At 41.6% G+C, this 1,153,433-nt stretch overlaps 1 protein-coding gene and 1 long non-coding RNA gene across 2 annotated transcripts; one reads left to right on the plus strand and one right to left on the minus strand.

Annotated features, from left to right (window-relative positions):
- The first annotated feature begins 109,995 nt into the window (after positions 1 to 109,995).
- On the plus strand, positions 109,996 to 736,088 carry KHDRBS2 (KH RNA binding domain containing, signal transduction associated 2). Its single transcript, XM_033937546.1, has 9 exons — positions 109,996 to 110,098; positions 149,012 to 149,142; positions 265,723 to 265,839; positions 409,990 to 410,136; positions 531,156 to 531,283; positions 535,985 to 536,180; positions 665,849 to 665,931; positions 715,058 to 715,116; positions 735,067 to 736,088. Exons 1-9 carry the CDS (start codon positions 109,996 to 109,998, stop codon positions 735,162 to 735,164), a joined length of 1,062 nt encoding a protein of 353 aa, XP_033793437.1. The 3' UTR covers positions 735,165 to 736,088.
- Positions 736,089 to 777,430: 41,342 nt separating this feature from the next.
- Positions 777,431 to 844,695, minus strand: LOC117358177. The gene is made up of 3 exons (XR_004538955.1): positions 844,529 to 844,695; positions 833,336 to 833,405; positions 777,431 to 778,457 (listed from the first exon to the last, which is right to left on the minus strand). It is a non-coding gene; the product is annotated as an uncharacterized LOC117358177 (long non-coding RNA).
- Positions 844,696 to 1,153,433: the final 308,738 nt, after the last annotated feature.

The raw sequence follows: 1,153,433 nt of genomic DNA on the forward strand, positions 1-1,153,433 counted from the left end.
GCGGTATATAAACTTAAGGTTTAGTTTAGTTTAGTGTACTTATGTAAACTAAACTAAACTAAACTAAATCTTGGGTTTATATACCGCATCATCTCCACAAAGTGGAGCTCGACACGGTTTACAGGGTTTGGGATAGAATGGAACTCCAATGGAATTATATAAGTAACCCATCTTGTTAAAAGTGGGCTATAAATTAATCCTCTATAATACAATCCTAAGCGCGCATGCGCACTTAGGATGGTGTATTTCCTGACAGCATGATGTGTCCCTCCGTGCCAAATTCCATTTTGGAACATGGAGGCAGGGAACATGCTGGCGACTACCCCCCCTCACTCACCACCAGACAAACCGCTGCCGCTGCTGCTGCTCCTCTAGATGATTCCATAGGCATCATAATGGGGGGGGGGGAGGGCACAGGAGCCATGGCCTCCCCCAAAATTGCCCCTCCGGTATGTGACCCAGTGGGAGGGAAACCCCCCAACTTCTTCCGAGCCTGGGAACTTGCTTCCAGTCAATGTGCCTCACTAACACACCCCTGCCGGCATCTACTTCTCCCCCCTCCTCCCTGTCGTCTGTTCACCTGCCCGCTGCATTTATCTTCTTAGAAAAGCACTGCACCGTGCTGCCACTGGCCTCACCGTCTTCTCTCCATTGTGGCCCGCCCTCTCCGACAACTTCCTGTTTCCTCTAGGGCTGGCCACAGTGGACAGAAGACGCCGAGGCCAGCAACAGTGCGGCACAGCAATTTTCTATGAAGTTAAACACGGCAGGTGGATGAGCAGGTGGGAGGGAGGAGGGAGGGAGGAGTAAATGCCAGCAGGGGTGCGTTACAGAGTGTCTACCAGCAAGCACGCTGGCAGATAGCTAGGTGTAGAAGGGAGGAGCATATGGGACTGGGGGAAGGGAGAGATATAGCAGAGGAAGTAAGAGAGGGAGAGATGGACATGAGGGAAGCAGGGGGAAGGGAGAAATGGATGTGGAGAAGGCAAGATGGGGAGAAGGAAAGAGATTCAGGAAGGGGACAGAAGGGGAGGGAAAGATATGGACAGAGGAAGTAAGAGAGGGAGAGATGAACATGAGGTTCATGCCAGTGGGCCAGAAGGGGTGCTAATGGACAGGGGAAGGTAACAGGAAGGGAGAAGGCCTACTGCTGGACAGGGGGGAACAGTGAAGAGGTGCTGCTGGACAGGGGGAAGTAAAATGAAGGGAGAAGAGCTGCTGCTGGTCAGGGGGAGCAGTGAAAGGGTGCTGCTAGACAGGGGAGATGTAAAACGAAGGAATAAGAATCTATCGAGAGTCCCTTAAAATCTGTGTTCATTCATAGTGTGATGAGTAATGGTTCGAGAGCAAGGTTAAATAAGTATGGAGAAAGGGGGCAACCCTGCCGAGTACCTCTTTGTAAATGAAAAGGAGGAAATAAGGAATTGTTTACTATAATTCTTGCAGATGGGTTAGTATAGAGGATTTGTATCATTTTGATTAGACTAAGTGGGACACCAAACCATTTAATGAATATGAAAAGATATTTCTCTTCTACTCTTTCGAAAGCTTTCTCCGCATCGAGCGAAATAGCTATAGCAGGAGCCGAAAGAGATTGTGCGATATGAGAGGCATGAAAAAAGAAACGTGTGTTATTAGAAATTAGTTTGCCTGGCATAAATCCAGTTTGATTGGGGTGGATCACTTTGTTGATAATAAATTTAAGCCGGTTAGAGAGGACTTTTGCAAAAATTTTGTAGTCAACATTGAGAAGAGAAATAGGTCTAAAATTTTGTATGAGAAGAGGATCTCTGTAAGGTTTAGGTATGACAGTTATGACAGCATCTGTGAAGCTGGTAGAAGAAACCGACTCTGGGGAAAGATGTTGCTAGAAATTAAGGAGCCATTTCAATAAATCAGATTTAAAAAGTCTATAGAACTCTATTTGTATTCCATCTGGGCCAGGCAATTTTCCAGTAGGCATTTGTTTAATAGCTGTGAGTATCTGTTCTTCATAGATCTCTTTGTCTAAGAAGTCAATATCAGAAGAGTTCCATTTGGGTCCCAACAATTTGTGAAGAAAGTTTGAGCCACTGAGCTGGAAACCAAGATGGCTGCATAAAGCTCTCTCTCTTCCTTACAGCTCCAGAAAATTGGTCTGAATGCCTATTTTTGTTCAGTTTCTTTCTGGAAAAACTACTACATCTGCAATTGGAGATGTCAGGGAGTAAGTCCACCAAGGCGGATCTCTCAAATGCTCCTTCATCAGGTTCTAAACACCAGAAGCATGATCCTCTTTCTCCTGAAAAATCCTCAGCCAGCAAGCACATGGAATCAGCCTCAGATATAATGCTAGAGGAGCTCCGATCCCTTAAAGATCTCATCACTAAGCACTATGAAGTGACCTGCAATCTCAAACAGGATTTAACCTCACTAACTGCTTCTCTTCAAGCCTGCCAAACTAGAATTGAAGTATTGGAAACTAGAACTGACACTTTCAGCAGCTCAATCTGAGGACCAAATAGCTAAAATTAAAGCAGCTGGAGCAAGAAATTGAGGACCTTTCTAACAGAAGCAGGAGGAACAATGTAAGAATTATTGGTCTACCAGAAAGCTCAGAAGGTTCATATCTCACTAAATTTCTTGTCAAACAACTTCCTGCACTTCTCAGTATTTCTACAGATCTTCCACTGCACAAGACCCATAGTAGCTAAACTCTGTTTTCCTCAAGCAGTTCAAATTCTTACAGCTGCAAAGAGCACTGCCAACCTTTAATTTGCAGGAAAAAGAAAACTCATTGTCCCAGACCTGGCTAAAATAGCCAGGAAAAGGAAATCTTTCCTGGAAATGAGGGCTCGCCTGAAATCTCTGGGGGCATGTTATGGTCTTCAGAATGACTGTTACTCTGCACAACTCAACTCATACTTTTGACTCTCTGGATCAATTACAGAAGTACCTCGATCAAATTCAATCGCAAGGAATGTCTTCTTCTTAAACTTTTGTGCTATCCTGCCTTTTATTAATTCAATTGGAATACCATTCATACCAGGTGACTTGTTTTCTGATAAAGCTTTAATTCCTGCTATGACTTCTTTTAAAATATCTGGTGGTTCTTCAGCATCAGTTTCCAGTTTAATTTTCCAATGTTGTCCTTATTGCCTTTTTTTATAGATTTTATGTATATTATTTCCAACTCTTTTTCTAATGCTTTCTGGATCATTCATTATATCATTCCATTGGCATCTTTAAGTATCCTCAATTGAGGCTAGAATTTCTGCCGCAGTCTTTTAACCTACTGATATCCTAATCTGGTTTTTTCCGTTTACATGTTCCAATTCAATTTTCTGAAAAATATCCTTTATTTATTTAACATAGTAGCATAGTAACTGAGTGGTCATACATGGGACACAGTTATAGACCATGCAAGTCTGCCCAGTACTGGCCTTAGATCTTCAATATATAAAATTATTTTCTGATTAGAGGTCCTCTGCCTTTTCCTAGTTCCACCCTTGTTGTGTGAGTAATGGACTATTACTAAAAATATGTTTTGTTCATATAACGGAGGAGAGTGTTAAAATGATCGGCCCAGGGTGTCAAATATACTAGGTATGCCAATAATAGTATTATTGAATTTGGGAAAAATGTATAAATAATGTTCAGACAAGAAGAATAGATTGACAGCCTTTTGTATTATGATTTTTCTGAAGTGTTATTGGAATTTGTAACCTGTGGAAATGTGCATGTCTTCATGTCTTCATATATTTTACACAGTACAGAGGAAATGCACTTCTGTTTTCTATTTTTCCAGTGTTCTACTGCATAGAAGGTTTGTCTTTCCTGAGGTTCAGGTTTTGTCTAGATATTTGTATTTTTTAAATTTTTTATTCTTCCAGTCCCACCATTCTGACCAGTCAGCACTAAAAGTGGTAGAAACAAGTGTGTCTTTCATCAGGTTCAGTGTCCTCAGTATCAGTTGCCAGCTGGACAGGTTTCCAGCCAAATTTTACTGTTTTGCATACTGGAGGCAGAAATTTTTTGGCATTGGTGGATTGCAGACTTTTTGAGGCAACTTTCTTGCAGGGTATGCAGTTTTTTGGGCAATATTCACTATTCCGAGTGCTTTTTCTCTCGGTATATTTCCCAATAGCTTCTTTTCTTGTGTGCCAAGCCTTTATTTGAACCCTCATATTCCAAGCCTCATTCTGGAGATCCAATAGCTTCTCTCATTGTAATCCATGTCTCATTCTGGGGCTCCAATAGCTCATTTATTTAGGTATTTATATACCACCTATCAAGGTTATATAAGCGGTTTACAATCAGGTACTCAAGCATTTTCCCTATCTGTCCCAGTGGGCTCACAATCTATCTAATGTACTTTTAGATAGCCTTGTGTACCCATTTTTGTACACAGCATGCAAAATTGTGCATAAAGTTTGCAGGGTACTGCTAGGAATGTACGTACCTTAATTGTTAAATTAGATGTTAATTGGTGTTAATTTGTAATTGGCTTACATTGGGGTTAATTGGCACCTAATTGGCACAAAATTGTAGTTACTAACTTAAATATACTTAGTTGATATTCTATAGCCTTAGAGTGCCATTTCTTTAAAGTGGATCTGCTATGTGGATGTGGGAGGAGCATGGGTGAGTCAAGGGTATGTCTAGCACTTACATGCTAAGGACCTGATTCTATAAATAGTGCCTAGTCGTGCCTACATTGTAGATGCCATTCGGTGTGGTTGTCAATCAACTGGTAGGCACCATTTATAGAATCAGACCTAGCGGCACCTAAGAGGACTTAGGCTTGCTAGGTATCCTAAAGGTAGGCATCTACTACTACAACTACTACTATTTATTATTTTTGAAGTGCTACCAGATGCAGGCAGCACTATACATTAAACATGCAAGAGACAGAGCTTGCTCTAAAGAGCTTACAATCTAATTATGACAGACATAGAGAACAAAGGTAAATTTATACACAATACATAGGTGGAAATTACAAGGGACTTAAAAGGTAGTGGGACAACAGATAGGGGTGCTTTACAAGTTGACAGGGTAGAACTTAAATGCATCTTCAAAAAAAGTGGGCTTTCAGCCTGGACTTGAAGACTAAAAGAGATGGGGCTCGATGCACTGAGTTGGGCAGGTTGTTCCAGGCATACAGCACAGCAAGGTAGAAAGGGCAGAGTTGGGAGCTGAGAGTAGAGGATAAGGGTACCGACAAGAGAGATTCACCTGACGAATGAAGTTGCTGGGTCAGAGTATAGGGAGAGACATGACAGGAGCGATTCTGATGAGCTGCAGAATGAATACACTTGTAGGTCAGCAAGAGGAGTTTGAACTGTATGTGGAAATGAACAGGATGCAAGCGAAATGACTTGAGGAGAGGGATAATGTGAGCATAATGACACTGGTGGGATACGAGGTGAAACAGAGGTAGGTAAACCCCTAGTTATCCACAAACACACACACACACAAACCTACTAAAATGTCCTCCCCAGTGGGAAATGAAAGAGGAGAAGAAAAACAAAACAACCAACAACTATAAAATAAACCTGATTTATCTACATAAAACACTAAATCAATTTCTAATATTTCAAACTCCTGCGTATAAGACAAAAATTTATTCTACATGCTGTATTTCTCTTATCTCTGCATATTGTAACTCGCTGACTGTCCAGCTCTCTTCAATGTAAACCGCCTAGAAGTCTCACGACTATGGCGGTATAGAAGAATAAAGTTATTATTATTATTATTATTATTATTAAAAAAGCAATATGTTGTAAGTAAACATTCCTAATGATATAGGTAAACACAAAATCTACTCTAAACAGAATGGAGGAAGCAAGTAAGAGGTTAAGTGGTCTGTAATGAGATACTAATTAATATTAATTATATGCTATGATTCTCTGTACTGCTTTCAAGGTGATCACCCACAAGGTCAGTTGAGAGCTAAGAGATCAAAGGAACAGTGCAGCTCTAGAAGCCGGGCAAGGGATCAGTTCATTTTAAAGTGTAATTCATGGCATACTTGACTCATAGGCATACATGGTGCAGGGTGGCAAAGAGTGAAAAGTGGGACCACAAAATATAGCTTGCAACCCCAGATTCAGTACAAACGCTCAATGTAGTCAAGTGTCAGCTCAGACCTGCTACAGCAGAAATGAATCACTTAGTCAACAAGCAAGCAGGCAGGCAGCCAGAAAAAAACTCAAAACAAAACATGCTTCCTCCCCCAAACAACCAGCCCAATTCACAGAGCTGCTTCAGATTCTGAGCCATATGAGTTCTGATAGATCTCAGAGCAAATATTGTGAGACTGACCTCATGGGGTTCAAGAAGCTTGATGCAATGCAAGGCGTTACTCCTCTTGCCAGCTTGTGTATGTGTAGAGAGGCATGAGACACAAGGCATACCATATGAACACCAACAGAGGAACAGGTGATCAGAGCATTGTCAGAGAGAGGACCCAGGATTTAGAGAAGGAAGAATTCATGGACAAGAACAAAGTGGTCAGAGATGAAGGGGATAGCTGAGTGGTGTGATAAGGAGTGGTGGGATAGAGCTATCGGATTGTGAGAGACAAGAGAAAAGAAGAGGATGGAGCTGGAGGGGAAAATGAAAAAAAAAAAAAAAGCAATGGAGAATAACAGCATACGAGAGGATGCATAAGTGTAAGATAAGATAAGAGGAAAGCAGAAAGGAGAAGGCAAAAGGAGAGAAAGATTGAATGAGACACAAAAGAGATGTAAGACTGTGAAGGGGAGAGACGTGAGGAGGGGTGAAAGGGAAGAGAAGAAAGATAAATAGGGAAGGAGGAGAGTGAGAGAACGGGTGGAAAAGAAGAGAGGAAAAGAAATAAATGATGTGTGATATAAGCAGAAGACGGTTAGTATGTGACAGGGTGAGTGCTTGGAGAGAAGTGTGTGAGAGAGAGAGACTGAGAGTGTCTGTGAGGAGCAGAGAATGGAAGAATTTTGGTGTCATAAAAACCAAAGGGAAGCAAAATATATACAGTAGAGCAGGGGTGCCCAATAGGTTGATCGCGGAAGATTGCCAAGGCAAAGTGAGTCGATTGCGGAGCCCATCCCGGGCTCACTTTGCCTTGGCAATCTACCGGGCCGATCAGCCTTCCTCTCCCCGATGTCAATTCTGCCATTGGAGAGAAAGTTCGGGCCAGCCAATCGCTGCCTGGCTGGGCCGGAACTTCCTCTTCGACGGCAGAATTGACGTCGGGAAGAGGAATGCTGGTCAGCCCGATGCAAGGAAGCAGGGAGAGCATGGGGTGACAGCAGCTTTGGGGCCTGTTCCCCGATGGTGACGGCAGCTTGAGGGCCTGTTCCCCGATAGTGGCAGCAATGGATTGGTGGAGGGCAGGGAGAAAGAAAGAAAGAAAGGGGTCAGGCAGAGAGAAAGAAGGGAAACAGAAAAAAAGAAAGGGGGCATGAAGAGAGAAAAAAAGAAAAGGAGGCAGGGAGAAAGAAAGGGCAGGGAGAGAGGAAGAAAAGGTTGGGGGAGGAAATGAGGTCTGGAGGAGAGGAAACATACAGGCTGAAAGAAGGGAAGAAAGATTGGATGCACAGTTAGAAGAAGAAAATGCAACCAGAGACTCATGAAATTACCAGACAACAAAGGTAGGAAAAATGATTTTATTTTCAATTTAGTGAGCAAAATTTGTCTAAATTTATATCTGCTGTCTATATTTTGCACTATGGCCCCCCTTTTACTAAACCACAATAGCGGTTTTTAGTGCAGGGAGCCTATGAGCATTGAGAGCAGCGCTGGGCATTCAGTGCAGCTCCCTGTGCTAAAAACTGCTCTTGTGGTTTAGTAAAAAGGGAAGGGGGTATATTTGTCTATTTTTGTATGGTTGTTACTGAGGTGACAGTGCATAGAGTCATCTGCCTTGACCTCTTTGAAAAAAACCTGGAATAGGAATGATGATTAACATTTTCTCAGCGTACAGTGTGCTTTGTGTTGTTTTTTTTATTATTATTGTTGGTAGATCATTTTGACTTGGTCATTTTAAAAGTAGCTCGCAAGCCCAAAAAGTATGGGCATCCTTGCAGTAGAGTATAAGAATGGAATAAACAAATGAAGAAAGACTGAAGTAAGGCAGAAAAATCTAGGGAAAGGCAGGGAAAATAGAATGAATAATAGAAAAATAAAACAGAAATCTAAGAACAAGAACAATAAAAAAGAAAGTCCAGGGAGATGAAAATGGAAAACTATATGGATAAAAGTCAATAACTGCAAAGGTATGAAAATATGTATAATCTGTTTCTGCTGCAAAGACTGTTGGGGAGGGGGGGGGGGACCTTAAAGTTGGTGGAGTTGGTCCTTGGGAGAGAGAAAATTTAGAAACAGATTTTGGGTGTAGGTGGAGGGACAGGATCAGAGACAAAGTAGGACAGAGGACATACAAAAGGCTCTTGTCAATCAATGCCAATTTCTCTACTTCACTCAAAGACACTTTGTTGCCATACATTACAGAAGGGGAATTTTGGGAGCTTCTAGAAACAACCTATAGTGTTTCCTGATTTTACTGCAAGAATTTCAGTTCAGAATTGTTTACCTTAATTGATAATATGAGCATGTAAAATTTATAGTAAAGGGAAATACTGACAGTCTGCAACATTTTATAGGCAATCTTATAACCCACCAGATGCCCTCTTTTCAGAAGGCATTTGCTAAAGATAACTAATTGAAGAAACATATTTGAAAACTGAATCTATTTGCAGCTTTTTGTTCCTGTGAGATTTCACAAGGTAGACAAGAACATTATCCATCTAGAACTTGGTAGGGTAAATCATTTTACTTTATGTATTTTGAAAGTTTATATTAAACTGAAGGTCCCCACCCCCTTTCCTGGTTTCCTCCTTCTATTAATTAGGAACTGAGACATAAGGCTCCTTTTACTAAGGTGCACTATGCTTTTTAGCACCTGCTAAATATTATAGCACGCTAACCATGCCCTAAACGCTAACATGTGCATGTTAGTCTATGGACACATTAGCGGTTAGCACGCACATAGATTTAGCACACGCTAAATACGCGCTAAAACGCTTAGCGCACCTTAGTAAAACAGGGGGATAGATTGCTACTCTTTCCTCTTTAGAGATCTACATCAAAATTGTTGGAAAAGTTCCAGGTGTGACTGAAATGCATTGCTAGCAGTCTGTGAACTAACAATCTTTATTCAAAATAACCCCTGCTATATTTAGTACTGCTCTCTTCTGCAAGGAACAAGCCTTACAACATGAATAATAATTAAAGGAACAATAATTGAATAAGAGGAAGAAAGATGTCAACGCAGTTTTGTTCTTTCCATATTTAAAAGGAGTTGTCACCAACTATTTTTATCAGCATAGAAGTGTCTGCATTCCACTTGGCAACATAGAGCACACTTGAAATACGTCTGAGTAGGTTAGGTGGGTACGCACAATGCATCACTAGGGAAATATTTTAGAACTATACTGTACATTGGGATCAAAATGGCAACAAAGAAGTGATAACTTACAAAAAAAACTGACAACCTAAATATGGTCTGTTTTCATAAATGCTATATTCTCAGCATGACAGGAAAAGAAATTGCTCCATTGCTTGCTACAACCAAATAATAAATAAATAAATGGAAAAGAATGAAATACAGGACAAAGATAATGCAAATCATTTCAATAAAAAGGCTATAAATTGTTTCAAATGACTAAAAATAACCATCATGTAGGCAAGGTTTATATTCAGAGAGAGATTCTTCAAATGCACGAGAGAATCACTGAAGCAAACATTTTCTCTCCCCGTGGTGGTTCTTAATTAGTTTTTGATTAACATTAGCATACCGTTACCTCACTGGAGGCACTAGGAACCATTATAGTGAGAAATAGTTCAACAGAATTGAAACATTCACAAGCCCTGTCACTTTACTCATAATCCTCAGTAGAAGCAAGATATAAATTGTAATGCAACATTAACTTTCCATCATCTGACAGAGAAACCAATTTATTAATGGGCCGTAAGCTTGGTTAAAGAACACATCACACTTTAACTTGGGAGCTCTTTCACTTTATAACAGGGGCAGCCATGTTCCCCCTCAATCCCTTTGGTACCCCTTCCCCCAGTAATTGCATACAAAACCAATCCAGGAACACGATATATTTCTAAACTGGATAATATGACTGCCACTTGACAAGGGAATCTAATCTGGGCACTTGAACCACATGCCTCTCCATCTTTCCTTTCTCTTCAGGGAGTCATCCTCTGGACACGGGCAACCCAATGTCCTAATTTATTGTATTGTTTTAGCTCTTTTTATTTTATTTAGCTCAGGATGGATATTCTCCTCTTTGATATAAACCCGCTCTGAACCTTGAGTTTAGGGAGACTAACGGGCTATAAATATCCATTATCATTATCTCTGGGAAACATCTTGCAAGGCTGTTTCAGTTTTGTAGCATTTAGGTCCTGCCTTTTCAGTAGTAGTTCAATGCAAGTACTATTCAAATATAACAGAGCTTTTCCTGTTCTCAGAGGACTTGCAATCTAATTTTGTATCAGAGACAACACACTGTAGAGTAGTTATAGCCAACCTTTTTCATGTAAAGAGCCGCAGTGTGGATTTGAGAAAGCACTGAGGGCCACTAAATGATTTCAAGCTTACATATAATACTAATTTTGTAAACCACCTTGACCTGTTTATTCAGACTGAGTATTAAACATTAAAAATTAATACAAATATTGGTTCAGGAGCAATCTCATAGCAGCCATTTTGAGACGATATAGAATAGGTAGGAGCAATTCACAGTCCACTTGTTTGTTTATACATCCAAAAAATTGAATAAATCGGTAAGGCAAAACTTGCTGACTCATTCCCATTAAGTTGTGTGGTCATTAATTTTGTTACATTGGCCACCCTCCGATCATCAAGTGTAGTGGCCATTTTGAAAGGTAGATTTATAGTACTAGGTTATTGAATTAATGTTTGAGAACTTTCAGGACCCTGGGGTGAATGTCATTTGGTTAATTGCTCCTGTGTGTTCTATTACATATTCTAGATCTACAGTGATATATATTAATTACTTCAAGTCATCACCATCATAGCTAGTTCCCTGCGTTGGTATGATCCCCAAAATCCTGCTCAGTAAAGACAGAAAAAAAATCATTTAGGTCTTTTTTTCCTTCTGTTAACTCATCCCACTGCCTTCTTTTATCCATAGGTCCTCCAAGGCATCCAAGGTGCCTCACAGGTTTTCGTTTCAAATGTGACTGAACAAGTTTTTATTATTAGTTCTTTTCAAACTCTCTCTTGGCCTGCTTAATTACTTTTTTATGTATAATTTGCCAGTACTTTGCTCATCTCTGTTTTCATCATAAAGGTATGTTATTCATTTTTTTGAAATTAGCTATTTTGGCTTTTAACAGTTCTTCCTCCTAACCAACTAACTACATAGGCCATAGTTTGGAACTTTTAACCTTTTTTGATCAATGGAATATAGAAACATGATGACAGATAAAGGCCAAATGGCCTATCCAGTCTGCCCATCTGCAGTAACCATTATTTCTTCCTCTCTCTAAGAGAACCCACGGGCCTATACCATGCTTTCATAAAATCAGACACAGTCTCTGTCTCTACCACCTCTTCTGAGAGACTCTTCCACACATCTACCACCCTTTCTGTAAAAAAGTATTTCCTTAAATTACTCCTGAGTCTATCACCTCTTAACTTTATCCTATGCCCTCTCATTCCAGAGCTTCCTTTCAAATGAAAGAGACTTAACTCATGTGCATTTATGCCACATAGGTATTTAAAAGTCTCTATCATATCTCCCCTCTCATGCCTTTCCTCCAAAGTACAGTATACATATTGAGATATTTAAGTCAGTTCCCATACACCTTATGACGAAGAAAACACACCATTTTAGTAGCCTTCCTCTGGACTGACTCCATCTTTTTTATATCTTTTTGAAAGTGCAGATTCCAGAATTGTACATAATATTCTAAATCAGGTCTCACCAGAGTCTTATATAGGGGCATCAATACCTCCTTTTCCCTACTGGCCATACTTCTTCCTATGCACCCTAATATTCTTCTAGCTTTCACCATCATCTTTTCAACCTGTTTGGTTATCTTAAGATCATCACATGCAGTACAATCACACCCAAGTCCCACTCTTCTGTCATGCACATAAGTTTTTCACCCCCTAAATTGTACTGTTCTCTCGGGATTTTGCAGCCCAAATGCATGACCTTGCATTTCTTAGCATTAAATTTTAGCTGCCAAATTTCAGACCATTCAAGCTTCACTAAGTCTTTCTTCATGTTATTCACACCATCCAGGGTTTCTACTCTTTGGCAAGATTGCAGATTTAGGAGTCATCTGTAAAAAGTCAAATCTTATCTGATAGCCCTTCAGCAATATTGCTTATAAAAATGTTAAAAAGAACTGACCCAATAACAGAACATTGAGGCACACTACTGGTAACATCCCTTTCATCAGAGTGATCTCCATTGACCACTACCCTCTGTTGTCATCCCCTCAACCAGTTCCTGACCCAACCCATCACTTTGGGGCTTATTCCGAGGGCACTTAATTTATTAGACATCTGTGTGGAACACTGTCAAAGGCTTTGCTAAAATCTAAATAAATCACATTTAGCACACTCCCTCTATTCAATTCTCTGGTCACCCAGTCAAATAAATTGATCAGATTTGTCTGACAAGACCTACCTATATTGAATCCATGATGCCTCTGGTCCTATAATCCACCAGATTCCAGAAACTTCACCATCCTCTGTTTTAAAAGTGTTTCCATTAATTTGCTTACCACAGAAGTCAGACTTACTAGCCTGTAATTCCCTACTTTTTCCTTACTTCCACTTTTGTGCTGAGGGACCACATCTGCCCTTCTCCAGTCCTCCGGTACGACTCCCAACTCTAGAGAAGCATTGAAAAGGTCAGTCAGTGGAGCCACCAGAACTTCTCTAATTTCCTTCAGCATCCTCAGTGTGCCCCCAATGTGCAGTGGTGGCCATAAAAGCAAACAGGATGCTAGGTAGGAATTATTTCAAAAAGGATGGTTAACAAGACTAAGAATGTTATAATGCCCCTGTATCGCTCCATGGTGCAACCTCATCTGGAGTATTGCATTCAATTCTGGTCTCATTATATCAAGAAAGATATAGCGGCGTTAGAAAAGGTTCAAAGAAGAGCGACCAAGATGATAAAAGGAATGAAACTCCTCTCAAATGAAGATAGACTAAAAAGGTTCAGGCTCTTCAGCTTGGAAAAGAGACAGCTGAGGGGAGTTATGATTGAAGTCTACAAAATCCTGAGTGGAGTAGAATGGGTACAAGTAGATCAATTTTTCACTCCGTCAAAAATTACAAAGACTAGGGGATACTCGATGAAGTTACAGGAAAATACTTTTAAAACCAATAAGAGGAATTTTTTTTTCACTCATAGTTAAGCTCTGAAATGCATTGCCAGAGGTTATGGTAAGAGTGGATAGTGTAGCTGTTTTTAAGAAAGATTTGGATAATATTCAGAAGGAAAAGTCCATAGTCTGTTATTGAGAAAGACATGGGGGAAGCCACTGCTTGCCCTGGATCCGTTGTATGGAATGTTGCTACTCCTTGAGGTTTAGGACAGGTATTAGTGATCTGGATTGGCCACCGTGAGAACAGGCTACTGGGCTTGATGGACCATTGGTCTGACCCAATAAGGCTATTCTTATGTTCTTATATAATCTGGCCCCATTGCTTTGGCTACCTTTCATTTAGCTAGCTCCTCAAAAACACAACCCTCTGAAAATCTAACATGGTCTACCACTCCTTCATCCCTATTCACATTTCTCTTCTGTGGTCCTGCTCCCGACACTTCAGCCATGAACAAAGAACAGAAATATTTGTTAAGCAATTCAGCCTTTTCTTTATATGCTTCTACGTATTTCTCCCTTTCACCTTCACTTTTGCACTTTTTCACTGATATATCTAAAAATGTCTTGTTTCCCCATTTTACTGTCAGCTATTTTTTCTTCCATTTATATCTTTGCTTGCCTGACTACTCGATCAGCCTCTCTTAACTTTTCCAGATATTTTTGCCTGTCTTCCTCTTTCTGCGATCTTTTGTAGTTTATGAACTTAGCTAAAATCTCTTATTCCTTACCTTCTCAGCTACTACTTTTGAGAACCAAAGATCTTTTCCTCTTACTTCGACTTACTGGCCTCACAAAAAGGTTTGTCACCCTTACAATAACTCCTTTCAATTTTGCCCACTGCATTTCCTTCTTTTTTTTTTTTTTTAGTTCAAAAAGTTTTATTGAGTTTAATTTACAAAGTATAAAGACAAAGTGATAACAAGGCAAAATACAGCCCTGTTGCACTGGTAAAAGTGATTAGAACAGAAGATGAAGTATGTGCAATACAACAGGTTTAACCATAACTATTCATGAGTTAGAATATCAGCATAAAGGCAGCAAAATAACTAAAGCACAGAAAGACAACAGAACTTAGGGCTTCTTTTACGAAGCTGTGTTAGGGCATTAACGCATGGAATAGCGTGCGCTACATTGCTGCACGCGCTAGTCGCTAATGCCAACATTGAGCTGGCATTAGTTCTAGCCACGTAGCGCGTGGTAATATCCTGCTTGCACTAAAAACTCTAGCGCACCTTAGTAAAAGGAGCCCTAAGTATCAAAAGCCGAGCCATGAAGTGAGGAAACGGATACTTCTGTATGCTACATCGTCAACAATCAATAACTGAATGTCATCCTATATAATAAAACCCTAGCCGCGCATGCGCACTCATACCTGCATGCTTCTGTGATCTCTGATCTGTGAGATGTAGGTCCGTGGCCGCAGGAGTGCGCATGCGCGAGTCCCCAGCCTTACAGCATCTACTTACACTCGCCGGCAGGACTGGTCGCCAGCGCTGGACTCCCTGCTCTCCAAAAGATCGTGGTGTTGACTCCTCTCAGGAGCCACACCAGCGTCAGAGAAGGCTTCCGACGCTGGTGGGGATTGAGAGGAGCCGCCGCGACAACTTTAAAACTTTAAAAAAAAATTGCCTGGAGCAGGCCAGACTGCGGGGCGGGCAGGGAAGCGCCAACAAAAAAGACTACAGCTGCGAGCCGCTCAACGGGACCAGGCAGGCAGGCAGCCACGTGAGGGAGGGCAACACAATTTAATAAAAGGTAACGTGTAAGGAGAAGCTGGGCCTGCCTGCGAGGAACGCAATAAGGGAAGGGGGACCCTTGGAGCAGGCTAGACCACGGGAAGGGAAGGGGGAGAGGCCAAAAGGAGCAGACTACATCGTGGTAAGAGTAGGGAAGGGGGGTGGGGGAAAATGCTGCTACTGCTACACAGGGAGCTGGAAGGGAAGGGAAATACCGCTGTTCCACATGGAAGTGGGGGGGGATGCTGTTGCTACTGCACGGGGAAATGCAGGGATAAAATGACATCCAGATGTAATCTCCTTGATGTAATCTCCCATCCAAACAAAGTAATTTTTTTTTAAGTCTAGACCCTTTGTTTTTGAATGAGCCCTCTTTGTACCCATCTTAATGTTAAACTGTACCATGCAGTGATCACCCACTTAACATCAAATGACTTAAAAAAATAATATCCATGTCTAATGCAGAATATTTCCATGCAGCCTATTTTTGTGTTAGGTGTCAGATTTTGCCCCTGCTGTTTAACTATGAAAGGAGTCATTTGATTCATTCAACATTTTTAAAATTATGATGGAATGGATTTGATTTGGGTTTCCAAAACAGTAGGTTTAAGTAAACTCCATATCTCATGCATAGGCCAATTTATAAAAGGACAGTAAGCCTTCTCTAGGTACATTAAACTATTCCAGCAGCATAAAAGCTTAATGCAGCTGTGTTGAACATTTTGCAGCTGCTAACAAAAATTTATTATAGTTAGTACAAGTAGAATGGCCGCTAATGCAGTATGTGTTAGAAAGAGCAGCTGTACCATATTATCAGCTAGTCTAACTGCACTTGATCACATAGAAGAGGCTTGTGGGAAAATAAACTTTAGGGATAATGTTTGTAAACAAGTTTAGGATATGCAATGCTAACACTTCTTGTTGTGTAGATATGGAGGATTTGTGCTATATAATAATAATAATAATAATAATTTATTTCTTATATACCGCTATACCGTGAAGTTCGAAGCGGTTAAAGATGACAATAAATATCTGACCATAACATTCATAATAATTTTAGGTATTTATATACTGCATATCAGAGTTATCTAAGCAGTTTACAACCAGGCAGTCAAACATTTTCCCTAGCTGTCCTGGTAGGCTAACAATCTATCTAAGAGACCTGGAGCAATGGAGGATTGAGTGACTTGCCCAAGGACACAAGGAGCAGTGTGTCATGATTCATATATCCTGCACCAAAATGCCCTGTTACATCAGTTTGAGAGAAGCCTCTATTGGGATGGATTGTCATTCAATAAGTCCATTTATTAATATCAGTTTAGCCTTTCCCTGACATATATCCATGCATCTGCAGTACTAACAGCTGTAGTGACCCACATTTGACAGAAACACCTTGCTATTATTATTCCTTTTTCACAGATACAATTTCTTAACTTTCAACCACAAGAATCTATAGTTGAGTCGCACACAAATCAAAGCAAAGCAATGCAATTAATCACAAAGTTAAAATGCAAAGGATATCAATAAAAAAGCCCTCAATCAACCCTCATATTTATATGGAATTTAATAATAGCAGAAGCCTAAATCGCATGCTAAAATAGCACTCACAGTAATCAGGTTAATATGGACATCATAAGAAAATTCAGAAATATATCGAAGCTTTCAATTGATTTCTGAAAGCAAAATAAATTATCTTGGAAGGAATGTCTAACACTATGGATAGAATTCTAAACTTGGCACTGCATAATAAACCAATGCAACTGGTCTAAATTTGGGATTAGAGGATGACATGGGGACAAATTTTCCCCCGTCCCCGCGGGGACTCATTTTCCCATCCCGTCCCCATGAGTTCTTTTCCTGTCTCTGCCCCATTCCTAAAAGCTCCATCCTTATATCCACAAGCCTCAAACACTTTAATACCATAAGTGCTTGAGGCTTGTGCAGTTAAGACAGAGCTTACAGGAATGGGGCAGGAACAGGGTCAACAACAAAATTTGCGGGGAAGGGTCAGGGAAATTGAATTCCTGCGGGGGCGGGGACAAATTTGTCCCCGTGTCATTCTCTATTCAGGATGACATGATTTCTGGGATTAGCACAGTTAGGATTTTAACCCATATAATCTGGAGGACCTGAAACCTTTTTAGGACATTCTGGGGTAGCTGTTGATAACATGAGTTACAATAATTGATCATACAGTGATCAGAGTATGAATGGTAGTTAAGTCAGAAGACCCAATTGTTGTAGAATTCTTGCATGGACCACATAATGTGGACTGACATCCAGGAGCATTGGCAGAAGGGAGGAGGGTGATGTAGATCTAAATAATATGCTGGGTAGAATCTAGAGTATCCAAAAAGAGGACCAATCCCAGGACCAGCAGTAGGATGACCCAGGGTTTCTAGAAATACTGCTACTTATCATTTCTATAGCGCTGCCAGTATGCGGCGTTATATATTAAAACATTCAAGAGACAGCCCCTGCTCAAAACTTATAATCTAAATAAACAGACATACAGGACAAGTAAGGGGTTAGGTAGTTTATTAGGCATGGTTATATTACAGTGAGTGGGGGTTAGGAGTTAAACAGCTTGGAAAAGGTGGGCTTTTAGTCTCTATTTGAATAATGCTAGGGAAAAAGTTTGACGTATTGACTTGGGCAGTCTGTTCCAGGTGTATGGTGCAGCAAGGGAGAAGGAACATAGTCTGGAGTTGGCAGTAGAGGAGAAGGGTACAGATAAGAGAGACTTGCCCAATAAATGGAGTTCTCAGGGATGAGTAAAGAGAGAGATAAGAGAGGAGAAATATAGAGGAACTGCAGAGTGAATGCATTTATATGTTAGTAGGAGGAGTTTGAACAGTATGCGGAAATAGATAGGGAGCCAATGAAATGACTTGAAGAGAGAGGTGATGTGGGCATAGTGACTCTGGCAGAATATAAGTTGTGTGGCCAAATTTTGAACAGATTGAAGGGGTAGAGATGGTTACATGGAAAACCTATGAGAAGCACATTTCAGTAGTCTAGGTGAAAGGCGATAAGGGTGTAGATAAGGGTTTTGGTAGTGTTTTCAGAGAGGGAGGGCTGGATTTTGGAGATGTAGAGAAATAAATGACAGGTTTTGGCAAAGGTCAGAAGTACAAACCAGGCATGGATGTTGTTTAAAATTACCATCGTGGAAGCGCAGATCAGATGTATTCCACACATTAACAAAGGTGGAAAGAAGAGAAAACGAGAGCCAGCATGGTTTAAAGGTTAACTGAAAGAGACTATTATATAGAAACATGATAGCAGATAAAGGCCAAATAGCCCTTCCAGTCTGCCCATCCACAGTAACCAGTATCTCTTCCTCTCTCTAAGAGATTCCTTTAAAGAATGGAAAAAGGATCCCAATGAAGAAAAATAAGAAGAGACAAACATTGGCAAGTTAGATGCAAAACATTGATAAAGAAAGCTAAACAAGAACATGAAGAACAACTTGCCAAAGAGGCAAAAACTCATAGTAACAATTTTTTTTTTAGGTACATCAAAAGCAGAAAACCTGTGAGGGAATCCATGGGACTTTTGGATGATCAAAGAGTAAAAGATGTGCTCAGGGAGGATAGAGCCATAGTGGAGAGATTAAATGAATTATTTCTTTCAGTCCTTACGGAAGAAGATGTAAGAAATCTACCTGAACTGGAAATGGTTTTCAAGGTTAGTGAGGCAGAGGATTTGAAAGAAATCTCGGTGAACCTGGAAGACGTACTAAGCCAAACTGACAAGTTAAAGAGTGATAATTCACCTGGACCAAATGGTATATATCCCAGGTTACTGAAAGAACTCAAACATGAAATTGTTGATCTGATGTTAGTGACCTGTAACCTATCATTAAAATCATCTGTAGTACCTGAAGATTGGAGGGTGGCCAATGTTGCGCCAATTTTTAAAAAAAGGGTTCCGGGGAGATTCAGGAAATTACAGACCAGTAAGCCTGACCTTGGTGTTGGACAAAATAGTGGAAAAATTATAAAAAAATAAAATTATCAAGAGGTGATATGTGTAGCTGGCTCTTATGTTGGAGGGAATCACTCTCCTTGATTCGCTCCAACATAATCCTGAGTCCCCTGTCACAATCCTGTCCCCCCTTCCCAAACCCTTTTGCAAAATTGGCTTTCACGGGTTGTTTTCTAAATACATACAATGATATTTTACTGTGTCACAAATAGCTCACACTATTTTTCTGTAGTGCACATGATTCCTAAATAGTGCACAGTAATCTTACTTTGTGTGTGCTATTTTATTAGTTCATGCATTCGCAGAATAGAGTACAGAGATGTTGGAGAGGGAACATGACATTCAACATTTCTTAAAAGAACATAAAATAAATGAAAAACTCAGGAAAAAAATAAGAAATGGAAAAATTTCCATTGCATTCCCCTACCTGCTCCATAATTCACCCTGTGATGACGATGACTACTCTCACATGCTCCTAGAAGAGTTGCATTACATGGGAGGCCATCAATTTATAGTCAATTCTTTAAGAGAAAGAATCTGGTAGGAGTCTGTAGTCTGTAAAAGAAAGCAGACACCTACTTTCCTTTATAGAATACCAGCTCAGAAAGGTTTACTGTACATGTGAGTATGTGGCTAGGCCTGTGCACTTATGTAGAGCTGGTGTTAAGATCAGTGCCTAACTGTAGGAGAGATGCATGTAATTTACAATATTCTGTAAGGTACATGCCTAAGTGCACCTTACAGATTATTAAATGTAATGTAATTTGTAATGTAATTTATTTCTTATATACCACTACATCCGTTAGCGGTTTGAAGAAAGTATACATTAAGATTATAAATGAGAAGTAAGAAGGTACTTAAAAAATTCCCTTACTGTCCCGAAGGCTCACAATCTAACTAAAGTACCTGGAAATTAATAAAGAAGAGAAAATAAAGATGGTTGAAAAAAGAAAAATTCTATGTGAACTTATAGGATGGAAATTAAACTGACAGTGAAGAACTGTATGAAAAATACATATGGAATGCAGTTAGAGAGGGTAGGTTACAATCTATTTATGGTATTTGTTTAATTGGAAGGTGTTAAGGTGGGTAATTTGGGGGAAGGTTATCTGAAGGTAGGTGAATCTTCTGGAGGTAAAAGAGGAGGGGTTAAGATATTTGGATGAATTTTTTGAAAATCATGTTTATAAATATGTATGTTAAGGCCCTGATTCTCCAAAAGTGCGTCCCGATTTTAGTCTGCTGTAGGCCTGATTGGCCAATCAGACCTTAGACTTAGTGGGGATGGGCGGACCCGCTATGCCTAAGGCCTGATTGGTCCAGGCTTCTAGAGCCTGGGCCAATCAGGCCTTAGGCTTCGGCGGGATGGGCCGGGAAGGGGCGAGCCCGCCTCATTTCGACCAGGCGGGCTACAGGCTGGACGGGAAGAACCGTCTGGCCTGAAGAACAGGTTAGTTTGGAGGTTGTTAGCGCCGGGGGGAGCGGGGGGGGGGCGTCTTCGGGCAGGAGGGATTGGACACCTTCCTGCCAGCAATCGGTAGTGTCGGGGTGGGAGGGCGATCGGTAATGTCGGGGGGGGGGGCATCCGATTGCGGGCCTCGCCTTCAATATAGGCGGCCTGCCTGGGGAGCATTTTTTTTTTTAAAAGTGCATCCCGATTGGCTGATTAGACAGCTGTAGGACGCCTACAGCTGCCTAAACTCGGGACGCACTTTTGGAGAATCAGATCAGATTTGTCTGACAAGACCTAAGTGTATAATTACACAATAGCATTTAGGTAAAATGTTAACATTTACATGCACATGTTTATGTTTATGAAGGTTCTTATATACCGCCCTTCACAAGAACATAAGTATTAGTGCCTATATTTTATAATTGTTGCAAATGGCACTTAAATCAGCAGCCACCGTTTAAAGAATCGTGGCTAAAGGAGCCTACCAGAAAACTTAGGAATCTGCAATATAGGCCAGGGTTTAGTTTCTCTGTAATGGCTCCAACTCTCTGGTACTCTGTTCCGTTATATCTGCGAACAGAAAAAAAAAATCTCTTAAGTCATTTAAAAGTCTCACTTGAAAGCTTATTATTTCAAAATGGCATTTGAACCTAGTTCCTAATAGTCTGTCACTTTGCAACTTTGTCGCATTATTTATGACTAGGGAGTCATTATCTTTGCAACTTTTTTTTCATTCATTCTGACTTGGTAGTCATTTTCCTTGTAACTTTTTCTCACTACTTGTGACCAGGAAGTCACCATCTTATGCTTATCTTTACTTTTCTTACTTCCTATTCTTTTCACATCCTACCTTCTTGTTCCTATCCTGCTTGTTTTCCCCTTAAGATATTGTAAACCTTTCCTGCCCTTTTTGTCCTCTTGTGGTCTAGTTTGGTTAATTGGGCTGCGTTCATTTCCCTTGTCATTTCCCATTGTTTTTATTTATTGTACACTGCATTGATTTGACTTTTTTTTTTTTTTTTTATTAAAATTGGCGGAATATCAAATAAAATAACTAAGGATTCCTTTTACGAAGGTGCGTTAGGGCGTTAATGCGCAGAATAGCACACGCTAAATTGCCACGCGTGCTAGCCGCTGCCACCTCCTTTTGACAGGTGGTAGATAATCCGGTGCGTGTGCTAAAAACGTTAGCACACCTTCGTAAAAAGAGCCCTAACTGTAGACACCTAAGTTCTTTAGTGAATTGCACCTAAAGATGCCTAAGTCCTACTCAACCCCTATCCATACCCGCTTAGTCATCCTGTTGTAGACGTGATTACAGTGCCTACACAGTAGTTGCCTCCTGGTGCCTACTTTTTATAAAAACAGTTTTAAATAATGCAATTACCACACCAATTAAAGCCAATTAAAACAATTAAGTTAAGCAGCGGTAAGGCACCATTTATAAAATAGAAAGGGTGTATAGCAAAGCCTCCCAGAATCATCAATCTTAAGAATGTAGTGTTTGAATGTCTGTCATGCTCAATGACCGGACTAGCTACACTGACAGCAATTATTATAATGATCACAGTACTTTAAAGTCTGTCTGCCTTATACTAGAAATAAGCCCTTGTGCCTCAGACTTCAAAAATGCGTGCGATAAACACAAAAGAATCATGTATGGAAGGCAAGGAACCAAACAAACTTAGCCATGATTAGACGGCAACTCCCATAGTCGAGAAGCAAAGCCAGTTCCAGGCAGACTTCTACAGTCTATGCCCCGATCTTGGGCTGGAGAGATTTGGAAAGGATGGAGTGGGGCTTTGATAACAACTTCAGTAGTTGGAGAACAAGACTGGAGACAGGCAGACTTCAAAGGGCTGTGCTCTGAAAATGGCAAGGACAAATCAGGATCAAGTATGTACATGTAGTGTCACGTTATACTTATGCTATGATTTTAACTTGTAGGGCAGACTGGATGGAATGTACCTGCCATCATCTACTATGTCATTATGTTATTGTGAGGGCCTAGGAAACAGGGGAGATGGCACAAAAAAAGACGAGATGTTCAATGGTGCACAAATCCTTTAATGAATGTCTTCGAAGTAACGTATGCAACATTGGTCATCTTGGGTTTTGTGTTGCCTCCAATGTTTCCTATGCCCAGTTGCATAGTGAGAGTTTTGTTCTTCTGTTCTCTTCCTTTTCAGATATTATGAGATCATGTATGGGTGCTGAATATTTTTTTTTTTGTATATACACAGTTTTTTGTGGGTTTTTTTTTTTTTTTTTGGGGGGGGGGGGTTAAGAAGACACATTTATGGAATGAATATGCATACATACTGTATATTTAGTCCTGTTTGGGGTAGATAAAGACAACTGTGGTCAAATGTGTCCATCCTCAAGTTGTATGATGTTATCTTCTGTCCATCCATTTCGCAGTAGGTATTCAACAGCATCCTAATGAACATCCTTTGACATTTCATGTGGACAGAATCATCCTCTTAGTTACTTATGATGTTCCTTTATTTGCTTACATAGACATACACATTTTTGCCATGTGCATACTAACCCCTCCTTTTATGAAGCCACATTAGGCTTTTTTATCACTAGCTGACAAATTTCTGTGAGCATCAGTTTTTACCACTGCAGTCAGTGATAAAATAAAAGCCTAACACAGCTTCATAAAAAGGGGGGGAGGGGTTAAAATTCTCAGACTGATTTAATGCTTCCTATAGCTTACTAGTTTTGACGAGCACGCTGAAGTCTGTTGCATACATCCTTCATCTTAGAAACCAAAACCATACAAATAGCAGGCATAAATTTACCTGCTCACATTTTGAGGGGAAAGATTTTGTTAGGTATTCAGCTGCCTAGCTGCAGCTGAATATTTGTTGAAAGATAACCAAGTAAATTTGCATAACTGACTTGGGTACTCTATGCTTTTTCATAATTAACCCCATAATGTCTTATGAAAATGTGGTCTCCAAACATAGCATGAAATGTGGAGTATCATCTGAATTCGTACAGTGGTAAAAATGATTTCCATTTTCTTACTGGTGATGCTTCCTCTCATGTACCCAAGGGGTACTATTAGCTTTTTTTTCACTGCACTCTTGGATTAGGTGAGGTTCACCTATTGAGACTTTTTCTTCATTACCCTCTAAATTGGCTTTCTGCCCCATACTTGTATTTTGTCTTCCTGTTCTTTCCTTCTTGCAGAGCTAGTGGCCTCCAATCCTTAATTGCCTCCTTTGGGGATTTTCTTGGTTTTCTGTAGAACAAGCTTCTGCAAGAATTAAAAAGGATTGTATTTATGACCCAATGCTAAAGCAAAGCACAGTTGGCACCAATATTCTGTATATGTAATAGCAACTGTAATAATCCTTTAACTAAAATATAGTGATATATTTCAGCTTTTACTATTTGTTTTTATATATTTATAATTCCAATTTTCTAAAATTACTTTTCTTCAGTACCATGCTTCTTCCTTTTCATAATCAATCCTTCAAATAAACAGTACCAAAAATAATCTCAAACTCCTTTGAACAGATCTTCAGAAGTGTCTCTCATGAGCTATACTTTTGTGCTTCATAAGAATCAACACACTAAAGTCGTCATTTGATCTGTTATTTTTTAACTTTTATTTTAAAAATCTTCATTTGAACTTATATATTTGTATGTATATTTTAATTATAAATATAGCCACGTGGAGGGACATAATCGAAAGGAATGTCTAAGTCCGTTTTCGTCTAAGTCACAAGTCGGCCAAAGTAAAAAAAAAAAAAATAGCATAGGACACATTTTTGAAAAATATGTCCAAAATATTTGTTTTCGAAAATTGTCTATCTATACGTCCAGCCGCCTGATCATCCAGATCACTAAATCGTCCAACTTTTTACCACATTTCCGTCCAAATTTTTGTCCAAGTCCAAAATGCCTAGAAACAGACCTTTTGGATGTGGGAGGGGTCTGCAAAGTGATGAACACGACACCCACACAGGGATAAACAGTGGGCTACCTTACAGGGCACTGCTGTGAACTTCACAAAAAGTGTGCCTTGTAATCATTTAACTAGAGCTCCCTTATAGGTAATGGTGAGCCCCCCAAACCACCTCCAGAATCTCCTAGACTCACCTATCTACCACCCCCAATAGCCCTTATGGCTGCAGGAACCACTTACAGGGTAGTATAAAAGGGTTTGGGGTTTTTTTAGGGAAGTGCACATGTTTCACCATCAATGCAGACATTACAGTGGCTTATGGGCATGGGTCCTCCTCTCCATGGGTCCCTAACCCACCTCTAAGACCATGAAATACGCCTCTGTAAAGCGAGACTAGGCTTTCCTATGCCAGGCTGGCAGGTGCTGATATTTTGAAGGCAGAATTTAAAAGTTGTGATTAAAATTTTTAGGGGGGGGGGGTCAGTGATCACTGGGGTAGTGTGTGGGGGTCTGTACTATGTGTTTGCAGTGCTTATCTGATCACTTTAGGTTGGTTTTTGTGACTTAGACCATGTTTTCAATGGTCTAAGTTACAACGTCCAAGTTATATCTACGCTGTGTTGTAAAACGTTTGGTTATACATGAAGTATGATTAAGTCTAAGCTGGCCCACATCCTGCCCTCGATACTCCTCCTGAAATGCCCCGTTTAGCTCTGGTCATTCAGCGGCACTGTGATGGCCTAGGTCGTTTATAATATACGTCCAAAACTTAGTTTTATTATCGGCACTTGGACATATTTTGACAATGTTTGTCCAAGTGCCGACTTAGGCTGTTTTTTGGATATTTTTCACTTTCGAATATAAGCCCCTTAATGTATGCCTTTGCTGTTCTGGATTTCAACACTGGCTGGGGGACAAATCATTCCAACATGTTTCATCTTATGGCTTCTTCAGGGAGGTCCCCTCATTCACTTTGCTCCGTGCCATCACGATGGATGCTCTCTGTATCAAACATCTTCCTTTTCTAAGGCATGTTTTGCTTCAGTAGCACCTACTACTACTGTACTACTTATCATTTCTATAGTGCTGCTAGATGTACACAGCTGTACATTAAGGAGAATCTATTTGTCAATCTGTCCATATACATTGATTTATTTGCTCATGCTTTCTACTGAAGATTTCAAGTTTCAAGATTATTTCTATTTAATATATCGCCTATCCTGAAGTCTAACCCCATCTTTTATTAAGGCGCGCTAGCCGATTTAGCGTGCACTAAATATTAGCATGCACTAAATGCTAACGTGTCCATAGAATATAATGGACACATTAGCATTTAGTGCGCGCTAATTTGGCTAGCGCACCTTAGTAAAAGGACCCCTAAGTGGTTTACAATAAAATTAAAAAATAAAATTATATAGATATTAAATATGTAGATATTATGTAGATATGTAGATAATATATAGATATTAAAAGACAGAAGAAACATTACAAGATACAAAAGGGATGAAGATAATAAACTTACAATATATAATAAAAAAATAAAAATAGGAGAGAACAATGGAAAGAAAAGGGTAATAAGAGATTCCTGGTAAGCTAGTGGGCAGAGCAGGCAGGAGAGATCGGGGAAGAGCATTGGGGTGGCAGGCAGGAGAGATTCGGGACAGCAGAGAGCAGGGCTTCAATGGAGCTGGAGAGTCGAAAAGACGTTTTCGACTGGTCCCCAGCAGTCGCTTCTTGAGTTGATCGTCCAACCCGAAATTTCTTTGGTGAATCGCGTCCCTGTCTATTTTGCATGCATTTCCCCTCATTTGCATGCACGGATTGGAAGCGGATTTTTGGACAGGTTAGTGAATCGAGCCAGAGGGAAAACTGGTAGCAAAGGGATGCAAACCGATTGGTACACGATCAGTTTGCTTTGTGAATCTTGCCCTAAGAGATCTAGCATCTACTCTACATCCAAATGTGGGTGACCTTTATAGACTCCGGGAGGGTCCGTGTCTTACAGATTAGCACTGAGCACTTGCACTTGTAGTTTTCAAATATTTGAGCCAATCATGCTCATAAGTGCTGGAATTCTGTGACGTGTACATTATTGGCACCTAAAATTTTGATATGAGCTTAAAGAATTGTCTTCACAGTGTTAGAGTGGTCAGAGGACATTTTCAGCAGCTCTATTCGTATAACGCCACAAAAAATTAATGGGTAGGGGACTTATTCATATAGCAGTGGCCACTTGCATGGATACATCCTTTTAAATATTTCTATATCCCCTTTCTACTTTAGCACAGACATTAAAGCAATAGTGCATAGACCAGTAATTCCCTAGCCTAACCACAGGTATCACCATTGTGCAATGGCTAGTACTACCGCCGGTCAAGGACTGTGAACAATGTGTCCATAGCATCTCCAGCCCTGTCTGGCTTAAAATTCACAAGCCTTGATCAGATATGGAGACACCAGGAAGTATTTCTTCACAGAAAGAGTGGTTGACCATTGGAACAGCCTCCCTGTGCAGGTGATCGTGGCCGGCAGCGTACAAGATTTTAAGAAACAGTGGGATGTCCACATAGGATCTCTACGAGGGTAGTGTAGAGGTGATGCCATCAGAGTGTGACCCCTTGGAGGGTAATTAGGGGAGGGTTAATAGAGTGGGCAGATTTGATGGGCTATGTCCCTTTTCTGCCGTCATCTTCTATGTTTCTATGATATTAGGGTTACGAATTGACACTGAGCCACAGAATTAGTTCTGTGTTTGTAGGTACATTTCACCCAATTGATAGTGCTTATTGGGGAAGCCCCATCCATCTCTGTCTTTTTCCATTTGTGTGCTTAGGTGCAAAGATAAACAGACACATAAAAACACAAAGATTCAGAGACAAAGACATAAAAAAAACCTCACAACATATACACACAAAAACACAAGACTCATAGACAAATATAAAGACATATACACACTGCCATCCTAATGAGACACATTTTACCAATGCATTTTCAAGTCCCCGAACAGAGACGCATGAGTTAGTGCAATGGGATGTGCTTTCCCTTCTTCCATTTGCTATGTGTACAATTTCCAATTTGTGTGCTATTACTAATATTGTGAATGATAATTTTTCTGTCTGTTTTCATTTTTTGCTGGTTTGTCTCAAGTTTCCAAGTTTTATTTAAAATTCGATTAAACACATACAAATTTCTAAGCGATTTACAATTAAAAACCAGGGTAAAATAGGTCATACAAGACTAAAACAAGACTGTCACTAACAGGAAGGAGGGTAGAATTACAATTGTAATAGGAAAGAAACAACATAAGAGCAAAAACAAAAGGACGAGTAAAATAGCGGCCTAAAAAGGCTAACACCCTCTTCTATGAAACTGCGATAGCAGTTTTTAGCGCGGTGAGCTTAATTATTGTATTTCTGCACTGATCATTATTTATTTCTGCTGTTTCCCAGAAATGTGAAGGGGAACATCTCCATTCTGCAATTTTTTTCAAGAGCCTCCTCATGCCAGCATTAAATAGCTCAGTTTGCTGTTTGCTTGATTGGGGACTGTGTTAGAGATTCAGTTGTGTGTAAAATATTATGTAATATTCAGTTTGGTACAATGCCTTTAGGCACTCTTGCCCTAGCTAGAAATTTAACAAACTGATCTGTCTTTCATACATTTTTTTAAATCCCTAACTGAGTCCAAGCATAGTATCTGCTTCCAGAACATCCTGAAGCAACGTCTGATGCAGGCTAAGTGTGTTATACTTTATTCTGTTTGTTTTGAGCCTTTGACATCAACATTTGGTCTGACAGTCCCTAGTTCTTCTATTTTGAGATATGGCCCTCTTTACTAAGCCGCAGTAGGGTTTTTTTTTAACCGCGGCCCAGAATGCTAAATGTTCTATTGCTGCTCTGACGCTCAAAGGAATTTTATGAGCATCCAAGTGCGTCCGAGTATTTAGTACTCTGGACCTTTAACACAGCTTAGTACAAGGGGGTGGGGTGGATAATCATTTCTTGCTGATCTCTGTGCCATCCAAAATTTTGTATCTCTCTCACATATGTCCTTTTTTATTTTATTAAGCCAGAGTTTTACTCTCTTTTTATGCAGAGGTGACTGACTACATGCCCTTAACAATCTCTGTTGCCCTTCATTGTATCTTTCCTAACTATAGCAGGGGTTTTTGGAAATGGCCTAGCCATACGGCACATGGTTTTCAACATGTGGGAATAAAGAACATTTGATTGTTGCAGATGTTAGCCAGATCGAGAACACATAGAACTTTTACTTTATTCCTTAAATGATGTTAGTTCTTTTGACTGCCTCTATTGCACAAACTCATGAGAATTTTTAATATTCTATGCCAGCAGTCTGGTTCCAGAATTCATCTTCCTTATACATCTCCATTCTACTTCAAGTTCTCTATTTTCTAGGTTTATATCCTTTCTTCCTATACTGTCATGTCAGCCTTCATGCCCTTAGATCAGTGGTCTCAAACCTGTGGCCCAGGGACCACATGCGGCCCACCAGATACTATTTTGAGGTCCTGTATGTTTATCATAATCACAAAAGTAAAATAAAACAGTTTCTTGATCATATGTCTCTTTAGCTATAAGTTACAATATTATTATTAAAACTTAGCCAAATGGAAGGATTTATAAACTATAAAGAGTTTTACCTCATGCAAAATTATCATTTCTTTAATAAGACTAAGGGGCTCATAATCGAAAGAGAAAAACGTCAAAAACCAGCCTAAGTTGGCACTTGGATGAACATTTCCAAAATACGTCCAAGTGCTGGTAATAAAAACGGGTTTTGGATGTATTTCTAGGCCTCTAGGGTATAGATTGTCCGGGCCCATAGCTTTGTTTACTTTTAATTTTGATAGCTCTTGGTAGACTTCGCTCGCAGTAATTTCCATGTCCCAAAATGGGTCCTTCGAATTTCTCTTTGTCTGTAGCTGAGGACCGGATCCCAGCGCTTCGCAGGTGAAGACTGAGCAGAAGTAGCTATTGAGTATCTCCGCTTTGTCCACATCCGAGTCTGTAAAGCTGCCGTCGGATTTCTTTAGACGCGCAATTACACTTGTGCTCTTCTTCCTGTCGCTAACGTATTTAAAAAAGGATTTTTCCCCTTTCTTTACCTGCTTAGCTATGTTTTCTTCCATCCTGAGTTTGGCCTCCCTGACTGTAGTTTTAACTTTTCTTGATTTAGCCAAATAGGTTTCTTTAGCTTCCAGTCGTTGTGATTGTTTGTAGGTAACGAAAGCTTTCTTTTTTTTGCTTTACTAGTTCTGAGATCTCCGCGGAGAATCACTGTGATCTATTGTTCCTGCGTCATTTGCTCACTGTTTTTGTGTATATGTTCGTTGCTTCATGCAGAGTAGACCATAGTTCCTCTACATTGTCCGTCGCGCTTTGGTTTTGCAGCACTTTGTAGATATAGTCCCCCATGCCCTGAAAGTTAGTTCCTTTAAATTTTAGGACCTTAGTCAATGTCTTTGATCTAGTGGTTCCTTTTTGAAGGTGGAACCAAACCATGTTGTGGTCGCTGGATGCCAAGATTTCACCCACTTATACCCCTGTGACACTGTCTCCGTTGGTGAGCAACAGGTCCAGGATTGCCTGGTCTCTGGTGGGTTCCAGTACCATCTGCTTGAGGCGTGCTCCTCGCATGGAGGCTAGTAGCCTCTTGCTGCCACTGGATGTAGCGGAAGGTTTGTTCCAGTCCACACCGGGCATATTAAAGTCTCCCACCAGCACTGTGTCCCCACACATGTGATGGTTTCAATGTACCAACCTTTCCTCCCTCAGTGCCCCCAAAGCAGCAGTGGTCCTACCATTTCCATCTCTCCCTTTCCCCCTTTCACACCCTCTACCATCTCTCTCTGACCCTGTTTCACCCCTTTTGCCATCTTTCCCTTTCCTGTCCCCCTCTGTCCTTCCCCAACACCATCTCTCTCTCCTGCCCCCTCCACACTCCCTGAAGTCTATCTTTCCCTATCCCCTACCATCTCTCCTGGTCCCCCTAGTAGCCCCTCTGTCCTTCTCATCCATCTGTCTCTGTGTCCTCACCTCCTGCCTCTGCGGAGCTCTGGCAGCTCCTCCTCGTCCTCCTCCAGCCAGGCTTCAGACATCTGCCGCCACGGCCTGCAGCCGCCAACAGCTGCTGCTGCGGCCTGCAGCCGCCGCAGCCAACATCTGCCTCGGGGGATTCTCGCACATGCGCACTCCTACCTGCGGTGCCCTACAGCGCACGGAAAACAGGAGCACGCAGGTGGGAATGTGCATGCGCGCTTAGGGCTTTATTATATTAGATAGGATAGCGTATAATCCATTCTTGATGCTAATCGCTGGTGTCGGATGTGAAAGATTCATTCAGTTGATTCATTAAGGATGCAGTTCACCCAACTTTTCAGCATAGCTGTCTAAGGGGGCTTTTAACTAAGCTATGGCAAAATAAGGACCTTAGATCTCCCTTACATGTGTTTTTCCCAGACACTAGGCTATTTTTAAAACAGTCAGAAAATGATCAACTTTCTATTTTTTACTATTAATGGTCAAAAACTAATGTTGCCATTAGCACACAGTCATTAAATAGAATTACCACATGAGCACTTACCAATGCCTATTTTGCAGGCAGTAAGGGTCACTTGGTAGTCCTGTGCTAAACAGTTAATGCGTGGTAATGCAGATGCACTAATTGATTACTGGGATAGGCACATGGAATCTTAGAGAGAAATAGATAGTTACTATAGATAGGCAGATTGGATGGGCCATTTGGCTTTTATCTGCCATCATGTTTCTATGTTACTGCAGGAATACCTACTAGCCACCTCTAGACTCATCCCCTCCCCCCAAAAAAAAGGTATTTTGTGCACAATTAACATGCACCAATTTGGAAATTACTGCAGGATGCTTGAGTGTGGTCTACGGTATGCCATTTTAAGCTGAAGTAAGCATGCACTAGCACTTACCACAGCTCAGTAAAAAGGCCCCTAAATTTGCAAAAGCACGCTTAGATGTTATATTGCCTAAACTTTGCTCATTTATAATTCTTGCTATTAATTTGTCTAACAAATTATCAAACACTCACTATGGTATATTTGGATATCCTTTTATTATGAATTATCTCTTTCAGATTCATGGTCCTCCATTAGATATCCAGTCTAGTTTTCAAAGCATCAGAAAACTATCTAACTCATATGTACAAGTTAGTATTGATGAAAACTCCCTATGAATGCCTATCTATATGGATATTAGCAATATTCAGTCACCATCCATATTGTTAAATGTTTGTGGCCTGAAAAAAGGCTGCCTCGAATATTCACTGGAGTGAACAATCTATATGTTTATTGAGGGCTGCTGCCTAAATGAACTGATACTGAATATATCAGTTTTGTTGCTGTTGTTATAGTTGTTTTTTAATCCTATGCCAGGTTTAAATAATAACCTAAATATGTGTAGTTCAGATTCTGTGTTGTATTTCCCTAACCGTAATAAATTTAAGGAGCAGCAAATATATACTGAAAGCCACACCCGTTACATTTCTCAATAGTGTTTCTCTCCCTGGTCCTCAGCGGCACCACCGTGGACTTGATAAACTTTGTCCATGGCTTTAAGGCCCAAATTCTCTAACCAGCGCCTAAAGTTAGGCACCTATTTCGGAGGTGTCCATCTAGATAGGCGCCTATCTAAATTGAATAACAAGCCCAATTAAGCTTTTTAATCAGCACTGATGAAACATAGGCGCCTATCAAGAAAGTGCAATTCTGTAACAAGGCGCCTCTAAAAATTTAGGCGTCCTTCAAAAAAGTAGGCACCATGCAAGTTAGGCGTGGGTTTGGCTACGTGTTAGGCGCCTTCTTACAGAATCACTGCTCTTAAGCGTGCTTATGCGCTTGCATGGGCGCCTAAATTTCAGTTGTGCCTATTGCTGGCCTATTTAATGGGCGCCTCCAAAATAGGTGCCGCTCAGAATGATTCACTAAACAGTACCCAATTTTACTTGAATCGCGCTGAACAGTGTCTATATCGGCACCTAACTTTTGGGCGCTTCTTATAGAATTTGTCCTTAAGTGTCAGATTGTCATCGGACCATTAAAAGTTACATTTATAAATTTTATAATTCTGTTGTGCTCAAGATATATACTGAAAAGTGCTTAGCTGAATGGTCAGAACTCAGGGATATTTAAGCCAACATGTTTCACCCTTTGGTTCTGTCAAGGCATACATCCCTAGAAAACAAAATGTAGTGTTTTGTTCTCTCATCCTACTTAGTTAAGAATTATGAAACATCCCCAATATATATCCACTTAAACTTGTTAAATAATTTCTTAAAAACTCCTTACCTTACTGCTTATAGCCAACTTTCTAGACCACAGCTCCCATCAATATCCTGCGTAAGCCCCCCAGCTGGAGAACACATAACACAACACGTCACCAGTTGAACGGGACCATGGTTAGAAACCTTATTGCTATAGTTTAAACATTATCTCTCCTCTCTACCTTTAAAGTGACCCCAACCCAGAATGGGCCCCTCTTATAGATTCCCTTAAAATAAAGTACACCATTCCAGTTCCGAATTAAGTCCCCTCAGTGTTACTGTATTCAGGCAGTAAATCCATCCTTGCTCTAAATAATTCAGCCTTTCTTTCTAATTACCTCCCTCCCTACTTGCAAAACTTTCAATGACTCTCCAATGTAACTGGGTTATAGTATGTTTTTTATCTCCCCAGTGCTGGACAATAGGAGCTTGAAAAGATTCCGTAGAAATGTGGGATTTGTGCTCAGTCAGACTGACTTGGATGGAACATTTGGTACGCCCTACATAGACTAAGTCACAAGGGCATACTATAATATAGACAACTCTAGTAGATTTACAGTTGGCTGTTGTTTTAGCCCTAATGATGACAGTGACAGTGCTGGTAGCTGCCATGAACGGCAGCCTCCGCTATTTCACCATCCCCCTCTCTCTTCTGTTTTAGGACTTGACCTATTATTCTGCCCCTTTTAAAGGCGAATAATGGGACTTCTTCAAAACTTTTGTGAAGATTCAAGATGTGCCAATGTTCTTTAATGAGGGAGATTAAAGTTTTGGAGTCTTCCGAATAAGGCAACACGCACACCAATCTCTCTCTGTTTTCTCCAGAAGCAACAAGTCCCTCTGCGCATACCTAGCCCATAGATATGCCTGTCAGATAGAACTTTTAGGGTAGGGTGTCCTCTTGCTGCAAACCGGCCCTCAAGATTTTTTGCAATGGATTTAAATTCTTGGAGAGTCGAACAGACCCTCCTGGCTCTTAAAAACTGGCCAAAAGGGAGGCTAAATTTCAAACGGTAAGGGTGGAAACTAGAGAAGTGAAGTAATGTATTTCAGGCTACTGCCTTTTTGTACAATGTAGTAGTTAGCTGAGACCCCTGTTTCCCAATCAAAATATCCAAAATTTCAAGTCTTTCTAGGTTGTTTGTAGCTGTAAATTCTAGATGTGGATCTCTAGTATTAATCCACTCTATGAAGTGATCTAGTTCCTGCTTAGTTCCTTCCCACAAAAAGAAGACATCATTCAGGAACCGCTTCCATAAGGAGAGGTTATTGTAATATTGAGAGAAGTAGATCTCTTTTTCCTCAAATCTTTTTCCTCAAATCTTCCTACTGCACTAAGAACAATGACTAAAAACCAGCTGCGGGTCCTCCATATTTAAATACTAAAAACCCTGATGTACTTCACCTGCCCTCGGAAGCAAGGAGAAAAAAACTCCACAAGGGGCCGGGCACTTTAACTTATAATTGAAACCACTTGATTTCATTGTTTAACCCTATAGGGACCAAAGTGTGCCATGTATAAATAAACCTCTGCTCTTGACGGAGTAAATGCTAGCTCACATCACCAGAATGATCATGTCCTTGCTTCCGGGTGAAGTTCGTCACGGTTTTTAGTATTTAAATATGGCGGACCCGCAGCTGGTTTTTAGCCTTTGTTCTCAGCACTGTCAGTCAGTTCGGGCGGGTGTCCCGCTAAGGGTGAGTCGATTAACTTTAAGATTAAGGTATTAGAGGAAGATTGAGTTATGTTATAATATTATGTGTTTCATACATTTAAGGGCAGGTTCACTTATGGGCCTGAGTGTAGTTTTCTTTAGTTATTGTTTTTTCATCAGCTCCAATTCGTGAAACTTGAGTTGGGGGGGGGGTCGAGGGAAATTTTGAGACAGCAGCAATCTTTATTTTATGTTGATTATCAGACTGGAGCAGTTATGAGACGTTCCTAGCAACTCCACCGCCACAGGTAAGTACTTTTAGTCTGTGTATAATTTGATAGATAGCGGTGGAATGAGACAGTGATCAGCTGTGATGGTCTCTTTAACAACTAGCTCCGTGTCTATACACTAGAGTTTGGTTCACATTCACCAATTTTTTTGTGTTATATACATACTAACTTAAGACGACCTTTCCAACTCATATACCAAAGATTTACTAAATACTCTAAAACCTCTTAACTTACAACCAAAAATAGACGAACCAACCCATATTGCAAATCACACTTTAGATATGATTTTTGCTCCACTATCTCACCACCTTACTCTTTCTGATCTGACTGCTAAACCCGTTCCCTGGTCAGATCATTATTTCATATCTTTCTCCCTTGGTCTAACCAAACTTAGATTACCGCAATTAGCATCCAAAATTAAAACTATTTCTGTTCGAGATTATTCCAAATTAGATAATATAGACATAACTTCCTTTCTTGATCTATCGATTCTAACACCCTCTTCCAATTCCATTGAAGATCATCTATCTGCTTGGAACTCATCCCTGACATCTCTTTTAGACAATAAAACACCAATAACAACTAAAACTATATCTGTCCGCAAATTATCAAACCCTTGGTTCACGGCAGAACTTCGCCTGTTTAAACAACAATTGCACTCTTTAGAACGTAAATGGAGACATAATAAAACCCAATCTAATCTTCAAACTTACAGGGATAATGTCACATTATACAAAATAAAAATCAATCAAGCAAAAAAAACCCTATTATTCCAACAAAATTGACAAAGCTAAAAATTCTTCTACTTTATACAATATATTAAAAACAATAGATCCAAAAAATAAAATAAATAACACTACCCATAAATTCACATTAAAAGCACAAGACTTAGCCGATGCTTTTACTCAAAAGATTAACAATATTCGTAACTCTAAACCTCAAACACAACAAATAACCCAATAAATACTAGCCAAACAAAATTCATACCAATAGCAAGATGCTCAAATTGCAAAATTCCTTCAATTAAAGATATAGAATCCCTCTTTCAACAAGTTAACTTAAAAAGTTCCGGTTCTGAAATCATTCCACCTTTTTATTTAAAAAAACACTTTTCTCACTTTAGACCTTTTATTCTCTCACTTATTCATAAGAGTCTACTTACAGCTACCGTTCCATCCTTATGGAAGACTGCAATCATTACTCCTATTCTTAAAAACCACAAAATTAGTATAAACGAACTCGCAAATTACCGCCCTATAGCTAACTTACCATTTTTGGCAAAATTAACAGAAAAACTGATATTTAACCAACTCTCTGACTTTATAGAAAATACTAACCCACTACACCCAAACCAAACAGGCTTCCGAAAATTTCACAATACGGAATATTCTTTAATAGGATTAACATCAAACATACAATATTTCTTAGACCATCACAAATCTGTTATTCTTGTTTCATTAGATATCTCTGCTGCTTTTGACACTATAGATCATGACTTACTTCTACAAAGGTTAGAATCAATTGGCATAACTGAGAAAGTTCTTTCTTGGTTTACTTCATATCTCGCTAATCGCACTTCTTCTGTTAGGTTTAATAACAAAATGTCCACAACTTACTCTTCTACTTTTGGAATCCCTCAAGGATCTATTTTGTCCCCTCTCCTGTTTAATATATTTCTCTCTCCACTTTTAAGCATCTGCCAGTCCATAGGCTTCACTCCTTTCTCTTACGCCAATGATATTCAACTCATTCATCCCTTGGACCCAGAAAATAATAACGATATTACATCCATCAATCACAAACTGGATACAATACAAAACTGGCTTAATACAAACAAATTGGCACTAAATATAAATAAAACTCAATCAATGTTATTTACCTGGAAAAAAGATATAACCTTGATAAATTCATTCATTCTCAACAATACTCCACTTAATCTAGTTTCCTCTGTTAAAATCCTTGGAGTAATAATTGACAATAAACTGCTTTACCACAAACATATTTCGTTCACTGTCAAAAATTGCTTTTTTAAACTATGTTTGATCCGGTCAATCGCCAAATTTCTGACTCCTAACTCTATCAAGATACTAATTCATTCTTTAATCATAGCAAAACTCGACTACTGTAATGCACTTTTCCTTAACATTACACAGAAAGAAAAAAGGAGACTTCAGCTGATACAAAACACTGCTATTAAATTAATATACAACGCTAGGAAATACGACCATGTTTCACCACTGTTAATAGACGCCCATTGGCTTCCAATTGGTCACAGAATCACCTTTAAAGTAATGCTGCTTATCTTTAAAACTCTAGCCTTCAACGAACCTCAATTTATATCTAGATTATTAATACCACACAATACTCAACGCTCACTCCGTTCATCTGGTCATAATCTCCTTACAGTCCCCTCTCTAAAAATTATTGGAACAAGAAGATCTGACATATTCTCTGTGATGGGACCCCAAAGGTGGAACGCCCTGCCACAATATATTAGAAACGAAAAAGACGTCACAATTTTCAAAAAACTTTTAAAATCTTACCTATTTAAAGATGCTTTTAATATTTAAATTTTTAGTGAGATTTTAAATCATGCTGTGGTTTAACTACCCCTAACCTCTTGTTTTTTCCATTTTTCTACCATAAATTGAAAATTGTAACTTTTACTCTTTCCCTCCCGACTCATGTTTGTATTCTATGAAAATGTATTGTTAAATTGTTTGTTTCTTTTTACTATATTATATTTTGACTTTGTACATTGCTTAGTAATTCTAATAAGCGATTTATCAAATATATTAATAAACTTGGAAACTTGGAAACTTGGAAGTATAAGTTACGTAAAAAGGTTTTGATTCAAGTATTTTAAGTGATGAATTTTTAATAAGTTATTTATTGTATCACTTAATTATTACAGAATTTCTTATCAATTGTCAGTAGTTAATTTGAGTGACACAAAATCAAAAGGCTCAAAAATGGCTTGGGGAGCTCAAGTAAAAAGTATTCTGAAAATAACGGATGCACTGTGGAAGGAATAAAAGGGCTGAATGTGTCCCGAAGTCCAAAAATGAAAAAGTTGACAAAATTAAATCAAAATTGGTACAAATACAGGAACAAGGTAAAAACAAAGAATTATGACCAAAATACTAAAAAGAATGATGGGAAGACACAAAAAATTGAAAGGATTGACGCACTGAAGAGAACACTAACGACACAGCTTCTCAGCTCCTTGGGAAACATAGAACTGATGGTCCCATGAGCCAAATTCAGGTGGTGGAAGGCCTTTCTGTACAATGTAGTAGTTAGCTGAGATCCCTGTTTCCAATTCAAAATATCCAAAATTCAAGTCTTTCTAGGTTGTTTGTAGCTGTAAATTGTAGATGTGGGTCTCTAGTATTAATCCACTCTATGAAGTGATCTAGTTCATGCTTAGTTCCTTATGTATGTGGTTCAAGTAGGCACTGCCTTAAAAAATTTAAGATAACAGTGCACCCACATGTGAGAATATATGCCTGCTGTTCTTGGAGAATACCTGCTAAAGCTAAGTATCTTTTTTTTAAAATTGGATTGCATAATACAATTTCTTTTAAGTTCTTTTAATAATCATATTTCTTGATTCTGATCCTAGTCTGTAGTATTTTTGGCTTCACATCACTTGTTTCAAACACTGGAAGAATGGGTGGGAAAATCATTTTCCTTTCTTAGAACCATCTGTCATAATATGAATGTAATTAGTCTGAAAAACTGATAGTTATTTCTAATTTTCATTTCAATTTTTTGTGTTTATAATAATCTTTAGATTTTATATAAAAACAATAATTATTCTCTGATATTACTATATTGAACAAATTTTCACAACACTCTATATCAGTGGCTTCCAAACCTGGTCCTGGAAGTACCCAGCCAGGACTAGTTTTCAGGATAACTACAATTAATAAATAAATTTGCACACAGTAGTGCACGTTAATCTCTCTCATTAATATTCACTGTGGATGTCCTGAACATCTGGGGTGCCAGGTTTGGGAACCACTGCTCTATGCACTGAAGCTTAAGGGCCCAAATTCTATAATCAGTGCCGGGATCGGCAACTGCCCACAAAAGTTGTGTCGATCATGTGTCAATTATGCAACAACACTGTTTATAGAATTGCGGGCATGTCACAGATAGCTGCCGGAAATGTAGGCCAGAGTTTTCAAGGCCTACATTTCCAGCACCTATCTGGGATGAGAATCAAAACTATGGAGGAACCTACCACTGCCTAAGGGTGCTTCCAGCATTAACCACGCCTATTGTATCCTTAGGTACTGGTAAGTGTCTCCGTGGTCACGGCTCTGGTGCCGTTTGTGGAGGCTTTTTAATGATGTGATCAATTATCACATTGATTAAAGGCAATTAAACCAATTAAGTTAGACGGTGGTAAAGCAGCTACCACGGCCTAACCTTTGACGGCTGTTTTAGAATCTGGGCCAATATAAATACCAAGGCAAGTAGAATATGCATAGCGAAAGGGAATGGCTAAGCATGTGAAAGACAATTATATAGCTTAGGTGTCAACATTTGTGTGGGTGTGTAAATGTGTAGAATAATGGCATATATGCACCTATGTATATAATGCAAACATTCTATCTTAATGCTTTCCTGCAAGTATCTACTTAACTTAATAGTGTGTATTTGGAAAGAGGCGTACATAGGAGAGGAGCATTAGTGAGATTCCCACCTACACATGTAACTTACCAAAGACAGCGTTATGTGCATCCCTGCCATAACAAAGATACACACCCTTATGCTAGCTCTATGGCTGCCGCAAAACATATTAGGTGTATTCATACACTAGTATTTTATAATGGAACACAGATGCCTAGATTTGTTTACAGAATAGATTCCTAGTGCACTATACCCTCGGAGTGCATAAATGGAGATGCCCTACTGGGGTAATTCTATACCAGAATGACAATATTCAGGCACCTATCCTATAAAAAAAAAGCATGAGTAGGCCACTGCAAATATAGACCTACATTTTGGGCACGAGCACATACACCAGCCTGGTGTAAATGTTGATGCCTAGATTGACAAAAAAATAAGTGTATATTATGTATAACATTCAACTTACCTCCCCTCTGCATACAGTCATCACATTTAGGCACCAGGTTATTAAATAGTGCATTTGCATATATAAGTGTGCATTTACACACTTATATGGAGGTATTCTGCTCATTTAGGGGTGTTCTGAGTGTACAAAAAATACACACACTGTTATAGAATTGCTCTACCCAGGGTGCAAGCTAAACCAGCCCTGGAAAACATTAGTTCATTCGTAGTAATATCAGCATTTAACTGGCCAACTGTTGACTTTACCCCTGGAATGCCTCCCAAAATAGCTGGTTTTCAGTTTGATGATATTCAAGTTATTTTCTGCAGCACTAATCAATAAAGCGCAGCTGAAAATTAGTGGTTAGCCACAAACAGGCAATTTAACTGGCCAGGACCCATTTCTGGCCAGTTAAATTGCTTTGAATATTTATTACTTAGGTTATAAGAATTGCAATACTGGGACAGATCGAAGTTCCATCAAGCCCAATATCCTGTTCATGAGTGAAAATTATGTATTGGATGGGGATGGGATTCAATATATACTTCCCCCTCCATATTTGCGAATTCTGTATCTAAGGATGCGCTTATTCGCAGTTTTAAACCTAAAAATACTTTTTCTTTTTTCAGGCTATTTTAAGCCCTGAAGGCCCCCCCCCTCCTTAAGTCTTACCTAGTGGTCTAGCAGGAGCAATCTTCTCATGCTCCTGCCCCTTGCAGATCGCTCATAGGAAATGGCTTCAGAGACTACAGGAGCTCAAGGCAGCCATTTCCTGTGAGCGATCTACACAGGGTAGGAGCGTGGGAAGATCACTCCTGCTAGACCACTAGGTAAGACATAAGGGGGGGGGGATTTCAGGGCTTAAAAAAGCCGGGGGAAACAGGAGTTAGGGGCAGAACCGGCCTGAATATTATTTGTGGTTTTTTAAATATTCATAGCCCGGCTCTGCCCCTAACCCCGGCGAATACAGAGGGGGAAGTGTACTGCCTTTCTGTGGTTACAATCAAAGCCGTTTACATATACAGTATACAGACATTTATTTTGTACTGGGGCAATGAAGGGTTGCGACTTGCCTAGAGTCACAAGAAGTTGCAGTGAAAATCACATCTAGCTCCCCTGATTCTCTCCCCTGCTTTCCTACACTAAACTTAAGGCTACTTCTTCACTCATTTGATTTGATTTATTTCACAGATTTGACCAACACACCACACCTCAGAAATCAAACAATCAATAGCAAAAGTAAACAATACTAATTGACTTCTCTGTTGAAGGAAGGAGGTGAACCATTGAAGTACAGAGTCCTTGATACCTAGGTCGGGGAACCGGTGCAGTAGGAGTTACTGGTCAATAGTGCCAAGGGCAGCGCTTAGGTCCAGCAGTACTAGTAGGGCATCTTTGTGAAGTATTGACCAACTGCCATCGATGATGTCTAGAAAAACAGCTTCTGTGCAGTGCCCAGCTCAGAAGCCAGATTGAAAAGGGGAGAGGGAATTTTGTTCTTCTATGAATGGGAGTAGCTGGTGGAGCACTGTTCTCTCTAGGAGTTTGGATACACATGGGAGGTTGGAGACTAGGCAGTAGTTGTTTGAGTTGTTTCGATTGAGGGTAGGTTTCTTGAGAGTGGGTTTGATAATGGCTGTTTTCCAACAGAGTGGAACCTTTCTAGTTGCTAGAACATAAGAGCATAAGAATTGCCGCTGCTGGGTCAGACCAGTGGTCCATTATACCCAGCGGTTCGCTCACGCGGCGGCCCCCAGGTGAAAGACCAGTGCCATGAATGAGTCCAGCCTCACCTGCGTATGTTCCAGTTTAGCAGGAACTTGTCCAACTTTGTCTTGAATCCCTGGAGGGTGTTTTCCCCTATAACAGACTCTGGAAAAGTATTCCAGTTTTCTACCACTCTTTGGGTGAAGAAGAGCTTCCTTATGTTTGTACAGAATCTATCCCCTTTCAACTTTAGAGAGTGCCTTCTCGTTCTCCCTACCTTGGAGAGGGTGAACAATCTGTCTTTATCTATTAAGTCTATTCCCTTCAGTATTTTGAATGTTTCGATCATGTCTCCTCTCAGTCTCTTCTTTTCAAGGGAGAAGAGGCCCAGTTTCTCCAATCTTTCACTTTATGGCAACTCCTCCAGACCCTTAACCATTTTAGTCGCTCTTCTCTGGACCCTTTCGAGTAGTACTGTGTCCTTCTTTATGTATGGCAACCAGTGCTGGATGCAGTACTCCAGGTGAGGGCGCACCATGGCCCGGTACAGCGGCATGATAACCTTCTCCGATCTAGGGAGATGTTTATGATGGGGAGGATGGATTCTGCTAAGCCATCATCAATGGATAGGAAAAGGCTGGAAGGGCAGGGGTCCAGGGCAGTGTTGGAGGATTTGAGCTCTTTCAGAGTTTCGAGGAGTTCATTGTATGTGGCTGGATGGAGTTGGGATAGGGATGTGGATGTAGGGCTCGTCGGCCCCTGAGGAGGGCAGGTTTGAGGGTGGGACTGTTGCTGGGGGTGTTGTCTAGCTTGTTGTGGATGGTGTAAATTTTGTAAGAAGCTATAGAGGGTCTTATTGTCTAGGTCTGTGGGGCTGTTGAGACTGCATCCTTGGGCAGCAGAGAAGAGGTGTATTGTCAGGGCAAACAAATGTCTAGACCAGTTGGGAACTTTTTGTTGAAGTTGGGAGTAGTATGTTTTTTTCGCCTCCAAAATGGAGGATTTGTAGAAAGCTAGTAGGCTCTTCCAGTGTGCCTTTGATTCTTCATTTTGGTATTTGACACATTTTCTCTCAGATTGCCTTAGAGTTCTTTTCAAGGATCAAAGGTCGCTAGTAAACCAGGGGGCTAGGGGTTTGTTGGTGGGTACCTTTGTGTTTCTTTTCTGGGCAAGGTTGTCATAGAGCAGTGGTCTCAAACTCAAACCCTTTGCAGGGCCACATTTTGGATTTGTAGGTTCTTGGAGGGCCTCAGAAAAAAATAGTTAATGTCTTATTAAAGAAATGACAATTTTGCAAGAGGTAAAACTCTTTATTGTTTATAAATCTTTCCTTTTGGCTAGGTATTAATAATAATATTGTAATTTATAGCTAAAGAGACACATGATCAAGAAACTGTTTTATTTTACTTTTGTGATTATGATAAATATACCGAGGGCCTCAAAATAGTACCTGGCAGGCCGCATTTGGCCCCTGGGCCATGAGTTTGAGACCACTGTCGTAGAGGGACTGGATTCCTGAGTGCCAGTTGGAGGAAGTCAAGTTGATAGATTGGAGATGTCGGCTGCAGGTTTTGCCGATGCTCTGGATGCCGGCTGCCATGTCTTGTGGGTTGACTGAGTCTACGATATGAGTGTGAGTGGTGGGATTGGGGTTTTTTTTGGGGGGGGGGCTGGGGTGGTTTCATCCAGGAGCTGAAGTGTGATGAGGTGGTGGTCTGATCATGGGTGGTGGTGGCAATTAAGATGTTGGGAATCTGTGATGAGGTCTTTGTATATGAACACCAAGTCTAAAGTGTTGCCTGATGAGTGTGTAGGATAGCAATCTCTGCTGAGGGCTGCTCCTCTTCCCCAGGTACTGCAGCCAACAGTAACACCCTTGAAAGATTCCTTACCTTGGGGATTACCAGATCTACATGCTCCAGGGCATTTAACCATCTCACAGCCTGAACCCTGACCCTCTGACTCAGTCTCTAACATGGCATGTTTGGCCTCTGACATGCAACATCAGTGAGGGAGCATTTTTAAGGATATCTACCATTATACCATTCACTTCCTTAAAGTTTTGCCGTATTTTTCGCTCCATAAGATGCACTTTTTCCACTCAAAAAAGTGGGTGGAAAAAAGGGTGCATCCTATGGAGCGAATACCCAAACCCCCTTGGTTACCTTATTTTAATTTTAGTGCCCTCCCTCGCTGGACGCGGCTGCCTCTCTAGCAGCACAGCGGCGCACAAGGCTCCCTGCCTGGTCGGCTGATGTGGCTACCTCCTCTTCTCTTCTGTAGCATCAGAACGGTGCACAAGGCTGCCTGCTGAGCAGAGTTTTGGTTCTATCCTGCTCATAGGTGCACTGACATGATGATAATTGTACAAATATTTCCCATAAAATATTTTTTATTCAAAGTTTACAGACAGTCCTGTTTCAAGGCATTCATTTGTACAATGGAGGAACAAGTCAGAGAGTGTAAATGCAACTTCCCTGACTTAACGCCCTCAAAATTCTGTTCTGCTAGGTTCACTTAAATATACCTAATACATGATGACATTTTATTGCCTGCATCTAATTGGTCACGAATACTTGATACCATATAAGGCGCTTTTATGCATATTGGAGGAGTATCTGTCCCCCTCACACAAGAATTCTTAAAAGTTACATTTTAATACTAGCTTATCTAATAAAAAAAAAGGTACAGAAGAAACCAGGAAAAAGTATTACAATATACTTACAAAGGAAAAATTATCCATGCACACAGCTTTAAATCATTTCTCCTTAAAAGTCAAACTACTGCTTCCATGTTACTGAGTCATTTAAAAGCATGCACTGAAAATCCTGTGTTTCAGTGAAAGAAAAGGGGAGTAGCCAATCCACTCCCACAAACCCTACATTTTCCTATATGACTCCTCCAGTACAATCTTTAGAGGTAATTATATGTCAATCTGAACCATTGAATATGAAAGTCCCTACGTTATTAGTTTACTAAAATTTTATTCATCATATATGCATTTTGTATATCCAATTAGCATTTCTAACTTTACCCTGCAAAAAGGAGAGGGAACCCCCTCCCCTGGAATGTAATCTCTGTAGTAAGAAGAAAAGTCCATCTCTGAAGCAACCAGGTCAAAAGCCAAACCTTATCTGCCACACAGGTCTTTGGAAACCAGACTGGGCACACATTGAAACAATGGAACTTCATAAAACTAAGCTACAGCCTGTGTGTATCTTCTCTGGTCTTCAACAAAGCTTATATATTAATTCTAGTGATCTGAGAGAAGGCCTACTCCTGTTTCCAGTGACCTCAGCACAAAACACATATTTAGGTCAATATATTATCCCATATTTGTCTTATCTGGTTTGTGTTCTGGCTTCTCCAATTGTAATTTTATATAGCCAATTATAACCCCTCCTTTGCCCTTAGATAGGACCTTATCTTATAAACAAACCCTGACTAGTACATCCAGAGCAATGGAAGTAAAATATAATGGATATTTTATTTTTTATGCTTGCCCATTCTACCACATAGCTATCCATTTTTAATAGGTTGCCACGCCCAGGTTCAAAAGAGCCTCATCACTGCCTAGTACCTCACCGCTTCCATTCTCGCAGGAAGTGGTACGGGACCAGGCATCAGCTGACCAAGCAGGCAGCCTTGTGTGCCATTCTGCCATTGGAGACAGCAAGTCCTGTTTCCCACACACTCTCCTCGGGCCAGGTGCGAGCAGCAGCCATTCAAACTGGCAGCCGCTGGGAGTCCGCATGGCGGCATGGCCCTGATGAGAGCAAGCAGCTATGTTAACAGAAGCAGAGGCAGCTGGTTCCAGCCTCCCATGTGCCTCCCTCCCTTCCCCCAAGGCAGTGCTGGGCGAGGCGGCCTCCACCGCTGCTCCTCTGACTCCCTTTGCGTTCAGGTGGGACATGGAGGAACAGGCCCATCAAGCTGTGCCAGAAGAACTAAAAGGTACAGGGGAGAGGTCGGAGGGGGTATGGGGGAGGGCCTGCTTGCCTTGGGGGGTGGGGTGCCCTGCCTGCCTGCCTCGGGGTGGGGGTGGGGGTGAGGCGTACAGGAGGAAGGAAATGAAGCTTAACATGTAGAGGGAAAGAGACAGAGCAAATAAATGCTGAAAGAGGAGGGAGCATAAGGACAGGGACATTGAATAATGCTGGAAAGGGGAGGAATAAAGATACAGAGATGTGATACTTAATGGAAGGGGAGGAAATGGTATACATGAATAGTGAAGAAGAGAAGAAACACTTTGTGGGGCCCTGCCTGTCTGCTTGCTTGCCTCGGGGTGGGGGGGCCCTGCCTGTCCCTAGGCCACTAGGCCTGTCTGCCCTGTCCCTGCTTACCACTAGACCATCAGAAGGGGGACAGGGTGAAGAGCCTGGCAGGGAGAATTTTGGTTTAGAATGGGTTTTCCTGTTTTCCTCCTCTAAATCTAGGGTGTGTCTTATGGTCAGGTGCGTCTTATGGAGCGAAAAATACAGTATTTTGTAAATCTTGAGATTATCTAAATTTCCAAATAATGGGATTAAAGGCGTGACATATGGCTTATACCCTATTAGTCAACAGAATCATTTCCACGTGTACCTCATTGATTTTACTAATATTTGCTGTTTGATTTGCAGTGTTAGCAGGCTAGCACAAGCATAAATCATATAGACCACATCAAGGAGGTGAATAATGCCACATTCTTAATTGAAGGGGAATAGTGTGCAGTATTATTCGATCGATGAGTAAAATGACAGAGGTAACAAGTAATATTGTACAAGTGGTGATCCAAAAGAGACAATCATCCCTGGGCTCTAGGGAAAAGCAACAATTGTAAAAAGTCTATATTTTCTGTTGTGCCAAATATCCTTTTCTCCCCAATCTCCAGAACAAATAGTTCTTTTCATAAATTCACTGGCAATATCTATAGCTACCTTGGTGCTAAAATCACATGGTACAATAATTTTCTACCCATTAAAAACAAACAATTCTGCAGTTTCAGTAGCTTAGAGTAACATTTTTAAATTGGCTTCTTATGTGTTTTCTAAATCTCTGGGGAGAATTATCTCTAAGTACCAAATCCAGACTCCTGCTCATCTGACAGGAAAAGAAGCTCTACTTTCTCACATTTAGGAAGAGAGCTTTAACCCTGAAACAGACACAAAGGCTTCAAATTCTTGGAGCACCTCCCCAAGAGAAAATTGAGGGTTTTGAAGTAGTAACAAAATATCATTTACAAAGGCTGCATTTTTGACAGGCTGTGTCTGTAGGTTTAACTTTAAATATCACAAACAGTGAACATTTTTTTTTTTAGAAGGCCCAAACAAACCAATCTCCAGTCCTACCCCAAAGCCCTGTAGTCAATGATGCTATGTTGGACAAAATATTAATGGGTCCAACTCATGCTGTTGTCTTATGTTATACCCTACTTCAAGCTTTTGCTTATTCTTAGTTCCCCCGACCTTTGATAAAGACATTCGAAACGCGTCAGGAAGGGGAACCGTAAGGACTAAAAGATAAGTTTAATTTTAAACTATTAAGTTATAAAGATAATTAAATTAAGCTATAAGCTATATAAATTGCAAAGGGAATAATAAAGAGTACCACTCCCGCCAAGTTCGTTTGAAATGGTGGAATCTGAATTCCTATAACTCATAAGAATAAACTGAGTGTTCACTGTTAGGTGGAATTTTCACTACATTGGTGTGTTAATAAAGTTCAGGTAGCTACTTCAATATGAACATTTCGTAAGCTATCCCACTAATCATTGCTCTCACTTTGGGCTATATGTATTGGGCTTTGGAGGGTTTGTAAAAAAACAAAACAAAACCCATGTGTGGCGCAATGGTTAAAGCTACAGCCTCAGCACCCTGAGATTGATGGTTCAAACCCATACTGCTCCTTATGACCCTGGGCAAGTCACGTAATCGCCCCATTGCCCCAGGTACATTAGATAGATTGCGAGTCTGCTGGAACAGACAGGGAAAATGCTTGAGTTCCTTCATGTAAACTGTTCTAAGCTCCCCTGGGAGAACGGTATAGAAAACTGAATAAAAAAAATAAATTTATACTAAAGTGTCAAAAGAGTGGAAAACCAAAAGCTCCAGTCTTCATGATCCAAGGCCTTCTCAGCATCACAAATGACCAGTCTCACTTTCTATTACTGATAGCAGCTTGTGAATGTTGGTAATGGACCCTAGACTCTATATAGTTTACCCACATTTGGGCACCCAGGGCTCATGCGAGCACAAATGAATCAGGTGTCGACAAATCAATAGCTGGAGTTAAAAGGTACCAATTTGGATTTGCATGTACATCTGCCCTAGCTGCTATTCTGTAACATACGCACAACTCAAAAGGGATGTACCTATGGGATAAGTATGGAGCAATCAGGAGGAATTCCCCAAGGTTAGGTACAGTGTTCAAGAATGCCACATCTATGCCTAGGTTGGGCAGTGGAATTACACCAAATTTCAGAAGGTGTAAATCCAGTGCCCAACATTGGTCACGAGCTCCATGCTAAGCTAGTATTCTGCAAAGGGCAAGCACTCTTTTCAAAATATGCATTTATTTATTTGGATTTATTTACCACCTTTTTGAAGGAATTCTCTCAAGAATACATCAAGCATAAGCAGTAAATTGCAGCAGTAAAAATACTCAAAGTACAATCAAAGTACATTACAGTGTCGACACAATACATGATTAAACAGTCTGATATATAGTAAAGGGTGTAAACAAAGATGTAGCACAAAGATAGAGAAGAAGGAGTAAGAAAATAAGGGGACTAATTTAAATAAGTTGCATACGAGGTCAGAATGATGCTTGAGAATTCTCAGCTAGCGTAGGAATTGATAAACATGCCCTGCTATAGTATGTGCAGCTGGTGTCACTCCTATGTGTGTATATATATTTATGTAAGCATGTCTAGCAAATTAGTTACTTCTTCCATTAAAGGCCAAGCGTTCACCTGCTTCCTGGAGTAGAGATAGTCATGTGTTCAGCGAAGCTTTTCAGGGCGTGCATTCCAGAGTGTGGGAGCTACTCTGGAGAAGACTCACTGGTGGATGTCATATTGAGGGTTACCAGACGTCTGGATTTCCCCAGATATGTCCGGGAGTCTGGACAGCCTTTTGGGTTTTGAAAAGCTTTCAACAAATCCCCATTGGGCAAGAGAGCATCCACGCATGCACGGATGTGATGCAATGACATCACACACACGTACACTGGATGTTATCGTGTCACATCTGCGCATGTGCGGATGCTCTCCTGCCCAATGAGAGCAGGCAGTGGGAAGCTGGGCTGGGGCAGGGCTAGGGTGGGATTGGGGGTGGGATTGGAGTGTAACGGGGCGGGGATGGGTAGAACTGGACAGGCCTGGGGGTGAGTCTAGAGGTCAGGATTTTCCATTTGGAAAATCTGGTAACCCTAGTCAAATCATGTGATGTTCTTTGGAGTGGGTGTTGTTAGGGATACTCCCTGGGAGGACCTTAGTGACTTTAGAGGTGTGTAGAGGGAGATCCTATTCTCCAAGTACTCTGGACCATTTCCTTTGAGGACCCTGAAGATCAGACAAAGAATATTAATTTAATCTGGATTTTTTTGATGCCTAACTTTGGGCACCTTTTACTGAATCTGGCCCTGAGTGTCTTCCAATATACTAATATAGGCAACTATCTGCCATTAACTTTGCCAGATTCATTACATTAACATTTAAAAAAGAAATGCCTATATGTCTCCAGCAAACATGGTAGTTTACCTGCTTTTGGAATCATTCTTATTCATGCACAGTTCACATCAAGGGAACAAAGCCCCTGTTCGGTGATTTTACGTAAGTGTAAATAGCTTCTAGTTCACCAAGAATTTATAACTATGATAATTGTAAAAATTTGCCAGCAAGGCCACCAAGTGTTTTATGTAGTTTGATTTCATCACTCTCTGAATTTCAGCTGCTGTAATGGGCAATTTATGAGATTCAAAGTCATCAGGGGATAATTGAGCTAGTTGCATTGAGGCGAGAAATTGCTGGATATGTGCTACCCGTGGAGCATGGGACAATTAGAAAATAGCAAAAAATATGGCCAATACATTAACAATATCATAACAGTAGCCCCCTTAGTCATGGTTTAGTGAACTTTGCCAGAAGTCTCCCTGGTTTATTTCAAAATGTATAAAATCTTTAGTTGTTGTTATTTTCATGATTAAGAGTTCAGAACCATTTTTACGACCAAGAACTTTTCACTATTGCCTAAAATAGCATGTTGGAAAAACTGTCTTATCCCTCTATAGTTTGAGCTCTACTCGTAAAACATTCTTCATCATGTTCCTTTTCATATATATCAGAAATAATCTATCCTCTTAATATCACTTTAGTTGTTTCCAAAAGTCTTCTCATTTGTAAATCAGAAATGGTGTGAACTTAGCATTTGAAAATAGATTGGCAAGGATTGGTATTGGTACCAACCCATCCATTCATTAAAACCTTTCACTCAAGCCATAGTAGGGTATTGTCCAAAACATTTAATGCCCAATTCTATAAATGATGCCTTAGTTAGGCACCACTAGGTGCTGTAATTGAGGCTGCCTAGCAAATGCCTAATTGAAATCCATATTTAACCTTAATTAAATTGATTAGCTTAAATGGCATGGTAATTGACTCTCCTGGCAGTCCAGGAAAGGCAAGAGAAAGTGGTTTTCCTCCTGCCTCCAACAAAAGTGTTCACATTTATCTAATCAGTGCGTAAAAGCACACCATCTTAATATTAGAAATCATTGATGTACCTATTTTGTTGTTCAGCACTGGTATGCCACTGTAGAAACCTCAAAGCTTCCTGCTTTTGATGAAGATACATGTTTATATGTTTTGCAAAGAGTTTGGACCCCAGATGCAGGCAGTTTATGCTGAAACACAACCCATGTCGGGTCTTTCAATAAATTGAAATTCATCTTCCCAATCTCTGAGGCCATTGATGTTGGTTTTTTTCCTCTCACTGGTTTGATGTGTACTTTGAGTCTCTCTTCTGGCTAGTTCATGATAATTGTCTGTACCATTGAAGTTAAGCTGGTAGAAATGTAGAATGGACTTCCTGACTCCATTAGACTGATAGGCCAGTTACAACAATTTCGTAAAGCCCTGAAAACTCTGCTATTCACACAACATTTAAATGGCTTAACTATAGTATCAAAGAATTGATAATCCAGCTTTTTTATTTTATGCTCTATTTCTTATGTATTCTAGTCTTAATTACATGTGAACCAAGTCGAGCTCCATTGGAAGATGACCCGGTATATAAATTGAAAGCTAGATTAGATTATAATTAATATAAAAAAATTAAAAGTTAGATGCAGAATTCCACGAGGCACCTAGTGATGCCTAATGATGTCTGCCTGAAAAATAAGCATAGTTAGGGATGGAGAATTGGCATGAATCATTAGACATTTGAGTTAGGTGCCAGTAAATTAGACCAGGGAAATCCTGGCCTAATATACTGGTTCCTACCTCTAGTATCTACCTTTGGTAACTAGAACAATCAGAGTCTTAGGCCACTCATAGGGCATCCCAGAATGCATAAGGAAGGTGGCCTAAGGCCTTGATTGGCCAAGGTGCCTAAGACCTTTCCTTTGGGAGGGACCTTAGGTATCTGAAACAATCATGTCCTTAGGAAGAGGAAGGCCTGCCACTTTGAAAGAGGCGGGCCTGCCAGCAGGAGGGAGTGAGCAACCCTTTTGCTGGCTATCTCTTAAAGATATGGGGGGTTGGGGATGTCGGGCTAGGATGTTTGGATGTGGGGGAGAGTTGGGTGTATTAGAGAGTGTCGGGGGTGTTGGGAGTGTCAGAGTGTCAGGGTGTCAGAGAGTTTTGGAAAGTTTTGGGGGGGTGTCAGGGGGTATCAGTATCGGGGGTTCAGGGGATTGATGGGACCAGCGGCAGGAGAGAGTGGACACTGTATACAGTAAATGACTCCACTGGTTCAACAGGTCGAGTTAAATTTTAATTCAGATTTCATATGTGTTTTGGGATGTTCGAAGATGTTCCCTTCCATCATGTAGGTGCACATGGAGCAGTTCCCTCATTTCAAATGTCCCAGAGGATTACTAGGAGCGTCATCTGTGATCTCTGGTAAACTGTGGGGGCTCAGGGAATCCCCCAGATTACTGTTCCTTTGGAACGAAAAAAGGAATGTCTAACATAATTTTTGTTTTTTTTCTTTGGTAATTGAAATCACCCATTATTATATTATTGCCCAATTTGCCAGCTTTCCTAATGTCTGAAAACATTTCTTCTGCCTTGTCATTCTCTTGTCATTCTTGTCATTCATTCTGTCCTGTCATTCCCTCTGTAATTCTCTCGCCTGAGCACAGTGTATTGATGCACTTTCTTGTTCAGTTTGTCTATCTTGACTAGATTGTAAGCTCTTTTGAGCAGGGACTGTCTCTTCTATGTTTTGATATATAGTGCTACATATAGCGCAAAATGATAAGTGGTAGTAGTAGTAGTATTGGGAGGTCACTGACTAACTGTGACATTATTTATTTATTTTGACCGCTGGGGCCTGTGCTACATTTAGTGCAGGCCCACCCACACTATTTGCCAGGGCATGTAACATGGCCTCATGCAATAGATGTAAAGAGCAGATGCCAGGCATATATCCTATATTTACTGCACTGGTTTTTGCCAGGCATACATCCTGCATTTCTTATGCAGGCCTCTGCACATAAATAAAAAGATCACTAAGTCTGTTATCAAGTGCACACAGCATCAGCAATTTTTGTTAAATCAACTACACTTAGAGAAATAGCACACTACAGATCCTTAAAGCAGGAAGTCTGCAAATTACTCTGCAATTTAGAAAAAGGAGTCTGTCTTCAATAAGCCAGCCTGAAATATCTTTTCATGTTTAAAATATTCAGTGAACGCCATTGCTTTGCCTTGGTGGAAAGGCAGTAGCTAGCAAGAAGAGAAATTAAAATCTCTACAACTTATTTTGAAATAAGACATCATCCTATGGAGTGGGTAGACGGAGACCAGAAAAAAGCCTCAGCAGCTGCAACAATTACAGTAGCCTAAGGGCAGAGATGGGTTTAAGAAAAGGTTTAGATAATTTCCTAAATGAAAAGTCCATAAGCCATTATTAAGATAGACTTGGGGAAATGCACTGCTTATTTCTAGGAAAAGCAGCGTACAGTCTGTTTTACTCTTTTGGGATCTTGTCAGGTACTTGTGACCTGGATTGGCAACTGTTGGAGACAGGAATCTAGGCTTGATGGACCTTTGGCCATGGTGAGGAGAGCGGTTCAGCTTCTAGGATTGCTACCTTCTCCCTGGTGATAAGTCTATGTCAGTCATTATCCTCTCAATCTGATGTTTTGAATAATTGGACGGTATGTTTGGAGAGTAATTTGGGAATTTTGAAGACATAGATGTACACTTTATCTGAACTGGAGAATGACACAGGGACAAATTTTTCCCTGTCCCCACAGGAACTCATTTTCCCATCCCGGCAAGTTCTTTTCCTGTTCCTGCCCCATTCCCGCAAGCTCTGTCCTCATCTGCACAAGCCTCAAACACTTTAAAATCATAAGTATTTGAAGCTTGTTCAATTAAGGCATAGCTTACAGGAATGGGACAGGGACAGGAACAAAATTCACGGGGACAGGACGGGGAAATTGAGTTCCTGAGGGGATGGGAAAAAGTTGTTCCTGTGTCATTCTCTAATCTAAACTTAGAAAAGTTAGATCTCAGAGGTTCTTCTATGTGACACTGTGGGCCTTTGATCAAGCATGTTTATCACAGCTTAAAATGTTATTCTATTCATCATATTTATATACCATCTCTATCTTCCAATGAGGGCCGGAGGTGGTTTACAATATCTCATAACATTTTCATTATTTTCCATTTCTAGACCGCAAATGTCTTTCAGTTCATTGCGGTGAGCAAAGAAACGAAGAAACTGTAAAACTATAATGACTTACAAAATTTGCAGAAAAGCAATTTGTATAAAATAGCAAAAATTCTCTGTTATAAAGTAAATTACCGGGTTTTCAGTTACCAATAAATTTGGTAAACAATCATGATTTCAACAATTTTCAAAATTGCAAATATGAAGATGCCAATGAGAGCAGCTTATGAAATTCAACATCCCAACTAGCAGCCTGAAAAGAGATCAACTGATGCAAAAACATCCTCTTACCTACTACTACTACTATTAATTATTTCTATAGCGCTACCAGACGTACGCAGCGCTGTACAGAGTCACCGATGGAAAAGTAACAAAACTTGAAGAGTATAAAATTAATTCAAAGGGCTAGAAAAATAAAAGGTCTTAAGATAGTGATAAAATAAATAATAAGATTGCAAACCACAAATTCCCACTGTTAAATCATTCCATATCAAGAAGACCATAAATGAAAATGAGTGTTCTAATATCTTTTTGAAACAAAAAGATTTTGTAGAAGAAACCATCAAAGGGCTAAATTCACTAAGCCCACTGATCAAGTTCTGACTTTGTGACTCGATTTCCCTCCGACCCAATTCACTAACCTCTGATCTGATCATCCTCCAATCCGCGCATGCAAATGAGGGGGGAAAGGCATTCAAAAGTATACAGGAACACCGACTGGGCTGGCCGATCCCAAAACAAACAACTGCTGAGGATCAGTCGCACACGTCCCTGCTGACCCTCCTGCTCCATTGCCGTCCTGAAATCCCTGCCAACTCCCAGCCCTGCTCTATGCCCTGATCTTTTCTGCCCCGATTCTCCGCCCTTCCCTGCAGCGTGAGCCCATGGTTTTAACCCACTTTAAACCCAAGGGTTAAAACCACGGGCTCGCGAGTAAAAGTAAAAAATTTTTTGAAAAACACAGACATCAAACGCATGCGCAGACCATCGGAGAAACCAAGAATTTCCTTAAAATCTCAGAGAAAGTGGGAACCAGAAGTCCTTGAGCATGCGCAGATGCTCAAGGCCTAGCAGAGATCAGCAACAGGCGGCAGGCTCTTTCGGCACCGGCACGTCCTGTGGGTTGGTGCTGCATGCCAGTGCCCGATCGTGGTAAGGGTTTGGGCGGACTGGCGGGGGGGGGGGGGGGGGGGGGGGGCATGCCAGTTCTGGGGGGTGAGGCCGGTTCCTGGGGGTGGGGTGGAAGGGTGCCAGTGGCTTCAGAGTTGGGGGTCTTTTTGGGATGTGGGACAAATCATCCGAGTTTCCCTTACTTTCTAGGAGGAAACTTGCTTTGATATACGAGCACTTTGGTTTACAAGCATGCTTCTGGTATGAATTATGCTCGCAAACCAAGGTTCTACTGTATATATTTTTTTTTATCATGCTGTTGGCATAGAGTTTATTTGTTAACACGGAATATAGCAATATCCCCAGAACCCTCAAATAATAATAGTGAGCTGATCATTGCTATTAATAACAAAACTAGTTGAAAAAGATGGATTTGGAATCCCAAACTATAATAGTTTGGCTTTAGAGGGATTTAGCTTGAGACAGAATTTGTTAGCCCAGTGTTGAATCTTCTTAATGCAATTGATTAATTTTTACTGTCTGCTTTGGAAGTTAGAATCAACTTCTGATAAAACAAAAATGTCGTCAGTATAAGAATAAAGAAATGATCCAGTCTCCAAATTAACTACACTCCCCCCCCCCTTTTTTTATTATAAAACTATAGTGTGAGGACATATCTGGGGGTCCAGTACTTTGTTCAGGTTTTGGAAAGCTTCCGACATCAGGATGGCATCCGCGAATGCGTGAATGCAACGCAGTGATGTCACGTGCCCTTGCGAGATGTCATTGTGTTGCATGCACGATGCCATCACGTTGCATCTGCTCATGCGTGGATGCCGTCCCGACGAAAATCTGGTAGCCCTAGGTCAAAATCAATAATAAAGTTGCTGTTCTTGAAACATTTGAGTGTGCTGATGTATTTTTTCCTGCAGGAACTGTTCCTAGGGGTGGACAGTGAGTGTATATGTGCTAATCAGTTAGGGCATCCACATTGCTGTGCAGTAACTGATTGATACAAGCTTAGTGCTTTGGCCCCTGCTGCCTACAAGATATATGTGTGTAGGGGGGGATGTGCCACAAGATAATGGCAGTATGATGAGGGACTCCCCCTTGTGGATTTTCTTGGAATGACGGAGAGTGGTCTGCTGTTCTTGTCTCCTGAATCATGGGTGACTTGCCTGGGGTCATGGGGGCTATTGTGGGTTTTGAGCCTTGAACTGCGGTCTTCTAGTTCCCAGCCCACTGTTCTAACCATCAGGCTACTCTTCTGGTCTCTCTTTATGGATAGGAAATGCTAAAGCTATACTTTAAACCAGTGTCCCGCAAACTTTCTCGAGCCGCGGCACACTAAAGGTAACGACCGTGGCTCGAGGCAACAGGAAGTGCGTGGATATTGCCTTGATGACATCACGCGCGTGCGTGACAGCATCATGTTGATGTCTGCGTGGGTGCGAAGGCCCTCCAGGCGGGCCCTGAGATGCCAGTGGGGGAGTGCCAGAAGGGAAGAGGGCCAGAGAGAAGGAGAGGTGGTGGCTCTCACTGATTGCCCACAGGACGTGCCTCTCGCCATGAGAGGCACATCCTGTAGGCAGTCAGCAGGTGCCGATGCCTATCCTCCTCCTCAGTGTACCGCAGCACACCTGAAATCTCAGGAGGCACACTAATGTGCCTTGGCACACAGTTTGAGATATACTGCTTTAAACCCTTGGATGACCATTGTGCATGTGAGTTCAGGTTATCAATCGATTCCTCCTGTAGCATATGTTCACAATAGATTGTCCAGATAATGAACTTTGCTCAGCATTTCCTGTAATATTGTCCATTCTTTTGAAGCATCTGGATTGTGGATTAATTCTATTAAATCCAATGCAGTGGTTGCAGAATTTCCAGTAAACTATTCTACATAATAGAGGTATATATTCACAACTTTAAGATCACAAAAAAACAGGGAGGAATGGAGGGAAGTATAAGACAAAAATTCAAAAATATCACTCCAAAACAAAAGCAAAACAAAAGCCTCAGACAAACGGAGAGGTGTAACTACACTCTTTCACCCAAGCATCATAGGCAAAAAACAAGTTTAAAGTTAGCAGGTGGGAGCAAAAAAATAGCCGAGAATGATTAATGGTAAAACCCACTGAACACAAACAGGCCTGGTTTTTTACCATTAATCATTCATGGCTATTTTTTTGCTCCCGCCCGCTTTTTTAAAAATCGTGATTTAGACCTTTTGGACAGACAGATGTTTTTCTGGCCATTTTATGATGTCGTTTTGCTTTGAAAATAAACATCTTTGTGTCTTAAAAGCTTGGAAGAGAAGAAAGATTGTAGATTTATTGATAAACCTTTATTTTTAATTTCCTTAAAAGCCAAAAGGTTACAGGACAATATTCAAAAGCCACGCTCAGCATTAGTTTTAAATGCTGGCAGTGGCATTACTAGCTACAGAAGTGACGATGCTCAATATACTTATTCAGTAGTAATCAATGCTAGGTATCTAGATCATGCCAGGATATTCCTTTCAGCTGGATATTGGCAATGTGAACTACAAGAAATTTCAGTGCTGCTAAAAATTTGTGGATATCAACTACTGCTAAGAGAATAAATGCTTTTGAGTCCTTAGCTGTTTCCTTATTTAACCCTTTAATTGGCAGATGGTGAAACTTGATGTTGAACGAGAGCAAGAGTGCCAAGTAACAGGCACATTTTTATAGTCAGTGTGGGCCAAATTCTATAAAGGACGCCTACATTAGGTGCTGCTAGGCACGCCAATCACAGATGCCTAGCGACGCCTAACTAAAATCCACATGCAATCCAAATTGTTTTAATTAGCTTAAAAGGCATGGTAATTGACTGCCCCATTGAAATTGATACATTGAAAAAAAAGATATCTTAAGAGTTTTCCATATCGAATTCAGAACAGTGCCTAGTGACGCTGAAGTTGAGGCACCCTCTAATGCCAACGATGCTTATCAGAAGAAATAGGTGTAATTAGAGGTGGAGAATAGGCATGGTTGGCTTAGGCATCACTAGGCTTCTGAGTTAGGCACTAGTAAATTAGACCCAGTAAAACCTGGACGTCTAGCAACATTTAAGCATGCCTAGCTCCACTAGGTGGGATTCTATAAAGGTGCTTAGCAGTTGATTGACAACCGTGCAGAGTGGCGCCTACAGTATAGGCGTGCTCTGGCATCCTCTACTTTGCTACAGACACTAATTAGATCAGGGGTGTCCAACCTTTTGGCTTCCCTGGGCCGCATTGGCTGAAAAAAATGTTTCTGGCGCCGCATAAATGCGCAAACGCTGCAGCAAGACAGAGGAGGGAGCCGGCAAAACGGTAAACACCTGGGGGCAGCAGAGGAAAACACTGCATCGCCCTAGACTGGGGCCGCACAAAATACTTCACGGGGCCGCATGTTGGACACCCCTGGATTAGATTCTTTGGTTTTGCCTAATCAGCATATGGTGTCTTTTAAACAAATTTTCAGTTTTAGTTTTTTGTAATACTGTTATTATCATATTGTAATTTTTCGCTGTATTTTTTGAAATGCGTTACCTTTTCCTAACGGGTCCTCTCAGAAATTTCTTAGCAAACTGTATAACCTATATTCTCGCTCAGCAAACTGTATATTTATATTTTTGCTTTCTTAAAATTTCTGCACTCTGTATTTCCTCTGATCATCTGCATATTGTAACTCGCTGAATGTTCAGCTTCCTTGATTGTAAACCGCCTAGAAGTCGCAAGATTGTGGCGGTATAGAAGAAGAATAAAAGTTATTATAATACTTGTACTTGAGCTACTAAAATCATTCTTTCTGCTTCTTATTTGAAGGCTCAAATTTTCAGCCATTGCCATGATGGGCTTTCATATTTTCCAACAATATCATAAGTATTGTCTATGCAGTGGCTTATTTTTCTGCTTTTTCTGCATTCTATTTCTCTCTATTTATATTCCATTTTCTATTCTGATGCTTTCAACTATTTGTGGAGCCATTCTGCTTTATTTTTGCATATGCTAAGCAGGCAGTAATTACTTAGGGGAAATTTATTTTTGAGTGGTATAACAGGGGCAGAAGGTGGATAGTCCTGCACTAATCAGTTAGTGCATTTACATTACTGCATGCTAACTGGTTAGGTTTGGCATGGGAGCTCTTACCATATAACATTAGTGTATGGCCATATATTAAACAAATAGAAAATAGATCTTTTTTCATGGATACAGTACAAATGTCCTTATTGCATGGGAAAGACCCACACAAGGGTACACTTAGGCCATTTCTTAATGCAGCTTAGTAAAAGGACCCCTTCATTCGCAATCTTCATTTAACATGGGCTCCTTGCTTTTTGTAATAACTCAGTTCATGTTTTTCTTCTTCCACAGGTTGTTTCTCTTGTAAGAGGCTTCTGCCTCCTTTGATTATTGTTATATGTGGAGGGGCATTTTCAAAAAAGAATGCCCAGGTAAGAATTGCAATGTCCTGTTAATATTGTCCCCCCAAAAATCCATCTCAGCAATTTTTAAAGAAGAAAGATGTCCAAATTTTCTGTTCAAAAATACGTAAGAGCAACCATTTTACAAACTGAAGCATTTAAATTATAAACTGGGAAAACAAGGCACAGGGATGTCTGTCTATAGTGGTGTCCTGCAAACTTTTCCAGCCGGCGGCACACTAAATGCAGTGCCCTGGCCAGAAGGAACCTGGAAATCGCCGTGATGACATCACATGCATGCACAAAGACCCATCTTGCCGTGACTCTGCCGTTACAGGGATCTGGGAGGTGCAGGGAGAAGAGGAGAAACGCTGGCCAGGAGGAGAGTCGTCTACGGCGGATGACTTCCTACAGGACGTGCCTCTTGCCACGAGAGGCACGTCCTGTAGGCAGCCTGCGTGGACAACTCTCCTCCCCACCAGTGTGTCTTGGCACACCAGAAATCTCAGGAGGCACACTGGTGTGCCGTGGCACAGTTTGCGTTACACAGGTCTATAACCACATGAGAAGTCTTTGCAGAATGGAGGAGTAGCCTACTGGTTAATTCTATAGCCTGTAAACCAAGGGTCACGAGTTCAAATCCTACTTAAACTCTTATTTATTTATATAAAAGTGGCCCCTTCAGGAACAGAAAAATGCCTACTGTATCTGAATGCACACAATTTCAATAGCCTTCAGGTTTCCAGGTGCCTTATCTTTAGATATAGTAAATATTTTTGTGCTCCTGGAGAGAGCCCCAGGGAATAAAAAACATGAAGAGTTACAGTGAGATTTGAACCTGTATCCAGTAGTCTGCTGGTAAATGTTTAACAAAAGGATCTCTCAACAAGCATACAAGCACACATGGGCACAGAAAACCCTACAAGGGGCGTAGGGATGGACTGGGAGAGGCAACATATTCCTCTCCCTCCCTCCCCTCATGCGGAGATGAGAAGACCTGAAACCTGCTCAGAGCCTGAAACAAGCATCAGGGAATGACGGCAGTACATTTATTTGGCTGGTGGGGCTCAGAAAAGGTATTAGAGGATCCAAGAGGGGGCCCAGGTCCCTAAAGCCCCCCATTGGGCACTTCAGGGCTACTTTAATGACCAGCTTCCAAAATTCTTAAAATCTTAACAAATGGCTTTTGCACACCTTTGTTTTACAGTCCACTGCACTAACCACTAGGCTACTCCTTTGATCTGCTTTGCTGTTTTAAGAACATAAGAATTGTTATACTGGGAGCGATTGATCCTTCAAGCCTAGTACCCTGTTTCCATCAGTGGCCAACCCAGGTTTCAAGTACTAGCAAGAGCCCAAGAAGTAAAACAGATTTTATGCTGCATATCCAAGGAATAAGCAGTGGATAGCCTTACTTACTCATAAAATACTCATAAATAAAGCCCCGACATTTCTAGAAAGATATTTAATACCTTATTCCCCATTTAAATTGTTAAGATCAGAGGATAAAGCCCTATTAATAGTTCCTTCTTTAAAAGTGATCTACTCCCGGAGAGAGTTGATTTTTTTCTGTTTCGGCCCCCCAAATCTGGAACTTACTTCCAATTAACCTAAGAGAGGAAAAATTATTGAATAAATTTAAAAGTCTTCTAAAGAGCTGGCTTTTTAAAGATGCTTTTCAATAAACTGGTACTATTATACTTTAGGGTAGGACGTGGAGGCTCACTGAAATATGTGGGTACTTGTTTCCCATCCTGTGTGTATTAAACCTATGCCCGATTTTATTTGCAGTTTTATTTTTTTAATATTGTATTTTATACTGTCCTTTTTCCTAATGTATTAATGTCTAATGTATTAATGACTAATAGTATTCTATGTGATGTATGTGGATTTTATTATTTGATTTGATTTGTTATTTATTGTAAATCGCATTGAAATAAGATTTTGCGATCAAATCAAAGAATCTATTAAACTTGAAACTTGATATCCCCAAACTATCTCAATAATGGCCTATGGACTTCTCTCCTAGGAAGTCGAGTCGTCTCATCTCTTTTATCATGTTCATTGCCCTGCTCCCCTGCAGCCACAAATGCACACAGTAGTCAAGGTGCAGCCATACCATAATAACATTTTCATCTTTGTTTTCCATTCCTTTCCCTAACATTCCTAACAATCTGTTTGCTTTCTTAGCCGCCACAGCACACTGAGCTGAGGGCTTCAACGTATCCTCAAAGATGAAACCTAGATCCTTTTTCTGGGCAGTGACTCCTAATATGGAACCCTGTATCACGTAGCTACAATTCGGGTTCCTTTTTCCCACATGCATCACTCTGCACTTGTTCACATTATTTCAAATATTGGTCAAATTGAATGCACAAATACTAAACCATCTACAATGTTGTGTTACATTCTTAGTACAACAAGATTGACCAAGGAATTATTAGGAATTCCCATCCCTCCCATCAATAATAGCAGAGCATCAACAGGAACCCAACCTTTATAAATTAAGCAGATTAAAAGGTCATCTGCCATTTTGCTGCCCAGTCTCTCAGTCTCACAAGCTCCTCTTGCAATTTTTCACAATTCTCTTGCAATTTAACAACTTTGAAGAACTTTCTGCCTGTTTTACAAAGCCGCGCGGCAACTGCCTCCGAAGCCCTTTAAATCTCTATGGGCTTCGGGGTCGGTACCGCGCGGCTTTGTAAAACAGGCCCTTTGTGTCATCAGCAAATTTAACCCCCCTTTTACAAAACTTCACAAGAGGTTTTTAGCGCCGACCAGTGAGCTGAATGCTCTTGCGCTGCTCTGACGATCATAAAGTGTCGGAGCAGCGCAGAGCATTCAGCACGCCAGCTGGTGCTAAAAACCTCTTGCACGGGTTTGTAAAAAGGGGGGTTAATTATCTCACTAGTTATTCCCCTCTCTAGATCATTGATAAATATATTAAAACGCAGCAGTCCCAGCACAGGCCATAATACCTAGAGCTGACAGCCTGGATGTCCTTTCTGGTTTCACTTTCAGGGGAGAGGGCTCTGGGCAGCAACCACTGGGGGATGAAGGAAGAATCATGCCTTAATCTCTCCAGTGGTCAGCTTCTCAATTATAGCTCCTTTTCATAATTTGGAAATGACTGAAAAATGCCTAGACAAAAAAAAGGACCTTCTTTTTTAGGCAGACATTTCTTACCATTCAAAAACTGCTCTTGGGTCCTCCCTATTCCCGCATGAAACATGCTCACAACATGCCTCATTTTTATTTAGATGAATTACAGTGTGGAACAACCAAAATTCTGACTTCCCAAAATTAGGATGTGAATGTCTTTTTGGCATTTTGAGGCATATATCAACTTGTGGGTATAGGGTATGATTTATTGTCTTAAATGTCCTGATTCTTTGATCAAGTTTAATTTGAGTTGCTATCCCCTATATTTTTCCCTCTCAGGTTTTTTCACCATGCTCTATAAATTATATAAGAGACAAATGATTTATGCAGTAAAGCTTATTTAGGTTTGTTCTAAAAACCTGGAGCTGGTTACCTATGAGCTTTTGTCCGGGGCCCGGAAAGGTTATCGATATTGTAATTGGACCCATACTGAAGTGTCTCATATTTATTTAATGCTTTGTAATTTCTATTGACTTTGCGGACTTCTGGTTGCTTGTGAACACCCTTTGAGCGTCTATATATATTTTTGGTACAAATTTATCTATATCAACTTTTGTCCAATGTACAATTTCAATGGGACTAAAGTGGTTTTTGAGCATTTCTTGTTTTGAAAATGTTACTATGTGGGGTCATGCAGCCATTTTGACAGTTTTTTTTGCTGTTTTAAAGCGGCAACACTGTATCTGACAATTTGGGGGGGGCGTGGTGGGGGGGGCAGTGCTTAAGTAAAAATGCATTTTTTTAAACTCCTTTAATATCATTCATGTGTTCTCTTTATTTTAACTTTTGTTTTTACAATGTGTAAATTTGCATGTACAAGTGGATCAATCCGTCAAAAATTACAAAGACTAGGGGACATTCGATGAAGTTACAGGGAAATACTTTTAAAACTAGTAGGAGGAAATTTTTTTTCACTCAGAGAATAGTTAAGCTCTGGAACGCATTTCCAGAGGATGTGGTAAGAGCGGATAGCGTAGCTGGTTTTAATAAACTTGTGGACAAGTTCCTGGAGGAAAAGTCCATAGTCTGTTATTGAGAAAGACATGGGGCAAGCCACTGCTTGCCCTAGATCTGTAGCATGGAATATTGCTACTCCTTGGGTTTTGGCCAGGTACTAGTGACCTAGATTGGCCAGCATGAGAATGGGCTACTGGGCTTGATGGACCATTGGTCTGACCCAGTAATGCTATTCTTATGTTCTTACTTTCCATTTAAACTCATGATTTTTAACCATTTTTAAAGTATGTGTGTGTGTTTTGTTTGTTTTAGCGTGAATACAAACTGCTTATGATTGACCCTCCTATCTCCTGAGGTATGGGGGATGCATAATATTTCTGCAAAATCTATATTTGAAGTGTTTTCTAGAGAGTTGTGTGTGCCTTTTTTTTTCTATGACTGGTGCACTATGTGAGGTTGTTATACTTCTCTTCCTTAGGTGAGATCAGCACTACTTGGGGGCTCCTTTTACGAAGACGCGTTAGTGGTTTAACGTGCTAAATAGCGCATGCTAAACCGCCGGAAGCGCTAGCCGCTACCGCCTCCCCTTGAGCAGGCAGTAGTTTTTCGGCCAGCGCGGGGGTTAGCGCGAGATGAAAAGTCGATGGCGTTAAACCCGCTAGCGCGGCTTCGTAAAAGGAGCCCGTGGTCCTTATAAGGTTTGATTGATCATCCTGGAGATGCAGTGATTTGTTTTATGGTAAGGTCAGTATCAAATGACCCTTTAAAATATTTATTTTCTTATCTGAGCTGGTGCTTTTATTTATTTGCTTCTAGGATGTCTTTATGTGAGACCGGCATTAGATGGTCCTATCAAGATGTTTAAGTGTTTCCCTTCATATGCAGTGGTCTTTTACAGTTCAGGTTAGCAGTAGATGACCCTTTTAATTATAGATTTTTTAGGAGTGATTACTATATGCATTTTTATATTGCCCGATGATTTATTTGCAGTCTTCTTTTTTAACAGTACACGTTGAGCTCAGGGAGTCCTTTGGAACATTTGAATAGAAGCGGTATAAGAGAAATGTATATAAATAAAATTTAGAGAGGAATTGATCAACATGGGTTACCATTAAGATGGGTTATCTTATTGTTAACCCAGGTTATTAATAATAATAATAACTTTATTCTTCTATACCGCCGCAATCTTGTGACTTCTAGGCAGTTTACAATCAAGAGTGCTGGACATTCAGCGAAATACAGTAAGTAGATATTCAGAGGAAATACAGAGATCAGAGACCTTAGGAGGCAATAGTATAGAAATACTAGTAACTAGGTCTCATTTTATAAAATGGGACCTGTGTTAAAATAGCTTGAGTTAGTGGTAAACCCATATTAACTGTAATTCATGCTGACAAATTCCCTTAGAGGGGGAATTCATCTGTGTGCTACTGTTAAAATGGGTTATTATATGATCACAAGTCTTGCTATTTTAGAACAAGGTACCATATTATCCAATGAAATAGCACAACTTGTGATAAAATAACCCGTCTTAATAGTAGCACACGTTGAATGCCCCCCTTAGTAGCTTATATTGCCCTGTATTGGTAGAATGGAATGTTGTTACTCCTTGGGTTTTGGCCAAGTACCATATTTTCGCGGATATAACGCGCACCCATGTAAAATGCGCACACGGGTATAGCGCGCAGAAACCACACTTGTATGTACGGAAACTTTTGTATACAGCGCTCATGGGTATACCGCGCATGCTGTCCCCCTTGAAGGTCTGCCTGTCCCCCTTGAAGTCCTGTCCCCCCTTGAAGGTCTGTCCCCATCCTGAAAGCCTGATGCCCCCCTCGATGTCCGATTCTTCTCCCCCCTCGGCAGGACCACTCGCACCCCCACCCCGAAGGACCGCCGACTCCCCGACAATATCGGGCCAGGAGGGAGCCCAAATCCTCCTGGCCACGGCGACCCCCTAACCCCACCCCGCACTACATTACGGGCAGGAGGGATCCCAGGCCCTCCTGCCCTCGACACAAGCCCCCCTCCCCCCCAATGACCGCCCCCCCAAGAACCTCCGACCGCCCCCCCAGCCGACCCGCGATCCCCCTGGCGACCCCCACGACCCCCCCACCCCCCTTCCCCGTACCTTTGGTAGTTGGCCGGACAGACGGGAGCCAAACCCACCTGTCCGGCAGGCAGCCAACGAAGGAATGAGGCCGGATTGGCCCATCCATCCTAAAGCTCCGCCTACTGGTGGGGCCTAAGGCGCGTGGGCCAATCAGAATAGGCCCTGGAGCCTTAGGTCCCACCTGGGGGCGTGGCCTGAGGCACATGGTCGGGTTGGGCCCATGTGCCTCAGGCCACACCCCCAGGTGGGACCTAAGGCTCCAGGGCCTATTCTGATTGGCCCACGCGCCTTAGGCCCCACCAGTAGGCGGAGCTTTAGGATGGATGGGCCAATCCGGCCTCATTCCTTCGTTGGCTGCCTGCCGGACAGGCGGGTTTGGCTCCCGTCTGTCCGGCCAACTACCAAAGGTACGGGGAAGGGGGGTGGGGGGGTCGTGGGGGTCGCTAGGGGGATCGCGGGTCGGCTGGGGGGGCGGTCGGAGGTTCTTGGGGGGGGCGGTCGTTGGGAGGAGGGGGGTTTGCGTCGAGGGCAGGAGGGCCTAGGATCCCTCCTGCCCGTAATGTAGTGCGAGGTGGGGGTAGGGGGTCGCCGTGGCCAGGAGGGTTTGGGCTCCCTCCTGGCCCGATATTGTCGGGGAGTCGGCGGTCCTTCGGGGTGGGGGTGTGAGCGGTGGGGGTGCGAGCGTCCTTCCGGATGATGAATCGGGCGTCGGGCGGGGTGTGAAATATGTTAAAAAAATTTTGTATACCGCGCTCAGGCATATAACGCGCGAAGGGTATGCGCGGTACGTAAAAACGCGTATAACGCGCGCGTTATATCCGCGAAAATACGGTACTAGTGACCTGGATTGGCCACCGTGAGAACGGGCTACTGGGCTTGATGGACCATTGGTCTGACCCAGTAAGGCTATTCTTATGTTCTTAAAATGTTTTAAATCATGTTATTAGCTTTTTTCTCTTTTTCTTTACTACACTAGGTACTTTCCTTTTGCTTTTATCTTTTGATTTGCTTATAATCTATATACTGTATTTGCTGGCGTATAAGACGACTGGGCGTATAAGACGACCCCCCAACTTTTACAGTTAAAATATAGAGTTTGTTATATACTCGCCATATAAGACTACCCCTTCTTCCGCACACCTTCTGCACAACAAATAAAACTTAAAAGAACATCAGAATTTATTTCAACAATTTTAATTAATTCACTAAAGCTGAATAGAACAATAAACCCATGGGAGCTGCCATGCTATTTGTTTTCTAAACTGTTAACCAAACTGAAACTGTCAATGATAGAAGGAAGATAACACATAGAGGGAGAGAGCAAGTGCCGGGCAAGTCCCTAGCAAGTTTGCTGGCATGACAGTTTCCCTTTAAAAGCCTTCAAAAGCCTCCTGTTCGCCCCCGCAACTTCCTTAAGGGCTAGACTCCACACACGGCCGCATGTGCGAGAGACGTAGTAAAGAGGAAAGGGGTGGGGCCAGAGCGCCGCTGCTTCCTGCTGCGCAGGATGAAGGAGATGGCACCCTTGTCACACTGATGTCCCGCCATGGCCCCGCTGATGTCCCGGCAGGTTTACTAGTACCGTAAGCACCGTAAGGAGGTAAGGAAGGAGATGTTAGGGCATGTAAAGTAAGGGCATGTAAACAGTAGAGAGGTGCGCGGGGACAGAAATCCCACCCGTCCCCACCCGTCCCCGCCAAAGTCCCACCCGTCCCCACCCGTCCCCGTGAGGAATCCCACCCGTCCCCACCCGTCCCCGTGAGGATTCCCTCCATCCCCACCCGTCCCCGTGAGGATTCCCTCCGTCCCCACCCGTCCCCGCGAGGAATCCCCTCCATCCCCACCCGTCCCCGCGAGGAATCCCCTCCGTCCCCGCCCGTCCCTATAAACTTCAGAAATAGTTATTTCATTTAATTATGCTACTGAATTAAAGGCTCTGGTAGAAACCCATTTACAAATAAGCAAAAAGACTTTATTAATTTGAAAATATTAATTGGGAAGAATACATACTTTGCAAATGGGTTTCTACCAGAGCCTCTAATGTTTATAAATTTTTATCAACACAACTAATATACTACTTTATCCTGAAGCAAAATTAAAAAAAAGAAATATAATTCTTTTCCTACCTTTGTTGCCTGGTTTCTGCTTTCCTCATGTTCTCATTCAATTCCTTCCATCCACTGTCTCTCTTCCTTCTGCATCTTCCATTTGCTCTGTTACTGTGCCTCTCCCTTTCTTCCCCCTTCCAAATTGGTCTGGCACCCATCTTCTTCTCTCCGCTCCCCCCATAGTCTGGCATCTGTCTTCTTCCCTGCCAGCGTCTTCTCCCTACTCTCTCTTCCCCATTTCCTTTCAGTGTCCTTCTCCCCCCATCTTCCCCATGTCCTGTCTGCGTCCTTCTCCCCCCTCTGTCTTCCACATGTGCTTTCAGTGTCCTTCTCCCCCCTCTGCTTCCCCATGTCCTTTCAGCGTCCTTCTCCCTCTCTGTCTTCCCCATGGCCTTTCAGCGTCCTTCTCCACCCCCCGTCTTCCCCATGTCCTTTCAGCGTCCTTCTACCCCCTCTGTCTTCCACAAGTGCTTTCAGAGTCCTTCCCCCCCGCCCTTCCCATGGCCTTTCAGAGTCCTTCTCCCCCCTTTGTCTTCCACATGTGCTTTCAGTGTCCTTCTCCCCCCTCTGCTTCCCCATGTCCTTTCAGCGTCCTTCTCCCTCTGTCTTCCCCATGGCCTTTCAGCGTCCTTCTCCACCCCCCCCCGTCTTCCCCATGTCCTTTCAGCGTCCTTCTCCACCCCTTTGTCTTCCCCATGTGCTTTCAGCATCCTTCTCCCCCCTCTGTCTTCCACAAGTGCTTTCAGAGTCCTTCCCCCCTGCCCTTCCCATGGCCTTTCAGCGTCCTTCTCCCCCCTTTGTCTTCCACATGTGCTTTCAGTGTCCTTCTCCCCCCTCTGCTTCCCCATGTCCTTTCAGCGTCCTTCTCCACCCCTTTGTCTTCCCCATGTGCTTTCAGCATCCTTCTCCCCCCTCTGTCTTCCACAAGTGCTTTCAGAGTCCTCCCCCCCGCCCTTCCCATGGCCTTTCAACGTCCTTCTCCACCCCTTTGTATTCCCCATGTGCTTTCAGCGTCCTTCTCCCTCCTCTGTCTTCAAGTGCTTTCAGAGTCCTTCCCCCCCCCGTCTTCCCCATGGCCTTTCAGCGTCCTTCTCCCCACTCCTTCTCTACCGCCCCGGGTGCAGCACAGCCGGCCAGGTCCCCTTACTTTTGTGGCACTTCCCCGACCGACTGACAACAGCCCCGGTCCGACAAACCTCCCTGCCCTTAACTGCGAATCTAAATTACCTTATTACAGCTGCTGTAAGAAGATAATTTAGATTCGTGGCTACAGGGCAGGGAGGATTGTCGGACCGGGGCTGTTGTCGATCGGTCGGGGAAGTGCCACAAAAGTAAGGGGACCTGGCCGGCTGTGCTGCAACCGGGGCGGGGTGTGGCAGGGCAGACCGCCCCCTCCCTTGGTAGCCACTCGAACCACGAGGCTACTCTCCTCCTTACCTGCACTGCCTGCAGCACAGAGCCAAACGGAAGTCTTCCCGACGTCAGCTCTGACGTCGGAAGGAGGGAGGGCTTTGTTTAAGCCCTCCCTCCCCTCCGACGTCAGCGCTGACGTCGGGAAGACTTCCGTTCGGCTCTGTGCTGCAAGCAGAGAAGGTAGGGAGAAGAGCCGCGCGACTGAGTACATCCAGCCCCGCAGGAACCCCGCGACCCTCGGAGGCGTCCCCACGGGATCCCCGCGACCCTAGGGGGCGTCCCCACGGGATCCCCATGACCCTAGGGGCGTCCCCACGGGATCCCCATGACCCAAAGGGGGAGCCCGCGGGTCCCGCGGGATTCCTGTCATCCCCGTTCAGCTCTCTAGTAAACAGTACCCGGCGTCTAAGACGACCCCCGACTTTGGGGAGGATTTTATGGTACTGAAAAGTCGTCTTATACGCCGGCAAATACGGTATATAAAATCGGAGGTATGTATGTGTGTATGTATGTGTGTGTGTATGTGTGTATGTGCCGCGATCACGCAAAAACGGCAGGACCGATTTGAACGAAACTTGGTATGCAGATCCCTCACTACCTGGGATGATATGTTCTGGGGGTCTCGCGGCCCACCTGCACACGTGGGCGGAGCTACAAACAGAACATCAGATTTCACCCATTCATGTCAATGGAAAAAATGTAAAAAGCTGCCATTCTCACAGTAATTAAAAAATGGCTTGACCGATTTGAACGATACTTGGTATGCAGATCCCTCACTACCTGGTGTGATAAGTTCTGGGGGTCTAGCGGCCCACCTGCACACGTGGGCGGAGCTACAAACAGAACATCAGATTTCACCCATTCATGTCAATGGAAAAAATGTAAAAAGCTGCCATTCTCACAGTATTTAAAAAACGGCTTGACCGATTTGAACGATACTTGGTATGCAGATCCCTCACTACCTGGTGTGATAAGTTCTGGGGGTCTAGCGGCCCACCTGCACACGTGGGCGGAGCTACAAACATAAAATCAGATTTCACTCATTCATGTCAATGGAAAAAATGTAAAAAGCTGACATTCTCACAGTAATTCCAACTACCTGGGGTGATATGTTCTGGGGGTCTCGCAGCCCACCTGCACACATGGGCGGAGCTACAAACAGAAAATCAGATTTCACTCATTCATGTCAATGGAAAAAATGTAAACAGCTGCCATTCTCACAGTAAATCAAAAATGGCTTGACCGATTTGCACGAAACTTGGTATGCATATCCCTCACTACCTGGGGTGATATGTTCTGGGGGTCTCGCGGCCCACCTGCACACATGGGCGGAGCTACAAACAGAAAATCACATTTCAGCCATTCATGTCAATGGAAAAAATGTAAAAAGATGCCATTCTCACATTAATTCAAAAACGGCTTGACCGATTTGAACGAAACCCTAATCAAACACCAATTGGATAGAATCATGGACGAGGAGAAACTAAGGGATCCCCGCCAGCATGGATTTACTAAGGGGAGATCCTGCCAATCCAACCTGATCAGCTTCTTTGACTGGGTAACGAGGAAGCTGGATGCTGGTGAGTCCCTGGACATTGTCTACCTAGATTTCAGCAAAGCATTTGATAGCGTACCACACCGCAGGTTGCTAAGCAAGATGAGTTCTTTAGGTCTGGGCGACACATTGACAAATTGGGTTGGGAACTGGCTTGGAGGTAGGCTTCAGAGGGTAGTGGTGAATGGCACCCCCTCCGAAATGTCAGAGGTGATAAGTGGAGTGCCACAGGGCTCCGTCCTGGGCCCGATCTTGTTCAACATCTACATAGGAGACTTGACAGAAGGGCTCCGAGGAAGAATAACTTTATTCGCCGATGATGCCAAGCTAAGCAATGTAGTGAACAAGAGCACAACAGACAATAATTCAATGGCAGATGACATGATGCATGACCTACTTCTACTGGAGCACTGGTCTAGGTCCTGGCAGCTCAGTTTCAATGCCAAAAAATGCAAAGTCATGCACCTGGGAAGCCGAAATCCACGCAAACTTTACACCCTAAATGGCGAGATCTTGACAAAAACTGAAGCAGAAAGAGACTTAGGAGTGATTGTCAGGGAAGACATGAAGTCTGCAAATCAAGTTGAGCAAGCTTCATCCAAAGCAAGGCAAATCATAGGTTGCATACGCAGGAGTTTCGTCAGCCGTAAACCGGAAGTCATTATGCCACTGTATAGATCCATGGTGAGACCGCACCTGGAGTACTGTGTACAATTTTGGAAGCCACATTACCGCAAGGATGTACTGAGACTGGAATCGGTCCAGAGAATGGCCACCAGGATGGTCTCGGGACTCAAGGAGCTCCCGTACGAGGAGCGGTTAGGGAAGTTGCAGCTCTACTCACTCGAGGAACGTAGAGAGAGGGGAGATATGATCGAGACATTCAAGTACCTCACGGGTCGCATCGAAGTAGAAGAGGATATCTTCTTTTTCAAGGGTCCCGCGGCAACAAGGGGACATCAGTGGAAAATCAGGGGCGGGAAACTGCACGGTGACACTAGGAAGTTCTTCTTCACAGAAAGGGTGGTTGATCGCTGGAATAGTCTTCCACTTCAGGTTATTGAGGCCAGAAGCGTGCAAGATTTTAAGGCCAAATGGGACAAACATGTGGGATCTATCCGCAAAGATAGATAGGGAGGGTCATTGGAGTGGGCAGACTTGATGGGCCGTGGCCCTTATCTGCCGTCTATTTCTATGTTTCTATGTTTCTATGAAACTTGGTATGCAGATCCCTCACTACCTGGTGTGATAAGTTCTGGGGGTCTCGCGGCCCACCTGCACACGTGGGCGGAGCTACAAACAGAAAATCAGATTTCACCCATTCATGTCACTGGAAAAAATGTAAAAAGCTGCCATTCTCACAGTAATTCCAACTACCTGGGGTGATATGTTCTGGGGGGTCTCGCGGCCCACCTGTACACGTGGGCGGAGCTACAAACAGAACATCAGATTTCACCCATTCATGTCAATGGAAAAAATGTAAAAAGCTGCCATTCTCACAGTAATTCAAAAACGGCTTGACCGCTTTGAACGAAACTTGGTATGCAGATCCCTCACTACCTGGGGTGATATGTTCTGGGGGTCTCGCGGCCCACCTGCACACGTGGGCGGAGCTACAAGCAGAAAATCTTATTTCACCCATTCATGTCAATGGAAAGGATGTAAAAAGCTGCCATTCTCACAGTAATTCCAACTATAAAACACTTTATATGACACTATAACCACTAGGGACATCTTTTCTATTCTACCACGGACTCCATACATATAGAGTTTGTATGTTCTAACTGTGTTTGTAACAGTTTCCTTCATGCACCCCAGTTCATAATGTTATTACATTACATGAGTACTCACATATGCTGAACTAGGCACACAGGTTCCATTCTGAACCGGGAAAAAACTGCATGGAGTTTCTTTTCAACCTGAGTTTCCACATATTGAGTTGTTTAAATCAATACTGAAACTTTTGGATGCCACTTATTCCAACAGATCTTCCTTTTCAGTTTAAGAGATTGCTAATTCCAGTGAGACTTGCATTCATTCACCACTATAAAGTATCTTTATTTGAATCCATTTACAGTGTTATTGCTATAATTAAATACCCGTGCAACGCCGGGGCATCAGCTAGTTTTTCATATTTTTAAGTTTTGTTTCTCAAAGGATTATATATTTATGTCTCTCTTTATGTTGTTTCCTGGTATCATTCATGCCATGAAAACATTAATTTGACCTCGATTTGGGCATTACATGTGTGGAAACATGTCGGTCTTATGTCATTCACAATAAAAAAAAATGGGGAGACCCGATGATCCACAGTGAAAACAATCCACCGATGAAAACAAAAAAACTGTGGATACAGATGTTCTGGAGATAATTTATTAAACAATGACATATAAAACCATGAAAATTCAATTTAAAAAGTACAATGCTAAAATATCACGGTGATAAAAATCCACCCGGGCCCTACACGGTCCATGTTTTGGCAAACACGCCAACTCAGGGGTCCAATGGTTTACAAACTCACATATAAAGAATTGGATTGGAAATAGTCTATTGTCTTTAAACATGTGAGCATAGAACACCGCAGACAAGCTGAAGTAGCAAAAAAAATTTTTATATGTGAGTTTGCAAACCATTGGACCCCTGAGGAAGGCGTGTTCGCCGAAACACGGACCGTGTAGGCTCCAGGTAGATTTTTATCACCATATTTTTTAGCATTGTACTTTTTTAATTGAATTTTCATAGTTTTATATGTCAGTGTTTAATAAATTATCTCCAGAACATCTGTATCCACAGTTTTTGTTTTTGTTTTCATCGGTCTTATGTCATTAACATCTAAATAATTGGACATTGTGATCTGCAACATTGTAAAAAGGTTGCTTTCTGAATAAAATCAAAAGTTATTTTTATTTATAGACACTGATTGCTATTGTACTGCATTGACCCAACCAACATATCTGCCTATCATTCCCTTATAGTCCCCTACCACCTTTTAGTGCCCTCTGTCATAATTAGATTGTAAGCTCTTCTGAGCAGGAACTGTACAGCACTGCGCACGCCTGGTAGCGTTATAGAAATAATAAATTGTTGTTGTTTTGTTTCCTGGACATGACGTGTGTTGTAGCTAATCATTGTCTCTTTTTCTTGTATCCTTCTTTTGCCACCAATTGTTTAATGAGGCTTCCATTTTTTAGCTGTACAGCATCTTCTGTGTATTTGTCTCCTTTAATTGCCAATGGTGCCTGTTATCTAAGCCAAATTTCATTACTGTCTTCCTATCTAAAGCCTGATGAGCAAAGATTCAATTTCAGCTTTTGATTTGTAACCTTATCATGCTCTTGGCTAGGTTTGGTGCTCTAAATATCGAGTCCTTCCCAAAAACTTAGGATTGTCGGAGGTATCAGCACAGGATATGGACTGTATCAAGTAGTGCAGCCCTCCTGCAGTTGACATATGCTAGTTTTGTCAATGCCCAGTTTGTTCATAAGTTGTGCCGAGCCTTTCAATATTGCTTTAAGAGCACCAATTACTACAGAACAACTTTAAGCTTTCATAATTCACTCAGCTTTAATCTTCAAGTCTTGATATTTCGAGATTTCCAGCTGTTAACAGCCATCTCCTATTGTAGTGTTGCCACATCAATGATCTACACCTGCTTTTCTACAATCCGAGTAATATTAGCTATTCCGATGCATCATGATGTTTTGCCGTGTAAGCAGTCTGAGTGATCTTTTTGCAGCTAGAGATTAGGTTGGCCTCAGTGTTTTTGGCTTCTTTGCACAGGTAATACTTACTGTCAGGAAATGTTTTATGAATTTTAACTTACAATGCATTTGTTCAAAGTATGGAATGACACGATGACAAAATTCATCACTGTTCCCGTCCCCGCAGATAACCACAGGAAACCATCCCGTGTCTATCTCAACCTCAATCATTCTACACCAGCATTATTCAATAGAAGGCTTGAGGGTCAGTGGCTGGGCCCTTTAATACTCTGATTCATCCCTCTCTCCTTAAAGAATAACATGGGGATAGTTTCCTGCGGTCATCTGCGGGGACGGGGACAGTGATGGATTTTATGACCGTGTCATTCTCTAGTTCAAAGCACTTGTTCCTCTGCTGCCATAAGTCTTTTAGTTTCTTTCATCTTCTTTTTAAGTATTACATTTTCATTTCATCTCAATTACACAACAACACTATAGATCGTTTATAACTTAGAACAATACATTAGAAAATGATTTAGAAAACAATAAAATATGGATACACAATGCCTAAGAGAAGCAAAGGAATGTTCACGTAACATCCCAGACACCCAAATTACCCTGCATTACCAGGCATTTACCCATCTGATGCAAACAACATATCTACTGTAGTGAGGGTTTAACTTGTAGTCAAATAGGAAGTGAAATTATGGAGCCCAGGGAAGTTGCAAGTGGGGCAAAGACCGTAACAACACAAGAAAATTGGCTGGATTAGGGAGAAGTGTGATTGCTCTCTGCTCTTCTCCAAGCTAACCACCTAGAAGGGAGAGGCTAAATCAGAATACCCCCTGTTGCCTTGGAGCCTGCAAAGAAATGACAGAACTGTGTTCCAGGCTGTTCCCTCAGAAGTTAAGCCTGTATCTAGTTTTAATATGTAATTAATGAGTTAGCAGACAATTTTCAGTTAATCATCTTATTTGCATGCACCTTAGATTACTGTAAGGTAATAATGCGTACAGGAAAATGAATATTCCATCTGAGTATTTTATAATGAATAAATACATGTTGATGACTGTTAATGCATGTTTAATGTAGATTTTAAACTTTATTTTGATTAAAGCTATATTGATGTTTAATATTTGTATCTTTGCTTAAATTATTACTGTCATTACAAATTTTTGATTAAAGGAATTACATACTAATGTTAGCAAAAAAAAAAAAATACTATCTAGAAAAATCATGCCTCTAGACATATGCAGAATTTTAGAAAATATGATTTTTACTGTACCTCAGTAACCCCCCACCCCTTTTACTAATCTGCGCTAGCAGTTATTAGCGCAGGGAGCCGTGCCGAATGCTTCGTGCTGCTCCCGCCGCTCATAGGAACTCTATGAGCATCAGGAGCTGTGCGGCTTCCTGCGCTAATAACCACTATCGTGGTTTAGTAAAAAAAAAAAAAAAAGGAAGGGGGTAAATTAACTTACTCATCAATCTGATTAGTCAAAAACTATTGACTGAAACAACATTCATTTTTTTTGACATAAGTATATTGATTTTTAAAAATGTATATATTTGTCTTTATGCACTGTTTCAAAGACAGTTACTTTTACTGAAGCCTTTCTTATAAAAGAAATATAGCTTTGCCAGACAGATGGCTCATTGCATAGAATTCTGTATTCTTGTCATCGCCTAGAGAGGGCTGAAGAGTAGGAGTCTCTCTCAAAGACATAAAAGTTATAAAATTGAAATTTGAAACCCATAAAAATATGAGAGCCTTATTACACGGTGATAAATTTTCAATACAGCTGGCTTCAAACAACAAGGTGGGAATCCATAATAGGGGTGCAGATATTAAAGTAGAATCCCAGAGAAGGAAATTATAAACAAGCAAGGGGAACATAACATAACAAATTCACTTATATACCACAATAGCCTCTCAGTTCAACGCGGATAACAATTATTAAGAGACTGTACAACACAATATGTATAATTACTTTTGGAAAAATTTGTTGAACAGATAGGACTTTAACATTTTTCTAAATGAAAGGTAGGAATTAGAATTAGTTATCATAACAGAAAAGGGCTTATCCCAAGATCCGGCTTGAAAAGATAAAATTCTATGGAAGAATCTTTTATATTTGCAACCTTTTTACATTAGAAATTGTATCTCATAAAATGCAGAGAAAAATATTTTCTTTTGGTAAATTTAAAATGATAATAATAATAATAATTTTATTTCTTATATACCACTATACCATAAGTTCAAAGCGGTTTACAACAAGATACATGCAATATGAGTATGCGATGTTTACAACAAGATACATAAGTTCAAAGCGGTTTACAACATGATACATGCAATGAAAGTATGAGATGTTTACAACAAGATACATACAATGAGGGTATGAGATGTAATGGGAAGAGAAAAGAACTTTCAGGGATACAAAATTACAAATGGAAGAGACCCAAGTTGGTTTGAATCAAAAGGATGTTTGTCAGAAGTAGGAGTGTGGGGGAAAACAGTTTGGGTGGAATACAATTACAAATGGGAAGAGCACGAGTTAATCTAAGATCAAGAGAAATTGGTGAATGGGAAAGATGGCTGAGCGGATAGGACAAGAATAGAGATTAGTATGTGTTAAAGAGACGGGTCTTCAGTATCTATCTCGACCTCAGTCCTTCTACACCGGCATTCTTCAATGCAAGGCTTGAGAGTCAGTGGCTGGAAACCATTCCATGTCCTTCTTTATCCATTATATAGTCAGATACGAGGCCAAACAATGTCTTATAGCAGGTTCAAACTAACTTAAATAATATTCTTGCTTCAAGTGGGGAGCCAATGAAACTTTTGGTAAAATTTTCTTACATGATCAAATTTTTTTCAAATTGAAGATCAGCTGAGCAGTCATGTTCTGAATGATCTGCACCCTTTTAATATTCCTTTTACCAGAGGCTAGATAAATAATATTACAATAATCCAGATAACTCAAAATCAATGATTGTACCGGAAGCCTGATTGATCGCAGTTTCCATAGCATAAAGTAGGTTTTCCTAACTAATGCATTTAATTGAGCATCAAATGATAAATTTCCATCTAAATAGATCCCTAAGATTTTTATAACTGGCATAATGGAATATATAGTACCGTTCAGCTTTATGATATTCTCTGTGATGTTATTAGAAGGCAAAGCCCCAAAATTTTTAGTTTTCTTCTGGATTGAGTTTGAGTTTAAAATCCTTCATCCAGGAATCCACTGTCTGGATTATAGAAGAGATAAAGTATAGAGTGTCTGCTGATAAAGATAAAATCGGGATTACAATTGTTATATCGTCTGAATAGCTATAGAATATGATTTTAAAGGAAGCCAAATAGAGATTAAACAATATTGGAGAAAAGGATGATCTTTGTGGCACTCCACATCTATTATTCCATTTAAATGAATAGTTTCCATCTTTACAAATCTGATAAGTATGACTTTCTAGGAAACTTTTAAACCATAGGTAAACTTGCCCTGATATTCCTATAGCATCCAGACATCTCCAAAGATCTCGTGATCAATGAGATCAAACACGCTGCTAAGGTTAAATTGGATTTCATCCATTCTAATTCTTCATTTAATCCCTTAGATGATGTCGTATGTAGTAAATGCTGTTCTTTATAGTTTAAATCAGTGACCTGCAATGTGCAATCTCAGGGCTACGGTGACCCATTAAATGCACTGAAGACAAACGCATGCCAACAATTGCGTCCCGACATTTGTTTTTTTGAGGGTTACAAAATAACCCTCTTTTTGAGGGGGGACCCCCCACTCCCAACCCCACCCCACTACACTTAAAATATTAATTTCCTATCAAGTGTTAGGGTTAGGTTTACAGCATGTATGGGAACCCTTTTAGTGGATATCTGGAAGGCTCTGATTTGCTGAGACTCCTCAGGCCCCATCCCTTGGGAGAGGCTTGAGGCACCTCAGGCACCTCAATCCCTTCCCAAGGGACGGGGCCTGAGGATTCTCAGCAAATCAGGGCCTTCCAGATATCCTTCACGGGCTGCAATTGTCCTGCGTGCACTTGTCCTTGGGTGCAATTGTCGGCGTGTATTTGTCAGAGCAGAATTGCCCTGCGCGGATTTGTCGGTGTACACAGGGCTACATGCAGCTCCTGAAGTCCTCCATTGTAGCTTTCAAACAGTTGGCAGAAATGCTGTGCAAATCTTGTAAATGTGTCAGTTTCAATCTTGCCCACTTGAGATAGTAGCTGCAAACAGAGAAAATGCTAAAACTAGAGGGTATAATTTGAGGTTACGGGGAGGAAGGCTCAGGAGCAATGTTAGGAAATTATTTTTCATGGAGAAGGTGGTAGATGCCTGGAATGCATCTACCACCTTCTCCATAGTGGTGGTGGAGAGGAAAATGGTGGTGAAATTCAAAAAAGTGTGAGATAAACATAGAGGATCTCTAATTAGAAAATGAAGAATCTAAACTAAGGAGCTAAGGCTGGTACTGGACAGGCTTACACGGTCTGTGTCCCATATGTGATAATTTGGTGTAGGATTGGCTGGGGAGGGCATCAATGGGAACTCCACTAACTTGGAACATGGGGATGTTGCTGGCCAGACTTTATGGTGGATATTCTGCAAACAAGATGGATGGATAGGCTGGAATGAGCTTGGGCGGCAACTCCAGCAATTGGAACCTAGGACAATAGCAGGTGGACTTTACAGTCTATGACCCAGAAATATCAAAGAAGAGACAAGTTAATTTAATCATGTATTTTTAATAGGTATAACTAATGGGCAGACTGGATGGACTGTTCAGGTCTTTATTTACTGTCATTTACTTTGTTACTATATTACTATAGGCAGCGGAATGCTGCTTGGTTTGGGGGGCCCCAGGAACTCCACCCTAACCCCAGTGGAATCCTACGTCACGGCCTTTCCCCAGCTCCTGACTCCCAACCCACCTCCTCCTGGCACTGTACTATTACATCTTCAGGCAGCCACTGCACAACGTTAGCGAGCAGGCCTGCCCCCAGAAATAGAATGAAGTGCTCTGAGGCAGGCTTGCTCATTGACGCTGTGTGGCAGGTGCCCAAAGATTTAAAAGTACATAAGAACAGCCTTACTGGGTAAGACCAATGGTCCATCAATCCCAGCAGCCCGCTCTTATGGAGGCCAATCCAGGTCCCCAATACCTGGCCCAAACCGAAGGAGTAGCAACATTTCATGCTACTGATCCAGGGCAAGCAGCAGCCTCTCCCATGCTCCTCACAAATGCAATAAATGTAAAAGTGCAACACAACTGTAGGGGGCAGCAAAGTACAAGACTATGTGAGAGACAGCAGAGGAAGAGTGAGAACATGGGCGCTACGGGCTCCCGAGTTATGCGCTCGCTAATCAGTTAATGGGGCAATAATGTTAGCATGCTAGTTGATTAATGCATTCCCTGCTCCTGACGAGCCTCCTCTGGAAAAAAAGAAAAAAGAAAAATGCATGCAGGTGGGAAAGCGGTCACTAAACGAGAGACCACTAATCTTTGGGGAGGCCATGGCCCCTGTGTCCTCCTCCGTTCTGACGCCTATGGCTGCAAACATCTCTTAAGTGTGTTACTCGGGTGTCTCATTTAAGGAATTTGCTACTGTTAACGATCCAAAATAAAATGAGTTTTAAAAATAAATCTTTGAAGTGTTGTAGAATCAATATTAGTATTAATTTTTACTGTTTAATACCTAGTCTGAACACGCAGGTCAAGGAAATTTACAAAATTAGTAGTATGTTTAAGTTTGAAATATTTTGGTGACCTTCAGAACTTTTTCTTATTCACACTGCGGTTCTTAACATGAAAAAGGCTGGAGACCACTGGTTTAAATGATGTTCAAAGTTACCTCCCTCCTATACTATTGAACTAATATCTACCGTATTTTTTTGCTCCATAAGATGCACATTCCCCCCCACCCCCCAAAGTGAGTGGAAATAAGAGTGTGTCTTATGGAGCGAATACCGCCCTCCTCAGGTACCTTTTTCTAATCCATCACTTCCACCAGCAGTCTTCCACACTCCCACAGTGCTGAACGCGTAGGTGGACCACCCCCCATTCTGATTGGTTGCTCAGAGGTTAGCGGAACTACGATTGATCCAGATCGTAATCTTTTCATTCAGAGCAGCCCCTGCCATGGCAGCCAGCTCCAACAGCCCACCCGCTGGCAGAGCCATTTCCACCTCAAGCTCCTCGGCCTTGGATGCCTGCCACAAGTCCTGGCTCTTCGTCCAGGCCTTTCTCTTCCCAGTGTCCCCCACCATCCAGTCCTCGTCCACTGCCTCCCTAATGCATGTATGACTGACCCTGATGCTCTTGGGAGACAACGCTGGTGAGTGACTGCAGTGACTGAGTGATACCCAGGCAGAAGTGGCGCGCAGCCACCCTGGGATTTCACCTAACGCATGCTGCTCAGAGAAGGGGGATGGCTGGACTATGAGGGCGGCGGGCATGCAGAGGGACAGCGCACGGGCTGCTGGACTGCGACTCCCCCGAGCCCACTCCTTCCTTCCGTTCTGGATAGAAAAGAAGGGGAAAGAAGATGGAGATCCGGGAGAGAGTCATACTGAACTATCAAGAGTTGAGGGGTGGGAAGCAACAGTGTAATATACTAATCCTGGGGGGGGAGGGGGAAGAAGGGACAGGGAGACATAAGAGATGGTGGGCATGGAAGAAGAAGGGATAGAGACACAGAGGGGCAATGCTGATGACAGGGGAGGGGGGGGGGAGAGGGAGGGACAGGGAGAAAGAGGATGAAATGCAGGACAGGACAAGACACACACACAGAAGGAAAATGCTGAATATGAGAGGGCAGCTGTAGAAACAGGAGGAAGGAAAGGAACAGAAGGGAGATGCTTGTTATACAGGACAAATAAGGCTGTAGGAGGCAGAAGGTGGACATGGAGAGAGAAGAAATGTGAGATGGACAGAAGTTACTAAAAAGGCAAGAAAAAATAGTGCTTTGGCAGCTGCTTTCATGGAGTGTCTGTTGTGTTTATTTATGGTCATTTACCCTAAATCAGTTGTTACATAGTAATCACATGGCCCACTTTGTCCGGGCTTTGAAAAGCTTCCAGATAGACCACCAGGGTACAGGGTACAGAGCCTGGCAGGCAGGGGGGGGGGGAACAAGGTGCAGAGCCTGGCAAGGAGTGGGTTGGGTGCAGAGCCTGGCAGGGAGAATTTGGTTCAGAATATTTTTTTCTTGTTTTCCTTCTCTAAATCTAGGGTGCGTCTTATGGAGCAAAAAATACGGTAATCCTCTCCAGTGAATATCTGTAAGCCGATGATTTTGTCACTAAAGCACTACAAGTAGTAGATACTAAATATGGATGTATATACAGTATGTATCTATAATAATAAAACACTAAGCATGCATGCGCACTTGCGCCGTGTGTTCCTGATCCCTGATCTGTCGGGATATGCCGGCAAGAGTGCGCATGCACACTTATTACATCATAACAGCCTCCCTGCTCTCCTCCTCGCGCCGCTGCGTGTAGCTGCTTTCAAAGGGCCTGATAAAGGTCGGAGTTGCGCACAAAGTCTGGTTCGCCAGGGGCTGCGCGCCGGGACTGCATGAACCTTGTGCAGAGCTGCCGTGACAAATTTAAAACACCGACAGCTCTCGCTCAGGTCAGCAGAGAGCGGCTTTTCAACCCCCCCAGCACCGCCACCGCTGCACCTTTCTAAATCCTCCCCCCCAACACTGCTGCCATCGTTGGTACTTTTTTTTTTAACACGGCTGAAGTTTACGAAAGCGGGGATCAAGATAGCAGCCGCCGCAACAAATTTAAACCACTGAAGTTTCAGCGAGCGGCTTTTCAAACCCCCCCAGCATCGCCGCCGCTGCACCTTTTCAAACCCTCCCTCCCACAGCACTGCTGCTGCTCTTCCTAAACATCCATCAGAGCACACACACACACACAGTGTATCCACTTTTCTGCACCCATCCTGTCCGCAGTCTTTACTTACAATCAAAAATCTGACAGCAAAGACACCAGCCTCATCTGCAGCAACAAAATTCCAGCAGCAGAAAGAGAAAGGAGGGACCGCAGCAAAGAAGCCCCTCCGTGGCATTTCCGAAGTGCTGGGGCACCCCTGCCCCCGAGGAAATCCAGCAACATCATCTGGAAATCGTGAGAAACACACAGATCTCTCCCCCCCCCCCCCTTTCTGTCTTGCACAGCCCTCCTTTGCACTTCAAAAATGCATTCTGCCTCCAGCAAAATAAATAGTAACCCACGCTCAGGAGCAAGGCACGCAAACTTCATCCGGAATGAAAAATCGGTGGTACTTTTTTTTAAAAATGCCGGGTGGTCCAGCGGTATCCCTCCCTCGCTAGACAGCTCTCACTCAGGTCAAGAGCGAAGATGTGAGGAGCAAGCTTATGCGCTCCTGCTTCGGCCCGCCGCTTTCTCCTCACATCCGTACTCCTAATCTGAGTATGAGAGCTGTCTAGCGGGGACAGGAGAGATTTTAAAAGGTATGGGGTATTTTTTTAAAAATTCCCTTGATGGTTGTTGGTTGTTTTATTTTATTTTTCTGTGCCAGACCGCATGAAGGGAAGGGGGGATTGGGGGGAAATGGTGATGCTGCTGCACAGGGACCTGGAGGGGAAGGGAAATACTGCTGCTGTTGCTGCACAGGGAAGTGGGGTGGGGGGAGGAAAATGCTGCTGCACAGGGAAATGGAGGGGGAGGGAATGCTGCCACAGCTGCAGCACAGAGAAGTGGGGGGAGGGAAATGCTGTTGCTGCTGCACAGGAAAGTGGTGTGGGAGAAGGGAAATGCTGCTGCACAGGGAAATGGAGGGGGAGGAAATGCTGCTGCGGCTGCTGCACAGGGAAGGGGGAGAAAAATGATGCTGCTGCATAGGGAAGTGGGGTGGGGAGAGGGAAATGCTGCTGCACAGGGAAATGGAGGGGGAGGGAATGCTGCTGCTGTACAGGAAAGTGGCGTGGGGTGGAAATGCTGCACAGATAAATGGAGGTGGAGGGAATGCTACATAGGGGGCAGGGACAGAAACAGATAGAAAGAAAGACAGACAGACAGTGGGAGGGAGGGAGACAGAAAGAAAGGAAGAAAGACACAGGGGCAGGAAGAGGGACAAAAATACAAACAGAGAAAGGGGGCCAGGGAGAGAGAAATACAGCAGGAGGTAGAGAGACAGAAAGAAAGAAAGACAGACAGACATATATTCTAGCACCCGTTAATGTAACGGGCTTAAAGACTAGTATATGTATATTTGTGCATAAGAAGGTATAATATAAATAAATATATGATATATTTTATAAAGGTATGTACAAGTAGGTATGTATAAGCATGTAGATTGATTATAATTGGAAATAAGAAAGAGGATTTATTGTAGTTTAAGAGGGCTTTATTGAGAACCAACTCAGAAAACGCTAACTCTGTATTTTAACACCTTTTCAAAAGCACAAGTATCGATTATAGTTTAATAATGTCTGTATTGAAACCATCCCAGGAAACGCAAACTCTGTATTGTAACACCATTACAGAAGCTCATATAAACCACTTTGAATTAGGGTGAGGCGGGTGATGTAGTGCATCTAGATTTTCAGAAAGCTTTTGATAAAATTCCTCGTGAAAGGCTCCTGAGAAAATTAAAGAGTGATGGGATAGGTGGCAAAATTCAGTTGTGGATTAGGAATTGGTTATCAGATAGAAAACAGAGGGTATGGTTAAATGGCCATTTTTCTCAATGGAGGAGAGTAAACAGTGGAGTGCAACAGGGATCTGTACTGGGACCAGTGCTATTTAACTTATTTATAAATGATCTGGAAATTGGAATGACGAGTGAGGTGATTAAATTTGCAGATGACACTAAACTGGTCAAAGTTGTTAAAATGCATGTGGATTGTGAAAAATTGCAGACAGACCTTAGGAAATTGGAATATTGGGTGTCTAAGTGGCAGATGAAATTTAATGTGGACAAATACAAAATAATGCACATTGGGAAGAATAACCCGAATCACAGTTATCGGATGCTAGGGTCCACCTTGGGGGCTAGAGCCCAAGAAAAGGATCTGGGTTGTCATCATAGACAATACAATGAAAACTTCCACCCAATGTGTGGTGCTGGCAGACAAAAAAGCAAACAGGATGCTAGGAATTATTAAAAAAGGAATGGTTAACAAGACTAAGAATGTTATAATGCCCATGTATCGCTCCATGGTGCGACCTGATCTGGAATATTGCGTTCAATTATGGTCTCCTTATCTCAAGAAAGATATAATAATGGCGCTAGAAAATGTTCAAAGAAGAGCGATCAAGATGATAAAGGTGATGGAACTCCGTCATATAAGCAAAGACTAAAAAGGCTAGGACTTTTCAACTTGGAAAAGAGACAGCTGAGGGGAGTTATGATTGAAGTATACAAAATCTTGAGTGGAGTACAACGGGTACAAGTGAATCGATTTTTCACTTTGTCAAAAATTACAAAGACTAGGGGACACTTGATGAAGTTACAGGGAAATACTTTTAAAACCAATTGGAGGAACTATTTTTTTTCACTCAGAGAATAGTTAAGCTCTGGAACTAGATGTTGTGGTAAGAGCGGATAGCGTATCTGGCTTTAAGAAAGGTTTGGACAAGTTCCTGGAGGAAAAGTCCATAGTCTGTTATTGAGAAAGACATGGGAGAAGTTTCTGCTTGCCCTGGATTTGTAGCATGGAATGCTGCTACTCCTTGGGTTTTGGCCAGGTATTAGGGACCTGGATTGACCATCGTGAGAACGGGCTACTAGGCTTGATGGACCATTGGTCTGACCCAGTAAGGCTATTCTTATGTTCTCATGACTACTTATCTGCAAAATCCATAATCTATTGTGAATATCTTCCCTAGACTCCATGGGTCTCATTTCAAAGACCTGCTATAGGTGAGAACAACAATCTTAGAAATAAATTTCACTCTATTCAAAATCTGCATGCACTTAATTCAGGAGTCAGCAGGAGGAAGGGAATCTGAGCTGGAAGATTAACTAGAAGGGCAAGGGGGTGGTATTTGATATACCACCTTTCTGTGGTTAAAATCAAAGCACTTTACATATTATATACAGGTACTTATTTTGTACCTGGGGTAAAGGAGAGCTAAGTGACTTGCTCAGACTCACAAGAAGCTGTATTTGGGAGTCAAACCCAGCTTCTCAGACCACTGTTCTAATCCACAATGCTACTCCTCTAAGTAGTGAAGGAATTTCTTCTTCAATGTATTCTGCTGGTTTGTGGAAGAGGTAGGGTTATCATATTTTCGTGAATGAAACTTCGGACCCATGGCCCCACCCCGTTCCGCCCGGCCTTGCCCCATTCCAGCCCTGCCGCCTCAACCTGTTTGCTCATTGGGACGGCATCTGCGCATGTGCTGGTGTGACGCAATGACATCACGCGTATAAGTGAAATTGAAAGGTGACAGATTTAGAACAAATGCTAGGAAGTTCTTTTTTACCCAGAGGGTGGTGGACACATGGAACGCGCTTCCAGAGGTTGTGATAGGCCAGAGCACAGTACAGAGGTTCAAGGAAGGTTTAGATAGGTTCCTAAAGGAAAAAGGGATTGAGGGGTACAGATTCAAACTATATTGTCTACTAGCTGATGCCCCGGCGTTGCACGGGTATTTAATTATAGCAATAACACTGTAAATGGATTCAAATAAAGATACTTTATAGTGGTGAATGAAAATATTTTTTTACAGCTTTATAAAAAGTACAATAATCAAATTATAATGTGAAATATTTGACAAAATGAATACAATACAACTAACACAAAAATTGATTATAAACAACATTTTTAGTTTCACCTCCAGGAGCAAGAACATATACATTCTTGGGTGAACCCACCCTTCCCACGTGTGCAGGTGGGCCACGAGACCCCCAGAACATATCACCCCAGGTAGTGAGGGATCTGCATACCAAGTTTCATTCAAATCGGTCCCACAGCGTTTTACATTTTTTCCATTGACATGAATGGGTGAAATCCAATTTTCTGTTTGTAGCTCCGCCCATGTGTGCAGGTGGGCCGCGAGACCCCCAGAACATATCACCCCAGGTAGTGAGGGATCTGCATACCAAGTTTCGTTCAAATCGGTCAAGCCGTTTTTGAATTAATGTGAGAATGGCATCTTTTTACATTTTTTCCATTGACATGAATGGGTGAAATGTGATTTTCTGTTTGTAGCTCCGCCCACGTGTGCAGGTGGGCCGCGAGACCCCCAGAACATATCATCCCAGGTAGTGAGGGATCTGCATACCAAGTTTCGTTCAAATCGGTCAAGCCGTTTTTGCGTGATCGCGGCACATACACACATACATACACACATACCTCCGATTTTATATATATAGACTAGCTGATGTCCCGGCGTTGCACGGGTATTTAATTATAGCAATAACACTGTAAATGGATTCAAATTAAGATACTTTATAGTGGTGGAAGAAATTATTTTTTTACAGCTTTATAAAAAGTACAATATTCAAATAATAATGTGAAATATTTGACAAAATGAATACAATACAACTAACACAAAACTTGATTATAAACAACATTTTTAGTTTCACCTCCAGGAGCAAGAACATATACATTCTTGGGTGAACCCACCCTTGAGCAAGCAACATAGAGTTGTCCATGGGAAAAACAGGGGGATCTTAAATCCACTCCTCAGTATGTTAATAGTCTGTCCTTGTGATTTGTTGATTGTGATAGAGAATGCAAGTCTCACTGGAATTTGCAATCTCTTAAACTGAAAAGGAAGATCTGTTGGAATAAGTGGTATCCGCGGGATAAATACGGTTTCACCTTGTCCCTTTCCGGTTAAGATAGTCGCTTCAATTACATTGGACAGTAACCTCTTTACACAAAGCCTTGTGCCATTGCAAAGTTTTGGTGGGTCAAGGTTGCTAAGTAAAATAACTGGAGATCCCACAGCTTTTTACATTTTTTCCATTGACATGAATGGGTGAAATAAGATTTTATGTTTGTAGCTCCGCCCACGTGTGCAGGTGGGCTGCGAAACCCCCAGAACATATCACCCCAGGTAGTGAGGGATCTGCATATCAAGTTTCGTTCAAATCGGTCCCACAGCTTTTTACATTTTTCCCATTGACTTGAATGGGTGAAATCTGATTTTCTGTTTGTATCTCCGCCCATGTGTGCAGGTGGGCCGCGAGACCCCCAGAACATATCACCCCAGGTAGTGAGGGATCTGCATAACAAGTTTCGTTCAAATCGGTCCCACAGCTTTTTACATTTTTTCCATTGACGTGAATGGGTGAAATCTGATTTTCTGTTTGTAGCTCCGCCCATGTGTGCAGGTGGGCCGCGAGACCCCCAGAACATATCACCCCAGGTAGTGAGGGATCTGCATACCAATTTGCGTTCAAATCGGTCCCACAGCTTTTTACATTTTTTCCATTGACTTGAATGGGTGAAATATGATTTTCTGTTTGTAGCTCCGCCCACGTGTGCAGATGGGCCATGAGACCCACAGAACATATCACCCCAGGTAGTGAGGGATCAGAATACCAAATTTCGTTCAAATCGGGCAAGTCGTTTTTGCGTTGGCAGCTTTTTACATTTTTTCCATTGACATGAATGGGTGAAATCTGATTTTCTGTTTGTAGCTCCGCCCACGTGTGCAGGTGGGCCACGAGACCCCCAGAACATATCACCCCAGGTAGTTAGGGATCTGCATACCAAGTTTCGTTCAAATCAGGCAAGCTGTTTTTGCGTTGGCAGCTTTTTACATTTTTTCCATTGACATGAATGGGTGAAATCTGATTTTTTGTTTGTAGCTCCGCCCACGTGTGCAGGTGGGCCGCGAGACCCCCAGAACATATCACCCCAGGTAGTGAGGGATCTGCATACCAAGTTTCGTTCAAATCGGACAAGCCGTTTTTGCGTTGGCAGCTTTTTACATTTTTTCCATTGACATGAATGGGTGAAATCTGATTTTCTGTTTGTAGCTCCGCCCACGTGTGCAGGTGGGCCGCGAGACCCCCAGAACATATCATCCCAGGTAGTGAGGGATCTGCATACCAAGTTTCGTTCAAATCGGTCAAGCCGTTTTTGCGTGATCGCGGCACATACACACATACACACATACATACCTCCGATTTTATATATATATAGATTATTCAAAGCAATGAATGGCATAGCCCCCAATTACCTAAACAACCGCCTGTACCAAAACGCCACCACTAGGCAAAGAACTAAGACCCCTTTTATCTACCCCCCACTCAAAGGCACCCAGCACAAGAAGATATTTGACAGTCTGCTGGCGACGCATGCAGCGAAACTGGACCACACTATCTCCAACCTGCTGATAACAACAAACGACTACAATTATTTTCGCAAAGAAATCAAAACCCACCTATTCAAAAAATTTATACAGATGGCTTAACCCCAAACAGACCCCCCTCAACGCAACTCCCCCCTCCTCCGTCCTTCACCAGTTCCCTTCTCTTTAGCCTCAAGCATGTCAACTGCTTCCCTAATGGTATATAAACTGGATCTGAACTATTTCCTATTTGTACAGCATCTTGTAGCTCTTGAAATATACAGCTCCATTATTCTTGTAACTTCTCCTGGAAATGACCAGAATTCTCTCTGTAATTATCCTGGAAATGTCCAGTTGTCTCTTTTGTAATCCGCCCAGAACTGCAAGGTTGAGGCGGATTAGAAATCAGTAATGTAATGTAATAGAAGCAAAGGTAGGTTATAGAAATGGTCAGGAACCACGTCACAGGTCATGGACCTGATGGGCCGCCACGGGAGCGGACCACTGGGCAGGATGGACCTCTGGGTCTGACCCAGTGGAGGCAACTTCTTATGTTCTTATTTGACATCACCGCATGACACAGATGCCGTCCCAACATCGCTCATTGTTAGAAGCTTTTCAAAACCTGGACAAAGTGCCGGGTATTGAAAAGCTGTCCGGATGCCCGGACATGTCCTTGCAAATGAGGACATATCCGGGGAAATCCGGACGTTTGGTAACCCTAGGAAGAGGCAATAGTATTTAGGGAAGTGGAAGCAGCACACTCAGAGCTACTTGCTCCATTTTTGGTCAGTGAGTAAGATAGGGAAAAGAGCATGTGAAAGCATGCTAGGCTGCTGTTGTTCTAACTAAAAGTTAATTACATCTCTTGGGGTATATAATACAGAGTTCTACTTATAGACCTTGAAGATATGCATGTAAGAAAACCTGTACATGTGGGGAAACAATTAGAAGAAACACTGTCAATAAATGTCAAAACTGTTTATAAAAGTCAGGATATAATCTGTCTCTTTTGGTTTAGCTGTCATTGGTTACTTGATGTCAGTTCATTAGTATTCAATGCTGTCTTCACTGTTGATCCTTACGTGACCCTCAAAAATCTGCTGGCCGGAATGAACTACTTCCAGAAAGAAACGTAGCATTGAACAATGAACAATGCTGTATATTTATGGACCACTTTAGACACTGTCAGTCTTCTCTCAATTTGAACTCCCCCAGACAGCTTTTTAATTGTAGCCCTAGAAAGATTGTTAAGGTCTCTGGTATCATCTGAAAGCTTGATCTTACAGGTGTCTCTTGCATATCACTGATGCCTGTGCCTCACCTTTTGTATATATGAGGTCCTTTGGGACACATAATTGGGAAAGAGTCCCTGCCACTGCCAGGAGAGTGTAGATATGTTGAAGGAGCCCATTGCCCTGACACAGTAACTGAAGTGTAGCTATTTTGGCAAGGGCTTTCCTACACAACCAAAAGCTAAGTTTCTGTTTTCTATTGCATTGAAGCAGATGTTCTTTAGTAATTCTCCAAAATATTGAAAAGTTTTGCAAGGATAATATATTGTAGGGATTGTCGGCACTAAATTATTTGTTGATAATGGCCACTTCTGACTGGTCCTGATGAATTTAACAGTTTGTCCAATCAGTGGCATAGTAAGGGGGGGCAGATTGCCCCTGGTGCCATCTTGGTTGGGGCACTGGCACCTCTCCACTCCCGACACCATGGTTGCGCTCTCCCTTCTCCACCCCATACCTCTTTTAAAATCTTTATTGGCATGAACAACTACTCCGGTGTGCTGCTTGTGCTGGCCTGGCTTCCACTAACATCACTTCCGGATTGTAGGGCCAGGAAGGGAAGTCAGAGGTAAAGCCTATGCCAGTGTGAGCACAGGCCGGAGAAGCTGCTCGCAATGGCGAAGATTTAAAGAAGTATGGGGTGGGAAGGGAGGGCAAGAGTGTGACTTGGGGGCATGGAAGGAACGGGGGATTGGTGCGGAAGGAGTGGGGGTGACGGAGAGGAGGGCATGGAGGCACCACCGCCCTGGGCATCTCCTACTCTTGCTATGCCACTGTGTCCAATGTGGAATTAGTTCAAACTTTGATTTATTTCCCTACATTGATTAAATTGAGATACCATTTTATTGTGCTGCCGGAGAGGGAATAGGGGACACTCAAAGTTACAGAGAATTACTTCTAAAACCAATTGGAGGAAATATTATTTTCCCTTAGAGAATAGTTAAGCTCTGGGGTCAATAATTTTTAACATGCAAAAAGGCCGCTTTATAGGAATCGCATCACATGGCTCTATCGGCTTGAGGCTGCCTGCACTCCGCTTCTCTCTCTTTGAAATCCCCTCCCCGTGCTCCTCTGGAGGGGGGAGGAGGGATGGGGAAGGGGGGATTGCACAGCCTGCTTAAGGGTGTCGGTGGTGCACATCAAGCTGCATCTTTCTCCGCCCCTAGGCCACCTCTAACCCAGCCATGGTTGGGAGAAAGTGATGGAGATGGTGGGGGGAGGTTTGTTCCCCCGGTACGGCCCATGTTAGATGTGCCAGGACCCCAGAGAGGATCTGCAAAGCTCCCTAGTAGGTGCCTTAAGACTTGGAACCCCTTAATGTAGGGGAGCTTTCCGCTCCATCCTCCCCTTCTGGGAAGGATAGTGCGAGTTTGCTTTGCAAAATGTTTAAAATGCAGGTAACTAGGCCTTCAGGGGTGTGCAGGCCTTCAGGGGGTACAGACCTTCACGGGAGGGGAGCCCTGGTGTAGAAGTACACAGAGGGAGAGAGAGAAGGGGGTTCAAAGGGACGTGCATATGCTGGACTGGGGGGGGAAATAATGAGTCTAAAAACAGAGGAGTGGGAGAGAGATGGTGGAAAATGGGATTTAGGAAGGGAAGGAACAGAAAGGGAGAGAAGTTGGATACAAGGGGTGATGTGGTGGGGATAGAGATACTGGATAGGAGGGTAGTTGGGAAGAGAATAGGAGATGTTTTGAACTCTGGGGTGGTGGGGAAGGAGGGAGAGATGCTGGATGAAAGGGTAGTTAAGAAAAGGAGAGATGGTGATCTGGAGATGGTGGGGTCCATCGCTGTAGCTGCAAGGATGGAGACATAAAAAAAGGAAAGATGCCAGACCTCCGGGGGAGGGGAGGACAGAGATGGAAGGTGGATGGTTAGCACCTAGAAAGAAGAAAATGACAAATGGGCAGGAGACCCTGGCAAGCAAGTTATCAGAAGACAAGCAGAGCGTGGGACCAACATGATCTGAATAATGACCAGACAACAAAAGGTAGAAAAAAATAATTTTATTTTCTGTTTTGTGATTACAATATGTCAGATTTGAAATATGTATCCTGCCAGAGCTGGTGTTAGACCGCGAACGTGAGCTAGGATTTAACAGAGAGAGGAAAAGTATTTTTTGTTTGTTTATTTTGTTTACACCACAGTGCCAGTATGGGTAGGAGAGGACAAAGGGGGTGAAGAGACTATAAAACAAACCCACCAGGATGTTTGAAAAAAACACAAAACACCCAATTAGGCAAGAAAATCAAATTGAATCAAATTAAAAAATCGATTCAATAGGCTGAAATGAATCAAAAAATTTTTCCTGAATCAGGCAGCACTAGTTTCCACCACCTCTTCCGGGAGACTGTTCCATGCATCTACCACCCTTACTATGTTGTCTTTCACTTTTTCTCCCTCCAGCCCACTTCCATCAGTATCTGCCCCTTCCCTCTCTCTACCTCATCTACAATTCCATCCAGTATCCTTTCTCCAACCAGCAGCAGTAGCTGTAAATTTAAATGCAGGCATCAGAGGCCATCCTGCATCTCCCCATGACTGCTGACTATGCTCCGGAAAAAAGAAATGATGTTGGAGGAAGTGGACTTGCAGCTGCGAAGAGGTACACAAAGGTCTCATGATGTCTGGATTTAAAGCTTACTGCCACTGCAACTGATTCAGGAAAACATCAGCAGCTGAGGCAGAGAAAGGCAGGAGGTCCTAGTGTGCTAGTTGCATAGCTCCTTTGCATTTACACCAGGGCCCCCTCCCCCCTCCTCGGTTATGCCATTGATTTCAGGTGCCTTAGTGAAACAAATGTGCTCTAACAGATTACCCTAAAAACTTTTTGGATAAGATTTAGGGGGCTGTTTATTAATATGCATTAAGTAGTTAGCATTCAAATTAGTCCATGCTAATCACTTAGTGCATCTCTACACCTACATGCAAAGGTATTACAAGTGGATCAATTTTTTTACTCCGTCAAAAATTACAAAGAAAAAACTAGGGGACGCTCGATGAAGTTATAGGGAAATACTTTTAAAAACAATAGGAAGAAATATATTTTCACTCAGAGAATAGATAAACTCTGGAACACATTGACAGAGGTTGTGGTAAGAGCAGTTAACATAGCTGGTTTTAAGAAGGGTTTGTACAATTTCCTGGAGGAAAAGTCCCTAGTCTGTTATTGAGACAGAAATAGGAGAAGCTGGTGCTAGCCCTGTATCAGTGGCATGGAATGTTGCTACTATTTGGGTTTTTGCCAGGTACTAGTGACCTGGGTTAGCCACTGTAGGATGGGTTACTGAGCTAGATGGATAATTGGTTTGACCCAGTATGACTATTCTTATGTTCTTATGTTGATGGTCGGTATATTAAAAATCAATAAACTTACTATGCAGGTATAACAGTACATCCCAATTTGTCCACTAACTATACAGTATAGCCTGTTATAGGGCAGAAAATGGGCAGATTATAAGTGGACAGTATGGATGGACTACACATTGAATTAATATATGTTACTTTAGCATATGCTAACTCTTATGACTAGCAAAAATGTACCTAACATCCAATTACAAATATATGTTAACTACACCTTTACAATCTACAACTTAATAGCTTCACTGCATGCCCCCTAGTTATAGTATTTTTAGAAAGAGTAAATAAGTGATTCACATCTATCTGTTTCACTTCACTCAGTATTTTATAGACCTATATCATATCTCCCCTGAGTCATCTCTTTTCCAGGCTAAAGAGCCGTGGAGGGGCATAATAAAAAAAAAAAACGTCTAAGTCCCCTTTTGGCCTAAGGCCTTAAACGTTGAAAGTAGAAGCAGGGAAAATGTCCATTATCAAAAAAAACGTCCAAAAGGAGGTTTTTTTTTTATAATGGCCTGCCTCTACGTTCAGCTGTTTAAATGCCCAGACACCACTACGTCTAAACTTATACCCTATAATCAACCTAAGCCCCAAACGTCCAAAACAAGGGCTTTTAGGCAAAGGAGGAGCCAGCCCTTCGCCTAAAAGCTGGATTCTGTATCCGGTGTCTGTCAAAAAAACACCAGTTACAGAATCCACAACCCCCCCCAACAACGATCGGGCCAATAGAGAGCCCAAGTCATCCTGGCCCCGACGACAATGATCAAGGCAAGAGGAAGCCCAAGCCCTCTTGCCCCAGAGGCACCCTGATTACGTTCGGAGCAAGAAGGAGCCCAAGCCCTCTTGCCCCGCTATGCCCAGCTCCCCCCCCCCCCCGAGTCCAATGGGGCCAGGAGGGAACCCAAGCTCTCCTGGCCCTGCGCTTTCCAACTCCCCTCCCCCCACGATCCAGCCAGGAGAGAGCCCAAACCCTCCTGGACACGCAACCCCCACCCCCTACAAGATTGGGCAGGAGGGAGTCCAACTCCTCCTGCCCAGGTGGACCCCCTACCTCCACCCCCACTAAAATATGGGCAGGAGGGATCCCAGGCCCTCCTGCCCTCGAATCGACCCCCCACAACTGCCCCCCAAACCCCTGATCGGCCTCCCCCGCTGACCCGCGACCCCCCTGGCCGACCCTACGACCCCCCCTACCCCCAATTCCACCCCCATACCTTGAAAACATTGGCTGGACGGATGGGTGCCAAGCCCGCCCGTCTGGCAGGCCAGCCAGTTCCGGAATGGGGCCGGATTGGCCCAGGCGGCTCAAACCCCGCCCACAGGTGGGTCCTGAGGCACCTGGGCCAACCAGAATAGGCCGGGAGCCTTACGCTCCTCCTGTGGGCAGGGCCTTAAGCACATGGGCTGGGGAGATCTTTGAAGGTGTAAATAAACATGTGGAAAAAGGTGAACCAGTTGATGTAGTGTATCTAGATTTTCAGAAAGTTTTTGATAAAGTTCCTCATGAGAGGCTCTTGAGAAAATTAAATAGTGGCATAGGTGGCAAAGTTCAGTTGTGGATTAGGAATCGGTTATCAGATAGAAAACAAGGTTAAATGGTCATTTTTCTCAATGGAGGAGAATAAAGAGTGGAGTGCCACATGGGGTCTGTACTGGGACTGCTGCTATTTAACTTATTTATAAATGATTGAGACTTTCAAAATACTGAAAGGAATTGACAAAATAGAGCAGGAAAAAAAGTTATTTACAATGTCCAATGTTACACGGACAAGAGGACATGGACTGAAGCTGAGTGGGGACAAGTCCAGGACAAATATCAGGAAGGTCTGCTTCACGCAGCGGATGGTGGACTCCTGGAATGCCCTCCCAGAGAAGGTTGTTGCAGAATCCACCATTCTAGGATTTAAAAGCAAACTAGATGCACATCTCCTTACGAGAGGCATAGAGGGATACGGGTGACTAAAATTACACCAGGGTACACCTGGCTGGGCCTCTGCGTGTGCAGACCGCCAGACTTGATGGACCTAAGGTCTGATTCGGTGATGGTAGTTCTTATGTTCTTATGATCTGGGAATTGGAACGACGAGTGAAGTGATTACATTTGCAGATGACACTAAATTGTTCAAAGTTGTTAAAATGCATGTGGATTGTGAAAAATTGCAGACAGGAAATTGGAAGACTGGGCATCCAAGTGGCAGATGAATTTTAATGTGGAAAAATGCAAAGTGATGCACATTGGGATGAATAACCCGAATCACAGTTACCGGATGCTGGGGTCCACTTTGGTGGTTAGTGCCCTAGAAAAGGATCTGGTTGTCACCGTAGACAATACAATGACATCTTCCGCCCAATGTGTGGCAGCAGCCAAAAAAGCAAACAGGATGCTAGGAATTATTTTAAAAGGGATGGTTAACAAGACTAAGAATGTTATAATGTACCTGTGTCACTCCATGGTGTGACCTCATCTGGAGTATTGCGTTCAATTCTGGTCTCTTTATCTCAAGAAAGATATAGCAGCACTAGAAAAGGTTCAAAGAAGAGTGACTGGGGGGAAGGGGGTCCAAGATGGCAGCAGTGCAGTGAAATGCACTCAGCTTGAACTCTGAGATTTTCTTTGTTCCCTAAAAGAAAATGCCGCATTTTAAAAGAAAGGGAAGCATTCTGCTTGATCCCTTGGCTGCTAGAACCTACTCACCTGCTCAGCGGTCCATTAGAGTTTGTTTTCACTCTGATTTCGCAACTACCCAGAGGATAGTCTGCTATATTTTCATCAAGAGGACAGCGAGGGAGACTCCCAGCTGGGGAAACCCCAATCCAAGGGGCTGTATCCGTGAGAGCTGGAGAGGAGCAGAGAGAGTGGTAGTAGAAACTATCACCCGGCATGAAAGACCAATGGCAATAACACTTGAGAGCATTTGGGAAGCTCTCCAGACATTGAACACTTCAGTTTCCAGATCTTCTAATGAAGTTTCAATCTTAGTAAGTACTGTAACTGCCCTGGGTGAGAAATCAGTTGGGACAAGGGATGAGTTTTCCCTACAGATGAAGAAGGTTACGGACAGAGCAGATAAACTGCAAGTAGTAACATCTGGATTAATAAAAGGAAAAGCTATTATTAATAGAAAGATTGAACAACTTGAGAATTATAACCGCAGATTGAATTTGAAACTTTTGAATTTCCCTAAATCTCTGAGTGTGACTTCTATTGAGTTGCTTAGAAAATATCTGATTGAAGTTCTAGGTTTTCTACCAGAAAATATTCCTCTGATTAACCGTATCTATTACCTTCCTGGGGAGAAAGAAATGGGAGCCACTTCAGAGAATTTATAAAAGAATTCAGATGAATCACCTTTGAATATTACAAATATATTAGAATCAACTATTACAAAAGATTCTGAAAGGGTGACTTTACTGGTATCCTTTTCTTTGAACAGGACGTTAATAGTATTTTCAGGTTGTTTTTCCATAATCTCAGAAGTTATTCTACGGTAAAAAAAAAATCTGGATATTTCCAGATGTGACTAAACAAACTCAGGATTGTAGGAAATTATTTCTTGCAATGAGACCAGATATGATCTCTTTGGGAGCTTTGTTCTTATTGTCCTTTCCTTGCAAGTGTTTAATAAAATATTTAGGGATAAAATATGTTTTCTTCATCCCAGAACAGCTAAAAAGCATTTATAGAGATGAAGAGGCTGGCAATTGGAAATGCTTAATGTTAGAGAACAGTAAAATATGTTAGCGGAATATATCTGTTAAGCCATTCCTATACTAGAATTATATTTATAAACTGGTAATCTCATTTGATTTACTTGGGCTCCCCCCCCCCCCGCCACATACACCAACTTCATTATTGGGGGTCTAAGGAAGATTTATTTTTCTTATTGTTTTTATTTTGCCTTTTTCAATTTGCTTCTGTATTTCCTTAACAAGAGTTGTTCTTATATTTAATTTCAAAATGTTATAAATAAAGAAAAAAAAAGAGTGACCAAGAAGATGAAGGGGATGGAACTCCTGTAATATCAGGAAAGACTCTTCATCTTGTAAAAGAGATGGCTGAGGGGGAGATATGAATGAAGTCTACAAAATCCTGAGTGGAATAGAATGTGTTCAAGTGAATCAATTTTTTACTCCATCAAAAATTGCAAAGACTAGGGGAACACTCGATGAAGTTACAGGGAAATACTTTTAAAACCAATAGGAGGAAATATTTTTTCACTCAGAGAATAGTTAAGCTCTGGAATGCATTGCCAGAGGTTGTGGTAAGAGCAGATAGCACAGCTGGTTTTAAGAAATGTTTGGACAATTTCCTGGAGGAAAAGTCCATAGTCTGTATTCAGAAAGACATAGGGGAAGCCAGTGCTTGCCCTGGATTAGTAGCATGGAATGTTGCTTCTCCTTGAGTTTGGCCAGGTACTAGGGGTCTGGATTGCCCACTGTTAAAAATGGACTATTGGGCCTGATGGACCATTGGACTGATCCAGTAAGGCTATTCTTATGTTCTTATGAGAGTGGGCTGGTGGCATAGTATGGGAGTGAAAGTGTCTGTGATGGTGGAAATTACTCCCAAGGGGGTAGATAGAATGTGTCTGTGCCATGACAGTTGTGTGTTTGGACACAATTACCACAGGCTACTCCGTACTGTCACCATGAGGGCCTGAACCCATATCTGTGACACACTCCAGAGATGAGCGTCAGCCACTACCCATCACTATGTAAGCCCACATAGGTAGCCTGTGTTCCTTACTGCTCAATAGGTGTCAGGGGACTACATACTACCAATAGTCTCTTAATATGAGGGGGCCCCCAATGGTCATGGCCTCAACTAGCCTCCCCCATCATTCTTGCAAGCAGCCTCTTGCTATTATTTACCAATGAAAAAAAAAAAATAAAAAAAATATATATATATATATATATATATATAAAATATATATATATATATATATATATATATATATAAAACATTTGCTTGCCAATATATTATGTACCTACATCATCAAAATAGTCATGAGAAATATAGTATAATATGCTTTGACCCCATTCTCCACAACGTCTTTCCTATAGGCGCTTTGGCGCCTACAGAGACCTTGAATCCCTCAGGTGGAGGTACAGGAGGGTTGACCGAGACAAGCCAACCTTATCCAGTGCATAAGACAGTGCCTCATACCAATGTAAGTCCCCCTCGCCACACTCACACACACATACAAAGTAACTCTACAAATGACCAGGTCTCCCATCATGTCCTAGATGTGATGCCTGCATCTGCTATCCCCAGGACTTCTGACAATAAGATGACATGGGAAGGATTGTAGCAGGGGGGAAGGAAGGCAAACAGTATATGCACAGTACCTATTGGTTATAACAGATACATTCTCTCAAACACTCATATATTGTTCATTGCTGCAGCTCAGCAAAAACATTAATACATCCACCAACAGTGAGTATCAAACCCCCAAACCTTGGCACTATAGCATCTCATCCCAAATCACTGCACCACAGTATCAACTGACAGAAGGGAAACAAATAAAAGACAACACAGTAACAGAGGCCACTCACAATATCCCTGGCCCTTTGAAGTCAGCTGTACAGGTTGGGAAGCTGCCTTGTAAGACATACCAGAAACTCTGAAACCTGCATGCAGTATACTGTATATTCAAAGTCCTATCCATGCTTCACTGCTGCACCACCCTACCCTCTTTCACATTGCTAGACCACCTGCCAGGGTTCTATCCTATGTCATGTCATTGCTGCCACCCCTCAGAGCTCACTCGCTTGTGCATGAAAAAAATACAGACCTGTGCCATTCCATGCTAGCTGTTCTTGTATGCAACCCATGCATGATGTGGTCATCCTAACTTTATGCTGTTACCACACACCGGGCAAGGACAGCATGCTCTTGAGGAGCTGGTCCAGGAGGTGGTCCATGAGGTAGTCCACGAGGCAGTGGTTGAGATAGGCCAGGGGGCAGCACATGATATGGCTGTGGATGTGGGCAAATACACAGCTCCTGCTGCTAGTGGAGCAGATGAACTGGGACATGCAGAAAGGGTTTGAGGAGCAGAGGCAGCCCCTGCAGGAGATGGTGGGCCTTCTGCATCAGCTGGTAGGCATCTTCCAGGAGCCTCTGTGAGACTGTGTAGAAGGGTCAAATGTGAGACTGGACAGGGTAATGGTGTATTGAGGCCCAGATCATGTCTCCAATAGTGTCCAGGGCAGTTCACAAGTTGCTGGCCACATCCCAATGACTGAAAGGACATCACAAGGCCTATCCTTATCATATTCTGTGGACTTTACCAACTGCATCTGATTGGGACATATGAATATATGTCCTGGGACATTATCAACCTACTTGATGTTACTGGCTGTTCTGTGAAATGCTGTCACCACATTCTCTGCCAATGATTGCAAGTGTAGATGCCAAATGTAGAGAAGCTAATAACAAGATGATGGTTAAAGTGATAGTGTGCAATTGTTTTATAAACACTTCTCCCAACCAGACTCAAATATAATTATGACTCAAGGTAATAAATATGTACTGTTTCACAGACTGAAACCTCAAGCCTTTTTATAACTTTAATCAATCAATTCTTCAAACCTCAGAGACACCACTCAGGACTCATACAAACTCTTTGTCCTAAGCTTTATGTGCCGTCTCCTCACTGATTCAATTAATCTCCATAATTTATAACTTAACAATATTTTCAATAGTAATAATTTAAATAATAAACACTTAGCTTGTGATCTTGAAAGCCGGGGAGAAAGACAACATGTTTTGCTTCCTACTTTATAATAAGTAAACCTTATTTGTAATTTAACAACATAAGATACTTTGTAGACACCAACCTTTAAGCCATTGGCATCCGTCCTGAGCACTTTAGCATTAAAGATAGTGGTGGTGTTTTAATGTACTCTATTTAAACCCAACAGTTGCTGCTATTGACTCTTATGTCGTATAGCAGACTAACAGCGATTGGGCAATCTCAGCCAGTTCCCTATATGAAAAGGTAATGACTTTACTTATAATTATTTAAATTAAATTCCAGTGCTGCCATCACCGGCCCAGCATACAAAAACTGCTGAGTCAGAAATCAACGCAGCATCAGACCGTACATATTTCTCCCTATGATAGTAGACTTGGGGGTGGATCAGTAGAGTGGGCAGACCTGATGGGCTATGGCCCTTATCTGCCGTCATCTTCTATGTTTCTATGTTTCTATCCTGCCCTAGAAGATAAAAAGAAGTCTGTCCATTCAAATTTCATCTGAATACACAAATAGAGAGGGCCCACACAACAGACTAGGATAGAGGAAGGGGAGAGGCACATGAATCAGGTTCACCCATGTCCTCTGTAGTCAGTAGCTGTAGCATCTGTCATCCAATATCCTGAAATAGATGAAGGAGGCTCTTAGTATGAGGGACATAGAGGGACAAGGTTACAGGGGGAGTGGTAGCTTACCTGAACACAGCAACAGCAGAAGGATCTGGTAGGTTCAAAGTCCCATCAGCATCAAACGGGTACCAAATAAAGAATAGCTGTGCAGATATGAAGGCATTCTAGTGCAATTAACATATGGAAATCAGTGCTTTTGTAGACGTATATCAGCCACATGACTTTTAAACGTACCAATAAACAATCGAAAATCCAGTTTAGAGGGCAAAATATTTTGTGGATGTTCCACTGATTCGTCCATAACTGATCACAATTTGTCTATCAGCTTATGTGCTTTTTAAAGAGGTCTAAGTGTAGGCATGTTTCAGCACACACAAGACAAAATGCTGTGATTTCTGTTATCGTACTTGAATGCCCCATCAATAAACATGCCCATGGAATGTCCACAGAACACTTCTATTTTGTACGTCCTGTGATAGACGTGGGGTGGGTTTGGTCAGCTTTCGATTATTGGTACTTGGTCATCCTGTCCAAGTGCTGAAATTTAGGCAGGTTTTTAGATGTTTTAAAGTTTTGATCATGAACCCCATAATAAAAAAACATGATCTAAAAATATAGATAAAGAATACTGAGACAGTCAAGAGATGCAACAGAATAATTAGAACTATAGATACAGTATATGTACATATATATATATATATATATATATATATATATATATATGTACATATACTGTATCTATAGTTCTATATATACATATATATATATATACATATATATATATATATATATATATATAATATGAACTGATATAGATGTAATGAGCCATAAAATTGCCAATATCCACAAGAATATATTACCTCAGTGAAGAATATATTACCTCAGTGTTAATTTTCCACTATAATTGCAAAAACAATGGAGGGAAATGGACCACACCAATTCTAGTTCTAAAAAAATGTAAACAGGAAATATAGCAAGACACAGAATTAATACACTGTGTAATATACTAAGATTATTTATCCTAAACTGAATTGTGTGGAATGAACAATTTTGTTTCAGTGCATATTTTGCATAACACTGGGATTCATTTTGGCCATTCATTTTACTAATTTTTTAGCAACGTTTTACATCTACATAAATGCCTTCCTTTATAGAACTGTCTTCTTTTTTAGAATATAAGATTAAAAGCCTGATTTAATGACAGGATTTCTACTCAGTATATAACCTTGATAAGATTCAGACCATAGCCATTTTCCTTTGAGGTCATTTTAGCAGATTTATTCATCTGTTGCTGATCCTTGGCCATTATTTCATTTTTATCTACTTATCTGTTGCACAGTGCTCTTTCTGTATATTGGCTCTATATGAGTCTAAGCCTTTTGTGATGAATGGAGCCATACATTTTAAAAACTGTAACAGGAGATAGGGCAGCAGGGTCAGAGTGATTGAAAGCACCTCTTGTTTGGAACTGATTCAAAGCTTTGACCCTTTGTAAATTTATTGAAATGACACACAGGGAATTAGATTTTTTTTGGCTCTGGAAAGTTGCGAACCTGGACAACCTGCCAGCTGTTACTTATATATTGACTAAAATAAAGAGAGAGGTCTCCGTTGATCTTAAGAATTGTTCTAGTTCCCTAAATATTAAAAGAATAAGAATAGAAATTTAGATGGAGATAAGACTTGTGAGAAGAGTAAAGAGTCATTGGCATGCTGCTGTTCAAATTCTAACCCTTTTAAGTGGCCACTCAGTGTCACATGTATGTATAAATGTCCATGGCTTCATTTTAGGTATCATTTCTTATTTATGTATTCAATTTTCTATACTGTTCTCCCAGGGGAACTTAGAATGGTTTACTTGAATTTATACAGGTACTCAAGCATTTTTCTCTGTCTGTCCTGGTAGGCTCACAATCTATATAATGTACCTGGGGCAATGGGGGATTAGGTTACTTCCCCCGGGTCACAAGGAGCAGTGTAGGTTTGAACCCACAACCCCAGGGTGCTGAAGGGGATTACTGCACAGGTCCTGGATCTGTTGGGCGGCTGCATGAGCAGACTTCTGGGCGCGATGGACCACAGGTCTGACCCAGCGAAGGCATTGCTTATGTTCTTATGCTCTTATGTCACACTCTCCCCCTGTAGGATTTCTGCTTGCCTTTTATAAAGGCACACGGAGGGGCATTTTCTATATGATGGAGACAGAAAATTGGAATCTATAAATTAATGATAAGGAATAAACGGAAACCATATTATACAGCCAAAGTGGGGATTATAAGCACTAATGTAAAAAAATTATTTCAATTAGTTAATTCAGCATTTGATGTTACCAAAAAGAAGCAACTACCCCTTCCGTCTTCGGATGATTTAGCTAACTTTTTTAGCTCTAAGTAACTTTCCTTGAGATCTTCAAATCCATCTTGTTCTTTGAATTTAGATTTGTATTTTAATTTTAACTTAAATAAGGATGGAGTTCCTGCAGATCAGTGTTGGTCATCTAACTATAGACTGATTGCATCAATTCCCTTCTTTGTAAAACTTATGGAAGGCTTGGTTCATATACAATTGACAAAATATTTAGAATAACATTTATTACTTCATAATACACAATCTGGATTTAGATCTCTATACAGCACTGAAACAGTGATAGCTACACTGCTGGATCACTTAAATAACTTAATAAGTAAAGGCAGTAGTGCACTGGTGCTCCAATTTGATCTGAGTAGCGCCTTTGACCTGGTAGACCATACCAACCTACTAACTTTCTTGGATACTTTAGGTGTACATGACAATGTGTACTCATGGTTTAAGGGATTTATGGAATCTAGATCATACCAAGTCAGATTTCAGACTCAATTCTCCTCTAGTTGGAGAAATCCATGTGGCATGCTTCAAAGATCTCCACTATCACCTACATTATTTAATGTCTACCTTTCATCACTAGGTTCGTGCCTAAGCAATCTGGATATAAGACTGTTCAGTTATGCCGATGACATCACAATAGTTTTACCTTGTAATTCGGTTCTTTCTCAGATTACTACTCAAATTGAGACTGTAATGGAAAGGATGAATCTTTGGATGCAGCAAAATTCTAACTTAAGCTTAATTCTGATAAAACAAAGTTCTTTGTAGCATCTCCTACCAAAATTTTTCATGAACCTTCCATCAATATACTTTCAAAATTTTATACAATCCATCCAACGATTAAAATTTTAGGAATCGTATTAGATAAACATCTTACTATGAAAACCCAGATAGATGCTGTTATACGTAAAAGTTATTTTACTTTATGGAGACTACGAACAATTAGACCTTATTTTGAATTTTCAGCCTTTAAATTATTGGTCCAGTCATTACTGTTGAGTCTCCTTAACTATTGCAATATTGCTTATTTATCAATTACTAAGAAGGAATTATTGAGATTATCATTGATACAGAACATAGCAGTTAGATTGATTTACGGATTGAAGAAATGCGATCATGTTACGTTATTTTATTGCGAATTGTATTAGTTGCCTTTGTAAGCTCGGGTGTTGTTCAAATTGGGCTGTTTTTGTTACAAGGTTTTATATGGTGCAGCCCCTTCTTATCTGGCTAATAGTTCTTCCATAGCTACGCACAAATGCTCATGCTCTGTTCAATTTCCATTCTGTAAAAGGTTGTAAAAGCAAGAAATTCCTATATCACTCTTTAGCATCTCAGGCAGCTTCTCATGAAAAAGAATTTCGATTATTGTTGCTCATAGCTGTTTCTTACAGACATTTTAGAAAACAGCTAAAAACCTATCTTTTCTCCAAATACCTGACTAGCTGACTTATTCAAATATACAATTATGTTTAATGTTTATAATCTTTTGTAAACCGCATAGAACATTTTGGTAACAGTCTATAAGTATAATGTAATGTTATGTTTGCACAGGAACGGGGATCACAGGAATTCTGTGGGTCCATGGGAACCCTGTGGGGATCTTCCCAGGTCCAAGAGACTCCCATGGGGATGGACACTGGTTCTCCGGGATTCCCACTGAAATGCTGGTCTACCTTTGTTCCATTGTTCCCTCTAAGCTTCTTCAATCCCTCAGTGCATCAGTTGCTGATTGCCTCTCACATGAGAGAGCTCTATACATTCACCAATCAGGGAGACAGAGTTGGAGCTTGATGGCCAATAAGGAGCACTTCCTTATAGACATGCTCCTGATTGGCCATCAAACTCCATCTCTTTCTCCCAGATTGGTGAATGTGCAGAGCTTTCCCATTTGTGAGCATGAATCCTCCCCTCAAGACTGTCGTTGCCTCAAGCCTACCACCACTCACTGCAGCTGTGCAGAGGAGCATGGGAGAGACTGGGCAGCATAACTACACTGCATTAAACTGCTTCAGTCCAACAGGTACCAACATTAAATATGTAAATTTTTTTTTTTAAACATTCTGTCCTGCAATACCAATGGCGTGTCAACAGGGGCAGGGGGAGGGGAGTTGGCATAACATAGAAACATAATGGCAAATAAAGGCCAAATGTCCATCTAGTATGCCCAGTACCAAGACATACCCTTATGCTACCTTAAATCTGCCCTAGAAAGTGTGTGGCTTGTCTGGGAATTGAACCCATGACCTCTTGTACCCAAAGTGAGAATCATATCCCTAGACCCTCATGGGTACAGATATGGTGCTCCACCAACTCGAGGGCTGGCGTCAGCAGCAGCTTTCATGCTTCATTGATCTTGTCGGCTTCAGGCTTTCCTCTCTTCTGGGTTCCACCTAAATTCTATTTCCACGGAGGCAGGACCCGGCAGAGAGGAAGGCCAGAAGCCAACAAGAGCAGCGAGTTGTGAACACTGTGCTGACAACCAGGTGAGGAGGGTGACAAAGAGAGGGAAGGAGCAGAGGGGGAGAGAATTGCTGCAACTGGCATCTTCTTTCTGTTCATCAAATTCTGCCTTAAATCTACCTCTTTGGGATAGCATTTTCTTGATATGCCAACCCCACCCAACTAGGGAGAGGAAGGGATAAGGGCAGATGTCTGACTTTGTGTTGAATTTTCTGTAAAACTTAATTAAAACTAAAATCAGAACTGTCAGAAGTAATTGCTGCTTTTTATGGGGACAGGTAATTTTTATGGGGGTGGGGGTGGGGGTGGGGGCGGGGGGGACAGAGGGGATTCCTCATGGATACAGGTGGGGACAGAGGACATTCTGGCAGGAATGGGTGGGGATAGGCGGAATTCTGGTTGAGACGGATGGGATGGGCATGATTCTGGCAAGGATGGGTGGGATTTCTGTGCCCACGTAACATTCTAGTCCAAATCTGAATTTGACATTTTGCAGAAGATGCACAAAACTACAGTACCAAATGTGTTCAATTTTAAAACCGCAAAAAGTATTTCTTGGGTTTTCTGTTTTTTTGTTGTTTTTTTTCAAAAATGACAATTTTTCAGATGTGCATCTATCTTTTTGACCCATTTTTGAAAAACAAAATCCAAAAGAAAAACACAGAGAACAAGCCATTTGGTTGCTGTATCAAAAAAAAGAAGAAGATATAGTAGAATTAGAAAAGGTTCAAAGAAGAGTGAACAAAATGATAAAGGGAATGGAACTCCTCTCATAAGAGGAAAGACTAAAGAGGTTGGAGTTCTTCAGCTTGGAAAAGAGACAGTTAAGGGGTGGGAGGGTAAGATTGAGGTCTATAAAATCCTGAATGGTGTAGAATGGGTAAGAGTGATTTAATTTTTCATTCTTTCCAAAAGTACAAAAACAAGGGGACACTCAATGAAATTACACGAGAAAACTTTTCAAACAAATAGGAGGAATTTTTATTATTTTATTACTAAAGAATAGTTAGGCTCTGGAACTCATTGCCAGATGAGGTGGTTACAGCAGTTAGCATAGCTAGGTCTAAGGATTTGGACAAGTTCCTGGAGGAAAAGTTCAAAATAACATAAGAATATAAGAACATAAGCATGGGAAAGAAAAAGGCCCATATTCTGTATAGGACGCTTTGCCTCAGAAACCGACGGGTGTCCTATACAGAATTGGGCCTAAGGCTATCTAAAATAATCCTGATTCTATAACTGTTTCCATGTTACAGATGCTGGTTACAGAACCGGGTTATTGTAGATGCGGCCGCTGTACTTATCCTGTGATAAGTATAGCGGCTGTGGCTGCAAGTCCCCTCCACCAGAACAAATGTGGTATGAGGAATGCCCAATCCTTCCTGCTGGAAACCCCCAAAAATCACCAGCAGGAGGGTGCCCAATATCTCCTGCCGGAACACCCCGGAACACACACACCCCTGGAATATCACCGGCAGGAGAGTGCCCAATCCCTCTTGCCAGAACACACCCACATGAAGATTGCAGAAACCCTTCCCGGAACCCCCCCCCCCTGCTAACTTTGAAAGTTGGCTGGTTGGCTGGATCTTCCCACCGTCTGTCCGGCAGGACTGTCTCTCAAAATGAGGTGGGCCTGCCCTTTCCAGTCCATCCCAGAGGAGCCTAAGGTCTCACTGGCCCAGGCGCCTAAGGCCTACAGCTGCCTACAATTGGGACGCAGTTTACAGAATCCGTGCCCAAAATGTCCATCAGGCCCAGTATCCTGTTTCCAATAGTGGCCAACCCAGGTGCCAAGTAGCTAGATAGATCCCAAGTAATAAAACATCTACCCTTTCCACTGCACTCAGTATTTTGTAGACCTTTATCTTATCACCCCTGAGTAGAGAATGACACAGGGACAAATTTTTCCCCGTCTCCACAGAAACTCAATTTCTCCATCCCATCCCATCCCTGTGAATTTTGTCACTGTCCCTGCCTCATTCCTGTAAGCTCTGCCTTAACCACACTAGCCTTAAACACTTATAATTTTAAAGTATTTGAGACTTGTACAGCTAAGGAGAGAGCATGCAGGAATGGGGCAGGGACAGGAAAAGAACATGCTGGGATGAGACGGGAAGATGAGTTCCCGCAGGAATGGGGAAAAATTTGTCCCTGTGTCATTCTCTAACCCTGAGCTCAGTGGCGTACCTAGCATATGTGACACCTGGGGCCCATCATTTTTTGACACCCCCCCATCTATATGAAAAATATGATTTTTAGTAACAATCCACATATCGCACATCAAGAGTGTACCTAGGAAAAGGCAGCATCTTAAACACTGCAGTGAGCACTAGAACACCAACACATACATTGTAAAACTAAGCACAGTCAATTGATCCTGCAGTCAATGCCAACTGAAAACTATATTCCTTTCATACACATAGAACAGAGATACACCCTCGCCCAATATGAAATGATCACAAACTAAAAATAGAAATATGTAGACAAAAGTTAAACTGAACCGCCAAGAAACCAGACTCTGCATACAATGCAACACCACACCACAAAAACAGTAACACGTGTCCTCTAATACTATGCAAAATATAAAGACAGTAGATGTAAATTTGAAAAAACTGATACATAATAGTCACTACTTTATAAATTAACAAATAAAAATAAAACAAATAATGAGAAATAAGAAAATACCGTTTTATTGTACTAATCCCTGTAAGCTCGGTCCCCATCCCCACAAACCACCTGATTTCATCCACACAAGCCTTGAATTGTTTTATATTGAACTTATTATATTAAAGTATAAAAAGAAACAATATTCTGTACAATTGTCAATTTATAAATCAATGTCTTCTCCCCACTCTCTCTTCCCCATTTCCCTTCAGCATCCTCAGCCCACTCTCTCTCCATTTTCCTTCAGCGCACGCACATACAAACAAGAAAGTAATTTTATATCATTTTCATTCTATTCATTCATAGAAATTAAAGTCTAAATAATGCCAGTCACATAACAGAACATGATTTTACAAAAATAATTCCCTGCACAGTCAAGCCTGCAAGGATTACTAGATGTCTTTCAGCAGCTCCCCTCCCTCCCCCTTAACTTTGTAGCCAAGTCAAAATGATCTACCAACAATAAAATTTTAAAAACACAAACTACGCAGAGAAAATGTTAATTATCATTTATATTCCGCGGGTTTTCAAAGAAGTCAAGGCAGATGACTTTATGCAATGTCACCTCAGTAACAACTATAGACAAATATACCCCCTCCCTATTTACTAAACCGCGATAGTGGTTTTTAGTGCAGGGAGCTGCGCTGAATGCCCCATACTGCTCTCGACGCTCATAGGCTCCCTGCGCTAAAAAACGCTATTGCGGTTAAGTAAAAGGGGGCCATAGTGCAAAATATAGACAGCATATATAAATTCTCAAAACGGACACATTTTGATCACTAAATTGAAAAGAAAATCATTTTTCCTACCTTTGTTTGGTAATTTCATCAGTCTCTGGTTGCACTTTATGCTTCTGACTGTGCATCCAATATTTCTTCCCTTCTTTCAGCCTCCTGTATGCTTCCTCTCCTCCAGACCTCATTCCCTTCCCCAACTTTTTCTTTGTTTCATCCTGCCCCCTTCTTTCTTTCTCTCTCCATGCCCCCTTTCTTTCTGTATGTCTGTCTTTCTCTCTCTCTCCGTGCCCCATTTCTTTCTTTCTTTTACCCTGCCCCCTTCATTATTTTTCTCTCCATGCCCCCTTTCTTTCTCTATGTCTGTCTTTCTCTCTCTCCGTTCCCCATTTTTTTCTTTCTTTCTTTGTTTCACCCTGCCTCCTTCTTTCTTTCTCTCTCCATGCCCCCTTTCTTTCTCTATGTCTGTGTTTCTCTCTCTCTGTGCCCCATTTTTTTTCTTTCTTTGTTTCACCCTGCCCCCTTTCTTTCTTTCTTTCTTTCTTTCTTTCTTTCTCCCTGCCCTCCTCAAAGCCACCGCCATTGGGAAACATGCTGTTGCCACCGTTGCCGGGGAAAGGCTGCAACTGCCGCCATCGGGAACAGGCCAGCGCCGAGTTCTCCCTCCCTGCTTTTCTTCCCCACGGGGCCGACCAACTCTTGCCGCCCGACATCAATTCTAACGTCGGAGAGGACGTTCCGGGCCAGCCAGGCAGTGATTGGCTGGCCCAGAACGTCCTCTCCGATGTCAGAATTGACATTGGGTGGCGAGAGTTGGTCGGCCCATGAGGAAGAAAAGCAGGGAGAACTCGGCGCCGGCTTGTTCCCAATGGCGGCAGTGACAGCCTATTCCCCGGCGGCAGCCTATTCCCCGGTGGGTGGCCAGCTGTGCACCAACTTGGGGCGTACAACCGGGGCGAACCGCCCTCCCCCCCCCCCGTCCTCCCCCTTGGTACGCCAGTGCCTGAGCTGTCATTTCTCCAAGCTGGAGTCCTAGCTACTTTAACCTTTCTTCATAGAGAAGTCATCCCATCCCTTTTATCATTTTTGTCACCCTTCTCTTTAACTGTTATGTTCTTATGACTGAGAAGTGAGGGAAGACCCCTGTGGGACCCTCCATCTCTACAGAGGAAAAAAAACAGGCCAAGCAGCATAATGGACACTATAATAGCTTTTTCTGTGCATGCTATTTTAACAGACCTTCTCTGTCTCTGTGAAACTTCAAGTACAGATGTTCTTGGAATTATGTGGCAACTTCAGAACAAGATTGCCATCAAGATAAAAGAGCCAACCTAGCACACAGAAAGCAGAAGTAAAGTAAGCCCAAGCTGTTGCCAAGCAGCTACATGGAAAAGATAGTTATAAAAAAGTTACAGACAACAGAATGGCTTACGTGACCTTTTCTAAAGGAACCCTGAGGATCAGCATGTACACAGCGCCCACAACACCGATAGCAGAAATGGAAAAAGGAAGAAGAGGAGGGAAAGGTCAGTGGGGAAAGACAGGAGGTCATGCCTGGATAACCTTTTGTCATGCCTGGATTACCTTTTGTGGACGGCCCCAGGAAAGGCTGTTGGGTACAGATAAGTTAGGTGCTTTTTGGAGCAGCCGTCCTAGTGTGGTAATGACATACGTAAATAATCATGACGTGTGCCAATAAAGTTAGGCCAATTAAGAAGGCGAATATGTATCTATAACAAATTGATTTAGTCTGCTGATAAGTTTACCAACAAGTTGGAATAATATAATAAATGTTGCAGAATAAGGTTAGGGGAGCAGAAAGGGAATTTCACAGTCTGCAGTTGTGTGTTAATTATTTCTGCTTCATACAGAACGCTGTAGCTTTTGATTATATCTTTTGTATGTTGTCATTTGCTTTATAATAAATCCACCTATTTTACAAACAGCATCTCTGTGAGGTCTGAATCAATAGTAATAAGGTTAGCAGCGCCTTATTAGGACTACTATGTATGATAAAAAAAATGGAGTGAACAACCTGCAACAGCAAAAGATGAGTCTAATACAAGAAAGGTTGCCATGCCTGTAAAAGTCAATTGGATACATACCCAAAGTGTTACATTGCAGCCCTCAAACCATTGAAAGGACAATTGAGAAGAGTTTGGATTGGAAGCACAAGAAGAAAATTTTGTTTCAGCATGACAAGACTAGAGCTCACACAGCATGAAATAGCACAGAGGTAATTGTGAAGATAGGTCTTACAGTCTTACAATAAAATCATTTTTAAAAAATATCTGTGCAAACCTCAGTGTCTCCTGAGTGTAACTGATGACAAAATTGTTTCAAACCATAGAAGCAAACACATTTCCAAAAACTAAAATGACCTCTTTGATTGCTGGTGGCATAGTAAATGAGATAGTTATATTCAGCTTCCCCAACCTTCATAAAGATAAAGCGAAATGCGTTGGTAGAGGGGAGAACTCTGCTGAAATGCTGAAAAGCTAAGTTATTTATTTAAAACTATTTAGAAATTCCTTAAATTATATAAATTATGAAATAAAGAAAATCAAAACCAAATAGAAGTAAGCTTTTGCCATGTTGGGAAGAATAAGGAATTGAACCCCAATGAGTTATTGAACCCCTTCTCCTGACCCTTACATTGCTCCAGCCCCCCTTCTTACCTCTATTAATTGTATCTATTCTGCAGATTGTTCCACTTACTGTTTGTACCTTTTCTCTGATTGTACCCATTCACTGATTGTCCAGCTCTTCTTCACTGTAAACCACCTCGAACTTCTATGGCTTTGGTGGTATATAAAAAAAAAATTATTACTATTATTATTATTATTATTATTATTATGATACTCGGGGGTGGTCTGAAATCCCATAGGCATTAGCATGATTTTGCTTGCAACGTGACTGAAAATTGTTACTGTGTTACACTGACTAGAACGTGTACTAATTAAGAGAAGATGGCTCTGTCTTATATGACAACAATAACACTATTCATGGCTATAAGCTCCTCAATCATAGGTTAAAAAAACAATCCTCCAATATATTCTTGAACAAAAATTAGCAATCAAGGTAACACTGAGTATGTGCTCACTGAGTCAACATAGGTATCAGATAGATCCAGTGACGTAGTGAGGGAGGTTGGCGCATGGGGTGGTGGCACCCAACATTGCCACGTAATCTACCCCCCATGTTTTTCTGCCGCTTGGGTTCCCCCCAACTCTTCTCTGCCACTTGAGAACCCCTTGCCCACGAGTACCTCTTGAAATGTTCACTGGTGCAATCATTATCTTCCACACACTGTTCGTGCCAGCCTTGGCTCTATTCTGACATCACATCCTGGTCCTGTGACCAGGAAATGATGTCAGAGGAGAGCCAAGGCTGGCGTGAGCAGCAAGTGGAAGATGCTGTTTGCGTTGGCAGATAATTAAAGAGGTACATGGGGAGAGGGGGGAGTGGAAGAGAGGTGCTGGTGCCTCCTCCCCCCATGAAGATGGCATCCAGAGCAGTCCTCCCCCCTTACTATGCACTGGATAGATTTTAGTTGCACAGCAACTCAGTGGTCCAAATTATAATAAATTCTGGATTACCTTCCAAAGGGATATTCCTGCTTTCTTCTTCATGTTTTCCCACCCCCTTCCTTATTGTGCTCTTCATATATGTTACCTCTCTCTTTTCTAAAAACAGATTGTTGTTCTACCCCCTTATGTACCAGTTAGTATATGCGTTTGTATTGTTCATGTTGTTTTACTGTTAAGAATTCATAAGTTGTATGATATTTTATATTCTTATTTTTTTTTAATTGTATCTCGCTGAGTAACAATAGATAAGCGATCACATCAGATTTTAATAAAATTTGAAACTTAATCCAAAGCAATATTGTCACAATGAATGTCATTCCCTAAAAGGGCCCCAATTCACCATAGGCTACATTAGGGGATTTTTCCATGCATGCACACTTACAATAAGCATACCTGCCGATATTCAGTTGGTGGTATTCAACATTTTTTTAAATTCTGACTTTCGCTGGCTAAATTAGCTTTAGATATTCAGTTCCAGGCCATATGCAGGCACTGACACTGAATATCAAGGGCTAATTTTTGCCAGAGCTTATGCAGGTCCTGATCAATATTCACCTAGGGTCAACATAAGACATCTATGCAGGCCCTGGCTGAATATTGATTAGGACCTGCATTAGTTTCAAAACCTATTTTAAGACCCCCTCAGGCTCCCTTCCTTCTTTGGTGACCTTAAGTACTCCATTACCCCACCCCATTTTGGTAGGCTCCCAGGGGTCTAGTGAGGACAATAAGGCAGGAGTAAATTCCCTCCCCCCTCATTCCTATCCTTAGTGGCTGCTTCTTCAATACAAGCGTTGCAACCTTTTACAGCAGTCTTTAGTACTAAGGTACCATAAAGCTGCCACAAGGCATCACAACTGCAATGTTTTGCATGCAACTGCCAGAGAGCAAGCTTAAATTGCTTTGACTATCGGGTCCATGATGCCCAGGGGTACATGGTGGGAGCTGATGGCATTTTTCTCATGTCCCAAAATTTGTAGAGAAGATTCCAGAGCAAACTGGAAAGGTAAGCATAAGTCCCACAGCTTTCACCCTTATATGTATGTAGGCCATTGGGTAAGGCATGTTGTGTAAAATGTATGGAACCCATATGGCAATTACCAGTGGTGCTCCCATCACTATGACCCTCCCAGGCATCTTTGTCAGTGACCCCATCAACTGTACATGGACAGATAAGCTGAGATGATCCCAACCATGTGGGCCTAGTTCAGTGCAAAATAAATCTCTGACCCTTCAGACTGCCCTATGCATACATATATGACCCCCCCCCCCCCCCCAGAATGCCTCTGCTACAGAAAAGGAGGCACAGGATTCTATGGTGAGCGAATGTGGGAGAAGTTAAAGGTCCCTGATTTAAGGGGAGGGGAAACTAATTTAAAACAGAGGAGAGGAGTAAGATCAGGGCTTTTGGTCATCCTGGTTACCTCGCATGAGCCCTAGTACAGTGGGAGACTCCTGAAAGTACTAACAGTTTGTGGAATCCATGTGGATTTGTCAGAAGAACAGATAGCAAAACTCAGCTCTTCACCCCCTCCCCACACAAGACAAAATGGCAGGAAGGATGCCCTCCTGCCATGCAAACCTTCCCCCCCCCGGCGGCAGTGAAACAGCAGGAGGAATGCCCATTTCCTCCTATCATGCTGACCCCACCTCCTCCATGTGAGAAAAAATTTCAGGAGGGAATCACACTCCCGCCTGCCACCAAAGGTTCCCCGACATACCACCCCCACCCTCTGAATCCCCCATACCTTTTCAGAGAAGTTGGGGTAGGAGGGAAGCTTAGTTTGTCCTGTTCGTAGGCCTGCCAGTCCAAAATGTTAGGCCTTTCTTTCCCCGGTGCATCCTGTGATGCATGGGGAGGGGCCTAAGGCTCTGATGGGCTCAGACACCTAAAGCACCTCTCAAGGGATACAAGGGGGAAATAGTCTAAGGCCCTGATTGGCTTGAATGAGCCAATCAGGACCTTTGGCTCCTCCCTCTGTATACCAGGATACAAAGGGAGGAGTCCAAGACCCTGATTGGCTTGACAGTATCCCAGGATACAGAGGGAGGGGCCTAAGACCCTGATTGGCTCAGATGCCTAAGGCCCTTCCAGGCCCACACAGTCTCTAGAAAAAAATACAAACAGCACCTGTGGTGGTGGCACCCGGCATTGCCACATCATGATGTCTTCATAAACGGTGATGGCTGCATGTCAGTCTCGTGTAGGTGTGTTAACAGAATTCCATTTATCGAAAATCTAAGGTGCCAGGGTTTTAAAGACCTACATTACAGGCACCTAAGTTCATCTCAGCCCCTAACCAATCCTACTTTGACTTTAGGCACCGCTAGGCACCATGCTTAGACATAATTCTGGCACCTACAAGGATAGGTGCCTCATGATGCCTATTTTTTTAAATGTTTTAATTGTTTTTAGTGGCATGGTAAATTACTGCTTCAATTAAAACCAATTAAAACAATTAAGGCAGCAGAAGCGCACCTACCGCTGCCTAACTTGCAGGGCTGTTTATAAAATCTGGTCCACAATGTCTATGAGACAAACATGAATGTCAGGTGACAAGAATAGAAGTAATGAAAGCACATAAGTTTCACAGGAATCTATGCAAGTTTATTAAAATTATCTTATTCCGCCTTATCCATAATCAAGGTGGCATTACATAATAAAAAAAAGTTACAAAATACAGGCAACTAAAACACTACAGAGTTTTCATCAGAGAAACATCAAAAAACAAAAAATCATGACTGACGGACCAAAAATGAACTGGCACGAGAGGAGGGGGAAGAACTACAATTACTGATAGGAAAGAACAAAAAGGGGGGAAAAAACAGAAGGACGGGGAAACAGAGAGCTCGACCTAAATGGCTGAGCTAGATACTGAAGGGAATAGACTTAGTAGATAAAGGCAGGTTGTTCACCCTCTCCAAGGTAGGGAGAACGAGATGGCACTCTCTAAAGTTAAAAGGGGATAGATTCCTTACAAATTTAAGGAAGTTCTTCACCCAGAGAGTGGTGGAAAACTGGAATGCTCTTCTGGAGGCTGTTATAGAGGAAAACACCTTCCAAGGATTCAAGACAAAGTTAGACAAGTTCCTGCTGAAACGGAACGTACACAGATAGGACTGGTCTCAGTTAGGGCACTGGTCTTATGTGAAGGCTAGATAAAGGCATGATAAAAGAGGAGTTAAAACATCCTTAAAAGGACAGTTATACTGCAAAAGAATCTTTAAAAAGCATAGTTTTTAAACTAGATTTAAATTTATCTAAAGTTGTGATATCTCATAAATAGTTTGGTGCTGAGTTCCAGAGCGATGGGGCGGTGATTGAAAAGATACTGTTTCTTATGAAGTTAACATGTCTTAGTGAAGGGATTGCCGGCAAGTTTTGATTGGATGATCGGAGAGTGCAGTTAATAGAATGGGGTATAAGAAGCCTATATTTTGAGGGGAATTGGATGTGCTAACTAGCTAGCAAGCTGATGTCACTGCTACACTAATAGGTTAGTGCATCCCATAGGCAGCAGAACGTTTTTGTTTGGTGGGAGGAGGAAAAGCTCCACCCTAGATCTCTCTCTGCAGCTCCCGCCTCCCTCACCTTCCTCCTCCAAGGCCATTCTCATTTTAAACCTTTGGGCAGCAGCAATGAGTGAGCCTGCTGCTGTCGGCCTGCCCCAGAAATCTTCATGCTGCAGAATGAAGACTTCTGGGGCAGCACTTGAAGCAATAATCTTATAAAAAGACTTTTCACATGCTTGGTATTCACCATTCATGGCACTAGGTTATTTTTTTTCTTGAGACTGTGTGGGCAAGTTCATTGAAAAACTGGTTGTGATGGTCAGGGTTCTCTGAAGCAGCGGAATGTGAAACACGTCAATACCCCGAGCTTGAATGAGGAGTACTCACCACACTACTATAAGTTAAGTGTTTTTTTAAAAAAGTATCGCTATTAATAAAAACAAAGAAATTGTGCAATGATTGGGTGAAGAGTCATTTAAAAGTGGGTAATTTGCTCACTCTAGTCTCAATGAGATCAGATCTCTGAGCACAAAAGTAAAAATCACCTTTAATATTTATGTGAATTATGTTATTTGGTGCATTTTGTGTGTTTCCATTTTGAGTAAAAGTTTTTGCACCAAGTTTTTTTTTTACTTTTAGTATCCAAACACTATTTAGGTTTCCTGAAATTCTCTAATGGGGGCCATGGCCCCTGTGGCCACCTCCATTCCATAACACAGGGGCCCTTAACATCTCTTGAACAGGAGGATGTAAGTGCTCTCACAGAATTTTTTTTTTAACGGTCATGTGCTAATGCAAACACTACTGTAAAGCCAAAAATAGAACAAATAAGAAAAGGTTATTACATGCTATGGAAACTACGTACCATCAAACCCTTTTTTGATTTTTCTGTTTTTAAGCTTCTGGTACAATCTTTATTATTGAGTCTTTTGGATTATTGTAATATTGTATATTTAACAATCCCCAAGAAAAACATGATTAAACTCAGAATACAGCGGTTAGAATGATCTACGGTCTTAAAAAATATGATCATGTGACTCCATTCTATTGTGAGTTGCTTTGGCTGTCAACTTATGGTTTCGCGGTTAAGAAGCACAATATTATGTTATGTTATGACAACTGCACTAGAAATGGGCTTAGAGCGTGGGAAAGGCCCATGTAAAGATATGCTAAGCCCACTTCCTTGCACAACTTAAAAAAAGGACCCCATAAAATGAAAACTTTAAAAAAAAGGGGGGGAGAGAGGAAGAGAAACATTTTATTAAAGACCAGTGTTCTTCAACCGCCGGTCCACACACTGGTGCAGGGTCAGCGAGAGCCTCTGACAGTAGCTTCCTCCCCTCCGCTCCCCTCCCAGCAGCTCTCAGTACTTGCCTACAGAAGCGATTCACTTAGGCAGCCTTGGGGCTTTTGCTGAGTTGCGGTCTGCCTCTGATAATGCAACTTCCTCTTTCCTCAGAGACAGCATGACCCATCAAAGAACCCAATGCTGCCTAAGTGAATCATTGCTGCAGGCAAGTACAGAGAGCTGCTGGGACAGGAGCAAAGGGAAGGGGAGGAAGCCATTGTTGGATGCTGGGAAGCTGCTAGATAAAGGGGGAGCTGCTACTGGACCTGGAGGGAAGGAGAAGGAGAGATGCTGCTGGGAAGGGAGGAAGTAAAGGGAAGAGAAGAGAGTTACTGTTGGATGGGGGAGGAGGGAAGGGAGAAGGGTTACTGCTGGACAGGGGAGGAGGAGAAAAGGAAGGAAACAGCTGGCAGGGAGATTAGAGGAGGGGAAGGAGTCAGAGTGGAATGAAGAGATCAGATGAGGGAAAGTGAAGAGACAGAGGAATGAGAAAGTAGAGAGAGATTGGAAGGGGGTCAGCAGAAAAATAAAGAGAGAGGGACAGAGATGCTAGATCTGGTATAGGAGAGATAAAAATTAAGAGAGCAGTGAAGCTGGAATGAATCATGTAAAAAGGAGAGAGGGGGCGCAGGCTGGATGGAAAGGGGAGAGGGGCATAGAAAGAAGGCAGATACCATATGGAAGGGGGAGAGGGTAGACACTGGAAGGAAGAGAGTGAAAAGAAGATGAAAGCAAAAAAGAGATGACAAAAGGTAGAAAAAAATAATTTTATTTCTATTTTGTGATTAGAATACATCAGATTTGAAATATGCATCCTGCTAGAGCTGGTGTTAAATATAACTGGGAACTGCAGAGTCCAGGCAGTGCTTCTTTAACTTCCAGCTGGCTTAGGGCTCTCTCTGACCAGGGGACAGTTGCCCTAGTTTCACTCTCCTAACACTGTTTCTGTCATGTGTGACTGCAATATTCTGTTAGCATGATATTTCTGTGTAGCATTCTGTAATAATTTGGCTTATTCAGTTTTCTTGATAGTAGAGGGAATATATGTGAAGGGGAGAGGAGACAGGGGTTTTGTTGATCCTTGCTCTGTATTATTTGTATTTATAAAATGACAATTGTACAGAATATTGTTTCTTTTTATACTTTAATAAAATACGTTCAATATAAAGTCATAACTGAGGCTTGTGCGGATGGGATCAGATGGTTTGCAGGGACTGAGCTCACGGGGATGGGGTGGAAATGTTTTTTTAAATTTCAGTCTTAGTAGTTTGCTGGTCCACAAAATAATTCTTTTATTTCCACCGGTCCATAGGTGTAAAAAGGTTGAAGAACACTGTTATAGACTATTGAAGCAATCCAAACCTTAAAAGTAAATCTCCAACATTAGTTATTTTGGTCTTGTTTTCCAGAGCTTAAGAGCATCTGTTAAAGACCTTAGACTGGCAGTGTCCAGGGATCTTTCATATGTTGTTCAGTTTTCTCAATTATAATAAAGCATTGAGTTAACTTCTTATCGCTTACATATTTTCATACTAATGCTTCAACGGGAGTTCAGATCTCTACACGAGCATTATAACTCACTTTGCCTGTAACTTCATCAAGACTAGCTTAGTTCACCCATTCTTGACAAAGTTAAACGAAACACGTTGGGAAGGGGAGTAATCTGCTTATAAAGCTAAGTTATTTAATCTACTTAACTAAAACACTAAAATGCAAGAATAAATAAGAATTGTTAAGATAAATGTAATAGCATTTATAATGCTATGCCAGGAATAATGACGACTCCAACCACAGTGAGTTTTAATGCTCGTGTGGAGATCTGAACTCCCATTGAGGCATTAGTATGAAAATCTGTATGCGATAAAAAGTTAACTCAACGCTATCATAGATGGAGTATTGGTGAGTGTCCAGGGATAGCATATTTTGTTGTATGGGCCTGAGAGGATGGAATAAGCTACCTTTTATACATGCATCAACATCATAACTTGGCAAGTTTTAAGCGATTACTTAAACGGTATCTTTTTTTGTCAGATGAAATATGGAGCATGATTTTGAAGCATGTATTGAAAGTGGAGTGTTTGTTGTAAGTAGTGTGTGTTGTATTATATTATTTGGTGTTAATTTATATGTATTTTTTGTAACCCACCCTGGGTAAGGGTGGGATATAAATAAATAAACCATAAACCATACTAGTGTCCAAGGAGTTGGAGGACTGACAAAGAAAAACAATGAAAAACAATGAAAGCCAAAGGCTGAAGCTATATTTATTTTCCTGTCATATTCCATGAGGCTGCCCACTGTGTTAACCATCTCTGACTCTGCAAAAGAGTTCACATAAATGAATTTTACTCTCAATAGGTCCTTCATCTGTATTTCTCAGGAGATCACTAACTGAATGCAATTTTATTTAGGGGTCGGGGTAAAGAAGATACCTTTTTCACAAAATTTATGCCCTTTTTTTTTTTTCTTTCATTTGAACGTGTTACAGAAAATATAACCACGTTAACAGTAAACATTGTGTAAATTTAAATATCCTTTGACAAACTAGAATTAGGCATGTTAATTTAATTCATTTTTGTTTGGATGGTAGAGTGATTGCAGTGTAATTTAGGAATAAACAAAAGCATAACGAGAATTGGGTTTTATTAAAGTGCCTTTTAACAAAGAATCTTCTTAGCATAAGCCCTTAATATTCTCCGTACCAGTAATTTAAAAATCATTGTGATGGAGTAAGGGGTTAATACTGATCAAGACAACTTGAAAATGCCTTTGTGTACTTTTGTTTCTGTCACATATTTCTCAAGAGAGAAATATAACCAAAGCTAAATGTTTTAAGAGGACCTTAAAGGCTTCTGCAGGTTCCATCTGCACAATACATATATGCAGATCCAACAGATGTACTGCCTCACCAGCTGTCAGGATTTGCAGCGTCAGACCTAACAGCTGAACTACACGAGCAGTGAATATGGGGAATGAAATAAAACCAACCTGATCAATAGAAAAGTGCACATTATTATACTGGGGTTTGCTTGTTTTTTTTAAATTTTAATTATTATTATTTTGTCTACAGAAAATAAAGAAATAATATAGGGTAGGCCACTGTACTAATTGCTACACTTGGAGTACAATCATTGCTTAATTGTTTAGAGGAACAAGTTTAAGGGCTGCATTTAACCTTTAGTAGTTTGAAGCATTGGTGTGTTTATAAAATTAGTTCTGTACCTGAATTTTTGATTATGAAATAAGCAGCAGGTCTGCTGGACAGGTGGCCCAATACTTGCTTAGGGGATTCTAGTCCATTAAAATCTCTGGTATATATATTAATCAAATCACTGTTTCAATCAAGAAGGTTTAAGTAACAGGAGATGGTAAGAGCGGGCTTGGCCGATTGCCTGATGTGAAGCCAGTAGGTTTCATAGTTTTTTCAGGTTTATTATTTATTGTATAAGTTATCTGTATTTTGTGTATGTGATTTTGTAATCCACTTAGGATTTAAGCAGGCTGGAAGTTTTTTTTAAATAAATAAAATTGGTTCACTCAAAACAGCCTATTAGAAACCAAGGAGATTTAATTGACAGGAGATTGCACCAATCTGGGACTATCCCCCTCTTCTGTTAAACTGCGCTAGCAGTTTTTAGCGCAGAGGGCCACCCTGAATGGCCTGCGCTGCTCCCGATGCTCATAGGAACTCTATGAGCATTGAGAGCAGTGTGGCTCCCCTCGCTATAAACTGCTAGCACAGTTTAATAGAAGAGGCCCTATGTTTTGAGTGTATCAAGATGGCGGTAGCGTAAGGAGACGGTTTCAGCTTTGTCACATAACACCATCTCCTGTTAATTAAACCTCCTTAATTTCAGTGTTTTCCTAGTGGTTGATACCTTTGGGACTAGGGTTTCATACAGATAGTTAAGTTGTTGTGAGATTATTCTCAAGGTTATATGGGGGAATGTTAGTGAACTTCCATAAAAGACTAGTCATCCAATGATAGAGTAAAATATAATTCTCTGGGAATTTAAAAAAAAGTAACAGCACATCTGTTACTACACAGACAATATTTATAGGAAAATTAGAAAACCAAATAAGACACAGCTCAGCTCAAAAGCTGGGATTTAAAACCTGTGTCTTCCCCTACATCAGGGATGGGGAATAAGGGCCACAATCCAATCAGGGTTTCAGGATTTTAACAATAAATATGCATGAGATCTATTTGCATACAATGCAGCAGTGCATGCAAATAGATCTCATGCATATATGTTGGGGAAATCCTGAAATCCCGACTGGATTGTCACCCTCGTTCCCTACCCCTGTACTACATTATCATAAAAACAGATGGCATATAAAGACCATATGCCCTATCCAGTCCACCCATCCATACCAAATACTAATCTCTACTATATTTTCCTTTCCCAATTTAGATTGTTTTTATCTCTCTCACCTCCACTGGGAGCTTTTTCCATATACCCATCACACTTTCCTTAAAGATGAATTAAATTATACCTGATAGTATCCCTTTGTCCTCTAGGCAGCTTAAAGTCTATTTAATAGGGTGAAATGAAGAGGTCCAGAGACTATGCTATGGGTAAACACCTTTAAAATGAATTTTTCTAGGGTGAATTGAAGACAGAGTTAGGGTTAATGCCCAAGAAAAAGATCTGGGTGTCATTGTATACAATATGATAAAACCTTCAGCCCAATGTGTGGCAGCGGTCAAAAAAGCAAACGAGATGCTAGAAATTATTTTAAATATATCAATATCAACAAGACTAAGAATATTATGCCTCTGTATTGCTCCATGGTGCAACCTCCCTGGAGTATTGCATTCAATTCTGGTTACCTTATCTCAAGAAAGATATAGCGTAACTATAAAAGGTTCAAAGAAGAGTGATCAAGATGATAAAGGGGATGAAACTCCTCTCATATGAGGAAAGATTACAAAGGTTAGGGCTCTTCACCTTGGAAAAGAGATGGCTGAGAGGAGATATGATTGAAATCTATAAAATCCTGAGTGGGTGTAGAATGGGTACAAGTGAATCAATTGTTTTATTCCGTCAAATATTATGAAGACTAGGGTACACTTGATGAAGTTACAGGGAAATACTTTTAAAACCAATAGGAGGAAATATTTCTTCACTAAAAGAATAGTTAAACTCTGGAATGCATTGCCAGGGGTTGTGGTAAGAACAGATAGCGTAGCTGGTTTTAAGAAAGGTTTGGACAATTTCCTTGAGAAAAAGTCCTTAGTGTATTATTGAGACAGACATGAGGGAAGCCACTGCTTGCCCTGGATTGGTAGCATGGAGTGTTGCTACTCTTTGGGTTTTTACCAGGTACTAGTGACCTGGATTGGCCACTGTGAGGACAGGCTAATGGGCTAGCTGGACCATTGGTATGACCCAGTAAGGCTATTCTTATGTTCCAGAGAGTTGGAGGAAGGGAATTCCAGAGCTGGGGGCTGAGTACAGGAAAAGTAACAGATCGTATCTGTTTGTGGATGGTTTCTCAATATGTGAGACTTTTCAACTGATTTTAGTGGGCAGATCTCAGTGATCATGAAAGGACATATGGGGTAAGGAGATGTATAAGATATGGATGGTCACCCAAACTAAGGATTTTAAAAGTTATCAGCAGTATTGTGTAAGTGATAAGATGATTAACTGACAGCTGTGTTTTGGATTATCTGTAGTTTATGAAGGGTTGTTTGTTTATTGTCATAATCCAGCATTGAAACGGACTTGGTCCGGTTCTGGTCCCAATACCGCTTTGCCCACACCCTGTCGTCTCTCAGATATATCTGGAGACAGTCTCTTTAGAAAGGATGCTTATGCAAACGCTTATTATTCCAAAGAGATGTCCATTTATTATGAGTGCTGCATACATATTCATAGCATTTTACATGGGTCAGTTTTTTTAGTATATGACAGTAGGAGTATAGATGCTAAGACCATATTTGGTAACAGGTACATAAAAGCAGCTAGAAGGAGGTAGCAAACATAAGGGGGGTTTAGTGGGAAATTTCCATAACTATGGCATATAATACTGTCTTTTTGTCTAAGTTCTAGCAAATGTTTCTTATATAAGTCCTGACTCACAAGAAGCAAGGTCACTCAGCTAAAACGCAAGATGTGGGGATCAGTACATGAGGAGGAATGACCTTGGCAAAATTAGTCAGCTACAGAATAGAATGTAAGACACAGAGCTCAGAACACAAAGAGAAAATGGCCTTGTAGCTTCTTGGCAAATGAAAACTGTTTCATCAGTTTTCATATAGGACAAAATCAGGGATAGAATAAACTTACAAGAAGTATATGCCCCTTCAAGCATATAAGAAGTTGCAGTAATCTAATTTTTGGATCACAAGACAGTATATCAAAATGTTTAAATCTGATGGAAAAAGTAAGGATTGTACTCACCTGATCAAGTGCAGTTTAAAAAATGAAGGTTGCATAACTTGAGAGATTTGTGTTCTAAAAGTTAGCTTCAAATCTAAAGTCATACCCAAGATTTTGACAGATGTGACTAACGGAATGGGAGAGTCAGTGAAACCTATGTATTGTAATCAGGAAAGTAGAAAAGAGTGATCTATGAGGTCAAAGGCCACCAACAAATTGAGAGATAGTAATACGTTTTTGAATTGAATTAGCACTTTATGTATGATGTAATGTGAATTAGTGTTGTTTCAGTTCTATGACGATAGTGGAAAGCAGTTTGATTTGGGTGAAGGGTGCGGTTTTATCCACAAATTCTTGTAGCTGATAGTGTACTGTTGCTTTGACAATTTTAGATAGAAATGATAGATTGGCTATAAGGCAATAGTTACCAGGGTCAGAAGGGTCAATGGTAGTAGATTTAAGTTTAGGATGGAAAACGGCATGTTTCCTTGGTCCAAGGTAATGTCCACTTGAAAGGTTTGCAATCACCATTATGTGATTAAAAGGTAGCTTTTAAATTGGACTTGAACACTGCCAGAGATGGAGTCCGCCGTAGGGATTTGGGCAGTTTATTTCAGGCATACAGCACAGAAAGGGAGTCATCAAGGATTGGGGTTTGGCATGACTAACAGGGTGTGAAATTGGAGGTGCAAGGATATCTAGAGCAGAGGGGAGATTGGTATGATAGGAGAAGACAGCTTCATTGACAGTCTTGTGTGATATAGTAGTTGGGGAGAAGGATGAGACAGCGGTGGAGAGAGCTCTAGAGTCAATAGCCTGAAAGTTCCTGAACATTTTGGTGGCTGGTTCTAGGGGGTGGGATGATGAATTATAAATATTAACAGATGATGGACAGAGAGAAGTGTGGTATTGCTGAATTTGGTAGTTGAGCAGTTGGAGGAAAGGATTAGGTCCATTCAGAGTCTTTTCTGGTATGTGGGGTGGTGGAGCACAACTGGAGATTAAATGAGGAAGTTAGGGCAAGAAAACTGGAAGCAAAGGAGTTGGAGGGGTCGTCAATGTTGAAGTTGTCAAGGATGAGAGAAGGGGATGAGGGCTTGAAGAAGAAGGAGAGCTAGGAGTCACAGTTGATGAGAAAGGAAGAGTGGAACATATTGAGGGGCCAGTAGCTGACTGCTATTTGGAGATGTAGGGGAGTGAATATAAGAATGGAATGGATTTTATTGAACCATGGATTTCTGGACCTATGAATTTGTGAATGTTTGCTGGTGATCTGGGGTACAATAGTGTCTAGTGCCAATTTAAGGCTTGTATTCCAAAGTGAAGTCTGATCTTATAGAGGTAAGAGGTTGAAGGAGTCTAGCTCTAGATTAGATTTTGTCAGTAGAGTGGTACAGTAAATATTGCTAATATACCTACCCTATAGGTAGAATGCTGAAAGGATGATAAGTTAGTTTATAGTTGGGTTGTAAGTGAAAAGAGTATTACAGGACTGTTGGATAATAGGACTGGAGGCAACATGGATTCATTACATGTAGGTCATGACAAAAAATTCTGATCAACTTCTTTGACTGGGTGACTCGAGAATTGGATAGAGGGAATACACTAGTTGTGGTGTATTTAGATTTTAGCAAAGCCTTTGACAGTGTTTCACACAGACATCTAATAAATAAACTGAGTGCCCTTGGGATGGGCCCCAAAGTGATGGGCTGGGTGAAGAACTGGCTGAGTGGATGACGACCAAAGAGTAGTGGTCAATGGCGATCACTGTGAGGAAAGGGATGTTACCAGTAGTGTACCTCAAGGTTCTGTTCTTGGGTCTGTTCTTTTTAGCATTTTTATAAGTGATATTGCTGAAGGGCTATCAGGTAAAATTTGCCTCTTTGCAGATGATACCAAAATCTGCAATAGAATAGACACCCCAGATGGTGTGAATAACATAAAGAAAGACCTAGTGAAGCTTGAAGAATGGTATGAAATTTGGCAGCTAAAATTTAATGCTAAGAAATTCAAGGTCATGCATTTGGGCTGCAAAACCCAAAACAACGGTACAGTTTAGGGGGTAAAGAACTTATGTGCACTGCAGAAGAGCGGGACTTGGGTATGATTGTATGTGATGATCTTAAGGTGGCCAAACAGGTTGGAAATGTGACAGTGAAAGCTAGAAGGATGCCAGGATGCATAGCAAGAGATATGCTCCTGTATAAGACTCTAGTGAGACCTGAATATTTAGAATATTGTGTACAATTCTGGAGACCATACCTTCAAATGATATAAAAAGGATGGAGTCAGTCAGTTTAGTCAGTACACTAAAATGGTTTGTGGTCTTTGTCATAAGGCGTATGGGGACAGACTTAAAGATGTCAATATGTATACTTTTGAGGAAAGGCGGGAGAGGGGAGATATGATAGAGATGTTTAAATATCTATGTAGCATAAATGCACTTGAGTCGAGTCTCTTTCAATTGAAAGGAAGCTCTGGAATGAGAGGGCATATGATGAAGTTTAGAGGTGATTATTTCTATTAGACATTAACTACATACACTTCAGGTTTTTGTGCTTTCCAAAAATAGAATATTTTAATGAATTTTGTGACACACAAAAAAGGGGGCAAATGAGATGTCAATCCTGTCCAAAAGAGAAGCCTTTATTGTATAAGTCCCTACAAGGATCCAAGTTTCAACAATATAATAATTGTCTTCATCAGGGAACAAAAAAAGAATTTTGTGAAACACACAGAGGTACATCTGTAAGAAGATAAGAGTTGCCAGACTGGGACAGACCACAGATTAATCTAGCCCAGTATCCTTTTTCCAACAGTGACAAATTCAGGTAACAAGTACCTGACATAATCCCAAGTTGTAAAACAGATTTTATGCTGCATATCCTTGGAATAAGCAGTGGATTTCCCCAAATCCATCTTAATAATGGTTTATGGACTTTCTTTTAGGAAATTATTCAAACATTTAATAAACCATTCACATTCTCTGGCAACAAGTGCTGGTGTTTAAGTTGAGTGAAGAAATTTTTTCTATGGTTTGTTTTAAATCTACTATTTACTAGCTTTGTTGCATGCCCCTAGTCCTAGTATGTGTGGAGAGAGTAGACAAGCAATTCACATCTATCTATTCAACTCCACTCAGTATTTTATAGACCTCTATCATATCTCCCCAAGCCATTTCTCTAGGCTAAAGAGCCCTAGTGCATTAGCCTTTCCTCATAAGAAAGTCATCCCATTCCTTTGATCATTTTCATCACCATTCTCTGTACCTTTTCTAATCTGTCCATATTTATTTTATTTATATACCACTTATATCTTAAGTGGTTTACACGGAATAGTAATCAGGTACTCTAAGTATTTTCCATATGTGCCCAGGAGGGCTTACAATCTAACTATGGTACCTGGGGCAATAGAGGGCTGTGATTTGCTTAGGGTTGCAAGAAGGGGCAGTGGGATCTAACCCACAACCTCAGGGTGCTGAGGCAATAGTTTGAATCACTAGACCACTCCTCCACTCATTTTTGAGATGCAGTGATCAGACCTGCACACAGTATTTGAACTGAAGCCACCCATGGACATTATAATATTCTCATCTTTGTTTTCCATTTCTTTCCTGATAATTCTTAACATAAGAACATAAAAATAGCCTTACTAGGTCAATGGTCCATCGAACCCAGTATCCCATTCTCTCGGTGGCCAATCTAGGTCCTTAGAAGGAGTAGCAACATTCCATGCTACCGATCCAGGACAAGCAGTGGCTTCCCCCATGTCTTTCTCAATAACAGACTATGGACTTTTCCTGCAGGAAATTTTCCAAACCTTTCTATTCTATTTGTTTTCTTAGCAGCTGCCGCACATTGAGCTGAGGGTTTTGATATTTCCTCAAGGACAGTGACTCCTAATGTGGAACCCTGCAACATATATCCATAGTTTGAGTTCTTCTTTTCCATATGCATCACTTTACACTTGCTGAAATTAAACATCTGCATGTTTGATGCCTAGTCTGGCAAGGTCCTCTTGCAATTTTTCACAGTCCTCTTGCAATTTAACAACTTTAAACAACTTTGTGTCATCATTAAATCTAATTATCTCACTAGTTATTCCCATTTCTAGATCTTTGACAAATATGTTAAAAAGCAGAAGTTGCAGCACAGACTCCTGGCAAACTCCACTATTTACTCTTCTCCATTGAAAACATTGACCACTTAACCCTACTTTCTGTTTTCTATCTTTTAACCAGTTCTTAATCCATAATTAAACATTACCTCCTCCCCCATGACTTTCTAACTTCCTCAAAAGTCTTTCATGAGGTACCTTGTCAAATGCCTTTTGAAAATCCAGATATACAATATTGACCGGCTAGCCTTTATCCACATGTTTATTTACACAATAACTTTCCAACACGAGGGACAGAATATCACAAAATTTGGGAATGCAAGAGGTAAGTGTGAATCTCTTAGATTATTTTGTGAATTAGAAAAAACAAGACAATATTTTCAGTGAAGCTGGCTTCCAGTAAAGAATCTATATTGCTTTCAGTGAGAAATTTCTTGTAGCTGTGAACTATACCCTTTCAAATTGTGGCCGGGCCCGTCCCCGAGTAGGTGGGAAACTACGGTCCGGGCCACAAGTAAGATTTTTAGTACGCCTTTTATATGGTAGTGAAAGGAAGACCCGGATACCAGATTCCTTGGAAAATAGTATCAGGTTTATTACGGTCCCAAAGCATACAGAAAAGAAAACATAAGCAAAAAGAAAAGCATTCACCTTGGTTGGTTAACAGCCCTTCAGGTGCCTCCTGCACACTATGATATTCCAGTTCAGGTGTTTTTATTGAGGAGCTGGATTGCACCTCCTTATCAACAGCAAAAATTATTATAACATCAAAATATTATCAGTTCAGTGCCTTCCTTGGCTTGTATCCCTACTGGGATTTATTGATCTCTCTGGACCTTTAACACCTTTTAGCTTGTCTAGCTGAGCACGGCTTGCTTCAAGCCTTTTCCCCTCTCAGCTCTCTTTATCTGCTTAACACGTTGTTCTCACCTCATTAGCTTTGCCAGCACTGCTCTGGCTGTCGGGTGAAACACATACAATGAGGGAACGTTCTTCAGGAGCTTAGCTGAGGACTCTCACATATTGTATTCCCCCAGGTCCATGTCCTCTTCACTCATATCACTACTCAGGACACTGCACATTTCCCATTCACCCTCATGGGAACCTTGGCTCAAAGTTTCCTTACTTTCCTCAGGTTGTGCTGCCCATCCCCCTCTCTGCAAGTCTGCCAAAATACTTGCAGCCTTTCCCTGGGGATAATTTCTCAGCCTTTCTCTCTGGGGTTTAAGTTGCCAGTCACTGTACCTCCCAAGTGCTGTGCCACCTTTCCTTAGGTGCTGGCTTCCTGCCATACGCTCATGCTGGGATTTAGGCACCCTCTGTGACCTGGAAACTCCTGGAGTAGTTTGGCTGCTCTCATCAGAGACAGCTGTGTCCTCATTCTCTCTCTTCCTCCAGCTCTCCTGCTCCTCTCTCTCTTGCTTCCTCCGCTCCTCCTTCCCCTGGTCTGTAAACTGACTCTGCCTATAAGGCAATCTCCTGGGTCTGACTCCACCCCTCTCCATATTGGTCTCAGGTTTCTCCCTGACCTCTGGAAAGGAGTGATAGGGGAAATTAGTGGTTTTCAGAGCCTTCCTTAATTGGCTCTTCAGCTGTGCTGGAACCTGCCTGGGCTTGCATTCTTTTGGCTGAGCCAGCTGTCCTGGCTCCATGCCGGGTTTTACAGAGCCCTGTGCTGCATTCTGGGGAGTTTTAGCAGTAGTTTTCACTGTGACAGGAGCTTCCCTGTCACAAAATGCAACACAGACAGATAAAGACAAGGTAAAAACTCAAGCATGGGTAATGAGGCCAGAAGATACCATCACAGCAGTCACCCTCATACTTTTAAAACCCATACACACTCTTACTTATATATAGCCTGCATGGCCTCCGACATAGAGTATACTTAGTACAAATGCATACCCATCCACTCATACAGCCTCTTTCACTCAAATACCTCCATTTGAATTTTTAGATTTAATTACAGGTCATTAAATAATTCACTCTATTTTTCAGGACAGAGGGGACCTTCACTAAGCTGTGGTATGCACTAGAATCACTTACAACAGCTTAAAATGCCTTAGCATGGGCTGCGCTCAGACATCCTGCAGTCATTTCTTGATGTGTGCGCAAACACCACACTAAAAAAATATTCCTTAATTTATCATGAAAGGGGCATGTTGGGATGGAGAGTGGGCATTTCTGCACTTATCAGTTAGGCATTGCTGCAAGGTAACTGATTAGTACAAGGTTAGTTTTTGAGCCCTTACCGCCTACAAAATAGGTATCAGTAAGTGTTCATGCACTAATACTTTTTAATAGCTTCATGCTAATGACAACAATAGAACATTCACTAGAGAATATGATATCTCAAAGCATCCTTTATGTTATACTGTTTATAGAAATCAAAGAAAAAGGCCTAGATTAATATCTCATGATGACCTTCTCCTATTACAGATTCCTATCATGAGTCCTGTTAGCTCCGGAAAAATTTATTTTGTGTTTGCACATTCCTAACCTAATATCTGCATCAAATTCAGCTGCATTTAATATGCATGTAAGCATTTTTGACTCTAAATCCTATTAAAGATTTAGGTGGTCACATTCAGATCCACTAAATGTTTTTTTTATGAGCTTGAATGCTTTAATTTAGGAAGATTAATTTCTTGTTAGTTAGAGAAGTACACTTTTAATTGTGACAAGAAAGTAACTAGGGATGCACACAGGTGGGAAAAAAAATGTTTGTTGGGAGAAAATGTAGCTTTTCGCATGATTTTCATTATTTTTTTTCCATTCATTTCACACGTTTGCTTTAATAAAATGTATTGGGATTTTATCAATGTGTTCAAATTAATTATATGTGCTTTAATTCATAGGTTATGGGTTAAATCAATTTTGTGCACTCATTTATTTAAGGTGTACTAATGCAATATCCATAAACCGCTGGTTTCTCTAAAAGGTGCCATTGTCGGCGACTACCTTTAAAAGTGGCCGCCAATTGCATGTCAGTCATGTGATGACTCTGTTTAGAGAATTGAACCTCTGGCAAAGATAAGCATCAGAAATTTAGGCCAGGGTTTTCAAGGCCTACATTTCCAGCGCCTACCTTTGATGTGAATTGAGCCTCCAGAGGTGCCTACTGGCGCCTAATGCCACTTCTGGCATTAGCCACATCTACAGTGGCATTAGGTACTGGTAGGCACATCTGGGAGCATGATTCTGGTGCCATTTGTTTAGGAGCCAGTAGGCACTTTGAATTTTATTTAAATACCATTTAAAATGGCATTCCCCTCTTAACTTAGGCACCGGTAGGGTACTTACTGACACCTAAGGTGTCATTTATAGAATTTCCTCCAAAGTAACTTCTTAAGGGATAAATCCAATCTGATAAGCTTCTTTGACTGGGTAACGAAACAACTGGATGGGAGAGAGTCCCTGGATATCGTGTATTTAGACTTCAGTAAGGCTTCTGATAGTGTCTCACAACGTAGGTTATTAAACAAAATGAAAACGATGGGACTAGGAGAAACATTGACTGCATGGGTTAAAGACTGGCTCAGTGGTAGACTTCAGAGGGTGGTGGTAAATGGTACCCCCTCATAAACGTCGGAAATGACCAGTGGAGTGCTGCAGGGCTCGGTCTTGGGTCTGATACTGTTTAATTTCTTTGTACCAGACCTGCCTTAGGGACTTCGAGGTAAAATTACACTATTCGCCGATGACGCTAAGCTATGTAACGTGGTTGACAGCGCAACCGTGCCCGACACTATGAGGTAGGACCTACTTTTACTGGAACAATGGTCTAATACTTGGCAACTGAGTTTTAATTCCAAAAAGTATAAGGTTATGCACCTTGGTAGCGGTAACCCCAGCAGAACATACACCCTGAATGGTGAAACCTTAACAAGAACTGTCGCAGAACGAGACCTGGGTGTAATCATTAGCGAAGTGGAGAAAGCCTCGGCCAAGGCTAGACAAATGCTGGGTTGCATCCAAAGAAGTTTTGTCAGCTGAAAGCCTGAAGTCATAATGCCATTGTACAGGACCATGGTGAAACCTCATCTGGAGTACTGTGTTCAGTTTTGGAGGCTGCATTATCAAAAGGATGTGAAGAGAATGGAATCGGTTCAGCGAATGGCCACTAAGATGGTCTCAGGACTCAAGGATCTCCCATATAAAGAACGTCTAAGCAGGTTGCAGTTATATTCTCTCAAAGAACGCAGAGAGAGAGGAGACATGATAGAGATGTTCAAATATCTTACAGGCCGTACCGAGGTGGAGGAAGATATCCTTTTTCTTACGGGTCCAACGGCAACAAGAGGGCATCCGCTCAAACTCAAGGATGGGAGATTTCATGGTGACATCAGGAAATACTTCTTCACCGAAAGGGTGGTTGATCGTTGGAATGGCCTTCCACGTCAGGTAGTTGAAGCCAGCAACGTGCTCGACTTCAAGAAATGATGGGATAAACATGTGTGTTCACTTCGTGGAATTGCTTAGGGAGAGTGTTCTTTTAAGGGGATGGTTCTTTTGAGTGGGCAGACGTGTTGGGCCAACGACCCTTTTCTGCCATCATACTCTATGTTTCTATGTTTCTAAATATTTGTAGGTCCTGTAGGAATGTATGAAAATATTTCCTTTCCCATAACAAAATCAAACCGGCCAATATTCAAAATCTAGGGCTGCCAACCCAATATGCAGTGGCACTAAACTGAACAGTGCTGCTGAATATTGGCTCTGACTGAGCCCAGAAAAAGTGGGCAGATCAGGGGCAGTACAGGAGGTGGTGTTTGGGGGAGCTGAGAGGTTATGCAGGTGCCAGTAATATTCATGTAGAAATCTGTATAGCTAAGCGGGTGAAGTTAGAATAGTTCAAAAGTGGTCCTAAATTAACCTGCTAAATTAAGTAGGCCCGACCCAGAATATTGGCCAGGACTCACATAAAAAACAAAATTGCAGTTTCTTTCTGCTTCTCATCCCCCCCCCCCAACCCAGTGTGGTCCATAGCCCTCTCCCAACCCACAGCTCAAGAATGATTATCCCCTATCCCCATCTCCACTCACCTCACAGGTCCTTACTCCCTCTAATTCTCACCCCTCACCTCCAGCTGCCTGTCAACTTGAGGTCCAGCAGGGGTACTGGGGGCAGGAGTGAAGCACTTTCATTTCTGTCCCTAGAGTTGGGAAGTCCAAAATGGCTGTTGCAACCTCTAGACAAACATAAAGGCAAGGGAGGCGTCTTTTCAACCAATGATCGAGTCTTTATTGAACTCAAGTAGTCCCAACAAGGATCCCAGTTTCTGCGTATGACAAAGCCTTCCTCAGGGAACACTTAGCTAGTTGTCACTGAGTTCAAAGCACTCTGGAGTGTACAAACGGCAGCACTCAGAGCAATCCAAAATGAAAGTGTTGCAACAAAATGAAAGTGTTGCAACCTCTACCCATTATCTTCCCATGAATAATGCATCTTAGATGATTAAACACAAGCTGTATGTTACATTTGCATTATATTGAGCTGCATTGCATGTATTTGCATATTTAATACAAAAATGGTGAATATTTAATACTAAAATTAGGCGCTTAAATCAGTATGCCTAGGCAGCTAACTTACCCCGCCTTTTACTAAACCATGATAGTAGTTATTAGCACAGGGAGCCATGCTAAATGCTCTGTGCTGCTCCGAACGCTCATAGAAACTCTATGAGCACCGGGAGTAGCACGAAGTATTCCGCGTGGTTCACTGCGCTAATAACCACTATTGTGGTTTAGTAAAAGGGGGGTGGGGTGAATTATTTAATTAGATTAATCGGCTCTGATAACAAGCTTACTTAGCTCAATAATTGACTTAAATTAATTGCCAGTAAGGCACCTAAATTGGTAAGTTTCAAGTTTATTTAAAAGTTTGATTTTATTGCAGTATCACAATCCAATGCGATTTACAAATAAAATCAGGGTAAAAGTAAAAAAACAACTAAGAATAAAAACCACACAATTAATAAAGGTAAGACACTACAGGACACAAGAGGAGGATAGGTTTAAATACAATTCATAAACAAATTAAATGAACATAGGTGTTAATACAGTAGGATGGAAAAGAGTTACCCATTTAATTTTCATAAAAAAAAAAAATAAATTTTAATATGCTATAGGATGTTTGAGTTATATAGAATTCAAGCATCTCCGTTGAAAGCGTCCTTAAAAAGCCAGCTTTTCAGGAGACTTTTGAACTTACGAAGTGATTTTTCTTCCCTTATATAAATTGGAAGCGATTTCCAGGTTTGAGGTGGCGTAACAGAGAAGATCGTAACTCTCATTGAATAAATTAATTTTAGTGAGGGGACTAAGAGGAGAGATTTATCCTCGGATCTTAAAGATCTTGTTGGAACGTAAGGGATTAGAAGCCTTTCTAAGACTGCAGGAGCTTTATTCATTAACGTTTTATGTGTACGTAACACTATTTTGTATGTAATTCTATAATTTACAGGTAACCAATGCTATTACGTTAATAGAGGAGTCACATGATCAAATTTTACCAGAAAGTGGGTGTGGTTAAGGGCAGATGTGAGTGGATCTTGGGCATGTTTTCCATTAAGGTGCCAAAATTGGACTAAGGTGCTGGTATTTATGCCAAGAAAATCCTGGCATAAGTAGGGGCCACTTAAGGTTTTGATGCTTACCAGCGACTAATTCCAATTTAGACGCTGCTAGGTGTGATTCTAAAAATGGTGCCTAACTAAAGATTTACAGCTGCGTTCCTCTGCGTTTATTTTTTTTAGGCGTCTATTTTTTTTAGGCACTATTTAGAGAATTGTGGTCTTATTGCACAGTAGTAATATGTTTATCTTTTTTTGCCTGTATACAGTAGGGCGATATTTTAAAATGATTTAAAAAGTGTTGTAAAATGTTGTTCAACACACTCAAGTTAGCTGTGAAATTATCCCCAAACTGAGAGAAAATTATATGAAAGTTTATGTTCATAGATGAACGTTAACTTTAGGGTCCTTTTACTAAGCAGCTCTAAAAAATGGCCAGGGCTAGCCACAACACGGGTCTTTCCTGTATGCTGAGGCCACTTTTAACCCAGTTGTGCGCCCATAAATGTATGCATTTTTATAGAATAGCACCCAGCAAGATGTGTACGTTAATTAACATTACTGCCAATTATCACCAATAATGTATTGTTAGTGCACAATTACTGGTGCTAATTGGGTCATTACTCAAAATTCACATGCCCAAATTTGTGTTTGCAATTTTGAAAGTCATTTATAGAATTTGGTGGAATATGTGCTAATTAAAAAACAGAGATGGCATGGAACAATTAATTATCCCTTCTCTCGCAGAAACATCTAGTATCTCTCTCTCAGCCAAAGAACCTGAAATATACAGAAAGAGACAGAGACAGAGACTATTGGATTAGTTTCTAGGAACTGGCCAAGGGAGAAAGATCTTGTCATTTGACTCTGATCATCAGTGCCTTATATGTCTGATGTACTGCACTAACAACCTACATTGGCATCAGGTCCCTGGGCATTTCTAATACTTGCTTCTGAAGCAACAGATGGTTCGCCAGCATCACTTGGTGAATGATGCTTTTATCTCTTTGCATTTGCTGTAGCAGGATAACTGCTCTTTAGATAATGTAGTTAATATTGATTGCAAATATGAAGTTTCAGTTGGCTCACATAGACAAAATAAAGCATTCTGTTTTCCCATTCCTATAATATGAATTTGGTGCTTATATAATTTTCTAAAGAGAAGTATATTCATAAAAACACAATATAAAAATAAAACAAAACAGTGGCATACCAAGGGGGGGGGGGGGGTGCACTGCTGACGGGTGTTGGGGGAGATGACAGAGAGGAAAAAAAGAAGGAAATAAGATACCAGACCATGAAGGGGGAGTGGGAATGAAGGAAGGAAAGGAGAAAACTGTGGGGGAGAGTAGGAAGGAAGGAAGGAAGAAAAGGAGAAGAGAGTGATGCAGAGTAGGAGAAGGGAAGGGGTGGAGACAGAGAGAAAATGGAGAGGATGAAGCTGAAATGAATCATGTATAAAGGAGAGAAGAAACACAGGATAGACAGATAAAGAGGGTAGATGCCATATGGAAGAGATAGAGAGGGTGGACAGTGGATGAAAAGGGCTGAGAAAGAGGGCAGAGGCTGGATGGAAGGGGCAGAGAGAAAGGGCAAATGTTGCATGGAAGGGAGAGAGAGGACAGATGCTGTATGGAAAGAACAGAGTGATGAGAAGATGATTAAAGTAGAAACATGAAAAGGTAGAAACTTTTTTTTTTTTGCTTTTAAATAAAGTAGTATTGTAGCTGTATTGATAAAAGTTTATAAACAGGAAATGGAAGTAAGGCTATCTTTTTATTGGACTAACCCCTCTTCTTCAGGTCAGGACAGGATACCTTAACAGCAGTATACACTAAATACAGTGCTGACCTGAATAAGGAGGATTTGGCCTCTGAAAGCTAATTGAAAAATAGATTAGTCTAATAAAATGGTATTTTCTTATTTCCCATTATTTGTTTTATTTATATTTGTTAACTTGTAAAGCAATGAATGCCATTTCTTTTCTTTTTTTTCAAATTTACATCTATCTTTATATTTTGCACAATATTAGGAGACATGCATCACTGTTTCTGTGGTGTTACATTGTATGCAAAGTCTGGCTTCTTTGTGGTTCAGTTTAACTTTTGTCTACATATTTCTATTTTTAGTTTGTGATTACATATTCTATACTGGGTGAGGGTATTTCTATGTTCTGTCTATATGAAAGACTTGGTTTTCTGTTAGCATTGCCTGTGTGGGATCGATCTGTACTACCCTGGCTTGTTTGGTTTTACAATGGATGTATTGATGTTCTACTGCTCACTGTACTATGTACGATGCTGCCTTTTCCTGGGTACATTATTGTTGTGTGAGATGTGAATTATTACTAAAAATCATAGTTCTCATATAAAGAAGGGGGTGTTAGAAAACGATGGACCCCGGGTGTCACATATGCTAGGTATGCCACTGAAACAAGAAAATGAAATATGATCTGGGATTTTCCATTGTGAGCAACTTTGGAAGTCTTGCCTACAAATGCCTTCTGTGAAATGTGCATCACTTTGGGGCCATTTCTCTAAAGTTTAGCGCAAGCTAAGCATGCGTTAACAGACATTAGTATGTGCTAAGTGCTACGAAGACCATTATCCCCAAAATTCTATAAACAGCACACACAAATTGAGTGTGTACAGAATTTAATTGAATGATGAAAACAATTAGAGCCTTAATTTGGTGCTAGTAATCATTTATTGGTGCTAATTGGCAAAAAAAAAAAATCTAAATTTTTTGCGCACATCTTATTAGGCAGTATTATATAAAGATGTGTGCGTAAATATTTTACTGCACAACTGAAACGATTGTGGCCCTGGGAGGAACATGGGCAAGTTAGGATCGTTCATTAAAAATGTGCATACTATTATGGAATCCTGGGGACCAGGGCCCAATTTAATCATGAGAGTTTAAAACAGGTTTCAGTTCATGTAAATTTTTGCATCCAGAATTGGCACTGATCCTAGCACTAAGGGCTCCTTTTACGAAGCCGCGTTAGCGGCTTTAGCGCACGCGACTTTTAATCACGCGCTAACCCCTGCGCTAGCTGAAAAACTACTGCCTGCTCAAGAGGAGGCGGTAGCGGCTAGCGCATCTGGCGGTTTAGGGTGCGCTATTATGCACGTTAAACCGCTAACGCGGCTTCATAAAAGGAGCCCTAAGGGGGGAAATGGTAGAAAGAGCATCTAAATTTAGGCGGCACCTAAGTTAGTTAATAAACACCATTTAAAACTTCAAAAAATGGCACTGTTAAAGTGCTTACTGGTGCCTTAATAATATGTGCCAGAATCGCACCTATGTAGGTGATTTAGGCCTCCAAACCCCACTATGCGCATGGCTAATGTTGGAAGTTATTATATAGATGGCTATCCGATAACTGGAATCATATATGTACACAATTCATCTTCAAAACTTCCAGTGTCTTAAACTCTTTTTTTAGTTCGAATATTTTATTGATTTTAATATACAATGTACAATAAGTACAGAAAGAGAAATGTTAACGAGGCAAGATACAGACATGTTGAACATATAAATGAAATTCATGCAATAAACTCTTAATGACCATTAAAGATCTAAACAAGTCATTATTTGAACTGATTTTGATCCTCAGAGGACTAGACCACCCCACCTGATCGTCATAGGATCATCATTAACTTACTTATTTCTATTAATTTTTTATTACTTTTTTTTCTTTTGTTGTAATTTCTATTTATTATGATGAACTAAATAATACTTAGCTTTAGTATAAAAGCCAGTATTAAGGGAGCGCCTCTACGAACATGCTCATATTTCAAGTCACTTTCCTCATGGTTGAGGCTCCTCACGTTTAAATTATCATGTGTTCGAGATTCCGCTCCACTCCACAATATGAGCATGTTGGTAGAGGTGCTTCCTTAATACTGGCTTCTATACTAAACTAAGTATTATTTAGTTCATCATAATAAATAGAAATTACAACAAAAGAAAAAAAAAGTATAAAAAAAATCAATAGAAATAAGTAAGTTAATGATGATCCTATGATGATCAGGTTCTGTGATTTTCTCCACAGGAACCACTGTGGTGGTCTAGCCCTCTGAGGATCAAAATCAGTTCAAATGATGACAATGTTGGAAGTGGCATTAGGTGGCCCAAAGCACCTCTACATAGGTGCAATTCACAACAGATAGGTGCTGGAAATGTAGACCCAGAAAACCCTAGTCTATATTTCCAGTGCCTATCTTTCACAGAGGTGCAATTCTCTATAGGAAGCCATTGCATGACTGGCTACTTTTTAGGTGGCTGCCAATATTGGTACTCTATAGAGAATCTGGGCCTAAGTGCTGTACTATAAATAGCACCCAATGTGGAGCAATCAGCACTCATTAATTTTCAGCACTCAAATGTGGGTGCCATTTTAAGAATTAGTCCTATGTGTCTGGGTTTCTTAAAATGTAGCATACGTTAATCTTTAATAAAAGGGCCCCTTTATTTGCAAATACTATTAGAAAACTACATTTCAAAGGAAAGAGTTCACAGACAGTTGCAGGGATTCATCACATGTTTCCAACTCTACCGTGGTCTTACATTCTTTGAAAGGATAATGAGGATTAGACTTTCCTTCACCAACTTGATGGATATTTTTTCCCCATGACATTTTTGTTTCTCTTTTGTTATCATGTCTGAAGCAAGTTGTCTTACTATTTGTGTTTCTTGGTGCCCAGCATGCTAGTCATGGTTGTGGATGTCTGGGAGCCAGGAAGCTACAGGTTATCCCTGCTAGAAGTTAGCAACCATGTTAGAAACCAGTATTGAGGATTTTGACATTGATCTCTATGTAGTATGGATGTAGAACAGAATGGAGGAAGCCTGGATCTTGGAATCATAAATCAGCACAATCTTTTTTTTCCCATGAAATTTTATTTTATAATTCTTACAGAAGAAAATGAACATAACAAGTATAATACAATATTATACTTGTTACGTTCATTTTCTTCTGTAAGAATCAGCACAATCTTGAGGATTTGTGAACCAGTTGGGAAATGATTGTGGACTCTGGGATTTTGCCAAGTACGTGTGACCTGGATTGGCCACTGTTGGAAACAGGATTCTGGGCTTGATGGACCTTCAGTCTGTCCCAGTATGGCAACTCATATGTTCTTATGAGGGGGTATAAAGCAGAAAAGTATAAGTGCACCTTTGCCTCCTGCCCACTAACCCTATTTATTCAATTTGTTGATTATAACTAATGGCACCATGCTTTAACATAAGAACATAAAAATATCCTTACTGGGTTAGACTAATGGTCCATCTAGTTTAGTAGCCAGTCTTTGGGGTTGCCAATACAGGTCACAAGTATCTGGCAAAAACCCAAATAGTAGAAACATACCATGCTACTCCAAAAAATTAAAATGTATTGTATCAGGTCAGAATAGCATTCAGCAGAATTATAAATACATCCCTCCCCTCTCCCTTCTCATCCTCCTCTCCTTCCTTTTTTCATGCATTATTACTTTCATCAATGTCATATGTTTGATAATACTTGTATTACATTCCACATTGTAGAGTTAATCTAGGTTTTTTAAGCTTTTTAAGCTTCTGTATGCTGTATATATTGTATTTCAACTGCCTTTTAAGATTCTGTATGCTGTAATTCTCTGACTTCTGCATATTGTAACTGGCTGACTGTCCAGCTCTCTTCAATGTGAACCGCCTAGAAGTCTCATGACTATGGCGGAATAGAAGAATAAAGTTATTATTAGTATTATTATTATTTTTTCTCTCACACACTTTTGTCCTTTTTATGTCACAGTCCACTGTTCTAAAATAGAAAGTTGCACAAAGACAGAAATAAAACCCATTCCCACCCGTCCCCACTGTAATCAGACCCATCCCCATTGGAAACTGAATCCATCCCTGCTGGAATCAAATCCGACCCTGCAAGTAATCTCTTCCATCTATGCCTGTCCCCATAAACTTCAAACATAGTTATTTCATTAAATTATGCTACTGAATGAAAGGCTCTGGTAGAGACCCATTTACAAATAAGCAGACACTTTATTCATTTGGAAATACTAATTGGGAAGAATACATACTTAGTAAACAGGTCTCTACCACATCCTCTAATGTAATATAAAATATAAATACTCCAGCTGATAATCCAGCTGATAAGGACCATCAAGCTATGTCAGCCAAGGACTTCTTCTGAAGGTGGCTGAGGGTCATTTTTGCCAAGCTTGGCAGGCAGAAGCAGCAACCCTGAGTCACAGATGCTGGCACCTCAGTAGCTAAGGGATGCTGCCAGTGACTGCTACACTTGATGGAGGGAAGTTCTGGCCACCTTTGGAGGAGGTCCTCAGCATGTGGTGCTTGGGGATCCCTACCAGCTATTGCAAGGATCAGCAAGTAGTTCAACACTGGAGAAATAAAACCAGAATGCATTTCCTTTTCTGTTGAACACAATATAAAGACATCTACTATACACATTTTCCAAAGCTAACATATTTCAGTCAATAAATTCCTTTTGTTGTCTGGAGATTTTTCCATCAAGTTGGTTCCATTTTCTCTTTTTTCCACTTTCCTGTCTTCTGTAAATTCTTCTTCAAGTAGTTGTTGTCCATTGATTCCTCCTACCATGGTCTAGCATTTCTCTCTTCTCTCCCATTTTACAGCATCCCTTCTATCCTGGAACATTCTCCCTCTTTTTCCCCTTCCCTCTCCAACACAGCATTTCTTCCTCTCTTCTCCGTCCCCATGTACAACCTGTCTTCCTCTTTCTCACACTGTCGACCACCTCTCTTTCTCTAATTTTCTCTCTCATCCCCTCAAGGTGCCTCCATCCCTGTGGGATCCCCATGGACACTGGGGGAACCCTGCAGGATCCCTGCAACAATGGGGGAACTTCATGGAATCCCAGCAGGTTCTACAGGATTCCTGTTGGCCCCGTACCCATGCAGTTCTCTATTTTAAAACTATCAAAATAATTTTATGTGCCAGTATTCAAAGATAGTCTCTTACTAGATGATTCATTTTAGCATTTGATTGTTATTTTTGAGCAATGCAATTCTCATTACATCATCACACATCAGACGCCAAAGTGTTCTTCTAGCTGTCAATGGGTGCATACCACTTTTCTCAGCAGTGTTTAAGCAAAGCGCAGTAACACCATGATTCTATAAAGGCCGCCTAAAGTTAGGCGCTGACAGCAGTGCCTTACTTAATTTATTAATAAGCTTAATCAGTGCTGATATGGGCACTCAACACCTCAGAATCAGCTTTAATTGGACTCAATTGAAAACTTGATGCTATAAAAAGTAAGCACTAGCCTAAAGTGCCTACACTAAAAGTGAAAGCAGGCTTTATACTTTCAGCAATGTTATTATACTGAAGACCAAAAATATCAAACCAAAATAAAAAAAGTCTTAAGATCTATAACTCACAGACCTCAGCGGTGCCACTTGTATGAATCAGTCTTTATACACACAAACACCAAAATTGTCATCGATCTCATAAATACTTAAATATTTTAAGTTATTTTTTATTTTAAATACTTTCAGATAGAAAAATACTTGTAGAGTAAAAAGGTACTTATCTTAGTCTATGCAGATGGGGGTAAGCACTCCGACATAGAACATAAGAACATAAGAAGTTGCCTCCACTGGGTCAGACCAGAGGTCCATCTCGCCCAGCGGTCCGCACCCGCGGCGGCCCATCAGGTCCACGACCTGTGAAGTGGTTTCTGAACACCTCTACAACCTACCTCAAGTTCTATCTGTACCCCTCTATCCCCTTATCCTCCAGGAACCTATCCAAACCCTCCTTGAACCCTTGTACAGAGTTCTGGCCTATCACATCCTCTGGAAGTGCGTTCCATGTGTCCACCACCCTCTGGGTAAAAAAGAACTTCCTAGCATTTGTTCTAAACCTGTCCCCTTTCAATTTCTTCGAGTGACCCCTAGTGTTTGTAGTGTAGAACTATGTTTCGCCCGCAAGGGCTGTATCAAGGAATTCCCCCTTCAGTTAATAGACTCATGCTTCCCGCATTCGCGACATGGGAAGCATGAGTCTGTTGACTTAAGGGGGAATTCCTTGATACAGCCCTTGCGGGTGAAACATAGTTTCCACTGCTTACTCTCCTCCATTGAGAAAAATGACCATGTAACCCTACCCTCTGTTTTCTATCCGATAACCAATTCCTAATCCACAACTGAACATGGCCACCTATCCCATGACTCTTTAATTTTCTCAGGAGCCTCTCAAGAGGAACTTTATCAAAAGCTTTCTGGAAATCGAGATACACTACATTAACTGGCTCACCTTCATCCACATGTTTATTCACACCTTCAAAGGAATAACAAAGGTTGGATGTAAAGATGTAGAGGTTAGATGTAAAGCGTTACAGGTTAAAAAACAAAAGGAATTGACCCCAAAATATCCACAGAGAAGAAAATCCAGAGAAAACAAAAAAAAACTATGTGGAGTGACGATGTTCCTAAATGGACTTTATTTGAAAGAGTCAAAGTTACAGGTTACACAGAATGCGGCAGCAAGATTGATAATAGGTTTGTCTAAATATGATCATATTTCGCCTCATCTCCAAAAATTGCATTGGCTACCAGTCGCTATCAGAATATAGTACAAAGTTTTAATGATCTGTCATCAATTTTTGTACAGAAATATTCCAGAATTGATTAAAAATAATATATCTAGTTATATTCCAAAAAGATCTTTGTGTTCTGAGAATTTGGCCTTGCTGAAGACGACTGTGAATCCAAGGTTAGTTAATACTAGCAAAAAGACCTTTTGCTGTTCAGGAGTTAGGATTTGGAACTCTCTGGTAGGACAGCTACAGATTTGTTGTGAGAGAGGTATGTTTAGAAAATTACTTAAAACACAGTTATTTGTTGATGCTTTCTTTTAGACATATCTTTTTTGGGTAATCCTGATGAACTGTTTATGATCTACACTTACATTATTAATTTGTGTCTATGATATGCCATTAATTATGTTATTCTTAAGTTCTGTTTCTATGCAAACTCATTTTTGTATTTTTTAGCTATGAATTTTAAGGCTTGTTTGTATGTTTATTTTATTATGTTTTAAGATTATGTATGTATATTCTGTTAACTGTTTAGTTGTAAATGGTATAGAAATTTTTTTAATAAATAAAATTGGTGAGACAAGATCTCCCTTGGCTGAACTCATGCTCTGTCTCTTTGTCTACGTGTTCCACAATTTTATTTTTTATAATTGTTTCCACCGTTTTGCCCAGCACTGAAGTGAGTCTTACCGGTCTGTAATTTTCCGAATCTCCCCTGGGGCCCTTTTTAAAAATCGGTGTAACATAAGACCAGGCTGGAAGGGAAGGAGATCAGGCACACTGACCACCAGGGATTTAGTTAAAGAATAAGAAAACATATTCCATTTATAACATGCCTAGCTTAATTTGAAATAATCAATAGTGGTCATAATAAAAAACTCACATTAGACAAAATAGTTCTAGACATAATGGTTACCAGCAGCAGCACCAAATGCTTGGCAAAAATCTTGTATTTTCATGAATTTAAGAAATCAAGTTAAGAGAATTTATCACCAGAAAAAATATTCCAGGAACTTGAATCTGCTATAGAAAATAACTAAGCATGCCTTAGATATGACTCTGAAGGAGCACACATTCAGTAAGTCCTGCTGTGAAGACTGCAAAACACAAGCAAGCTATCCTCAGTCATAGCCGAGAGGGTTTCAGAATCTGGGTCAACAGCTCCTTGATGTTCCGCTGCTGTTACATGAAACCTTGTTGGGCCTTGAGGGGAAAAAAATAACAAATAAAACTTATTATGTCTCAGAGAGGTGTATTTTTCTACTTTTTATTTATTCATGCGTGCATGCACCAGTTTTCTTGGCAAAATTGAGCGTTAATGAGCTGGTTCACTTGAATTTGCATCCCACCAGTTTATTACTGTGCATAAGCTTATTTGCACCAGTTTTCTACAGAAATGGCCCTTTTGTGAATTTGACAATAATTGCAAAACCTGCCTTTATATCTATGCTATACTATATTTGAAGCCCCTTTCACAATGTACACAAACTGAACACAATAAGCATAATATTTCTCACTAGCAGCCTAAAATCACTTCAACAGTTGTAGAGGTTTATATTGAAAACACTAAGGGCCGGATTCTCGAAAAGCCACCGAAAGTTAGTCGCCAGCAGGCGCCTAGATTGTGCCGGTGGCTAACTTAAGGGTTTTAATTGGTTCTAAGTGGCGCGATAATTGGTCACGCCATTTAAAAACAAAACCTTGTCAAAATAACAAATTAGGCGACGCTAATAATAATAATAATAATAATAACTTTATTTTTCTATACCGCCATAGTCAGGTGACTTCTAGGCGGTTCACACTGTAAGAAGGCTGGACATTCAGCTAGGCGGCCTCTGGGACCGGTGGCTAGGACCGTGGTTCCTAGCATCGCCTAGTGATGTCAAAGCCCAGAAGTGGGCATGTTTAGGGACGGTGCCTGACTTTGGCATCATTAGGCAATGCTAATTGTGATTCTTCAAGGACCCTAGGTGCTGGAAATGTAGGCCTATATTTCCAGCGCCTAAGGTCCTTGCTAGGCGCCGATATCCCTAATTCCGAAAGCAGCACCTGGCCATGATTGACACTTGGTAGACACCTGTTTTTCTAGGCACCTGCCGCGGCAGTTGATGCTTACAGAATCAGCCCCTTAGGGACTCATTTTACAGAAAGAAAAATGTCTAAAACGTGGTATAAAGGAGCAGATGGACGTTTTTGTTGCCAAACTCTTCCAATTCACTATTTTCAAAACCTGCTTTCTAGATGGATTTTATATGCTGTTTATTCGCAGTTTGTCTAAGGGCTCCTTTTACAAAGGTGCGCTAACATTTTTAGCGCATGCAAAGGATTAGCAGGCGCTATAGCGCGCGCTAGCCCCAAAAATATTGCCTGCATAAAAGGAGGCGGTAGTGGCCAGCGCGTGTGGCATTTTAGCGCATGCTAAGCGTGCGCTAAAATTTGTAAAAGGAACCCTAAATCTCAAGGGGGTGTGTTAGAGAAATGGTATTGGTGGGGCTACTTAGGATCTAGCTAGGTGCTTAGGACCTGGGTTGACCTGAATGTATTTCAGCATAATTGAACATTTTAGAATACATTCAGAAGACAGTTTGGATGTTTGGGATGATACCTTTCTGAAAAATGAATAAGTGCCAAAAAGTTGCCCAAACTGTCCAGATGACCACTGGAGGGATGAAGGAATGAATCCGCCCCCCCCCCCCTCCCCCAACACATACACACATACACACTCCCGCAGTGGTCACTGCCATCCTCAAAGATATAAATGTCTATTTTGTCACACCCTCTGTAATTTCCTACCCCAATTGTCCTGTTTGTATGTCTGATTAGATTGTAAACTTTGTTGAGCAGAGATTGTCTCTTACATGGTTAATGTAATGTACAGTGCTGCAAGTGTCTGGCAGTGCTATAGAAATTATATGTAGTAATAGCAAATGAAACAGTACATACTTGCCTGTATGACAGCTTCTGATGTTCTGATGTTTCTTCTTCTTTGTGACTGTGCAGCACTGCGTGTGTCTCGTAGTGCTATAGAAATAATTAATAGTAGTAGTAGGATGCCCACTCCCTCCTGCTGGTGGCCCACCTCTCCAAAATGATGGATCTTCCCCTTCCAGGTGCATCCTGGGATGCACCAGGGGGAGGAGGGGCTTAGGTCCTGATTGGCCCAGATACCTAAGGCTCCTCCCATAGAATGGGCTTTAGACGCCTGGGCCAATCAGAGCCTTAGGCCCCTTTCCTGGTACATCCTGGGATGGATAATTTACAACCTTTAAAATCAGCATGCTCTGTATTTAAAGATACCTGGTCTACCAGGGCCTGTATTGCAATTTTGCCATTGGGATGTTCAGCTTTCCTTTTATGATTATATCTTTTAAAGATACCTTGATCCAAACCATGCTTTTTTGAGTGACTGTCGGCCTTACCTCAGTTTCTAGTTTAAAAACCGCTCTATCTCCATTTTAAATGTTGATACCAGGAGTCTGGTTCTACTCTGTTTAAGGTGGAGCCCATCTTTGCAGAATATGTTCCTCCTTCCCCATTGTCACCCAGTTCCTAACAAATCTAAAACCCTCCTCCCTGTACCATCGTCTCATCCATGCATTGAGACTACTGAGCTCTGCCTTTCTCTTGGGTCTTGCACGTGGAACTTCTGAAAATGCTACCCTGGATGTTCTGGATTTTAACTTCCTAACTAAGAGCCTAAATTTGGCTTCTAGAATCTCCTTACCACATTTCCCTAAGTCACTGGTACCCACATGTACCAAGACAGTAGACTCCTCTCCAGCACTAAGTTCAAACAATTTTTATTGATGCAAAATAACATCAAATAAAGTATAAGGGCACTCCAAGGTGCATAATACAATAATAATGCATCAAATAAAATAAAATAAGGAGCATATATACCCCCCACCTCCCCTCCCCCTCCCAATGGTACTCTCTATTTAACCTTACTATGACATATCAATATACTCTAAGACACCCATCTTAAAACCGCACTACGGCCCTTAGGATGTAAGGTTTGTAAGTAAGGATCCCATATTCGCAGAAACAACATCTTTCGCTTCTCAGCCCTTCCAGCATCTCTCGCCTCCCAGATGGCCAACTAATGCAACTGGTTTTGTCAATGCCAAAACTTCGGGGGGTCAGGTACTGTCAAATACTGAAGAATACACTTCTTGGCCAATAAACTCATCTTCCTACACAACACCCGATGACCCCTAGGCAAATGACTGAAAGCATCTGGCAAATCCAAAACAAAATGGGTCGGAAAACTATGTAAAGATCTCCCAATTATTTTTGACATATAAGATATTATTCTTTTCCAAAAATTTTGAATAATGGGAAAAGACCAAAATGCATGTCCCAAAGTATGGCCCCCTATCCCACATTTATGACATATTGGTGTAGGTAGACTTCCACTATAATATAACTGTGTACGAGTATAATAAGCACGTAAAGCCACCCTATAATAAGTTTCTCTTAACCATGTACACGGGGTCACCCCAGGTGTCGCTTTCAGAGTTCATGCTATATCCCAATGTCCCAAATTAAGTTGTAGTTCTCTTTCCCATTTACCCCTAATGTTCCTGTAGTCCTTTGCAGGTTGCAATTTTTGCAATCTAGCATGTATACAAGACACCGAAAGAGATACCCCCTCCTCCCGAGTGAACAATTCTCGTAATTTAGCCCCCAAATGCAAGCACAATTGTGCTCCATCAAGGGATCTCACATAGTGCTGCACTTGAAAACATGCAAACTGTGTACCCCAAGTCTCCCCCACCTTAGCTAACAATTCTGCACGGGCCAACAGCTCCCCTTCATCTCCCAATATATGTTCTAAACTCAAAACTCCTCTTGATCCCCATAATCGGTACTCTCTAGAGTCCCTTCCTGGAGGAAAGGCCAGATTACCTTGCAAAGGCAAAAGATCAGTGACCAACGGATCACCTCCCAAGACATGCACAAGCCAATGCCATGCCGCTTGTAATGAATTAAATAATAAACTTGAACAGAAAGAAGAGGGCAATGCCTTACGGGAACTATGAAGTAACGCAAATACATTGAAAAGAGAAAAAAAAACTCCTGTTCTATATGAAGAGGGGTGTAAGTATTAGTCACATTTACCCAATCTCCCAAATGGCGAAGCAGACATGCATAATTATAGATTCTCAAATCCGGTAAGCCCAAACCCTCCCCCCTCAATTACAATTCCCCAACAATTGTGTCAACTGTAATTTAGGTTTCTTGGCCATCCAACAAAAAAACGAAAAACTTTTTCATAAAAATTTGTAAGCCCTTCTTTAGCAAACAAAATGGCAAAGTCTGCAACACATACAACCATTTAGGAAAGATAAACAGCTTAACCAAGCAGATGCATCCCATCAAGAAAAGGAGTAAAGCCTTGCAGGTATTCAACAAGAGTTCCATCTTTTGTTGAAGTTTATCCACATCTATGTGATGTGTGAAGTCTGCCACCTTTGCACCAGGCAGGCAAGTGACCAAGCGATCCGCACAGCCACCAGTCAGCCAGTCATGTACATGCGTAATGATCAAATATCCCACTACAATGGCCATCTTAACCCTTTCCTCCTGGGCAGAAGGCCCTGGAGACACATCCTCAGAGTGAGAGGACATTGCATTCCCTGGTGGCCAGGTCCTGGAAACATGCATCTGCCTGGATTCTATAAATGGCACCCAAAGTTAAAGTGCAAATTTTGGCATATGCCCAATTTGTGTGTAAAATTTCATTGAGTAGTGAGCCAATTAGTACCAATATTTGTGTGCTAACAATCATAATTGGCCCTAAATGGCAACCATTTTGATTTGTAAAGCATTATTCTATAAAGATGCACGTAACTGAAAAAGAGGCATTGCCATGGGATGGGCATGAGTGGATCAGGAGTGTTCACTTTATTATAGAATTGAGGGGATTTGTGTCTAATTTATATGCAAAGATTTATATCAGGTTTCTGTAGGTATAAATCCTTGTGCCCAAGGTAGGACATGAATCCCAAAGCTATGCAGTATTCTATAAACAGTGCCCAACAGAGTGTCGTTTATAGAATAGCCCTCAGTATGCATTTTTGAAGCCCGCATTTGTGTTGCATGAGGCAGTGGGGTTTTCAAAGGGGCTCAAGGTTGCAGTCCTGCAGGTGCTATTATTCCCCTTATCATGAATTTGACTTTTTGAATTTATATAAACAATGCTTTATATATCTAGCTCTATAAAAAGCATGGAAATTATTAGAAGTTAAATGTAGATAAAAATAGATATAGATATTATATTACTGATATATTTATTTCTATCAATTATTATTATTTTTTTTTTCAGAAATTGAAAAATATCAGAGTTCTGAAGATTCAAAAAAAGAAGATGAGGAGAAAAAGTACCTTGATATAATCAGTAACAAAAACATAAAGCTTTCTGAAAGAGTATTGATCCCTGTCAAGCAGTATCCTAAGGTAATACTTGGAATTTTAATATATTGTCAGGGAAGTAATAGGAGAGGAATATGAACATTTTGACATTCTTTTCTTTCATATTTTTGAATGGAATAATTTCTGATTCAAGAAAATGTGCAAGCTACCTGATATTTCGGCATGTTGGATTAAATGATAAATCTAGGGGTTTATGTATTGTTGGGTGAAACCCAGCAATTTGGTAAGGTGTTGTCATTGTTTGAGCGTTATCATTGGCTGCCTTTAGAATATTGGCCATTATAATAATTATTAATCCTTGTACATAGGGCTTTGTATGAATGTCAGCCTCCATATCTGGCATCTGTGGGGTCTCAACTATTAACTTTACTCCCAGTATGGAAGGACCCTCTTGTTGCTATGAGGCAAGCATTTTTATATAAGGCTCCTGCTTTGTGGAACAATCTTCCTATGCGCTTGTGTGGAGAACATTATTTGCAGTGTTTTAAAGTGAAACTGGAAACTACCTCCCCCCCCCTTTTTTTACTAAACCACGATAGCGGTTATTAGCGCAGGGAGCCGCGCTGAATGATCTGCGCAGCTCCCTACGCTCATAGAGTTCCTATGAGCGTCAGGATCAGCGCGGAGCATTCAGCGCAGCTCCCTGTGCGATTAACTGCTATCACGGTTTAGTAAAATCTAATTTAATCTTCTATTTCTGAGTCGCACATACCTAAGCAGGCTCATGGCGACTTACATAGAGAAGAGAGAGGAGGGAAGAGGGAAGGGGAGGAGAAAAGGAGGAATATTTGGGCAAGGGAAGATCTGAGATGTTCAAGTGTCAAAGAGGTTGGTTTTCAGTTTTTTTCCAGAATGTGGTATAGTTGGGTACTGTACACCATATAAAATAGGGTGTTTTTTTTTAATCTATGAAGGGGAGCTATGCCTTCTCAATGCCCCCACCCCCATGCTTCTATCATTGGCCAAAAAAGTCCCTATTTTATATGGTGTACTGTGAACTGTACACCATATAAAATAGGTTTTTTTTGGCCAATGATAGAAGTATGGGGTGAGCCATTGAGAAGGCATAGCTCTCCTTCATAGCTCCTGTGCAAATATTTGCCCAGTGACTTCTAAGGCCTTTTCCCCCTTTTTTCCTATAACATTAGAGTTCACTAATGAATTTTCTGGCAACAGTGGTTGGGTCATAGTTGGCATTACACCCAGCAGACATATAACTGGAGTATACTGGCACAATTAGTTTATTTTTGACTCCAGTTCCTCTGTGGTTTTTTTTTTTTTAATTTAATGTGGTTTCAGCCATTCTCTCCTTTGTTGTTTGCTTGTTTATTTGTGTAAAGATAGATTGCATGAGATATTGAAATTATTATTATGCTATTGTTTTTAATTCTGAATTCTTCTATGTTATGTACACCACTCTGACATTATTTGAAGGGTGGTGCAGTATATTAAGAATTTTTTAAACTACTGAACTTTCACTTTACCTATCTCTATATAGCACGGCAATATGGCAATATGAAACTTATTTGTATAATTAAACTATGTTAAATCTGGGGAATACTGTTTTAAAGGCTTTTACATGAAAAATTGGGCTGCTCTGGCCAGACATACTTTGAGCAGAGTGTGAGGTGGTATTCTCAGAGACATTTATATTAGGGAAGAAAATTAGCGCATTCATAAGTATGCAAATTAATTTACTCGTCTTAACAGTCTGCATAAAATAGCATGTGATAAGCATATAGGCACTTTTAGCACACTTTCTCTTTGCAAATGTAATACTTGACTACTGTCTTTAAAATTAGGGGCCAAAAAAAGAGATTTGGAATGGACAAGATGTTTCCGTATGAGACCTTTATTATGAATTAGCAAAGCAAAATGATCCTAAGTGGCTACCATTTTGGAACTCTCAGAGTACCTTCCTCAGGAGTCTACAAATAAACAAACAATACATTTATATTTCAATAAAACATGCATAAAAGTATATTAAAAGCTGTGCATACACAAATCAAAAATATACCTAAACATTAAAAATTAGATAACATCTTATCAAAAGAACAAAATATAAACCAGACATAAAATACGAGGTTGGTTTGAAAACTTTGGTACAAAAGCAAGTTAAACAACATAGTGGAGGGGCATAATCAAAAAAAGCGTCTGAGTCCCCTTTTGGCCTAAGTCCTTAAACGTTCAAAGCAGAAGCAGGGAAAGTGTCCATAACCAAACCAAACGTCCTTGTTTTGATTATGGCCTTCCTCTGCCTAAACGCCCAATCACCACTACGTCTAAAAGTACACCCACACGACGTCTACACTTTTCAGCCATAATGAACCAAAAAAACGCCTAAGCCCCAAACGTCCAACAGAAGGGCTTTTAGGCGAAGGAGGAGCCAGTCCTTCGCCTAAAAGATGGATTCTGTCAAAAACAACACCGGTTACAGAATCCCCCCCACAACGATCCAGGCAGGAGGGTGCCCAAGCCCTCCTGCCATGTCGAAGCGTGAACCCCCCGACGATATCAGGGCAAGAGGGAGCCCAAGCCCTCTTGCCCCGCCGATTAACATTGGGCCAGGAGGGAGCATCAGCAATATCAATTGCTATGAGATGTCAATTTTCTATACCGTTCTCCCAGGGGAGCTCAGAATGGTTTGCATAAACTTATTCAAGTACTCAAGCATTTTTCCCTGTCTCTCACAATCTATCTAATGTACCTGGGGCAATGGGGGGATTAAGTGACTTGCTCAGGGTCACAAGGAACAGCATGAGCTTGAACCCGCAACCTCAGGGTGCTAAGGCTGTAGCTTTAACCACTGCATCACACTCCCTTGATACAGGCTACTCTGTTGAAACATGACCGTGCCATCACTTCACCTTTGGATTTTAAACTATCATTAATAAAGTACTCCCCCACATCTTCCTTGGTGAAGACTGAAACAATTAATTTAATTTATCCACTATGGCATAGCTTCCCTAAGTGCCCCTTTTACCCCCTCAGTCATCTAGTGTTCCAACCCATTCTTTTACTGGCTTCTTGCTTCTAATATTCCTAATAAAGATTTTACTACATGTTTTTGCCACCATCACAATCTTCTTAAGGTCTCTCTTTGGCTTCCTTTGCATTTGACTTGCCATTCCTTATGCTCTTTCTTCTTATTTTCAGTCAGATCCTTTTTCCATTTTTCTGAAGGGTTTACTTTTAGCTCTAATAGCTTCTTTCACCTCATTATTAACCTTGCCTGCTGTTCATTTGGCCGTCCTTCCTCCTTTTTTAACATATACGAAGGAGTGCTGAAAAGCTCTCAGCCCAACCAAGAAGAGAATGATGTGGATATGGTTCAATCAATGATCTGAAACAATGTCAAAACATAGAATTTTATTTCTGCAAATTGGCACTTAACGAAATAAGATAACACTCTTTTCAGCTACAGTGGCAAAATAGTGCTCAGAATTTAGGAAGTCGGTTGGTTGGGCTGAGAACGTTTCAGTGCCACCTCACAAAATATATCTAGGGCTTGATTTATGAAGGGGTAATGGTCAATTAGGGAGGGGAACTTTTTGGTCAATCCTGGTTTTATGCTTATATCCCAAAGTAGTGTGAGATTTGAGATTCCTGATCCTACACATCGAAATCAGTATTACAGTTCTTATAATGCACCATTATAAGATCTTTTGTTTATTTATTTTGTTTTTGATCCCGTTGCTTCCAAAGAGCTCAGAATGGTTTACAAGATAAACATACATAATTTCAGTACATCAGAAATCCAGAGCTAGTATAGAATCTCTTCCTGCAAGTGGTCTATCCCCCTCTTTTACTATACCACAATAGCATTTATTAGCGCAGGTAATCGCGCCAAATGCTCTGTGCTGCTCCCAATGCTCATAGAGTTCCTATGAGCGGCAGAAACAGCGAGGACCATTTGACGTGGCTCCCTGTGCTAATAACCGCATCGTGGTTTATTAAAAAGGGGGGGGTATGTTTCTAGTAGGGTTGTCAAAAAAATTTTTCAAAATCTTACTTAATTTTACATCATGCCTTATAAAACTATTATTAAAGTGGCATGAGGGGAGTCTCAGAACACCACCTGTTCGCTGTCAAATCTTGCAGTACAGTGTGGCAGCACTCGTCACTGGCTCACACAAACGTGTCCTGTATTCTATTCTATTCTCTTTTTGTTCTTTTTTTTCATTACTAAATGTATCTATTCTTCATTCTAATTCTATATTATTTAATAAATAAATATTCTAATAAGAATTTCCAACTCATTTCCAGGGTATCAATTCATTATATATTTTTTCTATACTTTCTTAGTCATTTCATTCATTTGAACAGACTCTCATTCCTTCTAATTCATTTTCAATAGATATTCTGAATAACTTAACTTAATGGTGCAATGTTGCTGTTATACTATGCCCCACCAACCCATTTCGTATCTTCCTCAGGATGGGGGAAGTGCCTTAACTACAATAAAGCAAACACATTGCACCATTAAGTTATCTCTTTCTCTCTCTGAGAGATCCCACGTTCCTATCCCAGGCCCTCTTGAATTCAGACATAGTCTCTGTTTCCACCACCTCTTCCGGGAGACTGTTCCACGAATATACCACCCTTTCTGTAAAAAAGTATTTCCTCAGATTACTCCTAGAAGAGGTATGTAAGCAGATTGATAGGCTTAAGATTGATAAATTCCCGGGACCGGATGGCATCCATCCGAGGGTCATCAAGAAACTGAAAAGGACTTTAGCTGGACTGCTTTAACTAATAGTCAATCTATCGATCAAATCAGGAAAGATTCCAGAAGACTGGAAGGTGGCGAATCTTATACCGATCTTCAAGAAAGGTTCAAGGGGAGATCCGGGAAACTACAGATCAATGAGTCCGACCTCGGTATCTGGAAAGATGGTAGAGATGCTGATAAAGGACGGCATCAATGATCACCTTGACGGACACGGGTTGATGAGGGCCAGTCAGCACGGTTTCAGCAAAGGCAGATTGTGTTTGAAGAACTCGCTGCACTTCTTTGAGGGAGTAAACAGGCAGATAGACAAGGGCGACCCGGTTAACATTGATTTTCAGAAGGCGTTTGACAAGATTCCACATGAATGACTACTTCGGAAAATTGCAAGCCAAAGAATCGAGGGTGAAATACTCACGTGGATTAAAAACTGGCTTGAGCATAGGAAACAGAGAGTGGGGGTAAATGGACAATACTCGGACTGGAAGAGCATCACCAGTGGGGTGCCGCAGGGCTCGTTGCTTAGACCCGTGCTCTTCAACATCTTTATAAACGATCTGGACATTGGTACGACGAGTGAGGTGATTAAATTTGTGGACAATACAAAGTTATTCAGAGTAGTGAAGACACATGGGGATAGCGAAGATCTGCAACGTGACATAATCAAGCTCAAGTAATGGGCATCGATATGGCAAATGAGGTTCAATGTGGATAAGTGTAAAGTGATGCATGTTTGTAACAAAAATCTCATGCATGAATACAGGATGTCCGGGGCATTACTTGGATAGACTTCGCAGGAAAGAGACATGGGTTTTCTGATTGACAAGTCAATGAAGCCGTTCGCGCAATGCGCGATAGTGGCGAAAAGAATGCTAGGAATGATAAGGGGATCATGAACAGATTGGAGAAGGTTATCATGCCACTGTATCGGTCCATGGTGCGCCCTCACCTGGAGTACTGCAGCCAGCACTGGTCACCATATATGAAGAAGGAAACAGAACTACTCGAAAAAATCCAAAGAAGAGCGACTAAAATGGTTAAGGGTTTGGAGGAGTTGCCGTACAGTGACAGATTGGAGAAACTGGGCCTCTTCGCCCTTGAAAAGAGGAGACTGAGAAGGGACATGATTGAAACATTCAAAATATTGAAGGGAATAGACTTAGTAGATAAAGACAGATTGTTCACCCTCTCCAAGGTAGGGAGAATGAGAGGGCACTCCCTAAAGCTGAAAAGGAATAGATTCCATACAAACGTAAGGAAGTTCTTCTTCACCCAGAGAGTGGTAGACAAGTGGAACGCTCTTCCGGAGTCTGTTATAGGGGAAAACACCCTCTAGGGATTCAAGACAAAGTTAGACAAGTTCCTGCTAAACTGGAACGTATGCAGCTGAGGCTGGACTCATTTACAGCAATGGTCTTTGATCTAAGGCCGCCGCGTAAGCGGACTGCAGGGCAAGATGGATCAATGGTCTGACTCAGCAGTGGCAATTCTTATGTTCTTATGTTCTTAACTTCATCCTATGCCCTCTCATTGCAGAGTTTCCTTTCAAATGAAAGAGACTCAACTCTTGCACATTTATATTATGTAGATATTTAAACGTCTCTATCATATCTCCCCTCTTTCGCCTTTCCTCCAAAGTATACAGATTGAGATTTTTAAGTCTGTCCCCATACGCATTATCATGAAGACCATACACCATTTTAGTAGCCTTCCTCTTGACCAACTCCATCCTTTTTATATCTTTTTGAAGGTGTGGCCTCCAGAATTGTATACAATATTCTAAATGAGGTCTCACCAGAGTCTTATACAGAGGCATCAATAACTCCTTTTTCCTACTAGCCATACCTCTCCCTATGTACCCTAGCATCTTTCACCTTTTCAACCTGTTTGGCCACCTTAAGATCATGAAATACAATCACACTCTAGTTCCGCTCTTCCATTGTGCACATAAGTTCTTCACCCCCTTTACTGTACCGTCCTCTCGGGTTTTTACAGCCCAAATGCATGACCTTGCATTTCTTAGCATTAAATTTTAGCTGCCAAATTTCAGACCATTCTTCAAGCTTCACCAGGTCTTTTTTCATGTTGTTCACACCATCCGGCGTGTCTACTCTATTGCAGATTTTGGTATCATCCGCAAAGTGGCAAATCTTATCCGACAACCCTTCAGCAATATCATTTATAAAAATGTTAAAAAGAACAGGCCCAAGAACAGAACCTTGAGGCACACCGCTATTAACATCCCTTTCCTCAGAGTGATCTCCATTGATCACTACCCTCTGTCGCCTTCCACTCAACCAGTTCCTGACCCAGCCCACCACTTTGGGATCCATTTCAAGGGCACTCAGTTTATTTATCAAATGTCTGTGTAGAACACTGTCAAAGGCTTTGCTAAAATCTAAATATACCACATCTAGCGCACATCCTCTATCCAATTATCTGGTCACCCAGTCAATGAAATTGATCAGATTTGTCTGACAAGACCTACCTCTAGTGCAGGGGTCTCAAAGTCCCTCCTTGAGGGCCGCAGTCCAGTCGGGTTTTCAGGATTTCCCCAATTAATATGCATGAGATTTATGTGCATGCACTGCTTTCAATGCATATTCATTGGGGAAATCCTGAAAACCCAACTGGATTGCGGCCCTCAAGGAGGGACTTTGAGATCCCTGCTCTAGTGAATCCATGTTGCCTCCAGTCCTGTAATCCACAGGATTCCAGAAACTTGACCTTTCTCTGTTTTAAAAGCATTTCCATTAATTTGCTTACCACAGAAGTCAGACTTACCAGCCTATAATTCCTTACTTCTTTCTTACTTCCAATTTTGTGGAGAGGGGCCACATCCACCTTTCTCCAATTCTCTGGTACCATTCCCGACTCTAGAGACTCATTGAAAAGGTCAATCAGCGGAGATACCAGAACTTCCCTATGTTCCTTCAGCACCCTTGGATGTACACCATCCGGCCACATTGCTTTCTCTACCTTTATTTTAGCTAGCTCCTCATGAGCACAACCCTCTGAAAATCAATCGGGGTCTATTACTCCTCCATCACTATTAACATTTGTCTTCTGAAGTCCTGCTCCCGGCACTTCAGCTGTGAACACAGAACAGAAATATTTGTTAAGCAATACAGCCTTTTCTTTATTAGCTTCTACATATTTTCCACTTTTGCACTTCTTCCTGTCACTAATATATCTAAAAATATCTTGTCTTCCCATTTTACCATGTCAACTATTTTTTCTTCCATTTGCATCTTTGCTTTCCTGACTACATGACCAGCCTTTCTTAACTTTTCCAGATATTTATGCCTGTCTTCCTCTTTCTGCAATCCTTTGTAGTTGATGAAACCTAATCTCTTATTCCTTACCTTCTCAGCTACTACTTTTGAGAACCAAAGCAGCCTTCTTTTCCTTTTCCTTTTACTTACTTGCCTCACAAAAAGGTTTGCCGCCCTTACAATCAATCCTTTCAGTTTTGCCCACCGCATTTCCATTCCTTCCAAATGTTCCCACCCATACGATTCCTTGATGTAAACCCCCATCCATACAAAGTCAGTTTTTTTAAAGTCTAGAACCTTTGCTTTTGAATGAGTCCTCTCTATACCCATCTTAATATTAAACCATAGCATGCAGCGATCACTGGATGCCAGATGATCACCCACTGTAACATCAGAAACACATAACAACATAAGAACATAAGAAATGCCTCCGCTGGGTCAGACCTGAGGTCAATCATGCCCAGCAGTCCGCTCACGCAGCGGCCCAACAGTTCCAAGACCTGTGCAGTTATCCTCTATCTATACCCCTCTATCCCTTTTTCCAACAGAAAATTGTCCAATCCCTTTTTGAACCCCAATACCGTACTCTGTCCTATCACGCCCTCTGGAAGCACATTCCAGGTGTCTACCACATGCTGGGTGAAGAAAAACTTCCTAGCATTTGTTTTGAAGCTGTCCCCTTTCAACTTTTCCGAATGCCCTCTCGTTCTTGTATTTTTCGAAGGTTTGAAGAATCTGTCCCTCTCCACATTCTCTATGCCCTTCATGATCTTGTAGGTCTCAATCATATCCCCTCTAAGTCTTCTCTTTTCAAGGGAAAAGAGCCCAAGTTTCTCTAATCTCTCAGCATATGAAAGGTTTTCCATACCTTTTATCAGACGTGTCACTCTCCTTTACACCCTCTCAAGTATCGCCATATCCTTTTTAAGGTACGGCGACCAATATTGTACGCAGTACTCCAGATGCGGACGCACCATCGCCCGATATAATGGCAGTATAACTTCTTTTGTCCTGGTTGTTATACCCTTCTTGATTATACCTAGCATTCTATTCACTTTCTTAGCAGCCGCTGCGCTCTGTGCCGCCGGCTTCATTGACTTGTCCACCATTACCCCCAAGTCCCTTTCTTGGGTACTCTCATTCAATAACATCCTTCCCATCATATAGCTGTACCTCGGATTTCTGCTTCCTACATGTAATACTTTACATTTCTCTACGTTGAACTTCATCTGCCAACTTATTGCCCATTCCTCTAGTTTGTTCAAATCCCTTTGCAATTCTTTGCAGTCCTCTTTAGTCCGAGCACCACTAAATAGTTTGGTGTCGTCTGCGAATTTTATTATTTCGCACTTCGTTCCTGTTTCTAGATCACCGCTCGTGACCTTCCTCCAATCCGAGTAGTGGCCTTTCACTCCTACCCTCTGTTTCCTACCCGCCAACCAATTTTTGATCCATCTGTGTACGTCTCCTTCCACCCCATGGTTCTTCAGTTTCCGAAGTAGGCGTTCATGGGGTACCTTGTCAAAGGCTTTTTGGAAATCTAGATATACGATGCCTATGGGTCTCCTTTGTCCATCCATTTGTTAATTCATAGAAACATAGAAATAGACGGCAGATAAGGGCCACAGCCCATCTAGTCTGCCCACCCCAATGACCCTCCTCTACCTTTCTCTGTGAATAGGTCCCATGTGTCTATTCCAATTGGCCTTAAAATCAGGCACGCTGCTGGCCTCAATCACCTGAAGTGGAAGACTATTCCAGCGATCAACCACCCTTTCAGTGAAAAAGAATTTCCTGGTGTCCCCATGCAGTTTCCCGCCCCTGATTTTCCATGGATGCCCCCTTCGAAGAAGTGCAATAAATTCATTAGGCACGATCTCCCTTGAAGAATCCATGTTGGCTGGCTATCAGAAGTTTATTTCTTTCAAAATGCTCATCGATGTTGTCTTTTATCAGTGCTTCTGCCATCTTCCCAGGAACCGAGGTCAGACTCACCAGTCTGTAGTTTCCGGGTCACCTCTTGACCCCTTTTTAAAGATGGGCATAACATTGGCTATCTTCCAATCCTCCAGGATCACGCCTGTTTTCAGGGATAGATTGCTAATTTGCTGCAGTATTTCTGCTATTTCCTCCTTTAGTTCTTTCAGAACCCTTGGGTGAATTCCGTCCAGACCAGGGGATTTGTCAGTTTTTAATTTTTCTATCTGCCTGTGTACGTCTTCAAGGCTTACTTAAATGGATATTAATTTTTCTGCTTGGTCTCCTTTGAAGATTTGCTCAGGTTCCGGTATGTTGGATGTGTTCTCTTTTGTAAATACAGACGAAAAGAACATGTTAAGTCTTTCTGCCACTTCTTTCTCCTCCTTCACCACTCCCTTTCTGTCTCCGTCATCCAGCGGTCCCACCTCCTCCCTAGTCGGCTGCTTCCCTTTAGCGTATTTGAAGAACGGTTTGAAATTTTGTGCTTTCCTGGCTAGTCTCTCTTCATACTCTCTTTTGGCTTTTCTAACCGCTAGATGACATTCTTTTTGATACTTCCTGTGGTCTTTCCAGTTCTCCTCAGTTTTGTCCTTTTTCCATTTCCTGAATGAAGTCTTCTTATCGCCTATCGCTTCCTTCACTTCTTTAGTTATCCAGGCCGGGTTTTTTGCTCGACTCTTTCTACACCCCTTTCTGAATCTGGGGATATACAGATTTTGCGCCTTGTTCACCATGTCCTTGAAAAAAGACCAGGCTTGCTCTAACACTTTCCCCATTTGCAAGCATTAAGTCCAGTATGACCCCATTCCACGTGAGTTCTATTACCAACTGCTGGAACAGTACTCCATGTAGGAGAATCCAGGATCTCCCTACTTCTAGAAGACCCCACAATAGGGATACCCCAAATCAACATCCGGCATGTTAAAATCACCTATTAGCATGACTTCCCCTTTTTTAGAGATATTCTGAATGTCTACCATTAAATCTCTATCTACTTCTTACTCTGTGAAGGAGGCCTGCACATCAATGTAAATATATTCACCAAATCCTCTTTCCAAATTGATCCACAGTGCCTCTTCCTTGTCGTGCAGATCTTGCAATTGTGTGGCTTTAACATATAGCTCTACTCCCCCCTCCTTTCCTTCCTACCCTGTCTTTTCTGAACAAATTATAGCCCGGTATAATTACATCCCAGTCATGGTTCTCCATGAACCACGTCTCTGTGATTGCCACTATATCCAACTCCTCTTTTCTTCCATCACAGTTTCTAGATCCAGAATCCTGTTTCCCATACTTTGAGCATTAGTATATACTGCTTTCCAGACATTGCCCAATTTTCCCATCCGTGTAGAGGTATTCAGTGATTTACTTACCTGAGGGCTTTGCTCACCTGCCCCATCACTTCTAGTTTAAAGCCATTTATCTAGGTGGTTTGCAATCAGGTACTCAAGCATTTTCCCTATCTGTCCTGGTGGACTCACAATCTATCTCATGTACCTTGGGCAATGGAGGATTGAGTGACTTGCCCAGGGTCACAAGAAGCAGCATGGGATTTGAACCAACAACCTCAGGGTGCTGAGGCTCTGGCTCTAAGCACTAGGCCACTCCTTCTCCCTCCTTCTATTGTTGGCTTGGAGGAGTAGCCTAATGGTTAGTGCAGTGCACTGGGAATCTGGGTTCAGTTCCCACTGCAGCTCTTTGTGACTGTGGGCAAGTCACTTAACCCTTCATTACCCCAGGTACAAAAATGTAGATTGTGATTCCACAAGAGACTGGTTTGTTTGTAGCACAGAAAAACAGTATATCAAATCATTGATCATATCCCATGTCATTAGTAAATAACAGTTCATCTCTATTTTTTAGTACTGTAAGTTTGGGGATGAGATTCTGAAACCCTTCTTAATATTTCTCATTATTGAATTCTTGGACTTAAAAAACTAAATCCTTTTCTGAAATTCCTTTTTCATATTACACTGTCACAGACTTTTGCCAAACTTACTCCACATCCTGGTTTTCCAATTAGTGATCCAGACATTCTGTAATAAGACCTTGTGCCTGGAGACCTTCATTCCCTGCAAAGTTGGATAGCACCCAAGAGGTATTTGCAAAATTGCCAAGTCTACCTAGTTCCAAGAGAGAAATGTTAGGCCAACCTAGTTTTCTGACAAGCCTATTATGATGCATTATGGCTTGCAGCAGACTTATATGGGTAGGAAAAGGGACTTTATATCCCAAACAGCTTTGAGGTGTAAATTCAAAACCAGAATTGGCCCATAAAAATGTCCTTCCTGGAACTTGGTAATTCTGCATTAGAGTTTCCTTATATAAACTTTCATTTTTCTGCTTCTCAAAAAGAAAATAATCTTTATGCTGAATTACTTCCTTGCTGGGTGAGAATATCCATTTCTGTGTAATCTGAAAAATTCTGTTACTGCTATGCTGGTCACCTCTGGGGCACCCTCCTTGCTCCACAGCTTCCTAAAAAATATGACTTTAAGCTGTGTTTCAGTCACCTACTTCCAAGACTCCAACTCCTGGTAGTCTACTGTAGCTTACACCTACTGTTGCTTTAATATTTTCTGCCTTTAAGACTCCAGTTCCTGTTATTCCTACCCAGAAGCTACAGATAGCTTTGCTTCGATGCAACAGTGAAGGGAAATTGTTCCTTTTCTGAAACTCTTCTGAGGGGAGAGTGTGGTGCAGTGGTTAAAGCTACAGTCTCAACACCCAGAGGTTGTGGGTTCAAACACTGTTCCCTGTGACCCTGGGCAAGTCACCTAATCCCACCTATTGCCCCAGGTGCATTAGATTGTGAGCCCGCCAGGACAGACAAGGAAAAATGCTTAAGTACCTGAATAAATTAATGTAAACCATTCTGAGTTCCCCTGGGAGAACAGTATAGAAAATTGAATAAATAAAAGATAAGATAGAAAGGGGGAGTTGACTATTTCATTGGTTGGGGGTAGGGGAATTCATTGCCTAATGTTGGTGCCAAGGAAGACCAGGGTTGGGTTGGATGATGTACTTTTAGAAGGGAGGAGGAGTTGTGATCATGGATCTGTGATAAGACTGGGGGGAGATTGAGGGTGGTTGCCACAAACTGGGTATTTGTTTTAGTCTTTTTTAGAGGGATCAGCAGTCATAGGAAAAAATAGAAAATAAAAATTAGTAAAATTTGAATGAAATGGAAAAAAAAACCTGTAAATGACACAAGAAACTAAAAAAAAAAACCAAAATGAAAAGTGTTTGCCTGAACAGCCCTAGTTTTGGTCAAGTAAAATTCAAGGGTAAATCAAAAAGTAAACACAAAATACTTGCAATAGCTTTAATAGAAGTAACTGTGAGCAATTGAAAATATTACTTTTCCACATTTGTTGTATTGTTCAACTGGATTTTGCATTCCTGCAGAGAAGTTTTTTAGCTGCTACTAAAACCAGATGAGCAGCACTTCCTTTACTTCATCATGCCTTGTCTTTTGCTCTTCAGGTCACAGTGATGCACCCAGGTCTCGTCACTGGTGACAGTTCTCTCGAGAATACCCGAATCTTCTTCATACTATGTCAGGAACTGGGTCACAACCTCCTCACAATGTTGCTTGTGCAGATCAGTAAGCTGTTTGGGAACCCATCATGCGCAGATTTTCCTGTATCCCATGTCATCATGCATTATAGCAAATGCAGATCCATAGCTGATTTACAGCCAATTGAGACAACACTATCCATTGGTCTTCTCTAATCAAGGCATCGACCATGTCAATGTGTTCTTTTGTGCATAATGTTGATGCATTTGGGCTGCAAAAATCTGAGGGAGTGATACAGTTTAGGGGTGAGGAACTTTTTTTATACAAAAGAGGAGTGGGACTTGGGTGTGATGATCTTAAGGTGGCCAAACATGTAGAAAAGGAGAAGGTAAAAGCTAAAAGGATGCTTGGATACATAGAGAGAGGAATGACCAATAGGAAAAAGGAGGTATTGATGCCCCTGTATAAGATTCTGGTGAAACCTCATTTAAAATATTGTGTACAATTCTGGAGGCCACACCTTCAAAAATATATAAACAGGATGGAGTTGGTCCATAGGAAGGGTACTAAAATGGCAGGTAGTCTACATCATAAAGTATATGGGGACAAATTTAAAGTTCTCAATATGTATATTTTAGAGGAAAGGCAATAGAGGGGAGATATGATACAGTACATGAGGTGAGTCTTTTTCAGTTGAAACTCCAGAGTAAGAGTGCATAGGATGAAGTTAAGAGTTGATAGGCTCTGAAGTAATAAAAAGTATAGAAAGGGTGGTAGAGGTGGTGGTGACAGACTGTCTGAATTCAAGAAAGAGTGAGATAAGCCCTTGGGATCTCCTAGGTAGAGGAGGAGATGGTGGATGCTGCAATGGGCAGACTGGATGGGCCATTTGGCCTTTTTCTGCTGTCATGTTTCTAAGTTTCTAAGTCATTACAGAATACTAGTGAATAGTTGCACTGGTGCACCAACGCATGAGTGCACCCACTTATGACAGGTCAATAGCTGGCATACATTGGCATGCGAAGTGCATCATTCAATGTGTGTAATGGACAGTATTCTTTAAGTTGTGCAGGGGAAGTGTATGGCGCAGTGGTTAGAGCTACAGCCTCAGGCTGTGGGTTCACATCCCACATTGCTCCTTGTGATCCTGAGCAAGTCACTTAATCCCCCATTTCCCCAGGTACATTAGATAGAATGTGACCCTACCAGGACAGATAGGGACAAATGCTTGAGTACCTGAATGTAAACTACTTAGATTATAAGTGATATATACATACTAAAATAAAAAAATTATTTGGCATCATGACATGTCTGTACTCTGCCCATCTGTACATCTCGCTAACAGTTATACACTAAGAAGTCCTTTTACTAGGCCATGTGTCTAATGCAGTTAAAAATGGAGTACCAAAGACACACCCAAGTTTCCTGCAGAAACTTCAAAATCGTGCGTGCTAACAGTGCTCTAAAAAATATTTCTTTCTATTTTTGGAGGGGACATGTCAGGGGTAGAAGAGGCATTCCTGCACCAACCAGTTAGTGCATCCACATTGGCACATGCTAACTAGTTGACACAAGGGTACCATATGAGCCCTTATCACATACAACATGGGCGGTTTTAGAGGACAGTCATAAAACAAAATAATAAAAAATCCCGTCATTTCTATGGCTATGGTAAAAATGGTTTTAATGTGTGGGAAAGACCCGGGAAGGGCTAAGGACACTTTTGCAGCTTAGTAAAAGGACCTCTAAGGACCTCTTTTACAAAGCCATGGTTGTGATTCTCCTGCGGCAAATGCACCAAAGCCCATAGGAATTGTCGTAGGGAATTGTTACCACAGCTTTGTAAAAGGACCTCTACGTTATTTAGGTGTGCTGTTTATAGAATAGCACCTAACCACTGCAAACATAACTGCCAATTATTGGCGCCAGTCATGTGTGTAAGCACTGCTATTCTATGAACTGGGTGCAATATTGGTACTTAAATCTAGACATTCTATAAATGGTGCCTTAATAGGTATTGATTGCCAATTATTGGCACCGATTGAGCCTGATGTATACACATAATTTTAAACACCATATATAGAATGTGAATATATAGAATGTATACAGTATATATATATATATATATGGAAATAAAAGTGGTCTTTATCTTGCCCCATATTTCAAATGAACAGCAGTTGTTTTAGTACCGAAAGTGAAATGACAAGAATTTCCATATACATCTAGTGCATTTTTCCATTTAATTTATCATATGATATTTAGTCTGTCATTAGCTTTGATTACACATCCATTACTTCATATTACACTTTCATCAGCAAAAGCAATAAATTACAATTTATAAAAATCTTATCAACCTAATTGAAAGGTGTAAAAAAAATTAACATACACTGAATCAATTAGACATTTACCTATTAAATAATACGGTATTATCATACAAATGATAAAGAACTCAGGCATGCATAAGTAGAACAAATAATTACTTTTGCCAGAGGAGTTTAAAAAAAAAAAAAAAAAATCTTTATCGATTTTACAATCTTCAATAGTACAATAACTAAATATATCATCTATAATAAGTCAATATAAGCACGTTTAACTTTCAAATATGCATAACCAACTAATTTCTCCCCCTACCCCTACCCTCCCACCTAATGATAATTTAATAAAACACAGAAACATAGATTTCCCAATAACCTGGGGTTCAATTAGCCATATCCTTCCTTCCATCCTCCCACCCATCCCAAGTGCTTTTCTAAAATTATAGTAAAACATTTGAAATTTTCAGTAGAAATACAAATCCTTATGGAACTGTTGGCTGTAATTTCTATGCTCAGTTATTAAAAATTGAGTCTAAAGAAAAGAAAGCAAAAAACAGTTTGTGTTTTTTATTGGTTTGTGTGGGAATTACCATGATAGCAAACTCAGCACAAATATGAAAAAAAAAAATATGAGTGCTCATTGAAGTGTCCAATGTTTTAGTCTCTCAAATAAAGGAAAGTAGGCAAAGAGTATATTTTAGAAAGAATATGGAGATGGAATTCAAATATTCAGGTTGAGATGTGGAAAATTCCAGAGTATTTTACATGAGACTCAGCTAAATGCAGAGACACAAAGGGTGGCCTATCTCAAAGCTGGAGATTCTCGTACCACCTCAGTGCTGGAAATTGAAAGCCAATGAGTAAAGATTTTCTTGCAGGCTCCAGCCTTGAATAAACTAATTCTGGCACATGCACATTCCAAAAACTGTCATATTCCAATTAATAAAATTCCTTTTTTCCCTTTTGTTGCCTGGTCATTTGATTTTCTTACTGTGTTGGTCCATAAGAACATAAAAATAGCCTTACTGGGTCAGACCAATGGTCCATAAAGCCCAGTAGCCTGTTCTCACAGTAGTCAATCCAGGTCACTAGTACCTGGCCAAAACCCAAAGAGTAGCAACATTCTGTGCTACCGATCCATGGCAAGCAGTGGCTTGTCCCATGTATTTTTCAATAACAGACTATGGATTTTTCCTCCAGGAAATTGTCCAAACCTTTCTTAAAATCAGCTACACTATCTGCTCTTACCATAACCTCTGGCAACACATTTCAGAACTTAACTATTCTCTGAGTGAAAAAATATTTTCTCCTATTGGCTTTAAAGGTATTCCCTGTAACTTCAACGAGTGTCCACTAGTCTTTGTAATTTTTGATGGAGTGAAAATCGATCCACTTGTACCCGTTCTACTCCACTCAGGATTTTGTAGACTTCAATCATATCTCCTCTCAGCCGTCTCTTTTCCAAGCTGAAGAGCCTTAACCTTTTTAGTCTTTTCTCATATGAGAGGAGTTCCATCCCCTTTATTATCTTGGTCGATCTTCTTTGAATCTTTTCTAGTGCTACCATATTTTTCTTGAGATAAGGAGACCACACCTTCCTAGGAGTCCAATGGTTTTCAAGCACACATATAAAGAATTGGACTGAAAACACTGTCTTTAAACATGTGGTCAAAAAACACCGAAGACAAGCAAAAGTAGCATGTGCATTTGAAAACCATTGGACCCCTGAGGAAGGCGTGTTCGCTGAAACACGGACCATGTTGGGTCCGGTTGTACTTTTATCATTTGCATTTTTATGGTTTTAATGTGTAAGAGTGTACAATAAATCATTTATAGAACATCAGTATCCACAGCTTTTTGTTTTCATTGATGGATTGATTTTTCTGTGGATTATTGGGTCTTCTTTTTCTCTTTGTTGTGCCACACAGAATTCAAAACATTTATTTAATTTTCTATACTGTTCTCCCAAGGGAGCTCAGAATGGTTTACATGAATTTATTCAGGTACTCAAGCATTTTTCCTTCTCTGCCTGGTGGGCTCACAATATATCTGATGTACTTGGGGCAATGGGGAGATTGTGACTTGCCCAGGGTCACAGGGAGCAGTGTGGGTTTAAACCCACAACGGTGTGGTGCTGAGGCTGTAGCTTTAACCACTATGCCACACTCTCCCCTATTTATGCAAAATACCTTGACTGAGGACCTGCTGTTCTGAGGTGAATGCAATGACACTTTCAGTGTATATTGCTTCTATGCATATCCTGAAACAAAAACTGAAGGCAGTTTGAAGCAAATGCAAACTATGTTAATGTAAATGCACAATACAAATTTGATGTGTATTTCTTCAATGAATACACATAACTGAAAATGCCTTTGGGTAAATTTAGCCAGAGGGAATGACAAATGCCTGTATCTTGGCGTAGTATACAGACCGCCAAGACAACAGGATGACCTAGATATGGAATTAATCGGAGATATAGAGAATATCACCTTGCGTGGGGACACAGTATTGTTAGGTGACTTCAACATGCCTGATGTGGATTGGGACACGCTTTCCTCTGCTTCCGGCAGCAGCAGGAGGCTATTAAACTCTATGAAGGGAGCAAGACTCAGGCAACTGGTGTTGGAACCAACAAGGGATCAGGCAATACTGGACCTGATACTTACCAATGGAGAAAGTGTCACTGAGGTCTCGGTGGGTGACACATTGGCCTCCAGTGACCACAACATGGTATGGTTCAATCTCAGGAAAGGTTTCACTAAATCTACCATACTGACCAAGGTCCTCAAATTCAAGGACACAAACTTCAAAGAAATGGGAGACTTCGTTCACCAGGCGCTACAAAGCCAAGCAGAAACTAATAACATGGAAGAAATGTGGTCGACTTTGAAAGCCACCATACAAGAAGCAACAAACCGCTATGTTAAATCAGTAAGTACTCGGCGAAGGAACAATAAGCCACAGTGGTTCTCTGCGGAGATTTCGGACCTCATCAAGGAGAAGAAAAAAGCATTCATCTCTTACAAACAATCAGGGACACAGGACTCTAGGGAAGTCTATCTGGCCAAGTCAAAAGCCGTCAAAACAGCAGTTAGGGAGGCCAAATTCTGCATGGAGGAGTCTCTAGCGAAGAACATCCAGAAAGGAGATAAATCCTTCTTCAGGTATATCAGTGACAGAAATAAGAACTCAGGCGGGATAGTACGTCTTAGGAAACCAGACGGAGACTATGTAGAAGCGGACTCGGAAAAAGCCCAACTGTTAAATGAATACTTCTGCTCAGTCTTCACCTGCGAGGCACCAGGACTCGGCCCTCAGCTACAAACAAGGGTTGACGCAGATGACCCGTTTAGTAATTTCAAGTTTACACCCAGCGGTTTCTACTGCGAGCTGTCAAAGCTTAAGGTTAACAAGGCAATGGGGCCTGACAACCTACACCCCAGGGTGCTCAGGGAGTTGTGTGATGTCTTGGCGGAACCGCTATCCGCGCTCTTCAATCTCTCCCTTAGTACGGGTAACATCCTGTTGGACTGGAAGATGGCTAACGTCATTCCACTCCACAAGAAAGGCTCCAAGATGGAGACAGCAAACTACAGACTGGTGAGTCTCACATCAATAGTGTGCAAACTAATGGAAACTCTAATCAAATGCCAACTGGATACGATCCTGAACGAGGAGAATCTACGGGATCCCCGTCAACATGTATTTACTAAGGGGAGATCCTGCCAATCTAACCTGATCAGCTTCTTTGACTGGGTGACGAGAAAGCTGGATGTTGGGGAGTCCCTGGACATTGTATACCTGGACTTCAGTAAAGCATTCGATAGTGTACCACACCGCAGGTTGCTGAGCAAGATAAGTTTTATAGGATTGGGCGACACATTGACGAAATGGGTTGGGAACTGGCTTGGAGGTAGGCTTCAGAGGGTAGTGGTGAACGGAACCCCCTCCTAAATGATGGAGGTAATCAGTGGAGTGCCGCAGGGCTCGGTCCTGGGCCCGATCCTATTCAACATCTTTATAAGAGACTTGGCAGAAGGGCTGCGAGGTAAAATAACATTATTTGCCGATGATGCCAAACTAAGCAATGTAGTGGGCAAAAGCACAACAGACATAAATTCAATGTCCGACAACATGATGCACGACCTACTCCTACTGGAGCGCTGGTCTAGCTCCTGGCAACTCAGCTTCAATGCCAAAAAATGCAAAGTCATGCACCTAGGCAGCCAAAATCCATGCAAGACGTACACCCTTAATGGCGAGATCCTAACAAGAACTGAATCAGAACGAGACTTAGGGGTGATCGTTAGTGAGAACACGAAGACTGCCAATCAAGTGGAGCAAGCTTCATCCAAGGCAAGGCAAATCATAGGTTGCATACGCAGGAGTTTCATCAGCCGTAAGCCTGAAGTCATTATGCCATTGTATAGATCCATGGTGAGGCCCCACCTGGAATACTGTCTGCAATTCTGGAGGCCACATTGCCGTAAGGATGTGCTGAGACTGGAGTCGGTCCAGAGAATGGCCACCCGGATGGTCTCGGGACTCAAGGATCTCCCGTACAAGGAACGGCTGGATAAGTTGCAGCTGTACTCACTCGAGGAACGCAGAGAGAGGGGTGACATGATCGAGATATTCAAGTATCTCACGGGCCGCATTGAAGCGGAGGAAGATATCTTCTTTTTCAAGGGTCCCGCAGCAACAAGGGGACATCCGTGGAAAATCAGGGGCAGGAAACTGCACGGGGACACCAGGAAATTCTTTTTCACTTACAGGGTGGTTGATCGCTGGAATAGTCTTCCACTTCAGGTTATTGAGGCCAGCAGCATGCCTGATTTTAAGGCCAAATGGGATAGACACATGGGACCTATTCACAGAGAAAGGTAGAGGAGGGTCATTGGGGTGGGCAGACTAGATGGGCCGTGGACCTTATCTGCCGTCTATTTCTATGTTTCTATGTTGGTAGAGAAAATGTCATGCTATAAATGTATCAACTTCTTCAAAATATAGATTCTTCAAGCCATTTGGATCACAGCCAGATATCCTGAAGTAAATACAATAAACAACTTTGATGCATATTTCTTCAAGGAACAACCAAAAATTGCAAGCAGTTTTGTGCAAATGAAATTGGATGACCTAATGTAAATGCAATGCACAACTTTAATGCATTGTTCTGCACTGAATATGCAAAGCTGAAAACTGGTTTGTGGAATACCCTGACAAAGAAATATGTCTTAATGTGACTGTGATAAACAACATCAGCAAAATAGGATATTACTCGTAATCTACAAACAAATCTCTTTCACAACTACAGTAGTGGTAAAACTAGAGGACATAATATGAGGTTGCAGGGTGGTAAACTTAGGAGTAATGTCAGGAAATACTTGGAGAGGATTGTGGATCCCCGGAATGTCCTCCCTATAGAGGTGGTGGAGGCAAAAACAATGACGGAGTTCAAAAATACATGGGATAGACACAAGCATCCCTAAATAGAAAGAGGATAGTATTGAAACAAAACTCGACAGATCAAAAACTATAACTTAATTTATGATATACAAGAGTGCTGCTTAAATGAAGCCCAGCAGCGGGGAAGTGAATAAAATGCTAGACGGACTTCTATGGTCTGTGTACCATATATGACAAGACAAATGGCGGGGGGAGGAGGGGGGGCGGCTCTGGAATTAGTTGTGATGGCAACTAGAGAATTGCGTGGGGACAGAAATCCCACCCATCCCCGCCATGATCCTCTCCGTCCCCACCTATCCCCGCAAGGAATTACCTCCATCCCCGCCTGTCCCCATAAAAAGCAACAATTACTTCTGACAGGATCATCAATTCCACAGTTTCTTTTGTGCTTACGCTGCTGTTTTCCTTGTGGTGGAACCCTTTTTTTGTTTTCTGTTCAGGTAATTAACTTATAAACCCCCTCTTTTACTAAGGCTGACGTGTCCAATATATTATATGGACGAACCCTGCTTCCAAAGCCTTCCATTCCCGTGGGAGTCCCGTTGGCTAGAGGGGGTCTCCGTGGGAGTCCCGTGGGCCAGAGGGGGGTCCCCGTGGGAGCCCCATGGGTTAGGGGGGATTCCCGCGGGACCCGCGGGATTCCTGTGATCCCTGTTCCCGTGCAGACCTCTAATGGCAACTCCTGCAATGTGGGGCATTACAACTGATGCTGGACAAACATCTATGGTCTCCGTCCCATATGCAGCAAGAAGGATCAGGAGTAATTATATGTATTATAGATCAAAATCAAATCATCTGAGTATAGGTCTTGCCAATCTGGAGGGGGGAAGGGGGAGACATCTTATACCGAAACTTAGCAAGTAAAATTGATGCTTATTGGTTTGTTGCCTTGACAATGAATGTGACTATTGGGCAGACTGGATGGATCATAGAGGTCTTTATCTGCTGTTATTTACTATGTTACTATAGGTTTCCTTAACCCCCCTTGCTTTTTAGCTTCATGTCCCGAGGCAAATGCAGTAAAGACTTCAATGTGTATTCCTTCACTGAATATTCAAAACTGAAAACGGTCTTCGTACAGAACTGAACACCATTTTGTGGAATGGGTACCTATGTGCCATTTTTTGTGAAAGTGCAGAACTGAAAGCTGTTTGTGAAAATACACAGATGGAGAAATCTGTCTTGATGTTCGTGTAATAAACCATTTCTGCCAGCAATTGGGTATCTTAAACCCTTTGTTTTCTATCCTGCTATATCCTGAAGTAGCTTCCTGTTCTGCTGATTTCTTCTTGTGTGTGATTCGCAAAGAGTCTGGGAATATGCAAGTACCCCTATTCTCTATCTGTACGCTGTAGTTCGCTGACTGTACAGCTATTCTTCACTGTGAACTGCCTAGAAGTCGCAAGATTATGGCTGTATAGAAAAAATAAATTTATTATTATTATTATTATTATGATCAGGATTTCAAAAGCTTTGACTACCCATTGACCTATGCTAGTAACACAAATATATTTGGGAATGCATAGACCTTGACCGCCAGACAGCCTTTATGTGATTATCATCAAAATGGTTTACCTATTAAATGGACTAGGATTACTGCCCTGTCTCTTGTCTCACCTCCATCTTCCTCCTGGTCTAGTAATAGATGGGGAAATATAATAATGAATTGCAATGCGTTACAAATCATTTGAACCAGTGCTCAATTCCTGTTAGTCTGTATTGACTGAAAGGAAGTGGTCGGAGCCATGGAGACTTACCCACTGGAGAGGAAACCATTAGATTAGCAGTATTATTTGGCATGACTTGAGGATTACATGGGGTAGAGCAATGGCTGTTAATGATGTGCCATCAGTGTTCTGTAAGCTGCTGATTACTGCCACCATGGAGCTTCAGGCAAAATGGTGATCGTGCACTTGCAAACTCCCTTCTGCATGCTCCTAATCTCTATCCTTGACACTGCCTCTTAGACTTCCCTTAATTCCTAACTGCAGCTACACCTACCCCTATATACCCTCAGCTACTTCCCATTTTCTTATCCCTGTTCTAACCTGCTTAGACCTACCTATGACCCTTCTTTCCTACTTGCCTCTTTGCCTCTCTGCCCCGCTGCCCTAAATCCCTTCTACCTTCTCTATGTCCTTCATGATAGAGACCTTCAAGATCATGAAGGGCATAGAGAAGGTAGAAAGGGACAGATTCTTTAGCCTATTGGGAACCACGAGAACAAGGGGGCACTCAGAGAAATTGAAAGGGGACAGGTTTAGAACCAATGCTAGGAAATTCTTTTTCACTCAGAGGGTGGTGGACACCTGGAATGCGCTTCCGGAGGTTGTGATAGGACAGAGTATACTAACGGGTTTCAAAGAAGGATTGGATAAATTCCTGAAGGATACGGGGATTTAGGGATATAGATAGAGGTAGAGATAGGATATGATAGGGTATAGATAGAAGGACAAGGGGGATTAAATGATTTAGACAAGGATCACCTTCCAGGTCATGGACCTGATGGGCCGCCACGGACAACTTCTTATGTTCTTAATTGAGTGCCAGGTGCTGACCATTTCTGTTTCTGAATCTCCTATGCAGCAAAGGTCAGTTCCTTTCCTCTTTCTTCTCTTAACTGTCTTGCTGGGTGTCTCCTCATTTATTTGGCACGTCTCTTCTCTCCACATCCACTATCCATCTTTCCATCCCAAGGCATTAGTCCCTCTGATCTATTGCTGGCCTCTGATGTTGCTTGCAAAATATCCAACCCCATCACCAACACAACCAAAACCTTTCCCAAAGCTCCCAATGTTTGCATTCAAAGTACCCCGGGGCAAAGAGTTGCACAGATTAGCAATAATTTATATGAAGATATAACATTTTTGTGTGTGTTTTAAACTTATCCTTTGATCATTCCATGAAGTACTCGCTGTTGTTGTATTATGAAAATTAAGAGTTTCTTCATCCCTGTTTTTGAAATTTCTGTCAAAATTACATAAAGAAAAGGTAGTCATAGACTGAGGTAGGAAAAAAAGAATTGTTAACATATTTCCATCCAATTAAGAAATGCAAGATAAGGGGTTTTTTTTATTATTATTTTATAGAAGAGTTTTAGGCTTACACCTCATCTCCAGTATTAGAGACTTAAATGTTGCTAATTAGTAATAAGGTTGAATTGTTGGTTTAATTGTGTATTGATAATGAATATGACTATTCTGAGGATTCAAAAATAAAATTACTCTTTAGCATGGAGTTGTGCTATTATGGTATCAAATATAACTGCCACTATATGGTTGGAATGGTGACCAACTGCCAATTGCCCTTATGAATCCAGTGTTCCTTCATGAAGAAATATAACCTACTCAAAGTGGTGGGTGCAACTTTGGACACCATATTGAGCACACTGGATAGACCATGCAGGTATTTATCTGCTATCATTACTGTGTTACTTTGTATGAAACATAACAGAACATAAAAACTACCTTTCAGCTCAAAGCAGTTCACAAAAATAAAAAGTTATACAAACATAACAGATTATAAACCCATTTATGAAATTTATCAAACAAGTGGGTCTTCAATACCTTTCTAAAAAAACTGGTATGAGTCAGTTTCCTGTAATAGTTTACCAAAAATTCTTATCACATAATACCTAGTAGGCCAAAATTATTTGAAAAAAAAAATGCTTGTAAACACAACCTTTTACTGAAGGATATGTAAATATACTAAGGGCTCCTTTTATCAATCCGCGCTAGCGGTTTAATGCACGTAATAGCAGGTGGTAGTTTTTTGGCCAGCGTGGGGGTTAGCATGTGATTAAAAGTCGCGCACGCTAACCTCACTAGCGTGGCTTGATAAAAGGAGCCCTAAGAGTGCGTAATGATCATTTTCTATCAGTAAATTTGAAAAGATCAATAAAATAATTTGGCACAAGACTAGCTAACATTTTGAAACAAAAACATCCCAATTTGAAAAATATCTGCGCCTCAGTTATCAGCCAGTGAAGTATCTGATAATACTTTGTCACATGGTCTGATTTTTTTTTTCAACTTAAAAAGACTCAAGATCAAAGACTGCACAAGAAGCCTAAATGCAGAAAAATCAAAATTATCTCGGATTGTCCTAAGCTTCAAAAGCATATAATAGCCTTTCTTGATGGAGAGCGGATAGTGTAGCTGGTTTTAAGAAAGATTTGGACAAGTTCCTGGAGGAAAAGTCCATAGTCTTTTATTGAGAAAGACATGGGGGAAGTCACTGCTTGCCCTGTATAGATAGCATGGAATATTGCTACTCCTTGGGCTTTGGCCAGGTACTAGTGACCTGGATTGGCCACCGTGAGAATAGGCTACTGGGCTTGATGGACCATTAGTCTGACCCAGTAAGGCTATTCCTATGTTCTTATTTTCTAATCTAAAGCATTTGTTTGTGTGTCTAAGGTTAAATTGTGATCCAGAATACCCAAATTTTAAATAAGCATTAATTTAAAAAAGTAATTATTTAAAATTAGTATTAATAAAGTCACACAAAGTATTAACACCTGGATATATATAGTTTTTTTAGCTAATGAATGACAGTTTGGTCCTGCAAAGTGTTAACAGTGTAAAGTAACAACAGCACTGAACATGGAGGACTTTTGTGGCTTTTTTCCTTCATGAGATAGTTTATTTGGTGGTTGATCTTATTATTCACTAGATTGTTGTTACACAGCATCAGCAAGATCATTTTGATGTATTTGCTTGTTTCAAATAAATGCACATCCATAATTCAGCCCTCATTTCCATTATTCCTCTAGGAGGCTGTTCCATGTATCTACCAACTTTTTCTTAAAGAGGTATTTCTTTAGATTATTGAGTCTATATCATTTTACTTTCATTCTATCTCTCCTTGTTTCTTTCAATTGAAAGAGGCCTACCTCCTCTAAATTTATGCAGTGGAGGAATTTACAGTCATGTTTATGTGAAATGTAGGCCAGGGTTACATGAATCAGCCTAAATCAGGGGTGTCCAACCTGCGGCCCCGGTCAAGGATGATGCAGTGTTTTCCTCTGCTGCCCCCGGGTGTTTACCGTCTTGGCGGCTCCCTCCTCTGTCTTGCTGCAGCGTTTGCATGTTTGTGCGGCCCCAGAAATATTTTTTTTTGGCCAATGCGGCCCAGGGAAGCCAAAAGGTTGGACACACCTGGCCTAAAGAGTACAGAGGCACTTTATGATGCCTAATGCCACTTCCAGCATTAGCCACATCTACACTAACATTAGGGATTGTAAAGCACCTTCATAGGCATGAAGCATAGGCATGAAGCATAGCACCATTTTTTTAAGGCACTGGTAGGTGCCTATATTTTTCCTTTTAAAATGATTTTTTTAACTTATTAAATTGCGCTTTCAACTTAAGTTAGGAGCTGATATGGCACCTAATAGCACTTTTTTCCCCCCAATTTGTTTTAAATTTGCTACTTAGTAACCTCATTGCACGTTCCCTAGTTCTAGAATTTTTTGAAAAGAATAAACAAGCATTTCACCTCTACCCATTCCGCTCTGCTCTGTATTTTATAAATCTCTATCATATCTCCCCTGAGCTACCTCTTCTCTAAGCTAAAGAGCCCTAGCCACTTTAGCCTTTCCTCATGGGGATGTCATCCCATCCCCTTGGGAAAAGGCTCATGGGGATGTCAACTTCTAATTCCACTATATCTTCTCTAAGAGGCAGTCACCAAAATTCTACACAGTATTCAAGGTACTGATGCACCATGGAGTGATACAAAAGAATTATAACATTCTTATTTTTGTTTTCCTAATAATTCCTAATATTCTATTTGCTTTATTAGTTGCCGTTAACACTGCGCTGAGGGTTTTAATGTATCAAGATAAGAACTTAAGAACTAGGACAGATTAAAGGTTGTTTCTTAGGCTTCTGGCATTTGTATATAGACATTTCAAACAATGTTTGTTGTTCCTGTTTACAACTTTTTCAGCAGTTGACAGTGATGGATGTTAAAGATTATAAATTGTCTGATCTATATGTAAAGATACCTGATCTACTATGGTCTTTGTTGCAACCTCACTATTGGGATACCTTATCTTCCCTGTTTTGGAGATATCTTTTATTCCGAACCATGTGCTTTTGAGTGACTGTCAGTCTTCCCCCCATTTGCAATTTATAAGCTGCTCTGTCTCATTTTTAAATATTGTTGCCAGAAGCCTGGTTCCATCCTGGATAAAATGGAGCTCATATTTCTGGAATAAGCTCCTCCTCCCAGAATGTTGCCCAGTCCCTAATAAATCTAAACTGCTTTGAACTGTTTGTTGTTTGGCGGTATATAAATATAAAGTTATTATTATTATTAAAACCCTACTCCATGCACCATCACCTCCTCTGTATATTAAGACTTCAGAGCTCTGCCCATCTCTTGGGTCCAGTGCACGGAATGGGGAACACTTCTAAAAAATGCTACTCTGGAGGTTCTGGATTTCAGCTTACTACCTAAGATCCTAAATTTGGCTTCCAGAATCTTCTTCCCACATTTTCCTATGTCATTGGTACCCACAGGTCCCAAGACATCTGGCTCCTCCCCAGCACTATTTAAAATCCTATCTAGGTGATGTGTGAGATGTTTTACTATATAGAATTCCTATGAGCGTCTGAGCTAGTACCACCATGGCTGGCGATAAGAAAGCCTAACTCAGCTTTATAATAGGGAGGCCACAGTTATCAATGTGGGCTACTATTAAGATGTGTTACTTTATCTCTAAATTGTATTATTATTGCAGAGATCCATTTCTCTACAATATTGCTAAAACCAGACCCTTTCCGAACGCTCTGCCAAGACCCTCATCCATACCCTCATCACCTCTTGCCTAGAGAGCTGCAATCTGCTTCTCACTGGCCTTCTGCTAAACCATCTATTCCCCCTTCAATCTGTTCAGAACTCTGCTGCATGGTTCATATTCAGCTAATTTTGCTATGCCCACATTACTCCTATCCCTATTTGCTATGCCCACATTACCCCCGCTCCCTATCCATTTCCACATACTATTCAAACTCCTCTTACTGATCTACGAGTGTATTTTCTCCGCAGCTCCTCAGCTCCTCAGTATCTCTCCTCTCTCATCTCTCCTCACACTCCCCCCAGGCACTCCGCTCATCAGATAAGTCTCTCTTGTCTGTACAGCCAACTCCAGACTCCGTCTCATCTACCATGCTGCCCTGTAAGCCTGGAACAAACTGCTTGACTCGATATATCAAGTTCCACCTTTGACAGTATTCAAATCTAGATTCAAAGGCCCCGAAGCCCATAGAGATTTAAAGGGCTTTGGGACTGTTGCTGCACGGCAGCCGCTAGCGCAGCTTTGTAAAAGAGGCTGTAAGTGACAGCCCACACTGCTGGCCTCCCCCCTAAAACTTTACAATGTGGACAAATGAATTGTGCATGTCTCATAAGAACATAAGCAATGCCTCTGCTGGGTCAGACCAGAGGTCCATCATGCCCGGCAGTCCGCTCACGCGGCGGCCCATCAGGTCCAGGACCTGTATAGTAATCCTCTATCTATGCCCTTCTATCCCCTTTTCCTTCAGGAAACCATCCAATCCCTTCTTGAACCCCAAAACCATACTCTGTCCTATCACGCCCTCTGGAAGCGCATTCCACCCCCCTCTGGGTGAAGAAGAACTTCCTAGCATTGGTTTTGAATCTGTCCCCTTTTAATATTTCTGAATGCCCTCGTTCTTGTAGTCTTCGAAAGTTTGAAGAACCTGTACCTCTCCACTTTCTCTATGCCCTTCATGATCTTGTAAGTGTCTATCATATCCCCTCTAAGTCTCCGCTTCTCCAGGGAAAAGAGCCCCAGTGTCGCCAATGTTTCAGCGTATGAAAGGTTTATCAATTCATAGATTAACACATAGTCAATGAAGTTTGTGAGGACTGTTTTTTTTTTTTAAAGGTGTATTATTAATCCAAATGGATGCTAACTAATGCACAACCTTATTTTAGCCTCTTTGAAGGATATAGTTTTCACAGAAGAGGTTATAGTTACCTGATTAAATTACTTCAATGACTGTTCTGTATACATGTATGTTATATACTTGGTTAAATAGACATGAGAAAAAAAAACCCTATATTTATTTTTATTATTCATGTTCTGGTTGAGCATCAGTTTTGCTGTTCATATTGTTTGAAAGTCTACTTCAAGATGGGAAACTAATGTATTTGTAATTGTTTAGTTTTGAATGATTAACTAATTTAACATTGTGTGTCTCCTAAAATCAATGTTCGTAATGGGATTTAAAACAATAAATCTTCCAAAATTGCATAATCTTAATCACCATCTGAAATGTACCATAAAACTTGATATATCTATATTTCAGCTGTGCACTTTAAAAGGCCATAGTAGAGCGTTGATTCCGTTTAATACAACCACTGTCACAGTAATAGTAGAAATATGATAACACTGATTCTTTTATTGGAAACTGAGAGATACCTACAAGACAGAGCACTCAGAGCCAACAATTAAGAAGAGAGAAACCTGTATCTTAGCTTGTTTTCTTACATACTTGCACTATAGGCATGATCACTAAGGGGCTCTTTTACCAAACTGTGGTAATCACTAAAGCAGGGGTGCCCACACTTTTTGGGCTTGAGAGCTACTTTTAAAATGACCAAGTGAAAATGATCTACCAACAATAAAATTTTTTTAAAAACCACAAAGCACACTGTATGCAAAGAAAATGTGAATTATCATTTATATTCTGGGGGGTTTTCAAAGAGGTCAAGGCAGATGACTCTATGCAATGTCACCTCAGTAACAACTATACAAAAATAGACAAATATACCCCTTCCCTTTTTACTAAACCGCAATAGCGTTTTTTAGAGCAGGGAGCTGCACTGAATGCCCTGCGCTGCTCTCAATGCTCATAGGCTTCCTGCGCTAAAAGCCGCTATTGCGGTTTAGTAAAAGGTTTAGACAGCAGATATAAACTCTCAAAATGGACACATTTTGATCACTAAATTGAAAATAAAATCATTTTTCCTACTTTTGTCATCTGGTGATTTCATGAGTCTCTGGCTGCACTTTCTTCTTCTGACTGTGCATCCAATATTTCTTCCCTTCTTTCAGCCTCCTGTATGCTTCCTTAACTCCAGACCTCATTCCCTCCCCAAACTTTTTCTTCCTCTCTCTCTGCCCCCTCCCTCTGCTTCCCTACCTTTTCTTTCTTTCTCCCTACCCCCTTCTTTCTTTCTGTCTCCCTGTCCCCCCCTTTCTTTCTGTCTGTCTTTCTTTCTGTCTCCCTGCCCCCGTTCTTTCTGTCTCCCTGCTCCCTTTCTCTCTTTCTGTTTCCCTTATTTCTTTTGGTCTGCCTGCTCCCCCTTCTTTCTGTCTCCCTGCCTGCCCCCTTTCTTTCTTTCTCCCTGCCCTCTCCCTTTCTTTCTCCCTGCCCTCTCCCAGCCACTGCTGCCACCATCGGGGAACAGGTCTCCAAACAACCGCCGCCCCAAGCTCTCCCTGCTTCCCGATGCAGAAGTGTTGAGCTGACCAGCATTCCTCTCCCTGATGTCAATTCTGATGTCGGGGAGGAAGTTCTGAGCCAGCCAGGCAGTGATTGGCTGGCCCAGAACTTCCTCTCCAACATCAGAATTGATGTTGGGTAGGGAAGGTTGGTCGGCTCGGCGCTTCTGCATCGGGAAGCAGGTAGAACGTGAAGGCAACGCAATCGACTCGCATTGCCTTCGCGATCTACTGGTCAATCGCGATCAAACTTTTGGGCACCCCTGCACTAAAGCATGCTTCTTCTTCATAGGTGCTATCGATTCATGCTTGAGTCCTAGCAACTTGATGAATTACAGATCTAAATAGAAATCAGTTTTGTGCTAGTCCAGTAAGGTCCCCTAGCATCATCCCCATGGTTGTTTTCCACATGTCCAACCATCTGATTGCAGGTCACTCTCTTCGCCTGGTTCCTTCAATCTTTCCAAACATGATGTCCTCCTCCAATGATCTTTCTCTTCTGATAGTATGACCAAAATAAACAGTCATAATATCATCATTTGGGCTTCTAGTGACATAGCTGGTTTGTTATCACAGTTTAAAATGGCATCCCACAGGGCACACTGAGACACTAGATTCACTAAAACTTCCAATCCATACTGACGATCGCATCCATACTAGTTTTGCAATCGTTCCCCGACCCAATTCACTAAACCGCTGCCCGATCAATCTCAGATCCAATCCAATCCAATCCATGCAAATTAGTAAAACCCCATGCAAAATAGCCAAGTGACTGATTCATTAACAATTGCTTGGCTAACTTGAATCGGGTTTTACTATCCTAAAAAAATTTAAAAAAATTAAAATTGAATCAGGATGGGCAGACTGGATGGACCATTCGGGTCTTTATCTAACGTCATCTACTATGTTACTATGTTACTATGACTGCTGCAGACCTATCTGTAACTGTGTTACCAACAGGTCTGCTGAGTTTTTTTTTTTCGTTTTTTTTTATGGCACAGATTGTTTTGGCCAATCAGGGACTTCCTTAGGCTCCTATCTAAGGAAGTTATTGATTGGCTCAGGCATCTCAGGCTCCTTCCAAGGGAGGAGCCTGAGGTGCCTGAGCCAATCAGGGCCTTAGGCTCCTCCCCATACATCACATGATTCACCAGGGCAGGAACTAGGGCCCACAGTGTGCTCCAGGAGACACTTAATAGTGAATCAATCGCTGTTGGAAAATTGGCCAGAGAATTGGCCAACAGCGATTGAGTCGCTATTGTTAGTGAATCTAGGCCCATATTCTGTTTTATACCCTACATATTTCAACAAGGACTCTATTCCTCAGTCTAGGGATATACAAATATATCATACTCCAAAATATAGTTAAAAAGGAAATAGATACTGGTATGTCTTTAATTCTACCTAAACTGATAATAAGATTCTATGTCAGACTAGAAGGTAAAACTATTCCAGATTTTAGATCTCTGACATGCTAAGGTAGACTCAAACAGATGTTTACAACGAACAAGTGAAACTGAAGGAAAACTTAATTTGCAATGCTGCATGGTTCTAGAACCACTAAAGGATTTTGGAATATTTATTATAACCCGTCAGAACTTGTTGCAAGTATGGCCTTATAGACCACAGGCAATCTTAAATTGGACTCTCTTTTTTCATCCCAAGATACATTTGATATGTGTGTATGCATTTGATATAGCTCTGTAGCCATCATTCTGTGGCTACAGAGCTATGAATTTTTGATCACAAGAATCCCCACACTTTGGCCTGAGAACCAGATGCTACCCTTGGAGCATGTTTTCTCACCCTAAACTGTTCTGATACCATAGTCTATCTTGGCTTGTGTTTTGTCCATCAGTATTTCAGCTGATGGCAACATTAGCACACATAAAAAATCAAAAATACAATACTTTCAAACATAAACTTGTGAGAGGGACTCTTATACGTTAGAAATCAGTAGAGAAAAAGACCTCAGTGTCACACCAGATAAGATAAACAGCATATCCTGAGGACAATCTAGCTTCAAATAAAAATTTGAAGAAGACACATCCCTGCTCATAACCCCCCCCCCCTCTAACTGACAGTTTACTATTTTCAAAATGTCATATAATAAGTCTTTCAAAAAGTCTAGAAATACGGTATAGTTAAGTAGATGTCTCCTCAACACACCGCTTCATGTAGAAAAAAGAAGGTACTTGACTCCACTTACTTCGTATCTTATAATAAATGAATCCACTTCTAGATATTATAAGGATTAGTCTTAGCATACAAGCTATGGGACTGATGTGAGCATTATTTTGTTATTTGAAAGTGAAACTATGACAACAGAAATCCTTCCCTCCAAGGGGGTATGTCCATATTGAGTTTACTGAAAGTCTACTTCAAGATGGAAAACTGATGTATATGTAATTGTTTAGTTCTGAATGATTAACTAATTTAACATCATATTGAGAGCATTTATATAAACACCATTTTTCTTTTGAGCATAGCATAGAGAGAATTAGCCATGCACTGACAGGTAATTTTATGATTTGCCAGTCTTCTTTGGAATATAGTAATAGTATATTACACCAATTATGTATACAGTAGAGATTTGATTGGCAACATTTGGATTTATAGATTCAGCACTAAGACAGAAAGCCCCCTGCTGAAGCTTTTTGGTGTAACAGGTCTTGTCGGGATGAAAGTAGATATTTGTGCTCCATATTTTAAATTTAAAAAAATGTTGACACAGTAATGCAATATTGCAGGAATTAAAATTTAAACAATTTTTGATGATTAAGGATTGGAGGGTTTTTTTAGCCAATGAAAATAGAAAATAATCTGATATTAAAGCTAAACACAACAGGACATCTGAGGCTTTTCCTTCCATCATTGGGTGTTTGTAGATTCCATTATTCTTCTTATTTTCTAGAGCAGATTTATGTTTTGGTGGTAGCTTTCCTTTCAGCATTATCATCTTATAAAATGGCCACTCAAACATCCATGGAGAGCACAGCAATAGCCTAATGGTTTAAGCAGTAGACTGAGAATCAGAGGATCCAGCTTCAAATCCCACTTCAGTGGTTTATGATTTTTTTTTTTCCAAGCTTCCAAATTTAATTAATATTTGATATACCACTCATTACATTGAGCAATCAGAGAGGTGTACAAGCTTAAAATAATAAATAAAACCGATAAAAGAAATAATAGAAAAAGAACCATGTTATTAGAAGGAACACAAGCAAAACAGATAAAAGCAAACCGATAGCATGATGCTTCTGTTCACCCTCCAGGAACTGAAAAATACCTACTGTATCTGAATTTACACCACTTCAAGAGCCTGGGATTTGAGTCTAGTTCCCTTAGGTCTAACCATTAGGCTGCTCTTCAGACCTGCATGTTGCTTTTTATATTCAGGGGAGAGGAAGAGAGACAGCAACCACTGAGGGATTACGATGGTGTTGTGCTTTAATTCCTCCACTGGACAGCTGCTCCATTAGAGAACCTTCTGTAACCTGAACATGACAAGTACCAAGTCTAAATATGGATGTCCATCTTTTTAAACTTGGATGTCCCTTCCCCTTCTATGAATGGAGTGGGACCCATATTTTAGGTCCTCTCTAGTTCTGCCTACAATACACCTAGACCATACCCCTTTGCCATATGGACACACTGCTGTGTTAGATGTCCATGTCCTCCCTTTGTGAAATTGGGTTTAGATGTTCATGCAATATAGATGTCTCAATGCCAGTTTTTCAACATCCAAAACAAAAATAGAGTTCCTAAAATAACCCCCCATATTGTACTATGCTCCTACATTACTTACTGAGGCCCAGATATAAACAATTTTCTCAAGTTTGAATCTTTAGGGGAATAAAAAAAAAGCTTTACTACATGTAACTTCAGTTTTGAATTTGGATTGATTATTTGTCTTTCCAAATCTCAGATCTAGGTGAGTTGTATACAATTATGGGAGATATTTCAGTGCCATGAGGCTTTATAATCTAAGGGGCCTGTCAGGTTTTTCAGCACCAAAGGTTCTTCCATGAGTTAACAAGACACTGGAATACAATAAGCATGTTTTATTTATAAGCGTATAGACATCTTAAGTTTAATTTACAGCATATTTTTATAGTCACTCACAAAACTTTTTCACAGGGATTTCCTTAGACCTAGGTTCTCTAATCCAAACTGCATTCTAAAACTTTGAGTCAGCTTTTAGCTTTCTACAGCTACTTTCAGCATATTACTTCCTACAGTATGCTCACATTTTATGGCTTTAAACAGCCCATATCCTAATTAACATTTACAGCTAACTGCTCTAAGTACATTTTTCAGATAGGCAATTACATTCTCTTATAGGATTCTCACCTTTATCTTTGCTTATGGTCCTTTCCCTTGCACAGCTGCATCTGTATTTAAGAAAGTTTCAGTCAAACACAGAGGATCTGAGAGGGAGAGGAGGAGATTATAAGAGCATAAGAATAGCCTTACTGGGTCAGACCAATGGTCCATCAAGCCCAGTAGCCCATTCTCACAGTGGCTGTTCTACTCCACTCAGGATTTTGTAGGCATCAATCATATCTCCCCTCAGTCCGTCTCTTTTCCAAGTTGAAGAACATAAGAATTGCCACTGCTGGGTCAGACCAGTGGTCCATCGTGCCCAGCAGTCCTCTCATGCGGCGGCCCTCTGGTCAAAGACCAGTGCCCTAACTGAGACTAGCCCTACCTGTGTATGTTCTGGTTCAGCAGGAACTTGTCTAACTTTGTCTTGAATCCCTGGAGGGTGTTTTCCCCTATGACAGACTCCGGAAGAGCATTCCAATTTTCTACCACTCTCTGGGTGAAGAACTTCTTTACGTTCATAGGGAATCAACCTCCTTTCAACTTTAGACAGTGCCCTCTCGTTCTCCCTACCTTGGAGAGGGTGAACAACCTACCCTTATTTACTAAGTCTATTCCCTTCAATACCTTGAATGTTTCGATCATGTTCCCTCTCAATCTCCTCTGTTCGAGGGAGAAGAGGCCCAGTTTCTCTAATCTTTCGCTGTATGGCAGCTCCTCCAACCCCTTAACCCTCTTAGTCACTCTTCTCTGGACCCTTTCGAATAGTACCGTGTCTTCTTCATGTACGGCGACCAGTGCTGAACGCACCATGGCAGGGTACAGCGGCATGATAACCTTCTCCGATCTGTTTGTGATCCCCTTCTTTATCATTCCTAGCATTCTGTTCGCCCTTTTTGTCGCCTCCACCACACATTGCGTGGATGGGTTCATCGAATTGTCGATCAGAGCTCCCAAGTCCCTTTCCTGGGAGGTCTCTCCAAGTACCGCCCTGGATATCCTGTATTCATGCATGAGATTTTTGCTACCGACATGCATCACTTTACACTTATCCATATTGAATTTCATCTGCCATGTTGATGCCCATTCCTCGAGCCTGATTATGTCATGTTGCAGATCATCGCAATCCCCCCTGCGTCTTCACTACTCTGAATAACTTTGTATCGTCCGCAAATTTAATCACCTCACTCATCGTACCTATGTCCAGATAGTTTATAGAGATGTTGAAGAGTATGGGTCCAAGCACCGAGCCCTGTGGCACCCCAGTCCGAGTATTGTCCATTTACCACTACTCTCTGTTTCCTCCTGCCAGTTTTTAATCCATGTGAGTATTTCACCCTCGATTCCATGACTCGCAATTTTCCGAAGTAGTCGTTCATGCGGAACCTTGTTGAACACCTTCTGAAAGTCCAGATATGCAATGTCGATCTGGTCACCCTTGTCTATCTGCCTGTTTACTCCTTCGAAGAAGTGCATCAAGTTTGTCAAACAAGATCTGCCTTTACTGAAACCGTGCTGGCTGGTCCTCATCAGACCATGTCCGTTAAGGTGATCAATGATGCAGTCCTTTATCAGCGCCTCTACCATCTTTCCCGGTACTGAGGTCAGACTCACCGGTCTGTAGTTTCCTGGGTCTCCCCTCAAACCTTTTTTGAAGATCGGCGTAACATTTGCCACCTTCTAGTCCACCATAATCTTTCCCGATTTGATCAACAGATTGCCTATTAGTTGAAGCAGTTCAGCTATGGTCCCTTTCAGTTCCTTGATGACCCTCGGATGGATGCCATCTGGTCCCGGGGATTTATCTCTCTTAAGCATATCAATCTGCCTGCATACCTCTTCTAGACTGACTGTTAACCCTGTCAGTTTCCCATTTTCACTTCCAGCATATAGCCTGATGGGTTCCGGTATGCTATGTATATCTTCTTCGGTAAATATAGACACAAAAAAACGTGTTCAGTCTATCGGCGATTGCTTTTTCCTCCTTTAGTGCTCCCTTTATTCCTTGGTCATCCAGCGGTCCCACCGCTTCCTTCGCGGGTTGTTTCCCTTTAATATACCAAAAGAACGGCTTGAAGTTTTTTGCCTCCTTGGCTATTTTTTCCTCATAGTCCCTTGTACTGCCTTATGGCACCTGCATTGATGTTGTTTGTGCTTATTCCAGTTTTCTAATCTAATCTAACTTAATCTAAGGCTTGGCTTTATATACTGAGTCATCATTCTGAGAAAGCTTGACTCAGTTTACAATAATTAACTTAAATAAAAACCATAAAAAATAAGACTAAATTTTGGGAAATTAATTTTCAAAGTGTTTAGCAAATAAAGTAGTTTTTAAAGATTTGCGAAAAAATTTCAGTGAGCCCGAACTCCTTATAAGAAAGTTGAGAAAACATAAAGATCATAGAATGACTAAAAATCTTGACTCCTTTAATCCCTTTTTGGAAGGAAGAGATAATTTAAATTGTTGATTACCTCTTGCAAAAGAAAGTCTGTAAGCATTCCAAGATAAAGGAAGGAGAGGAGTAAAGATACCATATAGGATTTTAAAAACAACACAAGCACATTTAAATTGAACTCTAAAATAAACCGGGAGCCAATGGAGACTCTGGAGCAACGGAGTCACGTGATCAAATTTACGTTTTCCAAAGATCAATTTCGCAGCAGTATTTTAAATCAGTTGCAATCTATAAAGACAGGTTTTTGTGGTACTGAGGTAGATAACATTGCAGTAATTGAGGCAAGATAATATAATTGACTGAACTAATATGGAAAAATAACGATGAAGAGAAGATATGACGTTCAGCATTTTTGAATGATTGAAGAAGTATAAGATATATATAATATTTCCACCAAATCTCAGAGAGTGATCCAGGAATATATGAGGTCACAATGACTGGAAGGTGAACTCTTTTCATAAGGGTGGTTTTCAACCTTCCCTTTAGAGTTTCATGTCTCTGAGCGCATCATATACGAACTGATCACCCTCTGTAGACAGTTTTTCTGTTGAAATCAGTCTCCTTTTTTTTGCAATTTAACCCCTTTTTTGACTTCCATCTTGATATTTACAATCCCTGGTTTTTCTAAGGAAACAAAGCTTTAAAATTCAGCACAAGACGGCTGCTGAATATTAGTGTTTAGTGGCTAGCAGATACTGTAGCTGACTAAGTTGTGAAACTTAAACGTCTGGCCGGCTTAGTTAAATAGCCACATTGGTTTGCTTCAATAGCTGGTCTATCTTTGGCTGCTATAAACTTATCCAGTCCAGAGCTTAATATTGATTTGGCCAACCAAGTTTATAGTGGCTAAAAATAGACCAGATATTCAATGCTGGTCACTGGAAATGACCCAGCATTGAATACCCAGGCTCAGCACTGACCACAAGAGTCATCCCAGCTAATGCCTGTGGTCTGGATATCAGGCTTTATGTTTCTGTTATCTATAGGGATCTCTTGGTGACACTGAAAGAATTGAGTAGTCTCTCGTGCTTTTCCCCTTCTCCCTTCCTTAGATTATGATATCTTTAATGCTCTAGTTATTATATGAATGTCTCACTACTCTATGCTGTTCTTTAACTAATTCTATTTTATTTAATGTACTTTATACTAGAGAATGACACAGGGACAAATTTTTCCCTGTCCCCGCAGGAACTCATTTTTCTGTGCCATCCCTGTGAGTTCTTTTCCTGTCCCTGCTCCATTCCTGCAAGCTCCACCCTTATCTGCACAAGCCTTAAACACTTTAAAATCATAAGTGTTTGAGGCTTGTGCAGTGAAGGCAGAACTTATAGGAATGGGACAGGGACAGTGACGAAACTCATGAGGACAGGACGGGGAAATTGAATCCCCGTGTCATTCTCTACTTTATACTGCTTTGACCTGAGCCCAGATAAGGCAAAATAGCAAATGTAATCAACAAACAATACACATGATACCTCGTTTATCCCAGGACAAGCAGGCAGCATATTCTCACTTATGGGTGACGTCACCGACGGAGCCCCGGTATGGACCACTTTAAAAGTGCATCGCCACTTTAAGAGTTTAGAAAGTTTGCGATAGTCCGAACCGCACATGTGCGAGTTTCTTCCCGCCCAATGCAGGGCACGCAGTCCCTCAGTTTCTTAGTTTCCGCGGAGCTAAAAAATTGCATTTTCAACAGCTGTTGAAAATTTTTTTCACTGCCTTCCTGCTCTCGCGGTTTCTGACTTTTCAGTCAGTTTTTTCTTTTATTTCAATTTTAGTAAAAAAACAACAAAAAAAAACCTCAATATATATTAAACCAAATTTTTTTTTCTTCTGTTGTCGTCAGTTTAGCTCCGGTGGGGCCTTATGTGTCTCCATACTGTTATTTCTCCACCTTATGGCTATTTTACTATTCAGGACACTCCTGATAATTTTCCATCTGGGCAGTTACTTTGCTGGGGTAGTTGTCTTCACCGACATCCTCCAATGATTCTCACAGTGTCGGGATCTCGGCCTTGCCACTTTCTACTTCCCCTGCTCTTCTCCTTGCCAATGCATTCTCATGCAGGCTCTTCAGAAGCAATTTCCCTTTGGTGCCATCAGGAATCCGGCACCTGCCGACGTCATGAATCCGATGCCCAGCGCACTTCTGGCAGCGCTAATCCAGCCCGCATCGAGATTGACATTGCTGCCTCGGGCCCGCTCCTACATAGCTAAGTTGGCTCACAAGTTTCTCCTTTGGGCTTCAGGTCATTGTAGCAGTGAATCCAATCCTGCCGACCTCGGTCATTGTAGCAGTGAGTCATGTCCTGCTGACCTCGATCAGCCCCCCATCTCTGCTTCAATATCGATGAGTGCCTTGAAACCGGCAAACACTTCTCCCTCTGGATTCCCGGGGGATAGGGGCAGAGCTGGACCGCGAATGGTGAAATACCGTGAATATCTTGTGGTCCGGCTCTGACCCACCCCCGCCTCCCTCCTGCCTTCCCCCCGGCATCCCGGCCTTACTTGGTGGTCTAGCGGGCTTTTGGGGCAGGAGCGATCTTCCTACGCTCCTGCCCCGTGCAAATTGCCATTAGGAAATAGCTGCCATGAGTTCCCGTAGTCTCTCGAGACTACAACGGGAACTCCCCACAGTCATTTCCTATTGGCGATCTACACGGGTCAGGAGTGTAGGAAGATCGCTCCTGCCCTAAAAGCCCGCTAGACCACCAGGTAAGGCCGGGACGCCGGGGGGAAGGCTAAGCTGTGGGTTTTTTTCTTTTTTACCCCTCCCCAAAATATCACGAATATGTGAAATCGCGATTGCCGAAACTGTGAATGGGGAGGGGGAAGTGTACTCATCTTCGGAGCGTGGAGCAGCACCAATGGTACCAGTTAACAGGCAAATAGTACTGATGGTTTTTTTTTCTTTTCTGCAGTAACTTTTCCACTCTGCTCCTGATGTGTGCCTTGATACCGGCATTTTCATCTCTGGAGCGTGAATCCGCACGGATGATACCGGTGATGCAGCCAGCGGTACTGGTGTTTTCTTCTTATGCAGCAGATTTCATTCAGTACTTCATATACATGTCCAGCTGTATTTTCAGTTGTTCATGCCAACGCCTTTGTCGACACCAACTCCTCCGGTGCCAGTCAGGTTTGGGTTCTCGACATCAGTAGCACTTGCATAGGAGTCTCCAATGGTTCTGACAACTCATATGAAGTGATATCGGTCCTCTTTAAAGTTGCTGGCATCGGTGTCGATCTGGTCTGGGAAGGCCCTGTAGAAATTAAACTGTCTCCAGCCTTCGACACCAAATCCCTGACATCAATTCTGTATAGTTTGGGATTTGAATCTCTGGGGGGAGGGGTTTTTGAGCAAGCCCCCAATCTCTCTGTAGCGGTGGGTTTTTCAACACATGCTTCTCTTTTCCACATCAGTAGTGTCTGAGGAATTATCTTTTTCAAGATTCCTTAGGGGACTGTCTGCACCTTGTGCCATTCCTTGGAAGTTGACTTAGAAAAGTCATTCCCTTGGCAGTTGATTCTGCAAAGTTTAAAGAATTTTAGATACCTTGACCTATAGTCAACTACCCAAGGCTCTTCGGATTCCCTTCCATAATATCTTACGGGAGACTTTATATATGCCTTTAGAAGCACTGAGGATGTTTTCAATGAATCCCTACTGGTGGAGTCAACTCTACAGGCTAGTGTGTAGGCCTCTGTATTTCTGCACAGAGTGGGCATGGCGATAGACTAGTTGGCTAATCGGCTTACCAGAATCCTATGCTGACTAACTGGTCCAGTAACCATTTTACTTGGCACATACCATTTGCCACGCTCCACTTCTCTCTGCTTGCACATACGGTGCCTGATTTTTCAGCTCTTCTTTTCTGTTCCAACCAGACATGGTCTGACTTTGAGTGTCTGACCTCATCATCACCCATCAGGACAGGCTAGCAATTACGCCTTGTTTGGGGGACAACCTCTTTAGTGCTTCCATGGACATGCCTACTCAGTTGTCTGTCCACGAGACCAGATGGGACAAGCCCAAACAACTTCCTTCACCACACTCTTTTTCTCACCGAAGATTTGCTCCTTAACCTTTTTCTCCAATCAGGGCATAGTCAACATCATCGTTCTATAGTCTAGACCTCATCCCTTCGGAGGTTGTCTTCAGTTCCTCATTCATCACTGACAGCTCATCTTCTCAGCTTTCTGGTTTCTCATCTTCATAGGGCAGGGTTCTACAAGTTTCAAGTTTCAAGTTTTTTTATTTTTAAATATACCGACCATCAACAAGTATCTAGCCAGTTTACAATGCTATGTTAAAATAAAGAATTAAAATAATACTTATAAAAGGGGGAAAAGTGCACATTAAAGACGTTTTACAAATACAACCATGAAAGTGGGGGTTGAAGGAGAAAAGGGGGGGTAGAGTTACGCTGTTAGAAGTGGAGAGAAAAATTTTTTTTTTGGGTTGAAAAGAAAAGAGAAGGAAAAGGGATAAAACATTAGGAATTGGGTCACTTCTTAAAAGCGGTTGGTGGACTTAATGATGTGAAATTTAGGAGCTGTGAAAAGCATCTAAAAATAAGAACGTTTTTAGTTTAGTCTTGAATTTATCAAGGAGATTTTCGTGGCGGAGTTGGGATGGCAAAGCATTCCATAAAGTTGGGACAACTACGGAGAAGTTGATTTTCCTGGTGAAATAAAATTCTTTAATAGAGGGAACAGATAATAGGTTCTGATCTGCTGATCTAAGAGTCCGAGATGGACAGAAAGGGATGAGGAGTTTGTCCGGGAATGGTGGAAGACGCGAGAGTTTGATTTTAAAGACTAGTATAAGTGTTTTATAGGTAATAAGGTGTGTGATAGGTAGCCAGTGGGCTTCTTTCAGAAGGGGGGTAACACTCAATGTTTTCACCCTGCTCTCAGACCTTTTTTCCAACAGATTCTGTTTTGGACCCTGCACAGTTCTCCCTTTTTCTCCTGCTGATTTCCATCAAAGAATCCTCCTCAATTAGCGGAGTCAGGGATTCTAATCACATTTCTACTTGATTACTATCGGAGGACTGAGATTTTTCCTGGATCTCAGATCTCTCATCAGTTTTCTAGTTGAGAGGTACTTCAGGATTCATCTCTCCTCATTCAGAATTACTGGCTATGCTCCCTGGATCTCAAATAAAAACCTGCACACATCCCAATTCATCAAGCTTCCAGAAAATACCTCCGATTTCATCAAGTCACTGCCATTATCAGTACAGGGTCCTTCCTTTTGGTCTGGCATCTTCTCCAAGAGTCTTCACGCAGTGTCTGATTGTTGTGGCCGCATCTCTCCGCTTACACGGCCTTTAGGTCTTTCCTTTCCTGGACTGTTTCTATTCAGGAAGTGGTCCAAGCAACATCTCAGACCATCTCCTTTCTTCAGGTTCTAGGATTCAAAATCAAATTCCCCATAATCACATCTCATTCTGACTCAACGTCTACAATTCATTGGGGCAATCCTAGACACCACTTTCATGGATCGCCTTCAGACTCTCATCCATCTGTGTCAGCAGTTGCTTCCTCTTCAAACCATCTCTGCCAGACACATGATGGTTCTTTTAAGCCACAGGGCTTCAACTGTTTATGTCACATTACTAGCAAGACTACATCTTTGCACCCCTCAGTGGATCCTTGCTCCCCTCTAGTCTCAAGCGACGGATCGTCTCTCACAACATACATCTGTGACATCATCTCTTCTGCAGTCGCTTCAGTGATGGATGGCCTCCTCTAATCTATACAGAGGTCTCCTTTTTCATTTGTCCCCTCATCACAAGGTCATTATGACAGTCGCATCTTCTTATGCATGAGGGGCTCATATGGACGATCTGCAGACTCAGGGTCACATCAATTTCCTAGCACTCAGAGCAATGTTTAATGCCCTCAAAGGGCAATGTACTAAATCAACAAGCAAGGAGGCACAGGCTCTATCCTGTTGTGTTTGGAGGCCCAGAACATCTGGACTTTGGTGATAGCTCGCAGTCTGTTCTTGAAAGCTGTCTACATTCATGGGGAGAAGAATTCCCTAGCACACAACCTCAGCAGACTTCTTCAACCTCACAAATGGATTCTCAACTCTACAACTCTCCAGTCTCTATGGGGCACCCCACAAGTGGACTTGTTTGTGACTCCTCACAATCACCAGTTGCCCCAATTTTGCTCCAGACTTTACTCCTCTTTCCATCTGGCAGCAGATGTTTTCTCCTGGATTGGATGGGGCTGTTTCTATATGCATTCCCTCTACTTCCTCTCATGTTGAGAACTTTATTCAAGCTCAAGAGAGAAGCAGCCACCATGATTCTCTTTACTCCATGGTGGCCCAGGCAACATTGGTTCTCCTATTTCCTACTCTGTTCCCTCAGACTCAGAAATCACTGATTCATACCAATCTGCAATGCTTTCCCCTGACAGTTTGGTTTATTTCGGGCTGCGTCCATCTCACTTACATCTTTCTCAGCCTGTTCGTTCACTTCTGGATGTCTCCAGGACACCAGCCACTCAACAATGTTATTATCAAAAGTGGCCTAGGTTTTCTTCCTGGTGTCTTCTTTATCTTCATGTTCCACCTTACTTGACAGTGGAATTGATCTTGGATTATTTTCTTCTTTTGTTTGACTCTAGTCTCAAGTCTATATCTCTCAGACTTCTTTTAAGTGCTAGTGTAGCTTTTCCTCTGTTCCAAGGATCAACCTCTTACTGCTTATTCTCTGGTTTCCAAATTCATGACAGGGGTTTTTAATGTGTAACCACACCTCATGCCTTCTCCTGTCATTTGGGTCCTACTGTAGTCCTTTCCACTTGGTTTCCAGGTTTATGAAAGGATTTTATTTTTCTCTGTGAAACCATCTCTGCAAACCTTACTATAATTCTTTTCAGTTTGTTGAAGCCACAATTTGAACCAATGGCCACAGCTCATCTTAAGTTTCTTGCCTGGAAAGTGGTCTTCCTTATTGCTCTCACCTCTCCCTGGAGGGTCAGTGAGTTACAAGCATTAGTAGCAGATTCACCCTTCACAGTTTTTCATCATGACAAGGTGGTTCTGCATACACATCCAAAGTTTCTTCTGAAAGTTGTCACTTTTCATCTCAATCAGTCAATTGTTCTGCCTGTGTTTTTTTTCTAAACCTCATTCTCATGCTGGAAAAACTGCTTTGTATACTTTGGACTGTAAGCGGGCTTTGGCTTACTACGTTGACCGGACAAAACCTCAGCAAACTTCTCTCCAACTTTTCATTTCTTTTGATACAAACAAGTTAGGGCACCCTGTATTCAAGTGAATGATTTCCAACTGGCTGGCTGCCTACATCTCATTCTGCTATACTCAGACTGAACTGGCATTGGAAAATTGTGTCACAGCCCACAAAGTTAGAGCTATGGCAGTTTTTGTTGCTTTCCTTAGATCTACACCTCTGAGGAAATCTGTACAGCTGCCACCTGGTCCTCAGTTCATACCTTCACTTCTCACTATTGTCTGGATTCTTTCTTCAGACGGGATGGGCACTTCAGCCAATCTGTATTTCAAAATTTCTTTTCTTAGGCCAACACTCCCACCATCCCATCTCTGTTAGCTTAGACGTCACCCATACGTGAGAATATGCTGCCTGCTTGCCCTGGGATAAAGCACAGTTACTTACCGTAGCAGGTGTTATCCAGGGACAGCAGGCAGATATTCTCACAACCCACCCACCTCCCCGGGTTGGCTTCTTAGCTGGCTTATCTTAACTGAGGGACCGTGTGCCCTGCATCGGGTGTTAAGGCACTCGTGCATGCATGGTTCGGGCTATCGTGAACTTTCTAAACTCTTAAAGTGGTGATGCACTTTTAAAGTGGTCCGTATCGGGGCTCCATCAGTGATGTCACCCATACGTGAGAATATCTGCCTGCTGTCCCTGGATAACACCTGTTATGGTAAGTAACTGTGCTTTATGGTTACTAAAGATCAAGAATATGCCTAATTTTCAGATCACAGGGATGTGTGGTTGGATTAAGAGACGTCCCTGTGTTTTATGTTAACTCGTGGCTGGAATTGAATGTTTGACCTTTCAAAACAAAAGGTGGCAAAAATGAACAAGTCATTAGCATGCATTCCCTTTTAATCTGTGGTGAAACAGAATTTTTACTGCATCTATCTGCAACAATGCAAGAGTAATTCTAACAAGCTTTGGAATAAATGCATTGTAGATGATGGCCATTTTTCAGTTGAATCTGACATCTAGCTTCATGAATAAAAAAAGGCCCTATTAATCACGGGGTGATGGGTAGCACATCTTATTTATCATTCTTGTAAGAGAAAGAGTTGTCTGATCTTACTGTTTTGAGGTACTGCTTATTAATTATACAGTATAATTAAGTTAACACAGTAATGCTATGCATTGTCAATTACTAGTCAGTTTCTATCATTCCAAATATGTGCATTTTTAATTGCATTCATTATATGGTTGGAGATCATTTTACTATCCCCCTGTTTTACTATGGTGGGCTATGTGTTGTAGTGCACGCAAAATATATGCATGCGCTATCTGCTAATGTGTCCATAGACTAACATGTACGCATGCATGCATAGACTAACATGTGTCCATAGACTAACATACACGTGTTAGCGTTTAGTACGTGGTTAGCGCATGATAATATTGAGCGTGCACTAAAACGCTTAACGCACCTTTGTAAAAGGAGCCCATATGTAAATAAATTTCTGAAGATACAGTATTATCACATGTATGTGATATGTATCACAGTGTCCAAAACTGAAACCAGGGTGGAATACAGTTAAACAGAAACAAAACAAACAGTTCAATAAAACGCCAGAGTCATTCAGCAATCATTAAATAAAACTAATCACTGTATCAAAATAAAACAGGAAAATAATTCAAAAACTCAAAGGCATAGATAAACAGACACACCTTTGCCAATTTCCTAAAGCGAAAATAGTTCTTCTCTAGCCTGATTTCAAAAGGCAATGCATTCTGCAGGGAAGGAGTACATATTGCAGTGGTATCTATATCTACATGAGTGCCTAAGGCTTGCACTAGTTTAAATGAGGCCTTTGAACCAAGACTGACTACATCATACCCATTATGTCGTGGATTCATAATGCACTGCATAATCGACTTTGTCAAGGGCACCTTTTATGCTAGGGACACTGAGTTGACCTGTGTTCATTGTTCTTTGTGTGATCATGAGGCCTGGAACCTTACACAATATCCTTTTGGGCTTGTGTTCTTGGTTAGCAACATTGTAAGCACACAGGCCTAAACTGTTCTGATAGCATAGTCTATCTTGGCTTGTGTTTTGTCCATCAGTATTTCAGCCATTTCTCATAATATTTTTTTTCATATGGACACTTTTACTTAATTGGCTCCAAGGGAATTATCCAATTGAAAAGCTCTTTTACATGTGATTCAATGTCTGGCATATAATCATGGGATCATGCCTCCTGGACATGGGAAGCTAAGCCAGGTTATGTCATCCTATACAGAAATACGAGGCAAGCCTGAGAGACAGAGTCTCTTAAGCCTACACTTCCTAAGCTAAGATAAGCTACACCAAGCTATGCAGAGAAATGAGCAGAAATGTGAGTTCAAAGAGACTCTTAAGCTGAAAGCATTGGGACTCTTGGATACTTTTTCTATGATGAGTACTACTCTGCCATCCAAGATGTAGCTCTTCTAGTAACTGAGTGGCCAAGCATTCAGTGCACATAAAGCTACAAGCTTGTGCTGTATTGAATATCATCCAGTAGCATCCCAGTTACATTAAATTCCTGCTGCCATTTGAGGACCACAGCCTTCCTCTGGATATAACCCCAAACCCTAACCCCCTCCCGCTGAGGTCTTGTCAGGTTCTCCATGTGTATCTGTATCCCTGGTGGCCCAGTAGGTGGTGATAGAGCAGGAGGGAGGCCCACTCATTCCTGCCCTTGCAGCTGCCTTTCGCAAATGGCTTCCATGATCTCTCTCAGCAGCTTTCGGTGCTTGTGAAGTACTATTAGTGACTTCAAGAGGTTGTACCAGCCATTTGATAAAGGCAGCTGCAAGGGACAGGGTTGAGTGGGCTTTGATCATACCCCCATCACCCCCCACTGGAGCACCCAACCATTTAATTGGCAATGATAGAGTGTCTAAGAAAGCATAAAGAAAGGGATATAAAAAGTACAAAGCAAAACTACATGCAAAAGAAAAAGTACAAGTGACCTGAAGAATAGGGACCAAAATATTCTTTATCCAATTGACCCCACACAATCTATGTTTCGGCATAAAGTCTGCGTCAGGGGTCTATGAAGCAATGTGTCCCTTGAGGCTGTATTCTAGAAATAGTGCTGGTATCAACAGCCGCCTAAAAAACGGTCGCCAATCGTATGTTAATCATGCATTGGCACTATTTATAGAATTGCAGCTTCATGAAAGGTAGACATCGGAAATGTAGGCCAGGGTTTTCAAGGCCTACATTTCTGGCGCCTACCTTTCACATGAATCATGGCTACAGAGGCACTTTATGACACCTAATGCCACTTCTGGCATTATCCGCGTTATAGTGGCATTAGACGTCATAAAGTGCCTCCATAGCCGCGATGCAGGTACCTTTTTCATAAGCGCCTACAATTTTTCCTTAAACACTATTATTTTTTTAAAAACAGCATTTTGCACATAAGTTAGGTGCCTAACTTAAGGCTCCGTTTATAGAATATGGGCCTTAATACCTCCAGTATGTTAAGGATAGCAAAGTCTCATGAAATGAGTATCACTATTTTTGAAAAGTGCACTGGCGTGTAACAACGCAAACTGCATAGAAGTTATCCCATTAATATTAGTGGATAGCCTGAGGCATTAAGGGACTCATTGCTTCATAGACCTCTGACACAGGCTTTATGCTGGAAAATGGACTGTGTAGGGTCATTTGAATAAAGAATATTTTGGTCCCTGCTCTTCAGACCACTTGTGCCTTTTCTGTTGTATGCTGTTTTGCTTTGTACTTTTTATATCCCTTTCTTTATGCTTTCTTAGATAGTCTTTAATTACCAATTAAATGTCAGATGAACAATAGGGGCTATATTCTCGAACCAATGATTTTTTAGGCATTGGTAAGCACCCAAACTCAGTTAAAAACACCATTCAAATGGTGTTTTTAACTGAGTTTTAAGGAGCTTATTAGCACCGGAATCGTGCCTTCAGAGACGCTTTAGGCCACCGAATGCCACTGTGGGCATGGCTAATGCTGGAAGTGGCGTTAGGCAACCTAAAGCACCTCAGTGGGCACGATTCACATCTTAGGTATGTGCCAGAAATGTAGGTCAGGAAAACCCTGGCCTACATTTCTTGTGCCTACCTTTGCTGGAGATACGATTCAGTACACAATACCATCATATGATTGACACACGATTGGTGGCTGCCGACCCTGGTGCCGGTTATAGAATCCAGGCCTAGATTCCTGGTTCAGGTACTGAATAGTCAGTCATTCCTTTCAGCCATAATAGCTTACCTCATACTCAGATTTTCTTCCCTGTTATGTGCATTCTATGCAGCACAGATATTTTATGTAACCATGATTTATTTTTCCCAGTATATTGTAACTGAGAGGCACCAAATGAACTCCCTCTGTCCCCATTTTTCTCTAAAGTGAGATAACTGCTTATGTAAGTTCTCTCTCCTGTTTTGGTCATTGAAGCATTTTACTGGTTCTGATTAGTCCCACAGAGCAAGAGCATCATCATCTTGTCAGTTTCGAAGAGTCATTAAAACATGTGCAAGCTTTGATGATGCATGAGCCAGGGATATGTAAATTCTCTCTTAGTAAATGCATCCTTCATTCTGTCAATTTTCTACTACCTGCTGTTAACTCAATAGCTCACCAAAGCTGATTCACAGAACATATATAAACTAGTCTACTTATTATAGAGCACTGTAGATTAGCCATTAGCATTCCCATAATGCATTTGCACAATAGGTCCTATTTTATGAATGATTTTCATTTCATTTTAATATCCTGCATCAAACTGTGCTTCGCCAAACAGACAAAATATTTCATCATGTAGTAATCTTATCTTTCTTACACGAACCTGCATTTTGCAACTTAGCATTACTTTCTTCTCTCTTTTTTTAATCTTTGAACCAGGATGAACTTCTAATATGTAGGCTGGGTAGAAGCTAGAATAGATCCTAGATAGAATGAAAAATGAGTAGTTAATAAGGCATAAAAAATAGATGAAATCAGCCCAAGGGAACTATTGGAATTTAGATGAAATCGTTACACAGTTACAATGCTTCAGACTTCCAGAAATAAGGGAAAAGCAGGTTATTAAAAAATGGCAAAAAGCATATCTGTACTGCCCACATTCCAAAATGGGATTACATCAGAATCAGATACTGAGAGCCTGATATTCAGCCAGTGGCAATCGGCATTTTACCAACCAGCATAAGCTTTATTCCTGGAAATGCAATGCGGAACCACGTCTGGGCTTTGGCATTGAATTTACGGATATACGGAGCTGTCAAAAAACATAGCCAGTTAAGTGCGATAGTTGTCACTTAACTGACTGTGAAGAATTGTATAAAGACAGTCTGAGATTTATGCAATCCAATTTATGTGCTTGTCTTAGCCGGTTAAGTGCAGAAAATTGGCATTTAACTGGTTAGGGACCAGATTCTCTATAGGGCACCAATATTGGTGGTTGCCCAAAAAGCAGTCGCCAATCATGTGTCAATCACTAGATGGCACCCTGTAAAGAATTACACCTCCGCAAAAGATAGGTGCTAGAAATATAGGTCAGGGTTTTCCAGTTCTACATTTCCGGCGTCTGTCTATGCCGTGAATCGCACCTACATAGGTGCTTTATGGCACCCAGTGCCACTTCCAGTGCTACACACTCTCAGTCACAGAGTCAGCAATAATATATCAAGTTTCAAGTTTCAAGTTTTATTACCATTTGATGAATTGCCTATACAAACTTTCTAAGCGATGAACAGCATTATAAAAACAACAGCTTAGCGGACAAACAGCTTTTTAAACAAAAGTAAAAAAACGGACATAATTATAACACTTAACAAATTTCATCTTACAAATGGATTAGGGACAGACATGATGTAAGAGGGTAGGAGGGGAAAAGTTACAATTCTCTCAGGTATGAAAAAAACATAAAAAGGAAAGAACGAGGGGAAGGGATACATATTGAATTCTAGAGTAAGTTAACGTGTCTCAGAATTTAATTGTTAAAAGCATCATTAAATAAAAAAGTTTTTAGAAGTTTTTTAAAAGAAATAAAATCTTTTTCTTTTCTAATATAGTGTGGCAATGAATTCCACAATTGTGGAGCTATAACAGAAAACATGTCATCTCTTCTTGTGCCCACAATTTTCAAGGAAGGGACGGTTAATAGGTCTAGTGATGACGACCGAAGAGAGCGGGGGGCATAATGAGGAATAATCATTCTTGTCATGAATTGTGGTTCATTGAAAGTTAGTATTTTGAATACTAGAAATAATATCTTAAAGGTAATACGGTGGCTAATAGGAAGCCAATGGGAGTTGATCAATAAAGGTGTAACATGGTCATATTTTTTCGCTTCGTGAATAAGTTTTATTGCAGTGTTTTGGATTATCTGAAGCCTTCTTTTTTCTTTTTGTGTTATATTGATTAAGAGAGAATTACAGTAATCAATTTTAGTTATAATCATAGAATGAATAAGTATGTTAACGGATTTAGGGTCTAGAAATGTAGAGATAGAACGTATCAAACGTAGTTTATAGAAGCAAGATTTAACTATTTGACTAATGTGGTTATGGAATGATAGGTTAACATCAACGATTACTCCTAAAATTTTTAACATAGGTACTGATTCTAGGGGAATATTATCAAGTAAAAATGAGGATCTCAGCGTTAAATCTTTTTTCCAAGTGAAAAGCATGGTTTTAGATTTTTGTATGTTTAGTGCTAATTTATTAAAGCTTAGCCAATTTTTTATTGATTGCTGTAATTTCTTCATCATTTTCCGGGTCAAATGGGTGGAGAAGTTGAATATCATCTGCGTATGAGAATGAAGTAAAACCTAAAGATTGACAAATAGTAAGTAGTGGAGAAAGGAAAATGTTAAATAAGAGAGGTGACAGAATAGAGCCTTGGGGTATCCCGAAGGATGATGAATAAGATTTAGAACAGTCATCGTTAAATCTAACACTAGAGAAACGGTTTGAAAGAAAATAAATAAACCATTTTAGGACTTGACCCAGAGATTCTAGCCGGTTAAGTAAGAGGTCGTGGTCAATAGTATCAAAGGCCGCAGATAAGTCCAATGAAAAAAGGGCAACTGATTTGTGGTGGTCTAAGTAATAATGGATATTAGTTATAAGACCTAACATCGAGTATTCTGTGTTATGATGTTTGCGAAAACCGGTTTGATTAGGGTGGAGTGCATTTGAGGATTCGATAAAATCCGAGAGTTGTTCAAAGACCAGTTTTTCGGTTAGCTTTGCTAGAAAAGGTAAATTAGAAATTGGACTATAGTTAGATGCATCATCCTGACTGATTTTTTGATTTTTCAGTATTGGAATAACAATAGCTGTTTTCCAGTTGTTGGGAACAGTTGCTGTGAGAAAACTTTTTGAATGAGTGACTGAATAAAAGGGTCGAAGCAAGAGAAAAATTTTTTCAAATAAAACGGGGGAATAATTTCTAAACGAGAACCTTTTATGTTGATTTTTTTAAAAGTCCCTTCTATTTCTTTTAGAGATGGTATTTTAAAGTTAATACATTTGGCTGTAGGTATGGAATTATTAATGCAATTATCTAAGGAATTGCCTGTCGTGCTGACATCAAAAGTTTGTCGGATAGTGGCAATTTTTTCGCAAAAGTATTCCACCAGACCCTGTGGATTTTAGATTAATATTACTGTTTTTTTTGTTTGTTTGTTTTTAATTGTGTTTGTTTTTTGTAATATTATCCATTTATATAATATTTTACCTATGTTTATAATTATTAGTATTACCTTGTATATCGCCTTGAATGTAGAGTAGGCGATTAATCAAATTATTTAATAAACTTGGAAACTTGGAAACTTAGTGGATTACAGAGTGGATTTTAGATTAATATTACTGTTTTTGGTCTCCTATATGATGGATTTTAGAATAGTATATAAAACAGAGGTATTTTTAGCTTTATAGATTTTAGTGGAATAGTAGTTTTTTTTTTTGCCTGGTTAATTTTATTTTTATAGAGAGACGCCTTTTCTCTATAATGTTGTAAATTTGTAGGGGTTTTGGATGATCGCCATTTCCTTTCCAGTGAGCAGAGTTGTGTTTTTAGCAAAGAGAGGTCTTCTGAATACCAAGGATTGCAGAGTTTACGAGGGGAAATGGTTTTAGAGATCATTGGTGCTTTATTATTCAAAAGAGTTTCAAGAGAGGAATTCCAAAATTGTAATTGCTCCTCAATAGATTTGAAGTTGGGGATATTAGCAGAAGAACTAAAAAAAAGGTATGATATCAGTGGTTTCTAATTTGGAAAAATCCCTAAACATAATCTTTTTGTTGAGTTCTAAAGAAAGTTTTGACATTATTGGTTTGGAATAATAGCAATTAAGCGAAATGAAAAAATGATCCTACCAGGGTACAGGAGAGATAAGCAGTACTGAATGATTTACATGTTGAGATTTGGATGTAAGAATCATGTCTAGAGTGTGTTTAGAAGAGTGTGTAGGTTCCTGGATCAGAGTTTGCAGATCTAAAGTTTTAAGAAAGTTTAGTGTATCAGTAGTATATGAGTTAGTAAGACTATCAAAATGAATATTAAAATCTCCCAAAATTAAAGGACAAGTGGAAGCTGAACAGAAATCAAATATTAAATTTTGAAGGGAAAGTAACTTGGTATGGTCTATAGGGGGAGGAATATAGAGTAAAAGGAGGTCAGTTTTATGATACAGATTAATTTTAACGTGGAGGAATTCAATAGCAGCGTTATTAATGGATTGGTCACAGATCTTGACTAAATTCTTTTGGAAAATAATAGTTAAACCGCCGCCTTTACGATTGTGGCGATGGTTCCAATAGTAATCAAAATTAGGAAGACAACAGAAAGAAAGATAAGCTTCATCGCCAGTAGAGAGCCATGTTTCAGTAATGCAGAGAATATGTAGTCCTTGTTGAAGAATAGCATCTTTTAATAGATGATGTTTGCTTTTGATTGATCTGGAATTGATAAGGCCAAGTTTTAAAGTTGTATTGTTAAGGAAGAAATTTCTATGGAGAGGCACAGAAGTATTTATTGTTGTATCACTAGAGGGCAAAGAGAGAGTTGGAACTGTCAAAATAGTATGTGGGAGAGTTCTAGTAGGAGGAGGAGTTCTAAGGAGGAGGTCTATGACCCCAATGAACTGGGATATTATTATATGGAGAAAGCATAGTGGGGTCTGAATTAATGATAGTGTACTGGAATTGAGAAGTAAATGATAAGGTGCAAAGAATAAGGAGAACTAGGGATTTGTATGTGTAGCTGAAGAAGGCTATAAAAAGTAAAAAAAGGTTTAATAGTGAAGGCGCCCGTGGAATGCGCACGAAGGAGCAAACTAAGGAGCAGGTCCTGCTCCTTTAGCGCGCTCCTTCGGCGTGCGCCGCAGAGAGTCCAACTAAGTAGGACATGTGCTAACATGGTTGGGGGAGGAGTCCGGCGGGCGGCGGCAGAAGACTAGCAGACAAGTTTAACTAGAATTAAAATAAAACAGTGAGTAAATCAAGACAAAACAGTAAAAATAATATAAACAGATTAAAAATAATTTCCACATAGAGGTGCTAGTTGGTGCAGGAGTGCTGTGATGCCATATATTATATGATGCAGTTTTATAATAATTTTTATCAGAGGTCCTTGGGGATATCAGATTGCCTTACAAACAACATCGTTTGAAAGGGTTATTTCCTTATATTACCCCGTGGTACCTCCTCCTCCTCTTGTTCTTTTACTTTTTCTATTTTACTTTTTCAATTTACTTTTTTCTTTTTTCTATTAATTATTCATGATTCTATGATAGAGTATACTTGAGGGGATATATAGCAAGGCTGAAAGCTAAGTATACTCTATCATAGAATCATGAATAATTAATAGAAAAAAGAAAAAAGTAAATTGAAAAAGTAAAAGAACAAGAGTAGGAGGAGGTACCACGGGGTAATATGAGGAAATAACCCTTTCAAACTATGTTGTTTGTAAGGCAGTCTGATATCCCCCAAGGACCTCTGATAAAAATTATTATAAAACTGCACCATATATTATTGCTGACTCTGTGACTGAGAGTGTGTGACTGCTGTTTGGTAATCACGGATAGGAAGATTGTTACAGATGACTTCCAGTGTTAGCCATGCCCATAGTGGCATTAAGCGCAGTAGAGCACCTACATAAGCATGATTCTGGCACCTTTTATTTAGGCTTCAGTAGGCACTTTAATTTTACCTTTTCTTTGCCATTTTACTAAGCTGCGATAGCGGTTTTAGCGCATGCTGAATTGCCGCGCCCGCTAGACCCTAACGCCAGCATTGAGCTGGCATTAGTTCTAGCCGCATAGCGTGGGTTTAGCGCGCGCTAAAATTCTGCGTAAGCTAAAAATGCTATCGCAGCTTAGTAAAAGGAGCCCCAAATACTGCCATTAAAATTATTTCAAAAGCACGTAAATACGATCATGTCACACCTCTTTTGATCAATGCTCACTGGCTTCCTATAGATCATCGAATTTCCTATAAAATAATGTTACTGACTTACAAGACCAAAACGTCCGGCCAACCTGATTTTATTAACAGGCTACTTATCCCCCCCATAACCCCCATTGTACATTGCGTTCATCTAATCAAAACTTGCTATCCATCCCCTCTTTAAGATACATTAACACTATGCGCACTAGCATCTTTTCTGTTACGGCCCCTACCATCTGGAATTCAGCACCAAATTATATAAGAAAAATTACATCCCTTGATAAATTTAAAAGTAACTTAAAGGCCTTTCTTTTTAAAAACACATTCGGTGTATAATAGTCCTTCTAAGGACGGTAATGGAAATCCTTGCCATTTTTTAATCATTTTAGCTTATGTTACATTATTCTAGACTATTTATATTTTGTTCCCCTTCCTTTTGTTTTGGTCCCTCTCCCCTTCTTTCTCTTTATACAAATTGTATTTCTGCCCTTCTCCATCTTGTATCGGTAAGTTAATGTTTGTCAATGCCTTTGATTGTTTGTAGCATTGTTTGTAATTTGTTTTTAACGTACGTTCTTATTATACTTTGTTTTTATATTATGTAAAACCGCTTTTAATTTTAATAAGGCGGTATATCAAATTTTTAAATAAACCTGAAACCTAAATGGCATTTCTCAATTAATTTAGGCACCAGTAGGGTGCTTACTGACGACTAAGGTTCTGTGTCGTCTATAGAATATTCCCCTATGAGTCAACTCTGCCCTCAGATTGTCCCCCAAATAGCTATGTTCAGCTTCTGCGCTAATCAGGAATTTTTAGTAGCATTGTCCAGTTGAGTGCCGTTGAAAATGCCCGATAATGTCTGGATAGTCAATTTAAACAGCCCAGAGTCTCTCCTGGCTGTTTAAATCATTTCAAATATTGGGTCCTGTATTTACAGAGTGGTTAACTCGATGTCACTTCCAGGAAAAGTGCTATGAGTCATCATGATAAACATTGATGCACATGGAGAAGAATTCATTTGGATTCATTTGTTGTTGATTGTATTATTTTGCTTTGTGTACAGTATGTATATCCTGTTGATCTGCCTAGATCTTTTGATGGTGTGGGGCCATAAGTACTGTAAATATATATGTATATATATATATATATATATATATATATATAACTTTTTTAACCCAATTATCCAGTATGGGTTAAGAAGTAATTGATTCTGACATATCAACTTTATTGGCTTTTTTTTTTTTTAAAGGTTAACAGGAAATATGACATCAGCACTAAAGAAAAAAGCAGACACTTATACAGGGGGAGCTAAAAAGTTCTCAGCCCAACCAACCAACTTCTTAAATGCTGAGCATTATTTTGCCACTGTGGCTGAAAAGAGTGTTATTTTATTTCATTAAGTACCAATTTGCAGAAACAAAATTCTGTGATTTTGACATTGTTTCAGATCAATGATTGAACCATATCTACATCATTCTCTTCTTGAAAGAATATGAAGAGAAACTTGCAAAAGAGGCAAAAATTCATAACATTTTTTTTAGGTACATCAGAAGCAGAAAACCTGTGAGGAGCAAAATGGGCACTCAGGAAGGATAAGGCCATAGTGGAGAGACTGAATAAATTATTTACTTTGGTCTTTACAGATGAACATGTAAGAGATCTCCTGAACTGGAAATGGTTTTCAAGGGTGATGATATGGAAAAACTAAAATAAATCTCAGTGAGTCTGGAAGATGTACTAAGCCAAATCAGCAAACTAAAAAGTGATAAATCACCTGGACCAGATGGTATATATCCCAGGGTACTAAAAGAACTCAAACATTAAATTGCTGACTTGCTTTTAGTAATCTGTAACCTGTCACTAAAATCATCTATAGTACCTGAAGATTGGAGGGTGGCCATTGTTACACCAATTTTAAAAAAGGGTTACAGGGGAGATCCAGGAAATTACAGAGCGGTAAGCCTCACTTCAGTGCCAGGCAAAATGGTGGAAACATAAAAAATAAAATTGTGGAACACGTAGACAAACATAATTTAATACGACAAAGTCAGCATGGGTTCAGCAGAGGGAGATCTTGCCTTACCAATTTGCTTGACTTCTTTGAAGGTGTGAATAGACTTGAACAAAGGTGAGCCAGTTGATGTAGTGTATTTAGATTTTCAGAAAGCTTTTGATAAAGTCCCTCATGAGAGACTCCTGAGAAAATTAAAGTCATGGGATAGGTGGCAAACTTCAGTTGTGGACTAGGAATTGGTTATCAGATAAAAAACAGAGGGTAAAACAGTCATTTTTCTCAATGGAGGAGTGTAAATAGTGGATTGTTGCAGGGATCTATACTGGGACCGGTGCTATTTAACTTATTTATAAATGATCTGGAAAATGGAACGACAAGTGAGGTGATTAAATTTGCACATGACACTAAACTGTTCAAAGTTGTTCAAACACATGCAGATTGTGAAAAAGCACAAGTGGTCTGAAGCCAATTGCAGGCAGACCTTAGGAAATTGGAAGACTGGGCATCAAAGTGGCAGATGAAATTTAACGTGGACAAATGCAAAGTGATGCACATTGGGAAGAATAACCCAAATCACAGTTATCGGATGCTAACTTTGGGAGTTAGTGGCCAAGTAAAGGACCTAGGTGTCATTGAAGACAATATGATGAAACCTTCCACCCAATGTGCGGTGGTGGCCAAAAAAGCAAACAAGATGCTAGGAATTAATTTTTAAAAAAGGATAGTTAACAAGACTAAAAATTTTATAATGCCTCTGTATCGTTCCATGGTGTGACCTCACCTGGAGTATTGTGATCAATTCTGGTCTTCTTATATCACGAAAGATATAACAGCACTAGAAAAGGTTCAAAGAAGAGCAACCAAGATGATAAAGGGGATGGAACTCTTCTCGTATGAGGACAGATTAAAAAGGTTAGGGCTCATTAGCTTGGAAAAGAGATGACTGAGGAGAGATATGATTGAAGTCTAAAAAATCCTGAGTGGAGTAGAACGGGTAGAAATGGATCGATTTTTCACTCCATCAAAAATTACAAAGATTAGTCCTTAGTGTAATGCAGGGCATGGTACAAGTGGTAATGGTTGGGCCCACTGGGAAACAGTGATCATAACATGATCAAATTTGAGCTGATTTGTTATATACTGTCAAGTATGAGTTGGAAAAAAGTTAAGTGTGAGATATGCAAGCTAAATAAGCACCAGTTCTACAAGGCTGCAAAGATATTCATTGCACCTTTGACCCTATTTTGGATTTCAGAAGACTATTTTTTATATTATTGGTAAATCTGTGTATTCTTATAAGAACATAAGAATTGCTGCTGCTGGGTAAGACCAGTGGTCCATCGTGCCCAGCAGTCCGCTCACGCGGCAGCCCCCAGGTCAAAGACCAGTGCTCTAAATAAGTCTAGCCTCACCTGTGTACGTTCCAGTTTAGCAGGAACTTATCCATGAATATCTATATTCCTTTAAATTTAGTACATCCCAGTGTAGTTCTTATTCTCTATTAATGAGAAGCTCATTTGACAATGGGAAAACGAACTAAAATATTGTATTCATTTTGGGCCAAATTCTGTAATTGGCGCCAATATCGGCGGCCACCGATCGCGTGTCAATCTCACATCGGCACCTTTTCAGAATGGCACCTACGGGAAGGATAGGTGACAGAAATGTAGACCAGGGTTTTTTGGCCCTAAATTTCCAGCACTTATCTTTGCTACTGTATGTAGCTGCTTTAGGCGATCTAACACCACTTCCTGCGTTGATCATATCTACGTAGGTGTGTGTCACTGTTTTTTTGTTGTTTCTAACAGCGTTCTTCAATTAATTTAGGCACCCTTAGTTCCTAAATCAAATTATTTTGTTCCTAGATAAAATTATGAATTCTTTCTTTAATGATTCATACTTTTCAGCAATACAGAAAAATTTGCATAATAGGGAACAATTTTATGAAGTGTATGGGCTTTTATGGATCATAATGCATCACTGCTGCTGCTGCTGCTGCTGCTGCTGCTACTGCTCAGTCTGATTTACAGTATTTGCTTTCAGATAGACCATACTACATTTTGTAAGGAGACACTGGTACATTGATTACCTTTAGTTTGCAGGTCATCTGGGACTGTATTCTCTTTACAGAGGAATAAGACATTACGGTAAAGGTTTCTGAGATGGAGATCATTTTAAAATATACCAGACTTACTTGTCTACCAGCAAATATACCAACAATGACATAACAGCATGTTCCCTTTTAGTAACAAATGAAAAAAAGTATTGATTGCTTTTGAAGTATGTCATTTGGCATTGTGCACCAAAGTATTTTGAAACCTTTTTAACAAGAGGAGAAATAGAGTCTATCAGTAGCATCCATAGCTGGTGTTTTAAGCATGGCTTTAAAATATTTGAATAAGAATATGGTGAAATGTCTTTCACAAATACTGTCACTCTTTTGTCATAAGAACATTAGAAATGACATATTGGAATCCATCAAGGACAGAGTCCTGTTTCCAGTGGAGGCCAAGAGAAACCATAAATATTTGGCATGATTCCATGAGTAGATCCATTTCTTACTACTTATGCCAAGGTACAAGTGGAGACTTTTCCCAACCCTACCGGGCTAATAAGATTTTATGGACCATTCTTCCAGGAACTTGTTTAACCCCTTTTAAAATCCAGCTTTAACTCATCAAATTTTCTGGCCAGAACCAACTCCAGATTTTCTGCCATCTCATGAAGATACGTATTTTTAGCATCCCTTAATCTGCTGTTTTTGTGAGGTTCTATTCATGCCCATGCTTTGCAATTGTATTTAATGCACAATAGAATTTTTTAACGCTCATAAATCCAATGTATATGCATGAAATTGTAAGCTAATGTGTATTAAATTACATTAAGCCTGTAACCTAGGAATTAGCATGTGCATTAAGTTTACAAGTGTGGTAAATGCTACCATACTGGTATGACAGCTTAGGCTAATTCACATATTAACTGCATACCCAACATGAACTTATAGCAAGGTAAGTGCAAAACCTTACAACACATTAGTAAACAGACCCCTGAATGTACACTAATGAATGCACGTCACTAGTCTTGTCAAAATTATAGCCTAAATAAGGGGCTCTTAATTTTTATGGTTCCTGTACCTGTTTAACCCTCACATCCCCTTCCTAACCCACATGTCCAGCTAGTCATTAGTGACAGCTACATATTTAGCCGCTAAGAGTGTTAACTGCTATTATAACACTAAATATATATATATATATATTGTGACAGGGAAGCTCCTGTCCCAGTGAAAACTACTGCTAAAACTCCCCAGCATGCAGCACAGGGCTCTGTAAAACCCGGCATGGAGCCAGGCCAGCTGGCTCAGCCAGGAGAGTGCAAGAAAAGGCAGGTCCCAGCACAGCCCAAAAGCCAGATAGGGAGGGCTCTGAAAACCAATAATTTCCCCTATCACTCCTTTCCCCAAGTCAGGGAGAAACCTGAGACCAATTTGGAGAGGGGTGGAGTCAGACCCCGGAGTTTGCAGGCTGGGAAGCCTCAAAGAGGAAATCAGTTGGAGAGGAAGGGGGAGGACACAGCTGGCTCTGATTACAGAAGCCAAACAGCCCACAGAGATTCCAGCTTTGACACATTGCCTAAGCCCCAGCAGGGACGTTTTGCAGGAGGCCAGCTCACCAGGAGAGGCAGTACCACACCAGGGAGGTATAGTGCCTTGCATATTAAACCCCAGAGGGAAGGGCTGGAAGTTTACCCCCATGGAAATGCTGCAGGAGAGCTGGCAGATATGCAGGGAGGGGGATGGGATGTAAAGCCGGGAATGGATGTAGAAATGGAAAGCCAGAGTTCCCAAGAGGGTGAATGGGAAATGTGTAGTGACCCTGGGGAGAGTATGTGTGGGGAAGATATGGACCTGGGAGGGTATAGTGTGTGAGAGTCCCAGTTGGTTTCATAATGAAAGTTTTCTGTTTCCCTTTTGAACTTAAGCCAGTGCATGACTGTAGGCAGAGCAGAGGCAGCCCTGCTTAATTAAGGGAGAAAGCGTGTGTGAATAAACCCATATCCAGACTCCCTAGGAGCCGGAGATAACCAAGATAAGGGTCACTTCGGATGGGCCTGGAGACCTCAAACTAAATGGGAGGCGTGGCCTGCACAGCCTGACAAGCAAGGCTGAGAAAGTTCCTTGGGAGCAGGGTGGGTTAGAGCGAGAAACAAAGTTTAGCTTGTTTGGGATGTGTGACAATGAAAAGAGCTGAGATGTGAAAAGGCTGGCATGAGCCGTGCTCAGCTGAAAGCCAAGAAGTTACTGTGAACCAGAGAGACTGATAAATCCCAGAGGGGATATGAAACAGTGAGGGCACTGGACTACTGTAGAGTTTTGAGTTTTGAATGATGTTTTCTGTTGATAAGGATGGGCTATCCAGTTCCTCAGTTAAGGCCCATATGACTCACCTGGACTGAGCTATACCAGAGTGCAGGAAGCACCTAAGGGAGTCTAAGAAACTAATTGTGAATGTTTTTTTTTCCATATTCCTATTTGGGACACTAATAAACCTGGTGCTGTTTTCCAGAAATCCGGTATTTGGGTTTCCCTTCACTTCACCATATAAAAGGCGTACAAAATTCTTGCTTGCGGTCTGAACCAGGTTTTTCCCATTCCCTTGGGAACTGGCCCGGCATTGGCCGGGTATCTATTTATTCTAATCTTCTATTTGACAGGAGAATAAAATTGGCCTTATGCTACTGTACTGTCTCTAAAGTTCTAGATGTAACAGCTCTCTCTTTTATATCCTGTAGTCAGACTTTACGCTGCTGGACTGTTTCTGAAGCTTTAGATGTAGAAGCTCTGTCACACTGCATCACAAGTCTTGTATTTCTCTCCTGGGTATTTTCTTGTGTACGCTGGTATTTCATTTTTGTAGACTTTGATTGCACTTGGCCAATTGCCTTACGTTTCCTTGAAGGAATTGTTACAGCAATGACAGCCCAGCTCCTTGTGATATTATTCCCCAAGCTTAACACAATTGGTCAAAGCAGCTCCATCTATATAAAACACGTGTCGCACATGTCACCCCCTTCCCACTCCCACAGTATTTTTCCCCAGATAGTAAATGATATGTATACCAAGTCTGGAGGTGAGAAGGAGAGATGGAAGGGAAGAAGACAGAGATGCCAGACTATGGGGCGCAAAGGGAAGAATATGGGTGCCAGATCTATAGGGCTGGGTTGGAGGGAGAGATGGAAGGGAGAGGCATAATAACAGAGCAGATGCCATATGGAAGAGGCAGAGAGAAGGCAGACAGTGGATGTAAGGAATAGAATGATGAGAAGATGAGGAAAGCAGAAACCAGACAACAAAGGTAGAAAAAAATTTCTATTTCTTTTTTTTTTTTTTTTGCTTTAGGATAAAGTAGTATATTGGCTGTGTTGATAAACATTTATAAACAAAGCCCTGCCAGCTGAAAAATCTCTTCCTCTAGTTCAGCAGCCAGAACTTTGATTTATAAAATGACAATTGTATAGAAATTTTTTTCTTTTATACTTTAATAAAATAAGTTCAGTATAAAACTATTTGAGGTTTGTGTGGATGGGATCAGATGGTTTGCTCATGGGTATGGGGAACCAAGCTCACGGGGATGGGGCATGGATGGGGACAGAGCTTTCGGGGACAGGAAGGAGACGGGGACAAATGTTTTCACCATGCCAATCGCTACTGCAGTGCTACTAGGCTTTCCTATGTCAGGTGATGGTGTTCTGGAGGCAGGTTTTTATTCTGATTTTAATCCAATTTTATTCCGTTTTTATTCTTATTTTTATGGTACTGTGTGGAGGGGGGGGGCATGGGGCAGTGATCACTGGCGGGAGTGTGGAGGTTCTGTATTTTATGTCTGCAGTGGTTATCTGGTCACTTTGGATACCTTCTGGGCACTTAGACCTGTTTTCAAATCGCCTAAGCCACAATGTATAAGTTCCATCTAGGCAGTCTCGTCAAACTTTCGATTATCGCTGCAGGACAACTAAGTATAGTCAGTCCACATCCCACTCTAACCACTCTTCGAAAAACTCCCCTTTTGCTCTGGGTGCACAGCGGCAGCCAAAAGGCCTAAGATGCTTTTAGATACATCTAAAACCCATTTTGATTATCGGCACTTGGATGACCTTTCTTTTTGATCATCCAAGTGTCGATTTAGGTGGGTTTTCGTTTTGATTATGTACCTCATAATGTTTAACATTTTGTAGCTGCTTTATTTAAAAAATGAGGTCAGAAAGCTGAATTTAAGTGTTAAATGAGATCAGGTATGACATGAAACAATTTTAAGCGGAGCAAGGTCATGTTTCAGCAATTTACTGTTACCTATTCTCCTTGTGATTGAGGCATAGCGAGGGTGAGTGGCGCCAGGGGCGATGGAGCCCCTTCCTGCCCTCTTCCCCTTCCTCCTGCCATGTGCACGTTTGCTCCTTCCCCTTACCTTTTTAACTTCGGTGCGAGCAGCCACAAACTTACTGCCCGCATCAGCTTCAGCGTTCTCTCTGACGTCACTTCCTAGGTGCGGGTCCCAAAAATGACATCAGAGAAAACACTGAAGCCGATGTGGGCAGCAAGTTGGTGACTGCTTGCATGGAAGTTTAAAATGTACGGGGGAAGGGAAGGGGTGTCCACATAGCAGGGGGAGGAGTGGGAAGGGAAGGTGCTAGTTTCTTGAGCAAGATGGCGCCCATGGCAGATTGCCCCTTTGCTACCCCCCCCCCACCCTTACTACACGACTGTGTTTAGGATCCTCAAAGGTGATATGAACCGTATATGGAACCGTGTATGGGTCGTTACAAAAAATTTCTTGATAGGACACTATCCTTTCAGGCAGGCATCTAGAACAACACCTTAAGCGCACTCCTCCTGAACTCCACATCATACCAATCCTTCTGAAAAATCTCTGATTTCTTTAGATTTCTTAGAATCTTAGATTTCCTTACACATTCAGGGTGGGTGGGTGGGGGGAGGGAAATGTATTTTGAGGATTTAAAGTACTTAATTATAATATTGTAATCACATCATATGTCTTATTGTATTAATAATTGGGAGAAGGAAGGGAGAAAATGATTGTTTTATGTATTACTTGTGTAGTTAATAGTGCGTTTTATGCAGTATTTTATGTTCAATTAATTGTATTGCAGTGTCAAAGTTTGAAAATCAATAAAGATTTTTTTTTTAAAAAAAGAACAATCTCTCAAAACCCACTTATTCGACAAGCTTGTTTGATCCTAAGGAACCCATCCAGCCTACCTACAATCCCAACACACACTCTCCCACCTGCACAACCCCCCTCCCCCCCCCCCTCTACACCTAAACTTATGCTGTAATCTGCCTGCTCTCTTCACTTGCATCGATACCTGCGGTATCCACACTGTTTTTCTACTTTACTGTATACTGTCTTGAACTGAAAAGCTATGATGGGATATAAATAAAGCTATTATTATTATTATTACTTGCTTATGATTTGGCAACTGAGGCCCTATCTAGGCAGGAGAATTTGCAATATGTAAACCGAGCTTTGATTCCTGCTGTGTAGCTTATTGAAATGTGCTAGAAAGTGTAAGGGGGTGCTGAAAAGTTCTCAGTCCAATCAAGAAGAGAATGATGTGGATATGGCTCAATCAATGATCTGAAACAATGTCATAACGTAGAATTTTGTTTCTGCAGATTGGCAGTTAACAAAATAAGGTAACACTCTTTTCAGCTACCGTGGCAAAATAATGCTCAGAATTTAGGAAGTTGGCTGGTTGGGCTGAGAACTTTTCAGCACCACCTCCTAGTTGAGTGCAATGGCACCTAGATTAATGTGAGGTTTGAAATACAAACCATGTTACCCTAGTACTGAAATATGGGTGTCAGGTCAAAAGCGCGCCGGGACAAAGGCGCGCCCAGACAATTGAGCGCAGCGCGAAGGCGCACGCCGCTCTAAATTACTGTTTTTAGGGCTCCGAGGGGAGGGCGTGGGGGGAACCCCCCACTTTACTTAATAGACATTGCGCCGCGTTATGGGGGTGTTGTGGGGGGTTTGGGGGGTTGTAACCCCCCACATTTTACTGAAAACTTCACTTTTTCCCTGTTTTTAGGGAAAAAGTTGTTTACAGTAAAATGTGGAGGGTTACAACCCCCCAAACCCCCCATAACGCCGGCGCGATGTCTATTAATTAAAGTGGGGGGGTTCCCCCCACACACCCCCGTTGAAGCCCTAAAAACAGTAATTTAGAGCGGCGTGCGCCTTCGCGCTGCGCTCAATTGTCTGGGCGCGCCTTTGTCCCGGCGCGCTTTTGACCTGACACCCATATTTCAGTACTAGGGTAACATGGTTCGTATTTCAAACCTCACATTAATCTAGGTGCCATTGCACTCAACTAGGAGGTGGTGCTGAAAAGTTCTCAGCCCAACCAACCAACTTCCTAAATTCTGAGCATTATTTTGCCACGGTAGCTGAAAAGAGTGTTACCTTATTTTGTTAACTGCCAATCTGCAGAAACAAAATTCTACGTTATGACATTGTTTCAGATCATTGATTGAGCCATTTCCACATCATTCTCTTCTTGATTGGACTGAGAACTTTTCAGCCTCCACGCTGCGCTCAATTGTCCGGGCACGCCTTTGTCTTTCGCGCCGTTGTCTATGAACCAAAATATGTCTTCCCAAAAGAGAACGTTTTCACTCAATAACTCCTTAATGATCCCCACTATTCTCCTATTTGGCTTTAGAATAACATTTCCTAGGGGAAAAAAACCCAACTTCTGTAGGCTTTACCTGTTGCCCCCAGCTGAGGAGACAACCTCAAACAATTTACTGTTACCTATTCTCCTTGTGATTGAGGCTCCCGGAATCTCAATTCTTAAAGTGGCATTACCTCAGAGGTTCTTTCTTTAGTACTTTCTGTATCTTGAGTGGCCTACTTTCTATCCACTTCTAGTCTATACCTATATACAATGTAATCTGCTTTTTCAAGCCTGCACTAATAAAGAGAATTTGCATATTTTGCATCAGATTACCTCATCATATTCTTTAACATTAACATAAGCTATTAACACCAATTTAGTGCACATTAGGTGGCTGCATTAGTATTAATTAATGCGAGCATTTAACATTCATTAATGATTAGAGTAGCATTAACGGCCTTATGTGTAATAAGAAAGTAATGTATTATAATATCAAGTTTACAAGAGAGCAGCTTAAATGAGGCATTTATTTTGAGATAGTTAACTACCATGGCAGTACTCCAATCAGAGAGGTGTGTTTGTAATTGATAGTAATCATAATGCTTATCACTGTTTCCTAAAACTAAAGTGACATTTAAAATCAGTAGATACTAGTCACTATCTTGAACCATTTGTAAGTGCAATAAATATACCCTTGGTCTATACAATATGTATAATTCAGAAATGCATACTTAGCTATTTTAAACATTCTACTATATTGAAGGAGTTGTTTGTAATCTACCACCCACATAGAAGTTTGAGATCTGAAAAAAAGCATGCAATTAAATTCTAATAAAAGTCAGTGTATTGTTTATTCAAGGATCTGAGATGCTATGGTGTCGGGGGGGCGGGGGGGAGCGTCAAGCTTTGGAATAGCTTGACTGGAACCTTGCAGTTTTGTGTACCCAGATTGGGCTTTAAGAAACTATTCAAAACCTATTTGTTTATCGACACATTTATGCAATCAAGTGCGAATGTGATCAAGATGTGTAGCTGTGTGTATGGTCAAGGATTTGATTTATGCCTCTTGATATTATTTTATGATATTTAGGATTTGTTTTAGCAACAATTATGTTGTATTGTCAATTTTTATGTATGTTACTTAAGTAAACCGTGTAGGTCATAAGTGGTATATACATTTCTTAAATAAATAAAACCCAGAATAAGAAGAACCCAGAACCTATTTGCCTATCCTCCGCTCAAGGGAACTCAGCGAAAGAAGATGTATGACGGCCTCCTAACGATACAGGCAGCGAAACTGGACTCCTTTATCTCCAACTTGCTATCAACTACAAGTGACTTTAAATCATTCTGAAAATAAATCAAAACCCTACTATTCAAAAAAAACTATACAACCTCCCAACCGACCCTAACAAGTAACCAACCCTAAACTCCTTTTCCCTACTAGTATTTCTCAATTCTCCTCCCTTCCCCAACTTCTCCCCTCTGCCTCCTCTATTAAACCTTCCCTATACAATAATCCCCTGCATCTACTATGTAAACGTCCCCTAAATTGTAATTCCTTGCATCTTTTATGTAAGCATCTCCCAACTGTAACTTCCTAGAAAATCCCAGCTATCTTATACTATATCCCGCTTAGAACTGTAAGCATCCCCTAAATTGTAACTTCCTGGAAATGCTAACATGGCTTCATAAAAGGGGAAGATAATTTATGTATTCCTCAGTAAAACTCTGGAATAATTTGCCAAATTAAATTCATTCTTCTATATGTTCATAGGCCATTATTGAGATGACTTAGGAAGATTCACTGCTTATTCCTGGGATAAGCAGCATAAAATCTGTTTTACTACTTGGGACCTAGGTTGGCCACTGTTGGAAACATGATAGTGGGCTTGATGGACCTTTGGTCTGTTGCAGTTTGGCAGTTCTTATGGTCAGTTCCCCTTTTCAGTTGTATTCTAAAAAAAATTGCCCATGCATCTTTATAGAAAAGGGCTTGGCAAGATGCATGTACAAATCAATATCGTTGCCATTTAACATCAATGAGTGATTGTTGGTTTCCAATTATCGGCATGAATTGACTCATGACTCAATTTAATTGTATGTGCAATTTTCAGTGCCATGTATGGAATCCGGGGGATAGCTACTAGTTCTCAAATGTGAAAAGTCCTGTGGAACAGCTTGGCCTCTGGATGTGCCCGCAAGTATACATATACACACTGGTGTCATACTTATTTTAGAAAACCTTTTATAAAATACTTGGGGAGTTGGATGCCCCATTTGCCATATAGGACACCTGTGCGAAATGAGGTTTTAAATTGCCTCCAGCTGTGTGCTTATTGATCTTGTCTCTCTTAGATCTTCTTTTGGTTTTCTGCTGTTTAATGTTCATTGATGGATTATTTGATTTTATGTCCGTTATGCCTACCTGTACTTTGCTTTAAACCACTGTGAGTGATCTTGGAAGAACAAGTTAAACATTGAAACAAATAAATGTATGTCATGAAAATGACCTTCTAGGGGTGAAAAATCTCCCCATTCAGTTTAGTAAGATTTATAAAAGAAATTGTCTATTTGCCTAAAATTCTTTGTATCCAGATTTGCTACTGTTGAAAAATCAAAACATTTTTACATAATTCCTTTAATTTTCTAAAGGAAAATGTCAGTTTGCCCTACACTGGATTTGGATTCTGGAAATCATTTAATTACCCTTTTAGACATGTGGTATGACTGAGGCTGACAATGTGTCAATTTATAATGTCAGCATCAAACCCAGCTCTTCCTAAATTACATGTGATATTGGTCTGTGATTTATTATCACACCTTGTCACTGCCTTGTCACACTGTTTTGTTGCCTTCAGATCTTCAGACACTATCACCCCAAGGTCACTCTCCCCATCCATGCATATCAGCTTCTAACCTCTCAGCACATACGGTTCCCTTGGATCTCTACTCCCCAAGTGCATCACTCTGCACTTCTTCACATTGAATTTTAGTTGTAAAACATTAGACCTTTCTTCTAACTTTGCAGATCCTTTTTCTTGCTATCCTCAAAAAGCAAATCTTACCTTCAAACCCTTGAACAGAATCGGCCCCAACACTGATCCTTATGGCACTCCAGTACTCACCTTTCTTTCCTCTGAGTGAATTCCATTGACCATCAACCAGTTTCTAATTCAGTTCACCACTTTGGGTCCTAAATTCTGCCCATTATGTTTATTCAGGAGCCTCCTATGTAGAACTGTGTCAAATGCTTTGCTGAAATCTAAGTAAATTACATCTAGCGCACAACCTTGATCCAGTTCTCTGGTTGTTCAGTCAAAGAATTCAATCATTCCCTTCTACAAAAGGTATATCCCGCACAGGAAAAGTAGGAACATCCCTCCCCTTTAGAACCATAGAACTCTGGAACAACCTTACATCTCCGCTTAGAAATTCAAGCTCCCTCCAACTTTTCCGCAAACACCTAAAAACTTGGCTCTTTTCTAAAATGTAACACCTCCCCCCTCTCTGGTACCCTGGCCCCTCCATACCCTCTTAGTTCCTATCCTATAACCCTTCATTGGTGTTCCTTTCCATCCTAACTCTGTAAACCGTGCCAAGCTCTACGCTTGCGGAGATGGCGCGGTATACAAACCTAAGGTTTAGTTTAGTTTAGTTTTACCTTTAGTAAATATATAACCACAAAAAAATATTCATAAGATAAATCAACACCAGAGATTCTATATAGCACGTTTCCAAAGTAATACAGAGAAAAGACATGTGTTTCCCAGGAGCATACCCAGGAATCTTTTTATGGCAAGTATTCAGTTGCCACAGAGAAATACATCCTCAGTCTGAGAAAAACTCTGTTTCAAGAACTATAATCACAAAACTTTTTTGAATTAGATTTTCATAAAACAGTAGGAAACCAGCACTTGCTATACTCTTTAATTAGCTGTTTGTAAAGCTTCACTCGATTGTATTTACAGTTTCTTTTATTGTAAACCGCCTAGAAGTCGCAAGATTGTTGGCGGTATATAAGAATAAAGTTATTATTATTATTATTATTATTATCTTAGGTGATCATTCTATATCCTCTGATATTGAAAAAATCTCCGCAGTTGAACCCTAGTGCTGTATGATTGCAACGCACAGGGGAATGATTTAGATTTCCCTTTTAGATGTCTAATCTCTACTCCCTCATAACTCACAAAAAGATATCATATTCTAAGCATTTTTGAAGAAATATTGGTTGCTAAGTGATAAAGTCCAGTATAATTAGGCTATGCTGTGTGCTTACTCTTCTCCCTCTGTATTCGCTGTAATAGGGGATTAACAGAACCGCAAATACAGAAAAACCGCAAATAACTTTTTCATGTTATTCACTGTTTTCTATTAAAAACCATAGTGAATATGGTAAAACCACGAATAACATGGTGGGAGACCTGGCCTGTTCCTGAAGGAGAGGCAAAGCACGGTGAAGAAAGTGCTGGGAATCAGTGATTTTCTCTGTAAATGTTTAGAATCAGCAATTTCTCTATGCAAGCTGATGTAATTTTGGGGGAGGAGCCAGCAAGCTAAAAACCGTGAATAATCGAAACTGTGAATGCTAAAACCACGAATAGGGATGGAAAAGTGTATTTGACTTTGGACCATAGATACTGCAACATTTCTTTAAGTTGATGCTAAAACACGATAAACTAACATCAGTCATAACTTTAAAAAGTTTCCGTGACTGAAAAAAAACAGCAACTAATAACAGATCTGAAATCAGCGTGAAAAACTGATTTAGAAAAATCTGCTGTGTTGTTAGATGATTCTGACAATTTTTTTTGTTGCCTTGTGTTATTATACTGTTGCCCATTTCTCCAGCTTTCCTAATCTCTGAAAACATTTCTTCATCTGTCTGCTCATTTTGTCCTGGGGAACGGTAGTACCGTATTTTCACAGATATAACGCGCGCGTTATACGTGTTTTTACGTACCGCGCATACCCCTCGCGCGTTATATGCCTGAGCGCGGTATACAAAAGTTTTAAAACAAAGTTCCCACCCCGCCCGACGCCCGATTCACACCCCCAGCAGGACCGCTCGCACCCCCACCCCGAACGACCGCTCGCACGCGCTCCCACCCGCACCCGCATCCACGATCGGAGCAAGAGGGAGCCCAAGCCCTCTTGCCCGGCCGACTCCCCGACGTCCGATACATCCCCCCCCCCCGGCAGGACCGCTCGCACCCCCACCCCGAAGGACCGCCGACTTCCCGACAATATCGGGCCAGAAGGGAGCCCAAACCCTCCTGGCCACGGCGACCCCCTAACCCCACCCCGCACTACATTACGGGCAGGAGGGATCCCAGGCCCTCCTGCCCTCGACGCAAACCCCCCTCCCCCCCAACGACCGCCCCCCCCAAGAACCTCCGACCGCCCCCCAGCCGACCCGCGATCCCCCTGGCGACCCCCACGACCCCCCCACCCCCCTTCCCCGTACCTTTGGTAGTTGGCCGGACAGACGGGAGCCAAACCCGCCTGTCCGGCAGGCAGCCAACGAAGGAATGAGGCCGGATTGGCCCATCCGTCCTAAAGCTCCGCCTACTGGTGGGGCCTAAGGCGCGTGGGCCAATCAGAATAGGCCCTGGAGCCTTAGGTCCCACCTGGGGGCGCGGCCTGAGGCACATGGGCCCAACCCGACCATGTGCCTCAGGCCGCGCCCCCAGGTGGGACCTAAGGCTCCAGGGCCTATTCTGATTGGCCCACGCGCCTTAGGCCCCACCAGTAGGCGGAGCTTTAGGATGGATGGGCCAATCCGGCCTCATTCCTTCGTTGGCTGCCTGCCGGACAGGCGGGTTTGGCTCCCGTCTGTCCGGCCAACTATCAAAGGTACGGGGAAGGGGGGTGGGGGGGTCATGGGGGTCGCCAGGGGGATCGCGGGTCGGCTGGGGGGCGGTCGGAGGTTCTTGGGGGGGGCGGTCGTTGGGGGGGGGGGGGTTTGCGTCGAGGGCAGGAGGGCCTGGGATCCCTCCTGCCCGTAATGTAGTGCGGGGTGGGGTTAGGGGGTCGCCGTGGCCAGGAGGGTTTGGGCTCCCTTCTGGCCCAACTACCAAAGGTACGGGGTGGGGGGGTCGTGGGGGTCGCCAGGGGGGTCGCGGGTCGGCTGGGGGGGCGGTCGGAGGTTCTTGGGGGGGGCGGTCGTTGGGGGGAGGGGGGTTTGCGTCGAGGGCAGGAGGGCCTGGGATCCCTCCTGCCCGTAATGTAGTGCGGGGTGGGGTTAGGGGGTCGCCGTGGCCAGGAGGATTTGGGCTCCCTCCTGGCCCGATAGTGTTGGGGAGTCGGCGGTCCTTCGGGGGGAGGGATGTATCGGACGTCGGGGGGGGGCATCAGGCTTTCAGGATGGGGACAGACCTTCAAGGGGGGACAGTGCACGGAAGTCAGGGGGGGTAAATGGAGAGTCGGGACAGCGCACAGAAAGTCAGGGCGGGCGAAAGGAGCGTCGGGCAGCATGCGCGGTATACCCGTGAGCGCGGTATACCAAAGTTTTTGTACATAGCATCGTGATTTCTGCGCGCTATACCCGTGTGCGCGTTTTACACGGGTGCGCGTTATATCCGCGAAAATACGGTATTCCTTCCCTTCACACATGGAATTTCTATCCATATGGACTCCACACTGCTATCTACAGTATGTCATGTAGAATGTTTATTTTACTTTATTCAATTTCCTCTTTAATATATAGCACAACCCCCCCCCCCCCCTCCAATTTGATCTACTATATCCTTGCAATATAATTTGTACCCAGGTCCCATTGATTGTCCTCCTTCCATCAGGTCTCTGAGATGCCTATTATATCTGCATCATCATTCAGTGCTATACAGTATACTCCACCTCCCCTATTTTATTTTTTAGGCTTCTAGCATTTGTATACAGACACTTCAAATTGTGTTTTCTCCTTGTAACTACAGGCTACTGAGAAGACAGAGATGTTGAGCCATCCAAAACCTATTGTACCTAAATTAAGATGGCACCTACAGGCATATGGGCTATTGTTGTGGTGTATAGGTGAATATAGTAAGTTTTGTGTGGGTTTTGGAAGGCTTACTATAGAATATAAGCAGATTATAGTGACATGTGTACCCTGGACTTTTTATGTGACATTCTGTGCTTAGGAATGCTCTGCTGTCTGAACAGTTTACTAAGAATGCTGGTTGCCGGGACGTCCGAAAAACTTGCTTTCCTGTGTTTTACATGTGGACGTCTGTATATTTGAGACTGGTCAAAACTATGGGCCAAAACGTCTAAATAAGTTATTATTATTTTAAAAAAAAGATAAATGTCTTGCAGTTTGAAAATGAATATTTTCTCTTCTGGATTTCTGGACGTCTTTCCCAAAATGTCAAAACACAGACTTAAGCATGTCTATTGAAAATGCCCCTCCACGTGTTCAGTAACTGAATATTTCTGAAAAATATAAAAATTTTCTCACAGTCACGATCATACCCCAGACTATTTCCCTTATCTAGAGTGATAAATTTGACCATCTTATGAATAAAGGGGTCAAACTTATCCAAAATGTGTCCACAGAATATTTTTTTGTTGGCACTGCCTGAGAGACATAAATGATTTTGACTATTGAACCAAGTATGTATGAAAGAGCTTGTCAAATAGATAGGAAAATTTAAAATTAAAGATGTTATTTCTAAAAATAAATGTCATAAATATCCAGGAAAATGGTGTTTCTAAGAGTTATAGAATGTTGATGATGCCATCATTTATTTATTTTAACTGGATATAAAACATCTTTTCATATCTAAACACCAGGTGCGCTGACAATTTTTTTTTTTTTTAAATTCTGTGAGAGATTGTTTGAAAATATGCTGCCTATTTTAAAATTAAATAAGAAGAAATTGAAATTGAACCTATGAGTTGCTGGTGGGCTGAGGTGAGGGAAATAGAATTTGTGAAAGCTGTCAAGATGACAGAGCAAAAAAAAAAAAAAAAAAAAAAAAAACCCTGGCTTTTTTTTTTTTTTTTTTTTGTTTCATCTTAGAAGGTCAGGAATAATGATGGTGGAAACCCATCAGAATTCACTTTGCGGAAGAACTGTAAGATAACTGAGCTGCATTTTCTCTGGCTAGAGTAAAATTTAAACTGGAATAAGGGAATCTGAATCAATCAGATCTTAAGAGTAGGAGAACTCTGTGAATGTGAATAGGGATGGTTTGAAGTCATGAATGGTTGTTAATGAGTAATTTTTGGGGTGGAGGGAAAAGGTAATTAGGAAACACATCTGTTATGATTCTATTAGCTAGTATCCCTGTAACAAGGAATTCTTATACAAAAGGGCCTGTTTTTTAAAATGCAGAGTTTTATTATTATTATTGCATTTACTGAGTGTTAGCTGCAAAACGTAACAAATAAGAAGTACAAGGTCTGTGAGGGTATGGCCATCTGCTCCATATTTATTACAAAGGACAAACAATGCATGGTAAATGCAACCCCATGAATTCAAAAACTCAGTACCTGCGTAGGACCTCTACCCTTCCTGATATGCTTCAGAATGGTCCCCTCTTCTACATCCCTTAGATAAGAATGATCCCCAGAACAAACCTCTTCCAAAAGAACAGCAGCATCTGACCCTCTCCCTTTCCTCTAATATCCCATATAATTACAGGACAAATTTCCCTGGTGTGATATTTGGGGGGGCATACATATTTTAGGGCCCTTTTTATCAAACTGTGATAGAGCTTTTTACCGTGGGCAAGCAAGGTAAATGCTACAACGCTCATTCGATTCCTATGAGCATCGGAGCATTTAGCTCGCCGGCCCATGGTAAAAGGCTCTACCACGGTTTGATAAAAAAGGACCTTAGTAATATAATAATAATTTATTGTCTTATATACCACCCAACCGGAAGTTCCGGGCAGTTGACAGCAAGAGAACTGAGACATATCAGCGAAGACACAAAATACAGTAGAATTCAGTGGAATACAATACAGTGAAATACAATATGATGCAGTACAATGTAATATAATGTAAAATCATCGCATAAATTTACCAAACAAATAATTTTTTTGATTTTCTGAACTCAAGGTAAGATTGGGATTGGACAATTAGAGGACACAGCCAAGAGTTCATTTTCCCCACTTGAAAAGCCAGAGTTTTGTCTAAAAAGCTTTTACAACGACAGGCTTTCAGAGCAGGGTACATAAACATACCCGAGTTTCTTGTGTTCTTATTTGATGAGAATAATTTTAGTTGGGTGGATAATTATGATGGTAGTAGCCCGAAGAGTGCTTTATAACAAATGCAGCCGAATTTAAAAATAACTCTAGTTTCGAAAGGGAACCAATGAACTCGCACATAAAAAGGGCTTACATAGTCAAACTTTTTTAATCCAAAGATCAGACGAACAGTCGCATTTCGAACCAGGCAAAGTCTTAGCAATATTATCTTGGTTAATCCTAGGTATTTGATATTACAATAGTCTAAGGTAGATAATAATAATAATAATAATAATTTTATTCTTGTATACCGCCATACCCAAAAAGTTCTAGGCGGTTCACATTCATTAATTACAGTCCGCGGTGATACACGGATTTACAATATATTGACAAAATTACAAATTTACACAAATTACAAAATATTGACAAAATTACAAATTTACAGAGTTGTAACGAAGTTACAGAACTGTCAAAACTACAAAATTACAGAATTGTAACAAAAAAATTACAAGCGATGAAGAGGGGGGGGCGAGAGGAAAAAACTATAGCTGAGATTTAGCAGGGGTAGTGGTAAGACAGAAGGAAGGGTTGGTACGCGCTAGCGAGTGTGAGATCAAGTGTGGAGGGGGGGAGAGTGGGAAGGGGGAGAAGCCGGTGGCAAATGGGATTGAGATCCCTGTTCACGGAAGAGGTGCGTTTTGAGGAGTTTTCTAAAACTAAGGTAAGAGGGGGCCTCGAGTATTATTTGGGCAAGCCAAGGGTTCAGCTTAGCCGCCTGGTAAGCAAAGGTTTTGTTGAGAAATCTATTGAAGTGGCATAATTTTATGGGTGGGAAGGCGAACAGCTGGGTTCTACGTGATTTCTTGTTGGTGAGATTCAGCGTGAAATGGTGATTGAGGTAACTCGGTAATAAGCCAAAAACTGTTTTGTAGCAGAAGCAGGCGAATTTGAATATGACTCTGGATTCGAAAGGGAGCCAGTGCAGTTGGTGGTAGAAAGGCGTGATGTGGTCCCATTTGTTCAGGCCGAATATGAGGCGGACGGCAGTGTTCTGGATCAATTTTAGTCTCCTCATGGTTTTCTTTGTGGAGCACAAGTAAATGACATTGCAATAGTCTAGTATACTGAGCACGGAGGATTGTACCAATAAGCGGAAAGAGGAGTCTTCAAAGTATTTTTTTATGGTGCGCAGTTTCCAGAGCACTGAGAAGCATTTCTTGACAGTGAGATCGGTGTGATTTTCTAGCGATAGATGTTTGTCTAGAGTGACTCCCAGTATTTTTATTGTTTGTTCGAGGGGGAAGACCTGACCTTTCACCTGGATTGTGGAGTCTTTGATTTTGTCATTGGGGGAGGCTAGGAAGAATTTTGTTTTGTCCGGGTTTAGTTTTAATCTGTAGGATAGCATCCAGAGTTCTAACTGATTGAGTATGCTTGTGATGTAGGCTAGAAGTTCTGAGGAGAAAGTGGAGAGTGGGATGATTATTGTGGATGGTGGATTGAACTAGTATCCTAAAGCATTCCATGTCAAAATATTTTTTTATGGTTCTTAATTTCCATAAAATAGTGAAGCATTTTTTAGTCAATTGGTCAGTGTAATTCTCAAAAGTTAGGTGTCGGTCTAGAGTAACTCCCAAGATTTTGATGTGACTTGCTATCTCAAAATTTTGACCATTGAGTTGAATAGAGGTTTCCCTGAGTTTGTCATTGGGGGGCTAGCAAGAAAGATCTTTGTTTTATTAGGGTTGATTTTCAATTTTGACTGCAACATCCATTGTTCTGTTTTTCCCAGAATATTTGAGATTAGGATACGGTACTTAGTTATGTTGAGAATGATTGTAGTGGTATTAGTATAGTGATATCATCAGCATAGATGTAGAATATCACATTGAGAATTTGTAGTAAATAAGCCAAAGGGACTAAATATATATTGAACAGCATTGGCGATAGTGGAGAGCCTTGTGGGACTCCACAGGAATTTGTCCATAGGGGAGAGTATTTACCTGCACTGTATAGTTGATAATATCTGTTTTTCAGGAAATTCTGGAACCATTTATGTACATTACCCGTGATTCCAATTGAATTCAAGCAGCCCACCAGTAGATCATCATAATAATAATAATAAATAATAAATTTATTCTTATATACTGCCATTACCCAAGAGTTCTAGGCGGTTCACAACATAAGAAACTGAACAATCAGCGAAGTACATACATATCATAGGATAAAACCAAAATTAAAGGTTAAAAAATTGATTACAATCTTAAAAAGACCTAATTAAGTGATAAATTTGTCAAACAAAGCAGACTTTACTAATTTTCAAAAAGAACAGTAAGGCATGGCTTGATGAAGATATTCACTGAGCCAACATTGTAGTTTGTCTGACTGAAACGCTAAGGTCCTTTCAAAAAAGGTCTTATACCTGACACCATTTGGCTTAGGATAGGTAAATAAGCTGGAACTTCTTGTGATCCTTGATGGTCTATAAAATTCAAAGTCAGGGGACAAATAAATTGGAGGCACTGCTTAGATCTAGTTGGAGAATCAGGACACTGATACCTAAGCTAAATAGGTTGTTTAGCTGATTAATTAATGATGCTAGTATGGTTTCTGTACTGTGACCTGAACGAAAACCAGATTGGCAGTTGTGCAGGATATTAAATTTTTCTAAGTATTTGACCAATTCATCATTTACAATCCTTCTAATATTTTAGTAAATAGCGGGATGCTGGCTACTGGTCTGTAATTTTTTGCGCATGTAATGGGGTCTTTCGGGTTTTGTATAATGGGTGTGACTATAATTTGTCCTAGTCCCTGCTTATATTGACCTTCTTGCAATTGGGAAATGACCCATTTGAAAAGGTTTGCTCTGAAGGGAAAGGGTGCATTATTCAGTAAATTGCTAGGGCAGTTGTCTAATCGACAGTGCTTTTTCGTTTATTTAGAAAACAGTTTGCGAAAAAAGCTTCAATCAGGGGTGGCAAATTGGTCCCAGATCATATCTACTCTAATATCATCTACTGGTCTAGTTAAATTCAGCATGTTGTTAGTCTGGCCTCCCAAATTGGCTTGTAGTATGCTAACTTTGTATTTGAAAAAGTGTGTTGGAGGGGGGGGGCATTCCATATTTGTTCATTTTTTTAAATTAACTTCAAACAGAGTATTGACCAGTTTGAGCAGGTCTTTACTGTTGGTTTTTACTTCGCCAATTGTTTGCATGAAACTAGAAGTGGAAAGCCAGGGCATGGTTCCATTGTAAGTTTAGACTTGGGAAGGCTAGCACTGCAGGGTTGAGTGTAATGATTAGACAGGAAAGAAGCACCCTCTGCTACTGTTGAGAAGAGGGTCTAGAATTAATGCTGAGACAGATCCAGAGCCTACAGCATCAGTGTTTTGGAATATCAGACCCACATTTCTGGTTAAAAAAAAAAAGAAAGATCTATTTAAATCTGGGTGTTCATTTAAAAATTCTGAGAATCTCGAAGCATATGAAGAAAACATTTACTTGCATTAGTATATGCTTTGATAGAGAAGTGTGTTTGCAGGATAACTCTCTAAACAGAATAGACTTTGCTTAGGGATCAGAAGGCTTAGGTCTCCTTTTACTAAACATTGCTAGAGGTATTTTAGTGCAGGCCTTTTTCCTAACACATGCATACTGCAGGTTAAAAACCACCACTACTAAGCGCCTGCTAATGTTGAACTTTCCTGCATGCTAAGCCCATTTCTAGTGGGTCCATAAACTAGAGTTTTTTTTCCTTTTTGCAAGTCCTGATCTAATTTTGTCATTAGCATGCAGAACTTACAAATAAATGTACACAGGAGCACCTAGCACCTCCTACAATCTTCCAGTATTAACATAACATAACATATTTTTTGGGGGGAGCAGGACTGATACCTGATACATATCTTAAGGCCCTTTTTATCAAACTGTGGTAGAGCTTTTTACTGTGGGCGAGGTAACAGTCAGGGACAGATAGGGAAAATGTGATAAAGTACCTGAGTGTAAAACACGTGGAGGGGCAAAATAAAAAAAAACGTCTAAGTCCCCTTTTGGCCTAAGTCCCTAAACGTTCAACCCAGAAGCAGGGAAAGTGTCCATAACCAAAACATACATCCATGTTTTGATTATGGCCTTCCTCTGCCTAAACGCTCAATCTCCACTACGTCTAAAAGTACCCCCACAGCACGTCTACACTTTTTAACCATAATGAAAAAAACCCACGCCTAAGCCAAAAACGTCCAACAGAAGGGCTTTTAGGCGAAGGAGGAGCCAGTCCTTCACCTAAAAGCTGGATTCTGTAACCGGTGTCTGTCAAAAACAACACCGGTTACAGAATCCTCCCCCCCCCCAAGCCCTCCTGCCATGTCAAACCGCGATCCCCCTCTCCCGACGATATCGGGGCAAGAGGGAGTCCAAGCCCTCTTGCCCCGTTGAAGCCGCGACCCCCCCTATAACATCGGGGCAAGAGGGAGTCCAAGCCCTCTTGCCCCAGGCACCCTCGGCACCCCCGACTCGTTCAGGCCAGGAGGGAGCCCAAGCCCTCCTGGCCCAGGTGACCCCCTACCCTTACCCCCACTACAGTATGGGCATGAGGGATCCCAGGCCCTCCTGCCCTCAACGTACCCCCCTCACCCCCAATGTCCGCCCCCCCAAGAACCCCCGATCGGCCCCCCCCCAGCCGACCTGCGACTCCCCCGGCCGACCCCACGACCCCCCCACTCCACCCCCCTTCCCCGTACCTATTTTAGGTTGGCCGGACAGACGGGTGCCAAACCCGTCCGTCCAGCATGCAGCTCAACGAAGAATGGGGCTAGATTGGCCCAGGGGCACCAAAGCCCCGCCTCCTGGTGGGGCCTAAGGCACCTGGGCCAATCAGAATAGGACTCCCTCTTGCCCCGATGTTGTGTTTGGGGGGGAGTGATTCATCGCGGCAGGAGAGATGCCTCATCTCTCCTGCGGGTTGCGGCAGTTCGGGTAGAAGAGTGATGGCATCGCGGTAGGGGAGATGAGGCATCTCTCCTGCCGCGATAGTTAGTTTGCCGGGCCGCAGAACTGATGGCGCCAACGGCCATCAGCTCAGCGGCCCGTTTTTCGGCACTTAGACCTGGTTTTATTTCGTCTAAGTGAAAAAGGTCTAAGTGCCGACTAAACTGTATTGGTTATACCTGTTGTACACCTCTTTTCTCTCTGTGCTTTTAGAGGCAGGGGAAAGGCCTAAGTTGGTTTTAGATACGTCTAAAAACCAGCTTTGGTTATGGGTACTTGGACGATCATTCTTTTTGATCGTCCAAGTAGCCATTTAGGACACTGCTGCTGCTGCTGGCGCCATTGGGAACAGGCCGAGGTCTCCACGGGGCCGACCAACTCTCGCTGCCCGACGTCAATTCTAACGTCGGAAAGGACGTTCCGGGCAGCCAGGCAGCGATTGGCTAGCCAGAACGTCCTCTCGACATCAGAATTGAGGTCAGGCGGCGAGAAAAGCAGGGAGATCAAAGGGCATGGTGCTGGTGGTGAGAAGGGAAGGGAAGCAGTTGGGCACCCCTGCTCTAGATGAGCCGCGAGCCGTACTCTATGAAGAACAATGGAGGGTGACCAGTTGTGCGGACCGCCCCCCCCCCCCCCCATTGGTACGCCACTGGAGCAGCAGCGTGTCTGGACGGCTCATTCCATTCCAAGCCGCGGGTGGCGGCTCTTTGCGAGATCCACGCCTGCGTCTGAAGCCTCTCTGATGTTGTGATGTCAGAGAGGCTTCCGATGCAGGAGCGAATAGCGCAAGGAGCCGCCAACCCGCGGCTATGAACGGAACGAACCGGCCAGACCCGCTGCTGCTTCAAAAGGAAGGAATTATCCAGTCCAGACCGCGGGCCGCAAATAAAACTTGGAGAGCCACATGTGGCCCGCGGGTCACGTGTTTGAGACCGCTGAGTTAGAGCATAGCAGCTAACCACCTACATTGTGTGATATAGCCAGTTAGTGCTAATATTCAGCGTTGGGTTTAATAGTTAAAATAGGCCTGTTATTTATGTGACTTATCTTTAACCACTAGGAACTTAAGTGGTTAGCACTGAATATCAGCTTAACCAGTTAAGTTCCAGTGGCCAAAAATGAAGCTGGAAACTCAATACCAATCACCAGATACAGTGTAGCATTGAACTTTCAGGTTTAGTACCGGCAGTGGGCTTTAACCATGCTGCCCACCAGAGCTGAATTCAGCCCCATGTGTCTACAAAATAGGCACAAAATAACATGTCTTCTTGCACTATTAATCTAGGCATTCTGTTATAAAATTACCCCCTTGTCCCCAAAGTCTATATATGGCGCCTTAATCTGTGTGAGCAAATCTGTGTGCACAGCCAGTTTGTCCACACAGCTTAATTAGTTGGCCTAATTGGTACTGATAATTGGCAATTAACACCTCATAATTGACACTAATTGGAACTAATTCAGTTGCACACACAACTTGGAAAGGGCAATTCTATAAAGTATGCGCCGTTTGAAAAATGAACATGGGCAGGGGATGAGCATGGGCAGATCATGGACATTCCTAAAAGTTATGCGCATTGTTATAGAACATGCCTATTATGCGCACAACTTAAGTGTAGACATGTAGGCCTGGTTTTTGCTGAACTAAGGGCTCCTTTTATCAAGCCGCGCTAGCGATTTAACGCGCGTAATAGCCGGCCACGCTAGCCGCTAAAGCCTGCCTTGAGCAGGCGGTAGTTTTTTGGCCAGCGCGGGGGTTAGCACGTGATTAGAAGTCGCACGCGCTAACCCTGCTAGCGCGGCTTGATAAAAGGAGCCCTAAATGTGTGTACCTAAAAGTTATGTGACACACTGGTGCTTAGCATGATTCTATAAAAGTATGTGTAGGGAAGGGGTAAAACGTGGACCTCACGGACCTGATGGACCTCGCGGATCTAAACCCGTACGGCCTTAAAAATCTGAGGTCCGTGTCGGTCCTTGTCCGTGGCGTTTGTAATTGCTGTCGCTGACAGACCTTGATGAGATTTTTGCACTGACGGATCCGTCTCAGCATAGGGAGGGAAAAGTGTTAGGATCCGTCAGCGCTAAAAATCTCTTCCAGGTCTGTTAGAGCCAGAGACTAGTCCTGGAGCGGCAGAGCAGAAGCCAAGAGAGCGGGGACATAGGTTTTGGCCATGCGTTATGGAAAAGAAGTCTCCAAACTCCAGCACTAGTCTCTGGCTCTAACAGACCTGGAAGAGATTTTTAGCGCTGACGGATCCTAACACTTTTCCCTCCCTATGCTGAGACGGATCCGTCAGTGCAAAAATCTCATCAAGGTCTGTCAGCGACAGAAACTACAAGCGGCAGGGACACGGACCGACACGGACCTCAGATTTTTAAGGCCGTACGGGTTTAGATCCGCGAGGTCCGTCAGGTCCGTGTTTTACCCCTTCCCGTATGTGTAGCATGTAGAATTGCGCTAAGCACTATTCTAACAGGCACCAATTTTATAGGCGCTAAATATTTAATTTTGGCGTTAGTGTATAGGGTGATATGACCTTAAATGCTCATAATCCACCTTCATTTAATGCTTAGCATACAAATTTTTTTTTGAGCCACAAGGGAACACATTTTCTGGTCTACAGCCAGCTTACGCAGTAACTCTACATACCCATAGAGAGAGAAATAATTGAGGGCAGGGGCTAATGAGCACAGGACAAGCTTGGATGGACAAAGTGAAGCAGTTTTCCTGCGCTTTGTAGGTTCCCAAAATAGTCCCTGCTTCGTTATGTGAAAGCTGAATGCCACAGTGCCTTTTTCTAAACAACATTGAACTTCTATTGTCTGTTTACAAGTGAAATTTAACATTCTAGAAATCTAAACAAAATATCATGTCTTCCCCAAGTGGTTCAACAGGTCAGCATTTTTCTCCCACAAAACAGTTCAGAAATGCTTTTCAAATTTCTGTTTTTATTCCATAAATCTATAAATGCCACCTCTAGCCACTATTTGATATTTTAGACTAGTAGAGCTGTCAATTGATGTGCAACAGTGTCCAGCAAGCATGACAGCTTAGAATAAAAAGATATGCCCTTGGTGTCTGAGCCGGAAACATCTCATTATAGTAGGGCTTGAAATAGAAGAACAAAATGTCAGTCCTATGCACTACAGTGAATGGAAAATCATCTTCAACAGGTATACGGGAGCTGAGAATGGAAACAGAAAAAGCTTTAGGAGGTTTGATGAGCTGGCTAGTTTTGATTATTGTGAAAAATTAAGAAGTGTGTTATGCCATTCAGAATTTTAGTACATTTTAGCCATAGAGAAAACTGGGTTCCTGGAAAACAGATGCTATTCAGGTATTAAAAGGGATTCACTAATTTTGCTTAGCACAATGTTATAAAGTTAATAACACCTTTTTTGGAGTGCAAAAATGACCCATCTGGTCACAATATATATTTATTTGTTTTGATTATTATTATTATTATTAGAATTTTATATACCGCCTATCAAGGTTATCTAAGCGTTTTACAATCAGGTACTCAAGCATTTTCCCTATCTGTCCCGGTGGGCTCACAATTTATCTAACGTACCTGGGGCTATGGAAGATTAAGTGACTTGCCCAGGGTCACAAGGAGCAGCATGGGATTTGAACCTACAACCCCAGGGTGCAGAGGCTGTAGTTTCAACCATCACGCCACACACTCCTCCACACATCCTTCCAGAAGAGCTCTGAATGTGTTACAAGTTTACATCCTATATAATAAAACCATAAGCGCACATGCGCACTTAGGGTTTCGTGTTCCCTGCCGCCGTGGTGTGTGATCCGTGGCCGGGTTCCATTTTAGAACCCGGCAGCAGGGAACATTCTGACCACTCCCCTCCTCCCACTCTCACTCACCATTTGGCCAGGCAAGCTCTGTCCCTGCCCGCGTTCTCGGCAGGGAACACACCTCCCGCCCTCACTCACCGCTGCCGCCGATCCTCCTCTTCAGATCAGCCTGTCCTGTCCTCACTCGCCGCCGCCGCTGCTGCCGCTGCTGCTGTTCTAAAGAGCAGCCTGCGATGGTGGCCAGCTTTAGAGAACCTCGCAGGCCGCTCTCCAACCTCGGTAGCACGTTCCCTCTGATGCACGGGGTCGCGTCAGAGGGAACGTGCTACCGAGTTGGAGAGCGGCCTGCGAGGTTTGCTAAAGCCGGACACCACGATCGCAGGCTGCTTTGAAGAGGAGCAGGCCAAAAGACACCGGGATGGAGGGAACGTAAGAAGCAGATCAATACTGGGGGTCAGAGGGAGAGGGAAAGGGGGCTGCTTTGGGGGGAGGGGTGTGCTGGGGGAGACAGAAGGGGCCATGGAAAGATAGGGAGAGGGAAAGGGGGCTGCTTTGGTGGGAGAGGTGTGCTGAGGACAGACAGTTTTGCTCAAGGGGAAGACAGAAGGGGCATGGAGAGACAAGGAGAGGGAAAGGGTGCTGCTTCGGGGGAAGATGTGCTGGGGACAGACAGCTTTGCTCTGGGAGGAAGACAGAAGGGGCCATGGAGAGATAGGGAGAGGGAAAGGGGGCTGCTTTGGGGAGAGGTGTGCTGGGGACAGACAGTTTTGCTCGAAGGGAAGACAGAAGGGGCATGGAGAGACAAGAAGAGGGAAAGGGTGCTGCTTTGGGGGGGAGGTGTGCTGGGGACAGACAGCTTTGCTCTGGGGTGGGGAAGACAGAAGGGGCCATGGAGAGACAGGGAGATGGAAAGGGGACTGCTTTGGGGGAGAGGTGTGCTGGGGACAGACAGTTTTACTCGGGGAAGACAGAAGGGGCCATGGAGAGACAAGGAGAGGGAAAGGGTGCTGCTTCGGGGGGGGAAGGTGTGCTGGGGACAGACAGCTTTGCTCTGGGGGGAAGACATAAGGGGTCATGGAGAGACAGGGAGAGGGAAAGGGGGCTGCTTTGGGGGAGGGGTGTGCTTGGGGCAAATAGCTTTGCTCTGGGGGGAAGACAGAAGGGGCCATGGAGAGACAGGGAGAGGGAAAGGGGGCTGCTTTGGGAGGAGGGGTGTGCTGGGGGAGACAGAAGGGGCCATGGAGAGATAGGGAGAGGGAAAGGGGGCTGCTTTGGGGGGAGGGGTGTGCTTGGGGCAAACAGCTTTGCTCTGTGGGGAAGACAGAAGGGGCCATGGAGAGACAGGGAGGAAAAGGGGGCTGCTTTGAGAGGAGGGGTGTGCTGGGTGAGACAGAAGGGGCCATGGAGAGAGAGGGAAAGGGGGCTGCTTTGGGGGGAGGTGTGCTGGGGACAGACAGCTTTGATCTGGGGGGAAGACAGAAGAGGGCCATGGAGAGACAGTTAGGGAGAGGGAAAGGGGGCTGCTTTGGGGGGGAGGTGTGTTGGGGACAGACAGCTTTGCTCTGGGGGGAAGACAGAAGAGAGCCATGGAGAGACAGTTAGGCAGAGGGAAAGGGGGCTGCTTTGGGGGGGAGGGTTGTGCTTGGGGCAAACAGCTTTGCTCTGGGGGTGAAGACTGAAGAGGGCCATGGAGAGACAGGGAGAGGGAAAGGGGGCTGTTTTGGGGGGAGGTGTGTGCTGGGGGCAGACAGCTTTGCTCGGGGGAGCGGGGGAAGACAGAAGGACATAGACAGCGGCCAAGGAGAGAAAGATAAAGAAACACAGACAGACAGACACATCTATTCTAGCACTCGTTAATGTAACGGGCTTAAAGACTAGTACATAATAAAGTGTATTTATGCAAAGTGATGACAAACATAGCATGGCAGAACAATGTCTGACAAAAATGGCAAAATATAGTTAGCGAAACATGGTAAAATATAATATGACAAAACATGGCATGGTGAGACTTAGCATGGTGAGCATAGTATGACAATACATAACATGGCAAACAGTATTACAAGCATTGGTAACCTGGTATGACATAACATGGCAAAAACATTAAGGCAAACATAGCATGATTAAAACCTAGCAAGGTAGACATGGAACGGGAAACATTGTATAGCAGACATAACATGAGAAATTGTAGCATGATAGACATACATAGAAACATAATGGCAGATAAAGGCCAAATGGCCCATCCAGTCTGCCCATCCACACTAACCATTATCTCTTCCTCTCTTTACGAGATCTTGCATGCCTATCATAGGCTTTCTTGAAATCAGACACAGTCTCTATCTCCACCACCTCTACCGGGAGACTGTTTCACACATCTACCACCCTTTCTGTAAAAAAGTATTTCCTTAGATTACTCCTGAGCCTATCACCTCTTAACTTCATCCTGTGCCCTCTCATTCTAGAGCTTCCTTTCAAATGAAAGACACTTGACTCATGCACATTTACGCCACGTAGGCATTTAAATGTCTCTCAAGAACTCTTGTTCAATAACAAATATTCAATTTTCAAAATATAGGCAATGTTATTTGCCGAGTGGTGGAGATACCCAATGAAAAAAAACATTTACTAACAGTGGAGAAAAAGCCTCATCTATTTTAAATATCAGACGGCAACCCAGCGGGTTTATAGTCATTCAACTTCTGTCTCATAGGCAAAAAACTCCACAAACATCAAAATGGAGCTTTCAAAATGGGTTAATCACCCACCACTGTGCACAGAAAAAAACAAGCAAAAGAAAAAGATCAAGAAACAATGCTGAACTTATCTTCACTTGTTAATGTAATCTTGCAGACCATTGTGCTCTTTAAATATCACGATTTATTATACGCTTATAACACAACGCTGTAGTGAAGAAAACCAGATCTTTCTTCCAACAAGGCTCTTGTTTCGCCAGCAAGTGGTTGTGTCAGGGAAATGTCCAATGTTCAATGGAAATTTCCCCGACGCAGCCACTTGCTGGCAAAACAAGAATCTAGTTGGAAGAAAGATCTGCCTGCCTGCCTGCAAGGGTGTGTGTGTGTGTGTGGGGGGGGGAGGCCTTGCCTGCCTGCCCTGTATCAGCCTACCACTAGACCACCAGAGGTGGGCAGGGTACAGGTCAGGGCAGTGGGACAGGGTACCCCATTTGGTTCAGAATTTTTTTTTTTCTTGGTTTTTCCTCCTCTACAAGTAGGTGCATCTTATGGTCAGGTGCATTGTATAGAGCAAAAAATACAGTACTTATGTATCCCCTTATGCCACTATCCTGCCCATTGTCTAGGTACCTGTCTAGCTCCCCATATAAGAAGGTGCTTACATTTGTTTCTTCTAAGACTTCTGTTTATTACAGTGCATTCAGTCTGTCACACAGACCCGACTGCAAGGATGAATAGATTCCTAGTTTTTGTTTTAAAATTGGCTTCCCAGCTAATGTCACCATCAAGTATTAATAATTCATGGTACAATTGCCAGGTAAGTTCCCCTATTATTAAAATGAGAGTGAGAGAGAGAGAGAGAGAAAAAAAAAGTAATCCTTTTCAAAAGAGAGGATTATGTCAAGCATTTTAAACAATATGTTCTAAAGGAAATAAAAGAGTGATTGAGGTTAAAGGCTTATAGCAAGTCATTTTCCATAATTAATAAACAACTATTAAGGCTTATAGAAGAAAATGTTTATGAGACCACAAAGTTCAAACTACAATATTCATCATTCATAAAAATTGCTCTGAGGTTTCTCTGAAAGTAACCACCCCAACCACAGGCCCTATGCTCATTAACTTTGCACTAGAATGTATTTTGGCCAAGAATAACCTTGAAGACCTCAGTGACTCAACCTGCATGGAGCCTCCAGTTAGTCTGCCTGCCAAGAATGTCATGACATGATTTCTGGACTCTGAATAGCATACTCTATATTTGAAGATTGTAATCAAACAAATTTGCTTTGTTTTTCATAAGTGCATCTATCTTGTATTCCCCTTGCTAAAATGCAGACAAAATATAGGTTTAAAAAGCAAATCAACAGTGCTCTACAATGCCCATTCATTTGTTATATTTCACTAGAGAAAGAGTGCTAATTGGCCCATCCATCTGTCTGAATGTACTCATGTCTAAGATGATAATGCGTGGTTGCTCACTCTTGCTTCAGCAGTCATGCATGTAAGACAATACCGGACACGGGCTGAGAGCAAACAGCTGGAGTCTATGCTGCTGTGCTGCCATTCATGTCTTTGTTCTTCATCTTGGCTGACCCACAGTCCATTTTTTTAGACACTATCCATAGTTCAGTTTTTTCCATACCAGGGCCAGAATTATGGAACTTACTTCCAATTGATCTCAGACTTCAGACCTCTCGTAATCTTTTTAGAAAAGATCTTTAAACTTTTCTGTTTCCAAATGCTTATTCTTAAGCTTTAAGAGCTACTATTTTTAAATGGCTACAAGTTGATTCTGACCAGTTGGACTGTTTTAAGACCTATAGGGCTGGTGATGCAGAACCCAAGGTGAGAGGAGTTAGGAGTTGAAAGCACTGTCAAAGAGGTGGGCCTTTAACTGGGTCTTGAACACTGCACGAGACAGAGCCTGATGTAGGGATTTGGTAGCTTGTACCAAGCATACGGTGCAGCAAGGCAGAAGGGATGGAGTCTGGAGTTGGCAGTTGAAGAGAAGGGCATAGACAGGAAGGTCTTACCAGCTGAGCGGAGCTCACGGAGGAGGGGGGTGGATGGGACACAGGGGGAGATAAGCGAAGAGAGATAGTGAGGGGCAGCTGAGTGAGTGTATTTGTAGGTCAGTAAGAGGAGATTGAATTGTATTTGGAAATGGATGGGAAGCCGATGAAGTGACTTTAGGAGAGTGGTAACATGAATAACATATTCTGGGATCCCAGAATATGAGAAGGTGGAAAGTAAAAAGGCAGTAGAAAGGCATACCGACATTTATCTGTTCACTAGTCTCTTGGAAGAATACAAAAGCAGAGGAGAAGGAGGGATAAATATACTGTAGACCATATGCATTCTGAAATAAAAATGTCTTCAATCTTTTTTAAAGTTCTGCAGTTCTTTTGTATGACTTTTGCATTAAAGATTTGTTCAAGAGTTCAGAGTTTTTGCAGTGATGTTCTAATCTAGACTGAACAAAGGAATTTTCCTCTTTGAGGTTTTTGTTTTTTTGCTTATTTTTTCCACTCTAATTTGGCCAATGATAATATTGCCGGACTTCATAAGAGGCTACGGTAGCAACCTTGTGTTGGTTCAGTGCTCGTTGAGTTTTTTGACATTATATTTATAATCGTGATTAATGACTGCCCCCCCTTAACCAGTAACATTTTTCTATCATTTTTTTTTATTACAGTGGTTGTAAGCCAGCTGTTTGTGTTTTGCTGGTGAAATGCTTCATTGAAGCTGGTCCCTGATATTGTAGTTGTTTCTAGGAAAAGGAGGACAGATTGAGTCATTGCCGTAGTAAGGGTGAGCGGCACCTGTGATGCCCTCCCCCCCCCAGTCCTCTTCCCCGCCCCATGCTGTGCATGCGCACGCCCACCCTCCTTCCCTATCCCTGTACCTTTTTAATTTTTCTGGTGTGAGCAGCATGCCCACGTCAGTGTCAGCTCGCCCTTTGATGTTACTTCCTAAGCATGGGTCCTGGAAGTGACATCAGAGAGAGCGCCGATGCCACCGCAGGCAGCAAACTCGCACTGTGGAAGTAATAAAAGTATGGGAAAGGCAAGTGGGGTGCATGCATGACAAGGAGAGGAAAAGGTGCAGTTTAGGGGGTGAAGAACTCATGTGCACGACGGAAGAGCGGGACTTGGGTGTGATTGTATGTGATGATCTTAAGGTGGCCAAACAGGTTGAAAGGGTGACAGTGAAAGCAAGAAGGATGCTAGGGTGCATAGGGAGAGGTATGGCCAGTAAGAAAAAGGAGGTATTGATGCCTCTGTATAAGACTCTGGTGAGACCTCATTTAGAATATTGTGTACAATTCTGAAAGATATAAAAAGAATGGAGTCGTTCCAGAGGAAGGCTACTAAAATGGTGTGTGGTCTTCGTAATAAGGCATATGGGGACAGACTTAAAGATCTCAATCTGCATACTTTAGAGGATAGGCGGGAGAAGGGAGATATGATAGACATTTAAATCTCAAAAATATATTAATGTTATTAGCCTAGTGGGGAAGATACCTACTGAAGTACATTTACTAATAGTGGAGAAAAAGCCTCAACTGCATTAAAAAATGCTTTCAATATCAGATGGCAACCCAGCAGGTTATAAGCCAGTCAAATTCTGTCTCATAGGCAAAAAAAACTCCACCAAGTACAAAATGCTGTTTTCAAAAATGGGTTAACCCACACCACTGTGCACAAGAAAACAACAGAACAGCAAAAAGAACAGCCTACAGGATCCCATCTAATATAATAAAATGATAGGCCGCGCATGCGCACTAAAAAAACCGTGTTCCCTGGTCCCGTCGCGAAAATACGAGTGCGCATGCGCGCCTACAACGTCACCACAGCCTGCTCTCCGTCTCCACCTCGCGCCGCTGCAGGCCCCACACTCGCAACTCACACATCCGCTGCAGCCTAGCAACTCCGACCACAACCTTCCACCCTCAACCGCCTATGCCGGCTCAGGCTGGCGCGTTGAGGAATCGGAATGCAGACCCGGAAGAGCGAAGGAAGCCTCACACTGAACAACTGTATTTACACTGTGCAACGAGCCTCTGCCACGGTCCCGGGTTCCTCTCAGCCCACCCTTCTCGCGGTCTGGCCGGCTACCTTGGTCCTTTGCCGCCGCCGCTGCCACCTTCCCTTCCCTTCCCGCGGTCGACAAAACTCTTGCCTCCAGCAGCCGCCGCAGCACTGTAAACACGCTGCTTCGCGGCCTCTACTGCCTTCATTTGCTCTTCCGTTTCTCTGATGACGTCAGGGACACGGAAGAGCAAATCGGGGTGGTAGAGGCCGCGAAGCAGCGTGTTTACAGTGCTGCGGCGGCTGCTGGAGGCAAGAGTTTTGTCGACTGCGGGAAGGGAAGGGAGTGGCGGCGGCGGCAAGGGACTAGGGGAGCTGGCCAGACCGCGAGAAGAGAAAATCGCGTGGGCCATGAAGAGACAGGGAGGAACTGGGAAGAGGGAAAGGGGCCTGCTTTGGGGTAAGGGTGTGCTTGGAGGCACACAGCTTTGCTTGGGGGGGAGACAGAAGGGGGGCCACGGAGAGACAGGGAGGAACTGGAACTGGAGAGGGAAAGGGGCCTGCTTTGGGGAAGGGCTGTGCTTGGAGGCAGACAGCTTTGCTTGGGGGGGGGAGACAGAAGGGGGACCACAGATAGACAGGGAGGAGAGGGAAAGGGGCCTGCTTTGGGGGAGGGGTATGCTTGGAGGCAGACAGCTTTGCTTGGGGGGGGAGACAGAAGGGGGGGCCACGGAGACACAGTCAGGGAGGAACTGGAGGGCCAGAGGGAAAGGGGTCTGCTTTGGGGGAGGGGTGTGCTGGGAGGTAGATAGCTTTGCTTGGGGGGAGAAAAAATGGGGGGCCATGAAGAGACAGTCAGGGAGGAATTGGAGGGGTAGAGGGAAAGGGGTCTGCTTTGGGGGGTAGGGGTGTGCTGGGAGGCAGACAGCTTTGCTTGGGAGGGGAGACAGAAGGGGGACCACGGAGACACTGTCAGGGAGGAATTGGAGGGGTAGAGGGAAAGGGAGCTGCTTCGGGGGGAGGGGTGTGCTGGGAGGCAGATCATTTTGCTTAGGGGGGGAAGACAGAAGGGGGGCTACGGAGAGACAGGGGGGAACTGGAGGGGGAGAGGGAAAGGGGGCTGCTTTCTAGCACCCGTTAATGTAACGGGCTTAAAGACTAGTTTAAATATAATGTCCTTACACTTTAAATTCAGTTCATCGGGCTTCCCTTATTTCTATTTAATCATTTAATTCCATACACATCAACAAGGGGCCTGCGTTCTTCTTCTCGACGTTTGCTCTCTGTGCCATACCTTCGACAAATGTTTTTAGACACTTATCATGACTCCTGCTTCTCAGTGATGGCTCCGAGCATCTGGAATTCACTACCGCTTTATTTAAGGTTGGAAAAATCTGTCAAGACTTTCAAATCACAACTCAAAGCTTATTATTTCAGAAAGGCATTTGATTGTGGGACGTTATAGATCTAGTCATCTTGGTAAAAATGTGAACTTTTATGCTCCTTTGTTTTTTTTACCTCTTAACCTTTTGTCATTTCCCTTTTGTTTTTCTCTCCCCAACAAATATTGGGGTTCTTTTACTAAGGCGTGCTAGCTGTTTTACTGCCCACTAAATGCTAACACGTCCATTATAGTCTATGGACGCATTAGCGTTTAGTGCGTGCTAAAACGGCTAGTGTGCCTTAGTAAAAGGACCCCATTGTAATTTATCCCTTCCCTGCAAACCTGTTTGTTTTTGTCAGTCTATTGTTTTGGGCTTTTTTTACCCTGTTCGTTTCAGTACCATTGTTTTTATGGTACTGTTTTTATGGTACTTTGGTTTGACCTTTTTTTTTGTTGTTGTTAAAAATGTTGGTATATCAAATAAACTAACTGTAACCCTACATTTAGGTTCCTTGCAGCTTGGTGAGAACCTATTCTATAACAGCATCTGAGAACCCAGATTCCATTATAGATTACTAGCAAACCCCAGCATTGGTGTGCTTAATATTTACATGCCTGCAGTTAGACCAGCCATAGACTTGCATAGCTGCAGTTGGCAAAACATGGCAAAGATACACATAAGTTACTAACTTACATATAGAGCATAAGTGAAGGCTCCACCTATGCCCTTCCCATTCTCTGCCCATGTGAATGTCCTCTTGCAGTTAAGCACTATGGGGCTCATAATCGAAAGAGAAAAACGTCCAAAAACCGGCCTAAGTCGGTACTTGGACGATCATCAGTCAAAAACGTCCAAGTGCCGATAATAAAAACAGGTTTTGGACTTATTTCTAAATGACCTAGGCCTTCACAGTGCCGCTGAACGACCATAGCTAAATGGGGCGTTTTAGGAGGAGTGTCGAGGGTGGGATTTCGGTGGGACGTGGGCAGGCTTTGACTTAGTCATACTGCATGGATAACCGAAAGTTATACAGCACAGGATCGACAGAACTTGGACGTTGTGACTTAGATAATTTAAAACATGGTCTAAGTCACAAAAAAACATGTAAAATCAACAGATAAGCACTGCAAACACAAACTGCAGACCCCCACACACTACCACAGTGATCACCGACCCCCCCCCACCCCATAAAAATCGTAATCACACCTTTAAAATTCAGCCTCCAGACCATCATCACCTGGTAGCCTGGCATAGGAAAGCTTAGTCAACCTGCACAGAGGAGGCTTAAGTCGTCTTGGGGGTTGGTTAGGGACCCATGGAGAGAAGGACCCATGCCCATAAGCTTCTGTAATCACTGCATTGATATTGAAACATGTGCACTCCCCTATACACCCCCAAAACACTTTTGTATTGGCATATAAGTGGCTCTTGCAGTCATAAGGGCTATTGGGGTGGTAGATAAGTGGGTCTAGGGGATTCTGGAGGTGGTTTATGGGACTCACTATGACCTATAAGGGAGCTGTAGTGAGATGATGACATGGCACCCTTTTTGTGAAGTTCACAGCAGTGCCTTGTAAGGTAGTTCACTATTTAGGTGCCATATCTGAGTGTTCAGTCCATCACTTTGCAGATCCCTCCCACGTCCAACAGGGCTTGTTCTAGGCATTTTTGACCTGGACGAAAATGTGTTATAAAGATTGGCGATTTAGCTGCTTGGACGATCAGATCGGCAGGATGTATACTTAGAAAATTTTCAAAACAAAAAAAAATTTGGACATATTTTTAAAAAATGTGTCCTATGCTGTTTTTTTACTTTGTACGACATGCTACTTATACAAAAACAGACTTAGATGTTCCTTTCGATTATGCCCCTCCATGCCACTTAGGTGCACCCTTACAGAATCCCGCGTAGGTGCCCTGCTAGCACTTTGTAACCAGTCAGGCTCTGTGCCTGCCTTGGTCCCTGTGGTTTCCCTAGTGTCCACCGGGGGAGCCAGAGAAAAGCCCAGGTGAGAGCAGGCTCAGTTAGAGCAGGGCATGGCTCCTCCCATGAAAAGCCAGTAGTTTGCACTTGGCTAGGAAAAGTGAGAGGGAAGACACTGGTCTCTTCCCAAGTAGAGCATTGCTGGCTCAAGCTAGGGTAATGCCTTAGACCTGGGTTTGGAAGAGGCTGGATTCACATAGCACAAGCCTGTGTATGTGTTGGAGCTGCAAGGAAAGGCAAGAGTCTTGGCAACCATTTGCAAGGATTGAGCAAAGGAACTGTGAGTTTTTTCTTCCGATTGCTGTTCTGGCTGAGATTGGTCTTTTGTTGCCTCAGTTAGTTGCATGGACTTCCTGAACTGTGGGAATGTTTTTCTATTTTGATTATGTGCACAATTTGTTAAGCTTGGAGTGCTTTTGAATGTAATTCACCCGCAGTTTAGTGACTGTTTAAAACGAGTGAGATTTTGCAATACAAGTACGTACAGTACTGTATTTTCTATTAAAGTTTTTGGGAAGTGGAATGAATCGTCTGAGTTTCCACTATTTCCTATGGGGAAATTTGCTTTGATATACGAGGGCTTTGGATTACAAGCATGCTTCTGGAACGACTTATGCTCGCAAACCAAGGCACCACTGTATTTGGTGTATAGAAACCCAAAGGAACTGTATAAACTAAACTAAACCTTAAGTTTATGTACCGCATCCTCCCCATAAAGATAGAGCTCGGTACGGTTTACAGGAACTTTAATATAAGGAACAAAAACATAGTAAGAATTAGTGATTATAAAGAGGATAGCGAGATTTACATTTTTGAGAATAGCCGAGTTTTCAGATGCTTTCGGAACACTGTTAAGTAGAAATTAAGTGGGTACCATTCCCCAACCTTTTGTTTCCTTACCCATCCTTTTTATTTATTTTCAAATTGTATTTAATCCATTTTTTTTCTTTTTTCTTTCCCCCCCTTCCTCTTCATCAGTGTTTTTACGTCATAATTGTTTTTAATGTCCTGTTTGTTGGAAATTTTTTATTTTTTCTATTTTTAATTTTGTAAATCGCATTGGATTTGGATACTGCGATTATATAAAATATTTTAAAAAAACTTGAAACTTGATAAACTTGCCCAGATTCCGCAGCAGGGCAGGAAGGTTATTCCAAAGCTCAGTGATTTTGAAGGAAAGATTTCCCTAATTTTCCCGCATAGATAATGTCTTTTAACGAGGGGAAAGATAGTTTAAGTTTTTGGGTGGATCTGGTTGTGTCAGGTCTCATAGAATTCAAAGATAGTGGGATGGGGGGGGAGGGGAGAATGCCATGCAGGATCTTGAATGTTAGGCAGGCACATTTAAAGTGAACCCTAGAAATTACTGGAAGCCAGTAAAGTTTTGACAGAAGCGGAGAAACATGGTCAAGTTTACTTTTTGCGAAGATCAACCTAGCCACAGTATTCTGGATCCGCTGAAGTCTTTGAAGACTTTTCTTGGTTCACTTAGATAGATGAATTACAATAGTCCAGTCTGGAAAGGATGATTGATTGTACAAGGACAGCAAAATGTTGCTGCTGGAAGCAGGATCTCACTTTTCTTAACATGTGAACACTAAAAACACATTTTTTTTTTTACCATAGAGTTGAGATGGTCATTAAATGAAAGTGTAGAGTTAATAATGATGCCCAAAATTTTGCTTGAGAATTCAATCTGCAGTCTAGGACCAGAAGGTAATGAAATGAGTGTTGGTAGCTAATTTTGGGCCAAGCCAAAGTAATTTTGTTTTGGACTCATTCAGCTTCATTTGTACAGTGAGGGCCCAGGACTGGAGTTTCGTTATGCATGTTATCATATGTAATATAGTGGTGTATATAATAGCGGTGAAAGCTAATGCATTCTAACTAGAATAGAGAACTTGGGGTGATCATATCTAATGATATCAAATTAGCATGAGTAAGGAGTGAATAATACTAGAAACATGCTAGACTGCATAGAGAAAGACATAACTAGCAGAAGAAAGGGGGTGTTCATGCCTGCACATAGGTCATTGGTTCAGTTTCACACTGAATTCTGTGTTCAATCCTGCAAATCATATGTGGCCATCTCTGGGAAAACATGACTACAGCTGTGGATCCAAAATGTTGAGAATGGGCAATTTGCACCTTGAATATTGTATAATTCTGGTCGCTACATATCAGTAAAGACATTATAGAATTATGTAGAAAAGGAACAGAGAAAGACAACACAAATGACAAAGGAGATGGGACAACTTCCGTATGAGGAAAGGCTAAAGTGGCTAAGGCTCTTTAGTCTGGAGAAGAGATAGCTCGGAGGAGATATGATAGAGGCCTATAAACACTGAGTGGAGTGAAATGGGTAGATATTAATTGCTTGTTTACTCTTTCCAAAAATACTTAGGACTAGGGGGGCATGCAATGAAGCTACTAAGTAATATATTTAAAACAAACCAGAGAAAATATTTCTTCACTCAACATGTAATTAAACTTTGGAATTCATTGCCAGAGAATGGGGGTAAAATCAGTTAGCTTAGCAGGGCTAAAAAAAAAAAAAAGGGGGGGGGGGGTTTCTATAACAAAAGTCCATAAGCCATTATTAAGATGGACTTGGGAAAATCCACTGCTTATTCCTAGGATAAGCAGCATAAATCTGTTTTACTCTTTGGGATCTTGCCTGGTACTTGTGACCTTGATTGGCCACTATGGAAACAGGATACTGGACTTGATGGACCTTTGGTCTGTCCCAGAATGACAACTCTTATGTTCTTATGTTATGTGTCAAAAAGCTGTCATGTTTGAATTTCTGTAACTTTGATAAGGTTTTGACTGTTGTATTCAAAAGTTTTACCTCTTTTTTTTTTTTTTACTTGTGTCTGGTTATTTTAATCATATTTTGTGAGACAGTCACATATCTAAATAAAAGAAAAGCAACCAAAATGCTGTAGGTCTCTCCCCAAATACATACAAGGTGACACATCTTCCTAATTCTATGACTGAGCACCTGCTTTTGCCTGTTTGCACATGTAAATTTACAGAATACTAGTACTTTTGTGTGTGAAGATAAAGTTATGCTTTTAAGTTGTAACTAGCACTAGACTCTAGCAAAGGGACTCCTCAGTGCCCCTAGTGGTTACAGCTAAAAACTACACCGGCGTGTGACCCAGTATGGAGTCGCTCTGCAGACACTGTCAATTATAATCAAAGAAAAGAAAAACCCATCCAGAAAGTTCTAGGATATAGTTCTCACAGGTAAATTTAATGTCAGAATGCTCAAACAAAAAAAAGAAAACAAAATGGCCGAATCAAAATTCAATACAGTTTGCAAAACAAAACTCCCCAAGGAAAACTGTGGGTAAGTTCAGGATTTCCTCTTCCAATGCAAACAGAATCTTCTCTGTGGCTCTACTCTCCATAGAACTCCTTTTCCATAAAGGTTTCCACTGCTTCAATGGCAGGAGAAAGCCGCGAAGCAGCCTGTTTAGCGCTGCGGCTGCCGATGCTACTGGAAGGAGGTTTACTGCTCTCGCTGGGAGGGTCGGAAGGGTTCACTCGCTGGTCACCTTAAGTAAGGAGAGAGGGAGCGCGATAGGGTCCGGGCCGGCTGTGCACCCCCCCCTAAAGATGCACCTGGGGTGGACGCCCCCCCTTGGTATGCCACTGGTGCTCGTACTGCAAGACAACACTCGTTTATCGAGTTAAAATGTAAGAAAATATTTTGCTCATCTTGAAAAACACTCGTAAACCATGTACCTCACTATCCAAGGTTTTACTGTATATAATTTTGTACTTATTTATTTAAAAATTTCTTGCCTGCAATTAACTGTTCTTCAAACTTGCTTAGCTCATTTCTCTCTGTTGCAGATCTGTGAGTCCTTCTGTCCTCCACAATATTACTCACAAAGAACTGAACAAAAGCAGCCTTAGGACTGATCCCAGAGGCACTCTGCTAATTATCTTTATCCCTGTTTCTCTTCAGAGTGAAACTTGTTTACCACTACCCTCTATCAAATGTCACTCAACCACTTTCTAATGTACTCATTCCTAGGTGGCCCAGTGTATTTATGAATTTGTATGTAGGACAGTATCAAAGGTATTGTTGACATCCAAGTCAACTAAATCTTGTGTGCAATGTTAGAACTAAGGCACTAACATTTAGGTGCTAAATATACGCAAAAATGATTACAATATTGGCATATCTGCACATATATGTGTATATATGCATTTAACCACTGAAAATCTGCTTAAGCCCTAATCTGCAAAATTCACATGTATATTACATAGTGCATATTTGACAGGTGGGTATACACATGGGTAGAATTTATTGACGAAAGGATGAGAAACATACTGATTATAGTACCGTACATTACACATGTATCTCCAGCAATAGCAGCTAAACTATAGGTACCTACTTTCCCTGTATAAAATGCAATAGGTGTACTCTAGTGCATAAATATTGGCACAATGCTGTATTAAGAGGGCAAGGTTGTCTTGGCAGGAGTGCCAACATCTCTCCTACTCCCTCTGCTGATAGGTGAGTCTCTTAAATGTACTCCCCACACACAGTTTCTAGTCTTCACAGTCAATGAGCGGGAACTCCCCGCTGCTCACATTGGCTCCAGATCTCTCTCTGATGTCACTTCCTGTTTGCAGGATCATGAAGTGACATCAGAGGGCAGGCTCAGCCAGCATGAGCAGTGGGTAGGATACCCTACTTGCTGCCAGTGAAGAAAAATAGATTTGAAGAAGTATTGGGAAAGGGGGGTTGAGTTCATCTAAGAGAGTCCCCCCCTCCCCCCACTAGGGAATCTCTGCTTCCTCCCTGGGTGTAAACTATCCTCACTATACCACTGTATAGTCATACTTAGTTACCCAATCAAAATGATCAATCCAGATTCATTTGACACAATCTTCTATTAAACCCATGCTACCTCAGTTCCAAAAACCCATTGCTTTATCATCCTTTTCCTCAGCAGTATTTCCATTAATTTTCCCCCAATTCAAGCTAAGCTAACTGGCCTATGGTTTCTGACTTCCTTTCCGTTCTCACTTTTGTACAGAGGAAGTAAACCATATTTCTCCAGTCCCACAGATTCACTCCCATCTCCAAAATCCTGTAGAACGTGACCTCCCAGTGGACCTCTTAGAACATCTGTGAAAGCCTTTGCTATCCTAGAAAATATCACAACCAGCCCCATGTCTTTGTCTACATTCAGGTTTGCCTGTTTCACATAAACATTTAATGGTATAGCATCTACCCAACTTCTCTGAGTACTTTTGCTAACCTTCGGAAGTCTGCCAAAGTTGTCTTTAGTGAACAACATTGAATTTCTGCTGTTTCATGCTCCCTCTACCCATTGCTCTTCATCTCTGAATCACACAGTTCAAAGGACCTTTCTTTATTCTCTGGAATGTCACCGTGCTTTATCCTTTTATCTCTCCTTCTTTCTGCTGTTTCTATTGTCATCCTTTTCTTTTTTCCTTGTCAGCTTGACAAAATATTCTTCTGTGCTTGTACTAAACGTAATTTAAACTAAGCAGAGCATTGTTGATGTTCTTCATCTTTGGTGCTGAATAAGGACAAGTGCTTGTCATCAATGAGTGCTTATAGACTAGCAGTGGAAAATGCAAAGAGAGGATTATTCAGAGCCCATCTCAAGTGCCTAAATCTACTGTGGAAATTATTTTACATTGCTAAAAATCTTTTATACTCTATACCAGTGGCGTCAGCTGGCACTGCTATTCTTTGTGATGAAATAGCTTGTTATTTGAAAAAGAAGATAGAGATTAAAGGGCCCTTTTACGAAGCTACAATAATCATTAACATGTGCTTACCACCTGTTCAAAAGCACTACCATGGGATGAACTCAGGTGTCCCACAGTAATTTTTACATGCACATGTGCTATACATGTGCCACAAAATAAAATTTGGGGGCCAGAGAGTGTACATGGCTATGTTAATTAGTTCTCTATGCAATAACACAACTCACAAACTCCACAAGGGGCTTAAATCAATAACCGTTCTTCCCAAGGTAGCATATATTCAACTACCCTGATATGCCCTCATGCATAAATATTAAAATCACTGTTCTTGAGGATCCTCAGCGGCACCACTTGGGGCTCAATACCATCTCATTGCCCCAAGCTTTACGTGTCAAATCTTCATCGGGTCCTATCTTAACTTATATAGTTCTATCACTTTTTATACTTTTGTTTTTATAGTTTTTATATATTTATTTAAATTTAAAAAGCTATACTTAGCTTTTGTCATGTGGTCTCTGGCCAAGGGATTGTCATACCGACATGTTTCGCTATGAACTAGCTTTATCAAGGATAATCCCCTAGAGAAACAACAAAAGTTTACATTAAAAGATATAAATTATTATAGCTCTCCAAGTGACCCATATTCATTTAAATAAGTCACAAAAACAGCCTTTCATTTCTTACCATGCATTAAATCGCCTGCAAACACGACCACTCTGCCTATAGAGATGGCGGCGGCGTTCATTACAGGAGTTAAATAGAGCCGAACCCGAGAACACTGTACACCCGCGATTACGTGGCAACAGCGTCGCGGGCCGGCATGCCGGTTTTAAAGAGGTAGTAATATTTTATCATCGGAACCGTGTATTCTACATTGTAACAAGAGCCCGCCACCCAGCTTAGCTAGATCAGGGAACCCCACTCTAATTCAGCATTTAAACCAAAATGCATCACAGTATTTAGGAAATATATCCATCTCTGCTCCTTATAGTTTAGCAATTCATCATTATTCCCCACCTCCCTACCCACCTCAACACTATCAATGACTCACCATTGGGCCTGATCAATGGAATGTTGAGCATTTAAAAAATGTTCCAGCAGAGGAGCCTGCATGATTATGTTCCTCCTCTGGTGGAACATTTTTTAAATGCTCAACATTCCATTGATCAGGCCCAATGGCGAGTCATTGATAGTGTTGAGGTGGGTAGGGAGGTGGGGAATAATGATGAATTGCTAAACTATAAGGAGCAGAGATGGATATATTTCCTAAATACTGTGATGCATTTTGGTTTAAATGCTGAATTAGAGTGGGGTTCCCTGATCTAGCTAAGCTGGGTGGCGGGCTCTTGTTACAATGTAGAATACACGGTTCCAGTGATAAAATGTTACTACCTCTTTAAAACTGGCATGCCGGCCCGTGACGCTGTTGCCACGTAATCGCGGGTGTACAGTGTACTCGGGTTCGGCTCTATTTAACTCCTGTAATGAACGCTGCCGCCATCTCTATAGGCAGAGTGGTCGTGTTTGCAGGCGATTTAATGCATGGTAAGAAATGAAAGGCTGTTTTTGTGACTTATTTAAATGAATATGGGTCACTTGGAGAGCTATAATAATTTATATCTTTTAATGTAAACTTTTGTTGTTTCCCTAGGGGATTATCCTTGATAAAGCTAGTTCATAGCAAAACATGTCGGTATGACAATCCCTTGGCCAGAGACCACATGACAAAAGCTAAATATAGCTTTTTAAATTTAAATAAATATATAAAAACTATAAAAACAAAAGTATAAAAAGTGATAGAACTATATAAGTTAAGATAGGACCCGATGAAGATTTGACACGTAAAGCTTGGGGCAATGAGATGGTATTGAGCCCCAAGTGGTGCCGCTGAGGATCCTCAAGAACAGTGATTTTAATATTTATGCATGAGGGCATATCAGGGTAGTTGAATATATGCTACCTTGGGAAGAACGGTATATGTTAATTAGTTAGCATGTGGGCATTACAAGTGCATGGTTTGCAGGAACCCTTACCACCTTGACAATAGATGTAGATAAGGGTTCATGCGTAAATAGCCACATACTAATGATAAAATGTGTATATGGAAAATGTGACCATATTACAGCTGCGTAAAAGTGGCCTCAGTGCACAGGAAACCCAAGTACTAATCATAGCACAGACCATAGCTTAGTAAAAAGGCCCCTAAGATATCAAGTTCTTCTTCACCCAGAGAGTGGTAGAAAACTGGAACGCTCTTACGAAGACTGTTATAGAGGGAAACACCCTCCAGGGATTCAAGACAAGTTCCTGCTGAACCAGAATGTATGCAGGTAAAGCTAGTCTCAGTTAGGGCACTGGTCTTTGACCTAAGGGCCGCCACGTGAGCGGGCTGCTGGGCACAATGGATCACTGGTCTGAACCAGCAGCAGTAATTCTTATGTTTTTATGAGAATGATTTTTTGTTTGTTTGAGTTAAAACTCACTAGTAAGATTTTAAGCTAGTTTCATGCTCAGCAGATCAGAAACAAGAAAGTTTATCCAGTATTCTAAATGACTATAATAGATTCATTCCACCTCAGTCACTAAAGTCTTGACTTTTCAAATGCCTGAGTGGTTTTGCAACAGAACACATTTTTGAATAGTACTACTTGTATCTACTTTGGATATCTGGCTATTGAGTTTGGAAATGTGTGCTCTGATTGTAGCAACCTATTTAAATATCACTGTAACATTTGAAACAGTGGATTGTACTAATCTAATCTAATCTAATTCTTAGGTTTGTATACCGCATCATCTCCACATTCGTAGAGCTCGACGCGGTTTACAGTAGGAGAAATAGGAAGGAACTACAACAGAGGGTTAGAGGTAGAAGTGTGAAGAAAATTTAGAGGACTTGGGATGCCAAGATATAAGAGTTTCCTTGATTCCTAAGTTGGAGGGGGACTTACATTTTTTGAGAAAAGCCAGGTTTTCAGATGTTTGCGGAAATTATTTCAGAGATTGGGAGGTCTTGTATTGGGGGTTAACTATATTGGCATATGAGAATGTGGTGAAGGCAGTCAGTATAGCAGGGTTTAAAAAAGGTTTAGCTAATTTCCTGAAACAAAGGTCCATACTATAAGATGAACTTGAGAAAATCCATTACTTATTTCTAGGATAAGCAACATAAAATCTATTTTACTCTTTTGGGATCTTGCTAGGTTTTTGTTGGAAATAGGATATTGGGCTAGATAGACCTTCAGGAAGTTCTGGTAGCTCCACTGGCTGACTTTTTCAATGCTTCTCTACAGTTGGGAATGCTACTAGAGGACTAAAGAAGGGTGGAAGTGGTCGCTCTCCACAAAAGTGGAAATAAAGAAGTAGAGAACTACAGGCTGATAAGTCTGACTCCTGAGGTAAATAAATTAATGGAAACATTTTTGAAACAGAGAATAGAGAAGTTTCTGGAATCCAATAGTCTACAGGACCTGAAGCTACATGGATTCACTAGAGGCAGGCATTGTCAGACAAATCTGATCAATTTCTTTGACTGGGTGACCAGACAGTTGGATAGAGGGAGAGCAGTAGATGAGGTACATTTAGATTTTAACAAAGCCTTTGACACTGTTCCATACAGCTGTCTTAATAAATAAGCTGTGTGTCCTTGGTATTGATCCCAACGCGATGGACTGGGTCAAGAACTGGTTGAATGGAAGGTGACAGAGGGTAGTGATCAATGGAGATCACTCTGAGAAAAGGGATGTTACCAGTGGTGTGCCACAAAATTCAGTTCTTGGACCTGTTTTGGGTTTTTAAAAAAAACATTTTGTGAGTGGTATTGCTGAAAAGGTTGTCTGGTAAGATTTGCCTCTTTGCAGGCGATACCAAAATCTGCAATAGGGTAGACATCCCTGATGGTGTGTAGGACATGAGGAAGGACCTAGAAAAGCTTGAAGAATGGTCCAAAATTTGGCTGCTACAATTTAATGCTAATAAATGCAAGGTCATGCATTTGGGAACGGTACAGTTTAGGGAGTGAAGAACTTTTGTGCAGGAAAGAGGTATGTGACTTGAATGTGATAATATGTGATGATCTTAAGGTGGCCGAACAGGTTGAAAAAGCAATGATAAAAGCTAGAATGATGCACAGGGAGAGGAATGGCCAGTAGAAAAAGAAGGTAATGATGCCCCTTCAAAAAGATATAAACAGAATGGCATCAGTTCACTTCACTCTTTCAAACCTTTCGTAAAAACTTAAAACTTGGCTATTTTCAAAATTGTAAGTTCTGTTGATTTCTTTAACTTTTTAATTTGCTGTATACCGAGTCAAGCTTTATTATATGAAGATGACCCGGTCTATACATTAGTTTAGTTTAGTCCACTAAAATGGTCAGTGGTCTTCATCATAAAGTTTGAGGACAAATTTAGGGCTCCTTTTACTAAGGTGCGCTAGCGTTTTTAGCATGTGCTCAAGATTAGCATGCGCAAACCACACGCTAAATGAAAAATACTAACGCGAGCTCTATGCAGGCGTTAGCGTTTAGAGCGTGCGCTAAAACCGCTCGCGTACCTTAGTAAAAAGAGCCCTTAGTGATCTCAATATACATACTTTGGAGGTATGATAGAGCTGTTTAAATGCTTATGTGGCATAAATGTATACAAGTTGAGTCGATTTTTAATTGTAAGGAAACTCTGGAATGAGGGGGCATAGAATAAAGGTGAAAGGGGATAGACTCGGAAGTAACCTCAAAAAATACACTTTCATGGAAAGGGTGCTGAATGTGTGGAATGGCCTTCCAGGGGAGGTGGTGGAGACAAACAGTATATCTGAATTCAAGAAAGCTTGGACAAGTATGTTGAATCTCTATGGAAGAAGAAGGGATAGTAGGTGGCAAGGTTAGGCAGACTAGATAGGCCATATGGTTTTACCCACCTTCATTTTTTTCTGTTTCTCTGTATAATCTACTATAATAAAAAGCTAAGCGCGCATGCGCACTCTTACCCCATGTTCCTTGATCCCTGATCTGTAGGTCTGTGGCCGGCAGGAGTGCGCATGCGCGCCAGACATATTGGAAAAGCTTTGGCCTCCTGCTCTCCACCTCACGCAGTCCCCCATCCAGCAATAATGGCACTACCGGCTGAAGTTTGCTTTTAAGTTAAAAGCCGCTGCAGCGGGTTCTCTCACGAGCTGAACCTGCATCGGAGAAGGATTCCGACGAAGGCGGCGATCGTGAGAGGAGCCGCTGTGGCACCTTTAAACTTAAAAATAAACTTTGGCCAGAAACGGCCCCACACTCACGGCTCGGCACCCTACACCAGCTGTGCTGTCATCCTCGGCATGACCCTGTAGCGCGAGTCGGCCCCTTGCACCTGCAGCTCAGGCACCACAGAAGCTGCGGTGGGAGCGACGTAATCCTTCTACTAAGCGTAAAAGCGCGCAACCCGGTACCCGCACCTGCCTACCCCCCCAACACAGTGCTCAAGCCGGTCCCCAGCTCTCGCCAACTCATCGGATTTGCAGACAACACAGCAACGGCGCAGGTAGGAGAGATGAGACTGAGCCATGACAACAACAATAGAACATAAGAGCATAAGAATTGCCATCTCTGGATCAGACCCTGGGTCCATCAAGTCCGGTGATCCGCACACACGGAGGCCCCGCCAGGTGTGCCCTGGCATGGATTAAGTCCCCATGTCACTGTATGCTTCTCAAAGGAAATGTGCACCTAATATACCCTTACCCGTGTCACTCTATGCCACTCCTAAGGAGATGTACATCTAGTGTAAAATATTTTAGCTAAATAGTTAAGCTCTTGAATGAATTGCCAGAGGTTGTGGTAAAAGCAGATAACGTAGTTGGTTTTAAGAAAGGTTTGGACAATTTCATGGAGGAAATGTCCATAGTCTGTTATTGAGAAAGACATGGGGGAAGCCACTGCTTGCCCTGGATCGGTAGCATGGAATGTTGCTACCCTTTGGGATTCTAGAATCTTGCTATTTTTTAGGGATTCTGCATGGAATGTTGCTACTATTTGGGGCTCCGGAATCTTGCTTATTCTGAGATAATGGAATGTTGCTACTCCTTGGCTTTTGGCCAGGCACTAGGGACCTTGATTGGCCACCGTGAGAACGGGCTACTGGGCTTGATGGACCATTGATCTGACCCAGTAAGGCTATTCTTATGTTCTTAAACTGTAGTTTCTTTTGACAATTCTATAAGAAATAACATCTGACGGGACACTATCTTCCTTAAAACGTCCTCATAACAAGCAATTTCATGTAATGGCATTGCTATTTGGATGAACTGCCATATGAAATATTCAAATTCTGACTTTCAAAATCAGGATTTTTTACCAGATGTTTTTAGGCATTATAAGATTCTAAAAAATGGCTCCCGAAGTTAGGCATAGAGAAACATAGAAACATAGAGTTTGGCGGCAGAAAAGGGCTGATGGCCCAACAAGTCTGCCCACACAATAACCCTTCCTCCCACAAGTCTACTCAAGACAAACCCCCCCCACCTGAAGTATCCATCTTTTAAGCAAAACTCTGTGGTACCCCCACCTGTTGGTTCCATTGACGCTTAAAGTCAAGTATGCTACTAGCCTCGATCACCTGGTGAGGAAGACTATTCCACCGATCGAGCACCCGTTCGGTGAAGTATTTCCTGGTGTCTCCATGGAATCTTCCCCCCTTAAGTTTTAACGGATGCCCTCGTGTCGATGTGGGACCCTTCAGAAAAAAGATTTCTTCCTCCACTTCAATGCGACCCGTGATGTATTTGAATGTTTCTATCATGTCCCCCCTTTCTCTGCGCTCCTCGAGAGAATATAAGCGCAGTCTGGTTAGGCGTTCTTCGTATGGGATGTCTTTAAATCCTGAAACCATCCTAGTGGCCATTCGTTGGATCGACTCCATTCTCTTCACATCCTTTAGGTAATGAGGCCTCCAAAACTGGACACAGTACTCCAGGTGAGGTCTCACCGGGGATCTGTATAATGGTAGTATGACTTCAGGCTTTCGACTGATGAAGCTCCTTCTGATGCAACCCAGCATTTGTCTAGCCTTGCTGAAGCTCTCTCCACCTGATTGGCAGCTTTCATGTCTTCTCGGATGAGAACTCCCAAGTCCCTTTCTGCAGTAGTTCTTGTTAAGTTTTCACCATTCAGGGTGTATGTTCTGCATGGATTTCCGCTCCCGAGGTGCATTACTTTGCATTTTTTGGCATTAAAGTTTAGTTGCCAAGTCCTGGACCATTGTTCCAATAGAAGTAGGTCCTGCTCCATAGCGCTTGGCCTGGTTGCGCTGTCGGGTTCTTTTGCCCTGCCCATGATGTTGCATAGTTTAGCGTCATCAGCAAATAATGTGATTTTGCCTTGAAGTCCCTGAGTCAGGTCCCCTATAAAGATATTAAATAGCATCGGACCCAAGACCGAGCCCTGTGGCACTCCACTGGCCAATTTTGACGTTTTTGAGGGAATACCGTTTACCATTACTCTTTGAAGTCTGCTGCTAAGCCAGTCTTGTACCCAAGCTGTTAGTGTGTCTCCTAGTTCTAGCGAGTTCATCTTGTTTAATAACCTGCGGTGTGGAAAGCTGTCGAAAGCCTTACTGTTCAAGTCTAAATAGACTATGTCCAGGGACTCACCCCATCCAGTTTTTTTGTTACCCAGTCAAAGAAGCTTATCAGATTGGATTGACAGGACCTTCCCTTTGTAAAGCCATGCTGGTGGGGGTCCCTTAATCTTTCATCATCCAGGCAGTGATAGGCACCCTACTGCCACTTAGCTGAATTGGTTTAATCAGCGCACTAATTGACTGCCCCAATTCAAAAAGACAATTAAAACTGTAGGCATGGTTAATGTCAGAAGTGGCATTAGGCATCATAAGGCACCTCCATAGGCGAGATTCCAGCACTTACCTTTCATTTAGCAGCAATTCTGCAAACAGTGCCGTTGCAAGATTGACATGTGATTGGTGACTGCATATAGAATCCGGGCCCTTGTGCCAGTTTAACTATGTCATCTGTGACTTGAGTCAGTCCAGTGTATGGCCACCCGGATGGTCTTGGGACTCAAGGATCTCCCGTATGAGGAAAGGCTGAAAAAATTGCAGCTATACTCACTCGAGGAACGCAGAGAGAGGGGAGACATGATCAAGACGTTCAAATATCTCACGGGCCGTATCGAGGTGGAAGAGGACATCTTATTTTTCAAAGGCCCCACGGCAACAAGAGGGCATCCGTGGAAAATCAGGGGCGGGAAACTACACGGTGACACCAGGAAATACTTCTTCACCGAGAGGATTGTTGATCACTGGAATGATCTTCCACTGCAGGTGGTCGAGGCCAGGAGCGTGCCTGATTTTAAGTCAAAATGGGATCGCCAGTGGGATCTCTTCACAGAAAAAGGTAGGGGAGGGTTATTGGGGTGGGCAGACTTGGTGGCCCGTGGCCCTTATCTACCGTCTATTTCTATGTTTCTATGTTTCTATCCTGATTCATGACTGAATAGTAACCAATGCTGATGTCAGGGGCTCTCCCAGAGTCTTCTTGCTTTAGTATGTTTATTTTTGTTGTTAAACATATGTTCTGTCATTATCAACGTATTATTTATATACTTTAAAATAAAAAGTTGTATCCAGCTACTTGTGATAATTTGGGGTGTCCTTTATCACCTAACTATACTATTCTAAATGCATAAGTGGAGGTTCTCTCCCCATTTCCATTAAGAACATAGGGATAGCCTTACTAGGTCAGATCAATGATCCATCTAGCCCGGTATCTTCGCGGAGGCCAATCCAAGTCACAAGTATCTGGCGAAACCCAAATACTGTCAGCATTCCATGCTACTGTCTCATGTCTGTCTCAGCTGAGCAGCAGACTATGGACACATTTCTGGAGGAAAAGTCCAAACCTTTTTCTAAAGCCAGCTGCATTAACTGCTCTTACCACATCCTCTGGCAATGCGTTCCAGAGCTTAACTAGTCTCTGAGTGAAAAAAATATATATATTTCCTCCTATTGGTTTTAAAAGTATTACTCTGTAACTTCATCAAGTGTCCCCAGTAACAATTTGATCCACTTGTACCTGTTCTACACCAGTCAGGATTGTGTAGACTTGGTGTCAGGTCAAAAGCGCGCCGGGACAAAGGCGCGAGCAGACAATTGAGCGCAGTGCGGAGGCGCGCACCGAAGAAAATTACAGTTTTTAGAGCTCCGATGGGTGTGTGTGGGGGGAACCCCCCCACACTTTACTTAATACAGATCGCACCGCGTTGTGGGGGCATTGTGGGGGGTTTGGGGGGATGTAACCCCCCACATTTTACTGAAAACTTCTTTTTCCCTGTTTTTAGGGAAAAAGTTAAGTTTACAGTAAAATGTGAGGGGTTACAACCCCCCAAACCCCCCCACAACGTCGGCGCGATTTGTATCAAGTAAACTGGGGGTGCTCCCCAACAAAACCCCCTGTCGGAGCCCCTAAAAACAGTAATTTTCTTCAGCACGCGCCTCCGACTTGCGCTCAGTTGTCAGCGCGCGCCTTTGTCTTCCGCGTTGTTGTCTATGAACCGTAGACTTAGGGCTCCTTTTACTAAGGCGTGCTAGAGTTTTTAGCGCACGCTATAGCTGAAAAATTACCGCCTGCTTAAAAGGAGGCGGTAGCAGCTGGCATGCTTGGCATTTTAGCGTGCTCTAAGTGCGCGCTAAAACCGCTAGCGCGCCTTCCTCTTTCCCTGTCAATTTGCACTCTTCTTTCTTTCTCTGCCTTCCCTATCCTTCTTGTACTGACAGAGGGTGTTGGTAAATGGAATTCACTCAGAAGAAAGTGGGTAGTAGAGTGTCTCAGGGTCCGGAACTGGGGTTGATTCTCTTTAATATATATGTGAGGGACATTGCTGAAGGGTTAGAAGGAAAAGTTTACCTTTTTGTGTATGACACAGAGATCACCAACAGAGTGAATACCCTGGTGGGAGGAGGGCAGGATTAATTCGTCAAGGGCTCCTAGGAACACAAGTACACTGGGCCCCCTGCCCCACCCCACCCCACCATGCGCCCAGGCGAAAACAGGAAGCTGCTTCAGAGGGAAGCTTTGGGCAAGCAGCACCACTTGCACAATTACAGTTCCCATTGCCTTTCTTACCCCCATTGCTTGCTTGTCTTACTTTCCATTGATGGGGGGGCCACGTTGCCGATCGGGGTAGGACCTGCATTGCCAATCGGGGGGGAGGGGGGAGGCTCATGGTGCCGATCGATGCTGGAGGGGCCCATCGCTGTTTGGAAAAAACAATGTTGATGCCCTCCTTCATTGGACCCCCCTTGACCATTTCGGGCCCTAGGCACATGCCTACTTGGCCTATTGGTTAATCCTGCCCTGAGTGGGAGTAGAAATCATGAGATCTCCAAAAATTAGAAGAATGGTCAAAGATCTGACAGTTAAAATTTAATGCAAAGAAGTGCAGAGTGATGCACTTGGGGTACATAAATCCAAAGGAGATGTATCAGATAGGAAATGAGAGATTGTTAAGCACAGCTCAGGAGAGGGACTTTGGTGTGATAGTGTCTGAGGATCTCAAGGTGATAAACAATATGATAAAGCGGTGGCCAAGGCCAAAAGGATGCTAGGCTGCCTAGGGAGGGGTATAACCAGCAGAAGAAAGGAGACGCAGGTACCATTGTACAAATTGTTGTTAAGCCCCACTTGGAGTATTGTATTCAGTTATGGAGTCTGTGGACTCCTTTTACTAAGCTGCGCTAGCGGTTTTAGCGCATACAATGCCCCGCGTGCTAGACACTAATGCCTCCATAGAGCTGGTGTTAGTTTTTCCGTGTAGTGCGGGGGTTAGCGCGCGATAAAAACGCTACCGCAGCTTAGTAAAAAGAGCCCTATATCTTGCTAAGAATGTAAAAGGACTTGAAGCGGCTCTGAGAAAAGCGATGAAATGGTATGGGGTTTGCCCCACAAGATGTATGAAGAGGGATTTGAAGATGTATACCCTGTAGGAAAGGAGAGACAGGGGTGATATGATACCGATATTAAAATATTTGAAATGTATTACGGTAATATACAAGCAAACCTTTTTCAAAGATGGGAAGATGGAAGAACTAGAGGACATGAATTCAGGTTGACTCAGGAATAATGTCAGGAAGTGCTTTTTCAAGGAGAGTTGGTAGATATTTGGAATGTCTCATGGGGAGGTGATGGAAATGGAAATGGAGTTCAAAAATGCATGGGATAAAACACAAGAGAATAATTCTGTATGGAAAGAATGGAACCAAACAAACTTAGAGGTGCTTACAGCAACTCCAATAATTAAGAAGCAAAACCATTATCAGGTTGACTTCTACAGTCTGTGCCTTGTGTCCTGGTCATGGCTGGACAGATTTGGATAGAGTGGAGTAGGGCTTTGATGATTGCTTCAGTAGTCGGAGAACAAAGCCAGTGCTAGGCAGACTTCTATGGTGTGTGCCCTGAAAATGGCATGGACAAATTAAAATAAAATTTGCATATTTCATTTTGCCATATGTTGACATCATCTTGTTGGGCAAATTGGATGGAGCATCTTTATCTGCCATCATCTACTATATTACTATGTTACTCCCCTCCTCCATCCCCATCCCTTTGCGCTCTCCCTTTTCCCTTCTAATTTCTGACTTCCCAACTTTCTTGAATTCATTCCCTTTTTTCCTCTTACTATCCCCTTCATATTTACTTTTTTCTTTCTTAAACTTCTTTAGTGTCCAGATTTAACCTTTACCACTGCTGCATGAGACCTCTTGTTCTTGTGCCAAAAGGATTTGAGTCCCACTGCACACTGTGCTTGCCCCACCATCACCACAAACACCTCAAGGCGTCTTATTTTGTACTTAAGGAGTCAGATTCATAGTGGTGCTTTGTTCCTGCCACTGTGAAATGTTTCTTCTCAGTCTGATCATTGTCTTTGCACTAAGCAGAACCACATCTACTATACTTTAATTTTTTTCCTTGATGTCAAGCTATGGCTTCAGACCCAACTTCAGTACCGAAACCCTCCTGGCCTCCCTTATCTCGAAGATCCAACAATTTCATTCTCATAAAAAATTTGCCGTTCTCCTTCAATTCGACCTCTCTGCTGCCTTTGATGTCGTCCACCATGACATTCTAATCTTCCTACTCTCCGAGATAGGCATCAGTTCTACAGTCCTCGACTGGTTTTCGAATTTCTTACGTTCTCGCTCTTACACCGTCACCAAACATGGTTCCTCCTCCTCCCCATGGAAACCGACCTGTGGAGTCCCACAAGGCTCCCCCCTATCTCCCATCCTCTTCAACATTTATATGTCCTCCCTGAACCTTCTCCACCTATCCCCCCTAGAAACACTCTACACCTACGCCGACGATATCCTGGTCCTCATCGAGACCGATGCAAACCTCACCAATCTCGTAGCTAACATTTCTTCTTGCATAACCAACCTTCAATCTTGGGCTCACACTGTACAAATGAAATTGAATGAGTCCAAAACCAAACTACTATGGCTCGGCCCCAAACTTGATCAATTACCCACCTCAATCCCACTGCCCACAGGTTCCTCTCTACAGCTGGAGTTCTCTAGCAAAGTTCTGGGCATCACCATAGATTCATCATTATCCTTCAATGACCACCTCAACTCCCTGATAAAAAATGTTTTTGCAGCCTTCACATGCTGAGGAAAGCGAGGTCCTGCTTCCACCAAAAACACTTTGCCGTCCTCGTACAATCCATTATCCTTTCCAGATTGGACTATTGCAATTCCATTTACCTTAGCGTAACAAAGAAAAGCATTCACAGACTCCAACTAATACAGAACACCGCGGCTAAACTTATCTTCTCAAAAAGTAAGTTTGATCATGTCTCACCGCTCCTATCCAAACTCCACTGGCTTCCCGTTATTTCCAGGGTCCACTTTAAATGTGCCTGTCTAACCTTCAAGATCCTCCATGGTATCCTCCCTCCTTTTATCCCGCTATCCTGGAATTCCTCAAATCCAACCTCCACTAGATCCTCGCAAAAATTAAAACTATCCTACCCCTCCCTAAAAGGCATCTCCCTTGTTGGTAAACTTGGCTCTTCCCTCCCTTTTAGAATTGCTCAGCTCTGGAACAGTCTCCCTTCCCCTCTCCGCAATTTGAGTCCACTTCTACCATTCCGTAATCGTCTGAAGACCTGGCTCTTCTCCAAAACGTAACCCCGTCCCGTTCCTGGCATTCTTACACCTAAACCTCTCTCCTCTCTTACTTATATAATTCCATTGGATTTCCGTTCCTTCCCTAACCATGTAAACCGTGCCGAGCTCCATCAGTGGAGATGATGCGGTATATAAATCCAAGATTTAGTTTAGTTTAGTTTAGTTTGTTGTTTTTTGTGGAACATTTTGCAAATATGATGTGGTTATGATATGCTCGTGTGTATCACATTTCATAGACAGATGGACAAGGAGCTTATATCATTTTATATTAATATACTTTTTGACCATTAGTACTGCTGAACCTTGGAGACAGTGAGGATCTAAAAAAATATGAATGGAAAATTAAATTAGAAACTTTATGGGATCTCGGAAAATCTGTAATAATAAAATTGGTAATGATATCTAATATGACAAGATCTTATGGTACTTATAGAAAATGCCTACAGCAATGTCTTCCTTCTTTAATTACAACCTTTATATTTGTCTCTTAAATTACAGAAACATTCTCTAGACTCACTTAGTGGCACCCACAGGCATCAGAAAAGCACTTTAAAAATTGTTGTATCTGAGAATTAGTCAGAGGAGTAGGCATGAAAGTGATGTTCCATTTTAATATATGACTTAAGCCTTTAGTCAGGTTTTTCAGTGATGTTCCTGTCTCCAATGCCTTTATGTCTCTTCAGACCCCCATGTCTGCATGAATTAGCTGCAATTTTCAAAACATTGCCATGAATAGGAGGAGTGAAATGCTCTAGAATGGTCTATTCATGTATGACTAATGTACAGAGACAATGAGAAATTCAGAGCTAATGTTTTCCTTCTCTAACCACACATTTGTAACCACCAGAATAATGGCCGCATTTCTCCACTGACAATACAGAATACAGACTCACAGATATGGAATATGTTTAATCCATATCAAAAGAAAATTTATATCATACTATCAATTTTCTAATAGACATTGCTAATAATTCTGAGTTAGCTTTTAAATTTAAACATGTTTTCTGAATTCAATTGTATGCAAATGTTTAGCCACCCTTGGTCAAAATGTATGTTTCAATGAACCCCTAGGTCAAGGGTAGGCAATTCCAATCCTCGAGAACCAAAGCCAGGTCAGATTTTCAGGATATCCACAATGAATATGTATGAGATAGATTTGCATGCACTGCCTCCTTGAGATGCAAATCTATTTCATGCATATTTATTGTGGATAGTCTGAAAACCTGACCTGGCTCCGGCTCTCGAGGACTGGAATTGCCTACCCCTGCCCTAGGTGAACTGAAGCTGGCATAGCTACTACATGGTAAAAGCTTAAATTTGATATCTTTCTGAAATTAATGCATAATCACTACTGTATATATTTCCATTTTTTATGGATTCAAAATAAACATTGGCTAGGATAGGTGAAAATATCTGGACATCCTTTCAATCATATAATTGCAGTAATCCATTTGGTAGAAGTGGAGGGGCATTTTCGAAAGTATATCCAAGTCAGAATAGAGACATCCAGGGCATAATATAAAAAATGGATGTCTACATAATGTATTTTCCAAAATACATGAGATGGACATCCATGTGATGAAAACATCTAGCATGAACAGATATTTCACAAATTAGAACACATGAATGGCAAAAAAGCAGGAATAAGGGATATCTGTCTGTCAGCATTCTTAGAAGAATGGCTGCACAGATGCCCCTGTGGAGCAGAGGAGCAGCCTAGTGGTTAGTGCAGTGGACTTTAAACCAAAGAATGCAGGTTCAAGCTGACTTCACGGTTGGGGTTCCCTGCCGCGGCCACTCAGCTGACATGGCATTGCAGCGGCCGCATCTATTTGAAAGGTACATTTCAGGTGTCTGTCATGGCTCTAGGGAGATGCCTAGGGTTGCTTAAGCTTGCCCAAGGCCACTTCCAGGTGAAACCACGCCCAGCCTTGGGTGAGCTTAGGTGTCCCTACGCATCTCCCTAGATCTGCAAAAATGCTTACAGTGTAGGCTGCCTGCTTCGGGTAGGTTTGTTGTTTTTTTTTTTTTTTTTAAATTCTTTATTCATTTTCAAATCAAAACAACAAGTGCACAAAAATACATCATACAAGTAATTCTAATATAGCACTATAATATCTAACACATAAAATCTAATAGTGTAATAACCCCACCCAAATAATAATAATAACAACTTTATTTTGTATACTGCAATACCACAAGCAGTTCAGAGCGGTTTACAGGGGAAGAGACTGTACATATACAGCGATGTTACAGAAAAATATTCTCAAGTACATTGGCAACAAATTTCAATTATATTAGAGTGCCGAGAGAGGGTTGATAAAACTGGCAAAAGAAAGAGATGCACCACGTGCGTCCCGATTAGTTGCCAATCAGAACACACATTTATAGAATCAGTTCCAAAACATTTAAGATGCCCATAGGAATATGATGTGTCTTAACATTTAAATCTAATTGTTCTTATACGATAACACAGTTAGCACGTGCTAAATCTGTTAGTACCCCTTGATGGCAATAACCAGCCAGCTACCTGGCCAACTTAGGACAAAGCCAGCTAGCTATTCAAGTACTGCAATTGAACATCAGCAGCAGCTGGATAATTTCTGGCAGCTGCCCAAGATTGTATGTTTGGTGCTAATAACTAGATAGGGGTAAGAAAATCTGGGTCTACGAAAGGCCTCTGAAAAGTTCTCAGCCCAACTAACAAAGTCGGGACAGTTTCTATCAACTACTAGACACTGACCCCCCTCTTCTATTAAACTGCACTAGCAGTTTCTAGCGCGAGGAGCCACGCTGAATGGCCCGCGCTGCTCCCGACACTCATAGAGTTTCTATGAGCATCAGGAGCAGCGTGGGCCATTCAGCACAGCTGCCCATGTTAGAAACTGCTAGTGCGGTTTCATTGAAGAGGGGGTGAGTGCAGAGATTTTCCACTTCTTTTTGTTCCATCAGAAAAATACAGAATGAAAAAAGTGGAAAATCGCTGAGCTCACCCCCCCCCCCCCCTCTTCTATCAAACTGCGATAGCAGTTTTTAGCGCGGGGAGGCATGCTGAATGGCCCACACTGCTCCTGACACTTATAGGAGCATCGGGAGCAGCGCGGCTCCCCACGCTAAAAACTGCTATCGCAGTTTGATAGAAGAGGCCCTAAGTGTATTATAGTCCTCAATGGAAACTGCCCCAACTTGGTTGGGCTGAGAACATTTCTGCAACCCCTCTTATGTAGCCCATAGTGGCTAGACCAGGGGTAGGGAACTCCGGTCCTCGAGAGCCGTATTCCAGTCGGGTTTTCAGGAGTTCCCCAATGAATATGCATTGAAAGCAGTGCATGCAAATAGATCTCATGCATATTCATTGGGGAAATCCTGAAAGCCCGACTGGAATACGGCTCTTGAGGACCGGAGTTCCCTACCCCTGGACTAGACTGTATCTAATTTTTGACACTGTGTCAGTTAGGGATTCATTGAAATATGTAATTTGACTAATTATGCCTAACTTTTGCACACAGCTGTATGCATTGAGGCATAATGTGCAGTAATTTTCTTACTATTTTATTTTTGGATTATAATAAAATATTTTTTATTTTATTCTTCTCTAAAACATAATTTTCTTTTTTCCCCCTAGTTCAATTTTGTAGGGAAATTGCTTGGACCCAGGGGGAATTCCTTGAAAAGACTACAAGAAGAGACTGGTGCAAAAATGTCTATCTTGGGTAAAGGTTCAATGAGGGACAAAGCTAAGGTACTGTGATATCAGTGTTAAACGTGTAATAATATTTTTGTGATTAGTTTTAATTAAGAACTAAGATGTTTGAATATTTTAAAGCCTATTCAAGCTAAAACAAATCAAGTTTGACTGAACTGATTGTTAACTAAGATATACTAAGATATAAGATATTAATATGTGTTCTCTTTTGACAAAACATGTATTGGGAAAGACTGCTATAATTTGCTTTGTGTGAATGAGATTGTAATGTAATGTAATGTAATTTATTTCTTATATACCGCTACATCCGTTAGGTTCTAAGCGGTTTACAGAAAATATACATTAAGATTAGAAATAAGAAAGGTACTTGAAAAATTCCCTTACTGTCCCGAAGGCTCACAATCTAACTAAAGTACCTGGAGGGTAATAGAGAAGTGAAAAGTAGAGTTAGAGGAAAAATAAAAATAAAATAAACATTTTAACAAGACAGCATTGATCTAAATACTTTGGAAGGTAGAAGAGAGGAGAGAAAGGAATAGAAGCAGAAGGGGGAGCCGTTGAACAGTAGAATTCTGGAGAAATTTAAATGATAGAAATAGAACATAGAACAAAACAAAGACAAAAAGCAAAACAATAGATAAGATTAAAGATAAATCATAAGCTGGAAAGAAAAATAAAATAAAACTTTGTCTTCAATCCACGGTTTCAGCGTCAGTGATGAAGTGGAGCAAGTAAGTTTAGGAGGAGCGATTGACGTTTCCAGAAAGGGATTGGTTGGTTCAAGTTCTATTCTTTTGTGCTAGGTGGACATTCCTCTTATGAAGGGGTGCTGAAAAACTCTCAGCCCAACCAAGAAGATAATGACGTGGATATGATCTGAAGCAATGTAAAAAAAAAAACAAAAAACAACAGAATATTTGGTTCTGCAAATTGACACTTAATAAGATACCATAACACTCATTTCAAATAACGCTCAGAATTTAGGAAGTTGGTTGCTTGAGAACTTTTCAGCACCCCCCTCATATAATTCTTAATTTAAAAAAAAGATATTTGCAACATTATCAAAGATATTGCAAAGTTATCAAAGGAAAAAAACCCGAATGGACATTCTGTGATAAATAACTTTTTGTCTTGCTGTGTGGAACTTTTACAGTCACTCACCTGATGAGACATCTTGCATTGCTTTGGAAGTAACACAGCATGTCAATCAGTAAAAGCCATGCCTCAGTAAGGCTTGGAGATTCAATTAATTAGCAGTCAAGCCTGCTGTCTTAATTGAACTGTATCACTGATTAAGACTGAAAACAAAAATGTACATATAACTATAAAATCAGAGCAGAAAATAAAGCAATGTAGAAAAGTTTAAAGGTATTGGAGCAGGTAAAGCATAGTCAGTAAAAGCCCCAATAAATATCTTTGTTTTTACTGAGGCATCTACACTTCCATTAATTAGTAGTCAGTCAGTCTTTTTAACTTAGAGAGATGATTACAAATACTAGTGTCTGCTCCAGAAAAGGCACAGTGTAATATGGAATCTTTTTGGCTAGAAATTCTGTGTACAATAGGGAGGAGTATACTAGTTGGAGTATACTGTATATGGACTGGATGAAAGGATAAGTATTAAAATGGAAACATACATAACTTAGGAAGTCTAACAAATTTGGTAAGAATAAAATTTTGTGATTTTAGTTACTCCAAAGTTAAACATCTCAACAGGTTGTGCTCTGGAGATAAAGTTTTAAGATGTTATATATAACTAATTCATGGAGCAGTTGTTGAAGCAAACAGAAGGTGACTAGTTTATGAGCCAAATGCTGTTAGTTTTCATATTAGGTTCTGCATTTTTTTTTTAATTACTGCATAGAAACTAGTTACCCTCTGGTTGTTACAAATTTATATAAAAAAGCTAACATTACATCAAACATTATATTTATGTAAATTTATATATCGCTTTGAAATACCTGCTCTCTAATGAAGCTTAGAGTAGCAAAAAACATTAAAATTAGGACTGAAAAATTGACGCATTAATAACATGATTAACACATTAATTGTTTAACTTGTGTTAAAAAAATTAATGCGATTAAAGATGGCATTAGGGAGGGATCAAGCAGGGCAGCTCCAGGGGGGTCCCTGTGGGCAGGATATCCTTCCCTTCTCCTTTTTCCCTCTGGTCTGCAGCCCCTACCCACCTCATGTTTTAAAATCTTCAAGGGGATCGCCAGCGTGGCGGTGGTTCTCAAGTGCTGCCTGCATCCACTCTTTGTCCACTATGGCCTGCTGAGCTAGAAACGGGAAGTAGCATAGAGGAAGTTGGCTGCGATGGAGGAAGATCAGGGAAGGGTCAAGGGGCAGTGTTTGAGAACTACTGCTGTGCTGGTGATCCCCTTGAAGATTTTAAATGATGAGGAAGGTAGAGGCTGTGGATTGGAGGGGGAAAGAAGAAAGGAAGGACATCCCACCTGCTTGGATCCCCTGGAGCTGTACTGCTTGACCCCCCCTCCCCCCTTAATATTACAGCTTTTCAACAGAAATGCTAGATAGGGGAGGAATGAGGAAGGGAGATATGTTGGGATGAGAGGGTAGTTGGGAAGAAAAAAGAAGAGATGGTGGACCCATGAGTGATGGGGATAGATGGAAAGGAGGAGGGGAAAGGGAGAGATACTGGATGGGAGGGCAGTTGGGAAGAAAAAGGGAGAGATGGGGGACCCGGGGGTGGTGGGGAGGGATAGAAAATGGAGATATGATAAACCTGGGGATGGCAGGGGGGGAGGGTAAAAGGAGGGAAGAGAAGGAGGAAGGGAGAGATAGTGGACCCAGGGATGTCAGAGAAGGAGAAAGAAATACTGGATCGAAGGGCATTTGGTGGGTGGGGACACCCAGGCATGCTAAGAATATGACAATTAGTTCAGAAGGAAACTACTAATTGCTTCTTATGGAAGCACATTATTTTCTGTACAATTCTATTGTTAGCTTGTTTAAAAGATTTATCCTAATTATTTTATAGCAATGCAATTTGTTTTGAAGAACAATTATGAGAAAAAACAACTGTTATGAAAGCAGATATTCAGGAGGGGTTTACGTTGAGTGGATTCCCATTTGATGTAATCGGCGGCCAATATTAATCTATTGTCTTGAAGGGATCTAATCAAATAGGAATATTCAATACAGCCCTGGTTTTCAGGATATCCACAATGAATATGCATGAGATGAATTTGCATGCTCTGCCTCTTTAGTATGTAGATCTATTTCATACATGCCCATAATGGAAATTCTGAAAACTCAACTGGCTGGGTGTGCCCCAGTGACTGGGTTGTGAAGTACTAGTCTATAGGAAACATTGCAGTTTATAAAAAATACAGTGAAATGTCTGACCTAGTAAGATGAAGGCAGTTGATTTTGCTTTCATATGGAGCTTTTTCACACAGTTTTCAAATAAGGACCAAAATCACTTGACTTGACCAAAAATGAAAGGCTATGGACTTTCTCTGACAGACTGGTACACAGTTTTTGTCAGAGATGAAGTAAAACAATGTCCTGCCAGAAACTTCCTCAGCTTCCAATTAGTCTAGTATAATCCCTGGGGTAGATGTTGAAGTGATATAACCTACTGGCAGAAAATGTCCTGGCGAAATACACTGTCAATCTTCACAGGAAGACTATCAATGCTCCATAATCTTGGTTATTGATTCTTATATGGTACAGATCAGAGAGAACATATTATGGATTACTTTGAATCTGACTCCGGATGTAAATAATGCAATAGTCAATATTATACTCTATCTGTGGTTTCCCAAGATGCCATCCTAATACGAGAGGGTGCTGGAAAGTTCTCAGCCCAAGCAACCAGCTTCATAAATTCTGAGCATTATTTAGCTGAAAAGAGTGTTATTTTATTGAGTGCCAAATTGCAGAAACAAAATGTAATATTTTTGACCTTGTTTCAGATCATTGATCAAACCATATCCACATCATTCTCTTCTTGGTTGGGCTGAGAACTTTTCAGCACCCCCCCTAGTATAGAAACGGAATATAACAGTTGGAGGCAACCACAAGGCACATGTATTCTGCCCAGTTAATTGCTGTTTCATTGCCTTGGGCTACAATTAATCTCCATCTTCTCCTTTAATCTCTCATAATTAAAGATCCTATGGGGCTCATAATCGAAAGAGAAAAACGTCCAAAAACCGGCCTAAGTCGGCACTTGGACGAACATTTCCCAAATACGTCCAAGTGCCGATAATAAAAACGGGTTTTGGATGTATTTCTAAACGACCTAGGCCTACATAGTGCCGCTGAACGACCAAAGCTAAATGGGGCGTTTTGGGAGGAGTGTTGAGGGCGGGAGTTGGGCGGGACGTGGGCCGGCTTAGACTTAGTCGTACAGCATGTATAACCAAAAGTTTTATACAGCCCAGGATCGACGGAACTTCGACGTTGTGACTTAGACCATTTAAAACATGGTCTAAGTCACAAAAAACCACCTAAAGTCACCAGATAAGCACTGCAAACACATAAAACAGACTCTCCACACACACACTACCCCAGTGATCACCGACGCCCCCCCCCACCCTCATAAAAATATTAATCACACCTTTAAAATTCAGCCTCCAGACCATCATCACCTGGCCACCTGGCATAGGAAAGCCTAGTCATCCAGTATAGAGGCAGCTTACGTCGTCTTGGGGGTGGATTAGGGACCCATAGAGAGGAGGACCTATGCCAATAAGCCCCTGTAATCACTGCATTGATACTTAAACATGTGCACTCCCCTATACACCCCCAAAACCCTTTTCTACTGTCCTATAAGTGGCTTCTGCAGCCATAAGGGCTATTGGAGTGGTAGATAAATGGGTCTAGGGGATTCTGGAGGTGGTTTGGGGGGCTCACCATGACCTGTAAGGGAGCTGTAGTGAGATGATGACTTGGCACCCTTTTTGTGAAGTTCACAGCAGTGCTCTGTAAGATACCCCACTATTTATGTGCCATGTCTGGGTGTGCAGTCCATCACTTTGCAGACCCCTCCCAAGTCCAAGAGGGCTTGTTCTAGGCATTTTTGACTTGGACGAAAAGTTGGACAGAAATGTGGTATAAAATGGACATTTTAGCAGCTTGGATGATCAGATCGTCAGGACGTATAATTAGACTATTTTCGAAACAAAAAAATTATGGACATATTTTTCGAAAATGTGTCCTAGGCTGTTTTTAACTTTGGACGACTTGCGAGTTGGATGCAAACGGACTTAGACGTCCCTTTTGATTATGCCCCTCTATGTTTAATCCATGCCTTGAACTCCATTATTGGGTTTTATGGGGGGGGGTTGTTTCTTTTCTGTCATCTCAAAGGAAAGTTATGCCATATATCCACTTACAGGGAAATCCTATACATTTAATCATTGTTATTATTATATCTTCATGTTTTGCATAGTATAGCTAATGTTGACTGGTTTTAATCATATTAATTCAGGTCTTACCCAGAGCTCAGTGATCATAAAGATAGTGACACAATGTATGCTAGTTTAAATAGAGTAATTTTTCTGCAAAATGGATTAGGATGTGTATTTTGAAATGTCCAGGTATTTTGGGGATCCAATCAGTATTGCACCAAACGCTCGAATCACAATTGGTATTACCGTTGATTTTTTTACTCCAGAGTATTTCCACTTTAGTTTGTAAATCAGTGTTGTTACTTTTTTACTTCTTTCTCATCAATTCTACTATCAATGGGTACTGTCACATGACCATGATGTCAGGACTGTTGTGCTCCAAATGCTTGTCAGTTTGTATTTTAAAGTCAAATAAGATCTTGATCTGCTCATTTTCTATATACAGTGGTACCTTGGATTATGAGCATAATCCATTCCAGGAGCATGCTCGTAATCCAAAATGCTCGTTTATCAAAGCAAAGTTCCCCATAGACAATAGTGGCAACAACAACGATTGGTTCCAGAATCCGGAGTATGTACCTGTCAGAGCCGGGTGCTGCAGCGCCGTCTCCTCCGTCCGCCTCCTCGTCCGCCTCCTCCGTCCGTCATGAAGAACAACCCCACAGTGCCGCTTCGGGGGGGGAGGGGGGGAGGGACGCTGGGAAACAGCTTTGACCTGGACACAGGGGCGAAACATCGGCCACAGCACTGAACTTCCAAAAAGGGAATTACGAAGGGATGAGACTCATGGTGGGGAAGAAGATTAAGAAGAGGATAAGCACTGTAAAAACGCTAGAGCAAGCTTGGTCCCTTTTTAAGGACACAGTCACCGAGGCGCAAAATCTATATATACTGCATATCAGCAAGAAGTCTAAGAGGAAAAAGAACAAGGAACCGATGTGAAGGAAATGATCAGAGACAAGAAAACTTTATTTAAAGAATGGAAAAGGTCAAGAATGGACGAAAACTGGAATAAGCACAAACATCAACGCAGGTGTCATAAAGCGGTAAAAGGGGCCAAAAGAGACTATGAGGAAAAAATAGCCAAGGAGGTGAAAAACTTCAAGCCGTTCTTTCGATATTAAGGGGAAACGACCCGCGAAGGAAGCGGTGGGACCATTGGACAACAATGGAACAAAGGGAGTGCTAAAGGAGGACAAAGCAATCGCCGATAAACTGAACACATTTATGCGTTTATATTTACCAAAGAGGATATACACAGCATACCGGAACCCATCAGGCTATATGCTGGAAATGAAGACGGGAAACTGACAGGTTTGACGGGCAGTCTAGAAGAGGTACACAGGCAGATCAATAGGCTTAAGAGTGATAAATTCCCGGGACCGGATGGAATCCATCAGAAGGTCATCAAGGAACTGAAAGGGACTATAGCTGAACTGCTTCAACTAATAGGCAATCTGTCGATCAAATCGGGAAAGATTCCAGAAGACTAGAAGGTGGCGAATGTTATGCCGATCTTCAAAAAAGGTTTGAGGGGAGAGCCGGGAAACTATAGACCGGTGAGCCTGACCTCAGTACCGGGAAATATGGTAGAGGTGCTGATAAAGGACCGCATCATTGATCACCTTGACGGACATGGTCTGATGAGGACCAGCCAGCATGGTTTCAGCAAAGGCAGATCTTGTTTGACTAACTTTCTGCACTTCTTTGAGGGAGTAAACAGGCAGATAAACAAGGGTGACCCTGTCGACATTGTATATCTGGATTTTCAGAAGGTGTTCGACAAGGTTCCACATGAACGACTACTTCGGAAAATTGTGAGCCATGGAATCGAGGGTGAAATACTCACATGGATTAGGCAGCCGTCCAGGGAGGTATTTAAGATGTACAGTATAGGTTGATTAAGGTTTAAAAGCTGTTAGCTAAGCTGCGGTTAATAACATGGGGTGGCTTATCTAAGAGTTTTTTTTTAAACCTTAATCAGCATTTCCTGCAGCCTATACTTGGGGGTGGCCTATACATGGGGAAATACGGTAATCTTATTTCAATGTGGTTTGGGCTGTGGCTGTTTCACCCAGAAACTCCTGCTGGGAACTGCTGCTTTGTCTGTGGCTCTTCCTGCTGCTGCTGCCACTCCTCCCACTCAAGGGGCTGTTTTGAAATTGTATAAAGCACAGACTGGATAGGTGATTTGGCCTTTATCTGCCATCATGTTTCTATGTTTTAGCTAATAGGGCATAGGCAGCTTCAGTTTAGACTTGAATTTTCTCCCTCCTTCCCACCCCAACACCCATCCAATCTCTGGCCTGATCTCTGATTTATTGGCCCTTGAAACAATTAGAAAGTTAAAGAAAGTAATTAGCTAATCTTTATTAGCTAGTAATTAGTTCTTAAGTACTAGTCTAAGAAATCCTTGGAGAGCAACCTACCAATTATAACATTCCAAAATAGTAATAAAAATTAAACGTTACCATAGCCTAACATATAACTAGCAATCTTAGAGGACTTTAGTGTACATATTCCATCTCCCTTATCAATTTAACAAATAAATCATCAATATTAAGATGCAGGTAGCAGCACAGCAGCAAGATGGGGGCTATTTAGTATTTTGTACTGAGTGTCACATATTTGATTATCTCCCAGTTGGTGAGAGGTCTTATGTGTGTGCTTTGTGCAAACAATTCCTAGCACTCAGGGAACAGATCCAATCTCTTGAGGCTAGCGTAGAAGTACCACATAAAATTTCCTGTGCCAGTTTTACTGTATGTTAGTAAATTGGAGCCTAAAATTGTAAGAAGCTCTTTAGGCAGATATATTCAAAAGCAAATGAATTATCCTGTTGCTAAGCAAATAAGAAATTTTCTTATTATTAATATCTCCCAATTCAATATCTGGCGTTATTCAGTGTAAAATTCTAATAATAAATATCGTACTACAGTGTATCGTACTATGGCGTTACTTGAGAGGGTTCAGAAGAGAGCGACACGTCTGATAAAAGGGATGGAAAATCTTTCATACGCTGAAAGATTGGAGAAACTGGGACTCTTTTCCCTGGAGAAGAGGAGACTTAGAGGGGATATGATAGAGACTTACAAAATCTTGATGGGCATAGAGAAAGTAGAGAGGGACAGATTCTTCAAACTTTCGAAAAATAAAAGAACAAGAGGGCATTCGGAGAAGTTGAAAGGGGACAGATTCAAAACAAATGCTAGGAAGTTCTTCTTTACCCAACGTGTGGTGGACATCTGAAATGCGCTTCCAGAGGACGTAATAGGGCAGAGTACGGTACTGGGGTTCAAGAAAGGATTGGACAATTTCCTGCTGGAAAAGGGGATAGAAGGGCCCAAAACCATTTTGAGAGGAGCCAGCTTTACATTTGTTGCGTTGAAAAAAGCGGGAGACTTTTGGACATTGGATTCTTCCCCTGAAGTAGCCTTTTAGGCGAAACAGAAAGACTTTTCTGTCGGGACAAGGAATTGAGAATATTTTGAGTCACTTCACATCTTCAGATGAGTGGATGTTTTTCTCTTATTTTTGTTCTAAACCCCACGCTTCAACAATTGCTTATACCCGTAAAGTTGAGCTGTAGCCCTCGCTAATTTTTTAGTTAGTTTGGGATTCTGTTCATGCCGTAGATATGTTCTAACACATTGAACTCTGCTTACATTGCTCACACAAAAAAAAACCCTTGAAAAAAATCCTTGAAAAATATTAACTGTGCATGAATGAAAACTATTTATTTAAATGTACACGGAGTTTTTTCATAAATCAGTGATGATGTGAGTTGGCTCGGGTACTTGTGTAGTCCCGGCCTCTCACAATTGAGGTTTATTTTTCTCCGTTGTTTTATATTTTGTTATATTGTTGGTGTGATGCTAAGAGTTTCTGTTAATGTGGTTTGAATGATTCCCTGCTACTAAACACTATTCTCAATACGTTTCATATACATTCTGATATATACGATTGAATTCCCTGATACTTTTACTTTAAACTACTATACAGGTTAATGACAGGAAGTGGGGAATTGGGCCTGTAAGTCAAGTTTTCAAAGACAATTTCCCCAGAAAAGTTTGCCTTTGGAAAATCTCACAACATGCAAATTGGCACAGGAATTCTTTGTCCCACATATTTTGTGGATATAAAATGCATGGGTCAAGAATTATTGGATATTTTAAATTTAAAATCCCTAACTGTACTTTATCTAGCCATCCTTGCAAAGAGGGGGGGGAGGGTGTAGGGAGCAGCTTCCAAAAGGGTTATCTTCATCGGTATATACCTGTGCACCCACAGGAAATCCTTTTGAACTTTGTTCCCGTAATTGATCGACAATGATGTACTGGTATGGATAAATTTGCTTTTAAGAATTCTGTACAATTTATATGAATAGCAGTGATTGCAGACATATTCAACAGCAAAAAAGATTGTAAATGGATATCATGTTTCATTTTTACCTTCTGTAAATTATACTGCACTACAGTAGCTATTCAATTATGTTAGTTAATCAAGATAAGTTAAATTTACTTCACTGCATGTTTTTATGATTGCCAATTCTCCCGAATACAATTAAGGTCATGTAAGCTGTTTGAAATTCATTTAAGATCAGAATAGAATCACATTACTTAGATAAAGAATCAAGGATCTTATGTTCAAAAACTGTTGGAAGCATGCATCTCTCTTCCACTTAAAAAAAAATAGGATTAACTGAATAAAAATTGTCCAGTTAATAAGGTAAGGATAAGAGAGCAAAAATGAAAAAAGGAACAAAGAACAGAGGGGAATTTAATAATCTAACAATTCAAAATGAAAGGAATCAGGATCGTAATTGTGTTACTAGAAGCATGCCTGCTTTCACATGTACCACCAATCATGTGTTTCCCAAGTGATAAAATATTCAAGTTATCTAATCATTATTTCAATAACCAAATTGCAGGCATGTTCTTTCTTCATCTTAAATTATTAGATATACTCTCATTTACTTACACTGGGCTCAAATCAAACTTGTCATTTTAAATACCCATTAACATTCAAAGGTTGCAAATAGGTATGTGCTCATTTTAGAAATGAAAGAGAAAATTTTAACATTTTTTTGTTGATTCTGAATGTTTCTTCTGACAGGTCAGAACCCCCCCCCCCCCCCCCCCCAACAACAACAACAACAACAAAAACCCTGCCCACACACCCTCATCAATTGAAGGATGAAATAGAAGTGGGTACTGGTAGTCTGGCAACAGAACTAGCCATATATTACAGTATCTTGTTCTCTTCTGTCACTTTCTTACTTGGGCAAAGAGTAGCAGTACCTTAGGGTGATCTATGCCCGCCACAAGGAAACAATAATAAAGATGGCATTTCACAGGATAACAAACTAACCTCCTCTTTTATGCTATTATACTGTATAATAATAATAACTTTATTTTTGTATACCGCAGTACCACAAGCAGTTCAGAGTGGTTTACAGAGGAAGAGACGGTATACAGACAGCGATCTTACAAAAAAGACTTTCAAATTACAATAGCATGTCAAAATTTATCCGGAAGCATTTCAAAGATACAACAAGACAGGAAAGGAGTCAGAAAAATTTATCAAAGAGATAGGTTTTAATTGACTTCCTGAAGGTTTGGTAGGAGGGTGCATTTGAAATGAAGTTGGTTAAACAATTTATTCCATTTGCCTGCTTGGAATGATAGTAACATAGTTACTATCATAGATCTATTAAGGAATCTCTTGTAGATATAGCCCTTCAAGGATGGAAAAGCAAACAGGTAGGCACTACGTGAGCAAGTGGTGCTTGGAAATTCAAAATGGTGCGATAGGTAGATTGGGGATGAACCTATTATGGTTTTGAAGCAGAGGCAGGCAAACTTGAAAATGACCCTTGCTTCCACTGGAAGCCAGTGTATGCTTTCACAGTGCAGTCTGTGTCTGTGCATGGCCGTTTGGAGGAGGATGGGCAGGGGAGGGCTTCAATGGCTGGGAGGGTGTAGATGGGCTGGAGTAAGTCTTAACAGAGATTTCGGCAGTTGGAACCCAAGCACAGTACCGGGTAAAGCTTTGGATTCTCACCCAGAAATAGCTAAGAAGAAAAAAAAAAAAAAAATTTAAATTGAATCAGGTTGGGCAGACTGGATGGACCATTCGGGTCTTTATCTGCCGTCATCTACTATGTTACTATGTTACTATTCACATTAAAGATGGCACTATTTAACTCAGTTTCATTAATGGTTGGGAGTTATACAACACAAGTCTCCAATACTTCACCCAACCTCCATAATATCCAACATCCCTCTCCACAAAATTACAAGTTGTTCCACATGCTCTCATATATTTCAAATCTGGCAAAATGTGGCCTCAGGTACACCTCCTCCACCCTTAGTAATGTTCAATAGAGGTTTGGATACCGGTGTTTTTATTTCTCATTGGCCCACATTCTTTTATTGCAGTTATTTAGGTAAATTTTTTTTTAAACTTTAACTTTTTTATCCACCATAATCTTTTTAGAAGTTTTAGAAGTTTCCATGAGATTATTCTATTTAAACATATTCAAATAAATTGTATACTTAGCTTAGTATGCTACTGGGTTACATGATCCGACATGTTTCGCAACAATTTGCTTTATCAAGGATCCCCCAGAGCCATTATGTCCACCATCTTACTCAGAGTTTTTTGCAAATTGTTGCGAAACATGTCGGATCATGTAACCCAGTAGCATACTAAGCTAAGTATACAATTTATTTGAATATATTTAAATAGAATAATCTCAAGAAAACTTCTAAAAAGATTATGGTGGATAAAAAAGTTAAAGTTTTTTAAAAAATTTACCTAAATAACTGCAATAAAAGAATGTGGGCCAATGAGGAATAAAAACACCAGTATCCAAACCTCTATTGAACATTACTAAGGGTGTAGGAGGAGTACCTGAGGCCACAGTTTGCCAGATTTGAAATATATGAGAGCATGTGGAACAACTTGTAATTTTGTGGAGAGGGATGTTGGATATTGTGGAGGTTGGGTGAAGTATTGGAGACTTGTGCTTTCACAGTGCAACATCAGGGCACCTAGAAGGAGGTACCCAGTTATAGAACTGCTTCCTACACAGAGAAGTAAAGTGAAGATCCTTGTCTAAAAGCAAGCTGTATAGCAATTACTTGCAAATGACTGAACTAAGCATGTCTCCCATCTTTTAGCTTAATTACTGTTGGATATATTGTTTTGGTATCACCATTTTGAGCCTTCTTTCTCTCATTTATTATTTTGCAGGTAAATAAAACCTCCCATTACTGATTATTAAGGTGTCCTCATACTGAAGGATTCTGAGCGCTTAACACAGGGTTAATGATTTGATTCAATTATTGATTTTTTTTTTTTTAAACAACATTTTTGGAGGGTGTATGTCATGGGTGGGCATTCCTACATTATCCAACTAGCTCATAAAAATTAGCATGTGCTAACTTGATAATGCAGAATTAAGACAAGAGCAACTAGCACCCCATAAATAGGAGGCAACAAGTATTAATCTTTTGCAAGTCTCGTGTGTTAATGGAAACATTAGCATATGACCTGCAAATATTAAAAAAAAAACCCACAAAAAACACCCTAAAAAAGAGCTGCTTTAACTCTGGGTTAGTGCACTGGAAGTCTTGTGATAAAAACACATTAAGTCCTGATCTCACTACATTTTAGTAAAATGACCCCTTAATTTACTAGTCTTTGTACTTTCTGTTAGCAACTTGTTGGCCCCCCAAGCAAGGTCCAGGGGCCACAATGGGGTCCTCAAAACCTGTCTTGTGTCCAGCACCTATTCCCAGACAATAACAACAATACCCAAACTACACACACTCATACAACCTCTGTGCACAGGAACCAATTTCTCTTTCTTTATCTTGTTTATTCAGGATAGATTATGAACTCGGGGTTTGAGCATTTATGCTTTACCTAAATGCAAACCTGAGGCTTTTCTTCTGTTGAGATAGTGCTCTCAAATCAGATAGTGGAGCATTTATATTTATTTATTACAGATTATGAACTCATACATTCATAGAAAGAAAGGTTACACATTAAAACAATATTCTTACAGCCCAAATTCCCACACAAAGCACCAAGGAAAGCTAGCACAACATAACACACACTTCTATAAATACACAAAGAAACAGACAGGGAGAACATTTGGAAGTATGTCTTCCTGGTTGGTTAAAACAACAGAGTTTACTTTGCTGGACCCAGAGCCCAGTCTTTATTCTGATGCATATTCATTAGCTTATATGACCCAGAGGTCAAACATTTGAAAGGAAGCTCTGGAGGGCATAGAATGAAGTTAAGAGATGATAGGATCAGGAGTAATCTAAGGAAATACTTTTGTACAGAAAGGGTGGTAGATGTGTGGCATAGTCTCCTGGTAGAGATGGTGGAGACAAAAGACTGTGTCTGAATTCAAGAGAGCCTGGGATAGGCACATGGGGGAAGCCACTGTTTGCCCTGGATCAGTAGCATGGAATGTTGGGTTTTGGCCAGGTACTAGTGACCTGGATTGGCCACCATGAGAACGGGCTACTGGGCTTGATGGAACTTTGGTCTGACCCAGTAAGGCTATTCTTATGCTCTTATGTTTTGTGCCTTTCATGTATTTCTTTCCCAGAGTATGCCATATCTTTTTAAAGTACATCAGCCTTTTAAATTGGATGATGGGAAATCATTGGAAAGAAAATATATAGTCAGAATATCAGTAAAAAGAAAATATTGTGCACATGTTGCTGACTAAATATTAATTGGAAGGCAAAAGTTTAATTGGAAGGCTGTAATTGATTTTTGGCTATTGCATCTCTTTACTCTCCTTAACCTCATCACGTGATGTCTTATCAGAGACATACTGTATAATTGCATGTGGAAAAGAATGGAATAATGTAAATTTGTAAGAAGTAGACATAGGCCCAAAAAACAGGCTTCATATAATTAGTTTCTTATCAGCAAAGAAAGGAGGTTCACAACAAAGAAGTGCAGGTGCTAATTTGTGGAAATACCAGAGTGGACAGCATAAGAAAGAAAAAAGAAATAGAAATAAAAAATACTTATGAATCTTATAGAGAATTAGTTTGCATGAAGAAAGTATTCTATGCTATACATATCCTCTATAATAAAACTCTAAGCGCACATGCGCACTTAGGAGGCCATGATCCCTGACAGTGTGGTGTCTGCTTCCGTGGCCGTATTCTATTTGCGGTGTGTGCGGTGGCTTGAGGCGCATGCGCTGGCTTGCGCCAGCTTGCGGCATGTGCAGTGATTTTAGCAGCGGTGGCGGTTTGACTCCTTCGCTGCTGCTGCCGGGACGCCTCTTCTCACTTCTGGACCAGCAAACGCAGCAGCCGTGAGGCATTTGCAAGGCTGGCCCACTTCGATAATGCGAGGTGGGTCGGCCTAGCAAAAGCCCCGAGGCTGCCCAGGCTAGCGGATGCTGGACAGGGGGAGCTGGGAAAGGAAAAGGGGTACTACTGGACAGGGGGATCAGGTAAGGGGTGCTTCTGTACAGGGTGGGAGGTAAAAGGAAGTTAGAAGGCCTACTGCTGGACAGGGAGAGCAGGGAAGAGGTGCTGCTGGACAGGGGGGAGGTACAATGAAGGGAAAGGGCTGCTGCAGGCAAGGGGTGCTGGTGAACAGCCGAGGAAAGAGAGAGACAGAAAGAAAGAAAGACAGACAGAAAGTGGCCAAGGAGAGAGGAAAAAGAAAGAAAGAGACAGACACACACATCTATTCTAGCACCCGTTAATGTAACTGGCTTAAAGACTAGTCAGATTATAAAAGCAGAAAGATCATAGATCCAAGATTACAAAAGAGAAAGAAATGCTATGTACCAGGCAGAGACAGGAAGAGTAGTCTGAAGTAATTGCACATTATAGGTAAAGTCTGAGAATCACAGGGAAAAAAAAAAAACAGGTGGGAAAGCAGCTTGTTAGTGACCTCAAAGAAAGCCTATTTGTTTTTAGAATTCCTGGATACGTTCTGTTTCTGCCTTCTGTTATCCTGCTTCTTATAGCAATCAAATATCCCAAACCCCTGTACTTAGCCTAGAGTTACCACATGGCTCCAGAAAAAAAGAGGACAGATTGAGATATCCAGGTTTTACTTCCATGGAAAACAATGGAAGTAAGGAGGATGGATAGAGACATCTGGGTTTTATTTCCATTGAAAGCAATGGAAGTAAAACCCAGATGTCTCAATCCATCCTCCTTTTTTTTGGAGTCATATGGTAATCCTAACTTAGTCCAATGCAGAGGCTAAGTATTGTCTTGACTGATATTTGACCTGTTCATCTGTGTGCATTATAGAGATTACAACCAGAGATGTATGCATGTAAGAAAAAATTACAGTGGTCAAGCTATTAACATAACATCTCCATTCTCCAACAGACTCACTACCTCTCTTCATGATGTCCAAGTGTACAGTAATATATCCCTACTAGTGTTTAAGCCCGTTACATTAACAGGTGCTAGAATACATGTCTGTCTGTCTGTCTTTCTTTCTTTCTTTCTTTCTTTCTGTGTCTCTCCCTGCCCCTGTCTCTCTCTTCCTTTCTTTCTGTCTTTCTCCCTCCCGCTGTCTGTCCTTCTTTCTTTCTGGTTCTTTCTCTGGCACCCAGTCTGTCTGTCTTTCTTTCTTTCTGTCTCTCTCCCTGCCTGCTGTCTTTCTGTGTGTCTGTATTTCGTTGTAATGCGCTGCCTGCCTGTCTTTCTGTCTCTCCATGGCCCTCTTCTGTCTCCCCTCCCCCAAAGCAAACCAAGATTGCTCCCAGGCCCCCTTTCCCTCTCCGTCCCCTCCACTTCCCTGTGCAGCAGCAGCATTTCCCTCCCACCCTTCCCTGTGCAGCAGCAGCATTTCCCCCCCACACACACACACTTCCCTGTGCAGCAGCAGCATTTCCCGGCCTTCCCTGTGCAGAAGCAGCATTTCCCCCCCCCCCACACACACACTTCCCTGTGCAGCAGCAGCATTTCCCGGCCTTCCCTGAGCAGAAGCAGCATTTCCCACATACACACACACTTCCCTGTGCAGCAGCAGCATTTCCCACCCTTCCCTGTGCAGCAGCAGCAGCATTTCTCGGCCTTCCCTGTGCAGCAGCATTTCCCCTCCCACACACACACTTCCCTGTGCAGCAGCAGCAGCATTTCTCCCCAACACACACACTTCCCTGTGCAGCAGTAGCATTTCCCCTCCCACACACTTCCCTGTACAGCAGCAGCAGCAGCAGCATTTCTCCCCAACACACACACACTTCCCTGTGCAGCAGTAGCATTTCCCCCTACACACACACTTCCCTGTACAGCAGCAGCATTTCCTGGCCTTTCCTGTGCAGCAGCAGCATTTCCCGGCTTTCCCTGTGCAGCAGCAGCATTTCCTGCCACCCCCTTCCTAGCCGCTGCATTTAAATTCAGAGAAAAGCACTGCACCGCGCTACCACTGGCTTTGGCGTCTTCTATCCACTGCGGCCAACCCTAGCGGAAACAGGAAATAATCATAGAGGGCGGGCCGCAGTAGACAGAAGACGGCGAGGCCAGAGGTAGTGCGGTGCAGCGCTTTTCTCTGAATTTAAACGTGGGTGAGCCGGCGAGAAGGAGGAGGCTTAAAAGTAGCTGGTTTTGGCGGTGAGTGAGGGCAGGAGGGGGGAGTCGCCGGCTGTGCTTTGTCTCTCCGTGTTCAAATTCGAAAATGGAATTCGTCACGGAGGGACACAGCACTTGTCAGCGGCCACCGCTGTTGGCAATTGGGGGGGCGAGAACGTGGCTCAGGAGACTGGGAAGGTGTTGGTAGGTGGTGGCGGGGGCCTCCTCCTGTAGGCTCTCGTGTCTCAGGGGTCCGGCTCATCCCGGCAGGGAGAAAGCTTGCCTGCGCTTCCTCCAGCGGTTTGTGAGTGAGGGCGGGAAGAGGGGAGTGGCTAGAGGGTTTATTTTAAGTTTAAAGTTGCGGTGGCAGCTCCTTGCACGATCCCTACCTGCATCGGAAGCCTACTCCAATGCAGGAGCGGCTCATGAGAGGAGCTGCCGCAGTGGCTTTAAACTTTAAAATAAACTTCGGCCGGTAGTGCTGTTTTTCGTTGATGGAACAGGGAGAGCAGGGAGGCCAGGCTTTCTAATTTGTCTGCCCAACGCTTTCCGATTTGTCTGGTCGCCGCATATGCACTCCTGCTAGCCACGGACTTACTGATCACAGATCAGAGATCACGGAAGCACGCAGGTAAGAGTGCGCATGCGCGGCTAGGGTTTTATTATATTGGATTGCTATATATTTCCCCATCACACATGGAAATTCTCTCCATAAAGATTCTACATTGAATAGTTTCCTGTGACACTCTGATCCTGTTTAACTCTATGCCATCATTAATATATATCCCCACAGGGAATTCTACAACTGGATGCCTGTGTGCATAAATTTACAGAATATCAACACTTACATGAGGAGATGTAAATACTAACAGAGCATCTAAGTGCTATTCTGTAAGGATGTGAGTGGCATGCCATGTAATAGCAAGGGGATGTATACATGGGACATGGATGAACATAGGCCAGGGCTCTCACTTATGCACATAGTTTATTGAATACTGTAATTTATATACCATGCCAGGGGTCTGGCTAGAGTAATCTACCTGAACAACCGCCTCATCCAAACCATCTCAACCAGGCATAGAAAAACTCACACCCCATTCACACACCCTCCAATCAAAGAAGTTAATTGGAAAAAACTATATGATGGCCTCCTAGCCACTCAAGCAGCAAAATTAGACAACCAAATCTCCAATCTACTGATAATGACCCCAGACTACAAAACATTCAGAAAAGAAATAAAGACTATACTCTTCAAGAAATCTTCATGAAAAAGACAACACCACAAGCTTCCGTCTTTCCTCCTACCAACCACCTCCCCGACCTCCCGAAAAAAACTTGATCCACTCTTTATCTTTCCTGGAAATGACCTGTTTCTCTCTCTGTTTCCCCTGGAAAATGTCCAGATATCGTTTTGTAATCCACCTTATTTAACTATTTTGTAATCCACCTTGAACCGCAAGGTAATGGCGGAATAGAAATCCATAATGTAATGTAAATAAGTGTTAGACCCAGGTTACACTAGTATTCTATAATGTTATTTGGGTGTCCAGATGCATAAAGACAACTTTTCAAAATGATTAGGGGTGTTCAATCCAACACAAATTACCAAATCCATATAAAGGAAATTAAAGCATGGTGGGTTGTGAACACAACTAGCCAGATGAAGTCTTTAAATGAAGAGCAGGTAGTTCACACATAGGCATAAATGGTGGGTAAAGAATGACATGGGGACAAAGTATGTCCCTGTCCCCATCCCTACACCCACCCTTTCCTTGCAAGCATTGACCCTCATCCCTAACCCAACCCAGCAAACTCAAAATTCACTATACTAGTTCTGTCATCTTCAATAAATAACAATCATTCACTTTTTGCACTGTTGCAGGGATGGGTTGGAAACGAAGTTTGAGTTTGGTGGGGATAGGAATGGGGACACATTTCATCCCCTTGTCATTCTGTGCTTGCAGGTAAAATAAATGCTAGGAGTAGTATTGCAAGTCCCACTAACTTCTCTTCCTCTCCAACCCAAACTCATTGTCACAGTTTACCATCCTACTCTCAGCCAATCTATACTACTCTCATGCTATGCCTTTCAGTCCTTTCTGGCCCATCTATATAATCTATATTCTTCCCCTCCCAGTAAGTTCTCAATAGTCCCCCTTCCCTGTGTATACCATATACATTATTTTCTCTCAGACCATACACATTTCTTTCTCAGGCCCACCATGCCTTAATATATTCCTCTAATCTTTTTCTGTTTTTACCTTATTTCTTTCAATAAAAGTTTGACTTTTGTTTTGGGGTAGAGTGCTTAATAACCCCATACCTATTCCATTCTCCCATTCTATACTACTATACTGCCTTTTTTTCTAACCTGACCTCCCTTTCTCTCCCTACTAATTCCTCCCCCCAGTGGTATACCAAGGGGCGGTGGGGGAGGCAGTCCACACAGATGCACGCTCTAAGGGGGTGCACATCCAACACACCGGGTCTGGAACATCCCACCTTACTCTGTCACTACTGCTTTCCTGAACCAGCCCAGAATCAGTGGCAGTAAACTTTAAATTCAGTCATCATGGGACCTTCTTGCACTTTCCTGTGGCTGCCGGTCCCACCCCTCTGATGTTACTTCTTTGCTCTGGAGCAGAGCTGGCAGCCACGGAGAGGTGCAGCAAGGTCCCATGATGACTGCATTTAACTTTACAGCCACTGCTGCTGGTTTGAGAAACATACAGCAGTGGTGGGGAAGTGAGAGGGCAGGATACTGGATAACATTGGGGTGAAGGGAGAGAGAAGGTAGTAGGAGACTGATATGGAAGGGTTTTGGAGGGACAAAAAGGGGGCAGATGCTGATGGAATTGGTGTGCAGGGAGAGAGAGACAGAAGGGGAAGGATACTGGATGGAATTGGGTTGGAGAGAGAGAAAAGGGGAAGATGCTTATGGAACAGGGGTGGATGGAGAAAGAGAAAGGGCAGACATTGAAGGTTAGTGGGGAGGGGAGTGCCTATGCTGGATGGAAGTGGTGAGAAGAGAAAGAAAGAGGGGAGCAGATGCAGGAAGAAAGTGGGGAGGAGAGAAAGAAAGAAGCAGACACTGAATGAATGGAAGTGGAGAGAGGGGTCAGACGCTGAATGGAAGTGGACAGAGAGAGGAGAAGATGCTGGATGGAAGGGGTAGAGATAAAGGGCACATGATGGAAGGAAGGGATAAATAAAAAAGGGCACATGCTGGATGGGGGGAAGATGAAGTGAAATACTGGAGGGGTGAGGGAAAGAGGTGGCAAGCTGTAGGTAGGTAGACACAGTGAAAAGGGAAACTGAGGACTGGATAGTATGAATTTCATCTAGACAGATGCAGAAAATAAATTGAGAAGGAAGATAAGGGGAGGAGAGAGTGAAATGCCAGATTATGGGGATGGGGTGTAGAAAGAGAACAGAAGGGAAGGAGATTGTGAAATGCCAGACCATGGGGGTATGGGAGAGGGAAGGGAAGGAGAGAGATGAGGGAGGGGAGAAAAGAGAAGAAGATGGATGCCAGTCCAATGGGGGTGGAGGGGAGAGATGGAACGGGCATAGAAGGAGAGAAGAAGCCATATAGAAGGAACAGAGAGAGGGCAGACAGTGGATGGAAGGAAGAGAGTGATAAGATGATGAGGAAAGCAGAAACCAGAGAAGACAAAGGTAGAAAAAAATTTCTATTTATCTTTTTGCTTTAGGATAAAGAAGTAGTACTGTAGCTGTGTTGATAAATATTTATAAATAGAAATAAGGTGATCTTTTTATTGGACTAATTGTAATACATTTTTGACTAATTCAAAAACCAAAACCCCCTTCCTCAGGTCAGGACAGGATACCGTAACAGCACAATACTTTATAGACCTCAGAAAAGTGGTTTTGTCCTCTGAAAGCTAATTGAAAAAAATATTAGTACATACAATGGTATTATCTTATTTTCCATTTTTGTTTTATTTTGTTTTGTTCCCTCTTTTATGAAGCCACATTAGGCTTTTTTTATTGCAAGCCAAGGTGATATTAGCTCTGACACTCATAGGAATTCTATTAGCTTTGTAGCTTTTACCACTGTGGCCTGCATTAAAAAACCCTAACACAGCTTCATAAATGGAGGGGGGGGGGGGGGCGCTCATTTGTTAAGTTGTAAAGTGATGATTGCTATTTCTCTGGTTTTTCAAATTACTATCTTTATATTATGCACATTAGAGGACATGTATCACTGCTTCTGTGCTGTTGCATTGTATGCAGAGTCCAGCTTCTTGGTGGTTCAATTTAACTTTTGTCTATATATTTCTATTTTATCCCCATCCCCACCCCCCTTTTACACAACTGAAGCACGGTTTTTCGTGCCTGCCGCAGCAGTAACAACTCCCACACTCATTCTATGAGCGTCGTAGCTGTTACTGCTGTGGCCGGTGCTAAAATCCATGCTACGGTTTTGTAAAAGGGAAGGGGGGAGAGGTAGTTTCTGATCATATATTCCACACTGAGCAAAGGAGTTTTCTGTGTTCTGTGTGTACGAAAGACATGGTTCTCTGTTAGCACTGACTGTGCAGGATCAATCTGTCCTAGCCTGGCTTGTTTAGTTTTACAATGAGTGTATTTTGTTCTACTGCTCACTGCAGTATGTAAAATGCTGCCTTTTCCTAGGTACACCTTTGCTGTGCAGTGTGTGGATTGTTACTAAAAATCATGTTTTTCATATAGATGAGGAGGGATGTCAAAAAATGATGGGCCCCGGTGTCATATATGCTAGGTACGCCATTGTCTCCTCATTAGGTTCCTTCTCTTTCCACCTGGGTCAGTGCCCTTCCCCTGCAGGCTAGTCTCATCCATCTCTCATACCTCGTAAGTAGATTCATGGCATATTTCACATGTGTTATCCCCACCCTTCCTGGCAAGGATCATATTCCTACTCTTCCTTCCCAGAGCCCCAGACACCATTCAAATCTGGAACTCACAGACTGAAATAAAATAGCAGTTCCACATCCAGAAAGGCCCTCTGAGCTGCTCTACCACCTACAAGTACCGAACTTGGAAGCTCAGCAATCCAGTTGCTTCACAGACCCCAGGTAGGGTTACCACATTTTACGTCAGTTAAATCTGAACTCCATACCTGCCCCCAAGCCCAGCCAGTTCCACCCATCCCTGCCCCCCACTGCCTGTTCATCGGGCAGGAAGGCATCCACGCATGTGCGGATTTGACGAGATGACATCCCGTGCATGCACACGTATGCGTGATGTCACTACGTTGCATCTGTGCATGCATGGATGCCTCCTCTTGATGCAATTTCTTTTCAAAACCCGGACATGTCTGGGGAAATCCGGACATCTGGTAACCCTACCCCCAGGGTCACATTTGCATGTGGTGCTTCCTGCCCTCGTATTGAAAACCTTAAATATCACATGCTGAGCAGGAAATTGGTGAACCCAAAGTCATGCATTCATATGGACCCACCGTGTGCCAGTCCACTTGCTAAAGCTCTAGTTGGCTTGGAGAGCTGAGTTATCACTGAGTCAAATGCCTTCTGCAAAAATGGAAAATTGGTACCTCACTTGGTGGTAACAGTTTTGGCACAATGTCCCCTTCTTTAATAGTTGTGACTCCAGCACTAAATTCTTCTTACACTCCTTTTATCAAACATCCCCTTTTTCTTCTCCATTCTCTGTCCAGGATCATTATTGCCCTGACCCATATGAATATGGAAGGATATGGGGATGACATACAACTATAGCTGTACCCCATCATTCATGGTGCCTTGCACAGTCATACAGGTCACACACTCCAAAAGCTATCCTGCAGCAGAGCTGTGCTGGGAGTGAGAATGGGAAGCCAGGGATTAGTAGCTGAGCCGAGAGGGAAATCAAACCAAGAAACGCATGTAGTTGGAGGCACTGTACTCCTTATTCTTTTCCAAACTCCACCCGTCTCTCCTATAACATCTTCCTGCCATTTCTTTGGGCAGATTACAGCATAACAAATTCACTTAGACCAGGGGTGTCCAACCTTTTGGCTTCCCTGGGCCACATTGGCCGAAAAAAATTTTTCTGGGGCCGCACAAATGCGCAAACACTGCAGCAAGACAGAGGAGGGAGCTAGCAAAACAATAAACATCTGTGGGCAGCAGAGGAAAACACTGCATCGCCCTCGACCAGGGCCGCACAAAATACTTCACGAGGCGGCTTGCGGCCCTCAGGCCTCAGGTTGGACACCCCTGACTTAGACCAACACCACTGTCTCCCATAAAATGTAATTAGAGAATGATAGTGGAGTTGTGGGGGAGGAGTAGAAACAGACTGGGGAAGAGGAGAATTCAGGAAAAGAGCATGGGCTGGTTGGGGTTAGGTTGCTGGCAAAAGGAGATATGATCTGGGTGAGAAGAAGAATAGGTAGTCGGGGACACAACCTGCAGACTGAAGACAAGCTGGAAGAGATGGAGAGTAGCTGTGTGGGACTGGGGCGCATTGGGACATGGAAGGGAGAGGATGGTCACGTTGGCACAGGAAGGGAGGTAGAAGGGAGTTCGGTGGCACAGGAAGGGAGAAGCACGGTCGTGTTGGGACACGGAGGGGAAAAATGGGTTATAGTGGAAAACACCCACAAGATGCACAAAGGGTCAGGCTACTATGTCAGCCGTGTGCAGGAATCTCAGCTGCGGCTTTGCAAAGAGAACTGCAATGGAAGGAGGGAGCTGACCAGAGGAGGTAAACACCCGTGGGAGGCATGAATTTGGGATGCAGAATGGAGTGAAAGACACGGGACACATTGGGACACAGAAAGGAGGAGAAGGTCATGTTTGGACAGGAAGGGAGGAAGGAAGGGCGTGTTGATACAGGAAGGGAGAGGCATGACCCCAATTTTTAACTAAGAGTTTGACGTAAGTTTGGTGTTCTTAAACCGGGGACTGCCTGTACTACAACAAGTATTCCAGTTCTCTAAACTTCTTTAACATTCTGCTGCCCCTTTTAAACCTCCGTTTTAGTGGGGTTCTCTCTTACCAGAGCAGAGGGGAAGGACTCCACTCTTATCCCTTATCTTCTTCAGGGATCCCTCTCACCTTCCATGAAAAGCTAAAAGTCAAAATAAAACACATGGGCATCCCTCCTGCCATATCAGTTTGGTGTCGGGGTCAATGGCAGGAGGGAGTGGGTATTCCTCCTGTCATATTCGCATTAGGGGGGGATAGCACCTGTTGGCAGGAGGGTTGTGTTGAGACACAGAAGGAAGGGAGGGAGTACAAACTTCGGACAAAGAATGGAAGAAATGAGGGAAGGAGCATGAACTTAGGAGATAGGATGGAACAATGATGAGGGAAAGAGATGCTGAGGTGGGGAAAAAATAGAAAGAGAGAATTGTTGGGCATGGGTGGTGGAGAGGGAACAGTGGGATGGATAAAGAACAAAAGTAAGTGTAACCTCCTATCTTTTCTTTCTATTTAAACTACAGTACTTTGTTTTGAGGACTGTTTCTTTAATGTTTTTATAGACTGTACTATAAAGGTTCTGAGTTACATACAAATTCAACATGGCATTACTCGAGAGGGTTCAGAGGAGAGCGACGCATCTGATAAAGGGGATGGAAAACCTTTCAAACGCTGAGAGATTGGAGAAACTGGGTCTCTTTTCCCTGGAGAAGAGGAGACTTAGAGGGGATATGAAAGAGACTTACAAGATCATGAAGGGCATAGAGAGAGTAGAGAGGGACAGATTCTTCAAACTTTCAAAAAATAAAAGAACAAGAGGGCATTCGGAAAAGTTGAAAGGGGACAGATTCAAAACGAATGCTAGGAAGTTCTTCTTTACCCAACGTGTGGTGGACACCTGAAATGCGCTTCCAGAGGGCGTAATAGGGCAGAGTACGGTACTGGGGTTCAAGAAAGGATTGGACAATTTCCTGCTGGAAAAGGGGATAGAGGGGTATAGATAGAGGATTACTGCAAAGGTCCTGGACCCGTTGGGCCGCCGCGTGAGCAGACTGCTGGGCACGCCAGCAGAGGCATTGCTTATGTTCTTATGTAACTTAAGAACGGTTTAAAAAAATGGAACTCATTCTTAACCCAGGGACTGCCTGTATTACACTCCCTTTGTTTGAGATGCACTCTGTACAGTCAGTGGTGGTATAAACAGGAAAGCAGCCAAGCAGAAGTTTTGCAGCCTCTGGGGTAGAGGGCATGCTATGTCAACAGGCTACCAACTGGTTGTTTGAGAATGATGTGTTTGCATTGCTCTACTGCTACAGTCTGGCTAGAGAATCCCTAATAAACATCTGGCTTTTCTTCAAGACTTTTGGTTTGAGTGCATAACCTACTGAAAGGGTGAGAATAAAAACCTGAACTGGACTACACTATTCTAGAGCACAGTTCTTCAACCGCCGGTCCGCAGGAAATTTTTGCCAGTCCGCGCAGGGCCGGCAAGATTGATTCACTTCAACTTCCTGCCGGTCCGCGCAGGGTCAGCAAGATCAACATTTGAAGTCTGCGCTGGGCCGGAGAGAACTTGGGGAGCCTCCGACAGTGGCTTTCTCCCCTCTCTGCAGCTCTCCTTTACTTCCCAGCGCAGCGATTCACTAAGGCAGCCTCGGGGCTTTTGCTGAGTCGCGGCTGCCTCTGATGATGCAACTTCCTCTTTCCTCAGAGGCGGCGCGACCCAATAAAGGACCCGAGGCTGCCTTTGTGAATCGCTGCGCTGGGAAGTAAGAAGAGTTGCTGGGAGGGGAGAAAAACACTATCAGAGTCTGGGAAGCTGCTGGGCAGGGGAAAAAAGGGACAGCTGCTACTGGAAAGGGAGAAGGAGAGATGCTTCTGGGAGGGGAGGAGGGAAAGGAATCTGGGAAGCTGCTGGGCAGGGACAAAAAGGGACAGCTGCTACTGGAAAGGGAGAAGGAGAGATGCTTCTGGGAGGGGAGGAGGGAAAGGAATCTGGGAAGCTGCTGGGCAGGGAAAAAAAGGGACAGCTGCTACTGGAAAGGGAGAAGGAGAGATGCTTCTGGGAGGGGAGGAGGGAAAGGAATCTGGGAAGCTGCTGGGCAGGGAAAAAAGGGACAACTGCTATTGGAGAGGGAGAAGGAGAGATGCTTCTGGGAGGGGAGGAGGGGAAGGAATCTGGGAAGCTGCTGGTCAAGGAAAAAAAGGGACAGCTGCTATTGGAGAGGGAGAAGGAGAGATGCTTCTGGGAGGGGAGGAGGGAAATTAATCTGGGAAGCTGCTGGGCAAGGGAAAAAAGGTACAGCTGCTACTGGAGAGGGAGAAGGAGAGAAGCTGCTGGGAGGGGAGGGAAGAGAATTACTGCTGGACAGGAGGAGGAGGGAAGGGAGAATGAAAAAAGGAAGGAAACAGCTGGCAGAGAGATTAGAGCAGGGGAAGGGGAGACACAGGCATGAGAAAGTAGAGAGATTGATGATAGGAAGGGGTCAGCAGAAAAATAAGCAGAGAGGGACAACGATGATAGATCTGGTGTAGGAGAGATAAAAATGAAGAGAGCAGTGAAGCTGGAATGAATCATGTAAAAAGGAGAGAGGGGGCACAAGCTGGATGGAAAGGGGAGAGGGGCATAGAAAGAAGACAGATACCATATGGAAGGGGGAGAGGACAGACAGTGGATGGAAGGGGCAGATGCTGGATTGAAGAGACAGAGAGGGCAGACGCTGGAAGGAAGAGAGTGAAGAGAAGATTGAAAGCAGAAACCAGAGACGACGACAGGTAGAAAAAAATAATTTTATTTCTATTTTGTGATTAGAATATATCAGATTTGAAATATATATCCTGCTAGAGCTGGTGTTAGACATAACTGGGGACTGCAAAGCCCAGGCAGTGCTTCTCTAGCTTCCAGCTGGCTTAGGGCGCTCTCTGACCAGGGGGCAGTTGCCTTAGTTGCACTCCCCTAAAACTATTCCTGTCATGTGTGACTGCAGTATTCTGTTAGCATGATATTTCTGTGTAGCATTCTGTAATAATTTGGCTTGTTCAGTTTTCTTGATAGTAGAGGGGATATATGTGAAGGGGAGGGGAGACAGGGGTTTTGTTGATCCTGCTCTGAATTATTTGTATTTATAAAATGACAATTGTACAGAATATTGTTTCTTTTTATACTTTAATAAAATACATTCAATATAAAATCATAACTGAGGCTTGTGTGGATGGGATCAGATGATTTGTGGGGACCGACTCGCGGAGATGGGGCGGAAATGGGTTTTTTAAATTTTAGTCCTAGTAGTTTGCCGGTCCACAAAATAATTCTTTATTTTCTGCCGGTCCACGGGTGTAAAAAGGTTGAAGAACACTGTTCTAGAGTGTCTTGATTCTCTGAGTGCAGGCCCTACCTGCAGAGTTCACCTGGTTCCTGAATACCTCTGTTCTTCTTTTACTGTGTTCTATGCTGTGTTCTGTGTGCACCCTAAGTGGCTGACTTGGGTGTGACAATGCGCTTCACACACTATAACATGCCTATATTACTTTTCAAATAGATTACTGTAACATCATTTACACTGGTTTACCCAATTCCACTCTAAAGAGATTACAATCTTTACAAAATACCGCTGCACACTTTTTTTGTAGAGTGAGGCATTATGACTTAGTTACATTGGCTTCCACCCTGCTCTCGCATTGAATTTAAAGTTCGTATTCTAACTTTTAGGGCTTTTCAGGATGGTACACCAGACTATCTTGATACACCATTCCTTATACCCCCATCTCGATCTCTTTGATCCCTAAATGATCACAAGCTAGTTTTTTATTTTGCCTACTCAAGCATGCAGGGAAAGTACAAGAGCTTCAGCTTTCTATTTCTTAGCCTCCTGCTTTCGGAATAAACTTCCCATCTATCTACGATCTAAAACATTCATGAAACAGTTTAAGGCAAACTTGAAAACCGACCTATTTTCCCTGGCCTTTAACTGACAGACTTTCTTTCTCTTCGGTAACATGGGCTGTGTCTAATTGATTTTAGAGATTTGTCTGTAAATTGCTGAGATTTGGCCATGCCATAGTTTGACTATCAAATTTTATTGAACTTGCTATTTCTGCAGGTTCAAATCAGGTTCAACCACACTTTCAAGGCCAACTATCTCAAGTCAACTAAAAATATGGAAGGACTATTTAGTGAGGCTGAATTTGCATGAAATCTGTATATTTGAACTATCAAATGTCACATAGATATCTTATTTGCATATCTTTCAGCCTGCTATTTCAATAACTAAGATATATGGATAAAGTTAGTCAGAAAGGAATTTTCCTGATAACCCCCTAAGTTACTGTGAAACACTCTTTTGTGTACTAGCTTCATGTTCTCCCTCGAACAGAGGAGATTGAGAGGGGACATGATCGAAACATTCAAGGTACTGAAGGGAATAGACTTAATAGATAAGGACAGGTTGTTCACCCTCTCCAAGGTAGGGAGAACGAGAGGGCACTCTCTAACATTGAAAGGGGATAGATTCCATACGAGCATAAGGAAGTTCTTCTTCACCCAGAAAGAGGTAGAAAACTGGAACGCTCTCCGGAGTCTGTCATAGGGGAAAATACCCTCTAGGGATTCAAGACAAAGTTAGACAAGTTCTTGCTGAACCAGAACGTACACAGGTAGGGCTAGTCTCAGGGCGCTGGTCTTTGACCAGAGGGCCGCCGCTTGAGTGGACTGCTGGGCACAATGGACTACTGGTCTGACCCAACAGTGGCAATTCTTATGTTCTTAATGTTATAGAACTCTAAGTAGTTTTATCCTAATTGATGTTATCATAATGACAACTAATGCAGTTAATTTACTCAGTTAAGAAGAAGAATAGCCTTACTGGGTCAGAGCAAAGGTCCATCAAGCCCAGTAGCCCGTTTTCACGGTGGCCAGTCCAGGTGACTAGTACCTGTCCATAACCCAAGTAGTAGCAATATTCCATGCTACTGATTCAGGGTAAGCGATTCTCTTTTCTATATTTGAATAAAAGATGTAAATTGTAAAATGTTTATACCTTCTTTCCTGAATACCCTGATTATCTTTATATGCCATGTTCATTATTCATCTACATCAGGGAGAAGCCTGAATAGAGCTCTTACATAGTACTAACAAACTGATCCTTGATTTAATTATAATGGAATTCAATAAGAAAATAAACTTTCAAATGCTTTCAACACCAATAATTCCTCCAGAAGTGTAAATCGGAAAAATATGAAGCGCCTTAATTATTTTGTTTTTGTTTTGACAGCTAACTCAATTTTCTAAAATAATTACTGGATTTGTTGGAACTTATTGTGCATTCCATTCGCAGTATTTGATGGAGCTTATATTGCACACAAACCAGCTGAGCTTGTGATCTTTTTTTCATGACAAGCGAAACAGTGTTTGTTGCAAAGGAGTATGACCATTAGATATTAACAAATATATTTCATGGTGGCAAAAAACAAAGGTTAAAAGACTTTTTGGTTTATAGGGCATTACAATGACATTTTCAATGTATCATGATTAATGTAGTTTTGCTTTAAAACTAAGTATAAATAAAATTAATACATTTAGCACTAGCTTTCCAAAGCAATGAATTTGTCGGGTCAATGATCCTATGTTTGGAAAACTAGCCATAAGTGCTTAATTTAAATAGTTTAAGTTAGTACATCTTTATAGCAAGACTGAAATTAAGACACTTAGCTGTACAAATACTGGCTGAAAATCAATACTATACTTATAGGGGGTCCTTTTACTAAAGCTGTGACAAAAGTGTCCTTATGTACTCTTTATGCAGGTCCTTATGCACTCCTGTGCGCTAAGGCTACGTATGATGTACCTGGAAATTGGCCAATTTTCCTATTTCTGGAATTAATGGCCATGTGCTAATTGTGCAATTAGTGCATGACCATTAAAAATACTACCCCGCTAGCCCTTACTGCCACCCATTTTGAAGGCTGTAAGGGCCACTTGCTAACCCCATGCTAATCAGTTAGGCCCATATTCTATAAACAGTGCCTTAATTTAGGTGCCTAAGGGGCTCATAATCAAAAAATAAATACGTCTAAAAACCCACCTAAATTGGTACTTGAACGATCTAAAAGACAAGTCGTCCAAGTGCCGATAATCGAAACGGGTTTTAGACGTACCTAAAAACGACTCCGGCCTTGTCAGTACTGCTGTATAACCAGAGCTAAAAGGGGCGTTTTAGGAGGAGTGGTGAGGGCAGGATTTGGGCGGGACGTGGGCTGATCTAAACTTAGTCATACTGCAAGTATAACCGAAACTTTAACGAGGCTGCCTGGACAGAACTTGTACGTTGTGACTTAGGCCATGTAACAACAGATCTAAGTGGCAAAAAGGTATCCAAAGTGACCAGATAAGCACTGCAGACACAAAGTACAGACTCTCACACACTGCCCCAGTGATCACTGACCCCCCCTCCCCCCACAACACTATAAAGATCATAATAAAAACATACACATCTGCCTCCAGAACATCAGTACCTGGCAGCCTGGCATAGGAAAGCCTAGTAGAGCACAGAGGGTGGCTTAAGTGGTCGTGGGGGTGAACCATGGAGAGGAGGACCCAGGCCCATAAGCCACTCTAATCACTGCATTCATGGTGAAACATGTGCACCCCTCATCCCCCCTCCAAACCCTTTTGTATTGCCATATAAGTGGCACCTGCAGCCATAAGGGCTATTGGAGTGGTAGACAGGTGGTCAGTAAGTTCTAGGGGTGTTTTGTGGAGCTCACCATGACCCATAAGGAAGTTGTGGTGAGATGTTTATGTGGCACCCTTTTTGTAAAGATCACAGCAGTGCCCTGTAAGGTACCCCACTTCTCTGGTGCAATGTTTGGGTGTCCAGTCCATCACTTAGCTGACCACGCCCATGTCCAAAAGGTCTTGTTTTGGCCGTTTTTGACTTGGACAAATGTTTGGACAAGAATGGGTATAACAATAGACAACTTAGCATTCTGGACGATCAAACGGCTGGTTGTCCAAATAGACGATTTTTAGGAGGGAAAAATATTTTGGACGTATTTTTCGGGAATGGACATTTTCCTTAGCTTTATTTTGGGCGACTAGTGACTTAGTCTAAAAACAGACTTAGACGTTTCTAATGATTATGCCCCTCCATATGTAAAATGCCATTTAAAAGTGTTTTTAAAAAATTTAAAGGCACCTAATGGTGCCTATATCATACTTATGGAGGCACTTTACGATGCCTAATGCCACTGTAGGTGTGGTTAATGCCAGAACTGGCATTAAGCATTTTAAAGTGCAACCTTAGGTGCGATTCAGATAAAAGGTAGATGCTGACCTACATTTCTGGCACTTACCATTCCCAAAGCAGGAGCCAAAAAGAATCCTTGGCGTTCAAAGTTGGATTCAACACCGGGTCAGAAACTTGGATAGCTGTACAACTGTGAACAGATCAATTTTCATTACTTTTAAGACTCTTAAGACTCCTGAAACAGGCCATCTTGGCCAAAATATGTACATGTCGAGTCATTGAGTTTTTGGATGAATAAAAGGACCTTTATGAAATAAATTGGGTCCACCAGTCTTTATAGGACAATTCCACTCCTTGCTTTGCGTATTTGAGTTTGTGGATTTGGTTCGCCTGTTCGATACTGTGGTAATTGACCATGCCATAAAAAATTATTTAAAAAATTTTCATTGGTAATTAGAGTTAAATGCAGATATTCGCATGGCGCCTAGCAATGCCAAAGTTGAGGCACCCTCTGACGCCTATCTGAAAGGTAGGCATGGTTAGCAGTGCCGCTAGGTGTGATTCTATAAAGGGCGCCTAAGAGTTAGGCGTGGTTAGGCGCTGTTTATTGAATCAGGCCCTTATTGCATATTGCTAGTACTTTGCTTCTTTTCCACTACCACGGTTTATTTGATTGACAGTTAATTACCTGCAAAATCATTAATTAGTGCAGCTTGCTTCCTCTGCATGCTGATTCATTGCTTGAAGTTGTGTGTCTGCTTAAGCTAATTTAGTGCTTTTTCTGTTATAATTTCTGCAAGAGGGGTTGGGAACCCTGTGGTGTATGAAGGATAAGGCAGGATATTGGTCACATGTATGCTTTCTTCAAAGCTTCAGGGGCTATGTAGTTTCATGCCTACAAACTGCTATCAGTGTCTAGTGTACAATGATTTATTTTTGTTTTGGGGAGGGGAGAGATGACTGCCATACTATATTGAGCTACATGTAACACATATATAAATTGGTTTTGATAGAATAAAGCTCTACAGTGCATTAATCAAACTGTCATTTTGTTCTGTATGGGCTTTTCTGTCGGTTCTTGATGATGTCATGATTCTGAGACCAGAACAGGCTGTCAGTTAATGTATCAATTTGTCTTCTGCATGAAAACTGAGGCTATGAAGAAGGGGGGAGGAGTTTTCTGAGGAGGGAGATATCGGTGGGCGTTTCCTTTTCTAGGGGGTAGTTATGGGAGGTTGTCAAAGAACTTAGGTCCAAATTCTGTAACCAGCGCCTAAAGTTAGGCACCTATTTTGGAGGCGCCTGTCTAAATTGAATAACAAGCTCAATGAAGCTTTTTAATCAACACTGATTGAAACATAGGCGCCTATCAAGAAAGCGCGATTCTGTAACAAGAAGCCTCTAAAAATTTTAGGCGGTCTTCAAAAAAATAGGCGCTATGCATGTTAGGCGTGGGCTTGGCTACATGTTAGACACCTTGTTGCAGAATCACTACGCCTGCTTATGCGCTCAGCTAGGCGCCTAATTTTTAGTTGTGCCTACAGCTGGCCTATTTCTTGGGTGCCTCCAAAATAGGTTCTATTCAGAGTGATTTATTAAACAGCACCCTATTTTACTTGAACAGTGCCTAATCAGGCACCTAACTTTTGGGCGCTTCTTATAGAATTTGCCCTTTAGTGATGAGGGAAAAGCTGTGAGGGACTGAGATTTTGTAGTAGTTCCTGAAGAAAAGAAAAATAATCCACTCTTTAATACCCTTTCTCCTTGGGTGGAGGTACCAGTGCACCAGATACATTTCTATCTGACTATTTTCTGTTTCCAAACCTTAAAAAGAGTTTGGAAGGGCTACAATTTTCAAGTGGTTCAGAGGTGATTGCAGCAGCAGAGCAGTATTTCAGTAACCATTATTACTAATATAATAATAATAATAACTTTATTTTTCTATACCGCCATAGTCAGGCGACTTCTAGGCGGTTTACATTGTAAGAAGGCTGGACATTCAGCGAATAACAAAGGTCTTAGTACAGTACAATGCTAATACAATACAATAAATCCACATATAATACAATACAGTGAGTCTAAATACAATACTATACAATAAGTTTAAATACAGTGCCGAACAAAGAGTCTAGATGCCGTACAATAGTCTAAATGGTAAACTTACATATTAATTGGAGATCTAAGGGTAATGAGTGTCTGAAAGATTTAGAACATCCATGAGAGGGGTCTTAGTGGGGGAGGGGACCGTTTTAGTCAATGAATTTAGCGAATAGGGTGGTTTTGATCGATTTGCGGAATGCATTATAAGTCATATTTGGTTCGTTTATGTGGTTTTTCAGCCAGGTTTGCTGTCTGTTCGCTTGGAACTTAAAGGTTCTGTCCATACTACATATTTAATCACTTATATAATACTGAAAGGCTTACACAGCGCTGTACTTTTTGACATATTTAATAAATGGTCCCTGCTCAGAAGAGTTTACAATCTAACTTGGACAGCCAGACATGACATATAAGATTAGGGATGCAGAACCCAAGGTGAGAGGAGTTAGGAGTTGAAAGACATCAGAGTATTTTATAGAAAGGCTACAGCAACTTCAGACATGATGTGACAAGTATGTTGAACTTAGGGGTAAACATGTGGAATAATTTGTAAGTTTCATGCCTCTACGTCATTCTCTTGGTTGCTGCTGAGAATATTTTGGCACCCCTTGTAGACTTATTTTTAAGTGCTTTATAACCAATCAAGATAATATAGTTTTTACTGACCGAACACATCGGGAGAAATTTCTTCAAGACCATGAGAATATGGGAGGTACTAGCAGGGCAGGATTAACCAATAGGCCAAGTAGGCACGTTCCTAGGGCCTGAAATGGTCAGGGGGGCCCGATGAAGGAGGGCATCAACATTGTTTTTTCTAAATGGCGATGGGCCCCTACAGCATCGATCGGCGGCAACGCGAGCCTCACCTTGATCGGCAACATGGCCCCCCCCCATTGACGGAAAGTAAGACAAGCAAGCAACGTGGGTAAGAAAGGTAAAGGGAACTGTAATTGTGCAAGCAGTGCTGATTGCCCAAAGCTTCCCTCTGACTCAGCTTCCTGTTTCTGCCTGGACACATGGTGGGGTGGGGCGGGGCAGGGGGCCCAGTGAACTTGGGTGCCTAGGGGCCCTCGACGAATTAATCTTGCCCTGGGTACTAGAGAGGCTTAGTGAGAAAAGAGCTTATGAAATTAGAATTTTGCTTGCATACAATTTTGTTTTTGTTTGTTTCAGCTATTTTCTTTTTCATCTCAGCCCTCCACCATAATGTGCATTATGTCACCCTTTAAGGGCTCTCTTCATGTTTCTTTGTCAAATGTAATTTTGAATAAAATTTGAAATAAAAATATACTCGTATTCTCAAATAAAATTGTTAAATGTTTTCCATGCCTCATGATTTGGAAGGCACAGAGTTTTATGGTGGTATAAATGGACCATATCTATGATATTAGCATGTCTTTTCTACAGCTGGTCAGGACAAGAAAATTGTTAGTTTACCAGAAGGAAATGCATTTTATTTCGCTGACATTGTTAGTGCAGATATAGGGCTTCTTTTACAAAGGTTATTCCACAGTGTAGGCACTACAACAGAAAAAATAGTTTACGACATCACCCGCAAGCCATCTGGCGAATGGAAAGAACAGACAGGAGATTTTGCTGGGATGATCAAAGTGCTCTTGGAAGCAAAAGTCTATCTATAAATGCCAGGGAATGATCTGACTTCACCTTAAAAGTGATCAATAATATTTTGAATGTGATATGGTGAGAAACAAATAGCCAATGAGCTTCCTTCAGAAGGAGGTGACGTGGTCATCTTTTTCACCTTATGGATAATTTGAGAACTTCTCATTTCTTTCTGGTTTGTTACTATGCTGTATCATCAAATCCATGCTACCGAAACTTCTACAAGTGCTCCAGCTGGGTGTCAGCTTATCGAATGCACTCAGTCTACCTCTGAAAGCTACTAAAAGAGTGAGCTGCAATGGACTTTGGTTGAACTTGGGGCAGACTGCTTCCTTATAAGGGCTAAATACTTATCAACATTTTTAATGAAATCCCCCTTCCTATTGTTTATCCTTTATTTGTTCTCTTTTATCAAAATATTGTAGTTCTTCCCCTTTTTCCTTCTGTTCTTGTTCGTCTTTAGTCAGAGTTCTTTTTTTTTCCATTTTTTCTAACATCCCCTGTCGATTTACAGCCTCTTTTACAAAGCCGCACGGCAACAACCCCGAAGCCCTTTAAATCTCTATGGGCTTCATGGCCTTTAGCACAGCGCAGCCGCTAGCGCAGCTCTGTAAAAGAGGCCATTAATGTCAATCTCTAATATTGTTTTACCATTGTAATTCTATTTTTATTGTACACCGCTCAGAAGTCTGATTGAGTGGTATAAAATTTTTTAAAATAAACTTGAAACTTGAATTACAATAATCAAGATGAGAGATAACAAATGAATGTATCAGAATGTGTAGCAATAGACCAAATCCATTTTTATCTTGAAAAAACATTTTTTGAACAACCTCCTTTTTCCTACTAGCCATACCTCCCTCTGAGCACCCATTCTTCAAGCTATCTCCATCAACTTTTCAACCTGTTTGCTCACCTTAACATCATCACATACTATCACACCCAAGTCCCGGTCCTCTTTCCTGCACACAAGTTCTTCACCTGCTAAACTGTATTATTCTTCCCTCAGGTTTTTGCAGCCCAAATGCATGTTCTTGCATTTCTTAGCATTAAATCTTAGCTGTCAAATTTCAGACCATTCTTCAAGCTGTAGGACTTCAGAGGCTTGAGGCTAAACTACAGAGATGTGCATATGTTGGTGTACATTCAGATCATTTATGTGCCTTAGAAATTTAGGGGTCATTTTGCTAATGTGTGCTAATTGATTTAGTATGGCTAACAAATTGGTGTGTGTTAAGGGGCAAGGTCTTTAAATGGCGTCCTGATTATAGGCGATGGTCCTACCGCCGTCTAACCAGCCAATTGGGATGCACATTTTCTTTTAAAAAAACCCAAAAAACTACATAGGCAGGCGCCTACACTGTAGGCATCTGTTGTGGTTAAGGGAAATGCATCATGACACCTAAACATAGAAACATGATGTCAGATAAAGTCCAAATGACCCATCCAGTCTGCCTATCCAAAGTAACTATTATCTCTTCCTCTCTCTAAGAGATCCCACATGCCTATCCCAGGCTTTCTTGAAATCAGGCACAGTCTCTGTCTCCACCACCTCTACCAAGAGACTGTTTCATGCATCTACCACCCTTAGATTACTCCTGAGTCTATTACCTCTTAACTTCATCCTATGCCCTCTCGTTCCAGAGCTGCATTTCAAGTTCTCTCAAGGCTGGGAGTGGGCATGGTTTGGCCTGAAGTGGCCTTGAGCGAGCTTTAACAGCACTAGGCATCTCCCTAGAGCTGTGATAGATGCCTGAAATGTAGGCCAGCAAAATGCAGGCCTTCATTTCAAACAGACGTAGCCGCTGATCTCCCTGCTGTGATCAGCTAAGCGGCTACAGCAGGGAAATCCCCCCTTCCCCTGCAAAGTCCCTTGGCAGGAAGGATGCCCACTCCCCATTGAAGACTGGCAGGAGGGATGCCCACTCCCTCGTGCCACTCACCCTGAACCCCCAATATCCCAGGATGGCATTGGGACACACAAGGGAGGGAGGAAGGGAAGGGGCAAAAACTTGGGACACAGGATGGAAGGAGGGAGGAAAGGAAAGAGATGCTGAAGTAGCGGAGGGAATAGAAAGGGAGAATTGTTGAGCATGGGTGTATGAGTGAGAGTGAAAGAGAGATGGTGCATATGAGGAAAGGAAGAAAGAAGATAACTGTTGGGCATAGGGAGGGAAAGAATTGTTGGACATGGTGGTGGGAGAAGGGTGAGGTAGAGATGCGTGAGGAATAGCAAAATTTTTAATTTTAATTTAATTCCATATTTATAGCCCACTTAATCACAAAGTTCCAAGCAGTTTACAAGTTAAAATACTGTATATAACATCTAATATTTTCTTATAACAAAGTATGCCATCAACAAGTAGCATACATTTACAATGCCATTAGCATCAATCTTAATGAAGATACTTCTGAAATAACCATGTCTTTACTTTTTTTTTTCTAAATAACCCAATGTTGGATAGATTTCTAATTTCATTGAGTAATTAGCTCTGCAGACCTACTCATAAGCATTTCTCTTTCTAGAGGAAAATAATCTACAATCTTTAATGGATGGTATCGTTAACCACAGTTCTCCTGCGGAATGTAAATCTCTTGTTGATTTGCATACAGTTATCAAATCTGTCAAATAACTAGGACATAACCCATTATAAAATCTTAAAATCTTTTTGGATTTGAGTGTGTAGAGCTATTGCTTTAGGATGATGTGTATTTGTCAACTGTATGATTCATGTTTATTATTATGTATGTTGTTACATGGAAACCGCTGAGACTCCAGGCGGTATATAAATTTTTTAAATAAAATCTATTCTTGCTGCAAATATTGGATGTGATGGTGAAGAGGGAACAGTGGGACAGATGGAAAGGGATGCAAGAGGGCTGGACATGTTGGTGGAGGGAATGGAAGGAGCGATATGGCATGGTGCTGGAGAGGGGTGAAAGAAGGAGAAATTTTAGGCATGGGGCTGGTAGGCAGGGGCAAAAGATGCTGCACATGGTCTGGGGGATAAGAGAGGGAGAAATGTTGGATGTGGCAGTGGAGAGGTGGGGAGATGCACCCTGGATCCCTCTCTTTCCCCACTCCCTTTGCAACAAGGGAAGGAATGAGAAAAAGAGAGAGGGTGTCATGTTGCACAAGGGGTGGAGGAGAGAGAGGAATAAATGATGTGCAGGAGTAGGGAGGGGAAAAAGAGTGTGCTTTGTGTAGTTTAATTTTGCTGCTACCATTATTTATTGTTAATAAAATTATTATATTGTGTGTATATGAAAAATGAATGGAAGAAATGGTATTACAATTAGTGCTATTAATATGGGGTGGGGTCTGGGGTGGAGCTTTTGCCCCCCCTAAACAGAAAAGTATTCCGCTGTCCATGGATATCCTGTACAACACATGTGCTAGCTGGCCACTCCTCTGCCAACCTATGTCATGCCATTTCCCAGCCACTCATGCATTAAATAGCTAATAGTTTTGCTTTTTTTTTTTTTTGAGGGGGGGTTACAACAGTGGCTGCCTTTGTGGCACAGGAGACATTAATGTGGGCCTGATCTAATGTCTACTGTGCAATAAAACCCATATTAGATACTTAACATTTCCTCATTGTTTGGGATTGGGATTTGATATATCGCTTGGACAAAGTATATTAACCAGTTTACAATCAGGTGCTCCATCAATTCTTTTATTATGCAATTTTTCATAATTTGATTCTACTGTTTCCTATTTTGGGTTTCCCCCCCCCCCCCCAATTGTTACTCCTTTTTTATGCGGTTACTTTTAAGAACAAATCATATGATCTTAATCAAGAATGTGTTGTACTGTAGGGTCATGAAATAGTTAACTGTTGTTTAAAATATTGCTCTGGCCTACATAGCTGAAAACAGTGTATAATCTATTGACTGCATCTGCCTGAAATGTATGTCCTTGCCTTACCACATTGTAAGCTGAATAGATAAGAGCTTGAGCCATGATGTGCCCTGCCCTTCTGTACATGTAGCATTTACACCTGTAAGATTTAGATGAGCAGAGAAATGAGCTAGTTTCCTATAGGACTATAAGTTGTACCCCTGAACCTATCATAAGTGCTGGCTTAGGACCAATAATAATTGTAGAAAGTTATAGAAGTAACAAATGAAAATTGTAGTTTTTGCATATATTAGTTTGCGAAAAGGGCATAAAAGTCCGTGTATTTCCTGTTTCTGACACTCTAGTAGGCAGGCTATTAACTGCACTAGAGTCCCGGCATGCTGTGAATAAAAAACTCTTGCACTTTCTTCACACCTCTGACTTTGTGTATCCAAGTGACCTTTCAGTACCGAGTGAATTTATTTATTTATGAAACTTGATATCACACCTCAGTCACAAGGATTGAAACATACTATATTTTCCAACACAACAATATATCAACTCCATACATATAACCCAATTCAATACAATATAATTTAAAGTAAAACATAAAACAAAAAATTTTGAAAGGTTAGAAGAGTTTTAGATCTGATAGTACTGGATATCAGAACTGTTAAACTTCATGGTTCTCACAGTTAACTAATGGACAAATAATGAGGCAATTAGACAGATATTCAAAACTCCTTATAGAGTCACCACTCAGTGTAGGTAACAAAAGATTTTAGCCATATAAGTTGGTGTACCGCTAAAAGTTATGCATTTCTAATAGGACAAGGTAAAACTTAGGCTCTCTTTTATTAAGCTGTGGTAGAGGTTTCTAGTGCAGCTCTGTCGCTGCTTTCTACACATAGGAAGAGCATTTATCGCTCTGAGCTATGGAAGAAATCTCTATCACGGCTTTAGTAAAAAGGGGGGGGGAGGGTGTAGTCACGTATCATATAAGGTTAGGGCTCTTCAGCTTGGAAAAGAGACAGCTGAGGGGAGATATGATTGAAGTCTACAAAATCCTGAGTGAAATAGAACGGGTACAAGTGGATCGATTTTTCAGTCCATCAAAAATTACATAGACTAGGGGACACTCAATGAAGTTACAGGAAAATACTTTTTAAAACGAATAGGAGGAATTTTTTTTTTTCACTCAGAGAATAGTTAAACTCTGGAACGCATTGCCAGAGATTGTGGTAAGAGCGGATAGTTTAGCTGGTTTTAAGAAGGGTTTGGACAATTTCCTGGAGGAAAAGTCCATAATATGTTATTGAAAAAGACATGGGGGAAGCCACTGCTTGTCCTGTATTGGTAGCATGGAATATTGCTACTCCTTGGGTTTTGGCCAGGTACTAGTGACCTGGATTGGCCAGCGTGAGAACGGGCTTCTGGGCTTGATGGACCATTGGTCTAACCCAGTAAGGCTATTCTTATATTTAAACAGTATCATCACAATAATATGACAACAGTGGAGTAGAATGGGTACAAGTGGATTGATTTTTCACTTCGTCAAAAATCACAAAGACTAGGGGACACTCAATGAAGTTACAGGGAAATATTTTTAAAACCAATGGGAAGAATTTTTTTTTTTTCACTCACAGAATAGTTAAGCTCTGGAACGCATTTGCTAGAGGTTGTGGTAAGAGTGGATAGAATAGCTGGTTTTAAGAAGGGTTTGGACAATTTCCTGGAGGAAATGTCCATAGTCTGTTATTGAGAAAGACATGGATGGGGGAAGCCACTGTTTGCCCTGGATTGGTAGCATGGCATGTTGCTACTCTGTTTTGACCAGGTACTAGTGACCTGGATTGGCCAGTCTGAGAATGGGCTACTGGCTTGATAGACCTTTGGTCTGACCCAGTAAGGCTATTCTTATGTTCTTAGATTGCAGAAATATCAGGCCTTATATGGATAAGCCAGTGGTCTAAGTTATATAAACTGAATTGTTAAAAATCCACATAAAATTAAATGGATAAATATGTAGAAGCTGTAATTCTTTTTTTGTACTCCATTGTTTAAAAGACTGTTTGAAGGAATCCATTGTCAAAAAGTAACATGAAAGAGAGGAAAGTAGTTTTACCTTAGATGTCAGTTACAAAGTCCGTTTCTGCAGTCCACTTTATCTATAGAAAGGACGGCCTACACCTCACCAAGCAAGGAGCAAGATTCTTGGCTGAAAACATGAAAAGACCATTGAGAAGGTTTTAAACTAAGGAACAGGGGAGAGCCTACAGTCGACAACCAGTCGATGGCCCGGGCATCAGGAGATCCCAAAGAAGGAACTACGAACAACTGCTCAGATAAAGGGGAAGAGCATATCGTAATCAAAAGTGACAGAGAAAGAGCGCAAATAGATACAAAAAGGGTTGTGAAAACTAAAAAGTCCAACAAGGTATTACAAAGGGAGCTCAAATGTATGTTCACGAATGTCAGAAGTTTGAGAAACAAAATAGTGGAACTGGAAGCACTAGCAAGACGAGAAGAACTAGATGTTATTGGAATAACCGAAACATGGTGGAACAAGGAAAATGAATGGAACTCAGTACTGCAAGGATTCAAACTATACAGAAAGGATAGAATAGGGCAAAAAGGGGGAGGTATTGCCCTGTATGTCCAAGTAGGAGTAGAATCTATCAGTGAAAGGAAGCTGGAAGGAAAAGAAAAACTGGAGTCCCTATGGATAAAGATTCCTAGACAGAATGAAACAGAAACTAAAATTGGCCTCTATTATCGACCCCCAGCACAAACGGAAGAAGCAGACACAGTAATGATAGAGGAAATCAACCATGAATTTAGAACAGGTAACGTAATGATCATGGGAGACTTCAGCTTTCCGGGGATAAACTGGAACCTGGGAACCTCAAACTGCAGCAAGGAAACAAAGTTCCTGGAAAAAATAGGGGACTGCTTCCTAGAACAAATGGTGGGAGAACCGACAAGAGGAACCGCAACCTTGGACTTAGTCCTAAATGGCATAACTGGAAGGACAACAGATGTGGAAGTCACGTTTCCACTGGGAACGAGCGATCACAACATGATCAATTTTAAAATTGGCATCAGGAAGGGGAAACGAACCCCCTTTAACTTCAGAAAAGGAAATTATGACAGCATGAGAGCCATGGTTAAAAAACGGTTCAAGAAAAGGACAGCCAAAGTCAAAACGGTCGATCAAGCATGGTCCCTACTAAAAAATACCATCACCGAAGCGCAGAATCTCTACATGCAGATAACCAAAGGAAGGAATATTAGGAACAAAAGAGAATCAGCTTGGCTAACTAAAGGGGTGAAGGATGCAGTAAGGGAGAAGAGGAACTCTTTTAAAAAAATGGAAACGCGAACGAACGACGGAAGCCTGGAACAGTCACAAGATCGACCAGAAAAAGTGTCACAAGGTGGTAAGAGATGCCAAAAAAGTCTATGAGGAAAAGATAGCGCAAGAAGCCAAAAACTTCAAGCCCTTTTTTAGATACATAAAAGGGAAAAAACCAGCAAAAGAGGCAGTGGGCCCTCTCGACGACCAAGGAAGAAAAGGGTGCATCAAGGAAGACAAACAGATTACAGATAGGCTAAACTCATTCTTTGCGTCTGTCTTTACCAAGGAGGACACTGCACCAATGCCCGAAACAGGGAAAGTATTCAAGGGTGGAATAGAGGAAAGCCTCACCACAGTGAATGTGGACTTGGACATGATATACTATCAGATCAACAAACTAAGAAGTGACAAATCCCCTGGACCAGATGGAATTCACCCGTGAGTGCTAAAGGAACTTAAGGTAGAAATCGGAGAGCTATTACAATCCCTAGCTAATTTGTCAATTAGATCTGGGCAAATACCAGACAACTGGAAAATAGCAAATGTAATCCCAATCTTCAAAAAAGGATCGAGAGGAGAACCAGGCAACTATAGACCTGTGAGTCTTACGTCGGTGCCCGGGAAGATGGTTGAAGCACTAATCAAGGATAGCATAGTGCAACACCTGGAAAATCACGACCTGATGAGAGCCAGTCAACACGGCTTCAGGAAGGGGAAGTCATGTTTGACAAATTTACTTCAATTTTTTGAGAAGGTGAACAAACATATCGACAGCGGAGACCCAGTGGATATAATATACTTGGACTTCCAGAAAGTGTTCGACAAGGTTCCACACGCTAGGCTTTTGAGGAAACTACAAAGCCATGGAATAGAAGGGGATATACTAAAATGGATAGGCAATTGGCTGGAGAACAGATTGCAGAGGGTAAGCATAAATGGGAAGTTCTTGGACTGGGAAAAGGTGACAAGCGGTGTGCCCCAGGGCTTGGTTCTTGGGCCCATCTTATTCAATATCTTCATAAATGACCTGGAAGAGGAAACAACAAGTAATATAATCAAGTTTGCAGATGACACTAAACTATGTCGGACAGTTGGGTCACACATGGACAGCGAAGAACTCCAGAGAGATTTGAACCAGCTAGAGAAGTGGGCGGAAAAGTGGCAGATGAAGTTTAATATAGAAAAATGCAAAGTGATGCACCTGGGCAGGAAAAATAAGGAACATGAATATAAAATGTTAGGTGTGACATTGGGCAAGAGCGAACAAGAAAGGAACCTGGGAGTACTGATAGACAAGACCCTGAAGCCGTCGGCTCAATGCGCAGCTGCGGCAAAGAAAGCAAACAGGATGTTGGGCATGATAAAGAAGTGAATCACAAGTAGATCGGTGGACATCATAATGCCGCTTTATAGAGCAATGGTCAGATCACACTTGGAGTACTGTATCCAGCACTGGTCTCCCTACCTAAAGAAGGATATAACCCTGCTGGAGAGGGTGCAGAGGAGAGCCACGAAGCTAGTTAAGGGTATGGAGAATTTAAGCTAGAAAGAACGCCTCAGAAAACTGGGCTTGTTCACCCTGGGGAAGAGAAGACTGCGAGGTGATATGATAGAGACTTTTAAAATAATAAAAGGATTCGACAAAATAGAGCAAGAATCACCGTTATTCACGTTGTCAAATGTGACTCGGACAAGAGGTCATGGACTGAAATTAAAGGGCAACAGGCCCAGGACAAATGTCCGGAAGTTCTGTTTCACACAACGAGTGGTGGATGCTTGGAATGCTCTCCTGGAGGAGGTTGTGACGGAGACCACCATTCTGGGATTCAAGGGCAAGTTGGATGCACACCTTCTTGCAAATCACATTGAGGGGTATGGGTAAACAGGGTCTTCATCAGGGAACACCTAGCTTAGCCTCCGCGTGTGCGGGTCGCCGGACAAGATGGACCTAAGGTCTGATTCGGTGAAGGTATTTCTTATGTTCTTATTGTATTGTCAACATTTCTTTGATACCATAACTTGCTACAAAGCATGATTTGCTTTGCACTATAGCAGTGTTTCTCAACTCCGTTCTGGAGTACCCCCTTGCCAGTCAGGTTTTTAAGATATCCACAATGAAAATACATGAAAGAAATTTGCATATAATGGAGGCAGTGTATGCAAATCAAGCTTATGCAAATTCAATGTGGATATCCTGAAAACCTGACTGGCAAGGGGGTACTCCAGGACCGAGTTTTGAAACACTACACTACAGCTAGATCAGAGGTCTCAAAGTCCCTCCTTCAGGGCTGCAATCCAGTCGTGTTTTCAGGATTTCCCGATGAATATGCATGAGATCTATGTGCATGCACTGCTTTCAATGCATATTAATTGGGGAAATCCTGAAAACCCGACTGGATTGCGGCCCACAAGGAGGGACTTTGAGATCCCTGCACTAGATGATTTGAAAGACGTGTTTTCTTTAGTATTTCACAGTCATTGTTCCTGCAGTTGTGTGTGCATGCATGCAGAATATAACATTTTGAATTATTTACAATAATTATGTTGAATCTCAGCTTTACATTTGTAATCTTAGTACTCCTGAGAACCATGATAAATACTTTTAATATCCCTTAATGACTTAAGGCTTTATTTACTAAGTTGTTGGGTTGTTGTTGGGTAGGTTTTTTTTATTTTACATCCCTTTCTCTAGGAAACAAAGCTTAGAAATTTCAAACTACAAAATTAAAAACAACAGTTATCTTTAATTACTATGCATACAATTAAAAAGAAAAAAAAGGAACAAAATTGCAACTTAAAACTGTAGCTCTGTGGAGCCCCGGGAAATTGGATTTCTTGAGAGGCATAATATGAACCAATGGTAAGTTGCATTTACAGATGCAACCTTCTGTAGATATTATTATGTTTGTTTGTAAAAATCTCCATCAGGGACTAATGTTCCCTTACTCAGAGACACTGATTAGCCCCTAGATGATTTTTCTGATTTACTACTGCTGTACTGTAGTGTCCTTTCACCATAAATCTAACCAAAATCAATATACTCTCTTTATAGCTAGAACTTCATGTTGGCACTGCTGTGGTGCAAACTACAATAATTTGTGGTTTCTCAGTAGCAGTTTGGAAGGCAATCTGCACAGTCTGCTTTTGACACATATTAGCTACTGCAATTGGGGAAAATGTTAGCATTCTCTGTGAAAATAAATACAGGCACAAGACCCTTTATCTGAAATTCAGAAAACTGAAAAATTCTGAAAACCAAAATTTGATGCGAACTGGAAGTAGTCAATTTCCCCAATGTGACACACACTGAAACCAATCCAAGCGCATGTGTTTTTCTTGTCTGAGCAATTCAAGTCAGAGGGCTGGAAAAATGGCAGAGAGATGCAGATTCCATTCAGGGTGGCAATTTCACGGTGTTATGGTCTGTTTTTTTCTGACTTAACATTACAGTTCCAAAACCCAAAAGCTTTGAAAACTGAAATATGCGTGGTCCCAAGGATCTCAGATAATGAATCCTGTACAATAATATTATTTTTATATATTCATACAGATTTATTAATTACCTTCTCAAATCCAAATGTCTCTTTAAAAAATCTGTCAACTGCATCCTTAGAATAGTTTTACACTTCACTAAAAATAGATTTTTATGTTGCTACATTGGTACTTCTTTCTGCAGTTAGAATATTTTGAAGATGTGACTATAACTAGATATGAACAGAGTCCCAAGAATTATTACATAAGAACATAAGAATTGCCATACTGGGGCAGACTAAAAGTCCATCAAGCCCGGTATCCTGTTTCCAACAGTGGCCAGCCCAGGTCCCAAGTACCTAGCTAGATCCGAAGTAATAAAATAAATGTTATGTTGCTTATCATAAGAATAAGCAGTGGATTAAACCTCAAGTCATGGAAAAAGTATGAAAAAAAAAATATATCATGACTGTAGAATGGAAATTCACTGAGATTTCTGAAGGCCCTGAGGACACTACTCTAAATTTGCTTGGCTGAGCATCTGAAGCCCACCCACTTCCACCTAAAGTCCATATGGAAGGAGTTCACCTATTTGCCTGTAAGAAGAAAGCAATTTTTTTTTATTTGGGGGGGGGCAGGCTCCCTTATCCTGCACCTTCATGGCTGCCTCTCCTTTTCTTTCCCCTACCGCTGCAGTGCACTTTGCTTTTGGCACAGTTTCATACAGAAGGACTATAGCAAAAGTCAATCCTTGCTGGTTATCATACCGCTCTCAGAAATCTGTGCTGTCCTCACACTACTGTGTTAGGAACCATTCTCACAGATAGAAGATATCTTTCATTGAGTCGGTATTTTTTATGCAAAAAACATATAGCCACGCAAGCTCATATAAAGTGCTGAGTGCAATAAATAAATGACTTTTTTCTTTTAAAAATAGGTATCAAAAGACTTATGCACTTATCTTATAGAGAGCTAACTCGTAGCCCGTGGCTTGTTCAATATATGGCTGAACGCCCGTTGTTCATTTTATGGCTGAACGCCCTACGGGACCCATTTCGCCACACATAAAGGGCTTCTTCAGGGGTCTTATAGTATAAACTGCAACAGAACAACAACACAAAAACAAACTTACAATTCAAGTAAATAGAATAACACAAAGACTTCTTTTCAATAAACAATAAACAAGACGGATGTACTCACTGTGCTACAGTATTAGCATTAACACAAAATGGCGCTGGCAGATTACACACGCCGCGCCTGCGTCTTATATGCCCTTCTAAAAAGTGACATACGCATGCGCTTTATTTATGCTCGTCTCACTAAGCTAATTTTTACATAAACTATAAAAATAAAAATAAATTAGCATCAGCGGGAGTCCCGATGGATATTCAGACTGAATACGACAAAACCAAATGGGTTAAATTCTGGTATTGACTGGTATTCTTTTTTCTAAATTCTTTTTTCTAATTTTTTCTGATTTTTCATTGATAATTTATTTTTATTTTTATAGTTTATGTAAAAATTAGCTTAGTGAGACGAGCATAAATAAAGCGCATGCGTATGTCACTTTTTAGAAGGGCATATAAGACGCAGGCGCGGCGTGTGTAATCTGCCAGCGCCATTTTGTGTTAATGCTAATACTGTAGCACAGTGAGTACATCCGTCTTGTTTATTGTTTATTGAAAAGAAGTCTTTGTGTTATTCTATTTACTTGAATTGTAAGTTTGTTTTTGTGTTGTTGTTCTGTTGCAGTTTATACTATAAGACCCCTGAAGAAGCCCTTTATGTGTGGCGAAATGGGTCCCGTAGGGCGTTCAGCCATAAAATGAACAACGGGCGTTCAGCCATATATTGAACAAGCCACGGGCTACGAGTTAGCTCTCTATAAGATAAGTGCATAAGTCTTTTGATACCTATTTTTAAAAGAAAAAAAGTCATTTATTTATTGCACTCAGCACTTTATATGAGCTTGCGTGGCTATATGTTTTTTGCATAAAAAATACCGACTCAATGAAAGATATCTTCTATCTGTGAGAATGGTTCCTAACACAGTAGTGTGAGGACAGCACAGATTTCTGAGAGCGGTATGATAACCAGCAAGGATTGACTTTTGCTATAGTCCTTTTGTATGTTGGTTGGATTTGATTTTCACTTGAGGACTGGTTTGCCTATTGGAGTGATTGAGTACAGTTTCATACAGGCCTGCTCCTGCTCCAGATCCTTTCTTCCATGGCAGAGAGAAGGCCTTGAAGCAGGCCTGTGTGAAGCAACACTGAAAGCAAAGTACACCACGGCAGCAGGGGAGAGAAAAGAAGAGACGGCCATGGAAGTACTAGACCTCTGGAGGAAGGGAGAATTACTAGATCTTCAATGTGGAAGCAGGGGGGGGGGGCTGGTAAGAGAGGAGAAAGACAATAGGCCTGTAAAGGAGGACTGGCAAGAGGGGAGAGAGGTAATGAACCTACAAGGGAGGACTGGTAAGAGGTGAGAGAGGCTCTGGATCTGCAAAGGAGAGGGGGCTGGTGAGAGAGGTACTGGGTCTGCAAAGCGGGTTTGGGGATAAGGGAGAGAGGCACTGGAACAAGAAAGGGGGCTGGTGAGAGTGGAAAGAAGCATTGAACCTGCAAAAAAAAAAAAAGGGGGGGGGGGTCTGTACCATTAGTTTTGCTGAAAATCACAAGGTTTGCATTCTTGTTAACTTGTTCTGTTTCCAGTGTTAAGGATATTTTCATAAATGGAATAGTGACAATGACTTTGCATTGTCTGCTGTCCCTCCTATTTGATTATGACTTGAAGAAGAAATGGGTAACAAGGCAAAGCTTATTTTATTTTGTTATATGCACCCTGGAGATCATGTATCTGCTGCTCTCTACTATTGCCTCTTGGTTGTGGGTCCACAATAACTTGCTGCCTCAACCTCAAAATGTTGCAAAGACCGCATTGCTCAAAGTATTATTTTTTATGGAATCTGCAATTCTACACCACAATAATTTCAGTCTGTCTATAACTTTGAAGGATAGATTTCAGAAAGATGGTAGCGATACAGAATGTAAGTTCCTTCATATCAATACAGAAGTCAAAAGGAGAAGTAGCAAACGTTATATGTGACTCTCAGAAAGAGACCAAGATGTGATATTGTTCAGCATAAACAGCGAGCCCATTAAACTTGGTTAAGGGTATTTATTGCACTAAAGTATAGCACAGGAGTGTCTAACCTCAGTCCTCAATCTAGTTGAATTTTCAGGATTTCTTCAATGAATATGCATGAGATTTATTTATTTATATACCACTTACAGCCTCACATGGTTTACATTCAGGTACTCAAGCATTTTTCCCTATCTGTCCTGGTGGGCTCACACTATCTAATGTACTTGGGGCAATGGGGGATTAAGTGACTTGCCCAGGGTCACAAGGAGCAATGTGGGATTTCAACCCACAACCTCAGGATGCTGAGGCTGTAGCTCTAACCACAGCGCCACACACTGCCTTTATTGTATGCAAATAGATATCATGCCTGTGGAAATCCTGAAAACTTGACTTGGCAAGGGCTGAGGTTGGTCACTCCTGGTTTAGCTCATCAACTGACCCCTCTGCTGTAAACGTCACCACACACCACAGGTTGTGTTAGTTTTTGCACAGCAACTAACTGAACAGATTCCAAATCCTAAGAAATGGCTGGGTAAAAAAGAAATGTGTTCAGAACCAGAGTACTTTGCATCACCTTTTCAAGAGTACTGTAAGATCATCAATATGCGTTCCTATTCCCGTTTCCTATTGGTGCATAAAAACGCAGAAAATTGCAAAGGGACTTGAACAAACTAGGGGAATGGGCGACGAGATGGCAGATGAAGTTCAACGTTGAGAAATGTAAAGTATTACATGTGGGATGCAGAAACTCAAGGTACAGCTATACGATGGGAGTGATATTATTGAATGAGAGTACCCAAGAAAGGGACTTGGGGGTAATGGTGGACATGACAATGAAGCCGACGGCACAGTGCGCAGCGGCCGCTAAGAGAGCGAATAGAATGCTAGGTATAATCAAGAAGGGTATTGCAACCAGAACGAAAGAAGTTATCCTGCCGTTGTATCGGGCAATGGTGCGTCCACATCTGGAGTACTGCGTCCAATATTGGTCGCCGTACCTTAAGAAGGATATGGCGTTACTCAAGAGGGTTCAGAGGAGACCGACACGTATGATAAAGGGGATGGAAAACCTTTCATATGCTGAGAGATTGGAGAAGCTGGGTCTCTTTTCCCTGGAGAAGAAGAGACTTAGAGGAGATATGATAGAGACTTACAAGATTATGAAGGGCATAGAGAGAGTGGAGAGGGACAGATTCTTCAAACTTTCGAAAAATAAAAGAACAAGAGGGCATTTGGAAAAGTTGAAAGGGGACAGATTCAAAACGAATGCTAGGAAGTTTTTCTTTACCCAACATATGGTGGACACCTGGAAAGCGCTTCCAGAGGACGTAATAGGGCAGAGTACGGTACTGGGGTTTAAGAAAGGATTGGATAATTTCCTGTTCTAAATGAAGGCAGATAAAAAGACTATGGGCCTACGAAATTGCAATAGTAGCTTTTAGCACAGAGAGCCGGGCAGAATGGCCTGCTCTGCTGCCAACGCTCATAGAGTTCCATTCAGCGGGCCATTCAGCGCAGCTCTCTGCGTTAGAAACTGCTAGCGCAGTTTCATAGAAGAAGGGCTATATGGCCTATTCAGTCTGTGAATATTGGTGGTTGGCCTGCAGAGCACGATTTAAGTAGACAGGAGCTTCTCCTACCTGCTTAAATCACTTTGAATATCAACTCATTTATTTTCTGTTCTGAATCTTAGTAATAGTGTCTTGTTATAATGTGTTGCCTCCTTTTAAATGTCATGGATAGAAAAATTATGTGTTCTATTCTTTGGGGGGAAAAAAGCATTGCAAACCTCTGATCGCAATTATTTCTACATTATTGTTTTCAAAGCTTCTGGGACAGATTTGCAGAAGTACTTGAATATTGTGCTAACATATTCATTCTTTGATACTGTTATTGAATATGTAAGAAAAAAAAATTGGGGAGCTAGTTGGAGGTAGCACTTTCTTTATTAGAGTTCAGAAAGAGTCTCCTTTCAGCAGATCAATGGCAACTGGAGATGGAGTTGCCTCTGAGATATGTCGGATACTAATTTAGATCGTGCTCAGAATGCTACTTATCTGCTAATGTTGTATACTATTTGGGAGCATTTTAATGGAACACATAATGCTGTATATAAATACAAGGTAATACAAATATAAAAATGAACAGAGTTAGTTTTTGAAGGTGTTAGATTTATGAAGACATGCAGCACTTGTAACTTTTTGCAGTGGAGTAGCTGTGGGGGTGGGGGGGGGGATAGAGGGACCTGATCCTGCATTTTGAGCTCAGTGTCCTCCTTCCAAAAAGTAAAAATTTTGGCACCCATTGAATGGCTGGTTGAGCCCCAACAGTGCTGCTGGAGCCCCTTCCGTGCTGTCTCGGCAGCGAGGAAATCAGCAGTGTGCTTCCAGTCGCAGACATTGTCAATCCCCATGCATGCTCTGTCCATGTACATAAATTGAGCATGTGTGAGGGAATTCCAATGTTGGTAGCCCCTCTTCGCTCAGGCACTTCTTCAGCTGTTTGGTCCTTCCCATCAGCAAAGGTATGGTTTTTAATACTGCAGCAGGGATGGGAGGGCTTAGAAGAAGAGCAAAGAGGAAACTATTGCCCCCTTGTCCTTCTCTAGCCCCCTCAAAAATGGATTGTTGACTACACTACTGATGTGCTGTCTTTCCCATGTCCCTCTCCATTGAAACTGTAGCAGTAATGACTATTGCATTATTCTATTCAGCACTGGGTTGAAAGAGTTTATGAATCCATAGGGGAACTGGAATAAGGGAAGAATTCAGTCCCACTAGTAAATGATAAAGGGGATGGAACGTCTCTTATATGAGAAAAGACTTAAGAGGTTTTGGATCTTCAGCTTGGAAAAGAGATGGCTGAGGGGAGATTTGATTGAGGTCTACAAAATCCTGAGTGATATAGAACAACTAAGAGTGAATCAGTTTTTCAAAAGATACAAAACCTAATTAAAAACCTGACTAAAGGTTGTATTTCAGGTACTATGGCAGAATCTTTAACCATTGTTTTGCCGAAGTCAAATAAAGATCCCATGTTGATTTCAAATTAGAGGCCTGTTTCTTTAATTAATGTGGATGGAAAACTTTTGGCTAAGTTATTGGCTCTAAGATTAGTTAAGGCTCTCCCTTATATGATTGATATGCACCAAATGGGTTTCGTGGCTCAAAGACATTCTTCAAATAACACCAGATTGGCATTTCATATGCTAAATTTAGCAAAAACAGTGGATGATTCGGCCTTCTCTGTCTCTTTGGATGCAGAGAAGGCCTTTGATCGTGTAGAATGGACTTTCATGTATCAAGCAATGGATTGGTTTGGAATTGGTTCTGATTTTATACAAATGATTCAAACCTTGAATAGCTCCCCGTCTGCCAGGTTATATATTAATAATGCATTTTCAGAGCATTTTTCTCTAGAGAGGGAAGTTAGACAAAGATGGCCCTTATCTCCTTTGCTTTTTGATATTTTTCTGGAACCCTTGTTGTTGGCTATACAGCAGGCAAAGGAGATACAGGGGATTCCTTATGCAGGTCGGGAATACAAGATCTCTGCTTATGCAGATGATATCTTGCTTCATTTGAAGAATCCTGAATCAACCATTCCGCGTTTACTGGAATTGATTGATTTGGCAAATTTTCTGGATACAAAATAAATTGGAGTAAATCGGAGGTTCTTCCGTTAAATGTGGATTGTGTAAAATGACTATTTGATCCATTCCCATTCCTTTGGAAGGAAGAGGGTATAAAATATTTAGGCATCATGATTCAAAAAACATTGGAAGACACAATGACAGTAAATGAAAAATCCTTATTGCTAAAAGTCAAAGAAATGTGTGAGCATTGGAACCTATTACATCTTTCTTGGTGGGGGAGAGTCCAAACCATCAAAATGATTATTTTTGCCTGTAGTTTGCTACCAAATGAGTATATTGCCGGTTTATTTTCAAGGGTCCTTCTAAAAAAATTGAATGGATTTCTCACTAAGTTTGTTTGGCTGGGTTAACCTGCTAGAATTGCTGTAGTGTCTTTGCAAAAACCAATTGAATGTAATGTAATGTAATTTATTTCTTATATACCGCTACATCCGTTAGGTTCTAAGCGGTTTACAGAAAATATACATTAAGATTAGAAATAAGAAAGGTACTTGAAAAATTCCCTTACTGTCCCGAAGGCTCACAATCTAACTAAAGTACCTGGAGGGTAATAGAGAAGTGAAAAGTAGAGTTAGAGGAAAAATAAAAATAAAATAAACATTTTAACAAGACAGCATTGATCTAAATACTTTGGAAGGTAGAAGAGAGGAGAGAAAGGAATAGAAGCAGAAGGGGGTTGTTGGAAAAATAATGGAAGTGTTGCTGAAAGAAAGGATAGTGTATTTCCTTGAATCTAATGGGTTACAGGATCCGAGGCAACATGGCTTTACAAAAGGTAAATCGTGCCAAACGAACCTGATTGAATTTTTTGATTGGGTGACCAGAGAGCTGGATCGAGGACATATGCTAGATGTAATTTATTTGGATTTCAGCAAAGCCTTTGATACAGTTCCTCATAGGAGGCTGTTGAACAAACTTGAAGGGCTGAAGTTAGGACCCAAAGTGGACAGACGCCAGAGGGTGGTGGTTAATGGAAGTCGCTCGAAGGAAGGAAAGGTGACTAGTGGAGTCCCTCAGGGTTCGGTGCTGGGGCCAATCCTGTTCAATATGTATGTAAGTGACATTGCTGAAGAGTTAGAAGGAAAAGTGTGCCTTTTTGCAGATGATACCAAGATTTGTAACAGAGTAGACACCGAAGAGGGAGTGGAAAATATGAAAAAGGATCTGCAAAAGTTAGAGGAATGGTCTAATGCCTGGCAACTAAAATTCAATGCAAAGAAATGCAGAGTAATGCATTTGGGGATTAATAATAGGAAGGAACCGTATATGCTGGGAGGAGAGAAGCTGATATGCACGGACGGGGAGAGGGACCTTGGGGTGATAGTGTCCGAAGATCTAAAGGCGAAAAAACAGTGTGACAAGGCAGTGGCTGCTGCCAGAAGGATTCTGGGCTGTATAAAGAGAGGCGTAGTCAGTAGAAGAAATAAGGTGTTGATGCCCCTGTACAGGTCATTGGTGAGGCCCCACTTGGAGTATTGTGTTCAGTTTTGGAGACCGTATCTGGCGAAAGACGTAAGAAGACTTGAGGCGGTCCAGAGGAGGGCGACGAAAATGATAGGAGGCTTGCACCAGAAGACATATGAGGAGAGACTGGAAGCCCTGAATATGTATACCCTAGAGGAAAGGAGAGACAGGGGAGATATGATTCAGACGTTCAAATACTTAAAGGGTATTAACGTAGAACAAAATCTTTTCCAGAGAAAGGAAAATGGTAAAACCAGAGGACATAATTTGAGGTTGAGGGGTGGTAGATTCAGGGGCAATGTTAGGAAATTCTACTTTACGGAGAGGGTGGTGGATGCCTGGAATGCGCTCCCGAGAGAGGTGGTGGAGAGTAAAACTGTGACTGAGTTCAAAGAAGCGTGGGATGAACACAGAAGATTTAGAATCAGAAAATAATATTAAAGATTGAACTAGGCCAGTTACTGGGCAGACTTGTACGGTCTGTGTCTGTGTATGGCCGTTTGGAGGAGGATGGGCAGGGGAGGGCTTCAATGGCTGGGAGGGTGTAGATGGGCTGGAGTAAGTAATGTAATGTAATGTAATTTATTTCTTATATACCGCTACATCCGTTAGGTTCTAAGCGGTTTACAGAAAATATACATTAAGATTAGAAATAAGAAAGGTACTTGGAAAATTCCCTTACAGTCTTAACAGAGATTTCGGCAGTTGGAACCCAAGCACAGTACCGGGTAAAGCTTTGGATTCTCGCCCAGAAATAGCTAAGAAGAAAAAAAAAAAAAAAAAAAATTTTAAATTGAATCAGGTTGGGCAGACTGGATGGACCATTCGGGTCTTTATCTGCCGTCATCTACTATGTTACTATGTTAGAATTCTGGAGAAATTTAAATGATAGAAATAGAACAAAACAAAGACAAAAGGCAAAACAATAGATAAGATTAAAGATAAATCATAAGCTGGAAAGAAAAATAAAATAAAACTTTGTCTTCAATCCACGATTTCAGCGTCAGTGATGAAGTGGAGCAAGTAAGTTTAGGAGGAGCGATTGACGTTTCCAGAAAGGGCTTCTTCAGGGAAGAGACTTGGCAGACAGTCCCAGGATGCCTATGTCTCCTCCCCTGCGATATTCTCCCATCCATGCATTCCCTCCCAGACACACTGCCCATGCCCCAGCCGCTCCAAAAACCAATTGAAGTGGGTGGGGTAAATTTACCAAATTCCTATAGATACCATCAAGCTTTTATTATGCGGCAAGGTATGTATTGGATCCTTCTTGAACTCATGGAACATCTTCTAGACAGGCTAATATTAGAATATCAACTCCTGTCTCCATTGAGATTGTGTCATGTTTTAAGTATCAAGTTACATAGGATTTATAAGGACAATAGAATTTTATTCTCCACATGGCATACCTTAACATTTATTAATAACTTAATACCTATTCTGATTCATCAATCCACGTGTCGGTCCTTATGGCTGATCTCCAAGATTCAAATTGATGAGTCTCTGGAAGCATTGGATGCAGGCAGGCATATGCACCTTAGATGATGTGTTATCAAATGGGAAAATGCTTGATTTTTCACAACTGCAACAGTCATTTGGCATTGTAAAGTCTCAAGCATATAAGTGGTTGCAGTTGAAGCAAGCCATTCAGAAGGGGTTCCCTGATTGGCGCAATTTAAATAACCAGTATAGCTTGCCAGGCCTATGCTTTCAGACAGATTTGCTAGGGCATTGGGCAGCCAAGTGGTATAAATTAATATCTGAATATTTGAATAAGAAACCTAAAACTAGTCTAAAAGACATTTGGAGCATTGAGATAAAGCAGCAGATTTCTGCGTCTCAATGGCCATGAATTTGGGCTTGGATGATGAGAATGTACAGCATCAGCATCTATGAGACAGACTTGTTTTTTTCTATTATATAGAATTTTCTGGACCCCTGTTCTTTTGCAAAGTTAGATAGTTCTAAGTCTAATAGATGCTGGCATTGTCATCTTGATATAGGGACACTGGATCACCTGTTGTTCTATTGTCCCTTGATACTTAGATTTTAGAGATCTATATGTAATCAAATCAATACGATATAGGAGGTCTCACTGTCATTTTGTCATATGACGTAGTGTTGTTTGGAACACTATTAATGCCAAAGAGTCCAATCAATTCAAATAAGAATAGATTACTCCTTATCATGACAGGAGTTACTATGCAGCTAATAATGAAAAATTGGGATAAAATAAATTATAACTTTTGGTGGGAAACCTTATGCCAATTTTATAAGTTTGAACGTATGAACTCGTTACAATGGGGACACTATAATAAATTCAAAGAGATTTGGGATCCATTAACAAAATTTTGTAAGAATTGATCATTAGTATTACCCTTTGATTTCTGAATGAGTGTTATACACATCCAGGATGGGTGTGTGGGGGTTGGGGGGGTGATATGTACTTATCTTATTATTTGATTGTTATGAGTGCTGTTTATTGTATCAATTTGTTGTTAATCTGTTGCACTTTGTGTTGGCTTTTAAAACGAATAAAGAATTTGGGGGAAAAAAGGTACAAAACCTAGGGGACACAATGGAAATTATATGGAAATATTTTTAAAACAAACTGGAGATCATATTTTTTTAATCAAAGAATAGTTAATTTCAGAGAGTTGGAGCTCAGAGGGCTTGTGAAAGCCATAGTGACCGAGAGGAACGAGAAGTCTGAGTCTGATATCAGAGATGGCAGATTTACAAGGACTCAATATATTTACCTAATTCCTTTATTTTAGTGTATTGATATGGAATGTAAATATGGATGTATGGCTATTAACACCTTCAAATTATTGATAAAATGAATTATAGAATGAATCTAGAACAAATGCATCTGAGATCTTACATGACATCTTATACTAATTGGATATGTATGCTATTAATTATGATCTAATAGTGTATCACCTTCATTCACCTCCTTATTCATTCATTATTACTATCACAGATGGACTAAATTAAAGACTTATTATAACAATATTACTTATGCCTGTATATTTTATCTTTATGACCGGTCAGGAATAGAGTCCTTTATTTTCCATTCGAAGCATTTCTTTGCTTACAATTTTTTGTAACCTGACCCTATGAAAATGCTGACATTCAAACTGTGGAAAAAAGGGAATTTGAATATCAACATTTCACAGTCTTAATTACAAATCCAGAGTTACTGTCAACAATTCTGGAAATCCACAATAAATTAGTCTAGTAGGTGTAGTGGAGTAACCTAGAGTTTAGATAGGAATCAGAAAAATCATGGAAGTTAGTTTTCAAATCCTGCTACTTCTAATATTATCTGTGACCTTGGGGAGCACTTCATTCCTCATTGCCTCAAGAACAAACTTAGGACTAGATTTACTGTGAATTAACCTATGTAAATTCAATTCAATGCACAACTCATTCGCAATAAAGCATGTCAAAGCAAATGAATGCATGCTAGTAATTGTAGTCCTTTGAATGCATACCTTCTTGGGCAGGGTTATACCAATCGCAACTGAGTTTGGAACTTGCCTTGAGCTTGAATTTGGAAAGGCAATTAAGTAAATCTAAAATCTAAATTCAATCTGTTCTTCTTAATAAACTTATGCTATTTTGTAGTAATCAGCCCTTTTCTTTAACCCTTTAATTGGCAGATGGTGAAAATGGCTGCTTTTATATAACTTGATGTTGAATGAGAGCAACAGTGCCAAGTAACAGGTATTTGGAGATGCAGATCTCCCACAGAAGATACATATTGCTACTGAGCAACAATGCCAAATAAAGGGTTAATGTAAGCAACCTTCTCCATTGAATATTTTCTGGGGGTTTTTTTTATTGTTTTCTCTGGGTTTTGTTTGTTTTCCCATTGAACTGTGTTTGAGTTTTCAGTCTGTCCATATTTCATTCCAGTTTGGAACATTTTTTAAAAGACGTTCCATCATTTCTTTACAACTCTTTAGATACCTACCCTTACCTGATTCCTGAAGCAACAGATAGTGTGATTATGCAGTTTTTGTTTATAAATTTCTAATAGCACCTTTTGATAATTTCCTCTCACTCTGTTGCCTTATTAACATTACAAAATCTAGTTCTTGAATTATCTATTTTTCCAGTGTAAAAGGAAATGTTATTGTGCTTGATGTTAGGGTCTAATGTCCTAATTAGGTTATTTGTCCGATGCAATACTGAGGCATTTATTATTTATATTTTGTTCCTAACATACTAACATAGTAGATGATTGCAGATAAAGACCTGTAGAGTCCATCCAGTCTACCCAAGATAAAATCATAAAGTATGATATGATACTGCATATGCACTTGTACTTGATTTCACCTTGCTATTTTCAGGGTCCCATTGCTAGCATTGCTGTCAAAGCTAATTCCAGCCCATCCTGATCTGCCTTGCATATATAGGACACAAACCATAGACGTTTGCCCAGCATAGGCCTATCTGTTCAGCCACAATCGGGGCACAGACCATAGAAGTCTGTCCAGTACTGGCTTTGCTTCTCAATCACTAGTACAGTGGTACCTCGGTTTACGAGTGCACCAGTTTGCGAGTGTTTTGCAAGACGAGCAAAACATTCGCAAAATTGGTGCCTCGCAAACTGAGCTTGCCTCGATGTATGAGCGCCCCCCCCCTGCGATCCGGCACCCCCCACGCTGCGATATGGCACCCCCTCCGTGATTGGGCACCCCCCCCCACGCCGCAAAACGCCACCCCCCACCCACCCGAACACTTCGCTTACCCTCCATCTGGCACACGGCACCGGCACCAACACACAGGACATGCCGGTGCTGGTGCCCATGCCCGAAGATCTGCTGGGAGATTTTCGCTGGGCCTTAAGCATCTGCGCATGCTCAAGGCCTTCGAGAATCTTGGAGAGACTGGGAACTCGAAGGCCTTGAGCATGCACAGATACTGAAGGCTCAGCAAAAAGGACTGCAGATCTTTGGGCACCGGCACCGGCATGTCCTGTGCGTTGGTGCCGGTGCCGGGTGCCAGATGGAGGGTAAGCGAAGTGTTCGGGTGGGTGGGGGGTGCCGGATCGCGGCGTGGGGGGTTGCCGGATCGCGGGGGGGGGGCCTTCTTGAGCGGGGGAGCAATGCCAGTTCTCGGGGCGGATAGAGCAGTACTGCTGGCCTCGGGGGGTGGGAACGAATCAAGCAAGTTTCCCTTTCTATGGGGAAACTTGCTTTGATATATGAGCAATTTGGTTTACGAGCATGCTTCTGGAACGAATTATGCTCGTAAACCAAGGTTCCATTGTATTAACATCTAATCACTGCTAAGCATGCTTGATTCCATAACTTCCCTATAGGATTCCTTCATAGGAAAGTGGGAGAGGAGAGATAAGAAAGAGAAGTTTAAATACTTTCATGGCATAAATGTGCATGAGACTACTTTCTTTCAACTGAAAGGAAGCTCCGGAATGAGGGGGTTTAGGATAAAGATGATGGTGATGGTGATGGTGATGCTTTTTGGATTCAGAAGTAACCTCAGGAAATAGTTTTTCATGGAAATGGTGGTGATTGCTTGGTACAGTCTCCTGGTAGAGGTGGTGAAGATGAAGAGTGTTTTTGAGTTCCAGAAAGCTTGGGACAAGTATGTTGGATCTCTAATGGAGAGGAGGAGATAGTAGATGGCGTGGTTGAGCAGACCAGATAGGCCAATGGACTTTATCTGCTTTCATTTTTCCATGTTTCCTCTATACATTTTTAAAATTTAGTTACAGTTTTTATCCCTACCATCACCTCCCACAGGAAGGGATTCCAGACATCTACAACCCTCTTCATGAAAAAGTACTTCCTGACAATGAGGGGCATTTTCAAAACATATATCTAAGTTCGATTTGGACATATGGTGCTAGACGTCCAAAGTCGGCAGTAAGAAAATGCCCATTTTCAAAAGGAAAATGACAATACATCTAGAAATATAAATATTTTTAAAATCCTCTTTCTGGACATCCAGGCCATTGGTATGCCCAGACCATCAGGTCGTCTATCTTTATACCACATTTTCAAACAAAATTTTGTCCAAGTCCCAAATGCTCAGAACAAGACCATTTAGACATGGGAGAGGTCAGTCCTGTAATGGACTGGTCACCCAAACATGGCAACACAGCAGTGGGGCACCTTAGAGGGCACTGTTGTGAACTTCATATAAAGGGTGTCAGATAAACATCTCACCAGAACTCCCTTGTAAGTTATGGTGAGCTCCCCCTAAAAAAAAACCCCCAAACAAAACCCACTACAACCCCAATAGCCGTTATGGATGCAAGTGGCACCTGTATGGCAGTAGATTAGGGTTTGGTTTTTTTTTTGTGAGCTCACATTTTCAACCATAAATGTGGCTCACTAGCCCACCCACCAGGCTACTTAAGACACCTGTGTGCAGTTCTACTAGGCTTTCCTATCAGGTGCTGATGTTAAGGAGACATTTGTATTCTGATCTTTGTGGGTGTGAGGTGTCTTACCTTGATGCATGCAGTGGTCATCTGGTCAGTTTAGACACCTTTGTGGCACTTACACCCTTCAAAAAAAAACGTCTAGTTCCAAATGTATAAGTTCCATCAAGGATGTCTTGAAAAATGTTTGATTATCGCTGCAAGCTGTCCTTGTCTAACCCGCCCTTGAGACCGCTCAAATCCCACCCATAACATACCTCCAACATACCCATCCTGTGCTCTGAACATACAGAGGCTGGAACACCTCACTAGACATACAAAAAGACGGTTTTGATTATTGGCACTTGGACGTCCTGGCAATTAGGACGTCCAAGTACTGATTAAGGATGCTTTTTGTACATCTATGGTTTTTATTATGGGCCCCATTATTTCTAAGTTGGCCCCACTTCAATTTAAATTCATGTCCTCTAGTTTTATTATTTTCCCTCCTCTGGAAAAGATTTGTTTGTACATTAATAATAATAATAATAATAATAATAACAATTTATATACTGCAGGACCGAGAAGTTCTATGTGGTTTACAATGATTAAAGATGTTACAGATTGAGTGGAATAAACAAAGTACAGACTTAGTGATTGATAGTTCTAGAGATCGTTTGTTGAAGACTAAGATTGTATAGGTTGGTTTCCTAAGTATTTCAGGAACAGATGTGTTTTTAGGCGTTTCCTGAATTCCCTATAGGTAGTAGGCATGAGTAATTGATGTTGATGATGACTTAAATTTACAACCTCTAACCGGTGGAGAAACAAAGTTCAGGTGTGAGCTTCACTTGTGTCTGTTGGTTGTGAAAGAGAACAGGACTGTTATATATTTAGGGGCTAAGCCATAAAGTACCTTGAAGCAAAAACAACCAAACTTGAATTTCACACATGCCTCCATCGGCAGCCAGTGTAGAAGTCGATAGTAAGGTGTTACGTGATCAAACTTCTTCACTCCATAAAGTAGTCTAACCGCTTCATTTTGTACCAGTTGCAATTGCCGCATATTCTTCTGGGGGAGTGCCAAGTAGGCAATGTTACAATAATCGAGTTGACTCAGTATAAGGGATTGTACCAGAATTCGAAATGATGAGACGTCGAAGTAAGCTCTGATGGACCGAAGCTTCCAGAGGGTGAGAAAGATTTTTCTAATCAAGGAGTCTACCTGGTCTTTCATGGTCAGGCTCTTGTCCAGTGTTACTCCCAATATCTTCATAGTGGGTTGAATGGGATAACTAAGATTGTTGATGCACATTGGTGCTTTAGTGGGGTGTGGCGATGCTAAAATTTTGTTTTCTCTGAGTTTAGTTTTAGTCTGAATTCAGTCATCCATTGCTCCATCCGATTTAGTACTTCTGTTGCTTTGGGGGTGACATTAATACTTCTCAAATATTTAATTCTGTATCATATCGCCACTTTTTCTACTTTTCTCTTTGGTGTACATCTTCCAAGGGTTGGACACGACTGAATGGACAGTAGGAGTAGTAGTTAATGTTCTTAAGGTCTCTTCTATGTGTGGTATTATCATCCTATTAATTTTAGCTTGCCTATTTATTCTAGCTTTTTTTGTCACCTGGTTTCTTGTTTGAGAAGGCTTCTGTTTCTTTTTCCCTTTCTCCTTTCATTATCTTAATGTCACTTTTTTTTAATTTCTTTCAAATGTTTCAATTTGGCTTCCTAATAGAGGTCAACCAAATTTTGGTTTTGGTTTCAGATTTGGTACCAAAACCAGTCCAAAATCTGAGTTCATAATTTGGCCAAACATACCTAGGCATTTTCAGCTGAAACCCAAAACTCTCCCTCCCCCACACACACATTTTCAGGAATGATTAGGGTTCTTTCCTGACCCCAAAGAGGCCATTAGACCACCAGAGATTCCTAAAATAGGGCTGGACAAGGCCTCTTTGTGGTCAGGTGGGATGGGTGGAGTAATGGAAAGTGATTGTGAGGGAGAGAGGAGAGTGAGGGGGGGCACCTCTGAGTCTGAGCTTAGGAGGGAGACTTTTGTGGAAAGGTATGAGGGAGGTAGTGGGGATCACTTGTGTTTTCATTTTTGATTTCTACTGAAATTGAATTCTGGTTTTGGTCAAACTCTACTTCCTGATTTATCCACATGGTTAATCCATGAACAGTATGACACCTTTTTCGCTTTAGGACTAACAAACAAATCCTGGCCCTATCCCAAAGCTTGCTAGTTCTTTATGGGCAAAATACTGGCAGGGCTATGGTTCTTGTGACAGTAGTGTACCAAGGGCGTGGGCAGACCGCTCCTGGTACATGCCCTAGGGGGTGCACAGCCGGCCAGGTCCAGAACCTCCCACTCTACTCTGCCACGGGACCTGCACCTCAGCACAGCTGCCAGTCCACCCTCTCCAAAGAACTTGTTCCGGAGCAGAGTCAGCAGCCATGGGGAGGTACAGCAAGGTCCCGTGATGACTGCATCTGCCAGCTCTGCCTCGGAACAAGTGATGTAAGAGGGGGGTGGACCGGCAGCCTCACTGAGGTGCAGGAAGGTCTCGCGTTGACAGTGTCTGGTGGCTCTGCTCGAAAAAAGTAAGTGACGTTGGAGGGGGAGGAGCGGCAGATGCAGTCATCACGGGACCTTGCAGCAACTCCCCGCATCTGCCAGTCCACCCCCTCTGACATCACTTCTTCCGGAGCAAAGCCGGCAGCTGCAGTCATCACAGGACCTTGCATAGCATTGGTTCGGAGGGAGAAAAAAAGGAGCATGGAAGGGTGGTGGAGGGAGAGAAAGGGGGCAGGGTGGTGGGAAGGGTGATATGGAAGAGTGGTGGGGCAGGGTGGTATGGAAGGGTGGTGGAGGGAGAGAAAGGGGCAGACGCTGATGGAATTGGTGTGCAGGGAAGGGGAGAGAACAAAGATTCAAAATATCACTCCAAAACAAAAAGCACCATACAAGCCAAGAAACCTAGCTTATTACTTAAGTGAAAGAAAAGCCTCAGACAAACGGAGAGGTGTACCCACACTCTTCCACCCAAGCATCATAGGCAAAAAACTTTCGTATAAGTTTAAAGTTAGCAGGTGGGAGCAAAAAATAGCTGAGAATGATTAATGGTAAAAACCACTGAACACAAACAAGCCAGGCCGACGATCGCTTCAGGGCCTTAGCATCAAATCCAGGCTATCCTATAATACAACACAAACCCAAAAGGAAAATGAAATTGCTCACCTGCTTAAAGTTGAAGGGGAGAGAGACATAAGGGGGAAGGATACTGGAGGTAATTGGGTTGGAGGGAAAGGAAGGGGACAGATGCTGATAAAAGTGGGGGAAGAGAGGGGAGAGAGTAAAATGCCAGACCAATGGGGGTGAAGGGAGAGATGGAAGGGGGAGGTATGCAGTTTCTGGAAGGGGCATAGAAGGCATAAAGATGCCAAATAGAAGGGGCAGAGAGAGGGCAGACAGCGGATGAAAGGAAGACAGTGACTAGAAGATGAGGAAAGCAGAAACCAGAGAAGACAAAGGTAGAAAAAAATTATATTTATATATTTTTTTTTGCTTTAAGGGACATGCGTCACTGTTTCTGTGATGTTGCATTGTATTTAGAGTCCAGCTTTTTGGTGGTTCAGTTTAACCTTTGTCTACGTATTTCTATTTTATCCCCCTTTTACAAAACCGTAGAGTGTTTTTAGCGCCGGCTGTGGTGGTAACCGCACCAAAGCTCAGAATTCAGCACTACAGTTTTGTGAAAGGAGGGGGGTTAGTTTGTGATTACATATTCCATTCTAGGTGAAGGTGTTTTCTGTGTTCAAAAAAACAGGGTTTTCTGTTAGGATTGACTATGTAGGATCGATCTGTACTAGTCTGGCTTGTTCAGTTTTACAATGGGTATATTGATGTTGTACTGCTCACTGCAATATGTAAGATGTTGTCTTTTACTAGGTACACTCTTGTGCGAAGTTCGGATTATTACTAAAAATCATGTTTTTCATACAGATGGGGGGGTGTCAAAAAATGATGAGCACCGGGTGTCACATATGCTTGATATGCCACTGCCTAGTGGTCCACTGTAACATAGTAACATAGTAGATGACGGCAGATAAAGACCCGAATGGTCCATCCAGTCTGCCCTTCCTGATTCAAGTAAAATTTTTTAATTTTTTTTCTTCTTAGCTATTTCTGGGCAAGAATCCAAAGCTCTACCCGGTACTGTGGTTGGATTCCAATTGCTGAAATCTCCGTCAAAACCTACTCCAGCCCATCTAAACCCTCCCAGCCATTGAAGCCCTCCTCAGCCCATTCTCCACCAAATGGCCATACATAGACACAGACCATGCAAGTCTACCAAGAGCTGGCCTTAGTTCAATTTTTAATATTATTTTCTGATTCTAGATCCTCTGTGTTCATCCCACGCTTCTTTGAACTCAGTCACAGTTTTACTCTCCACCACCTCTCTCGGGAGCGCATTCCAGGCATCCACCATCCTCTCCATAAAGAAGAATTTCCTAACATTGCCTTTGAATCTACCACCCCTCAACCTCAAATTATGTCCTCTGGTTTTACCACTTTCCTTTCTCTGGAAAAGATTTTGTTCTACGTTAATACCCTTCAAGTATTTGAACATCTGAACACCTTCAACAAGGTACCACACGAAAGACTGCTAAGGAAGCTATAGAACCACGGGGTGCAAGGGGAGATCCACCGATGGATCAAAAACTGGCTGGCGGACAGGAAACAGAGGGTTGGAGTAAAGGGCCATTACTCAGATTGGCAAAGGGTCACGAGCGGAGTTCCACAGGGGTCGGTGCTAGGACCGCTCCTGTTCAATATATTTATTAACGACCTGGAGGCGGGAACAAAATGTGAGGTTATTAAATTTGCGGATGACACTAAATTATACAGCAGTGTCATGGAGGACTGCGAAGACCTCCAAAAAGATCTGACAACGCTGGAAGAGTGGGCCAAAAAGTGACAAATGAGCTTCAACATAGGGAAATGCAAGGTCATGCATATTGGGAAAAAGAACCCAATGTTCACTTACAAGATGGGGGGGATCACCGCTAGGGGTGAGCAACCTTGAAAGAGACCTGGGAGTGATGGTGGACACAACATTGAAGGCGTCGGCGCAGTGCGCCACAGCCTCAAGGAAAGCGAACAAAATGATGGGTATCATTAAGAAAGGTATCACAACCAGGACAAAGGAAGTCATCCTGCAACTGTATCGTGCAATGGTGCGCCCGCACCTGGAGTACTGTGTCCAGTACTGGTCGCCGTACCTCAAGAAAGACATGGCGGTACTTGAGAGAGTCCAGAGAAGAGCAACTAAGCTAATAAAAGGTATGGGGGACCTCTCATATACTGACAGACTGAAAAAGCTGGGGCTTTTCTCCCTGGAAAAGCGACGACTCAGGGGAGACATGATACCTTCAAGATCATGAAGGGCATAGAAAAAGTGGATAGGGACAGATTTTTCAAACTAAGGGGAACCACAGGTACAAGGGGGCACACGGAGAAATTGAAAGGGGAAAGGTTTAGAACAAATGCCAGGAAGTTCTTTTTCACCCAGAGGGTGGTGGATACATGGAACGCGCTGCCGGAGGATGTGATAGGCAGAAGTACGCTACAGGGCTTCAAAGAAGGTCTGGACAGGTACCTGGAGGACAAAGGGATTGAGGGGTACAGATAGGAGTAGAGGTAAGGTTATAGGGACAGGATTAGAGGTAAATTACAAAATTAGTCAGAGACCACTGTTCAGGCAGTGGGCCTGATGGGTCGCCGCGGGAGCGGACCGCTGGGCAGGATGGACCTCTGGTCTGCCCCAGCGGAGGCAACTTCTTATGTTCTTATGAATCATATCTCCCCTATCTCTCCTTTCCTCTAGGGTATACATATTCAGGGCTTCCAGTCTCTCCTCATACGTCTTCTGGCGCAAGCCTCCTATCATTTTCGTCGCCCTCCTTTGGACCTCCTCAAGTCTTCTTACGTCCTTCGCCAGATATGGTCTCCAAAACTGAACACAATATTCCACGTGGGGCCTTACCAATGACCTGTACAGGGGCATCAACACCTTCTTCCTTCTACTGAATACGCCTCTCTTTATACAGCCCAGCATCCTTCTGGCAGCAGCCACTGCCTTGTCACACTGTTTTTTTGCCTTTAGATCTTCGGACACTATCACCCCAAGATCCCTCTCCCCGTCCGTGCATATCAGCTTCTCACCTCCCAGCATATACGGTTCCTTCTGATTATTAATCCCCAAATGCATTACTCTGCATTTCTTTGCATTGAATTTTAGTTGCCAGGCATTAGACCATTTCTCTAACTTTTGCAAATCCTTTTTCATATTTTCCACTCCCTCTTCGGTGTCTACTCTATTACAATTCTTGGTATCATCTGCAAAAAAGCAAACTTTTCCTTTTAACCCTTCAGCAATGTCACTCACAAACATATTGAACAGGATTAGCCCCAGCACCAAACCCTGAGGGACTCCACTACTCACCTTTGCTTCCTCCGAGCGACTTCCATTAACCACCACCCTCTGGCATCTGCCCGACAGCCAGTTTCTAACCCAGTTCACCACTTTGGGTCCTATCTTCAGCCCTTCAAGTTTGTTCAACAGCCTCCTATGAGGAACTGTATCAAAGGCTTTGCTGAAATCTAAGTAAATTACATTTAGCATATGTCCTCGATCCAGCTCTCTGGTCCACTGATATGGATTAACCTTTTTTAAACTGGTTTTCTGTTACTATATGCAATTCTTGGCAAATTTGTTAAACCTTTTTCAAGGTCTTTTTCTTTTTTAATTTTCTGTTCTCTTTTAGTAAGTTTCAACAAATTTTGTTCCCAGTTTACATTAACAAGCAAATACCAATCATGACAGATTGTTAAAATAATGTGTAAAATTTATTACAAGTACCATAGTATATTTTCCAATACTACTTTTATTTTCATTCATTGACTTCGACACATCTTATTTCTCTGAAAATGAAGAGAGCAGTCATGTCAAATGCAAATCAATAAAAAACAATAAATCATTTGTCTTTCACGGGTAACTGTGTTTTAGTGAATCAAAAAATATTCTATAATTCATTTCCATCTGAAAAGTGTGTTAATTAAAAGTTGTGCTATTTCAACCTGCTGCCTTTATGTTTTTGTGTTCATACTTACACCTGTGTTTTCTACAGTGAAGATACAATAGAGAAATTCTTTCTGATGGTGTATAGCTTTGTAATTCATTATGGGGATAGATTTGCTAAAATGTACTATTGTGACAGCATGTGATAATGCTATTAACACGCTATTTGTAGTAGGTCCCATTGCATGAATTGGGTCCTGTGGCAAGTAGCATATTAATGAGTGACAATGCAGAGTAGCACATTTGCTCTCTTTAGTAAATTTATTCTTATGTTGATTTATGTATTTGGTTAATGTTTATGTAATTATATAACTGCATGATTTCAAAGCTAAATAATGCAAGTATTACTGTTGTCAGATTTTATCCCAGGAATCATATGTATTTACATTTATGTCTGCGGTTTGGGGGGACACACATTTTCTGAGCTAAACTAAACTAAACTAAACTAAACCTTAGGTTTTTATACCGCACCATCTCCATGGTCATGGAGCTCGGCACGGTTTACAGGGATTGTAATAAGAAAGGAACTCCAGGGAAAGGGTTAGGTAAAGATCGGAGGGGAGAAGAATGTCAGAGAGCTGGGATGACAGAGAGGGGGAGGAGTTAGATTTTGGAGAAAAGCCAGGTTTTCAGATGTTTGTGGAAGGGTTGGAGAGCACCCAGGTTCCGAAGGGGGGAGGTGAGGTTATTCTAGAGCTCGGTGAATCTGAAGAGGAGGGAAGTCCCCAGTTTTCCTGGGTGGGAGATGCCTTTTAGTGAGGGGAAGGATAGTTTCGATTTTTGGGTATGTCTGGAGGTACTAAGATTCAGGGAATTCCAGGAGAGAGGAATTAATGGAGGAAGGATGCCGTGGAGGATCTTGAAGGTTAGGCTGATGCATTTGAAGTGGATTCTGGAAGTTATTGGAAGCCAGTGAAGCTTGGAAAGGAGTGGTGAGACGTGATCGAATTTGCTTTTAGAAAAGATAAGCTTGGCCGCGGAATTTTGGATCCGCTGGAGTCTGTGGAGGTTTTTCTTCGTTAGGCATATGAAGATGGAATTGCAATAGTCCAGTCTGGAGAGGATGATGGATTGGACAAGAACGGCAAAATGATTTTGATGGAAACAGGATCTTACTGATCTCAGCATGTGAAGGCTGAAATAGCATTTTTTTACCAGGGAGTTGAGGTGGTCGTTGAAGGACAGTGTAGAATCAATGATGACGCCCAGGACCTTGCTGGAGAATTCGAGCTGAAGAGAGGAGCCGGAAGGCAGTGGGATTGAGGGGGGTAGCTGAGCTAATTTTGGGCCAAGCCAAAGTAGTTTTGTCTTGGATTCGTTCAATTTCATTTGGACGGAATGGGCCCAAGATTGGAGGTTTGAGATACAGGAGGATATGTTCAATGGGAGATCGGTGAGGTTCGAGTCAGTCTCGAGAAGGACAAGGATGTCATCAGCATAGGTGTAGATTGTTTCAAGGGGGGATAGATGGAGGAGTTTTAGGGAGGACATATAAATGTTGAAGAGGATAGGGGAAAGAGGTGAACCTTGCGGGACTCCACAAATTGGTGTCCAGGGGGAGGAAGAGGTACCATTCATGTTGACAATGTAGGAGCGGGAACGAAGGAATTTTGAGAACCATTCAAGGACGGTGGAGGTGATGCCAATCTCGGAAAGCTGGTAAAGTAGAATGTCGTGATGAACGACGTCGAAAGCGGCAGAGAGGTCAAATTGCAAGAGGACAGCGAACTTGTTGCGGGAGTGAAGTTGTTGGACCTTAGAGATTAGGGAGGTCAGTAGGGATTCGGTGCTGAAATTGGGACGAAAGCCGTATTGGTAGGGTAAGAGGATGGAGAATTTCTCTAGGTAGGATGAGAGTTGAGTCGATATGATGGACTCGAGCAGCTTGGTTAGGAGAGGGGCTATTGGGCGATAGCTGGATGGAGTGGAAAGGTCGAGGTCGGGTTTTTTCAATAGAGGGGTTAAGGCGATATGGCCCATTTCTGGGGAGAAAAGGCCCGAATGTAGAGCGGAGTTTAGGAGTTTGGTGATGGAAGAGATGGCTTGAGTGGGTATTTCCTCGTAGAGGTAGGAGGGGAAAGGGTCTAAGGAACAGTTGCAGGATTTCATTTTGAGACAGAGTTTGAGGATGGTGGAATCAGATACTTGGTCGAAGGTAGCCCAGAGTCTGTTGGCAGGGATAGCGCTAGAGGCCGGTAGAGTGGGGTTGGGGTCGGTGAGCACCAGGGAGTTGTAGGAGACAGCAGGTGGGAAGGAGCAGCATAGGGTAGTGACCTTTTCATTGAAGAAATTTGCCAGAACATCGGCTGAGGGAGAGGAGGGGAAAGAGGTGGAGTCTTTTTTGGAGGTTAGAGAGCGCCAGATTTTGAAGAGTGTGCTACTCTGGTTATTGGATCTGGAGATTTTCTCGCCATAGAAGTTCTTTCTTGCTTTTTTTTAATGTAGAATTATAGTGCTTAATGTTGGCTCTCCAGGATTGTTTGTCAGTAGGGGAGTTGGATTTTTTCCATATGCGCTCCAGGGCTCGACATTTCTGTTTTAGTTCTCTATGATAAGGGAGGTACCAGGGGGCTTTGCGAGGATAAGAGATGGATTTGGTGGAAAGGGGGGCGAGGGAGTGGTAGGTGGATTCGGAGAGGGCGGTCCAGTTATGCCAGTTGGATTCGGGGTCTGCATGTTTAGGAGCGGAGGAGAGTTGATTGAGAAATTTTATCCAGAATAGGTCGCTTGAAATTTTTTTGCAAAAGGTGATGGATTTAGAGGAGAGAGGAGGAGCACCGAGATGTGACATGAAAATGGGGATGGAGAAGGACACAAGGAAGTGGTCAGACCAGGGGACCTGTTCCCAGTAGGTGTCACCGACTGAGGTTTTGTAAGCGGTAAGATCAAGGAAAGTGATAAGGTCTAGAGTGTGACCCTTGTCATGGGATGGGGATGGTGAGGGGGTGAAAAACCGAGAGAGGCGAGGAACCTCTTCAGTTCGATCGTATCCTTGTTGGTATTGTCGTCAAGGTGGAGATTGATGTCCCCGATGATCAAGAGCCTTTGAAATTTGAGGAAGGCGTTTGATATGGTTTCGAGAATGAGATCGGAGGATTTGTTTCAAGGGGCAGGAGGGCGATAAGGAAGTAGGATACCCAGTGGGTGAGGTTGGAGTTCGTCGTTGACCAAGGCCAACATGTATTCTAGGGAGGTGTGGCAGCTCTTTTCGATGAGCTGGACATCGAAGAAGGATTTGTAAATTAGTGCCAGTCCGCCTCCTATTCTGTTAGATCTGGGAGAGAACAGACCTTGGTAGCCGTGGGAACAGAGTTCATTTTCTGTAAATGTGTCATCTTTCGTGATCCAGGATTCTGTGATACATAGGAATCCCGGGTCAGAGTCCTCAAGAAGATCCTTCAGGATTTGAGTCTTATTGCAAGCGGTTCTGGCATTGCAGTAGAGTGTTGGGACTGGGGTAAGCGAGTCAGAGGCAAGGTTAGGAAGGTTGGTGGGGGGAATGGGCTTTAAGGATGTGTGGTTGACTCTTCGAGGATTTTTTTTGGAGGGATGGTTTCTGGAGCGAAGTAGCGTGGGGATTCTGAGGCCAGGACATAAGTTGGAGTCAATTGAAGGGTCGGGAAGGTTAGGGGAGGGAGGTTTCAGGCAGGGGGTGGTGTATGGAGAAGAGCAGAGCAGGAGGAGAAGGAGCCAGAAAGGCGGCTTCATGGTTTTTTGTTTTTTTTTTTTGTTTTTTGGGGTTTTTTTGGGGGGAGAGCTTTGTCGGGGGGAGTGCTGGGCAATATGTATCAGGAGAGGAAGAGGGATGGAGCAGGAACCTAGGCAGAGGGTGAGCTGTACTATCTAAACTGGCTGAGCGGTAGGAGAGAGGGCTGGGTGATTTGCTAGGCTATGGGCAGGATGGACAGTGGTAGGAGGGGAAAGAATCAGAGCGGTTGGAAGGTTATACTTGGTAGTAGGATAATAACAGGCAGGAAAAACAGGTGGTATTTAAACAACAGTAAATGAGGTAGGAGTGAGAACAACTGGAGAACACGGTATGCTGGAAAGTAGGTAACTGGATGATATCGGAGCAAGTAGAAGCAGTCCTGTAAGAGAGTTATGCAGTGTGAGAAAGGGGGTTTTTGGGCCTGTCAGAGCGGTCCTTTCTGAGAAAAAGGATGGCTTGCAAAGATGGCTCTTCTGTGTCGGGAGGGGGGCGGAGCAGGGCTCCCACGCTCCTCTCTCGGTGCAGGGGGTGCCGGAGGAGAAGGCAGGCTCCTCCAGAGAAAAAGTCCTTCAAAGATGGATTCCTCTGTGTCGGGAGGGGGGCGGAGCAGGGCTCCCTCGCTCCTCTCTCGGTGCAGGGGGTGCCGGAGGAGAAGGCAGGCTCCTCCGGAGAAAAAGTCCTTCAAAGTTGGATTCCTCTGTGTCGGGAGGGGGGCGGAGCAGGGCTCCCACGCTCCTCTCGGTGCAGGGGGAGCCGGAGGAGAAGGCAGGCTCCTCCGGAGAAAGTCCTTCAAAAATGGATTCCTCTGTGTCGGGAGGGGGGCGGAGCAGGGCTCCCACGCTCCTCTCTCGGTGCAGGGGGTGCTGGAGGAGAAGGCAGGCTCCTCTGGAGAAAAAGTCCTTCAAAGATGGATTCCTCTGTGTCGGGAGGGGGGCGGAGCAGGGCTCCCACGCTCCTCTCGGTGCAGGGGGAGCCGGAGGAGAAGGCAGGCTCCTCCGGAGAAAGTCCTTCAAAAATGGATTCCTCTGTGTCGGGAGGAGGGCGGAGCAGGGCTCCCACGCTCCTCTCTCGGTGCAGGGGGTGCCGGAGGAGAAGGCAGGCTCCTCCGGAGAAAAAGTCCTTCAAAGATGGATTCCTCTGTGTCGGGAGGGGGCGGAGCAGGGCTCCCACGCTCCTCTCTCGGTGCAGGGAGTGCCGGAGGAGAAGGCAGGCTCTTCCGGAGAAAAAGTCCTTCAAAGTTGGATTCCTCTGTGTCGGGAGGGGGGCGGAGCAGGGCTCCCACGCTCCTCTCTCGGTGCAGGGGGTGCTGGAGGAGAAGGCAGGCTCCTCCGGAGAAAAAGTCCTTCAAAGATGGATTCCTCCGTGTCGGGAGGGGGACAGAGCAGGGCTTCCACGCTCCTCTCTCGGTGCAGGGGGAGCCGGAGGAGAAGGCAGGCTCCTCCGGAGAAAAAGTCCTTCAAAGATGGATTCCTCTGTGTCGGGAAGGGGGCGGAGCAGGGCTCCCACGCTCCTCTCTCGGTGCAGGGGGAGCCGGAGGAGAAGGCAGGCTCCTCCGGAGAAAAAGTCCTTCAAAGATGGATTCCTCTGTGTCGGGAAGGGGGCGGAGCAGGGCTCCCACGCTCCTCTCTCGGTACAGGGGGTGCCGGAGGAGAAGGCAGGCTCCTCCGGAGAAAAAGTCCTTCAAAGTTGGATTCCTCTGTGTCGGGAGGGGGGCGGAGCAGGGCTCCCACGCTCCTCTCTCGGTGCAGGGGGTGCCGGAGGAGAAGGCAGGCTCCTCCGGAGAAAAAGTCCTTCAAAGATGGATTCCTCTGTGTCGGAAGGGGGGCGGAACAGCATAGGAGCTAATGCATATTGTGATCCAGAGCTTCAGTCACAACCTGAATCAGGAATTTGGGTTTAAGATTTCCCTGCAAGACAACTTGAAACCCTGTGAGTTTAGAAGTAAGAGACTGTAAAACTGGGAGAAGCCTATTTACCTGCTGTCATGTCATGGAGAAAACCAGTTGCTCTGCTCCTTGGGGGTGGGATCATTAAAAGAACTCCAGTAAGCAGACAGCTCCAGCTCTGAGAAGGAAGGAAGCCCCAGAGGATGATGGGAAATGTAATCCCGAAGTCAGTGCTTCACAGACCAGGGCTGTATCAGGGGTAACATTCTAAAACATATACATTAAATAATTTTTTTTTTAAAGTCAAAAGAACCAATGCTGTTTGAAGGGGATCTAAAATTAAATAAACAAAACCTCAAATAAATAAGTGTGTGTGTGTGTATATGTGCATATATATATATATATATATATATATACACACACACACAATGTTAGAAAACAATTCCAACTCTTGGTACAATCCCTAATCCTGGGTCTAATAGACTACTACAACATATTATATCTCCCATGCACAGCAACCATGATAAAACAATACAAAACACAGCCCTAAGATTGGTCTACTCACTGAAGAAATATGACCACATCACAGAGGCATACCACGACACACATTGGTTCACAATACAAGCGAGAATACACTTCAGATTTTACTGCCTACTATTTAAAGCAATAAACGGAGACAGCCCAGCCTATTGGAACAATCGACTAATTCAGTCCACCTCAACCAAACATAGGAGAACCCACGCACCATTCACACACCCTCCAACCAAAAATGTCAAAAGAAAAAAAACTGTATGACAACCTCCTAGCCACTCAAGCTGCAAAACTCGACCCACAACTCTACAACCTACTGACCACAACCACAGACTACAAAACCTTCAAAAAAGAAATAAAAACCCTACTTTTCATAAAACACATAAAACCGAACTAACACCGGCATTACCTGCAACTACAACATATGAACTTCTATATCATGACCACTCAGATGTAATCCTTAACAACTCAAAGAATTGTACAAACTACTCCCTAAACACTTCTAATATCCGGACAAACCATTTGTAATCCGCCTTGAACCGCAAGGTAATGGCGGAATAGAAATCCCTAATGTAATGTATTATAAACAGAATTTAGGAGTCAATATGCTATTATTATAAAAAGTTGAACAGCAGACATAAGAGGTCTTATGATTTTTGGCAGTCTCTTGTGCAGTATTAGCACATGTTCAGAATTTGAAAATCAAAAAATGTATACCTAATTATTATCACTTGGTTTTGAACTGTGAATTTTGACTCTATTTTTTAAATTTTTTTATAATTTACCCCTTGCTTATTAGGACTTTCCAGATAATCACTGAATATCTGGGTATTTTTTGACTATGCAGCTGGTAACGGGAAACTGACAGGGTTGACGGTCAGTCTAGAAGAGGTATGCCGGCAGATTGATAGGCTTAAAAATGATAAATCCCCAGGACCGGATGGCATCCATCCAAGGGTAATCAAGGAACTGAAAGGGACTATAGCTGAACTGCTTCAACTGATAGCCAATCTGTCAATCAAATCGGGAAGGGTTCCGGAAGACTGGAAGGTGGCGAATGTTACGGCAATCTTTAAGAAAGGTTCGAGGGGTGATCCGGGAAACTACAGACCGGTGAGTTTGACCTCAGTACCAGGAAAGATGGTAGAAGCGCTGATAAAGGACCGCATCATTGAGCACCTTAACAGACATGACCTGATGAGGACCAGCCAGCATGGCTTCAGCAGAAGAAGATCTTGATGAACTTGCTGCACTTCTTCGAGGGAGTAAACAGGCAGATAGACAAGGGTGACCCAGTTGATTTTCAGAAGGCTTTCGACAAGGTTCCGCATGAACAACTACTTCAAAAAATTGTGAGTCATGGAATCGAGGGTGAAATACTCACGTGGATTAAAAATTGGCTGGCGGATAGGAAATAGAGAGTGGGAGTAAATGGACAATATTCAGACTGGAAAAGTGTCACCAGTGGAGTGCCGCAGGGTTCTTTGTTTGGACCCGTACTCTTCAACATATTTATAAATAAATAATCTGGAAACTGGAATGATGAGTGAGGTGATTAAATTTGCGGACGATACGAAGTTATTCAGAGTAGTGAAGACGTAGGAGGATTGCAAACATCTGCAACGTGACATAAACACGCTCAATAAATGGGCTGTGACATGGCAGATGAGGTTCAACATAGATAAGTGTAAGGTGATGCATGTCGGTAACAAAAATCTTATACATGAATACAGGATGTCAGGGGCAGTACTTGGAGGAGACCCCCCAGAAAAGAGACTTGGGAGTACTGGTTGACAAGACGATGACGCCGTCCGGGCAATGTGCAGCAGCGGCGAAAAGGGCAAACAGAATGCTGGGAATGATTAAGAAGGGGATCACAAACAGATCAGAGAGAGTTGTCATGCCGCTGTACTGGGCCATGGTGCGCCCTCACCTGGAGTACTGCATCCAGCACTGGTCGCCGTACATGAAGAAGGACACAGTGTTACTCGAAAGGGTCCAGAGAAGAGCGACTAAAATGGTAAAGGGGCTGGAGGAGTTGCTGTACAGTGAGAGATTAGAGAACCTGGGCCTCTTCTTCCTTGAAAAAGAAGAGACTGAGAGGGGACATGATAGAAACATTCAAGATACTGAAGGGAATAGACTTAGTAGATAAGGACAGGTTGTTCACCCTCTCCAATATAGGTTGTTCACCCTCTCCAATTCCCTCCAAGAGGGCACTCTATAAAGTTAAAAAGGGATAGATTCCGTACAAACGTTAGGAAGTTCTTCTTTACCCAGAGAGTGGTGGAAAACTGGAACACTCTTCTTGAGGCGGCTATAGGGGAAAACACCCTCCAGGGATTTAAGACAAAGTTGGACGTGTTCCTATTGAACCAGTATGTAAGCAGGTAGGGCTTATGTCAAGGCACTGGTCTTTGACCTGGGGGCCACTGCGGGAGCGGACTGCTGGGCATGATGGACCACTGGTCTGATCCAGCAGCGGCAAATTCTTATGTTCTTATGGTATTTAAAAAATAAATTCTGATTATGGTGACTGAATATTGACCTGTGAGGACCTTCTCCCTTTTCTTTTGTCTAATTGAGATGAATTAAAAATAACTGTTGGCAAGAATTTTGAAGTTGTAGTCAGTCTTGCAACATGTTTATCAGCATTTTGTACAAAGAAAAGTTGTATATGTGATTTATTAACCTACTATAATGTTTATAAATGATCTCTGTTTCATCCATAAATCATTTGCTTCACAACCCCTAGCGTCACTGAATAATCTTCTTGCTGCAGACGATGACTCTTAACACTCAATTCCCACATTTGTAATTTTATCCATTTGTAATACATCTCACAAATTAAGAAATAATGAGATTCCCTTTTACTTTTTATCATTGAAACTGACATCAGTTCCATTTTCCTGCCTGGGATTATCCATTTTGAGCTGGCACATTTTATCTGTAAAATCAGCCTCTGGAATGGGCTCAGACAATCCTCTCAGACAATCCAGACATGTTTGAGTGTCAGTCCTGAAGTTTCTATGCTGCATACCATCTGTGACTTTAAAACTATTTTGACAGAAAATTCATTGCCAGTTTTACTGAATAAAAAAACAATTCCATCCCATATTAACAAAAGCATAACTTTGAGAGCATGTACACCTTGATCAAAACATGGTATAAGATCATAAGGACATAAGAATTGCCGTTGCTGGGTCAGACCAGTGGTCCATCATGCCCAGCAGTCCGCTCACGTGGCAGCCCGCTGGTCAAAGACCAGTGCTGTAAATGAGTCCAGCTTCACCTGCGTACCTTCCAATTTAGCAGGAACTTGTCCAACTTTGTCTTGAATCCCTGGAGGGTGTTTTCCACTATAACAGACTCCGGAAGAGCATTCCAGTTTTCTCCTTTCAACTTTAGAGAGTGCCTTCTCGTTCTCCCTACCTTGGAGAGGGTGAAAAATCTGTCTTTATCTACTAAGTCTATTCCCTTCAGTATTTTGAATGTTTCGATCATGTCCCCTCTCAGTCTCTTCTTTTCAAGAGAAAAGAGGCCCAGTTTCTCCAATCTCTCACTGTACGGCAACTCCTCCAGCCCCTTAACCATTTAGTCGCTCTTCGCTGGACCCTTTCGAGTAGTACTGTGTCCTTCTTCATGTATGGCGACCAGTGCTGGACGCAGTACTCCAGTTGAGGGCACACCATGGCATGAAAATCTTCTCTGATCTGTTCATGATCACCTTCTTTATCATTCCTAGCATTCTGTTTGACCTTTTCACCACCGCCGTGTATTGTGCGGGTGGCTTCATCGACTTGTCAATCAGAACTCCCAAGTCTCTTTCCTGGGAGGTCTCTCCAAGTACTGCCCCAGACATCCCGTATTCGTGCATGAGATTTTTGTTACCGACATGCATCACTTTACACTTATCCATGTTGAATCTCATTTACCATGTCGATGCCCATTTCTTGAGCTTGATTGTGTCACGTTGCAGATCTTTGCAATCCCCCCTGTGTCTTCACTACTCTGAGTAACTTTGTATCGTCTTCAAATTTAATCACCTCACTCGTTGTACCAATGTCCAGATCGTTTATAAAGATGTTGAAGAGTAAGGGTCCAAGCACCGAGCCCTGCGGCACCCCACTGGTGATGCTCTTCCAGTTCGAGTATTGTTCATTTACCACCACTCTCTGTTTCCTATGTTCCAGACAGTTTTTAATCCACTTGAGTATTTCACCCTCAATTCCATGAATCACAATTTTCTGAAGTAGTCATTCATGTGGAACCTTGTCGAAAGCCTTCTGAAAATCCAGATATACAATGTCGACCGGGTTGCCCTTGTCTATCTGCCTGTTTACTCCCTCGAAGAAGTGCAGCAAGTTTGTCAAACAATATCTGTCTTTGCTGAAACCATGCTGGATGGTCCTCATCAGACCGTGTCCGTCAAGGTGATCAATGATGGAGTCCTTTATCAGCGCCTCAACATCTTTCCCAGTACCGAGGTCAGACTCACCGGTCTGTAGTTTCCCGGATTTCCCCTCAAACCTTTTTTGAAGATCGGCGTAACATTCACCACCTTCCAGACTTCCGGAATCTTTCCCAATTTGATTGACAGATTGCCTATTAGTTGAAGCAGTTCAGCTATAGTCCCTTTCAGTTCCTTGATGATCCTTGGATGGATGTCATCCAGTCCCGGGGATTTATTGCTCTTAAGCCTATCGATCTGCCTATATACCTCTTCTAGACTGACCGTCAACCCTGTCAGTTTTCCGTCTTCGTTTCTAGCATATAACCTGATGGGTTCTGGTATGTTGTGTATATCCTCTGGTAAATACAGATTCGAAAAATGTGTTCAGTTTGTCGGCGATTGCTTTGTCCTCCTTTAGCACTCTCTTTATTCCATGGTCATCCAACAGTCCCACTGCTTCCTTTGCGGGTCGTTTCCCCTTGGCTATTTTGTCCTCGCAGTCTCTTTTGGCCCCTTTTACTGCCTGATGGCACCTGCATTGATGTTTGTGCTTATTCCAGTTTTCATCCGTTCTTGATCTTTTCCATTCCTTAAACAAAGTTTTCTTGTCTCTGATCGCTTCCTTCACCTCTACATTGAGCCACACCGGTTCCTTGTTCTTTTTCCTTTTGGATCCTTGTTGATATGCAGTATATATAGATTTTGTGCCTCGGTGACTGTTTCCTTAAAAAGGGACCAAGCTTGCTCTAGCGTTTTTACAGTGCTTATCCTCTTCTTAATCTTCTTCCCCACCATGAGTCTCATCCCTTCGTAATTCCCTTTTCGGAAGTTCAATGCCGTGGCTGTCATTCTGGACCAATGTTTCACCCCTGCATCCAGCTCGAAGTGGATCATGTTGTGATTGCTGTTTCCCAGTGTCCCTTCTACTTCTACACTTTGTGCCAGTCCTCGCAGTCCATTCAGAATTAAGTCCAGAATTGCATTTCCTCTTGTATTTTCTTTTACAAGTTGTTCCAGGAGGCAATCGCCTACAGCATCCAGGAACTTGGTCTGCCTAGCACAGCCAGAGGTGCCTAGGTTTCAGTCTATCCCCGGATAGTTGAAGACACCCATGATAACTGTGTTGCCTCCCTTGCAGTTGTGCTTAATCTCCTCTGTCATTTCTCAATAAATTTCTTCGGACTGCCCTGGGGGTCAGTAGTAAATGTCGATCTTCATTTCCAGTCCATTTGTTCCTTGAATTTTGACCCATAGAGACTCTAACTTATCCGTCTGTTGTGGCGTGTTCTCTCTAGTAGATTCAATTCCCTCTTTGACGTATAGGGCAATACCCCCACCTTTTTCAGCCACTCTGTATCTGCGGTATAGTTTGTATCCCAGTAGCACAGTGTCCCAGATGTTTTCCTCAGTCCACCATGTTTCCGTAATGCCGATGATGTCCACATTATCTTTTTGTGCCATAGCTTCTAATTCACCCATCTTATTCCTTAGGCTCCTAGCATTCATGTATATACACTTGAGTTTGCAGCCTGTTCCTTTCTTGCATTTCCTTCTCTCTTGTTTCCCTTTCGATCTGTCTTGCCTGTGATCTGGTGAGTCTTCCCCTCTATCTTCCTGCACGATATCCTCCAGGTATACTGGTTCCCGAACCATCGACTCTCTCAATTGACTGTCAGCTTTCCCCTTCTTCCTAATTTAAAAATTTCTCAACTTCTCTCATGATGTTGCTTGCAAGTAGCCTCATTCCATCTTTGCTGAGGTGGAGTCCATCCTTCCTGAATAGCTTGCTTTTCCCCCAGAACGTTGTCCAGTTGCGCATGAAGTGGAATCCTTCTTCCTCACACCAGCACTGCATCCATGTGTTGACTGCTTGCAGCTCCATCTGCCTCTTCTCGTCAGCCCTGGATACTGGCAGGATCTCCGAGAATGCTATCCTCTGCATTCTGGTCTTCAGCTTCCTTCCTAGCATCGGGAACTGGTCCTTCAGTACTTCCCTGTTGTAGTTCCTGTTGCTCATGTTGTTCGTCCCCACATGGATCACCACCGCTGTATCTTCTTCTTCCACACTGTCGATGATCCTGTCGATGTGGTTCACTACGTCTTCTACCTTGGCTCCTGGTAGGCAGGTCACCAGCCGATCCAGTCTTCCTCCTGCTAAGTGGCTGTCGACTTGTCTGATAATGGAGTCCCCCACGACGATTGCATAGAAACATAGAATATGACGGCAGAAAAGGGCTGTAGCCCATCAAGTCTACCCACGCTAATGACCCACCCCCAGACTTCACCCAGCTAGAGATCCCACATACATATCCCATTTCTTTTTAAAATCGAGCACGCTGCTGGCGTTAATCACCTGCAATGGAAGTTCATTCCAATGATCGACTACCCTTTCGGTAAAGAAATACTTCCTGGCGTCGCCATGAAATTGCCCGCCTTTGATTTTCAGCGGATGACCTCTTGTGGTTGAAGGTCCTTTAAGAAAGAAGATATCGTCTTCCACCTCGATGCGGCCCGTAATATATTTAAAAGTCTCAATCATGTCTCCCCTCTCTCTACGTTCCTCGAGCGAGTATAGCTGCAGTTTATTTAGTCTTTCCTCATATGGGAGGTTCTTGAGTCCTGAAACCATCCTAGTGGTCATTCGCTGAACCAACTCGACTCTCCGCACATCTTTTTGATAATGTGGTCTCCAGAATTGAACACAATATTCAAGATGAGGTCTCACCATGGATCTGTACAGGGGCATTATGACTTCGGGCCTCCAGCTGACGAAACCTCTACGGATGCATCCCACCATTTGTCTAGCCTTGAATGCAGCTTTCTCCACCTGCTTGGCAGTTTTCATGTCTTCACTAATGATTACTCCCAAATCACGTTCTGCCCTAGTCCTAGCTAAGGTCTCACCATTTAGAGTGTAAGTTCTGCACGGGTTTCTGCTACCAAGGTGCATGACTTTACATATTTTGGCATTGAAGCCTAGCTGCCAAGTCGAGGACCAACGTTCCAATAAGAGCAGGTCCTGTTCCATACTGTCGGGCAAGGTGCTGTTATCTACTATGTTGCATAGTTTGGCGTCGTCGGCGAATAGTGTTATTTTACCTTGAAACCCTTGAGTCAGGTCTCTTATGTATATGTTGAAAAGGATAGGTCCCAAGACTGATCCCAGTGGCACTCCACTGGTCACCTCCGATGTATTGGAGGGGGTACCGTTAACCACTACCCTCTGGATTCTACCGCTTAACCAGTCATTGACCCATGTTGTCAATGTCACTCCCAATCCCATTGAAGTCATCTTGCTCAACAATCTGCGGTGTGGGACGCTATCAAAAGCTTTGCTGAAGTCCAAGTACATGACGTCCAGAGACTTCCCCATATCCAGTTTCCTTGTAACCCAGTCAAAGAAGCTGATCAGATTGGATTGACAGGACCTTCCCTTTGTGAATCCATGCTGGTGGGGATCCTGTAGATTCTCCTCAGTCAGGATCGTATCTAATTCGTGTTTAATAAGTATTTCCATGAGTTTGCTCACTATTGAGGTGAGACTCACCGGTCTGTAATTCACAGCCTCCGTTCTGCAACCTTTTTTGTGCAATGGAATGACGTTAGCTGTTTTCCAGTCCATGGGGACTTTTCCGGTACTTAGGGAAAGACTGAACAGCACGGATAGCAGTTCCGCCAGGACATCACACAACTCCCTAAGAATCCTGGGGTGTAGATTGCTGTCCTCTCTATCTTCTCTTGATTCTCCAACCACAGGTCTGTGTCCCTGGTGTATGTCCATCTCTCCATACATAGCTCCATGTTCTTTGTTCCCATCCATTTTCTCTCATCCTGGCATTGGCTTGCACCGGACTCGTCTTCTTGTGGGTTCCCTCCGCTGTTTCCAGATCTCACTGCTGTGTCATCCATTTCTTCCTGGTGGTTGTCCATTGGGTGGTCTACACTCTCTGTAGATGTATCTCGGCAGTTCCACTGTTGCTGGTGATTTTCCACGGCCTCCCTGTATGCCTCTTCTATGAAGTTCTCCAGCTCTTGGACTTCATCCTCGATGGTGCCCTCTGTCTTGATGTTCTCTGCATCCTCTGTCTTCCTCCTCCACTGCTTGAAGTGCCTCCAGTTCCAGTATTCTGCCCTCCAGGAGTCTGAGTTGTTTCATCAGGCTCTCCAGTTCTCCGCATTGAGCGCATATGTAAGACCGCCTCCCAAGGGGAGGTAATCATTCGTATAGCAGACGGTGCAGAAAACTGGGTAGCTCAACATCCTGCTTCTGTCTGCTGCTTCCATTGCTGCCCGCTTGCCGGTCTGCTGTGGATGTCTGCTGTGGCTGTCCTCTGTGTCTGCCTGTTTGAGTGTCCTCTGAGCCTGCTGTGTCCTCTGTGTCTGCCTGGCTGTGTGTCCTCTGTATCTGCCTGGTTGTGTGTCCTCTGTACCTGCTGTGTCTGCCTGGTTGTGTATCCTCTACGCCTGCTGTGGTCTCCTTCTGCTCTCCTTTAGCGGTGGCTCGTCCCTTCTCAAGGAGTGCACCGAACGACCCCTCCCCTTTTAAGGAGAAGCTCCAGTGGATGATGTCAGGCGGAACTACCGCTCGCCGATGCCCCTTGCTCTCTCCTGCCTTCTGTTGCTCCTTCTTCCCCTCTCCAGTTCTCTGCTTTTCTCTCCTTCATTTTTGCAGGGGAGATTTTAATAGATATTTTAAAGTTAGCAAATTGTCTTACCATAAGAGAAGAAATTTTATTTCAACCAGCACTCATTTTTTTTTTGCATGCCTAAACATACTTTTTTAAAAAATGTCAGAAATTGTTTCCATATGAAGTAATAGAGAAACAACTGTGAAAACATCATGGAAGGAGTTTATACCTGCCTGAGGCATGAGTAAATAAGTTTAAGTCTAAAGGGTCCCTGAGGCAAAAAACCAATACATATGTATTTTGGCTGAATAAATAGTCATGGTCATGGTCATGTGGATGCTTGGAGTAAAAAGTATAAAGGAGAAATCTATGGTGGCCCTTCTTTGTCCTCTTGCATGCTCTGGATATATTTGTTTAAGGTCTTAAAAAGAGTGCTTTTCCTCAATTTAATATTGCAAGAAAATCTATTTTCATAACTGTTGCTGTACAGTTTTCATTCAAAACTTGCCATCCAGATGGAAGATAACTGGCAGAGGGTGACCTGTCAAATGAACACAAGACTACTGCGCCCTGACAAAAGTGCCCTGACAATTGCGCGTAGGGAGAAGTGTGCGCAGGACAATTGCGGCGGTGAATACGTTTTTGTCCCTATTTTTTTTTGATGGGGGAACTCCCACCTCCCACCCCTACCCCCACTACACTTTAAAAATGTATTTGCTATTTAGTGTTAGGGCCCTGATTTACTGATACTCCTCAGGCCCCATCCCTTGGGATGGGCTTGAGGCGCCTCAAGCCCCTCCCAAAGGACGGGGCCTGAGGAGTTATCCTGCGCGCACTTGTCCCTGCGTGCAGTTTTCGAGGCGCTTTTGTCGGAGCGTAATTGTCCTGCGCTCATTTGTCGGTATACCCTGGCAGAGTCAATTTCATAAGAATCTAGTCACGACCTCATAGTAACATAGTACATGACGGCATATAAAGGCCTGACCAGTCCACCCAGTCTGCTCAAAAGTCACACACATTATACGTTCATGGTTAAATTGCCATTTTTCTTTAATATTTCTGGGCCATAGACATTCCAAATTACTGGAAAGTTCTTTTTTATTATATAGACTTACACCATTCCCTTCCGTTGAAGCCTTTCCCAGCCCATTCTAAACTGAATCGCCATATATAGGACACAGACCGTGCAAGACTGCCCAGAGATCCTCTGTGTTCATCCCTCGCTTTTTTTGAATTCCGTCACAGTTTTCATCTCCTCCAAGTCCCTCAGGAGGGCATTCCAGGCATCCACCATCCTCTCTGTGAAAAGAAATAATTTCTTTAATTTGTTTTCTATCCTGCTGTCCCCAAAGAGCTCCGAATGGCTTACGGATTAAACATACATATTATATAGTTGACAGGTTACAATTTGACATAATTACAGAACAAGCTTACAATATAAGGTTGTATATTAACTAGATGCAAACTAGGGATCTAGTACAAACAAATATAGTTTTCTAACATTACTCCTAAGTCTACCAGTCTAACAGTGGTAAAAAGTAGCCCTTACATAGGTCTTTCCTATGCACTAAGACTATTTTTACTATTCTACAGTAAAATGGTATTTATATTACAACTTTTGCAGTTTACTGAGGATGGAGGGGGGTCATTAATCCATGGAGGAGGAGGAGTGGGAGGGGGCGGAGAGGAGGAGGGGTGCCGGCACCCCAAGCAAGACTGTGCCTGGGGCAGCCCACCTCCCCCCCTCCCTGCCCCCCTTACTACGCCACTGATTCTATGAAATGTAGGCCTCTATTTTAAAAATGTAATTAGACATAACATTTTCCACAGTTGTAAGTACAGTCAAACCTTGGTTTGCGAGCATAATTCATTCCAGAAGCATGCTTGTAATCCAAACCATTCGTATATCAAAGCAAATTTCCCCATAGGAAATAATGGAAATTCAGACGATTCGTTCCACAACCCAAAAACTTTAATACAAAATATTATACATACTCATATTGCAAGTCACTACACTCCTGCAGTGTCCGAGAGAGAAGAACCATTGGCTTAGTTATGATGTGTGTATACTGTATGTACTCATATTGCAAGACATTGCTTTTATATCGTTAAAATTTAATCAAATGTTTTACTTGTCTTACAAAACACTTGCAAACTAAGGGCTCCTTTTATGAAGATGCGCTAGCGGTTTTAACGCACACACTGGATTAGCGCGCGCTAGCCAAAAATCTACCACCTGCTCAAAAGGAGGTGGTAGTGTCTAGTGCGCGTGGCAATTTAGCATGCGCTATCCCGCGCGTTAAGGCCCTAGCACGGCTTTGTAAAAGGAGCCCTAAGTTTGTTACTCCTATACACTTCCATTCGCGGTTTCCCAACTCGCGAATTCACATAATCGCAATTTTTTTTGGGGGGGGAGGGAAAAAAAAACCCATATTTTTGTCTTCCCCCCCGGTATCCCGACCTTACCTGGTGGTCTAGCTGGTTTTCGGGGCAGGAGCGATCTTCCTACGGGAACTCCCCACAGCCATTTCCTAATGGCTATCTACACTGGGCAGGAGCGTAGGAAGATAGCTCCTGCCCCGAAAACCAGCTAGACCACCAGGTAAGGCCGGGATGCCGGGGGAAGGCGGAAGGGAGGCGGGGGTGGGCCAGAGCCGGATATTCACGGTCTTTCGCCATTCGCAGCCCGGCTCTGCCCGTATCCCCCGCGTATAAGGAGGGAGAAGTGTACTATGTGGAAAATGTTTCTGAATAGGAAAAGAAGAAGCATATAAGTATTTAAAATTGATTAAAAAAGGAATTCTTCAGTTCTCAGAACTGAACTACCTGCACTCTATATGCCACAAGAACTATTGTAATATTAAACATTGATTAGTCAGAAATTGCAGAAGTGATGAGATTTAAGGGAGCGTTTTGCTCTGTAGGGGGTTAATATCTATTTAGCTTGTTGTGATCAGTGGTTTTTAAGCTACACATATCTGTAGACACAATTATGTGAGCTAAACAGGCATTGGCCGTTATTCAGACTGGTGACCAGTTAGATCAGTGGATAAAGTTAGGATAGCCTTTTTTACTTTTCTTTCTGAATACAGCACAACCAAATTTCCTGAAATATTAATATAGAGCCCATATTCTCATATCAGGAAATTTGGTTGTGCTGATTTGTAATTTTTTCCTGTAATTTATTTGAGATCTTTTGGAATATTCAAATTTTATGTACTTCTGCAATTAATGGAATGAATAGTACCACTAAACAGTTAAATACCAGCTCTGTTTCTGGATCATCACAGTACTATCCACTTCAGTGTCTAAATCATTAAAAACAAAAAAACCCACACACATTTGCATCCAACCTCGGTTTTGAAACTACGTTTAGGTCCTAACCCAACCAACTTGTAAAGCACTCATTTCTGCTGGTCATTTCCTTCCATTGTCCCCCACCCTATCCGCCTCATCTTTCCCCTTCTAATTCCCTACCTGAGCATCGCACATAGTTTCACCTTCTTGTCCTGTGTGTCTGTCATAATTAGATTGCAAGCTCTATCAGGAAGAGACTGTCTCTTACATCTTTAATGTACAGTGCTGCATGTGTCTGGTAGTGCTATAGAAATAATAAATGGTTATTGTTGTATGAACAAGACTTAGTGTTCCTTTTACTAAGGTGCTCTAACATTTTTAGCGCACGCAGCAGATTAGCGTGTGCTAACCCCACACTATGCGGCTAGAACTAATGCCAGCTCAATGCTGACATTAGCGTCTAGCGTGCGTGGCATTGTAGCGCATGCTATTCCGCGCGTTGATGCCCTAACACAGCTTAGTAAAAGGAGCCTTAAGAATCTTAAATTTAACTCTGAATTGAACCAGAAACCAGTGAAGCTGACATAAACCTAGGCTGTTTAAAAAGAAAACAAACTGTGCAGTTCTGCAAAGTCTGAAGGCATTTGATCTGGAAGAGTGGCAAGCCTGCTACAACAGTATTATAATAGTCCAGTTTAGAAATTAAGAAGGTGTGGATAACTGTATGAAGAACGTCAAAGTCTAAAAAAATCCCTGCGTGAACGGAGTGACTGTAATACAAAGAAACCTGATTTTTTTTTTTTTTGTTCAAAAAAGTTTTATTGGTTTTAAGAAAAACATACCAATATATGGAACAATGATAACAAGTAAGATCTCACTGTGTACATACATACAAGCAGATGTAAAATGACACAAGTACATGGGTATAAAGGATTAACAGTTTAGTATACAAAAATATCTTAGAATATAAAAAGCAATGGGCTTGAGATATGAAAGCTAAAGGTTTGGGTTACTTGGAGGATTCACAGTATCGGATAAGAGGTGACCAGACACGTTCATATACCTGCAAACAGTTGTTCTTTTCGGCTAATACCCTTTCATATTTTCCTATCAAGCAGATGGAGTTCCACCAAGTATGGTAATTAGATTTCGATAAAACGCTGTGGTGAAACGAGGCAAGAAGGGTGCAGGATCACAGTGTTGATGTTTTGGCGTGCAGGATCGATTTTTGATGCGAGTGGAATAAAGATTTTTGAATGTTGGTGCAGGAGCTCTTCTCTCACGCTGCCATTCCTCGCGGGCTCAGCAGCGCCCCCAGAAACCTGATTTAATGGCATTGGAAAAGTGTTGAGAAAAAGATAGTTTAGAATCTCCCCTCAGAAAAAACAACAACATTTAATCCATTTGCACACTGCCCTTTTTTCATGGCACTATCCCCTTAAACTTGGACTAACATGTCCCTGATTTCACCTCTACTATTGTCAAGTTTAACAAGAATTTTAATGCTTGTTCGTTGCTCTAATTCAAGCCCCGACATTCTTGCGACGGCACACAAAAACACGCAACAGTAATGAGCGACATTCAGCAAGATACTTTCATGTGTCAACACAAACACAGCTGTGAGACCCTGATATAGAGAATGACACGGGGACCGTTTACCATAGTAAACCGTGATCATCGCAGTAAATCCGCAGGAATGGAGAAATTTGCAACTGGTTTACTGCAGGAACGGGGACAAGACCTTTTACCACCCCGTGGGAGCGGTGAAAAGTCTTGCTCCTATGGTAAAAAATTTGCACCCGTGTCACACTCGGCATCTCCTCCCCAGCTCCTCTTGCACCTATTTTACCTTCAGGAGCCAGCCATGCCACGATGAAGACAGAAGGAACCCAAAACCAAAGCCTGAGCCCAATGTGATTTGAAGAATTAAATTACCAGACAACAAAAGGTAGATTATTTTATATTTTCTGATTTAGAATATTTCAGATTTGAAATATATATCCTGCTAGAGCTGGTATTAGACATAACTGGGGACTGCAAAGCCCAGCTGTGCTTCTTTAACTTTCAGCTGGCTTAGGGCTTTCTCTCTGACCAGGGGGCAGTTGCCCTAGTTGCACTCCCCTAACACTATTCCTACCATGTGTGACTGAAGTATTCTGTTAGCTTGATTTTTCTATGTAGCATTCTGTAGTAATTTGGTTTGTTCAGTTTTCACAATAGTGGAGGGGATATTTGTGAAAGGGAGGGGAGACAGGGGTTATGTTGATCCTTGCTCTGTATTATTTGTGTTTATAAAATGACATTTGTACAGAATATTGTCTCTTTTTATACTTTAATAAAATAAGTTCAGTATAAAATCATGACTATTCGAGGCTTGTGTGGATGGGATTTGACAGTTTGCAGGGCGGGGACAGGAACCGATCTGAGCTCGTGGGGATGGGGCAGGGATGGGGACTGAGCTTGCAGGGATGGGACAGGGACAAGCTCATGGGGACAGGCGGGAACGGTGATAATTTTTTTTCCTCATGTCATTCTCTACCCTGATATACCAAGGTTATGAAACCTTACCGAGTTGTTTGTACAGTGCTGCCAACGTAAGCGCACAGAGGCAAGTTCGCAAACTTGCGTATAAGCAACTGCAATGTTTTATAAGCTACAATATGACATTTCTAGTAGTGGAGTTTATTACATGAACAACAAATCACATGCATTGCATATGTAGAACCACATGATACGAAAGAGGATAATCTGCACATTTTATTTGTAGCAGGATGTTGCCATGTAGAATGTAGTAGAATAAACACTACAGTGTCCAGCATGAACTATAGGCATATCGGGTTATGAAGAAAATCTAGAATTTGCCACATAATTAGACAAGGTTCTACCTTTAGTGAAAACACAAGGTCCTTCCTGAACAACATCATGAAGTTCCAAAGCATGCGAATGCTGGCAAATGCTTCAAGCTATAGTTGTAACAAAGGAGGGATAGGATAACCCACAAATTTGTTTATTCAATGGAATTCTTGGTTTATGTTGAAACAACAAGTAAGGATAGGCATAAAGAACACTTAAATATGCTTTGTGCACAATGTTACGAGGATATCCTTTCTGATGAAAACGATAATATAAACTCTCTGCGTGCTTCATAAATTCCAAATTAGAGGAACAAATACAATGAATCCTGAGAAATTGACCTATGGGAATAGCTGATTTTAATTATTATAAATGAAAACTGTTGTAATTAAGTTAGCTATATCTTTCTAATTCTTTCCAGTAGACAGTTGCTTCTAAATAAGAAAATAAGAGCATAAGAATTGCATACTGGGACAGTCTGAAGGTCCACCAAACTCAATATGCTGTTTCCAACAGTGGCCAACCCAGGTTCCAAGTACCTAGCTAGATCCCAAGTAGTAAAACAAATTTTATGCTGCTTATCTTAGGAATAAGCAATGGATTTCCCCAAGCCATCTCAATATGGCCTATGGACTTCTCTTTTAGGAAATTATCCAAACCTTTTTTAAAACCCTGATAATCTAACTGATTTCACCACATTCTCCAGCAACACATTCCAGAGTTTAATTACATGTTGTGTGAAGAAATATTTTCTCTGTCTTGTTTTTAATCTACTACATAGTAGCTTCATCACATGCTCCCTAGCCCTAGATTTTTGGAAAAAAGTAAACAAGCAATTCATATCAACCCCTTCCACTTCACTCAGTATTTTTAGCCCTCTATCACATCACCCCTGAGCCATCTCTTCTTCAAGCTGAAGAGTCCTAGCTGCATTAGTCTTTCCTCATAGGGAAGTCATCCCATCCCGTTTATCATTTTTGTCACCCTTCTCTGTACCTTTTCTAATTCCGCTATATCTTTTTTGAGATACGGCAACCAGAATTGCCACAGTATTCGAGGTGCATTCAAGGGCATTATAATGTAATATTTTCCTCTTTGTTTTACTTTTTTAGCTGCCGCCATACACTGAGCAGTGATTCCTAACATGGAACTTTATAAAAAGTTGAATGATATCCTTACGAAGTTTATTTGGCTGGGTAAAACTGCCAGAATTGCTTTAGTATCCATGCAAAAACCAATTACGGTGGGTGGGGGTAAAAATTTTCCCAATTTCTATAGATACCATCAGGCGTTCATAATGCGACAGGGTATGTATTGGATCCTTCTTGAAGTCTTAGAACATCTCCCAGATTGGCTATATTTAGAATGGCAACTCATGTCCCCATTGAGATTGTGAATCAGTCTGTATTGGCCTATATAGTCAGATAGAGAAAATTTATTCTTCTGAGTGAAGCTGTAATATTAGTGTAGTAAATAATTGCCACACTCACTATTCATATCAGAGAAATGTTTTTCAATTCATACTTATTCAATTATTCAGCATTTATTCACTTATCCATACTTCGGAGAGTGCTATCTAATATAATAAAACCCTAAGCGCGCATGCGCACTCTTACCTGCTTGTTCCATTTTCCATGAACCTGTAGGTCCCCGCCGGCAAGAGTGCGCATGTGCGCTTCTACTCCCTCCCTCGACTCACTATAAAGAAGCAGTTTGTCATCTTCACCCCCCCCCCCCGCCACACCCAAACCTCTGTTGAGCCTCCCATCCACCCCGAAACAACAAAAAACCTTCCGGAACCAGCAGCATCCCCAGCACTTTAAAGATGCTGCTTTGCGACCTTCTAATGCCGATTTACTCTGCCACGCCCCTGATGACATCATCAGAGACAGAGACGCGGCAGAGGAAATCAGCATTAGAAGGACACGAAGCAGCGTCTTTAAAGTGCTGAGGACGCTGCTGGTTCCAGAAGGTTTGTAGGTCGTCTCGCAGTGGGAGCAGCGGTGGGGGGGGGGAAGATGGAAACAGGCTGATCACCGGTTATACTGCACAGGGGGATGGGAGGGAGGGAGGGAAATAAAAATTCCAGGTTCTACTGTACAGGGGGAATGAGGGGGTAGAAATTTAAAGATGCTGCTCATTGAGTCTACTACACAGGGGGATGGGAGGGAGGCAGGCAGGCAGGCAGGCTGGCTTCGGGGGTGGGGTTGGGTTAAAGTCTGAAAGGCAGTGAGGGGGACATAGGAAGGAGGCACTGGGGGGCACTGAGGACATAGGAAGGGGCACAGAGGGCACTAAGGACACAGGACAGAGACACTGGGTCACTATGGACACAGGAAGGAGGCACTGGGGGCACTAAGGACACCGGATGGATGCACTGGGGCCACTAAGGACATAGGAAGGAGGCACTGAGGGCACTAAGGACAAAGGAAGGCAGCACTGAGGGCACTAAGGACATAAGATGGGACACTATGGACATAGGAAGGGGACAGGCAGGCAGGCATGGCACAACAGAGAAATACAGGGGGCCAGGGAGACAGAGACAGAAAGAAAGATAGACAGACAGGGGGCCAGGGAGAGACACAGACAGAAAGAATGACAGACAGACACAGCGTCCAAGGAGAAAGAGACAAAGAAAACCAAAACCAAAAATAGACATCCACTCTAGCACCCGTTAATGTAACGGGCTAAAACACTAGTAGTTCATAAAGCTTATAGATTACCGTATTTTCACGTAGATAACGCGCACCCGTGTAAAATGCGCACACGGGTATAGCACGCGAAAAAAACAAATTTATGTACAGAAATTTTTATATACCGCGCACACCCGTATACCACGCATGCTGCCCGACTCTCCTTTCGCCCGCCCCGACTCTCCTCTGGCCACCCCGACTCTCATTTCGCCCGCCCCGACTCTCCTCTCCCCCTTGAAGTCCTGTCCCCACCCTGAAAGCCTGATGCCCTCCCCGACGTCTGATTCACCCCCCCACCCGCGGACCGCTCGCAACCCCACCCCAAAGGACCGCTCGCACGCACCCGCACCCCCACCCCGATGGACTGCTTGCACGCACTCCCACCTGCACCCGCACCCCCACCCTGAAGGACCGCTCGCACTCCCACAGCCTCCCGACCCCCCATCATGTAGAAGCTCCTACCGGTGTCCTGCTGCTTCCTCTTGGCGGTCCCGACTCCCCGACACGATCGGGGCAAGAGGGAGCTCAAGCCCTCTTGCCCCAGCCAACCGCGGCACCCCCAACCCGATCGGGGCAAGAGGGAGCTCAAGCCCTCTTGCCCCAGCCAACCGCGGCACCCCCGACACGATCGGGGCAAGAGAGAGCTCAAGCCCTCTTGCCCCAGCCAACCGTGGCACCCCTGACACGATCGGGGCAAAAGGGAGTCCAAGCCCTCTTGCCCCGCCGACTCCCCAACTCCCTGACAATATCGGGCCAGGAGGGAGCCCAAGTCCTCCTGGCCCTGGCGACCCCCCCCCCGCTAGTTGTTCGGGCCAGGAGGGAGCCCAAACCCTCCTGGCCACGGCGACCCCCTACCCCCACCCCGCACTACATTACGGGCAGGAGGGATCCCAGGCCCTCCTGCCCTCGACGCAAACCCCCCTCCCCCCAATGACCGCCCCCCCCCCAAGAACCTACGACCGCCCCCCTAGCCGACCCGCGACCCCCCTGGCCGACCCCACCCCCCTTCCCCGTACCTTTGTGTAGTTGGCCGGACAGACGGGAGCCAAACCCGCCTGTCCGGCAGGCAGCCAACGACAGAATGAGGCCGGATTGGCCCATCCGTCCCAAAGCTCCGCCTACTGGTGGGGCCTAAGGCGCCTGGGCCAATCAGAATAGGCCTGGGAGCCTTAGGTCCCTCCTGGGGGCGGGGCCTTGGGCACATGGTCGGGTTGGGCGGGTGCGGGTGCGGGTGGGAGTGCGTGCGAGCGGACCTTTGGGGTGGGGGTGCGGGTGTGTACGAGCGGTCCTTCGGGGTGGGGGGTGCGAGCGGACCTGCGGGGGGGGGGTGAATCGGACGTCGGGGGGGAACTATGTAAAAAAAATTTTGTACAACGCACTCACGCGTATAAAGTGCAAGGGTATGCGCGGTACGTAAAAACCATGTATAACGCGCGCGTTATATGCGAGAAAATACGGTAATCTTTAGATTCACAGATTAATCATAATGGTGACCTCAGCAGCTACACTCTAGCATCATATTTCGTGTAAAGCTAGAGTCATACCGTAGCCAGCCTCCTCATCGGTCCACCGTATATTTCTTATACTTATTATAATTTTAGTAAGATTTTTAAACCCAAGATAACTTATCTTATCTAAACTTGGAGCATTGAGATAAAGCAGCAGATTTCTATGTCTCAATGGCCACAAATTTGGACTTGGAGGATGAGATGTACAGCGTCAGCATCTATGAGACAAACATGATTTTTTTGTTGCATCAAAGTTTTTGGACCCCTGTTAGATTACAAAAATTAGATAGTTCTAAGTCAAATAGATGCTGGCACTGTCATCTCGATATAGGGACACTGGATCATCTCCTCTTCTTTTGTCCCTTGATACTTAAATTTGGCGATCCATTTGGGATCAAATAAATAGAATACTGGAAGTTCCACTGGCATTGACGTATGACGTAGTGCTGTTTGGTACGTTATTGAGGGCCAAGAGTCCCATAACTTCACATAACAATAGACTACTTCTCGTCATGATGGGAGTTGCCAAGCAGCTTATTTTGAAAAAAATGAGACAGGTTAAACTATAGTTTTTGGTGGGAATCCTTGTGCCAAACTTACAAATTTGAACATATGTGTGCAATACAGTTGGGACATTATAAGAAAGTCAAGGATGTTTGGGACCCATTAACTAAATTTTGTAAAGATTGTTTATTGGTTTGCCCTTTGATTATACACATCCAGGATGGGTGGGTGGGGGATATGTATTTAATTTATTTATTATGTGATTGTAATTTTGTTCATCTTGAGCATTTCTATTATTCTTGAGTGTTAGTACACTTTCAGAAAGGATGGAAGGGATGGGGGGTGGATATGAAGTTAATATGTTAATTGATGGAATGAGTGCTGTCTAGTTGATTAACTGTTTGATAATATGTTGCACTTTAGGTTGGTTTTAAAAATGAATAAAGAATAAAAAAAGAAAAAGGGGAGGGGTAATTTTGGATCCAATAGTAAAAAGTAATACTCTTCTTTCTTACCTCTCCTCTCTCTTCTCATAGGAGTCTATTACAAATAATGTAGATTGTATTCAGTACTAAGGGCAGATTAATAAACAAAAGAGCATGTAATCTCTGCTTTCCGACTTATTCCACTTGCAGCCCATCCATTTTTCCAAGTCATTATCAAGAGACAAATGCTCAAGATATTTATTTTAACTTCATTTTTTTTCTGTTTCAGTTTAGCATGTTCTGTTCTACTGTGTACAGAGAAAAAGTACTGAGCATTCAAATCATGATCATCCATAATCTGACAGTATTGCACTTTCTTTTGTCAGTTAATTCATCACTAAATAGTGCATGACAGTCAGTGTTTCACTTCACTGATGTTCTTCTATGCCATGCTTGATGCTAATATATATATATTTGTTTTTTAAAGTGTTTGATTGCAAGGCAAAGAATTGGTTCACTTTTACTGAATATCTGTTTTCATCTTTGTTTCCAAAAGTGCATAAGCAGCAGAATGCCTTCATATTTTCTTAGTTTTTAGTGCAGGGGTCTCAAAGTCCCTCCTTGAGGGCCGCAATCCAGTCGGGTTTTCAGGATTTCCCCAATGAATATGCATTGAAAGCAGTGCATGCACATGGATCTCATGCATATTCATTGGTGAAATCCTGAAAACCTGACTGGATTGTGGCCCTCAAGGAGGGACTTTGAGACCCCTGTTTTAGTGTGTGTGTGTGGGGGGGGGGGGGGGAAGATGTAAGCAAAGTCCAAATTGGCTTGGCCAGTGTGAGTTATAGAAACATGTGTCTTTTGATTGGTAGTCCATTCCCTATTGCTATATCCCTGCCTCTGTTTCTCTCTTAACTTTTTTGTTTCTCAGTTTACCGCAGCTGAAAAGGGATGTGCTGAGGCATTCTGCAGTAATATTACAATGTGCATGTATTTTGTCTGGAGCGGAGAATGGGCATTTCTGCACTATTCAGTTGGGGCCAGATTCTATAAAAGATGCCCACATTAGGTACCCTAATCACAAACACCTTGCGCCAGATTCTAGGTGCCTAAATTGTCACCTACACTAAATGAACTTTAGCAAACTCATAATTGGAAAATATAAAATAATTGGCCAATAGGTACATACCTGATTCTATAAAAGGTAGATGCTTATTGCCTAAATGGGCTTGTTTGGGAATGGAGACAGAAATAGGCGCTGTTAGCTGAGATTCTGAAAAGGTAGGTGTCTCCAGTGTAGGCCAGTAAAACCCTGGCCTGCATTACTGGCACCTAAGTTTTCTGAAAGGCGCTATAACACGTGATTATGTAAACGGTGCCTAAGTGTGATTGATATGTGACTGGCACCTTTAATCAAGGCATCTGCCGTTTTAGACGCTGTTTATAGAATCTGTCCCTAACTAACCCCCCTTTTACAAAACCGTAGCATGGTTTTTAGTGCCGGCCGCGGCAGTAACAGCTCTGATGCTCATATAATTCCTACGTGCGTCAGAGCTGTTATCGCCATAGCCAGCTCTAAAAACCACGGTTTAGTAAAAGGGGTAAAATCTGTGTGCAACCCAAATTATGTTAATTAGCTTAATGGGATGGTTATTGACCACACCAGTGAAGTTAATTGAAAATGTTTAAAAAGAATTAACTAATTAAGAGCTGTGCACGGAATTCAGAGCAGTGCCTAGCAATGCCTAAGTCATGCCCTCCAAAGCCTAATGATGCCTACCTAAAAAGTAGGCATGGTTATTTCCACTAGGGGTGGAAGCATTAACCAGCTCACAGCACACTGGCTAACACAGAGTTAATCACTAGATTATTTATTGCCCCTTATCTAGAATCACATAGGAAGCTGTCAATGATTGCACATGAACTAGGAGCAGGTGCCAAGGTGCATCCGAAGAGTACAAACCTCCTGTCCCCATCAGTGAGGACACCTGAGTAAGGCTTGGAATGCACCAGAATGAGGTTTGGACTATACCAAGATAAACTATTGGAGCACCAGAATGAGACTTGAAGTTCCCCAAGAGAGGCTATTAGAGCACTAGAATAAGGCATAGAATATACAGAGAGGCAGCAGGAGGGCTCATGGCTAGAAGATCTCATTGTCACACTCCTTGTCAAAAATTCCTGCCTGTATTAAAAAAAATAGTGGAAATGCCCATTCTTGATGAAGCATTTGTTGTGGGCTTACTGTGGGTTAAAACCCTGCATTACAGCACATTGAGAAGATTAATGTCAGCTATCCTATGCAAATGACATCTTCCTCTTGATCCCACTCTACATGGATGATAAGGATCTCCCTAAAATAAGAACATAAGAACATAAGCAGTCCGCCCAGCAGTCCGCTCACGCGGCGGCCCAACAGGTCCAGGACCTATGTAGTAATCCTCTATCTATACCCCTCTATCCCCTTTTCCTTCAGAAAATTGTCCGATCCCTTCTTGAACCCCAATACCGTACTCTGTCCTATCATGCCCGCTGTAAGCACATTCCAGGTGTCCACCACCCGTTGGGTGAAAAAAAAATCTGCTCTTGGGATCTCACCAATGAACAAAAACTAAACATCACAAAAACCAAATTACATTGGTTCCGTATGTGAAACACAATCTGTCCCTACAAGCCTGACCTTGCCCTCCAGTGCTTCACTAAAATTTGAGAAGACTTCCAGAGTACTTGGAATCCTGTTAGACTCTACTATCCTATGGACCCCAAATCTCCAACCTCTGAGGGAAAAAATAACAACAAGTTTCTACTGTATAAAACAATTGAGACTTATCAAACCTACAATAATCATTTTTCAATTCTGGTCCAATTACTGTAACTCTTTCTATGCAGGCATAACTTGTACTCAATTGAATAAGTTTCAAATGATTCACAACACAATCAGGTTGATCTTCGGTTTTAAGAAATATGACCACATCTCTGAATACTATTGCAGGCTTCATTGGCTACCTGTAAATGCTCCAATCCTGTTTAAGCTTTCCTGCATTGTACACCATGCTCTAAGTGCCAACTCGCCAGAACAGGTAGTTAATATGTTCTCTACCTGGTTAGTGCCAGTAAGTATCCCCTTTGACCACTGCAGCACTTCCTGATTACTGTCAAAACAGTCTGTGAGCAGTCTGTGAGGAGTCAGCAGTTAGATAGGTCACTCAGATGCCCTCTCCTAGTCATCAAGCTTGAAGGTTCTTCAGTCCCTCCAAGCTCTACCAGGTAGGCTCTTGCTCTGGGCTACTACTAGTCTCTGGTTGCTGGCCTCTCAGGCCTTCTTTCTCTGAGGATTCTCTAGGTCCCTCAAATGCGCTTTCACTGGGCCCTCTACTGGTTGTCAAGCTTGAGGATTCTCCAATCCCTCCAAGCTCTACCAGGTAGATGATACATAGTAATATAGTAGATGATGGCAGATAAAGACCCAAATGGTCTATCCAGTCTGCCTAACCTGATCCAATCTAAAAAAAATTTTGATTTTTTTTTTCCTTCTTCTCCTTAGCTATTTCTGGGCATGAATCTAAAGCTCTGCCCAGAACTGTTCTTAGGCTTCAACTACCGAAGTCTCCGTCAAAGCTCAATCCAGTCCATCTCCACCCTCCCAGCCATTGAAGCCCTCCCCAGCCCATCCTCCCCCAAATGGCCATATACAGACACAGACCGTGCAAGTCTGCCCAGTACTGGCCTTAGTTCTTCAATATTTACTATTTTCTGATTCTAGAACCTCTGTGTTCATCCCAAGCTTTATTGAACTCTGTCACCGTTTTCCTCTCCACCACCTCTCTCGGGAGCGCATTCCAGGCATCCACCACCCTCTCAGTAAAGAAGAATTTCCATACATTGCTCTTAAGTCTCCCACCCCTCAACCTCAAATTATGTTTTACCATTTTCCTTTCTCTGGAAAAGATTTTGTTCTGCATTAATACCTTTCAAATATTTGAACGTCTAAATCATATCTTCCCTGTCCCTCCTTTCCTCTAAAGTATACATATTCAGGGCTTCTAGTCTCTCTTCATATGCCTTTGTAACAAACCTATTATTTTCGGCGCCTTCCTCTGTACCGCTTCAAGCCTTTTTGTGTCCTTTGTCAGATACGGTCTCCAAAACTGAACACAATACTCCAAGTGGGGCCTCACCAATGACCTGTACAGGGGCATCAACACCTTCATTCTTCTACTGGTTATGCCTCTCTTTATACAGCCCAGCATCCATCTGGCAGCAGCCACCGCCTTGTCACACTGTTTTTTCACCTTTAGATCTTCGGACACCATCACCACAAGGTCCCTCTCCCTATCCATGCATATCAGCCTCTCCCCTCCCAGCATATACACCTCCTTCTGATTATTAATCCTCAAATGCATTACTCTGCATTTCTTTGCATTAAATTTTAGTTGCCAGATTTTAGACCATTCCTCTAATTTTTGTAGATCTTTTTTCATGTTTTCCATTCCATCCTCAGTGTCTACTCTGGATAGGGTTTCCTTTTCTCGTTCTCTCTGCTGCACTGTGTTCAGCACTAGACAGCACATCTACTGTACCAGGCCCCCTGTCAGCACTGACCAGTACTGGGCTTACCGGGAGTTAGAACCAAGCCAGCATTCCTCCTCCCAAAGGTCACCTGGCTCCTGAAGGAGCTCCTGGTTTTCTCTCTCTGCTTGGGACCTGTCCTTTTCAGCACCACTGTTCCCTCAGGGTGAGCGGACAGCTCTCAGCAGCCCTTGTAGAATGGTATGCAGATTAGCTCTTTCTTTCAACTACTCAGGCTCCCTCTGCTGGCCTGGGAAAGGCACTTCACCCTGAGCACCAGGATCATTGATAGCAGGTGTAAGTGGACATCAGTACACACCAGGGACCCTGGGAAAGCTAGAAAGGAAAAGGATGGGGCATTTGCTGAGGGGCATAGAGGAGTTCATACTGTCTCTCAGGTAAGGAGGGGAGGGGGTAATGGCACCTTGGTCTGTGCTGATTTTGCCTAAGGAGGAGTTGCCATAGAAGGGATTATGATACTTCAGGGAGATCATAGGCCTTCTGGGGGTGTGGAGAGGCTGCCTATCCAGGGCTCAGGGCCATCTATAGCAGTAGCAGTGAACTTAGGAAGCTTCTTCTACTTACTTGTGGGGGGGCGGGGGGCAGAGGAGGGGGGATGGATTTCTACATTTGTTTTCTCCACATGCAGCTTTCAAAAATCACTGCTCCTGCTGTAGATGGAAAGTCTTACGCATGCTATTCTATATCTGTTTTACAAGAGGCTGCATGCTTGACAGAACCTCTTCTAAAATACTATGGGATTTCTTTACTTCCTTTCTACATACTATCAACAATTTGCCTTCACATAAAGGAAATATGGAAAATATCAGAGAGCAGAGCACTGTAGTAAAATACTAAGGAAAAATGTTAGCCCAAGGACTGTTTGCAATGCATTGTGATAGAAAGGCCATTTTTTATCATTATGCACCAGAATTGCTACAAAATGCACATAGCTTTGACGACCTTCCTTTAAATGATAATAAAGAACCAGATATCTGTAGATTATCAGTCTGCACTCAATGGATCTTTCTGCCATTTTTCATTTTATCTAGCTATACAATATTGTGGATTCTCTTACAAAGCAAAATATAGCTAAAAAGCACATGTGGCAGATTTTGCAAAGAATTTGGTTTACTGCCACACTCGTTTAAGATCATCCTACAGGAGTATGAAGATAAGCAATTGGTAAAATGCATTTATTAGGATGGTAGTCCATAAGAGATAAAAATGTTAAAGTTGCTTTGAAGTACTCTGTAATAACAGGTGAAATGACCATAAGTTAACATCAGGAAGGTCAGTCAGTTTGCAAGCCTCTAGTTTTCTGCATTGTCTAAGCACTGACCCCTCATTTCTGACTTATGGAAAACAGCAGGTGCTGTTTGGCCATCACTCAATGGATGCAGCTGTTTCCTCCTCAGTGCCATTTCTGCTGTTTCTCTCTGCATGCCACATATATTTGTTGCCATATTACAGATTATGCTGTTGCTGGCACTGTCCTGTTAATATCTCTGTGATTCTGGCAAAATAGGGCAATAGATGGAGGAGGCAATTATACTCTGCTAGGGCAAGGGGGGGGATGAGATTGCATTGTTGAAGGTAGGGAGACAGAATAGTCAAGTCCTAGTATGAGGGTATGACTATGAGAATACAGGGCATTCAGTGAGAAAAGCACACTTTATCTCTTGATCTTCCAGGGATCAACAAATTCTTTCAGGAGATTTTTGTTCCATATGTACTTGAAAAAGTTATTGGTATTACTTCTTGTCTCTACTGTACAATGAGTCTTTCTTGACCTGCCACGTTACTTTTTTTCATCTTCTGTAACTTGCCAGCACTTGTGTTCATCTTTTGTTTTTATCATTTGGCTGGACTTTCCAATTTTTGCAAGATGCTTTTATGGCTTTCACCACCTTGTCAGCCTTATTATTTAAACTATGCTGTCCATGTTTACTTTCTTTTGACCTTTTTTGATGCATGGACTATCTTTTATCTGGGTCTCCAAAATGGCCTTTTAAAATAATGTCCACACGTCATACAGATTTTTGACCCCATCATTTTATTTAGTTATTTTTTTTCTAATATATTCCCTCATTTTATCATATACTCCCTTTTCAAAATTAACCCCCCCCTTTATGAAGCCATGTTAGACTTTTTTATTGCCTGCTGCGGCAGTATTAGCTCCGATGCTCATAGGAATTCTATGAGCATCAGAGCTAATATCACCATGGCAGGTGATAAAAAAGCCTAATGCAGCTTTGTAAAAAGGGGGGGGGTGTTAACAACATAATTGGGGAGGGGGGTAAGTGTTAACAGCAATAAAATTTTAACATCTTTATTCCATTGATAACAAATTTGATCATATTAGGTCAGATTCCATATATAGTGCCAAAAGTTAGGTGCCAGAAAGATCAGCACAATCCATATTCTATACCGTTGTATATTTGCTAGCCCTTCAATCTATGGATTATCACAATCTGATTTATATGGGGCTCCTAAGCTTCTGTAAATATACAAAACTCAGCTGCCAAAATGAATACAGCCGTAAAAATATTTCATCATATTTCTTTAGTGCTAATGAATTTTAACAGGCTCCCTCATTAAGGACTATATTCTATATACTGAGTCTAAAAAATTGGCACCAAAAAGGTGCTTAAAGCTAGGCACGGTTTATAGAGTAGCACTTTAAACCCAGGAATCATGACTAAATGGTGCAAATGCCTGTGCCTCATTTAAGTGTGGATGCCCTGATTCTAAAATTATATGTGTAACTTAAAGTAACACCTCTGATCTGCCCATGGCCAGCCCATGACCCCCACATCTAACTTTATGGGTGCAACTTGTAATTGATTATAATTAGCACCAATAATTTCTCGTTAAAATTGAATGATGATGTTAATTACTGTAGGTTGTTATTCAATTAAATTGCATGTACAATTTGGGTACATGACCAGTTTGTACAACTTTGGGTTGGCCACTGTTGAAAACAGGATACTGGGCTTGATGGACCTGTGGTCTGTCTCAGTATGGCAATTCTTTTGTTCTTATGAAGTCCTTAGGCCATTATTGAGATGGCTTGAGGAAATTCACTGCTTATTCTTAGGATAAGCAGCATAAAATCTGTTTTGTTACTTGGGATCTAGCTAGGTCCTTGGGACCTGGGTTGGAAACAGGATACTGGGCATGATGGACCTTCGGCCTGTCTCAGTATGGCAATCCTTGTTATTACATGCAATTTTTAGTACTTTTTATAGAATTAGTAGGCAAATCTTGAATACAATTTAAATTCAGTACATTGTGTGTTATTTAAGAATTTACATTTGGGGGGGCATAGAGGGACTTCAATTTGAAATTCCCCCTTCTAGCCTATATTCCTGTGATCTTTAAATCATCTAGGACTTTATTTATAACACTGAATGTTGCAAAGGGCTGTGAGCCTTTTTTTTTTTTTAATTTGCCCTAAATTATGGAATTTCCTCCCTATATTGTTGCAATAGGAAAATGATAACTTCTTTTTTTTCCCCAAAAACAAGTTTGGTTAGAAAGGCTTTTTCATAACTGTTTTCTTGTTATATTTGTTTTAAGAAAATTATAATTTTATCCTTATGGAGAACGGTTGATTCATCTCTGTCACAAGATATTACTTTGTAGTTTTAAGTTGTCTTTATCTTTATTGAATTGCAGCATCATGCTGCTTAATTAGTGTTATACTGATTAATTATAACTGTTTTATTTTGTGTCACCTAGCACTGTTTGTAATAGGTTGTAGTGAAATATTGTAGTTAGAAGATGGTCTTCCAGATAGTGTCCAAATGAATTTCCTTTATGGGTAGAACCTTGTAAAAAATATTTGATTGAGCTTAGTGCTCTCGGGGAATCATAATGTAGTCAGAATATATAGCCATATTATGGATTAGTTGATGTATAGCAAGCGTCTTCTGCTGAGTCCCAAATAATTTGTTGATGTGGTTGCACATCTTTAAAAACAAGTCTATTTTTTTCCTATCCTGATGTCTTCACTTTGGTGTCAGGTCAAACGCGCGCCGGGACAAAGGCGCGCCCAGACAATTGAGCGCAGCGCGCGCCGCCAAGCCGCTCTAAATTACTGTTTTTAGTGCTCCGACGGGGGGGCATGGGGGGGAACCTCCCACTTTACTTAATAGACATCGCGCCGCATTGTGGGGGCGTTGTGGGGTGTGTGGGGGGTTGTAACCCCCACATTTTACTGAAAACTTCACTTTTTCCTTGTTTTTAGGGAAAAAGTTCAGTTTACCAGTGTTCCCGCTAAGCTGCGCTGGCCTGCGCTCGCGCACAAAATAATACATCGCAGCGCACAAGTTTCTCTTCACAGCGCACACACGCGTCGCAAAGGTAAGGGGAGGTAAGGTAAGGGGACGCATTGGGGGGATTGCACTTCCCCACAATTGCCATGCTTCGGTTCCTCTTCTTCCTTCCTTCCTCCCCCCCCCGCGGGACCCTGCGGCACCATCAACTCTTACTCCCTCTAATGTCGGCCCTGCAGCTCCAGACTTCCTCGCACCTTCTCCCCTCCCCCTTTGGATCGCTATTATTTTAAATGTTATAGCCGCGGAGCTGTATCCATCAGTGGAGATGTCTAACCTCGGCCTGCCCCGGAACTCTTACTGCAACAGTGACTTCCTGTTCCTGCCTAGACGGGCGGCTGCTGCAGTAAGAGTTCCGGGGCAGGCCGAGGTTAGACATCTCCACTGATGGATACAGCTCCGCGGCTATAACATTTAAAATAATAGCGATCCAAAGGGGGAGGGGAGAAGGTGCGAGGAAGTCTGGAGCTGCAGGGCCGACATTAGAGGGAGTAAGAGTTGATGGTGCCGCAGGGTCCCGCGGGGGGGGGGAGGAAGGAAGGAAGAAGAGGAACCGAAGCATGGCAATTGTGGGGAAGTGCAGAGCTGCAGGGAAGAGTGTTGCGGTACCCAGCTGGAGGGAGAAGGAAGATGAGGGAGGGAATTAAAGGAGATGCCAGGGCTTGGAGCGTAGGAGGAAGGTATGCCAGTCTAAGGGAAAAGGAAGGGGGAGATGTGAGAGCATGGAGGGGGAGCGAAAGATGGAAGAAAAGGAAAGGAGAGAGATGCCAGAGAATCAGGGAAGGGGAGATACCAGACTATGAGGAGAGGTGTGGGAGAGGGAAGGCGAGGAGAGAGATGCCAGACCAATGGGGTGAAAGGAGAGATGGAAGGGGGAGGCATACAGTTTCTGGAAGGGGCATAGAAGGAGAGAAGATGCCATATAGGGGAAGAGAGACGGCAGACAGTGGATGGAAGGAAGAGAGTTACAAGAAGATGAGGAAAGGAGAAACCACAGAAGACAAAGGTAGAAAAAAATTTCTATTTATTTATTGCTTTAGGAGACATGTGTCACTGTTTCTGTGAAGCATTGTATGCAGAGTCCAGCTTCTTGCTGGTTCAATTTAACCTTTGTCTATGTATTTTTATTTTATCCCCCCTTTTACAAAACTGTGAAGCGTTTTTAGCACCAGCCTTGGTGGTAGCAGCTCTGATGCTCAGAATTTTATGAGCATCAGAGCTGTTACCTCCGTAGCTAAAATCCACACTACAGTTTTGTAAAAGAGGGAGGGGTTAGTTTGTGATTACATATTCCTTACTAGGCGAATGTGTTTTCTGTGTTCTGTGTGTTTTCTGTTAGGATTGACGGTGTAGGATTGATCTGTGCTGGTCTGGCTTGTTTAGTTTTACAATGGGTGTATTGATGTACTGCTCACTGCAATATGTAAGATGCTGCCTTTTCCTAGGTACTCATGTGTGACGTGTGGTTTGTTACTAAAAATCATGTTTTTCTTACAGATGGGGGGGTGCCAAAAAATGATGGGCCCCGGATGTTACATATGCTAGGTACGCCACTGTATGTAAAGATACCAGAAAGCTGGCGTAGCAAAAACTTCTAAGTTTTGAGTATTTAACCCTCCCACAATCTCACGGGCACTCGTTTCAAGTTTATTGAGATTTTGATTTAAACGCAATATCAAATATTTTCAATGCGTATAACAAAAATAAATTTGGGGAAATAAATAAAACCATTTGAACCAGTGTTCCCGCTAAGCTGCGCTGGCGCACAAAATATTACATCGCAGCGCACACGTTTCTCGTCACAGTGCACAATCGGAAGAGGCGTACGGCAGATGGCAGGGCGGCGAGAGGAGAATCGGGCGAGTTGGCTCATAACTTGCTGGCGCCCGATATTTTTGGCTCACGGTGAAAAAAGTTTGCTCACAACACCCGCCCGCTTAGAGGGAACACTGGTTACAACCCCCCAAACCCCCCATAACGCCGGCGCGATGTCTATTAAGTAAACTGGGGGGGTTCCCCAACAAAACCCCCCGTCGGAGCCCCTAAAAACTGTAATTTAGAGCGGCGCGGCGGCGCGTGCTGTGCTCAATTGTCAGCGCACGCTTTTGTCTTTCGCGCCGTTGTCTATGAACCCTTCACTTTTGGCAGTGCCTTTAAAGAAACTTGTGTTTTTCCCCAGAAATGAAACAGTTTGCCTACTTCTAAGTCTGGGATTTGTAATCAACTTCTAGAAGTTGAACTTGCACCATATAAAAAGACTTTAACGTTATAGGGGCCATTCTAACATAATAGGAGGAAGGAGTGGCCTAGTTGTTAGAGCTACAGCCTCAGCACCCTGAGGTTATAGGTTGAAACTCTGTGCTGTTCCTTGTGACCCTGGGCTAGTCACTCAATCCTCCATGACCCCTGGTACGTTAGATAGATTGTGAGCCCACCAGGACAGATAGGGAAAATGCTTGAAATACCTGATTGTAAACCAGCTAGATAACCGTGATAGGCAGTATATAAATACCTAATAATAAAAAAAATTAATAATAAAAGCAAGGGTATTTCTGCTTCCAGTTGCATCAGAGGAGAAGCTTCCGCCCACAGACAAACACAATTTCAGGCAGGCTCCGGCGGCTTGAACACTGCAAAGTAAAATATGCCAGAAGGTAAGGGGGGGGAGGGAGGGAGATAGATGCGGCCGGTAGGTAGGAAGGAAGGAGGAAGGGGTCTGCGCACGATCATCGACCGTGTGCATTCCCTTCCTTAACTGCGGAGACAAGGCCATTCACCGCTCTATGTGGCGGTGGATGTCCTTGTCCCCGTGCCTGCAGTGAGCACTTTTTTCCCCCCACCGTTTCGGCGGGTTATCCGTAGCTAGCCGCAGGTAACAGCCACCGTGTCATTCTTTAATTCTTATCTTATTCCCTTTGATGATGTGAGCGGGCGGAAGTATGACAGGGAAGAGATGAAGGGCCAGCTCCGCTCACTCGGAAGACAATTGAAGATCAGGGAGGTGAAGGTGGCCTTCTCTGAAATCCTCCCTGTACCAAGAGCAGATGGAAAGAGACAAGGGGAATTGCAAGTGATCAACGCCTGGATGAGACGATGGTGCGAAGACGAAGGCTTCGACTTCGTGCGCAACTGGACGGCGTTCTGGGGAAAAAGCAAGTACTACAGAAGGGATGGACTACACCTCAACAAGGAAGGAGCAAGAGTTTTGGCAGGCAACATGAAGAAAGCAATAGAGAAGGCTTTAAACTGAAGGACAGGGGAAAGCCGACAGTCGACAACCGGTCGATGGCACGGACAACAGGATGCCCCGACGTAGGAACAAAGGACCACTACTCATACACAAGAGAGGTCGACCTCACAGCCAACAAAGGAGAACAAGCAGGAAAGGACAACTCAGACACAGGAGGGGATGACCACACAGCAAACATGGGAGATAACACAGGAGCAGTAAAGGATACCGTAAATGAAACTGTAAGGACAGCCAAGAGTAGAAGGTCCAAAAAGGTAACACGAAGGGAACTTAGATGTATGTATACAAATGCTAGAAGTCTAGGAAACAAAATGGGAGAACTAGAGACGATAGCAAGACATGAGAACATGGATATCATTGGCATAACAGAAACATGGTGGAATGAAGAAAACAAATGGGACACAGTACTACAGGGATACAAACTATATAGAAGAGATCGAGAAGGGCAGAAAGGTGGAGGTATTGCCCTATATGTTAAGGAAGAAATAGATTCTGTTGGAATGAGTACAACAGACAGGAAAGAGAAGCTGGAGTCCCTCTGGATCAAAATTCCTGGTCGCAATGGCGCAGATATAAAAATTGGCCTTTACTATCGTCCCCCAGGACAGGCGGAAGTCACTGACTCAGAAATGATGGAGGAAATCAAACAAGTATGCAAGACAGGCAATGTAGTTATATTGGGAGACTTCAATTTCCCAGGAATAGACTGGAAACTAGGAGCCTCCAACTGCGGCAAGGAGGCCAAGTTCCTGGAGGTGCTAGGGGATTGCTTCCTGGAGCAAATGGTAAAAGAGCCGACAAGAGGCGACGCCACCTTGGACTTGGTCCTAAATGGTCTCACTGGACCGATAACAGAAGTAGAAGTCATGGTTCCACTGGGAACGAGTGATCACAATGTAATCAACTTTAAACTTGACATCGGGAAAGGGAAACATGTCAAAACCTTAACCACCACCTTAAACTTTAAAAAGGGTAAATACGATTGCATGAGAGCCATGGTAACAAAACGACTCGAGAAGATGGTGGACAAACTTGAAACAGTAGATCAGGCATGGTGCCTATTGAAAAATACTATTGCAGAAGCACAAGATCTCTACATTCCGAGGATTTCCAAAGATCGGAGAACTAAAGGCAAAAGAGAACCGGCATGGCTTACCATACAGGTGAAGGAAGCCATAAAGGTAAAGAAGGACTCTTTCAAAAAATGGAAATGCACGAAGACAACCGAAGCCTGGAACAAACATAAAGATGAACAGAAGAAATGTCACAAGGCGGTGAGGGAAGCAAAACAGGACTATGAGGAAAAAATAGCCCGGGAGGCCAAAAACTTCAAGCCCTTCTTTAGATACGTGAAAGGGAAAAAACCTGCAAAAGAGGCAGTGGGACCCCTGGACGACAAGGGAAGAAAAGGGTACATCAAGGAAGATAAACAAATCGCAGACAAACTAAATTCCTTCTTTGCGTCCGTTTTTACGAAGGAGGACACCTCAACAATACCTGAAGCGGAGAAAGTGTTTGCAGGAGAAATAGAAGACAGCCTCACCACAGTTGAAGTGGACTTAGCCCAGATATACTATCAGATCGACAAACTTAAAAGTGACAAATCACCTGGACCGGATGAAATTCACCCGAGAGTCTTGAAGGAATTGAAGATTGAAATTGGAGAGTTATTGCAAAAACTTGCAAACCTGTCAATCAGAACTGGTCAGATACCAGACGACTGGAGGAAAGCGAACGTCACGCCAATTTTCAAAAAAGGATCGAGAGGAGAACCGGGCAACTATAGACCTGTGAGTCTTACGTCTGTCCCCGGCAAGATGATTGAATCACTGATCAAGGATAGCATAGTTCAGCACTTGGACACACACGACTTGATGAAACCCAGTCAACATGGATTCAGGAAAGGGAAATCGTGTCTGACGAATTTACTCCAATTCTTTGAGACCGTGAACGAGCAAATTGATAGTGGAAAGCCGGTGGACATAATATACTTGGACTTCCAGAAAGCATTTGACAAAGTTCCACACGAAAGACTTCTCAGGAAGCTACAAAGCCATGGCATAGAGGGAGATATACAAAGATGGATAGGCAAATGGCTGGAAAACCGAAAGCAGAGAGTGGGCATAAATGGGAAGTTCTCCGACTGGGAGAGAGTGACTAGTGGTGTGCCCCAGGGCTCGGTACTTGGGCCGATCCTTTTTAATATTTATATCAATGACCTGGAAAACGGAACATCCAGTGAGATCATCAAGTTTGCAGACGACACAAAACTCTGCCGGGCAATCAGATCGCAGGAGGACAGTGAGGAACTCCAGAGCGATTTGTGTCGGTTAGAAAAATGGGCGGAGAAATGGCAGATGAAGTTCAACGTGGAGAAATGCAAGGTAATGCATTTAGGCAGTAAAAATAAGGAATACGAGTACAGAATGTCAGGTGCAACTCTGGGGAAAAGTGAACAAGAAAGAGATCTGGGTGTACTGATAGATAGGACCCTGAAGCCGTCGGCACAATGCGTGGCAGCGGCAAATAAGGCAAATAGAATGTTGGGCATGATAAAGAAAGGAATCTCGAGTAGATCGGAGAAAGTTATAATGCCGCTTTATAGGGCAATGGTCAGACCCCACTTGGAATACTGCGTCCAACATTGGTCTCCCTACCTAAAGAAGGATATAAAACTGCTGGAGAGGGTGCAGAGACGAGCAACTAAACTAGTGAAGGGTATGGAGAAACTGGAATATGAGGATCGACTTAAAACACTGGGATTGTTCTCCCTTGAGAAAAGGAGACTGCGTGGGGATATGATCGAGACCTTCAAAATACTGAAAGGAATTGACAAAATAGAGCAGAGAAGATTATTTACAATGTCCAATTTGACACGGACAAGAGGACATGAAATGAAGCTAAGGGGGGGCAAGTTCAGGACTAATGTCAGGAAGTTCTGCTTCACACAGAGAGTGGTTGACATCTGGAATACTCTCCCAGGGGAGATTATTGCGGAATCGACAGTCCTAGGTTTCAAAAGCAAACTAGATGCATATCTCCTTGAGATAGGCATATAAAGATATGGTTGGCTATAAAATAAGCCAGGTGAATACCTAGCAGGGCCTCCGCGTGTGCGGATCGCCGGACTTGATGGACCGAAGGTCTGATCCGGAGATGGCGCTTCTTATGTTCTTATGTTCTTATCTTCTTTGAGGCTACTTGGTCTTAATTCAAACTGCCAATATGATGTTTTTTGTCAACTTTGAGGGTGGGGAGCAGGATCTCTCTGCCTCATCCAAGATTTAGAAATTTAACATAATAAATAACATCCAAATACATGCAAATTAGCTCCCCAACTTCCATAATTATGTGACCAACTGAGAGTCTTTCAAGCAGTGGGCCTTAAACAACCTGGGCCAATCAGAGCCTCAGGCACTTATCCAACACTTCCGCCCCTCTGTGTACCTCTTTGAAAGTTTGCTGGCACGAGCAGCATCTTCCACTTGCTGCTCACACCATCCTCAGCTCCCTTCTGACATCACTTCCTGGTCATGGATCTCTTCTGACATCACTTCATCAAGTTTATCAAGTTTATTAATAGAATTTGATTTATCGCCTATTGAAATCACTAAGCGATGTACATTACAATATATAGTAAGTTAAAAGAGGTTCACAAATTAACAATAAACATTTGACTAAAACAAACAAGTAGTTGGGATGGAGAAATTAAAAGTTACATTTTTCGTTTAAAATAGAAAAGTGGGAAAAAACAATAGGTAAGGGTACATAAAAATCTCAGCTATTAAAAAAAACATAATCTGCTTTAAACATTGAAGGCATCTCTAAATAGATAAGATTTTAAAGATTTTTTAAATATTAAGACATCTTTTTCATCACGAATATATTGGGGAAGGGCATTCCACCATAGGGGACCTGTCACTGAAAAAATATCTGCCCTTCTAGTACCAATAATCTTCAAGGAAGGAACTGAGAGAAGATTTTGGTTAGAGGAACGAAGTGAACGTTGAGTATTATAGGGTATCAAGAGTCTAGATATAAATTGGGGTTCTTCATGGTTCCTGATGCAACAGGACATGACATCAGAAGGGAGCCAAGGCTGATCATGCCGGCAAAAATTTAAAGAGGTACGTGGGGGAGTGGAGCACTCAAGTGGCAGGGAAGAAAAGATAGGGTTGGATGGCATGGCAGAAAAGATAGGGAGCACAATGTGTAGCGATGTCAGGTGCCACTGTCTTGGGTGCTAACCTCCATCGCTATGCCACTGGAGACAGTGCCTTAGCAACCTTCAGTTCTGCTTTTCCCTGTTGCCTATTGGCTGGCTAAGCTTTCTTATGAATGTCTGACCAATGGCCTGTAAGGAGAAGCAGGAGTAGAAGCTATAAAGAGACACTGCCTTTTGGAAAAATCCCCGGTTCACCCCAAAAATGAATTATGCCAAATTCTAGACCTAGTCAAATCGGTTTCTCACACCTGAAAACCTTAGTTCACTCAATTTCATCAAAATCCTTAGGGCCATTTACCTCATCCAAGTCAGTGACAAACATACAATTATTGTTCTCTTTATAGGATAGGATTGTTAACCAAAAAGATACTGTGATACTAAGGGATGTTCCCTCCACCAGGTTTCTAAGATGCCTATTACCTCAACATCTTGAACTGGTGCAATACATTCTAACTCTCCATTCTTATATTGTAAACATCTGGCATTTGCATAGAGACAATTAAAAGAATGTTTTCTTAATTTGTATTCATGCACAGATACTAAATAGAAATAGCAAATGTCGCAACAGTAAAAGTAGCAAGCATATATTTCTGAAAAGTCACTTTCAACAAGCTGAATTGCTGCTTCTATAGATCTGAGTTCATTATTACAAACATAGAGGGTTCAATATAAAACAGTCCAAGAAATTCTGGTGTTAGTATCTATCTTGGGATCAGAATTTTTACTGTATCTCATTATGTGAGGCATTGATACTGAAGAGAATTTAATGAGATTGGTTTTGTGTACCTCTGAAAATACTAGCTATTGTAGTGATGCTAGAATTCTATCCTGATTCATTAGGTTTTATTTTTCTGTGTTTGCCATTCCAAGAACTCTGCATTAAAAATTATGTTATGATCACTGTAGGCTCACTGGTGCCACCTGTCAGACTAATCTATGTAGGCCTCATTTGCTAAGTTTTCTCCCTCAAAGATATTTATGTAGGACGGTTTTAGTCTCCTAATTTCAACTTGCAGGTATACAGTTGATTTCTACTTGCAGGTTATGCTGACAACGTGCAAGCTCATTTTTAATCTAATCTTCTATTTCTGTGTCGCTCATACCTAGGTAGGCTCAAGCCAACTTATAGAGAGGGGAGAGGATGGAGAAGGGAGGGATGGGAGGGAGAAGAGAAGGGTGGGGGGGTAGGGAGAGGTAGGAAGGGGGAAGGAGAGGATACAGGTGATTAAGTGTCAAATAGATGAGTTTTCAGTTTCTTCCGGAATATTCCTTCTGAAAAACAGTCAACATACATGCTCTATATTATAGTTATAAGAACTGGCGCAAAAGACATTAGCAACATCAAACAGAATATCTACTCTCCAGTATATTTGTACTCTGATTTGTAGAAGGGGTGCTGAAAAGATCTCAACTCAACCAACTAGCTTCCTATATTCTGAGTATTATTTTGCCAGTGTAGCTGAAAAGAGTGTTATTTAATTAACCCCCCCTTTTTTTTTTTTTTTTTTTAACTAAACTTCGATAGCCATTATTAGAAACATAGAAAAAAAGCGGCAGAAAAGGGCTATAGCCCACCAAGTCTGCCCATTCCAAGTATCCCCCCACCTTGAATTCACTCCCTTAAAGATCCCACGTGAGTATCCCATTTTCTCTTAAAATCCGTCACCTGCTGTGGGAGTCTGTTCCAATGATCCACCACTCTTTCGGTGAAGAAGTACTTCCTGGAGTCGCCATGAAACTTCCCTCCCCTGATCTTCAGCGGATGCCCTCTGGTGGTCGAGGGTCCCATGAGCCAGAAGATATCATCTTCCGACTCGATACGTCCCATGATGTACTTATACGTTTCAACCATGTCTCCCTGTTCTCTTCTTTCCTAAAGTGAGTACAGCCACAATTTTTTTAGTTTTTCTTCATACGTGAGATCCTTGAGCCCCAAGACCATCCTGGTGGCCGTTCGCTGAACCGACTCGATCCTCAGCACGTCCTTTCGGTAGTGTGGTCTCCAAAACTGAACACAGTATTCCAAGTGAGGCCTCACCATGGATCTGTATAACGGCATCATGACTTCAGGTCTCCTGCTGACGAAACCTCTGCGGATACATCCCATCATTTGTCTTGCCCTGGAGGAAGCCTTCTCCACTTGACTGGCAGCTTTCATGTCCTCACTAATGATCACCCCTAGATCGCGTTCCGCCGTGGTCCTAACCAAGGTCTCATCATTTAGTGTATAAGTTCTGCGTGGGTTTCTCTTACCCAGGTGCATTACCTTGCATTTTTTAGCATTGAAGCCTAGCTGCCAAGTCGTTGACCATCGTTCCAGCAGCATTAGGTCCTGTGTCATATTATCAGGTAACAAGCTTTTGCTTACTATATTGCAAATTTTGGCGTCGTCAGAACCATGCTGAATGCTCTGCACTGCTCCCGACACTCAGAGTTTCTATGAGAATCGGGAGCAGCACGGAGCTTTCAACATGGCTCCCTGTGCTAATAATTAATAACTGCTATCGCAGTTTATAAAAGGGGGGCTGGCGGGTAAGTGCCAATTTGCAGAAACAAAATTTTAGATTTTGCCATAGTTTCAGATCATTGATTGAACCATATCCATGTCACTTTTTGGTGTTGTTGTTGGATTGAGAAAAATGTATTCATTCATCAGGAAGGAAAAAGCCTCCGAATAAATCATAGCACCATCGGTGCTTAGATTTTATCAAAGGCTGGAAAAAAACAACCTGCCATTTAAATATATTTTATTCTCATTGAAACAAGATTATATTCAAAATAATTTTCACTTAACTTTCAATGCTTATGAAAGCAAAGTCCACCTGATATTGGTCAATGTTTCACAAACAATTATTATTTGCTGCACCAGGGGAATCTGCAATCATATCATCACTACAAAATGAAATACAAAAAAATCATATTAGCTCAGGGTCCCATAGATATTTTCTCTCTGTAACAATTCATTTGTTTACTACTTATGAATTAATATATTTTATAGGGGTTTTTTTTCATGAGAAATAATACAGTTCACAAACTTCCGTGCTGATCAGAATGCTGGTGTACTGGAAAGTATGTGAGATGGACATCTGTGTGCTGAGGTCATCCAACATGAACAGCCATTTTATAAACTGGAACATCCAACATATGAACAGCAAAAAAATCAGAGACAAGGACATCTGCCTGGTAATGTTCTTTGAAGAGTTGCCAGAGCAGAGGGGTAACATAGTAACATAGTAGATGACGGCAGATAAAGACCCGAATGGTCCATCCAGTCTGCCCAACCTGATTCAATTTAAATTTTTAAATTTTTTCTTCTTAGCTATTTCTGGGCAAGAATCCAAAGCTTTACCCGGTACTGTGCTTGGGTTCCAACTGCCGAAATCTCTGTTAAGACTTACTCCAGCCCATCTACACCCTCCCAGCCATTGAAGCCCTCCCCAGCCCATCCTCCACTAAACGGCCATATACAGACACAGACCGTGCAAGTCTGCCCAGTACTGGCCTTAGTTCAATATTTAATATTATTTTCTGATTCTAAATCATCTGTGTTCATCCCACGCTTCTTTGAACTCAGTCACAGTTTTACTCTCCACCACCTCTCTTGGGAGCGCATTCCAGGCATCCACTACCCTCTCCGTAAAGTACAATTTTCTAACATTGACCCTGAATCTACCACCCCTCAACTTCAAATTATGTCCTCTGGTTTTACCATTTTCCTTTCTCTGGAAAAGATTTTGTTCTACGTTAATACCCTTCAAGTATTTGAAGTCTGAATCATATCTCCCCTGTCTCTCCTTTCCTCTAGGGTATATTCAGGGCTTCCAGTCTCTCCTCATACGTCTTCTGGCGCAAGCCTCCTATCATTTTCGTCGCCCTCCTCTGGACCGCCTCAAGTCTTTTTATGTCCTTTGCCAGATATGGTCTCCAAAACTAAACACAATACTCCAAGTGGGGCCTTACCAATGACCTGTACAGGGGCATCAACACCTTCTTCCTTCTACTGACTACGCCTCTCTTTATACAGCCCAGCATCTTTCTGGCAGCAGCCACTGCCTTGTCACACTGTTTTTTCGACTTTAGATCTTCGGACACTATCACCCCAAGGTCCCTCTCCCCGTCCGTGCATATCAGCTTCTCTCCTCCCAGCTTCCTTCCTATTATTAATCCCCAAATGCATTACTCTGCATTTCTTTGCATTGAATTTTAGTTGCCAGGCATTAGACCATTCCTCTAACTATTGCAGATCCTTTTTCATATTTTCCACTCCCTCTTCGGTGTCTACTCTGTTACAAATCTTGGTATCATCTGCAAAAAGGCACACTTTTCCTTCTAAACTTTCAGCAATGTCACTCACAAACATATTGAACAGGATTGGCCCCAGCACCGAACCCTGAGGGACTTCACTACTCACCTTTCCTTCCTTCGAGCGACTTCCATTAACCACCACTCTCTGGCGTTTGTCCGACAGCCAGTTTCTGACCTTTGGGTCCTAACTTCAGCCCTTCAAGTTTGTTCAACAGCCTCCTATGAGGAACTGTATCAAAGGCTTTGCTGAAATCCAAGTAAATTACATCTAGCATATGTCCTCGATCCAGCTCTCTGGTCATCCAATCAAAAAATTAAATCAGGTTCGTTTGGCACGATTTACCTTTTGTAAAGCCATGTTGCCTCAGATCCTGTAATCCATTAGATTCAAGGAAGTACACTATCCTTTCTTTCAGCAACACTAACATTATTTTTCCAACAACTGAAGTGAGGCTCACCGGCCTGTAGTTTCCTGTTTCATCCCTGTGACCACTTTTATGAATAGGGACCACATCCGCTCTCCTCCAATCCCCAGGAATCACTCCCGTAAAAGTATTTTGTTTAGCACATTTGCTTTCTCCTCATCACTCTCCACATATTGGTTCCCAGCATCTTTTAGCCTAGCAATTCCATTTTCCATCTTCCTCCTTTCACTAATATATCTGAAAAAATTTTTGTCTCCCTTTTTTACATTTTTAGCCATTTGTTCTTTCGCCAGATGTATCTCTCTCTTTGCTTCTTTCAGTTTTACCCTGAAGTCCTTTCTGCTCTCCTCTTCTTGGGTTTTTTTTATATTTCACGAACACCAACTCTTTCGCCTTTATTTTCTTAGCCACTAGGTTGGAGAACTATATCGGCTTCCTTTTTCTCTTGTTGTTATTGATTTTCTTCACATAAAGGTCCGTAGCCATTTTTATCGCTCCTTTCAGCTTAGACCACTGTCTTTCCACTTCTCTTATGTTCTTCCATCCTAACAGCTCTTTCTTCAGGTACTTTCCCATTGCATTAAAGTCCGTACGTTTGAAATCTAGGACTTTAAGTATCGTGCGGCCGCTCTCCACTTTAGCCGTTATATCAAACCAAACCGTTTGATGATCGCTACTACCCAGGTGAGCACCCACTCGAACATTAGAGATACTCTCTCCATTTGTGAGGACCAGATCTAATATTGCTTTTTCCCTTGTGGGTTCCGTCACCATTTGTCTGAGCAGAGCCTCTTGAAAGGCATCCACAATCTCCCTACTTCTTTCCGATTCCGCAGACAGAACATTCCAGTCCGCATCCGGCAGGTTGAAATCTCCCAACAGCAGAACCTCCTCTTTCCTTCCAAACTTTTGGATATCCACAATCAGATCCTTATCAATTTGCTGCGATTGAGTCGGAGGTCTGTAGACTACACCCATGTAAATAGAAGTTCCATCTTCTTTTTTCAGAGCGATCCATATCGCTTCTTCCTCTCCCCAGGTCCCTTGCATTTCAGTCACTTGGATATTGATTTTTACATAGAGAGCTACTCCTCCACCTTTTTGACCATCTCTGTCCTTCCTAAAAAGATTGTATCCTGGTATGTTTGCATCCCATCCATATGATTCACTGAACCATGTCTCTGTGATAGTGACAATATCTAGATCTGCCTCTAACATTAGGGCTTGCAGATCATGAACTTTGTTGCTTAGACTGCGAGCATTTGTGGTCATCGCTTTCCAGCTATTTTTCAGAGATAATCTCCTTTTTCGTATGGATTTTTGTTTCGTTTCACTTTCCGTTGCAATACTAAGAAATGAGTTGCTGATATTGTTTATGTTGCAATCTTTACTACTATCACATCTTTTCTTTTGCCGGGGGTGGTCTCTATAATTGTCCTTTGTACATACACCACCCCCACCTTCTAGTTTAAATGCCTAGAAAAATATTGTCTAAATTTCTCTGCAAAGTTTCTTTTTCCTGCTGTAGTAATATGTAACATAGTAACATAGTAACATAGTAGATGACGGCAGATAAAACCCGAATGGTCCATCCAGTCTGCCCAACCTGATTCAATTTAAAATTTTTTTTTTTATTATTTTATTTTTTTCTTCTTAGCTATTTCTGGGCGAGAATCCAAAGCTTTACCCGGTACTATGCTTGGGTTCCAACTGCCGAAATCTCTGTTAAGACTTACTCCAGCCCATCTACACCCTCCCAGCCATTGAAGCCCTCCCCTGCCCATCCTCCACCAAACGGCCATACACAGACACAGACCGTACAAGTCTGCCCAGTAACTGGCCTAGTTCAATATTTAATATTATTTTCTGATTCTAAATCTTCTGTGTTCATCCCACGCTTCTTTGAACTCAGTCACAGTTTTACTCTCCACCACCTCTCTCGGGAGCGCATTCCAGGCATCCACCACCCTCTCCGTAAAGTAGAATTTCCTAACATTGCCCCTGAATCTACCACCCCTCAACCTCAAATTATGTCCTCTGGTTTTACCATTTTCCTTTCTCAAGAAAAGATTTTGTTCTACATTAATACCCTTTAAGTATTTGAACGTCTGAATCATATCTCCCCTGTCTCTCCTTTCCTCTAGGGTATACATATTCAGGGCTTCCAGTCTCTCCTCATACGTCTTCTGCCGCAAGCCTCCTATCATTTTCGTCGCCCTCCTCTGGACCGCCTCAAGTCTTCTTACGTGTTTCGCCAGATACGGTCTCCAAAACTGAACACAATACTCCAAGTGGGGCCTTACCAATGACCTGTACAGGGGCAACAACACCTTCTTCCTTCTACTGACTACGCCTCTCTTTATACAGCCCAGAATCCTTCTGGCAGCAGCCACTGCCTTGTCACACTGTTTTTTCGCCTTTAGATCTTCGGACACTATCACCCCAAGGTCCCTCTCCCCGTCCGTGCATATCAGCTTCTCTCCTCCCAGCTTCCTTCCTATTATTAATCCCCAAATGCATTACTCTGCATTTCTTTGCATTGAATTTTAGTTGCCAGGCATTAGACCATTCCTCTAACTTTTGCAGATCCTTTTTCATATTTTCCACTCCCTCTTCGGTGTCTACTCTGTTACAAATCTTGGTATCATCTGCAAAAAGGCACACTTTTCCTTCTAACCCTTCAGCAATGTCACTTACATACATATTGAACAGGATTGGCCCCAGCACCGAACCCTGAGGGACTCCACTAGTCACCTTTCCTTCCTTCGAGCGACTTCCATTAACCACCACCCTTTGGCATCTGTCCGACAGCCAGTTTCTGACCCAGTTCACCACTTTGGGTCCTAACTTCAGCCCTTCAAGTTTGTTCAACAGCCTCCTATGAGGAACTGTATCAAAGGCTTTGCTGAAATCCAAGTAAATTACATCTAGCATATGTCCTCGATCCAGCTCTCTGGTCACCCAATCAAAAAATTCAATCAGGTTCGTTTGGCACGATTTACCTTTTGTAAAGCCATGTTGCCTCGGATCCTGTAACCCATTAGATTCAAGGAAATACACTATCCTTTCTTTCAGCAACACTTCCATTATTTTTCCAACAACTGAAGTGAGGCTCACCGGCCTGTAGTTTCCTGCTTCATCCCTGTGACCACTTTTATGAATAGGGACCACATCCGCTCTCCTCCAATCCCCAGGAATCACTCCCGTCTCCAGAGATTTTTTGAACAAGTCTTTAATAGGACTCGCCAGAACCTCTCTGAGCTCCCTTAGTATCCTGGGATGGATCCCGTCTGGTCCCATCGCTTTGTCCACCTTCAGTTTTTCAAGTTGCTCATAAACACCCTCCTCCGTGAATGGCGCAGAATCTACTCCATTTTCTCGTGTAACTTTGCCAGACAATCTCGGTCCTTTTCCAGGATTTTCTTCTGTGAACACAGAACGGAAGTATTTGTTTAGCACATTTGCTTTCTCCTCATCACTCTCCACATATTTGTTCCCAGCATCTTTTAGCCTAGCAATTCCATTTTTTATCTTCCTCCTTTCACTAATATATCTGAAAAAATTTTTATCTCCCTTTTTTACATTTTTAGCCATTTGTTCTTCCGCCTGTGCCTTCGCCAAACGTATCTCTCTCTTGGCTTCTTTCAGTTTCACCCTGTAGTCCTTTCTGCTCTCCTCTTCTTGGGTTTTTTTATATTTCATGAACGCCAACTCTTTCGCCTTTATTTTCTCAGCCACTAGGTTGGAGAACCATATCGGCTTCCTTTTTCTCTTGTTTTTATTGATTTTCTTCACATAAAGGTCCGTAGCCATTTTTATCGCTCCTTTCAGCTTAGACCACTGTCTTTCCACTTCTCTTATGTTCTCCCATCCTAACAGCTCTTTCTTCAGGTACTTTCCCATTGCATTAAAGTCCGTACGTTTGAAATCTAGGACTTTAAGTATCGTGCGGCCGCTCTCCACTTTAGCCGTTATATCAAACCAAACCGTTTGATGATCGCTACTACCCAGGTGAGCACCCACCCGAACATTAGAGATACTCTCTCCATTTGTGAGGACCAGATCCAATATCGCTTTTTCCCTTGTGGGTTCCGTCACCATTTGTCTGAGCAGAGCCTCTTGAAAGGCATCCACAATCTCCCTACTTCTTTCCGATTCCGCAGACGGAACATTCCAGTCCGCATCCGGCAGGTTGAAATCTCCCAACAGCAGAACCTCCTCTTTCCTTCGAAACTTTTGAATATCCACAATCAGATCCTTATCAATTTGCTGCGATTGAGTCGGAGGTCTGTAGACAACACCCATGTAGATAGAAGTTCCATCTTCTCTTTTCAGAGCAATCCATATCGCTTCTTCCTCTCCCCAGGTCCCTTGCATTTCGGTCGCTTGGATATTGATCTTTACATAGAGAGCTACTCCTCCACCTTTATGACCATCTCTGTCCTTCCTAAAAAGATTATATCCCGGTATGTTTGCATCCCATCCATGTGATTCACTGAACCATGTCTCTGTGATAGCAACAATATCTAGATCTGCCTCTAATATCAGGGCTTGCAGATCATGAACTTTGTTGCTTAGACTGCGAGCATTTGTGGTCATCGCTTTCCAGCTATTTTTCAGCGATAATCTCCTTTTTCGTATGGATTTTTGTGTCGTTTCACTTTTCGTTGCAATACTAAGAAATGAGTTGCTGATATTGCTTATGTTGCAGCCTTTACTACTATCACATCTTTTCTTTTGCCGGGGGTGGTCTCTATAATTGTCCTTCGTACATACACCACCCCCACCTTCTAGTTTAAATGCCTAGAAAGATATTGTCTAAATTTCTCTGCAAGGTTTCTTTTTCCTGCTGTAGTAATATGTAGCCCATCAGTGCAATATAGCTTCTTGTCCTTCCATGTATTTCCCCATCCTCCTATGTACCTGAAGCCTTCTTGATGACACCAGGCTCTGAGCCATCTATTAAAGTTCTCTGTGTTTTTCACTCTTTGCTCTCCTTTTCCATATGCAGGCAGTATTTCAGAAAAAGCTAAAGTTTTACAAAAGGTTTCACGCCCTCACCAAGCTCCCGAAAAGCTTTCTGTGCTGGAAGTGTTGGGTTGTTGGCCAGGTCATTTGTTCCCAGATGGATAACAACATCAGTGTTAAAATCCTTAGTTTCTTCCTTAATTATAGTCTGTATTTGCCTGGAACTCCTGGTAGCTGAGGATCCTGGAAGACATTTCACTATTTTGGTCTCCTCGCCTTGTGTTCCAAGGTTAATGCCTCTGATGATGGAATCCCCCAACAGTAATAGTTTTCTGTTTTTGCCTTTTTTATTTGTGCTTAGGGTGTGCTTGTTCTCTTGAGTTACCTTCATTGGTTCCAGTCCCACCTCCTTCTGTTTTCTTGAGTATCGCAGTGCACTAGTGGAGCGAAGGAATTCTGTAGAGGTAATATTAGTGAAGGTGGATGTTTCTGTGTTACATGTCGCAGTCTTCCTGAGCCTACTGTGACCCATTTATTCCTGGGCTGTTTTATTCTTTGAGGTAGAGGTGGTAAGTTGGTATGATTTTGTGGAGTGATGGAAGCTGCTTTAATTGTATTCAATTCCTGTTTAAGTTTGCAGAGCTCCTCCTTAATAATAGCAAGTTGAAGATAGATGGGGCAAGCCTTAAGCCTCCAAATAGTATGTCTTGGAATTAAAACACCACAGTGATTGCATAGAATAAAGGTCATCTTGATTGGTTGTGAAGTGACTTAATTTGAGTAGTCCTGATTATTTGGGTCTCTATATATGAAAAGTGGTCCCTGGGGTTGGTGGGACTATAAGTCTTACCCTTATTCCTATGAAGGGAAAGGGAAAGAGGTGGCTGAATGGTTAATACAGTGGGCTTTAGACCAAGGACCCAGGTTCAAATCCCACTTTAAATCTTTTATTTTGTATTTGTGAGCCCTCCAGGAACAGAAAAATACCTACTGTACCTGAATATACACCACTCCAATAGGTTTCAGGCTTGCAGGCGGCTTATATATTTAGGCACTATAAGTATTTTTCTGGTTTTGGAGGGCTCACTATAAAAAATGATTAAGAGTTAAAGTAGGATTTGAATCTGGGTCCCTTGGTTTAAAATCCACTGCACTAATCACTAGGCTATACCTCAGAGTTGCTTCCTGTTTTGCTAAGAATACCCATAATACCTGAAGCTGAAATAGAGCCTGATACCCCTTTCAGTTTCACATCCAGCTGTGAGGAAGGGACACAGCAGCCCTACAGTGGTCAGCTGTTCAATCAGATCATCTTTTTGTACTCTGAGTGTGACTGACACAGGCCTAACTTAAGTCATCCTTGTATTTAGGCTTGGATGTTTCTTCCCATTTGGTAATCATTGCTGGATGTGTGATTTTGAGCCCTCCCTAAACATGTCCACAAAATGTCCCCTTTTATTTGGATGCACTGCAGTGCTTGATGTCCCTTTTCTGCCTTTGCAGAACTGAGATTTTGATCTTTCAAGCACACGGACATCCATTTTGGAATTTTGAGACATCCATACACATTGAAACTGACCTCTATAGTCTCTTCCTTAATTCCTAGTGTTTTCTCACCCCTTCCTCCTCCTTTCCACCCCTCCAAAAGCGATACTGGCAAAGGATCTAGGGCACTGTGACAGCTTTAGAAAACATAGACATGTATGTCGCTAAAATGGCTGATATAAATTAAGAAAGGGAGGCCAGAAAATTAACAGTGTGAAAAAATACTTCAAGGGGACCGTACATTAAGATAACTACGTTTCTCATGAACATTTCCCATGGAGCTTGTTTGCTACTGGAGAATGATAGTGTCCTTATTTTAGAAGCCCTATTCATGACTTGCATAAGAACATAAGAATAGCCTTACTGGGTCAGACCAATGGTCTATCTCAGTGTTTTTCAACCGCTGTTCCGCGGCACACTAGTGTGCCGCGAGATGTTGCCTGGTGTGCCGCAGGGCCGCCGGGCCCGGAGCTGACAGGGGGCCCGAGGCAGGGGCGCCAGTAGCTCGCCAAGGCAAAGTGAGTCGATCACCCAGGACTCACTTTGTCCTGGGTGATCGACTCACTTTGCCTTGGCGAGCTACTGGCGCCGCTGCCATCGGGGAACAGGACCCACCAATGGATAACAGGCCCCAAAGCCGACGCCGACTCATGCTCTCCCTGACGTCAATTCTGCAGTCGGAGAGGAAGTTCGGGCCAGCCAATCGCTGCCTGGCTGGGCGGAACTTCCTCTCCTATTGCAGAATTGACGTCAGGGAGAGCATGCGTCGGCGTCGGCGTCGGCTTTGGGGCCTGTTATCCATTGGTGGGTCCTGTTCCCCGATGGCAGCGGCAGTGGCAGTGGCTTGGGGAACGGCAGGGAGAAAGAAAGAAAGGGGGCAGGCAGGGAAACAGAAGGAAAGAAGAGAAAAAGAAAGAAAGGTCAGGGAGAGAGGAAGAAAAAGTTGGGGGAGGGAATGAGGTGTGGAGGAGAGAAAGCATACAGGCTGATAGAAGGGAAGAAAGATTGGATGCACAGTCAGAAGAAGAAAGTGCAACCAGAAATCACCAGACAAGGTAGGAAAAATGATTTTATTTTAAATTTAGCAAAGTGGAGGCACTATTACCACAGTTTTCAAAGGAATTTGCCCAAATAACTTAATAGTTAACTGGGTAAATTCCCAGAGATGAAAACTTCCCTTCACTTACTATGCACAGTTCTGAATTTATATCTGCTGTCTATATTTTACAATATGGTCCCCTTTTACTAAACCGCAATAGTGGTTTTTAGCGCAGGGAGCCTATGAGCGTCAAGAGCAGCGCTGGGCATTCAGCGCAACTCCCTGTGCTAAAAACTGCTATTGTAGTTTAATAAAAAGGATGGAGGGTATATTTGTCTATTTTTGTATGCTATAAAAACCAAATACAGAGAGAGACTGAGAGCTGTTGACGAAGAGCTACGTGTGTGTCTTTCTTCGATTCCAGCCAGAATATCAGCTTTGTGTTCAGCCAAACAGGTTTCGCACTGAATAAAGTATTTTATAATTTTTCACTATTCTGATTACTTAATATTTCATAATAAAGTAATTATAAAATACTTTCTTTGTGTTTATTTGATTCCTATTCAAGAGAATTACTTTATATATAGTCAATATAGGCAGAGAGTTAAATTTTTTAACATTTTCTAATGGTGGTGTGCCTCGTGATTTTTTTCATGAAACAAGTGTGCCTTTGCCCAAAAAAGGTTGAAAAACACTGGTCTATCTGATCCAGTATCCCGTCTTCACGGAGGCCAATCCAAGTCACAGGAAGTATGATTAAGCGTTAACCCCCGTGCTGGCCTAAAAACTACCGTCTGCTCAAGGGAGGCGGTAGCGGCTAGCGTTGCTGGCGGTTTAGTGCGCGGTAAAAGGAGCCCTAAATTTAATCTGCCATTTTTGGACACCCAGTCTTCCAGTTTCCTAAGGTCTGCCTGCAGTTTTTCACAGTCCGCATGCGTATTAACAAGTTTGAACAGTTTAGTGTCATTTGCAAATTTAATCACCTCACTCGTCGTTCCAATTTCCAGAACATTTATAAATAAGTTAAATAGCACTAGTCCCAGTAAAGATCCCTACAGCGCACCACTATTTACCCTCATCCATTGAGAAAAATGGCCATTTAACCCTACCCTTTGTTTTCTTTCCAATAGCCAATTCTTAATCCACAATTGACATGTTTATATTGAATAAACATTGAAGCCCTCATTTTAGAAAACCAGGATTAACATGTATAATCAAGGGGGTGTAGTCTGGGCATAACTAAAACATGACCAAAAATACACATGTATTCCTCATTTCAGAAGGGGAATACACATCTATGACCCCCATGATCGGTATTGGAATTTATATCTGCCCTTGGGTACTTGAATGTATTAGTGCTCCACAGGCAGGATTAGGGGAAGTCACCTCCTTAACCTTTCAGTGCCTCCCAACCTCAATAGGCTGAATGATTGATTATGGAACTATACTTAATTTGGAGTATTTAGATGTGTATATTTCCAAACTGGCACCCTTCCCATCTGTGTATCAGGACCTATATGTCCAGGTTTTAAAATACCAACATACACTTAGGGGGGAAAGTTATTGATATGGGCTTCCATTAAGACATACTATTTTACCATTGACCCCAATTATTAAAATTAGGTCTCATCACATAAAATAGGGTCTGTGTTAAAACAGCACAATTTAGCGTTAAAATACCATGGGCTCCTTTTACATAGCCGTGCTAGCGGTTTAACGCGCGTAATAGCGCATGCTAAACCACCGGTCGCGCTAGCCGCTACCGCCTCCTCTTGAGCTTTATAAAAGGAGCCCCATGTCTTTTTCCTTTTTTTCACAGTAAGAAAATCTTTAATGAAAATTTTTATTTCAAAGTATGATTCTTTTTTTTCTCTGGTCAGGCTTCCATCTTGCAATAAAACACAATGGGAAGTTCCACAAGTACAAGGCTAGTAGCATTGCGGAGAGCTTCTTCACATATGCTGTTGCTTTTGGGAGCTGTCAGCTTTGCTAGCCAGGTCCATGGTTTTTTTCAGTAGCAGCCAGAGCTGTCTCTCTTGCTTTCTTCTTTGCCTCTTTGGCAGTTGCCACCAGTGTTTTTGAAGGAGCTTCACCTTGCATTTTTGCCAGTATAAACTCGTATCCTTACATTGTCTTGGTCATGTTGCTTTTGAATCTCGCCATCCCAAATTCCTGGATGGCGCTGGTAAAACCAAACAAGTTGGGGGAAACCCACGCCTGCCTTCTGATCTCAGTCCAATTGCTATTCTCTGGATTCACACAGTAAACAGCACTCTTCCACCACCCTGAGGCGTGCATCGTTAATGTTCTAAGTGAAGGTGGCTAAACTTTTGTTATTGGGGTCCACAATGGAATCTTCAATGACTTAGACTGAGCGGGAAACATTCTTAATGGTAGTCCATGTTGATAACTATATTCTTTTGAGGTGTATGCTGCCTATTTGCCTCTTTTGATACTTTAGATCAGGGGTCTCCAAAGTCCCTCCTTGAGGGCCGAATCCAGTCGAGTTTTCAGGATTTCCCCAATGAATATGCATGAGATCTATGTGCATGCACTGCTTTCAATGCATATTCATTGGGGAAATCCTGAAAACCTGACTGGATTCGGCCCTCAAGGAAGGACTTTGGAGACCCCTGCTTTAGATGTTGACAATTATATATTTGTTGTTCCTGAAGCACATAACTGATTCTTAAACATACATACTGTAATTCTGTGTATTTTAGAAAAGGCTTAATGTCAGCAGATCCTTTCCTAAATTCTGCTGAAATTTGGCATGTCCCAACCTGGACATCTCAATTCCCATTTCTATGTTCTATCTGAAGTAGGGTCCTAAATCTCTTAGAAAGAAACTCATCTACAATCAACACTGCTCAATCAGTGCCATTCTATTAGAAGGCAAGTTTTAAGCTTATAAAGATATGATTGGTGAGCTATAAAAATGTTGTGACTATGAAATCATAGATATCTGCATACCATATTAATCCCTTTTTTCAGAGGAATGATTTCTTAACTCCCATAGGACCTAATTTGTTGGCTTTTTTTCCCATTCAGTGTCTGTGGTAAAAAAGCTAGGTAAACCAGCCTTTGATTAAACTGTACCTTTTTACTAATCGATTGAAAAGGAAAGTAACAATCCTTTCTTGTACTATCAATCCACCAAGGATTATAGATTGTGTGGAAAGCACAGTTACTTACCATAACAGGTGTTATCCAAGGACAGCAGGCATATATTCTCACATGTGGGTGACGTCATCTACGGAGCCCCGATGCGGACAGCATTTCAAGCAAACTGCACCACGCATGTGTGCCTCCTGCTCCACCAGAGGGCGCATCCCCTCCTCGTGGTCCCCAGTTCACATATCCAGCAAAGAAGCCAACCCCGGGGAGGTGGGCGGGTTGTGAGAATATATGCCTGCTGTCCCTGGATAACACCTGCTTTATCCCAGGACAAAAAAAGTGCACAAAATCTCGTATCAATAAACAAACTTAACTTAAATTAGCCACCATTCTTATCGCATAAAGTTCTTCAGAATGCCACACGATTTTAGCGTATGGTAGCTGTCCTCATAAGAACCTTTGTGTTATGCGTTTTTTCATTCAATATATGATTTTATGGTTTTCTTTATAAGTTATAAAGTGCTTGTGCTTAATATTATAATGATAGCAAAAGTAGCTTTTACTTATCTTTTTCTTTTTCTTAATAAACTGGGTCTGGCTCAATCCCCACCGACGCGTTTCATTATTTCATCAGGGTCGGGGAAGGAGAACGCTGTAGAGAGCAAACATTATGTTAGTTTAAAAATTTAAAGTTTAAGAACCCAGCAATATTAAATTTTAAAATCGCCACAATGCTTACCAGAGCAGTATATTGTCTTAGCTGAATGCTAAATCCATAGTTTATGAGCCGGAAGTGAAAACTCACCGGCAAAATGGAAGCTAATGAACAAAACTCATGGGTCATGTGACTCAAAACTGACCAATGCAAACCACTCCCGCAGCCCTTTAATTCGTATACCACAGACATTTAATGGTGAAGTCATATGCTTGCTGTGAGCCAATCACTAGTTAAGTTTAAGCCATGGGGATACATGGTGTTAAGCTTAAACATCCATCGCAATTCTTTGATGTTCAAATTGTGTTCATAGTTTCCTCCCTCCCACCCAACATGAACCGTATCAATAATGCGCCATTTTAAATCAGTGATTTTATGTTTCATTAAAGACCAATGACGGACCAAAGGAGCAGTCTCAACTCCGGTATTGACACGTGACTTGTGTTCATTAAGTCGAATATGCATGGGCCGGCTGGTACGACCTATATAAATTTTTGGACAAGGGCAAACGATCATGTAGATCACATGATCAGTTTTACAGTTAGTTCTCGTTTTAGCAGTATAAACCTGGCCAGTATAGGGATGAGACCAAGTTTCCCCTGTCAATGCATATTCGCACCATTGACATTGTTCACATCTGTAGTGACCATTAATTGTAAAGGGTTCACTTCGTTTATGTTTATAATGACCAATAAGCTCCCCCAAATTTTTTGCTCTTTTGAACGCAAAAGTGGGCGGGCCATAATCCTTCCCCATGATCAATCTAATGATGTGCCAATGTTTAAGAACAATGTTCTTAATGTCATAAGCCAGGTGGGAGAATTGTTGAACACATACCAACAGGTTATCCTCGTCAGGAGTTTGTTTATATTGCAAGAGTAGATGTCTATGCGCATATTTAGCACGCGTATATGCTCGGCGTATTACATGCTTAGGGTAACCACGTTGTTGGAACCGTTTCTTCAATACCCGGGCTTGGATCTTATATTCAGTAGTGGAATGGCAAAGTCTCCTCAATCGTAAAAATTGACTGTGAGGCAGACTGTTCTTGAGTTGTTGAGGGTGAAAGCTGTGGTAGCGGAGCAAACTATTGCGGTCAGTGGGTTTGCGAAAAATTGTTGTTAGTAATGCCCCCTGAGATTTAAAGATAACCATATCTAAAAATGGTATCTCCTGATGGTTGATGGTAGCGGAGAATTGAATATTAGGATCTAAATGATTTAACCATTCAAGAAAGGAATTGAAAGTATGAACATCAGAATTCCAAATGCAAAAAATGTCATCTAGATAGCGTCTCCAAACTGTAATATTTTGAAACCAAGAGGAGGTGTAGATGTATTGTTCCTCCAGTTGGGCCATATACAATGTTGCAACAGAAGGAGCCATGGATGCCCCCATGGCTATCCCATGGATTTGTAGATAGAACTCCCCATTGCACCAAAAATAACTCTTGGTAAGCACCAATGTTGCTAATTCCATCAAGAAAGCTGAAGAGATCCGCTGACACAAAGTTTGGTTAACAAATATTTGTTGGAGCAAATTTAATGCACCTGAAATAGGGATCATAGTATATAAAGCTTTGATGTCTAGCGTTATCAAGAGTCCATCAGTTTGAGATTGCGGAATGGAATTCAAAATATTAATCATGTGAGTGCTATCCTTGACATGGGACCTAATATTCAAAATCTCTTTTTGTAAAAATAAATCCAAAAATTTGGAAAGGGGTTCAAGCACAGAATGAGTCATCAAAACGATGGGACGCCCAGGAGGTTGAGAAATGGATTTGTGAATTTTCGGTAGAAACCTTATTCGTGGAGTGTTGTGAAATGGAGGACAAAGAAAAGCAGCTTCTTTAGTTGTAATCATCTTTTTCTTTAAAGCATAAGAAACAATACCAGATATATAGATTTTTAATTCAACCACAGGGTCATTTAATAATTTTTTGTAGAACTGTTTATCATCTACATGTTTAGTTACCTCTGCTAAATAGTCCGTACAAGATTGTAGTACGATAGCGCCGCCCTTGTCGGCGCGAGAGATTACAATATCCTGATTACTACGTAGATCTCTCAAAGCAAGCCGTTGCCTTTTAGTAAGGTTGTCTGAAGGAGAAATGGAATTTTCTTCTAATACTTCAACATCATGGAGCACTAAATCCATCCAAGTTGTTAAGTTTGGGTGGAGAGGAAGGGGTGGATGCCATCCAGATTTCCGTGCTATCAAAGAAGAGTCGGTAGTAAGTTCTTTGTCCAAAAAATAATGCTGAGTGTGGAGTTTACGTAGGAATTTATAAAGAGCCAAACGGGTCTCAAAAGGGTCATATCGTTTAACTGGAACAAAACCTAGACCCAGTTCTAATAATGACTGGGAATCAGGAGTAATTGTGGTACCAGTTATATTAATTACGGTTTAAAGTTCTTCTGGGACCTGGTCTGAGGACCCTGGTATCCCTGAAGATGAAATATTACCCTTTTTCCTCGATTGCCGCGATATTTTTGACGGCCCCGATTTCCTTGTGGGTAATAGTTTTTTGGACCCGAAGTAGATCCAGAACTATCACTTCCCGAGATGGAGGAGGAGGATCCCTGATCATCTGGAAAAGGCTGTTGAGGTCGAGATCCATTAGTTGATTTAAACATCCACAAATAGACTTTGTTGGTTGAGTAATCTCTCTCATCGCGCTTATATTTTTTTATCTTGGTTTGCTTAATTTTATTTTTATATGTTTCATGGGAAATCCGTTGATCCTCTTCTTGTTTTATGAACTCTGTTTCAGAGATGCCAGAACTTCTGATGTTCGTTAACATCTGATTAATGTTCTCTTTAAGCTCAGTTTCCAATTTGGTTGTGTGCTCTATAATCAATAACATGAGATCCATGCTGCATTTGTTCAAGATCGCACACCATTTGTTCACAAACTCCCAGAGCTGCAACGCCTCTCGGCAGAGGGACCAAGACCCCGTCCCTCCTTGCTTGTTTACGTAGTACATTGCCACCTGGTTGTCCGTGCGGACGAGAACCACCCGGTCGTGAAGCCGGTGTTGGAAGGCCACCGCGGCGAGGTAAATGGCCCGAAGCTCCAGCACGTTGATGTGGCAGCGACGGTCCTCCGTGGACCACAGACCTTGAGTGCAGAGACCGTCTACATGAGCCCCCCAAGCGTACTCCGACGAGTCCGTGGTTAGGACCTTGTGGTGTGGAGGGGCGAGAAAGAGCAAACCCTTGGAAAGATTTGAAGAGTCGGCCCACCAACGGAGCGATCTTTGCAAGGAAGGAGTCACTGTCACGTGGCGGTTGATCGGGTCTCGATCCTGACGCCATTGTGATGCCAAAGTCCACTGTGGTAACCGCAGATGAAGGCGGGCAAGCGGGGTAATGTGGACTGTGGAGGCCATATGGCCAAGGAGCGTCATCATCTGTCATGCCGAGACCAAAGTCGATCTCGATACTTGTCGGCTTAGACTTACCAACGCCTCCCGCCGCTGAGGGGGGAGGAAGGAACGAAGACGGACCGTGTCCAGTACGGCCCTGATGAATTGTAAGGACTGAGAGGGGCACAGCTGGGATTTTGGAAAGTTTATCTCGAACCCCAGGGACTGAAGTGAAGTAATAGTCCGTCGGGTCGCTGAAATAACCCCCTCCCTGGTCGGGGCTTTGATCAGCCAATCGTCCAGGTATGGGAATACTTGCAGACCCTGGGAGCGCAAGGCAGCCGCGACCACTACGAGGCACTTCGTGAAGACTCGGGGGGACGAGGACAGGCCGAAGGAGAGGACTCGGTATTGTAGGTGGAGGTCCCCCACCTGAAAATTGAGGAATCTGCGACAAGCAGGGTGCACCGGGACATGGGTGTAGACCTCCTTCAGATCGAGGGAGCAGAGCCAATCACCTTCGTCGATCAGGGGGTAAAGAATCGGAAGGGAAAGCATCCAAAACTTTTCCCTCTCAGAAATTTGTTCAGGCACCTCAAGTCCAGGATCAGGCGCAGGTCTCCCGTCTTCTTCGGTATCAGGAAGTATCGGGAGTAAAACCCTTGGCCCCTTTGATTTTGGGGGACCGGTTCCACTGCCCGCAGGCGAAGGAGGTCCTGTGCCTCGGAGAGGAGGAGGAACAGCTGCGCTCGATTAGGAGGACATGCACTCGGTGGGCTGTCGGGAGGGACCTCCCGAAAGTTGAGCGAGTACCCTGATGAGATCACCCCAAGGACCCATGAGTCCGACGTTATGGCTTCCCAGCGAGGGTAGTAGGCTTGTAGGCGGCCCCCGATGGGAAGGAGGCCAGTTGATGGTGCAGAGGGGGCCCACCCCCGTCCGCTCATCCCGTCAAAAGGACAGAGACGGCTTCGCAGGCGCAGTGGGCTGAGATTTTGGTAGAGCCCTAGAGTGAGCCTGGGGGCATCGCGGCGGCGGTCTGGAAAAGGCCGGAGTAGACTTCTGGGGGTAGCGGCGAGGCAGTCCCCGGAAGGGGCGAGAGGCTTGCGGTTTAGGTTTTTGCCAGACAAGGGATGCGAAGGAACGTTCGTGTTCCGACAACCGTTTCGTAGCTGCCTCGATGGTGTCATCAAACAGTTCCTTCCCGACGCAAGGGAGGTTAGCTAATCGATCTTGCAGGTTAGGGTCCATATCGACGAGCCCTAGCCACGCCAGTCGGCGCATGGCCACTGCGAAGGCTGTGACCCTGTAAGATAGTTCAAAGCCATCGTAAGCGGCGTGGAACAAGTGCAGTCGGAGGTTGGAAAAATCCTCGAGGAGGAGGCCAAACGCTACCTGACGAGGGGCCGGTAGGTCCCCCGAGAAGGAAGCCAGCAGCCCAATGAGGTGTTTCAGGTAGGAGGAAAAGGTGAAAGTGTAGTTCAGGACCCTAGAGGCCATCATAGAGTTCTGATACAAACAGCGTCCGAATTTGTCTAGTGTCCGTCCTTCGCGTCCAGGAGGAACCGCCGCGGACACTCTAGAGGGGTGAGCTTTCTTCAGAGAAGACTCCACCAGTAAGGATTGGTGGGACAGCTGTGGTTGCTCAAACCCCAGGCAAGGTACCGTTCGGTACTTAGACTCCATTTTAGATGGGACCGCCGTCACCATGTAGGGAGTCTCGAGGTTCCTTATGAGGGTCTGCCGGAGTACCGGGTTCAGCGGTAGCCGGAGGGACTCTCGGGGCGGGGAAGGCATATCCAGCTCCACCAAGTACTCCTTGGAATACCTCGAGTCGGATTGTAAGTCCAAGTGAAGGGCACGTCCCATGTCCTGGATGAACCTCGTAAAGGAAGGTCGGTGGGATCCCTTGGCCCCTTGCAGGGACGGTGACCGAAACCTCCGTTGTGCCGAGAAGGAAGGGGAAGCCTCCCTCGAATAGCAAGGTTCTCGCTCGGACCCTCGATCCGACGCCGGGGACGCGCTATGGAAACGCTCCCGGGTCGAAGACCTGCGTCGCCTCAAGGATCCCCTCGGGGACGCCGCCGGGGTGCGGGGTACCGACCGGTGTCGGGTCGGGGACCCCTCCCGGGACTCCCTCGGCGAAAGCCTGGAGCCTCGGACCGGAGCCCCGGTCTGAGGGGGAGTCAGTAGGAGCTGTGGGTTAGTGAGGGACAGCTCGGTAACCCGTAGCGGTCCCCCCAATCGGGTCGAGGGGGAGTGGCCTCGAGCCGGAGGCGAACTCCGGGCCTTTTTAGAGAGGGGCTTCGATTTTCGTTTCGCCCCGCGGTGCTCCGCCGGGGATGCGTGCCTCGAGTGCCTCGGAGAGGAATCCGAGGAAGAAGAGAGGCAGCGAAAACGGCGTGCTTTTCCTCAAGGGGTCTCGACGCATTGCTCAGGCTGGTCCGGCGCACGCTAGGTTGAGGTCGAGGCCGGTTGAAGATGAGCTATGGCAGCGGAGAGCTCCGTTGTGATCATTGCTCGGAGTAGCTCCTGGAATACCGGCACGGACAGCATCGATGGCATGTCCGAGGCCGCGGTGCACTTCACAGGGGGCGATCTCGATTCAGAGCATTCCCGAGTGGTGGAGGCACGTCCTGAGGTCTTTGGGGGTTTCGCCGGGGCTGTGGGCAGGGGACTTCCCCCGTGTCCGGCCATTGTCCCCGAGGTCGGCTTCTTTGGAGGTATGGAACCTGAGGAAGGAAAAGGGGACTTACCCAGAGCCGAAGACTTTTGAGAGCTCGGGGTCTTCGAGGTCGAGTCCCGAGGCGGGGCCGAGGTACCCGAGGCTGAGATCGAGGCCGGGGCCGAAGCCGGGGCCAATCTTGAGGCCAAGGTCGAGGGATGATCGGCAGCAAATAGGTCCGCCATGCGGACCCGTCGTCGGCGGAGCACCCGGTGTTGGAAGGTTGCACACCGGGAGCAAGTTTCTGTTGGATGATCGGCCCCCAGGCAGAGGATGCACCAGCGATGCGGGTCTGTGAGTGATAGAAGACGCTCGCACCCGGTGTACTTTTTAAAGCCCGAAACGGGCCGGGACATAGGAAGTCCAGGCGACCGCGGCCAATCAGGCCACGCGGCCGCGACGACCCGGGAGCCCCCGGATCGCAAGAAAAAAGCGCGAAGAGCAGGAAGGAGAAAAAATTGTTATACGCACAGCGACTTTTAACCCTTTCAGGACCATAAGGATCGTAGGCCAATTTTTGTGGTTTTGACAACATTTTTATGGTAAAAAGGGCTTGCAGATGCCAAAAAATTGATTTTTTTTTGTGAAATATCATTATTTTTATTTTAAAAAATCACACTTCTGGCTTATGGACAGTGTGGCAAGTGAATCTTCTCGTCAATCTAGCAACGACGCTAATGAATGAATGTCGGAACCAGTTTGTTTACATAAAGGCAGTATCATATGGAATCCGTACATATCAAATTTAGAACTGTAGACTATCCCAATCAAAATTTATAGGATTTTAAAGTTATGGGACAAATATGTCCCTTGGTCCTGAAAGGGTTAACGAAGAAAAAACAACAAATCGCGGTGCAAAGAAGGCACTGGGGCAGAGCTAAGAAAAAACGTGTCTTTTTAGCACAGCGGAAAAAAACGAACTGGAGACCACGAGGAGGGGATGCGCCCTCTGGTGGAGCAGGAGGCACACATGCGTGGTGCAGCACAGCAAGCTTGAATCTTCAATCAAGTTTGCTTGAAATGCTGTCCACATCGGGGCTCCGTAGATGACGTCACCCACATGTGAGAATATCATGCCTGCTTGTCCTGGGATAATAAACATTTTTTACAATAAAATAAATAAATTAGTGAGCATTTCCCTATCCATCTAGTTGTTAAGGTTTAAAATTTAGACAGACTTCATTTTGACATAATGGCCCAGATTCTATAAACAGTGCCTGAAGTTAGACAATCTAAGTGCCTAACTTAATTTTGTAATTAGGCTTAATTGATGCTGTTAATTGAAACGTGCCATTAAAAATCAATTTATAAACAATTAATTAGCTGGTAGGTGCCTAACTCGGTAGGCGCTTACCACTTTGAGGTTGGCGTATACATCGAGGCACCTACCAGAAAGTAGGCATGGTTACGGGTAGATTTTGGGTGTGATTTGACAGGTGCCAGTAAGCGCCTAACTTAGGCACACTCATTTAGGCCAAGAAAACCCTGGAGTGTGCCGAAGGTTTCAGTGCCTACCAGTGTCTAAGACTGCTTAGGCACTGCTAAATGCAAGTCCATAAATGGCGCCTAGCGAATGATTGACAATCGCACCTAATCTAGAGATTAGGTTCCATTTATAGAATCAGGAACAATTTGTTTTAATAACAGACTTTCCCAGAAGAAAAGACATACAAAAACATACAGAGAAAATGAAGGCAAAGCAGCCCAGACTCTAGAAACAGGACCATAAGTTATGGCGGAGGTAAGCGCTTTACCTCTGCCCAACTTACCCCTCTTTTTATCAAGCTGCGCTAGCGGTTTTTAGCACAGGCTGGCCAGGTAAATGCTCCAATGCTCGTAAGAATTCTGTGAGCATTGGAGCATTTATCATGCCGGACCACACGGAAAACCTCTAGGGCAGCTTGATAAAATGGGCCATTCATTTCTTTAATTGGTTTTAATCTGTGTGGTAATTGATCACACTAGTGGAGGCACAAGTTGTTTTCAAGTTGGGATGTCTGTGTTATAAAGTTGCCTTTGGATTAGCTCCATCATATCTAGCTGACATATTACTTATAGCACCTTACAAGAATAGTAGAAAGTCACACGCTCTGATCGTTTTTCCACCAGTTAAAGGGTGCAAAAGTAAGAAATATCTTGACCATACGCTAGCCTGTCAAGCAGCACATCATGACAAAGATTTTTGGCATTTAATACGTACATCTTCTTCTTATGAACAATTTAGAAAACAACTGAAAATTTTTCTTTTTTCAAAATTTCTTACGAATAATTCAGAACATAACTGAAAATTTTCTTCTTGCTAAAACTTGTGATCTAATATTTTTTATTGTATCTTTTTGATAAAGTTCTGTAAACCGCATAGAACTTTTTGGATATGCAGTTTAGAAATTTGGTATTATGTTATGTTATGTTACACCATTAAAAACCAATTAAAAGCTTATTTTAAAAAGTAGGCAATAGATTTGCATCTAAGTATGGTGTCTAGTGACGCCTAAGGTCAGAGTAGGCGTGGTTATGGGTGGAGATGACCTTAGGCATCGCTATGCGTGATTCTTCATCAAACTTAGGTGATAATAATGATAAGGCCTTTAAAACCTTAGCTTACATTAACGGTGCCAATGCTTTTTTCATAGGCACCAGTAGCTATGTTTCTACAATGCCTAAGCGTGATTGACATGTGGCCAGTGCAGTTTTTGTAGATGTACAATGCAAGCCCAGAATCCGGATCATAAAGTCCATGTGACTTATCTACTGTAGTGTGCCTGTACATACTAACTACTAAGATCTACAATTCCTTCCTCTTCCTCAATGATCCTCTGTGCTTGTACCATGTTTTTTTTATATAGTATTTGTCTTCATCACCTCCACTTCATCCTATTGAAAGAGGCCCATTTCCTGTTCATTTATGCCCACAGATGTATTTACATGTATCTATTTATACTTTACATTTACATGTATCTATTTATATCTTTAAGTCTGTCCCCATATGATTTAAGTTGAAGGTTCCTGATTTATTTATTTTTTAAAATTCTTTATTCATTTTCAAACTTACAATAAGTGTGATAAAATATCCAAACAAATTAACAATATTTATATCACTTAATAATCATCAATGGTAACAGTGATAAATACTTAGCTCCCACCCTTCCTCCCTTATCTATCAAATAATCAATACTTATACAATACATAACTATAAAATCCCCCCCCTTCCCTCACAATTGAACTTGTAAATTTAAGGGAAAAGAAAATTTCATCTAATCAGTACAATACTTTGTTAATGGCTCCCAAACATCTTGAAATTTCTTGAAACTACCCCGCTGTATTGCCAGAAATCTCTCCATTTAATATATCTTATTGATTATTTTTGTATCTACTTTCTGGATTATTTCATAGGGTTTAGATCCCTTTAAAAAGTATGGTTTCCAGAATTGCACTTAGGGGACTTTTTACTAAGCTGCAATAAGTGTTACTGCAGCTTAAAAAGGCTTACCGTGGGACATGCTTAGATGTTCTAATCTGCAAATGCAAATCATGCGCTTAAAAATATTTTAAATTTCTCCATGGAGGGGGCATGCCTGGGGATGCAGACTAGGCATTTCTGTGCTAATTAGTTTAGGCCCCTTGTACAAAGCCATGGTAGTGAGTCCTGTGATGGCAAATACAACACAGCCTATAGGAATTGAATGAACTGCATCAAATTTGCCACACAGCTACCATGGTTTTGTAAAAGGGGCCCTTAGAGCAGCTACATTAGTGTGTGCTAAATGATTAGCACAGGATTAGCAAGTGATCGCTTATCACTTACAAAATAGGTGTCAGTAAGTGCACATGTACTAATTATTGCACAGCCAAAAAGACTCGAATACTGTGAAAAACCAACTATGATAAATAACACTTCCACAATGGTTAGATGCACACTGTCTGATGGTATACTAAAAATCAAAGTGCAGATTGAGATATCAGTTCTCAATGGAGAAAAAAGCCTCAGACAAGGGCCCTCCACAATGGTGGAATAACGGTGGTGGAGCGTTCACCTCACCGGCTAAAAAACCTCCTTTAAAGACACTGCATTGCTTTAGAGTGTAATCAAAAATGAATATACTGCATGATAGATGAAAATGTCAACTTATCTTGGTTGATCGGTACACCGACGGTAGCCAGCGTTACACTATTCAGCTACCTCAGGGTATAACGTCTCCGATCAAAACTGTAACCAGAATCAAAAATTCAAATCAAAACTGGACCAGTATATATCTTCTCACGGTAACAATAAAAACCAGTGCAGGACATACCTTTCAATCGGACGCTAAAAGCGTCTCATGCATCCAGAGATGGCTCCACGGCGTGCAAACTGGGTTTAAATCCTCCCGGTACTTTATCATTAATACCGGAAGTAAAGATGTGTCAAAACTTCAGACGCTATTAAAGACACAGGATAGCATAAAAAATTCTTGACAACGCTTTTTTTTTTTTTTTTACCTCTTCCTGGGGTTATTTGGGGTGCTGATTCAGAAAATTGCATTGGATAGACCGCATCAGCTCTAATTTCTTAGATGTGATTAATTAATTAATTTTTTTTTTTTAACCGCTATTTAAAAGATCTCTTCTGCAGAATCCGGATGTCATAAGAAGCTTTCTTTTTTGAATGGGAAAATTACATATGTATTTAAATGATCTCAAATATTAATGCCAATCAATTTTTATTTTATTTTTATATTTGCTTTATGCTATCTACCACTATTACCCTATATACTGTGATAAATGCTCTAAATTTCAATAAATATGTAAATAAATAACTATAAATGTAAAGTGACCATCACCCGGTCATTGCTAATGAAGTTCTGACCACGATAGTTTAGGAACTATCATAGCATTATATCGTTCCTTTCCTGCCATTTAGTTGTGGATTGAAAAATCTATGTGCTGCACCACCATGCGCTATAAAAACATGGCACAGTGCTAAAGGTATCCTATGAAGTTCTATCGCACATTGTAAAAACTAATTCATACTATAGCATATTATGCAGCTGAACCTACAAGTTTCTAACAATCAAAAATACACAAAAGAGTCCAAACAGTGTACTTATCTTGTCTACTTGCTACCATGGCTCATGAACTGCATCACTGTTCATTATAGTAAAGTGTCCAGTGCTCAATTAAAATGTCCATCTGTTACGTTATAATTACTGTCCACGTTCTCTTAATTAAAATATGTTATAAAAATTATCTCCACCAATAAAATATATCACTTTCATATATATATATATAGAGAGAGAGATTTTATAAAGAACTACTAGCTGATGCCCCGGCGTTGCACGGGTATTTAATTATAGCAATAACACTGTAAATGGATTTAAATAAAGATACTTTATAGTGGTGAATGAAATAATTTTGTTACAGCTTTATAAAAAGTAAAATATTCAAAGTATAATGTGAAATATTTGACAAAATGAATACAATTCAACTAACACAAAAATTGATTATAAACAACATTTTTAGTTTCACCTCCAGGAGCAAGAACATATACATTCTTGGGTGAACCCACCCTTCCCACGTGTGCAGGTGGGCCGCGAGACCCCCAGAACATATCACCCCAGGTAGTGAGGGATCTGCATACCAAGTTTCGTTCAAATCGGTCAAGCCGTTTTTGAATTACAGTGAGAATGGCAGCGTTGTACATTTTTTCCATTGACATGAATGGGTGAAATCTGATGTTCTGTTTGTAGCTCCGCCCACGTGTGCAGGTGGGCCGCGAGACCCCCAGAACATATCACCCCAGGTAGTTGGAATTACTGTGAGAATGGCAGCTTTTTACATTTTTTTCCATTGACTTGAATGGGTGAAATCTGATTTTCTATTTGTAGCTCCGCCCACGTGTGCAGGTGGGCCGCGAGACCCCCAGAACATATCACCCCAGGTAGTGAGGGATCTGCATACCAAATTTCGTTCAAATCGGTCCCACAGCGTTTTACATTTTTTCCATTGACATGAATGGGTGAAATCCGATTATCTGTTTGTAGCTCCGCCCACGTGTGCAGGTGGGCCGCGAGACCCCCAGAACATATCATCCCGGGTAGTGAGGGATCTGCATACCAAGTTTCGTTAAAATCGGTCAAGCCGTTTTTGCGTGATCGCGGCACATACATACATACATCCGATTTTATATATATAGATTAATTTTTATTTTTATTTTTTTTGGGGGGAGGGGAAGTTAGCTCGCTTGATTAAAACAGCTCTGTAATAACAATTACTTAATCAAGACTAAGGGCTCCTATTATGAAGGTGCACTAGCGGTTTTATCGCACACACCAGATTAGCGTGCCCTATAGCGTGCACTAGCCAAAAATCTACCACCTGCTCAAAAGGAGGCGGTAGCGGCTAGTGCGTGCGGCAATTTAGTGCGCGCTTTTCTACGCATTAAGCCCCTAGCGCACCTTCATAAAAGGAGCCCTAAGACGCAGAAAATATATAAGCAAACAGGAACTTTAATCGAGCAGTTAGGCAGTTGTTACAGATGGGATCTTTAAGCAAGAATTAACAGACATACACAGACAAACGTTGCTAAAGCAGAAGGAATAATTTATCTGGATTCAAAAAGTCACTTATGATGGGAATAAGTCCTTAAAATGGAGCTGAGGCCACATGGCCTAGAGAAGCCGCATGGTGATCCAGGAGGAGAAGAATTGTAGCTTGATCCAGGCTGGTTCCAGAGGGAGAGAGTGTGTGTCTATGTCCGTGTGTGTCCGTCTATGTCCGTGTGTGTCCATCTTTACCCTACTGAGCTTTATTTTTATAGGGCTGAGACCTGTTTCTAAAAATAGAATCCTAGGTCTTTGTTGGAGATGATTTAATTACAGTGGCTTGAAAGGATGTCCCAATACAGGGTATTGTCACTTGTATCTATGTCTGAGTGGTTTAAAATGGAGTGATGAGCTTCTTTTGTTTTTGCTAATTGAAGTAGCCCAGAGATGGATTTGGTGTGAAAAGGGCTCTTGTTTGATCCTGTAGACCAGAGATGACTTTGGTGGAGAGACTTCTGTTTGATCTACATCCTGTTAAAAGGTTCTGTTTAGCTCTGGTCCCGTTGTCCCTTGACTTATCAGAATAGGTGTGCTTAACACCTTCTGAAGGCAGTTGTCCAGTCCTTGCTTTTGTAATAGGTGCATTTAACACAAAAATTAGCTTCTATTGTTCAGACTGGGATAGTTCATCTGAAGGCAGTTGGCTTTTGTGTTCTATTGAATGGGGCATGTAACACCTCTCTAACAGATGGCTGCTGGCCCAAAAACCACAGAGATTCCTTTTTTTTTAAATCCATTAAATTAATAATTATAAAACCATCTTAACTCCAAGCAGAATTATGAAACCATATCATTTTTACTTTAAATAAATGATCTATTGGGTCAGTCAATAATTCAAATTCAAAATTCTTAACCCCAGCAACATTATCTATAAAATATAAGATCATTTCATGCTACATTTCCAGTGCTGTTTTAAAATAACTTGCGTTTGTCATTGTTATAATCAACCTTCTTAAATCAAATTTAATTCATTACTGCCCTCCGACCCAAGTTAGGTTTCATGTTCGTCATCAGGGAGCACAATGCCTGGGAGTAACTGAAACAAACAAACTATATTGTATGTTCTTCCTTAACAAAGTCTATAACAGGCACATAATAACTTTCTTCAGTATTTACTTAATGATTAAATGAATATACATAGTAACATAGTAGATGACGGCAGATAAAGACGCGAATGGTCCATCCAGTCTGCCCAACCTGATTCAATTTAAATTTTTTATTTAAATTTTTTCTTCTTAGCTATTTCTGGGCAAGAATCCAAAGCTTTACCCTGCAATGTGCTTGGGTTCCAACTGCCGAAATCTCTGTTAAGACTTACTCCAGCCCATCCACACCCTCCCAGCCATTGAAGCCCTTCCCAGCCCATCCTCCACCAAACGGCCATACACAGACACAGACCGTGCAAGTCTGCCCAGTAACTGGCCTTAGTTCAATATTTAATATTATTTTCTGATTCTAAATCTTCTGTGTTCATCCCACCCTTCTTTGAACTCAGTCACAGTTTTACTCTCTCACCACCTCTCGGGAGCGCATTCCAGGCATCCACCACCCTCTCCGTAAAGTAGAATTTCCTAACATTGCCCCTGAATCTGCCACCCCTCAACCTCAAATTATGTCCTCTGGTTTTACCATTTTCCTTTCTTTGGCCCGAATCCTCTCCAGGGACTCTAATCTTGGTGCATCAGTGGGGAACATTAGCTGCTGTTAATTTAAAGAAGTCATGTGATTCTCCCTTAGCCAATCCTGATCACGCTGACATAGCAATGACCGGGTAGTGGTAATTGAGCACTTTACATTTATAGTTATTTATTTACTTATATATTGAAAGTTAGAAGATTTATCACGATATATAGGGTAATAGTGGTAGATAGCATAAAGCAAATATAAAAATAAAATATAAATTGATATGACATTAATATTTGAGATAGTTTTACATATGAATGCCTATTAGTAAATAGTTGTTCCCAGTTTATAGTTGATATAATGTATTTAAATTACCCACATTTTGTTTTCTGTATAATGACCTTTGTTTCACAACTATTCATCTACTTCCTTTCCTATAATGAACACTTACATAAAAATGTAAAGTCCAAAAGAAGAGAACAGAATGCACCAGGTCTTCAAACCCACTTTAATAGCAACCAATCATAAAGTCCATGTGGACACATATAACAAATTAGATGCACATATAATAAATTATACACACAAACACATGGACTCGACATGGGCCATGTTTCGGCTAGAGTGCCTGCATCAGGAGTCCACCACTGGTAAGTAAGAACATAAGAACATAAGAAGTTGCCTCCGCTGGGGCAGACCAGAGGTCCATCCTGCCCAGCGGTCCGCTCCCGCGGCGGCCCATCAGGCCCACTGCCTGAACAGTGGTCTCTGACTAATTTTGTAATTTACCTCTAATCCTGTCCCTATAACCTTACCTCTATAACCTCTATACCTCTATAACCTTACCTCTATAACCTTACATCTATTCCAAGAGGATGCTCTTGAGAGATAATTAATTATTCCTTTAGGCGGGCCTGAAACAGGAGCCTGAGAGCGGGCTTTCTGCTTCCAATGGTTTAAAAAGCTAGGGCTATGCATTACTACATTTATGAGGGCTGAAAACAAAAGAATAATTCATTCTCTCTCAAGAGCATCCTCTTGGAATAGATGTGAAATGTTTATTTGTTCACTTACCAGTGGTGGACTCCTGATGCAGGCACTCTAGCCGAAACACGACCCATGTCGAGTCCATGCTCCACTAAATGTGTTTGTGCGTATAATTTTTTATATGAGTCCATATGGACTTTATGATTGGTTGCTAATAACGTGAGTTTGAAGACCTGGTGCACTCTGCTCTCTTCTTTTGGACTTGTGGATATTCGTGCAGAGATGCTTGTCTCCTTCATTGGCTGCTATAAAAATGTAAAGCCCAAATGACAAAATTGTCTTTCTAAGACTAGACTCAGTTAGGGCACTGGTCTTTGACCTAAGATCCGCCGTGGGAGCGGACTGCTGGGCACAATGGACCACTAGTCTGACCCAGCCGCGTAAATTCTTATGTTCTTATTGCATAATTATGTGCAAAAAATTTAGATGGTAAACATGGTTTTTGCTTAGACTACATAAATTTGTATTTCAAAGGTTTCTCAACCTGATCTTTGTAAAACAGTTGCACATAGATTTAAATTCTAATGGGTTTTTCAACTTTGTCTCCTGTTACCTGGCTTGTGTTTTTGCATACAAGTTAGCAGATATAATCAGATTGTTTACATATTTCAAACTGTAGTTTTACATCCAAAACATTGGCCTGTAAAGGTAAATAACTTAACTGTATAATAATATGATCGTAGAAGAGTTGTGTGTATATGCCCACTCATATCACTTCATATTTGCAGAACGAACACCTTAGAGGTTATGTCCTACTTCAATACAGAGCTGTTTGAATCATCCTGACATATTTTGCTATATTTGTGGGGAAACCTATTTCTAAGTTTGTAAAAAGAGCATATATAGGTTATTTTGGTGTCAAGCTTTCCAGAGAACTTTGGTGACTTAAGCAAAAGAGCAAGGTGAAAGATTTCACCAAGGCATATAAACAGTGGAAGCCAGATACCAAGAAAGGCGAGATGCACACATGATGGCAGACTATTGTTGGAATCTTATGTGGAATTGTCCTGGCAGATACCACTCTTGGTAGTCTTACAAAAGGAGCTTCTTGTGTGTCAAATGGCTAGAAAGTCATAAACTTGTGCTTTTGGTATGAAATAAGTAGATTTTCATGTTGTACACTTTTCTTTTAATTTTTAATATGTTTCCTTCATTCTTAAAAGATATTAAGGGTGAGCAGAATGAAGAGTGGTATATGGCACATGTTCTGTATCTCAAAATCTAGAGCTGATAGCAGAAAACTAGTGCCATTTTTTTTTTTTTTTTTTAAATCAGCAGGTCAAATATACCCAGAAGTAGGTCTAACATTTGAGGCACCAAAATGAGTGTTGGGCAGTGATAGCATTAGTGCATTAATAAATCGGAAAAAAAAGTCTTTAAAAAATCAATCCAACATGAATCCGCTCAAACTCTAATCTTCTGTTTGCGATGTTGAAGAACTTGTTCTATTTGTATTGAAAGATTTGCTCACATGAAAACAAATCTTTCAATATAAACATCAATCCATTCCATTAATAGGGAAAATAGAAAATAAGTCATTTTACTGGGTGGTAAAAAAAATAAAAAGGCCTTATTGCACTGAATAAAGCATGTAAATGCATGCTGAGACCACTTTCTATTGCAGCTCAGTGCAAGGACCCCTTAGTATTCCAAATCAGGTTTACGTAGTGCTTCAATCATCACTTTTTTTTTCCTGTTGGACTTTCCTCTCCCTTTGCATCAAAACATACTTATCATTTTTGCTGTCACTTTATGTGTTGATTTGGCTATCATAAAGTATAATGGAGAGTGTGTGGCACAATGGTAAAAGCTAGGTTATGGGTTCAAATCCCCATTGCTCCTTGTGACTCTGGGCAAGTCACTTAATTGGCCCACGTTCATTAGATAGATTGTGAGCCCACTGGGACAGACAGGGAAAAATGTTTGAGTACCTGAATAAATTTATGTAAACCATTCTGAGCTCCCTTGGGAAAACAGTATAGAAAATGGAATAAATAAATAATGTGGAAATGAAAGATCCTAGACCACAAAATGCTTTCATTATTCTTCTGTTTTAATAAAAGATATTCCAGCCTACAGTAAACGCATGCATGTGTGCCATCAGATAATCTGTGATGTGGCATTTTTTGCATGGATCCCAGAATGTCTTAGAGCAGGGGTAGGGAACTCCGGTCCTCGAGAGCTGTATTCCAGTCGGGTTTTCAGGATTTCCCCAATGAATATGCATGAGATCTATGTGCATGCACTGCTTTCAATGCATATTCATTGGGGAAATCCTGAAAACCCGAATGGAATACGGCTCTCGAGGACCGGAGTTCCCTACCCCTGTCTTAGAGTGTCTTATCATAATTAGTTGCGTGATAGCTCTGCAGATCTTCCGTTGCTTGAAGACCCGGTATATAAGGTTAAGTTTTAGGGCTCCTTTTCCCACTCGTTATGCTCTCTGATACATATGTCTTTGTGTCTAAAACCAATCCTTTTTATATACATATATAGGAGGAAGAACTGAGGAAGAGTGGGGAAGCCAAATATGTACACTTGAGTGATGAGCTTCATGTATTAATTGAAGTATTTGCTCCACCTGGGGAGGCTTATTCACGTATGAGTCATGCCTTAGAAGAGATTAAGAAATTCCTTGTTCCAGTAAGTGACTTTTAGTGTTTTTTTTATATTATTCTTTCAATTTTCCAGGGTGGTGACACCAATCATAACCACTGTTTTAATAATTTAGAATGCTTTGAGGAATACACTAAATTATGACAGTATGAATGAACATTATTGGGGGTATTTTTATCCCAGAGCACCTATAGATTTCCAAAAATATGCCCAGTTTCTAAAGTCTACTCTTATACTTATTGAGGGGCCATTTTTTAAAGTTTAGCATGACCTAAGGGCACAGCATATAGTGCATGCTAAGCTTTAGTGAAAGGGCCCCTCTCTCATGTGAACAAGACCTGTGATGTCATACATACGAGAGTCCAGAAGCACATAATAATGTAAATGACATATGTAGAAGTACAATGTGTATTACCGTAGTCCAAAGAAGTTAAGGTATTCCCCTCCAATTTGATCTATTCTATGCTTGCAATATAATTTGTACCCAGGTAACAGTGTCCCAATGATTGTCCTTCTTCCATCAGGTCTCTGAGATGCCTATTATATCTACTTCACATTCAGTGCTATATATTCTACTCTCCTATTTTATTTTTTAGGCTTCTAGCATTTGTATTTCCATTAAAAACAATGGAAGTAAAACCTGGATGTCTCAATCCATCCTCCTTAATCTGGAGCCATATGGTAACCCTAATATGACCATTATAAAACAGGCTCCTGGAACTATCCCATTTAGTACACAAAAGCTCTTTTAAAAATTTACACCTTCTTAATAATAGGTACAAATATATGTGTGCACTTTGTGAGGGTGATTTTATAACAGGGTCCTATAATAAGGTACCCAAGGGGCATCTGTTAGGAGTTTATTCTATAGAAGAATGTATGAGTGCTTACTTTCTCTTACAGAAATCTAGCCTAATTAGGTATATTCACACATAGGCTCAGATTTTGCAACCAGCACGGTTGTCGGTGACTGCCTTAAATGTTGCCGCCAATTACGTGTCATTTACGTGATGGTGCCGGGTACAGAATTACACCTCTGGCAAAAGTAGGCACCAGAAAAATAGCAGCACCATGTGGAAGGTTTTCTAGATGCTTCAATAATAGCTGACACTGGTGGAGAGAGCGAAAGAGTATCTATTGGTTGGAAGAGAGATATTACGCTGTGGGAGCTAACGAGCATAGATTGAGATGCAGTCAAGAGACCTTGTTCTGTGTCAGTATTGTTGAAAGATTTGCAGAGTGATTGGTTCTCATTTGCTCAATTGCAGGAAGAGAGAGAACCAAAGTTGACGAGGACACCAAGGTGCTATGATTATCATGGTGGCTGGTTCCTGAGTAGAGGAACTAGAGAAAATGCATAGAGAAACTTGCCTCGCCAGTTGAGCAGAAAAGCATCAATTTCCAGGCAATTGGAAGTAGTAAAAACGGGCACTTGTGATTGTAGGGGGAAGCAAATAGGTTCACTTCTTGGGACCCCCAAGTCACAAAGATCCGTCATAAGATGGAGGTGTTGACCGACCACTCGTGTGGTTGTATAATTCTGTTCAATTCTGTTTTCCTGCTATGTAGACTGCTTTCAGGAAAATGTTGCAAGTAGTGGCCCAGGACAGTGGCGTACCTAGGGTATGTGGCACCCGGGGCCCATCATTTTTTTACACACACACACCCCCCACCCACCATCCATGTAAAAAATATTTTTTTAATAACCATGAAATGGTATAAATGATCAGAATAGAAACAGGGAGTGAAAATATTCTTTTATTGAACCTCATATATGTAACCATTATTCCAAACATAACAACATAAATTATGTCTGAATTGTCATGACATCAGAAGTACGTATGGAGTAGTTGCAGGTGATGCTTGGGACAGTTCTGATTGTGTTAGTTCGGTTTTATGTGTTTTTTGAATAGAAGGGTTTTTATTTCTTTTTTGAAGGTTTTGTAGTCTGTGGTCGAGGTCAATAGGTTGTAGAGTTGGGGGTCGAGTGTTAGGAGGTTGTCGAACAGTTTTTTTCTTTTGACGTTTTTGGTTGGAGGGTGTGTGAATGGTGTGCGAGTTCTCCTATGTCTAGTTGAGGTGGATTTAATTATTTAGCTGAAGAAATTAGTTACCCCCCCATTCCACACACATTAATTCTCTTCCATTTTTGTTCCCATTATAAAAAACACTGATAAGTTCCCAGAAAAAAAATACATTAAAATAAGAAGTGAAACCAAAGGCCCCTATAGATGAGAATATAACATAAGAATAGCCTAACTGGGTCAGACCAATGGTCCATAATGCCCAGTAGCCCATTCTCATGGTAACCAATCCAGGTCACTAGTACCTGGTCAAAACCCAAAGAGTAGCAACATTCCATGCTACCGATCCAGGGGCAAGCAGACACTTCCCCCATGTCTTAATAACAGACTATGGACTTTTCCTCCAGGAATTTGTCCAAATCTTTCTTAAAACCAGCTAAGCTATCTGCTTTTACCATAACTTCTGGCCACTTCATTTTTAAGCTTAGATCTTTCCTTCCAAACAGAGACCTTGCTAGATGTCAAATACAACACAAGGGAACTTCACACGGACTTAGCTGTGCAGGAAATGTGAATCTCCTCATACACTCACCTATAGTGCAAAAATGTGCAAAGGTCTGGTTTTTTTTTCTTTCGATCACTAGATAGCCTAATGCCACACAAGCAGCACTGTTACAAAAGGTCAATGCTAAGGTTAACAAAGTTTCCTTCCTTGGACCACAAGGAGATACTGACAAACCACTGGAAGAGACCCCAAAACAACTACCTAGGCACAATACCCAAAGACCCACTCAATGTGTGAACCAGTTGAGTGGAGTGGACTAACTGGGGGGTGGAAATGGGCCCGGAGTTTGCTCAGGAGAATTTCCCAGACTACCTCTTCCTTTCAACACATTGACACACTGCCACCACCACCACCACCACCATTAGGAACACCTCACTGGGTAAACCAGCAATGCTTATAAACTTTATAAAACACAGTATTATATTTTTTTTAAAGCACATATTTTAACTGAACTCTGACATCCTCAGCCTTTCCATTCACAAAAATAGAAGGAAGAAAAGTTCCCATTTCCTGCTGTCTCATGTCCCCGGCCTATACAATATTTTTCTTCTGCAGACCCTTCAAAAGTCTGACCAAATCCTCATTTCACTTGCATTATAAAGTACTGAGGATGCCATCTCTCCCCAATCCCAGGTCCTAAAGTCTGAGACAGTAGCGCAAACTGCCCGATTCAGGAAGAAAAATTTCAATTCAGCCTATTTAATTGGTTTTTCAATTCGATTTTCCTGCCCAGTTGGGTGATTTTTTTCAAAAATCCTGGTGGGTTTTATAGCTTTTTCACCCCCTTTGGCTTCTCCTAACCACACTGGTGCTGTGGTGTAAATAAAATAAAGAAACAAAAAGGACTTTTCCTCTCTCTGTTAAATCCTCGCTCACGTTTGCGGTCTAACACCAGCTCTGGCAGGATACACATTTCAAATCTGATATATTGTAATCACAAAACAGAAAATAAAATTAATTTTTCTACTTTTTGATGTCTGGTTATTTTTCAAATCTTGTTGGTCCCAGGCTCTGGTTGTCTTCTGATAACTTGCTTGCCAGAGTCTCCTTCTTTCTTCATGCTAACCATCCATCTGCCATCTCTGTCCTCCCTTTCCATTTCCCTTCCCTCCCCAGGAAGTCTGGTATCTTTCCTTTTTTTCATCTCCCTCCACAGATCCACCTTTTCTTAACTACCCTTTCATCCGGCATCTCTCTCTCCTTCCCCACCACCCCATGGCCCACCATCTCTCCCTTTCTTTTCCCAATTACCCTCCTATCCAGTATCTCTATCCCTTCTCCAAACCATCCCTTGTGTCCAATTTCTCTCCCTTTCTGTTCCTTCCCTCCCTAAATCCCCTGGTTCATCATCTCTCTCCCTCTCCTCTATTTTCAGACCCATTATTTCTTCCCCCCCAAAGTCTGGCATATGCACCTCTTTGAAAACCCCCTTCCCTCTGTGTACTTCTACACCAGGGTCCCCCCCAAAGGCCTGGCCCTCCCCCCTTGAAGGCCTGCACCCCCCGAAGGCTTGCACCCCCCCGAAGGCCTGCATCCCCTTGAATGCCTGTCCCCCCCCTTGAAGGCCTGTCCCACCCCCCTGTCCCCCCCCTTAAAGGCCTGCCTGCCTGTCCCCCCGAAAGCCTGTCTCCCCCCATGAAGGCATGTCCCCCCTTTAAGGCCTGCACCCCCATTGAAGGCCTGCACTCCCCAAAGGCTGCACCCCCCCAGAAGGCCTGCACCCCCCTGAAGGCCTGTCCCCCCCTTGAAGGCCTGTCCCACCCCCCCTGTCCCCCCCTTAAAGGCCTGCCTGCCTGCCCCCCCCTGAAAGCCTGTCTCCCCCCATGAAGGCTTGTCCCTCCCTTTAAGGCCTGCATCTCCCCCTGAAGGCTTGTCCCTCCCCTTGAAGGCCTGCACCCCCCGAAGGCTGCACCCCCCCAGAAGGCCTGCACCCCCCTGAAGGCCTGAACCTCCTTGAAAGCCTGTTCCCCCCCGAAGGCCTGTCCCACCCCCTGTCCCCCCCCTTAAAGGCCTGCCTGCCTGTCCCCCCCTTGAAGGCCTGCCTGCCTGCCTGTCCCCCCCAAAAGCCTGTCTCCCCCATGAAGACTTGTCCCCCCCCTTTAAAGCCTGCATCTCCCCCTGAAGGCCTGCCTGCCCGCCCCACCCCGAAGGACCGCTCACCCCCTCCCACCCCCCATCCAGACGTCCGGTTCTTCCCCTCTGGCCTCTCCGCACCATTTAGAGTAGAAGCAGCCTGCAGCAAGATCGCGATGTCAGCGATCTTAAGCTGCTTGTGCTGTCCCCCGCCGCGGACCCGCCCCCCCTCCTCTGACGTCAGTGGAGGGGGCGGGACCGTGGCGGAGGACAGCATGAAGCAGCGCAAGATCGCTGACATGGCGATCTTGCTGCAGGCTGCTTCGGTACTCATAATGGTGCGGGGAGGCCAGTGAGGAAGAACCAGACGTCGGGGGCGGGGGAACGGACGCCGGAGCACCCCCTCAGGGCTCGCACCCGAGGCGGACTGCCCCCCCTTGGTACGCCACTGGCCCAGGACTAGATCTGGATGGCCTCTTGGCAGAGGTGATGAGATCCTATTCCACCGTGCTTGTTCAAGTAGTACATGGCTACTTGGTTGTCTGTTCAAATGAGTTGAGGGACAATCCTGGAATATGGATAGGGCATTGTGAATTGCTCATAGCTCTAGGAGATTGACGTGAAGGCATATCTTCAGAGGACTCCAAGAGCTTTGGATTTGGAGGCCATCTAAGTGAGTTCTCCATTGTAAAATGGAATCATCTGTTATCAAAATCTATTGATGAGGTGGTACTTGAAACAGGAGACCTCTGGAGCCATTGGTTGGAGACATCCACCACAGAAGTGAGCCTCTGAGTTGTGAGTTTACTGACAAATGTTGAAACAGAAGACCTGTTGCTTGAGACCACTGGGATGATAATGCCCACTGAGGATGGGCAAATGGGACCACATATACTGTGGAGGCAATGTGGCTGAGGAGTTGTTACATGTGACATGCTGTCAGATGGAAATATGAAGAGACTTCTTGGTAGAGTTGAAGTAATGTGATGAGTCTCTGCTGAGGGAGGAAAGCGTACGTCTGGTTTGTGTCCAGAAGAGCTCCAGTAAACTCCAAAGTCTGAGTGGGTTCTAGGTGGGATTTGGGATAATTGACTGTAAATCCTAGGAGTTTTAGAAGTCGAATTGTTGCATTCAAAGCTTGCTGAGCCTGTGGGGTATGGAGTCCTTGATCAATCAGTTGTCCAAGTAAGGAAAAATGTGGAAACTGTATGAGTGAATTATTGCCATCACTACCACCAAGCACTTGCTGAATACTCTAGGTGCTCATTCCAGTCCAAATGGGAGCATCTTGTACTGGAATGGCATGCTCCCAGATGAAAGTGAAGATGTTTTCTGTGAGCAGGGAGAATAGAAATTTTCTTTGACCACAGTGTCAGAAATGTTTTTCTTCAAATGCGTTTCACAAAAATCCACCTAAAATCACCAGATAAGCACTGCAAGCACATAATACAGACACTCACACACTACCCCAGTGATCATCGACCCCCCCCCACCCTATAAAAATCATAATCACACCTTTAAAATTCAGCCTCCAGACCACCATCACCTGGCCACCTGGCATCGGAAAGCCTAGTCATCCAGCACAGAGGCGGCTTAAGCCATCTTGGGGGTGGGTTAGGGACTCATGGAGAGGAGGACCCATGCCCATAAGCCCCTGTAATCACTGCATTGATACTTAAACATGTGCACTCCCCTGTACACCCCCAAAACCCTTTTGTACTGGCATATAAGTGGCTCCTGCAGCCATAAGGGCTATTGCGGTGGTAGATAAGTGGGTCTAGGGGATTCTGGAGGTGGATTGGGGGCTCACCATGACCTATAAGGGAGCTGTAGTGAGGAGACATGGCACCCTTTTTGTGAAGTTTACAGCAGTGCCCTGTAAGGTACCCCACTATTTAGGTGCCATGTCTGGGTGTTCAGTCCATCACCTTGCAGACCCCTCCCACATCCAACAGGGCTTGTTCTAGCATTTTTTACTTGGATGAAAAGTTGGACAAAAATGTGGTATAAAGATGGACGATTTAGCGACTTGGACGATCAGATTGGCAGGATGCATAGACGATTTTAGAAACAAAAAAAAATTTTGGACGTATTTTTCAAAAATGTGTCCTAGGCTGTTTTTTACTTTGGACGACTTGCGACTTAGATGAAAACGGACTTATATATTCCTTTCCATTATGCCCCTCCACAGGTCTAAAGCAATGCTCAGACAATAAAGGTAGAAAAAAGTTTTAATTTTCTGAATTTATTAATTGTAATATGGCAGCTCTGGAAAATGTGCATCCCTCCTCCCCATCACTCCCTTGGGAGTAATGGTGTTATTTGGGGCATCTCGTTTTATTTGCCTAGGACCCACGTTTCCCTCTATGCTGAGCAGGAGTCCTCCTACTACATTGCTGCCAGTGAGGGTAGTGCTTCAACACAGAACTTTCATTCGCTACAGACAGTCAGGGTCCCTGGAGTCCTGAAGAGCTTGGCTGTCCCTCACTATTGAAAGTGTGATAGTGAAACAGCAGCATTCATTGGCAGGATTGTAGGTGGAAGACTCTTGCTCAGCTTAGAGGGATCATTGCCAGAACCCACTCAGTCCTAGCTATGCCACTGTCCCTGTAGGTGATAGCAGTTGTTGAGCCATTTAGGGTTCCCTGTCCTACTTAGTGGAGGATGCATGGGGACAGATGAGTTTTCTCAGGATAGATTTCCTTCCAGGGGCTTCTCTTCAGAATCTGGAGAAGTTTATCCTGATTAAGACTGGATCTCTAGTAGTGCACTTGTTTCATTAAGAGGATCTGTTCACCCTCACAGACCAGGTGTTGACAATCCTTACAATACCCTCAATGGTGATAAAGTCTACCTCAGAAAGGGATCCTATTTTAGAGAATCTGAAGAGACCTCCAAATGCTTTTCCACTCCATAAAGGGGGACGGGGGTTCTGGTGGAGTGATTAGTTCCAGATCTGGATCTTAAGGGGCTAAAGTTAATAAACAAGCTTTATCTCCTTCCTTGGGTTGACCTGAAAAGATTGTTCAAAGACCCTAAGGTAGATGATGTGCTGATATCATCTTCTACTGTTAATGTTCTATTTGAATATTTGCCATGGCATTATATGTAATTGAGTTTGTTCCAGTAATAGAAATATATTGTTATCCACCATGAAATCATAAGGATGTTGGCAGAATATAAGTCAGAATGTAATGTAATGATAGTGAAGACTGTTAATCCTTAAGGAAGCCTACGGCCATAAGATCAAATTATTTCTTAAGCACCTCTTCCTCAATGGTGTTGGGGCTAGAAGTAGTGACCAGTGATTACTTGGGTCAGTTGATTTTCATTAGATCTAATGGCTTCCCCATGAATAATTGTGGTCCTTTTGGAATCGGGGGTGGGGGGGCAGACATATATTATGACCTTATTTGCATCTGTTCACATTCGCTGGCCTTAAGTATGGTAGTTTAAAAATGCTGCTTAGAAATTGGTACAATGATGATGACTCTAAGTTCTCTTTAGTGAACTCCCCTTCTGTAGGCATCTGCTTTTTGATGTGGAATCCTAAAAAGGTACATTATTCCATGTATTCCTACTAGAAACCTGAGATCAGAGGATAAAAACCTTCTAGTAATTCCATCGCTAAGAGTAAAGAGTAGACAAGAAAAGATCTTTGCAGTTACCGCGCCCAAAATATGGAACTACCAGCATTTAAGGAAGAAAAATTGCTTATTAAATTTAAAGGATTGTTAAAATGCTAGCTAAATAAGGATGCCTTTGAAATATGTGTTGGGTCTACAGCCTCAGCACCCTGGGGTTGTGGGTTCAAACCCCGCGCTGCTCCTTGTGACCCTGGGCAAGTCACTTAATCCTCCATAGCCCCAGGTACGTTAGATAGATTGTGAGCCCACCGGGACAGAGAGGGAAAATGCTTGAGTACCTGATTGTAAAAAAAACACTTAGATAACCTTGATAGGCGGTATATAAAATCCTAATAAAACTTGAAACTTGATATAATTCTTGCAGGGTTTCCGTTGATTCATCACTTTGCAGAAATTTCTGGTTCGTTTAATAATAATAATAATAACTTTATTTTTGTATACCGCAATACCACAAAACAGTTCAGAGCGGTTTACAGGAGAAGAGACTGTACATATACAGCGAAGTTACAGAGTATCAGAAAAACAGTTCAGAGTAGTATACAGGAGATAAGAGCTGTAATTATGCAATGAAGGTACAGAGAATTAGTTATCAAGTGCATGGTATAAACCAGTGGCCAATTACAAAATGATTCGATAACTGTTGCACGGGGGGGAAGGGTGCGAACAATAGCCGTGGAAGAGGGGGGGGGAAGGGTAGTGAGGGAGGCGAGGTTGAGATTAGTAGTTTGGTTGGGAGGGCGGGAGTTAGAGGAATTTATCAAAGAGGTATGATTTGAGAGATTTCCTGAAGGATAGGTAGGTTGGGGCAAGAGAGATGAGGGTGGTCAAGCAGTCATTCCATTTGCCTGCTTGGAAAGAGAGGGTTTTGTCCAATAATCTTTTGTAGATGCATCCTTTTGGGGAGGGATAGGCAAACAGGTGGACATTGCGTGTTCCGTTAGATCCTGGGAAGACGAAGTGGTGTGACAGGTATATCGGGGCTGAGCCAGATAGGGTTTTGAAGCAGAGGCAGGCGAATTTGAAGATGACCCTTGCTTCAAACGGTAGCCAATGAAGTTTTCTGTAGAAGGGGCTGACGTGGTCTGACTTTTTTAGCCCATAGATGAGGCGGACGGCGGTGTTCTGGATGAATCTTAGTCGTTTAATGGTTTTCTTGTAGGAGCCCAGGTATATGATGTTACAATAGTCCAGGTTATTTAGGATTAGGGATTGGACCAGCAAACTGAAGGTGGGGAAATCAAAGTAATGTTTGATAGAACATTCCACGCCTTGAGAAATTTACCTCTATTTTAATTTTTTTCTTCAATCTTTTTATATTGTACACCACTTAGACACTTGTTTTGATAGACGGTATATCAAAAATGAAGAAACTTGAAACTGCACTAGCAGTTTCTAGCACGAGGAGCCGCACTGAATGACCTGCACTGCTCCCGACACTCATAGGAACTCTATGAGCGTCAGGATCATCGCGGGCCATTCAGCGCGGCTCTCCGTGCTAGAAACTGCTAGCACAGTTTAATAGAAGAGGCCCATATTAATTTTTAGTTTCTTTTTACTTCCTTTTTAAATTCTCTTGCCCACCTATTCTCATCTTTTATGTCTTCTTTACTTTGCTTATTGTAGTTCTCCTTACTTCCCTCATGTCCATGTTATTATTGTACTTAATTATTAATTGGTACCCCATTTTAAATTGTAAATCGCTTTGAATTTATGATATTGCGATACATCAAAATTTTAATAAAACTTGAAACTTTGCACTCAGTATTCTGATACTTTCATTAGTTATAGCCCACCTAGACTATTGTAATTCTACAATGGACTGCCACATAAAGAACTTCAAAATACTTCTATTAAATTTATTACAGGTGCTCATATGTTCAGTCATGTCACACCTGTTAAAATCCTCACATTGACTTTCTGTATAACATAGACTTGTATATAAAATGCTTTTATTAGTATTCAAGATCCAACAAACTCACACTCCTTCCTTTCTTGATCAATATCTTATCACTTATACTCTATCACATACACTTCATTCCTCCCACAAAATCTCTTTGTCATCCCGATTACCTGTCAGATTCTTTTGCTTACAGGACCTACCCTCTGGGACAATTTTCCTTCCTACCTTAGACACAAATCATCTTTGGACAAATTTAAGGCCCTGCTTAAAACCTCTCTTTTTAATGATGTCTTCAGACAGTATTCTTCCTTTGTTTAATCCACATTTGAACTTCTTACTTTCCTTTCTTAGAGATACCCAATGTGCGGTCTGTGGTAGCAGCAAGTTAACCCCCTCTTCTTACCTGTTCCCACATACCACTATCCTATCAAGAACTGTAGTTCCCTCTCCATCTTATTCTTTCTACCTGTTTCATCCCTGTTAATTTTCTATCTCAGCTTCTATTTCTATTTTTAAGATATGTAAACCATGTAGAAATACTGCAATGATTGGTATATTATATATAAATACATTTAGAAACTTGAAAACTTGAATAGTTAAAGACAAGTGTACATGTGTGTGTGTGTAGGTATGTGTATATATATATATATATATATATATATATACTGATGTCAGAAGCAATAGTAGTATACAGACTTGTTTAAAACAAAGGAACCATAGAGTGGCTGAATTAATTTTGTGTTCTATAAAAAAACAAACTTTTTTTTCCCAAAAGGAGACACCTTTTCTATAGGAGACATAGGTCAAATGACCCTGTTTTCCCCTCTGATTTTTTTAAATGTAATAATGCAAGGTTTTCAGACTGTGAGAATCAAGTTAATTCATGAATATGATTTTGTAAGATATTCAAAATGTATATTTATATACCATTTTTGGTTTTCATTCCTGCTTTTGATACAACTATTGGCTGCCTCTGCTGAATTTTGATACACTATTCTGTTAATTGGTTGTTCAGTATGTGTTAATATGACGGAATAGTTGAAGTTGTGCATCATGATAACTTTCATTTATTAGAATATCCTATTGAATATTTCATGGCATGGTATTTTGCCAGCCCAGTCTGAGACTTGCTAATGTGAAGCAGACACTGCAATATAAATGCAAGCATGATTTTTGTATTATCTTCCTGATCAGATTTCTATCCTAAATGTATTTCACTGCTGTGCTATGTATTGTGTTTGAGAGAAAAGTAGGGCATTACTTAAGATAGAAATGATCAGTCACTTTAAAGTACTGGCTTCCTGTGTTGGTTTAGACAACTGATTATGTTTAGTGGCATATCCAAACTTTTTATTGCTCTTTGTGAAGTGGAAAAATGACAGCAGTTGGAACACAAAAAGCCTCATTTTGCATAGACCGTCCATGTAGGCATAAGACATTCACGTCTATTTTAGAAAAGTTTTGCTAAATATGGAATCCTGAATATAATATACCCTGCATTTTTTTTGCTACTTCAGCTTGTCTGCGGTGTTCTTTTTCTCACATGTTTAAAGACAATAGACTGTTTTCAGTCCAATTCTTTATATGTGAGTTTGCAAGATTGGACCCCTGAGGAAGGTGTGTTCGCCGAAACACGGACCGTGTAGGGTCCGGTTGGATTTTTATCACTGTATTTTTTATCATTGTACTTTTTTAATTGAATTTTCATGTTTTTATATGTCAGTGTATAATAAATTATCTCCAGAACATCTGTATCCACAGTTTTTGTTATCATCGGTGGATTGTTTTCACTGTGGATCATTGGGTCTCCCCATTTTTCTTTGTTGTGCTGCAAATGTTGGTACTTACACATGTAAGTGGTTGGTTCTTTATGAAAATGCAGATCCAAAGGCAGCCAATTAGAAACAAAGCACTGAAATACAATTTTTTTGCATCTTTGAGGTGGCCTTAAATTTATTCATTTATTCAGTTTTCTATACCGTTTTCCCAGGGGAGCTCAGAACGGTTTACATGCAGTTTTATGTCAGAGAGGTAAGGGCAATTGCTCCTTCAATAACTTTTCTCAGGTCCAAAGGAGCAGTAGTCTAACACAGTGGTTCCCAACCCTGTCCTGGAGGACCACCAGGTCAATCGGGTTTTCAGGCTAGCCCTAATGAATATGCATGGAGCAGATTTGCATGCTTGTCATGTCCATTATATGCAAATATCTCTCATGCATATTCATTAGGGCTAGCCTGAAAACCCGATTGGCCTGGTGGTCCTCCAGGACAAGGTTGGGAACCACTAGTCTAATACTTATGCATGCTCTGAAGTAGATGTAAATGCCACCTGGGAAATATTTGGAGGTTGCCAAATAGAAAAATGCACTTATACTTTTCAGATCTACTACTACTACTTATCACTTAGCGCTGAAAGGCGTACACACTGCTGTACATTTTGACATTTATATATGGCCCCTTCTCAGAAGAGCTTACAATCTAACTTGGACAGACAGACATGACATATAGGGTTGGGGATGCAGAACCCACGGTGAGAGGAGTTAGGAGTCAAAAGCACTCTCAAAGAGACGAGCTTTTAACTGGGCCTTGAACACTGCGGAGACGGAGCCTACCGTAGGGATTCAGGCAGCTTGTCCCAAACTGTGTGTACCATAGGTAAGCATGGGTTAATACTTGCTACTTTCATGTGCATGGCTACTTATATACTGTAGATAAATTGGCTTTTTCAAGTGCAAATGATACCAAGCTTAAAAAAAAGCTCAATAATTTAAAAGTATTCCACACTCTTGTCATTTTCTGAAAAATGCAGACGATTAAGTTTTTTATAACACCTGTTGTCATTTCAAACTGTCTAGTCTCACTGTTAATGCAACATTAGCTATAGGATAGTAGTAAATTCAAACTTCTTATTGAAATACTGGCATTCAACCCTGTATTGTGGCAGGATTTATTAAAATAATAACATTTAGGGGCCCTTTAGTAGGCAGTTATCACAAAAGAGTTTTGCAGTATTTTGCCAGTTAGCGCACCTTACCTATTCTTTAAAAAAATATATTTTGAGGAGGGTGCATGTCATGGGGAGAGTGTAAACATAGCTAGCGTGTTAGGATTTGTGCACGCTAACTGGACAATGCAGGAGCACATAGGGGTTGATACTGGACACGGCATCTGCCATGGCAAGTGCCTACAAAATGGGTGCCTGCTGTGTGTTGGTCATGGCAGGTGCATTTTCTGAGCAGAGGCCCTAGGTGCCGGAAATGCAGGACAGGGTTTAACAGGCCTACATTTCTGGCACCAAGGATCCTGTCAGAATTGCAGCTAGTGGCACATAGTGACGCTGAAGTCTGGCATCATTTCTAAACATGCCCCCGTCTGGCTTTGGCGTCACTATGCGCCACCAGCCACCAGGGACCTAGGCACCAGTCCTGGAGGCTGAGTAGTACCAGCTATTTTATTTTTAATGAGGGTTTAATTGGATTTTAATGGCACAATTTTCGTGCCACTTAAACACAATTAAACCACTTATGTAAGGTGCTGCTAGGTGTGACCTAAACACCTGTTGGTGCCTAATTTAACACAACAGTATAAAAGTAAGAAACTCCCCTATGTATGTGTCAATCTTTAACACACAAATGCCAAATGCATCAAATATTTAAGCAAAAAATGTGCTCAGAGATTTGTACCCGGGGAATTCTCCCAATATACACCTTCTCCATACAATCATAGCATATTTATTAAATTTATTTTGAAAGATGGTACTGGACCCTTAGAAGTAAAATAGTCATAAAAAGGGTAAATCACTGATCTCATTTTGAAGGTTCTGACGTGAAGATTCACGTTTCGCCCCTGCATCATGATAAGTGATTTACCATGCCCAGGAAAAGGATCTAGGTGTCATCGTTAAGAATACGCACACAACTCAGTGTGCGATGGCTAAGAAAGCAAATAGAATGTTATGAATTATCAGGAAGGGAATGGAAAACAGAAAAGAAAATGTTATAATGTCTTTGTATCGCTCCATGGTGTGGCCGCATCTCGAATAGGTGTGCAATTCTCAGAAAAGAAATAATGCAAAATAGAAAAGGTACAGAAAAAGGTGACAAAAAATGATTGAAGGGATGGAATGACTTCCCTATGAGGAAAGGCTAAAATGACTAGGATTCTTCATCCTGGAGAAGAGCTAGCTCAGGGAAAATATGATAGCACACTAGAGCACTGCTGCCCACCAGATTTCCACTGTTATTTTAGCTATTTTAGTTCTTACTTTAGTTTTTGTCTTATGTTTTAACTGTCTAACCAGTTGCCTACTCTCAAAATCTCTCTTCAGTGCTAAGCTCCCTGTTTGATTTGCCGCAGCAAAACGGCGGCCCGCTGAACCCGCCTCCTCATCAGCTGGAACATGCTCCTTTGTGCGCAACTTTGCACGCCACTCTGGCCACCCCTCTTTCTCTTCCCCCTTTTAGTACTTTTTTAGCTATATTTCCCAAACTGCTCACACAGTTTTATCAAAATCCCACCTCCTCTGCTTCATTTTTTTTTTGATCCCTTAATTGCCTATTACAACCAGGGCCGGATTAATGAACAGGCCCAGTAGGCTGAAGTTGTCAGGGGAGCCCGATGAAACAGAGGACTCAGGTGGGGGTTTTTTTCCCTTGCAAACGCGGGCCCCCCAGGAAAGATCAGCAGCACTGCCCCCCCCCCCCGGAAAGATCAGCAGCGTTGCCCCCCCACGGGAGATCGACAACACCGCCCTTCCCCCTGCATCAACATCAACGAACCTGAATAAGTGAAGTCGGAGGGGGTGGACCGGCAGATGCAAGGCGTTGCTGCAAGGTCCCGCGATGACTGCGTCTGCCGGTCCAACCCCTCTGATGTCACTTACTTCTTCTCTGAGCAGAGCCAGCAGAAGCAGTCATCGCGGGATCTTGCAGCAACTCCTTGCATTTGCCGGTCCAACCCCTCTGACGTCACTTATTCAGGTTCGTTGATGTCGATGCTGGGGGAAGGGCGGTGTTGTCGATCTCCTTTGGGGGGCCCAGCGCTACTGATATTTCCTTGGGGGCCCGCATTGCCAAGGAAAAAAACCTCTGTTTATTCAGCGGGCCCCCCCCTCTGACCTAGAAGGGTGGTGAAGGGAGAGAAAGGGGGCAGGGTGGTATGGAAGGGTAATGGAAGGAAAGGAAGGGACAGATACTGATGGAATTGGTGTGCAGGGTAAGGGGAGAGATATAAGGGTAAGAATACTGGATGGAATTGGGTTGGAGGGAAAGAAAGGGGGCAGATGCTGATGGAAGTGGGGGGAAGGGAGAGGAGAGAGTGAAATGCCAGACCATGGGGTGTAGGTGTGGGAAAGGGAAGGGAAGAAGAGGAGAGGAGAGAGATGCCAGACTATTGGAGGAGGGAATGGAAGAAGATGGATGCCAGACCAATGGGGGTGAAGAGAAAGATGGAAGGGGGAGACATACAGTTTCTGGAAGTGGCACAGAAGATGAAAGGAAGAGAGTGAAAAGAAGATGAGGAGAGCTGAAACCAGACAAGACAAAGGTAGAAGAAAATTTTCTATTTATTTATTTTTTTGCTTTAGGGGACATGCATCGCTGTTTCTATGGTGTTGCATTGTATGCAGAGTCTAGCTTCTTGGTGGTTTTATTTAACCTTTGTCTACATATTTCTATTTTATCCCCCCTTTTACAAAACTGTAAAGCATTTTTTTAGTGCTGGCTGTGGCTAAAAACCATACTACAGTTTTGCAAAAGGGGGGAGAGGTTAGTTTGTGATTACATATTTCATACTAGGCGAAGATGTTTTCTGTGTTCTGATTGTATGAAAGACATGTTTTTTTGTTAGCGTTGAATAGCCTTGTTTGGCGAAATGCATCAGGCATGGTTCTTGGGAGCACCTTGAATTAACCTAATTTGAATCTCCTTATTTTCTGTCAATCTTGTTTCATGTTGGATTCTTTGGTGGACTGCTTGCCTTGTTGTTTCGTTGCAAGTTAACATACATGGAGTGGAACATGCCAGAGGAGTTACAGATTTGGTTGTTTATACATACATATGGGTTACAGTTTGTTGATGTAGAGTGAGGTAGTTGAGAGGCATTGTAAACTTGATTATTAATATAGACATATTTCGGATAGTACTACTTCTTTACAAATATGTGAATACTTTTATAAGCATGGAAAGGGTTCAGAGTTAAATTCCTGGGTAAGTAGGTGGGAAGGGAAGGAAGGGGGATTTGTTCAGAGATGTTTGGGGGTTGCATAGAAGAAAAACTGTGCACTGGTATACTAATCTTTATTTGTTTTGAATTTTAAAAAAAAGAAATACAAGTGGAAATAAAGAAGTAAATAAGAAAACAAATAAATGGGGGCGGGACATGGGCAGGGTAGGGGCAGGGCATGGGCGGGGTAGGGGCAAGGCAGGGAAAGGGGGGCCCAGTGTATTTGTGTGCCTAGGGGCCCTCGAAGAATTAATCCTGCCCTGATTACAACAGCCATCCCATGGATCCCCAGTCTTTTTGGATTCCGGTTATCTGGGGCCACCGACCAGTTCGCAATGCAAATTCAGCTGTTCCCCTCCCAGCTTACTTAATTGAGATCCCTCCTCGTTCTTCCTACAATGCCCCCTCTCTTCCCCCCGATTCAAAAATCCCTAAGCATAGGCCTTATTAATGCCAGATCCTTGCATACTAAGCATCACATTCTTAAGGACCTCCTCACTAATCAATCTCTTGATCTCCTTTGCATGGTTGAAACCTGGTTAAGCAAAGGCAACAAAGCTTATTTAGCCTTTGCTAGCCCTCCAGGCTACAACTACACTTTTAACCATTGTTCAGGTAAGATGGGGGGTAGGCTTACTATCATCTTCAAATCCTCCCTTTCTGTGCAAATTGACACTTCACCCGCTAAAAGTCTTATCAAAACCAAACAACTTAAAATTAATACCAACCCCACCACCAACTTACTGTTGCTTTATATCCCTTCCCCCTGTCGGTCAAATCACTATCACCCAGGCCTTATCAATTATTTCCGATTTTGCCACTATATCACAATCTCCAATTATCTTAGGGGACTTCAATATACATTTTGATGATCTTAGCAATACTTTAGCCTCAGACTTCCTAACCCATCTACAGGATCACAATTTTACCCCTCTAATCTCATATCCCACCCACTCAAAGGGCCACATGCCTGATATGATTTTTGTTCCTACTCCAAAAAACATCTATTTCTCTAAGCCAAGAATACATTCGGTCCCCTTGGCATGATTATTGTTTAATTTCCACATCTTATGCTCTTCAGTCATTTTCCTCAGTTTCTTTATCGCCAAAAACAGTCTCCTCAAGAGATTTCCATAATCTTAACTAACTACTTCACTACTCACCATTGATGCGAAAACTCGAAATAGTGGACATTGATGAACAAATAAGGATCTGGGATACTGCATGTCATTCTCTCCTAGATATTATAGCACCAATTATTATTCATACTATCTCCCCGAAAAAAAACAGATTAACGCTTGGTTCAATGCTTCTTTACGCCAACTTAAACAACAATTGCATTCCCTGAAACGCAAATGGCGCTCCAACTCTACCCAAGTTAATTACAATAAATACAAGGAACATTCTCAACATTACCGTCTATCATTAAACACCCCAAAGAAAAACTATTGCTCAAAAAGCATCACCAAAGCAAAAAATTCCTCTGCCCTTTTTTCTATTCTCAAAAAAACTAACTCAATTTAAACAAAAACAAGTCATCTCTGTTACTGATTCTCCCTCTGCTCAAAGCCTAGCTGACTTCTTTCAGAATAAAAATCAATAACATCAGGAATCTCATCAAAAGTAACACTAGCACTCCTTTCATTACTGATAAAACTCATTCTCATTTCTTAACTGCAACATGCTCAAACTTTTCATTACCATCTCTTGTTGATATACAACATATCATGCAAACTCTTAACACTAAAAGTGCTAATTCTGATTCTATTCCCCTATTCATCCTTAAACGTCACTTTACATTGTCTGGCCCTTATCTTCTTAAACTCATCCACAAGAGTCTTACTACAGCTAGCTTGCCAGCTGCTTGGAAACATTCTACAATTCAGCCCATCATCAAGAATCCCAAGGAAAGCCCCCCAAACAGTGCTAACTATAGACCCTTTGCCAACCTTATATTCACAGCAAAACTACTAGAAAAAATTGTGTTTAATCAAATATCTGACTTTGTAGATAAAACTCAAATACTGCACCCCAATCAAATGAGCTTTCGCAAGAACCATTCCACGGACCATTCACTTCTTGGTCTCACAACAATTATTCAATACAACTTGTTATAGCTCTTAAAAAACAAAAAAAAACAAAAAAACAACTAACTATGTAATACTATTAGTGAGTAGAATGTACTAGACCAGAAACTCTATATCCTCACTGAACTATGTGTGTATTTATTTTCTAACCAATAGAGTAGCATAATAAGGGCCGCATAGTCTATTTGTTTGAACGTCAAAAGTCTGACTAATGTTTGTTTGAACTAAATATCTGACTAATGCGAACTATTATCATTAGAGGACAGAATTAAAAGACCGAACTTCAAAAGTCTACCAATGTTTGTGAGCAAGACCAATGTTTGTTAAATGTTTGTTGAATTTAAAAGTCTGACTAATGCGAACTATTACCATTAGATGACAGTATTATAATACATTAGTAATTCAATTGTATAAGAATTGATTAACTCCTCAAACCCATACCGAACTCAATATATTAGAATTGATTAAGTCCTTAAACCCATACCGAACTCAATATATTAGATTTGATTAACTCTTCAAATCCCATATGAAATTATATCAACATCCTAACCGATACGACAGCATAAAAGTCCCAACATAACAAATTCCAACTAATATAAAACACTACCAAGGCGGAACCAGTTAAAGGCTTCACGATTCAATTTTTGATCCTTCCTGCCCCAACCACCTCAATCTTGATCTTCTCCGGACCCAACCACCTCTCACATTGATTAACCGAAATGGGACTCAGGTGTGGAGGAACACTCTTCCCCTCCCCACCATTGCTAGTCACTGCCAGTTGGAAGGCCCAGCAACTCAACATTGAACACCTCCTGCACTCTCCTGACCCGGCAACCCTATTCCATCGTCAAACCAAATCGTGACTCAAGCGTGGCAAAAATCCTCCACCCCTCCCCACCGTCGCTTGCTGCCAACTGTCTTCAAACCTTGCAACCCTCTCCCATCGACACAGCTGGTTAGCACTCCGCCTCTACCCACCACTACAATGACTGCCACACTTAGTACCACCATGAGAACCATGCCACCAAAATATCCACAAGCAATCCTACAGATAACCCTGCTCCTAACTGACTGGAAAGCAACTGCAAGCAATATATTTCCAATACCAATCATAGCAAATTCCAAGGGAATTTCCCAACCAAACTGGCATCTCACAGAAACTCAGACTATCAGTCTTACACATACCAATCCACCCCATAATCAACAAGTAGAAAACAAACAAACCCATACAAGACCAAAAAACAACTCACAACACACCAATAGAATACACCACTCTCAAATGTGCATATGTGAACATCAGAGCCATAGGCCCTAAAACAGAACGCAAAAAAAACTGGATAGAAGAAGATAACCTAGACTGCCTCTTCCTCACAGAAACATGGCTTACCTCTGATTCGGACCCCAGAATAACTGAAGTTTGCCCAAAGAGTCACAAACTAACATTAGTCTGCAGAGAAAATAAAAGAGGAGGAGGAAATGCCATCATAGCCAGAAACACCATAAACCTAAAAATACAAGACAAAACAACCAACCCATACATGGATTTACTAGCCTGTCAACTTTCAAGCACATCACTTAAAGGAACTCTAACATGCATACTATGCTACATAACCCTAAGTAACTGGAACACAGCGAAACCAATATTTGAAGAATTTATATATCTAACCTAACGACAAGTTTCAAGTTTCAAGTTTATTTGAATTTGATGTTTCGCTTATTATAATCTAAGCGAATTACAGTAAAAAAAAAGATTTAACATATAACATTAAAATATATAATACTACATTAAAAAAAAGGGGCGGCGATAGACTGACAATACGGACAAACTAAGATATATTAGGAAAAAACAAAAGGAGGTTAAAGTTACAAATTGTTGTTTCCCGTAGGGGAGAAAGAGAGGTTGTAGTAGGGAGGGTAAAACATTTGGATTGGGATATTGCAAATAGAGAAGTACCCGATTTTAAATCGTAGAGAAATGGTTAATTTTAGAGATTAAATGTGGTTTTGAAAAGAAAAGTTTTTAAATTAGTTTTAAATAGGTTGAGATCCTTAATTTCTCTAATATATAAAGGAAGAGTATTCCAGGTAAGAGGTGCCATGACTGAAAAGATGTCATGACAACCTACAACCTACTTCTAAGAGACCTCCACCTCCACCTCGAAAACCAATCCTGCAAATATGTAGAAACCTTACTATCATATCTCAAGGCCTTAACATATAAAATCTTAGATTCTCAAACCACATACGAAAAAAGACACCAACTCGACATCGCAGCCTACATGTCCCAACAGCCCACACAACCAGAGATCCAAACGTCAAACGGAAAATGGAACTGTTCCCTTTGGTCTGACCACTACACATACTCCTTCGAAATCAATTGGATCAATAACAAAAGCATTCCAATTACTCAACAAACAATTTACAACTCACGCAAACATATAGATCCCACCACATTCTGGACAAAAACAGACACCATAATCCAATACTACACACCCAAAGACTTCATCTCACAATGGAACCATCTTAGTACTGCAACCCTGGATGAACTAGCCCCAGAAAAACCCAAAACTAAAATCCACAGAAAATCAGACAAGTGGTTCGACAATGAACAACTCCAACTCAAAAGACAATGCAGACAACTAGAAAGAAAATGGAGAAAAAGCAACCAAGAGTCCACAAAAACAGCATAGAAAATAATAAACAAAAACTGAAAGAAAAAAGAAAGACATACTACTCAAAACAAATAGAAGGACCCCAAGACACAAAAAAGCTATTCCAGCTACTAAAAGTTCTCACAGACACCACACCCTACCTAGCCAACAGCAACTCCCCCCCTCCTTCAGCCACCCTTTTAGCCACATACTTCAAAAGCAAGATCGCAAACATCAGAGCCACGTTCAATGGAATCCCCACTCACATAGAAGAGACCTCATCCCCCCCCCCAGAAAAAGAACCAGTCACATATAATAAATACAGCCACGCAGCATGTGACCTTAACTATTGCCCCCATACCTATTGAAAGCCTTAAGTACATTATTCCGTTCCCTGCTTCTACAATCTTTACTATTAAAGAGTCATTTCCCACAAGAATATCATCATAACTCCTATACTAAAAGACCCCTAAGGAGCAACGGACCAACCATCCAACTACAGACCTATAGCCTCAATCCCACTGTATATCAAGCTGATGGAAGGCGTCGTAGCCAAAAACTTAACCTCATGCCTAGATAAACATAACTTACTCCACCCCACACAGTCTGGCTTCAGAGCCAACTATAGCACGGAGACCCTACTAGGAACACTAATGGACACTGCCAGACAACACCTCTGTACAGGCAAGAAAATCCTGCTCATACAACTAGACCTCTCTGCAGCCTTCGTCCTGGTTGATCACGACATTCTCCTATAAACACTAGACTCCATAGGAATCTCAGGCAAGGTACTTTCATGGTTCAAAGGCTTCCTACAATCCAGAACCTACAGGGTTATAACAAAGCAAGAAAAATCAGAACCATGGTTCAATCCCTGCGGAGTTCCCCTATCACCCACCCTATTCAATATATACATAGTCTCCCTCAGCTCCTACCTAGACAAACATGGCATAACCTCATACAGTTATGCAGATGACATCACTATTCTCCTCCCCTTCGACCACCCACAACCCACCATGACAAGCACAATACACAGAACACTCGAAACAATAGCAACATGGATGACAGAGCACAAACTAAAACTTAACCCTGACAAAACAAACTTCATCCTCCTAGAAAACAGTAAGACTCATACCTTAACAAATCTAGTAATAAACTTGATCTCATACCCCACCAACCCACACTAAAACTTCTGGGAGTACTAATTGACAGAGGCTGTACCATGCAACCACAAATCAACAAAGTAATAAAAGCATCATTTGTGACCATGAGAATCTAAGACAAATCTGAAAATTCTTCGACAGGAAACAATTCCTACTTTTGGGTACAATCTCTTATCCTTGGACTAATAGACTACTGCAACATACTATACCTTCCATGCCCAGCGACCATGATCAAACAATTACAAACAATACAAAATACAGCCCTAAGACTCATCTACTCATTGAAAAAAATATGACCACATCACAGAAGCATACCATGACTCACACTGGCTCCCAATACAAGCAAGAGTACACTTCAAATTCTACTGCCTACTATTCAAGGCTATTAATGGAGAAAGCCCAACCTACTGGAACAACCGACTAAGTCAGTCTTCCTCAACCAGGCACAGAAGAACCCACTCACTATTCACACACCCATCATCCAAAAATGTCAAACGAAAAAAACTATATGACAACATAATGGCCACCAAAGCAGCTAAACTGGACAGACAAATCTCCATTCTGCTGTCCTCGACCACAGACTACAAAACCTTCAAGAAAGAAACTAAAACCCTACTCTTCAAAAAATACATAAAACCTATTTAACACGACCAATTCCTACCCAAACCCCACCAACCCACTCTATACCCTTAATATACTCTAATTATACTTCTAATTACCCAACATTTATCACCTTAAGATCTCGACAACTCTTTGGTAATTCTTATGTAACTCTTACGACATCTCTTATGCTATGTTACAATTCTTGTAACTCTTATGCTATGTCACAATTCTTGTAACTCTTATGACATCTTTTATGCTATGTCACAACTCTTGTAACCTCCTGAAAACTCTTATGTAATCCACCTTGAACCACAAGGTATTAGCGGAATAGAAATCACCAATGTAATGTACCGTATTTTCTCGCATATAACGCGCGCGTTATACATGGTTTTTACGTACCGCGCACACCCTTGCGCATTATACGCGTGAGCGCGTTGTACAAAATTTTTTTTACATAGTCCCCCCCCCCACGTCTGATTCACCCCCCCCCCGCAGGACCGCTCGCACCCCCACCCCGAAGGACCGCTCGCAGGACCACCCATACCCCCACCCCGAAGGACCGCTCGCACGCACTCCCACCCGTACCCACACCCCCACCCTGAAGGACCGCTCACACCCCCACAGCCTCCCGACCCCCCACCCCATCATGTAGAAGCTCCTACTGGTGTCCTGCTGCTTCCTCTTGGCGGTCCCGACACGATCGGGGCAAGAGGGAGCTCAAGCCCTCTTGCCCCAGCCAACCGCGGCACCCCCGACACGATCGGGGCAAGAGGGAGCTCAAGCCCTCTTGCCCCCTTGACTCCCCGACACGATCGGGGCAAAAGGGAGCCCAAGCCCTCTTTCCCCGCCGACTCCCCAACTCCCCGACAATATCGGGCCAGGAGGGAGCCCAAGTCCTCCTGGCCCTGGCGACCCCCCCCCCCCCCCGCTAGTTGTTCGGGCCAGGAGGGAGCCCAAACCCTCCTGGCCACGGTGACACCCCTACCCCCACCCTGCACTACATTACGGGCAGGAGGGATCCCAGGCCCTCCTGCCCTCGACGCAAACCCCCCTCCCCCCAACGACCGCCCCCCCCAAGAACCTCCGACCGCCCCCCCAGCCGACCCGCGACCCCCCTGGCAGACCCCCATGACACCCCCACCCCCCTTCCCCGTACCTTTGTATAGTTGGCCGGACAGACGGGAGCCAAACCCGCCTGTCCGGCAGGCAGCCAACGACGGAATGAGGGCGGATTGGCCCATCCGTCCCAAAGCTCCACCTACTGGTGGGGCCTAAGGTGCCTGGGCCAATCAGAATAGGCCCGGGAGCCTTAGGTCCCACCTGGGGGCGGGGCCTGAGGCACATGGGCTCAACCCGACCATGTGCCCAAGGCCCCGCCCCCCAGGAGGGACCTAAGGCTCCCGGGCCTATTCTGATTGGCCCAGGCGCCTTAGGCCCCACCAGTAGGCGGAGCTTTGGGACGGATGGGCCAATCCGGCCTCATTCCGTCGTTGGCTGCCTGCCGGAGAGGCGGGTTTGGCTCCCGTCTGTCCGGCCAACTATACAAAGGTACGGGGAAGGGGGGTGGGGATGTCGTGGGGGTCGCGGGTCGGCTGGGGGGGCGGTCGGAGGTTCTTGGGGGGGGCGGTCATTGGGGGGAGGGGGGTTTGCGTCGAGGGCAGGAGGGCCTGGGATCCCTCCTGCCCGTAATGTAGTGCGGGGTGGGGGTAGGGGTTCGCCGTGGCCAGGAGGGTTTGGGCTCCCTCCTGGCCCGAACAACTAGCGGGGGGGGGGGGGTTCACAAGAGCCAGGAGGACTTGGGCTCCCTCCTGGCCCGATATTGTCGGGGAGTTGGGGAGTCGGCGGGGCAAGAGGGCTTGGGCTCCCTTTTGCCCCGATCGTGTCGGGGAGTCGGGGGGGCAAGAGGGCTTGAGCTCCCTCTTGCCCCGATCGTGTCGGGGGTGCCGCGGTTGGCTGGGGCAAGAGGGCTTGAGCTCCCTCTTGCCCCGATCGTGTCAGGGGTGCCGCGGTTGGCTGGGGCAAGAGGGCTTGAGCTCCCTCTTGCCCCGATCGTGTCGGGGAGTCGGGACCGCTAAGAGGAAGCAGCAGGACACTGGTAGGAGCTTCTACATGATGGGGGGGTCGGGAGGCTGTGGGGGTGCGAGCGGTCTTTCAGGGTGGGGGTGCGGGTGCGGGTGGGAGTGCGTGCGAGCGGTCCTGCGGGGTGGGGGTGCGGGTGCCTGCGAGCGGTCCTTCGGGGTGGGGGTGCGAGCGGTCCTGGGGGGGTGAATCGGACGTCGGGGGGGCCATCAGGCTTTCAGGGTGGGGACAGGACTTCAAGGGGGAGAGGAGAGTCGGGCGGACGAAAGGAGAGTCGGGGTGGCCAGAGGAGAGTCGGGGTGGGCGAAAGGAGAGTCAGGCGGCGACGGGAGAGTCGGGCAGCATGCGCGGTATACGGGTGTGCGCGGCATATAAAAATTTCTGTACATAAATGTGTGTTTTTTGCGCGCTATACCCGTGTGTGCGTTTTACACGGGTGCGCGTTATCTATGTGAAAATACGGTAATCTCAATCAGCACAAATCGGTGATTCTCATTTCTCTATACCTTGCAGCGGCATTTGATATGATTGATCATCAGCTTCTTCAAAGATTAGCTTTGATTGGTATCACTAACCAGTCCCTCAAATGGTTCCAATCTTACCTTTCTAACAGGACCTCTACATTACACTTCAATGACACTTCCTCTTCCTCTTTTCAAAATAACTTTGGCATCCCACAAGGCTCTATACTATCACCACTACTCTTTAACATCTACTTGGCTCCCTTATTCACCCTCTGTCAATCCATTGGTTTCTCTGTCTTTGCCTATGCCAACGACATACAAATCCTTCACACCATCGATCTTTCCAATATTAATGACATTAACTTAATCAATTCAAAGTTAGAAAGAATCAAAGATTGGCTAAACATCAATATGCTTTCTCTTAGTATCACAAAATCTAATTGTGTTCTTTTTCCATGGAAAGATGAACCTCAGTTAGTAGCATTAATTGTTGATAAAGTTAATATACGATCTTTGGCACTGCATGAACTTTTTCAAATGATGCAATATTGTATCAGTAATTATGAATTTTTGAATTATTGAACTAAATTATTTAGGCACCCTGGTATTTGGGCTATTTAGCACATTTTAAAATATATAAAACAATTTACTACTACAGATTATAGATTTGATTGGCCACAGGGTGTATAATGTGATTTTTGTGGGTGATTTCTGCTTGGCATTCACGGGTGCTACTTGCGGTATTAAACCCTGGTGAACTTGAGATAAACTCTCATACAAATTCCCATGAACTGATTTAACACCCTGTATTCAGTAATTAAAATTCTATTGATTTAAATCAGTCTATAGAGCCCTCTACCCTTTAGGTGTCTCAAGAATAAGAGAGCAGATCTTGTATTGTTTACTTGAGTATTTTTGACCTCTCTCTTTTGGAGTAAGGCTTATATATATTTCCTCAATTAGTAGCTCCATTGTCTATTGAAAATATTCTGATCGTATCATCACCTATCAAAATATTAGGTGTTATCATTGATAACAAACTCACTTATCTTCAAATCAGCGCTTTGACAAAAAACTGTTTTTATAAACTTAGAATGATACGGTCCTTAGCCTCTCTCTTAGGTTCCCACTCTCTCAATAGTCTGATTCATTCCTTAGTCATTTCAAGAATTGATTACTATAATTCAATATATAAATGCTTGAAATTTTATATTAAGTGTTTAATCAAATTTTAATAAACTATAATAATAATAAGCTATTGTCAAAAAGATATCAGACGTTTGCAATTGATTCAAAACACTTCCATCAAAATCATTACAAACTCAAAAAAATATGGCCACGTTACACCACTATTAAAGAAAGCGCACTGGCTCCCCATCCCTCACCGAATAACATATAAACATGCTTTATTAACATTTAAAACACAGCAAACTAACGAACCTGCCTTCATAGACAGACTTTTAATCACTTATGATCCTCTAAGAACTCTTAGATCTGCCTCTCAACACACTCTCAATGTTCCCTCTTTAAAAACAATAGGTACCCGTCGAGCTTCCGTCTTTTCAGTCACAGCACCTATGACCTGAAACTCCCTCCCAACACATATTAGAACAGAACAAAATATAGCTAAATTCGAGGGAAGCTTAAAATGCTTCCTTTTTAAAGACCCCTACGAGTAGCCTATTCATTTCTGTTAATATGACATCTTTCGACTCACCCTTATGTTTTCCTTTCCTCCTTGCTTTTCCCATCATTGTTTTCTTTCTTTTTATTATTGTAGTTCTCCCTCCTTACCTAATGTCTCACATTACGTAGTCTAGACTGGTTTGTTACGTCTATAGTTTGCTTTTGTTATTGGATGCTCGTCTCCCCCCCCTTTTTTGTTTTATTTTATTGTACAATGCTTAGAATTTTATGATTAGCGTTTTTATCAAATTTTTTAATAAACTAGGAAACTATAAAATACTGAGTGGAGTGGAGCAAGTCAATGTGAGTTGATTGTTTATGCTTTCCCTCAAAATATCAGCTGCTTTAAGTCCAGGAAGGGGTGGAAAATAATGAAAGCTCTTTCTGCTGGCAAAACAGCATTTTACCTCCTAATAAAGAGATGTTTGTGTTTGTACATTGACAAAGTGCTTGTTTTGTTGCGCAAATCATGTCCCAGGATGGGAATAGGTTAGGAGAGGGAGCCAAAAAATAAATGCCTGCATGTACTTTTGCTTGAAACATGTGCCAATAGCAAAAGAAGGCGCACAGTTGTGCAAGTTTATTTGCTTAGGCAATAATCAAAGAGAAAGTACATTTGTACTTTCTCTTTGATTATTGCAGCAAAACCCATGGGGAAAAGCTACCCACAGTGCTTGCCGCACTGCAGGTTGTTTCATTACCAGCTCCTTCAGATTTTCTTGCAATATTTTCTGTGATTGAATCTGCATACTGTGTACTGAAGAAAGAGATCTATATTAAGGAAGAAATTACCAATATCTTCTTTAAGCTAATCATGATTTGTAGTTTGGAAAGTTTTATGAGCATTTGCTATGTATCCATAATTGCTTTTTCACCTGAATATTGTGCTGACCCATTTATAAGCTGAGATATTTTTTGGGGAAATATACTCATATTTGTCAAAAGCCTAGCTCTTATTATGAATGCCTCTGAGTTAGACAGCCAGTTTTGTAGTCTGCTGGCTCACAGGTAGCATAAGAACATAAGAATTGCCGCTGCTGGGTTAGACCCGTGGTCCATCGTGCCCAGCAGTCTGCAAACGCGGTGGCCCCCAGGTCAAAGACCAGTGCTCTAAATGAGTCCAGCCTCACCAGTTTAGCAGGAACTTGTCCAACTTTGTCTTGAATCCCTGGAGGGTGTCTTCCCCTATAACAGACTCCGGTATAGAATATCCAGTCACATATGATTTCAAATCCTACTCACATCGCTATGCCCACCCGAGAACTGCTATGGGTGACCCTTGGCTGCTCATTCTACCTGCTAAAGATATACTATTGCTACATTGTTTATTTAGGAGTACCAAAGAAAATTCTGAGAAAATTGAGACTAGTGCAGAACACGGCTGTCCGTCTGATATTTGGGCTGAAGAAAAATGATCATATCAGTCCTTACTACCGAATGCTGCACTGGCTGCCAGTAGCAGAACGAGTAATATTTAAGTTCTCTTGTTATTTGCTTTAAGCTGTTTTGGGGATTGGCCCCTACCTACCTTCTATCTTATTTCGTGCTATACAGCCCTACGAGGATAACCAGGAATTGCAATTTATTCGCCTACCCAAGGATTGCTGGCTGTAGATACAGGTCTTTTTTGGATAGGATGCTTGCATTTCAAGCAAGTAAACAACAGTCCTGGTTGGGTAATTATATTAGTGGAGCCATGCTGTCTTATGGTGCATTTCGAAAAGAAATTAAGATTGTATTATTTGATTCATTCATTTCTTAATTGAATTTTTATTCATAACAAAAAATTTGCATTGTCTATACTCTAGGTAACATGTTGTACTTTTACTACTAGTATTTTGTATTTTGCTGATTGTCCAGTTCTGTTCTGTGTAAACCGCCTAGAAATTGTTTGATTGTGGCAGAATAGAAGAATAAAGTTATGTAATGTTATGTTGTACTATGGCACTCTTTTTTCAAAACCAATATGACAGTGGAAGAAACCTCCGTTGGTATCAACACACGTGAAAATAGGTTCAATAACACAACCAAAGTGATTAGATATAATCAGGGCAGGATTAACCAATAGTCCAAGTAGGCACGTGCCTAGGGCCCAAAATGGTCAGGGGGGCCCGATGAAGGAGGGCACCAACATTGGTTTTTCCAAACGGCGATGGGCCCCCCTGATCGGCAACGCCCCCCCCCCCCCATCGACGGAAAGTAAGACATGCAAGCAACGCAGGTAAGAAAGGCAACGGGAACTGTAATTGTGCAAACAGTGCTGCTTGCCCAAAGCTTCCCTCGGACACAGCTTCCTGTTTCCGCCTGGGCGCAAGGTGGAATGGGGCGGGGCAGGGGGCCCAGTGTACTTGTGTGCCTAGGGGCCCTCGACAAATTAATCCTGCCCTGGATATAATTGAGAGGAAAAGATCTCAGATGCCTGCGCTGAATAAGAATAGAGATTCAAACAGCATTAGCAGGTCAGGTTTTCTTTCATCAATCATAAAACCTCTAAAAAAAAAAAAAATCTCAAATGTGACAACAAGCAGCAGACAGGCAGTTTTCTTGTCAAAACTTCTAAATCTTGATTTTCAAAATGGCAGGATTTGGTCCTTTGTCACTGAGGCTCTGATGCTCATAAGCTTTCTGTGCCAGTAGGACTCATTAAGTCTTACTGACACGGAAGCACTCCTCCCAATGCTCAAAAGGATTCTCGGGGGCTGTTACCTATCTTCATAGCAGCCATAAAGAATTCTCTATAAACGCATCACAAGGAGCTCACTAGTATTTAAATGAGCTCTCCTTGTTATGCACAAAAGTGAACACTCCCCTTTTATGTGGCAAAACTTTCCAGCATAGCTGTTGTGCATGTGTTGTATGCTTGTATGTCCAGTGCGCATAATGCACTCACAACAGTTGTGGGGAGGAGTTGTGGCCTACCCCTTTGCTCTTCTGAGCAGGCACAAGGCACAGTTCCTCCTCTTTTTACTAGTACTGCTCCACACAAATAGCATGCATATAATTTGCATGCTATTGTGCTGAGCATCACCCTGAAAATTAAAATCACTCCCAACATGGTATTTATTACCATGTTATCAAAGTAATGTGTATCCTACCCTGAGTTCATCCATTAGCAGCAGCCACACAGTACAACAAAGTACTATCAAGTACCACAAAAATGCCACTAGAGGTCATGGCAGCAATTTTGAAGGCATAACCACAACAGGGAGGAATGAGTGAACATTGTTTCTACTGTTCTTCCAATAGACCCTATGAAATGAGCAAGTAGGCCTAGAGGGCTCTGGGGAGAGGGGGTTGTCAATGTTCCTGGAGGGAAGGAGCGAGGCTCCAGGGTAAGTTGATGGTGTTCCTGGATGGAAAGAGGCTCCAGGGGGAATTGGTGATGTTCCAGTAGGAATGGAGGGGGCTGTGAGGGGGATTGGTGATATTCATGGGGTGGGGGAGAGGCAGAGAGGATAGCCTCTTGAAGTAAAGGGTGATGAGAGAGAGATCTGGAACCATCCAGATAAGGGCCTTATATTGGCCCCTTGTAGAGAGTCCTGTTTTTGAATATATATCTCAGTTCAGTATGTTGTTTGTAGTCCCTGATACTACCAAATGAAATCAGTGTTTTGGTCTCCTAATATGCAGGGTACAGTTGTCAAATATTCAGGACTGGCCAAGAATTTTCTTCCTGGAATTTGATCATTTCTAACCATTAAGCAATTTCATTGAAGCATATTTTTGCATAGTCTTCATGATCACTCAAAAAGTATTACTGCCATAATGCCCAAAGCTAAGCTCTGCACCTACCCTACTTGTGAAGAGAAGAAAGTTAGAGGAAGGAGATGGTATGGTAGGAGGCAGCAAATGTATTTATAGTGATAATCTGGCCCTGATGATGACAAATTTGGTCCTATTGGGATACTATTGCATAGTGACCCCATCACTCTTACCCCATTTTCCAGGTCATGCATACCAGTAAGAACTGGATTTAAGATATTTTCCCTTCTGGTCAGATCCTGGGTCAACTGTTCCATAAAGCTGCCATTTATGGAAAATGGAAATTTTGCTTCCCTAGCATGGCCTGTTGAGATAGTTACCCAATCAATACTGGGACAAATGAAATCTCCCATTATTACTGTGTTAACAAAATTGTTAGCTTTCCTACTGTCTGTTAGCATTCCACTGTCTATTTCTTTATCCTTTCCAGGGGAATGATTGATTAACCTAGCAAGTATCTTCCTCCCCATCACACACATAATTTATATCCATAAAAATACCATATTGCATTTTGCTATCTTGTTTGACCCAAGCCATTCTTAAGCACAACCCCGGCATCAATTTGATCCACCCTGTTATTTCAAATTTAATTCTTCCATATTAGTTTTTAGTGTGTGTATATATATATATATATTATTATTTTTTTTTTTTCCTGTGTATTTATAACCTGCATAGCAGTGAATGTCAGTAATTTGGAATGATGTATTTCTGTTCTTTATCTAAATACTCCTGGGCTTTATGGGATATTCTAACTTATATATTTAACCTGTCACAGAAACTGGTATAGCTTGCCAGTTTTAATGTCGGGAGGAGCGGGGACATCAAAAGGAGGTGGCCTCCCCTAATCCATCGAATTGAGCACTGCTCAATAGGAGCACTTCTTTGACCTCTAGATGACCTAAATAGCTGGTCTAAATCTTGATGTCCATCATTTTGGACATAGACATGGATTTTGGCTTCTGAAATGCAGTATGAATATTTATATCTTGGGCTCACCCTATTCTAGCTTACAACACACTCAAACTATGATGACTGTTCTTCAGTTTTAGATGCTTAAATTCCAAGCAAACATCTAAATGCCAGTTTATGGATGTCTATGACATAAGTAGCTATATATACTATACTATAGGCAGATTTATATTGCACTTGTTTCCAATGAATTCCAAGGGGATTACAAAAAAAAAATATACCCTCTTCAAATGAGAGATAGAATTTTAAAAAAACCTGTGCAATCATAAGAACATAAGAATAGCCTTACTGGGTCAGACCAATGGTCCATCAAGCTCAGTAGCCCATTCTCACAGTGGCCAATCCAGGTCATTAGTACCTGGCCAAAACGCAAGGTGTAGCAATATTCCATGCTACCAATACAGGGCAAGCAGTGGCTTCCCCCATGTCTTTCTCAATAACAGATTATTGACTTTTCCTTTAGGAGCTTGTCCAAACCATTCTTAAAACCAGCTACGCTATCCACTCTTACCACAACCTCTGGCAACGCGTTCCAGAGCTTAACTATTTTCTGAGTGAAAAAAATATTTCCTCCTATTGGCTTTAAAAGTATTTCCCTGTAACTTCATCGAGTGTCCCCTGGCATTTGTAATTTTTGACGGAGTGAAAAATCAATCCACTTGCACCCGTTCTACTCCACTCAGGATTTTGTAGACTTCAATCATATCTCCCCTCAGCCGTCTCTTTTTCAAGCTGAAGAGCCTTAACCATTTTAGTCTTACCTCATATGAGAGGAGTTCCATCCGTTTTTACCATCTTGGTGGTCGCTCAACATAATATAAACTAATCACATTTTAAAAACAAGTATGATCAAAGATAATAAGAAGGCAATTCCCTTCTAAATTAAGATCTCATCAACCAAGAAATAATTACACATGTGGCACTTAATGGCAGATTGTACTGATGGAGTATTAAATAGAAATTACTTTGATGAAATTATGCTTGGCTGCTGACAAATGCATGATTTAAAGGCCCTGTAATAAAAAAAAGCAAGGGTATTGCTGTGGTATTGCTGTGGTAGACTATGATTTCATAAATGTTCCTTCTGAAGTTTAGAATAGTTATCTTGTAGGAACATTTGACTCTCCAGGAGTTCTGGCTATTGGCTAGCTGGATGAATGAATGCTAACAGTTCTTTGGAAAAGAAAAGATAGTTCTCCCCTGTTGATTTTAAGATCTTAGTTTGTCTATAATTTATTATGTTTGTTTTTAACTCATGCAAACCGTTTAGTTCTTATGCGGTATAGAATAAATAAATAATTAGAAAAATCAATGATGATATGAATTAGGGCAGGGGTCTCAAAGTCCCTCCTCGAGGGCCGCAATCCATTCGGGTTTTCAGGATTTCCCGAATGAATATGCATGAGATCTATGTGCATGCACTGCTTTCAATGCATATTCATTGGGGAAATCCTGAAAACCTGAATGGATTGCGGCCCTCAAGGAGGGACTTTGAGATCCATGAATTAGGGATATGCTACATAAAAATACTGTAGATCCTTGTTCTGTATGAACAAATACAAAAGTAAGCAATGCAGTCGCCTCACATTTGTGAATCACTTGGATTCAAAATAGTCATGTTATCTGACCAACCATAGCAAGTTATACATCTTGGAGACACTTTTTTTCTAGGTTACAGATTAATTATGGTGACAATTCGTGTTATATAAATATTTCAAAGCATATATTAATGTAGGTTGGGTTTTATTCAAAGAAGTTGTCCTGGGTGACATAAGGAAGAAATCACCATATATGTTGATATATCAGTACAAGGAAAGTCACCTCATTATCCTTGATAGATGAGTATTTTAGAAGACATACCATCTGAGAACAATGCTCGTGGTTTGACAGTTGTTGCTAGAGTTATCATAAACCACTGTCAGCGTAATTGTGTTAATAATGTGTCAAGAGATATTGCTGGATGCCTAGGGACTTCATCACTGCTAGAGTACTTTGTGTCATTCCTCCACCTTGCAGGTGCTGCTTTTTGCATAGACTGATTTTATTTTAGTTTTTGGCCTCATCTATTCGATCCATCAGCCTCTTCTCCCCCCCCCCCCTTTTACAAAACTGTAGCGTGTATTTTTGCATTCGTTACGGTGGTAACAGCTCCAACACTCATAGGAATTCTAGCTGTGGCCGGTGCTAAAAACCACACTGCGGTTTTGTAAAAGGAGGGGGGGCGGTAATATATTACACACGTAAAATATCTTGTCAATAAAAAAAAGGAAAAAAAAAGCCTCTCTCCCCTGACAGCGCCCCAACCCCAAAAAATGGCAGGAGGGATACCTACTCCCTCCTGCCACCAGCCGCTACACCCGAGGCTGCCCTGCATGAATATGGCAGGAGGAATGCTAACTCACTCCTGCTGTCAGGACCCCCTCCCAAACTTACCCGTGGCTGCCCCCCTACCCATCTGCGTGAATATGGCAGCAGGGATGCCAACTCCTTCCTGCCATCGAAGCCCTCCCCCCACTGCCATCAACATGTGCCCCCTCCCCGTACCTTTAAACGTTGGGAGCAGGAGGGGTGCTCAGTCCCTCCTACTCCATAGGCCTCCTTTGGGAACAGGAGGAAGCGCAAACTCCTCCTGCTGCTCTGCCAGCCACAACGCAATGTTGGCCTTAGGCCCCGCCCCAGTGCATCATGTGAGGGGCCTTAGGCGCCTGAGCTAATAAGGGACTTAGGGCTGAGCCTAAGGAATTCCCTGATTGGCTAAACAAATGGCTAATCAGAGACTTCCTTAGGCTCAACCATTATAAAGTCCCTGATTGGCTCAGGCACCTCTTGCCTCTCCCAACGGAGGAGCCCAAGGAGGCTGAGCCAATCAGGGCCTAAGGCCGGCATTGCGTCGCAGCCGGACCGAGCAGCAGGAACAGGAGGACTTTGCGCTTCCTCCTGCTCCTGAAGATCTCTGGAGGCCTATGGAGCAGGAGGGACTGAGCACACCTCCTTCTCCCAATGTTTAAAGGAGGGGAGGGGGGCACGGGAAGGAGTGGGCATCCCTCCTGCCATTTTTTTGGGATGGGGGTACTGTTGGTGGGGGGACTTTTTTTTTCTTTTTTTTTTATTGGCAAGATATTTTGCATTTTTATTAATTTTATTTTTATGGAAAAAGAATGAATAAAAAAGACAGGCAGACCTGTCAAAAAACCGGCAGACCTATTGGTAACATAGTTACTGACAGGTCTGCAGCAGTTGGGTTTTAGGCTAGTAAAACTCGATTCAAAATAGCCAAGCAATTGTTAGTGAATCAATTGCTTGGCTATTTTGAATGGGATTTTACACATTTGCATGGGTGGATCAGATCGAGTTGGAGATTCACTGCACAGTAGTTTAGTGAATCGGGTCGGGGAACGATCGTTTTGCGAAACTGGTTTTGTGATCGTTGGTACAGGATCAGAAGCTTTAGTGAATCTAGGCCATAGACTGTAAAGTTCACCTAGTATTGTCCTAGGTTCCAACTACTGAAATTGCCAACTAAGCTCATTTCAGCCTATCCAACCAACCAATTGTTTGAAAGATATCTACTGTAAAGTCTGGCTAGTAATATCCTCATGTTCCAAGTTAGTGGAGTTTCCATTGATGCCCTCCCCAGCCCAGCCCATCCCACCCCACACCAAATCACCATATATGAGACGCAAACCGTACAAGTCTGTCTAATACCAGCCTTGGTTCTTTAATTTATACCAGTTGTTTTCTTTTTTAAGTCAATGTTTGTTTATTGAAAAAAAAATTTAAATAAAGAACACAAAATAATCTATATATATAAAATCGGAGGTATGTATGTGTTTATGTATGTGTGTGTGTGTGTATGTGCCGCGATCACGCAAAAACGGCTTGACCGATTTGAACGAAACTTGGTATGCAGATCCCTCACTACCTGGGGTGATATGTTCTGGGGGTCTCGCAGCCCACCTGCACACGTGGGCGGAGCTACAAACAGAACATCAGATTTCACCCATTCATGTCAATGGAAAAAAAGTAAAAAGCTGCCATTCTCACAGTAATTCCAACTACCTGGGGTGATATGTTCAGGGTGTCTCGCGGCCCACCTGCACACATGGGCGGAGCTACAAACAGAACATCAGATTTCACCCATTCATGTCAATGGAAAAAATGTAAAAAGCTGCCATTCTCACAGTAATTCAAAAACGGCTTGACCGATTTGAACGAACCTTGGTATGCAGATCCCTCACTACCTGGGGTGATATGTTCTGGGGGTCTCGCGGCCCGCCTGCACACATGGGCGGAGCTACAAACAGAAAATCAGATTTCACCCATTCATGTCAATGGAAAAAAAGTAAAACGCTGCCATTCTCACAGTAATTCCAACTACCTGGGGTGATATGTTCTGGGGGGTCTCTCGGCCCACCTGCACACGTGGGCGGAGCTACAAACAGAACATCAGATTTCACCCATTCATGTCAATGGAAAAAAAGTAAAAAGCTGCCATTCTCACAGTACTTCAAAAACGGCTTGACCGATTTGAACGAAACTTGGTATGCAGATCCCTCACTACCTGGGGTGATATGTTCTGGGGGTCTCGCGGCCCACCTGCACACGTGGGTGGAGCTACAAACAGAAAATCAGGTTTCACCCATTCATGTCAATGGAAAAAATGTAAACTGCTGCCATTCTCACAGTAAATCAAAAACGGCTTGACCAATTTGAACGAATCTTGGTATGCAGATCCCTAACTACCTGGGGTGATATGTTCTGGGGGTCTCTTCACCCAATAATTTATATGTTCTTGCTCCTGGAGATGAAACTAAAAATGTTGTTTATAAGCAAGTTTTGTGTTTGTTGTATTGTATTCATTTTGTCAAATATTTCACATTATAATTTGAATATTGTACTTTTTATAAAGCTGTAAAAAAATAATTTCATTCACCACTATAAAGTATCTTTATTTGAATCCATTTACAGTGTTATTGCTATAATTAAATACCCGTGCAACGCCGGGTCATCAGCTAGTACAATAATATAATACAGTGAAATGATTGATGGTGAGCCACAAGAACTAACAATGGACTAACCATAAATACAATAAAAATGTAAAATATAAGAATAACAATTCTCATTAAACATCAATCAATCAAACAAAAGTACTGTCTATCATGGAGTCAAACAAGAATGGGGGGGGGGGAAAGGGGGCGAGAAATAAGAAGAAAGGAAATGAGTAGAATAGTTTGACATACTAAATTCCACCATTGAGAATAAGAGGCTTTAGATAGGTTCTTCCAGGAACCAAGGAGGACCTTAAGGGCTAAGGCAATAAGGACATCAAACAGAAAAGCATCATAAATAGAGAGGTTAAGCAAGGATGCAGAAGATTTCAACAATAGCATTTGATAAGTGCAATATCTATATGAAATAGGGAACATAAAGTATTCCATACAGATGTCCAATGGAGTTGTATCTCAGGACAAGAAAATAGGAGGTGTTTCAATGTTCCAGTATCAGTAGAACATGTCCAACAGGAGCTAGGGAAGGAGGGGTTAATTCTATGAGATTTAATAGGGGTCCATTGTGCCGTATGTAAAAGGAAATAAAGATTTTGTGTGAGGGAAGCCGATCTGGAAGTATGGAAAGTGGATTTTAGTACAGAATCCCAGTCGGAGTCAGAAATAGATATTCCTAGATCTTGTTCCCAGGAGTTTTTCAGGGTAGGTGCTGGAGTGAAGCGAATTTGTTTGAAAAGCTTGTATAATTTTGAGGCTACATGACCTAAAATCAGGAATTGATTAGAAAGGATGTAGAGTGTGGAGATGTGAGTGGTAGACAGTGCACTGAAACCAGACTTTCTAATGAATGATCTAAGCTGTAGCCATTGATAGAATTGAGAAGCTGGGAGGAAGAATTTAGTTTGCATCTCATTAAAGGTAAGCCAAGAGCCATCATCATGACAAAAGGATTTTATATCCCAAATCTGGTGTTGGGACCACGATGTCCAGAAAATACTTTTCTTCCCAATTGAAAATAAGCGGTTATGCCATATGGGGGCAAAAGGCGGACTGGAGCCAAGGGTGTTCTAAGTGTTTATCAAGGTCTGTGAGAATGTTATGAGTTGATTGTAGTAAAGGGTTGCAAGGGAAGAAATGGAGATGAGAGGAACCCAATAATCGAAGAAGAGGAATGGGTTGCATAAGCGAGATTTCTAAGCATAGTCAATTGGGAATATCAGTTAGTTCGGTAGCATGAAGCCATGCCTCTCCCTGTCTCAGAATGAATGCTCTGTGGTATAAACCTAAGTCTGGAAAATTTACTCCTCCAGAGAGATTGGGGGCTTTCAATTTTTGTAACAAAATTCAGTGAGGTTTAGTGTTCCAAAGAAAGTCAAGCATTAATGTTTCTAGCTGTTTATAAAACGAGGTGGGGAGCAATAATGAAAACATGTTTAACATATATGTGATTTTAGGAACCACCATCATTTTCAGGGTATCTAGTCTACCCCACCAGGAGAGGTGTAAAGGGGACCAGGAAGATAAAACATTTTTAACCGTGAAAATAGATTTAGCAATAAGTAAGGCAGTGGTAGATTTAATATCTCTGTCAAAAGGGATCCCTAGATATTTCATGCCTGATTTGACCCGTGTGAAAGGGTATGAAGGAATATGAAAAGGAGTGAAGGCATCATTGAGTGGCATCAACTCAGTTTTGACCCAATTCACTTTGTAGCCTGACATGTTGGAAAATGAAGAAATTATATGAACTAGGGATGTGAGAGAAGATTGTGGATTTGATAGGTACAGTAAAATATCATCTGCATATACCGATAGTTTGAATTGAATGTTAGCTATGGTATTGCCTTCAATGGACGTGATTTGACTAATAGCAGTGGTGTACAAAGGGGGGGGGGGCAGGGGGGCAGACCGCCCTGGATGCAGCCTTAGGGGGGGTGCACAGTCGGCCCGGTCCCTATCGCGTTCCCACCCTCCCAGTGAGAGCAGCAAACCTCACTCCAGTAGCATCGGCTGCTTCGCGGTTTTCTCCTCCCTCTGCCGTGTCACTGATATGACATCAGTGACACTTCACCAGCAGGAGAAAGCCTGGCACCATTACCTTCTTCGGGCAGCAGCAGCTTTTACAATTCGCTGCTGTTGCTGGCTTTCCTCTCTGCCGGGTCCTGCCTACTTCCTATTTTCCTGAAGACAGGACCCGACAGAGAGGAAGGCCTGAAGCGGGCAACAGCAGTGAATTGTGAATGCTGCTGCTGCCCGATGAAGTTCAGGACACCAGGCCTTGGGTGACAGAAGGAGGAAAGGAAGCAGAGGGGGAGAGAATTGGGGAGAGTGTTGCTGTACCAAACTGGAGGGAATGAAAGGAGATGCGAGGGCTTGGAGGGAAGAAGAGACGCCAGGACATGGAGGAAGGAGGAAGGTATGCCAGATCAAGGGAAAAGGAAGAGGGAAAAGAAGGAGGAGATGTCAGAGCATGGAGCGGGAGGGAGAGATGGAAGAAAAAGAAGGGAGAGAGATGCCGGGAATCAGAGAAGGGATGATGCCAGACCGTGAGGTGGGAAGGAAAGAAAGGAGAAGAGAGAGATGCCAGAGTATAGGGGAGGGGGTGGTGACAGAGAGAGAAAAACGGAGAGGTGACAGAGTTGAAATCAATCATGTACAAAGGAGAGAAGGGGCATGGGATAGATAGTTTATGGAAGGAGTATAGAAAGAGGGAAGATGCCATATGGAAGAGAGAGAGAGGGTGCACACTGGATAGAAAGAGCACAGAGGGCAGTAAATGGAAGGGACAAGATGGAGGGTGAACAGTAGATGGAAGGGGTAGAGAGAGGGAAACAGACACTGAATGGAAGTGTGGGGGAGAGGAAGGACAGCTGCTGAATGGAAGTGTGAGGGAAAGGGGGAGCAGATGTTGGAAGGAAGTGGGGAGGAGAAAGAAAAAAGGGCACATGCAGGATTTAGAGAAGAGGATAGAGTTAATTACTGGAAAGGGTGAGGGAAAGAGGTGGCAAGCTATAGGTAGACAGTGAAAGAGGGAAATTGAGGACTGAATAGTAAAAAAGAATTTAGACAGAGGCAGAAAATAAATTGAGAAGGAAGACCAGGGAAGGGAGCGGAGAGAGAGATGTCAGAGCAGGGGGGAAGGAGAGGAGACAGATACCAGACCAATGGGGGTGAAAGGAGAGATGGAAGGGGGAGGCATACAGTTTCTGGAAGGAGAATAGAAGGAGAGAAGATGCCATATAGGGGCAGAGAGATGGCAGACAGTGGATGGAAGGAAGAGACTAACAAGAAGATGAGGAAAGCAGAAACCAGAGATGACAAAGGTAGAACAAAAATGTTCTATTTTTTTATTGCTTTAGGAGACATGTGTCACTGTTTCTGTGGTATTGCATTGTATGCAGAGTCCAGCTTCTTGCTGGTTCAATTTAAGCTTTGTCTATGTATTTTATCCCCCCTTTTACAAAACTGTGGAGTGTTTTTTAGCTGTTACCACCATGGCTAAAATCCACACTACAGTTTTGTAAAAGGGGGAGGGGTTAGTTTGTGATGACATATTCCATACTAGGCGAAGGTGTTTTCTGTGTTCTGTGTGTTCGAAAGAAATGGTTTTCTGTTAGGATTGACTACAGGATTGATCTGTACTAGTCTGGCTTGTTTAGTTTTACAATGGTTGTATTGCTGTTGTACTTCTCACTGCAGTATGTAAGATGCTGCCTTTTCCTAGGTACTCATGTGTGACGTGTGGCTTGTTACTAAAAATCATGTTTTTCATACAGATGGGGGGTTGCCAAAAAAATGATGGGCTCCGGGTGTCACACATGCTAGGTACTAGCAGTAACCAACACAGATATATTGAAAACCAATGTATGTGAATAAAACTCTTTCAATTGGAGACTGTTATAGTAGAAAGATGTTGCAGTTGTACAATTATGCAGAAATAATGTGAAGCCAGTAGAGCTCAATGTTAGCTCAAAAGGAAGGAAAAAGCCTCAGAACGGGCCCTCCCACCACCACAAAGGTGGATACAAAGGTGGTTGAGCAGTAACCTCACAGGCAAAACCTTCGTTTGAAAATGAGCACTAAAACACTTGGGCAAAAACTGTGCTTCACATACAAAAGATTTTTTGACAGAGGAACGACATTTTCTTACGTCCTCTTGTGTCTAGAGGTTTCTCGTATCTACGAGACTCTTCCCATTTTCTCTCGAAGTTGTCAAAAATTAAAAATATCAAAGAGATAACCTTTTTTGTGACTTTTGATGTAAAGTCCTTGTATACAATTATTCCTCAGGCAGAAGCTGCAGATATCATCAGAGATTTTTTGAACAGCACTAAGACGTCCCGGATTCCTGTAGATTTTTTGGTAAAACTGATGTCTTTTGCAAAGGAAAAGAACTATTTCAGATTCCAAGACAAATTTTTTCAACAAGTTTCCGGGGTGGCCATGGGTGCGACCATGGCCCCCTCGGTTGCTAATCTGTTTATGCAGAATTTTGAAAATGATTGGATAGTTCACAATTCCTTTTCCAACATGACGGCAATCTGGCTGCGTTTTATAGACGACATTTTTGTCATCTGGACAGGGACAAGAGAAGAACTCGATTCCTTCCATTTATGGCTCAACTCAAGACATCCTAAAGTAGAATTCAGTATGACTTGCCATCCACACCAGATTTCTTTTTTGAATGTTACGGTCATTAAAAATGATGACAAGATTCATACTACTGTATTTAGAAAAGCCACTGACAGGAACACTTTTCTTGATTTCTCGAGCAACCATCCAACACAGTTAAAACGCATCCTTCCTACATCTCAGTTTTTTAGATATCGCCATCTATGTTCAGAGTTGTCTGACTACAAGTTGCAAAGTAAACATCTGTTTAATAATGAGTACTCTAATGCATACTCCACGTCTTATGGGATTCCTCAAGGATCTATTTTATCGCTTCTTCTGTTTAATATTTTTTTTCTCTCGCCACTATTGAGTCTCTGCCAGTCAGTTGGCTTTACTTCTTTTCTTATGCTGATGACATCCAATTAATTCACCCTCTTGACCCTGGAAATCATGATGACATTATGTCTATAAATAAAAAACTTGAATTAGTTCAAAACTGGCTCAACGAAAATAGATTGGCGTTAAACAAAAATAAAACAAAAGCCATGATTTTTACTTGGAAAAATGATATAGGTCTAAAGTTACCATTTATTCTTAATAATACCCCAATAGAAATCGTCCCCAATTTAAAAATTTTAGGGGTCATAATCAATGATAAATTAATATTTTGAGAACCTATCAATAATATAGTCAAAACATGCTTTTATAAATTTCGCTTAATAAGATCAATTGCCAAATTTCTTGAGCCCAAATCGCGTAACATTTTGATTCATTCACTAGTAATAGCTAAAATAGATTATTGTAATTCTTTACTACTCAACATCACTAAAAAGAAAAGCGACGTCTGCAAATTATCCAAAATACTGCTATTAAATTGATCTATAACGCTAGAAAATATGATCATGTTACACCACTATTTATTGACGCTCACTGGCTCCCCATCAGTCATCGCATTCTGTTTAAGGTCATGCTGCTTATATTTAAATCCTTGGCTTACAACGAACCCCAGTTTATAGCAAGAATGTTAATTCCCCACAGCTTTACATGTACACTCAGATCATCTTCTCAAAATCTATTGGCTGTACCTTCTCTAAAAATAATAGGTACACGAAGATCTGACATGTTCTCTGTAATTAGTCCTCAATGGTGGAACTCCCTGCCACAACATATTAAAAACGAAAAAGATATCCTTTCTTTTAAAAAATCCTTAAAAACGCACCTTTTTAAAGATGCTTTTAACATTTAAAATTCTTCTGACTTTTACGATACTTTTAATCTTTTAACTACCCTGCTTCCTTTTGTTTTTCCCTTATTTGTTTTTCTTGATATAACAGATGTAACTTTTTACCCCCCTTCCCTTCCAACTAAAGTCTGTCCTGTCTTAATTTTAATGTTCATGAATTGTATAATTTTATAATCTTACTCTATTTTATAATTATGTACATCGCTTTGTAATCAGATTTAGCGATTCATCAAATACTAATAAACCTTGAACCTTGAACCATAACTTTTCCAGTCTGAACACAAGTATCTTAGTAAAGATTTTATAGTCCAAATTCAGTAGAGATATTGGGCAATAGTTTTTTACCAGGTGAGCATCTCTATTCGGTTTTGGTAGTACTATGATATTAGCTTCATGGAAACGGAGGAGGTTATTCGGTGAAGAGATAAGAGATTGGTAATAAGCAAGAAGATGAGACAGCATGGAAGAAAATGATTTGTAGAATTCGGATGGAAAGCCATCCGGTCCCAGTGCTTTTGCTGAGGCCATGGAAGAGATGGCTTTGGTGAGTTCATCAGGAGAAATAGGTTGTTGTGCAGGTTGACATTGAGATTTAGGTACAGAAGGTAGGTTGATGGACTGTAGAAAATCCATAATTTGATGGTCAGGACAAGATGTTTCAGAAGTATATAAAGATTCATAAAAGGTACGGAAATCTTCAAGGATGTCCCGGGTGGCTGTGTGAAGCATTCCAGAAGAAGAGATTAAATGAGATACTCTGTTTCATTCTTCGGCCCTTCAAATAGGAGGCCAAGAGATGACCAGCTTTGTTAGAATGTGCATAGTACATGGTAGATTGTCTGAACATAGATGAGGAAGCCGAGTTGCTAAATATTTCATTATACTTAAATTTAAGACTCTGCAAAGTTTTGTATAAGATTGGATCGTATTTGTCATACAGTTGCATTTTATGAGTATGAATGTCTTTCTCAAGGTGAAATAATTCAACCTTTTTCTGTTTGAGCTGGAATGCTGAATAGGTGATTGATTCCCCACTTAGCCATGCCTTGTATGCTTCCCACAAAGTAGCATAATCAGCAACCGTATTTTGGTTGGTGGAAAAGAATGCTTCAGATTCACTAGTAATATGAAATATAAAGTCTTTATCATGCAGCAATACATTGTTCAATCTCCAAATCTTTGTTGATGCGGACGTCCAAAACAGAGAGCAAGAAACAGCTGCATGGTCAGAGATAGTAATGTCATGAATTTTGGCATCAGTGGTCATGTTTAAGATATCTTTTGTGCCCAGGATATAGTCTATTCTGGAATAGGTCTTGTAAGGTGCAGAATAGAATGTGAAATCCTTTGTATTGGGGTATAGGATCCTCCAAATGTCAAACCATTCATAATTAATCATTGCATGTGGGAAGCAGAAACCCGAGATGCAGCTATACGATGGGAGGGATATTATTGAAGGAGAGTACCCAAGAAAGGGACTTGGGGGTAATGGTGGACATGACAATGAAGCTGACGGCACAGTGTGCAGTGGCCGCTAAGAAGGCAAATAGAATGCTAGGCATAATCAAGAAGGGTATTACAACCAGAACGAAATAAGTTATCCTGCCGTTGTATCGGGCGATGGTGCGTCCGCATCTGGAGTACTGCGTCCAATATTGGTCGCCGTACCTTAAGAAATATATGGCGTTACTCGAGAGGGTTCAGAGGAGAGCGACACGTCTGATAAAAGGTATGGAAAAACTGAGAGATTGGAAAAACTGGGACTTTTTTCCCTGGAGAAGAGGAGACTTAGAGGGGATATGATAAAGACTTACAAGATCATGAAAGGCATAGAGAGAGTGGAGAGGGACAGATTCTTCAAACTTTCAAAAAAATAAAAGAACAAGAGGGCATTTGAAAAAGTTGAAAGGGGACAGATTCAAAACCAATGCTAGGAAGTTCTTCTTCACCCAACGTGTGGTGGACACCTGGAATGTGCTTCCAGAGGATGTAATAGGGCAGCATACGGTACTGGGGTTCAAGAAAGAATTGGACAATTTCCTGCTGGAAAAGGGAATAGAGGGATATAGATAGAGGATTACAGTTCAGGTCCTGGACCTGTTGGGCCACCGCGTGTGCGGACTGCTGGGCACGATGGACCTCTGGTCTGACCCAGCGGAGGCACTGCTTATGTTCTTATATTCTTATGTAATCATTGCGGAGTTTGTAAGGACGGCATATAGAAGATCTATCTGTGAAGGGATCAATAGGGAAGTTAAAATCTCCCATAATGATGATATGTTCAGACAGTTAGATATAGTATGAAAGGAGCTGAAAAAATCTGGATCATCAGAATTAGGAGCATATATGTTAAGTAAGTTGAGTGGCAGACCATCAATAGTGCTTTCAATGTAAGTCCAGCGTCCAGTAGGATCAAATTTATGGAGAGAGAGTTGAAAATTGAGAGATTTGCTGATGAGAATAATGGTTCCATTCTTTTTACCATCAGCCGGGGCTGCATAGCAATGCTGCATCCATCCCCCAGATATTTTTTGGGCTTCCGCTACTGTAAGATTGGATTCTTGAATCAGGCAGATGTCAGCATTCAAATGTTTAAAATATTGAAGAATCTTCTTCCTTTTCACCGGATTGGAAATACCTTTAACATTCAAGGAAACAAGGTTGATTTTAGTCATTAGAGAGCATTGGAAGATAATGTCCATAGAGTCTGAAACGAGATCTGATGATCGGGTCATGTTGTCTCAGTGTTGCTAGTGAAAACTGTTTCCAGCATGAAGGAGAGAACCAGAAAATAGTAACAGGAAAAAAGCTTCATATAGTAGAAATTGTAAAGGAAGAAAAAAAGGAAAAAATAAAAATAAACTGGATCTATGATAGTGCCATTCATGTAGAACATGAAAAAAGAGAGCCAGTGCTGGGGTCACATGTCGACAAAATGTGCCCAGCACATAGCTCCTCAGCCCAAAAAGAATCAATCATAAAGGAGGAGCGGAAATGAAATCAACCCATCAGTAAATTATATTGTAATAGAAACATCAGGTCATATCACCAACATTTTCGTCTAAAAATTTTTGTAGATCCTTGGGATCATCAAAATTTTTGGTAGTATTACGATATGTGATTTTCATTTTGGTCGGGTAGAATAGGCCATATTGAGCGCCAATACTTTTGAGATGATAGCGCATGGAGAGAAAGGTTTTTCTCTTTTGAACAGAGGTTTTTGACAAATCCAGGACAAATAAAAATCTTTTTAGTCTCGACCAGCAATGGAGATTTGGATTTTGCTGCCTGTAAGATCTGTATTGTTTGCTGATAGCGAAGAATCTTCATAACAATCGGTCTCGCAAATTTGAATTGAGAGGGAGGGCCAGATGATACACGGTGGGCCCGTTCAATCTCCAGTGGGGGAGAAAATTGTAGTTCAATATCTTGGGGAGAAGATCCTGAAGATAAGAAATGAGATCTTTACCTTCCAAAGTTTCCGGAAGACCGATGAGATGAATATTATTCCTGCGCATAGACATGTCTTCTAAATCACGCTGAATAAGATCGATCTTGTGCAGGCCCCATTGTGCTTCTTGTAATTGCGTGTCATGAACCGCCATGCACTCCTCAGTGAGATCCAGACAGGTGCTGTATTGTTTAAGCTGGATAGTAATATTATTGATTTCCAATCTAATGTCTTCAGTGGCAGCGAGATTATCCTGCATGAGGCTGCGCAAGATTTGTAAATCGGTAGCGATCGAGGCTCCCTGGTCTTTAGCAGTAGAGGAACATGCTTTTTCTGGTGACGGCGTTGTGCGCTGTGGTAGAATTAGTGGGCGACGAACTGTCCGGTTTAGAAGATATGGAGGACATAGCGATCTTGTAAAAGTGAAGGTACTGACCTCTAGAATAAGTTTAATAGACTGAATTTGAGATTATAAAAGAGGGCTGGAGCGGAGAAGTTAGCTAGGCTGCCATCTTGTGCATGGTCACGTGACCCTCCATACCAGTTCTTTTCTAATTAGAGATCCTCTGTGTTTATCCCACGCTTTTTTGAATTCCATCACTGTTTTTCCTCTCCACCACCTCCCTCGGAAGGACATTCCAGGCATCTACCACCCTCTCCGTGAAAAAGAATTTCCTAACATTACTTCTTTTTTAAATTCTTTATTGATTTTCTAAACTTCAAAAGTGCAATACACAAATTAAAAAAAAAAAAATATATATATATATATATATATCATATAATAACTTACAAATATGCATAACTAACCATTTTCTCTCCCCCCACCAATGATTATTCAATAAAACACAGAAACATAGACTATTCCAATAACCTTACCCTATTCAGATTAAAAATATCCTCCCACCCTCCTCCCACCCCAGGTGGACATACTCAAAAGTCAAATTAGGACAGAAATAGCTCTCTCCCTCCCCCCCACACACACACACACCCTTTCCTGGATGTGTATGAAAATAAACCAAAACTGACTCATAATCAAAGACCTACTATAGTGAGGTAATATATGATGTCAATGGCCTCCAAACCAGCTTAAATAAATTACTGTGCCCCAAACTATCGGCATTCATTTTTTCATATGTATAGCTGGAGCACAAATTTGCCCACCAGAAAGGAAAATTTAGGCGGTCATAGCTCTTCCAATTTCGGGTTACCATCTGCATTACTTCTAAGTCTTCCTCCCTGCATCCTGAAGTTATGCCCTCTAGTTTTACAATTTTCATCCTCTGGAAAAGATTTGGTTCTATCTGAAGCCTCCTTCTTTGGAAGCATTGTCCCTAGAAGCAAAAATATGTAGAAAGGAAAAGTCCCAAATAACTTCTTTTCAGAGGCTGTTTTGAGAGAGGAGAAAGTCTCTCCAGATAAGTGAACTTTGCTGAGAGATTTGGTGGCTTGAAGCATGGGATAGAAGAGGAGGGGTAGGTTTATTGATGAAATCTGTTTCAATTTCATTTTTAAAAAAGTAAGCAATAGCTGTTGTACCTTGTTTAAATGGTCTAAAAATTATTTTGCCTTTGGCTAAATTTCCAGCTTTGAAACAGTAAAAGATAATTATTAGATAATTTATTAGCTCTACTTTCTTTGGCCATAGCATTTTTATAGTGCTTAAATGCCCTAAAATGTGAGAAAAGTGTGCTACTGAGCTGAATTAGGTGTTAACTAAGGAACTGTTAAGATGGTAGAATAGCTGCAAAGTTCACTTGGGCAGATTAATTATTGTGTTAATCTTCAAAAGGGGTATTGGAAGCATTTCTCCTAGAAGTAAAGATATATAAGCCTGATACTGAAAACTCTGGCACTAAATCAAACGGTGCCCAACCTCATACAGTATGAACAGTGCAGTAACATAGCTCTCCAAAGTTCAGTACTAATGACATATAACTATTTTATATACTTGAATATAAACCGATCCAATTATAAACAGAAGAAACCTCTCCCCCCCCAAAAAAAAGGGGAAAAGGTGCACTCAATTATAAACCTGGGGGTTTATATTCAATTGCCCTGCCTTGTACCCAGCCCTCCTTCCCTCCCTCCCTCCTTCCTGCTCAGCTCTGTACCCAGCCTCCAATGCCTAATGCAAGACTCCCTTAAGCTCTAATAGTCCAGCGGTGAGCCGGAACAGGAGTGATCCTTCCCTGTCCTGTCCCAGCCAACTGTTTACCACCTTCCCACCTCCTGTACCCGTTGCAGGCCTCCCATGGGCCTGATTAAGGCCTGGTTGTCCACTGGTGAGCCAGGACAGGAACGATCCTTCCCACGTCCCATCCCGGCAAACTGTTAACCACCCCACCTCCTTCCTGCCTCCCAGACCCCTCTACAACATATCTTTGAACCCTGGTGGTCTAGGAGTGAAGCGGGATGTGATCTATCTTCATTCGCTCCTGCCCCGTGCAGAACTGTGATCAGAAATAGCTGCTACAAGTTCCTGTAGCAGTCTCATGAGACCATGAGAATTTGCAAGACTGCTGCAGGAACTCTCAGCCAGTGGCATAGTAAGAGGGGTGGTCTGCCCTGGTGGTGCTTGTATACAACAGGGAATTGGGGAAAGAGCGGGGATGGAGAAGATAGCGGGAAGCGGCTCCCCTCCCCCCAGATGCCTCTCACCGTTGCTACACCACTGCTCTCGGCAGCAATTTCTGATCGTGGCCCTGCACAGGGCAGGAACAAATGAAGATACATCCTGCACCACCTTACCGTTAGACTACCAGGGTTCAAAGTTATGTTGTAGAGGGGTCCAGGAGGCAGGACGGAGGTGGGGTGGTTAACAGTTGGCCAGGACAGGATGCAAGAAGAATCACTCCTGTACCAGCTGAACACTGGCCCAGACCACTAGGGCTTAATCAGGCCTGTGGGAGGCCTGCAATGGGTCTGAGAGGGTGGCAGGTGGTTAACTGTTAGCTGGGGCAGGAATGCTCAGACTGGAGGACCCAAATATCAAGTTTCAACGCAAATCAAGTTTTCTAAGCGTTTACAATTTGTATAAAAAGGGGGAAAACAAAGAACAAATAAATACCACTAAACAATACATCACACATGTGAAATAGGAAAATGGGGAGAACTACAAATTAAAAGTAAAGAGAACAAGAAAGGTAAACCACAATTGGGAACATAAGAACATAAGAAATGCCTTCATCGGATCAGACCATAGGTCCATCTAGTCCGGCGACCCGCACACGCGGAGGCTACGTAGGTGAACCTTGATGAAGACCTTGTTTACTTGTATCCCTCAATGTGATTTGCAAGAAGGTGTGCATCCAACTTGCTCTTGAATCCTAGAATGGTGGTCTCCATCACAACCTCCTCCGGGAGAGCATTCCAAGTGTCCACCACTCGCTGCGTGAAACAGAACTTCCTGACATTTGTCCTGGGCTTGCTGCCCCTCAGTTTCAGTCCATGACCTCTTGTCCGAGTCACGATGTTTCTTGCTCTATTTTGTCGAATCCTTTTAGTATTTTAAAAGTCTCTATCATGTCCCCTCGCAGTCTTCTCTTCTCGAGGGTGAACAAGCCCAGTTTTCCGAGGTGTTCTTTGTAACTCAAATTCTCCATGCCTTTTACTAGCTTCGTGGCTCGCCTCTGTACCCTCTCTAGCAGGGTTATATCTTTCTTTAGGTAGGGAGACCAGTGTTGGATACAGTACTCCAAGTGTGGTCAGACCATTGTTCTGTAAAGCGGCATTATGATGTCCGTCGATCTACTCGTGATTCCCTTCTTTATCATGCCCAACATTCTGTTTGCTTTCTTTGCCACCACTGTGCATTGAGCCGACGGCTTCAGGGTCCTGTCCATGAGTACCCCAGGACCCTTTCCTGTTCGCTCTTGCCCAAGCTAACACCTAACATTTTATATTCACGTTCCTTGTTTTTTCTGCCCAGGTGCATCACTTTGCATTTTTCTATATTAAACTTCATCTGCCACTTTTCTGCCCATTTTTCTAGCTGGTTCAGATCTCTCTGGAGTTCTTCGCTATCCTTTTGTGACCCAACTGCCCGCCATAGTTTTGTGTCATCTGAAAACTTGATTATATTACTTGATGTTTCCTTTTCAAGGTCATCTATGAAGATATTGAATAAGGTGGGCCCAAGAACCAAGCCCTGGGGTACACCGCTTGTCACCTTCTCCCAGTCCGAGAACTTCCCATTTATGCCCACCCTTTGCAATCTGTTCTCCAGCTATTTGCCTATGCATCTTAGTATATCCCCTTCTATTTCATGGCTTTGTAGTTTCTTCAGAAGCCTTGCGTGTGGAACCTTGTCGAACACTTTCTGGAAGTCCAAGTATATTATATCCAGCGGGTCTCTGCTATCGATTTGTTTGTTCACCTCCTCAAAAAACTGAAGTAAATTTGTCAAACATGACTTCCCCTTCCTGAAGCCGTGTTGACTGGCTCTCATCAGGTCATGATTTTCTAGGTGTTGCACTATGCTGTCCTTGATTAGTGCTTCTATCATCTTCCCAGGAACTGACGTAAGACTCACTGATCTACAGTTGCCTGGTTCGCCTCTCGATCCTTTTTTGAAGATTGGGATGACATTCGCTATCTTCCAGTCATCTGGTATTCGCCCGGTTCTAATTAACAAATTAGCTAGGAATTGTAATAGCTCTCCAATTTCTACTTTAAGCTCCTTTAGCACTCTCGGGTGAATTCCATCTGGTCCAGGGAAGCAAGGGAGTGCAGATTTTTGGTGCTGTTCTACAACTTTAAATATAAGCATTTTAATTTTGTCTTCACTTGAAAGGTTTATATTTAAATGCAGAAAGCAGGCAGCAATGTGTGCTCTCAGATTTAAGTTTTGCTTGGACTCGCACACATTTGTTTCAGAGCTTAGAGGCTTGCATTGGCTTCCTTTCACTTCTCCCCTAAAATCAAAATCAGCAGTTTAAAGTGAAAAATCCAGAATAAAGCATCTCCTCCAACCTCTCCATGCCACATCCAAGCTGTGAGTAAATTTCCACTTAAGGGCCCTGTTTGTACGCTGTTTCTGAGCATTGGGAGAGAATACCAACTGACCTCATTAATATCCATTCGACTACATTTAAATACAATTTGTGGCCATTTTTGGTGCACATGTTGTTTCCTGTGCAAGTGCCTTCTGAACATTCTGCACACATTAACACCAGTGCTTGTCTGGAGCTAATTGCCTCTGGCACCGGCATTAGAGGTCATTTAGGTTAAACTGGGTGGCTGTTAACATTGGCCCAGACAAAGGCCATTGAAAGAGAAATAGAGTACTTTGAAGGATGAGGGGCTGGGTGATGGAGAAGAAGTTAGGATTAATGGGAAGAAAATTCAGGTTGTTTAGGAAAGTCAGTGAAGGTAATGTTGCCAGTTAGTAACAAGGGTAAGGAGAGAATAGGAGATTTTTGATTGGGCAACAGAGGGTGAAAGACCTACAAGTGTACTTGCTCTGCAGCTCCTCAGTGTCTCTCCTCTCTCCCCACACTCCCACCCCCGGGCACTCCGCTCATCAGATCTCTCTTATCTGAACCCTTCTCCTCTACAGCCAACTCTATACTCTGTCCCTTCTACCTTGCTACACCATAAGCCTGGAACAAACTGCTTGACTCGATATGTCAGGCTCTGTCTTTGGCAGTATTCAAATCCAGACTCAAAGCCCACTTCTTGAAACTGCTTTCAATTTCAAACTCCAACCCACCTTCTAAGCACCAATATGCAAGAAAATATGTATGCAAAATAATATGATCACGTCACTCCGCTCCTTCACAAGGCACACTGGTTACCCGTCACACACTGCCTCACCTACAAATTCTTGCTTCTTGCCTTCAAAACAATGAACTCCCATCAACCAGGTTTCATTGATAAACTCCTCCTCCCGTATGCATCTTGTAAGGCTCTTCGATCTAGCAACCAAAACCTGCTCACAATTCCTCCGAGACAAGAGCTCTTCTATGACACTACCCGCAATTCCATTTTCTCCGTTACTACTCCCACTTTGTGGAATGCCCTCCCTACTGATCTCCGACTAGAAAACTCATTGGACAAATTTAAAATCAAACTCAAAACCTTTCTTTTTAAAGACGCCTACACTCTTCAATCCCTGTCCTCTTTGACTTTTCTCTTCTTTAATGCAGAACTCGTGTAAATCAAAACGCTTCTCTTGAAGCGATCCCTCCCCAAATGTATTTCCCTCTTCCACTTACCTCCTTTTAGTTTTAGTTTTATTTTGATGTACTTAATTTACCTCCCTCTCTCCATTTCGCTTATGGTTCATGTACATCAGTGCATAAACGCCTCCCTCTTTTTAAATAAAATTTTTACTTTTTAATTATATTTTATTGTTAACTGTTTAGATGCTTGTATGATAAATGGTATATCAAAACTAAAGAAACTTGGAATCTCTTATCAATCATTCCCGCTGTAATTTCCACACAAGAGCACTGTGTATTGATGCACCTTCTTGTCCACTTTGTCATAGAAACATAGAAACATAGAAGATGACGGCAGATAAGGGCCATAGCCCATCAGGTCTGCCCACTCCACTGACCCACCCCCAAGTCTACTATCCTAGGGATCCCACTCCTGGTGACAGGTTCCCTTGGCTTAACCCTCTAAGGGATCCCACATGGGCATCCCATTTGCTCTTAAATTCTTGCATGCTGTTTGCCTCGATCACCTGCACCGGGAGCTTGTTCCAAGGATCAACCACTCTCTCGGTGAAGAAATATTTCCTGGTGTCGCCATGAAATTTCTCGCCCCTGATTTTGAGCAGATGCCCTTTTGTGGCTGAGGGTCCTTTGAGAAAGAGAATCTCTTCTTCCATCTCGATACGGCCGGTAATATACTTAAACGTCTCGATCATGTCTCCTCTCTCCCTATGTTCCTCGAGTGAGTACAGCCACAAATTTTTCTGCCTTTCCTCATACAATAGATCCTTGAGCCCCAAAACCATCCTGGTTGCCATCCGTTGCACCGACTCTACTCTCAGCACATCTTTTCGGTAGTGTGACCTCCAGAATTGCACACAGTATTCCAAATGAGGTCTCACCATGGTTCTGTATAATGGCATTATGACTTCAGGCTTCTGGCTGATGAAACTCCTGCGGATGCAACCTAACAACTGTCTTGCCTTAGATGAAGCCTTCTCCACATGATCAGCAGTTTTCATGTCTGCGCTGATGATCACTCCCAAGTCTCATTCTGTTGAAGTTCTAGCTAAGGTCTCACCATTCAAGGTGTAAGTTCTGCATGGATTTCTGCTGCCAAGGTGCATGATCTTGCATTTCTTAGCGTTGAAGCCCAGCTGCCAGGTCGAGGACCAAAGCTCCAACAAATGTAGGTCCTATGTCATACTATCGGGTGAATTGCCGTCTCTCACTATATTGCATAGTTTGGCGTCGTCAGCGAATAACGTTATCTTACCTTGAAGCCCCTGAGTTAGGTCCCCTATGAATATGTTGAAAAGAAGCGGGCCCAAGATTGAGCCCTGCGGTACTCCACTGGTCACCTCTGATGTTTTAGAGGGTACCGTTAACTACCACCCTCTGAAGTCTGTCACTCAGACAGTCAGCCAGTCATTGACCCATGTAGTTAGTGTTTCTCCCAGCCCCATTGATTTAATCTTGCTCAACACCTGCGATGCGGGACACTATTGAAAGCTTTGCTGAAGTCTAGGTATACGACGTCCATGGATTCTCCGAAGTCTAGCTGTTTTGTTACCCTGTCAAAGAAGCTGATGAGATTGGATTGGCAGGACCTACCCTTGGTGAATCCCTGTTGACTGGGATCCCGTAGATTCTCCTCATCCAAGATTGCGTCTAATTTATGTTTGATTAGTGTTTCCATGAGTTTGCATACTATTGATGTGAGACTCACCGGTCTGTAGTTTGCAGCCTCTGCCCTGCAACCCTTTTTGTACAGTGGAACGACGTAAGCTGTTTTCCAGTCTATGGGGACTCTCCCCGAACTTAGGGAGAGATTGAAGAGTCTTGATAGTGGTTCTGCCAGGACATCACACAGCTCACTGAGCACCCTGGGGTGTAGATTGTCCGGTCCCATGGCTTTGCTCACTTTGAGTCTTGCCAGTTCGTAGTAGACGTCGCCAGGTGTGAACTCGAAATTCTGAAACGGGTCTTCCATGATGGCCCTTGTCTGCAACTGCAGACCGTGCTCCAGTGCCTCGCAGGTGAAGACCGAGCAGAAGTATTCATTCAGTAGTTCTGCTTTATCGGAATCTGATTCTGCGCAGTTCCTATCTGGTTTTCTAAGGCGTACTATCCCGTCTGTGTTCTTTTTCCTATCTCTAATATACCTGAAGAAGGATTTGTCCCCTTTCTTCATGTCTGTTTTGACTAGATTGTAAGCTCTTTTGAGCAGGGATTGTCTCTTCTGTGTTGTGATGTATAGCATTGTGTATGTCTAGTAGCACTATAGAAATGTTTAGTAGTAGTAGTAGTAATGAAGTAAGAAAGAAATGGCAGGTTTGGGATTAGACTTTTGTTGAGGAAAGGGAATGATAAAGGGAGGCTGGAACAGTTAGGGAAGTTTTTTCCTCCTGCCCACTCTTTTTGGTGTTGTCTTTTGTTGTTGTTCTGGTGAGGAATTTTTTTGGGGGGGTTGTTATCAGGGGGCAGGTCGCAGCTTGAGATGGTGTTGGGCCGGCAGATAATGACTTGCCTTCAGAGATGACTGGAATTATAATTTGGGGATATACGATTAATTGAAATATTTGCTTGTGGGAGAGGCACCACCATGAGTAGAGGTGTGGCTTGATGACATTGTAAATCTCAAGGGGTGATGTGGCAAAATATCATTCAAATATTGGGAGCTAGTTTCATCACAAAATAGCTCCAAGAGGTTATTCAACTGCACTGGGGTTGAAGATTGAATTTTAATAGAATAAATCTGAGGTCAAATATTTTGCTATTTGATAAAATTGTATGGTGGAATTCTTTGATTTGGGTGGGTTGTGTGAATAACTCTGTTCTAGGCACTTTCACATGAGCTGATTGGCCCCTGCCATACACAGGATAGTGGATTAAAAGGCTGCTTGTCTGCTCAAACCTGACACTGCTCCTAGTCGTAAATCATTTAAGAGATGTTTCAGATGAAAATATGTTTCCATAGCTATTTTATTATTCAGGAACAACTATTTAAAAAGAATGATTACATTGTTTGATTACATTTGTTTTTAAAAGGTATTTTGTGAATTCCTCAGGTGTCTTATTAATTCTGAAACAGCCTTTGCTATAATCATTTCATATTATAAATATTTTGCCTACTGTGTTTTCTTTCATTTTCATAAGAAACAGTTTTTTCTGATTTAAGTAGTAATCATTTTACAATATTTATCAGTTCCAAATAAATTAATTCCCAGGCTATAAAGATATATGACATTTCTTCATTATTATGATTTTAAGCTTAATACATTGTTATGCTTGTAATTTATTTATGTGTGCTTCCTTATTGTTGGATTATAAGTTGGATATCATTTTGATTCCTGGTGATATCATCTTTACATAAAAATAGAATTTAGCAAATAAAGGGCTCCTTTCATCAAGCAGCAGGAGAGCATTTTACAGCAGGTGAATGCTCTGACGCACATTCAATTCCTATGAGCGTTGGAGCATTTACCTCACCAGCCTGCGGTAAAACGTTCTACTGCTGCTTGATAAAATGAGCCCCAAAACAGGTTATGTAATTTTATTTATTTCTTTTATTTAACCCCTCCCTTTACAAAAGTGTAGCACAGTTTATTGCACTGGCTGGGGCGGTAACAGCTCCGACGCTCATATAATTCCTGTGAGTGTAGGAGCTCTAACCGCCATGGCCAGCACTAAAAACTGTGTTGCGCTTTTGTGAAGGGGGGGGGGTAGATTCACCCACATTGGTATATAGCAGATACAACTTGACATTAAAAGACTTACAATTTTGTTGAAAACATACAATAGTAAAATGATCAAATATAAGGATAAATAAAATCAGTGAGGTAAACTCAGAGATAGGCCAATTGATCTCTAATAATAGGAACAACATAATTCTGTATCATAAATATATACATTAAAACAGCACAATAGAACAGTCCTATAACTGAAATAGGATAAATGTCAACAGGATACAAATAATATATCATAGATATGATAAGAACAAACTCAGCATAATACAAATAGCATACTTTAGTAGGCATGCATTAGAGCATTCAAATAACAGATATGATGCTCCTAACATCTGTATGATATAGTGAAGTGTCTTAATAGGCTGCCAAGGGGGCAAGTGCAATTGGCAAAATAGAGGGGCATTTTAGAAAGTGTATCAAATCCAGAACCATCAAAAAGCAGAGATGGCTAGGGGATGATGATATAGATATAGATGTCTGAGCCCGACTTGGATGTTTCCTGTAAAACATCCATTTTCAAAAGCCGAACTACATATATTTTTTGAAAATTGCCTAGTTGAATGGCTTGGCTGATACGACGTTCAATTCTTAGGACATCTAACTTTATAACCCTTTTTTTTTTTTACCACAGAAACAACCAAGTTGAAGCTCAGAAACTAGTCTCAAACTCTTAGGATTAACCTGCTGGGAGTCCTAGTTCCTGCCCCTCAACATCATCAGGACGAGGGTACCTCAAGAACTACAAACTGTCCTGGGGCACCTCTCAGTCTCTGGGACACAGTCCCTTCTTTTGTCTCTAAGTTCAAAAAGGGTCCATTTCCTCTTTAATAGGTTTTTCTCTGTGAACCTTTTAACCTGTATATTAGTTCATTCAATTCAGAAGGTGAGCCAAAATCCACTCTTCTCAGCATTTGGGAAACAGTTCAACTTCCCTTTTTACAAAGCCTCCTCTCAGACCCAGGTTGTTCTACAATACTGGTTTCCTCTGAGGAACTTTCTTCCAGGGCCCCATGCTCACATGATAGAACGTACAACTCATCACATACCTCTTCACAGGGCAGGATTAATTTTTGGCAGGCCCTAGGCAAACAAGCCCATTGGGCCCCTTATCATAATCTAAATGCATTTCAAAAGTTTCAGAATGGGGTCCCCTTGGTCCTCGCTGCAGAGGAAAACCAACAAAGGATTGCACAGCAGGGAAGAACAGCTGCTTGCTGATTCCCCTGCTGCATGAAGAATGATGTCAGAAGATGGGAAGAGTACACACTGCTTTGGCCTCCCTCAGCCAACCGTTCTTTCTGCATACAACTTTCTTACCAGGACCTTGGCAGAAATTGAGAGGGTCCCTCCTAAACATTTGGGCCCTAGGCACATGCCTTGTTTGCCTGTGCATTAATCCTGTCCTGCCTCTCCGTGTTTGGAGACTTTTGGTCTATTCTGTGCAATATCCCTTCCCTCATCTCGAGACAGGAATTCAGCATTTGTATATGCCCTCCCTGACCAATGGGTTACCTGAAAATTATAGGCCTGGAAGGTTAAGTACCATTGCAACAATCTGGGGTTATTATTTTTCATTTGACTCAAAATTATGTATGTTTAACCAGTAAATAATAAAACAAAAAAAGAAAAATCTCTGCAAATATTAAAAAAACAAAAATAAATATAATGAAATATGAAGTGTGAATGCTCAGTAAATTAATACCACTAAGTAAGCAGCAGAATTAACTTACTGAGCACTCACAATTCAAATTTCATTATATTTATTTTTGCTTTTTTTAATATTTGGTGATATTTTTCTTTTTTTGTTGTATTATTTATTGGACTGAAAAATCTAACCCCCCCCCTCTTCTATGAAATCACACTAGCGTTTTTTAGCACAGAGAGCCACGCTGAATGGCCTGCACTACTCCCAACGCTAATAGGAACTGAATGAGCGTTGGGAGCAGCGTGGCTCTCTGCACTAAAAACCGCTAGCGCAGTTTTGTAGAAGAGGGTGTAATTGTTTTGATTTATATTAAATGACTCCTATCTTTTGAGTTGTTATCTTGTTTAACCTGTAACCCATTCTGATCTTTTTGGGGACAATGGAATAAATAAATAAATAACTATAATATGTCTATGACTAATGTGAATTGCCTAGTTAATAGTTCATATTGTAGGGATTCTACAGCTCATTTCACTGCTACTCTTTTTCGGTGTCAGAATACCTCTTTTCTGTTTCTGATAGTGTGTGACTAAGATACAGAACAGGGTGCTCCTCTTCCCCAAACTGCTGGATTAATAGCATTTCCAATGCCTGACTAAAATTTATATTTCTTAGGACAGACTCCTTGCAAAGGGCTTCTTTCAACTGAGCAAAGGCTTTCTCTGCTACCCAGTCCCACCAAAGTCAGTTTGGTTGCAAATTTCACAGCAGTTCTGTTAGATCCGTTGCTATTTCAGCAAAATTATGAATTAATTTCTTATAGTATCCAGTCATACCTAGAAAGTCTTGCAGCTGTATCTTAGTTTGTGGGGTTTGTACGGTCAGTACTGCTTCAACTTTTTCAGGGCATGGGTTTAACCCAACCTCCCCCCACAGAATACCCAAAATACTGTACGACTTTTTGTCCTAGGCCACATTTCTTTGAGTTAGCCATAAGGCTGGTCCTCCAAAGGGACTCACAAACAGTTTTCAATTATAGATGTTGTCCCCAATTTTTAGAAAACACTATCATATCATGCCTTAGAATATATGCCTGATGGGGGTCTCTGTACATGGTTTATGACCCATTGAAATATTGCTGGGCCTGATTGAGCCCGAAGGGAAGCCCTTTGAACTGATATGTGCTCTGGTGGGTAATGAAAGCTGTCTTTACCCTGGACTTTTCTTCTAAAGGGATCTGCAAGTAGCCTTTTGTAAGATCTAAGGTGGACAAAAACTGGGCTCCCCCTAATTAGGTCATCTATTCGGGGCATGGAATACACATTGAACTGTGAAATACCATTCAGTGCCTGAAAATCTACACAGAATTGGGTTGACTCATTCAGTTTCAGGACAAAAACAATGGTACTAGCCCACTCGCTGTTTGATTCCTCAATTACTCCTAATTTTAGCATTTCAGTTACCTATCTCTCTACTTCCCTCTTTTTGGCCTCAAGTAAGTGGTACAGATTTTGCCTGACAATTTTCCCAATGCAATGGACTCTGAACTTGGATTGACCTAGTAGTGGAGAAAACACATATCTAAATTAATGGAGTAAGGACTGTACATGTAGCAGTTGCTGGGGTGTCATTTCCCCCCCTCCCCCCCAATTTTAAACTCTTCCTCCCCTTTCATCAAGCTAACCTCTGGGCCCAAATCTCCCTCTTATTTTTCTATGAGTTCCCCCATTAGTCCTTCCCTTTCTACACAGGAATTTAAATGATTCACATGATATACTTGTGGCTTACCACTTCCTACATATGTTATAGGGCAGGGGTGTCCAATGTCGGTCCTCGAGGGCCGCAATCCAGTCGGGTTTTCAGGATTTCCCCAATGAATATGCATTGAAAGCAGTGCATGCAAATAGATCTCATGCATATTCATTGGGGAAATCCTGAAAACCCGACTGGACTGCGGCCCTCGAGGACCGACATTGGACACCCCTGTTATAGGGCCCAGTTTCCAGGAGACTACAAATGGACCTCTACATTGGGCTAATAATTTATTTGCTGAGGTAGGCATCATAATTATTGCTTTGTCCCTGAGCTGAAACTCTCTTTTTTTTTCTTTTTGATTATAATATTTTTTTATGCCACTGCTCTTGTTTATTATTCATTCAGTTTTCTATACCATTCTCCCAGGAGAGCGCAGAATGCTTTACATGAACTAATTCAGGCACTCAAGTATTTTTCCCCTGTCTCTCCTGGCAGACTCACAATCTATCTAATGTACCTGGGGCAATGGGGGGATTAAGTGACTCGCCCAGGGTCACAAGGAGCAATGTGGGTTTGAACCTAAAACCCCAGAGTGCTAAGACTGTAGCTTTAACCACTGCACCAAACTCTCCCCTTTTGCAATTTTCTTGACCTTTGTCAGCCTTTCCCTCAACTGATGTATAACCATTACCACCACTTGTGCTCCCACCCATGTGTCCCAGACTACCTCTAACAAATTCCAGGCTGGTCTCCCAAACATGAGTTCAGAGGGGGAGAATCCTAGAGAGACGAGCCACTTCTCTGTAAGCAAAGAGAAAATGGGGAAGGACCTTATCCAAATCAGTATTTTCAAGTCACTTCTTGATCATTTGGACTAAGGTTTGATTGAATCTCTCTATAAACCCATTTGTTTGGGGGTGATATGCTGAAGTTTTTATATGCTGAATCCCAAACATTTTAAATATTTCTCTCAGAGTTTGAGATAGAAAATTAGTCTCACTATCCATTAAAATTTCCCAGGGAAACCCCATCCGACAAGAAATGTTCAATACTTCTCGAGCTATCCCCGGCACAGACATTTTCCTCATGGGTATGGCCCATCATAATTAGGATGTACTGATTTTCTATAGAACTTCGGTTTAAGGGACCCACAGTGTCGATGACCACTCTAGAAGTTGTTCCATGAAGAATATTGGAACAAGGGGAGACCTATCTAGGGCCCTATGTGGGACTTTTTGGCACTCTGAGCAAGAGCGACAATAATCTCTTGCTTCTTGATGTATCCCAGGCCAAAAGAATCTCGCTGTCAATTGATCTAAGGTGCCAGCTTCAGCCAAGTTTCTGGCTAATGAGTGCAAATGGGCCAAAGCCTTTAGAGTTTTCCAAAAAATGGCCAGGACCATCACCTGCCTCTGTTCTGATAGTCCTTTAATCTCTGTCACCTGATATAAAATGTTATTAATTTGTTCAAAGTAGGGGTATGATTTTCCTATTTCACCCAAATTTCCCCTATTTTTTCCCCAATATCCCTGAAGGGAAGGATCCTGCCACTGTTCCAAGGGAAAGTGGTCAAATTTACCCTAACTTCCTCCCCAATTGCTTCTAACTGTCTAAAGGAAATTAACTCCTTCTACTTTTCTAGCCTACGACCTCTGGATTATCTATCTTTCAGGATAGGAAAAAGGGAACATAAGAATAGCCTTATTGAGTCAGACCAATGGTCCATCAAGCCCAGTAGCCCGTTCTCATGCTGGTCAATCCAGGCTACCAGTACCTGGCAAAAACCCAAATAATAGCAACATTCCATGCTACTGACCTAGGGCAAGCAGTGGCTTCCCCTATGTCTTTCTCAATAACATACTATGGACTTTTCCTCCAGGAAATTGTCAAAACCTTTCTTAAAACCAGTTACACTTTCCACTCTTACCACAACCTCTGGCAACACATTCCAGAGCTTAACTATTCTCTGAGTGAAAGAAATATTTCCTCCTAATGGTTTTTAAAAGTATTATTATTCATATAGCAGAATTTAGCATTGTTGACTTAAAAATAAATAAGGGCTCCTTTTACAAAGCTGTGGTAATTTCTCTGATGCCCACAGAGATTTAATGGCTGTCAGAGCATTTGCTGTTTAGCAGCCTCTACTGCTGTTTTATAAAAAGGGGGTGGGGGGGTAAATTTTTAGTGCCTTTCTGAAGAGAAAATAAGATGAACTTTTATGAATTTTATTCTAAATTTTAGCACTTAGATAAGTGAAAGATTTTTCCCAAAAATATTTTAGATATACGTTCATTTCCGCTCTCAAGTCATTTTACTAGCTCCCTATCCACTTCTGCATAACAGTTCAAACTCCTTATTGACCTACGAGTATACTCACTGTTTAGTTACTCAATATCTCTCCTCTCTTATCTTTCCTTACATTCCTCCCCAGGAACTCCATTTATCAGGCAAATCTCTCTTATCTGTACCCTTATCTTCTACTGCCAATTCCAGACTGTGACCTTTCTCTCTTGCTGCACCAAACGCCTGGAACAAACTGCCTGCGTTAGTACCTCCCTGGAGCTATTCAAATCCAGAATAAAAGCCCACCTCTTTGAGAATACATGTAATTCATAATTCCCTTATCCTAAGAATCCCGAGAAACTCCCATAGCCCCTATTGTCCTGATGTCTGTTAATTTAGATTGTAAACTCTACAGGGACCATCTCTTAAATACAGCACTCCCCCAAAATTTGTGGGGGTTCCGTTCCAGGAGCTCCCGCAAATTGAGGAAAATCGCAAATATCGGATGCGGTACAAAATGGAGTGGAAGAAGCTTTTGAAGCCGGGAGACCGGTGCGCCTGAGAGAGTTTCCGTATAGAAAGAAAAGAGAAAAAAGCAAATATACCCAGAACTGGCCAGAAGCACTGGAGCCACGGAGAAGATGGATCCATCCATTCCCGTTTTCAAAAAGTAGAACATGACACGCAGAGAGAAAAACCATGAATAACCGGGACCGCGAATGCTGAACTGCGAGTTTGCAGGGATATACTGTATGTTGTTGTACAGAGCTGTGTATGCCTATCAGCACTATAGAAATGTTAAATAATAGTAACAGTATGCCCAAACATCATTCAGAATCCCTAACCTTTTAACTAGGCCAGTTTTATTGTGTTAGGATGAAGCAAGAGGAATATACAGGATGATTTGGGGTAGTGGTAGTGGTGGTATTTAGTAAATAAAGTTATAGCACTAAATAATTATTTAAATAAAAAGCGCTTTTCATGCATATAAGTAAGGAAGAATATAACTATTCAATTTATTTAAAACATTTATATACCGCCTTTAAACAAAGCGGTTTCCCTAACAATGAACATACATAATTGTAAACACCAAACAGAATTACAATTCTAAAATTAGAACTAGATTACAATACCATAAATTACATTACAAAAAAAAAGAAATACCATTCTTACCCAACAAACATACAATACCCAACCTAAAGTATTCTCCAGGCAATCAATAACAACGGCACTTAAAAATCCACTTATTGACTTGAAGAAACAGAGCCAAGACAGAAGTTACATTTTCCAGGAAACGTATTATCATGTAGGCTGCTAAGGCTCTACAAATAGGTGTCCACAAATAGCTTGGTTTTCAACAGCTTTTTGAAACTAAAGCGGTCGGTGCTTAATCTTACATGTCCCGACAGCTTATTCCAAAGTGACATTCCAGCCACTGAAAACATCTTAGATTTTGTAGCTACATATCTCACACTGGTTATGTAACTAAAGCGCTGGACATTGGCGCACCGACAAAGATGCGCCGACAATTGCATGCAGGGCGTATGTGCTCTGCCGGTCCCGACATTTTAAACTGGTAACGTTATCACTGTGAGAAAGGGGTACGGGGGAAGCCCCCCAGTACATGCAGAAGTCCTCACGCTCCCATTGGGGGGGGGTTTGAAGGGGGGAACCTCCCAGAATACACTTAAAACTTCCATTTTCAATTAAGTTTTTGAGTTTTAAGAGTTTTTCAGTGTAGTGGGGGGTACCCCCTCCCAACGGGACGTGAGGACTCGTACATATAGTGGGGGGTTCCCCACACACTGTAACCAGACAGACTTCGTGCCTGCCCTGGTTCCGGATAAGGTTCCTATTGAGACTCCCAGTAAAACCCGGAAAGGAGTGCCCAAAGGTTGTCCTTGGAAGAATCGGGCTGATTCTCACCCTGACCTCCAGAGGGAGTTGGAATATCCTGAAAGTCCCCTAGACCAGCAATATTCAGGTCACCAAAGGAGGAGCTCTAGAGCTGCTTTGAGGACTGCTGAATCAGCCAGGTTAGGGTGTGGCCCAATCAGTACAAAACCAGCAGCTCAGTTCAAGGGAGGAAGCAGGTTAGGGAGAAGGTTGGGACCTTTGCTCTCTGCGAGTCTCCTTGGGCCAGGCAGAGACGAACCCGTCTCACCCATGGAGGTACAAGAAGCTGGAGATATTCTGGAAGAAACTGTGCCTGAGCTGGAACTCCCAATGGAAACTGAACTCTTGCCAGAGGAAATGAGCTTGGCTGAGGAAGCCATGGAAGTTGGTTTGTCTACCAGCTGTACCTGCTAAAGGAAGCTAACAGTGAAGAATCAGTGAGTGCATTTTTTTTTTGTGTTTGTTCAGCTTTCTGTGTGTAAAAGACTGTCTTGAATGAAGCTGAACCTTGAAGGACTTTGTGGTTTCTTTTCTGCTCTGTTTTTTTTTTTTTTCTTTTTGTTAAGAAGCTGTTGGTGCCTGAATTGAGGGAGAGGTTTGCTATAATCTGGGAGGGAAATTTGAAGCTATTATAAGCTAAAAAGTAAAGCAAACCTGAGGCACTCTCCTTATCCTGACAGTGCAAGGCTTGGCTGTCAGAGGCTTCTTTTGAAACACTAGCAATAGGGCAGCCAGTGCCTTAAACCCTATTGTGTTATTCAGTGTTTGGAAGGAACTAAATTGCCCTGTTTAGGAGCATGGTTAATTGAGAGCTAAGGAAAACATAAAACCCAGTGGGGTGAAGAAAAAAAAAAATATATATATTTTTTTTGTTTTTTATTTATGTTTGGACTGTTCATTACTCTGCTGGGTGAACCTGGACTGAAGATATTTCACTTACCTGTTTTGAGTAGGACTTCTAATAAGCCTGCCCTTATTACTTTGAAGAAAATAAAACCTGAATTTTTTTTTACTTCTCATTCTGAGGAATTGTGGTTTATTTTTGCTTTTGGTTCTTGGTGTCATTCCTTGACTGCAGGGTGACTCCAGTCTGGGTCACACGCAGGTGTCATTGTTGTGTAATCACTGTATGTGCTGTGGAGTCTTACTCAGGCCCCCCGACCCGGTTACAACACACACACCCTCACAGCGCTAACGTAATGGGTTTAAAGCGGTGTGTCCGGCACACAATTATCAGCGCATCTTTGTCAGAGCGCTTTTGTCCTGCGCTCAATTGACGGGTCACCCTCACACTTTCTTCAGTAGTCGCAAATAGTCTTATGTACCTTCTGATCGCAATGCTCTGTTTGGTCTATAGACCTTCCAGAGGGATTGAAACCAGAAAGGGACCGATTGGTACAAGATCTGGTATACCAAAGATAACACTTTATAATGATAACACTTTATAATACCAAAGATAACTTTATAACATTGTTCAATAGTTAGCCAGTAAAGTTGTTTCAAAATCGGGGTAATGTGTGCTGTTCTAGTAATGTCACTAATCAGTCCAGCTGCAGAATTCATGAGAACCTGCAAGGCTTTCAACTTGACCTTAGTTAACCACCCCCCCAAAAAAAAAAAAAAAAAAAGTTACAGCATTTAGGACTTTAGAGATGTAAAGTGTTATTGTTGGATTTTGAAGTTTAATCATTACTACTACTAATCACTTCTATAGCACTACTAGACTAACGCAGCACTATGCATGAAAACACAGAAGAGACAGTCCCTGCTCAAAAGAGCTTACAATCTAGTCCAGAGAAACAAACTGGACAAGAAGGTACATCAATACACGGTACTCAGTTGGGGGAATTACAGAGACAATGATAAGACAGATTTGTTCCACCCTTGAGCATGATGCCACAGTTAATAATGCTAGTTTGATATCCTATCTCAATAATATTAACATGCTCTTCAATTGGTTTTTATTTAAAGTAGCAGAACTTGTTTGGGCATATTATCCCTATTCAGAATAGTCATATTACCACTTAATCTATATAATGACAATACTGTATATTAGTTCAATTCCTTTAATCTGACATTGTGAACTAATACATGTAAGGCAGTGGTCTCAAACTCAAACCGTTTGCAGGGCCACATTTTGGATTTGTAGGTACTTGGAGGGCCTCAGAAAAAACTAGTTAATGTCTTATTAAAAAAACTAGTCTTTAAGCCCATTACATTAACGGGTGCTGGAATATATGTCTGTCTGTCTTTCTTTATTTCTGTCTCTCTCTGCCGCTATCTTTCTTTCTTTCTGTCTCTCTCCCTGCCCCTGCCCCTGTCTCTTTCTTCTTTTCTTTCTGTCTCCCTCCCTCCCACTATCTGTCTTTTTTCTGTCTCTCTCCCTGCCCCCTATGCAGCTGCATTTCTCTCCTCCCCTCCACTTCCTTGTGCAGTAGCTACATCAGCATTCCCTCCCCCTCCATTTCCCTGTGCAGCATTCTCCTTCCCCTCCCCCCACACTTTCCTGTGGTCTCTCTGTCTGTGTTTGTTTTGGTGTTTGTCTCTTTGCCTGCTGTATGTGTGTTTGTTTTTTTTCTGTGTGTGTTAGCCCATTACATTAATGGATGCTAGAGTAGATGTCTGTTTGTCTGTTTGTTTGTTTTTTAATTTATCTCTCTCTCCTTGGACGCTGTCTGTCATTCTTTCTGTCTGTATTTCTCCCTGGCCCCCTGTCTGTCTATCTTTATTTCTAACTCTATCCTCTTCCCTCACATGTGCCCTTTTTTCTTTCTCCTCCCCACTTCTTTCCAACGTCTGCTCCCCTTGTCCCTCAGACTTCCATTCAGCAGCTATCCCTCCTCTCCCCCACACTTCCATTCAGTGTCTGTCTCCCTCTCTCTAACCCCTTTATCTACTGTTCACCCTCTGTCTTGCCCTTTCCATTCACTGCCCTCTCTTCTCTTTCCATCCAGTGTCCGCCCTCTCTCTCTGTTCCATATGGCATGTACTCCTTCCTTTTCCCTTGGTCTGGCATACCTTCCTCCTTACCTCCATGCCCTACCATTCTCTCCCCCTCTGCTCCCTTTCCTCCTTGAACTTCATCGGGCAGCAGCATTCACAATTTGCTGTTGCCGGCTTCAGGTCTTCCTCTCTGGCGGGTCCTTTCTTCATGAAAATAGGAAGTAGGCAGGACCCGCCAGAGAGGAAGGCCTGAAGCAGGCAACAGCAGTGAATTTTAAACGCTGCTGCTGCCCGAAGAAGCCAGGCCTTAACAACAAAGCTCCCTCCAGCGTTGGCAGCCGCGAGAGCCTTCTAGTGAGGTAAGGATACCGTTGGACCACCAGGTTTAAAAAAAAACAACAAAAAACTTACCAACAATGGCGGCAGTGCTGGGGGGTGATGGAGGGTTTTAAAAGGTACAGCGGCGGCGGTGCTGTGGGGGTTTGAAAAGCCATCGGCCGTGAAGTATGCCGCCTGCATACTTCATGGCCGACGGCTTTTCAGGACTTTAAAAACTTACCAACGATGGCGGAAGTGCTGCGGAGGGTTTGAAAAGGTGCAGCAGCGGCAGATGCCACGGCTCCTCTGTCGATCCCCGCCTGGTGCGAGTGTGGTGCCGATTTAATTTTGAATTTGCCACGGCGGCTCCCCTCACCATCGCCACCTTCCTCGGAATCCTTTCAGCAGTGCAAGGTGGAGAGCAGGGAGGCTTGTCTGGCGTGCATGCGCACTCTTGTGGCCACATCCCGACAGATCAGATCTCAGGGAACATGCGGCGAGAGTGCACATGCGCGCTTAGCATTTTATTATTATAGATGACAATTTTGCATGAGGTAAAATTCTTTATAGTTTAAAATCTTTCCTTTTGGCTAAGTCTTAATAATAATATTGTCATTTATAGCTAAAGAGACATTTGTGATTATGATAAACATACCGAGGGCCTCAAAATAGTACCTAGCGGGCCGCATGTGGCCCCAGGCCATGAGTTTGAGACCACTGATTTAAGGTATCCAAGCATGGTTTGCCCTATTGAATGCATGGAGATATAATTGTGGTTCCTCTGAAAAAGCAGAACTAAGGGCTAGATTCACAAAGCATACCAATCGTGTACCGATCGGTTTGTGACCCCTTTACTATCAAATTTCCATGTGGCCTGATACACTTACCTCTCCTGCGATCTGCTTCGAATCAGTGCATGCAAATGAGGTGAAACGCATGCAAAGTAGGCTGGGACGCGATTCACAACACCAAATTTCCGATCCGACAGGGCTGGCCGATCACCTGAAGAAGCGACTGCTGGAGACCAGTAGAAAACATCTTTCCAACTGGAAGCCCTGCTCTATGTCCTGCATGCCCCGAATGCTGCCCTGCTCTCCCTCGATCTTCCCCGAATCTCTCCTGCCACATCGCCGTTCTCCTGCCCTTCCCTGAAGCTCTCCTGCCATATCGCCATTCTCCTGCCCTTCCCTGAAGCTCTCCTTCCGCATCACCGTTCTCCTTCTCTTCTCCGCCCAGCGAGCCCAGGGCTATAAACTAACAAAAAAAAGTTTTCATGTTAAAAAAAAAAAAGTTGCATCTTAGTCGGGCATGCGCAGACCATCTACAGATGATCTGCGAATGCGCGGGGATCGCTATAGAGCGATCCGTGCAGGCATATGGGGGCGTTCCTCCGATTGCCCCCATCTGCATATTTTTCGTTCCTGAATTCATCGGACCTGCCTGGATCAGGCCCGATCGGTCAGGTTAGTGAATCCCAGCCTACGTGAGCATGACTTAAACAATATGGAAAACTCCAAGTCTTCATTGTATTCTAGATAGAATTACTAAAAGCTCAAAATTAGGTGGAATTAAATTGAGGAAGGGAAAAATCTGCCATCATCATCAAATATAATATTCAGTGTATGGAAGCGTTTCAAGGAAACCTCTGATTATGTAAATTGTTATTTAATCAGCTTTTCTTTATTTATTCAGTTTTCTATACTGTTCTCTCAAGGGAGCTCAGAAGGGTTTATATGAATTTATTCAGGTACTTAAGTATTTTTCACTGTCTGTCCCTGCAGGCTCACAGTCTATCTAATGTGGCTGGGACAATTAAGTGACTTGCCCAGGGTCACAAGGATCAGTGTGGCTTTGAACCCACAACCTCAAAGTTTTTTTTTTTTAACCACTGCACCACACTCTTATGTGGACTAGCAACCTTGTTCTAAGAAACCTTAAGAGATGCTTTCCATTGTAGAACTCACATCAGTAAATCTGCTTCCAGACTTCCAATAGCCAGGGAAAAAAAATGCACAATGTAAGGAAGACAAGGAAGTCGTATTTAAAGAGACAAATGGTATCAAGTGTTGGTGCACAAAAACAAAGTAATCAGACAAAGGATCTGATTCATGATTCACAAAGCTTTTTACCTAAAAAAGTACTGTAAAATAAGAAGAAAAACCTTAGTAAATCAGACCCTAATTGAGTTTTGTGTGAATAGATCATTTTTGTATCTACTTGGCACCTTGGAATAATGCTTGCTATTTTTGCTAGGATATTTTAGTAAAAAGCGGAGATGGAAGTGAGAAAGGAAAAGAAAGAAAACAAAAATGACTTTGAAGTCTTTCTGAAAATATTCACTACTTAAAATATATAAACACAACGGATTTTAAATAATCAATCATTTTAATTTTGTTACCATGAAAATATGATGCCTAGAAGCTATGCTACAAATTTGCAGTAACTGCAAAATTCTGTGTACTTGAAAGTCAGCAAAGATTAAAATCTTTGTCAATCGAATGGGCCTGTGAATATTACATTTGGCATTTGAGCTATTATGCAGATTGAGATATGCATGTAAAGTTGTATAGATAAGCACATTAACAGTCTATTACCTACATGCATTTTTTAAAAGGGTTCCAAGGGAGATTGGGGAAATTATAGACCGGTAAGCCTGACTTCAGTGTCAGATAAAGTTATAGAACACGTAGACAAATGTGATTTAATGAGACAGAATCAGCATGGGTTTAGCCAAGAGAGGTGTTCATTCCCAATTTATTTGACTTCTTTGAAGATGTGAATAAACATGTGGATAAAGGTGTCAGTTGACATAGGTTATCTAGATTTTCAGAAAGCTTTTGACAAAGTTCCTCATGTGTATAAGAACATAAGAAATGCCGCTGCTGGGTCAGACCAGTGGTCCATCGTGCCCAGCAGTCCGCTCACGCGGCGGCCCTCAAGTCAAAGACCAGTGCTCTAAATGAGTCTGGTTTCACCTGCGTACATTCCAGCTTAGCAGGAACTTGTCCAACTTTGTCTTGAAACCTTGGATAGTGTTTTCCCTTATAACAGCCTCCAGCTTCCCACCACTCTCTGGGTGCAGAAGAATTTCCTTACATTTGTACGGAAACTATCCCCTTTCAACTTTAGAGAGTGCTCTCTCGTTCTCCCTACCTTGGAGAGGGTGAACAATCTCTTTCTCTACTAAGTCTATTCCCTTCAGTATTTTGAACATTTCAATCAAGTCCCCTCTGTCTCCGCTTTTCAAGGGAGAAGAGGCCCTGTTTCTCCAATCTCTCACTATACAGCAACTCCTCCAGCCCCTTAACCATTTTAGTCGCTCTTCTCTGGACCCTTTCGAGTAGTACCTTGTCCTTCTTAATGTACGGCGACCAGTGTTGGACACAGTATTCCAGGTGAGGGCGTACCATGGACCGGTACAGCGGCATGATGACCCTCTCCAATCTCTTCGTGATCCCCTTCTTAATCATTCCTAGCATTCTGTTCACCCTTTTTGCCCCGTCGCGCATTGTGCAGACAGCTTCATTAACTTGTCAATCAGAACTCCCAAGTCTCTTTCCTGGGAGGTCTCTTCAAGTACCACCCCGGACATCCTGTATTCGTGCATGAGGTTTTTGTTCCTGACATGCATCACTTTACATTTGAACGTTGAATCTCATTTGCCATGTCGATGCCCATTTCTCAAGCTTGATTATGTCATGTTGCGGATCTTCACAATCCCCCTATCTTCACTACTCTGAATAACTTTGTATTGTCCGCAAATTTAATCACCTCACTCGTCGTACCAATGTCCAGATCGTTTATAAAGATGTTGAAGAGCACGGGTCCAAGCACCATGCCCTGCGGCACCCCACTGATGACGCCCTTCCAGTCCGAGTATTGTCCATTTACTCCCACTCTCTGTTTCCTATGCTCCAGCGTAACATTCACCACCTTCTAGTCTTCCGGAATCTTTCCCGATTTGATCGACAGGTTGGCTACTAGTTGAAGCAGTTCAGCTATAGTCCCTTTCAGTTCCTTGATAACCCTCAGATGGATGCCATCCGGTCCCGAGGATTTATCACTCTTTAGCCTATCAATCTGCCTGTATACCTCTTCTAGACTGACTGTCAACCCTGTCAGTTTCCCGTCTTCATTTCCAGCATAGAGCCTGGTGGGTTCTGGTATGTTGCGTATATCCTCTTCGGTAAATACAGATGCAAAAAATGTGTTCAGTTTGTCAGCAATTTCTTTATCTTCCTTTAGCACTCCCTTTATTCCACGGTCATCCAATGGACCCACCACTTCCTTCGCGGGTCGTTTCCCCTTAATGTATCAAAAGAATGGTTTGAAATTTTTCGCCTCCTTGGCTATTTTTTCCTCGTAGTCTTTTTTGGCCTCTTTTACCGACTTATGGCACCTACGTTGATGTTGTTTGTGCTTATTCCAGTTTTCGTCCATTTTTGACTTTTTCCATTCCTTAAATGAAGTTTTCTTGTCTCTGATCGCTTCCTTCACCTCTATAGTGAGCCACACCAGTTCTTTGTTCTTTTTCCTCTTGGATCCTTTGTTGATACATGGTATATGTATATTTTGTGCCTCGGTGACTGTGTCCTTAAAAAGAGACCAAGCTTGCTCTAGTGTTCTTACAGTGTTTATCCTCTTCTTAATCTTCTTCCCCACCATAAGTCTCATCCTTTCATAATTTTCCTTGCAGATGTTCAGCGCCGTGGCCGTCGTTCTGGACCAGTGTTTCTCCCCTGCGTCCATGTTGAAGTGGATCATATTGTGATTGCTGCTTCCCAGCATCCCCTCTACTTCTACACCTTATGCCAGTCCTCGCAGTCCATTCAGAATTAAGTCCAGAATTGCATTTCCTTTTGTATTTTCCTTGACAAGTAGTTCCAGAAAGCAATCACCTACAGCATCCAGGAACTTGGTCTCCCTAGCACAGCCGGAGGTGCCTAGGCTCCACTCTATCCCCGGATAGTTGAAGTCACCCATGATAACTGCGTTGCCTCCCTTGCATTTGTGTTTAATCTCGTCCATCATTTCTTTCTTCTTTCAAATTATCTTTATTAACAACTGCAAAGGAACCATCATTTCTACATCAATTTCTTCGGACTGCCCTGGGGGTCGGTAGTAGATGTCAATCTTCATTTCCAATCCATTTGTTCCTGGAATTTTGACCCATAGAGACTCTAACTTGTTTGTAATTTCTGGCGTGTTCTCTCCAGTAGATTCAATTCCTTTTTTGACATATTTGGCAATGCCCCCCACCTTTTTGAGCCACTCTGTCTCTGCAGTATAGCTTGTATCCCGGTAGCACAGTGTCCCAGACGTTTTCCTCTGTCCACCATGTTTCCGTGATTCCGATGATGTCAACGCTATCTTTTCATGCTATAGCTTCTAATTAATCCATCTTATTCCTTAGGCTCCTTGCGTACACTTGAGTTTACTGCCTGTTCCTTTCTTTTATTTCCTTCCCTCTTGTGTCCCTTTCAGCCTTACTTGCCTGTGATCCGGTGGGCCTTCCCCTATATCTTCCTGCACAGTGTACTCCGGTGAGTCTTCCCCTCTATCTTCCTGCACGGTATCCTTCGGGTATACCAGTTCCCGAACCATCGATTCTTTCTCTCGGTCGTCTGTCGGCTTTCCCCTTCTTCCTAGTTTAAAAACTTCTCTACTTCTCGCTTGATGTAGGATGATTGATTATGGTATAAATGTGTCTGTATTGCAAAAACCATCTCAGAACTGCTCTCTCCATATGGTAACACCTTTACGGAAGCTCTGAATCGAACCCCCAGTCATTAGTAGCAGTGTCAAAGCTTTCAATAAACAATAAACACTATGGGACTCATAATTTTTTTTTTTTAAACATTCAAAAAGTGGCCTAAATTGGTACTTGGATGATCAAAAAGCCAGATCGTCCAAGTAGTGATAATCAAAGCTGGTTTTAGATGTATCTAAAACCAGCATAAGCCTTTACCCTGCCTCTAAATGCCTAGAGCGAAAAGAGGCATTTTTAGAGGAGGGGAAAGGGCGGGAGGTGGGCCAACCTAGACTAAGTCGTAGAGCAAGTATAACCAAAAAACTTTAACAGGTTGCCCAGTCGGAACTTACAGTATACGTTTTGACTTAGACCAAGTCAAAACAGGTTTAAGTTCCGAATAGGGGTCGCTAAGCTGATCGCAGCTGCTGCGATCAGCTCAGCAGCCCCAGCAACCTGGCCACCCCAACCGCAATGATTGTGGTAGTAGAGATTCCTCATCTCCCCTGTTGCAATTGCTATCCATCCCCCCTGAAGTGCCACGAACCACGGCAGAAGAGATTCCCAATCTCTCCTGCTGCAGTTCGCGGCAGTTTGGGGGATTGCGATCGCGGCAAGAGAGATGGCAAATTTCTCCTGCTACGATAGCGATCCACCTTCCCCAGACAATACCGGCAGGATGGAGCCCAACCCCTCTTGCCTAGGCATGAGATCCCACGACCCCCCACCCGACATAATACTGACAGGAGGGAGCCTAATCCCTCTTGCCGAGGTGACCCCCCACCCCCCAGACAATATTGGCAGGAGGGAGCCCAACTCCTCCTGCCAAGTTGACCCCCTAAAATACGGTCAGGAGGGATCCAAGGCCCTCCTGCCCATGGTGCACCCCCCCGTGACCAGCCCCAAACCCCGATTGCCCTCCAAACCCGCAACCCATGACACCTCTGAATGGCGGGCCTAGGGACCTGATTGGGCCAGGCACCTAAGGCCCCGCCCACAGGAGGGGCCTTAGGTACCTGGGCCAACCGGAATTGGCCCAGTTGCCTTGGGCCCTAAGCACGCCATTCAGAGGATGTCAGGCCTGCTGGGCATACGAGCTTGGGACCCATCAATCCATTCAACTTACTGTAAGTTCAGGGGGGTAGGTGGTGTCAGGGTGTCCCAGGGTTGGGGGGTCGACCAGGGGTTTGGGGGGCAGTCGTGGGGGGGTACACCGTAGACAGGAGGGCCTAGGATCCCTCCTGCCTGTATTTTGGAGGGATGTGGGTCACTTCAGCAGGAGGGGTTGGTTTCCCTCCTGCCAGTATTGGTGGGGTGGTGGGGGGTCGCGGGAGCTCACACTTCGGCAGGAGGGGTTGGGCTCCCTCCTGCTGGTATTGTGTCGAGTGGTGGAGTCACAGGGGCTCATGCCTCGGCAAGAGGGTTTGGGCTCCCTCCTGCCATTTTTTTTTATTGGATGAGGGGGTCGCGGGGTCTCGTGCCTCGGCAGGAGGGGTTGGGCTCCCTCCTGCCGATATTGTGTCGGGGTTCGGGGGTGGGGGGGTGGATTGCGGCAGGAGAGATTGGGCATCTCTCCTGCTGCGATCGTGATTCCCCCTGAACTGCCGCAAACCACGGCAGGAGAACTTGGGCATCACTCCTGCCGCTGTTCGCAGCAGTTCGTAGGTGGGGATCACGATTGCGGCAGGGTAGATGAGCCATCTCTCCTGCCACGATCATTGCGGATTCTGTAACCGGTGTTGTTTTTGACATACGCTGGTTACAGAATCCAGCTTTTAGGCGAAGGACTGGCCCCTCCTTTGCCTAAAAGGTCTTGTTTTGGGCGTTTGGGATTTGGGCTATTTTTTAGTTGATAATGTGTTCTAAGATTAGACGTAGTGGTGGTCTGGGTGATTAAACAGCTGAACATAGAGGTAGGCCATTCTATAAAAACAAAAAACCTCATTTTGGACATTTTTTTTATAGAATGAAAGTATTCCCTGCTGCTACTTTCACCGTTTAGGGCCTTAGGCCAAAAGGGGACTTAGACATTTTTTTTTAATTATGCCCCTCCATGGATTTTGTGTGCCCTGTTTATGGAATACCAACACAGGGCAGTTATGCATGTAACTGCTAATCAGGGGTAATTAATTAATTCATCCATTTTCTATCCCATTGTCCCCAAAGAGTTCGCAGCAGCTTACAGGTTAAACATACATAATATACAGCTAATAGATTATGATTTGCCATAATTACAGTACAAGTTATACGATACAAGTTTTTATCCTAACTTGACACATACTAGGGAGTCTAATACCAATAAACACAATATACAATTTACTGGTTACAATTTGCCATAGTTATCCTTACAGTGCAAGTTTTCCTGTATGAGTTTTATCCTAACTTGACACACATAGACAGTTTACAGGTTAGATTTCCCATAATATAATGCAAGATTTTACAATACAACACTAATTACAGCAATAATTGTTGTTAACAGCTACCAACTATATTGGTACATGCATGACTGACACTATTCTATACCTCTATGTACTATGTGTCATATTGTGCACACAAGTTTATAGAATTAGATATTTATTAGATGCTTGATATCCTTCCTTTTTTGTCATGCAACCAAAGCAGTTTGATATATTTCAAACAGCTCTTTTCTCTGTCCCTAGTAGGCTCACAATCTAACTTTTGTACTTGGACCAACAGGGAATTAAAGCGACTTGCCCAAGATCATAAGGAGCCCCTGGTTCTCAGCCTTCTGCACTAACCATTAGGCTACTCCTCTGGTTGATTGTGGGCGAAACACCCTCAACCTGCCCTATCACTGTAGGGACAATTCCTGGAGCAGTCAAAGGAAATATTCAGCAGTGGCACTATTAATGGGTAGGGGATAAGTCCTATAGAGCCTGATATTTTTGCATCATTTTATACTAGAATCGCTAGTCAAGTACAATAAAACGTACTACAAAAGTAATTTAGGAAGCAATTAGAGCAAACTTCCTCCTCCAGCAATAAAACTAAAAATGGGCCATTGTATTTCACTGTAGTAAATGACGTTGTCATACTGATCGACACTTAGGAAAAATACGCCAGCTTAGAAGCAAAATGACCTGCTACTAAATTGTGAGAGGATGCTTGCTTGATTGCAAAGATAATGTCCTACATCACTTTAACAAGGTTACCTGAAATATAACAACTTGAATTATAAAACCTTTGTCATGATTTTCCGATCCGCAGTCCAATTGTGACAAAAGTAGTCAAGAAAAAGTATTACTTATGTAAAAGCCAATGTGATTAATGGCTATTATTCATTTCGGCTTAGGCTTTGCATTTTAAATGCAGTTGTAAATAGCTTTGCCAAGGTCATTCTGTGGCTATTGCCCAGCAGACAGTAGAGCACATGTAAAGTCTTCAATTTTGACTGCATTTTGAATTGTAGTAATTTTGCCTTTGCAACTCTTAAAGTAGCCTTCCTGTCAGACTAATAGATTTTAAAAGATCTGGATGAACGAGCAATCAAGATATAATAGAGGCCATTTGATTGCTGTCGAGCAGTAACACCGGCTTTGAAATTATTACATAAACTGACACTGCTTATGCTGCTCACATAACTCAGATTTCTTTGTGTGTGCCTTATTTTGTGAAAGGGGAAAGGGATGGGATTTCTTATACTGCTTTTCTCTAGTTGCAATGAAAGTGGCTGACATATTAAATGCAGGTACTACTTATTTCCGAGGTATGTTGGGAGTTGACAAGTTTATTTGTTGTGGTTGGTTTTTTTTTTTTTTTAGTTACCTCTTGTTCTTTGGAATAAAGTTCCAAAAGTAGTACATGCAAAAATTAAGTTAAAGGTATTTGAAAAGCTATTAAAGACTCATTTATTTACTTTGACTTTCAATATTGTCTATGGGAGAGCAAAAGATACAGAATGTTTATTTATTCAAAAAATTTATTTCCTGCTATATCCAGCAATTCTGAGCAGATTACTATTATTGATGGATATGAAAACACATTGTAGTAAATCCTTCCCCTCCCTTTTAAGAAGCCGCGTTAGCATTTTTTATCACTGGCCACGGTGGTAAAAGCTCTGACGCTCATAGAATTCCTATGAGCAGTAGAACTTTTACCGCTGCGGCCAGCGATAAAAAAAAATGCTAACGCATCTTCATAAAAGGGGGGGAGTTTGCTTTATATAATATAATTTGTTTCCTTGTTTGGAACAAATGTGTTAGATCTGTCCTGACTTGATTATTGAGTTGTTTCCTGACAATATTTGAGTTTTTATTGTGATCCTCCTAGATCCGCATAGACCAGACAGTATATAAAATTTGTAATAAGCTGTAAACTGTAGAATATGAAATGTGAAATGTGTTAATAGTGCTATAATATATGCAGAGTTCAAATAAGTAAACAATAATACCATTATATGTCAAAAAAAGTCCTTGACTGAAAAAAGCCCCTTTGCTTCTCCTCAATTTGCTTTACTATGCTACTTTTCAGTAAGTGGTCCATCTTTCATCGGGGGTTGAGGAAAAAAAACATTACAATTACCACTGAGCTGTTTACAGAATAAGCAATGTATATGCAAACATGGCACTAGCATACTTTCACTCTCAAAGGTCAAATAATTCCCACCCGTATCTTAAGATGTCACAACCCTTTCCAATCATATCATAGAATGTTATTCCATTCAATATCTTTATCAAGACCAATAGGAACCTGTCGTTTGGTCACATAGATCAACAATTGTTCACATCTCAGTAGCTGAAGTTCACTATTCCCACCTCTGACTAAGGTAGAAACATCACCAATATTGAACGATGTGCAATCCTGAAAAACGTGATTAAACTGATTACCATGAGGAACTATAGGAACTGTAAGTAGTCAATTCTTAATATGACTTTTCTGATCAAACACACCTTAATGACTCACTTACACAGGGGCAGGGAGATACACAGAAATACAGACAGGCAAAGGGGGCCAGGGACAGAGACAGACAGAAAGGACAGCGGGAGCCGCGTCAGGAGGGGTGCGGGATGCGGCAATGGGAACTTTTCCAATGGGTGCAACTGGGCGGCTGTCAGGAACCTCTGATCAGGGGCAGAGCAAGGTAAGAGTATCATAGGGATAAGAAGGAGGAGGGGGGGATAAAAAAGGAAGGGATGCCTACTGCTGGACAGAGGGAGAAGGAAAGAGATGCTGATGGACAGGGGGGGTGAAGAAAAAGGCACAGAGGACTAATGTTGGACAGGGGGAGAAGGAAAGAGGTGCTGCTGGACAGGGGGGAGGTAAAACAAAGGGAGAAGAGCTGCTGCTGCATAAGGAGAGCAGTGAAGGGGTGGTGGTGGACACAGGGGAGGTAAAAGAAAGGGAAAATGGACAGGGGGAGCAGGCAAGGGGTGGTGATGGACAGCCAAGGAAAAAGAAAGGCAGAAAGAAAGAAAGCGGCTAAGGAGAGAGAGAGAAAGAAATAAAGACAGACACACACACATATGTTCTAGCACCCGTTAATGTAACGGGCTTAAAGACTAGTGTAACAAATAAACCACAAGAGATAAAGTACAATCTAAAATGTTGAGTATATTGCTTATCAGTGGCTAGATTAACTCAGATGTCACATTCTTTAGTAGAAACCATGGAGGAGAAGAGGGATTATAGTACAAACCTCGAAAAACACAAGAAAAGCACAAAGGGCCAGAATCTACAAGAGGCGCCTATTAGGAACTGTTAGGTGCCTAAAAAGTGCCTGTAAATAGGCCAGCTCTACACACAACTAAAAGTTAGGCTCATGCAAGCACTTAAGTACGCTTGAGAGCAGCGATTCTGTAAGATGGAGCCACGCCCACGCCTAGCATGCATAGCTGTGATAATCAGCCACTATCCAGTCAACATATATAGTTAATTTAGGACTGCTATCATTTAAATGAATAGTTTAATTAAAACATTTAAATGTACTTGCAGTTAATTGAGCATACAACTCCCTAAGGGAAATCAGGATGTTCACCCTTTCTGATGTGGATTTCATTTGTGGTGGAAGTTTTTGTGGGTTTTTTTTTTTAAACAACAATGACATCTTGTAGTTGCTTTTTTTTTTTGTATCAATAAATTTTTATTGAAAAAAATGGAACAAAATCAATAGCTGATTGGGGGGGTCTTTATTGGTGAACTAGATTTGTGTTTTGTGAAGAGCTGAGTGGTTTGCTTTTGTAGTAATTCTATGGGACAAGATCTGTTTGTGTTAGATAAACAATAGATTGCTTGCAGTTTAAAAAACTAAGGGGCTCATTTTCAAAACAAAAAGACATCCCAAAAATGGCATAAAGTGGCACTTGTACATTTTAATTGCCAAAACATCCAAGTGCCAATTTTCAAAAGTGACTTTTTAAAGATGTTTTTCATCCAATACATCTAAATCTTAAGGGGGGACATGTTAGAGGCTTGTTTTGGGCTGGATTAGGGTGGCCTTAGGACTTGGACATCTTGCAAGGATAATAAAACCTTTCAGAAGATGTCCAGGACATCATTGAACTTATTTAAGGCTATGAAGCCACCTTGTGTATGATTTTCAAAAATATTTTTTAGAATTTTTTACCAATTTTTTACCCGACCCTCAGTGGCACCACTCAGGACTCAAACTTCTCATTGTCCTGAGCTTTATGTGTCTGCTCGTCATCGGGACATTTTTTCATAGAGCTTTCCGCTATTTATATTTCTATTTATGCTTATCTTATAAAGATACTTTCTTATAAAGATAAATACTTAGCTTAAAATATGGCTAAGTCTTCTTGGTTAGAGATGTCAGCACTAATAAGGGATATCAAAGCCGACATGTTTCGCCTCGCTTGCTTTTTCAAGGCTCAATCCCCTTAGCCATAGGTAGATGGCTAAGGGGATTGAGCCTTGAAAAAGCAAGCGAGGCGAAACATGTCGGCTTTGATATCCCTTATTAGTGCTGACATCTCTAACCAAGAAGACTTAGCCATATTTTAAGCTAAGTATTTATCTTTATAAGATAAGCATAAATAGAAATATAAATAGCGGAAAGCTCTATGAAAAAATGTCCCGATGACGAGCAGACACATAAAGCTCAGGACAATGAGAAGTTTGAGTCCTGAGTGGTGCCACTGAGGGTCGGGTAAAAAATTGGTAAAAAATTCTAAAAAATATTTTTGAAAATCATACACAAGGTGGCTTCATAGCCTTAAATAAGTTCATATTTTGGCTATATTTATAAATTGAATGTTTTGGCACCTTGATAATAATTTCAATATTTGTGCGTGGATTTGATTCAGGACATCATTGAGACATTCAGAGTTAGACCTGTTTTATTTTGTATGTTTACATGTGATATTTGATTTCTACATTTTTATGGTTTTACTGGCAGTACTGATCTGGGGGAGTTCATTAAGCAATCTTAGCAATATTGTACCTGCTTGGCATGTTGATTCACATTGTCCTGTTTCATTATAATTGTATTAATTATGTACATGTTATTTGTCTATGTTAATTTTTTTACCCACCTTCCTTTTATCAAGCTGCGCTGCCAAGCAGTATGTGCTAAATGTCGAGCCACCCATTCTATTCCTGTGGGTGGCTTGGCATTTAGCTCGCTCTGCTCAGCAGTGTGGCTTGATAAAGGGGGGGGGTAGTTAGGAGTCCTTTCATCAAGCTGCCCTTACATGGGTTTTTCTCGTATGCTAAGGCCATTTTTCCCACAGCCAGAGTGACTGATTTTCTATTTTCTTAGTTAATGACCACGCGCTAATGTTGCCATTAACAAAAATGAGCAAGTGAGCACTTTCACACATTTTGTAGATAGTAATGGACCATGTGATAACCTTGAACTAATCGGTTGGCACACAGTAATGTAGATGTACTAAGGGCTATATCTGTAAATTCAATTCTGGAGGCCACATTATAGTAAAGATGTGCGCAGAATTGAATCGGTTCAGCGGACGGCAACCAGGATGATCTCGGGGCTCAAGGGTCTCTCGTACAAAGAGAGACTGAACAAATTGCAGCTCTACACTCTCGAGGAACCGTAGGGAGAGGGGAGACATGATCGAAACATTTAAGTACCTCACGGGACGTGTCGAAGTGGAAGATGATATTTTCTTTCTCAAGGGACCCTCGGCCACAAGAGGGCACCCGCTCAAACTCAGGGGCGGAAAATTTCATGGCGACACCAGAAAGTATTTCTTCACAGAGAGAGTGGTTGATCATTGGAACAAGCTTCCAGTGCAGGTGATCGAGGCAGACAGCGTGCCAGACTTTAAGAATAAATGGGATACCCAAGTGGGATCCCTACGAGGATAAGGAAAGATAAGGAAATTGGGTCATTAGGGCATAGACAGGGGGTGGGTAAGCAGAGTGGGCAGACTTGATGGGCTGTAGCCCTTTTCTGCCGTCATCTTCTATGTTTCTATGTTTCATAAGTCAGGTGCCTAAATTGTGCTTACCGGCTCCTAGCTTCATTGCTTTAATTATCTTTAATTGGCACGTTAATTGGCTAGGCCATTCAAATCGAATTAAAAACTTGTTAAAAAGTAGACACCGGAATTGTGCCTACAGCATGGTGGCTAGCACCACCTACAGTCAAAGTAAGCATGGCTACGGATAGAGATGATGGTAGGCCATGCTAGGCACGATTCTCCCCCAAACTTAGGCACTGGAAATGTAGGCCTTTAAAACCCTGGCGCCTACGTGTTTTTCATAGGCACCAGTAGCCACGATTTTGTTAATGGTGCCTAAGCATGATTGACATGTGGCTGGCACCATTTACCGAATATGGCCCTAACTGATTAGCAAAGAAATGCCTACTCTCTGTCCTCCCATAGAAAGTACTCATTTATAAACTGCATTCTTATTGCATTTGTCATACAGCTACATGTAAACTACTTCACATATAGCAGCTACATGTGCAAGAGATTTTTATATGGACCTTCAAAATGCAGATGGGCACTGAATACTTCCAACTGCTAAAATCTTCATCGGTCCAACTTTTATTGAAATTGTTCATAAATTCATTTCTTCATATTGTTTTCTTCATATCTAAAGTTTTTTAATTGTGCAACTACTGATATAAAAATCAATTTGAATCACTTAGCTTCAATTTCTGTTTTTTCTTTTCTTTTCCTCTTTTCTTTTAAAACCACCTGTCCTGACATGCATGTTTCAAGAGAAACTTTCTTCAGGGTCAAGGGGAACGATTGTGAAAGCTCCCACAATTGTTCCCCTTGACCCTGAAGAACTCGTCAGTATTCTGCCGGAAGCAGTGAACATTTTTTCCAGGTGAGCAGTAATATCCAGAAATTATGCAGTGCTGTACCCATAACTAAACTGGGCAAAGTTAGAGTTAGTGGGTCTGATATTCCGCTGGTGGTGATCAAAATTTTGCTGACCACCACTGGTGTTAAACCTAGAAATACTTCTTTACAGAAAGGATGGTGGATGTGTGGAATAGTCTCCTGGTAGAGGTGGTAGAGACAAAGACTGTCTGAATTCAAGAAAACATGGGGCAGGCATGTGGGATCTCTTAAGGACAGGAGGAAATAGTGGATGTTGTTAATAGACAGACTGGAGGACAGTGTGGTGTAGTGGTTAAAGCTACAGCCTCACCACTCTGAGGTTATAAGTTCAAACCCTGCACTGCTCCCTGTGACCTTAGGCAAGTCAGAGATGAGCCACGAAGATAGTAGAAGGTGTGGAGAATTTGGACTACAAGGAACGCCTCGAAAAACTGGGTTTGTTCACCCTCGAGAAGAGAAGACTGAGAGGGGATATGATAGAGACTTTTAAAATACTAAAAGGTTTTGACAAAATAGAGCAAGAAGCATCGTTGTTCACATTGTCTAATGTGACTCGGACAAGAAGTCATGGTCTGAACCTGAGGGGCAACAAGTCCAAGACTAATGTCAGGAAGTTCTGGTTCACACAGCGAGAGGTGAACGCTTGGAATGCACTCCCGACAGCCGCCTCTCTAACGTTTCCGCCATCCCTGCCACCGCGGAACCAAAGGCGTCCTGGAGTCCTGGTGTAGCACATGTGCCCTCTTGCCGCCACAGCCCGACGGATCAGGGAAGCACGCGGTAAGTGTGCGCATGCGTACTTAGCATTTTATTATATAGATATTGCATAGCAATATTGTGCAGAATATAGCAAGCCAAAATATGACCTGTATTTTTGCACAATCCATTGAGGCTTCTGTTTTTAAGTTTTGAGAATCTGGACCTCAATCTGATATTATCTTTTCTCAAACTATATGAACAGGATACTCTGGCACAGAATGTAGGAGTCATGTGTGCAATCTGGGAACCTTAACACCATATTATTGTTTATCATTCATGTATATTTATTAAAATTTCCTTTTTAAAATGCAAATACAAAAAGTATCAGGAAAGGAACTCTATTAAAATGGGAGAAAAGCAATTAATTTGTAAAATAGTCATACAAATGCATTTAATTTAATTATGACCATGTAGACAGGTCATAATCTCTGCATATTGATAGAAAGTTACTGCTTGCAATTTTGGTATAAATTTTCCCTGTCCCCAAATGGCATGAGAGACACATGCTGTCTATGACATCAAGAACACTGAACACCCCAACAATCTCAGGAAAGGTTATTTGTTTGAGCAAACAATTCTCATCTGTCCTTGGCAAAGCAGATATACGTAGGCCTGGATTTCCGTAGCATGGCTTTCAGAAGCTGATGGAAGCCTTGTTTTGGAATACATTATTACTTTTCTTGTCTACCAGATCGAATGCAGAGCTCATATCGAATTGCATGATCAAGGCATTGTGGCCCTTGCTAAATAATAGGCGCAAATAGTCTAAGATAGCAGCAATAGCCGTCTCCGTATTGAATAAAGGTCTAAAGCCGGATTGAGTTTCATGCAGGAGAGAGAATTGATTAAGATATTCCATCAATTGGGTGTGAACCAATCCCTCCATGATTTTTACAATAAATGGGATAGATGCTATAGGTCTGTAGTTGGTTATTAGTGCTGAAGATTCTTTTTGTTTTTTTGGGATTGGGATTATTATTATGTGACCATTGTTAGTGAGGAAATTCCCATTTTTTAGGTTGTGGGCTAGGTAGTGTAGCAGTGATAGTTTAAATTCTAATGGCGCCGCTTTCGTAATCTCCGGGGGACATGTGTCCAGGACGCAGTGAGATTTAGAGTATTTGTTATATAGTTTGGTGTAGTTATTCCATTCTAAATCATGAAAGGAACTCCAGGTCATATTTGTTGGTATTTCATTGTCTTGTAAGTTAGCTATTAGGTGATCACTAGGGATTTTTATTACTCAATTATTTATTAGGTTTTTAATTTTAGAATCAAAATATAGCGCTAGGTCTTTCGCAGAGGGTAGTTTCGTGTTGTGCACAGGTATGGTGTAGCGAGTGGTGTCAAATAGATTTGTGATTAGGTTGAACAACTCTTTTGTGTCGATTCCTTTTGAACCATTGCAAGATAGGTTGATTTTGGTGGAGTAGAACGCTTTACGTTTGTCTTTTATCAGTTGTTTGTAGGTTTTTATGTTGGTTCTCCATTTGTTGCAGTCTGCAAGTTCTCCCGTTTTTTTCCAAATTCTTTCTAGTCGCCTAGCTAGTTGTTTCATTTTTAGTAGTTCGGTGTCGAACCATTTGTTGTATTTGTTTGCATTGCTTTTGCTTTTATGTATAGGGGCAATTTTATCTAAAATGGATGTGCTGGTTGTCATCCAGTGGTCCTAGAAATCTACTCCTTCCTCTATCTCTGTCTGTAGTTGGTATTGTGACCAGTATTCTTCTGGATTAATATAACCTCTTGTGTGATGTTCTTTTTTCATTATCGTACGTGTTTTGGATTAATTTAAAATAATAAGTGAAGTGGTCAGACCAGATGTCATGACACCAGGTGCCTTCAGGCAGAGAGATGATTGGGTCAAGGATTTCCTTTGTGGACATGGCAACCAAATCTAAATGATGGCCTTTTTCATGAGTTTGTGTGGTATGTGGAGGTTGTAGTTGAGTAGAGATAGAAAGTTTTTAAGCTCTTTTGTGTCTGTATTGTTTTCTTCGTCCAGGTGTATGTTTATATCCCCTGCGATGATGTTGTAGTTAGGGCCAATTGAATTGTGTAGGACAAAGTCACGCTACACAACCCCTCACGAACAACCAGAAACAGAAACATCTTTACATACCCAAAGATCACAGGCTGCAAACACAAATCCTTTCTGGACATAACCTTCATGTTCCAAGCAAGCAGACAGCAATCCTGGCTGGGAAACTACCTAAATAGAGCCAGGCAGACCTACGGCGCAATCCGAAAATCAATTAAAACCGTTCTATTTGACAAATTCATCGCCTAAACAGATGACCTTTTCTCACTATGATATTTCCCCTTGGCAAACCTGATGTAATTCCCAATGCAACTCCTATTTCTTATGTAACTCTTCTCTCCTTCGCTGATTGTCCAGCCTTCTTCCAATATAAACCGCCTAGAAGTCATTTTGACTATGGCGGTATAGAAAAATAAAGTTATTATTATTATTATTAAGACATATATCTAAATACAAGTTAGAGCTTATTAAAATAAGAGTTTTTTTATGCTAATAAGTTAGCGCAAAATGTAATAATAGATTTCTATTCAGATTATGGAAGACTTTTAACTTCACCTGATTTAAATATCATTAAACCAAATATTAATATTATGGCACAGTATTTTTCTGATAAAATAACTATTTATTTGTAATTCTTTTCTTCACTCATCTTGTTATTGCAGATATTTCATTTAGTTAGTTATCTGATGACATATTTTGGAACAGTTTTTCTCAAGTTCCTGAGTCCACTATTGCATTTCTTCTTAATAGATTTAGTTCATCAGCCTATCCACTTGACCCCTGTCCACCAACTGTGTATAGAAATCCTCCTTTTTCAGCAATAGATTGGATCACATATTTGGTCAACTTTTTTTTTTTTAAACAGGAGTTTTCTCCCCAGTGATGGGCCGGATTGTTTTGTCACCACTTATTACATCTCCCTCTTTAGATTCTGCCTTGCCTGCTAGTTACCATCCACATAGCTAACATTCTGATTTTTACTAAACTACTGGAAACTGTAATTTCTAAACAAATTTCTGATTATCTTGAAAAGTTTGCCTTATGGAAACTGGAAGCTGAAGCTGAAAAATCTATTGTAATTAAAAGGGCAGACAAATAGGGAGCTATAGTGTTATGGGCAAAGTACAAATATTTAGCAAAAGCCCTTGCTCAACTGTCTAAGAAAGAACATTATACATTATTACCCTTGGATCCCTCAGAATATGTTTCTTTCACAAGTATTGCGTTCAATTCTGGTCTCCTCATCTCAAGAAAGATATAGTGGTGCTAGAAAAGGTTCAAAGAAGAATGAGCAAGATGGTAAAAGGGATGGAACTCCTCTCGTATGAGGAAAGACTAAAATGGTTAGGGCTCTTCAGCTTGGAAAAGAGATGGCTGAGGGGAGATATGATTGAAGTCTACAAAATCCTGATTGGAGTAGAATGGGTACAAGTGGATCGATTTTTCACTCCGTCAAAAATTACAAAGACTAGGGGACACTTGAATAAGTTACACGGAAATACTTTTAAAACCAATAGGAGGAAATTTTTTCACTCAGAGAATAGTTAAGCTCTGGAACACGTTGCCAGAGGATGTGGTAAGAGCAGATAGCGTAGCTGGTTTTAAGAAAGGTTTGGACAAGTTCCTGGAGGAAAAGTCTATAGTCTGTTATTGAGAAAGGGGGATGCCACTGCTTGCCCTGTATTGGTAGCATGGAATATTGCTACACCTTGGGTTTTGGCCAGGTACTAGTGACCTGGATTGGCCACTGTGAGAATGGGCTATTGGGCTTGATGGACCATTAGTTTGACCCAGTAAGGCTATTCTTATGTTCTTAGTATAAGTTCTTGACATTCCAGTTTTATAAAATGCCAGGTTTTTTTATTTGCTCCCCAAAATCTATCACTGATTTAATAATCTCCCAGAATGACCCGTTGTCTCAGTCCGAGATTCCATTCTACATAGTGTATTTAGATATGCTGATTGTCATCTACAAGAGAGTCTACTACAGGTGAAGTCATTATTGAGGAATACTATACATTTTTTTACAATTACTACAATGATGGGAAGCCGCCATTGGGGAGGTCATGCACCTCGGTAGCAGAAATCCGTGCAGAACTTACACCCTAAATGGAGAAACATTAGCCACAACCTCAGCAGAACGAGATTTGGGAGTAATCATCAGTGCAGACATGAAGGCTGCCAAGCAGGTAGAGAAGGCCACATCCAAGGCAAGGCAAATGATGGGATGTATCAAAAGAAGTTTCGTCAGTCGTAAACCAGAAGTCATAATGCCGCTGTACAGGACCATGGTGAGACCTCATCTGGAGTACTGTGTGCAGTTCTGGAGGCCACATTACCGTAAAGACGTGATTAAAATCGAGTCGGTTCAGCGGATGGCCACTAGGATGATCTTGGGGTTCAAGGGTCTCTCGTACGAAGAGAGACTGAGCAGACTGCGGCTCTACACTCTAGAGGAACGCAGGGAGAGAGGGGACATGATTGAGACATTTAAATACATCACAGGACGGGTCGAGGTGGAAGATGTCATCCTCTTGCCCAGGGGACCCTCGACCACAAGAGGGCATCCGCTTAAACTCAGAGGAGGGAAGTTTAGTAGTGACACCAGGAAGTATTTTTTCACGGAAAGGGTGGTAGATCACTGGAATAAGCTTCCGGTGCAGGTGGTCGAGGCCACCGGCGTGCTTGACTTTAAAAGTAAATGGGACATGTACGTGGGATCCCTACATAGCACGAATCACTAGCATCTAGACTTATCGGGGTGGGTTAGTGGAGTGGGCAGACTTGATGGGCTATGGCCCTTTTCTGCCGTCATCTTTCTATGTTTCTATTTAGTAACAATGGATGTAGCATCCCTATACACATCCATTCCTCAACAGAAGGTTCTAATGATGACTGAAGAAACCTTGAATCAGAGATCACATCCCCATATGGTTCCTACTGCCTTTTTAGTGGAGTTGAGTGAGATATTTATGAAACAGAATTATTTCATTTTTAAGGAGAGATTTTTTCAACAATGTTCCAGGGTGGCGATGGGGGCTTCTTTAACCCCACAGTAATTAACTTGTTCATGTCTAACTTTGAAGAGAAGTAGATTTATAGCTCTCAATTTATGAAGCATGTGGGGGTGCTGGGTTCAATTTATAGATGATATCTTTTGCATATGAAAAGGTACCCTCGATACACTTCATGAATTCGGGACTTATTTGAATTCCTGCCATGTTAATATCAAATTTGAGATGCACTATGATCCTAAGAAAATCACATTTTTAGATGTATTAGTGGAAATCAAGGGTACTCACTTTGAGACATCAGTATATTCTAAAAATACAGATAGGAATTTGCTTCTGTCATTTTCTAGTATGCATCAAGTCCCAATGAAAGTGAATATTCCATTTGCACAATTTTTGCACTATCGGTGTGTATGTGGTACTGTACTAATGAAGTGTTCATGAACAAGTCAGAGGAACTGCAAAATAAGTTAATCACCTGGGGGTATCCAGCATCAATGGTTAAGAAGGCATATAAATAAGCACTGTATAACCCTAGGGAGGAATTGATTAAATATAGTGATCTTGGACCAGAAAAAGAAATATTACCTTTTATGATAAAATACATCAATCTATCTCCTCACCTACACCAAATTATATGTCCTTATTTTACTATATTAAAATTGCACCCTTGTTTTGAAAATTCTTCAATACTGTTTTCTTTCTAAAGAAATAGTAGTTTCGGTGAATTCAGTTGCTAGCTCCAGAGGCCACATTAAATGTGGACACTAGTTTGTGCCCGCTGATGATAGAAACGCGGGCATATGAACATCCCATAATACATGAGCTGTATGAACTAAGGGCTCAAACTGCATGCCTAACAAGTGGGGTGATTTATATCACTCAATGTCCTTGTCCTTTGATATACAGTATGTTGGACAGACCTCCAGGGCCTTTAAAACTCATTTGTTAGAACATCGGTCATGCATACATACTGGCAGGGTAGAAGAGCCACTGGTAGCTCATTGTCAACAATGTCGAGTTTAATTCATTAAAATATATTACATTAGAAAAATGTCATAAATCAGTAAGAAGAGGGAATTTTTGCTGCTTTTTGCGGCAACAAGAACAATGTTGGATTTATCTATTGAATACAGTAGGCCCACATGGATTAAATACCAGAGTGGAATGGTCTGCTTTCTACTAATGGTGCAATGAGAAGTGAGTATTCTGATTTGTGAGATCTGATTGGAGGAAGGTAGTGGAAGAAGAGCTCTGACTGCAGGATGTCATTAAAAGGAAGAGTGGTTATGAGAAGAGGAAGAGATTAAATCTCAGCATCCTGAATCCTGAGCGCTATTTTGAAAGCATTTAAAGTATTATAATCAATGACGGAGGGCTAGTGGAGTGAACAAAACCCCTGACGCAGTCCTGAGTGAAACGGGAATTCCCTATCTGGTATAAGACAACTGCGGAGAGAGAAGACCAAATGATACATGGAATAGATAAGAACGTCTGTTTGACGAATGGTCTGAACGGTGTGACAGTGGTGGTAATATACCTGATCTCCAGCTAAGTTAAAATATTCATGCTTGCATGATTTGCATTATCTACATAAATGAGAACACTTTCATTAAATATGGAGTGACTATAGTCCTGGAATATATACATAGAAATACATATATAGAGAAATAAGAGGGGTTTGGATAATTACAGCTTATGAAAGCCTTAACATATTGTTTTAATCTATGGTTTTGGGAGATGTGCTTTCTCTCTTGAATATAGTGAAATCACAACTATGGAGTTTAAATGGCACAACAGTGGATGTCTGGCCTAGGATTAATGGACAGTCAGAGATTATAATTGCTTAAAGCTCCATCATTATGGATAGATAAGGAATCTGAGGATTTTACCAACAAGTGGCTTGAGCTGTTGAATAGACAGTATGATATTATCAGAATGCAGTTTCATAGTGCATTTTTAGTAGATTATTGCAAACAAGAGATCATACTGAGGTTTATGTATGTCGAGAGCCCCCAAATTATTTAATGAAAATCCGGAGTTTGTAGACCAATGGAATAAGACATTGAACCGGTTTTCACTGGACTTAATGCTTTTACCGATTAAAACTTTACAACCAAGGATAAACATGGAAGTTAAGAAATTTGAAGATGAATTGGCCTTATTATGTTCTGAAGAATTGTTTAATGATAAATTGAAAGAGTTCAAGAGTAAAACAGAGAAGTTCGGGAATGAGATACGTCAACAAAAAGTACAAAAAAAAAATCAAAGGGATAAAAAGATACTTCTGGTGTGTACTGTATGCATGGATGAAAAAAAAGAGAATGGAAAGGGAAGGTACTGATAAGAAGAAGCTGACTAGATTCCAACTGTCATCTAGGTGTTTAGAGTGGATATTCAGCAGCACGATCTGATTACATACTATTGAATATCCCTGAGAAGCAATTTAAACATCCAGGAGCCTCTACTGGCCATTTAAATCACTTTGAATGTTGACCTCTAAATGGTATTAAGGGTGGGGAAGAAGGGTACAGGAAAGTTAATCCAAACTCCAAATAGCATATACATTTTAGGAACATAAGAAAAGCCATACTGGGTCAGATCAATGGTCCATCTAGCCCAGTATCCCATCTTCATGATAGCCAATCCAGGTCACATGTATATGACAATAACCCAAATAGTAGCAACATTCCATGTTACCAATCCAGGGCAAGCAGTAGTTTCCCCCATGTCTCTCTCAATAGAAGACTATGGACATTTCCTCCAGAAACTTGTCCAAACCTTTTTTTAAAACCAGCTGTGTTAACTGCTCCTACCACATCCTCTGCCATTGTATTCCAGAGCTTAACTGCCATTCTGTTGGCAGTCATTACAGCTAGCGTGTGGTACAGATTCATGCACTAGCTCATGCAGCTGACTAAACCTCTGAGCCGCCTATGTCACGCCATGCCCCTATCCCTGCCTGTGATCTGCAATTAACATGCACATTAACATATGCTGTCATATTAACATGTTAACCATTAATTATGCTTATACAGTAACAGAGCCTGCTAATTCACACACCAGTTGCCTAATACACTTTAGCCATGGAGGACCACACATCTTGTCTAGATTTCACGGTGTTCCTCGAGGATTATTTTAATAATAATTTGCTTAGAATAAGGCAGCTAGCTAGTTATATATAGCAAGTTAATAATAATGTGCTGTATTTTGTCATAATGCATGAAAGACGTGTCAGGGTGAATCAAGGACTTGATTCAATTAAAGTATTTGACATTAGATTTAAAATTTCTATTAAATCATGATGCTCTGTGTTACTGATGATTTAATTCTCCTTTTTAGTTTTAATAAGGGCCTCTTTTTTTAATCATAATGATGTCTAACAGGGAATTGCTTCTCTGTACGGGGTGGGTTTTTTTTTTTTTTTTTACATCTGTTACATTAACTTTCAGTATCTGTTTCAGTGCTCAGTCATCATAATCCAGGAAATTCATTATCCAACATCTGTTTTTTAAGGCACTTTGCAATGTTGGTAGTGATGACTAGCTTGTAGTTTCCACTAGAGTAATACACTGAATTTTCCACATCAGCACACACTTAAAATGCAAACTATACTCATCCAGGCACTCTAAATTAAGTTGATAATAGTGAGGAAGAGAGGGTATTATGTAAAAATGGAACATTTCATATGTTGACAATTCTGGTTAATCCCTACATATTTTGGAAAAACGCAGTTTCATCTGAATGCAGGAAATTTAGAGTAAGGCACATTTTATAAAGACTTCTTCCACTACTGATTTTCTCCTATCTAGGGAATAATTGTATCAAGTATTTTTCATTGGCAATGTCTCCAAATGGGTTACTTTTGGAGATCATCTGAACACCTGATTATTTAAACTTAAGGTTTTTTTTTTTTTTTTTGGGGGGGGGGTTTAGATGTTTATCTGCACGTCTACAATTATTTATATATGAGAAGGTTTAGTTTTGTTTTTTTAAACTGATGATAGATAAATGGGCTCCTTTTACTAAGGTGCACTAGCGTTTTTAGCGCACACAGGATATTACCGCACGCTACACTGCGCGCTATGCAGCTAAAACTAAAGCCAGCTCAATGCTGGCGTTAAGGTCTAGTGCGCGTGGCAATTCAGCACGCATTAATGCCCTAACGCAGCTTAGTAAAATAGCCCTATAATTCTAAGGTTTTGAACACTGTTTATGTGAAGTTTATTGAACTGGATTATTTTTGATTTAGGCTTCATTTTTCATGATTAGTAAGATTGTATGTTTTGTGCATACCATAGCAGTAATACACCTTTTTCCTAAATCAGGGTCTGTGGAGTATGATCTCAGTCTCTCATATTTGCTGTTAATGCCCACTGTAGTACTTGCACCATGCCTTAGAGAGCTTCCATTTGTATATAAGATATGACATGTATATGCAGCCCTTCACGGTGTGTTTGAAAATTCATTTTCATTAAGGGCCTGTTTTACAAAGCCACGCTAGTGGCTGCTGCGCGGTAACAGCCCCGAAGCCCATAGAGATTTAAAGGGCTTCGGGGCTGTTGCCGCTCAGAAGCCACTATTGCGGCTTTGTAAAACAGGCTGTAAGTTTCTAACACCCAAAATGGTATTTCTGTATCCTTCTTGCCTCATTTTCCATGTGTAAAGCATGTTTTAAGTTCAGAAAAGGTCTTTCAAAAATTTTCATAACTGCATGCATGAATAGTGTACCGTATACCTGGATATTGGTGTTCTCAGGGGCATAGATCAGGCAGCGTGGAAGCAGAGTTGCAATGTACAGCACCAGGAAGTTTGATCATGCCTTCCCGTTTAGTATCTCTTTTAAAATCCTGGTGCTGATTGAAACAGTTCTACACAGTGGGTTTCCACTGTTTCTATCAGGATTGCTCATACCTTACATCCCTCTCAGTTTTTACAGTCTGCTTCTCAATCCCAGCTAGTAGTGCCATCTTTTTAACCAGTGCCTACTGCCATACTAAGGAAATCATTGTTTGCTGTGGTGGGTCTAGCGCTCTAGAACCAGTCACCTGTTTTTCTTATGCCAAGAATCTACCTTGTTGGGTTTTAAGAAGCTCCTGAAGACTCTTTTTTTTTTTTTTTCTTTTTTTTAGAGAAGCTTTTTCTGAGAGTATAGAATATGTCCTATTCGTGCAGTGGACTAGAGAGGGTAGGAGGCGTCTGGGGCAGTGTCACCTCCCCTGCTCTCTTCTCTGCCTCCCTGCTCCTTCCCTGCCACCCCGGCACTTGTGCGCACACCTTCCTTTTCCCCTATGCCTCTTTATCTTCCCCAGCACATGAAATATCTCCAACTTGCAGCCCGTGTTGGCCTTGGTTCTCCCTCTGACATCACTTCCTGGTTGCAAGACCAGGAAATGACATCAGAGGGAGAGCTGAGGCCAGCATAAGCAGCTGGTTGAAGTTGCTGCTCGCACCGGTGAAGAGCTAGAGGTACGGGGAGGGGAGAGTGAAGACATACCATGGGAGAGGGGTGAGAAGGAGCCCCACCAAGATGGCACCTGGGGCAATCACTATGAAACTGCACTTGTGACTTAATACAGCTTGGGTGGCACTAGGGAAACTGTGCTCTAGAGTCTAGAGATGCGGTAATTAAATAGTACCTGTACTTTAGGCTTTCTATTTTTGGCATTGGAATTCCTTTTGGACAAGTGTTCTACTTATTTTACTATTGTATCCTGCTTTGATGGTCTTCCCTAAGCGCAACGTGAACTTGAAGCTAGTTATTTATTGAGATTTATTAACCACCTTTATGAAGAGATTCACCCAAAGTGGTGTTTAGCAAGAACAGTTCAACATAAAACTTACAATTCTGTTAACAGCATAACAGTAAACCCCCCTGACACCTATTGAATCCCTATGGGTGCTGGAGCACTGTCAGTTCTTGTGGGAAGTGGGGCCGGGACCAGGCAGGCAGCCTTATGTGCTGCTCTGCTGTGAGAGAAGAGGACTCGGAAGCAGCCGCGTCCAGCGAGGGAGGGCGCCAGAATTTTTAAAAAAGGTACGGGGGTATGATTTTAAAAGGTACGGGGGGCTGGCTTGGGGCTGGCTGGCTGTCAGGCTGTCTAAGGGCTGGCAGGCTTGGAGCTGGCTGGCTTGGAGCTGGTTGGCTGGCTGCCACTACACATGCCTACCATTAGATGTGCCCTGTCCCCTGTCCCAGCCTACCACTAGACCACCAGAGGGGGGACAGGGGACAGGGCACACCATTTGATTCAGAATTTTTTTTCTTGGTTTTTCCTCTTATGGTCAGGTGCGTATTATAGAGTGAAAAACACAGTATTTTGGGAGCTCACCATAACCTATAAAGGAGTTCTGGTGAGATGTTTTATGTGGTACCCACCACATAAACATCTCATGTTTATATGGCACCTACGTCAAAAAGATCTTGTTCTGGGTGTTTGGGACGGACAAATTTTTTGTTGAGAATGTGGTATAAAGATACTGTAGACATAGTGACAGTCTAAACGATCAAACACCTGGATGTACAGAGAGACAATTTTCAAAAAATATATATATTTTAGACATACTTTTCAAGAGTGGACATTTTGCTGCTGCCGACTTTGGGTGACTAGTACCCTATATCCAAATCTGACTTAGATGTTTATTTTTATTATGGCCCTCTAAACCAGGATCTACACTCAACTTTGGGCATGAGGAGTTACATCAAATAATAGCAGGTGAAAATCCCAGCACACAAGTTGGGCACAGATCCACATTTCTATAACACTTTTATGTTGCACTTTTCTTTTATTGATTGTACTGTTATCTATTCAAAGTTGTATTAATATGTTCCATGGATTTTATATAGTTTTCCTCTGTTTTTATATGTCTTTATGTAATTTTACACTGTACTGTACACCGCTTAGAAATTTGAGTAAGCGGTTTCAAAAGCTTTTTAATAAACTTGAAACTTCTTGACAATGGTGATGCCCCTTTTGCAGATTCAGGTGGAAATACTTAGACGCTATTCTTTAAATAGGGGTGTGAGTGTATTTTCAGCTGGATCTGCTGTTTCTGCCCCATTTTTCACCTTGTATACATTAGAATGCTTTTCTATGCCAAAAATTTAGTGCAGAAATAGCACCTTACATTTGCACCATATATAGAATTCCCCCGTTAGTTCTAATCCAGTTATATCATTAATATCAATATCAGTAGGTCCTGCTTCCTTTATCTGCTCTTTATTTTGTCATTACCACAATATCATCTAGCACCAGCCTGTTAACAAGAGACTGAGCTGTAGATGCTGACTGAAACTGAAACTCCCATTGAGACTATCTAACCACTTTCAGTCACAACCAAAACTATAGCCGAAACATGCTGCCTGGTTTTGGCCGGAGCTGAAACTGAAATTGGAAACTACAGTTTGGTTTTGTCAATGCAAACCAATGAGGTCCACTGGGGATTGTCAGAACTTATTGGCAGAGCCTTCTGCTAAATCCACAGGAGATTATTTCCAGGAACTGCAAGCACTAGAGCTGTCCGATTCAGAAAAAAAAAAAAAATCATTTGATTCGATTCAATTTTTCCAATTGAATCGATTTTTCAATTTGACAAAGTTTGATTGACTTTCTATGATATAGCTTTAAAATTAGCTGGTGAGTTTATTTTGCAGCCTCTTCATCCATCCCAACCCCTTTGCCCTCTCCAACCCCATGCTGACGCTGTCAAATGTAAACAAAACAAACACTGTTAGGTCCTAGCTCACGTTTTCTGTCTAACAAGAGCTCTGGCAGGATACACATTTCAAATCTGACATATTGTAATCACAAAATAGTAAATAAAATTTTTCTAACTTTCGTTGTCTGGTCATTTTATTATTCAAATCATGTTGGTCCCAGGCTCTGATTTCTATTTGTCTTCTATTAACTCGCTCGCCAGTGTCTCCTGCCCATTTGCTTACCATCCATCTTCAAGCTCTGTACCTTCCCTTATTTCTCCTCCTCCCTGCGGGTCCAGGACCCCCAAGAATCAATTCTTAAGGAAAATATTCTGCCCGTCTCCTCTTCTGTCCCCAGCTACCCCTGACAGTTTGTGAAAGGCTAGCACCCTCTTCCCTTCCCTCTAGGCCCACACCCCATGTTGCCATCACCTTCTCTATCTTCCCTTCACTCCAGCTCTCCACCTCATGTGAACAGCACCTTCCCTCTTTCCCCTTCTCTCCAGCTCCTCCACTCTATATGGCCAGCATCCTCTCTCTCTTCCCTTCTAATCAGCGCCAACCTCAGCCAGTCAAACCACCTCCCCCACCAGTGGGTCCATTATTCTCTATTCTCTCCAGGCCTTTCCTCCAGCTTCCAGCTCCCCATCCGCAGCATCAACTCCCCCCCCCCCCCACACACACACACATACACATACATGGGTCAGAGTTCAGCAGCAGTAGTAACCCCTCCTCCCATGTTGGTCCATCAAAAGGAAGGACTCCAACAGAGAGAGAGAGCCCAGGACTCCAACAGGAGAAAGCCCAGGAATCGGTTAAGTCCATGTTGTTGGTTTTTCTCAAAGAAATTGATTCAAATAGATTCAGCCAAACTAGCAGCACTAGCAAGCACAAGCTGACAACTGGGAGAGACATTTTAACAAATATTTCACAAGTCTGGCATATTTAGGTTCCCAAGTCAATGCAGATGTAGTTAAATATCCTCTGAGACAGGACTCTTTAGAACATGTAAAAAAAAAATCATGATTACCAGATTTTTATGCTTAGCCAAACTGCATAAATAACAAGAGAAAGTAGCATTGAGATAGTTCCTGTTTGTGTTTAGCTAAAGGGTAAGCATGATGCAGATTCTTACTAATATACAGTAGAGTAAAGGAGTACAGACGCTGGTCTACACTGTAGACTTTATACTAGCATGATGCACAATCTGGAATAAGACAGCACATTGCCACTAGAGGTCATAGTAACCATTTAGAGCAGGGGTGCCCACACTTTTTTGACTCGCGAGCTACTTTTAAAATGACCAAGTCAAAATTATCTACCAACAATAAAATTAAAAAAAACACAGCGCACACTGTATGCATAGAATTGTTAATGATCATTCCTATTCCGGGGTTTTTTCAAAGAGGTCAAAGCAGATGATTCTATGCACTGTCACCTCAGTAACAACCATACAAAAATAGACAAATATCCACCCCCTCCCTTTTTACTAAACTACAATAGCATTTTTTAGCGCAGGGAGCTGCGTTGAATGCTCAGCGTTGCTCTCAACGCTCATAGGCTCCCTGCACTATAAACCACTATTGCGGTTTAGTAAAAGGGGACCATATTGTAAAATATAGACAACAGATAAAAATTCAGACACATTTTGATCACTAAATTTAAAATAAAATAATTTTTCCTACCTTGTCTGGTGATTTCATGAGTCTCTGGTTGCACTTTCTTCTTCTGACTGTGCATCCAATCTTTCTTTCAGCCTGTATGCTTCCTCTCCTCCACACCTCATTCCCTCCCCAACTTTTTCTTCCTCTCTCCCTGACCTTTCTTTCTTTCTCTCTTCATGCCCCCTTTCTTTTTTTCTGTTTCTCTTCTTTCCTTCTGTTTCCCTGCCTGCCCCCTTTCTTTCTTTCTCCCTGCCCTTCCCCAAGCCACTGCCACTGCCGCTGCCATCGGGGAACAGGACCCAAACGTCACCAATGGATAACAGGCCCCAAAGCCGATGCCAACGCTGCCCCATGCTCTCTCTGCTTCGGGCCGATCAATCTTCCTCTCCTCGATGTCAATTCTGCCGTTGGAGAGGAAGTTCCGCCCAGCCAGGCAGCGATTGGCAGGCCCGAACTTCCTCTCTGACGGCAGAATTGACGTCGGGGAGAGGAAGATTGATCGGCCCGATAGATCGCCAAGGCAAAGTGAGTCCTGGATGATCAACTCACTTTGCCTTGGCAAGCTACCGGTCAATCGCGATCAACCTATTGGGCACCCCTGATTTAGAGAGTAGAGCCAGCAGGGGAAGGAGCTACTGAGGATCATTCTTGCCCTGAATATACCCCCGGTCTATCAAGCATTATAAGAATGGCCTTAGGGGGCCATCTACAGGTGGGCCAGGGGAAAAGAAACTTCTATTCAGAGGGGAGAGGGAGGGACGGAGGAAGACAAACAGGACAAAACACAAATTTTCAGCTTCTACCGAAAATACAGTTTCTGTCAAAACTGAAACCATGGCCATAGACTTTTGACCAAAATCAGGCAGAGAAAGGATTTGGGGCTAGTTTCCACACTGTAACCATAACCAAGACCTAGATTTGATCAGCTGTGGATGAAAGACCCTGTTTCAAGGCAAGTTCATCAACATTGCCATACCATACCAAATCTTGTATCCCGCACATGTCAGCTAAGAATCATTGTGGCTTACATAATATTAGAAATGCTACAGAGACATAGATATCATGCAGGTAACTGCATGGAAGTGGGTCATAGACATTGATATCATGCAGATGACTACATGGGATTGGGTCAGATCAGTGAGGAGAATAGGTATGTTTTCAGCGCTTTACTGAATTTGAAATATATGGGCGTCTGTCACAGGCTGCCCAGAAGGCTGTTCCATATATTAATCAATTAATATGGCATTTAGATAACTTTTCAGTCATAATTATGGCACTTATAGCTAGATTTCCCAAGAAAAGTGTAAAAAGATTGATTAAATCCTTTTCTCCTAGAAACATAGAACTATGATAATAATAATAATAACATTTATTTTTCTATACCGCCACAATCTTGTGACTTCTAGGCGGTTCACAAAGAAGAAGAGCCCATCCAGTCTGCCCATCTGCAGCATCTACTATCTCCTCCTCTCCCTAAGAGATCCCACGTGCCTGTCCCACAACCCACACTTTCCTGAATTCAGACACGATCTTTGTTTCCATCACCTCTACCAGGAGACTATTTCATGCATCTACCACCCTTTCTGTAAAAAAGTATTTCCTTAGATTACTCCTGAGCCTATCACCTCTTAATTTTATTCTATGTCCTCTCATTCCAGAACTTCCTTTTAAGTGCAAGACACTTGTCTCATACACATTTATGCCACCTAGGTACTTAAACTTCTCTATCATTTCTCTCCTCTCCCACCTTTCCTTCAAAGTACACATATTGAATCTTTAAGTCTGTTCCTGTATACCTTATGATGACCACCAACCATTTAAGTAGCCTTCCTCTAGACTGACTCCTTCCTGTTTTATAACTTTCAATGGTACGGTCTCCAGAATTGTACACAATATTCTAAATGAGGTCTCACTAGAGTCTGATGTAGGGGCATCAGTACTTCCTTTTTTCTATTGCCCATACCTCTCCCTATGTACTTTAGCATCCTTCTAGCTTTCGCTGTCACCTTTTCAAGCTGTTTGGTCACCTTAAAATCAACACATACTACCACACCCAAATCCCACTCCTCTTTCATATACAAAAGTTCTTCACCCCCTAAACTATACTGTTCCCTAAAGTTTTTGCAGCCCAAATACATGACCTTGCATTTCTTAGCACTAAATCTTAGCTGTCAAATTACACACCATTCTTCAAGCTTCACTAGGTCCTTCCTCGTTTTATTCACACCATAAAGGGTATCTACTCTATTGCATATTTTGGCATCATCCTCAAAGAGGCAAATCTTACATGATGGCCCTTCAGCAATATCGCTTGCAAAAATGTTAAAAATAACAGGCCCAAGAACCAAATCAGGTACACCGCTGGTAACATCCTTTTCCTCAGCGATCTCCATTGATCACTACCCTCTGTTGCCTTCCATTCAACCAGTTCCTGATCCAGTCTTTCACTTTTGGCCCTTCTCGAGTACACTCAGTTTATTTATTAGATGCCTGTGTGGCACACTGTGAAAGGCTTTGCTAAAATCTAAATACACCACATCTAGCACACTCCCTCTATCCAAACACACCACATCTAGCACACTCCCTCACCCAGTTGAATAAATTGAGCAGATTTGTCAGAGCATGAATGCCTATAAAAATATAACCTTCCCTTCACCACAATATTTAGAACATGCTGTCAATGGTTTCAAAATTGCTAAATCTATATCCAGCCACTGGCATTGAATATCCAGGTCAGCTGCTGACCCGGAAGCTATTCAGGTGTCAGCTGATATTCACTACTGACACCCACATAGCTAACCAGGCAAAAATAAGACTGTGTAGCTCTTTTGAGTATTGGTACTGAATATATCTGATGCCCTTATAACTGCTGTCTCCTCCCTGGTTCTACCCACGAAGTGCCCTGGAACTAATCACACAGTGGTTAAGAGCTGCTCAATACCTTGTGGAAGTCTGATTAAACCCTATTGAATATTTAAAAAAATATATGAACAGTTCATCTATTTACTTCTTAAAGTCTAAAAATAAATGCATAGCAGTATTTATAAGGAATAGACAAGATTAAGCAATGTGTGCTTATTCTGCACATGTAATGATCGATATCGCCAATGATTGGCACATGGGGAGAATGACTTGCCTTTTTGAAATTGCTACAATAATAGCTGCAACAGTGGCCCATCGGTTTTTAACACAAAGCTTTGAAAAATCTAGCCCAGGGGTGGGCAACGAGGGTCGCAATCTATTTGCATGCACTGCCTCCATTGTATGCAAATGAATCTCATGCCTATTCATTGGGGAAATCCTGAAAATCCAACTGGATTGCGGCCCTTGTTGCCCACCCCTGATTCTAGCCCCTAATTCTTGTCTGGGTTAACAAAAGACAAATCTATCTACAGAAGCTCAAATTTACTTATGGCTTAATAGTTCCAACCTAATGCCTAATTTGAGTTTGATAACTTGCATATATATACATTCTTTGATAACAGTCTATAAAAGGTCCTTAGGTAGAGTGCCTCATTATATTGCCATTATCATGATTCAATGATGAAAGTATTTAATGGTGAACCAGAATTATCTTTTTTAAAAGAATTATTCTTTCTTAGAAGAATGTGTAGAATGTGTGTAGAAGAGCTAGTGATAAGATCATATTGATGATGAGATTTTTGTAATTATGAAAGATAGATCTCTGAATCTGAAAAACTGAACTTAACATCTTTTACATCAAATAAATATTTTTTTAAAAACTCTGAACCTATTATCTAAAGAAATTCTAAGAGTAATTACTTTAAATGTAAAAATAAGTTTAGCCTTCAAACAGAGACTAGCACATGTATTTCAATGTCATTAATTGAGGTTAATTGGTAGTTGGTAAAAGTCATTTTATTGTCAGTGTATTTAATGTATGATAGATACATCAATTTACAGTGCATGTCACTTAGAAAAAAGAAAATAATCAAAACATGTTAACAACATAGCCTCTTGAATCTTTGGAGTGTATAAAATGTTAACCATTTCCTATAGATCAGCTGCTACATAGTGATGTTAATAAGACAATCTTTTAACATAAGAACATAAGATTTGCCGCTGCTGGATCAGACCAGTGGTCCATCATGCACAGCAGTCCACTCATGCGGTGGCCCATTAAGTCAAAGACCAATGCCCGATTTGGGTCTAGCCTTACTTGCGTATGTTCTCTTCCAGTAGGAGCTTATCCAACCTTGTCTTGAATCCCTAAAGGGTGCTTTCCTCTATAACAGCCTCTGGAAGAGTGTTCCATATTTCTATCACTCTCTGGGTGAAGAAGTACTTCCTTACATTTGTACGGAATCTTTTCCCTTCTAAGTTTGGCAAGTGTCTTCTCGTTCTCTTCACCTTGGAGAAGGTGAACAATCTCTCTTTCTCTACTAAGTCAATTCCTTTCAATATCAAATCTTCTCTTTTCAAAGGAGAAAAGGCTCAGTTTCTCTAGCCTCTCATTGTACAGCAACTCCCCCAGTCCCTTAACCATTTTTGTTGCTCTTCTCTGGACCCTTTTGAGTAGTACTATGTCCTTTTTCATGTATGGCGACCAGTGTTAGATGCTGTATTCCAGGTGGGGGCATACCATGGCCTGGTATAACAGCAATGCCTTCAATAGGTGTTAGTTTTGCACATTTGCGGCCTAATTCTATAAATGGCACTAAAGGTTGCATATGGAAATTTGGGTGCACACCCAATTTTGCTTGCAAATTAATTGAATAACAAGCCAATTAGGGCCAGTTAGGAAAGCAATAAAAACATAACTCTTCACCTAACTCCCTTGCCCATGACCAATAGATTACAAAGAAATGTTTATTGATACAAGAACCTCAGTATGTATCGTGTTAGGATAAAAACTTGTATTGAAGAAAATCTTGCACTATAACTATGGCAAATTTTAACCTATAAGCTGTATATTATGTATATTGATATTTTTGTTGTTAGGTGCCATCGACTCGTGCTCGAGTCCTAGTGACTTGATGAATTGCAGATCTAAAAAGAAATCAGTTTTGTGCTGGTCCAGAAAGGACCTTTTGCATCATCCCCATGGTTGTTTTCAATGTGTCCAGCCATCTGATTGCAGGACATCCTCTTCGCCTGGTTCCTTCAATCTTCCCAAACATGATTTCCTTCTCCAGTGATCTCTCTCCTCTGATGGTGTGACCAAAATAAGACAGTTGTAACTTAACATAGCCAGTTTGGTCTCTTCCAGAATCGATTTGTTAGTTCTTCTGGCAGTCCACAGCATGTCTAAAATCCTTCTCCAGCACCAAAGCTCAAATAAGCCAATCTTATTTCTGTCTTCTTTCCATAGTGTCCAGCTTTTGCATCTGTAACTGAAAATGAGTGCGTGAACAAGTCCTTTCCTTTGAATACTTTGTCAAGAGTCTTCATTAAAGAGCGACCGAGTGTTTTTCTGTGGAGTATTTCCTCCCTGCTAGTTGCTTCTTTATTTACAAAAGAGCCCAGGAGATTGACATCCTTTACAGCTTCTATTCTGTTACCGTGTTCATGATCATCTTGTTTATGTTCAGTTCTAATCCCATGTTATCCCTTTTGGCTTTGACTTTTCTCAGTAGATACATGTCTTCTTTGCTGCTGGTGATGAGCATTGTGTCATCTGCATAGCACAGCTTGTTTATATTTCTGCCACCAACTTTGAAACTGACACATTATTCTTCCAAATTTGCTTTTCTGAAGATAGTTTCATCGTACAGGTTGAACAGGTGGAGGGGCATAATAAAAAAAACCCATCTAAGTCCCCTTTTGGCCTAAGGCCCTAAACGCTGAAAGTAGGAGCAGGGAAAATGTCCATTCTCAAAAAAAAAAAACCCATCCAAAATGAGTTGTTTTTTTTTTTGTTTGTTTGTTTTAGAATGGCCTACCTTTTTTTTGAGAATGGCCTACCTTTCCATTTTTTTTTTTTTTTTTTGAGAATAGCCTACCTTTACCTTTAATTGCCCATACCACCACTATGTCTAACTTTAGAACACATTATCAACCAAAAATTTGCCCAAGACCTTTTGGGCGAAAGAGGGGCCAGTCTTTTGCCTAAAAGCTGTATTCTGTAACCAGCATCTGTCAAAAGCAATACCGGTTGGTCCCATGTGCCTAAGGCCCCGCCCACAGGAGGGGCCTAAGGCAACTGTGCCAATTCCAGTTGGCCCAGGTTCCTAAGGCCCCTTCTATGGGTGAGGCCTTAGGCGCCTGGCTCAATCAGGCCCTAGGCCCGCCATTCGGAGGATGACGGGCCTGCCGATTGGACGGGCTTGGGACCTGGCCGGCTGTCCAACTTAATGTAAGTTGAGTTGGGGGTTTAGGGTATTGGGGGGGGGTCACAGGATTAGGGAGGGCCATTTGGGAGTTCATGGGGGTGATCAGGGGTTCGGGGGGTCTATTGGGGGGTGCACCATGGGCAGGAGGGCCTGGGATCCCTCCAGGCCATATTTAAGGGGGGGTGGGGGGGTCGCCTTCTGGCAGAAGTGCTTGGGCTCCCTCCTGCCGGTATTTTCCGGGTGGGAGGGGTCGCGGGGGACTTGCATCTTGGCAAGAGGACTTGGGCTCCCACCTGCCTATATTTTCGGGGTGGGGAGTCGGGGGGACTTGCACCTTGGTAGGAGGGCTTGGGCTTCCTCCTGCCGATATTGTCAAGGTTCGGGAGGATTGATCACGATCACAGCAGGAGAGATTGGGCATCTCTCCTGCCGCGGTTTGCAGAAGTTCGGGGGGGATCGCAATTGTGGCAGGGGAGATTAGGCATATCTCCTGCCATGATCATTGTGGTGGAGGGTGGGCAGGTTGCCCTGGCTGCTGAGCTGATCGCGGCAGCCACAATCAGCTCAGCGGCTCTTATTCAGAACTTATACTTGGTTTAAGTTCCGACTGGGCAACCTTGTTAAAGTTTTGGTAATACTTGCTGTACAACTAAGTCTAGGTCAGCCCACCTCCCACTCTTTCCCCTCCTCTAAAAACGCCTCTTTTCACACTAGGCATTTAGAGGCAGGGTAAAGGCCTAAGCTGGTTTTAGATACATCTAAAACCAGCTTTGATTATCGGTACTTGGATGATCTGTTTTTTGAATGTTTTTTTAAATTATTATGAGCCCCATAGTGTGATAAGATGCAAATCAGTGTTGCCATACTCAGTTCTCACTGCAGCTTCTTGATTTTCATATAGGCTCTCTATTAGCTGAGTTATGTGTTTGGGTATTCCCATGTGCCCTAGATTTCTACATAGTTTATTGTGATCCACACAGCCAAAAGCTTTGCTGTAGTTGTAGCAAAGGTATAGGAGTTTTTTTGTATTCTTTGTTCTTCTCCAATATTCATCTAACATTGGCAATAATGTCTCTTGTTCCTTGACGTTTTCTAAAACCAACCTGGTATTAGATCCCTAGTATGTGTCGAGTTAGGCTAAAAAAAACAACTTGTACTATAACTATGGTAAATTGTAACCTGTCAATTGTATATTATATTAGCCTGTAACCCGTTCTGAGCTCTTTGGGGAGGACGGAATATATTAGAAAACAAAATAAATAAATATGGAAATTTGAGTGCACATCCAATTTTGCATGCAATTTAATTGAATATGCCAGTTAAGGTCAGTTACTGGGTGCTAAAAATCAGTTATTGGCACTAATTGTCATTAATTAAAATTTACAAATGCATGTTTAGGTGTTGAGATCTGTGCGTAAATTTTACATACGATTCCAAAAAGTTGGCGTTGTCAGGGAAGTGTCCTGGGTGGATCAGGAGAGTTATGCTTTCTGTTGTAGAATAAGTGGGATCTGTGCTTAATTTAGGTGCAAGGATTTACACAAGGGTTTATCTAGTGCGGGTTCCAGAACCAAACATTATAGTATTTTATAAACGGTGCCTAACTTTCAGGGCCGATTACAGAACAGTGCTCAGCGCTTTTTGTAAGCATGGTTTTTCAGCACCATTTATAGATTTGGTACATTATGACATAAATGAACCTCCATGTACAACATGGTATCAGTGCTTCTCCTAGTTGTGCCCTTGTGCTTTTTTTCTTTTTTATAATTATTACAGGGCTCCTTTTACTAAGGTGTGCTAGCGTTTTTAGCACACATAGGAAATTACTGCTGCTACGCTTCTAGAACTAACACCAGCTCAATGAAAATACGTAATACAAATATTTATTATATATAATATAATATAATATATTATATAGTAATTATATATTATATTACTACATATTTTCAAATCATCACACAACCACTTATATCTAATAAGGCAAATCACCAATATAAACCAACAAGATTTTCTATTAAAATCCTTCTTCTATTAAAATAGCTTCTTATTTTTTTAGTAGTTCTTTGTTATAGGTTTGTATGTTATATTTTGTTTTGTTTTTCTTTCTTGTACCTGTTGGGAATGGGAACATCCCAGAAACTCACAGCTTTTCCATTCTCTATTATTCCACCAGGGTCATGATCCCAGTGTTTTTCTGGCACAGCAATGTTAAAGTTTTCACATAGTTTCCAGTGAATGAGATGTGCGGCGTAACGCCTACCCTGGCATCCTGATTTTCTAACTTGATTGATTCAGGGGTGTCAAAGTCGGTCCCCAAGGGGAGCAATCCAGTCGGGTTTTCAAGATTTCCCCAATGAATATGCATGAGATCTATTTGCATGCACGGCTTTCAGTGCATATTCATTGGGGAAATCCTGAAAACCCAACTGGATTGCGGCCCTCGAGGACCGACTTTGACACCTGTAGATTAGATGGTGAGCTCATTCGAGCAGGGCCTGTCTCCTTCATGACTCTATACAGTGCTGTGTATGTTTGGTAGTGCTCTAGAAATAATTAATAGTAATAGTAGTACACAGGGCCTTATGACATTAGCACATCATACCTTTGTTTGTTTATTTTTTTGTTGCTCTCTGCTGTGTACTATTTTGGTCCTTAGTACAAGGTACTTCTTACTTTTAGAGTTCATTTAACTTCTCCTTAACCATTTCAATGACAGCTTTAGATCTCTTGTGGTTTCTGAAGTAACCATCAATATTCACCACTGTATTTATATTTTAGGCCCTTTGATTTTATCTTTACTGGTCTGCTTCTCTTTTCTCTATTTTTGCCAGTTCTGTTGCTGCTTCCTTCCCCCCCCTCCCCCCCCCCATGTGCTGTTTGATTCTTACTCTTTCTTCTGTTAATCATTGGTACGATGAAGTTTGGTAATACCTCTCCCTGCTGTTTTCTATAACCTTGGCTGAACTTGTCTAACTTAATCCCCACTACACATTGTTATTCTCTTTCCTGGTGTCACCTTTCCTAACAATATATCATTTATCTAAATCGAGGTTGGGAAATTCATGATAAAGTAGGATTTGAGCTTGCAGGTTACTTTGCCCTTTAAAACTTTCACAGGCATGAGGAGTGTAATCAGTTCAGTCTCCAGATTTTTCTTCCTGATTCTCAGTAAATTACTCTAAGTGATGATAAAATTAGGTTTTTACAATTTTAAATTATAAAAGGAAGATTTCCTCCTGCTAGTTAAAATAACATATATAAGAAGCAGACAGACTAAGCAACCCATCTGTGGTGTCAGTTCTCTAGCATTTCCTTAGACCTAACTTTAAGCAGCATAAACACTTAGGTCAGACTGAAGGTCTATCAAGCTCAGTGTCCTGCTTCCAGCTGGGGCCAATTGAGGTCACAAGTACCTGGCAAGATCCCAAAGAATAAAAAATAGACTGTATGCTGCATTATCCTAGGAATAAGCAGTGGATTTTTCCAGTCTATTTTAACAATGGGCTTAATGGACTATTTCTTTTGGGAACTATGTCCAAACTTTAAAAAAATAAAATAAAAATCCTGTTAAGCTAATCACTTTTACCACAGTATCTGGCAATGAATTCCAGAAATTATGTTTATGCTGAGTGAAGACTATTTTTTTTTCTCAGATTTGTTTTAAAATTTACTACTTAGTGGCTTCATTGTATGCCCCCTAGTCTCTATTGGTTTTGAAAGAGGTAAACAAAAATATTCACTTCTATCCATTCCATTCCACTCAGTATATTAAAGACTTCTATCATGTCTCCCATCAGCTTTTTCTTCTAACCTCTTTAACCTTTCCTCAGAGAGAAATAATCCCATCCCCTTTAACATTTTATATTGTCCTTCCCTCTGCTATGGCTTAAATGTTTTGTTCTACCTACCCAGACCAGGCGAGACCCAGACAACTGCAACAATCTTGGCACCAGCCGCGGAAGCCTAAGAGAACATTCTATTTAGAAACTACTTACCCCCCTCTTCTATTAAACTGCGCTAGCAGTTTGTAGATGAACTCTATGAGCGTCGGGAACAGCACGGGTCTAAAAACGTGCTAAAAACTGCTATCGCAGTTTCGTAGAAGAGGGGGCTAATCTCTACTTAATGGAGCTCTAGTATTGATTTTGTTTATTTAGAATTACTGTACTGTTTCTTATATCCTAAGTTTGATGTGATCTTGTGTATATTCCCAAGAATTGCATTTCTGTCTCTTTAAATAGAAATCCAACTTGAACTTAATGGCATAAAGTAGAATTTAAGAAATGGGAAAAGTAATGTAATGAAAAGCAGAATCCAACAAACATCCAAATTATTATTTTATAAGTTCTTGAAAATTATTATTTTATAAGTTCTTGAAAAGTAAAAAAATATTTGAGAATAAATTCCCAAATAGTCTTCCAACATTGTTCTAAATTAGAGCACAGAGGGGAATATTTCTACTAATGCATGTTTACTGCAGTTTTAGAAATGGGCTATTACATAGAGCATGATGGCATTAATCAGTTAATTGCTTGATGCATTGCTGCACACTAACTGTTAATGTAGGGTTAGCATGTGAGCCCTTTGGGGCAAATTTTGTATAGGATGCCAGTTTAGCAGCCCCCTAAGCAGCTGATTAGATATCGCACACCAGCATCCTATACAGAATCACCCCACCTATCAGGGCCTAGATTCTCTAACTGGCGCAATAATGTCATAGGCACTAGTTAGAAAATCGATGTTGCGATCAGCAGTATCACAGTAAGGAGAAATCCCCCTGGCCACGATCAGCTGAGTCAAAATATAACAAAAATCCCTCTGATACAAACCCAAGAGGTAGATAACTCTGCAAACAAACTGCCCCTTTTGATGGCTTTGGCAGTTTGTTTGCAGTGCTATCTACCTCTCTGGGTTTGTATCAGTAGATTTTTGTGTATTTTGATGATCAGCTGAGTGGCAGCAGCACGGACCCACCTTGAAGTTTCCCGGCAGGAGGGATGCCCACTCCTTTCTGGCGCCACCTCCCTGGAACCGCTGCCACTCCCCTGGAACTCCCTAGACCCCTCTAATGCTGAGGGAGTAGACATCCCTCCTGCTGCAGACATTCTTGTGGAGGTTTGGTGGGGTAAGCAGGAGGGAATGGGCATCCCTTCTACCACAGATATTACAGGGGGGAGGGGGAGGCAGCGGTGGTGACAGGAGCGAGTGGGTATCCCTCCTGCCAGGGAACTTCATTGGGGGGGGGGTCCCTGCCGCAGTTGCTCAACTGATTGTGGCAGACAGATTTTCTTGCTGTGATCAGCTTAGCAGCTGCATCTATTTCAGGCATCTATTGCGAACCTAGGAAGATACCTAGGGCCACGTAAGCTCACCCAAGGCCACTTACGAGTGAAACCACGCCCACACCCAGCTTTGGATGAGTTTAAGTGTCCTGATGCATATCCCTCAACTGCAGCAATGCCTATAGTGTAGGCGGCCTGCCTCAGGTTTTTTATTTTTTTTAACGTTCATCCTGACTGGCTGCTAGATAGCAGTAAGTTGCCTACTGCTGCCTACAATCAGGACATCTGTTTATAGAATCTGCCCCTTACTAAACTAAAGCTTAACTTTGTATACCGAGTAAAGAGGTCCCTAAAAGAACAGATGAGAAAAATACCTATTTTGGATTGATGAACCAGAAACATTTGTTGAATCTTCAGTCAAATTAAGCTAAAAAGTACTTAATTTCCAAATGCAAGGTAGAGAGAGAGCTTCTGATTATCCAGTCCAGAAGAAGCTCCAAAGTTTATAATCTATTGATTCTCCCAAATCTGTTTCATACACATTTTCATACCACTACAGAATATCTAGAAAGGGGAGAGGACAGTGTACAATATTTGAAGATGCTCAGTTATTAGATTATTAAATAATTTATGAGAAGGATCTCCAATATGCCACTTGTCCTTGAGTGCAGCAAATTACATTTTGGTGTAGTGAATGAGATGAGTTAACAGAAACCATTGAAAATAACAGTGCAAGGTTAACTGAAATTGTTGTTCTAGCTCCTGGAAAGTTTTCAACCTTTAAGCAATAGTAATATGAGCAAGATTCCATATCCCTTCAGAGGACCAGGACTGCCAATGAAATTCTTTCTACTGAATTTTAAAAAATACAATTAAACCAGATAGGTGGATTTTTTGAGAGTTTTCATCTGCAATCCTTTGTTCCAATTCTCTAAATGCTATTTGAGTTGTACGAGGCACTACCCATATCCCTCGGGGATCAGAGAGTACCATAGCCGTTGCTAAGTTCAATAGTGTAGGAGTAAGCAACTCTTTCTGAAACCTAAGTCGGATGGGTACCTCTTGATGCAAACCAGATAACCATGCTGCAATATAAATGCCTTTGATAATGTTGAAAAGGGAAAAAAATTTACTCCTGGCCCTGAAATTTTAGGAGGCTTGTAATTAAGTATGCAATTCATGCTGGCTTTTTGCGCCACATAAAATTCACTAGTAAGGATTACATTTGTTTGACTGGGTGACCAAACAGTTGTATATGGGAGGGGCGCTAGAGTATAGTGCACTTGGATTTTAGCAAAACCTTTGACACGATTCCACATAGGGCGGGCTGATAAACTGAGTGCCCTCGGTATGGGATCTAATGGGATCTAATGTGGTAGACTGGATTAAAAACTGGTTAAGCGGAAGGTGACAAAGGCTAGTGGTAAATTAAGTTTGCTCCGTGGAAAAGGATGTTGTTAGTGGATTGCCTGCAGGGATATGTCCCTTGGGCCTGCTTTTTTAAACATCTTTGTGGGTGTTATTGCAGAGGACTGTCTGGTAAAGTTTGTCTTTTGCCGATGATACCAAAACTCTCTAATAGAGTAAACACCCGGATGGTGTGGATAACATGAGGCAGGATCTAGTAAAGTTTGAAGGAATTGTCCAGAAATTGGCAACTAAGATTTAATGCTAAAAAATGTACACTCGAGCTGCAAACATCCAAGAGAACAACATACAGTAGTATAGGGAGTGAAGTACTTTTGTGTATGAAAGAAGAATTGGGACTTAAGAGATGATTGTATCTGATGACCTCAAGGTGGCAAAACAGTAGAAAAAATAACAGTCAAAGTTAGGAGGGTGCTTGGGTGCTTAGGGAGAGGAATGGCCAGTTGGAAAAAGGGAGGTGATATGCCATTGTATAGGTCTCTGGAGAGGCCTCATTTGGAATACTGTGTGCATCAATAGGATGAAGTCATTCCAGAGAGCTGCTACAAAATTGGTAATGGTCTTTGTCATAAAATGCATGGGAACAGACTTGGAGACCTCACTATGTATACTCTGGAATAAAGGCAGAAGAGTGGGGATATTATAGACATGTTTAAATATCTCTGTGGCATTAATGTACAGGAGGTGAGCCTTTTCAAATAAGAACATAAGAACATAAGAAGTTGCCTCCGCTGAGGCAGACCAGAGGTCCATCTCGCCCAGCGGTCCCCTCCCGCGGCGGCCCATCAGGCCCTTATTGCCTGAGCAGTGGTCCATGACTAGCTCTATAAACCCATCTCTACTCTTATACCCCTCAATCCCTTTGTCCTCTAGGAACCTATCCATGCCTTCCTTGAAGCCCTGCACAGTGCTCCTGTCTACCACAGCCTCTGGAAGCACATTCCATGTATCCACCACCCTCTGGGTGAAAAGAACTTTCCTAGCGTTTGTTCTAAACCTGTCCCCTTTCAATTTCTCCGAGTGCCCCCTTGTACTTGTGGTTCCCCTTAGTTTGAAAAATCGGTCCCTGTCTATACTTTCTCTATGCCTTTCAGGATCTTGAAGGTTCTAATCATGTCTAATCATATCCAACATGAGAGAGCATAGGATAAAGTTAAGAGGTCTAGGTTCAGGAGTAATCTAATGAATACTTTTTTAACAGAAATGGATGGTAGATGCGTGGAACCATCTCTCAGTAGAGGTGGTGGAGACAAATCTGTGACATGGTGATAAAATTCACCACCATTCCCATCCCCTCGGATAACTGTGGGAAACAATCCCATGTCATTCTTAAGTGTCTAGCTCAGGGGTCTCCAAAGTCCCTCAGGACTTTAGTCATGGCAACAAAGGTATAAACCCCAGCCTTTAAAATCTTTTATCCTAAAAAAAACCCCAAAACACATCACCTTTTACTATCTACCTTTGCAGAGGACATTGAGTTGATTGGAACACCCTTAATTCCCTGTTTCACTAGAAACAATGCATTTTCTACACCCAATCCACACCGATGTTAAAAACCTTCCTCCGCAGTAAATAACCAATGCACAGAAGCTGATTCATGAATAACAAACGTTATTGGCTCAGATCTAGGTGTTTTATCATTTGCAACAATCCTTTTTTTGCTTTCATCTGCTTTTGTAGCATGATGTCTCATTTATTCCATGAAAGATTCTTATTTAATATTTACTGAATATCAACAAATAAATGGTTAATTTGCATTGAGTTCATGCCTTTCTCAGTAATGCAAGGCAATTTATATGCAGATACAAAGGATATCTTCCTCTCTGTGGAGGGCTCACAATCTTGGGGAGACAATTTTGCTGTATAACTGAGCAACTCCAGTTAGATATGTCGATGCTGTGCACTGAGCACCAGTCCTATAATGGCATCTATGTACCAGGAAACCTTTATAAAAATGTATTTATTTAAAAGACAGTCCACCTAAAAACTAAATTGAAAACAACCATACATACTGTGGCAGAGTTGTGAGTGCCCAAGAACAGCCCAGGGCTCCAACCCCAAACTTTTTGAACTTGCACCTCCCTAGGAGTGCCAGTGGTCCTCAAGCTCCTGAAGCCACTAAACAGAAGTCCTCCAGTCTTCACAGTATCAAAGAAAGAACTTTTTATTTTCTTTCAAAACAATCTTCCTCAGCGAGAGAGGCTCCACAAATCATACTTAGCATAGTTTCCAACAGCACCATTCAGAGGAACTTGGCAGAAAGGCAAAACAATAATCTCTACAATCCAACGATAATACAGTCTCAATCCGAATGGTAACCCCATGGCTAACCAGGCTGCCTGTTCAGAAACAGTTCCAATAGTCCCCCTTCCTTTTCCCCAGTGGGATGCCCTGTTTTGGGTTAATTACACTGCTTCTCCTATTGTACTTCTACTCTTTATAAGGGGTTTTAAATTTTCCTTATTTTCTTTCTGGCACAGGCCAAAACTTAGCACACTGGAACATTCTTAACTGGACTCATGCCCAACATGGGCTATAGCACTACTGGACAGGTTAAACATGACCAGGGTGCAGGGGTCATTCCACCCAAATAATTAGTTGGTTCAAAGCCCTCCTGAATCCCATACAAGTGCTTTAGCTAGCCACAAGGACAACTTTTCCAGCTTTCCACACCCTGTGTTCTCTTAAGAAGTAACCCACCCTATTCCCGTTCACATCCAAGGGAAGTTTTACCACTCTTATTCACATCCCATTCTATATTTTAGAACCAACTTCCTTATTTACTGGCAAAAAATAATTTCATTCAATGAGGCTTCATTCATCCATACCTTCACATAGACTGTTCCCTCTGCTTCCAGCCATTCCATACCCTGCTTTGAGTCACTGAGGACTGATTTATCCACTTCCACTTCCAGTTCCATCAAACATCCAGATCCTCCCTGTTTCCCTGCCTATGGGGTTAAGCAGTAGCTTGCAGGGCTTCAAAATCTATCCCCTCCCCCACTCTGCCACTATCTGAACACTTAGCTTTAGGAACTCTCACTCTCCCAGTGGAGTTCTCTTTGAAGACAGCTTTCCTGAGGCATAAAAGAGCCTGGATTCTCCTTCCTAGGGAGCATTCCTGTGCTTCTTGGTAACGTTCTGGCTGTATCGTTCTAAGCTGCTCTCTAAACACTCCACCTGACTGCCTTTTACTTGCAGCCTGTTCCCTCCCTACTTAGTGAGCTTTGACTCTGATTGGATGCACAGTATGTGGCTCAGCTCCCTGGGCTACGCCTCCTCTGTTAACCCCTTTTGTATCAGAACTTTTACTCTGGGGCTTACAGAGATTCTATTCAACTCTTCTAAGAGGGGGAATAATAGAGTGGGTGTACTGAGCCGCACAGCTCTGGTAGAAATCTGCTTTATGAGCTACCTGCCCTACCTGTTTTTTAGCCCCCCTTACTCATATTTCAAAGGGCTGTCCTTAACCATTGGAATTGGGACAGTTTTAACTCTGACATGGGGGATATCTACTTGTGACAGGCAGCTGCCTGTCACAATTAATAAATATTAAAATAAACATAGTAACACTAGCATAAGCTGCCATTGGTACACTTAAAGTTAGGTCTAATGAACATACCTAAGTATTCCATGCTACACAGCAGGGCTGGCTCAAAAGGTTATGGCACCCCGGACCTACTTCTCTTTTGGTACCCCCATACCCCACCTCCCCAGGCCAGTTCCCTCCTCCCTCCTCTGATACTGACCCGATCCCAACAGCATGCGGCATCATAGTCCAGCTGCCACAAGGAGGGAGAGCTAGCGTCAGTATCAAGTAGCAGTGTCAGGAGGGAGGAGGGACCTCCCTCATCAGATTATAATGCTGGCCCTCCCCCCATATGGCAGCTGTTCTATGAAGCTGCATCCTGTTGGGCTGGGTTGCAATGTTAGAGGAGGAATGAGTTGGAGAGTGTTCAAGCCATTTCTTAACTTAACTTATGGGCCATTGACATCACAGCACTGGGTGTTTGGTGCTGTTTATTGCTGATCCCTGGACCAGAGCCTCACCCTGGAACTTCCTCTCCGATGTCAGAATTGATGTCGGGGAAAGGAATGCTGGTTGGCCCGAGGTTTCTAATTTATAGGGAGAGCTTGGGGCGGTGGTGGCTTGAGGGCCTGTTCTCTGATGGCAGTGGCAAATGGCTTGGGGGAGGGTAGGGAGAAAGAAAGAAAGAAAGGGGGCAGACAGGGAGACAGAAAGCGAGAAGGGAAACAGGAAGAAGGTAAACAGAACGAAAGAAAGGGGAGACAGAGAGACAGAAAGGGGGCATGGAGAGAGAAAGAAAGAAAGGGAGGCAGGGAGAGAGAAAGAAAGAAAGGGGCAGGGAGAAAGAAAGAAAGAAAGGGGAGGGTGAAGGGAGAGAAGATGAAAAAGTTGGGGGAGGGAATGAGGTCTAGACAAGAGGAAGCATACAGGAGGCTGAAAGAAGGAAATAAATATTGGATGCACAGTCAGAAGAAGAAAGTGCAACTAGAGACTCATGAAATCACCAGACAAAGGTAGAAAAAATGATTTTATTTTCAATTAGTGATCAAAATGTGTCTGTTTTGAGAATTTATACCTGCTGTCTATATTTTGCACTATGGCCCCCCTTTTACTAAACTGCAATAGTGTTTTTAGCACAGGGAGCCTATGAGCGTTGAGAGCAGCGCGGGGCATTCAGCGCAGCTCCCTGCACTAAAAAACTACCATCACGGTTTAGTAAAAAGGGAGGGGGGTATATTTGTCTATTTTGTATGGTTGTTACAGAGGTGACATTGCATAGAGTCATTTGCCTTGACCCTCTTTGAAAAAAACCTGGACTATAAAATAATTAACATTCTCTCTGCGTACAGTGTGCTTTGTGCTTTTTAAAAAATTTATTGTTGGTAGATCATTTTGACTTGGTCATTTAAAAGTAGCTCGCAAGCCCAAAAAGTGTGGGCACCCCTGCTTTACAGGAAAGAACAGAAGTTGTAAAATATATGTTAAGGGCAAAGAATGTAAAAAGCTATTGAAAGTGTAAATAGTGGCTTAACAGAAAGTCGAAGATCTAGAATATGAATTTCCTATGTCTTGCGAACAGCCACCACTTCAGATGACTTTTCACTTATAACCGATGACTGATGGTTGAAACTATGCCATCCGAGTGACCAATGATGTTATACTAAGGTAAGGATTTTGTATTAAGCAATTTATGATAAAATTAATAGACCCCTGAATTTCATGATGAATAATCACACTGACAAAGCAGCACTTTCAACACCACACAGGAAACAGCATGGGTATTAATCAGAGCCTGAGTGGAACATGCAATTATTTTCTCTAATTATATTAGAATAATTTAACATTTAGATGACACCCTGATGAACACACATATTCAATGCTATTAATTTTACCAACCTCGTAGTTATAAGCACTGTCTAATCAGGGACTTTAAGTAGTCACATCTAATAGAAAGTTTTCTGTATATTTTATTTTTATTGTGGCATTCTTTATGGTGATTTGATAAGCCAACCAGTTGCTATTTCTTTATAAGGAAAAATCATTAAAGAAAAGGCACTGTTTCCTTAGAACAAAAGATCCCAAAGAGAGATAATGAAATACCAAATATTTCAGGAAAAACTTTAAAAAGCAGATGAAACCTAAAATTTAACATGAATTCTCAATGTTAACAAGGCAGTGATATTCAATATATAGTAGAATCCTTATTTAACTACTATTAGTAAAACAACTTCAACTGGTTTTGAGCAGCAACATAAATTGCCCATATCCACATCATCTACTATCTCTTCTCCCTAAGAGATCCCATGTGCCTAGAGAATGACACGGTGACAAAATTCATTACCGTTCCCGTCCCTGCAGATAACCATGGGAAACCATCTCCATGTTATTCTTTAAGGAGAGAGGGAAGAATCAGAGTATGAATGGGCACAACCTCTGACCCTCAAGCCATGCATTGAAGAATGCTGGTGTAGAAGGACTGAGGTTGAGCTAGACCAGGGGTCTCCAAAGTCCCTCCTTGATGGCCGAATCCAGTCGGGTTTTCAGGATTTCCCCAATGAATATGCACTGAAAGCAGTGCGTGTACATAGATCTCATGAATATTCATTGGGGAAATCCTGAAAACCCGACTGGATTTGAGGGGGGACTGAAAGTTTCGCTTAACAGGATGTCATAGCTTGTCATTAGGGTTGCTGTACTAAGCTGCACTGTCTTTAGCACAGCACTTCTACAAGGGGGTGCTGAAAAAGTTCTCAGCCCAGCCAAGAAGAGAATGACATGGATATGATTCAATCAATAATCTGAAGCAATGTCACAATATAGAATTTTTTTTTCTGCAAATTGGAACTTAGCGGAATAACACTCTTTTCAGCTACAGTGGCAAAATAATGCTCAGAATTTAGGAAGCTGGTTGGTTGGGCTGAGAACTTTTCAGCGCCCCTTCATAATTCTCCCATTCTAGTCTTACTCCTGAATTACTGGGAAGCTTTAGTGGATTCACAAGGCCACCGCACCGTTTTATCCAAGATGGAAGATGCTATAGATGAGAAAACAAATGAGCAAACTTACAGGGAAAAATAACTGTAACAGTCCTGACCCAAAGTGAACACACATTAATTTCCCAATTAATGCATGACCTTTAGCATGTAAGTCCTAACCACTACTGAATTTTGTAGGAAGTAAAGGCACATGCACTAACCGCACATTAATTGGTTAGCGTACAGTGATATAGCTGTGATGATTAGTTCAGAACATACGTACTTTCCACCCACAGACATGTTCCAATGTAATATATAAATATAAATATATATATATATATATATATATATATATATATATAATTTTTTAGTGCATGGGAAGCGCACTCCAATCCCAAAACTACCACGGGATGTCTGACACACCCTGCGATAGTGCTTTTTAACTTAATAAAAGAACCCCTTAATTTTGTGAAATATAACCCAAAAAGGATAAATCTCTGTAACCAATTTAATAAATATTGAAAACCGTCGCTAATGTGAACCAGTGCATATAAATTCTTACTTATAATTTATTCAAAGAAAACAGTATTCTAAAGGGGGTTGGAGGGAGAAGCACCTCATATTAGCAGGGACGCCACCCAGAAGCAGCACAGCAGTGATGTGGCTAATGGGGATTCCCAAGCCCCACCAGTTAAAGAATCCTGGCATCCATACCCCCCTCCCCCGTAATGGGGGTTTCTTAGCTGCACTTCCTTTAATTCTTCACTTGCAGCGAGCAAGGACTCTTACCTGCTGATCAGGCCAACCTCGAGCCCTCCCTCTGATGCTCTGTTCATGAAACCAGGAAGTTACATAAAAAAAGAAGGTTCAAGCTGGCACAAGCAGCAAATAGGAGTCCCAACTCACTTTTATTGAAGAACTGAAGGAGGTTAAGAGGTACTGGGGGGGGGGGGGAAGGGAATGCAGATAAGAGACTGCCTATTGCCCAGTGTGTGGAGAGTGGGGGGGAATAAAGGGTGCTACCATCCTTCCACCTCTGGCACCATCTTCACTCATTATGCCACGTAAGATACTCATTTAAACAGACCTCAGAAAAACTCTTTCACTAAGAATTCCTGAATGATTAAACTGGGCATAACAACTTTCATCAGTGACAGGACCTTCACACCACTCCCTCAAGGCCCTGAGAAGCACTGCTCTGAATATATTGGTTGAGCAGGCAATAAGCTATGCTGCGCAGCCATCAATAGTCAGAGCAGTACTGTCATGTCCTTCAGGGGGTTCAGAGAATCCCAGCCCAAGAGCACTGCATTTTTAATTTTTGGTTTACTTTTTGTTTCATGCAGTTTGTATCAAGCAAACAGTTTTAAACAAATAAATAAATTTTAAAAGGACAAATCGGTAGAGCTGGGGATTCACTGAATCCCCTGAAAGCCCTCACCACACGTCACTGACTTCATATTGTTTTCTGTTTGTCTCAGTCGCTAATTGGGTGTCAAAGTGCTTTGAGATGAACCCCATAATCACTTGTGTGGGCTCTCTGCTGATATTAGTGCCACTGAAAAACCAGTACTGATCACTAAACAAAGCCAGTTATTATATGAGCAGTCTGGAGGCTGAGTTGGGACTTATACAGTTAAGTGCTGATATTCAGCACTTAACCACCTAAGTTAAACTGCCAAATTGGACTGCATAAAACTTAATCCTATCTTTCTGAATATTGCACTTAAGTACATAAGAAATAGCTGGCTGCATAATCATGAACCGGCAATGGCTATCTGGGAATAATGCCAGCAGTGGATTAAAAAAACCCACTATCCACTGCCAGCTGAATATCTACTCTACAGTGTCTAAATTCAGCCAGTCAAAAATAACCCAAGATCCATTTTCCAATTCATTTTCATCAGGAGAAAATCACATTTTTTCAAAACGTTTAAAAACTGGTAACTACGAGTATCAACAACCATCACAAATATAAACCGGTGGACACAAATTCTTCATATCCCCACAAACTTTCTATCAATTTGTTAGTATTATAGTTTAACCAGTCAGCACCATTTTCGGTGGACAAAACATTGAATTTCTGATTTTTTTTTTAAAACTACTTTTGACATAGCTGATATTTATTGGCTAATCAGCTAAGTTATAGCAGCCCAAAATAGACCTGCTATTCATGCGGGTCCATCTGGCCAATGAACATTGGCGCTAACCAGTTATGTCGTGCAACATAGCCAGAGACTGGACTAACCGCTAAGTGTTAATATACAGCTGCCATCTCGTGCTGAATATTAACACTTAGCCAGCGAAGTGCTATTTATCCAGCCAGGAGTTGTTCCTTGCCGAGTGCTTAATATTGAGCAGATATGTCTCAATTCTCTATATGTTGCCTAAAGAATCAGTGCCGAAAAGTGTGACACAAAAATGTGATTCTATAAAAGTTAGGTGAACTGTATAGATTTGTACTTAGCACTGCCTAAGCAGCCGTAGCGGTTGCTAGGCATCCTAACTTTTAGGAACACCATATTTGTTCCAGGATTTTCTTGGCCTGAATGCCTGCGCCTATGTCAATAACAGGTGTCTAACTTGAAGTCATGCCCAAGATCCTAGCCATGCCTAGCCATGTCCACTTTTTAGGTAGGTGCTTTGGACTAATCGCCTACTTTTTATAGAGTTGCCTTTTTTAGAGTCAGGTGCCTATCTTTCACTTAAGTCCAATTCACTGCAATTATGAAGTGCGAAGTGCCAATTATCAGCGTTGAGTAAGCCTATTAATCAATTAATTTAGGTGCCCACGTTGGCTAAGCCTACTGGTGTAAGTGCCTAGCTTTAGGTAGACTTTATAGAATTTAGGGGAGACATACGCAGAGGAGGAGCATAGATGAGATTTAGATGAAGCTCTCACTTCCAAAGGTAATCCATGGACTCTTTTATTAGGCTGGACAAAGAACTGTGCTTAGCTTGTCATTACATGGAACTTTCCCATACCCTAGGCCCATTTCTAATGCACTTATAAATTTGACCTTTTTCAATTATTTCATTTTCTAGCTATGCGCTAATATTAGCATTAGTACAAGGCCACTGCAAGAAATTAACATGGAACCCCTCACCACTTCCTATTATGCAGACACTAAGGGCACCCCTGTTAAGTCAGCATCATTCAGTTAGCATTGGATTAATGTCAGTGCTCTAGCTAAATAGCGCTTCCATGCCCATTCTCTGCCCGAACATACCCCCTCCAAATGGTTAGCACACACAAGTGGCAAACTAATCAAAATTCTTTACCCTGTCCTTCAAGTCAGTTCTCCTGCATTAAGCACATTACCACATAATGCAGTTTTAGTAAAAGATCCCTTATAGAATAAGTGTTTCCTTTGTAGCTGGTATAACTGTGGTTGCTTAAATATTAGGCCCACCAACACTGGGTTATGCTAATATTCTGGAACAGACCTAAGGCACTGATTTCTTAGGCACTGGTAAGCACCCAAGCTCAGTAAAAAGCGCTGTTTAATCAACGTTTTTAACTAAATTTCAAGGCTCCTGCGGCGCTTAAAAATTGATACCAGAATTGCGTCTCCATAGGTGCTTTAGACTGCCTGTCATTGTGGGTATGGATAATGACGGACGTGGCATTAGACAGCCTAAAACACCTACGGAGATGAGATTCACATTCAAGGTAGGCGCCGTAAATGTAGGCCTGGAAAACCCTGGCTTTGCTGGAGGCATGATTCTGTACAATCGCCATCGTGTGACTGATACGCGATTGGTGGCTGCTTTTAAGGTGGCTGCCAACAATGGCACCAGCCACAGAATCCGGGCCTAAGCACCTAGATTCCATTATGAACAGGCACTTACCGTGCAGACCCAGGCTGACTGATATTCAGAGCTTGATAGGCAGGTCGGCTAACTCCCATGTTCGGCAGTGAACGTGGAAATTCAGTGCTGGCCATATCTGGTGACTAGCATTGAGTATCCGGTTTATTTTTGGTTGGTGTAAATTTAACTGGCTAAGTCAATATTCAGCATTGGCAGGTTAAATTTATAATGGCCAAAGATAAGCCTGCTATTTGCACGGCCTGATTTGGATGCTAACCTGGCTGGTCAGCATTGAAAATTGTCTGTTATCGTCTGATATAGCCTGTTACCTTTCAGTCACTAACTGCAAATATTCGATGGAGATAACGCTGAATATTTGTGTTTACCCAGCTAAGCACTATTTAACCAGTCAGCACCATTTCTAGCTGGTTAAATAATACTGAATATTGGCCAAAGGGTGCTCCAGTTATAGAACTGCCTCCACTCACATTAATATTGTATTAAAAAAGTATAGTCATATTAACTTGTGTGTCTTTTTTTTTTTTTTAGGACTATAATGATGAAATTCGTCAGGAGCAGTTGAGAGAATTATCCTATTTAAATGGATCTGATGATTCAACTCGTGGCAGGGGCATTCGAGGGAGAGGAATTAGAATAGTTCCTGCGGCTCCAGCAAGGTAAGTGTTTAGACAGAACTTTGTTTAGGTGTTACCGATACATTTCAGTTTTAGCTCCCATTTTGTCTAAAGAAAAATAGGGTAATTTTAAGAAGTAGGAGCAGAACAGTAGTAGGTTTTTACTCTGAACACATCTACCAGTTCTCTCTGGGGGTCAGTTTATTAGCTCATGTGTTTGCACACAATGCTCATAGTTAACCACAATTAACATAAATGTAACTGCAAAACCTCTAAGTTAACTGTTGGGGGTTCCCAGCATTTTCTCATATAAATAATGCATGGACAATACACTTATGGAGGTCATTTTGTAAGGAGCTGAATTTGGTTTATGGTTTGTTTATTAATAATCCACCTTTTTCAAGGCGAAGTACAACAGCACACACATTAGTACTTCACAGACACTACTCGAGAGGGTCCAGAGAAGAGTGACTAAGATAGTTAAGAGGTTGGAGGAGCTGCCGTACAATGAAAGATTAGAGAAACTGGGCTTCTTCTCCCTCGAACAGAGGAGATTGAGAGGGGACATGATCGAAACATTCAAGGTACTGAATGAAGTAGATAAGGACAGGTTGTTCACCCTCTCCAAGGTAGGGAGAACGAGAAGGCACTCTTTAAAGTTGAAAGGGGATACATTCCGTTCAAACGTAGGGAAGTTCTTTTTCACCCAGAAAGTGGTGGAAAACTGGAACGCTCTTCCGGAGGCTGTTATAGGGGAAAACACCCTCCAGAGATTCCAGACAAAGTTAGACAAGTTCCAACTGAAGAAGGACGTACGCTGGTAGGGCTAGTCTCAGTTAGGGTGCTGGTCTTTGACCAAAAGGGCCGCCACGTGAGTGGACTGCTGGGCATAATGGACCACTGGTCTGACCCAGCAGTGGCATTTCTTATGTTCTTATTACATTTCAGAATAGATTTAGGTGGCATGTACAATATGTGTAAATGTTTATATAGCAGTAATTTATGTATGCATGTATTCATGTGAACAAAATATAATAAAATGAAGGACACCAATGATGCTAAAGACACTTGGTTCTTCTATTAAAAGATTCTGCTTTATCCTTCAGTTACAGGACTCGACACAAATGTGTTTTGGCTACATGTCCTGCATAAGGAGTCTTTATTCTTGGCAAAGCAATTAATATAAAAGCACACCAACTATCAATGATACCTTTAAACTTAGAGTGCAGTGATAGGATTGTATATCGATTGTCTACGAAAACTGAGGGAAGTGTGGTGAAACTCGGGCACTTATATCCATGCTCCAAAAAAAAGCATGGATATAAGTGCCCGAGTTTCACCAGGAATACAAACTCCTGAGGCAGGCCATGTGGCCAAAACACATTCGTGTTGAGTCCTGTAATTGAAGAATAAAGTTGAATCTTTTAATAGAAGAACCAAGCGTCTTTAGCATCATTGGTCTTCTTCATTCTTTTATACTCTATTTGGATATCCATGTTGTGAAGGTGGTATCCCCTGTCCTGCTACATGTGAATTAATACATGCATAAATTATAATCAAGCTTTGTGCTATTTTGAGTACTCATATAGCCTTCATAGTGCATCCCAGGCATTCACATGGGCAGAGTCTGGGCAGCACAGGGGCAGGGCTCACACTATAAGTTATGCCTGAATCTTCTTGATCTAGGCAAGATCATTTATGCCAGTTCTATGGCTGATGTAGATGTTCACACCTAATAGCATGCATGTGAATATGCCTTGTCACACTGGTATTCAATAAATGAAAATAGACTCCTAATTTCCCTTATAGAATAGTCTCCAAATAGGTGCCTTCCAGATGCCTTATATGTCCTGCTATAGCAGGGATCTCAAAGTCCCTCCTTGAGGGCCGCAATCCAGTCAGGTTTTCAGGATTTCCCCAATGAATATGCAGTGAAAGAAGTGCATGCACATAGATCTCATGCATATTCATTGGGGAAATCCTGAAAACCCGACTGGATTGCGGCCCTCAAGGAGGGACTTTGAGACCCATGTGCTATAGTATGTGCAGCTGGTGTCACTTGGGGTGTGTGTGTGTATGTAGCAACATTCCATGCTACCGATCCAGGGGCAAGCAGTGGCTTCCCCCATGTCTTTCTCAATAACAGACTCTCAACCAACTATAGGTAATTCAGCTATCTTGCAATGTTGTTTTAATGTAGACTAGATTATGTATGCAATAGAAGAGTGAGAAATTGACATGCTTTATATATTTGTACCAACAGTGTGAAAGCCTATTTGACCCTAATCAAAAGTTAATGTTCAGTAATACATGATCATAAAAGAGATTCATATTAGAAAGTAAAGAATAAAACAACCTGTGACTATTTCTATGCATGCTTCCGAGAAAATGTGAAATTCTACAGAATAATTAAGAGTATAAAAATGAAAAACGGTGTTTAATCTAGGTGAAAAGAGTTGTATTAAATAATATCATAAACTCAGCTTATGGCTGTAACTGTGTCCTATTGCTATGTGCCGGGAACAATGAACTGTACCCTGAGCTTAATAAGCAAATGGAATTTGGAAAAAAAGAATATTTTCAAGGGTAAATGATTTGCAAATTTGAGCATATTAGTTCCCCTAAATTTGTTTTCACCATAGATACGGAATGGGAAAAGAGAATTTATTAATTAAGACTGTCCAGCCTCCCACTAAACCCGCCTTTTACAAAAGGGGGGCACGTTTTGTAGCACTGGCCATGGCAGTAACAGCTCAGATGCTCTTAGGAATTCTATTAGCGTCACAGCTGATACGGCCACAGCCGGCACTAAAAATCGTGCTACGCTTTTGTAAAAAGGGGGTGAGGGTTGGGGTAAGCCAGGTTCTTGCTTATACTGTATGTCTTCATGGCAGAGAATCAGACTTGTATAAAATTTGCTATATAACTCTATAAATCAGAATATTTTGTATTTGCACAGGCATATCATTCCACATAACTGGGCCAGCCACTGAAAAGGAAGATTATTCTGTATCAAAATAATGTACATCTTTGTGTCTTCCCACATCTAACATCCTGGCTTGTATATGTGTAAGATTTCATTAAAGTATCTGGACAATTTACCATATGTCCCCCAATGTATCAATTTTTATTATCTTATATTTTATGCAAAATTGGACTGGAAATTAATTAAGCTTTTTCAGTATAGGTGAGATATGGTCAAAGAATGACACACCCATCAGCATTCGAGCAGCAGCATTCTGTATAACCTGCAATGTATGCACACGAGTAGTCACAATACCTAAATATGAATTTTAAGGGTGCTTACTGCATCTTTATTTCATAGCTTGCCCTGTAGCATTAGCGCTGGAAGGGGGTCAACCTGCATTATTTTGATCCTGGGCACCAATTTCCCAACTCTATATATGGAACTGTAAACTGTGTGCAAAATATGGGCACACACCCAATTTATATATGCAATTTAATTAATAATACAATTTGCACCAATAATTGGCCACTATCAATTAATGGTGCTAATTGGTGTTCATTGACATTTTCATGGACATCTTTTAATCCTGAGACCTGTGCATAAATTTTATGTGCGGATTCAAAAAAAGGGGGGCACAGCCAAAGGAAAGGCATAGTTAAAACAAGGGTGTACCTTGAATTTATGAGCAATTTTATCGAAAAAGGGATATGTGTGTTTAATTTAGAAGAACTTACAGTACACTAGACTGTACTTGGTGTAATCCTCATTCCCAGAATTGGCTGTGGATCCTGGTTCCAAATGTGATTCTATAAAGGGCATCCAAATCTGAGTGCCATTTACAGAATAGCATTTAGTGCTAAAATTTTATTGGTGTCCAAATTAGGGCACCATTTACAGAATTGAGTCCTACATTTATAGATTGCTCCTACCCCTGATGAGTCACTGAGAAAACCTCCAGTAGATAGTGGGAATACTGGAGTGATTGGGGCAGGGTTGTTTCATGTCAGGGGATCAATAAATGAGGTTCTTGAAGCTTCATAAATGGAAGGATCAGGGGTGATATGGTTATGTTTCAAATCTGGGAGGTTTAGGGGATGAGAGAATGGTTCATTTAAATGATAACTGTCCCAACTTGTGGCTTGCTATCTGCATGTCTGGTTCCAGGAACATGAGTTTCCAGCTCCAGCAACATAAATGTATATTTGCTATACTGAAGGAGTTATTAACCTGTACTACAAATTCATATGATATAAATCATTGCTGTAAAATGCATCATTTTATCACAGTTTAGAAGCTGGAATCTCCCAAATTACCTTGATTTCATCTTTCTAAGATAGGATATTGAGCTTGATCGACCATTTGGTCTGATATAGCATAGAAACATAGAAATATGACAACAGATAAAGACCAAATGGTCTATCCAGTCTGCCCATCTGCAACATTCACTATCTCTTCATTTCCCTATAAAATCTCATGTGCCTATCTTATGCCTTCTTGAATTAAGACACTGTCTCTACCACCTCTACTGGGAGACTATTTCATGGAATTCCCACCTTTTTTGTTAAAAAGTATGTATTTCCTTAGATTACTCTTGAGCCTACAGTATAACCTCTTAATTTTTATCCTAGCAGTTCTTATATTCTGAAAATATGTTTCTGTTCCAAAAATGTCAGGAACCTTTCAGTACTTTTAATTCAGCAGCTGGAAGTATTTTTATCTAACTGGTGCAACTTTTTTTATTAATGTCTTAAGTTCTATTATTTTTTTCCACATAGGGGACGTGGAGGTGCAGTTCCTCCCCTTCCACCAGGAAGAGGTGCTCCAGCATCCAGAGGGACACCAGTAACACGTGGAGCACTTCCAGTTTCTTCTGTAACTAGGGGTGTTCCTGCATCTAGAGCAAGGGGAGCTCTATCAGCTCCAGGTTACAGGCCACCTCTCCCACCAGCACATGAAGCTTATGATGAATACGTAAGTGTTATTCCATTTTTAATATGTTCTACTTCTTCAATTGTTTTTTGATTATTCATGGACATACTGTATATAAGATTCTTCAAGACTGATTCTTATAGACACAAAATGGGAAAGGAAATTGAATTTTGTTGTTTTATTGCACTGAGTGAAGCATGTCAGAGGAAGCCTTCCCATTGCTGAATATTTACTTCAAATTTTGAAAAGAGCGGTAAATGATATGCCAAACAAATGTTAATTTTGGAATATAAGAATTAATTTAAATTTGCAAAAAATAGAAATAATGTTTTCATACCAGTTAACTCATTAACAGAACTGTATGCCATGTTTTTTCAAACCAGATGCTTGTACTTTCATGGGTTTGATTTTATGACTTTGATTCTAAAAATTCTATTTATAAAATATGCTATTTTCATTCTAATTGCCTCCCTGTTTTAACTCATCATCGTTGCATTTTATGGATCTTCAACACAGGGCATTATTTTTGGAAGCAGGTAACTGTCAAGTGTCAATTACAAGTTCATCCTTAGAGCCATTACCTCCCATTAAAATCCTGTAAAACAAAAACAACAAGATTAAGAAATGGTATATTAATGGAATTCATTTCTTGACATAACCTTAAGAAGTCTTCTGATTTCTTAATAAATCAACCCACAAAGTTCTTTTGTAATGTATGATAATGCCATGTCTTAACTTGAAGGCTGAGCACTAATGTACATATGCTCACCCACAAAATTATTATTTTTTTTTTAATAGTACATTGAATACATTGATCATTTAATATAGTACAGTATGTTCTTGGCATAAATCTAAACTATACCTCTTTAAAGACTATAGAATAGATTTATCCATGATTGTAGTGCTGTGTGGAACTTTAACCAACTATGGGTTTGTTCAAACTTTGGAGATACTAGAGACTGACATGGTAATCGTTACCATAGGAACTCCATGGTTACCATAGGAATTACCGCAATAATGGGAAAACATGCAGGCATTTACTCCATATTACTGCGGTAGTGGTAGACCATTCCATGGTATTGCTGTGGGAATGGGAACCACTGCAATGGGGGACACTGTGCTATTTGGTATGGCAATGAGAGCAAAAAGTCAGATTTCTACAAACAATAATAAATTATTACTCATAATGACTGGTGTTGCCATTCACCAAATTACGTATAATTGGAAAGTTTGGAGTAGATTAAATTATAATTTCTGGTGGAATTATTTATGTCATGTTTATAAAATGGAGAGATTTATTGCAATACAGCAGGGATGTTTCAGGAAATTTCAAGATGTGTGGGAGCCATTAACAAAATATTGTACTGTTTAGATGAAATTATTTTCCTTAAATTTACAAGTTCAATAGTGAGGGGGGAGGGGGGTTATTTTACTATTACATATTCTATAAGATATTTGATTATATGGTAGGAAAGGGTGGGAAGGGGTGTGTGATAAGAGTTTATGCTTTGTACCAATGATGATTATTAAGTGATGTATTTATTGTTAATTTGTTTGAACATATGTCACTCTTATTGTAAGTTTGAAAATGAATAAAGAATCAAATATAGGAATGAAAGCCAAAGTGACAATTCCATACACAGTCGTCACTCTAATCAGCTAGTTTGAGGCACCTAGTAAAACTACCATTGTAATTCATGGAATCATTTAGGGAGGAAATTATCATTGTGTGGTACAGTAAAAGATGAGGTTTTACTGTACCTTCATTTACAATGATAGTCAATACATGTGATATAACAGCCCCTCAGGTTGCTAACTACAGTAGTAAATGAATAATGCTGCTTGAGAGCCACCCCACAAGCAGCGTTAATCTAGTTGCCTGGATCATCATACCACCAAGCTCCATTGTTCCTGGCTGTGACTTCCAGCCCCTCCCCCTCCCCCAGGTTCATCCCTGATCTAGCCCTCTACCCTTCTACATTCAATCAATCAATGAACCCCTGATCCAGCTCCCAACACCCTGATCAGTTTCCCAATCCCTAATCTATGTGCCAATCTCCACTCTTGTGCTTGTTCCTCTGTTCCCTAGTGGCCAGAAAGATATCTAGAAAGTCTGTCTTGAGAATGCCTGTTTGGGCATTTTGACTAGTAAGATGTCCAAGTGCTGAATTTTGGACATCTATCTTTTTTGAAAATGAGCCCTATGTTGTCTTACATGGGAGATGCACTGTCTTCTGACAGTTTCCACTGGTTGCAAAGGTACATGCTATGTGGCCAGTGTTTAATAATGCCCTGCTGTAAAACATGGGAGAAACAGGCTACAGAGCAGACCAAAATAATAAAGGTAGAGAAATATTTTGTTGTGGTTAAGTGATTTTAATATACCAGATTTGCAAATATGAATGTGCAGTGTCTTTGATATATTTATATTTTGTAATAAATCTTGGGGAAGTCACTGTTTATTCCTTGTGGAAAGCAGCAAAGAATTTATCTCGTTTTTAAAAGGAGGAAACAGTATTTTTCTGGTGCTGTGCTATAAGCAGAATCCAGCTTCTTGGGGTATAAGTATACAGTATAATCATTTGCCATACTGGAACAAATGAAGATCCATCAAGCCCAATATCCTGTTTTCAACAGTTGTTAATCCAGATTGCAGGTACCTGGCAAGATCCCACAAGAGTAAAACAGATTTTATGTTTATCCCAGGAATAAGCCGTGATTTTTCCCCAAGTCCATCTTAATGATTGTTTATGGACTTTTCTTTTAGGAACTTGTCCAAGACCTACTTTAAAATTCTGAAGGCTTAATGCTTTCACCATGTTCTCTGGCAATAAAATCCAGAGCTTAATTATATGTTGAGTAAAGAAATATATTTTTCTGATTTGTTTTAGGTGATTGCTCTGTAGTTGTATTACAGAACAACAGTGTGGGGCTCATTTAAAAAAAAGAAAACATCAAAAATGTGGAGATGGGTGTTTTTCTTGCCATACCTTTCCAATTTGCTATTTTCTAGATGTATTTCTATAGCACTTTTCTGCAGTACATAGTGGGTGTGTTAGAACCATGGTTTGGGTGGGTCTGGGGCAATGATCCCTCTAAGCTGAGCGCATGAGCGATCGCTCACTATTTTCAGTGGCATTGCTCATACGTTTTCTCGTGTCGCTCAATCGAGGGCGGGCGGAGGTGAGAGGAAGCGGCGGCGGCGGTCTGCCCTGCTCGCCTTAGTGTATTTTAAGTTGAAAGATGCAGCGGCGGCTCCTCTCAAGATCCCCGACTGCATCGGACTTCCGACGCAGGTGGGGATTCGTGAGAGGAGCCGCTGCCACATCTTCAGTGGTGTACCAAGGGGGGGGGGGGCGCGGGGAGGAGGTCCGCCCCGGGTGCAGCCTTAGGGGGGGTGCACAGCTGGCCAGGTCCGGATCTGGCCGGCTGTGCACCCCCCCTAAAGCTGCCGGAGAGGAAGTTCGGGCCAGCCAATCGCTGCCTGGCTGGGCGGAACTTCCTCTCTGATGGCAGAATTGATGTCGGGGGAATGCTGGTCGGCCCGACGGTGGGAAGCAGAGAGAGCTTGTGGCAGCCGTGGCGGTGGCTTTGGGGCCTGTTTCCCCCGATGGTGGCAGCAGTGACTTTGTGGAGGGTAGGGAGAAAGAAAGAAAGATAGGGGGCAGGCAGGAAGACAGAAGGGAAACAGAAAAAAAGAAAGGGGCATCAAGAGAGAAAAAAGAAAGAAAGGGCAGGGAGAGAGGAAGAAAAAGTTAAGGGAGGGAATGAGGTCTGAAGGAGAGGAAGCATACAGGCTGAAAGAAGGGAAGAAAGATTGGATGCACAGTCAGAAGATGAAAGTGCAACCAGAGACTCATGAAATCACCAGACAAGGTAGGAAAAATGATTTTATTTTAAATTTAGTGATCAAAATGTGTCTAAATTTATATATGCTGTCTATATTTTGCACTATGGCTCCCTTTTACTAAACCGCAATAGTGTTTTTTAGCGCAGGAAGCCTATGAGCGTCGAGAGCAGCGCTGGGCATTTAGCGCAGTTCCCTGCGCTAAAAACTGCTATTGTGGTTTAATAAAAAGGAAGGGGGGTATATTTGTTTATTTTTGTATGGTTTTTACTGAGGTGACAATGCATAGAGTCATCTGCCTTGACCTCTTTGAAAAAACCCAGAATAGGAATGATTAACATTTTCTCAGCGTATAGTGTGCTTTGTGTTTTTTAATTTTATTGTTGGTAGATCATTTTGACTTGGTCATTTTAAAGTAGCTCGCAAGCCCAAAAAGTTTGGGCACCCCTGAGCTAGAGCGTTGAAGCTGTGTATTTCTATTTTATCCCCCCTTTTACAAAACTGTGGAGCGTTTTTTAGCGCCAGCCGTGGTGGTAGCAGCTCTGATGCTCAGAATTCTATGAGCGTCAGAGCTGTTACCACAGTGGCTAAAATCCACACTACAGTTTTGTAAAAGAGGGAGAGGTTAGTTTGTGATGACATATTCCATACTAGGCGAAGGTGTTTTCTGTGTTCTGTGTGTTCGAAAGACATGGTTTTCTGTTAGGATTGACAGTGTAGGATTGATTTGTGCTGGTCTGGCTTGTTTAGTTTTACAATGGGTGTACTGATGTACTGCTCACTGCAATATGTAAGTTGCTGCCTTTTCCTAGGTGTGACGTGTGGCTTGTTACTAAAAATCATGTTTTTTGTACAGATGGGGGGGGGGGGTGCCAAAAAATGATGGGCCCCGGGTGTTACATATGCTAGGTACGCCACTGTATGTAAAGATACCAGAAAGCTGGCGAAGCAAAAACTTTAAGTAAATTGTTATTCTTCTAAGTTTTGAGTATTTAACCCTCCCACAATCTCACGAGCACTCGTCCTCAGCGCCTGCTCATAAATTTGTGGAGTATGTAACTTGTCGCTCATGCATATTTTTTTTTGCACACACCTCATCAATCCTCAGAGGAAACATTGGTCTGGGGTGAGCTTATGATTTGGATATTTTTCTGCAATAATCAAACATTTTAGAAAATGTCTAGGGCACAATTTAGATGTTTGGGGATAGACCTGTTTTAACAGCAAATAAGTGCCAAAATGGGGCCCAACCTAAGGCTACCATATGGCTCCAGAAAAAAGAGAATTGAATGATACATCTGGGTTTTACTTCCATTGCTTTCAATAGTATACATCCGAGGGTACTAAAATAACTCAAATATAAAATTGCTGACTTCCTTTTTCTGGAGTCATATGGTAACCCTAGCCCAAACTGATCTGATAACTGGAGGGATGAAGGCATGACCCCTTCCCACACTCCCCCAGTTGTCTCTAACCCCCTCCCACCCCCAAAGATGTAAATGGAACAGTACATACCTGCCTGTATAGTCTATAGTCCTAGTAGAGCAACAAGCAGGTTCCTGGAGTAGCCTAGTAGGCGGTGTAGTCAAATTTTCACTGTACCTACATATGGGTGACACCTACAGGCCTAAGAGATATTGGTGTGGTGTACCGTTGGGTCCAGTAGGTTATGGTGAGAACTGTACCTGGGCCTTTTTATGTGAATTTCACTGCAGTGCCCCCTAAGGTGCCCCACTGCTCTGCTGGGATGTCTGTTTGGCCAGCCTACTTAAAATGCTACCCCCTCATACATCCCAATAGCTTGTTTTGTGTGGTTTTCTTTTAGACATGTTTTTTCCCCCAAAATGGTACAAAATATAGATGCACATCTAAAAAAAATAAAGTTCAAAAAATTTCAAAAAATAAAGATAGATTTTCCAAAAAATGTCCAAACTCAGTTTTGGAAATCACATCTAAAATGCCATTCTACTGTATATCAAGTCTGTGACCCTTCACCTTTTACCTTTACACTTATCCTTTTAAATTTACTACTTAGTAGCTTCATTTCATGGCCCCTATGACCACCATTTTTGGAAAGAGTAAACAATTCTCATCTACCAACTCCACTCCACTCAGGATAGAAACATAGAAACATAGAAAGATGACGGCAGAAAAGGGCTATAGCCCATCAAGTCTGCCCACTCTACTGACCCACCCCATTAAGTCTGAGTACTAATGACCTAGTTCCTTAACTCGACCCTCGTAAGGATCCTACTAGGGCATCCCATTTATTCTTAAAGTCAATAACGCTGGTGGCCTTGATCACCTGCTCTGGAAGCTTGTTCCAGTGATCTACAACCCTTTCTGTGAAGAAATACTTCCTTATGTCACTATCGAATTTCCCTCCTCTGAGTTTGATTTACAGACATTTTTCATACTTCCCCTCAGCTCTCTTCTTTAAGCTGGAAAATTATATTCTCTTTAACCTTTTTTCATAGGGAAGTCTTTCCGCTCCATATTATTTTTGTTGCCCTTCTCTGTAACTTTTCAAATTCTGCTACATATTTTCTGAGCAGTGACCAGAATTGATGGCTGCTATCTCAATAAAAATTATTTAAAAAAAAAAAAATAATAATAATAATAATTGTATACAATAATCAAGGTACAGTTGCACTATGGAGAAATGCAAAGGCAATATAACATTCTCAGCTTTGTTCTCCATTCCTTTCCTAATAATTCCTAACATTTTTGTTTTCTTAGCCAATGCTGCACAATGAGCAGAGGGTTTTAACATATCATCAATGATGACACCTAAATCCTTTTCCTGTGCACTGACTCCTAATGTGGAACCTTATTCCGAAGGTCTTGTTTTTATACATATTTCAGAAAGTTATTGAAATCATCCTTGTTTGTAAAATTGTTAGAGAATTGAGATGATTGACGATTATTCTGTGGTTTACTGGAAATGCCCAGTTCTTTGTCTTTTGTGAACCGTATCAATCCATGAGGTTTTGCGGTTTATAAATGTGATGTAATGAATCGCGTAACTATAGTCTGAGTTCCTTTTAACCAGTTAAGTGCCACTGAAAGTGAGCAGATGGTCCCAAACAAGCTATTTAACTGACAAAGAGCTGTTTCTGACCAGTAAATTGGTCTGAATATTGACCCCTTGTGAATGATGACAAATAAAGACCTACATGGGTCATCCAGTCTGTCTAACAAGATGGCCAGAGCTGAACCTGCCACTCCTTGCAGGCTGCATTCCTTCATGATAAACCCCGATATTTCAAACTGGGTAATCAGCAATTTGTTACCATTCCAATCACATATGTGGGGGCTACTGAAAAGTTCTCAGCTCAACCAGCAATGTTGGGGCAGTCTCCATAGAGGGCTATACTTTTAGTCCAGCAATTTTCCACTTTTTTTTGTTCCGTATTTTTCCAGTGGAATGAAAAAAGTGGAAAATCACTGGATTAAGGGCTTCTTCTATTAAACCGCATTAGCAGTTTTAACACGGGGAGCCACACTGAATGACCCGCGCTGCTCCCAATGCTCATAAGAACTCTATGAGTGTCTGGAGCAGCGCGGGCCATTCAGCGCGGCTCCCCGCGCTAAAACCACTAGCGCGGTTTAGTAGAAGAGGGGGTAAGTGTATAGCCCTCGATGGAGACTGCACCAGCTTTGTTGGTTGCGCTGAGAAATTTTCAGCGGCCCCTTGTATAAGTAGTTATAAGAGATGCAGTCTTGGAAAACAGTATCACAACAGCATTAAACTTGCACTCTGTGCAATGCATCTGCTTTTTTTTTTTTTACTTCAAAATGATCTAACATAATAAAAGCATGAAAACTAAAATATATTCCTTCATTAAAAATTCAGAAGGATAAAAACTCGCAACACATTCTTAAAATATTGTTATAAATATTCAAGAGGCATTTAAATATATAGATATACATATATACACATACATATATTTTCCTTGGCGACCAAGATTTTAATAATAAAAGCTTTTGAGTGTTTCTTTTTTTTACAGTATTCATTATCCTTTTCTTAATATTAGCTGCTTGTTGCTGCCACTGCTTTATGAAACTAGGGGATTTTGTCTAATTAAATTATGAAAGTTAGCATGTAAGCCAAACAATAATTAGAATTTTACCAACTATATTTCATGCATAATTCAACAATAAAAGTATCTGCAAACATATATCCATATGATAAGATATGCAATGTCTGATTACAGTATTTTAAAATGTGAAATTGACTGCATTCATTTGGTTAGACTTAAATACTTGCGATACCTTTCTCTACCCAGAGGAGGGGACAAGGAGAACAGTGATAGAAGAGAGAAGCTTGGAGAGAAAGTGGACATATTGGAAGAGTGAAGGCTCATGGAGTGGGTGCTGGAGTGAAGATTCATAGGCTGGACAGGGATTTAGGAAGTGAGTGGATCCTCAGGAAAAAGGATATAGAGCAGGCACTTGTACGCTAACACACATCTAATGTAGCTTAAAATGATGTACTTTGAGACGTGCAAAAAGAACAGTGAAGGAGACCAGATGCTGCTCAATCCTTTTTATTTTTATAACAGACTTGACATGGTCGTGTTTCGGCCCAAGAAGGCCTGCCTCAGGAGACTTGCTGTTAAATGATAAAACCCTAGATGTATTGATCCATATGTCCAAGTATTGCAATAAGTTCTCTTTAAAAACACCAAGGTAATGTTTTTTTAAAGAGAACTTATTGCAATACTTGGACATATGGACCAATACTTCTAGGGTTTTATCATTTAATAGCAAGACTCCTTTCCAGATTCACACACTATTTATGTATTTATAAATGTACATCCCACCTATCCCTAAGTGGGTTACAAAGTAAACATGCATAAATTATTAACACATGGCTGTAATCTAATTCTCATGAACAACATGAAAAAAACAACAACAATAATCTAAAAAATAAAATACATCGCCTTATAAATGTATTGTTTAAACATTTGGTGTAGAATCTTACCAAACAAAAACAATACTGCAAAAACATGTGCAGGGTGCAGGAATCTATTAAAAATACAAAAACAAAAGTTTAAAAACAATTGCATAAACTGCATAAAAAAATATAATATATTTATATATATATATATGTATCCAAAACAACTGGTTCCAATATTCCTGTGGGCTGGACCCAGTATTGTTTTTGTTTGCTTTGCTGTCTTTCTACTGTAATTCCCATTGGGTTTTTTTTTGTTGGTTTTGCTTGTAGAATCTTACAACATTTCTTCTTTGATCAATTAGTTTACCCCCCCCCCCCCCACAAAAAAAAAAAAGCTTGTACATAGAAACATAACGGCAGATAAAGGCCAAATGGCCAATCTAGTCTGCCCATCTGCAGTAACCATTATCTCTTTCTCTCTCTGAGAGATCCCACATGCCTATCCCAGGCCCAAATAAATGAGTTTTAAGATGTCTGTGAAATTGTTCAGTATTCTTACACAACCGTATGTTACCTGGCAACCGTATGTTACCTGTGCCTACCAAGTTGAGCATGTAACTTCTAATTAGTGACAATTAACATCAATTATGAGATATTAATTGCCAATTGTTGGTGCCAATTATGTTGGTTAAACAATTAATTTGTACGTGCAAATTAGCTGTGCTCACTGATTTATGTTTACAACTTAAGGCACTGTATACAGAATTTGGGGGGTCAGTAAATGGAATGAGTGAGGTCTTGTGCCCAGTGGTGTAGTGAGAGTGAGAGGTCCCTCTTCTCCACCAACCACCCCATCCGCTCCTTCCCCATGCGCGCCCCTTCCCTTCCCCGTACATCTTACACTTTCCCGGCACGAGCAGCAACCCCAACCTGCTGCTCACGCCAGCATTGGCTCTTCCTTTGATACTTCTCAGGTGCGGGTCCAGGAAGTGACATCATAGGAAGAGCCAATGCCGACACGAGCATCAAGTTGGAGGTTGCTGCTTGCTCCGGGAACGGTAAAGAGGTATGGGGGAAGGGAAGGGGTGCACCTGTGCAGAAGTGGGAGGTAGGGAAAGGGTGGGGGTGGAAAGAAGAACAGGTGCCAGCGCCACCACCAAGACGGTGCACGGAGCGGATTTCCCTCCCCCGCCTACCCTTACTAAGCCACTGCTTGTGCCTAGTTTGTTCTGTTCTTTTCACAAACATATACCCTGTTTCCTCGAAAATAAGACTTATCCTGAAAATAAGCCTTAGCATGATTTTAAAGATGCTCCTAATATAAGCCCTACCCCAAAAATAAGCCCTAATTAAAGATTGAACCCTGAAGCTCCCTCCCCCCCTCAAATGTCCCCAACACTTCCTGACTCTATCCCTGACACAAGTGCTGCTTGATTTGCTGAAAAAATCAGACTCATGGATTCAGCAACCCCTGCTGCTTTAGGCCTTGGAGTGGAGGTATGTCAATCTCACGGTGGGAGTGTCAGTGGGGTTCTGCTGCACAAGAGGATGGGAGGGAGGAATAGAAAGGGGAATAATTGGTGTGGAGGAGAAGAAGGGAGATTAGATTGTTGTACATGAAAAAAAATAAGACATCCCCGAAAGTAAGCCCTAGTGCATTTTTTGGACCCAAAATTAATATGACTGTCTTATTTTCGGGGAAACACGGTATTTGCATGGAAAATCAATTATGCTTCCTTCTTTTTGCCTAAATGGAGCAGTATCAATAGCCTAAGCAGCAGGCTGAAAAATCCTATTGTCTACCCACGTGATGATCTTAGGCAAATCACTTAACTCTCCATTAACTCAGGTACAAAATTAGATTATACACCTTTGAGGGACAGAAAAATGCCTACTATACCTGAATATAACTTACCTTGAACTACAAATAAAAAAAGGCATGTGCTAAATCCAGAATCTCATCCCATCGTATGATAGAATCCTTTTGCTGTGCTTTAAGTCAGCAAACTTAAGTGATTTGGTCACCTTACTGTAGCTAGATTTGATGGTTTAAAACAGATCATTTTAATTTCAAGCCCCACCTGTCTTTTTAATAGGAAAGTATGCGTGCAATGTAGCATGCTGTTTAATTAAGCCTAGCAGCAGGTGGATACTAATAAAAAATCTGATTACCCAACAGACTTACTCGGAATTAGAGATGACAGACGCTGTATGCAGGGTGAGCAATTTGCTAAATGATTAATGATGAAAATTTCCAATATTTTTGACATTTGCTTGGGCAGAAAGAAACCAATATCTTGCACACTGACACCAGTTTCACATGTTCAAGAGCACTGGTGTGTCAAGTGGAAGGTGATTCTTTAAAGTGGACCCTACATTTAGGTGCCTATCTGGAGCTTATTCGATAAGGAAAAGTTTCAAGTTTCAAGTTTTATTTTGATTTGATAAATCGCTTAATTCAAATTTACTAAGCAAATTACAGTAAAATAAAAAAAAGAACGTATATTTAGACATGTTATTTAAAATTTAAAAAATAATGGGTTAGACTGACAAACTTACAAACTAATTGATACACAAGGAAGGGAGGAATAAAGTTACAAATCAGTGCTTTAAAGTAGAAAAAAGAACCAAAAAATGGAAAGAAACATTGGGGAGGGAGTAGTAAAAGCCTGGAGGGTAACTACTTTACAAATTAAAGATTAAAAGCTTCTTTAAAAAGAAAACTTTTTAAATTATTTTTTAAAATGGCTAAAATCATTTTCCTCTCTTATATATTGAGGCAAAGAGTTCCAAAGTTGCGGGGCCATCACCGAAAACATATCGTGGCGTCTGGTTCCGATAACTTTCAAGGAAGGAACTACTAAGAGTTTTTGGTTTGTAGATCGGAAGGAGCGCGGTGTATTATAAGGAATAATTATTCTGTTAATAAATTGTGGTTCATTGGTAGACAGAGTTTTAAATACTAAGAGTAATATTTTAAAGGTGATACGATGGTTGATTGGAAGCCAGTGAGAATTGATCAGAAAAGGAGTAACATGGTCATATTTCATACTGTTATGGATAAGTTTAACAGCTGTGTTTTATATTATTTGAAATAAGTGCCTAGAATAACTGGGTATATATGTGCTTATAGGGTCCTTTTACTATGCTATAGTAACAAATGGCTAAGCTTACCATTACGCAAGTCACTCCTGTGCTCTAAGGTTATTTTTCCCTGCTGTAAAAAAAAATTCAAATTTATTTCATTTATTGCAATGCTCCATTGCTACCGTTAGCATGTAGTCAATTATCCAAGTATTAGAATAAGTATAAAGAAATATATATCAATTATAAGAACAGCCCAGGAGACAATGGTATAAAACCCCCAACAGCCTGTACTTTAAACTGCAGGAAGAGCTATCAGACCAATCACCACTCCCCTCCCCCCCCCAACTTCCTTGGCCAAAATAAATTCCAACAATTGCTTGAAGTAAGACACAACATTTGGCTGGAAATTTCAATATAAAGGACCAAAGTTTTGGGTTTGCAAAGCAAAAATTATTTTGCCTGTTCTGTGTCACTTGAGCAATATCTGGGAAAATCTGAATTGCCGAGCCAAAGAACTTATTCATATGTCTGAAGTAAAGTCTAAAAACTAAGGGCTCCTTTTACTAAGCTGCGCTAGTGGTTTTAGCGCCCGCTACACGCTAACGCCTCCATAGAGCTAAAAATGCTAGTGCACCTTAGTAAAAGGAGTCCTAAGTCTCTGTCATGCTCCAAGGCAAACGTCACCTTTCCATGACTACTTCCAGGGAGTTCTCCAAAAAGTCTGTTAAGGCACTTTAAGAAGTTTATTATAGTATTATTGGCTAAAAAGATTAATAAGGGTTTTTGTCAATGACTGAAATGAAAGCCAAGTAAAATTGACACTCTTGAGACCCGTATGGGTCAGAAGCTTTAACTCTGAGGCTTTTTTTTTTCCTTTGCAAAAATACTGCTTGGGTCTCCAATTTGAATGAGCTTCTAGATTAAAAACTGCTTAGCAATATATACACAATCTGAGTGGGTTTATTAATTAAATAGTCCTTGGACTTGGACCATTAGGTCTTACTTGCAAGTATTTTTGTTTGATCACAATTTAAGGCTTATTAGACCTAGTCAGATATATTAGCTCGTGAAGTCAGACAACTTAGAGACTGGACCCATGGGACTGATGTCTTCACTTCTCTAGCCCTGGAGTCTGCATTGCTGTCCCCATTATCAGGTTTCTGTCTTTTACATGCCCCCACTGAGAAAATTAGAAACTCATTATAAAAGACACGTTGTGTGGAAATACATGCGGTGAGTGTGTCGTCAGCTAAATAAACAAGTGGGTGGTGATTTTACCTATTTACCCCCTATTGCCAATAGTGGAAAACAGGTTCTATGACATCCACTTTTGTCAAATGAGGGGAGACAGTCTTAATTTGTGTAGGAGATTTTCTTCTTGGCCTCTTTCATTTACAACTCTTCAAGCTACTCGTAATCTGGACCCTGCAGATTTTTATGCCCATGCTTAGATAGTGCATTATATATCTAGCTTACCAATGGGCCCTATAGCAGTGAATAGGACACAGGATGTCTGCAGGTGAGACAGGAGGGCAAATGCAAGCTAAAACATGTTTATTCTTTCTTGGGAGAGAGGAACTTTCATTTATACAAGTGGCTCAAGCATAGGGAAAAGATCTCTCCTGTGATATTGAGCCAGAGGTTGTTTGCAACTGCATACTTTCTATTGCCCAAATTTCTGTTAATACACTTTTCCAAGAGCTTGAATATAAATTCATGCTTAAAATACACGTTCCAGCTCCACCGTGGAGAGTATATAAGGCACATTTTGCATCAGCAAGTGGATGTTTTAAATGCCAAGTAACAAGAGCAACTTTAACTCACTGGTTTTGGAGCTGCCCATCAGTACTGATTTTTTGGCAGAGGCTAATACGATTTTAGAAAAGACCAGGATCTGTTACACTAACTTTTTGTCCTCTAAACATACTCTTTAGATGTAGTTGGCTGTTGGCCAAACCTACTTAGGGGAATAAACTATTTCTATCTAAGGTCATCCTGTTAGGGAAGAAAACTTTTCTAACATTGTGTTTGAGCAAACAGGCACCTAATAGGTAATTATTGCATGATCAAATGTTTAATTTACTTTTTTATGAGCATAGGGGAGCAGGAGCTTCCTATACACCTGGATGGACAAATTTTCAATTGATATGGGAACTATACTGGTCCTCTCTTACCCACAAACAGTAAAACAAAGTTTTGAATAGATGCAGTGTTGGGAGGAAGGTTGGAGAAAGGGAAGAAGGAGGGTGGGGTTAGGTTTAGAGGGCTTTTTGGTTAAAATAATAAAATGGATTTTTTGTGAGTAGAATGGCCCATATTCTGTAAATGATGCCTGAAGTTAGGCAGTGGTAGGTGCCCTAACGCCACCTAACTTAATTGGTTTAATAGGTACATTAATTGGCTGAACCAATTTAGAAACAAAACCAATTAAAATGCGATTTTAAAGAATGGAGGCATCTAAGATCCATCATTATTCTACCTACGGAGGCGCCTTATGATACCTATTGTGGCTAACGCTAGAAGTGGTGTAAGGCATCATAAGGCATCTCCAAAGGCTCAATTCTCTTGAAAGGTAAGTGCCTGAAATATAGGCCTTTAAAACCCTGGCATACATTTCTGGCACCTATCTTTCACTTAGCCACAATTCTGCATATATATAGTCACAGGGAAGCCCTGTTAACTCTGAATTGCCCTCAGAAATGATGTTCTCCACCTATTGCTAAGCCTAGACATTTGTCTAAAGGTAAATTAGGAACTGACGCTTCCTATTTATATTTTCCTCAAGACACAAAGCAGGAGGGAAAGGTTAAGCAACCAAATTTGAGACAGAAAAGGGAAGTGAAGCCAGATTATGTAGTTCCAAAATTAAATACAAATTATAGGCAGAAAAGTCAGGGGAACACACCTCCTTGCACTGCACCAATCAGGCAGGCACCTGGGGCTGAGCATAAATATCCCAACACCGTATGCCAAAGAGAAGGAGGAGGAATTACAACCAGGTCATCAGTTCTTAACAGAAGTTACCAAGGAAGGCAGCTTCAGCCCAAGCCATGCTGGTCTCAGAGCAGAAGAGAAGACCAGGATCTGAACCAGAGAATACTTATTCAGAACCAGTAAATCAGAGTGACCATGAACCAATTAAAATGGATTCAGAGACTGAGTTTATGGAGTGCTCTAGCAACGGAATAGGGTATGTCTCCAAGGAAATGTTAAAGAGGGGCTGAAGAAGTGGCAGGGGCTGGACTGAATGCTGTTGGAAAGTATATGTAATTGATATGCTACATTGCAGTTAAACTTACAGATTAAGACCAGGACTGAGGGGAAAGGACTGCAATTGTGGAAACTCCTAAAAGCTAAACCAAAGTCTTAAACCAAAGTGGAACCTGAAAGCTGCCTGACAGAACCTCCTGAAGGTAAAAGTTTCATTTAAAAGCAACTCATGGAAATCAGCTGAATTCTCTTTGAAAGTGATGATGAAGTGGAATGTTATAACCAAGAAAATTTTAGCTATGAATTCTGATGTAACACAGTAAAAAGATTCTAATGCATGACCTGAAGGGTTCTTGGGCGGGTACAAGTTCATCAGAATTATTCAGGGAGGCAGAACCCACTCCTTAGAGCTATGCAGTAAGGCTAACGTGACCATTTATTTTTTTCATCAAAACGGGACATCTATTAATTGCCAGTCCCGGGCCCCCAATCCTACCCTAGCCCCACCCCCAATCCCACCCATCCCCGCCCCCAATTTTTTCCATTCATTTTTCATGTACACATAATATCTTATTAATTCATAATGGTAACCAGAAAATTAAAAAACCACAAAGCACACTATAAGCAGAGAAAATGTTAATTATCGTTTATATTTATGGGTTTTCAAAGATGTCAAAGCAGATGACTTTAAAATATGTAAAATCACCTCAGTAACTATAGAAAAATAGACAAATATAGTACAAAATATAGGCAGCAGATATAAATTCTCAAAACTGACACATTTTGATTACTAAATTGAAAATAAAATCATTTTTCCTACCTTTGCTGTCTGGTGATTTCATGAGTCTCTGGTTGTGTTTCCTTCTGACTGTGCATCCTTTCTTTCATTTCTTTCTTTCTGCACTCAGGCCCAACAATTGTCCCTTTCTAGTCCCTCCCTCCTTCCTCCCTATGTCCTTAGTGCCCCCAGTGCCTCCTTCCTATGTCCTTAGTATTCAGTGCCTCCTTCCTATGTCCCCCTCACTGCCTTCCAGCCTTTGTCCCATCCCCTCCCCCAAAGCCTGCCTGTCTACCTCTCTCCCTCCGTTGCCATAGCCTGCTTTCCTCCTTTCCTCTCTCCAGTGCTGATTCAAACCCACGTCTACCCGCCACCCCTGCACCTTCTTCTTGCTGCCCAGAAGCCTTCTTCCTGACATCAATTCTGACGTCAGAAAGGAAGTTATGGGCAGCCAATCATTGCCTGGCTGTCCCAGAACTTCCTCTCCAACGTTTGAATTGACGTCGGGAAGAAGGCTTCTGGGCAGCAAGAAGAAGGTGCAGGTGCAGCGGCAGCGGGTGGACGGGATTTTGAATCAGCGTTTGAGGGAGGGGAAGCGATTGCCTGTCCCGTTGTCCCCGCACACAGCTTCGGGATGCTGTCCCTACAAGTGGGACATTTTGGTATCCCGAAGCGGTGGGTCAGGACAAAAGGACGGCCGGTATAATAATGGGATAGTGACGTATGGTCACCTTAAGTAAGGCTCAAAGCTAGTTTTCTCAGGGTTTTCTTGCTGGTGAATAGATGGTAAAACTTCTTGAATGCTGACTACACCATTTACATGAATATTGAAGGCCTATGAGTGAGGGCCTGTGTTTAGGCTGCAGCCTAAATTTAAAAGACCATGAAAATTGAGGCCTACTTCTAGAGCAGGGGAAGGCAGGAGATTTTGAGACTTTGCAATTCCTGCCCAGGTGAATATAGGTCCTGGCTTGATAAAGCTATATTTTTGGAAAAAATAATTCTTTTGTTTTTCTTCTGTTTCTGGCTGAATCATTGGGGACAAGTACCCAAAAGGACTAGACGCTTGGAGCTGAAAGCCAGAGAAACCAGGACCAATAAAGGGAACTTCATATAAACATATTGAATTGTAGTCTAAATAGAAATACTGCATCGTACTAAAGCAGAAGTAAATGGGACTTTTTTTTTTCTTTTTCTTGTGCATGCCAATCACACACACCTAGCCTATTGGACTAACTGCTCAGTCTGATTTACCTGTGGCCAAACTCTAGGCTGGACAGTTTCTCCGCCTACACCCAATCACAAAATATCTATCTATCTAAGTTCACAGTGGTTCACAAACAATGAAATAACTAATATAAGGTGCTTGGAGAACATCCCTAACTGTCCAATAGGCTCACAATCCAACTTGCATAGACATTTCTGACCACGACTCTACACGGGGCAGGAGCAAAGAAAAATCGCTCCTGCCCTGCTTCACTGTTTAGACCACCAGGGTTAAAAAGGTATTTTGGAGAGGGGTCTGGGAAGCAGGGTGCTTAACAGTTGTCCAGGACAGGACATGGGAAGGATCGCTCCTGTCCCGGCTCACCACTGAATCACCAGGGCTTAAGGCAGGCCCACTGGAAGCCTGCAATGGGTCTGGGAAGCAGAAGGGAGGCAGAGTGTTTAACAACTAGCCAGGACTGGACACAGGCAGGATTGTTCCTGTCCCAGTTCACCGCTGGACCACCAGGGCTTAAGGCAGGCCTGCAATGGGCCCGGAAGGTGGAGTGCTGGACAGGAAATGAGAAGGATTGCTCCTGTCCCAGCTCACTGCTGGACCACTAGGGTTTAAGGCAGGCCAGCAGGAGACCTGCAATGGGCCCAGGAGATGGGGTGGTTAACATTTGGCTAGGACAGGACATGAGAAGGATTGCTCATGTCCCGTCTCACTGCAGGACTACTAGGGCTTAAGGGAGGCCTGCACTGGTCATCAGAGACTGGCAGGAAGGGAAGGAAGGTTACCTTGGTTTATAATTGGATCGGTTTATATTTGAGTATATATGGTATATTATTTCTGTACATACCTTAGTCCTAGAAACATTTATGTTCAGAATATATACAAAAATTAAAAATTGTGCCATATATGTGGTCTCATAGGAATAGGTTCACTATAAACACTACCAGCAAAAGACAACTTACAGAAAAATCTTCAGTCTTTTCGAAGCTGCTATACCCCCTCAAATGCAAAGGTTTTGTTTGCATCAACAGCTGCCTCGGGGATTCAGGCTGATGTGCGGCAAAATGTGGAAAATCTCAATACTGCTGCACCTGACAAACCATTGGTTCTTCAATGCTAAGCACCGTAAACTCAAGTATCAAGTGAAACTCATTAGTAATGTAAAATATGCAAAGCTAACATAGGGTCATTACTCAATACAAGGCTTGACTATGCCTCCTTACGGTGTATGGTGCATTGTAAATATGCATCAAACAGCTAGGACTCTGGCTCCTGTCAGCAAACACAGCAGCAGCCAATTTTCTTTTTAGTGTGCATGACATTGGGATGCTGTATAAGTAATAGCTACTATGTTCCCCTGCTAAATGTTAGCGTAGAAAATGTGACCTTGTGCTGTCACAGATGGTAAAACAGGGACCCGCAGCTTTGAGGAAAAGAAAACTATGTAAATCTAGCAGCAGAAAGTAATAATACAGCAGTTCCAGATGGGCAGAGCTAAAAGGATTCAAGATGAGGTAGATTTCTTTGGATGACTAAAAATATAGGAGGCAAGCATTCCCTCACTGTCATAGCACAGGAAGAGAAGCTTTGATGCTATAGAACATAAGAAATGCCGCTGCTGGGTCAGACCAGTGGTCCATCGTGCCCAGCAGTCTGCTTACGTGGCGACCCCTAGATCAAAGACCAGCGCCCTAACTGAGACTAGCTCTACCTACGTACGTTCCAGTTCTGCAGGAACTTGTCTAACTTTGTCTTGAATCCCTGGAGGGTGTTTTCTCCTATGACAGCCTCCGGAAGAGCATTCCAGTTTTCCATCACTCTCTGGGTGAAGAAGAACTTCCTTACGTTCGTACGGAATCTGTCCCCTTTTAACTTTAGAGAGTGCCCTCTCATTCTCCCTACCTTGGAGAGGGTGAACAACCTGTCCTTGTCTACTAAGTCTTATCACCTTCAGTACCTTGAATGTTTAAAACTCATAACCTAGCACTATAAATCAGTAAATTGTCTAATGATTACCTTGGGATAGTGTTACGTAATGAAAAACAAATTAGGAAAGTCACTCAAGTGTTGTACTTCCTGACTATTGGAAAATTAAAGTTCTATCTCCATAAAAAAATAAGTTAAAACAATATTATAAAAACTGTGCCCTGATAGAACAATTATAGTTTGAAGGATACTTTATAAAAAATGTTACCTGCGTTTTGTTTATATTTCAACGGGCGCTTTTACAAAGGTGTGCCATGAGGTTAGTGAATCGGGTCGGGGTTGCAAAAGGGTCACAAACCGATCGGTACATGATCAGTATGAATCTAGCCTTTAGTTTACTCTCGTATATTTAGATATTTCAGTTTTGTTTCTAAGACAGTTAATTTGAATATTTGTATCAGGGGCTAGACAAACTAAAATTTGACAAAGTAATGGAGCTGGATAAGAAGTATCCAAGAATATCGTGGCATTTAGGGAAGTTCTGGTAGCAGTTCCAAAGAAATAAACAGCTGTGCTTCACCTCATAAATATGAAAGTAAGGAGGAGACTGAAAACTACAAGCCAGTTAGTGAAACATCTGTGGTGAGTTAACTAATAGAATTACTGCTAATGTAGAGAATAATTCATTTTCTGGAATCCAGTGGATTACAGGATCTTATTTAACATGGTTTTACCAGAGAAAGTCTTGGCAGATGAATTTATAAATTATTTTGAGCAATGACTTAGGCCTCTTTTATTAAAATCCATTAAGATTTGGGCTTAGGGCTAAATTCTGTATATGGCACCTAAAAAAAAAAAATCAAAGCTGAAAAAAGAGTTATTCTATAAGATGTGCTTAAAGTTAGACATGATCTATAGAATAGTGCTTATGTCTGGAAAATGAAAATGCAGTACAAATTCCCATGCCTAAATTTAGTCACAGAGGCCCTAATTCTGTAATTATGTATGCAATTTTAAGGAATGCCCCCAAGTGACCCATTGCCCTCCCATTTTTGTGCCTCTTTTTTGATTTGTGCATAAACTTTAGGTGTGGATGCCGTGCTTAAATTTATACATATAACCCTTAATTGATTCAAATTAATACCAATAATTGTGTGTTAAAATGCAGTTATTGGTGCTAATGAGCTCGCTATTCAATTACATTGAATATGCAATTTGGGAACATGACGAGAATTGTGCACTCAGTTTGTAGCTCTTTTATAGAATTAGGGAGTTAATGTGTGCTATGCCCAGATTTTGCAGGTTCTGCACTCATTTTCCATTAGGGCGTGGTATTTGCAAAAATAAATAAATAAATAATGCAGGGCTGTGTTATGGCTCTGCTAACCAGTTAGTTCATGCTAATCATAACACCCTATTGGTTATATGCAAACACGCCCACTCCCCAACCACTAAGAAAATTCTTACCCCCTCTTCTATTAAACTGCGCTAGCAGTTTTTAGCGCAGAGAGCCACACTGAATGACCCGCGCTGCTCTCGACGCTCATAGGAACTCTATAAAGATGGTATGCAAGTCCCCATCTCCACACAATACTCTATTAACCTGTGCATCTAATTCCCTTAGCATCAGCTCAAAAGGGAGCATGGCCAAGGGAGTTCTAAGATTATACATTAGAATAAATGAGCTCTGGGGTGCTGATTCTATAAGTGGTGCCTGCCGAATGTCAATTACCCATTTAGGAAGACTTAAGAGTCTTTCGCTGTTACCATTTGGCTTCCTGAAGAAATTTTGAAACGTGGCACGTCGAGGCCAAAGAACTATATGTAAAAGATAAGTGCTTTTTAATAACACAATCTTTCAAGTCATGCACATATAAAAGTGTGTTAAAGTGGAAGTTTTGCAGTGATTGGGTGGTGAGGTTTTTTGTGGGGACTTTCTGTCCCCTATTTCCTCCATGTCGCTGAGCACAATCTATCCACTGATTAAAGTATAAGGAATATGGAGTTTCAAGAGGACTTTTAAGAAGTTACAGCAATTATACTAGCATGTTTTTTTGTTTATTTTCTTCAATTTTTTCACGCCGTTTGATTTTTGAAGTTATTTTCCTCCTGTGTAGTTTTGAATGCCAATTAAAGACAGTGATTTTGGTTACTCTGGCCTGTTAGTTGGACCGAGCTTTGTTTTATCCCAGACCTGCCATCTGTGAACTTATACGCTACAGGTTTGGTTTCATTATTAGTGGCTCCTGATGCAGGTGTTCATCAGATGCCGAAACACAGTGCTGTGTCGGGTCCACAGCTTCTGCCTGTGTCCTTTTCTGAAATAAACAAGTTGGTTTTATATCAGTGATCTTCAGTGGAGTGTTCATTGTCCGTTCCCACTTCCTTTTGTACTACAATTGCAGACAGGCACCATTTATAAAAACGCGGCTAGCAAGGACCCTAAGTGCAGGAAATGTAGGCCAGGGTTTTACAAGCCTACATTTCCAGTGCCTAGCATCCATGCAGAATTGCAGCCAGAGGCATCTAGTGACACCGAAGTCTGGCACTGCCCCTAAACATGCCCACTTATGGGCTTCGGTGTCACTAGGCACTGCTAGCTGCCATGAACTCAGGCACTGATCCCAGAGGTTGCCTAGCAGCACCTAATTTTTTTAAAAAGAGTTTTTAATGGCACGGCCAATTATTGCTCCACTTAAAACCTATTAAAAAACAGTGAGGTGCTGGTAGGGACGATCTAAATTTTGGAGACTTTTTTGAGAATCTGGCCCCTAAGTGCTATTCTATAAATAATAATAATAATTTATTTTTATATACTGCCTAAGCAGCAGTTCATAGTGGTTTACACAATTAGGTACTCGGCAACAACATAATAACATCATATATAATAAAATCAGAATAACTACGGTAATACTAATGAATAAGGATAACATAATATCAACTAAAATAAGTGCAGATAAAAAGTACATTATAACTACATGATAATATGAAAATCAATAATGTATATTATATTGTTTAAATAAATGGGTTTTAAGAACTTTTCAAAATTGATAGTAAGTAAGAAATGGAGAAACAAGAAGATTCAAACATGCCCAGAGCGACATTTATAGAATAGCGATCAGCATCGATTTTTCCAGCACCTAAATCTTGACATTGTTTATAGCATATTTTTATTAAAAGGGCATCTTAGTTTCTTTCTTTCTTTAACCATGTCCAAGTCAAACAGCTCTGATGATGATGGAATCCTTTCCAACTCTTGCTGGCAGGGCCTTTAGCAACACTGCCCACCAACGCAGAAAGTGTTTTTTGTCAGTGCATTTTTTTTTTTCTAGCAAAAAAGGTGTCAGAACAGAAACACCAGGCCATTCTCAGGTAACCACTGAGGGACTCATCCGGCAGTAGCCAGGTCTCTTGCAACCAGCCACAAAATCCATGAAAAGGAACTATGGGTCATTTTTATTGAGTAATGGGAAAGGTGCTGGTACTCAGTATCCCCTCAAAAAACCCTGGTGTTTGTATTCCTCTTTCCACCCACCCGCTGCTCACAAAACAAGCATTCACTTTGTATTATTAAAAATAGGGAAACTTAGAATTTAAACAGGCTGGAAGGTCCTGATTCTATAAAAGACACCTACTGGTAGGTGCCTAACTCAATTTTTTTTTAAACTGGTTAATTGGTGCTGTTCATTGAAAGCACCATTAAAAACAATAAAAAAAATTAATTAGCAGGTAGGTGCCTAGCTCAGTAGGTGCTTATCACCTCACAGTAGGCATGTAGGCACAGTAGGCACCGAAGCACCTATCAGCATCTATAGCAGTGCCTATCCCAAAAGTAGGCATGATTAGGGGCAGAGTTTGGGTGTGAATTGAGTTAGGTGCTGGTAGGTGCCTACCTTAGATGCTGGTATTTTAGGCCAAGAAAACCCTGGTCTAATATACCAGCACCTAACATTATAATGCCTAATGGTGTCTAAGTTGAGTTATGTGCCACTATGCCCAATTCTACAAATGGCGCCTAACTTTGAATGCAAACAAAACAAAACTGCAGATATGTACAAGACGTAGGCTAATTTTATTAATGACAAAAAATGATATGCAAAAAATAATAATATGCAAACCCTTTTACCAATTACCAATCAAGGGACCCGACACGGTCCGTGTTTCGGACACACCTTCGTCAGGGGTCCTAATTAGTACAAATATAACATAGAATTGATTATTAATAATGGGTAACATAAAATATAATAATAATAATACAATAATACATATGATAAATTAAAATATTAATTAAAAACAATCAAAGGGTATTACAGAAAATGGTATATTAACCTGATTTCATAAAAGGTGCCGCACATCCGTAAAGAAAGAAAGAAAGTCTATATTTAGGTTTATATACATCAGCTCTCTTTTTACTACACACCATCATCTACATTTTTAGCTCCACCTTCATAAAAAAATGATGCAAGAAGCCAAATGAGTCAGATATGGAGCTAGCTTACAAAAAGGAAAGGATTTTGAATTGAAAATTAGAAACAGTACAAATGAATAAATCTATTAAAAGATAAATAAAGAAAGAAATGAAATAATGGCTATAAAATGAAGGAAAACGATAGGGAGTGTAACAAAGAAGTGGTAAAAAATGAAGCATGCACATGAAGTCATATTGTACAAAACCGCGTATGCGACAACCCGCTTAGGCCGGCATGTCGGCTACCATCTACTCACCCTAACATAAGAGAAACAGTCGAAAAAAGTACAGGACGCACCCGCACCTGAACTCGCTAAACAAAATACCGCCCCAGCTTCACAGAGAAAGAAAAAAGAGAAAAAAAACCTTACCAAAAGTAAAACAACGTCTCGATCCGTCACTGTAAAAAGCCGTCAAAACGAAATAGGCAATGCTATGAAAAATCTAAACTTAAATACGTAAAAAGGTCGTAAAATGCCATAAAAAGATAACAAGAGGCAAAATGATAGAGAGGAGAAACATCCAATAAGCTTCCAGAGTGGGCGTATTCAAATATAAAAGACCTAATATGGAGCTAAAAATGTAGATGATGGTGTGTAGTAAAAAGAGAGCTGATGTATATAAACCTAAATATAGACTTTCTTTCTTTCTTTACGGATGTGCGGCACCTTTTATGAAATCAGGTTAATATACCATTTTCTGTAATACCCTTTGATTGTTTTTAATTAATATTTTAATTTATCATATGTATTATTGTATTATTATTATTATATTTTATGTTACCCATTATTAATAATCAATTCTATGTTATATTTGTACTAATTAGGACCCCTGACGAAGGTGTGTCCGAAACACGGACCGTGTCGGGTCCCTTGATTGGTAATTGGTAAAAGGGTTTGCATATTATTATTTTTTGCATATCATTTTTTGTCATTAATAAAATTAGCCTACGTCTTGTACATATCTGCAGTTTTGTTTTGTTTGCTTTCGGTTGTTTTTTCTGCAGTTCTAGGTTGGAACTCCTTTTTGTTCTTTTGCCTAACTTTGAATGACATACGGTAGGTGCCATTTTGCTAAACAAGTTAGGCACTGTTTATAGAATCTGGCCCAAAGTGCTCAACTAGTTCTTGCAGTCCCAGAAGAACTTCAGCAGGCTCAGCTTAATTCAGCTAGCTTAGCTTAAAGTCCATTTTCTCTTCTTCAGCATATGTTTGGATTTCCTGGGGCTAAAAATTCTCCTTATGATGTGGGGTCATGGTGCACTGCTTCCATTTCCAGAGAAACTCCTTTTTGCAAGTCTGATAAAGTTCTTGCTGTCCCTGTCCCTCTTTACTTATGGTTCTTGACTGGGACACTTCCTGCTCCTCCCCTATCCTGGTTGCTCTATGGAAGCTCTTTCACGCCATCTTCCTAGATTCCTAAGGGATTTTCCCTTAAAACCTGGCTTGTTCTGCTTGTCAGGTTTTTGTTCCATCCAGATTTCCTGACCGGGGGAGGTTGGGAAAGCAAGAAGGACAGATATTGCATGGACTCATGCTATATTTTGGACTGTTCAGGAAGAAATATATTTGTTTCTATTTTTCTGGGGTTGTACTTCATGCAGTCTTGCATCTTAGGGTTTCATTTGTATACTGTATGTTAGTACTCCTTAGTTTATGGTCCTGTATTTGCATAGTGGTTATCTGTGTTCTGCATGTGTGAACAAGGGCAGGTGTTCTGGTAGGAATTAATGTTGAAAAGCATAGTGTTATGTGTGTAGTTTAATTTTGTGGTTAACCATTATGTGTTGCTGATACGATTATATTGTGTGTATATATTTATATGAAAAATAAATGGAAAAAATGGTATTACATTTAGTACTATTATGGGGGTGGGGTCTGGGGTGGAGTTTGGGTAGGGTAAGGGGTGGAGCTTTTGGGGGCCCCCCAAACAAAACAAAGTGTTCCATTGCCTATGGGACTGAGTACAGCACTTTTTTTATTGCATGCTAAAACTGACTTATGGTCCCCAAGTACTTGTATTAATGGAAAAAAAAAATGAAACTGCAGACTTTGTATAAATTATGTGGCTGGTAGCAGATTTAGCTATTGTGGGGTAGATCCTTCAATGATCACCCCACCCCTAAAGGATGGCTTGGCATTTGAGTACTAGCACCTTTCTTGCTAGAATAAAACACAGTGGAATAAGTTAATTGTAAAAGGTTAACTGGGTAGTGTTGAATATTAGTGCTACCCAGTTAATTTGAAGTCCCAGCATCATAAGGTCAATTTCTACACCCATACTTGGCTGGATAAAATGTATCTGTTGTACAGAGAAAAGGGCCAAGATAAAGTCAGCAATTTGTTCAAGTAATTCTCAAAGTTACCCAGACAAATCACTTTGAATATCAACCCTTATATATTTTACTGCCTGGAGCTCAAAGAATGCCTTTAGTACTTTTTCTGATCTGACAGTCTAGTGATGTGTTTACCCTTGTAAAACATATTTCTATCATTAATGGCTGGCTTGTCCAAATACTTGGAATGATTAACGACAAGAAAATAGATGTTGGAGCTTCATTTATGTTTGGATGGAATATGATATCAATCAACCAAATGCTTGTGAATAAACATCGTTCTGATTGATGGGTGACATCATTATTCATAAAGGCATTCTAGCTTGGGAATATCTGCTAGAAGCTGAACATATTAAAAATGCCTTGGAAAAGGTTGGAGTAAAGAACACTAGAGCCATCAAATAAATCTAGAAATTGTAATGTTTTAAGAATTCTAGCAATAGTCCAATCTGGAATATAATCAGCAATAATATTATAATATCTCAGGACCAAAAGATATGGACAGTGTGAAAGTGTCACTCTGATCAGCAAGCAGTGCTAACATTGTCGTTCTTTTATCAAATAGGCATTACTCATTCCAGTGTTACCTAATGACCATACAAGTAGTAATTTCCCAGATCAGGCTTGATGTATAGGGTCCTTTGTCATTTTCTGACTTAGCAATACATTACAGGAAAAAAAATCACCTTACCACATTTTAAAAGAATTCATGGAACAAAACAATAAAAGGGATTAATGGGTTCGATAAGAGCAGATTCACATAATTCCAGTTTTATCAGTTTTAATAATGTATAATAAAGCAAGCTGGTTTTTCTAATAATACTTAATCCTATTAGATTTTTTTTTAAAAAGTGGTTATTACTCACACATACTTTAAATGGAATACAGTCAGTGAAATGATATAAATGGCAAGGTCATGTACTATTATTGCTAATTATTTACTGTAAACCAATCATGCAGTTTATGGATATTGATGCATTTTAAACAAATAATATTAATAAAATTAAAGAAATGTTAGCCCTTATTTTAGAAGCCCTATTTATAATTTAGATATTTAAATACCCGCATTTAAATATATATCTCAAATACTAGAGGAAGAAACCACTTGAGCCTCAGGAATGAGTGCAAAAAGCAGTCTTTAATGAAAGACTCAACCATTGAAAATCCAATTTTATGTAGAAAGCCAAAACTGACAAATGTAAATCTACACTACATACATATTGCAAGGGGGGCAATGGTTTTGACTGCACTAGAGCAGAACAAAAAATTATATATGTACCTGTACTGTATTTCTCATTTCAAAAGGCCAACTTTGGCTTTGTATAAACACTGAAAAAAGGGTTTGTTTTGGCAGCATTTAACAGGAGGGATTCAGGGAAGTCCCGCCTTAAAACCCCTCCTTAGGGGCCCTTTTACTAAGCTGCACTAAGGGCTCCTTTTCCTAAGGTGCACTAATGTTTTTAGCGCGCGCTAACCATGCGCTAAACAAAAAATACTAACGCAAGTTCTATGGAGGCATTAACATTTAGCGCATGCGGTATTGTAGTGCGCACTGAGCGTGCGCTAAAACCACTAGCGCACCTTAATAAAAGGAGCCCTAAAAGGTGACCTACATTATCAGTAGCACAGATAATTCCCACATGCTGAGGCCACTTATAGCATGGCTGTAAATTGGCCACATATTATTTCTTTTATTAATGGTCATTAATGGTCCCAGTCCTTCGCCTAAAAGCTGGATTCTGCAACTGGTGTCTGTCAAAAAGAACACCGGTTACAGAATCCACCATCCCCCAAGCGACGATCGTGGCAGGAGAGATGGCCAATCTCTCCTGCCATGATCCACCCACCCCCCAATCAGATTGGGCAGGAGGGAGCCCAGGCCCTCTTGCCTCACCAAAACCCCACTCACACTCATCTGACACGATCGGGGCAGGAGGGAGCCCAGGCTCATCTCTCCTGCTTTGAAAGCTAACACCCACCCCTCCCGAACCGCGTCACTTCGGGGTGAGGATCGTGGCAAGGGAGATGCCCTGCCGTGATTCTCACCCTGAAGTGCCACGTTCCAGGGGGATGGGTGATCGCCATTGTGGCAGGAGAGATGAGCCATCTCTCCTGCCACGATCATTATGGTAGGGGGTGGGCAGGTTGCTGGGGCTGCTGAGCTGATCACGGCAACCGCAATCAGCTCAGCGGCCCCTTTTTCGGCACTTATACCTGTTTTGACTTGGTCTAAGTCAAAATGTATAAGTGCCGACTAGGCAACCTGCCTAAACCTTTAGTTATACCTGCTGTACGACTATGTCTAGGTCGGCCCACCAACCGCCCTTTCCCCTCCTCTAAAAACGCCTCTTATCGCTCTATGCATTTAGAGGCAGGGGAAAGGCCTAAGCTGGTTTTAGATACGTCTAAAACCAGCTTTGGTTATGGGTACTTGGACTATCAAGCTTTTTGATCATCCAAGTACCCATTTAGGCCACTTTGTAGACTTTTTAAAAAAATTATTATGAGCCCCATAGTGTATTGTGGCCAAAAGATTACTGTATTTCCTGAACTGTGTAGAACAACTCAGCTGAGAAGGAGGACATTTCTTCAGTTTAAGTCTGAAGTATTAATTATTAGTGCTACTTTCTTTTTACGTTTTCCATGTAAATGTTTCATATCCTATCAAGAAGTTAAGTATGTTCTTAATGACCCTTCTCAGCTGGAATCCTTCCTTATGACAAATAACTGGAATAAATAGTAATTTGCTGTTTTGTTTAATTTTTCTTTCTAATGGGTAATTGGGGAAATAGTATAACATACTGTTTCACCTGCTGTATTTTATAATTGTTTTTCCTATGCTCACTAAGGTTGGTGTATTAGAGTTCTTTTGTTTCTTTTTACTCATAGTTAATAATATTGGTATATTATCACATATTGCAAATGTGATTTTTCTTTTTTTCAAAATTCAATTATAAAAGTCCCCTCAAGTGATTCACATCTATCTGTTCCACTCCACTCAGTATTAAGAACATAAGAAGTGCCATCTCCGGAACAGACCCTAGGTCCATCAAGTCCGGCGATCCACACACGCGGAGGCCCCGCCAGGTGTGCCCTGGCATAGTTTTAGACCCCGTATCACTTTAAGCTTCTCGTAAGGAGATGTGTGTCTATCTTACCCTTACCCATGTCACTTTATGCCACTCATTAGGAGATGCACATCTAACTTACCCTTAAATCCTAGAACGGTGGATTCTGCAATTACCTCTTCTGGGAGAACATTCCTGGTGTCCACCACTCGTTGCGTGAAGCAGAACTTCCTGATATTTGTCCTGAACTTGTCTTCCCTTAGCTTCTGTCCATGTCCTCTTGTCCATGTCACATTAGACATTGTAAATAATTTTTTTTTTCCTGCTCTATTTTTTCGATTTCTTTCAGTATTTTGAAAGTCTTGATCATATCCCCTTGCAGTTTCCTATTCTCGAGGGAGAACAATCCCAGTCTCTTGAGTCGTTCCTCATATTCCAGGTTCTCCATGCCCTTTATTAGCTTCGTTGCTCGTATCTGCATCCTCTCGAGTATTTTTATATCCTTCTTTAGGTATGGAGACCAATGTTGGATGCAGTATTCCAAGTGTGGTCTGACCATTGCTCTATAAAGCGGCATTATTACTTTCTCCGATCTACTCGTGATTCTCTTCTTTATCATGCCTAGCATTCTGTTTGCGTTCTTCGCTGCCGCCGTGCATTGCACCGACAGCTTCAGGGTCCTTTCGATTAATACGCTCAGGTCCTTTTCCTGTTCGGTTCTTCCCAGAGTTGCACCTGACATACTATACTTGTGTTCCTTATTTTTTCTGCCTAATGCATCACTTTGCGTTTTTCCACATTAAACTTTATCATATCTCCCCTCAGCCATCTCTTCTCCATGCTGAAGAGTCCTAACTTCTTTAGCCTTTCCTCATATTTAGATAAGGAGAAGTACAATCCCACATAAACCTCCCCTCACAAACCAGTTTGGCAGTTGTATTATGTAATATCTCTAAGCTAGTTTATCAGTGGAACTGGGAGATCACATAATACAATGGTGCAATAATTCAGATGGAAGATCACAAACACTGGTAAATTATATTACACAGGAACATAAAAAAAATAGCCTTACTGGGTCAGACCAACGATCCATCAAGCCCAGTAGCCCATTCTCATGGTGGTCAATCCATGTGAATAGTACCTGGCCAAAACCCAAAGCATAGCAACATTCCATGCTATTGATCCAGGGCAAGCAGTGGCTTGGCTCATATCTTTCTCAATAACAGTCTATGGACTTCACGTCTTTAAGTGATTTTATGAAGGAAGTTCTAATTTTACAAGTTAATCTAAGATTGCTAAATGTTTTTAAACCTTCACTGTAACCTGATTTTCCAAATAAAGACAGAATTGATATGCATTCTCAAAACCATTATCCTAGTTCCCACAATTAGATGCCCCATAAAGGAAATAGCATTGTCCTAGGCATTCAACCATATAATTTTTGTTTTATCTGGGTTAACTTCCTAGTAACTCATGGTGGCCCATTGAACTTGGAAAGATGAGAAGAATAGAGAATAAAGGAATGAGGGAAAAACATAGTGCGTGTGTGGGGTGGGGGGTGGGCACGGAAGTGTTGCTTAATGCCTCTTATTTCATGATGTCCAAGGCAGCTATTCCATTCAGCAGCCTTTTGTCCTGGCCCTGAATTAAGCTTTTTTATTGCCGACCATGACGGCAAAAACTCTGACGCTTATAGAATTCCTATGAACATCAGAGTTTTTATTGTCACGACCAGCATTAAAAAAGCCTAACACAGCTTCATAAAAGGGGGGTTAATTAGTATATTGGCTTCAGTTATGAACTTTAACAAGCTCATAATTGAAAAAAAGAAAAATTAATTAGGCGATAGGTACTGTCACAACCCGGGCTCCTGTAAGGCGCAGCGAGCACCTGGGAATGTGACCAAAGCTGAAACCCGGCGTGTCCCTTTCCACTAAGGGATCCTTCAGGTCTTTAAAACAGGCACATTCTAAAATCCTGAGTGGAGTAGATCAGGTACAAGTGGATCGATTTTTTCACTCCATCAAAAATTACAAAGACTAGAGTACACTCAATGAAGTTACAGGAAAATACTTTTAAAACCAATAGAAGGAAAAAAAAATTCACTCAGAGAATAGTTAAGCTCTGGAACGCGTTGCCAGATATTATGATAAGAGCGGATAGCGTAGCTGATTCTAAGAAAGGTCTGGACAATTTCCTGGAGGAAAAATCCATAGTTGGTTATTGAGAAAGACATGAGGGAAGCCACTGCTTGCCCTGGATCGGTAGCATGGAATGTTGCTACTCCTTGGGTTTTGGCCAGGTACTAGTGACCTGGATTGGCCACCGTAAGAACAGGCTACTGGGCATGATGGACCATTGGTCTGACCCAGTAAGGCTATTCTTATATTTAAACAGTAGCATCACAATAATATAACAACAGTGGAGTAGAATGGGTACAACTGGATTGATTTTTCACTCCGTCAAAAATTACATAGACTAGGGGACACTCAATGAAGTTACAGGGAAATACTAATACTAATAGGAGGAAATATGTTTTTTTTTTCACTCAGAGAATAATTAAGCTCTGGAACGCATTGTTAGAGGTTGTGGTAAGAGTGGATAGAGTAGCTGGTTTTAAGAAGGGTTTGGACAATTTCCTGGAGGAAATGTCTATAGTCTGTTATTGAGAAAGACATGGATGGGGGAAGCCACTGTTTGCCCTGGATTGGTAGCATGGCATGTTGCTACTCTGTGGTTTTGACCAGGTACTAATGACCTGGATTGGCCAGTCTGAGAATGGGCTACTGGCTTGATAGACCATTGGTGTGACCCAGTAAGACTATTCTTATGTTCTTATACTACAAAAGAAAGGGATATCAACTACATAATCCTGCAAAATGTCACTCTCAGGTATAGACTAATTACTTGTACATCTTTAGCTACCTACATATCTTTAATGATTTTCATTCTCTACAACCTAAAAACTTCAGATATCTAAATTGGGCTATGTGGTTTATGAAGATAATCACTTTTTTAATTGATAAACATTTCTCATCCCCCCCCTTTATTTACTAAACCTTGATAGTAGTTATTAGTACAGGAAGCCACACTGAATGCTCTGCGCTGCCCCAACGCTTAATAAAAGGACCCCCCAGAAAATTGTTTTCCATAGTAGCTTCTTTTGTTTGCTGCTCTGTCTTCTTCTATCTATTCCTCTGTTGTTAAGATTTTTCAGATTTGTAATGATGAAATCTACACATGTTGCCCAATTAGCTTGCCTCTGTCTTATTTTGCTTTGTTGTTGCAACATATTGAGAAGTCTGAGCTGAATTATGAGATTATCCTACAACAGTAGTTTCTTCCTGTGATATGCTTTCTGAATCCCTGACCTTCTGGCCTTATAAAGTCATTTATTTATGCTTTTGATTTGTTGTTGAAGACTATTATTACCACTTCTCTATCATAACCAGTCCTTTCTGAGATATGCAAGTATGCTGTATTAAAATCACTATCAAACTAAACTAAACTAAAAACTTAATACAAATTGTAAAACGCTTAGAAATCTTGATTTGCGTTTTATCAAAAATTTTAGTAAACTTGAAACTTGATCATATCTCCCTTCTCTCACATTTCCTCCAAAGTATACGTACATATTGAGATCTTTAAGTCTGTCCCCATTTTTTACTGCAGCTTGGTAAAAGAGCCCCTTTATCTTTAGGAAGGGAATATTTTTAGCTTATAAAATGGTGGGCAGGGTGTATCTCTGCCTCATGGGGCCCTTCTGTTGCCTAATTAGTTTAATATTTATATTGTTAGATATTGTATGATCACATGTCTTTAAGTTTTATTCATAGACAGATGACCTACACATTTATCAGATGATCTAGACCAGTGGTTCCTAACCCTGTCCTGGAGGACCATCAGGCCAATCGGGTTTTCAGGCTAGCCCTAATGAATATGCATGAGAGAAATTTGCATATACTGGAAGTGGCAGGCATGCAAATCTGCTCCATGCATATTCATTAAGGCTAGCCTGAAAACCCGATTGGCCTGGTGGTCCTCCAGGACAGGGTTGGGAACCACTAGACGATCTTCTTGAGTCCACGAATAAATATTTAGTGGAAATGTCTTTCAGGATGAAATCTAATGTATTATCTTTGAATAAAAATACAACAGAAAAGTTATGAATTGGTAAAGGATCATTTTCACTCTAACGCAAACAATTGGAGGGGCATTTTCAAAATAACATCTAAATTTGAATTGAGACAATTTGCCAAAAATGTCTCAATCCACCGTCTAATTGAACCAGTAAAATGTCTACATTTCTGCATGATTATGGCTTTGAGCTAGATGTTTTCAGGCTGAATATGTCCATCTGTAAGTACGGATTTTGAAAAAAAAACAAATGCTGTCTGGCAGCATTTCTAATGAACTGGCCACATGACAACCTAGCAGTAAAGAACGGCAGCCTAGTGGTCAGTGCAGTGGACTTCATATGAAGGGACCCAAATACAAATCCCACCAAAACTTCTTCATATTGTATGGAGAGCCCACCAGGAACAGAGAAAACCTACTATCCCCAAGGCCTATCTCTACAGTAGCTCACAGGCTTGAAGGGAGAGACGCATATGAACCTGGAGACCTGTTGGAGGCACATGAAGATCTTTTCTTGCTGTGGCCTCACCTCACGATATTGAGTTGGCCCACTGATGCCATTGTCATGAGTCAATGTAGGTTAAAAAGACCAGTCACAGGGTGTGGCCAAAGAGAAAAGTCCTGAGGGGCATATTAGGCCCCTTGAGAGGATTTTCTTGGTTGGAGTGCTACGCTGGAAGGTTTCTGCATAGAGGTTTCAGAAGGGATCAGCATTTACATTTTTTTCACTAAGGGCAGCAGCTGTATATACAGTTGCCAGCAGTATTGCTTCTCTTAATGCTACCTCTTGACATATCATTGGCAGTTATGACAACTAGCACATGATATCAACCCACATGCAAGCTGTTACTGGATGTCATGCTCTCTTGTCACCCACGTCACACCCACACCCACCCTACCTGCATTATGCAGTGTTTTTTTTGTTTTCCATGCTAGCAATCCAATGGCAGGTTTGCACTAGTAGCTATTGCAAAGTAAAACCCACATTAATCGTTTAATGCATCTTATTAAAAAGTTACTTAATCTAGTCAGTTATTATAAAAACATCTTCCTCAGGCATATGCATACAAAGGTTAATATATCTAACACAATTTTGATTGCAAGATAGCCCTTTCAATTCTGTGTAGAACAGATTTAAGCTTTTAGTGATTCCATTCTGCTTTTTATTTCTTTTGACCTGGACTCCCTATAACGGGGGTGCCCAATAGGTCGATCGCGATCGACGGGTAGCTCGCCAAGGCAAAGTGAGTCGATCACCCAGGACTCACTTTGCCTTGGCAATCTATCGGGCCGATCAGTCTTCCTCTCCCGACGTCAATTCTGCCGTCGGAGAGGAAGTTCGGGCCAGCCAATCGCTGCCTGGCTGGGCGGAACTTCCTCTCCGACGGCAGAATTGATGACGGGGAGAGGAATGCTGGTCGCCCCGAAGCAGGGAGAGCATGGGGCGGCGTCGGTGTCGGCTTTGGGGCCTATTATCCATTGGTGGCGGTTTGGGTCCTATTCCCTGATGGCAGCGGCAGTGGCAGTGGCAGTGGCTTGGGGAAGGGTAGGGAGAAAGAAAGAAAGGGGGCAGGCAGGGAGACAGAAGGAAAGAAGAGAAACAGAAAAAAAGAAAGGGGGCATGAAGAGAGAAAGAAAGAAAGGTCAGGGAGAGAGGAAGAAAAAGTTGGGGGAGGGAATGAGGTGTGGAGGAGAGGAAGCATACAGGCTGAAAGAAAGATTGGATGCACAGTCAGAAGAAGAAAGTGCAACCAGAGACTCATGAAATCACCAGACAAGGTAGGAAAAATTATTTTATTTTAAATTTAGTGATCAAAATGTGTCTGAATTTATATCTGCTGTCTATATTTTACAATATGGTCCCCTTTTACTAAACCGCAATAGTGGTTTTTAGCGCAGGGAGCTGGGCATTCAGCACAGCTCCCTGCGCTAAAAACTGCTATTGTGGTTTAGTAAAAAGGGAGGGGGTGGGTATTTGTCTATTTTTGTATGGTTGTTACTGAGGTGACAGTGCATAGAGTCATCTGCTTTGACCTCTTTGAAAAAACCCCGGAATAGGAATGATAATTAACAATTCTATGCGTACAGTGTGCGTTGCGTTTTTTTTTAAAATTTTATTGTTGGTAGATCATTTTGACTTGGTCATTTTAAAAGTAGCTCGCGAGTCAAAAAAGTGTGGGCACCCCTGTCCTATAGCTTACAAAACCATCTTTTTTGTATAGCCAATTGCATCTCATTTTAGCCAAGGACTAACATATAGTTGGGCTGTTTTGCAAATTGCCTGTGTAGGGGCCTGAATATTTAGAAAAGTGAAGTACATGCATAAGCAGACACTTACACAATTGTCTGGTGCATATGCATAAGAAAGATAGACTAAAGTCCATATTTTATAAATGGTGCCTTAATTTAGTTGCTGGTAGGTGCCCTACTGGCACCTAAGATAAGTATACAACGCTGTTTAAAAGACCTTTTCAAGGTGTCTACCAGTGCCTAAAAAAAATCAGCACTGGAATCATGCCTATAGAGGTATTTTACGACAATTAAAGCCATTGTAGGCGTGGCTAGCGCTGGAAGTGGTGGTAGGCGCTGTAATGCGCCTCTTTAGGTACAAGTTCACGTCAAAGGTAGGCGCCAGAAATGTAGGCCTTGAAAACTCCCTGGCCTACATTTCCAGTGCCTAACTTTCCCAAAGATATGATTCTTCTGAACAGCACCATTGCATGATTGATACACGATCAGTGGCTGCTTTTAAGGCGACCGCTGACCATGGCACAGTTTAGAGAATCTAGGCCTAAGTGGTTATGGAATTGACACTTGTGCATATATTTTGTGAATTACATGCATATGGAACTAATGACATATTCCTTAAAAGAGGTATAAATGTGTGCTCCTTTTTCCTTCAGGTATATAAATGTTTTTATGTATCTAGAGAGACTCAACGCCTTGTTTTATAATTGCCCTCTTAAGGACTAATAAGGAAATTAAGCCTCTGCTCTCAGTTTACATGCATATTTGTAATGTACTGAACAGATTAAATCACCAGTTGTACATACATACAAATGCAAAACAAAATCTCATAATTGGTTCTCTCTGAAACTTCATATTAAGTACTCATACTAAGAATCTCTTTGCTAATAGAGTGTGCTGTGAATTAATCATTGTCTGTACTACTAAAGGCAACTATGCATTTCCACTCACTGATTTGAATTAATGCACTCTACGTTTGCTACTGTATATGCAAATGAGACATAGCAAGTTAATGTTAAGTAATATATATTAGAAAAATATTTTTTAAAAGGCATTTATAGTTTGCAGACTTTATAGCAAAAGGCTACTTTCCCTTACTGCATAATTGAACATTATTAGGTACTTTCTACTATACCAGAATATTCTATAGGAAAGTTACATTATACTAATAACTTGAGAGTTCAGAGACATGTATGTATTGAAGGACAGGTTTTTTTATACCTTATAGTTTATTTTATTATTTCAGCTTTATTATCATTTAAATTTGATGATGACATATACTTCTTCAATGTGTTTTCTCTTTATTATACGTGAACATACCTTCAGAATAATTCCATTACTCCATATACAAGGAAATTCTCAGCTCAACCAACTTCCTAAATTCTGAGTGTTAATTTGTCACTGTAGCTGAAAAGAGTATTATTTTATTTTGAAAAGTGTCAATTTGCATAATCGTAATACTATGGGCTCCTTTTACAAAGCCGCGCTAGCGGTTTTAATGCACGCACCAGATTAGCGCGTGCTAGCCGGAAATCTACTGCCTGCTCAAAAGAAGGCGGTAGCGGCTAGCGCGTGCAGAAATTTAGCTCACAATATTCTGCATGTTAAGGCCCTAGCGCGGATTTGTAAAAGGAACCCTATGTTTTCATATTGTTTGAACCATGTCAACAAAAAGTGTGTAATTTTAAGGTGTGGAACTACGAGCTGTCATGAAGTTCCTATTCCTGCAGAAGAAAATGCCAAAGGAAATCCATGAATGTATGATGCAAACATTGAGTGATAAATGACCATCATACACCACAGTGAAGAAATGGTGTGCAAACTTTCAGTGTGAAGATTTTGAGACCAAAGATGCAGAAAGCGTGGGAGGTCTCAAATGGTGTCAACTCCTGAAATTGTTGACCATGTCCATGACCTGATTTTGAAAGACTGGTGAATATCAGCCAAAACAATTGCTGAGACACTACAGATATCCAGGGAATGTATTGGGTGTATAATCCACGAGTAGCTGGGCATACAGAAGCTGTCAACCAAATTCTGAGTAGACTAAGGGACTTACAAAGACTAAAGGACACTTGATGAAGTTACAGGGAAATACTTTTAAAACCAATAAGAGGATTTTTTTTATTTTTATTCAGAGAATAGTTAAGCACTGGAACATGTTGCCAGAGGTTGTGGTAAGAGTGGATAGCGTAGCTGGTTTTAAGAAAGGTTTGGACAATTTCCTGGAGGAAAAGTACATAGTCTGTTATTGAGAAAGACAGACATGGAGGAAGCCACTGCTTGCCCTGGATTGGTAACATGGAATATTGCTACTCCTTGGGTTTTGGCCACTCCTGGATTGGCCACCATGAGAATGGGCTACTGGGCTTGATGGACCATTGGTCTGACTTAGTAAGGCTATTCTTATATTCTTATATAAATGTTTGGATGCTGATGAGAAACAACATCGAGTGGACATTTCCAAGTTGATTTTGCAGGATTTTCAGTGATCTGTTGACAACATTTTGGAATGACCAGTTACTGTTGATAAAACATGGTTACACCACTATGATCCTGAGAAAAAAACCACAGTCTATGCAATGGTAGCACTCAGGTTCTCCAAGGCCAAGGAAATTTAAGACTCAAAAGTCAGCAGGAAAGGTGATTGCCACCGTGTTTTGGGATCAGGAAGATGTTGTAATATAACATATGTATATAATGATTGACTATCTTCCAAGGGGCCAAACAGTTAATGCACAATATTACCATAACTTGCTGTGACAATTAAAGGAGGCATTGAAAGAAAAAAGGAGACAGAAGCTGTGGAAAGGAATTCTCTTTTTGCAAAACAATTGTCTGCTCACAAGGCTAGCAAAACAATGGATGTTTTGATGCAGTTGGGGTTTCAGTGCATAGACCATTCATCCTACTCACCGGATCTTGCTCCATCTAACTATTTTCTGTTTCCAAACATTAAAAAGAGTTTGAAAAGGCAACCATTTTCAACTGATTCAGAGATGATTGCAGCAGTGGAGCAGTATTTCAGTAACCAGACATCAGAGTATATTTTGGAAGAGTTACAGAAACTTTAGACATGGTGTGCCAAGTGTGTTGAACTTAGGAGTGAAGACGTGGAATAACTTGTTAGTTTCAGTGCTCCATGTCATTCTCTTCTTGGTTGGAATGAGAACTTTCCAGCATCCCCTTGTATCAGCTTCATAATTTAATGTTTAAAGAGTAATTTGGGGACCCTTATACTAAGCTGAGCTAAGGCACGGAATTAGTGTGCTCTTATGCAAGCTGTGCCCGTGTACTAACCCCCTCTTTTACCAAGCCCGACAGCATGGGCCAGAGCGGTAAATGCTCTGAAGACCATAGGAATTGAATGAGCATCGGAGCATTTGTTGTGTGGTACTTGCTTGCATGGCTTTGTAAAAGGAGACCTAAGCCCATTTCTAGCATGCCATTAAAAAGGGCTTTTTATTCTATTTATTGGAGGGAGGGGGGATTGTGGCGCAGTAGTTAAAGCTACAGCTTCAGCACCCTGTGGTTGTGGGTTCAAACCCACACTGCTCCTTGTGACCCTGAACAAGTCACTTAATCCCCCCATTGCCTCAGGTACATTAGATAGATTGTGAGCCTTCTGGGACAGACAGGGGAAAATGCTTGAGTACCTGAATAAATTTGTGCAAACCCTTCTTCAGGAGTTTAGCCTTTGTGCCGGAGTCAAGTGCTGCTAGTGGAAATACCAAGAGAATACTTGCAGGCGCCTGAAGGCCTTGAACTGTTAATCTTTAGCCAAGTCCTTTCCTACCTGCAGCCTCAATGCCAGTGGGCAGGATTGGAGTTCTTTTGAGGAGTGTCCATATTCGTTCATCTGGTGGGATCGGAGAGTTCCTGAGGTGATGGAGGTAGAGAATGACACGGTGGCGGTTTACCCGCGGCCACCGCATTTTAGCCGCGGGTCACCCGCCGAAAACGGGGTAGAAAACTATCAGTCGCTGCGGCGACGGGGACAAGGCCATTCACCGCCCGCGGGGCGGTGAATGGTCTTGTCCCCCGCAGTGAGGCATGAAGGATCGCGCGGTCCCCGCAGCTCACACCCGCCCGCCCAATCGATTCCAGTGTCCAGCCAGCTCTCTCCCCTCTCCTCACCCCAGTCCGCAGATCCTCCTCCTCGGCGACCCGCACGCTACCAGAGAGCCGCGCACACCCGCCGCTGCTCAGCCTCGATCTTCTGCTCTGACGCAACCGGAAACAGGAAGTTGCAGCAGAGCAGAAGATCGAACACTGAGCAGCCGCGCGTGTGCGGCTCCCTGGGAAAGCGCGCAGGTTGCCGAAAAAGAAAACCCACAAACCAAGGTGAGGAGAAGGGAGAGAGCTGGCCAAACACCAGGATCGACCGGGCAGGCAGGTAGTGGCCGCGGGGACCGTGCGATCGCTAGTGTTCGCAAATTGGAAGGAGGGAGTGAAAGGAAAAAGGCTTATATGGATGCAGCGGGGACGGTGACGGGGCGGTGAATGGGATGGCAGTGGCGGTGACGGGGCGGTGAAAGGGATGGCGGTGACGGTGACGGTGACGGGGCGGTGAAGGGATCGGCGGTGACGAGGCGGTGCAGAGGATGGTGGGCCGGTGACGGGGCGGTGACAGTGACAGATTTTTTCCCCGTGTCATTCTCTAGATGGAGGTCAGCTATGGGGAGATCGATATTCGGCTAGCCAGGGTGAGAGTGGCGCACTGTGAGTGTTGATGGAGGAGGCGGCCTATGTGCTGGTGCTCCTATTAAAAGCCATGGATACCAACGATGACGGAGCTGGAGTTGGGTTACGGAAGCCCCTACCGATGCAGCATACAGCCGGCGAATCAGCCCTGTCAGAGGCAGCTGACTGAAGAGTCCTCCTTCTCTCCTCGACCTGCTGCCTTTGGCTGCTGGCCCCCGCCTGCCTCTGTGACCTTCTTTAGTTATCCTGCCTTCGGCTATTCCTGGACCTGGGCAGTGGTGCCTTCCCTTGCCGTCCTGACTGCAGAAGTTGACCTGCTGCAGAGACCAAGCTGCCTTAATGACAGATTTTAAATTACTCCCCATTATTTTTCTTTCTTTTTATTATACTTGTTTTTGTTATTATCGATTGATCTGTCCAGTTGATGAGAAAATCTTTATTGTGAACCGCTTAGAACTTGTTATGGTATTAGCGGTAAACAAAACTAAAGTTATTATTATTATAAGTACTGAGAAATTTGCCAGTTTTGAGCAGTAATTCAGACTAGTTGATCGCATTCCAACTTTGCTTGTGAATACACACGTTTGTAAAGTTCACTGTATATGGGTTACACTATATTATTTCATTGCACTTATGTACGCCTGTGATGGGGCACAGTGAGGCTTGAGAAATAGCCCGTCACAAATGTTTAAGCCTGGGACACTGGTTCGCCAGTTCCCCATTAAATTTGACTATTGCACTGAGGGTACATATATTAAAAATTTAGTAATTTATTGTATCTAGTTGTGTTCTGCTATCAACTTTTCTGAATTATCACCTTGGAATTTTTGATAGCAGTTATATAGAGGCAGAGTTTGAGTGGAAAATGGGCAGAGTTCATAAGTATTTACATAATAATAATAATAGTGTTAGTGATAATAATACATTTTGCAACAATACATGGATAATTCCTAAGCTTCTGGATGAAGCTCAAAATCTCCAGCAACACCAAATTGTTCTTTGTGTTTTGTGTCATGTATTATTATTATTAATAAAATAACATTCTGCCCTTAACTTGAAGAGAATTCCACAGACCAAGGGCAACTTGAGCATTTACCAATTTACGTTTTCTATACAGCTAAAACCTGGGGGTGACCTGGCTTGATTAACATAAAAAGAATGTATAGAAATGAGATCTTGGCTGAGACAAAAAATAAGAATTTAAAAGGCCCTTTTACTAAAACCATGACAAAAACGACTTTAGTGTGCCTTTACCGCATCTTTTTCCCTGTGCACAAAGTCCAGACTGGATATATGGAAAATTTCCTATGTCCAGAATTAATGGTCATGTGCTAATTGTGCAACTAGCATGCAATCCTCGCCGCCAGTAAGGCTATTATTATATTCTTATGAGATTGATTTTGTGGAAATAAAGCATCCTGATACTCCAATCATTTACATACTTCCCAAAATCCACAAATCCTTTCATGCACCTCCAGGAAGATTGCTTTCAATTTCTCAAATTTCCTCAACAAATGAATGCTCTGTATCCATGTCTTTTGTGGTTTCAACATGACCATAGTAGTGAAGCAGTTATTGTGGCCATTTTAAGTTATATTTGCAAGCACTCTTCAGGTAAGTTTGTCATTTGGTTTCTTTCTTTTCACCTTGCTGATCACAAGCTACTGTTATCTTGTTTCTCTGATATGACATTGTTCTCTTGCCACACTAAGGGCTCTTTTTACTAAGGTGCACTAGCGTTTTTAGCGCACTCACAAAATTACCATGCGCTGAACTGCACGGTACACTTCTAGAATAACGCCAGCTGGCGTTAAGGCCTAGCGCACACAGCAATTTAGTGTGCGCTATTCTGCGCATTAAGACCCTAACGCATCTTGGTAAAAGGAGCCCTAAATGTTATGTTATATGTGATCTTATATCCCACAAGACTTAAAAATCTCAATCTGTATACTTTGGCGGAAAGGCGGGAGAGGAGAGATATGATAGAGATGTTTAAATACCTATGTGGCGTAAATGTGCATGAGTTGAGTCTCTTTCATTTGAAAGGGAGATCTGGAATGAGAGGGCATAGGATGAAATTAAGAGGTGATAGGCTCAGGAGAGGCCTTTGTTACAGAAAGGGTGGTAGATGTGTGGAACAGTTGCCCAGAGGAAGTAGTGGAGACAGAGTCTGCATCTGAATTCAAGAAGGCGTGAGATAGGCACGTGGGATCTCTTAGAGCCTAGCAGAGGCAGAAGTTGAAGCAGGGGAGCAGCTTAGGAGACAGAAGCTGTGAGAGGAGCGGAGAGGAGGTAAAGGGAAGGTAGAGGAGAGTCGGGAAGCAAGGGGTAACGGTGAGAGGTAGCTCCGCCCACCCCCACCGCGTCAGAGCAACCTAGCTCGGACTCCCCCCTTAAAAGGAGGTGAGCCGGCGCCGCTGGTCCCGAGCCTAGCAGAGGCAGAAGTTGAAGCAGGGGAGCAGCTTAGGAGACAGAAGCTGTGAGAGGAGCGGAGAGGAGGTAAAGGGAAGGCAGAGGAGAGTCGGGAAGCAAGGGGTAGCGGCGAGAGGTAGCTCCGCCCACCCCCACTGCGTCAGAGCAACCTAGCCCGGACTCCCCCCTTAAAAGGAGGTGAGCCGGTGCCACGTGGTCCCGAGCCTAGCAGAGGCAGAAGTTGAAGCAGGGGAGCAGCTTAGGAGACAGAAGCTGTGAGAGGAGCGAAGAGGAGGTAAAGGGAAGGCAGAGGAGAGTCGGGAAGCAAGGGGTAGCGGCGAGAGGTAGCTCCGTCCACCCCCCACCGCGTCAGAGCAACCTAGCCCGGACTCCCCCCTTAAAAGGGGGGAGCCAACGGCGCGCAGCCGTTCAGCATGCAGCAAAGGCGAGCGGCAAAGGCGCTCACCTTAGCGAGTGCGCCTTTGCGAAGGAGCCGTTGCGAAGGAGCCAGGAAGCTAGGAGCCAAAAGAGAGACCCTAAAACTAGCTGCATTCCAGGACACCACTTCCAGACAAGGAAGGGCTACAGGAAGAAGGACAGAAAAATGGAGGCAGCAGGAACCCAGCGTAGCTTCCCAGTTTACTGCACCGGATGTCATATGTATGACTATCTCCCGTCCAGAAGGCAGGCGTACATGTGCGGCCGGTGTCTGGAACTGGGGAGCCTGAAGAAGGAGGTTGAGAGACTTCAGATCAAGGTCCAGAAGCTGGAGGGCCTGCGCACCTCAGAAGAATCGTGCTGGGCAACTGAGGATTCCACCAGAGAGAACCACTTCCAGGAGCAAGTTAAGGAACTCGAGAAATTCATCGAGGAGGCCTGCAGGATGGTGGAGGTACAGGATCACCAGCAATATAGACAGGAAACAACAGATGGAAGACAGGAATCAACCGATGGAGTACTGAACCCACCAGGCGCCGAGGGAGAATGACCCTGCAGAAGTATTGAGCAGTCTGAGGAGGCTGAGACCTACCAGAGCCCAGAGGGATCAGCTTCGGATCACACCGAGGACACAGATTGGAGACCAAAAAGGAAGCTGAAGAAGAAGGGGAAATCTGCGATCGTGGTGGGAGACTCGATCCTGAGAGAAGTGGACAGTCACATAGCAGGAGGGAGAGAAGACCGGCTGGTGACATGTCTCCCGGGGGCAAGAACGAAGGACATCACTGACAGAATAGAGAGGATCCTGGAAGGAACTGAGACGGAGGAGACAGCGGTGATAATCCACGTTGGAACCAACGATGTCAGCAGAAGAAATTACAACAGGACTGCACTAACTGAGCAGTTCAAGACCCTGGGGAGGATACTGAAGCGGAGGACAAGGAAGATAGCTTTTTCTGAGATCCTTCCAGTACCGAGGGCGGATGCGAGGAGGCAGACCGAGCTGCAAGAAATGAATGGATGGCTGAGGAGATGGTGCGAGGAGGAAGGTTTCCACTTTGTAAGGAACTGGACAACTTTTTTGGGGAAGAACAAGCTCTTCAGGAAGGACGGACTCCACCTGAGCAAGGCGGGAACAAGAATGCTGGCGAACAACGTGAAGACTGCAATAGACAAGGCTTTAATCTGAGGAGAAGGGGAAAGCCGACAGTCGATCCAACAACGACACATCGGACTAGAGTATCGAACAAAGATACTGAGTGGGAAAACTGTAGAGGAGGACTTAAGGATGGAATACAGTGGTCCAAGAAACAACTGGAACTGGAGAGCATAAAAAAGAGCAAACAGCAGGAGCTAAAGGGGCATGTAAAAGTGGAGAAGCTGGCTGAGGATAAAGGGGACACAACACAGAAGGAGGAAGAACAAAACGAAACTCGAGAGCTGGCAGCCCTAGAGGGGGTCGGCGGGAGCAACAAACCACAAGAGAAACCAGCAAGGAAAACGAACAACCGGGACTATAATTGCTTATACACAAACGCAAGGAGCCTGAGAGCCAAAATGGGAGAACTGGTAGTCATAGCCAACAAGGAGGACCTAGACATAATTGGAGTCACAGAGATATGGTGGTCCGAGGAAAACAAATGGGATGTGGTCCTACCGGGGTACAAACTCTATAGGAGGGACAGGACGTACAAAAAGGGTGGAGGACTAGCGTTATATATAAAAGACTACATTCACTCGACCAGGATGGAAACAGCAGTAAGGGCGGACATTTTGGAATCACTTTGGGTCAAGTTACCAGGAAGAAATGGGGCTGACATTAAACTGGGACTGTACTATCGCCCACCGGGCGAATGACCAAGATCTGGAGGCTGAATTGAGGCAGGAATGCAAAGGAGGAAATGTGGTAGTGGTGGGGGATTTCAACTACCCTGGGATAGACTGGAGTATTGGACACTCCAACTGCGTGAGGGAAACAAAATTCCTGGAGGCTGTGAGGGACCCAACGCGAGGAGATGCCACTCTCGACCTAATCCTCAACGGGCTAGGGGGACCCGCAAAGGAGGTAGTAGTAATAGCGCCACTGGGAAACAGCGATCACAATATGATCCAGTACAAACTAGAAGCAGGAACATCAAAGGTGAAGAGAACCACATCGACAGCGCTAAACTTCAGAAAAGGGAATTACGACGCTATGAGAAAGATGGTTGGAAAGAAACTCAGAAGCAGCTCAGGGAAGATGGAGACTGTAGAGAAAGCCTGGTCCCTACTCAAGGACACGGTGCACAAAGCACAAAACCTGTACGTCCCCAGGTTTAGGAAAGGGTGCAAAAAGAATCGAGCAAAAAACCCGGTGTGGATAACAAATGCAGTGAAAAAGGTGATAAGGGACAAGAAAATATCGTTCAAAAATTGGAAAAGGGACCAAACTGAGGAAAACCAGAAGGAACACAAAAAACAACAAAAGGAATGTCACCGGGTGGTTAAGGAAGCAAAAAAAGAATACGAGGAGAGACTAGCTAGGGAAGCGGGAAACTTCAAACCATTCTTCAAGTACGTGAAGGGGAAGCAACCGGCAAGGGAGGAAGTGGGACCTTTGGATGATGGAAATAAGAAGGGAGTGGTGAGAGAGGGAAAAGAGGTAGCCAACAGGTTAAACAAATTCTTCTCGTCGGTCTTCACAAGCGAGGATACATCCAATGTTCCAGAACCCGAGTAAATCATAAGTGGGGGTCAGGACGAAAAGCTAGAGCAAATAGAGGTAAGCCAAGAGGATATCCTCCGACAGATAGACAAGTTAAAGAGTGACAAATCACCAGGCCCAGACGGAATCCACCCAAGGGTACTAAAAGAACTGAGAAATGAAATAACGGTTACACTCCAGCAAATCTATAACCTATCCTTAAAAACTGGGGAGATCCCGGAGGACTGGAAAATAGCGAATGTTACACCTATCTTCAAGAAGGGATCTAGGGGAGACCCGGGAAACTACAGGCCAGTGAGCTTGACCTCGGTTCCGGGAAAGATGATGGAATCACTGGTCAAGGATAGCATCTGCGAGCACATGGAAAGCAATGGACAGCTGAGGGCGAGCCAGCACGGCTTCAGCAAGGGAAGGTCGTGCCTTACGAACTTACTGCACTTCTTTGAAGGGATAAACAGCCAGATGGACAAAGGGGAATCCATTGACATCATTTACCTTGACTTCCAAAAAGCCTTCGACAAGGTACCCCATGAACGGCTGCTTAAAAAGTTGTGGAACCACGGGGTGGAAGGGGATGTCTACTGATGGATTAAACACTGCAGGAAACAGAGGGTTGGAGTAAAGGGCCAATACTCCGACTGGCGGAGGGTCACGAGCGGAGTTCCGCTCCTGTTCAATATATTTATAAACGACCTGGAGACGGGGACAAATTGTGAGGTTATAAAATTTGCAGATGACACCAAACTCTGCAGCAGGGTTAGAACCACGGAAGACTGTGAGAACCTCCAAAAGGACCTAATGAAACTGAAAAAATGGGCAAAAAAGTGGCAAATGAGCTTTAACGTAGAGAAATGCAAGGTCATGCATGTAGGGAAAAAGAACCCAATGTTCAGCTACAAAATGGGGGGATCATTGCTGGGAGTAAGTAACCTTGAAAGAGACCTGGGTGTGTTGGTGGATACAACACTGAAGGCATCGGCACAATGTGCGGCGGCCTCAAAGAAAGCGAACAGAATGTTGGGTATCATCAAAAAGGGTATCACGACCAGGACGAAGGAAGTCATCATGCCACTGTATCGTGCAATGGTGCGCCCCCATCTGGAGTACTGTGTCCAGTACTGGTCGCCGTACCTCAAGAAGGACATGGCAGTACTTGAGGGAGTCCAGAGAAGAGCAACTAAATTGGTAAGAGGTATGGAAAACCTTTCATACACTGATAGGTTAGATAAGCTGGGGCTTTTCTCCCTGGAAAAGCGGAGACTTAGAGGAGACATGATAGAAACCTTTAAAATCCTGAAAGGCATAGAGAAAGTAGACAGAGACAGATTCTTCAGACTGAGGGGGAGCCACAGATACAAGGGGGGCACTCGGAGAAATTGAAAGGGGACAGGTTTAGAACAAATGCTAGGAAGTTCTTCTTTACTCAGAGGGTGGTGGACACATGGAACGCGCTCCCGGAGGCTGTGGTAGGGCAGAGCAAGTTACAGGGGTTCAAAGAAGGTTTGGATAAATACCTACAGGATAAGGGGATTGAGGGGTACAGATAAACATAGAGATAGGTATAGGAAAGGCAGGGACAGATAGACATAGAGATAGGTACAGGAAAGACAGGGTCACTTAACAGGTCATGGACCTGATGGGCCGCCGCGGGTGCGGGCTGCTGGGCGCGATGGACCTCCGGTCTGACCCGGCAGAGGCAACTCTTATGTTCTTATGTTCTTATGAAGAGATAATGGTTACTGCAGATGGCCAGACTAGATGGGCCATTTGGCCTTTATCTGCCTTCATGTTTCTATGTTTCATAGTCTCCAAAGTATAAATTGAGGCAGGTTACAACAGGAAGGAGGTGCAGGTGCAGGTGTAGGTCCAGTTGCACAGTAGGGCAGGAAGACCCAGACCTGGCCGGCTGTGCACCCCCGCCAAGGCGTGCACCCGGGGCGGACTGCCCTCGCCCCTCCTTGGTACACCACTGACAGTCTGAATATATACAATAAGGTAGTTTATTAAAATGTCTTGATACTCACATAGCTTTCAAGCAACTGCTTTTAACATTAGGTATTCTTATTATTATTTGTCAACCTTAACGAGTAGCTTTGAGCTGGAATTTTTTGGCAGTATGGAATTTGTATGAATTAAGCACAATGTGATATTATCATTAACTAGTGAAAGTTTCCCATTGATTAAACATAGTATAAAGATCTCTTTAGCTAAATGTATTTAAATTCATTAAGCAAACACATTAGAACCAAGAAATTTCCATTTTCAAAATGCATTTCAAAGCATATTCTACAAGGAACAATAAAAGCGATTTTACCATTTTAATACTGTGAGTAATGAAGTTGCAATGAAGTCTGCTACCAGAGGTTTTTCTTTAGAATTTCACAGCAGGAATATTCCATAACAATAGAAAGCTCACAAGCTGTCATTGTGGAGAAAAGTTTAAAAATAATATTGCAATCATATGGCCTAATGATCTAGTATAACAGCATATTTGAACAAATAAAAAACCAAATATAACTCAACGGATTATTTAGCAGCATACATATTTTGTTATTTATATTTGCCTTCAGGTATCTTGGATTTTACATGCAGGCTCTATTGGGAGATTCATGTATAACTCCAAGACATCTGTCAAATATTTTCCTGTTGACAAGTGATTTCTAATACAATCTGTTTTTTTTTTTCATTACAATTAATATGCCACTGCAGTTTGGTAAATCAGCTTCTGTGAAGGTAAACAACAAAGTGAAAATGTTGTATTAAATCACATATGAATTTCTTCGGTACTTTTTACTGAGAGGGCACTAGAGCATAAGAACATAAGCAGTGCCTCTGCTGGGTCAGATCAGAGGTCCATCATGCCCAGCAGTCTGCTCACGCGGCAGCCCATCAGGTCCAGGACCTGTATAGTAATCCTTTATCTATACCCTTTTCCTTCAGGAAATTATCTAATCCCTTCTTGAACTCTGTCCTATCACACCCTCTTGAAGCGCATTCCAGGTGTCCACCATCCTTTCGGTGAAGAAGAACTTCCTAGCATTGGTTCTGAATCTGTCCCCTCTTAATTTTTCCAAATGCCCTCTCATTCTTGTAGTTTTTGAAAGTTTGAAGAATCTGTCCCTCTCCACTTTCTCTATGCCCTTCATGATCTTGTAAGTCTATATAATGTCCCCTCTAAGTCTCTGCTTTTCCATGGAAAATAGCCCCAGTTTCTCTAATCTTTCAGCATATGAAAGGTTTTCCATACCTTTTATCAATCGTGTCACTTTTTTCTGGACCCTCTCGAGTATCGCCATATCCTTCTTAAGGTATGGAGACCAATATTGTCAACAGTACTCCAGATGCGGGCGCACCATCGCCTGATACAATGGCAGGATTACTTCTTTCGTTCTGGTTGTAATACCTTTCTTGATAATACTTAGCATTCTATTCACCTTCTTAGAGGCCACTGCGCACTGTGCCGACGGCTTCATTGTCTTGTCCACTATTACCACCAAGTCCTTTTCTTGGGTACTTTCACCCATTATCAGCCCTCCCATCGTATAGCTGTACTTCGGGTTTCTGTTTCTCACATGCAAGACTTTACATTTCTTTACATTAAACTTCATCTGCCATCTCGTCGCCCTCTTTCCTAGTTTGTTCAGGTCCTTTGTAAATCGTCACAGTCCTCTTTAGTCCTAACTCCACTAAATAGTTTGGTGTCGTCTGCAAATTTTATTACTTTGCACTGTAGAACACCACTCTTGACCCTCCTCCAGTCAGAGTATAGTGGCCCTTCACTCATAAAGTTTGCTTCCTACCTGCCAACCAATTTTTGATCCATCTATGTACATCTCCTTCCACCCCATGGTTCTTCAGTTTCCGTAGTAGGCGTTTATGGGGTACCTTGTCAAAGGCTTTTTGGAAATCTAAGTATATGATGTCTATAGCTTAACCGCTGTCTATAGCTTAACCAACATGAGAAAATGGTAACCAAAACTGTAGCACAAATTGTAAATAGAGGTCAGTATTCAGTAATGTGAGCGGGAAAGATAACTAGACAAATTAGTCCAGTGAACTTTATATCTTACCATATAATTTCTTGTATCCCACAAATTTCAGCTTGGATTCATTGCAGTTTTCTAAAGACTTACAGAGACAATTGGTTGAAGTTACATCAATGGACCTCATGTGAATTACAAAGAGAAGAGATATGTCTATAATTTTCCTGAATTTGTAGTATGTGGTGAGCTGACGCAAAGTTAAAGGTAGGCTATTCCAAACTTTGGGCCCCTGAAATTCAAAAGTAGACTCAAAGCCTTTTTCTGTTGAACTTGCTGGGAAGAAGGGAAGGCCAGTTTGAGGTATTTTATTCTTGGGTTATGAAAAGGGCGCATGAACTTAATATCAGATACAGTGAAACCTTGGTTTGTAAGCATAATTCGTTCCAGAAGCATGCTTGTAATCCAAAGCACTTATATATCAAAGCAAATTTCCCCATAGGAAATAATGGAAACTCAGACGATTCGTTCCAAAACCCAACAACTTTAATACAAAATATTATACATACTCATATTGCAAGACCTCGCTCATATTGCAAGTCACTACACTCCTGCAGCATCTGAGAGAGAAGAACCATTGGCTCAGTTGTGATGTGTGTATACTGTATGTATTTGTATTGTAAGACATTGCTTGTATATTAAGTTAAAATTTAATAAAATGTTTTTCTTCTCTTGCAAACCAAGTTACTTGCAATCCAAAGTTTTACTGTATTAGTCTGTTAGAGGTCTCTCCATATATTGCCTTGTAGACCATGCAAACAATCTTAAATTTAACTCATTTTTTCATAGGTAGACAGTGTAACTTTTCCAGTAACAGGCTAACTTTCTCAAATTGGCTTACTTGAAAAATTAATCTGGCAGCTGTATTCTGGAGCAGCTGCAATCTCCTTTATTTCTTTTTAGTGATACCACAGTACAAAGAGTTACAGCAATCTAAATATAGACATAAAACAGCTTGCACAATTATTCTAAAACGGGACTGGGTTAAAACAGATCTTATGGCTTTTAGTTTGAAAAATAATTTTTTCACAAAGGAATCAATCTGGTCCCCAAAGTTTATTTAATTGAATTTAATGTGATGTCTCATATACTGCTAAATCTCCCAAAGGATTTGAAGCGGTTTACAAAACAATGAATTTGACTTAAGTAATGGCCAAAAATCTAATCAGGTCCTTTGAATTTCCTTCTCTGTCCCAACGGGCTCACAATCTAAATATAGTACCTATGAATAAAAAGCCCAAGAGCTAGTCTCGACGGGTGACTTTAACGTGGAGCTGGGAGGCCCACGGAGTCGCCCGTGGACTAGATTAGATGAGGGGGAAGGGGGTTCAGTAGGGCGTGGGCAGCAAGATTTGCAGCGGGGGAGGTCTTTCCCGCCAAGGGTTTGACCTCCAATTGGACAGTCGCGGCCAGAGGGGATTGTGGGTGGGTGGTGTTAAAAGAGGGCTCTCGGAGGACCTTAACGGTTTTCGGTCCTCCGAGGCAGCCTTATCGCCCTCCCGTCCATTAGGTTAGGTGGTGGGTGCGGGTGATAGAGTTGCGGTATCCCGAGCTACTGGCTACTGGGCTCATCTAGGGATGAGCGGTGGGCCGGCTGGGAGCCGTGCCTGGTGGGTCGAATGACCCAGGACAATGGGGCATGTGGGGGACATGCCACCCCTCGACCCTTGCTTAGACGGCGGGGTCGGGGGACAGTTACATCTGTTAAGGTAGCTTGGGATCAAGGTCACAATGGTGATACCATTGTTTTGGGTAATCGGATAAAGTGTTATTTATGGCTGTTAATTAATATGTATTTAATATATGTTAATGTTGTTTAAATATGTTTACTGTTCAATAAACAGGGCTGCGGCCAGGTTTTACCAACTCAAGAGTACGTGTCTCCTTGGGAATGGTAGAGGTAGGTCGAGTGGGGGGTAGATGATTACGGGGACGCGGGACGCTCCAGGTTCCGCTGTTAAGAAATAATTACTTACATTTACCTATATAACGAGAAGGAAGAGGGAAAAGATAATACTATAAATTCAATACTATAGGTGCATAAATGGCACAACAGAAGGGAAAACTTCAATATCAAAGAACCCCAAATAAAAATTATATAAATAAAAGCAGGAAAAAAATAGCAAAATAAAAAAAAACCCACTCTGATAAGAATGAGATAAGAATCCAGAGTATCACCAAGGGCTCCTTTTACAAAGCCGCGCTAGCGGTTTAGCGCACGCACTGGATTAGCGCATGATAGCCACGGCAATTTAGCATGTGCTGTTCCGCGCGTTAAGGCCCCAGCGTGGCTTTGTAAAAGAAGCCCCTAGTATTTTTGATGTTTTCCCAATTTTCAGTTTCTTTCCTGTGGCCAACACCAGGTCTGTATTTGGCAGTGAATTATAGTCGCCAAACTAAAGCACTTTAGTCTTTAGCATGTTAAGTTTGAGGAAGCTCAGCTGTGTCCACATACTCAGATCCTCAACAATCCTCTTTAAGAACTGCAGTGTATCCTCAGAGGAATCTTTGATTAGGGCATAGGAGGAAGATATCAAGTTTCAAGTTTATTCTGACTTCATATATACCGTTTTTACATACCAAAGCGGTTGACATCTTTACAGTATTAAAATCAATTAAAAACCTGGGGAATAGACAAACTAATAGTGACTATTAAGACAAAAAGGATTGAAACAAAAGGAAAAAGGGAAAGGGTACAATATTAAAAATAAAAGGAAAAGGTGCAGGAAAAAACGACAGGGGAGAGAGATTGTCTGGAACAGGCATCTTCGCTTTTTTTTTTTTCATTATCAATTGTAGATCTCATAAGCGTCTTTGAAAAGAAAAGTTTTAAGATTGGTTTTAAAGTTCTTTAAACTAGTTTCTTCCTGTAGTGTTAGGGGAAGGACATTCCAAAGTGTGGGAGCAAGTACTGAGTAAATGGTTTTTCGCATTGTATCATAGAAGAGTTGTCTGATTGAGGGAATAGTCAGAAGATGTTGCTGAGAAGACCTCAGTGACCTTGAGGATTTGTAAGGGATGAAGAGCCTGTCAATGATCATGGGGGAGTGATTAAGTTGAACTTTGAATTAGAGAATAAATTTGTTCCCATCTCCGCCTCATCCCCTTGAGCTCATCCCCGTCCTGTCCTTGTGAGCTCCATCCATGTCCCATCCCCGTGAGCTCCATCCCCCATCCCTGTCCCGTCACCGGGAGCTTGGTCCCCGTCCCCACCCCCACATATATTCATCACCAAAGTATACAGCGTCTGTTCCTCTCCACCCTTCACCCAGTCCAGCAGCCCCCCTCTCTCTCGCCACAATCCAGCAGCTTCTTCCCTCCCTTCATTCCCCTTACCTTCACTGGCTTACTATCTAATATAACATCATCCAAAGTACATATACCTACCTTCATCCAGTGCTTCCAAATAACCTTAAACCCGCCAATTTGAATCTTGGAGTTCAGCCAAAGGGACTGGCAGGTGGATTTTAGGATTGGAATAGGTGTCAAATTATTAAGATATTTTATTGTTAGCCATGTATCCATCAAAATTCTATTGTCCTTATATAATCTTGGAAACTTGATACTCAGAATGTGACTTAATCTCAGTGGAGATAGGAGCTGCCATTCTAACCATAACCAATCTGGAAGATTTTCCATGAGCTCAGGGAGGACCCAATACATACCCTGATGCATAATATAGGCTTGATGATACCTATAAAAGTTGAGAAAATTTACCCCACCCGCCTCAATTGTTTTTTGTAAAGATACTACAGCAATTCTAGCTGTTTTTACCCAGCCAAATAAATTTAGTAAGAATATTATTTATTTTTTTGTATAAGGACCCCTGAAAAAACACCGGTAACATACCCATTTGGTAGCAAATCACAGGCAATATAATCATCTTAACTGTTTGCACTCTCCCCCACCATGGCAAATATAAGGGATTCCATTGCTCACACATTTCTGTAACCTTTTGCAATAATGATCTTTCATTTACTTTCATCGTCTCTTCCAAAGTTGTTTTTATGCAATACCCAAATATTTTATTCCCTCTTCCTTCCAAATAAAAGGGAACTTTTCAAGATGTTTTCTTCTGTAGGCACCAGAGACTCTGTGAGGACCTTGTGGATGCTAGGAACTTGTCCTATGAGATCAAGACTCATGTGTGCCACTTTCAGCTTCATGGGCACCCTTTTTGTCTTGAATATTTTATATTATCACATTTTGAGACATGTGCTTTATGTTTTTTGAAGGCTTTTTAGGATCACTTAGTCAGGGAGCAGAGGTAAGTTGATGTTACATTAGGCATGCTTAATTCTGCATTTGTAAAACACGTCACAGGTTCTAGATATTTTGCTTAAAATGTCTATATGCCAACATTCACAACTATAATAGCGATTAAGGGCAGCTACGCATATAACTGCAAATTAGTACTCATTATTGCCAATTAACTCAAATTATCACCAAGTATTGGTTGTTAATACTAATAAGTGCTTAATTTACTAATTAATTATGTAACTAGCAACAGTCTATAATCCATGCATGTAGTTTTGCATGCTAAGTATGGATTGCTTGCTGACTGGTACAAAACAAATCCAAAATTCAGTGGTCCTATTATAAAAATGTTAGGATTAAAGCAAAGTTGAAATCCATCTGGGAGCAAGCCATCAAAATTTATGTGGGCAGAACCAAACCGGTTGAGAAAGATTTATGGAGAAGCTTGACATACTGGTGGACATACTTACCTACAAGTATGAAATAAAGAGTTGTACTGATTTGGGATACAATTCTGCCTGTGTCGGTAGAATACACATACTTTGTGACTGCAGCAAAGAGAAGATTCCTGTGATTTGTTAGCCTTTTTTAATACTCAAAGTTGGGAGTGTTGGACTTCATCAGATTGGACTAGCCGACCTCCCTGAGACCAGAAAACAAGAAATACAGAAGGGAAAGGTAGGCAAAAAGGAAGGAGAAAGAAGAAAAGTAGAGAATGAAAAGTGAAAAATGAACAACAGAAGAACAAGAGATGATGGAAAGATCTGTGTTTGATGTGAAACATGGAGATTCAGATGACATAGTGGAAAAACCAATGGAGGAAGATCCTGTTGCTCTAGAGCAGTGATTCCCAACCCTGTCCTGGAGGAACACCAGGCCAATCGGGTTTTCAGGCTAGCCCTAATGAATATGCATGAGAGAGATTTGCATATGATGGAAGTGATAGGCATACAAATTTGCTTCATGCATATTCATTAGGGCTAGCCTGAAAACCCAATTGGCCTGGTGTTCCTCCAGGACAGGGTTGGGAACCACTGCTCTAGAGAAAGCTAAGAAGAGGCCAAAATTTAGGGTAGACCAAAATAAGGTATATAGTAATTATTCATTATTTCTTTTTGTTTTAAAGGTATTGAATAGGTACAATACAGTACTGAATGATCAAGTAAAAGCAAAACAATGTAACTGATATAAAAGCTTCACACGAATGTTATTAGTGACACCTGTAAAATAAAAAGAAATAATAAATAAATTATGTATGTTTACTTTTGGCCCACCCTGTATAATACTGAGAATATAACCAACTGCGTCCAGCAATGGTCGCCGTACATGAAGAAGGACACGGTACTACTCGAAAGGGTCCAGAGAAGAGCAACTAAGATGGTGAAGGGGCTGGAGGAGTTGTCGTACAGCAAAAGATTAGAAAAACTGGGCCTCTTCTCCCTCGAGCAGAGGAGATTGAGAGGGAACATGATCGAAACATTCAAGGTACTGAAGGGAATAGACTTAGTAGATAAGGACAGGTTGTTCACCCCCTCCAAGGTAGGGAGAATGAGAGAGCACTCTCTAAAATTGAAAGGGGATAGATTCTGTACGAACATAAGGAAGTTCTTCTTCACCCAGAGAATGGTAGAAAACTGGAATGCTCTGCCGGAGTCTGTCATAGGGGAAAATACCCTCCAGGGATTCAAGACAAAATTAGATAAGTTCCTGCAGAACCGGAAAGTACGCAGGTAGAACTAGTCTCAATTAGGGCGCTGGTCTTTGACCAGAGGGCCGCCGTGTAAGCGGACTGCTGGGCACGATGGACCACTGGTCTTATGTTCTTATGTAACATAGCCCTTGCCATACTGGACTGAGAGAGTCAGTAGAGATTGCTACTACTGCTTGGATTGATTCAGAATTCATCACTCACTTGGACACTGCTTTGGTGATTAATCACAAGGTGAAGAGGGCTTAGGCAAGAATCATGGAAAAATTGAATGTACAGTTTGATAAGGAAATGCAGAAGAATGGCATCAGTTGCATTTTCTTTGATGGTTGTCATGATGATACCAGGGTCATGTTAAAGGCAGAAGAGAATGGCAAAATGTAAGATGAAAGAAGAATTTTAAAGCTTATATGGAGTCAGGAGGCAGCTATCTGTGGAATTTTGTTTCTGCAAAAGCACCTAGAAGACTCATGCAGAAATTATTTCTGATCATTTGGTTGCATGGCTGAGAGAAAGAGGAACAGACAAAACTCTTCAGCTATTGTAAGTGATTCCTGCACTGTAAACACTAGTTGGGAGGGGAGGAGTGATGTATTAGGTTGAAGAGAAGTTACTAAGGGTTTTATTGGAAAACAGTGGAGGAACTGGACAAGTGTTAAAGGTCAAAGCAGAGTGCAAACTAAGTAAAGAGGGAAAGAAACTCTCTTACAAATAAGAAAGAACCATCCAAAGCAGACACAATCAACGCCTAAAACCTAAATAAAAGCAAAGAGGTTTAACATGTCCAGAGAACGTGACCAAAGATATATCAGTTGATTCAAGTAACACAGGCTTGATATTTTGATTTGTTTTCATTAAACCTGCACCTTCTGAGTTTGGGACCCATGAAGAAGGCTATTTTAGGTGAAACATGGACCATGTTGGGTCCACATCATGCATTGACTCCATGTTCATTGGCTGAATAGCTTTTATCTACTGGAATCAATAAACATTTACATCAAGAGCATCTAGCCCACAGTGTAATTTTCTGTTGCAGTTTCCCCCTTTTTTCCCGCTGTGGAACCGTTGGGGGTTTTTTTTGTTGTTGACTTTTGTCTGCAATCTGCACACAAGTATCATTCAGGTACTTGGGCCCTGATTTTATAAATGGCACCTAACTTCTAGGTGTCGAGCATCAAAATTGGCATCATCCTCTAGGCACCATTTACAGAATCATGCCTAATGGTTCTTGATATCTTAGGTACACTCTATCTTTTGCTGGGGTTTTCATGGCCCAAATGAGTATGCCTAATTCAAACTATGTCCAAAATCTGCCCAGAATCTGCACTAATCAAGCCTACTTTCTAATTCATTTTCCAAAATTGTTTTTTTAATGGTACTTTTCAATTAGCAGTGCCTAATTGAGTAATTAAGTTAGGGCCTAGATCAGCTTGGTGCACAATCTAAGTGCCTAACTTCAGGTATGAGCCGTTTATAGAATCTGGGTCTTGGTGACTGCTTTAGATGACAAGACATTAAGCAACAACAAATGAACAGGTCCCATTGGAAAACTTTTAGATTCTGCTACTGAACTAGAAACAATTTAACAACTATTTAACTAAGATCTCTGTTAGCTCTGTTTAAAAAGGACCTGCGTCACTTAGCAGATGGCTCACAACAGATCTAAGGTTCATGAGAATATAGATTTCCAAGCATAATCTGAAAGGAAATAATCTGAAAAACATAGGAGTGACTGTAGTCTGTGTTGGGGTTTATATGATAAACAGGTTAAATATAAAAATGTATAGCAAGTGAACCCAAGGTCCCAGGCATCTCCTCTTCCAGCTGCAACTATTGAAAGAACAGTGTGAAGAGGTAAAGAAGATAGCCATGTCTGCAATGAGAAGGTCAGCTAGATATGGTTACAGAGAGTATGTTCTACAATCTATGCTGTATAGTGAAGAGAAACAGGAGAGAAGAGATGCAGTAGAGAAGATACTAAAGATCATAGGTGAAAGAGATGAGAAGACACAGCTTGGAGACAAAAGGGTGGACGTCAGAATCACTTGGTCACTTGCCAGTCTGGTATGAAGGTGGCGAATCTCACTTGGTACCTATTTTAGACAAAGACCTTGGCTTTCCCAATACAAAGAAATTAAAATGGCTTTGTCACCTCTTTGTTTCCAATTACCAATGGCATGCTTTCATTTTTCCCTTATACTCATTTTGCCAACATTTGCTTATTTCTTATCTGAGGAAGAAGGGTTTACCTTTGAAAACTAATCATAAACTACATTAAGTTAGTCCAATAAAAAATATTTTTTTTCTACATATTACCTATTTTAGACAATGATGGGGAGGAGCCTGCTGTCTTGGTATATGTGAGTACCAATGACATAGGTAAATGTGGTAGGGAGGTTCTGAAAATCAAATTTAGGCTCTTAAGTAGGAAGCTAAAATCCAGAACCTCCAGATTATAATTTTCAGAAATGCCCCCTCTTCCACGTGCAGGACACAAGAGACAGGCAGAAAGAGTCTCAATGCTTGGATGAGATGATGGTGTAGGGAGGAGGGTTTTAGGAGCTGGGCAACTTTCTAGGAAAGTGGGAGCTTGTTCCAAAAGGATGGACTCCACCTTAACAGGGATGGAACCAGGCTGCTGGCTTTAACGTTTAAAAAGGAGATACTGCAGAGCAGTTTGTAAACTGAAATGTGTGTGTGGGGGGGGGGGAAGAGCCAACAGTCAACCAGGAGCAGATGGTTTGGTGTGAAGTATCCTTGAAGGATACTATTGAAACAGGTGATTTAGGGAGTCCCAGTACAGAGGTTTCAATAATGGTGACCTTCTGCCCAATGTACGGCAGTGGCCAATAAAGCAAACAAGATGCTAGGAAATATTTAAAAAATGGAAGGTTAACAAGACTAAGAATGTTTTACTTTCAATTCTGGTAGCCTTATCTCATGAAAGATATACCGGAACTAGAAAATGTTCAAGGAAGAGTGACCAAGATGATAAATGGGATGGAGCTTTTCTTGCATGAGGAAAGACTATAAAGGTTAGAGCTCTTCAGCTTGGAAAAGATAAGACTGAGGGGAGATATGATTGAAGTTTACAAAATACAAAATCCTGAGTGGTGTAGAATGGGTACAAGTGGATCAATTTTTTACTCCATCAACAATTACAAAGACACTCAATAAAGTTGCATGGAAATACTTATAAAACCAATAGGAGGAAATATTTTTTCACTCAGAAAATAGTTAAGGCCTGGAATGCATTGCCAGAGGTTGTGGTAAGAGTGGTTAATGTAGCTAGATTTTAAGTAAAGTTTGGACAATTTCCTGGAGGAAAAGTCCATAGTCTGTTATTGAGATAGACATGAGGGAAGCCGCTGCTTGCCCTGGATCAGTAGCATGGAATGTTGCTACTTATTTGGGTTTTAGTTAGGTGCTAGTGACCTGGATTGACCACCATGAAGATGGGCTACTGGGCTAGATGGATCTTTGGACTGACCCAGTAAGGCTTTTGAGATGGATTCGGAAAATCCACCGCTTATTCCTAAAATAAGCAACATAATTTTTTTTTTTTTTTTTTCTCCTTGGGATCTTGCTAGGTACTTATGGCCTGGGTTGGCCACTATTGAAAACAGTATACTTGGCTTGATGGACCTTTGGTCTGTCACAGTATGGTAATTCTTAAGTTCTTATAGAAACAGAGAAACATGACAGCAGATAAAGGCCAAATGACCCTTCCAGTCTGCCCATTCGTAGCATCCACTATCTCCTCCTCTCCCTTAGAGATCTCATACGCCTGTCCCATGCTTTCTTGAATTCAGACACCATCCTTGTCTCCACCACCTCCACTGGGAGACTATTTCATGCATCTATCAACCTTTCTGTAAAAATGTATTTCTTCAGATTACTCCTGAGCCTATCAATGCTAAACCTCATTCTATGTCCTCTCACTCTGGAGTTTCTTTTCAGTTCAAAGATACACGTTTCATCTGTATTTATGCCAAATTGATATTTAAACATCTCTATCATATCTCCCACTCCCACCTCTCCTCCAAAGTACACATATTGAGATCTTTAAGTATGCCTTATGATGTAGACCACAGGTGTCAAAGTCGGTCCTCGAGGGCCGGAATCCAGTCGGGTTTTCAGGATTTCCCCAATGAATATGCATGAGATCTATGTGCATGCACTGCTTTCAATGCATATTCATTGGGGAAATCCTGAAAACCCGACTGGATTACGGCCCTCGAGGAGGGACTTTGACACCCCTGATGTAGACCATCAACCATTTTAGTTGACTTCTGGACAGACTTCACCCTGTTTATATCTTTTTGAATGTGCAGTCTCCAGAATTATATACAATATTCTAAATAAAGTTTTACCAGAATCTTACACAAAGTTATCAATGCCTCCTTTTTTCTATTGGTCATTCCTCTCCCTGTGCACACAAGCATCCTTCTAACTTTTACTGTCATCTTTAGAACCTGTTTGGCCATCTTAAGATCATCACATACTATCATACCCAAGTCCCACTCCTCTTTAGTGTACAAAAGTTCTTCACCCCCTAAACTGTACCCTAGGGTTTCTTAACATTGCATTTCTTAACATTAAATCTTGGCTGCCAAATTTTAGACCATTCCTCAAACTTCGCTAGATCCTTCCTCATGTTATATACACCATCAGGGATGTCTACTCTAGGGCAGATTTTGGTATCCCTTCAGCAATATTGCTTACAAAAAAAGTTAAAAAGAAGAGACCCAAAAACCAAACCTTGAGGCACCCAACTGGTACATCTTCTTCCTCGGAGTGATCTTCATTGACCACTACCCTTTGTCACCTTCCACTTAACCTGTTCCTGACCCAGTCTGTCACTTTTGGGTCCATACTGAGGGCACACAGTTTATTTATTAGATGCCTGTATGTATCATTATCAAAGCCTTTGCTAAAATCTAAATACACTACATCTAGCGCTCTCCCTCTATCCAGTTTTCTGGTTACCAGTCTAAGAAATTGATCAGAATTGTTTGACAAGACCTTCCTATAGTGAATCCATGTTGTCTTGGGCCTTGCAATCCACTTGATTCCAGAAAAATCACTATTCTCTGTTTTAAAAGCATTTCCATTAATTTATTTACACCAGAAGTCAGGCTTACTGGCCTTTAGTTCTCTACTTCCTTACTTCCATTTTTGTGGAAAGGGACCATATCTGCCCATCTCCAGTCCTCAGGTACCACTCCTAACTCTAGAGAAGCATTGAAAATGTCAGCCAGCAGAGCTGATAGAACTTTCCTAAGTTCCCTCAGTACCCTCGGATGCACACCATCCGACCCCATTGCTTTATCCATTTTGGTTTAGCAAGCTCCTCACAAACACAATCCTCTGCAAATCAATCAGGGTTTACCATTCCTCCAGCCCTATTTGCTTTTGTTTTCTGTGGTATTGTACCCAGTGAAGGGATGCAGTTCTGAACCAGGGCAAGGTCAGCACATGGGCCAGGTCAGCACACTGATCTAAGGCCTTGTGTGAGGATCTGAGGCCGTGTGAAAGTATGAATCATTTCTAATTCCCTCTCCCCTCCTGCCACGTCGACATTCTATAGCAAGGAAAATGTTTGCACCTTGTGACAGAATGTTGAGGCATTCTCCCCTCTTGTCACATATTAACCTGACACATTTACCCTTATTCCTTATCTTGTTTAACTATTCTTTATATGGGCAACAATCAGACTTTGCCTATGTGCAAAAGTAGATCCTGAGTTTAAGGCTAATCACGAGGTGCTTAAGGAGCATGCATTATAGCCTTTGGACTGTCACATGCTATAGTAAGATTATAGACATATTAAAAGTGTACACAAGAGAATCACTTTATTGTTATATGTCACGTGAGATAGTAGCTTTGAGAATCACACGAGATATGTAAACAAATGAGTTACCTTGTTATAATCCACAATGTAAATGCATGATGAAATCGTAACCTTGCAAAGCATTAGCTATGTAATTAAAGGAATTAAGATACTCAATAAAAGGGTGAGAGACCATCCATTAGGGTCGCCTCATCCCACTCTGAGCCTTGTGTGAAGCTTCATTCCTACAGCCCAACTCTTCAAATGTGAACATAAAATATAAATATTTGTTAAGCAATTCAGTCTTATCTTTATCAGCTCCTACTTGGGGGATTAAGTGACTTGCCAGAATCACAAGGAACAGTGGGGGTTCGAACCTACAACCTCAGGGTGCTGAGGCTGTAGCTTTAACCATTGTGCTACACTCTCCCCACCCTGCTTTCTAATATGACTTAAAGGGCTCTATTGCAGCTTGTCCTGCACTGACACGGCAACATTTAAGTCAGTGCATGTTACATGGTAATGAGATGCAAAAAATGCAAATGTAAACCAATTTAGTGAGCATAGGCTGCCCACTGCAAGTCACATTCAATTTCTGGTAATTAAGAAAGGCTTAATTAGAGACAGTTTCTTTTCTATTTTTGCCATATAAAGTTTTTCACAATAAAAAATCCCAAGACGTTCTGTGGTATTGTACCCAGGTAGCAGGTCCTTTTTATAGAGCTGAAGTAGCATTTCTCCAGCAGTAAATGCACCAAAGCCCATTCACTTCCTATAGCACAGGTGTCAAAGTCGGTCCTCGAGGGCCACAATCCAGTCGGATTTTCAGGATTTCCCCAATGAATATGCATTGAAAGCAGTGCATGCAAATAGATCTCATGCATATTCATTGGGGAAATCCTGAAAACCCGACTGGATTGTGGCCCTCGAGGAGGGACTTTGACACCCCTGTCCTATAGGCTTTGGTACATTTGCTGTAGGAGAAGCACTACTGCGGCTTTGTAAAAGTGGCCCAGAGTTTTGTAAGTCTGGCACTATGTTTCCTAGATGTACCGTAATTCTTTAACTTTGAATTGGTTTGAAAAGCACAGAAGTATTTAACAAAGTAGATTAGCAGAAATAAAAAGAAAACTTATTTTAAGTCTTGGCCTTGATTAGGAAACGTGCTGACCAAAGCAATATTCTGAAGCCCAGTTTTAATCTTAATTTTATAATTTAACCCCGCCCCCTCCTTTTACAAAACCGTAGCATGGTTTATAGTGCCGGCTGCGGTGGTAACAGCTCCAACACTCATAGGAATTCAATGAGCATCGGAGCTGTTACCGCTGCAGCAAGCGCTAAAAATCATGCTATGGTTTTGTAAAGGGTGGGTGGTAATAATTTAATACAAATTTGATTTTTCTCTCTTTTCTGATATATACACATTTAAAACAAATCTGCTAAATTAATAATAGTCCAATCTTATGCAAGATCAGTTTTATCTTTGCTCATGTTCATGAACTCGTATATGTTTTCTGATAATTAAATGTTGAGCTGGAAACTAATTGGTAGCATATCTCATTAAGAATTCTGCTTGGAGTAATAGCTCTTCTTCAATTGCTGCTGCGTTCAATAAGAAACAGAAGAACAGTAGACACATTACCAGTCTGACAATTTGTTCCATTGATTTATTAGTCCTGCTTTTCTGCTTCCTACATGAAAGTATTACAAAACATTTGTCTGATATTTGTGCTTCTTGACTTGTTTGTGGCATGGAACTAACACCCCCCCAAAAAAAAAAAGCATAAATGTTGGAAATTGCCTGATATTTACTGTTTACAGAGTATGAATTTGCAAATGTCCAAAACCACTGAAAAATGGCTGAGCAAAAGTTTTGCTGTGTGAAAAAAAAATAAAAAGCAAAAGAATCCAGTGTGATATCTAAATATTTCGGTACTGAATAATGTCCTAAGTTTTCACATTGGTGAAATTCATATTGCACATTGAAAACTCATAAACAAATTGGTTGAGGTATTCTCCGGAATCATCTTGTCTTTAACTCAATCTGCAATCATCTCTCTTTCTCTAGTTGTACAATATGATAAGTGTTATAGCTGAAAGAAAAACAAAATAAGAAACAAAAAACCCCAAGCTCTCAAGAAAATACAAAACAACAAAAGTAGAGGATACAAAATTATATACTTTACAAAATATCAAAAATAAGTCATCCGAATGCCTACTGTATGACTAACACAAGGAGGAAAAAGACCTCAGATTCCCTTAATAGGCAATTAAATCAATGTATGCCTGATATACGGGGTGAAATCAATCATTGATCAAAGAAAAAAAAACATCCTTGTCATAAATGTCTTTAAACTATCATCTTTAAACTATCAACAAATAAAGAACAGCACAACTTAACTGAAGGGTCCTGAAGGGTGTCATAGCTGAGACATCCTGTACACCTAAGTCAAGAAGGGTGTGGTTAGGGGGAAAAGAATAAACTAAACTAAACTAAAACTGGGACTTCAGCCAGAAAGGAGCTCGACTCAGTTAACAGTAACTAAAAAAATACTTTGAAAAAGTAACAATCAGAAAATATTAATATGACTAGTTTATAAAGTGTTTGGCAAATAAAATATTTTTTTAAGATTTACAAAAAGTTGAAAAGGACCAGGCCCCTTAAAATAAGAGGAAGTTCGTTCCATAGTTGAGAAAATTTGAAAACCAAGGATTGACTGAAATTCTTGACTCCTTTGATTCCTTTCACTGAAGGAAGGGAGAGCTTGAATTGTTGGGTGGCTCTTACAAAGGAGAATCTATAAGCATTCCATAATAAAGGGACAAGAGGGATGAAGATACCATATAAGAAAAGCCACTGCTGGGTCAGACCAGTGGTCCATCGTGCCCAGCAGTCCGCTCACGTGGCGGCCCCCAGGTCAAAGACCAATGCCCTAACTGAGACCAGCCCTACTTGCGTTCATTCTGATTCAGCAAGAACTTGTCCAACCTTGTCTTGAATCCCTGGAGGGTGTTTTCCATTATAACAGATTCCAGAAGAGCATTACAGTTCTCTACCACTCTCTGGGTGAAGAAGAACTTCCTTACGTTTGTACGGAATCTATCCCCTTTTAACTTTAGAGAGTGCGCTCTCGTTCTCTCCACCTTGGAGTGGGTGAACAACCTGTCTCTATCTACTAAGTCTATTCCCTTCAATATCTTGAATGTTTCGATCATGTTTCCTCTCAGTCTCCTCTTTTCAAGGGAGAAGAGACCCAGCTTCTCTAATTTCTCACTATAAGACAAATCCTTCAACCCCTTAACCATTTTAGTCGCTCTTCTCTGGACCCTTTCGAGTAGTACCTTGTCCTTCTTCATGTACGGCGACTAGTGCCTGACACAGTATTCCAGGTGAGGGCGCACCATGGCCCGGTACAGCGGCATGATAACCAGAATGCGTTTGACGAGGTTCCGATTGAACGACTACTTCGGAAAATTGTGAGCTATGGAATAGAGGGTGAAATACTCACGTGGATTAAAAACTGGCTGGCAGATAGGAAACAGAGAGTAGGGGTAAATGGACAATACTTGGACTGGAAGAACATCACTAGCGGGGTGTCACAGGTCTCGGTGCTTGGACCCGTGCTCTTCAACATATTCATAAATGATCTGGAAATGGGTACGACGAGTGAGGTGATTAAATTTGGAAATGATACGAAGTTATTCAGAGTAGTGAAGACGCAGGGGGATTGTGAAAATTTGCAACACGATATAACCACGCTCGAGAAATGGGCAGCGACATGGCAAATGAGGTTCAACGTGGTGTAAGGTGATGCATGTCGGTAACAAAAATCTCTCACACGAATACAAGATGTCGGGGCGGTACTTGGAGAGACCCCCCCAGGAAAGAGACTTGGGAGTACTAGTTGACAAGTCAACGAAGCTGTCTGTACAATGTGCAGCAGCAGTGAAAAGGGTGAATAGAATGCTAGGAATGATTACGAAGGGGATCACGAACAGATCGGAGAAGGTTATCATGCCGCTGTACCTGGAATACTGCATCCAGCACTGGTCGCCGTACATGAAGAAAGACACAGTACTACTCAAAAGGGTCCAGAGAAGAGCGACTAAAATGGTTAAGGGGCTGGAGGAGTTGCCGTACAATGAGAGATTAGAGAAACTGGGCCTCTTCTCCCTTGAAAAGAGGAGACTGAGAGGGGACATGATTGAAACATTCAAGATAATGAAGGGAATAGACTTAGTAAAGACAGATTTTTCACCCTCTTCAAGGTGGGGAGAACGAGAGGGTACTCTCTAAAGTTAAAAGGGGATAGATTCCGTACAAACGTAAGGAAGTTCTTCTTCACCCAGAGAGTGATGGAGAACTGGAATGCTCTTTCGGAGTCTGTTATAGGGGAAAACACCCTCCATGGATTCAAGACAAGGCTAGACAAGTTTTTGCTGAACCAGAGTGTACGCAGGTGAGGCTGGTCTCATTTAGGGCACTGGTCTTTGACCTGGGGGCCGCCGCGTGAGCGGACTGTTGTGCGCAAAAGACCACTGGTCTGACCCAGCAGTGGCAATTCTTATGTTCTTATCTGTTCCATTTGTCACTTCTGCCTGTCTTAATTAGATTGTAAGCTCTTATGAGCAAGGACCATCTATTACATATTAAATGTACAGTACTCCGTTCACCTGTCAGTGAAAATAAGCCCTACCCCGAAAATAAGCCCTAGCATGATTGTCGGGGTAGGTCCTAATATAAGTCCTACCCACCAAATAAGCCTTAGTTGAATCGACCCCCAAAGCCCCTCCTGAATGTCCTTGACACTCCCTGATTCGTTGGCGGCAGTGCTTCTCCCCTCTCCCCGTGCAGCATCTTTCCTCCCCTCTCACCCATCCCCTTGCGCAGCATCTTTCCATCCCTTCTTCCCATCCCGCACAGCAGAACCCAGGCGACCCTCCCACCGTGAGGCCGACATACCTCCATTCCAAACAGCAGTGGCAGCAGCACTGAACAGGCTGCTTTATGACCTTCCCCACTGAGGCATTCCTTCTGCTGCATCACTGATGATGTAATCAGTGATGCAGCACAGGGAAGGCCCAGGCAGAGAAGGCCGTGATGCAGCCTGTTCAGTGCTGCTGCCTCTGCTATTTAGAATGAAGGTATGTTGGCATTGCGGTGGGAGGGTCATCTGGGTTCTGCTGCACGGTGGGATGGTAGGGAGAGATGGAAAAATGCTGTGCAGGGGTATGGGTTGGCAGGGCCATCTGGGTTCTGCTGCATGGGGGGAATGGGAAGGAGAGATGAAAGATGTTATGCTGGGGGATGGGTTGGCAGGGTTGTCAGGTTTCTACTGCATGGGGGGAATGACTTCATATTATCTGTTCTACAAAGATTTCAAGACACTTTTTTAATTTCAGAAATGTTATGACATCTGAAATTCAGTTTGTTTAAGGATGATCTATAATTTGTTTATTTAAAGCTCTATTTTATAGGGAAGATGTGGCATACAAGAACAATGCTTAGATTAGATCTAAGGCAACACAGTGAAATTGCTTTTGGGGTTCTGCTGCATGGGGGGGGGATGGGAAGGAGATGATCATTGTATACACACACACACACACACACAAAAAAAAAGACATCCCCCCAAAATAAGCCCTAGTGCTTTTTTTGATCCAAAATTATTATAAGACAATGTCTTATTTTCGGGGAAACACGGTAATAGTAAAATGTGGTACTAAACTGCTTAAAAAAAATCAAAAATGCTAATAATTTACGTTATATTTTGTTGACAGTTGTTGCCTCTGGCACAGCCTTGTGTAGGTAGCACATGGCCATGTTGAGCACAGTATTTCTTTGGTGCAATAAAATCTTTTCAAACTACTGCTCCATTCTTCGTTTGATGGCCTGCTGCTATTTCTGCTTGCTTTTTTTCCTGTCTATGTCTTTAGAATCTGGTATGTCTTGCAATGGATTGTTCTGATAGTCTCAAGACCTTACACCCTAATCACTAATTAGTAATCATTATATATTCTAATGTGTTGTAATTAACTGTATTTTACATTTTTAACCTGTTACCTACTAAGAGCAAACATATTTCAAACTCACATTCTAGAAATGTGTGAATTAAATAATTATAGTATTTAAAAATGTAATCTAAGTCCTATTAACTATTAGAAAAATGAATTGAGGTGTAACTCAGGGTATTTGATTAATTTTAAGCTTTATCTATGCCTTAAAATCATTATTTAAAGTTTTGAAGATGTATCTGTGCTAAAAATAAGTTTCTGAAGGGTGTTTTGTTGGGTTTTTTTTTGCTTCAGTAAGATACCTGCAGAGATGATGAGATGCCTGTGTGTGAAAATTGAAGTAGAGGCTTTACTTTAGCAACTGAGTGGCAATTTAATTTGACCTTCAAATCTCTCCTACTGGAAATGTGATTTAATAATGTCATCAAGAAGGATTCTGTTATTTTGATTGGAACTATTCAGAAATAGTCCCCTTGAAAAACAAACCTATGAACTTATTCTTAAGCATTATAAGTTTGAGTTATCAGTGTTTGATTTCTTAATTTAATTTGATTTTACAATTACAAAACTTTTTTTGAGCAAATTTCTGGACAAAACAATTGTTTTTGATTAAACTACATTATCAGAATTATTTTCTTCCTGAACAACTTTTCTAAAAGGTTTTGCACAGGCTCAAAATATGACTATCTATAAAGAAATTAGCAAAAATACAAGCTAAACAGAGCAAATTGTATAGTAATATATTTTATAGGTAAATATTAGGTACACTGGGATCAATATTCAAATGAGTTTATCTGGACAGGAGATGCTCATGCCTGGTTAATCCCTGTTGAGCTGGCCAGTCTTTGATACTCTGAAGCATTTAGGTCCTCTTCTACTAAGCCGTAGTAGAGGTTTCTACCATGGCCTGGGGTGCTAAATGCTCCAACGCTGCTTTGACGCTCATAGGAATTCTACAGTATAAGCTGTTGTAGAAACCTCTACGATGGCTTAGTAAAAGAGGGTCTTAATTGAGTAGTACCACTGAATATCGTCTCTAACTGGCTAAGTTACAGGTTGTCTGGGGATAAAGTTTGGGCAGAGCCACAATGTAGCCAGATAGGAGGAAATTCTATACAGTATATATGGGATCTCTTAGGGAGATAGTGGATTTGCAGATGGGCCATTTGACCTTTATCTGCCATCATGTTTTTATGTTTCTAGTTTGGAAAAATTTACTGTAAATATTTAATCATAATAAAGTCAATATTTTTCCTTAACTCTGTTATAGATTCTTGTACTATGGTGCTCATTTCAAAGCATATGGATATCTCAAAAGACTAAAATGAATATCCGTGTGCTTAAAACTTCCAAATCCTGATTTTGCAAAAGCAGAAGAAGGACATCTAACACTACAATATGCCCAAATAGCAAGGGGGCCTTTTCTGGGTATGTTTTGGGTGGTACTAATGATGGCCTGAAATCTGGATGTCCAGCAGCAATTATTGAAGGGAAATAAATGTTTGTGTCTAAAGAGAATGATGTCCTTAGTTAGATCTGTTTCAGAAACATCCAGGTTACAGAAAGGTGCTCTGATTGAGCAGCTGTTCCCTGGAGGGAATAAGGCATAAAATGTTATTGTCTCTCTCTCTCAGTGGTGTAACGAGGGTAGGAGGTTCCTGGGGCGGTGGTGCCCCCTGCACCCTCCTCTCCACCCCCCACTCCTTCTACACTATCCCCACTCTTTCCGCATCCCCCACACCACCCTCCCTTCCCACCCTGTACCTCTTTAAATCTTCACCGGTGTGAGCAGCTTCTCTGGCTTTCCCTCTGATGTCACTTCCTGGCTCTGCAACCAAGAAGTGATCTTAGAAGGAGGTAGGCCCGCGCGAGCAGCAGGCCAGAGTAGCAGTTCATGCTGGCGAAGATTTAAAGAGGTACGGACGGCGGGGAAGGGAGGTCATGAGTGTAGCATAGAGGGGTGGAGATTGCCAGCACTCCCACTGAGACGGTAACACAGGGTGGTCCGCCCACCACCACCACACCCCCCCACCTACTACACCACTGCTTTCTCTTTCTCCCCTCTCCCCTCAAAGTGAAATTGGAATGGGATATCAGGCTCTATGACAGCTTCAGAAATAATGGACTTTCTAAACAGAGCAGGAAACAAGCCTGATGAGCAACTTGGTTGTTAGTGCAGTGGAAACCTAGTTCAACTCTTTTTTTTATTTTTAATTGTGAGCTATCCAGGGACAGGAAAATACTTATTGCACCTAAATATATAAGCCACCTGCATGCCTGAAGGGATACTTGGGTACAAGGGGAGAGGGGTGGCTGGTAGGAGGGGAGCAGTTGGAGAGTTGTGTGCAGTTCTGGAGACATCACCTTCAAAAAGATATGAACAGGCTATTTTTAACTTCTAACTCCAACCCACCTGTAAAGTACCCATGTCTATTTTGTCACTCCCTCTGTAATTCCCTATCCCAATTGTCCTGGGTGTCTATCTGATTAGATTGTAAGCTCTGTCAAGAAGGGATTGTCTCTTATGGTGTACATTCAGGTACATTAGGGGTTTTTCTGTTTCTGGAAGGCTCCCAAATACAAAAACAAAACAAACAGAAAAAGAGCTGAAGTGGGATTTGAACCTGGGATGCTTGGTTTATAGCCCACTGCGCTAACCACTAGGTTATCCCTCTGCTTTCTGTAGAAGTCTCTGTGGCCATTTTCTAAGAATGTTGCTATAGAGACATGCAAGTTCCTAGTTTTCCCCATTCAAAATATGGACATTTCAGTTTGTAAAATGAATGTTCATGCTGGACGTTTCTATATTTTTTAATGTTTCTAAATTCCAAGTAAAGAAAGCCCTGTGTCCTGAGTTAGGCTATTTTTCCTACATTAAGGATATGTTAACACTTAAGCAGTTTAAAAAAACAACAACCTTTTGAGAGTTATCAACCAAAATTGTGATTTATACGAAGATAAATCAAAAAGTAAAAGCAAAATACTTTTAACGGCTTTAATAGAAGTAACTGTGAGCCAGTGGCGTAGTAAGGGTGAGCGGCGCCCGGGGCAGTAGCACCCCCCCTGCCCTCTTCCCCACCCCCTGCCAGCTGCTCCCCCTTCCCTTTCCCCATACCTTTTTAACTTCTCCGGCGTGAGTAACATACCCACGTCGGTGTTGGCTCGCCCTTTGACATCACTTCCTAGGCATGGGTCCCGGAAGTGATGTCAGAGAGCGCTGATGCTGATACAGGCAGCAACCTCGCACTGGGTGAAATAAAAAAGGTATGGGGGAAGGCAACGGGCACATGCGGCAAGGGTACCATGCCCTTAGGAAGACCCCACCCAGGGCAGAATGCCCCTCCACACACCCTACTGCGCCACTGCTGTGAGCAATTGAACATATCAATTTTCTACATAGTCCCCATGCAAGACAACACATTTGTTGTATCGTTCAACTAGCTTCTGCATACCTGTAGAGAAGAAGTTTTTCAGCTGCTCCCGAAGCCAGATGAGCGCCGCTTCCTTTCAAGTTTCAAGTTTATTAAATTTTTACTATACCGACTATCAGCAAGTATCTAGCCGGTTTACAAGTTAAAATAAGATAAAAAATATAAAATTAATACAATATATAAAATAATCAAAAAGAAAAAGAAGAGGGGATTGTGAACATTTAGACTTTAACTGGACATACTGGAAAGTGATGGTAGGGAAAAGAAATGGAAGGGGAAAAAATACATGGTTCAATAAAAAAAAAAAAAAAAAAAATTGAAAAGGGAATTTGTTTTGTCGCCAGTGACAATTCTCTCCAGAATACTCAAATCTTCTTCATACCATCTCAGGAACTGGGTCACAACCTCCACATGTTGTTTCTTGTACAGATCACTAATCTGTTTGGGAACCCATCCTGTATCCCAAGTCATGTATCCCAAGTCATCATGGCAAATGCAGATCCACAGCTGATATCCAAATTTGCAGCCAATTGAGATACTGTCATCTGTCAATCTTCTCTAATCAAGGCATCTGCCCTGTCAATGTGCTCTTGTATGTGCGATGTCGATGGGCAACCAGAATGCCTTTCATCAGTTACACCTGTCCTTGCTGCTTTAAATCTTTTTACCCACTCATAAACCTTTCATTTATTCATGGTGCTTTGACCATATTGAGTCAATATCTAACGGTGAATTTCCACAGGTTTCACTCCCTCTGCCCAAAGAACACACACAACTGCGTGTTGTTCTTCAATGGTGCAATCTTGAAATGGAGCATCCATGTTTCTGACCTCGTGACTAAATGCCGAGTGCTGCACTGTGTGTGGACAAACTTTCCAATAGGCAATGTACGAGTACATATGTTGCATTTTGCTAGCTCTGTTCTGGTTATCATGTAATTTAACAACTGTCTTTCATTTTTCATTCACCGTGTATAGAAAACCAACAGATATCAACAAGTAGCTGGATTTTAGAAGTTGTCATAATTGATCATTAAAAATTAACTTAACATATTACATATTAAGAACATAAGAACATAAGAAGCGCCATCTCCGGATCAGACCTTCGGTCCATCAAGTCCGGCGATCCACACACGCGGAGGCCCTGCTAGGTATATACCTGGCTTATTTTATAGCCAACCATATCTTTATATGCCTCTCTCAAGGAGATATGCATCTAGTTTGCTTTTGAAGCCTAGGACTGTCGATTCCGCAATAATCTCCCCTGGGAGAGTATTCCAGATGTCAACCACTCTCTGTGTGAAGCAGAACTTCCTGATATTAGTCCTGAACTTGCCCCCCCTTATTACAGTCTGTTTTTAAGAAGCAGAAGGCTCTGCTCAAAGGATACCTGTTTTTTTGTTTTTTTTTAAACAACCAATCTAAAGAGATGACTAAATGATTCAAATCAAAAGGTTATCCCAGAAAAGTCATATTAGATTTGTTGGTTCCTCAATTCAGAAAACAAAATGAGAAAATAGTATGTGCTCTACAGTTCACACACCTTTCAGGAGACATCAATAAGTTCCTACGCAAGCATTGGCATTTTGTTCATGGGATCCAACACTTTGAAGATAAAGAGATTATGATTGCTCACAAAAAAGGAAGGAATCTCCATTCATCTCTTCCTGATCCTAATCCACAAGTGACTAAGAGACCAGCAGGTCACAGTAAATATGGTACCTGCTCTGGTTGTAGAATGAAAATTAATGTTAAGATATTTGTCCGTTCAGGAACATGGGAGACAGACTGCAAAAACTCACTAACTGTAAAGGTGCTGAGGTGGTGTGTAAGAACATAAGAATAGACATACTGGGTCAGACCAATAGTCCATCCAGCCCAGTATCCTGTTTCCACAGTGGCCAATACAGGTCACAACTCCCTATCAAAAACCCAAATAGTAGCAATGTTCCACGCTACCGATTCCAGGGCAGGCATTGGCTTCCCCCATGTCTATCTCAATAGCAGACTATGGACTTTTCCTCTAGGAAATTGTCCAAACCTTTTTTAAACCCATCTATGTGAAGTGCTATTACCACATCTTGTGACAATGCATTCCAGAGCTTAACTATTCTCTGAAGGACAGATTCTGTAACTGGGTGCCTAAAAAGATAGGCGCCTAAAGTTATGCACCTATTCCATGTCAATCACATTTAAGCATCCATTACAGAATCATGCCTAAATAAATCTTATGTGCCTATTAGGCACCTAAAGTGTAGCACAGGGTTTTTAAAGCCTACATTATAGGCACCTAAGTACTTTAGTAGAGCATTGTGCCTAATTCCTTCTCTGCCCCTAATCATGCCTACTTTGGAGTTAGGCACCATAAGATAGGTGCCTATCATATGTAGAATTGTGCCTAAGAATTGCCTGTCACCCAATTTTTATTTATTTCAATTATGAGTTTGAAATTAAATGCTGCTAAAACAAAATTATTGTGGGTCGGGCCAAAGTTGGAAATTCTTCCTGTTTCTGTTACATTGAAATCTGGTATCAAGCTACACATTGAGTTCTCTTCTAGAGTTCTGGGTATCATCTTGGACTCATCCCTTTTGTTTTGTGAGCAGATAAATTTGTTAGTAAGAAAGCGCTTCTTCAGTCTGCGCATGCTGAAAAAAGTTAGATCACTATATTCTATCAGGAGCATTTCTTATTGTTGGTTCAGTCCATTGTGCTTACTCAATTGGACTACTGTAATTCTGTGTATCTGGGTAGCAAGCAAGGCAGTTTGAAATGCCTTCAGTTGTTACAAAATACAGCGGCAAAACTCATTTTGGGGAAATGAAAGTTTGATCATGTTTCTCCTTTGCTTAGAAAGCTTCATTAGTTACCTGTCTATTATAGTATCCAATTTAAATGTGCAAGTATTATTTTTAAACTTATTTATGGAATATTTGACCCTTGGATTCCTTTATGTTGGAATGCATATAGATCCTGCTACGTGAGGAACACACAGAAGTATAAGTTATCATTTCCCTCTCTTAAGGGAATTAAATCAACTGGGAAACTTTGTCAGTCCTGTACATTTAAGTTGGTAGAGATTTGGAATGGACTACCTGGTCCTATTTGAATGATAGGCCAACTATAATTATTTCAGAAAACCTTGCTTTTTCCACAGTTTTTAAAAAATTTACCTGCAGAATCCACAAGTTCATTTTTCAATTCTATCAGCACTCTATGATGTATACCATCTGGTCCAGGTGATATGGTATTGTTCAGTTTGTCAAATTGAGCAATTACATCATCCAGGGTTAAAAAGATTTGTATGAGTTTTCTGATTCATCAGAATTGAATACCATTTCTGGCACCAGTAACTCCCCCAAGTCTTTCTCAGTGAAGACTGAAGCAAAGAATTCATTTAATCTCTCTGCTTTGGCTTTATCTTCCCTGAAAGCCTCTTTTATCCCTCGGTTGTTTAGTGGTCCAATCAATTATTTTCCTGGCTTCTTGCTTTTAATATACCTATAAAGTTTTTACTGTGTGATATTTGCTTCAGCACAATGGTCTTTTCAAGTTCTCTCTTCACCTTCCTTATTAGCGCCTTGCATTTGACTCAACATTCCTTGTGCCATTTACAATTATTTTCAGTTGGATCCTTCTTCCACTTTCTGAAGGATTCTATTTTAGCTGCAAAAAGACAAACCTTACCTTCTAACCTTCTAGTAATGTCGCTCACCAACATATTAAATAAAATCAGCCCCAGCACCAATCCTTGATGTACTCCACTGTTCACCTTTCCTTCCTCCAAGTGAATTCCATTAACCACCACCCTCTGGTGTCTCTTCATCAACCAGTTTTTAATTCAGTTCATCACTTTGGGTCCTAACTTTGGTCCATTAAGTTTGTTCAAGAGCCTCCTATGAGCAACCATGTCAAAGACTTTGCTGAAATCTAAGTAAATTACATCTAGCACCATCCTCAATCCCAAGTCTCTTGTCGCTCAGTCAAATAATTCAATCAGATTTGTTTAGAACAATTTACATTTAGTAAAGATATGTTGCCTCAGATCTTGTAACCCATTAGATTCTAGGAAATTCACTATCCTTTCTTTCAGTAACAGTTCCATTATTTTTCCAATAACCAAAGTAAGTTATCAACCTGTAGTTTTGCACTTCATCTCTTCTACCACTTTTGTGAAGAAGAGCCACATCTGCTGTTCTCCAATCCTATGGAGCCTCTACCATCTCCAAGGATTTATTGAACAAATCTTTAAGAGAACCTGCCAGAATCTCTCTGAGCTTCCTCAATATCCTGGGATGGATTCCATCGGGTGCCATAGCTTTGTCCACCTTCAATTTTTCAAGTTGTTCATAAACACTTTTCTTGAAATGGAACCTGAACTACAAGATACAGGTTTTCAGTTATTGTGAGGATTGCAATGATTTCAATTAATATCACTTAGGGCCTTAATTACATTAGAGATTTCTATTCCACCATTGCCTTGCGGTTCAAGGCGGATTACAAACGAATTACAAAAAACGTATTACAAGAAGAAGATATCTGGTAATTTGTAGAGGAGATAAGAGTAGATGAGATAGCTTTGGGGAATCGGGAGGGTAGGTCAGAGACTCCATTCCATTCACTGTAGTTTTCCTTTAACTCTTTCTCTCCCTCTTCCAGTCTGCCTCACCTGATTTTGCCATTTGGCATTTAAGTAATGAATATGTTAGACCTCAGACAGTTCTTCTGTAGCAAATGCTGTTCATTTCTAATTATATACATTTTCTGTCTGCACAGTGTTTATAACCTGCCACAGTACTGAATATATTTAATAGGCTCTGCCAATGATTTGAATGGCATTAAAACATAGCACATGTTAACACTGTTGGCAATGAAGTAATCTGTTAAAGAGAAGGATCTTTCTTTTTCTTTTTTGAAATTCACACTCCTGTCATTTAGCAATTATAAGGAAGAAATGTATTTAATCTGTATGCCTATTTATTTTATTTTTTATAACAAATCTTTGATGCAGTTAGATATAAGCATTCCAATTTTGAGATCCAGATAACAGAAAACTGGCATAAAAATGCAAATTCCTAAAGTAAAATAAAGAATATTTTGGAGGTACCACATAAAGGCCCCCTTTTACGAGGTTGCGTAAGACTTTTAAATCATAGGCTGCAGCGGTATTAGCTCCAGTGTCATGAGCTTTGGAGCTAATACCGCCATGGCCGGCAATAAAAAAGCCTAACTTGGCTTTGTAAAAAGGGGAGGGAGGGAGGGGATTAGTCAAATTTAATATTGTATATTATAAGTATATAATCATATTAAATGAGTGCAGAGGTAATTTGCAAAACATTTTTATTACAACTAAAGTACTCAGAAAAGAAAAAGATTGTTTTATTAGCAGATAAAAAAATCATGGAAAGGAAAAGCTTTTTCCTATTTTTTTGAGAATATTACATAACATAAGAATTCATTGATCACTTTATGCTTATGGATGCTCATGAAAATCAAAATGGTTTGGCAGCCTTCTGTGTCCTGGAGTCACTTAGGGCCCCTTTCACAAAACCGTTGTAGTGATTCCAAGTTAGCAAATGCAATGAAATCCATTCAGTTTCTATGGGCTTTGTTGCATTTGCCGCACCAGGAACGGCTACAGTGCCTTTGTAAAATTGTCCCTTAATGAAAATAGGTACTGTTTGGGCCTGATTCTATAAATGGTGCCTAACTGTGCCTAATTTGTAGGCACCGCTGGGCTCGGTTGTCAATCAACTGCTAGGCCAAGGGTCAGCAACCTTTATAACGTAAAGAGTCAATTTATTCTAAATGGTTGACCCAAGATTTACAGAGTTGCAATGGGTAAAGGAGGAGGTTTGAAATATGATTTTTAATACGATATGGGTATGTATGCATTTAATACAAAAAGAAAACTTCAAATACTCACAGAAAATAAAGAAAAACAATTTAATGAGACCAGCATTTAATGGCAATACCAGAACAAATAAGGATCAGCTGCTCAACGATGGCAGTGTGAAGCCTCAGCATGCACCATCCCTCCCTCCCATCCTCCCCATGTCCATATCTACCTCTCTCCACATGCACCATCCCTCCTTCCCCTCCATCCTTATGTCCATTTCTCCTTCTTTCACCACTCTCATCCCTCCTGCAACATATTTCCTTTCCTCCGAACCCCAACCTCACTCACAGATATCATGTTCTTTCTTGCTTCAGTGGGTTAGCAGTCAGCTTTCTTGCTTCAGTGGGTCAGCGCTAACCTGGAAGCCTCTCCTCTTTTGCATCATGTCCAGGCAGAAACAGGAAGTTCTGATAGAGAGTGGGACACGGCAGAGGAGAGGCTTCCAGGCAGGGTCGGTTTTAGATGTGCTGGGGCCCAGGGCAGAAAATGAGGAGGGTGCCCCGATCCCCTCTCCTCCCTGCCCCCTCTCTCTAATCTCCTCTCCTGCCATTACTACTATACTGTACATACAAACAACTTTAACTTACCTCTTCACACACAAAACACAGACAGACCTTTACCAAGTATAGAACTGTGAACCCCAAGAAATTAAACTCAGCAAGAGAAATAAAAATAGATATGCACTTTTTGTACTGAACACACAGGGGTCCTGGGCCCAGGATCTACTAAAATTAGCCAGTTCTCTTGCTGGTGGGGATCCCAAAGCCATGCCTGTTAGACTACCGTATTTTCACGTAGATAACGCGCACCCGTGTAAAACGCGCACACGGGTATAGCGCGCGGAAAACACAAATCTATGTACAGAAATTTTTATATACCGCGCACACCCGTATACCGCACATGCTGCCCGACTCTCCCGTCGCCGCCCGACTCTCCTTTCGCCCGCCCCGACTCTCCTCTGGCCACCCCGACTCTCCTTTCGCCCGCCCCGACTCTCCTCTCCCCCTTGAAGTCCTGTCCCCACCCTGAAAACCTGATCCCCCCCCCCGACGTCCGATTCACCCCAACGCAGGACCGCTCGTACCCCCACCCCGAAGGACCGCTTGCACGCACTCCCGTCCTCTTGCCCCAGCCAACCGCAGCACCCCCGACACAATCAGGGCAAGAGGGAGCTCAAGCCCTCTTGCCCCAGCCAACCGCGGCACCCCCGACACGATCGGGGCAAGAGGGAGCTCAAGCCCTCTTGCCCCCCCCGACACAATCGCGGCAAAAGGGAGCCCAAGCCCTCTTGCCCCGCCGACTTCCCAACTCCCCGACAATATCGGGCCAGGAGGGAGCCCAAACCCTCCTGGCCATGGCGACCCCCTACCCCCACCCCGCACTACATTACGGGCAGGAGGGATCCCAGGCCCTCCTGCCCTCGATGCAAACCCCCCTCCCCCCAACGACCACCCCCCCAAGAACCTCCGACCGCCCCTCCAGCCGACCCGCGACCCCCCTGGCCGACCCCCATGACACCCCCACCTGCCTTCCCCGTACCTTTGTGTAGTTGGCCGGACAGACGGGAGCCAAACCCGCCTGTCCGGCAGGCAGCCAACGACGGAATGAGGCCGGATTGGCCCATCCGTCCCAAAGCTCCGCCTACTGGTGGGGCCTAAGGCACCTTGGACAATCAGAATAGGCCTGGGAACCTTAGGTCCCTCCTGGGGGCGGGGCCTGAGGCACATGGGCCCAACCCGACCATGTGCCCAAGGCCCCGCCCCAGGAGGGACCTAAGGCTCCCGGGCCTATTCTGATTGGCTCAGGTGCCTTAGGCCCCACCAGTAGGCAGAGCTTTAGGACGGATGGGCCAATCCGGCCTCATTCCGTCGTTGGCTGCCTGCCGGACAGGCGGGTTTGGCTCCCGTCTGTCCGGCCAACTACATAAAGGTACGGGGAAGGGGGGTGGGGGTGTCGTGGGGGTCGGCCAGGGGGGTTGCGGGTCGGCTGGGGGGGCGGTCGGAGGTTCTTGGGGGAGGGCGGTCATTGGGGGGAGGGGGGTATGCGTCGAGGGCAGGAGGGCCTGGGATCCCTCCTGCCCGTAATGTAGTGCGGGGTGGGGGTAGGGGGTCACCGTGGCCAGGAGGGTTTGGGCTCCCTCCTGGCCCGATATTGTCGGGGAGTTGGGGAGTCGGGGGGCAAGAGGGCTTGGGCTCCCTCTTGCCCCGATCGTGTCGGGGGTGCCGCGGTTGGCTGGGGCAAGAGGACGGGAGTGCGTGCGAGCGGTCCTTCAAGGTGGGGTTGCGGCTGCGGGTGGGAGTGCGTGCGAGCGGTCCTTCAGGGTGAGGATGCGGGTGCGGGTGGGAGCGCGTGCGAGCGGTCCTTCGGGGTGGGGGTGCGGGTGCGTGCGAGCGGTCCTTCGGGGTGGGGGTGCGAGCGGCCTGCGGGGGGGTGAATTGGACGTCGGGGGGGGAACTATGTAAAAAAAAATTTGTACAACGCGCTCACGCGTATACCGCGCAAGGTTATGCACGGTTTGTAAAAACACGTATAACGCACGCGTTATATGCGTGAAAATACGGTACTTCCTTTGGTCTGGCAGCCAGAAATCTCTAAGCTCTGCAATTACCATAAATGTCCCCCGAGCTGCTACTAGCTACAGAGCTTGGAGAGTTCTGGTTATTGGTCTTCAGTTGTAGTGCTATGAGATTCCCCATGCAATGGGCAAGGGAGATGGGAAAGAGAAAAATTGGTGCTCATCCATTTTAGGTTCAGGCCACCCTCTTCTTCCCCACTCCCCAAATCAGCATTCTGCTAATCCACTGATCTGATAAACATATCCCAAAGCTAACATATGCCAGATATTACATTTAAAAGAAAACAGTTTTTCTACCTTTGTTATCTGGACATTTTATTTTTCCATCCTATTGGTCCTGTTTTGCTACTGCTGCTTTCCTGTGTCTTCTGATATTTCTCTTTCTAGTGGTTGTTGTTCATATGTCTTTTCTCTCTCCTGTCTTGTTTCATTCCCTAGACTTGTCTTTGATATCTTTCTTTTTTAGCTCTTCCCCCCCTTTTATTTTATTTTATGCCACGCCATCCACTCTTTTCACTTTTCAGCGACCTACCAACTTTCCATCTCCCTTTCTCATGCTCTAGCTCTCCCATTTCCCATCTCACTCCTTTCCCAGCCTCGTGTTTCCTTCTATCTATTCTCCATAACCACTTTTGTACTAGCATAATCACTTTTCTCTCGTTGTCTCACTTGTCTTCTTGTCATCCCCCTTTTGATCTCTTCCACATGGCTTCACCATTTCTAGAATCCCTCTCCTTCTCTCCACTCTTGTCAGGCTATATCTCCCTGTCCCTTTCTCATCATCCCCTAGCATCCCACCTCTCTTCCTTCCTGCCCTCCCATGGGTCCTTCTTTCTCAATTCTTTCCATCCCCAGGTCCTGCTTCTTTCTCTTCCCAACTGCCTTCATATCCCATATCTCTCCCTCCCTCCCTGGTCCACCATCTCTCCCTTTCTCTTCCCAATCACTCTACTCTTCCATACTATATATTTTCCTCCCTTCCCCAGGTCTACCATCTCTCCCTTTCTTTCCCCAACAGTCCTCCATTCAAGTGTTTCTTTCTCCCTCCATTCACACCACCCTACATACAACTTCTCTTCTTCCAGACTATTGCCTCTTTTCTTCCCTTTTGTTTCATCTCCGCCCAGTCTGGCACTTCTTTAAACATCTATCCCATTCTACTTTTTTTAAAAGCAAGTTGGCCCAGAGGGCTTCCTTGGACCAGCATGTCTTCCCCCTTCTTTTGGCGCTGATCCAATGTCACCCTCGCTTTTCCCATCCCACTGACAAACTGACTACAACAGCTATTCTGAAATGCCGCCTGTGGCCTCCTCCCTGCTTTCCTTCTGCCATGGTCCACCCCCAATGACACAACTTCCTGTTTCCTTTTGGGCAGACTTCAGCAGAAGTAAAACAGGAAAATTAAAAATTTAGCATTATTTAGTGAGGTTATGAGAGTACAATGTATTGCATAGTTTTTATGAAGTTAGTTTGGATCAGAACCTGTTCTTGCATTTTAATTCAAAAACATTGAATACATGGAAAACAACCATTAGTTTTCTGTAATATGTGATTAAAGGCTTTTATTTGAATCCCACTGATCCATTCCAGGCATCTGTTAAATTGTCCAAATATTATTAAGATAATTTCTTTGTATAGTTTTCAATATGCTGCACAGATGACAACTAACAATGATGACAGTTCTAGAGACATTGCATGGTACAAAGTGTAAGCACCAGAACTTCTTAGGAAATGGTTATAGGGCATTATAATATTTGAATATCACAAATTTGAATACCATTTAGCCCTGTAACATATGGCATCTGGGTGTTGGCTATTACACCAGAAAATCACTGTCAGCACTTCGGTTGAACAGGTGCTGTAAGCACATTTGTGTCCTAACACTTTCCATTCTAATAGCTGTTAGAATATACTACTACTATTATGAATTATTTCTATAGTACTACCAGATGCACGCAGCACTGTACAGGGTCACAAAGAGTAAGAAAACAGTCCCTGCCCTCACCTGGAGTACTATGTCCAGCATTGGTCACCATACATAAAGAAGGACACGGTACTACTCAAAAGGGTCCAGAGAAGAGCAACTAAAATGGTTAAGGGGCTGGAGGAGTTGCCGTACAGTGAGAGATTGGAGAAATTAGGCCTCTTCTCCCTTGAAAAGAGGAGACTGAGAGGGGACATGATTGAAACATTCAAGATACTGAAGGGAATAGACTTAGTAGATAAAAGAAAGACTGTTCACCCTCTCCAAGGTAGGGAGAACGAGAGGGCACTCTCTAAAGTTGAAAGGGATAGATTCCGTACAAACGTAAGGAAGTTGTTCTTCACCCAAAGAGTGGTAGAAACCTAGAACGCTCTTCCGGAGGCTGTCATAGGGGAAAACACCCTCCAGGGATTCAAGACAAAGTTGGACAAGTTCCTGCTAAACCGGAACATACGCAGATGAGGCTGGACTCAATTAGAGCACTGGTCTTTGACCTGGGAGCTGCCGCGTGAGCGGACTGCTGGGCACGATGGACCACTGGTCTGACCCAGCAGCGGCAATTCTTATGTTCTAAACATATATACATAAGAATATAGTGGACTGATCTGCTATTCAGCTTTATTCTGAGAACCACAGAAAACTTAATGAATGTGTGTGTGATAGATCTGCAGGCATTCTACCTCCAATGCGTGCACATTTACTGTATTTCATGTTTATTTATTATGAATATTCTGAAAACTGAAGGGACCTTTTGCTAAGCTGTATTAAATGCAGCCACACTGCCAGCAGTCATGTCAGCTAGCACTTGGCACTGACCTGTGCACTAGATGTCACAACTGCCCATGCCTCGGGTCTACTTCTGTCATGCCCAGTTGCTGTCTCTATCCACATTAAAAAAAATGTTAGACATTAGCGCAGAACCTTCTTTTTTTTTTTTTTTTTAAGTTCAATTAGTTTATTGTAAGTTTAGGAAATACAAAAAGCAGAAAAGACAAAAAACAGTAATGGCTACTGTGCATGAAAAAAAAGTCTGTGAGGTAAAAAAAAAGAAAAAGAGAGGCTGTTACTGGCTTAACAGATAGGGGCAGGAACCAGGCATGGCAAAGGTGGAGCAGAGATATAGCCAACACCCTGTAACTTAGAATAATTCCTTATATGTAATTCAATTGTACATATAATTTGCCTTCTTTGCCCTATCTACAACTGCCTATTAAGATGTTTCATTGTATTATATTGTCTGAATAGCATTAGCATCATATCTGTTTATCTGAATGCCCTATTGCAGGGCTATCCAAGTAATATGAGCCAATGTCCAGGGCTGGATTGTTTAATGTCATTGGTAAAATCTGATGGGCTGCTGTTGCGGCCGTAAATGTAACAATTTCAAAAAGATGGGTCATCTCGAAGAACCATGCATGCAAATGAGGTTTGTAGAGGTTCATGGAGGATCATCAAATTTACATGAGATAAGTGGCTGGTGATAGCGACTGGCACATGTGCAGTATATTCCACGGAAAGAGGCATAAATGTGTGCATGTGTCAGGAAAATGCTACACTGTAGGCACACATATTGTGGGCGTACCTTATTGGAGAACAATATATGCACATGTCAAAGGTGCACATCACGTGTGTCCTTTGTCTCAGTCATAGCCATGCCAGCGCTATTGGATGGAGGGGAAGGGAAGGGAGAGGGGTGCAAGTGATAGCTTTCAATAAGCATGTACTGTATAAGACACACCTTTAGTACACGTGACCAAGACACACACTTTAGAGATTTTTTTTTCCCCTGAAACTATAATTTATGTGAATGGTGTTTGTTTTCTTAAATTTATTTTATCATGAGCCACAGCCAGAAACACATGCCTGAAATGTGCTTTTTACAATACCAGCACCTCCGGACAAGCTGGTAATTTTTGTTCATCAAGAGCTGACACTGTGCTTGGAGAATCACCCAGTGATGATAGAGAATAGCTTGAAGTGCTTGTTTAAATATTAATGAGTCCATAGGCAGCGGAAAACTTTTTTGTTTGGGGGGCCCACAAGCTCCACCCTAGACCCCGCATAATCTCCACCTTAGACTCCGCCCCCATAATAGTACTAATTGTAATACCATTTTTCCATTCATTTTTCATATATACACACAAAATAATCTTATTAACAATACATAATGGTTAACCACAAAATTAACACTGTACATATGCTTCTCAACATTCATTCCAAGCAGAACACAGATAACCCCTATGCAAATAAGGGAAAACAAACTAAAAGTACTAATATATATAAACAAAACCCTAAGATTCAAGACTCTGCATGCAGTACAACCCCAGAGAAATTGAAACAAATGCATTTCTTCCTTAACAGTGCAAAATATATACAGCAGATGTAAATTTCCAAAATTGGTTCAATTCAATCACTAAATTGGAAATAAAATAATTTTCCCTACCTTTGTTGTCTGGTGATTTTGGTTTTCAAACTATCTTTCCCAGTATCTGGCTGCATTTCCTTCTGTCTGTGCTCTTAAGGCCATCTTATCCATTTGCTGTTTTTCTCTCCTTCACTTTCTGCCATGCATCCATCCTTAGCATTAACTTTTAACATTCAACTTTTTTCCATTTTTCTGATTTCTTCTCAAAATCTATTTTTCCTTGCCTTCCCTTCCCATCTATCCATGTGTATGTGTACCATCTCCTCTCTCTTTTTTTCCCCTACTTCCATCTATCCATAGGAAACATTTCTTCTTATCTCTTCCCTGCTGCACCCATTGCTGTGCACCATCTCCTCCCTCTGTCTTCCCTTCCCCTCCATCCCTATGCACCATCTCATCACTCTCCCATGGTCATACATCTCTGTTTTCCCCCCTCATATGGTCTGGCATCTTTCTCCTCTCCTTCCATAGCCTGGAATCTCTCTCCTCTCCCATGGTCTGCCATCTCTCTCTCCCCTTCCCTCCCTCTTCCCAAAGTCTAACATCTCTCTCCTTCCCTTTCTGCCATCTGGCACCTCTCTCTTCCCTCCTTCCCTTCCATTCTATGGTCTGGCATCTCTCTCTTTCCTTACCATTCCAAGTGGTCTGACATCTCTCCCTTCTTTGAAACATATCTCCTCCCTCCCAGTGTAACATTTCTCCCTCCCTCCTCTCCACCACTATCATGTCCAACAATTCTCCCTCTTTGTTCCTTTCCCCATATACATCATCTCTCTTTCAATCTCATGCCACACACTTATGTCCAATAATTCTATGTTCCTTTTCCTGCCCCCACCAGCAGCATTTTATTCTCTCCCTTCCCACTACCCCACCTGTGCAGCATCTCTTTTCCTCCCCCAAGCCCATTAATTTGTCCTTCCCAACCCTCTCCCAGTACGTGCAGTATCTGTCATTCCCAACCCCTGAGCATCTGTCCTCCCTGCCTTCTCAACTCCCTACCCCCTGCACCAAATCCCTCTTCTATCAGGCTCTGCACCCAGTCCCCTCTCTGCCAGGCTCTGCACACATCCCCCTTCCCTCCTGTCAGGCACTACACCCAGCCCCCTCCCTGCCAGGCTCTGCACCCAGACTCCTTCCCTCCCCTGACTGGCTCTGCACCCAGCCCCCTTCCCTCCTCCCTTCCCTGCCTGGCTCTGCACCCTCCCCTTCCCTGTCAGGCTCTGCACCCAGCCCTCCTGCCCTGTCTGTGTACCTCCTCCAATCCCTGGTGGTCCAGAGGTGCAGCAGGCAGGAGCGAGCTTTCCGCGCTCCTGCCCTGCTGCTAACCCAGTCATCGGAGGCTGTCGGAGTTCTTTTCAGCCGCTGAGCAGCCCTGAGCAGCAGCACACTTTGGCACTGCTGCTTGGTTCCGAGCGCCTTCCTGATTGGCTCCTGCAAATTCTCTTGATTCGTGCTGCTGCTCAGCTGCTGAAGAGAACTCCAGCAGCCTCTGACGACCGGGTTAGCAGCAGGGCAGGAGCGCGAAAAGCTTGCTCCTGCCCGCTGTACCTCTGGACCACTAGGGATTACAGGATATGGCAGGAATACCATTTTTGGGGGAGGACATGTGTCCCCCCCATTCCGATGCCTAAGAATGAGTCCATTTTACTATCATTTTAATATTTATGACCTCATAATACATTTGCATGGCAGAGTCAGAGGCTGCTAGGAAGCTTGGAAAAGACCATGGTGAGACATTCCAATAATCGCATAGTAACATACTGCCACACTAACTGGCTGGAGTTGGTTTAGTGACAATTGTTAAAGGCACGGTAAGTTTTGAGAATCCGGCTCCAAAACTTTGGCTTTCTGAAACCTATGGCAGGGTGAAAGAAAGGAAAAGTTGGGGGAGGGAATGAGGTCTGGAGGAGAGGAAGAATACAGGAGGCTAAAAGAAGGGAAGAAATATTGGATGCACAGTCAGAAGAAGGAAGTTCAACCAGAGCTGATTCAATTACCAGACAATAAAGGTAGGAAAAATGATTTTATTTTCAATTTAGTGTTCAAAATGTGTGTGTTTTGAGAATTTATATCTGCTGTCTATATTTTGCACTATGGCCCCCTTTTACTAAACTGCAATAGTGTTTTTTTAGTCTATGAGCATCGAGAGCAGTGCAGGGCATTCAGCGCAGCTTCCTGCACTAAAAACCGCTATCGCAGTTTAGTAAAAAGGGAGGGGGTATATTTGTATATTTTTATATAGTTGTACTGAGGTGACATTGCATAAAGTCATCTGCCTTGACCTCTCTGAAAACCTGCAGAATATAAATGATAATTAACATTTTCTCTGCGTACAATGTGCTTTGTGTTTTTGTGTTTTTTAAAATTTTATTGTTGGTAGATCATTTTGACTTGGTCACGAAGGTAAGGTGAAGGGAGGGAGGGTAGCTGCTGAAAGACATCTAGTAATCCTTGCAGGCTTGACTGTGCAGGGTATTATTTTTGTAAAATCATGTTTTGTTATGTGACTGGCATTATGTAGACTTTACTTTCTATGAATGAATAGAATGAAAATGATATAAAATTGCTTACTTGTTTTTATGTGCATGCGCTGAAGGGAAGTGGAGAGAGAGTGGGATGAGGAAGCTGAAGGGAAATGGGGAAGAGACAGTGGGGAGAAGACGCTGATTTATAAATTGACAATTGTACAGAATATTGTTTCTTTCTATACTTTAATATAATAAGTTCAGTATAAAACTATTTGAGGCTTGTGTGGATGGGATCAGATGGTTTGCGAGGACGGGGCGGGGACAGAGACAAATTTTTCCCCCTTGTCATTCTATAGGTTCTACTACTCCAAAACTAATGGAACAGAACCTCTTCAAAATCCAAATAATCAATACAGGTTCCACATACAATTGGCTTGTACTTAATCAAGAGGGAAAGACCTCAGTAACCTGCTCCATGCACCGAATAAGCAATTCAAGCAATGGTTTCTTCAGCAGGACAAAATCACCATCATTGGTCATAAAACCCTCACAACCAACCGAAACAATTTTTTATGACAGTGTCTATAGCACCGTACTCTTTAAATCGGTGAGTGGTTGAAAAAAGTATATATGCAATGCACTTATCTGTTCACAAATAAGAGCCCGACGGGACCCATTTCGCCCTCCTATTGGCTTCTTCGGGGGACTTTCTGACAGCTGAACAGAAATAAGAAAAACAAGTGCTTCAAACTCCTATACATCAATGGCACAAGTAAACAATTGTCTCTAACACTTTTTTAATGAAATAGTACTCACTGCATTCAGTTTAGACTCTCACTCATCAGAAAAATGGCGCCGGTGGCGAAAAGACGCCACGCATGCGTATTTGAAGGCACTCACCATGACGTCACTTTTCGTTTCAGAAAAAAGAGTGCCAGCCGATGTTCCCATTCAAGCCAGTTGGTTTTAAAGCCCTCAGCTGAAAAGTCCATCTGGCCTCTCTTTGCAAAAGTCTTGTATGACGATCACCTCCCCGTTCATTTTTTGTCTCTTTATCTATACACATGCATTTTAGTTCTTGAAACGTGTGGGAGAACTCAAGACAGTGTTCAACTATAGGGGCACTGATTTTCTTCAACTTCAGGTTGGAACGATGTTCACACATTCTCGTTCTAAACGAGCGTATTGTTTTCCCGATATACACCATCCCACACGGGCAAAAGATGGCATACACCACGAATTCAGAATTGCAAGACATAAAATGCTGTAGATGATATACCTTGTTGTCTACAGGATTTGTGAAAGTGGATCCTTGCATGGTCATAGCGCAGATGCTGCATGAGCCGCACTTGAAGAACCCCCGTGGTGAAGACAAATTCTCCACAGGGGTCCTCCGGTACATTGAAGGACACAACAGATCTTTCAAATTTCTGTCCCTCGTGTATGCAATCCTCAACGGGACATCTTGGAAAACGGGCAACGTTTGCAAAATCTTCCAATTTTTCTTGATTATATTTGCAGGGATACATCCCTGCGCAGTAAATCTCATCACACAAGTTTGTACCCTGTCGTTAGTGTCTTGGCACTTGCTGCCCGCCAACAACCAGTCCCGGTTATAATATCTGGCTCGTTTCTGTGCATTTTTTAACACTTGTGGAGGATATCCACGAACCCTTAATTTTTCACTGAAAATCTTTGCTTGCATCCGATATCTGCTGGTTGTGGAACAGTTCCTCTTAATCCGCAAAAATTGGGAGAAGGGCAAGTTATTCCTTAAAGCCACTGGATGGCAGCTGGTGTATTCCAGGATCGTATTCCTATCTGTAGGTTTGACGTGTAGATCTGTGATGAACGAGTCCTCTGATTGTGTAACAATGACGTCTAAATACACTACCGAAGACCTAGAAAACTTCATCGTAAATTGAATGCATGATTCACACGAATTCAACCATGTGTGAAACTGATGTAGTTCTTGCTCAGTGCCACTCCATAGCATGAAAACATCGTCTATGTATCGGAACCAGTGGAAAATTTTGCTTAAAAATGGGGAACACTCAATCCACTCACGTTCAAACCTTGCCATATACAAATTAGCAACTGAGGGGGCAAAAGTAGCCCCCATGGCCACTCCGGTTTTTTGTTTATACACGGAGCCATCGAACATGAAAAAATTTTCTTTCATGGTGATTCTGGCCAGATTCAACAAAAAGTCCGTGGGTATTGCATGCGGTCTCTCTCTTCCCTCAAAGATGTCTCTTAATACGCATAACGCGCCGTCCTGAGGAATCGAGGTATATAAAGAGACGACGTCCAGGGTCACTAACACAAACGGGAAATTGCATGCCTCCACTGTTGCTAGTTTATTCAAAAAATCTGTGGTATCTTTGATGTAGGAGGGAACTTTCAAAACCTCATACTTCAAAAATTGGTCCAGAAAAATGGACACTGGCTCTAACAACGAGTCACGAGAAGACATGATCGGTCTCCCTGGAGGATACTGCAAATCCTTGTGTATTTTTGGTAACGTGTAGAACACCGGGGTCGTGGGCCACTGTTTGTTTAAAAACCGATGATCTTTTTGTGTGATGAATCCAGCTACCAGGCCCGTTTTGGTGAGTTTTAGAATCTCCCTGTCAGCTGTCAGAAAGTCCCCCGAAGAAGCCAATAGGAGGGCGAAACGGGTCCTGTCGGGCTCTTATTTGTGAACAGATAAGTGCATTGCATATATACTTTTTTCAACCACTCACCGATTTAAAGAGTACGGTGCTATAGACACTGTCATAAAAAAATTGTTTCGGTTGGTTGTTAGGGTTTTATGACCAATGATGGTGATTTTGTCCTGCTGAAGAAACCATTGCTTGAATTGCTTATTCGGTGCGTGGAGCAGGTTACTGAGGTCTTTCCCTCTTGATTAAGTACAAGCCAATTGTATGTGGAACCTGTATTGATTCTATAGGTTCTGCCATGAATCGATTTCGACTACCTGTGGTCGAGCGGGGTGTCAGTCGGGTTGACGTAGCTGTCGTAGCACAAGCGGGCGCGGGGTATGGCTCTCAAAAGAAATCTTAATCGTTGTATTGCTGATCTTTGGCCCTTTTGACTACTGAGTTTGCCTACCACTGACTTAGGCTATAAATGGTATTTAAATACTTAAATAAATCAATCAAATAAGCATATTTCTCTTCCTCCCTCTGTTAATTCCAGCATCTGTACCCCTTGCTCTCCTGGTTGTATATTTCTCTATTCTTCACCTAGGTCTGGAATCTAACTCCTTTCTGCCGCCCCTCCCTCCCCCCCCCCCCCCCCCCCACACACACACACACAGTCAATTCAATATCTCTCCCCTGAGCCTGAATCAGGCAGTTCTCCCTTCCTGTCCCACCCTCAATTGCAGACAAACTTTAGGGGTCCCCTCTCCAACTTCTTCCCTGGTCTCTTGAATGTCTAACATTAGCTGGGATCCAGCTCCTTTTCCTTGTGACCAGGTCAACATCAATCACTACAGCTCCTCTCTTCCCCTGAGAATCCTCCACACTTTGAAATGGGTCACGGAAGAGAGACTGCTGAAAACTGCCTCTCTCTGGCCAGCAGAGCCTTTTCTCTTCCACGCACCCTTCTCTGATGCAACTTCCTGTGGTTGGATGCAGAAGAGAAAAGGCTTTGCTGGACTGAGAGAAGCAGCTTTCATCACTCTCTCTGTTGTGACTCGCAGCAAAGTATGGAGGATCATCAGGGGGACGGGGGGGCTGCAGCAATGTTGACCCTTTGCATGAGGAGAGGGATCTGGAGGGCTGCACATTGGCGGTGGACTGTGACTGTGACTTTTTCCTTAAAGGACCCACGGCAACAAGAGGACATCCGTTGAAAATCAGGGGTGGGAAATTTCATGGCGACACCGAAAGGGTGGTTGATCGCTGGAATAATCTTCCACAACAGGTAATTGAGGCCAGCAGCATGCCAGATTTTAAGAAAAGATGGGTTTGGCATGTGGGATCTCTTCATGGAGGTAGTTAGGGGGGTGGGCCATTAGTGTGGGCAGATTAGATTGGCCTTGGCCCTTTTCTGCCGTCATGTTCTATGTTTCTATGTTTCATTGTCTTCAGTTTGAGTAGCCCTGCTCTAATGCATGCCTATTAAGATGTTTTCTGTTGTGTTGACATCGTATCATATTTATGTAACATGTATGTTCTACCATGCTCCCTAATATGCTATTATTCATATACTAATGACATTTTGGATAAAAATGGTATAGAAATTTTAAAAATAAACATATAAATTTATTATATTTCTGTAACATTTTTATAGTGTTGTTAAATATGTATATTTTTTATACTGTTTCATGTTAGTCTCATTACTAGGATTCAATTAGCCATCTCCAAGTTTACCTCACTAATTTTTTTAAAAACTAATTTTATTAATGCTCATATAGTATATCTGAATATCAGTAATAAATTTACCCCTCTAGTTAAGTGAATTAATTGAACAACCATGTGATCCTCAGTGGGCTCTTCACTCATGCATAATAATATGCACAAGCCATCATCTTCATCAGATCATTTATGCATATATTTTAAAAAAATTATTTTTTTATCATTTTATCTATATAAATATCTATAAATATCTTTATCTCTTATCTTAGAGTTTAGTAAATGCCTCTCCCAATATGATCATGTTTCACTCAATCTTCCTCAGGGTCGAGGCTTTATAAACAAACATCCGTTAAAGCAATCTTGGTATGCCAGATGGAATTATAAATTATATTAATTTCTTTTAGAATGCTAATCCAAAATATATCCAAAACATTTCAATTTTTTAAGTTTTTAATTATTAGCTTTAGCTAGAGGAGCAGGGAGCAAGCAAAAAGATTTTTTGAGCACTTACATTTTGCTTATTTTGTTTCCCACTGTTGTGCAAAATTCCATCGGCTTTTTCACTTTAGCGTCTGATGTCATTTCCTTCTTTTTTTAAAAAATTACCCTTTTATTAGAGGATCTGACATGGCTGCCATTGATAGGCTTGCTATTTCCTTCTACCGGGTTGTTAAGAGGACAGCGTCACTAGCAACTTCTACCATTATGACGAGTCTGACGTCGCCACTGTTAATAGGCTCACTATTTCCCACGCCTATGTTGTTAGACATACAGCGACGCTAGCAATGATTAACAATTTAGCAGTGGCGACACAACAGTCATAAGTAGAACACAGTAAATCAAACAGTAGATTATATTATAGACATCCAGTCATGCTCTACATTTAAGCCAGCAGGAGTATAAAGTTAGACATCCCTGTGGCCAAGATGTCTAAGTAGACGATTTTCAAAAAAATAATTATATTTTTACCATTCGAAAATGGCCATTTCTCTTCCTCCAACTTTGGACGTCCAGCTGGAAACATCCAAGTTGGACTTAGGGCTCTTTTTATCAAGGTGCGCTACAGGGGTTAGCGCGTCAGACATTTCATCACGCGCTAACCCCTGCGGCATGCCAAAATACTAACTCCTCGTCAATGGAGGCATTAGCAACTAGCGTGGCAGGCGGTTGAATGTGCGGTATTCCGCACGTTAACCGCCTACCGCACCTTGATAAAAGGAGCCCTCAGACTTTTTTTTTTCTTTCCGAAAATGCTTTCCACGTGTCATAATCCAAGAAAAGGGATCAAGTCTTGGAAATTGAGTTATTCAGCTGGCTAAGTAATCAAGAAGATGCTGATTCTAATGCAACAAACCACATCTTTCTATCATTTCATTTGTCAGAGATATATTGGTTCAATCAACAAATTGTTGTATCTGATAAATAGAGCCCAACTGACATTTCTCAAGTAATCATGCACTAAGACTTGATACCTTTTCTTAGACTGTGACACCTATGTATTGACCTAACTAGTTGTATGTCTGTTTCATGCTGTAATTCCTGGATATGGTATCACATACACAACCCTAGATGAACATATTATTCCCGTTTAGGACCTCAGCGGTGCAAGCTGTGAGAGCATTTCATTCACAGAATTGTTTGCACTAAAGTCTTCATCGGTCTTATTTTATATATATTTTTTAAAATTATTTTTCTTATTTAAATATTTTAATTATAGAAAAGTTAGAAAAGTACTCATCTCTTTTAGAGAAGCATAGCAGGGGTTCTTCACCAACATAGGCTATGTTTCGCCCAGGGGGCTTTATCAAGGTATTTTCCCCTTTGTTATGCCGGTTCCATGAATACTGCCGATAGTGTTTAAAACACTATCGGATATGACCAGCTTGTATATTCTCCATTTAGAACCACAAGGTCATTACAGAATATAATACAATAAATGTAATGTAAAACTGCTGCATAAATATGAGTGCAAAATATTTCATGGCATGCATTGAAAATACATATATGATTCTGTTTATGAACCCTGAGAGGGAGCACAAAGAAATCCATGATGTCTCAAAATTTCTTACCATGTAACAAGAATTGAAATGAAAAGACAAGAGATGCATTCTTGCATAAATTTATTAGTTGTGTTTTCTACTTAAAGGAAGTTTTCTATCATGCTATGCCTCTGTTCAAGCAGAAAATGATGACTGACATTAAACAGTCAATATTTATACAGTTCTTGTGATAACTAGGAGAGGATATCACTACTTTGACTTAGAAATAATTGTAGAGGGTTTCTAAAGGATGACAGCCACAGGGTACAGATATATTTCATTTTAGATTTACGAATGTTCCCCTTCTGAGGTGTTTGAAAGTAAGGATAGGGGAAATATGATACAAACATTTAAATACTTGAAAGGTATTAATATGCAAGCCAATCTTTTCCAGAGATAGGGAAGCAGCAGAACTGGAGATCGTGAATTGAAGTTGCAAGGTGGAAGATGTAGGAGTAATATCAGGAAATACTTTTTTCACAAAGAGGGTGGTAGATACCTGAAATACCCTCCCAGTGGATAAGGTAGAGACAAATACAAAGATGGAAGTCAAAATGTGTGGGATCCCTAAATAGAAAGAAGATGAAATCACAATTAAACATAAACGACTTAATGGCTGTTCAAGTGTTATGATGGGCAGGAGTAGTGCTCAGGCAGCAGCTGTAGTATTTTGAGAAATAAAGCCAGTTCTGGGCAGATTTCTATGGTTTGTGTCCAAAAAATGGTAAATACAGATCAGGATCAAATATGCATATTTCAGCCCTGAATAAACTGACTACCTGTCTTGCATCAGTTCAAGAATGGGCTAAAAACAATAAACTTTACCTGAATCCATGTAAAATTGGGTCCTTACCACAAATGGGCACATACTGATATCAAAATCTCTTTTGGGGAATATGAACTTTCTCTCAGATAACAAGTCAGGAACCTTGGAATACAGATAGATTCAATACTTACTCTGATCCCCTAAATCCAAGCAACCTTCAAAAGCTGCTTCTATAATTTGTGACAACTATACAGCTTCACTCTTTACATGGAGAAGGCAAGTCTTATCTCAGTTGTGCATGCCATGATAACATCAAGCTAGGATTACTGTAATGTGCTTTACACTGGTCTGACTGAAAAGGGTCTACATCATCTCCAATTGATTCAGAATGCTGCAGCTAGACTAATAGAAGCTTGTAAGCGACAAGACCATATCATACCATTTTTATTTTTGCAAAAATTTCACTGGCTACCAGTACAATACAGGGCTAAATTTAAAACTCTGTCTGAAAGGAAATGGCCCAGAGTACTTGAAGAACAAAATCTCCCTCTACACATCTCCAAGGTCACTAAGGTCCCCCTGAGGAATATCCTTCTCTAAAAGACATCACACAATATAATACCTGCCAGAGAGCCTTTTCCAGAGTAGCCCCCACACTCTGGAATGAACTCCATGAAAGGCTTTGCTTAACATAAGACTCTCTCTACTTCAGGAATCAGGTGAAAGCTTGTTTTCACAACCGAGCTTTTAATGGAAAAACTAACTTGATAGTCATACACACACTAGGAGTGACACAGGCTGCAGGACATGCTTATCCACTCCTACCCTAGGTAAGATAATGTTAAAGCACCTTTCTAACCTCATGTGCAACTTTCTTTAAATTAGTCCCCTTTCTTACGCCTGTTACTATATTTATCTATACTGTATGTGCCATCTTTGTCTATACCCTATGCTGTCTATTAAAATGTTTTATTACATTTTGTGTTGACATTGAGGGGCATTTTGATAGAACATCTAAGTCTGACTTTGGAAATTTCACACAAAACATCCAAAGTCAAGGGCAGAGAAACAGCCATTTTCAAAACTGGCAAAATCACTAGATGTCCAAATTTTTATTTTTATTTTTTGAAAATTGCATACATAGACATCTTGGCTGCCAGTACATCCAAACTTAGAATATCCAACTTTGTTCACCATTTTCGACCACAAAAAAGTCCAAGTTCAAAATGTTCAAATCCAGACCATTTAGATATGGGAAGGGCCAGCATACCAATAGAGCAGTGGGGCACGTTAGAGAGCACTGTTGTGACCTTCACATAAAGGGTGCCAGATATACAGTATACCTTATAATTTATGGTGAGTCCTCCAACACTTCCCCAAAACCTCCCATACTCACCTGCCTACCACCCCAATAGTCCTTATGGCTGCAGGTGGTACCTATATAGCAGTATAGTAGGGTTTGGATAGGTTTTGGAGGCCTCACACTTTCTATCAGAAATGTAGAGTGGCTTATGGGCCTAGGTCCTCCTCTCTATGGTTCATTAGCCCACCCACCAGACTTAAGACACCTATGTGCTGCTGCTGCTACTAGACTTTCCTTTTCTAGGTGCTGCTGTTCTAGAGATGGGTATATTCTGTTTCATTTAGATCTTTGTGGGTTAGGAGGGGGTTAGTGATCACTGGAGGAGTGTAGGGGGTCATCTGGTCAGTTTGAGTACTTTCCATGTTCTAAACTAGACCTGTTTTAAAAATGTCTAAGTTCCAGCCAGGACATCTTAGAAAAGGTTTGATTATTGCCACAAGATGTCCAAATCTAAGCAACAATAAAGCCTGCCCAGAACATGCTTCCACCATGCCCCCATTAGTTTTGGACACACAGTGGCTAGGACACTTTTTAATTGTCCAGAAAGCTGGTTTTGAAAATTAACACTTGGATGTCCTGGCGATTAGGATATCCAAGCACCGATTTATGCCATTTGTTGGATGTCATTGAGGGGCATAATCAAAAGAAATATCTAAGTCTGTTTTGGGCATAGAGCGCTAGTCGCCCAAAGTCAGCAGCATCCAAAGTCCATTCTCAAAAAATACTTCCAACATTTTTTTTTTTAATCATCTACTTCTACATTCCGCCATTTGATCGTCCAAACCGCCAGTACATCTGTCTTTAGACTTCATTCTAATCTAACCTAATGTTCAGTTTATATACCGGGTCATCTCTCATCGGAGTTCGACTCGGTTTACAAATAGTCAGACTAGAATGTACATAAAAGATAAGGAATACAGCAAAGTTTAAAATTAGAAATTTATAATAAAAAGATCTTGCATTGTTATTCGTTGGCCCAAAAAATCATCCAAGTCCCAAACACCTAGAACAAGACCTTTTAGATGTGGGAGGGGCTATCAAAATGATGGACTGACTACCCAGACATGGCAACAGAGTAGTGGGGCACTGCTTTGAACTTCACAAAAAGGGTGCCACAAACATCTCACTACAAATCCCTTGCAGGTAATGGTGAGCCCCATAAAACCCATTATATCCACCTGTCTACAACCCCAATAGCCCTTATGGCTGCAGGTGCTACCTATAGGCAGTAGAGTGGGGTTTTGGGGGTTTGGGTGGGCTCCCATTTTCCATCATGAATGTTGTGGTTAGAGTGGCTTATGGGTTTCGGCCTTCTTCTCTAAGGTTCACTAGCCCACACCCCAGGCAATTTAAGACACCTCTGTGCAGCTCTATGCCAGGTGCTGATGTTCCGCAGACAGGTGTATGTTTTTATTCTGATTTTTATGGTAATGTGAGGGAGTCAGTGATCACTGGAGGAGTGTGTGTGGGTCGGTATTTTGTGTCTGCAGTGGTTTTCTGGTTAGTTTGGATACCTTCTGGGCACTTAGACCTGTTTTTAGATTGCCTAAGTCACAATGTATAAGTTCCATCCAGGTAGCTTTGTTAAACTTTTGATTATCGCTGCAGTACAACTAAGTCTAGGTCGGGCCACATTCCACTCGCAACTCTCCCTCACCACTCCTTCAAAAATTCCCCTTTCAGCTCTGGGCGCACAGCAGCATTCAGAGGCCTAAAAGGTCTCTGGATAAGTCTAAAAACCCGCTTTGGTTATCGGCACTTAGACGACCTGACTTTTAGGTCACCCAAGTTCCAACGTGGGTGGGTTTTTAGATGTATTTTTTGTTTTGATAATGAGCTCCTTAGTGTTATGAAAATGTCCCTAATTGTAATGCCACATCTCTATAATCAAGACAGCATCTAAAATATATTTTGACTAAAGATATTTTGTCGGGATGCAGCAGAGCAAAATAGAAGGGGGGACTCGTTCTTTTTTTTTTTTTTTAAAGGACAAATAATTTATTCTTCCATATTAACTGATGAAATACAGTTTAAACAGCAATAAAGTACACAGTGGTAGAACATTGGCACAAAACCAACAAGTATTTCAAATCACAATAATACTGTTTATGCTTTATCCATTCAAACCCTGATGTGTCTTTATTTATCTATTTTTAAATTAACAAACATTAGACATGGGAGTTTTATTCTTTTTGAAGTACAATGGGCAAAATAAGTTTTTAAATAAATGTACATGATTTTTATAAAAATTTACTCAAATATTATGCACTGTATCTGCTGCCTTCCAGTTACAAAGGGAAAGTGACACTACCAAATTTAACCCCTCTTCCCCCAGTCTGGTTTAATTTTCATATTGGGTTTCCAAAAATTCTTGAACATATGTATACAATACAGCTACCCTATGATGGCAGAAAATTCTCAAATCTTGAAAAAGCCTTTGGGCGAAACATGTCCTACCCAACATTCAAAGAAAATTACTATTATGCTCAAGCAGGGCTAAAATACTGAAGCTAAGTACAAAGTTTTTTCTTCCTTTTTAAAGATATATAAAGTATTTATGCATTTGGAAGTTGTTAAAGACACATATAACCATGATTTTTAGTGCCAGCCGTGGCGATAACATCTCTGACGCTTCATAGGAATTCTATGAGTGTTGAAGATGTTACCGTCACAGCCGGTGCTAAAAACCGCACTACAGTTTGTAAAAAAAACAACAAAAAAAACGGGGGGGGGGGGGAATTATATTCTTATCTGAATATTTTTACTCTTGTAATTGTCTATTGCTGATATTGGTCTTATTCTTGCTTATTTTGCCTTGAGTGAATGCCTTCAAAAAAGGCGGTAAATAAATCCAAATAAATAAACATCACATTCATATAATATGCTATTAGTGCAGGTGCTGTATGTTTGCCAAAGTTTATATATATATATATATATAAACACTAATACTCTACCTCAATCTGTTCTATCTTTTTTTTTCCCAACATTTTGTTATTTAGTACCTTGGGAGATGAAATGCTACAGAAGGTAGAAATTGTTTGGTGTTCTACTATATAATTTCATTTCGGTCAAAACAAAGAAAGTAGCTGCCAATTCAACTCACTAAAGAGCATGGCACTGTCCCTGGATTAATAATTAGTGAGAATTACAAGTTCTTCCATATGGAAAGGGTTCAAAATTAGGAGCATAAGTGCATATGAAGTGTAGAATCATATTTAAAGTTTTGGGGCTCCTTTTACTAAGGTGCGCTAGCGTTTTTAGTGCACACACAAGATTAACGCGCGCTAGCCCAAAAAATTACCTCCTGCTTAAAAGGAGGCGGTAGCGGCTAGTGCACGTGGAATTTTAGCGCGCGCTATTCCGCACGTTAAGGCCCTAATGCACCTTTGTAAAAGGAGCTGTTGGTGTTGACTTTTCAGGCTACTCATTATAGAATAGGTATTATAGATGATTTATATCCAAGATAAGAATCACAAAATCAGTCTTTCAGTCTTAAACATCTTCCTCCATTTCATTCCTCTGTCACCCTCTCCTCCTTTCCAGCAATCACAGAGAAAGAAACTACAAACGCCCTAGCTGTTCATCCAGGAAGTTGATGCATGAGGTGGAGGCGCCTGTCATCACTGCACCATGTATCCCCCATGCACTCTTCACCACCGCCCTGACATCGCACCAACCCCTGCTCTTCCTCAATGTCCTAAAATTGCTGTGCCCTCCTACTCTTCCATGCTGCCTTGAAATTACATCACACCCTCCCCTCATACCTTTTTCCCATCTTTGTTGGCAGCAGGAGGAGCTTAAGCACCTTGGCCAATCATAGCCTTAGGCCTCTTCCTGGTGCATTCTGGGACAGAATAGGTGTGACCTAAGACTCAGGTGGGGATGAGGGTGTCAGAGTAGTCTTAGCAGTGCAAGATAGGGGTCTAGAGGTTTGGAGAGGTAAGGGATCTGAAGGTTCATGGGGTATCACTGATTGGGGGCTGTATATGAGGAGTTCTGGGGGTGGCAGCAGGTAAGAATGAGCATCTCCCCTGCCAACCTACTTTCTTGGAAGTGGCGAGGATTTGGGGAATGGCAACAGGAGGGAGTGGGCATCCCTTCAGCCGATGGTGCTTTGCAGAGGGAGGTGTCAGGGGATAACGGGTCAGCAGTAGGAATGAGTGGGCATCCCTCCTGATGATTTCAGGGGTTCTTTCAGGGGTCCCCTGCTGTTGTCGCAGCCACTCAGCTGATTGTGGCAGAGGTATTTTCCCCCTGATCAGCTGTGGCTTCGGGGAGGCCTGCCAACTCAGCTGATCAAGGATTCCCTTGCTGTGATCAGCTGAGCCAGCTATGTCTACCTTTAGGTTTTGAAATATAGGCCAGCATTTGCTGGCCTACATTTCAAGTGTCTTTCACGGCCCTAGGAAGACACCTAGGGCCACTTAAGTTTGCCCTAGGCAACTTCCAGGTAAAATCATGTCCACACACAGCCTTGGGTGAGCTTAAATGTCCCTAAGCATCTCCTTGCACTCGCAACAAATGCCTACAGTGTAGGTGGACTGCCTCGGTTTTATTTTGAAACATGCGTCTCGATTGGCTGCCAGATAGGTAGGATGCCTATTGCGTCTACAATTGGGACACCCATTTATAGAATCTGCCCCTTTGTGCATAAGCACTTACTGACACATAGTTTGTAGGTGATAAGGGTTCATGCAGTAATCCTTTGCTAATTAGTTAGCGGACTGTTATGGGGATTTCCTAACAGATTAGCACTCAAACACCCATTCTCCCCCCTCCCCCCCCAATACAGATGTGTGCCCTTCTGCATAAAAATAATTTTTAAAAATTTAGCATGTGGTTCATTCACACATATTGCAAAAGTACTGTGAAATGTCTCAGCGCATCTTGCAGTAAGTTCATGTGCTAGTGCTTACCACAGTTTAGAAAAGGAGCCCACAGTGGGTTTCTTAAGATATCTTGGTTTTTAAAGGACTTTAAAAATGTGAAGTCCGTTTTACATAGGACATCTGGGACAGGAAAGAGACATTAGAATATTCAAAAAATTCCCAAATATTTTACAAAAGGCTTGTTGAATGTGGAGCCATTTGCAAAATAGGTGTAAGGTCATCTTGTTGTGGGTAATTCCAGTAGGAACAACTATTTTTACAAAACACATAAGGGGTTTCATATGGAGTGTTAAACATGCAAGTAGCAATATTACATGTGTAAATGCTAGATTTTGTAATATTATGCATCCAAGAGGAGCAAAATTAAGAACCTGACTTCATTTTTTTTTAAGTAATGTGTAATACAAGAGGGATAAGTGCAATATTTCCCTCAAACAGTCCTCAACATTCCTTAAATAGAAAATGAAGTTCCAATAATGGTTATGTCCTGTATGTTTGTCTTGATTTAAGATGTTCCCTATAATGCTGCTCAAAGTCAGTTCCTCATCACTTTGATGTGTATTTTGTATTATGATCTGCTCTGATGTAACATTTTTTTTTTTTTACTAATTATAGAATATCAAATGCAAACAAATCAAATTAGAATGTAAGCTTTGTAAGCCTCTTAAATATAGTAATAGTGATGTTTATGTCAAGGAGCCCTAGAAATGATAAGTAATAATATTAGTATAATTAGTAGAGAAGTTGGCTGATACTACTGTACTGTATTCATTAGCATTCATGTGCTTCATTAGCATACATTAAAAAATGTAATGAACTTGAAATCAATTTAGCATGTATTAACCTATGAATTAACATATAAAAAATCAATATGCATGTGTTAAAAGGTTATAGCACATGGTTGTGTGAAATGAAAAAATATGTACAAAAATCTGAAAGAAAAAAATTCCTAATATCCAAAAATGCTTATGCCTAGCTGGTGAATGATTTCCATCCATTTCAGGCCTAAGCATTTATTTGATGGGGGAAAAAGTGGTATACAATAATCTGGATGTCCTCCAATGAGCAGATTACTAGTGTAATCATTCCTAACCAATAAGTCCCTGACTGCTAATCCTACCATTTTTGATTGAGCTCATAGCCAATGCTCCTCATGATCATGGATAAGGAGGAAACTGTTCGGTTTGCTAAATCTCGAACAACAATGTTGTCTGTGGCGGGGATAAAATTATGGAATTCCCTCCCTGGCATTCTGAAGACCTGTTCTGATTGTTCTCAGTTTAGAAAGATGTTTAAGACATAACTGTATGTCGAGGCCTTCCTTTGAAACTTCGCTAGTAGCCATATTTGATAAGAAATCTGAATTGTACGTACTACACTTTATTAAGTGGGGATGGATAATATGTAGATTCCTTAAGTTTTGGATGTAACTTAAGTACCCGGCTACAGAGGGTCTCCAATTACAGTGATTGATTGGACTCCTGTTTTACCGTGCCTTTGTTTCAAGAGGAAGCAGCCTTGTCCTTCAAGCTAAATTTTTACTTTATTTCATCTTGGGAGCTGGCTGGGGGGTTCTCTGAGAGTTCCCTGAGTGTTTTCACTCGTGCAACTATTTAATGACTATTTAAGGATTGTTCACTTATTTTTCACTGTCACTTTCATTGTATGATTTATGCACACGTGAGGCATTCGATGATGGTGTGCGGGTAGCAGTTCCTTGCTCCTGCCTGGTTGTTTTCTGTACTGGAGGTTTTCCCTCCGTTCACGGATTCCCCACACTGAGGATGCCCCGTTTCACCTAGTACATTATTTAGTGTTGCTTTTGAGTGTTCACTTCGGAGTGCTCTCCGGGAACCCATTGACCCTTTCTGCCTTTTTTTAGCATCTTTTTGGTGTCAGGTCAAAAGCGCGCTGGGACAAAGGCGCGAGCAGACAACTGAGCGCAGCGCGGAGGTGCGCGCCGAAGAAAAATACTGTTTTTAGGGGCTACGACGGGGGGTGTGGGGGGGGAACCCCCCACTTTACTTTATACAGATCGCGCCGCGTTGTGGGGGGCTTGGGGGGTTGTAACCCCCCACATTTTACTGAGAACTTAACTTTTTCTCTGTTTTTAGGCAAAAAGTTACGTTTTCACTAAAATGGGGGGGTTACAACCCCCCAAACCCCCCACAATGCCGCCGCGATCTGTATTAAGTAAAGTGGGGGGGCTCCCCAACAAAACCCCTGTCGCAGCCCCTAAAAACAGTCTTTTTCTTTGGCGCACTCCTCCATCTTGCGCTCAGTTGTCGGCGCGTGCCTTTGTCTTCCGCGTTACTGTCTTTTTAAGTTGTTTTGACAGTTTTGTTTTGGAGTGTTTGTGTGCTTTAATTAATACTACACCATGTCTGCTCTTGTTTCCTTGACTTGGCACCATTGTCTCCCTAGCATTTCTGGTAGGCCAATTTATTTTATTCTTTTTCTCTTTTCATTACTATTTGTTACTGTTTCCTTTAGGGAACCCGAAGCAGCTTACATTCAAAAAAACAATCATGCTGATATTTAAGAGTACATACTATTGTCGGCAACACTGCCTGCTTAAGGAGCCCTTTTACTAAGCTGAATTAGGTGCTAATGCATGTGTAATGCATCTAAAAATGGATTATTACAGGACATGCTCAGTCGTCCTGCAGTAACTCTGAACTGTGTGTGTCGTAACTGCATGCCAAAATTGTTTTCAATTTTTTTTTAATGGGGTGGAGATTGGGCATTCCTGAGCTAACCAGTTAATGTATCTGCACTAACTGGTTAGTACAAGAATAATACGAGTCCTTACCATCTACGAAATGTGTGGCAGTAAGGTGTAGCTTCTTCAAACGGTACCTAACTTGTTAGGTCCTAACAAAATGGCACCTACTGGATGGCAATCAAAGTTAGGCACCATTTGTAGAATTGCACCTAGCAGAGCCTAAATTGACTTAGGTGCCAGTAGGCATCATGATGTGAGGTGCTGATAGATTAAGCCAGGGTTTTCTTGGCCTAATATTCCAGTGTCTAACGCAATCTATGTCTAGATTCGTCCTCTAATCACGCCTACTTTTCGAGTAGGCACCTCGGTATAGATGCCTACTGAGTTAGGTGCCTACGGTTAATTTAATTTTTTTTATTGTTTATAAATTGGTTTTAATGGTGCTTTCAATTATCAATGCCAATTAACCCCCCCCCCCCTTTTCCTAAACCACGATAGCGGTTAATAGCGCAGGGAGCTGAACTGAATTCTCCACGCTGCTCCCGACACTGATAGAGTTCCTATGAGCATCGGGAGCAGCGCAGAGTATTCAGCGCGGATCCCTGTGCTAATAATGTAATCTGTTTAAAATCAGGGTAGGATTAGGGGTGGAACAAGGACAAGTCTGGAAATTATTTGATGAAAAAATGTAGGCCCTTTTTCTCAAGTTACGTAAGGGTTGCTTTTAATCTCCCGCAGCGGTCTGCAAAAAAAAAAACCCACTCCTCGTGCAGCTTGATAAAAGAGGGCCTTAGTTACTAAATAGATAACACATGCATTTACTGAAAATGCATAAATATCAACGGTATACAGTATATTGATAACATGTATTTTTCACTCACAGAAATGTCATCTAATTTTAAGCAGATAATATATCCATTTAGGGCAGTGAGGCTCAAAAATGGCCTCAATAAAAATGCAACAATTCAACGCAACATAATATCTAAAACAATATATACCCCTTCCTAGTCCCTTCCTTACTTTTGCCAGAGAAACAGCAGATCATATGACACAGCTCAGGGACAACCCCCCTCCCCCCGCAAACTACATTACATATAAAATATAGAACATAATTTCAAAACAAAATATGTAATACAACATAAGATAACAAATCAATTATGCATTGAGAGCGGATGCAAGACATGAGGCCACTGGAGAGTTAGAAAAGATCTCTGTGGCTTGCATCAGTATTCATCTGATTAACTTATTGTTTGCATCCGTATCAGCTGCACTTTCATTTTTCCTATTATGATGCTAAAACTGTCTATTATAATTTGAACACTGCAGAAAGCTGTCAACTTATTATGAAAGTCACCCTTTCTGAGATCATCCCAATTGTAATTAAGTATGCTAGAAGTTTAACAATGTATTTGTGAGCGGAATGAAAAATAGAGCATTGTTTGTCATCGTTTCTCTGGTAAAAAATTAACACTGAGCTGCTTGGCTCTGCATAGTATAGTTAGTCTGCATCCTGATAATTATTCCCTGCTTATGTTGCAAAAAGATGTGACAATTGAGATGTGAGTTTGCTGTCTCATTTTTTTGGAGCAAATTCTCTTTTCATGCTGGTTTTCAACATTTTCATTGTGAATGATGGCAGGACTAAATGGAACTCCTATCATCTCGTGTGCCTTTTTTGTGCGAGATCCTTAGAAAAACTAGATGACAGCATATACTCACAGATCCTTTTGGACATTTCTATTTAATCACAGATAGCAGTGTATCCTGGCATTAGTAGAACACTCATCAAAGCAAATTTCCCTTGGTAAATAGCAATTTGTACTGGCAAAATGACTCATCTGAAATGCCTTCTTGTTTATCAGCTGAAAGCATGCTAGATTTTCTGTAGCATGCTTACTTTTAGCTAGATTGTAAGGAGGTATTTCAAGTAATATGGAAAAATAGTATGGGGCAATTTTATACCTTGGCACCAAGACGCAGGCACCGCAACGGGGCACACTTGGTGCACATTCTATGATGGTGCTTAGGCACACCTTAGATATTATAGAAAAGTAGTGCAATGCCACCTTGGTGTGACAACATGTAGGTGTGCTTGCATACCAATGGCTGGTGTAAGTCCGTCCACCCTAATATTCAGTGCTACAGTATTTAGCTGGCCAGGAATGGCTCCTGGCAGGCTAAATAGTGCTAAATTAAGAACATAAGAATTGCCATACTGGGACATACCCAAGGTCTCCAACAGTGGCCAACCCAGGTCCCAAGAACCTAGCTAGATCCCAAGTAGTAAAACAAATAATAAAACTGGCTGACTATGAATATTCAGGAGAGAGCCTGAATATTCATAGAATACTCAGGAGAGAGCCATTGAATGTTCATGAGAGTCTGCAGCAGGAAGCTGCAATTATTAGCAGCTCTCTCATTAAGAACCCTAGGACTGCTATTGTGAGTTGGACAGCAGAGAGTTTAAGGCAGTACAATGAATTTGTGAAGAAATGGTGTGTGGCTATAGTGATAATTTCTATTACAGTTCTAGAGTTTGTGTATGTGTGGAACTAGCCAACTTCAGAACAGTGGACAAGGCATTCCTCATCGCCTATTTAGACTACTGTAACCCTCTCTACTGCCACATTGCTGAGAAAGACATTAAAAAACTGCAACTACACTTCCCCCTCCGTATTCACGGAGGTTAGGGGCAGAGCCAGCCCACGAATATTGAATATTCGCAAATAACATTTGAGCTGGCTCTGACCCACCCCCGCCTCCCTTCCTCCTCCCTCTTGGCATGCCAGACCTTAACTGGTGATCTAGCGGGTTTTCGGGGCAGGAGCGATCTTCCTACGCTCCTGCCCCATGCAGATCACTCATAGCAAATGGCTGCTGTGAGTTCCCATGCTCTCTTGAGACTACGACGGGAACTCCCTGCAGCCATTTACTATGAGTGATCTGCACAGGGCAGGAGCATAGGAAGATCGCTCCTTCCCCGAAAGCCCGCTAGACCACCAGGTAAGGTCTGGGATGCTGGAAGGAAGGCAGGAGGGAGGTGGGGAAGGTCCGAAATGCAGCTTTATTTTTAAAAAACAAACAAACGCGAACAACTGAATCCGTGAATACTGAAACTGCGGATTTGGAGGGCTCACTGTACTCTAAACTACAGCAGCAAGGCTTGGTCCTGTGCAAGAACAAATATGAGAGGGCATAGAATTGCAGTGGCTACCAGTCAAAGAATTGCACTGGCTACCAGTCAAAAGCAGAGTTCAGTTCAAAACTGCATGCATGGTCATAAGGCCATATAAGGAAAATACTCAGCTGGATTAACTTCCACCATCCAGGTCACACAGTTCTTCAATGACACAAGGACAATCCAATGCTGAAAACTACCACTTCCCTCCCCTCGCTTAGTCCAGAGGAAAGCTCTTTTTGAAACCACCTTCAAGTTCCAGAGCCCCAAGATCTGGAACAGTCTCCCAAGCACTCACGCTGACTTCTTACACTTCAAATGTATGCTGACCTATTTCCAAGCTGCCCTCTCACTTGAAAAAGAAGACTATTACATCTATTTGACTGATTCCCTCGGATCCAACCTTCTCCATCTCTTTGTCATGCTCAAATCTCTACTAAAGGTGCCCTCACTCCCAAATCCTCCTTCATGGATGATGGAAATTCCCCATATTTTATTAATGTGCTTTATCAGGCATACTTGGTTAGAAAGCCTCTGCCTGTTCTCCTTCTGCGGGACTCTGTGCCAGTAATGGAGACCCCCTACTTCGGTGGACCAGGGTCTTCTCTCCTGCCTCCCCTCAGGTAGGTAAGTCGGTAGTGCCCACAGTTACACCTAAAATGCTTTCCATGCCGCTGTTTTTGAGAGGGAGTACTGCAGCAGCTGCAGATCTGGTAGATCTGGTGGATCTCCAGGATCCATATACTGTTGATGCAGATCTCCTGATTTGGCGGAGGATCACCCTCTTTACAGATTTTTCAAGCACACACATCTTGTGGATTTGAACTCTGAATCTCTCCAAGAATTAGAGTTGCAGTATGAGCAGCTTGTCACTGCAGAATGTTCCCTCATGAGTAACCAGAGGCCACAATCTGCTTCTTTTCCTGATCATCCTGACCTCGTTCAGATTCTTTTAGACATCTGGAAGTCTCCTGAGGGTCCCTTGAAATGTGTTCATACCTAGTTTAGGAACCCCCTTCTGACAGTGCAGGTTGTGTCTCCTAGCACTGTTTTGTTCAGGTTTCTAATGTTGTATGATCTGTTCTGTCATTTTTCATTGCTGCATTTGTTGATGTGAGCAGAATTTACTTATTTGTCAGGGAGTGTCCCCATTCCCCTTTCTCTCTTGTTCTTATCCTCTACAGAAGTTCCTGGCTGCTTTAATACTAACTGATGTTCACAGAGGTAAGAAGGGGAGGGGTTTAATCCTCTGAAGTTTGAGGTTTCCTACAAAGTCCTGGCCGGTAGATGGAAATAACCCACTGGTCCTGGAATAAAGTGTGGATTTACAAGAAAAAAGATTAGCAAAGGTAAGAACCTAATCTTTCGATTTGGATGTTCTAACTTGGACATTTCTGTGGTCAAAAATGGCAAATAAAGTTAGACATCCTGGTGGTCTAAACATTTTGCCAGCCAAGATGTCCAAGTAGGGATTTTTGGGGAAAAAAAAATAAATTATCAGGACATCCTGTTTCTCCACCTCCGGCTTTGGATATTTTGCAGAACATTCTTTCGAAAATTGGCCCTTCATATCTTTTCCAAGCATATTGTCTCCAGTCAGTGTCTGTTGAAAAGTGTAAAAAGTACAAGTCTTCCTTTTCATTTATTTTACTAAGCAAGGCCACAGATGCTGGAACAAAGGTATAACTTTTTTGTATCTTTTCTATTGGACAATGATTAAAGTCCTACACATGGATAGTGCACAATAAATCAACATTTTTTGTAGAAATCTCTTTTTAAATTCCAGTCTAGGAAAGGTTAGGATGACTAATAATATAATTTAATATAATACCTGTCAAAGACATATAGGACAGTAAGTATTTATGGATCAGTTTGAGCTGTGCCTAGGAAAATAAATAGGTTTGGCCAGATTGGAATTGCTACTGATACTGCACAGCTTGAAATAAGCTCAAACATCAAGGGACACTCTTCTCAAATGACTTTCTTGTCAGAAATAATGTAATCTGTGAGAAATTCTTAAGGGAAATGTGCCCTTGATTATTAACAGTTTTCAAAGACTATAACATTACTGTGTAATTGCTAATTGTTATAGGAACATTTTCTAAAGAATTTTTCATATGTAATAAAAGCCTTTTTATGCATGCAAAAGGGCTCATACAACATCTTTTATAAATTTATCCTTGGGGTAATGCATGTAAAAATATGTACAATGCCAAGAAGGCATGAACTCTTATGTGACCCACAAGTAGTTGGGCTCAGCAGCAGAGTTTGTACTGAGCGCAGGTGGAAGCGTGATTTCCATATATTTATAAAATGCATGTGTAGGTGAATATTTTCTTTGTGAATATATAGACATGCTTCCAAGCAGGACTAAGGGCTCCTTTTACTAACGTACACTAGCGTTTTTAGCGCGTGCTACATTGCCGTGCATGCTAACCCCGCGCTACACGCCAAAAACTAATGCCACCTCAATGGAGGCGTTAACGTCTAGCGCGCGCTAAAACCGCTAGTGCAGCTTAGTAAAAGGAGCCCTAAATGTATGAACCTTCATTTATGATAACTATATACAGCACACTAAGAAGGCATAGGCCTGCTTCAAAAGGACATTGTGACATTAGCATTAATATTTTTTGTAGATAACAAGATAGCAAAAGGCATTGCTGAGGTTGTGATTGCTCTTCTGTTGTGTGAATATTCCATTCTGCCTCTTTAGATATGTTAGTCATTTGGAATTCAATTTCTTCTTTATTTCTTTTATAATATATCACATTTTCTCTAAATTGATTTTATAAAATATTGGACTTGGTTGAGGTAGACTGCAGTGAGTTTTATACTTTTTGACAAGAACGCAATATATTTTGGGCCAAATGGAAACAATTCTTATGCTCACCATTATTTTTACTTACAATGCTCTGGATGATAACTGGTTCTGCTCACATATTGACAAGATATATATTTTCATGCTCAGGTTTTAATACACGTGTGTTTGTTTTTTTCTTGTTGACCTCAATATTTTGTTCTTTTTGGTGTAGTGAAGAATTATCAATTGTTTTACTCTTTAATAGAGAAGTTTCTGTCTGCCAAGAATTTTGAAACAACAAGGTTTTATTAAGAATAATAGTCATTTTTATATTACTCTTTTTGTTAAGTATATATTAATAATGCTTTATTTGGGGGTGCATGGGAAGGGGAGGAACACATGTGGATATAGGTGGGGTTCTGCGGGGTAGGAGGAGGGAGAGAGGGGAGGTCTTGTGTTGTGAATATGTACTGGGCTGCTGGTTTGGGACTTTTAGATATGTCTTACAAATCAGCACCCTAACTTGTGGAACAGACTGTGGTGTATGCAATGGGTGTGTTTTAGGGGTGTGTGAAGGATTACTATTTTGAGCGGCCAGGGATAGTGAGTGCCCACTGTCATTGTACTGTCCTTCATCCCTTTCCCTTCTTCCAGGTGATTGTGTGGTATAGAGCACTGTTCTTCAACCACCGATCCGCGGACTGATGCCGGTCCGCAGAAAATTCCTGCCGGTTCGCGGAGGGCCAGCGACATCGACACGGTTAAATTTCCCATCAGCATCTCTTCCCCTTTCCCTTCCAGGGCTTAGGATCGGCTGCGGACAGCAAAAAGAAACACAGAAGTCGCGGGACTTTTCCTCTTGCCTGCATCGCTATAGGCTCTGCCGATCCTGATCCCGCCCCCTCTGAAGTGATTTCTGTGTTTTAGGGGCAGGATTGAGACCGGCAGAGCTTATAGCAAATAGCAATGCAGGCAAGAGGAAAGGTCCCGCAGCTTCTGTCTTCGTTCAGAGTTCTGGGCAAGGCTGCTTCCAATTTAGTGTCAGTTATGGTGAGACCAGCCATTGTGACACTGGAGTCACTCTGGGGCCAGCAGCCAAGGGAGGGATTAAGAGATGCTGGATTCCCACATGTTGTGGGAAGGGGATGGTAGACCCGGGGGGGGGGGGGATTGGTGTGACAGAAGGGAAATGGTGGATCCCCTTGGGGGAGGATAGTTATTGGAACTAGGCGGGAGTTGGAAGAATAGGGACACAAAGACAGATGCTGGACCTTGCAGGGGGCAGAGAGACATGGAAATTGCTGAACAGGAGGGTGGAGTATGAAGACAGAACTAAAAGATGTTGGATATGGGTAGAGGGAGTAGGGAGACAGAGGGGATATGCTGGACATGGTGAACAGGGAATAGGGAGACAAGGAGAATATGCTGAATAAGGAATGGAGGGAGTAGGGTGATGGAAGGTATCTGCTGGATTAAGATGGGGAAAAGAGGGGAGGTACTGGAATATGTTCAATATAAAATTATAACTGAGGCTTGTGCGGATGGGATCAGATGGTTTGCGGGGACCGAGCTTGCGGAGAAGGGGCGGAAATGGTTTGTTTTTTTTTATTTCAATCTTAGTAGTTTGCGGTCCACAAAATAATTATTTTATTTCTGCCGGTCCACAGGTATAAAAAGGTTGAAAAACACTGGTATAGAGGTTTGGGCTAAGGTATTGAAGTGCCTAGGGTTGGGGGTTCAATACCCACTGTTGGTGTTTGTGATAACTGTTTTTTTTCTCCAGCTGAAGCAATTAACAATATATGAGTGTGTGGGAGAATGTATATTATTATTCTTTTAGTATTTATATACCACTTATAAGTAGTTTACATTCAGGTACTCAAGCTTTTTTCCCTGTCTGTCCTGGTGGGCTCACACTCTATCTAATGTACCTGGGGAAATGGGAATTAAGTGACTTGCCCAGGATCTCAAGGAGCAGCATGGGATTTGAACTCACAATATCAGGATGCTGAGGCTGTAGCTCTAACCAATGATGGGATATATGCCTTCCCCCCTCTCCCGATCTATCTCCTGTCATCTCATTGTTTAAGGTCCTGGGGGAATCGCATGCAAGACACAAGTTAGTGGTGAATGGGGTCAGGTGATGGACCCTCTTGGCTTCACATATATAATTGTTACTTGTGACATGCAGTGCAATGCTCCACATGTGGCCTTAGACAAATAGTGACTGACTGCTTGCAGGGAGGGCTAATGGGCGCTGTCATCATTGGGACCCCTCATATTAGGAGGCCAGAGGTGTTATATGGGCGCTCTGACAGCTCCTGAGGCTCTAAGGAGCACCGGCTGCATGTCTGGGGCTTGAATAGTGGAGGCCACTGGCTGACACTTACCTCTAGAGGGTGCTCCTGATCAAGCACCAGACCCTCAGGGAGACACTGATGGGGGGCCTCCACTGATTATATTCAAAGAGGTGCCTCCAGTAATGGAAGCACGGCTACACTAGAACCTCTGACTCCCATGGGGATTAATTAGGCTCCAGCATTTCCCCATCACACCCTCTCACTCACACAGTCACTTGCTCATACACTCTGAGGGGGTTATTCTTTCTCTATCACACTCTTTCTCACCCTCTGTCTCTCAGTCTCACTGTCACTCTCACAATCTCTGTCTCTATCACACTAGAATTCTCAGCATCTCTCTCTCTCTTTCACTCTCACTCTCACTGTCTTTAGAACCACCTCTCTTCTCAGTACAACCACACTCCTAACTACACCCACAAAGAATCATCCTTCCACATATAGGGCAATATATAGATATGCAAGATATGGAGAATGTCCTATTACTACCACGGTAACCAATGTTCCCTTAAGCTGTGTGGAATCGTGGCCGCACACCTTTTAGCAGGAGTCCACGCAGCTGTTCAGCCCCAGCGCATAGCCGGTGGAATTAAGACCAGTGCAACTTCAGTATCACTCTTTCATCTTGTGATGCTTCTGCTGCTTTCCTGAAGCAGCAGTGGCAAACTGGCTGCAGGATCTTCCAATACATACCTGTGACTGATGGCCCACTGTCTCTAGCTTCACTTCTTCTTCTGGGGCAAAGCCAGCAGCTGTGGATATGTATGGAAAGGTTTCAGTTTGCCACTGCTAGTGGATGCGGGGGTGGAGGAGAGAGGGAGCAGACACTGGTGGATGTAGAGTGGATGGGAGAGAGGGGGGAATGGATGCTGGTGGATGTGGGTTGGGGAGAGAGGAGGGGCAGGTGATGGTGGAAATGGATTGCGTGGGAGAGAGGGGGCAGACACTGGTGGAAAAGGGATAGGGAAGTGAAGGAGTAGAATACTGGTGGAAGTGGGGTGGGAAGAAAGAGGGGGCAGAAGCTGCTGGAAATGGTTTGGGATGGGGAGAAAGGGTATATTTTGTATAAAATTGGGAAGACAGATTCTAGATTGAACGGGGAGAGATGGGGTACAGAGAGGAGGGTAAATACTCCATAGAAGAGAGAAAAAGAGGGCAGAGTTAGTGGAAGACTGGGAATAAGGGGAAATAATATAGGAGAGCCAGGGTGAGGGAAAGAGATGGAAGCTGCCAGTAGACCATAAAAAAGAGTGAACATTGTAGCACCGCCAGTGCCGGCTTGAACGATGGCCCCGGTTGGCGCCCAGAATAGCCTGCGCTCAACGTGCCTCCAGAAGATGCTTGAGGTCCTGCTGGGTTTTTTAATCAATAAAAAAAAACAAGTCAGGAACAATAAAGTTCTTATCACAATAAGTCTCAATTTATTGAGTGCCTTGTCCCCTAAGTCCAGGGTTTAGATCATTTACTTCATGAATAAACCAAAACATGAAAAAACAAAAATATCCGGGCTGTAAAACCATAAAGGTAAGCACTGCAACAGTCCCTGATAATCCAGTCCCAAAAATCCTGCGATTCCAAGCAGGGCAGGAATCAGATTATTATACCTTCCAAATTGTATGCAAGAGTTCAATTAGGCCTGGCTTGCAACAGGCCTGCTCCAACTAACTTAATAAGCAGTTGGTGGGGGAGGGGAGTAGCCGAATCCACTTCTTTAGTATACTTGCCACCCAAGGATCTTGTGTGGATTCTCCCCAAACTACTATCCCTTCACACAGTTCATAACATTGTCCACAATAAGCCATAAAAAAAGGCAACAAGGTAAAAATGTTACAAACAAAAATGAACCTGGTTTTAATGTTACCAGATTCTGGCACCTTTAGAGCCTCGAGCCTAGCACTGCTCACCAGGCTTCCAACAGGTGCACACAGGTTTCAAAAGAAAACAAAAACCAGCAAAACAAAGTTCATCAAGTTAAGCACAGCCAAAAAGATAAAGTTACTGCACTTAACTCATATCCATTGCTGTGGCATCTGGTTCCATGGAAGCGTCCAAAAACTCCATGGGCTCCAGGTTGGCTAGCTGGCTGGCTTCAGGAACAGGGGCTGCATCTACCATTTCGATGACCTGGTTCCTCTGAGGTTCAGGAGACTGGTCCTGGGAACCTCCTTCCTGGGCTGACCCAGGGTAAACTAACCTGTTCCTTTTCAGTGCTGCCTCTAAAGCACTGAGGCGACCACGCCCTGTTCTGTGAGGGGGAAGGGCAGCCTGTACCTGTTGCTGGGATTTCCCTGGGCTTCTAATTAGGCCCAGTTGCTGTGAATTACCTAAGCTTGTGTTCTTAGGCCGTTGCTTTGAATGAGGCACCTCCCTCTGCTGCAGGCTGTTCTCCCCATATTCCTCACCTCCCCAGGGTTTTGTAACCTGAGTTTTAAATGGAAAATCAGAACTTTCTTTTTTCTTTCTGTCTAACCCATCACATTGGTTAGCCCGGGTCAAAGCCACGCCAGGGCTGGGAGGTGCCTTCCCTGGCACAAGCCGAACCTTAGTGCTAGGATTGTGACAACATGAAGACTAGATAGTAAGAATGAGTTGAATCTGGACACAGGGGTAGAAAAAAGGAAAAAGAAGAGCTGGAAAAAGCCTTAAGATGGAGGAAAGCAGAAACCAGAGAAGTGAATGGACAGAAAACAAAGATAGAAAAAATAATTTTATTTTTAATTCAGGATAACGTAGTGTAGTGCCCGTGTTTGTAAAGGTTAGGAAATATAAATAGAAAATAGAATTAAATTGTTATCTTTTAATTGAACTAATTTTAATATATTTTTGACCATCAGAGACCAAAAACCTTCTTTCTCAGGTCACGACAGCCGGGGAAGGAGGTGCTGGCCTCTGAGATCTAACTGAAAAACATTTTAAGTTCTTTCATTAAAAAAATAATAATTTTATTTTTCATTTTTTAATTTATATTTGTATTTCTCACTGTGATTTGTAATGTACAGTGTGTTTAATACCATCAGGGTAATGTAACAGAAAATATTTACTCATATCAACTCAGTCGTTTTCCCACATGAATTTGGTCCTTAGAGGGAACATTGGTGGTAACATTTTGACATCATCAGGGATGTTTTAAAGGGACTTCTAGTTTAGATGTCTGGCAAGCTTTATAATCAAAACTTAAGGGACGTTCAACTTAGATGTTTTAGGGGACAATATAATCGATACTCTTGGATGTCCAGGAGAACATGTTTTATATAGCAATATTGTAAACGTTTATCTAGTTCAGTATATCCTGGTAGAAGCACTTACTTTGCTCCGGTTCACGGAAGTTTCGCCCCCCACATTTCGCCCCCAGCAATTCGCCCCTCACATTTCGCCCCCCACATTTCGCCCCCAGGTATTTTTCGCCCCCACACATTTCGCCCCCACACATTTCGCCCCCCGGATGTTTCGCCCCCACACATTTCGCCCCCGCACATTTCGCCCCCGCACATTTCGCCCCTGCCTTTGAGGGGAAAAAGAAATCCGTCTCGGAGCGCGCCTGACTCGGAGCGCGCCTGACTTTTCTTTTTCAGGCGCTGCTGATGTGGAGCGTACGCCGCGCGCCTCCGACGAGCCGCAGGTCCGCCGAAAGGGAACATGAGCTTAGTTGCTGCCGTCTCACCTGTTTCACTGCCTGGGCCCCTCCACGATCCCCGGTGGGGTGGGGGCTTTCTTGTGTGCTTTGCCTGCCATGGACGGCGGTGCGGGAGGGAGTGGGTGTTGTCATGGACGGCGGTGCTGCCAGCCCACAGCCAGCACCGGCTCCTTTCAAGCAGCTGAAGCAATGGCCAAAAGGCCACTTGGACGGCGGTGCGGGAGGGAGTGGGTGTTGTCATGGACGGCGGTGCTGCCAGCCCACAGCCAGCACCGGCTCCTTTCAAGCAGCTGAAGCAATGGCCAAAAGGCCACTTGGCCACCGCTACCCCCAAAGCCAGAGAGGAGGAGAAGAAAACGCACCTCCTTCCTGCCCTTTTCACCTGGGCTGCGAAGTGAATGAAGTTAGGGTCAGAAAAGCCAAGACTTCCCCAGATTTAAGAGCGAAAAGTTAGGGGAGGAGACGGGGAAAACCAAAGCGACTTTTCTTTGGAAACATTTCGTGAGGGTCTATGTGGAAAACGAAGTGAGCGGCGGTGCCCCCCCCCCCTCTCCCTCCTCCAACTCTGGCATTGGGACATGAGCTGTCAAGAGAAAGAGGCCTCGGGGGTCAAATCACAGAACCCGGGCCAACTTTAGGCCCGGAGCGAAGGCTAAGAGTTGTTCCCACGGGAGGAAGGACAGACTTGGAAGAGGAGAGAGAGAAGCCTGAAACCCTCCCCGTCACTCCAGCTCACCTCGTGGAAAACGAAGTGAGCGGCGGTGCCCCCCCCCCCTCTCCCTCCTCCAACTCTGGCATTGGGACATGAGCTGTCAAGAGAAAGAGGCCTTGGGGGTCAAATCACAGAACCCGGGCCAACTTTAGGCCCGGAGCGAAGGCTAAGAGTTGTTCCCATGGGAGGAAGGACAGACTTGGAAGAGGAGAGAGAGAAGCCTGAAACCCTCCCCGTCACTCCAGCTCACCTCGATCCCAATCCAACCGACAACTGCTCCGAACAGCTCATGAAGTCCACGTCGGACTTGGGCTAAAAGCTCCCATTAACCCCCCCCATGGCCCCGTCTCCCCCGACCCCTGCCAGGGCTGGCCGAAAGCAGCCTGTTTACGGCACTGCCTCTGCTCACAGGCTGCCACTACTGCTTCGGGTAAGTGAGATTGTCAGGATCGGCGGCCGCTGCTGCTTCAGAGTGCTGGAACCATAAGTGGGGAGGGGAGGAGAGAAAGTGACCCATACCAGAAAAGAGGGTGGGAAGGAACAGATGCTGGACCTACAATTGGGGGTGGGGTAGGGGAAAGATAAAGAGAGGAAAAGAATGACTCAGACCAGAAAGGGGAGGTGGGAAGGGATACAAAGTTAGAGTGAGAGAGAGAGAACGGAGGAACGCTCAGGGGCGAAATGTGCAGTACACATAATCCAACGCTCAGGGGCGAAATGTGCGGGGGCGAAATGTGCGGGGGCGAAATGTGTGGGGGCGAAACATCCGGGGGGCGAAATGTGCGGGGGCGAAATGTGTGGGGGCGAAACATCCGGGGGGCGAAATGTGCGGGGGCGAAATGTGAGGGGCGAATTGCTGGGGGTGAAATGTGGGGGGCGAACCTTCCGGATCCCCTTTGCTCCTATGAGTATATTCCCATATTCTCCTTGAATGTCTCAAGATGAGTATCAAGGACATGTACTTTGAGAGACATTTTACAGCCTGCTTTATTAAAATTCTTAACCAGATTCTCAACCAACACCATGTAGTTTTTGGCCTTGTGATTGCCCAAGAACCCCCTCCCCCCCCCCTCCAGAACCACTGACCACTGAGACAAAGCTGTTCCAAATCAATTTCTCCTTCCTAGTTAGCTTCTTGAGAAATTCCTTGCATTGCTGAATCTTCTTTATCTGTGGTCCAACAAAAACACCAGCTTTGACTTTTGCCCCAGACAGATTAGGGAAGATGTCTTGAAGGTACTTGAAGGCTGCCGACTCTTTATTTAGAGCTCTGACAAATTGTTTCATTAGACCCAATTTGATGTACAGTGGTGACATCAGCATCTGGAAGTCCACCAGTGGTTCCCATTTGATGTTGTTTTTCCCTATAGAGAACTCAGTCTGCTATGCCCAGTCCCACCTTTGGTAGTGTGCCTTTGTATCCCTGCTGTCCAAAGGCAGAGATAGCAAGGAAACTTGGTAAAACTGCCTTGGAGTCCCATTAGGAATGGCATCATTTTGAAGTTTCTGTTGACCTCCCATCTGTATTCATCATACTTCAAGGCATCTAGTAAGGTCTTTGAGGTGCACTGAGTGAGCCAGTGGAAGAGACAGGTACTTTTTCCCGTTATGGAGCAGAATGGCTTTGATGCACCTGGATGAGCTGTAAATGAAGAGACTGGTCACATTCTGGCAGAAACAGAGCCCATCTTGATGGATAAAGAAGGTGGAAAAGGTTTGATGACACTTCCTCTGATCTGTGACTTGCATACTTCTATCCATCAAGTTCCACTGTTTGAGCCTAAATGTAAAAAGCTCGACATTGAACTTGGTGAGACCAAAATCTCTTATGAAGTCATTGAGGTCTTTTTTGGTTTGGATAGTAAGGGTTTCTCTCATCAGCTGCACTACTGATATTGTAAATTGGACCTACGGTATCTCCCTCACTCTATGACTTGCTGCTCTCTTCTGAAGACAGCTGTTCTTTCTCTGGGGGAGTGGATATGGGGAGCTCATACAATATGGTACCAGAGTGATGGATGAAGGAATGTCCGGATATGTGATTATAGATGCATGCTTGCTAGTTCAACTTTTGGAAGGGTCCACCATGCAGAAGTAGCTGTTCCTTGAGTGGTAAGTAGGTTCTCGCCAAATTCTTGGGATAGCAAACTTCATGGCTCTCTTTTCCCCTCTGCTTCTCATAGAAGATCAAAATGAAGTTATGGTAGTTAAAACAATAAATTTATTTCACCTATGAATAATATGTATGAGATTTTCTCAATATATTTCATATATATATACAAATAACATTGAAAATGTTAAAATTTAAATATTTTTAAAAAATTAAACATTCTAAGAAATTTTATAGCAGAAAATTTTGTCATCATAGTGAGAAACAAAATTGTCTTACCTTCCAGAGTTTTTTGGGGGGCAGTGCTCGCTGGAGTGTTGAGGTGCCCAAGGTTTGTCTTGATCCCCAACAGACATACCAAAATATGCTTTGTAGGCATCACACATTATAGCAGATGTTTCTATGGAGTACTTTTTCCCTCTTGTCTTGATAAATTGACCACATACATAGCAAAATGCATTTGTTGGATGTTTGCAGCCTCTGAGCAGAGCTATCAGCTGAAAGCATTATGGAATAAGCACTGGGTATGTTGCACACAGTTTCCTGCTGAGCCACAAAGAGTATCACAGCGAAAGAGCTATGACCTGAGTTGGGTCATCTAAGTGCCTGTCCCATTACAGATAAGTGCCTTGCTCCAATTCATTATAGATAAGTGTATAGTGTGACAGGGAAGCCCCTGTCACAGGTAAAAAGACTGTGGGTCCAGTCAGAAATACTGCCCTTAAGGCTGTAAGCTCTAAAATAAAGCCTGTTTCTCCTGGTAAAAGCAGCAGGATAGCACAACCAAATAACATGGCGGAAAAGCAGGGGTGGAGTCAGCCCAGGATTCTGGAAGGGAGGGCACTGAAACCACAAGCCAGTCCCTATTACTCTTTTCCCCAGGTTAGAAGAATCCAGGTAGAAGGGGGTGGAGCTGGTCACCGAGCCCTGCAACCAAGCAAACCTCAAATAGGCAGAAGGCAGAGTAATCAGGGAGGAGGAGGAGGCTCACCTGTTCCTGATTATAGGAGCCCAGCAGCAAACCAGGATAGCTGCTATCTCCCTTCTTCCACCAGCCAGCCAAGAAAGCTTTCAGGACACCAGCCCACCAGGGGAGAGAGATTACCTCCAGAGAAGTACCATAACTTTCCTAGCACGTTTTGGGGTGAGGAGCTAGAGGGTGTTCCTGAAGGGGAAAATGGTTTGAGAGGGCTGGCAGGTATTCAAAGAGGGGGATGGGGAGAACCAGCAGAAGTGCAGGACTTCATAGAGAGCCCTAATCCCCTGGAGCCAGCCTGGGAAATGCTCAGTGAGGAAGGCTCTGGAGAATACATGTTTGAGGAAGACATGGACATGGAGTCTTGAGCTAGAAAAGGCATGGCAGCAGTGCCTAATTAAGTAATGCCAAAATAATTCCTTGAACCTCAGTTCTCTTAAGTGCCCTTTGAATTAAAATTCTGGATGTTAGAGGCATGCTGGGTGGGCAATAAGACCTTTAGCATAAGGGAGGTTTGCCCGCACAACCTGGGTTCAGGTTTGCCCGCACAACCTGGGTCCTTCAAAGGGAGGGACTAGGAGGAAAAGAGGAAAAATAATAAAAGCCAAAAACGTTTTTTTTTTCTACTGAAAGTATAGTGGAAAGCTTGCTGACACCTGTTGTGCTCAGCTGTAAAGTAACAAGCCAACTCTGGCTAGGAGAAGCTCTTAGCCCTAAGAGGGGACAATTCAGAAGCAGTGAAGAAACTGCAGAAGCATTTTTGGTTTGTTTTTATGATACCAATGTGTTGACAAAGCTTGTCAGTCTTGGGCAGAGGCGCACCCAGCGTGCCCTGGACTTGTGTACAATATACGGCAAAATTAATGACTAAGCCTGAGACAAGTATTCATTTCAGTGAAGTTTTTGATTACTTTAATAAACCCGGTGAAGTTTGGTGAAAAGTCCAGTGTCCGGGTTTTCCTTTGACCAACCATATAAAAGGCGCTCCTAAAAATCTTACCTGTGATCCGAGCCGGGGTTTCCCACCTACTTGGGGTCTGGCCCGGTCACAGGAAGTTGGTGGCAGTGGTGGGATATAGCGCCGCCCACAGGTTGGTGAAGAAAGTGCACCAGTGGAAAAAAAAAGGGAAATTCTGGTGAATTTTTTTTGTGTGTGATTTTTGGACTTGGAAAAAAAAAAAAAAAAAAAACCCAGAGAACTATTTGCAATTTGGAGGGAAGATATTGCCACCAGATACTGTGTACAAAGTTGGGCAATACTCCTGGATTTGAATCCTAAAGTGTGGGACAATTTGAGGTTTTTTTTTTGAAAGACCTGAGTGCTGGAAACAGTGACATTAATGATTTTTGCTCTTTCGACTTAAACCTTTTGTGGATTACAAATATTAAGCCAGAAGGAAGTGCAACGCCAGGAGGGCGTGGTTCTAGGTGAGGACCAAGAAGTAGCAGCAAGGTGCCTAGGAGAGCAGTCTGCGGTGGAGCGGAGAGGAGTCCAGACGTGTGAGCTGTGTTCCAGAGATCCTGGTCGGAGGAGTGGCTGGGGAGGCCCTAAGATCCCAAATGCTGAGACACATCAGTCCCCAAGGTAAAAGTACTTAGGGAGGGCTGGTGTGGATTGCAGGGTAAGGGGACCAGAGAACTCTGGAAAGGGCGGAGGGGAATCCCTGAAGCTTAGAGCCGCACTTGGGTTTCCTTTTCTTTTTGGTTTACTTTCAGGATGGAGGCGTCCAAGTTCCTGACCGGATTAGAAGCGGAGATGAACAGACTCCAGCAACGGTTTCAGGACATGCTACAGGCTCAGGCCGATCTGTGGAAAGCAGACCATCAAGCACAGCAAACCCGACATACCGAGTTGTTGCAACAGATGGGAGCCCAGATTCAGGCTATCAACACCTTGGCACAGCGTCCTACACCGCCGGTTGCCGGCCACACTGGAGCAGTCATTGGGCCGGTAGGCGCTCCTTTCGGGGAGCCTATAAGACTTCATAAATTAACTGCTGAAGATGATATTCAGGATTTTCTCATAGGATTCGAGAGAGTGGCTGTGGCCTCACACTGGCCAGTAGAGCAGTGGTCAGTGAGACTAATACCTTGCCTAGGGGGAAGAGCCTTAGAGGCATACCATACTTTAAGTGCAGAACGGGCTGCGGACTATCAAACTTTAAAACAAACCCTGCTAGATTACTTGGGCTATGCCCCAGATCACTATAGAGGGCAATTTCGGGTGGCATACATAGCCCCGAAAGAACGCCCTAAAGCTTTAATACAAAGACTTAAAAGACTATGTGAGAGGTGGCTGCAACCTCAGAGCCGGGGAGTGCAAGAGATCGTGGAAGAAATAGTGAGGGAGCAATTGCTAGAGGCTATCCCTCCAGGGGCTAAGCTATGGTTAAAAAGGAAGGGGCCCCAATCATTGGACTGGGTGGAACGGGATTTGGAGTGTTATATGGAAGCAGAGGAAGCTAGAGAGTCTCCTTGGGCAGGCCCTGGCCCTAAGAAGATCCCAGGTCATCCCTCGGGTAGGAAGAATGTGATGGTAGCAGCCAAGCCAGGGTCATCCCCGGTACCTACCATATTGGTGGAGGTGGAGGGAGTTCGAATGCTTGCATTGGTGGATTCTGGGGTTGACCAGTCCCTGATTGCACTCTCCACCTGGGCCAATATTGTACGGGACGCGGGTCCTGAGTGTGTGTGCCCCGTTGGGGAGGTGAGATTGACTTGTGTGCATGGGGTTACCACTCCCTATGCTTTAAGGAAAGTTAGCATTCGGTGCCAAGGCCGAAGAAACTGGGTGAAGCTAGCCTTGGTATCCCGACCCCCGGTACCCCTGATTTTGGGCAGAGACTGGGTTAGGTTTGAGCAGTTTAGGCGAGAGGGAATAACTTTGGCCAACAAAAAGAGGGAGGGGGGCCTCCTAGACGAAGCCCGGGGAGGGATAAGTCGAGCATCCCTTTCTGGCCCTGGATTCCAGGGGAGGTTTTGGAGAAATTCCCCACTTTCCCTCAAGAACAAAGAAATGATAAGGTTTTAAAGCATGCCTGGGAACAAGCCCTGAAGCCTTCAAACATTTACCCAAGATTTACGAAGGAAAGGGGCCTTCTTTATAGAGAAACGTTGAGGAAAGGAGGAGGAAGGCCTTGGAGGCAGCTAGTGGTGCCTGGGATTTTTAAGCAAACCATTCTGAAATTAGCGCATGAGCATCCCTTAGCAGGACATCGGGGCAGGGACAATGCACTAGATCAGATCCTGGCCCGGTTTTATTGGCCGGGTATTTACAAGGAAGTACAGGAGTTCTGTGATACCTGTCCCTCGTCTCAGAAATTGACAGGGTATAAGCCTCCCAAAGCCCCATTAATACCGCTACCAAGAGTGGAGGAGCCCCTAGCTCGTATTGGGGTAGATATAGTGGGGCCTCTGGATAAAAGTCGAAGGGGCCACGAGTATATCTTGGTGGTGATAGATTATGCCACTCGTTACCCATGGAGAGTTCCCCTGAGATCCACCTCAGCTCCGATTCTAGTGTAGGAGTTGATTAAAATCTTCTGCCAAGTAGGGTTTCCTCGGGAAGTTTTGACCGACAGGGGTACTAATTTCCAATCGGGAGTGTTTGAAGCCTTCCTAACAGCTTTTGGCATTTGCCATTTAAACACCTCAGCTTATCATCCCCAAGCTAATGGGTTGGTTGAACGATTCAACCAGACCCTGAAGAGGATGATAAGGAAGGGAGCGGCCTCAGATATTAGGGATTGGGATTTGTGGGTACCCTTTTGTCTGTATGCGGCGAGGGAGAACATACAGGGGTCATTAGGGGTGTCTCCATTTGAACTTCTTTATGGGCGACCCCCGCGTGGCCTCCTGGATGTTATTAGAGAAAATTGGGAACCCCAAAAGTAACGAGATATGAATGTGTTGTCCTATCTACAAGGTATGAGGGGTAGACTGAGGGAGATAACGAAACTGAGCCAAGAAGCTCTCCAGAAAAGCCAGGCCAAACAGAAGACCTATTACAACCGAAGAACTCACAGAAGGGACCTATCTGTGGAAGAACGGGTCCTGGTCTTGGTTCCGGATGACCCTCATAAATTTGCGGGCAGGTGGAGGGGTCCCGGAGAAATTGTGGAGAAGTTAAATGCGATAGACTACCGGGTAAAGGACGAAAAGGGGCGAGAACAAACCTTCCATGTCAACCTATTGAAGCCCTGGAAGGAGCGAACGGTGTTATACACCCAAGGTGGGGACGAAGAGGATGAGGAGTTGGGACCTCAGGTGCCAGGAACAGGACCGGCAGAACCACCCAAGATAGGGGATACTTTGACCGAGGCCCAGAAGCACCAGATGGGAGTGGTGTTGGGGCAGTTTACCTCGGTGTTGTCCTCTAAGCCAGGGTATACCAGGCTGGGAAGGCATGAAATAATTACAGCCCCAGGAAGGATTGTTCGCCGAAGACCCTACAGGCTGCCCGAGAGTAGACGGGAAGAAGTGAAGCAATTAGTGCAAGAAATGATGGATCTGGGGGTGATAGAGGAGTCCCATAGCCCCTGGAACAGTCCCATTGTATTGGTCCCCAAGACCGATAGCACAACAAGATTTTGTATTGACTTTCGAGCAGTGAATGCGATATCGGAATTTGACGCATACCCAATGCCCTGAATTGAAGATCTGCTGGATAGACTGGGGAAAGCCCGCTACCTATCCACTCTGGATCTATGCAAAGGGTATTGGCAGATCCCCTTAGCCGAGGGATCAAAACAGAAGACAGCCTTCCAGACACCCCAAGGTCTCTTCCAATTTCGTCGCATGCCTTTTGGCTTGCATGGCGCTGCTGGAAGTTGTCAAAGAATCGTGAACAAGGTGCTGGAGGGGCATGAAGAGTACGCAGCTGCCTATATGGATGATATTATCATCTTTTCACAGACCTGGCAAGAACACTTAGAGGCGGTAACAGCGGTTCTGGGAGCCTTGGGGAAGGCAGGGCTCACCGTCAATCCGAAGAAGTGCTGGTTTGGACAGACCCATCAGGTCCATGACCTGTTAGGAGGTCCCTGACTTTTCCTATAACCCATCTCTACTTCTATCTATACCCCTCAATCCCCTTATCCTTCAGGAATTTATCTAAACCTTCCTTGAACCCTCGTAACGTGCTCTGCCCTATCACACCCTCCGGGAGCGCGTTCCATGTGTCCACCACCCTCTGAGTGAAGAAGAACTTCCTAGCATTGGTTCTAAACCTGTCCCCTTTCAGTTTCTTTCTGTGCTAATTACTGCCAAAGACAAACTGGTTCTTTGTTATACTTCATAGCTAGAGAACTCTATGATCTTATATCTATTTTTAACAATAAGAAGGCACATCAGCCTAGTAAACTTCTGAGAACAAACAGATTGTCCTCTGACTAAGGGCTAGAATCACTAAATATACCAATCGTGTCCAAATCATGTTCCAACCAGTTTGCGATTGTTCCCTGACCCCGACCCAATTCACTAACCTGGCCAATCAATCTCCTACCCAATCTGATCCGCCCATGCAACTGAGGGGGAATGGCATGCAAAAGTAGGAAAATCAAGTGAGAAACTTGATTAGTGTTCAAAAATATAGATCCCAAGGCAATTATATAGGGCTCCTTTTACTAAGCTTTGATAGCGTTTTTAGCGCGCGCAAAATTGTAGCGCACACTAAATCTGCCCTACATGGCTAGAACTAACGCCAGCTCAATGCTGGCATTAGGGTCTAGCACGCGTGGCAATTCACAGCTTAGTAAATGGAGCCCATAATGTAGCACACTAAAAATAGCATATGATGCACATAAAAATCCAAAAGGAGGAAAAAAAGACCTCAAAGAACCCCAGGAGTCCAGTCAATAGAAAGACACCAGTTTGGGGTTTGGAGTACTATCATTGGTCAAAGCCTCCGTTTGGATTAATAATTTTTTACTTGTTTATATCAATTTATATTTTTTTAATTTAAATTTTCTTGAATAAATAACACTTCAAAGTTCATTTTCTCTCATTTTTGACCAGTGATAGTACTCCAAACCCCAAACTGGTATCTTTCTGTTGACTGGACTCCTGGGGTTCTTTGAGGTCTTTTCTCCTCCTTTTGGAGATTTATGTGCATCATATGCTATTTTTAGTGTTCTACATTATATAAATGCAAAAGTAGGAAGCTAGATCGGTGAGTGTAGTGAATCTAGACCTTAGACAAACAGCAAAATATTATTTGCAGATTGTTCTCTGACATAGACAAAAAGAATGGTCTTTGGCCCAGTGAAACAAAGAACCTTAAATCCCAATATTTTTGTGTAGAGGAAACTAAAGCTTCCTCTCAAGGACTATCACTACCTATTCCCTTATCAGAAGTTATCACAGGTTGAGAAACCCACCAACAAGCCTTATTGGGAGTACAGTAGTCCCCACACTTGAGAACTCTCTCCCATAGAGGCTACACTGAACTCAAGATTAATTCTACTTCAGGAAAGCCTTACTCTTCTCCTAAGCTCACATGTGGTGAGCAATGTTCCCTCTAAGCTGTATGGGAGTCCTCCACTTATATACCCTGTCAGTGAGGGGAGGTGTTTCAGGATCAAATATTTTCAACAGGCAGATTCCCTGGAAGCTTGCAGATATTGCCTGTGCCTTGCCATTAAAAATGTGATTCTGGAACAGCACCTCTCAGTGGTAGGAACATAGGTGGAGCTGTGTCATACTTTGCAAACATCAAGTTTATCTTTTCTAAGGCATATGAAAGTGTTTGCCATGCAGCCTCCCCTCCCTCCTTCTCCCTCTCCTCTCCTCCCCCCTCCCCCCCCCCCACCAAGCTACCCCTCTGGCACACCTATCTATCCTGTCAGCAGTGCTTTTGCCTCATACGCTAGCACTGTTGGCTGGCTGGCCAGTTGAGTCTCCTCTGTCTCTATGGCAGTTACAGATATGTGGGAACAGGAAGTTGAAGTAACTTCCTGTTCCCACCTAGCTGCAACTGCCATAGAGACAGAAGATACTCAACTGGCCAGTCAGCCAGCAGGCAGTGCTAGCATATAAGGCAGTGTCTCTCAAACTGGCACACCAAAAGGATCAAATGTTTTTTGTGGCACTAAAAATTAAGGCCCTCTTGTAGAGGTTTCTATCACTGCCCAGGGCTCAAAATGTTTTGATGCTGTTCTGATGCTCATAGGAATTCTTTGAGCATTTAGAGCTCTGGACCAGGGTAGATATCTCTACTGTAGCTTAGTAAAAGGCGTGGGGTGGGGGTAAATTTGGGAATTATTAAAGTTCTTTAAGATATGTACTGTATAGGTAACTGTAGCAACGGTGAAACTAAAGTAGATAGAATAGAATTGCTAAACAACCGCCTATACAGCCAAAAAGGATCAAAGCAGTTCACATCACAGCTCAATCAAATTTGTGAAAAGAACTCCATTAAAAATAGAAAAGAAGTTAACATTTCTAATACGTATCATCATTACAACTAAAACTAATATATAAATACAAATTAATTTCAAATTAATACAAATTAGTGCAGACTGCAGTCCTGGATACAATTACTCAATTTAAGAAGGCCATTTGAAAATAATGTGCTTTTAGATGTCTCTTGTTTTTGAGTGCAAATAATCTCAAAACGAAGCTCAATAGTCAGTAAGCAAACATGCATTTCATTATCCACCATCTTCAGTCGTTCTCTTTTTTCAATTTAATTTCTGTCAGAGCTGAAAATCTAAGCATGGCGAAAGTGCAAGCAGAAGAGCAATTGGCTATAAATATAAAAAAGGGGAGACAAAATTTTTTTCAAGTATATTAGTGAAAGGAGAAAGACAACAAATAGAATTATGAGACTGAAAGAAAGTATGAACTGCTATATGGAGAGTGATGAAGACAAAGCAAGCGTGCTAAACAAATTCTTCTGTTCAGTATTTATGGAAGAAAAACATGATGGACCGCGATTAGATAGCAAAGTTACACCTAAGAATGGAATGAATACATCACCGTTCATGGAAGAAAATGTTTATGAACAACTTGAAACTGAAGGTGGACAAAGCTATGGGACTGGACAGGATCCATCCCAGCATATTGAAGGAGCTCTGACCAGTTCTGTCAGGTCCTATTAAAGATTTGTTCAATAAATCTTTAGAGACGAGAGAAGTTCCATTGGACTAGAAAAGAGTGGATGTGGTCCCTCTTCACAAAAGTGGTTACAAAGATGAAGCGGGAAACTACAGCTGGTAAGCCTCACTTCGGTTATTGGAAAATTAATGGAAATGTTGCTGAAGGAAAGGATAGTGAAATTCTTAGAATCTAATGGATTACAAGATCCGAGGCAACATGGATTTACTAAAGGTAAATTGTGCCAAATTAATTTGATTGAATTATTTGAATGGGTGACCAGAGAATTGGATCAAGGATGTGCGCTAGATGTAATTTACTTAGATTTCAGCATAGCCTTTGACATAGGAGGCTCTTAACATGGATTGAAGTTAGGGCCCAAAGTGGTGAACTGGATTAGAAGCTGGTTGATGGACAGAAGCCAGGGAGTGGTGGTTAATGGAATTTGCTCGGAGGAGGGAAAATTGAGAAGTGGAGTGCCTCAGGGATAGGTGCTGGAACTGTTTCTATTTAATATGTTTGTGAGCGACATTGCTGAAGGGTTAGAAGATAAGGTTAGCCTTTTTGCGGATAATACCAAGATTTGAAACTGAGAGGCCACCCCGGAGGAGTGAACACTCAACACACATACCATCGACAGCACAGCCTTTTCAATTCACATCGGGCCTCCCTCTCTGCTGGGTCCTGCCTACTTCCTGTTTCCATGAAGGCAGGAACCGACAGAGAGGAAGGCCTGACGCCTGCAAGAGCAGTGTATTGTGAAGGTTGCCACTGCGGAGAAGTTCCCAGAACATGACAATGCCAGCCCTCAGGGCACCCCCTTATGGGCCTGCATTGAATCAGTGAGTCTGATTTTTTCTGAGAATGAATCGATTTGAATTGATTCAGCCGAAGTGAATCAGTGAATCGATTCGAATCAGGCAGCTCTAGTTTGGATAGGCTGGAGTGAGCTTCAATGGCAACTCTAGTAGTTGGAACCTATGGAACCTTTCTTATTCAGAATTGTAGTTTTCCCCTTCAACCCCTTGTAATCAATTCTATTTGACATTGTCTGATGTTCATCCTGTAAGTCCTACTGTTTGTTTTCCCTTTTTTATATTTTTAATACTGTAAACCACCTAGAAATCTCTTATAGGCAGTATAATAAATTTTAATAAACTTGAAACTTGACTTGAAGGGCAGAGCCAGGTGGGCGTCTAAATTCTACGGCCCAGAAATAAAGACATTTTCATTTAATCATGAAATTATAATGCAGGTAATTAAAAGGCATACTGGATGGACCATTCAGGTTTTATTTGCTATCATTTACCATGTTACTTCATAGTTCGATATTCTCCCTATTAGGAATGCTCCTTTCTATCTGACAGAATTATTTTTATTTTACATCCTTAAAATTCTATCGAAGTGCTAAGGCATTTCTGACTTTTCCATCGGTGAAAGGCTGTAAATTAAAGAGACATCATGACCGGATGCTTTCATATCAGGCTGCCTTATGGGATAAGGAGTTGAAATTTCTATTATTGATATCTGTTTCTTATTTACATTTTAGGAAACAACTTAAGACTTATTTTCCAAGTTCTTGGGTTTATAGGTTTGTTTTCTCTGCTATTGTGTATTTTTAACTAATCTTATGTAAACCGCATAGAACTTGAAATTGCTGCGGCCTAGAAATGAATTTTTATGTTATGTTATCCTGTTTTTCTCATTCTTGCCTTGATAATATTATTGTACACTGATTATTTCTTGATCAGCTTCCCACTAGAGAACATGACGTTTACCTATTTGTCCTCTAACCCCATTGCTTCAATTTATAACCTTCTTGGGATTATTGTTTCTTTACCTTGGATAGAATGCACACAGTTACAGTTTATCAATTACAAACCTGCAGGGGAAGTTGAAATGTGTCTCCTCAGATGGAGGATAGAAAAGTTGATTTTCTCTTTAAATGGATTTTTTTCAACATTTTGGTTTGTACAAAAACACCCGTTGCTAGGAAAGCAACTTAAGGGGAGACATAATATAAGGCATATGAGCATCCATGGGCACGTTCAGATAACTTAAGAGCTGATATGGAAGCCATCTGGTACTTAATACATATACAGTACACATGTAATGTTGAATATACATGCTAAATGGTAACTGTGCCAGCACTACTTACAGTATTTAACAGTCTAATAATACTGCTAAACTGGTGATTTTTAGTCCTGCTTTCTCTTCTCCCTGTGCTTTTAAATGGCTTGTAACTATTTAACAAGTTAAACAGATTTATATGGTTCATAAAACTTCTAAAAATATAGAGACTGGCAAATTCTGTGTTTCCTACCTGTGAGCCAACACATAACTCACTTTGAATATCAGTCCATTAGATTATTGGTTATGTCTGATTTACATATAGGAAAGAGATTTATTAAAATTGCATAATCATATACTTTACAGTAGGTGCATAAAAAGTAATGGTACATAACCCCCCCCAATTCTGTATAAGGCACCTTAAGTTGTGCATGCAAATCGGTGCACATAGCCAATTTGTGTGGACAACTAATTAACACTTCAAGATATAGTATTTGGTCAACGTATATATTTAAAGCTCTAACCCCCCTCTTTTACAAAACTGTGATAGCAGTTTCTAGCGTGGGGAGCCACGCTGAATGGCCCGCGCTGCTCCCGATGCTCATAGGAACTCAATGAGCGTCGGGAGCAGCGCGGACCCTTCAGCGCGGCACCCCATGCTAGAAACTGCTATCGCAGTTTTGTAAAAGGAGGCCTAAGTCTTGTGCCTTCTATCTTGAATCTAGTCCCCAACAACAATTCTGAAAGATGTGGTTTCGGAGTCAATAATTGCAGTCTTAACACTGCTATAGAATCAATATATTGTTATTGTAACTTTATCCCACCCCTCCCTTTCAATCATCACTCTCACGTCTGTCTTGTTGATTTCGTCAATGTCCACCTCCCTTTCTCTCTCTAAACATCACTTTTAAGTACTACTTTTATCTCTATTTTAGTATTTTATTGTAAACCGGCCAGATATTCGTTCGATGGTCGGTATATTAAAAATCAATAAACTTGAAACTTGACAATTCTTTTTTTTTCATATCAGCAGATATTATTCAGCTGTAGATATCAGCAGAAATATTTGTATATTGAATTTCTTAGGAAACAATTCTCCTCATTAGTATCTGCCAACAACCCTGCTAACCCTACTCAAATGATGTTTCTTCAAAGAAATGCATGCTATTGGTGGAAACGGAAGACAAAAATCCACCGCAGAGCAGACAAACAGTAAGTAACGCAACAGTGGAGCAGGAGATAACTTTCCACTACATAATAAATTCATTCTTAACCTGTGACCATTTTGGTTGTCATCTCCTCCACTGTTGTGTTGCTTGTTATCGATGAAAAGGATAATCTACAAAATTAACAATTGATTGCTAGGCACATCATATTGAGCAGGCATCAAGCTTGGTTTGCATTGTTTTTTTTAACATTACAGTAGATACATGTTTTAATTTTTTATATACGGTAGTTTTGTGGTATCGAATACATTTTCTAATTTATTTGGCTTTCATTTTTTTCATAGGGGTATGATGATGGATACGGTAATGAATATGATGATCAGAGTTATGAGGACTATGACAACAATTATGGCTCCCAAACACCGAGGTAATATTTGAAATATCATTGTTTTTGTGTTTTGTTTTTGCATCAGCCTTGTAGTGAATACTTTCTGTACCAGTGCCAAATAGGCCAAGGTCTGTGAGATATTTTGATTATAACCCAAGACAATGAAAATGAAGGAATATCTTGGCACAGCAGTTAGGGATCTGGCTACCAGAAAATAGAACATTGCATTATTTAGCAGCCTGATTACCAGTGATAGTACTACGATATTGCTGCTAAGGGCTTGTGGCTTCTATTTAAAAAGCAGCAACTGCCAGAACAGGATCAATAAGGCATCACTGTTCCCCCCCCTCCCCTTCCAATAAAGATATTGTCAATGTATGTGCAGAGGGTGCATCTAAGGCTAAAAGGGGACCAGAAAAACAGATCAGATGAGTATGTTCGTGGAGAGGGGGGGGGGGGTTATAGGGGAAGATGTCCAAGGTGAGCCAGTAAGAGACATTCTTTATTTTTAGAAGAGATCTGGGGTGGAAGGTCCAGCGGAGAAGTCTTTTAGCCTCAAGATCTGGGCGTTTATTTCTTATACTATGGATATTAGCATACAGAGATTTCCTCTTTCCATTAAATGTTCTCGGTTATCTTAGACCTCCGTTCACCCATCCCCAATGACTTAATTCACTGTTCTCCTCAGCAGGTTAACTAGTCTATGCTGGAAAATTGCCCCTTCCTTGACAAATGGCAGCATCTCTGGTCAAAAGTCCTTGGAATCCAAGAAGCAGAAACATTCTTGTCACCATCTGTGTTCTCAGTGATTCATATCCAGAGTGTGAGCTTCTCTGCCTCTGCCTTTAGCATTTACAGAGGAGGGCTAAGGAAAATACAATCTGCACACCTATCTGCTTCACTCTTTCTCTCTCTGTCTCAGAGCCATTAAGTCGTATTTGATAGATTCTGGGGTGCAGGGAGAAGGGTGACTGAAACCAAGCAACTGAAATCAGGAGCTTTGATTTCAACCAAAAAGTGAATCCCTGGAATTTGCTGTTCAGTTTCAGCTGAAACCAAAGACAAAGCTGAAACTGTTATGCCCTCCCCCTTGCAGAAGATGGGTCCCCCTGGACCTTCCACTCCCAGTAGAGATCTGATCCCCGGACTGCTTATCTCCTGACCACCCAAAGGCCCTTACTGGATCTCCCTTAAAAAGCTCTGGCAATCTATGGTCTGTTCAGGGCAGAAATGATCCAGACTCATTTCTGTCTATGCCAGATACACAATCAAAAAGGCTGCTGCGATTTTCCATGGAATCCTTGGGAGAATGCTGCAGGAAGTCATTACAACCATTTTGAGATTGCTCCCGCTTATGTTGGTTCCATTCTTCAGTCATTCTTGTCTATACCAGTTCCAATCTTAAAATGGCTGCCACGACCTTCAAGCTTCCAAGTTTATTAATTATTTATATAATCCATGAAGGTTGTCTAAGCGGTTTTCCATTCAAATACTCAAGCATTTTTCCCTATCTGTCCCAGTGGCTCACAATCTACCTAGCATACCTGGGGCAATAGAGGATTTAGTATGACAAGGAGGAAAAGGAAATCAGGTTGTTCCCATAGAAATGGTGAAATGTAATACCATAGATGTGAAATTTAAAGAAGAAATTAAATTATTGGGGGTATGGTTAGATCAGTGTGTCATTAACTTTTTAAGGTGCAGCACACTAATCTCACAGCCGCGGCTGGAGGGCACACAGAAATGTACAGACGTTGACGTAATGACATCACACTTGTGTGATGTCATCATTTTGATGTCTGTACATGCGCGGATGTCCTCCAGCAACGGCCCTGAGCCTCATATTACTGCTGCTGGTGGTGGTGGGGTGGGGGGGGGGAGGTGTGCTGCAGAAGGAGAGGTGAGGAGAAGGAGCAGGAGCAGAGGCACCAGCGAGGAGGAAAGACACAGATACTGGCTAACTAACTACAGGATGTGTTTTCTACCCAATGAAATTAGAAATTTTTCCAACATTGGGTTATTTAGAAACACAATAAAGGCATGGTTATTTCACAAGTACCTTGACTAATTAAGATTGATGTTAATGAAACTATAAAATGTGTACTATCTGTTGATGGCATAATTTGTTATAGGAAAATATTAGATGTTATATATTTTAACTGTAAACCACTTGGAACTTTGTGGTTAAGTGGGCTACTGTGGAATTAAATTAAATTCCTCATTGTGGTTCAAGATATTCATCAGGGCAGAATGGGAGTAACACTGGCACAGCTTTATTGACATGTTTCGCAGCCATCTTACTGTTAAGAATGTCAGGATCTGTTGAAAGAAATTAGAAAAACCTGCTAAAATCTCTGCTTTATTTCTCTTGTTCTACAAGTAAAATCAGCTAGCTTCTGTTCTGTGAAATCGGATATATTTACAGATGACTAAATCTTTCATAAAGAAGGTTAATAAATGCCAAGAAAACAAATAAGTAAATTCCACGTTTGTAATCCTCTTTGCTTGATCACTTCTTATTATGAAGTATGCAGTGGATTAGCTTATTTCATACTTTAAAATATGTTTATGACTCTAAGGGGAATAGTTTGGTATGGTTCCTGTTGTAAAATCCTATTGCTCAGTGTACATACCAATTAAAAGTAATTACAGTGGGGGTAGGGGGCGCTAGAGAGCCCGAACAAGATGGAGGCTTGAGTCGCGAGCTCCCGCCACCAACTCCGCTATTATTGGCATATCACTCGATATATCAGCATAATCCTCCGATTTTTGGTGTTACAGCAATGCCTCTCCCTAAGCAGGGCAAGATTGAGGCTGCCTTTGCCGGCACTTCGGGCGCCAAACGACAGAAACAGGATCCCCCGACGCCCACGAAAAACGACCCGGGCAGGCCACGTGTTGATCCTGAACAAACCATTTCCGATCAATTACAGCAGATCTCTAATATGATGTCAGAAAGCAAGGACGACATAAAAGATATCAAATATGAGATTATGAATCTTACCGAAAAAATCTCAGCGATGGACGCTAAAATGATAACGCTAGAACAAAAAACCCAACTGATAGACGAAGTCGCCACGAAGCAAAAATTGGATCGGAAAGCCATACATGCCCTTGAAGTTCAACTTGAAGATCTGGGCAATCGGGGGCGTCGTCAGAATTTGCGCATCAGTGGCCTAAATGAGGGAATCGAGGGGGCTGATGCATGTAAGTTTTTTGAGGACTGGCTTCCCAAAGTATTATCCCTCACGTTTACCAGGCCTTTGGAGGTGGAAAGAGCCCACAGAGTACCAACGAAAATGCAAAACGGCTCTCAGAAATCAAGACCGATAGTATTAAAGCTGCTCCGCTTCCCCCACATGGTGGCGATCCTGGAAAAGATGCGCTCGATACACAAGATCGAATGGCAAGGTCAGACTATATACATTTCGGTGGATTTTACAAAAGCTACAGCCGACAAGCGGCGAAGATTTCTCGCTTTGCGTCCTCGCCTAAGGGCCTTGGAAGCCCGTTTCGGTCTCCTCTCGCCGGCTTGCTTCAAAATTACTTTTCAAAATAAGACTAAGACCTATACCGAGCCGGACGAGGTGGAGCATTTTCTTAAGGAGCAAGAAGCATTACTCCCTATGGAAACGTGATTATTACTTTCTGTTTGCTCCTCTATGGGGATTCTTTATGCTTATTATATTCAGCTCTAGTATAATTTGTGAGTGATATGTTCTTTCCGACATAGGTTCTATGTTTCAACAAGGCCTTATTGCGGGGTTGGTGGGGGAGGGAGACGACTCGGGGCCTCCATGTTGTGGTGTCTCCTCCCCTCCGCAGGCCCTTGGGGCGCTGTTTGGGCAGGTTGATTGCAAGGCTTTTGTCTTGCGGGTTGGGGGGAGTTTGGATGACTGTCGGGAGGTTGGGGGGATGTATGCTTGTGTGTGTGTGGGGGGGGGGTTTGTTTCTTTTTTCTACAGAACAAAGATCATCTGATCTGGATTACTATGTACAATGCAGGTTGTAGTATATATATGAGAGGCTCCATGTTTTGTTCTCCCATCGCTTCCTTTACAGTTCCCTGATGGCTTTTTGCAATGTGTTATCTCTGAATATTAGAGGTTTAAACCATCCTATCAAGAGAAAAAGGATGCTTTTGTATTGTAAACATCATTCTGCTCAAGTAGTCTTTCTGCAAGAAATCAAACTAAATGCCATCGAATCTGCCAAATTAAAACGTGACTGGGTCTCTCAGTGCTTCTTTTCCCCTGCAGTGGCCTCTAAGGGGGGGGGGGGTGGCAATTCTACTAGCCAAACATCTCAAATACTCTATTCTACACTCTTCCCACGACTCGCAAGGTCGGTGGGTCACTGTCACATTAGAAATTAACGCTATCAGATACACCTTCTTTACAGTATATGGCCCGAATATCCCCAACACTGAATTTTTTAGAACACTAGCTAAAGAATTGACCTCTATATCTACAGATTATTTTATAATGGGGGTGATTGGAATCTAGTTTTGGATGCTCATCTGGACCGTAGATCTCAATCATCCTATCGTTCCCCTTCGACACTCCTGATATTAACACACATTACATTACATTAGGGATTTCTATTCCGCCATTACCTTGCGGTTCAAGGTGGATTACAAAAGGTTACTTTAAAAAAAGCAGAGTTAAAATGATTAGCTAGAGAGGTAAGTTGTAGATCTTATAAACATTTAACGGGTTGTTGAGGGTGAGGTGGTTTGTAAAAGAATTAATAGGTGGTCATAGTGGAGGTTCTTTTGTTATTATTAGTGCGGTAATGGGTAGATCAAATGTCAGTTTTAGAGTTACTGAGAGGTCGTGATGTTATTGCTGCTTCAGGAATTTCTTGAAAAGTATGGTTTTTATTTCTTTTCTGAACGTCCTATAGTCTGGGGTGGTCATCATAAGGTTGGAGATCTGGTTGTCTAGCCTTGCGGCTCGAGTGGCTAGGAGGCCGTCGTGTAGTTTTGTTCTTTTTACTTCCTTGATTGGGGGGGGGGGTATGAATGGGGAGTGCGTTTTTCTGTGTCTGGTAGTGGGTGCTTGGATGAGGCGATTGTTCAAGTATGATGGGCTGTCTCCGTGTAGGGTTTTGAATAATATGCAGTAGAATTTGAATTGGATTCTTTCTTGGATTGGAAGCCAATGTGAGTTGATGAAGGCTTCAGTGATGTGGTCATGTTTTCTCAATGAATAGATGAGTCTCAAAGCTGTATTTTGGATTGTTTGGAGTTGTCTAATCGTCGTTACAGGGCAAGGAAGGAAGAGGATGTTGCAGTAGTCCAATATATCTAGTATTAGGGATTGTACTATAAGTTGGAATTGTGTTCTTTCAAAGAATTTTCGGACTTGTCTCAGATTTCTCATGATTGCGAATGATTTCTGAATTGTTTTATTTATTTGCGGTTGCATAGTGCAGCATCTGTCTATGGTCATGCCAAGTAGTTTTATGGTGGTTTGGATGGGATATTTGATTGTGTTTATATCTAGGTTGGTTGTGGTTTGGACCTTGTCATTTTCGAGAAGGATGAATTTGGTTTTGTCTTGGTTGAGTTTAAGTTTGTGATTTTTCATCCAGGTTGTGACTGTTTCAAGTGTTTGGTGAAGTTTGTCTGTCATGGATTAGTGGATGCTTGGCGTCTATATCATCCAAAAGATCTTGAATATACTTTTTGGTCCGCGCCTCATGCTTCTGCCATGAGGCTGGACTATTTTCTTTTGTCACGATCTCTCTTATCATTGGTACGTTCCACTTCTATTCTCTCTTGCCCTCTTACTGATCATTCTGCTATTTCTGTCTCCTTCTCTCTCTCTGCTCCATCGTCCCCTACGCCTACGTGGCGTTTGAATACTGCTCTACTTACGGATAAAAAATTCATTCAACAGGTTGAAGATTGGACTATAGAATATTTTACACTTAATGACACCCAGGAATTGGCATTTCAAACTATATGGGACGCCTATAAAGCTTACCTACGAGGTAGAATCATAGCTTACTCGGCTCACTTAAATAAGGAAAGGAAGCGTGAGCTCACTGAATTAGACACCCAAATTAAATCATTAGAGATAAAATATCATTTGTCTCCATCTATCCCAACTTTGACTATGCTTCGTAAACTTACATTTCAGTATAATTCCATCATTTCTGAACGAGCTGGGATCGTACTGCTCCATGAAGGGGCTCTTTACTATGAGCATCGCAACAAAGCGGGGTCAATGCTGGCCAATTACCTCAAACATAAAAAAAGAGCTGGACACATCAAAGCTCTTAAAGCAGCTGGATCTATTGTCACGGATCCTACTGCCATAGCTGACCATTTTAAAACCTTCTATGAACACCTATACACTTCAGGGATCAATCCTACCGAAACAGATTTTGAAGATTTCTTTAAAGGCATGACCCCTCCTGAACTGCCATCTAAATTACTGGAAAATCTTAACAAACCTATCTCTGAATTGGAGATTGGTGAGGCCATAGATGGTCTGAAATCTGGTAAGGCTCCGGGGGGAGATGGATTGTCTCTGGGCTTTTATAAAGTCTTTCGGAAGATAATTCTTCCCAAATTATTTAAATTATATTCAGACTTCTTGGCCAATGCTACCAGTGGTGGTACTTTTGTTGAAGCAGATATAGTAGTATTTCCCAAGCCAGGACGAGACCCCCATGCTTCCGAAAAATTATAGACCCGTCTCACTACTCAATTATGATTGTAAAATTTATGCGAAACTTCTTGCAGATAGACTTGCTACAGCTCTCCCTTTACTTATACATCCTACTCAGTGTGGTTTTGTAAAAGGTCGACTGACAGCGGATAACTCTAGAGTTTTCTGCCATGTCTTACAAGCAGCCCGAACTGTTTCCACTACGACATGTGTGATGTCATTAGACGCCGAAAAAGCTTTCGACTATGTGGAGTGGAAATATTTATTTTATACTTTAGGGTGGTTTAGGTTGGGACAGGTTTTCACGGACATGGTACATATATTATATGCCAATCCCAGGGCCAGGTTGAATGTGGAGGGTTATTTGTCTCCATACTTTTCCCTATTTCGGGGAACTAGACAGGGATGCCCACTGTCTCCTCTCCTATTCAATCTGGTCCTGGAACCTTTGTTACGCAGACTTGACTCTGACCCTGCAATCACCGGCATATTAGTGGGCCCCACTGAGGTACGTCTTTCGGCTTTCACCGATGATGTGCTTCTCTATGTGTCCAACCCAGCTGATTCCCTCCCAGCAATACTTAATCTTCTTTCCAAGTTTGGGCAGCTTTCTGGTTACACCATTAATTGGGATAAGACTGAAGTATTGCCCTTGAATGTTCATTGCACACAGGATATGATTGCACCATATGGCCTTACCTGGTGTTCCACGACAATTAAATACTTAGGTATTCATTTTTGTAACGCATGGCATGATACGGTGGCACATAATGTCAAACTCCTGCTCTCCAAACTCCAAGCATTTTGTCATCAGTGGTCCCCTATGTATTTAACATGGTGGGGTAGGTTGGAGACCATTCGCATGATGTTCACACCCCAAATTCTATATGTGCTTCAAATGTTGCCTCTGCCCCTTCCTCCTATCTTGTTCAAACAAATAGACAGGATATTGATTAAATTCTTATGGTCAGGGAAGCCATCCCGTATTGCGCTGACTACCCTTAAGAAACCATGGTCTCAGGGTGGGGTTAACTTTCCTCAGTACAAAAGATACGCTGTGGCAGCTTTGTTGCGAGGTGCCAGCAAATGGTTCCTGCCTCCTAACTGTGTTACTATGCCTTATTGGGGCTTGCTGGAACTTGCACTCGTGTCTCCTTACACCTTAACTGATGCTTGTTACTCCAAAACAATTCCTTGTTTTCGCACTTGGAAAGTGCTGCGTACTACTCAGCAGGCGATCCTTGAATTGGGTCGTGTATTACAATATCCGATATTTACCAATGCCCATTCCTCCATCTGGGGTAATCCTACTATTACTGTAGGTTCCAGTATGGTGCATTGGCCATCATGGATGAAAGCTGGCATATGGTATATCCGGGATATTCTACATAATCATACTTTGCTGTCTTTTGCTCAATTACAGCTAAAGTTTAACTTACCTTCCCATCAGATGTATAGTTATCTTCAATTATGTCATAATTGAAGCTCTAGTATGAAAGCGGCTTATGGCCCTAACCTAGAGCGTCTGCAGTTCTTGGAGTTCCTGGAGTTCTTCTCTCATGTCTACCCTACTAACCTCTTGGAGTACTAAACCTCATCTGATGTCCAGAATTTATGAGGTTATGCAGGGTGCTGACCCGGACGTTTTACTTCCTGTTCAAAAACAGTGGGCCCAGGATCTTCAATGCATTGTTTCAGAGCAACAATGGTCACAGATATGTGGTCATTGCAATAGACACCTGCATTCGGCGTCTCTTAGACAATCATTGTTTTTTGTTCTACATAAATCACTGTGGACTCCTATTAAACAACAACGGGTCTCTCCCACATCTTCCAATAAATGCTGGCGATGTGAGACCCACCTGGGAACTTTCCAGCATATGCTATTCGATTGTCCCCTTGTTTCCGCCTTTTGGACTGAGGTGGGAACTATAGTAGGCCAGGTCCTATCCTCTTCATCGACCCTGTCTTACCGTCAGGTAATACTACGCTCTGCCATATTGGATCCTCCACTCTCTTGAACGTATTCTATTCTTTATGATATATTCCTGGGATTAGCCATTAAAACTGTGCTCCTACATTGGAAACGCAAATCCCCAGTACCTATTCATCAATGGTGGAATATGGTTCTAATGTGTTATAAATATGAATTGCGTTTGGCAGAGTGTAGAGGTTCCCAAGGGAATTTTCATTGTATCTGGTCTCCCTTGCAGCATTATTGTGACTGTATAACTTGATTATATACTTACCTGAGTACTGCACATTGACTCCCTATATGCTTTTCTGTATAATTCTATGTACTGCATTGTATGTATCATCCACTGCTTTGTTCTGTGGTTGTTTTCGTTTGTTGATATGTTGCTTTCTATTCTTAATAAAATGATTTGACTTTAAAAAAAAAAACTAATTAGAGTGCGCCCCCGCAAATTTGCGGTCGGCGGTTCACGGTCCCGGTCATTCGCGGTATTTTCTGACTGCAAATGACTGGGCAGGGGAGGCAGGAGAGGGCAGCCGGAGTGCCAGCGAGTGAAGGAAATCACTCACTGTATGCTCTGACCAACTCTTCCTGTACTAAAGTCGGGCCGTACCAATCAGGAGTTGCATGTCAAATTCAGGCCTTACCAATCAGAAGCTGTGTGTCAAAGCAGCTCCTGATTGGTGAGGCCCGACTTTAGTAAAGGAAGAGGCGGTCGGAGCATACAGTGAGTGATTTCCTTCCCTCACCCGCGCTCCGGCTGCCCTCTCCTGTCTCTCCAGCTGCCCTCTCCTGTCTCCTCTGCCTAAAAACTGTATTTGCGTTTTTTCAAAATTTGCAGGGGTTCCTGGAATGTAACTGCCCCCCCCCTCTCCCGCAAATTTCAGGGGAGTACTATACATCAAACACCTACTAATCATGATCCCCCTGAAATTAAGATAAGGGTTTGGTTTTCATGGGTGACTCACAGTTGATCTAAATAACATTTTTATGTTTTCCTTCCAAACTGCCAAATAATTTTGTCTAATTCAACCCTCTAATTAGTGAGCCTATCTTCTCTTTCTTCAGCTGCTGAGTCGGAGACCCATGCTTAGATCTTCTCCTATGGTAAACGGAGATCTAGTGCTGAGTTCTCCTCAGTTTTCTATGATTGTCTACTTTAAAAAGTACTAAGGATTTGCATTCATTAGCATGTAGATCTGGTTGGTTTTATTTTCCTTCAGCGAAAACGTGCCGCTTTAAGAAATTCTTAGTTAGGACTTTGGCGTTTCAAGCAGGAGTAATGAATTCATGTTTGAATGCTCTTATTTCTCCAGCCCTCACTTATCAATTTCGGAATAATCTCAAAACTTATCTATTTAAACAATACAATATTTAATCGATTTCAAAATTATCATGATAAGCGGATTTTTAAATTATTTTTATGGAATAATGTTTACAGTTTCTTATTTATTTTAGTTCCAATAATTTTATTGGTTTTATAAACAAAAGAGTTACAGAAATATGAGAGAAGCTTCCGAAAAAACTACGGAAGTAATTGAAAGAAAAGACACCATCAAGTAGATCACATTGCACATGAGTAGAGATCGGGTTATAGGTAATAAACAAAGATACGAAACAGCAAGTATATGTTAATACATCAGTTATCTATTTTAGTACTAGTCTTTAAGCCCGTTACATTAACGGGTGCTAGAATAGATGTGTGTGTCTGTTTTTCTTTCTCTCTCTCCCCTTGGCCGCTGTCTGTCTGTCTATGTGCCTGTAGTTTGATTGTCTATAATTTTTTTTTCTCTATGTCTCCTCCTTGGCTGTTTGCCTGTGTTTATTTTTTTTTCTCTGTCTCCTTGCCCGCTGTCTGTCTCTTTTTTTGCTGTCTGTCTCCTTAGCCGTTGTCTGTCTGTCTATGTCCTTGTTTTTTTGCAGTTTGTCTACTTGTTTGCTGTCTGTCTCATTTGCAGCTGTATGTCTGTCTTTTTTTGCAGTCTAACTCCTTGGCCACTGTATGTTTGCATGTCTTTTTTTTCCACTATTTATCCTTGATCACTGTATTATTTTTTTTTTTTATTCCATCTGTCTCCTTGGTTGTTTGTATTTTTTTTGCTTTCCGTCTCCTTGTCCACTGTCACTCTGTCTATCTCCTTGGCCGCTGTCTTTATTATTTTGGGGTATCTTTATTATTTTGGTCTGTCTCCTTGGCCGCTGTATGGTTTGTTTGGGTTTTTTTTTGCTTTTTGTCTCACCTTCTGTGAGTGTTTGTGTCTCTCTCTCCTTGTCCAGTGTTTCTTATTTTTTTTCAATCTGTCTCTTTAGGCCCCCTATCCTTCTGTGAGTGTCTGTGTGTCTCTCTCTCCTTGTCCATAGTTTGTTGTTTTTCAATCTGTCTCTTTAGCCCCCTGTCCTTCTGTGAGTGTCTGTGTGTGTCTCTCTCTCTTTTTGTCTAGTTTTTTTTTTTTTTTTAACAATCTGTCTCTTTAGGCCCCTGTCCTTCTGTAAGTGTCTGTGTGTGTCTCTCTCCTTCTCCACTGTATTTTTTTTTTCAATCTATCTCTTTACCTCCTGTCCTTCTGTGAGTGTCTGTGTGTCTCTCTATCTTCTTATCCAGTGTTTTTGTTTTCAATCTGTGTCTTTAGGCCCCTGTCCTTCTGTGAATCTCTTTCACTGCTAGCTAATTGTGTTTCAGTATGTGTGAAATATTTGTATCAGTCTGTCAATGTTTTTTTTTTTTTTTCTTGCACTGTCTCTCCCTAGCCCCCTGTCCTTATGTGTGTGTGTGTGGAAAAGTCAGGGGGTTTTGGGGGGAATATGCCCTTTCTCCCACCTACCTTTTTTTCTTTATGTCGAAACTTGCAGAGAGTAACTGGAAATTTGCACAGAGAAAGTATTAAGAAGTAAATTCGCAGAGTAAATAGTTTAAAGTAGTAAATTGGCACAGAGTGACTTGTGTAAGTTAAACCGGCACTCGACACTTGTTGTTATGCGAACGTGTGCATGTGGAAATTTGCTTTGACAACTGTGGAACGCAAAGAAGAACATACATACCTCATTACTTCAATTCTCAAGTCCCTGTGCACCACTTGCCACGGCGCATCGTCCCACGACCCCCGTCTGCATGTTTAGGTTTGGATGTGAGTTCGGGCGTGCAATATAAGTCTGCATGTGGTTCAAGTTGTGTGCATCGTCGGTCTGGAGGAGTCGATCGAGCTGGGGCTCCCGTGCGCTATTGCAAGTTCGTCTGCGTGAGAGTTTTGTTTTTGTGAGGAGCCGGCATAGTGTTTTGGGTGGGGAAGAGTCGCGGCTCCTTTTTTGTTTGGGCCCGTGTAGGAGCTGAAAACAGGGCTGTGGGCTCGGTAGGTGGTGGAAGAAGGCTGGGGAGCTGCTCGATGGATCGCAAAAAAAGGAGGAGGGGGTGGGCACTCGGAGAAGGGAGCCATTTTCAAAGGCGTCCCCGCGGCTCCTCTCATGCGTTGCAGTTGCGTCGGAAGATGAGAGAGGAGCCGCAGCGGTGGCTTTGTGGGTCCTTAGTCAGACTCTCTGTAAAGCGCCGCAAGGGCGCCGTTTTCAAAGGCGCCCCCGCGGCTCCTCTGAGAGAGGAGCCGCGGCGGTGGCTTTGTGGGTCCGTAGTCAGAGAGAAGTAAGGCTGGGGACTCGCGCATGCGCACTCCTGCGGCCACAGACCTACAGCGCACGGAACACGCAAATAGGAGTTCGCATGCGCAGCTAGCTTTTTATTATATAGGATAAATAATTTGTATTGTGTATATTTTTCTTTGAATAAGTTAGGGTCACATTTTGTTAGTCAGTATCTTTTATTGAATTGTTTATTGAATTATTTATTGTTTTATTGAATTTATTGTTACATTCTTTTATAAGACATTATTTGGATCTGTATTTTAATTACTTGTTGTAATTACTATTGTGTAAACTGCCAAGAACTGATGGTTTGGCGGTATATAAAAATAAACTATTATTATTATTATTATTCAGTCCATTTCGATGCCTTAAATATTGTGGGTCCAATATTCTGCAGGGTAAAAACCACTTCTGCAGGGCACGCTCAGGCATCCCATGATAGTTTTGGGATCAGCATGTGCTACCCACTCGCTAAAACATAATTTATTTATTTTTTTTAGTGTTCAGGTATGTCTGGGGGTGGAGAGCAGGCATGTTCTACACTAATCAGCACAGTTATATCATTGTATGCTAACCGGTTAGTGCAGGAGTAACACATGAACCCTTACTACCTAAAAAATACAAGTTTCCAAATTTATTAAATTTTGATATACAGCTTATAGTGGCTGTCTAAGTGGTGTACAAGATTACAATATAAAAATAAAATTTTGGGGAAAAAAATGAAGCCACGTTACATGACACTACTTACAAGAACAAATGGAAGGGAGGGCTAAACTACAAGATAGAAGAGAAGCAATGGAAACAACATTAGGGAGGGGTAGCTATGCTCTTCTTTTGATGGTATGGGTGTGAATAAGGAAGTCAGAGTTCAAGCATCCTTAAATAGGAAGGTTTTTAAGATTCCCTTAAATTTTTCAAGGTTAGTCTGTTCCCATAAGTATAGTGGAAGTGTGTTCCAAAGCATAGGGGTGGTAACTGAAAATATTCACTTCCGGGTGGTAATTGTTACTACCGTGTTTCCACGAAAATAAAACAGTGTTTTATATTAATTTGGGGTCCAAAAAAGACACTAGGTCTTATTTTCGGATAGGGCATATTTTTTTTCATGTACATGATCATCTCTCCCTTCCTCTCCATCACCCCAATTCTTCCTCTTTCCTTTTCCCCCACATGTGCAACATCTTTCCTCCCCTCTCACCCAACCCCTTGTGACCTTCCCTCTGCAGCATCTTTCTATCCCTCCATCCCTCCCATCCCCCTATGCAGCAGAACCCTTTGCCCAGCTTCCATCCTTACCTCCCTCCCATCCCTCGTGCCCTTGAGCAACCGCCGCTGCCCCTGCCACGCAATTGAACCGCAGAATCCCCACTGACCCTCCATCCTTCTCTCCCAACCGATCCCCGCTGACCGCGACCATAAATACCTTCCAGCAGAGGAGCGTCGGCCCAGCAGCACTCAGAGACTGCTTCATGGCCTTCTCGCTGGGGCCTTCTGTGTGCCGCATTACTGATGATGTCATCAGTACACAGAAGGCTCCAGCAAGAAGGCTGCAAAGCAGCCTGTGAGTGCTGCTGGCCCGATGCTCCTCTGCCAGAAAGTATTTGTGGTTGGGGTTGGCAGGGATCAGTTGGGAGAGAAGGATGGAGGGTCAGCGGGGGGGTTGGCAGTACAACTGCGCGGCGGAGGCAGGGTGGGGTGGGGAGAAGCACAGCTGCCTATAGCTAAGGCTTATTTTCAGGGGTAGGGCTTATATTAAGACCTACCCTGAAAATCATGCTAGGGTTTAACAATAACTGCATGGGTCAATGATTGGCTTAGTGATAGACATCAGAGGGTGGTGGTCAATAGCACCCTCTCTGAAACATCGAAAGTGACCAGCAGAGTGCCGCAGGGCTCAGTCCTGGGTCCACTCCTTTTTAACATATTCATAAGGGACTTGACACGAGGGCTGCAGGGTAAGGTAACATTATTCGCCGATGACGCCAAACTATGCAACATAGTAAGTGAAGGCTGTTTGCAGGATAATATGACACAGGACCTTCTTGCGTTGGAAAACTGGTCCTCAACATGGCAGCTGGGATTCAATGCTAAGAAATGTAAGGTCATGCACCTCGGTAGCGGAAATCCATGCAGAACTTACACCTTAAATGGAAAAACATTGGCTAAGACCTCAGCAGAACGAGATTTGGGAGTAATCATCAGTGCAGACATGAAGGCTGCCAAACAAGTAGAAAAGGCCTCATCCAAGGCAAGACAAATGATGGGATGTATCAATAGAAGTTTCGTCAGCCGGAAACCAAAAGTCATAATGCCACTGTACAGGACCATGGTGAGACCTCATCTGGAGTACTGTGTGCAATTCTGGAGGCCACATTACCGTAAAGACGTGCTTAGAGTTGAGTCGGTTCAGCGGATGGCCACTAGGATGATCTCGGGGCTCAAGGGTCTCTCGTACGAAGAGAGACTGAACAGATTGCAGCTCTACACTCTAGAAGAACGCAGGGAGAGGGGGGACATGATTGAGACATTTAAATACATCACAGGATGTGTCGAGGTGGAAGATGACATCCTTTTTCTCAAAGGACCCTCGGCCACAAGAGGGCATCCGCTTAAACTTAGAGGGGGGAAATTTAGTAGTGACACCAGGAAGTATTTCTTCACGGAAAGAGTGGTGGATCACTGGAACAAGCTTCCGGTGCAGGTGGTCGAGGCCACCAGCGTGCTTGACTTCAAGAATAAATGGGACATCTACGTGGGATCCCTACGAAGTCGAGTTAAGGAACTGGGTCATTAGCATTCAGACTTATTGGGGTGGGTCAATAGAGTGGGCAGACTTGATGGGCTATAGCCCTTTTCTGCCGTCATCTTTCTATGTTTCTATGTTATTTTTGGAGAAACATGGTATGAGTTTTTATTTCTTTGGCAAGTTTCTCTTCATCCTTACATCCCACCTAATTCATGCCCTTGAATCTTACATAGAGAAACACTCCTTTGTATTATGATTTTTGCAGCTTGTTTTTTGATCTGTAAGAACTTAGGTGCTATATTTATAAATGAGTGTTAAAGAGTTAATATGTGTTGACATTCATTCATTCATTTTAATACTGATTACACAGACTGGGGTCCTTTTGTTAAGCTGCACTAACCGATTTAGCATGCACTAAAGATTAGAGCGCGCTAAATGCTAAGGCATCCATTATATTCTATGGGCATCTTAGCATTTAGCGCATGCCAAATCGGTCAGCATGACTTGCCCCCTCTTCTATTAAGCTGCGCTAGCAGTTTTGAGCGCAGAGCCACGCTGAATGGCTCACGCTGCTCCCGACGCTCATAGGAACTCTATGATCGTCAGGAGCAGCGCGGGCCATTCAGCGCAGCTCCTTGCACTCAAAACTGCTAGCACAGTTTAATAGAAGAGGGGGTTAATAAAAGGACACCACAGTTGGCAAATAGACCCATTTGCGAAATAGGGGACTTGTTTTATTTAATGCATGTTAAATTGAAGTAACACATTTATATATAAATACAAATAAGAAAACAAAGTTCTTGGAATTCAGGTTATTGTATTATAGGAAGAAGTAAATTTGCATTATTTATTTATTTATTTAAAAGATTTATTAACCGCCTATTCTTAGGCGGCTTTACAAATAGTAACATACATAAAATAAAGCAAACAAGACTTGTACAAACATCAAAGATTACAGATCATTCAATGTACACTTCTCCCTTCGTATCCACGGGGGTTAGGGGCAGAGCTGGCCCGCGAATAATATTCGGGCCAGCTCTGACCCACCCCCACTTCCCCACCACCACCCGGCATCCCTTAAGCCTTACCTGGTGGTCTAGCGGGTTTTCAGGGCAGGAGCGATCTTCCTACACTCCTGCTTCGTGCAGATCACTCATAGGAAATGGCTGCCGTGAGCTCCCATTGTAGTCCCTAACTTTCAGAGCAAAAGAAAATACTGTACATATTTTCACTGAGAAATGTGCAGCAGGTAAAATGTACTCCTTTTTTGAAGGTTCTTTTTTCATAAAAAAAATTAATGCATGAAAATGTACATTATTTCCTTCCCTCACCAAAATGCATTGCTTCTATTAAACCTGGCTATAAGTACCAGAAATTGTAATTTATTTGCCTACCCAAGGATCACTGGTCATAAATACATGTCCTTTCTGGATAGAACATTCATGTTTCAAGCAAGTGAACAGCAGTCTTGGTTAGACAATTACATCAATGGAGCCAGGTTGACCTATGGCGCATTTCGGAAAGAAATTAAGACTGCATTGTTTGACAGATTTATTTCCTAAACAGAAGTCATACTAAATTTAATAATTCTATACTGACTATCCTTGAGAAATATGTTGTACTTTTACTATTTATATTTTGTAAATCGCTGATTGTCCAGTTCTCTTCAGTGTAAACCGCCTAGAAGTCGTATGATTGTGGCGGTATAGAAGAATAAAGTTGTTATATTATACCAGGATTGTGGAAGTACTTATATTTAGCCAAAATGAGGGAATACAGTTTTCAGAAAATTAATAGGAATGTGCATGACGAAAAACAATTTTGGTTTGTTTTCCAATTTCTTCCAGAATTAAAACGATACTCTTCAAGAAATCACTGAAACACTGTTAACATCACAAATACCTTTCCTCCTTCCACCTTCTTCCCTCCCCTCAGATACTACCTGTTCTTCTCCTCAACTTCTCTTGAATTCACCAATGATCTTCCATTGTATCCCACTATTTATAACTCTTTTGTAATCCGCCTTGAACTGCAAGGTAATGGCGGAATAGAAATCTCTAATGTAATGTAATGCAATTTCTGGGGTGTTTCTTTTTTTTTATTATTATTCATTTCTGTGTGAAAAAGCATTCTTGTGGATGCAAAGCACCAAAGTAGGGGAAAAGTAGCTATGAAAACATATTATGCTCCCATGTAAGTGTTTCCGTGAGTATCGGTAAAGGGGGTGTAGTCATGGAATGGGCATGGGCAGGCTACGGGCTTAAATGCATGTTATGTTATTGAATTTAGGTATCTGCACCCAGCTTGCGTGCTGGGATTTACACCTGGTTCAGCTGGTGCAACTCCTCATGCCCAAAGTTGAGCGGGAATCCCAGTGCTACATGATATTCTATACAGAGTGCTGATCCCAGAATACCCATTATAGAATATTGTTCAGCTTGGTGCCAAATATTGAGTGCCATGAGCAGAATTTTTCCCTGAATTCATTTGTATATATTTTAGAACTTATAGGAATGTATACACACTGACTCTATGTCCATTAATTCACAGGTTTGTTCATATACAATTGATTTTGAGCACTAAAAGGCTTATTTTAGATATAATATAGAAATCAGAATTGATATGTCCAGGTTGAGAAATGTACAGTTCTGGCAGCATTGTAGAAAAGGATCTGCCAATATAGAACCTTTTCTAAACTGCATACAGGAAGGCATTCTTTTTACAGTTATAAAAGACTAGGAGTCATCTGATTAAGTTACAGAGTAATACTTTTAAAACTAATAGGAAGAAATATTCTTTCACTCAGAGAATAGTTAAGCGTTGTCAGAAAAGTAAGAACAGTTAATGTAGCTGGTTTTAAAAAGGGTTTGGACAAGTTCCTGGAGTAAAATTCTATAAACTGCTTTTGAGACAGACATGGTGGAAGCCACTGCTTGCCCTGGATTGGTGGCATTTAATGCTGCTACTATTTGGGTTTTTGCTAGGTACTTGTGACATGAATTGGCCTCCATGAAGATGGGATACTGGACTAGATGGACCATTGGTCTGATCCAGTAAGACTATTCTTATGTTCTTATGAGCAGCTGTAAATCCTGGCATTGAAATATTGGAAAATATATATACAATATCCTCCTGAAAAGGAGAATTCACATATACATTTTGGTTTGACTCAAGCTCTGTCTCTTGCAATCTATACGTATATAGCACAAATTTACACATGTAAATATCAGCTTTCTAAAATTGGGTTTTATATGTGAATGCAATATTTATGTGTAAATGTCAGTTTTTTTACATGGAGATCTTGAACAGAGCTTCTGAAATAGGGGCATAAAACTGTTAACCCAAATGAACTGAATGCTGGATAATGACTACATATCCTTAACATCTGGTTTATGCATTTAAATCACTATTTATCCTTATTTGGAAATTGCCTTCTGCACTGACAAGAAAAATATTGTTTGTGTGCATCTAAAAGGCTCAAGATAAAGGGAATTATATATTGCTTCACTAAGAATCATTCACATTTTGTATCTTGACAAACATGAAACTATGAGGGTTAGTACTGAGCAAGCTAGTTGATTTAACTGATTCCTTTAACGGGGTATTCATCAGGAGTTCTGCAGTTAAATTTATCTAGATAACTTTATCTGGATAGCTTTAGGACAGTTTCCATGTGAACTAAATTGTCCACCTGACTTTATCAGACCAGCACTAGCCAGATAAAGTTTTGCCATGTACTTGGAATGCCTCCAAACCTACCTTTATCTGGATAAATTGTGTGTTGTCCAGGATAAATTGCTCTTTGCCTTTTTGATAAGGCAAAGAAGAAGGACAGCTTTATTGGATCACCCTCTTCATTCAACTAGTCCTTCTGTTCCAAATAATTCTGCAAACATTGTACCATTCTCTGTTTCAAAGTGGAAAGAAAGGAATCCAGATCTCATCCTTGACACCTTTTTTTTTTTTCTTCTCATCCCATCTCTACGATAAAATAAAAGGCAAAGTACTAACAGCATAACCCAGTCTCCATGATTTTGCATGTGAAGGAAATAGTGTAGACTTGTTTCCTCTCACAGAGGATAATGAGAGCTACAGTAGAACTGAGGTCTTGAGGAGAAAACTAAAGGGTTCTTACTAAGCTGTGGCAAAATGTGGTCTCTGTGTGCCCAGTGGCCTAGGGAGGGTGAGAGGCGCCCAGGCTGGTGGTGCCCCTCCCCACCATCTTCTCCGCCTCCTCTTCTCCGCCTGCCACCCCCATCCACTCCTTCCCCTACCCTCTCCTGCCACACGTACGCCCCTCCCCTTCCCTGGTACCTCTTTATTGTTTGCAACGCGAGCGTGAACCCTAACCTGCTGCTCGCGCCAGAGTCGACTCTTCCTCTGATGTCATATCCTAGGCACGGGTCCAGGAAGGGACATCAGAGGAAGAGTTGACGTTGGCATGAGCAGCAGGTTGGGGTTGCTGCTCGTGCCACGAATGTTAGAGGTATGAGGGAAGTGAAGGGGCGCATGCAGTAGTGGGGGGGGGACAGGGAAGGAGCAGGGGACGGAGAAGAGGATGGGTGCTGGCACCCCCACCTAGACAGTGCATGGGATGGACCGCTCCTCCTTTATTACGCCACTGAGTGTATCCTGCATGGGTTTTTTTTCCTGCTCGCTAAGACCATTTTATTGTAGCAGTCAAAATGTGTTTTTTTTCTAATTTCTGTATTAAAGGCCATGCACTAATGTTAATGACTAGCTGATGCCCCGGCGTTGCACGGGTATTTAATTATAGCAATAACACTGTAAATGGATTCAAATAAAGATACTTTATAGTGGTGAATGAATGCAAGTCTCACTGGAATTAGCAATCTCTTAAACTGAAAAGGAAGATCTGTTGGAATAAGTGGCATCCAAAAGTTTCAGTATTGATTTAAACAACTCAATATGTGGAAACTCAGGTTGAAAAGAAACTCCATGCAGTTTTTTCCCGGTTCAGAATGGAACCTGTGTGCCTAGTTCAGCATATGTGAGTACTCATGTAATGTAATAACATTATGAACTGGGGTGCATGAAGGAAACAGTTACAAACACAGTTAGAACATACAAACTCTATATGTATGGTGTCCGTGGTAGAATAGAAAAGATGTCCCTAGTGGTTATAGTGTCATATAAAGTGTTTTATAGTTGGAATTACTGTGAGAATGGCAGCTTTTTACATCCTTTCCATTGACATGAATGGGTGAAATAAGATTTTCTGTTTGTAGCTCCGCCCACATGTGCAGGTGGGCCGCGAGACCCCCAGAACATATCACCCCAGGTAGTGAGGGATCTGCATATCAAGTTTCGTTCAAAGCGGTCAAGCCGTTTTTGAATTAGTGTGAGAATGGCAGCTTTTTACATTTTTTACATTTTTTCCATTGACATGAATGGGTGAAATCTGATGTTCTGTTTGTAGCTCCGCCCACGTGTACAGGTGGGCCGCGAGACCCCCAGAACATATCACCCCAGGTAGTTGGAATTACTGTGAGAATGGCAGCTTTTTACATTTTTTCCATTGACATGAATGGGTGAAATCTGATTTTCTGTTTGTAGCTCCGCCCACATGTGCAGGTGGGCCGCGAGACCCCCAGAACATATCACCCCAGGTAGTGAGGGATCTGCATACCAAGTTTCATTCAAATCGGTCAAGCCGGTTTTGATTTACTGTGAGAATGGAAGCTGTTTACATTTTTTCCATTGACATGAATGGGTGAAATCTGATTTTCTGTTTGTAACTCCGCCCACGTGTGCAGGTGGGCCGCGAGACCCCCAGAACATATCACCCCAGGTAGTGAGGGATCTGCATACCAAGTTTAGTTCAAATCGGTCAAGCCGTTTTTGAATTACTGTGAGAATGGCAGCTTTTTACATTTTTTTCCATTGACATGAATGGGTGAAATCTGATTTTATGTTTGTAGCTCCGCCCACGTGTGCAGGTGGGCCGCGAGACCCCCAGAACATATCATCCCAGGTAGTGAGGGAGCTGCATACCAAGTTTCGTTCAAATCGGTCAAGCCGTTTTTGCGTGATCTCGGCACATACACACATACACACACACATACACACATACATACCTCCGATTTTATATATATAGATTATATATTCTAGTACTAGAATATATAAGCATTGACATTTTTTGTTGGAACCCTTGATTGTTTCTGTATCCACTAATGCTGCCATTTTGTAGGAAGTAAAGGCTCATGCATTATTCCTGCATTAACCAATTAGCACATGGTAATGTAATGGCACCTCCCCCCTCCCCCATATACCCCCTCAAAAAAAATAAAATAATATTTTTAGCAATCAGCACATTCACATTTGACACTACATGATGCCTGAGTGCATCCCACAATATGTTTTGAGCTATATTAGACATACATTGGTATCTAATGCAGATTAGTAAAAGGGCCCCTAATAACATAGAAATGTGTTGTAATCAACCTCTGGGAAATAAGGTCAAAGATGGAGCAGAAGGCATTAGTGTAGCATCTCTGGTTGCCCTAATCCTCAAAGGCTTCACAAGATTTTTGTTCTGTCCATGAATGAATGTGTTTTTGCCTGATTCATATATCTCCCAATTAAACTCTCTTACAGCAGCTGATATTTATTGAAATTCAACAGATCGGATGAGCCTTTTTCTAAACTCTGAATGCTACCAAATAAAATAAACCTGGATATTTAATGCCGAGATATGTCCAAGCATTGGCATTCAATATCCAGGTCTATAGTGATATACAGAAGTTATATGGGCACAGTTGATATTCGTTATATAAACCCACATACCTAACTGGGAAAAATTAGGACAGCTATTTAAGCACATCTATTTGTTGGGATTTATTTACTACCTTATGAAGATATTCACCAAGATAGTGTATGGCAGCTACAACTTGACATAAAACTTCACAGTATTATAATAGTAAAATGACTAAATATTTGTATAAATGCAATCAATAAGGTAGTTTGGATATACTGTAGTATATAGGACTAACATGATATAGTGCCAGAAATATAGATAATTAAGAGCATTGTAAAACAATGTCAGCAGAATCCTAATGACACCATAATAGGTAACATGGGAGATCATCCATTTGATGTAGATATGATAATCATGATATCAGCACAATACAAATTAAATTTAATAGGCACACATTAGAACCTAGTCAAATAATATAGATGTGATGCTAATACTGCCGACACATTACAGTGAAATATCTTAATAGGTAGCTGAGAGGGCAAATGCAGTTGAAATAAATAGGACACAACAGGTAGTCCACAGTCATTGGGATAAATAGATGGCTAAACTTAAGGCACATGCAAAAAAACTAGTTCAGGTGAGGAGTGAGTGTATTGTCAGTCAATACATATATTAAAGTCTTGGGAGTATAACCAGGCTTTGACCTGTTTCCTGAAGTAGAGGTAGTCTTGAGTTTGACATAGCTTTTCTGGGAGTGAGTTGTAGAGTATAGGGGCTACTCCTGAGAAGGCAGGCATCACATTATGCAATTTATTTTGATGTGTGTACAGAGAGAACTTCTTGAGAGAACTGTAGAGGCATGAAAGGTTGTGTAGAGGGCTAATATATTCCTGAGATAACTTGGATTATTTTGACTGAGCATAGGAGTCAACTTTTCATAATGATTGAGGCACCCGACTCACCACAAATTACCAAGACCATAGAAACATGGAAATATGATGGCAGAGAAAGGCCAAATGGCCCATCCAGTCTTCCCATCCACAGCATCCACAATCTCCTCCTCTCTCTAAGAGATCCCATGTGCCTGCCCCACGCTTTTTAGAATTCAGACAGTCTTTCTCTCCACCACCTCTATCAGGAGCCTATTCTATGCATCTACTACCCTTTCTGTATAAAAAGAAATTACTTCATTATATTACTCCTGAACCTATCATCTCTTAACTTCATCCTATGTCCTCTCATTCCAGAGCTTCCTTTCAAATGAAAGAGATTTGCCTCATGCACATTTATGCCAAGTAGGTATTTAGATGTCTCTATCATATTTTCTCTCTCCTGCCTTTCCTCTGAAGTATACATATTGAGGTCCTTAAGTCTGTCCCCATACACTTTATGACGAAGACCACCAACCATTTCAGTAGCCTTCCTCTGGACCAGGGGTCTCAAAGTCCCTCCTTGAGAGCCACAATCCAGTCGGATTTTCAGGATTTCCCCAATGAATATGCATGAGATCTATGTGCATGCACTGCTTTCAATGCATATTCATTGGGGAAATCCTGAAAACCCGACTGGATTGCGGCCCTCAAGGAGGGACTTTGAGATCCCTGCTCTGGACCAACTCCATCCTGTTTATATCTTTTTGAAGATTTAGTCTTCAGAATTGTATACAATATTCTAAATGAGGTCTCTCCAGGGGCATCAATACCTCCTTTTTCCTACTGGCCATAACTCTCCCTATGCACACTAGCATCGCTCTAGCTTTTACTGTCACTGTATCTTATTTTATGTATGTAGGTATGTATTCCAGACATCCACCATCCTTTCTGTGATTTCCTGACATTGCTCCTATGTCTCCTACCCTGCAACCTCAACTCATGACCTATTGATATAGTGCTTCTCCATTCCTGGAAAAGATTGAGGTCTTCAAGTCTCCTTTCATATGCCTTTTGACACATTTGCTACTACTAATCATTTCTGTAGCACTAATAGATGTTTGCAGTGCTGCATTAAGATCCTCTGACATTATTATCCCTAGTTCCTCTCCTGGTCTGTTCTTATAAGACTCTCACCCCTATTAAGTCCAACTTTTTTGAGTATCTTTGTCCCATATGCATCACACTATACTTCTTTGATTGACATTAGTCCATTCTAATTTTGTTAGATCAGTTATCATGTTGTCCACTCTTTCTGGGGTGTCCACTGTTGCAAATTTTGTGTCATCTACAAAAAGTAAACTTTCCATTCTAACTCTTAGGCAATGGCACAAATATGTTGAATAGAACTGGCCCAAATATTGATCTCTGGGGTACTCCGCTATTCATCTTTCTTTCCTCTAAGTAAATTCCATTCACTGCCACCATCTTTAGCCCATTCAATATGTTCACAAGCCTACTATGAGGAATTGTATCAAAGACTTTGCTGAAATCCAAACAGACCACATCTAGCTCATGCTTTGATCTAATTCTCTCAGAATTATTTGACATGATTTTCCTTTGGTAAAACCCATGTTGCTTCAGATCTTATAAGTTATTGGATTCTAGGAATTATACCATCCTTTCATGTAGCAATGCCTCCATAATTTTGCCTACCACCGAAGTGAGGCTTATGGTCTGTAGTTTCCCACTTCTTTGTCACCATTTTCATGGAGAGGGATCACATCTGACCTTTGATAATCCCTGTCTTCAAGGATCTATTAAACTACTCTCTAAGAGGGACACTAGAATCTTTTGAGCTCCTTCATATCCTCAGATGTATCTTACTAGCCATATGGCTTTGTCCACTTTCAGTTTTTCCAGTACATCTACTGAACATCTACAGTATGTCTTTTGTCAGCCAACAGAAGTCCTTTACAGCTACTGTGGTTTAACTCAGGACTTTATTCCACCATAATTGCAGAATTAATTTAGCACCTACTGGGAACATTCCCAGTATTTTCTATTGCAGTTCATCTACTATAATAAAACGCTAAGCGCGCAAGCGCACTCCTACCTTCGTGTTCCATTTTCCGTGATCTGTAGGTCCGTGGTCGGCAGGAGTATGCATGTGCGCTTAGCTGTACCAGTGCCCGGCAGAGAAATTGTAAAGCGCGGGCCTCCCTGCTTTCCAGCTACTCCAGCCATTGAAGCGGCAGTCCTCAGGTAATGTTCTGCGGTCTGGCCGCCTCCCTTAGTCCATGGCCGAAGTTTATTTTTAAGTTAAAAGCTGCGACGGCGGCTCATCTCACGAGCCACACCTGCATTGGAGAAGGCTTCCGACGCAGACGGCTGTTGTGAGAGGAGCTGCCACAACACCTTTAAACTTAAAAATAAACTACAAACGGTAGTGCCATTTTTCCTAGATGGAGGACTGTGCAAGGTGGAGAGCATTCATATGCTTCTGCAATATTGATGGTCCTGAAAGGGTTACTCTTCCTTCCCTGCAAAGAGGAAACGCCGGCGGCTGCTGCTGCTACTGCAATCAAAATTGAGCCTGTGACCTCCCACTTCCCCTACTCCAGCCGCTGAAGACTAAGCGACTCCCGAAGAAAGCGCAGTTCAGCACATTCCCCGGACCGCCAATACCGTTGGACTCCGAGGAAAGCAGTGCCAGCAGCAGCGGCAGACGGTGAGCAGGGGCGGGACAGCCAACAGGGGGTGTCTACGCTACAGCCGGGAAATAGGGAATTTTCTCGCTTTCTAAGGACAGGAAAGATTTTTTTTAGCACGTTTCTGAACAAGTAGAGTTATATACATTTCAAAGCATCTGTTACAGGGGTTAATTTTCCATTGGAAAAAAAGCGTCCATAACAGACAGGCATCGTATAGACTACGGACTCTAGAAACTTTAATGTGAAGTTATTTTTAAAAAATGTAGAGAAGGGACCAGACCGCGGGAAGGGAAGGGGAGTAGGGGGAAATACTGCTACTGCACAGGGACATGGAGGGGAAGAGAAATACCGCTGCTGCTGCTGTACAGAGAAGTGGAGGGGGAGGGAAATACTGCTGCTGTTGCTACACAGGGAAGTGGTGTAGGGGAGGAAAATGCTGCTGCACATGGAAATGGAGGGGGAGGGAATGCTGCTGCACAGGGAAGTGGGGGGAAGGGAAATGCTGTTGCTGTACAGGGAAATGGGTTTGGGGAGGGAAATGCTGCTTCACAGAAAAATGGAAGAGGAGGGAATGCTGCTGCTGCACAGGGAAGTGGGGGAGAGGAAAATGCTGCTGCACAGGGAAGTGGGGTAGGGGGAGGGAAATGCTGCTGCACAGGGAAATGGAGGGGGAGGGAACGCTACTACAGCTGCTGCACAGGGAAGTGGGAGGGAAATGCTGCTGCACATGGACTGCTGCTGCACAGGGAAGTGGGGGTGGGAGGGAAATGCTGCTGCACATGGACATGGAGGGGCGGGAATGCTGCTGTGGCTGCTGCACAGAGAAGTGGAGGGAAGAGAAATGATGCTGCTGCATAGGGTGCAGAGAGAGAGACAGACAGCGGGAGGGAGGGAGACAGAAATAAAGGAAGAAAGACACAGGGGCAGGGAGAGAGACAGAAAGACAGACAGACAAAGGGGGCCAAGGAGAAAGACAGACAGAAAGAAAGACAGCAGGAGGGAAAGAGACAGAAAGAAAGACAGACAGACATATATTCTAGCACCCGTTAATGTAACGGGCTTAAAGACTAGTGTGTTAATATTAACACATAGTACATGCTCCGGATTAACACAGAAGCACTTAGCATCTTCCCAGCAGGCAGGCTGAACCCTTTTCTTACATCAGAAGCCCAGAAATACTTCTTCTGTATTCCAGAGCATTAGAACTGGGCACATCATGCCCAAACTCTGGAACCTCATCCCCCCATCTATCAGAGAACTGGACAACCTATGGAACTTTAGGAAGGCCATAAAAACCTTCCTTTTCAGAAATCTAGCCCCATGAAAAGTCCAAGCCTAATTGATCTCAAACGAACTCATCAACTAGGCCATAACGCTAAGTTTCTGACCAAACCATGTGTAGTTAATTAGAGTATCTCGGATGTTCATACCTACTATAGTCGATTACTGTACTATAGTCGATTAATGTATTTCAGATGTTTATTTCTACTTTTGCATGTACTGTATAGTCACCTACAGTATCTCAGATGCTCTCTTTTTATCATAACTCAGTTGTTGTATCACTCGCTTTCCAAATACATCTTGTTCATATTTGTCTTGACTATACTGTATATGCATTCCTATAACCCCTTCTGTGCTCTTTTGGGAGGACGGGCTAAACAAATGAATAAATAGATAAATAATAAATAAATGTGCCCTCTTGCTGAGAGAAGAGGTTGGTGAGAGATAGAAAGTCCTTCTCCGTTTATCATTGACTCTTCTCAGAAAGCAGGCTTACTCCCTCTTTTTCCTCCAACAGCTTCAGAATTCTCCCACTTCCCCGACCAAGCACCTGTTACTCTTTCCTAAATCAATCTCCCTTTCTCCAGGGAAGCACGCCAACTCCATTTGTAGAGCAGATACCACGACTCTTCTGGACTGACTGGCTCAGCAGAGACATTATGTTACAGTAGCATGCTCCCCATTTTTCTTGGGCTATGCTATTATGTGTGGTACAATATATATCTCTACTTTCTCCTGAAGGTAGGATCAGATCTCTGGTTTTCTTATTGGCCTTCAGGGATTGGCTAGAGACACTGCTTCTGCAGGCCCACAGGAATTTACTGAAGAAGTTGCTTCTTCTATGGCTCATAGGGATTGGCTGAAGGCTGCTGAGAAGGGCAGAGAGATGAGCAGAGCAGCTGAGGCATATCTGGTCTGAAACAGGAATCTACAGAAAGCAACTACTATATTGGTAATGCGTCATTCCTACGCCAGACATGCATCACCTTACACTTATCCACGTTAAACCTCATCTGCCATGTCGATGTCCATTCCTCGAGCCTTATTATGTCCCGTTGCAGATCTTCGCAATCCCCCTGTGTGTTCACTACTCTGAATAACTTTGTATCGTCCACAAATTTAATCACCTCACCCGTCGTACCAATTTCCAGATCATTTATAAAGATGTTGAAGAGCACGGGTCCAAGCACCGAACCCTGTTTCTTTTCCAAATGAAGAGCCTTGTCCTCTTTTGCTTTTCCTCAATGAGGAGTCATTCCATACCCTTTGTCATTTTGCTTGTCCTTTTCTGCACCTTTTCTAACCTATTTATTTATTTATTCAATTTTCTATACTGTTCTCCCAGGGGAGCTCAGAATGATTTACATGAATTTATTCAGGTACTTGAGCATTTTTCCCTATCTGGCATGGTGGGCTCACAATCTATCAAATGTATCTGGGGCAATTGGGGGGATTAAGTGACTTGTCCAGGGTCACAAGGAGCAGTGTAGGTTTGAACCCATAACCTCAGGGTGCTGAGGACATAGCTTTAACCACTATGCCACACTCTCCCCTATATCTTTGAGTTGCTATGAGCAGAATTGCATGCAACATTTAAAGTTCAGTCACATTATGGTGCAATACAAAGGCACTATAATATTGTTTGTTTTATTCTCCATTCATTCCATAATAGTTCCTAAAATTTTATTTCTGTATTGGCCTTGACTGCACACTGAACAAAGGATTTCATATATCATTAACACCTAAATCCTTTTCCTAGATGGTGACTTTTAATGTAGCTCCAAGATTTAGAAGAGTTATGTTTCTCTGCAATAACACTGTCAAATTTGGTAGTCAGGCAAGTAGCTCCAAGATTTAAATAAAAGGCATAGAAAAGCCACATTAACAATTCAAACAGTAAGAAAAGGAGCAGCCAGGAGAACCAACTAATGGTTGGCCAGTAAAAGAAGTATATTAAAAGAGCAACCTTTGGTAAAAGTGTGTTGACACTGTCCTATCATGTAGACATATTAGTAAAAGCTAGGGCTACAGATTTAGAACATTAATAATGCGATTAATGTGCTAAGGGGCTCATAATCGAAAGAGAAATACGTCCAAATACCGGCCTAAGTCGACACTTGGATGAACATTTCTCAAAAACGTCCAAATGCCGATAATAAAACCGGGTTTTGGATGTATTTCTAAATGACCTAGGCCTTCATAGTGCCACTCAATGTCCAAAGCTAAACGGGGCATTTCAGGAGGCGTGTCGAGGGCAGGAGTTGGGCGGGATGTGGGCCGGCTTAGACTTAGTCGTACAGCATGTATAACTGAAAGTTTAACAACAGAGCCTAGACGGAACTTGGACATTGTGACTTAGACCATGTAAAACATGGTCTAAGTCACAAAAGCCCACCTAAACTCACCAGATAAGCACTTCAGACACATAACACAGATCCCCACATACTACCCAAGTGATCACCAACCTCTCCCTCACCCCCATAAAAATTTAATTCACAACTTTAAATTTCAGCCTCCAGACCATCATCACCTGGCCACCTGGCATAGGAAAGCCTAGTCGTCCAGCCCAGAGGCAGCTTAAGTCATCTTGGGAGTGGGTTAGGGACCCATAGAGAAGAAGACCCATGCCCATAAGCCCCTGTAATCACTGCATTGATACTTAAACATGTGCACTCCCCTACACACCCCCAAAACCCTTTTTGACTGGCATATAAGTGGTTTCTGAAGCCATAAGGGCTATTAGGGTGGTAGATAAGTGGGCCTAGGGGATTCTGGAGGTGGTTTGGGGGAACTCACCATCACCTATAAGGGAGCTGTAGTGAGGAGAAGCCATGGCACCCTTTTTGTGAAGTTCACAGCAGTGCCCTGTAAGGTACCCCATTATTTAGGTGGCATGTCTGGGTGTTCAATCCATCACTTTGCAGACCCTTCCCACGTCCAACAGGGCTTGTTCTAGGCGTTTTGGACTTGGACAGAAAGTTGGACGGAAATGTGGTATAAAGATGGATGATTTAGCGGCTTGGACGATCAGATCGGCAGGACATATAATTAGACGATTTTCGAAAGTAAAAAAAAGTTGGACGTCTCTTTCAAAAATGTGTCTTAGGCTCTTTTTAACTTTGGACGACTTGCGAGATGGACGTAAACGGACTTAGACGTCCCTTTCGATTATGCCCCTCCACATCTATAACCCTAATTAATAAAATTAATCATGATTAATGTGATTACCTTGTCTGCAGGGGTGCTCCAGTTCCTCTCCTATGCCTGCCGCTGCCTACAATCGGGAAACCACTTATAGAATTTGCCCCTAATAGTCTCCTTCATCTCACTTTTTAATTTTTGCTTTCTATGGTTTGGCTTTCCAACCACCTTTTGTAATGCATGGAATATATCTAGTCTGGGCTTCAAGGATTTGTCCCTGAATGCAATTCTATTAGAGCTTGGATTTGGAATAGCTGTGTAATACATTCAAAATCTAAACTCTCCTAACATTGCAAGACTGTGGAACCGTATACATACTTTTAGCTGGGTTAAGGATAAACATTTATCAGGAAATTTACTTTTAAAACTTGCTGCAGACTATAATTTAACACTTCATTTATATAGAGCAGTCATTGCGAATAATCCCCCTCCTTTACTAACGTATAGCATGGGTTTTAGCGCCGGCAGCGACAGTCACTGCTACGACGCTCATAGAATTCCTATGAGCATCGGAGCAGTTATCGTCGCTGCCAGTGCGAAAACCCGCGTGACGCGTTAGTAAAGGAGGGGGTATGGTTTTCTAGTCTGTTGTAACAACCTAATACTTCAGAAACAAGTATACAGCAACATCTAGGATAAATTTACCTGTCTAGAAGGAGTAGAATGTTTCCAGAATGGGAGCACGAATAAGAGACAAGAAGCAATTTTAGCCACTTCAGCTAGGTAACTAATGGAACAAATGGATAGTGCCTTGTCCAAGTTACACAGTGATTCAGCAGCAAAGGGTAGAATGCACATGGCTCATATAGTCCATTATTCCAATTGCTGAAACAGAAAAATTATTTTTCTTGCCATGTGTGGGCTCTTTTGGCCTGTTTTCTCTATGTAATTTATCTGCTATCCTCTTTCAGTGGTGCATGTGCCAGGAGAAATGAAAGAGTTAGAAAGCAGCACAAAAGGACGAAAGCCACCTTGTCAGCCTTGCAAACAGAGAATCAATTATGTGAGAATGCTTTTCAGAAGATGTACTACAATATAATACAATACTAAACATTACATTGACTGAAGCTAAAAGAACTTGATTAAAATTTGCTTTCTCATGGGCTTACACATCCCCCTCCATATTCGCGGGGGTTAGGGGCAGAGCTGGCCCGCAAATATTAAAAAAATGTGAATAATATTTGGGCCGGTTCTACCCCTAACCCCCGCTTGCCCTAGCTATTTTAAGCCCTGAAAGCTCCCCCTTCCCCTAATCCTTACCTGGTGGTCTAGCGGGTTTTCAGGGTGGAGCAATCTTCCCATGCTCCTGCCCCATGCAGATCACTCATAGGAAATGGCTGCCGTGAGCTCCCGTTGTAGTCTCGAGAGACTACTAATGATCTGCACGGGACAGGAGCATAGAAAGATCGCTCCTGCCCTGAAAACCCGCTAGACCACCAGGTAAGGCTTAAGGGGGGGGGGGTCTAAGAGGGCTTAAAAATAGCCCAAGAAATGAAAATGGATCTAAAAAAAAAAAATAGCGAATAACCGAATTGGCGGATGCTGAAACCGCAGATTCGGAGGGAGAAGTGTAGACAGTTAGTTCACAGGTCTCCATAAAACATTAATCCAGAAACCATTTGGATTCTTTTGGACATATTTATTTTTTTATTAGATCATATGAATTGCAACGATGGGAGCACTTGACTAATTTGAAATATTTCTAGAAATGGCTAGGGAATGTGCAATGTTGTTTTCATGATTTTTTGATATCTTCTATTACCATGGTATGTGGTAGATAATGATATCACACTGAGCACCATTATACAGTATTATATTATTTAATTTGTTCAATTGAGTTAATATATGATTATTATTAAATAATTATTTTTGAAAACAATAATACATAAATTTTATGATCTTCTATTTTGAATAGTCTCTTTTTTTCTGGAGCCAAATGGTAACCCTAGTCAAGACAGACTGCATAAATTCAAATCTAGAAGGATTTTCTTATGAGCTAAACTTTTCTATATTTCCGGTGAATTGGCTCCTGCTGCAGAGTAGGCTCATGTGTTATGAAAATTAGAGACCGTGTTGCTAGCATAGCCTTGTTTCCAAATTAGTGTGACAAAAAAGGCTTGCTGTTTTTAATACTCATGATCACTGTTATTCTTAAATTATGTTATACCAATGAACTCAAAAATTAAATAAGCATGTGTAATCTGTGCTGAACTTATTTACCTAGAAATGCTACAGGTGGTTATCATGCAAATTAATTATATCCAGGAGTAAATTAAGGTCTTGCTTAAAATTAATAACATAAATTCAGATTTAAGGGAGTAGTTATGTAGGTACAGTAAATCAGTCTTTCACTATACCTTAATTTACCTTGGGAGTGACTTACCCTTCTCCTCTAGTGTCTTCAGGCTGATGATTCCCTTAGGGGGAGAACTGAACTTAGGATGCTAAGCACACTATCATGGACTAACCATTAAAGATGCCCATAGGAATATAATGTTAAACAACCTTATAAGGCACTATTTAAAGTCTTATTCCTGGAATTATCACCATGTAGTATAAATCCAATATCCAATTCCAAGCTTCCAACCTTTAAAGTATTCTTTATACGTTACACATTTAGATCCTTATCTGGTGTTGCTGCTTCTGTTTTAGCCATAATTTACATGGATATCTCAGAAAGAAAATACCTCCTATTTGAGTCACTCCAGGTTTCAAGATTAAGAATTCTCTTCTTCTTTTTTGAGTCTCTCTAGAGACATCAGGAAATATCTGAATGTGATGTCCCAGGAAGTCCTTGGATCTGTTTTTAAAGAAAAGTTTTAATATCCAATCCTTGTCTGGAGCCAAAGCCACAGACAACAAGAAAGTGGCTGAAACAGCCAATTCTCTATCCGATTGTTCCAATATTGCGGAAATGGTCTTTCCCGAGATTCCTCAACTTTTTCTTCTTTGACTTGGGATTTAAAAGAAAGATAATATACCCTTGTAAGAGGAGGTAAAGAGCTTTCGGGAATTTCCAGTTTTTCTATAAAGTAACGCTTCACCATTTCTCGAGGAGAAATTGATAAGATCTTAGGAAAATTTATAATTCTCAAATTGTTAGCTCGTTACTGAAGGGGCAGTCGATCGCCGGGAGGCACCACCAGCGTTCCTGCCCCGTCTTTTTGGCATACTAGTGCAGGTAAAGTTGAAGCTCAATGGCATCCTCACTGCAGCAGGCATGCAGCGGCCATCTTCGACCTAGGACCTCTCCATATTAGGACATTTGTATACCGTATTTTTCACGCCATAAGATGCACCTGACCATAAGACGCACCCTAGATTTAGAGAAGGAAAACAAGAAAAAAACATTCTGAACCAAATTCTCCCTGCCAGGCTCTGTACTCAACCCCACACTCCTTGCCAGGCTCTGCACCCTGTCCCCCCCTCCCTGCCAGGCTCTGTACCCTGTCCCCCCTCTGGTGGTTTAGTGGTAGGCTGGTACAGAGCGGGCAGAGACAGGGCACAGATGTCAAGGCAGATGACTTTTTAAAATATGCAATGTCACCTCAGTAACAACTATAGAAAAATAAACAAATATAGTGCAAAATATAGACAGCAGATATAAATTCTCAACTGACACATATTGATCACTAAATTGAAAATAAAATCATTTTTCCTACCTTTGTTGTCTGGTGATTTCTTTTCTTTCTTTCTTCATCAGACCCAACAATTGTCCCTTCTTCCCTCTATCCTTCCTATGCCCCCCTCAATGCCTTCTAGCCTTTGTCCTCTTCCTCACCCCATTGTATAGTGATTTCTTTCTTTCTTTCCTTCCTCAGGCCCAAAAATTGTCCCTTCTTCCCTCCCTCCTATGTTCCCCTCACTGCCTTCCAGTCTCTGTCCTTTTCCACCCCTCACAAAGCCTTCCCACTAGCCCACTGGTTTTAATTGCCTCCAGCTGCGGCTGCTTTGAGGACACATCGATGAAGCAGCAGCGGCGGGGGGTGGGGGGGACTCCTGGCTCAGCAGCGGGTCGAACTCGTCAGTTCTGAATTACATGATCGAGCAGGAGACATGATCTAATACTCCTTTGACCTAGCCTGCAAGAGGTTAGTCATTGATATACAGGTATCAGTCAGTTGCCTCATCTCGCTCATATCATAGTGCCCACAGCCCCTGAAAGGATACTTGATCAAAGCAGGAATATGTACATATTTGAGCTTTCAATATCTTTAGGATCCCATAATCTTCAGTGACAGTGAAAATGTTTGTTTATTTTCTTCTTTTCCCACTAAAACTCGTGGGAGCTGAGGTATACTGCCTTTTTTTTTTCTATAAAATGGAATAAATGTAACATGCCATTACAGATATCTAAGAAGGTTCCATTCCTGACACATTATTCACTGCTTTTAAAGAACCATTGTGATCATTTCCACCAGAGACTACAATTATGTAAGAATAAGCTTTGAAGAGAAAACACAGTGTGATTTCTTTATGGATAAATCAATGATTTTATTTTTACTATACAATAAAACATCTTAGAAAAGACAGATAGATTCAGATTATAGTACATCATCATTACAGACATTGACTATGCAAGAGAAGCTTATTGTGAGGGCACTATATTCAAAGTCATGTATACATGTAAAATCCAATTTATCCATATAAATTGACCCTATAAAAATGGCTAAGAGTACATGCATTGTGAAGCAATGCGCTCAGCTTCAATTGCATTGAGGATGCATTCCCAGGGCTTTACTTTTGGTTGGAGGAGGAACATAATTCATATTGATTGTTTTATCGGCTCTACATGTGTTACTTTCCATGCAAGAAGCTCCAGTGCAAAAAATAAAGTAGCTGTGAATCAATGACCAGAACCATAAGTATAGTGGGGTGCAGTGGAAAAGACATAAGTTCAGGTTTAATTCATTTGATATATTTCATATATATATCAGAATACAAGTGATGTACACAATATTTATTTTAATAGGGGAAGAAAATGAACATCCAATATAAATAAGAATAACATAAGAATAGCCTTAATGGGTCAGCCCAATGGTCCATCAAGCCCAGTAGCCCTTTCTTATGGTGGCCAATCCAGGTCCCTAGTACCTGGCCAAAACCCAAGGAGCAGCAACATTCTATTCATTCCTAAAGAATAGCAAGATCCTGGAATCCCAAAGAGTAACAAAAGATTCCGGAACCCCAAAGAGTAGCAACATTCCATGCTACCAATCCAGGGCAAACAGTGGCTTCCCCCATATCTTTTTTAATAACAGACTATGGACTTTTCCTCCAGGAAATTGTCCAAACCTTTCGTAAAACCAGCTATAATAGGAAAAGGAGAGGAAGGAAATGGTTACAATATTGTACAAAAGAAAAAATAAGGGAGGAGACTTATGAAAGCAAGTGACTTGCCCAGGGTCACAAGGACAGCACCAGGATTTGATCTCATAACCGCTGGGTGTGGAGGCAGCAGCTCAACCAGTGAGCCACCATCCTTCCTCCATAAGATAGAATTTGGTGATATAGTACAAGTATCTAGTAAAAATTATATAAGCTATAGGAAACCAGCATTAAATTAAGAAGGAGGAAGTAGTATGATCACATTTCTTTTGACCAAAAATTGATTTAATGGCTTTTATTATTCACAAATTGTAGCCTCTCTACATTAAAAATCTAATGAAAAGGGAATTACAATAGTACAACTTGATAACCAAAGCTAAATGTGGAGGAAAGAGGGTTCCTGCATAGAACAAACTGAATCAATCTTTCTGAGCATAACGAAATATAATGATACAACTTGGGAGCGAAGGAGTAGTTTAGGGGTTAGAGCTGCTGTCTCAGCATCCTAAGTTTTTGAGCTTGATCCTAGCCGGCTCTTTGTGACTCTGGGCAAGTTAAATGAGTGTTTATTTGAATATTTAATATTTTGTTTTGATTTTGTGGAGTTTTTTTGAGAGACCAGTAACTGTGTCATGACATATGTTATGCTGAGATATATGGATGCAGTATTCTCTAAGGTCTCTTTTTCTCCACATTTCTTGAATTAGTTTGAATATTAAGGTACAGATGTCTTTAGCATAGGTGTCTTTATAGTATAACTAGCTGATGCCCCGGCGTTGCATGGGTATTTAATTATAGCAATAACACTGTAAATGGATTCAAATAAAGATACTTTATAGTGGTGAATGAAAGTATTTTTTTACAGCTTAATAAAAAGTACAATATTCAAATTATAAAGTGAAATATTTGACAAAATGAATACAATACAACTAACGCAAAACGTGATTATAAACAACAATTTTAGTTTCACCTCCTGGAGCAAGAACATATAAATTCTTGGGTGAACCCACCCTTGAGCAAGCAAAATAGAGTTGTGGGCCATGAGACCCCCAGAACATATCACCCCAGGTAGTGAGGGATCTGCATACCAAGTTTCGTCCAAATCGGTCAAGCCGTTTTTGAATTACAGTGAGAATGGCAGCTTTTTACATATTTTCCATTGACATGAATGGGTGAAATCTGATTTTCTGTTTGTAGCTCCGCCCACATGTGCAGGAGGGCCGCGAGACCCCCAGAACATATCAACCCAGGTAGTGAGGGATCTGCATACCAAGTTTCGTTCAAATCGGTCAAGCCGGTTTTGAATTACTGTGAGAATGGCAGCTTTTTACATTTTTTCCATTGACATGAATGGGTGAAATCTGATTTTCTGTTTGTAGCTCCGCCCACGTGTGCAGGTGGGCCTCGAGACCCCCAGAACATATCACCCCAGGTAGTGAGGGATCTGCATACCAAGTTTCATCCAAATTGGTCACAGTGAGAATGGCAGCTTTTTACATTTTTTCCATTGACATGAATGGGTGAAATCTGATTTTCTGTTTGTAGCTCCGCCCACATGTGCAGGAGGGCCGCGAGACCCCCAGAACATATCACCCCAGGTAGTGAGGGATCTGCATACCAAGTTTCGTTCAATTCGGTCAAGCCGTTTTTGAATTACTGTGAGAATGGCAGCTTTTTACATTTTTTCCATTGACATGAATGGGTGAAATCTGATTTTCTGTTTGTAGCCCCGCCCACGTGTGCAGGGGGGCCGGGAGACACCCAGAACATATCACCCCAGGTAGTGAGGGATCTGCATACCAAATTTCGTTCAAATCGGTCAAGCCGTTTTTGAATTACTGTGAGAATGGCAGCGTTTTACATTTTTTCCATTGACATGAATGGGTGAAATCCGATTTTCTGTTTGTAGCTCCGCCCACGTGTGCAGGTGGGCCGCGAGACCACCAGAACATATCACCACAGGTAGTGAGGGATCTGCATACCAATTTTTGTTCAAATCGGTCAAGCCGTTTTTGAATTATTGTGAGAATGGCAGCTTTTTACATTTTTTCCTTTGACATGAATGGGTGAAATCTGATTTTATGTTTGTAGCTCCGCCCACTTGTGCAGGGGGGCCGCGAGACCCCCAGAACATATCATCCCAGGTAGTGAGGGATCTGCATACCAAGTTTCGTTCAAATCGGTCAAGCCGTTTTTGCGTGATCGCGGCACATACACACACACATACATACACACATACATACCTCCGATTTTATATATATAGATTGTATAATGATTTTGCTATTGTTTATATAGTTTAGTTCTTAGAGTAGCTATTCACAGTAATACCTGAACCAGGTAACAGAATTACCAGTAATATTCTTTAACCTAAAACTCAGTCATGACCTTTAACCTATTTCTTTCCCATTATATGAAGTTACAGCAGGGTTCCCTTCCAATTGTTCTCTTTTTTGTCTTTCTTACTTATTTGACATGTAGTACCCCACCCCCTCCCTTACGTACCAGTGTGTCGATTTGTTTTATGTCTTTGTTACCTGATTTTATATTTTTTATGTATGTATACCGCTTAGAAGCTTGATAAGTGGAATATCAAATTTTAATAAAAGTTGAAACTTGAATATTCAGGTTGGCTAGCTTCTGAAGGTATATAGTATGACTGACCAGGTTAAAGGGTGCCGATAGATTGAGGGAAATAAGAATAACATCTCTCCCTCTATCTAAGATCAGCTTGATATAATTTGTGAAACTGAGCAAAATATGCTTGGTTGAGTGGTAGGTATGATATTCAGTTTGGCAAGGGTACAAGGGGTCTGTTTGCTCAAGGGAGTAAGTCAACTAAGCTGCAATAATTTTCTTAATCACCTTGGGCAAAAATGGCAAAATATATGGGTCTATAGGTGTTCACAGTTGAAAGAACAGCTTTACATTATTGATGTGGGGATATACCATCAACTGTTTTCATGAGGCTGGGAAATCTCTACTGGATAGGCTGGAAACCATCACTGAGTGAAATGATGGAAAAAGCAGTTAAAAGGATGCACTATGAAGGTATAGTCGACTCCACTTAAGTGCAAGCCCTCAGACCGGTTTGCCATGTGCGCTTAAATGAAGCGTGCACTTAATCGGAGTCCAATGTGAAGAGAGTCGAGCACCGTCATTTTTCTTGCATCGATCACTGCTATCACATATCTTAGGACGAATGACCCGTAATCACATTTGAAGTTTGTGATTATACGTTTTTTGTTGCTTTCATATTCAACAGGCAGGCACCTTGAAGCCAACAGCTTCACTACGTTTGAAAGCGGTGTATAGGTCTCTATCACTTTAATTGGGAGACTATATGTGAAGGATCTGGAATACACTACTTTCAAGGGACAGGGCCTTCCAGTTTATGTCCAAGTACTGTAATAACACCAAAGTGGCATCTGATATCAGCATGGTGGACATGTTCAGCCAAAGACGATGATTTTTGTCCACATGATGCCACGGTGCAGTTCCAAAAATTCAAATACATGATCAGGCTCATCTGTGTGATTACTTTTAACTGGAGTGAACTTTACGTGAAAGAATACAGGTGGGACCTACGATATCAGTGCAAATAAATGGATTGTGTGCTTATCAGAATTGCAAATATCCAGAGTTTACATTGACTTTAATGTAAAAAAAAAAAAAAAGAGACCATGATGGTAGGCTGTGGATAACTGGTGTGCGCTTAACTGACGTGCACTTAGGTGAAGTCGACTGTAGGTAGGAAATAGGTCTTTATGTGGGGATGATGATTTTAGAGATGAAACTACTTAGCCACATGGAATAAGGAAGGTAGATTAAAGGCTGAAAGTGAGGCATTGAATGTACTTTTGGGAGGTGAAGGCTAAACTAGAGGAGGAGGGGAAGTAGCAACTATACTAAAACCATATGGTCTAGTGGTTAGAGCAGTTTGCTCAGCACCCTGAGGTTGTGAGTTTGTTTCCCACTGCAACTCCTTGTGACTCTGGGCATGTCACTGTATACTTCATTGACCCAGGTACAAAATAAATACCTGTTTAAAATATGTAAACAACTTTGTAACCACACAGAAAAAGTGATATATCAAGTCCCATCCTCTTTACCCTTCTCAAGGAAACCATTTGCAATGTCCCCAGTTGAGAGATGACACTAACTCAGTATGGTGGATGGTTTAGTGAGACAGCTAGTTATGAATCAGAGATGTGAAATATTTGGCACCTGCAATAAATTATAGAGATACTCCCCTTAATTTAGTTAGTGCAGAGATTTTCAACTCAGTCTGTGGCGGGTATCTAATCAGTCGGTATTTTCAAGATAACCCAATGGAATTCAATGGAGATACTCTGAAAATCCTGACTTCCTGGATATAACCCAAAGACTGTTTTGAAAACCCCTGAACTAGTGGTTTTATTAAAATAACAGCTGTCTTTGAAAGATTGAAGATACTCTACTCAATGAATTTGGAGTTGTAAGAACAGATACTCTTATGGAACCACAACTGGAACTGGTATAGTTTAGTGGTATTAGCACACTATGGGACTGATCTATCTAGATCAATATATACGAAACAATTTCAAATTAGGACCTAGTCTTCTACAGTCTAGGAGAAAAGGTCGGGGGGGGGGGGGAATTGGTCACAGTTTAGAAAAAAGGTTTCCAGGGTAAGGCCACATAGATTTCTAAAACTGGTGGGGTAAGGAATGTTTAAGAAGTGGACATAGATGAAACTGTAAGCATGAAGTAAGCCAAAGAGTCATCAGGCCAAGGCAATGTCAGGATTGAAAGTTATGTGATGCTAGATGCAGAGGTCAAAGTGGGTTATGAATATGTTAATGGTGTGACCCGTAAAGTATGTAGAGTATGACAACATGCTTAAGACCAGTGTCATAAGAAAAGATCAAGAAGTCACAAATGTTCACATTAAAGCAAGGATCCTAATCTTAGGCCCTCTTTTACTAAGGTTTGCTAACCGATTAGCATGCGCTAAATGCTAACACGTGCATGTTAGTCTATGGACGCATTAGCATTTAGCACATGCTAATTCGATTAGCGTGCATTAATTGGTTAGCGCACCTTAGTAAAAGAGGGGGTTAGTCTTTGAGACATACCCAGCAAGGCAGGTTTTCAGGATATCTTCAATGTATATGCATCACCACAAAAGAGAAGCTAGCACATTGTACATACTGTACATATAAATTTGCTTATTTATTTGTAAAAATCTATAAATTATCAATTCATTCATAGTATAAATTCCTTGAAATCATAACACCATATAGTGATATGAAATATCAATCAAAATAGCAATGAAAACCCTCTCCCCACAATACTAAAACTTCTGCTTAAACATCCTCAATTGTTGGTCAAAGTGTTTGAATTACTGTCTTCCATATCGTAAGTCCAGAAATCAAACTGAAATCTGATTCATATCAGTCCACTTTGCATATGATTTTAATTGTAGCTTATTCACCAAGCCTGATGATTACTCATTTGTCTGATATCAACTCTCCAACAAAATTCCAGCAGTCAAGCCCGACACAGGACTGTGTTTCGCCTGATGGCATCCTCAAGAGCTATGACTGGAGACAGTTCTCATTGCCTTGTGTGATAAATATAAATGTATATCTACTATAATAAAACCCTAAGCACGCATGTGCACTCCTACTTGCGTGTTCTGTTTTCCATGATCAGTAGGTCTCCGGCAGGTAGGAGTGCGCATGCACGCTTAGGGTTCTGTTTTCCATGCTGTTGTTTGGTCTGGCCTGCTCCCTGCATGCCTTGCCGTAGTGTATTTTTAAGTTGAAAGACATGGCGGCGGCTCCTCTCACGATCCCCACCTGCGTCGGAAGTCCGACCAATACAATAATTATCTTGCATCCCAATAATATACTACTATACTACTATATCAATGGTTTTACTTTAATCATGATACAACTTGATATCTCTGATACAACTTGTTTGATCAATTTGTTTTCATTGCCTCCATTGTGTACACATAAGTCTCATATATATTCATTGTGAATATTCTGAAAACCTGCTTGGTGTGGTGTATCCTCAAGACTTGGTTGAGAATCAATCCATTAGAGGGATCATCATAATGGCCATTATGATTCCTGAGGAGGAATAGAAGATGGGTGTAAAGGACATGAAAAGAACAAGATTAGAGAGAATGGTAATAGAGGATTAGGAGGCAGGGAAGAGCTTGTAGATTAAAAGAAAATTCATGAGGGAGGGAGAGTGTAAGATAAAAAAGAGACATTGTAGATTAGAGAAGAAAAGTCACCAGAGTTTACAATATGGAAAGATGAGAAAATAATGACTAGACAGCCACATTTTTTCAGAGGGCTGTGGAAGATTGAAAACCTGGTGGGTGAGGGGGACATGATTGGTAGAGCCAGGCCATGTCAGAATCAGATAGCCTGGTGCCCATCAAGCATAAAATATCTGGGTGGACCTGACTGATATGTGTGGACTAGGTGTTCCTTACTATGTAGGAGGCAAATATTTAATGAGAAGATTCAGAGCTACTGAAAGAGATTAGAGGTTTTAAAGGGCTGGGCCAAAAAAATAAAAAGGAAGAACAGTCAAGCATCTTACTTTCCATTGAAAGACTGCAAGAGAAGGCTGAGAGCACAAAGGCCTATAGTTCCAGTGTATTGAGATACGATCAATGGAATACCATTATGGGTATTGTCACTGGAAAAACCAAAAAAACTCTGTGGAGTGACGATGTTCCTAAATGGACTTTATTTGAAAGTGTCAAAGTTCAAAAGGTACACTGAAATCATCCACATAAAATAATTTCATCCACATAAAAATAAGTCATCCATATAAAAGCCTTAAAGGATCTAGTCCGCTAGGGATACAGGACCCAACACGGTCTGCGTTTCGACAAAAAGTCTTCTTCAGGGGTCCCTGGGGGTCCTATAAAGGTGAATACGTGGGAAACAATTGTGTGGTGAGCCAGAAGTGAGACACTGCTTGTCGAAATGCGGACCGTGTTGGGTCCTGTATCCCTAGTGGACTAGGTCCTTTAAGGTTTTATGTGGATGATTTATTTTTTTATGTGGATGAAATTATTTTATGTGGATGATTTCAGTGTACCTTTGGAACTTTGACACTTTCAAATAAAGTCCATTTAGGAACATCGTCACTCCACAGAGTTTTTTTGTTTTTCTCTGGAATTTCTTCTTTGTGGATATTTTAGGGTCAATTCCTTTTGTTTTTTGCTTATTGTCACTGGAAAACATGAGAGAATAATAAAATAAGTGAGAAAAACGAGAGAGGCATTCAGAAGGTGCAGGAAGGAGCGTACTAAGGAACATGGCATGCTCCTTCATCACATGAGATGCGTTTGTCATTGGTGTGTGCTACTGGGATGTATACTTGGTTAAATGCCAAATGGAGATTAAGTTATCTTGGACAGTGCAGTGGACATATTCTGGGTAGAGCCATGTTCATAGCAAACAGAGTTTGGGGAGCAGTTTGGCACCAGAGACTGCAAAACAATGAAAGAAAGAACAGTTAATACACAATAATGGTGTGCATTGCTCTTAATTAAATGGCCAGCAGAGATAGTTACTTTGATGGGTGACTCAAAAGGCAGTATCTGGGTAGCAGAGAATGGAGAGAACTTCAGCACCAGTTGCTTTAATGGGCAGTGGCTCAAAAGCTTTCCTAAATGACATATGTTATGCTGAGATATATGGTTGCAATATTCTCTGCAATATGGCTCTGAATATCAGCTGGCACCTGCATAACTATTTTTTTTACCTTTAAAGAAGCTATGATCCCCCTCATGGCCTCCACAAAAAAAGATATCCCTCCTTCCTCACCTCCCCCAGACTGAAAGATCAAAGCCCTCCCACCAGAATGAGCCCTCACATCACCAACCCCCTCAAAGTCTATGTAGGCCCTCCTCTGGGTATCCCTGGTGGTCCTAATAAGCGTGCTGGAGGCATAAGTGAAGCCCCTTCACTCCTGCCCTTTATGTCTGGTCTCTGCAAATGGCTGCCATGACCTCTTATAGCAACTCACAGTACTAGTTAGTGCATCCATAATACGAGAGCAATTAGGCCCTGATTCTATAAACTGTGCCTAATTTGTAGGCGCTGTTGAGCACAATTGTCAGTCATCCACTAGGTACCATTCATAGAATTATGCCTAGCAGTGCTTAAGCTGTCTTAGGCACCAGTAGTCTTAGATACACTCCATTTATGCCAGGATTTTCTTGACCTAAATGAGTCAAACCACACCCAAAATCTCTCAGAATCTGTTCCCAACCACATATAATTTCTGGTAGGTGTCACGGAGTAGACACCTTCCTCAAAATGGTAGACACCTACCAGGTTAGGTGCCTACCAGCTAATTGATTTTTTAGTATTGTTTTTAATGATGCTTTTCAATTATCAGTGCCAATTAAGCTTAATTGAATAATTAAGTTGAACATCCTAAGGGCCAAAACATCTAGATTGGCGATTTAGAAAAAAAAAAAAAAAAAAAAGATGTCTAGTGGTTTTGAAAATGGACATTTTTGCCTCCTGATTTTTGGACACATGTCTTAAGACGTCCAAATCAGACTTAGAAGCACTATCAAAAATTGCCCTTCTTGTCTCATCAAAACTGACAGTGAAATCTCACAAACCCAAATGCCAACCTGTTTAACACACATGCTGTGTCCTATTGAAAACCTCTTTACAGAGGAGTTTCACTAACAAATTGAATGCACATTATTGGCTGCACATTCCTAGGCATCACCTATTTTCAATGATGTCTTTCTTCTACTTTCAAAGCTTGTTAGGTTCTGAAGGGTCCTTCCATCTGCTCTGGTAGTATTTATTTTATTTGGGCCACAAGTAAGTGGCCTCTTACACAATACTTTCCAGTGGAAAATTATATGCCATGATTTGGTGGTGTATACTTGCTGGAGAGCACACTCATGAACACTAGTTGCGGCATATACATCAGTTTTTGGACTGGTGTTAATCTCTATGGCTTAAATGTAAACAATGTTTTCAGCCACTTGTGCATAGCTTTCTTTATAGAATGGCTTTGAGAAAGAAGTACCATAACCAGCACCTTTAGTATACATCCAGTTATAAAATTACAGTATTCCCCTGAAATTTGCAGGGTTCCAGGAACACCCACAAATTTGTAAAAAAAACACGAATACGGTTTTTTGCCTGTCAAGAAGCAGGAGAGGGCAGCTGGAGTATCGGTGGGTGCAGAAAATCACTTGCAGTATGCTCCAACCACCTCTTCCTTGTACTCAAATCAGGCTACACCAATTAGGAGCTGCTGTGACATGCCAGATAACGTGTCAAAGCAGCTCCTGATTGGTGTAACCATGACTTTAGTACAAGGAAATGGTGGTCGGAAAATACTGTGAATTACTGAGTCCACGATTCACGAACTGCAAATTCGCAGAGGTTTACTGTATGTATAATTTAGACTCCCTTTTATTACATTACATTAGTGATTTCTATTCCGCTTGTACCTTGCGGTTCAAAGCAGATTACATAAGAAGAGAGCTGGACATTTCCAGGAGGGTACATTACATTGGAGAATTTCTAGTACAGGTACAAATTGAGGATATAAATTAAGTTACACTGGAAATTATTTCAGGTTACATTACATAGAAAAGTATTCTGTTTCCTTACATTGGTAGATAGTTGGTTTCGATATGAGATATTAGGTTTCAGGTTGAAGCTGCATTAGGGATTTTTATTGCAGGCCTCTGCGGTTAAAGCTCCGACATGAAGAATAACACACAGACAAAAGTCATCACCATTCCTGTCCCCGCGGATGACCACAGGAAATAATTCCATGTCATTCTTTAATATCTTATCTCAATCTCAGTCCTTCTACACCAGCATTCTTTAATGCAAGGCTTGAAGGTCATTGGTTGTGCCCATTCATACTCTGATTCTCTCCCTGTCTCCTTAAAGATTGACATGGAGATGGTTTTCCATGGTTATCCCTGGGGACAGGAACAGTGATGAATTTTGTCACCATGCCATTCTTTACCAATGCTCCTAGAATTCCTAAGAGCATCGTAGCTTTTACCACAGTGACCTGCAATAAAAAAAAAACCCTAATACAGCTTGATAAAAGTGGGCCTTAGTTAATTCTATAAAGTAGATGCCAACAAATAGGTACTACAGTAAATATGTGCATAAATGAGTTGAGTAATCCTAGATTCTAACCTAGAATTAAATCATTTGAGAATGCTATCTAAAAATAATCTTTTTCTATCTTCGACATTTGAGATCTATAAAATCTATCTTATCACAATCCAGTTTCCAAATACTTTGTCAATTGATATTATTGCCATATTTAGATTACTGCAATTCTATTTATTGTGTTGCATCTGAAATGCTTCTTTATAGATTACAGTTGTTTCAGAATACAGCTGCTAGATTAATCTTCTTGGCTAGGAAACTGGAAAGGGTTTCACTGCTTTTGCGTAAATTGCATTGCTTCCAATAAGATACAGGATTAAGGTATCTTGTTTAGTTCATAAGGCTCTATATGGCAGTGTTCCTAAACAATACCTTTTCTATGTGTTCCAGCCAAATTGATTACTTCACAGAGTAATTGTAGTTTCACGTTTCAATTTCCAACTGCTTTTAGAGTAATTAGGAAGAGTCAACTGGTACAATCTTTTTCTTATCAGGCTGTTCAGATTTGGAACAGTTTTCCATTAGAAATAAGAAGCTCTGACTAATATGTTATTTTTCATAAGTCTTTAAAGACCTTTTGAAAAATAATTTTTCACAAGGTTTTAACGACCTTTTGAAAAGTGTTATCCTTGATGTTTCTAAATGAATTGTGTATTATCTTTTAAGTACGTGTGTTCCCCTTAGTGTAGGGTTTTCTTTGAATATGAATTGAAATACAGCAGAATATGACAACTGATTAGATTAGATATGTATGCGGCAGCTCGCGATACCACAGGAAATGCCGCGAGCAGCTACAAGAGGTTGCGGCAGCTATTTTAGAAGGCAGCCACAAGGAGGCAAGAGCTAGAGGGCTGCGCTCCTGTCACAAAGACTCCCACTAGACCATCAGGTACTTTGGGCCTGGGGGGGAGGGGATTGTGGGGCTAGGAGGAAGATTAAAAGGGTTGGGGCCTGAAGAACCACAGCCACATGCAAGAAGAGCTGCAGGTTGCCGACCCCTGTCCTAATTACACCCCTTAACTCTATTTCTGATTTACCAGAATAATTTCCCATGGTCTAGCACTGTGTCCTATATGTTTGTATGTATATTAAACTTTGCTGTGGAACCTGACAAACAAGAATAACTATCTCTGAAATACAGTCCATGAGCACTCGGATGCCAGGTTTCTCTGAATTAAGTATTAATTGCCTGCTTTGCCCTAAGTACAAAATAATTTAGATTTTGAGCCTATCCAGGACAGAGAATGCGCCTGTATATATTATGTAAGCTACTTTGATTGTACCACAGGACAGTAATGTATTGAATGTATGATCCACACATTGAATAGCAACAATAAGTGTTCATGTGTAAAAGGTATGCATGAATGTTTACTATCTGTATTCTTAGTTCTCATGTTTTTATTCTTCAGTGTGTATGGGTTCGAGTGAGTTTTTCTTTTATGTCAATTATGGAGTTCCTTTCTAAATATTTCTATTATTGTTAGCGTATGGAGACCACATTGATTCATGTGTTGGAAAATAGTGGTATATCAATAAACCATAAACATAGAAACTTGATGGCAGATAAAGACCAAATGTCTCATCTGCAGCATCCACTATCTCCTCCTCTCCCTATGAAATCCCACGTGCCTGTCCCACGCTTTCTTGAATTCAGACACAGCCATTGTCTCTACTACCTCTACCAGGAGACTATTCCATGCATCTACCACTCTTTCCATAAAAAAAGTATTTTCTTAGATTACTCCTGAGCCTATCACCTTTTAACTTCATCCCATGACTTCTTACTTTGTAGCTTCCTTTAAACTGAAAGAGACTCGCATGCCAAATTATGCCACCTAGGTATTTTAACGTTTCTGTCATATATCTACCACCTTTCCTCCAAAGTATACATATTGAGATCTTTAAGTCTACCCCCATATGCCCTATGATGAAGACCACCAACCATTTTAGTAGCCTTCCTCTGGACCGACTCCATCTTTTTTATATCTTTTTGAAGGTGCGGCCTCCAGAATTGTACATAATATTCTAAATGAGGTCTCACCAGAGTCTTATACAGGGGCATCAATACCTCCTTTTTCCTACTAGCCATACCTCTGTCTAAGCACCCTAGCATCCTTCTAGCTTTCACCATCGCCTTTTCAACCTGTTTCACCACATCACAACCCAAGCCCCGCTCCTCTTTCATGCACAAAAGTTCTTCACCTCCTAAAATGTACTGTTTCCTCGGGTTTTTGCAGCCCAAATGTTTGACCTTGCATAAACCATATTTGTGAAAGAGACCGTTTTGAAGATCTTTCACAAAAGCAGTGGTTGCATGATTTTAAAATATCAAAAATCCTAAGAATGTATGTATTTGAGGAGGGGTCAGTCTCAAGCACAAATCAATCCCAAAGACCTGCTCCTAGTCCTTTGTATTCTATCTTTGCACATGCACACCTACCATTCAAAAGGAAGAAATTATATTAAGTTAGATTTAATATGGTTTACACAGGGTGACTACCGGTAATCAGTTCATGGGAACTCCCTAAAAAAATTTTGTATACATAAGGAGTTCACCTGGGTATATCCTCAGTGCAGCCCCTAAAAGAGAGAGCTTGGACTCCTTGCAGAAAGCTAAGTTTTCCTTCATATTTGATTTAGTGGAGGAAACTGCTATTATCAAGAACTGTTTGATTTGAACGTTTTTATTTATACACTGATGATTTCTTTGATTCTAAACTTGCACATGGCACTTTATCATTTATTTTTTCATATATAAAAAAGGCACTTAAAAGATTCACGGGGTAACAGAAGGTGATGTTTGTGGGTAAAACCTTGTAGGACGCTTTCTGCGCTTATGCGCTGAGGATATATCCAGGTGAACTCCTCATATAAAAAAATTCTTAGGACGTTCCTATGAACTTATTAGTCACCCTGTGTAAACCATATTAAATCTATCTTAATACAATTTCTTCCTTTTGAATGGTAGGTGTGCATGCGCAAAGATAGAATACAAAGGACTAGGAGCAGGTATTTGGGATTGATTTGTGCATGATTTAAAAACAGGGAGGAATGGAGGGAGGTATAGTACAAAGATTCAAAAATATCACTCCAAAACAAAAGCACCACACAAGCCAAGAAAGTTAGCTTATTACTTAAGCGAAAGAAAAGCCTCAGACAAATGGAGAGGTGTACCCACACTCTTCCACCAAAGCATCATAGGCAAAAAACTTTCGCACAAGTTTAAAGTTAGCAGGTGGGAGCAAAAAAATAGCCGAGAATGATTAATGGTAAAAACCTGAAGCATTGGTTACCGGCCACGAAACGATCATCGGCCTGGCCTGTTTGTGTTCAGTGGTTTTTACCATTAATCATTCTCAGCTATTTTTTGCTCCCACCTGCTAACTTTAAACGTGTGCGGAAGGTTTTTTTGCCTATGATGCTTGGGTGGAAGAATCTGGTTACACCTCTCTGTTTGTCTGAGGCTTTTCTTTCGCTTAAGTAATAAGCTAGCTTTCTTGGCTTGTGTGGCGCTTTTGCGAGTGATATTTTTGTACTACTTTTATTGATTTACATTAGATATGTGTTCTCATCTTTTCATAAGAATGTTATTAAAACAAAATGTTTCGAATGGAAGTCCTCAATTAAATCATGTTATCATAAAGGCAATTGGTTCTTCTTAACATATATATGCTTTAGGGTTAAATTTTAGGATACTCTAAAGAAGAACATATTATGTGACAAGAATAATTACAGTTACTGTATAACCAATCTGTAATAGATATAAACATTTTTGCTTTCTTAGACTGTGAGCTGCATCTGATTTCAATGACACTAATTTCCGTCTGAATCTATTGCAGTATACCTGAGTATTATGACTATGGTCACGGAACAAGTGAAGATTCTTATAACAGCTATGGTAAGGCCTGTTCTATTTCTATTAAAACTATGAATTCTGAGGGGAAAACCCCACTAGCTACTGAGAAAGCAATAATAAAAAATAATTTAATGTGAGCAAATATGTATATACTCACTTAAAAATGTTGATTGAAAATTGTCAAAAAATTTTTTATTGGGAAATACTCATCAAATTACTGTGATAATATTCTCAAAGCTATCACGCAGATCATGGTTGCTACTGTTACTTATTCTTCATTATAAACTTTTAAAATTTTTATGTGAAGTACTCACTTTTAAATACATAGCAGTGGGTCTGAGCACTTCACATAAAAATTTTAAAAGTTTATAAAGAAGAATAAATAGCAGTAGCAACTGTGATCTGAGTGATAGGATTGAAAATTGTCCCCTTAACTACAGCTAAAAGTGCATGCCCTGAATGACAATACACGTATCGTTTAGCCATGCTTAAGTGGGCAGAGCAGGGGGTAGGACTGGAGTCTGTGCAGGAAACTGGGCATGGAAATTTTACTGCAGAAACTGCATGTGTATTTTCAGATTTGAACTTTGCATATGTTTCAATACTGGTACAATGTACATGCGTATTATTTACCCAGTGTGAGAGCACTGGCAAAATACCTGCCGATTTGTTTTTATTTTTATTAAGTTGCAAGTTAGCTGTCTGTAGTTTACCTGATATTTGGTTTAATGAGCTCAGATCAGAAACTGAGCAGATCATTTTTGATCAAAAGTTAAATGTGATTATGGTTGTAGATCAATTTTAAGAGCAACCGTGGGAGCGCCAGGATATAATTCAGTAGTGTAATTTGTTGTTCTTATTAAAGTAGAAACAACTCTTTATATAAACAACTATATTCCCTTCAAGTTAAAATTAATCAAATACACATTGAAGGAGACAGACAATTACTCATGATCTCCTTCACCATGTAACCATAAAAGAGAGATGATATTTTACTTCCTGCCATGGCAAGAAGGGCTCCTTTTATCAAGGAGGGGGTTAGCGTGTCGGATATTTAATCACGCGCTAACCCCCGCGGCACCCCAAAAAATTAACGCCTCATCAATGGAGGCATTAGCGACTAGCGAGGCAGGTGATTGAACGGGCGGTATTCCGCGCGTTAACCGCCTACCGCACCTTGATAAAAGGAGCCCAAAGTAGTTTCTAGTGTCTAAAATTACGGGCTACTTTTACTAAACCGTGGAAGAGCTTCTTACCATGGGTCAGTGAGGTAAATGCCCAGACGCTCATTCAATTCCTATAAGCACTGGAGCATTTACCTCAGCCCACAGTAAAAAGCTCTTCCACAGTTTAGTAAAAACCCAGTATAAATGTCTGAAATCAAAGGCAAAGAGATCCATGAAATATAGAGGCAAGGTGATAATGGCTTTCAGACAGTGGAATTTCATTTTTGTAAAGTTTAGGGGTCTTATATATGGTGTACTTAGCACTTACCCCCCAATTTTTATGCATGACACTCAAAACTGTATGATCAGGTTGACTGAATAATGAGCCAATCAGTGCCAGTAATTGGGTGCTAAATGGCAACAATTATAAATTTAAGCATTCATATTCCTAGTCATTATCCTGTAAAGATATGTGCATAAATTTTTGCGTGAGGATCCAAAAAGGGATGAGGCCATAGGAGGGGCATGGCGGATCAGGGTCATTTCTAGAATTTGTGCATAGTGTTAAAAATGGCAGATCTGCGCCTCATTTAGGTGCGAGGATTTGTAACCTTTTTCAGCTGATATAAAAACCTCATGCCCCAAACTGGGAACAGATCCCAGCGCCAAGAACTATTCTTTACATGGTGCCTAACTCGGAACACCGTTTATATAACATAAAGAGGAAAAAATGATCTAGCTAAAAACAAATATGATATTCAAAAGATTAGATATAATACTTAAATGCCACAAATAAATATTGCCTGTTCTTATAAGAACATAAGCAATGCCTCCGCTAGGTCAGACCTGAGATCCATCGTGCCCAGCAGTCCGCTCATGCGGTGGCCCAACAGTTCCAGGACCTGTGCAGTAATCCTCTATCTACACCCCTCTATCCCCTTTTCCAGCAGGAAATTGTCCATAGTAACATAGTAGATGACAGCAGATAAAGATCCGAATGGTCCATACAGTCTGCCCAACCTGATTCAATTTAAATTTTTAAATTTTTTCTTCTTAGTTATTTCTGGGCAACAATCCAAAGCTCTACCTGGTACTGTGCTTGGGTTCCTACTGCCGAAATCTCCGTTAAAACCTACTACTCCGTTAAAACCATCCACTCCCTACCAGCCATTGAAGCCCTCCCCAGCCCATCCTCAACCAAATGGTCATATACAGACACAGACGTGCAAGTCTGCCCAGTACTGGCCTTAGTTCAATTTTTAATATTATTTTCTGATTCTAGATCCTCTGTGTTCATCCCACGCTTCTTTGAACTCAGTCACAGTTTTACTCTCCACCACCTCTCTCGGTAGCGCATTCCAGGCATCCACCAGCCTCTCCGTAAAGTAGAATTTCCTAACATTGCCTTTGAATCTACCACCCCTCAACCTCAAATTATGTCCTCTGGTTTTACCATTTTCCTTTCTCTGGAAAAGATTATGTTCTACATTAATACCCTTCAAGTATTTGAACGTCTGAATCATATCTCCCCTGTCTCTCCTTTCCTCTAGGGTATACATATTCAGGGCTTACAGTCTTTCCTCATACGTCTTCTGGCGCAAGCCTCCTATCATTTTCGTTGCCCTCCTCTGGACCGCTTCAAGTCTTCTTACGTCTTTCGCCAGATACGATCTCCAAAACTGAACACAATACTCCAAGTGGGGGCCTTACCAATGACCTGTATAGGGGCATCAACACCTTCTTCCTTCTACTGGCTACGCCTCTCTTAATACAGCCCAGCATCCTTCTGGCAGCAGCCACTGCCTTGTCACACTGTTTTTTTGCCTTTCTTGAACCCCTGTACCATACGCTGCCCTATTACGCCCTTTGGAAGCGCATTCCAGGTGTCCACCACATGTTGGGTAAAGAAGAACTTCCTGGCATTCGTTTTGAATCTGTCCCCTTTCAACATTTCCGAATGCCCGCTTGTTCTTTTATTTTTCGAAAGTTTGAAGAATCTGTCCCTCTCTACTCTCTCTATGCCCTTCATGTTTATAAACATTTCAGAACTCAACTGAAAACTTATCTCTTTTCAAAATACTTGGTTAAATAATTTGTTTCTGTCATTCTTAAATTGTCTTTAGTTTACAATCTTCTCTCCGCTTTTTCTCACTTTGTCTATGCTGCTAGTTTAATAATTTCTTTCTGTCATTCATAAATTGTCTGTAGTTTATAATCTTATGTAAACTGCATAGAACTTATGGTTACGCGATTAAGAAGAACAATGCTATGTTATATTAAATATTAAAATAAAACCCATCTAAATACTAACCCCCGCAAAAAAACAAACAAACGCTTAATGAAAAACCATATGCTCCGAATTATATACAATCACCGCATATGGAAAAAAAAACTTACATAAGGTATCTTAACTCAAATATCTTCCTCCTCCCCCCCCCCTTTATCAAGCTGCACTAGAGATTTTTAGCGTGGGCCAGTGAGGTAAGTGCTCCGATGCTCATAGAAATTCTATGAGCATCAGAGCATTTACCATTCCAGCTCACACTAAAAAACTCTAGTGCGACTCGATAAAAGGGCCCTTTCTGTTTAAAAAAGATACAATCCAAAAATACCAAGCACTACTGTACTATAGTGCATACCAAAACAGAATGAAAAGAAAGAAAAAAAAGCTTTTCTGTGGACAAGTAGGCAGCAAATTCTCACATATGGGTGACTTCATCCACGGAGCCTGTTACGGACAGTGCTAAAATGTACTGTCACTTTAACTTCTTTAGAAATCTCTAGACCGCCCATACCACGCATGTACGAGTGCATTCCTGCCCAATGCCATCAATTCTTAGTTTTCCATGGAGCTAAGAAGACGGGCTGGTTTCCATATAGGATGCCCAGTCTCAGCAGTCATCTAAGTGGCTTTTGAGCATTGCACACGGGCATCCTATATAGAATTGCAACCAGCGTTCATGTCACAGGTGCCTGTTAGAAAATCGCATGGTAAGCTGAACTGATCACTACAAGGGAATCTCCCTGCAGTTTAGCAGCCGCGGCAGGGAACTCTTCTCCCCCCTGCAAAAATGGCCATCAGGAGAGATATTCACTCTCTTCTGCTAGACCAACACACAACTGTCCATGGCATGAGGAGTGTCCAGTTCCTCCTGCCACCACCGAGACATCCCTCAGCAGAAGGGATGCCCACTTCATCCTGCTGCCACCCCCCCGAGACATCCCCGGGCAAGAAGAATACCCACTCCCAATTGCTGCCACCGCCCCCCCCCCCCCCCCGAGATAGCCCCAGGCAAGAGGGATACCCACTCCCTCATGCCGCCACCCGCGAAAACCTCCCCTGCCAAGAGGAATGCCCATTCCTTCCTGACACCACCCCCGAGACATCCCCAGGCAGAAGGAATGCCTACTCCCTCCTACTGCTACCCCTCTGAGACATCCCCAGGCAGGGGAGATGCCAACTCCCTCCTGCCGCTGGCCCTATCATCCCTGACCCACCTCCCTTCAAGATCCCCATTTCACCCCGTACACAACCTGTACCTTTCTCTGATGGCCAGCATGAGGGATATCCACTCCCTTATGCCAGCAGGCCTGTTAAACAGAATGATGGGCCTTCCCGGTACATCCTGGGATGCATCAGGGAGGGGCCTAAGGCCCTGATTGGCCCATGTGCCTCAGACATCTCCCATAGGAGGGGCCTTAGGCACCTGGGCCAACCGGAATCTTAGGCCTCTCTCCCAGTGCATTCTGGAATGCACTGGGAGTGGCTTAATATTCTGATTGGCCAGATCCCTTACGCCCTTTGATATGAGGGAAGACTTCGGGTCAGCCACGAGCCTCTTGTTGGAATCAGCGGCCGCAGTTTCACGAAGAGAAGTGCCACTGGGAGGAGAGAGCCAGCCAGAGGAGATAAACACCCACAGGAGGCATGGAGGGGCTGCTGGATCAGCCGCAAGCCGCGGCATTGCAAAGAGAACTGTGATAGGTGGAAGGATCCAGCTAGAGGAGGTAAACACCTATAGGAGGCATGAATTTAGGATGCAGAATGGAGGGAAAAATGACAAGGGGCATGTTGGGACAGGGAAGGGAGGAGGAGGGTTGCGTTTGGACAGGAAGGGTTGCGTTTGGACAGGAAGGGAGAAAGAAGGGGCATGTTGACACAGTAAGGGAGAGGCAGGACCCCAGTTTGTAAGTACGAGTTTGACGTAAGTCAGTTGTTCTTAAACCTGCTTCAACTAATAGCCAATATGTCAATCAAATCGGGAAAGATTCTGGAAGACTAGAAGGTGGCGAATGTTATGCTGATCTTCAAGAAAGGTTCGAGGGGAGATCCGGGAAACTACAGACCTGTGAGTCTGACCTCAGTACCGGGAAAGATGGTAGAATCACTGATAAAGGACTGCATCATTGATCACCTTGATGGACACGGGCTGATGAGGACCAGTCAGCACAGTTTTAGCAAAGGCAGATGGTGTTTGACAAACTTGCTGCACTTCTTTGAGGGAGTAAACAGACAGATAGACAAGGGTGAGCAGGTCGATATTGTATATCTGGATTTTCAGAAGGCATTTGACAAGGTTCAGCATAAATGACTACTTCGGAAAATTGTGAGCCATGGAATCGAGGGTGAAATACATGGATTAAAAACTGGCTAGAGCATAGGAAACGGAGAGTGGGGATAAATGGACAATACTCAGACTGGAAGAGCATCACCAGTGGGGTGCCACAGGGCTCGGTGCATGGACCTGTGCTCTTTAACATCTTTATAAACTATCTAGACATAGGTACGATGAGCGAGCTGATTAAATTTGCAGACGATATTAAGTTATTCAGAGTAGTGAAGACGCAGCGGGATTGTGAAGAACGGCAACATGACATAATCAAGCTCAAGGAATGGGCATTGACATGGGTTCAATGTGGATAAGTGTAAAGTGATGCATGTCGGTAACAAAAATCTCATGTACGAATACAGGATGTCCGGGGCGGTACTTGGAGAGACCTCCCAGGAAAGGGACTTAGGAGTTCTGATTGACAAGTCGATGAAGCCGTCCACGCAATGTACAGCAGCGACAAAAAGGGCAAACAAAATGCTAGGAATGATAAAGAAGGGAATCATGAACATATCAAAGAAGGTTATCATGCCACTGTACCGGGCCATGGTATGCCCTCACCTGGAGTACTGCGTCCAGCACTGGTCACTGTACATGAAGAAGGACACGGCACTATTCGAAAGGGTCCAGAGAAGAGCGACTAAGATGATTAAGGGGTTGGAGGAGCTGCCATACAGTGAAAGATTAGAGAAACGGGGCCTCTTCTCCCTTGAACAGAGGAGATTGAGAGGGGACATGATCGAAACATTCAAGGTACTAAAGGGGATAGACTTAGTAGATAAGGACAGGTTGTTCACCCTTTCCAAGGTAGAGAGAACAAGAGGGCACTCTCTAAAGTTGAAAGGGGATAGATTCCGTACAAACGTAAGGAAGTTCTTCTTCACCCAGAGAGTGGTAGAAAACTGGAACGCTCTTCTGGAGTCTGTCATAGGGGAAAACACCCTCCAGGGATTCAAGACAAAGTTAGACAAGTTCCTGCTGAACCGGAATGTAGTCAGGTAGGGCTGATCTCGGTTAGGGTAATGGTCTTTGACCAGAGGGCCGCTGCATGAGTGGACTGCTGGGCATGATGGACCACTGGTCTGACCCAGCAGCGGCAATTCTTATGTTCTTATCACTTATATAGTGCTGAAAGGCATACACAGTGCTGTACATTTTGACATTTATAGATGGTCCCTGCTCAGAAGAGCTTACAATCTAACTTGGACAGACAGACATGACATATAGGATTGGGGATGCAGAACCCAAGGTGAGAAGAGTTAAGATTCAAAAACACTCTCAAAGAGGTTGATTTTTTAACTGGGCATTGAACACTGCCTGAGATGGAGCCTGCAGTAGGGTTTCAGACTGCTTGTTCAAGTATATGGTGCAGCAAGGCAGAAGGGACTGAGTCTTATGTTGGCAGTTGAAGAGAAGGGCATAGATAAGAGGGACTTTCCAGCTGAGTTGAGCTCATGGTGGGGATCATAAGGGGAGATAAGTAAAGAGAGATAATGAGGGGCAGCTGAGTGAGTGCATTTGTAGGTCAGTAAGAGGAGTTTGAATTGTATTCAGAAATGAATAGGAAGCCAATGAAGTGACTTTAGGAGAGGGGTAACGTGAGTATGGCAGCTGTCCTGGAATATAAGTCATGCAGCCGAATTCTAGATGGACTAGAAGGGAATGAGATGGCTAAGCAGAAGGCCTGAGAGTAGTGAGTTGAATTAGTCTAAGTGTGAGTTGATGAGGTGATAAAGCCAGTTTTGCAGCTGAAGGCCATCAAATCTTTTTCGGTCACAAAATCAATAGACCCTCGGAGGAAAAATTGATTCCTTTGATCTTGCATCAGCAGTTTTTCCTTCAATATCAAAGCCTTCTAGTGGCTTAAAAAGGTCTTCTTGGTGCAACAGGACCATATCAGACACTAATCCACACAATTGGTGTCTTCAGTGCCTTGGTCCTGAGCACCGAGTTGACTCTTGTTCTCACTGCTCAAAGCTACAAAAATGCTCTTTGAAGATTCGGCCTGTGACGTAACTTGCCAAGCATCAATCAGCCTTATCCATTGCAATATGGCAACAAGCATAGCTTGATGTATCAGACTTGGACCCCAAGACTGTCTCACAAATATTCCCTGTTTAAGAGACAAACTACTTGGATTGCCACCGTAAGAACGGGCTACAGGGCTTGATGGACCATTGGTCTGACCCATTAAGGCTATTCTTATGTTCTTACCTTGCGAAGAACATCAAGAAGGGCGATAAATCCTTCTTCCGGTATATTAGTGACAGAAAAAGAAACACAGATGGGATAGTACACCTTAGGAAATCCAATGGGAACAATGTAGAATCGGACTCCGATAAAGCCAAACTTTTAAATGAATACTTCTTCTTGGTCTTCACTTGCGAGGCGCTGGGATCTGGCTCTCAGCTGCCGACGAGGGAAAACTCGGAAGACCTATTTTGAAATTTCGAGTTTACGCCCAGCAGTGTCTACGAGGAGCTATCAAGACTCAAGGTGAACAAAGCTATGGGACCGGACAAACTACACCCCAGGGTGCTCAGGGAGTTGAGTGACGTCCTGGTGGAACCGTTATTCGTGCTCTTCAATCTTCCCTAAGTACAGGAAGAGTCCCGTTGGATTGGAAAATGGCTAATGTCATTCCACTCCACAAAAAGGGATGCAGGACGGAGGCTGAGAATTATAGACCGGTGAGTCTCACATCGATAGTGAGTAAACTTATGGAAACACTAATCAAACGCCAATTGGATACGATCCTGAACGAGAAGAATCTACGAGATCCCCATCAACATGGTTTTATGAAGGGAAGGTCCTGCCAATCAAATCTGATCAGCTTATTTGACTGGGTAACAAGAAAGCTGGATATAGGGGAGTCCCTGGACATCGTGTACTTGGACTTCAGCAAAGCGTTTGATAGCGTCCCACACCGCAGGTTATTGAGCAAGATGGGTTCGATGGGACTGGGTTAAACATTAACCGCATGGGTTAGGGACTGGCTTAGAGGTAGACTTCAGAGGGTAGTGGTAAACGGTACCCTCTCCGATATGACGGAGGTGATCAGCGGAGTGCCGCAGGGCTCGGTCTTGGGCTCGATCCTATTTAACATCTTCGTAAGAGACTTGGCTGAGGGGCTTCGAGGTAAAATTACATTATTCGCCGATGACGCCAAACTATGCTACATGGTAGGCAATCGCACAACAGATGAAAGCACAGTGCCCGACAAAAGCTCAATGCCCGACAGGGACCTACTCTATCTGGAGCATCGGTCAAAGACTTGGCAACTAAGTTTCAATGCCAAAAAAATGTAAGGTCATGCACCTTGGTGGCAAAAATCCATGCAGGACTTACACCCTAAATGGTGAGATCCTAGCAAGGACTGTAGCAGAACGTGACTTGGGGGTGATCATTAGCGAAGACATGAAGACTGCCAATCAAGTGGAGAAAGCTTCATCCAGGGCTAGACAAATCATGGGCTGTATCCGTAGAAGTTTCGTCAGCTGTAAGCCCGAGGTCATAATGCCGTTGTACAGATCCATGGTGAGACCCCATCTGGAATACTGTGTACAATTCTGGAGGCCGCATTATCAAAAAGATGTGCGGAGAGTTGAGTCGGTTCAGCGAATGGCCACCAGAATGGTCTCAGGACTCAAGGATCTCCCGTATGAGGAACGACTGGGTAAGTTGCAGCTGTACTCACTTGAGGAACGCAGAGAGAGGGGAGACATGATCGAGACGTTCAAATATGTCACGGGCCATATCGAGGTGTAAGAGGATCTCTTTTTCCTTAAAGGACCAACGGCAACAAGAGGGCATCCATTGAAAATCAGGGGTGGGAAATTTCATGGCGACACCAGAAAATATTTCTTCACCGAAAGGGTGGTTGATCGCTGGAATAATCTTCCACAACAGGTAATTGAGGCAAGCAGCGTGCCAGATTTTAAGAAAAGATGGAATTGGCATGTGGGATCTCTTCATGGAGGTAGTTAGGGGGTGGGCCATTAGTGTGGGCAGACTAGATGGGCCGTGGCCCATTTCTGCCGTCATGTTCTATGTTTCTATGTTTACTACAATCCTAGACAGTTGACTTTTAAATGGCACGACACTTTACCACCAACGTCTTCCAGAACACTGGCTCAAGAGCGCCCTAGAAACCAATGTTCTCAGAAATCTTAGGCTCCTACTCAGAGATGTTGACTCAGTCTTTCTGACTTGCTTCTAGAGTGCTTGGCCACTGCTCTCTAATCTCCTCCCCAGCACATCAGAGTTCAACTCACCTATTACCCCCAGCACTGGACTCTGATCACCACTGACACTTGGGTTTTGCATGTGGTGAAAGAAGGGTTCACTCTACATCTGCAGAAAATCATTCCAAACTAACCAGAGTCCTCTTTCAATTCCCAGCAGATTTTATCCTTCTTCAGGAACTTTCAGCCCTTCTGCAACTCAATGCAATCAAACCAGTACTTCCTCAGCAGAGTGGCCAGGGGTTCTACTCTAAGCACTTCCTCATACTGAAGAAGACGGGAGGTCTACAACCAATTCTTGACCTCCGTGCTCTCCACAAATACTTAGTGAAGGAGAAATTCTGCATGTTTTTCCTAGGAACCTTGTATCCCTTTCTAGAAAAGAACTTTGCTGATTAGATCTCAAGGAAGCATACACATACATCCCCATTCTGCATCCGAGGAAGGGCCTGAGGCTCTGATTGGCCCAGGTTGTATAAGGCCTTTCGGTTCCTTAGACCACCTGGGCCAATCAGAGCATCAGGCCCCTACCTGGTGCATCCCAGGATGCACTGGAGAAGGAAAGGCCCATTTTGAAGAGGCGGGCTAGCCAACTAATTCAAGGTAAGAGAGAGAGTGGTCGGAGGCAGGGGGTGTTGTATTGTGTGGCAGCAGGAGAGAGTGGGAATCTCTCCCACTGCTGGGAAGTGGCCTTAGGTGTCCATTGGCAGGCCTAGGTGCTTCCATAAGCATGAATCAGATGCATTAAGTGTAGGCCTGTAAAATGCTGGCCTCCATTTAAGGTGTCTGTACAAAACAATGGACGTGATTCTGGATGCAGTGCCTACCAGTGATTGACACACAGCAGGTGTCGTTTCCAGGATCAGGCCCTCATTGTTTTCTCCAAACTTTTAGTACACATTGTTTTTGGGGGGTTTCCATCTAATATTGGTGCCATTTTACTCTTTTCCCTGTGTTGAGGGTCCCCATGCCAATTCTAGTCTTTTGGATCCCCACAGTTTATCCCCTTTCTGGTGTTTTGGAATCTTCCTGTTATTGCAGTACCCCTTTTCTCTTCTCCTGGTGCTTTGGAGTCTTCTTTCCAATGTTTATGTCACTTTTCCTCTCTTCTAGAACCTTGAGGTCTCCAAGAATAGTTAAACTCTAGAACTCGTTGCCAGAGGATATGGTAACTGCGGTTAGCATGTCTGGTTTTTAGAAAAGGTTTGGACGAATTCCTGGAGAAAAAGTCCACAGTCCGCAATTATGATAGACATGAGGGGAAGACACTGCTTGCTGTTGGGATGTGCACTTAAATTTTTTGACATATAACTGGAAAGGGGGCATTACTATAAGAGGAATATAGGTGAGTCAGGAGCCTTAACTAAAGATATGTGCAGTATTATAGAATTGGGAAGATCCACATCTAATTTAGGCCCAAGAATTTATACAATGTTATCCACTGATGTAAATCCTTGTGCTTAAAACTTGTATCCCAATGGTATATACTATTCTATAAATGATCTCTAACTCAAAGTGCTGCTTATAGCAGTGCTCTTGTTTACTTTCAGTGAAAAGCGTGAAGGGGCATAATCAAATAAACCGTCTAAGTCCCCATTTGGCCTAAGGCCCTAAACGTTGAAAGTAGAAGCAGGGAAAATGTCCATTCTCAAAAAAAAAACGTCCAAAAGGAGGTATTTTTTGATAATGGCCTGCCTCTGCGTTCAGCTGTTTAAACGCCCAGACATACAGTGGTAGCTTGGTTTACGAGCATAATTCATTCCAGAAGCATGCTCGTAATCCAAAGTACTCATATATCAAAGCAAAGTGCCCCATAGAAAATAGTGGCAATACAGACAATTCGTTCTAGAACCCAAAAGGTGCCGAGGAAGTGGCGAGAGGTGGCCCAGGGGTCTATACCTACTTGTTCTTAAAGTACATAGGTAACTGATTCGCAGAATATCTCTCTCAATACCAGACCTCCAGATCTGCTAAACAATAGACACTAACTATGTCAATTCTATTCAATTTGTAACATTCTCTATAATCATTGTAAACCGCATAGAACTTCACGGTCCTGCGGTATATAAACCGTTATTATTATTATTATTATAATCTGTCGGGTGCCAGGTGCTGCAGTGCCGTCTCCTCCGTCCACCTCCTCTGTCTGTCATCCGCTGAAGAACCCCGCTGTGCTGATTCGGGGGCATGCTTCTAATGTCCACCAGCCGCTGGAGAACCCCGCAGTGCCGCTTCAGAGGGATGCTTCTTCCGTCCGCCAGCCAGCCTTCCATGTCGGGTGCCTTCCGCATGTTGGAGAGCTTCTATCTGAGCCTACGCAGCCGAGTGCTGTCCCACCTGCATGTTGCGTATGAACACGGACAACATCGATGATTAACATTGTGCGTGATCATATGCAACATGCAGGACGGCACTCGGCTGCGTAGGCTCAGATAGAGGCTCTCCAACATGCGGAAGGCACTCGACGTGGAAGGCTGGCCGGCGGACGGAAGAGGAATCTCCTGAAGTGGCGCGTCCTGCAGCTGTAAGTGCTCATTTATTGGGGTAATGCTCGGTTTGTGAGACAAAAGTTTGCTGAGTGTTTTGCTCGTCTTGCAAAACACTCACAAACCGCGTTACTGGCAAACCGAGGTTCCACTGTATAATAAACCAAAAAAAAGCCTGAGTCCCAAACGCCCAAATCCAGGCCTTTTAGGCAAAGGAGGAACCAGTCAGGGCAGGAGGGAGCCCAAGACCTCCTGTCCCAGCAAAACCCCCTATCCTCCACCACCACTAAGATACAGGCAGGAGGGATCCCAGGGCCTCCTGCCTTCGAGGCACCTCCCTCACAATCACCCCCTGAATCCTTGATTGGCCCCCCACCCGCTGACCCTGCAACCCCCCCTCCGCTGACCCCCCTGACACCTCCCTCCGGTACCGCAAAAGAGACAGGTTCTAAGCCCAATTGGCTGGCAGGCCTGCCATCCATCGAATGGCAGGCCTTAGGGCCTGATTGGCCCAGGTGCCTCAAACCCCGCCCACAGGTTCAGGGGGTGGGCGATCATCTTCGCGGCAGGAGAGATGAACTATCTATCCTGTCATGATAGTTGCATTAGGCGGTAGGCAGGTTGCTGGGGCCTCTGAGCTGCTGCGATCAGTTATGCGGCCCCTTTTTTGGCACTTATACCTGTTTTGACTTGGTCTAAGTCAAAACGTATAAGTGCCGACTAGGCAACCTGCCTAAATCTTTGGTTATACCTGCTGTACGACTAAGTGTAGGTTGGCCCACCTCCTGCCCTTTCACCTCCTCTAAAAACGCCTCTTTTCGCTCTATGCGTTTACAGGCAAGGGAAAGGCCTAAGCTGGTTTTAGATACGTCTAAAACCAGCTTTGGTTATGGGTACTTAGACGATCAGGCTTTTTGATCATCCAAGTACCCATTTAGGCCACTTCTTAGATGTTTTTTTTTTTTATTATGAGCCCCTTAGTGTTCAAACCACTGCTATAGCCCAGAAGCCACAGAGCTGGGTTCAAATCCCACTGTAACAGCTATACCAACTTCTATCAGTGAACATTTTTCATTGCACCACAGATCCCTCTATGGGAACTGTTTGTAAAATGCCTCTGTGAGAGCCTTCTGTAGCAAGGTTTGGCATATACAGTAAGTCCTGTGCAGATTATTCACAGGTTTTTGTTTATGGGATCAGGTATTTGATTTTGTGATCCGTAGAGGGTGCACATTCACACTGTGGGCCTAGTAGAGTGTGGATATTGTAATTGTTTCCAAGGAAATGCAGATAAGACATGATAGGGGTTCACACCAGCCCTAGTGCTTCTTTGAGAATACTTGTAAACCCTGCAGATGACACATGCATCATATAGGGCATAGTAGCAGCACTTCCTATCTCTCCCTCCCTTCTGCTCTTCACAGTAGACAGAAAACTAGTGCATTAGCTTCAAAACTTTGATATCAGATAGGGCAACCATAAGTCCTGAATGAAAACACAGAACGACTATTCAGAATCAAACTATATAAAACTAAATCTTTTTGAACATATATTTAAATAATTTTAAAAATGAAAACATATTTAAACAGGGGTTATGGAATGAGGAACTAAAACCTGATAACATATTTACAATTACAAAAAAGGTGAGGGAAGGAGGAATTGTCATTATGGGTAGAGAGGAGGGAGGAGGCTCCCAAGAGCTGCCTCAGGAGGTGGGGCAAACCAAGGCTCTTGGGAGGGGTCAGATCCTAGGATCCTAGCAAGGGGAGATGAAAGTAAGGTTACCAGATATCCGGATTTCCCCAGACATGTTCTTCTTTTGAGGACATGTCTGGGGGTCTGGATGGCTTTTCAAGCCCAGCACTTTTTCCAGGTTTTGAAATCGCGTCGGAAGGGGGCATCGGCACATGTGTGGATGCAACACAGTGACATCACATGCAGGCACACATGCGCGGATGCCTTCCTGTCTGACGGACAGGCAGCGGGAATGGGGATGGGGGGGGGGGAGCGGGGGTGGGTGGAACTGGGCATGTCTAGGAGTCCAGATTTTGCTGATGTAAAATCTGGGAACCCTAGATAAAAGACACCCTTGAGAATGCTCACTTCCTGTCCACTGCAACTTCCAGGGCCCTTTGTCACCGGTCAATAGCCTCTAGCATTAACACCATCCTCTCCAGCATAGTTTCAGTTCCAGTGGCAGGTGCAGGGCGCGGTGAAGCTGTACTTGCAGCTGCAGCTCCTAATGGTTAGTACAGTAGCCAAAGAATCTGAGGAACTGGCTTTGATTTTTCCTTATACCAGGGTATATGAAAAAAGAGATTAGACGACTACAATGAATACAAAACGCCACTCTGAAACTCCTATTCAAGGCAAAAAAAAAATTTGATCAGGTTACACCTCTGCTTATTGATTCTCATTGATATTCAGTCACCATATGCAGTATTTCCTTCTTCATTGGTTACCCGTCATCCACCAACTTACATTTAAAATGTTGTTTCTTACTTTTAAATCAAGACAACAACATTCTCCATCTTTTATTGATAGATTACTTCATCCCTGCAATCCTACAAGAATGTTGCGTTCTTGTCGACAAAATCTCACTGGCCCTTCATTACATCACATCATTTATGGCACAACTCATAAATCTATTTTCTCTGTAACAGCTCCCTACACTATGGAATGCTATGCCTCTCTATCTTCATGAAGAATCTTCCATGGACAGGTTTAAATCAAACTTCAAAACTTTTCTATTTAAAGATGCTTATAACTTCTTCCTCCGTCATTTACTCTCATTTACTAACAAGACTGAGATTATTTTAATCCAAAGGTAGACAACTCTGGAAAATGTTAAATATACTGTATGTTTCCCTCCCTTGATGTTATTCCTTAATAATTTTTTTTTTCTTTTCAAAAATATTGTATTTCTCCCCTTCAATCCCTATGAACCTAGTTGACTGTTTTTTGTACGCTTTTCCCCAGTATTTGTAATTTAAATTTATATACAAGTGGCTTAAGACTGCAATTGGCCATATACCTAAGGCCATTCCCCAGCACAGGGGTGTGGTGTGGGGTCTAGAGGTATGGGGTGGTGTCATTGAGTTTGATTGCGGGTGGTAGCAGGAGGGAGTGGGCATCCCTCCTACTTGTCTTCAATTGGGGGGATCAGAGGTTCTGGGGGGTGTCGCCGCTTTGGGTCAGTGTCAACAGGAAGGTGAGGGCATCACTCCTGCTTATTTTGCGGTACGTGTCAGGGCGTCCCCTGCGCAGCCATCTCAGCTAATTGCATCAGAGGTATTTTCTCCCTGATCAGCTCAGCCAGCAGGCCTCCCTGAGGCCTTGGCTTCGGAGAGGCCTGCCGGCTCAGTTGATCAGGGAGAAAATACCCCAGCTGCAATCAGTTCAGCCAGCTGTGTCTACTGTTAACTTTGGAAATTTGGCCAGCATTTTGTCACAGCCCTAGGGAAATGCCTAATGCTGCCTAAGCTCACTCAAGGCCATTTCTGGCCAAAACCATGTCCACGGACAGGCTTGGACATGCTTAAATATCCCTATGAATTTCCCTATACCTGCGACAAATGTCTACAGTGTAGGCGTCCTGCCTTTTTTTTAAACATGTGTTGTGATTGGTTCATAGACAACCCCGCGAAAGACAAAGGCGCGTGCCAACAACTGAGCGCAAGACGGAGGTGCGCGCCGAAAAAATTACAGTTTTTAGGGGATCCGACGGGGGTTTTGTTGGGGAGCCCCCCCCAGTTTACTTAATAGAGATCGCGCCGGCATTATGGGGGGTTTGGGGGGTTGTAACTGTCCACATTTTACAGTAAACTTAACTTTTTCCCTAAAAACAGGGAAAAAGTGAAGTTTTCAGTAAAATGTGGGGGGTTACAACCCCCCAAACCCCCCACAATGCGGCGCAATCTCTATTAAGTAAAGTGGGGGTGTTCCCCCCACGCCGTCCTGTCAGAGCCCTAAAAACAGTAATTTTCTGCGGCGCGCACCCCCACACTGCGTTCAATTGTCCCGGTGCGCTTTTGACCTGACACCGTTGTGATTAGCTTCCAGATGGTAGTAGGATGCCTACAATCAGGACACCCATTTATAGAATCAGCCCCAAGGTTTTGACGTCTACCAGTGCCCAAGTCTTATTCATGCATTGCTAGGCATGATTCTATAAATGGCGTGTATCTCTAGATTGACAGCTACTATGCTCTGTGTTGCTCGGCATCTAATTTTTAGGTGCCGTTTATAGAACTGAGGAATCAGAGCTGATTCAATATTAAACAGCACTGTTCAGTTAAGTGATACTGAATATTGGCTTATGGTGCTGTTTAAGCAGGCAGGACCTTCTCCTGACAATTTATACCATGCCAAATATCAAATGCCAAACTGACAACACCTTTTAAAATCTAGATGTTGATCAAGCATGTGGCAAAAAAACAACAAACCAGTTACACTAACTGGCTAATGCAAAGTTAATGCTGGAGTACTTGGGGCCAGATTCTACAAATGGCATCTAACACAGTAGATGCCTAGCAAACCAGCACCTACCACATGTCAATCAAAGTTAGACACCATGAATCACATCTAGAGGCGTGTAAATCAACAGGTGCTGGTATGTTAAGCCAGGGTTTTCTTGGTCTAATATACCAATGCCTAAGATAGATGCCTATTGGCACCTAACTCAATCCACAACCAAACTCTGCCCCTATCCATGCCTACTTTCTGTGTAGGTACCAGTAGGTGCCTCTGTGTAGATGCTTACCACATGGTGGTAGACACCTAATGAGTTAAATGTCTTTCAGCTAATTAATATTTTAAAATTAGTTTTTAATGACACTGACACTTTCAATTAACAGCGCCAAATATATATATATATTTTTAATTAAGTTGGGTTCCTAAATTGGCAGGCACCACTGGTTCAGGTGCCGTTTATAGAATGAGGGCCTTAGTGCCTCCTAAATAGGTACTGTGAACTAATGAGAACCTCAATACACAACCTGCAATAAAAAATACTGGGAGCACCCCTTCTTGATGCAGTATTAATTTTAGGATTAATGCATGTTAAAATTATTATTTTTTATTGTACCTGCTATACAAGGGGCCACTAAAAAGTTTTCAGCTCAACCAACAAAGTTGGGGTAGTCTCCATTGAGTGCTATACACTGGATCCAGCAATTTTCCTTGTTTGTTCGTTCCATAGTTTTCCAACACAATGAAAAAAGATGGAAAATCACTGAGCTAAGGGGCTTATTTTCAAAAAAAGATAGGTGTCCAAAAGATAGCACTTAGACGTCTTAATAGTCAAAACTCCAAGTGAGCATTCTCAAAACAGACTTTCTGGATGTCTTTCTGGTTGTTTGGTCTCTAGTGCATCCAAATCTTAAAGGGGGAGGGGGTGTTAGAGGTGTGTTTTGGGCAGGTTTAGTGTGGGCTTAAGACTCGGATGCTCCTCAGGCATAATCAAACTTTTAACAAAAGGTCATGGGCTTTTTCTAGACGTTTGGAGCCATACCTGTTTTAAAAGTGTCTAAATGCTAAAAAGGTGCCCAAACTGACCAGTTGACCATTGGTGGGATTAAGGCATGACCCCCCCTCCCCTTTCCTTACTCCCCAGTGGTCACTGACCCCACTCCCACCACCCAAAAATTAAAAAATAATATTCACGTGCATTCTAGTCTGTATTATGAGGGAATACTTAAAAGTTCTCAGCCCAAGCAGATTCAGATGTTAACACAGATATTTGAGCCCAGAGAGCAGTAACGCATTCTTAAGGGTTACTGCAGTTAATTTCACATTAAAAGTACCAGGTACAGATATCACCATATCTTGCTTATATTGTATAATCCCTCAAAAACCTACTGTACCTACATTAAGATGACACCTGCAAGCATAAGGGCTATTGTTGTGGTATACAGGTGGGTACAGTAAGTTTTGAGTGGGTTTTGGAGGGCTCACCATACAATATAAGCAAGATATAGTGACATCTGTACCTGGTACTTTTAATGTGAAATTCACTACAGTACTTAGAAGAGCCACTCTACTATGCTCAGCTGTCTGAACAGTTTACTAAGCTTGCAGTCTGCCTAAAGGAAAATTGTTATATGTTTTTCATGTGGACGAATTTATATTTGAAAATGGCCATAAAAGATAGACGTACTAAGAACCAAAATATCTATATAGGTCATTTGCAAAAAAAAAATAATAATAATAATAAAAAGATATATGTCTTGCTGTTTTAAGAATGGGCATTTTCTCTATTGGATTTCTGGATGTCTTTTCCAAAACATCCAAACTGAGACTTAGACGTTCTATTGAAAATGCCCCCTCCACTTGTATAGCCCTCAATGGAGGCCACCCCAACTTTGTTGGTTGGACTGAGAACTTTTCAGCAGCCCTTCATACCACCCATACCAAACAAAGGACCCAAGCGGTGTACAAAACTAAAATCAACTCTAAAAAGAAAAGAGCACCATTAATAGACAGGAAAAGTCACAACCAACACAGAACAGACACTCAAGAGATACCCTATCTGTACATGCTCACCACTCATTTCAGCAACCATCAGTAAGAAATGTAGCCTAATGAAAAAGACAATGAGAAAATAATGTGTTTTTAAAAGAACCTTGAACCTTGTGAATGATTATTCCAACAAGATTTGATCAGGCAATTAATTCCAGAGAGAGAGAGAGAGGGGTCAAAAAAGTTAAAAGTTATTTTCCTATTTGATCGTAAACCCCCCTCCCCCGGCCACGGCAGTAACAGCGCCGATGCTTATAGGAATTCTATGAACATTTGAGCTGTTAACACCACAGCCAGTGCTTAAAACCAAGCTACGGTTTTGTAAAAAGGGGACGGGAGTGGGGGGGGGGTTGGTAAATGAGCTAGCCTGGGATCAGGGAGTACCATTCTGTTAGAATCTATGGATCTGAGAAACCAAGAGGGTGTACAGTATAAGGAATTGTGGAAGATGAGAGCTTGGGATACCTGAATGGGATTCTTGAAATGCCAAGACCAAAACTTAATTCACTTTAGTAAAAGGGCCCCTTAACTTGTGACAATGAAATTAAAAATGCAAGAAATGTAAAAATTTATATAATCAAAGTTAGTACCTTACACTGGCTTTTACAAAGCTGCAGTAGAGGTTTCTGTGGACCAATGAGGTAAATGCTCTGCCAGTCATAGAAATCCTATGAACTTCAGAGCATTTATCTCACCAGCCCACAGTAGAAATCTCTAAGCATCTTTGTAAAAGGAGCCCTTAATTAGGTGTTTGAAAAAATTACAAATATTTATTTTTTACTAATATTTATATATCTCCACATCCACCTATATAGCCCTCAATGGACAAAAGTTAATTCAAAAATATATATTTGGAAACACCAACTTGATTACAATTTATGCATAATTATTCTTGAAATGGCAATTGTTACCATTTGTTTTTAGTATTGTCTTTCACCTAAAAGCAAAATCCTTGTTTTGATCCTAGGACAAGAAGACTGGGCTACAGCCCGTCCCAGTTTAAAAGCACCACATCCAAGGCCATCCAGAGGGGGTTACAGAGAACATCCTTATGGTAGATATTGAAGGTCCTCTCCAGCTGTGATTTCATCCTCAAAGACAATTAGTAGCCCGTGATCGCCACTTAAACAGCAACAAGACAAGTAATAGTCCATTTCTTTTCTATTCTAGAGATTACTGCTTAATGGTTGCCCTATGTACTTCTTGTATTTCCAATAGCATTGACGTGACATTGACATTCGTATTCTTTTATAACACGGACTTAAATCTTTGGCAAACATTGTCTCGGAACCATGCAACAAGATAATGTTCTCTTGGTTGTTATTCACTGTTGTGTGTAAATTTTCTAAAACAAAGCATGAAGCTGTTACAGCTCTGATCTCTATCCATACAGCTAAGCCTGAGAATTTGTTTAGGTTTGGAGAAGAAACTGTAATGACTTTTTCAGAAGATAATTAAGGTGTAGATAAGATGTTTTAAACTGTCTTTTTTTAACATATGTTAGACTAAGATGTTCAATATTAAGTTGTAAATTTAATTTAAAATGTTGTTTTAATGGGGTTGGAAACAAGCAGCTACCGAATGTATGTAGCTAACGGAATTTGTTCAGTGTTTTAACCTGTAATTGTAAAAAGAAATTACATAAAGTTCCATGTGTAAGCTTCTCTAAATAGGAAACCATAATTTGTCAAATATGTTTGCCATAATTTGTCAATAAAGCTGAAACCTTTTGTAACAAACTAAATTTGGAATTACTTGTTTTCTAGCTATAAATGCCTGCTTTATTTCTTCTTCGAGAGATGCCTAAAATGTTTTATATATAAAAATACAAAAATGAACCCAAGCCTGTTTTAAGCATTTTGTGTAAGATTTTAAAAGTTGTATTAATAACATATGGTTGTTAAATAATTTAAAAGTTAACAAACTAAACTGTTACTTGAACCATGGTTAGTAAGCACTAATGTATAACTTGTTAATGGAACAATTGGATTTAGCACAATAAATGGATTTTAAACTATCCTCTAAGCTTGATCTCACTAAACATAAACTCTGATTGACTTGTTTGTATAGCATGTCTCTCGTGAGAGTGTAATGGAGTTTAAAGAGGTAAGATTACCACTTACCACTGTCTAAATGCATAGTTGTTCAACCTTTGAGTTATCCCGTACATTAAACACCCCATTGAACATGTAAGCATTGCATAGATTCACATTCTTGTTTGCACGCAAAGGGGTGCGTTGGCTGCATCTGCGTAGTGTATAACAATTTGTCTCTTACAAACAAATCGTCAGTGTCACTGCCCAGTTGTTGCAATTGAACTTCAAAAACTCTATTTGTAATTTTCAGTGCTAAATATCACCGCCCTTGAAGGCAGTTTAGAGGGCTGATATTTCTTTTGAGACTATCAGACTTGATGGCTGATGATTATTAAGGAAATATATCGCAGGACTCAAAGGATGACTAAACGTTAAACAGGTAACACTAATAGTAACTCTGTAATTTTGAGTATGCGAGTAATGTTAAATATTCTCCGTTATTAAGTTACCGATAGTTAAAAAAGTAAACCTGCCAAAACATAACAAATAGGAATCTAGGCTATTAAAACAACTAATTAACATTAACTAGTGACAACAAAATTATTTACAATACATAAACTTTGAGTTAATAAACAGAAATAAAATTAATCATAATAGTAATGTAGCTCTTGCTAACAACAAATCTATAACCTTGATTTTTTGGTGAAAAAGAAAATGAGAACTTGATGTAGGCAAGCCAAAACTGTTAATCTTTTACACACCCTGTTTACTCTATGATAAAAACTTGTGGCTTTTTGTCAATGTGATTGGTTTACTTTTTTGATGAGAACAAGGCGTAGGCCCTTATGCAGGATGGAAAATCTCTTGCTGTTGAAGTTGCATGCTGATTATTTTTAAATCGTTTATAAAGTTAATGAAGTTTGGGAAGCTTTCTTGTTGCCACTTGAAGCTGCAATATCATTTGTCATATATCATTCAGATTCCTGTCCGTTTTAACGATTTCACTCTCTTTCGCTATTTCAGGTACATGTGGGCAATGGAAAACTTGGCAGAAGGAATAATGGCTTTGTTAGGTAAGCAGTTCAATGGCTTAGATGTGTTTCAGAATTCTCCATCATGCCGATAGTGTCATAATTTGTCAAAGAATAGAACTTTTGAAAGGATCTCAAACATTTTTAAGTGTCTCACTTACAAGCTAACAAAAGGTCCATTCATAGGTATGAGACAAATAAATAACTGTACAACAAAACCCCTGCCCTTGCTGAGCTATTATCAGGATCACCAAAAGGAATTTTGGGAGACCATTGCATACAATATAGAACCAATTTGACGAATACCTTATTAACCAAGAAAATAATCTTAACCCAGTTCTTAGAACATTTCAGTTTTTAATTGTCTCTGCATGCGGTTAACAATTTCAGCCTTATGTTGCTTGTTATGACCTAAGATTATATTAGTTGAACAGTGAAGTTCCGAAAATATTCTTCATATTAGTTCTATGCATGATGGTCCTCTAAAATCACTATTGGCAATGCTGAAAGTACCATACTTTAAACTATGTTCATATTCCGCTTCCTGAAAATACAATTCAAAATGCATAAAATCTGACTTTGTTTTTCTGATCCACACAATAGTGGCATAGTGAGGGTAGGAGGTAGAGAATGACACTGTGACAAAATTCATCACCGTTCCCGCAGATAAAGGAGAGAGGGAAGAATCAGAGTATGAATGGCCACAACCACTGACCCACAAGCTTTGCTTTGAAGAATGCTGGTGTAGAAGGACTGAGGTTGAAATAGTCACTAGAAAATGACATGGGATTATTTCCTCCGGTTATTCCCGGGGACGGGAACGGTGATGAATTTTGTCACCGTGTCATTCTCTAGTAGGAGGCACCCGGGGCAGTGGTATAACCCTTTCTGCACCCCTCCATTCCTTCTGCGCCAACCCCCCCCCCCTCCCGCCACACTCACACCCTCTCTCCCCACCCCGAACCTCTTTAAATCTTCCCCTGAGCGATCAGCTTCTCCGCTGGTGTTTCCTCTGTCACTTCCTGGCCCCATGACTCAGAAGCGATTATAGAGGGAGCTAGGCCAGTGCAGGCAAAAGGTTGAGTAGTTGCTTGTGCTGGCAAAGATTTTTAAAGAGATATGGGAGGGCTGGAAAAAGGGAGGGCATGAGCATGGCATGGGGGGAGGGAGGGCGGCAAAGTGGTTTTGTGGTGGATGAATAGTATTTTCTCTGTAATTTCTATTGTTTTTATATTTTATATATTTTATAATTTTATTGTGAACCATTTAAATATTTCTGATAGACGGTATAATCAATAAATAAATAAACTTGAACTAAGACGGTGCCCAGGGCAATCCCCCCCACCCCCAATTACCACGCCACTGATAGGGAGTATTCTATAACTTGCAGCCTCCATTTAGGAATGCCAATGCTCTAATGGAATCTAAGCACCAAAATGTCATTATAAAATACTAACATATCTAAATTTAGTTTATGGGTTATGGATTTTAATTTTATTTACTATACGGGCCTTCCTTAGGCAATAACAGAGAGGTTCACAATCACAAAAAAACAACAACAATTAGAATGAAAGTACAAATCAAGAGCGAAAGGATAGCAAAGGGAGAAGGAAAAAGGACACAAAATAAGATAGATTAAAATAGTTTACAGACCACTTCCCTAGTAATCCCCCACAACCATTCAACTAAATAGAAAAGATTTTTTCAAAAATATAGGTCTTCAGAAGGGATCAGAACTTCAAATATGTAGACTCAAGGTGAACTGAACGCTGAACGAGGGAGGAAATTCCGAATGCATGAAAAGTCTCTTTTTCTAGTAAGTTCATAATGTACTGTGCACACTATTTATACCAGATCAATGGCAAATGTAAATGGGTGTGCTCAAATGTGCCATGGAAAGCATACTTACACATATTTATTTTTTTTACATTTATAAGCCCTCTATAAACTAAGGGGCTCTTAATCAAAAAACAAAATACATCTAAAAACCCGCATAAATCAGTACTTGGATGATCAAAAAGACAGGACGTCCAAGTTCCGATAATCGAACAAGGTTTTAGACGTATCTAAAACCAGTTTAGGCCTTTTCCCTGTCGCTGTGTGCCCAGAGTGAAAAGGGGCATTTTGGGATAAGTGGGTAAGGCGGGAGGAGGGCAGGATGTGGGACGACTTAGACTTAGTCTTCTAGCAGCCATAATCGAAAACTTTGAGAACTTGCCTAGAAGGAACTTATATGTTTTGACTTAAACCAAGTCAAAGCAGGTAGAAGTTCCAGATCGGGCCACTGAGCTGATCGTAGCTGCCTCTCAGGCAACCTGTCCCCTACTTCATAACGATTGTGGCAGGAGGGATGTCCAGTCACTTCTGCCTGAAGCCGCTGCTACTCCCCCCCCCCCCCGAATGTTTCTTGGCAGGAAAGATGTCCAATCTCTCTCCTGCCGCGATCCCCTGAACCCTCCCACCAATGTTCCCCAGAAAGGGATGCACTATTCCTCCTGCCGACACCCCCCCAACAATGTTCCCTGGCAGGAGAGATGCCCAATCCTTTTTGTCGACTCCCACCCCCTGACAATGTTCCCCAGCACAAGGGGCGCCCAATCCCTCTTTCCGACTCCCTCACACAACCCCGACAATGTTTCCTGGCACAAGAGATGCCCAATCCCTCTTACCGACTACCCCCTACACCCCCAACAATGTTCCCCTGCAGGAAGGATGCCCGATCCTTCCTGCTGACATTCCCCACCCAATCCTGAAAGATCACCCCCAAAAGTTTGCCACCACCCCCCCGGACCCTACCCCTAAAAGTACACCATCACCAATCCCAGACCCCCCACCACCCCTGAAAGTATGCCACCACCATCCCATGGACCCCCCAGACCACCCCTGAAAGTTCACCACCCACCCCCACCTGGACCCCCACTCCTACCAGTTACCTTTTTGACTCCCCAGCTATGATGCGTTTGTTTGCAAGTCACGCAGTTATGCTATTCCAGCACTAGTATTAACTTGGATTCAATTTGAACCAGCTTACATCGGGTCCCCTGAAGCAGGGAACGAAACAGGGCCACGTTGGGACCCCCTCACTCCTGTTTAACAGCTAAGTGGACTTTTTAATCAAGTATGCAGTGACATTTGCATGATATTAACAACAAGAACAAACCAGTTATTTTGAACTTTTGAAACAGTTGAACTTTTTAGCCTTTCCAGATTGTGATCAAAAAACATTTTCATAGAATAACAATAACTGGAAGGTAAACTCTTTACCCAAGGGAGGTCTTGTAGCCTTCCTTTTAGAGTTTCATATCTCTGAGTAATTTTATAAAATATTTCTTGATCACCCTTCAAAGGCTTGTCTGCATTTACAGGGGAACAATGTTTGGCTGGTGGAGGGGTGTCAGGGGATGGGGTGTGCTTTTAGGCAAAGGTCTGGTCTCTCCCATGCCTAAAAGTTCTTATTTTGGGTGTTTGGGATTTGGGCAATTTTTTTTTTTTTTTTTAGAATAGGGCTTAAAGGTAGACGTAGTGGCAGTGTGGCTGATTAAACTCCTGAATGTACAGGTAGGCCAATCGTGAAAAAAAAACCAAAACATTCTGGGTGTTTTTTTTGAGAATGGACATTTCCCTGCTGCCTACTTTGTGCGCCTAGGGCCTTAGACCAAAAGGGGACTTAGATGCTGTTTTTGATTATGCCCCTCCACGTGAGTTACAATATAATACAGACAATGGACCGGAATCTCTCTATGCTATTGTAAAAAAACAGTGTGGGAAAAAATGTACTTAATGTTATTCTATAAACTGCACATAAAGTTAAGTACAGTTTATAGAATATGCAGAGCAGCCAGCCCTATGACAAAAGTTTAGATGTGACCACTTGTGTTAGCCAAAATCTGGTGTAAAAGCCCAACCTTAAATTCTACGCAAATCAGGCATATTCTATAACAGTGTGTATAATTTATGGGAATGGTCAAGGCCTGCCCATGCCCCTATCATGGCCCCTTTCAGATCAGTACATTAGAATTTGCATACAACACTTTAGAATATGCTTAGGTATTTGTGCACATATCTACTTATTCATTTATCATATTTATATCCTTCTGTAAGCAGAGCAGGTTACAAAATTAGTGTTAATTAGTGCCAATTGCTTGTTAGTAGCCAATTATCAGCGCTGATGGCCTCATAACACAATTAAACAATTAAGTTGTGCATGCAGTTTGGCCACACAGCCAAATTTGCAGGTGTAACTATTTAACATTTTTTTAAGTGATATTGCTGAAGGGCTATCAGGTAAGATTTGCCTCTTTGCAGATGATACCAAAATTTGCAATAGAGTAGACACCCCAAATGGTGTGGATAAAAATGAGGAAGGACCTAGTAAATCTTGATAAATGATCAGAAATTTGGCAACAAAGATTCAATGCTAAGAAATGCAAGGTTATGCATTTAGGCTGCAGAAACCTGAGGGAACAGTACAGTTTAGGGGGTGAAGAATTTTTGTGCACAACAGAAGAGCGGGACTTGAGTGGGATTGTATGTGATGATCTTAAGGTGGCCAAACATATTGCAAAGGCAAAGGTGAAAAGCTAAAAGGATGCTAGGACGCATAGGGAGAGGTATGGCCAGTAGGAAAAAGGAGGTATTGATGCCCCTATATAAGACTTTGGTGAGGCCTCATTTAGAAATTGTGTACAATTCTGGAGGCCACATTGTCAAAAAGATATTAAAAGGATGGAGTCGGTCCAGAGGAAGGCTACTAAAATGGTATGTGGTCTTCATCATAAGGCATATGGGGACAGACTTAAAGATCTCAATCTGTATACTTTGGAGGAAAGGCGGTAGAGGGGAGATATGATAGAGACGTTTAAATACCTACGTAATATAAATGTGCATGAGTCGAGTCTCTTTCATTTGAAAGGAAACTTTGCAATGAGATGGCATAGGATGAAGTTAAGAGGTGATAGGCTTCGGAGTAATCTGAGGAAATACTTTTTTATGGAAAGGGTGGTAGATGCATGGAATAGTCTCCCAGAAGAGGTTTCAAGTCTCCCAGACAGTTTCTAGTTTATTAAAATTTTGATAAAACAGGGGAAACATTGAACATATAAGTGCTGACTAGACAATACTTGACAGACATTAAAACAATAGGAAAGCGGCAGAGACTGTGTATGAATTCAAGAAAGCCTGGGTCAGGCATGTGGGATCTCTTAGGGAAAGGAGGAGATAGCGGATGCTGCGGATGGGCTGACTGGATGGGCCATTTGGTCTTTATTTGTCTTCATGTTTCTATGTTCTATAAAATAGAATCTGGGGGGATTTTTTGGAGACCCTCTCATGCCTCTTCCATGTGCCACCCAAATTTATGTCCCTTTGCAGTTATGTGCTATGACAATTACACAGATGTAAGTGGCAGTTTTCTGTGTACTAATGTACATAAGGTGCATGTAGTCGCATGCACCCAGTTACAGAATTGCGCATTGTATTTTTTCAACATGAAAGACCAATACTAGAGATACTAAGAAAATAAATATAAGAAACCATTAAAACCAAATTGCATAAGTTTTCTCACACTAACTCAATATAGTGGAATCCCCTTTTGCAACAATAGCTGTCATTTGTCATTTAGGATAAGTATCTACCAATGCCTACTGTTACTGTTAATATAACTAGTCTTCAGCTACTACTGAAAAGGCATGAATTAAATCTAAATAATAATAATAATACTGTATATACTCTAATATAAACCAAGATTTGTGGGCCAAAAAAATAGCACCAAAATGGAGTTTATATTCTCTCCTCCTTTGGATGGTGGTGCTTTTTTTCTTCCCCTCCCCACCTGATGACCAACAATGCTGTTTTCCACCCCTCCAGATGACCAGCACTGCTATCCTCCTCCCCCTTCCCATGACCGGCACATCTATCTCTCCCCACTCTGATGACCAGCACTGCTATCCCCACTGATGATCATGTCTATCTCCTCCCCCCTCCCCCGAAGACCGGCACTCCTATTGCCCCCCCCCCCGAAGACCAGCACTCCTATTCCCCCCTCCTCCTTATTCACCGGCACTCGTATCCTCCACTACCCGCTCCCTTTTGCCTCAGACTGACATTATACTTACAGTCACGATGCTCTGGAAGCCAATGCTGACACTCTGGGCTGGGCTGAAGGGCCTTGAGTGTCTGTGCATGCTCAAGGCCTGTTGGCTCCTACCCTCTCTGGGATTCTTAAAGGGAGTCCAGCAAGCCTTGAGCATGCACAAATGCTCAAGGCCCTTCACCAGCACAGCACAGAGCATCATCATCGCCTTCCAGAGCATTGGGTTGTATGTGCGATGTCGGTCTGGGGCAGGAAAGAGTGGGTAGTGGAAGATAGGAGTACCTAAGATCGTGGCCTCCTCTTATACTTTTCTTTTGCCGCAGACCACCCCCATCTGAAGCAACTTCCTGTTTCCACTTGGGTGGATTGCAGCAAAGGAACAGTGCAGGGGAGGTCGTGGGCAGCAAGAGGAAGGAGATGGTGGCATATGGATGGCGGGAAGGTGAAGAGATGGTGCACGGATGAAGGGAAGGGGAAGAGATGAGGCATGGATGGAGGGAAGGGGAAGAGATGGAACACATGGATGGTGGGAACTGGAGAAAGAGGGAAGAGATGGTGCATATGAACAGAGAGAAGGGGAAGAGTTGGAAAGATAGATTTGAGATGGAGGCAGTGCCAAAGAAGGATATAGTACCAAAAGTGAAGGAGAGGAAAGAAACAGCAAATGTATAAGGAAGCCTTGGAAACAGAGTTAAGAGCACAAATGGAACAAGATGACCACAAAAAATAAAATTTCCAGATAACAAAGGTAGGAAAACGGTTTTTATTTTCAATTTAGTAATTGAAATATGTCAGCTTTAAAAATTTACATCTGTTGTTTTTATATTTTGGACTGTTCAGGAAGAATGTGTTTCTTTAGATTTCTCTTGTGGTATACAGTGTGCATAAACTGGCATATTAGAGTTCTGTTTGTATACAATTGTACTTTTACTTTGTAAGTTTGTATTTGAAAAGGTTTTTTTCTTTTTTCTGCATGTGTGGCTGAGGTCAGGTGTTCTGGTGGGGATGACAAATGACACTCATACACCCAAATTTCTAACCTAGGTTTATATTCAAGTCAACCTTTTTTCTTCCTATTTTGGGGAGAAAGGTTACCTCAGTTTATATTCAGATTGATTTATAGCTGAGTATTTATGGTAATAATGATAAGAAAAAATTGCACAATGGGCTGATGCAGGTGGGAATGAAGGAAAGAAGAGAAGAGAGATGCCAGATCATGGAGGAAGGGGTAGAGAAAGGAGAGAAAAAATGGTGAGGGGTTGAAGCTGAAATAAGTCATGTATAAAGGAGAGAAGGGGCACAGGCTGGATTGAAGGGGAAGAGGGTAAACATCCCATTCCAAGTCTGGGTCTGATTCAGCATTTGGGGGTGGGGGTGGGGGGTAGAGGACAATGCTCTCCCTCCTCCACCCCAAAAATATACCCATACAGTTGCCGCAGCTTTCCCATTCCTCTGTGTTGATTTTGCATAAGCAAACCCACTTCTGTCAAAATCGAGTATGTTATTTATTTTCCCTTAGATCTGGGTTCTCAGTGAAAATTACCAAGTCAAAGAGCTGTTTTGTGAGCAGTGCAGTATTACACCCCCTTAAAAATCATTGCCGGGAATTTCTGCCAATGTAGATCCTAACAGAGGTTTTATTTTCACAAGTAAAAGACAGTTGCACTAATTTGGGAGGTGAGAAAGACCAAAAGAAGCAGTGGGAGGTCCTTTTAGACTTTATTAATATACCTCAGAGGAAATCTCTTTAGAAACATTGTGGGATGCTTTCAAAGCTATTATGAAAGGGCAAATCATTTCGTATTTGGCACACATTAGGAAACAGTTCAAAAAGGAATTTTCTTCCTTGGAACAAAATATTAAGGATTTGGAGTCACAATTGGCCTCAAAATGGGAACAAATTACTTTACAGGCCCTCTTAAAAGCTAAATATAAATATAGTGAGATTTCCTTTCAACAGGCTAGGAAAGATTTGTTTTCTCAGCAGGCTCTGTATTATGGTAACTCAAATAAAGCGGGAAGAGTATTGGCTAATTATCTCAAAGCCAAAGAAAAGTAAAGATTGCTGCTATAAAAGATGAGAAGGGTGAAACTCATTTTCAAATTGGAAATATTTTAAAACAATTTTTGAAATATAAAGCTTTATTCTTCTGAGCTTTATTCAAATAAGGAACTTGAGGGTTATGAGTTTTTAAAGTTAATAAAGGGACCAAAAATCCCCGAGCATATAAAGGGAGATCTTGAGGCGCCCATATCATTGAAAGAACTTCAGACAGCATTGAAGTCCCTTAGAGTTGGATCTGCTCCAGGTGGTGATGGGTTCTGAGGAGTAGTGGCTCATGGCCAGTAGGGGGGTGATGTTTATGGGACGGTAATGGAATGGACATGACAGTGCAGTATTTTTGTGGAGTTTTTCTACAAAAGTGCCTATTTTTCGTATGATTCTGGGTAATTCTAGTTAGATACAAGCATATGTGTTAGTTAAGGCCACGCCCAATAGAAGCGTACGAAAGACGGGTAAATAAAAAATCTGAATATCAATGTAGTTAAAGCCAGAAAAACACACTACAGATTAATATAAGGGAAAGAATGGTGTTCTTTTTATGTACTTTGATGCTAGGCTAGATCATGGAGGAAATCATAAGGGTTACATGGAATCCATTTTGATTCTCTGTCTTTGCTATATTTTCTGTCTTTTGGAATTCATTTTGTGTTTCCAGGTCTTTGTTCTCAGCATCTTGGTGTTAATTAATATCACATGTGCTTGCTTTAGGCTAGTTAGTAACGTGTCCAAAACTAAGATATAACAGGAATTAAATATAGTTTTGAATGAATGTATGGAAGCTTGGCCAAGCAAGTGCTGGAGTGAAGTGTATGACTGTGTATGGAACAAAGGAATGGGTTTTGAAAAACATAATATATATTTGCAACCTAAAGAAATCCTAAAGCAACATCTGGAAGTAATTAAGTCAGAGATTCCTGCCCTAACATAGGAAGGCTTGTGTGTGAGACTGTCAGCTCAGACAGCCTCTCCTCCTCCTCCTGTGGGCTACAGCTATATAATTTGAACCTGTCAATTTAGGGAGAGCTTTTTTCCTCTAAGGCTGAGAACTTTTTAGCATCTTTTTAACAAATAATTTCTCTTAATATACTTTTGTGAAAATTATGATTTATATTCAGAAACGACTATAAGCAAACAAATGTACTTTTCTAAAACTTTTTGCTTTGTTTAACTTTAAAGACCACCTCTTTTGTTACTTGTTATTGGTTGTCAAACCTGATGATGTCACCGAGCCAAAAGTATATAATAGAATGACCTGAGATATTAAGATGAGCTCGTTATTAGAAGGCCAGCATTTGGCAACTATAACGATCTCCCATTAGCGCAACTGTTAAGCAATTATGCTTGATTCTTTTGATCTCATAATTGAAAAATAGAAACAATAACTCAATAAATCTTAATTATAATTTTTAAAACTTTGCGCTGGTATCATTTTGTTTGTTTTACTATTTTTCAAACCTAAGCTTTCAAGAGGCGTCGATGTCCCATGCTCAGTTCACTGTAGAGTTTTACAAATCATTCCAAATTATATTATTACCTCATCTTTTTAAATTTATATCAGGCTCGACTAACTACAGGTTGTATTTCGGGTACTATGGCAGAATCTTTAACTATTGTTTTACCAAAGCCAAAAAAGATCCCTTGTTGGTTTCAAATTACAGGCCTATTTCTTTGATTAATGTAGATGGAAAACTTCTGGCTAAGTTATTGGCTTTACGCTTTTCCAAGGCTTTCCCTTATATTATTGGTATGCACCAAACGGGTTTCGTTGCTCAAAGCCATTCATCAAACAACACCAGACTGGCTTTTCATATGTTAAATTTAACAAAAGCTATGGAAGATCCAGCCTTCTCTGTATCTTTGGATGCAAAGAAGGCCTTTGATCGTGTGGAATGGACCTTTATGTATCAAGCAATGGATTTGTTTGGTATTGGTTCAGGATTTATACAAATGATTCAAACCTTGTATAGTTCCCCTTCTGCCAGATTATATTGAATGGAGAGGGGAGTTAGACAAGGATATCCATTATCTTCTTTGCTTTTTTGATATTGTTTTGGAACCCTTTTTATTGGCTATTCAACAGGCAAAGAAGATTCAGGGTATTCCTTATACAGGTCCAGAATATAAGGTCTCTGCTTATGCAGATGACATTTTGCTTTATTTAAGGAATCCTAGATCTACCATTCTGCATTTACTGGATTTGATTGAACGATTTCGCAAATTTTCTGATATAAAATAAATTGGAGTAAATTGGATGTACTTCTGCTAAATGTACACTATCCAAAAGGATTATTTGACTCATTCCCTTTTCTTTGGAAAGAAGATGGTATAAAATATTTAAGCATTTGGATTAAAAAAACATTGGAAAACACGATGAAAATAAATGAAAAATCTTTATTGTTAAAGGTCTCAGAAATGTGTGAGCAATGGAACCCCTTACATCTGTCTTGGTGGGGGAGAGTTCAAACGGTTAAAATGATGACTTTGCCTCTTAGTATATTGCCAGTTTATTTTCAGGGGTCCTTTTATAAGAAATTGAGTAGTATCTCACTAAATTTATTTGGCTGGGTAAAACTGTTCAAGTTGCTTTAGTATCTTTACTGAGCAAGGGTCATTGACGCCATTTGTGAAAGCTTCAGGTTTGAAAATAATTATACATGCAAAATGACACCAGCGCAAGGTTTTAAAATTATAACCAAGATTTATTGAATTATTGTTTCTATTTTTCCATTATTAGATCAAAAGAACAGCATAATTGCTTACGTTGCGCTCATGGGAGATCATCATCGTGGCCAAAGGCTGGCCTTCTCACAATGGTCTCGTCTTACTAGCTCCAAAATTCCTATTATATGCTGTTGGCTTTTCGTGACATCATCATCATAATCAACCAATAACAATCCTATGGGTGGTCTTAAAGTTGGACAAAGAAACATTCCTCCATGTTTAAAAGTTATACAAAGTTTTCAGAAAATTACTTTTGATTTCTGAATTAACATTATAACATTCAAGAGAATCTATAATTATTAACATGGTGCTGAGAAATTCTCAGCCCTAAAGGAAAAAACTCTTCCTAAGCTGACAGGTTCAAATTGCACAGCCTTACACAGAAACCTTACTCTGGAGGAAGAGGGGGGGGCAAATCCCCCTCTCCTCTCCCTGAAGCGTGGGCTTCCAATGCCCCCCTTCTTCCTATTCTTGAGGCTGACTAATTACTTCCAGATGCTGCCTTAGGATTTTCCTTAGTGTTTCTTCAGGTTTAAAATATATAAAATATGTTTTTCAAAGCAACACAGTCCTACACTTCAATCCAATCATATTTGTTTCATTCACTCTTTGCTTGGCCAAGCTTTCATTCATTCAATAAATCATAATTTTCATTCAAAACTACATCCAATTCAGTTTGGGGCACGTTATCCTTCTTTACCAGTCTAAAGCAAGCACATCTGGTGTTACGAGGTTGGGAGCGGGAAAAACTCAGAGAGGACAAAGAAGGCAGAAACTAGTCACTGGTAAACACAAAAAACCCAAAATGGATTCCATGTAATCCTGATTTCCACCATGATTTGGCTCAACAGCAAAGTACACAAGAAAACACCATTCTTTCCCTTATATTAATCTTTATTGTGTTTTTCTCTGGCCTTAGCTACATTATATTCAAATTTTTATTCACCTGTTTTTCCGTACGCTTCTATTTGGGCGTGGTCCTTAACTAACACAGATGTTTGTCTAACTAGAATTACCCAGAATCATACGAAAAACTGGCCTTTTGTAGAAAAACGTCCACAAAAATACTGCACTATCATGCCCTAACATCCATTCCCATTTCCGTCCCATAACCAGCGCTGGCCACGAGCCACGACTCAATCCCCTCTTGAATATTTATGAATTTATGAAGTAATATTCAGAATTGAGCTCGTGGTCTTATCTGTGGCGCTGGGGTTTACTCTGGGTACGGTTCTTCTTATGGATCAGTGTGTGTCTGTGCAAGTATATTCTTTTAAATGCCAATTAGATAGCAAAAGCCAGAAAAATGTACTACCTAGGCCTGCAAAGGCAGGTGCCTAGAAGATCTTACCCAAAGCTTACTTTAATTCTCTAGTGAGAATGCAAGCAAATCCCATCCACTATCCTAGATAAAACCCATTCACGTGTACATTTATGTAAGTTGCTGTCTAAACCATATCATATAGGAAATTTACCATTCCAGTGGTAGTTAGACAGTCTGTTCTAGGTGCAAGTACAGTCCTAGAGCAGAGACTAACCTAGTGTCTGTTGTTTTATTCATAGAGGTATTCATGAAACTCCAGTACTTTTGAAGTTAAAAAAGTCAGAAATTTAGAGAAAGTATAGCTAAAGAAAAATAGAACCCTAGATTTCCCTAAGATAAAGAGAACCTCAGTATTATCTAACTTAATTAGTCCCTATGCTCAAAAGTGTTATGTTATAAAACCTTGGAATTAAATCAATAAAGTGTAAAATAATATACAGTGTTAAGAAAACCAAATATATGCTTAATATGGAAATGTAACTCATGTGCAGATAATGCATGCACATCAGATATAAGTTTTCTTTTTCTGTGTGTGTTGCAGGAACTCATTTCTCAAATTTAAATTAAAAGCATTAAAAGGACTGATGATATCAGCTGTTAAACCCAATTAAGCAATATTGTGGCACTGTGTAACAGCTTAGAAGATGCCACTGTATATGGAAATACAGTAATATGAAATAAAATTTAAAATACAGAATAAAGAAAATACAGTTATTAACACAATATCATAATAAGCCTATTGAATTATGCAAAAGCATAATTAAAGTTCAGAAGCCTAATTCAAATAAAGTGATTTAAAGTAACGTGGTTTAAGATAGTCTTTTTTTCTTTCAAAAATTTTTTTATGAGTCCAGAAATGTCTTTTGTAAATAGTTTTAGTAACTTGTAAGGTCGGAGTCTCTAAATTAATTTCAGTGAAATTTAAATCATGGCTTTAAAAAGTTCATGCTGCAACGTTTTCAGAATTCCAGCTTGGCTTTTCTGTAACTATGGAACTGTTTGTGTTCTTGAACACAGACAAAGGAACACTGAAATTCCCGCCGAAAATTCAGCTTCGGAATTTTTCTCTGTGTTCTCCACAGCTCTAGTGGTGGAATGTGGTACTGCTGATCAGTGTAAATCCTGGAAGGGAAGCACATGTTCATTAACAAAAGAACAAAGAAAAGAAATACATGGCACGTTTTCCCCTCTGCAAACAGTGCTAGTTCTTGTATCGCAGAGTCACAGTCTCTGTGTTGAATTGTTGAAAAGATTCAAAGAAGGGTTTTTTTTTTCTGAAACACAAAACACACAGATTAAATAGACTTTTTTCAGGGTCCTGTGGTACCAAATATGGCCACAGGAAAATTTAAACATGCAGATCCATTCTCTACATGGTAAAATTAGACTTTCTTTTTTCTAACATCAGGGAATTATTCTCAATCCATATTCTTTATTAGGTTCCTATCCTGAAGAGCTTACTTGTAAAAAGTAAGCAAAATTTCAATTCCGAATTCATCCACTTACATAAAAGTTTATTATAATTGTTCATATCCGGTAACAAGGTTAACAAGCCCTTTGTTTCACATTTATTTTAATTGTCAAAAAAATATAGGTACTTAACCTCTATTTTTGTTAATCTTTTTATTTTTAAACTTCCCAAATTTTAATTTTAAAATGCATTTAAATTTAATTACTTCCTAATCATACTTCCCGGGCAATACACACTTTTAAAATACTTTATAAACCATGCAGGGGCACAAAAATTCATATTCAAAACTAATTTGAAACACTGAGATAAAATACAAAGGCAGGGAAACTTTTTTTTTTTGCACACTTCGCCTAATATTTCTTTTAAGCATGGTATCTACCCTTTGGAATCAATCTTTTTCTTTTCAGAAAAAATATTCTTTCACTGCCAAATACATTCCATAACTCTTTCCTTAACATATTTCACAAACCTTTCTCCCACATTCCAATTCCAATATAACAATTCAGTGTTAAAACCCATCTACCTGTTCAAACTTCTTTTATCCATTCACTTATGGCAAAATCCACCTCATTTAATATCACATCCTGATTCCTTCTGACCCTGCATTACCTTTCTTTCAACATTCTGATAACCTTTTTAAAATATAAAGAAACAAGGGAAAAATTCAGAACATCTGTTTTTTTCTCTAGAATGCATTCGTTTACATAGCCCTAGGCTACAAACAGCTCTGAAACTACTGATCTACATTGCAAAAACTCTTTTGAACTTAAATCAACATACGCAAACTTTCTTTGTTTCTTGAACATCAAAACAACTTTCAATTAACTTCAAGTGCCTTACTAAACAATGAGAAATTTCACAACATATTCTTTTCATTAACATACCGGCTGATCGGAACTCCAAACAGCATGCATTTCCCTGTGTATGCTCGTAAAGTTTTCATTCTAAAAATCCTCCTGCTGAATTTTCCAGTTTTCCGGTCCCGTTTTATCTCTAATTGTCGCCATATTTCCTGCGCAGCCAGTCCTCTGTCATCGATTGATAACGGACTACCTTTTGTTGCACAACCTTGCGAAATCTCTAGAGTTCCTAGAGTTTCTATGAATAACCTATAAGCTTTTTCAAGGCGTCAAATTAGCTCCCGGGTTTCGGCACCAATTGAGCAAGGGTCATTGACACCATTTGTGAAAGCTTCAGGTTTGAAAATAATTATACATGCAAAATGACACCAGCGCAAGGTTTTAAAATTATAACCAAGATTTATTGAATTATTGTTTCTATTTTTCCATTATTAGATCAAAAGAACAGCATAATTGCTTACGTTGCGCTCATGGGAGATCATCATCGTGGCCAAAGGCTGGCCTTCTCACAATGGTCTCGTCTTACTAGCTCCAAAATTCCTATTATATGCTGTTGGCTTTTCGTGACATCATCATCATAATCAACCAATAACAATCCTATGGGTGGTCTTAAAGTTGGACAAAGAAACATTCCTCCATGTTTAAAAGTTATACAAAGTTTTCAGAAAATTACTTTTGATTTCTGAATTAACATTATAACATTCAAGAGAATCTATAATTATTAACATGGTGCTGAGAAATTCTCAGCCCTAAAGGAAAAAACTCTTCCTAAGCTGACAGGTTCAAATTGCACAGCCTTACACAGAAACCTTACTCTGGAGGAAGCGGGGGGCAAATCCCCCTCTCCTCTCCCTGAAGCGTGGGCTTCCAACGCCCCCCGTCTTCCTATTCTTGAGGCTGACTCTAATTACTTCCAGATGCTGCCTTAGGATTTTCCTTAGTGTTTCTTCAGGTTTAAAATATATAAAATATGTTTTTTCAAAGCAACACAGTCCTACACTTCAATCCAATCATATTTGTTTCATTCACTCTTTGCTTGGCTAAGCTTTCATTCATTCAATAAATCATAATTTTCATTCAAAACTACATCCAATTCAGTTTGGGGCACGTTATCCTTCTTTACCAGTCTAAAGCAAGCACATCTGGTGTTACGAGGCTGGGAGCGGGAAAAACTCAGAGAGGACAAAGAAGGCAGAAACTAGTCACTGGTAAACACAAAAAACACAAAATGGATTCCATGTAATCCTGATTTCCACCATGATTTGGCTCAACAGCAAAGTACACAAGAAAACACCATTCTTTCCCTTATATTAATCTTTATTGTGTTTTTCTCTGGCCTTAGCTACATTATATTCAAATTTTTCACCTGTTTTTCCATACGCTTCTATTTGGGCGTGGTCCTTAACTAACACAGATGTTTGTCTAACTAGAATTACCCAGAATCATACGAAAAACTGGCCTTTTGTAGAAAAACGTCCACAAAAATACTGCACTATCATGCCCTAACATCCATTCCCATTTCCGTCCCATAACCAGCACTGGCCACGAGCCACGACTCATTACAAAAACCAAATGCGGCGGGTGGGGTAAATTTCCCAAACTTTTGTAGGTACCATCAGGCCTATATACTGCATCAGGGTATGTACTGGAACCTTCCTGAGCTCATGGAGCATCTTCCGGACTGACTTTAATTGTGTTTGTATCATGTTTTAAGTATCAAGTTACCTAGGCTTTATAAGGACAATAGAATTTTAGTTTCCACATGGCAAACATTAAAATTTATTAATAACCTAACACCTATTTCAATTAATCAATCCATGTGTAAGTCCTTATGGTTGAACTCCAAGATTCAAATTGGCAGGTTTAAGTTCATCTGAAAGCATTAGATGCAGGCAGGTATACGTACACTGGATGGGAGACTACTTGAATTTTCACAATTGCAGCTATCATTTGGCATTGCAAAGTCTCAAAAATATAAGTGGTTTCAGTTGAAGCAGGCCATTCAGAAGAGGTTCCCTGATTTGCGAAACTTAAAAATTCAGTATAGCTTGCCGGGCCTTTGCTTCTAGACAGATTTCCTAGGACATCAGGCCGCCAAGTAGTACAAATTAATATTTGAATAAGAAACCAAAAATGGGCTTAAAAGATATTTGGAGCATTGAGATTAAGCAGCAGATTTCTGCGTCTCAATGGCCACGAATTTGGACTTGGAGGATGTAATATACAGTGTCAGCATCTATGAGACAAACATGGTTTTTTTTGTTGTTGCATAGAAGTTTTTGGACCCCTGTTAGATTACAAAAATTAGATAGTTATAAGTCAAATAGATGCTGGCACTGTCATCTTGATATAGGGACACTGGATTATCTGCTTTTCTTTTGACCCTTGATACTTAAATTTTGGCAATCCATTTGGAGTCAAATCAATAGAATACTGGAAAATCCAGTGACATTGACATATGATACAGTGCTGTTTGGCACGTTAATGAGGACCAAGAGTCCAATAACTTCCCATAACAACAAATTTCATCATGACGGGAGTCGCTATACAGCTTATTCTGAAAAACTAGAAAAATTGGGATAGATTAAACTATAGTTTTTGGTGGAAATCCTTGTGCCAAACTTATAAATTTGAACATATGAGAGCAATACAATTGGGACATTATAAAAAGTTTAAGGATGTTTGGGACCCTTTGACAAAATTTTGCAAAGATTGATTATTGGATTTAGCCCTTTGATTATATGCTTCCGGGATGGGTGGGTGGGAGGGGGGTATGTAATTAATTTATTATTGGATTGCAAGGTTGTTTATCTTGTTCATTTGAATTATATTACGTAAATGTTTTTACACTTTTAGTAAGGATGGGTGGGGATGGGGAGGGGGTTATGTATTTATTGTATCATTAGAAGGAATTGAGTGTTGTCTATTGAGTTAATTGATTAATAATATGTTGCACTTTATGCTGGTTTTAAAATGAATAAAGATATAATATATATATATATATACATCAAAAGCAAATGCCCAGTGTACTGCAAATTCTGAACTCTTCTTTGCTGAACCAAACCAAAATAATTTTGCCAACGAATGTTATTTGAGTACAAAAAGTTAATTTGGGGGTTTAACAAACACAAGGGCAAGAGGAGCCGGAGCCCAGGTGGAATGGGATGACGTCCCGTGATGAATTCTGGAGAGAAAGGTCGGACAGTGGATGGATAGGGCAGAGAGAGAGAGAGGGTAGACAGTGGATGGAAGGGAGAGAGTGAATAGAAGATGAGGAAAGCAGAAACCAGAGATGACAAAAGGATTTAGAATATAGTAGTATTGTAGCTGTATTGATAAACATTTATAAATAGAAAATGGAAATAATGCAATCTTTTTATTGGACTGATTTTAATACATTTTTTTACTAACTTTTGGAGACCAAAATCTCCTTCCTCAGGTCAGGACAGGATACTGTAACATCATTATACTGTGCTGACTGAGAAAGGTTTTGGCCTCTGAAAGCTTATTTTAAAATGTATTAGTACAATAAAATAGCATTATCTTATTTTCCATTTTTTGTTTTACTGTATTTCTATTAGTTAATTTGTAAAGTGGTGATTGTTATTTGTCAATTTTTTTAAATGTACATCTGCAATCTTTATATTTTGCACAGTATTCGGGGACATGTGCTATAGGTTAATGTTAAGGATTTCCTGTATAGGATTCAGGGTCCCTGGAAATGACTAAGAGAAAAACACTCTTTTACAAAGCTGCGATAATAATGCTGTCGCTGTAAACACACCAAAGCCCTTCACTTCCTATGGACTTTGGGGCGGCTACTATGGTTTTGTAAAAGAGTCTCTAAGTTATTTCTGTGTGATATTCAGAGGTCTGTGCTTAATTGAAGTTTTCTTTTCTTTATTTGCTGGTTTGGTTTTGTTGCTTGGAAATGGACATTGCCTGTTTATGCTGTTTGTTCTCACGTCGCACTAAGAAAAGCACTAACCCCCTCTTTTAGAAAACCGCAGAAGCGGTTTTTAGCACAGTCCGGTGCGCTGAATGATCTGCACTGTTCCCAACACTCATAGGAACTCTATGAATGTTGGGAGCAGCGCAGAGCATTCAACCTGCCGACCTGCACTAAAAACCACTTCCACGGCTTTGTAAAAAGGGGGTAAGATGTGTGTATGATATTCTGAGAGCTGTTCTTGATATGTTTGCAATTGTGTCTGTTTTGCTTACAATAAAATAAAAATCACTTCTTGTTTTATTTGCAATTTTTTTGAATTGAATAAGAACTAAATTTTTGGGAAGAGCTAGACTAAAATATCACTAGTATTGAGCTGATGTTTGGTTTTCTGTGTATAAAGCAGAACCCAGCATGCCTCATTTGTCATAGATGTTCTTTCAATCAAAATAAAAGTTAGACCCCTCCACAAACACGCATACACACTATGGGCTCCTTTTACTAAGGTGTGCTAGTGTTTTTAGCGCACGCACAAGATTGGTGCGCGCTATAGCGCATGCTAGCTGAAAAATTACCGCCTGCTTAAAAGGATATGGTAGCGGCTAGCGCGCAGCATTTTAGCGTGCACTAAAAACGCTAGCGCACCTTTGTAAAAGGAGCCCTATAAGTTTTAAATGTTTATGTGCAATGCCTTAGCCCCATAAAATTGCATAAAATCATTTTTTCTGCTTTGAGCAGGGAGTTGTGGGGAAGAAAATTAAAACTGTGGGAACGGTGAAGTGATGGGGATGAAAAATACGAAGATGATGTAGGAACAGAGATGAAAAATGTGCTTCACTGTGGGGGCGATAAGGGGACGGGGATGAATCGTTGTCCCTGCATCACTCTCTAATTTCCCATAGGAGGTTCTTACAGAAAAGGCCTGGGTGAGCTTCATTTGCCTGTTGTTCAAGGGAAAACCTTTATTTTAACCTTATTGGGCAAGAACATACCACTTTTGGGGAAGGGTTATGGTGCCCTTTTTTCCTCCAAAGATTTCTTAACAAAGTAACAAAGTAAATGACTACAAATAAAGACCTGAATGGTCCATCTAGTCTGCCCTGTTCACCGAGTCAAAGAATTCAATCAGATTTGTTTGGCAAAATTTACCTTTAATAATGCCTTGTTGTCTTGGATTTTGTAACCCATTAGATTTTAGGAATTTTACTATCCTCTCCTTCGGCATCCCTTCCATTATTTTTCCAGTAACTGAAGTGAAGCTTACTGGCCTGTAATTTCCCGCTTCATCTCTGCGACCACTTTTGTGAACAGGAACCAAATCCCATGGAACCACTCCCGTCTCCGGGTATATATTGAACAAATCTATAAGTAGAGCTGCCAGAACCACTCTAAGATCCCTCAATATCCTGGGATGGATCCCATACGGTCCCATGGCTTTGTACAGTTTTTCAAGTTGTTCATAAGCACTTTCTTCCATGAACAGTGCGGTATCCACTCCATTCTCATGTGCAGTTTTCTCTGCCAATCATGGTCCTTCTTCAGGATTTTCTTCCTTGAACACAGAACAGACGTATTTGTGCATTAATCGATGTTTCTAAGCTAACTGCTTCTAAGACTCTAATACCTGTCCAGGGGCTACTGTTACATTTGCTTTAGTCAATGAAGCTGGAAGGTAAAGGGAATTGCTTTTTCTCGACCAATATACTGATTGCCTCTTTGGTGAGAGATAAGGGGGGTAGGAGGTGAAACATTCCCTAATGCTGGTGCTAGTAAGGGTTAGGTGATATACTTTGAAGAATATGGGCTGTCACTGAGTGGCTTGAATTGTGATTAAGAGTTTGAGGTGGTTTGCCATGATCCTATCCTAGAATAAGCAGCATAAAATCTATTCTAATCTTTGGGATCTTGAAAAGATTGACCACTGTTGGAAACAGGATCCTGGGCTTGACGGATCTTTGGATTAAAAACTGGCTGGAGAATAGGGTAAATGGACAATACTCAGACTGGAAGAGTGTCACCAGTAGAGTGCCACAGGGCTCGGTGCTTGGGCCCGTGCTCTTCAACATCTTTATAAACGATCTGGACATTGGTACGACGAGTGAGGTGATTAAATTTGCAGACGATACAAAGTTTTTCAGAGAAGTGAAGATACAGGGGGATTGCGAAGATCTGCAATGTGACATAATCAAGCTCGAGAAATGGGCATTGACATGGCAAATGAGGTTCAACGTGGATAAGTGTAAAGTGATGTATGTCGGTAACAAAAATCTCATGCACAAATACAGGATGTCCAGGGCGGTACTTGGAGAGACCTCCCAGGAAAGAGACTTGAGAGTTCTGATCGACAAGTCGATGAAGCCGTCCACGCAATGCGCGGCGGCAGCGGTGGAAAGGGCGAACAGAATGGTAGGAATGATAACGAAGGGGATCACGATCAGATCACAGAAGATTATCATGCCGCTGTACTGGGCCATGGTGTGCCCTCACCTGGAGTACTGTGTCCAGCACTGGTCGCCATACCTGAAGATGGATACGGTACTTCTCGAAAGGGTCCAGGGAAGAGTGACTAAAATAGTTAAGGGGCTGGAGGAGTTTCCGTACAGTGAGATATTGGAGAAACTGGGCCTCTTCTCCATTAAAAAGAGGAGACTGAGAGGGGACATGATCGAAACATTCAAAATACTGAAGGGAATAGACTTAGCAGATAAAGACAGATTGTTCACCCTCTCCAAGGTAGGGAGAACGAGAAGACACTCTCTAAAGTTGAAAGGGGATAGATTTCGTACAAACGTAAGGAAGTTCTTCTTCACCCAGAGAGCTAGAAAACTGAAACGCTCTTCCGGAATCTGTTATAGGGGAAAATACCCTCCAGGGATTTAAGACAAAGTTGAACAAGTTCATGCTAAACTGGAATGTACGCAGGTAGGGCTAGACTCATTTAGAGCACTGGTCTTTGACCTGGGGGCTGCCGCGTGAGCGGACTGCTGGGCCCGATGGACCTCTGGTCTGACCCAACATCGGCAATTCTTATGTTCTTATGGTCTGTCCCAGTATGGCACCTCTTATGTTATATTCCCATACTACTCATTTACCCCCTCTTTTACAAAGCCGCACTAGCGACTGCTGTGCGGTAACAGCCCCCGAAGCCCTTTAAATCTCTATGGGCTTTGGGGCTGTTACCGCACGGCTTTGTAAAATCGGGGGTTAATGTGCGTTAATATGACTGCCCTAACTGATATGCGCTATTATGCCCACTCTCCAACCCCAAACACACTTCCTATGAGAAACAGAAACATGATGGCAGATGAAGGTCAAATGGCCCATCTAGTCTGCCCATCTGCAGTAACCATTATCTCTTTCTCTCTCCGAGTGATCACAGGCCCTTTTGAATTCAGACACAGTCTCTGTCTCCTCCACCTCTTCTGGGAGATTGTTCCACGCACCTACCACCCTTTCTGTAAAAAAGTATTTTCTTAGATTACTCCAGAGCCTATTACCTCTTAACTTCATCCTATGCACTCTCATTGCAGAGTTTCCTTTCAAATGAATTCAGGACTTTAAGCATGAGGTTTGTGTGTATACATTGAAATTTTACCACACGACACCTCAGCGAGTCCTACCGTAAGCCCTTTTAAGCTGCAGTAAGTGTGCACTAGTACTTATTGCAGCTTAGTAATAGGACCCCAAGGTACATGACATCTTAGAAAATTACATTCATGGAGGAAATTTTTTAAAAGGGGGCACCTAATTTACCCCCTTTATAAAACTGGAAAGCAGTTTTTAGTGCAGGCTGGCACGCTGAATGCTCATAGGTACTCTGAGTGTCGGGTGCATAGCATTTAGCACACCGACCTATGCAAAAAACTGCTTTCGCAGTTTTGTAAAAGAGGAAGTTAAGAAAACAAGTAGGCAGCTATTTAGGCACTATTTTATAAAGACAAATAGATATTTCTGGGACCAAGGCAGGATTAATTCGTCGAGGGCCCCTAGGCACACAAGCCCACTGGGCCCCCTACCCCACCGACACCCACCCACCCACCCCTGCCCTGCCCCATATTTTTACCCATTTTCTTATTTACTTTATTCCCACTTTATTTCTTTTATTTTAAAATTCAAAACAAACAACAAACATTACCATACCAGTGCCAATGTACAGTTTTTCTTCTATGCAATCTCCAAACATCTCTGAACAAATCCACCCTTCTTTCCTAGAGGAAGAGATCTTCAGCAGACAGGGCTTTGGGAAGCCCACCAATTTATATTTTGCATTTGGGTAGGAGGTAAGAGGCATGGCAGGAAGAAAGTTAGTGCCCATTATTTTATTGGACTAATACATTTCTCACTTATCTTTCAGAGGTTAAAACCTCTTTCTTCAAGTCAGTAAACTATACTGCTGTTACAGTATCCCTGTCCTGACCTGAAGAAAGGAGTTATGGTCTCTGCTATCTTCCCTTGGGAACTTACTCTTGCTTCTTCCTTTTGGGAGCTCCACATGGGAATGGGAGCAGGATATAAGCTACATATCTTACCCTCCTTTCTTCTATCAATGGATGACCCTTCCCCCTCTTTCTGTTCTCTATCATGTCACCTCTCTTCGCTCTTGCATTTTCTTAGCTCTCCCTGTATTTTGGAATTGTTCTCCAGTCTCACCCCCTGTTCATCTCCGGCCCTAACCTCTCCCTCCCCCCTTTTCCATCTAGCTCCAACCCGCATACTCTTTCTTTTTTTCTCTCTCCATACCAATTTCTCCCCTCCCCCGTCTCTATCTAGCCTTAACCCCTGTACTCTTTCTTCTCTCTCCGTTCACCCCTCACCTTTCTTTGTCCACTGCCCTCTCTCTACGGGACTTGCCTAAATGCTGTTTGCTCCAGCCTGCCCACTCCTCCCTCCCCTCCACCCATTGATGGTGTAAGGAGCTGTGCTGAGACCTGTATACTGAGGAGCTGATTAGGATTCCTCCTGCAGCAAGAGCAACCAGCACTGAATACCAATGCTTGGAGAGCCCCCTCCTCTCCCCTGGCAATCGGAAGCCCCTCTCCTTCAGTGAGGAGTCCAACACCTCCATAGCATGGCCTTGCCGCCCTCCTCACCACAAAGCCAGAGAGAAAGGGTCTCTGCTCTCCTCCTTCCCATGCTGCAGGCCCTCCGAGCCTGGGGCCCCTGTCTCTGAGATTGGAGGCAGGAGAGAGAGAGTGAAAAGAGCTGAGACTCTGTCAGGGCACCTCCCCCCTCAATGCCACAGAACCTCAAATGAGCGAAGCAGTTCGGACTCTGGGAGAGGTGAGTGGGTGGGGCCAGCAGACATTGGGAGTTGTTGCAAGGTCCCACGATGACTGCATCTGCCGGTCCATCCCCCTCTGACGCCACTTACTTCGAGCAGAGCCGGCAGACGCTGTCATCGTGGGACCTTGCAGCAACTCCCCACATCTGCCAGCCCCACCCCCTTGTTCAGGAGCAGAGTCGGACATGTTGACATCAGTGTGTGTGGGGGGGGCGCATTGACATCAATGCCGGGAGGGCATCTTGCTGCTGACGCAATCGGAATCAGAGAAGTACTGAACTGGTTTCGAGGTTTCCTTATATCACGCACATACCAAGTCCATTTTAATCACGATCTCTCAGATACATGGAGCAATCCATCTGGCGTGCCACAAGGATCACCGCTATCCCCTTTGCTCTTCAATGTTTGCATGTCCTCATTGGATGCACAACTATCCCAGCTGGGGATACAACTATTTAGCTATGCTGACGACTTCACGATAATTATCCCATTCACCAACTCTTCTCAGAAGTCACCCCCAAAGCAACAGAAGTATTAAATCGGATGGAGCAATGGATGACTGAATTCAGACTAAAACTAAACTCAGAGAAAACAAAATTTTTCATAGTAGCGCCATACCCACTCAACACTAAAGCACCAATGTGCATCAATAACCTTAGTCATCCCATTCAACCCACTATGAAGATATTGGGTGTAACACTGGACCAGAACCTGACCATGAAAGACCAGGTAGACTCCTTGATCAGAAAAATCTTTCACACCCTCTGGAAACTTCGGTCCATCAGAGCTTACTTCGATGCCTCATCATTTCGAATCCCTTATTCTGAGTCAACTCGATTATTGTAACATCGCCTACGTGGCACTCCCCCAGAAGTACATGCGGCGATTGCAACTAGTTCAAAATACAGTGGTTAGACTACTTTGTGGACTGAAGAAGTTTGATCATGTGACACCTTCCTATCGACTTTTACACTGGCTACCGATAGAGGCACGTGTGAAATTCAAGTTTGGTTGTTTTTGCTTCAAGGTACTCAATGGCTTAGCCCCTAAATACATAACAGAACTTTTCTCTTTCACAACCAACAGACACAAGCGAAGCTCACACCTGAACTTCGTTTCTCCACTGGTTAGAGGTTGTAAATTTAAAAGTCATCATCAACATCTTCTCGCACATCAAGCAGCATTATGGGGTAAAGACCTTGAACAATTGCTTATGGAGAATTAAGGAAACGCCTGAAAACACATCTATTCCTGAAATACTTAGGAAACCAACCTATTCAATCTTAGTCCTTAACAAACGACCGCAAGAACCACCAATCACTAAGTCTGACTTTGTTTATTCATTTCATCTGTAACTTTGGTATGTCCAGAAAGGTTTGGACAATTTCCTGGAGGAAAAGTCCATCGTCTGTTATTGAGAAAGATGAGGAAGCCACTGCTTGCCCTCTATCGGTAGCATGGAATATTGCTACTCCTGGTTTTTAGCCAGGTACTAGTGATTTGGATTGGCCACCGTGAGAATGGGTTACTGGACTTGATGGACTCAATAAGGTTATTCTTATGTTCTTAGAGCATCATTTAGACACTTGAAGTAGAGAATGATATAGGGACAAATGTTTGTCTCTGTTTCTGCTGGCTCTGTCCTCTTCCCTACCTGACCCCGCAGATCTGGTTTTGATACAACCTTTCCCAAAGATTCAGTTGCCTATGATTTTACCAAAGAGCAAAAATATTACTGTGGAAATGAAGTTATTGATGTAAAAGTTTATTGGAATAGATACTGACAGGTTAAAAACTGTCTGGAGGGCCTCCGAGCATGCACAGACGTCGCCGTGATAACATCATGGGCTTATACACATGCATGCAACATTACATTGATGTCTGTGCATGTTCGGAAGCCATCTAGATGTGACTACAAGCTCAGAGAAGATGAGAAGAGGTTTGTGTGGGGGCAGGATTAGGGATAGAGCAGGGCAGGACTGTGTTGGAACAGGGTGGGGTTTTGGATGGAATGGAGCGGGGCCATATATACACTCTTTTGTGTGACACGCAAAACATTTGCTCTGTTAGCATGCTGGAGCTAAAAAAAGTTTGTGAGACACTGGTCTAAGATGTGTTAAGTTTTTACATATTGATACTAGTCTCAAGTTTAGAGAATGACACAGGGATAAAGTTTGTCCCTGTCCCTGCAGGCTCTGTCCCCTGTCTCCACTCCATGAGCTCTGGACTCATCCCTGCCCCATGGTTAAACGCTGTTATGCGTCCATGTGTCATTCTCTAGTTCAGAGTTAGACCTGTTTTAAAAGTGCATAAGGGCCAAAAAGGTACCCAAACTGACTAGATGATCACTGGATGCATAAAGGTTTGACCTTCCCTACACTCACCCAGTGGTCACTAATAGTGCTGCCTGATTCAGGAAAAAAAGTTTCGATTCGATTCAGCCTCTTGAATCAATTTTTCAATTCGATTTTCCTGCCCAATTGGGTGTTTTTTCAAACATCCTGGTGGGTTTATTTGATAGCCTCTTCACCCCCTTTGCCCTCTCCTACTCACACTGGCACTGTGGTGTAAACAAAATAAAAAAGCAAAAATGACTTTTCCTCTCTCTGTTAAATCCTATCCTAGCTCACGTTCACGGTCGCAGGATACACATTTCAAATCTGACATATTGTAATCACAAAACAGAAAATAAAATTATTTTTTCTACCTTTTGTTGTCTAGACATTATTCAAATCATGTTGGTCCCAGCTCTGGTTGTCTTCTGATAACTCACTTGCCAGGGTCTCCTTCTTTCTTCTTTCTCTGTGCTAACCATCCATCTTCCATCTCTGCCCTCCCCTTTCATTTCCCTTCCCTCCCCCGGAGATCTGGTATCTTTACTTTTTTCATGTCTATCCCCGCAGCTGCAGTGATGGACCCCACCATCCCTAGATCCACCATCTCTCCTTTTCTCAACTACCCTTTCATCCAGCATTAATCCCTCCTTCCCCACCATCCTAGGGTCTACGAGTTCTCCCTTTCTCTTCCCAACTACTCTCTTATCCAGTATATCTATCCCCCACCCCCTCCATACCATCCCTTGTGTCCAACTTCTCTCCCTTTCTGTTCCTTCCCTCTCTAAATCCCATTGTCAACCATGCCACTTTACAGAGCCATGGTGAGACCTCATCTGGAATACTGTGTGCAATTCTGGAGGCCACATTACCGTAAAGATGTGCTTCAAGCTGAGTCGGTCCAGCGGATGGCCACTAGGATGGTCTCCGGACTCAAGGGTCTCTCATACGAAGACTGGGCAAATTGCAGCTCTATACTCTAGAGGAGCGCAGGGAAAGGGGTGACATGATTGAGACATTTAAGTACGTCACGGGTCGTGTCGAGGTGGAAAACGATATATTCTTTCCCAAGGGACCCTCGGTCACAAGGGGGCACCCGCTCAAACTCAGAGGAGGGAAATTTAGTGGTGACACCAGGAAGTATTTCTTCACAGAAAGGGTGGTGGATCACTGGAACAAACTTCCGGTGCAGGTGATCAAGGCCACTAGCGTACTCCTCTTTAAGAATAAATGGGACATCCACGTGGGATCCCTACGAGGGTCGAGTTAAGGAACTAGGTCATTAGCACTCAGACTTAATGAGGTGGGTCAGTAGAGTGGGCAGACTTGATGGGCTGAAGCCCTTTTCTGCCGTCATCTTTCTATGTTTCTATGTTTCTATCTCTCTCCCTCTCCTCTGTTTTTAGACCCTCCTCTGTTTATTTCTTCCCCCTCTAGTCCGGCATATGCACATCTCTTTGACCCCCCCACCCCACCCCCAAAGTCCTACCTGTTCCCTCCTGGCCTCCTGGTCTTACTTTTATTTTATTTATTTATTTTTACATTTTCTATTCGGTTTTATTCCAACACAGTTTACAATAAACTTACATACATAAAATATTGAAACAGGTCAGAACAGATAAAAGCAAAAGCAGAAAGATTCAATCCTTACAATAGGTCAAATGCTCAAAGAAATGCATCAACAAAAAATTGCATTTTCAGCAGTTTCTTGAACGAACTCATATCACCACATTTCTGAATTTGGCCAACAAGGCCATTCCACAGTTTTACTCCTGCACATGAAAAGGTCATAGCATTTGTGTCCGCATACTTGGGATTGGCCTTTGTTTTCAACTGTGCTGAATTTTCAAAATGCAATGATCTTGATGGTTGGTAACCAGATATCAAACTGTTAAAAAAATTGGGAATCGTGCCATATAGAAATTGATGACATAGCATAATTGCTTTATATTGGATTCTAAATACAACTGGTAGCCAATGCAGTTGGCGGACATATGGGGTAATATGCTCATATCTTGACGTTCCAGTTATCAATCTGGCCACGGTATTCTGGATCACCTGCAATGCCCTGCACCTGGTTTTAGTCATTCCCAGGTACAGGACATTGCAGTAGTTCAGCTGTGACAAAATCATTGCTTGTACGTCAGGGACAGGATCGTGGCGGAGGAAACGACAGCTCCGGAGGCCAATGGCAGCCTGCATGGATCGCTAGCACCGGCGATCCTCTCTGCAACCTGCTCCGCTGTTCTAATTAGGTAAATATAAGAGCAGGGGGCCAGGGGGGAAGCTGGAGGATACTGACTACAGCACTTCCCGACTGACCCTCCCCCTTCGCCCCCTAAAGTAGTAGTGGCAGCGGCCGGCCAGCACAAGGCAGCGCTGCCGATCCTGCTTTAGGTGGGGTGGGGGAGGGTCAGTCGCCAAATCGGGAAGCCAATTTTATACATTTTGTATTTATATATTTTGATTTTCAAAAATGGCCAAAAAAGATAGATCCACTAAAGGTGAAAACATCTAGAAAGGTCATTTTCTTGACCTAACTTATGAACGTTCTTATGGAAACGTCCAAAGTTGGACTTAGATGTCCTATCGAAAATGTGTCTATGGGGCTAATTTTCAAAAGAAAAGTTTAAAAAATAGCATTCGGATGTTTTGTTTGCTAAAACATCCAAATTGCCATTTTTAAAACACATTTTGGGATCTTTTGTGAATTTCACTGAAGTGCTCCTTAGGGTTCCCCAATGCTTTGTTGTGTTACCTGTGTTGTCAGTCTACTAAAAATGCTATCTCCTCCTATGTTCCAATGGCTGGTTTTGTGTGCTATTCATTTGCACTTTTTTTTGGGGGGGGGAGGGGAATATTTCAAAAAGATAGATGCACCAAGTACAAACACATCTAGGAAATGGCCATTTTTGAAACAAAAGGTTGGACATTTTCTGGTTTGAAAATGGCCATTTTCTTTACTGGATTTTTGGATATGTTTCCAAAGTATCCAAAATTGGATTTAAACATCACATTGAAAATATCCCTCCACATAAAAATCTAGGGATGAGCACCCAAGAAAATGTTTATTGTATGTCATTTCCCATATCATTTATAACAATAATAATAACAGTTTATATACCCCAGGACCGTGAAGTTCTATGCAGTTTACAATAATTAAGAAATGTTACAGATTGAGTATTATTAACAGAGTTAAAGTTTAGCGGTCAGATATTGTGAGGAGAGATTGTGCAGTGCAGCTGCCTAAGTACTTTAGGAACAGATATGTTTTTAGGTGTTTCCTAAATTCCCCATAAGTATTTGCTGCCTGATATGAGAAGAGATGTTAAAGATGTCTTTTAAAATTACATCCTCTGACCGGTGGGGAAACAAAATTCAAGTTTAAGCTTCTCATGTGTTGATTGGTTGAGAAAGAGATATCACCTCTATGCTGATGATTCACAAATCTACCTCTCCACACCAGATATCTCTTCAGGAATTCAGGCCTGAATCTCAGCCTGCCTGTCCGACGTTGCTGCTTGGTTGTCTCACCGCCATCTCAAACTGAATATGGCTAAAACTGAACTCCTTATCTTTCCTAAACTCGCCTCCCCCCTCTCACCATTCTCTATTTCTGTGGATACACTATCCTCCTCCCTGTCTCGTCAGCTTGCAACCTTGGATTGATCTTTGACTCCTCTCTCTCCTTCTCTGCTCAGATCCAATAAACTGCCAATACCTATCACTTCCTGCTCTATAATATTACCAAAATCCATCCTCTCCTCTCTGAACACACTACCAAAAGCCTTATCCATGCTCTCATCACCTCACATTTAGACTACTTCAACATACTTCTCTCAGGCCTCCCACACACCCATTGCTCACCTCTTCAATCTGTTCAAAATGCTGCTGCACGATTCATATTCTGTGAGAGCCACTATTCTTACATTACCCCTCTCCTCAAGTCACTTCATTGGCTCCCCATCCATTTCCAAATACAGTTCATACTCCTCTTACTGACTTACAACTACATTCACTCTGAATCCCCCAATATCTCTCTTCGCTTATTACCCCCTATGCTCCTCCCCATGAACTCTGTTCATCGGGCAAGCCCCTCTTATCTGTACCCTTCCCTTCCATTGCCAACTCCGGACTCCGTCCCTTCTTTCTTGCCGCACCATATGCCTGGAAGAGGCTGCCTGAAACAATACGTCATGTTCCATCCCTAGCATTATTCAAATCCAAGCTAAAAACCCACGTTTTGAAACTGCTTTCAACTCTTAACTCCCGCTCACTGTCAGATACCTATACCCACTGTATCATTTCCTCTACCATAATTTCCCCAACCCTGAGATGTCCTGTCTGTCAAATTAGATTGTTAGCTCTTCTGAGCATGGACAGTCTATTGTATGTAAATGTACAATGCTAGAAATGATAAATAGTAGTAGTTCCATTATTGTGAAATAGTGCTTTCTTTTTCCACATAATGCACACATACAAAATATCTGTAGTTTATACTTTACTAGGTTTAATATACTAGATTTCCTTATAACAATAATACAGCAAAATACAAATTAAAATATACTGAGAAAATAGAAAGAAACACCATTGTAACGTAGGAAAGCAAGAAACAAACTGGTGATATTCAGCTGTAGCAGTTTAGCATTAGCTTAAATGCTGATTGTTGCCGGCTAAATTAGCCCTGGATATTCAATACCAGGTCATGTGTGGGCATTGGCACTAAATATCCTGCACTACATTTTGCAGGCTGAGCAGTAGAACTTATACATATCCCAGCTACTATTCAGTCAGGGCCCGCATTATTTTTTTTTGCATTAAAATCCTCCCAGCCCCCCTGACAAATCCCCCTCATTTACTCACACACACACACACATCCCCAGAATTTATTTTATTTATTTTTAGTATTTATACACCACTTATAGCCTAAGTGGTTTATATTCAAGTACTCAAGCATTTTTCCCTATCTGTCCCAGTGGGCTCACACTCTACCTAATGTACCTGGGGCAATGGGGATTAAGTGACTTGCCCAGGGTCACAAGGAGCAGCATAGGATATGAACCCACAACCTCAGGGTGCTGAGGCTGTAGCTCTGCACCACACACTCCCTTACTTAATACTCCACCATCTAAGTAGGCCCCCTGAACCTACCCAATGTCTCTGGTGGTTCACAGGAGTTGTTCGAGGCAGGAGCAATAGCCACTCCCTCCTGTTCCTTGTGACTTTCCTGAAAAAATGGCTGCCATAAAATGGGGAAGAGATGGGAAGTTGGGGACATTATTGGGGGGGAGGCAGGAGGGAATCATGGGAGTTTAAAGCAAAAATTTAAAAAAAAACTTGTGTATCTGCCCAATTTTTTTTTTTTGTGTGTGGTGATCTGAGATGATATTCAATGTCCCTGCACTTTAGTGCTGTTGAATTTCGGGGGTTACATAGTACCATAGTAGATGACGGCAGATAAAGACCCGAATGGTCTATCCAGTCTGCCCAACCTGATTCAATTTAAATTTTTTAATTTTTTCTTCTTAGCTTTACCCAGTACTGTGCTTGGGTTCCAACTGCCGAAATCTCTGTTAAGACTTACTCCAGCCCATCTACACCCTCCCAGCCACTGAAGCCCTTCCCAGCCCATCCTCCACCAAACGGCCATATACAGACACAGACCGTGCAAGTCTGTCCAGTACTGGCCTTAGTTCAATATTTAATCTTATTTTCTGATTCTAGATCCTTTGTGTTCATCCCACGCTTCTTTGAACTCAGTCACAGTTTTACTCTCCACCACCTCTCTCGGGAGCGCATTCCAAGCATCCACCACCCTCTCCGTAAAGTAGAATTTCTTAACATTGCCTTTGAATCTACCACCCCTCAACCTCAAATTATGTTCTCTGGTTTTACCATTTTCCTTTCTCTGAAAAAGATTTTGTTCTACGTTAATACCCTTCAAGTATTTGAACGTCTGAATTATATCTCCCCTGTCTCTCCTTTCCTCTAGGGCAGGGGTGTCAAAGTCCCTCCTGGAGGGCCGCAATCCAGTCGGGTTTTCAGGATTTCCCTAATGAATATGCATGAGATCTATTAGCATACAATGAAAGCAGTTCATGCAAATAGATCTCATGCATATTCATTGGGGAAATCCCAAAAACCCGACTGGATTGCGGCCCCCGAGGAGGGTCTTTGACACCCCTGCTCTAGGGTTAGGTGACAAAAGGCTGTTTAAGCTGGCAGCATCCTCTCCTGCCCATTTAAATTGCTTTGATTATCAGTCAGAGAGAGTTTAGAGGCTAATAGAATGCTACAGTCAAACAGATTAGTAAATGAACCAAAAGAAGACACATAACATTGTAGACAACAATCAAGAAGGAAAAGTGATTATGAGCCTCAGTGAACCCTCAAGACATTGCTGTCATCCACTGAAACACCAAAAAATTTGCATGAAAAAGAGTCTTCTAAGAGGACCTTAATTTGGAGTAGAAAGGTTACAAACAACTGGATGTGAGTTCTAGATAGAGGGAGCAATGCAATAAATGCACAATGGTACATGAGTAATCAATGCATGAGTAAAAGATGATATCTTAAACTTAATATGGGCAATGATAGGAAGTCAATCTTACCAGTTGAGTAAGAGGGTGGACACAATTGACTAGAGGCAACAGAAAAAAAAGTTTGACAACACCCAAGGAAAAGACCCTGTTTTGGCACTATTGAATCACACCAAATTCTGTGGAGGCAGATGTAATAAATATATCAATTATGTTCAACATAATCATATTGCTATATAAGTATTGTTGGGGCCTCCGTTCAGACATACACAACTGAGACAAACAAAGTATAAAGGACAAAGTAGAGAAAACCAGACCTCAATAACTTGCCTCTTGGACTCACAGTCACAAGGTGTCCTTTGGAATCCGTATCATCATGGGTCTGGAGGCCATCTTTGAAAACAATTTTGTTGTTTTTGTGGCATTGTGAATTAATGAAGAATCGCTAAGTCTTCCCCTGAGGTAGCTCGATCTATTAGCGAAACAGGAGGACCCCTGTCGGGAGAAACAGTGGGAGAAGTGTTCCAGTTTGCAAGATGAGTATTGGAAGTACAAAATTGTGATAAGTGAATGTTGCTAACGTATATCTGGAACATTTCTCAGGAGAATTCACTGGTAACATTGCCATTGAGGTAGTTTTAATTTTTCCACCGAGTAGCCATCATAATTAACAAGTTTAATGTTGTGAACTCATTGAAAAAAAACACACACTGAAGAACAAGAAAATTAAGACTGAGGGCTCCTTTTACTAAGGTGCGCTAGCGCATGCAGGAAATTACCGCACGCTACACCACATGCTATGTGGAAAAACTAATGCCAGCCCAATGCTGGCGTTAAGGTCTAGCGCGCGGCAATGTAGCATGCGCTATTCTGTGCGTTAAAGCCCTGAAACAGCTTAGTAAAAGGAGCCCTGAGTGTTGATTTCTATGTTATGTGGAGGTTTTTTTACAGACCCATGATGATATGAGATCCAAAGGATGCCTTGTGAGTCCAAGAGCCAAGTTATTGAGATCTGTTTTTCTCCACTTTGTCCTTTATAATTTACTTGTCTCAGCTGTGTATGTCTGAATGGTGGCCACAACAATACATATATAGCAGTACATTTTATGTTGAACATAGTTGATATACTAGTCAATTACAGGCATAAATACTTTCAATCTTTATTCTAGTACAAAAGAAAAAGTTTAAAAGTCCTGAAATTTGTTCCAGAGGTACTTATCCTTTAAAAAGAAACTGCCCCACCAAGTCTAACATTGGTCAACATTTTACCTCTCTCCATCAGAGACTCAGGGAGCTGAAAGGGAAAGCGGATGGGACTTGATATATTGCCTTTCTGTGTGTTCAATTCTGGTCTTCTTGTCTCAAGAAAGATATAGTGACGCTAGAAAAGGTTCAAAGAACAGTGACCAAGATGGTAAAGGGGATGGAACTCCTCTTGTATGAGAAAAGACTAAAACGGTTAGGGCTCTTCAGCGTGGAAAAGAGACAGCCGAGTGGAGATATGATTGAAGTCTACAAAATCCTGAGTGGAGTAGAACGGGTACAAGTGGATCGATTTTTCACTCCGTCAAAAATTACAAAGACTAGGAGATACTTGATACAGTTACAGGGAAATACTTTTAAAACCAATTGTAGGAAATTTTTTTTTCACTCAGAGAATAGTTAAGCTCTGGAATGCGTTGCCAGAGGATGTGGTATGAGCAGATAGCGTAGCTGATTTTAAGAAAGGTTTAGACAAGTTCCTTGAGAAAAAGTCCATAGTCTGTTATTGAGAAAGACATGGGGGAAGCCACTGCTTGCCCTGTAACGGTACCATGGCATACCGCTACATCTAGGATTTTGGCCAGGTAGTAGTGACCTGGATTGGCTACTGAGCTTGATGGACCATTGGTCTGACCCAGTAAGGATATTCTTATGTTCTTAGGTATTTATTTTGTACTTGGGATAATGAAGAGTTAAGTGACTTGCCCAGAGTTACAAGAAGATGCAGTGGGGAAAAATCAATTAAGCAAAAATATATTTAAAACTTACTTATAATAATTAGCAACTTAAGTAGACTTGTGCCACCTCTAAAGAACTACTTAATGCTATCGCATAGCTATCGAAACAGGTGGCTTGTTTGTCAGAGAATGATCTGGTAATGAATTACTATAAACAATAAGTGAAGTGATGATTGCTCATTTGGGGATTAATTATAGTTAGGGATTCTGGATTTTAAGTTTTATCTAATAAATCTAATAAACCCCTAGAGTAGGGTTGTCCGGAAAAACCTAAAGTTGGAGAAACTTGACTAATTGAAGTTTTTCTCACAAATTTGTATGTGCTTGATCACAGTTTCAGTGCAATAACATCTTGTTGAGGGTATATTTACCATCTTGCTCTTTGTTGTACCTGCATTCCATACACTAATGTTTGCCTGCTTAGGCATAAAGAAACATAAGTATACAAATCAATGAGAACAGATGGATACACCCTCAACAACTATTACCTGTGGCAAAAGCTGTTTGGGGGGTTTTTAACACTGAAGTTCAATCATAGAAGAGGCTTATACAGACTAATATGCTTGAAAATAAATTGTGTCTCCATATTTTCAATTTCCAACATATTTTCTTCATTTTTTTCTGTCTATCAGATGTTTCTATCTCTATTTTGGGATTACTTTAGTCCAGTCTGAGGTTTTTGGAAGTCTGTGCTTTCTCTTTGTTTCAATCCCTCATCAATTTTTCATACATTTCCCTACGTTATTCCTTACTGAAAATGAAGCATTTTTCCTTTGACTTGCCACAAAAAGAAATAGAATTAGCATAAGTTTGAAGTGTTTATAGTAAATAGAAAAACCAGTTGTCAAGGCTTCAACTATATCTGCTGCATCTTTTATATGCATTCATAATCAATGATCTTAAAAAGTCTTTCTGAAGTGGAGACTAAACTGCATTGAACATTCGGTTACCTCATGCTTGGATCATAAATAGCTTTGAAATCAGGGCTGCAAATGCAAAGAGTCTCTCTGTGGTTAATCTGTCAGACACGGGGGTGGGGGTGGGGTGGGGGGGAAGGCGCTGTCACTAAAGTGCATTAAGCACTTAACAAATGAATTAATGTACCACACAAACACAGTTAATTTATCATGGTAGCATGGTAACATGCACTAATTCACACCTTATTTGCATGTTGTGTTAAGGGGTTAGAACTGGGCAAGTTATGGGTTGAGAATGGGCATAGAGAGAATTTTATTCATTTTAGTATTTATACACCACTTATAGCCTAAAAGGTTTGCATTTGGGTACTCAAGTATTTCTCCCTATCTGTCCTGGTGGGCTCACATCATGACTAATATACCTGGGGCAATGAAATGTAAAGTGACTTTCACAGGGTCCAAAGGAGGAGGAGTACTGTGTTTGAACCTACAACCTCAATCTGCTGAGGTTGCAACTCTAACCACTAGGCCTCTCATAACATGGGATTAGAACTAAACATAAGCAAGACAAAGATCATGAACATGGAAAATGATGAAGATTTTGAGCTTGAAGGCACCTATAGCTTGGTGCCAATTTATAGACATTTCCATAATACATTTTCTACATGCTTAGCCCTCCCTTTTATGACGTCACATTAGGCTTTTTTATAATCAGCCGCGGTGGTATTAGCTCCAATGCTCATAGGAATTCTATGAGTGTCAGAGCTTTTACCGCCGCAGCCAGTGATAAAAAAAAAAATCTAACACAGCTTCATTAAAGGGGGGATAAGTTACTTATGAAATTACCCCCTTAACAGGGAACCTTTTAGAGAACTGAGGGGCAATAGAAGGAACTCTACAAAGTCACAGTAACAAAGTAAAATGATGGCAGATAAAGAATTGCCTAGTCCACCCAGACTGCCCAGCAAAGAAGCCAGAGTGGCACTTGCCACTCTGTGCAGATCAAAGTCATTCATGATCAATACTAGTTAGTAATTTGACACCATGCTAACACATATAGGCAATTAAATATGATGCAGTCTTGGAACAATATATGTATTTAAACCAAAAGTATTGCTAACAGTACTTAACTTGCTAATTTCAATAATGTCTTCCTCTCCCACTTGAGATGTACTCAGAGGCATATGACATTAAAAAGATATATAATAATTTCTGAAAACTGTCTTTTTTCAATTAAAAATTTTCAATGAATTACATTACATAATACAAATAAAGAAATGCAACCTACAATATATTTAGTAATTACATCACTAAGAGAAACATAATGCAAAAATAGGTTTCATAGCCTTCATCAAAGGGAGAAAAACTTCCACATTTCTTAAAAAAGGTGATTATTTTTTAAAAATATTGGGTCACAATACCCTATTCCAAGTGGATGTAACATACCAAATAAAGGAAGATAAAGACTATATGACCTATCTAATCTTCCTAGTCATGCTATCTACTAACCCCTCTTTTTCCTTAACGATCCAATGCCCATTTATGCCACGTAGGTATTTAAACATCCCTCACAAGAATATTAGTAATAATAACAAAATATAAATTCAAAAATTGTATAAGAATGTTATTAGCCAAGTGGTGGGGTACCCGCTAAAAAATCATTTTAATTCAGTGGAGAAAAAGCCTCAACTACTAATGATATGCAGATGGCAACCCAATGAGTTTTTTAGCCATTCTAATTCTGTATCATAAAAAACCCCCACAAACTTTCAAAATATAATTTTTCAAAATGGGAAAGATCTCACCACTGTGCACAGGGAGCAAAGGAAAAAGAACAAGAGACACAATCCACATATCTTCATCGTTGTCAACAATTAGCATTTCATGCTCAATTCAGCAAATCGATCTTCCTGCTACAGCGAACTTAACGTTGGAATGAAGATAAGGAACTAGCTGTTCAAGTCCAACAAGGCTCTTGTTTCACCAACCAGTGGCTACATCAGAGAGGTTCCCATTCTCTCCTGCTTCGTTCACTCTTTAGCTCAGAATGTCGCTCGGATTTACACTTCTAGTTTCATGACGTCATTTCCGCTGGGATTCAAACTAATCTCACAAAAACAAAAATATCAGGTCAAAAATTCAAAACTAATGAAAAGCACACCACTCCAATTTCTGATTCAGCCTCTTGGCCAGATAGTATCTAAAAAGAATACAGATCTCTGTTCACTTTGATGTAACATAGTTTTCACGTAACCACGACTTACTGTCACAGGGATATGATCTAACACAAAACATCAGAAGTCTTTAAAAGAATGATTTTTCTCTGCACAATGTCATGTAAGTATATCTACCTGCCTTTTATGGGCAATATTAGAATGATGTTCAAATAATCTAGTTTTTAAGCACCGTGCAGTATGACCTATGTAGTACAAATCACATGGGCAAAGTATTGCATATACCACACCAATCGTTTCACAAGTGGCTGCAAATGTCATTGTCATTATTTTTCTTCCAGGTATGCAGATTTGATCTCCTTCACATATCAAGAGACAAGCTGTACAATGGTTAAAGCAAAACAAGCCCACCCTCCCTATTTCCTTCCTAGACCATACATAAGATGGACATAACATATCTTTCAGGTTTCTGTTGCGCGAAATGCTATTTTAGAGTCTAAGGTTTGACAATTTTGCTTGGTTTGTAACATAGGCCACAGGTTTTTGATTTTTCTCCCCAATCGTTGAGATATACCCAAAAAACATAGCACACATGCTATAGAGTCATTATTATTACTCTTAATTTTATACTGTAGCAACTGTTCCCGGGCACTAAACCTGGCTCTTTTAGGGGATTCTGGAGGTGGTTTGGGGGGCTCACCATGACCTATAAGGGAGCTGTAGTGAGGTGAAGACATGGCACCCTTTTTGTGAAGTTCACAACAGTGCCCTGTAAGGTACTCCATTATTTAGGTGCCATGTCTGAGTGTTCAGGCCATCACTTTGCAGACCCCTCCCATGTCCAACAGGGCTTGTTCTAGGCGTTTTTGATCTGGACGAAAATGTGGTATAAAGATGGACCATTTAGCGACTTGAACGATCAGATCTGCAGGATGTATAATTAGACGATTTTCTAAAGAAACAAAATTTTGGATGTATTTTTCGAAAATGTGTCCTAGACTGTTTTTTACTTTGGACGACTTGCAGCTTAGACGAAAACAGACTTAGACGTTCCTTTCGATTATGCCCCTCTATGTGCTTTACGAAAGCCGAATTTATTATAATCCAAACAATCACTGTTCTGTACAAAACTATCTAATTGAGAGAGAACAATTTTTTCTAAGACCTTACCTATAAACGGTACAATGGAGATTGGTCTATTTTGTCTAAGTTTTCATGACACTCATATCTAAGCGTTTTTGTTTCAAATCCGGTCTAACAGTAGATTTTTTGCAAGCCACTGGAAAAATGCCATCTTGTAATGATTTATTAGCTATTTTAGTAATTACTGGTGCCACTCTCTCAGCCATCTGTCTAATAACAACTGAAGAGCATGGGTCTTGTATTGCACGGGTTGGTGTACACTCACGGATAACTTTACAAACATTCTTTTCATTCACTTCCTCAAAATGAGACCATTGTAGCTCCTCCTTATTTTCCCAAATATTTAAATCAAAGTCCAAAGAGGATCTTTCTTCTCCTTTAATTTTGTCTACCAAGAACTGCGCATATTTTTCCACACCTAGATCACAATTTTCAACAGTACCATCATATCCATTTATCAAATAGCTAACTGTGTTGAATAATCATTTTGGCCTATTCAAAGCTTGAACAACCCGTTCCCTATAATATCGATTTTGTTCGTTCTCACACAGAATAAGATATTCCATGAGACACAATTTAAAACGATCATAGTCATCAATATCATTCATCCTACGCCATAATCGTTCTGCCTTCCTAACCTCACTCCTTACCTGTGATATCACTTCAGATCTCCATGGGGAAGATTTATACTGTCCTTTCAACACAATTGTCTTTTCTGGTGCAACAACATTCAATGCATTAGTTAAACTCTCATTCCAGTTAGATACCATCATGTCTACTGTGCCATTTTCACCCAAGACAACCATTCCCTTTCTAGATCTTTTACTTCGAATTGTGGTCTTATTGTACATATCTCTTTCTTCTCTGGATGCTTGTAGATTGGACTGAACCCACAAAAAAATTATCTTGTGTGGTCAGACCAAGCTACCTGTTTGGGATATATGAAGAAGTTTTATCTGTGCAATTGTCTGTAATATTGTTACATTGTAATTTTATTTAAATTGTACTAATGCAAACCACATTTGTCTTAGTGGTATATCAAGTGTTATTACAAGAATTCTCCACCAATAAATATATACTGTATAAATACTTTCCCCACCCCCTTTTTACCAAAACTGTGGAAGAAGATTTTAGCACTGGCTGGCACGCTGAATGCTCTGGGCTGCTCTGATGCTCATAGGAACTCTATGATCATTGGAGCAGCGCAGAGTATTCAGCATGCCAGCCAGAGTTTAAAAAAACTCTTGCATGGTTTTGTAAAAGGGGAGTTGAGAGGAAATAGATAGATAGTGCTTTCCCCAAATTAACATCTATCTATCTGTTTAAAACTTAGTTATATGTAATATTTGCTATGTGTAATATTTAAGAACTGAAACTTAGAACATTTAAGGAAGGATTAGAATTTTTATTTCTTATAGACATGTTTAATTACAAGATTATGCAGGCCATGCGGTAAATTCAGTTACAATTTAGGGATCTTTAAATAAGGGAAATGAGCCATAAGATAAAATATTGTTATAGAAACAGAATGATTAATTTAAGATGGATTAAAAGTAACTGCAGGGCCTTGCTGGTTGAAAATTTATTTAGGAGCACATGGCAGAGTGGATGCAGAAAAGATATTACAGCAAGGTGTATTGTAGAATATCCTGTGATGATCCAAAAAGAAAGAATTTAGGTGAATTCCCCCTTTTTATGAACTCTAGAGGCTTGAAGTCCGGTCCAGTCACCAAGGCAGGAGCTCAAAAATATTGGTCAGTCATAATTCAGGTATAGTGGCCAATCACAGTGCAGGAGTTCAATTCAAATATTTTCTGTTTCTGACTGGATGAGGTCATCTGGTTTGCTTTCTAACTAAGCAGGGCCTGATTGGATTCTAGCTGGGCAGGGTCTTTGCTGGAAAAGTTTCAGATGAATGGTTATCCTTTCAGTTTTGAATGGCTTAGTCTTTGCTATGTATTGATAAGGTTAAAAAGAGCCAATGTCTTGGAGTTTCAGGTCCCAACCTTCTGATTACTAGGTGTTGTTCACGTAGACTGAGGCAGTATCTTGCAGAATAAAGGTCTGAATAGATACTTTGACAACACCCAGCTATCCCTTTGTTACCCAATGAATAGGTATTTAAATTTTTTGTTTCAGGTTTACAGACAGATGGAAATATTTCATATTTTATAATAATTAAATCCATTAAAAAAAAAAAAATCAACCATATCATCATGCTACAGTGTGATAAATCCAATCCAGAGAGGCTCTGCAAGATTCTAATGGAGTAAATTTTTGACAAAGTTGTTGTTTTTGCTCAGTCTGAGTGTCTACACTGGTTTGAAGGTCTTTGATTGCAGAAACATTTTTATTTCAGATAGTTCATCCATCGTGATAGGTGATTGAGTTGTGCCCTTGGCGTTCTTCTTGTGAGATGATTTCTGTAGAGACACCAGATCCATTTTGGAATGTTAAGCAGAGTGAGTGAAAGCTGTATCAATGCATTGCAGTCATAAGAATTGTGCTATTAATAAACTTTTTTTAAAAATTGCCAAAATATGAACTAAACAGAGCTCAGTGAAAGTAGGTCCCACTGGAGCTCATCAAGCACATGTCCTAACTCATGCTCATCAGGACCATGTTCCCTGCAATTCTTTCTTCTTAAAGGAACCTTTTAACACTTGCAATTTAATAATAGTCACATTCAAGACTGAGAAAGAAAAATTACAGAGAAAGAGAGTAGCTCTCATAGTAATTTCATCTTCTGAAGTTTCCTACAATTTAGTCAAAGTAAAGCCACTACCCTCTAAGGAGTCAAAGACTCCTTCATCCCTTTTCCCTGAGAGAGATTTATAGGAAATATAGTAATGTTTAGAAACTATTATTTCCTCTATAATTAAGAGCACTTCCTTAAAATGTTTTGACACAGTAGTGCAATAAGGAAAGACAGACCACTCCAGGTGTCGTCTTCAAGGGGGGGGGGCAAGTGTTAGAGCCTCTCCTCCTCTCCAGTCCTGCGTACCTCTTTAAATGATCAATGGCACAAGCAGAATCTTCTACGTGCTGTTTACACTGGCCTTAGCTCCCTTCTGATATTACTTACTGGTCACAGGACCAGGACATGACGTCAAAAGAGAGCCAAGGCCAGCACGAGCAGCAGGTGTCAGATGATGCTCATGCATTCTCTCTCCCATTACCAGTGTTAATGGGGGAAATAGCTTCTGAATAGGAAGCTCCTGGTATATGGGATGGGGTCTTTTCAGCTGAGCTTAGCCAAGCTAATTCCTGGGGAGGAGGAAGGCGGGCCTGCCGGCCGGAGGAACAATCCATCTGGCAGACCTTCAAAAAAAGATTGGAAGGGTATCCAGGGGGTTGGGAGGGGTCCGGGAGGTTTGTACGGGGTTAGGGGGGTCCTGGTGGGGGTATCCAGGGGTGGGCTGGGTGATCTGGCAGGGGGGTAGGGGGTGTCCAGCAGGAGGGACTGGGTATCTCTCCTGCTGGTGAAGATCGCTTGGATTTGGGGGAGTGTTCAGCAGGAGAGTTTAGGCATCTCTCCTGCCATGATGGGGTGTCATGGTGGGTGGCAACAGGAGAGATTGGACATCTCTCCTGCCGTGATCATTATGGGTGCGGGAGGACAGGTTGCCTGGGCCGCTGAGCTGATCACAGCAACCTCAATCAGCTCAGCGGCCTGATCCAGAACTTATATCTGTTTTGACTTTGTCTAAGTCAAAACATATAAGTTCCATCTTGCAATCTGTCATACTTTTTGATTATGGCTGCCAGATGACTAAGTTCTAGGTCAGCCCACCTCTTATCCTATCCACTTCTCCCAAATTGCCCCTTTTCGCTCTGGGCGCACAGAGACAGTGAAAAGGCCTAAGCTGGTTTTAGATACGTCTAAAACCAATTTCGATTTTCGGTACTTGGATGACCTGTCCAAGTACTGACATAGGGGCTCATAATTAATTTTAAAAAAATCCAAAAACCATCCTAAGTATCCAAATAACTTAAAAACAATAATCTTAAAAACATTTCACAAAGGGTGTATACAGTCACAAGTGACCCACAGGATTGATATCAAACAATGTATAAAATGTAAACGACCCAAAGTTGTCCATGTTATGGTAAAATGAAAGTGCCTTCCTCGGGGGTCTTATAAGGTCCTTGGCTATCTTAAATATAAAAACATAAAAGCCACAAATATAAAAACTGCAGACAAGCAGCACAGCTCACAAGACTCCAATGTAGGCTGGTGTCATGAGTACACACATGAAAAAAGAATATTCCCCCCTTTTACTAAGCCATGGTAGAGGTTTCTACCATAGCCTGGAGTGCTAAATGCTCTGATGCTGATAGAATTCCAATGAGCATTGGATCTTTTTAGCACACCGGGCCACGGTAGAAACCTCTACTGCAGTTTAGTAAAAGAGGGCCATTGTCTTTCCTTTACTGAATGTAATTCAATTGTGATATTAAAGATATTGAATGAAAATACTTGCTGAAAACTTTTAAGGTAACAAAAATGAAAAAATTAAAATTAAAAAACTAGACTTCTGAAGCTATTTTGCAGAGATAAATTAAAAGTTTCTTAAAGACCCTGGTTTTAAGGATCCTGACAGAAAAATGTACAAAAATGAAAACCACATGGAATACATGGGGATGAGTTGATTAAATTTATAAAATAAAATGTTATTTATGAAGGTGTAATGACACTAGTTGATTGAACTGTGAGAAAATGTCTTACAGGCTGTCAGTATATCAAATATTCTGACAGGAAAAAAAAATATTCCAATCCCATATTCCAATTCCACTGGCAGATGAAGAAGAAGAGGATTCTATCAGAACTTACGGAGAACGTTAATAAATTGTAACCTTATTTTCTAGGACTAAAATGCATAATTAAATTTGGGCAGGAAATACTAAATTACTTAGATCCTACAACTGGGTTTCTTTGATAAATGATTGGAGAATTCTCAGTGAATAATAGAAAATAATCTGAGACAAAAATGCATTTTCAATTTATAGTGAGCATGGAATGATTTAGTAGCCTGAGGCAAGGATAATGGAAATTTCTTTGCAGAATTGAAGAGTATGGAACATGTCATTTATGTTTATGTTCTTAGAACCCCTTTTATGCACTAACGCATGTTTACTGCAGCTTAAAAGGATTTACTGCCGGACATACTGAGGCAACCCATGTTAATTTTGGAATCTTTGCATGCAAATTTCATGCAAAAATATTTTTTATTATTTTTATGCATAGGGGGTGTGCCTGGAGGGTCAGAGTCAGCATTTCTGTGCTAATCAGTACATCTGCATTACTGCATGCTAACTAATAAGCACAAGATTAGTGTGTAACTTCTAACTGATGCCAATTAGCACCAAGTAACAGGTTTTAATTGACAATTATTGACACTGATTAAGCCAATGATGGTGGTGCAGACCATAATCATTGCAAAGTTGGATTATTGCAATGCACTTTACTTAGGGATTGTATCGTCACAATGTAAGGCCTTGCAGATGATACAAAATACTGCAGTACGTATGATATGTGGTGGAAACAAATTTGAACATGTTACTCCATAGTTGAAAAAACTTCATTGGTTGTCTGTCAAATTTTGAATCCTCTTTAAAATTCTTCTGTTGGTATGAGTATTTAAGGTTATTCATTATAGCATTCCTTGGTATCTAACATAAATAATGATACTCTATCTGCCTTCTAGATCTTTAAGATCAGAAGGGGCGACATGACTGTCATTAAAAGAGTTTTCACAAGTACATTATGAAAACACAAGGGTATCTGCAATCTCAGTTGCTTGCAGGGGTGTCATTATGGAACAAATTGACAGGATCATTGAGATCATTTCCAGATTTACAAAAGTTTAAGAAAGTATTGAAAGCCACTTTGTTTGTGGAGGTAGACATTGGCATCATTGTATGTGGAGGTGTTTAAGTGAATGAATATAATTTTATGGAGATTCATATTTTTGTATGCTATTGTATGTCCTAATATTATGACTATATCTTGTAAGCTGCTTAGGTATAAGCGGGTAAGAAATGTTTATAAATAAATAAATAATCAAGATGTACGCATACATTGGCTATGTGTGCTGATGTGCATGTACAACCTTAGGCGTCATATACAGATTTTAGAAACAAAGAACTATGACAGTAAATAAAGTCCAAATGGCTCATGCTGTCTGCCCTTCCACACCATTCATTATCTCCTCTTGTCCCCACATTCAAGTCCCATGCTATCTTAAATTCCAATACAGTCTGCACCTCCATCACTTCCACCGGGACACTATTCCATGCATCTAGCACCCTTTCTGTAAACATAGAAACATGATGGCAGATAAAGGCCAAATGGCTCATCCAGTCTGTCCATCCACAGTAACCATTATCTCTTCCTCTCTCAAAGAAATTCCACGTGCCTATCCCAGGCTTTCTTGAAATTAGACACAGTCTCTGTCTCCACCACCTCTACCAGGAGACTGCTATACACATCTACCACCCTTTCTGTAAAAAAGTATTTCCTTAGATTACTCCTGAGCCTAGCACCTCTTAACTGCATTCTATGTCCTCTCATTCCAGAGCTTCCTTTCAAATGAAAGAGACTCGACTCATATAAGTATTTAAACGTCTCTATCATATCTCCCCTCTCCCGCCTTTCCTCCAAAGTATACAGATTGAGATCTTTAAGTCTGTCCCCATACGCCTTATGACAAAGACCACACACCATTTTAGTAGCCTTCCTCTGGACTGACTCCATCTTTTTATATATTTTTTGAAGGTGCAGCCTTCATAATTGTACACAATATTCTAAATGAGGTCTCACCAGAATCTTCTACGGGGCATCAATAGCTCATTTTTCCTACTTGCCATATCCCTCCCCATGCATCCTAGTATCCTTCTAGCTTTCGCCATAACCTTTTCAACCTGTTTGGCCACCTCAAGATCATCACATACAATCACACCCAAGTCCCGCTCTTCTGTCATGCATATAAGTTCTTCACCTCTAAACTGTACCATTCCCTTGTGTTTTTGCAACCAAAATGCATGACCTTGCATTTCTTAGCATTAAATTTTAGCTGCCAAATTTCAGACCATTCTTTAAGCTTCACCAGGTCTTTCTTCATGTTATTCACACCATCCTGGGTGTCTACTCTATTGCAGACTTTGGTATCATCCGGAAAGAGACAAATCTTACCTGACAGCCCTGCAGCAATATCATTTATAAAAATGTTAAAAAGAACAGGCCCAAGAACAGAACCTTGAGGCACACCACTGGTAACATCCCTTTCCTCAGAGCGATCTCCATTGATCACTACTCTCTGTCACCTTCCACTCAACCAGTTCTTGACCCAGCCCATCACTTTGGTACCCATCCCGAGGGCATTGATGTTGCCTCCAGTACTGTAATCCACAGGATTCCAGAAACTTCACCATTCTCTATTTTAAAAGTATTTTCATTAATGTGCTTACTGCAGAAGTCAGACTTACTGGCCTGAAATTCCCTACTTCTTCCACTTTTGTGGAGAGAGACCATATCCGCCCTTCTCCAGTCCTCCGGTACCACTCTCGACTCTAGCCTATCACTCCTGAGCCTATCACTTCTTAACTTCATCCTATGCTCTCTCCTTCCAGAGTTTTCCTTCATTTGAAAAAGATCCACCCCCTGTACATTAATTCCAAGAAGTTATTTAAATGTCTCTATCAAATCCCTTCTTTCCCGTGTTTCTTCTAGAGTATACATATTAAGTTCTCTATGTCTGTTCCCATATGGTTTATGACAAAGGCCACTAACCAGTTTTTGTAGCAGTGCTCTAGACAGTCTCCATCCTATATATATGTTTTTGAAGTTGGGGGTCTCCAAAATTGTATACAGTATTCCAAATGGGGCATCATCAGAGACTTATACAATGACATTATCACTTCCCTTTTCCTGCTGGCCATTCATCTCCTTATGTACCCAATCATCTTCCTGGCTATCACCGTTGCCTGTTCTACCTGTTTTGCTACCCTGAGATCATCAAACACAATCATCCCCATGTCCCGCTCTTCTTCCATGTACAGAAATTCTTTGCTTCCTATACTATTCTTATAAACACTTCAGAATATAGTTGAAGACATCTTTTTTTCTAAATACTTGACTAATTTTATTCCATGGATCATGTTTACTGTTAATAATCTTTTGTAAAAACGCGTTGAACTTATGGTTACACAGTTAATAAGTAAATTATATATGTTATACCATTCTCCTAGATTTGTGCAGCCCAAGTGCATGACCTTGCATCTTTTAGTATTAAATCTTAGTTGCCAATTGTCTGACCATTCTTCAAGCTTCGCCAGATCCCACTTCATATTATCCACGCCCTCCAGAGTTTAAGTATAAAGAATTGGATCTTGTAACAGATCTTAAATGAAACCAGAAGCCAGTGTAGTTTACTTAAGGCAGGGGTGATATGATCCCTGTCAAATAAATGGACCACTTTATTTTGTGCAAGTTATAATTTTTGAATAGTGGTGTGATTTAAACCATAATATGAGGCACTTATTTTTTAACCCAGTCCTCGGGGCACACCATCCAGTTAGGCTTTCAGGATATCTGCAATGAATATGCATGCGATAGATTTGCAAGCATTACTTCTTTAATATGTATAATGTATCTCATTATGTTCATTGTAGATATCCTGAAAACACAACTGGCAGGGGGTTCCGTGAAGATTGGGTTGAGAAGCATCAGTATAAGGAATTACAATATTCAATGTAGTTCAGAATAAAGAAGAAAATAAGTATTTTTAAATGATCCAAGGAGAAGAGCTTTACAGAATTTAATTGCTAGACATTTGGGTAGGAAGAGATCTGAGAGTCACAATTCAAGAAGTCAAAAGTGTAACTTCATAGTTTTTACAGTTAGAAAAAGGAATGTCAATATTGTTGACCCGTGGTTGAACATCTGGAAGAGAAGAACATCATGAAATCCACATTGCCCAATAATTTTTTGGGACTAACTTTCATATCTTGAGTGATAAATATGAAGGCAGTGGAGTCAAGTGCTCTATTTAGAGCTGTGAGGTCAGGTTTGAAAGATGTATCTGCTTAGACCAAAATTGCAAATAAGTAAAGGCAGAGGAGCAAGAATAATGGTCTGAGGAACCCCATGGATACCTTTACTATACCTGTTCAGAAGTGTGGGTATAAATGTGTACACATACAATATATACACTAACATGTATCTATCTATATTCTACCAATACTTCACTCTAGAACATGTCTACACAATACATGTATTTTCATGCATGAGGTAATTTTATAACAGGTGTTAGAGCAATTGTATAACAGGGTGCTTAGTTATGCACCATTTGTTTGTGTAAATATACTTAAGTGACAGGAAAGTGACTGGGCACTATTCTAGAAGGGTTATGTATGTAACAGCATATAAATTCAAGAGGAGGCATTCACATGGGTAAAGCATAGGAAAGACAGGAGTAAAGCTGTCAATTAAATGTGCAACTTATATATAGTATGTTGCACATACCCTTGCCAGTTAACAGATGCCAAGTTACCTAGTTCCAGGCTGGAGTCTTTTTAGCCAGTCCTAGTTTTGAATTTACATCCCAAAGCAGTTTGAAATTTGTAGTGCCTGATATTCCCCACTTAAATTGGTGCTGTAAGTCCCATAATGCACCAGGAGGAGGTAATCAGAAATCCAGGATTGCCCTAAGACACTGAAGAAACTGGATCTGCGCAGCCAGTTAGCAGCTGGGCAGGAGTTTGGAAAGCTTGCTCCTGCCCGCAGCACCTCCACCAGGGATCCACAGAGATATGACGATAGGGCAGGGAGGAGGGACAGAGGGTAGAGCCTGGAAGGGAGGGTGCAGAGCTTGATAGGGGAGGGAGGGAAGGAAGGAAGGAATGGTGCTGGGTACAGAGCCTGGCAGGGGATGGAGGGAAGCAAGGAAGGGTACTGGGTACAGAGCCTGACAGGGGAGGGAGGGAGGGATGAAAGGAAGGAAGGAAGGGTGCTGGATGCAGAGCCTGACAGGGGAGGGAGGGAGGGAAGGAAGGGTGCTGGGTGAAGAAGGGAGGGAATGGTGCTGGGTGCAGTGCCTGGCAGGAAGGAAGATGAGTGCAGTGCCTGACAGGGGAGGGATGGAATGGTGCTAGGTTCAGTGCCTGACAGGGGAGGGATGGAGGGAAGGGGGCTGGATGCAGAGCATTTGAATATTAAGCCTCCCAACTTATATTAGAGTCAACCATTTTTCCTCCTTTTGGGGGGGGGGGGAAAGGGGGTCTTGACTTATATTCAGATTGACTTATATTCAAGTATATACGGTAATCCAAGTACGCTGTCATAGTAAAGAAATTTAAGACTCCTTTTACAAAGCTGAAGTAGTGAGTCCCAGCATGGCAAATGTGACACAGCCCATAGGAATTGAATGGGCTGCACTGCATTTGTCACGCTGGAACTTGCTGCCATGGCTTTGTAAAAGAGGCCCTAAAATATAAATACAATAAGCAGTCCTGACAGATTTCTGCTTCCATTTTGATTGTGTGGCAATCTCCTGCCTTGAGGAACTGACGCTATTCCTTCCTCATTGGTTGACAAAATAAAATACATTGCAAGATTTTAAAATATTTTCTTATAGAACAAGTACAGTTCACTTGGGATGGTGGCATAGTAAAGCATTTGAGTAGAATGGGGCAGAAATACATTTTTTTTTAGCATGCATTGATGCTTGATGGTGTGAGTATTAATAGAATGGCAGGTTTTCCTTAAAAAAATTGATTTCCTTTTGATTGACTGACTTTTATTTCAGTATGACATTTAAATAATGGAGCGTATGTGCCAGTGTTTTTAGAATTACCAAAATAAAGACTGTCCTGTTCAAATAAAAACAGATGAAATAGACAATCATTAAATGATGTATCAAAAAATAATTTGAATAGTGAAGGAAGGACTTCAATAAGAACCCATCCAGGTCTGAGAGCCACTCAGTATAAAGATCCCTCTGTAAAAGTCATTTACAGTAGGATCTTCCAGCTGTTTCTATTGAACAGGACAGTCAATTTGGTAATTGTCAATCTTTGTGGGGTATTTTGTTTTCTCCTTTGGGGGTCTTTTTTAGAAGCTGTGGAGGGCCATTTTCGAAAAGGACATCTATGTCTGACTGGGATGTTTCCTGCAAGACGTCCAAATTTGGAGGTGGAAAAATATCCATTTTTTTGAAACCACTGGACATCCCCAAATTTTTATTTTTATTTTTTGAAAATTGTCTACTTGTATGTCTTGGTCACCAGGATCCTCCTCTCTATGGCTCATTAGCCCTTCCACCAGGCTATTTAAGACACCTGTATGATGCTCTACTAACCTTTCCCAAACCAGATGCTACTGTTCTAGAAACAGGTATGTGCTGCTTCATTCATATTTTTTAATGGGGGGGAGGGAGTTAGTGACCACTGGGGGAGTGTGGGGTGTCATAATTTAATCCCTCCAGTGGTCATCTGATCAGTTTCGGTACTTTTTTTTTTTATCACAGAATGTCTAAGTTCTGCCCAGGATGTCTTGGGAAATGTTCGATTATAGGTGCAAGATGTCCAAGACTAAGCACACCCAAAACCCGCCCTTAACATGCCTCCCAACATGCTTCCTGTGATAGTGTATGGAAATATGTTGGATTTTAATTGTGAATGTAAATATTGTAAGACCCATTAAGGGGAACCTTTATGCTCCAAATATATGCATTTTCATCAGATCTAAAGATGATCCATAGCTATTCTGAATGTATTGGATTTAGGGGTCCTTTCACTTAGATGCGCTAGCTGTTTTAATGCACGCTAAATCTAACGCGTCCATAGACTATAATGGACGCTTTAGCATTTAGCGCACGCTAAAACAGCTAGCGCACCTTAGTAAAAGGACCCCTTAGTGTCTAAAATTACTATTCTTTCTGGTTTCGATATGTTGCCTGCTCTTTTTATAACTGATGCTGTCTAGTACAGTAGTCACAATTGATATTAATTCAAGTTCCCTGTGCTTCCCATTTTATTTCCAGTTTGCTACAAAATTGGTTTAACCATAAACATTCCTGATCAATAAGCAATATCATTCACTTGAGCCCAAGGAGATATAAAAGAGAAGACAGTACGTGAATGTAATTTGTTGTAAAGCATTAAGGTTTTATAGCTTGCTATAAATGCCATGAAACTTTCTGTAGAACAGTTGTTGAAAAGTACTCACAGGGAATGCTATCCGTAGAGGGAAATAAGCAAGATGAAATCCAGATAACACAAATGCAGAGATCCCTCTTTTTAATGGTTTGGTGATTTCACATAGACTATTGTAATGTGATCTGCAATGTCATTCATAATAGAGAATGACACTGTGACAAAATTCATCACTGTTCCCGTCCCCGCGGATAACTGCGGGAAATAAACCCATGTCATTTTCTAGTGTCTATTTTATCCTCTGTTCTTCTACACCAGAATTATTCAAAGCAAAGCTTGCGGGACAGTGGTTGTGGCCATTCATACTCTGATTCTTCCCTCTTTCCTTAAAGAATGACATGAAGATGGTTTCCCGCGGTTATCCGCGGGGACCGGGACGGTGATGAATTTAGTCACCGTGTCATTCTCTAATTCATAGCTCTGATATGGAGAGGCTCTATAACATTCAAGATGCCTCTATTAAACTTCTATACAGCACACAAAAATACAAAACACAATAATACACTCCGGCAGTATTAAAGATACCTGGCATACCAAAATATTATCAGTTAGTGAAGGAAAAAAAGCTTCAGATAGGCTCAAGGGAAATCCCCAAGAGCGCACTTTGAAGTGAGCTGAAATGCTTTAGCTCTACTTCAAGGCACCAATCATCAGCATAAAAATCCCTTCACTCAAACCTTTACTATTCTAACCTTTAAACAAAATGTGTTCTAAGATCAAATACACTGTTTATATGTCAGTATTGTATAAAATTGCTTATAAGAAAAAGCATCAGGATCCTCTGATGGTGGCCATCGTTTCACGGCTGTTATACCACTGCTTCAGAGTACAAGATCTACTATAAAATTGAAAGTACTGTGAGTTTATACCAACTCCAAAAGGAAAAACAAACAGTGCAATGTATACCAGGTGCAAACCATGCTCTCACTCAACAATGTAAAGTCACATGGCACCACAACGTTTAAGGCTGTAGTTCAGAATCAAAGTTAATAAACTGGAGACCAAACAAAAAACCAGCCAATTAGCATGCAGAAGCAGGCCAATATCCTCCAATCATAATTATACTTTTCAAAAGAGTCTCCCAGGTCCAAAAGAGATGCAACATTCAGAATAACATATCTCAATAGAAATAATACCAATCAATACCAAGATTTAAACCATGTGAGAGTACAGTATTTAGTCGGAAAATCCAACATTCCCTATCTGAATAATCGATTTTATGCAATACTAACATTTATCCCAGGACAAACAGGCAGCATATTCTCACACATGGGTGACGTCACTGACGGAGCTTCGGTACGGACACTTGAAAAGTGAATTGCAACTTTAAGTTTTAGAATGTTCGCGATCAGCACACACCACACATGCATGAATGCCTTCCCACCCAACGTAGGTGCATGGTCCCTCAGTGACTTTTTGGTCATTTTCGTGTTATTTTCTTCAATTTCGTTAAGGCAGTCTTCCCATCAATGTCCCGCTCACAGATGGGATTCAAGATGTGCGGTCACTGTGCTTGGTCCATCTTTGTGACTGATCCATATCACTGATGTCTCCAGTGTCTACGGCTCAAGCACCGTCTGGAAACCTGCATTTGTTATTCATCATGTCAAAAAAAGACTTTGAAAAACTGCATTCTTCAACAACAATGCTTGTTCAGTGTCGCTATGGAGGGGGAGCCAACATTACTACCGACACCAACGGCACTGACAAAGGCGACGCCACACTCAGACACTGGCAGAAACATCTCCGCTGTTGCAACATCCAGTAGGTAATCTGGCTAAGAAGCTTTCCCCTACCCCAGATGGGAGTCAGTTCAAAGTGGTATTGAATCGAGTCATGCCGACCTTGAAAAAGTCCCGTAAGTGCCCGGTTCCAATTTCGGTGAGTACCTCGACATTGGCCTCCTCATCACCGGATTGGAACACTGCACCAGTGGTACCGGTTCTCTCCCTCAAGCAAAAGATTGATAATTTGCTGCGGGAGGAATTGGGTGAGCATTTTCAAATGTTAATGCCAACTTAAATTATGGCTACGTCGACACTGGCTATCCAGGCCATGTCAACACCAACTATCCAGGCCATGTCGAAACCGACTTTCCAGGTGGTTCAATCTGAGCAAAGGACAACTCTGACCGCACCTCAATCTGATGCTCCACCGGTGCGGAGACCATCGACACAGGAGTCGATCGATCCATCTACATGGCACCAGTTGTCCTCAACTCAAACATCGAGAGAGGTTACTCCAGTGTGGTACCGGAAGCACTCTCATAAGACCAAACATCTCGAAGCTTTGACACCGAGTCTTCGACACCATCCTCATTCCATACAAGCTTCAGATTTATTTGGAGACTCGGAATAGGAACCACTCTCTACTATAGATGAAGACTCTTCTGGTTCAGATTCCCTTCGAAGATCTGCTTTTTCTGAACGGTCCTCTTTTTTAAATTTCTCTGTCAGATGTCTAAGGATCTTTCCATCCTGCTAGAAGCGGAATCCAAGCATAGCAAGGAGTTTTTGGAGGCTTTGGATTATGACCAGCCTCCTAATGACCTGCTGAAGCTCACACTCCATGACATTTTCTATAAGAATCTCAAGACTCCTCTCTCTCCATTCCACTGGCTCCCAAGAAAGTGAACTCTTTGTATAGGGTAGTTCCTATTCCAGGTTTTGCTAAACCACAGCTCCTTCATGAATCTTTAATGGTTGAATCCACTGCTAGTGTCTATGCCTCTGTACCTCCTGACAGTAAAGGTAGAGCAATGGACAAGTTTGGTAAGCATCTTTACCAGAAACCAATGTTGGACAACAGAGCTGGTAATTATAATTTCCATTTCTCATTTTACCTAAAATATTTGGTCAAACAGCTTGCATCTTTTCAAAAGTATATTCCATCTTGGGGGGGGGGCACATCTGGACAGCCTTCAAACCCAAGATCATTGGTCTGCCAGGGAGTGAAAATTTCACATCAATTTCCTCGAGCTCTGAGCGATATATTATGCTCTCAAAACTTTACAACACCTCTTGAGTCCTCAAGTCCTCCTCCTCTGCACAATCAAGTAGAAATGTACTAAATACATAAACAAGCAAGGAAGCACAGGCTCTCTCCTGTTATGGCATGAATCTCAGAAAATCTGGCTTTGGGTGACGGCTTGCAGCATTTTCTTAAAGGCTGTCTATATTCAAGGGGAGAAGAATTCCCTGGCAGACAACCTCAGCAGAATTCTTCAGCCTCACGAATGGACTCTCAACTTTGTTACTCTCCATCCCATCTTCGCTCAATGGGGCACTCCTCAGTTGGACTCTTTTGTGACCCATCACAATCATAATTTGCCCCAGTTTTGCTCCAGACAGTACTCTCATCACAGTCTGGAAGCCAATGCGTTTCTCCTGGATTGGATGTGCCTGTTTCTATATGAATTTCCTCCAACTCCTCTCCTGTTAAAGACTCTGTTCAAACTCAAACGAGTCAACCACCAAGATTCTCATTGCTCCTCGGTGGTCTAGGCAGCATTGGTTCTCCCTTCTACTTCAGCTCAGCACCAGGGAACCAATTCCTCTACCAATCTTTCCTACTCTGCTTACTCAGAAGCAAGGATCACTTCTACATCCCAATCTGCATTCGTTATACTTGACAACTTAGTTTCTCTCAGGCTGAATCCATATGAATTACATCTCTCTCAGCCTGTTCGCAATATTATTGACGCCTTCAGGAAGCCAGGCACTCAACAATGTTATCAACAAAAGTGGACTTCCTGGTGTCTCCATCATCATGATCCAACTTCCTTGTCAGTGGAATTGGTGTTGGATTATCTACTTCATCTGTCTGACTCTGGACTCAAATGTACATCTATCAGAGTCCATCTCAGTGCTATTACAGCTTTTCACATGCCAGTTGGGGGAAAACCTCTTACTGCTCATCCTTTGGTCTCCAAATTCATGAAAGGACTTTTCAATGTGAAACCACCTCTTCAACCTCCTTCTGTAGGCTGGGACCTTAATGTAGTTTTTTCCAGTTTAATGAGGCCACCATTTGAACCAATGGCCATGACTCATCTCAAATTTCTTACCTGGAAAATTGTCTTTCTTATCTTGCTCACTTCTGCCAGGAGGGTCAGTGAGTTACAAGAGTTGGTGGCAGATACACCCTTCACAGTTTTTCACCATGATAAAGTGGTTCTGCGCACACATCCAAAGTTTCTACGAGAAGTTGTAACGGAGTTTCATCTCAATCAGTCGATTGTTCTCCCAGTTTTTTCCCTAAGCCTCATTGTCATGCAGGAAAAAGGACTGTAAACATGCTTTGGCCTATTATATCGACAGGACAAAGCCACATAGAACATCTCCCCAACTTTTCATCTCAATTAATCCTAATAATTTGGGGCATCCTGTTTCCAACTAGGTAACTGCTTGTATATCGTTCTGCTATGCTCAGACTGGACTGCTCCTGGAGAGTGTGTCATATCTCACAAAGTCTGAGCTATGGCAGCTTTTATAGCTTTCCTTAGATCTACTCCTATTAAGGAAATCTGTAAAGCTGCCACCTGGTCCTCAATTCATATTTTCACCTCACATTATTATCTGGAGTCTTTCTCCAGACGGGATGGGCACTTCGACCAGTCAGTATTACAAAATTTATTTTCTTAAAGGCCAACTCTCCCACCATCCCATTCTAGTTAGCTTGGAGGTCCCCCATTTGTGAAAATATGCTGCCTGCTTGTCCTGGGAAAAAAGCACAGTTACTTACTGTAACAGATGTTATCCAGAGACAGCAGGCAGATAGTTTCAAAACCCACCCACCTCCTCTGGTTGGCTTCTTAGCTGGCTTATCTTAACTGAGGGACCGCATACCTACGTCGGGCAGGAAGGCACTCGCACATGCGTGGTGTGGGCTGATCGCGAACTTTCTAAAACATAAACTTGTGACTCACTTTTCAAGTGTCCGTACCGGAGCTCCATTGGTGATATCACCCATGTATGAGAATATCTGCCTGCTCTCCCTGGATAACACCTGTTACGGTAAGTTACTGTGCTTTAAAGTCATATAAACAGTGTGTGTGTTCTTGGAACACATTTTGTTTATAGGTTAGAATAGTAAAGTTTTGAGTGAAGGTATTTTTATGCCGATGATTGGTGGCTTGAAGTAGAGCTAAAGCGTTTCAGCTTACTTCATAGTGTGTTCTTGGAGGTTTCCCTTGAGCCTGTCTGAGGCTTTTTTTCCTTCATAAAACTAATAATGTTTTGGCATGCCAGGTGTCTTTAGTACTGCTGGAGAGTATTGTGTTTTATATCTACAAGTTGTTAGCTCTCCAGTCCATTTTTTTGTATAATAATTGTACACAAAAATACGGCACCTTATATTGTGGTCTAAGGAGGAGGAAAAATTTATACCGTTTAATGTGGAAAAAATTTGTGTTTTTAATAGTTTCCTTCTCTCTATTATATGGAACAAGATTTATGCTTGTGAATACTATGAAAATTAATAAAGAAATAATATTAAAAAATAAAAATACGGCACCTTTACTGTCTGCAAAACATTGACTACCTGTTCCATTTATAGTAAAGATTAAAATCCTTACCATAGTTCACAATGATGTTCATATGGACTCAACCATAGTGTTTGTCTGATTTGCTTCCAAACATGTTTTCAGGGTTTCTTCTTTCCTGAAATGCTAAGAGGCTCATTTTCAAAGCACAGGGGTCTCAAATGTTGGTCCTCGAGGGCCGCAATCCAGTTGGGTTTTCAGGATTTCCTCAATGAATATGCATGAGATCTGGTCACCATACATGAAGAAGGACATTGTACTACTAGAAAGGGTCCAGAGAAGAGCAACTAAAATGGTTAAGGAGCTGGAGGAGTTGCCATACAGTAAGAGATTAGAGAAACTGGGCCTCTTCTCCCTTAAAAGAGGAGCCTGAGAGGGGACATGATCGAAACATTCAAGATAATAAAGGGAATAGACTTAGTAGATAAAGACAGGTTGTTCACCCTCTCCAAAGTAGAGAGAACGAGAGGGCACTCTCTAAAGTTAAAAGGGGATAGATTCCGTACAAACGTAAGGAAGTTCTTCTTCACCCAGAGAGTAGTAGATATCTGGACCGCTCTTCCGGAGGCTGTTGTAGAGGAAAGCACCCTCCAGGAATTCAAGACAAGGTTAGACAAGCTCCTGCTGAACCAGAACATATGCAAGTAAGGCTAGACTCAATCAGGGCACTGGTCTTTGACCTAAGGGCTGCCGCATGAGCAGACTGCTGGGCACGATAGACCACTGGTCTGACCCAGCAGCAGCAATTCTTATGTTATTATTGTATGCTAATAGATATTATGCATATTCATTGGGGAAATCCTGAAAACCTGACTGGATTGCAGCACTCAAGGACCAACATTTGACACCCCCGTGGTAGCATATGTAACTTTGCTAGTCTGTTCTTTAAAATGAGTACCTACATCTGTCAGAAATTCCATCCTTTTCCTGTGCATGCCTTGACCCTACTAGACGTTCTGCTCTCTATTTCTTAGCTCCATCATCATGGAACACTCTTCTTCTTTCTCTCTGTTTGGCAACATATTAGAAGACATTCAAAAAGGGCCTAAGAACCTTTTTTTCCGTGAATTAGCCTACTCTTAAAGAGCATTCTAAAACTGCACATGCACAATGCATCAAAAGTACTACTTACACAAATACCTGAAACACTATAATGAAATGCTTTTTTGAGGAAAAATCTCTCTAATGATACATTATAGTCAAAAAATTATTCATCATGAAATAAGGATTAGTTTTTAATTATGTAGCACGAGCAGGTGAGGCTGGACTCATTTAGAGCAATAGTCTTTGACCTAGGGGCTGCCGTGTGAGCGGACTGCTGGGCACGATGGACCACTGGTCTGACCCAGCAGTGGCAATTCTTATGCATATTCATTTGGAAAATCCTGAAAACCAGACCTGGCAAGGGCCAAGGTTGGGCACCCCTGTTCTAGCGGATATGATATTTTCTGATATCAATCAATAAACACAATTGATAGTATTAGATACAAATGTGTCCATTCTCTAAAGATTTTGAATATTTTGCCAACAGAAATTACCCCCTCTTTTATTAAGGCATGCTAGCAGAGTTAGCGCGCGCTAAATGCTAACACGCCCATTATTTTCTATGGACACATTAGCATTTAGCACATGGTAATCGTTAGCGCGCTAAATCTGTTAGCATCCCTGTGTAAAAGGACCCCTTAGTGTGGAAACAAACTGAAATATTTTACAAGCTCTTAAAAACTATTCTATTTGAGCAGTATTTAAATGATTAAACTTTTAATTGTAAGTAGTTTTGTATAGTTCTGAATATGTGTGTTCCCAGCATCTAACTTTGGTTATCTTTATGTGATTCACACTGAACCTTTGTAACAGCATGAGCAGGGTTTGGGTTTTGGGCCTGTACGCACATAGCCTGTGTCATATGTGGCCAGTCAGACTCCATGCCTGCCAAGGTCCCTGGTAAAGCTGGGAGAAAGAGTGGCAAGAAGCCCAAAAAGGGGATTTCCAGGGCCAGTTCTCAGCACCTGTCTGACCAGCTTGAGGATGCCCCAGACCCAGAATGGGGGGCGGGGAAACCTTACACAGTCCCTACCCTACACACAGCAGAGATAGAGATGTGAAGGGGCATAATTGAAAGGGACGTCTAAGTCCGTTTGCTTCTAAGTCGCAGGTCGTCCAAGTAAAAAACAGCCTAGGACACATTTTCGAAAAATACGTCCAAAATTTTTTTGTTTCGAAAATCGTCTAATTATACGTCTTGCCTATCTGATCGTCCAAGCCGCTAAATCGTCCATCTTTATACCACATTTCCGTCCAACTTTTTGTCCAAGTGAAAAACGTCTATAACAAGCCCTGTTGTATGTGAGAGGGGTCTGCAAAGAGATGGCCTGCACACCCAGACATGCCACCTAAATAGTGGGGTACCTTATAGGCACTGCTGTGAACTTCACAAAAAGGGTGCCATGTCATCATTTCACTACAGCTCCCTTATAGATCATGGTGCACCCCCCAAACCACCTCAAGAATCCCCTAGACCCACTTATCTAACACCCTAATAGCCCTTATGGCTGCAGGAGCCACTTATATGCCAGTACAAAAGGGTTTTGGGGTATATAGGGCAGTGCACATGTTTAAGTATCAATGCAGTGATTACAGGGGTTTATAGGCATAGGTCCTTCTCTCCATGAGTCTCTAACCCACCCTCAAGATGGCTTAAGCCGCCTCTGCACTGGACGACTAGGTTTTCCTATGCCAAGTTGCCAGGTGATGATGGTCTGGAGGCTGAATTTTAAAGGTGTGATTAATATTTTTATATGGGTGGGGGGGTTGGTGATCACTGGGGTTGTGTGTGGGGGTCTGTTTTATGTGTTTGTTTTCGGTGCTTATCTGGTGACTTTAGGTGGGTTTTTGTGACTTAGACCATGTTTTAAATGGTCTAAGTCACAATGTCCAAGTTCGGTCAATCCTGGGCTGTATAACTTTCGGTTATACATGCTGTACGACCACGTCTAAGCCGGCCCACGTCCCGCCCAACTCCTGCCCTCAACACTCCTCCTGAAACACCCCGTTTAGCTTTGGTCGTTCAGCGGCACTATGAAGGCCTAGGTCGTTTAGAAATACGTCCAAAATCCGTTTTTTGTTATTGGCACTTGGACATATTTGGGAAATGTTCATCCAGTTGCCGACTTAGGCCGGTTTTTGGACGTTTTTCTCTTTCGATTATGAGCCCCATAGATTTTAAACCTATTCCTGGGAATAGGGAGCAAGGCTATTACCCTAGTGTCCACTGGAGGAGCCAGAGATTGCCCCAGGTGAGAATAGGCTCAGCCAGGGTAGGCCGTGGCTCCCCACATGGAAAGCCTGTGGCTTTAACTAGGCTGTGGGGAAGATTAGAGAGGAAGCACAGGTCTCTTCCTCAGGAAGAGGTTGCAGGCTCAAGTGAGGGTAATGCCTTAGACCTGACGGAAGTGGAGGAATCTGGGGCCACTCCAGAGTTTGCCACACCAGACCAAGAGGAGCTGATGGAGCGTCAGGGAGAGCTGGCTTCTGAAGAATTGTTTGCAACACCTGAACAGATGGAGGTAGGTTTGGCTACCATTTGCAAGGACTGACTGGAGAACTATGATTGACTGGAGAACTGTGAGTCTTTTCTTTTTCCTATTTTTACTGTGGATTTTTGTTTGCTGGGGTTTTTTTTTTATAACTTTATTCATTTTAAATCTACATTTGTGCACAAAAATGATACAATTATATAAAAGACTAGCTGATGCCCCGGCGTTGCACGGGTATTTAATTATAGCAATAACACTGTAAATGGATTCAAATAAAGATACTTTATAGTGGTGAATGAAATTATTTTTTTACAGCTTTATAAAAAGTACAATATTCAAATTATAATGTGAAATATTTGACAAAATGAATACAATACAACTAACACAAAACTTGATTATAAACAACATTTTTAGTTTCACCTCCAGGAGCAAGAACATATAAATTCTTGGGTGAACCCACCCTTGAGCAAGCAACATAGAGTTGTCCATGGGAAAAACAGGGGGATCTTAAATGCACTCCACAGTATGTAATAGTCTGTCCCTGTGATTTGTTGATTGTGATAGAGAATGCAAGTCTCACTGAAATTTGCAATCTCTTAAACTGAAAAGGAAGATCTGTTGGAATAAGTGGCATCCAAAAGTTCCAGTATTGATTAAAACAACTCAATATGTGGAAACTCAGGTTGAAAAGAAACTCCATGCAGTTGTTTCCCGGTTCAGAATGGAACCTGTGTTCCTAGTTCAGCATATGTGAGTACTCATGTAATGTAATAACATTAAGAACTGGGGTGCATGAAAGAAACAGTTACAAACACAGTTAGAACATACAAACTCTATATGTATGGTGTCCGTGGTAGAATAGAAACAATGTCCCTAGTGGTTATAGTGTCATAGAAAGTGTTTTATAGTTGGAATTACGGTGAGAATGGTAGCTTTTTACATCCTTTCCATTGACATGAATGGGTGAAATCTGATTTTCTGTTTGTAGCTCCGCCCACGTTTGCAGGTGGGCAGCGAGACCCCCAGAACATATCACCCCAGGTAGTGAGGGATCTGCATACCAAGTATCGTTCAAATCGGTCAAGCCGTTTTTGAATTACTGTGAGAATGGCAGCTTTTTACATTTTTTCCATTGACATGAATGGGTGAAATATGATGTTATGTTTGTAGCTCCGCCCACGTGTGCTGGTGGTACGCGAGAACCCCAGAACATATCACCCCAGGTAGTTGGAATTACTGTGAGAAAGGCAGCTTTTTACATTTTTTCCATTGACATGAATGGGTGAAATCTGATTTTCTGTTTGTAGCTCCGCCCACGTGTGCAGGTGGGCCGCGAGACCCCCAGAACATATCACCCCAGGTAGTGAGGGATCTGCATACCAAGTTTCGTTCAAATCGGTCAAGCCGTTTTTGAATTACTGTGAGAATGGCAGCTTTTTACATTTTTTCCATTGACATGAATGGGTGAAATCTGATTTTCTGTTTGTAGCTCCGCCCACGTGTGCAGGTGGGCCGTGAGACCCCCAGAACATATCACCCCAAGTAGTGAGGGATCTGCATACCAAGTTTCGTTGAAATCAGTCAAGCCGTTTTTGCGTGATCGCGGCACATACACACACACACACATACATACATACCTCCGATTTTATATATATATAGATTAATATTATAGCACATTACTTTCAAAATAATAGTAATACTTATTTTTCCCCCATTCAATTGAACAAAAATACCTAAAAACAATCTAAATATACCTTCTAATAACATACCCCTCCCCCCCACCCAAGGATGTGTATATAGTCCTCATTAAAATAAAATAAAAAAACACCTCTACAATATTTAGTTAATGGTTCCCAAACATCCAGAAACGTTTTATAATATCTTTTTTGAATAGCGATGAACCTTTCCATTTTAAAAACATAACAGGGATTCCCACCAAAATGAATAATTTAATCTATCCCAATTTTTCCAATTCTTTAGGATAAACTGCATGGCAACTCCTGTCATTATAAGCAAAAGTTTGTTATTTTTTTGTTGAAATTAGACTTTTTGCTCTCATAAATGTTCCAAATAAAATAGTGTTGTCAGCATAGCTATCGCTAGCAATCAGCATTTTCAGTTGGCATAACTTATGTCAGCAAAGGCCTATGGGAAATTATATCAATCTGACTTTGGCATGTGAATGCAGATAGACCCTGAGTGTAGGTAGACTGTTTCATATAACCCCAAAAGATGGTTTTAAGTAGCCCTGATTGAATCATGATTAGCTAAAAGGTGTTAATGTGTTAATGTCTGATTAAGAGGGTGCTTAGGACAATGGGTCCAGGTGCACAAATAACTAAAGTTAATCAGAAACTATTGTCAGAGGCATACTGGAAATTACAAGTTTACTAAGGAGGGGGAGATTTAACTTCTATTGAAGCTCAATAGTTTTCTATATTCAGAATAGGATTCCAAGCTATAAAAGCCCCCTCGCAGCATCACCCCCCTCTCTTGTTTCTCTTGGCTCTTGGCACTCTGGTCCTCTCTTGTTTCTCTTGAGCTCTCTCTTTCTCTGTCTATCCTTCTCTTTATCTATGGAACACGAAGCTTGGACCATCACCCCATCCCCCTTTTCTCTTTCTCTGCCTTTCCCTGGAACTTCAGGCTTCTATGTCTCTCTTTTCCTCTGAACTCTGTAAGGCAGGGAAACTGCGTTGCTCTCTCATTAATTGTAATGCTTAATTGTAATGCTTATAAATATTGCTTTTCTGTAAGCCTATTTCTATAATATATTCTTTATGCAATCACCTCTGGCTGTGCCTTTTTGATTCTACTTCCTGGTGAATGTTCAGTGAGGGAACTGAACCTGGGACCTGGCGTTTGTAAGGGCGCCTCTCAAGTGACCCCACTAACAAACTTTACAAGTGTCATATGATAAAGCCACTGGATTTTCTAATAAATTATTAACTTAATCCCAAATAGATCTCCAAAATTCCATTATCAAAGGGGGGCCACTAACAAACTTTACAAGTGTCATATGATAAAGCCACTGGATTTTCTAATAAATTATTAACTTAATCCCAAATAGATCTCCAAAATTCCATTATCAAAGGACAATAGAATATTAAATGATCCAATGTTCCAGCTTCAAGATGACAATGCCAGCATCTACTTTAAAACTATCTACTTTATTTAGACGAACTGGGGTCCAAAAACTGTATGCAATAAAAACCATGTTTGTCTCATAGATGCTGATAACGTACATCTCATCCTCCAAGACCAAATTCATGGCCATTAAGACAATATTTACAAGCATTAATTTGATGTTTTATTTCAATGCTCCAAATGTCACATAAACCAATTTTTGGTTTTTTATTTAAAACTTCAGATATCAATTTATACCACTGAGCGGCCTGGTGTCCCAGGAAATCTACCTGAAAACATAAGAATGGAAAACTATACTGATTATTAAAATTTTTCCATTCAGGAAACCCCATCTGAATGGCTTGCTTCAATTGCAACCATCTATAATTTTGAGATTTATTAAGACCAAATTTACATTGCAATTGTGAAAAATCAAGCAACTTACCATTAACAATAACATCATCTAAAGTGTATATACCTGCCATTATCCAATACTTCCAGATTACCTTAAATCCGCCAATTTAATCTTGGAGTTCAACCAAATAGTCTGACAGATTGATTTATGAATTGAAATAGGTGTTAAATTATCTATAAACTTTAAAGTTTTCCAAGTTTCTAATAAAATTCTATTGTCCTTGTATAATCTAGGCATCTTAATTCTCAGCACATGACTTAATCTCAGTGGTGATAGAAGTTGCCATTCCAGCCACAACCAATCTGGAGGTTTTTCCATGAACTCTGGGAGGATCCAATACATACCCTGATGCAAAATATAGGCTTCATGATACCTATAAAAATTTGGAAAATTTACCCCACCCTCCACACTAGGTTTTTGTAAAGATACTAAAGCAATCCTTGTTTTTTTCCCCCAGCCGAATAAATTTTGTCAGAATACTATTTAATTTCTTATAAAAAGATCCCTGAAAAAATACTGGCAACATACCCATTTGGTAACAAACTATAGGTAAAATCATCATCTTAACAGTTTGGACTCTCCCCCACCAAGAAAGATGCAAAGGGTTCCATTGCTCACACATTTCCATAACTTTTGACAATAACTTTTTTTCATTAATTTTAATCGACTCTTCCAACGTATTATGAATTCAAATCCCTAAATATTTAATACCCTCATCTTTCCAAAGAAAGGAAAAAGAATCAAACCTTTTTGACAATGAACATTTAAAGGAAGAATCTCTGATTTACTCCAATTAATTTTATATCCAGAAAATTTTCCAAATTTTTCAATTAGATCTAGCAAATATAGAATGGTAGTTTCCGGATTCCTCAAATGAAGCAAAATATCATCTGCATACGCAGAGACTTTATATTCCCGACCTGTATAAGGAATACCCTGAATCTCCTTTACCTGCTGGATAGCCAATAACAAGGGTTCCAAAACAATATCAAACCAACAAATGAGATAACGTACAGCCCTGTCGAACTCCCCTCTCTAGTCGAAATTGGTCTGTAAGAATATTATTAATATATGATCTAGCAAAAGGGGATCTATACAAGGTTTGAATCATTTGTACAAATCCAGAACCAATACCAAACCAATCCATCTCTTGATACATAAATGTCCACTCAACACGATCAAAAGCCTTCTCTGCATCCAAAGAAACAGAAAAGGCTGGATCTTTTATGTTTTTTGTTAAATTTAGGATATGAAAAACCATTCTAGTATTATTTGAAGAATGTCTTTGAGCAACGAACCCCGTTTGATGCATGCCAATAATATAAGGGAGAGCCTTAGCCAAGCGTAAAGCCAATAGCTTGACCAAAAGTTTTCCATCTACATTAATTAGAGAAATAGGCCTATAATTTGAAACCAAAGTAGGATCTTTATTTGGCTTTGGTAAAACAATAGTTAGTGATTCTGCCATAGTACCTAAAATATAAAGTCTGATATAATTTTTAATAATTTAGGTAATAAGGTACTTTGAAATGATTTATAAAACTGTACAGTGAAGCCTTCACCACCTGGAGCGGATCCAACTCTAAGGGATTTCAAAGCTGTCTGTATTTCCTTCAGTGATATAGGCAATTCAAGAAATTCTTTAATATGATCAGGAATTTTAGGTCCCTTAATTAAATTTAAAAATTTCAAACCATCAAGTGCCTGAATAAAGCTCAGAAGAATATAAAGCCTTATAATATGTCAAAAATTGTTTAAAAATATTTCCACAATTTTAACTTTTCTTTTTTTTTGCCTTAAGATAATTAGCTAACATTCTTCCCACTTTGTTCGAGTTTCCATAATGTAAAGCTTGCTGCATGAACAACTCTTTTCTTGCCATTTTAGAGGAAATCTCATTATATATATATTTAGCTTTTAATAAAGTTTGTAGAGTATTATGTTCCCAATTCAAAGCCAACTGTGCCGCTAGACTTTTAATATCTTGCTTTAGTTTAAAGAATTCCATTTTAAGATTTTTCCTCGTATAAGCCGAATATGAAATAATTTGTCCTCTTATGGTAGCTTTAAAAGCATTCCATATTATTTCTAATGAGATTTCCTCTGAAGTATTGAGTTGAAAATAATCCTTTATTTTTACTTGAAAATTCCTCCAAAAATTTTACATTTGGAAGCAATGCATTATCAAACCTCCAAACAGGTCTACTATATTTTTGATCTTCAATATTAAATTCAGCCCATACTCCACCATGATCTGATAAAATTATTGGATCAATAATGGCTTTTCTAATCCGTTGTATGAATGTATCTGTTACAAATATATAATCAATACGTGAAAATGACTTATGAACATGGGAATAAAAAGAAAATTCCTGAGCATTATAATGAAGAATCCTTCAAATATCTTTCATTCCACAAGAGTGAACCAAATTATTCAATCCTAATGATTTTAAAGACCTAGCAGGTTTTTTTTATCCAACAATGGATCCATTACAGCATTGAAATCCCCAGCTACTACTAAATCAGAAGTAGCCAGTGGTAATATCAGCTGTTGCAGAGACTTAAAAAATTCTAATTGGTTTGAATTAGGAGCATATACATTAATTAGCTTCAGGTTATGATTCCCCATACTCATGTTTACTTGAACCCATCTACCTGCAGGATCTGCAGAAATCATTTTAAATGTAGCCAAACATTTTTTATTAATTAAAATAGCCACACCTGCCTTTTTACCTACCACAGAAGAAAAACAGCAATGTTTAACCCATCCAGATTCCAGCTTCCTTGATTCATTTGCATTTAAATGGGTATCTTGAATATAATATATATCTGCATTTTGTTGTTTTAGGAAGTTAAGGGTTTTCTTTCTCTTTATTGGATGATTTAGAACATTAACATTTAATGAAAATAATTTCAGATTCATCTCCTTTTTCTTATTGATGATATCCAATCATATGATCTAATATATCTAGCCCATAAATATAATTTATTAATAATACACATCCTATAAACCCCCCATAGCACCCCTTCCAACCCCCCACCCTCAAAACTATGTGACAGCCTAAAAGCACATATTTTGATCAGTCCCCTAAAGTCCCAACCAAGCACCCTATAAATTATCCCAAACCAACCCATGTTTTTGTTCTCAGCCCATGCTTGTAGGAAGCTGGGAGTGCCTTTAGTGGGAGAAGTTTTCCATGATCTGGGAGGGATTTTGAAAGCTGTTTTGGTGCTTTTTTTGAATGCAAACTTGAGGCACTTCTCCTGACCCCCAACAGTGCTGTGAAAGCTGGAGGCTTTCTTATTTGGGCTGTTTGAACGTTGGGACTATTATAGCTAAGGAGCTGGAGTTACCTGAGACCTGCAGTGTACAGGCCAGGGGAAAGAACTTTGTGGAAAAGAAACTGGGTGATAAAATACAGTTGGAGTTAAATGTACTGTGTGAAGAAATCCTGAGAGCTACCCAGGCTTTTCCACTGAAGTTTTTCTTTTGGAATTGCATTTTGTTTTCTTTTCCTGGGCACATTCTGACATTAAATTTACTTTGAAAATTGTTTCACCTGGAATTTTTTTTGTGTGTGTGTGAGGGGTTTGTATAAAGTATTGCAATCCCTACAGGGTTGACTCCATTCTGAGTTAGAACCCCAGATCGATTTTAGCTGTAGCCACTAGGGGCACTGTGAAACCTGCTTAGAGGCTCTAGTGGTGGCTTCACATAAAAGGTGCAACAAAACTCTTTATTAACTAAAAAATCTGAATCTTTGTACTTCACAGGGTAAGGGTAAGGAAAATAGTCTTTTAATTCAAAGGCAAAAAATCTTAAGATGGGCTGATGACTTACAGGGTCCAAGATACTGTATGTGGCAAGTAACTGCAATGCCCCAAATACAGGTTGCACAGTCTCTCTCTGTCAGGTAAACAGGTCTGGCCCACCCAGATCCCAGAGCAAGGCTCATAAGTACTCAGCAAAAAGTAGTTGGTTTACCTCAGCCAAGCAGGATATCTGGTTGTTGTAGTCAAGGCATATACTGGGATCACTTCAAGTTTCAAGTTTATTTGAAATTTGATGAATCGCTTATACATAAAATACTAAGCGATTTACATTAAAATCTCCCCGGGACCTCCTTAACCCAGCTCTGACCCTACCTCTTATACTTCCTGGCAGTTTCCTGACTCCTCCTCTCCCATGTAACTTCCCCCTAGGGAGGAGCTACATATGTTAAAGTGGTTCTGACATTGAGTAGCAGTGTCCTATAGATTCCTTCACAACCTTATGGATAAGTGTAGAATTTAAATGGAGCTGTAATGTATGTAATTAATCAATTCAAATATGGGGAGGGGGATTCAATTATTAACAGTAAAGACAATAAACAGAATATCTCCCTCTCTTTTTTTGTGTGTCAAGTGGCCCCTCAATTAAATCACACATTAACCAAATGGACCTCAAATCCCATAGGAGAAATAACTCAGGGAGCTTACAGCTCCACTCAAGAGTTGATAATTTTAATCACAGGTCCACTCTGGAAAGATGCCAGAGAGAGAAAAAACTCCCTCCTCCCTACTGAGGAAGAAAATGTCTCTAGCCAAAAAAAACAGGCTTAAATCAATAATAACTTTAAGAGGGGGCACCCAGCACAAAAATCTAAATGAGATTATACAATTCTAGTTGGGAGCTTTTCTATCATGAAATTCAAAAAAATAAAAAACAGCAGACATAGCCAAAAAAATAATTGTTCTACTGTACTTAGTTTCCAAACAGACAGATGCAGTTCTTCCACAATCAGTCTTTTGCTGATCAAACAATGATTTTAATCCACCACATAGCAGTTCATTTTTTAAAGTATAGTTCACTAGGTTACATCCAACAAACTGAACAAGAGTCCTTGCAAGCCCTTGTTTCACCAAGCTGCATCAGGAGAAACCTTTCTCTTACTTTCTCTGCTGTTTTTCATATTTTTGAATTTCACGATAGTAAAGCTTCCAGGTAGAATAGTATAACCTCATTTAGATTTCTGTGCTGGGTGCCCCCTCTTAAAGTTATTATTGATTTAAGCCTGTTTTTTTTGGCTAGAGACATTTTCTTCCCCCCTTGAACTTCCCACCAATGTCACAAACCCATAAGGGGCAGTGGGCTGAGCACTGATAGTCACAGAAGAGGAAGAAGGGGTATGAGAGGAGTCCCATGAGTCTTAAACACTCCCAGACTCTCATAGGGTCACCTGCCGGTGCCCGATGACTCTTCACTCTATCCAGCCGCTTCATCACATGCTGTAATTGATGTAAGAAATTTATATCCCGGAGATGCCTACCCATAGATTTCTCTCCACCCACCCCAGAACTCTCTGCTGCCTCTCCCAACCTTCTTTCCCCGCTAACACCCACCACTTCCAACAAATCCAACACACACTGATCATTGCCTGTTTGTGTATGTGAGTCGGTGGGTGGGGGAGAATTAAGATATTTTCCAAATAGATAGGATTTTAGGCTTTTATGAAAGTTTTGGTAGTACGGAGTATATGGTGGTAAACCTGTCTATTGTGTAATATTTTTCCTATGACAGACAAGGTTTAAATTTGGGGGATATTTTTATATAGAGAATCTGGCCTAGATTCTGTAAATGACATCTAACTTTAGGCGTCCAAAATGTGGATGTCTACCGACATACAGTAGGTGTTCAAATAAAGTGGATAATAAGGTCAATTAATGACTTTAACAAGCATTAATTGGAACTTAGACGTCTAAATGCTGGATGCGATTCTACAAATAGATGTCCACAATTTTGTGGACGTCCATCAGAAAAAGCTGCACCTACAAAGTAGGTGTTGGCATGGTGTGGGAGTGGCTTCAATTTGGACATTCATCAACAGAATCATATGACACTCAGTGCCTGAAGGCATCTATCTAACCAGGTCTACTTTTGAGCGTGAGCTGGGTGCTAGGTAGATGCTAGTTAGGTAGACATGACTTAGGCATCATTTTATAGATGAACGGGACTTTTATTTTGGGGTTTTAGATGACTCCGTGTTGATATTAAGCTCAAAATATGTTTAATAATCCATTACTTAAGCAAAGCACATAATATATTATATTGCATTATATATATATATATTGCATATATTATATTATATTGCATAATATATATATATATTATATTGCATATATTATATTATATTGTATTGCATAATATATATATATATATATATATATATATATATATATATATATATATATATATATATATATATATATATATATATAATATTATATTATATTGCATACCAAACTTCTATTTTGGGGCTATTTTTGGGCTAAAGAGGACTCTTATTTGATAATAATAGAAAAAGATGTTTAATAATGCATTACTGAAACAAAGCACATGTCCAAGTTAAGCCCACCCAAAACACATCCATAACATACCTCCCAGCACACCCCCTGGAACTCTGACTGTACAGTGAGAGAAAAGTCTTGTTAGACATCCAGGAAAAGGATTTTGATTGTCGGTACTTGGATGTCCCAGCGATTAGGATGTTCAAGTGCTGACTTAGGTGGGGTATTTTGGGAATGTTTTAATTTTTTTGATTATAAGCCCCATAGGATTCAATCAGTGGAACATATAGGGATCCTTTTATCAAGATACGCTATGTGGGTTAGCGCGTCAGACATTTCATCATGCGCTAACCCCCGCGGCAAGCCAAAAACCTAACGCCTCATCAATAGAGACATTAGCAACTAGCACAGCAGGCAGTTGAACGCGCGGTTTTCCATGCGTTAACCGCCTACCGCACCTTGATAAAAGGAGCCCATAGTCTTAAAAAAAAAATAAAAACAACAAAATCTGAAAGAGGGGGAGGGAGTAGTGGTAGATTTGTGAATTTTAGGTAAATTATAAATTGTGGGCACAATGAAATTTTGTACTATTAATATATATCTTTTTTTTTTTCTTTTGTTGTCAAGAAGTCTGATTTCTGTGCAAATCTAGTACTACTCCCTCCCCCTGTTTCCGACTTTAAAGCTTCAGTAGATCGGTATCCAGGGGAATGTAAACATTTGAATCTGTAAATTTGTCTCTCTACTTCTTGAATGTATTTGTCCTGATCAATAACAACAATGCCCCTCCTTTATCAACTGGTTTGATAATAATCTCATGATTTTGATATGGCCATTTGTTCTGCTTAAGTTCTACTTGCTTCAAATCTCTAATTATACATTAATTAAAAGCAGATATCAATGGCTCCAGGATGTATATTTGGTGAGGGAGACTTGTCCTATTAGCTTTTGCACCTTCTCCAAAGTGGGTGTAGCTGTTTTAAAAGAATGTGTTTCAGCCAGGCCTTAACACAAGGGATTCCTTAAAAAAAAAAATTGTTTTCTAAGAGGAAAAACATGAGGGAGGGCAATTCTGTAGCTATGCTCCCAAAATTAGGCGACCCAGTTGTGTGCCTATATTGAAAAGAAGCACTTTAGCACATAGGCACCCTCAGTGGCGTAGCGAGGGAGGTTGGTGCCCAGGGCTGTGGCACCTGGCATTGTCACTCTGAGCACCCCCCCCCCCCCTCTTCCCTGCTGCTTGAGCAACTCCTCCCCCCATGTAACTTTTGAAATGTTCACCGGCATGAGCAACATTTCCACCTACTGCTCACCCTGGTCTTGGTTTCCTTCCAATGTCACATCCTGATCCCACGACTAGGAAGTGATGTCAGAAGGGAGCCAAGGTCAACGCAAGCAGCAAGTAGAAGACGCTGCATGCGCTGGTGAACATTTAAAGAGGAAGAGAGACATTGGCGCTGGTGCCCTCCCAAAGATGGCACCCAGGGCAGTCCACGCTCCTCCTTACTATGCCACTGGACACCCTATTGTGTAAGAGTACATGTAAGTGCAATAACTTGTAAGTTCAAAGGGTGGAGGATGTACATGTGAATGGAGCATGGGTGGGACATGAGCCCGTATCCCAGTCACTTTTTGGGGGGGAAAAATGCCCATTAAATATGAGCCTTACTGAGTTTTGCTTCTGTGAAAAATGATACTCAAAGCAATTTAAATGGTGAGAAGGAGCTCTGGGCCATTTAAATTGCCTGTTCACGACTAATCAAGAGCCGAAACCAGCTAACATGCAGGGCAGAGCTGGTGAATATCAGCCCTTAAGCACATAAGTGCCAGCTCTGCCACGGAACACCCGCATGTTAGCTGGTTTCGGCTCAGGCGCTCACTGCACGTATTCAGCAGCACTAACTGGTTAAGTGCTGCTGAATATTCATGATTAGCCATGGATAGGTGATTTAAATGGCCCAGTCCTAACCGCATAAGATAGCCACTTAAATTGGGCTACATGAATAGCAGTTAAGGGTTGAATATTGCGGAACGTTATTACATGTTAAACCCCCTATGGATCGCTCTAAATACTGTCCTTTTCTTGTCATGACTGAGAAAAACTATGACTGCCTAAATTTCCCTTTCTGGTGGGCAAATTTATGCTCCAGCTATAGATATGAAAAAATGAATGCTGATAGTTTGGGGCACAGTAATTTATTTAAATTGGTTTAGGGCCCGTCGACATCATATATTACTTCATTATAGTAGGTCTTCGATTATGAGTTAGTTTGTTTATTTTGTACACATCCAGGGAAGGGTGTGTGTGTGGGGGGGTATTTCTGTCCTAATTCTGACCTGTGAGTATCTACATTGGGGTGGGTGAGAAGATGGGAGGGTATTATTAATTAGGGTAAGGTAATTGGAAAAATCTATGTTTCTGTGTTGTATTGAATAATTGTTGGGTGGGTGAAAACAGTTTGGTTATGAGTATTTGTAAGTTGAATGTGCTTTTGTTGACTAAATGTATGTAATTTATTTATATATTGCATTATTGTAGTTTGGAAAATCAATAAAGAATTTTTTTTAAAAAAGGGTTGAAATATTGCACTTAACCACATATGTTTTAGCTTACATATAAACTGCAAGGTGTCCAGCAAGGTTTGGATCTGAATAAACAATTTTATTACATTTGGTTTGACTGCAATCTGGTCCTTTGAACACTGGCTTGTCCTGTCCCACTTTTGTTTTTCATTAGCTTACATAAAACCAGATATTCAATGCATGGCCCAGCATTGAATATCCAGTAGCAGTGGACATAAAAATGCTGACTGCTACCAGCTGAATGTTTATTCCGTATGAGTACAGTATACAAAAATTATTCCCATTGCATTCTCTCAATTGTCTTTCCTTTGTGCTCTTTGTATTTTTCTATTTTATTTTAATCTGTTTATGGTACAGGCACTGTGTAAAATAAGCTGTGAATTTAGGTACTTTAATCTGATTCACAGTGACTTTGATACACAAAGGAGTCATCTAGTTGTATGTAAATATTTTCTTGGAATTCTTCACAGGCAGTGTGATCCACATGGAAATATTTTGTAAATTATTCTTGATTCCTTCACAGGCATTGTGAACCACATGGAAATATTTTGTAAATTATTCTTGATTCCTTCACAGGCATTGTGAATCAACACAGCTTATACAGGTGATGATTATTAACTCTGAAAGTCATTAGGAAATAAACAGATGGTTTCATACCAGTATAATAGTTACTGAGGGAAGAGAGGTATGCAGGGCATTTTCAACATGATGTCTAAATCTGATTTTGGTCATTGTGAGGAAAAACATCCATAATCCTGTAGAGAAAATGACCATTTTCAAACTAGAAAAATGTTCAACTTTTGGTTCAAAAATGATCATTTGCTAGACATTTTAGACTAGAGCTTAGTGCATCTATGTTTTAGGACTATTTTCAGATAGAAAAAGTCCAAGAGAAAAATGCACAAAAACAAGTATAGTACTCCCCCGATATTCGCAGGGGTTCTGTTCCAGGAAGTACTGAATCATGCTGGTGTAGAAGGACAGAGGATGAAATAGACACTAGAAAATTACATGGGTTTATTTCCCGCAGTTATCCGCGGGGACGGGAACGGTAATGAATTTTGTCACCGTGTCATTCTCTACTGGTAACTTAAGATTTTGCAAAAACTTGCTGCAATTCAGAAAACTCCTTAAACTCCTTCAAATTTGCATGCTTCTGCTACAAATCGGTAAATGGCCTCTCGCCAAGTTACATCAACCCCCCCTTTAGCCTTTACTGCACCAACAAAAAATCCCGCAGAATTCAACTGTTCGCCTACCTCTCACTAAAGCTTTGTCATCTCAATAGTTTCCTAGACAAAACCTTTGCCTTCCTAGCAGCCAAGATGAACCCATGGCTCGCCCAAATGATACTCGAGGCCCCCAATTACCTCGGCTTCAGAAAAACTCTCAAAACTTACCTATTCAACAAACAAGACCCGTAACCGCCCCTCTCCGGTATTACCGGGCCCCACTCGCGGCCCTCTCCCCCCCTCCTAAACGCTTTCTTCCCTCTCTTCTACCCACTCCCTTCTTCATCAGCTAAGTTCGGCTAAATTTGTTGTTAATCTAATAAACTGTTGTAAATCGGCATCTCAATGCGGATCCTAATGTAATTATTGTGAACCGCCTAGAACTCAAAGGGTAGGGAGGTATATAAGAATAAAATTATTATTATTATTATTATTAAAACTTATCTCTTTGCACAGGCGTTTTTCATCTAATGCTATTAATTTGAATTATATGCCCCTTTTTATGGTGAATAGGTAAAGTGTCTTTAAACTTCGCCCCACCTTTGTTTGTTTTATATTTTGGGTTTTTTTTAACTGCATACGATTAAAACTGTGCATGTAAATTGTGATCCACTGTGGTCGAAAGCGGGTTATAAATGTAAATAAATAGTAGTAGAATGGATGAGTAACCTAATGGTTAGAGCAGCAGATTGAGAACCAGGGGAGTCTATATCAAATCCCACTGCAGATTCTTTTGACTTTGGGCAAGTCACTTAATCTTCCATTATTTCAGGTACAAACTTACTGTAGATTGTGATCCCTCTGGGGACAGAAAAATACATACTGTACTTGAATGTACATTGCTTTGATAGCCATCAGGCTGCAGACAGTATACTGTATGAAAAAATGGAACAAAAAAAAAGACCAATGAAAATGTTGACCTCTTGGGTACTTATGATCCAGTCTGGCTACTGTTGGTGACAGGATGCTGGAAATAGACATCAATCCTACTTGGTCAGTCTTTTGCTAAATGGTTCTTGAATGTTAGTAAAAATGCCAAAAATGAAAAGAATGGAATTGTCCAAAGATGAATGATGTGCATAAAAATAGTGTCCACAAACTTATCTGTGAATATGCAAATCTTTATTCTTCAAATATCGGCATAGTCCAATCAATGATTCAATGACTCGACATGTACATGTTTCAGCCAACAGGCCTGCCTCAGGAGTCTTAAGAATCACAGAAAAATTAAATGCTGCGTGAAACGTAGACGCTATTAATATTCCAATAAGATCTGGAAAAATCTGATATGAATCCTCCTCAGATCTAAAAAAACAACTCTTGGTGTCTCACGTGCTTAAGAATCTTGAATGTTAGTGCCATAGAGTGGCTGTCTTGTTTCTTCACGTTCATAGAAACATGATTGCAGATAAAGGCCCAATGGCCCATCCAATCTGCCCATCCGCAGTAACCATTATCTCTTCCTCTCTCTAAGAGATCCCACGTGACTATCCCAGGCTTTCTTGAATTCAGACAAAGTCTCTGTCTCCACCACCTCCTCCAGGAGACTGTTCAAAGCATCTACCACCCTTTCTGTAAAAAAAGTATTTCCTTAGATTACTCCTGAACCTATCACCTCTTAACTTCATCCTATGCCCTCTCATTGCAGAGTTTCCTTTCAAATGAAAGAGAATCGACTCATGAGCATTTACATCAGGTAGGTATTTAAACATCTCTATCATATCTCCCCTCTCCCGCCTTTCCTCCAAAGTATGCAGATTGAGATCTTTAAATCTGACCCCATACGCCTTATGATGATGACCACATACCATCTTTGTAGCCTTCTTCTGGACCAACTCCATTCCTTTTATATCTTTTTGAAGGTGCAGCCTCCAGAATTGTACACAATATTCTAAATGAGGTCTCACTAAAGTCTTATACGTTCAGAGAATATATTGGTCTCCTGGAGTAATGTCATTAAGTAGGTTAATTTTGCACCTACCATGCACGACAGGAGTGAACCTCTGCCCCGTTCCAAAGAATGCATCATTCTGGAGTTCATAAGGTGTAATATTGCATGGCAATTTATCAAGATGTGTTTGGAATTTTTTTTTTTTTTTTTAAACAGTCCATTGGTACCTGATTCTGTAATGTCATATTTTCTTGATCTTTGAATACATTTGTTGGTACAATGATCTTCATTTCCTCCACACCTGTTACAGAAGAGTCACTAGATACTGACACTTCTATTAGTTGCTTTCCTTTAGAATAACATAAGGGGTAAGGATAATGCTTTTGATATACCACCTTTCTGAGGTGCAACAAAAGTATCTTACATATTTTATACTACACATGTCCCTAATAGGCTCACAATTTAATTTTTATTTTTTTACCTGGAGCAAAAGAGGGTGAAGAGCTATGCTGAAGGTCACAAAGAACAGCAATGGAAATTGAACTCTGTTTGCCTGGTTCTCCACTACTCCACTTTTAAATTTTCTTTTTTTTTTATCATAATATCTGGTTTTCTTGCATTAAGCTTTGTTGCCAGAGGGAATAAGAATGTCCCAGAAATCCCAAGTTCTTCATTCATCACAATGTAAGCTTCCAGTGGATGAAATGTACTGCATTATCTCACCTTTCTGGATAGATTTTTTTCTGACATCATTATTTCACACCCAGCAATGAAATATGTGACCATTTTCAGTTTAGTGCTACAAAACCTACATTTTTCTGTCTTAATAGGTTTTTTTTCTATGTTGGCTATAGTCACTTTGTTTATACGTAGCTTACTATGCTATACTGAAATAATCTATACCACAACTTTAAGGGCTCCATTTACATAGCTGTGATAGCGTTTTTAGCGCACGAAGAATTTTAGCACGTGCTAAACCCACGCTAAGTGGCTAGAACTAACGCCAGCTCAATGCTGGCGTTAACATTTAGCGCAAGCAGCAATTTAGTGCACGCTAAGCGCATTCTAAAACCGCTAGCACAGCTTTGTAAAAGGAGCCCTAAGTTTAAATTTACCCCTTAACCATTTGTGAGTAAGGTTTGAATCTACTGTATATGTGATTGCTGAATTAATTGTATTTTATAGTAGGGGAAAAATATATTTAAAAAAGTATGAGATATGGAAGAATGGGAAGGACCAGGTCTCTCGGTAGCACATTACATTGGTGTCTTTTATCCCGCCAATACCTTTCAGTTCTAGGCAGTTTACAGCAAGACTTGGCCTGGGTATTCCCAGGGAGAATACAAGGTTAATAGATATGGTATGCATCGAGATCAGGGGAGGGTCGATCGAGTTTAGTTAGATCATTTGACATATTTCTTTGAAAGTATAGTTAAGATTTTTTTCTGAATGTTTTGTAGTTGGGCATTGTGGTCAGCAGATTGGCAGTCTAGTCTCTGCTCTGGTGGCTAATAATAATAATAATAATAATAACTTTATTCTTATATACCGCCAACAATCTTGCGACTTCTAGGCGGTTTACAGTGAGGTTTACAGTGAGGCCGTCATATATTTTTTGTTTTGTATGTGTTTGATTGGGGGGTGGGTAAAGTGTGCTTGAGTTCTCCTTGGATTGTTAAACATTCAGGCCTGGATTCTATAAATGGACTGTTATCAATAGCCAGCTTAAAAACAGCCGTCAATAGCATGCCAATCACGTGATGGCACCATTTAAAGAATTGCAGCTTCAGAAAAGGTAGGCCAGGGTTTTCAAGGCCTAAATTTCTGGTGCCTACCCTTCATGTTAATCATGCCTACTGAGGTAATTTACGATACCTAATGCCTCTTCCAGCGTTATCTGCACCTACAGTGGCATTAGGCACTGTAGGTTGAAGTAGGCTGCTGCTAAGCCTCTTTAGAGTATTAATAAATAAAATAAAATAGCGCTCACCCCTATACCGAAATCACCAAATGCAGATCTCTCCTCAGCCTCAAACTATAGACCCGTCGCAGGCATACCCATCCTGACAAAAATCATCGAGACCCATGTGTGCAAACAGCTCATAAACTACATTGAACAGCACTCATGCCTCCACCCATCCCAATTCGGATTCCGTCAGCAACACAGCACAGAACTTCTCCACTTCACTTTGATCACAAAAACCAAACAACTACTCAGTACAGGAAGTCAAGCAATACTCCTCCAATTTGACATCTCAGCAGCCTTTGATTCATTAGATCACCACCTACTACTAACAAAACTGTCAGAAATTGGCATAACAGGCACAGTGCTAAGATGGTACTCAGATTTCCTGCAAAACAGGGAATACATCGTCACACTGAACAGAGAGATCTTCAACCCCTGTAAAGCAATCTGTGGTGTGCCACAGGGCCCCCACCCACACACTCTCCCCATCCTATTCAATCTCTTCACGAGCTCTCTCAGTAACATCAAGTTTGAAGATGAGAGCATATTATCCTACGCAGATGACATCTTTCTCCTTATTCCCATAACCAACAATCACTCGGACATCACCAACAAAGTCTCACATAATAAAGAAATAATACAAATCTGGGCGACTACTAACAAACTAAAATTAAACTCAACTAAAACCAAAGTTCTATACTTCCACACTCCCCAATAGATGGTATCAACAAGCATCACTCTTCAATCGAGCAAGACCCTCCCTATAGAAGAATCCTCCAAAATCCTAGGTTGCATCCTGGAATCCAAACCTACCATGGAACCACAAATCTCTAGTCTCTGAAAGAAATCCCTCTATACCTTGAGACAACTAAGGCTATCAGACCATACTTTCACCAACACCACTTTGTCTTAGTTGTACAACTGATGGTACTACCACAACTGGACTACTGCAACTCCATCTACATGGGAATCAACACCACTCTGATTCACAAAATGCAACTCATCCAAAACACCGCTGTCAGACTAATCTTCAACCTGAGAAAATATGACTCGATTACAGACTTCATCAGGTAACAGCACTGGCTACCTATCCCATCATGAATAATCTTCAAAACTGCATGCATCATTTACAGAAACTCCGCGGCTCCTCTCATCCAATTCTTCTCTAAGGCATGGTCTACTTCCCGCATAACCCTCAACAAAATACTTCTAAATCTCCCTTCTACAAAAAAATCTACAATACAAATGTGTTTTCCACCCCATGCTCATCTTTCTAGGCATAAAAATTTGGGAATGACCTTACTAAAATGACCAGGATGGAACCTAACTACACCATATTCCAGAAGAAACTGAAAACTCATCTATTTGACCTTAATCACCTGCATCCTCTCCTCCCCACTCCAACCCTCTCCCTCCCCCCTCCTACCCTCCTCTTCTCTTTATCCACCCCTCCTCCTTCCTCACCCCCCTCTAAGACGCCTTGAACCTACCTAGGTATGAGTGACGCAGAAATAGAAAATTAGATTAAATTAATAATGACCTCATACCGACAACCCAATTGCTGTATAGAATATAGATTTATTAGTAATAAACAAAAGTCAGCTTACATGTAATAAAGTAACAGCAAATTAAGCCAACGGATTACTTACAGAGTTGCCAGCAGCTGATATGGATCTGTTCTGAAACTTAAGCCAGCCGGGCTACTGTTTTTATACTCTGGTACAATAGCCTAAAATCACAAGTACTACCTGGTTACAAATTACATACTCACTTCTATTGGATTGTCACATTTGTCATTGTTGTTGATTGGATGGTATACATATTGGTCATTGAGTCATAATGAAGCATGGTGCCAAATATGACTTTTTCTATTTCCCCCCGACAATGCCTTCTTAATACTAAGATCAATAATTCCTGAGAGTGGGCCCCCCTCCTCTCTCCTAGGCTTGATTTTAGATCTGTCAGTGCCTTTTCACCTGCAGTTAGTATGACTTCTGGTAAGTCATTTTGACCTAGATTTATGTGGTTTGGTTTTCTTGTGATCCAAGCACTTTCTTGGAAAGTCCCAGAACATCTAATGTGGTCACAGTCAGCAGGTGTTTGTTAGCTTCTAGGGCAAAGATGAAGTCCTCTTACAAAAGTATTATTTGTGCTGACAGGAAAATATGCACTCTTTTTTGCATTGTTCATAAGGCTTGGGTAAGTTAAATTCAGCAACATAATATCTATATTAAACATTTCTTCTGGAGTCTTATGGGGGTCTTCACCTTCATTCTTATGAAGGTCTTCATCCTTATTTTCCCACAAAATATGATGCAGGTGTCATTTTAAAAGGCGCCATTAGGCAATTTTTTCTTTTTTTTTTGGAGGGGGGGGTAAATTTTTTAAAATTACATTTTCAACTTAAGGCACCATTTATAGAATATGGGCCTCAAGTACTTATTCTAGTCTATTATATGAAGGCTACCTTTAAAAAAAAGGCCTTTTCTTAACAGATTTCCTAAATTTTCCTTCTGTGCAAATATCAAATGAGACGAGTTCCAAAGATGAGATCCAAGGTAAAAGAAAGTAATATGTCTGAAGATGTCTTTAATATGGTGGGAGAGAGAGGATATGATAGACACATTTAAATATATATCAATTGTGATAATGTACAGGAGGTGAGTCTTTCAAATGAAGGAAAACTGCAGAATGAGAGGGCATAGGATGAGTAATCGAAGGAAATTCTTTTTTTATAGAAATGGTGGTAGATGCATGGAATAATCTCCTGGCAGAAGTGGTAGAGACAAATTGTATCTGAATTCATAAAAGTGTGTGACAGGCACATGGGATCTCTTAGGAAGAGGAAGAGATACTCGATGCTTTGGACAGGCAGATTGGACGGGCCATTGGCCTTCATCCGTCATCATGTTTCTTTGTTTCTATGGTGGGGCTTGAAGGATAAGGAGTGCAGCCTGCAATGAGTGAAGGGAGCAAGAAAGGGTTTACAGGATCTGCTATATAATTAGGGTTGCCTAAGGAAAGCTTCTTACAAATCAAATTGAGAATCATGAACTTAAGCTTAGTAGTGACTGGTATCCAGTGCTCAGAATGCAGAAAGGGGTAACAGGTTTACAATGATGAGAGTAAATATAGCATTTTCATGTTGGTGGACTAGATTCGTTGAGGCTATTATATAGGAAATTGCAACCCCTCCTGCCCTGATGAACCCCCCCACCCCCCAACCAATACGAGTAGGAGGGAGCCCAACCCTCTTGCCCACAATGAATTCCCCCATTACCACACCCCACCCCCAACACCCCAAATCTGTTGGCCGGATGGACAGGTCCCATGCCTGCCATCTGCTGAATGGCAGGCCTTAGGGCCTGATTAGGCCAGTTGGCCCAGGCGCCTAAGGCCCCATCCTGTGGTCGGAGCCTTAGGCGTTTGGCCCAATCAGGCCCTAAGTCCCGCCATTCATCAGATGGGCTTGGGACCCATCTGTCCAGCCAACGGATTTTAGGTAAAGGGGGGTGGGGGTGGGGTGTCAGTGGATCGCCAGGTGGGGGGTGTCGCAGAGTTCAGGGGGCCAATCAGGGGTGGGGGTGGTCATGGGGGGTTCATCTTTGGCAGGAGGGCTTGGGCTCCCTCCTGCTCTGATCGCATCGGGGGGGGTGGGGATTCGTCAGTGCAGGAGGGGTTGGGCTCCCTCCTGCCCGGATCGCATCAGGGGGTGGGGGTTTGTCAGGGCAGGAGGGGTTTGGCTCCCTCCTGCCCAGATCAGTTCAGTGGGGGGGGGGAGAGGATCGTGGCAGGGGAGATGCCTCATCTCTCCTGCCACAATCCTCAGCCCGAAGTGCTGCAGTTTGGGGGGGGAATCACCATTGCGGCAGGGGAGATGAGCCATCTCTCCTGCCGCAATCATTGTGGGGGGGGGGGGATTCTGTAACCGTGTTCTTTTTGACAGGCACCGGTTACAGAATCCAGCTTTTAGGGGAAGGACTGGCCCCTCCTTCACCTAAAAGGTCTGGTTTTGGGCGTTTGGGACTTAGGCTGTTTTTTTTGTTGGTAATATGTTGTAAGTGTAGACGTAGTGGTGGTCTGGGTGTTTAAACTGCCGAACATAGTGGTAGGCCATTCTAAAAAAACAAAAAAACACAACTCATTTTGACGTGTTTTGTTTTTTTTTAGAATGGACATTTTCCCTGCTTCTACTTTCAGCGTTTAGGGCCTAGGCCAAAAGAGGACTTAAAAACTTTTTTTTTTTATTATGCCCTCCACGTGTTTATAATCTCCTCATCATCTAAATCCATTTGTAGTACTTCTTTCAAATAAAGTTTGAAAAACTCTTTAGGTGACAAAAAATGGGTAACAAGAAAATTCAATATTCTCTTATTAGTTGCTCTAGATATATTTTCAAAATTTCAATTTTTGAATGGATCATCAAATTATCTTTTATAGTAAAAGCCTACGCTGATTGACAAACTTTAAGCTGGGTTTCAATTTTCCCTATAGTTTATTCCACTTTATTCATTCTAGAATCCTGTTCAGCAAACTTAACCGAGGCAAGCTCAGTAAATGTGCTGAAATTTTGCAAATTATGTTGTAGTGATTTATCCATCTTAACTATAACTTTCATTATATCTGTAAAATAAATCTCAGCATTTTCTAATGAAGAGTCCTCTAAAGAGTGATGAGTAAGAACCACCAGGAGAGATAATTGAACAACTTTAGCCTCAGTGGATTGAGAAGATTGGGATATAACTATAGGTTGAACTTTTAAAAAATCTGACAGTAAAAGACTATTTGAATCTTTTATACTCAAAAGTTCAAGTCTTTCCTCCATATGTTGTAGGGGAGGGGTAGGTCCCCCTACTGATTGGGAAGTCTCAGGTGGGTTAGGAGAAATAAATGGTATATTTGTATTTACCGATATCAGATATTTATCCATGGGACCTTTTATTTTCAAACAACTTTTCCTTCACTCCTCCTTCTCTTCCCCATCTTGAGCAGGGTCCCTAGCTCCATGCTCACAAATAGCTACAAAGGTGCTCCAAAAGGTGTGTGCCTCTTTCCACATGCCCCTTCAGGCACACGCATCCCGCAGAGCAGAGCCAAAGATATAATGTCTGGAAAAAACCCTCTGACATCAGGAGAGGCAACCGGAACAGTGACTGCATGCAAGATACTCTCACTATGCTCCGGTCCAAAGATGTAATGTCTGGAAAAGACCCTCCAACATCAGGAGAGGCAACCAGGACTCAGGATACGCTCACCATTCTAAATATTTATATTTTTAAAATGGCAAAGATTAATGTGTATATGTCAGCACATACTGTACATGTTTATAAACAAGTGTGTGCCAGTATAAACGTGCTGGTTTTTAACACATTGAAATTTTCATCATTTTTCCCTAAAAAGGATGTTTATGCCACCTGCACTTTACACATACATGTAAATGCCTGTTCTCATGTATTTTAGAATAGCCTCTACATCAGCAGATTCTGTGAGTCTGACATCAGTGCCAGGCAAAATGGTAGAGATTATTATATGACAGACCATTTACAAAAGCATAGATGAATGAGGGAAAGCCAGCACGGATTCAGTCAAGGGAAATCTTGCCTCACCAATCTACTGCATTTCTTTGAAGGGGTGAATGAACATTTGGCTACCCTCCAATCTTCAGGTACTACAGACGACTTTAGCGACAGGTTACAAATCACTAACAGCAGGTCAGCAATTTCATGTTTGAGTTCTTTTAGCACCCTAGGATGTATATCATCTGGTCCAGGCAATTTGTCACTTTTTAACTATCGATTTAGCTTAGTACATCTTCCAGATTCACCGAGATTTTTCAGTTCCTCCACATCATCACCCTTGAAAATCTTGGTCACAAATTCTATAGGAAAAAAGACCAATTGATTTTCCCACCAAAATTCAAATTGGTGACCAATGAACTTTCCTGTCTCATTCACCTCATGCCCCAACCAATCGGGTTTGAGGACCTACTACATAAAGGCAAACTGTAGATCTCACTGCCTGTCCTGAAGAAAGCCACAGCATGATGGCTGAAACGTCGGCTTTACTTGACAAGATGCAATGAGACCCAGAAACCTGCAACAAGCATGATGCCAGCTGCGGAAACCCTGAAAGAACATAACCCAGCTTCATGGGGAGAACATATTTAAACTCAGGTAACTTTTCCATTCTATGCGGAAAAAGAGACCAACTGGCTTTCCCACCAAAATTCAAATTGGTGACCAATGGGCTTTCCTACCTCAGTCACCTCAAGCCCCAACCAATCGGGTATGAGGACCTAATATATAAAAAAAGACAAACTGTAGACTTCACTGCATACCCTGAAGAAAGCCACACCATGATGGCTGAAATGTCAGTTCTTCCTGAAAATGTGTAGTGAGATCCAGAAATCTGCAATAAGCAAATGTAATCCCATTTAAATCAGGCTAACCCAGACTACTTTACTGATCTGGGGAACCAATTTAGAGCTACAGTATACAGCCAGCAGACAACCTAGGAGCTCCCAAATGCTTCAAATACCAACTGAAGAACCAATTTAGAGCTACAGTATACAGCCAGAAGATAACCTAGGAGCTCCAAAATGCTTCAAATACCAACTGAACCTAAAAGAAGTGCATAGGTGTGCTGCCAAACAAAATTACCTTAGCCCGTGACAGCAGCAAACCTCACTGCACAGAACTTCTTGGCTCAAAGGTTAAATCCATGAACACACAGCAGTCTAGTCCAGAATAACAGAACTACTCAGTAAAAACAAACCTTGGCTCACTCACTCCAAAGGAAAATTAGCCAAATACTAAATCCCAAACCTATATTATCCCAGCTGCTTCTACTACCACAACTCCTGAACCTGTACCCTCCAACTATTTCCCTTCAGCAGGCCCCTATCATTCTCTTCCCACACTAATCCTAAGTATGTGATTAGGCTTAGGGATCAGCCATATTATTAGCCCATTGCTTACTTTTGTCAGCCCTGGAGCTTCTTTGTTATGTTCCCAAAATAATACCAATACTTTTTTTAATTTTTTTATTCATTTTCAAAATTACATTAAGTGTTACATATATTTAATCACATTAACAATAAACATATCACTTACAGGCTATCATTTACACATTACATAAATAATACCAATACTAAAAAGTCTACCTTTATCAAAAAAAGTGCTACTTTTTGTTTTAATGATATAAGCCCTTGTGTATAACAGAATCAAGAATGGATTTTTAGCAAAATGTCTGCGATTCGTAATTTTGCATGGGTTAGCTATCAAAACCAGTAACGTTGTTTATTTTGTATTCTACTGAAAGAAATAATTGACTCCCCGTAGAGCCTTGTTATAGCCAATTAAAAATTCATTAAGCACCTAGTTCATTTAAGCCTCTACTGTAAGTAACAAAATATAAAAATAAGTACTATAACAATATATTGTATAATTTATTCTTATGAGATCCTACTAACTACTGCATGAAATGTTTTTCTTAATAAGACAAAAGGCTACAAGAAGCGAAAACAGGGGCCACGTAGAATAGATATTCATATGGTTTGGCCAAATATTTCAAATGGTATTCTGAGATTTGAAAGTTGTCTTCCAGAGCTCAAATAGAGATGGGTGATTAGCCCACTAAATGAAGCACTGAAATCAACCTGGGATCCAAACCATGAGATACATTAACAGGCTTATGAATATCTATCTATCCATACATTTTTAGACATGCAAAATTATTTTCAGCAGCATTGGTTCTCTATAAAAAAATAAAAAATATACAGGACATGCTTGGAATGTACCATCACAAACTTAAGACTAAAATGGTGCAAGTTAGGAAACTTCCTTCAAGTTCACATACTCAAATCTAATATAATAAAGAGCTAGCCGCGCATGCGCACTTCTATTTGCGTGTTCCGTGCGCTGTAGGTCTGTGGCCGAAGGAGTGTGCATGCGCGAGTCCCCAGCCTTTACCGCGGCTTGAGGCGTATGCGCCAGTTAGCTGCATCGGGCGACAGGAGCGACTCTGGCAACGGATGCCGGGAGGAGGACTCATGGTCCTGCTGCCGCTCCTGTTCACAGCGGCCTGCACGTCGCCGACTCCCCCCTCCCGCAACAACTGCTACCGCTCCTGTTCTTCCCCTCCCTCCAGTCACCGCTGCCATTCCTATTTAAAATGGCCTGCTGAGGTTCGCGGCCAGCTGTAGCGAACCTCGCAGGCCGCTCTCCACATGGTAGCACGTTCCCTCTGACGCGATCGCGTCAGAGGGAACATGCTACTGAGGTGAACAGCGGCCTGCGAGGTTCGCTACAGCCGGCCGCGAACCTCAGCAGGCCGTTTTAAATAGGAATGGCAGGCAAGACCCCCCCCCTTCCCCGCCGCACCAAGGCCCCGGTGGTCGCTGGCTGTGCGGACGTGTTTCCTGAGTTTTCGCCTCCCTGGCATAAGATTAAATCCCGATCGCGCGGCTCCAACCCAGACAGAAAAACAGATACTGGCAGTCCCGGTCCCAGGCGGCAATGCAGTTTCTCCGTCTCCTCCCTGCTCCTCCTCACACACAATCACAATCAGTCACAGCGTTCCGTCTGAACGAACAAGCGGTCGGCTGTGCGCCGGCCTGCCAGCGTGCACCTGCGCAAGAGTGAGAACCAACGAGCACGTGCTCCCTTGCCCTCTGCGCGACACGGTGAGCCCACGAGCACATGCCAGCCCGCCAGCAGCAGCCACTTAGTTGGCTCTCAAACTGGTCAGGCGCTGAAGAAAGCCGGCAAAGAAGTGAGCCTGGAAGGTAGGACTGTCTATTGGCTCTGCAAAATAAGATTTTGCAAGGGAAGGGGGTATAATGATGGACAGGGAAAAGCCAAGCCTGCAAATGAAAAATGGGCAAGAACTGCATGTATATGTATGTATGTATGTATGTATGTATGTATGTATGTATGTATGTATGTATGTATGTATGTATGTATAGATAGATAGATAGATAGATAGATAGATAGATAGATAGATAGATAGATAGATAGATAGATAGATAGAAAACAAAGTTGACAGGTAGCAGGATACAGATGTTTCAGGCTTGGTAAATAAGGGGAGCAGTGAAGGGGTGGTGCTGGACAGCCGAGGAAAAAGAAAGACAGAAATACAGAAACAGGCTAAGGAGAGAGAGAGAGATAGAAATAAAGACAGACACACACACATATATTCTAGCACCCGTTAATGTAACGGGCTATAAGACTAGTACAATATATTGCCTGACTAGAAACAAAGAATATCTCTTACTCTCTTTTTACATAATAACTTAGTAAATGACAGCAGATAAAGACCTCAATGGTCCATCCAGTCTGCTCATTAGTTACATGCATTATATAGCCATGATTAAATTAAATTATCTTTCCTTTGATATTTCTATTGCATAGACTATCCTTAGGTTCCAACTACTGGAACACCAGCCTATCCAAGCCATCTCACCATTTTCAGGATACAGACCGTAAAAGTCTACCGAGTACTGGCTTCTTTTCTTATTCTTTCTTTCTTTTTAATGTGAATGGAGTTCTTTTCAAAATTGTTTGTATTTGTATATTGTAAACCGCTTTTATCCTTTTTTGGGCTATATATGCGGTATAGAGATACGCTTTGTTCATCCTATGCTTTTTTGAATTCTGTCTCCCATTTTCCTCTCCACCACCTCCCTCGGGTGGGCATTCCAAGCATCCATCACTCTCTCATTGAGAAATAATTTCCTAATATTACTCTTTAGTCTACCACCCCCATAACCTCAGTTTATGCCCTCTAGTTTTACCATTTTCCCTTCTCTGGAAACGATTTAGTTCTGTATTAATACCTTTCTGTATCATAATCTCCCTGTCCCTCTTGTCCTCTAGAGCACAGTTCTTCAACCGCTGGTCCGCAGGAAATTTTTGCCGGTCCGTGCAGGGCTGGCAAGATTGACTTACTTCAACTTCCTGCCGGTCCGCGCAGAGCCGGCAAGATCAACATCTGAAGTCTATGCTAGAGAGCTGCACGGGGATGACAGGAATCCATGGGGACACCCCCTAGGGTCACGGGGATCCCATGGGGACGCCTCCGAGGGTCGCGGGGTTCCTGCGGGGCTGGATGTAGTCAGTCACGTGGCTCTTCTCCCTACCTGCTCTGCTTGCAGCACAGAGTCGAACGGAAGTCTTCTCACGTCAGCGCTAACGTCGGAGGGGAGGGAGGGCTTAAACAAAGCCCTCCCTCCCTCCCTCCGACATCAGCGCTGATGTTGGGAAGACTTCCATTCGGCTCTGTGCTGCAGACAGGGCAGGAAAGGAGAAGAAGAGTAGTCTCGCGGCTCGAGTGGCATACCAAGGGAGGGGGGCGGTCCGCCCCAGGTGCAGCACAGCCGGCCAGGTCCCCTTACTTTTGTGGCGCTTCCCCAACCGACAACAGCCCCGGTCCGACAAACCTCCCTGCCCTGTAGCCACGAATCTAAATTACCTTCTTACAGCAGCTGTAAGAAGGTAATTTAGATCCGCGGCTACAGTGCAGGGAGTTTTGTCTGACCGGGCCTGTTCTGTTGTCGGTTGGGTGGGGAAGCGCCACAAAAGTAAGGTAGGGAGGGAGAAAGGGAGGAAAGGTGGAGAAGGACGCTGAAAGGCCATGGGGAAGGCGGGGTGGGGGGGAGAAGGACGCTGAAAGGCCATGGGGAAGATGGAGGGAGAAGGACACTGAAAGCACATGGGGAAGACAGAGGGGGGGAGAAGGATGCTGACAGGACATGGGGAAGATGGGGGGGAGAAGGACGCTGAAAGGAAATGCGGAAGAGAGAGTGGGGAGAAGATGCTGGCAGGGAAGAAGACAGAGATGCCAGTCTATGGGGGGAGTGGAGGGAAGAAGATGGGTGCCAGACCAATTTGGAAGGGGGGAGAAAGGGAGAGGCACAGTAACAGAGCAAATGGAAGACGCAGAGGGAAGAGAGACAGTGGACGGAAGGAATTGAATGAGAACATGAGGAAAGCAGAAACCAGGCAACAAAGGTAGGTAAAGAATTCTATTTCTTTTTTTTTTTTTTTTTTTTGCTTCAGGATAAAGTAGTATATTAGTTGTGTTGATAAAAATTTATAAACATTAGAGGCTCTGGTAGAAACCCATTTACAAAGTATGTATTCTTCCCAATTAATAAAGTCTTTTTGCTTATTTGTAAATGGGTTTCTACCAGAGCCTTTAATTCAGTAGCATAATTAAATGAAATAACTATTTCTGAAGTTTATAGGGATGGGCGGGGATGGAGGGATTCCTCACGGGGACGGGTGGGACTTTGGCGGGGACGGGTGGGATTTCTGTCTCCGTGCAACTCTCTAGTCTGCGCTGGGCCGGAGAGATCTTGGGGAGCCTCCGACAGTGGCTTTCTCCCCTCTCTGCAGCTCTCCTTTACTTCCCAGCGCAGCGATTCATGAAGGCAGCCTCGGGGCTTTTGCTGAGTCACGGCTGCCTCTGATGATGCAACTTCCTCTTTCCTCAGAGGCGGCATGAATCAACAAAGGACCTGAGGCTGCCTTCCCTGAATCGCTGCGCTGGGAAGTAAGAAGAGCTGCTGGGAGGGGAGAAAGCCACTATCAGAAGCTGCTGGGCAAGGGAAAAAAAGGGCTGCTACTGGAGAGGGAGAAGGAGAGATGCTTCTGGGAAGGGAGGAGGGAAAGGAATCTGGGAAGTTGCTGGGCAAGGAAAAAAAGGGACAGCTTCTACTGGAGAGGGAGAAGGAGAAGGAGAGATCCTTCTGGGAGGGGAGGAGGGAAAGGAATCTGGGAAGCTGCTGGGCAAGGAAAAAAAAGGGACAGCTGCTACTGGAGAGGGAGAAGGAGAGATGCTTCTGGGAGGGGAGGAGGGAAAGGAATCTGGGAAGCTGCTGGGCAAGGAAAAAAAAGGGCTGCTACTGGAGAGGGAGAAGGAGAGATGCTTCTGGGAAGGGAGGAGGGAAAGGAATCTGGGAAGCTGCTGGGCAAGGAAAAAAGGGACAGCTGCTACTGGAGAGGGAGAAGGAGAGATGCTTCTGGGAGGGGAGGAGGGAAATGAATCTGGGAAGCTGCTGGGCAAGGAAAAAAAAGGGACAGCTGCTACTGGAGAGGGAGAAGGAGTGATTCTTCTTGGAGGGGAGGAGGGAAAGGAATCTGGGAAGCTGCTGGGCAAGGGAAAAAAGGGACAGCTGCTACTGGACCTGGAGGGAAGGAGAAGGAGAGATGCTGCTGGGAGGGGAGGAAGGGAAGAGAGTTACTGCTAGACAGGAGGAGGAGGGAAGGGAGAATGAATAAAGGAAGGAAACAGCTGGCAGAGAGATTAGAGGAGGGGAAGGGGAGACACAGGCATGAGAAAGTAGAGAGATTGATGATAGGAAGGGGTCAGCAGAAAAATAAGCAGAGAGGGACAACGATGATAGATGTGGTGTAGGAGAGATAAAAATAAAGAGAGCAATGAAGCTGGAATGAATCACGTAAAAAGGAGAGAGGGGTACAAGCTGGATGGAAAGGGAAGAGGGGCATAGAAAAAAGACAGATACCATAAGGAAGGGGGAGAGGACAGACAGTGGATGGAAGGGGCAGATGCTGGATTGAAGAGACAGAGAGGGCAGACGCTGGAAGGAAGAGAGTGAAGAGAAGATTGAAAGCAGAAACCAGAGACGACGACAAAAGGTAGAAAAAAATAATTTTATTTCTATTTTGTGATTAGAATATATCAGATTTGAAATATATATCCTGCTAGAGCTGGTGTTAGACATAACTGGGGACTGCAAAACCCAGGAAGTGCTTCTTTAGCTTCCAGCTGGCTTAGGGCGCTCTCTGACCAGGGGGCACTTGCCCTAGTTGCACTCCCCTAAAACTATTCCTGTCATGTGTTACTTCAGTATTCTGTTAGCATGATATTTCTGTGTAGCCTTCTGTAATAATTTGGCTTGTTCAGTTTTCTTGATAGTAGAGGGGATATATGTGAAGGGGAGGGGAGACAGGGGTTTTGTTGATCCTTGCTCTGAATTATTTGTATTTATAAAATGACAATTGTACAGAATATTGTTTCTTTTTATACTTTAATAAAATACATTCAATATAAAATCATAACTGAGGCTTGTATGGATGGGATCAGATGATTTGTGGGGACCGAGCTCGTGGAGATGGGGCAGAAATGGGGGTTTTAAATTTTAGTCCTAGTAGTTTGCCGGTCCACAAAATAATTCTTTTTTTTCTGCCGGTCCACGGGTGTAAAAAGGTTGAAGAACACTGCTCTAGGGTATATATATTCAGGTCTTCTAGTCTCTTCTCGTATATTTTTTGGCACAAACCCCATAACATTTTTGTCATTTTTCTCTGGACTTCAAGTCTTCTTATATCCTTTACCAGATAAAGTGTCCAAAATTGAACACAGTACTCCAAGTGGTGCCTCACCAGTGACATGTACAGTTCTTCTCTCAGTCCAGTATTACCACAATATCTGACTAAATCCTGGAGATTTCTCTTGCAAGCTCTAGTGAGCTTCCATCATATTCCTACAATAAAATAGTGTAAACTGTATTGTGTGTATAGGGATGAAGAAATTCAGTACTTGAGAGCTGCAAACAGGTCACCTTTTAAGGAAATCCTAAATGAATATCCAGGCGAAAGATCCATGTACATACTACAGTACCTCTTTTGTATGCAAATCTATCTCAAGGATATTCCTTAAGGATATCTTGAAAATCTGGCCTGCTTGAAGCCCTTGAGGCGTGAACTTGCATACCTCTGGTATATATGATACTTAAGTTGCTGTGATCAATAATAGTGCCTTTGTAATTTAGGGGCATAGTGATAACATGACACATTTTAATTACAGCCCATGTAGAAAACTAACTATTGAGTTATTTTAGCACAAGTCCTTTAAGAACATAAGAATTGCTGCTGCTGGGTCAGACCAGTGGTCCATCCTGCCCAGCAGTCCGCTCACATGGCGGCCCTCAGGTCAAAGACCAGTGCTTTAACTGAGTCCAGCCTCACCTGTGTACATTTCAGTTTAGCAGGAACTTGTCCAACTTTGTTGTGAAACCCTGGAGGGTGTTTTCCCCTATAACAGATTCCAGAAGAGCGTTCCAGTTTTCTACCACTCTCTGGGTGAAGAAGAATTTCCTTATATTTGTACGGAATCTATCCCCTTTCAACTTTAGAGAGTGCCTCTCCGATCTGTTCGTGATCCCCTTTTTAATCATTCCTAGCATTCTGTTTGCCCTTTTCGCTGCCACCACGCATTGCACAGACGGCTTCATCGACTTTGTCGATCAGAACTCCCAAGTCATTTTCCTGGGAGGTCTCTCCAAATACCACCCCAGTAGGCAGGTTTAAGAGTAAAATTACCCATTTTAATAGCAGCCCACATTGATAACTAGTCCCCGACATTTTGCTATTTCTAAACTGCTAAATACTGAACTTTCTCTTTATATCCAATGTGGCAATTGATTCAAAAATAAAATTCTAATGAAGAAAAGCATTGAAAAACAAATTAAAAATTACAATTGATAAGTACATATCCAATTCTTACCACTATGCAAAATATATACCCAGTTTCAAGAGAGAGGAAATCCCAAAAATTAAAAAAAAAAAACATTGAAAATTACTTAGGGGTCCTTTTACTAAGGTGGGCTAATTGATTTAGTGCACTCTAAAGATTAGCGCATGCTAAATGCTAAGACACCCTTAGCATTTAGCGTACGCTAATCTTTAGTGTTCGCTATATCAATTAGCATGCCTTAGTAAAAGGACCCTTAAAGAGCTATCTAAACAAGGAAATCATCTTGAAGACATGGGAAGAAATTTTACCTAAAAGTGTTTAATAATGTTGATTTGCTAAAAGTACTTTAACAGCAACTGTATATTTACCATATGTTTCAATAATTGTTAATAAGATTGAAATGAAGAACTCATCACAGTGGTAACATAAAATCATATAGATTTTAACACAAAAATACAACTATATCTTGTCATTACTAATTGGCCATCGACAGTAGTGTTCGACACCACAGGGTTTCAAAGGGTTAGAAACCTTTGTAAATGTGTTACCAAAGTATCAATATAGTCGCCACCCAACTAAAATATTATATTACCTCCCAACATGGGTACAGAAATGAACACAGTACAGAAACATACATGATTGATCTGACATCGAGGGTTAAATCAGTATTAAGCACAGGTAGACAAATGTTACTACTACATTTGGATGTCTTACCAGAATTTGATATGTTCAACCACACTCTGCAGCTAAATAGACTAGCTGAAATAGGAATCTCAGGAATGGTATTACAATGATTCCAAGGCTTCCTGATGAAAAGATGCACATAACTCAGAGTCCTAGATTTCAAACATGTGGACTTTAGTAGAATGGGGAAGAAAGAGTTGATTGGATGGGAGGACATAAGTAAAGTGGAAAAACAGTGGTTCAAGTTGAAAGGAGCAATAAAAAGAACTATTGACCTGTATGTAAGGTAAATAAATAAAAAGAAGAGAAAAGGAAAGTCATATGGTTCTTCAAACTAATGGTGGAAAAAATAAAGACAGTTTGCGTTTGAGAAATATTAAAAAGAGATACATCTGGTGAAAGTGCAGGTGGAAGAGCAAATGGCTAAAAAAAAAAAAAAAAAAATGGAGACTAAATTTTTCAGGTATACTGTATTAGTGAAAGGAGGATGACATAAAATGGAATTATGAGATAAAAGAAGGTATGAAACACTATGGGCTCATTTTATGAAGCCGCGCTAGGGTTTAGCGTGCACGCACATGTTTAGCGCGTGCCAACCCCTGCACTAGCCAAAAACCTACCGCCTGCTCAAGAGGAGGCAGTAGCGGCTAACGCAGCCAGCAAATTAGCGCGCGCTATTATGCGCGTTAAACCACTAACGCGGCTTCGTAAAAGGAGCCCTATGTGGAGAGTGATGAGGAAAATGCAAACATGCTAAACAAATACCGTATTTGCCGGCGTATAAGACGACTTTTCAGTACCTTAAAATCCTCCCCAAAGTCGGGAGTCGTCTTATACGCCGGGTACTGTTTAGAGAGCTGCACGGGGACGCCCCTAGGGTCGCGGGGATCCCATGGGGAGGCCCCCTAGGATCGCGGGGATCCCATGGGGACGCCTCCGAGGGTCGCGGGGCTCCTGCGGGGCTGGATGCTCAGTCTTCTGGATGTACGCGGCTCTTCTTCTCCCTACCTTCTCTGCTTGCAGCACAGAGCCGAACGGAAGTCTTCCCGACGTCAGCGCTGACGTCGGAGGGGAGGGAGGGCTTAAACAAAGCTTAAACAAAGCCCTCCCTCCCTCCGACGTCAGCGCTGACGTCGGGAAGACTTCCGTTCGGCTCTGTGCTGCAGGCAGGGCAGATAAGGAGAAAGAGAGTAGCCTCGCGGTTCGAGTGGCTACCAAGAGAGAGGGGCGGCCGCCCCGCCCTGGTTGCAGCACAGCCGGCCAGGTTCCCTTACTTTTGTGGCACTTCCCCGACTGACCGATAACAGCCCGGGTCCGACAATCCTCCCTGCCCTGTAGCCGCGAATCTAAATTACCTTCTTACAGCAGCTGTAAGAAGGTAATTTAGATTCGCGGTTAAGGGCAGGGAGGTTTGTCGGACCGGGGCTGTTGTCGGTCGGTCGGGGAAGTGCCACAAAAGTAAGGGGACCTGGCCGGCTGTGCTGCACCCGGGGCGGTAGAGAAGGTGTGCGGAAGAAGGGGTCGTCTTATACGGCGAGTATATAACAAAACTCTATATTTTAACTAAAAGTTGGGGGGTCGTCTTATACGCCCAGTCGTCTTATACGCCGGCAAATACGGTACTTGTTTGGTGTTCACGGAAGAAAATCCTAGAAAAGGACCACGATTGGCAACTTGAAAAATTGAAGATGAACAAAGCTAAGGAAGTGTGGCGCAGCAGTTAAAGCTACAACCTCAGCACCCTGAGGTTGTAGGTTCAAACCCGCGCTGCTCCTTGTGACCAAGTCACTTAGTCACCCCATTGCCCCAGGTGCATTAGATAGATTATGAGCCTGCTGGGACAGACAGGGAAAAATGCTTGAGTATCTGAATAAGTTCATGTAAACCATTCTGAGCTCGCTTGGGAGACTGGTATAGAAAATTGAATAATTAAATAAATATTGGAGCTCGGAGAGGTTCTGGTGGGTCCTCTTAAAGATTTGTTCAATAAATCCTTAGAGATGGGAGAGGAGAAGAGCAGATGTGGTCCCTCTTCACAAAAGTGTTTGCAGAGATGAAGCAGGAAACTATAGGCCTGTAAGCCTCACTTTGGTTATTTGAAAAATAATATAAATTTTGCTGAAGGAACGGATAGTGATATTCTTAGAAACTAATGGGTTACAAGATCTGAGGCAACATGGGTTTACTAAAGGTAAACATTGCCAAATGAATCTAATTGAATTCTTTGACTAGGCAAGCAGAGAATTGGCTCGAGATCATGCGCTAGATGTAATTTACTTAGATTTCAGCATAACCTTTTACACGATTCCTTATAAGAGGCTCTTAAATAAACTTCACAGGCTAAAGTTAGGGCCCAAAGTGATGAAATGGATTAGAAACTGGTTGATGGACAGGCGCCATAGAGTGGTGGTGAATGGAATTCGCTTGGAGGGAAAAGTGAATAGTGGAGTGCCTGAAGGATCAGTGCTGGGACCAATTCTGTTCGATGTGTTTGTCAGTGACATTGTCGAAGGACTAGAAGGTAAGGTTAGCCTTTTGCAGATGATGCAGATAAGAGTAGACACCCCAGAGGGCGTAGAAAATATGAAAAAGGATCTGTAAAAAGTTGGAAGAATGGTCTAACATCTGCCAACTAAAATTCAATGCGAAGAAATGCATAGTGCTGCATTGGGGGGTGGGGGGGGGAGAGAAATCCAAAGGAACTATATGTGCTGGGAGGAAAGAGGCTGATATGCACAGAGAGGGAGAGAGGCCTTAGGGTAAAGAATGACACAGTGACCCGTTCCCGCAGTAAAACCACAGAACGGGTACAAAGTTTGTCTGTTTACTGCCTATCCATCCATGCCATCTACTCTTCCTTTCACTCCCTACATATAGCATATTACAATAGTCCAGTTGCCTAAGAATATGTACTTGTATAATAATCTTAAATCGCTCCAAATGGATATAACCGCATAATCTATAGATTTGTTTAAGCTTCCAAAAGATCTTTTTGTTTGTTGAGTTGACATGCATTTCCATAGTTAGGATAACAGTTTTAAAAATGACTCAAAAGGAGTTGTTTTATTTACTATGGAAAAACAGTGATGTAGAAACCTACTGCCTCGAATTCCAGTTTGACTTATTTGTTGTCCTTACCCATATCAAATCTAAGTGCAACTGTGTGTCTTTGTTTCATAGGGATTGTAAATAATTTATTGTGCACATTGCAAGTTCTTTGAAGAGAGTTATATGTTACCAAGATAGTGCCTAAAAAAAATGAAAAAAAAAAAAATCCAACACACCTCCTATAACAATATTGGGAAAATGTCATCTTTCATGGTGTTCAAAGAAGAATACTTGCATCACCAGTCACTGCAAAAGATGTTAGAAAGATGGTGATGTTAAGTATACGACTGACTGCACAAAATCAAGCAATCAATGTAATTTATATTCATGTGAAAGACAAGAGGTTCAATTAAAAGGTCAAAATCATAGCGAAAACAATTTTTAATATTCATTATACATATTGGAAGGTGTGATTAAAATTCCATATTCTGATTGACTAAACATGCCAAATAGCCCCTAGCAACCTGCACATTCCCAGTAAATATAAAACAAAAACTAAAAGAACAAATCTGATTTGTATGCATATTTTTACAGTTCATTGATTTATAAAAGTAGTATTGACCTTCGAACTTAGACATTCTCAGTTCAGCAGTATTCTGTTGGATTTGTGCACAACCCATGATACAAGTCTGAAAAGAATGTCTCAGGAAATGAGTGATCCAGTTCTTATTACTGTTCATTTAAATTATTTATTTCTAAACTATATTTTGGTGTCTTGATAGAGTTTCATATTTCTAAAAATATAAAAAGATATAGATAATGCCACTTGAATTGCAATACTCAAGTATTCAAAACAAATCTTTCATTAATCCAAATTACCATTCTGAACAAAATAAAAATGTACGAATAGCTAAGTCTATTGTGAATACTGATAAAAAGAGCTACATGGAGGAGGCAATATTAAGTGATCCTAAATCTGCTTCAAGTTCTCCGGATATCTGTAGACAGATATGGAAAGGTAGAGAGTGAGCAACTCAGAGCTATGAATGACTATCTACTTATCTATAGATAACTCTAACTACTGCATTCATGATGGAAAATGTGAGTCCACCAAAAAAAAAAAAATAAAAAAACCCTACTGTACAACCATATAGGTGGCACCTGCAACCATAAGGGCTATTGGGATTGTAGACAGGTGGGTCAACTAGGTTTGGGGCGGGACTCACCATGACCTGCAAGGAAGTTTTGGTGAGATGTTTATGTGGCACCCCTTTTTGTGAAAGTTCACAGCAGTGGCCCACTACTCTGTTGCCATGTCTGGGTGGCCAGTCAATCACTTTGCTGGCCCCTTCCATGTCCCAAAGGTCTTGTTCTAAGTATTTGGGACGTGGATGTTTTTTGGGATGAGAGTGTAATATAAAGATAGATTTACTAGCGGTCTGGACGATCAAAAGGCTGGACGTAGAAGTAGATGATTTTCAGAAAAAAAAATTTTGAACGTATTTTGAGAATGGACTTTGGATGCTGCCGAATTTGGGCGACTAGTGCACTAGTCCCAAAACGGACTTAAACATTTGTTTTGATTATGCCCCTCCACCTATATATACAGTATCTGTCAACCAGAACTCAAGCAACCAGCAAAAAAAAAAAAAAAACAAAAACAAAACCCAACAAAGAAATACTGTAATGCTTTAAAATAAAATCAATTTCTGGCAGAAATTTAAGTGTAAACTTGGCATGCCACACCTGAGTATGCCTGCACTTTGTTTACCACATGTCCAGTAGTTTGTCTGGAACAGTTTATCATATGGAATAGTATGGGGTATAGTATTAGTTAGGTCTATTTTTAATAGTAACTCTCAAGCAAACAGAAACCCCATTTATCAGGCATCCATCAATCCCCCTGAGTGCCGGTTAACTGAGAGTCTACTGTATTTTGCATAAGTTTATAAATATATTTTCTTTTACAGGGGTGTTCCTTGGAAACATGATTCTTGTCAGAATACTGTCCCCTGGCTAACCATTCTAATAAAGCAGATGAGTATACAATATTTTTTCTATATATTAAGACTGCTAAAATTTGAGCTATTTTCGCTAATGAAGATTGCTGAACTTATAAAGAACTGCACTTGCAAAATGCCTATGGACCTATGATGATTATGGTGCTTTTGGTCTCTGCAGTAAAGTTTTTAGCCAAGTGTGCTACACCGCTGAAGTCTGAAGAAATATTCAGAAGTGATACTGTAGAAGTTAATCTACTAAAGTGTTTATTATAGTCTTTATCAGTGCTACATGTGGGCATTTGATCCTGTTCAAGTTTGCATACCCTTAATTCTTAATATCATATATTGCACCCCTTTTGCATTAATGAAAGCTTGCAGTCTTTTTCTGATAGTTGTGAATGAGGCCCTTTATTTTCTCATCTGGTAAAGCCGCCCATTCTTCTTGGCAAAATACCTCCAAATCTTACAAATTCTTTGGTTATCTAGCATGAACTGTATGTTTGAGTTATCCTCAAAGTGGCTCAATGATGTTGAGGTCAGGAGACTAATGGTCACTCCAGAACCTTCACTTTCTTTTCTGCTGCAGCCACTTGAAGGGTTGACTTGGCCATATATTTTAGCTCATTGTCATGTTGGAAAGTCCAAGTGCACCCCTTGTGCAGCTTCCTGGCTGATGAATGCAAATTCTCCTCCAATATTTTCTCATATGATGTTGTATTCTTCCTACCATCCATTTTGATTAAATTTCTGTGCTGTAGTAACTCACCCCCCCCCCCAGTCAAAAAATAAAAATAAAAACATCAGAGATCCACCTCCATGCTTCACAGTAGGGATGGTATTCTTCTCTTCATAGGCCTTGTTAACTCTTCTCCAAATATAGCATTTACGGTTGTGATCATAAAGTTCAATTTTGGTCTCATCACTCCAAATTATTTTGTTCCAGAAATTGAGGCTTCTCTAGGTGCTGTTTGGCGTATTGTAAGTGGACTGTTTTGTGGCAGTGCTGCAATGATGACTGTTTTCTGGCACATCAACCATGCAACCCATTTTTGTTTAAGTATCTCCAAGTTTATTTAAGATTTGATGGATCGCTTAATCAAACTTCAAAGCTGCAAAAGCCATACCACTTTGTTTCAGAGAAGCTTGTATTTCAAAATAAGTTATTTGTGGGTTTTTTTCTTTGCATCCCTACAAAGTTTTCTGGCAGCTGTGTCTGAAATCTTTCTTGGTCTATCTGATCGTGACTTAATATTAACAGAACCCATAATTTTCCACTTCTTCAGCAGAGTTTGAACAGTAGTGATTGGCATTTTCAAATCTTTGGATAGCATTTTATATCCTTCTCCTGATTTATAAAGTTGAACTTTTGCTTGCAGATCCTTTAACAGTTCTTTTACTTTCCTCATGCTTCAGTAACCAGCAAAGTCAGTGCAGCCCTAGAAGAAATGCATAAGGGTTTCTCATGAGCTAAGAAACTCATTTATGCACAGACACTAATTCCCATCAAACAAGGCATAAGTGTGGATACTTACCCTTCCTTGCCATCTCAACCTGTTTGTGTCAACTTGAGTGTATATTAGTAACACAATAAATGACAGCAGAAAAAGACCCTTATGGTCCATTTAGCCTGCCCAACAAGGTAACCAGAGCCTCGCCCACCACTCTCTGTAGGCTCAGGTCACCCATGTTTAAATGTTGGTTGTGGAGTGACCATCATGCTAAATATGATGGGGATGATATGATGTGTATTGCTGACAGTATTCAGCTTACCAGTCAAGATGTATTCTCCTCCCTCTAAAGCTGCACAGTTCCCCCACTTGCAGTATGTGACAAAAAATAAAACCCTAGCCGCGCATGCGCACTCCTATCTGCATGCTTCCATGATCTGTAGGTCTGTGGTCGCAGGAGTGCGCATGCGCGAGTCCCCAGCCTTACTTCCCAGCACCTACCACTCGCCGGCAGGACTGGACGCCAGCGCTGAATTACCTGCTCTCCGTGTCGGCTCCTCTCACAAGCGGCACCAGCTTCGGAGAAGGCTTCTGACGCTGGCGGGGATCGAAAGGAGCCGCGGTGACAAAACACTCCAGCGCCAAAACACTCCAGCCGCGAAGGGATGCCGCGGTCCCGACTCCAAACCTGTGACTCCAGCAGCGTGTGCAGCACTCTACACACGCTACTTCGGGGCCTTCTACTGCCCTGATGTACTCTGGCATGTCCCTGATGACATCATCAGAGACGCGGCCGAGCAAATCAGGGCAGTAGAAGGCCCCAAAGCAGCGTGTGTAGAGTGCTGCACATGCTGCTGGAGTTGCAGGTTTGTCGGGACCGCGGGAAGGGAAAGGAGGGGGGGGCAGAAAGTGACTAAGGGAGCCGGCCAGACTATTGCTGCTTGCGCTGCGATTGTTAATGAGGGAAGGGACGGGGATGGAGCAGGAGGCGGATGGGGGCTGGCGCTCCCATCAACACGATGCCCGGGGCAGACTCATCCTACCGCCTCCCACTTACTATGCCACATATGTGCATTCTCATGATGGAGTCGGGTTGAGGGAAAATCTTTTAAAATCACATTAAAAAAAACACACATAAGGACAGGAGGCTACAGAGACAGATTAAAAGAGACAGACACCAAAACAAAGACAGACAGACAGACAGCGGCCAAGGAGAGAGAGAGAGAGAAACAGAAAGAAAGAAAGACAGACAGACATACAAATCTATTCTAGCACCCGTTAATATAACGGGCTTAAAGATTAGTGTGACAATAAAATGATCAACATACTGGAGTTGTCAAACCACCTGTCTCTTGCTACATATAGGACACAGAACATGCAAGTCTGTCTGGCATCAGGCTAGACTCCCCCACGCTGGATTTGGTCACTCTTCTTGGTCTCTTGTCATGTGCAGGATACAGGCCATAAAAGTCTGTCCTGCATCGGGATCCTCTCCCCAATGCTGGATTTTATTTTTCTCTCACCATGTGTTGGACACAGACCGTACACGTACATGTCTGACTGGAATCAGGCACAGTTCCCACTATTCTTGCTCAAGGTAATACCTCAATAACCATGTTGAGTTTCTATCTTCTTTCTATTTAAGTACCCCTATGTCTATCCCATGCATTCTTTAAATTCATCCACAGTTTTGGACTGTACTTGGAAGAGCATTCTACATATCCACCACCTTTTCTTAAAATGTATCTGGACATTACTCCTGAGTCTCCCTCCCTGCAACCTCCATTCATGTCCTCTAGTCCTACCACCTCTACTTCTCATGTCCTCATACAAATCTCTATAACACTGGATAATGCAGTGGGTCAGTTTGACAAATTGAACAGTAGCAAATCACCTGGACTTGATGGTATATATCCCAGAATGCTGATAGAATTTAACATCCAGCATTATACCAGAAGACTGGAGGGTGGCCAACATGATATTAATTTTTAAAAAGGGTTCCAGAGGAAATCTGGGAAATTATAGACCAATGAGTCTCTTGTTGGTGCTGGGCAAAATGATAGACTATTTTAAAAAACAAAATAAAAGAACATATATGTAAGCGTGGATTGAGAGACAGCCAACATGGATTTAATCAAGGGAAATCTTGCCTCACCAATCTACTGCATGTCTTTGAAGGGTTGAATGAACATGTGGATAAAGGTGAACCGGTTTATATTGTGTATTTGGATTTTCAAAAGGCACTTGACAAAGTACCTCATGAAACATTTTTGAGGAAATTAGAAAGTCATGGGATAAGTAATGTCCTATTATAGATTAAGAACTGGTGGGGAGCCTTGCTAGCTAACTTGTGGATACAGCCAGAGGGGATTCGTGCCTGGCTTCGGGTTGTCTGCAGCAGCGATTTTGCTGCTTTCCTTCCAGCCGGACAGGCACTTGCAGAGACGGACCCCTTGATGTCACCGGGTCCGTCTCTATTGCTTTAAATTCAAGCCACTGCCACGGCTAGTCGGGAGCCTTGCTAGCTAACTTGTGGATACAGCCAGAGGTGATTCGTGCCTGGCTTCGGGTTGTCTGCAGCAGCGGTTTTGTTGCTTTCCTTCCAGCCGGACAGGCACTTGCAGAGACGGACCCCTTGATGTCACCGGGTCCGTCTCTATTGCTTTAAATTCAAGCCGCTGCCGCGGCTAGTCAGGAGCCTTGCTAGCTAACTTGTGGATACAGCCAGTGGGGATTCGTGCCTGGCTTCGGGTTGTCTGCAGCAGCGGTTTTGTTGCTTTCCTTCCAGCCGGACAGGCACTTGCAGAGACGGACCCCTTGATGTCACCGGGTCCGTCTCTATTGCTTTAAATTCAAGCTGCTGCCGCGGCTAGTCGGGAGCCTTGCTAGCTAACTTGTGGATACAGCCAGAGGGGATTCGTGCCTGGCTTCGGGTTGTCTGCAGCAGCAGTTTTGCTGCTTTCCTTCAGCCGGACAGGCACTTGCAGAGACGGACCCCTTGATGTCACCGGGTCCGTCTCTATTGCTTTAAATTCAAGCCGCTGCCGCGGTTGCGGCCGCAGCCGCAGGGGCGTGCCCTAAGGGGCACGCCAGGCCCCTTGGGAGCCACGAGGAGCCCGGAGCTTGATCCTGATCTGGTAATATATAAAATCTCTATATATATTTTTATATGACTTTAAGAGAACATGGGGAAAAGAAAGATAAAACCCAAAAGCTCTACACCAGTGGTTTCGGGCCCAATGGACAGACATTTATTATTACTATCGGGTAATCCACCAGTGATACCATCAGACGCAGACTCCTCTTTGTCAGGAGCTTCAATGAGTCCTCTCAATCGCACTCCTCCCCTTCATCCAGTACCCAGTGATAGTGGGAATATAACCCCCACTGTATCTGATGCTCAAGTGATTTCATCCACTCATTCAAGTAAATTAGTATATTCTGAAATACCTAAACCTTTAACATTCTCTGTTGGTATGGATGAAACCACACGAACAGAAGAAACACAGGATATTACCTTAAAAGACTTATGGTTAGGTATATCTAGGGTTGAAGGATTTCTAAGGACAATGATGAAGCAAATGGGAGATTACTCCCAGTCAGTTTCTTCAAAATTAGAAAATGTGGACGTTAATTTAGGTTGTTTGGATAAACGACTAAATGTGGTGGAAAATCAATGTAATAATTTGCAAGCTGTCTCTGTATCAGCTGTTAAAGATTCAACTGTTATACATTCTAAAATTGAATCTATGGAGAATATGAATAGAGTGAAAAATCTACGCTTGGTCAATTTTCCAGTAACTCATTTGTTATCACCTGAGATTTTATTAAGGAAATTTTTTAAAGAGGTACTGGGATTGGCCAATGCGGAGAATTTTCCAATAAATAATTATTATTATATTCCCTTTAAAAAACTTGAATCTGCCCAGGGGGAGGACCATCTGGTCACACCGGAGGTAAACTTGACTGAGTTTTTGGAAGACACACAGGATGTGATCCAGACTAGGTCCACCCTGGTGTTAACATGCATGAGCGAGATGGATAAGATGTTGATTATGAGACTTTATTTCAAAAATAGGTTGACAAAATTTTGTGGGGATTTGGTCAGGATCTTTCCGGATGTATCCAGAACTACACAATTGAGGAGGAAAGAATTTTTGAAATTGAAGGATAGAGTACTGGCACTGGATGCATCCTTTTATTTGAAATTCCCCTGTAAATGTATGATCAAACTATTAGATACTGAATATTCTTTTTGGGATCCAATACAATTACAACAATTCTTAATTGCAAGAGAAAAGAAATAGAAATGAGATTTGTTTCACTTCACTTAGAATATGAGGAGAATTAATATAAGTATCCTAGATTAAGGAATGAATCAAGATTAATCATTCTTTATATTTCCTGAATTTTATTTTATTAGAAATAGCAAGATATACTCTCCATTTATGTGGGCTTGAAAGGAATTCTGTATGTATGATTTGATTATGTATTATTTTATTTTATGTGATATCCTTTTTTCTTTTGAACTGTTGGATATTGTAAAGTATTCAAAATCAATAAAAAAAAAAAAAAAAAAAGAACTGGTTGAAAGACAGAAAACAGAGACCAGGTTTAAATGATCAGTGTTCTCAATGGAGAAGGGTAAATAGTGGGGTTCCTCAGGGGTCCGTGCTAGGACCACTGCCTTTTAACATATTTATTAATGATTTAGAGATGGGAATAACTCATGAGATAATTAAGTTTGCTGATGACACAAAGTTGTTAAACCACAAGAGGACTGTGAAAAATTGGAAGAGGACTTTGTGAGACTAAAAGACTGGGCATAAAAATGGCAGATGACATTTAATTTGAGCAAGTGTAAAGTGATGCATGTGGGAAAGAGCTATGTGATGCTGGGTTCTAAGATAGGAGTCACTGCCCAGTAAATGGATCTATTTGTCATTGTTGAAGATATGTTGAAACCCTCAGCTCAATGTCCTGCAGTGGCTAAGAAAGCAAATAGAATGTTAGGAATTATCAGGAAAGGAATGGAAAATAAAGAAGAAAATGTTATAATACATTTGTATTGCTCTATGGCAGTGATTCCCAACCCTGTCCTGGAGGAACACCAGGCCAATCGGGTTTTCAGGCTAGCCCTAATGAATATGCATGAGAGAGATTTGCATATGATGGAAGTGATAGGCATGCAAATTTGCTTCATGCAAATTCATTAGGGCTAGCCTGAAAACCTAATTGGCCTGGTGTTCCTCCAGGACAGGGTTGGGAACCACTGCTCTATGGTATGGCCACATCTCGAATACTGTGTGCAATTCTGGTCGCTGTATCTCAGTGGAATTAGAAAGGTACAGTGGAATTAGAAAGATACAGAGAAGGGCAACAAAAATGATAAAAAGTTTGGTATGACTTCCCTTTGAGGAAAGGGTAAAGCAGCTAGGGCTCTTCAGCTTGGAGAAGAGGGCTCAAGGGTGATATGATAGAGGTCTATAAAATACTGAGTGGAGTGAAAAGGATAGATGTGAATCACTTGTTCACTCTTTCCAAAAATACTAGGACTAAGGGGCATGCGATGAAGCTCTAAGTAGTATTCTTCACATGTGTGTAATTAAACTCTAGAATTCATTGCCAATGAATGTAGTGAAATCAGTTAGCTTAGCGGGGGTTTTAAAAAATTGGATAATTTCCTAAAAGGGAAGTTCATAGGCCATTATTGAGATGGCTTGGGTAAATCTAATATAATAAAACCCTAAGCGTGCATGCGCACTCCCACCTGCGTGCTCCCATTTTCCGTGCGCTGTAGGGCACCGCAGGTAGGAGTGCGAATGCGCGAGAATTCCCCGAGGCGGATGTCAGCCGCCGCGGCTGTCGGCGGCTGCAGGCCTCGGCGGAAGAAGGCTGAAGCCTGGCTTCCCAAACGCAAGAGGACGTGAAGGAAAGTGGCAGCGAGCCACAGTGTCTCCAGCGACCGTGTCCCTGCCTCTCTGTTTCCGGGCTGTGCTGGGAAAGGATGGGCTGAGGACAGGGCTAGAAGAGGAAAGAGAAGCGCCTGATCCGGCAAGTAACTCAACAGCTGAGGAAACTGCTCCCTCTAGCTGATGGAGAAGCCAGGGAGCCAGAAAGAAAGGTGTGTGGGGGGGGGGGGAGATACAGAGATACAGAGGAAGGGATAGAAAGAGAGAAAGGAAAAAAAACAAGAGAAACAGGGAGGGAGAATGGTACGCTTTGGGTTCTGAAATGGAGAATCTACACCAGGTCTTATAAGATAGCCTGTGGACCTAGGACTTGCACATGCATGAGCTTTTAGTCTCACTGTATATGCTTTTACAGCTGTAGATAGGAAGGGCCAGTAGCATACCTGATGGGATGGGAACCCAGGGCAGAGCATCCCCATCCTCCAAGTAATGGTAAGGTGTGTGGATCGGTCATGGGAGAGAGAAGATGGAATGATGCTGGATGGGGAGAAAAAGGTGGAAATAGGGAAGGTAAAAGGGGAAATGGGAGCCTGAATATGGGTAGGTAAAAGGAAGGAAGAGGGGTTACTGCTGGACAGGGGGAGCAGGGAAGGGGTACTACTGGAGAGGGAGGAGATAAAAGGAAGGGAGAAGGGCTACTGCTGGACAGGGGGAGCAGGGAAAGGGTACTACTAGACAGGGGGGAGGTAAAAGGAAAGGAGAAGGGCTACTGCTGGACAGGGGGAGCAGGGAAGGGATATTGCTGGACATGGGAGGTAAAAGGAAGGGAGAAAAAACAGAAAGAAAGACAGACAGGGGACCAGGGAGAGAGACAGAAAGAAAGGGGGTAGGGAGAAAGAAAGACAGACAGACAGAAAGAAACGCCTCAGCGCCCCATTGTGCTAAAAGTATACACATCTATTCTAGCACCCGTTAATGTAACGGGTTTAAACACTAGTCCTAGTATAAGCAGCATAAAATCTGTTTTACTACTTGGGATCTAGTTAGGTACTTGAGACCTGGATTGGCCACTGTTGGTATCAGGATACTAGGCTTTTTGGACCTTTGGTTTGTCCCAGTGTTCTAACCACTTCTGTTTGATTGAATATTAATACCTTTCAAGTACTCAAAGGTCTGTATCATATTACTTCTATGTTATCAGTGTATACATATTGTGACCAGGTAAGACCAGGACTGGATCATCCCGAGTCCTGACTTGGGCCATCCAAGCTTCGGCCGAGCGGTTGAGCAAAGCATGGAAGATAGAGGGGGTCTGCATCAAATAAAAATGTCCAGCAAAAGTGTTTCAGTGTGAATTATTATTTCTTTAATTTCTGGCTTATACTTTAGTGAAATGAAAGCAAAACACAAACTTGCTCTGGTGGCTAAACAGCCTGTTAGCCCAACCAGGCTTCAGCAGTTTTATAGTTCCACAAGCTGACAATTTTCCAAAAACTTGTACTTTCAGCAAGCTCTGCTCTGCTAGTCTTTATATAAAAAAAACAAAAAACAAACTTTCAATGTCAAAATCCTGGAATCGGCTGAGACTGCTCCACCCAGTTCCCTCACAGTACTCCTGTGCTTGGTACAATATTAGAAGTAGTGTTTCCCACTCTTCTGTTCCCCTAATTCAGGGGTAGGCAATTCCAGTCCTCGAGAGTTGGAGCCAGGTCAGGTTTTCAGGATATCCACAATAAATATGCATGAGATAGATTTGCATCTCAAGGAGGCAGTGCATGCAAATCCATCTCATACATATTCATAGTGGATATCCTGAAATCCCGGCCTGGCTCCAACTCTCGAGGACCGGAATTACCTACCCCTGTCCTAATTAATCAGAAGTAGTGATTCTTCACTCCTCTATATCAGGGTTTGTGAGGCAGTTCCACCTTATCCAAAACAGCATATTGTTTCCCCAGGCTTTTACTCTATAAGCATATCTTCAGGCAAACAGGTGTTCTCAGGTTCCCTGTCATAATCAATTGTACACACTTCTTCTGACATTTCTACATCAAAAGTATTGTTACCTTCAGAGGAGTGCTCACAAGTTTCAGTCCTGAGAGTTTCTCCCTGTTTCTTGTGGGAAATGTTGGGGTTGGGCTTCTGTCCCCTGGGTTGCATCAGTCTGCTTCTTTCCAAGAGTTCAGGCAAGCTCCAGGTTTGTGGTTACCTCCATTGCCTAGAGATCACATTCTTTTCTCTAACCCTGTACTGATTATCTCTAGGTTCACCTGTGGTTTTCTGGTTCTTTGCTAATGAGCCTGGATAGCTTCCCTGCTGATTAGCCCTGCCCCAAGCAGAGCTGATTGCAGGAGCTAATCCCTTTGTGGGTTTTGCCATTCCCAGCCTGGTGTCTGCTGGTACTTGTAGTGCTTTGCTTTTAGCATTCCCTATACAAGAACTGGGCAAGTATAATCGGGTCAATTTTGGGATGCCTTTCACTTGGGATAAATTCTGCAGGGCAGTTTCCCTAACTTGCCTGCTTCTAGGAACAGGTGTAGGGGTAGTTTTAGAGCACTGCAGGGTTTCTTCCAGCATGGCAGGGCTCAGACATTTTTGGAGACTTTAAATAATGAACAGTATTAAGAGTTTTCTAACTGGGAGTTTTTTTGGTGGCCATATGAAGCTCAACTGAGGCCTTTTTTTCTCCCATTTTTTTGAGTCTCCAAGGAAGTTGCCTATTAGTAGAGCTCAGTGCATTTACATGGTGTTTGACTAATTGTATGTTACTGATTTTTTGTGATATTGAAACTTTATCCATCCTTCTTTATTTTTTTGTGATTTCAACTACCCCAGTATAGCAATTTACCAATAACCTGGTCTGTTCTTAGAATTAAACACAGTATCTAGTATCCTTGTTGAACAAACAGGACTCAATCCAACTCTATTTGACTTTGTTCTTGAGACATTTTTTTTCTCATGTTTTATACAGACTACTTCTATTTTTACTGGGTCACTGTACACTTTTATTTCTTGACATTTCTGTAATGCAGTTCCAGCACAGTAGCTCTAAATCTACTGGCATTATGACCCTCTCCGATTCTATCTCCAGTTCCCTTTCAGGTGGAATACTACTCTTCAGTCATCTAGATCAGTGTTTTTCAACCTTTTTTGGGCAAAGTCACACTTGTTTCATGAAAAAAATCACGAGGCACACCACCATTAGAAAATGTTAAAAAATTTAACTCTGTGCCTATATTGACTATATATAAAGTAATTCTCTTGAATAGGAATCAAATAAACACAAAGAAAGTATTTTATAATTACTTTATTATGAAATATTAAGTAAACAGAATAGTGAAAAATTATAAAATACTTTATTCAGTGCGAAACCTGGGCCTGTTTGGCTGAACACAAAGCTGATATTCTGGCTGGAATCGAAGAAAGACACACACACGTAGCTCTTCGTCAACAGCCGTTCCCTTCACTGCCCCGTCACCGTCACCGCCATCCCTTTCACCGCCCCGTCACCGTCACCGCCATAGAGAGTTGCGCGGGGACAGAAATCCCACCCGTCCCCACCCGTCCCCGCCAAAGTCCCACCCGTCCCCACCCGTCCCCGTGAGGATCCCACCCGTCCCCACCCGTCCCCGTGAGGAATCCCTCCGTCCCCACCCGTCCCCGCGAGGAATCCCCTCCGTCCCCACCCGTCCCCGCGAGGAATCCCCTCCGTCCCCGCCCGTCCATATAAACTTCAGAAATTGTTATTTCATTTAATTATGCTACTGAATTAAAGGCTCTGGTAGAAACCCATTTACAAATAAGCAAAAAGACTTTATTAATTTGAAAATATTAATTGGGAAGAATACATACTTTGCAAATGGGTTTCTACCAGAGCCTCTAATGTTTATAAATTTTTATCAACACAACTAATATACTACTTTATCCTGAAGCAAAATAAAAAAATAAAATATAATTCTTTTCCTAGTTTCTGCTTTCCTCATGTTCTCATTCAATTCCTTCCATCCACTGTCTCTCTTCCTTCTGCATCTTCCATTTGCTCTGTTACTGTGCCTCTCCCTTTCTTCCCCCTTCCAAATTGGTCTGGCACCCATCTTCTTCTCTCCGCTCCCCCATAGTCTGGCATCTGTCTTCTTCCCTGCCAGTGTCTTCTCCCTACTCTCTCTTCCCCATTTCCTTTCAGCGTCCTTCTCCCCGCCATCTTCCCCATGTCCTGTCAGCGTCCTTCTCCCCCCTCTGTCTTCCACATGTGCTTTCAGTGTCCTTCTCCCCCCTCTGCTTCCCCATGTCCTTTCAGCGTCCTTCTCCCTCTCTGTCTTCCCCATGGCCTTTCAGCATCCTTCTCCACCCCACCCCCCCGTCTTCCCCATGTCCTTTCAGCGTCCTTCTCCACCCCTTTGTCTTCCCCATGTGCTTTCAGCATCCTTCTCCACCCCTTTGTCTTCCCCATGTGCTTTCAGCATCCTTCTCCCCCCTCTGTCTTCCACAAGTGCTTTCAGAGTCCTTCCCCCCCCCCCGTCCTTCCCATGGCCTTTCAGCGTCCTTCTCCACCCCTTTGTATTCCCCATGTGCTTTCAGCGTCCTTCTCCCTCCTCTGTCTTCAAGTGCTTTCAGAGTCCTTCCCCCCCCTCCTCCCGTCTTCCCCATGGCCTTTCAGCGTCCTTCTCCCCACTCCTTCTCTACCATCCCGGTTGCAGCACAGCCGGCCAGGTCCCCTTACTTTTGTGGCACTTCCCCGACCGACTGACAACAGCCCCGGTCCGACAAACCTCCCTGCCCTTAACTGCGAATCTAAATTACCTTATTACAGCTGCTGTAAGAAGATAATTTAGATTCGCGGCTACAGGGCAGGGAGGATTGTCGGACCAGGGCTGTTGTCGGTCGGTCGGGGAAGTGCCACAAAAGTAAGGGGACCTGGCCGGCTGTGCTGCAACTGGGGCGGGGCGGACCGCCCCCTCCCTTGGTAGCCACTCGAACCGCGAGGCTACTTTCCTCCTTACCTGCACTGCCTGCAGCACAGAGCCAAACGGAAGTCTTCCCGACGTCAGCGCTGACGTCGGAGGGAGGGAGGGCTTTGTTTAAGCCCTCCCTCCCCTCCGACGTCAGCGCTGACGTCGGGAAGACTTCCGTTCGGCTCTGTGCTGCAAGCAGAGAAGGTAGGGAGAAGAGCCGCGCGACTGAGTACATCCAGCTTTGTTTAAGCCCTCCCTCCCCTCCGACGTCAGCGCTGACGTCGGGAAGACTTCCGATCGGCTCTGTGCTGCAAGCAGAGAAGGTAGGGAGAAGAGCCGCGCGACTGAGTACATCCAGCCCCGCAGGAACCCCGCGACCCTCGGAGGCGTCCCCACGGGATCCCCGCGACCCTAGGGGGCGTCCCCACAGGATCCCCGCGACCCTAGGGGGCGTCCCCACGGGATCCCCGTGACCCAAAGGGGGAACCCGCGGGATGCCCGCGGATCCCGCGGGATTCCCGTCGTCCCCGTTCCCGTGCAGCTCTCTACACCGCCACTGCCATCCCATTCACCGCCCCGTCACCGTCCCCGCTGCATCCATAGAAGCCTTAGTACTGTAATATTTAGCTTATTCCTTTCTTATAAATCAAAGTTCCTGCTGCTGAACTAGAGAAAGAGATGTTCAGCTGGCAGGGCTTTGTTTATAAATTTTTATCAACACAACTAATATACTATTTTATCCTAAAGCAAAAAATAAATAAATAAATATAATTTTTTTTTCTACCTTTGTTGTCTGGTTTCTGCTTTCCACATCTTCTCATTCAATTCCTTCCATCCACTGTGTGTCTTCTCTCTACGTCTTCCATTTGCTATTACTGTGCCTCTCCCTTCACCCCCCCCAATTGGTCTAGCACCCATCTTCTTCCCTCCGCTCCCCCATAGTCTGGCATCTGTCTTCTTCCCACTCTGTCTTCCACATTTCCCTTCGGGGTCTGTTCCTCTCCACCCTCCTTCAATGTCTGTCCTATTCCTTTCCACCACCACCCTTCCCTCCCTCCTTTACCATCTGTTCCTTTCTACTACCCTTCAGCTCCTCTCACGTGGCTTATCTATCTACCTTCCTCCCTCTTATTTTCATGGCACGTTACAATGTAATTTGTGCAAGCCGCTGGAGCCTGCGAGCTCGGTCCCTGTCCCATCCTCACAAACCATCTCGCTTCTGTGCTCCTATTTTCTCCATTTCTAATATCTCCCCTATGTATCTGTCATTGCCCCCCCCCTGTGTCCATATACCATCCCCATGGCATGTCCCCTTTATGTCTCTGTCCCTATGCCCTATGCACATAATTTCCCCTCTTTCTGTTACCTTCCTGTGTCCAGATTTCCCCTAGCTTCCTCTTCCATACCAGTGTGTCTCTTCTTTTCAACCCCAACTAGCTTTTTTCCCTCTTTTCCCCCCCCCCCCCCTGCTTCTAGCATCTGGCTCACCTGCCTGTCCTTCCCTTTCTTTCCTGCTGTGGGTTTTTCTTTCCGTCTTCATCCCCTTGGCCCAGAATCCTTTTCCCTTTCACTCCCTCCTTCCAATTTGAGCCAGGAACACGAGCGATCGCACGGTCCCCGCAGCCACCACTCGCCTGCCCAATCGATCCTACTGTTTAGCCAGCTCTCTCCCTTCGCCTCACCTTAGTTTGTAGGTTTTGTTTTTCGGCGACATGCACGCTTTCCCAAAGAGCGGCTGCTCAGTGTTCAATCTTCTGCTCTGCTGCAACTTCCTGTTTCCGGTTGCGTCAGAGCAGAAGATCGAAACTGAACAGCAGCGGGGACCGGGGGAGTCTCATGGGAGCGCGTGCGGGACCCGGCCTGAGGCCTAATCAGTGTCTGCACCGTACGGCACACCAGGCACCATCTCGCGGCACACTAGTGTGCCGCGGAACAGCGGTTGAAAAACACTGATCTAGATCACCTCCACTGATCTCACAAAGCATGCAGGATCAGTTTGGAAATGGCTTCTGCAACATGTGGCCAAATTTCACATCAACAAGCAGGGAGTGGCAGGCTTCCTCCATTTCTGTGGGGAAGCAGCAAAAATGTGGGATTCTGTTAAAGAAAATCACATTCAAATGCAAGCAATAAACTTCTCTGGTATCTAGAATCAAGTGACCAGTAGTTTCACCAGAAAGTTTTAACCCCATTCGTGGTCTTTCCATGACAGAGTCCTATAGTCTATATTCTGAGCTTGTGAGCCTCCTTAAATAGATTTATGTTTTAGCATTATATAAGTACATAAGTATTGCCATGCTGGGACAGACTGAAGGTTGATCAAGCTCAGTTTCAGGTTTCCAACAATGGCCAATTCGGGTCACAAATATTTGGCAAGATCCTAAAAGAGCAAAACAGATTTTATGCTGTTTATCCCAAGAATAATCAGTGGATTTTCCCAGGTCCGTCTTAATAATGGTTTATGGACTTTTCTTTTAGGAGCAAATTCAAACCTTTTTCATACTCTACTAAGCTGTTTTTCCCACACATTCTCTAGAATCACTGCTTTATCATTTTGATCTCAAAGGTCTTGCATTCCTGTATTGTCTTAAAATTTCTTAAGACAATCCAGAAATGTAAGACCTTTGAGATCAAAATGATAAAACAGTGTAAAAACTACCAGACAGGATTTAACAAAGTGCTAGATTCACTAAGCAAACCAATCGTGTACCTATCAGTTTGTGACCCCTTTGTGACCCAATTTTCCTCCGACCCGATTCACTGACCTCTGTGCCGATCTGATTCCAATATGTGTATGCAAATGAGGGTGAACGGCATGCAAATGTAGGCAGGAAGCGATTCACTGTAAAAAAAAACAAACGAGGGACACCAACTGGACTGACCAATCAAAAATAAGCGACTGCTCAGGTCCTTTTCGACTGCCCTGCTTTCTGCTGCCCTGATCTGCTCTCTGCCCTAATCTCCTGCTTTCTGCCCCGATCTCCTTCTCTAAGCCCCAATCTGCTCTCTGCCCCGATCTCTTGCTTTCAGCCCCGATCTCCTGCTTTCTGCCCCAACTCTCCTGCCCTTCCCTGTAGTGCAAGCCCATGGTTTAACTCGCAGGTTTAAAGTGGGTTAAAACCACAGACTTGCGAAGAAAAAAAAAAGTAAAACAGTAGAACAGCACCGAAGGCAAGAAGGGGAAGGAAGGCAGACAGGGACACTTCAGGATGAGTAAAAAATAATGGTAAACAAAAAAAAAACAGACAGCAAACATGTGCAGACCTTCTTCAGGCCAAGTAGATGGTCTGCGCATGCGTCGGGCTCACTACCCAGCGATCCCTGTCGTCGTATGGGGGCGTGCCTCTGATCGCCCCCATTTGCTTGAAGATGGTTGGTGAATCTGTCGGCCTGCCTCCAATTGCCCACGGATTGGAAGGTTAGTGAATCTAGCCCTAAGACATTGGCTTTTGCTGGCCTACATTTCAGGCATCTGTTCTGTCTCTTGGGAGATGCTTAGGGCTGCTTAAGCTCACCTAAGGCCACTTCCGGGTGAAACCACGCCCACACCCAGCCTTGGGCGAGCTTAAGTGTCCCGATGCATCTCCCTCAACTGCAACAAACACCTACAGTGTAGATGGTCTACCTCTGTTTGTTTGTTGTTTTTAGAAAACGTTCATCCCAATAGGTAGGGTACCTACCACCACCTACCATCAGGACACCGTTTATAGAATCCCTCAGTTCTTAGATCTGTGCCCAACTTTTAGACATGAGGATTTACTTCCCTGTGCCCAAACCTATATGTGTACATATGTTAAGCGAACACCCCTAACCCAGCCCCAACCTTCCCAAGGCCATGCCCCCTTTTTATTTGTGCACTAAAATATTTACGCATACATCTATAGAATAGCGCTTCGCAAGAGGTGAGTGTAAATCCAAATTACTGCCAATTATCACCAATAATTGATTGTTAGTGTCCAGTTATTGGTGCTAACAGGCTCATTACAGTGCATGCACAATTTTAAGCATCATTTATAGAATTCCTCTGCACATCTATCATCTGGGACATCAAACTTCTTTTATCAGAGTGCATCTCAGTGCTCTTTCTTACATGTGGAATTCTATATGTGGTGTGCCCCAAGGATCTCCATTGTTGCCCACATTGTTTAATGCTTTTGGGGATTATAGAATATTCATTTTTTTTCATATATTGATGATATATGTTTATTATATTCTGTTTTAGGTAGAACTGTGAATTTGTCTGATTATCTGCTACAAATTATAGAAAGATTAGACACTTGGGCTGCTACTAACATTTTGAAGCTGAATAAGGCAAAAACAGCATTAATTTGTCTTGGGGATCATGATAAATTACTAAGGAAGGAAGTCAAGTTACTGATAGGTGAGGTTCCCAAGATTGAAAGTTTTTCAAGAATTCTTTGTGGTGATGTGCATTTTAAGTTGGAATTTAATTATCGTTTAAAAGCCGTGTCATCTGCTGAATTGGAGCAAGCTCCTAATGGAGGAAATGTGGAGTAGTGAAAAATTAACAACTATACAAATGCATAAATTTCCTTTGAATAAACCCCCTCAAGTTACTATGGAAGCTTTGTGGTTAAGCTGGGTAAATCCTTGTCCCCACAAATACAAACCCCCTCTTTTATGAAACTGCGATAGCAGTTTCTAGCACAGGGAGCCGCACTGCTCCCAACGTAGGCTATTCAGCACGGCTCCCCACGCTAGAAACTGCTATCGCAGTTTCGTAAAAGGAGGCCAAAGGCCTGAAAGGAAGAATTAAAAAACAAGAAGATGAAGTAAGAGAATTAAGGAGTGAAATTACATTATTAAATCCTCGATTAGATAAGTTGGATAAAGAATTAATTGATATACAGCTGCAATTAACGATAACATAGACCTAAGAGAAAATTAGAAGTACTGGGAAATAATAGTCAAAATATTAATTTGCATTTTTAAAATGTCCCCCGTGTGCCTATGGTAACACCTAGGGAAATATTGAAAAGGTATTTTTTAGAAATACTTTTGGTTCCTGAGACATCAATTCTTCCTTTCTCTTTGGTTTACTATTTACCACCATCAAAAAAAATTAGATCAACAAGCTAATAATCTAATAAAGACAATATAACAAAAAAAAAAAAAAAAGAATGAAAATTTAGAATCATTAAATATCTCAACTATGCTAGAGATTTCTGATAAGGAGATTGCTAAGCCATCCACCTTAGTATTTTCAGTTGCGTTCTTACCTGATAAAGCTTGGATAATGAAGATGTTCTTCCAAAACAGATCAAAAATTCATTTTATAGATGTCTCATGTGAAATTCAAAAGCGAAGGAGAAAGTTCCTAATGTTAAAACCAGGAATTTTGCTTACATGAGGTAGTTTTTATTTAAGATATCCTTGCAAATGTGTAGTTAAATATAAATCCTTGAAATATATGTTCTTTGAACCGTCACACGTAACCGCATTTCTGTTCTATAAACGCCTCCAAGGGGTGTAAAGGTTGAACTCTTAGTAATTAAAATTCTGGTATCAGATGTTGGAACTTTATTTTATTAAATATTTTTCTTATTTTTCTTCGGTAAATCCACTCATGTAATCAAGGATCTTTATTATAATGTGGACTTGAGAAGAAGTAGCTTATATATGATTTTTTTTATATAGAATTCTTATTTGTTGTAAGCTGTACCTTCTTTTCTGTACAAGATTAACTCTTGGTATTGTTATGTTTAAAATTGATAAATAATAATTTTAAAAAATGTAAAATCAACAGAAGTTAGATTTAATAAAAAGGATTATTACAATTTGTGATTCCTCTTAATTTGCCCCCTCCTTTACAAAGCCGCGTTAGCGTTTTTAGCGACGGCCGCCGCAATAACAGCTCCAATGTTCATAGAATTCCTATGAGCGTCCGAGCTGTCACCGCCACAGCCGGTGCTAAAAACACTAGCACGGCTTTGTAAAGGGGGGGTTAGAGTTTGTTTTATTGTGAACTGCTCAATTTTATTTGACTGGATGAAGAATAGAAGAAATCTAGATTAGATTAGATTAGATTAGATTAGATTAGAATTGATGAACAAAGAGCTTCCCAATGTCCACTCGATTCACAAAAGGATTTCTTCAACTCAGACCACCATTGCCAAAATATTCTGTAGTATGGAATTTTAATACTGTGCTTACATGCCCTATGAAGCCATCATTTGAACCAGCCTATCAAATAGTATGCCAGTAAACTCACTAGAAGAATAAGTGAGCTTCACGTTTTTAGTTACCTGTGAGTCTTACGCAGGTAAATCTTGAAGCCTTTCATCATAACAAAGTAGTTCCATATGAATAAGGAAATAGCACTTCCTCCTTCTGCCTAAATCTTCACAACAATCAATGTGACAAATCCCTCCACACTGTAGACTGTAAACAGGCTTTATCATAAAAATCAGAATCTACCCCAAAATCTATGTAGCTTTCCACTTTGACCCCAGTGGAATTAGAATTTCAGTCACTATACAAAAGTTAGCAAATTGGCATTATGCATCCAATTCTGTTATGAGCAAGCTGGAACTGCTATTGTCTGTATAACGAAGTCTCATCAAATCAGAGCTACAACATCTACTGTAAATTTTCTCAACTCTGCTTCATTGAGCATCATTTGTAAAGCAGCTGCCTTAGCCTCGCTTCTTACATTTACATTCCATTAATACTTGGAAAAATATGTAATAAGAATCAGTGCATTTGGTTAAGCTGTTCTGGCCCATCTATTTGGGTGATATTGCTACTTTTTTGATGTGCAGGCTGTTCCTGAATAACTGGGACATGATAAGTATTCATGTTTGGGAGTCATCATTTGAGTGCCTGATACAATCATGCTTGACTACAAAAAGAGCATTATTGATTACCAGATAGTATGAGTGATCAGGTACACAATTCCTCCCACCTCCCTAAGATCTGCATTCATTCTTTAGTTATGCAGCTAACTAAGGAGTAAGGGAGACTATGGCATATAGGAAGGGCTGCACTAATTCTGATCCACCCTGGTGATATATGGCATTGCCACTCACCCGTATAGTTGATCTACCCTGCTTACTACGGAAAACACCAATTGCAAGTATGCAAGAATGCTACATGGATAGACTTTTTGGGCAGAATTTCTGTACGTTTTCATTCAAAATTTGGACTTTGGGCTTTTAGCTTTGTTAAGACTGTGTGTGAAAACATGTCTCCAACTGTTTTGAGGTGTCTGGAAAAAAGCACCATGGCCTGGTAAGCCTATACATAGTCAGAGTTTTTACATGAGTTTGCATTTACTTTATTCATGAAGTCAGCAAATTTCAGCTTCATAAAAAAAAAATCTTTATTCATGCCACACAAAGAAACCTGTTGTCCCAAACTAATCATATTTGTAACAGTTAACCTGAACACAGGTTTTAATGAAGTGCTGCCTATGGAACACTGCATGCTATTATGATGTATTTCTGTATACATTGCATTCACTGCCTAAAGATTGGTGTCTTAGGTGGTTAATCAAGTTTGAAATTAAACTTACACATGATGAACTCAAACAATAGATTAAATTGCTAGTCAACTGGGGTAAGCAGCCGTAGCCATCAGCCACATCTGCAAGTCAGGGTATATCTTTAATTTTCATCTGTGTTCCTGATGAGAAGTTGTGGGAAAGGCACCACAGCATTTTCACTTTATGTATCTCTTAGATTCGCCTTTTTGGGACAAGGAGTTAAAAAAAAAAAACTCTGATACTCAAAAGATGTTGTATAAACATAGATACCTTCAGTAGTGCATGTCCAGCTGAGTTTATGGTATAAAATCCAGAAGAAATTGTTACCACTCTTTAGGTCTAACTGTTTCTGATCTCTCTGTGTCCAGCCATTTAAAGGGGACTAATGAATGTCAATGATTAATTTTTTTTGGTGTCAGAAAAGTGCAGGTTTGTAATATATCATTAGAAGCCAGAGATCATAGTGCATGATTAAAAAAAAAAAAAAAAAGACACTCTGAATATATTAAAAACAATTAACAGCATGAGTCAGAAATCATTTAGAACAATGATCTCTCTTGTCACACAGCTATCTCCTGCCCTCACCGGCAGGCGGTTTAGCTGTGCCGAATCCTGACCTGTCGGCATGGCTTCCCCAGGAAAGAGGAAGGCTTTTCAGGTAAAACAGACCTAGGCTCCTGCCTAGTCTGCCAGGCCACACTGAGATATGCTTGCCAAAAAGAGACGACACAATTTAAGTCTGTTCAAAAACTTGTTCCTAGGCTTTATTAAACCAGGGGGTCTGAATACTATCAGCCACCCTCATGGAATGCAAAACTTAAGCATAAAGTAAAAATACCATACAGTTGTCAGAATTGTCAGAATGGCTTAAAATCTAAGTATGGCATACAATTGCAGTTCCCTGGACTTTCTTTGCTTTAAAGATAGTCCTCTTCACCAGGGTTCAAATAAACAGAAATGCCATGAAAATAAACTTCCAAACAATGAAAACAAACTGCATAAACAAAGCAGATAAAAGGAGTAGCACCCTTTAGAAACAAAGTTCCAGGCTTTCCAGCTAACCTAGCTGGGTAATGTGTATAGTTTTCAGAGCAGACTCCTAGGCTCATTAGCATCAGCTGAGCTTCCCAGCCGACGGAGCACAGCAGGGCATTAGATAAGCTGTTAGGTTTACAGAGGCTTCACACGATCAAAGAAACAGTTCCTTTAGCAAACAACAACCTCCGGACAGTCCCAAAGTGAAACAGAGGGATTTTCCTTCTCTCCTTAATCAGTGACACCTGGGCACTGGTCACAGAGGGCCAGCACTCAAACGTAGCTTAGTGAGACAGATACTTGGCTTCCCTTTAGCTTAAGGACTAACCTCCATTCCCTCTGGGTTATAGTCAGCTTCTGGACACACTTCAGCAGTGTCCATTACCTCCTATTTTCCAGCAGCTGGGCTCAAGTCATCTGCCATCTCCACGTCCTCATTTCTGTGGGGTTGAGGAGGGAGACTTCTTTCCTCATCAGCCTGTTTGCATTGCTGCTGGTCGTGCCTTTGCCTTGATTCCTCAGCTTCCCCTCTGTTCCTGCTCTCCTCTCTGTAATTCAGGGCTCTGCTTTTACGTGTATTATAGCCCCACCCCTCTCTTCTAGGAGCAGGGGGGTTGGGTAGGAAATCCCTAGGGAAATAACTCTGGTTTCTCCTAGGCTGAAAATATGCATACCTTGCAGGACTAGGACTCCACTTCTCAGTAAAAGTCCTATCAGGCTTTCTGATGACCTTATTCTGATATGGCATTCTCTGCTGTATATTCTTAGGTTTAAACCCTTCCTGCTCTACCTCACTGTCTGAGGGGTAGTCAGCCAATTCCATATCCTTACTTTTAACCTGGTCAGCTCTCCTAACCAGGTACCGTGCTCTGCTTTTATCCACTACAGGGACAAAGCTGGCTACGGGTTTGTTACACTCTCCAATTAAAATATGTTTATGGTAATTGTACACAGGTCTCCCCAGGCTTCATAGCTCTAGAGCAACAGGAAACAAGGGTTTTCTTTTCTTTTCTAATACTTTTTTTCACTTCACAAAGTTCTTCAAAGAAGGAAGAATAATGATTTGTTGTATACCATTATATTAAGAGTGACCATTCAAAAAATACATTGACCTCTTTTCTGTGATAAACAGATTTCCTAGTATTTGATTGGGCTGACCTGGTCCGCACTGGGGTTGTTGTTTTTTTCTCCCAGGTATATGACCTGTATTTTCAAGGCAGCAGAACTGCCTCATGAATCTCCACAGGCCAGATTTTTACTCCCTGGTACTATTATTGCTGCTGTCTATGACTAGTTTTTAATGCTGACAAATGTCCTCAATTTCCCATCCTTAAGTGTTAGACTCTACAGGAGTTTAAGTAATTTTTAATATTGGTTAGGGTCCTATTAAGCATCAGAGGTTCTTAAATTGCTTCTTGGTAGTTTATTTGTCAAATAATTCAGGGTATAAAAGTAGAACTATAAACATTAATTGAACAGCCATTAAGCAGTATGGCTGTTTGTTTTTGGTTGATAGAAGACATAAAGCTTCAAGCCCTGTGGTGGAAAACAATTAGATCTGATGATGAACATACTATTAAATCCACTATTAAAAAGACTAGTATCCGTTTAAGATTAGAAAATAGCATCCAGCAGTAGTCAAAAGCCTATGTTTGTGATGGAAAGTCATCTTTTAACTGTCACTTCAAAGCCTGTTATAAATATTGTGGTGTTCCTAATGTTTTATGCTAATGGCAATGAGTAATAGTAGTCATTATCTACTTTCAATCTCATTTTTTTTAAAAAACTTTTCTCAAGCGATATTGATCATAACCAGATTGCTCTTTAAAATTAAACGGAGTTTTTCTAAAACGCAGAATATATGAGTTAGAAAGCACTTAATACAAGAGGCTGGTTAGCTAATTCATCTTCTTTGGAGTATGTTTGGCATCTAGACCTGTTGTTAACTTTGCCCTGCACTGAACTGATTATTTTTTTTTTAAAGCGTTATCCCATCTATAGGGGTACTGTCTAAATCCCATCTATACTTCTGTAGTCATATGATATGGTTTTAACTCTTTCATTCAGGTATGGTGAAGGTTAAAAGATGTAATAAATTGCATTTTACCTTCAACAAAGCTTCATTGATTTTATTAAAGACATATAAAATGTCTTTGGTGCTGACAAGTAGATAAAGAGTTGATAATATGGCTGAACCCTGAGCCTACTTATTCATGGGTGAAGGGTAGATGACAAGAGAATGTGAGGGGAGAGGGAGGGAAGTTGTGGAGTATAGGAAACTGTGGAGAAGAGCTTATCAGAGACAGTTGATGAAAGTATGTCTGTAAGGGCAGAGCCAGGGGTTGATGGACCAGAGATGCATCACTTCTACCCACCCTATCAATATTTCAGGATTAGTTGGAAGAATGTAAAACATATCTGGGGTGAGAAGTGTTGCAGTAAAAGTAATGAAAATTAGGAGTCAATTGTATCTGGGTTACCCTAGATACAATTGACTTTCAGAATGGCATTATTAAGTAAGTTGGGTAAACATGGTTGACATCACTATGTGAATGCCTAGGGAATACTGGATGATTCTGGAGTTTATCATGTGAATACTGGCTACCTTGTTACATTTCAGGTTGGACTATAGAGCTTGAAGTATGACGTTGAGACTAAGAAGACACCATCTAGTCTTGTTTAAAGCCAATCTGAGATGATTCTATAATTTACATTGAATTGATGTTTGACTTGTATCATCTACAGTAATATCCTTTAGCCTGGTTTTACTTCTACTTATAGTGTTTTTATTTGAGGACTGTGTGAGAATAAAGCTAATTACCAGTTACAAGAAATATAATCATGTTGCGCCTTTGCTCCATAAAGAACACTGGTTAACTGTTTCACACAGAATCCCCTATAAGATCTTTCCCTGGTTTATAAGACCCACTATTCAGAAACCCTTTTCTACCTTTCAAGGTTTCTTCTAACATATGTCCCAGCTAGGAATCTGAGATCTTCTCAAGTTAGTCACCTTGCAGTACCTTAACTGTCTGCTATGATTTCATCTATCCAAAAATGTTCAGTGTAATTGGTCTTGGCCTCTGGATTGTCCTTCCCCTGACATTACATTTGGGATGTTCATATGCTAAATTCAAACCAGGCGTGGCTTGGACGCGCATGAGAAAGGTCGGCTAATAAGTGAGCTCCGAAGAAAAAGACCTTGAAAGTCTGCAAAAAGTCTAAAAGAATTTAAAAAAAAATAAGAAAAAAGCTTGGATTAAATAAAGAAGATAAGATAAAAGAATGGCAACAGGAAAACAAAACAAGAATGACTTTGCGTTGTCTGGTAGCAGTAAAAGAGCAAAACCGGAACAGGAGACAGGTTCAAAAATGACAGATATAGAAGTAATAAAAGAACTAAAGGAAATAAAGGAAATGCTATCAGTTTTAACAAAAAAAGTTACGAATATATCGGAAGATGTTTCAACGCTAAACAAAAAAATGGATCTCCTGGAATTAAAGTCAAATAATCTAGAAGAAAGAATGATGTTTGTAGAAGAAGAAGCAGGTTACAGTCGAACGGATAGAAAAAAAATAGAAATACTTACTAAAGAGATTGAAGATTACTCTAATCGAGAAAGAAGAAGTAATGTCCGTTTGATTGGACTACCGGAAGGAGCAGAAAAGGGAAATCCGGTAGTCTTTATTGAAAATCTGTTACCCAAACTACTTCCGATAAAAACAAAATATCCCATAGAGGTAGAAAGAGCACATAGAGTGCCTATGAAGAGAGGAGAAAATCAACATGGACCAAGACCATTTATATTCAAACTATTGCGCCACCAACAGGTCTTAGAAATACTTCAACTAGCAAAGCAAAATAAAGGTCTTAAATATCAAGATGCTTATATCCACTTTGTTCCTGATTTTGCTAAAAACACTGCGATAAAAAGGAAAAAGTTATTGGAATTGAGGCCAAAACTAAGAGAGTTGAGTGCAAAGTTTGGTTTAATGTATCCAGCAAACATGAAAGTTACCATCGGAAATAAAACTTTTACATTTGATGATGCTGAGAAACTAGAGAAATTTATTCAAACTCAAGAAGTACCTATGTCATCCTAATTTTGAATAATATGTCTTTAACTTATTAGTTAGAACTGTTGGAAAATATATTATATTATATCATCATATATTAATTATATAGAAAAAAAATAACTTTAAAGAAGAAATTTACTATATTTCAAAATGCAACGATTTAGAATGTTTCAAATATATTATTTTCAACGTCTCTCTTACAATAGAACTAGAATGTAATAGACATTCTATAATGCAAATGAAGATATTAAATGGTTTAATGCAATTATATAATTGTAAGTTTAACAGGAAATAATTATAAATATAATATACAATATGAAAAGAAAGAAAGTTAACAAAAATTTAGATGATTTTAATATAGAAAAGATAATATAACTAAAAGCCTGTTATGAAATTTGATTACGGACAGAAAAGATTGATGGGAATATCAGAGATATTATAAAAATAAAAAAAATTGAGGAAAATGGTTTTTCAGATGAGGTTTTTCTTTTCCTATGGGGGGACTGCTGCGGAGTCGCACACCGGACATATATATATGCTTGTTTGAATTGTTTTGCCTCTTCTCTCTTCAAAATGTCTTAAAAACTTAAAAACTTACATTCCCGAAGATCTCTGCGTGAGGAACACAGGAAATGGATTTTTTTACATACCGGAAACACAATACGAACGTATAACATAAAATATAAGAAGAAAAAAGAAGAAAAAGAAATCAGAAATTGGATTACAAAAACATTGGAAAATCGTAAAGAACTATTCAATCCATTCTCCTTAGGAAAAAAAGAAGAAAGAAGACAAGGAAAGAAAAGAAAAGAAAAATGAGAAGAGAGGAAGAGAGAGACAAATAAGTGGAAAAAACGATGTATTTGACTGGTGTGTGAGTTTAGCGGTGATCTCTCCTGGGGGAGGAGATTCTTTACTTATGAAACTATTGTTCCTATATCATTATGTTCCCATATTAATGATATTACTATGATAAAATATAAGATGGGGGGGAAAAATCTTTTTAGGCTACAATTAAAGATAAATACTATAATTATTTATTTGTTTTTTTTAAATGTTCAATCTAAATTTAACAGAAAAGAAGAGATATAAATATAAAAAAAAGATATTAATGATTTAAAGGTATCGAATATAGAATTTTAAAATATCCTAAGAAATGTATATGAAACTGACTTAATTCATAGATATATAATATATGAATTATTTATTTATTTATTTATATTTTAATATTATTTTAATATTTAGTGACTTAAATTGAATTTGGAAAGATATATGGTCTTCTTGGAGTGTGTTATGGCTGATCTTGATATGCGTGAGGCCAAGTATACACTACTTTTGCTAAATGGGGAGGGAGGGGAGGGGGGTAGGAAAAGGGGGATGAAATTAATTAAAGTAAATCATAAAAGTAAGGGTTTAATAATAAATAAAGGAATAAATATTAAACGTGTGGATGTCTGATCAAAACTTTAATTATAGATTTCTACTTCAAATATTACTTATTAAATTAGATGGATCTTAAAATTTATTCTCTTAATGTCAATGGTCTTAACCATCCAATCAAACGAAAGAAAATACTAGATTTTCTTCATAAGCAAAAGGCTGATATTTATTTCATACAAGAGACGCACTTATCAGGTATTGAATCTAATAAACTAATAGGGGGTTGGGTGTCCAAATGTTTTTTTGCACCGGCTATTGGAAAAAAAGCAGGAGTAGCTATTCTCATAAATAAAAAATGTATAGCAGATTTTAAGTTAATAAAATTTGATTCACTAGGAAGATGGGTACATATTAAAATGGATCTGAGAAATACAACCCTGGATTTATTCAATTTATATGCTCCTAATTTAAATCAAATGGAGTTTTTCAAAAATATTCAGCAGATATTACTACCACTGGCTGCTTCTAATTTAGTAGTAGCTGGAGATTTCAATGCTGTAATGGATCCTATTTTGGATAAAAAACCAAGTAAAATTATGAAATCATTAGGATTAGACAATTTGATACAATCTTGTGATTTAATAGATATATGGCGTATCCTTCATTTTAATGATCAGGAATATTCTTTTTGTTCTCAGGTCCATAAATCCTTTTCAAGAATTGATTATATATTTGTTTCTAATAATATAGCACAAAAAGTGATGAAAGCAATTATTGATCCTATTATCATTTCAGATCATGCTGGTGTGTGGATTGATCTGCAGAACGATATATCAGTTTATTCTAAACCAATTTGGAGATTTGATAATGCTTTGCTTGCAGACATGAAATTTATAGAAAATATTAAAGAAAAAATTGAAATTTTATGGGACGCTTATAAAGCAACAATGAGAGGAAATATTATATCATATTCTGCATATATGAAAAAACAACTTAAAAAATAATTTATAGAATTGGAACAAGAAATTAAACTATTAGAACAAAAATTAATTGTAAAATGGCAACATGATACATTGCAGAAATTATTAAAAACAAAAGTTAAATATAATGAGATTTCTTCTCAATTTGTAAGGAAAGATATGTTCTGTCGGCAGGTACAGTATTATGGAAATTCAAATAAAGCTGGGAGATTGTTAGCGAATTTTATCAAAGCAAAAAAAAGAAAATCTAAGATTATTGCAATTAAGGATAAGCGGGGCAATACACACAATAGCATTGAAAATATTATAAAACAATTTCTTGATTTTTATAAGGATTTATATACTTCTGATACTTATGAAAATAAAGATAAAGATGGTATAGAGTTTTTAAAATCATTTATTGGACCAAATATTCCGAATCATATAAAAGGAAGCTTAGAAGAACATATATCTTTAAAAGAAATAGAATCAGCATTGAAAGCTCTTAGAGTTGGATCCGCTCCATGTGGAGATGGATATACTGTTGAATATTATAAAACATTTCAAAATACTTTACTACCTTATCTATTAAATTTATATCAATATCAAATAAACAAAGGAAATATATCAGGAACTATGGCTGATTCTGTTATAATTGTCTTGCCAAAACCAAACAGGGATCCGACATTGATAACAAACTACAGGCCTATATCTTTATTAAATGTAGACGCTAAATTGATTGCTAAAGTATTAGCTATAAGATTAGCAAAAGCTCTTCCTTTTATCATCGATGTACATCAAACAGGATTTGTTGCTAAAAGACATTCTTCACATAATACTAGATTAGCATTTCATTCTTTAAATTTAGCAAAAAATTTGAATGATCCAGCTTTTCTAATATCATTAGATGCAGAAAAAGCATTTGATAGAGTGGAATGGAAATTTATGTATCAAACTTTAGAATGGTTTGGTATAGGACCTGGTTTTATTAAAATGATTCAAATGCTGTATAGCTCCCCTAGAGCAAGATTAAATATAAACAATAACTTATCTAATAAATTTAACTTGCTAAAGGGAGTTAGACAGGGTTGTCCTTTATCTCCCTTACTTTTTGATATCGTTCTGGAACCCTTATTAATTGCAATAAATCAAACTAAGGGAATAAGGGGAATCACATTTTCTAATTGGGAATTTAAATTATCTGCGTATGCAGATGATATTTTACTATATTTAAGAGAACCAAAAGACACCATTCCATGTCTACTTAACTTAATAGAAAAGTTTGGAAAATTTTCTGGATATAAAATCAATTGGGAAAAATCTGAAGTTCTCCCAATTAATGTTCATTGTAATAAGGGATTATTTGAATCATATTCATTTAAATGGAAAGAAGAAGGACTAAAATATTTAGGAATTATTATAAAAAATACAATTGAGGACACAGTAAAAGAAAATGAAAAAATTTTATTTAAAAAAATAACAGAAATGTGTGAGCAATGGAATCCTTTTCATCTTTCTTGGTGGGGAAGAGTCCAAACAATTAAAATGATGATTTTACCTGTGATTTGTTATCAAATGAGTATGAATATAATATTTTTTCAGGGGTCATTTTACAAAAAGTTAAATAGTATACTTACAAAATTTGTTTGGTTTGGGAAAAGACCCAGAATCGCTTTAATATCATTACAAAAAACAATTAAAGAGGGAGGGGTAAATTTTCCAAATTTCTATAGGTACCATCAATCCTATATTTTAAGACAGGGTATGTATTGGATCCTCCCAGATCTCATGGAAAATGTACCCGACTGGTTATATTTAGAATGGCGGCTCATGTTCCCTTTACATCCAGAACATTTAATTAGTATAACAATGCCTAGAAGATATAAAGACAACAGAATTCTAATAGATACATGGAAAACACTAAGATTTATAAGCAATTTAACACCAGATCCATTGGCTAAATCTTTAAATCAATCTATTTGGGTAAACTCCAGGATCAAAATTGGTGGATTTAAAATAATATGGAAACAATGGATAATAGCAGGTATACGGTCTTTAAAAGATGTAATAGTAAATGGATCACTGCTTAGTTTTTCACAATTGCAACAAAAATTTGGATTAGACAAGTCACAATATTTTAAATGGATGCAATTGAAGCAGGCTATTCAGGAAGGGTTCCCTGAATGGAAGAATCTTAACACTCAGTATAGTTTGCAAATCCTATGTTTTCAAACGGATTTTCAAGGACACCAAGCCGCTAAATGGTATAAGATTATATATGGCTTTTTAAACAAAAAAAAGAGAACAGGACTTAGGGACATTTGGAGTATTGAGATAGGACAGATAATTTCTCCATCTCAATGGCAAAAATTCTGGTCCTGGAGAATACATACTACAAGGTCAGCATCTATGAGTCAAACATGGTTGTTTTTATTACATAGAGTTTTATGGACCCCTACGAGATTACAAAAATTAGATAGTAGTAAATCTAATAGATGCTGGCATTGTAAGATAGAAGTAGGGACATTAGACCATTTACTTTTCTTTTGTCCCTGTATTAATTCCTTTTGGAAATTAATTTGGCCCCAAATTAATAATTTATTAGAAAATCATGTTGGACTCACATATGATACAATATTATTTGGAACAGCAATGAGAAAATAGAGTCCGATATCAGCTAACAATAAAAAACTTTTATTAATATTAACAGGGGTCGCCATTCAGCAAATTACTCAGAACTGGAAAGATTACACTAAATTAAATTACACTTTCTGGTGGAATTCAATTTGTAATATATATAAAATGGAAAAAGTATTGGCATTACAACAAGGATATATTCAAAAATTCAATAAAATATGGGGACTATTGACTAATTTTTCTACAGATCAGATATCATAACACATGTACAGAGCATATAGGAGGGGTAGGGAGGGAAAACTTTTGCAATAAAATTCTGTTATATAATTCTGATAAAGAAATATTTTAATTTACAATGTAAGAACATTTATTAATAATTTCAAGTGTTTATTATAATAGAATGTAATACATGTATTTCACTTGATGTAAGAATTTAAAAATAAAAATTTATTTACAAAAAAAAAAAAACCAGATCTCAAAATTTTCTTTTTTAGGGATGATTTAAATTAATTATGATTTACTTTCTCCTTAATCCCATAGTGAGTGGGGTCTGGTCAAGGAACCTCAGGGTCTTCATCTGTTCTTTCTCCTATTTTATATTGTATTTCTTTTTCTTGTTTTTTATGCCATTCATTTTATAAAAATCCTATGAGGCTAAATTGGCTAGGGCTCTTCAGCCTGGAGAAGAGATGGCTCAGGGGGGATATGACAGAGGTCTATAAAATACTGAGTGGGGTGGAAAGGGTAGATGTGAATCGCTTGTTAACTCTTTCCAAAAATCATAGGACTAGGGGACATGCGATGAAGCTACTAAATAGTAGATTTAAAACAAACCAGAGAAAATATTTCTTCACACAATGTGTAATTAAACTCTGGAATTCATTGCCAGAGAATGTGATGAAATCAGTTAGCTTAGTGGGGTATAAAAAAGGCTTGGGTAATTTCCTAAAAGAGAAGTCCATAGGCCATTATTGAGATGGCTTGGGGAAATCTACAGCTTATTCCTAGGATAAACAGCATAAACTCTGTTTTATGTTCACTACTTGGGATCTAGTTAGGTACTTGGGACCTGGGTTGGCCACTGTTGGTACCAGAATACTGGGCTTGATGGACCTTTGATCTATCCCAGTATGGCAATTCTTATGTCCTTATCCTTTGTGTCCATCATCTTTTTAAAATTATGTCACTGTCTTCTCTTCTACCACCTCCCACCTCCAGAAATCCATCAACTTCTCCGTGAAAAAGAACTTCCTATCATTATTCCAAAGCCTACCACCCTGCAATCTCAATTCATGCCCTATAACTTTACCATTTTCTTTTCTCTGGAAAAGATTTGTTTTTAGATTAACACCTTTCAAATATTTAAACATCTGTATCATATCTCCCTTGTCCTTTCTCTCCTCTAGAGTACAGTGTTCCCCCGGTCATTCGCAGTCAGCGATTCGCGGTCCCAGTCATTTGTAGTATTTTCCAACCGCAAATGACCGGGCAGGAGAGGGCAGTCAGAGAGGCAGGAGAGAGCAGCCGGAGCACCAGCGAGTGAAAGAAATCACTCGCAGTATGCTCCAACTGCCTCTTCCTGCACTAAAGTCGTGCTTCACCAATCAGGAGAAAAAAGAAAGATGAAGGATTGGTGTAGAGAGATAAAAAGTCTAGAGAAGGAGGAAGGGGCTAATTGGCAGATGGTGTGGATGGGAGAAGAGGGCATCATGTTAAAAAGGGGTGGGGTCTAGAAGGAAGAGGTTGAAAATGAGAGAAGAGGTTGTCAGGTAAATGGTGGGAATGGGAGAAGGGGACTGGCTGATTTTGAGTTGGGGAAGGAAATCTTATTATAGATGATGGGCTGAGCGAAGGGGAGATGTTGGAAAGTGGCAATGGAAGGAGGCTGATGAAGGGGAGTGAGAAAGAAAAGCAAGATAGTAACTGGGAGGGTGGAGCAAAGCAAGAGTAGTAAACAGTGGACATGAAGGGGGAGAAGAATAGTTGTTGGGAGAAGGAAGGAGGGCATGGTAAATGAATATAGAAGGGATAGATGAGCAGATACTAGGGATGTAGAAGAGATAGGCAATGCATGCTTTGGAATGGAGAGAAATAGAAAGATAGATATGGAAAGGGTAAGAGGCAAAGAAATGGGACAGGTCTTAGAAGGAGATGAAAAGATAGAAATTTTGAAGGAAAATGGAGAGTGGAAGCTTGGATAAGATCATAAGACATGAAAAAACAACTGGAAATCAGGATACATTACAGGTAAGAAACTAGGGTTGGTGAGGGGATAAAAGGCAGAGGTAGATGAGGCTATAAAGGGGGAAACAAATGCAATGAATGAAGGGAAGAAGGCAAGAAGAGTGAAAAAAAACCAAACTGAAAATGGAATTCAGAGAAAAGCAACAAACAAAGCTGATTTTGTAAGTGAATTACCCAACCCCAGAGTGGTAGTTACAGCCAGTGGACAGGGAAAAATGGATAACTGAGGGATATGATTTCTTATATATAATTCCCAAATAAATCCATGTCCTAGACCCATTGATAATTCAATAGCTGACAAGCAATGAACCAGGCCATGTATTAGAAAAAATAAGATATTTTATTCCTATAACAAGCGGCAGCTGTGGTAGTCAGATATAGAAACATAGAAACTTGATGGCAGATAAAGGCCAAATGGCCCATCTAGTCTGCCCATCTGCAGTAACTCTCTCTAAGAGATCCCATATGCCTATCTCACACTTTCTTGAATTCGGACACAGTATTTATCTGCACCACCTCTACTGGGAGACTATTCCATGCATCTACCACCCTTTCTGTAAAAAAGTATTTCCTTAGATTACTCATATGAGACTTATGGACTTGACAAGCTAGAATGCTTAGGAAATACACAATAACCCACTATCGCATAAATCAGAGGATTGTGTTCATAAGGAGCTAGCTAAACTGGACAAATTGATGGGGTCAGATGGTGTACATCCAAGAGTACTGAAGGAACTTAGGGAAGTTCTGGTGGCTCTGCTGGCTGACCTTTTCAATGTTTTTCTAGAGTCAGGAGTAGTACCGAAGGACTGGAGAAGGGTGGATGCAGTACCGCTCCACTACAGTGGAAGTAAGGAAGAAGTTGGGAACTATAGGCCACTAAGTCTGACTTTTGAGGTAAGTAAATTAATGGAAACACATTTAAACAGAGAATAGCAATGCTTCTGGAATCCAGTGGATTACAGGACCCAAGGCAAAATGAATTCATTAGAGGCAGGTCTTCTCAGCCAAAATTGATCAATTTATTTGCCTGGGTGGCCAGAGAATTAAATAGAGGGTGTGTTTTAGATGTGGTGTATTTTTTGGTTGGTTGGGTGGGTGGGGATTGGCTTTGTGTGCTATTTGAAAATTGTGCCATGCTTTGTTCATTGCTATGTTTGTGCTTTAATAAAAATGATTTAAACATAAATAAACTGGGTGCCCTCAGTATGAACCCCAAAGTGACAGACTGGGTCAGGAGCTAGTTAAGTAGAAGTGACAAAAGGTAGTGGTCAATGGAGATCACTATAAGGAAAGGGATGTTACCAGTGGTATGTCTCAAGGTTCGTATCTTGGGCCTGTTCTTTTAACATTTTTGTAAGTGCTATTGCTGAATGGCTGTTAGGTGAAGCTTGAAGAATGGTCTGAAATTTAGCAGCTAAGATTTAATGCTAAGAAATGCAGGGGGTAAAAAACTTTTGTGCATGAAAGATGAGCAGCACTTAGGTGTGACAGTATGTGATGATCTTAATGTGGTTAAATACGTTGAAAAGGCGCTGGTAAAAGCTAGAAGGATGCTAGGATAGATAGGGAGAGGTATGGCCAGTAGAAAAAAAAGAGGTATTGATGCCACTGTATAAGACTCTGGTGAGAACTAATTTAGAATATTGTGTACCATTCTGGAGACTGCACCTTCAAAAAGATATAAACAGGATGCAGTCTGTTTAGAGGAAGGCTACTAAAATGGTTTGTGGTCTTCAATATAAGGTTATGGGGACAGACGTAAAAATCTCAATATGTATACTTTGGAGGAAAGGCAGGAGAGAGGAGATATGATAGAGATGTTTAAATACCTGTGTGGCATAAATGTACATGAGGAATCTCCAGAATGAGAAGGCATAGGATGGAGTTAAGAGGTGATAGGCTCAGGAGTAATCTAAGGAAATACTTTTTTACAGAAAGGGTGGTAGATGCATGGAATAGTCTCCCAGTAGAGGTGGTGCAGATAAATACTGTGTCTGAATTCAAGAAAGTGTGGACAGACACGTGGATCTCATTAGGGAGAGGAGGAGATAGTGGATGCTGTGGATGGGCAGTCCTTTTCCGCAATGCCTTTATAACCTAAACTGTCCTTTTCAGGATGACTTAGTTTTAAGAAACATTTCCATTTTCATCTCCCCAACCTTTCTATCAATTGTAGTTCTAATCCCTTCTTCCCTTCTGTCCCTGTTAGTCTGTGTTCTTAAATCGTTTTTTTCCCTTGGTTTGTTTTAGACTAAATTATATTTTAATCGATATATTGTTAAGTCATTTTTGTACACCGCCTAGAAGGTTTGAGTGGGCGTTATAATAAATTTGAAATAAACTTGAAACTTGAATGGGCCTTTTAGCCTTTATCTATCATCATGTTTCTATGTTTAAATCTTTTCTGGGTAAACACATGATTGCCTACAGTCTTTTAAATCCTGCCTCCTGACATATTACTCTAGGTACAACTGAGCTGATACAACCTTTTAGGGAGATGCTTCTCTCTGGCACAAGGAGCTCTGGAGCAATGCACGATTCGTAAAGTGATGCCCAGCACACAGGGCCGCCATCAGAAATTTCTGGGCCCCTTACTGAGCAATCCTATTGGGCCCCCCATGCACCCCTTCCCCCCCCGACACCCCCCCCCCCTTCTTCCATGGGCCGAATACACACATACTTTTCTGCTAATGCTCCACCTAAGCCAGTCCCTTAAAATCTTCTCACGTCCATTGGGTGATTTGGCATAGAGGAGATATTCATAAAAAGAATGTCCGTCAAGATCTTTACTCATAGACCATGCCATTTGCTTTAAATCATCTTCCATCATTAATCCAAATTGCACAATTCTTTCTCTGTCTTTGTCCTGAATGACATCTGGCCACATTGCTGGATCCTTCCAGTCAACAAATTTATGAGCAGGCACGGAGAACGCATTTTTAAACAAATGTAGTTTATCCTTGTACTCCTTATGTAAGTTTAATCATCTATGGATATGTTTGTATGTTTATTGTTCAAATGGTTTTATTTATTTCCCCAAATTTATTTTTGTTATACGCATTGAAAATATTTGATATTGCGTTTAAATCAAAATCTCAATAAACTTGAAACGAGTGCCCATGAGATTGTGGGAGGGTTAAATACTCAAAACTTAGAAGAATAACAATTTACTTAAAGTTTTTGCTACGCCAGCTTTCTGGTATCTTTACATACAGTGGCGTACGTAGCATATGGAACACCCGGGGCCCATCATTTTTTGGCACCCCCCCCATCTGTAAGAAAAACATGATTTTTAGTAACAAACCACACGTCACACATGAGTACCTAGGAAAAGGCAGCATCTTACATATTGCAGTGAGCAGTACATCAATACACCCATTGTAAAACTAAACAAGCCAGACCAGCACAGATCAATCCTACACCGTTAATCCTAACAGAAAACCATGTCTTTCGAACACACAGAACACAGAAAACACCTTCGCCTAGTATGGAATATGTCATCACAAACTAACCCCTCACTCTTTTACAAAACTGTAGTGTGGATTTTAGCCACAGTGGTAACAGCCCTGACGCTCATAGAATTCTGAGCATCAGAGCTGCTACCACCACGGCTGGCGCTAAAAAACGCTCCACAGTTTTGTAAAAGGGGGGATAAAATAGAAATACACAGTTTCAACGCTCTAGCTCAGAGGTACCCAAACTTTTGAGCTTGTGAGCTACTTTAAAATGACCAAGTCAAAATGATCTACCAACAATAAAATAAAAAAAACACAAAGCACACTATACGCTGAGAAAATGTTAATTATCATTCCTATTCTGGGTTTTTTTCAAAGAGGTCATCTCAGTAACAACCATACAAAAATAGACAAATATACCCTCCATCCTTTTTATTAAACCACAATAGCAGTTTTTAGCGCAGGGAGCTGCGCTGAATGCCCAGCGCTGCTCTTGACGCTCATAGGCTCCCTGCGCTAAAAACCACTATTGCGGTTTAGTAAAAGGGGACCATATTGTAAAATATAGACAGCAGATATAAATTCAAAACTGTGCATAGTAAGTGAAGGGAGGTTTTCATCTCTGGGAATTTACCCAGTCAACTATTAAGTTATTTGGGCAAATTCCTTTGAAAACTGTGGTAATACTGCCTCTTCTTTGCTAAATTTAAAATAAAATCATTTTTCCCATCTTTGGTGATTTCATGAGTCTCTGATTGCACTTTCTTCTTCTGACTGTGCATCCAATCTTTCTTCCCTTCTTTCAGCCTGTATGCTTCCTCTCCTCCACACCTCATTCCCTCCCCCAATTTTTTCTTCCTCTCTTCATGCCCCCTTTCTTTTTTTCTGTTTCTCTTCTTTCCTTCTGTTTCCCTGCCTGCCCCCTTTCTTTCTTTCTCCCTGCCTTTCCCCAAGCCACTGCCACTGCCGCTGCCATCGAGGAACAGGACCCACCAATGGATAACAGGCCCCAAAGCCTACGCCGACGCATGCTCTCCCTGCTTCGGGCCGACCAACATTCCTCTCCCCGACATCAATTCTGCCGTCGGAGAGGAAGTTCCGCCCAGCCAGGCAGCGATTGGCTGGCCCGAACTTCCTCTCCGACAGCAGAATTGACGTCGGGGAGAGGAAGACTGATCGGCCCGATAGATTAGATCGCCAAGACAAAGTGAGTCCTGGGTGATCGACTCGCTTTGCCTTGGTGAGCTACTGGCGCCCCTGCCTTAGAACACTACCTAGGACCCTGGGGGAGCCCGGGCCCCCTGTCAGCTCCGGGCCCCTGAATGCAGGACTGGTAGTACTGCCCTGATGGCGGCCCTGCCAGCACATTCAGTGTAGAGGTTCCTTTTGTCAGTAGCTCAGCAGGAAAAATAATGAGACAGGGGCACTGGAACAGTTATAGCTAGAATCTGTCTACAGTTTCAGGCTTCTGGTATTAGACTCAAAGAGCAGGCAGGACTCAGGTCTCCTGGCATCAGCCTCAGGAACAGATCTATGGAACCAGGCCTGTGTGACAGCATCTTTTCATGGAGCAGATGTGTCAGGCCTGTCAGATTCCAGGTGTCAGACCTCCATGTTAGTGCATCTGACCCTGTGGACCTCTGGGTATGCCTTCTTTTTACCCTCTGTTCCTAGAATTTATCTTTGGAGATGAGATGTTCTCCCTACATCTTGTTCCAACCTCTTGACCTCTGCATCTCCAGAAATATTTCCTCAGCATCAGGTAGCATCCAGAGAGTTCAGGCACCATGATAACTAAGGGTCATCTTGCTCTTGATACAGGCCCTAGGTACGAGGATTATGATGCAAAAACAAGTCCAAGTTGTATCAGTGAATCACAGACAAGGCCTACTAAGTAGCAGTTATAGGCCAAAGGTCCTCTCTGCTTTACACATAATCTTTGAATTCTACATGTTTTCAGCTCTGTGTAAACTCTATATGCAGGGGTTTAACCTCAGATGAAAACAAAAACAAAAATTGTGGATACAGATGTTCTGTAGATAATTTATTAAACACTGACATATAAAACCATGAAAATTCAATGAAAAAAGTACAATGACAAAAAAAATACAGTGGTAAAAATCTAACAGGACCGTATACGGTCTGTGTTTCAGCAAACACGCCTTCCTCAGGGGTCCAATGGTTTGCAAACTCACATATAAAGAATTGGACTGAAAACAGTCTATTGTCTTTAAACATGTGAGCAAAGAACACCGCAGACAAGCTGAAGTAGCAATTTTCTAAAATATTTGCAGTGCCTATTTTTCATAGGGTTGGTGCAGTTTAAATTTATTTATTTATTTAAAATCTTATCTCCTGCCTATCACCTAGGGGGTCCTTATACTAAGGCACGCTAGCCGTTTTAGCGCACGCTAAATGCTAACGCATCTATGGAATATAATGTACGCGTTAACATTTAGCACATGCTAATATTGAATGTGCACTTAAACGGCTAGCGCGCCTTAGTAAAATGGCCCCTAGGTGAGTTCCAATCAACAAACATAATTCATACACAAAGAAAACATTGCCACTAAAAAAATAGATATCATTGTTGCATGGATGTCAAAGAATGGGCTTCGATTTAAATATAACAAAAACGAAAATTGTGTGGTTATCATCTGCTGGAATACTTGATACTCCAGTGAATTTTATCTATGATGGGGTCCCAATCCCCCTGCAAAAGGAAATTAAGAACTTGAGAGTTCTGTTGGACTCCTCTTTATCCTTTTAGGGACATATTGCTTCAGTAGTCAGGACAGTCTTTTTTTAAGATTCATCTGGTACTGAGATTGCGTAAGATACTTTCTCCAGAAAACTTTCGGCAAGTAATGTAATGTTTTGTGCTGCCTCACTTGGATTATTGTAATGCACTTTTTTGTGGTTGGCCCAATGAAGTGTTGCTTGCATTACAAGTTCTACAAACTGCAGTGGCAAGGATAATTGGTGGTCTTCCTCGCACTGAGCATATAACCTCATTGTTGGTTAAGCTGCATTGGGTTTCAGTGTTATGGAGAGTTAAGTTTAAAATCTTAGGGGTCCTTTTACTAAAGGCACGCTAGACATTTTAGTGTGCGCTAAATGCTAATGCGTCCAAAGGATATAATGGACGCATTAGCATTTAGCGGGCGTTAATATTTAGTGGGCACTAAAACGGCTAGCGTGTCTTAGTAAAAGGACCCCTAAGTGTTTTTAAATAAATAAATAAATAAATAAAATAAAGATGCACACACATATCATACTGGGTAACTGAAAAAGGTCATGGCCATGGAAAGGGCATGGGAGATCAGATTCATGCAGTTTTTAGAATAGAAACATAGACATAGAAACATAGAAGATGACGGCAGAAAAGGGCTACAGCCCATCAAGTCTGCCCACCCTGCTTACCCACCCCCTGTCTATGCCCTAATGACCCAATTTCCTTATCTTGACCCTCGTAGGGATCCCACATGGGTATCCCATTTATTCTTAAAGTCTGGCACGCTGTCTGCCTCGATCACCTGCACTGGAAGCTTGTTCCAATGATCAACCACTCTCTCTGTGAAGAAATACTTTCTGGTGTCGCCATGAAATTTTCCGCCCCTGAGTTTGAGCGGGTGCCCTCTTGTGGCCGAGGATCCCTTGAGAAAGAAAATATCATCTTCCACTTCGACACGTCTCGTGAGGTACTTAAATGTTTCGATCATGTCTCCCCTCTCCCTACGTTCCTCAAGAGTGTAGAGCTGCAATTTGTTCAGTCTCTCTTCGTACGAGAGACCCTTGAGCCCCGAGATCATCCTGGTGGCCGTCCGTTGAACTGATTCAATTCTGCACACATCTTTACTGTAATGTGGCCTCCAGAATTGCACACAGTACTCCAGATGAGGTCTCACCATGGCCCTGTACAACGGCATTATGACTTCAGGCTTTCGGCTGACGAAACTTCTATTGATACAACCCAATATCTGCCTTGCCTTAGATGAAGCCTTCTCCACTTGATTGGCAGTTTTCATGTCTGCACTGATGATTACTCCTAAATCTCGTTCTGCTGAAGTCCTAGTTAAAGTTTCTCCATTCATGAAGTACGTCCTGCATGGATTCCGCTTCCGAGGTGCATGACCTTACATTTCTTAGCATTGAAGCCTAGCTGCCAGGTTGAGGACCAACTTTCCAATGTAAGCAGGTCCTGCACCATATAATTCTGTAAACTGCATTCACTTACTATATTACATAGTTTGGCGTCATCGGCGAATAGTGTTATTTTACCTTGAAGCCCTTGAGTCAGATCCCCTATGAATATGTTGAAAAGGAGTGGACCCAGGACCGAGCCCTGCGGCACTCCACTGGTCACCTCCGATGTTTTAGAGAGGGTACCATTAAGCACCACCCTCTGAAGTCTGCCACTCAGCCAATCATTGACCCATGCAGTTAGTGTCTCTCCTAACCCCATCGATTCCATCTTGCTTAGCAGCCTGCGGTGTGGGACACTGTCAAAAGCTTTACTGAAGTCCAGGTACACGACGTCCAAAGACTCTCCCAAGTCCAACTTTCTTGTTACCCAGTCAAAGAAGCTGATGAGATTGGATTGGCAGGACCTACCCTTGGTGAATCCATGCTGACTGGGATCCCGAAGATTCCCTTCATTCAAGATCGTGTCCAATTTGCTTTTAATTAGTGTTTCCATGAGTTTGCACACTATTGATGTGAGACTCACCGGTCTATAATTCGCAGCCTCTGCCCTGCAACCCTTTTTATGCAGAGGAACGACATTAGCTAATTTCCAGTCCAGGGGAACTTTCCCCTTACTTAAGGAGAGATTGAATAGCTCAGCCAACGGTTTCGCCAGGACATCGCTCAATTCTGGGATATATGGGAGATCTGTGCCTAATTTACATGCCAGAATTTATACTAACCCCCTCTTTTAGAAACTGCGAAAGTAGTTTCTAGCGCAGAGAGCTGTGCTGAATGGCCCGTGCTGCTCCTGACACTCATAGGAACTCTATGAGCGTTGGGAGCAGCACAAGCCATTCAGCGCGGTTCCATCATGCTAGAAACTGCTATCACAGTTTCATAAAAGGAGGCCTAAGTTTCAGTTGGTGTAAATCCTTGCACTCAAAAATTGGGCAAAGATCCTGATACTACATATTATAAGTATTCAGAGTGCTATTTATAGACTAGCACTCAGCATGCATTTTTTATTGCACAAACTTGGATTCAATTGTGTTGTACTGAGAAGATAAATGTATAACCTACTGACCAATGGTTGTTTGCTGACTATATATTTTTTGTAATATAGATTAGTTGTTATTAGTATCTGTAAAGTGTTTGATATATTTTACAGATTAGATGTCAGTTTTTGCAAGGTATTCAAATTCAGCCTTTGGACTTTGTATGTTTATTTTGTAATCTGCCTAGAACTAATGATTGTGTAGAATACAATTTTTTAAAATCAATCAATTAATTAATGAATCAATCCTGGTGATAAAGAAATACATCATCTAAGAACATAAGAATTGCCGCTGATGGGTCAGACCAGTGGTCCATCATGCCCAGCAGTCCGCTCATGCAAAGGCTCTCTGGTCAAAGACCAGCCCCCTAACCGAGACTAGCCCTACCAGCGCCTGTTCTTGTTCAGCAGGAACTTGTCTAACTTTGTCTTGAATCCCTGGAGGGTGTTTTCTCCTATGACAGACTCCGGAAGAGCATTCCAGCTTTCTACCACTCTCTGGGTGAAGAAGAACTTCCTTACATTTGTACAGAATCTATCCCCTTTCAACTTCAGAGAGTGCCCTCTCATTCTCCCTACCTTGGAGAGGGTGAACAATCTGTCCTTATCTACTAAGTCTATCCCCTTCAGTACCTTGAATGTTTCGATCATGTCCCCTCTCAGTCTCCTATGTTTGAGGGAGAAGAGGCCCAGTTTCTCTAATCTTTCGCTGTAAGGCAGCTCCTCCAACCCCTTAACCATCTTAGTCGCTCTTCTCTGGACCCTTTCGAGTAGTACCGTGTCCTTCTTCATGTACGGGCGACCAGTGCTGGACAAAGTACTCCAGGTGAGGGTGCACCATGGCTCGATACAGTGGCATGATAACCTTCTCTGATCTGTTCAACAGGTTATGCAGTACATCATTCTCTGTCCTTGTCCTTGTGATAAAATATATGCAGTAAAAAATATCACTCAAGCTTTTAGTTTGAGGATAGCTGAAAAAAAAGTTGGAAGTGCCTTTACTATCCCTTAGTATACAAATATGACAGGTTTAAATCTATAAAGTACCTTTATTTTGCAACATATATAGATTTGTCAGACACTAATTCAACATAAGCAAAAATAGATTTTTAAGCTTTAAATTGAAGGGGTTAAATTTAAGCATTGAGTGGGATGTATTTTTATGAATTCAAAAGTATATATCTTTAACAGTCACATAACTTAGATTATTACAGGCTATTGGTTAAATTGAATAGTTGGTATATGCATATAAATGGATGGATGCCATTTTTTAAAAATATGTTTAAAGATGAAGTAGTTCTGAAAAATATAAATGATGTTGTTGCTTAAAGATGGTAATTTTTATTATATATGAATCTCATTGTTGCACACCTTTTTTTTCTTTTTAAAAATTACAGAGGAGCACTATTCTATGCAAATGATGAAAATGAATAGCAAAACAGCAGACCTCCATTAAGCAATATTTTACAGATAAATGGTCTCTCGTTTTAGAAATTTGATGTAAATAGAGTTAACAAAGGATATATTTTGAATATATAGCTGTGGTTATAAAAATTGAGTTACAGTATTTTAAAAGACCAATGATTCAAGTGTTGAAGCTCAAATTTTCACTAGTATACTAGTATGAGACCATTGAGGTCTTCTTTCCCTCTATATAATAACATTTGTGGATTAATAGACCATATATAATATAAAGTACCTATCATTAAAAAAAATCCAAGTGTCAAAGTGCAAAACCAAGGATACTGTACATAGTAACATGGTGGATGACGGCAGATAAAGACCCTAATGGTCCATCCAGTCTGCCCAACCTGATTCAATCTAAAAATAAAAATAAAAATTCTTCTTCCTTAGCTATTTCTGGGCAAAAATCCAAAGCTCTGCCCGGTACTGTTCTTAGGTTCCAACTGCTGAAGTCAAAGCTCACTCTAGCTCATCATATACCAAACTTTTATTAGAATCCGGACTGGTGCACCTTTTGGTTATTTTGGGCTATTATATTATAATGTTTAATGTTTAATACAGACTTATATAACACCATTCGATCATTTCATCAAGGCAGTGTACAACACAATATGGAAAAGGAAAAGAACTACAAATTAAATTACAGGAGAGAATAGAGAAAATGGCAACCAACCAGTTATAAAGCTAATTACCATAGCTAGTAATCGTTCCATTTTCTATTATTGGCTCCCTGAAAAGCATATGCATTGTTGTTTGTCAGTAGTAAATTGGGACTAAATTGAGTGACTTTAGTAAAAGACATCATGTTTTCCAGATGTGCAATTTTGGTAAACACTCATGATATGATTTTGCCTGCCTTGATATATGATGGACAGTGCAGTGTTCTTGGTTTTGCTCTTTGACACTACACGTCCCCCTTCTTTCGACACTCGCGGTTTCACATATTCACAGGTTTCACATATTCACAGGTTCCAGCCTTCCTCCCGGCATCCCGGCCTTACCTGGTGGTCTAGCGGGCTTTCGGGGCAGGAGCGATCTTCCTACGCTCCTGCCCCGTGTAGAAGGAGTAGAAATGCAGTGGGCAAAGCTGAAAAAAGTTATTGTAAGAGTGATAAACCTTTCTGTGATGCAAGTAAATAAAAGTAAGAGGAAAAGAAGGCTGCTTTGGTTCTCAAAAGTAGTAACTGAGAAAAGGAATAAGAGGTTAGCTTTCATAAACTACAAAGATCGCAGAAAGAGGAAGACAGGCAAAAATATCTGGAAAAGTGAAGAAAGTAGTGAGGAAAGCAAAGATACAAATGGAAGAAAAAATAGCTGACACGATAAAACGGGAAGACAAGACATTTTTTTTAGATAAATCAGTGATAGGAAGAAGTGCAAAAATGGCAACGTGAGATTCAAAAGTGAAGGGGAGGAATATGTATAAGCTGATAAAGAAAAGGCTGATTTGCTTAACAAATATTTATGTTCCGTATTCATGTCTGAAGCGCCGGGAGTGGGACCACAGAAGACAAATGAGAATAAGGATGGAGTAGGGTTGTGTTCATGAGGAGCTAGCTAAATTAAAGGTAGACAAAGTGATAGTGCTGGATGGCATACATTAGAGGGTACTGAAGGAACTTAGGGAAGTTCTGGTAGCTCTGCTGACTGACTTATCAATGCTTCTCTAGATTCGGGAGGGATACCAGAGGATTAGAGAAGGGTGGATGTGGTCCTTCTCCACAAAAATAGAAGTAAGGAAGAAGTAAGAAATTACAAGCCAGTAAGTCTGACTTCTGTGGTAAGCAAATTAATGGAAACGCTTTTAAAACAGAATATGTTAAAGTTTCTGGAATCCAGTGGATTACAGGACCAGAGGCAACATGGATTCACTAGGTCTTGTCAAATAATTCTGATCAATTCCCTTAACTGGGTGACCAGAGAATTGGATAGAGGGCATGCGCTAGATGTGGTGTATTTAGATTTTAGCAAAGACTTTGACAGTGTTACACACAGACATCTAATAAATAAACTGAGTGCACTCGGGATGGGCCCCAAAGTGACACGCTGGATCAGGAACTGGTTGAGTGGAAGATGACAGAGGGTAGTCGTCAATGGAGATAACTATGAGGAAAGGGATGTTACCAGTGGTGTGCCTCAAGGTTCTTTTCTTGGGCCTGTTCTTTTTAACATTTTTATAAGTGATATTGCAGAAGGACTGTCAGGTAAGATTTGCTTCTTTGCGGATGATAACAAAATCTGCAATACAGATTATATAAATAGCATAAATAAAGACCTAGCAAAGCTTGAAGAATGGTCTAAAACCTGGCAGCTAAAATTTAATCCTAAGAAATGCAAGCTCATGCATTTGGGCTTTAAAAACCCATAGAAACAGTACAGTTTAGGGGATGAAGAACTTATGTGCACAACAGAAGAGTGAGACGGGTGTGATTGTATGTTATGATCTTAAGGTTGCCACACAGGTTGAAAAAGTGATGGTAAAAACTAGAAGGATGCTAGTGTGCATAGGAAGAGGTATGGCCAGTAAGAAAAAGGAGATAGAGATGCCCCAGTCAAGACTCTGGTGAGACCTCATTTAAAATATTGTGTACAATTCTGAAGATCACACATTCAAAAAGATATAAAAAGGATGGAGTAGGTCCTTAGGAAATTTACAAAAATGGTGTACGATCATCATAAGGCATATAGGGACAGACTTAAAGATCTCAATATGAATACTTTAGAGGAAATGTGGGAGAGGGGAGATATGATAGAGACATTTAAATGTCTATGTGGCATAAATCCGCATGAGTCGAGTCTCATTCATTTGAAAGGAAGCTCTGAGATGAGAGGGCATAAGATGAAGTTAAGAGGTGATAAGCTCAGGAATAATCTAAGGAAATATTTTTTTTATAAAAAGAGCGGTAGATGTTGAGGAGTGGCACTCGCTCATGGGCTGTAGGGGGCGCTATGGTGCATTAATGGAATGGATAGTGTGCAGGACATGTTGGTGCAGTATTTTGTGGAGTTTTTTCTACATGTAATGCCTTCTTTTCATATGTTTCTGGGTAACTCTAGTTAGATACAAGCATATGTGTTAGTTAACGCCAAGCCCAATAGAAGCATACGGAAAAGTGGGTGCATGAAAATCTGGATATGGATGTAGCCAAGGCCAGAAAAACACACTACAGAATAATATTAAGAAAAAGCATAATAATATTCTCTTTATGTATTTTGCTATTAAGCCAGACCATAGAGGGAATCAGGTAATGCGTAACATACTTCTAGAGGGATTAATGACTCCATCTTGTTTTAATGACTCCATCTTGCTTTCTGTCTTTCTGTCTCTCTTTGTTCTCTCTGAGTTTTCCCGCCTTAGAAACATAGAAATTGACAGCAGAAAAGGGCCGCGGCCCATCAAGTCTGCCCATACCAATGACCCACTCCCTGACTTTTACTCCCCTAGAGATCCCACGTGGATATCCCATTTTCTCTTAAAATCTGACACGTTGTTGGCCTCAATTACTTGCTGAGGTAGCTCGTTCCAATGATCGACCACCCTTTCGGTGAAGAAGTATTTCCTGGCATCACCATGAAATTTCCCTCCCTTGACTTTCAGCGAGTGCCCTCTGGTGACCGAGGGCCCTGTAAGACAGAAGATATCATCCTTCACCTCTATACGTCCCGTAATATACTTAAAGGTCTCAATCATGTCTCCCCTCTCTCTTCGTTCCTCCAGTGAGTACATCCGCAGTTTTTTTAGCCTTTCTTCATACGTGAGATCCCTGAGCCCCAAGACCATCTTGGTAGCCGTTCGCTGAACCGACTCAATTCTCAGCACATCTTTCCGGTAGTGTGGTCTCCAGAATTGAACACAATACTCCAGATGAGGTCTTACCATGGATCTGTACAGCGGCATTATGACTTCAGGTTTTCTGCTGACAAAACCCCTACGGATGCAGCCCAACATTTGTCTTGCCTTGGACGAAGCCTTCTCCACTTGATTGGCAGCCTTCATATCATCACTGATGATAACTCCTAGATCACGTTCCACCATGGTCCTGGTCAAGGTTTCACCATTTAGTGTATAAGTTCTGTGTGGATTTTTTTTCCCTAGGTGCATCACTTTACATTTTTTAGCATTGAAGCTTAACTGCCAAGTTGACGACCACTGTTCCAGCTGTCGTAGGTCTTGTGTCATATTGTCAGGCACACTGCTTTTACCTACTATGTTGCATAGTTTGGCGTCATCGGCAAACAGTGATACTTTTCCTCTGAGCCCTTAGGTCATATCTCCTATGAATAAATTGAATAGAATCGGCCCTAAGACGGAGCCCTGTGGTACTCCACTCATCACGGCTGACGTTTTGGAGGGGGTACCGTTTACCATCACCCTTTGAAGTCTACCGCCTAGCCAATCCTTAATCCATGTAGTGAGTGTATCCCCTAATCCCATCGATTTTAGTTTGTTCAACAGCCTATGGTGTGGGACGCTATCAAAAGCTTTGCTGAAGTCCAAATATATCACATCCAGGGACTCCCCGGCATCCAGATGACTAGTCACCCAGTCAAAGAAGTCAATCAGATTTGATTGGCAGGACCTTCCCCTGGTAAATCCGTGTTGGTGTGGATCACTTAGATTTTCTTCGTCTAGAATTTTGTCGAGTTTCTGTTTGATCAGTGTTTCCATGAGTTTGCACACTATGGATGTGAGTCTCACCGGTCTGTAATTTTCTGTTTCTGTTCTGCAGCCTTTTTTGTGTAGTGGAATTACGTTAGCCGTTTTCCAGTCCAGGGGTACTCTTCCCGTGCGCATGGAAAGATTGAAGAGCACTGATAGTGGTTCAGCCAGAACATCACACAGCTCTCTGAGCACCCTGGGGTGTAGATTGTCTGGTCCCATGGCTTTGTCTACTTTGAGTCTTGAAAGTTCGTAGTAGACGCTACTGGGCGTAAACTCGAAATCCTGAAACAGGTCATTTTGGCTGTCTTTTGTCTGTAGTTGTGGACCAGCTCCCGGCGCTTCACAGGTGAATACTGAGCAGAAGTATTCGTTTAGTAGTTCTGCCTTGGTAGAATCAGATTCTGCAAAGTTTCCGTCTGATTGCCTGAGGTGTTCTATCCCATCTTTGTTTCTCTTCCTGTCGCTAATGTACCTGAAAAAGGATTTATCCCCTTTTTTAATGTTCCATGCTAGATCTTCTTCTGTTTGGAGCTTAGCCTCTCTGACTGCTTTTTTGACAGCTTTAGATTTGAACAAATAGTCTTCTTTTGCCTCCCTCTTCCCAAGATGTTTGTAGGTGATAAATGCTTCTTTTTTCTTTTTAATGAGTTCTGAAATTTCCTTGTTGAACCATTGTGGTCTTTTGTTTCTCCGGCGTTTGCTTACTGTATTTATGTAGCGGTTAGTTGCCTCGTTCAGTATGGATTTCAGATTTGACCACATAGTTTCCGGATTGTCGGTTTCTGCATGGTTATGCAGCTCTCGATGGACAAAGTCTCCCATATTGTCGAAGTCTGCGCCCCTAAAGTTGAGGACCCTCGTCGCTGTGTTTGATTTAGAGAAGCCTTTCCTGAGGTCATATCATGTTATGGTCACTGGTGGCCAGCGTGTCCCCTACTAATACCTCCGAGACACTGTCTCCGTTGGTGAGTACCAGGTCCAGTATTGCCTGTTCCCTTGTGGGTTCTAATACCATTTGTTTTAGTTGCGCACCCTTGATGGAGCCTTGGCTCTAATTAATACCAGACCTCTCAGTCTGGCTTGTGGAAGATATAGAGTTTCAAATTTTTGAATACAGATAGTTATATGTGTCTTATAAATGCAATATACCGTGTTGTGGATGTGTGTGTGATGGGATCCCATGAGTGATTATGTGTGTGAATGTATATTAAACATGAGAATTGGTTTTGAAAAACATATTTTATATATTTTAAACCTGAGGAAATTCTGAAAAGTCCACATCTGGAATTTAACCTCTCTAACCTTTAAGCTAAGCAACTCTCTCTACTCTGTGGGGGGAATAGCCCTTCCTTCTTCTGTGCTGACTGGGACACAAACTTATCAGCAGATGCTGAAAACAGAAATGCAGGCTGGCTTTAACAGACAAACTGTTTAAGTTTTGAGAATGACAAAAAGTGTATTGGATATATTATAATGTTTTATGCATAAATAAAAATATGATTTGTGAAACTTTTTTCCTATGTTAAAAGGAATTTTCTTTGTTCATACCTAAAGAAAGCATCTGTCGCTGATTGGTTGACAAGTGATGATGTCATACTGGCTAGTGGAAAGGTATAAAAGGAACACTCCAGTATAGACTCAGAGAGACCATCAGGAGAAGTGCAAATTTCACACCTGATGGGACTCCATCACACATATGACTTCTGAGACCAGTGGCGTACCAAGGGGGGGCGGGGGGCGGTGTACCCCGGGTGCCAGCCCTAAGGGGGTGCTCCCGGCCTTGCCGTTCAGTCCCCCCCACCCCCGAAGAACCGCTCGCCCCACTGACCTTCCTGCACCACCTGTGAAGCAGCCGCAGCAGGATCGCGAAGTCAGCGTCAGCGATCCCTGCGCTGCTTAGGCGCTGCTTCCTGCGCCGCGATCCCGCCCCTCCTCTGATGTCAGAGGAGGGGCGGGACCGTGGCGCAGGAAGCAGTGCAGGGATCGCTGATGCTGACTTCGCGATCCTGCTGCGGCTGCTTCATAGGTGGTGCGGGGAGGCCAGGGGGGCGAGCGGTCCTTCGGGGTGGGTCGGGGCATCAGGCCTTCAGGGTGGGGCGGGCAGGCAGGCAGGCTTTCAAGGGGGAGGGTGTGACAGGCAGGCAGCCAGGCCTTCAAGGGGGGGGGACAGGCCTTCGGGGGGGTGCAGACCTTCAAGGGGTGCAGGCCTTCAAGGGGGGGCAGGCAGGCCTTCAGGGGGGGGGCAGGCCTTCGGGGGGGGGGGTGTAGACCTTTGGGGGGGTGCAGACCTTCAAGGGGGTGCAGGCCTTCAAGGGGGGGACAGGCCTTCAAGGGGGGGAAAGGCAGGCAGGCCTTCAAGGGGGGGGACAGGCCTTCAAGGGGGGGACAGGCCTTCGGGGGGGTGCAGACCTTCGGGGGGTGCAGGCCATTCAAGGGGGGGGGTGCAGGCCTTCAAGGGGGGGGTGCAGGCCTTCAAGGGGGGAGACAGGCCTTCAAGGGATGAAAGGCAGGCAGGCAGGCCTTCAAGGGGGGACAGGCCTACAAGGGGGTGGGAAAGGCCTTCAAGGGGGGGGGACAGGCCTTCGGGGGGGTGCAGACCTTCAAGGGAGTGCAGGCCTTCGGGGGGTGCAGGCCTTCAAGGGGGGGTGCAGGCCTTCAAGGGGGGACAGGCCTTCAAGGGGGGGACAGGCCTTCGGGGGGTGCAGACCTTCAAGGGAGTGCAGGCCTTCGGGGGGGGTACAAGCCTTCAAGGGGGTGCAGGCCTTCAAGGGGGGACAGGCCTTCAAGGGGGGGAAAGGCAGGCAGGCATGCCTTCAAGGGGGGACAGGCCTACAAGGGGGGGGAGAAGCTACAAGGGGGTTGGGACAGGCCTTCAAGTGGGGGACAGGCCTTCGGGGGGTGCAGGCCTTCGGGGGGTGCAGACCTTCAAGGGGGGGACAGGCAGGCAGGCCTTCAAGGGGGGGACAGGCTTACAAGGGGATGGGACAGGCCTTCAAGGGGGGTGCCAGCCTTCAAGGGGGGACAGGCAGACCTTTAAGGGGGGACAGGCCTTTGGTGGGGGGACCATGATTTATAAGTACACGGAGGGAAGGGTGGTGTTCAAAGAGATCATGCATATGCCAAACTTTGGGGGGGGAAGAAATAATGGGTCTGAAAATAGAGGAGAGGGAGAGAGATGATGGACCATGGGATTTAGGGAGGGAAGGAACAGAAAGGGAGAGAAATTGGACACAAGGGATGGTGTGGAGGAGGGATAGAGATACTGGATAGGAGAGTAATTAGGAAAAGAAAGGGAGAGATGCTGGACTCTGGGGTGGTGGGGAAGGAGGGAGAGATGCCGGATGAAAGGGTATTTAAGAAAAGGTGGATCTGTGGAGGGAGATGAAAAAAAGGAAAGATACCAGACTTCCTGGGAAGGGAAGGGAAATGGAAAGGGAGGACAGAGTTGGCAGATGGATGGTTAGCATGCAGAAAGAAGGAGACCCTGGCAAGCAAGTTATCAGAAGAAAACCAGAGCCTTGGACCAACAAGATTTGAAATATAACCAGACAACAAAAGGTAGAAAAATTAATTTTATTTTCTATTTTGTGATTATAATATGTCAGATTTGAAATGTGTATCCTGCCAGAGCTGGTGTTGGACTGCAAACGTGAGCTAGGATTTAACAGAGAGAGGAAAAGTCCTTTTTGTTTCTTTATTTTATTTACACCACAGCGCCAGTGTGGTTAGGAGAAGCCAAAGGGGGTGAAAAAGCTATAAAACCCACCAGGAGTTTTGAAAAAAATCACCCAACTGGGCAGGAAAATCGAATTGAAAAACCAATTCAATAGGCCAGGGGTGTCCAATGTCAGTCCTCGAGGGCCGCAATCCAGTCGGGTTTTTAGGATTTCCCCAATGAATATGCATGAGATCTGTGTGCATGCACTGCTATCAATGCATATTCATTGAGGAAATCCTGAAAACCCGACTGGATTGCGGCCCTCGAGGACCGACATTGGACACCCCTGCAATAGGGCTGATCGAATCAAAATTTTTTTCCTGAATCTGGCAGTTTGCGCTACTGTCTTAGACATTTAGGACCTGGGATTGGGGAGAGATGGCATCCTCAGTACTTTATAATGCAAGTGAAACGAGGATTTGGTCAGACTTTTGAAGGGTCTGCAGAAAAATAATATTGTATAGGCCGGGAAACTGAGACAGCAGGAAATGGGAACTTTTCTTCCTTCTATTTTTGTGAATGGAAAGGCTGAGGATGTCAGAGAGTTCAGTTAAAATATGTGCTTTATAAGAAAATATAATAATGTGTTTTATAAAGTTTATAGCATAGCTGGCCTACCCAGTGAGGTGTTCCTAGTGGTGATGGTGGCAGCGTGTCAATGTGTTGAGAGGAAGAGGTGGTCTGGGAAATTCTGCTGAGCAAACTCCGGGCCCATTTCCACCCCCCCAGTTAGTCCACTCCACTCAACTGGTTCACACACTGAGTGGGTCTTTGGGTGTTGTGTTGGGATCTCTTCCAGTGGTTTATCAGTATCTCCTTCTGGTCCAAGGAAGGAAACTTTGTTATCCTTAGCATTGACCTACAGAATATGTTTGTAACAGCGCTGCTTGTGTGGCATTAGGCTATGTAGTGATCGAAAGAAAAAACCAGACCTTTGCACATTTTTGCACTATATGGTGGGTGTATGAGGAGATTCACATTTCCTGCACAGCTAAGTCCATGTGAAGTTACCTTCTGCTGTATTTGACATCTAGCAAGGTCTCTGTTTGAAAGGAAAGATCTAAACTTAAAAATGAAGTGGCCAGAAGTTATGGTAAAAGCAGATAGTGTAGCTGGTTTTAAGAAAGATTTGGACAAATTCCTGGAGGAAAAGTCCATAATCTGTTATTAAGACATGGGGGAAGTGTCTTCTTGCCCTGGATCGGTAGCATGGAATGTTGCTATTCTTTGGGTTTTGACCAGGTATTAGTATCCTGGATTGGCTACCATGAGAATGGGCTACTGGGCATGAAGGACCATTGGTCTGACCCAGTTAGGCTATTCTTATGTTATGTTCTCATCTGTAGGGGCCTTTGTTTTCACTTCTTATTTTAATGTATTTTTTTTCTGGGAACTTATCAGTGTTTTTTAGAATGGGAACAAAAATGGAAGAGAATTAATGTGTGTGGGATGAGGGGTAACTAATTTCTTCAGCTAAATAATTCAATCCACTTCAAACAGACATAGGAGAACTCACGCACCATTCACACACCCTCCAACCAAAAACGTCAAAAGAAAAAAACTGTGCGACAACCTCCTAGCCATTCGAGCTGCAACACTCGACCCCCCAACTCTACAACCAATTGACATCAACCACAGACTGCAAAACCTTCAAAAAGAAATAAAAACCCTTCTATCAAAAAACACATAAAACCGAACTAACACAATCAGAACTGTCCCAAGCATCACCTGCAACTACTCCATATGTACTTCTGATGTCATGACAATTCAGACATAATTTATGTTATGTTATGTTTGGAATATAAGAAAATTTTCACTGCCTGTTTCTATTCTGACCATTTATTCTGTTTCATGGTCATTACAAAAAATATTTTTTTACATAGGCGGGGGGGGTCAAAAAATGATGGGCCCCGGGTGCCACATACCCTAGGTACGCCACTGTCTGAGACATGTAAGATTAACATTAAGAAATAATAATATTGAACTGGTAATATATGTGTGATTGCCATTATTCCTAAGCACCTAGGAGCAAGGGTGGCGCAATGCGCAGCGCGAGCGCTAATCAATGTGTCAAACAGTAATGGGGATAGAGACTGTGTCTAAATTCAAGAAGGCGTGGGATAGGCACATGGGATTTCTTAGAGAGAGGAAGACATAATGGTTATTGTGGATGGGCCATTTGGCCTTTTAGCCTTTATCTGCCATCATGTTTCTATGTTTCTATTATATTGGTGCCTAATTTCAGATGGACTTTATAGAATCAGGGTCTAAAGATTCCCACACTAATCTTGCAATAATTGGTTCTGCACCCAGGAAGTGACATCATAGGGAGAGTTGAGGCTGGCACGCTGGCGAAGAGCTAGAGATATGGGGAGAAGGGAAGGTAGAGGTGGAGAAAGAGTAGGAAGGAGGAGTAAGATTAGGAAGGAGTGGGGGGACAGAGAGGAGGAGAGATGCCGGTGCCCCCCCCTCCAAAGAAGGCATCCAGTGTGGTCCGTCCCCCTTATTACACCACTGAAAGGGCCCAAAGATTTCCACAAAAACCAACATTTTTTTCTTCCTTTTTTCATTGTGCTCACAAACAATGAGAATCTGTCTCAGTTGTTTTAGGACTTAGGGATTCTTTTACTAAACTGTGGTAAAAAGTGGACTTAGCATGCCCATACATGAATTTTCCTGCATACTAGGGCCATTTTTATCACAGTCAGAAAATGGCCAATTTTCTATTTTTTTCTATTAATGGACATGTGCTAATATTGCCATTTGTGTGCAGCCATTAAACAAAAATTACTATGAGAACACTTGAATACACTTATTTTGGAGGTGATAAGGCCCTGTATAAATGATGCCTAAAGTTAGGGACCTAGATTGCCATGCCTAACTTAATTTTCTTAATTGGCTTATTTGTTATCATTAATTGAAAGCTTCATTAAAAATACAAGCGCCTACCAGCAAGTAGGCATAGTTAAGAATGGATTCTGAGTAGATTTTGGGCGAAGTTTGACTTAGGTGCCTAACTTAGGCACAATCATTTAAGTCAAGAAACCCCTGGTTTAAATGGGAGTGTGTCTAAGGTTTCAATGCCTACCAGTGCCTACGAGTGCTTAGGCACCACTTGGCATGATTCTATAAATAGCGCCTAACAAATGATTACAAAAACTCCAAAACAACACTCAGCATTTACCTCAGCAAGTTTTAAAAAGTGCTCAGGACCATCTTCTAATAAAAATATCACAAGTGGGGTAACACCCGGAAAGCTGTGCCTTTTTCTCTCAATCAATCTTTGTGGCTCAAACAGGTCCTAAACTTTCAGTAAATATGACTAAATATTTAAGGCAGCACTTATCTCAATGAGACACGTTTTGCCACACTGGCTTCTTCAGAGAACCCATTCTATTTCAGATATTTTAAGTCCAAAGTGATCTGTAAGTATAAAAAACCCACATTATTACAACTTAATCTCTGTTGAAATATACTCAAAGTAGTCTTCCGACAGCTCTGGAGGGTACCACATAACCTGTAGAAGTTCACTTCCTCTTCCTGATGATCCACCCTCTAACCAGTTCATTTATCTCCACACAACCGGAAATGATGTCATCCACCTGTCAATGCAGAAATGCCCACCATTTCACCATTTCACAGTTTAGCCCTTAAGGCATAACTGTTTGCCACTTGAAAATCCAAGCCTGTTCTTTTTTCCATAGGCAGGTCTTCAAATTGCCACCCCTTGGCAATTTTGGTGCCTCCAAAATCACAAATCTTAATTGCTCAACCATAAGAACATAAGCAGTGCCTCCGCCGGGTCAGACCATAGGTCCATCCCGCCCAGCAGTCCGCTCCCGCGGCGGCCCGAACAGGTCACGGCCTGTCTGAGTCTCCAGAAGGGGCCCCCTTGCCACCTTGGTTTCCCTTTGAGTCCTATCTTCCCATCGAAGTCCTAACCCTCCGGTCTTGCACATCCACGACCTGGTTGGATTTCTATACTTATTTCCTGGTTAGCTTTCTATACCTGTGTTACATCCCAGAACCTCTCTCAGTATCCCACGATCCCCCTATCCCTCAGGAATCCGTCCAATCCCTGTTTGAACCCTTGTACCGTACTCTGCCTTATCACTTCCTCTGGTAGCGCATTCCAAGTGTCCACGACCCTTTGGGTGAAAAAAAACTTCCTTGCATTTGTTCTGAACCTATCTCCCTTCAGTTTCTCCGAATGCCCCCTCGTGCCTGTTGACCCCTTCAGCCTGAAGAATCTGTCCCTATCCACCCTCTCTATGCCCCTCATGATCTTGAAGGTCTCTATCATATCTCCCCTGAGCCTCCTCTTTTCCAGAGAGAAGAGCCCCAGCCTATCCAACCTCTCGGCGTATGGGCAGTGTTCCAGCCCTCTTACCATATGATTATTTATTTATTTTGAGTATTTATATACCACTTATAGCTTAAGTGGTTTTCATTCAGGTACTCAAGCATTTTCCCCTATCTGCCTGGTGGGCTCACACTCTAATGTATCTGGGGCAATGGGGGATTAAGTGACTTGCCCAGGATCACAAGGAGAAGTGTAGGATTTGAACCCACAACCCCAGGGTATTGAGGCTGTAGCTCTAACCATTGAACCACACACTTCCCACTTCAGTCAATGTTGAGTCAAGGAGGCCAACACATCACCCCGTCGTATTTTGCTGAGATGCTCACTGATCCTTACTCTGAGGTTCGGATGGTGTGCCCTATATAAAACAGCTTACATGGGCATTCTATGAGTACACAACCACAGCTGTATCGCAAGAGTGTAATTTATGCGTACTTAATAGACAGGGATGAATCACACTATCAGTAAAGCAAAGTATACAGGCACATACTTCAATGTCCACAACTCCCAAGACCATGTTGTGCTGATATTCCAGATCGTTCAGAGGAATCATAATATGATGTACTCAGTAATTCACATAAATTTTTACTTCGTGAAAAAGCAAAATGAGGGAATTTTGAAAAATTTATGATGTTGAAGAATGTGCCAATTCTGCTTAATTATGCACTTGATCTGAAAAGCTTTATGTAAATAGGGCAAAACATAAATAGGAGTGGAATCTATCGTTCGTATAGTGTCATGTAGCAATAAGAGTTGCTGTGCAAATAGGGCTCTTTTATATACTTTATTTATAACTCCCCATGGGTAGCCCCTCTCTTGAAATCTTAACCACATATCCCTAACATGCATCTTGTACTCAACAGTTGAAGAACATAATCTTCTCAATTGCAAGAATTGTCCTACGGAAAGATTTTCCCATAGATGTCTGGGATGGTGACTGTCAAAATTTAGTATATTATTGTGATCCGTAGGCTTACGGTGAATAGTGGTCACCTTCTTATAAATGAATACTTTATGTCCAAAAAAACAATGGTATTAGAATTAATAGTAGCTGTAGAAAATAAATTTGAATCACAAATTTATGAAATTACAAATTTATGAATGTACAAATTCCAAAAATCCATTCATAGAACCAATCCAAACAATAAAAATATTATCAATAAACTGTTTTCAAATATGTATATTTTCAAAATGTTGAGAAATGTACAAATATTTTTCTTCAAAGGCACTGACAAAAAGGCAAGCAACAGTGGGGGCCTTAGTGGCACCAAAAGCTGTGCCTTTTACTTGCATATAAAACTTATTGTCCCTAAAGCTATATTAGCTATAGTTAACAAAAAAACAATTCTTGCTGTAGACAATGATTGGCCAAGTAAATACTGCTGAATCACTTCCATAGCTGCATCCTGAGGTATACTGGTATACAGTGCAGTGATATCAAGAGTAGCCATGAAAGCCCCTTCCGGCACTTGTTGTGTTTGTAATAAATTTAACATATCAGTAGCGTCCTTGATGAAAAATCTGGCTTTCGGAACTTCATCTTTTAGATAGAAGTCAACAAAATCAGACAGAGACTCCAAATGGAGCCAATGCCTGAAACAATGGGCCATCCTGGGGGGTTCAAAGGAAAATCCTGTCGTAAAAATTTATACTCTTTTCTGTAATGATACAACTTTCAAGTGCACACAATAATATATGGTCAATGCATTCCAACAGTTCCCCAATAGGGTCCTGTTGTAATTCAATATATTATCGAATATCTGATAACTGGTGTAAGGCTTCAGCAACATATTTTTCAGAATCCAAAACAATAATCCCGCCCCCCCCTTATCGGCTGCCCAAATAACTATAGTGGAATCATCTGCCAATGTGCTAATGGCCAATCACTGTGATTTGGTTAAATTGGATCTCACTTTACACTCCTGCTGTTCCAATACCAAAATTTGATCTTCCACAAAATTTTAAATTGAAAACATTAGTAGAACTTAGTGTCATTGCCGTGGTGGATGTTTGTCTGAACTTTTTACCGTAATTCCGCTGTTGACTTGCTAGATGTTTTAGCATATGTGACTTTCATATTAGTATATGCATGATGGCTCCGGTCCGTCCATGGGTAAACGAAATCCTTTACATAATCATTCTCATCCCTGCGGAATTTGTTGATCTTAGTTATTTTTATATCCTGTTTAAAATCTCCCATTTGTTGTTTAAACTTCTCCAACTGTGATGTGAAAGATTCTGCAGGCTCCTGTGTCTGTAATTTGATCAATTTCTGTTCCTATTCAACTTTTGCATGTATCCAGTCCTTGTTTGGTTGTTTCGATAATTAATAACATTAAGTCATAGGAACATTTATTTAATATTGTGTTCCATTTATCAAGAAAATTTGTATTGTCCAAAAACAATCTGGGTTCTGTTCTCATACACAGCCCTCTAAGTACACATTTGGCCCGACGATATTCAGTTAATGTAGCTGCAAACAGTTCTGCTCAGATCATCTTTTTCTGCAAAAAAGTCAACTGATTCCAATCAGCTTTAAGAACATAAGAATTGCCGCTGCTGGGTCAGACCAGTGGTCCATCCTGCCCAGCAGTCCGCTCACGCGGCAGTCCCCAGGTCAAAGACCAGTGCTCTAAATGAATTCAGCCTCACCTGCGTACATCCCAGTTTAGCAGGAACTTGTCCAGCTTAGTCTTTGACTGAGATATTATCATCAGGGATAAATAAACAGAAATTGGCATAAAAACCGCCCCTCTAAATTAAGCACTTATAATTATTCTTTTGATATTCTTTTCTACGGGACACAGTATTGGAATGTTTTGGAGTTAATCACCTGTTTTTCACTTAGGCATCATTGCATGCCTAACTTATCCCCCCCTTTTACAAAACTGTAGAAGCAGTTTTTAGCGCAGGCTGGCACGCTGAATGCTCTGTGCTGTTCCCGATGCTCATAGGAACTCTATGAGTGTCGGGAGCAGCGCAGAGCATTCAGCGCACCAGCCAGCGCTAAAAACCGCTTTCACGGTTTTGTAAAAGGGAGGGTTAGGCACACACATTTAGGCCAAGAAAACCCTGACAAAAACACGGTGCACCAAATGTCGTACTAATTAGCTTTGTTTGTTTTAAGCGACATACAGTGTATAGAATCGGAGCCGAAGATATTTTCATCCATTCTAAATTTTGACAATATCTTAGAAGTTCAATAAAAATTAATAGGAAAAGTTGTATCTTAATTTAACTGTATTATACAATTTTTTTGCTTGGACTGTATTGTTGCTTTAAAATAGGGCCAAGTGAAAATAATACTGAATTGGGTCTATTGGTTGGCTTCTTGTTTGCAATATAGCAAAATTGATCTCAATAGTCTTGCTCCTAGCACTGTCATATTGGACTTTTGCTGTTAAGATTTGTTCACTTGCTCTCCCTTGGCACTTGACTTGAGCTGTGCTGCCATAGTAATATACCGTAACTTAATGGGAAAGCTTGCAATAAATGTACTTGTTCATCTTAAAGTTCTAAAGTCCTGTGAAAGAAAAAAAAAAAAAAAGCTGGAGGGCTGTGTGGAACGATGTCCCATAGCAACTAATTTATATCAGTGTAGAATCCAGTCCAACATGCATCTACTTTGAGTTTTGGAAACTCAAAGTACTGCATACAGAATTGGTTTTATTTTATATTTTCTTTCAACATTATATGAAGATGAATCTTAATAGAATCGTATTAATATTGTACTAAGACAGAACTTCGCAGACCTGGTCCTGGGGTACCCCAGCCAGGCAGGTTTTCAGGATATCCACAATGAATATCCATATTTGCATGCACCACCCCCACTGCATGCAAATCTGTCTCATGAATAATCATTGTGGGGGAGAGTGTGGCGCAGTGGTTAAAGCTACAGCCTCAGCACCCTGAGGTTGTAGGTTCAAACCCACGCTGCTCCTTCTGACCCTGGACAAGTCATCTAATCCCCCCCCCCCATTGCCCCATGTAGATTAGATAGATTGTGAACCCAACAGGACAGATAGGGAAAATTGCTTGAGTACCTGAATAAATTCATGTAAACCATTCTGAGCTCCCATGGGAGAACAGTATAGAAAATTAAATAAATAATTGTAGATATTCTGAAAACCTGATTAGCTGGGGTGCCCTCAGGGCCAGGACTGGGAAAATACTAAGAGAAATAAGTATTGGATTTACAGTGATTTCAGAGATTATTTCTGAAATGGGTTCAATTTAAAAAAATTCACAGGCTTTTTCCATAGTGAACATGATTAGGTCTTCACATAAGTAGCTTAAAAAAATTATCCTCATAGCAGCCTATTATGACTTAGCTTCTAATTAGCATAAACATAAGGGTTATCCCAAAGGTAGGAGTAAGAGATAAGTGCAGTGGAAGTGGAAAGTTCAATTTTCAGCTGTGAGCTGATTACTTACATTTAAATGAGTATCTTAACCATTTAATTTTTAGCAACTCTACAGTGGTGCTGAACATTCAGGAATAAATAGATAAGCTATCACCTTATCTTTGGGGGGCTCAGCCCAAAGCTAAAAATTGACCTTACTATTTCTACTGCATGTCTAATTGCCATCAATGCCAATTAAATCAGGGATCTCAAAGTCCCTCCTTGAGGGCCGCAATGCAGTCGGGTTTTCAGGATTTCCCCAATGAATATTTATTGAAAGCAGTGCATGCAATCTCATGCTTATTCATTGGGGAAATCCTGAAAACCCGAATGGATTGCGGCCCTCAAGGAGGGACTTTGATACCCCTGAATTAAATGGATGTGATCTGTACAGCTGTGGAGCCAGAACATTATATCATTTCCCATGCCACTTCTGAGAATGTTCATGTTCTTCAGGTTTTTTCCCTTATGTTCAGGGCTGATCTTATGCAGGGGTGAGCGGTACAGCCACACAGCGCCTCGTGCAACATCATGTTCCGTGCAGGCAGGACATATCACAGGGAAGACTGAGGCCCTGGGGCAGCTCTTTTCAATCACTGAAAGAGAGATTGTTCACCCTCTCCAAGGTGAAGAGACAGAGAGGGCACTCGCTGAAGTTGGAAGGGAAAAGATTCCATACAAACGTAAAGAAGTTCTTCTTCACCCAGAGAGTGGTAGAAATCTGGAACGCTCTTCCGGAGGCTGTTATAGGGGAAAGCACCCTTCAGGGATTCAAGACAAAGTTGGATAAGTTCCTACTGGAACAGAACATATGCAAGTAAGGCTAGACTCAAATAGGGCACTGGTCTTTGACCTAAGGGCCACCACGTGAGTGAACTGCTGGTCACGATGGACCACTGGTCTGACTAGCAGCGGCAAATCTTATGTTCTTATGTCAGCACCATCTGACCATGAGAAGCCAGCAGGAGGGAGAGACGCTGGAACTGTGGGAAGGGGGAAGGAGGAGAAAAGCTTCATCTGCAGAGGAGAGGGAAAGGGAACTAAATGCTGCTCTCTGGACTGGGAGAGAGGTGGGAGGAGCAAGAATTTAGAGGGAGGACAAGAGTGACTGGCTGACTGATTGACTAGGGCACGGGTGTCAAACTCAATCACATAAGGGCCGAAATCTAAAACACAGGCTAAGTCGTGGGCCGAATTTTTTATTAATATACTTAGTCTTAGTAGAAATATAGATCCTTTCTCACCCTGAAACACAATATCACACGCCATAGATCATTCAAATAATCATTTTTTATTGAACTGGATATTTCAACTCCAGCTTATCCTACCTACTGTTGATACCGCTGTTAACTTTACTATGAAACATTCTCTCTCACCGTACTTTTTAGACTTCAGTCACACAGAGGACTCTCTCCAGACACAGAAACAGGACAGAAAGACCATTTAGTTCAGAGAACAAATTTTGTAGAAACTTAAGTACAAATTCTGTTAAAAAAATGCCCCTCAGTCTGAAATACCATCCCCCCCCCATCGTTACACCAAGCTACTTTAAATCAGAAGTGATGCTACATGACTATTTCCCCTCTCGGCTTACCTCCATCCCTAAGGTGTGCAGTGTCTCCCACTTCTCTTTGTCTCTGGGCCCAATGTGCCTTTTGGAAAAGTCATCGTGCTTCCGGGGAAAGAGTCGTTCGATTTGCCTAGAGCAGTCTGCCCCGGCCCCACACCCACACTGCAGCTTCTGACTGCCGTCCACCACCAGCTCCTGCAGGAACCCTGGATGTCCCCATACCCTAGCAGTTTGCCCATGCAGGGTAGTTGGTGCCATGCTTTGCAGGCAGTGATCCCCCAGGACTTGGTATAGCGTTGCATAATGTAATTCACATAGTTGCTAGGTAGCAGTGCTCACTCTCTTTCCCTCACTCGCAGAAAGTTCTTCAATCAGCACTTGTAGATCTAACATTTCTCAAAATTAAGCCTATTGCTCACGCCACCTTTTCCTTGTAACCAACCCAACCAATGGAATCGGCAGAGAGCGATGATGTACCCGACAAGCCCCCATGAGGCAGCCAATGGGGAGCTGGTATTGGTCTCCCCACACCCAGCTTGCAACAAGCTCTGCAGCAGGCAAGCACGCAAACTTTTTCTTGACTGGGGCTGCTGCACGGTCAGGAAAATGGCCACATAAAATGGCCAGGCGGGCCGGAATCAGCCTGCAGGCCTTGTGTTTGACATGTGTGGACTAGGGAAAGAAAGGAGAAAAGATACTGAATGGAAGGAGGACACACACTAGAGACCTGTGAAGGAGACATACAGAAATGGGGGGAGGGAGTGTGATGAGCGAGAGAGGGCCTGGCTGCCTAGAATTAAAAGGTGTCGGTGGGATAGAAGACACCAATGTAATCTAATGTAATGATTCTCTAGTGTTGTAGTACTAGCTGAGTTTAATGTCATGGGGTTCCCAGTTCAATTTTGGTCTTCTTATTTCTATTTTTATTTGCAGTCCTTTTTTCTGTAAGTTGGTCTGTGTGTGGTAACAATGGCAGGAGGGGAAATCAGGGAAGGTGAGAGGCAGGGAGGTGAGAAATCCAGGGCCACCTCCTTAATTTCTGCCCTGGACCCTAGCATGTCTAAAACCGACCCTGAGCACTGTGAACAGGTTGGTTCTTATGGCTGGCTCTCCCACAGGACTTTTCTTCTGCCAACTCATCTGTCTGTAATATCACTTTCTGTAGACAGATGACACGGCAAAGGAAAGGATCTGGCAAGGGAGGGGCAGCTTGTTCATAGTGCTGTCTATTGCTGCTTTGGGAGGGCCTTGGGGAGAGGGGAATGAGATGCCGGATCCACATGGGGCGAGGGGTTGGAGAGTGGGAGAGAGAGGCTGGACCCACAGAGGGTGAGGTAAGAGAGTCCATACCTATGGGGAGGAGGAGGGGGTGGGGATGGTGTGATAAGCCAGATTGGGGGGTCAAGGGGAGGGGAGGGAGGAGGGGACATGGATACAGGATCTTCAAGTGTGGGGGAGGGAGAAGTAAGTGACCCACACCATAAAGGGGTGTGAGAAGGGAGGAAAACATGCTTGGCCAGGGGAATGGGGAGTGGATTCAGAATGCGAGTGAGAGAGATGCTGGTGAGTGGAGTACAGGAAGGGTACATGGATGCTGGACCTGCAAGAAGGATTGGAGGAAGGGTAAAGAGGAGGAGAGAGTGACCCAGATCTGAAAGAGGAGTGGGGGTGAGATATTTTGCCAGTGGAGAAAAGGAGAGAGTGATGCCAGACCATGGGGGGGCAGGGATGGGCTTCATTCAGTGTGTGAGCAAGAGAGGGGTGGGTGTTGGGGAGAGAAGTGTAGCAGGGGAAAGGGATGGAGAAATGCTGACTCCATGGTGGGGTAGCAGGACAGAGAGGGGGAGAAATGCTAATGCTGGGGTAAGAGGTGAAGGAGGAAAGGAAGAGAGAAGGAAGAAGCTGGGTATAGGGGTAGACAGATTCAGAGAAGGGATACATGGAAGAAGCATATGGATAGGGACACAGAGGGGCAATGTTGGACACAGGCAGACAATAAGGAGAGGGACACAGAGGGGAGATGCTGAATAGGATGGATAAGGGGTGGTGGGCAAAGAGAGACTTATTTCATGATCCACACAGAAACACTGGGAGTGATTCCACAGGTAAAAGGGTTTTTTTTTTTTCTCTCTCTCTCTCTCTCTCTTTACTTAAGAATATAAGAATAGCTATACTGGGGACATTCAAGAGGAATATAACTGACATCTTAACTTAGGCACTGGTTAACATGGAAATGCCATTTGAAATGCCAGTTAAGTTTAAAATGAAAGCGCCTAGCAGTACGTAAACAAAAGGCACCAGAATCGTGTCACATGCCACTATAGGCATGGCTAATGCCGGATGTGGCATTAGACACCGTAAAGTGCCTATGTAGGTATGATTCACGTCAAAGATAGGTGCCAGATATGTAGGCCTTGAAAACCCCGGCCTACATTTACAGTGTCTATCTTTCCCGGAGGTGCAATTTTCTAAATGGCGCTGTCACGTGACTGACTCTCGATTGGCGGTCATTTTTAAGGTGGCTGCCGACATCAGTGCTGTTTAGAGAAACTGGTAGTCAATGAAGTTACATGGAAATACTTTTGAAACAAATCAGAGGAAATATTTTTTAATTCTCTATCTTTTCTTTCTCTTTTCTTATAGTGATACAAGTTATTTCTGTTTCTCCCTCTCCAGTTTGCTCTTCCACAAACATTAATAGCACCATCGGTGACTATATCAGATAAGTATCTGTAAACTGTCGCATACGAATTCTTAAAACTTTTTATTGTTTAAAGAATGTGATTCTTTTCTCAAAAATCTTTTTTCTCTATCTCTCTTATTTTCTAGCCCAGACTATCATCTAATGCCAAAAAGAAAATGAGCAAAGAATGTTCACCAGGTAAATAAACTCCATTTTTTTATTTTCCTCTCCATACGAGGGGGTACTTTAAAGTTCTTGACCCAACCAACCAACATCCTAAATTCTGAGCATTATTTTGCCACTCTAGCTGAAGAGAGTGTTATCTTATTTTAGATTCAAACAGTTTTTATTGATACAAATATCATCAAATACAATAATACAGCATCAAAAAACATCAATATGCATCAATTATTAATAAACATAATAAAAGACAAGTTCCAATATCAATAAATCCCACTTATCTATATGAGTTTGAACCTTTACCGTCCCTCTCCATACCCATCCCTTCCCACCCAATAGTACTCTCTACCCAATGATATTCTCATAAATAAAGAAGTCTAATTTAAAATCTCATTACAGCCCTTAGGGTACAAAACTTCCAAATAAATACATCAAAAGATATCAATAATGCATCAATTATTAATATACATAATAAAAAAAGAAATTCCAATATCATTAAACCCCCACTTATCTATATGAATTTGAACCTTAACCATCCCTCTCCACACCCACCCCTTCTCATCCAATAGTACTCTCTACCCAATGTTACTCTCTTCATTTAACTTAATAAAAAGCCCAATTAAGAGATCCAACTTAAAATTGCATTACGACCCTTAGGATGCAAATCTTGCAAATATGAATCCCAAATTTCTATAAATAACATCTTTCGCTTTCTTACAATTCCTGCATCTCTAGCTTCCCAAATGGCCAACTGATGTAATTGGTTCCACCAATGCCAGAACCTCGGAGGATCGGGGATCGTCCAATATTGTAATATACATTTTCTAGCCAAGAGACTCATTTTTCTACACAACACCCTATTTCCTTTTGGTAAATGGCCAAGAGCTTCTGGCAAACCCAAAATAAAGAAAGAAAGAGAACAGCGCAATGATCTTCCAATTATTTTTGACATATAATTTATTATGCGCTTCCAGAAGTGCTGAATTATGGAACAAAACCAAAATGCATGACCTAATGTATGACTTTCCTTCCCACATTTATGACACAAAGGAGTAGGAAGACCTCCACTATAAAACAATTGTGTTCGTGTGTAATAGGCACGTAATGTAACCCTATACCGTATTTTCGCGGATATAACGCGCGCGTTATACGCGTTTTTACCTACCGCGCATACCCCTCGCGCGTTATATGCCTGAGCGCGGTATACAAAAGTTTTTAAACATAGTTCCCACCCCGCCCGACGCCCGATTCACCCCCCCAGCAGGACCGCTCGCACCCCCACCCCGAACGACCGCTCGCACGCGCTCCCACCCGCACCCGCATCCACGATCGGAGCAAGAGGGAGCCCAAGCCCTCTTGCCCGGCCGACTCCCCGACGTCCGATACATCCCCCCCCGGCAGGACCACTCGCACCCCCACCCCGAAGGACCGCCGACTTCCCGACAATATCGGGCCAGAAGGGAGCCCAAACCCTCCTGGCCACGGCGACCCCCTACCCCCACCCCGCACTACATTACGGGCAGGAGGGATCCCAGGCCCTCCTGCCCTCGACGCAAACCCCCTCCCCCCACCGACCGCCCCCCCCAAGAACCTCCGCCCGTCCCCCAGCCGACCCGCGACCCCCCTGGCCGACCCCCATGACACCCCCACCCGCCTTCCCCGTACCTTTGTGTAGTTGGGCCAGAAGGGAGCCCAAACCCTCCTGGCCACGGCGACCCCCTAACCCCACCCCGCACTACATTACGGGCAGGAGGGATCCCAGGCCCTCCTGCCCCCGCCGCAAACCCCCCCCCCCCCCCCCAACGACCGCCCCCCCAAGAACCTCCGACCGCCCCCCCAGCCGACCCGCGACCCCCCTGGCCGACCCCCACGACCCCCCCACCCCCCTTCCCCGTACCTTTGGTAGTTGGCCGGACAGACGGGAGCCAAACCCGCCTGTCCGGCAGGCAGCCAACGAAGGAATGAGGCCGGATTGGCCCATCCGTCCTAAAGCTCCGCCTACTGGTGGGGCCTAAGGCGCGTGGGCCAATCAGAATAGGCCCTGGAGCCTTAGGTCCCACCTGGGGGTGCGGCCTGAGGCACATGGGCCCAACCCGACCATGTGCCTCAAGGCCGCGCCCCCAGGTGGGACCTAAGGCTCCAGGGCCTATTCTGATTGGCCCACGCGCCTTAGGCCCCACCAGTAGGCGAAGCTTTAGGACGGATGGGCCAATCCGGCCTCATTCCTTCGTTGGCTGCCTGCCGGACAGGCGGGTTTGGCTCCCGTCTGTCCGACCAACTACCAAAGGTACGGGGAAGGGGGGTGGGGGGGTCGTGGGGGTCGCGGGTCGGCTGGGGGGGCGGTCGGAGGTTCTTGGGGGGGGCGGTCATTGGGGGGGGAGGGGGGTTTGCGTCGAGGGCAGGAGGGCCTGGGATCCCTCCTGCCCGTAATGTAGTGCGGGGTGGGGTTAGGGGGTCGCCGTGGCCAGGAGGGTTTGGGCTCCCTTCTGGCCCAACTACACAAAGGTACGGGGAAGGCGGGTGGGGGTGTCATGGGGGTCGGCCAGGGGGGTCGCGGGTCGGCTGGGGGACGGGCGGAGGTTCTTGGGGGGGGCGGTCGTTGGGGGGAGGGGGTTTGCGTCGAGGGCAGGAGGGCCTGGGATCCCTCCTGCCCGTAATGTAGTGCGGGGTGGGGTTAGGGGGTCGCCGTGGCCAGGAGGGTTTGGGCTCCCTCCTGGCCCGATATTGTTGGGGAGTCGGTGGTCCTTCGGGGTGGGGGGTGCGAGTGGTCCTGCCGGGGGGGGGATGTATCGGACGTCGGGGGGGAGCATCAGGCTTTCAGGATGGGGACAGACCTTCAAGGGGGGACAGGACTTCAAGGGGGGACAGTGCACGGAAAGTCAGGGGGGGTGAACGGAGAGTCGGGACAGCGCACGGAAAGTCAGGGCAGTGCACGGAAGTCAGGGGGGGTGAACGGAGAGTCGGGACAGCGCACGGAAAGTCAGGGCAGTGCACGGAAGTCAGGGGAGGTGAACGGAGAGTCGGGACAGCGCACGGAAAGTCAGGGCGGGCGAAAGGAGCGTCGGGCATCATGCGCGGTATACCCGTGAGCGCGGTATACAAAAGTTTTTGTACATATCATCGTGATTTCTGCGCGCTATACCCGTGTGCGCGTTTTACACGGGTGCGCGTTATATCCGCGAAAATACGGTAATATGTTTCTCTTAACCATGAACAAGATGTCACCCCAGGTGTTGCTCTTAAAGTACGGGCAACATCCCAATGTCTCAAATTAAGTTGTAATTCATTCTCCCATTTATCCCTAATTTTCTGATAGTCCTTGTCTGGTTGTAATTTTTGCAACATAGAATGAATATAAGACACCGAAAGAGACATCCCCTCCTCCTGAGCAAAGAACTCTCTCAATCTAACACCCAAATGCATACTCAACTGCACTCTGTCAAGAGATCTCACATAATGTTCCACTTGTATGCATGCAAATTGCGCTCCCCAAGTTTCTCCCACCTTAGTCATTAATTCAGTACGATTCAATAGTTCCCCCTTCATTTCCCAGTATGTGTTCCAATCTTAAAATTCCTCTTGCACCCCATAATCTATACTCCCTAGAATCTCTACCCGGAAGAAAAGCCGGATTACCTTGCAAAGGCAAGAGATCAATAACCATTGGATTTCCTCCCAATAATTGTACAAACCAACGCCATACCTTCTGTAAAGTATTAAATACAACACTTGAATAAATAAAAGATGGTAACGCATTTCTCGCACTATGTAGTAACGCAAATATATCATAAGGAGCTAAAAACTCCTGTTCCATCTGAAGTGGAGTATAAATGCTTGTCATATTTACCCAATCACCCAAATGACGAAGTAAACACGCATAATTATAAATCTGCATATCCGGTAAGCCCAACCCCCCTCTATTCCAATTACCTAGCAAATATGTCATCTTTAATTTAGGTTTCTTAATAGTCCAACAGAAATGAGTAATTTTTTTTTATAAAAGATCTTTAAATCCCTCTTGAATAAACATAATGGCAAAGTTTGTAACATATACAATCATTTAGGAAAGATAAATAACTTAACCAAGCAGATGCGACCCATTAAAGAAAGGGGCAACCCCTGCCAGGTATCTAACAAAATCTCCATATTCTGTTGAAGCCTATCCACATTAAAACGATATAATTGAGAAGTCGACATAGACATTACTGTCCCCAAATACATAAATTGCCCTTGTGCCCAAGTCAATGGAAATTCCGACCCCTTTACTGCAACAGAGGACACAAGTGCCTCAGATTTACCAAAATTTATACGGAAAACTGCATAATCACCATATTCTTTAATCAATTCCAATAAAGACGATAAAGAAGACAAAGGGTCTGTGAGGTGTACTAAAACATCATCTGCAAAAGCCGAAAGTTTAAAAGTTGTGTTTCCAATATCAATCCCTCGTATGGATGACATTGCATATATATCCCTAATAAGGGGGTCCAAAGTAAGCACAAATAATATCGGAGATAACGGACATCCCTGTCTCACTCCCCTATAGATAGAAAACTTTTCAGTTTCAAAATCTTTTAACACCAATTATCTTATTTTATTAAGTGCTAATTTGCAAAAATGAAATTCTATATTTTAACATTGTTTCAGATCACTGATTGAACCACATCCGCGTCATTCTTGGTTGGGCTGAGAACTTTTCAGCACCCTCTCATATATAATATCTTTTGGCAAGAAAGTCTACTTGCCAAAAGTGTATGTAATTTCTGTTTATTTTTTCCTGGTGCTTGAATGCATTGGGTGTGCCTCAGTCATATTGGCAGATTCTCCTAGATTCTGTCTCTCTGGTATATCCTATCTTCTGGAGCACCTACTGCATATTTTATCCAAATCATTAAAAGAAGATCAGCCTATGCTTCCACTTTTGCATTTCCACTCATTCTCTGGAATCTTATTCCAAACCAAAACTAATGTGCTCTTTTTTTTTTTTTCCATATCTTTATTCATTTTAAAAGCCAACATCACGTGCAACATATTATCAAACCATGTACAAAATAAACAGCACTTATATACCATCAAATGATATAATAAATACATATCCCCCCCTTTCCATACAGCATAAAGACAAGCAAGAGTAATACAAGTGATCAAGACAAAGTTACAATCAAATAATATATTACATTACATTATAATTAAATCTTTATTGATTTTCTATTTAATTTCAAGCATAACACTTTTACAGAAAGCAATAATCATAATAGCATAAAATTAATTATACATCCCATAGAGAAAACATTATTTAACTATTTATGCTCAAGTCTTCCCTCTAGATCCAAGTTTTAGAAATAGCGAAAAAAATAAGAAAAAACAAAATTTATAGCAAGATGCTAAAAAGCTATAGCACTGAAAATGAGATCTCATAATTATCATATAGGGTTCAAGATTTTTCTCCATCCAGACGAGACATTGCACAAAAGTTGTCAATTGAGATGGTTCAAAGAATATATACTTAACAGAGCGGTAACATACTATACATTTACATGGATGTCTCAAATCAGGGCCGCCATCAGAAATTTCTGGGCCCCATACTGAGCAACACCCATTGTAATACTAAACAAGCCAGACCAGCACAGATCAATCCTACACCGTCAATCCTAACAGAAAACCATGTCTTTCGAACACACAGAACACAGAAAACACCTTCACCTAGTATGGAATATGTCATCACAAACTAACCCCTCACTCTTTTACAAAACTGTAGTGTGGATTTTAGCCACAGTGGTAACAGCCCTGACGCTCATAGAATTCTGAGCATCAGAGCTGCTACCACCACGGCTGGCGCTAAAAAACGCTCCACAGTTTTGTAAAAGGGGGGATAAAATAGAAATACACAGTTTCAATGCTCTAGCTCAGAGGTGCCCAAACTTTTTGAGCTTGTGAGCTACTTTAAAATGACCAAGTCAAAATGATCTACCAACAATAAAATTAAAAAACACAAAGCACACTATACGCTGAGAAAAAGTTAATTATCATTCCTATTCTGGGTTTTTTTCAAAGAGGTCAAGACAGATGACTCTATGCATTGTTACCTCAGTAACAACCATACAAAAATAGACAAATATACCCTCCATCCTTTTTATTAAACCACAATAGCAGTTTTTAGCACAGGGAGCTGCGCTGAATGCCCAGCGCTGCTCTTGATGCTCATAGGCTCCCTGCGCTAAAAACCACTATTGCGGTTTAGTAAAAGGGGACCATATTGTAAAATATAGACAGCATATATAAATTCAGAACTGTGCATAGTAAGTAAAGGGAAGTTTTCATCTCTGGGAATTTACCCAGTTAACTATTAAGTTATTTGGGCAAATTCCTTTGAAAACTGTGGTAATATTGCCTCCACTTTGCTAAATTTAAAATAAAATCATTTTTCCTACCTTGTCTGGTGATTTCTGGTTGCACTTTCTTCTTCTGACTGTGCATCCAATCTTTCTTCCCTTCTATCAGCCTGTATGCTTCCTCTCCTCCACACCTCATTCCCTCCCCCAACTTTTTCTTCCTCTCTTCATGCCCCCTTTCTTTTTTTCTGTTTCTCTTCTTTCCTTCTGTTTCCCTGCCTGCCCCCTTTCTTTCTTTCTCCCTGCTGTTCCCCAAGCCACTGCCACTGCCGCTGCCATTGGGGAACAGGACCCACCAATGGATAACAGGCCCCAAAACCAACGCCGACGCAGACGCATGCTCTCCCTGCTTCGGGCCGATCAGTCTTCCTCTCCCCAACGTCAATTCTGCCGTCGGAGAGGAAGTTCCGCCCAGCCAGGCAGCGATTGGCTGGCCCGAACTTCCTCTCCGACAGCAGAATTGACGTCGGGGAGAGGAAGACTGATCGGCCCGATAGATTAGATCGCCAAGACAAAGTGAGTCCTGGGTGATTGACTCACTTTGCCTTGGCGAGCTACTGGCGCCCCTGCCTTAGAACACTGCCTAGGACCCTGGGGGAGCCCGGGCCCCCTGTCAGCTCCGGGCCCCTGAATGCAGGACTGGTAGTACTGCCCTGATGGTGGCCCTGTCTCAAATAAAAGGTAGCCCCCAAAGATGTAACCCCAGGTTTCAAAAGAAGAAATTCAAGGCGACGCTTCTGTGTCTCCCTTGTAAGATCAGGAAATATCTGTACTTTACAACCAAGAAAAACTTTTTGTCTATTTTTAAATTAAAGTCTTAACAACCATGTTTTATCTAACAGAAGCGCAACAGTTATAATCAAAGTTGCTGGTAATGCTAAGTCCTTATTAGAAGTCTCTAGTAATTCTGAAACATTTAAAGTTTGTTGAACCAAATTTTTTTGCTGCTTTACAGAAGCTTTCATAGGTAAATAATAAACACGTGAGAATGGTGGTAACATTTCCTCTGATACTTCTAAGATTTCCACTAAATATCTCTTAAGCATTTCTCTAGGATTTACCATCTCAAGCTTAGGAAAATTAATTAACCTCAAATTGTTACTACGAAAATTGTTCTCAAGCATTTCAACTTTCCTTCTCAAATTGGTATTATCTTTAATCAGAGTCTCTTGAAGTTGTTTAGATATGAAGATTTCCTTTTCAATTTTCTGTGTAGATGCATTTGGATTAGTCAATTATTTTCTTAAATCATTCAGTTCTTTAGTATGTTTTGTAATTTTCCCTTCCAAGTATTGAAATTTTGGGGTAATAGACTTTGCAAAACCAGCAATAAGGTCCCATAAGGAGTCTAAGGTTACCATTGCAGGTTTAACCAAAGAAATTGAAGTTTGTAAGATAGTAGAGTGCTCAACATTCTGTGGGTATTCTTCAGGGCATGCCTCCTGGCTATCGCCCCCTTGTAAAGTTGGATTATGCCCAGGCATGTCCATTAGGGCTCCTTGACTATGAGCCCCTACCTCCAAACCTTCTCCTGAATCCAAACTTGCCTCTAAGGGAGAGAACACCATGGATTCTGGAGTTTTCTCACCCCTGGGAGAGCTGGTGACCTGCGGTTGTGGGGGCGGCGCCCTTGCATCGGGGCTCAGCGTAACATCGTGCCCTGGAGGAACAACTACGGGTTCACCTCCCTGTATCCTCAGCAGGCCGCCATCCGACGTCCGAGAGGCCTCCTGCATTCGTCTCAGGAGTTGCTCTATGTTGCCAAGAGGGGAGCTTCAGGGCGCCGCGAGGCAGCAGCAACGCTCTGGCCTCTTCTCTTGGGCATAATTGTAATTCACAAAGGCCCGCTCGGGGTTCGGTACCATGCGTACTAATATCTTTTCTGTTACGGCCCCTACCATCTGGAACTCAGCACCATATTATATAAGAGAAAGTTTATCACTTGATAAATTTAAAAGTAGCTTGAAGGCCTTTCTTTTTAAAGACGCATTTGGAGTATAATAGTCCTTTTAAGGACTGTAATGGAACTTCGCTCCTTGCTTTTCTTATTCATTTTAATCTTTTCTACAAAGTGCTAGATTATTTATTTTTTGTTCCCTCCCTTTTGTTTGATCCTTCTCCCTCTCTTTTTCATTACACAAATGTATTTCTACCCTTTTTCATTTTGTTTCGGTAAGTTAATGTTCGTCTATGCGTTTGACTGTCTGTTTTAATAATTATAATTTGTTTTTAATGTATGCCTTTCTACTCTTTGTTTTTATATATTATGTAAAACCGCTTTGAATTTTGATAAGGCGGTATATCAAATTTTTAAATAAACCTGATACCTGAAACTTGAAGAAAATTTCTAAGTTAAGTAACAAACCCGACGTGAACAGCTCAACGCGTCTAGCTTGAAGCAGCCATGTTGGATCTATAATTACATCAATCAAATAATATATTAAAGGCATAAGCCCCCCCCCCCCCAACACCACCCATCCTGGATGTGTATAATCAAAGGGCTAAAACTAATATTCAATCTTTACAAAATGTTGTCAATGGGTCCCAATGTCCCAATTGTATCACACTCATACGTTCAAATTTATAATGTGCTCTTTTAATGTACTTGCTGCAAATTAAATTAAAAAATATTGTAGCAATAATGGAGTAATTCTATAAGAGTTTACCTATATGTACTGTAGATGCTCACAGGACACCTAACTACTACTATTACTACTATTTATTATTTCTGTAGTATTACCAGACACACACAGTGCTGTACATTACATGCTTACGAGACGTTCCCTGCTCGAAAGAGCTTACAATCTAATTAAGACAGACACACAGGACAAAAGGTGAATTTATTGATTTACAAGGGGATTGATGTGGTGGATAGGGTAGGGGACTTTAGAGGAAATGACACAGATATTGGTGCTTTACAAGTTGGTAGGGTTAGGACTTAAATGCAGCTTCAAAACAGTGGGCCTTCAACCTGGATTTGAATACTACCAGAGAGACAGTCCGACACATCGAGTCGGGCAGGTTGTTGCAAGCATACAGCGCAGAAAGTTAGAAGAGACGGAGTCGGGAGTTGCCAGTAAGGAGAAGGGTACCGACTAAAGAGACTTCCCCGACGAACGGAGTTCTCGGGGCAGAATGTAGGGAGAGATAAAAGAGGAGAGACTGAGGAGCTGCAGAGTGAATACACTTGTAGATCAGTAAGAGGTGTTTGAACCATTTGTGGAAATGGACAGAGAGCCAGTGAAGTGACTTGAGGAGAGGGATAACTTGAGCATAACAATCCTGGTGGAATATGAGGTATGCAACAGCATTTTGAACATATTGAAGGGGAGAGAGATGGCTTAGGGGAAGACCTGCGAGAAGCACATTGTACTAATCCAGGTGAGAGGTGACGAGAGCGTGGATGAGGTTATTTTAGACAGTGCGCTCAGAAAGGAAAGGCCGGATTTTATCAATATTGTAGAGAAAAAAAATCAACAAGTTTTGGTGGACTGCTGGATATGAGAAGAGAAGGGAAAAAAATGAGTTGAAAATGACATGGAGGTTGCAAGCTGATGAGACAGGGATGACAAGAACATTATCCACTATCACCAGCAGGTCATCCGAGTCCTTGACTAGATCATCTTTACAAGCGGTCTTGCAAATACTTGACTCGATCCTCTCTATCTCTCTAGAAATCACCTCCAGACTTGTAACTTTCACCTGCACAGTCCAGGGATGGGTTAACTGGGGGTTAGGCAAAATGCCAGCATTTCACCATAATTGCTTGATACCAGTATTCTTATATTTGTGGGGAACCAGATGATTTTATTCAGCTGGAAAAACCTTATATCATTGAACTTATAACTTATAACCTGAATTCTGTGTGTCAATGGACCTGATATTCAGACCATGAGAGATAGATGTCTATCTTCCGTGGACTATGGTGAGCCCAGAATTTCAATGCCATGCCATATCTGGCAACAGACATTGAATTTCCAATCTATTTTTCACTGGTCAAGACATAGCTGGCTGCTAAGCCAATATTCAGCATTTTAGGTGAATATACCTGGCTGCTAAACTGAGCCTATGAGCCACCAAATATTGGCAGTAACAGGCTAAGTAATATTTGGCTGACTAAATGCAGTTCCTGGCTGGCCAAATAGCACTAAATATTGGGCAAAATATCAGAAATATGAGTTGTATGTGGCAATTAAAATTGGAACACATGAAAACGTGAAACCTCTCTGGCAGCCAGATAAGCAATTAATGTGATCTATGTAATTGTGACTATTTCCTTGCTGTAATGGATGTCATATATGTTTTTTCTGCTAGCAGATGACTTCCTCTGTTATAGATTTTGAGTTTTTTAAAAAAATATGTTTAATTGTAAACAGTTCTAACAGAACAAATTGAATTAAAAAAAAATGATGTTGCTGTCATTAGGGTTTGCAGTTTGCAGAATTCAGGATGTCTGCAGGGATTACTGGTTTCCGAATAGGCCTGATTCTAGCCCTAGACCACCTCAATACTGCCTGGGCTGCTAGTTGTTTGCTAAAGTTATAGATCCTAGCCATGCTAACAAAGCTTCTGCAAAAATGGCTTGGAATATCTTATTTCTGTTTCCATACAGATTGAACAGAAGATATTATCTAGCTGGTTAGTGATAATGGCTGCCAACTGGAGATTCATCTCTTTGAATGTCAAAAGATGAATAATCCCATTAAAAAAAACAAGAAAAAGACAATTATGCCATATCTTACCAAAGAACAACCAGACATTCTTCCTACAAGAAACTCACTTGAACTATAATGAATCTCATAAATTAGGCAATCAGCAGATTCAAATATATCTTTTCTCCATCTGTAAGGAAGAAAATTAGAGTGGCAATTCTAACTCATAAATCTCTAATGGTATGGATTATTTTGCATTCATCAGACAGTTAAGGAAGATAGGTCAAACTGTTAACCCAGATCAGGGAAACTATTCACAAACATTAAATTCACCACATTTTTTTCAAAGTCTCATCACAGTTAGCTGAAGCAGGAGATACCTTGATCATTTTAGGGGGAGATTTTAATCTCATTGTGGACAATATATTTGACATGCAGTCAATATCAAAGCATGGGCCACTCAGCTGATAAGTCCCTCTTATCTGTGCCCTTCTCTTCAACTGTCAACTCCAGATTCTGTCCCCTCTACCTTCCTGCACTGTACGCTTGGAACAAGCTGCCCGAATCCCTTTGGCGGGCTCTGTCTCTGGCAGTGTTCAAGGCCCAGTTAAAAGCCCACATCTTAGAGAATGCTTTTAATTCCTAACTCCTCTCACCTTAAGTTCTGCATCCCCAACCCTATATGTTTATTTATTTATTCAATTTTCTATACTGTTCTCCCCAGGGAGCTCAGAATGGTTTACATGAATTTATTCAGGTACTCATGTATTGTCATGTCTGTCTGTCCAAGTTAGATTGTAAGCTCTTCTGAGCAGGGACTGTCTATAAAAATCAAAATGCGCTATATGAATAATAAGTAGTAGTGTTATTTTACCACTAACTCATGCTATTATAGCACAGGTCCCATGCAATAAAACCTAGGGGACCTTTTTCATAGCTGTGGCTAAATGTGACCTTAGCACCCCCTTATGCAGGTCTTTCTTGTTCCCTAAGGCCATTTTTACCATAGGCTATTTTCTTTTTTTTCTTTTTTTTTTTTAATTAATGGCCATACACTAATATTTTTTCATCAGACAGATGGGAACAAAATCAAATGAACAATACAGCATTGTGAGATGATCTGTTTCAACTCTCAAAGAAATTTATTAGGGCAGAGCTCCATGGAACAGCATTAACAGAATACTGTAAATGGGAGTATATCTCGAGAGGGTTACAAATTTATAAAGAGCCTAGATTATTTACTGAGGATGAAGAGTTTAGTTCTAAATGGATTGCAATCCTCAATAAATGGTCATTGGGTCTGTTGGTCCTGATTTTACATAAAACTAGAAATAATATGATGAAGATGAAAGAAGAAATTGAAGATAAATTAAAGAAATTAAAAGAATCCTCCCCAATGTCAAGAAGATGAAATGAAAGTTAAAGTAGATCAGTTTCATTCAGATATTCAAAGGGGAAGATTAAGAAATTTAAAAGAGATGAGGACTATGTACAATAATGATGAGTAAGGAGTCAAAGAAGGAATCAAAATAAGAAAGTGACCTTTGAAAGATCTTCAGAATCATTAAGTAGTAATCAAGGATAAGAAGATGAGAATTTATTTTAGACACCAGACCCCACCAATATTGAAAAGGCAGAAGGAAACAAGGGAATGGCAGAGGTCAGGCAGAAAATTTTCATCCTCAAACCAGATTATAGAGAAATCATAGATTCCAATAATAAATGTATCACAACATATTTTGACTAAGAGTGAGCAGGGTCTAACATTTGTACCAACCCCATGTGATGATACTTTTCAAACAAGGGTGGATATTGTCACAGTGTCACCCCTGCACCTGTAAAGGAAACACTGCAATGCCCAAGAATCAGGGTTGAAGCACGGACCGGACTGTGAGAGATGCAATACTTGTCCCTAGGGTTAGGTCCAGAGCACTGCAGCACCAGCAGAATCCTTTACACACCAATTCTAAAACTGGCAAGTTACCTAAAGCATGTTCTAATTTCCCTAAGCAACAAACAGGGAAGATCAGGAACTACCAGTCCCAGCATGCCCCAGGGTGAGAGCAAGGCAAACCAGGGCTGGAGTGGTTAGATCAGGGGTGGGCAACTCCAGTCCTTGAGAGCCGGAATCCAGTCGGGTTTTCAGGATTTCTCCAATGAATATGCATGAGATCTATTTGCATGCACTGCTTTAAATGCATATTCATTGGGGAAATCCTGAAAACTTGGCTGGATTTTGACCCTCAAGAACTGGAGTTGCCCACCTCTGGGTTAGACCACTCAGCTCAGAGCAACCCAGAAGTTAGCTGGCTTAAGACAAAGGAGCTCAGCTGGGTTGAGTGCTAATCAGCACCAGGTAACTGAAAAGGGAGTGGCTGGGAAGAGAGAGGAAAAGCCCACAACATCTCCCAACTGCAGATTGATTGAACGGGAATGGAGACTACTCCAGCACAGGACTGGAAAGCAGCAAGCAGCTCTCTTACCTGTGGCTCTGGTAAAGATCTCTAATACCGAATTAATTTATAGCAGAACAGATACCTGGAGCATGGAAACTGCTGAGTGTGGGGGTGAGGCTGACACAGAGGTTATGGAGCTGAACTAGAAGCTGCCATACTTTAATTAAGGCTTGCTGATAAAGAAGTATAGTTTTGTTATTTGAAGATTTCATCTTCTGCTGGAATTGTCTGTTAAGATTGATTAAGTCCCACATATTGTTTTGAACTGTGTTTTCTTTTGCCTGTATGAAACCTGTAAGGCAGCCAGTTTATTTTTACTGGTGATTTTCAGTACGTGGGAACCTAGAGTTCTGGTTCCATTATGGGAGGTGAAATCCCAAGCTTGGGGAAGAGTTTTTTTCCCTTGTTTTTCCCCACGCACTGGCAATTAAACACTGGGCACAAAATCTAAGCTTCAAGCAACTTATGTTTTATTTTTCTGAATGTTTATGACTTGCCCGGTTTGCATTATATGGCAAAGTCGGAAACAGCAGAAGGAAAAGATGGATTGAACTATGTGTGATGGTGCTTGTTTTTGCACCGTTATTGAAATCTTGTGAAGCTATAACAAGTGCTGAAATGTTTATGCAAATAAAGCACATTTTCTTTTTTCACCTTAACACCTGGTGTTTACTGCATTTCCCTCCACTCCACACACCTTACCTCTCAGCTGAGGCCTGGGGTGGGGGAGGGGAGATCATTGCTTAATCCATTCTAGTGCTCATCTGGTGAGTTTGGGTACCTTTTTGGCACTTAGACATTTGTAAAACAGGTCTAGGCAAAGTTCCATCTAGGATATCTTGCAAAAGGTTTGATTATCATTGCAAAACCTCCAAGTCTAAGCTGCCCCAAAACCTGCCTAAAACCCACCCATACCACATTTCTTACATGACTCGCTTAGATTTAGATGTTCAGGAGGAAAAGCAACTTGAAAGATGTCCAAATTTCTAGTTTTGAAAATTGGTACTTAGGAGTTTTGACAAGCCAAATATCCAAGTACTGACTTAAGCAGTTCTATTGAACATGCTTGTGTTTTGATTATGCCCCTACAGACCAAGACCACATGTAGTCTCAACTGATTTCCTTATATGATTAATCACACTGGTGATGAAAGGTTTTTTTTTTATTTTGATGACTGGTTGTATAGTCAAGTTTCAGGAGTAGCAATGGGTATCATGATGCCCTTTCAGTAGCCAATTTATTTATGGCCACTTTGGAACCACAATGGATATCACAATCTTCTTATAAAGAAGATATTATAATATGGGTATGTTTCACTGATGATGTGTGTTTTCTTTGGAAGAGTATCAAATTATTAGTGAGAAGGTAGAATTTACTTTAGAATGTAGCTGTTCTGATGTTTCTTTTTTAGATGTGAAAATCCTATTTGATGGGATATTTTCAACGTCAATTTTCAGAAAACCAACAGATAGAAATTATTTTCTACATTTTTCAAGTTTCTATCCTGTACCTTTTAAAATCCAGCTTCATATATTGGTCATTGTTGCCCAATTGTATTGTAATTGTTCAAAATTTTCAATAAAAATGATTGAACTAAAAAAAATCCAGCCTCCCTTTCTCTCAGTTTTTACGATTGACATATATGTTCAACAGATGTGGAATTTAAGCAATAAGAGTTAATGAATAGATTTTTAAATCGAGTATATCCTGAAACAAAATAGGCGTGCATATTAAAAGGCCCTTTATAATAACAGAGAGCTACTATTTAAGTCTGATTCAAATACTGAAGAAACTGATGAATGTGTGATCTGTGTATTGACATTTGCATGGAACAGTTTTCATATTTCAAGGATTTTGAAAAAGTACTGGCAAATTCTGGCAACAGGTAGTGTATTTCAAGGGAAATCCTTGTGAATGGCATACTGGAGAAGCAAAAATCTCAAGGAGATATGCCCTTTCATATTAACCTACTGTAAATCCATTGAGGGCAATTAAGAAAATGACATGGTGCTTGTGAATTATGTCAAACGTGTGAGGTGATGGATGCAACAAATGTATATTTAAACCCAGTGGATATGAGAAGTTATACAGTATGATATGATACGATATGATACCTAATGTAAAACAAAAGGTGCTCTGTCCATTTTCAAAACAGCCAGACATCTAGCTTTCATTTTTGAAAATGACCTATGCAGATGTTTTGGTCCTCAGGATTTCTATCTTTTCTGGCCATTTTCAAAGCTAAAAACGTCCATATCAAAAACGTACAAAAGTAAGCTTTGCAGATGAACCCAACTACCTTGTCTGATTGCAGAAGGGGAATCCCGATCAGCTGAGCCATTTTTGGGGAGTTCTGCCAATTCAGCTGATGGGAGATTCTACTGCCAGGATCAGCTGAACTAGAAAAGAGATCCAATTTCTCCCTCCCTCCCTCTCATTGATCCCCCCCCCCTCGGCCCCCGACATCCCCCTGTACCTTTCCTCAGAACAATCAGCAGGAGGATGCCCACTCTTTCCTGTCACTGGGCCCCATCAAACCCTGATACCCCACCCTAAACTGTGGCACCCTCAAACACCTCTATCACTAAACTGCAGCATACACCCCAAATGCCTGGTACCTCCTGAACCCCTGGCACTCCACCCAGGCACCCCCTCACAATCCTATACCTTCGAAGACAATCTGGCAGGAAGGATGCCCACTCCCTCCCGCAGGCAGGCACAATTCATAATGGCAGGGCCTTCCCTTTCCCTAAGGCTCTGATTCGCCCAGGTGCCTAGGACCCCTCCTATGGGAGGGACCTTATGTATCTAGGCCAATCAGGGCCCCTTAGGGCTCTCCCTGCACTGGGAGGGGCCTAAGGAGCCATGATCAGCCTAGGCACCTCTCATAGGAGGGGTCCTAGGTGCCTGGGTCAATCAGAGCTAACCACTAATTTTTCAGCAACACTTAACTGGTTGTCACCTCTGAAAATAACCTGTTAGAACCAAACCGAAAACAAACTGGGAGGCATTCCAGCAGTGGAGTTGGCACCAGCCAGGTTAACTGCATAAAAATCAGTCCTATTTTTGGCCCCTTTTACAAAGCCGCGATAGGTTTTTCTGTTGCTGGCTGCAGCAGTATTAGTTCCGATGTTCATAGAATTCCTATGAGTGTCAGAACTAATACTGCCGTGGCCAGCGATTTAAAAAAAAAAAGCCTAATGTGATTTCATATAAAGGGTGGGGGTGGGGTTTATGTTGTAACTCATAGATGGTTAAGTCCCCCTTGGACATGAAAACAGTCAGCAAAATGCTGATTTCCATCTGCTAAAATATTGAGCCTTGTATATCTCTGTCTCTTTGGTGCAAGCTCCAGAGAGAAGTTATACTGAAAGATATATCCTACAATCAACAAGCCCTGCAATAAGATGCATACGAATTTGGTGGTGATGGTTGCAGCCAGGTGGTAAAACAATAGCCTTTCCTAAGCAAGTTATGCACACACATGAAAAATAAATGTTAAAAGACATCGAAAGGCCTATTTTCAATTAGCTTTTTTACATTGGTAGGACTTGAATTCAGTATTTCAACCTGTATTACATTAGAATTTTAATTACAGTGGTACCTTGTTTTGCGAGCATAATTCGTTCCAGAAGCGTACTCGTATATCAAAACATATTTCCCCATAGAAAACAATGGAAGTTTGGACGATTCGTTTCACATCCCCAAAACTTGTATGTAAGTAGGTCCAGAAGAGGAAGGGTTAAGTGACTTTGCTCAGTCACAAGGAGCTTCAGAGGAAATTAAACCCAATTCCTTAGCCAAGCCAAAAGGAGACGGAACACATGAGAAGACCGACTACTGTACCTCCCTTATTGCCCGGCTCACCTCCTTCACTTCCAGCTCCTCCAGCGTCGGGAACATCACTGTCGCCTGCAAAATCCTCCATGAAGCATCACCCACTAGCTGGCTGCCAGCGTCTCCACCTCTAACAGCCACAGGTCTTCCAGGGGGTCCTTTCTAGTTAGCGGTCACCTTTTTAGCAACCCAATGCTTGCCTGAGTTCGGGAAAGTGAGTCAAGTGGAGGATTGCCCTTTTTATGATGAAACCGCAGTGGCCCAAAGCTAGGTTTCGGTTGCCGGTGCCCCGCAGTTGGGCAGGAAGCGGCCAAATAGGTGCAAGTGCGGCTGGCGTGAGGACGGGCATACCCGCAACTGCCCTGGTGTTCTCAGCCTCCAGAAATGTTTGAATTAGTGGCAGTGGATGTGGTGCCAGTGTCTCCGCGTATGCAACCTTTGCCTTCTGTGCCCTTGTAGCGCGGCCTTGGGCTGGAGTTGCTGCAGACAGAGAAAGGAAGAGTAGACACCAACTTACAGAGGCTCACAGGTGGCGCATAAGTGCTCATTTACCGAGGCAACGCTCGGTTTGTGAGTCACGGTTTGCTGGAGTGTTTTGCTCATCTTGCAAAACACTCGCAAACCTCGTTACTCGCAAACCGAGGTTTGACTGTATATATTAGCGATGTACATTATCATGTATACTGTGATTTTTCTTCCTTTTTTTTTTTTCTTTCCTTTTCTATTTTTAAGGGAGTTCCTTTCATTATTTTATTGGATTTTGTTAGCTGCGCTGATCCCATTTAGCAACTTTTAAGCAGATCATAAAGATTTTTTAATAAACATCACCACTGCTTCAGAATGGAGCTTCAGAGAAGGTGTAGCGAGAGAAGCTATTTATAGGAAGGACTAATGTTGTATATAGTAATGTTTAAAAACTCAGTGTTTTGTTGATGATGCATGGTCTGTGGACTGTTAGCATGAAGATGAAAGTGACATGCTGGAACCAAAGCTGACAGCATGATTGAGAGAGGTAAAACCAGAATATCAAATGTTTCTGATGCAATAGCATTGTTAGGTTCTAAATGAGAGAAAATCCTATCTATTTGCAAAAGTAGCAGCTTAGCTCCACCACTATCAATTCAACATTTTGAAGATTTAATTTTAGCAGGTCTATTGATATTCATTTATGCATGGCAGAAAACAATATGTTAACTCTCAAACCATGTAACCATAAAATAATAACACTACATTTACATATATGTGACAGCTGAATCTATGAATAGTAATATTTTTGATTCAAGAAAAAAATTAGGATGTTAATATATTATATACAGTAGACTCTGTACTATAAAATACATTTTTATGCAGAGGCACTGAAATGTGATTAATATTACTATGTTTTGGTACCTATCCCTTTTTCATTTTTAGTAGATGCCAAACTTGGTAACGTAGTTATTCATAGTTTTATTCCTAAATACTGTACTAGAATATATTGACTATGCTGTTTTTCTATTCATTTTCTTGAGTGTGATTAATTGCATCTGACCACATCTGATGTTATGTGACCGCTGTGGAAAACAAAACAAGGCAAAGAGGAGTGAAAGCTGTGGTATAGAAGTGTTGAGAACTGGAGAGTCAGTGGGGACGATCTTCCGACCACAGGAGGCAGCTACGGTTGGTGGCGAACCCACATATTCAATGTCAGGACTGTATCTGGCCACCAGCATTGAATTTCTGGGATAAATGCAATAACCAAAGGCATAGACGGCCAAGTCAATATTCACCAACTGGCTGTCTATGACATAGTGGTCAAAGATGGACCTGCTTTGTAGGCATATCTATCTGGCTACTAGACTTAGCCGGTCAGACAAAAAATATAGTCACTTAACATAGCCAATCATCAGACAATCCTCCAACCATGATATTCAGCAGGAGATAGCCAGCATTTAGCCAGCTTAGTATAAATCTAGGCGCATTCATCTGTTGGTCTTATGTTTTATATACATACACACCTACTGTATATGCTTTTACATATGAAATAATCTTGCATTTGCCTGAGAATGATCACAGTTTACCTGGAGTGGGGTGAGACAGATTTTAGACCTACATGTCAACATGTGTTGTAGTCATGATGATAGTTAATAATATTTAAATTCAATTCAATGCACATAACATTTGCTATGATGTTTGGAAAAGCCACAGACCAGATATAAATGTGGGTGGCTATATCCCTGGAGAGTGAATTTGATAAAGGCACTTAACATGTAAATTTATTTTATAAAATGTGAGTAACAAAGACAATCTCTCCTGCACAAGCTAAGCAGCCTATAATAAAATAACCTACATAATTAGGGGATTGCCTCATGAATATATTGCATAGTAAAGGAATTTACCATGTAATAAATGCATTGTACTATGTAACAAGATTTTTGTTCCTGGACAGTGAAGTGTAATTTCCTAATTACTCATGCCTAAAAAGTATGAAAAATGTCTGTTATTTCCATAAAACTTTGCTTTTGTGACCAGGATAGTCAAATTCTGCATTCTCAAAGTCATAAAAAATAACACATGAATTAAAAATTAACATATATTTATATTGAAGTTATACAAAGATAGCCACAGAATATTTAGAAGTGAATAGTTTGTTTGAGATTTGCAATTACTGTACTGTATAAGCTTCAATGCTAAAAAATGCAAGGTAATGCACCTTGGCAGCAGAAATCCATGCAGAAATTATACACTAAATGGTGAGACCTTAGCTAGGACTAAGGCAGAACGTGACTTAGGGGTGATCGTTAGCGAAGACCTGAAAACTGCCAATCAAGTGGAAAAGGTTTCATCAAAGGCAAGACAAATGATTGGTTGTATCCGTAGGAGTTTCGTCAGCCGTTGTACAGATCCATGGTGAGACCTATCTGGAATATTGTGTACAATTCTGGAGACCACATGTGCTGAAAGTTGAGCCGGTTCAACGAATGGCCACCAGGATGGTCTCGGGGCTCAAAGATCTCCTGTATGAGGAAAGGCTGAACAGATTACAGCTATACTCACTTGAGGAACATAGCAAGAGAGGAGAAACGTTTAAATATATCACGGGCCGCATCGAGGTGGAAGATGATATCTTCTTTCTTAAAGGTCCCTCTTTCTTAAAGGCCACAAGAAGGCACCCGCTGAAAATCAGGGGTGGGAAATTTCATGGCGACACCAGGAAGTTTTTCTTCACCGAAAGGGTGGTTGATCATTGGAATGAACTTCCACTTCAGGTGATTGAGGCCAGCGGCGTGCCAGATTTTAAAAGGAAATGGGATACACATGTAGGATCTCTAGGGGGGTAAAATCAAGGGGGGTAGGTCATTAGAGTGGGCAGACTTAATGGGCTATGGCCCTTTTCTGCCGTCATCTTCTATGTTTATATTGTAAGTTACTTTCACAAATCAGCCCCCAGATATAGTCTTCCATTATGTTCTTGGTAGCGGTGTTCAAAGGTCCATATATCTTGGTGGAAGTGATCACCTTGCTGCTTTGAGTATGTTCCCATGTTCTTAAATGTCTCAAGATGAGTATCAAGGACATGGACTTTGAGAGACATCCTACTGCCCATTTTATGTAATTCTTTACCAGATTCTCAACCAATTCCATGTAGTTTTCAGCCTTGTGATTTGCCCAGGAACCCCCAAACCACTGCAAAAAAAACTGTTCCAAGTGGCTTTCTCCTTCCTAGTTAGCTTCTTGGTAAATTCCTTGCACTCCAGGATCTTTATTTGTGATCTGATGAAGACATTAGCTTTGACCTTTGCCTCAGAAAGATTAGGGAAAATGTCTTTAAGGTACTTTAAGGCTACTGACTCCTTATCTAGAGCTCTGACAAATTGTTTGATTAGAAAGAAGCTGGAGGAAACTTCAGAAACAGGAGCAGTATATTAGCTGGAGAAGAGAAATAATACAATACAAACTGGCAGCAATAGAGGCTAAAAAACAATATTATGACAACATGATCACTCAATCAAAATCCTCCCCCAAAGGTCTGTTTAGGATTTTTAACTCAATAATATCTACCAAAGATATAACTTCTTACTCTGTTATTCCACAACCCAATAAAACCAGCTTGGCAAATTACTTTCAAGGAAAGATTAAGACTGTAAGACAATAATTCACACGTTTCTTGGAGGATTGTATTGAAGCAGACCTGATGTAAAGCAGTAAGAATGAAGGTATTCCAGTCAACATATGCTGGAACAAATTCTTGACGGTCACCTCGCTTGAAATCTCATACTATGGAGCCTCTCAAAAATAATCCTGCTACTTAGATATCTGCCCAACAAAGATACTAGGACATGCTTTTCATGAGTTTTTGTTATGGCAGATAGATTTTGTTAACATCAGCCTAAAGAAAGGCATATACCCAAAATCATTATCGACCATCACTTTGATGCTTCTACCCAAGGCAATGAGAAAGGACTTAACAAAAATCAATAACTTTAGACCAGTAGCTGGAATACCATGGCCTGCCAAACTCCTAGAATTCTGTGTTAACAAACAGCTATCGGACTTTTTAAACCTGATGATTTTCATAGCTCACAACACAGCTTCCAGATAATGCATAGCACAGTGTCTTTGCTCTTAGAACTAACATCAAAAGTTAAGTCCTTCCTAAGTAGAGGCAAGCAAACAGTTTTGCTGAAGTTTGATATCTCGGCCATATTCAACACTGTCGATCATTCACTATTACTATTAAAGCTGAACGAATTAGGTCTACATGGAACGGTACTAAAATGATTTGCAGAATTCCTGAGAAACAGAACATATGAAGTGAGAAAAGGCAATAACATATCCCACAACTGGAAGGCATCTGCAGAGTACCAGAGGACTCCTCCCTGTCTCTTTTCTTGTTCAATATTTTAGAGCCTTGGGCATAATGTTTTCCTCTTCTGTCAATCTATTCTCCTATGCAGATGATATCTTCCTCTTTTGTCCAACCAAAGAGTCCTTCAACGATACTCTATCATATCTTATGAGGATTATGAAGGTATGAGTGTATGGATATAATACAAAGAGAGAAGAGGAATAATATATACAATATAAATAGATGTTAATTTGGGGAATGAACTACCTACTTATAACTTGGCTCTGTTTAATATTTAAAAACAGATACTTAAAGTATTTAAAGAACTAGAATTTTATTTTTACAGAGCAAATTTAGTTATAAGATTAGACAGATGCAGTAATTTTTAGTTACAATTTTGGAATCTTTAAACAAGGCAACAAAATAAAATATTGTTAGAAGCAGAATGATTAATTTAATTTAAGATGGATTAAAAGTAACTCATGATGAAGGCCCAGGAGGTCTGTTTGGAGAGGATGGCTGGAGGAGGCAGTGTTCTTGCTGAGGAGATGATGTCCTTTCTGGAAGAATTTTTCAGTTTCAAATTAGCTGGGAGCACATGATATCTTGGATGTAGAGGCGAGAGATCCCTCCCTGCAAGGTGTGTTGCAGAATGCCCAGCGGTGATCCAAAGAGGAGGAGCTTAGGTGAATCTCCCATTTTTATGGACTATGGGTCTTGAAGTCAGGTCCAACCTCCAAGTCAGGAATATTGTCCATTCACAAGTCAGGAATTCAATTCAGACTTGTTTCTATTATTGCTGGAAGATGTCATCTGATTTGGCCCCTATCTGGGCAGCCTTGATTGGATTTTAATAGTGTTGCTGTCTGGGAATGTCCAGGTAGATGGTTATCCTTTCAGTCTCATCACAGTTTTGAATGGCTTAGGCCCTGCATCTTTTGTTGTACTCCAGCCTCATGGCTTGGAGAAAAAAGTTCAGTTTAACACTGCTACATCTTCTTTTATGGTGCATATCTTGCAGAGTAAAGGTTTGAGGAGATACTGCTGCTACACCCTCCCATCCTTTGTTATCTACTTGAATGGGTACTTAACCTCTTTGTTTCAGGCTTTCAATAGTACTAGCTAGAGTTTCTCAAAGGCCAAGTCAGGAATCACACTTTAGTTCAGGAAATATTTTTATAATTGCTACATACAGCAAAAATCAATCATATCATGCTACATAGACACAGAAAAATATCCTCAGACTCAAACTTAAAGACTAAAGTATTTTAGTTTGGCAACTTCAGTTTGCTACCACATACCAACCTGGTGCTGGCCACATGTGAGAAACTTAAGATTCAGAATAACTCAAAAATTCTAGATACCACTCTTGACTCTTATCTAACTTTTAGAGACTAGAAACTACAGGCCTGTGAGCTTGACCTCGGTTCCGAGAAAGATGATGAAAGCACTGGTTAAGGACAAAATCTGCGAACACATAGAAAACAATGGACAACTGAAGGCGAGCCAGCATGGCTTCTGCAGGGGAAGGTCGTGCCTCACGAACTTGCTGTACTTCTTTGAGGGAATAAACAGCCAGATGGATAAGGGGGAATCCATAGACATCATTTACCTTGACTTCCAAAAAGCCTTCGACCTCACGAATGGTTACTTAAAAAGCTGTGGAACCACGGGGTGCAAGGGGAAATCTACAGATGGATCAAACACTGGTTGGCAGGCAGGAAACAGAGGGTTGGAGTAAAGGGCCAATACTCAGACTGGCAATGGGTCACGAGTGGAGTTCCACAGGGGTCGGTGCTGGGACCTCTCCTGTTTAACGACCTGGAGACGGGGACGAAATGTGAGGTTATCAAATTTGCTGATGACACCAAACTCTGCAGCAGGGTTAGAAGCACGGAATACTGTGAAGACATGCAAAGGGACCTAACAAGACTGGAAGAATGGGCAAAAAAGTGGAAATGAGTTTTAACGTAGAGAAATGCAAGGTCACGCATGTAGGGAAAAAGAACCCGATGTTCAGCTACAAAATGGGGGGAACATTGCTAGGGGTGAGCAACCTTGAAAGAGACCTGGGGGTGGTGGTAGACACAACATTGAAACCTTCGGCGCAGTGTGCGACAGCCTCAAAGAAAGCAAATAGAATGCTGGGCATCATCAAAAAGGGTATCACAACCATGACGAAGGAAGTCATCATGCTGCTGTATCGCACAATGGTGCGCCCGCACCTGGAGTACTGTGTCCAGTACTGGTCGCCGTACCTCAAGAAGGACATGGTGGTACTCAAGGGGGTCCAGAGAAGAGCGACTAAACTGATAAGGGGTATGGAAAATTTTGCATACGCTGACAGGTTAAAAATGCTGGGGCTGTTCTCCCTGAAGAAGAGGAGACTTAGAGGGGACATGATAGAAACCTTCAAAATCCTAAAGGGCATTGAGAAGGTGAATAAGGACAGATTCTTCAAACTGTGGGGGCCCACAACCACTAGGGGTCATTCGGAGAAATTAAAAGGAGACAGGTTTAGAACAAATGCCAGGAAGTTCTTTTTTACCCAGAGGGTGGTGGACATATGGAACGCGCTTCCGGAAGATGTGATAGGCCAGAGCACTTTACAGGGGTTCAAGGAAGGTTTGGATAGGTTCCTGGAGGATAAGGGGATTGAGGGGTACAGATAGAACTAGAGGTAGGTCATAGAAGGGGTCAGAAACCACTTCACAGGTCATGGACCTGATGGGCCGCCGCGGGAGCGGACCGCTGGGCGAGATGGACCTCTGGTCTGACCCAGTGGAGGCAACTTCTTATGTTCTTATGACTTCTTAGTCAAAAAACTTCTTCAAGATAAGCAATTAAGAGCAATAAGATACACCCTAATTAGTGAGATATTCAGCTGGTTGGCACCCTTTATGTGAAGTCCACAGCAGTTCCCTCTAAGGTGTCCTATTGCTCTGTTGGGATGTCTAAGGGATCCTTTTACTAAGGAGCACTAACCGTTTTAGCATGCGCTAAACGCTAGCACGTCCATAGACTATAATGGACAAGTTGGTGTTTAACATGCGCTATTTAGCATATGCTTATATTTAGCATGCACTAAAACAGCTAGTGTGCCTTAGTAAAAGGATCCTTATATGGCCATGCAAATATTATGGTCAGGATTAGGACCTGGATGTTATTTTGATCAAAAATGGAGTATATCACAGGCCGCATCGTGCTAGAAAGCAGCCCCCTTTCCTTCTCCCCCTCCAGTTCCTCCCTGACTGTCTCTCCGTGGCCCCCCTTCTGTCTCCCCTCCAAGCAAAGCTGTCTGCCTCCCAGCACACCCCTCCCCCAAAGCAGCCCCCTTTCCCTCTCCCCCTCCAGTTCCTCCCTGTCTCTCCGTGGCCCCTCTTCTGTCTTCCCCCCCTAAGCAAAGCTGTCTGCCTCCCAGCACACCCCTCACCCAAAGCAGCCCCCTATCCCTCTCCCTCTCCAGTTCGTCCCTGACTGTGTCTCCGTGGCCCCCCTTCTGTCTTCCCCCCCAAGCAAAGCTGTCTGCCTCGCAGCATACCCCTTCCCCAAAGCAGCCCCCTTTCCCTCCCATCCCCGCGGTGTGGCCGGCTCCCTTAGTCCCCTTGCCACCCCCGAGGTCCCGACAAATGTCCTTACTCCAGCAGGGGCCGCAGCACTGTAAACACGCTGCTTCGCGGCCTTCTAGAAACATAGAAACATAGAAGATGACGGCAGAAAAGGGCTACAGCCCATCAAGTCTGCCCACTCTGCTTACCCACCCCCTGTCTATGCGCTAATGACCCAATTTCCTTATCTTGACCCTCATAGGGATCCCACATGGGTATCCCATTTATTCTTAAAGTCTGGCATGCTGTCTGCCTCGATCATCTGCATTGGAAGCTTGTTCCAATGATCAACCACTCTCTCTGTGAAGAAATACTTTCTGGTGTCGCCATGAAATTTTCCGCCCCTGAGTTTGAGCGGGTGCCCACTTGTGGCCGAGGGTCCCTTGTGAAAGAAAATATCATCTTCCACTTCGACACGTCCCGTGAGGTACTTAAATGTTTCGATCATGTCTCCCCTCTCCCTACGTTCCTCAAGAGTGTAGAGCTGCAATTTGTTCAGTCTCTCTTCGTACGAGAGCCCCTTAAGCCCCGAGATCATCCTGGTGGCCGTCCGTTGAACCGATTCAATTCTGCGCACATCTTTACTGTAATGTGGCCTCCAGAATTGCACACAGTACTCCAGATGAGGTCTCACCATGGCCCTGTACAACGGCATTATGACTTCAGGCTTTCGGCTGACGAAACTTCTATTGATACAACCCAATATCTGCCTTGCCTTAGATGAAGCCTTCTCCACTTGATTGGCAGTTTTCATGTCTGCACTGATGATTACTCCTAAATCTCGTTCTGCTGAAGTCCTAGTTAAAGTTTCTCCGTTCAAGAAGTACGTCCTGCATGGATTTCCGCTTCCGAGGTGCATGACCTTACATTTCTTAGCATTGAAGCCTAGCTGCCAGGTTGAGGACCAACTTTCCAATGTAAGCAGGTCCTGCGCCATATAATTCAGTAAACTGCATTCACTTACTATATTACATAGTTTGGCGTCATCGGCGAATAGTGTTATTTTACCTTGAAGCCCTTGAGTCAGATCCCCTATGAATATGTTGAAAAGGAGTGGACCCAGGACCGAGCCCTGCGGCACTCCACTGGTCACCTCCGATGTTTTAGAGAGGGTACCATTAACCACCACCCTCTGAAGTCTGCCACTCAGCCAATCATTGACCCATGCAGTTAGTGTCTCTCCTAACCCCATTGATTCCATCTTGCTTAGCAGCCTGCGGTGTGGGACACTGTCAAAAGCTTTCCTGAAGTCCAGGTACACGACGTCCAAAGACTCTCCCAAGTCCAATTTTCTTGTTACCCAGTCAAAGAAGCTGATGAGATTGGATTGGCAGGACCTACCCTTGGTGAATCCATGCTGACTGGATCCCGAAGATTCCCTTCATTCAAGATCGTGTCCAATTTGCTTTTAATTAGTGTTTCCATGAGTTTGCACACTATTGATGCGAGACTCACCGGTCTATAATTCACAGCCTCTGCCCTGCAACCCTTTTTATGCAGAGGAACGACATTAGCTAATTTCCAGTCCAGGGGAACTTTCCCCTTACTTAGGGAGAGATTGAATAGCTCAGCCAACGGTTTCGCCAGGACATCGCTCAATTCTCTGAGCATTCTTGGGTGCAAATTGTCTGGTCCCATGGCTTTGTTCACCTTGAGTCTTGCCAGTTCACTGTAAACTTCACCTGGTGTGAACTCAAAATTCTGAAACGGGTCTTCTGTGCTTTGTGTTGCCTTCAACTGGGGACCGTGTCCCGGTGCCTCACAGGTGAAGACTGAGCAGAAGTATTCATTCAGTAGTTCGGCTTTATCGGAATCTGCTTCCACGTAACTTCCGTCCTGTCTTCTAAGGCGTACTATCCCGCCTGTGTTCCTTTTTTTGTCACTAATATACCTGAAGAAGGATTTGTCCCCCTTTTTAATGTTTTTTGCCAGAATTTCTTCCACTCGAAGTTTTGCCTCCCTAACTGCCATGTCGGGCAGAGCAAATCAGGGCAGTAGCAGGCCGCGAAGCAGCATGTTTAGAGTGCCACGGCCCCTGCTGGAGTAAAGATGTTTGTCGGGACCCCGGGGTGGGAAGAGAAAAGGAGCAGTGGCAAGGGACTAAGGGAGCCGAAGGTAGGGTCGGATGGGAGGCTGAACGGGGGTTCGGGTGTGCCGGGGAGAGGAGCGAAGACAACGCCGACGAAAACTGTTCCGCGATCGGGTCCTGTTTTGGTCTGCCACTGGCTGGAGGAGCTGAAGAGCAGGGAGTCCCGTGTACAGATTCTCTGCCGGCCAGAGAGAGAGATTCACGCGCATGCACACTCCTACCTGCGGTGCCCTACATCTCACGGAAAACGGACGCACGCAGGTGGGAGTGCACATGCGCGGCTTAGGGTTTTATTATATTAGATATATATATATAAACTAGCTGATTACCCGGCGTTGCCCGGATATTTATTTATCCCAAAATGTCCAACCCCCTACATGTCCCACCCCCCTATGTCCCACATGTCCCACCCCCATGTCCCAACCCCCCTACCCTCCACATGTCCCCAAAGGAATGTCCCTCTCTATGGGCTGAACTTAGACTTAAACGGCATTGGGAGTGTCGGTATTTATCTATGCGAGCCCGAAAACTATGAGTTGGACATAAATATCTGTCGCTTTTGATAATTTTAACATATCACCCCCTTCCCACCCCCCACAGTTATTTTACCCCGTCCCACCCTGCACAATATATTTTCCCAGATAGTAAGTCTTATGTGTACAAAGTTTGGTTGAAATCTCTCCATGCGTTTCAGAGTTATGCTGAGTATTCATCTGTGAGCCCGAAAACACTATGGGGTAGATACTAAAATCTGTCATTTTCAATCATTTTTACATATCCCCCCCTTCCCACCCCACAGTGTTTGTCCTCAGATAGTAAGTAATGTGTATGTCAAGTTTGGTTGAAATATGTCCATGCATTGAAGAGTTATGCTGGAATATACATACATACACACACACACATATATTCAAATTATAATGTGAAATATTTGACAAAATGAATACAATACAACTAACGCAAAACTTGATTATAAACAACATTTTTAGTTTCACCTCCAGGAGCAAGAACATATAAAATCTTGGGTGAACCCACCATTGAGCAAGCAACATAGAGTTGTGGGCTGCGAGACCCCCAGAACATATCACCCCAGGTAGTGAGGGATCAGCATACCAAGTTTCGTTCAAATCGGTCAAGCCTTTTTTGAATTACTGTGAGAATGGCAGCTTTTTACATTTTTTCCATTGACATGAATGGGTGAAATCTGATGTTCTGTTTGTAGCTCCGCCCACGTGTGCAGGTGGGCCATGAGACCCCCAGAACATATCACCCCAGGTAGTTGGAATTACTGTGAGAATGGCAGATTTTTACATTTTTTCCACTGACATGAATGGGTGAAATCTGATTTTCTGTTTGTAGCTCCGCCCACGTGTGCAGGTTGGCTGCGATACCCCCAGAACATATCACCCCAGGTAGTGAGGGATCTGCATACCAAGTTTCGTTCAAATCGGGCAAGCCGTTTTTGCGTTGGCAGCTGTTTTACATTTTTTCCATTGACATGAATGGGTGAAATCTGATTTTATGTTTGTAGCTCCGCCCACATGTGCAGGTGGGCCGTGAGACCCCCAGAACATATCACCCCAGGTAGTGAGGGATCCGCATACCAAGTTTCGTTCAAATCGGGCAAGCCGGTTATGCGGAGGCAGTTTTTACATTTTTTTCCATTGACATGAATGGGTGAAATCTGATGTTCTGTTTGTAACTCCTCCCACGTGTGCAGGTGGGCCGCGAGACCCCCAGAACATATCATCCCGGGTAGTGAGGGATCTGCATACCAAGTTTCGTTCAAATCGGTCAAGCCGTTTTTGCGTGATCGCGGCACATACATACATACATCCGATTTTATATATATAGATATAAGATATATATTTAAATAAATATATTATATTTATTTATTTAAATATATTTATATATATATTTAAATATATTTTTTAAATTATATTTAAATTTATATATATGGATGTCCACCAGTTTGCCATTCAAAAATGGCCATTTTATGCCTTCAACTTTGGACATTCAGCTGGAAATGTCCAAGTTGGACTTAGACTTTTTTCAAAAATGCTCCTCTTACTGCCTGCCTTTTAGCAGGTGGTAAAGACTTCTGCACTAACTTGGCAGTAAGAAGAGTTGTGAGTCTTTACTGCAGCACACCCATAACACACCTCTTCCTTCACCCATCTCCACTCACAGCCATGGTAAACCTTACCACCTGAATTGCTACATAGGCCTAAATTCACTAAGCTTACCAATCGTGTCCTGACCAGTTTGCGACCACTTTGCGACCCCCCCCAACCCGATTCACTAAACTTCCTCCCGATCTGATCCATGCATGCAAATGAGGGGAACTGGTATGCAAAAGTAGGAAGACAGCGATTCGCTAAACAAATTCAGGAACATCGACTGGGCTGGCTGATCAAAAAAGAAGCAACTGCTGTAGACCAGTCGCTCACATCCTTTCCAACTGTCCTGCTCTCTGCCGCCCTGAAATCCCAGCCTTGCAGCCCTGAAATAAATCATCTCCCTTGTGCAAAAACCCTACTCTCTGCCGCCCTGCCTCTCTGCCGCCTTTCGAGTCCCTGGTTTTAACCCGCAGGTATAACCTGGCAGTGAGGGAGCTGTCCAAGCTATGAACAGGACTAGCAAGAGGAGGAGGTGGAGGTGCATAAGGCTCTTCATGCTGTGGCCGGAGCTGGGCTGCTTCGGCAGGAGTTTCTGGTTTGCAGTCTACAGCTCCCGGTTCCCTGAACTGCCATTCTGTGGGCAGAGGAACTCCTTCCCCATGTACATAAGAATTGCCGCTGCTGGGTCAGACCAGTGGTCCATCATGCCCAGCAGTCCACTCACGCGGAAGCCCTCTGGTCAAAGACTAGCACCCTAACCGAAACTAGCCCTACCAGTGCCCGTTCTTGTTCAGCAGGAACTTGTCTAACTTTGTCTTGAATCCCTGGAGGGTGTTTTCCCCTATAACAGCCTTTGGAAGAGCGTTCCAGCTTTCTACCACTCTCTGGATGAAGAAGAACTTCCTCACGTTTGTACGGAATCTATCCCCTTTCAACTTTAGAGAGTGCCCTCTCGTTCTCCCTACCTTGGAGAGGGTGAACTACCTGTCCTTATCTACTAAATCTATCCCCTTCAGTACTTTGAATGTTTCAATCATGTCCCTTCTCAATCTCCTCTGTTCGAGGGAGAAGAGGCCCAGTTTCTCTAATATTTCGCTGTATGGCAGCTCCTCCAACCCCTTAACCAACCTAGTCGCTCTTCTCTGGACCCTTTCGAGTAGTACCGTGTCCTTCTTCATATACGGTGACCAGTGCTGGACGCAGTACTCCAGGTGAGGGCACACCATGGCCCGGTACAGCGGCATGATAATCTTCTCTGATCTGTTCGTGATCCCCTTCTTTATCATTCCTAGCATTCTGTTTGCCCTTTTTGCTGCCGCTGCACATTGCATGGATGGCTTCATCGACTTGTCGATCAGAACTCACAAGTCCCTTTCCTGGGAGGTCTCTCCAAGTACCTCCCCGGACATCCTGTATTCGTGCATGAGATTTTTGTTACCGACATGCATCACTTTACACTTATCCATGTTGAACCTAATCTGCCATGTCGATGCCCATTCCTCGAGCCTGATTATGTCATGTTGCAGATCTTCACAATCCCCCCTGCGTTCTTCACTCACTCTGAATAACTTTGTATCGTCCACTAAATTTAATCACCTCGCTCGTCATACCTATGTCCAGATCGTGTATAAAGATGTTAAAGAGCACGGGTCCAAGCACCAAGCCCTGCGGCACCCCACTGGTGACGCTCTTTCAGTCTGAGTATTGTCCATTTACCCCATTCTCTAGTTTTCCTATGCTCCAGCCTGTTTTTAATCCATGTGAGTTATTTCACCCTCGATTCCATGGTTCGCAATTTTCCGAAGTAGTCGTTCTTGTCGACACCTTCTGAAAATTCAGATATACAATGTCGACCAGAATCGCCCCTTGTCTTTCTGTCTGTTTACTCCCTCGAAGAAGTGCAGCAAGTTCGTCAAACACGATCTGCCTTTGCTAAAACTGTGCTGACTGGTCCTCATCAGCCCATGTCCGTCAAGGTGATCGGTGATGCTGATTGGGTGGACGTTCTGTTCCATTCTGCACAAATTGAAATGATTCCTGCACATGTGTCGCAATCGCTCTACAGCAATCCGTGGGATCGCTTGTGGGCATGCTTCCGATCAGATCATTTAAATGCAGGAACTGTTGTGAATCGGTCGCCTGGCAAGACTCGGCCATGGATCACCCACGGATTGGATCGGAAAGGTGAGTTTAGTGAATCTAGGCCATAGTAAATCATTGTTTACTGCAGCAACAAGTACAGCACACCTACTGTATTGTTGACCACACAGCAATTCCTTACTTCGCCTTAATATAGGGATCCCTAAGTTTACTCAGCTTGGAATCAATCTGGAATGTTCTGCAAAAAAGGTAAATCTCAAAATAACAATGTTCTGGTCACAAAAGCAATGTTTGAGGAGAATGATAGCCATTTTCTATACTTTTATGGCATAGGCAATTAAGAAAGAGCACTTATTACCCAGAAACAAAAAATTAAATAAAATTTTGCTACATATAGGGCTCCTTTTACTAAGCTGCACTAGACCTTAATGCCAGAATTGAGCTGGCATTAGTTTTAGAAACATAGTGCACAGTGTAGCACGAGGTAATTTCCTGTGTGCGCTAAAAGGAGCCCATAGTGTTATCACAAAGGTTACTTCTGAAAGATTATAAATCAGGAGCTTGGCAGATAATTTCGTATTTGGCGCATATTAGGAAATTACTAAAATTAGAATTTTTCCAATTTGGAACAAATTATTTTAACTTTAGAGTCACAATTGGCCTCGAAATGGGAACAAAACACTTTGCAAGTCCTTATGAAAGCTAAATATAAATATAATGAGATTTCCTCACATTTGGCTAGGAAAGATTTGTTTTCTCAGAAGGCTCTGTATTATGGAAACTCGAATAAAGCGGGAAGATTATTGGCTAATTATCTTAAAGCAAAAAAAAAAAAGTAAAAATTGTGGCTATTTATAGATGAAAAAGGTAAAATTCATACCCATATTGGAGACGATTTAAGACAATTTTTGGATTATTATAAAGCCTTATATTCTTCTGAGCTTTATTCAAATAAAGAAATTGAAGGAAGAGAATTTTTAAATTTAATGGGCCAAAAATTCCTGAGTATGTGAAAGAAAAACTAGTGGCGCCTATATCATGTACAGAACTCCAGTCAACATTGAAATCTCAGAGCTGGATCCGCTCCAGGTAGTGATGGTTTCACAGTGGAGTTCTTTAGATCTTTTCAAAATTTACTATTACCTCATCTTTTAAATTTATATCAATCGCAACTGACTAAGAGTTGTATATCAGGTACTATGGTAGAATCATTAACCATTACTTTGCCAAAACCAAACCGAGATCCCATGTTGGTTTCAAACTACAGGCCTATTTCTTTAATTAATGTGGATGGGAAAATCCTGGCTATATTATTGGCTCTAAAACTAGCCAAGGCTTTCCCTTATATGATTGGTATGCACCAAACAGGTTTCGTTGCTCAAAGTCATTCTTCAAATAATACCAGATTGGCATTTCATATGCTAAATTTAGCAAAAATAATGGCTGATCCAGCCTTCTCTGTTTCTTTGGATGCAGAGAAGGCCTTTGATCGTGTAGAATGGGCTTTCATGTATCAAGCAATGGATTGGTTTGGAATAGGACACAGATTTATTCAAATGATTCAAACGTTGTATAGTTTCCCTTTTGCCAGATTATATATTAATAATACATTTTCAGAGCGTTTTTGTCTGAAGAGGGGAGTTAGACAAGGATGTCCCTTATTTCCTTTGCTTTTCGATATTGTTTTGGAATCCTTGTTGGCCATTCAGCAGGCAAAGGAGAAACATTGAATTCCATATGCAGGTCGAGAATGTAAAGTTTTGGCCTATGCAGATGAAATTTTGCTTCATTTGAAAAATCCTGAATCTACCATCCCGCATTTACTGGAATTGATTGATTAATTGGCAAATTTTCTTGTTACAAAATAAATTGGAGCAAATCAGAGTTTCTTCCATTAAATGTGCATTGTGTAAAAGGCTTATTTGATCCATTCCCATTCCTTTGGAAGGAAGACGGTATAAAATATTTGGGTATCATGATCCAAAGAACATTGGAAGATACAATGACATATGAAAAATCCTTATTATCGAAAGTCAAAGAAATGTGTGAGCATTGGAACCCATTACATCTTTCTTGGTGGGGGAGAGTCCAAACCATCAAGATGATGATTTTGCCTGTAGTTTGCTACCAAATGAGTATGTTGCAAGTTTATTTTCAAGGGTACTTTTTATAAAAAATTCAATGGGATTCTTACAAAATGTATTTGGCTGGGTAAAACTGCTAAAATAGCCTTGGTGTCTCTGCAAAAATCACAATCGGCCGGGGGGGGGTAAATTTTCCAAATTTTTATAGATATCATCAAGTCTTCATATTGCGGCAGGGTATGTATTGGATCCTTCCTGAACTCATGGAGAATCTACCAGACTGGCTGATATTAGAGAGTCGTCTCATGTCCCCATTACGTCTGAGCCATATTTTGAGTATCAAGTTGCCTAGAATATACAAGGACAATAGTATTCTTTTTTTCCACCTGGAATACATTAAAATGTATTAATAATTTAACACCTACAACAATCCAGGTGTCAATTTCTGTGGTTAAACTCCAAGATACAAATTGGCGAGTCTAAAATCCTCTGGAAGCATTGGCTGCAGGCAGGCATACGTACTTTAGATGATGTGATCTCAAATGGGAAAATGCTAAATTTATTACAACTGTAACAATCATTCGGCATTTCAAAGTCTCAAGCTTATAAATGGTTGCAGTTGAAGCGGCCATTCAGAAGGGGTTCCCTGATTGGCGCAACTTAAAAAATCAGTATAGCTTGTCGGGCCTATGTTTCCAGACAGATTTGCAAGGGCTGCCATGTGGTACATCTGAATAAAAAAACCTAAAACAAGCCTAAAAGACATTTGGAGCATTGAGATAAAGCAGCAGATTTCAGCTACTCAGTGGCCGTGGATTTGGACTTGGGGGATGAGACGTGCAGCGTCAGCAACTATGAGACAAACTTGGGTCTTTTTGTTACATAGAATATTTTGGACCCCAGTTCGTTTGCAAAAGTTAGATAGTTCAAAGTCTAATAGATACTGGCACTGTCATCTTGAAATAGGGACACTGGATCATCTGTTGTTCTATTGCCCTTTGATACTCAACTTTTGGATATCAACATTGGGACAAATTAATTTGATTCTGGAAATTTTGGATTCCATTGTCCTACGATGTGGTAACCTGTGGGACATTGTTGAAAACTAAACCTCCATTAGACAAGTACAAAAGCAGGCGCTTAATTATTATGACAGGGATTGCCATGCAAATGATTACCAAGAATTGGAAAAATTGGGACAGGCTAAATTTTTCCTTTTGGTGAGAAACTTTGTTTGTTATAGATATGAAAAAATGAATTCAGATATATTGGGTCATAATAAATTATTTAAAACAACATGGGGTCCATTAATGAATTTTGTTAACTCTGATTAGTTGATTTATTTTCTGTTTGATTTGCACACACATCCAGGGAGGGGGGGAAATATAGTTTGTATTCTATCTTGATTGGATATAGTGGAAGGGAGGGGGGAAATATATTTTGTATTGTTATTGATCGAATGTAAGTGCTGTTTATGATAATACTTGTATGTAAATTCTAATGCACTTTTGAACTTGACTTGAAAATTAATAAAGAATTATAAAGAAAAAAAAAAAAGGAATGAGTTAATGATCTAATTGTCTTTAGTATAATCTGGATACAGGGGTGTGTGAGTTAAAAATAAATGCAGATCTTGTAGTACCAAAATTGTTTGTCTTCTGATGTCTAATAGCTTCATGAACTCAGCTATCTTTTTTTTTTTTTTTTTTGAACTGACATCAAAATAGACTTTCCTCACAACAGTGTCATTACTGAAAGAGGCATTCCATTCTTGAATGGGCACTTAATTACATTGTCACTCCCAGGGATGATGGTTCATGCAGGTCAGAGATGACTTATGTGAAGCCTTGCTTGTCTTTGTGTAACCTAGCAAGAAGAAAATAAAAGTGCTTCATCCTCCAGAACTTTTCTTTCATTCTTTATGAGCTCCAAAGTCAAATGCAGAACATAAGAAGTAAAATAAAAGATGATCTTAAAAAGAACTGGGCTTAATAGAGAGAATATTAAAAGACGGTTCTAGTTCAAACTGATCACTCAGGGCCTGTGATCATTTTACAAACAGTGGGTCCCTTTTTATCAAGGTGCGCTAGAGGGTTTTAGCACAAGCTGGTGCGGTAAATGCTTCGACATTCATAGAATTCCTATGAGCAGTGGAGCACTTACTGTATCTCGCCGGCCCATCCTAAAAACCTCTAGCACAGCTTCGAAAAAAGGGGGGAGGGAGGAGTATGTGGGAACTGACACTGCTGTAAGTCTATTTTTTAAAAAGTGAGATTGCCTTAATTTAAAAAAAAAAAAATAGTGCCATTAGGGTGATGTGAAGGTATGGGTGTATGGGCATACATGAGAGTGAGGGATATAGGTATACGTATACTGCATGTCAGATCTGTGTACTGCACACTCTTTCTCCCTTCTGCTCTATAGTCTGTTCGATATTCCTGCTCTTCCTCTCTTCTAAACCCCTACAAGTTCTCTCCTCTCTTAAGAACATAAGATTTGCTGCTGCTGGGTCAGACCATCATGCCCAGAAGTCCGCTCACGCGGCGGCCCTTAGGTCAAAGACCAGTGCCCTATTTGAGTCTAGCCTTACTTATGTAAGTTCTGTTCCAGTTGGAACTTATCCAACCTTGTCTTGAATCTCTGAAGGGTGCTTTCCCCTATTAACAGCCTTCTATTCTTATATTGCCCACTCCTTGCTGACCTCATAGTCCCTTCCCCCTTTTGTCTCAAAGTCCACTCTCATATAGTCCTCCTCTTTTTGACCCCTATCTTCAGCTCCTCCTTAGCCTCCTTCCTTCCACCCTCTTCTCTCTCCCCTCTTTGCCCTCTCTCACCTCCTCATAGCCACCTTCTCTGTCTCCCTCTCTATTGCATATTTTATGTCGCTTGCAGATCTTCTTCAGAAATAGAAACTAGAGTTCTCCTTTTTCTCATTTTGTGTCAGGCTATGCTGCACCAAACTGGTTGGGACTTAGCATCTCCTAGCAGACATTTTGTTCTAGGAATGCTGGTGGAGTGTTATGTCTTGGCCAGCACTCACTTCATTTCTTTACTTCCTTTTTTTTTTTTTTTTTTTTAATTCTTCTAGCGGTGGTAGTAGTAGAGTCTTCATTCAGAACGCTCTTTATTTCTCTGATGTGGCTCCTCCCTACCACCCTGTGGCTTACTGCCCTTTCCTTCTCATATTTTATGTAGTTATTTGTATGAGCAAACATAAATATATGGACATTCAGACACAGCTGGAGTGACTCTCAGCAGATGATGATTTCATTTTCTTGATAAATTTGCCTAAGAAATTTTTGGATTTAGCCCATATCTTTTTAGTGGTAGTTCAAAATGAGTTGCATTCAACTATCTGATATCCTCGATATTTTGACAGCCATTTGTTTTATATTTTTTCTTATTAATTTCATAATGTGTCTATTAAATACATTTTAATTTTATTTTATTTTTTTAGATTTACATCTACTCCAAAGGCACAGATTTTTTTCAACAACCTTTGGGATTTCCAATGATTTATTTCTTCTTGAGCAGAAGCCCCAAAGAAGTTAGGCTATGTAACCTCTGTGTTTGTGTGTGCTTGTTTTTACTAATGGAATTCCTTTCATGTCTTTCGTTCTAGCCTGCACTCCACTTTGACCTGTCATCCAGATAAGGCAGTTTAGAAAGTGTAAAAGAACTATAAACTATAAATTGCTTGCTGGATTGTTGATAGGTGATATATCAAATAAGAGAATAAAAATAAATGTTTGTACCAGAGACAACAGAGCATCTGTGAGATAAAAAAAAAATATTGGCTTCCTAGGTTTGTAACTCATTGGTTTAACCATTAGGCTATACCTTGACTTCCAAGGTCAAACAATTTTCATTGAAAATGGATGGAAAGCCCCATTGTTCTAGTATAAAATTGCTTGTTCCATATACTGTACATTAATAAAAACATAAATGAAAACCATACAAATGAATGATTGGTCTGAAAAGAAATCAAACCATTTATATGTGGATTTTGCATATAAAAATGATTAGAAAGCAAAACCAAGAACAAAAATCTGTACAAAATAAATGATTAGAATCATGGCACATACCTATGTGCACATAAACATATTTAAATATCTCTGTGGTGGTAATGTACAGGAGTTGAGTCTTTTTCAAATGAAGGAAAACTCTGGAAGGAGAGGCCATAGGATGAATAGGATGAAGTTAAGAGGTGATAGCTCAGGAGTAATCTAAGGAAATACTTTTTTACAGAAAGGGTGGTAGATGTGTGGAAAAGGTTCGAGGGGAAACTACAGACCGGCGAGTCTGACCTCAGTACTGGAAAGATGGTAGAGGCGCTGATAAAGGACCGCATCATTGATCACCTTGACGGACACGGTCTGATGAGGACCAGCCAGCACGGTTTCAGCAAAGTCAGATCTTGTCTGACAAAGTTGCTGCACTTCTTTGAGGGAGTAAACAGGCAGATAACCAAGGGCGACCTGGTCGACATTGTATATCTGGACTTTCAGAAGGCGTTCGACAAGGTTCCACTTGAACAACTACTTTGGAAAATTGCGAGCCATGGAATCGAGGGTGAAATACTCGCATGGATTAAAAACTGGCTGGAGCTTAGGAAACAGAGAGTGGGGGTACTTTACTTTGTCAGTATATATAACTGGAAGAAGTTAATTGATAAAAGATATTTAGCTAACTTGTGGATAGCCATTCAGTATGACCAGAATTGTTCAGCTCAAGTTAACCAAGACAAAGCAAATATTCAGTGTTTTCTTGCTCAACTGTTACTGAGTCTCTGGAATAATAATAACTTTATTTTTCTATATTGCCAACACCCAAAACTTCTAGGTGGTTCACAGAATAAAGAGGACTGGACATTCCAGTGATGAAACAAAGCACACAAAAAAGCAGTACAATATTTCAATAGTGAAAAATACAATAAGAAACTGACAGTCATCAATCAAGTAACAAATTTTTTGAACAAGTGGGTCTTAACCAATTTTCTAAAGGTGCTCTACTTCTTTAATGACAGTTAAATTTCTTACAGCTTATCAAATTGGCTGGACATTTAACTAAAAACAAATATGAGTCCTGGACTTATCCTGACAAATCATTTGAATATCAGTTTAACATTTAAGTGATAATTCTATAATGAGGGTGCCAATATTTAGGTACCAAGAAGGTGCATGAATGGTGGGATTACTAGCATTTATGGACATATAGGTGTACTTGTTTGTTGAAGGATTCTATACCTCTGCTAATGATAGGGGAGTCAATTCAGAGTGATTTACTTTAGCTTCTGTAATAGTGTTACAATACATGTGCTTCTGTAAAGGTGTTAAAATAGTTAGCATTTTGGGAGATGGTTTTCAGTACAGACACATTTATACCATAATTAGTTATCTTGCATATACTAGTATTGTGTACTATTTTCATACTAAATCCTACATATTTGCATACATATATTACCTGTACCGTGTTCTATGTTCATCTTAGATTTATATACATCCTGGTAATTCTAGTTATCTATACTTTATTTATCATATCCTCAGCACCCCAGGATGGTGTGAATAACATGAAGAAAGACCTAGTGAAGCTTGAAGAATGGTCTGAAATTTGGCAGCTAATATTTAATGCTAAGAAATGCAAGGTCATGCATTTGGGCTGCAAAAACCCGAGGGAATGGTACAGTTTAGGGGGGGTGAAGAACTTATGTGCGTGATTGTTTATGATGATCTTAAGTTGACCATAACAGGTTGAAAATGTGATGGTTAAAAGCAAGAAGGATGCTAAGGTGCATAGAAAGAGGTATATCCAGTAGGAAAAAGGAGTTATTGATGCTCCTGGTGAGACCTCATTTAGAATATTGTATACAATCCTGGAGACTGCACCTTCAAAAACATATAAAAAGGATGGAGTTGGTCCAAAAGAAGGCTACTAAAAATGATGTGTGGTCTTCATCGTGCACGTGCTGGTGTTAAACTTTCTGGCTGTGGAAGCTGTTTGGTGAATTTCTAAAGGAGAATATTGTGGCTGTTGGAAGCTTTTTGAGAATCCCTGAAGAAACCAAATGTGTTGATGAAACGAGTGTTTGTTGGAGGCTTTAGCTCTGTCGTGGACTTGACTTTGTACTGTGAGAGGTTTTTGTCTGCCGCTGAAAAAAGAAGAAGAAATTTATACCGGTGGATTCCCTCCAGTTCCGCCCTCTGGCGCCAGAGCTAAGTATTTTGCTTCCTAGTTCAGCGATGTTGCATCTAGAACTTTTTATATTTCACATATTTATATATAAAAATCCTGTGCACAGTAGTTGCGGGTGTGTTTTTTGCCTATGATAAGAAAAGAATGCCAGCTGTGAATCATCAATGATTGCTGCATGTTAAAAATGTGTTTGAGGCTTTTTCTCCACCTGTTTTTGAATTTCAATGTTGGTGAGTGACATTTTTTGGAATTGTTTTTGTTTTATTGTTGCTGCTTTTTGGATCTTATGAGACACATTTAGAACACCTATGTGGCATTAATGTGCATGAGTTAGTTTCTTTCATTTGAAAGGAATCTCTGGAATGAGAGGGCATAGGATGATAGTTAAAATTGATAGGCTCAGGAGTAATCTAAGGAAATATATATATATTTTTTTTTTTTGCAGAAAAGGGTGGTCGATGCATAGAATAGTCTCTTGGAAGAAGTGGTGGAGACAGAGACTGTGAATTCAAGAAGGCATGGAATAGGCACATGGACTCTCTTAGAGAAAGAATTGAGATAATGGTTACTGTAGATGGGGAGACTAGATGGGCCATTTGGCCTTTATCTGCCATTATGTTTCTAATTCTGGGTATCTCTACTGTGTTTACCCTATCATGTTCCTAGTGGGGAGTAGCCAGTATCTCCTCTATGTTGCATTATTAGTTAAAGTAGTCTATGAAGAGGAGGGTCTTTATTCCTTTCTTGAACTTTCTAGTTTCAATTTCTTTGGGAGGGAGTTCTACCACCTTGGAGCCATCACTAAGAATATTCTTGTCCTGATGCTTTTGTATTTGATGTCTCTGAAGGAGGGCACTTCACTCAGGTATTCTTGGCTTGAGCACAGGGCACGTGCTGGTATATGGTAATGTAGTCTGGCTGCTAGATATTGTGGTTCCGAGAGATTAATGATTTTTGTGTGTCAGCAACAAGATCTTGAGTTTAACCCTGCTTTAAGAACATAAGAATTTCTGATGCTGGGTCAGTCTAGTGGTCCATCGTGCCCAGCAGTCCACTCCCGCGGCAGCCCTTAGGTCAAAGACCATTGCTCTAACTGAGACTAGCCTTACCTGCATACATTCCGGTTCAGCAGGTACTTGTCTAACTTTGTCTTGAATTCCTGGAGGGTTTTTCCCCCTATAACATCCTCCGGAAGAGCGTTCCAGTTTTCTACCATTCTCTGGGTGAAGAAAAACTTCCTTACGTTTGTACGGAATCTATCCCCTTTTAATTTTAGAGAGTGCCTCTCGTTTTTTCTACCTTGGAGAGGGTGAACAACCTGTCTCTATCTACTAAGTCTATTCCCTTCATTATCTTGAATGTTTCGATCTTGTCCCCTCTCAGTCGCCTCTTTTCAAGGGAGAAGAGGTCCAGTTTCTCTAACCTCTCACTGTACAGCAACTCCTCCAGCTCCTTAACCATTTTAGTCGCTCTTCTCTGGACCCTTTCGAGTAGTACCATGTCCTTATTCATGTATGGCAACCAGTGCTGGATGCAGTATTCCAGGTGGGGGTGTACCATGGCCTGGTACAGCGGAATGATAACCTTATCCAATTTGTTCGTGATCCCCCTTCTTAATCATTTCTAGCATTCTGTTTGCCCTTTCCGCAGCCACCATGAATTGGGTGGACGGCTTCATTGACTTGTTGACCTTTACTCCCAAGTCTCTTTCCTGGAGGGGTCGCCCGAGTACCGCATTAGATATCCTGTATTCGTGTATAAGATTTTTGTTACCAACATGCATCACCTTACACTTATCCACGTTGAACCGCATTTACCATGTCTCGGCCCATTTCTCGAGCATGTTTGTCATGCTGCAGGTCTTTGCAATCCTTCTGCATCTTTACTACTTTGAATAGCTTTGTATCATCCGCAAATTTAATCACCTTGTTCGTCATAACAATTTCCAGGTCATTTATAAATATGTTGAAGAGCATGGGTCCAAGCACCGAACCCTGCAACACTCCACTCATGACGCTTTTCCAGTCCGAGTATTGTCCATTTACCCCCATTCTCTGTTTCCTATCCGCCAACCAGTTTTTAATCCACGTGAGTATCATCCTTGATTCCATGGCTCGCAATTTTTCAAAGTAGACATTCATGCGGGACCTTGTCGAATGCCTTCTGAAAATCTAGATATTTGATGTCGATCAGATCCCCCTTGTCTATATGCCTGTTTACGTCCTCGAAGAAGTGCAACAAGTTCGTCAAGCAAGATCTTCCCTTGCTGAAGCTGGTCTTCATCAGATTGCGTCCGCCAAGGTGATCAGTGATGCGGTCCTTTATCAGTGCCTCTATTATTTTTCCCGGTACCGAGGTCAGACTCACTGGTATGTAGTTTACCAGATCTCCCCTCGAACCTTCTTGAAGATCGGCGTAACATTCGCCACTTTCCAGTCTTTCAGAATCCTTCCCGATTTGATTGACAGATTGGCTATTAGTTGAAGCAGTTCAGTTATAGCCCCTTTCAGTTCCTGTATTACCCTCGGATAGATGCCCTCCGGTCCTGGGGATTTATCGTTTTTAAGCCTATCAATCTGCCTGCATACCTCTTCTAGACTGACCATCAACCCTGTCAGTTTCCCATCTTCGTTTCCTGCAAACAGCCTGTCAGCTTCCGATATGTTGTGTATATCCTCTTCAGTAAATACAGACGCAAAAAATGTGTTCAGTTTGTCGGCGATGGCTTTGTCCTCCTTTAGCACTCACTCTATTCCATGGTCATCCAACGGCCCCACCGCTTCCTTTGTGGGTTGTTTCCCCTTAATATATCGAAAGAATGGCTTGATGGTTTTTGCCTCTTTGGCTATTTTTTTCATCGTAGTCTCTTTTGGCCCCTCTTACCGCCTTGTGGCACCTGTAACTCTTTCAGAAGTGGGGTGGCACTTATCTACCTCAATTTTTCCCAGTAGAAATCTTGCTGCTGCATTTTGTACCATTTGAATCTATCTTCTCATGTACTTTGGAATGCCCAGCAGGATTGCATTGCAGTAGTCAAAGATTAGGAGTATTAGAGTTATTGTTACATTGGGCATTGCTTAATGGGTGAGTTAGGGCTTAAGTCCTCTAACCCAGTAGTTTGCCATAAACATTTTTCACAATGTATTTATTTATTCAATTTTCTATACCGTTCACCCAAGGGAGCTCAGAACAGTTTACATGAATGTATTCAGGTACTCAAGTATTTTTTCCCTGTGTGTCTGTCCTGGTGGGCTCACAATCTAACTAATGTACCTGGGGCAATGGGGGGGATTAAGTGATTTGCTCAGGGTCACAAGGAGCAGTGTGGGTTTGAACCCACAACCTCAGGTTGCTGAGGTTGTAGCTTTAACCACTGCACCATGATCGGTAATGTCATGTTTTCAAGTTTCAAGTTCAAGTTTATTAGGATTTTATATACTGCCTATCAAGGTTATCTAAGTGGTTTTACAATCAGGTACTCAAGCATTTTCCCTGTCTGTCCCAGAGAGCTCACAATCTATCTAACGTACCTGGGGCTATGGGGATTAAGTGACTTGCCCAGGGTCACAAGGAGCAGCGTGGGATTTGAACTCACAACCCCAGGGTGTTCAGATTGTTGCTTAAACCACCACACCACACACTCCTCCAAGTTTGAGTTCAAAAGACAATCGCCACACTCTCATTCACATTAATTAAGTAGCTTCTTTATTTTGCTTGCTTCTGTACTTTCTTCTATAGATATCTTTCCCACTCTTCATAAATAGAATTACATTCAATTCCAATCCAAAAGTGGCCTCAGCGGCTGCACTTGAACATCATATTTCATGTAAAGTTCAAACTTACAGTATCCAGCCTCCTCATCAGGCCGAATTGGTGAATTATTTAGAGAAATATAATATCCTACATGAAAATCAATCTGGGTTTCATTCTGGATACAGTACAGAATCAGTAATAACATCACGATTAAATCAACTCACCATTCTGTTCAGTACTGGTACAAGTGCCCTGATCCTGCAATTGGATCTAAGCAGCGCTTTCGACTTAGTGGATCATGATCTACTGTTAAACTGCTTGGACTCGATCGGGATCAGTGGTAAGGTACAAAATTGGTTTAGAGGGTTCTTAGAACAAAGAACATATAAAGTGTTTTCTGATGAGAAATATTCTCCCTCTTGGAGGAACTCATGCGGAGTATCACAGGGTTCTCCTTTATCCCCAGCGTTGTTTAATGTCTATTTAGTGTCCCTGGCGCATTTACTGCAAAGTCTAGAAGTAATGTTTTACATTTATGCAGACGACATCTCTATATTGCTACCTTGTAAGAACATCTCAAATGAAGTGATTACTCAAATTTCTATAATCTTAGAAAAGGTAGAATTATGGATGCTACAGGTTAGGTTGAAGCTTAATCCTGAAAAAACAAGGGTTTTTTGGCAAGCCCTAATGAGAAAATTCAAGAAAAAAGTATCCAACTGAAGGGCCAAAATTTTGATATAGCGTCTAATTTGAAAATTCTGGGGATTACTTTGGATCGCACATTAACTTTTAGCAAACACACAGATTTATTAATTTTAAAAAGTTATGCGCTTTTATGGAAATTAAGAACCATTAAAGTTTTTTGACAGCAAATCTTTTCAATTACTGGTTCAATCTATTGTATTATCAACTTTAGACTATTGTAATATAATTTATTTGGGGTTACCTAAAAAGATTATATTAAGACTTTGGTGCAAAATGCTGCAGTTCGCTTGATTTTTAATCTTAAAAAGTATGATCATGTTAGTCCTTTTTATACCAAGTTGCATTGGTTGCCTTTTGGGGCCAGAGTGCTTTTTAAGTTTGGATGCATTTGTTATAAGGTGCTTTTTGGATTATCTCCTTCATATTTGTCCCCCTATCTGAAACTTTCTTACTCAACAGAAGGCACTAGAAATTCTGGAAAGTTCATCTTCCCTACTCCAAAGGCCTGTCATTCTAAGACCTTTTTTAGACAAGACTTTGGAGTATCAAGCTGGGAAGATGAACTCCTGGCTAAGTCCAATGATTGTTCAATCTAATTCTTACTTATTTGACAATAGAAGATATTTAAATGAGGTCTTATGATTCTATTCTTATTATCACAGTATGTTTTAATTTTTTAATAATTTTTAAATTGCACTTGAATGTTTTATTAAACAATTTGTATTACTGTTATTATATAATTTTTAGATTGTATGTAGATAGTGTGTTCTATGAAACTGTATCATGTACTGAAATGTCTCAGCATTTTCCTGTTATGAACCGCCCAGAACTACTAGTTGGGCAGTATACATAGAAATAAATTATTATTATTATTCTTTTATAATTTCATATATTTTTACATATTCGGGTTTAAAGCCAATAAATAACTTATCTTAAGTTGATACACTGAATGGGGATCCCCTGCCAGGCTCTGCACCCACTCCCCTCCCTCCCAGGCACTGCGCCCAGCTCCTTTCCCTCCATCCCCTCTCAGGCTCTGCACCCAGCCCCCTCCCTGCCAGGCACGCACCCAGCCCCTTCCCCTCCTCCCCTCTCAGGCTCTGCACCCTTTCTTCCCTCCCTCCCAGGCTCTACATCCTGCCTCCCCCCCCTGCCCTGTCCGTCGTACCTGCCAATCCCTGGTGGTCCAGAGGTGCAGTGGGCAGGAGCGAGCTTTCCATGCTCCTGCCCCCCTGCTAACCTGGTTGATCGGTCGCTGTCGTGGCTACCACGCTTTCCAGTTTCTTCAGCTGCTGAGCGGCACCAAGCAGGAGCATGCTTTGGCGCTGCTGCTCAGTGCTGAACAGCTTCCTGATTGGCTCTGGTGAATTCTCAGAATGTGTGGGAGCCAGTCAGGGAAGCCGCTCAATGCCAAGCAGCAGGACCAAAGCATGCTCCTGCTCAGTGCCACTCAGCGGTTGAAGAATCTGGAACTCACAGCAGCCATGTCAGCGACCAACCGACCAGGTTAGCAGTGGGGCAAGAGTACGGAAAGCTCACTCCTGCCTGCAGCACCTCTGGACCACCAGGAATTGGCAGAGCAGGTACACAGACAGGAAGTGAGGGGGGTCAAAGTGCAGAGCCTGGCGGCAGCCTGCAATAAGTCTGAGAGGGGGCGCCAACCCGGTTTTAAACTGGGACCCCATTTTGGGCCCCAAATGTCCCAGTTTATATTTGAGTATATACAGTAGTGACTTACCCAGGGTCCCAAGGTAGTATCAGTGGAAATAGAACCAAGTTTCCCAGGATCTCAGTCCACTGCACTAGCCACTAGGCTAATTCCTCCACTAGATTCCAAATTAACACTTTCTTGGGGGTGTAAAAATAGGCACTCCTGTACAGAGCTGTTCTCCATAACACAGAAAGGGTATCAGATACATGGGAATAGCTTCCCAGAGGAGAAAGTAGTAGTAAATATAGTAACTGAATTACAGAAAATATAAGAGATAATGCTTAGCTTCAGGTGATTTGAAATTAAACTTGAAATCATGTAAACTGTGCAGTACTGCAACTGGAATGGGAAAATGGATAAGCTAGACAGGCCTTGAGGTCTTTATGCACCATCATAGTCTATCGTTTCTGTTATCTGACAAGTGGATCATACCCAAAAGCTCATGTCTCAATAATCTGATAATTTTATAAAGTGTCACCGGCATCTATCATTTTGTTTATAATTTATGCCTTCCATGGGTATCATAGGAGCATGACGGTGGTATCAGAAATGTGTAATCCACAGTAATGGCAAAGGACAGGAAATAACAATGGGGAGATTAAGTAATACATTCAAGTTGATAGTAGCCATGTGTACCTCCTTCACCAATTTCTTAATTTAAAGAAAAACCTAGGAACAGCATAATTAGTGAACCTCCCCAAACTGTAAATAAACATGTGCATTACTATTATGAACCTGTGTGTATCTATAATACAGCCTTAGCACCCTAAGGTTGTGGAAAGTCAATTAATCTTGCCCCAGGGGTACATTAGATAGATTAGGAGCCCATCAGGACAGACAGGGAAAAATGTTTAAGTATCTAAATAAATTGGTGTAAACCATTCTAAGTTCCCAGGGGAGAACGGGTATAGAAAATGGAATAAATAAATAAATGTAAGAACCTGAAGCAGATAAACAATACAACATCCACAGTGTAAAGTTACAGCAAGAAACATGCTATTTTGCATCTACAATGTTCCTGCCTAGGTCCTTTTATATGGAACAAATCCCATTCTGTTTCTTTGATCTCTGTTTTTCTGACTCAGTATTCTGTCCTAGGCTTGTCTGACATTTCTCTCTTTCCTCAAGGCTACAGAGATTGTAAACATGAGTACTGACAAATGACAAAGGGAACAGCTAAAGGATAAAAACACAGCATCTCCAAAGGTCAGTAGAGCCCAAGTACATACTTTACAAGATTATAGAGGGTGGTTGTTAACACTGTATTAGTGACTTATGACAGATGTTAAATGCACCTTTATGCTGAATAAAATTTCATTCATATGAAAAAGTGTAACTCGATTATATATTTATTTTAAAAACAAAAATCAAATTTGTAATCTAAGGGTCATTTTTACAAAACTGTGTTTTAGCGATTTTTGTGGGAATTATTATGTGCAGTTAGAGTATGCCTACACTAACAGTTAATGCAATGGCTCGATACCTAGCATGTGCTAATTCTCATGTTACCTGACAAATGTATTATTTCTGCATTAAAAGGGGCCGTGCTATAATTGGGTGCCAAAATTCAAGCACCTAGATGCCGCCAACTGAGCACTATCTCTACAACAGAATCCAGGTGCCAAGATTCCATTATAGAATACTAGCATAAATGTAATGTAATGTAATGTAATTTATTTCTTATATACCGCTACATCCGTTAGGTTCTAAATCAGCATGTATCATATCCTATAAATTATGCATGTAATGTTGGCCCCGCCCAGATCATGACCATGCTCCTCCCCTTTGAACACCCCCCTTATATTGAATCCTAAGTGAGCTGCCTCACCTGTCATTTATACAATATTGCTCAGCTAGCACTTCTTACTTGTGGAACAGCATTATAGAAAGGGCCTCCTACTCAGATAAGGACATTCAGGTCAGTACGTCAGGGTGCTAGTATTTTTAGGACAAGATCTGCAGACTTGTTGTCACAGAACCTGACATCTCTCCAGTAGACAGCACCTTAGATAATCTGGACCTGTTGGCTAATTTAACCGGCGGTAGAGGTTTTCTACCGCAGGCCGACGAGATAAATGCTACCGACGCTCATAGAATTCCTATGAGCATTGGAGCATTTATCTTGCTGGCCCACAGTAGAAATCCCTACTGCCCTTAATAAAGGAGCCCTTAGTTAACAGATTTATATTCTGCACTAATATATTCAAGGCAGATCACAAATTACAGGGATCAAAGCAACAACCATCCCAGTCATTACAACACATATAACTTAATACAGATACGTAAGAGAATAATTTTAACAGTGGACAAATAAATAGACCCAAACAGTTCAATACTCCTTAAAAAAGAAAAAAAAAACCATTATAAGATCATTTTATCATTAATCAAATTTATAGCAAACATGGTATTTCTTAAGAAACCTTATCATAAAACCATGACTGATCACAATCGAGAGTTAGTGCCCCATAGTTAAATACTTCCTAAAAGCCAAGTTTTGAAATTATTGGAGAGAAAGTTCCACAATTCAGTTCCCTTTCCAAGCAGTGTAAGTTGTTCTGTCCTTTTCATCCTACAAATGGTTTGGAAGACATGGTTGGTTTCAGTTCAGCATCTGTCTTTCTAAAGATAGACATCCCATCACCTTCCACAATCAGCCTTGGATGTTCATATTTTGGCCTCCCTCTAGCCCACATCCTTCTGCCATAAGGACATACTGTAGTTTTAGATGCCCAAATCCCAGATTTATAGAATCAGAATATGGACGTCCATGTAATATGGATGTTTATGTTCAAATCTTTTTTTTATTGCAAATACGAAAGGTACAAAGAACAAAAGGATACAACAAGATCAAGGTAATCAACATCCAACAATACACAGTTTTTCAGTGACAGTCAAAATAGAAAAACCCATCTCCCGGACCCCAACCCCGACCCATCCACCAGGATCCCCCAATACAACCGTCCGTCCCCCCCCCCCCCGGGTCCCCTCCAGAGAATATACAGAAGACGACCAAGAGGTCTCAAAGATTCCATAAGCCTGTACTCTTGTGGCCCATGGGCTACTTCAGAAAGGTTCCCCCCACCCTCCCAAACAAACAACAACAAGAAAGAGAGGGGTAGGCAGTGACTGACCCCAGGAGCAAGCGCATGGAACACCAGCAAAGCTAGGTAAGAGAATTCAAAAGGAGGCTATGACCTCTAGAAGATAAGGAAGCCAGATAGGCTCACCAAATCAGCAGGTAACTGTGCCATCATCGAGGGTGACCAACCGCCTCTCGAGCCTCCCAGGTTGCCAAATTATGTACCAAATACCTCCAAGTCCAATATGAGGGAGGCTCAGAAACAGTCCAGGATTGCAAAATGCATTTGCAAGCAAGAAGACACACCTTATGACACTATTGGGGACCCCCCCTTGGGGAGAGACCGCAGAAAATCCCAGGAGATCTAAAATCAAGTGTTCTACAGTACCCAAAATGGGACTCCAAAATAAGCCCTGGAAAATAATGGACTATAGACCCTCCAAAAAGCTTGTATGGTCCAACAGCCCAAAAAGAATGAACAAAAGTATTGGGTTCCCGGCCACACTTCAGAGGGGTGAATCGATGCCTCCCACTTTATATAATTGGACCTGATCACTCTAACATAGCATTCTCAAAGCATAACTCCCGTTATTAAATGAAGGACCCCCCCCCCCCCAGGGCACGCAGAATGTTCCAATGGCTAAGGTCTTTATGAAGTTTCCGACCCCAGCTCCCCTGTATTTGCGAGATATCTTTAGGGTGTGCAAATTCAGAAAGGGCTCTATACAACGCTGACACTGAGGTAGAACAGAGCGCCACCCAATCAAAGAAACCACAAAAGCGTACCCCCATTGGCTGTGCGATCCGCTCCTGAGGAAGAGATAGAACATAATACTTAACTTGACAATAAGTGAAAGTATCACCCCAGCACCCACCCAAGCGATCACCAAAAGCAGCAAGGGGTTTCAAACTCCCTTCCTCGGTCAACAGGTGTTCCACAAGAGTAAATCCTCGGTCCTCACAACTTTGAAAAGTAGGATTATCTCAGCCTGGCAGAAAGGCTGAGTTCCCATGGATGGGTAATTGATTGTCACTCGGGGGTCCCCTTCTAATCTACCAATCAAACTCCCCCACACAGCAAGCATAGATTTAAAAAGAACACTTGGACGGAACAGGACGAGGAGCTTCTTAGCGGGCAAATGTAAGACTAGATAAATAATGAGGTGCATAAAAAGCTTGTTCAAAACAAAGAAGTATATTGTTGCGTAACCTGCAAACAGTCTTTCAAGTGTCTAATAATAATAATAATAACTTTATTTTTATATACTGCCATACTGCCATACTGTATTTTAGCAACTTTGAGTTTACGCCCAGCAGTGTCTACGGTGAGCTGTCAAAGCTCAAGGTTAACAAAGCAATGGGGCCGGACAACCTGCACTCCAGGGTGCTTAGGGAGCTGAGTGATGTCTTGGCGGAGCCACTGTCCGCGCTCTTCAACCTCTCCCTTAGTACAGGCAGCGTCCCGTTGGACTGGAGGACGGCTAACATCATTCCACTCCACAAGAAAGGCTCAAAGATGGAGACAGCAAACTACAGACCAGTGAGTCTAACATCGATAGTGAGCAAACTAATGGAAACTCTAATCAAACACCAATTGGATAAGATCCTGGATGAAAAGAATCTACGGGATCCCCGACAACATGGATTTACTAGGGAAGATCATGCCAATCCAACCTGATCAGCTTCTTTGATTGGGTGACGGAGAAGCTGGATATTGGGGAGTCCCTAGACATCGTGTACCTGGACTTTAGCAAAGCATTCGATAGCGTACCACACCGCAGGTTGCTGGGCAAGATGAGTTCTATAGGATTAGGTGACACATTGACGCAATGGGTTAGGAACTGGCTTGGAGGTAGGCTTCAAAGGGTGGTGGTGAATGGTACCCCCTCCGAAATTACGGAGGTGATCAGTGGAGTGCCACAGGGCTCAGTCTTGGGCCCAATCCTATTCAACATCTTTATAAGAGACTTGGCAGAAGGGCTTCGAGGTAAAATAACATTATTCGCCGATGACGCCAAACTAAGTAATGTAGTGGGCAAATGCACAACAGACGAAGATTCAATGCCCGACAACATGATGCACAACCTACTCCTGCTGGAGCGCTGGTCTAGGACATGGCAACTCAACTTCAATGCCAAAAAATGCAAAATTATGCACCTGGGCAGCCAAAATCCATGCAAGTCTTATACCCTTAATGGCGAGATCCTAGCAAAAACGGTAGCAGAACGAGACTTGGGGGTAATCGTCAGTGAGGACATGAAGTCTGCCAATCAAGTGGAGCAGGCTTCATCCAAGACAAGACAAATCATGGGCTGCATACGAAGGGGTTTCGTCAGCCGTAAGGAGGAAGTCATTATGCCATTGTATAGATCTATGGTGAGGCCCCACCTGGAATACTGTGTGCAATTTTGGAGGCCACATTATCGCAAGGATGTGCTGAGACTGGAGTCTGTGCAGAGAATGGCCACCCGGATGGTCTCGGGACTCAAGGATCTTCCATATGAAGAACGGCTTGACAAATTACAGCTATACTCGCTCGAGGAGCGCAGAGAGAGGGGAGACATGATCGAGACGTTCAAGTATCTTACGGGCTGCATCAAGGCGGAGGAAGATATCTTCTTTTTCAAGGGTCCCACGACAACAAGAGGGCATCCATGGAAAATCAGGGGCGGGAAACTGTGAGGTGACACCAGGAAATTCTTTTTCACTGAAAGAGTGGTTGATCGCTGGAACAGTCTTCCACTACAGGTGATTGAGGCCAGCAGCGTGCCTGATTTGAAGGCCAAATGGGACAGACACGTGGGATCTATTCACAGAGAAAGGTAGGGGAGGGTCATTAGGGTGGGCAGACTAGATGGGCCGTGGCCCTTATCTGCCGTCTATTTCTATGTTTCTATGTTTCTATGTTACCACAAACAGTTCTAAGCGGTTTACAAGGGAAGAGATTGTATACAGACAGCGACATTACAGAGAACTTTTGAAATTATATTGACAAGTTAAGTTTAGTCAGGTTTATCTGGAGGTGTTTTGGAAGTACATCAGGTTGAAGTGGGGTCAGAGAAATTTGTCAAAGAGATAAGTTTTTATTGACTTCCTAAATGTTTGGTACGAAAGTACGTTTGAGATGAAGTTGGTTAACATTTGTTCCATTTGCCTGCTTGGAATGATAATGTTCTATCAAGGTATCTCTTGTAGGTGCAGCCCTGTAGGGATGAAAAAGCGAACAAGTAGGTACTGCGTGTATTAGTTGTGCTTGGGAATTCAAATTGGTGAGACAGGTTGGGGATGAACCTGTCATGGTTTTGAAGCAAAGGCAAGCAAACTTAAAAATGACCCTTGCTTCCACAGGCAACCAATGTAGTTTTTTGTAATATGGGCTTACATGGTTTGATTTTTTGAGGCCATAAATGAAACAGACTGCAGCATTTTGGACGATTCTCAGTCATCTGATGGTTTTCTTGAGAGATCCCAAGTATATAATATTGCAGTAGTCTAAGGTACTTATGATCAGGGATTGAACCAGCAGTCGAAAGGAAAAGAAATCGAAGTAATGTTTAATGGTATGAAGTTTCCATAGAGTGAGATGTTTAAATGCCAGTTTTCAAAATTCCAAAGCACAAACGGAATCCAATCTTTGGTTTTATATACCGACTCATCCCTACTAGAGGGCTCAACTCGGTTAACAAAATATTAACAAAAGTATACAAGGAATTGGACAGAGAATCTCATTGTCTATAATCATTAATTTAAAGAAGTAAAGTCAGTAATGGATTTCTGAAATAAGTAAGTCTTCAGTGCTTTATAGAAAATTGATAAATGAGAGAGAAGTCTGACTGTAGAGGGAAGCTCATTCCAAATTTTTACGAATAAAAAGGAGAAGGATTAACAAAAATTAGCCATAGTTTTTATTCCCTTAACAGTAGGAGAGCCAAGTTTAAATTTCTGAGAATTCCTAAAGTTGGAGTTTTTGTGTGAGTTAAAAAAAGACAGGAACCAACAAGGTAAAGATCCCATACAGAATTTTGAATATAACAGTAGCACATTCTAGAACTTCTAAAACAAGTGCCATAATATTCTATAAATTTATGTGTACAAGCAGCATGCAAATTTAAGTACCATGTTACAGAATGAGAGGGCTAGATAGCACTTAGCTGCCACAAAGGTACCTTCTGGCCCCCTTCAACTTCCTGACTTCATATAGGCAGGATGCTGCAGCAGAGGGAAAGCTTCCCAGACAGGAAAAGCCAGGGTATTTAGCTGACTGATGTTACTAGTTGCCTAATAAATGAAAGTTGCAATATGTAGGGAGGGGAAAGAAGATAGGTATTGGATCTCACGGGGTGTGGAGAGTTGAAGAAAGAGAGAAATGCTGCTCCTAGTTGGAGGTAAAGGAGAAAAAGCCACCAAATCGCAGTGGAGGAGAAGAAGAGAGAGATGCCAGACCATGCTATGCCATGGGGGGGGAGGGGGCAGGCGAGAGAGATGTGGGAGATGCTGGGCCCAGGATAGGAATTCAGGAAAAGGGAAAAGAAGAGAAGCTGGACATGGGGGAGGAACAGGAACATAGGAGGGAGATGCAGGACAGAGCAGATAGGGACATGGAGAGAGACAAAATATCAAATAGGCAGGAGACCCTGGAAAGCAGAAGATGGATGGGATGTGGGAGGTGGGAGAGAGAGAGAGAATAAAGTAGAAGATGGGATGGGGCTTGATATACTGCCTTTCTTTTTTTTTTTTTGTTTATTCTTTTATAGATATAAATAAACCAGCATATATATAAGGAAAAAGAGAGACTTACATCAATTAAACAGAAATTAAAACAAAAACAAATAGTGCTCAATATAAAATTAACAGTCTCTTAATGAAGCCCACAATATGGGAGAAGCAATTCACAATCTATTATGGGATCTGATATATAACAAGGAAACACAAAAAAAATCATTAGTGTAATGTTACATCTTCTACATTATTAAAGGACCTACGTCACTGTGAAGGCACTGGAAGGAATTACTCCTTTCCCCTCTAGGAAAAACAGAAACTGAGAGGGATCAAAGAAAATGTATGAGTGTTGATCCAAAAGGATCAAACATTTACAAGGATGTCTAAGCTGAAATTTAGCCCCCCAAGAGAGTACGGATTGTCTCAGTTGTAGAAACCCTTTCCTTCTGGTCTGAGTTAACTTTGAAACATCTGGGAACACGGAGATCTTATCATGTACATCAATGCTTACGTGCTTCCCTCCTTTTAGCTTAGCCATGTTTTTATTTTATATTATCTTTTATTTTTATATTCAATTTTAAGAACATAAGAATTGCCACTGCTGAGTCAGACCAGTGGTCCATCATGCCCAGCAGTCCGCTCACGCGACGGCCCTCTGGTCTAAGATCAGCACCCTAACTGAGACTAGCCCTACCAGCGCACGTTCTTGTTCAGAAGAAACTTGTCTAACTTTGTCTTGAATCCTTGGAGGGTGTTTTCCCCTATAACAGCCTCTGGAAGAGTGTTCCAGCTCTCTACCACATTTGTACGGAATCTATCCCCTTTCAACTTTAGAGAGTGTCCTCTTGTTCTCCCTACTTTGGAGAGGGTGAACAACCTGTCCTTATCTACTAAGTCTATCCCCTTCAGTACCTTGAATGTTTTGATCATGTCCCCTCTCAATCTCCTCTGTTCGAGAGAGAAGAGGCCCAGTTTCTCTAATCTTTCGCTGTACGGCAGCTCCTCCAGCTCCTTAACCATCTTAGTTGCTCTTCTCTGGACCCTTTCGAATAGTACCATGTCCTTCTTCATGTACGGTGACCAGTGCTGGACGCAGTACTCCAGGTGAGGGCGTACCATGGCCCGGTACAGCGGCACGATAACCTTCTCTGATCTGTTCTTGATCCCCTTCTTTATCATTCCTAGCATTCTGTTTGCCTTTTTTGCTGCCTCCGCACATTGTGTGGACGGCTTCATCGACTTGTTGATCAGAACTCCCAAGTCCCTTTCCTGGGAGGTCTCTCCAAATACCGCCCCGGACATCCTGTATTCGTGCATGAGATTTTTGTTACCAACATGCATCACTTTACACTTATCCACGTTGAACCTCATCTGCCATGTCGATGCCCATTCCTCGAGCTTGATTATGTCACTTTGCAAATCTTCGCAATCCCCAAGCGTCTTTACTACTCTGTTAACCATTTAGATACCTATATGATAAACAGTATATAAAAAATAAAGAAACTTGAAATGTGGTAGGAAGGGCTAGCCTGGTCAGTTAGTGTGGCAGGGATAGGGAAGGGACAACCACATAAAACAGCAGGAAAGGATGGAGCAAATGTACAGGAGGAGGTGGAGGGAAGAAGAGCTAGAATGGGGAGGGATTGACAGGCAGGGAGGATTCCCAAAGCTCTGAGCTAGAAACAGCAGGAGGCATCACCGAGGAAAACTTCTCATTTTTCTTTGTGATGTTGTTACTCAAGCTTTTTCTGTGCAACGTTATACTACTTTCAGCCACTTGGCCCAGCACAGATATCCCATGGCCATGAGATAGGACATCTGGAAGCGAATCAACAACAAATCTCCAGCCAGAATATCTCTAAGATGACTAAGGAACCGGTTTGTCATCAAAGCAAAGACCCGAAAGGACAACAGAAGACCAAGGATGCCATGATGAGACAACCCAATGAATCAGAAGATCCCTGTGCCATCAAACTAACCTCAGTGGAAGACTACTTGAAAAGAGTCTGGAAAGTGAATTTTCTGACATCCTACTCAAAGAACTGTACATTGATGAGCTGAGGATGAGTAAGCATAAACGTAGTTTGGAAATGGTAGAGGGAAATTAGGCAAGAGGTCCATGGAAATGGCGTAGTGCATAAATGCAAGGAGGCATACGCATGGGTGGGACATGGGTAGGGCTATAACACACTTATGTGCCTGTAGTTATGTCATTTCCATGGCTGGTCCAACTGCAGGTATGTAAATGTTGGGCATGCCAATATCATTTTATAACAAAATCTGAGTGTTCTCAGTACACCTAAATTAAGGTTCCCAACTGCAGAAATGCCCTACATTTTTTTCTCTCTAGCTCTATCTCACACACATGAGCACACTCTATATTGAGTTTCTGCATTACTTACTTTTATTCATCTAACCCGATATCTCTCTCTATCTATCTATCTACATATTTAACACTAGTTTTATAGCCCGTTATATTAATGGGTGCTAGAATATATGTGTGTGTGTCTGTCTTTATTTCTATCTCTCTCTCTATCCTTAGCCGCTTTCTTTCTTTCTGTCTTTCTTTTTCCTTGGCTGTCCATCACCACCCCTTGTCTGTTCCCCCTATCCATTCTCCCTTCCTTTTACCTCCCCTGTGTTCACCACCACCCCTTCACTGCTCTCCTTATGCAGCAGCAGCCCTTCTCCCTTTGTTTTACCTCCCCCCCTGTCCAGCAGCACCTCTTTCGTTCTCCCCCTGTCCAACATTAGGCCTCCTTTCCTTTTTCTTCACCCCCCCTGTCCATCAGCACCTCTTTCCTTCTCCCCCTGTCCAGCAGTAGGCATCCCTTCCTTCCCCCCCTCCTCCTTCTTATCCCTATGATATACTTACCTTGCTCTGCCCCTGATCAGAGGTTCCCGACAGTCGCCCAGTTGCACCCATTGGAAAAGTTCCCTCTGCCGCATCCCTCCTGATGCGACTCCAGCTGTTTTTCTTTCTGTCTGTCTCTGTCCCTGGCCCCCTTTCTCTGTCTGTCTTTCTGTGTATCTCCCTGCCTCTGTGTCTTTCTTCTTTTCATTCCATCTCTCTTCCTCCCTCTGTCTGTCTGACCAAAGCAGCATCCCCTCCCCCTCCATTTTCCTCCCCCCACACCAGTTCCCTGTGCAGCAGCATTAGCGTTTCCTCTACCCCCCTTTCCCTTCCCGCGGTCCTGACTACAAACCTGGTGATTCCAGCAGCATATGCAGCAGTCTCCACACGCTGCTTCGGGTCCTTCTACTGCCCTGATTTACTCTGGCACGTCCCTGATGACATCATCAGAAACGCGGCAGAGCAAATCAGGGCAGTAGAAGGGCCCGAAGCAGCGTGTGAAGACTGCTGCACACACTGCGGGAATCATCAGGTTTGTAGTCGGGCCCGCGGGAAGGGAAGGGGAGGGGGGCAAAGGACTCGGGTCCCGGACGGCGGGGTCGTTTTAAGAGCCGGGATGGAAAGTTGCTGGGCTCCTCGGTGGGGGCGCTGAGCAGCCGCGATCCCTCTCCTCCGAGACCCCCCCCCCCCCCCTGCTAGAGGAACGGAGATCTGCGGCTGGCTGTGGTCCTGGCTTATGGAGGCAATCGGCGGCTGGTGACATAGTAAGTGCGCATGCGCATTCCTGCGGCCATAGACATTCGGAACATGCAGATAGGAGTGCGCATGCGCGGCTAGCATTTTATTATATAGTGTATATATATATATATATATATATATATATATATATATATATATATATATATATATATATATATATATATATACACACACGTGTGTGTGTTAGACAAGTTCCTGCTAAACTGGAATGTACACAGGTAGGGCTAGTCTCAGTTAGGGCACTGATCTTTGACCTAGGGGCCGCCGCGTGAATGGACTGCTGGGTACGATGGACCGCTGGTCTGACCCAGCAGCAGCAATTCTTATGTTGCATTATGTTATGTCATTATATAAGAACATTTTACATTATTTTCTAACATCAAAAACTGGCATATATATTCCTAAATTAGTGACATTCAGCCACTGTAGCTGAAAAGAGTGTTATCTTAATTCGTTAAGTGCCAATTTGCAGAAATGAAATTGTTTCAGATCATTGCTTGAACCATATCCACGTCATTCTCTTCTTTGTTGAGCTGAGAACTTTTCAGAGAGAGAGAGAGATGCATCTTTACCCTTAACATCTCTAATGGAAAAATGAGTGAGGGGATAAAGAGACCGAGTCCATGGAACTTGAAAGAAAAATTCTATAGATAGAATATAAATCAAGATACAGTAGACTCAGAAATACCAATTTCACAGAAAGAAATAGTAAATGCCTATTGATTGATGGCAGTTGGCAGGTCTAGAAGAATTTGAGGGATGACAGTGAAGCATGACGTACCAAATGCAATGGCATAGTTATAGAAGGAAGTATACTGTCTCCAGTGTAGTACAGAAAATACTCATTAGGAAAGAGCTGAGATTAGAAGAGAGAAAAAATAAATTTTAAAAAAGAAAAGACAAATAGAACTGTAGAGGGTGATACAGGGTTAATATCTGAATCCTTTAAAATGTCAGATTTTAGCCAATTTAGTGTAAGAATCTGGAACAAAGTGAAGATGTAAGTAATTAAGGGCTTGATTCAATTAAGTTCTTTTTGATTGCTACTACAAACAGAGGGCTCCTTTTACAAAGCCACAGTAGAAGATTGGAGCTTTTACCTCATTGGTCCGTGGTAGAATGCACATCGGAATTCTATGAGCGTCTGAGCATTTACCTCGCCGACCCGTGGTAGAAAACTCTACCGCAGCTTTGTAAAATCCAGCGAGAGATAGAAATGCAATTAACAGCTCTTGCAAAAATATATGCATGTCAAATTTTTTTAAAAAAATATCATGTCTCGACTACAGATCTTCATAGAGTACAGAAAAAAGCACCACAGACATCTTCTGAAAGCCTTCTGCTACAGTCATGGACACATCAAATAAAACATATTCAAGTTTATTGGCATTTGACGAATCGCTTATTCGATATACTAAGCGATGAACAAAATTATTTTTTAAAAAAGGGTATATTACATAAAGACAAACCAAATAACAACATTCTTTAATATAATACAAACATGAATAGGGAGGAAAGGAGGAAAAGTTACAATTTTTATCTTAGAAGAAATAAACAAGGAAGGAAAAAACAAGAGGGAATGGGGGAGGTAGAAACTTAAGGACATTTAAATTTGATAAGTTTAAATGTTAAAAGCATCTTTAAAAAGATAAGATTTTAAGGATTTTTTAAAAAATGTAAGATTCACTAATACATGCATGCTTTTCGTTTACTTTTGACAATACTATGATCCAAACACAATTTTTTTTCTCCCAGATATCTATATCTATCTGGGAGAAAAAATAATTTTATTTGGATATATATGATTTAATTTACTATTAGTTGGCCAAGTAACTCAGTGGCTAGTGCTATACATTACCTTGCAGAGGAGTTCATTCTTGAGATAGGTTTTCTATTCCCTAGATCAGGGGTAGGCAATTCTGGTCCTCGAGAGCCACAGGCAGGTCAGGTTTTCGGGATATCCACAATAAATATGCATGAGATAGATTTGCATCTCTAGGAGGCAGTGCATGCAAATCCATCTCATATATATTCATTGTGGCTATCCTGAAAACCTGACCTACCTGTGGCTCTCGAGGACCGGAATTGCCTACCTCTACCCTAGATGGGTCAAGTTAGGAGATCAGCAAGAAGAACAGTGAAGGCGTCCTTGGGTGCTCAATTTCTTTATTGTATCTATTTAGACTCGACAGGTGTTTCGGCCCTACGGCCTGCTTCAGGAGTCTGCATGGTATTAATGTGAAAGAAATTGGAGATTATCAACTGATAATTGCTTTCTCAATGTCCTTGATAATGGAAAACTTAAAATAAAAGAGCATGCGAGACAGAGGAAATATGACAAATGAACACAAAACCTTGGCATGAGAGTTAAGAGAAGACAGAGGAAAGCAGAGATTGGGAACAACGTGATTAGAAAAATGACAGGAGACAGCCGCCGGGATTTTTAAAAAGGGGGGGGGGGGCTGTATTTGTTACTGTACTTGTTTCTTCAGCAGGCCCCTGAAAATGGGACATTTCAGCGTCCCAAAGCTATACTTGGGGATAATGAGACAGGCTACCAAAAAACGGGATGGTCCTGTGCAAAACGGGACATATGGTCATGTTAGTCATGCACTTAGCTATTAACTTCCTTGTTGAAAGTTCTTTCTGTTGACAGTTGAGAGAGTGACAATTGAAAGTTCTTTCTGTTTCCACCCCTCCCCCCCACCTCTATTCCTCAATCCTCCCCTGTGGTCAAAAACCGCTTTAATAGTCACTGTCAGGACAGTGACTGTATCTTTTTACTACAAGAAGTTGCTATGAACCTCCCCCCATTACCTGCAGTTTTTAAGCAGGCTGTGAAATTTCTTGTTGCTTTTGTTTTTCTTTCTGAGTCTTTCCCCATCCCCCTTCCTTATCCCAGACTTCATTTCTCCCTGGCAGAGTAGGGTTAACTGGCTCTGGTCATTTTTGGCTGCTTTTTCTTTGTACTGTACTTTATAGACCTTCCTTTATATATTTCAAAAAGAGTTGAAAATGTGGAGTTCTACTTTTGTGTCCGAAGTAAACTGTATATCAAACGCTGTCTTCTTACTATCTCCCCAAGCATGATTCCTTGGGAGGGCTTTATAATTTTATTTAAGATGAAAAGTACTGGGCTGAGCCTTAGACTCCGAGGCTTTCACTTTCTTTGATCATATTATACTGTGAGCCTCTTTCCTCCTCCCCACAATGATATACAGTATCTGCAGAAAAAGCCCAGTGGAACCCCTTGCTCATCTTCCAGACTCTGAATAAGCAGCCTGCAAACTTTAGTAAGGGAGGGCACGTTCCGCCTGTCCGTCCCCCCCACCCCCCCAAACAACAACAAAAATTATCCTTTTTATCTATTTGGATTTCTCACACCTTTTTTCAGTAGTAGCTCAAGGTGAGTTGCATTCAGGAACACTAGATATTTCCTTGTTCCCGGAGGGCTCACAATCTAACTTTGTCCTGAGGCAAGGGAGAGTTAAGCGACTTATTCAAGATCACAAGGAGCAGCAGTAGGCTTCCCTAGCTGTCAGTTCAATACTCTAACCACCCTTGGTTTTGAGTTGAGTTCCTTTATTTACCAGAATTGCCTTCCAGGATGATAGGCAAGAGTAGGAGTAGGCACAAGTAGTCCTACTGTAGCCATAAGGCCTGAAACCTCCTGGGCCTCTCAACCTAGGGTTACCAGATTTTGCATCTGGAAAAAAAGAGGATGCGTGGCTCCACCCCATTCCACCCCTGGCTCCGCCCCCCCCCCAGCCCCACGCAAACCTCATCTCTTTGGGCCAAGTCTGGAGTGCATCTGCACAGGTGCAGAGACGATGTGATGACATCACACACACGTGTGTGCATGCGTGTGATGTCACCGTGTCGCAACCGCACATGCACAGATGCACTCCATCCCCGATCTCAACAGCTTTTCAAAACCTGGGCAATGTGTTGGATTTTGAAAAGCCATCCAGACGCTCGGACAGCCTTCTACAAAGAGGACATGTCTGAGTAAATCTGGACATCTGGTAACACGATCTCGACCCCAGGAGCACTAGGAGATGCCTCTATTCTCTTTCCTCCCACCACCTTCCGTGACCTTTGTCAAAACCACTCAGCTTTCTAACCAGAGCAACAATGCAGAGAGACAGAGGTGGGGGGTGGAAGGAAGTCGTAGACAGGGGGACACCATGCTGAGGTGGGGTGGGGAAGGGAAGGGAGGGAATGGGGGGGGCCTTTTTCCCTAGCCAAAACAAGATGCTCACCACCAAAAGGATAAGATAGCATATATAAAGAATGAAAGCATTGTTTTTCTTCCTATATCTACAATCTACCCTACCCTCTCAACTTTACATCTTGGGATTTGGGACCTTGCTATCTCCAGAGAAGCGGATATTGGGAGATAATCCATTTGTAAAACCAAGCACATGAAAGGATGGGGACACCATCAAGGGCAAGTCGCAAAGGGCACAATTATAGCTTGCTATGGTCCTGACTGAATGCAGCTGGCAGCCGCCTAAGAGAGGGGTGGGACTGGGAGTGGGGCCATGCGTCCTCTTTTTTTTTTTTGTCTTCACAAATATGGTAGCCCTAAGCCGGGACATGCAGGGAAAACACAGAATGTCAGTAAAAATGCAGAATTTTATACTGCCAGGGTTTGTTGCCATGGTGACAGGTTGTCTCTGTTGATGAAGGGCAGCATTACTGAAAGAGGCTCTAGTGAGAGAGAAGAATTTGGACTGAAAAGCGGTATTTTTAGTATGAAAGTGAACTGGTTGAATATAGTCTATCAAGTGTGAAATGTTTGAGTACAGTATTTAAGCTGTGAGGCACTAAGCCAGACAAAATTTGTCTGCGACAGAAATGGTTGCTTACACAGAAATTTTTACAGTAATTTAGTCCTAAAGGATTTGTGATTTTTAAGAGAAAATTAAATGTGAATGGTTGTTTGAAGAAATTTTCTGAACAAAAAACCTGTCTTGGGTGCTCAGAAATTATGGAAAATTAGGAACAGAGTTTCAGTCCTGAGCACTGTTGCCAGAAAGGTTAAGTGAGACTGGTTCTATTATAGGCTATTTATGGTGAAATTGCTACCCAGAAAAGAACCTAGCTGTATTGAAAACCAGTAGTTATTGAGCATATGATTTGACAGCATGTATACCAAGGAGTGAAAGCTGTGTTTGGTGGACTACAAGTGAAACAAGACTGATTCAGTCTGAGCTCAATAAGAGATCCTTAGCCATTCTAGTGACAGGAATTCAAATCCAAAGCACAGAGATAAAGAATTAGTGTCTTATCTATGGCCCCCTTTTATCAGATTGCAGTGGAGCTTTTTACCGTGGGCTGGTGAGGTAAATGCTCTGACACTCATAGGAATTGAATGAGCGTCAGAGCATTTACCTCACTGGCCCGTGGTAAAAAGCTCTACTGCGGTTTGTTAAAAGGGGTCCTGTGTTATCAAATGTTCTGATGTGTGCTTATTAGATGGCTCAAGTATTATGCTGACATTGTATTATACCTCTCATTTGAAATGCAGTGCTGTTATATTTCTGAAACTGTTTCATGGTAGTCCAATTATTTGAGTTTGAGCATACTTCATTTATTGTATTTGTTTATATTTGGTCTTTTTACTATTGTTTTTCCTACTTTTTATGCTGTTAACAAAATTGCAAGTCTTATGTTGAATTGTACTGCTGTATACTGCCTTCATAAAGACAGTTAATAAATCCAAATAAATAAACAAATATCCCCCCCCCCTTAACAAAACCATAGTGCGGTTTTTAGCGCTGACCGCGACGGTAACACCTCCAACACTCATAGGAATTCTAAGAGCATCGGAGCTGTTTCTACCATGCCTGGCACTACAAACCACACTACAGTTTTGCAAAGGGGAGGGGGGGTTAAATTAGAAGGTATTAAAATTGTTCTTTGGAGTGCTTTTTTGTCTTTTGGTCTAATTCCCAGTGAAAGAAAAGAGGTTAGAATGGAGGAACACAAGAGCTAGTTTGCATACAGCAAGAGATATATAGCTGCTGACTCGGTATCCTGAGGTTGTAAGCTTGATGAAGACCAAAAAAAAACGTAGGTAAGTACACCCCACGCAAAGCAAAGCTAAGGAAAAACCAAGTGGGGAGTGGGACAGTGCACATCAACCTTAGGGACAACAAGTTTTCTTAGTGTAAATTCAAATAGAATGCATATATATATATAATAAATTACATATATATCAATACATAAATGAAAAGTCCTTTGTTCGTCAAGACCCGACACAGTCTGTTTTTTGGCCTCCAATCGGAGGCCTGCTTCAGGGGCGTGATGGTCAATCCACAAGATGGCGCTGTTGTACTTGAAACACAAACTCTCTAGAAAAAGGTGCTTTTGCTTGTGTATAATGAAGATTCACAAAGTACGCTGTGCTGTTGCGGAACGCGGGAAAAACAGAGTAAATTTGATCCCAGCCTGCCCCTTGTAACGCTGGGCAAGTCACTTAATCCCTCCATTGCCTGAAATACCACAATTAGATTGTGACCCTGCCGGGACAGATAGGGAAAATACTTAAGAGTACCTCATTATTATTCAGTGTATTGTAAACTGCTTTGGGTGAATCTCTTCATGAAAAAGGAGGTTCATAAATCCCAATTTAAAAAATAAGGAGACGTGAATTCTCTCTTTGATTAAAGAGTTTAGTAGGGTTCATGGAAAGTAACATTGCTAGCTGAGAGAAAATATCATCTACTCAATCTATAAAAATCTCCACCATGATGTAATTGTTACCACACTACTAAAGTTCTATGAGTTATTTTACATTTTAGTCAATTTTTAAATCTGAGTGAAGAAGTAGCCTAATGGTTAGTGCAGTGGACTGAGGACCAGGTTCTCAAAACAAAAATCTGCCTTTAATGTGCTCGCTAAATAGGCTCCAGCTGGTTTAGCATGCACATATTTTAGTTGCAGATTATCAAAACGGTTTAGGGTGGTCTTTTCCGAGTTTTCTAGCAGTCTCTGATACTGACATGCAAATGTACTACAACCAAGTCATTAATATTGAAATAATCACTCCAAGCGATTCTCTATAATTGCTGAGTGATTCTCTAACCTGGTTGTGCCACATCTGCATACAAAATTTACCGACAGGTCTGAGCTGTCATTGCCTTACTTTCAGGTCAGTGCATGAGCTGCCAAGAAACACACCCCCAACACCCCTCGGCAGTGGGAAAGATGGGATGGAGGAGTTGTAGACCCTGACCAATTTTCAGAAGATTGTGTTCGTGAGCAGCTAGCTAAATTAAAGGTAGACAAAGTGATGGGGCCAGATGGTGTACATCCAAGGGTGCTGAAGGAAGTTTCAAGTTTATTGTGTATTTGATTAATCGCTTACTCAAATTTCTAAGCGATGAACATATCTTTAAAATTACAGATAATACAGGGGATAGCTAAAACAAATAGACACTGAGCAAAACATAACAAATTAATGCCTAACAATATAAACAGTAAAAACAAAGGGAAAGAATGGGTAAAGAAATACAAAATTGTTAATAGAAAAGAAGACAATTATGGTAAAAAAACAATAGGGGGGGAATAAACAGTAGCCTTATAAGAGGTTATAGAGATAAGATGGAACTCCTAAGTATCAAAAGCATCTTTAAAAAGAAAGCTTTTTAGTTTCCTTTTAAATTTATCTAAGCTGTTTTCTTCTCTAAGATAAATAGGGAGGGAGTTCCATGTTTGAGGAGCTGTAACAGAAAAAATAAAATAACTTAAGGAAGGTCTGGTGGCTCCACTGACTGACCTTTTCAATGCTTCTCTAGAGTCAAGAGTGGTACCAGAGGACTGAAGAAGGGTGGATGTGTATGGCCGTTTGGAGGAGGATGGGCAGGGGAGGGCTTCAATGGCTGGGAGGGTGTAGATGGGCTGGAGTAAGTCTTAACAGAGATTTCGGCAGTTGGAACCCAAGCACAGTACCGGGTAAAGCTTTGGATTCTCGCCCAGAAATAGCTAAGAAGAAAAAAAAAAAAAAAAAAAAATTTTAAATTGAATCAGGTTGGGCAGACTGGATGGACCATTCGGGTCTTTATCTGCCGTCATCTACTATGTTACCATGTTACTATGTGATCCCTCTTCACAAAAATGGAAGTAGGGAATTACAGGCCGGTAAGTTTGACTTCTGTGGTAAGCAAATTAATGGAAATGCTTTTAAAACAGAGAATGATGAAGTTTCTGGAATCCGGTGGATTACAGGACCGGTAGCAATATGAATTCATTAGAGGTAGGTATTGTCAGACAAATCCACTCAATTTCTTTGATTGGGTGACCAGAGAATTGGATAGAGGAAGTGCACTAGATGTGGTGTATTTAGATTTTAGCAAAACCTTTGACAGAGACTGTGTCTCAATTCAAGAAGTCAAGCAGCCAGATAGATCCTGCCTAAAAAGTGGGCCTATCTTTGGCCACTACGACTTAGCTGCAAGCCTATGAATATTAGCTTGACTGACTATGTCAAACATAGCTGAACTGAGCCTGAAAATTCAATGCCAGATACGGCCTCAGTATTGAATTTCCCGGTTCGCCACCGACTTTAGGAGGTAGCCAGGCTGCCTCCCGCAGCCTGAATATCAGAGCCTAAGGCCTTCTTTTACAAAGGCGCACTAAGGGCTCCTTTTACAAAGCCGCGCTAGCGGGTTTATCGCGTGTAACTTTTAATCATGCGCTAACCCCCGCACCGGCTGAAAAACTACCGCCTGCTCAAGAGGAGGCGGTAGCGGCTAGAGTGGCCGGCGGTTTAGCATGTGCACCTTTGTAAAAGGAGCCCTAAGCATTTTAGCATGGATTTGGCGTGCGATAAATCAACGCGTGCGCTAACTGCTAATATGGCCTTAGGATAACATGCACGTTAGCATTTAGTGTATGTTTAGCATGCGCTAATATTTAGCGCGTGCTAAAAAGCTTAGCATACCTTTGTAAAAGAGGGAGTAAGTGCCTAGATTCCTTTAAAGAACAGGCTTCCACTGTGCTGGTGTTCTCTTTCGATCACTAAGAAAACTTGCAAGGTTTAAGACAATCAGTTATATTTTGCATAATTATTACTTAACTTGTATTGCACTATAATGTGCTTTAAGGGCAAATGGCACACAATTTATCCATTTAACATGCATGATTTATCAAAAATTAAATAAATAAAACAGAACACACATTATTCCCTTAATGCATAGTAGTAGTTTTCCCTCGGTTAATTCAAAAATATCCAGATGGAAAAACCAATAAATTTAAATCACAGATAAAAAAAAAAAATCATTTTGCAAGAAAGCGGACAACAGTTTGAAATCCATTTTTACAACCAATTGATCAGCATCAGCTACAATTTTTGCAAAATTTGGAGGTATGCAAAAGTGTATACACAGTAGAATCTTTCCTTAACTGACCTGGATATATTTCAGTGTACAATGAGGAAAAATTCAGTAGACTGAGAATCCTCAGCTATTTCATCATTCACACAACTCAGCAATTGGCAGAATCGGGGCCAAAATTCACAAAATAAAAACCAGCCCCTGAGTTTTATTGTTTTACTAAACTATAAAGCTGAGAAGTCTGGGTCGTGGAATAAAAGCAGCAGAAATGAAAAATGATGCCTGCGTTGAGTGGTGGGTGATCTTAATGCTTCGCAGAATGTGTATGCTGATATCAGCCGAGCTGTTTGCTCCCTTAGCAGAGCTATAAAATTCAAGTAACAAAGAATATAACAGGATGGGACATTTCCACTTTCAATAGAAAATTTTGGAGGAAGAAGGATGTCATGTACCTTTAATTAGACTGCACATCACATTCGCTGGAAGAGTCTCTATTTTTATTATTGTGTACCTTGACTGCAGTCCAAGCTGCATAGAATTCTAGGGCAATAAACCATGGAAATATGTATCCCAAAAGAATGGTGTTGATGTAATGGTGAGCATAATTATGGCTATTACTAAATTTTAAGGCAGTAAACAGTATTCACTTAGGTATTCTTTGATCATCACTACACCCAGGCACATTTAAGGTTTTCTTTATTACTATAGATATATGCAAATAGAGCATGCACACTGCAGTAATGCAGTGAGTCGCTATAGAGAAATAAGTCATTGTCTTGACTGTGTAATAACTCTACCTCGGAAGCCCTGACCATTTTACAATTCCTATTTGGAAATGCTGCCTAAGCTCAGGAAAATCTGAAGTAATTTTCCCTTTATCAAGAGCAAATTGAAAAAGAATAGCTACAGTTTATTGTTGTACTAATTTTACAGTGTTCAAACAGTCTGTAATTATTCCAATTAGGAGGAAGGTTATACTTAATAGAGAAGCAGAAGCAGCACATCAGAATTTGCTGTTGATAGCTCCCAGGTTAGATACATTGCATAGGCATTCTACAATTATGACCTGAATGTGCTAATAATGTTAGACCCTTCTGCAATATTTATTTATTAAAAAAAATTATATACTGTCTAAAAACTAAAAACGGTTTACAAGAATAAAACATACATAAAATAGACGTCACAATTTTAAAAAATAAACCCCCTCCTTTACAAAGCCGTACTAGCATTTTTAGCGCTGGCCACGGCAGTAACAGCTCGGAAGCTCATAGGAATTTCATGAGCATCAGAGCTGTTACCGCCACGGCCGGTGCTAAAAACTCTAGTACAGTTTTGTAAAGGAGGGTGAAAATCTTCACCCTTAATTAAATTGTTCTGCTCCAAAATCAACAAAACACATCAAAGAAATGTGGTAACAAACAGCTGAGTTTTCAACTGTTTAAGGGCTCCTTTTACTAAGGTGCGTTAGGGCCTTAAAGCGCGGAATAGCGCGTGATAAATTGCCGCACGCGCTAGACCTTAATGCCAGCATTGAGCGAGCATTATTCTAGAAATGTACTGCGCAATTTAGCGCACGGTAATTTCGTGCATGCGCTAAAAACGCTAGCGCACCTTAGTAAAAGGAGCCCTAAATTGTAACCTATTTGAGTATTGTCATAAATGACCCACCAAAGCATTCCACAACTCAACACCTGCAATACAAAAAAGTCATTGCTCATAGTCTTTTTCAGTGTGCCCTGTTATTTTGCTCTCTCTTTTGTCTACTATTTACATCGTCTTTCTCAATACCATATATTCTTGAATATAAACCGATCTGAATATAAACTGGAGGAGGAAAAAAGGTTGACTCGACTATAAACCAAGATTAGAAACTTGGGTGATCCTGGTGAGCCAGTCTACAAAGACCAGACATTCTTGCCATAAGTATTAACACATTTTTTTAACATTAAATATTTTTATTAGTGCAAAACCCCCGAGGAAGGGGTTTCTGATTTCCAAAAGTTAGTTAAAAAAATGTTTTAAAATTAGTCCAATAAAAAGATTGCCTTATTTCCATTTTCTATTTATAAATATTTATCAATACAGCTACAATACTACTTTATTCTAAACCAAAAATAAAAATTATTTTCTCTACCTTTTGTAAGCTTTGGTTTCTGCTTTCCTCATCTTCTCTTTACTCTCTCCATTCTTTCCAGTGTGTGAGGTGATTAAATTTGCGGACAATACGAAGTTATTCAGAGTAGTGAAGACACAGGTGGATTGCGAAGATCTGCAACGTGACATAATCAAGCTCGAGAAATGGGCATCAACATGGAAAATGAGATTCAACCTGGATAAGTGTAAAGTGATGCATGTCGGTAACAAAAATCTCATGCACGAATACAGGATGTTCGGGATGGTACTTGGAGATACCTCCCAGGAAAGAGACTTGGGAGTTCTGATCACCAAGTTGATGAAGCCATCTGCGCAATGCGCGGCAGCGGTGAAAAGAGCAAACAGAATGCTAGGAATGATTAAGAAGGGGATCACAAACAGATTGGAGAAGGTTATCATGCCGCTGTACCGGGCCATGGTGCGCCCTCACCTGGAGTACTACGTCCAGCACTGGTCGCAATACATGAAGAAGGACATGGCACTACTCGAAAGGGTCCAGAGAAGAGCGACTAAAATGGTTAAGGGGCTGAAGAAGTTGCTGTACAGTGAGAGATTGGAGAAACCGTGCCTCTTCTCCCTTGAAAAGAGGAGACTGAGAGGGGACATGATCAAAACATTCAAAATACTGAAGGGAATAGACTTAGCAGACAAAGACAGATTGTTCACCCTCTCCAAGGTAGGGAGAACGAGAGGGCACTCTCTAAAGTTGAAAGGGGATAGATTCCGTACAAATGTAAGGAAGTTCTTCTGCACCCAGAGAGTGGTAGAAAATTGGAACGCTCTTCCGGAATCTATTATATGGGAAAACACCCTCCAGGGATTCAAGACAAAGTTGGACAAGTTCCTGTTAAACTGGAACGTACGCAGGTGAGGCTGGACTCATTTAGAGCACTGGTGTCTTTGGCCTGAGGGTCGCCGCGTGAACAGACTTCTGCACACGAAGGACCACTGGTCTGACCCAGCAGCGGCAATTCTTATGTTCTTAATATCACTCATAGAAACATGACGGCAGATAAAGACCAAATGGTCCATTTAGCCTGCCCATCTGCAGCATCCACTATTTCCTCCTCTCCCTAAGAGATCACACGTGCCTGTCCCATACTTTCTTGAATTCAGAAACATTCTTGGTCTACTCTACACCAGTGTTCTTCAACCTTTTTATACCTATGGACCAACAGAAATAAAAGAATTATTTTGTGGACCGGCATCGGTCCACAGACCAGCGGTTGAAGAACACTGGCTAAATTGTGGGCCAGACCCCACCCATCTCTACCCAGTCTCTGCCCCAGACCCCGTCCCATAGTACTAATTGTAACTCTATTTTTCCATATATACACACTATATAATCTTATTAACAACACATAATGGTTAACCACAAAATTAAACTACACAAAACACACTGTATGCTTCTCAACATTCATTCCTACCAGAACACAGATAACCCCTATGCAAATATTGGACCAAAAATCTAAAAGTACAAATAAACCCTAAGATGCAAAACTCTGCATGCAGTACAACCCCAGAGAAAAAGAAACAAATGCATTTCTTCCTGAACAGTGCAAAATACTGACAGCAGATGTAAATTCTCAAAATTGACACAATTCAATCACTAAATTAAAAAATAAAATAATTCCCCCCTACCTTTATTGTCTTCCTCTCTCCATGCTATGCCTTACCTTCTGGCCTGCTCCTGCCTGACCGTTTTATTCTGCCTCCAGTGTTATCTTCAGGCTGGCTCCCTCTTCCTCACTGACGCAGTGCACAAAGCAGCGGGCAGCAGCTCCTTGCGTGTCCCATGCCTCATCTGGAAGCCTTCTCTCTGATGTTGCGACATCAGAGAGAAGGATTCCAGTTTAGGCGCAGGATGCACATAGGAGCCGCTGCCCGTGGCTTTGTGCACCGAGTCAGTGAAAAAGAGGGAGCTGGCCCCAAGATGACGCCGCATCGATCGCACTGCAGACCAGCAGTTGAAGAACACAGTTTTGGGCCTGATGCACGTGCCAGCCCTGTGGACTGGCAGGAAATTTCTGTGGACCGGCACTGGTCCATGGACCGGTGGTTGAAGAACACTGCTCTACACCACTTCAAAACAATCATATAAAAAGCATCACCAACAGAGCCAAAGCTTCAGCACCCTGAGGTTGTGAGTTCAAATCTCACTCTGCCCCTTGTGACCCTGGGCAAGTCACTTAATCCTCAATTGCCCTAGGTACATTAGATAGATTGTGAGCCCACCGGGATAGATAGGGAAAATACATGAGTACCTGAATGTAAACCATGTGTAGGAGCATAACAAAAAAAAAGTCTAAGTCCCCTTTTGGCCTAGGCCCTAAGACCCTGATTCTCCAAAAGTGCGTCCCGATTTTAGGCAGCTGTAGGCGTCCTACAGCTGTCTAATCAGCCAATCGGGATGCACGTTTTTTTAAAAAAATGCTCCCCAGGCAGGCCTGAAGGCGCCTCCGGGAGCCTAGGGAGACCCGCAAGACGCCTAAGCTCGCCTAAGGGCCTTAGGCGGGCCTTAGGCGAACCTAGGTGGCCCTACGCGTCTCCCTAGTAGAGGAAGAAACCTTAAAATGTAGGCCAGCAAAATGCTGGTCTACATTGTAAGTAGACGCAGCCGCTATACTTATCGCGGCAAGGGATCTCTCTGCCGCTATAAGTATAGTGGGCCGCGGCCTGTCCGATCGGATGCCCCCCCCTCTGACACTACCGACCGCCCCCCCCCCCCGACATTACCGATCTCCCTCCCACCCTGACACTACCGATTGCTGGCAGGAGGGTGTCCAATCCCTCCTGCCCGAAGACGCACCCTCCCCGCCCCCCCGGCGCTAACAACCCCCAAACCTCCAAACTAACCTGTTCTTCAGGCCAGACGGTTCTTGCCCGTCCAGCCTGTAGGCCCGCCTGGTCGAAATGAGGCGGGCTCGCCCCTTCCCGGCCCAACCCGCCGAAGCCTAAGGCCTGATTGGCCAATCAGGCCTCGCCTAAAATCGGGACGCACTTTTGGAGAATCAGGGCCTAAATGCTGAAAGTAGAACCAGGAAAAATGTCCATTCTCAAAAAAAACATCCAAAAGGAGTTTTTTTAAATAATGACCTGCCTTTACGTTCAGCTGTTTAAATGCACACACACCCCCACACACACCATACACATCTCCCACACATATCTCCCCTGCCGGGTTCTACCACCCCAACCCCCCAACCCCCACCTCAACACGACTGGGGCAGGAGGGAGAGGAGGGGCAGGGGAGATATGATACAGATGTTTAAATATTTGAAAGGTATTCATATAGAAACAAATATTTTCCAGAGAAGAGAAAATGGTAAAACTAGACGGCATAATTTGAGGTTGCAAGGAGGAAGACTCAGCAGCAATGTTAAGAAATTCTTTTTCACGGAGAGGGTGGTAGATTCCTGGAATGCCCTCCCGAGGGAAGTGTTAGAGAGGAAAACAGTGATGGAATTCAAAAAAGTGTGGAATAAACATAGAGGATCTCTAATTAGAAAACGAAGAATGTAAATTAAAAAGCTAAAGCCGGTACTGGACAGACTTGTATGGTCTATGTCCCATATGTGATGATTTGGTGTAGGACTGGACTGGTGAGGGCATTGATGGGAACTCCACTAACTTGGAACATGAGGATGTTACTGGCCAGACTTTATGGTAGATAACCTAAAAAAGGATGGTTGGATAGGTTGGAGTGAGCTTGGATGGCAATGCCAACATTTGGAACCTTGGACAATATCAGCTAGACTTTACAGTCTATGACTCAGAAATATCAGAAGAGCCAAGTTAATTTAATCTTTTTTTTTTTTTTTAACTTTGTTACTGTGAGCATGTTAACAAATGCAGAACCCTAAAATGTAGCCATCACCATAGAAGCAGAATTTGAGGCATTCCAGACAATGCTGAATAAAAGAGCACTGTTCAGCTAATCTTAAATGGACAAGGCTGGGTGTTAGCAGAGACTGCACTAAAGTCAGATATCTTTGGTGCTTATTTTAAAAAGCACTGCTCAGATTTTTGATGTGCATAAACTGGCATTAGGATATTTACTGTATATTGCATAAATATCTAAATCCTAATTTTACAAAAAATGTGCATTCGGCAAGGAAGTTATAATCTTTGTGTGTTTTAGGTGGGACTAGTGCAAGCCTAAAAATAATGGTATATTCTCCGTTTCAGAAGGGGATTTCATATCTATGTGCAAAAAGATTGGCATTTGGGATTTACACCTGCTGCCTGTGTTGTTTCAGAAAAATGCTTGCACTGAACGATGCTCCAGTGGAAGGATTATGAGAAGTTGACAATTTAATCCCCAATGGCTGATGTCTCCCACCCCCTCACCCCCAAAAAATAAAAATAAAAAATGAAGCTGGCAAGGGATACCGGGCTCTGTGACAACTTCAGGGAAAAAATGTTTACGTTTCTATTATGTCTGACATAAATGTTAGTGTTTCCAGCCCATAAACTTTTACATTGCTACTTCATACCATAATCATTTAAGTGCCCATTTTGACCCATCAATACTTTAGATGTTTTTCTTTCTAAAATGGATGTTCCTGCAACACATAACTAGCATATTAAGATCAATTTCTTCACGTGTTTTAAAACTGGCTAAAGACTGAATTCTATGGGGCTCATAAAAAAAAAAAAAGTCTAAAAAGTGGCCTAAATGGATACTTGGACGATCAAAAAGCCTGATCGTCCAAGTACCCATAATCAAAGGGCCTTTCCCCTGCTTCTAAAGGGCCTTTCCCCTGCTTCTAAACACATAGAGTGAAAAGAGGCATTTTTAGAGGAGGGGAAAGGGCGGAAGGTGGACCGACCTACACTTAGTCATACAGCAGGTATTACCAAAGATTTAGGCAGGTTGCCTAGTCGACACTTATATGTTTTGACTTAGACCAAGTCAAAACAGGTATAAGTGCCGAGGGCAGGAGGGCCTGGGATCCCTCCTTCCCGTATCTTAATGGGGGGGGGGGTAGGGGGTTTCACTGGGGCAGGAGGGCTTGGGCTCCCTCCTGTCCAGATCAAATCAGGGGGGGGGGGCACTGAGGCAGGAGGGCTTGGACTCCCTCCTGCCCCGATTGTTGTCGGGTGGGGGGGGCACTGGGGCAGGAGGGCTTGGGCTCCCTCCTACCCGATCATGTCGGAAGGAGGGGTAGATCGCGGCAGGAGAGATGGCTCATCTCTCCTACTGTGATAGCAATCCCAAGTGCCGTGTTTGGTGGCACTTGGTGGTATTGCTATCGCGGCAGGGGAGATGAGCCATCTCTCCTGCCATGATCGTTGCTGGGGGTGTGTGGATTCTGTAACCAGTGTTGTTTTTGACAGACACTGGTTACAGAATCCAGCTTTTAGGTGAAGGACTGGCTTCTCCTTCGCCTAAAAGGCCTGGCTTTCGGTGTTTAGGACTTAGGCTTTTTTTTTGGTTTATTATATGTCTTGTGAGATAATAAAATTTGCGGACGATACAAAACTATTTAGTGGAGCTGGGACTAAAGAGGAATGCGAAGAATTGCAAAGGGACTTGAACAAATTGGGGGAATGGGTGGCGAGATGGCAGATGAAGTTCAACGTTGAGAAATGTAAAGTATTGCATGTTGGAAACAGAAACCCGAGGTACAACTATACGATGGGAGGGATATTATTGAATGAGAGCAACCAAGAAAGGGACTTGGGGGTAATGGTGGACATGACAATGAAGCCGACGGCACAGTGCGCAACAGCCGCTAAGAAAGCAAATAGAATGCTAGGCATAATCAAGAAGGGTATTACAACAAGGACAAAAGAAGTTATCCTGCCATTGTATCGGGCGATGGTGCGCCCGCATCTGGAATACTGCGTCCAATATTGGTCTCCGTACCTTAGGAAGGATATGGCGTTACTCGAGAGGGTTCAGAGGAGAGCGACACGCTTGATAAAAGGGATGGAAAACCTCTCATACGCTGAGAGATTGGAGAAACTGGGTCTCTTTTCCCTGGAGAAGAGGAGACTTAGAGGGGATATGATAGAGACTTATAAGATCATGAAGGGCATAGAGAGAGTAGAGAAGGACAGATTCTTCAAACTTTCGAAAAATAAAAGAACAAGAGGACACTTGGAAAAGTTGAAAGGGGACAGATTTAAAACGAATGCTAGGAAGTTCTTCTTTACCCAACGAGTGGTGGACACCTGGAATGCGCTTCCAGAGGGAGTAATAGGGCAGAGTACAGTACAGGGGTTTAAGAAAGGATTGGACAATTTCCTGCTGGAAAAGGGGATAGAGGGGTATAAATAGAGGATTACTGCACAGGTCCTGGACCTGTTGGGCCGCCGCGTGAGCGGACTGCTGGGCATGATGGACCTCAGGTCTGACCCAGCAGAGGCATTGCTTATGTTCTTATGTTCTTATGTTAAGTGTAGGCGTAGTTGTGGTCTGGGTGTTTAAACAGCTGAACATAGGGGGGATCACGTGATGCAGTAGCCCAGACAGACGCTTCCTGCCTGAGCTCCCGGGCCCCGAGTCCAAAATTGGCACTTTTCACGCTATTACAGAGCCCTTGGCCGCCGCATAACAGCAGTGGGTTGGCGCATGGACAAATACTTTGCGTCTCCGACGCACCCGATGGCCTCCTGATCGACCAAAAAGGATCGTGAGCGTCCCAAACCTGCAGAGGACAAGATGGCGTCTGGCGCCCCGAACGCAGTGAGTCACCTGTCCCTGGTGGCCCTACAGGATATAACAAAGGCTGTAGTGCTGGCGCTGCAGCCAGGCCTTGATCGCCTTTCTGAACAGCTTTTGCAGCTGGAATCTACATTAGCAGACACAGTCCGCCGCATTAATGAGCTTCAGACTAGGGTCTCGGGGATGGAAGACAACCAGGGAGCCCAGGCTACCACATTGCAAGAGTTGAAGGACCTTGCACGCCACCAGGCAGATCGTTTGGAAGATTTGGAAAACAGGTCCCGTAGATCTAACCTTAGATTTATGGGCTTCCCAGAAACGGTGGTGGGCCCTGCCCTATTAACAACATTGGAAAACTGGCTAAAGGACACTTTTCCTGTTGAGGAGATATGGGTCCCCTGCAGATTGAACGCGCTCACCGAATAGGAAGAGAGCAACTGGGAGATGCACGGCCGCAGCTGATCATTGCTAAATTGCTCAATTACAATTATAAAGTAGACATACTGCGCCAATATAAACAGCAACGTGATACCTTAAAATTTGGAAATGCTGAGATTCGTATATTCCAGGATTACTCTGCAGCACTAACGGAAAAGCGGAAATTATTTTACCCCCTTATGTGCTACTCTGGCGGAGAAGAAGGTGCGCTTTATGTTTATATATCCAGCAACATTGCGCCTTCACCATCAAGGTCAATGGCACTCTTGACTCGTCTGTGGAAGCTGCCACCTATCTCAATACTCATTTGCAACATCCTCAATGTCCTACGGGCTGAGGTGGACGTCATTAGCTCATCTTTCCGACCTTTGCTGACATGTTGCTATGCTGCTTGTATTGTGGCGGCCTGAATCGGGTTTGGCTTGAGCTTATTGGCAGACTAGAACTTGCCAAGTGTTATTTTTCCATGATTTGCTCTCCTGGTTTATGTTTATATTTTTCTATGTATTGTTGGTTTCTATGCTACTGGGTTGGAGAATTCTGTTTCAAAATTTCTTTTGCTCTATTATATTAATATTGAGGACTTGGGGCTCGGGGAAGCATCATTTTGTGCCCTTACACACTAGCGGACCTACTTGGGGGTGGTTCTGTTACTGTGTATTCTATCGAGGGAAGGCCTGGATTGGGATGGGGGAGGTTTTGGGTGGGTGGAGGGGGGGTGAGGGGGGAGTTGATAGGGAGGTTTCTTTTTTGCATATCTTTTATCCCGAGGAGGGGAGTGATGCTTCTGGCAGATACTTCCTAGATATCTTTGGACAGGGGGGGAGATTGGACAATGTGGCGCCTTTCATTTGCCCATCTGCCCCATTCTATTCTTTTCCTTATTTCAGGAGTGGCTGGGGACCTGGGATAACATTGTTACCATGCTGATCCTACATTATGTTTTGATGTTTCGATTCCCATGTCCCTAGCGAACACGCTAGGAATTATGTCCTGGATTGTCTCAGGCATTACATCACCTATAAAACGAACGAAAATCCTGAATCAGCTTAAACGTCATAAGGCAGACATAGTTTGTCTCCAAGAAACTTGACTGACCGATCTTGAACATATTAAATTGGGTAGATCTTGGGTGGGGGGCGGTATATGCGGCCTCCTCCCCCAGAAAATAGCTGGAGTAGCAATTTTAATCCATAAATCTTTGCCGTGTAAGACCTGCCTGGTAGAGACTGATCCACAGGGCCAATTTTTATTACTTCATATCACAGTGGTAAACATACTCTTTTTATTTGCTTAATGTCTATGCACCTAATGTTTATGACCACTCCTTCTTTGAACATATCACTGCTTTGCTGTTGGAATGTGTGGCTGACCCAGTGTATCTGGCGGGGTATTTTAATCAGGTTTTGGATCAGACTTGTGATCGATCGCACCCAGGAGTTTCATTAGGAAGGTCAGCTTTGCGTGGCATTCCCTATTTATGTGCATTCTTGGATTTGGTTGATCCTTGGCGTTTGCTTCATGCAACAGGACGCAGTTATACACATAGATCCCGTGCACATGGTACGCTTTCTCGAATCAATTACATACTAACTACTAGAGCATCCTTTTCTAATATTGATGGGGCCACCATTGGACCCTCGATTATATCGGACCATGCCTTGATCTGGGTGGACATAAATGTTGGCTTTGGTATACGCGGTCCTTCTCGCTGGCGTTTCCCTAGTTTTTTATGATGAACATTTTCGCACTTTTTTTACAGCAGAAGTGGGAACATTTTTTCGAATTTAATGGTCAACATCAACAATTGCCGCCGCCAATTCGCGTTCCAAACGAAGAATGCCCCTAGACAGTCTTCTATTGCGAGCAATCACATAAGCAATACATTCCCCTGCAATACTACCTTAGCTGTATTCCAAAATAATTCCGGTTCATGAACATCTTCATGAACCGGAATTATTTTGGAATACAGCTAAGGTAGTATTGCAGGGGAATGTATTGCTTATGTGATTGCTCGCAATAGAAGACTGTCTAGGGGCATTCTTCGTTTGGAACGCGAATTGGCGGCGGCAAAGAGCCGTTATAATGAATGGCCGACTCCGGTGACAAAGGAAACGTTATTGTCTATAGAAACAGCTCTCAATTCCCATATACATGAATGTATGACAAAGATGCTGTTTTACCAGAAGTTTAAATACCATCGTTATGGTAACCGTTCGGAAAAATTATTAGCTTATTTAACTAAACGGGCGAGAGGATAGAGGTATATATTTAGTCTCACAGATGAAGTGGGAATTTTGCATCATAAAACAGAACAGAATGCTCAGATATTCTTGAAGTATTTTCGGGAATTTTATGAGCGGAGAGACCGGGGTACAGATACACTTATCAGGGACTACTTGGAGGACTCGGGTCTCCCTAGATTATCTGACTTAGATGTGGAGACCCTTAATGCCCCTATTACTCTCAGAGAATTACAGAGGGCAATTCAAATTCAACATAATTATTCTGCCCCAGGACCTGATGGCTTTACAGCCGAATTTTACAAGCTGCTGTCCTCTCAGCTTGGCCCTCCATTATTAGACTATTATGATTACGCTATAGATGGAGGGAGTTTCCCTGCCGGAGCTAATGAAACCCTAATAACATTAATTTTAAAACCAGGAAAAGATGCAACTTAAATTTACTCTGTGCTTATATAATAATAATAATAATTTTATTTCTTATATACCGCTGTACCGTGAAGTTCTAAGCGGTTTACAGTAGAAACAGAAGAAATGCAATAAGTAAGATTAATTAAGATGAAGAGAAAGTACTTAGAGTTCCCTGACTGTCCCAAAGGCTCACATTCTTGCTAAAGTACTTGAGAAAAATAAATTAGTTAGGTTATAAACATAGAGTAGAAGAAGGTAGGAAAACAGTTCATAGGAAAATTAATTTTGAATACATTATACATTATATATTGTTCAAGGCGGAATACAAATTATAGGAGATTTGGACATTACCAAAAGAATTGCGTAATAAAGATTATCTAGATAAATTACATAACAGTGATTCATGTACATTACATGGTGTGGTAGAGGATTCAATTATGAAAATTACATATCAGGGAATCAAGTGATAAGAGAATATAGTGGAGAATATCAGTATATACGGTTTACAGATTGGAAGTTGCCTAATAATGACATAAGAAGTTTATTGGATAGTGTGGAAAATGTTTATATAGGAATCAGAGTATGTATGATAGGAAAGGTTCTAAGAATTGATTAATGTGTTATTCTATAGAGGGAGAGCTTGTGCATAAAGGGAGGATATTAGTTGGTAATGACGTGTTTTCTGAATAGAAATGTTTTGATTTCTTTTCAAAATACTTTGATGTCTGTTGTATTGATTATTAGTTTGGTGATTGTGGGGTCAATTTTTGCTGCCTGTGTCGCTAGAAGGCTGTCGTATATATATATCACCCACGTGAGCATGTCGGATGGGCATTACTCAGGATCATCATTGCCCGAAATGTAGTCATGCCCATGCATCGATGGGCCATATGTTTTGGTCCTGCCCATATATTTTTCAATTCTGGCAGCGATTGGGTCACTATACCACTTCTCTTTGGGAAAAACGGTGGACTCCGACTCCTAGAGCACTATTTGGGTTTTACATCATTGCTTCACCCAAACCTAAGGGACTTTCAGCTTTTGTGACTAGAGTGATCTTATTGGGCAAGAAAGCAATTCTGTCCCAGTGGCTGGCCAGTGAACCGCTGACTTATAGTCAATGGAGATCATTAATGATTTTGCATGCTTCTTTGGAGCGACGACACTTTTCCGAGCTGGACACTGGCCCTGGTCGCAGATTCTGTTGGATTTGGTTGAGCCTTACGCCAGTTGCTTGCAGTTGACTGTTGAACTTATAGCTTGAATATTCTTTAAATCCTGTCCTTGGGATTCATGTTATTCTGTGTGTGGGGGGGAGAAGGGGGGAGTTGGGGGGGAGGAGAAGTTATCTTTGTGCATAAATGTAAGTGTTCTGCTTTGTATTGCTTTTGCTCTTTGCTTGCACACAAAGAATTAATAAATACATTTAAACATAAATAGCTGAACATAGAGGCAGGCCATTATCAAAAAAAACCTCCTTTTGGAAAGTGTATTTTTTCAGAATAGACATTTTCCCTGCTTCTGCTTTCAACGTTTAGGGCCTTAGGTCAAAAGGGGACTTAGACATTTTTTTTTTATTATTATGCCCCTCTATATATTGCAGCCTATTCTATAACCTATTATATATGCCAAAACATACCACTTATTAGGGACAGTGCACCTACTACCATCAGCTATTGTAGTGTCTTATAGAAACTTAAACTCAGGAAAAGGCCTCAGAATCGGAGCCTACGCACAGTCTTGATCACAGACTGAAGTTGTCAGCGTAGTTTTTTTATAGCTCCTTAGCTCCAGTCATAGGCCAAAAACCTGAGAATGTGTATTAGTATTTTTTAATTTTTATAAATATTTTTAATACTTTTTTGAATAAATAATTTTAAATCTTCTAAGTAACTGAATGTTATTTTAGTAGATGCAACTATTCCTAAGTTTTGAAAAAACTAGCAACTGAGCACTTATCTCAATCAACTTTCTTTCATGTGCTTCAGTATTGCCTCAGCTTCAAATGATTCATTGTTTGCTGTTAGATTGCTGCCACTGCCGTTTCGTGGATACACTACTTTTTCCACTGCTTCAGGGCCAACGGCAAAATCAATACAGCATCTATAGTATAATTAAAAGAATAAAAAGAAAAGAAAAGTTATCTATATACTGATATCATTTCTTAATTCCATAGTATCAGAGAATAACTTACTATTCACAGCCACCAGAAGTTTTTCAAACCGGGACAAGATGGCATCGGCATACATTTTATACTCACATAATAACGTGCTGACTATGAACGTTGTATTACGTGCTGAATAGTTGCATCTACTAAAATAACATTCAGTTACTTAGAAGATTTAAAATTATTTATTCAAAAAAGTATTAAAATATTTATAAAAATTAAAAAATACTAATACACATTCTCAGGTTTTTGGCCTATGACTGGAGCTAAGGAGCTATAAAAAAACTACGCTGACAACTTCAGTCTGTGATCAAGACTGTGCGTAGGCTCCGATTCTGAGGCCTTTTCCTGAGTTTAAGTTTCTATAAGACACTACAATAGCTGATGGTAGTAGGTGCACTGTCCCTAATAAGTGGTATGTTTTGGCATATATAATAGGTTGTATCCTTTGAGCCACTTTGGGTGACACCTTATAAGTTATTAGCCTATTCTATAAGCCATGCTTAAATTTAGGTGCAGTTTTTAGAATAGCACTTATGCTCAGGAACTGCACCTAACTTTAGGCGGGCCATTTGCACCAGTGAAAACAAGGTGCAAATTCCCATGCCTAAATTTAGGCGTGAAGGCCCTAATTCTGTAATTACAAAAACCCTTCAAATACTATGTGTGTTACACTAAACCACCTAATAGTAAGCACGCTTTTTTAAGAGTAATAACAATCAATGTTCACTTCACAGAGACAGCCGATCTCCAGTATCTGCAATCAGACCTCAGAGCAAGTCATAAGGAATAACTCGTATGCAGACTATCATTGATCGTATATTATCTCAGAGAGGCTATTATAGTGAGCAATTTTGACTGTTGTTAGCTGTTACTCTATAAAACAATTGTAGATGTTACTATATTCAAGATTGTTATTTATTGTTCATTGTCCATAAATATTATTAAAGCAATACTTAGCTTGGATGAAGAATCTCTACCCAGCCGGCTCAATAAACTCAATCCGACGGAAGATCTCCATTTCGCCCAAGAGACATTACATCGGGCTTCTTCAAGAAGTTAATATTTTATCATTTGGAGCCACTACGAATATAGAAAGAGTATACAACAAGTAAGTAAACTCAAAATCCTATAGAACTTATTATATTATTATACTATTGTGGAAGTTCTAAAAGCACCTTAATTAGTCTAAACTCAGTAAACAAACTACGGCGGCTCAAGACAGGCTCCTCTGGAAACACTACTTAATTGACACAGCAATACTATAACCTAATTGTGATAATCTTTAAATAGTTGAAAATATACCAATTGAAATTGAAATTTAAAATACTATATTATTTAATTTAAGTTTTATTTTACTTTAAATCTATTTATGGTATTATTTTAATCGTAAACCTAATTTCAAAAATCATAGTGACATGAACTTAGAAAGGTCCTTAAAGTTTACCTGTTAGTCCATCAGTGACCTGCCTTAAAACCGAGTGACGGCGTAGTTTTGCCCATGAAGCTTGAACTCAAAGTGCAGAGACCAACAAGGAAAAACCGTCTGCTATTTAATGGCGTTCTGGATCACATCCGGCTATTACAGACAGGAAGTGACACGCCAAATGGAACGCAAACAAAGTGTTCCATTCAGAGAGAGACCTACGGACGCCCCATGGCTAAAAAATATATATATATATATACCCATCAAAGGTGCATATACACCCAAGGTGTTAGGAAATGTCAAGCACCACATTAATTAAAGAAAGCCTGCCAGTTGATAGTCAAATTTAGGCCATTCGGTTGAAGGCAGTGTAAACGATCAATCCATTTTAATTCCAACTATAATAATTCTGTAATTACCCTTATAATTTAAAGGAATGTCCCCAATCAACCCATGACCAGCCCGTTTCTGCACCCCCTCTTTTGACTCGCACATAACTCTTAATTGATTCGAATTAACACTAATATGTATTGCTTGTTAAATGCCAATTATCGATACTATGTAATTAACTTATTATTCAATTAAACTGTGCATGCAATTTGAGTATGTAGCCAAATTATGCGTACAATTTTTGGTGCTTTTTATAGAATTAGGGGGTTTATCTATAGATCCTATTCCTTCCTGTTAATTTTATAAGAGCCTTTCTGTACATAAAATATGCTTTAGCACATGGGGGAAAAAAGCTTTAGAAAATAATCCATATAAGGGACAATCTCTATTCCATGGCACTTTCAGTCCTGTTATGACCAACATTCATAAAAAAGAAAGAACGAAAGTCTGTATCACACATGGTTTTATAATTGCAGCATCCTACAGCAATAGAAGTGAAATAGCTTCCAGTTCTGCTTTGTTTATCAGAAGTGAAATTGTGTCCCCCATTTTGGAATTCAAAACCATGACTAAACAAAGAAATGCTATGCTCTGTCATATGTAATACTAGTTCCTTCTCGCCTGAAGAGAATAGCTTGAGATATGTTTACTTCTTCAACAAAAAATGAATACTGAAATTGGTTTTCACACTTTTAGCAAGCAGTGCCAGAAATATCTGTGTACCTATTACTTGTCAGATTACCTTGTTTCCATTCTGAGGAGAATTTATTAACAAGGGCTACCATTAAGATGTGTTATTTTACTGTTAGTCTCACCTATTAGCAGTTAGGCCGCATTGAATAAAATGGAATCTGTGTTAAAATATCAGAAGTTAGTGAAATAATGCATCTTAATGGTAGCCCATGTTGACAATGACACACCTTTCATGACTAATTATGCATTTTCTTTTATGTAGCTGTAGATGGTGGTGGTAAGCTCCTTAAAAAATGAATTAACTTATCAATAACATGGCTAAAATATAAAGCTTAGTCTATGAAAGTAATTTAAAAAACATTTACACAAGTAAAAAAGTGGCTCAAGGGGTCCTTTCATTGAGTTTAAGTAAGAACTTACACATGCTTATCACAGCTTAAAATGTTTTACCATGGGGCGCACTCAGGCATCCTGCAGTAATTTTGGCATCAGAGGGTCTGGAGGTGGAGAGTAGGCATGTTCTACATTAATCAGCTAGTGCCCCTATATTGCTAACCAGTGTGTGAGCCCTTAGGGGCAAATTCTACAAATGGCACCATAAGTTAGGCAGCAGCAGGCACCCTACCACTGCCTAACTTAATTGTTTTAATTGGTTTAATTAGTGCACTAATTATCTGTGGGCCTGAGTCTGACACTCCTAATTTAGACGTAGGAAGAGCCACCATTCTAATGGACTGGACACATAGACATGCCAACAGAACAGTGGGGCATCTTAGACAGCACTATTGTGAACTTCACATAAAGGGTGCCAGAGATACATCTCACCATATACCCCTTATAATTTATGCTAAGCCCTCCAAAACTCCCCCAAAACCTACTATACCTACCTGTCTCCCACCCCAATAGCCCTTAAGGCTGCATGTGGCACCTACATGGCAGTATAGTAGGGTTTTGGTAAGCTCATCCTTAATATAGTAAATGTTGTTAGAGTGACTTATGGGCCTGGGTCCTCCTCTCTATGGCTCACTACCCCATCCACCAGGTTACTTAAGACATCTGTGTGATGCTCTACTAGGTTTTCTCATACCAAATGCTGCTGTTCTAGAGACAGGTATGTGCTCTTTCATTCAGATTATTTGGAGGGGATGGAAAGGAGTCAGTGAGCATTGGGAGAATGTAGGAGGTCATTCCTTCATGTATCCAGTGGTCATCTTGTCAGTTTGGGTACCTTTGTGGGACTTAGATGCTTGTAAAACAGGTTAAGCTCCAAATGTATAAGTTCCGTCAAGGACATTTTGCAAAAGGTTTGATTATTCCTGCAAGACGCCAAGTCTAGCATGCCTTTTAACATGCCCCCTTGAACTCTGGCTGCACAGCGGGTGAAACATCTCACTAGATGCCCAGGAGCACGGTTTTGATTATTGGCACTTTGATGTCCCAGCAAGTGCTGACTTAGGCGGTTTTTGGACATTTTAGTTTTTTGATTATGGCACTAAAAGTCTCAAGTAAAGTAGTCATGCCCAATCTATTAATTTCTAGTTCAAGTAGTTTCAAATGTTGATATTGTGAGATAAATATAAGCTTGAGCAATTGGTGGAAAGTTAGACTTTGGGATAGTGTGTTAGGAAAATTTAACAAATGAAGATTGCAACTAAGAAGCTTCATTTTTTAAATCTAAGAGCCGAGATATCCTTAATTACTGTAGCCTATAAATTCGTAATGTGTTTCACCATTACTTCCATCTCATTAACTTTAGTAGAAATTTGAGTTGTTTTGCTTCTTCTGATCTTCCAAGTCTAACTTTCTGAGCTAGTTTATTAACAGTTTCCCAAACTGTTTCCAGATTCATCACAGATTCACAGATTCACCACTTAAAAAATCATTCCTGGCTAGTACGGTGTTAAGTGTGATTCTATAAAAGTTAAGCATACCGTATAGAATCACAGTGCCACCTAAGCAGATTTAGGCATTGCTAGACATCCTAACTTTAGGCACACTCAATTTATGCCAGGGTTTTCTTTGCCTAAATACCTGCATCTAACAGTACTTAATTCACAAAGAGATGCTTAACTTGAAAACTCGCCCACAATCTGTACCTAACCATGCCCACTTTTAGGTAGGTGCTTTGGACTAGGTGCCTACTTTTTATAGAATTGTATTTTTTAAGTTAGGCGCCTAACTTTCAATTAAGTCCAATTATAGCCAATTATGAGGTATTCGGCTTAATCAGTGCTGATAATTGACACTTATCAATTAAGTTAGGAACCTGCATTGACTAAGGGTTAGATTCATTAACCCGTTTTTCCTGGGCGATTTTTGGCTGATCCGATTAGGCCCGCCGAATTCACAACTTGGAAACATTCAAATGAGGGCGCTTGAAGGAATGCTCTCATCTGACCTACATGGATTGCTAATGTGCAATCCCGCGCATGCGCAGATCATCTGTAGATGGTCTGCGCATGGGTCAAGACCCCTGTGAGCCATTAGTTTTTTTTTTTTTTTTTGGTTTAACTTTTTTTTTTTTACTTTTGTAGCCCAGCGAGCCTGTGGTTTTAATCTGGGTTAAAACCACGGGCTCGCAGTGTGGGGAAGGGCAGGAGAGATTCAGGGTGGCAGGCAGGAGAAATCTGGGGATGAACAGGGTGGTGATTCGAGGCAGAGCAGGCAGGAGAGATAAGGATGAGCAGGGCGGCGATTCGGGGTATAGCAGGCACGAGAGATGGGGACGAGCACAGCAGCGATTTGGGGCAGAGCAGGCAGGAGATATCAGGGAGGAGCATTGGGGCGACAGGCAGGAGAGATTTGGGGCAGCAGAGAGCAGGGTGTATTGAGAGCAGGGCTTCAATGGAGCTGGAGAGTCAGAAAAACGTTTTCGACTGGTCCCCAGCAGTCGCTTCTTGGGTTGATCGGCCAGCCCAAAATTTCTTTGGTGAATCGCGTCCCTGTCTACTTTGCATTCGTTTCCCCTCATTTGCATGCACGGATTGGAAGCGGATCGTTGGAGAGGTTAGTGAATCGAGCTGGAAGGAAAACTGGTCGCAAACCGATTGGTACACGATCAGTTTGCTTTGTGAATCTAGTCCAAAGTGTGCTGACGTAGGTGCCTAACTTTAGGCAAGCTATATAGAATTTACCAGAGAAGGTCTGGAAAGAAGAAAGTTTGGAAAAATCAAACCTGAAAATCCAGCAATGTTCTGAAGCCCTGGAGATCCAGAGACTACCTCTAAGCTCCAGCTTCCTGCTGTTGTAAATCCACATTATCAACTACTGCAGCTACAATAGAGCTCATCTGAATTACCTTGATTCTTCCTAGCAGACCAGTGTATGAGCCAAGGTTCTTTTGTAAGGCCAATGCATCTTCCTTCAGCAGCACCACCTCAGCTGACACAGGGGAGCTCTGAGTCTGAGGTTTAAAGTAGTCACTCTCCCCAAACAACTCACCATTCATTCCTTTCAGTGGTCATGTTGCAGGTGGTGCCCCACCAAATATCTATTCATAGGGCCAAACAGAGCAGGAAAATCTGGCTGAGACCAATGATCCCTCTTCCCATGAGGTAATAGAAACTGAAGGAAAGGTCCACACAGAAGCCTAACTGGTAGCTGCTATCTTGGATCCCTCTTTCAAAATGAACAGCTTTTACCATTTTGCCTGGCACCAATGTCAGACTTTTTGGGAAGTAGTTATTGAAACCTGATAAATATTTCTACTCTCTATTTTATTTTTTTTCTCCAAAATATATTTTGAATATCTTGCATATCTCCAATGTAGTATCGGTGCAATACTCAGTAGTCCTCTGCATACAATTATTTCCTTCAACAACCATTGTTCTTCATTGGTCTTTTATTAAAGCCTTGGCTAAGGCTGACCATTCTGAATTTGTGAGATCTGACCATATGACAAAAGTGGTAAGAATGTAAGAATAGCCATACTGGAGAGACTGATGGTCCATCTGGCCCAAGATCCTGTTTCAAGTAGTGGCCAATACAGATCACATGTACCTGGCAGAATACAAAATAGCTGAAATATTCCTTGCTAGCAATCCCAAGTAGCAGTGACTTTCTGTATTTCTATGTGAACAGCACACTATGGCCTTTTCCTACAGGGAAATGGACCAAATTTTTTTTTAACCCAGATATGTTACCCATAGTTACCACATTTTCTGGTAACAAGTTACAGAGCTTAACCATTTGTTGAGTGAAAAATATTTCCCCCTAGTCATTTTAAAAGTTATAGATGTAACTTTGAGTGTCCTCTAATCTTAGTACTTAAAAAAAAAAGTTCACATTTACTTGTTTTATACCACTCATATAGCCCCCTTGTAATATATGATAAGCCCTCCAAAACTCCCCCAAAGCCTACTATACCCATCACATATAAGGTGTCATGTGTACATATCAAATAACTAATAAATAACGATTGTGCTCAATACAAGCTTGTTTACCATGAATTCTGACAATGGACTTTGGTAACAATCACTTAAAACATCATTGCACCCTTCCTATCCTACACCAAAGGGATGATATGAAAGAAAATTTTACTTAAAAATCTTTTTCCAAAACTTTTGCCAAACATTATAATGATCATTTAAAACAGATAGAACTATATACACAAGGTATTTGAGCACAAAAGACAGCCAAATTTCATTGGGATGAGTTGGATTATACAAAGGGATATATGTTTATCCATGGATGGATCATCATCATAAATCTAGATGAAATCGGCCTAAGAGTGTGGCGCAGTGGTTAAAGCTACAGCCTCACCACCCTGGGGTTGTGGGTTCAAACCCACGCTGCTCCTTGTGACCCTGGGCAAGTCACTTAATCCCCCCCCATTGCCCTAGGTACATTAGATAGATTGTGAGCCCGCCGGGACAGACAAGGAAAAATGCTTGAGTACCTGAATAAATTCATGTAAACCGTTCTGAGCTGTTCTGGGAGAACGGTATAGAAAAATAAGTAAATGAATCATCAACTAAATATGTTACAATTAAGGATCGATCCACCATTCAGCAATCAAATCCAACTAATGAATGAATCGATACTACTGCATTCTTTTATATTTCTATAACGGCGCCAACAGAAGTCATATCCAAAGCAGGTTGCAAGACAGTCAAGACTCGTTAATTACTATATTCAGTTTATCTTCAAGATTTTTAAAATAAACAGAGGAAAAAAGATGCCTCTACGTCCAAAACTCTTTTTACCTGAAATTTCCTTGTAAATTTTGGTTAAGTTGCAAGATATTGAGTGTGTTTTTTTGGGACCCCATACAATTACAACAATTTCTAGTTGCGAGAGAACAGAAATGAGTTGTTTCATCTGCTGAGAAATAAGAGGAGCAATTAGAATCCCAATTAGTAACGAATGATTCAAGGTTCGTTAGGACGAACTGAGAATTATTGTCCTTTATCTTTTCCTTTAAATTTTGTTTGATTAGAAATTGTAACATGTTTCCCCATAATGTGGGCTTAAAAGGAACTATGTATGTATGAATGACTATGAATTGTTTTGTGAGATTTCTCTTTTTTCCTTGAATTATTGGATATTGTAATGTATTCAAAATTATAATAAAAAAATAAAAAATAAACAGAGGAATCAGTTTTGGAATTGGGACTTTCTTTCGTGCCAACACCAGTTTATGATCTATATTATGTTTGTGTTTACTTGCATCAATTTCTTTAGAACATTAAAATTAAGACTTTATTTTGATTCAGCAGAACATAATACACAAGGTTTTTCAAATGGTGAACCAGATTCATTTTTATCAACACAAAGAATACCATCTTTATGGGTAGCGCAAGGACCAACAGATAGCATGATTATACCATTTGAGAATAAGGTAATTAAAGATGTTATGCACATTGAAACCCAACAGAATAATACAATACAATACTCAACATAATCTTTCAAAATTACAAAAACAAGCATTGATATCATTACAGCAGGATAAGACTATTATAATTACTAGGGCAGATAAGGGGGTGGGTGGGTGGAATTGTAATTCTAGATAAAACATCTTATCTATTAGAAGGATATCACCAGATATTTGACACAGTAGTTTATACAGAGTTGCCAACTAATCCAACATTAGGTTTTCAACAAGTGGAGGGGTATAATTGAAAGTGTGCTTAAGTCTGAGGTTGGACGTTTTGTGCAAGACATCCACAAACCCAGTAGGAAAAATGTCCATTTTCAAAGCTGCCAAACGTCTATCTTTTATTTTTGAAAATGAGCTAGGTTTGAGTTTTGGTCCTTAGGGTGTCTACCTTTTATGTACATTTTCAAAAATAAAGACATCCACAAGCAAGTTTTGTAGACGTACCCACCAACTACCTTGTCTGATTGCGGCAGAAGGAATCCTCATCAGCTGAGCCAGTTTTGGGGATTCCAGGTGGCGCAGCTGATGGGGATTCCCCCTACCATGATCAGCTGAGTTGCCAAGCCTTACATTCTTTCCCGATATCCCCTTGACATCCCCCTGATATCCATAACATCCCCCTAACATCCCCTGACAGCTCTGCTCTCCCTATATCCCCCAATGTTCCAGGACACTCCTCCCATATCCCCAGACCCCCCTGTACCTTCAAATGAGAAAACAGCAGGAGGGAAGCCCACTCCCTCCTGCCTACAGGGCTGCATGCTGCAAATGATGGGGGTTCCCCCTCCCAATGCATCGCGGATGTCAGGGAATGTCAGGGGGAGGGGTGTAGGGCTCCGTGGCTCAGCTGATCCTGGCAGGGGGAATCCCCCATCAGCTGAGCCACCAGGAATCCCTGAAACTGGCTCAGCTGACGGGGATTCCTTCTGTCACGATCAGCTGATGGGAAGCCTACATGTTTTTGTTTTTTTCACTCTTTGGGTGGTGGGAGGGGGCCATGACCACTGGGGGAGTAAGGGGAGGGTCATGCCTTAAATCCTCCAGTGGTCTTCTTGTCAGTTTGGGCAACTTTGTGGAACTTAGACACAACTCAAACAGGTCTAACTGCCAGCGTCTAAGTTCCCTCTAGGAAAGCTTTGACTATGGCTACAGTATGTCCAGGTTGAAGCACACCCGATTCCTGCCCATAACACACATCCCAACACACCTCCCCTTTAGATTTCTGGATGCACAGTAGCTTAGAAGTGCTGCTGCATGTCCAGAAAATTGTTTTTGATTTTCGGCACTTGGACGTCCTTGGTATTAGAACATCCAAGTGCTGACTTAGGCTGGTTTTTGGATGTTTTAAAGCTTTGATTATGAACCTCTTAGTACACAAAGTCTTACATAAAGCTAATTTGGAAGGTGTTATTACTTTTAAGGAACTTAAATATTTGTACAACAGTTTTCCAAATATTCCATATATTTATTTTACACCTAAGATTTATAAATCCATCACCAATTCACCTGGAAGTCCTATTGTGTCTTGTCGTAATTCATTATTTGAACTTTTGTCTCAATATTTAGATTACTATCTACAATTATTTGTATTAACAAGTTCTTCATATATTCAGGATTCAATGGATTTTATGACAGTTATAGACAATGATAATTTCATAAGAAGCACAAGATGCAATTACATGGTTGGAAAATGTTTTGGTGTAATCAAAGAGTGGATAGACACTAATCATTTGAAATTGAATTCGAGTAAAACTAAGATACTCAGTATAAGTCGCCAGAAACAAGTAGGGTTATTTCCATCTGTATTGAGTTTAGATAATACAGTTGTTTTGGTATCTAATAAATGCAAATAATTGGGAGTGATTTTAGATTCCACTTTGTCTTTTAAGCCACAGATAAGAGCAGTAGTGTCTAAAGCCTTTTTCAAACTTCAATTGCTTCATAAGTTAAGGGATTTTTTGCCATTGCAGGACTTTTGTACAGTGATAAGTATAATTTTGATTCCTACAATTGATTATTCTAACACCCTTTACTTGGGTTTACCAAAAAATGTAATTCACGCATTACAATTGATACAGAATTGCAGCAGCCAACCTAATTGAGGCAGGCCTCAAAATTTAACCACATTACATAAATCTTGGTTAAACTTCACTGGTTACCAGTAGTAGCCCAGTAGAGATGAGTACTAATCTTTTTAACAATATTTGCCTAGTCATATATTGTGTTCCAGTGAACATCATTGCTTAGAGGTTTCACCTATGAAGTAGGTGATATTAGTGTGTCACCATCGCTCAATGATTTCTGTGCAAGATGCCCAGTGGTTGAACGCCTTGCCGCTTGAAGTCAAAGAGGCATCATCTTGATTAAATTTTTGGAAATTGATCAAAATAGTATTGTTTGAATGACATTACTCATGCAAATGGGAAATATGAATATGAGGTATTGCTGGTTTTTATGTATGAAATTGATTTTAGAATTATTGATTATGTCAGATGTTATTGGAATGTAATTGTCTATGTTTGAATTATATATATTGTCTGTAATTGCAATTGCAATTGCTCACAATTGCAGGATGTGCGAGTAAGAAATTTTTTAAATAAAGAGGAAATATGGTTGATTACCTTAGACATAACATCACTATATACTAGCATTCCTCAGCTTGAGGTGATATAACTCATAGATAATTACCGTACCTTTCTAGATCTTCATCAGTAGGGTTCAACTATTGATGAATATGGCTGATTTAGTTATTAGGCATAATTTATTTTACTTTTGAAGATCATTTTTATTTGCAAAAGAAAGGGGTAGCGATGGGGCTACTGTAGCTCCATCTGTTGCATGCCTTTATATGGCAGGTTTTGAGCAGCATTTTGACTATAATTCAGCATATTTCAATAACGTGATAATGTAGAAGTGTCTTATAGATTATATATTTTTTATCTGGAAAGATGAGAAAATCATATTAAATCAGTTTGTGCAATATTTAAATCAATGTAACCCTCACTTACCCCCTCTTTTACAAAGCAGTGGTAGCATTTTTAGCACCAGCCGCTGCGATAACAGCTCCGATGATCTTATGATTCCCATGAGCATCCAAGCTGTTACCACCACGCCCGATGCTAAAAACACTAGCACGGCTTTGTAAAAGAGGGGGTTAATTTTTTTTCTGAAACAATCAGTGAAAATCAAATTATCTTTTTAGACATTAAAGTGTTTTTATCAGCAAGGTAGTTTTGAGACTACTATTAAAAAAGTACTGCTAGAAACACACTACTCCATTATCATAGTCATCACCCCCCAAATTTAAAAGATAGTATTCCTACAGACAAATGCTTAGGCTGAAGAGATTATGCTCTTCAGAACATGAATTTAAAACTCAAGCTGTACAAATGATGGGAAGATTCAGGTCGAGAGGATATTAATAAATGCTTATAAAAGGGCTAGCAACGTCCATCATGAGTGGTTATTTTATAAACCAAAGCAAGAGCAGCAAAACACGTTATTTGTGCACTCCTGTACTCTGCAGAAATGATGCAGTTATAGGGTATCATTCGTAAACACTGGGATATATTAAGATTCCACCCGGTGTTTGCAGACATGCCCAAGTTTGCCAAAAAGATTTCCTCCTTTTTGTTGTAAAGGTATTTTCCATGTAACTTCATTGAGTGTCTCCTAGTCTTTGTAATTTTTGAAAGAGTGAAAAATCAGTTCACTTTTACCCATTCTACACCATTCAGGATTTTGTAGACTTCAGTCCTATCCCCCCTCCATGCATTCACTAGAGGAATAAAGGGGATTAAAGAGCCTAGACAAGGAACATCTTACAGGTCATGGACCTGATGGGCCGCCATGGGTGCGAACTGCTGGGCGCGATGGACCTCTGGTCTGACCCAGCAGAGGCAACTCTTATGTTCTTATATATAACATGACAAGCTGAGCAACATCTATAATTTTTTTTTTTTTCAATTCATGCCACAGATATCCCTTATGCTGCTGAAAATTAGGTTACCTCAGTCCTAAAGGAGTCTGTCCCAAAAGAAAATAGATCAAAGCCAAACAAATTCAAAGCAGATGTCAACACTGTCAATAATTTAAAGTCTGCATACACCTGCTGATAAATTCCTTTCTTGATTCTACATTTCTGAAAAACTGTTGCAGGTTCTACCAAACAAATAAGCAAGCCTTTTACATTCTCTTTTTTTTTTTTTTTTTTGTATAAACTTAAAAAATGTTTCACAAATCATATCTTTAAAAATGTCTCCATTACAAAAAGAAAATATTGGCCATAAAAAGTCTTAAAAAGAGTGCCCTTTTAAAAGGCAAAATGCAATTGCAGTATAACGTAGAATAATTCAGAAATTAAGGAAAATGTGTGAGCTGACATTTTCATCCACCACACTGCAATAGGGTTTGAAAAAAAAAGGACCAGTTGAAGAGATTAAGGTGCCCTGGTCAATGCCCCCCCCCCAACAGTCAGTTTCCTGCTCCCTCCTCTGACGCTACTGCCCAGTCCCAGCAGGATATGGTTTCATAGGCCAGTTGCAGCTAGGAAGGAGGGCCAGCATCAGTTTCAAGCAATAGAATCAGAGGAAGAAGGAGAGAAGTGCTGCATTTCCCTCCTCTGACACTGATGCCCCATAAGATGCAGCTGGCCCATGAAGCCACACCCTTCCCGGACCAGGCAGCAGCATCAGAAGAAGGAGGAGGAGGGAAGTGGCTTAATTTATGAGCTAATGATGTCGAGGCCTGGGCATATGGCACCCTTTAGTGCCAATACCCTGGGCCAGAGCCTCACCTGGTCCACAGGTTAAAGCCAGCCCTAGAAAAAAAGATAACCAATTTTAGAGATGTGATATTTAAAATTCTCTACTGTATATACATTTCTATTAAAAACGAAGCTACCATCTGCTGCCTGGTATATATATCGAATTCCAAGTCTTTCAGTTGGTTTGTTTTTGTTTTTTTTGGGGTGGGGTGGGGTTGGTACCAGTAGCATATCTAGCATATGTGACACCTGGGGACCATCATTTTTTGACCCCCATCTGTATGAAAAACATGATTTTTAGTAACAATCCACACGTCACACAAGTGTACCTAGGAAAAGGCAGCATCTTACATATTGCAGTAAGCAGTACATCAATACATCCATTGTAAAACTAAACAAGTCAGACTAGTACACATCAACCCTACACAGTCAATCCTAACAGAAAACCATGTCTTTTCGAAAACACAGAACACAGAAAAACACCTTCGCCTAGTATGTAATCATAAACTAACCCCCTCCCCCTTTTACAAAACTGTAGTGTAGTTTTTAGCCATGGTGGTAACAGCTCAGATGCCAACACTAGAAAATGCTCTACAGTTATGTAAATGGGAGATAGAATAAAAATATGTTGACAAAGGTTAAACTGAAGCACCAAGAAGCTGGACTCTGCATACAATGCAACACCACAGAAACAGCGATGCATCTCCCCTAAAGCAAAAAAAATAAATAAATATAATTTTTTTCTACCTTGTCTTCTCTGGTTTCTGCTTTCCTCATCTTCTTGTTACTCTTTTCCTTTCATCCACTGTCTACCCTCTCTCTGCCCCTTCTATATGGCATCTTCTCTCCTTCTATTCTCCTTCCAGAAACTTTATGCCTCCCCCTTCCATCTCTTCCTTCACCTCCATTGGTCTGGCATCCATCTTCTTCCCTTCCCTCCTCCAATGGTCTGGCATCTCTCTCCTCTCCTTCCTTCTCCCACACCCCCATGGTCCTCTCCCTTCCCCCCACTTCAATCAGCATCTGCCCCCTTTCTCTCCCAGCAACCCAATTCCATACAGTATCCTTCCCCCTTATGTCTCTTTCCCCTTTCCCTGTAGTTCCATCAGCATCTGCCCCCTTTCTCTCCCTCCAACCTAATTCCATGCAGTATCCTTCCCCCTTATTGTCTCTTTCCCCTTTCCCTGCAATTCCATCAGCATTTGCCTTTTCTCTCCCTCCACCACTCTTCCATACCACCCTGACCCCCTTTCTCTCCCTTCACCACCCTTCCTTACCACCCTGACTCCCTTTCTCTCCCTTCACCACCCTTTCATACTACCCTAAACCCCTTTCTCATCCTCCATACCCTTCCTTACCACACTGACCCCCTTTCTCTCCCTTCACCACCCTTCCATACCATCCTGACCCCTTTCCATCCAAATCAGCAAGGTCCCACAATGACTATTTCTGCTGCCTCTGCTCTGGAAGAGGTAAGTGACGTCGGAGGGGGGCTGGGCCGGCAGACGCAGGGAGTTGCGGCAAGGTCCCGCGATGACTGCGGCTACCAGTCCACCCCCCTCAGATGTCACTTATCTCTTCTGGAGCAGAGGCAGCAGTAGTCATTGCGGGACCTTGCACTTCAGCGCGGCTGCCGACTCTGCTCTGAAATATGTACTTCTAGTGAGTATGAAATGGGGAGTCAGATATGACCAGTCTAAGCGAGAGCGCTTCAACGGTCTGTCAATTCTTCATACATCCCCAATCATTATAATGTAATACTTTTTTTTATAAACAAAATTTTTTAAATAATTTTTTCACTGTCATATTTATAAATATGACAGTGAAAAAATTATTTAAAAAATTTTGTTTATAAAAAAAAGTATTACATTATAATGATTGGGGATGTATGAAGAATTGACAGACCGTTGAAGCGCTCTCGCTTATTTATAAATATGACAGTGAAAAAATTATTTAAAAAATTTTGTTTATAAAAAAAAAGTATTACATTATAATGATTGGGGATGTATGAAGAATTGACAGACCGTTGAAGCGCTCTCGCTTAGACTGGTCATATCTGACACCCCATTTCATACTCACTAGAAGTACATATTTCAGAGCAGAGTCGGCAGCCGCGCTGAAGTGCAAGGTCCCGCAATGACTACTGCTGCCTCTGCTCCAGAAGAGATAAGTGACATCTGAGGGGGGTGGACTGGTAGCCGCAGTCATCGCGGGACCTTGCCGCAACTCCCTGCGTCTGCCGGCCCAGCCCCCCTCCGACGTCACTTACCTCTTCCAGAGCAGAGGCAGCAGAAATAGTCATTGTGGGACCTTGCTGATTTGGATGGAAAGGGGTCAGGAAGCTGAAAACTGACTTTTTTCATGTTTTACATTATCACATGTTTTACATTATCACATATGGCACTTGCTTTGCTGACTTTGGAATGCAAAGCCACATGTCATCATTTGAAGCTGCCAAATCTACTTAAGTACTGAAACAAATCCAACTTTAAAGAGTACAAAAGATGTGGAGTCATTAAAAATCAACACTGTTACTGAATCCAGTTTGACTTGCTTATCAAAGGTTAAAAATGTATTTATTAAAATTACATAACATGACATTTTCTGCAACATTATATAATATCTAAGCAATTTGGGAATCGTATTTTACCCAGTAACTGTTCTGACAAAGATTATTTTTTTTCCTTTGTATTTTAAAAGGGCTTATGCAAACAGGTATTAGCAATAATGGTATATTAAATCTAGCAAACATTCCATGTACAGTATATTGTGTTTGCACATAACTATTTACATTATCATTACCTCTGTTTCCATGGTGGTAACACTAACATAAAACCTAATGACCCAATTATAAATATGTATTAATGCTGGGTGTACTTTGCAGCATTAATACTTAATACATTGAACATGGCCTACTAATACCACAAATCTTAACTATAACACACTTAATCACCCTTATTAAGCTATTAACTAAGACCTCTAGGATCAAAGACCATTCCATAAAAAGTTGAAATCTTCTAGTTTCAACATCCCCTATTACTCCTGGTGCCCTAACTGACAAAGGCCTCCAGATCCACAAATCCCGTCCAGATCGCTCCAAACTGAATCCCCACTCACTTGCTTCCCCTCCCCTGGGAGCAGAGGAGTCCAGTCCATATTAACCAGAGGGAGTGAAGCTTCTCAGAAGAACACAAGGAAGGAGCCCCACACATCTATAAAAACTGTTCCTGTTGATACCACCTCCATCAAAGTCTTGGCGAGCCTTGATATTCATAAATATCTGTCAAGGTTTTATGTGCTGAGATTGGGCTTTGGAAAACACATACACACAACTGGTATGAGGCTAATTCTATAAATAAACCTCTAATATTTACATGATGAATAGGTATATAAATGACTAGAATACCAACGTGCATGTGCTTATGTTTTCAAGTATATGTATAAATACCAAAAATCCACATTATCACAATTCTGTAAATATTTGTGATATATGGGCATATGCGTTGGTGGAAGCTGGACAGAGCATAACTGGAATTCATACTTAAATGCATAACTTAAAGAATTTTATAAATTACATGTGTATCGCCATCATTTCCGTGTTAGCATTTAAGCCAGCTCTATAGCTGGCTTTATTTATTTAATTCGTTTTCTATCCCGTTTTCCCCAGGGAGCTCAGAACAGGTTACAGGTTAAACATACATAAAATACAGTTAACAGGTTACAATATGACAGTTATACTACAATTTTACGATACAAGGTTGTGTCCTAATTCTATACGTACTAAGGGGTCTAATACCAATAAGTATACAATAAAGTTCAGAGGTTAAAATTTGCCATAGTTATCCTCAACAGTGTAAGTTTTTCAATACAAGTTTTCTATCCTAACTAGACACACATTAGGGATCTAATACCAATATACATAATGTACAGTTACAGGTTAAATTTGCCTTAGTTATAGTGGAAGATGTTTCAATACCAGTTTTATTCTAACGTGATACATACTGGGATCTAGTACCAACATACATTTCTTTCTAATCCATCGGGCATGGGCAGGGAAGTTAGGTGAAGAGATATGTTTTTTATTGCTTTCCTAAAGCTGAGGAGTCCTTCAAGGTGTGTACTTCAGCTGTTGAACTAATATTTTATAAAGAAAAGTAAGCACCTTCTTTTTTTTATAGAATAGATACCGCATAGGTACCCTATAAGTGATACATTCTATATATCGTGCCTAAATAATCGGTGCCCCAAAAGTGCTAGTTCTATAAATCATGCTTAAAGTTAGGCACGGTTTATAGAATAGCACTTATGCCTGGGAACCATGCCTGACTTTAGGCGTGGATGTCCTTATTCTATAACTGTGTGTAACTTAAAATAACACCCTTGATCCACTTGGCCCATTTCTGCATCCCTTGTTTGACTAGTGCCAGTAATTGTTTGTTGAAATGACAATTATTGGCACTAATTAGCATATTATTCAATTAAATTGTGCATTCAAATTGGTTATGTGTCCAATTTGTTTGCATGTTTTATAGAATTGGGGGGTAAGGCCCTGATTCTCAAAACGGTGCTGTAAATTAGGCGCGGTTGGCAACGTGTCGCCACCTAACTTAGGGCTCCTTTTATCAAGCAGTGGTAGAGCTTTATACCATAAGCCAGTGATGTAAATGCTCCAGCGTTCACTGAATTCCTATAAGTGTCAGAGCATTTGCCTTGCCAGCCTGTGGTAAAAGACACTACCGCTGCTTGATAAAAGGAGCCCTTAATTGGTTTATCAATGCAATAATTGACTGCACCATTTAAAAACCCATTAAATTCTCATTGAAATGATAGGCGCCAGAATCTCATTTGGAGGTGGCACCTAGCAGTGCCTAACATCAACGTAGGTGTGATTATGAGTGGAGTGGATATTAGGTGAGGTGGAAGACGATATCTTCTTTCTTAAAAGACCTTTGACCACAAGATGTCATCCGCTGAAAATCAAAGGCGGGCAATTTCATGGCGACGCCAGGAAGTATTTCTTCACTGAAAGGGTGGTTTATCATTGGAATGAACTTCCATTGCAGGTGATTAACGCCAGCAGCGTGCTCAATTTTAAAAAGAAATGGGATATATATGTGGGATCTCTAGCGGGGTGAAGTCTGGGGGTGGGTCATTAGCGTGGGATGTGACTGAGTTCAAAGAAGTGTGGGATGAACACAGAAGATTTAGAATCAGAAAATAATATTAAATATTGAACTAGGCCAGTTACTGGGCAGACTTGCACGGTCTGTGTCTGTGTATGGCCGTTTGGTGGAGGATGGGCAGGGGAGGGCTTCAGTGGCTGGGAGGGTGTAGATGGGCTGGAGTAAGTCTTATCAGAGATTTCGGCAGTTGGAACCCAAGCACAGTACTGGGTAAAGCTTTGGATTCTTGCCCAGAAATAGCTAAGAAGAAAAAATTAAAAAAAAAAAAAATTTTAATTGAATCAAGTTGGGCAGACTGGATGAACTATTCGGGTCTTTATCTGCCATCATCTTCTATGTTACTATGTGGGCAGACTTGATGGGATACAGCCCTTTTCTGCCGTCATATTCTATGTTTCTATGTTAGGCACCACAAGGCGTGATTCTCCATTAAAAGTAGGCATCAGAAAGGTAGGCCTTTAAAACCCTGGCCTATATTTTTGGTGCCTACCTTTTATGGAAACTGTGATTCTGCAAACAGTGCTATAACGTGACTGACATGCAACTGGCACCATTTTTTAAGGTATGGGCCAATTATGGTGCCATTTGCAGAATCTGGCCCTAAGTGCCTAAATACAGACATGCTATTTATAAAATTGTTCCCTAATGAATATGCATGAGAGAGATTTGCATATAACGGAGATGATAGGCATACAAATCTGCCCCATGCATATTCATTAGGACTATCTTGAAAACCTGACTGGCTGGTGGTCCTCCAGAACAGGGTTGGGAGCCACTACCCTAAAGCATATAAAGAACACCCAAATTTGGGTGCCCAAAGTTCCATGCAATCCTGAGTTGCTTGTGCAACTAAATTGGCTAACAAAACAATTACCGTATATACTCAAATATAAACTGAGATTTTTGGGCCCCAAAATGGCCCAAAAATGGGGGTCTTGGTTTATATTTGGGTCAGCACTGACCCGCCCCCCCCCATCCCAAACCTGTTTGCAAGCCTCTTTCGGGTCTGCAAAGAGACTTGGTGGTCCAGTGGTGGCTGGAACAGGAGGGATCCCTCCAACCTCCTGTCCCAGCCGATTATAATTATTTTTATCTCCCTCCCACCTTCCCTGGGTACATTTAGTTTCCCTGGTCCCGCGAAAACTCACGGCAGCCAATTAGCTAGCAGCTCTGCACGGGCAGGATTGAATGAAGGTTGCTCCTGCCGCGATTCACCACTGGACCACCAGGGAAACTAAAAGCAATTAGCGGAAGCCAATTAGCTAGTGGCTCTCCGCGAGCTGGAGCGAAAGAAGATTGCTTCTACCGCAAATCAGCACTGGACTACCAGGGAAACTAAAGGTACATGGGGAAGGTGGGAGGGAGAAAAAAAAAATTAGAATAGGCTGGAACAGGAGGTGGGAGGGATCCCTCCTGTTCTGGACACTGCTGGACCATCAGGTCTCATGCCAGGCCCGGTGAAGGCCTGAAAGGCATTAGGAGGGAAGAAAGGGTACAGAACCTGGAAGAGACGGAGGGGGCTGAGTGCAGAGACTGGCAGGGGATGAAGTGAGTGAGGGGGCTGAATGCAGAGCAGCGAGGGAGGGGGAACAGAGTGTAGGGCCTGGCAAGGCAAGGCACTGCATTTGAATATTAACAACCCCCCCCCCCACACACACACACACACACAGCCTTTTGGGGAGAAAAAAGGTTAGCTTGGTCTATATTCAAGTCAGTTTATATTCGAGTATATACAGTAGCACCAGTAATCGGGTGCTAGCAATTATTGGATTTGCATATGCATCTTGCTAATTACTATTCTATAAAGGTCGACGCACAAATCTTATGGCATGCAACTCAAAATGGGGTGGGGTCATGGGAGGGGCACGGCAGGTCAAGGGTGTTCTCTAAAGATGCAGAATTACAGGATTCTTGGGATCTGAATCCAACTTGTGTGCTGAAATTTACACCAGGTTTTAGCAGGTATAATTCCAGTGCTCTAAAGTTAGGTGTGAGATCTGTGCTTCAGTGTTATTCTAGAGAGTGCCTTTTATAAAATAGTGCTCCATGCAGGTTTTTTTGGGGGGAGGGAGGGTTTGGGGGGGACACCTAAATTTGGACATCATTTACTGAATCTATCTCATGTGCTTAAATGTATGTGTGTATTGGTATTAATGTGAACTTTTGAACATATCCATTTAAATTATTGAATCCCTCAAGAATCAGCATTATATCTATTTATAGCCTTTATTGCTCTTCCGAGATATTTTGGGATGCTTTTTATGCCTTTTTTTTTTATTGCCGAGTTTGTGAATTTACTCAGTATTCTTTACTGTTTGGGACTCTGGCTCCCTGGTTGCTAAGAATAATCTAGCAATTACCCTGGAAAATGGGGGGGGGAAAAAAAGTTCTCTCTTCCAGTGTTAATGTCTTAGAGTGTGTGTGTCACTCTTTGTTATGCTCTAAACCACTTTTAATGCCTTTAACTCTTCATGCCAGTCTAGTCTCTTCTGTCTAGTATGATTGTCTGCCCTGCTACTTGTCTCTACTGGTAGTTTTATCTTCTAATGGGAGAGAGGCTGTCTGGGCAGCTGTTATGATTGCTCAGCTTAATGTTCACATTTTCAGTTGCAGGGCCTCAAAGCTGGTAATGCAACTTTGGCAAATGCCCTAACAACAACCCTATCTAAATGGCTAATTCAAGAAATTTTGAATTATTGTAAAGTGTAGTAACATGGTTTAGATAATAATCTCAGAATGGCAGTGGTACGCATCTTTAAAGGCCCCGCTTTTAATACCTAAAATTAGACAGACTGAATTTTTTGGTTATTTAGGGCCCAATTATATATACTTTGCTTTATAAAAATTGACTTTGACTAGTGTGGCACTAAGAACAATTCTATAGAAGGTAGGTGTGCTGTATAGAATCACGCTTAGTGCTGCCTAAGTGACAATAGGTATTGCTAGGTGTCCTAACTTTATGTGTAACATATTTATGCCAGGGTTTTCTTCACTTAGGGGGCCTTTTACTAAGGCACGCTAACCAATTTAACACACGCTAATTGATTTAGAGTGCGCTAAATCGGTTAGTGCGCCTTAGTAAAAGGACCCCTAGAATACCTATACCTAATTCAAAAGAGATGCCTAACTTGAAAACACAACGATCCATCCCTTACCATGCCCACTTTTAGGTAGGTGCTTTAGACTAGGCACCTACTTTTTATAGAATCACATTTTTCAGGTTAGGTGCCTAACAAGTCCAATTAACAATAATTATGAGGTGTTAAATGACAATTATTGGTGCTGATTAAGCCTATTAACCAATTAAGTTTGGTGCCTGCATGGCTAGGCATGCCAATGTAGGTGCCAAACTTTAGGTGGACTATATAGAATTTGCCAGTTAGTTCTTTCTAAAGTAGACTATTTTAATGGTCTCTATTGTCTTCTTTTTTATTTATTTAATTTTCTATACCGTTCTCCCAAGAAAGCTCAGAACGGTTTACATGAATTTATTCACGTACTCAAGCGTTTTTCCCTGTCTCTCCCGGCGAGCTCACAAACTATCCAATGTATCTGGGGCAATAGGGGATTAAGTGACTTGCCCAGGGTCACAAGGATCAGTGTGGGTTTGAACCCACAACTTCAGGGTGCTGAGTCTTTAGCTTTAACCACTGTGCCATAATGCACCATAATGCTGGCCATAATAAACTCACTCCTAGTCCCAGACATCAGCAAGAAAAGGAATATGCTTATGCCAATACCATTTTTTTTAAATTTCTTTTTATTTTTTTAGGCAGGCACCTAGTGAAACAGCTACGGCAAAGTTCTGTCATAGCTAGAAAAACTAAGTAAAGAATTTCTGATGTGAAAGCCAGCCAATTTCCCAATCAGAAAGCTGGAACAAACAGGTTTATTACTCCCAAGAAGACTCCACCAATCAGAGTGAGGCATGCACCTGAAGCCAGTCTTAATTGCTGGAAGGAACAGAAGCTATGCTGTTTAAATCAGCTACAGCTTACTGTATAGATCTCAGGTCTTTGTGCTGAAACAAGGATTCCTCTGAGTTATATTGGCTACTGTAAGAGGTTCCTATTCAGCCAACCCCTAATTCTGTAATCTTGATGTCACTAGCCAGACTCTGAATTGATTGAACAGTTTCTTTAATAAATGAAGCAAAACAAACTTACAATCAGATGGATTCAATGCAGTTCAAGCCTGTTACATATTTTCTTACTCTACCAGCATATCAGAGTTAAGCTGGGAGTGTCCACCTTGTGAAGTTGACACCATTCTCCAGACTTAGAAATAAACCTAAACTGTGGTAGATCATTAGAGCTAAAGGGTGAAAAAAACCTGGTGGGAGAATAATGCTATACTCAAGTTCTTACTTAGCCATGTGCTTTTCAAAATGGCCACTGCTCTCTCCCAGACCAGAAAAGAAGGCGGGCTTACGCTCTGTGGAAGCAGCCCCTCCCTCAGGGAAAGCAAAGCCCTCTGAGATTTTAAGTCCACAGAGCACACATTACTTACACATCTATTATGAATACTTAACTTGTTCTTATACAAGAAATTGAGCAAATGCCTCATAACATGGGGGCAGGACAGAAGCCAGAAGCCAAACCTTGCTGGGTTTATGACAGGAATACAGATGAGAAAGATAAGCAATCCAGGTATTTAACAAAGCCTAAAATAGTCTACCCTGAACTAGAATTTCAGGATGATTACATGTTTGTTTGCTCAGCGAGTGATATAGCAGAGAATGAGGTTGAGCCAATGGACTGTAATGAAAGTTATTCAGAATTTATTCTCTTGGAAAGTTGATGCAGATTAAGAAAGGGATAAAGAACTAAAATAAAAAGCACTGTCCAGAAGCACCTGAAAGTAGCAAAAAGTTGTGTTTCTAAAACAAAGTTTTGGACAGTTAACGTTGCAGCTGGCAGGTAATGTTGCAGCTGTGTCACTGGCAGCCACAAGTTAAAAGTAGCTCCCAAAGTAGGAAACCTAGATTGAAAGGCAGACTGCTTGCTGAATGAAGAGAAATGGACATGTTTCTTTAAACAAAAATCTGCAAAGTAGTGATATAGTAATATGAAGATTTTGTAACACTACAACCTGAATGGGATCTCTTGGGCGGGATGAATACATCTAATCATTTGGGTGGAATGATCCTTCATCATTGGGCTTACTTCTAAAAGGCTCAATGGTGTTTCAGGTTAGTTCCTGAGGCATGTGAGAAAGAAATAGTGATGCATGATCAATGAGAAGGATTTATCTGCCATTCCTTAAAAGAGAATGTTGGTCTGGTTAAACTGAGTGAAGCCAGTACCAAAGCCTGGCTGCAAAATATTCTGGGAAAGTAAAATGTTATGATTTGTGAAACGGAGCTAATGGCAGAAGTTTAAAGTGATGATTTGCCTGCCAATGTATGGAGCCCTGAACTGGTTTAATTAAAGGGGCACTAGCTCCAAAGCATAGTTGAAATTGAATTGAAAGTTGATAACATAAAGAAAGTGATTTTTTTTTTCCTTTTTGGATAATGGCAATGAGAATACACAGGAACAAAGCTGATGGTTAAAACAATGGCAGTTTGGGGACATGATTGCCTGATGAGATACTATTGTGAGTACTGTCTTTGAACTACATGTTTTGGGTTTTTTTCTTGCTCTAATAAAAGTTTGTGCATCCAGAGGAGCATTGATGGTGCTGGACTTTCTAAACCAGGCTTTACCCTACTCTCTCTGCCATCCTCTAGTCATTCGCTTAGTCTGGTGCATGTACCAGGTACACCCCCAGGTTGGCTTTTCACCTGGCCAATACCCAGCCATAGCGTATACTGGTGGGGCTGTACTACTGGTCCAGGAATCAACAAGAGGGGGGAGGTTATTTTACATTTAAGACATAATACAAGAGGTAACAGTGTTGGATCCGCTGGGAAACAATGATCATAATATGATCAAATTTGAGTTAATATCTAGAGTGACGTCGGAAAGGAAATCTACTGTAGTGTCATTTAATTTTCAAAAGAGTTACAATGATCAAATGTGGAAAATTGTTAAAAAGACGCTTAAAGTATCAGTACATTAAGTCAGGCATGGAAATTATTATAAAAATACTAGCTTGTAAGCCCAGAACAGAGGTATTCCACCTATTAACAAAGGTGGAAAGAAGATCAAATAGCTGCCATGGTTATAAAATGAAGTGAAGGAGGATATTAGAGTCATAAAAAGCATTGTTGAAAGAATGAAAAAAAAATCCAAATGAAGAAAATAAGAAGCAACATAAGCACTAGCAAGTTAGATGCAACGCATTGATAAAGAAGACTAAATAAAAATACGAAGAACCCTTGCCATAGAGGCAAAAACTCACAGTAACTACTTTTTCATGGACATCAGAAGCAGAAAGCTGGTGAGAGAATTCATGGGACCACTAGATCACCAAGGAGCACTTTGGGAGATCAAGGCCATACGAGAGAGACTGAATGAATTCTTTGTTATGATGTTTACAGAAGAAGATGTAAAAGATCTCCCTGAACCAGAAATGATTTTCAAGAGTGTTGATGCAGAAGAACTGAAAGCAAACTCTGTGAACTTGGAAGGTGTACTGAACTAAACTGGCAAATTAAAGAATGATACATCACTTGGTCTGGATGGTATGCACCCCAGGGTACTGAAAGAACTCAAACATAGTAAACATAGTAAATGATGGCAGATCAGTGGCATACCAAGAAGGGAATGGGGGGGGGAGGTCCACCCCGGGTGCACGCCTTGGGGGGTGCACAGCCGGCTGTTCTCACTGCCTCTAACACCTGCTCCCCCCCCTTCCCGATCGCTATTATTTTAAATGTTATGGCAGTCGCGGCGCTATCCATCGGAGGAGACTTCTAACCTCGGCCTGCCCCGGAACTCTTCCTGCAGCCACCGCCTGCCTAGGCGGGAACAGGAAGTTGCTGTTGCAGGAAGAGTTACAGGGCAGGCCAAGGTTAGAAGTCTCCTCCGATGGATACAGCGCCGTGGCTGCCATAACATTTAAAATAATAGCAATCGGGGGGTAGAAGGTGTGGGGAAGTCCAGAGCTGCAAGGCCGGCATTAGAGGGACTAAGAGCTGATGGTGCCGCAGGATCCCGCGTGGAGGGGAGGGAGGAAGAAAGAAGGGTAACCGAAGCATTGGCAATTTGTGGGGAGCAGATGTGGGGAAGTCTAGAGCTGCAGGGGAGATTGTTGCTGTACCCAGCTGGAGGGAGAAGGAAGATGAGGGAGGGAATGAAAGGAGATTCCAGGGCTTAGAGGGAAGGAGGAAGGTATGCCAGACTAAGGGAAAAGGAAGGGGGAGATCTCAGAGCATGGAGGGGGAGAAAAAGATGGAAGGAAAGGAGAGAAATGCCAGAGAATCAGGGAAGGGCAGATACTAGACTGTGGGGTGCGAAGGAAAGAAAGGAGAAGAGAGAGATGCCAGAGCATAGGGGATGGGTTGGTGACAAGAGAGAAAAAAATGGAGAGGTGGCAGAGCTGAAATCAATCATGTACAAAGGAGAGAAGGGGCACAGGATAGATAGTTATGAAAGGAGCATAGAAAGAAGGAAGATATTGTATGGAAGAGAGAGAAGGCAGACATTGGATGGAAAGGGCAGAGAGGGCAGTGACTGGAAGGGGCGAGACAGAAGGTGAACAGTAGATAGAAGGGGTAGAGAGAGGGTCATACACTGAATGGAAGTGTGGGAGAGAGGAGGGACAGCCACTGAATGGAAATGTGAGGGAGAGGGGGAGCAGACGCTGGAAGGAAGTGGGGAGGAGAAAGAAAAAAGGGCACATGCTGGATTGAGGGACGAGGATAGAATTAGATACTGGAAGAGGTGAGGGAAAGAGGTGGCAAGCTTTAGGTAGACAGTAAAAAAGGACATTGATGAGAGGGTAGTATGAACGTAATCTAGACAGATGCAGAAAATAAACTGAAAAGGAAAATGAGGGAAAAAAGGGAAAGGGATTGCAGAGGAGAGGTGTGGGAGAGGGAAGGAGAGGAGAGAGATGCCAGACCAATGGGGGTGAAAGGAGAGATGGAAGGGGGAGGCATACAGTTTCTGGAAGGGGCATAGAAGGAGAGAAGATGCCATATAGGGGAAGAGAGACGGCAGACAGTGGATGGAAGGAAGAGAATTACAAGAAGATGAGGAAAGCAGAAACCATAGAAGACAAAGGTAGAAAAAAATTTTCTATTTCTTTATTGCTTTAGGAGACATGTGTTGCTGTTTCTGTGGTGTTGCATTGTATGCAGAGTCCAGCTTCTTACTGGTTCAATTTAACCTTTGTCTATTTATTTCTATTTTATTCCTTTTACAAAACTGTGGAGCGTTTTTTAACGCCAGCCGTGGTGATAGGAGCTCTGATGCTCAGAATTTTGTGAGCATCAGAGCTGTTACCACTGTGGCTAAAATCCACACTACAGTTTTGTAAAAGAGGGAGGGGTTAGTTTGTGATTACATATTCCATACTAGGCGAAGGTGTTTTCTGTGTTCTGTGTGTTCGAAAAATATGGTTTTTTGTTAGGCTTGACTGCAGGATTGATCTGTACTAGTCTGGCTTGTTTAGTTTTACAATGGGTGTATTGATGTTGTACTGCTCACTGCAATATGTAAGATGCTGCCTTTTCCTAGGTACTCATGTGTGACGTGTGGCTTGTTACTAAAAGTCATGTTTTCTGTACAGATGGGGGGTGTCAAAAAACGATGGGCCTCGGGTGTCACATATGCTAGGTACGCCACTGTGGCAGATAAAGACCTGAATGGTCCATCCAGTCTGCCTTGTAATTCCATGCATTACAATTTCATAATTAAATTAAACTGTCTTTTATTCTTTGTTATTTCTGGGCCATAGACCTTAGAAGTCTACCTGGTACTGTCCTTAGGTTCCAACTATTGGAGTTGCCATTGAAGCTCACTCAATTCTATCCAAACCATCTCATTTGCAGGATTCAGACCGTGAAAGTTTGCCCATTCATATTCTAATTAACAATCCTCTATGTTCATACCACGCTTTTAAGAATTCCATCACAGTTTTCCTCTCCACCACCTCCCTATTGCCTTTTATTTATTATTTATTTAATGTTCTTCTATACAGTTCCGCCAAGAGAGCTTATAATGGTTTACATGAATTTATTCAGGTACTCAAGCATTTTTTCCTGGCTATTCTAGTGGGCTCACAATCTATCTAATGAACCTGGGACAATAGGGGATTAAGTGACTTGCCCAGGGTCACAAGGAGCAGTGTGGGCATTCCAGGCATCCACCACCCTCTCCGTGAAAAATAATTTCCTAACATTACTCCTAAGTCTACCACCCTTCAACCTCAATGTATGTCCTCTAGTTTTACCAATTTCCCTTCTCTGGTAAAGATTTGGTCCTCTATTAATATCTTTCAAATATTTAAATGTCTGTACCATATTACCCCTGTCCCTTCTCTCCTCCAGAGTATACATGTTGAGGTCTTCTAGTCTCTTCTTGTACTTCTTTTGGTGCAAACCTCCTACCATTTTTGTTACTTTCCTCTGAACTGCTTCGAGTCTTTTTATATCCTTGGCCGAGTACGGCCTCCAAAACTGAACACAATGCTCCAAGTGGGGCCTCACCAATGACCTGTACAGGGGCATAAACACCTCCTTTCTTCTGTTGGTTAAGCCTCTCTCTATACATTTGCTTTTCTGCCTCACTGCTGTCAGTGATATGTAACCTGATCTGTAGTACCTGAAGATTGGAGGGTGACCAAATTTTAAAAGGGTGATTCAGAAAATTGCAGACCGGTAAGCTTTGCTTCCATTCCGGGCAAGATAGTGGAGACTGTTATGAAGAATAAAATTATGGAACAAATAGACAAACATGGCTTAATGGATCAGGGTTGGCTTCGGTTCAACCAAAGAAAGTCTTGCCTCATAAATTTGCTGCATTTCTATGAAGGTATGAATAAACATTTGGATAAAGGTATGTCCGGTTATCTAGACTTTCAGAAAGCTTTTGATAAAGTTCCTCATGAGAGACTTCTGAGAAAATTAAACAATCATGGGATAGGGACTGTTCTGCACTAGGAATTACTGGACAGAAAACAGGGTAGAGTTAAGTGGTCATTTTTATCAATGGAGGAAATGAAAGGGTCAGGTAAATGCATCAGTGAAAAGGTTGTCTTTGAATTTGTCTAAGGATGTTTGAAGTGTTGTGCTTAGAATTTGTTTTTCACTTGTTAATTTTGCCTTAACAATACTAAAATTTATTTAAATATTTTCCTTCCAAAGTATCTTATTTTAGGCTGTGGTTGCTAAAAATCGGGATTAATCATATTCCGGTGCCAATTTTTTTCCAGTCACTACTTTCTCCTAAGGGGCAGACTAATTAGAGGAAACTAGTAAAAATCTTTATGGATCATTAGCTACACTGTTCAATGCACACAAAAGCTTTGCATTGCTAAAAATGAAAACAGTATGAAAATGAATGCCTCAGGCAAGGTGCTTCTGGCTTTTGTAAATATATATCAATGTATATTTATATCTCTAGCGACAGCCTGTGGTGAAATATTTTCTGGATGAAACACTGTTCATTATATAGAGTATTCTACTAAAAGAAAGTGAAATTGTTATTCTGTTGTATTTTAAAATTAGCAACAGGTAAGACTGTTTCCTCAAGGTCATCATCCAGTTATGAATGATTCCTTCTATGAGATCAAATGACATGTTTATATGTGTAACTGCATAAAAAACAGTGGGACAGACAATGAACACTTCACTAAGAGTCACTGATATAAAAAGGTCTTGTTTATTTTTTATTTTTTAACTGCTTCAACAGCTTTCCTGTGCTTGGCCCTTTTTTCATGTGTTTGATTGACTCAGTCTTGTATTAACAGAAGTCTTGTGACCTGTGGAATATAACACTACAGTGACCCCTGATGCAGGCGTTTCATCGCCAAAACACAGTGCTGTGTCAGGTCCACAGTTTGTGTGTGTCCTTTATTGAAATAAACAAGACCTTTTTATATCAGTGACCCTTAGTGGAGTGTTCATTGTCCATTCCCACTATTTTTTTGTGTGATTTTGAACCTGTGGGTTTTTTTGTCCTGTTGGACTTTTGTTGTTTATATGTGTAACTGTTCATGGTACATTTGTTTTGAGCCAATTGCCAGAAACATGTCTACTATAATGCAGGATTTATAATTAATGCAGACAGCCTGAAAGTAAGAAATAAATAATGACAAAACTACAACACAAGACTTTGTCCAGGTAGTAACTAATCAGGAATATGTCTTCTGAATACAACTTCTGAACAACTTCTGAATACAATCTCCAGCCACATAGCCTACCATGGCACTCTTTCTAGTGGACACCAGCTGTGTGTTTGTAGAATATGGATATCACAGGCCTTTCTTCCTGATAGGACTTGAGAAATAAACCAATATATAATGATCCCAGATGCCAACAAGGTAGAAATATCTCAGTCACTGGCAGCATGTTGACTACATTCAGGGGCAAAGAGATCTCTATTCGTTGTTAGTCAGTGGATATATAACACAGAAGAGAGAAGTCAGCAAGTTAAGAGGCATAAGGGACATATTCTGAAAATATCTTTCAAATAGTGTCTTAGACATCAACCACAGAAGAAGCAATTTTCCAAAAGAAAAATCAATAATTGTCATCCTGCAAGTTCCAATACAAAATAATGAAATTTCATAAGTCATAATCTGACAGAATCTAAAATTGTTGCTTTTCAACGAAAGTATAATCATGAAAATATCCAAGGGGCATATGTCTGTCTGAAGGACAGCTTACACACAAACTTGTCAATGCACAACACTGTGTTCCTATTCCAATCATCCAAAAACTATATAATGTATTACTCTAAGATGGTCAATTTAAAGAGACATTTAAGGCCTGAGTCTATAAACATTACCAAAGCGTGCCTACATTGTATGTGCTGCTCGGCACACCTGTCGATCAACTGCTAGGCATCTTTTATAGAATTGCACCCAGTGGCACTTAGGCATGCTTAAGTGTTACTAGGCATTCTAGAGGTAGGTGCTGGTACATTAGGTCAGGTTTTACTTGACCTAATTTACCGGTGCCTAAGTCAGACGCCTAGTGATGCCTAAGTCAACCATGCCTTTTCTCTACCCCTAACCATGCCTACTTTTCAGACAGGCATCATTAGGCATCAGAGGGCACCTTAGGCATTACTAGATGTCCTAAGAGTTCGGGGCCAAACTCTTAATTAGTGATTTATTTTATTTTATTTTTGATTGGCTGAAAACTGGTATGGTCAATTACCACACCAATTAAACCAATTTTTTAAAAAGTTGCACACGGATTCCAAAGTTAAGCATCGCCAGGAGTCCTTGATTAGGACACCTAGTGGCACGTAGCATTCTGTATAGACCAGTGGTCTCAAACACGCAGCCTGGGGGCCAAATGCGGCCCGCCAGGTACTATTCTGATGCCCTTGGTATGTTTATCATTGTCACAAAAGTAAAATAAAACAGTTTCTTGATCATATGTCTCTTTAGCTATAAATTACAATATTATTATTAAGAGTTAACCAAAAGGAAAGATTTATGAACTATAAAGAGTTTTACCTCATGCAAAATTGTCATTTCTTTAATAAGACATTAACTATTTTTGCTGAGGTTCTCCAAGTACCTACAAATCCAAAATGTGGCCCTGCAAAGGGTTTGAGTTTGAGACCACTGGTATAGAGCCTGGCCCTTATTGAGAAGGAAGGAAATTACCTCCATTTAAATGTAGCTAAAAGTATGCATTAAAATAGTATACTTCCCCAAACACATATTCCAAAGTCTCAACTGTTGAGATTTAAATGATATTGATTTTCATAACTTTAGGATGTAGGAATGAAAAGTCTCAGAAGCTATAAATGCACAAAAATACGTGCCAAACCAGCTATCCTAATCACTGGCATAAAACCCTTCTGCTTGACATCACATTTAATAATCAAAAATCTGTTAACAGTGATAAATAGATTTTTCAGTGAAATATATATTTCAGTGCTCAAGTCCACTTTAATCAATGAGCATACACACCCTTTCTTATGTCCCAACAGAAGCCAGCATTTTGCAGTGCTCACACATTTATCTACAAAAGCAGCATCATTGTTTAGATCTTGGTAAACTACTCGCTGCTGAAAACACACTTCTCTTATTCAGGAACACCCAATACCTCATATAATTATGCCAATGATATAACCCTACTTTTCGCCTTCGACCAACCAACTACCACTACAAAAGGAAAACTGCAAAAGATATTTGAAACAGTAGAAGAATGGATGAAGGCTCACAGATTAAAACTGAACACAGGTAAAACTAGATTCCTGAAGGACATAGAAATAAACTCAGTCATTTACCCCCTGCAACCCGTCCTAATATTTGTAGGGGTGATAATAGATAGATGTTGCACCATGCAACTGCAGATCAACAAGATTGTCCAGAAATCCTTCACAGTCATGCGTAACTTGTGACATATTCAGAAATTCTTCGAAAGGGAGAAATTTCATCTCCTGGTCCAGTCCCTAATCCTGGGACTACTAGACTATTGTAATATCCTTACGTACCATGCCTCGCTGTCATGATAAAGCAATTACAGACAGTACAAAACATGGCCCTCCTTATGTATCCCTAAGTGTGTAAATTCACTGGAAATGGCCAGCTAACCTCTTATTGTAATCCACCTAGAACTGCAAGGTTAAGGCAGAAAAAAAAATCACTAAATGTAATGGCAGCTCAATATCTCATGAGCTACACTTATGCTTCAGCTTAAACCAATCAGGCACATTCATTATCACACACTGATTATGATCAGATATTACTAACCTACAAGTGTGTTTGTTCTGCAGCCCCTCAGTACCTCTTCTCACTTCTCTTTCCTTATACACCTCCTCGAGAACTCCATTCCTCTGACAAATTGCTTTTATGTGTACCCTTCTCATCCACGTCCAATGCCAGACTTCTTTCCTTTCATCTCGCTGTGCCATATGCCTGGAATAAACTACCTGAGTCCGTCCATTACGCCTCTTCTCTTATTCAAAAGTAGGCTGTAAACCCACCTCTTTTGAGACTGCTTTCAATTCATAACCCTACTCCTTTCTGCCCTCTGCTCACCACCCAGCCAGCAATTTAACCCTCCCCTGGCATCCTGTTTGTCTGTCTTGATTGTTAAGATTGTAAATTCATTCAAACAGGGATGTCTCCTTTGTACAGTTAACAAATGCTGTGTGTTCAAAGCCCTTGTTATGGCCTACAAGAGATTCCACCACATCACCCCTGCCTACATCACATCCAAACTCCCTCAATACACTCCCAACAGCCCACTCCGCAGAGAAATGACTATACATCCCTCCAGGAAGATCCCTCCAAATGGAAACAGCTCATAAACGTGCATACAGCCACTTCATCCCCCATCTTTGGAACCAATTGCTTCCCAGATAAGATCACAAGACTAGCTGATGACCTTTTAGAAAACACTGAAGACTCATCTCTTCAATTGAACAGTGCTAATGGACTACCTCCTCCTAGCTCCCCTTCCTTTGTCCTCTCTCTTCCCTCTCCTGTTCCCTGATCCCCTTCCTCTAATGCCTTGCTCCCCTACTGCTCCCCCATCTCTGCCCTCCTCTTCCCTCCTCCCTTCTCTTGCTCCCTCTCCCCTTCTTTCTCTACTTCCCCTCACCTGCCTCCTCTTCGAATGCCTATAATTTTTTTGTCCTGTAACTATACTGTGAATGTCAATTGTAATTCATTCTGAGCTCCCGGGAGAACGGGATAGAGATCTAAATAAATAAATTGTGTATATCTAGTAGAACTCTAGAAATAGTAGTAGTAGTAATATTAATCTATTAAAAAAAAAATAAAAACAGTCAATAAAGGAATTTAATCCTGTCAGTTGCAATGTCTGAAGTCTATAAATCCAATACTGTTTTCTTTGTTGAAGTCATAGCTGTCTGTTACCACATCTGGGATTAACAGTAATATGTTCAATTATAAAACGTCTCAAATCTATTATTGGTGCTTCAAGCTTCTTTCATTTCATTACACTATGGTGTTCTATCATGTGAATCTTGAATTTCCTGATTGTCTGCCCCACATATAATTTCTGGCAGAACCATAATATCTTATAGACTACAAAGTCTGAGTCACAAGTTGTTCTAGATCTCAAAGCATATTCTTTCCATCAACTGGAATGACAAAGCTCTCAAGAGATAACGTAATCTCTCAAGTCTGACAGTGAAGATTTTAGCATAGCCTTTGACAGTGTTTCACACAGGCATTTAATAAATAAATTGAGTGCACTCAGGATGGGTCTCAAAGTGACGGGCTGGGTCAGGAACTGGTTGAGTGGAAGGTGACAAAGGGTAGTAGCCAATGGAGATTGCTCTGAGGAAAATGATGTTACCAGTAGTGTGCCTCAAGGTTCGGTTCTTGGGCCTGTTCTTTTTAACATTTTTAAGCGATATTGTTGAAAGGCTGTCGGGTAAGATTTGCCTCTTTGCAGATGATACCAAAATTTGCAATACAGTTGACACCCCGGATGGTGTGAATAAAATAAAAAAAGACCAAGCAAAGCTTGAACAATGGTCTGAAATTTTGCAGCTAAAATTTAATGCTAAGAAATCAAGGTAATGCATTTGGGCTGCAAAAACCCAAAGGGACTGTACAGTTTAGGGCAGCGATGGCGAACCTATGGCACGCGTGCCAGCTGTGGTACACGGAAGCCTTGCAGCTAGCACGCGGGAAGGTCCGCAATAGAGAGCTGCACGGGATGCCCCCTAGGGTCGCGGGAATCCCGTGGGGACGCCTCCGAGGGTCACGGGGTTCCTCCGGGGCTGGATGTACTAAGTCGCGCGGCTTTTCTCCCTACCTGCTCTGCTTGCAGCACAGAGCCGAACGGAAGTCTTCCCGACGTCAGCGCTGACGTCGGGAAGACTTCCGTTCGGCTCTGTGCTGCAGGCAGGGTAGGTAAGGAGGAATAGTTTCGCGGCTCAAGTGGTTACCAAGGGAGGGGGGCAGTCCGCCCCGCCCCGGGTGCAGCACAGCCAGCCAGGTCCCCTTACTTTTGTGGCGCTAACCCGACCGACCGACAACAGCCCTGGTCCGACAAACCTCCCTGCCCTTAACCGTGAATCTAAATTACCTTCTTACAGCAGCTGTAAGAAGGAAATTTAGATTTGCGGTTAAGGGCAGGGAGGTTTGTCAGATCGGGGCTGTTGTCGGTCTGTCGGTCGGGGAAGCCCCACAAAAGTAAGGGGACCTGGCCGGCTGTGCTGCACCCGGGGCGGGAGAGAAGGAGGGGGGAGAAGGATGCTGAAAGCACTGGGGAAGACAAAGGGGTGGAGAAGGACACTGAAAGGCCATGGGGAAGATGGGGTGGGGGGGAAGGACACTGAAAGCATTTGTGGAAGACAGAAGGGGGAGAAGGACGCTGACAGGACATGGGGAAGACGGGGGGGATAAGGACGCTGAAAGCACATGGGGAAGACAAAGGGGTGGAGAAGGACGCTGAAAGGACATGGGGAAGACGGGGGGTGGAGAAGGACGCTGAAAGGCCATGGGGAAGACAGAGGGGGGAGAAGGACGCTGACAGGACATGGGGAAGATGAGGGGGAGAAGGACGCTGAAAGGAAATGGGGAAGAGAGAGTGGGGAGAAGACGCTGGCAGGGAAGAAGACAGAGATGCCAGACTATGGGGGGAGCGGAGGGGAGAAGATGGGTGCCAGACCAATTTGGAAGGGGGGAGAAAGGGAGAGGCACAGTAACAGAGCAAATGGAAGACGCAGAAGGAAGAGAGACAGTGGATGGAAGGAACTGAATGAGAACATGAGGAAAGCAGAAACCAGGCAACAAAGGTAGGAAAAGAATTCTATTTCTTTTTTTCTTTTTTTTTGCTTCAGGATAAAGTAGTATATTAGTTGTGTTGATAAAAATTTATAAACAAAAGAGGCTCTGGTAGAAACCCATTTACAAAGTGTGTATTCTTCCCAATTAATAAAGTCTTTTTGCTCATTTGTAAATAGGTTTCTACCAGAGCCTTTAATTCAGTAGCATAATTAAATGAAATAACTATTTCTGAAGTTTATAGGGACGGGCGGGGACCGAGGGGATTCCTCACGGGGATGGGCGGGGACGGGTGGGGACGGAGGGGATTCCTCACGGGGATGGGCGGGGACGGAGGGATTCCTCACGGGGACGGGTGGGATTCCTCACGGGGACGGGTGGGGATGGGTGAGACTTTGGCGGGGACGGGTGGGATTTCTGTCCCCGCGCAACTCTCTAGTCCACAATTAAGATATGCGGCGTGGCGGGAGGCGAGTGTGCCGGTGTCTGCTTTGCAGCTCACCTGGCAACAGGGCCGGACTGGCCATTGGGAGGACCGGGCATTGTCCCGGTGGGCCGCAGCCCATCCTCCTGTGCTGGCTGCAGTCCTGTGAGTGGATGTTTAGCCTGCTTGTCTTCCCCTTAGTATCCTATGAGCCAGGCAGTGTTTGAGGGGGAAGTGGGGGGAGGAAGAGAAGCTTCACACTGAGTCTGTCACAGGAACTCAGTGAGGCTGTAGTGTGACTCCACATGTGACATCTGTAATCAGGAACAGTTCCTAGTGCTCCCATGCTAGAGAGGTGAGGAAATGGGGGGATGTTAATGTGTCTAATAATGTGCTCCTCTGTAAAAACCTCTGTATCTTCCATGGGGGACATGCTAAATTCGAGGAAATAAAAAAAGCTGCTTATGATGATTGCATAGAGAAGTTCAGTAAGCTGAGAGGAGGGCTGGGCTCTCTGTGAACAACCAACACACTAATCCTCTGCGCTGTACCTTATGGAAAACTCAATATAGCAAAAAACAGTAAAATGTATATGTGGCCCTTCACAGTGCTTTTGTAAACATCATAATAAAATAACAAAGGCTCCAATAATGAAAAATAAAAGTCCTTTTCCCATACACTCAGGTTGCATAAGTCCGGTTTTCACCCGGACAGTATATTTTTTGACCAAAACGGATGTCTACAATTAGTAAAATTCCCCAATCACATATTTTTTTTATGGGGACGGATTTGTATACAGCACTTCATTAGATTTTTTTTATTATACAAATTTTATCTTTTTGTAGACTTGAAGTCTTGAACAAAGAAAATGAGTACAGCAAAAAAAGCAAAAACAGATAGGGGAAGACCATTCCAAGAGGCCTGGACAGAGACAATGGAGTGATTGAACGCAGTGGGAAAGCATTGTGTATTATGTGTAATGAAAGTGTTGTGTCTCGCACATCAAGTGTCAAACGTCACTTTGAGACCAACCATAACAGTGTTGCTGAACTTGGTTTAGCTCAAAGAAAAGAGTTCCTTGTAGGAAAATTAAAGAAATATCACTCCCAGTCTCTTAGTTTTAGCAACTATCTTTCAAAAACTAATCATCTTACACTTGCCAGCTTTCAAATTTCACTGTGCATGGCAAAACATGGTAAGCCCCTCTCTGATGGAGATTTTATCAAAAAGGCAATTTTGGCTGGGAGTAATTCACTCTTCCATGATTTCCAAAACAAGGATAAAATTGTGCAGCGCATCTCTGAGATGCCGCTAAGCAGAAATACTGCAAAAGATAGGGTTCTGCGAATGGCTGCTGATGTTAGTCAACAGCTTACTTGCGACTTACAAAAAGCACCCTTCTACTCCATGTGCTTGGACGAAAGTACAGATATTACTAACCATGCAAGACTAGCGCTCATTTTGCGTTATGCTACTGGTGACATCATGAAAGAAGAGCTGGTAAAACTGCTGTCTTTGCCGGGAAGAACACAAGGGATAGATATCCACAATGCTGTGATGGAGGCTTTTTCATCACTAGACATAAGTCCAGAAAAAGTGGTTTCAGTTACTAGCGATGGAGCACCTAGCATGGTGGGGACAACATCAGGATTCATTCATTTCTTTGCTAAGGAAGCAAAACATCCACTGATTCAATTTCACTGCATAATACATCAAGAGGCTCTCTGCGCCAAAGAAAGCAGCAAAAAACTTGACGATGTCCTCAAAGATGTAACAAAAATGGTGAACTTCATCATGGCGCGTGCTCTTAATTTTCGACAATTTCAAGCCCTTCTTGATGAGGTTCAGGCACAATATAACACTTTACTAATGTACAATAATGTCCGGTGGCTGAGCAGAGGACGAGTGTTAGAGAGATTTGTGGCCTGCTTGGAAGAAGTTAGGCTATTTATGAACGAAAAGGGGGAAGACTATCCTCAACTCACCAACATGGCCTGGCTTACTAACCTCATGTTCTTTACAGATTTTACTAACCACTTTAATGTACTAAACAAAAAATTACAAGGCATGGGAAAAACAGCAGAAAGCATGTTTAGTGACATTAAAGCTTTTGAGAGAAAATTGCATGTTTTTGAAAAAGACCTTGAGAGTGGACAGCTAAAATATTTTCCCAACCTAAAAATACATTTGGATAATTCTACAACATTTGTGGACAGTCATAAAAAACACCAGGAAATCCACAAAGCATATTCCACCATTGTAGCCGAAGCAAAGGAGAATTTTAGTAAAAGATTTTCTCAGTTCCGTAAGATGGAGACAACCCTTTCATTTATAACTTCCCCAGAAAAGTCCACATTTGAAGATCTTGATCTTTCCTGCTTACAGTGGTTGGATATTCAAAATTTGGAAATGGAGCTACTGGAATTTCAAGAAAGCTCTATCTGGAAAAGTAAATTCAATGACCTGCGTGCGGCTCTTGAACGTATTGAGTGTGAAAGGGTGACAAATGAAATCACTGCTAGCAGTTCTGAAAATGAAATCCTAAAAGCATGGAATTCTCTGCCAGACAATTTTAAGTCCATGAAAGCACTTGGGATTGCTCTTCTTACTTTGTTTGGGTCATCCTATGCTTGTGAGCAGCTGTTTTCGGCTTTGAATCATATAAAATCTGATGCTAGAAACAGATTAATGGATGACATGAGTGCTGCATGTGTTGCTCTGAAATTAATGCACTATGAGCCAAGGATTGACAAGTTATCAGCATGCATGCAACAACAAAAATCACATTAATTTTTTTCGGAGCATGCCCAATGCATATGTTTACATGAAGCAGTGTTTTCAGTTTGCAGTTAAGACACTTTCTAAGTTATTTAAATATTATTTAAAGATGTTATTTAAAAAAGAGACTTTACATGGCCCTGTTGTATTCCAATCTGGAATTTCCAATAAAAACGGTTGGTTTAATTGAAAGCTCTTTTGTTTTCTTTACATCATATTATTAGAAATGTAATGATTTAACTATTTTCTAATTTGATTGTAAATTTTACAAAAAAACATGTATAGACTCTTTGGGAATACACACCGAGTCTTGACACAGTTAACAGTTTTAAGAAGTTTATCTTTTTTTTTACTCAGGATACATTTGACATGTTATGTGAATAATACATTTAAAATATATTGTGTAACTGAATCAAATTCTTCCTAAATTCATTAAATTGAATGAAATCATTAAAACATTATAAATTGCCAATAAATTGAAATGAAAACCAAAGGATTGTGAATCAAATTGATTCTCTGACAATACAAAGATTCCAACCTTTAAAAATGATGTTACATAGTTCAGGCAACTTTATAAAGAGTTTTTAGATACTAAAATCTTGTTATTAAGGTTTAATTGACATGCTGGCACTTTGAGGAAATTCTTTGGTTTTGTGCGGCAGTTTGGGCACTCGGGCTCAAAAAGGTTAGCCATCACTGGTTTAGGGTGTAAAGAACTTTTGTGCATAACAGAATGGAAAGGTTTATTGCATTATAACGGGGATATTTTAAGAAGTTTCAGGATGTGTGGAAACCATTAACAAAGTATTATAAAGATTAATTTGAAATTGTTTCCCTTATATTTATCAACTTAAGGTGTAGGGAGGGGGGAATTTTATTATTATATGTTTTATATGATAATGGAATATATGGGTGGGAGGGATTGAAAAGGGGAAGGGCTAAGAATTTATGAAATGTATCAATGATTGTTTGTAAGTGATGTATTTATTGTTAATGTGAATGAATATATTTAACACTTAATGTAATTTTGAAAATAAATAAAGAATTAAAAAAAAAAGTAGAGCAGGACTTGGGTGTGATTGTATGTGATAATCTTAAGGTGGTCAAACAGGTTAAAAAGGTTATGGCGAAAGCAAGGACACTAGGGTGCATAGGGAGAGGTATGGCTAGTAGGAAAAAGGAGATATTGATGCCCCTGTATAAGACTCTAATGAAACTTCATTTAGAACATTGTGTGCAATTCTGGAGACGGCACCTTAAAAAAGATATAAAAAAGATAGAGTCAGTCCAGAGGAAGGCTACTAGAATTGTGTGGTCTTCATCATAAGGCATATGGAGACAGACTTAAAGATCTCAATATGTATACTTTTGAGGAAAGACAGGAGATGTAAGATATGATAGAGATGTTTAAATACTTATGTGGCTTAAATGCACGAGTAGAGTCTCTTTCATTTGAAAGGAAGCTCTGAAATGAGAGGTTATAGGATGAGTTAAGAGACTCAGGAGTAATCTAAGAAATATTTTTTTTTTTACAGAAAGGGTGGCAGATGCATGAAACAGTCTCTCGGAAGAGGTGGTGGAGACAAAGACTGTGTCTGAATTCAAGAAGACCGGAATTGCCTGTTTAAGTCTGAAAGGATGACAACTAGTAAAATGTAAATAGGTATTCCGGTCGGTCACTTTTCTAAACACAGACGTTATCAACTTCTATGTTTAGAAAAGTGACCGACCGGAATACTTATTTACATTTTACTAGTTGTCATCCTTTCAGACTTAAACAGGCTATTCCGGTCGGTCAATTTTTGAGAATTCGCCGGATTTGTTCTTCTCTGGCTGAATTCAAAATCCAGGCCAGAGATTTATCTCAACATTTTTTGGAAAGAGGATACCCGGAGTGGACTATCAGACGGGCTTATTTACGTGCCCGGCATGCTAATCCTGAACTATTGCTTCATCATGTTCAGCGTTCTGATCCAGAACGTCAAGTATGTGTGGTCACATATTCCCCTCGGGCTCAACAAATGGCTGCCCTCATCAGACAACATTGGCAGGTTTTGAGTTTCCACTCTATCTTTCAGGAACCCCCCTCATTGCATTCTCGCGCCCCAGGAATCTAAAAAATTTGTTGTCTACTCGTGTCACTAAGAGCAGTCCTGGCTCTCATCTACCTTGTGGGCGTTGTTCCATGTGTGCAAATACTATCACTGCGTCTTGTTGGCATGATCCTCATACCCACAGGGAATTTCAGTTAAGGAGTCACACCACTTGTGAATCACGGTGGGTTGTGTATGTCATCAATTGCCCCTGTGGGTTATCCTACGTAGGTCGCACATGCAGAATGATCAAAACCAGGTTGACGGAACACAAGAGTAGACTTCACCAGGCTGTCAAGTCGGCTCCTATGGTCTCCCATTGTTTACAATTGGGCCATGAGTTCCAACACTTAACATGGATGGTGCTGGAACAGATTCCTGATACCTACAGAGGAGACAGAATGACACAACTTCAATTAAGAGAACAACATTGGATTTTTAAGCTTGGCACGGTTATTCCGGGGGGCCTCAATGAATGTGTGGAATGGAATACTATTGTTTGATCTTTTGGTGACTCCTCCTTGTTTTTTCTTCTTTTTTGTTTCTGATTGGTTGAAAGTGTCTGATGTCATTTTGGATCTGCTTTTAAGCCCAGTAAGTTGCCTCTGCGGGCTCTCCTGCTTCCCTCCCAGCCGGTTCTGCTCCAGCCTTAAGATCCTGATGAAGGGTTTCACCCGAAACCGGTTGATCCAATGACTATTCTGGTCTCCTGCAATTCTCATTGACTTCATTTGGCTCGCTTTAAAAGCTAAGTTGGCTGTGGTTTCATTTTGTATCTTGGGGATTAGGCTGGGGAGGACTCTATGAGTGGGTTTTCAGTGTGATTCACTCTCTCACTAGTTCACTGTTTGTGACTTATTTATTGTTATTAATTCTGCACAGTTGATTTTGCACACTAGGGACACCCGATGATGGTGTGCAGTCGGGGTGATTCACCTCCGTCTTTGTAGTGGAAGCGCTGGAGTTTGTTCTCCCGTCGCTAATAACCTCACACTGAGAGCGTCCCTACTCCTCAATTGACATTTGGTATTTGTGTGGTTTGGTCTGTTAGTAGTGATTAGCTGATAGACACACTCATAGAGTCCTTGCTGACATCTTTTGCCTTCTTTTTTGTATCTTTTTAAGCACCTTTTGGCAAACGTATAGGAGTTTATAGTTTAGTTTAAGTGTAGGCCAGCATTTAAGGTGTCTATCTCACGTCTATAGAGATACGTACTGATGCTTATGTCTGTCCAAGGCCACTTTTTGGTGAAAGCATGACCACACCCCATCCTGGGTGTGCTTATGCATGGGTTTGTGTGTCCATAGATGCACTACAGAGGCCTACATTGTAGGCATCCTGCCTTGGACACTTAAAAAAAAAAAAAAATGTGTGTCCCGATTGGCTGCCAGACGGTGGTAGGATGCCTACCACCACCTGCAATTTAAATATGCATTTTGAGAATCAGGCATGTTTTGAGCATCAGGCCTAATTCTCAAAATGTGCATCTCAATCGCGTCCTACCTCCATCTGGCAGCCAATCAGAATGCCCGTCTATTTTTTTAAGTGTCCAAGGCTGGACACCTACATTGTAGGCATCTGTAGCGCATCTACAGAGTTGCGTACCCACACTTAAACATGCCCAAGGTGGGGCATAGGCATGGTTTTACCCAGAAGTGGCCTTGGGCAGGCTTAAGTGTTGGCATGCATCTCCGTAGACGCAAGACAGACACCTTAAAATGTAGGTCTGCAAAATGTCCAAAGTGTCCAGGAAGACATGATTCTGAATAAGATGCTGATACATGATTGACACGCGATTGGTGGCTGCTTCTTAGGTGGCTGCCAATATCGGCATCCTACACAGAATTAGGCCCAAAGTGTGTCCCCCTTCAGGTTATTCCTGAGCCATTATAAACTGCACTGGACATTGCTGTGCCTTAAAATTTCATGTCAGTCAATGTGCCATTCTTAATATTTTCTCTGCAAAGACTGGTAAAGCTAAAACAACATTCCAGTGTTTCTTCATAATGGCTGTTATCTGAGCTGAGCCTACTCCATATTTCATTGCATGTCATAGAGTATATTCTTCATTACTCTCTCTGTGTTATACTGTAATTCTGATTTATCTTGACAAAGCAAGAATCTGTCATTATATAACGCTCTTTTATAAGCTTGTTTCACTACATCCTTTGGATATTCCCTCTGTCGCATTCTCTTAGAGAGTATCTTTGATTGAACTTTAAATTCCTCTGTAGTGGAAGAGATCCTGCTATATAAAAAACTGTGAAAAAGACAGACTCTTTCTTAAAGCTATAGGATGACAACTAAAGCAGTGCAGGAGAGTGTTCTTATCCATTTCTTTTCTAAATACAGTTGCAGAGAAAGAATTATCTTGTAATTCTTTTGATGCATATTTCTCACTTTTAGTGTAATTAAACTGCCCTACCCATAAAACTATTCTTTTCTAAAGCATCAAGATCTGTAAGCACTAGCATTTTAAACGCTTGTAAAACAGGATCCAAAGGCACAGAGGGAATTCAAGTTGAAGGGTTCCATATAATTGAACAAGCATTTCTGCTCTCAGAATCTTTATTAGAGTCTTCAAATTCTTTACTGGAAAAAAGACTCTCAAATGTATCAGTGGTCCTGAATAACAGAAGTGCGTTTTCAGCACCGAGTAATTTGCAATGAAAGATTATGGTTAATGAAAATTTGTTTAAATGCATAGATCTAAACAATTGTGTTGTTTATAGACATAAATGTCTGTAATTTCCCTGACGCAGTGGTAGAAGCACTGCAAAATGCTGGCCTCCGTTGGGACATAAGAAAGGATGTGCATCCACATGGATTAAAGTGAACTTGAGTAATAAAGTTAAGGTGAATATATTTATCACTGCTAAGAGGTTTTTGATTATTAAATATGATGTCAAGAGGAATGTTTTTATGCCAATGATCGACACCTGGCTCTCAACATATATTTTCATGCATTGATAGCTTCTGAGGCTTTTCATTCCTAGAATTTTGAAAATCAACATAATTTAAGTAGTTGGGATTTAGGTACATGTTTTTGGTGAAGTAAGCTATTTTAATTTTTGCAGAACTTCACTACTTGATTGATTTGAAGTGTAACTAAAAGTATGCACTCACTAATTATATATAGGGCACGCAAAATTGAATGTACAAATTTAGGTACACACCCAATTTACTCAAGCAATTTAATTGATAAACAAGCCAATTAGCACAGATAATAGGCACTTAAAATCAGTTATTGGCATTCATTTATATTTGTGCATGCATACTTAGACACAGGGCTCCATGTTTAAATTTTACACATGAATCCAAAAAGGGGACAGAGCCTTGGGAGGGACAGAGTTAGAAATAGAGAAAAATGAAGGCAGATAAAAACCATTTGGCTAAACTAGTCTGTCTATCCATTGTCATCTACTATCTTTTCTTCTCTCTCAGAGATTCAATGTTCTTATCCCAAGCTTTCTTGAATCTAGATATATTTTTTTATCTCCATTGGAGGGCCATTCCATGCATTCACTATCCTTTCCATGAAAAAGTATTTTCTGAGGTTACTTCCTAGTCTATCCCCTTTCACCTTCATCCTATGCCCCCTCATTCCAGAGCTTCCCTTCAATTGAAAGAAACTCACCTCAAGTGCATTTATGCCAGGAGGTATTTAAATGTCTATCAAATCTCCCCTATCCTTCCTTTCTCCTGGGGGAGGATCCTAGTACTAGAGCCTGGTTCCTGCATGGTTCCAGTTCTGAAGTTGAGCTGCTGGGGGCAGGAGGCTTGATCATGGTCCTCCTGCGATCTTGGGTGGCTCTGGATGGAGTTACAATGTGGGAGGAGCAAAGGCTGGGGACAAATTGATGGCAAGCAGGATTCAATTCCCCGGCAGCACGGCAGTCAGCTGTTTTTCCAGTTGCCAGGGAGTTGAATGGGGCATCACTGGTGAATACAGTCTTCCGCACATGTGCATTGAGGAACCGGGCCTGGGACAGAGGCCCAAAGATGGTGCGGGAGTGTGCCGAAAAATCACAAGGGCAGGGAAGAGCTGAGGATTCCTGGGAAAGTTGCTGGTGGCAGAGAGTAGGTGAGCAGACCCAAGTCAGATGAACTGGGAAGGGGAAGGCCAGCCATTCTGAAGGGTTGGGCCTGCCAACAGACATTAAAATCCTAGATTAGAGCAGCTTTTCCCTTTGTTAGTCATGTGATAAATAAATTATTTATACGGTATAATAGTTGAAACTTTCATTTATATACCCCAGTCCCTATGGTTTTCTACAACCAGCTGGTTTTGTCTCCTGCACTGAATGTCATTGTGGGTGTTTAGATTTTATATATTTTTTATTATTATTTATTTATATACCACTTATATCCTAAGGGGCTCATAATCGAAACGGAAATGCGTCTAAACACCGGCCTAAATCGGCACTTAGACGATCAATGAGACAAGTCGTCCAAGTGCAGATAATCGAACCGGGTTTTAGACGTATCTAAAAACAACTTAAGCCATCACAGTGCTGCAGTACACCTAGAGCTATAAGGGGCATTTCAGGTGCAGTGATGAGGGCGGGAGTTGGGTGGAACATGGGCCGTCCTAGACTTAATCGTACTGCATGTATAACTGAAAGTTTAACAACACTGCCTAGATGGAACTTGGACATTGTGACTTAGGCCATTTAAAACCAGGTCTAAGTGAGAAGAAGGTATCCAAAGTGACCAGATAACCACTGCAGGGACAAAGTACAGACCCCTACACACTCCCCCATTGATTACTGACCCCCGCCCCCCCCCCATAAAATTCATAATAAAAGCATCACATATCTGCCTCCAGAACATCAGCACCTGGTAGCCTGGAATAGAAAAGCCTAGTAGAGCTGCACAGAGATGGCTTAAGTGGTCTGGGGATGGGCTAGTGAACCATGGAGAGGAGGACCCAGGCCCATAAGCCACTCTAACCACTACATGCATGGTGAAACATGTGCATCCCCCAAAACCCTTATGTACTGCCATATAAGTGGCACCTGTAGCCATATGGGGCTATTGGGGTGGTAGACAGGTGGGTTTAGTAGGTTCTGAGGAGTGTTTAGAGGGGCTCACCATAACCTATAAGGTTGTTGTGGTGAGATGTGCATCTGGCACCCTTTTTGTGAAGTTCACTGCAGTGCCCTGTAAGGTACCCCACTACTCTGGTGTAATGTTTGTTTGTCCAGTCCATCACTTTGCTGACCCCCGCCCATGTCCAAATGGTCTTTTTCTAGGCGTTTTTGACTTGGATGAATATTTGGATGACAATGGGGTATAAAGATAGATGACTTAGCGGTCTGGATGATATGACAGCTGGACATACAGTTAGACGATTTTTTTTTTAAAAAAAATTTGGACATTACATTAGTTTAACGCAGTTTAAAAAAGATTACTAACAATGGTCACAGTCCGACTTTGGGCGACTTAGGCCCAAAACGGATTTACACGTATCTTTTGATTATGCCCCTCTAAATGGTTTACATTCAGGTACTTTATCATATTTCCCTATCTTTTGTTTTTCCTTTTTACAGTTCTGTATGTTTCTAGCATATCAGGATAAGCTAGTAATTTTACCACAAGTCCTGGAAAATTTTATTTCGAAAGAAGAATTTCCATTATTTTCCTGATTGAGGGCTCCTTTTACTAAGGTACGCTAGCGTTTATAGCTCACGCACAAGATTAGCGCACGCTAGCCAAAAAATTACTGCCTGCTTAAAAGGAGGTGGTAGCGGCTAGCGTGCACGGCATTTTAGTGCATGCTATTCCGCGCGTTAAGGCCCTAATGCACCTTCGTAAAAGGAGCCCTAAATATGGGAATTCCTTGACTAAGACATTTTTTTTCAATAGGTTTCACAATACACTTCTCCCTCGTTATTCGCGGGGGATACGGGCAGAGCCGGACCGCGAATGGTGAGAAACCACGATTATCCGGCTCTGACCCACCCCCACATCCCTGCCGCCTTCCCAGCCTTACCTGGTGGTCTAGAGGGCTTTCGGGGCAGGAGCGATCTTCCTACGCTCCTGCCCCGTGCAGATCGCCATGAGGAAATGGCTGCTGTGAGTTCCCGTAGTCTCTCGAGACTACGACGGGAACTCCCTACAGCCATTTCCTCATGGCGATCTGCACGGGGCAGGAGCGTAGGAAGATCGCTTCTGCCACGAAAGCCCGCTAGACCACCAGGTAAGGCCAGGAAGGCGGCAGGGAGGTAAAAAATATGGGGTTTTTTATTTTCCCCCTCCCCAGAAAAAAATCACGACTATATGAAATTGCGAGTGCAGAAACTGCGAATGGGGAGGGGGAAGTGTATGCCCATCTTTTCTACATTGTTTTCTACTATCAGACTGGATAGTAAATTGTGTATGCTGTAATTCAGCTTAGATTTTTTTTTTAATCTACCGTCGATGACAAAAATTATGCAATAGCTGTGACATCAAATGACACCTTTCCATTCTGCAAGTATGTATTATTCCTCTGTAAAGTCAGCATCCAGACAGCTGTATATCTCATATCCCTGACCTTATTCTAAACAAACACAGGTTATTGATGTTCTTGATCTAGCCACCTAGCAGTTTTATTTTTAATAGGGATTTCTGTTTAGAACATCATGTCAGCATAATGCCCCCGCATGTTTGATTAGCTATGAGGAGATAGGTCTTTACTTAGAGAAGAAGTTAGATTTTTCCCAAGAGACAATGTTGGCACACATCAATAACTCCATCTCTAGGCTTCTTATTGTGTCACTCTCTTGCCCTCGCCGCCACCTTCTCTATAAGATTCAAGGATATTTTCTGTGCTACAAAGCGGAAATCCCAACCTAGTAGGATGTGTCTGTGGCATTACTTTAGCATGCCTGTGGAATAATTACATTTCTGCTATGATTAATTTCATGTTGGAAAAACTGTGACATTTTCATTTTACACTAGCTTTAAATTTCTCATTTAAAGCACGTTCTGTATAAATATTTCTTTTCCGATATTTTTTTTCTTTATCTGAAAAGAAATAAAAAGGTTGCAAAGAAAGCCTTCAGGGTCATAGGTTGTTGAATAGCACACTAGCCCCCTGTTTTACTAAGGTGCGCTATGGGGCTCATAATCAAAATAAACAAACGTCTAAAAAGTGGCCTAAATGGGTACTTGGATGATCAAAAAACCTGATCGTCCAAGTACCCATAATCAAAGCTGGTTTTAGACGTATCTAAAACCAGCTTAGGCCTTTCCCCTGCCTCTAAACGCACAGAGAGAAAAGAGGCGTTTTTAGAGGCGGGGAAAGGGCGGGGGGTGGGTGGGAGGTGGGCCGACCAGACCTAGGTATACAACAGGTATAACCAAAGATTTTGACAGGTTGCCTAGTCGGCACTTATACGTTTTGGCTTAGACCAAGTCAAAACAGGTATAAGTGCTGAAAAAGGGGCCGCTAAGCTAATCACTGCAGCTCAGCGGCCCCAGCAACCTGCCTATCACTGCAGGAGAGATGGCTCATCTCTCCTGCCGTAATGATGATCGCCCACCCCCCTCCAAACCATGGCACATCGGGGTGAACATTGGGGCAGGGCATCTCCCCTGCCAGTGATGCTCACCCCAAAGTGCCGTGGTTCAGAGGGGGGTGGGCGATCATCATCGCGGCAGAAGAGATGAGCCATATCTCCTGCAGTGATGAGCCTTCCCCCCCTAAAACAATCGGGCAATAGGGAGTCCAAGCCATCCTGCCCGGCGGCACCCTCACCCCTCCACCGGACGATTCCGATGGGGCCAGGAGGGAGCCCAAGCTCTCCTGGCCTGGCGGCACCGCGACCCCCCCACCCACCCAACACGATCGGGGCCAGGAGGGAGCCCAACCCCTCCTGGCCCAGCGGTACCGCAACCCCCCACCCGCCTGACATGATTGGGGCCAGGAGGGAGCCCAAGCCCTCCTGGTCTGGTGACATCCCCTACCCCCCACCCCCACTAAAATACAAACCCCCTGCCGACCTGCCGACCCCCCCCCCCCAACCCTCCCTACCTTTAAATCGTTGGTCGGACGGAGAGGTGCCAAGCCCGTCCATCTGACAGGCCAGTCATCCATTGAATGGCTGGCCTTAGGGCCTGATTGGCCAAGGCAGCTCAAATCCCGCCCACAGGCGGGGCCTGCGACACCTGGGCCAACCGAAACAGGCCCAGTAGGCTTAGGCCCCTCCTGTTTAATGTGAGCAAGTACAAAGTGATGTACAGTATGTGGGAAAGAGGAACCTGAACTATAGATACTTGATGCAGGGTTCCATGTTAGGAGTCACTATCCAGGAACAGGATCTAAGTGTCATTATTAAGGATATGTCAAAAACCATCAGCTCAGTATGTGGTGGTAGCTAAGAAAGTAAATAGAATGTTAGGAATTATCAGGAAAGACTCAGCAAAAATTTCAACATACTGTTCATGATGACATAGTAACATAGTAGATTACGGCAGATAAAGACCCGAATGGTCCATCCAGTCTGCCCTACCTGATTCAAATTAAATTTTTTTAATTTTTTATTCTTAGCTATTTCTGGTCAAGAATCCAAGCTCTACCCATAGTGCTACCCGATTCAGGAAAAAAAAATTATATTCGATTCGATTCAGCCTGTTGAATTGGTTTTTCGATTCGATTCGATTTTCTTGCCTAATTGGGTGTTTTTTTCAAACATCCTGGTGGAATTATTTTATAGCCTATTCACCCCCTTTGCCTTCTCCTAACCACACTGGTGCAGTGGTGTAAACAAAATAAACAAACAAAAAAGACTTTTCCTCTCTCTGTTAAATCCTAGCTCACGTTTGCGGTCTAACACCAGCTCTGGCAGGATACATGTTTCAAATCTGACATATTGTAATCACAAAGCAGAAAATAAAATTAGTTTTTATAACTTTTGTTGTCTGGTCATTATTCAAATCTTGTTGGTCCCAGGCTCTGGTTGTCTTCTGATAACTTGCTTGCCAGGGTCTCCTTCTTTCTGCATGCTAACCATCCATCTGCCATCTCTGTCCTCCACTTCCATTTCCCTTCACTCCCCAGGAGGACTGGCATCTTTCTTTTTTTTTTTTTTTGTCTCCCTCCACAGATCCACCTTTTCTTAACTACCCTTTAATCCAGCATCTCTCCATCCTTCCCCACCACCCCAGGGTCCACCATCTCTCCCTTTCTTTTCCCAACTACCCTCCTATCCAGTATCTCTATCCCACCTCCATACCATCCCTTGTGTCCAACTTCTCTCCCCTTCTGTTCCTTCCCTCCCTAAATCCCATTGTCCATCATCTCTCTTCCTCTCCTCTATTTTCAGACCCATATAAACCGCCTAGAAGTCGCAAGATTGTTGGCGGTATATAAGAATAAAGTTATTATTATTTCTTCCCCCCAAAGTCCAGCATATGCACATCACTTTGAACCCCCCTTCCCTCCCTCTGTGTACTTCTACACCAGGGCCCCCCTCCCCTGAAGGTCTTCCCCCCTGAAGGCCTGTACCTCCCCCTGAAGGCCTTCACCCCACCCTGCCTGCCTGTCCCCCCTGAAAGCCTGTGCTACCATCCCTTAAGGCCTGTTTCCCCTCTTAAAGGCTTGTCCCCCCTCTTAAAGGCCTGTACCTCCCTTCAATCGATTTGTTAACTAAGAACCTACTCAGCACTGCTTATTCAATCCTGTAACCCTATGAACCTTTTAGCTTTCATATTCTTTATTATGTAAGATTGTATTGCTGACTTTGATTATAACCTCTTCGCTGATTGTCCAGCGTCTCTTGCTGTAAACCGCCTCGAACTTATATGGCTTTGGCGGTATATAAGAATAAAATTATTATTAATATTATTATTATTATTATTATTATTATTAAAGGTCTACATCCCACCCCTGAAGGCCTGACTGTCCCCCAAAAGGCCTGTCCTCCCCTTGAAGGCCTCTCCCCCCCTTGAAGGCCTGTCCCCCCTGAAGGCCTGTCCCACCCCACCCACCCCAGACTGCTCACCCCCCAACTCCCCCCCGGAAGGCCTGCGTATTCCCCCTGGCCTCCCACTGGTGTCTGGCTTCCCCCCTGGCTTCCCTGCACCCTTTACCTTTGAGGAGCAGCCTGTAGACAAGATCTTGGTGCTAGCGATCTTTGCACTGCTTCTGAGCTGTTTCTTCTGCCGCGGTCTCACCCCTCCTCTGATGTCAGAGGCAGGATTACGGCGGAGGAAATTGCTCTGAAGCAGTGCAAAGATAGCTAGCATCGCAATCTTGTCTGCAGGCTGCTCCTCAAAGGTAAATGATGTAGGGAGGCCAGGGGGGGAAGTCGAACACCGGTGGGGGGAAACGGAGTCCAGGGGGGGAAACCGGACAGCAGCACTTCCCGACTGACCCTCCCCCCTCGCCCTCCAAAGCAGGTGCACCAGCAGCCAGCCAGCAAGAGCAGCGCTGCCGTTCATGCTTTAGGGAGCGAGGGGGGAGGGTCAGCCGAATCAGGAACCAATTTCTTTTTGTTTTGAATCGATTCGAATTGATTCACCCGAAGTGAATCGGTGAACCGATTCGAATTGTGAATTGGGCAGCATTACTACCCGGTACTGTGCTTGGGTTCCAACTGCCAAAATCTCCATCAAAACCTACTCCAGACCATCTACACCCTCCCAGCCATTGAAGCCCTCTCCAGCTCATCTTCCTCCAAACGGCCATATACAGACACAGACTGTGCAAGTCTGCCCAGTACTGGCCTTAGTTCAATATTTAATATTATTTTCTGATTCTAGATCCTCTGTGTTCATCCCACGCTTCTTTGAACTCAGTCACCGTTTCCCTCTCCACCACCTCTCTCGGGAGCGCATTCCAGGCATCCACTACCTCTCTGTAAAGTAGAATTTCCTAAAATTGTTCTTAAATCTACTACCCCTCAACCTCAAATTATGTCCTCTGGTTTTACCATTTTCCTTTCTCTGGAAAAGATTTTGTTCTACGTTAAAACCCTTCAAGAATTTGAACATCTGAATCATATCACCCCTGTCCCTCCTTTCTTCTAGGGTATACATATTCAGGGCTTCCAGTCTCTCCTCATACATCTTCTGGCACAAGCCTCCTATCATTTTCATCGCCCTCCTCTGGATCGCTTCAAGTCTTCTTACGTCCTTCGCCAGATAGGGTCTCCAAAACTGAACACACTATTCCAAGTGGGGCCTCACCAATGATATGTACATGGGCATCAACACCTTCTTCCTTCTACTGGATACGCCTTTCTTTATACAGCCCAGCATCCTTCTGGCTGCAGCCACCGCCTTGTCACACTGTTTTTTCACCTTTAGATCTTCGGACACTTTCACCCCAAGGTCCCTCTCCCCGTCCGTGCATATCAGCTTCTCACCTCCCAGTATATACGTTTCCTTCCTATTATTAATCCCCAAATGCATTACTCTGCATTTCTTTGCATTGAATTTTAGTTGCCAGGCATTAGACCATTCCTCTAACTTTTGCAGATCCCTTTCCATATTTTCCACTCCCTCTTTGGTGTCTACTCTTTTACAAATCAATCCTTTTCCTCAGTTGTGACTCCTAATATGGAACCTTGATCATGTAGCTGTAATTTGGGATATTTGTCCCAATGTGCATCACTTTCGATGTGTCCACATTAACTTTCATTTACCATTTGAATGTCTGGTACTCCTGACTCGCAAAGTCCTCCTGCAATTTCATACAATCTACATAGTAGAAGAGTGTGGCACAGTGGTTAGAGCTACAGCCTCAGTTCCCTAAGGTTGTGTGTTGAAACCCTGTGCTGATCCCTGTGACCCTGGGCAAGTCTCTTAATCCTCCACTCCCCCAGTAAATTGGATAGATTGGGAGCCCACCAGGACAGATAAGGAAATTGCTTGAAGTATCTGTACGCAAACTGCTTTGAGTGTGGTAGTATAACTACAAAAAGGCAGTATACAAATCCCTTCCTCTGTTTAAAAACTTGGAATTGTTTTGTGTCATCTGCAAATTTGATCATCCTCACTCATAGTTTCCATTTCCAGATCATTTATAAATATTAAACAGTGCCAGTGTAGATCCTTGCAACACACCTTGCAACACACCTTGCAACACACCTTCCCCATTGAAAGAATTGACCATTGAATAGACTATTTAACCCACTTCCTTTTTTTGTATCTTTACCTAGTTCACTGGCTTCTGGTCTATCTCAGGATTCCCTTCAAATGTGTATGTATTACTTTTAAAATTTTATATGGTATCTTCATCCCTCTTATCCCTTTATTATGGAATGCTTATGCAAGAGGCACCCAACAATTCAAACTCTCCCTTCCTTCAGTGAAAGGAATCAAAGGAGTCAAGAGTTTCAGTCAATCCTTGGTTTTCAAATTTTCTCAACTATGGAACGAACTTCCTCTTATTTTAAGGGGTCTTGGTTCTTTTCAACTTCGGAAACCAGTCATATTAATATTTTCTGGCTGTTACTCTTTTCAGTATTTTTTTAGTTACTGTTAACCAAGTCGAGTTCCTTTCTGGCTGAAGACCCAGTATATAAAGCTAAGTTTAGTTTAGTTTAGAATATTGCCTCCTATCCCATTGATTTTTTACTTTCTCAGGAGTCTCTCATGAGGGATTTGCCAAAGCTTTCTGAACATCTAGATCAGTGGTCTCAAACTCAAAACCTTTGCAGGGCCACATTTTGGATTTGTAGGTACTTGGAGGGCCTCAGAAAAAAATAGTTAATGTCTTATTAAAAGAAATGACAATTTTGCATGAGGTAAAACTCTTTATAGTTTATAAATCTTTCGTTTTGGCTAAGTCTTAAAAATAATATTGACAAAATAACCAAACAAAATGGGCAAACTAGATGGGCCATTTGGCCTTTATCTAAAAACAAACATTCCCAGAAACAATGCAGGAGGAACATTTTCATTTATTTATTTTAAAAAAATTATCAACCGCCTATTCCTAAGTGACATAACAAAAGTAACATACACAATATAAAACAGACAAAACTTATACAAACATCTTAAATTACAAAAGGGTCCTTTTACTAATGTGTGCTAACAGGTTTAGTATGTACTGAATGCCATATGCCCATTATATTCCTATGAGCTGCATGGCATTTAGCACACCTTAGTAAAAAGGCTTCTTAATTTTTATTTCCATGCACATTAGTTTGTTAGTTTATGCTCTTTTTGAGTTTGTGAATATTTTTAAAGCACTCCAAAAGAAACAGTACATGCTCACACAAACCAAAAATGATTGAAACAGACATACAAGGGGAGACTGTGGCGCAGTGGTAAAAAGCTACAGTCTCAGCACCCTGGGGTTGTCGAATCAAACCCACACTGCTCCTTGTGACCCTGGGCAAGTCATTTAATCCCCCCGTTGCTCCAGGTATATTAGATAGATGGTGAGCCCACAGGGACAGACAGGGAAATGCTTGAGTACCTGAATAAATTCATGTAAACCATTCTGAGCTCCCTTGGGAGAACAGTATAGAAAATTAAATAAATAAAATTTTTTAGCTCAACCAAGAAGAGAATGTGGAGCCATGAAACTTACAAGTTATTCCACACTTTTTTTGACAGTTTTCATTTCAATGAGGCAAATGCATCTAGTAAATGAGCACAAGAATTGGGGAAGCAAGCCATTGTGACATCACCGATGAAGTTGGCTCTTAGGCATTGGTGGAATGAGGCATTATGACATAACAATAGGAGGTACTGCTGAAAAGTTCTCAGCCCAACCAAGAAGAGAATGTGGAGCCATGAAATTTACAAGTTATTCCACACTCTTCTTGACACTTTTCATTTCAATGAGGCAAATGCATCAAGTAAATGAGCACAAGAATAGGGAAAGCAAGCCATTGTGACATCACCGATGAAGTTGGCTCTTAGGCATTGGTGGAATGAGGCATTATGACATCTCGGGTATGTTCATCTTCCCTACCCCAAGGGCCTGTCGTTATAAGACTTTTGTGGACAGGACATTGGAGTATCAGGTTGGGAAGATGAACTTCTGGATGAGCCGTTGATTGCTCAAACCTATTCTTACTTTACATTTAGGAAATTATTAAAAACTTATCTATTTGATAAACAAGAATGCAGATTTTTATTTATTTATTTATTTTTATTACGATGGTGTTTTATAATTATTTTTAACCTATGTTTTAATGATAGCAATTAGTTAAGAACATAAGAATTGCCGCTGCTGGGTCAAACCAGGGGTCCATCGTGCCCAGCAGTCCGCTCACGCAGCAGCCCTCTGGTCAAAGAGTTGAGATCGCATCTTAGCTATTGCTGCATTTGACTGATGTATGTAGAAGTGTGTTTTTGAAATTGTATGTTCTGCTGAAAAGTTTCAGTTTCTTTGTTGTGAACCGCCTAGAACTGTTGGTGGGGCGGTATACAAGAAAATTATTATTATTATTATTATTATCACAATAGGAGGTGCTGCTGAAAAGTTCTCAGCCCAACCAAGAAGAGAATGTGGAGCCATGAAACTTATAAGTTATTCCATACTTTCCCTGACACTTTTCATTTTATTTCATATCATATTTCTAAAATAGGTGTTCCTGCTATATGTGCCCTCAAAAACATCAGCAGAACCTAAACTAAAATACTGCAGAACTCAGTATGTCCCAGTGTCTCAACTCTGATCTCTGTTTTTTATGAAAAATGGAGCCAGCTAGATTTTTGCATTAATAATGCAGATGTTTAACGCATATCAAATATGTTACTTGTAATTTTTTGTTGTTGTTGTTATGGCTCTTATGTTATCCCCTGAGGAAGGCGTGTTCGCCGAAACACGGACTGTGTAGGGTCCGGATGGATTTTTATTACAGTATATTTTATCATTATACTTTTTTAATTGAATTTTCATGGTTTGATATGTCAGTGTTTAATAAATTATCTCCAGAACATCTGTATCCACAGTTTTTGTCTTATGTTGTCCACCATTTGTGATTTAATCAAAGATATGCATAGAAGAACCATGTTTGAGTGAATTTAAGTTCTGATGCATAAAACAATCAATCAATCAATCACATCAAATACAATTCAACATATCTTTTTTAATGTACATGAAAATAAAGCACCGATTCCTTATAACCAAATTCTGGGAAATCAGACACAGCAAAACAGATTTATGATGATGCATTGCCCAACATGGTTGAAGCAGGAGACAAAGACAAATTTCCCATAACAGTAACTCAGGTCAAATTGGAACGTGACATGTTGAGCACCTTTATTAGGAGGGCACATGTTTTAGCATCTAATAGTAAAAGTTTCTGTAAATCAGAACATTTTCAATCAATACATGACTAAGAAATAAATAGTATTATTGGGAAACCAGTAACTGAAACAATTGTTCTTTAATAAGTACAAAAAGGTTCCAAGATCTATCCTCAGCTTACAAACCCTTGTATGTTTTCTGGAAAGAAAGTAGAAAATGTTTTCTTCTGTGTTGGTTGACAAAATAGCAAACAGAATATTTGGACTTACAATCAAACCTCGGTTTGCGAGTAATGCGGTTTGCGAGATTTTTGCAAGGCAAGCAAAACACTCGAGCAAACTAACTTGCAAAACGAGCGTTGACTCGATAAAAGAGCGTGTCACTCCCCAAACCGAGCTGCCAGCACACCATCCCACCCCGGGAACCAGATTCTCTCCTCCCGCGTCCCACCCCCAAACTCTTACCTCCAGCAGATACCGGCAAACAGCACGTACCAACTCACGCCGGCACCACCACCTTGCCCATGCCGCATCTAGCTCTGCCAGAAACAGGAAGTGTAATCAAAAGGGGGTGGAGCTTGGGCGAGGGAATGCTGCAATGCCGGCGGGAGCCCATTCGTATGACTGCAGCTGTTAAGGCAGGCTCGAAGGCGAACCATGGAGAAGAGAAACAAAAAGGGAGGGATGGGGAAAGTGAAGCAAGAAAGATGATGGATGGGGAATAAGAAAAGGGAAAGATGGTCTGTGGGGATGGATCTAGTTGGAGAGGGGAGAGGAGAAGAGGGTGAAATGCCTCAGGAAGTATGAGACGTAGATCACAAGAAGACAGAGAGAAGAAGGGATATGGGTTGGGGGGAAGAGAGATGTATTAAGTATTTTTGGAAAGAGTAAACAAACAATTCACATCTACTCATTGCACTCTACACAGAATTTTATAGACCTCTATCATATCTCCCCTGAGTCATCTCTTCTTCAAGCTAAAAAGCCCTAACTGCTTTAGCTTTTCCTCATAGGGAAGTTGTCCCATCCTCTTCATCATTTTTATTTCCCTTCTCTGCACCTTTTCTAATTTTGCTATATATTTTTTGAGATGCAGATACCAGAATTGGACATAGTATTTGAGCTGTGATCATAACCATGAACATAGTAACATAGTAGATGACAGCAGATAAAGACCCGAATGGTCCATCCAGTCTGCCCAACCTGATTCAATTTAAATTTTTTCATAGCTATTTCTGGGCTAGAATCCAAAGCTCTACCCAGTACTGTGCTTGGGTTCCAACTGCCAAAATCTCAGTTAAAACCTACTCCAGCCCATCTACACCCTCCCAGCCATTGAAGCCCTCCCCTGCCCATCCTCCACCAAACGGCCATACACAGACACAGACCGTGCAAGTCTGCCCAGTACTGACCTTAGTTCAGTATTTAATATTATTTTCTGATTCTAGATCCTTTGTGTTCATCCCACGCTTCTTTGAACTCAGTCACAGTTTTACTCTCCACCACCTCTCTCGGGAGCGCATTCCAGGCATCCACCACCCTCTCCGTAAAGTAGAATTTCCTAACATTGCCTTTGAATCTACCACCCCTCAACCTCAAATTATGTCCTCGGTTTTACCATTTTTCTTTTTCTGGAAAAGATTTTGTTCTACGTTAATACCCTTCAAGTATTTGAATGCCTGAATCATATCTCCCCTGTCCCTCCTTTCCTCTAGGATATACATATTCAGTGAAGCATTATAACATTCTCATTTCTGTTTTCCATTCCTTTCCTGATAATTCCTAATATTCTATTTGCTGAACACTGAGTTGAAGGTTTCAACATATCATCAACAATAACACCTAGATCCTTTTCCTAAGCAGCGATTCCTAATGCGGAACTTTGCATCATGTAGCTATAGTTTGTGTTCCTATTCTCCACATGTATCACTTTGCACTTGCTCAAACTGAACATCATCTGCCATTTTGATGCCCAGTCTCACAAAGTCCTCTTGCAATTTTTTCACAATCCTCTTGTGACTTGACTTAACTTTGAAAACCTTTTCCCCCCCCCTCCCTTCTACGAAATCATGTTAGTGTTTTTTTATCACAGAGAGCCGTGCTGAATGGCCCACGCTGCTTCCCATGCTCATTGAGTTCCTATGAGCGTCGGGAGCAGCGCGGGCCTTTCAGCGCGGCTCCCTGCACTAGAAACTGCTAGCACAGTTTCGTAGAGGGGTTTTGTGTCACCAGCAAATTTAATTATCTCAATAGCTATTCTCATATCTAGATCAATCATTAATACCTATGTTAAAAAGCAACGGTCCAAGCACAGACCACTGGGAAATCCCACTATCTACGCTTTTACATTAAAAATATTGACCATTTATCCCTATTCTCCCTTTTCTATCTTTTAACAATAATAGGACATTACCTTATATCCCACAACTTTACTGTTTCCCCAGGAGTCTTTCATGGGGTACTTTGTTAAATGCCTCTTGAAAATCAAGATAAAAAATATTGACCAGTTCACCTTTATCCACATGTTTATTCACCCCTTCCAAGAAATGTGGTAGATTGGTGAGGCAAGATTTCCTGTGATTAAATCCATGTTGGCCTTGTCTCATTAATCTGTGGTTTTCTTTATAATAGTCTCTACCATTTTGTCCAGCACCTATGTCAGACCCACTAGTCTATAATTTTCCAGATCACATCTGGAACCCCTTTTTAAAAACTGGCATTACATTGGCCATCCTCCAGTCTTCTGGTGCTGGATTTTAAAGATAAATTTCAAAATTACTAAGAATAGCTCTGCAAGTTCAGTTTTCAATTCAATCAGTACTCTGGGATGTTGATTTACTACTATTCTTCAATTTGTCAAACTGTCCCATTACATCTTCCAGTTTTACAGAGATTTGTTTCAGTTTCTCTGACTCATCAGCATTCTCTTCTATACTGTTCCCATACTGTCTTCAGTTCAGTTACTGTTTCTGTCTCCACTACCTTTATTGAAAGTCTGTTCCATACAGCTATCACTCCTGAAATTATCCCTTTGAGCTCTATAAGATGACCTCTTGTACTAGAAATTTATGTGCCTATTATGCATGTACTTCTTAAAAGGGCTAGTGCTCACAGACAGGACCTGCACTCACTTTCCCTTACCCCTTACTTCTACAGTGACATCTTCCTGGCTAGAAGCCCCTTCTAAATCATCCCCCCATTAGAACAGTGCATTCCTGTACTCATGCTTGGAAATCCTCCAAAGACAATCTCCCAGCCCCCCAAAAACCCTCCTCAGGTACACATAAAACAATCCTTCTGTGGCAGAGTCCAATCTGGGTTTTCCTAGAACCTTGTGCACATTCAACTCAAACATTCACACATTAAAAGGTTAAAAAAATGTTTTATTCTTTTCTAGCCCAGGTTGCATCATGGGCTCAGTGATTGTAACATAATATGAGGATAGCAGTTTATTCCAACAGACGTGGAGGGGCATAATCGAAAGGAACGTCTAAGTCCATTTTTGTCCAAGTCGCAAGTCGTCCAAAGTAAGAAACAGCCGAGGACACATTTTCAAAAAATATATCCAAATTATTTTCCATTTCAAAAATCGTCTAACTATACGTCCTGCTGATCTGATCATTCAAGCTGCTAAATCATCCATCTTTATACTACATTTTCATCTAACTTTTCATCCAAGGCAAAAATGCCTAGAAACACTCTTTTGGATGTGGGAGGGGTCTACAAAGTGATGGACTGGACAACCAGACATGGCACCTAAATAGTGGGGTACCTTAAAGGGCACTGCTGTGAACTTCACATAAAGGGTGCCATGTCTTCATCTCACTACAGCTCCCTTATAGATAATGGTGAGACCCCCAAACCACCTCCAAAATCCCCTAGATCCATCTATCTACCACCCCAATAGCCCTTATGGCTGCAGAAGCCACTTATAGGGCAGTACAAAAGGGTTTGGGTTTTTTTAGGGGAGTACACATGTTTAACCAGCAATGCAGTCATTACAGTGGCTTATGGGCATGGGTCCTCCTCTCCACGGGTCCCTAACCCACCCCCAAGATGACTTAAGCAATGAGGTTCTGGGAGGAAATGGGCGGGTCGAAAATCTGGCAACCCTAAATAAGATGTTCACACAATCCTCCTCAATAGATTTTTACCTGAGTCCCCTTACCGGCCTGTAAACTAGTGATTTGGTCCCACAATAGAACATTTATTGTAATAAATCTCTGAAAAGTAAAGATCATCCTTGAATTCATTTTTTGCTTATTATGGCTCCTAGAGTAGCTAGGAATCACATTATCTGATGAATGTGCCATCTGGAAATACGGTGTATTTGTTGTGTCTCAAAAATATGCTCCAGGTGGTGTGCATTCATAAAATCAAAATTAAACTAGGTATTGCACTTCAAAATAAACAAAATGACCCACAACATTCTGCTACCAGAAGTTACAAATTATGCTGCCTGATTTCCTTTTTTCAATTCCATGTGGCAGGTATTTGCTTCCTTGCACGTTTCCCAGTTTCTTCAGTCAAGATATAGGGTCTCATTTAAAAAATCAAATCTTTTTAGTGGTTCTTAGTCACAGCTATAATCTATTTCCATCGATAGCCTTGCCAAAACAAATATAATAAACATTGGTAGTCAGATTCCAGTGAGAAATGTATACCTATAAAAATAACTCCATGCCTGGCTTGCTCCATTGCCTTTCATATATGGTATTAATACAACATCACTGTGCCAGATGGCACGAAGGCCTTAAAACCCACCAAACCGCTGACAGTATTCACAGATGTCACTGTCCTGATCAATTCATTTGGTTCAAATTGCTTCCAGGCCTGTTTTATGGCATTTATAGTCAGAATCAGCTGGGGAGGGGATATGAATTTTTTTTTTTTTCCTAAAGCAAAACAAAATGTATTATTACTATTTATTATTTCAGTGCAATAGGTGAGACATTCTAGAGGACAAATAGGGGCTGTCACCATGGCCGCATGCCTTCTGCAGAAGGAATTCACTCTGAATATTTTCTCTGTGCCTCTGCTGTACTTCACTGGGCTCCTTAGCTCCACCTACAGTTTTTCCTTTCTGCACGCATGCTTGCAGGAATGTATTTGTTCTTCTCTCCACAATTTATTATTTTATTTGATGTATTTTTCATCCATTTGGGGGGGTTTCTGGTGCTCGGAGCAATTATTCAGCTCTGCCTGCATTAAGATTTCACAAACTTTGATCTGCAGCTGACAGGCAGCCTGCATTTACTTCATTGTAGCTCAGGGCCATCCCCACCTTTCTCCTTCCGAATGAAGTATCAAGTGCAGGCTGTTTAACATCTGTTGGAGGCTCAATGGTGCCCCCTGGGGGGGGGACTACAATCTCAAGAGAGAGAGGGAGAATAGGCCATAAATGAGAGGATAAACCTTTGTGGTTAGACAGCAGAATACGAATCGGGAAAGTCAGGGGGTATGATATAGAAACACCTTCTGTACCTCAAAATAACTTACCTTGAGCTCATATTTGGAAAATAAAGGTAAGAAATAGATTCTAAAATGCAAACTGAATGAAAGTCCCAGAGGGAAGAAGCGGGAATAGTGTATGTGGCTTGAGAATAAGGAACAAATAAGTAAATTGGGGTCAACAGCAAGGTGCCCAAAAATTTATGTTTGCATAGAGTCTAATAGAGTGTCAATCTGGCTCTACACTTTGGATAACTGAATAGCGTTCCATGATGGGGTTCCCCCCCCCCCCAGTGGGTAGATTTGATTTAAAAAAATTAAAATCTTTGAGTCAATATAAGTGTAAAATTGAGGAGTGGATGGGAGATCAAGGTTTGAAATTAAACGTAGATAAAACTGAAATAATGTTTGTAGGAAAACTTGATCAACAGTGGCCTAAAGAAGTGAAAGTCACTGATGATTTTCTTCTTGTACATGAGTTTATGACTATCTTAGGTGTTAGGCTTGATTCTGGCCTCACAATGAAGTTGCAAGTAACCAAGATTGTACAAGTATGTTTTGCACAAGTGCATTTGTTACATCGATTGAAACCAATGCTTGCACCATATGATTTTCGTACTGTAGTTCAGGCTATGGTTTTGTCGAGACTTGATTATTGTAATGCTCTGTACCTTGGAATAACAAATGCAAGAAGTAGGGCACTGCAGGTTATATAAAACGCAGCAGCATGATCACATTTCACTATATATACAGCAATTGCCTTGGCTACCAGTTGCCTTCAGAATACAATATAAAACAGTAATGATCTGCCATCAGTTCTTGTATGGAAACATTCTAGAATTGTTTAAAAATAATATGCTCAGTTTTATACCAAACAGATCTTTACGTTCTGAAAATCTAGCTTTACTAAAGACGAATGTGAGACTGGTTGAGACTGGTAAAATGACTTTCTGCTGTGCAGGAGTTAAAATATGGAACTCCCTTGTGGGCCAAATATGAAATTGTCGTGAAAAGGGCATGTTTAGGAAATCACTCAAGAAGCAACTATTTGTAGATGCCTTTTTCTAGTCAATAATTGCCCTTCCTGGCAAAGCTGATGAACTATTTACGTTCTTTTTTAACATGGTTTTAGTTTATGGTTATGATTTTTTTAGGATTATTTGTATGCCTATGTTATGATGATTTTATTTTAAATTATGTATGTAATTCTGTATACCGATTAGTTTTAAACAGTATAGAAATTTTTAAAATAAATAAAAATAAAATAAATTTACTATAATCTGTTATATTATTTGGGATCTATCTAGATATTTGGGACCTGGGTTGGCTACTGTTGGAAACAGGATACTGGGCTTGATGGACCTTTGGTCTGTCCCAGTATGCACTTCTTATGTTCTTATGAAGAGGACTCCAGATTTTACTGAATAAACCCAGTTTGATTTTGTATGACCTTCTCGACCTCCATTCCCTTGTTCTCCTTGGTTATTTATTTATTTTTTATTTTGCAGTGTTGTCATTACCAAAATAACTATTTTTATTCAGAAATGAAGTATGTGAAATGACAAAATAGTGCTAATTATATAAGAAATATTAAATATCATATTACAGTGAAAATAAGCTTGCTGCACTAGAGTTTGTTTTCAATTTACCAGGAAGCTGTGGGGATTCCTGCTGCTCATTTGGCTGTGAGTACCTTGATTGAATAAGGCAAACACTTGGAAACTGGTAATGTTTTTTGTATTTAGTAATGTTCTAATTTTATTCAGCATTGTTCCAATTTTGTTTGTTCTTACAATCTGTAGACTTGGCAATTGACTTGAGAAGAAATAGGGATTGTAGCAGTTCCCTCTGGGTAAGTCCTGAATGGTTTCTGGAGACACATCCAACTGTAGCATATCATTGAACACTACTACACTGAAACTGTGATAAATATGCTGAATTATTCATTGTTTTCACTGTTTAAGCTCACTCTCCTGTGCTCTGTGCAAGGTAATTCAGTTTAGAATGGGCCGGGGGAGGGCTTCGATGGGAACTCCAATAATTTGGAACATGAGGACGGTGCTGGGCAGACTTTTACAGTCTGGATCCCTCATATGATGAGATAGTTTAGATAGACTGGGGTGAGCTTTGATAGCAACTCTGGTAGTTGGAATTAGAGAATGACATGGTGGCTGTTACCCGTGGCTAGACACGGGTAACTCTCCGAAACGGGGGAGAGAAAAGGATTGGTCGTCATGGGTATGGGGAGAAGGCCATTCACCGCTCGTGGAGCGGTGAATGGCCATGTCTCCGCAGTGAAGAGAGGGAACGCGCTGGACGAGGACGGGGCAGGGACAGTGGTCGCGGGGATGGGGCGGGAACAGGGACAGTGGTCGCAGGGACGGGGCAGTGACAGGAACAAATTTTTTTCCCATGTCATTATCTAGTTGGAATCTAAGGTACCGAGCTTCTGCAGCAACTCTAGTAGTTGAAACCTAAGGACCGTACCAGGCGGACTTCTACAGTCTATGGCCCAGAATTATCAAAGAAAAAATACAATTCAGTTTAATCATGAATTTATAATGAGTGTAACTATTGGGCAGACTGGATGGACTGTTCACATCTTTGTCTGCTGTCATTTACCACCCCACCCGCACCCTTTTACAAAACACGGAAACAGTTTTTAGCACAGGCTGGCGCGCAGAATGCTCTGCGCAGCTCCCGACACTTATGGGGGGTGTTGGGGAGTTGTTGGGGTAGAGTCAGGGTGTGTCAGGAGGATCATGGGGTGTCAGGGTAGAGTTGCAGAGTGTCAGGGGATGTTGGGGTGTTGGGGAGTGTCAGGGGTGGAGTCAGGAAGTGTCAAGGTGGAGTTGGGAATTGTTTGGTGTGGTTCAGTGGATAATGGGGCCAGTGGCAGGAGGGAATGGGCATCTCTCTTGTTGGGAGATGCCTCAGGGGGTGGCAGCAAGAGGAAGGGGGCATCCCTCCTGCCTTGGACTGTATCAGGAAGGTTCACCGTTGTGGCAGGAGGAATTGGGCACTCCTCCTGCCACAGACATATGGGCGGGTGACTTAGGGGTTCTGACAGGAGAGAGTGGGCATCCCTCCTGCTGGCTGACTTTGCTGAGGGACAGGTTCCCTTCTGATGCAGCTAAACTGATTGTGGCAGGGAGATTCCCTTGCCATGATCAGCTCAGTGGCCAAGTCTATTTGAAATGTAGATTATCATTTTGATGGCCTGCATTTCAGGTGCCTATCGTGGCTCTAGGGAGACGCCTAGGGCCACTTAAGCTTGCCTAAGGCCACTTCCAGCAAAACCATGCCCACAGCTAGTCTTGGGTGAGCTTAAGCATCCCTATGTGTCTCCCTCAACAGCGATAGACACCTATGGTATAGGCGGCCTGCCTCAGAGTGTTGTTGTTTTTTTAAAGTGCGTACCAATTGGCTGGTTAGACAGCGGTAGGAGACCTACTGCCACCCATAATCGGGATGCTGTTTATAGAATTTAGCCCTTTCAGCATAAGAATGTCTTTCTCTTGTATTTTTGAATAGGAAATTCCATTTTTTCCTGATCAAAAATAGCTGTAAGATGGATTTTTTTTTTTTTTAATGTAATGAGGGGAACATCTTAATTCTGACTTGGATGTTATTTTCAAAAATGACTCTCTATGTATTTATAATTTTAAAAGTATATAATTAGGGAAGTTTTGGGGACCAGTGAGCTATAGCCCTATTGGCTAGATTGTGCCTTAGAAGGGTAAAACTCTTGTTTTAAAGTTCTTATTTCTCCCTCATTTGGAATTTTCTGCTTACTGGACAGGGAACTGGTTGACTGACAGACAGCAGAGGGTAGTGGTTAATGGAGTTTTCTTGGAGGATAGAAATGTAAGTAGTGGAGTACTTCAGAGATTGGTTCTGGGGCCAATTCTATTCAACATATTTGTGAGTGACATTGCTGAAGGATTAGAAGGAAAAGTTTGTCTTTTTTTGCAAATGGCACCAAGATTTCCAACAGAATGGACTCCCCAGAACGAGTGGGTAATTTGCAAAGAGATCTGCAAAAATGAGAAGAATAGTCAAATTTATGGCAGAGTTCCTATGAGCATTGGGAGCAGTGCAGAGCATTAAGTGCACCGGCCTGTGCTAAAAAAAATGCTTCTGCAGTTTTGTAAAAGGAGGGGGAGGGGGTTAATGTGAAGAAGTGCAAAGTGATGCATTTGGGATGTAGAATTCCAAAAGAGCAATATATGCTAGGGAGTGAGAGGCTGACATGCATGGATCAAGAGACCTTGCTGTCATAGTGTCAGAGGATCACAAGGCGGCAAAACAATGTGACAAGGCAGTGGGTGTTGCCCAAAGCATGCTAGGCTGCATAGGAAGATATGTAACCAGCAAAAGAAAGGAGGTGTTGATTGCCCTGTACAAGTCATTGCTGAAGCCCTATTGAGAGTACTGTGTCTAGTTTTGAAGATTATATCTCAACAGGGAATTAAAAAGATGAGGCGGTTCAAATGAAAGCAACAAAAATATTGTGCCATAAAACATATGAGAAGAGACCTAAGGACTTGACTATGTATATGCTGGAGAAAAGGAGGGAGAGGGATGATATGAAACAGACATTTAAGTACTTGCAAGATGTTATTATTCAAACAAACCTCTTCCAGAGACATAGGGGTGATAGAACTAGAGGACATGAATGGAGGTTGCAGGGACGCAGCCTTAAAAGTAATGTCAGGAAATACTTTTTCACAGAGAGTGTGGTAGGTGCCTGGAGCGCCCTTCCAAGAGAGACCATAGAGTCAAAAATGGTAAATGAATTAAAAAATGTATGGGATAGACACAGGGGAGACCTAAATAAAAGAGGATGGGAACACAACATGGCTGTTGAGAATGTTATCTTGGGCAGGAATCATGGGAACTGAGGCCAATGTCTAACAGTTCTGCGGTCTGTGTTCCACAAATGGCAAGAAACTGAAAGAAGATTAGCCAAATCCAGCATGGGGGGAACTAAGGCTGATAAAGTATAACAAAAAAGGAGTGGGGATGGGACACAGTCGACCAACTTCAGGGACAATCAAAGCTTTTTTCTGTTTTGCACTTGGAATCAGGTTGAGCAGCAGACTCCTAACAGGACACCATGAGTATTCCTTTTTGGTTTTATTTCCTGTATCTTGGCGCCATCTACTGGGCTACATTTATATACCCCTGAGGAAGGCTTTTATATCCAAAACACAGACCGTGTTGGGATCCATCACAAAAAGGATTGAAAGACTTTTTTGTTAGGCCTGTACATTTTTGTGTATATGTTGTACAGTATATGTATCAGTTCTTTATATATATTTTTAATAAATTGATTGTCCTTGGAATTGCTTGACTGTGTCCCTTGCCCACTCCTTTTTTGTTTTACATTTACACAAGTGGGATTGTGTTTCCTCTATGTTATGGGAACTGAGGCTGATACCAGATAGTATCTACAGTCTGTGTCCTGCAAATAGTGAAAAACAGGTAAAGGTTTGTCAATTCCAGATTAGTTTATTGTCACTGCGAGTTGGAGTATCATGCAGCTTAGGGGGAGAGGAAAGCATCTTGACTGGTAAGTTGAATACAGTCAGGAATACTTGGAGTCTTGGTTATAATCACATATTATCCCCATCATGTTTTGCTGCCTATATGATTGGCATGGTGATGACTTCACAGCCAGCACTTGAACATGGGTGACTGAGGCCTGCACAGAATGGTAGGCATGCCTCTGGCCACCTTGATGGGCAGACTGGTTGGACCACGAGGATCTTTATCTGCTGCCATTTATTGTGTTACTATGTTAATTTGTTTTTTATTGCACTGTCCTGTGGGCCTATGCTTCCCAAAGTCAGGCTTACTATATGGGTTGTATTGGCACTCAGTTATGTGTACGCTGTTCGATGGAGGTTAATTCTTACTTTCATGGCATCTGGAGCTGTTGAGGGGATTCAGGCCTTTTGGAAGGCGCTGGCCTCCTTTTTACAGGGCTTGGTGCAGACTCCTGTGCCGGTCTCAGTGCTTTCTATGTTGTTTGCCCAGTTTTCCTTCCTGTCCATGTATACTTCTTCTGAAAAATTGTTTCTTAGTAAATGTTTTATTTGGGGGAAGAAATGTATTCTCTGTTGCTGGCTCTCTCCTGAACCCCCCTCCTTTTGGCATTGGAGGAATCGACTTCATGAACTTATGGGCTGGGAGGCCCGTTTGGCTTGTTCCTCTCGTCGCCGGAGCAGAGACTTTGTTAACACTTGGACTCCGTACTTGAACATTTTGACCCCTGAGAGTCGTAGCCGTATCTTGAACAGACTCCACCTTTGATTCTGTGCATCTATTTGCCATTGATGTTCCCTGCTTGAGAGTTGTATGTATCTTTGGGGGGATGGGGAGGGGAGGGTGGGGGGCTGGGGGTTTCTCTCTGTGGGGTGGGGGTGTTGCTTGATCGGGGAGGACATCAGAGTCCAGTCTTCCGCGGTTGTCAGATGAAAATGTATACCATGTTTTCTCTTGCTGTTGTACTTGTTGCTTAATAAAATAGATTTGAACATAAATGTAAGCTGCACATTTTTAGTCTGTTCCTCAAGCTGTTTGTTTTGTTTTGGGTTTTTTTTTTTAGTTCTTGGTCCAAAGGCTTCACCTATATTGAAGACAATTTTTAATTTGGGTATTTTAGTAACACCTCTGTAGGTTATCATTTGCAGTTCAATTCTTGATAGAGCACGATAAGAATCCATGCTTGTCTTATTAAAATGAAGCTACAAATCCATTTAAGTCATAATATTAGAATTTCCAGTTCACTGCTCAGAAAAAAAGTCTTCATCTGAGATTGAATGCATAAAAGAATTGTCATGAATACCACTGAAAATGAATGCTCATGAAATTACATCACATGGTTTTTAGAAAAATGATTTTTTTTTTTTGGTAATGTAGTTTCTTGCTTACGTTGTAGACCACTGATAAGACACCCTTTTTGACTTCCTCACAGTTTTCAGCTTGTGATGGGAAAAGATTGAGGGCCATTTTTTTTTTTGTTCTTGTTATAGCCTCACATCAAGAAAATGGGCTATCACTTCTATATGTTTTATGTTTGACATATTCCATTTTCCATGCATATTCTCCTTATTTGGAGGGGAAAATACAATATCAGTTGCTTCTTCTGAGAGCAGAAAATGTCATGAAAATAATTTGCATGGTAATCCATATATTATAACAATAAAAGTGTATCCCGTTTTAAAGATAAAATTATGAATTAAAGAGGAAAAAAGCCATCAATTTTCCCTTGAGATTTTAACATTATAATTGTATGATCCTCCCTGAAATTACTCTTTTCATACAATAGCAGCTCACTCAGGGATCCTTTTATTAGACTGTGGCATGCATTACTGCATCCTCACTGCAGCTTAAAAGGGTTTACTATAGGACTCACTAAGGCAGTGGTCTCAAACTCGCGGCCCATGAACCACATGCGGCCCGCCAGGTACTATTTTGAGGCCCTCAATATTATAAAGAATTATTCTTTATGGAAAACTAGTGCTTTAAGTGTCCGGCGGTCACGTCCGCAACCTCCTTCAGCTCTCACCTCCTCCAGCACTGGACACACGCACAAGCTGCACTGCCTCCAATGTTTACCTTACATTCTGGAAAATTGCCCGCCTCACTGCTGTAACCTCACCCAAGCGCTTTCCTGCGTCTGTACACGATTGTGAGGTGAAGTGGAGAGGACAATCGCATAAAGGCTTGCTTGAGATTACAGCAGTGAGGCGGGCAACGTTCTAGATTCACTAAGCCAACCGATCGTGTTTGTGATCGTGTACCGACCCAATTTTCCTCTGACCCAATTCACTAACCTCTGTGCCGATTATCCTTCGATCCGATCTGATCTTTGCATGCAAATGAGGGGGAATGGCATGCAAAGTAGGAAGGATGCGATTCACAAAACAATTTCAGGAACACCGACTGGGCTGGCCAATCCAAAAACAAGCGGCTGCTGAGGACCAGTCACTTGTTTAAAAACCCCTGCTCTCTGCCCCGATTATCCTGCTTTTGCCCCCATTCTCTCTGCCCCGACTCTGTGGTTTTAACCCATGGTGCAGCCGCGTTTTCAACCTGCGGGTTAAAACCATGGGCTTGCGAAAGTTTCCAGCTCTGTATTTTTTTTTTTAACTCTTCCTTCGCGGTGAGCATGCGCAGACCATCTACAGGCAAAGAAGATAGTCTGCATGCATGAGGTTCACTCTCCAGTGATCCGTGCGGTTGGTGGGGGATATGCCTACAATCTCTCTCATTTGCATGAGAACGTGTTGAGAATTAATCGGCCTGCCACGGATCGCACATGGATCGAACACGATCGGGAAGGTAAGTGAATCTAGCCCTTAGTGTTTGCCATATGGCAGTTGCTGCTGCGGGGGAGTTAATGCATTGTTTGATTAGCTTTCAAAGGTAACCCTTCCTCTTCAGATCAGAAATAAGTACCGTAAATGTTGACAAATGCTGGTATATATATATATATATATATATATATATAAGTGAAACATCAAAGCATTCCAATGATAATCTCACAGGAGGAGGGCAGGGGTAAGGTAAAAGAGAAAGATGGCTGGGTAGGAGAGAGCATAGGGCTAGATTCACTAACTTGCCCAATTGTGACCGATCCGTGTCCGATCCGGGCAAGTCCGATGGATTCAGAAACCAATAATATTCTAATGGAGGCGATCAGAGGAGCGCCCCCATCCGTCAACATGGATCACTAGTGTGCGATCCTGACACATGCGCTGACCATCTGCTTTCCCTGTAGATGGTCTGCGCATGCGTTCATGTTTGTTTTTGCTGCGTGGGTTTTTTTTTGGGGGGGGCCCCGACTCTCCTGCTCTCTGCCGCCTTCTCTGCAGTGCGAGCCCACAGGTTTAAAGCAGGGCTGCACTGCGTAGTGCAGCCCTGCTTTAAACACGTGGGCTCACACTGAAGGGAAGGAGGCAGAGAGCAGGAGAGTTGGGGCAGCAGAGATCAGTCTGGGAGGAAGAGAGCAGGGGGAGTTTGGATTTGGGGCAGAGAGCAGGGCGTCGAATAGGGGCAGAGAGCATGACGGCAAGAGGAGAGTCGGGGTGGCGAGGCTGAAAGTCAGGGCTGAAAGGCAGGAGAAGGGCAGAGAGCAGGGCAGGGAGAGGAGCTAAACAATGCAGCCAACAGCCACTGCTCTCTCTTCCCCCCTCCCCCCCCCAGGGCTTCTGCAGAGTAAAGGCAGCCAGATCGGGGCAGCAGAGAGCAGGGCGTGCAAAGAGCAGGGCGGCAATGGAGCTGGAGAGTGAGAAAGGACGTTTGCGACTGGTCCCCAGCAGTTGCTTCTTGGGTTGATCGACCAGCCTAATCGGTTTGCAAAATTTGTTTAGTGAATCGCATTCCTGCCTACTTTGCATGCCGTTCCCCTCATTTGCATGTGCAGATTGGAATCATATTAGTAGAGAGGTAAGTGAATCGGGCCGGAGTAAAATCGTGTCGCAAAGGGGTCACAAACCAATCAGTACACGATTGGTTTGCTTTGTGAATCTAGTCCATAGAGATATGGGTAGATGATAAGAATGTGATAAAACAATAACATTTCATGGTTTGTAATGCGATAGAAAACCACTGAGTCCTATCTGGTGAGTGTCAAAATATTTTATCTTTTTTTATTTCAAAGTTCTTACTTTCCTGCATTGCCTTAAAATTTCCTTTTAGTATTCTCACCATAACATCATTGATGCAGTGTTCTGGTTTTTGAAGTGCTATCCCAAAGAGGTGATATCTTGGTTGCAATTTTTAATCTGATATCTGTGTAAATTAATCCTAGTTTTTAGCATCTGTCTTGTTTCTCCAATGTAGCACCCTTCTTTACACTTTTTTGCACTGGATGATACTGTATACTGTATACCACATTAGAAGATGAGAATTTGTTTTTCCCATGTGAGTGAGTGTGGGGTCCTGGTAATGTGTTTGTACAGTTTTCTGCTTGGTATATTGCAGGGACGTGTGCCATTCTCTTCCTTGTGAGCTTGTGTTGGGAGCATGTTTTTCACCAGTTTTTGTTTTAGTTTAGGTGGCTGTTGAAAGGCCAGTCAGTATGGGTGGAGCTGGGAATATTTTCTTCAGTAATTATTCCTCCTGGAATAGTGGTTGTAGATCTTTTATCATTTTTCTCTGTTTTTCTAGCTCTGCATTGTATGTCACCACCAGGGAGATTTTTTCTGTGTTTTTATGGGGTGGGGGGGGGGGTGTCATTGTATTGCAATAGGTTTTCTCTGGGTATTTCAAGGGAGGAAGCAATATTCTTAAAGATGATTTTGGAGTTGTATCTTTTTTGTTTAAAAGATTCATTCAGGGTTTTGGGTCAGAGCAGATACGGTGGTATCACGTGGTTTGGCTGTGTATGATAGATTCTTTCATATGTGAGGGGTGGAAACTGGAGTTGTGGAGATAGCTGAATCTGTGCTAGTTGCAGGTTTCCGGGTCTTGCTGCATCTTTGTCAGGTAGAAACCAACGTTTCAACCATCATGCTGTGGCTTTCCTCAGGGTATACTCTGGATTCTGCGGTGTGACTTTGGAAAAATTGGGTTCACTGATCTGATTGAGAACAGGGCAGTCTGCCAATTTGAATTTTGGCAGGAAAGTCAGTTGAGAAAGTCCATAGAATTGAAAAGTCTCTGGCAGGTTTCCTTCATATAGATGTTTTCTATATAGCCATTGTAGATGGAAACCATGCTGTCATGAAAGTTGATTTTTTTCTGAGTAGTCAATTTTGTAGGACGGTGTGTGTCCGAATCATAAAAATGTCATCAATGTGTCAGTAGTATTTTAGGGGTTTTAACTAATATGTATCCAGAAATATCTCTTCCAGTTCTGCCATGAAGAGGTTTTCATATTGTGGTGCCATCCTGGTGCTCATAGCAGTGTCCATGATTTGCAAATAGATATAATTGTTTTAAAGCTGTAATAGTATGTTAGAATGAATTTCAAAAATAGCTTCCGGTGAGCATTAGTGAACCAGGGTGAGTATTTTTAGGAATTTTTCACATGCAGATATGCCATATGCATGGGGAATGTTGCTGATAGTGAAACTACATCCATTGTGACTAGAAGCACACCTGATGGTAGCTGTCTGATGTTATTTAATTTATTCAGGTGTCTTCTATGAGGTATTTGTTTTGTGCATTATGGGTTTTAGAATCCCCTCTATAAGTCCTGATATTTTTTCTTTGAGTGTGGCAATACCAGATATGATTGGTCTGACAGGATTGTTAAGTTTCTGGATTTTAGGTAGCATGTAGAATCTGTCTACAGAAGGATAGTTAGGTATGAATTTCTTTAAATATGGCTGGATTTGCTTTAGAAGTGCTTGGATAAAGTTTATCAACTGTTTAGTATAATTTTGAAAACATAAGAACATAAGAATTGCCGCTGCTGGGTCAGACCAATGGTCCATCCTGCCCAGCAGTCCGCTCACATGGCGGCCCCAAGGTCAAGACCAGTGCTCCAAATGAGTCCAGTCTCACCAGTTTAGCATGAACTTGTTCAACTTTGTATTTAAACCCTGGAGGGTGTTTTCCCCTATAACAGACTCCGGAAGAGCATTCCAGTTTTCTACCACTCTCTAGGTGAAGAAGAATTTCCTTACATATGTACAGAATCTATCCCCTTTCAACTTTAGAGAGTGTCCTCTCATTCTCCCTACCATGGAGAGGGTGAACAGTCTGTCTTTCTCTACTAAGTCTATTCCCTTCAGTATTTTGAATGTTTTGATCATGTCCCCTCGCAGTCTCCTCTTTTCAAGGGAGAAGAGGCCCAGTTTCTCTAATCTCTCGCTGAGTTGTCTGAGAGCTCTCTATGTCCTTCTTGAGTGCATTTCTGTGTATCCATGATCACTACAGAGCTTCCTTTATCTGCAGGCATGATGACAATGTTTTGATTATTTTGTAAGAACATAAGAATTGCCGTACTTGGACAGATCAAAGATCCATCAGGCCCCAGTATCCTGTTTCCAATAGTGGCCAACCCAGGTCCCAAGTACCCTAGTTAGATCCTACGATTTTATGCTGCTTATCCTAGGAATAAGTAGAGGATTTCCACAAGCCTTCTCAATAATGGTCTATGGACTTTTCTTTTAGGAAATTAGCCATACCTTTTTTTAAACCCCACTAAGCTAACTGATAAGCTATTTATGGCAGCTCAGGCCAGCAGCGTGACGGATTTTAAGAGAAAATGGGATACTCACGTGGGATCTTTAAGGGAGTAAATTCAGGGGAAGGGATACTTGGAATGGGCAGACTTGGTGGGCTATAGCCCTTTTCTGCTGCTTGTTTCTATGTTTCTATTCTGTTGGAGAAAAGTTGCACAGAATTTTCTTTTGTTTTCTGGAAAGTTGTGATTTCACCCTATGTCTGAAACTTTCTATGTAGTTGTCTAATTTTTTGTTTTGCCTATCATGTGGGGTAAAATATGTATTCTTTTGTTTAAAGTTGTATTCCAATCTGTTGGGAGTCTCCTTTATTGTGGAAATGTACTTTCAAGCAGTTTTCTGAAGAATTTTTCTAGATCTGAGTAGAGTTGAATTTCATCCAATTTTCTGGCAGGACAGAATGAGAATCTTTTAGATAGTACAGAGATCTCCTGCTGTGATAATTGGTAGTTGGAAAGGTTTACTATCTCCTTTTGATTAGCACTTCCATCAGTGTGGTCAGTGGAAATTTGCCTGCAGGGAGTCTGCTGGTTTCCCTGATCACCTTCACTATTTGAATTCTGATTCTCATATTCTTCAGGTGAATTGGAAAGTGTGTCCAAGTTGTTAGGGTCTATTCCATGAGATATTGTTCTCTGTGTGATTCTGCAGGCGAAAAGTCAGGAGGGGGAGTTGTCCTTTTTGTGAATACCAATGTATTGTTTCTGTACTTGGATTATTTGCAGGTACTGTAGGAATTGGTTCATGAGGTTAGAATTTAAGGGAAAGGGATTGGGACTTGTATACCGCCTTTTTGTAGTTATACAACCACACTCAAAGCGGTTTACATACAGGCACCTCAAACATTTTCCCTATCTATCCCAGTGGGCTCACAATTATGATTTCATCTCTCTGGGTTTTTATCATTTCCTTTTCCTTGTAGAGTTAATGTATAAGTTTGTTTTTCATTCTCTGACTAGTGGGTTTGCAGAGTTTTTCTGCATAGTCAGAATTACACTTCCCCCTCCCCATTTGTGGTTTCTGCACTTGCGGTTTCACATAATCGCGATTTTTTTTCTGGAGAGGGGGAAAATACAAAAAAAACATATTTTTGACCTCCTGTCGCCTTCCCAGCCTTACCTGGTGGTCTAGCGGGCTTTCGGGCCAGGAGCGATCTTCCTACGCTCCTGCCCCGTGCAGATTGCCATGAAGAAATGGCTGCTGTGAGTTCCCGTAGTCTCTCGAGACTACGACGGGAACTTCCTCCCCGATGGTGCGCTCCACCTCCCCGGCGGTGCGGGTGAGATGGGCCGGTGGTGTGCCCACCATGCCGAGTCACTACTCGGTCCCCCTCCCCCCCGTGAAGGTTTGATTCCCACTACAGATCTTGCGGACTCTGGGTAACTTACTCAACCTTCCATTACCCCAGATACATAATGAGTACAGTGATACCTTTGAATTCGAACGCCCCAGTACTCGAACAACTTGGAATCGAAACAAAAATGTCTAGCAAATTTTGCCCCGGAATATAAACGCTGCTTTGGAATCCAAACACCCTGCATGTTGTTCGTATGTGTTTGTGTGTACATTTCTCCAGCATTCAGGCCACCCATATGTAATAGAAGCCCCAAAAAGGAGCAGAAAAACTTCCTGGGGCAAAAAGAGGTAAGCAGGAGATGAGCAACTATTAAATTATGCAAATTAGTAGGTTTTAGGAGTACATAAATCTTGATTTATCAAGTAAAACAATTGAGTTGTAAAGATAATGACATTTGCATACAATGATTCACACAGACTTCCTTTTACAAAACTGCGATAGCAGTTTCTAGCGCGGGGAGTTCCTATGAATGTCGGGAGCAGAGCGGGCCATTCAACGCGGCTCCCCACGCTTGAAACTGCTTTGTAAAAGAGGGGGACAGTTTTTCCACTTACAATAATGACAAAATGGGGCCGTTTTTGGTTTTAAACAGTTTTCCATGTTCAGTTGAGGATTTTTACCACTTCTTCATAGATAACAAAGACAATTTGCAACATCTAAGCACACTCTGCCCTGTTAAAATTCGAGTTCATGGGGCCTAGGAACGGATTTATCAAGTTTCTATTAGTTTGAATGGGAAAAATTGTCTTGGAACTCGAACGATTTGAAACTGAAACGGGGTTCTGGAACGAATTAAGTTCGGATTCCAAGGTATCACTGAACCTGTATATAACCTGTACATAAGAAACGCCTTCACCGAATCAGACTTTTGGTCTATCTAGTCCGGTGACCTGCACACGCAGAGGCCAAGCCAGGTGTTTCAAGTTTATTAGGATTTTATATACCGCCTATCAAGGTTATCTAAGCAGTTTTTATAATCAGGTACTCAAGCATTTTCCCTCTCTGTCCCGGTGGGCTCACAATCTATCTAAAGTACCTGGGGCTATGGAGGATTAAGTGACTTGACCAGGGTCACAAAGAGCAGCGCGGGGTTTGAACCCACAACCCCAGGGTGCTGAGGCTGTAGATCCAACCACTGCGCCATACACTCCTCGATGAAGACCTTGTTTACCCATATCCTTCAATGTGATTTGCAAGAAGGTGTGCATCCAACTTGCCCTTGAAACCCAGAATGGTGGTCTCTGTCACAACCTCCTCCGGGAGAGCATTCCAAGTGTCCACCACTCGCAGTGTGAAACAGAACTTCCTGGTATTTGTCCTGGGCATGTTGCCTCTCAATTTCAGTCCATGACCTCTTGTCCGATTCACATTTGACAATGTGAATAACGATGTTTCTTGCTCTATTTTGTCAAATCCTTTTAGTATTTTAAAAGTCTCTATCATATCCCCTCACAGTAATCTCTTCTCAAGGGTGAACAAGCCCAGTTTTCTGAGGCATTCTTTGTAGCTCAAATTTTCCATACCTTTTACTAGCTTCTTGGCTCGCCTCTGCACCCTCTCCAGCAGGATCACATCCTTCTTTAGGTAGGGAGACCAGTGTTGGACACAGTACTCCAGGTGTGGTCTGACCATTGCTCTGTAAAGCGGCATTATGACATCCGTTGATCTACTCGTGATTCCCTTCTTTATCATGCCCAACATCCTGTTTGCCTTCTTTGCCACTGCTGCGCATTGCGCTGATGGCTTCAGTGTCCTGTCAATCAGTACCTCCAGGTCCCTTTCTTGTTTGCTCTTGCCCAATGTCACACCTAACATTTTATATTCATGTTCCTTGTTTTTCCTGCCCAGGTGCATCACTTTGCATTTTTCTATATTAAACTTCATCTGCCACTTTTCCGCCCATTTCTCTAGCTGGTTCAAATCTCTTTGGAGTTCTTTGCTGTCCATTAGTGACCCAACTGTCCGAAATAGTTTCGTGTCATCTGCAAACTTGATTATATTACTTGTTGTTTCCTCTTCCAGGTCATTTATGAAGATATTGAATAAAATGGGCCCAAGAACCGAGCCCTGGGGCACACCGCTTGTCACCTTTTCCCAGTCCGAGAACTTCCCATTTATGCCTACCCTCTGCAATCTGTTCTCCAGCCATCTGCCTATGCATCTTAGTATGTCCCCCTCTATTCCATATCTTTCTAGTTTCCTCATAAGCCTTGCATGTGGGACCTTGTCGAATGCTTTCTGAAAGTCCAAGCATATTATGTCCACCAGGTCTCCGCTATCGATTTGTTGTTCACCTTCTCAAAAAATTGAAGCAAGTTCGTCAGACATGACTTCCCCTTCCTGAAGCCGTGTAAACTGGTTTGATTAGCAGTATATTAAACCCCATCCTTTTTCATTTGATTTGGCTCTGCCTAGATAAATATGACAAAATAAATTCATACTGGAGATTTAACCAATTTGAGAAATATTGCATCTTAATCATGTAACAACTCTGCTAAACTGTACATCTGTTTTCTTATAACTTTTTTCTCACTATTAAAGGCGTTGTTTATGCTGAGGTGATGCATCCAGATAAAAATAAGAAAGCCTAATAAAGTTCACAGCCCTAATAGTACAGAAACCTTGAAGACTTGCAGAAATGAGTGAACATATTTATCTTTGTACCTACAACACACAAACTCATCAACATGGATGGAAAATATTGCTCCATGATGAAAAAAATAAAATACGAGACTATTGCTAAATAAGTGCAGCTTTCTTTTACACATTTCATAAAAACATCAAACATGACAGCAGATATTGAGTGCAGTGCCCCTCACATCTCTCCAACCTGCTTCCCTTTATCATACACTACAGTAGATCTTGTGAGTAGACTCAGTTTTTATGGCCCTTTAGATCTTTGGAGAAAGGACTGTTGGAGCTTCCACCACTGTAGGTAAGACAAAGGCAAATTCTATAAGAAGCGCCCAAAAGTTAGGAGCCGTATGAGGCGCTGTTTAGCGCGATTCAAGTAAAACTGGGTGCTGTTTAATGAATCGCGCTGAGCGGAACCTATTTTGGAGACGCCCAAGAAATAGGCCAGCCCTAGGCACAACTAAAAGCTAGGCGCCTATGTGAGCGCTTAAGCATGCTTACGAGCAGCGATTCTGCAACAAGGCGTCTAACACGTAGCCACACCCACGCCTAACATGAATAGCGACTACTTTTTTGAAGGCCGCCTCAATTTTGAATAATAATAATAATAACTTTATTTTTGTCTACCGCAATACCACAAACAGTTCAGAGCGGTTTACAATGCAAGAGACTGTACATACACAGCGGAGATATTTATTTAGAGGCGCCTTATTGCAGAATTGCTCTTGATAGGCGCCTAAGTTCCAATTATTGCTGATTAAAAAGCTTAATTGAGCTTGTTAATTAATTTAGAGAGACGCCTATCTAGTTGGGCGCCTCCAAAATAGGTACCTAACATTAGGCGCCAGTTACAGAATTTGGGCTTTAATCTCTCCTCGGAAAAAAACTTTTTAGTTGTAGGGGCTCGTTCTGATAAAATGAGCTTTGCTTGTGAGCTCCAGTAGTGTAGCTATAATGTACTCACTTATATCAACTGGGAAGCGGGGACAGAGTAGAATTAAATTCAACAGTATGATTTTAATTATATCCTTTGGATCTGGGTGAAATGTCCACCATTTATTATTTTGCTTATAAGATATGATACAATGTTGTACTTTTGTTTTCTGAATTATAAAACACTTGATATTAACAAATGATTGATAGAATATTAAGTAAATAAATTGAATCTAATCATATCAGATCTCAGGTACTCCACTTTATCACAATTAGCGATCATATGCGAAGCCTTGTCTTCTTTCATTCTCCTAATGTATTTGTCTTCAGCACCCCTGCGAGGAGGCTATTTCATACACTCATCACTTTTTCTGGCATAGTCTGGGGAGAGAAATCAAGAATGATTTATTCTATCACTTTCCATATTATATGGATTTGCAAAAGCACAGCACACATTCCCTAGCCCCTTCACTTTCTCCTCTGTCCATTGGTTCTTTGCAAAAGTGGCCTTTGGGATCTGGCCAATCGGAGTCTTAGGCCACTTCCAGTGTAACCTAGAATGCACTGGGAAGAAGGCCTAAGGCTCCGGTTGACCCAGGTACCTAAAGCCCCAGGATGCAACGGGAAGGGGAAGCCCGCCATTCTGAAGAGGCAGGCCTGCCAGCCAGTAGGAGTAGGCATCCCTCTGGTCAGCCTTGCTGAATAAGATACAGGGGGGTCCATGTGGGCTTTGGGGAGTAGGAGGTCAGAGTTTCATGGAACGGGGGATTCAGGGAGTGCCAGAAGGAGGGTATTGAAGTTTATGACCACTTGTGAAATTAGTTTCGTAGTATATTGTATCGTCTGCCCCTGCCTGAAGGTATATTTTGGTCAGACTTCTAGGCAGCTGCGATTACGTTTAAACGAACATAGGAGTTAATTGAACAGGCAAGTTTTACAAGCCCCTATGGTATAACACTGCTTGGATCTGAAACACGATGTTTTTTCAATTAAAATCCTGTGTATTAGATCATATATGACAGACATCACATGGAAGGAACAGATTGTTATACCTCCAACAGAGAGAACAACGCTGGATTTGTGAATTAGATACTGTCAGCCCAAAAGAGCTAAATGCCTGTTTAGATTGGTTCTATTTTTACTAAACTGTAGTCTCCTCTCCACTCTATGTATAGCATAAATTACAGAGCTAATGGTTTTCAATTTTTCACCACTAGTAAGGTCAATATGCCCAGTGAGCAATGATTGCGCCAGCCATCCAATGAGGAGAGGCCAACTCCCCCAGGCTGGTGACGTGGAGGGGAGTGGTTGGCTGTTCTCCCTTTGAAAACTGAGACGCTGAGGTTTACTGATTAGGACACTGGTGAGATTGCGAGCACAACGCTGTCAGTAAGTAGAACTTTTTAATGTATGATATCATATGAGCACAAGTGAATAGTGAGTGATACACATTATTTAATTACTTTTTACAGTTCTGTGAGAATCTAAAGCAAAGTCATATAGCTCTGAAGAAACGGCTTAGTGTCATGAAACGTCGGCAATATATGAGACTGCTTTCATTGATCACAGTTGTTGTAGTTGCAAAAAAATCTCAGTCCTCAACTATTTTTAACCTCAATAGCAGTTTGTCTCTCAATGGAAGTTTTTGCCAGTGATGTGGTGGTGGTGGTGGTTTGAGCTTATGCTCTGCCGATAAAACCTGAGGCTTTTCTTCCTTTTGAGTAGACTCTCAGTTTCGTATAAGTGGAGTTTTTTTAAATATATAAATACATACAAAATATATGTATGTGAAAAGCTCAGACCCAACAACCAAACTCTAGTGAATAAACACGGAGCAAGTTGTTAATGAGACCATCACAGCTGTTCACTATCTCATTCCACTGCATAACAGCCTGTACTTATCTTAAGCGGTGGAGTTGCTGGGATCCGTCCCACAACTGCTCTGGTCTTAAAGACTTGTGATTATAATGCTAGCGCTGTCTCATACTTCTCTCAATCCCTCAACTCGAGTTTCACGAATTGGAGCTTCTTCAGGAGGGGACACCGTTTGCGGGACTCCAACCCGAACTAACTGACAGCGAAGAAGAGATCCCAGCAACTCCACCGCTAAAGATAAGTACAGGCTGTTATACTAATATATGAGATCTATGTCTATATGCTCCGTGTTTATTCACTAGAGTTTGGTTGTTTGGTCTGAGCTTTTCACATACGTATATTTTGTATGCATTTATATATTTAAAGACATTTTAAATCAAAAATAATATACGGTGATAAGTTATTTTGTATGATAAAGTCACTTCAAAGTCTCTTCATACAATTCCTTAATATATGTGGTGAGCCGCTCTGGAGTCCCACCCTCTTTCCTTAGCCCAGGAGCATTCTGTCTTTCCCTCCAAGATGAAACACTCCACACAGGCACCGCAAGAAGCAGAGTCTTTTCACTCAGTTTCCCTTTGGAGATGGGTCTCCATACACTTATGGTTACTAGATTTTACATCAGTAAATTCCGGACCCCCTAGACCCGCCCACAGGCCCTTCCAGTTCTCCCCAGCCTTACCCCCTGCTGCCTTTTTGTTGAGCAGGAAGGCATCCACGCTTGCATGGATGAAACACAATGATGCCACGTGCATGCGCACGTACACATGACATCACCACATTGCATCTACATGTGCAGATGCCCCCTCCTAATACGATTTCTTTTCAAAACCCAGACAAAGTGCCCAGTTTTGAAAAGCCGTCCGGACCCCCAGACATGTCCTCAAAATGACATATCTGGAGAAATCCGGACGTCTGATAATCCTACATACACTTCTTATTCTGTACTTTCTTGGAAAAGTAACGTCTCTTATATCGCTTTTAGTGAAACTCTCCAGCTTCCACTTTCTTTCATTTCCCTCTGTTTTGTCTGCTATGTTGGCAAACCCTCTCAGACATTTCCTCCACAAGCTGTCAGTACCTCAGGAGTCTCCCACAGCACTAGGGCTCTGGCGGGAGATCAGGATTGCCAAAAGCCTTGATCCTACTCCTCACGCCTCTTTTATGCTGTTCCCCCTCCACTTAGGCAATGAGGCCTCTAACTCCTCCCACAATGTTCTGCTATCCACAAGCACACACTCAGGGGGATAGTCTATAAATAGCACTGAAATTTAGGCGCCAGTGGGAGTCCTACCAGTGCATAAGTTAATTGAGAAATACTGTTTAAAACAGCAAAAAATAAAAGCACCTACTGGCACCTAAATAAAAGGCAACAGAATCATGCCTTAGTAGGTGACTTTAGGCTGTCGAACACTAAAGTAGATATGGCCAATGCCAGAAGTGGCATTAACTGGCCTAAAACACATAGGTAGGTGCAAGTCATGCAAAGATAGACAACGTAAATGTAGGCTCAGAATTCCCAATCAGCTGAGCTGGCAGGACTTCCCAAAACCAGGCTCATGATTTCAACATGTGACTCTGTTGCTATTTGCTGTGCATTGGCTTCCTATACAAGCTCAGATTATGTTTAAATTAGCTTGTATTATATTTAAGATATTACACGGTGGTCATCAGTAGATGTTGCCGAACATATTCATATCTCATTTGGAAGAAGAAGATCATGATTACAATATACTTTAACCCTAATGTTTCCCTCCTTTAGAGGAATGAAATACAAAGATCTTTCTGAATTTTCATTCATCTATAATGCAGTATCTGTTTGGAATAACCTTTCACTCACAGTGTTTGATTTCTTCTTATGAATTGCTTCATAAGAGACTTAAGACAGAACTTTTTCAGAGATTTTTAACCTGATTCTTAATTGTTGCTAGCTTTTTTAAACTTATGCTGTGATTATGTGTATGGTAATAATTATATGTTATGTAAACTGTTTTGGACCCATTTGGGGGGATAATAATGCTACATAAAATCTGTATTAATCTGCCCAGCCTACCTAAACAACTGACTAATCCAAACTACCTCAACCAGACATAGGAGAACCCACAAACCATTCACGCATCTCCCAATCAGAGGTGTCAAAACTGGACCACTAACTCTCCAATTTACTGATAACAACCCCAGGCTACAAATCATTCAGAAAAGAAATAAAAAAAACATCCTATTCAAGAAATCCTTGAAGACAAACTAACACTGCAATTCTCTGAAGCAACTCGCTCTACTCCTCAATTTCTCTGGAAATGGCCAGATAACTCCTTTTGTAATCCACCTTGAACCGCAAGGTAATGGTGGAATAGAAATCACTAATGTAATGTAGATTAGATTAGATTATACATAGAGCAGGCATAAATTTGTATACTAATCTTCCACACAATAACTCAACACTCAACCAGATACTTGTTGAATGGAAATTCAGATTCCACCTTTTCAAACAGAATTGGTGGTAATAGTGGTACTCTTCATTATTCCATTATTCTATATTCCTGGTAAAATTTTTTATTCTTTTTAAACTTTTTGCTTATTTATAACTTATTTAATAATTTATATAAAATTGAATAACTTATCTTTTAAATCCTTATCGGTTCCCCTTCCCGACGCGTTTCGTATCTCTTTTTCAAGGTCGGGAGAACTGCAACACAAAACAAAAAGCCCACATTCTAGCTGCCATCATTTATTCATATATCATTATATAGTAAGAACAGCTACACTCACCAAAGGCTAAGGGTAAACTTCTTCCATTTCCTACTGCCGCTCACGATCAAAAGATGGCCGCGGCATTCCTTCCGAGTGTTAAATAAGCCCCTTCCCTGACGTCACTACCTCACCTAGCAACCACTCATACAACCTCACATCCCAATTTAGCAAGACCCAAGTCATGAATCCACCTGTGCCATCCAGTCCGAAACTTCATTCAGACCAGTGGGGGCCATAGTTTATAACTCGAGAGACTAAGGGAACTCCCCACAGCCATTTCCTAATGGCTATCTGCACGGGGCAAGAGCGTAGGAAGATCCACTAGGAAAAACCAGCTAGACCACCAGGTAAGGCTGGGATGCCAGGGGAAGGCGGAAGGGAGGCGGGGGTAGGTCAGAGCCGGATATTCACGGTTTTTCGCCATTCGCGGTCCGGCTCTGCCCCTATCCCCCGCGAATAACGAGGGAGAAGTGTATGTAACTCTGAAAGCCTTTACACAGATTACATGCAGTTTCTGCATCTGTATGTTATCATGCAACTTTATAAAAAACCCTTTTATATGCACAGATAACACAGGTTTTACCCATGGAAATAGTTTATTTAAATTGCACTCTATGGGGCAAATTGCACTCTATGGGGCAAATTGCACTGTGTACCTATGTGGTGCATATTCTATAAGTTCATGGACAAAAAAGAAGCATGAAGACGTCAAATCAAAAGACAGGGAAGGAGGTAGCCCCCCACAGAAAACTTCTTTGAGGCCAAGAAGGTAGCTAAATAAGATTTTAAAAAAAGATATACTTAAGGGCTCCTTTTATCAAGGTGTGGTAGGGGTTTATCGTGCGGAATACTGCGCGTTAAACTGCCTGCCGCGCTAGTCGCTAACACCTCCATTGACCAGGCATTAGTTTTTTTGCTTGCCGCGGGGGTTAGCGCGTGATGAAATGGCGGACACGCTAACCCCGCTAGCGCGACTTGATAAAAGGAGCCCTTAATAGATCGATAGGTAAATATACATTTAATAGGAAACTTAAGGAAAAAAGATGCCTCCCCCCCAACTGAAGAACCCCATGATGTAATACGAGGAACTGCTTTCTCCATTTTTTAATTTTCTTAGACATATCAGGGAACATACAGATTTATAGTTCTGGGGAAAAAAAAGCCTTTCATGATATTTGAAACTATTCTCTATCTGGAAACAGTGCAAAGACTACTATCAAAGTAGCTGACATAGCTGAAACTGCATCAGCCATTTCCCAAAAGGCAATCAACTCTAACATCCATTTGTAAACCAGCTTCTTGTAGCTGAAAACTCCATTTAGCCTGAGGCAAATAATAAACTCATGTTAACGTGAGTAATTTATCTTCAGACACCTCAAGCATTTCTTCTTTTAATCTTGGAATCCTTTTGTTGAGGGCTGGTAACTATATTCAGTTGTTTATTTTCCTTATTTATTTTTCTTCTAGTTTTATTTACTATCAACCCATCACCATTACCACCTTTTACAAAAATGTAGAGCGGTTTTTAGAATTCCTATGAGCAGCTGAGCTGTTTCCGCCACGGCCAGTGCTAAAATCCGCGCTAACATTTGTAAAGGGGGGGGGGAAGGGAGAGAATGAGTTTTATCTGAACAAGGTTTTGCTAGAATTCCTATGAGCGTCAGAGCAGTAATCGCCACTGCCGGGCGCTAAAACCCACGCTATGCATTCGTAAAAGAGGGGTACTGTGAAATGCAAAAATTACCAAAGGAATACTGGCATAATCAGATATATGCACAGGTGTAAGCACTTACACCATCCATAGAACTGGCGTTAGCTCTAAATGGCAGAAGGCGGTTTATCGTAGTTGAAACACGACCCATGTTGGGTCCGTAGCTCCCAAAGTTAATGTGGATTCTGCTGACTGATTCTATATCTGCATTTTTGTATTGACTCAATAAACCCCTGCATCAGGAAGATCACTTCCACAGTTGGGTTTTTCTTGTTTGCTAAACACCAGAGATACAGGTGTTAAGACCTCAAATGCCCAAGTGATTGAATTGTTCACTTTAAAGGGGAATTTAATGATTGAAATTGAATATAGAGATAATGCAAGTATCCACAAAACAATTTTAAAAAAATCTTTATACTGCTAGTATAATGACTGCAATAGTTAATTATTTGCACATGCACATGAATTTGATTTAAATAATATGCATAAAAAAGAAAAAAATGACCGTTTTGGGTTTTGTTTTTTTCCCCAGTGATGATGTTAAGCCCCTTTAAGTGTTTTCAGCAGTGAGCAATTCAAAAACTTGGGTGTTTGAAGTCTTTTCCTGGTTGTGCTTTGATATAGAATAAATATCAGGAGCAATTTAGAACAAATAGTATCATTTCCATCATAGATTTACCATTGGGTCAATGGATTTTTGATAGTTTTCACAAGTTATTTAGAGATACAGGTGTTAACATTGTATTCTCTAATTGCGAGTCCTTCCCATGCTGTACCCAGACCCTACCTATGTAAACACCTTCCTATAAAACTCACACAATGGATTTACAGAATAGCATGTGGGCAGATTTTTGGCATTTATCCACATATTTGCACACATTTACACCTAGATACCATTATTTGAATGAGTTGCATGTATAAGTGCTACATAATTGCTAGCATGTAGTTTATAGTACAACTTTCCATATGTTCAATGCAGGATTTATATTTATTTAATTTATTTTACATAAAACATTTATACTGCAAACTATCAGTTTATAAGTTGCCTATGCAGAACCGTGTCAAAAACTTTACTAAACTAAATATGCCACATTTAGTAATCTCCCTCAATCCAACTGTCTGGTTGTCTTGTCAAAAAAATTAATTAGATTTGTCTAGTAAACTTCTGCTGACCCCTGGATTCCAGAAACCTCCCTATTCTATTTTAGCAGCATTCCCTTTAATTTCTTCACGACAAAGTTTAGACTAATAGACCTGCCATTTCCAACCTCCTCCTTACTCCCTCTTTTCTGGACATGGTCTATCTCCATTCTTCCAGTTCTCCAGATCCATTCCTGACATTAGAGAAGAATTGAAAAGATCAGATAGTGCAGCCACCTTCATTAACCTCGGATATATTCCATCTGGCTTCATCACTTTGCCTGTCTTTCAGTTTAACCAGTTCCTCATAAACGTGGAGGGGCATAATCAAAAGAAACGTCTAAGTCCGATTTGGATGTAGGGCGCTAGTCGGCAGCAGCAAAATGTCCAGTCTCGAAAAGCACATCCAAAATATTTTTTTCATGAGAATCATCTACTCCTATGTCCAGACGTTTGATCGTCCAGACCGCTAGTACGTCTATCTTTATATCACATTCTTATACAAAAAATTGTCCAATTCCCAAATGCTTAGAACAAGACCTTTTGGACATGGGAGGGCCAACAAAGTGATGGACTGGCCATCCAGTTATGGCAACACTGTAATGGGGCACCTTAGAGGGCATTGCTGTAAACTTCACAAAAAGGGTACCAGATACTGTAAATATCTCACCAGAACTCCCCTGCAGGTCATGGCGAGCCCCCCCCAAAACTCACTATACTCACTGGTCTATAATCCTAATAGCCCTTATGGCTGCCCTACTGTACTGCCCTATATGGCAGTACAGTAGGTTTTTGGTAGGTGCACATTTTCCACCATGAATGCAGTGGTTAGAGTGGCTTATAGGCTGGGTCCTCTTCTCTATGGTTCAGTAGCCCACCCCTGAGTCTATTTAAGCCACCTCTGTGCAGCTCTACTAGACTTTCCTATGCTAAGTGTCGATGTTCCAGAGGTAGGTATATATGTTTTTATTCTGAACTTGTGGGGGTACGACGGGGTCAGTGAACATGGGTGTGGGGGGGGGAGGGTCTTTACTTTGTCCCTGCAGTGGTTATCTGGTCACTTTGGAAACCTTTTAGACACTTATACCTGGTTTTAGATCACCTAAATCACAATGTATAAGGTCCATCTAGGCAGCCTCGTCAAACTTTTGATTATCCCTGCAACACGATTAAATTTGGTTGTTTCACTTCCTGCCCACATCGCACCCTAACCACTCCTCTAAAAACATCCCTTTCAGCTCTGGGTGCACAGTGGGATTCAGAGGCCTAAGAAGTCTCTGGATACATTTAAAAACGTGTTTTGATTATCGGTACTTGGCCAACTTGTCTGTTAGATCGTCCAAGTGCCAACTTGGGTGGATTTTTAGACTTATTTTTTTGTTTTGATTATGAGCCCCACAGTCTTCTGAAAGTCATTCAAGGTCTATCACAATTGCATTCCTATTTGTGTTTGTCTTCTGTAGTCTTACTCCTAGCCTTTCATTTGTGAACACAGGACCAAAATATTTGTTAAGCAATTCTATGCTAGCCTCATCAGTTTCTACATAATCCTCCACCCTTGAGTCTTCTTAAATTTGCATGTTTGCTTTCCTAACTGTTTTACCAGCTCCTCTTAATTTTTCTAGACATTGTTGCCTGTCTTCATCTCTCTGCAATCTCTTATATGTAAAAAAACAAATCTCTTTTAAGCTACTACTTTTGAAAACCAAAGCAGCCTTCTTTTCTTCTTGGTTTTCTTTACCTTTCTAACAAAAAGGTTTGTTGCCTTTTAAATATCTCCTTTCAGTCTTGCCCACTGCTTTTCTACTTCCCTCTGATGTTCGCATCCAGCTAATAGCTGCTTGAAGTATTCCCCCCATCTTTACAAATTTAGTTTTTTGAAGTCTAGAACCTTTACTTTAGAATGAACCTTCTCTGTATATGTCTGAACATTGAACCACATCATCTGGTGATCACTGGATGTCAGATGATCACCCACCATAACATTAAAAAAACACTCTCATCATTTGTAAGCACCAAGTTCAATATGGCTCCATGGGTTCCATTAGCACCTCCTGGAGCAGTTGTCCCTGTAGAGAATCTAAGACCTTTCTGCTCCAAGACTGTTGCACAACAAGGATTCCCGAAACGACATTCAGCTTATTAAAATCACATATTAGTGGTACTTCCCCTTTCATACAAGGGGGCTGAAAAGTTCTCAACCCAACCAACTTCCTAAATTGAGTATCATTTTGCCACTGTAGCTGAAAAGAGTGTTATTTTATTTTGCCAATTTGCAAAATCGTAATGCTATGTTTTGACATTGTTTTAGTTCATTGATTGAACCATGTCAATGAAAAGTGTGGAATTTCCAAGTGTGGAACTTTTGAGTCATTTTAAAATTCTTATTCTTGCAAAAGAAAACTCCAAAGGAAATCCATGAATGTATGATGCAAATATTGAGGGCCTTATTCTATAACCGGTGCCTATGTCAGTGGCTGCCCAAAAAGTGGCCACCGATCATGTGTCAATCATTCAACAGCACCGATTACAGAATCACACCTGATTCAGCCAAGATAGGTGGCTGAAATGTAGGCCCGGAAAACCCTGGCCTACATTTCAGCTGCCTATCTTTGCTGCCCCGGATCCTATAGTCAGGCTGCAGCAGCCATAAACTGATTGCGGCAGTGGAAGTTATCCTCGATCAGCTGAGCTGGTAGGGTTTTCTGTACCTATGTTTCAACCACTTTTCTTGCCATGAATCGTGGCTAAATAGTTGTTTTACCTCACCTAATGCCACTTCCGGCATTGGCCACACCTACTTTGGCATTCCATGGCCTAAAGCAGCTACCTAGCTGTGATGCCAGCCACCTTTTATTTAGGCGTTGGTAGGCACTTCAATACTGCTGTTTTTTGCCATTTAAGATGGTGTTTTTTAATTAAATTAGACATTGGCAGGGTGCCTACTGATATCTGAGCTTAGGTCCTGGTCATAGAGTTTCCGTGTGAGTGATAAATGCCCATCCTACTCCAAAGTAAAAAAACTTCTGTGCAAACTTTCAGTGTTGAGATTTCAAGACTGAAGATACAACAAGGTCTGGAAGACCTCAAATGGTGTTAACTCCTGAAATTGTTGACCATGTCCATGACCTAATTTTGGCAGATCGGTAAATATCAGCTAAAACAATTTCTGAGACACTACAAGGAACATGTTGAGTGTATGATCCATGAGCAGCTGGGTATGCAGAAGTTATCATCCAAGTTGGTGCCCAAATGCTTAAATGCTGATGAGAAACAATGTTGAGTTGAACATTCCAAGTTGATTTTGCAGCATTTTCAATGAACTGGTACCAACTTTTTGGAATGACTAGTTAACATTGATGAAACATGGTTACACCACTATGATCCTGAGACAAAAGAACAGTCTATGTCTGGTTTCAAACTCAAACCCTTTGCAGGGCCACATTTTGGATTTGTAGGTACTTGGAGGGCCTCAGAAAAAAACAGTTAATGTCTTATTAAAGAAATGACAACTTTGCATGAGGTAAAACTCTTTATAGTTTATAAATCTTTCCTTTTGGCTAAGTCTTAATAATAATATTGTCATTTATAGCTAAAGAGACATATGATCAAGAAACTATTTTATTTTACTTTTGTGATTATGATAAACATACCGAAGGCCTCAAAATAGTACCTGGCAGGCCGCATGTGGCCCCCGGGCCGCGAGTTTGAGACCACTGGTCTATGTCATGGTGGCACGCAGGTTCTCCAAGGCCAAGGAAATTTAAGATCCAAAAGTCAGCAGGAAAGGTCATGCCACAGTGTTTTGGGATCAGGAAGGCATTCCAAGGGGCCAAACAGTTAATGCAGAATACACTGTAACTTGCTGTGCCGATTAAAGGAGGCATTGAAAGAAAAAAGGAGAAGGAAGCTGCAGAAAAGAGTTCTCTTTTTACAAGACAATGCACCCACTCACAAGGCTGGCAAAACGAAGGATGCTTCTACCCTACTCACCAGATTTTGCTCCATCTGACTATTTTCTGTTTCCAAACTTTAAAAAGAGTTTGAAAGGGAGACAGTTATCGAGTGATTCATAGGTGATTGCAGCAGCACAACAGGATTTCAAAGGCCAAGCATCAGAGTATTTTTTGGAGATTTCAGACATGATGTGCCAAGTGTGTTGAACTTAGGGGAGAATATGTGGAATAACTTGTACGTTTCATGGCTCCATGTCATTCCTACTACTACTACTACTACTACTACTATTTATTAACTCTATAGCGCCGAAAAGCATACACAGCACTGTACATTTTAACATACAATAGACAGACCCTGCTCAGAAGAGCTTACAATCTAATTTAGATAGGACATTTCAGGGTTGGGGAGGTTATAATGGGTATGGGTATCTGACAGCAGCAGGGTTGGGGAGATTATAGTGGGTATGGGTATCTGACAGCAGCAGGGTTGGGGAGATTATAGTGGGTATGGGTATCTGACAGCAGCAGGGTTGGGGAGATTATAGTGGGTATAGGTATCTGACAGCAGTGAGGGGAAGTTAAGAGTTGGTCAGACTGAGCTGAGAACTTTTTGGCACCCCCTTGTAGCTATATTGTAAATGTCTTCAATAAAATTTCTGTTCACTTCTGCCCATGAAGGAGACTTGTATATCACAGTAATGAAAATAGATCTTCTATTTCCTCTTTCCAGATTAACCCACAGAGCCTTCTTGTCAAATGTATTTGCAAAGAAGTTTCAAGATACTTCCTAAATGTCAACAAAACTCAATAGGCAACACATTGCAAAAAAATATAGAATTACAAATACAGTCGAAACTACCAGTAAAGTAGGTAAGCGCATTCAGTTATACTACTACTACTACTACTATTAATCATTTCTATACCGCTAATATAGACATTTGCAGCGCTGTACATCAAAACATAGATGAGACAGACAAACTGGACAAGAAGCTGCATCTATACACAGTGCTCAGGTAGGGAAATTACAGAGGGAATTTATTTATTACTTATAGCCTAAGTGGTTTATATGCAGGTACTCAAGCATTTTTCTCTGTCTGTCCTGGGGCACTGGGGGATTAAGTGACTTACCCAGGGTCATAGGGAGCAGTGTGGGATTTGAACCCACAACCTCAGGGTGCTGGGTCTGTAGCTCTAACCACTGCGCCACATACTCCCCATTATGTTGGTGCTTAGTGGGTGGGTTGGAGTTTGGCATTGAAAGCATCTTACTATGGAATGCAGTATGTACACTAGTTGATTGCCACTGTGTCCATTAAATAATTGAAATATTCCTTATGCAAAAATTTAAATATTGTCTTGTACCTAATATGGATCTCAAACTAAGAATTATCAGGATAATTCCATAAGGAGCCATCTAGTTTTAGGAGACAGCACAAGTAAGTGAGGGTTTTCTAGTCATTTACTCACACAAGTGAATATTTACATACAGTATATAAATAATCTCTTACAGAATAGAAACAAGCAGAAAAGTACACGCCATGCTGTGATTGTGAGTACTTTGCCAGTGGGAGTGCCTAAGGGTGGAGTTTGGGTGGAGCCTGGGTTGAACACTCCCATTCACCTCTAAAGTATAGAATACTATGATATATGCAAATTCATGCATACATCTAGATCAGCGGTCTCAAATACGCGGCCCACGGGGCCGCATGTGGCTCTCCAGGTTTTATTTGCGGCCCACAGTCTGGAGGCATCATTCTCTTCCTTTTGGAGCAGCAGCCGGCTCGTTCATTCAAAGCCGCGGGTTGGCGGCTCCTTGCGCTATCCACTCCTGCATCGGAAGCCTCTCTGATGTCACACCATCAGAGAGGCTTCAGACGCAGGTGCGGATCTCGCAAGGAGCCGCCACCCGCGGCTTTGAATGAACGAGCCGGCCAGACACGCTGCTGCTCCAGTGGCGTACCAAGGGGGGGCGGTCCACTGTTCTCCCTAGAGTACGGCTCGCGGCTCGTCTAGAGCAGTGGTGCCGAACCTGCTTCCCTTCCCTTCTCACTGCTGCCATCGGGGATCAGGCCGGCACCGTGTTCTTTCATCTCCCTGCTTCTCTTCCCTGCAGGGCCGACCAACTCTGGCGGCCCGACGTCAATTCTGATGTTGAGAGGATGTTCTGGCTAGCCAATCGCTGCTTGGCTGCCTGGAACGTCCTTTCCGATGTTAGAATTGACATCGGGCAGCGAGAGTTGGTCGGCCCCGTGCAGAAGAGAAGCAGGGAGATGGCCTGTTCCAGATAGCGGCAGCAGCAACAGCTTATTCCGCGGTGGCGGTGACATGGGGGAGGGCAGGAAGGAAGGAAGAAAGAAAGAAAGAAGGAAGGTGGGGTGGGGCAGGGAGCCAGAAAAAAAAAGCAAAAAATGAGGCACGGAGGAAGGAAGGAAGAAAGAAAGAAGGAGGGGGTACAGGGAACCAGAAACAAAGCAAAAAATGGGGCACGGAATCAGAGAAAGACAGACATAGAGAAAGAAAGAAAAAGTTGGGGGAGGGAATGAGGTCTGGAGGAGAGGAAGCATACAGGAGGCTGAAAGAAGGGAAGAAGTATTGGATGCACAGTCAGAAGAATAAAGTGCAACCAGAGACTGATGAAATTACCAAACAAAGGTAGGAAAATGATTTTATTTTCAATTTAGTGATTGAAATGTGCCAGTTTTGAGAAAGAAAAGATATTGAACTTTAAATGTGAGTGCTGCAGAAAAAAATAGAGTACTTGGAGGACCGCAGAAAAAATAGTTAATGTCTTATTAAAGAAATGACAATTTTGCATGAGGTAAAACTCTTTATAGTTTATATATCTTTCTTTTTAACTGTTAAAGGAAAATTTTATAAACTATAAAGAGTTTTACCTCATGCAAAATTGTCATTTCTTTAATAAGACATTAACTATTTTTTCTGCGGCCCTCCAAGTACCTACAAATCCAAAATGTGGCCCCGCAAAGGGTTTGAGTTTGAGACCACTGATCTAGATATATACATTTACAGCAGCTACAGGGACAGCAGAAGTGATTCTGCCTAGATCTATATGTTCTTTCCTGCTGTTGCTAGATTTCTGCAAAGAAATGTAGGCACCTCCTTTTCTTTATAGAATAGGTTTAAAATAGGTGCGATAGCCCATGCCTGTAGTAGGCACCCTTATTTAATATATCAAATGTGGCACCGTATTGTACAAATTGCAATATTTTAATAACTGCCACAGGCAGATCCATATAGAGAAAGTTGCAATAATTTAACAGTGGGGACAGAATCTTTAAAAATCAATGTAAAAATCAATATGGCCAAGAGAAGGCTTTAGCTTGCAAAGATGATGAATCCTGATAAATGTTATCTTAAAAACATTTCTTTCAGTGTTGTCATTGAAAAGTGAGATATCATCTGTATATATTCTGGTCTCAGAAAGCGTGCACATGCCTCGCTAGCCAGACAGACAATCCGGTATTAACCTTCATAAGGAAGGCAAGTTTGAAATGTTAATTCTTTAGTCAGCAACTAAAGCAGATAAACAAGCCGTATGCAGTCTGAAGAGGTGAAAGGACAAGGATAATGAGATCAAACTGAGAGCTCTGGGTTAGCTGCTGCTTCTGCTGCTGTTGCAGTACATACTAGAACAATGGTGGAGAGTTTGAAATATGGATAAGGGGAAGAGAGGAGAGCTCACAAGAGCCAAGATGGAGCTTTTTACTTCCTCTTCTTTCATGCACACAAAGGAAGGAAGCAGGCGTACCCAGAAGATAGCATAGTGGTTGGTTACACTGGACAGGATGAAAAGAGAAACAGTGAAATAAAAGGATAAGAAACTTGATAACACAATAATAATGGGAGATTTCAATTACCTAACAACTATAAATGAGGCAAAAGGCTATTCTAACCACAAACATCTACATAGTAGCATAGTAGATGGCGACAGATAAAGACCCGAATGGTCCATCCAGTCTGCCCAACCTGATTCAGTTTAAATTTTTTCTTCTTAGCTATTTCTGGACAAGAATCCAAAGCTTTACCCGGTAATGTGCTTGGGTTCCAACTGCCAAAATCTCTGTTAAGACTTACTCCAGCCCATCTACACCCTCCCAGCCATTGAAGCCCTTCCCAGCCCATCCTCCACCAAATGGCCATATACAGACACAGACCGTGCAAGTCTGCCCAGTACTGGCCTTAGTTCAATATTTAATATTAATTTCTGATTCTAAATCCTCTGTGTTCATCCCACACTTCTTTGAACTTAGTCATAGTTTTACTCTCCACCACCTCTCTCGGGAGTGCATTCCAGGCATCCACTACCCTCTCCGTAAAGTAGAATTTCCTAACATTGCCCCTGAATGTACCACCCCTCAACCTCAAATTATGTCCTCTGGTTTTACCATTTTCCTTTCTCTAGAAAATATTTTGTTCTACGTTAATACCCTTCAAGTATTTGAACGTCTGAATCATATCTCCCCTGTCTCTCCTTTCCTCTGGGGTATACATATTCAGGGCTTCCAGTCTCTCCTCATACGTCTTCTGGCGCAAGCCTCCTATCATTTTTATCGCCCTCCTCTGGACCGCCTCAAGTCTTCTTACGTCCTTCGCCAGATACGGTCTCCAAAACTGAACACAATACTCCAAGTGGGGCCTTACCAATGACCTACACCTTCTTCCTTCTACTGACTACGCCTCTCTTTATACAACCCAGCATCCTTCTGGCAGCAGCCACTGCCTTGTCATACTGTTTTTTCTCCTTTAGATCATCAGACACTATCATCTCCAAGATCCCTCTCCCCGTCCGTGCATATCAGCTTCTCTCCTCCCAGCATATACGGTTCCTTCCTATTATTAATCCCCAAATGCATTACTCTGCATTTCTTTGCATTGAATTTTAGTTGCCAGGCATTAGACCATTCCTCTAACTTTTGCAGATCCTTTTTCATATTTTCCACTCCCTCTTCGGTGTCTACTCTGTTACAAATCATGGTATCATCTGCAGAAAGGCACACTTTTCCTTCTAACCCTTCAGCAATGTCACTCACAAACATATTGAACAGGATTGGCCCCAGCACCGAACCCTGAGGGACTCCACTACTCACCTTTCCTTCCTTCGAGCAACTTCCATTAACCACCACCCTCTGGCATCTGTCCGACAGCCAGTTTATGACCCAGTTCACCACTTTGGGTCCTAACTTCAGCCCTTCAAGTTTGTTCAACAGCCTCCTATGAGGAACTGTATCAAAGGCTTTGCTGAAATCCAAGTAAATTACATCTAGCATATGTCCTCAATCCAGCTCTCTGGTCATCCAATCAAAAAATTCAATCAGGTTCGTTTGGCACGATTTACTTTTGTAAATCCATGTTGCCTTGGATCCAGTAACCCATTAGATTCAAGGAAGTGCACTATCCTTTCTTTCAGCAACACTTCCATTATTTTTCCAACAACTGAAGTGAAGCTCACCGGCCTGTAGTTTCCTGCTTCATCCCTGTGACCACTTTTATGAATAGGAACCACATCCACTCTCCTCCAATCCCCAGGAATCACTCCAGTCTCCAGAGATTTGTTGAACAAGTCTTTAATAGGACTCACCAGAACCTCTCTGAGATCCCTTAGTATCCTGGGATGGATCTCGTCTGGTCCCATTGCTTTGTCTACCTTCAGTTTTTCAAGTTGCTCATAAACACCCTCCTCCGTGAACGGCGCAGAATCTACTCCATTTTCTCGTGTAACTTTGCCAGACAATCTCAGTCCTTCTCCAGGATTTTCTTCTGTTAACACAGAACAGAAGTATTTGTTTAGCACATTTGCTTTCTCCTCATCACTCTCCACATATTGGTTCCCAGCAACTTTTAGCCTAGCAATTCCAATTTTCATCTTCCTTCTTTCACTAATATATCTGAAAAAATTTTTGTCTTCCTTTTTTACATTTTTAGCCATTTGTTCTTCCGCCTGTGCTTTTGCCAGACGTATCTCTCTCTTGGCTTCTTTCAGTTTCTCCCTGTAGTCCTTTCTGCTCTCCTTTTCTTGGGTTTTTTGATAATTCACGAATGCCAACTCTTTCGCCTTTATTTTCTCAGCCACTAGGTTGGAGAACCATATCGGCTTCCTTTTTCTCTTGTTTTTATTGATTTTCTTCACATAAAGGTCCGTAGCCATTTTTATCGCTCCTTTCAGCTTAGACCACTGTCTTTCCACTTCTCTTATGTCCTCCCATCCTAACAGCTCTTTCTTCAGGTACTCTCCCATTGCATTAAAGTCCGTACGTTTGAAATCTAGGACTTTAAGTATCGTGCAGCCGCTCTCCACTTTAGCCGTTATATCAAACCAAACCGTTTGATGATCGCAACTTCCCAGGTGAGCACCCACTCGAACATTAGAGATACTCTCTCCATTTGTGAGGACCAGATTCAATATCGCTTTTTTCCTTGTGGGTTCCGTCACCATTTGTCTGAGCAGAGCCTCTTGAAAGGTATCCAAAATCTCCCTACTTCTTTCCGATTCCGCAGACGGAACATTCCAGTCCGCATCCGGCAGGTTGAAATCTCCCAACAGCAGAACCTCCTCTTTCCTTCCAAACTTTTGGATATCCACAATCAGATCCTTATCAATTTGCTGCAATTGAGTCGGAGGTCTGTAGACTACACCCACGTAGATAGAAGTTCCATCTTCTCTTTTCAGAGCAATCCATATCGCTTCTTCCTCTCCCCAGGTCCCTTGTATTTCGGTCGCTTGGATATTGATCTTTACATAGAAAGCTACTCCTCCACCTTTTTGACCATCTCTGTCCTTCCTAAAAATATTATATCCCGGTATATTTGCATCCCATCCATGTGATTCACTCAACCATGTCTCTGTGATAGCAACAATATCTAGATCTACCTCTAACATCAGGGCTTGCAGATCATGAACTTTGTTGCTTAGACTGCGAGCATTTGTGGTCATCGCTTTCCAGCTATTTTTCAACGATAATCTCCTTTTTCGTATGGATTTTTGCTTCGTTTCACTTTCCGTTGCAATACTAAGAAATGAGTTGCTGATGTTGTTTATGTTGCAGTCTTTACTACTATCACATCCAAAGCTTTACCCGGTACTGTGCTTGGGTTCCAACTGCCGAAATCTCTGTTAAGACTTACTCCAGCCCATCTACACCCTCCCAGCCATTGAAGCCCTTCCCAGCCCATCCTCCACCAAATGGCCATATACAGACACAGACCGTGCAAGTCTGCCCACTACTGGCCTTAGTTCAATATTTAATATTATTTTCTGATTCTAAATCCTCTGTGTTCATCCCACACTTCTTTGAATTTAGTCACCGTTTTCCTCTCCACCACCTCTCTCGGAAGCGCATTCCAGGTTATCCACCACCCTCTCCGTAAAGTAGAATTTCCTAACATTGCTCTTGAATCTATGACCCCTCAACCTCAAATTATGTCCTCTGGTTTTACCATTTTCCTTTCTCTGGAAAATATTTTTTTCTACGTTAATACCCTTCAAGTATTTGAACGTCGGAATAATATCTCCCCTGTCTCTCCTTTCCTCTGGGGTATACATATTCAGGGCTTCCAGTCTCTCCTCTTACGTCTTCTGGTGCAAGCCTCCTATCATTTTCGTCGCCCTCCTCTGGACCGCCTCAAGTCTTCTTACGTCCTTCGTCAGATACGGTCTCCAAAACTGAACACAATACTCCAAGTGGGGCCTTACCAATGACCTGTACAGGGGCATCAACACCTTCTTCCTTCTACTGACTACGCTTCTCTTTATACAGCCCAGAATCCTTCTGGCAGCAACCACTGCCTTGTCAGACTGTTTTTGTGCCTTTAGATCATCAGACACTATCACCCCAAGATCCCTCTCCCCGTCCGTGCATATCGGCTTCTCTCCTCCCAGCATATACGGTTCCTTCCTATTATTAATCCCCAAATGCATTACTCTGCATTTCTTTGCATTGAATTTTAGTTGCCAGGCATTAGACCATTCCTCTAACTTTTGCAGATCCTTTTTCATATTTTCCACTCCCTCTTCGGTGTCTACTCTGTTACAAATCATGGTATCTTCTGCAAAAAGGCACACTTTTCCTTCTAACCCTTCAGCAATGTCACTCACAAACATATTGAACAGGATTGGCCCCAGCACCGAACCCTGAAGGACTCCACTACTCACCTTTCCTTCCTTCGAGCAACTTCCATTAACCACCACCCTCTGGCGTCTGTCCGACAGCCAGTTTCTGACCCAGTTCACCACTTTGGGTCCTAACTTCAGCCCTTCAAGTTTGTTCAACAGCCTCCTATGAGGAACTGTATCAAAGGTTTTGCTGAACTCCAAGTAAATTACATCTAGCGTATGTCCTTGTTTCAGCTCTCTGGTCACCCAATACGGGGGACCGCTGAAAAGCTCTCAGCCCAACCAACAAAGTCGGGGTAGTCTCTATCGAGGGCTATACATTTTGTCTAGTGATTTTCCACTTTTACATTTTGTCGGAAAAATACAGAACAAAAAAAGTGGAAAATCACTGGACTAAGGGGCAAATTTTATAAACGGCATTCCAATTGTAGGCAGTGGTAGGTCACCTACTGCTGTCCAACCAGTCAATCAAGATGCACAATTTTAACAAAAAAAACCTGAGGCAGGCCTCCTACATTGTAGGCGTCTGTCGCAGGTGTAGGGAGATGTGTCAGGACACTTAAGCTGAGCGTGGATGTTGTTTCGCCCGGAAGTTTAAACAGCCCTAGGCATCTCCTTCTATGGGAGGGACCTTAGGTGCCTGGGCCAATCAGGGCCTTAGGCCTCTCCCTATTGCATCCCAGGATGCACCATTAAGGGGAAGGCCCGCCATTGTGAAGAGCCAGGTCTGCTGGCCGGAGGGAGTAGGCATCCCTCCGGCCGGCCATACTAATAAAAGTATAGGGGTTGGGGTCTGGGGGGCTGCCAGGGTGATGGGTTGAGGTCTAGGGGGAGTACTGGGATGGGGTGTATCAACAGTTGTGCGGGTTATGGGTTCGGGGGGACCTTCTGGCAGGAGGGAGTGGGCATCCCTCCTGCCTAGCGCAGTTGGGATGGGGGTTGTTTTTTTGGGGGGTAAGAGGGATTGGGAATCCCTCTTGCTGCGGAAAGTTGGAGGGTTGTTTTGGGGGTGGCAGCAGGAAAAATTAGGTATCTTTCCTGCCACAGACAGTCTCGGGGAGGGGGGGGAGTTCTCTGCTGCTGCTGCTCAGCTGATAGTGGCAGGGAGATTCCCTTGCCACAATTAGCTGATGGCAACGCAATTCTCTAACTGGTGCCTGTGACATGAGCTCTGGTTAGAGAATCGGGGTGGTTAGACGAGGTTATTCATCTGTCCATTAAGACAGATGCAATTCTCAGCCACACCGGCATCCTATACAGAATCTGCCCACAATGGAGACTGCCCCAACTTTGCCGGTTGGGCTGAGAACTTGTCAGTGGCCCCCTCGTATTGTCCCAACTCTCCAGCCCCAAATACTGTAAAACTTAAGTAGTGGAGAAAAAGAACCTCAGATTATTTCTGTTTATACAACCCTTACGAGTATATCAAGGCACAGTGGGTTAGGACTAACTCACTCAATCATCAGTCAACCCCCATCCCACTCTATTAAATAGACAAGCAGTAAAAAAATGAAGGACAATAAATATTGTGACCATTAACAAGGTGCAATAAAATCAAACCGGAGACGGAATCCTTAATGAGGTGTTGCAAAATATTGCAGTTCTTTTAAACTGAAAGAACATTGATCTAAATAATCATCTCTCTTAAGCAAGTGGTATAGCCATTTCCTATTCCCAAATCGATTTATCATCTATACTGTAAATGATCTCCTCTTCAGAATCAAGTCACTTCAAACCCAAGGCAGCCCTAGTTCAGTATTTCACGTCTTCTGGATTTGACATAAAGCAGTTCACTGAAAAATAACCGCACTTCACACGCTGTCTCAAAATGGCAGTAGCTTACAAAAAAGATGCCAGTGTTGAATACGCCTTTGAACTCTGCCCACCAAATATAGGACATAACATGACACTTCATAAGGCTTCCAAGTAACAGGATTGCATTATGCTCAAAAATCAAGCCACTATGGGCCTCTTCTATTAAACTGCGCTACCAATTTGTAGCACAGTGAGCCACGTTGGATGGCCCGCACTGCTCCCAATGCTCACAGAGTTCCTATGAGCGTCGGGAGCAGCGCCGGCCATTCAGTGAGGCTCTCTGTGCTAAAAACTGCTAGCGCAATTTAATAGAAGTGGGGGTATATCTAGTTCAAAAATCTAGAAGGCAGCTCCCTCAAATGTTTTAGTTCCCCTTGACCCTGAAGAAAGTTTCCAGTGAAACATGTATGTCGGGAGAGGTGGCATAATGGAAGATAACTATTGCACTGAAGAATGATTTTAAAAGCTAAGTGATGGTTATTTTAAGAATGAAGTTTTTTTAATGATAAGAAGAATGACAAGATAAAAAATCATATATATAAGAATTCAATAAAAGTTGGACCGGTGGAGATATGAGCAATCAGAAGTATGCTGTGTCTGGTTGAATTCTGAAGTTCCATACAAAAATCTAAAAATCAAAAATTAAAAAATAGTTTGCTGGTCGGTTCAATTAGTACATTCATAAGAGAGTGGGTCCAGGATTGAGATTATATACTAGTACTTGAAATTTGTGACTCCAGTCAACAGGAGACATCCCATTCAATAGAACAGGGGTGTCAAAGTCCCTCCTCGAGTGCCGCAATCCAGACGGGTTTTCAGGATTTCCACAATGAATATGCATGAGATCTATTTCATTGTATGCTTATAGATTTCATGCATATTCATTGGGGAAATCCTGAAAATCCTACTGGATGCGGCCCTTGAGGAGGGACTTTGACACCCTTGCAATAGAACATAAGAGTTGCCATACTGGGACACTATAGCAATTTTAAAATAGCCCCTTTAAATGCTAGCCTATGAACTGCAACAGAGACTTTCAATGCTAAGAAATAACTGTCCCATAAAACTCCCTTGCTAAATGAGCAGAGTAGTTAAAATAAAATAAAGCCCCTGAGCTTACCTACAGGATTTAACTCCCCTTCCACAAGTTTGCAAGCAATTTCTCAGCAAATTATTACCAGTGAAGATCTCTCTGTCTCAGGAAATCTTTTCACAGCACTTCTTCTGGACTGACAGGGGCAACTGTTTTTAGCTTGTAAAATCCACTTTTGTTCATGCTGGTGCTGCAATGGTTGCATATCTCCATAGCAAACTGAACCATGCAATCGCTCCAGTACTATACATTGAAATATGCTAAAGTCATGTTGAGACTCAAGGGATTCTGATCATTTTTGGGGAATAAATTGTTCAATAAATTGAGGTTTGAGTACCCTAGAGCAGGGCTTCTCAACCCTGTCTTCGAGGCATACCAAGTCCCATTGGATTTTCAGAAATTCCTCATGAACATACATGAGATAAGTTTATTTTATTTATTTATATTTTTTAATATATTACTTGGCATGTATTTCCTCCTTGGTAGAGTTTGGCTGTATGGGTAGGTTGAATCACCAAGTCCATGGATGGTTAACGTGACCATTTTATTTTTTTCATCAAAACGGGACAACTATTAATTGTCAGTCCCGCCCCAATCCTGTCCTAGCCCCGCCCCCAATCCCGCCTCCAATTTCTTCCATTCATTTTTCATGTACACATAATATCTTATTAATTAATAATGATAAAAGTTGTATGAGGTATATACATTTTTAAATAAATAAATTCTCAAGATTTACAGAGGGATCTGAAGATACTTTGAGTTTGGACATCTAAATAGTAGTTAAATATTAATGTAGAGAAGTGCAAAGTATATGTAAAAAAATAAAACGCTAATTTTTAACGAACCCCAATTCATATCCAGAATGCTCACTCCTCTTAATACTTCACGATCTTTGCGATCCACTTCTCAAAATCTCCTAACTATTCCATCCCTGAAAATTCTAGGCACTAGACGACGCGATATGTTTTCTGTAATGGCTCCTCAATTGTGGAACTCATTACCTCAATATATTAGAGAAGAAAAGGATCTTACTTCCTTTAAAAAATCCTTAAAAACCTATCTTTTTAAAGAGGCTTTTAACAGTTAAACTTTAGTTATACAACTAAACACTTTAACCCTTTAACTCTTTACCCTCCCTTTTGTTTTTTCCCTTTGTGTTTATTCTCTCTAAGAAAGAATTGTAACTTTTCCCTTCTCTCCTCCCTGACTCATGTTGGTTTAATCTGTAAGTCTCTTGTTATTTTATTGGATGTTATAACTATGTTTTTTTTAGAAAATTATACATCGCTTAGCAAACTGAATAAGCGATTCATCAAATGCCAATAAAAACTTGAAAACTTGAAACTTGTACAGTATATAAGGGGAATTATGCACCCTTGAAGCCTACTTATAAATATTTAGAAGACAGCTTTGTCTATGTATATATGTATATGTGTATATACACACACATTTATTTATATATGTGTGTGTGTGTTGTCTGTGTATATATATAGATATAGATGTGTGTGTACAACTGTCCATCCCCCAGAAAAGATTTTGGATTGATTGTGGACAGATTCTTAATACAGTGTGCCACAGCTGTTAAAATTCAATGGTAGGGTTTACTAAAAAAGGAATAAAAACAAAACACAAGAATAGCATTTAGTTGACAGTGTTGGATATTATACTGCTGAGTCTTCTGAACAATATAGATTGTGTCATGGGGGTACTCGCCGGGAGGGGATGCATTGCCAGGTAGGTTGCTCTGCTGGGGAGTTATGTGTACTGCCTTGAGAAGAAGCTAGCAGCGGGATGGTTTCTTGAGCAGGGAGGAGGAAGGACTGGCATCAGGGATTACAGACTTCATTGATTACAGCTGCTCCTACAGCAAGCACTTAGATATGCCTTAGGGCAGGTATAAATACCAAAGGCTAGGTTTCCCAAAAAAGAACATAGATTCCCTATGTGAAATATATATATATATATATATATATATATATACTGTAGGCCTGCCTACTGCATTCCCTCTATCTACCCTTCCCATGCTATCTAGACATACTCAGCTTCCCCTCATGTGAATGACCTCTATTTTGAAATGGTATTTAAATAGCCAGATCTCGCCAGATGTTTTAAGCTGCAATTCACTCATAGGGATGCTTCTAAAATTAGACCCCCAAAAATGGAGAGACACTTCTATGGAATAGCACACTCAGTCAACAAAAGTAGAGATGAAAGTATTTAAAGAACTGTACATACCCAACTGTTGATCTATTCAGTTGTTTGGAGAATTTCACTTCATGTAATGGTACACAAAAAGAGACCAAACACCGCAATATCAATCCTAAGTTTTCAATCAACAATATTACACTTAAAAATTAACTTATAATAACTGAGAAACATCTGCAAATCCCTGCAGGAAAATCCAAAATGGCTCACAAACGCTCATACAGCCACTTCATCCCCCGTCTCTGGAATATGTTGCCCGCCCAGATAAGATCCAAAGTATCGCTAATGACCTTCGGGAAAATGCTGAAGACCCATCTCTTCACCTGAACAGTGCTAACGATCAGCCTACTCCCTGCTCTCCTCCTCTCTCACTCCTCCTCCTGCCCCTTCCCACCTCAAACTCCCTGCCTTCTCGTGCACCCCCTCCCTTCCTCTCTCTCCTTTTCTCATTCTCCTGTCTCTTTTAGGAATGCTTTTGTCCTGTAATTTTCTGTGAATGTCAATTGTAACCCGTTCTGAGGCCCCAGGAGAACGGAATAGAAATCAAATTAAATAAATAAATAAAATTGTCATTATTTCTTATAAAATTATGGGCCTATTTTACAAAGCTGCACTAGCGGCTGCTGCGTGATAACGGCCCTGAAGCCCATAGAAATTTAAAGGGCTTCGGGGCTGTTGCCACGCGGCAGCCACTAGCACGGCTTTGTAAAACAGGCTGTATCTATCTATCTATCTATATACAGTACATGCATATACCTAGATATACACATGTATGAATCACTAATACAGACTCTTTAAAATCATTTCACAATAATATCTATACAAGTATAATATCTAAAATGACACAATAGTTTTTTCTTTAAAAATATTTATTAAAGAGTGCATCTATCATACTCATAATGCAAGTAACCATAAATAAAAAATAAATCCTTATGAAAATATCTAGCCATGTAAACTTTCATGACATTAAATTAATCTGCTTATATAGTTTATATTTCTTTACAGTTCTGTAAATATTTTTCTATTCTCCCCCTTTACTAAACCGCGATAGCGGTTATTAGCCCAAGGAGCCACGCTGAATGCTCTGTGCAGGTCCCGATGCTCAGGAACTCTATGATCCCTCTCTTTGTGTACACGAGTCACTTACCAACTGCCACCTCTTATATTAACATTCTTCTCATTCCGTACAGCCCTTCCTATGAGGAGAGGCTAAAGTGGCTAAGGCTCTTCAGCTTGGACAAGAGATGGCTCAGGGATGATATGATAGAGGTCTATAAAATACGAGTAGAGTCGAAAGGAAATTGTTCACTCTTTCTAAAAATACTAGGACTAGGGGGCATGCAATGAAACAATTTAAAACAAACCAGAGGAAATGTTTCTTGACACAACATGTAATTAAACTCTGGAATTCATAGCTGGAAAATGTGGTAAAATCAGTTAGCTTAGCGGGGTCAAAAAAAAAGTCTTGGATAATTTCCTAAAAGAGAAGTCCATAGGCCATTATTGAGATGGCTTGGGAAAATCCACTGCTTATTCCTAGGTTAAGCAGCATAAAATATGTTTAACTACTTGGGATCTAGCTAGGTACTTGGTTGGCCACTGTTAGAAACAGGATACTGGGCTTGATAGACCTTCAGTCTGTCCCAGTATGGCAATTAATATGTTCTTATGTTCTCTCTGCTCCTCCAGCAGTAACCTTTTTCTTCCTTCCCAACTTCTCTTTACCTCAACATCTCAAGCAAAACCACATTCAGCTATCATAGACCTAAATTATGTAATGGTCTCACTCCCCATAATCAGGATGCAAACCTCTTTTACAGTATTCAACACTCAAGACACACCTCTTATCTGAGGCCCTAGGATTACCAGCTTCATAAACTCTTCCTTTTTTTCTGTTTCATTAATTTTCCCCTCTCTAACGTTTCCTGCTTTTGTTTTCATATCTTTATGATTGTTTCCAAGTTTATTAATTTCTTGTTATACCATCTATCCCAAGTATCTAGATGGTTTACGGAAGCTTAATACAGTAAAAGATTTTTTTTTAAATATAGTCAATATTGTTAACCACGTGGAGGGGCATAATAAAAAAAGCCTCTAAGTCCCCTTTTGGCCTAAGTCCTTAAACGTTCAACGCAGAAGCAGGGAAAGTGTCCATAACCAAAACAAACGTCCTTGTTTTGATTATGGCCTTCCTCTGCCTAAACGCCCAATCTCCACTACGTCTAAAAGTAAACCCCCACACGACGTCTACACTTTTTAGCCATAATGAAACAAAAAAACGCCTAAGCCCCAAACGTCCAACAGAAGGGCGTTTAGGCGAAGGAGGAGCCAGTCCTTCGCCTAAAAGCTGGATTCTGTAACCGGTGTCTGTCAAAAACAACACCGGTTACAGAACCCCCCCACACACACACAACAATCCAGGCAGGAGGGTGCCCAAGCCCTCCTGCCATTTCGAACCGTGACACCCCCCCCCCCAATAACATCGGGGCAAGAGGGAGCCCAAGCCCTCTTACCCCGCCAACTCCCCGACTCCCCAACGATATCAGGGCAAGAGGGAGCCCAAGCCCTCTTGCCCCGGCGATCGTGCCCCCCCTCCCCGACTCGATATGGCCAGGAGGGAGCCCAAGCCCTCCTGGCCCCGGTGACTCCCCCCCCCATGACTAGACTATTCTTATTGGCCCAGGCGCCTTAGTCCCCACCTGTGGGTGGGGCTTTGAGACGGCTGGGCCAATCCGGCCCCATTCTGCCATTGGCTGCCTGCCGGACAGGCAAGTTTGGCACCCGTCTGTCCGGCCAACTTGAAAAAAGGTACGGGGAAGGAGAGTGGGGGCGGGGGGGTCGTGGGGTCGACCAGGGGGTTGCGGGTTGGCTGGGGGCGGCGATCGGGGGTTCTGGGGGGGGTCGTTGGGGGGAGGAGGGCTGCGGCAGTTTGGGTAGAGGAGTGATGGCATCACGGTAGGGGAGATGAGGCATCTCTCCTGCCGCGATGGTTGTGGTGGGTAGGTTGCCGGGCCGCTGAACTGATGGCGCCAGCGGCCCCTTTTTCGGCACTTAGACCTGGTTTGACTACGTCTAAGTCAAAAAGGTCTAAGTGCCGACTAGGCAACCTGTAAATGTTTTGGTTATACCTGTTGTATGCCTAGGTGTAGATCGGCCCACCTCCCGCCCACTGCCCGCCCTTTCCCCTACTCTAAACACACCTCTTTTCTCTCTGTGCGTCTAGAGGCAGGGGAAAGACCTAAGCTGTTTTTAGATACGTCTAAAAACCAGCTTTGGTTATGAGTACTTGAACGATCAGGCTTTTTGATCGTCCAAGTAGCCATTTAGGACACTTTTTAGACGGTTTTTTTTTTATTATTACCCCTATAGATACTATTACTGGTCCCTTGCAGAAAAACAAGATTCATGAATAAGTAAAAATAAATACCTTAGAAACAAACATTTTTTTTAATTGCAGGGATATATTGAACAAAAACACATGATATGAGGCACAACGTAAGTTAGATTCAGGAGTGATATTAGAAAATGTTTAAGTTTAATATTGTGCCCTATTAATGTGTGCCCTATTTTTTGCCAAACTTAGCTTAAGTTCTCAGATGAAAATTCATCATAATTTATGAGTTTAAAAGTTAGTCTTATAAATGTAGGACTACCATTCATTTGCCTAGATTTATGAACTCTAGCATATAAATCTAGCACTTAAAACCAGTGATGAGCCCCTAAAATTTATCCCTGCTCTAAATCTTCACCTATTGCCATCCACTCTTCCTGTTCCTAAATTTAGGAATTTAGGCCCTGAGGAATGGATTCTATAAATGGCGTCCCGATTGTAGGCAATTGTTTTGGGGGGGATGAGCAGCCACTAAACTTATCGCAGCAAGGAGATCCCTTCCCACGATAAGCAAAGTGGTGACCCGATTCTCTAACCGGCGTCAGTAACATGAATGTCGATTAGAGAATCGGGTTCTTTTTAGGCAGGCTTAGGCGCGATTCTGTATAAAGTCTGCCTAAAGATAGACACTAATATGGTGTCAGGTCAAAAGCGCGCCGGGACAAAGGCGCGCCCAGACAATTGAGCGCAGCGTGGAGGCGCGCACCACAGAAAATTACTGTTTTTAGGGCTCCGACGGGGGGGCGTGGTGGGGGAACCCCCCCCCCCACTTTACTTAATAGAGATTGCGCCGCATTGTGGGGGGTTTGGGGGGTTGTAACCCCCCACATTTTACTGAAAACTTCACTTTTTCCCTGTTTTTAGGGAAAAAGTAAAGTTTACAGTAAAATGTGGGGGGTTACAACCCCCCAAACCCCCCACAACGCCGGCGCGATCTCTATTAAGTAAACTGGGGGGGCTCCCCAACAAAACCCCCCATCGGAGCCCCTAAAAACAGTAATTTTCTTCGGTGTGCGCCTCCATCTTGCGCTCAGTTGTCGGCGCGCGCCTTTGTCTTTCGTGGTGTTGTCTATGAACCCACTAATATAGGTATCAATTCTATAAAACTTAGACGCCCATTATAGAATCACACTTAGCACCACCTAAGCGTGCTTAGGCGGCACTCAGCATTCTAATATTTAAGTGTCCCCAATTTATGTCAGGGTTTTCTATGCCTAATGTTAAGCTCTGATATCAGAGCCTAAGGGCACCTGATTAACAAAGAGCTGCCTAACTCAAAAACGCAGTCAAGATCCACCCCCTAATCATGCCCACATTTAGGGCTCCTTTTACTAAGTGTTTTTAGTGGACGCACAAGATTAGCGCGTGCTATAGCATGCGCTAGCTGAAAAATTACCGCCTGCTTAAAAGGAGGCGATAGCGGCTAGCGTGCATGGCAATTTAGCACATGCTATTCCACGCGTTAAGGCCCTAACACGCCTTTGTAAAAGGAGCCCTTAGTGTAGGTCAGGGAAGTCAAAGTCCCTCCTCGAGAGCCGCAATCCAGTTGGGTTGTCAGGATTTCCCTAATGAATATGCATGAGATCTATTTGCATGTACTGCTTTCATTGTATGCTAATAGATCTCATGCATATTCAATGGGGAAATCCTGAAAACCCGACTGGATTGCGATCCTCGAGGAGGGACTTTGACACGCATGGTGTAGGTGCTTTGGGCTAGGTGCCTACTTTTTATAGAATTGTTTTTTTGACTTAAGCACCTATCGTTCAATTAAGTCAAATCAGAACAGATTGTGAGGTGTTCATTTAAATTAGGATCGGCGCCTAAATTTAGGTGGACATTATATAATCAGGGCCTCAGTGAAATTTTGAGTATAAATGTAGACACTCAGCCCCAGTAAATTTTCAAGGAGTCTAATTTAGAATCTTAACTCTCAGTTACGACTATAAAGTCCCCTTTTGCAAAGCCACAATAGCGATGCTACCGCAGTAAATGCCCCAAAGCCCATAAGAATTGCATGGGCTTCAGTGCATTTACCACAGCAGCATCACCACTGTGGCTTTGTGAAAGAGGCCCTAAATGCTTTGAATGTCAGTCCTTTAATCTTTTGTTTTAAACTAATATTGTTTTGTTAAACATGCTATTCTTTCCAGGTCCATTATGCCACTCCCCTATTATTCACTAATCTAGATCTGATAGTAAAGGCGAGAAAATAAAATTATTTTAACAGCAGTTAGCTTGCATAGCATTCAAGGATTTTCAGAATCTAATCAGCAGAAGAATAATTGGGTTATAGCAGACAGTTTGCTTGTTTTGATGTTCAAACTATCCATTTTGCTGTAGGAAGCAAAAAGCTGTCTGCCCAAAAAGAGTGCACTTTTTCTAAAATCTGTCACTACAAGTCGCTTTAATTATACCTTACAAGTTACATATTTATCCTCCTATTTACATTATTAAAGTAACTTGCTAAATAGTAAGATCATTTGCCATAGAAACACCTTAAGACTTCATCGCACGCCCAACTGTTTAATAGAATCATTACACAAATTAAGCAATGCTGTATTTTGAGACTTGAGATCTAAGAGCCAAGATTTCAAACACTCATGAAGAGCTGACGGAATGTATACTAATAATTTCTTTATCAGAGAAGCCAGCTATCATAGGAATTTTCATGTGTACATTTGTACACATACATAAGAACATAAGAAGTTGCCTCCGCTGGGTCAGACCAGAGGTCCATCGCGCCCAGCAATCCGCTCCCGCGGTGGCCCATCAGGTCCATGACCTGTAAGGTGATCCTTATCTAAATCATTTAATCCAATAAGTAAACTGTTTGTATGTAATTTTTTAATTATATAACTAGTCTTTAAGCCCGTTACATTAACAGGTGCTAGAACATATGTGTGTGTGTCTGTCTTTATTTTTTCTCTCTCTCTCCTTAGCTGCTTTTTTTCTTTCTGCCTTTCTTTTTCCTTGGCTGTCCATCACCACCCCTTGCCTGCTCCCCCTGTCCATTTTCCCTTCCTTTTTCCTCCCCTGTGTCCACCACCAGCCCTTCACTGCTCTCCTTATGCAGCAGCAGCCTTTCTCCCTTTGTTTTACCTCCCCCCTGTCCAGCAACATCTCTTTCCTTCTCCCCCTTTCCATGCATATTGTACTTAACAGAGATAATAAGAACATAAGAATTGTCATACTGGGACAGACCAAAGGTCCATCAAGCCTAGTATCCTGTTTCCAACAGTGGCCAAACTAGGTCCCAAGTACCTAGCTAGATCCCAAGTAGTAAAACAGATTTTATGCTGCATATGCTAGGAATAAGTAGTGGATTTTCCCAAGCCATCTCAATAACGGCCTATGGACTTCTCTTTTACGAAATGATGCAAACCTTTATTAAAAAGAAAATGTTCATAAACTTATTATAGTAATACTTATTCATCAATTGAGTTCTACCGGTCTTAATAGTGATATGGTGGTTTCATAATGTTATTTCTATATAGGCACTGGACTGCATGTTTCCAGTTCTTTGGGCTCCTTTTAATAAGGTGTGCTAGCGTTTTTAGCGCGCGCACAAGATTAGCACACCCACAAGATTAGCGCATGCTAGCTGAAAAATTACCGCCTGCTTAAAAGGAGGCAGTAGCAGCTAGCGTGCGTGGCATTTCATGCATTAAGGCCCTATGCACCTTTGTAAAAGGAGCCCTTTATGTTCTTGGGGTTTTTTAAAAAAATTTTTAAACATATGCAGTCAGTGTGCTTTTATTAAAACAAAAAAATTGTTGAATTCTCTAAATTTTAATTTTGGTCATTTGTAAGTTGTCCGATGTTTTGTAAAACTTTGCAACATGCTTTAACGTATTTTGACAGTTAAAATAAAAAAAAAGAATACTTATTTTCAACATTTATACACCGACTTTTAAAACCTACACATTACAGATATCTGTAAGCTTTCTAGTAGTGAACAGTGTTAACTTTTTCAAGGGAGTAGAAGAATGATATCCTACTGCAATGCCCTGCAATAGATATAGTAATTGAGTTTGTTAAATCAATATGATTTCTTTTTCTTTAGGCACCTTTTGTAATAGATTCCTTTCATTTTTATTAGACGCACACAGCTGTTAGAGTGCATTTCATAGGTCTCGTACTTTTTTTGTTTCTTTGTATTTCATAAGTGGTAGGTAATGAAATCCATTCTTTAAAGAGCATTTTCCTAGAAATGCATATCATTTTATTTTGTGGGATATTTTAATTCTTTTAAAATAACATTTTCCAGTTATGTATGCAGTTTCATTGTGCAGAACATTATTTAACCTGCTCTCTGACATATACCTTAATTTAATATGATGTACGCCTCTTTATGAATGGTTACTGATACATGTTTTAAATATATTCATTTACTTAATCTCCCAGATATATTTTATTTATTTATTCAATTTTCTACAATATTCTCAGGGGAGCTCAGAACAATCTACATGGATTTATTCAGGTTCTTTATATACCTGGGGCAATGGGGGGAGCAGGTGACTTGCCCAGGGTCACAAGGAACAGTGTGGGTTTGAACCCACAACTTCAAGGTGCTGAGGCTGTAGCTTTAACCACTGCACTACAATCTCCCTTTAATATCCCACTTTGATATTAAGTATGTCCATTTATATGATAATTGTGTTTTGTATTTGTTTAATTGTGTGTTTTACTTATTTTAATATATCTTCTAAAATCACAGCTCTAAATGGTAATAATAATGATAATAATTTAAGTTGTGAAAACCTCAGACCCTGTTTTCACAACTTAAATTATTATCATTATTATTACCATTTAGAGATGTGATTTTAGAAGATATTTTGATTATTTAATATCACAGAGGAATAATATATATCTCTCCATATTAAAGTGACTATTACTTATTTTAATTACATAGTTCTAATTGTATGCTTTGTATTTATTTTATAGTTTAAGGGTGGAAATTATCAATGTGGAGGAGTAGCTTAATGGTTATTGTAGTGGGCTGAGAACTTGAGGAACTGGGTTTGATTCCCCCTGCAGCTCCTTGTGACTCTGGGCATGTCACTGACCCCTTCATTGCTCTAGATACAAAGCTTAGATTGTGAGCCAACTGAGACATACACCACTAGAAACAGATTACCGGTAGTACATTTATTATATGCATGCATGTAATAAATGAAATAAATGTAAACAAAACCTTTCATCCCTTTTATTAAACATCAATTAAACAGTGCACTAAAATTTGTGTTGGATCCATCTGAATACAGTATTTCAATACCTAACCTATTTGCATGATTCTACAGTTGGGCAACACTTATTCATCATTGATCCAAATATTTACTTCTTGCACATCCCAAAATGTTTTCTATTTTTCATTTATATTAAACCTTCAGAAGAAACTTATCTTTGCAAAGGCAACTTGAGACAATTAACGCCACATTAATTCATGTTTCGCCATGTGGCTGCATTATAGGCTCTTATCCATCAGGTTCATTCATGCTTTCCATTCTTGTCAGTTTCACTTTATCCAATCATGGTAATTGGAGCAAGTTCATCTGAGATGAGATGAGCATTTTTCCTTAGACAAGCAGGTAGCATATTCTCACATGTAGGTGACATCACCATCGAGTTGCCTTCCCGTTTATTTTTTTTATAAATATTTTTCAAGTTTCTTCTTTCTGTTTTACTACTTTTCTTTTGAAAACAAGCAAAGAAAAATAGAAAGGAAAAGAAATTGTGGACTTTCTTCAAACTTTTTTCTGTGTTTAGCGGCCTTCACATAAATTTCCATCCTGACTGCCTCCGTGATCATCGATGGATTTTTGGCCTTGTTTCTACTCCACCCCAGCTTGCCCTCTTCAACTATATCTGAGTCCAGAGCTATAGATTAGAAGAAGAAGGCAAACACTATTAATTAATGTCAAAGATTTTCTTCTCTTGTTTCTTTATTTCAACATATAGGTCTGGAGTTAAACTTACAGCGACTGGGATTTGCCGGTATCAGTAGACATCAATACCTCCATCTACTTGCATCAGTGGCTTATTAGCATCGAATCTATTTAATACTTGCTTTCTGTAACCAATGTCTCAACCACGTCGACACAGATGAATCGCAGTGGATAGTGCCCTGTAAATTAAACACTGAGTCCATTTCATGCATGGCTTTCTGGGCAATACAGGTTGTCATTTCTGAAGCGCATCACCTTTTCAGGCACTCACACTTTGACACCTGTGGCACTGCCAATACCACTTGATGTTATATGGTCATGGTGCCTCCTCATCATCGATGAACATTGATACATATTGTCGTTTTAGAGTGTATTGCCTTCCCTGGCATCCACTCTTCGATGACCGTGGCACTATTGATACCACTTGATGATATATAGTGTTGGTACCTCCTTTTCATGCATCGATCTGCATCAGTTCCGATCCATGCTAAGTGTAGAATATCCAACAATGGTACCTTCCCCAGGTCTTCTTGCATCGTAGCATCGATGATCATCAAGCCTTAATGCAGTATTTTCTTGCAATAGCAGATTTTTCTTCAGTACAAGGCCATCTACACCAATGGAATCTGTCCTGGATCCATGGATACGGGTGTACATCATCTATGAATACTTTCACATTGACACCGACAATCTCCTTCTGTGCAGGTTGCATCTCCTACTGGGCGTGCATCCTTTTTGAGATCTCTCACCTCCTCGACACCCTGTGGCACCATTGATACCTGCTCAGTTTCAGGTATTGGTTCAGGATATTTGTTCCAGAGTCGATGACTTTATGCGCACTGCTTCGCTTCATTTACATTTACTCGATCTACTTACTCTTGACAGAGCATCGTATCAGCTGCAGTTTGGGGTAATGTTCCTTTTCATTGGAACGGCACCAAAAACATCGGAGAGTATCATTGTTCTCCCCTTTACATTCATCGGGTACCACTTCAGCATCTGTTCAGCGTCCTTCTGCTTTCATAAGGTATCAATGCCGTCAGCGATCCTCTTCATTGGAGCCTCGATTACTAGCAAAACACCAATGTCCTTCTTCACATCGAGGCTCTACATCGAGGTATCGAAGGTCTTCATTGGGGCACCAAAAATTTTTTATCAAAAATACAGCTTAAATTTGAACTCGCCCTTAGCCATGGAACAGCATTCCAGCTCTAGTTTCTTAATTTCTAACAGTCTTTGAACTTTATTTTCCTCTGGACTCCACTGTGCAGACTCGCATTAAAAGGGAATTTGATGTTATTTTACAGATAGCATCACTGCTTATCTTGGAGCATCAGTCTGGGTCCAAAAGGCATCAACGTTCTTGTTCCTGTTGACAGTGATCTTCCTCCTCAGACTTAGATCATCTTCAAAGCACAGGCGCTCTTATTTACATCAAGATTCTGCATCGACATGCTGTAAAGTTTCATCTACATCTCAGAAACCAGCTTAGTATTGGGCCTACCTAAGCAAAGCATTTTGGGATTACAAGGTATTGAATCCAGTTTTCTATTGAGACATTGATCCATGTTGCAACTGCCTTTCCATACTATTTCAGGAATCTACCATGTGTGTAGAACCTGTAAGGTGTTTTTTTTCCCTGTTGTCTGGATACTTGAACATGAAAAATATGGGTCTTTTCTATAAATCACAAGAACTAGTGGGGGCATCTAAAATGGGTATAGCCTTATTTGCTATGGATTACAATTATCGGTTGATCTGAAGATTTTCAGGAGCTGACAATTATTGCCGGTATCAAGTCTTCAAGCTCTGTTGGGCGGCTTGCCAGCTAAGTAACTGTGAATAATTTTGCAACCTTCTTTTGGATTTAAGTTTTGTGCCAGGTACACTATTTGCAACAGTGATTATTATAATATGTTTCTTGGAGCAAGAAAGGTTTTTCCCCTCTTTAGGGAATGGGGGAGTGTTTTACTTTTTGCCTTTTTCCGTATGACCTATGATAAGAGTAAGACTCTAACTTGAGCTTATGCTCGCATTTGAGTATCATCCTAAGGGATTTTGAGGCCATTTTGTTAAAATTGATTTTTCACTGGTAGTCTATCAGGCACAAATCTTTCTATACTCAGACACATATTTAGTATTTATTTTTTTTAGGGTTTTATATAAAACATGATTTAGTCTAGATTAGTATTTTAGGTTGTATATCAGAGCATAAAATCAGATTAGAGCACAGATTGCAGTTGAGGAAAATATTTGTTTAGTGTTTAAATCCCTCTCACCCGCCCCAAGACTGATCTTTTTATTTATTGGCTCTTCAGCTAATAGGAATAGGGCAATGTTCAGTTAGGATTTTTTTCAACTTTTTCTTCTCTTTTTTTTCATCAGCTGCTAGTACTTCTGCAACCACGGTATGGCTGGGAAACATCGTGTCACCAAATCTATTGCTCAGGTTATAGCTTCTGTCTCTGGGCAGACAAAAAATGTTACCCAAGCAGAGTGGTTCCAGTGGCATAGCAAGGGTGAAAGGCAACCAGGATGGTAGTGCCCCCCCCTCTTCTTCACCCCTGCTCCTTCCCCTCCCCCGACATTGCACGCACACCCTCCCCCCCTACTGTAGCTCTATCTCTTCGCTGGCTTGAGCAGCAACTCCAACCTGTTGCTTGCGCTGGCTCTCCCTCTCATGTCACTTCCTAGGTGCGAGACCCAGAAGTAACATTAGAGGGAGAGCTGATGCTGGTGCGAGCAGCAAGTTGGATTTGCTGGTCATGCCAATGAAGAGCTAGAGGTACAAGGGGGGGGAATAAAGGCATGTGTGCGGCAGGGGGAGGAATGGGAAGGATTGGGAGGTGGAGAGGAAGAGGAGGGACGGCGCCCCCACCAAGACAGCACCTGTGGCGGACTGCCCTCCCTTACTATTCCACTAAGTAGTTCCATGTGTAGTTCCATGTGCTGTCTTCACCTTGAATCCTTTATGAAAGAAGGAAAGGAACTGAGAGAGGAGGTGGCAAGACTGAGAAGCATCCATGAGAATTAGAGGTATATCGATAAATTGCTTCATGAGGCATCAAAGATTTCCAGCAGTGGTGAAGAAGAGGCCATGCTGTGAGAGGACAGCTAGACATAAGAACATAAGAATAACTTTACTGGGTCAGACCAATGGTTCATCTAGGCAAGTGGTCTGTCTTCATAGTGGCCAATCCATGTCACAAGTACCTAGCAAAAACCCAAACATTAGCAACATTCTATGCTACTGACCCAGGGTAAGAAGTAGCTTCCTTCATGTCTTTCTCAATAGCAAACTATGGACTTTTCCTCCAGGAACCCTGTCCAAATCTTTTTTTTAAAACCAGCTACACTAACCACTCTTATCACATCCTCTGGCAATGCATTGCAGAGCTTAACTATTCTCTGAGTGAAAACCATTTCCTACTATTGTTTTAAAAAATATCTCATGTAACTTAATCAAGTGTCCCCCTAGTCTTTGCAATTTTTGATGGAGTAAAAAATCAATCTACTTTTTCCCATTGTACACTATTCAGGATTTTGTAGACTCTTTTCCAAGCTGAAGAGCCCTAACCTCTTTAGTCTTTCCTCATATGAAAGGAGTTCCATCCCCTTTATCATCTTGGTCACACTTCTTTGAGCCTTTTCTAGTTCCATTATATCTTTTATAAGATAAGATAAGGCAACCAGAACTGAATGCAATACTCAAGGTAAGGTCACACCATGGAGTGATACAAAGGTATTATAACATTCTTAGTCTTGTTTACCATCCCTTTTCTAATAATTCCAATCTAAGCACCTAACTTCAGGCGGTTTAGACAAGTTTCTAAAAGTCTATAAATCGTTATTTAGGTTGACTTGGAGAAATGTGTTGCTTGTTACTAGGATAAGCAGCAAGATATCAATTTTACTGTTTTGAGATCACCAGGTACTTCAGACCTGATATGGCCACTTCAGGAAACAGGATACTAGGCTTGATGGACCTTTGGTCTAGCCCAGTACAGTAATACATATGTACTTTCTAGATTAAGTCAAGTCTTCCTCAGAGAATATGAGGCATGAAAGTTTTACCTAATCTTTCCTATCTCTTTTTCAGTTTCTATCACATGTATATTATGCACTGTGGTGAAGGCATTTCTTATCCTCTGTAAAATATTATTATTCCTTCTGGTCATTGAACCCAGTATAATTAACCAAAGAACATTCCACAAAAAAACACAGACATCTCACTAGCAGTCAATATGAAAATATTAACACAAAATATAACAGTTGCATTTAGAGGCTGAAATTAAACTTTGTGAGCTACTGCAAATGGAAGGGACATTAATGAGTCACTACTGAATGACAACATAATTGGGAAGCTTCTAGAAGCCTGCTGAAAATAGCATTTTACCTACTACTTTTCTAGCAATAAAAACCTGCAATTTATCAATCATCCTCTATTGAAGCATGTCAACAGCAAAACTAGCTAAAAATGAACTTACCCAGGATATTGAACAAGGAGTAAATTATAAAAATCAGAGCCAGTGTCTGCAACCAATATGGCAGATCACAGGAAAAGGAGCCAATAATAGCAGCGATACTGGTGGAACAAAGAAAGATGTTAGTACTTTTTGAGAATAAGGATAAAATAGCCAAAATCAAAACAGAATTAGGGCCAAATGGATGAGTCACAGCAGCAGCTGGAAAACAAAGCAGAAGGGTTGTAAGCATGGAAACTAAGATACTTTCAATGCAATAGGACTTTAAAAAGATAAACACTCTGGAAGACTTTAAAAAACAGAGGCAAACAGAACAACCATTACATACTGAGGATCCTTGAAGGAACAAATCCCTAATTCTATAATCCTGTGTGCCTATTTTCATGGTTAGCAAACAAAATTGTACATGCAGGTTATAGAATGCTGTCATTTACATGCATAATTTAATTGGCTAATTAAGTATGAATATACACTAAAAACAAAAATTGGTAATTATTGGAGTTAATTGGCATTAATTTTCAGTTACACATGTAACTGCACTTAGGTCAGGGGTGTCAAACCCAGGTCCATGGGCCAAATTTGGCCCGCAGGGTAATTAAATTTGGCCCACGATTTGGCCTGATATTTGGCCCTCTGTTCCTTCCTGGTCTCACATTAAAGCAGCCTGCAAAGGATCGCCGGTCAGCTGTAGTGATCCTAGCAGGCTGCCGTAGCCTCAGCAGCACGTTCCCTCTGCCATGTTCCCGTACATCAGAGGAGGGACAGGACAGTGGCAGAGGGAACGTGCTGTGGAGGCTGACAGCAGTCTGATAGGATCGCTACAGCCAACCAGCGATCTTCTGCAGGCTGCTTTAATGTGAGACCAGGAAATCAGGATGGAGGGAGGGAAGGAACAGCGGGCCAAATCTTGGGCCTAAAGGAAAGATGCCGGGGGAGGGGAGGGAAATGGAAATGGAAGGGAAGGGAAGAAGAAAGAAGGAGACCCTGGAAAGCAAGTTATTAGAAGACAACCAGAGCCAGGGACCAACATGATTTGAATGATGACCAGACAACAAAAGGTAGAAAAAATAATTTTATTTTCTGTTTTGTGATTACAATATGTTAGATTTGAAATGTGTATCCTGCCAGAGCTGGTGTTAGACAGCAAGTGTGAATTAGGACCTAAAAGAGAGAGGAAAAGTCTTTTTTATTTATTTTGTTTACATCACAGAGCTGGCGTTGGGTTGGAGAGTTTGTAACCCTATACTTCTACTAAGACTAAGGGGTCCTTTTCTTAAGGTACGCATTTTATGCATGCTAAATCAGTTAGCGTACCTTAATAAAAGGACCCCTAAGTATCTTAATTAAAAAATTTGACCTGAGATTAAGCCTGTTTAGAATTCGGCCCCTTATGTGATTGAGTTTGACACCCCTGACTTAGATGCTATTTTATAATGTTAATGTCTAAGTGCTGTAGCTCTAACTGTGTGAGGAGCATGAATATGGGTAAAGCAGGGGCATGCCAAGCATTTACATTTTTACCTTTTAAAATACATTGCATATGTGCAAAATGATTGTGGTGATTCACATACCACCTACCTTTTCCTCTCCTCCATATTCTCAATGTCTGGTAAGGAATATCCCTATACACTGTAAACCAAGTGCCATTGGGTGTTCTCATTACATGTTCCTTGGCCCCACCCCAAACCTTCCTACATGGCAGCCACAAGGCTGATCTGCACAGTTTAGGTCATAGAAACATGATGGCAGATAAAGGCCAAATGGTCCATCTAGTCTGCCCATCCACAGTAACCATTATCTCTTCCTCTCTCTAAGAGAACCCACGTGCCTATCCCAAGCCTTCTTGAATTCAGACACAGTCTCTGTCTCCACTACTTCTTCCGGGAGACTGTTCCACACATCTACCACCCTTTCTGTAAAAAAGTATTTCCTTAGATTACTCCTGAGTCTATCACCTCTTAACTTCATCCTATGCCCTCTCATTCTAGAGCTTCCTTTCAAATGAAAGAGACTCGACTCATGCACATTTACATCAGGTAGGTATTTAAATGTCTCTATCATATCTCTCCTCTCCTGCCTTTCCTCCAAAGTATACATATTGAGATATTTAAGTCTGTCCCCATATGCCTTATGACAAAGACCATGCACCATTTTAGTAGTCTTCCTCTGACCGACTCCATTCTTTTTATATCTTTTTGAAGGTGTGGTCTCCAGAATTGTATACAGTATTCTAAATGAGGTCTCACCAGAGGGCATCAATACAGGGGCATCAATACCTCCTGTTTCCTACTGACCATACCTCTTCCTATGCACCCTAGCATCCTTCTAGCTTTCACCATCACCTTTTCAACCTGTTTAACCACCTTAAGATCATCACATACAATCAGAACAAAGTCCCACTTTTCTGTCGTGCACATAAGTTCTTCACCCCTTAAACTGTACCGTTCCTTTGGGTATTTGAAGTCCAAATGCCTGACCTTGTATTTCTTAGCATTAAATTTTAGCTGCCAAATTTCAGACCATTCTTCAAACTTCGCTAGGTCTTCGAGATGTCTGCTCTATTGCAGATTGTGGTATCATCTGCAAAGAGGCAAATCTTGCCTGACAGCCCTTCAGCAATATCGCTTATAAAATGTTAAAAAGAACAGACCCAAGAACAGAATCTTGAGGCACACCACTGGTGTGGTTCCAACACCAGTTACTTCAATGGTAATGTCACAAGGAAACTGCATTGTATGCAATGCTGTAGTCTTTCCTGAGCCAAACATTGTCAGAACTCTGTTCATGCTAATACACTATCTTTCTAATTTCCTGCAGAAGCAACAGCTATACCAAGAACTGCTGAGGAAGGCAAGCTTAGATGTTGAACACACCCTGCATCCAACCACACACACTATTTTTTGGCACATAAATGGCCCAGGTGCACTGACATATGACATTGCAGAATCACGCTTAGCACAAAACTGCTATAATCAAACCTAATGATGCATTTGTGCCCAACTTCAGAGCCTGATTGGCATAGAATTAGGTGGTTAATATTTTGGTTTTTTAAACAATTTCCTTACAAATGTATAATGCAAACTGTGTTTGGTGATTAACCGTACACAATGGATCTATATTGATAGTCTGAGAAGCTTTCTAGGCCAATACTGAAATCTCAGACTCAGGAACTAGTAAGCGGGATTCCTAGAACTCACAGGTGACAATTTATAGATATAAAAGTTCCTTCATCTCCAGACCTGGAAAATCACTTTTGATGTTATCCTCCAAACTGGTATGGTCTGCGTTCAACCAGTTTTGAGTCGGGGTTTCAAGCACAAGTTGGATATACACCTTCTTGCAAATCATATTGAGGGATACGGTAATTTCAGGTTTTCATAATAGAGAACTAAATGGGCCGCCGCGTGAGTGGATCGCTGGACTTGATGGACCTCGGTCTGATCCGTTGAGGGCATTTCTTATGTTCTTATGTTCTTATGTCTACATATACACTTGGTCAGTGACCTGTTGAAATTAATGAGATTTATCCACATTAAGCCATAAAAGCTCTGACTCACATTTAATATGGACAGCTGGATTATATTCTGCATAGGCACTTATAATTGGCATAACACATAAATGCATATGAATAATCACATATTTATGAAAACAGATAAACAATGAGTACATTTGTTCATGGACCGGCCATGGTTAGGACTGCCACCTATGTCAATTATATATGCACCCGCTGCTTTTATGTGACTGCACTCAGGCCAGGTCTATAGCTGGTGTAACAAAAATATTATTTTTTGTAACAAAAATTTTTTAGACGAAGGTTTTATAATGCACAAATGTACTCATTGTTTATCTGTTTTCATATATATGTGATTATTCATATGTATTTTTTTTTTAATGTATAAATGTACTCATTGTCCATCATGCTTATATATATGTAATCGTTCATATGTATATCCTTTTTTGTTTTCTTTAACTATTTATTGTCCCCTGAGTGTCATCGAAACTTGGATCCTAGTTGGGACTTTATCTGATATATACTTTTTAGATGTTTAAATTTCATTAAAGGACATGTGACCATTAGTTGATTCTAACATCTCCATTGCCACTTTTCATTGTTTATTCTATTGTAGTTCGAGGCTTGATTCTTTCTTTCCTTTTCCCTAGTAATTGCGGACATGACTATGTAATCACATTAATGCCAGATTATGATGGTATTTGATAAGGGAATCCAGGCAAGTTCACTCTTCAGAGGCCTGACACGCCATATGGCGTCAGGACATCTAAAAGGAGATGCCAACTTATAGAATTTCTCTCCTAGGGAACAATTTTCAAACAATCTAGACAGTGCAAAGTTTGCAGGTACTTTGGACAGATAAACCTTGCACTTAATTTCAAAGGCTCACTATACGCATACTTTCTTTTTTGAAAATTGCTATCGGTACAAAATACCAATAAATATTTGCCCTAGTTTTTCTGCTGGTAAAGTTTCCATTGAAAAAAACAATATATGCATGTATTTTTCTAATACAGCCCAATATATACCCTCAGGTATGGCTTCCCTTGATGTGGCTAAAATGATGCGTACTACAAAAATCTGCACATACAAGAATAAGTGGGGGGTTAATCTTCATAGACCAAATTCACTTGAGTATATCGGTAATTCTGTCTAAATGGTTTTTGAAATCTTCCTCCAAATGAGTAAAAGAGATAAGCACCATATATTTTATCAATAGAATCACTTTAAGTGATATTGGCCCTTTAATAATCATTCTTCTCTAAGTATTCCTGAAGTGCCTGCTATATAATGCCTTATTAACTTTACAACGCACGCTTATCCTAGTGTGCACAGTTACAAAGAGACGAAGATATATAATTAGGAGCTATAAAATGGGTTCCAATAATCACAAGTGTAACAAAAATGCATAAATCACTAGAGAAACTCCTCTAACTAAAGGAGTAGTATTATAACGAGGCACTTATGTGAGATGTTTTATGTCGTTTATAGTTTTTGATTTATATTCCGCCCTTTTGCAAGGCGGATCACAAATTACATAATAAAATACAACAAATGACATCTAAAACGAACTACAAAGCCATCAATGACACACAAACATCAACAAAGACTCATCACAGAAGAGTGCCCAGCGGAAGCTGATCTTAATGTCGGCCACTGCCATAAAAGTCCATCGCCTCAGGAGGTAGATTTCATCTGACAAAAAAAAGATGCCACTTCAACAGTTTCTTAAATTGGCCCAGCTCTTACTGCTGTCAAACATACACTGGAAGTTTGTTCCACTCCACGGTCCAGCACAAAGGGAAAAAAAGACTTTTTCTGATTGCTTCACGTTGAAAAGTTTTATATGATGGAATTATTAGGTCAAAGTGGCTTGCAGACAGTGGCATAGTAGGGGGGTACAGGGGGATGGGAGGTCCATCCTGGGTGCGGTCTTCCTAAGGGTGCAGCTTATCTCCTCATTTCTGCCCCCCCCCCCTCCTCTCCTTGCTGCACGTGCGTGTGCCCCTTGCCTTCCCCCGTACCCTTTTTTACTTCCCGGCATGAGGTTGCTGCCCACATTGGCATCAGCGCTTTCTTTGACATCACTTCCAGGACCTGCGCCTAGGAAGTGATGTCACAGTATGAGCTAACACCGACGTGGGCATGCTGCTCACGCCGGAGAAGATAAAAAGGGGGGGTGCGCGTGCAACGAGGGAGGGTGCCACCGCCCCGGCGCTGCTCACCCTTACAACGTCACTGTTTGCAGAGCACAATTGCCTAGCAGGAACATATGGTACAATACAGTTCCGCAAGTATTTGTTTATTGGTCAATATTCAGGGGCATGGAATTTCTCAGAGAGAGAAAGAGATAATGGTTACTGTGGATGGCCAGACTAGATGGGTCATTTGACCTTTATCTACTGCCATGTTTCTATATCTATTCAGGTTAGAGAATGACACAGGGACAAATTTGTACCCATCCCTGCAAGATCTGTCTCCATCCCCATCTTGTCCCCGCAAGTTCTGTCCCTGTCCTGCCCCTGCAAGCTCTGTCCTCATCCACACAAGCCTGGAACATTTCGAAATCACAAGTGTCCAAGGCAGGTTCAGATGAGGGCAGAGCTTGCAGGGATAGAGCACGGACAGGGACAGAACTCATGGAGACGGGATGGGGTTGGAGACAGATCCCGCTGGGATGGAAATGATGCATCTGAGCCCAACTTGAGAGCCTGACTGGCATAGAATTAGGTGGTTAATATTTTGGTCTTTTAAACAATTTCCTTACAAATGTAAAATGCAAACTGTGTTTGGTGATTAACCGTTACACAATGGATCTGTATTGATAGTCTGAGAAGCTTTCTAGGCCAATACTGAAATCTCAGACTCAGAAACTAGTAGGCGGGATTCCTAGAACTCACAGGTGACAATTTATAGATATAAAAGTTCCTTCATCTCCAAACCTGGAAAATCGCATTTGATGTTATCCTCTAAACTGGTATGGTCTGAGTTCAACCAGTTTTGAGTCCACATATGTACTTGGTCAGTGACCTGATGAAATGAATGAGATTTATACACATTAAGCCATCAAAGCTCTGACTCACATTTAATATGGGCAGCTGGAGGCACATATAATTGGCATAGCATGGTACGGCCATTCTCTAGTTCAGATATTGCTTATTTGAATAATACCCAATTTTAGAAACCCGATATTTACACATGTAAATTTGCACTTTATGTAGATTGTAAGGGGGTTTGGTGTGGGTGGGACTAATATATTGTATGTATTCTCTAACTTAGAAAAGGAATGCATATGTATGTTTCAATATATCATTGCCAGGATTTACCTATAGATTTTTTTAAATTTATTTATTTATTTTAAAATTTCTATTTCACTTAAAACTTAAATGGATTACATTAAAAGGACATACATAAGCTCTTACATATAACATTGAAAGCAACATGTCAGCCACCACATCTATCTTCTACTATCTAATTATATACATCTTATCTAGAAAAGTATTCCATATTAATTAATTAAATACTTGTACAAATAAATGAATTTTCAATTCTTTCCTAAAATATTTCAACTTCTTGCAGTGTCTCAAGCAACCTGGCAGACAATTCCATGATGTCCTCATTTATCTAGACTGTTTATTTTTCCCTCTAAATCGAAACTAAATAAAAAGATTTTGACCTGTATAGTTAATTAAGAACATTTACATATGTAAGTTCCCAAAATGTCAGACATATACACTTACACATAAAGTTCTAAAATGCCATGCTACCATGTTACATGTTCAAGTTGAGTATAAAGAAACCCTTAAGGACTCTGTGACCAATACTGTCCATACAATATCTAACAAAAATTGGTCCACAGTCAACGTTAATTCAAAACAGGAAAAAAGGTTGAAAAGGACAGATTACTATTAAATAAATAATTTGAAGAAATTGTTATATATATGTGACTGTAAAACCCAATCCTTAAACAAGAAAATGCTATCAAATATGTTGTGGATTACATATATTTTAGTTTTTTGGAAGTTTTAGTTTTTTATTTTAATAAATATGTATGTATTATTTATTGTTTGGTTGTATAATTTTTTATATATTTTATTAATTCTTTTTAATTTTTTATTATTGTTTGTTGGATGGACATCAGTATGAGCCCTGTGAAAGGTGCCCGGTATAAGGCTCAGGCAGTAACTTTGCGATGACTAGCATCTTCCAGATGATATCTGGATAAAGATTGCTGCCTCATACATCATATTTGTCCATAACCAAAAAACAAATCCACAAAAATGAAAATAAATCACCAAACTGTCCCTTCCAATCTACATTAAGTGAATGGAAGCTAAGTATTCTTTATTTTTTCAAATTTGGGACACATAAGCAATTAAGTGACGAGCTTCAGAATTTATATGTTCTTTCTGAATTTTTCACACGAATTGTTGGACTTTGAAAGACATTTTCAGATTTGTTCAGCGCTTTTCATTCTGATTTAATGGATGGACTGCAAGTCACTTGTTAATTTATTGAATGAATGAATCTTTAGTCCCTTCTTTTAAGCATGTGTATTTGAATATTTGGACTCTGTCACTTTTTTCATTTTTTCATTTTTTTCTTTTTGGGCGTGTTCACTTTTTTTCATTATTCAAGTTTTGAATATTTCAATTTCTTTATTAGTACTTTTTTAGTTATTTATATTTCATCATACTTTATTTCAGCAACAGTATTTTTTTGCAACAGTATTTTTTTGCCACAGATACCTGATTTAATTCACCCTTAGGAGGTTTTATGCCACATCTCGGGGATTTTAGATTGGAAGGGACAGTTTGGTGATTTATTTTCATTTTTGTGGATTTGTTTTTTGGTTATGGACAAATATGATGTATGAGGCAGCAATCTTTATCCAGATATCATCTGGAAGATGCTAGTCATCGCAAAGTTACTGCCTGAGCCTTATACCGGGCACCTTTCACAGGGCTCATACTGATGTCCATCCAACAAACAATAATAAAAAATTAAAAAGAATTAATAAAATATATAAAAAATTATACAACCAAACAATAAATAATACATACATATTTATTAAAATAAAAAACTAAAACTTCCAAAAAACTAAAATATATGTAATCCACAACATATTTGATAGCATTTTCTTGTTTAAGGATTGGGTTTTACAGTCACATATATATAACAATTTCTTCAAATTATTTATTTAATAGTAATCTGTCCTTTTCAACCTTTTTTCCTGTTTTGAATTAACGTTGACTGTGGACCAATTTTTGTTAGACATGTTCAAGTTGCCATGTTTTCGCCATTGATGGAGTAGAGGAGTAGCCTGTTAGTGTTGTAGGTTAGGGAAATAGGCTCAATTTCCACTGCAGCCCCTCTTGACCCTGGGCAAGTCACTTAACCCTTCATTGTTCCTGATATAAAACTTAGATTGTGAGCCCACTAGGGGCAGAGCAAATATTTGCATATAATACACTATATATACTCAGTTCTGTCTGAAAATGACGTGTTTTTGGTAGAAGCTGAAGACTTTTGATTTTTCCTGTTTTTTTCCCTTCCTCCTCCCAAATACGAGTTGCCCCTACTCCAGGACCCACTGAGTGGAATGCATGTTCATTCCAACGTCAGAATTTCAGCATTTATGTGTCAGTTTTCCTCAAAGATGTTAATTTAAGCATTTTTAAAACATTTTTTTACAATAAGTGGACTCTTATTTGCAGGATGCTTTGGTACGCTGTTTGTACACTTTGGTACGCTGTTTTATTTGCATGATGCTTTGGTACGGAAGGGTTTCCACACATTGTGGAAATTATGCACCATTAAAGCATATTGTGACATCTCATCTTTTGGATTATTGGTTTATTCACAGGGTCTGAGCCAGTTGGATTATTGTAATATTGTCTACTTTGCTGGTTAGTAAAAAAATCTATGTAGATTGCATATTATTCAGAATGCTGCTGTTCGACTGATCTTTAATCTGAAAAGTTTGATCATGTCACCCTTTTTTTCCATGAATTGCATTGGTTGCCAGTCAAGGCTTGTGTGAAATTTAAATTTGGTTGCATTTGTTATAAGGTATTGTTCACCTTTGCACCTAATTATCTTGTGGATTCGTTCACATTTGTAAATTCAAAGCACTTTCGACGCATGTATGCTTCAGTCAAAGGTTGCCAATATAAAAAATATCATTGTTTTCTGTCGTTTCAAGCTGCAAAAATGGGATAAAGATTCGAAATCTCTTGCTTATATCAGCATTTTAGGAGACAATTGAAAATGTATTTGTTTACAAGATTTTTAGGAAATTAATGCATTACATTCAACTGTATATATACAGTTTTTAAAATTCTATTTTGTAAACTGCATAGAACTTAATGGTATTGCTGTATAGAAATACATTTTTATGTTATGTTTATTATGATAAATAATTTGTAGTTTTATTGCTGCATATCTATTTCATGATTCTTTGCTGTTCAGTGCTACTGAAACAGAACTCTGCTCTAATGCAGCTGTGAGAAGAGAAGAGAACATGCAAACTGGTAAAATCTTTTAGCTTATTTATGAATACTTTTTAAATTGGTGAAATTTTTTATTTTATATTTAGATTCTTGAATAAGAATTTTTAAGTGATTGTTTTAACACTTGTGTTAGAGTTGATAAATTGATAAAATGGGTAAGCAAATGGTTAAATCTGAATTGTTTTTTATCCAGTCTCAGGCTGGTATAATTATTTATCTCCCCTCCTCCCCCCCTCCCCCCCCCCCGCTTTTTACAAAGGCATGACAACGGCTGCTGCACAGCGAATGCTCTGACGCCCATTGAATCCCTATGAGCATCAGAACAATTGTTGCAGCCTGCTACCACTACTTATCACTTATATAGTGCTGAAAGGCATACGCAGCGCTGTACATTTTGACATTTATAGACAGTCCCTGCTTGGAAGAGCTTACAATCTAACTTGGACAGACAGACATGACATATACCCCCTCTTTTACAAAGGTGCGCTATGCTTTTTAGTGTGCGCTAAATATTATCATGCACTAAATACGCGCTAAACGCTAATGCGTGCATGTTATCTTATGGACACATTAGCGGTTAGCGCATGCGTTGATGCAGCGTGAGCTAAATCTGCGCTAAAACGCTTAGCGTGCCTTTGTAAAAGAGAGCCATAGAGTTGGGATGCAGAACCCAAGGTGAAAGGAGTTAGGAGTCGAAAGCATTCTCGAAGAGGTAGGCTTTTAACTGGGCCTTGAACACCTGCCAGAGACAGAGCCCACCATAGGGATTCATGTAGCTTGTTCCAAGCCTGCCACGATAATACTTTTTGTAAAAGAGGGCCTTAAAGTTTAGCTCATTGAATAAGGGCTTTTATTTATTTGTTTATTTCCTATTCATTCATTCTGCTTGCAGTAACATAATAGAGAAAATCACTCTATAGACCTATTCAAAGACCTATTCAAAGACCTTTCAAAGCAGTTAACCTGCGCCACTTGCGCTTCTATATGGGAGACATTAGTCCATCTTGAATCGCTGCACCTATCGCATGTTTTTCCACCTATTCCTGTGTGTTCCCTGAGGCAGGATCGAAACGTGCACATCGGAACCCGCAAGCTGCAAGTTAAGTTTGCTTAGTTCCTTTGACTAAAAAACAATCTAGTCATTATAGTGCTCAAACGTCAATATTTTTTACAAAACATAAAGCATACACAGAATGATATAACGTTACTGTTTACCCTTCATGCGATGATTGGGCTGTGAGGTGGTTTTTCTGGGGCTCGCCCCAGTTTTCCCCTCCTTGATTCTGAGCAAGTTTTGGTGAACTGAGTTACATCATTTAATCAACTTTACTCTTTGAATAGGTCTATAGAGTGATTTTCTCTTTTCTGATACATGCACCTTTTCACTCTTGTTACATTGTGTGTAACTTGTCCCCCTATTTTTCATATTTGACTAGAGTCTGCAGTAACATAATAGGCAAACTTGTCTACAGAAAATCAGAGTCTAGAATTTAAAATATAATAAATCTAAATAAGAAAGAAAAGGAAGCAAATATAAGCGCTTCATCAGACCACAATCATTTTTATTTATATATTTATGTATTCAGTTTTCTATACTGTTCAACCAGGGGAGTTCAGAATGGTTTACATGAATTTATTCTGTCCTGGTGAGCTCATAATCTAATATGGGGCACTGGGGGGACCAACTGACCTGTCCAGGGTCACAAGGAGCAGCGCGCTTCAGAACCCACAACCTCAGGGTGGCAAGGCTGCAGCTCCAACCCCTGTGCCATGCTCTCAGACATAGTATGATAGGAAGTATCATGGCAAACATTGTCTGACAGGGGTGGCAAAACATAGGGGTCTATTTACCAAGCCGCGCTAGCGGGGTTAGCGCATCGGACATTTCATCAATGCTAACCCCCGCGGCCGGCTAAACAACTAACGCCTGCTAGTGCAGCAAGCGGTTTAACGCGCATTAAACCACTACCGCAGCTTGATAAAAGGACCCCATAATTAACAAAGCAGGGTAAAAAACATACAAAAGTTCTAGAAAATATATTTTTAACATTTCGTTAGGTGTTACAGAAAACACCTGTGGAAAATTCAGAAACTGAAGATTATTACGAGAGTTATTTTCCAATGATTGAATTTTTCTTCTAAAATTAGTAATATCTTTCACCCAATATTATGCAGATATATTTTTTAGGGAAGCTGGAAATCTGTTTTACACTATTGTAGCTTTATAAGTTTATAGTTAAAATGGTAAGCTTCATAATGAATTTATCATTGCTTAGTTTTTAAAAAAGGATAAAAAAAGGGAGACAGAAAGAAGGGAGGATAAGGAAGAAAAGGAGGAGAGAGGAGGAGGGAAGGAAAAGAAAGAGAAGGAGGGACAAGGAGAAAGGGGAAAAAAGGGGTATTAATATATTTCTGAAGTTCCCATTTGGGGTAATAGATTTTAATTTCATTTAAGGAATGATTATTATAAGATACTAGCTGATGCCCCGGCGTTGCACGGGTATTTAATTATAGCAATAACACTGTAAATGGATTCAAATAAAGATACTTTATAGTGGTGAATGAAATTATTGTTTTACAGCTTAATAAAAAGTACAATATTCAAATTATAATGGGAAATATTTGACAAAATGAATACAATACAACTAACGCAAAACGTGATTATAAACAACATTTTTAGTTTCACCTCCAGGAGCAAGAACATATAAATTGTTGGGTGAACCCACCCTTAAGCAAGCAACATAGAGTTGTGGGCCGAGAGACCCTCAGAACATATCACCCCAGGTAGTGAGGGATCTGAATACCAAGTTTCGTTCAAATCGGTCAAGCCGTTTTGGAATTACTGTGAGAATGGCAGCTTTTTACATTTTTTCCATTGACATGAATGGGTGATATCTGCTTATCTGTTTGTAGCTCCGGCCATGTGTGCAGGTGGGCCGCGAGACCCCCAGAACATATCAGCCCAGGTAGTGAGGGACCTGCATACAAAGTTTCGTTCAAATCGGTCAAGCCGTTTTTGAATTACAGTGAGAATGGCAGCTTTTTACATTTTTTCCATTGACATGAATGGGTGAAATCTGATGTTCTGTTTGTAGCTCCGCCCACGTGTGCAGGTGGGCCGCGAGACCCCCAGAACATATCACCCCAGGTAGTGAGGGATCAGCATACCAAGTTTCGTTCAAATAGGTCAAGCCGTTTTTGAATTACTGTGAGAATGGCAGCTTTTTACATTTTTTCCATTAACATGAATGGGTGAAATCTGCTTATCTGTTTGTAGCTCCGCCCACGTGTGCAGGTGGGCTGCGAGACCCCCAGAACATATCAGCCCAGGTAGTGAGGGACCTGCATACAAAGGTTCGTTCAAATCGGTGAAGCCGTTTTTGAATTACAGTGAGAATGGCAGCTTTTTACATTTTTTCCATTGACATGAATGGGTGAAATCTGATGTTCTGTTTGTAGCTCCGCCCACATGTGCAATTGGGCCATGAGACCCCCAGAACATATCACCCCAGGTAGTGAGGGTTCTGCATACCAAGTTTCGTTAAAATCGGTCAAGCCGGTTTTGAATTACTGTGAGAATGGCAGCTTTTTACATTTTATCCATTGACATGAATGGGTGAAATCTGATTTTCTGTTTGTAGCTCCGCCCACGTGTGCAGGTGGGCCGTGAGACCCCCAGAACATATCACCTCAGGTAGTGAGGGATCAGCATACCAAGTTTCGTTCAAATAGGTCAAGCTGTTTTTGAATTACTGTGAGAATGGCAGCTTTTTACATTTTTTCCATTGACATGAATGGGTGAAATATGATTTTCTGTTTGTAGCTCCGCCCACGTGTGCAGGTGGGCCGCGAGACCCCCAGAACATATCACCCCAGGTAGTGAGGGATCTGCATACCAAGTTTCGTTCAAAGCGGTTAAGCCGTTTTTGAATTACTGTGAGAATGGCAGCTTTTTACATTTTTATAGCACAAAAACTCGGATATGGTGAATATCACTATTAATCACAAAAAACACTTTCACCAAAAGGAAAAATTGAAGGTGTATTGAACAAAAGACACAAGCAAAGACCAATTGTAACGGAGGAAAAAGCCTCAGACAGGGGCCCACCCACCTCCACAATGGTGGAATAACGGTGTTCAGGCGATCACTTCACTGGCATAAAACCTCCTACTGTAAAGGTCATAGCAATGTGTCAAAAAAATAGCTTTCAGAATTGAGTGATGCAGAAGAAGATAATAATGACTTAACTTTCTCCTTAAGGATCGGAACACCAACGATGGCCAGCGTTTCACTGTCAAGCTGCCTCAGGGTGTCAACAAATCCGATCGCACTCTCTTACGGACGCCACTCGCGTCTCAAAAGATCCTAAGATCTTAGGATGTAGTGAGTGGCGTCCGTAAGAGAGTGCGATTGGATTTGTTGACACCCTGAGGCAGCTTGACAGTGAAACGCTGGCCATCGTTGGTGTTCCGATCCTTAAGGAGAAAGTTAAGTCATTATTATCTTCTTCTGCATCACTCAATTCTGAAAGCAAATTTTTTTGACACATTGCTATGACCTTTACAGTAGGAGGTTTTATGCCAGTGAAGTGATCGCCTGAACACCGTTATTCCACCATTGTGGAGGTGGGTGGGCCCCTGTCTGAGGCTTTTTCCTCCGTTACAATTGGTCTTTGCTTGTGTCTTTTGTTCAATACACCTTCAATTTTTCCTTTTGGTGAAAGTGTTTTTTGTGAGATTTTCTGTTTGTAGCTCCGCCCACGTGTGCAGGTGGGCCGCGAGACCCCCAGAACATATCATCCCAGGTAGTGAGGGATCGCGGCACATACACACACACATACATACATACACACATACATACCTCCGATTTTATATATATAGATATGTGTGTATATATATATGTGTGTGTGTGTGTGTGTATATATGTATATTTTTTCTCCTATCATTTAGTAACAATTCAGGGATGTTTTATTTCTTGTAATAAATATTTATGATGGGGGAAAAGTTTTTAGTTCATGTACTATTAGAATACATTATGTATGCGTATAGGTAGTTAAAGACTACAGGTAATACTGGCAAATAATATTTTAAATGTACTTAATGACATATGGGATGGATAAGATGCTATGAGCTCCTTTTACGAAGCCGTGGTAGCGGCTTTAATGCGTATGACTTTTAATCATGCACTACTCACGCGCTAGCTGGAAAACTACCACCTGCTCAAGAGGAGGGCAGTAGCGGCTAGTGCGGCCTGCGGTTTAGCGCATGCTATTACGCGTGTTAAACCGCTACCGCGTCTTCGTAAAAGGATCCCTATAAGTTGCAGGATGGATTTACGTGTCTACTCAGTTCATATCCAAGTTCCCATGATTTATTTCAAGGGGTGGGATAGGGAGGGAAATGGGTTTTATGGGGTCTTGGATGTGTATAGGGGATTCCTTAATAAAGTTCCTTACAAATGGAAGGGAGATAATTTGAATTTTATTGTAAATCATTTAAGATGCCTTTAAAAATTTATTCTTTGAACAGTAATGGACTAAACCATCCCATTAAGAGGAAAAAAGTACTCAATTTTTTTGAAGCAGCAACAGGCCGATGTGTACTTTATATAAGAAATCCACTTATCACCAAGTGAGTCAGCCAAATTGGAAGGGGGATGGGTCAACATTGTTTTTTTGTACCTGCAGTGCGGAAGAAGGCTGGAGTGGCTATTCTGGTCAATAGGAAGTGTTCTGCAATATTTAGTAATTCTCATGCTGACCCTATGAGTAGATGGCTTCAGGATGATATGACTTTAGGAAATGATGCCCTGATGTTTCTTAATATTTATGCTCCTAATTCGAATCAAGCCGAGTTCTTTAAAAAACTCCAACAAATAATTCTGTCACTGGCAACGTCTAATTTAATCGTAGCTGGAGATTTCAATGCTGTCATGGATCGATTATTGGATAAACAACCTAGTAAGCAACTAAAATCACTAGGTCTAGACAATCTTGTGCAGTCATGCGGATTGAAAGATATATGGAGGTTTTTTCATTTTAATGCTCGTGAATTTTCTTTTTGCTCTCATGTTTATAAATCATTTTCAAGAATTGATTACATTTTTGTTTCAGATAATTTAACTCAACAGGTTACAAAAGCTAGCATAGACCCAATTCTTATGATGTATCATGCTGGCATTTGGATCGAATATCAGTTTAACGAAGAAGATTCTACTACATCTGTTTGGAAATTTAATAATACATTACTTGCAGATTCAAACTTTCTCGAGGAAATTCAAATGAAAATGAATGAATATTTTCAATTTAACACCTCAGAGGAAATCTCTTTGGAATCTATTTGGGATGCTTTCAAAGCTACAATGAGAGGGCAAATAATTTTGTATTCGGCGCATATTAGGAAAATGCTAAAATTAGAATTTTCCAATTTGGAACAAACTATTTTGACTTTAGAGTCACAATTGGCCTCAAAATGGGAACAAAATACTTTGCAGGCCCTTTTGAAAGCTAAATATAAATATAATGAGATTTTCTCACAATTGGCTAGGAAAGATTTGCTTTCTCAGCATGCTCTGTATTATGGAAACTCGAATAAAGTGGGAAGATTATTGGCTAATTACCTTACAGCAAAAAAAAAATAAAAGTAAAGATTGCTGCTATAGCAGATGAGAAAGGTAAAATTCATTCTCAAATTGGAAATATTTTAAAACAATTTTTGGATTATTACAAAGCTTTGTATTCTTCTGAGCTATATTAAAATAAGGAAATTGAGGGATTAGTATTTTTTAAATTAATCCAGGGGCCAAAAATTCCTGAGCATATAAAAGGAAATCTTTAAGCGCATATATCACTTAAGGAACTCCAGGTGGCCTTGAAGTCTCTGAGTCACTACGGGTGGTGATAGATTCACAGTGGATTTTTTCAAATCATTTCAAATTATATCATTACCTCATCTTCTAAATTTATATCAATCAATAATTTATATCAATCATCTTCTAAATTTATATCAATCACAACTGAATAAGGGTTGTATTTCAGGTACTATGGCGGAATCTTTAACTATTGTTTTGCTGAAGCCAAATAAAGATCCCATGTTGGTTTCAAACTACAGGCCTATTTCTTTAATAAATGTGGATGGAAAACTTTTGGCAAAGTTATTGGCTCTAAGATTAGCTAACGCTCTCCCATATATGATTGGTATGCACCAAACAGGTTTCGTTGCTCAAAGACATTCATCAAAAAATACCAGATTGGCATTACATATGCTAAACTTAGCAAAAACTATGGATGATCCAGCCTTCTCTGTTTATTTGGATGCAGAGAAGGCCTTTGATTGTGTAGAATGGACTTTCATGTATCAAGCGATGGATTGGTTTGGTATTGGTTCAGGATTTATACAAATGATTCAAACCTTGTATAGTTCCCCTTCTGCCAGATTATATATTAAAGTTCAATTATTTTTTATTGAAAATTTCATATTATAATAATACATCCAGCAATTGACTTGCAATAATACAATGTAATAAAAATGAAAGTACATATAGACAATCACTGGAACTTAATGTAACTTAAGTAGGAAACGTCCTACAACAAATCTAACCTTACAAACGAACTGGTCAGACATATAATATACAGTGAATGGCAAAGTAGAAATAGTGTTCATATGTCACATCGTGATCCAGTAACATTCATATATATATGGTACTGATAGACAATTATTATAAGACACACTTTCCTGAATAGCTTAAGGTGATGTAACATATTATGTTTAACTAGTCTAAGTGAATTCACAGGAGTCTGCAGAGGCATAAGTCGCATGAGTATGAGATAAAAGCGGGGCCCAAATTCTTTTAAATCTAGAGAGTGATCCATTTCGTTCAGCTGCAATTCTTTCATATTTAGCATAAAGGCATACTGTGTTCCACCATTCAGTATAGGAAATATTGGTAAAGTCTTTCCAATTTGCTAAGATGATTCGTATAGCCACCAAGGTTAACAATTGAATCAGTGGTACATTCTCTTGGGTTATAGATATTTGTGATGATGTTAGACTGATAATTAATAGAGGATAAGATAAAGGAATGGAAATACCTAGTATAGATTGTATGTATTTTCATATTTTCTTCCAGTAACTTTGCAATACAGGACATGTATATAATATGTGTTTCAGTGTGCCTTGTGAGAGTTTACAGGACCAGCATCGGTCATTAGTGTGATCTTTTTGTATCTTTGAAAGTTTCCTTGGAGTCCAATAAATTCTATATAGTAGGACGAAAAAAGATTGGCATAAAGCAGCAGAACTAGTGATTTTATAATGCCAGATTATATATTAATAATACATTTTCAGAGCATTTTAATCTGGAGAGGGGAGTTAGACAGGGATGTCCCTTGTCTCCTTTGCTTTTTGATATTGCTCTGGAACCTTTGTTGTTGGCTATACAGCAGGCAAAGGTGATACAGTGGATTCCTTATGCAGGTCGGGAATATAAGATTTCTGCTTATGCAGATGATATCTTGCTTCATTAGAAGAATCCTGAATCTACCATTCCGCGTTTACTGGAATTGATTTATTGATTTGGTAAGTTTTCTGGGTACAAAATAAATTGGAGCAAATCGAAGGTTCTTCTGCTAAATGTGTATTGTGTAAAAGGACTATTTGATCCATTCCCATTCCTTTCTAAGGAAGAGGGTATAAAATATTTGGATATCAGGAATTCAAGATGGCGGCAGCCTATGACTCATGCTCCTGAGTCGACCCGATAGAGTTCCTTTTTTCTTACCTCTTCAGCAATGCCACATACCAAGCGCAAGGGGATAGTTCGGGTTGATCCCTCGATGCCACAAACTTCCTCCCCGATGCAGCAGTGGTTGATTCATGAGTACGCGTCAGTTTTGAATCCAGCGGAGTTCCCTGGGGGGATGATGGCGCTTTCCTCCGCTCGAGGAGAAGCGGAGGACTTTGCCTGCAAAACATCTCTGTCTCCCCCTTTGCTGTTCCACCATCGCGCCCTGCTTCACACGCAGTGATGTCTGAGGAGCCCTGCAGAATGGAGAGTGCAGGGGAAACCCCAGTTCGAGGGGCAGAAGCTGCAAGAGCAACAAAGGAGCAGGGAGAGTTGGGAGCTGACAAGGATGTCAGCACTCTTCTGGTTAAACCTCCAATGGTTACACTGGAAAGTATTTGGGTCGCTCTCTCCGGTTTGAACACCACTGTAGCCAAGTCATCACAAGAAGTAGCAGCTTTAGTAAGTACAGTTGATTCTTTGGGACTTAAATTAGAAAGGACTAAGGAAGATTTCTCTAGCAATTTGAAACAAGTTAATGAAAAGGTGGAAAAGCTTCAAGACAACTGGTGGATTAATTAAGGACAAAAATCAATTAAATCACAAGGTTGAACAATTAGAAAATTTCAATCGTCGTTTGAATATACGCCTTTTGAACTTTCTCAGGCCTTGGTGGTTTCTCCAATTGAGATGTTTAAAATGAATTCATTGCACTAGCCTGAAATGCAAAAGTTAAATCCATTGCCGATAGGCCTCGGGTTCAGCAGCATTCCTTAACAACGATGCCACCAGATTCTGTAAATGCCACCTAAGTGTGCCTAGATTTATCCACATATTTTGGGGGGATTACTGACCACTGCTTGCTTGGCCCTGAGACTGAAGGTTTTCCAAACATTTGACGTTCATGAGTAAGTTCTAAAATATCTTCAAACAGAGTTTGCTATCAAATAAAAATTATTAGAACAACAGACAGTGACTCCAACTTTGCGAAAGCCTTCACTATAATTGGTCAGCATGATGATGATAACGAAGACGAAGATGAAGATGGAAGTGATGAATTAGACTACACTGCTTCTAAGGTAGATGATAATAACAATGATGACGATAAAAGTACTCTTCACTAAACAATAGTCAATTGTTTCAGATAGTGTTTCCCTTGATCAGTATCTGCAGATCCAGTCAAAAGACATCAGTGATATAACAGCCCGGCCTAATTTAAAGGAACTTTATACTTAGACTGAGCAATCCACTTTCTGCCAATAAAGTTGTTGAACACCTTTTTAGCTGTGCTGGTTTAATAATGACACAAATCTATCCAAATTTGCATATTTTTTAGTGCTTTTTATAGAATTTAGGGGATATTATCCATCTAAATAACTTCAAATTAAGGTTGGATCATCAGAAGGCAGATTACAACTTTACATACACAGTAAAATGCAACATTACAAAACATATAAAATTGCCAGTCAGTCTTCTATAACAAAAAAGAAACGTCAATGGTCATATTTCTTGAAAAACAAATGACGTTTCAACAATTTTTTAAAAGGTACATACATCCTTTTTGCTATCAAATATAAACAGGTCATTTGTTCCATTCAGTAGGACCTGCACATGAGTAAACATTGGATCTCGCTGCTTCCAGGTGTAATTTTTTTTGTGTTGGAATAATTAAATTACAATGTCCTGCAGAATATAATGCATGAGTAGGTGCATAAGGTAAGACAAAGTCCTGCAAGTATTTTGGTGTTAATTGATGCAGACTTAGGTAAACCAACAAGAACAGTTTATATTGAATTCTATACTCCATTTATGGCCAAAATAGCTTGACATACTACGAAGAAGCATGATCCCACTTCTTGATGTCAAACAAAGCACGAATAATTGAGTTCTGAGTAACTTGCAGCGCATGCACTAAAGTGGCAGATATGCCTAAAAACACTATGGGCTCCTTTTATCAAGGCACGCTACGGGTGTTAGCGCGTCGGACATATCATCATGCGCTAACCCCCGCGGCAGCCTAAAATCCTAACGCCTCGTCAATGGAGGCGTTAGGTACTAGCGCGGCAGGCGGTTTAACGCGTGGCATTCCGCTCGTTAAACCGCTACCGCGCCTTTGTAAAAGGACCCCTATATTACAGCAGTCTAAATTACACAACACAACCGCTTGAAGAATTTGCCTATAATCATTACTAGAAAGTTAAGTCCACAAATTATTTAGCATTCACAGTTTAAAGTAGGTCTTTTTCATCACCCCTAAATAATGAACTTCCTTGCATCACTGTATCCAGCACCTTCACTGAAGTTTGGGAATCAACAGACTGTGACTCTGTAGAACTGATACATGAACGTGAATAAGTAATCACCAAAATCTTCATAGATCCAAATTTTTTAACAAAAAATGTACATTTACAACTGTGTCACCGCTTCCATTCATGAAAAAACTTAAAGATATTTGGAAGGCTGATCTGGAAAATATTGTCACAGTGTCAGTCAGACACCCCCTCCACTTACAACCTATGCATGCATATTATTTTTTTACCCAAACTCATCCCCCAAATACACCTATGCTTGGGCCTGTAAAAAGTACACATCTTCTTATCATTGTGTGTACCTTTCCACATGAGGTAATATTATAAGAAGATTTTTACACATGTACAACAGGGTTTATACATGAAATAATGCTTTTATAAAATTACCCCTTATATGCACACTGAGTTTGGAAGTAACGAATTTCAAAGTTTCAATTCAAGTTATATGATATCAAAGTTTACATGGTAATTTCTTAATTAGAGGAAGGATATCTCAAAGAGTCAAGCTTTATCCCCTTCCCTTTTGTTCCTCAGCAATTAAACCTAAAAATAGCTCAGTCAGAAACAGTAGACAAAGGCACACTCCATGAATTTTTCATTGGATTAAGTCAATATTATCTATACAATGGTGATTGCTTTGAGTGCGCAAAAACACTGAAAGAATAAGTGTTTCACTGTAAACAATAGGTAAACATTGAGGTAATCAATCTGATTTGAGAAAGGAATTGTCTTGCAAGCAACTGGTCCTTGGATTGTCCTTACCCTTAGAACTCTTTTCTCCCCCCAAATTTAGCAATATAATGTAAGAATTCTGATATGTCAGGAAACAACTTTAAAATCCTGTATGAAACTAGACCAGGAAACAGTGAGAATCAGCAAAAAGTCAAGACAGTTAAAATGATAGGGCTGTTTCGGAGATGTTTTTCCTGTTCACAGTGTCTCTTGTGGCCATCCAGCCAAGATTTATAACGAGCATAACTCTGGTTTCAAATATCCAAAACCTGATCAGAGCAAGGCAATGCTGTTTCAAATTCCTTTTGTCTTATTCATTCAATTTAATTCCTTCCTTTATCTTATTGGATGCAGTTCACACATACAGAATACCCTTAGGCTCCACTTCATATCAATAATTATGTTCTACAGTTCTATTAAAATGCTCTACAGTACACTAGGTAACTTAAGCCTGTTTTTGTCAGCTGTGATTGGCATAGAGAAAAGTAATGACATCCTGTTAAGAGGAGCATTTTTTGCCATTTAAGAAGTTGTTGTGATATTGTATGGCATTTGTGCTGCCTATGCAACTTTTTCTCCAGAAAAAAAAAATATATATTTTTTAAAATATATCAAAGCAGTTTGTACTTGGTTTGTTTCTTGAACAATGTAATATTACAAAGAAATTCTGTCATGGTTTTGTCCAAGGTCAGTAAGTTACTCTTTCCTGTAAACCAGTGGTTCCCAACCCTGGACTCCCAAGCAAGTTGGGTTTTCAAAATAGCCCTAATGAATATGCATGAGAGAGATCTGCATATAATGGAGATAACAGACATGCAAATCTGCTCCATGCATATTCATTAGGGCTATCCTGAAAACCCGACTGGCCTGGGGGTCCCCCCAGGACAGGGTTGGGAAACACTGCTGTAAACCAACACTATAGGCTACTTAGTAACAAAGACAAATACGGGGAGAGAAACCCCTGGTTAAACTCGAGCAGAAATATATTGTACTAGCTGATGCCCCGGCGTTGCACGGGTATTTAATTATAGCAATAACACTGTAAATGGATTCAAATAAAGATACTTTATAGTGGTGAATGAAATTATTGTTTTACAGCTTAATAAAAAGTACAATATTCAAATTATAATGTGAAATATTTGACAAAATGAATACAATACAACTAACGCAAAACGTGATTATAAACAACATTTTTAGTTTCACCTCCAGGAGCAAGAACATATAAATTGTTGGGTGAACCCACCCTTGAGCAAGCAACATAGAGTTGTGGGCCGAGAGACCCCCAGAACATATCACCCCAGGTAGTGAGAGATCTGCATACCAAGTTTCGTTAAAATCGGTCAAGCCGTTTTTGAATTACTGTGAGAATGGCAGCTTTTAACATTTTTTCCATTGACATGAATGGGTGAAATCTGATTTTCTGTTTGTAGCTCCGCCCACGCGTGCAGGTGGGCCACGAGACCCCCAGAACATATCACCCCAGGTAGTGAGGGATCAGCATACCAAGTTTCATTCAAATAGGTCAAGCCGTTTTTGAATTACTGTGAGAATGGCAGCTTTTTACATTTTTTCCATTGACATGAATGGGTGAAATCTGATGTTCTGTTTGTAGCTCCGCCCACATGTGCAGTTGGGCCGCGAGACCCCCAGAACATATCACCCCAGGTAGTGAGGGATCTGCATACCAAGTTTAGTTCAAATCGGTCAAGCCGTTTTTGCGTGATCGCGGCACATACACACACACACACATACATACCTCTGATTTTATATATATAGATTTCACATATTCTACTAAAAAGTAATACACAAAAAAGAAGCTATACATAACCAAACTCACTCTATTCCCTCTCTCTCTGTTCTCACTACCCAATACTCTACATTAGAGAATGACATGGGGACAAATTTTTCACCAGCCCCGCGGGAACTCATTTTCTCATCCCATCGAGTTCTTTTCCTGTTCCTGCCCCATCTCTGTAAGCTCTATCCTCATCTGCACAAGCCTCAAACACCTTAAAATCATAAGTAGCAACATTCTAGAGCTCAGATTGTGATGTCATAATGCCTCATTCCACCAATGCCTAAGCTCTGTCCTCATTTGCACAAGCCTCAAACACTTTAAAATCGCAAGTGTTCGAGGCTTGTGTGGTTAAGGCAGGGCTTACAGGAATGGGGCAGGGACAGCCATAAAACTCACGGGGACGGGGAAATTGAGTCCCTGTGGGGACAGGGACAAATTTGTCCCCATGTCATCCTCTACGCTACATCCCCAGCATTTGTTCCAAGATCCTTCTCTAAATCTCATCCCCCAGTACTCACTCCATACTGCCTTTCTAGCTCTCAGTTGCTAGAATTAATTCTGTGCCTCCTCTCTAGTTCCCAGCACTTACTCTAATCTCTGTCTCCTTTTTTCTCACCACAGCTACACCCTCTTTCTAAGCTGGAAATAATGGTATGGATAGTAGCTCTCAGAGACATCAAAAGTAAATTTGCTCCAATGATTAATTATACTTTCCAAAGACTACTTATTCTAAGATTGAGTCCATCTTATCCAGATTTATCTGGAACAACAAACCACCTTGAATTAGTCTCCAAAAACTAAAACAAGGCAAGGTTGATGGTGGTGTCACTTTCCCTTGTTTCCAAACATATCATGACACTTTCTTACTGAGACAAGCCTCAAGATGATCCCACTTCTTGATTCCAAACAAAGCACAAATAATTGGGTTCTGAGTAACTTGCAACACATGCATTGAATACAGTGATGCACTTCTGTAAAAGATCTTTCTCTCCTCCCCACCCTCATAGCTTGATCTCTCCCTGTCCCTTTCACTCCCCCCAGCAACTTCCTATCCTTTTTTTCTTCTCTCCAGTTCCCTTCCTCCCTAGTCCAGCATATCTCCCTCTTTCTTCATTCCCTGCCATCATCCAGGATCTCTCCTTCAGTCCCTTCTGAGCCTGGATCTAACATTTCCTGCTTTCTCTCCTCCCCCCTCCTGTGCATTTCTCCCACTGTCCACCATCCATCTCTCCCCCCCCCCCTCCCTTCCCTTTCACTCTGGATTCAACATTTCTCCCAACTATACATCATTTTGCCCTCTGTTCCCTCCACTGACATGTCCAATATTTGTCCTTTTCTGCCCCCCATGCAGCAACTCTCTATATTTTTATCCTACACTGCCATTTCCAACATTTGTCCCTCTCCATTCCTCCATGTCACTTCTCTCCCTCTGTTCTCTCAACTGCCATGTCCAAAATGTATCCCTCTCCATTCCTCTATGCAACATCTCTCCCTCTGTTCTCTCAACTGCCCCCCGTGCAGCATCTCTCCCTCTCTCCCACTGTCTACCATCTCTTTTCTCTTTAACCCTCCCCCTTGCATCCTGGATCCAACATCTCTAACACAGGCCAGCATAGTAAATGCTCCAATGCTCAAAGAATTCCTAAGAGCACTTACCTCGACATCCCACACAAAAAACTTTTAACACAGCTATAGAATCTCTGAGCTCTTTTCCTCCATTAACAGTGGCTATAACAATTGTGATCTCCAGTTTGATTTTCATCAGATCTGGGGGTTTTGAGAAATTGTAACATTGATCTGAACAGCATCTTAGGGCTAGATTCACTAAGCCCACCGATCGTGTACCGACCTGATTCACTAATCTCTGTGCCGATCATCCTCCGATCTGATCCATGCATGCAAATGAGGGGAAACGGCACGCAAAGTAGGGAGGCAGCGATTCACTAACCAAAATCAGCAACACTGACTGGGCTGGCCGATCAACAAAGAAGCGACTGCTGAGGACTGGTCACTCACGTCTCTGCTGCCTTTTCTCTCTGGACTGACAACGCTCACCCTCCATACCTGAAAAGCCGAAATAGAAGCAAACCTGCTCTCTGCCGCCCTGCCTTCATGAGCCCCTGGTTTTAACCCACGGGTTAAAGCCGGGCTGCACTAGGGCGTGTTCTGTTCTGTTCCAGAACACGCCACAGTGGAGCCCCACGGGTTAAAACCACGGGCTCGTGAAGGCAGCATCAACACTGCGCTGTGCTCCTATTGCTGCTGGGTTTTCCATAAATAAACAGGCCAGATTCACTAAACGATACTGTGAGCATGGGAGGAGATGGGGGATCGGGTGCAAGATCCCGCATCTGAGACTGAGCATGCATGCAGAGCAGAATTGGCCGATTCATTCCCTAAAGCTGTGCAAAAGAGCTTCTGCAATGTCGAGGGTCAGAGGGATGAATTCTAGTGCCTTTTTTGCTCTTGGGGGGGGGGAGGAGGTGGCAGCAGGCCATTGGTCTGCAATGTGATTGGGAGAGAAGTAAGCAAACTTGTATGAAAAAGCGAGCCGGCGAGTGGGAAGGCAGGAGAGCATGAGCAAGCACATGGATAAACCATCTACTGGCAAAGAAGATGGTCTGCGCATGCGTCAGGATTGCTCTCCAGAGATCCATGCAGTCGGTTGGGGGGGAGGGGGGGCGTGCCTTCAATCGCCCCCGTTTGTGGATCAATCGGCCTGCCATGGATCGGACAGGATCGGGAAGGTTAGTGAATCTCGCCCTTAGGGCTCCTTTTACGAAGGTGCGCTAGGGCTTTAACGCACGGAATAGCGCGGACTACATTGCCGTGCGCGTTAGACCTTAATGCCAGCATTAAGCTGGCATTAGTTCTAGAAGCATAGCGCGCGGTAATTCCCGGCGTGCGTTAAAAACGCCAGCGCACCTTAGTAAAAGGAGCCCTTAGTTTGTTGTCAGTTTGGTGCAATGGCTCTCCCAGACAAAGTACAGATGAAAACCAGCTTGAATCTTTATTAAAGCACCAAACTGTAAAAGACTCGATTTACTGCTGGATGCCTCAGCATGTCCTAGAGTAAGTCCTTTTAAGCTGCAATAAGCACATGCTAGCACTTACCGCAACTTAATAAAAGGACCATAAACTATGTAAATTATATATAGGGGAATAAAACTGTTATTCCACTTATATAATTGCACATCAAAAGATGTTTATCAAAAATTATCGATAATATAATCATTTACCTGTGATGGAAGATTAAAATGAAGTGCCTTTATCTTTATATGTGCCCATGACATTTTTTATGTATTTCAAAGTCAGCAATAAAATGCCTACGTCAACAGGACTTAAAAAATTGTGTTCAATTTTAAAGTGCATGGCCGTTTGGAGGAGGATGGGCAGGGGAGGGCTTCAATGGCTGGGAGGGTGTAGATGGGCTGGAGTAAGTCTTAACAGAGATTTCGGCAGTTGGAACCCAAGCACAGTACCGGGTAAAGCTTTGGATTCTCGCCCAGAAATAGCTAAGAAGAAAAAAAAAAATTTAAATTGAATCAGGTTGGGCAGACTGGATGGACCATTCGGGTCTTTATCTGCCGTCATCTACTATGTTACTATGTTACTATGTATCTGGGAACATACAAAAGAAAAGAAAAAAAAAAAGATATCAAAAAATTTTCATAAGGCCTCAAAATAAAACTTTAAAATAGAACTCATATTATTCGAAATGGTTCCTACATGCTTCTATGTAAACACTAGAGTCATTAGATCATGAGCACTAGTCACGAGTAGAGAATGGCACAGGGACAAATTTTTCCCCATCCCCACGGGAACTCATTTTCCCATCCCATCCCGTCCCAGCAAGTTCTTTTCCTGTCCCTGCCCCATTCCTGCAACCTCTGTCCTCATCTGCACAAACCTCAAACACTTACCACAGTCTCTGTTAATGAATTCCAGAGTTTAATTACACATCAAGGCCCCCTTTTATGAATTCTTTGAACACCAGAGCTTTTACCGCCACAGCCGGCAATAAAGCCTAACATGGCTTCATAAAGGGGGGGGGAGGGGGAAAGGAAGAAATATTTTCTCTGGTTTGTTTTACATCTAGAACTTAGTAGCTTCATTGCATGCTCCCTAGTCTCAATATTTTTGGAAAGAGTAAACAAGTGATGCACATTTAGCTGTTCATTAGTGTACTTTCCTACTTCATGTGCAAATATTTGCATCTGTTCTGGAGCAGGTATGAATGTTTATATTCTCATTCAAGATACAATTTACTCCTGGCGGGATTCTGTGCGTGCAAGAGAGCGGTTCACATAAACAGTCGGAACTAAGCTGGCACAGGAAGAGGAAGTGACCCGCTGTGCAACAGTTCACATCCTCCTCTACTGCCCATGTCTGCACTGAATTCTGCACAACATGTACAGAATTCTGTGCGTCCTGAGGAGATGAGGAATTCTGCACTAGCAGAATTCTTCCAGGTATAACAACTGATGCCACTTACGTAGTTTGTGTATGTCCTTTATTGGAATAAACAAGACTCTTTTACATCAGTGATCCTACGTGGAGTGTTGATTGTCCGTTCCCACTGTTTCTTGTGTGCTTTTGTACCCGTGGGTTTTTTGTCCTGTTGGACTTTTCTTGTTTGTCGGTATTTTATAAAGATGCGTATACAGTACACCTACCATATTTGGCTTTTAAAATAGTGCCTAAGAACATGCCTACTTGGCCTATTATCTTGGATGCCTTGTTCTAAAATGACCTTTCAAATATCTTAATCTCTTCTATTTTGGTTTCCCTGCCCACTAAAATGTAGCAATTGCACATCTCCCACTTCCAGTTTTACTATTACAATTTCCAGTTTGTATGACACCTTTGAAAATGCACTGGAAAGGTAAAGGCATCATAAAATGTAAGCTTTGCAAAAAGCTATTTAAAGGAAATGCATTATATAAGCTCTCTTGTTAGGACTGTGAGCATAAACCTGCTGCTATGTATCAAACTTCTGCCTTTTGGTGCCTGTGAGGTTTATTCTCAGCGGGAGATTTGAACTCATTATACAGTGGAACCAAGTTTCCATATCCCGATGGCATATGTTCTCCTCAAGCGATAAGGTTGACATTTGCATCGACTGCAAATACATAAGTTGAATTGTTCTCCTAATTCTCGGAGGAGGCAATTGCGGTTGACATGGAGACTGAGCCTGACAGGTGGTAGCTAATAGGATGTTGAAGGTTTGCACAGCCTCTGCCTCCTTCAAAATATAAGGCAGCACTGCTAAGGCATATGAAGTCACTATGCAAATTAAACGCCGTATAAACTTCTCTGGTTTTTATTATCCTTCTGTAAACTAGTGCCTTCGTATGCATTACAAATTCATTAATAGTTCATTGTACTCAAATAGATAAAATATGAAAATGCCTTTTTTGTACTATTTTTCATCTATATATTTTGCCATTTGCTTGTTTCTGTTCTGAAAAAGAAAGGGTTACCTTTGAAAGCTAATCATAAACTACGTTACCACTCCACTGCCCTTTTTACAAAACCGTAGCGCAGTTTTTAGCGCTGGCCGCAGCGGTAACAGCTTCGACTTATGTTTTTGATTTATTTCTACATATTACCTTGATTCATATATGTATTGAAATGCCAACAGGAGTGAACAGAGAACTGGAGAGAATCTATTTTTTAAACTAACAGTACCACTTAGTTTTGTAGCTCATTAAAACACTATAGAAGTTTCGTCAGCCGAAAGCCTGAAGTCATAATGCTGTTGTACAGGGCCTTGGTGAGACCTCATCTGGAGTACTGTGTGCAATTCTGGAGGCCACATTACAGTAAAGATGTACGCAGAATTGAATCGGTTCAGCGGACGGCCACCAGGATGATCTCAGGGCTCAAGGGTCTCTGGTACGAAGAGAGACTGAACAAATTGCAGCTCTACACTCTCGAGGAACGTAAGGAGAGGGGAGACATGATCGAAACATTTAAGTGCCTCACGGGACGTGTCGAAGTGGAAGATGATATTTTCTTTCTCAAGGGACCCTCGGCCACAAGAGGGCACCCGCTCAAACTCAGGGGCGGAAAATTTCATGGCGACACCAGAAAGTATTTCTTCACAGAGAGAGTGGTTGATCATTGGAACAAGCTTCCAGTGCAGGTGATCAAGGCAGACAGCGTGCCAGACTTTAAGAATAAATGGGATACCCATGTGGGATCCCTACGAGGGTCAAGATAAGGAAATTGGGTCATTAGGGCATAGACAGGGGGTGGGTAAGCAGAGTGGGCAGACTTGATGGGCTGTAGCCCTTTTCTGCCGTCATCTTCTATGTTTCTATGTATAGAATTGCAGCATAAAACACCAGGAAAGGTGGATAGTGCACAAGACTGATACCTTTAAGCCTGTTGAGAAGGAATGCAATTGACCATAGAATGTTGTATCCAGGGCAGGATTAACTCACTGGTGTGCCCTAGGCAAATAAGTCCATTGCACCACCCTCCTTATCATAATATTAATACATTTTAAGTCCCACAAATAGCCTGTGTGAAGTATATAGTGTTGGGCAAGTAATATGTTACTAATTAAGGCCCCTTTTTATCAAGCCACGTTAGGGTTTTTTTTTATCACCGGCCACTGCGGTAAAAACTCCACTGTTCATAGGATTCCTATGAGCGTTGGAGCTTTTACCACAGCAGCTGGCAATAAAAAACCCTAACACAGCTTGATAAAAGAGGTCCTAATATCTTATGCTTTATCGTTTATTATAAGTTAATACATCATTTTTTCAAGAGATAACAAATCTATATCTGTCACTAGTTTCATTAGGAAATAGGAGTAAGCTACAGTTACTAGTCTAGATAGGTTACTGTAAAAAAAAATAATATGATCTAAGAATATTGGAGAAATGGTCTGCAATTATGTCCCTAAATTGAGAGAGAATAGAGACAAAGGTATCCATTTAGCCTGTGTGTACTGTCAGTGAATTAGCCATGACTGGTGTTAAATGGAAGGATCCGAAGTCAGGACATACTGTATTTACTTGACTAATTATAATACCTCTTGTGATAGCCAGATGGCTGTGTATTTGACAGAGTGCCTTTGTGGCTTATGTTATATGGGCAGAACATCTCATGCAGTAAAACCAAGGTAGAACACAAGTCCTACATTAGAACGGGACAAGAATTGGCACTTTTAGAAACACGTTGGTTGGAATATCTATCATAATAAAACCCTTAGCGTGCATGCGCACTTTAATCTCCATGCCTCCATGCATCGTACTTCCATGCCGTGCATGCGTAGTACTATAATTCACCTGCCACCAATCACCCATGCCTACCTCAGCTGATTTCCTGCCTTCTGTCCCGATCTCTGACACTGGTTTACTTCCTGCCTTCTGCCTATGCTGCCGGGACGCCTCTTCTCACCCCCGAACCAGCAGCGGCAGCAGCCATGGTTTCATCAAGCAGCCGCAGGGCCTTTGCTGTGCCGGCCCACTTGGATAATGTGAGGTGTGCTGGCCTAGAAAAAGCCCCGAGGCTGCCCGGGCTAGCGGATGCTGGACAGGGGGAGCAGGGAAGGGAAAAGGGGTACTACTGGACAGGGAGGAGGTAAAAGGAAAAGAGAAGGGCTACTGCTGGACAGAAGGAGCAGGGAAGGGGTGCTGCTGGACAGGGGGGAGGTAAAAGGAAGGGAGAAGGGCTACTGCTAGACAGGAGCAGGAAGCAAAGAAAGAAAAAGAAAGGTCTCAGCGCCCCATTGTGCTAAAAGTTTACACATATATTCTAGCACCCGTTAATGTAACAGGCTTAAATACTAGTTATATTATATTATAGTTAGTTAGATAGTTTTATAGCCCGTCCTCTCCAGGAGCCCAGAACAGGTTACAAGGATAAGTACACAGAAGTTTTCAGGATCAATAACATACAAGCTACAGAAAATTGAGATTGTTTTCGATAACATACATGCTATGCGGAAACTATGAACACATGCTATAGTGAATCTGCATGCTACAGGAATATAAACATGCTTTGATGGATTTCCACTGTAGGATTTTGGAATTTATAGAAATGGGATTGGAAGGTGGGTATTTGAACAGATATCTCAATTATAAGGAGCAATAGTGGGTATTCCAGCTGTATACCATAGCCCCTGGAGGACTGAATGAGGAAATAGAATTCATGATATTGGTTTAAACTGATAGCTGGGAGGGATCAGTTGATCTTTCTGTGTATAACTACTTGTGAGGACACTGCCACCATATTTATTCTAAGAAGTAACAGGCTGCTTGTAGATTTGTGCATATACGAGTATAACTAAAGAAACAGGACCACAGAAGATGAACACAAATAGGGATGGAGGTGAAATATCCTGAACCATTTTCAGAGGATTGTGTTCATGAGGAGCTAGCTAAACTGAAGGTGAACAAATGTTGTACATCTGGAGGTATTAAAGGAACTTAGGGAAGTTCTAGCGGCTCCACTGGCTGACATTTTCAATGTTTCTATAGAGTTGGGAGTGGTACCAGAGGACTGGAGAAGGGTAGCTGTGGTCCCTCTCCACAAAAGTAGAAGAAGGGAACTCCTGACTGGTAAGTCTGACTTCTGTGGTAAGTAAATTAATGGAAACTCTTCTAAAACAGGGAATAGTGAAGTTTCTGGAATTCAGTGGATTACAGTATCCAAGACAACATGGATTCATAGATGCAGGTCTTGTCAGACAAATCTGATAAATTTCTTTGACTGGGTGACCAGAGAATTGGATAGAGGGAATGTACTAGATGTGGTATATTTAGATTTTAGCAGAGCCTTTGATAGTGTTCCACACAAGTATCTAATAAATAAACTGAATGCCCTTGGTATGGGCCCTAGAATGATGGACTGGGTCAGAAACTGGTTGATCAGAAAGTGATAGAGGGTAGTGGTCAATGAAGATCACTCTAGGAAAGGGATGTTACTGGGAGATGTCTACCTCTTGACAGACCCCTGGGACTGAGAGCCTAGACATTAGGGTGGTGGCTTTTGGTCTGCTTTGCGTGTTGGGCCTACCCCCCGGGAGAGAGAACTGAGAAATTAGAACAGTGGTGTCTGATGTAATCATTTGCCACTGGAACATCTTTAAAAGCAAACTATGCCCATGGCAGGTGGAGGTGGCTACTGCTTGATGGCTCCCCCTGGGAGTGAGAGCTGAGACTTTAGGGCTATGGTGTTTGGTCTGCTGTGTGTATTGAGCCTCCATGAGAGAGAGAATTGATATATCAGGGCAGCAGCATCTCATGTCATCCGCCACCAGAATTTCTTTAAAAGCAAGCTTCACCCATGGCGCACAGCCATGTGGCGCATGACCTTAGGGTGTGCCCTAAGGGGCACGCCACAAGGGGCACATTAGACTACTCGGGAGTCCCTTAGAGCTCAGAAGGAGCTGGAAGGATCTAGGGGAATAGAAATCTGCCTCATATTTCTTTTTCAAAGGTATTTATCTGAAGGCGCTAATAAGGAAGGTGAAGAGAGATCTTAAAAAGAAGATTGCACTGGAAGCAAAAACACACAGTAAAAACTATTTTAGATATATTAAAAGCAAGAAGCTTGGAAGAGAATTGGTTGTACCACTAGACGACTGAGAGATAAAAGGGGCTCTCAGGTAAGACAAGGCCATAGCGGAAAAATTAAATGAATTCTTTGTCTCAGTGTTCACCGAGGAAGATGTGGGGGAGTTACACTGAATTATGTAATGAGTCAATTTGATAAAATGAACAGTAGCAAATCACGACCAAATGGTATACATCCCAGAGTGCTGATAGAATTGAAAAATGAATTTAAAAAACTATTTTTAGTCATTTGTAATTTTTCTTTAAAAACCAGCATAGTACTAGAAGACTGGAAAGTGATCACGTTCATTTTTAAAAAGGGTTCCAGAGGTGATCTGGGAAATTATAGACTGGTAAGTCCGACGTATTAGAGATTATTATAAACAATAAAATGACAGAGCATGGATTAATGAGAGAAAGCCAATACGGTTTTAGTCGAGGGAAATCTTGCCTCACCAATCTACTGCATTTCTTTGAAGGGGTGAATGAACATGTGGATATAGGTGAGCCGGTTAATATTGATATTTGAGACAGTATAATATTTAATTGAGGGTGATAATAAATGGAAGGATATATTAAAACTAGATGCAGATGCATATCTAGACCTTTTTTTTACAGAAAGTTGCGCATTTACAAGGCAATTCTAAAGATATCGAGGATGTGAGTGAAAATTGCCAATTAGCTGCTGTAGCTCAATGGGAGGAGTTTGCAGAGGTTTCTACTTCTAAGGTTTCTCAAATATTTCAATCGCTGCATCTGACTAGATCAATCAACAACCTGTGTTCACTTTCTATAGTTCAAGATCTAAGGGACAGGGTTTTACCATCACTGTCCATGATCATGAATAAATCGTTAGAGACGAGTGTTATGCCTAAATTGTTAAAAACTGCTACGATTAAACCAAAGTTGAAGAGGGCAAATTTAGATGAGACAGATCTAGTAAACTATAGGACTATAGCAGTTATCTTTTGGGAGGAAAATTATAGAGAAATCAGTTCTAAAGCAATTGGAAGGATATATAGAAAAGGAAAATATGCTTGACTGTGATCAATTTGGCTTTCGCATGGGCCATAGTGTTGATTCATTATTGGTCATGACTGTAGATGAAATAAGAAAAGGTATGAATAAGAACAAAATATTCTGTATGGTCTCTTTAGATCAGGGATCTCAAAGTCCCTCCTTGAGGGCCGCAATCCAGTCGGGTTTTCAGGATTTCCCCAATGAATATGCATTGAAAGCAGTGCATGCACATAGATCTCATGCATATTCATTGGGGGAAATCCTGAAAACCCGACTGGATTGCGGCCCTCAAGGAGGGACTTTGAGACCCCTGCTTTAGATGTATCATGAGTATTTGATACAGTTGATATTGAAATGTTACTGCAAATGCTGAAAGAGATGGGGCTAGGAGGAAGGGTCTATAAATGGTTTGTGTCATATTTTCAAGAATGTTCAATTACAGTGAAGAGCAATGAGCATGTGTTTAGGGATATCCCACAGGGGTCGGCACTATTGACATTTTGAAAGATAATCTAAAAGCTATGGGAAGCCAGTGCAGTTTCTAAACTAAAGTCCAGAATATCATTCTGAAAAGGGATAGGTTTAAAAATCAACTGGAGAAAAACTTATTCCATCACAGAGGATAAAAATTCCTACACAAGAGTCAAAGTTGTTTTTCTATCTCTAGTTTTTAATTTGCCTGCGATTTGCAGATAAGGCCTTAAAGTTTGCATGCTGAAAATCAATTGTTGTAGTGCCCTTGTTTAGTGCAAGTAACAATGTGAGCCAAAATGCAATCTAATATTTTTGCCAGTGAAATGAAAGCTTGTACTGCAATCAGCTACCTAAATTTCAATGGTATTAGTGCAGAATTTACTTTTTTAGACACAACTGGCTTTTTCTTTTCAAATTTCCAGGTATGCTACTTTTCTGTTTGTCTGAGAAGCTTAAGTGTGATCTGCTTCTGCTCAGTTGTGAATGGAAGTGCAGCCACCCTCACAATTATAAACAGTTAAATCTTTCGATGTGCAAAACCTCCGCACTCAGGATTTTATTGCAATCAATTTGCCATGATGGCATTTCCAATAATAATTGAGGCTGATTAGCTTCACATTTATAATGCTTGGTAAGTGTCATTGACATCTTATGACACCAAGAGACTGCAAGCTTCTACTTCAGCAGAAATGTCTGCTTTTGAATATTGCTTTAACAAGATTGTTTAAAGTAGAGAACTATGAACTCTTTAGAACTCTTGAACTCCCAAAACCCTGTAAACCATCAGATGATCTTTTTTTTTAATATATATATTGCATTTATCCCCTTTCAGTTTCTTAACTGTAGTTAAAGCTACATGGATAGAGATTAAAGGCCAATCTACTGTACCATACAAAGATCAAAAGCCATGAGCGGTATGCGACTTAGCGTAAACTGCATGGAACTGGCCTTTTGTTAGGCTATGAGCATTCTCTGCTGTTTTCTCAGCAACTCTACATGCCCATCAGAAATGATAAATATTATCTCCTGTAAGGAAACAAGTGTTATAATCCAGAGGGCTCGGGTGGGTAGATTCTATTGACCTGTTAAAACTGCTGATTTCACGATTACAAGTTGTATTTTTCAACTCATTCTTATTTGCAGCAACAGCTTTGTTCTTAACTCAACAATCTGAAGGTAAGACTCAGGTTTCTGTGTCCAAAGTATTTGTAAAGTATGGCTTTCAAACTTTTTAGTTTTAAATTTTATGTCATTTTCATTTGTAGGATGAATTGTATATCAAGTGTCTGTTTTCAAGGGTTCTGTCTGCAATGCAGCAACTCATAGATGTGAATAATTCAGTATAGTATCTAAATTTGTATCTGAACCAGAAAACTTCCATCTCTGTTTTCAAGAACAAATCAGCACTAAGCAGGTGACCTGGTATTATTTCTTCCCTGTTGCTTCTGGTTTGCGGAGGCGGTTTTTAGCACAGGCCAGTGCGCTGAATGCTCTACGCTGCTCCTGATACTCATAGAGTTTCTATGAGTGTCAGGAGCAGCGCAGAGCATTCAGCGTTCCGTCATGCATTAAAAACCACTTCTGCAGTTATGTAAAAAGGGGGGAGGGGGGAGTTAGCTGGGAAACAAAGAAGCATGTACACGTGGAAATAACATTTAAATATGTGTAAATTGCATATACTGTATGTATACTAGGCAATTTCAGAGCACCATTGTTTCTTCATGTAGGTATTCCGTGACACAGAGATCATGGTTCAGCCCTGGTTTGAGGAGACCAATACAAAATTACTGGACTGGTTTTTGTATCTGTTCCAAGGCACGTGCAAATCTAATCTACGATTTGTGAGTCGCTCTATGCCTAAATAGGTTCAAGGTGACATACAATTCAAGTGATTGGCAAAAGATAGAAGAAATGGGTGAAAGGAGATATAGCAGGGGATGAAGGAGGAGTGAGGTCCTCTACAGGGAAGTAATAAGGAGATATTTAAATTACAATTTACATTGGAAGGGAAGAAATGCCTACTACAAGAGTGTTTGGGCCTTTCGGGTCCTTTATTGAATCTGGGGCAATTGTGTTCACTTTTGTAGTGCCTGACATAGCTCAAAAAGCATTAGAGTTAATAGTAACTAGGTCTCATTGTATATTATAGGGCCTTTGGTAAAATAGCACGAGTTAGTTGTAAAAAAAAGTATAAGCAGATTTTTTCAAAAGGAAACCTTCTCCAAAGGTGTGAACACTGAAAATACTAGTTTGTTTATTTGGTTTGTGTTTTTTTTAATTTTAAATTATATTTCATACTTTTACATTTTTTTTAATTTATGTTGACATTTTGGTGAATAATGCAAGATGAGTAAATATGTTGACAGACTAAAAGTAAAAAAAGATGGTCTAATGTTCAGTCGATAAGCCTTCTCAAGCTTCATGTACATTTCTCCCATTTTGCATTTAAGCAACCGATGCAGGGCCAGATGCACAAAGCTCCTACAACCAAGTAAAAAAAAAAAAAATACTAGGTTGGGAACAATTTTGTTTTCTGGACTGTATATTGTACATGCTATTTGTGCTGAACAGTCTAGTAAAAGGAGAAGGAACTGTGCCTGCACAGAAGAGCAAATTGGGCTTCTGCAGAGGCACAGTATAGCTCTTGATCACAAGCAGGATTTATTTTTTAATTTGTGACTCACCCATAAGAACATAAGAATGTCCGCTGCTGGGTATGACCAGTGGTCCATCATGCCCAGCAGTCCTCTCCCGCAGCGGTCCTTAGGTCAAAGACCAGCGCCCTAACTGAGACTAGCCCTACCAGCGTGCGTCCTTGTTCAGCAGGAACTTGTCTAATTTTGTCTTGAATCCCTGGAAGGTGTTTTCCCCTATGACAGACTCTGGAAGAGCGTTCCAGATTTCTACCACTCTCTGAGTGAAGAAAAACTTCCTTACGTTTGTACGGAATCTATCCCCTTTAAACTTTAGAGAGTGTCCTCTCGTTCTCCTTCAGGCTGTTGAGGGAGGAGCTGTAACCACTAACCCACTTCTCCACACTGGGTAGAGTTGTGCTTGAGTTCTGATAAGCAGCAGAAAAAAAAAAAAGGTGTCCAGGGCTATAATTTTAAATCTTTGGGCAGCCACCACGCAGCATCAATGAGCAGACCTGCCTTGGAACACTTCATTCTGTGGCAACTTCCTGTTCCCATGTAGGCGAGACACTACAGAATGAAGGGTTCTGGGATAGGCCTATTTATTTTGGTTTATTTTACTTTTTTAAATTTGCTCTATCAGATTCTGACTAGAAGGCCTGTGAGAAGTAATAAGCTTCCAGTTGTGCCTTGAATTCTGAAAGTGAACTTTCATTGCGGATGTAGTGTGGTAGGGAGTTTCCAAAGTGTAGGTGCCATGACTGAGAAAGAAGAGTTCCTGTGAATATCAAGAAATAACTGTCTAAATGATGGGACAGTTAGCAATTGTTGTGAAGATCGGAGGGCTCTTCCCCATATCCCATACCTCTTCATATCTTCACTGGCTGCGAGCAACATTTCTTATCCGCCACTTGTGCCATCCTCATCCTTCCCTCTGATGTCACTTCCTGGTCTCTGTGAACATCACTGGGAGGTACTGTTGTCATTCTGCACCCAATGCTAGCAGGGGCAGGAGGAACTAGAGATCACTCTTGCCCCAGAATCCCTAGACACCAACAGGCTGATATTCAGCTGGCAGCTAATACCATTGGTGCTAATACCGGAAATTCAATGTCGGAATCTGTGCAGGCTTTGGCATTGAATTTCCTTTTCTTTTTTTTTCTTTTTTAAACGCCAGCTAGTGCAAGCCCAGTTAAGTCAATATTCAATCTTAACTAGCCATGGGCTAGCACATAAAGATAGGACAACTATTTATGCTGTCCTACTTATGCACTAAACATGGCTGGTTAGCTCTGAATATTGGAAACTAAGCAGACTCTGCCCCTGATATGCCCCCAACTTAGCCAGTTTTCACTTTGGCATTAACTGGTCATTTTCAGTGCCACCAATCAGTTAAATGCCAGAGAAAATGACTGGATAACCGCTTACAAGCAAGTTAACCAGCTGGTGGATGATTCTGGCTGGTTAGTCACTTTGAATATCGGCCATCAGCGATTGGATCAGGTAGGCTGGGGCATCCTACTGGAAGTAGGGGTGGTCCTTGAGGGAAGAGAAGAGTCTTCTGAGGTGGTTAGGATCAGTGGCGTACCTAGGGTATGTGGCACCCGGGGCCCATCATTTTTTGACACCCCCCCCCCCCATGGAAAAAAATATTTTTTGTAATGACCATGAAACGTAATAAATGGTCAGAATAGAACAGGCAGTGAAAATTTTTTTATATTCCAAACATAACATAAATTATGTCTGAATTGTCATGACATCAGAAGTGCATATGGAGTAGTTGCAGGTGATGTTTGGGACAGTTCTGATTGTGTTAGTTCGATTTTATGTGTTTTTTAAATAGAGAGATTTTTATTTTTTTTTTAAGGTTTTGCAGTCTATGGTCGATGTCAATTAGTTGTAGAGTTGGGGGTCGAGTGTTGCAGCTCGAATGGCTAGGAGGTTGTCGAACAGTTTTTTTCTTTTGACGTTTTTGGTTGGAGGGTGTGTGAATGGTGCGTGAGTTCTCCTATGTCTGTTTGAGGTGGATTGAATTATTTAGCTGAAGAAATTAGTTACCCCCTCATCCCACACACATTAATTCTCTTCCATTATAAAAAAACATTGATAAGTTCCCAGAAAAAAAATACATTAAAATAAAAAGTGAAAACAAAGGCCCCTACAGATGAGAACATAACATAAGAATAGCCTAACTGGGTCAGACCAATGGTCCATCATGCCCAGTAGCCCATTCTCATGGTAACCAATCCAGGACACTAATACCTGGTCAAAACCCAAAGAGTAGCAACATTCCATGCTACCGATCCAGGGCAAGCAGACACTTCCCCCATGTCTTAATAACAGATTATGGACTTTTCCTCCAGAAATTTGTCCAAATCTTTCTTAAAACCAGCTACACTATCTGCTTTTACCATAACTTCTGGCCACTTCATTTTTAAGTTTAGATCTTTCCTTTCAAACAGAGACCTTGCTAGATGTCAAATACAGCACAAGGTAACTTCACATGGACTTAGCTGTGCAGGAAATGTGAATCTCCTCATGCACCCACCATATAGTGCAAAAATGTGCAAAGGTCTGTTTATTTCTTTCGATCACTACATAGCCTAATGCCACACAAGCAGTGCTGTACAAACATATTCTGTAGGTCAATGCTAAGGATAACAAAGTTTCCTTCCTTGGACCAGAAGGAGATACTGATAAACCACTGGAAGAGATTCCAAAACAACACCCAAAGACCCACTCAGTGTGTGAACCAGTTGAGTGGAGTGGACTAACTGGGGGGTGGAAATGGGCCCGGAGTTTGCTCAGCAGAATTTCCCAGACCACCTCTTCCTCTCAACACATTGACACGCTGCTGCCACCACCACCACTAGGAACACCTCACTGGGTAGGCCAGCTATGCTATAAACTTTATAAAACACATTATTATATTTTCTTATAAAGCACATATTTTAACTGAACTCTCTGACATCCTCAGCCTTTCTATTCACAAAAATAGAAGGAAGAAAAGTTCCCATTTCCTGCTGTCTCATGTCCCCGGCCTATACAATATTTTTTTTCTGCAGACCCTTCAAAAGTCTGACCAAATCCTCGTTTCACTTGCATTATAAAGTACTGAGGATGCCATCTCTCCCCAATCCCAGGTCCTAAAGTCTAAGACAGTAGCATAAACTAATGCTGCCAGATTCAGGAAAAAAAATTTCGATTCGATTCAGCCTATTGAATTGGTTTTTCAATTCGATTTTCCTGCCCAGTTGGGTGATTATTTTCAAAACTCCAGGTGGGTTTTATAGCTTTTTCACCCCCTTTGGCTTCTCCTAACCACACTGGTGCTATGGTGTAAATAAAATAAAGAAACAAAAAGAACTTTTCCTCTCTCTGTTAAATCCAAGCTCACGTTTGCAGTCCAACACCAGCTCTGGCAGGATACACATTTCAAATCTGACATATTATAATCACAAAACAGAAAATAAAATTAATTTTTCTACCTTTTGTTGTCTGGTTATATTTCAAATCTTGTTGGTCCAAGGCTCTGGTTTTCTTCCGATAACTTGCTTGCCAGGGTCTCCATCTTTCTTCTTTCTGCATGCTAACCATCCATCTGCCAACTCTGTCCTCCCTTTCCATTTCCCTACCTCCCCAGGAAGTCTGGTATCTTTCCTTTTTTTCATCTCCCTTCACAGATCCACCTTTTCTTAACTACCCTTTCATCCGGCATCTCTCTCTCTTTCCACACCACCCCAGAGTCCACCATCTCTCCCTTTTCTTTTCCCAATTACCCTTCTATCCAGTATCTCTATCCCTCCTCCACACCATCCCTTGTGTCCAATTTCTCTCCCTTTCTGTTCCTTCCCTCCCTAAATCCCATGGTCCATCATCTCTCTCCCTCTCCTCTATTTTCAGACCCATTATTTCTTTCCCCCCCCCCAAAGTTTGGCATATGCATGTGTCTTTGAACACCCCCTTCCCTCTGTGTACTTCTAAACCAGGGTCCCCCCCAAAGGCCTGTCCCCCCTTAAAGGTCTGCCTGTCCCCCCTTGAAGGCCTGCACCCCCCTTGAAGGCCTGTCCCACCCCCTTGTAGGCCTGTCCCCCCCTTGAAGGCCTGCCTGCCTGTCCCCCCCTTGAAGGCCTGCACCCCCTTGAAGGTCTGCACCCCCCCCGAAGGCCTGCACCCCCCCTTGAAGGCCTGCCTGCCTGTCACCCCCCTCCCCCTTGAAAGCCTGCCTGCCTGCCTGCCCGCCCGCCCCACCCTGAAGGCCTGATGCCCCGACCCACCCCGAAGGACCGTTCGCTCCCCTGGCCTCCCCGCACTACCTATGAAGCAGCCGCAGCAGGATCGCGACGTCAGCTATCCCTGCGCTGCTTAGGAGCTGCTTCCTGCGCCGCAGTCCCGCCCCCTCCTCTGACGTCACCATGCGAAACCTAAGAAAAATAAGAAAATTCTTTTCCAAAGAACACTTCAAGATCATTGTACAATCCCTCATACTCAGCTCCTTAGATTACTGCAACAGCCTCTACCTACCTTGCCCAAATACTATGATAAAACAACTACAGACTGTTCAGAACACAGCTATCAGACTCATCTACTCGCTCAGCAAATTCGACCACGTCACACCCGCCTATGTAGACTCTCACTGGCTTCCGATAAAAGCAAGAACTCAATTCAAACTCTACTGCTTACTTTTCAAAGTAACCCATGGTATGGCCCCCAATTACCTGAACAACCGTCTTTGCCGCTACCGACTACCCAGATCAAGAAGAACTCAGAATCTTTTCACCTTCCCCCCTCATAATGGTACCCGACGTAAGAAACTTTACGACAGCCTTCTAGCAACTCAGGCAGCGAAAATTGACCCCACCATCACCAAACTGATGATCAAAACAACAGACATCAAAGTGTTTCGGAAAGAAATCAAAACATTTCTTTTCAAAAAACACGTCCTTACTTAATATTCCCCTCCCCAATCGCACATGCACTCTCCCCAGCAAATAACACACTAGTCATCCCCTTGAACCTCATTTACGAAAAATATCCAAACTCCTAAATAAGCATCTCCCTTAGGTATCCATTTAACTTTCTCCTAAATAAGCATCTCCCTTAGGTATCCACTTAACTGATTCCTTCAAAGTTAGGTATCTTTCTTCAGTTGCCTATATTGTTTTCCCCACTGAACCTTGTAACTACTTGAACCCTGTCAAGTTATTCTATCGATAAATCCAGATATCTTATACTTGTATTTCTATACCACAACATGTAATTTACTTAAATCGTTGTAATGTAATTCTCTCGGTAATGTCCTGATCTCTTTTAACTGTAATCCGCTTAGAACCGCAAGGCACAGGCAGAATAGAAATCACAAATGTAATGTAATTTAAATGCTTTGCATCTCATTGTTATGTATCCATGGTAACTTAAATGAATGTGTATTACCTAATGTAACACACGTTATTTTATTTATTATTTATTTATTAATTTATGTTCCACCTAAAAAAATGTGTGGATTACAATAAAACAGGGTCCTTCTACTAAGGTGTGCTAACGATTTAGCGCATGCTACGGTGTCCATTATATTCTATAGGTGCCTTAGCATTTAGCGCACGCTAATCTTTAGCATGCGCTAAAATGGTTAGTGCACCTAAATAAAGGACCCCAACATTCATAAACTGAATAGAAAACCATATGTCTAAAATAACTTACATCAATATAAAATAAAGAGTATGCTGAACAGCATTACAGTACTGTGCTGACACATGTCATCATGACACAGAGTATGCCAAAAGAACAAATGGGTCTTTAAGAGTTTCTTAGGATTTATTTACCACCTTTTTGAAGAAATTCAACCAAGTTAATGTTCAGCAAAAAACAATCTGGACATAGCTGGTTTTAAGAAAGGTTTGGACAATTTCCTGGAGGAAAAGTCCATAGTCTGTTATTGAGAAAGACATGGGGGAAGCCACTGCTTGCCCTGGATTGGTAGCATGGAATGTTGCTGCTGTTTGAGGTTCCGGAATCTTTTGTTACTCTTTGGGATTCCAGAATCTTGCTATTCGTAGGATTCTGAATGGAATGTTGCTACTCCTTGGGTTTTGGCCAGGTACTAGGGACCTGGATTGGCCACCGTGAGAATGGGCTACTGGGCTTGATAGACCTTTGATATGACCCAGTAAGGCTATTCATATGTTCTTATGTCAATTTCAGCAGAAAAATATTCAAACAACACATATTGTGGCATACTATGGAGCTCGTTTTCAAAAAAGAAAAATGCCCAAACAGTGACATGGAGGGGCAGATCGATGTTTTTCTCTCCAGACCCTTCCAATTCACAATTTTCAAAACCTATTTTCTAGATGACTTTCTATGCTGTTCACCCACAGTTCATCTAAATCTCAAGGGGACATGTTAGAGGTGTGGGCTAGGGCTTATGACCTAGATGTTTTTCTGCCATAATCGAACATTTAAAAATATGCCCAGGGCCTAATTTGAATGTTTGGGGCTAGACCTGTTTTAATAATGAATACGTGAAAAAAAAAAAGTGCCAATATGTGCCCAAACCAACCAGATGACCACTGAAAGGATGTAAGCCTGACCCATACAAACTCCGCCAGAGGTCACTGTCCTCCCATCCCACAAAAGGTGTAAATGAAACAGTGCATACTTGCCTGCATGACAGCTTCAGGTGTTCTGGGCAGTCCTAGTAAAGCAGCAAGCAGGTCTCTGGAGTAGCCTGGTAGTCAGTGCAGTGAACTGCAGAGAAGGGGACCGAGGCCATCCCACTATAACTACTATACTTATGGTGGAATCTGTGAGCCTTTCAAAGCCCACCTAAAATCTACTGGACCATCATATAGGTGTCATCTACAGGTATAAGGGCTATTTTGGTGTACAGTTGGGTCCAGTAGGTTTTGGATGGATTTTGAAGGGCTCATCACACAATTCAAAGGGGTTATGGTGAGATGTATACCTGTGAACATAAGAATTGCCACTGCTCAGTCAGACCAGTGGTCCACCGTGCCCAGTAGTCCGTTCACGCGGCAGCACCTAAGACCAGTGCTCTAAATGAGCTCAGCCTCGCCTGCGTACTTTCCAATTAAGCAGGAACTTGTCCAACTTTGTCTTGAATCCCTGGAGGATGTTTTCCCCTACGACTGACTCCAGAATAATAATAATAATAACTTTATTCTTCTATACCGCCACAATCTTGCGACTTCTAGGCGGTTTACAATCAGGAGAGCTGGACATACAGCAAAATACAATATGCAGATATTCAGAGGAAATAATAATAATAATAACTTTATTCTTGTATACCGCATTACCATGGAAGTTCTATGCGGTTAACAGAAGAAGAGACTGTACATTTACAGCGATATTACAATTTCGTTAATATTAGATTTACATTTTGGAAGATACATATTCGGTCAAGTTACCTTTACATTTTTGACAGTAAATATCCTGTGAAGTTATTTTGGCGGCTAGGTTAGTTAGATACAGCAGCGTTACAGATAGCAGTGTTGCATGAGGCGGTAAGGGTCTAGGGGGGGGAGGTCAGGAGGGAATGGAGGAGGAGGGAGGAGGAGGGAGAGTTAATCAGAGGAACTTGTCAAAGAGGTAGGTTTTGGTTAGTTTCCGGAATGTTTGATAGTGGGGGGAATTGGAGATGAGGGTAGAGAGGCATTTGTTCCATTTGCCCGCTTGGAATGCTAGAGATCGGTCAAGGAATTTTTTGTAGAGGCAGCCCTTCAGGGAGGGAAAGGAGAACAGGAAGGTGTTTCGGGTGCGAGAGGGGTGTGCAATTTCAATGTGTTCAGATAGGTAGATTGGCGAAGAGCCTGCTAAGGTTTTGAAGCAGAGGCAAGCGAATTTAAAGGTGATTCTTGCCTCCACCGGTAGCCAGTGGAGTTTAGCATAATAGGGGCTAACGTGGTCGTATTTTTTGAGGCCGAAGATGAGGCGGACGGCGGCATTTTGTACTATTCTTAGGCGTTTGATGGTGTTTTTGTAGGCTCCTAGGTATATGATATTACAGTAGTCCAATATGCTTAAGATTAATGATTGGACTAGTAAGCGGAAGGAGAGGTGGTCGAAGTGGTGTTTGATAGTGCGAAGTTTCCAGAGGGTAAAGAAGCATTTTTTGACCTGGGCATTGGTATGGTCTTCGAAAGTTAAGCATCTATCTAGGATGACTCCGAGTATTTTTATGGAGGGGTTGATAGGGTAATCTAGGCCGTTCAATTTTATGGAGGTGTTTGATATTTTATGGGTAGGGCTTGCTAAGAAGATTTTGGTTTTTTCAGTGTTCAATTTTAATTTAAATTGTGAGGTCCATTGTTCTAACTTGGTGAGGATGGAGGATGGAGGATGTGAGTTGTTCCATCTGTAGGGTGAATGAAGTTAAGGGGATGATGATGGTAATGTCATCAGCGTAAATGAATGATTTAAGATTAAGGTCAGCTAGTGTCCGTGCTAGAGGTGCCAAGTAGATGTTAAAGAGTAAGGGAGATAGTGGGGAGCCTTGTGGGACTCCGCAGGAATTACGCCATTGATGGGAGAAGGTTCCATTGCTGTGGACTTGATAGCTACGGCTAATTAGGAAGCTTGAGAACCAGTGTAGTACTTGGCCGGAAATGCCGATGGAGTCAAGGCAGCGGAGCATGATATCATGGTCAACCAGATCGAAAGCGCTGCTTGGGTCGAATTGGAGTACAGAGAGCAGAGACCTTGAGAGGCAATAGTATAGAAATACAGTTTGCTGAGCAAAATATAAGATGTACATTTTAGTAGGTAATTTCCGACAGGACCTGTTTGGAATAAATGGCAATGTAAAATTACGACAAGATGAAGATAACATATTATATTTATAACAGTGCAGTAAATTCAGGTGGATTAAGGAGGGGGGAGAGGGTGAAGAGCGGGTCAATTGTTTAGGTATTTCTGGAACAGGTATGTTTTTAGGCATTTCCTAAATTCCTCGTAAGTAGTGAGCATTCCAGTTCACTACATTGTCCCCTGAGGTGCCCCACTGCTCTTCTGGGATGTCTATGTGCCATCCTGGCCCCTCCTACATCCCAATGGCTTGTTCTGTGTACTTTTCTTAAAGATATGGTATTTTTTTAAATTGGTTCATAAAGATAGACGCACATCTGAAAAATGGCAATTTTCAGAAAAAAAACCCACGATAGATGTTTTGTAGTTTTGAAAATGAGCATGTTTGGTATTTGGATTTTTGTATGTCTTCTGCAAAATGTCCAAACTCGGATTTGAACGTCATATCAAAAATGGCCCTCCACACTACCTACAATACTGAGACGATATACATTAACACATCTTAATAGAGTGCATAGGATAGAACCCATGATGGAATTTATAGAATGTAATATAGATTAACAAGAGATAGATAGAAAATAAGGAGACTAAGAAAGGTGAATGAAATATGAGTATACATGTAAATAAAATTTTCTATATGAATATTATTGCCATTTAACATACATTAAGAGTGAAATAATTGTGCTATTGTGTAACATACCTTAACAACTACTCCCCCCCCCTTAGGGTATGATTCATCTAGTGGCATTAGGTTGAGCTATTTGGCCCTTAATGCAACTTAAATGGCCTAATGCCGCTTGCATAAAATATCATGGCAATACTTAAGTCATTGCAGGATAAGCAATAATAATATGCAAAACATGCAAACTCATGGAGGGGTAGGGGAGGAGGGTATTGATGATGAAGGGGGGATCTGGAAGGTCTAGATGCTTGGAGGTTCTGGGGATCTGGATTGTCAGGGGGGACTGGGTGTCTGGTGCCGCAGTTGCTTGATCTTGAAGGAACTGGAGGGGAATGGGTCTGGTAGCACAGGGTCATGAGCCAAGGAGGGGGGACCCTATTCTGCAGGACCAGGAACATGGGCCGTGGGAATAACACTGCGTGCAAGGTGGCTCACAAGCAGCATTATTCTCTTGGCCCAAGATTTAGCAACCTGAAGTACTAGAATCCTGTAGAATTTTGCCACACCTTGATGAATTCCCCCCTTAGTCTCCTCTTTTAAAAATGTTTACAGCTTATAGGACTGCATTGTATTTAAATAATTTACTTATTCAAGAAAATTCATCTGTAATAAATATCTCCATTAAACAATAATCCAGTTCATATTCTATGTACCGTTTATGGTCATGCAGTCCATTCATTCTTACCAATAAAAACCAAATTGTTTAATCAACCTGATTAATTTGGAAGTTTGTGATGAGCATGGAGATGTGTTTCCAGGTATTGGCTATGCAATCAGTATGACCTAGTCCCTTAGGGGGAAATTCTGTAAACGGCATCTGAAAAGATAGGCACCTAAAGCATAGGCCCCCATCTCTTGTCTGTCACTCTTAGGCGCCTATTACAAAATCGTGCCTAACTTAAAACTTAATTTCAAGTTTAATAAAAATTAGATTAATCGCCTATCTTAGATTCTAGGCTAAATACAATAATAAAAAAGGGGGCATTACAAATTTAAAATACTAAACAAAAACAAATAACAAAGACGGACGAACAAGGAAACAAAAGGAGAACAGAAAAAGGGGAAAAACAGGAGGAGGGAAAGGGTTTCTTCAGAGCTGCCTTTTACGAATTTGAGGAAGCAGGACTAGCGTCAGTGCTCAAAGGCGTCTTTACAGTACATAGGAAACATTTCAAAGCATCTTTAAATTTATCTAAGTTTGTTTACTCCTGAGATAGAGGACCAAAGAAATCCAGGTAAGGAGGGCAGTAACTTCAAAAGAGGTTGTACAGCGAGTGCTGATAATCTTGAGTGAGGGGACAAAAAATAAATTTTAGGAGGGAGATCTAAGAACTCTAGATGGAGCGTGAGGGATGAGTAATTTATCGATGAAGGCCGGTTCTCTGGTTTTATGTGTTTTACAAGTGAGTAACGCAATTTTATAAGTGATTCTATGAGCGATGGGAAGCCAGTGGGCATTTTTAAGCAGGGGGATAACATGATCATATTTCTTAGGGCTCCTTTTACAAAGGTGTGTTAGCGTTTTTCGTTATTGTTACACACTTTTGCTTCAAGATTTGATAATTTATATTGCAGTTACACACTTTTGCTTCAAGATTTGATAATTTATATTGCAGTTTGCCCTATTCCTTATTTACCATGGACCCCTGAGGAAGGCGTGTTGTCCGAAACACGGACCGTGTTGAGTCCTTAGGTTGGTAATAAGGTTGTAATATTGCTGCAGTTCTTTTTTGGTATAATAAATATTGCCTGCATCTTGTACACTGTCTGCAGTTTCCCTTTTGTTTTTAGTGCATACACCAGATTAGCACACACTATAGCTCACGCTAGCCGAAAAATTACAATCTGCTTAAAAGGAGGCGGTAGCGGCTAGTGTGTGCGGCATTTTAGCGCATGCTATGTGTGCGCTAAAACCGCTAGTGCACCTTTGTAAAAGGAGCCCTCAGAGTTAGCGATGATTTTAATGGAAGTGTTTTGAATTAATGGAGGGCATCTGATTTGGTTTTGCGGTATCCCTTTGTAAAGAGCGTTGTAATCATCAATATTTGAAATTATGAGTGGATTAAAATGTTTAGGGAGGAAGGTTCAAGAAAGCTAGCTAGGGACCTGATCATTCAGAGTTTATGAAAGCAGCTTCTGACCACTGCCCCAATTTGCTGGTGGAAGTTGAACTTGGTATTAATGATTACATCCAAAATTTTTACAGATGAGATCTCATTAATCGGGAAGTTATCTATACAGATTGGGGAAGATAGTTGAATGCCCTCTTTCCACGGGAAGGTGCCTATAATGTAGGCCAGGGTTTTAAAGTCTTTAGAGAATCATGCCTTACACCGCCTTTAAAAAAAAGCCTAATTTGGAGTTAAACACCTCAGTCGTGTGCCCCGTAGAGATTCAGGGTGTGCCACGAGAGATTCCAGAATTTTACTTTATTTTTAAAATTCCCTTCATAAGTATACACTAGAGTAGATGACATGTACGTCACATATGCAAGATTCTGTCAATGTTATGAGTGTCTGTGTGTGTGTCGCGCACATACGTGCAAGCATGTGATGTCACTGCATCCCATCCGTGTATGTGCAGATGCACTCTAGACCCAGCCTCAATCTCAACAGCTTTTCAAAACCTGGACAAACTGCCAGATTTTGAAAAGCCTTCCAGATGCCCGGGCAGTCCTCTAAAAAGATCTAGAAAATCTAGACATCTGGTAACCCTAGCATTCTACAGACTCCCTCACACTCCCATAGCACAGGTGGACAAGACTCACAATATAAGGTTACATCTGAGGGTACTGAAGGAATTAAAGGAAATTCTGATGAACCCTACACCCCATCCAGCCCACCATAAAGATACTAGGCGTAACTCTAGATCAATGCCTAACCATGAAAGACCAGGTGGACTCCTTAATCAGAAAGGGTTTCTTCACTCTCTGGAAACTCAGATCCATTAAAGCTTATTTCGATATGTAGAAATTCAGAACCCTGGTCCAATCCCTCGTACAAAGTCAACTTGACTACTTAGCTATTTCCCAAAAAAATATGCGACGTGTACAACTAATGCAAAATGCAGCGGTCAGATTAATCTTCGGACTAAAGAAATTCGATCATGTATCACCCTACTACCGGAAGTTACATTGGCTACCGATGGAATCACGCATAAAGTTTCAATTCGCCTGCTTCTGCTTTAAAGCGCTAAACGGGCTTGCCCCTAAATACATAATTGACCTTTTCTCCTTCTCTGCCAACAGACACAAGAGAAGCTCTCATTCCTACTTCGTTTCCCCCCCCCCCCCAGTTAGAGGTTGTAAACTGAAAAAAACACCATGAGCACCTTCTCTCACATCAAGCAGCATTGTGGGGTAAAGACCTAGATCAACTGCTTTCACCCACTACTTATGAGGAATTCAGAAAACGTCTAAAAACTCAACTGTTCCTAAAGTATCTAGACAACTGACCCACTCATCTTCTTTCTCCTCCATAGTGATTCCTCTGTCCTATTAATCTCTTTCTCCTCAACAATGCATTTCCGGTCCTATTATCTCTCCTCTTCCCCCCTCTTAAATTCAATCAATTTGTACCTAGCTTAATCTATTGTAAACCGCATAGAACTTAACGGTATTGCGGTATATAAACTTTTATTATTATTATTATTTCAATACTTCTTTAGAGGTAAGGGTAGTCCCAAAGAACTAAAGAAGGGTGATGTAGTCCCTCTGAACAAAACTGGAGGCAGAGGTTGGGAATTACACGCCAGTTATATGTAAATACTTCTAAAAAAGAGGATGGAAGAAAGCAGGGCCCAAGTAAGTCTAGTCAAATAAATTTCTTTGACTGGGTGATCAGTCAGTTGGATCTCACAAGAGCACTACCCTTTGAATAGGTGACTTAGTAATAAGCTGAGTGGTAATAAGCTAAGTAATAAGATCAGTAATAAGCTAAGTAATAAGCTGAGTGGTCTCAGTATGAGCAACAAATGTGTTCCTTCAGTACGCAAAGCTTCAAGAGGACCTTGTGAGGTTGGGCGCCAAAACGACAGATGGCGTTTAATGTGAGCAAGTGCAAAGTGATGCATGTGGGAAAGAGGAACCCGAACTATAGCTATGTGAAGCTGGGTTCTATGTTAGGAGTCACTACCCAGGAACTCTATGAGTATCAGGAGCAGTGCAGAGCATTCAGCGCGGCTCCCTGCGCTAATAACCGCTATCACGGTTTAGTAAAAGGGGAAGGGGGGATTAGTTTCATCATTGTTACAATTACCCATACATATTTATTTAAAGTTCTTTAAGCTAACTCTCAAATTTAATTTTTTTGTTGGTTGTACAATTTTATAATTTCAATTATAATTGCCGTAAAAAAAACATTTGCTCCATTTAGTGTGCCAGAGCTAAAAAGGTTTGAGAAACACTGACTTAGAGGCTCTTTTACTAAGCAACTTTAGGTGCTAACGCAGCACACACAACCTTATTCATAATGTGCTAAAGAAGTTTCTCGCAAACCTTGTGAGCCGCGACACACTAAACCAGTGGACGCAGCTCGAGGGCACCCAGAAGTGCGCAGACGTTGAGGTAATGACATCGCGCACATGCGTGACATCATCACATTGACTTCCATGCATGCGCGGAGGCCCTCCAGATGGGGCCCCGAGCCATCAGTGTGGGGGTGCTGCAAAAGAAGGCGTGCAGAGAGGAGAGACGCCAAGGAGGAGGAGCTGTCTGCGTACAGGATGTGCCTCTCGCCGTGAGAGGTAGGTCCTGTAGGCAGTCAGCTGGCGCTGGCACCTCTCCTCCTCCCTGGCGTCTCGCGGCACACTTGAAATCTCAAGCGGCACACAGTTTGCGATACAGTATGCTAAAGTGTTCTACATTGGTTATGCAGTAAATATTTTCTTTAGTTTTCTTCAGGGAGTGGGGGTTTCTGCACTAACTATATACCACATCTACATTATTGCATGCAAACTAGTTAGTGCACAGTTAATATGGGAGCCTTTACCCCTCTAAAATAGGTGGTGGTAAATGCATGGCTATGTGCTAATGCTAACATTAGTACATGAGCAACTACAAATTAATATACTTTCAATGTGTTTTCCACTGCACATATATAAATTCCATTGAAACAAAACTAATATACTATATCATTCACCCCCTTTTTTCTTTTCCTGTAACTCTCTAAACTTGTTTGTCTCTATCTTACACTATAGGTGGCTAAGTAGCTTCAGAATCAGAGTGACCACATTATTATGTGTTTAGATAGCAGCACACTTCACAATTTCAATCATAGGCTCATTTTATACCATTCTAACTTCTTTTAATCTATATATTTTGACGTATGAGGTAGTTATATGCAGAGCATTATTGCATATTAAGCCCCCCATGGACTGCTATCAATGCTGGCTTTTCCTTATTATGACCGGGATAGCCATGTAAATGATTACTCATAATTGGAAGTATTGGGATCGCCTTAGTTTTCCTTTTTGGTGGGCGAGCTTATGTTTAACTTATAAATATGAGAAAATGAATGCTGACATGCTGGGGCATAATAAGATATTAAAATTAGTTTGGGGTCCATTGACGTCTTTTGTAGATTTGCTATACACTTCCCCCTCCCCATTCGCGGTTTCGGTAATCGCGATTTCACATATTCGCAATTTTGCGTGCGCTAAAAATGCTAGCATACCTTTGTAAAAGGAGCCCATAGTATATAACCCTACAGAGAAATACCGCCATCTATTTCGAGTCTTCTATATTCACATTACTTCAAAAACAATGCATCTTCTTCAAACACATAATAATAATAACGAGTTTAGAGACTTACAGGTAAAGAAAAAAAGGGAGTGGATGATATAGTATATTAGTTTTGTTTGAATGGAATTTGTATAACATTAGTACATGGCCAATATATTAGAACATAAATGAAAAATAGTGCTTTTTCGCAGCCACAGGAAAAGAAATAATGGCCCAAGCATGTGAGAAAGACCCGCATAAGATGCACTAAGACCATTTCTCACTGCAGCTTAGTAAAAGGACTCTAGTTAATCATATGAATCATTTTGACCCATTGCTTATAACCTTCTCAGATTCCATTTACAGTGGAGTCTATTGCTGGTCAGTCAGGCTGGATTGCTAGGCTTTTGTACTCATATGAGAGCATGTCCAAGATGGTTTCCAATCAATTGCGTATGTGTTTGTAACTTGCTTTCTGCTTAACTCCTTTGAAAACCATGCTGGAAGTCTGTGGCATATATGTCTTTATACCTTTTCTGGGGTCATGCAGCAGTGGACCTGACTGAGTGCCGGTGTTCTCCTGGGCACCATTTTTCTTTGGTTCATATTTGTTCCCTGCTATATATTTAAGAATTCTGTCTAGCACAAATTTCTCGCAAGATTAATTTTGAAAGAGATAGTTTACGATAGCTCTGTGCAGGCCCCTTAGAGGCATCAGTATGCTGTTCTGCTTTTTTCTCTCCTGTTCTTCTTTAGTAGTAATAAGTCTCCACAATCTTGTCTTTAATGTGGTACTAAAGTAGCAGTTTTAAAAGGCTTCACATAAAGAAAAGGATCCTAAAAACTCCAAATAATTATACATTACAGTAGAGAAATAAAATAGATTCAGCACTACATTTTTTTTTTTTAATAACACAGTTTTGACATTGTTCAAGGTAGCCAGATCTCATTAAACTTTCTGGTATGTAAATTCCCTACAAGTGACCTTGAATTTACTCTAGTAGAAATAAAAACATAAGAATTGCCATACTGGGACAGACCAAAGTTCTATCAAGCCAAGTATGCTGTTTCAAACAGTGGCCAACCCTAGTCCCAAGTACCAAGTTAGATCCCAAGTAGTCATGCATTTGAGGTGCAAAAACCCGAGGGAACGGTACAGTTTAGGGGATGAAGAACTTGTATGAATGACAGAAGAGTGGGACTTGGGTATGATTGTATGTGATGATCTTAAGGTGACCAAACAGGTTGAAAAGGTGACAGCGAAAGCTAGAAGGATGCTAGGGTGCATAGGGAGAGGTATGGCCAGTAGGAAAAAGAAGGTATTGATGCCCCTGTATAATACTCTGGTGAGACCTCATTTAGAATATTGTATACAATTCTGGAGGCCGCACCTTCACAGATATATAAAAAGGATGGAGTCGTTCCAGAGGAAGGCTACTAAAATGATGCGTGGTCTTCATCATATGGTGTATGAGGACAGTCTTAAAGATCTTTGGAGGAAAGGCGGGAGAGGGGAGATATTATAGAGACGTTTAAATACCTACCTGATGTTAATACGAAGCTGGAATGTGAGGGCATAGAATGAAGTTAAGAGGTGATAGGCTCAGGAGTAATCTAAGGAGATACTTTTTTACAGAAAGGGTGGTAGATGCGTGGAACATTCTCCCAGAAGAGGTGATAGAGACGGAGGCTGTGTCTGAATTCAAGAAAGCGTGGGATAATCATGTGGGATCTCATAGAGAGAGGAAGAGATAATGGTTACTGCGGATGAGCAGACTGGAAGGGCCATTTGGCCTTTATCTGCAATCATGTTTTTATGTTTCTATATAACCTCTAGGTGCACAGGCAGCAGTTCTACCAATGAGCCACACCGTCCTTTATTTCAACATCATTTGCTGTTGCAGCTATGACTGACTAAAAAAGAGCCCTTTAGTTGACTCGTTTTTTTGTTACTACTACAACCAAAAACTAGTGAACCTTTACATTGTTCAGTTTCTACTTTACCATATTCTATAGGAGCATATATGATACAATGATTCCTTAATATTGGTATATATTATAAGTTCATTCAGAATTTATTACTGCACATGTTTTTGCTTACCGGTGTGTTTGCAATTTACATGATATTTAAATATATTTTATTTACATCTCAAATTATTCTTCAAGTTAGCAGTATCATGGTCATGCCCCTTGTAGGCAATGCTCTCTTTTTCCCAAATCACTTTCTGGCGATACTTTGCAATTAACCAATATACAGCGGACATTTCCCCACTTTCTCAGGGGACCCTCTGCCACTAGAGGGCATGTGCTCAAACTCAGAGGCGGGAAATTTCATAGCGACATCAGGAAGTATTTCTTCACAGAAAGAGTGGTTGACCGTTGGAATGAGCTTCCAGCGCAGGTGATCGAGGCCAGCAGCGTGCTGGACTTTAAGAATAAATGGGATACCTATGTGGGATCCCTACGAGGGTCGAACCGGAATATCGGTTGCTAGGTATAGACTTAAGAGGATGGGTCAGTAGGGTGGGCAGACTTGATGGGCTATAGCCCTTTTCTGCCGTCATCTTCTATGTTTCTATGTTTCTATGAACAACTGTGAAGCTGCTGGAGTAATTTGTATTGCTATCTATCTACATTTCTTATATTAGGCAGCAAAAACAATAGCATCTTTGAAGAATTATACAGTAGTATCTTATAGAACATCATAGATTAATTAAGACTCAAACTAATGAAGCATTTAGTTTTTAACATAGTTTACAATGTCAATATTCTTTTAGAGGTTTGTGATTTACAGTTTAGGATTGCATATAGCTGTCATTTCATAGCAGTGATTTCAATGCTTTATTACTTCATTCTGAACAGAAATTAAATTTTTTTTAGTTAAACCTTTGTTGCTTATGAATTATCGAGACTGACTAGACAGTTTTATTTTTCTTTTTTGACATTTTTAAAAATTGTACTTGTGATTTGATTGGATGGCTTTTTTTTGTTGTTGTTGTTGTTTTTTTAATAAAATGCATATCCATCTTTGAGTCATAGCTTTTCAGTTATGATGGCAGATGGCAGTTTTGAGTATAAATATGCTTTCATTACCATTTTGATCTTGATATTTTATGCTTTAAGATTGTATTTTAATATTTGATGCATTTTGTTCCCAGGCAATTTATCAAAGAAGACTTGTTGAGTTTTTCTCTTGAAACACACCAGAGGTTCAAACCTGTCCTATGGAAACCCCCAGCCAGTCAGATTTTGAGGATATCCCTAGTGAATATGCATGAGAGAGATTTGCATACAATGGAAGTGACAGGTTTGCAAATATGTCTCATGCATATTCACTACACTTAATACATAAGAGGAGTTATGCTTACATTAATTAATATTATTTTATGATGTCAATTCAAATTATCATACGACATACATACATCTATATTTCATAAGATGGATCACTACAAATAGAAACATAGAAACATGATGGCAAATAAAGGCCAAATGGCCCATCCAGTCGGCCCATCCACAGTAACCATTATCTCTTTCTCTCTCTCTCTCTGAGAGATCCCTCGCGCCTATCCCAGGCCCTCTTGAGTTCAGTCTCTGTTTCCACCACCTCTTCCGGGAGACTGTTCCACACATCTACCACCCTTGCCGTAAAAAGTATTTCCTCAGATTACTCCGGAGCCTCTTAACTTCATCCTATGCCCTCTCATTGCAGAGTTTCCTCTCAAACGAGACTCAACTTGTGCACATTTACATTACGTAGGTAC

This window comes from Geotrypetes seraphini, chromosome 3 (assembly GCF_902459505.1).
Source record: "Geotrypetes seraphini chromosome 3, aGeoSer1.1, whole genome shotgun sequence".
In the NCBI taxonomy this organism is placed as follows: Eukaryota; Metazoa; Chordata; class Amphibia; order Gymnophiona; family Dermophiidae; genus Geotrypetes; species Geotrypetes seraphini.

Coding starts and splice junctions, on each gene's coding strand:
- KHDRBS2 (XM_033937546.1), top strand. CDS start 109,996: ATGGCTTACGTGACCTTTTCTAAAGGAACCCTGAGGATCAGCATGTAC. Junction 410,137..531,155: donor TTAAGAAATTCCTTGTTCCA/GTAAGTGACTTT, acceptor TTTTTTTTTTAG/GACTATAATGATGAAATTCG. Junction 531,284..535,984: donor GTTCCTGCGGCTCCAGCAAG/GTAAGTGTTTAG, acceptor TTTTCCACATAG/GGGACGTGGAGGTGCAGTTC.